Source organism: Podarcis gaigeae, assembly GCF_964106915.1.
Source record: "Podarcis gaigeae genome assembly, chromosome: 10".
In the NCBI taxonomy this organism is placed as follows: Eukaryota; Metazoa; Chordata; class Lepidosauria; order Squamata; family Lacertidae; genus Podarcis; species Podarcis gaigeae.
In genome coordinates, this window is record NC_139686.1 from 33,787,408 (window position 1) to 34,940,840 (window position 1,153,433).

Consider the following 1,153,433-nt stretch of genomic DNA (forward strand, 5'->3'; position numbering starts at 1 on the left):
ACCAGGGAGAAAGCACCACTGAAACCAATAGGACTTACTTCCGAGTAGGCATGGTTAGGCTTGCATTTATTCTAATATGTTTATCTTAGAATTGTAGAGTTGGAAGGTGTGTCAAGTGTCATCTAGTTCAAACCCCTGCTTTGCAGGAATCTCAACTAAAGCATACTTGACAGATGGTCAGCCAATCTCTGCTTAAAAACCTCAGATGAAGCAGAGTCCACACTCTCCCAAGGGAGTCTGTTCCACCTTCAAACTACTCTTAATGTTAAACTTCTTTTAATTGCCTCTAATTGTGTTATAATTATTGTTTTATATTGTACTTTCCATAGCATGATTTATTTTATTCATACTTGTTGTATACTGCCATGATATCCGCATAGACAAATAATGGTCTAGATTTCTTAAACAAATAATTAATACAGTCAAATTCATCTTCTAAGTTCAATGCTGCTGCTGCTGCTGAAAATATGAGCTACCAATATTGCAAAGCTCAGGTCTTACTACATGTCAAATACAAATACTTAGAAGATTACAATTGTTCCATTTCAAATACAATAATTTAAATAAAGAGTTGGTAGTAGCAATAATTATTCAGCACAGAGTTAGAAAAAAGTCAAGTTTACCAAAAGAGATTTTCATGAAGTGTTCAGCAAACACTGCATTGTAAATATGAAGTGCTATTTTTCTAAGACAGGGTGTACTTTCATCTGTTTCTATTCTGATTAATCATAAAAGGCATAGTGTCTTTAAAAAAAAAAGACTGCTGTGACATCAGAGGATGGCAAGAATGGAAAACCACTAATGTCAAGTGAAGAAAGAAAGAACAATCTTCCCCTGAGAGCTGCTGATTCTAATTAGCTTCCTGGTGAACATTTAGCTAAGGAATTAGTTTCCTGGTGAACATTTGTCAGCTCTTTAGCTTACATTAACTTGGAGTTAAGAAACTTGTTGAATCATACATCAGTTTTTGTCAAACTAAAAACCTTATACAAACAAGGATCTAAAACCAAAAGGTTAAAGTTCAGATGGGTGTAACCCATAGCATTAAGAAGGGCATGAAGCATGGGCTTAACTAAATGCTATCTATGTTTTCTCTCTTTCTGTCCCAGAACGTGAGCAGCTTCAGCCCATAATAAGACTTCTTTCTCAAGCATATATTTTCTTAGGGTGGAATGTACCAAAAGATTTATAAACCTTCAGAAAATGGCATGACAATGTTAAACGTCCTTGCTTTAAAAAGAGAGAAACAAATACAAAATACATAAACCAATAGCTTTTATTGAACCAATATAGGTACTACTACTACCAGTAATAATACTGTATAGGTAGATCTCATCCTACACACAGGTTACATTCCTGGCTATCACATCTATAAGCAAAAATCACATAAAGCCAGAATGATCCCCATGTGGCCACTGCTACCTATTCAAAAACATCATGGAGTGAATCTTGCCCACAGAAGGCAGAGGTGTTTATAAGGCTGAATTCACTGGGAAAAAGTATTTATTTATCTGTTATATACTGAAGTTCTCACCCTGAGCCAGCAGGGGGATACTGTAGATAGTTTTTGGTCAGGTCCGTATATGCAAACAAGGAACTGAAAGTGACATTCAGTGATTGGATGGTTACAGAAAGTTGTTACTGTTGCCATGTAGTTGAGCTTTATATAAGCAGGTTGGCTGAACCCTTCAGCCCTGTTCTGTTCTGGCCTGTGAATAAACAAGAGGTGTCTGAAGAATTGCTGTGTCGTCTGATATGTTGACCCACAACATAACATTATCCATATTACTCTTCCTTATACAGACCCACCCATACAGACACATCTTTCAACACTCTAAAATTACAACAGCCAAGAGAAAATTCCTTCTAAGATGAGTCATTGGGAACAGCCTTTCCCTTTCCCTTGCAGCATGGTGTTATCAGTATGCTAATGACACTGAGCTCTAATTCTCCTTGAGTCAGGTGAATGCCAAGATGCAGTTATAGGTTGGATAAGGGCTGATAAACAAAAGATTAATCCTCAGCAAGATGGAGGCCCTGTGAATGAGTGGTTCCCAGATCTTGAGACAATGGTTGCAGAGTTTGGGGTGCTACTGGTGCTACATAATATGGGGTGCAACTGGAACTGTCACCAGAGTTGGCATTGGCAATTTCAAGTCTGGATTAGTGCAGTGTGCTCTACGGGGGGAGAGGGGTGCTTCCCTTAGGTTTGGAAGGTACAGCTGATGCAGAATACAGTGATTACACTGCTAACTGGAGCATTTTACTGCAGGTGACTCCTCTCCCAAAGAGAGGCACTGACTGCTAGTATGAGTATGCTTCAGGACTCAGTTCAAGGTGTCACCGTTTACTCATAAGGAGCTAAAGCACTTGGAACCAGGTTATAAACACCTTGTGATCTTATGGGGTAATTTAATGCAGAGGTGGGGAACCTATAGCTCTCAGATTTATAAGAAAACAGGGAAGCCTAGAGTGAAAGAGGGAGAAGGAAAATAAAAATGGATAGAGCAATAGAAAACAGGGTGGCAACCTTCTGCAAATGATTAGTTCAGTCCTTTGTCAAGGAGGATGGGAAATTGATGTGGGACAGCAGAATTAGACAAAGAGATGGAAGGAAAGGGAAGCACAGAGAAATGGGGGGGAGGGGAGACAGATAGAGCGGTGGAGAGTGTTATGCTGTCCTGAAATGCTACATTTTGGGTCTTGGTCCTGCCCACTGCTGGCATGCAGACCCTGGTGGATTAACTCTGAAGAAAATGGTTCCCTCCATAGAAAAGAAAGGTTCTCCACCCTGCCCCCATCTTAAGGACTATCACACGGAAGAGGGAACAAGCTTTCTCCTGGTCTGGAGGGTAGGATTTGAACCAATGACTTCAAGTTACAAGAAAGGACCTTCCTAACTAAATATCATGAAAAACTTCCTGATGGCAAGAGCTGTTTGACAGTGGAACAGTCTCCCTCAGAATATATTTTTAATCTTTGTTGGAAGCTGCCCAGAGTGGTTGGGGAAACCCAGCCAGATGGGCAGGGTAATAATAATAATAATAATAATTGTCAGGGTTTCAGGGACAGAGAGCGAGGGGGAGGGGTCCCAGGGCGACGAGGAAGAGGACGACGATGACCCGAGGTTGTCAGTGAGTCCGTCAAGTGAATCCGAGGATTCCCAAAAGGGAGCCCCCCTGGTCAGGCCAAGGGGCAGTAGAGAGGGAAGCAGTCAGAAGCAGGGGAACGAAGAGGGAATCCCCAGTGGGGGTTGGAGATCGGGACCGGCCTCTCCGTCGGAACGGAGTGAAGGGGGTGGAGTTGCCAGTGTGTCAGAAAGAGCAGAACAGGGAGCAGAGAGGGGAAGGAGTTCGGAGCAGAACGTCCTGCCGGAAGGGGAGGAGTGTAGTACCGAGAGTAGCGTAACGGTCGAAAGGAAGGTCAGAGGCAACGTACGCGCGCCAAGTTCAAATGTGGAGGCGCGCGGAAATGAGGAGAGCCCTGAGGAGGAGCCTGGTCCCAAAGCACGAAGGAGGGGGGAGCAGGCGTCAGAAGACTCAGCCTCGGGGGAGTCCCGAAGGGAGGGAGCACAGGGGGGCAGGAAGACCCTGCGGAAAAGGAAGGAGAGGAAAAGGTGGAGCAGTACAAGCCTCTTAAGCTGGTGCAGGGGCGGGACTGACTCAGAGGGGACTTCTAACATCTAAGGGTAACAGATGCTGAGCCACGGAGCTTGGATGTAATGACAACAATGTTCTTCAATAAAACCTTTTGTATATAACTAGGACTGGATTTTGGTCTCTTGTGAGCTGGGACCTCGGGTGGCTCTGACAATAATAATAATAATAATAATAATAATAATAATAATAATGGACTCTGCTTCATTGGAGGTTTTAAAGCAGAGGTTGGAAGGCCATCTGTCATTGATGCTTTAGCTGAGATTCCTGCATTTCAGGGGGTTGGACTAGATGAGCCTTGGGGTCCTTTCCAACTCTACAATTCTATGAAAATGAAACCTGAGTCCAAGTACTGTACTTCATCCACTTGGATCCAGGACACCAGATAATTAGTATATGTTGTCTTAGTTCTGCAATTCAGTAGCCATGATTATATTGTATTGCCTTGTCAGATGATATTTTCTGTAGGTGATTTGTAATTTTCTCTTCTGCAACCCTGAACTGTATTTACCTTGAGTAAAATTAAGTGACTGACTCTTCTGGAACCCTATATATGCTGTGTACTGGCTGATAAGAGGGACAGTATAGACCCCTCCTGTAGCAGCTGTTTCTGTGACAATCTAAGGTACTATTTTAACCACTGAACCAAAAGTTTAATACATGAAATACACTTTTAAGATTTTACGTTGAGTGGGGCAATATTTGTCAGAAAGTGTTGGATAACAAGACTCATAACTAACATGCTAAAGTCTAATCCAGACATGGACAAACTCGGTCCTCCAGATGTTTTGAGACTACAACTCCCATCATCCCTAGCTAACAGGACCAGTGTCAGGGATGATGGGAATTGTAGTCTCAAAACATCTGGAGGGCCAAGTTTGCCTATGCCTGGAATGCACGAATGGGTTAATGCCACTGAGTAAGCTGTCTTACCAGGCTTAGCTAAGTCAGTCCCCCTCACCTCAGGAGGAAGGAAGTCAAGCCTATTGTTTCTTTTCAGAAAGCTCTTAATTAGGGTGCCCCAAAGCTCTCTCTCCTCACATACCTTCTTCCCCAACCTTATACTTTATACAACACCAAAGTCTCACATTGAATTTAACTGATCTGTTAAAAGGACTTTATAACCTGAAAACAAACAAGGTCTGTACTTCTGCAATAAAATCTTTAATAAAAACAACAATGATAAAAAAGGAATATATTTCAATCAGTGTGTGTGCTCAACTGCAATCACAGATAAACTTTTAAGGAGAGGAACTGGCCTGTAATGTGATGAGGAAGAAAGTGAAAGAAGCTCCTACGGGTCGTGGGAGTCTTCTTCCTCTCATACATCAGGAGAATCTTAATTGTATGATCTAGTGGCCAGTTTTCTGGAGTTCAAGGTAGTATTATGTTTAGGTTAAGTTTATTACATTTATATACTGCTTCCCAATTAAAAAAAAGGTCCTGAATCAACAACCAAGTAAGATATACAATAATAAAATCCCATAAGCATAGGCTCAAAACACCTTCAAAGGCACCCCTCCCATGCAATATATTGCAGCAGTAGTCTACCAGAACATAGACAACCAAAGCCAAGCTATGACGATCTTGATAGGATTGCAACTGGGCTACCACCCAAAGCTGGTACAGTATACAAAACAATCCATGATACTGGGGCCACTTGTGCCTCCAGTTACATCACTGAATCAAAGAGTAGCCCCCAGCTGCACACCTGCTCCTTCAAGGGAAGTATAACCCAGCCCAGAATAGGATACATTTCACTTTTCTGAACTGAGCTTGTTGTTTGGTTCTCATCTAGCCCACTACTGAGTACAGGCACTTAGCACATCCACCACCACACCTGCTGGTAGACTTGTGTGTTATGACCATATGGACGAGGATGCACTCCAAAACTCTAGATTTCTACATTGTGAAAGGTGCAGGAATCTCTCTTCCACCCCCATTATGAGTCTTCAGTAAGTTATTAGAGACAGTTCAGGAACACTTAACAGCTTTTGGAGGTTTTTAAGCTTAGGTTGGATGGCCATCTGTCATTGATGCTTTTCCTGAGATTCTTGCATTGCCGGGGGTTTGACTCGATGGCCCCCAGGGTCCCTTCCAACTCTACAATTCTGAGATTCTGTGAAAGTGTTCAGTTAAGAGTATGAGTCAAGGTAATAACTGTTCTGAGAAGATGGTGTGAACTTTCTTTTTCTTACTAATTACAGTAGCGAATTTACTAGCTAATCCTGTTCAGATTAAGTTACACACTGATTTAATGCACATCATCCTCTGCAATCTGGGAAAGTGTCTCATCATACAACTATTTAAAAAGAGTGTGGGTGTTGCTAAGATGCTATTTCCTCACACTCATTATTGCCATTTGAGTTCTAAGACCACTGAGGCCGACAACTTTAATTACTTTACGTAGAAAGAAGTTACATATTTAAATAGGGTTTACTATTTAAATCGGCATATCCGTTTGAGATCTTACCCAGCTGAAAACCAGTCCAACTGACTTCACAACATGCTTCCAAATGAGGTTCTTGCATTCTCCCAGCTTCCCACCTAATTATTATTTACATTAGGAAAACAAGGGATTATCAAACTATGTTACTGCTCCAACCAGAGCCCTCTGCAGCAATTTTGAAGGGAACTTGAAGCTCTCCTGTGCTTTGAGTAATTCATCCACTGGTGACACCACAGAATATTATTTAGGACACAGAATATACAAAGTATATTTCCTGGAATGTGAGGTTTGAAAATGATCCCACCATAAGCCTAGATAGCTCAGTTGGTTAGAACACGGTGCTGATAATGCCATGGTTGCCAGTTTGATCCCCACAAGGGACAGCTGCATATTCCTGCGTTGCAGGGGGTTGGACTAGATGATCCTCAGGGTCCCTTCCAACTCTACAATTCTATGATTTCTATAAGCATGTTTTCTCTGTGGTATGCCCTATTGATTTAGATGGGGACAATATTTTAAGTATGCTTAGGATTGCAGCCTTAGCTGTAAATTGTATGTAAAAAATCCTTCAAGAAACCACAGGGGTCCATCAATCAGGGTTAAATACTAATCATTCATCAGTCCCATTTTTGGATACTTTAGTCACATGGACCATTGGGAATTTTTTATTTGTTTCCCCTATATAAAAAGGATACTGACCGTAACACTTTATTACATTTTAAATTGCATCATCCATACAACCTTAAATGTAACCTACCTTTGGGCCAATTTTTGCGTAGGAAAAGGAATTCCTCTACTTTGGACGCATACCAATGAGCAGCAGGTGAGCTAGAGATTGCCTGGTAAAGAGAGCCTATCCCTGGCATATTATTCATAAAGCCCAGGTGAAAGCAGATGCATGTGACAGACGGGACCTTCTTGTACCCAAGAGCAAAATACCCAAGAGATGGAAAACTCCAGTTGAATGCAATCAAACATTGGTGAGGGCTCATCATTAAGCCTATCTAGTTGCAGTGAAGCCAGCAAAGAAGGTATACTTTGCTGCCTCCATTGCATCCTCATTGTGCCACCCAGCAGAGCTTTTCCAGGTAGTGCGGGACTTCCCTGTGGCGCCTCAGAAATGTGAAATGCTCTACCCAAAGGGGTTGCCTGGCACCTTTGTTAAATATCTTGAGATGTCAGGCAAAACATTCCTCTTCCCTCAGGCCTTTGGCTAATTAAACAATTGATGGCCTTTTAAACTGTGTGTGAGTGGGGTTATTGTTTTTGTTTCTTACTATGTTATGTATTTTTGTGCTTTTGCATTATAAATCACCTGTGATTCTCAGATGAAGGGTGGTACAGAAATTTAATAAATAATAGTAAGTTCCCTGTGGCATCTTAGCTACGACTTCTTCCAGTGCATAAAGCGGGAAGTGGAGGTGTTGGGATATATTAGCTGCTTTGCATAAAAGTATGAGTAAGCATGCACTAAAAGCAGATATGCCACCCATGTGTCAGTCAGGTGAGACAAGCAAGTTTCATTCACAAGGGTTCATCACGGCCACAGCTAGGCTGGCACACCCAGTCTTTGTGTCGTTGGGACTCAGTATCTCATGCCTTCCCATTGTGCAACTATTTCAAGAGCGGACCTTCAGCCTCTGCTGGAATTAAGCCCTTGATTATGGGAATTGAGGCGTTTTGATTTGAATAACGAAGGGAGGCTCCCCTCTGAATTCAGGACAATTACTTCCTTTAAGGCGAATCCACCAGAGTCACCACTCTTCCTCGGGGCGGGGCTCTCCCTCCTCCAGTTGCGGGAGGCGGGGCTGCTTTCAGCTCTCGCCACTTTTGCTGCTCTGTCGCCCAAGCCTACCTGGGTCTTGTCTCGTGCGCTCTCCCTCTCGCGCTGCCTCTGGCCGAATCGCTGGTGGTGCTGAAACGAGGAATCCCCTCGCCTGTGGCTCCGTCTCGAGGCTGAGAGAGAGACGGGAGCTGTCCCTTGCCGCTGTACTCCCGCGCAAGGCAGGCGACGAGACCGGAGACGAGGCAAGCTTTCCCGCGGCGCTGGGCGAGGAAAGAGAGACGAGCATTCCGTTCACCGGCTGCGCTGAGAGGAGAAGCAGCAGCAGCAGCGCTGGACGGCGCCTCTCGCTCCAAGAAGCTCCTCTGAGAGGAGCGGAGGCGCGTGAGGGAAGAAGAAGAAGAAGAAGAAGGGAATTACTAGAAAGGGGAGGGAGAGCGGAAAGGAAGGCGCGGGGTAGGAATAAAAGAAGGGAAGAGGGTGATGAAAAAGAGGAGCGGATAAGAAAAGCCGGAGGTCTTCGTGGGCAACCGGGAGGCTCCGGTGGGCCCTTGCGGGTGCGGAGAAGCAGCAGAAGCGCTTCCCGCGCCAAAAGGGCACGTGCTGAGAGCGAGCGAGCGCGCGAACTGCGGGGGCGCCTGGGGAAGAGGAAGCGCGCGCGAGGAGCCCGCCTGCCCATCGTCTCCCGCGCTGAGGGAGGGAGAGAGAGAGAGAGAGAGAGAGAGTTGCGCCGAAGAGTTGCACCAGGCAGCAGACGGCCGCCTCCGTCCCAGCGAGCTTCGCCGAAGAGAAACGCCGTCCTTCCTGAAGGCACCAGCCCTTCTTCTCCGTGGGCGCTTTCCTCCTGTTTGTCAGCGCCGGCATTCCGGGCGCCATGAGCGGCTGCCAAGCCGTCGGGGGCTTCGGCACGTGGGACTACGTGGTCTTCGGGGCCATGCTGCTCATCTCGGCGGTCATCGGCGTGTACTACGCCTTCGCGGGCGGCGGGCAGAAGAGCTCGCAGGAGTTCCTGATGGGGGGCCGCAGCATGTCCGCCTTGCCGGTGGCGCTGTCGCTGACGGCCAGCTTCATGTCGGCCGTGACGGTGCTGGGCACCCCGTCGGAGGTGTACCGCTTCGGAGCCAGGTTCAGCGTCTTCGCCATCACCTACGCGCTGGTGGTCATCCTGAGCGCCGAGGTCTTCGTGCCCGTCTTCTACCGCCTGGGCATCACCAGCACCTACGAGGTAGGAGGAGGGGACTCCCGGGAACTTTCTCTGGCGCAGCTGCTGAACCTCCCGAGGTTGCTTTCAGGGTTAATAGAGTTCCTTCGCAGTCAGGACCTCCGATTCTGCTCTTCGGATCATCCATTATATTTTAATATCTTATTTATAACCTGCACGCACAAACAAATCAAGGCAGCATGCAACAAATGCATATAAAATCAGCAAAGGGCATCCATGAAAACACACTTAAAACGTCAATAAATGTTAACTGGTTAAAAATAGTAAATTTACATTTCGTTTCCGCATTGTAATATATACACACACACACTTACACAATGGGGACAGGGCACAACAAATGCATAAAGACTTTCCGTCTTGTAGCCCCACTTTTCAGCCCTCCATTTGGAAAACATTAGCTTTAAAGAGTCTTCTGAAATGTAGAAAGCAGCCAAAGGAAAAATCAATGAAAATCCCAAAACAGTATTTGTAGATCTGTTTTGCCCGGCTCTTGTGGTAAACTAGTTAAATCCAAGTGCCTGGTTTATGAATTAGGCTGCACATGTAGGTACATGTTCGTGCAAACATTTGCCAACGTACAAATCTTATTGCCATCAACTAAAGACAACCAGCCCATGCCCTGCCACCACCACCACTCTCAAACCTCTCTCACTCAGGTGATGGGAGTTAGGAGCAAAAACCACTGTAAAACAGTGCACCTATCTCTGAGACCATTTCCAGTTTTAGGTGATGATTTCTTAGCCCCATAGCAGCTTGATCATTTTTGCTATAGGGCTGATTGAAGCCATTTGGAGAAGTCATTATGAGATTTGGAGTGAAATGTCATCAGTATGCTGATGGTACACAATTCTGTTTCTCTGTAACATCTGAGTCAGGAGAAGGTGTGCAGATTCTGGATCAGTGCCTGGATGCAATGGTGGGCTGGATGAGAGACAATAAGCTGAAGTTGAATCCATCGTGGTCTCCTTCATAGGCGCCGACTCCATGGGGCCTGAGGGGGCCCGAGCCCCCTCAAAAATTCGTTTGGGGGGGCTCCGCCCCCCCAATAATTTAAGAAAATTATTACCGTATTTTTCCGGCATTCTGCCTCAGGGTCTTACTGCCCACCCTGCTCTGTTTCCTTGCTGTGTTTGCTCAAACGGAACAAAGAGCAGGGAAAGCCCCTCCCCTCCAGGCAGAGGGAAAGCAGAGTGTGTCTCTGTGCTCCGTGCAGGAGGGAGAGAGAGAGAGCGAGAGAGAGCGCGCAAGCTGGCTGACTTGGGTGGGTAGGTGAGGGAAAACTTTTGCCTTCCTTTCCTCCCTCCTCCTGTTATACCCCTCTCCTGCATTCTTAGCCAGCTGCTTCTCTGCACACCCCTCTCCTGCTCCTTGTCCCTTCTGTGTTTTTCCTTCCCTCCCCACTTAAAATGTGGTTAAAAAGCATGGATCCACATGGATCCTCAGGATCTTTGCATTGGGTCAGCCCAAATTCACCATCAGATCACATAGCATGTCCATGGCTACAGCCTGCCCCCCAAAAATCACGCACCCACTGTTGCCTGGGGCTGCAATGGTGCAAAAATGTGGTTAAAAAGCATGGATCCACATGGATCCTCAGAATCTTTGCATTGGGTCAGCCCAAATTCACCATCAGAGCACATAGCATGTCCATGGCTACAGCCTGCCCCCCCAAAATCACGCACCCACTGTTCCCTGGGGCTGCAATGGTGCAAAAATGTGGTTACAAAACATGGATCCACATGGATCCTCAGGATCTTTGCATTGGGTCAGCCCAAATTCACCATCAGAGCACATAGCATGTCCATGGCTACAGCCTGCCCCCCCAAAATCACGCACCCACTGTTCCCTGGGGCTGCAATGGTGCAAAAACGTGGTTACAAAACATGGATCCACATGGATCCTCAGGATCTTTGCATTGGGTCACCCCAAATTCACCATCAGATCACATGTCTGTGGCCACAGCATGAAGCACAAAAATGATACATCCACTGTTTCATTCAGAATGTTTTTTCCCCTTGTTTTCCTCCTCTAAAAACGATGTGCGTGTTATGGTCAGGTGCGTGTTATAGAGCGAAAAATACGGTAGTTATATTATGCTTTGTAAAATCACAAAATTATGTTGGTATTTTTTATTTTCCTTGTTTGATGATAGTTACCTTTTAAAATACATTCAGTAATGAGTTAAAACAAATAATTATTACGGTAGTAAAAGAGGCGGCGCGAGTAGTTTTGCTCGGTGCGTGCGACTGGCCCAGCCCCTCTTTCCTTTTCCTCTCTTCTGCTCTCCCGCCGGGCGCCTGAGGGAGAGTTACTTAGCGGTTCTGAGGAGCCGCTGTTGTTTCGGCAGGGGAAAAACCGCCGCCCGCGAACCGCCAAGCTCCCTCTCTCTTTCCAGCCTCTCTCTCTCTCTCGCGCGCGCGCTATGGCCAAGGAGGAGGAGAAGCCCTTCAGCCAGTCTATGGCCGAGTGGCGGAGGTTCATCTACAACCCCAACAGCGGCGAGTTCCTGGGGCGAACGGCCAAGAGCTGGAGTGAGGTGGGCGAGCGAGCGAGCGCGCGCGCGTGGGGAAGGGAGGGGAGGGGGCGGCCGGCACGAGGGGCGGTGGGAGGCGAGGCGCGGCGGGCACTTGCCTTGCCCACCACGCATCTCTCTCCTTCTCGGTCTCTCTCCCTCCCTCAGCTGGCGAGGGGGCCACGAGGCGGGCGGCAGCAGCAGCAACGGGCCGGGAGCGGATCTTAGAAAACTTCCCGGGGCAGGACCCCAGTATGGGCCCCCCCAATATTTTTTATAAGTCGGCGCCCCTGGTCTCCTTGGGCCACGTCTCCTTGTCTGGGAATTGGAGAGGTGAAAGATTGCACCCTTAAGGAGCAGTTTTGTAGTCTGGGGAAACAACAAGCAGCATTAGTGCCTTCCATCAGCTTCGAGTGGCTCAGCAGCTACAACCGTACAAGGATATATCAAGGAGTACCACCAAGCAGTGGCGTAGCGTGGGGGTGCAGGGTGTGTGTGTGACCGTACCGGGCGCAACATCTGGGGGTTAGGGTTAGGGGGCGCAAATTACTTGCCTTGCCCCGGGTGCTGACAACCCACGCTACACCACTGCCACCAAGCCACACACTTGCTCCTTAAGAGAGAGAGAGTGGAACCTCATCCAGAACAGGTAACTTAAGTTATCTTCTAGTCATGAGAACCACCCACTCAAGGAGCCTCTGTTGAGCACAGTTTATTTGCCTTCATCTAGTCTACTACTGCATTCAAGTGTCGATTCAGAGCTTTCACAGCCTCTCCCAATTGAGCAGGTGTGGGGAACTTTTATCCCTCCAGCTGGTGCTGAACTATAACTCCCACCATCCCTGGCCATTAGTCATACTATCTGTCAAGAGTCATCCCTGCTCATGCTTAGATTTATTTATTTTTTGGTGAAAAAAGAATGATTTAAATAGGACTCTCATACCAACCAGCTTTTACCAACCAGCTTTTACTGATGTCTTTCACATTTTTAATTTGGTTTTACTGTGCATTTTAGGCTGTATGCTGCCTTGTGATATTTTATATGAAAATATAGTCTATAAATATATAAATAAATGCATACAAAATAAATATATAGTTGCAGTAGCAGGCAAAAGAAAATAAGGAAAATTGACTACGATCTGAGCAATCAAATAATAAATGGAAAATCAACCCCTTTCTCCTCCAGATTAATATAATCTTCTTCAACGTGAAATGAACTGTTCCTTCATGACTACATCAAATTGTTCATTACCGTTTTATGTATTTACTTTTACAGTATTTAGAACTTCGATTTAATAAATACCTCCGCCTGTGTGGGACATTTCTCTTCATTATACTTACGGTAAGGACATTGATTTAGAAACCTCAGATATTAAGAAATGTATAAATCATACTAATTGGGTGGTACAGTATTCAATTAAGTTTTACTTGGAGGAATAGACCCACTGAAATCACTGTTACTACTACTGCTTCTTAAATTTATTATCTGCCCTTCACCAGCGAGTCCCAGGGCATGTTACTACAACAACAACGTAAAATTCATAAATTAAAAACAAATAAAACAAATTACAGCCATAGGAATAGGATGGGTCCTGAAAACAGACATCTCAAGTATCAAAGGCCAGGCTAAAAAGATAGAAAGAGATGCATCTTCAGCATTCAAGGAAAGCCGAATAGTGAATGTTACAAACATAACTCTGTGCCAAAGAAGTTCCACAACTTAACCTAGTCATATTCATTAATTTCAGTAGGTTTACTCTGAGTAAAACTTGTTTGAATGCCATCCATTGTTATTTAGCCTAGTGTATATGAAGCATGTTTTATCTTCCGCAAATAATAGCTGTAATATAAGCTTGACATTAGCAGCTTCAGTTGTGAGATTGTGAACAAGCTTCAATATAGTTATTTATATAAATTACATATGGGGGTAATCCTTGCCCCACTGAAATCACTGAGAGTGTTGTAACTCATTACAAGACATAAATATTTAAGGAACTGTCAAAGGAACTCTGAACTGAACATGCGCCCCAGTGGCACAATGCATCTGGCTGTTAACCAGAAGGTTGGTGGTTCAAACCCACCCAGGGGCAGGGGTGTAGGGTTCCATCTCGGGGGGGGGGTGACAAAAAGGCACACCGCAGGGGCTTGCCCCACTGCCCCAGAGGATCGTGCTGCTGTACCTGCATGTGGAGGATTGCCCCATCCCCCCAAGCAGAGGATTGCCCCCCCCCCCGGGTACACGGCATGGCCACCGTTCCGGGTGCCCATGCAGCCAGGTCAGCCACTGCCCAGGAGTAGCTGTGGGCAGGATTCCTGCATTGCACGAGGTTGGAATAGATGCCCTCAGGGTCCCTTCCAACTCTACAATTCTATGCTACAGTGTGAAGTATTCTTTTATTTATACAGTCGTACCTTGGTTTCAAAAAGCCTAGTTCTCAAACATTTTGGCTCCCAAATGATCGAAACCTGGAAGTGACTGTTCCAGTTTTTGAACATTCTTTTGGAAGCTGAATGTCCAGCGGGGTTTCCACAGCTTCTGATTGGAATCAGAAGCCACACTTTGGTTTTCGAATGTTTTGGAAGTCAAACGGACTTACGGAACGGATTCCATTCGACTTCCAAGGTACGACTGTATTTCATGCACAGGGTGCCTCAGTCTGCAGACCTGGCACTTCTGCAAATGTCACATAATATTTGTTCTGCACCTGTAAGGAATTGATAATTTGTGATGGCAGCACCTATACTTTGAAACTCCTTGCCCATTGATATTAGGCAGGTACTTCTGTTGTACAGTGGAACCGTGGTTCTTGAATGCCTTGGTACTCAAACATTTCGGCTCCCAAATGCCGAAAACCCAGAAGTAAATGTTCCGGTTTTTGAATGTTTTTCGGAAATCGGATGTCCGATGCAGCTGTCCGCTATTGTTTCCAGGGCACCTGCACCAATCGGAAGGTTTTCAAACATTTTGGAAGTCGAAGGGACTTCCAGAACAGATTACGTTCGAGAAGTAAGGTAGCACTGTACTCTGTTCAGCACTTGCTAAAAACATTTTTGTTTAAGTTAGTCTACTCAGACATATAAATTTTAATTTGTAATATTATTATAATAAATTTTAATATATTGCATTGTATTATGTATTATATTTCAAAACAGCTGGTTTTATTCCGGTATTAAAATGTTTTGGTTAACTTGTTTTTAGCACCTGACTTTTTGGGGGCAATTTTAATGTATATTTTATGTAAATTGTCTAGAGGTTTTGATGATTAAGTGGCATAGGAATGCTATTAAATAAGCAAACATGGAATAGCATTGGTGATAGAACAGAAGCCTGTGGGACATTCACAGCATGAATGCCATGGGGCTGAATGGGAATCTGCTGTCTGATAGTGATTCTGTAGAGAGGAATGGAACTACTATGGAACCCTCTGTTACAGCACCTGCAACCCTCAGTCTCCTAGTCATCCAGTTTCCCAAACTTCTAAGTTCATTGACCCCCTGAAGAGCTTATTTAGCTGTCATGAACCTAACCCAAATTCTTATTAATGTACATTGAAACAAAGTAAAAAATATCTAATCAACATTTACTAATCACCCATCACCGTTACTAGGAATAATAGAATGTAAACTACAACAAAATAAAACAAGCCTAGCTCTGAAGCTTAAAAGTTCCAAAGTCTTTTAAAGTCTTCTTGAAGCTTTTATCGCGTTGCATCTTTAGAGAAAGGAAAGTGGAGTATTTGAGAGTGTTAATGTCAGGACTGCCGCTAGGTCCCAGCTCACAGAGGACCAATGCCCGGTGGATGTTATATACAAAAGTCTTTATTAAAGTTCAGTTTCCATTTCCAAGCTCTGGGCGCGCAGACCCACGTCTTGACGCTAGACCGGCTAAGTCCCCTCTGACTCACTGCTCCACCCACACCAGTTTAAGATTCTAGCCCGGCTCCACCTCTTACGCTGTTCTTTCCTTCGCTGAGTCCTTCTGCCCTCTGGGGTTTCCTCCTTCCTGGACTCCTCTGACGCTGAACCTCCTGAGTCTTGCCCCTCCCTCCGGCGGGCTTTAGGACCTGGCTCCCTTCCCGGGCTCCCCGCTGTGCCGCGCTCCTGTACATTTGAACTTGGCGCGCGCGCCCAGCCGGTGACTTTCCTTCTGACCGTTTCCCCGCTTCCTGATGTGGGCGTTGCCAAACCTGACTCCTCTCCTCCCTCTGGTGATGAGGACACTGGTCCCGACTCCTGGGACTCCCCCTCCCCACTGCGCTCTGGTGGAGAAGCTGGTCCTGATTTCCAACTGCTGCTCAGGGACTCCCCGCTAGCCCCTTCCTCCTGGGGCTTCCCCCCTGGAGCCCCCTTCGCTCTGGCCACCGGCGCTCCCTTCTGTGAGTCCTCCGATTCGCTAGAGAGGCTCGTGGAATAACTCTGGCCACTGTCACTGCCTGCGCCTCCCTCGTACTCCTCCTCCTCACTCTCCATTTGCTCCCCCTCCTGTGTCTCTCCTTCTGAACCCCTGACAGTTAAGAATTGTTTAAAAAGTGAAACTGCTCCTGTATGAAGGTTTTGTTTTTATCAATAAAATGGGATGATCTTTAAAATGTTTTGTTTGTGTCTGTATCCTCTGTTCCAGATATTATACACTGGAATTGTCATTTATGCCCCAGCCTTGGCTTTAAATCAAGGTAAGATGAATAAATGAATTTATGGTAACAGAGCTTATTCTTTAATATCTGTTATCAATTATTGTATAAAGCAAGACCTATTATGAAGCCTTTGTATATTTCTGCTGACTTCAGCAAAGGTTTGTCCATCTAAAATTCCAGCATCAGAACAGCAGCTATGCTTTGAGAAGTAACTTCTGGCTAACGTCTGCTTTCATTACCATACAACATAATGTTGTAAATATTCTAGGCTTAATGGACCCTAAATATTGTGGAATGATGGTTTCATGTGGATTTTAAAGGGGGGAATGCATAAACTATGTGGTATAGTTATTTCTTGAAAAATATACATAGATGGTTAATTCAAATTTTTATATTTCTTGATTTACTCACTGCATTTCTAGACTAGATCCATCAAGAAGGGCAGTAGTCATATTAAAACAATAAAATCAATATAATAATAAGAATTAAACCAATAAATATAAGCCAAACAGTTAAAACTATATCTATGAAACTATTTATCAAGTATATCTTTGCAGCAAGGGTTCACAACTCAAATCACCAAGGCAGCCATTTTTTATGTTCAATTTCTTGAATTTTATTCATTACATTCATAACCTGTCTTTCTTCCATGATGAAACTGAAGGACAACCACACAGTATTCTCAGAAAGTCTCCCATCCAGTCAATCACCAGTCTATGACCTTCTTAGTTTCAGAAAGATTTATATATCATGCATCTTTAGACCAGCTTTCCCTAGCTTGGTGCTTTCAAGATGTTTCGGACGGCAACTTCTATGGCAGCATGGCAGCTTTGGGACATGTCTTGGGACCATGGTTCTGGCCCCTACACAGGGAGTCTTGGTAGGCTACAAATCAGGATGATTATCAAACATCTGGCAAGCCATAAACTGCACCCTTACAGGTCAAATTAGAATTGTCTTGGTGGAGCAGAGCAAAGTCCATCCACCCTATAATTTTGTTTCCAGCAAAAGCAAGCCAACTACCTCTGGCAGCTAATGAGCTGAGCATGATATTGGTGTCATTTAATTGTTGTTTACTGAGAGGATCAGATATCGTTCCCTCTGTGTGCAGGTTCTATTTAGTTAACATAGTCAATAGCATCTGTTGTGCAGAGTTGTTTTATGGGCATAATTCCAAATAAGCCTTGTATGGAAGAAACAATCAAAGGCCAAATTGTAATTAATTACCACTAAGAATTATTTCCAGTACTCTTTGTATCTGCTGTTCAAACACCAAAATAAACATCTACCATAAAAAACTTCATTCCTTTACACTTTATATTTTCTTTTCTAGTTACAGGATTTGACCTGTGGGGTGCAGTGGTTGCAACAGGAGTAGTCTGTACCTTCTATTGCACACTGGTATGTTTAAAATTCATTTTATTATTGCATATAAATATTTTAATAATTGAATGCAAATTTTCATAAAATTATTTGAACCCCATAAAATTATTTTATATAACACTGCGAAGGTCTTGCACCGGTGCCTGGAAGCCGGGATGGGCTGAACCCTGACAAGACAGAGGTGCTATGAGTGGGCAGTTCTCATATCTGAGTATTAGGTGGACAACCTTTTTCTGCAGGGGTTGCTCTCCTCCTGAAGGAAGAGGTTCGTAGTCTGGTAGTACTCCTGGATTCCAACCTGCCACTGGACTCTCAGGTGGCTTCAGTAAGCTAGTTCGCTCAGTAGTCCATTCTGTAGTGACTCCCCATCCAGACTACTGCAATGTGCTCTACAAGGGGCTGGCCTTGGAGACAGTTTCAAAGCCACACCAAATGCAGAAGGATTGGTGAGTGGTGGAGCCCTATGGGATCATGTGTCATGGGTCCTGAAAGTGCTGCACTGGCTGCTCATGAGCTGTTAGGACCAATTTAAAGTTTAAGTACCAGACCCAAAGTCTTGAATGGTTGGAACACAAGTACCTAAAAGAGTGCCACCCAAGGCCTTACAAGTGGTAGGGGAGGCTCTGTTGGTAGTGCTGTCTCTGGGTGCACCAAAGCTGGAGATGCTGTGTTGTCTCCACAGCAGTGGAATGGCTTGGTTAGAAAAGTGCATTGAAGTTGTTAGGTCCTTCAGAACATTAATTCTGTAGGGGTGGGGGTGGGATTCCCTTCTCTTCTCTTCTGATACATTTTTTTGACAAAGAAGTAATCTGGGTTGTATATTAATCTATCTGTTTGTCTTCACATAGGGTGGTCTAAAAGCAGTAGTCTGGACGGATGTTTTTCAAGTTGGAATCATGGTAGCAGGTTTTACATCTGTGATTATACGTGCTGTGGTTGTTCAGCATGGCATTGAACCAATTCTAAACGATTCCTACCATGGAGGAAGATTAAATTTCTGGGAGTAAGTTTTTTATTTGTTTCAGCTACAGTATTATAGCAGAATTTTGCAACTAAAGCTTAAATATATTATTTAACTTATGCATCATTGTAATCAGTGTCATTTATTCTAGGTATATGCTTAGGGTAAGGTTATTAGTTATCTTATAAAGCATTCATGAATAAAAATGTAGAGTTTTTTTGTGCAACATAAACAATATAGTTTGCAGAAAGGGATCATTTCTGCATTTCTAAGAAGCTTTAAGGTTTGTTTGAGAACTGCTATAATTTTGCATTGCCCTTAACAATGAATGTGCTTGTGCCAAAACCTTAGATTGAAAAAAATGTTTTAAAAATCTACATTGAGTCAGGGAAAATCTTGAATAGGCCACACTGCATGCAGTGTGGCAGACTAGCATTATCACTATCTAACCAACACTACTCACTAAGCCTGTACATTTCTGGTGATGAGCAGGGAACGGTAGCTGATAAAAGCAACAGCCTTGACATTTCATCCAAACACAGATGGAACAGAGACTTATTTGAATGACTGAGCATAGGGTTGACTTCATTTCTGAGCTCACTCTGTGGTAGCAGAGCAATCCTCCTTCTGCACCACCACCATTGCATCAGTGTAGTGTCAGTTGACTTACTTCTTCCAAGTAATTTGAGGTCTAGAATAGGTGACTTCTCAGTGACTCATTGCGACAGACACTTTATATACATTATCTTGTATCCTCTACATCTTGGACTCCATGTTGATTCCAGAGCAGTTTTCACTTCAGCTGCAGCAGCTGCAGCAGCTGTGCTTTAAACCCTTGCCCATCCTGGCTACATCTAGCTGGCCACAGGCCTGGCAAGGTGCCTACTGATTGCTCCACAAGTACCACCTGAGTTCCTCCCAGGTAGTCGTCCCCCCAAGCTTGTGAGACTGGCTGAGGTAGGCTGTGGCAGGAAAAAGTGACAGTGAGAGGGAGCACTACAGCCATGTGGCATTTCTCCTTCCAGCGCCAGGTTGCTGAAAGACGGGGTAGGGAGTGTGCTGGTCCAGGACGGGTCATTGCTCCTGTGACTGGCAAGTTTGCCAAGGAAGCCCAAGGTGGCACTTGGGGGATGCCATCTCACTTAAACATCTCCCAAGCAAACTCATCAGGTATGGGTATGATCTTGCCTGGATCAGCATTCCCTGTCACCTTCAATGACCTAGCGCTGAAAGGAGAATCACTGGACTGTATGAATGCATAGATTGAAAAAGGGATGCCCTGCCACCAGTCTAGGGTTGCCATATTTCAAAAAGTGAAAGTCCGAACACAAAAGTTTTTTGCCAAAAGTTGTTTGAGCTTTTTTACAAAATCTAAAAAAAAAAGACATTTCCCAGTTATTAAGAAAAATTAGCAAAAATGACATTGCCAACATCGGTTGCCATACGTCTGGGTTTTCCTAAACATTTTCCTGATTTCTGCCCAGACACTGCTTCTGACGTATGACAATCCTACACCAGTCCAAAGCCACCATGATACAACTAATGCTCTTATTCATAAGGAACTATTGCATCTTGAATTATGCATTTCAAATAATGTGCGTGTGTTTTATTTTGTGATTAGTTGAGTTTAATATTTAACCATTGTTATTTTTTCAGTTTGTTTGAGAACTTGTGTATAAATTGAATGTGAACATGGAAAGAGTCTAAAGACCATTTTTTCACAGTTTTATTTCCCTCCCTTTAATTTAGTTTTAACCCTGATCCTTTGCAAAGGCATACATTCTGGACAATTATTGTAGGTGGGACTTTCACCTGGCTTGGAATATATGGAATCAACCAGTCTCAAGTTCAACGATACATTGCCTGCAAAACCCTATTCCAAGCAAAGCTGTAAGTTCATTCTTTTGACCGACTGGCATAATCTGTTATTTGCAAAACGTTTCAATTTTAAATTGCATTGTTGATATTATGGGTTTAAAAAATCTAGTCATAAAAGATATAAATGACCTGTTTTCTATTTTGTGAACCTTGTCAAAAGCAAATACACATGAACAATTAGATTAGGGTAAATTATAGCAGTTTGTAGCTTTGTGTCTTTTTTAAAATTGTAAATGGTATAAATACTTGAACATTTACAAATACAGCTTACTCCTGCGCAGAGCCATGCAATAATGAATCTTGGTTTATTATATGGGCAACTCCATCCTAATTATTACATCAAATTATTACCATTGCATCCGCGACAACATCAATAATAATTAGCACCAATTACCAACTGATTTCCTTAGGGCTGTATCCTATGGTATTCCTAATGGTAAGGCTTCCATCTATCAGTTGAACAGGGAGGGAGCAGTTTTCAACAATTTTCACCTGCCCCACAGCTCCCATAATCTGTTTTGGAAGGTACCTCTAGATCATATTTAGGGAGGGGTGTGAAGGCCAAGGGAGTTGGAATTGCCAAAAATTGATTTCCTGTTTTCTGCTGACAAAAGCATTACCATTGGAAATATAATTATATAAAGTGTAAATACTTTACTAAAGTTCTAAATACACACATTTACTTTAATTTTTTGAAAGGAATTTTGTAACAAGTACCAGATTTGCAACCTGTTTCTGTACAAATTTAAGATAGAACTATGTTTCTTTTATAATGTTGATTATACTAATATGTGAAAAAATGGGTGTATAGACACCAAAAAAGAACGATGCTTTTGACTTTCAATATTGCCTTGCTATTGAAGAATGTTACAAGAAGCTAATTGCAATAAGACCAGGCCAAGTCAATTTCACCTTTTTATTTGTTTAGGTAGGATCAGGGTCAGTCAATGTTGGATCATGACTAGTGCCATGGTAACAGTAAGGGAAAAGTTGCTTTTGTTGCTTCACAGAAATGACATTCTTCACATACTTGCTTAGAATAACACTTTTAGAGAAAAGCTGTCAGGACTTCCTGTATCTTAAAATACCATAAGCAAAGCTTGCCAACTGTACTCAGACCAGAACGCTAGCAATTTATACTAGAGTTTGATTAAAAACAGTCGCTGGTTTCTGGAAACTACAGGAAGGGATGCAACACCACTGAAAGATAGAAAGTTGCTCCTGGTTGATCTTAGAAATAAAAATGACAAAGAACAACAATAAGTCATTCAGTGTATTGGACCCAAGCAGTTTAGCTATCGTAGTTATTGTGAAAATGTGTAGGCTTGAAAATGTGTAGGCAGTATGTGGTGTCTGCTCAGCAATCAGAGCAAGGCATGAATGGGATTTTCAGAGGCTCGGCTCAGTAAATAGAGGCTTTGCTTTAAATGTACTCTTGAATGAATGGAAGGCACTTACATCCCCAACCCCCACCCATTTCCTTTTGCACCCTGTCCCAGGGGTCTCTTGATCTTCATGAGTAGCTACTGGGGGCAGGCGCACTGGGGGTAGCTACTGGGGGCAGGATGAGTAGCTACTGGGGGCAGGAAAGAAGAGGCAAGAGAGCCCTGTTCTCAGTAACAAAGCCAACATCTCTATGAACATGCAGTGATATCAGAGCAGCAATGGCAAGCGGGAGCTCCTCCAAGTGACATGTGACGGCTTGTTTTAGCGACATGTACACAAACACACACATGATTGAATGTTTTCCATTGCCTTTTTAGCTAAATAAACCAGTAAGTACATTGTAACCTAACTAAGGTTCTATTTTCTTTGGCTGCCAAAGAGGAAGCGAGTTCAGGTACAGTGCAGTACATAATTACACAATACTATAACTGTGATTTACCAGGTATTTCCCAAGATTAAAAATGTTGTTATTTCCTCATAGATCTCTTTATATAAACCTCTTGGGACTATGGGCAATTCTTGCATGTGCAGTGTTGTCTGGATTAGCAATGTACTCCATTTATAAGGATTGTGACCCCTGGACAGCAAAATGTGTTTCAGCACCAGACCAGGTTTCGTATTTAACTTTCTAATACATATAGAATATTATCATACATATATACTTTAGAAGAGCAAAAGAAAGTACTGTATTAGCATTGCAGTTTTTGGTTTGGCACTGAGATGTGATGTTGAGTACATGGGCTCACTAGGTGAAGTCAGAAGACCACTCATTGGAAAGAAGGGCAGTGCATTTTACATTTTGCTGCTTGAGGCAAAGAGAAAAAAATATTTGCTCCTGTTCCCCCTACTCCAAGTAAAAGAACTGATTGGATTGGCAGGTAAATCTTACTACAACAATAGCAATGGGATAGTGTCCTTCAGCACACCTGAAAGGAGCAGGTTGGTTTTGTTATTTGGCACACATAGTTCTGATTTTCGACAGAAAGGAATGGCCAAGAGGCTCAGGAGAAATAGGTGGCTGGTGGCTGCTACTGCTGCTTCTCCCTACCATTTGCTGCCTTAGGCAGTTGCCTCACTCTGGCTAATGGTAGGGCCAGCCCTGAAGAAAGAATGACATTACATATTTGGAGCCAGTGTCCTCAAAAGATCTTGCATGATTCAATATATGAATGAATGCTATTCTAGGTTCCAGTTCCAATTTTGTACCTAACTTCTTGTGCTGGGAAAAAAGATTTAAATTGTATATGTATTTAAGCTTAGAGAAATGATAAAGAATGAAGATAGTGAAAGTTACAAAAATGTGGGGAAGACAACAAAATTGAAATGATTCTATAACAAAATTGAAATGATTTTATAATTTATATGTATATTGCTTTTTTCAGCTCATGCCATATTTGGTATTGGATATTCTACGCGATTTTCCAGGTGTGCCAGGACTTTTTGTGGCTAGTGCCTATAGCGGAACATTAAGGTAAATTAATCCTGAATCCATTGCAGTAAGGGGAAAATGTTCTTAATGAATTCAGATGACTACAGTAACCTTTATAAATTTAATCAGTGGATTAATCAATATAGGCTTCAGTCTTCTACCCACTTCCCTGAGAATAAGGGAATCCTTCTGGGAGAGATATATCGGCTGCAATCCTGTATACTCACATTTGGAAGTAAGCCCCACCTAACATAGCTGGATTTTCTCTAAGTAAATAAATACATATAAATATAGGCAGTGCTTTTTTCTGGGAGTGCTCAAGGGTACACAGAACTGTCACCTTCCCCAAATGTTAACAGTATGGCACTTACTTACTGTAATGGTGAGTACTGGCACCTTTTTTTCTTTTTCTTTCTAAAAGCGCTTAATATTGGGTTAATTGATGGGAACCTATTCTCGGCCTTTTGGCTAAGATCAAGTGTAGTATCTGTTCTTCTCAGTTTAAAATGTACTATATTTCATCTTCCTTAGTACAGTGTCCTCTAGCATCAATGCTTTAGCCGCTGTGACTGTAGAAGACCTCATTAAACCTTACCTCACATCACCCACTGAAAAGAAATTATCTTGGATTTCTATGGGGATGAGTAAGTCTTTATCTTTTCAAGCTTCAGGAGCCAAGTCTTTATTTTCTTCTCAGATATTATGGTGTTTATAGTTTCCATTAATGTTGATAAAGTTAATATTATATTACTCTAACATGTTTTTATAGGTAACTTTTAAATATAATTAAATAAATTTATTTAAATGAACTATTAGAATAATCAAGGTTGTTGTATTATCAACCTTCTTACAGAATTATCTTGCTTCTTGCTATTAAGCAGGTACACAAGCCTATTCATATCACCTATTAAATATAGTACAATTGGCTGTACAATCAGAAAATTAAGCAAGCAGGGCTTGCAAGCAGATATCCAATGCTGAAATTTAGTAATTTACAGTACAACACTATGCATATTTGCTCAGAACAGTGGCAGACTTTGGGCTTTGAAATTTCAGCGGTGCCTTGTGCAATGCCAAAATTTGGTGCACCCCTACCTTCTGTTCTCAGTCATTGTTGCAGCGCCCCCATGGCACCCTCTTGGCTTAGTGCCCCCCTCTGCTCAGAAGTAAGTGCCATTTTGCTCAATGGTGCATCTGTCGGTGCCATCTTAGGGGCCGTAGGCACTGGCGGAGGAAGAGGAGTATGGGGGGAGTGCCCTGCCCCCAGCAGCGCGATCCCCAGGCTGCCATTGTGGCTGCCCCCCACCCTCTCTGGGTGCCCCGCCCCTGTGGGCATCGCCCCCCGCCCCCAGGATGTGACCAGCCCTGCCCCCACCTGCTCTCCGCCTCCAGTGCTGGAGCATGAAGCTCCGCCACTGGCTGTAGGAAGTGGTGTAAGTGCTGCTCTGTCAGCAAAGATGAGGTCTGTTGATGGGACAACACCTATGTCACCCAAAGACCAGCGTGAATTACCTGTTGCCAGCATTATATCAGTGGTGGTGTGGCATGACGTCCCAGGAGCATGGCATGTTGGAGGGGCTATGAATCTGCAGGATGCAGAACCCCTTGTTACCCTGACACATTCAGAAAACGGTCCCCAAACTTCATTATTCCTAGGGCTGCCATTGTTAGATTTTTGGGGTACAGGCCTGTCCTCTTGCATTCTGTAAAGCTCTGTGGACATTGATGGTGCTCTAGTAATACCAAATAACTAATATACTATTATTATTATTATTATTATTATTATTATTATTATTATTACTACTGCTGCTGCTGCTGCTACTAACAACTGCAGCTGCAGTACCAACAGGAGATTGCAATGGGCATGAAGTATAATATGGATGTGATATGTAAAGGCAGCATTAGTACACCAGGATTATATCCAACATTCCTGAAGTTTTGGAATGTTGTTGCTTGTTTCCAGTGGGCACAGTAGCTCATATAGATGAATGTGTGGCTAGCACAAACTACTAGTTTGCCTCACTGCAGGATTAGTGCATGGCTGTCACTCCCTGACTGCAAATTATAGCTGTGAGGATGGTGGATAGTGAATCATGAAAATATCAAGCATTTATAAATCATTTGAGGACAGTGAACTCATCTATAGACAGCAATCTCCTTAGAGGATTGGATGAGGAATGTAAATGATTCATGTTGTGAACTTAACTACTAATACTCTAATTTACTTTGTAAGGACTAGTATTTCAAAAACTTAATTTCCAGTGGTGTCACTTTGTAGGTTTTGAAATGTTTTTATGTGATTTTTCCCCCAAAGCAGACAAGAACATGATCTTTTCTGGATTGTGATTATTCCTAGATATAATCCTAGCTGTTTTGTTATCAACCGTTGATTTGCTATCAAGAGTCAGTGAAACAAAACCCACAGGGCAAAACCTGCAGCGAGCGTTCTATAAATCTTGTGCAACACTTCTATAGTTTTTAATGGGTGCAAACTAAATTCACGGTTCATGGATTGTAGGTGCAGAATTCTATAGGTGCCATTTGACATTTCTGTATGTATCACTCATTTAGGTCTATTATATGGTGGAGTGTGTATTGCGATGGCTGCCTTGGCATCTCTTCTAGGAGGTTTGTTACAGGTAGGCGATTAATAATTCCTCAGTTCACATTAATTGACTGGAAGAACAGGACAAACCAATGGATTAAGTTTTATTCTTTATACTCCAAACTGCTTACTTTGGCAAAAGCCTTAAATTAGATCAAGTAATATAAGAAAATGGAGGATTGCAGCTAACTTGTTTTAAGATTGCAAACTTATATACAGTCTAGAGCACGCTACTTTTCATTTCATACTGGTGGGTCAATGTATCAAAATCCATGAAGGCTATAAAAAGCGGATACTGAAATCAGTGGGACATTAGGATAAAAGGCCAAACTATAACAGTAGTAGATTGGCTTTTAAAAGTCCCTTTTGAATCTCCTATTATATTCAAATGGATTTAGAAAAATTAGTCCATAGTTACTATGATTAAGCTAACTTATTACAAAAGAATGCACATAACCAGCTGAACAGATTTGTATAAAAATGGGTATTTTTTTGCAATGTTTTGGAACAGTAAGTTTAATGATAATATTCAAGCTTATGTTACTTTCAATCTACTGTCACACTCTTGAGTATGTTTCCGTCTTCAGTTTATTTCATTCATTCATTTTTTTTAAAAAGGTAAACCAAAACTTTCAGGAGGGCTTGATAGAAAGAGGCAAAGGGGCACTTGGCAAGAACCCTTTCCCTACGTGTCATTTCCCTGCTCTAAATCACACGTCCCTTAAATGGCTTTTGGCACCAATGGTGGCTAAGGAAAGTTAAGCGTCACCTGTCACTTCCAATTCTCTGTTTAATGCTTAACCTGTTACTATCACCTGCGTATGTCAGCAGTAGTATTTATTCAGGATGTCTAGAAAGTGATTACAAGGAAGCTAAACATTGGTTTTCATTTTCTTAATGTTCAGCATCACTGTTTTTGAGGACTGATATTTCTAGTTTTGCTCTTTCCTCAGGCAGCTCTCAGTATATTTGGCATGGTTGGTGGACCTCTTCTGGGACTGTTTTCTTTGGGCATCCTTTGTCCTTTTGCCAATCCTGTGGTAAGTGTTCTCCCTGTATTTTATTTATGACAGAAGAGCAGCCTGTTTGTATGTATGCTTGTATAGATGAATATATGTATTTATTTTCTATGCAACCTTTTTGATCCCAAAAGGTCCCTATGGTAAAATGCAAAATGAATTTAAATTGTAAACACACACACATAAGCAAGCAATCAAGCAAGCCAGAACAAAGGGAACACATAAGCTTGACAAATGTCAGGCTAACAATATCAGCATTTAGCCGGAAAAACCTGTATCACATATGAAGGATTGCCTTGGCCCAGTATACCTGAAGGAGCGTCTCCACCCCCATCATTCTGCCCGGACACTGAGGTCCAGCGCTGAGGGCCTTCTGGCGGTTCCCTCACTGTGAGAAGCAAAGCTACAGGGAACCAGGCAGAGGGCCTTCTCAGTAGTGGCAGCCGCCCTGTGGAACGCCCTCCCATCAGATGTCAAAGGGATAAACAACTACCTGACATTTAGAAGACATCTGAGGGAAGCCCTGTTCAGGGAAGTTTTTAATGTGTGACATTTTAATGTATTTTTAATCTTTGTTGGAAGCCGCCCGGAGTGCCTTGGGAGACTAACAGAATGTGTAGTTTAACCCTATGTAGATTTCTTTCCTGTGTTTTGAAATAACAATGGAGCATGGGGGTTAATGCGGGTTGCTTTTATTTCCCTCATCTTTCAAGTTTGAATAAGATTGATCTTTCTGCTTTATAGGGTGCATTTGTAGGTCTCATGGGAGGATTCACAGCTTCCCTTTGGGTTGGAATTGGAGCTCAGATTTACCCTCCACTTCCCAGTACTGCCATGCCATTAAATCTTTCAACGGTAGGCTGCAACATAAGCACCCTAGGCACAGAAAACTACTGGAATGGCTCCTTAGAAATTCAAGCTAATGAGAGGTAAATAGTAGATTTGTCAAATGTTATTTCTTGCTGACAGATGTTACTGTTCTTTGCCCAATAGCGTCTGATCAAAATGCAATCACATTAGAAGTTTTTTTCTGTTTGCATTGTTGGGAGGCGGATAAGGACTTTGTTTTGCAAATCACACACACAGAAAATGCTGAGCTTTTGTTCTCATATGTTACTACTGCATTTATCTCATATATGTACAGTAAACCTTAAGAGCGCTTATCATCATCATAAATAATTAAAAGGAGTAAGATAATTAAAAAGAGTTAAAAACACAAATACAACAAATACATTTAAAAAAGACTAAAACCCTAACAAGTGGACACGCATAGTAAAGACCCATTTATCCAGTTGGATAAAGCCTGTTGGATCAAAAATGTATTCAATTGCTAGGTTTTGACTGAAGTCTTTCTCTGGATGTTCAGTTTTGATTACTGAATATTGTTGTTGTTTAATTTGTATTATTTATCACTGTTTGAAAACCTCTTAACAACAATATTTAAATTAAATAAGGAATATGTATCAGTTTCCATTTTTAGATTTACATTGTAGAAAAATAACAATATATCTATCTGTTTCCCCCCCCTGCAGACCTGCCATTGCAGATTATTGGTATTCCTTATCTTATCTGTACTTTAGCACAATTGGAACCCTGGTCACAGTTGCTGTGGGAATAGTTGTCAGCCTTTCGACAGGTATGTTAATTGGTTGTGATTTTATTGAAGTAAAGATTATTTTCTAAAAGAAACTGAACTCTCACATCTCTATATAAACAGCTCCTTCAGTTAGCTAAAAAGAAGGCATTCTACCAAGTGGACTGACAAAGGTAGAATGTAGAATGGATGGCCCTCTTTATCCTGGCTGAGATTTTCAGGACCACTGTATTTTTGTGATTCTACCTTTTGCAAATTATTTTTACAAAATTATGTTGCATTTTAAATTGCTGTAACCTGCACTGGGAGCTTAGGGTGAAGTATGGATAATAAATTAAAGTAATAATAATAACTACTAATTGGATGTTTTTCAGGAGGGTTACGGCAGACTGTGGATCGGAAATTCATGCTCACCAAAGAGGACTTTTTGTCTAATTTCTCATTTTTGAAACCTAAACGAGTAAGTCTAGTTTTCTATTTCATTCTTCTTGGGCAGTAAAAGATCCATGTTTATTAGGATCTACATTTTATCCTAGTAAGTGGGGAGGGATATTTGGAGATTTTCTTGAGGGTGTATCATTGTTCCCAGATGGTAGCCATCATGAATGAATGAACTTCACTAAAAGCATGTGGTTGGAAGGGGAATGGAATAGAACAGAATGAAGTAACCATGGCTGGTTACCTAGCTTGAACCCAGAACCAGGAGGACTTAACATTGCAACATTTTACTAAACTTCCCACTGACAGTCTTATATAGATCAGCAAATATACTGTGCCATAAATGTTCATAAGCAGGTGTTTTCTGTATCAGATACATGATGTAATTTGGATATTTCAACATTATGTGTATTGATTTTCATGTGATATCTTTATTTACATGCTGAGTAATGCAAAGGTGGGAGAGGGGGATAACCAAAGGCAAACAAACTACCATTTTCTGTGCCCAGCTGCACTCACTGTGACTGAGTAGAAAGTGTGCATATTTAGAAATAGAGGGAGCTGTCTTATGCCAAGTCTGAGGCTGGTTCATCTAGCTCAGAATTGTTTCTCAGCCATATCTGAAGGCAACAAAGATTCAACTTGGGACATTCTGCATGCTAAGCATGTGCCCTACCATTATCAAGGCCAGACCACCCATGGGGCAAGCAGAAAATCCACAAACAGAATCCACTTGGGCAGTTGATTCCAAATGTTGATCTTTCTTCCCCCCTTGTTCTTGATGTAGATCTTCCCTCATTTCTTCTCCCCTCATGGGTAGAAGACTGCCATTTTGGGGTCTGCCTCAGGTGTCAGGGGAGCCCTGACTTGAAGCTGCATTTCCCCCTCCAATGCTTCTATTCATTAATGGGAAGGAAATAAACTGCCTCAGTTTGTCCCCCACTGTCAAGGGAATGGAAGGGCATTGGACCTTGCAGATCCACAGTGTCCTGGCATGACTTTTTGTGCTGGCTACAGACTTTTTCCACAGCCATATGGAGGGGTCCTGAAAAATCAGATCCAAGATAATATTTTCCTGCCATCGGAGAGGGAGACTTGATGCCCTCCCAGGAAATATTCTTTGTGAAACCTGGGAAGACCTTGAAGTGTGGAGTTCATGTCTTACTGTGTTTATATTTGTAAAAATATTCCTGTGTTAGCTGTAATCATGTAGTGAGCAAGTTGTCAGCAGCACAGTGAACCAAACAGTACTGCTAACATCTGGAGAAGCAGGAGAAGGCCATTTTTGCTTTGTCATGTGTCCATGAAGTGAACACCTGTACACAGTATATCATTAGACAGTAGCAATGCAGGAAATAGTTATGTGGCCCACTACAAAACCATATAAGGAAGAAATGCAAAGAATGAGCTTATATAGGGCCATAGTTTTCCTGTGTAGATGAAAATAAATCAAAACAAAAAACCACCAAATGCATATGTCATATAGAAGATTATGTAAGGAGTTTATTGCCATGATTACACAGAATTTGGAAGAGATATCAAACCACATGCAAGAAATTTATACCTTATCTAGTGAGTTTGTCAGAAGTTTAGTTGGCAAAAAAATTGAAGATTCTTCAAATAAATTTATTTACTGTAATCATAAACAGGCGTTGCATGGGGCTCCAGTGTTTTTCCATCAAAGACACTGATCATGCTCAAACCATTGTTAGTTTTAACAATGGTGCAGGCAACATGAGATGCTCCTAGACCAATCCATAAGTCTAAATACAGTATGTATATTATTAAAGAAACAGCTGTGGCAGTGTGGTACAGAAATATCTTTCTTATGAGAATATTCTTGCTTTAGTGTAAAATGGTATATCAGAATTGCATAAGGAACCAAAGCTGCTAAAGAATTATCTGTAACATAACCTCTTGGGAAGATAGAACCTGTCAAACAAGTTTTGCTAACAGTAGTTTTGTGCAATGCTTTTTGTTGCAAATAAATCTACTAGGGCTTCCTTGTCTAATCCACCAACATAATTAAAACAGAGAAATAGCTCTCTCTAGCGGTCATATATCTTAAAGCTCATGCAAAGATTCTATTATTATGTCATCTTTTCTCACAACTGTTGGCCTGAACAATAGAAGTAATTTCTTTTTATGCCAGGTGAAAATAGTGTCCGGGTGGAAATTAGGAAAATAGGTTGTTTGCCTAAAAAAAGCTCATCTTTTGTGTCCTGAATTTAACTTCTAGAAATAGGGCAACCCTATTTTATGTTATTTGTACCAGTGTTTCTAATGCAATGGGAAGGGAAGGGCGGCTTTACAGCAACTTTCATCCATAATGGGTGACGACAAAAATCCTTCTATTTTCTCAGGATTTAAAATGTATTGTTATTTTAACGTAGTGTAATTTATTATATTTTATTTTGGTTGCTGAATTTTATTATGTTTTTGTAAAACACCCTGGAAGCATAGGAAGGACATAAATCATTATTTATTTATAACGAAAGCTTTACTCCTCAAAGTAAAATACTATTTTTTCCCCAGGATGAGAAAATCAAAGTTTTAAACTGGAAACCATTCCCTGTGGCAGATGAAGGAACTGACAATCCAGCTTTCAATCATATTGAAATGGATTTCACAGATAGTAAAGAAAAGGTCAACGGTGCTCATATATGAAAATCATCTTGGACTCTTCGTTGAAGTTGGCAGCTACTTGACATTTATGCTTATGAATGGAGAATAAAATTTAACTAATGACCCCCTCCACACACAATAGTCATTACTACTGTGAGACATTTTATCTGCCCACCCTATCCAGGACTTCGGACAAATCCTACCTGAACTTCACGCCATCTTGAAGGAAGTAATATATTGGACAATATGTAGCTGAAAAAAGTGGAAGTACTAAGAAGCAAATTTTGGAAATTAAAATGTAACTCAACATGCAATGAGAACTGATTTGTGGATATGCCTGACCATTTCACTTACCTACTTCAGGTTCCAGTCTTGTGCACACTTACTTGGGAGTAAGCTTCAATAACCGAGTGTTATGGTAGCATCTTCCACAATGTGCTACACTCCAGATTTTGTTGTCTTTTGTATGCTCTTCCCTCCTTTTCTCTTTTGCATCCTATTCCATTCACTCTGCTGTCTTGGTAAACTACTTCTTCCCTCTTTGCCTTGTACATTCAATCTTTCTGCCATAATCCACACAATTTGATATTCTCCAGATGTCCCCCCTGCACAGGTGAAAACTGCCCTAATTCCTGTTATCAGTGCTGCCATTACATATTTTGCTGTTACAACATTAGCATTCAGTGCTTCTAAAAAGAAGTCTAATTCTACTTCTTCATCTTAAGAAAATAAGCCTTATTCATTAAAATCCCTTTTTATAACCTTCATTCTGTTTGTCCTCCTCCTCATTGCCTGACCTCACAATAAGATCTACTGTTCCCAAATCTTATTTATATTTATATATTCCTTGTCTTCAACATTAATAATTGTATTTTATATTTTACTCTGTGTAATTTTGGCTACACTTTATGTCAAATATGATGTGCTTCTTGTTGTGTATTGAGTCAAAGGATTTTATATCTGTATTATTATTGTCTGTATTGCATTAGGGTAAAGTAACTGCCTTTTGGTTCCAGAGGGTACAGCTACTATTGGTTCATTTAAGCTGCTGTATTTGGATCCTCTATCTTATTGGTTTCCTCCAAAAGGCAGGACTGTGATTGCCTGAGATTGTTCCCTCCAAAATGTATCCTTTCTAGCTTGTTCCCTGTCCCTATAAATGTAGCTCTCCCCTCCTCAAGTCTCAGTCTTGTTTGCTTGAATAAAGAAGTGTTACTAGAGAACTGTCTCCAGCATATTATGTCAAGAGAGCTGAAATCACAAATCCCACGTCTCAACAACTAGCGACGAAGGTGGGATCCGGAATGCTGAGGAGCGGTTAAACACAGCCCTGCCTCAGAGTCCGGATTGTAGCTAAAACAAGACTCACTGGCCAGCTGAGAAGACGACCCTGCCCACAGGACAATGGAGAGTCCAAGGGTATTGGAGCCCTTCCAGCCATCAGAGCCCCACACGTGGGAAGACTACGTCGAACGCTTCGAGTTCTTCGCGGAGGCTCAAGGGATCACCGATGCCAGCAAAAGAAGGGCCACATTCCTGAGCTACTGTGGGCCTGAGATCTTCACGCTGGCCAAGGCATTGCTTGCTCCAGCGAAGCTAAGTGAGACATCTCTCAAAGATATTCTTGCCTGCCTAACAAGCCATTTGGCGCCTACTGAGACCAAGATGGCCCGGTGGATGGAGTTTCATAAGAGGCAGCAGCGTGCTGGGGAGTCTGTATCTGCATTTCTAGCTGAACTGCGGAAGCTCGCTCAGCACTGCGACTTCCAAGATCTGGAAGAGACTCTCCTGGATCGTTTTATCGGTGGTCTGAGCAGCAAGAAAGCCAGAAGACGCATCGTGGCTAAAGAAGAGGTTACCCTTGCTTCAGCCTTGAAGGAGGCCACCGCCACGGAGAATTATGAAAGAGAGGAGCTTGATGCCAGTCGCAGGGCCCCTAAGCCACAGATAGAAGTTGCGCATGCCATGGACGAGCTAGAGGCTACTTCGAGCCAGAGCCCAGTCCGTGGGGTCGAGTCAGTGCGTCAGGCCTGCACAGTGCACAAAGATCACCGAGGCAGGTGCCCTGGTTGTGGCGGAAACCATGAGCGGAAGAGTTGTCGTTTCCGGGATGCTATGTGCTGGACGTGCGGGAAGACAGGTCACATTGCCAGGGTCTGTAGATCGGCGGCGTTGGGAGCGACAGGAGCACCTAGACTGGAGCATCGCAGACCGCCCACAGCAACCCACGTTCTACAGGACTGCCACTACATAACGGAGATCAACGGGAGGGTCGTGCAGTTTCCAGCGCAAGGCAAGGCACACGTCAAGGTGAAGATTGAGGGTCAGCTGTGCGACATGGAGGTGGACTCCGGATCTGGATTCACTATCGTGTCGGACCAGACCGCGAGGACATTCTTCCCCAGGGGTAAGTTGCCCCCTCTGGAGCCCTTCCCGGCAACTTTGCAGTCATACTCAGCGGGCCGCATCCATGTGTGCTGGTCCCGGGGGTAAGGTACCGTGGGCGTAAGCAGAGTCCACACGAAGAGGGGCGAGGTCCGAGGCGGAGAGCCGGGCGGGGAACAGGAACGCTGGAACGGGAGACCGAGCAGGGAACAGGAACACCGGATGATCAGGAACAGGAGGCCGAGCAGGGAACAGGAGCACCAGATGGTCAGGAACAGGAGGCCGGGCAGGGAACAGGAGTACCGGATGGTCAGGAACAGGAGGCCGAGCAGGGGTCAGGAACACAGGAAGGTCCGAAGCCAACAACGACGTTGCTCCCGCAACCTGGGACCGGGCTGACTAGGCTTTTATCCTCTTCTAAGGCCGGGGGCGGTCCCGGCCCCCAGGAGCCCCGCCTCCTCTGGCCTTAAGGCGAGCACTCCTCCTGGGAGCAACCAGTTCCCTTCGCCTCTCTGCCCTAAGCCTCTGCAGATCAGAGAGGCCGAAGGGTTACTGGGCCCTGGAGGAGGCTCACCTGACGCCACTGAGTCCTCAAGCACCTCTGGGGCCAGAAGGGTTTCACCTGGGGCCAGCTCCTGGTGCTCTGCCACAGGTGCAGGCTCTTCAGCATCTAGGCCCTGGAGGCGGGGACTCCTGTGCAGGCTGGGATTCCTCTGGTTCATCCTCTGAATCGGAATCCCAGGCCATCACACCATGTCATGGGAATGTGTGCCGTGAGAATACAGTTCCGGGACAAACAGGTGGTACTCAAACTGGTGATTGCGAAGGGCAGTCGCCCCAGTCTCCTGGGCACTGACTGGTTCCCCGCCCTGGGACTGAGTATATCAGGGCTTAATTCAATCCAAACCTGCCCTGAGATGAGTGAGGCATTATGCAAAGAATTTGCTGGTCTCTTTAATGGAAACTAGGTTGTTATAAAGGGCCCCCAGTTGACTTCGAATTGGACCCTGGGGTGGCCCCAATCCGACTCAAACCAAGATGAGTGCCATTTGCACTGCAACCCAATATCGAAGCAGAGCTGGATAAATTGGTCAAGCAGGGAGTTCTCTCACCCGTGGACTCCGCTAAGTGGGAGACTCCAATCGTCACGCCCCTTAAAGCAAATGGGGAAGTCAGGATCTGTGCTGATTACAAATGTACTATCAATAAGGCACTCAGGGGAAACTCATACCCCATTCCAGTTGTATCACATCTGTTGGCTAAACTGGCTGGGGGCAAGGTGTTCGCCAAAATTGACCTGGCACAAGCTTACCAACAGCTGCCAGTAACCCCACAATCAGCGGAAGCACAGACTATTGTCATACATAAAGGGGCGTTCAGAGTTAACAGATTACAATTTGGAGTTTGTGTGGCCCCAGGGATTTTCCAAGGGCTCATGGAATGCCTGTTAAGAGGTCTGCCGGGGGTCTTGCCATTTTTTGATGAGGTTTTGATTGCTGGAAAAGACCCACAGGAACTGGTTGCGCGTGTCCGTGCAGTGTTGCTCAAGTTCAAGGAGGTGGGGTTGGAACTAAAAAAGGAAAAATGCAGTTTTGGGGTGCCAACTGTGGATTTCTTGGGGTTTAAAATTGATGCATCAGGCATCCACCCCACAGATGCTAAGGTTAAGGCCATCATCGAGGCACCACGACCACAGAACAAGACAAAGTTGCAGTCATTCCTGGGACTTATTAACTTTTATCATTTGTTCTTACCCCAGAAAGCTTCGGTAGCTGAACCATTACATAGACTGTTGCAGAAAAAAAATGTGTGGCGATGGGGGCAGGAGCAGCAGAAGGCTTTTGACTCCTTGCGAGGAATGCTGAGTAGCAGGAGCGTCCTTGCTCATTATGATGAGTTGAAGCCGCTGGTCCTGGCATGTGATGCCTCTCAATACGGTCTGGGGGCGGTGCTGAGTCATAGGGAACCGGATGGGTCGGAAAAGCCCATCTCTTTCTATTCCCGTACGTTGTCTGCCACGGAGCGCAACTATGCTCAAATTGACAAAGAGGCGCTTGCAATTGTGGCAGGAATCAAAAAGTTCCATGATTATGTGTACGGTCGCCATTTCTCCATTGAAACGGACCACAAACCACTGTTAGGGTTGTTCAACCCGAACAAACAAACGCCACAAATTCTCTCCCCCAGAATGTTGCGTTGGTCTATATTCCTGAACGGGTTCCAGTACACCTTGACCCATGTGCCGGGGAAACGGTTGTGCCACGCTGATGCGCTGAGTCGATTGCCCATTCCTGGCTGGAGCAATGAGGATCCTGCTCCAGCGGAGCACATAATGATGCTGGAAACACTTCCGGGGGCTCCTGTAGCGGCTACTAATATAGCTGAGAAAACAAGGAAAGATGCTGTTCTCTCCCGTGTGCTCACTTGGGTGGGGAGGGGGTGGCCAGGTGGTCCGCATGAAGACAAATTCAGGCCTTATGTGACAAGGCAGCACGAGTTGTCCATGCATAAGGGTTGTCTCCTATGGGGAGATAGGGTGATCATACCAGCACCACTGAGAAACAGGGTTCTTGAGACGCTTCACATGGGACACCCGGGAATGGTCAGGATGAAGTCGCTAGCCCGATGTTATGTGTGGTGGCCTGGAATGGACCAGAACATAGAACAATGGGTACGAACATGCAAGGCATGCCAAGAGGTGCGGCCAGAAGTGGCCAGAGCACCAGTTCACTGGTGGGAGCAGTCCAGATCTCCCTGGAGGCGGCTGCACTTAGATTTTGCTGGGCCATTCCAGGGGAAGGTCTTTTTGGTTATCGTCGATGCATATTCCAAATGGTTAGAAGTGGCGATGGTCCCTAGCATGGCATCAGCTGCCGTAATCAAGGTGTTGAGGCAGCTGTTTGCAACCCACGGGTTACCTGAGACCATTGTATCAGATAATGGGGCAGCTTTTGTATCCCAAGAATTCAGGGCATTCTTGGCTGATAACTTCATAAGAGGGGTCACATCCGCGCCCTTTCACCCATCCTCCAATGGGCAGGCGGAGCGCATGGTAAGAACAGCCAAAGAATCCATTGCGCGCTTAATGGAGGGTGACTGGTCAGCTCGCATCGCGCGAATGTTATTTTTGCAGCGTGTACTGCGACGGGCAAGTCGCCAGCTGAGCTGCTCTTGGGTAGAAGACTGGTAACGGTGCTGGAGTATGTCCACCCGGATAAAATGCCAAACCGTAATGCAAGAGCAACCCCCCAGGCTGAGACTGACACAACAAGGTATCTTGCCCCTGAAGATCTGGTCTGGGTGAGGAACTATTCACGAGGTTCGCGTGGGTGGCTGGTGTGGTCACCCGGGCTAGTGGACCTGTGTCCTATTATGTGACCTTGGAAAATGGGCAAGTTTGGAAGAGACATATAGATCAGCTGAGGCGCCGGGCGCTCAGCAGAGAGGAGTCTGATAATTCATCCCTGGCTAACGACGCAGAGCTACAAGGCCAGGGTGAAAATGGCCCAGAGGCGCAGTCATCAGGGGCCTCAGCAAATGAACCAGGGTCTGCTGGTCCTCAGGATGACGAGGTACAGGTAGGGGACCCTGAGATGTCTGGGACTCCATCTGTTCCTGACAAAACCCCTATAGCAGCCCCCCTACCACAGGTGACACCCAATCCAGAACCAGCAACACCTGTTGTCAGGAGATCAAGTAGAAGTTGTAGGACCCCACAGTACCTGAGAGATTACGTCTGCTGTGCTCACTAGGGGGGGAGGGGTGTTGTGTATTGAGTCAAAGGATTTTATATCTGTATTATTATTGTCTGTATTGCATTAGGGTAAAGTAACTGCCTTTTGGTTCCAGAGGGTACAGCTACTATTGGTTCATTTAAGCTGCTGTATTTGGATCCTCTATCTTATTGGTTTCCTCCAAAAGGCAGGACTGTGATTGCCTGAGATTGTTCCCTCCAAAATGTATCCTTTCTAGCTTGTTCCCTGTCCCTATAAATGTAGCTCTCCCCTCCTCAAGTCTCAGTCTTGTTTGCTTGAATAAAGAAGTGTTATTAGAGAACTGTCTCTAGCATATTATGTCAAGAGAGCTGAAATCACAAACCCCACGTCACAACACTTCTCATTCAGAGTGAATATTTGAGCTTCATTTGAAACCCTCTGGGATGCTTAATATTTTGCCCTTCAGTTGTGGTTAGATTTTGCAAAATCTAATAAAAGAGCTTCATTATCTCTGTTTACATGGACTTTTTCCTCAGCCACATGCTCCTCTACAACACAAATAGATTGCTCAGGTTTATGAGCAATCCCTTTCCCCCTACTTGCTTTTATAGGCACTGCCCCTAAGAAAAAAACTTTTCCTAGTTTTACTTTTTGAAAATCTTTTTTTTATGGTCAGTGCTCTTTCCCCTTTCTTATTTTTCTCTTTCTCAAGGTTTCTAACTGACTGATCATTCTTGGGAAAAGCTCACATTTGCTGTGTTTCTTGGCCTTTGTTTTTGCTAGGAGTTGCTCGTACTAATTTTTACAGCCCCCTTTCTAGCTTTTGTCTTACCTTGATTATTTCTTTCGACTCTATAGTTCAAAATGTCTTATTTGGGGACACTGTTAGAGAAAGCTTCTGACTAATATTTTTTGAAGCAGCTGTTTTAGTTTCTGTAGCTTTCTTAAAATGTTCCACTGCAACCTAACTTACTTTGAAATACCCGTTGTTTGCTGCTTTAATTTTAATCCCCATTTTGATACTGTAGCTTTTGCTGTTTGTTTTTCATCTGCTCTGAAGTGTTCTACTTGGCCTATTTCTAAGAATTCACTTTCTAGTAAAGCTTCTACAGTGTTTAAAGAACCTTCTTCCTGTATTGTTAGACCTCCGTTTCCCCTCTTTTCCTTATCAAAGGTTGCTGACCCATGGCTTTTCACCACTGGCAGCCATTTTGCCTGCAGCCTCCTTCCCTGTCTCTCTCTAGGAAGTTTATGTTTACCTGTTTGAATTGTGTGGTCCCTTTTACTCTCTCCAGAAGCTTGATCATTTCCGCTTACTTTATCACTCTAGCTAGTGACCCACTTTCTTAAGCTTCCCGCTTTCTCTTAATCCCCTCCCCCCGTCCAATTTGGGGGCCTTGTCTGTTTTGTTTTTTTTGTTTTTTAAAAAAATATATACTAAAGTTTCCCATAAATATCCGGGTTGCAGTAATTCCATCTCCATTCAAGTTCTGGTGGGTTTGTTTGTTGTTATTGATGAGCAGGGAGCTCCAAACAAGTGCCACCTTTCCCATAGTGTTAGGCTTAGATTTTGAGTTTGATTTAGGGTTGTGCTGGGGGGCTATTCTGAGGTAGGCCCTGTTGGAAAGCATGAAGTTAGTGCATGGCATACAGGACGGCATTACAGTCAGCCGTTGGGCTTAGAAGAGGTTTGTGGCTTTAAGGAACCCAATGCACCGTTGTTACCACGGTAACGAGATCCACAGCTCAGATGCTTATTTCTCCAACCCACTCTGCCTTTCTGCTGCCTCCCATTTGAGCCCCATGATGGCAACACCTTCCCCCCCACCGCTTCTTGACCCCGAAGTACTAGCTGAACGCTTTGGTTTCTTTGATTATGTCGTCTTTATAGCCATGTTGGTCTTCTCTGCAATAATCGGCATTTTCTTTGCCACCAAGGGAGTATACAAATCTCAGAATGACTATCTGATGGCTGGCCGCAGTCTAACTTGTTGGCCAGTTGCATTGTCCCTCACAGCCAGCTTTATGTCAGCGGTGACGGTGCTGGGGACCCCAGCTGAGATCTATCGCTTTGGGGTCGCTTTTATTCTCTTTGTTTTCGCCTATACCATTATGGTGCTGATGTCTGCCGAAGTGTTCCTACCTGTCTACTACCGGCTGCATATCATCAGCACCTATGAGGTAAGCAGACTTTTAGCATCTCCTCCCAGGACTGTATGAATAAAACCCGCCAGGTTAGCCTAACAACATACGATACCCGTAGCAAATACCCCTAAGGCCTTTAAAAATAAATCAGGGGACTATCCAGCAAGTTACTAGTCAACGAAAACCATTCAGAATTGGATCTGGCAAATCTCAATGGACAAGGTACAGTATTTCACAGAGAGAGCTCTGTTCCTGTTCCTGCCTACTAGGAGTCACAGTTTCAAAGCAGAGCCGCTGATGATGAACTGAGCATGGGGAACATGCGTTAAACCCTTGAAATTGGTAGTATGGAAATGCTATTTCTTTCTTTTCCTCTGTTCCATCTGTTGTTTTTCTGGCTCCACTTTCTTAAATAAAAAGCAGTCATATTCTCTAGCCATGAAGCCACTCCAGGGTCATCTTTGAAACTCACTTAACTAGAACAGGGGGAGGGAACCTCCATCCTTTAGATCAAACTGTCATGTGACAAAGGTATTTGAGAGCAGAAGCAGTAAAGGAGTCTAGAAATAATAATTAATAATAATAAATTTTATTTATATCCCGCCCTCCCCAGCCGAAGCCGGGCTCAGGGCGGCTAACAACACTAAAACAGTACAACATTATAAAACATTATAAAAATGAATTAAAATCAAAATTGATGGCAACCATAAACTAAAGTTTTGTAAAGATTGCCAAAGGAGGAAGTCAGGCTGCGCCCTGACCAAAGGCCAGGTGGAACAGCTCTGTCTTGCAGGCCCTGCGGAAAGATGTCAAGTCAATGTTGGAAATGATGAAAAGCTGCAGAATGACTGCTCCCCACATTAAATTCCTTTTGCATGGTTGCGTGCAGCCCCCCCCCCCCTGGATCTCAGTGCGGCTCCCGGTAGTTCGGGCTGGCTTCACCCTCCCCAGGCTGGCTACCTGGAGGTCTCTGCCTACCTCAGCCAATCGCCCAATCCTGCCTGGGGAGGTGTTGCCAGGTGATCGGCCAGGTAAGGGGAGGGACCGCCCTGCCCACACAACAGAAGGTGAATCTTACCTGCGAAGCGTCAGTTGGCTCCTGTGACTCATCTTGAGGATGACTCATTCTCTGTATAAATATTGTACAGTGGTACTTCGGGTTAAGTTCTTAATTCGTTCCGGAGGTCCGTTCTTAACCTGAAACTGTTCTTAACCTGAAGCACCACTTTAGCTAATGGGGCCTCCTGCTGCCACTGCGCTGCCGGAGCACGATTTCTGTTCTCATCCTGAAGCAAAGTTCTTAACCTGAGGTAATATTTCTGGGTTAGCGGAGTCTGTAACCTGAAGCGTATGTAACTTGAGGTACCACTGTATCTGCAGACTCAGTGTGGAGCCTAGAGAGTCTGTGTCTGTGTGGTGGAGCCTGTGCTCTGTGAAGCCTGTGCTCAATGGATACTCTGTGTATGCTCTGAAGCTAGTTTAAGCTTCTGTTCACTATGCTGTTGTTTGCAAACAAGTTTATTTTAACTCAGTAAAGCTTTTATTCTTTTACTGAATAAGACTGTGTCACAAATTTGTCCAGGCCTCATTTGGGGAAGCCATGTCCACCCCCCCTACATCTAAGTCATATATTACATCAGGCATGGTGGGTGCATAAGGGTGGGGCATCAAACAAACTATCAGGAGCTTAAAATAAGCTCCTGGTGTTCCTTCACTAGAGCAAGATGCGCTTCCAACTGCCAATTGGCTGATGGGCAACAGGAGTGCATTTTGCTCAAGGAGGGGAAAGAACTGGTGAGGCTCTAAATACAACAGCGACTTAACAGCACACTGCTGCTATGCAGATCACGGAGGGTGTTTGACCCTCTCCTCTCATTCCCTTTCCCTGATCTGTAGTGCCTCCATTCCCAGGAGCTGTTTTTAGCTATTGAGAAGCTCTCTCAGTAACTTTAATAATAATAATAATAATAATTTTTTTATTTATACCCCGCCCTCCCCAGCCAAGGCCGGGCTCAGAGCGGCTTACAAGCAATAATAAAAACAAGATGAATGATTACAAACTTAAAAACAAAAATAAAACACAACAATTAAAATAATGGAACATTAAAATATTAAAATGTAGCCTCATCGCAGGAGGAGAAGGAAAAGAAGGGGGAAAAAGAGAGGGAGGGGGGGAAGGGAGGGAATCAAACTGGCTCCAAGCCAAAGGCCAGGCGGAACAACTCTGTCTTACAGGCCCTGCGGAAAGAAATCAGATCCTGCAGGGCCCTGGTCTCATGAGGCAGAGCGTTCCACCAGGCCGGAGCCAGAGTTGAAAAGGCCCTGGCTCTGGTCAAAGCCAATCTAACTTCCTTAGGGCCCGGGACCACTAGGGTGTTGTTATTCATGGACCTTGAGGCTCTCCGTGGGGCATACCAGGAGAGGCGGTCCCAGAGGTACGAGGGTCCTAGGCCGTGAAGGGCTTTAAAGGTCAAAAGCAGCACCTTAAATCTGACCCTGTACTCCACCGGGAGCCAGTGCAGCTTGAAAAGCACTGGGTGAATATGCTCCCATGGCAGAGACCCCGTGAGGAGCCTCGCTGCAGCATTCTGTACCCGCTGGAGTTTCTGGGACAGCTTCAACTTTGCATAGAATGTCACTGATAAAAGTCTGTTCATATAGATATTTAACAGGGAGTTCACCAAGATCTCATTCCGGAGCAGCTCTGCATAGAACTGCAGTCTTAAACCTCCCCCCAAAAAGGAATCGTGTCAGTCCTATTTCTACATATTAGCTAGATTCATATGAATTTGTATGTTTTGTATCTAAAAGCAATTTGTCTCTTTCACAGTACTTGGAGCTTCGATACAATAAAAAAATGCGTTTGCTTGGAACAGTAATGTTTATAATTTTAACGGTAAGTAAAGCAGATTTTTTTATTGATTATCCATACTAAGAACATAAGGGGATTCTGCTGGTTAAGGCAAATGGGACATCTAGTCTTTTTCTCACAGTGACCAGTCAGATGCCTATGGGAAGTCTGCAAGCAGGACCTCAGTTTAATAGCACTCTGCCTACCGGCTCTTCACAGCAGCTGGTATTCAGAGACATACTGCCTCTGAGAGCGGAGGTAGAACACAGCCATTGTGGATATTGGCAGGTGATAGCCTGATTCTCCATGAATTTGTCTAGCTATCTTTAAAAAAGTCATTGAAATTTAGTGGCCACCACTGTCTCCTGTAGTTTAACTATGCACTGCATTTTTGTGTGAATTTCCCCTACTATATACATTTTTGTAAGCAATTTCACCTATTTTTTTCTTTGTTATTCTTGCTATGTGTGTTTTTTACTGCATTGGTTACCTATAAATATAATACATAAATAAATAGTGCAGAGACGGAGCAAAAGTCTGTGTGAGCCAAAAGTGTCTCGCGTTGCATGAACAAATGCGACTAAGAACTGGACTCGCTCATTTTGTTTGCACACTTATTTCAGTGATACAGGAGTTTATGTTGGCAAAATGCTCACTTAAAACGTGTAATCATCATGTACTTTTCACAGTATACTGACAATTATTTTGAAATATCAGGTTGTTGTTGTTTTTACATTCATCTTATGTTGCTCAGTTTGTTTCATGGTACTTAAATCAAACTGGTGCTTTTTCACAAAGGACTGTGAGGTGGTAGTGTTTCAGCCACAATAGTAATGTTAGTATGTATGGTATGTATATGTTGTTGTTTGTGTTCTATGATTGGTTATGTTCTTCAACTCCCCTCCCCTCTTTGCCTAAGCACTGTGTGGGCTGTTGAACAGGACCTGATGCTTTTGTGCTTGCTCCTTGCAGGGAGGGCATCCCTGGTGTAGAACAAATAATTCTGAGAAAGAACATCTAACATGTGTGTTTATTTCATCTCCTCAGATATTATACACTGGAATTGTTATATATTCTCCATCTCTGGCTTTGAGTCAAGGTAATGTGAACACATTGTTTAAAACCATTAGCAAAGGACATAAAACTAACGTTGACTTAGGTGGTTCACTTGTGTGAAATCTCCAGTACCTTTGTGAAAAGCTTGAGTCAAATTTTGCTTATTCTGTAGCATGTGAATAATAAGACAATGAAATCAATACACCTTATGTAATATTTCAAATATATGTGGTAGTTGAAATAATAACTCTTATAGTTTGGCTGTTCATGAAATTCTTTTAATCATTTGCAGAGGCATTATCCTACTCCAGCTGGGTTAGGTCTCAGGCCCTGAGGTTGTCTGGAACAAGACTACACAACAGGTCACATTGCAGACTCAGGCCCGAAGCACAATAGCATTAAGCAAAGTCAAAGTGAAGCAGGGGTCAAGTACAAAGGTGGAGTCCTGAGTCAAACTTAATCCAAAAGCACAGCTGTGAGGCAGAGGTCATCCACTAAAAGATCAACCAGAACTCAGGTTGCAGGAGTAATGAACTGAAAGGCATATGTTGTTTCAGCAAGTAGCAGACCTTAACTCCCAGCCTTTGCTGATCAACTACCTCAGCCTGAACTCCCTGGCACAGATGCTTTTGAGTGTGAGACCCTCTCTGGTCCCTCTGCTGCTGGAGACCAACTCCAAGGGTCTTTCCAGGGCATTCCTTGGAGGCAGGCCTGGTGAGATATCTCCCTGGATAGTAGGGTTGGGGTTGGAGGCTCTGTGAGGTCCTGTGGGTCTCCTGGCTCTGGGTCCCACTATTCAGCGGGATTTACTTCCAGCTCAGTGTGTACAGGATTGCAGCTTTTAGTCCTTTTGTAATGTGAGAGAAGGGAGAAGAATTAAGGAGAGTCTCACTGATGAGGGCATTCTATAATCTCACCAGGGTCAGATTTGAGGAGACCCCCCCCCCATGCAGTCACACTCCCCCCCCCCCAGGGAAAGACAGGAGATGGAGCAGAGCATAGTGGCAGGCAGTCAAATTAGACTCCTACTAAAAAGTGGCACAGCCGCTCTCCCTCTGCTAAAGTGCTGCTTGAGGTCCTAGTGAGGAGAGCAGAAAAAGCGCCACAGCTGCCAGTAAGAGATCCTTCCGAGCTATTAGGACCCTTGACCCAATACCTGGCCTGGCCAACTACGAGCACTAGACTGAATGTCATCACCTAGTAGGACTTTTCCCTTATGGTCACCTGCATCACCTATTTAGGGGAAACCTGGAGAAGGGCCTCCTAATGATGATCTTAAGGTATGGCAGGTATGTCCTTCCACAGTTCAAGCATGCTTGCTACTCACCATCCAAGTAGTATTTACATTTCTTGTTTATAGCAAACTTTAAATTCATAAATGTCATGAAGATTTGTATGTGCACTTATTGTTTTGTCTTCTTTGCATTAATAAATAAATAATGTTTTACCACATATCCCTAGAAATGTTTCAAAGAATATTTATGTATTTTCCCTCCCTTTCAGTTACAGGATTTCAGTTGTGGGGGTCTGTTATTTCAACAGGAATAGTCTGCACTTTCTATTGCACTCTGGTATGTGAACAGTTCACTTTAATAAACATTGTGGTTCCTGGATGTTCCTGTAAGCTTTATAAATCAACAAATCGATCCCAACTTTTACTTTCAGATTTGGTATAGGATTCTATTTCTCATGATCTATGTATTTATGTTATATCAGCCTTGCATTCAACCTTGCCTAGAGGCCTTGGGTACAATGAATTCCTTGCAGTGATTTGCTCCACCCCCCTTCTACCATTATTCTTGCTAGAAGACACATTTTTTACCTTCTCGTCAGTGCTGGTCACTGAGATAAGAGCATACAAGTGATTTCCAGGAGGTCTCCCCTATCCAAGTGCTGACCAGGTCCAAATTTTCAGCAAGGTTGTGGCTTCATGTGACTTTACACCACATCACGAGTCTAAATTTTCTTAGCAGGCTTGTAAAATAACGTTGGAGGTTAGTAAGCCGGGCTTATCTACAAAGCTATGCTACTAACACATACAGTACTGGTTTTATAATATTGTAAAGTTCATGTTTTCCAGAAAAAAATGCTTAGAAGCTTTGTTTGGTGAGATGCTGTGAATTTTCTATTCAACACCTCTAGCTCCATGTCACAGCAATGTAGTGTGGGTATATCATGGCATCAGTTACATAGATGTCTAATATGTGAATCTCTGGATGTTTCTAGAAGGATGCTTAATATTGCAAGTGAGTTGTTGGCGACAGGGTTGGGTTGTTGTTTTTTAACTTCAAAAATTTTCCATGGAAGGGGTAAATCTGGATTAAATGGGGGAGGAATACAGACTGACATTTTGATGCCAACAAAGTTCTGTGGTTGCTTTAGGAAACTTCCGTGCACGAGGATCCCACAATAAACACCTGTCTGTAAGAATCCTATGTACAAATATTCCATTTCCTAGATTAAACTGAAGGAAAGAGAAGGAAATCTAGTTCCTGGATCTGATTTAAAAGTTAAGAAACGCATTGTGTAACTGGGTAAAAAAAGGATAATTTTTCAATGCTTTGGAGTTAAGATGGAAAATTTATCTTGCCCTCCCACCCTATATTAGTTCTATGCTGTCAGAAAGGAATCTTACATATAATTTAGAATATGTTTCTTTTCATATTCTTTTCAAATTGAATCTCAGCCAATGGCTGAGATTGTTTTATTTTCAGCTGAAATACAAGCAAAGTCCAGCACTTTTTAAAACTTCCTTTTCTGAGGGCAAATAAATGTTTAAGCTTAAGCTTAAATATTTAAGAAGAGTTTGGATTTGATATCCCACTTTATCACTACCCAAAGGAGTCTCAAAGCGGCTAACAATCTCCTTTCCCCTCCTCCCCCACAACAAACACTCTGTGAGGTGAGTGGGGCTGAGAGACTTCAGAGAAGTGTGACTGGCCCAAGGTCACCCAGCAGCTGCATGTGGAGGCGTGCAGACGCGAACTCGGTTCCCCAGATTACGAGTCTACCGCTCTTAACCACTACACCACACTGGCTCTCTTTAAACATGCTTAAGCTTAACAACTTTAGAAGAGAACAATTAAAATTTATTGAGCAAGGACACCTGAGATGTTTGTATATTGATTGATTGTATTCAAATGAATCCCAAAGCGGCTTACAAACAATAAATACAGTGGTACCTTGAGTTACAAACACCTCAGGCTACAAACGCTCCAGGTTACAAACGCCGCTAACCTTGAAGAGTTACCTCGAGTTGAGAACTTTGCCCAGGATGAGAAAGGAAATTGTGTGCTGGCGGCGCAGCAGCGGCAAGAGGCCCCATTAGCGAAAGCACGCCTCTAGTTAAGAACAGTTTTAGGTTAAGAACGGACCTCCGGAACTAATTAAGTTCGTAACTAGAGGTACCACTGTAACAGTAACATAATGCAGCATGATAGAACATCTATGCGCAAATATATGTGCATATATCTATACAGACAGAACTGACTTTTTTTTAACATATACTGCATCTGCTTTTCCTGTATAGGGTGGCCTAAAAGCAGTGGTTTGGACGGATGTTTTCCAGTTTATACTGATGATAAGTGGGTTTCTAGCCGTGATTTTTCGAACTTTAGTAATTAAAGGAGGATTTACTGCTATTATGGATGATGCTCGTCATGGAGGAAGACTAAAACTCTGGGAGTAAGTGTTTCCTTAGTATGCTACCCAGGACATTCTTAAAGGTTTTGAAAAGTTTGGGAATTTACATTTCAGTGGGTGGACAACTCAAGAGAAAGTAACTCCCTTGATAAAATATCGATCTCAGAGTGGTATTAGAACAGCAAATTAATGGTTAAGCTTATAAATTTGAAATACATACTTGCTTAAGACTTCAGTCCTATTGGATTGGTGATGGGGGAACTGAAGACCTTTCATCCTGCCTCATGCTCCTGCTCTTTCTGATAGAGGTGCATATTTGGAATCTTCTATCCTATTTCCACTTTTTTTGGGAGGAAACCTGTATCCTTCCCATTGTTCTTAATGGCAGGAAAAATGAAAGGAATTGATTTATGCCAGCTCCTGGGTTGGCATAAATCTCTCCTTGTTTGCAATCATGTCAATGGACTGGGAAGGCTATGGCCCTCCCACAGCAAACCCACCCCCTTCTGGCTATATTGATGTCAGAGCTCTGAAATCAGTAGAGCACAGGCTATCAAATAGAGGAATTTCATTCAATGTTCTAACATTCCCCCTTTCCTCCACTGAATTCTTCATTTTTTTTCCATGTCAGAACTTGCACATTACTTTTATATGCCTTTTTCCTCTTAGCTTTAACCTAAGCCCTCTGCAAAGGCATACTGTGTGGACAGTTACCATTGGCGGCAGTTTCACTTGGCTTGGCATATATGGAGTAAATCAGTCTCAGGTTCAACGGTACCTTGCTTGCAAATCAAGACTTCATGCAAAACTGTAAGACTACATATTGTAAATCCATTCTTTCAGTCCAAATATTCTCAGGTGCACTAGCGGATTCCTCATGTGCTCCTGCCTGTGAGGATTGTTTGATCTGTGTTTCAACTTATGGGTGCTGGATATGTGATTTATTTCCCATGCAATATCTTTTTTTTTTTTTTTTTTTTGCATGGACCTCACCCAGAAAAGTGATCATAGAACCTTAGAGTTGGAAGAGATCCAAGGGCCAATCTAGTTCAAGCCCCTGCAATGCAGGAATCCTATCAAAAGCATCCATGACAGATGGTTACCCAACCTCTGCTTAAAAATCTCCAAGGAAGGAGAGTCCACCACCTCTTGTGGGAATCTGTTCCACTGTTGATCAGCTCTTACTGATTTGCAAACAGAAGCTGGTTTCCGGTTAGGGAAAGTGATTATTGAGTACTTTGCCATTTTGCTGAATCTGCTTTGCTGAGTCTATTAAGGCCATACTAAGTTGCATATTTGCTAAAAGCCTCTTAAAGGTATTTACGTTTCTACTTTGCAAAATGATAAAGTGAAATTAGATATCAGTGTTTGGTTTAGCAATAAACTGTAGTCTTGCCAATCCATGAAATACCTTCTAAATCAGGAAGAGAATTTCGAAGGTAGTCCTACTGGATACAGCAAAGTTGTCCAAACATTTGGTGGTGTGCATTAATTTGTAGGGATTACCTTGTGCCTTAGGCATGATGCATTTGCAGCTGTGTTCATAGTATCGTAGAGTTGGAAGGGACCCCAGTGAACCTCTGTTTTCATATAATTTCAGCAAGAACAATGCTTCTTTAACCTACTTTTCTAACATTTTCTTACAGCTCTCTTTATTTAAATCTTATGGGACTTTGTCTAACTCTTAGTTCTGCAGTATTCAGTGGACTCTCAATGTACTCCATATACAAGGATTGTGATCCATGGACTTCAGGCTTTGTGGCAGCACCAGATCAGGTTTAGTATTACTGTCAAGTGAAAGAGTTACCGGTACACACAGAATAGATCAGACTCATATTTATCTTCCATGTAACTAAGTTTTAAGAAGGCCTTTTGGAAAGATAACATAATTAGCAAGTTATGATTGTGAGGGACAAGGAAAACTGCCACTTTACTTGAAAGGCAGATATAATAAAATCATGAAGCAAGGAACCTTCTCATTCCCAAACAGAGCAGGAATTTCAAATATGCATCTTCTGTAGAAAGAAATAATATATGTTTATGCAGCCAGGTTGGTTCAGTTCAATTACTTGCCTATTTGGCTTGTGAGGCATCTACTCATGGATCTGGTCTCTCCTATTTGTCCAAAGCAGGGATATGTTATTAGATTTTTTTCTGTAACTTTTCCCTCTGCTGCCTCTTCCTCCAGTTCAAATATGTTTCTCGCTTCTTCTTATTACTCTGCTTTGAGCTCATACCTGTTTCTCCTTGTACTTTTTCTCCCAGTTCACCTGCGTTTTCCCCTCTTCCTTGCTTTCTACATGCTCTCCATAACTCCTCTGGTCCCTTTATCTTTAGTGCTTTAGTGCCCTTTATCTTTAGTGCTTGAATTCACTCGGTGGTCTTGCCTCCCTCACTTCTTTCAGCTGCAAGTGATCACATCCCTTTTAAAATGGGCTTCTAAGCCCACAGAGAAAACTAGGAAGCCTTTCAAGTGGTCTGTATGCCAGCCCCACCAAGCTTTTTCAATGCCTGGGCCACTCCAGCTGTGCCTCAGTCCTCCTTGTTATGGCAGAGAATATGCTCAGACTGTAAGCACATAGTGCCACATCCTGTGAATCTCAGCCACAGTAGTGTTTGGGTAGGAAGCACCCAAAATGCCAAGGTGTCCTCTGTGTTTGGTAGCCAGTGTACATTTTGCCCTGAAGCTACCACCTTTCTCAAAGGGTTTACATGGAACTTAGCTGGAGTAACAAATCATTCTCAGCAAACAAAGGGTACTTCTCCCAACCTAGTGTACTATGTTTAATAATCAATGGAGTGTGTGTGTGTTCAGTGTTACAAGGACATGCACAAACCTAAATAATTTCAAGTTAGATTTTTATTTCAAACCATGATTGAGTTTCTAAACTTCAAATCAAAAAAGTTTACTATTTATCAATGGTGAATTTTTTCCAGCTCATGCCGTATTTTGTGTTGGAGATTTTGGGTGACTATCCAGGAGTTCCAGGACTTTTTGTGGCTGGGACCTACAGTGGGACATTAAGGTGAGTTTCAGTGGAACATCCAGGTCATTTTTAAGCAACCCTAGGTCTAGATTCTAGAAAGTTACTGGCGACTTTCAGCCAATTTTTAAAATGATAAATCAATGTCTCTCTGGCCAAACTAAGCATTATGCTGAACACACAGTTTGATATTGCATTTGAAAAAAAATATTCAATAGCAGTTGTGAAGGGAGCTCAAGTGGAACTGTAAGAAGTGAGTTTAACCCTTTCCCTCAGTACTGCAGGCCTGATTAAAATCTGCTATTTGGCACCGGAGGAAAGCTGATTGACCTTCCTCACAGTTGCTGTTTAAAGTTAAAACAGCAAAACGTTCATTAATGCAAAACGAGCCAAAGATCCCTCTAGTCCAGCATCCTGACTTAAAGTAGCCAGCCACATATCTAATGGGAAACATGCAGGCAGGACCTGAGTGCAACAGCACTCGCCCCTCCTGTGGTTTCCAGCACCTCCTCCAATGGTGGAAGTAGAATGTAGCTGTCGAGGTCAGTAGCCATAAACAGTCATATCCTCCGTTAGTCCAGTCCCCTGTTAAAGTCATCCAAGTTGGTGGCCTTCGCTCCATCAGGTGGTAGTGAATTTCATAGTTTCACTTTTGTCTGTCCTGAATCGTTCAACATTCAGCTTCATTGGATGGCAAAAATGGATAGCATCATGATATAACATGCAGTGTGGCTCTCAATCATATGTATAGTGGTACCTCTGGTTAAGAACCTAATAGTTAAGAACTTAAGCTCCCACCGCCTACCGGAAAGGGCACCGCTGTTCCAGTTCCTTTGTGGAGCCTCTGCCATCCCGCAATGCCGCCGCACCAAGACGGGTGAGCGGACTTAGTTGCCTCATCACAGCCTCACTGGCACTGTGGTGCTTTTGGGTATATTAGCTCTGTGACTTGGCATGAGTACCTTGTCATGGATTCAGTTACAGATAGGTAGCCGTGTTGGTCTGCCATAGTCAAAACAAAAAAAATTCCTTCCAGTAGCACCTTAAAGACCAACTAAGTCAGTTCTTGGTATGAGCTTTCGTGTGCATGCACACTTCTTCAGATACCAGATCTGAAGAAGTGTGCATGCACACGAAAGCTCAGATCTGAAGAAGTGTGCATGCACACGAAAGCTCATACCAAGAACTGACTTAGTTGGTCTTTAAGGTGCTACTGGAAGGAATTTTTTTTGTTTTGTCATGGATTGTTACTGCAAATGACCAGCTCACCAAGTGGCTAATGTAGGAAAGTCTTACCACTTTTAGCACACATTGGGCTCAGTGGCAGGAAAAGCTCTCATCAAGCTTTCATAAATACAGATGACAGACTGAGAATACGCTGAAAAGCCATTACCACTTTGTGAATTGTACTGGGACAATGTTTCTGTCGTAGCTCAAGTTTTGTTCCTCCCCACTGCTCCCAAAATTGTATCAGTTTTAAAATATTTGTGCAACCACAACACAAATGCAAACCTCAGAAAATTTTAATTTTATATTCTTTAGTACAGTGTCATCCAGCATCAATGCATTAGCTGCTGTAACAATTGAAGACCTCATTAGACCTCATTTTAAGATGTCTGACACAAGCATGTCATGGATTTCCATAGGAATGAGTAAGTTTGTATGTGATATTTTATGTTTTTAAATAAAAAAATCCCATTTTTTCTCATTAACTGTAGAAGTTAAGATACATTAAAAAATCTGAGTGAGGCTTAGACATAATAAAACTGTTTGTAAATGCAGCTGTCTCATTGCTATATAGAATTATGCCTTGTATATAGAATAAAACACTAAAATCCAAATGGAAAAATGACTTCAAATGTGTAATAAAGGAGACTCATTGAACAGCTATGTGGAATAAGCCACCCTTTGTTTCTGGTTTGGACATCATGTCAGGGCAGACTTTGTCTTATTTACCAACACCATGACAGGACCAGTGGAGGAACAGAGTAGAGCAAGAACTTAGTGTGTGCCAGCATGCTGCATGTTAAACCATAGTTTTGTAAATCTATAGTTCAATGTGACAAGTGAAATGGGTCTGTGTCTTCCATCTGCTCTTTGTAGGCTTGTTTACATACAATTTTGCACAGTGATTGTTTAGAGCAGAGATAAGTGGCCTATGGCCCTTCAGATGTTGTTTAACTCCAACTCCCATCAGTCCCAGAAAACATGACCAGTAATTAGGGATGATGAGAGCTATAGTCCCACAACATTGGAGGGCCACAGGTTCCCCACCCTGATTGTTTTACATATATTTTTTTATATTTAAGATAGTGGTGAGTTTTGGGCCTAGGTCTCCTAAACCTCTTACATCTCTAACTGTTAAGCCACTCTAGCTTTCCACTATAATTTACTTTAGACAGTATCATGACAGTTGCATCAGGAAGTCTCAAGGAGCCAGACAGAAATACTGTACAAAAAGCAACTGATTAGAATTATGGACCTGCATCAGTCGCAAACTGTATACAATGAAACGTGTACAGTAAGGGTCAAGGGTTGCATTGATCCACGACCAACCTCCAGGGCTTGCCTGTTGAAGTGGGTATTGTAAAAGTGGCCTTGGCCCCAATGAATAGAGGATCTGTTGGCTTGAGAATGAGAAGTTACATTGGCTGCTGTGCTCCATTATTCTTCACCAGCATTTGACTCCACCTCTCTATTGTGGTAACCCACTGAGCCACTTGGGCTTGCTGATCAGAAGGTTGGTGGTTCAAATCCCCGCAACGGGGTGAGCTCCCATTCCTCTGTCCCAGCTCCTGTCAACCTAGCAGTTCAAAAGCTGCGGTGGGAAGGTAAACAACATTTCCATGCACTCTGGTTTCTGTCACGGTGTTCCGTTGCTCAAGAAGCAGTTTAGTCATGCTGGCCATATGGCCTGGAAAGCTGTGGACAAACGCCAGCTTCCTCAGCCTAAAATGCGAGATGAGCACAGCAATCCCATAGTCACCTTTGACTGGACTTAACCGTCCAGCGGTCCTTTACCTTTTTACCCAGTGTTACAATTCTGAAGTGCACACACTCTTCATGACAAGCCCCCACAGTCAGACCATAGCCATACCCCTTCTCAGACTACACAGCAGAAATGCAATTTCAACCGATGCAGACATTATTGCTTTAGTACCAGACCAACCCCCCTTAATGGATCACTGCCTTGCCGTGGCGAAGGGGCTTGAAGAACTCAGAGAAGCTATGAACTATGCCGAGCAGGGCACCCAAGATGAACAGGTCATAGTGGAGAGTTTTGACCAAACGTGATCCACCTGGAGGAGGAACCGGCAAGCCACTCCAGTATCCCTGCCAAGAAAACTCCATGGACAAAGACAACAGGCATATAAAAGATATGACGCTGGAAGATGAGCCCCTCAGGTCGGAAGGCGTCCAACATGCTACTGGGGAAGAGCGGAGGGCAAGTACAAGTAGATCCAGAGCTGATGAAGCGGCTGGGCCAAAGCCGAAAGGACACTCAGTTGCGGATATGCCTGGAAGCGAAAGGAAAGTCCAATGCTGTAAAGAAAAATATTGTATAGGAACCTGGAATGTAAGAACCATGAACCTGGGTAAGTTGGAGGTGGTCAAAAATGAGATGGCAAGAATAAATATTGACATCCTGGGCATCAGTGAACTAAAATGGACGGGAATGGGTGAATTCAGTTCGGATGACCATCATATCTACTACTGTGGGCAAGAAACCCGTAAAAGAAATGGAGTGGCCCTCATAGTCAACAAAAGAGTGGCGAAAGCTGTACTGGGATGCAATCTCAAAAATGATAGAATGATCTCGATACGAATCCAAGGCAGACCTTTTAACATCACAGTAATCCAAGTTTATGCACCAACTACTTGTGCTGAAGAAACTGAAATTTACCAATTCTATGAAGACTTACAAGACCTTATAGAAGTGACACCAAAGAAGGATGTTCTTCTCATTATAGGGGATTGGAATGCTAAAGTAGGGAGTCAAGAAATAAAAGGAACAACTGGCAAGTTTGGCCTTGGAGATCAAAACGAAGCAGGGCAAAGGCTAATAGAGTTCTGTCAAGAGAACAAGCTGGTCATCACAAACACGCTTTTCCAACAACACAAGAGACGACTCTACACATGGACATCACCAGATGGGCAGCATCGAAATCAGATTGATTATATTCTCTGCAGCCAAAGATGGAGAAGCTCTATACAGTCAGCAAAAACAAGACCTGGAGCTGACTGTGGCTCAGATCATCAGCTTCTTATAGCAAAATTCAAGCTTAAACTGAAGAAAGTAGGAAAAACCACTGGGCCGGTAAGATACAATCTAAGTCAAATCCCTTATGAATACACAGTGGAAGTGAGGAACAGGTTTAAGGATTTAGATTTGGTGGACAGAATGCCTGAAGAACTATGGATGGAGGCTCGTAACATTATATAGGAGGCAGCAACGAAAACCATCCCAATGAAAAGGAAATGCAAGAAAGCAAAGTGGCTGTCCAATAAGGCCTTACAAATAGCGGGGGAGAGAAGGCAAGCAAAATGCGAGGGAGATGGTGAAAGATACAGGAAATTGAATGCAGATTTCCAAAGAATAGCAAGGAGAGACAAGAAGACCTTCTTAAACGAGCAATGCAAAGAAATAGAGGAAAGCAATAGAATGGGAAGAACCAGAGATCTGTTCAAGAAAATTGGAGATATGAAAGGAACATTTCGTACAAAGATTTCCATAATAAAGGACAAAAGTGGAAAGGACCTAACAGAAGCAGAAGACATCAAGAAGAGGTGGCAAGAATACACAGAGGAATTATACCAGAAAGAAATGGATGTCTCGTATACCCCAGGTAGTGTGGTTGCTGACCTTGAGCCAGACATCCTGGAAAGTGAAGTCAAATGGGCCTTAGAAAGCACTGCAAATAACAAGGCCAGTGGAAGTGATGGTATTCCAGCTGAACTATTTAAAATTTTAAAAGATGATGCTGTTAAGGTGCTACACTCAATATGCCAGCAAGTTTGGAAAACTCAGCAGTGGCCAGAAGATTGGAGAAGATCAGTCTACATCCCAATCCCAAAGAAGGGCAGTGCCAAAGAATGCTCCAACTACCGCACAATTGCACTCATTTCACACGCTAGCAAGGTTATGCTTAAAATTCTACAAGGAAGGCTCAAGCAGTATGTGGACCGAGAACTCCCAGAAGTGCAAGCTGGATTTAGAAGAGGCAGAGGAACCAGAGACCAAATTGCAAACATGCGCTGGATTATGGAGAAAGCTAGAGAGTTCCAGAAAGACATCTACTTCTGCTTCATTGACTATGCAAAAGCCTTTGACTGGTCGACCACGGCAAACTATGGCAAGTTCTTAAAGAAATGGGAGTGCCAGATCACCTCATCTGTCTCCTGAGAAATCTCTATGTGGGACAAGAAGCTACAGTTAGAACTGGATATGGAACAACTGATTGGTTCAAAATTGGGAAAGAAGTACGACAAGGCTGTATTTTGTCTCCCTGCTTATTTAACTTATATGCAGAATTCATCATGCGAAAGGCTGGGCTGGATGAATCCCTAGCCGGAATTAAGATTGCCGGAAGAAATATCAACAACCTCAGATATGCAGATGACACAACCTTGATGGCAGAAAGTGAGGAGGAATTAAAGAACCTTTTAATGAGGGTGAAAGAGGAGAGCGCAAAATATGGTCTGAAGCTCAACATCAAAAAAACGAAGATCATGGCCACTGGTCCCATCACCTCCTGGCAAATAGAAGGGGAAGAAATGGAGGTAGTGAGAGATTTTACTTTCTTGGGCTCAATGATCACTGCAGATGGTGACAGCAGCCACGAAATTAAAAGACGCCTGCTTCTTGGGAGAAGGGCAATGACAGGCCTAGACAGCATCTTGAGAAGTAGAGACATCACCTTGCCAACAAAGGTTCGTATAGTTAAAGCTATGATTTTCCCAGTAGTGATGTATGGAAGTGAGAGCTGGACCATAAAGAAGGCTGATCGCCGAAGAATTGATGCTTTTGAATTATGGTGCTGGAGGAGACTCTTGAAAGTCCCATGGACTGCAAGAAGATCAAACCTCTTCATACTGAAGGAAATCAACCCTGAGTGCTCACTGGAAGGACAGATTGTGAAGCTGAGGCTCCAGTACTTTGGCCACCTCATGAGAAGAGAAGACTCCCTGGAGAAGACCCTGATGTTGGGAAAGATGGAGGGCACAAGGAGAAGGGGACGGCAGAGGACGAGATGGTTGGATAGTGTTTTCGAGGTTACCAGCATGAGTTTGACCAAACTGCGGGAGGCAGTGGAGGACAGAGGTGCCTGGCGTTCTCTGGTCCATGGGGTCACGAAGAGTCGGACACGACTAAACGACTAAACAACAACAACAAACCAGACCAACCTGTCCCTCTGATTTGCAGAACACTTAGCCTTATGAAGAATTCTGGTGGTTGTGGGCTCCAAAAGTTGACCAAAGGAAAAGGACTTTATAACTTTTCAAAATAGAAGTGGCAGCTGACATGCTAATGTAACCTACCTCTTTCTCTGCTTAGGTTACACAGTGGTTTCTCTCTGATAAAAGCTTATTTATTTGGCATGCAGAGGATAGGCCCCAAGAGATTATGTCATTGTTTCTGCTGTGAAATGTGGTAGAGCTTTGTCCCAGCCCATCTACTTGTTTGCCCTATACTCTCTCTTGGTGCCTGTGCTGCCTACAGCTTCATGCGATGCCTGTTGTATTTCCACTGCAGCTATGGGGCGGCACAGGGCCACCTGATGCTCAGAAAAAAGGAGTCCACCTAAAATTGCCAATACAGCAGCCAAAATGCTGGGCCATAAATAGGCTGCAAGTTAGCCATACCCAATGTACAGTAAATTATTATCATCCATTATAACATAGGATATAACATAGGATTTCCATTTTTATGCATGATAATCATATAATTAAACCAGTATCTAACATTTTTTGTTGGTGTCTTTTAAAAAAATAATAATCATAATTTTGGTAATTCCTAGTGGCAAACTCTAATATACTCACTGTCTATGATTTTTTTATTAGAAGGCAGAACGTCTTAAATAAATCTTAAACTTATCAGTCTGTTACATATATGAATAAACCATATAAACTTTCCATAAATTTATTCATTTAGACCTGCTTTTTGGTGCCGTGTGCCTTGCCATGGCTGGCGTGGCATCCAAGATGGGTGGTTTGTTACAGGTAAGCATTTAACGGTTATTCTTAGACTTCTAGTTTTTAGAAGAATTTGCTTAGATTTTGTGAATCTAATTATATATTCTATATTCCTCATTAAGTGCTCTGCTGGCAAGTTCAGTGGCTAAGGGGTTGCGTTCTGACTCTCAGAGGAAGGAAGAGGGGCAGTGGCCTGAGCTAAGCACCTGCACTGCCAAAACTGTCAGCAGAGCTGCTGGTTTTAAAACAGTGAGAAAAAGGGGGGGGGGGAGTGTCGCTGCTGATGTGTCAAGCTTCGCCATCACCTGAAATGGCAGGTTTCTTGGAGCTGTATCTTTTTGAAGGGCCTCTCCTAAAAAGCCCTTCCATAGTCAAATGAACTTCAAAGCAGGGTGAAAGAAAAACAGAACTTATACTTTTTGCTAATTTACTTTTTGTTTTTGCTAGTCCCTGTATTTACTAACCACCTTGATTTTGTTCCATCTTTCAGGCTGCGCTCAGTATTTTTGGAATACTTGGTGGACCTCTTTTGGGAATATTTTCTTTGGGCATGCTTTTACCTTTTGCAAATCCAACAGTAAGTAATTCTTTTGTCTTCTGCTTGTTAATATGCAATGGTATAAGAGAGCTCATTTTATACTTTGATATTTTAGCAGTCCACAGAGTATTTATAGTGCCTTCATTATTTAGTAACTTTACAAGCACACATGATTTGTTCACGCATAATGCAAAGCTATGGTTTTTGCATTCTGTCAACAGGCATTCAGGAGCACAGTGCTCATTCACTCTCCTCCTCTTGTCTTCTGGTTTGTAATGATTCCTTGCTGCCTACCCTACTTTGAGACAAACCATTGCTTGCCATTTTGTCTTATCCAGCAAGGTATGGTTTGGCATTAATGAGGATAGGAGACAGGAAACGGTTGTACTCTAGGGAAGAGAAAGTCTGTAAGCCTAGATTCTTGACTTCATGTATAATGGTTTGAGGTGATGTCTTAAGCACCCCAGAATAAAAAAAAAGTGAAATGAATGCTGTCATCCCCCTGATCAAAATGCTGATGGAGATATTGAGATGAAGAATGAAATGAAGCATTCGAAAGAGGAAATAGAGTTAACGTCTTATTTCAACTACCCTTACATAGTCTGGCTACATATGTGTTACAGTCATGACAAAGAAATAACAAAATTCTTTAAATCCTAAATGACTGTAGCAGAATGAGTTTAAAAAACGGGTGCCCAAACACTAGGCTCCAGGAATCCTGTATTTGATTTTAAACATTAGAGTCAGAACCCTTTTTGAAAGGATTTGTCTCTATTAGAATAATAGAATCATAGAGTTGGCATGTTCATGTTGAGTTTACATTGTGTGTAATTTTCTACTTCTCAGGGTGCATTTTCAGGTCTCTTGTGTGGATTTATTATTACATTATGGGTTGGATTTGGGGCTATCAAGTACCCTCCCTCTCGCGACAAAACATTGCCATTACACCTTTCAACAGCAGGCTGTCGGAAATACAATATTACTCTCACCACGCCATTAACTACCACTGTGCATACTACACCTGCTCAAAGGTATGCATAAGACTTCAATTATATGTTAGATATAATTGATGTTTGAATCATCAATTGAATGATGTTTCATATTTGATTTATTTTTTTTACACAGAGTGTTTTATCAAGCTCTTGTTGGCGTCTTAGGACTTCCTTTGGGAAAGCAAAAGCATTAAATGTGAAATGAAATGATAAACTGAATGTGGGACTATATTCTAATTAAACAATGAGGGCTTATTTGCTGGAATAATGTCCCTTTGTCCACCGGCATATTAATGCTTTAAGATTATCTTCAAAATAACTAGTTTAACCAAATTTACTTGAGGCTTTTTTTGTCTGTCTGGAGGCTTTTGCTAATCAGTTTCATTAGATGATGTTTGGGTTATTTATTTATTTTAGTTATTATTTATTAAATTTATATCCTTCGCCTCCACTCAAAGGTGTGCTTGTTACTTACCCATAGAACAGAAAATTAAAGCGTTGTGCCAGTATCTGTACTATCTCTTTAAGTTTACATGCTGACTGTTCAATCCTATATATGTCTGTGCAGAAATAAGTCCTACTGAGTTCAGTGGGGCTTACTCTCCAGTAACTGTATATAGGATTGCAGCCTTTGTCAGTTTAAAGTACAGTAAGCTTAAGCTAATTTTTTTGGATATCAATACAGCATAATTTTGGAAGGAAATGTTTTTCCCCCTTTTCAGAACTTTTCTTCAGGAGTATTGGTACTCGCTGTCCTATCTGTACTTTAGTACATTAGGAACTTTGATCACATTCATTGTGGGAGCCATCGTAAGTGCAATGACAGGTAATATTTTTTCTAGTTTTGATTAAGCTTTGATTAAAGCATAGAAATCCGCAGTCTGAAGCTCATTTGAATTTGTATTGCTATATATCTTTAATGAAGCAAAACATGCATGTAAAGTATTCAGGGAGCTGCATCCATGATAACATGTTCAAAATTTATCCTGACCCAAGTGTAGTCAAAATATTTTGATTATTTTGAAAACAGGACTGTTAAGAAGTTACCCACTGGAATGGAGATCATATTTGAATAGATGATTTAGTTCCTGGGAGTGTACTGTATGTCCCTTTCTGGAGAGAGAGCTCTCATTTTGGAGAGGTAGATCTGATGTCAAACGCCACCTCCTCACCATTATGGAAGCTTCTATGACCCTTCCTCTACTAATGCCATCATTTGTGCTTTGACATCATTTAGGCCAAAAAAGAGGCATGTTGATCCAAGAAAATGGAATGTTGTTTCTTACCATTCTTTACCCAGGGGAAGGGGGAGCAGCTCCTCCCTCTAGCTCCAATACAGTGGTACCTCGGATTACAGATGCTTCAGGTTACAGACGCTTCAGATTACAGACTCCGCTAACCCAGAAATAGTACCTTGGGTTAAGAACTTTGCTTCAGGATGAGAACAGAAATCGTGCTCTGGCAGCGCAGCAGCAGTGGGAGGCCCCATTAGCTAAGCCTGGTACCTCAGGTTAAGAACAGTTTCAGGTTAAGAACAGACCTCGAGAACGAATTAAGTTCTTAACCCAAAGTACCACTGCACAAAGGACTAAGCAGATTTCTTAAGATATACTTTGTTGTGAGGGAGCAGCTACTCCCCCCACATCGCAAGATGCAGCACAGTGACAAAACCCAATAATTCTCAATAAGAAATTGAGGAAACATAAAAGACACACCTGAACGTTCACCTCAGAAGTCAACAGATGAACTGCTTCTGTTTCTATCTCAAACTCCTTTAGAATTGCTAAGTTAAAAGCAGATTTTCAAAGCTGAGTTCTAAGGCCTCGGAGGTGAGCAACTTCCATGAGGTACACAAATATAGTATGGGGGAAAATAAAACTAGGAAGAAAGGAAAAACAAACAATGAATTTTCCATAAAGCTCACCATTGCCATTTTGTGTCATATTATATATTGCACTTAAAGCGTTTTATTTGCAGCTGTGTAGCTGAGTCCATGTTACTAGTATGACATAGTAGAAAGAATGGTGGGGCAAGGTAGGGCAAGGGAGTAAGGATTCAGTGAGCAGGCTGAGGCCCCCCTGAAAGTAGTTCCAGGCCCACTGGTTGGTTCCAGCTCACTCTTTGAGCAACACTGTTCTAGCATGTTAGTCCTGGAAACCTAGTAGTTCAAAAGCACACTAGTGCAAGTAAATAAATAGGTACGCTGTGGTGGGCAGGTAAATTGTGTTCCTGTGCGCTCTGGCTTCTGTCACAGTGTCCCATTGCGCCAGAAGTGGTTTAGTCATGCTGGCCACATGACCCGGAAAGCTGTGGACAAACGACAGCTTCCTCAGCCTGAAAAGCGAGATGAGCGCTGCGCCCCATAGCCTCCTTTGATTGGACTTAACCATCCAGGAGTCCTTTACTTGGAAACAAGTTTATCATATCCTACATATGGCAAGGAGATAGCTTTGGAAATAATCTTCTTTGCCTCACATGACATAAGATTGCTGAGTAGCTATAGAGCAATTTCTAAATTCCATCTTTCCATCTAAATTCCATTCTCTCCAGAGGGGAGTGAGCATGAGTGGGTCATATCTGTGCTGGAACTGAATTGCCTTGTGTGAGATCATGTTGTTAATCCAACTATCTTCTAGGAGGATTTCAGCAAACCGTGGAAAGCAGTCTTCTCTTTGGCAAAGAAGACTTTATAGGCAACTTTGTGTTTTGGAAATCTAAGTGGGTAAGTATCCTTTTGTAAGTCTTTCTCATACGTATTTCATAGGCAGATAGTGTCCACTCGTCTAGATATCCTGTATGTATTCAGAACCTAATCTCAGACATTTTATGAAGCATGCATGTACTAGAAGCATGAAACATATTGGCCTCTGCCAAAAAAATTCTTCATGTGAAGTACCAGCTCCATCAAAATATATTCCTGTTTGCTTGTCACCCTTTAATATACTCCCTTGCTCTACTTCATGGCATGAGTAGATAGGATCTAACGGCAGGTGCCAAATGTACACACACAAGAGCTGTATGTAGCTTTTGCCTACACAATGCTTTTGAATGTGCAAGATCTAATCTAGAGTGTAATCTAAGAAGTCTTATTTTAACACACACACACCATTTACTGGAGTGGAGTCAAGCAAGGTTATACACGTTGGCCTCAGATTTTACACTTAAGACCATTGAAATTAGTGGTCTTAAGTGCAGTTGACTCTGCACTGGACTATGGTCATAAAGAGAAAACTAGGATTTTTTTATACATGCGAATTTATGACCATTACATTTTCAGGTACAGCTGTATGAAAAGCTTCATCCAAAAGTTAATCCAGAGGAGCCAGTGGTTTCTGAAGGTGCTGTAGAAGGTACCACGGATGACACGGAAGGGGGAAAATAGAGGTGCACAACAATTAATGCAGTGGAGTACAAAGTCCAGCAATGTTTCATTTTATTCAATGTATTTAAAAATGGAAATTTTGGTGTGTGTTTTTTCAATAAATTCAATAAATCTGTATTTGGTTTGTTATCCACTCAGTTTTGGGTAAACCAGAGCCTATGAAAAAGTAACAATCTGATTAAAATTGAGTATAAATCAAAATTTGAAGTGCAGTATATAGATACCTGCCTCACTCATTGAAGAACTTTAATTATAGTTCTGTTTATAGTTCTGGTTAGAAATCCAGTGTACAAGAGAGCTCTTCTACATTTTATTTATACCAAGGGTATTTATACCAACAATGAACACTTCATTATGGCCATAAGACCTGTTTAGGTTAAAACATGGAATAAGAGTAACAGGACACAAAAGATACTATTTCTCTAATTAAACTAATACAGGTAATTAGTTGATCTCTTACATGCATGACAATTAGGAAGAAAAATAGCCATCTAGTCTGTGACATATTAAACTTGATCTGATAAACAAGGATTACCAATCTTTTATCTTGATGCCCTGACAAACAAACAAAACTGCCCTGGAGTATGGCTAGCGGCAAAACATTTTGAATACTGCACATATGAATGCTCTTATGAGCCTGTATATTCTTTACAGAAATAGCTTAAGGTGAAGTAGCATAACTATGGGGGAACAAGTTCTATTAGCCAAAGAGTATAGATCTTGTCTTTCAATATCATATAAATGTTGGGTCAGAACCCTGAAAGTTTATTGTTGCTCTAGCATTAGAAGTGATTCAGACAAAACAGCCGTTGAAGTATTTTTATATAAAATTATATAGGACCGTTGTCTAAAATATTAATCTGTTAGCATAGATATGAATGAAGAAAAATGAAGACGTAACACATATTTTAGTATTTGGACCTACACTGGTTCCCACAAATACTACACCAATTTCCAGACACATGTTTGCATATCCTACCCAGTTAGGTACCCCCAGAATATAATGTAAGAAAAATGCCTGGTGCAGAATTAGACATCTCAATCTATAGAGATACCATATAGTAACAGGGACAGTAGTTTGACCGTGAAGAATACTGCGGTCACCTTGAAGATTTGTTTGAATATACAAATCACATATAAGAAACAATCTTCCTTGAAAGAGCATGAAAAGTCCCTTTCAGGTCAATAAACACTGTAACAGTTTCCCTCTGCTTGTGTTAATAGTTGTTGGGTCAGCAGGATAGACTGCAGATGCTGTTGGTTTAAAGCCCACAGTTGCTCAGTGGCTCCCCTTCTAAGTTGTCAGAGGTAGTGTCTCCAGTCCGGTGTTGGAGAACCCCAGGATGGTGGTTCTGGGTGACTTCAACATTCATGCTAAGGTTGGATTCATGCTAACTGATCTGGATTGAAACTTTATAACCTCCATGACAACCATAGGGTTGCCCCAAGTTGTCAATGGAGGAACACAAAGGGCAGGACACACACCAGATTTAGTCTATCATTTCAGGGTGAGTGTTGAGTGGTGGTTATTGGAGGAATGGAATTGATCCCTTTGTCACAAGCTGCAAAGTTTGGGCTCGCAGCACCAGTTCTCTCAACATACACACAGACAGTAGAGGTGGGGAACCAATTCAGATGGTCTTCCCTTATGGAAGACTTATGGAACCTGATAGATTTCTCAGTGTTCTGGGGAATTTTCCAGTAGCTGAAGCTGGTGATTTTCTTGAAGCCCTCACCTCATTCTGAATGTCAAGATGGGGAAGGGTAAGTAACACAATCCCCCCAGAGTGCATGTTATGACACTGCAGAGCTCCTTGATTGTCCTCAGACCTCTCAGCAACAAAGCAGACAAGATAACAGCTAGAGTGGAAGGCACACAACACCACCTGTTTAGTGTTTAGAAAGCACAACTGCATCTATCAGTAACAACAATGGCAGTGAAAAAGACCCACGTTGCCTCCATTGGGTTCTCAAGTTGCCGCCCAGATGAGCTATTTTAAGAGTTTTCTTCCCTACGAGGGTGTATGTAACTCAAAATAGAAAGAAAAATGAGTAGGTTGGGGCATTCTTGGTAACTAACCAATATTATGTCCTTTAGTTGGGGGACCCCAGGCAACAATGTGACTTGTTGAAGCTAATCTAAATGATATACTGTATTTTTTGCACCATAACACTCACTTTTTTCCTCCTAGAAGTAAGGGGAAATGTCTGTGCGTGTTATGGAGCGAATGCCTGTGGGTGGCGGGGGGGATCTGCTGCAGTCGTGAGCAGAGGATCCATGGTTCCCCTTCCTTCCCTCCTCCGAGGTTACAAAGCATGGATCCACATGGATCCTCAGGAGTTTTGCATTGGGCTACTCCAAACTCACTGTCAGATCACATGTCTGTGGCCACAGCATGAACCACAAAAATCATATATCCACTATTTTGTTTAGAATATTTTTTTTTCTTGTTTTCCTCCTCTAAAAACTACGTGCGTCTTATGGTCCGGTGCATGTTATAGAGCAAAAAATACGGGTATGTGGCCCATATTAGGAGGTGTCATAGTTTAAGATTCTGGCACAACAGGTCAGTGTGTCTGGCAGTTAACCAGAAGGCTGGTGGTTCAAGTCCACCCAGGGATGGCCTTGGCGGAATGGACCATGCTGCGAGGTAGGCAAAACCACCAAACTGGGGCCAATTTGACTGGTGGACAAATTCCTGCCCGGACTTGAATACGGTGACCATAGGAAAGTCAGAAATACACAAAACATAGCACAACAGGAGGCGTGGGTGGGAGATCCAATGAGGAAAAGGCCAGGTGCCGGGGCTAAGGCAGGTTGGTTTAAATATTCTGGGAGTGGATCTGAGGGAAGCCTTTGTGCTCCGTCAGGGAGATCCTTCCTCCAAACCTGCCTGCCATTGGCCAATCTTGCAGGCAGGTTTGGATCCGTTTCCTGACCGGGGAGGAGAGTGTGATGCTCCCTTGCCAGCCAGCCAGGCAGTCCCAGTAGCTGGAGCTCACATTGGATCTCAGTGGGTGGACACATAATGCTTCTTCTTGGGTAGTTAATTCACCCCCCCACACACACATTCAGCTCTCGCCTGTGGCTTCTAGAAGCTGTCAGCATGCAACAGCGGACACACCCTAGGAACAGCTTTGACTGGCCGGCTAAACTAGGTAAGGGCAGCCGATGGGTCTCAAACCCTCAGGGAGTTAGTGACTTCCCTTATATGAGAAGACAGGCTCTGGCAGATTGAGTGGACAAGGCCAATAGTTGGTCCAACAGTCAAGAAGGTGGTTTCTGCATGTTCTGCAGGGGGAAGTATGGGGCAGATGGTGTAGCCTTATGAGGCTTTGCCCTCGGGTGGGAAAAATATTGCGCCTGGGAAGTGGGAGTCAACAGACACTCAAGGAATAGTTTCGGAGAAAAGGCTTTTATTTCTACCATCCATGAACTGGTAGAAGGAGCAAATGTGATAAGTCACAAAAAGCATGCACGAAATTCACAGTCATGTGCACAAGCATATATACCCCTTTCCAGTTCCCTCCTCCTTTCTCCTCCCTCAGGAGTCCCTCTGAGCATGAACAGAAAGCTGTCTTGGGACTATTGGGACTCTTCCCAGGAAAGGGGTTTCAGAGTGTTCAGATATGTTTCAATCTCTTGTTCTGGCATGGTTCCTGGACAGAAAGTAAGTTGCAATGTGGTTCTTTAGCAAGGCCAGAAGGCATGAGAAAGGCCTGAGAAACAATGGACTGTTCTCTACCTTTGTTGCAATCCTTTTAGTTACAGCAAGCGGAATGTTTCTGATGCTTAGCTAATGCCTTTTAGCTGCTGAGAAAAATGATTTTGAAAAGCTCTGAGAAGCTTTGAGCCTGCTTTGGTGGGGGGGGTGACTTCGGGCCTAGGTGAGGTCACCTGTCCTCACCTTCCTTCAATGGGACTCTTCAAACTGGGAAGGTAGTGCATCTAGATGAAGAAAAGCTTTGATCCTAAACCTCCACTGTCGTCTTTGGGAGAAGAAAATGAGTAAATGCTACACAAATCTGGCGTGGAGCTCGTAAGACGCTTCCTTTCGGCAATTCCTGCAGCCAAGCTGGTGCAAGATGTACTGCTCTGCTTTCCTTTGGACTGTATTAGCGAGGCTGAGAGGTGGGGGTCTTGTCATCTGGGCAGCCCAGGACCCCCGTACACAGTGCTGAGGCTAGTGCACCGTAGAAGGTCACTTCAGTGCTGCTAATGCAGCGGTTTGACTTCCTAAATTCAGTTTTGCTATATACATCAATAACTGCTATCAATATTCTGCTGTATATAATTTTTGGCTACGAGATAAACCAAACATAAAATGCTCCTCCTCCAAATAGGTAGTTTGAGAATCTCTCCCTGATGTTGAATATTTCTCTTCTCTGTTACTTTACTGAACAACAAAGGGTTTGATTTTCCCCTAACATACAAAAATATTAAAAAAGACCTTCATTGTCTCTGTTGAAAGGTGCAAGGATTTCCCCCTCACCTATGTGTTCTGCTACAACATAAATGGACGACTCAAGTTTATGGGAGAGTTCTATCCCTTTCCCCTCTCTGAGAACTACCTTACAGTGGTACCTTGGGTAAAGTACTTAATTCATTCTGGAGGTCTGTTCTTAACCTGAAACTGTTCTAAAACTGAAGCACCACTTTAGCTAATGGGGCCTCCCGCTGCTGCCGCACCACCAGGGCATGATTTGTGTTCTCATCCTGAAGCAAAGTTCTTAACCTGAAGCACTATTTCTGGGTTAGCGGAGTCTGTAACCTGAAGCGTATGTAACCTGGAGCGTGTGAAACCCGAGGTACCACTGTACTTGCTTTTATTAGTGAATATCCCTTTAAGAAAACAAACCCCTCTGCATCCCCCTCCCTTCCTAATCAAAGGTTCTGACTCATGGCTTTTACTGCCGGCAGCCATTTTGCCTGCCAGTTCCTTCCTGGCCTCTCTAGGGAAAGGAGCTCCTTCTCTATTTTTTCTTTACCCATTTGACCTTGGGGTTCCCCTTTTCATTCCCTCTAGAACTGTAGCCATTCTTCTTTACCTCTCCAAGTATTGGGGTTCCTATTTCTCCTGTCTTTCTGTTTGTAGCAAAGCCTTGTTTATTCAGGCCTCCCTCCCCCCCACTTCCCCCAAAGACATTGTCAGCAGCAGCTGCTTTCTGAGTTGCTGCTTCACTTCTCCTGCGACATCTTCTTCACCATTTCCCCACTGAAGTTCTCCACTTTGAGAGTCTGATCTGTTTTCTACAGGCCTCCCCCCCCCCCAAAAAAAAAAAAAATTTCATACCTAGCAGTTATCAGGGTTGCAGCACCTCCATTTTCCTCAAAATTAAGACAGGCTCTTTTTCTTTTTTAAATTAAAGATGAAGGAACTTCAAAAAACCCACGGCCTCTCCACACAAAGTTAGGCTTAGCTTTAAGAAAAGATTTAGGACTGAGGAGAGAACAGCAGGGCAAAGGGGGCAATGGGCATGCGGGCAAAGACTTTGCACCTGACTGGTGGCATCCGTGAGGTTATGCAGCCCTAGAAGCGCCTCCTTTGCGATTGCTTCCCAGGGTAGCGAGACCCTTTCTTCTTCCTTCCGTCTTCTTCTTGTCTATATTTGCTGCCTTCAATTTGGGCCTCATGTCAGTCCGCTTCGACGACTTAGACCCTGCCGACCGCTTCACGGATCTCGACCAGCTGGTCTTTGCGGCCATGCTGTTGGGTTCCGTGTTCATTGGCATCTTTGTCGCCATGGGCGAAGCCCAACTAAGTCACAGTGACTATTTGATGGGCAGCCACAGCCTGAATTGTTTGCCTGTGGCATTCTCCCTCGCAGCTAGCTTCACGTCTGCGTTGACCATGCTGGAGACCCCAGCTGAGGTCTACCGCTTTGGGAGCACTGCGGGACTCATTGGTATTGCCTATTGCATCATGGTGGTGATCAGCGCCGAAGTGTTTCTACCCATTTACTACAGGCTGGATATAGGCAGCACCTATGAGGTAGGTAGGAGGTTGCCATGGCCTTTCCAAACCTGTTCCTAGGGCTGGAGACTACTGGTTCCCTGCAAGAGACATTCTTGTAGCTGTGGCCCATTTCCCCCCATTAATGTTACCTGTGGGCCAGGGTGGAAAGGAGCAGCTTTCAATTGAGCCTGCATTTTTCCTGCATTTTCCCCAGACCAGGACTCAAGGCAGCGTACAGATAAAAATGTAAAAACACAGATCAGAATATTAGATAGAAGAAGTAATGTAAATAAGTACAGTACAGGCAAATGGCTCCCAATGCATAATGCATATGTTATCTTTTTTTAAAAAAGATATTTTACATATTTAAGGAAAATTTCACACCCTAATGGTAACATTCCTTTTCCATGGTGTTGGATTTTTATTTCCAATAATTTAGAAATTTGTTTGTTTGTTAAAAAAGACAATTTAAGTAAAGGAAGAGCATATTATGGTTAAATCTTTGATTCTAAGCTTTTGAAATCTCAGTAAAGAAAAATAAAATGGAACTAGAATTACAGGTGGTGAAATATAAGCGCTCTAGCTGAGATTCCTGCATTGCAGGGGGTCTCTACAATTCAAACTCTACAATTCAGTGATTCAATGATTAATATTAGAACACTGATTATTACTTTATTCCTGTGTTTATTTGCTATCTTTATATCCTACTTTTTCCTCCAAGGAACTTTGAGTAGAGTACCTTATTTCCGGTTTTCCGGGATCAGTGGTTTCCAAATTTTTGTCCCCGTGGACCACCTGAAAATTGCAAAATATCTGGATGTACTGCTGCTGCTTGTCACGTCTGTCTTTCATAGCAGTTTTAATACACTATGCTAGATGCTGCATTATCTGTAACCATTTTTACAGACAAGCCTTGGACCACATGAATGGTGGTCCATGAACCCCCGTTTGGGAACCCCTGTATTAGATAATCCTTCTGAAGTGGATAATAATAATAATAATAATAATAATAATAATAATAATAATAATTTATTATTTATACCCCACCCATCTGGCTGGGCCTCCCCAGCCACTCTGGGCGGCTTCCATAAAAACCAAAAATACAGTAAAATATCACACGTTAAAAACTTCCCTGAACAGGGCTGCCTTAAGATGTCTTCTGAATGTCAGGTAGTTGTTTATCACTTTGACATCTGCTGGAAGGGTGTTCCACAGGGCGGGCGCCACTACCAAGAAGGCCCTCTGCCTGGTTCCCTGTAGCTTTGCTTCTCGCAATGAGGGAACCACCAGAAGGCCCTCGGCGCTGGACCTCAGCGTCCAGGCAGAACGATGGGGGTGGAGACGCTCCTTCAGGTATACTGGACTGAGGCCATTTAGGGCTTTAAAGGTCAGCATCAACACTTTGAATTGTGCTTGGAAACATACTGGGAGCCAATGTAGGTCTTTCAAGACTGGTGTTATATGGTCTCGGCGGCCACTCCCAGTCACCAGTCTAGCTGCTGCATTCTGTTTTTTTTAAATAAATATTTATTAAAATTTTTAAATATAAGTGCAAAGACAATAAACAATATAACATGTATCATAACATAGTTTCATAACTTCTTTGGACTCCCTCACGTCTCCCGCTCCCACTTGCATCATTATAAACTTTTGCCAGCAATTTATCATCTTGTTTACAGTCTTACTTCCCGTTCATTTGAATACTAGCTGCTGCATTCTGGATTAGTTGTAGTTTCCGAGTCACCTTCAAAGGTAGCCCCACGTAGAGTGCATTGCAGTAGTCCAAGCGGGAGATAACCAGAGCATGCACCACTCTGGCGAGACATCCGCAGGCAGATAGGGTCTCAGCCTACGTACCAGATGGAGCTGGTAAACAGCTGCCCTGGACACAGATTTGACCTGTGCTTCCATGGACGGCTGTGAGTCCAAAATGACTCCCAGGCTGCGCACCTGGTCCTTCAGGGGCACAGTTACCCCATTCAGGACCAGGGAATCCTCCACACCTGCCCGCCTCCTGTCCCCCCAAAACAGTACTTCTGTCTTGTCAGGATTCAACCTCAATCTGTTAGCCGCCATCCATCCTCCAACCGCCTCCAGACACTCACACAGGACCTTCACCGCCCTCACTGGTTCTGATTTAAAAGAGAGGTAGAGCTGGGTATCATCCGCATACTGATGAACACCCAGCCCAAACCTCCTGATAATCTCTCCCAGCGGTTGCATGTAAATGTTGAAAAGCATGGGGGAGAGGACAGAACCCTGAGGCACCCCACAAGTGAGAGCCCAGGGGTCTGAACACTCATCCCCCCCCCCACTTTCTGAACACGGCCCAGGAGGAAGGAGCGGAACCACTGTATCACAGTGCCCCCAGCTCCCAGCCCCTCGAGACGGTCCAGAAGGATGTTATGGTTGATGGTATCAAAAGCCGCTGAGAGATCCAGCAGAACTAGGAAACAGCTCTCACCTTTGTCCCTAGTCCCCCGGAGATCATCAACCAGTGCCACCAAGGCAGTTTCAGTCCCAAGATGAGGCCTGAATCCCGACTGGAAGGGATCCAAATGGTCTGCTTCTTCCAGGCGTGCCTGGAGTTGTTCGGCAACCGCTCGCTCAATCACCTTGCCCAAGAATGGAAGATTTGAGACTGGGCGATAGTTGGCCATTGTGGCCGCATCTAAAGATGGTTTTTTAAGAAGCGGTTTAATAACCGCCACTTTCAGCGGGTCTGGGAAGGCTCCCTTACGGAGGGAAGCATTCACCACCCAACGAAGCCATCGCCCAGTCCTTCCCGGCTAGCTTTTATAAGCCAGGATGGGCAAGGATCCAGGAGACAGGTGGTTGGTTTCACTCGTCCAAGCAGCCTGTCCACATCCTTGGAGGTAACAGATTGGAATTGATCCCATGTAACAGGACCAGACAGAACTCTAGCACTCTCCCGCCCCGGCCCTGCTCCCACGGTGGAGTCTACTTCTTCCCGAATCTGAGCGATTTTATCTGCAAAAAACTTTGCAAAGTCATTGCAGGAGAACATGTGGCCCGTACTGGGCTGGGATTAGGCCAGCTTCATGGCTGAGTGGGTTAGTAACCCAGGTCTCTACAGTTCTAGTACAACACTAACTTCTACAACATGCAGGCACGAGCAGAATGCAATTTAACTGTTTGAAGCCCTCATCCTAGAGATACTCAAATGTTTTCACTCCAAACTCTCATGTGGGGATGGGAAAGAAAATCTTCAACAGGCTGCAACTTGCATTCTCCCTTCTTTTCTCTTAGTCATATATGCCATTTAAACAGGAAAAAATATGTAGAAGAACATAAGCATACTTATCAGGCAACAGCAAACCCAGACATACAAAAAATGATTCAGGAGATCTATAATTAGGGTCTCCCGCTTAAAAACAACAAGTAATTGGAAGCTGGACATAGCAAGTTTATATGGAGAGGTGATACTCTGGGAAGAAGATGTTTATTCCTTTCCTCTCATTTCCTTTTCCTGACCTAAATTGCCCTCATTCCCCACAGCTTCTAATAGCTACAGAGGAGTCATCTCACTAATTGCACAAAGTTCCATTGACAAACTCTTATATTTACCCAGCTAATTCTCTGAGATATGTACTTAATTTCATTTTAAAGGAATGGTGTCAATACTATTTCTACATATTAAGTAGATTCAGTATAAATATGCATGTTTTGTATAAAATAATTTGTCTCTTTTGCAGTACTTGCAGCTTCGATACAATAAATATATACGCATGCTTGGAACAGTCATGTTTATGATAATAACGGCAAGTACAGTGCAAGATGATGATCTTTTGTATTATTCTATTGTAAATTATAGTTGGACCATAATGTTTAGTTACATAATATTAAATATAAATGTCACTTCCAGAGCTGCTCTTACTCCCAACTAGTTTCTTTGACCTTAGTGCTGATAATTTATCAATTGGAATGCCATATCTGGCTACTGTTTGACATCTTTTTGCAGTGTGGTATAGATTGCTTGGCCTTGCTTTAGATTTAAATTAGTTCTCTATTTATCACTTTCCCAAGGACCACATTTTTCAGAGAAGATGCAAACTTCAGTTATGTTCCCTTCTTGTTACAAATAGATGGAAGTGGGACAGGGAATAATGCATTCATTTATGTCCTAATATCCTACGAGTGCCATAATATACTTTGGTTTCTCTTTTTACCTAAACTGAATACCATGGGCTGATCTATTTGGACCGTTTGGCTGTAGAGGATTGTATCAGAATACAGATTTCTTCAAACCCTTCACAATATAGTTATGCTGCTTGCAAGGGAGTATAGGCATAAAGATAATAATTGCTAGAAGAGAAATAGGTAAAGCACATTGGTATTCTACAGAGGCTCACTGCTTACTGTATGTATATACATACTGTAGCAAAGAATCTCAAGTGTCTGCATTAAAAGTGCATTAATTATGAGATATCTCTTTTGGGTCTCATGTTAGTTGATGTAGCTGAAATGACAGGCATATAGTTAGTATGCTAAGAAATGTCTGATGATTTGTTTGTTTGTATTTGAATGGAGCCAAATTTAATACCATGGTGTTACACCAAATTTTACTATAAACGCTAACATAGCAATACATAGATATAATGGGTGGACTACTTTCCATTGGCTTCAAACAGCAGTGGCAGTCATTTTATGAATAAATAAATGGAATTCTAGAAAAAGTCTGGGGAGGCCTTTAATATGAAGGGTCATATACAAAGCGTTTATTCCTTCAATGGCTTTTCATTTGAAAAAGAAAAAAAAATCACAGTGCCACTACCAATACCAGGTCCTCATTTAGTTTTGTAAGATGAACCATGAGAAGGGTTTTCACCTTTTGAGATTCTAGATTCTGCTGGTGTTTAGGTTTATTATTTACCTCATTTTGAAACATTTCCTGCTCTCTAGCTACTCACATAGTTTACCTTTATAATTTGCTTCAGTTCTGCCTGAATGAGAGTCTGTGAAGTTTAAAATTTGCCTAACTCTTTTCAATGAATTGATCTAGTAACAGTTGCTATTTTACATTTAAATCAGTGTAAGCTGGCATAGGACAAATGATTCTGAGAGAGACCATATATTTCACATGGATGTTTATTTGTTCCACCTCCTCAGATAATATACACTGGAATTGTTCTATTTTCTCCATCACACGCCTTGAATAAAGGTAATGTAGAAATACTGTTAAATACATTTTTAAAAATTAAGGAAAAGTTTGACCTGTTATCTTTAATGTGATATTGCAAGATGTAGGCTGACTTCTGTAGGTGTTAAACGAAAAACATGCGTGAAATTATGTGTGCCCTGCTGTGTGTAAATAGTATGACACCAAAGTCAATATACAGTCATACTTTGGGTTACAGACACTTCAGGTTGCATTTTTTTTTTGGGTTACGGACCGCCAAAACCCAGAAGTACCGGAACGGGTTACTTCCAGGTTTAGGCGGTCGTGCATGCACAGAAGTGCCGAATTGCAACCCGCGCGTGATGGTAGAACTGTGCAACAGTGGAACAGACCACCATGCAAGGTGGTGGACTCTGCTTCATTGGACTTTTTAAAGCAGAGGTGCGGTGCTCAAGTATACCTGTTGCTTGCTGTTGAATAAGTATTTATATTCCTTGTCAATAGCAAGCTTAAAATTCATAAATGTGGTGATTTTTCATATGCATTATTTTTTGTTATCTTTCCATTATTTAATTTAATTGTGTTATGTATCCTTCCCCCCTTTTTCAGTTACAGGAGTTCAGTTGTGGGAGTCTATTATTTCAACAGCAGTAATCTGTACTTTCTATTGCACAGTGGTATGTTAAGAACTTGTTTTAATAAACAAATGTTCTATTTAAGATTTATGTGGTAAAAAATAAAGAATAACTGCATATAGAACCCTGGTAACTATAACAAGGAATTCTAATCCAGTGATTGCTACATCTCTCTGTCTGCTAGAACACTCTTATTGATTGGTTGGTTGGTTGGTTGGTTGGTTGGTTGGTTGGTTGACTGACTTACTGGTCTGCTAGGAGGCTCATATCAATGCGGCCATCTATATGATTCCCAGGGAGAATCCCATCCAGGTACTGACCAAACCCAAGCCTGCTCAGCTTCAGCAAGGTGGTCTCAAATGCTTTCAGACCATAGCCTGATATCACATCCTCTTAGCAGGCTAGTAAAAAATGTAGGAGCCCATGAACCTTTGTGGGCTTATCTATACTTATACTAGTTTTAGACAACTGTAATGATCCGTGACATCCTTAAATTTTCTGTCTCTCTCTGACAAGCACTGGGAGTCCTCTCGAGCAAGGCATTCTTGGCAGGATGGCCTAAGACAGTGGTTTTCAGTCAGTGTGCCACAGCACCCTGGGGTGCCTTGAAGGATGGTCAGGGGTGCCATGGGCAACACTGGTCTCTGTCCCTCTTTCCTTCCTTCCTGCCTTCTGATGCCCTCTTGCGACAAATCTGCCTCCCAAAGGCTAGCACAGCTGTTTGTTGCAGCAGCCCTGGCTACAAGCTCCTCAGGCGAATGATGCGTCAGGGACCGGCCAAGAGATGCTGGTTTCCTGGAGCTGAGGTAGCCTTGGAGTAAGCAAGCAGTGGGTGAGGGAGCCCAGTTCACCAGTCCTTGCTGTTGGGAACGGACAGACAAGTGGGAGGCCGGCCGGCCGGGCAGGCAGGAGCTGTGTTAGCCTTTCTTGTGCTTGCTGTGTGCAATGCCTGCCTGCCTGGGAGGTGAGAATCCAGTGCCAGAGGGGAGCCTTTCTACCATGCAGGCCCAGCGGCACCTACTGCTGCCTTCCAGGGTGAATAAGATGGTGGCCTCACATTCACTTTTGGCCAGTCTCTGTTGGGCTACTAAGACTGGGGGCATCCTCTTCCCAGGCCCCCCGGGGGTGCAGCATGAGGAGGCACCTCTCTTTGGGGTGGGGACGGGGCAGCTCAGAGACCAGGGGCGGTGGTGGCTGCTGCCCAGATGACTTCCAAGAAGAGGAGAGAAGAGAGGAGGCTGAGGGAACTCTCCACAAGGGAGAGTTTGAAAAGGGGTGGGGGGATGCTGGCTCTGCAGGCAGGGGGTGGCATAACAGGGCTTCTGAGGCTTGGAGCACATTTCCCCACAGGGGAGCTGCAGAAATAATGTAGTTGGTCAAGGGAGCCATAGACTCAAAGGTTGAAAACCTCTGGCCTAGGAGACTGCCTGCAGCTTCACTGCTATGGCTAGAAACTCTCTTTAAAATTTAAAGCTAAATTTAAAGTCAATGCTGTTAAAATTAATGTGATTATTTAACTGAGCAAGGACATAGGAACTGGTGCATAAAAATTGAAGCAATTCTACAGAACTATAGGTAGAACTACTTTACTACATACTGTATCTGCTCTTTCCAAATAGGGTGGCCTAAAAGCAATAGTTTGGACAGATGTTTTCCAGTTTACGCTGATGATATGTGCGCTTCTGGCAGTGCTTATACGGGCTCTGATTATTAAAGGAGGAATTGGTCCTATTATAGATGATGCTGTCGATGGAGGAAGAATAACAAAATGGGAGTAAGTGTCTTTTTGGTTAGGCTGCAGTGTAATACCTCAGACATTGAAACGTTTTGGTGTTTAGGTTTCAATGAGTCAACAACGGTAGAAGTAGCATCCTTGATAAAATCTCATGAGCATGGATAAACAGTTGTATCCGGCTGAGCCATATTCAGATTAAACCCATTGAAATCAATGGACTTTAACTAACTTAGATTGGATCTACTCCCAAGTATGATTTATTTATTCATTTATATATTAAAAATACACACTTCCATTTATTAAAAATATAAATAATTTATAAAAAAAATATGCAAGTACAGTAAAACTTAAAATACCATAAACATTAAAAAATAATCATACCAATGACCAACTCATCTGGAAAAACTTCAAACAGCTGGGTGTGAACTCAGTGCTTCTCCAGATTTCCTTTTGTATTGCACTTTCCAGGAACGGGTTTTCACTTTTCAAGTCCATGTGCAAGAAGTTCTTCTTCTTCTTCTTTTGGTCCTGGCACTTTCCACAAGGAAACGCACTGTTTACTGTTGAACAGTGCTTCCCCCCCTAAAAAAATACGTTTAGGGGTACTCTCAGTTTCCTACTCATATTGGAATACTGCCCCTCCATGAGGCCAAACTTAGATTCACAAAATGTTTAGGGGTATCCATACCCCTGTGCCCCCCCCCCCGAAAAAAGCTTTGCTGTTGAATTAGAACAAGTGGCATTTGGGTTTTCTGCAGATTGCCGTTTGTTCCACTTCAGTGATAAATGGTAAGTGTTTCTTGGGAAGGTGCTGGGACAAAACAAAAACCACTCGGACCTGAAAAGTGCAGACCTCCTTTTGGAAAGCACAGTGCAAAAGGAAGTCTGGATGAGCTCTTAGTTGGATACAACTCAATGAGTTGATAGTTTCACATAAAGTGAGCATGAGAGGTATACATACATAGATAAAAGGAAGTTTACTACCAATCTGAAACTCTTTGAATAAATATTTCCTAGTGTCAGTAGGGTGATATGTTCTATGGGTGACATATCCTGTTAACCAACAATACTGCCATCCACCTTTAGGAAGACATCGGAAGGCAGCCATGTATAGGGAAGTTTTTAATGTTTGATGTCTTACTGTGTTTTAATTTGTTGGAAGCTGCCCAGAGTAGCTGGGGTAATCTAGTCAGATTGGTGGCATAATAATAATAATAATAATAATAGTTTGGTACTGGGGGTGTCACCCAGAGCATAAACTGGGATGAAGAGGATTCTTTTTTGAAAAGTTCTAAAATCCCTCTTTTCTTTCACTAAACTCCTCAGATTTATTTTTATGTCAAAAACTATACTTTTAAAATACATATACTTTGTCTCTTAGCTTTGATCCAAACCCTCTGCGAAGGCATACATTCTGGACAGTAGTTGTTGGTGGTACTTTCACTTGGCTTAGCGTATATGGAACCAATCACTGTCAAGTTCAACGATACCTTGCCTGCAGATCGCAACGTGAGGCAAAAAAGTAAGTCCACATATTGTACAGTCATACCTCATGTTACGTTTGCTTCAGGTTGAGCATTTTCAGGTTGCGTCCTGCAGCGACCCAGAAGTAACGGAACGGGTTACGTCCGGGTTTTGCCACAAAGTGACGTCACGCGCATGTGCAGAAGCAGCGAATCTCGACACGCGCAGACGCGGGTTGCGTTCTCTTCAGGTTGTAAATGGGCCTCATGAACGTATCCTGTTCGTAATCAGAGGTACCACTGTATATCTCTTACTGCAATTCACATATTCTGAAGTGCAGCAGTAGGAGGCTGACATGCTCTTGCCTGTAAGGATGGCTAACCTGTCTTTCAACTAATGGGTTCCCCATACAACATATTTTTGTGCATTAACTTCACAGAGAAATGTGATTTGTAGATAGAAACTACCGTATATACTCGAGTATAAGCCGACCCAAATATAAGCCGAGGCATCTAATTTTAGCACAAAAAACACGGAAAACTTATTGACTCGAGTATAAGCCGGTTGACCATACCACAAACCTGGTGGTGGCTGCAGCAGCGGTGGAAGAACAAGCAGCCCAAAAGGGCTGCTTTCAGGCTGCTCCTTCCTCCTCTGCCTTTGCTGCTGTTGGCAAAGGCAGAGGAGGAGGAAGGAGCAGCCCGAAAGGGCTCCTTTCAGGCAGCTCGTCCCTCCGCCGCTGCCGCCTGCCTCACTTGATTATAAGCCAAGGGGGGCTTTTTCAGCATAAAAAAATGTACTGAAAAAGTCAGCTTATACTCGAGTATATACGGTAATTTTCAAAAATTGGATCACCCATGCAGAATTGGAGCAATTGCTGAGTACTTTGCCATTTTGGAGACTCTGTTCTTTTAAAAGGGCATATTTCTTCATACATTGCATATTTACCAAAAAAACATGTTGGTGAAAATAAGTTACCTAAATTTCTATTTTGCTAATATGATAAATTAACACTAGATATCATTATTTTGCTTATTTATTTATATGACAAAATTTATATACCACTTGATTGCAGTAAAACCCCTAGAAATATTATAATTATCAATAAGATAGTTAAGGACAATACATTTTGTAATAACTCAACAGAGATTAAAATATGCTATAAGCAGGAGCCAGAGAGTACAGCAAAGGCACCTGCCTGACAGGGAGTTCCAAAGTATAGGAACTAAAAAAAGTTTGATGTATTCGAACTATGAAATGACTAGAATGTGGCACCTGTAACAATACCAGATCTGTGCTTAGCAATAATTTGTAGTGTTGCCAATGCAGGAAACATCTTTCACATCAGAAAGAGAGTGCCATGAGTAGACCTAAAGCTTGGTGGTATACCCTGAAATTAAAAACTCATTGCATTAATTCACAGGATTTCCCTTGTATCCGATGGCTTTTTATGAGGCATGATGTTAGCTAGATATGTGTTCTTACAATCTTCTGCTGCTCTTGGAGTCTGAGTACCTTGATACAGTACTCCTCTATTTTAAAATAATTTTGTTAAGAACAAAGCTTTGTTAGCTTTCTTCTCTAACTTTTTTTTTTTAAACAGATCTCTGTATATAACTCTTGTGGGAATCTGCTTAATTCTGTGTTTTGCAATTGGATGTGGATTTGCAATGTACTCTATATACAAGGATTGTGACCCATGGACTGCCGGCTTTGTGTCAGCACCAGATCAGGTTTAGTTTACTACTGAGTGAAATACTTAAATATGAATTTGATCTACTCTCTGTATATCTCCCATGGAACTATTTGAGTTTTGAGTAGGGCTTTTGGAAAGATAACATTATTAACATATTATAACAAATAGGAATAAAGGAAAGTGCTATTTTACTTGAAATAATGGACAGATATAATGAAATCAGGAAATAAGAATTTTATATTTATGCAGTTGTATAATTTTATTTTTTCTGTAACAAAAAAGTGTGGTGTGTGAAAATAAACTGAAGCCACATATTTGAAAATAAATCTTTATTTTGAACTTAAATAATATCCGAACTTATAACAATACAGGAATGATACGTTAATTAGTTATAAAAGTATTTGTATACTGCTGCATCATAAAGAAATACAGTTTACAGCAATAAAAACAAATACAATAAAACCATAAAAGTTCAAAACAGTTAAAAACTGATCTCAATTAACCATTGTGGAAGGACACATGCTCAATTGCAGAATGGAAAAGTTTTCAGCAGGTATTTAAAAATCGGCACAAAAGGCATCTGCTGATGTCTTTTGAGTCAAACTCATTGGATTCAGTGCAACAGCCAGAGTTAACATGAACATTTAGCTTTCCCCTGCCCTGTGTTGAAGTAGTGGAGCAGTTTAGGAGAGTCATAGGTTTGCAGCTTTTGTCTGCAACCTGGAGGTTCTCTTGCACATTTTTCCTTTTTGTGGCTCTGGCCAGGATGTTTCAGATTCTTTACATGCCTGTTTGGCATAGGCGGCAGCTGCTCACCTGCTCTTTATCTCTTCCTCACTTCTTTCAGCTGTGGATGATGACATCCCTTGGAAAATGGGCTTCTCGGCCCACAAAGAAATCAAGTCAGTACTCACGGGTGGTCTGTAGGCCAGCCCTACATAGATTTTCCAGTCCCAAGGCATCTCCACCCACAAGCTCACACCCCACATTCCAACATAAGCTCCCTCATGACATAAGTACTTAGCACCAAGCCCTGTGCATGCCAGCTGTAGCGAGTACCCAATATGCCAAGATGCCTCACACATCAGAAGATCAAAGCATATTTCTCTTCACAGCCACGGCCTCCGTCGGAGAGCTACAGTTTAAATGGAACATAGTATGACATGACTAAAATGTTTAAAATTATATTATTCAGACACAGGTTATATATTTAAATGGCAGCAAAAAATTAAAACCTCAATTTTGGGGGGATTTTTTTTAGATCATGCCATATCTTGTGATGGATATTTTGGGAGACTTTCCGGGACTTCCGGGACTTTTTGTGGCTGGGACCTTCAGTGGAACATTAAGGTAAATTTGCAAATTGCCATCCTAGATCTAGATTCTGGAAAGTAACTGATTAGTTCTAGCCCATCTTTTTATGCTAAAACTGTGACTCTTGGAACAAATGACAAGCTATGTTAAGCACATGGTGTTTTTTGCAGTCACTATTGTTTTAACATTAAATCACCGCTGTGAGTGGCACAGGCAAAATTAGAAGTTAAAGCTACTACTTAAGAGTTAAAAATGCATAGATGTTGAAGTGAGTTTTAATCCGTTTTGAGTCTATTGCTATTTTAACTTCTTGAAAGTTTAAATTATTGTTGCATTTTTTTCATATTGCTGTTGTTTTATCTTCTTTGTAAACTACAGTACTTTGAGGTTGTTGGTTTTTTAAACAATCAAGCGGAGTATAAATCTAATGAAATAAATAGATAAATAAAATGCAACACCAAACCATACATTAACATAATATAATGCACATTTTAGGGACGCAGGTGGCACTGTGGGTAAAACCTCAGTGCCTAGGACTTGCCGATCGTATGGTTGGCGGTTTGAATCCCCGTGGCGGGGTGAGCTCCCGTTGTTTGGTCCCAGCTCCTGCCTACCTAGCAGTTCGAAAGCACTCTCAAGTGCAAGTAGATAAATAGGGACCGCTTTATAGCGGGAAGGTAAACGGCATTTCCATGTGCTGCGCTGGTGCTGGCTCGTCAGCTGCAGTTGCGTCACGCTGGCCACATGACCCGGAAGTGTCTTCGGACGGCGCCGGCTCACGGCCTCTAGAGCGAGATGAGCACGCAACCCTAGAGTCGGACACGACTGGCCCGTACGGGCAGGGGGTACCTTTACCTTTACCTAATGCACATTTTGGCCCTCAATCATCTGTTGTTGTATCATGCGGAAGCTTCATGATAGGTTACTCTGATTTATCACAACCATAATGTTTCACAAGAAAAGAAGGGAAATCAGCAGGATGCTAGGAATGCTTCAAAGGCTAGTTAACACCACAGGTGTTGTTAACATTATTAGAAACTATGATGTTAAAACATGGGGAGCATGCAGATATTATCAAGGGTAATAGGATGTGAAAGAAGGAGGTTTACAGACTTAAAGTCCATAAAAATTGCCCTTTTGGTTCAGCAATTAGCATTAGGAAAAAACTCCCATTGGAAGCAAAGGGACTCTTTGCTTTAAATGCTAATTGCTATGTTGCGGAAGCTGACATTTAGGAATTTACACTCGCAAGGATGCCTTAAACCTTCCCTTCCCCATGTGCTGCTAACTTTGAGAACAAGTGCATGCTGGGCCTGTTAACATTTATTCTGACCCAGTGTACCCCCACCATTTATTCTTTAAAACTGTGGGCATTACCCAGGAACCAGAGCAATTCTGTAGTTTCTGGAGAAATACTGTATTTTGGTATGTTTTCTCTCAAGCTTCAATGTAACTTAAGCACTGTGTCCTTATTCAAGCTGTGTTGAATCCTAAGTGTGTACATCTGAGAAGGCTTCCTTTTCACCTGGAATTTTGGAGACAGGGTGGGGATATTAACCAGGCAATTCCGTCAGGTGAAGACCTCACTCCGCCCTCTGGTACAGTGGGTACTTCAGTACACAACTCATAGTGCTGATGTGTACAGTGATAGGCAAATTAGCCTTGAAACACAACTGCGTATTATGTTGGAAATGCGTGCACACTCTTAAATTTAAAAAGAAACTATGAGTTCCAACTTACTATAAGTTCCAACATTGAGTGGGGAACTTGGTATAACCTCATAGGAGCTGTGGTGCCAGTGGCACTACAGTGGAGATACCAGCTCTATAGCTTGGCAAAAATGTTTTCCACACTTGATGGAATGCTAATGCAGATGATAAATTTACCAAGTGGTTAATGTAGGAAAGCCATTCCACTTTTGACTCTAAACTTTTAACTAGCATTAGAATCGTGGTAGAAGGGGGTAGAATCTCACCCTGGTTTTGTCAATACACTGAGGTCCAGCGCCGAGGGCCTTCTGGCGGTTCCCTCACTGCAAGATATGAGGTTACAGGGAACCAGGCAGAGGGCCTTCTTGGTGGTGGCGCCCGCCCTGTGGAATGCCCTCCCATCAGATGTCAAGGAAATAAACTATCTGACTTTTAGAAGACATCTGAACTGTTTAGGATTTTTTTTAATATTTGATGTTTTAATCTGTTGGGAGCTGCCCAGAGTGGCTAGGGAAACCCAGCCGGATGGGTGGGGTATAAATAATCTATTCTTATTCTTATAAATGACTAAACAAATTTGTGGTGAAAACCCCTTACTGCTTTGTGTGTTGGTCATCTGTATTAAAACTCTGTTTCTGCAGCTCCTCAAATTAGTTTAATTCCCTTGATTCAGTTTTTAATATTTTTGAACTATTTAAATATTTTAAATATTTGTCAGTAAAGATGCAAAATATTTTAATTTTACATTCCTTAGTACAATGTCTTCCAGCATCAATGCGTTAGCTGTTGTAACTGTAGAAGATCTTATTAAACCTAATTTCAAAGTCTCTGAAACAAGCTTGGCATGGATTTCCGTTGGAACTAGTAAGTTTACATGTGACATCTTCTATCTTAAAAACAACAACAACAACCCTGTATCCTCTTCCCCTGCTAATAGTAAAATACAACAGAGCTATACTAGAAAAGATATGGGGTAAGGTTAGAACATGTCTGGGTCCAACAACAACTGGGAGGCCACCATTTTCCTCTGGCAGAGCTGGGATTTGAGCTAGGTGTCCCAGATCCAAGTCCATCTCTAGTTGCTGAACCATTTTGGCTTTAGGCCATAACTGAATTTAGGCCAAGAGTAACATGGCAATTTCAAATTTATTAGGAAGATGTTGCACCAAGGGAGTTTCTTACTCTAGTCATAAGTGATACTCAGCTAAACATGCATAGTAAGTTTTTTTTTGTCCATGCAAATAGGGTGTAACAGAAATTTCATGTGCTAATTGTATTAGGTTTAAACTAGTATCTAGCATTTAAGGCTCTTGGAAAATTATTTTCATATTAGTCCTCTGCTAAGGGGGGAGGAAATGGCAGTTTATTGGTTTGAGCATTCCTCAGAGTAAATCCTAATAGCCACATGTGATTTTATAATTGGCAAACAGAGAAACTTTTAAGTCAGTTGCATAATTAAGTTGTCCTATAAACGTTTTATGCATTTATCCAACTAGAGGTGCTGTATGGTTCAGTGTGCCTTTCCATGGCTGGAGTGGCATCTGTTATGTCTAGCTTTTTACAGGTAGGTGTCATTTAACTGCTATTTTAAGTCTCATCCTTCTTAAAATAAGTTGCTGCATTGTTGTGTGCGTTAATTTTCATAATTTAGTGCTCTGCTGGCAGCTTCAGTGACTACCATCATCCATCTTCCCAAAGGCACTCTGGGAAGGAAGAATGGTGGTGACACAAGCTCTCGTCCTGAGCTGCCAAAGGTACCAGCAGAGTTACTGGTTTTTAAAAAGTAAATGAAAGGGAAGAAAAGGGAAGGAGCAATTCCTCTCCTAGAAAGTTGCAAATTGCTTGGACTGCCCCAATTTGCCGACAAGACCCTCTGCAGTCAGGTGAGCTCTAAAGCAGGGTGAAAGGAGACCATCCCTAGTTTGCTTTAGTAATTATGTGGGCTTGGGAAATGAATCTCTAACCTGGCTATGTTGAGTGAAACTCATTGAAAAAGTAATCAATTTAAATACAGCATACCAAGAAATTTGATTGACTCTTTCTTCCTATGCTGAAATAGATTGTCCCTAGTATTCTTATACTGTACTGCCTATTGGTGTGTTTTTTTTAAGTACTTGCTGTAGTAGGGATGCAGTTAATACCATTGGGGTTTTTATTCACCAGTGCATGAAGTTTGTTAGAATGGAGTGGGATGCCATTCCACTTGTTCAAACAGACCTAAAACAAGCTTTTAAACATATATAATTGATGCTGATTCAATTTGAAACAAAACCATTGCACTTCCCTTTGTCCTGCAATGATTCCCAAAGCAAAAATCACATATAACCTGAGGGAGGCAGGAATGCTTTCAATATCCTTCAGTATATCTGCTCCCATTTAGTTTGGAGAAAGGTCGTGAAACTATTGACTTTTCCCCAGTTTACCAGCAATCTGTCTAGATAGCAGGGTGCTAGTTTACCTCCCTAAGAAGTTATTATTTCAGATTGAAATGTATTCTTGGTCCTTTCTGATTCTATGCTGTGGGAGTGGTGAGAGAGGTGCACAGATCTTTAATTGGATCAGGTTGTCCTTGTCCCACTACATAAAACAAAACATGCAGCACAAACATGTAGTGCTGCCAGGCAGATGGGAAGAAGGGGCAGCTAACCCACCTTTGCAGGACATGCCCCATTGTACTTGAAGTGACTCAGAGATAAATAAATCTTTGCTACCACTTTGATGGCTCAAAAGTACAATTTGGAGGGGGGGAAAGGCTCTAGGGTAGGAGATTCTCTGAAGGTCGCCGCCATCTATGCCCATTCCGACAGGAAGCAAAGACTTCCTTTAATTTGTGTCAGGGTTGAGATCCCTGATGGCAAAGGAAGGTAAAGGTATATGATGCTCATGGACCTACCCCAAAGGGATTGAAGCAACTTGAATCATTACCATTCACCTCATAAACTATATTACAAGGATCACAAGATGTGCAGGCATAGGAGCCATTCCTGTAGTTGCTGTAGAGAGGAACACCATTGGGGGTTGCCAGTGCAATGCCCAGGGGTGACAGTGTGCCCACCAATGCACCCAATGAAGATCTTAGGAAATTATTCTCAATTACTCAGTGGATCCAACTTTCCCCACACCAACCTATGCCCATCCTTGACAAGGACCAATCATGCCTGACCCCTGCAGATCTCCCATAGATGCTCTAGTGGTGTTCACAATAATCTTTGTGGTTTAGTGGCACACCCTCCAGGGGATATTGTTTTGCCCTTGTTTCAGTGTGATCTGGATCAACCTGGGTTTCAACAAATGAAGCAGACACTAGAAATCTCCTTTCTAGAATGGAATTTATATTAACATGTTTTGCTGAGAGTCTGAGGGATTTCGTTGTAGAAGTAGGCAGGCTAGTTCCTTGGTAATTGCCTTATGTGTGGGTCTTTAGTATAGGAAAGGAGGCTGCTTTGTGCCAGAGGCCAAATGGGCCTCACCTGGCTGGTAGTGAGAATGACAGTAGGCAGAGTGGTGTGTGAGAGCTGGAAGCAACGAGTGAGAGCCATGCTTGATTTCTGTTTGAATCCAAGGCTGTGGCTATGAGAGAAGCAAGACCTTCTGGGATGAAAATGGTATGAGCCCCTCCATTGTAGGCGCAGGTTTTGTATTTTTGGAAGTAAACCATATCATAAAGACAGTACAGGTTCCACTCCCCCTCATTCCAAGGAAACCAAAGCCTGAGGATATGCCTGGAACCTCTGGAATCTCGCACCACTTAGAGATTGGGGTGATGCACCATTATTCTTTCTCATTAGGTTCACGGAGCTATGGTAATGGTTAACAGGGCACTGAATATAGTGCAACATGGGACATCTGCCACAATATCATTTGAGGGCTGCTTCTCTCTGGTTAAATCCATCTAACAATATTTGTGTCTGTTCACACATTTATGAAACATTTTATTGGCCTCAGTTTGCGCAGACGATTCTCCTCAGTAAGTACTCATGAAGTGTTTCGGCCTGCCATATACAAGTATTGCTACATTTTACCTTGAAAATTTTCCTCCTGCATCCCTAGCAGAAAATGGGTATTTTTATTTAGGTAAATTTCTATTCTGGATAAAAACAATAAGTAATGCTTCCTGTACTTACCAGAGTTTGTTATTTTTCCTCCCTACCTCAGGCGGCATTCAGTCTTTTTGGAATAGTTGGTGGCCCTCTTTTGGGGATATTTTCTTTGGGCATCCTCATGCCTTTCGCAAATTCTAAAGTAAGTACTTGTCTTTCATCCTACTCTCCCTAAATGGAGCGGGGTATGGAGTGGTGATCACCTTTCATATTTTAGCATTTCAGAGAGTTCCTTGCGTCATTACCAAGCATCTTCACACACAGAGTGAAACAGACTCTTTGTTCAGACAAGACTTAATGCTATGCCATGGTTTAGCATTCTGTCAACAAGCAATTGGGAGCCCAGCACTCACCCACTTTCTCTCAATGCCTTGTGTGTGGTCCTGCCCTGCCATTTACCCTGGTTGGATGCAATCCATAATTCGCCATTTCATTGGAAGCAGCAAACTATGGCTCCCTTCTTCTAGGATAAGGAGGCAGAAACCACATATACATTAGGGAAGAGTGTTAGCCTACATTAGGGAAAAGTGTTAGCCTAGAGTCCTGACTACAAAGGTTTGGTTATTTCTCAACCACCCTGAAATATAAAAGGCAAAGTGATATAATGAATTTAATCTAAAAAACATTTTCCATTGTAGAAAACTTCAAATAAACTGTACTGATAACTCTGCACAAGGAGCAGTCCTTTAGTTATTACATCTTAAAGGCCTTTATGATCAGTTTTAAGAACTGCAGCGTAGATCCCAGGTTGAAGTAACGCAAATAAGACCAAGTGAAAACACATGTTCTGGAAGCACTTGTTACCAACAGTACTTTAATTTCAGTATAAATGTAGAGTGCATTCTACAACTGGGAACTTGAAAAATAAGCCAGTTTGTTTGAACTCTTAGTTATTCTTGAAAAGAGTTCTCCAGGAAATAAATGTTTGGAGAAAAGCAAATGCCTTGTGGTCTATTAACTTTGGTTAATAGAATTTATTTTCATTATGATGTTGCTATCTTAGCTTCAACTTCTTCACTAAGTTACAAGTAGGCTTCCTGATGCAGAGTCCCATATACACAGAAATAGGCACACAGAATTTCTCTGCAGTTGCTTCTGGGTCTGCTTTCTCCATTGTAACAAATGGCGAACTGCAACAGAGCGCTGGGTTGAGGGCAAGGACTTTTTAAAAACGGTGCCCTAAAAGTAGTCAATAAGACTCGTTTAATATTGGGTAGGTGGCATTAATTTCCTTTAAAGAACTGGACCCAGGGCCTTTTGGTTTTTACATGATTTTTCTCTATTGTTATTGTTTAGCTTTCATTGTGTGTAACTTTGTTTCTTAGGGTGCATTTTCAGGTCTACTTTGTGGGTTTATTATTGTTTTGTGGATTGGATTTGGGTCTCGGAGGCACCCTGCCCCTCCACACAGAACATTGCCATTGCCCCTTTCAGTTAGAAACTGTACAAAATACAATACTACACAGCTAACTACTACTCTCCATCCTACAACCTCTGCAAGGTACGTACAAGAAGTCAGTGACAAATTTGATACGATTGAATGTTTCATATTGTTTGGCTTTTTTATAGTATAGTATGTTTTCGTACATTCTTTTAACTTCATTTTTTATTGACCTTTACTATGTTATTGTTGGTCCTCTTAGGATTCTTTTTGGCACAAACATTATTATGTACGTGCTCCTATATAAATTGAAATATATACAGTAAGGCAAATCTGGTAACTTTAATGATGGATGCTTTACTTATCATTCAGTTTCTTAAAAAGTAAACAAAGTATCATTAATACGGCGATCTGTATGCCTGAACATCAAAGGTGTCTGTTGGTTACCTACCCACAGAACAGAAAACTATTTTATAATCCTCCCTATGTCTTTAGGATTGCATACCAACTGCAATTCTGGGTATGTCTGCTCAGAACTAAATCCTATTGAATTCAATGGGACTTACTCTCGGGAGGTTTGTACAGCCTTTAGCAGTTTAAATTATAGTGGGTAGGATTCAACTAATGAATCCCATCAGTGGACACCCTGCGCAAGGACACTGGCTTGAGCTGTGGGCTTTCCCCGCTCTCCTCTACCTGCATTGTACAAACTAGCTCAGGGGGACAATCAGGAGAGCCCCTGGAACAGCACATGGGGGCAGGAAAGGGAGACCATTCCAGCTGGCAAGCCAAAATGCTTGCCCTGGCAGAACAATAATCTTAGCCCAATATTGAATTCCTCTCAGTGTGTTCGTGGATAGTATTATTGCATAATTCTATGAAATTAATATTAAATCTTTTATTTGTTTAATTCCAGACCTGACAAAAAAGATTACTGGTGGTTCTCACTGTCATATCTATACTTCAACCCATTAGGAACTTTGATCACATTTACTGTGGGATCAATTATGAGTTTAGTAACAGGTACCTTTTTCTGGTTTTGACATAAGCATCAAAATTTGTGTCTGCAGTTCTTTCTGATTTGTTGCTATATGTATTTGAGGTATAACACATGCTTCCTTAGTCTGTCTATCGTTTCCCCCTATAAATGTAGGTCTTCATTGAGCAGCTATGTCCATACTAACAAACGATATGTGCTCAATTTTTATCAGCCCTTTTCTATAGAAATGATTGGCCCTGGAAGAAGTGTAGTCGTGCACAACTAATTATATGCAGAATCTAGAGGTCCCAGATGGCCATCCACATTAGTGCATTCTCTCTTGGGTGTTGGAGGTCTCTATGTGAGTTTAGTGTGCCCTATCACTAAGAGGCAGGGAACTCTGTATCTTTAAAGAAAGTGCTCAGCTGAGGCCTTAGTTTCCCGCCTCCACTTGGAAGCAGACTACTTGAACATTGCTGTCCTCCACATTCTTCTACTCAGGCCTGTACCTTTCTTTCTCATTGTCTCTATTAATTTTGCAGCCATTTTCTTCTGTCCTCCTACGTCTCTGCTCAGATCTTTGTCTCTGGGGGAGGGGGGAATGCCTCTTTTCTTTCTCTCCTCAGATCTTGTTTCTCTGAAGAGGAAAACAAAATGAACAACCCTTTCTCGGCCTCTCTCACCAGCCATTTTCTCCCTCTTCTGGTTCCTGAGAAAGACTAGGATTGGGAAAGCATTTCAGAAGCAGACCACTGTGCTCTCCTTGCATGTGTGTGTGCTCCACTGAGAGACGCCACACCAAGAGCTTTGTGGTAGCTGCATCCCTGATCTTATTCCCCGCGAGAGCAGTATCAAACTTGGTCACAGATTGTTCTTTGGAACACTGTGGAGCCAGATCTGCTCAAAGCAGCTGGGAACTCAGCACCCAATCTCCTGCACCTTCTGCAGCAGGTGGTGATGCAGAGTCAGCCCAAAGTAGAATCTGCCACATCCCGGCCCTCTTGTATCATCAGCAGCCTAGGAATAGCATTTTCTCTCTATTACCTCATCTCCTCTGCCTCTTTTCTTTTTGCTGATACGGAACCATCAGCCAGCTACCTTCCTCCCTGTGTCCTGAGAAAGGACTAGGGTGAAGGTCTTTCCTTGGAGCAATACATTCTGGGTGAGTGGCTGGGAAGCCACCTGCGCTGCTGCCACTTTGCCAACAACACCCATCATCCTTGGCCATGCTTACTCAGGCTGAAGGATGCTAAAATTCATCAATGTCTGGAGGACCAAAGGTTCCCCACACCTGGGCTAGGAGTGTACATGATCAGGTTAAATCAGTACCTGAACTGCACTAGTCTTAATAAAAAGTATTGAGAGAGATCATGTTGTTAATAAACTATTTTCTAGGGGGATTAGACCAACATGTGGAAAGCAAACTTATGTATGGCAAAGAGGATATAATGGCCAACTTCAGGTATTGGAAAAATAAATGGGTAAGTAAGGTTTTAAGTTCTCATATGTATTTCATAGGCAGATAGCTTATCCTTGCTTCACCACTTCTCCAAGGAAAACCTGCAATTTAGTGCTGAATCAGAGTGGATGGCAGACAGATTTTCCATTAATTGCCATTTGTTGCCAAAGAGGTTTTCCAGGGAAAAGCAGAAAAGTGCCTAGAAAGCATGGGGCCAGCAGACGTGTGGACAACCCCAGGGTCTTAACTATGCTGTATGCTTATTTAAATTCACAACCTAATCTCAGACATTCTATGCAAGCATGCATGCACTGGGAGCACAAGGGTTCCTTGTGGAGTACCAGTTCCAACTAAAGATCTTCCTGTCACCTCATCACCCTTGGTGGGCCTTCCTTGCCCTTCTCCAAGGCCTGGGTACATAGGATTCATCAGCAGGTGTCAAATGTGTAGGGTGTAAGGGTTTTGAACATGCAAGATCTAGTTCAGAAAGTAATCCAACCAGAGATTTCTCAGTAAATTTAGCCATTGTGGAATAAGAAGAGATCCTCTTGTAAATCAGAAACTGGTTCAAGTAACAGGAAGCAGAGGATAGGCATAAATGGACAGTTATTCCAAGGGAGGGATGTAGAAAGCAGAATCCTCTATGGACTTGTGTTGGGACCTGTTTTTCACTTGTTCATAAATGGTCTAGAGCAGTGTTCCCCAAACTTGGGTCTCCAGTTGCCCAAGAATGAGACCTTGAGGTAATAGCTCAATGAAGAAGTTGAACCAATGTGCAGCAGCTGTGAAAAAGGCAAATTCCATGCTAGGGAGCATTAGAAAAGAAAATGAAACTGCCCAAATCATAATGCCAGTATATCAATCTATGGTGCAACTGCATTTGGAATAATGTGTACAGTTGTGGTTGCCTCACGTCAGAAAGGATATTGTAGAGTTGGAGGAGCTTCAAAAAAGGGGCAACTGAAATGGTAAAGGAAAGTGGAGTGACTCCCCTGTGACTAAAGGTTGCAGGATGGGGTGGTGGTGTTTAGAGAAAAGGCAAATAAGAGGTGACATGATAAAGATGTATAAAAATAAGTTTCTTCTCTCATAACACTAGAACTTCATTGGCCTCAATTAAGCTGAATGTTTAAAGATTCAGGATAGAGAAAAGAAAGGTTTTCTTCATTCAGCATAAACTATTGAATTCTCTGCCATAAGAGGCAGTGATAACTACCAACCTCAGTGGATTTAAGAGAGGATCCATACAATTTCATGGATAAGGCCACCAGTGTCTACAGTTTGAGGTTATGGTTCTGAATACCATCTGCTGGAAATGGCAGGAGGGGATAATGCTATTCCACCGAAATCCTGCTTGTGTGCTTTCCATAGGCATCTGATTGGCTCTTGTGAGAGCAGGCCCAATCCAGCAAGCCCTTCTTATTTTCACACACACTGCATTTACTGGAGCAAGGTCATGCATTTCAACCACAGCTTTTATACCTAATCCCATTGAAACTAGTGCTCTTAAGCGTAGTTGGCACTAGACTTTGCAAGAGAACTAGAATTTTCTTATATATATGAAATTCTGGCTGTTACAATTATAGGTACAGCTGTCCAATAGGCTTCGTCCAACAGTGCAGCCAATACAGCCAGTGGCTTGTGGCCAATTACCGTCTACAACTGGTGCTGTAGAAGATACCCTACCTTTGGAAGATAACAGAGAAAGAAAGAGCACCCTATTTTCGGAAGGGAAGAGCAGTCTACTTTTGGAACCGAAGAGCACCCAACTTTTGGAAGGGAAGAGCAATCTACTTTTGGAACCGAAGAGCAACCTACTTTTGAAAGGGAAGAGCAACCAAATTTTGAAAGGGAAGAGCGGCCTACTTTTGGAAGGGAAGAGCAACCAACTTTTGAAAGGGAAGAGCGGCCTACTTCAAAAGCATCTCAAGTGAAAAATAAAAATGAGCATGCAGTACAAAGTCCAGCTGTGTTTGGTTTTATTAATTCTAATTAAAAATGGAAACTCTGGGTCCCCCTCCCAGTAAATCAGTGTTGAAACAGTCAGTTTGGTAACCAAAGTTCAAGCAAACTTTCTTGTTTTTTGTGTGAACGTGAGCATATGGCAAAGCAACAATTCAGTAAAAACTGTGAATCAAAATTAGTCTCACATTCTTAACCACCATGTTTCCCTTGTAATGTCTTGTTTGGCCCTGACAAATAGCAGTTGGACCCCTGCCCCTAAAAAACCACGATTTGAACTGGTTGCAAAAATCACACTTAGGCTCCATGAAACCTCTAAGGAAAAAGAAAGAGATCAGCTATTAGGAAGGGCTTCATATCTTATTTTTACTATATAATGCTTGGACACTTGACTGCAAAACTAAACACACTTGCTTATTAGGAAGCCCCATTGAACCTAATGGAACGTATTCCTAGGTAAACAAGCTTAGGTGTGCACTAATACTATTAAGTAGGCACTTATCTCAGGGAACTGAGATAAGAAATAGAGAGCTAGGGATGTAGTTCACTGTTTTATATTTGTCTATTGATTGCTGCTGGGCAGGGTTATTAGCATACAGTAGGCATTGTGCGCCTGTCCCTGCCATCTGACGTCCAGCTCCATTTCTCTGTTTTACTGGAATCGGCAGAGGCAATGACTTTTTCAGCTGGTGCCTTGGTGCAGTTGTGGACGAACAAAATAGATACTGATAACATTGATACCTTGCAGTTGAGCAGTTTCCAGGACTGGGAACCAGGGAGTGTACCAATTTTGGAGACAATCACAGACTCTTTAAAGAAACAGGTACATAGCTTGGGGTGCTCCTAAAGCCATCTCTGTGACTGGAGGCTCGGGTAACCTCTGTGTTGAATATCGGCAAGAATGATTTCAGTAGGAAGTGAAACTGAGCACTGTAATAAGAGGAAACGAAACAAACTAGTAGACTCAAAGCCCAGTTTCTGTACCTTTCTGGATCAGCTTCAAAGCAAATTCCAGAATGGATTATATCAAGGAAGGTATCCTTCCTTGGCAGCCTTGCTTTTTCTTACAGCCTAGTATAGCCCTGCCAGTACTCCCAAACATGCAGCAGGTAAATTTATGAGACCAGTTGACATTATACAACTATTTTGGCTGCTTTAATCAAATTAAAACTTGATTAGTGGATTCATCTCCAGAGGGGCATCCAATTATAATCTGGATGGATTGCATTGCCTAAGCTATGCATTGTACACATGACTTTCAACATCACCTTTGTTGGCTTAATCTATTTTGGCATCTTTTCTGATGCTTCTAGGCTCCCTGCTTTGCTTTCAAAGCTGAAGCAATTCAGGCAGTACCAGAGCAGAGCGTATCCCAGGCCTTTGTAGCTAGCAGAAGTCAGCCACTCCATCTCCACAGCTCTCCCTCACTAGTCAGACAGCTCTTGAACAATCCTGACAGTCTGGGCAGCAGTGGGTTCTTAGGAGCAGAGGCCAAGTATTGCTCAATAATGACTCTACACTGTTACTAACAAGCCTCCCACTCCTCCACTTCACGGTGTCCACAGCTTGTTTCCTTAAAATATAGCCCCCCATATAAATGACTGTTGGAACCACTAAGATCAGGCATAGGCAAACTCGGCCCTCCAGATGTTTTGGGACTACAACTCCCATCATCCCTGACCACAGGTCCTGTTAGCTAGGGATGATGGGAGTATTAGTCCCAAAACATCTGGAGGGCCGAGTTTGCCTATGCCTGACTTAGATCCTCAGAGGAAACCCTATTGGTGGCACTATATCTTACAGATTGCTATAGGGTCATGTGACCTGGAAGGTTGCATTTTACATGGTTGCCCCTGTGGTCTGGAACACACTTCCTTCTGTGATTTTCTCTGCAAGAGAAAAACCAGGAAGATTTTGACTGGGAGAGTATTCCAGAACCATGGCAGCACTGCAAGGCTCCTGTAACTTGTGCTCACTCACCAAATATCTTGAAATTGCACCAAGAGGAAGGTCTTCGACGATCTTAATTCTCAAGCAGGCCTATATGGGAGCAAACAGTCTCAAAGGTGATGTGATCCATCAGATAATCAAATTTAAAAAGACATATGGCATATTAAATATTGAATAACTTAAGATTTTTAAAATAATTTTTGAAGACACAAAAAGCAAGAATTTTATCCATAATTTATTTTTAAAGCTTATCACATTATTGAAGCATTAAACATGGCTTTATGTTGATGGTATATTTTAAGTGTGAAAATTTGACATTCTTAACCATAGGGCTTTTTTGTTTTTTGTTTTGCTATTTACAATAAACAATCTCTATATACTTTATATATATTATACATATGTATGATATATAATATCTTCCCTAAAAAAAAAAATGAAAACAGAGCTACCAGATATGTAATCAGTGTGTCTGATATACATGGTACTTTAATAGGAGATGTTATAATAGCCATTGCTAAAGTACCCAGATTTTTTATGTCTATTTACTATTGGAAGTGTTGAAAAAGTGACAAGGAACATAATGCAAAAGAGTAGCAAACAGGCTGAAAAATAGTCCACGGTATAGAAGTTTCTTGATTTTAAAAACTGGAGTTGCATGCTTGTTTAGAATGGCATACGAGTAGCAATCATATGCAGACTGCAAGATGATTTCACAGTAAAACTCCTTGACATGTTTTGTCCTGTTTGCTATGTCAGATTGTGGCATGCATTGAGGTTGCATCTTTTGTTCATTCTCTTGAAGGTAATGTTCTCGTGGAACTGTAGTAAGCAAATGGAATATAGGTATCCTACCTGCAAGTGTAAGCAGCAGCAGCAACAACAAAAAATAGTATCCGGTCAGGAAAAGAGGAGACACAATTCATGTATGCAACCAAATAGCAAGGATATTGCATTATGTACAAACAAGTTGTGAGATTAAGCAAATGTGAATCTCTAACTGGATTCAAGGCCACAATTTTTGTCTTTGGGGGACTGTAATTGGATTGCATGTATTTTAATCTGATGAAGGACAAAAGGGGAAACTTGTTGCTTAGAAAGAGGACTCGTTATCAAACAATATGTCTCACTGTGAACAGTGGCAGCAACACATTATGCTGATCCTTCAGACTGAGATTTATGTAAGCTCAAAAACACACAGTAATACAGTAAAAGGTAATTTTTGCTGGGCCAATAGAACAAATTATTTTATTTCTTCAATTTATATACCACCCTTCTTCATCTGTAGGTCACAGGGTGGTTCAGAACACAAAAGTACATAATAATAAAAAGAACAAACAAAAATAAATTGCATTTTATTAAGCCAATGCAAAGATGTTTTCAGAAAACTTACCTTACAATCTATTCCTGTGTTTTATTGAACAAAACCTACATACCACTCTGAGAGTTTTTAATCACCAGGAAACCATACAAAAGGAGTAAACTGATGCTAGAAGTACCACAGGATGGACCTTGCATAACATAATGCAACAAAATTTGTATTGTTGGTTACCTGAGTTATAATGGGAGGCTTTAACTCTCTTATTTCTCACCTTGCCTCCTATAGTTAAACTATTAGGCTTATGTTGGTTATGTTGAGCATTACTAGAATGGTAAAAAATATGCAACACAATTTTTTAACCCGGTGGCTGACTGGTAACACACTGCGAGCCAGAGGTTATCCACCCCAAGTAATAGGATAGGCTAGCTATATTTTCAGACTTATTATGTTCAAGCCCACAAAACAGTTAGGTACCTAAACTCTTGATTGTATTAAAGATTAGAGAGTTTCTCAAATTATCAGGGCAATTTTTTTCACACTGTTGAACTGACGTATCATTTAGAAATGCTCACCCAGCTTAGTTACGGCCACTCGTTGTGATAAGATTTCCCATTTTTCTTCCTTTCCTTCCGTTCCTTCTGTAGACGCTCCAGTTCTGCTTCATACATCATTTCCTGGATCAGATACTTTTCCCTTCTCATACGATCCCTCAGATCTTTAGGAAGATCTGGGATTAAATAGGAAATCAAGTGTTTTATACAAAACACCAGGTGCTGTAGAAAACAAACAAACGTGTGTAAATTAAGCATAAAAGTTCAACAAGATATGGAATACTTTTAAATAAATACGCCTAGCTAAGAAAAATCTGTACAAATGCAGTCTTTGCAATTGCACCTCTATTTATGCATTCACGTTTTGGTCCATCTCTTAGGAGCACAGGAAACTGCCAAGTCTGACCACCAGCCCATCTGAGCTCAGTATTGTCAACATTACCTGGAAACAATTGGGACTGGCCCGTTTGCTAGGAAAGCATAGGCTTTTTCGCTGAGATATATAACACATCCCAATACTTTTTTTTCATATTTCCATTTTTACTTCCAACAATTCTGTTGAGCATAAGAATGATTAATACCGATAAAAAACACAACCTGTACTGTTTCTTTTTCATACAGTACAGTAAGCCTGTAACTTGTAATCACAACCTTACATGGGCTGGAGGAAATAAATGAATGTGGAGCCACAGTTCTTTGCTCTCAGTTTATTTATATTTTTCCCCACCAGTGCACCCAGCAGGTATTCCTCACTTACCAGGCTTTGGTAAGGAAGTGTGAGGGCTCTGACAGTGTCCCACAGCCCTTGTGCCACCTTCCCAAAGCAGGGTAAGGTAAAGTGAAGTGCTGGGCTTTGGGAAGGAGGCATGAGGGATCTGGGATGCTGCCAGAGCCCTCTCACTGCCTTACCAAAGCTGAGTAATGGAGGCACCTGACTTTGGAAAGCAGGTGGAAGAGCTCTGGGACACTGCTGAAGGAATTACTGGGTCCCAGACTGGGGGCTCTTCATTGGGACCACTCTGAGGAGTGAGCAGAAAGTTTAACCATGAGCTCAGGCTCAGATGTCGTGGTAAGCCAGACCCTTGGCAACAACAGACCCTTGGAGGAAAAACAAGATGGGGGATGAGCAAACAGGCAGTAAGGACCCTGGTTGCCTCTTGGGCTACAGTGGCAGAGTTGCTGACCATATTAAAATCCAGGGCTACACCTTGGTAACCAACCAGGGCTTTTTTCAACAGGAACTCAGCATCTCTCAGGTGGGCACCATTGCCATTATAAGAGAACAAGGGAGGCGTTCATGGTGAGTTCCAGCACCCTTTTTTCTAGAAAAATTAACCTGGTGACCACTGTGCCTGAGCCATAGGAGAACTGCCTCTTAATGGAGGCAAGCTGGAAGATTTCAGTAAACTGCCTAAATAATTTAATAAGAAAAACTCTGGGGCTAATGGTGTCTCATATCCACTTTGAGGGTTTTTTCCTGCAATCAAGCAGTATGATTTTATGACATAAGTAGAATAAATAAAAAATATCCTACAATTTTTACTATTTAAGGTTGTTTTTATAGTATCTCTTCAAAAAGACATCCTCACCATATGCAACCATAATTCCCAATTTCCCTCCCACCACCAGCATTTCAAGCATCTATTTGGATAATCTTTGCTGTTACATACTGTCTGTTGCATAGCAGTTTTCTTTTATATTTATCTTCAAAGCAAACTTGTATGTCTCCCCACAGATAGTCTTATGTCTCACCCCCACTTAATCATGAATTATTTTACTTGTTCTGATTAAGTATCGTATTTAAGAAGCAATTTCCAAATCTTTGACAGTTAATGGTCCTTATGATTTATCAGTAGTTTTTCAAATTATGTTAATTCTCTTTAAACTAGGATTGCCTCTTAATATTTATTTATAACTGAATTTATCTGAAAATATTCACAGCACGGTGGACTTTGCTGGTTTAAATAGTCTTTAATTTGTAATAATTCAGTCATGCCCCCACATTTTGGATTGCTGGAGTTTTCATTTCATTCACAATAAAAATAATTATGTTGCAACAGCTTATTTGACAAAACTAGTCATAAACAGCATACTAACAATATGGGGAAATAGAAGTACAATATTTGATTAAATGCAAAATGGCATTAATTACTAATTATTCTTTTACCAAGAATTATACAATCCACTGACTACAAACATTTTAACAAGTTTCTGCCTAAGCACATAATACTAATTCTAAACCGAATATCCAGAATGCTAAGAAAAAGAGGATAATCATTATTTGATTTTCCTTCCCTTCTCTGACAGTAAGAAAAGGGTGTTTTTAAAAATGAAGCATTTAGGTTACCTCACAAATTCAAAAACTGGGACTTGACCCTGAAACTGACCAGCATGCTATGTGCAATAAATCCTATGTTGTGCTGAGATCTGTTGCACAGAATCAACTAGGAGATCATTCTTTTTTCCTCATCAATAGTATGATAATTGATTTCAAAACCTAACATAAAGTTTGGAAGTCTGCAAAATTTGTTTTAGTCCTAAAACTTACCTCGAATACAATAATAAAAGCCAACCGTGCAGCTAAGACATGCCAAAACTGTAGCGTATAGCCGTAGGGCACTGGAGCATGAGGGGGGTCACGATAGTCTCTGTACCTAAGAACAAAACAAAACAGGAAGTTAGCCTTGTCCATCTCAGTGCAATGAATGCCAGGCCATAAATGCAAGAGCATTCTGCCCTAGGTCTGTTGGCATTGGCATCTGAGCAGGCAACGTGAAAACAAAATGGTGGACTAGGTGGGCCTTTGGCTTCATCCAGCCAGGCTCTTCTTATTTTCTTACATAAAAAATAAGACTTCAATAGACAGGCAAAGAAGTGCCAACCCTGCACATCTGAAGGAGTTCAATCTATGCATGAGGCTCCTCTAGGGCTACAGTTGTCTTTTTCACTCCACTTCTGCCCTCTTCAGCACACAGTGCTCTGGTTCTATACCACCAATTGAGGGAGAGAAAAGAAGCAGATAGACAGTGAGGATCTGGAAGCAGAACTGCTTCTGGACCCAGGATCCTGTTCTGAGGACTGCTGTCTGTCACCATAAATTTGTCAGGTTGCAGTGTCTGTTGAAACCATGTCCTCCTCCTACATATCTGAGTAAGGAAACTTAGCAACAGTGCAAAATAAACTATGTTTAATCTACATGAACACAAACAACCCCGTTTTCCAATATCTTTGTCTAGACAACTATTGAAGTGCAAAAAAGCAGCAACAAATAGCAATAGGATAAAAGATCTCATAGAATCTTTCAACTTTGCATATAATAACTGAGCAAGATAAATGGCCATGCTCTTTCAATTCCTTCCTCCCTTCCTCCCCCACCACCCAGATTCTGTTTCCTCACCTCCTCCATTGTTTTCTGGGCTTAATGTCAGAAGAGACAGTAGCTGTTAGTGCTGTGCTGTATTTTCACAGGCTGAGAAATTATAGGGGCTACAATCCCTGCCTTCAAAATTTAAAGCCAGAAAGTGGAGAATACAGTGGTGGGACAGGTCTATAGCCATCTCAGGAATTCATGGAAGAAGAATTTAACTGCAGACTTCCTGATTCATAGCTCAAGCTCCTGGGCAGCTGTGAATGGTGCAGTGGGGTGGTAGCACTTTCCTGACCCCCCCCCCCCGTCGGTGGGTTCCTGCTGCTTACCTGGAGGGAAAGTGGAGTGGAGGGCGGGAGCTCCTACGATTCACTAGCTATACTGATACTAATAATGCCAACAGAATAGAGATTAATATTCACATGGCAGTAGTTCGCATATATTTCTTTACCTGCAATATTTTAATGGCGTGCCGGAGAACTCACTTCCATTTGATGATGGTTCTGAACGATGTTCAAAATCGTACACTAGAAAAACTGATAAACTTGCATTAACGTAGCCAACCATACACCTGGGAAACAAGAATTTTTCTATTTAGTACATTCAGTCTTTTAACTTTAGGCTTGTTTCAAAACATGGCATGTTGATGGGGGCGGGGGCAAGGAACACTTCCATCTGTGAGCCAAACATATTAGAAACAAGAGTTAATAAAATCAACATTCCAGCCAAGTGTGACTGATGATCACTTATGGATCAGTATTACTAACACTTATAACAGTTCTGCAAGCAAAGCGCAACCACCAACTTTGGGGAATAAAAACTCTACTGAAGTTCTGAAATATTTATATTTTATATTTCTTTCAGCAAAAGAATGCCACAGTAAATTATACTTTGTCCTATCTTGGTCCTGAGTCAGCTCCGAGAAGACTTGCATATTCCCACTTTAAAGGCAAGCTGGCATGAACAGAACAGGCTGAAAACCCTTACACAGTACATTTCTAAATTTCTCTCTCTCTCTATTTTGTTGTGCTGGCAAAAGAAAGGAGACAGGAAAAAGCAAACCTTCAAATGCCCTGCAGTGATACACAACTTTAGGAAGCCTGACAACTCAGAAATCAGACCAAACTCATTATGGAAACAGAGCATTTATTTCTTCTCCAACATGTACCAAAGTGCCAAATCCTTGACAAACTAATGAGTTAGTAGCGCTGTCAATCACAAGTTATAACTTTAACTGTTCATTTTCTGCCACTATGACAAAACTACAATGACGTCCAAAATATAGCAAAAATATAACATCAACAAATTCATTACTGTGCACGAAAAAATGAAAATGTAATACATCTGAATGCTTAATGGAAGTTACCCTTTGTGAAACATGGTTTAGCTCACTAGGTTAAGGTGTTAAGGCATCCAGGAGGAACACAGTTCCCAGCACATAACACCAATGAAACGAAGGGTAAACTTTTGAAATAGAAAAATAGCAACAGCATCAGTACTATGTCTTTCTGTCTTATTATACACCACACTATGGAAGCTTCAGTCACCTCAGTTTGCATTAAAATTATCATGGGATGGCTAAAACTTGCAGTAGTAGACCCTAAACATATGTTCTGGAAAAACTACAGCAAATGGCAGGAGACTCTCTTTCCATTCCTCAAAGAGAGCTTCTGGGAGTAATATCTTATTGTTATATTTATTGTTTCCCACAAAATATCAAACAACAAATCCTTTGGTAATTGGCTGATTTTGTTTCCTATTACTCTTTGGCTTGCTTCCACTATTATCTTCCAAAATTGATGGATAATTTAGCAGGACCACCAGTTATGTAGAAAATCTGCATTGAGAGCATTACACACTACCAAGATTTTTGTACTTTGCAGAACTTATAATAGTATTGGTACAAAACTTTGTATTGCTGTAGTTTTCCCCTATTTATTGCCGCATTAGGCAAAAGGACTTTTTTTTTATCTCGTTCCTTATGTTCTTTGAAGCCAAACAGGAGTACAAAAGGCTGGATGAACTTTCAAGTGATGCTCGTGGAAGGCACTAAGTTATGGAGATCTGGGCGCAATCCATACTGAAATCCCTTATGTTTTTGAGGCATCGCAGTACTGACATTTTTCACCAATGCAATTGCCACTCAAGAGGCACACTATATGGAACACACTGCTGAATCTCATTTGCTTATAATGCATTCTGTGCTACATGCCACCACAAAGGGTAATAAATACGTGGGAGGATCTTTATCACAAAACTCTATGGCAACCATCACTGCAGTTAGTTGTAACTGCGGTGCTTGAAAGTTCAGTCTTAAAAACAACAACTCAGGTACATGCTTGTGTTAATCCAAGTTAATAGAGAGACCACCCTCTGAATTACTTTGCACAAGGGTGAATAAGAAACTGCAAACACACACCCCTCAGATAAGACAATTTTTTTTTTCTTCCAGTAGCACCTTAAAGACCAACTAACTTAGTTGGTCTTTAAGGTGCTACTGGAAGAAAAAAATTTTTTGTTTTGACTATGGCAGACCAACACGGCTACCTATCTGTAACTGACCTTCAGATAAGGATGTGGATGTGGGTAGGCCACAATTGCATTTCCCCTCCCCATGAATAGTACAAGTTGCATGGGAAAGGCTATTTAAGTTAAGCATAGGTGCCTACTAAAAAGCAGCATTAAAAAAAAAGCCATCCAGTTGTTGGAGCCTAAAACTTCCTTTCCATAGGTCCACTCCCATCCAGCTGATGGGATAGAGAGAGAAGATGATGATGAAGGATGCCGAGCAAGTTCTGTAGGATCAAAGTCTCTCCCACTTTTAACAAAAGCAGCACACAATGGGTTTGACTGGAAATCCACAGCAAAAGAGTGATGCAATAGGTAGAAAGGTGGTTACAAAAATCATTTAAAAAAAAATAGCCTGAGAAGTCATGGAATCAAGAAGTTATTATTACAGGTTGGGGGCATGTACTGTGTGCCTCCTGAGCAAGCAAGAAGCAACAGCATCACACAAAAAATACTCGTGAAGATTGGGCCTGGGATGAACTTACTTCATGTTTCTATAATTAAAACTTACTTTTGTCCAGCCTCCCCTTGACCTGCGCATGGTCCATATTTGTAAGCGTAAACAAGCCGAGGGATGAAATCCGAAGTTACAGCAATAACAAATGCATTTGTGATAACTGAAAGAATTCCTATGCCTTCCAAAATTCCATACCAGATTCCTGTGTAATAAAGAAAATGCTGTGTTAGTTCCAGGAACAACAGAAGAAATATCATTTCAAATGCAAATACAGTTGCAACTTATTAGTACAAATGCCATATAATGTTGGTTCTAAATTTGCAAGGCATCTGTCTTTTAGTGCGGCGGCAGCTATGCTTTGAAACTCTCTGCCTATTGACATTAAGCTGGCGATCTTGCTATATTGTTTTAAATACCCACTGAAAGCTTTTTTTTTAAAAAAACTTTAACGAGGTTTATAGGCCACTTAATCATAAAACTCTCCAAAGAAATAACATAAATAAAAATATTTACTACTTAATAAGCACATAGGAAGCTGATTTATACCAAATCAGATCACTTATCCATCTAACTCAGTATTATCAACACCAGGGGTCACCAGCCTTTTTGGACTATAGGGAACATTTTGAATTTTGAGAGAGTGTAATGGGCAGCCCATACCATAGCAAAATGGTGTGTGGCAAAACACAAAATGGCCATTCTGCATAGGGCTTTGTCACACCAGTATCATGAACCTAGCATGGTAGCTACCATATTTTTCCATACATAAGATGAGGTTCTTTTATTTTAAAATTATGCTTAAAATTGGTGGGCATCTTATACATGGATAGTGGAGAGGTGGGACAGGCGATTGGTGGCTGCCGCGAGCAGGAGATTGTCAGCTATGTTTTTGTTGGTGATTGGTGGGTTTGGCAAGGTCCACTGGCTATTTGCTGCTGTAGTATTAGGGTGGGTGATTGCCGCTTGCTAACAATTGGTTGGTCCATCACTGTGCATGTGATTGGCTGTTTTGGTCCCGTGGGTGAGCTATTTTTGGCAATTCCCCCCCCCCCCAGTTAAACAAGTCTGGGCAATCCACCCCCGAAAAAAGCTCAGCAACTGTGGGCAATCTCCCCCCCCCCAAAGCTCTTTATGCAGTGGTGTAACATGATGGTGATAGTCTACCCTAAAGAGCATTCAAGTCTCAACATTTTGCACTAGATGCAGATTCTGGGGCAACCTTAGGGGCAGCCCCACAGAGGGAGCATTACAGCAGTCCAACCTAGAGAACAACTGAATGTATGAGCAGATTGTGGCATTGAGCAGACACTTGAAATTCATAATGGTAAACAGCTTACCTATATCTTTGGCTCTAGAAGCTAATGGCCGCCTCCACTGTGTAACAAATTTGTATGCATCAAGCCGGATTTCAATAATATTGTTAAGTAAGGCCAGAAGTGGAGCAAGTGGAAAAGCTGCCACAAAGATGGTTGTGAATCCAAACTGAAGAACTGTGAAAGGGTGAGAATGAGGGACACACTCAGCCTTATGCTAGAAAACAACCCAAAATTAGAGTGCTGACTTTGGATATATCTGCACCATTGATCCATCTTAACTTGTCCCTTGTTATCAAAATTTTCGGTATATTTGTTCTTGAGCTTTAATGAGCATGAGAGGCAAATGGAAGACCTGGGTTCCCACTATGCTTTTTGTATGGTAAATTTACTTGTTTTTTAACCCATGACTTCATTGAGTAAGGAGAAGCACAGGCGATGGCTAACCAGAAGCCCTCCAAATGTTGTTAGATTCTAACTCCTAAACAGCCCCAGCCAGCATGACCAATGGTCAACGACAATGGGACTTGTAGTCCAACGAAGTCTGGAAGGCCACAGGTTAGTGACTCTGGTGTTGTGCCTACTGTTTCAAGTAGTTGATTTAAGTGTTTAAATACCCCTGCCAGCTGCACTCCAACTTACGACTCAAAATTTCAAGCTAGATCCAAAACACATTGCAAGGCCTTGAGTGTGGGAGATAATTAAAACAAGAATTGTTTTACTCCACTGCAGCACCTTGTGCCGTATTGTTGACTCCATATGGAAGTGAACAATCCATTCCCAGAATTGGATGATTGTCCTAAAGTAATAGACTGCAACTCAATGCTCTCCATATATTTTGGACAACCAACTCCCACCAGTCCCAGTCAGCATGGACAATGGTCAGGTACGATGGGAGCTGTAGTCCACAACATATAGAGGGCACCTGGTTGGGGAAGGCTGTCCTAAGCTATATTTGTTCTAGTCTAAGGCAATAATAATTTTATAGACTAAATGCAGTAATGCTCCAGATTGTTATACTAAAATAATACATTCTTGTTGTTTGGAAGTAGTGGAATGAAGCATGATATACAGTGGTACCTCGGTTTAAGAACAGTCCTGTTTATGAACTATTCTGTATAAGAACTCCGCAAAACTGGAAGTAGTGTCCCAGTTTGCGAACTTTACCTCGGTCTAAGAACGGAATCTGAATAGTGGAAGGGCACCGGCGGCAGGAGGCCTCATTAGGGAAACGGAACAGATTAAGTTCATAAACCGAGGTACCACTGTATAAATGACCGTGATGAAGCAATTTACACATAGAGTTCTTCATACTCATTTCTAGATATTCATCGAAGAGTCCATATGCATTCATAGGCTGAAGGTTGTAGTCTTTCTCCCACTGTGGGAAGCTTGCTTTTCGCAGTGAACCGTGCTCCTGTCGCAATCTTCTTCTGGTCCACCAGTTCTGAATTAACCTGCATATGTAGGAGGGAAATGCCATTTTTTCTAATCAACTGATTTCAACATTGTCATCTGCCTCTCCTCCACCATGCCATACTTGTGTTTGCAGAACAGGACAGTTAGTGGGTCCACTCTACTCGTGTTAGTCCATATACCAGATATCCTGCTCATGGGGTATCTGCACACTATGTAGATCAATAAGGTTATATAAGGAGAGGATGAAAAATGCTGGAAGGTCTGCAGGCATTCAGGTGCCATGAGTAACTCATAAATATCAGGCACAAAGTCTGTTATGTGACAACCTTCAGGTTCCACAATAGCCATTAAAAAAAATAAGTGGGGTTCGAGTCAGACCAGTCCAAATGCAATTTTGACCTTTGTCTCTGGTTTTAACCTTTAAAGCCCTATACGGCCTAGGACCCTTGTACCTACGGGACCACCTCTCCTGGTATGCCCCACGGAGGAACTTACAATCTTCAAACAAAAACATCTTGGAGATCCCAGGCCACAGAGAGGTTAGGCTGGCCTCAACCAGAGCCAGGGCTTTTTCGGCTGCGGCTCCAACCTGGTGGAACGCTCTGTCACAAGAGACAAGGGCCCTGCAGGACTTGACATCTTTCCGCAGGGCCTGCAAGACAGAGCTGTTCCACCAAGCCTTTGGCCAGGGCACAGCCTGATTTCCTCCTTTGCCAATCTTCACAAAACTCTAGCCCAATGGTTGCCATCAATTTGATTTGAATTAATCTTATAATTAAATGATTTTAGAATGTTGTATTATTTTATTGTTGTTAGCTGCCCTGAGCCCGGCTTCGGCTGGGGAGGGTGGGATATAAATAAAATTATTATTATTATTATTATTATTATTATTATTATTATTATTAAAATAGATTGAACAGCAAAGTAAGTTAGAACTCTTAGGAAATGTTACAAATTAACACACTAAGCAATTCATGACATAGACATGTTTTTGTGATGCACAGCTGATTGTTTAGATTAACAGCCTTTGTTGAACACAAACCAATGTTGTTACCTCCAGATAATATAAAAGGAAGAAAGAGAATACACACACGTTTTAGTTTGATTGATTGGTTTGTGTAACTCCCATTGCAAAGGACAGAGCTAATTGTCTGAACTAATCAGAAGAGGAAGCGTGTTCAGATGTGTGGAGTTCCTTTAAAAAGGGTGTATTTGTGAGGACTGAATGTTCAGTATTAGTGGAAGCAGAGATAAGTAGGGAAGCTAATAACTACAGTACATGTTGTCTGCTAACAAGGGAACCAAGTGCTGATGCAATAGGTACAACTCAGGACATTATACAGGAAGCCATAAAAGATTTATAAGTTGCTCTGTGCAACATACACAGCTGCCCTTACTTGGAAATAAATCCCACTGAAAATCCCACTGACATCCTTCTTAAGTATACAGGGCGAAGACTGGGCTGTCAGTCTCCAAGCCAAAAGCATGGTTTCTAAAGCATAGATGTATAAATCAGCTTACATATTTTAACAGGATTTTAAATGAAGCACTACTAGGTCCTACTACTTCTAAAATCAGCAGTATTGATTTAGTGATGTAAAATATTTCAATCCATTTTCTATATAAGGAGTTTTGAGCTATTCAATTATTTGTCATTTTGATGTTGGGTATTATTTATACCATTATGTTTCAACATGTGTATGTTTTAATCAGTTAATTACAACATATTTCATTTTATTGTATAAAACACAGGTGAATGGGTTCTATCTGCTCTTCTCAGAGCACTTTCCCTCCTATCTCTGTTTTTGAAGGGGGGTGGGAAGAATGAGTTTTATAGTACTATATAAATAATCTGCTTGCAAAACCATAGATAACAAGTCAAACCTATCTAGCTACCTATCTATCAAGCTTCTCTTTCAGATACTCCTTTTGTAAGGTCAAATCTCTCACAGAATAGTCCTGCTACATTGACCTTATCCAAAGTAGAATGGCTATCAGACAAATACACGAATGAATAAGGTGCATCACATAAAAGATATGTGCCAATCATGGTTTAGCACCCCATCAGTTAAAAACAAGGATTTTTAAAAATAAAATAAAATCCCACAGTTACTTACGGGTAGCCTAGTTCCATGAAGTTGTTCCAAGTCTGCTTTAGCACCATTATAATACCCATTTGCATACAGAGATCTATAAGGCATCCACTAGGGTGGCACTGTAGGGGGAGGAGGGAGGGGGCAAGGGAGCAAATAATGGGGCGTCAAAGAGTAAAAATAGCTTGCATATTAAATTTATATTACAAAACATGTTCAAAGTTCAGTGACAATGTAATCCTATACATGGTTACTCAGAAGTAATTCCTATAACAGCCGCAGGGAACCTCCAATCCGCAGGCCTAATTAGGCGCAGCAGGCCTTGTCATTTGGCCCATGAGGCCATTTTGGTCAAGCCATGTCCATTGGCCGACACCGAATGTCACATTTGGAAGGTCAGGCTGAAAGGGATTTCACACGTGTAGGCACATATCACATCCACACCTTATATTTAAAGTGTGTGGCTTCTCCCAAAGAACCCCCAATGTCCATTAAGGGCCCTGGAAATTGTGGCTCTGTGAGGAGTAAACTACAGTTGTCAGGATTCTTTGGAGGAAGCCATGTGTTTTATATTGTCTGGTGTGGATATGACCATATCTGTGCTGTAGCTAATGGCTGGTTCAAATATTCAGTTGCTGAACAGTTACATTTCTTCCATACAACCATTCATAGAAGCCAACTCCTGGGGGCCATGGGGGCAATAAAATAATTGAGGGGGCTGAGCTGCCCCTGAAGTTGATGGGCATTCCCATTCAAATGGTGTGTGTGCACTGCATCATGTGATCGATTATGCAGGGCGGGGCTTACCTGTGACCCCACAGTATTTTATTCAAGTTGGCACCCCTGTCATCATTATCACCTTACTTGTCATGAGAACATTCCAATCACCCTCAATTTTACAAAAAAGCACCTCAGATAAATGGTGATATCTATTACAGTTGCTTATGGTGGTCTCCCACCATCTGGAAGCCCCCAAGGGTACACTGCTGTTGATACCACTCCCCTAGGCCCCCTCTTCTGCTGCTCTGATAAGCCAGTGTCCTCCTACTTCTGCAGCATGTTATCCATGGCCCCCATGAAATAAACATGGGGGTGAACTACACAAGAGGCCCACTACCAAGTGCCCCCACAACCTGGAGTCCTGAATCTCTGTGTGAGGTTCATAATATGCAGATTCGGTGCTTTCAGATAGGTATTTCTTTGGTGGGATTAGTGCATGCATGTTTTCCATGGTCCACGCAACATCATCAGAATAAGAACGCCCACCAGTACTTAATCCAGATGTACCCTTTCCTTGGAAAAGTGGATAAGTAAAAGCAAGCAAAAAATAAAATAAAAAACCCAACCAAACAAAAAACCTGTTGTCTGCTTATGGCACCTCAACGACCTCTTTACAATCTAAGCACCCACTGCCACTTCTTTTTGAGGTGTTAAGTTTTGATGAGGGACATGACTTTAGAAGTGTTGGCACTTTCAAAGGAATGTCTCCCCTTGTGACAAGTGATATGGTAGAGTCATGTGAGAGGACAGGAGCACCCCAGCAAATGAACATTTTAACTGGTTCTAGAAAGGAAGAACAAAATGTAGTAGGGTCCCACTTCTAGCAAAAGCCATGATGTCATCCTTTAAATTGCTGTTGTTGTTCAGATAGGGATTTTTAAAACCCTCAAAATATTCACAAGGTTCAGTTGAAAAGAAGCAACAAGGTGATTTGTCTGTTAGATACACCAGTTTTAATTTATTTTATATAACATTCCATTTCCATTTTTAATTATAAAATTATGTAATATATTATATTCAATCACATATATTCTAGACATTCCTATTTTCCAGAGTGAATCATTTAGCTGCCATAGGATAGTATTTGACCCTAGTTAGTACAACTGTACAATATGCCTCAATACGCCACTTACCTCTTCTAGTCTCCATCTGTTTATCAGCCTCAAGTAGGCACCAGGGTGACCTGTAAATCTTCAACATAAGAGAAACCATCATCCCTTTTGTGTTAGATTTCTGATCACAACAGGAAAAGACCAAACACAATCATTCCAGCTATATTTTTCTAGGGGAAATGACATTAAATATGCATTTAAATAGCATTTCTAAATATGCATTTAAATTAAATTATGTCTGAATATATGAAAGTCATTATTGATAGTCAGCATAGAGAGGTTATCACTCTGAGCAAATGTTTACCCACAGTTCCTTTCTGGAACTTCAGCATTAAAATGCTTTGTACCTAGCTGGAAAACCAGGATGTGCAGTTCATCATGAACAACTCCTGTACAAGTGGTAAGTGTGGATATCAGCTATTCTACAAAGATCATTCATTACAAACTAGGTTGCCTAGAAAACTTTCCTGATAGATTGTAGCTGTACTGGAATGCTGATATTCTTGCTTGCCCTGAGCTTTTATATAATAATGGTTTCACAGCTTGAATGAAAAATAAATTTAAAATGCAACTTCTAGAGGAAGTTTCAGCCCTGCTGCATAAATGCTTTGCAACAGGTGCAAATTTTCCATCCAACTTCCCTCAAGTAAATGATAAATCTTAGTTTTCAGGTGTTTGTAATGTACATTTCACATTAACACTCATTATCAGGTTCCATTAACAGGTGTCATTGATGTAATAGACAGCTGAGAGTAAAAATGGAAAGTCTAAAGGCACTTAACATCTTGTACCCAGCAGCACAGGGCATACAGAAAAGTACATTAGGCAAACCGTATGTAAACTATGAGAATTCTCTTTCTTATCCTCTCCCCCTCCTCTCTCAACTCAATCATGCCAGTCTGCAACTCATTTTGTGCTTTACTGAGTGGGGCAAGGGGTTGTTTTTATTTTGTTATATTTTATTGATTGTGGTGTTTCTGTTTATATTTTATACTGTAATCCATCCTGGGATCATAAATTGGTATGATAGGCAGGGTAAAATTAGGTTCAATGTGTTTACTCCAAGTATGAAGATAACCCTTTAAATTTTAACCACTTTTTTTAATTAACCTGGACAGCAGCAGAATTTGATAGGAAAATATTATAGGTATTATTTATGGTATATTTAACACAGGAGTCACCAATGTGGTGCCCTGCAGATATTGTGGGACCCTCATTGCCAACAGTCCCAGCCAACTTGGCTAATGGTATGAAATGATGTGAGCTTTAAGTCCAACAATATCTGGAAAGTACCATGTTGACAACCTCTGCTTTAGCACTTAAAATTATCAGCAATATCATCTTTCCACTCCATCTCCCTTGATAGTTTTCTACAGCTTCCCAGGCAGGCACAATGCACATTATTAACCTTACCTTCCAAGAAAGAACGCTATATAAAAAGTAGAGCTGTTCAGATTGACAAACTGAAAAAGGAACATTTTCAAAGTGAAGCTGTTCTCCCACTCAGATTCAGTCCGAGGTTGCTCTGTGAAAAAGGGAGAGCAGATTTTAAAAACATGTAGTCAGATTTAATTGTCTGATAAGAGTTATTTATTTATTAAAAACTCTGCAGAGCTTGCACTGTATTTGCAAACAAAATGGCTGATCTTGCAGCCCAATCCTCGTTCAGATGCAGTATGTCTGACTCCAGTTGCCTGAGAGCAGTAGCAAGAGAGGGCTGTCCTGCTTGAGAGCTTCTTAGAGATGCATCTGGTTGACCACTTGAGAAACAGAATAGAACTGCACAAAAAGGGCCTTTGGTCTTTCTGATTCAGCAGAACTCTTCTTTAGCTCTGATAAATGGTTACTCAGACATGTCTCACTGACTTTAATGGGCTTCAAAGTGTGAGGCATAGGATCTCACATTTAATTTAAGAACCAGACAACGCAAATTTTATCAGTATGCAAGCAAAAGCAAGGGATGCTTAAAATTCTACTCTGGGATCCTCTATCTGGTTTTGTAAAAATTTGCGACAGCTGAAAATGACTGAATCGTAAATTTGCCAGAGGATACGCATTTTGTTCTGTTTCGAATTGCCAAACAGAAAGACTGCCTGGCATTTCCATGTTTATAGAAGTCTTGTACACTGGGTTCACTTCTGCTGTATACTGTAATTAAATTGACAGAATGTGCTCTAAGACACTGGATTATAAATTCCAAACTGACAGTCGGTTTGGAGAGGACTTTGCTTCTTAATGTTCGTTAGGGTGACTGGGAGACCAACACTCCAATTAGGACATAAGCATGTGAACCAGCAAATCAAACACCCACTCAGGCATTGAATATGAATGCCACAGAGACTCTGGGGTGAAAGGGGGGGCAGGAATCAAGCTTGAGAAATAATGAAACATCATATTTGCCTTACAGAATACTGGAGGGGGAAATTCCGAACCACAATGGAGTCATTTTGCTACAGCTAAAGACTTGAGTGGCTTTCTGTCCCAGGATCGTGGCTCTTAAACTCTTTGTATCTGTTCTGGTATCTATTCTGACAGTCAACTCTGCATAGGTAGGTGATGGAGTGTGTTGTGCAATATTGTTTTCCCCTTCCACCCTCTGGTATTCAGTATACATACTGGCTCTATGAACAGGATTAGTGTGTAAAATACAAAATTAATACATGAGATCCTATGAGATATGCCAGGGACTGAATCTGGAACCAGGGCTGGTTCGAGATTTTTTGGCTTCCCACGGGCTAACTATAAGGTAAAAGCCAACATCCCATCCCTACCATGGCCAGAAGCCTATTGGAAGAATGGATTTAAATGTTATCCAATATGTTGCTTCATTGTTATTATTACTTACCTAAATTTGTAAGAAAAAGAGCAACCTTTTCATACAACTGCAACAAAACAAGAAACAGCATCTAAACAGATTATAATGTAATAACATAAATTACATTTTTGAAAAGAACAACCCTCCCTCCTCAATCCTTCCTCATTGGTACAATGACTATTATGTGAGAAGTACTTTTTATTTAAAAATGAACTTGGGTTCTGGCTAGAACTATTTCAAACATCCTGCTGGACAAATGTCTCTTGGCACTTACACTGTGTCTATGTCTCTGAACCAGGAGAACACACCCAGAGCTGCTTTGGAAGAGCATTAGAAAGCAGGGTATAAATTAATTAAATAATAAACAAATAATTTAAAAGCTAAAATCGTATCAATCAGTTGTTGGGTGGGAAAGCATTATTTGCTAAGGATGTCAGCTTTTGATAAGGTTTCAGGTTTTCAAAAGAGTTCCTTGAGCCATGGGCCATCTAGCCTTGGAAAGGTTTATGAAAGCAGACTTCCTTCCACACTGCTAAGGTCCCTTGCTAGATTGAGGGATATGTTCTGTATTGGTTATTCCTCCTAGAGCTTTCAAATGCTAGCTGAGATTTTAAAATCCCTGCACCTCTTTCTCCACCACTGAATTTTGTCACAACACCACCACAATATTTGGGGTTCACTTATTTTCAAATGTATGGAAAGCAATCCTGATATGTGCACCACAATTTAATGCTGTGTCCAATGGGGCTTACTCTCCAGGAAGCATGTGGAGGGCTGCAGCCTAATAAGCAATTGTTTCTCTGAGATAAAGGCAGTGACAATTGCAATGGAAGCTCTGTAGTTGTCTTAGGAGATATTGCTTGAATGTCCTTTAATCAAGACATCTAATTTTGTCAAGACAAATGCATACAAGAATAAATTAACACCAACTGCATTCTCTTGCACATTAACCTCTTCATTGCTCTTAAACTTGTAGTTGCTGCATTATTTATTTAGAATTTTACTGAAAGTCCTTTCAAATAACATGTTTTCTGCATAGGCTAGAGCTGAATTTGACCATTAAAAAAAAGTTGAAATGTGTTAGTCTTTTTTTAAAAAGGACAAAACTGTTTGAAATGTACTCCAATATTATTATCTCTACTTACAACATTCAGTAGCATGATGATGCAAAAGTTGATGCATACAGCAGTCCCGGTAGTTGCAACCTGAGAGTTATTCCTGATTAAAGCCCATTTAAAGGCAGCAAAAGTGCTGACAGTCACGACACGGTAAATAACAATGCCAAAAACAGCAGCAATCACCACACAGATCTAAAGGGGCAGGGGAAGAACAGATAGAACAGGCTGAAAATCAATCCGCTAATAAATTTCCTCCTGCAATTGTTAAGAAGTGAAGTCTAAATCCAAACATTCCAAGGATGACTCAGAAATGTATTATGATTTTCTCAAGAAGTTTGAGACACTGGTGGTGTATGACGTGTGTGGGCTATGGGACAATTCTGAAAGCTACTTGTTCTTCTTGCATGTTGGATTGCTTCCACATCTTAATAAAATGTCATCTTCTTGTCCTGTGTCCAAAATACCAAGTCTGCAAAAAGCCAATTAAATCTAGCCATATAATTTCTTCTCCGTACAAGTCCCAAATTATTACAATTAAACACCAGCACCACCATTATCTTAATCACATAGCAGGCTTTCTAGACTGTGGTGTCCCTGACATGGATGACCCTCCCCAAGGAGGCTTAGCTGCTATCTTCTTCGAGATGCCAAGGATAAACTTCCCAATTTGCCTAACTTTTTTTTAGCTTTGCTGTCTGCTCAGTTAGCCACTGTTTCAAATGTATTACAGTTGGGTGTCCCCCCCCTTTAATGAACTATATGTTTGTTTGCTGTTGTTTTGAAAAAGAAGTGTCTGTAAGGCACTTCCTATTTATTTTATAATGATATTTTTTGAACTAAATAAATGTGTCCACTTTTCCACTCTATTTTCAAAATACAGGGTAGAGCCTATGCCTTGGAAGGAACTTGAAACAATGCAAAATATGCCATAACCAAAATTGCAACATTCAAACTGCAATCCTAAACAAACTTACCTGGAAGAAAGCCCCCACTGAACTCAATGGGGCTGTCTTCTGAGTAGACTTTTATACAGTGGTACCTCGGGTTAAGTATTTAATTCATTCCAGAGGTCCGTACTTAACCTGAAACTGTTCTTAACCTGAAGCACCACTTTAGCTAATGGGGCCTCCTGCTGCTGCCACGCCACCAGAGCAAAATTTCTGTTCTCATCCTGAAGCAAAGTTCTTAACCTGAGGTACTATTTCTGGGTTAGCAGAGTCTGTAACCTGAAGCGTAGGTAACCTGAAGTATATGTAACCCGAGGTAACACGGTAAAGGATTGCAGCAACAAATTTGCATTTCTCTAGATGGGAACTTCATTTTTCTCCTCCTCTCAACAACAAAGTTACTTAGGCTATGTGAAGCCCTTTCTGAATGTTGACAGTTTCACACTTTTTATCTGAAGGGTTCAACTAGGCTTTGTTTCAGCAAAGCAATTAAACTAACAGTTGCTTAATTGCTTTTCTGATTAAGGCCAATTTAGAAACATGCTCAGCTGTTCTGCTGAAGTGAGGCCTTATGCTGAGCACACCCAAACCTCTTATGATGACACCATGATGTCCGCTTCTTCTCAGAGGAGTCAATTAACACTAATGCTCAACGATACAAAAAGAACTCAGGTCTCAAATGAGATCTTCGAAGAACTAAGTGAATACCACTGATACAGAAATGGTCTCTAGTCCATTGAGTAGGCTCAAGTGTATAATGTTTGCAAAGTGCTTTGAGACCTTCTGATGATGAAGTACTTACTTAAATGGAAAGCATTATTACTGTCAATATGGGAGATGAAGCAACAAAAGCAAGGACAGAGTGGTTTGCTGAGCTTCATTTCCTACTAGACAGAACAAAGCAAGCAAGCCCTCTGGCCTTTGCCCCTTAGAGAAGCACTTCAGCTTGTAAACTTTAGAAAACCCATTAATGACTGTGGTTACAATTACTATTACATGGCAGCTTGAAACACCCATCTACTTCCTTGCAAGAAAACACTCTGTTTGGGGCTCTTTTAATGCTGAAATGCCTTTACAAAATGTAGTTCAGCTATTTAAGAATAAGTAAAAAACAAAACAAAAACCACTTCAGAAAATTGTGATCAAGTATTAAAATTGAAATAGTGAATTGTTTATCAATAATCCTCAAGCCAATCCTCTTCAGTAACACAACTAAAATTAAGGTTGGCTTACTCACAGTCCTGAAAAAGAAAAATTAAATTTATGTTACACACAAATCCTTAATACAGCCGTTCCAGACATGACGGTTTTCCTATGCATGAATATATTCAAGGGCAGGGAAATGGGCTTGTCTTCGTCATGAGAATTGCCCAGGCAACTGTCTTAAAATCTGGGAATGCAAGTGGGCTGCCTCTTCAACAAATTAGGCACATTTTCTTTCAAGATCAAATCAATATTATTTTGATCTGTTGTTGCAGGGCCCCTAAAAGGCCGGTGCCTCTTCTGCCTATTTGGTAATCCAGCCCTGAATGCATCATGCTCTAAAATAACCTAATGTGTCCTGTACATAATGTGTCCTGCACATAAGGTAGGCAGGAATATGTGGTGGAGTAATTTGAATGTGAAATCTCTTGTCTTTATACTAAAGTGGTATAGTCTCATGAGTACAGTACTGTATCAGTTGCTTTTTCTGAATATGTTAGTAACACCTAAGTTTTCCAGTCAGCAGAACCTTCTGGCAGGTACAAGTTTCAGGAACAGAATGCTAAAATAGCTTTATACAATGGTTGCTTATAAAACAACTGTGTCAGACCGTGACACAAACCATTTTAAACAGCAGGAACAGCTTAATAATATTATGAAACTAATCTATGAACTCCCCCCATTTTGCTAACAGAGATGAGAAAGTCTAGTTTTCAGACAATTCAAAAGAAATTATATTTTTCAAACCATAAAAAATATTCCAGATGCAGAAACAATAATTCTGCTGCATTTATCTGCAAATGCTTGATAAGGCTCCGGTTTTCCAGATATGGGATTCATTCGTTCTTTCTTGGAGTACTTGGCTTCAAACTGGGGCCGTATTTCTTCCTAAAGAACATATGAAAAAATTTTAAACATAGAATTAGACAAAGTCCTGTACAGGAAGCCCCAGGTTATCTGAATTTTGTCAACATTACATGATTTAATTTAACATGAAAAGCGGTTGAGATATATCTGCTGAGAAAGTGCTTTCTGCTGCTGCCAGAAACTAAGGGTTTTCTATAGCACTGGAATTCCTTCCTGAGGATAAAAAATATTGCTTAGCAAGGGAGTCAGAACTGTAGGATCACCTTTAGGATCACCGTCTCTTCCCACGTTCTGCCTCCAGGTGGAATTACACAAGCTAGAAAGATACAAGCAACATACTGAACAGACTAACTTTGGTCTGTGTGATCCTGAATAAATTCTGGATTGGGCTGCTGCCAATGAGAAAAACAGGAATGTCACAATTCACAGCTGAAAATTAAGCTCTGTGGTAAATTAACTTATTTATTCCTATGAGCAAAGCTATTAAAAGATGTGTGAAGAAGATTCTCAAGATCACACCAGCAAATTATGTAATATGCTCTGCTGAGTAAGATGAGAGGATTGATAGCAGATGCTAGCAATTAATAGAAGCTTCAATAAACTTAATTCCATTATATACCTCAGCAGAAAATGAAACAGCTGTTCTGTTTCTGGCAAGGAATGTTGTATTTACTGAGTAAAGTATCCCTGACCCAGATTAGGTCTTTGTGCCCTCCACAAATCAGTCTACTGACATATTGTAGGCTCACAACAAGTCTCCTGTAAGCCACCATTTCACAGGTGGCAAGAAAATAGCCCCTATCTACTAGACATGCCAGTTTTTCATGTAAAAATTTTCTGCATGGAGAAGCACTCAGCCATGCAAATCCCCCACATTTATTTGAATACTGGAACAGCCTTACAGTGATTTAGCAAGCTGTAAATAGTACCAGGACCACATTTCTCCCTCTCCCCTTTGCACATAAACTGCTTCAGTCCTGGTCTGTTTAAGCTAGACTTCCTGGTTACATCTGAAGCAGGGAACTCTGGTTTAATGTAAGTTTACTAACCAGTATTGATTGGTAAACTGGCATTGAAGCAGAGTTCACAATTTTGGGTATTACAGGGAATTCTGGTTTAAATACAACAGGGTGGAAGGGCCAAAGACAGTATGCAAATGAGGTGAGGGAAGGACAACTGCAGAATCCCGATGTCCTTTCCTGGCTTGCTAAACCATGGTTTGGCAAGCTGATATACCCAGCATACAGGCTTGCCACCTCAGGGAGAAATAGGTCTAAGACTTCACAAAGTTGCCTCGCTTTGCCTGTACAGCTGCCAATCAATTTTATTTTAGGAATTGTTGCTTGGCTGATTTCATCCACCTGCTGTGTCAGTGACTCAGCTAATGTAAAATGCCATGGCCTAGAAAGGCTCCGGAAAGGATGGAAGGGAATCAAACTCCATGCTGGGATAACTCACTTTCTTTCTCTAAAGCCGAATCTGTAATTTGAAGCCAACTTAACTAAATATTCTTCCTACTCTCACTGGTAAAGCAGTAGCATAGACATACAAACCTCCTCTTCTTCCCAGTCTATCAAGTCCCAGTCGTAGGCAATTACTGCTCGTCTTCTTTTCCAAAACTCCAGGAAAACAGTTGCTATAGTAGAGAAATGGAAAGAAATATTAACAAAAAACCACATTAATTTATTTATCATCTCATTGTACTGTAGTCGAATAAGGGTACATTTTATTTTATCATGCAAACAGACATATTTTCTTTTGAGGAGCAAAACATACTACTTTTGTAAAAACCACTTGCCCTATGTGAATAATGCTTAAGCAGTCAACTTACTTCTCAGTGTTAAAAATAAGTAAAAATAAACATTTTTTAACTGCGACAGGCAACCAAATGAGAAATTCTGTGATGCCTGTGTACTCCCCGTTTCCAGTTTGGAAGTACACCTCTTGATTCTAAAGATTAACACACTACTACATTAAGAGATTTTCAATCAAACATCATTTAAAAACTATTGCCTGAATTCTGTATCTGGAATATCAGGATTCCAGCTGAGCCAGAGATGTTTGGGGGGGGGGGCCACACAGCAGCCCACTCACACTGAAGACATGGAGAAACCCACACCAGTACAAAAGCAGCTCGGAGAGATGCCTTGCCCATCCTGATCCCTGCCTTGAACCCTAATTCTCTCCCATCACTCCCAATCCACAGAAACAGGCGAGAAGCCCAAACTTGCTAGAGGAGTGCCTATTTGGCAGCCAGGCAGTGCTATTAGCAGGGAACTATTGGGGGGGTAGTCTAATCTACCCAGGATGGGGGAGAAAACACAGCTGCAAGCCATCACCCAGCTTCTGATAACGATCCTGCAGAGGACCTGATGGAGCAGGGTTAGGTAACATGTGGTCATCTAGGCATTACTGGACTGCAACTCCCATCAACTCTGACCATCACTTATGTTGATTGGGACCAATGGGAGTTGTAGTCCCAGGAAGGCCACAGGCTCGCTAGTCCTGCAGTTGAGGAAGTGACTACTGTATGTAAGTCCTTCAGCCTTCTCTGAACTTTTGCTCAATAGTTCCCTTCAGAGCTCATTAATGTCCCAGCTCTAACTCTTTTTGGGAGTTATTCACGAATGACATTGGAACATAGAAGGCTGTCTTATACCGAATCAGACTCTACATATATCTAATTCAGGGTTGACTCTGCTGACTGGCCATGGCTCTTGAGGCTTTCAGACAAGACTGCTTTTCAGTCATAGCTGGAGATACCAGGAAGTGAACTTGGGACCATTCCCATGCAAAGCATGTGTTCCACCATTGGGATTGGCCCCCTCCCCTGCAAAGCACACCATCTAAATCCTGCAGATCTAATATTGTTCCTGAAATAAATGTTGCGTCTGGACGTTATCGCTTGAGGAAGGATTTGACTGTGTTTGGCCACAAAGGCCATAAATTCTGCAGAGCCTTTCATCTCAGCAGGGTATCAGACAGAAAGAGCTTTATTCTTTCGGAAAACATGAACATTTGCTACTTTCCAGAACATAAATCCTCTACATTAACAGGATTGTGGACTATGTTGGCAGACAACCGATTGAGTGCCAAGGGCCACATTGGAACATGTTGTTGTTAATTTAATATTGAGTTCAAGATATCAGTAGTCTCTGACAATCTATTGCATGAACATTATGAACAAACATGCTGTTTGGAAACTTTCTAAATTAGAAAGCGTGACCTACAAATGCGTGTGGGGTGGGGTAAGGAAGTGAGCCCAGAGCACCATTAAAATCATCGAATATTTAGAATAGAAGAAGATTTTTAAAAACAAAAAAGTACTGACATAACCCACCTTTAGAGCAGAACTTACCCCACACTGCCATGAAAACAGCAAAAAACACAGTAGCCCCATTGTCAAAAAGATGTGTTACCTGTGAAAAGACAATCAGGTTCAGCAATTCATTTTAAATATTCTATTCAAAACTATTGTTTTCCATTGTGTAAAAAATAAGGGATATATCTTACTCAGGAAATTTGCTTAAACTGCAAAGGATTAGGCCTAATATCAGGATGACAAACATTTATTAGGAGAAGTTTCCAATATGCTTATGATTTGGCTATCAGTAGCAAGCCAAGCCTTGGGTATGTTTTTACAACCAGACCACTATTTCCGCATGTCAGCCCGTTGGTAGCCTACAGTAATATATTGGTACGAGCCTTTCTGAAATCATGCAGTCATTAAGCTATCAAAGGGAAGTTTGCTTGAACTGTTCTCCTGAGGGAAAAAACATAAGACCCTGACACACAGGCAAGCAATTAATTACACTGAGAAGATATATGTGAATTAAAAGCTCAAGACACAAGTGTCAGCTGCACAAAAAGACCTCATCAAACCCTCATGCAGATTGGCTATATTTCGTGTTATCATACAAAGAGTTGCATGACTGCAGAGAAGAGGCATGCTTCCATTATTTATTTTAGAACATATAAAGCTCACAGAGGAAAAGTACAGAATTGCACCATTGAACGTAAAGGGTAAGGCTGTGCACCAGATCCAAGCCAAATTCGAGCTATCTGGATGAATTTGGGCCTATCCCAGTTGAGCTGAGACAGTCACAGATCCAGGGGAAGTGATCCAGGGGAAACTGGGGCTGTCATGGGGTGGGACATCAGGCAGGAAGGAGAAACATAATTCTGAATGAGAGTGCCATGGGGGATTTTGGGCTTACCTTTCCCCTCTCTCCTGGCTGGGGTTGAGTGTGAAAGAATAATAGCCAGTCTAACCTAGTAGCAAGATTGGGAGCACAGAGAGGCCTAATTCTGCTCTATGTGAGAATCCAGTGCTATGGCACTGGGAAACTTCCTTAAAAACCTAAGAAGAACCACTATCTATTGGAGGGTTAATGTTGTGAGCCCTTCCTTCTTATGCTCACACTGTATATATGTGTAGATAAAACCAAATAAGAGACACCAGAGTTTGTAGTGACCTTTATTCCAAAGCAGGGTCCATGAAACAGAAAAACACAGAAAAAAATAAGTTCAAGGGGTCCATAGTTTTCATCAGATTTTCAAAGGGGTCTGTGACCCAAAAAAGGTTAAGGACCATGCTTCTAAACTAGGAAACCAGACCTGAGGTATGGACTGTCACTTCCAAGTTCCTCAGTGCTCAGAGGCTGAGGTGCACAACAGCCGGTATGTTGTAGTGATTAGAGTGTTGGGCTAGCATCTGAGGGATCAGAGTTCAAATCCCCTCTCAGTCAGGAAGCTCACTGACCTTGGGCCAGTCACTGCCTCTCAACCTAACCTACTTCACAGGGTTGTCGTGGGGAATAAATGAGGGAGGGGAGAACCATGTGTGCTACCTTGAGATCCTTGAAGAAAAGGTGGGATGTAAATTAAATAATATTTTTAATGTAACAATACCATAGTTGGTCCTGCTTCTGTTAGTAATATTCTAATTTCCTAAGCAGAGGCATCACCCTTGAAGGAGTTGCACTCATTTGCACCAAAGTTAAATTTAAAGTATTTGGAAGTTTTAAAAAGGCAAACAATGTTTTTCATGGTACTAAATAAAACACTGTTGCTGTACGAAGCCAAAAGCATTTTTTAAAAAAAAATTTACCTTGGCATAAACACAGCTGTCGGACAACCTCATGAAGGGGCAGTATTTATCACATATAGGGCACATTATAATCTCTGTAGCTTGGCAGACTTCTTTACTGGAAAAGAAAAGAGATCATGATTAATAGCTCAGTTTATAACTAACACGCTTCAGAGTGCTTTCATAATTTGGGCAGTGGAGTAATGAGCAGGAGAAAAACAGAACAAACCTAAAATAAGCCATTTTTTTACTTCAGAAAAAGCTAGTAGTAGTGGTAGTAGTTGTTGTTTAAGAGCTGCTGAGGGGGGTAAAACAAAAGATCAGAACAATACTAGTTGTGTGGGAATGTTAAATAGCAACTGAATACATTTATTTATTCAACTGAATACATCTATTTCAACTATTTGTATAATATTTAATCACTAAAGACCTCCATGCAATGCTTGCTTATATCAAATACACTAGTAGCCATGTTTTGTTTTCACTTCACCTGACTTGGCAGTGGTTCAATGTGGCTACTCCATACAAAAAGACAAAGAGTCCAACGAAGGCAGCTGGGAAGAGCATTCCTGTATACCAGCCTAACCAGGCAAAGTACAAGCCAATTTTCTCACCAAAGTACCGTCTGTCAAAAACACAAGGCAACAAAGTTAGGAAGACACCTTCAATAGGACTGAACACTGGTTGTTAACATAAAAGTATATTATTCAGAGACTCAGAAGAATGACATTTTACTTATATTAAAAACAAGGGGCAATTGTTGGGCTTTGAATGGATGGATCATCAGCTCTCTAAGTTACAGCCCAACCAACCTTGCATTAACTCCACACCTTGTATTTTGCACGGTACAATGTCTTTTTGTGGGGCAGCTTGGCATGTTCCAATGATCTTCCTTGAAGTTCAGGCTTTACTTGCCAAATGCAGTCAATTTGTTTTTGTATTCCTCTGTCAATCAGAAGGTCCCTTGGGTCTTCCGACTGAACTGATAAACTTGTAACCGTAATGTGGTCTTTTGTGACAAGGACAACAGGTTGGCAATGTAAAAACAACAATGGCAACAGCTGCAGATCTGTCTTTGCTGCATGAGAGAAACTTCTGGCCTAATTGTTTGGCTGACATACTGAATAGCAATCTGGGTTCGCTCCAGTGCAAAAGAAAACTTAAAGTCTATGGGATTTACATGGCCTACATGAATCCAAGTCTATAATTTAAAACTGTAAAGCAAAGTAGAAGCAGAACACTCAGCTAAGATTTATTTATACTGCTGTTCTCCACTCCCTAGGATAGGTACTTATTTATTTTATTTTTTTGCTCTCTTGTTTCCTTCAGTACTTGAAATCCCTGCCCAGTCCTGCAGCTGCAAGAAGCAGTGCACACATTGTGACTTATGATACCAATGAGCAGCTGCTTCCAAGACCCCAAATGATGGCAGTGTTAATTTATGCATTGCAAAAGGACGAGGAGCGGGTGTACCAAACTGCTCTCTGTGTATGAATGGGATCCACAGGGCCTCTTCACTTGTAGTTTTAAAAGAGCACAGCCAGTAATGGTTTTATTGGCATGCTTTATGTGAACATTGACACAGCTAAACAGTATCATTCACATCATGCTACCATTAAAAAAACCTGACATCACCACTGGCAGAACAGTAATTCAGACGAGAGCCTGGAGTGTACTGAGGATGATCAAATCAATAGTTCCATCTCTTTGCTTTCCCAGCCCTGTCAGATATGACTGTTGGGTATTATTACTGAGAGATGCTGAAATGCACTTTAGCCACCCAAAGCCAGAAGAACAATCAATAGAGAATGAGTGAACTTCATGGGATCATTCTCACTTCCCATGAGACCTGCTTTGGCAACTCTGCCTCATTCCTACCCGTTCCATCAGATTGATGCCTAACACACACATAAGCATTAAGGGGCTGCGTAACCACGTTGCCCACATAAGCCTGTTCAGGACGTACTGTATGCTTGAAGAGGCTCTGGGGGAAAGTGCTGTCTGGTGCGTGTCCTGCATCAGTAGTTACCTGGCAGCAGACACTGCCAGTTCTCTGACCAGCCCAGGCGGCTGGATCTACCTGCCATTTACATTGCCCACATAGGGACACTCTAAAGCTTGATAGCTAGATTCAGCTCTCTGACGTTTGGAGCGCTGGGCTGGATTTGTTTAATGGTGGTCCTGGGTATTTGTCAACAGTGGGCCCTGAGAGTGGGTTCTCATGCTGCCCAAGAATCCCAGAAACTGATACTAGCCCCAAGCGTAGGCATCAATTCATACTGTGAAGAGCAGGGATGGAGGACCTGCATTCTGTAATAGGTAACCTTCGGGGGGGGGGGGTCACATGCCAGTGTGCTAGCCAGAGGCAAAAGCAAGCAGAGGAACAAATGTGATTCTCATATTTGTACAATAGGCTACATTCCAGGCATGCAGAAGCCAGAGGTTTCCAACACCACCCTCAGTACTTCTCCATCCTCTAATCAAGCAAGCAAGAGACATCTTCACAGTTCAAAGATACATTCTAGCCACGCTAATGCAACTGAGGAAGATGAGCAAGGAGTAAAGGGGTCCAGTCTGGGGAGCTGGAGTGTGGCCTGAGAGAGTCCCACGGGCAGGACAGAGGCTTGGAGGGTCCCTGAAGTTCCCCACCCCTGGTGCAAAGTATGTATGAACTAGGAATGGGGAGAACCACAGCAGCAGACCCCACTCCCAACCTATGTGCATTTAACTTAATGCCTTCATAGAGTCAATACATGTCTGCCAAGACTTTTCGCAGTTTGTCGGTTAAGCTGTTCAGGCTCCCCACTACACCCCACCAACTGCACACAGTTCGCATGTCTTCACATAGTAATCTGTCACTTCCTATTCTGTGTGTGCCAAAGGGCTTTCAAAGATCAAGCACCATGAACAGAGCTCAGTTATCATACGATGCAGTATCTGTCAAAGAAAACCAGCTCAGAAACTGAGAATATTAACACTTCATAACCACTACCTTGGCTAATCTTACAAACCCGACACATCATCCCTGGTCTGACATCAACATGTACAAAATTATGCAGACATCAACAGATGTCCTCTGCTCTGGAAATGTCTTAATTGCCAAGTTGATAGTGCTGCCAGCAGGCAGCCAACTCATTCATGAGGATATAGGTGAGCTACTGATAGGCTCTAACATTTAGGAATGACTGCTCTGCTGCAGACAATAACATGCGCAATTTCAAGTGAGGAAATGCAGCCAATTGAAGGAGCTATTAGTTTTTATACCCTTTTGGGAATTTTTTTGTTTGTTTTGGAGCTTTTCCTGCAGTAACCTGTAAACCAATTTCAGGTGGAGATCATAAAGAGATCATCCAGAACCTTTAACAAAAGTTTTTGATACATGCTTTATAGAGAAACCACACATCTCAGCATCCCATGGGGACATCTATTCAGAACTGTGCAGATCATTCACACACATTGTTTCCTTGCTTCTTTCTGGCAACTTTAGCGGCCAGCTGGTGTAATTAAACCAAAATTAATGACTGTTGAATGTGCCAGATTAATGGCACTGTGGAATTAAGACTTCAAATTTATTGCTAGAGAAAGCAGCAGTTGTACAAGCTTTCCCAGTAACAATGGAACTTGAATATGATATGGTAGTGTTCACCAGTGAAGAGAATACGGGGCGGTTTATTAGCTGCTTTAATACCTTGGTATCTCTGAATAGTGCCTGTGAGATCATGGACTGGGTAATGGGTATCATACAAGAACTCCCACAAGGGGCCACAGGAACTCTGCAAACATACATCTTGATTCACAATAGGTGGTTTGTGTACATAATGCATTAAAACTTTTATTGGGGCAGCAGGGAATCTTGAATCTTGGTATTTCATGAAAATCTCAGCTTCTTCTTTCCACATAAAAAACTTAAAGCCTGCTACTCCATGGCCAAACTTGCATTGAAACTAAAGCAAATTAAAGGGAGGATTTCAAGTGTGCTGTGTTGAGTGATCTTGAGTATGTGCCATTGTCACATGTCCCTTGAACTCTGGAAACCAGGAGATATGAAGATTTAACCGTGCTGCTCAAGTCTGATGGATATTTACCTTGGGTAGTGGCACAGATGACCTGAAACAAATGCCACTACTAGAGCAATTTGCTTGTTTCTGAAGCAACTTTGTCACTATAAGCACTTATCTCTGTTTTTCTAGACTAATGGAGAAAAAGAATCAATATTGTGACATGAAGAAAGCTAAGTAAACAGAAAACAAAAAGATGGACTGCAGCAGCTCAGAGACTAATTAGTGTCATAGAACAATGTATATTTGCAGCTACAAATGATTTTCAAAAATTACTCCCAAGCGACCTAGAATCTTAGTCATCTATTAAGGCAGAACTCTGAAGTTAACTCTTAGCTTTTACTATAATAGAGTAATGCATTTGGGAAAATGGTCAGTGTGCCCACCATTATTAGGCTGCCAAATTCTGTATGCCCCAAGAAGACCCTTGTGAGATTTCTAGGCTAGGTATTTTAAAAAGCACCCTTGGAATAAGGTGAAAGATTTCAAAAGGAAGAGAACTTCAACAGTGATTTAGGAATCAAATCATGTTGTGGTTTGTTGTATTTTCCAGACAGGACAAGCACCAGGTTTGAAAGGAGCCCCTCTATTAGTATGCCCTGGCAGGGGGCAGTAGAGCCTGGACCATGTTCTGAACATCTTGGGTGGGTGTGTTTAGCTGCCACTTAAATTTTTCACAAAGCTATATTGTTGCTCTGTGACCTTATGGGAAACTAATATGATGGCTGGGAGCAGCTGCCCAATACAGCCTGGAGCACTGCACTGGGTTTTTTTTTTGGGGGGGAGGGTGTCCAGGGCACATGTAAGCAGTGGTCCCTGATGGGGCAGTATGATCCTGGCAAATGCTCCAATATGCCTGGTACTGACACCAGATCTGTTTGCAGAAAAAAATGCAGTCCAAGAGCAATCTCCTATTGTTGTTATTCATTTAAAATTATTCTCTAAAATAACTTCATATAGTTACAAATATACTTTTTATCAACCCAGCATTTCCTGCAAAATATTTACATTTTTTTTCTTTTAGGAAATCAGTTTTAAAAACAAACGCAGAGAAAGCAAATCTCCTAGCAGTTGGCTATATTTTAGAAAACGTGTTACTTCTGTATTATATCATTTGCAGACTTTCAGACACCATTCTCAGTTATGGTAACTTCAGCCACACTTTACTCTTAAGCATTGGTGGTGGTCTATTCGCCTGCAATGCGGATGCAACATCGGAGATGAAGGGCTGGAAGGGAGGTTGGCCATAGTTCATCTTCAGCACTTATACGCTGGCATACTAAGTCTCTTATAGTTGGGATGTAAGCCACAACTTTTAACTAAGGATATTGGGTGGACACTTTGTGACTTCATACTGCAGTCCTTAAGTGGGCAAGATGCCATCTGGGGTGCCAATGTGGGTTTTAAAAGTGCCAAAAATCTAGTTGTTGTGACTATAGGAAAGGGTAATACTTAGCACAAGTCTATGATTCAGCTAGTAGTTACTCAGGGTTTCGGAAAGTGGTCCCCTCTCAGCCCTATCTGGAGGTGTCAGATCTTGGGAGCTTTTCACGCAATTTATGTGCTCTACCAGTGAATACCAGCCCTTCTCTGCCACTTAACAAGCTGATTTAATTCATCCAAACACACCAAAATATATAAAAAATGAAGAACTGGTTTTTAAAAGGTTTTACCGTACAAGATCCAAAGGCTGGTATTTATACCAAGCTCCCCACGAAGCCCAGCACTCATAAAGTAGATGCCTGTGGTTTTCTGCCCCATGAGTTCTTATGGATTTTTTACTTCTGTAACCACCCTAAAATAAAGGTTGTAAAGGAGAAATTAGTGAAGAAGTATTCATTAGAATAAACATACTATCCATGTAAACACACACACACACACACACACACACACACACACACACACACACACACACTCATTTAGTATTATTTTCACACAAATAAACAGCATATTGCTATTCTTCAGATTCCAATTCCTAACCTCGGGTCTACAAACTCCCAGAAACTTTTGAAGGAAGATAAGAGCACTCAAAGGAAGCAAATCTAATGTTTGCAGTTTCTTTTCTAATGGAAGTTTTTATTTTTCTGGGCTTCCAGATAAGATCTTAGCATTAAGGTTGCATTGTATATTTCTTAGCAAAGGCGCACAAAAATTAGCCAAAAAGAACAAACAACTTTGCTGTTAGATATGTTTGTAACCTTTTCTTACATGATTGTGCAAATCCCAAGACATGTACTTTTATCTATCAGTTACACAGGATCAGTGATCACAGAACAGCTGTTTTATACATGTTAACATTCACATGACCCTAACAACAAAGTATGACAGGCTTTGGAAATATACACAGGTAACCTCACAGATTGATTACTCCTGGACCAGCCCTCAAAAACTTTGTAACACTTCAGCTAATACTGGATGCTGTTGTTTACTTTCTTATAGGAACAGACAGGAAGGAACACATAATAATACCAGCACTCCTAAATTTGAATTGTTATAGTGTCACCCAGGCATGATCACTTTGGGTACTGTTGTCCTGCTGTAGGAATAAGGATACCAGAAGTTGGAGTCCACTTTGAAGAAGGTCCAGAGACCAATGCCAGGTCAAACTCCAAGGTCAAGTTTGGTGAGGGAGGCAGTTAATGAAATAACCATAGTCCAGTCACAGGCCAAGGTCACACACACAGGAAAGTCAGGTTCACAGCAAGACAACACAGCTGACAAGAAGCTGCAGTACAGAAGCTGCTCCAGAAACTTTCCTAAGCAACTGCAGCCATTTATCTATGAGCCTGCTATGCCCCACTCTAGGCACACCTGGTGATTGTCACAGCTATCTGAGGAGTTTGATCTACTAATGAAGAAGCAGCTCCTCATGAGTAGCATGTTACTCTCAAGGAAGGCTTGGCTTTCAGATGAGCACTCCACTGGTTCTCCACTTTGCTTAGTTGATGTTCTCTTGGGCTTGGATGTGGCTCAGCTTCTAACTCTTACTTTCTATTAGGTGGGGTGCCATAAGGCCTGGTGGTTCTAATTTGGCCTTGCTGCTGCCTGGCCTAACTTCTTGTTCTCTATGGTCCCCTTCAGGGTGTACCAGGCCCTCCTCTGAGGAGGATTCCTCTAGAAGGAATTTGACATCTGTTTCGACCATTTAAGTCACACATGGCCGCTCCTGAATCTATCAACTTCACAAAATGTGGTGCTCTCCAGATGTGACTGGCCAGGGTCAGGGGTGATGGGAGCTGGAGTCCATCTTGGGAGAACATCGTTGCCTATCCCTGATACAAACTGTTCTCTGAAGTCTTTTAACAAAGCTCGTCTTGGAGATTTGTCAGACTCTATTGTACAATAGAACGATGGCGTGGAAATGCCTTGAGTCTCAAAGGCAAGTATTTCTACAAAATACTTGTACCCAATCCAGCAAAAAACAGGATTAATATTACTGATGATAATTATAGTAAAAGTCATCTAGAGACTATATTGTGTTTGCTAAGAAAAATAATAGGAAATAATACCTCATGAAGAGGAAATGCAGCTTCATAGGAGCCATTAGTAAGCAATCGATTCAGACCTAAAAAACAAAAATATTCAGTATATAGCATGCAGGGTTGGAATGACAATAATGCATTAGAAATAATACAGCAACAGCTGAATGTTGGAAAAGGAACAGTAAATTCTTTATAACACTTTATAAAGGTATGGTAACTGTTGCAGAGTGGTACAAGCACTTTTGAACACCCACGTTTCTCAGAGCTACTTGTGAATTGCTCTTAATTTTGCTAGGATAGCTTTCAGATATCCTATCCTATCCTATCCTATCCTATCCTATCCTATCCTATCCAGTGCCTGGGAAGTTCAGGTATCTGTCTAGCAATCTTGTCAAAGAATAATATGAGTGCCAGCCATGGCATCTCTTAAGATAAGGGTAGGGAACTGCATGCCCACAGCCTGAACCTGGCCCCTGAAGTCTTTTCAAAAGTGGCCTGCCAACCACCTCCCACATTCCACAGCAGTATGGGTTACATTGAACAAAACAAACAGCAACTGCCACAGTCTATCTCCAGATAAACTCTGGCATTGTTTAGGATTTTGAAGAGTGCTCCAGCATGTTCTCTGCACCACAGCAATAGCAGTTAAAACTGCAGTACTAGGATCTTCAGCAGCAATTGCAATCACTTATTCAATAACTGTGGGCTGCATTTTATTTATTTAAAATATTTGTATACTACAATTTCATTATAGATTTATAGATATAGATATAGAAAGATATAGATCTTGAAAGACCTACATTGGCTCCCAGTACGTTTCCGAACACAATTCAAAGTGTTGGTGCTGACCTTTAAAGCCCTAAACGGCCTCGGTCCAGTATATCTGAAGGAGCGTCTCCTCCCCCATCGTTCTGCCCGGACACTGAGGTCCAGCTCTGAGGGCCTTCTGGCAGTTCCCTAACTGCGAGAGGCCAAGTTACAGGGAACCAGGCAGAGGGCCTTCTTGGTAGTGGCGCCCGCCCTGTGGAACGCCCTCCCATCAGATGTCAAAGCGATAAACAACTACCTGACATTCAGAAGACATCTGAAGGCAGCCCTGTTCAGGGAAGTTTTTAATATGTGACATTTTAGTGTATTTTTCATCTTTGTTGGAAGCCGCCCAGAGTGGCTGGGAAACCCAGCCAGATGGGCAGGGTACAAATAATAAATTATTATTATTATTATTATTATTATTATTATTATTATTATTAAGATATATAGATAGATATAAAACAATAACTGCTATTCTGGAAAATAGTTAAGAAGTCCAGATGACAAGAAGTCCTAGTGCTGTTGTGGTGCCCTGTCAGTCATGCCTTTGCCTCTTTGCCTCTGAGGAGTGGAGAGGGTGCCATTTACCTCCTCCTTGTGTCATATCCCAGTGCTGCAGTGGGAAATGAATTAGCATTTAGGAGTAGAAAGGTTCTGTGAATTTCATGTCTTTCAGTTTCCAAACTTAAATTCAGTTCACATTTCTGCAGCAGACTGCGGATTTATTTTATTTTTTAAATCCTCATTAAAATCTGCATTTTAGTTCAAATTTCTCCTAATAAACACTTTTTTTGTATGAAGTTTTGACTAATGTACACATTTTTGTGAGCTATGTCTCTTAAAATAACACATTTTTTCTTGTTATTTTTGTGAATATATTCATACACTTTACCCAATATATGCAATATTGTAAACCCAGTTTGGAAAACTGCATCGCAAAATTTGGGTAAGTGGATGGCTTTCAGAGGGTGGCTGTGTTATGGTTCTCATATTGCTTCAGAAACCACAATTCTAATAGATTCATTTGCAAATGCAATTAAATCTCTTCCCCATCCTAAGCACCCTCATCACTTTTCAAATTGATTGACCAAAGAGGTGAGGTTGTGATTTCCCTGCCCATTAAAGCATTGGGATGCATATGGGTGTTTAAAGCTACAAGCCTACTTACTTGGAGAGGCTAATAAGCAGTAAAATCTGTTGCTGTCCCACACTTACCAATTTTATTTTTTCCTTCTTCGTATTTCACTCTCTGTAAAATATGATGAACAATTCTACTTCTTGTAGCGTTGTTGAAGAATGTGTCTTTGTTGTGGATGATGAAGCTATTTTTGAAAACAAGCACAAGCAAGATAGTTTTTGCTCATGACAATACAAGGAGGTGTCACTGACATCTCTGACAAATCAGCAGTAGAATGTAATAAAAGAATTAATTGAACCACAATATGAAATTTCTGCTAAGGTGGGTTATTTGAAGGACACTGTATATGAAAAAATCTTTTTTTATATATAATAACATGAGCTTGTGGTAACAGGGCCAGACCAAAACATTTTGGCACTTGAGGCAAACCACAAAATGCCACACCAGGGAAAAAGGGGTTAGAGCTAAATAAGGAACAAGGGCTTGGGGATAAATGTATACACAGTTTCTGCTGCCGCTATGAATCCTGCTGCCTGGGGCAGCTGCCTCACATTGTCTCATGGGTGGGCCGGTCCTATGGAGTTCAATCTCAATAGAAGTAAATAAGCTTCAGTAAAGCAGACTTCACAAGTTGGTAGATTGAACTGGACCTCTGCCTGTCCAAGGCTGTGGTCAAATGCAACAATTATGGAATTTAATGAGCTGCATTATTCCAGGTCAAGCTACCTTTCCATTTTGCCCAGTATTGCCCACTCAGACTGGCAACAACTCTGGCAGAGAGAACTGTCCCATCATCTGTTGCTACCTGTGGAGATGCTAGGGACTGAATCTGGGACCTTCTGCTCAGACATGACAGTAGCCACATGAAAATTATGAATCCTACCAAAAATCTTGGGGTTAGGATACAACCTCACTTCCTGGGTGCCATGGAGGACTCTCAGATGACTGGTGCAACATAAACAATGTTTATGCAAGGGATACAGTGAAACATCCAAAAGTCAGATAATGTATTTTGAATGACAGGGGATTTATTTTAATTGCACTCGATTTTAAAAATGAAGCAATAACATTGTACATTTCCTTGTTACTATGCACTTCCTAAGAAATGAGTAAAACTGGAAACTTGGAAATTTAAAAATGTTCTTGCAGTGGCTTAATAAGGCAGAATAAAGGCAATGCACCAAACTGTCATCTAAAGAATAGCCTTGAACTAACAAGACTGCAGCTGAAAGCCAGCCAGCCAATTAATTTCTTTTGATACATTCTCTGTTGGAAACTTTCCAGGTTGCAAACTTTAGCTTGAGGCCAAATGTAATGTTACCCTTTCATAAAAGTCCACGCAAGAACTCCTTGATTTACAGGAAGGTCTCCAGATGGACAAGAGTAGATTTTGGCCTGTATTGCAAGGTCATTAAGGGTCATGATGACAGGCCATTCACACAACTAACAATTGCATAAGTGGTTTTTAAAAGGTAAATCTGAAGTTCCCCCACTCCCGCAATACAAATAGCAGGCACATGGGGCCCAATCTGGATCAAAGCAAAGGTGCCTGCAATTTACTTTTAAAAATCACTCACACTGTTGTGTAGGAAGCATTATGTCTTGTTTAGCCTGAAGAGGTGAGCCTTGAGACAAGCAATTTAAAAATACACAGATCCCAGTCTCATGCACTGGCCACCTATTTGTAAGGAAACCTTTTCCCTTATAATTCCCATGGAAGGATCTAATGTCATATGCAATAAATGTACCACAAATTCTACTAGGAAACAAAACACACCACCTTCATTTTCTGTTGTTAATTATTAGCATTCTGAAAGTCACATGCACTCCTAAAACTTCCAGGGATAAAGTAATTCAAAACTCAATCTAGTGTTAGAGTTGTTTTTTGTCCCTTCATTACTATATATAGACATAGAATTATAGAGTTGGAAGGGACCCCAGGGGTTATCTACCCCAACTCCTTGGGATGCAGGAATCTCAATCCAACCTCTGCTTAAAATCCTCCAAGGAAGGAGAGTCCATCACCTCCCAAGGGAGTCCATTTTACTGTCAAACAGCTCTTGCAGTCAGAAAGTTCTTCCTAATGTTTTCATCTATATGATGATGATAATTATTAACATAATATGGAAGGATTGTATTGGGGAACATTCTCATTCAGATTAAGGAGTGAGATGAGAGTGTGGTGGTGGTGGGGGGGATCCATGCAGAAAAGCTCAACATCAAAATTTTCAGAAAATTCCATCCACATCAAAAGAATTCCATATAATGTAAACAGACTTTGTGCATATACAACATGAAGATAGATTGATTTTTAAATGCTGTTTGGGCAATGCTAAGAATTACATTAAGTTTGCGTCTTAAATAGTTGGTTTAGGGATGCAGTACAAAATACAGATTTTGACTGTGATGAAAACCCAGATGTCGGGGTGTAAATATAGCTGTGGTGCATTCATGTAACACATCAATACCCTTTTTAATTTGTCAACTAGTAGATGAAGTCTTGAGGAAATGATGAAATGGCTGCAATGGCTGCTTACCCCTTTCTAGGGGGCCCAGTGGTTGTGGCCCCTCATGTTTGGCCATCCTACCTGGCAGCAGAGCGCACATGCAGCCAGCAGTTCAGGAATTCCCATGGCTGGGGGCGGAGAGGTGAACTGCCCGCCTCAACCCAGGTTCAAATGGGTCCATCAGAGGCCCCTACCACAGGGCTGTGCCTCACCCAATCAGCCAGAGAAAACGATGCAAAGGGCTGCAACTGCAGCATTTGAGCAAAATTTCAAGCAGTTCAGTAGGGGTCCATCCTTACTAATATGCTGCCATCCCCAAAATAAACTGTATTAGTATTAGTTCATCTCAAAATTTGTCTTCCTTACAACACTCACTGATGGATCCTTTGCTGACTGAATGGGGCAGTGTAGCAGTCATTCTCCTCCAGGTCTGGCAGCCTTTCCTTGTCCAACCTCATTGGCTTTCTAGGTAACCATCCTCGAAACCTGCTTAATTGTTTCTCGATTCTGTAGCACATGAAAGGCCAGACAAAAGGAAACATAAAGCTAAATGTTAAAACCAAGGCAGGTACTTTCTTTATACATACAATCATACTCGTATGGACAACACAAGTTTATGGGGAAGTTACATACAAGGATTTTTCAGAAAGTGCTTGTTGCATCGTGTTTTTTAATTGATCTATATGCTGTTCTGGGAACACTTTGGGTTGAAAAGAAAAGTGAAAATTCTTTAAAACAGTTTCTAGAACAGAATTGTATAAACTACAGTAGAACCAATTAGTTTTAATTGCGTGTGATCTACAAAATCAGAGTGCTCACTATCAGACTAGCTTAGTCCTGTCTGATTCACTACAAATAGCAAAAGAAGATTCCGTGGACCAACCTCGCCAAACACATTGAGAACGGAGGGGAACAGAATAAGAGGTTCCCCTTGTGTGCTGGACCAAAGGCAGGGACACCTGTGAAATGCCTCTCTCCTTACCACCCTAAAATTCGAATCAGAGGCTCAGGGCTTTGGAGATTGCAGCAAGGAAGTGGTAACTGACTCCTGGGAATTGAAATAGAGAACTTGGACCATGAGAACTGTTTCCTCCAAGGAACACAACTTTCTCAAAAGCCTAAACCTTTATTAGCCCAGGAAGGAAGGTCTGCTTTCACGCAAAATACTACTCAGGGGACTTATTATGAACAAGCAAGATGCCAACAGAACAGTATTTCCTGCCACTCTTGTCTCTAATGTCCTTCCTGACAGAACAGAAGCACTTGCTACAATGCAGCAAATATCAAAGAAAGCCAAATAAGCTCTTGCCAATTTCATTTTTAGCTGGTTTAATCTAAATTTACACCTTAATTGCCAAAACTATACTAAGGATGCTTAAGCATGAGGATTTCAGAAACCACAGTAGAAAGCTCTGGCAGCAGAACTTTAGAGAAATTAATCGTTTTGCTTCCATTTGCCACCCACTCATGTCTCACAGAGGGTGCTCCTTTAAAAAGCTGCTCTGTCAATTTGTTTCAGCAACACTGTCCTGATACGCTGGACTCTCTGAAGACAAATCATACACTGCAAGAGCTGGAAGCACTGCCGGTTCTTAGATTTAATAATCTCCTTTCCAACAGGTGGAAACAAACAGAAGTCAAAGACTGACAACATAATGGCAATAGAAACAAACAGGCATTGTATCCACATGGAGATTTCTTTAGGGATTCCGAATCTGGCACCAGGCCATCTGTGTCTTCAGCTTGTGTTTAAGGCAATATGCAAATAGCAAGTATGTGAATAGTTTCCTGATATATCTACTTTAAATGAAGAGCAGCCATAAGTGTTTTCTAGTTTGATATTTTGTTTGCATCAAAGTAAAGGCCTTTTATACGGCAATAGGTATGGGACATGGGAAAAACAGGAAGGTAGGTCATGCATCTCCCATCCTAACCACTACAAAACTCCTGAGTAATGTCTAGTTTGGCCAGAACTGAGACTGCACAAACCCGTTGAGTCATAAAGTCAACATAACCCAGTATGCACTGTTGATATAGGTTCTTTTGTGGGATAAGATCTAGTGTCAATAAGATCTCTACAGGAAATGGTGTTGGTGCCAGGAAGCAAATAGCTGTGATATAATAGGGCAAAAAGCACCACTGCTTCCATATGATTCATAGAATACCAGTTCACTGGTAAGTTCTTTGCTGCATACATCTCCTATTGTTCTGGGAAGAAAATGCTACAAATACCATCTTAACTTCCTGGCAAAATTGCTCTAATAAGGGCCTGGTCTGAAGCCAAATGAGGCAACCCCTCTTGTTGAAGGTGAGTCTGGTAAGAAACCGAACACATAAGTAAGAAAATGAATAAAGAAAAATATTCAGTACATGATATGGAGATGTCACTGAAAACAGCATCCTTGTGTAGAATTGGCCCTCCCCTCCCCCCCGCACCAGTACCTCAGTTCTGCAATGACAGTTCCCTGCTGATGGCACTTTTCATGTAGGGTAGGAGTGGGAAAACATTCAGCTTGGTAATGTCGCACCCTGGGCTGAGAGCTCCTATACCAGGCATAGGCAAACTCGGCCCTCCAGATGTTTTGGGATTACAACTCCCATCATCCCTAGCTAACAGGACGAGTGGTCAGGGATGATGGGAGTTGTAGTCCCAAAACATCTGGAGGGCCGAGTTTGCCTATGCCTGTCCTACACCTTCTGACAGGCCTAGTCAATGTGGCCTTCAACTTCCATCAACCCCAGCAGATATGGCCAGTGAACAGGGATTGCAGGCATTGTAGCCTATCATGAAGTGCCAATCAATATTCATGTGCTGAAGAATATTCAGCTAAAACATTCACTGAATAATTTAAGGAGAAGTAGGTACAAAGGGAGAATTGTGCACTCCCACGTGTTTATACAAACCAATTTGCCTACATGAGCCAAAAACCCTCTGACTCAGATCCTGGGCAGCTAATGCCCATCAGAGTAAGCAGTGATTGGCAAGGAGTCTGACCTGAGCTTATTATATATTTCATTCAAACACTATCGGTGCCTTCATTTAGCATGGGGCTGGCTGAAGCAAGTTCTGCTGCATGACAAAGATAGCACTATGCGTACTACAAAAGACAACCCACGTCAGCAGTGTCGTTTTTGGCAAATTTCCTTTAAAATATATTTTAAAAGCTCGCTTTGTGTCTAGATTTTCACTTTTTGAAATATGGCAACCCTACTTTACCTGGAGTAAATAAACAAAATATAGTTTTGCTTTATGATATCCATGTAATCAAAGGGTGAATAATGTAGTAGGATGAATAAGGCTCCAAAGAAACTTCCACATGCCTGATCTAAACTAGGTCAGGGACTAAGATCAAACTGTGAGCCATTTATAGGCTTCAAGTAATGTGACAACCAAGCCCAACTAGCTATTTCCATTATTAATTGTAAAACAGAAATGCAATGGCTGGGATTCAAAGAACATGGGGCACCCATAGGTTTTGGCATGCACAATGGATTTCTTATTTAGTTTGGGTATTGTGTTGTTATATTGCAAGCTAGTCCCTGCATTAGTAACTGTTCAAGCTTTAGTATCTATTACCTTGCCTTGATTGGTTGTTCCTAGGTAGCATATCTAATCCTGCTTAAACTAGTTATCAGAAGTAGAGAAGTCTCTGTCTGGCCTTGTCACTGCCACTCTGAGTTGCTGCCTTGAAGGCCTGACCACCTATTGCCTTTTCACCTCATCCATAGTCATCTCTTTTTTTTTCTCAGACTGTCACTATTTTGGGATGGAATTCAATCACATACTGGCCAATTCAGGTTGCACAGTTGTAGTTGATTTGAAGGTCATGTGCAAACCTGCTTACTCAAAAGACTAGGTTTTTGCAGTAAGGAAAATAACAGAAAAATGCACTAGGAAATGTGAGATAACACTTGCTTTGAGGCAATGTCATCTAACATCCCCACAAACAAATAAAAACGAATACTCATACAGCCAATTTTGCCTAACCTCCCTACAAAAAAATCAGAATGAATACTAAATAAACAGGTCAAAGCCTTTTATTTTCAGGTTAGAACAGTACATAAGGCAGCCACAGGTTGCAAGGATCTGTGGTTACATGAGAAGTTACATTAGCTAAGCACAAGCTAAAACACTGAACTAAAAAGTAACATGCCCCCTGCACCGTCCTTTTAAAGAATGGGGCAGGCACAGCATTTAGCATGGTAGGTGGGCAAGCAAATGGGCAATCCTTGGGGTCTAAATAGGTGAGGTTGGAGAAAGAAGTGGGGTGCATGGCTGTCAACTTTTCCATTTTCTTGCGAGGAATCCTATTCGGAATAAAGGAATTTCCCTTAAAAAATGGGAAACGTTGACAGCTATGGTGGGGTGAAAGCCAGTTCAGATTCAGATTTATTCCCAGCTGTAACGGGGGAAGGCAAGTGTGGGAGAAGTGTCTGAAAAAGAGGTAATGGGAGGCACTTCTGAAAGTTTGCCTAAGCCTCTATTGGGGACAGATCTCCATGCCCTAACTTGTTCGGACCCTCCCTGGGAAGAGACATCTCTTGGGGTTTGGTATCTGTTACCCCCCACTCCACTGGGACACTCCCCAGGGTCCTCCAGGTCTAACTCCCCAAGTTCCTCCCACTCTACCTCCAGGTCTGAACACTCCCCCCCCCCCTTTGAAGACACTTCCATGGGAATCATGACACCTTTATTATGTTAAAACATAGTTACTTCACACAATGTTAAAAGCCCTTTGAATTGTTCTCTAAGCTAACTATTTCTCAACCCCCCCCCCCCTGGAATGTTAGTTCAAAATCTGGAACCCAATACATCCAAGATTAATAAAGATAAATATAAAATAGTCCCATTAAGGTCAAGCTATGATACATACAAGAAGTAAGTTCTGATGATTACTGATTCGTTAATATGGAGAACAAAACCATCATTATTTACTTCCCTAATGCATATCACTGTGGAGGATTTGGGTGCTTATGGTTAACAGACTGCTCCCGAAGCCTTCATTATGAGCTTTATCTTGCACTTAGTTACATTTTCTATAGTTATTCTGCCTGCTTTTGTTTGGTTTCAATGATTCACCCTGCTTTTATCTGCTAGTCCTTTCATCCTCTAACTGGGGGGGGGGGGGGACTGCCAGATGCAAGATCCATTTGCAGAGGTACCAAGTGGATATTTTCTCACAAGGCCAAAAGCTGTGGGGCCTCCAACCACATTGGGGTTTAAAGTGCCCTAAACTCCTGAGTTCTGGGCTGTCTACACACCATACATTTAAAGCACATTATTTTCCCCAAAGAATCCTGAGAGCTGTAGTTTGTTAAGGGTGCTCAGAATTAAAGCTATATGAGAGGTAAACTCTTTTGGGGGGCGGCAAATGTGATTTAAATGTATGGTGTGTATGACTGGATTGGATACCCATGCTTTTTACTCTAACAAAACATCTGTTCAATTCAATATTCCAATTGCACAAATGGTGTCTTTGGTCCTAAGAGTCTTTTAAGTAGAACATACATGTTAGAACAAACCATGAGATGACATTAATGCCTTGAAGCCAACAATAACTCAACTATCCACAAAAAAAAAATCATTGTAACTACTGTATTTGCAGAAACAACAGTTGATAATTTCGATTCCCCTTCCCCTTCTGTGGTTGAACATTTACATCAACCATGGCCATCTTCTGATGAAGGAAAAACATCACTAACCTGTTCAGGAACTTGTACCGGCGATGCAGGTAATAGATTTTTCTCCTGGAAGAACAGCAAAAATGAAGCCAGTCGAGAAGAAAACCCATCGTCAGTTACAGTATGAACTAGCAAGGAAGGAAAGGAGATTGAAGATAGAAGCCTGTAAGAGGTGGAGGAAGAAACTAAAGAGAGAGATTAACAGACAGAACCATCACAGAAACCCACAAAAGTGTCAGGTATGATGGAACTTGAGGAAACACTTTTTTGTTCCCCTTACTCTTCTTTCTTCCGTTTATGTTCATGCATGAAGAGAGGGGCCTTTTTTCTTTCAAAAGGATTCTGGAAACTGATGGCAGCTTTTTGGGAGGCAAATGCAAATATAAATAAATTTAACACAGTGATTTCAACATCAATAACTGAATGGTTAAAGACAGCATTTTATAAACCACATGTGCTTCAAACTGGGGAACATACAGCAATTAATACTCAGGCTAGGCAAACCCTGGCACTGGGCAATTGACATAACTTTACATGCAGCACATCTCTAGGTGGTGCTAGTGTTAGTGACAGTGATGCAGTTCTTCTCTAAGAAGTGGCATGCATGTGGTACAGAAGCATTAGTTATGTGTTTAGTAAGTGCTTTCCCCTTAGATAAAAGAGTGGGCAGACTTCAGGCTTGTGGGATCTACTTCAATTTTTACCAGAACCTCCAAGATATACCAAGTGGAGCATGGTTTAGAGGGCATATACTTAGATTTGATAAATATGAACCCAGGAATTAGTCTTGAGTACCAGAAGTAAACAGAGCTCATGGTCCTTCTACACAAAAAATCCGTTCCTGGTTACTCTGAACTATCTTCATTTCAGCAGTTATAATTTAGAGCTAGGAAGGTGGTAATTTTGTTGCTGCTCTTGGGAGCCAGCAATCCTTGCTGATCTACGCTGGCCATACCAGTAGATCCAGTTCTACTGTCTGCCCACCCTGGTATTAGTCAAATGAAATATAAGTTAGTTTTTGCATTTGTTTTATCTGTGTGAATGTGAAGCTATATTGGCTAGAATGCATATTTGATTTGAAAATGGCTCTTTCCTGATATCCATCCTGCTTTAACAATATTGTACAAATAGTACACGAGGCAAAGATGTTGGGAGTTGCAATCCAACAACATTGGGGGGGGGGGGAGCACAGGTGTTCCCCTCCCCACTGGTGTAGGGAGTGAAGTGCTCCTGCTTTTTGATAGTTCTGGTCTTTTGTCAATGAAAGGAAGTACTTATTCATAAAATATGTAATTCTCTACCATAATATGTATGGTATCCAAATGAAGGGATAATCAATTCTGGGGGTGAGAGCTGGGATCGTAACCATATGTCCTGCCGAAATTTCATATGACCACCAGCCCTTCTACATGGAATGTAGTTTCATAGGCTCTATGCAGAAGAGCCTAGCAATGTGCAAAAGCTGGGAGGAAGATCAACGAGAACACTCCCATATATCCACTCCATGCAATGGTTATCCCCACATTTGGTCATCTATACAAGGTGACTTTTATCTTTTTAAGAAGATTAGGCAAACTCATTAAGGCTATTGCCCCATGGTAACTAAGCAGAACCTCCATGTTCAGAATGGTATACTTTCAAGTAGCAGAGTTGGCGGGGTGAGGGAGCAGTAGGGTATTGCCATTACTTTTGTATCCTTTTGATATCTTGCCCAGAATTATCTGGCTGGTCATTGTTGGAAACAGAATGCTGGATCCGACAGACTTTGGTCAAATCCAGCAAGGTGATTCTTATTTGCTTAATATGCAATAATGTATTTAATTTACAAAATGCAACAGCACCAGTAATAAAGAAAATATATTGGTAGAGAAAGTTCATAATGGCTGTTTAAAGAGCCCTGGCTATGGGTGCCATGAGATGTTACCCAAAATTGAGTGCCCACCATGCTTTCAATAATGAAACCTGTGACCACAATAAGACCCTCAAAGCAAACAGAAAGAACCTGGGCATTTTTGTTTGGAGAACCCCTTGCAAGAGAAAAGATGCAGTGTGGCAGGACAGAGCTCATGGCCATAACTCTTCCATATGAAGAGCCTTTGTGATGTCACAGGAGGGGCTCAAAATTTTCAATTTTCTTTGCACAGCCTGGAAAGTGGCAAACTGCACTCACCTGGACAAGCTGCATTGTGTTTATAATCATAGTACAGTTTGACAAATTTTAGTTTTCCTTTTGAGATTTAAAATATGGATAAAGACGACTTCGGAAGAGTGTGCCTTATCTTGAAAACTGAATCCACACTGAAATAGCTTTGATCTCTCCAACTTGTTAAGCTCTGGCGAGGGAGTTAATAGCTAAAAGAGCAGACTTTCATTACAGCTCTTGAAGGAGACATCAAGAGTTGCTTAGAATCTGGGAAAGCTGGTCACAGTTTGTGATTGCTCAGCAAATTCTGAACTCGTATTTTTCTTTCAGTGTATACACTCTGCAAATTAAGAACACCAACATTTCATTCTATAGACTTACACTAATATAAATCTATTTAGGTGAAAAAGAGTTAGGCTGTTTGAATATGTTAATTAGTATAAGCCAAAGAAACATTATTTTAAGTTTTTTCTCTCTCTAAGCAATCTAATATAAAGCAGGTATAAGATTTAAAAATACATTAAAATGCATGTTTATATATATTTAAAGTTCATATATAGCCAAATATATCAAAATTTTCTTAAATGACATTTTGAAGTTAATTTGGCCATTAGTATTATACAATATTTTAGCTCTGTGGGTTGTTTTTTTTGTAAAAGTCATGAAATGTATTTATCTTCTTCATTTGAAAACTTTTTCTTTGTAGTAGATGCTTAAGTATTAAGGTGATTTTTCCCCCTCTAGCAAGGCAGCATACATACTGGCAGGCTACAGGTGTTGGATATGCCAGATACGTTCAACAGGCATGCACTTTTCTGTGCTGCCGTACGTACCTGGATCTTCTCGATTTTCCATTGTTTTCAAAGAAATGTCCATTTAAAAAACAGCAGGGCACGAGTATGCAGGGGGCTCCAGCACTGAAGGGGTTAAAGGGCCTAAGGACAGAACACCCCCATGAAAATAGTGGCACTGCTATATACCACCTAAATTCAAAATTGAAACTGAGTCAAAATTGTAGCCCATTAAGAAGAAAATAACAATCATATGCATTTCACTTTCATGGTTTACATTAGCTTTAAAAAACAGAATGGCAAGCCCAAAGATATAACTGGACCTACCTGAAAGGCATTCTTACATTCATAAGTTCTGCATATTTTCCCAGTACTTCCCAAGGGGCATGCAACTTCACAAAGATGATATCGCTGTTTGATAAAGATGACTGCAACAGAAAATGGGTTGAATGAAGACTTGGTCACAGAAATAATAAAGAATACGCACGCACAGGCATGCACGCACACACGCACACACACACACACGCACACACACACACTTAGAGTGTTCCTAAATTAAAATACATTCAGGTAGAGATAAGGACATAGGCTGCAATTACAACCTCACTTACCTGATCATAAGCCCCACAAAATTCAAGAGGACTTACTGCTGATTAGACATGACAGGAATGTGTGATGTTATTCATACAAGAAAGTACACCACACAATATTTCAGGACATCACACACAATAAGGCCAACAAATGAGGACAGCTTGACATGAACTGGGAGTATGGAAAAAGCCTTTGTTGGCACCACTGATAAAAGAGTAAAATAAAAATGTCATGAAAAAGAAGTGGAAAAGCTGCATTTCTTGCAATTAGTGTGCATATTACTTAAAAGTGGCACAGTGGCAGTATGTGTTCATATGAGGGCTGTAATAAAATGGGTGGGGCAGGGAAGCATTGCTCAATGAAATGTTCTCATGATTCTTAGCCATGCTATTTGCTACTGTCGAGAGAATACTGGATCTGCAAGAAATTGGTAGTGGCCGCTGTGCACTGGAAGAGCACACAAAATCTGTGCGTAAGACCTGAGGTTCAGTTCCTGGCAAGGATCTGAGATGCTGCCATCAGTCAGAGAAAACACCACAGATTCATGTGTTCTGCACTCTCATATATTCAGTTGCTGTTGAAGTGGTTTGAATGTTTATAATGACACGTACCTTGAAAATGGGGGAGGGGCTATCGCTCCCTTTGCTAATAGGGAAATCAACTTTTTCTTTTCCTGTGCATCTAAACTGATGCCTTTCTTAATGTGAGAATTTCTATGTCTGCATGACACTGAATGAGTTTATAAAAGTGACTGTATCACAAAAGACAATAAACAATAAGAGCTGCTCAATCTTCTGTTATCTATGCTTTGGTAAACTCTAGGTTCGATTACTGCAATGTGTTATACATAAGGCTGGCTCTGAAGATGGTTTGGAAACTTCAGCTGGTGCAGAATTCGGCAAGATGGTTTGAGCATATTACAACGATCTGGGCCTGACTGCACTGGCTGCAAATTAGCTTCTGGGCCTAATTCAAAGTGCTAGTTTTGACCTATAAAGCCTTAAACAGCTCAGGACCACAATACCTCAAAACCCGCCTCTTTCTATATGAACCAACTCAGACTCTGTGATCATCATCTGAGGCCCTTCCTTCTGTGCCTCCTCTATGAGGGGTCTGGGGGGTGGCAACATGAGAATGGGCCTTTTCTGTGGTGGCTCCCTGTTTCTGGAATGCTCTCCCCAGGGAAGTCGTCTGGCGCCTTCATTACACATCTTTAAAGGTAAAGGTAAAGGGACCCCTGACCATTAGGTCCAGTCGTAACCGACTCTAGGGTTGCGGCACTCATCTTGCTTTATTGGCCGAGGGAGCCGGCGTACAGCTTCCAGGTCATGTGGCCAGCATGACTAAGCCGCTTCTGGCGAACCAGAGCAGCGCACGAAAACGCCGTTTACCTTCCCGCCGGAGCGGTACCTATTTATCTACTTGCAATATGACGTGCTTTCGAACTGCTAGATTGGCAGGAGCAGGGACTGAGCAATGGGAGCTCACCCCGTCGCGGGGATTCAAACCACTGACCTTCTGATCGGCAAGTCCTAGGTTCTGTGGTTTAACCCACAGTGCCTTACAGCACCACCCTTACAGCACCACCTGCGTCTTTAGGTATCAAGTAAAAGCATTCCTCTTCAACCAGGCCTTTGACGGATTAATATTCTTGTGTTGGGGGGGGTGTTATTGTTTTGTTTTTGTTTTAACTATTTATTTTGTGTTGTTATCCTGTATTTTTATCATGTGAACTGCCTTGAGATCTTCTGATGAGGGTGGTATATAAATCAACCAACCAACCAACCAACCAAACAAACAAACGTATTATAGATGTGATGCAACTGTTTTCCTTATATGAATATGAAGACAAGTAAATGCATTGCCCTCACAATGCACGGGAGAAGTGGCATTATTTCTTCAAGATGTGTAGAATAAGATCATCTCATTGTAACACTATGTTCTTGTTCGCCATGTACACTACGAAGGATCAAAGGATTCTAAAATCTGGCCAGCAACAATATCTTCAGCAGAAAGGAATCCAGATAAATATATTTTACAAGCTTGCTCAAGTTCCTTACTGTCTTTAACATTTTAAAGGTCAAGCAGCTTAGAGTGAAGAAAGTTACGAAGAACTTTTGCAACTTTCTTAAGAACTGCAGTGGTACCTCAGGTTACAGACGCTTCAGGTTACATATGCTTTAGGTTACAGACTCCGCTAACCCAGAAATAGTACCTCAGGTTAAGAACTTTGCTTCAGGATGAGAACAGAAGCACGGCATCGGGAGGCCCCATTAGCTAAAGTGGTACCTCAGGTTAAGAACAGTTTCAGGTTAAGAATGGACCTCCAGAACGAATCAAGTTCTTAACCTGAGGTACCACTGTATTTATTTCTTCAGAAATGAATGTCTAATTCAAATGAAAGAAAATTGGGTGAAGTAACTAACGAGGTGGGGGCGTGGGTGGCGCTGTGGGTTAAACCACAGAGCCCTAGGGCTTGCCGATCAGAAGGTCGGCAGTTCGAATCCCCGCGATGGGGTGAGCTCCCGTGTTTGTTCCCTGCTCCTGCCAATCTAGCCATTCAAAAGCATGTCAAAGTGCAAGTAGATAAATAGGTACCACTCTGGCGGGAAGGTTAACAGTGTTTCCGTGTGCTGCTCTGGTTTGCTAGAAGTGACTTAGTCATGCTGGCCACATGACCCGGAAGCTGTACGCCAGCTCCCTCGGCCAATAAAGCAAGATGAGCACCGCAATCCCAGAGTCGGCCACGACTGGACCTAATGGTCAGGGGTCCCTTTACCTTTAACTAACAAGGTAAACAGCAGAAGCTGGGGAGGACAGCTTCCTGCCTCCCCCAACTCCTCGATTCATTGAATTCCAAACCTCCAGCACCCTTCCTCACCCCAAAACACCAAATTTCAGAGTCTTTTCCCTGGATACCATCAGCAGGAGGAGCAGAGGCAGTAGCTGATGTTGGCTTGTGTGGGACTACTCTCTCCATCCACTGATAGAGGCAAGAAAAGAGGAAATGAGATCCCAACCTTGCCTCGCCTGACACCAACATCAGGCGTGTTGAAATGTAGCAGTAGGTAGTATCTCTGGTTAACTCTTTCAAGAACACAGTTGTACTTTCTTCCAGATGCTGCCTATACCTCACGGTTCAATGTCATTGTTATATAAGCAACTTCAATGTATTTTCAGGTCTTGGCAATATATCATCATCAAGCATGCGTTGTTCAAGTAAATTGGCATTAAAAAGCGAGAACTGCAACAAAATGCTGTAGTGTGGAGTGCACCTGTTTAGGCAGGCAGTCATGTTCTCCTCCATGGTACTCCCATCTGTAGAATTAATTCTAGACTTTTAAAAAAAGTAAACTGTAGCTGTTCAGAAGAATTGCTGGCCCAAAACATTTTCCAGGAAATATGTTGACCAATTTGTATCTTCTAAGACCTATGGCACCCCTTTCATCAATAGGCAATCACAAACTGGATAAACACCTCACTGGATAAAACTATCGTTACAGTATTTTATTATTATAACAGTTGCAGAGATGTAGGATGCTGATGGGACTGAAATGATGCTCATGTATTAGTTTCTGGAGTCTTCAGGAGATGCACATTGGTGAAATTAACTATCCACTTCACCTGCAATATATGCAGTATATTCCTACAATATATGCAAGGCACACAGAAGAGAAACTATAACAAAGTATTTCTGCAACTACAATAAAGTCTATGCAAATTTATATTAAAACTGAGACATTGCATTGGTTTTTTTACCTGTAAGTTCTAGCTATTATTTACAGGTATAGGCGTTCTTTTTGTTTTCTTCTTCTTCTTCTTCTTCTTCTTCTTCTTCTTCTTCTTCTTCTTCTTCTTCTTCTTCTTCTTCTGTTAAACTAAAACCATGTATTTGTTTCCTCTAGTATTTTAGGCATGAGCTCTGCCAAAAGCAGGGTATTCCATAGGTGGAAACAGGTCACTGAGCACACTCCTTCATTCACGTTTGATTTATCGAGGCTACAAATAGGCAAGTACTCTCAGCATATTCTGGTGATCATGATGGAGCACAGGTGAAAAGTAGGTAGCAGCCAAGTCACTTCAGTCTGGGTCGAGAGACAGGGTGCTGCACTCTGCCTATTAGCTTACAAACCATCTTCAAAGATAAGCGTCTATTCTACTTATAAACAGAAGCGTACTTAGGCTCCTTTGCATCCTTGGCAAGGAGCTGTATAGGCATGGAGAGGCCCGATTTTTGCACACCCCCCCGGGCCTACGTCTTGAAAGCAGCCACCTGGCCATCCCTACGTGCTTATAACAAACAGCTCCCCACGCCACACAAGAAAGAACCACATTCTTCTCACCACTCTAACAATGAGATTTCTGCACTCTTCAAAAAACCAGATAAAATTTCAGCTCTGTGCCAGTTAAAACTGAAGTGCTCACAACAGATTTATGAACTTCAGATAGGAATCCCCCCCCCCCCGCCCGTTCCTTATAAGACTAAAACAAATTGTACCAAGGGAAGGTTTTTATCAACAGTATATTTCATCATACTTTCTCTTAGAAAGACAAAAATAAAAAAAGGTTTTGTCACACTCAAATGACACTCCCGCTTTTAAGCAGCAGTTAAATTATGCAGTCAAGAAGAGGAAAATAGTCTTGACTTGCTTATAAGACCTGAGAATATTCAGGCTTAGAAAACAACTGTTGGGTGTGGGGAAATCACTTGCTAAAAAGAATGATGCATTTTCCAAATATATTTTACAAATTGATTTTACAAGTTATCCTACCAATATGTGGAGTTATCTTATTGGTAAAGTATTATTTTGAAGTTTGAAGCTGAGATATTTTATTAGCCTGTAATCTGAATACAGTGGTACCTCGGGTTACATATGCTCCAGGTTACATACGCTTCAGGTTACAGACTCCGCTAACCCAGAAATATTGCTTCAGGTTAAGAACTTTGCTTCAGGATGAGAACAGAAATTGTGCTCCGGTGGCGCGGCAGCAGCAGGAGGCCCCATTAGCTAAAGTGGTGCTTCAGGTTAAGAACAGTTTCAGGTTAAGCACGGACCTCCAGAATGAATTAAGTACTTAACCCGAGGTACCACTGTAAATAGTTTGCAAGCCACAGGACTCAAGTCCCATGGAACACATTGGAGCTTCTGAGAAAGCATGCATAGGATCTAACTGTTAAGCAAGCCGAGAAATCTAATAGCTGAAATAAATAATTCAGCTTTAAGTACGACTTTAAAAAAACCCCAAAAACAACAAATTCTTAGTACACAAAATTGTGGAGAAAAAAATGAGAACATATTTGCAATATCTGCTTATGTATCAAGGAAAGTCTGTGGGGGCTTCAGATACTGAGTGAATATTTCCATTTGGTAAGCTACCCCAATTTCTGTCTGCCTCCACACCTATGTTACCTCATCATCCTTTCAGCTCATTGAGCCTATTTTTCCACTTTTGCGAAAAGCTAAGACTCCTGAAATCTCCTGTGGAGATTCCCCAGAGTCGTCTGCGACTGGACCTAATGGTCAGGGGTACCTTTACCTTTTAAGACTCCTGAAATCCCCTGTGGATATTCCCCATGTCCTTGCATCTCACTCCTGAGAAAGGAAAAGTGTTTCCATTTCCCCACCTTATCCCAGTCTTCCTTTTAGAAACTACAGATTGCTGTGCAATAGAAGAAAAAGAGCCTAAGAGTCATTGGTTCCATCCAGTTAAGTGTAATCATAGTGGCCACATGACCTAGAAGCCCAGAAGCATCCCATTCCATTTCGTGTTGTCTCTATAAAGCTACAACCATCAACCTCACTGCTGCCAGCGTGTGGCTGTACTCTGCTATGTGGCTTTTCACTAGTGTGGGCAGGTAAAAAAGAGGAGAGGGCTTCTGTGCCTGCTGTGTAGGAGAGGGAATTTCAGCAACAAGTGAAATTCTAATGCATCTGCTGCACTTTCCACTTCCTGTTTTGCATCTAGCCACACTGGTCCACCCCTGTCAGTCCTTTATAAAAACTGAATCTCCTCCCCCGCTAAATTCTGTAAGAAAACCCTAAATAAATTGGGCTGACAAAGGTTGCAAATTGTGTAAATGTATGCAATGCCTTCTGCATTATACTGGGATAATTTGGATTCTTTAGTTGTATAGTGTGAGGTTTTAAATTCAAAGCCTGGGTTGCCAGCATATCATTATGCATCCAAGTAAAAAACAAAATACTTTTGCTTCATGAAATTAACATCTTTGGGGCTTTGAGCACTGCCATAACAGTGACTTGCTGTAACAAAGCATCTTTAAAGACACGAGGATCAAAACAGACAACATTTAGTCAGCTCTTCAAAGAATGTTCACTTTAGAAACCATGACACTCATCTTTTAGAACATGAGAAGTGCATAAAACATCAAAGCAAAACAAATTAAGATATATTTGCTATGGCTCTTGAGAACAAAAATAAATAAATCACATGACTTGTTTTAGTATAGTACAATTGCTAGCAAACTGTCAAGTGTCTGTTGTTGTGAAAGTTACACAGAACATTCTGCCTCACCCACATTTCATTGCAAGCAGATTTGATTATTGCAATAGAAAAGTTAAACAAAACGAGATTCTGTTGGGTACACATTTATTTCTTCTCTAGAGGCTCAGTCCCTCTAACAATTTGCAGGTTCACCACATACACATGGAAGTGTGCAAGTCCTTGCTCGCTTGTAGGTACATTATGTAGCTTGCAGGACCGTGACTTCAGAAGGAACTACATTATAAGGTTCTTTATATTTAGCTTTCTCAATTTAGTTTTTCCATGTGCCCCACCCCCAGAATTTAACTAATGGACAATGCAATGCTTAGAAAATCCCTATGGTTTAGAAACATATTGTTGTAGAACTACAGATGTCGCAACTTGGGACAAACTAAAATATTTGTTGCCATTCCCCTTCTGATAATCCACATGCGCAGACTTCTACAAAGAAGCTGATATATGGCACTGCACATCCCACACATGGTATGGCTCCTTCTGGCAATTCCTGCAAGCCAAGCTGGTGCCAAATGTATTGCTCTGCTTTCCTTTGGACCACATCAGAAAGGCCAAGAATGGGGTCTTGTTATCTGGGAGGCCAGGACCTCCATAGACACTGTCCAGGCCAGGCTTGCACCATGGGGAGGTCACTTCAGTGCTGCAAACTGCACATGCATTTCTATGATGTTCTCCATTTGCTATCCTTGCAATAGTGTTCAAGCCTGGGTTCTTTAAAATCTCAGATGACAAATTTGAATGTATCTACACATACTTATCAGACAGATCATAAACAAAAAGTTTGTTAATTGACTGCCACCCCAACATAAAAACCCAAACACTATCTAGTAGGCTAGCAGGCTAATTTTAGGGAATGGGCATGCTCTTAGCCACAAGAGAGATGGAGGACACAATCAGTTTTAACAGCACCAGATACTGGTTGCAAGTCCACAGGTTGCAAGAAGATTCAGTTGTCCAACATGCCTAATGGATAAGCAACGTCAGAGAAGATTGACAAGTGCACACACATCTCTTTGGTAGGTACACATACATGGAACATCACATATGCATATTTGTGGTAGATACAGAGTATTTTTTTTTTTAATTATATGCCTCAACCCTTTTACTGCTTCTCCTCACAGGGAGGCATCTTGGCACCGTAGCACAGAATTTACCTCAAGCAGAAATTTTAAATTTATAGGACAAAGTAGGCAACCACTTTAGGGCATTTTATGGTTGCTTCTATCTTTGTTTTCAAAGACATCTTAATTCATGGAGGAAAAATACCATTTAGAAGGGTTTGAAGTATACAGGAATATAATTAGTGTAATAGATTCATGCCTCTGGAAATGGATGTTAAAATAGTTCATCGTGCTGCAGGGAGCTGTAGACACTGATGTAATTAGGTAAAGCATGTTCCCAGCAGGGACATGTTGAACTACAAAAGCTATAGTTGGCATTGGGATGGCTTCCACTTTCCAGGGATAGAGGGGCTTTTAGTCTCACATCCTCAAGGGAGGCACACTTCTGACTCCCCTCCCTCCAACCATAGCAACTCCATACATGATAATTTCAAAAGCAGTTTATCAAGCTGGGCAGGTGTCTGCTGTTATTATAAAAAAAGATCCAGAAAAACCATTGGTCTCTCAGTTGCTTTCAATACCACCAACCATGGTATTCTTCTGGAACAGCTATCCGAGTTGCAAGTTTGTGGCACTGCTTTGTGGTGGCCATTTTGAGAGGATGGTACTTAGCACTGTTCAGCCCTATGGAAACTCTATGTGAGGTTCCACAGGGTTTGATTTTGACAGTAGTGGCACCCCATTTGTGGGATGTTCTGCCCAGGGAGGTATGCCTGGTGCCACCTTTATTTTTAGGCACCAGGCAAGGACTTTTCTTTTGGGGGCCCTTCATTTGAAGGGTGGCATTGTAGCCTCTTTTGGTTGGGTGGGAAGAAATGGCATTCCCCAGAAGATTCAAGGAAGAGTGAGATAAAGTTATGAAAGATCACAGACAACTGCATTCTAATGCCTCATTTTTGGCTGACAAGTCATTGTGAAGTCTATGAAAAGGATAGCTGGCAGTGAACCCTCACCTGCTCAATAGGTATTCATTAGTTTGTATATCATTATTGAAACAAGGACTTTATTAAATCCCATAAGGGACTACTTACATTTACTCTGTTAATGGATTTGCATTTCAAACTAGAAGAAACCTTTGCCTAGGGTGACTGATCTTTGGATGTCTTCTAAAAGTTAAGCCCTCATGGATTACCTGCCACTTCACAAGATGAAAATCTCAAAGGTAATTAAAGAACAAATGTCTGGGAGGACTGCAGCTCATCCTGGAAATATCTGCTTCTCAAGCCCATTGCAAAAGGCAATTTTCCCCTGTTGCTTACATCAGGCCAACAGTAACCCTACCTTAGTAACCCTGCCTCAAAAGTCTGATGTTTTGCTGATGGTTTACCATTTTATTTCGCCCCCCAGTAAACCGTTTCCAGGCTGACCTCATGAGGAAGTTGGCTGGTATTATTTCCATCCTTGCTGAATTCATGAATTTATGAGTTCCCTCAAATTATAACCCTTCACTGAATATAGAGCTTATGGGGTGGTCTGTCCCCCATAACTCGTAACAGTATGATTGTTGTGAATATTTATAATATTTCTTTGCTTTATTTGTTAACAATTGCATTTCTTATCGTTAACCACCCCGGTTTAACACAAACTAGCTCTGTGAAATAACATGGAACATGCCTTATTGTGTATAATAACAATTTATTATTGTTTTCTTCTCCCACAGTGTTAGAACTGTAAGAATATAAAAGCCCTGCTGGATCAGACACCCAAGTTTCCCAAGGACCATTTGATGAGAGACTTAGTCAAAATCTTTTTCAAAGTCCAAATATATAATGTCTACTGGATAATTCCCATTCAGATGCTTGTTCCCACTCTGAAATAACACTAAAAGGTCAGTGAGACAGGACGTACCATTGCAGAAACCATGTTTATTCTTTTTCTATATGTTTTATGTATAGGCTTTTCCTATATGCTTAAGAAGAAGAAGAAGAGTTTGGATTTGATATCCCGCCTTTCACTCCCTTTAAGGAGTCTCAAAGCGGCTAACATTCTCCTTTCCCTTCCTCCCCCACAACAAACACTCTGTGAGGTGAGTGGGGCTGAGAGACTTCAGAGAAGTGTGACTGGCCCAAGGTCACCCAGCAGCTGCATGTGGAGGAGCGGAGACGCAAACCCAGGTCCCCAGATTACAAGACTACCGCTCTTAACCACTACACCACACATGCTTTCCAACAATTTACTAGCCTCTAATTCCCAGGATCCCATTTTAGAGAAAGGAATTGTTTTGGCTGCTTCCTAGCTCTTTAGTATGGAGACCATATTGTTGGACAATCAGCAATTTCACATATGAGCGTTTAATAATTCTTGAGTGACATTTCTTTTTACCACTGTTTACCTAGGATAATGGTGGAGGATTTGTCTGCAACTTCTTTCTTTCTTTCTTTCTTTCTTTCTTTCTTTCTTTCTTAGCACTTGCAAAATCCTTTGAAGTCTCTGAATTGTGCACAAGGAATGCTCATAATCCCCAATGGCAAGCAGAAGGGTGTTCATCCATTCCTTGTATCTATTTGGGAACAAGCTTTCTGCCTTCTGTCTGGAGTGTCATTATCACCAAAACTCCAAAATAGAATGAGGAGGGATATGCCTTTCAAATTTGGATGAGTATCTAATAGTTTAAAATATCTAAACATGCAGGGTGAAATCACACTGATCCTTTGAAGTCAATGCCAGAGACACCATTATCTGAACAGAAGGAATTTTGTAGAGGATTTCAACAAGCTGCATGTTATTAAACAAATGTGAAGAAGTATGTAAAACATAAATAGGATGATTTAGCCAGTTTCTTAGTGGCCGCCTCCTTTCTCTAAAATATTTTTAATTGTGTCCAATGTGAGCAAAAAAAGTGCTAACTAGAAGTCAGTGATGTGAGCAGTGGCAGAGCTTCATGCTCCGGCACCAGGGGGGGCGGAGAGCAGGCAGGGGCCAGGCTGGCAAGCATCCCGGGGACATGGCGGGCCACCCACAGGGGCGTGGCGCATGTCCTGGGGGCATGGTGGGCCACCTGAGGGGGCACGGTGCCCAGCGTGGGTGGGGGGCAGCCACGATGGCACCCCACTGGGATCCCACTGCCGGGGGCGGTGTGCTCCCCCGCACTCCTCTTCCTCTGCCAGTGGATATGAGAATTATTTAAGAAAAGCAACACAAGAAATGCTAAGAGTGGCATCGGTGACTCAATGTTTATTCCTTCCCTGTGGTTCATTTCACATTTGCAGAGTTTACAATATATATTTTTTCTAACTGCCAGCTTTGCAAACGAAACTTAGATTCAGAAAATCAACTTACTCTTTCCAACAATCATTTCAATGCTGCATTGAGTATGCTATGGCTAAAACATCAACAATAATTCTGCCATCTGGTGTGTGAAATGGAACACATCTACCCCCAGCGTTCAGCGTTCACTGAGATCCAGCTCCGAGGGCCTTCTGACGGTTCCCTGAGAGAAGTGAGGTTACAGGGAACCAGGCAGAGGGCCTTCTTGGTGGTGGCACCCACCCTGTGGAAGGCCCTCCTAACCAGATGTCAAGGAATTAAACAACTACCTGACTTTTAGAAGAAGTTTTTAAGTTTTATTCTGTTTAATATTCTGTTGAGAGCCACCCAGAGTGGCTAGGGAAACCCAGTCAGATGGGAGAGCTGCTATTATTATTATTATTATTATTATTATTAACATCATCATCATAACTGCCTTGGCTTCTGTAGGGTTAACAAGCGGATTAAGTAGCTTGTTACAAAAGCAAGGAAGTGGGTTTAATGTGCAAAAATAAAGTGAGCAAACCTTTTCACAAAATCATTTTCTTCAGTATAATCATATGTAAAGGTATGTTGTTATTATTATGATTATGATTATTATCCTTAACTATTATTTATAGCCTTTCTCTTCCCTTTGGTGGACTGTTATCAGGAATCACTCAAGGATGTGCACTTGTTACATCTCTAATTTCTCCATCCATTCATCACATTAACATGAGATAAAGATATTACTGAAACTATGAGAAATGGCTCAATACAAAGAATGAGAGGAGAAATTTTGTTCCTCAGTAACCCAGACCCTTGAAAAACAAAACACAAATTGTTTTGGTGAACATTATCCTACTTCAAGATGAACTCCAATCAATCTCAGGATAGTAAAACATCCCAAAACAAAGCCATGTGCGTTGTGTCATAAGAAAAACACTCAGGTCTGCTTCCCTGAATCTTCTTTTTTTTTTAAGCCAATGCATTTTTTTATACCAATAAACTGAAGGGTTCAGTCAGCCTGCTTATATAGAGCTCCAGTACAATGTTACTGTAACAACTTTCTAAAACTATCCAATCACTGAACGTCACTTTCGATCCCTTATTTGCATAACTATCTACAGTATCCCCCTGCTGGCCCAGGGTGAGTACATAACACATGGCTGGCTCCTCTTCTTAGCACATGCAATCCTAGCATCTGTTATCATATATTAATTAATTCTTTATGTTGTGGTCTTACCGATTCCTTCCCATAGTTCAGCAAGAACTATGGTGTGACAAGGAATTTCATACCCTAATATTTTAATTATAATCTTCTTCCTTTCTTTTTCTTTTGCCATATTTCATTCCCACCACATGTGATATAAATCCTCTAATTCTTTCTGCATTTCCAGCATCTTGAGGAGTAGTCCTTATTAATTTCCCTGTATTCTAACAGGTGTCATATACCACCTACTCACCAATTTACAGCAATTTTCTTTTATTGTCATGTGTAGTACTTCACATGTCTTAACTAGCTATAATATGAGCGATCCTAAAAGGCAAGTGGGTATTATTATCTCTATTAAGGAAAAACGTATGTTTGGCGAGAGTAACTTTTCTAGTGAGCTCGTGGCACGGGTGAAATTTGAAACAGAGATCCCCTGAGTCATAGTTTCCTTAGCCACGTCACTGCACCTGTTCTATGGAAAGGGATCAATTTCAATAGACTTCAAGGGGATCATATGGAAATGTATGCCGGAATGTTACTTAGGGTTAGTAAGATGCTTCCATATGGAACCATGAATGAGATTCTACATTATTTTGGGGCCCAGTTATCTGGAAAGGTTTAAACAAATGACCACTCTATATGTAGGTGCTCATATGATCACCTTTTAAAAGCCGATCAGTAAGTGCCTCTCAGAAAAAATGGCTTTTACGTGCACTTAATTCTCTGGACTGTTCCCAGTTTGTCTAAGTCATATTTCATATTGATCTTTTTCCCCAGGCTACATTTTGCAAATCATCTTTTTATTTGCAAGCCAAAACATTATGAAAAAAGGATATGGCTGAAAATGACTTCCTTTCCCAATAATCCACTCCAGCTATAATCAAAGCAGCTACCCTGGGAAATAGTGGCATGGCTGTGGCAGAACCAGCACTATCCTGAAGCATTCTCAGTAGCGTAGTAGAGAGGTAAAGTATAAGAGTGTGGCTTGAGGACTTTTTCCCCAGAGCAGGAGTCATGCCATCATCTGCCAAAGTGCCAGGATAGACCTTGCAAGTGAATGAGGCAATAGCAAAACTTCTAAGTTTATTATGTTTGCAGTGTAGAGCATCTGCCCTCCAGATGTTGCAGAACTACAACTCCCATCAGCTCCATAAAGCATAGTCAAGGGCCAGGGATGATGCAAGTTGTAGTTCAGAAGCATCTAGAGTGCTAAAGGTTTCCCACACCTAGTAGAGAATGATACCAAACACTATTCTATAGTAAGGTAAAAGGGTAAAGGACCCCAGGATGATTAAGTCCAGTCAAAGGCAACTATGCGGTGTGGCGCTCCTCTCACTTTTCAGGCCGAGGGAGCCAGGAGACAGCTTTACAGGTCACGACTAAACCGCTTCTGGCACAACGGAGGACTGTGATGAGTGCCAGAGAGCACAGAAACACTGTTTACCTTCCTGCCACAGCGGTACCTATTTATCTACTTGCACTATTCTACGACTGCCAGCTCATCCTAATACATAGGTTATTTTGCTATGTACTCTGTGTATCTGCATGTGTGCAAAATAGATTGGTTAACTTTTTGGACTCTTGCTTGGGAGTGTGACTTTTGGGACTCTTGTGTTCAGTTCCTGCACTTCAATAGTGCCTCTACATCGCTGAGTTTCTTCAAAACATTCTAGCAGCGCTGAGTAAGGACGAAACTAGAGGTGGTACAGAAAAATGGCTGCCTGAGAAATTCTCCACCAGACTCCTTGTTGGGGCTGCTGGACTATCAGATCATATTACATTTCTGGCCACAGTCCAAACAGTTGTTTTTGGCTTTTGAAACAGTATGATCTAAGGTGGGGTGCAACAGCAGTATTACCAACATATAAATATATGGTTTTTCAAAAAGCAAATAAGAAATGAGTACTCAAACACGTGTTTAGCTTAAAGGTGAGTCTCTGATTGCAAAAGTTTGAAGACTATCCTATGCTCAATGGTTTGGATACTGGTCATTTGGACGAGTATCTACACCTATCTGAACCTGGACATCTTTTAACATTAGCTCTGAAGGCATTCTCATGTGCCTGTCTTTAATATGCTTTGATGGTTATAACTGTTGCTGTTAGCAAAGTTACTGTAATTCTGTATATTGAATGCTGCCTTGCTGTATTTTACTGAAAGTCCAGTGTACAAATATCTAATTAAATGAATAAGTAAATAAAAAAAATTAAAATCAGATTTATTAGTGCATTAGAGAACCTGACACCCTAACAGAGCTCAAAGGTTCCTATCCCGTGGAAATCCCTTTTTCTTCTTCTTCTAGCCAACAGACTTACTTACACACAGGTAACAGTGTTTTGCTGAGATCCACACCTGTGCTTAAAATCCACATTAAAACAACAAAACCTCATTTTGATCATCCTGAAGTTTAGAAATGTTGAGTGATGCCGAACTACAAAAGAAGTCACACACCAAATCAAATGGAATGAATGAGAAATAAAGCTGGATATCAGTGAGACAATAAAATGAAAGGAAGTGAATAATGAAATGTCAGGAGTTTTGTTTGAGATGTATATGTTGCACATTAGCTTGAGAAAGGACCATTCCAAGAAAAAATGCACCCTAGCTTTGGAAACAGTAATGCTTTTAACTTTCTTCTATCATTGCAGTCAATACTGCATAGCAGTGTATTATTTCATTATGACTTTTTGTGTTCCAATAGTCTTCAAGTGGAATTGTTTAACAATGCATATTTCAGTAGTGAAGACTCTGGGTTGTAAAAACTGAGAATCAATATTGTAAAACTTTCCCTTTGATTCTATGCAATAAATGTATATTAGAATTATGGGCTACGCAGCTAAAGAAAAACCATCAAAATACAGTCTTTGGCAGCAAGCAGTAGAATTCATGAGTATTCACAGTGTGCAACAATGGAGTAATTTTTACATGCTGAGTTTGTCATATATACTTTAAGAAAGAAAGTATATAGCTAAGCAAATAGAGAGAGAGAAATGTATTGTGGCAGGTTCATGAAGAATGGCCTGTGCAAAGTGCTTAAGGCTTTGCAAGTTTCTTACAACTCCATTGTCACATTCTTACAGCTCCTAAGTCAGCCACCCCCAACATGATTTCTTCCAGATGTTTTGGATCACAAGTCCCATCAGCCCCAGCAAGCCTGGCCAATAGTCAGGAATAGTGGGAGCAGGTCTGGCAACTGAAATGTTTAGAGTGGACATGCCAAGCTGATTAGTATAACTACAAAAAAATGAAAAGGGGTCATGGATCAAATGCGTTAAATCATTAATTGCATGGGAAGTTTACAAGCAGATTTGAATTTTGAAAATGTTTCCTAGGGGATCCTTCTTACCTCTTTCTCCATTTGAAGTCCTTCTGCTCTGATATTTCTTTCAAAAACTTCTCTTTTCTCATTCTGTGGGTTGGATTTTCTGTATACCAAGAGGTAGTCAATCCGACATTTTCCATCCCTAAAATACAGTCCACTGGTTTTATTTTTTTCTGGTACTCCCTGCGAAGAAAAATCAGATCATTTGTTCCATTCTTTATATTAGTGTTTGATTTAACACTATTCACACAAACAAAAGGATTTCAGTATAAAGGTCTGATATATAAAACTATTACATGATAATCACTAAAGTTATCAGATTAACATTGCATCATACAGCTAGATGAATCACACTTCATCAGAATCTCCCATATGAACCAGTCTGCCAGATCTCATCCATGGTAGAAGCTCAGCAGGTAGGTATGCAGGACAGGGTCCCATCAGTTGCAGAACTCAACTGTGGAACTCCCTGACTCAGGAGACTCATGTGACCCATTGACATTTAGATACCCATGCTTTTGGAATAAATAGCAACTTTTTTTTTTGCTGTTACCTGAATGTTATTACTTTTTAATTATTAGTATTGTAATGTTTTAAATTTTGTTTGCTAGCTACCTACTGTGCAGGACAGAAAGGCAGGATAGAATAAATATAATATTCATAATATGCCCTTCCACAAGAATGGCATGCATAGTTCTTTCCTCTACAACAATCTTATGAGGTAGGCTGAGAGAGAGTTTGGAGGTTCTAGCAGGGGAGCGCAGCTATCGTATACCCTTGACCGAAGAACAGTACACTCCTTCTATCTGGGATGGTCGTCCTCTTCCACCAAGCATGCAGCTTCGGGAGGGACGCACATGGAGCGGTGAGGGAGGAAGGGGACACCCACTTAGCCAGCCAGATCAGCCAAATCAACCCTGGCAATCAATGGGGTGACCACAACAGTTCTCAAACAAACAAGCCAACTAACAAATATTGTCACATTTAGGGGACGTTTTAGGCAGGCTGCAAACCCGATAAGGAAAGGAGAAAAGGGAAGCAGTGTCATATCTCAAACACTGACAAAGCTATATGCCAATGAGCATAATTTACTTATAATTATTTTCTACAAGTCCATTTGAAAAAAAAATGATGTTTTCTCCTTCATGCACAATGTATGTTAGATATAAGAGATAGATAAATCTGCTTGCTTTATTTCAAATAGTCAAGAATAATGTCTGGAACCTCTCTTCCATTGTCTGCAGATTAATGAAATCATGGTTAACTTTGATTTTAGTGTTAACTTTATGACTGGGTGGGTCTGCGAACTCATTTTAAACTATATGCCCAGCAAACCTTTGTAAAATCAGAGACAACTTGAATTTCAGCAATGGAAACCCACAAATAAATTAGACATATAAAGCTTCTTACCTCTCCCACTGCCTCCAATCTGCTAGTATCCTCTGAAGTACTGGTCAAATTACCATGGTGAAGCAAAGATTCATCGTCCTTGGAAGGGCTGGCTATGCCTTCTAATTCATCAAAGAAAATATTGACATCCTTGGCTACTAAAAAGCAATAATAAAAAATAATACATTAACGTTGAAAGTAATACTGGCTTTGCTCACAAATATGAAATAAGATCTCAACTTTGTGTGTTTCAGATCAAAGTCAACATAAATCATTTGCATGTCGCAAATTATCTGTTTCATAGTGCTAATAAGTAAATCCAAAACAATGATATTATGTAGCCAACAGGTCAAAGATGGTGCTGAATGACCACAGCAACTTCAAGGCAGTGGTGACAGGTGTGTATGTCTCCTCACTTAATCCACAAAGTGTTTCCAGCCCTCAGTTGAATCTTGTAGATTTGTAACCTCTGGATGAAATTCCACCCAAATTTATACATCAAAGTTTTCTGAGACATAGCCCTGCTTTAAAAATGGCAAAACATGACTCCAAATAGCTTCTAACACTTGTGCCTGGCTAAATATATCATACAGGTTTTTTTAAAAAAAATATCCCTGCTTGCTCTGTATAAAAAGTCAAATCTCAGTATGTTTATATATTTCCTTTAAAAAAGAAAGAAAAAAGGCTGGGGGAAAACAAATCCAGAGCAAAGTCATACGTAGTACTTGGAAGATTTATAGGTTTTCCATTATCTATTCAATACAATATACAAAGTGTCATTCCAGGTCTTTATGGGGAAATAAAAATGGCAGCCAGCAGCAGGAGAGAGGCAGTAGTCTACATCCCATACACCCACCAAGGGATGTACTTGCACCTCTGCCTTTTCATTTGAAACCTGGACTTTAGGAGTTTTCATCGTTAAAGTTGTGGAAGGTTTTAATCCTCGTTTTAAATGAAAAATGTTGAACTCGCTCTTCCCTTATTGTTTTTCCCCTCAGCGTGGAACGTCCAGAAAAAAGACTCCGCCCCTTCACAGCAGCACAGCCAATCAGGTTCAAAATTTCACTGCCACAAGCACAGTACATGGGGCAAGTGCCTCCATACAGCTCACAACTAATTGGAAGTTTGCTTTCTACTTATTGCATCTTCTGAGATCCCCCCACTCCCAGTTATTTTTTAATTTATTTTTTAAACTGATTCTCCTACTATTTTCAAATATCCCATCGTATTTCAGTTTACATGGAGACCGACAAACGTCACAGATACAATTAGAGAACTGCATGCAGTCAAAAGCATTGGAATTACTACACACATTCTGAATGAGCAAATAGGCTGTGTTCCAGTTTGTTGCAGCAAAAACTTCTCATCGCTGTTTTATAATCTCATAAATCCAACTTTTACATATGTGCATTTGGACGCACTGCACAGGAGAAGCACAAAACTGGTGTGAAGCGCACAGCATCCCTTTCCCTCCCTACAGATTTTTAGGAAGAATTCCATTACCAAATCTGTTCCCTTTTATTCAGAGGCTGCTGAAAATACATCCACCAACGTCAGGTAAGCATCAGGTGGTTCATTCACCAGACTGCCAATGACTGTGTGACATCTTACACACAGTGAGTGAGTCAGCAACACATCTCTTCTCCTCCTCGCTCCACCTTATCTTCTGAGAATGTCCAGGAACATTAAAAAGGTTGTAGAACAAAATCCATATCCGTTTGCACCCTGGTGTGGCAATTTCAACAGAAAGCATAGCTAACCTTTCAACATTTTTTTTAAAAAATATTTGATTATATATATATTTTTCAGAAAAAAAGAACTTTAAAAGGATATGGCATACTTTCCATTTTTTTACTTGGATTATTTTAATGCTGTGGTCTTCTTTTGGAAATTCACCTGTGCCAATAGCTGTAATTACACCACCCATTCTACAGCACTGACTGTGCACCAGAATGCTAAATTCAGTTTTGATACTAATAATATCTGAGTAGGGCACTGGGAAGATCAAGAGGGAATGTTTAATTATGAATACACTGCTATAAGTAATGCAGGAGGTAGGAGTGGGGAAATGGGGAAGCACCCATTCTACTCAGTTTGGAGAGGTCCTTTTCAAGCTCTTCAGTCTCGGGGGGTTGGACTAGATGATCCTCAGGGTCCCTTCCAACTTTACGATTCTTTTTGTTTTAACAGCTTTGAGCAATTTAGTATCACCAGCAAACTTGGCTACCTCATTGCTCATTCTAGTTCATTTATGAACAAGTTACAAGGCACAGGACCCAATCTTGAGGTTGCCAAGGTCCAAGGTTGCCACCACTTGGGTTGGTTCCCACACCAACTGTTCTGTGTGTGGATACATCACTCACTGTATCCACAGACAGGACTCTGGCCTATGGTTTTTATGACTTGGTATGGTTTTTGGTGGCCGCATTCTGTAAGACTGCATTTTAAACAGGTTCGTGCAAACGGTGCTTACTGGGAAAATGTAATGTTCAAGTAGAATGCAGAATATTGTTAAACCCTTTTCATTATAATAGACAGACGCACTATTACATGAGCTAGAGTTCACAAGGGCACAAGTACTAATGGGAAATGTTTGAAATAGCTTCTGGTATCATTTGTGTGATCTTCCGTTGCCTAGTTTTCATTCTAGAGAGGATGGCAGCCGAAAGTTCAACAGAATAACATTGTAAAAAAGAAATCTGTTTTTCACCAAGATTAAGGGGGGAAATGCAATGGCTGCTGGCTCGCCATGATTTTTATTGTTCAGCATCTAACAATGCTAAAGTTAATATTGTGAGATAATATAATGCAAGAATAGGGAAACAAATCCATGTAAAAAAAAGCAGAGCATGAAAAAATGTGGTTTCAAAGTAACAAGTAGGGACCCCAAATGTAAGCATTTTGTGCCCACTTTTTTTTAGGGGGGTGCACTCACTAGGTAAAGGTAAAGGTACCCCTGCCCGTACGGGCTAGTCGTGTCCGACTCTGGGGTTGCGTGCTCATCTCGCTCTAGAGGCCGTGAGCTAGGTCACGTGGCCAGCGTGACGAAGCTGCAGCTGGCGAGCCAGCACCAGAGCAGCACACGGAATCGCTGTTTACCTTCCCGCTATAAAGTGGTACCTATTTATCTACTTGCACTTTGATGTGCTTTTGAACTGCTAGGTGGGCAGGAGCTGGGACCGAACGACGGGAGCTCACCCTGCCGCGGGGATTCGAACCGCCGACCATACGATCGGCAAGTCCTAGGCACTGAGGTTTTACCCACAGCGCCACCCACGTCCCCCGTGCACTCACTATGCCACCTTTATTTTTGACACATAAAGGCTACAATCCTATGCAGGAGAGCACATTTGAATTTGCTGCTCAATACTATGCATACTTATCTGGAAGTTGTGTACATAACACAAAAATCTGTTTTTGCAGTTTGGAGCAGCTGCAAATAAATAAATTCCTCTTGTTCCTTGGAATTCCTAAACTAATAAATAACTCCATTTCAAGAGTGTGAATACTGACTAGTTCTCAGCAGCCGTGTTGAACTTATTGCCATGTGTGCCATCACACTACAAAGCCTGGAAAGCCAAGGACCAAAATGGAGAATTTTTCTTCAAAGGAGTGAAATCTTCATTGCTTCTTCTTTATGTGACTTTTCATTTGTAAACAAAGTGTTATTTTAAGCACTGTGTGTTCCCTTTAAATTAATGTGAGCTGCTTTGGTAAATAATCTATCTTGGCTCTTTCCAGACAAAATGTGTTAAAAATGTTTCCATGCCACTTTTTAGGGCCTCCCAAGGCAGCTCATGTACAAAGCAAAACAAAAACACGTGATTACAGTAAACTACCTATCTATAAACATTTTACAGTAAAAGGACAGCGCGTCTTACAAAACTAAGGTAAACAATTTAAAAACAACAGCAATCTAAACCATCAACATTTTTTCTAAATATCTATCAAAATGAACAATATCAAAATGAAATGCATATAGAATAGGAACATATCACAACTAATAAAAAATATTTTGAACCAGACTTTTAGGAACTACATCTGTAAAGTTAAAACTAAACACAAAAAGAAACCTTTGAATTGTGGCAAACTATATTAACACCAGGAATACCTATGCCTGCCACATACCAACACACCTATAAACCTGTTTTGAGAACTGGAGTGAAATAATTATGGCTTTCTGAACTAATATTTTGGTTTTAAAATTCTAACTAGTCTGAACAACAATGTCAGGCTTTCTAAATATCTAGTACTGTAGTACGTAATATAAAAATGCAACATGTTTCAACAACCAATAGACCAGCTCACTTTTTGCTCTTTTCTTATAAATATTTCCTATTTGTTGCTCACATTTGGTTAAATATCTAATTGCAAAGGGTGGGTCACTTGGGAAAAGAAAGAGAGTAAGACGCAGTTGAGAACTTTTTACAATTGAGAAAAACGTAGGCAAGAGAATGTTTTTATTTTTAGTGTTAATTAAAGTGCACACACTCTATGCAATAGCAGGGCTGGGAAACCATTTTTCTGCAGCGCTGCATTCTCTTTCAAGACACACTGTGTTGGGGGAACAGTATCCCCATTTTCTCTCTCTTTCTGCCACCCCTTCCTTGGCACACTCATGAAATAGGCTAATGGTCACATTCAGCCAAGATGCCACAGGTGCCCCCCCCCCCCGCTGTATAGTTAGGTAAGTAAGCATGGTGGCCTTCTCATAAAAATATATGATTATCGGTGCACATGGAACAGTGTATGCACCCCAACATTGAAAAAAAAAACTGCCTCTATGGGCACAGTTTTCCTGGGGAAATCACATTAAAAAATGTAAAAGTTTTTGAACAAATGATCTGGTCAGAAGTTCTGAGAAGCACGTTTCTTTATTTGTTTTCAGAGCCTTTTTTCCATCATAAATGTGTGTAATTTCACCTCTGCAATTCATCACAGAAGACAACTTGTTAACAACCATTCCTTCTACCTTCTTCAAGGCTCAGATGCTTCCAGACTGGTGTTTACTGGGATTGTTTGCTCGTCATGCATGCAAGCTCTTCTCAGCATAAACACGACATTGCCCATCCATATCCCCACCCCCCAATTTATTTAGGATTTGCTTTCCATGGAAAATAACTTGCTGTCAATGATACCTGAATCAATGATACCCATTTGTGATACCTGAATGATTCATTTGCAATATTAAGCCCCTGGCTGTAAGAGCTGTTCAACAGTGGAGCAGCCCTCTCCTCCTGGCACTAGACATTATCAAATCTGTTCTCATATGGGGTTGGCGGGAGTGGGAAGGAGGAGGCAGGTGCTTCCAGGCATGTATTGCTCTCCAAGTGAAATCCTCGGTAGGCAATCAGACACATTGTGAGACTCCGTACCTTTGCTGAAGGGTGGGAATTCTACATGTGAAAGCCCAACACATGTTTGGAAACAACCCTTTTTACGTGAAATCTTTGAGAACCTTTTTCTTTTGTTGAAAAGCAGTACATAAATATTCCAAAGAATGTTTCTACCTGATCTGCATGCAGATCCCACTAAGAAATAAATAAAAGCTAATAAAGATTTACTGACAATTTCTTCACAAGTCCTTTTACACTGAAATCTGTAGATCTGAATCCACCGCTTAATGCAATGATTTTCATTAAGCCACCTTATCTGAATCACACTTGTGTGCGTTGTTGTTCCTTTCCCACCTCCCCCTTTCAACTAATCAAGTATATATTCATTTCCATTAACATTTCTACAATGTTAAGAAGAAATGTTAAGAAAATGTTATGAAGAAATGTTATGAAGAAATGTTATGAACAATGTTATGAAGAAATGTTAAGAAAAACAGACCAAGGGCCAAGACTTAGACCTTATGAAGAGATAAAAAATCTATTCACTGGGTGGTTGCAATACCACCAGGTGAATGATTTGCTAAAAGAGGACAAGAAGAAGTTGGGTTTTGATGACAAAAAATCAAAATTCAATGTAGAAGTAATAGAAGGTAAAAACAAAACCCTATCTAGAATCTATGACATACTTTTAGAGTGGTATACAAAGGACGAGGAGGTGAAGGAGGCAATGATTAAATGGGCAATTGACTTTGGTTATAACATCGATTTTGAAAGGTGGCTGGAAGTGTGGAATTGTAACATAAAGTTTACAGCATGTATGTCTCTGAGAGAAAATGTTTGGAAGATGCTATATAGGTGGTACCACACCCCTGTGAAGTTGGCCAAAATGTATAGACTAAAAGATAAGAAATGCTGGAAATGTGGGGAGGTGGAGGGTGACCTATATCATCTATGGTGGACATGCAAAAAGGTGAAAGGCTTTTGGGAATCGGTTTACAATGAGCTTAAAAGAATATTTAAATACACTTTTCCCAAAAGACCCGAAGCCTTTTTGCTGGGAATGACGGGTAAAGATATTAAGAAAGAAGATAGAACGATATTCCTCTATGCCACCACAGCAGCGAGAATTTTATTGGCACAATATTGGAAAGTGGAAACTATCCCCAATATAAATGATTGGCAAATTAAAATGATAAAATATGCTGAGCTTGATAAATTAACAGGTAAATTAAGAGACCACGATGAACAGAAATCTCTGAAAAATTGGAGTAAATACTGGAACTATATTGGAATAAATGCTTAATGTGATTGGCGGGGTCAGAACAAATACTACCAGCGTGTGAATTTAGGCCTATAGATTAAAAATCAAATACGTAATTGGAAGCAGATATTTGATACTTACCAAAAGGATGGAAGGAAGTCCAGGAGGCGGTTTCTGTGGGTGTGTTTTTTTTTTTTAAAAATCTTTTACTGTTTTGTGAAATAGCCAGATTAATCTATCTTTGTATAGTTAGAGAGAGGAAAAAGTTGGCTTGTATATCTTGACTCTCTTTTTTGTTACAATTTTTTCTTTTGTATTTGGTTGTATGTTTGTTATGTGTATAACCTTAATAAAAATGTATTTGGAAAAAAAAAAACATTTCTACAATGTTAAGAATCTGAGCCCCACAGAGTAACTTACTTTCTTGTATTGCATTAAGTATTTCTGAAAAGTCCACATCTCTCTTCTGAGCGTCAAGTCTTATTGATATTTGTGTTTCCAGGTGACGACCTTGACAATGCTCTCTTCCTTCTAAAGAAATTGAAGAGATTGGCGGAGTTTGCAATAGTTTAGTAGTGACTCCAGTGAAGATGGGTGGGAAAGAAACAACGGTTGCAAACACTAAAGCTGCCTGGAATAATTACTTTTGCTGTGCAGCACAGGGAAAGTCAGTTTGAGAATACATTTATTGAATCGTAACACCCACAGTGTGCTGCTGATGCCCTCCTCCCCATAAAGAAACAGACCTTTAGCTACCTACACACATCCCCGCAAATAACAGCCTCAGAGAGGAGATTTTTGGCCGGGAGTGAAAGAGTTAAACTTCTCTTCCCCATATTTACTGTTGACATAACAAAACCATCCATTGCATTTTGGGCTGCATTTTACACAAGAGAAAACATGCAGATTGAATGCATTAGTACAATAATATCATGCCTAGTTTGACCCTTAACAGCAACACAATCCTTAAATGAAAAGCCAGAGGAGTTGGGTGTAAGCCAGTTTTTTTCTGGGTAGACTCAACTAAACTAACACAGATGTAAATTTATTTGCTTTTAATGTTATAAATCTATTAAGGATTCTATAGTAATTTATCTCTGGGAATCCAAGGCATTTTATGATCTTTGTAACATTAAATCTGTTTTTCTGTTTGCTCAAATATTCTGTATGTTGCTTCCAAAACAATTGCACAAGGAAGATGTAGCTCCTGTTTAATGCAAACCTCTGTCAGGGGTTCTTTAGCTATGATTTCTACATTGCAGTAAGTTGGACTAGATTATCCATTGGGTCTCTTCCAACTCTACAGTAGTGGCGGACTTGGGACTCTCAAATTTCAGCAGTACAGTGGTACATTGGGTTACAAACACCTCGGGTTACAAACACTTCGGGTTACAGACTTTGCAACCTGGAAGTAGTACCTCGGGTTAAGAACTTTACCTCAGGATGAGAACAGAAATTGCGCAGTGGCGGCAGCAGGAGGCCCCATTAGCTAAAGTGGTACCTCAGATTAGGAACAGTTTCAGATTAAGAAAGGACCTCCAGAACAAATTAAGTTCGTAACCAGAGGTACCACTGTACTCTGTGCAACACTAAAATTTGACGCCCACCACCTCTCAAGCTCCATTCTACAGCATTGTTGTGGTGACCACTGCAGCTGAACCACTACCCTAAAACCGCCTCTGTTTACAGTTCTATGATTCTATGATTTGAATTTTCCATTTGGAAATACTGAACTTTACATTATTTGATCAGACATTCCCCTTTATTAAATTTGTGTATTAATAATATATATTGCTGTTAGTTTGGAGGATTCAATTGTTGAAGTAGCCAAGCCAGTTTACTGGGCCTAAGTATGGTCCTTAGTTTGACAAAGGATGTTGCTCTGAGCCTGAGAAGAAATAAGTGGTCCCTCTCCCTCACTGGCTGGCACAGGGGCACCGATGTATAAAAAATATTGGGGGGGGGGGCGGGGGCCCATACCGACTTATAAAAAATATTGGGGGGGCCCAAGACCTCCAAACCGCTGCTGCTGGGGGAACGAAAGGGGCGAGCCCCGGGCTGCCCCAACCTTAAGTGAACCTGTGAGGGCCCGCCCTTTGCGGCAGCCGATTGGCTGCCGCCGTGGGCGTTGAATATTAATGACCTAGGGGTAATCCCCGCTTCTCGCGGGGCTGACGCGAGATTGTTGATGGGTCGAGAGCCCGCAACCCCACCCCCTCTCTAGATCGGGAGTGGCTTTGTTTTAACTCATTACTGAATGTATTTTAAAAGGTAACTATCGTCAAACAAGGAAAATAAAAAATACCAACATAATTTTGTGATTTTACAAAGCATAATATAACTAATAATTTTCTTAAATTATTGGGGGGGCGGAGCCCCCCCAAACGAATTTTTGAGGGGGCTTGGGCCCCCTCAGGCCCCATGGAGTCGGCGCCTATGGACATGTTCTGTCTTGGTACACTGACTCTGTTATGAGGTCAACTTGCCCCAGGTGTAAAAATGTTCCATTTTCAGAGTTTTCTAGTAATCACCATGTCTTGAGCTACATGTGTGCCATCTTTCAGGTTTCTGGTATGAAAGCACCTTAGCTATGTTACAGTGTACTCTGAGTCATTCATTTTGAGTAATCCCATTTTCAGATTTTTTTATTCGTTGGGGTATTTTTGGACTACCTATGTACTAGGTTCCAAGGGTAATTTTGAAGGGAAAAAAAGTATTTATTTTAGTCATTTTATCCTGCTTTAAAAATATTTTTGCCATTCAAGAAACCTATGTATCCAGTCTCTCTCTGGAACATGTTTAAACTCTGAAAATCTTGTTTTCGTAACACACAAAATCAGTTGTCCTTTCACCAGTGCCCTAATGAATAATTATTACTGAAGCCAATAGATTCTTATTAGCAGATGTATTATATGTTGAATATAAATGGAATGTAACAGAGGATAGTTCAGAACATAAGGCACATATGAACGTATCTGTAAGTTGTATATTTGTTCAGATGCTTCCATGACGGTTGGTTGGATCCCTTGAAATCAATGGGTCAAGTTAGTCATGACTAACTTAAGTTGGATCCGGCATAACATTTGTTACTGGCGATGTATATGACTGGAAATTGCTGATTGCAGTACTGTATTTTATAGTCATGTATGTTGTAGAGGATAGTCCTTTAATTCTTTCTCCTACCTTGGAATTATGTAAATAATGCTATATGTAGATCTCTTAGTAACGTCTATAAATAGTACAGTGACAAAGAGTCCTTTTGCTAGACCAGAAGCCGCGCATTGGTTTCTGAACGTTTTGGAAGTCGAAAGGACTTCCGGAATGGATTCCATTCAACTTCTGAGGTACCACTGTATTTTGTTTTGAGTTTTCGGGGGGGGGGGGGATACAAAAAGGAACGTGAATAGCTGGCGGTAGAATCCAGTCAGCCTCACCATTGGAGTTTTACCTGCTAAATTTGCTATCTGTAGAAAGTTGTAATGAAATGGGGCTTAATCCCAATCACATTGGCTTTACTGGATTGTGGATTGCTCTTGGAACTAGATCACACATTTTCTTTCACCATGGCAACATCAAGCTCATTCCAGTATGTATGGATATGGGAAGCATAACAGTGAAATAGCAATTTCAACTACAACAAGTTCTGACTCTAAAACAGAACAAGCAAATAAGCAGAGAAAATGTCGAAATCCAATACATCCTGTGACAAATATGAAGATGAAAGCAGCAGGAAGCCAAAGCACATCACTTCACCCAGCTAGTATTGTAAAAGGCAAGCTTCAGCATGCCAGCTGAAAGCATCTATAAAATGCCGCAACGCTATAGGATGCACTAAAAATGATGGATACCTTGATGCAAAGATTTATTGTGTGTGAATTGTAAAGTGTATTTAGAAAAGAAACTGACAGAAGCAAAAGAACCCATTTTCAAAATCTAATCATGATGCACAACACAATATTCCTAAATTGCCTTTCTGCACAGTGCAAATTAAACAAAAAAAATTGTCATATACTATAGAGGCAGGAAGAGGGTAAACATAATTTGATGGTTTGCTGTTAATTCCAAATAAAGGCATTCAATCTTTAAATTGAGCCTAAATAGCCTAGCAATTCTAGCCAGCAAGATTACAGGCTGGTAGCTGCAGAATACACTACATATATTAGCAGGATGATGGAGAACAACTCCTTGCCATAACATGTGAAATGACTTTAACACTGCAGCAGTTAACATGGTGACCTTCAGATATTGTTTGACTGCAGCTGTGGTTACCAACACTTTTGAGCCTACTGGGGCATTTTGAAGGTTAATCTGTTGTGGGCGCCACATAACCACCCTGCAATCACAAGTACTCACACAATACACAACTATGCCAATCAACTGCAACCACACAAGTACACCCCCACACCTATGCTATGACACACACCTCTGCACAACACAGAGAACTTTCAACCAAACAGCAACATCCTCTCTATGCAATCACAGAACTACACACCAAGATAATTAATGACTGGTTTGTGCTTTGCTTTTCTCAGAATCACCCAGTAAACTATAATACTATACTGAAAAACTATTGTATATACTATGCCAGAGCTAATACTTGTAAGAATCCTAAACACCAACTAGTCACATGGGAGACTATATAGAATTAAGGATTCCTTTAGCAATACAGTCAGGCTCAGATGCTTCATAAGGCAATGCAGGACCGGGACAATGCAGATCATTTTTGCTAAGCCCAGACACTCTAGACATCCCATCTGAGTTTAGGCCTCAAGAAGTGCAGCTACATGAATGTTAAGCAGCAAGCAAGAAATAACTTCCTCAATCATACTAAAGAATTCCAAAACATGTTTTTTTTCTGAGAGTCTCACGTATGAATATCTGCCTGCTGAACAGGTCATGGGGGTAGGATTAGTGCAGTTGTATATAGTCACCCCATCTCTAGAGGAGCATTATAGCACTGGGGAAATTACGAAAAGGCAACAAAACCACCAAGAGGTGGATCACCTACCTGAGGTGAGGCCAAAGCTTGGCGCCCTCCCTGTGGAACGCCCTCCCTTCAGATGCCAAGGAAGTACCGGTAAACAACTTTTAGAAGACATCTGAAGGCAGCCATGTTTAGGGAAGTTTTTAAGGATTGATGTTTTTATTATGTTTTAAGATATGTTGTAAGCCGCCCAGAGTGGCTGGGCTGGGGAATCCCAGCTGGATGGGCAGGGTATAAATAATAAAATTATCAATATTATTATTGAAGTCTGATGACTAAAGAGGACATGATTTAAGTTTTTATAAAATTATGAATGGTAGGCCAAGAGTGGACTGAGAATTTTTCTCTCCTTCTCTCATAATACTTGAACTCAGATTACACAAAGAAATTGATCGGCAGCAGGCTCAGAATGGACAAAGGAAATGCTGTTTCCCACAATACATAATTAATTTATGAAATTCACTACCACAGGATGTAGTGATGACCACTAGCTTAGATGGCTTTAAATTCATGAAGGGTACTTCTGTCAATAGCCAGCAAGCGTGACGGATAAAGGAAACCTAAAGCCAAGGACAAACAATGTGAGAGAACTGTTGCTTTCTTGCCCTCCTTCTAAGCTTCCAGAGACATTTAGCTGGACACTTGTTGAGAAGACATTGCTAGACTGCATGGACCCTAGGCCATCCCAGCAGCATTAATCTTATGTTCAAAGAAGAACACTCTCAGAAAACAGGCAGAAATACTATGACACCTTCCTCTACATCTCCAAAAGATCTCATGAGATAGAAAGCCATGGAAATCTTACTGCAATTCTCCAAAGTTATGTGTAAACCAGGGGTGGCTAGACTTCAGTTTTGTAGGATCTACCTTGTGAAGCACCCTGTGATCTATGGATCAAGGGTGGTACACAAATTTAGTAAATATTAATAATAAATAAAATAAAATAAAGAATAACTATTAGAAACAAAGGGCATCTTTGGTTTTTGCTCTCAATCTGTGCCTCCTAAATTGCATGAAGTAGGTGAACCCACCTAATTACACTAGGCCAAAATCTACATAAAAGCAAACATGGATGGATGGATGGACTAACAATGGTAGCAACAACAATAACAATATATTCACAAGCAATTTCCAGAGAAAAAAACAGTTGTTGTTTATGATGATTTCTATGTACTGTCAAAACTAAAAAAAATTCCTTCCAGTAGCACCTTAAAGACCAACTAAGTCAGTTCTTGGTATGAGCTTTCGTGTGCATGCACACTTCTTCAGATACACAGAAGTGTGCATGCACACGAAAGCTCATACCAAGAACTGACTTAGTTGGTCTTTAAGGTGCTACTGGAAGGAATTTTTTTTAGTTTTGACTATGGCAGACCAACACGGCTACCTATCTGTAACTGGATCTATGTACTGTATAATTCAATGCCATTTACAGAACATGCACCCTTTTGACTCAAATCAGTTACGAGAAACTGTGATGATAACACCTACTACATTTTGTAAATTAATAGGTAGCATTTATATTCTTTTTTGAGTGCTCAGAACATTCAGCATACCTTGCCTCTCAGTAATCTTTAAAACAACTCTATACAGTATCTCAGTATTATCACCACCTTATTGCAGATGGAGTAGATTGAGCTTGAGAGACAGTGGATTGGTTAAGGTCCTCCACATTCACGTGGTAGAATTTGGACCAGGTACTTGTCAGTTCACACAGCTTATTCTGAACTCCACTGCCTCTTTAGATACTAAATATCAACCCTAATTTGTAATGGAATGGGCAGCTTTTTAAAAAACAAGTCCTTTTTTGCATTGATGGATTGTATGCAATGTAAGTAATGATAAAGGGTGCTTGCAGATTTGTTATTTTGCAACTGGGATTCAATAGCATAATGGCAAATTCATGCTGTGCAGTTAAAGTGGATTTGCAGCTCTTGTGCAACAAATGCACTTCCCAAAAGAAAATAAAAATCACAACTTTTTTTCAGTAAGGGAAGTGGCAGGAAAATGTACTAGAAAATGTGGGATGGCAAGTGCTTGATAAGACATCATACAACTTCCCTACAAATGAAGCATAATTAAAGTTCAATAGAAAGGCAATCTGGAAGTGACCAGATAAATATAGACGTCTGCATCCTGCAGTGACTGCTTCAGCTTTCTAGTTTTTGCTTTAATTTCACTGTGGAATAGAGTGTTAACAGAGTTTCGAAAAAGATATTGTCATATTCACCATGCTCTAGATATCAACATCCAAATTCAGAGAAAGAGATCTGCATGTGGAAGCAGCCTTCCGCTTGAGTATCAGGAACTGCAACTTGAACATGCATCCAAAAGCCGGAATCAAATCAGCTACACATTGCATGATTGTTAATGGCATATACATTCCAGTGAGTGCTTGAATAGGTATCCCTTCCACATCCAAATGCTCACATTTAAAGTAATTGTGATAATTTTGTAACCCACCCAAGCACCACTTGGCACTTGGTCAAGAATGCCCATAAGTATAAACAATCAATAAATAATGCAGTGAAGACAGGTGTTTTCCACATTCAGACCGACATCTGATTTATGCTCTCAGTTTCTAATCTCTACACACACACACCAATGTGAGTATAAATGTGTAATCTATGTTCCTTAGACTTTAATATGCAACTGTACATGCAGGTTTCTTTCACCCTCAAAAAAAATGAGTCACAAAAAGGTGACAGGCTAATACAAATAAGAAATCTCATGATTTCCTTTAAATGGTGCAAATCTGATATGTAAATAAGTAGCAGCAAGTGGACAGAGATGTACTGCTGCCAATATACTTTCCTGATCAGTGCTGCATTTCTTAGAAAAATAATAATCTTCTTAGCTTTTGGAAGTTTCAACTCACAAACTTCTTTTTATAATAGAAGAACAACTCAAGAGATTAATATACCAAGTTCCTAAGTAGAGTACCTGAATGGGAAGGAGACTGTTTTCCAAGTCAATCTGTGTCCTGTATACTGATTAAACATTAAAACCAGTCATTTGACTTAAGTAATGAACAAATAGCATGAGTAGCTGAACTATTGGAAATAGCTCATATGGACAACAAAATCGCTATATGTATAAAATCCCATATCCACATGAACACATTTTTCCCCCTGAGGCTTAGATCTTCAGAAAATGGAGTTATGCCCAACAGATTTCATAAGAGGTGAAAAGATGGGTAATAATCCTGCCTTGTTAGGGGCTTTCAGTGCCAAATTACCAAATAGGCAGAATAGGCACTGACCAATGGGCCTTTTGTTAGGGGCCCCGCAACAACGGATCAAAATAATATTGATTTGACCTTGAAAGAAAATTACAATCAAGCTTTTTTATTTCAATGTTATCCCACTAGAGTGCAAACAAGGTTTTGACTGCCATGGGGCCTCCACAGGGTTTAATCCGGCACCAGGGGCTTTGTGATCGTGTGTGAGAAGGTTTAATTTGGTCTCCCAGCCTCAAGTTCCAACCCTAGGTTTCCTGCAGGCTTGCTGCTCTGATCTTATTGCAGCTTTGTTTAAATGGAAACGCCTTCTGTCCTATAAATGAAAGCTCTCTGGTGGTGAATTGCACTTAACTTTAATGGAGCATGATCCCCGCAGAAATTGAGGCCAACCAGCCGAGAGTTTCTCTTCAGGAGCAGCTCAGAGCAATAGCACTGGCCCTATCCATAAGCCATCTGCTGCCTCCCTGAACCTTTGATGGGAAATGAGGAGCAATTGCCATTTCAGAATACTGTATGCGACAGACAGACAAATGCATGTGCAACACCATAACTCAAAAAGATCTGTTTTATTTATTTGTATTTATGTATTTAACAATGAAGGGTGGAAATGAACCAATTCTGTTGGTAATTTTGAACTGTGTGTCTGTGTGTGTTTGTGTCAGAGGAAGGTATTTTATTTTATTTTATTGAGAGAAAAGAGAGAAAAACGAATTACTGAAAAAGGAATCCTAAATGGAGGGGGTGGGGGAGAGTGTAGAGTGAAGAGATGGACAATCTACCACATCCAAAACACTGCCAGCTTCAGCCAGCTAGAATGCGGATACACTGAGCCCCCCTTTCCCCCATGTTTCTTTTTTCTTTTCTTTTTTTTAAAAACTGCCCTGAAAGTAAATGTCAGGAAATTACCTACATTTTAATAATTCTATCTCACCTTTCCCTCCCAGTAGCTCAAAGTGTTGTGCATACTTCTTCCCCTCTGCATTTTATTTTCTCAGCAACCCTGTGAGATAAGTTAGACTGAGAGTTGGTGACTGGCCCAAGGTCACCCAGTGAGCTTCAAGGGAGAGCGGGGATTTGAACCCTGGTCTCCAAGGTCCTAGTCCAACACTGTAACCACTATGCCACCCTGGTCTGCATGCGCAGTGGCTGGTAATGAGAACTGAGGAAGTGACAAAGGGACAGAAGTGCAGGAGTTCCTGTGCATAACTTACACTGGCCAGCTGAATGAAAACAGCTTGCAACACATTGGGTCATGAAGAAAAACACACATGAAAGAGTCACCCTTGCTGCCCGGTAGCTTATAAAATAGACAGGTATGCTAAATGACATTTAAAAACAAAAACTGGGTGTCAGCATCTCAGGAAGTTGCTGCTTGCTGCCCTATATTGTGAAAGTGTATCAACAGGCCCTTTTGAAACACCTACACTGCCAAGCTGACACTGGCTTATGCAAGAACTCACAAAGAGAGCTGATTCTATTAGTACTATTAGTAAATCTTAAAAGCTGTGAAATATCTGTTCTTTTCTAAAATTCCTAAACTTGCTGTACACTACTGATAACCACTGCAGTTATGAACAAGCACACGGAGAAAGGCCGAAGTGAACATCAATCTATGGATGTTGGCTTATAGATTGATTTCCATGCAAGCTTGATCAGATGCTATGAATTCATTTCATAGCATGTATCATTTGTGTAAAGCAATCAGGAAAACATTGTTACCTGGCTGATGAGTGATTGGCTTCCCATCAGATCCAGAAGATGAGGCCTCCATTTTTATTGACCTTCTGACTTGCGGGACTGAAGAATGCCTAACCACAGACGGGCGCTGTGATAAGCGATGGCTTGCTGTGCTTCTTCTCTGGTAGATCTGCACACGCTTTTCAGCCCCATGAATAGATAAGCTTCTACCTACCAGAAAGATTAAAAAAACGAAGTTGGATGTAGGAGGCAAATTTTGCTTATGTATATTACAAACATAGATTGACATTTAAAGGTGTCTGAAATGAATCATTTGAAAGAAGTCAACACATGTGTAAATTGGATTGTTGACTTAAGTCTGCAAATTCCCCATTCTTAAAAGTGACTCAAGCCACGGTGTACTAAGTAGTGATAGCTTATAGTAAGTACTGACAGTACTGGCCACTTAAACTCTAATCTCTGCTCTAAGGCCCAGAAAAACAACTTCCAACATCCCAGTCCTTCTCTCCCACTTCCACATTCCATTCAGCTGTTGCCTCCCTTTCCTACTATCCTCCCCAGCTACCCCTCTTGCAAAGAAGGAATTCTGTTTTTCTATCCTTCAAGCCATACTGTACTATAGCACACTAGATTAAATCACACCAGTACCCTTAATTCTGAAATACTGTACTGTAAGGACATATCCCACAGCAGGAATGTGCTTTTTCCAGCCAGAACCAAAGTGTAACATGAATTGGGCGACAGCCGAGCCCAGGTATCTTCAAATCTTACATTAAGTTTCCTACTTAATGAAATTTACTTCAAATTTATTTTTGTGACATATAAATGACATGAAAAGACTTGGTCTATTTATTTGTATCATTTATTATTCCTATGACCCTTGTTATGGTTCCTGAAATCAAGCAGAGGGTTGTGTTTTTTGTTTTTCTTTGCCTGTTTGACTGGGTGCCATTTTGAATCACAGTGCCAAACGAAACTTTTCAAACTGCACCAATTTTAAATCTGCAATGGTTTTTGGGTTTCTTAAGAGTTCTCTCAAAAGACAGCCTACAAATATAAAGAAAAATAAAGAAAAGGAATGCACAGTATTTCATTACCTGTACCTCCGATAGTTGTGTGGAAGTGAGAATTTCAGCAGCTGCAGATTTTCTAACCCCTTCAGTGCAATCTTCACCAGCTGCTGCAGAGATTCCTGCTTCCACAACCTTATTAAAGGCACAGGAGCCCTGTCTTCATTTACAGTACTTAAATTACATAAGGAGTTGAGTCCTCTTATCTTTTGTCACAGGCCCCTCGTTTTAGAAGGTACAGAGAGGGATCACAATTTGGTTAAAAACGAAGGAGAGACCTGGAGCCCTACATGTGGAATTTATTAAGGACCCCCTCTTTAATTCAACCACTGCTCCATTGCATCTGTTTCCAGTTTCCCTAACTTGTATGACTGGAGAGCATAATGCATACATTCATTTTACACCTTGGGCCACAGTACCATGATTTTTAAAGATCATGCTTGAATAAAACTAATACATTGCTGCTCCTTATTCATGTTGCCTGTTGGCGATGCTGTAATTCAAAACCCGGCCTCCTTTAGTGTCAGAGCATGTTAAGTGATGCATAAAAGAGGCAGAACTAGGAGTAGTTGCAGAGATCTTAGCTTTGCTTCCTGTTTATTCTATATTTTACTATTATTTAGCAGTGTTTCTCAAACTTGGGTCCTCAGTTGTTGTTGGACAACAACTCCCATCATCACTGACCACTGCTCTTGATAGTTAGGGATGATGAGAGTTGTAGTATAAATGACAGCTGGGCACCCAAGTTTGGAAACACTGATTTAGAGTACAGTATAAAGCTTTCTCAGCTTATGAAGGAGTAAAGTGGTTTTGTGAAAGCATATCTTTGTTTTTAAATCCTTTAAAAGTGACTAAAAACCAAAAGAGGAATGTCCAAATATGTTTTCAAATGAAACTATCAATGTAAATGAAACAATGGAAGTTAAACTTTTCAACACTCTCCAGTGTTTCTGGAATATAAAGCATGCAAGCAAATTGGCCCTTTAAATATCTGAAGCTGGCTGAACTAGAGCTGAAAAATTCACAGGCAAATTTCTTAAGCAATTCCTTCCTATTTACAAGAATTGAACGCTCACATTTTTGTCCTCCTAATCTGCATTTTTCAACCTTCCTAATTCTTGAATATGGAACCTGATTGCACAGGAAAGGGCTGAAATAGGGCAGGGTATGCAATATGTTCCCAAACCATCCATTAAATGGCTTACCCTTGTGGCCATCTGCATCTATGTGCATGGACTGAGGGGTAAGGGATAAAACAGTTGAATGTTGAATCTTATGCAGATCAATTAATGTGCAGACACTGTGCCCTTGTGGGAACAATCCTGCCCACATTTGAATTAGGATATTAATTTCCCCTCTAAAGCTATAGCCTGCTGGAAAAACTTTTTCAAAATTCTGGCAGGTATCCCATCAGAGAACTCACAGAGCTACAGTTCCCATCACCTACAGTTCTCAGGATTCTTGGAGGGGGGGAGTTATGTGATTTAAATGCACCTTAAATGTATGGCATGTGTGGGGGGTTGAATATTTTTTAACGTCTCAATTGTCTGTCACCCTCGTCTCTGTCATGTTCTTGTTTTCTTGGGTGTTACAGATATAAAAGCACCAGGATATATGGTTAGAAAGTAAAGATGCTATTTCCCCTGGAAGATACTCAAGTTGTTCTTTCCACTTTACGTTGACAGTGAAAAATCTATCTTCATTTGGCAGCTAATTTTGATGGAAACAATCCAAAAAAGAAGTGGCAGTGAAGATTAGGAAGTACTTTCTGTAAATCTAGGCAAACATATAACACAAGGTGCTCCTGGACTTCAATTTATGCAATGATCAACAAGTGACTTGCTTGGCACGGGTATTATCTGTCTCTCCCAGAAAATTAATGGGGTAATGTGGAGTTGCTTATTTTAACGGAGTAATAAAAAGCCAAACCAAAAAGCTGAAAGTGTTGCATTTCCTATTGCAGCTTTCTCAGCAACTCAAGGAAACGTTCGGAAAAATATGAAAAACACATTAGTGTGTGCCAGATTAAAAATGGAAGGGTACGAGATACAGGAAGGTGCTTTCACTTACAAAGACATTTTTTATTTTATGACTTCCATTTTTAATTGACCCACCATTTTAATCCTCTGGAAATCAAAGCTGTGGCCATTTTACTTTTTTTGCCACCCAAAATGCCTCCATTCTAATGCTACATGCCTACAGCAGCTGAGACTACACAAGCCCTAGTTTAATGCCTGCAATAACATTGCTAATTTGGTCAACTTTTTTGTAAACCGCTCAGTTTTATTTACAATTAACAGCATACAAGTTTTGTTAAATAAATCATTTGCTCACGAGAAAGCTAAATTTAATGCAGCCCCTGTTCAATGTCAGTGCTATTGTGGGTGTCTGACTGGAAGACAAGGCTATCATTGCCAAGTAGCCACAATTACTAAGCTCTACCTCCAGAGGCATAATGCCTCTGAATTTTAGCTTTTGGGAATTGCAGGTGGGCAAAGTGCTGTTTCATTCATGTCTAGTTTGCAGGCTTCCCATAGGCATCTGGTTGGCCACTGTACAGCACCCATTAGGATGAATGAGTCCTCATCCAGTTAGGGATGTTCCTATAGAAATGGCTCAGGACCACAATACCTCAAGGACCGCCTCTTCCCATATGAACCAACCCAGACCCTGAGATCATCTTCTGAGGCTTTCTTTGTGTGCCTCCTCTGTGAGTGGCAACACGAGAACGGGCTTTCTCTGCAGTGGCTCCCAGTCTGTGGAATGCTCTCCCCAGGGAAGTTCGCCAGGCGCCTTCACAATACAACTTTAGGCACCAGGCAAAAACGTTCCTTTTCAATCAGGCCTTTGCCTGACTTGATCTACATCCTATACCCTTTTTTAAAATGCTGGCTCTTTGGGGGGAGAGTTATTGGGTTGTTGGTTTTGTTTTGATTTTATGTATCTGATATTTTATGTGAGCCGCCCTGAGACCTTCAGGTATAGGGCGGAATAGAAATTAATTAATTAAATGAAGTTCCTGGATCAGAGTGCCTGTCATATTCTGCAGCACTGCAATTTTTAATGTTGGGAGTCATTTTGCACAGAAACATGTTTGTACCTTTAAGAACAGTTTTTGTGAGCTCTGGGCTGAAAAGCTGCAGTTTGAAATCTGCCTGCATGAAAAACACCCACAAGCTTTACTGTTTGTTGTTTTGAAATAAAAGCTTTATTTAAGTTGGTTTTACACCTGTCTCATGGAGTCACAGTTCTCTGTCATCTGCCACCAGTGAAAATCCCCCTCTGACATGTAATGCCAACCTCTTCATACTGGGTGCGGGGTAGAGGCAGCGTGTATAGTTTCAGTATTATCTGAACATTCAAAGCTTTCAGCTCAGCTAAAAGTTTCATTGCGGGAATTGACAGGGAAGCAATATTTAATTGCAAATCTTTCTGGGCGAAGGTGAGGTGCAGTGTTTGGGGGCTAAGATGCCCCCCCCAAAAAAAAAACTTCTGCCTTGTATTTGGAGTTTGGGGCCTTGGGCAATTTGCATCCATTTTAGTCAAGCACTCAATTTGCAAGAATGCCAAAGGAATCTGGGAAACTGTCAAGCAGAACGTAAGGGTCACAGCAGCCTCCTGCAGCTTGTCTCTAGCATTTGATACTGGAGAGAAAGAAGATGTGCTACATCTGTGCACATGAGTGGACAAACAGAGGAGATAAATATTTTGACTCTTTCTGAAGTTTACTTTACAGATGCATACTGCAGGTGGAAGTTGGATACATGTGGAAATTTGCCCTTTTACATAGCCCGATTGGGGGACTTCCCAAAACTGCATGGGGCAGAATACAAGCATGCAGGCCCCAGGAAGACTTAGAACAGCTCCAGGACTCCTAATAGGCCCATATAAGTTTTTCTTCTTCTTCAAATTCTGCTTACCACATACCATTCTCGGTGCCCAATCGGGCATGACATTTCAATCCCTTCTCTACTCAGTACTCCTGGCAGAAACACCGGTTACATAGGTTCCTCTAAATAGAAGAAATGTTTTGCCCTGTAAAATGGTTATTTAACAGAATGTCCAAAAATGCATCAGAAGAATGCAATGCAGTAAGTGCTGCCAGGGAAATATTCTGTATCTCTTAATAAGAGAAATATGAGGCTTAAATAACAAAGGCAAGTTGCAATGGATAAGCAGAGAAGCATGAAGGTAATCAGCAGAAAGCTCAACACTAATTCAGGATTTGACCTAAATTTCTCCAGTCACTGTTGGATTGATTCATATACTTCAAGTTAATCTTTTTTTATTAAGCATTTTAAATGCTGTGGCCAGGAGGTTTCTGGGTTTACATAGTGAGCTTGAAAAATGCATTGGTGTGAAGACTATGTTGAAAGAAACTGTAAAAGAAGAACAAAAAAGCAATAAGCCTTTGGTATGCATATATACTTTTGCATAGTGAATATACTGAACTGACGATTTGCTTGATTTTTTGTTACATTAAAGCAGGCATCCCCAAACTCGGCCCCTCCAGCTTTTTGGGACTACAATTCCCATCATCCCTGACCACAGGTCCTGTTAGCTAGTGGTGATGGGAGTTGTAGTCCCAAAACATCTGGAGGGCCAAGTTTGGGGGTGCCTGCATTAAAGGGAAGTTCATACTTGAGGCGTGGAGTTCAACCTTACTGGTAACAGTTACAAGTCAAGCCCAGGATAATCCCACTTTAGTGTAAACCCAGGGTGTAGTATGTAGTGTGTATAATATAATATGGTGCTTGGTATGTTGTATATGTATAAAACAAAAAACCATACAACCAAATTCAGAACTGCGGAAAACTAGATATTAGGATCGTTTCAGGACACTGGTCCACCCAGCCCACTACTGGTCCACCCAGCCCTTCCAAACTCTGCTAGCTGAGGTCCTTTAGCAGGAGATGCTAGAGATTAAATATAGGGCCTTCAATAAAGCACACAGCCTATAACTGTGATGGCTCCTCCCTATATATGACATCTTCACTTCTGAATTAGACAAAATGTGTTTTCTGGTGATAATAATCAAGCCAAGACCACACAACTTCTGCACCTATTCAGTGTAGCACCAAATTGCTAATAAATCGTGCTTTCTTCTGCAGATGGTCTTATGGAAGTAGAATGACTATTTGTAGCCATTTGATGTGGCTGTCCAGTATTTATTAAAGAAGAAAGTGCTTGTCCAAGCAGTTGTACATTTAAGTAAATAATCAAGTAAGTTGGAGCATTTTGGGGGTGCCTCAAAGTGATAATAAAACAGCTCTCTGCTCAAATAAAACCAGAAGCTTGGAGCTGTTGCTGAAGTCAGTGATATTTTTTCAACTTTTCAAAACATAAAGCACCAACCTTAATTCTTAAGATGGCAAACTGCTGATTAAGAACTTGGACCATTGCTAGGGTTTCCACCAGCTGCCAGGAATTTAATCTTCTCAATCTATAGCCTGAAATACCAGAACAGTATCTAAACTATGACAGCACAAACGAAAAGAGCTTCAAAAATGATTTCACACAAAGAGTTATGGCCAGCTTGGTTCTTTGATCAGGATAACATAACCAGCAGTGGAAATATTAGGTCAATAAATGCAGAATAAGTTATTAGTGTGTATTTGACAAGCAATTTACAGCCTAAGATGCAAAACTGGAAGGATTTTTAAAAGAGATGTTGCATCATTTAATTCACAGATATAACACACTGAAAAATCTGCAAATGTTGTACCATTGTAAACACACACACATACACATATACTGTACATTATAATAAATCCAAACAAGGCCTATACTGTCTCTTTTATGTGTCATTATTGATAACCAAATCAACCCTCCCAAGCCTTCCCCACCAAGTGGTCCATTGTATTACCTTCCATTCATTTTTCCACTATGTTTTTTAATCTAGCTACAGCTGAACCAGCCAGGAAAAGGGCTCCTAAGGGACACATGGAGGGCTTGGATCACGAGAGCCTTAAAGGAGCGAGGGGAGCAATCACAGAAAACCAGGAAAACAAAATGCAATAGTAGCTACCTACTCAGCATTTCTGCCTGACTGCAGTTCAGATCTCCTTCTTGCAATGCCAAGCTGTATGCGTTCTTGTATGTAAAAAAGTCTGTACTGCTTAACAGATGGTTGGCAGACAAACTTGAGCATATGGCTCACCAGCTGGAGAGAGATGGGATGCCCACTATCACACCCTACCAGCTGAGTTGGGTTGTAAAGACCAGCAACAATGCCCATTTGGTTGTGCACATGTGGTAAAGTGTGTAGGTGGATTTTCCCCATGCAAGGGCCCTTTAATGGATCTACAACTATATATAAAAGAGCATTTTTGCTGGAAGGGAGTGCATGAGATAAATATACTAAATACTATAGATCGCAGAGATTCCTGCACTCTACAGATTTTAGGTTTACAATGACAAACGCAATCTTTATGTGCTGCATTATAGCACACCCAGGCTCAGCTGCAGTACAGTGTGCACTCACTTTTCAGTGCATTTGCACACTGAAGCAAAAGCTAGGCCCCCACTGCCTTGCTAAACATAATGGAGTGAAATTATCTTAAAGTGCAACCATATCCTATAAGGCAGGTATCTTCAACCTTTTCAAACCCAGAACCTACTTTGAACTCAAATATACATTTGGGAACCCATTTCTTAATCTTTTACCATATGTTACTTTCACCATATATTTATTTCACCATATGGTTGCAGTGTTCCTGTTGCAACCCACCTTGGATCAGTGTTATAAAAGGCCAGTGTTATAGGGGGCATAACATGCAGTAACCTTGCCATAATATTGCACATTTCCATACCCCAGATAACGCACAACATCTTGATGTGATGACAAAGGTGTTAGTACACAATACAGTGGAATCTTGGTTTTTGAACGTAATCCGTTCCGGAAGACCGTCCGACTTCCGAAACATTCAAAAACTGAAAACTAAAAGCAGAAGCCTCAATACAATAGAGAAACTCAAAATGGAAGCCACATGGCATGTACAGCTTAAAATTGTTCGAAAACCAAAGCCGTTACAGTGCTACCTTCAAGTAACATAATTTTGAGTTTGTACTTCCAGGTTTGGCCACTCGCGCATGTGCAGAAGCACGCTGCACGCTTCACGCATGCACAGAAGTGCTCTATCGCGCCACACACATGCACAGAAGCGGCACCACTGGATACAGACTTTCTGGGATAAGTACGGACCCCCAGGATGAATTAAGTTTGTATCTGGAGGGTCCACTGTACTTCCGGGTTTTCAGCATTCGAAAGCCGAAACGTTTAACTTCTGAGATGCTCAAAAACCGAGGTTCTACTGCATATGTCAGAAGCTGCTAGAGCTAAAATGGGGAAGCTCTGGCTCTTTGCAAAGCTGCCTCATGTGGTGATCATCAGGGCTATTGGCTAGTTCTTCTAGAATCTAGGCAGCAAAGAGCTCCCAGGTACTGGAATCACTCTGCCCAGGGAAGTTCCTCTTTCTCTGCAGTCATTGTGAAAGAGGGAAGCAGACAACATGAGGATGGTGGTTTCACCTAAAGCTCCCCATAATCCTAACTGTATACACCTATGCAAGTCTACTTGGAAATAATACCCACAGAATTCAGTGGGTCTTACTCCTGGTTAGGCACTTAAGGGTGTAACTTAATATTATTGGGTGATGCTTATGGTCCAAGCCAGTCAAAGTAGGTACTTAAATCTTTGCACAGCCAGCAACAAATACCTAAGTGGCAAAATACTGGTGAAGATCCTCAAATAATGCTTCACATTACACTGTACAGTACACTGAAGGCTATCCAATTAGATTTATAACATCACAAAGCAATGTCCTAGTAAAAATGTAAGTATCCTCCAAAGTAAACAGATTTTGGCACAAGTCTAGTCAATTAAGTAAAAGAACACGGACTCCGAAGAAATCAGAAAGGCATGCAAAAACAGAAGCTGCCTACAGAATTGTTGTCCTGCAACGGGCAATGGAACAATACCAGAGTCCTTAGGCTTCAGTCTTAAAACTTACTCAGGAGTCAATGTTATTGATTTCAATAACATTTGCACATTGAAGCTTCCATATAAAGCTTCCAAATATTGATTTCAATTAGACAAAATTTAAGACAAAATTATCCCTAAGAAAACTTTGGTCTAATAATGCTATACAGTGGATGTGTACAAGCAGCTAGATTCTGTGACCAATGCTGTAATCCCAAGTAAGGATACCTGGGCGTTAGACCCACTGAATAAAAGTGGGGCACCGATGAAGGCTTTTTAGGTGCTGGGTTAGAAACCCCCTGCCTTAATAGACCAGCCTCCACTTACTTAAACTGGAGAGTAGGAGAACTGAAGAGTGGAAACAGTGCAACAAACTAAAATACTAGAATACAAAAATGGCAATTCATTATTTATAGTCACATTTCAAAGATATTTCACTGAACTCAATGGGCCTTATATCTCAGTAAACATGTACTGAGTAGGTCTTTTTCACATGCACATTTTTTTAGACTATTAATTGCAGTTCCTCATTTAAAGAAAAGTACACACATCTATTAGGATTGTGCTTCTTCCAGAGAAGACATTTCCCCAATATTTACACCTTAATAGGTGCAACTGACAAACAACAGCTTTGTGAACCCTGGAAACTAAGTTAAAGTCTGTCAAAATACTTACCAGTTTATAAATCTTAAAAACATTGTTTTGTTCTTCTAACTTGTCTTAAAGATACTGATATCAAATTAAGCTAATAGATCCTACACCCAGAGCCTATATATTCTTTCTAATACTTCAATTTCAGGAAATATATATATATTTATATCTGTATTTTGTGAAAAGAGGTGAGTGCATAAAAAGATGTAAGAAGTCAATCACCATTTTAATACTTCACCTGCAGTGCCGAAAGCCCTACAGCTGGCCTTGTGGGCTGGTTTTCAAATGTGCATTGATGTGTCAGTGAATAAGGTGGGGCTGATGCAGAGCACATGGTCAATTTAGTGGACTGCAGGGAATTACCAATAAACCTGCTGATCTGTAGAAATGACCTTCACTCTTCTAAGCCTGAGCACAGTTATCTTTCAAGTGCCATTGGCGATGAAGAGGTAACATCCCATCTTAAACTGAAAAGGACTGCACTTTGGAAAGTTTGCTCTCACCCAACCTGCCTCGGGCAGTTTGTTCGCATAAGGAAATTTAAATGCAGACAGCTGAGCATGTAGATAGATTATTAAATAGCACCAATGAAATTCACAAATAACAGGCAGTGAAAGCACATGCATTTTCTGCCAGCAGTAGTTATTGCAAGGCAGGCACCCTTATCTTGACATTCTTATTCTGTTTGTCATAAACAATGAGATTTCCTTCAAGTTGATGTCCTGATTTTACTGCTAGCACATGCTCAGAATGTTCAGAATCTGATAACTTTTACCGAGATTCAAGAACACTTCACATTCATGTGTTATGTAAGCGGGGCTGCACTGTCTGGACACACCACCAACACCTATGGACTGGTTGCCTATAAAGGCGCATTTTCATGTATTCAGCAGGATGCACAGCCAAAGGGACACAGATCAATGTCAGGGGAGTTATGAGATGTTGCAGCCCTGCTCCCTCCTCATACCTTCCATGAATGCATGAGCACTTGTGTCTGAACAGGGCTTTAGACTCAATGCTAGGGGTGGCTCCAGTCTAAATTCCCAAGCTACCACTTTCCAGCACTAGGTTCCACAGGAAGACAAGTGGCTGTGGGGAGCGGAGGATGTGCACCGCAGAGCAGCCACCATCTCTATGTTGACAGACACCTGCTGGGACAAGTTAGCTGCTTACACATGAGCTGCTGATAGCTCCTCCTTCTCTCACACATTCCAGAAGACCATTTAAAAAAAATAAAATAAAATAGGTGTCATGGTGCACAATAGAGAAGAGCTCTGCACAGTTGCTTAGGCAACATGCTGCTGCCTGCCTGCCCCCATGCTGCAATTCCCTAGTGGCATTGCAAAAACTCACATGCATTGAAACATTATGTGCCAAATTAGAGTCTTTAAAAAAAGCTATGTGGTTTTTTCAACCTCTCTCAGAGGAAGCTCATAATTAGTGGCCCAGATATGATTTGAGTAGAGGAGGACTCACACACAATAGAACACAGTGCTTCCACCCATAATATCAAAATGATAGCCAATGCTCTATCTAAAGCTCTATAATAATAGTATTTGTCTCCAAGGCTCTCCCATATCCTCACATGAGACTTTCTCAATATATCCTCAAAAGGAATATTAACATCATTTTACCAGTTTCTAGACAAGGTTTTGCTGTGTCCCTAGGCTTCAGTAGCAGCTTGGTTCCTGACCCAGAAAAATAAATTTACATGAAAGGAAATAGATGATAGTTCCATCTGAACAGGAGCACTCTATGGATCTTATTGTGGAAGAAGATCTACTACTGTGACAAGCCTACAAACTTCTTAATATGTGCTACCTGAGAACTTCAAGTCATCCAGAAAACACAGACATTAATTGTCCAAGGCTCTATTGCTCTCCCATAAATCTTTGCCTAAGTTTTCCACGGACATACCACGAGAAACTCAAGAGCACCCCGGGAGCGAATGGTCTGGACCAAAGTGTATTCCCTTTAAGCCCTTGTTTGTGTTCCACTGATAGATGGAGAGAGGGAATCATTGTCACCAAGATACAAAGATTCTGTTGAATTCTGGTAACTCTCTGGGAGAAGCTGTATATGGCCTCACAGAGGGGTAAGGAACCCACAGACCCAAATGCAGTCCTCCAAATGTCTCTATAGAGCGCCTGGACTAAAATTTTCTATCAAAAACTTCACTCTTGTGATTTATCACCACACCAGCTACTCACTTTGGGTTTTAGTAAAGCAAACAGTCTAATTTGTCAGCGCCTAAATGATATCAAGCGTCAGAACAACTTGGCCACAATAAGGAAATTTTGCCCATGGTATGACTATTTTTCACCTTCCCATTTCGACTCTCTGGCACCTTATCTGCATAACCTAGCAATTCTAAAATATAGACACGCTTTTACTCTCAAATGATTGAATGTATTGCCCTCGGCTGTACTTGAGGAACAATTCCAACAGATTCCACACGAAAAATGCATATGTCCCTGTGGAGATGGCAGTACCGAATCAGTGGCACATGCCCTTCTGGCTTGCACTCCCTATAAAGACTTGAGTAATGAGATTATCACCCTTCTTTTATTGTCCAGTCCGCCCAACCACTGCCACAGTGTCCTTTCTCTTGGTAGATCAAGATGAGCAGGTGACAGAAAAGGTTGCAAGGTTTTTAGCTGGGGCAATCAGATTAAGATCCACTATTTGACTATTGATTCAAAACCCTAAAATGTATTTTATATAATTGACATTTTATTTCTATTCTTTGTATATTGTATTGTTGTTTTATTGCTATGGCCGATGGCTGACGCAAATAAAGATTCATTCATCAAGGTTATAGGCCTTCGTTCCGGGAAGAGATGAAAATGAGCAGCTTTGTCATTTTACTATTAAATGAACAAAGAAAATGTACAAGACTCTGTTGGGAGTGGAGGCATTGGCTCCAGCACAGCAGAATGAGAGAGTAAAGCTAATCAAAGCACACTGTGACAGCCTTGACCCAGACAACAGTATTTCTGGGGATACGTCAATTCCTTTGGCAGAGGCAGAGACATGACACTGGGATGCCTAATAGCAGTCTTTGTGCTGGTTCCCAACATTTGGCAAGATGTCTATGCATTTGTCAATACCTGTATGATTCAGGTGCTGCCATGTTACCACCAACGCTCAGAAAGTGATACAGAAAAAAATCCAGCATGAGAGCATTTGTACACAACTGGATTCTCATAGTCAGCCCATACAGACTCATATCTGGCGTACAAACAGGTCTAAAATTAGCTCAGGGCTTGACAACCTGATAATATGGGCTAGCTAATTAGGGATTCCTCGTGAACCACTGCAGGATGGAACAGAGACAGATGACACACCATTAGGTCCTCCAGATGGGCAAAGGTTGCATGCAACTAGGACAAGTTACTGGTGTGAGAATGTGGCCTCTGTTATGCTCCTTTCCATTCCCCTTAGCTTTCTCCTCTCAAACCCTGGCAGAAGCACTAATATTTTGCGTCAGCACTGGGAGTGGGAATCCCAATCTGCTCAGTGCTTACACGCAAAAGCGGCACAGATTGAGAATGCTCCCTTCCTGATGATCAGGCTTGGAGAGATGGATTCTAGTGCATTTTGCAGGTACTATACCCATATAAAATACTATAGCAGGGGGAAAAGGAGTATGGTCACCATTCAAACATTCTTCTAAAAGAAGGTCAGAGGTATGTGCCTGGATTGTTGCCCTGACTCCTTCCCATTTTCTTTTAAATAGGTTTTTAAAATATATTATTTAAAATAGCTTTAGGCTGCATTTCTGAAGAAATGCCCACTGAAAGCAGCTTACACTTAAAACAAAAGATAAAAAGAGTATACTGTTTAGAACTCTTTTTTTTTTTAAAAAAAACCATTTCAAGTTAGCAACACTTGACTTAATTTCTTTCTTGCTTTCAGTACCAGAGGTAAGATAAATGAGTCAGTTCAGCACCAAGCTAATGAAATAATGATAACCTCTGTTCAGGCTTTACACTTTAGTTGATTTCCTGGCACAATGTGGTTCTAGTGCAATCCTAATGAAACCCACTTAGGGGATTTTTAGACCCTGGACTTAATAGTCTTACATGTGTGAGAGAGCAAGAAACCCCCTCTGTCATTCAGCCCTTCGATTAACAGAAAAAAACTTATTCTAAACACTTTCATCTCAGTTGTCAGCACATATTCTGCAAAAACATAAAATTATTGAAACTAGAATTAACGCTGGACAATAGTGGATCGATAGATGTACACATAGACACACACCTATACTTACTGAGACTGTATTTTGATAATGTGACAATATTCCTATTAGCTAACAGCCTTTTTACTAAAGGTTTTCTCAGACTACAATACAGTACAGAATCTAACCACTTATGTTTTGTTTAATGATAATGACATTAGGATTTCAATTTGTTGTATATTTATATAACAAACTGAAATCCTAATGTTTTTGCAGTTGAATGAAATATCATTATGGTGAAATGCAGCAGTGGTTTATCTTGGAAAGAAAGAAGACAATACATCAATGCCATGTGTCTGTTCCAAAAGGAAACCGCAGCAAAATTATTTTTGAATCCGGTGTCATAGGAGTGCCAGTCCTGAAGATAATACTCCATAAGCACTGATGTCCCACAATCTTGCTGCTTCAGCCTTAAAACATTTCCCATGCAATCCTATGCACGTTTACTTTGAAAGAAGTCCTACTGAGCTGAAGGGCTTTTCCCTCCACTGAAAGCACTCAAGCAAAAATACATGAAAATATATAGTCCATTCCAGCTAATCTTCTGTTCTCACTTGATATTATTGATTTTTTATAATCCATCTTTCCAATGTGCTCAAAGTGACTTGTTCATAAAACAAAAAAACAAAACATTAAGATGTTGATAAATCAAATGATAAACTTAACATACTTCTTCTCTTTTTAATAGTATTATATTAAAAAAATACTGAGTGGACAGCCATAAGAAATGAGAGAACAAGAGGTGTGGTCACATTACTTGCAAGATATACAGAAACATAAATTTATGGCTGAAACCACCAGTGGCCAAGAATAAAAGGCTCTATATTACATCAAGAAAAAATTTCAACCAGTTTGGTGTCACTTATCCCAAATTTCTTGAGAGATGTGGAAGAGACAAATGTAAATGTTCTAATTTTCTTTCTTTTTTATGTGTTCAATAAAATCCCACCAAACTGAGACAACCTACTCAGAAGCATGCCTACTCAGAAGAAAGCCTCCTAAAGTAAAGATACAACGCCAGCCAGCAAACAAGGTCTAAAGCAGAACAAAATAGAATTGCATCCTTCCTTTTCCTCTTAGTGGCTGACATAATGCTCCTTTCCTGTTGGCATCCATCATCTCAGACCTGCACACAGAGAGCTATTTCTACTCCTGGTGTGAGGGGAAGATTATCAAAGGAGCAGCAAGGATGAGAGAGTAGAAAGGAGACAGTCTAGGTGTGCCTGTCCTTTTTCTCTCCCTTTCCCTCCAAGTAAGTGTTATCACAGAATTGCAGCTTTATATTATGGAAACGATGGGGAAGCTGTGGTTCTCCAGATATTGCTGGACTCTGACTTCCAGAGGCCCCAGCAAGTGTGGCCAGTGGTCAAGGAGCCACGTGTTCCCCATTCCCTTCTCAATGGAGCACCCATTCAATTATCTGTTCAGCACTGAATAATGCAAGGCAACCATAATGATGGATGGGCAACTTCTCCCTGATGAAGACCATATTCTGGCATTGTGCTGTACTGCTGGGGGAGGCAGCAATGTCAGCTTGCACTTTTACTGTAACTTCATATGCTTTGAGCAGCAAGCTCTTCCTGACAGATAAGGCCACTTGCCAAAAGGAAGAAGGAAGGGCAAGATCACCTTGGCCAGGTCAGTGACCAAGGCTGCAATCGTGATGCCAACTATCACATGTAAATTATCCTCAAAAGAAACAAGGCAACTCTTGACTCTCCTGACATATTTGGAGGGGTGTGATGGTCCAGTCGTGGCCGACTCTGGGGTTGCGGCTCTCATCTTGCTTTATTGGCCAAGGGAGCCGGCGTACAGCTTCCGGGTCATGTGGCCAGCATCACTAAGCCGCTTCTGGCGAACCAGAGCAGCGCATGGAAACGCTTTCGAACTGCTAGGTTGGCAGGAGCAGGGACCAAGTAACGGGAGCTCAACCTGTCGCGGGGATTCGAACCGCCGACCTTCTGATCAGCAAGTCCTAGGCTCTGTGGTTTAACCCACAATGCCATATGAGATCAGAAATTGCCACCAAATATCCTGCCTTAGGACAGGATGTGAGTGGTGGCCTAGATTCAGCCCAATCAAATCAACTTCCAGTTCTCCATGTTTCAGAGGACACTGACAAGAGGGATGGCAATGTATTTTCTGAAACTCTCAAGTTTCTCAATAAGAAGCAAATGATGTTCAGTACCAAAACTCTGATACCCTGAAGTGTATCCTCATTTTCAGAACGGTTAACTAATCACTTTTGAAACTAAGGCTGCAATCCTAAAATGAAACCCACTTTGAGTAAATCCCATTAAATTGATTGGGTTTACTTCTAAGTAAACATGGCTGCAAAACTGACAGATACTCATTCTGCTAGGTACTTTTATTTACATACATGTACAATATTTAGCCAGTTAATGTTCCTAAGCAGATCTCCGAGTAATTTGCAGATGTTTAGATACTAATAATAAGCCACGGTAAGTTTTGAAATGCTCAATGTTCTGACCCAAAATGTGTTTTTCCACTGATGTAGATGATTCAATGCAATTCTTCTACTTTGACAAACAGAGATATTATCTGAGATGGAGTTAGTAGTGCATGATATCAGTTTGAAAATATGGCCTTTAATACAGACATTTAATTTGTTTTGTGGAAATAAAGGCAAAGAAAAGTTCCTTTTCTGATTGTCAACAAAGTGTAAACTTTAAAATTAACTTCTGACATTTCCACATGAGCCATTGCACCAAATGTCATTACCAGCAAATGCCACAAGTACTGTGCCAGTACAACAAGAGTGAGCAATCTGCTGCCCTTGGTTGAATGGCCAGATGCAAGGCAGGACAGGACTTCTGTACCTTTAATAGTTGAGCAGGTGCCACACACAGGCTACACTCACTGAAGTTTCAACTGCCACGCAACTATTAAAGGCTCAGGATCGCTGTCTCTTTTTGCATCTGGTTACCCAAGTCCCGGTCTAACTTCAGGAACCCTTTACAAGCGATCAGGTCACACCTCTGGCAAGAGCAAGCTGTCCCTCCCCAGAGAGAAGGGATTGTCAGAAATGGAGAAAAGCATAATAGTATCCATTGTTTCTCCCCCCCCACACACACACACACCAAAAAATATGGAATTTTATTGCAATGGGATGTAAAAGAGGTAATGATCCAATGGACTACGGATATTGGTAAACCAATTCGATTATCATCATGGGTGAAATTATGGATGGAGAGTTGGAGATTTGCGGCTTGCGAGGCGATAAAGGAAAATGGGATAAAGATGTTTAACAGATGGAATTGAACACAATGGCAGATGGTATTTAAGGAAAACATTCAAAATGTATAAAACAAAATCAAAAATGGGTCAGAGGGGAAACCAAGTAGAGGGGGCACTCTTACAGGGCGTTTGGGCACCAAAGAAGGTTTCCTTTTGGGGATAATAAAATCCTTTCTTTACAGAATGATTCAGCCTTGCTGGCATCCTCTCAATGTGGACAAGCAAAGGAAGGTTTCCTTTTTGGAATAATAAAATACCATTTTTTACAGAAAGGTCATTGTTTTACATGAGATTATAATCTTGAGCTGACCAAGGGTGTATTCACATTATGCCTTAGAGTGCAGGAAAGTTGTTTTCCCTCCCTGCTATGCAATGCATTTCACAGCTATTTTCTCCCTGGCTGATCATATCAACTCGGGTGGAATCTAGGTGGAATCTACACACATGTTAAAAACATTATGAAAATGTTGTGTTGGTTTTTTTTAAATCGTTTTGAAAAATGCATTGAATTTGCTATAGCTCACAGTTGTCATCTAGTGTGACAATTGTATGTTGCACTTTACAACACACTTAAAACATTTTATTTGCTGCTGTATAGCTGAGTCCGCAGCTGCTTATTTTTGTTTATACACCAGGTGGGGATGTCTTTACCCAGTACAACAAATTAGGAATAGCTTAAAGATCTCAATAGGTTTGAAGCTGGTTTGAGAAACAATGCATCAAACTGTAGTGTCTTAAACAAATTACTGGGTACTACATATGCATCTTAAATAATGTTCTGTGAATAAGGATTAAAAACTCAGCACTGAGTGCACAAACACATTAAATGGGAACGTAAACACAGTCAAGGTCTGAGATGCTGAACTCTGTTTATCTTTGGTGCCATCTCTATCCAAAAGACAGCTTAGTTTGGAAAAGCATCCAGAATGCTGTCATGTTTAAAGGACAAAAATGATTGTGTATGAAAGGTGATTTCCCTGCTTGGAATGATCCAAAAGAGGGTCATGTCCTCTGGGAATTGCAAGTAAGCAAGTTCTAGATAATCAGCCAGCCAACTTCTCCAAAGCCAGCTTACTCAGTTGATTTTATTTTGTAAATTTTGGGCTTGGTTCATAGAATACATTGCAATGGGTGAAGAAGCCATGCTACCAGATAAAGCAATTAATTAATTAGGGTGGTGGTAAACTAGACGGGGGGGGGGGGAGCATAATATAAAAGAGGAAAGATGGTTTAAAATTACTAGGAAAATATAGTTGGAGGAATTGTTATACTATTTCACCCATGCGTACATTTTTAAAAAGAAAACTAAAACTATGAACCCCTCATGTTGCTATTAAGGCATTAATAATTTCAAGATGGAACTTGTGAGTATCTGATCTTAGGTAATAGTTTTAGGCCCTTTGGGACCAGCACTAGTACAAAGGAACAACCAATACCACCGAGAAGACTTTGGCTGTGTAATGCTCCTGTTTATTCTGCAATTATGTTCCCATCACTGTTTTAAAAATTTAGAAATGTCATAGGAAGACACCCACCCACCCTTCACACCCAGAGGTGCAAACAGACAGCACACAACTTGGAAACACATCAAACCACAAATGTGATTTGAAAAACAGCAGGGTGTGTGTGCAACTTTGCTGGGTTTTAACCATTAATGTGTACACAGCCTTTGAGTCAATCCTAACTCTAGTTCTGATGAAGCCTTTCCCTGCTAGGGGTGTATTTGATAGATGTACAACAGGGTAGGAAAGAATGTGGAGCAGAGGGGGTAGCTCGCTGTGCTCGCAACTGATTCAGAGGAGTTTTTTACAAATGGTTTTGGGATTCTTGATGCGAGGTGGAAAAAGAGATTAATGTCTCTGCCACTAGCAAACAAACCAAGCCACTACCTGTCTTTGCACTGCAGCAACGTTAAGGCAAGTCCTTTGGAATAGGCCCTTGGCCACAGATGCAAAAGTTAAGAAGCAGCCAAATTTAATTCTGCCTCTTTGTTCCATTAGTAAATGTACTGAGCCAAGTAAGAATACTGTAAATATCTGCCTTCGCAAGGACTCCATTGTTGTGTGAAGACCATATTCCTGGCAAAACTTTCTGAGAATGTGAAAATGCAAAAATGAATCTGCACTGTCAGCACAAAATGGTCCATTTGTTTTAGATATTCATCAAATGAGGGTGAAAGAGGAGAGCAAAAAATATGGTTTGAAGCTCAACATAAAAAAAAACACACGAAGATCATGGCCACTGGTCCCATCACCTCCTGGCAAATAGAAGGGGTGGGGGAAATGGAGGCAGTGAGAGATTTTACTTTCTTGGGCTCCATGATCACTGCAGATGGTGACAGCAGCCATGAAATGAAAAGACGCCTGCTTCTTGGGAGAAAAGCAATGACAAACCTAGACAGCATCTTAAAAAGTAGAGACATCACCTTGCCAACAAAGATTCGCATAGTAAAAGCCAATACTTTGGCCATCTCATGAGAAGAGAAGAAGAAGACTCCCTGGAAAAGACCCTGATGTGGGGAAAGATGGAGGGCATAAGGAGAAGGGGACGACAGAGGACAAGATGGTTGGACAGTGTTCCCGAAGCTACCAGCATGAGTTTGACCAAACTGCGGGAGGCAGTGGAAGACAGGAGTGCCTGGCGTGCTCTGGTCCATGGGGTCACGAAGAGTCGGACACGACTAAATGACTAAATAACAACAACAACAATTCATCAAATAACTATGGCTGACTTCTGTGATGTCAGAAGTCTTATGGGAGTCAAAGGAGCTGACGATTAGAGAGCTGGGTGGGAAAGGCCAAAGGGTGTGCAAAATCCTGCATTTCCTTGGTATAGAGACAAAGCGGGAGGGCAAGTGACCATTGCTGGAGAAGGCAAAGGACTCAGGGTAGCAGCTGACAAAAAGAGGGAAACTGGGGGCGGATGCAATGCATACATGGAAACTGGTAATGAAGTATAGACTGGGGCAGCCACCAGTCCCAGTGAGAATGAGTGTATTTGTTGTATGTCCCTCAAGGTGCACAGGTAAACAGAAAACCCCAATAAACTGGTAAGTGATCAAGAATTGCAGTCTACAATCATCCCCCATTCTTTGCCTGATGACACACAAGTGTGATGACAAGCTAAGTGACATTTAATAGGCCTGATCAGAGCTGGCCCTCATACATAACAGAGATTAAAGGTGTGAGATAGAAGACTAGACACATCACAAAACTGAGTCACAGCTGTTAAACAGTTAGAGTATTCGGTTGGGAACCAGTCAGAGTATCCTGCTGGGAACCTAAAAATCTTATGTTCGCCCCTTATTACAGAACTTATTACAGAAACATTTTTTGAGTACGTTTGGTACAGCCGTATCATGGAATACATGGTACAGCAAGTCAGTTCATAGGCATCATTTTATGGGTACATCTATATAATTCCTACCTAGGCAACAGTTTGTGCTCACATCACTTTAAATCCACCTATCTGATGAGAATAAAAATGTGCAATTAAGTTGTCTGGATTTGTCTGTATTGGTTTTATTCTTGAAGATGGAACATTTGTAATATATTTATTGCACTAATATCTCATCTTTTTCTCCAAGGAGCTCAAGATGAAGTACATGGTCTTCCCCCCCCCCCCCAATTTAATCTCTATAACAACCTTGTGAAGTAGGTAGGCTGAGAGGAAGTACTAGGTTCATGGTTGAGTGGAGATTTGAATCCTAGTCTTCCAGGTCCTAGTCCAACACTCTAACCACAACACCACACGCTTAGAAAGCCTGTGCATGTCTACTCAGAAGCAAAGCCCACTGAGTTCAATGGGATTTACTCACATATATGTGTTTATGGACAGGATTGTAGTATTAACAATGACATTTATATAATAAAAACAAAAAAAATTCCTTCCAGTAGCACCTTAAAGACCAACTAAGTCAGTTCTTGGTATGAGCTTTCGTGTGCATGCACACTTCTTCAGATACACGTGTGCATGCACACGAAAGCTCATACCAAGAACTGACTTAGTTGGTCTTTAAGGTGCTACTGGAAGGAATTTTTTTTGTTTTGACTATGGCAGACCAACACGGCTACCTATCTGTAACTGGATTTATATAATATTTACTCAAAATTAAGTTCTACCATGATCAACTGGGCTTAATCCATTGTAAATGCATTTACAATTGGAGCCTTCATCTAGAACACTTTATTACTTCTTCCATTACATCTGTAGGTTGAAGTGAGAAATGTTTTAGTTACATCTTCTTTGAAGCACTAAGGGAACTATAAAAAAAATTAGTGCCAAGATTACAGAAAATATGAACCACTGATATTTAAATTAACATTGTTGTTGTTGTTGTTGTTGTTACAATTAATTTATTAATCATCTTCTAATCCACTGTCTCATGGCAATTTACACATAAATAAAAAGTTAAAAAGACAAAATTTTGACAATTGTACCCAAAACATATTTTCTTCTATGTATAGAAAACAGACAAATTCCATAGTAGTAGCCATGCCTGCAGCAACAAAAACAAATAGCATTTTGCAATACCTTAAAGACTAACTCTTTTACTATGGTATACACTTTATGGACCAGAGTACCTGTCAAATAGAATTTACCCCATGAAAGGATATGACCTGGTAAATTTGTTACAAGACCCTTTGTGCTTTAAATGTGAAAATGGTCCATTTTCCCCCACACAAAGCTTTTTCAGTTTAGTCATTCGAACCATACTACCTACAGATTTAAGATGTTGCTGAATGATAATTATGACTAATCAGACTTATTTTGAGGATGTACTTTTTAATATTTAATAAGTTTAACGAGTGAAATTGCACCTAGTTCTTTCTCTGAAGGTTATGCTAGCAGAACCTAGAGAGGCTCACTTCCAAGTAAACCTGCATCTAATTGCATTGCACATCTCTAAACATCAATACAGTTCAAAATCTCAAAACTAGGCACCCTTTCTATGAACTTGATTTGACTTATATCCATACATAAGTGTTTCAGATCCAGATATTGAGGGCTGAATTGCCAACCTAGGTAACAATGTCAAAAGGTTAGTCATGTACACAGGAAATGGATACAGGTAAAAATCTGAGCCAAAATAAAGTGGAAGCAGAATACTGGATGTAGTATGTGCAACTTGCAGTGGTAGGACAAAAATAAGCTATATAAAACTCTTTTAAATGAAACAGTCCTGTGGTCATTCAGCCACACTGAGCGTGTGTGTACATTGCCATGACCCAATCAGTCAAGTTCGTGTTGTTGGCTCACTGAATGAAGAACAGAATGGATTTTTTTTAATGTTCTTTCTGCAGTTGTTTTCTATGCAGGATTCAGACACACTGCAAATAAATTAACATGACACCATGCTGTGAGAAAAAGAAATACTCTACATGCAGCCAGAGCCAAAACCTACAGTGGTCCTTCTGAAGCTATCTGTCAATTAAAAGCACTGATACTCATGAATAGTTAAACGATGCTGTTAAAATAACACTCGCCGCTTTTTTGCTCTGGCTTTTAGATTTAATGCACACTGATCTTTCTGTGAGAACTTGCTGCAGGGCTGGTGTCAGTGGTCAGTTGGCATGGCTGGGTCCCCGAACTGGCAGAGTGCATTTACTGCTATTGCCTAGTAGATAATAGAGCCTGCAACACTGTGACTGAATGCTGACCTTTTGTTTAAACTTGTTCATACTTGGGCATGTACAGAAGGCTACGAAACTACAGCAAAGCTGTGCATTGGGCTCAACAGCTCCTAGTGGTGCAAAGGGACAGCAGCAGAAATATTGCTGATATCAGTTAAATTGGTCGTGTATATAGAGGTCCGTGCTACCATCTCCCCTGGGAAATCTAGGTTCTAATAGAAAATATGTAATACATACAGTATTCTGTTACGGGATGCTACCACCAGGAGAAAATCGGGGGGGGGGGGGGACTCTTGCTGACGTCTCTTTCCTCCTGCAGCCCCTTGTGCCTAATTAGGAAGCCTCTGGAACATCACATACCCATCAACAGTCCCAATTTGACCGGGACATACCGGAATTTCAGAAGCCATCCCAGCTTCTTATTGGATGTCTCATTTTCCATGCTGAGCATGTGAGGGTGCCCATGAAGGTGGAGGTGGGGGAGCTGCTGCTTGTGCAGGCCAGGCCAACCATGCTGGGCCCAGAAGCCATGCCTCCTCTGCCCACTGGAGGAGGAAAAGAAACCGAGGAGGACGAAGACGGGGAAGAGGAGGAGGAGCTGGAGTGCTGGTGTGGCGCTCACGGAGGGAACTGCTGCAAGTAATGGAGACAGGGGCTGGAAAACCTGAGCTGGCTTGCACAGGAGCACAGCACTTAAAGATAAGCATCTCAATTTTAATCAGCAGAATGCTGAAGGGTGTGACATCATGAAAGGCCACCCAAAGGACTAGAGCAGGGAAATCTGTGACAATTGTCTCCCCCTGGTCTACCAGTGGGATCCTCTACTGCAGTGGTGTCCAAACTGTTTTCAAAGAGGGCCAGATTTGATGAAGTGAAGGGCTGTAAGGGCCGACCAAAGCTGTTGACCTTTTTTTAGGATTGAAGATATTGAGCTTTTTTTAGGGGTGAAGTTGTTGAGCTTTGAGCTTTTTTTAGGATTGAGGTTGTGGAGGGATTTTGAGGGATTTTACCCCAGGAAATGAATTGCCACAGGGGCTGGATTAAACCGACCAGCGGTCTGGATTAGGCCCCCAAAACTGACTTTGGACATGCCTGCTCTACTGGATCTCAGCCCTATCCATGAACATGTTGAGCTCTTTTGCCCATGGAACCATAGCTAGGACCCAAGCCACTTATCTTATGTCATCTGCTCTAGGAAACAACTAAGACAACCAAAGAGGCTTGTGGCACCTTGAGAACTGGCTTTTGTGGATTGAAACCCTCTTCCTCGGAATGCATTTAGTATAAGCGGGACATAAATGCATGAAATAAAGCAAACAAACAAAGTGGAAAGTTGTAAGGTGGGAGTTGTGTGGCGATGAGGTGCAAAAATTACAGAGTCATAATTAGAGCTGAAATATATCTTCAGAAGGCACATCTTTAACCTTTCCAAGTTAGTGATAATTACAAAGTTTATTGTATTAACACCTGTCATGAAGCAGGTGATAGAAACCACAGAGAACTGAAAGGAAGTTAAGTGGAATTCCCTACCAGTGAAATTCCGATTAGGGGCAATAGGCAGCATTTGCCTCCTAAACTGTGTGCCAGAAAACAACTTATTTACTTTATTCCCTAGAAGATCAATGGAAACCACCAATAATCACACTTGCTCATAACTGCATTGCCCTGATGCTTCATGTGACTTACCTATCCTGGGCTGCCTTTCTTGGTAATGCTAGAATGTGACAGAGGGACCCCAGGAACTTGCTGTTGTAATGCAAGCAAGCTACCGGTATTCCTTGTTTATGTGTGTATTGATCCTTTTTTAATTGAACCCTAGTCAATTGTAGCCTGGTCGTAAGGATAGAACTTGTCAAATAAACTATTGTCCATCAACCAATGATTAAATTGATACACATTTTTTGTCCTATGTATCTAGCATATAATAGCCTTCAGAACATCCCATGCTCAAAATAACTTTCTAAGAAAGGTTCTAGGGGGAAATAGCCTGCACAAATGTAATTTCCATATATTCAGAGCTGCTAGCTAATTTCATGCAGCATGTGCTACATATGAACAGTGGTGTGAACTGGGTCTGAAAAAGCATCCTAGTTACCTGCTATAATTTTGAGGTGTCATTTTGATGGAATGCATTGAGATTCCTCTGGGCTTCAGTAACCCAATGTAAAGTTTAGTGATACAATGCAATTGCATCAATGCTATATTATTAGTTCAGTGAGCCTGAAACAAATCTTGAGAGTTTTAGAAGCATCACATATTTACGTCGCTGTGCAGCACCCAAACACTTCAGCAGTAATTACTAAAGAGGGATTTTTGCAACACACAACATGTTTACAGTGCAAAAAAGAATTATCCACTGTGCAAGTACTTTAATAAAGAAATACGTCATAAATTGCAAACCTACACTATAACCAGAAAACACTGAGTTGAAGAGTCAAGGAACCTACTAGTTAAGTCTTATCAAGCTTCAAAGGTTCTCAGATCCGCAGTGTAGGGAGAAAACTTAGATGCCTAAAGTTTAGACCAGCTTTTCCCAACCTGGTGCCCTCCTGATGTTTTGAAGTGCAACTCACATCAGCTCCAGCCAGCATGTTTGTGCTGGCTGGAACTGCAGTCCCAAAACATTTGGAGGACACCAGACTGGGGGAAGCTGGTCTGGGCTTAAACCCCAACAGTTCCTCCTGCATTGTTTGAACTGGTTCACTCGCTCAGTCATTTGGAACAATTTGCTCTGCAGTAATCTTTCTGCAGTGCATCTGCTCCCTTTGTATTTAGGCGTGTGTGCATTCTCATGTCGGAAGGATGGAATTGAATGGCTTTTTGTTCCTTTTTGCTCTCTATTGCTGTTAACACAGGGCAGTCTCATGCAGTTCCGCTGGGAACACAAAGTAAGTCAAGTAGTGTGTCCTGAGTTATAAGAAACCTGGTTTGTCCTGGTCTGAGGAAGATCCCACCTTTGTTTTGAAGAAGCATCTCACCTCACTGCACTATTTTCCTACTCAGATGTTGACATCACCACTGTAGCTCAGATCCTCTAGCACCGCTCCAACAGAACACTATTTCCACTATGCCAAAGTTATAGTTGGTCACAAGTGCCCATGTCTGTGCACCAGATTTGCTGTCACACTAAATGTGAAGAACTTTGCAGTGTTACTGCTTCTTTTTTCTTAAAAACAAACAAACCCAAAACCCATTAATGGTAATCTTGGTATTTTTTCACTATTGCAGGCATGCCCATAATTATCAGAAAAATAATATAGCTCCTTCCTGTACTACTTCCTGTACTACTCACATCACAGGTCAAATCACTAATTGAGATTTTCTTATTAGCAGTCCAATCTGCACTCTAGTTAAGCCAGAAAGTCCAGTTTGTCCCATCAGTTTCAAGGGATTAAATTGCTTAAATCAATATTACAGGTCCAAGGAACCGTGTTATAAAAATCACATATTTATTAAAAATATGTAGCTTAAAATGACACTCCATCTCTGTTGTGATCTTGGGGAGGAAACAAAGGACAACAACAGCACACTCCTATGCATGTCTACGCATATGTAGTCTACTCATATTGAACAATTTAGTTCAATAGGCTTACTCAAAGGAAAATATTTATAGGATTGCAGCCTGATGAGGGTAAAAGAAATGCTCTGGCTCTTATCCAAGGTGAAGTCAGGGAGCATTAAGAAAGAACAGAAGGTTATACACCAACTAATGTGTTTATGGACACTTGGTCTTCACAAGACGTGACCAGTGCTGTCAAAGCTAGTCACCCTGATCACCTAGGCAGTGCATTGCACAACATGACCCTGAGCTGCCCCCCAGCAGCCATTTATGCTGGTGGCAAACCTGATCTATGCTAAGGAATCTGTCTCTTCTTGTACTAAACCACATGGGTTCCTCTCCTTGTACAGGTCACCTCATTTCAAATTTCTATGTAGGTTTGGAGCTTGAGGTTATGATTACAGTGAAATAATGATCCAAGGGAATCATTTAAGCTGGGCATATGTATTCATAAAATTCATACTGAAAAACATATTGTGCAGGATGAGCTCACAGTAACTAATCTGCAGTACAAGCATTCGTCCCTTTAGAAAGGTAAGTTGGAAAGGCACTAAGAAGACTGCTTATTCCATTATATACTAAATATGTGCTATGTTATCAACAGACAGCAGGCATATTCAAATCAATTTTTTGTTAACACAGGACAAAGTACGGCCCAAACAATTAGAATTTCTGTTTGGAAATATGTGCACTTTTCCTTCTCCTTGAAGCGCTGTAAAACACTTAAGTTTTGAGGCTTCTCAGGACAAGAGAGTAGAGGTGCCTAAGTCCTGCTCACTAAAGTTATCTCTTTCCCCCCACCTCCCTCCTCTAGAAGCAGTGCAGGTTGGCTTTCCTCAGCACAAAGGAGAGCTCATTTTAATGCCCAATTAATCTTCTCAGATATTTGCACTTAGAAAGCTGGTGCCTCAAGAGGCCCTTCTGAAGAGAGATGATAAAATGCTGGTAGGAAAGACATGAGCTCCCACCCCTTCTGAAAGCCCAGGGGTGACTTTTCCTCCCTCCCTCCCTCTCCTGGAACGCATGAAGCTTATTTTTGTGGTGCGGCAGACCTATGTCTTTCCCCAAGTCCCCCTTTCCCACTTCTTCAGGATTCCTTCACACTGCTGTAAGCTGTCAGCCAGCAGCATGCTTGCTCCTTCTTTCAAGGACAAAAGGGGATTTCAAGCAAGGGGTGTTGAGGCGGAGGAGCCCAACCAAAGAGCAACTTGCATTTACTTCATAAAACACATGCCAGTGCAGGAGGAGGGTAGAGAAAATGAGACAGTAAATGAAGGTCAAGAGGCTTAGCTGTGATCCACTGGGGGGGGGGGAGAGAGAGAGCAGGGATGGAAGAGAGCTAGCGAGCACTGCAGCAAACAGAGTCTGTGCACATGCCGGTACTCACCATAAAAATAGAAAGAACTGAAGAGAACCACTTTAGTAGGGGGCCCTTCTGAAACACCTTTCTCAAGAGAAAGAGATCCACCGGTCCAGCGAAAGGCAAGGCAGAGGATGCTCAATTTACACACAGCAGCAGCAGGAGCAACAACAACAGGCAAGTCTTTTCACAGTCTGTCAAACCTGTAAGCAGTTTGCGTGCTGGCACAAAACCTGGGGCAGGGAAGAAGTCTGACTCTGCTGTAGCACTGCAGCTAAAACAGACCGTTGTTTTTCCCCTCTGTGTCTCCCTCCCTCACACACAGAGAGAGACTCAAGCTACGCGATGTGGATTTCCCCCACCCCCTTGCTGTCTTCATATGCTCACAATTACTTGCTATTTGGAGATATGATGTGGAGGGGGGTGGGGGAGGAGTTAAGGAGTGGTTGGGGGGGGGGAGAGAACGGAGCCACAGAGCAGCTGAGCCAGCATCAGTATTCTTAATCAGCCCTTGCCAGCAGCCAATCAGGTGGCACTTGAGCGGTGCCAGCATGACAGTTCGCCAGAGCCCTGACAGCACAGGGCTGAGGCAAGCAACACATTTCCACCACCGCTCGCCCGGCCAAGAACACTCCTAGGGCAATCTGTGTCTTTTGATCCTGCAGACAAATGAGCTGTCCACGGGAACTGTGGATGCTGGACAAGGAGCAGAGAGCTGTAAAAACCAGTGCCCCAAAGATGTTTCGTTGCTCACTGCCACTACTACATCTCCACCACCTCCGCAGTTGCACCAAAGCATGATGCTCACACATGCCAAAGAGTCAGGGTGCTATCCTGCGCAACAGAGGTGCAAGTCCCGCTGAACTCAACCCTTTCTTGGTTCTGAGTAGGAACGCAAAGGGTTGCACGGCTTCCCACCATCAGCTGAAAGTTAATTTTCTTCCATGGTGTACACACAACCCCCATCATTTAAAGCATTAGTGTCTTTACGCCACAGAGAGGGCAACATCTGACGGGATGAAAAGTTCGGGGGAATGGCCCTTGTTAATTAACCACAAGGAAAATAAAGACAGTTCTTACGCCATGAAGGAGGCTAGATTTCTGCAATGGACATACAAAGCTCTGCCGTCAATCACACCCAAATCTGGCCTCAGAATAAACTGTGTGCCTCAACATTAACGCAAATAAATGTATTCACACATTCTCTCGTTTTAATCCACTTAGGAAAAAATTGTTTTATTTTTGGTTTTCTGCTATGAAGTGTGTGAATTAGAATGAGAACATGGGGGCAGTAAAAAAATATTATAATAACAACTTAAAAAGGAAACAATGTGCTGTCCTTTCATGGCATGCAAAACCAGCTGCCTGAAACAGCTATCCCACTCTGCTAACGGTAGGGCTGGCCCTCCAAGAAAAACATAAAGATTCTCTTTCCAGACCATGGGTGGGATGGGACACTACATAGGCATGTGTGTTTTTTTAAATCCCATGGTATTTCTCGCCTTATACTTCGAATCTGCTACTGTGATTAGAATCTTGCTTCTCTAGATGATAGTCTCAAACTCCACAACGTCTTTACAACATCTTCACATCGTTGTCATAGCTGCTATGTTATATACATATCTAAATCAAAGCCTTTAAAACAAATGCCGGCATAAATAGCCAAGGCTAAAACTAAAATAGATTCCATTTGTCACATGAAGCTTATTTGCTGCAGGTGCAATTCCTAAAATGGTGGTTCATCAACCTCAAAGACTTACATGATGAATAATGAATTTGCAATCAGTGCTCCACAATTTACCAAATATATATTTCAGTAAGAAAACCCAAAATCATTGTCAGATGATCAGAATATATATTGACACTCTTTATGAACAAATGTGAGGATGGGGGGCGGGGTGAGAAAAGGTTTATGTGAATCACACACAGAAAAAGCTAATTCAGTTTGCATTCTGCAAAGAAATACACATATTTCAAGCTGCTGTTAGAAATCTAGTCAACTGCCCTGTGCTGGAGAGCTGGTCTTCAAGGAACATTGTTAGGGTGCGGCCCTGGATCTTTTGCAATGAGCACCTGGTCTTCTACCACTTTCCTTTATTATTTTTTAAATATTAAAGGGTGGCTTTGCATACTTCAAAGTACAGCACCAATGAGACCTCAGCCACCCACCAACTTAATTTGCTCAGAGGCTTGCATTTGCATCTCTACGTATAAATTGCAAATTTTATGCTAATTCGTATCATGGGCCTATGCCCTGAGACTTTTAAACACCCAGCAAAATCCCTGCTGGCCTCTATTAAAAGGTAAAGCTACTTGTGAGAATAGCTGTGTGAGGTTATACTTTTATGAGGTTTCAGCTTCCTAGCTAATATAACAACTTAATTTACCTTAGTTGAAGTACTAACTTGTATGCTGCTATGCCAGAAACTCTGCTGTGTCTGCTGCTTCGGTGCTTTTGAGTTTTGATACAGATTTAAGTTACTATTTTAACTATTGTTTTAATACAATGGTGGCATTTGTGTGATTTCTGGAGGCAACCTGAGTTTCTGTTGGAAGAAAGGCAGGATAGAAAAGCAATCATTGTTTTAATCATCTCCTCTTAAGACATCTATTAAACATTATTCCTGACACATCAAAGCCCTGTGGATACAGTTTTCTCCGTAATTCACTATAACATTTAAAAACCACTACAGGTATGTTTACATATAGAGTTTGCATATACAGTAGCATGGCATCCATCCAGGCCATAGATCGATGGCATGTATTAAGGTTAGGAAGACCATACAGATTGCAAAGACTTTAAACATGGTGCTAAGCCATGTGAAAGCTTCACACCCAACATCTTATTAATAGCTGCTGTCCGTGTCAGCTAAATAGACAGAATATTAGGGTATTTTGTGCCCTCTCACAGACTTAAATTGGCTGTCTCTTTTATTGGTATTCTTTGCTACTAGAATTCGTTTCCAGATTTGTCCGGAATGTGCATCTATTCCCAAAGAATGCGAGTCTGATTGGATCAGATCCAGACTTAGTTATGCTTAGAATCAATTCACTGGACTCAGTGAGATATAAGTCAGACTTAAATTCCATTGATTTTAGTGGGACTATTGCAAGCATGACATCCAGATTTCCTTTGGTGACATGTTTCTAGGGACAGGTCTGCACTTTAGAGCTCTATGTAAATTTGATAGACTTCAATGTGCCAGAGTACTGTTAAGTTGTATGCACAACGCCTAAGCTATAGGTATGCATGCTCATTCAGAGGGAAGAACAAAATATAATACATTGTCAATATTTTTGTTGTTTGGAGGGAAACAGCGTCACATATCTATATTTAGCAAAGTCAGAAAATTACTCAGTGAGCAGATTACAAAAGACATGCAGCTTGTTTGTAGAGCCAATTAAGCCAGCTGGCCTTGAAGGTTCAGCTTCTTATCTTGCAGTTCTTCTGTTCTCCAACTTCCCTTGCTATTGCAAGTCAAGCCCTACTATCAGAGGCAAAAAACCCAAGCAATGAAAGCAAAACCAACCCAGCCTGGAACATATAACATAACAACAATGTGATGAAGAAGGTCCATAGGATTATTAAAATATATTGCTGATATCTAAATAAACACTGACAGATAAAATTTATCAGGAGGAGGAGGAGAAAGAATATGGTTTTTAGTTTATTGGATGACAGGACAGCTGCAGACATAATTTAGCTATATTTCATCTGTTCATTATTCTGATAAAATAGTGGAACTCATGAAACAAGTAATCAGAAACACCACCATCCCATCATTTTCAGGGGAGAAAGGTCTAATTACAAATACAGTTGACTATCTGCTTCAGATACAAGATTATTCAATTACCAGGGATTGAGGACACAGCATGGCGACCAGGTGGCTATCTTAATAATCCAACCTGGGTTTTCCTTTCCAAAAATGGCATGTGAATCCCAGGGTAAATCAGCGAGAAGTCAACTTGAATTAAGGTAAATAATAATAATATTAATAATAATGGCAGCTTTTCCAGAAAAAAAGACCACAAATCTTCTTATAAACAGCCTGATGAGATATTCAGATACAGAACAGTTCCTAGATGGACTCATGTTTCTAAATTTCTAGATTAAGGTTGTTTTATAATTTCATAGATATTCTGACTGTTGATTGCTTCAGGATGTTTCATGGGAAATATTTCATAAATGAAATAAATAAATAAGTCACCACTACAGTTTTAGGGATGCCTTGAGGCATTTGATCTTTGCCAATACGCTAAGAACCAACCAACCTGATCCACCCCTCCCAGACTGATGTGTGGTTCAGGGCATAATTCGTAGCATGTATTTTTAAAGGAAATCCCTACAGGGAATTTGATTGCACAGAAAATTTCCATGCCATATCCCAGAACCATTGCATCCATGTAGCATACCGTACTGGACTTCTCAACGAAGCATAGAAAACAGCCCTCCACCTAGATCTCAGAATTATGGAACTGAAGGGACCACAAGGGTCCTTTAGTGCAGGAATCTTTTGCCCAATGTGGGGGCTTGAATCCACAACCCTGAGATAATGTGTCTCCTAAAGTCCTGTGGGCAGACCAGCTTTGTATGCACCTAATTTTGTATGGGATTCCATTCATTCTTCGAAATTGTCTATTGATCTGTTACTCTTGACAGCACCTTCTAATCCACAGGCCATTTAAGGCTCTTTGGTTCACTCTGCTTGAAATCTTGCCTGTAGCAAGCTGCTTGGAATGATGCTGATCACCCTAGTATTTTTTTCACTGAAAGAGATCCTGGCATGCTGCTTTTTAGTAGTCTAATAGTGTTAATAGTCATAACCATTCTAGGCCTGCCATACCAGAAAAGAGAAGGTATGTGTCATACACTTGCTCCGTAATATTACTGTTGCTGCAATAACTAATGCTATAACACTAGCCATAAAGATGGCTGCCAACCGCTTACTGCATAATACTTGTCACAAAATGCCATAAACAACCTTTGTGAAACAGTCTGAAAAATTCAAAAGGTAGGTTGTATGTGTACAAATATGTTTGTATTTTTCTTGTCCTTTGGATCGGCCCTGATCATGGAACTGAGGTCTGAAAGCCATAAACCAGCCAGACATGCTAGTCGACCCATAGTATTCTGACCACTTTGGTGAATCTACAGCATTCAGATAAAACTGGGTTCAAAGTGAGTTCAGCCTTATGAAGTATCCATTTTAACTAACAATGGCTAGCGGTCAGAGATGGTGGACATTGTAATCCAGTGACATTTCATTCACAGTTTCCCTATCCTTGCTTTAGTGTCAAACTACATGACTGATACCTCCTGATGTGTTTTTAAAGCTTTAAGATGAGAGAGAGAGAACTTGTTCAGGGAAGCAGTATAGCTGGAGGAGATATTTAACCATTTCCTGTGTTGTTTTCAGAATCAAAATTGTACCCTCCTACTAGTGGCGCTGTGGGTTAAACCGCAGAGCCTAGGACTTGCTGATCAGAAGGTCGGCAGTTTGAATCCCCACGACGGGGTGAGCTCCCGTTGCTCAGTCCCTGCTCCTGCCAACCTAGCAGTTCAAAGCATGTCAAAGTGCAAGTAGATAAATAGGTACTGCTCCAGCGGGAAGGTAAACGGCATTTCCATGCGCTGCTCTGGTTCGCCAGAAGCGGCTTAGTCATGCTGGCCACATGACCCAGAAGCTGTATGCCAGCTCCTCGGCCAATAAAACGAGATGAGCACCGCAACCCCAGAGTCGGCCACGACTGGACCTAATGGTCAGGGGTCCCTTTACCTTTACCTTACTAAAACTGCTAGTAGCATTTCCAGAGTGAAGCTAATAGTGGCTTTGGAGACAGGGCTTCAGTTTGGGACCCTCATTAAGCACCCACCTTCCAAGCCCTGCTGCCCCACCCCATTGCTCTGTTGGCTCTTTTTAAGCTCTTTTTTAAAAAAGCGTACATCAGGCGATGCAATCAAAAACCTGCCATGCCGCATGTAGGTTTATTTCTTAATTAACAGTCATTAATTATGCCTACTTTCACCAAGAAGCACTTCCATGTTGCAAAATGTACTGAAGAATACACTGCAAAGCCACACTTCCACTTTGAACTGGGAGAACACCAATTTAGATTTTGACAATAAAATCGCGCGTGCTTGAAAATGACCATCAGAGATACAAACTGAAATAAGGTACAGACTGTACCAGTTTAAGGTGTTCTGTTTAATGATCATTTGCATAAAAACAAACAGGTGGAGGCAGGCATACCCCAGTGAAAGGGAGTACAAAATAGTTAAGAGCAGAGATAAGTATCTAAGACATAATCCTGTGACATGTCTCCCCAATCTCCAAGCAGCAAGAGATTCCAGGGGTCCCAAGCACTTTTCCAGGGTTTGGTTTCCTTGGAATGAAGGTCAGTGGGGACTGTGGTGTCTTTAGGATATAGGCTTGTATTTACACATATTTACAACCTGAGCATAGGATGGAGGGACTTCCAGCATTAACCTCCCTCCTTCAAAAAAATAGCTTGCTTGTCACAGCTTTGGATCCAGCACTGAGCAAGACATGTTTCTGGCCCCTGCTTCCAGCCTGCCTCTTCCAGCTCTCTCACACAAACACCTAGCCACACTTTGGCCTGTTGTTCTCCATCACTTAGCAGTTGCAACCTAGTTGAGGAGAGCACTTACGTGGCCACCCACAGTCACTGTCTTACAAAGATTAGTTCAGCAACCTCCCCTACTAGACCCTCACTGGATATAGGATACTAGAAGGGACCTGGGGCATCATTCAGACTGACCTCCCCAAACACATAAAAATGCAATCTTTTTGATCCTAAGAAGGGCCCATGGAAGGGGGCTGGTTGAAGGGGACTTCAGCACCCCAAATACTCTCCTGAGTGTCAGGAGACCCTCCTAAACAGGATGGGCTGTGGTATAGGAGGCTGAGTGGGGAGAGGTAACTGCCCAAAGTCGGGCACTATTAATGAGCCTCTTAGGATCTGTTGTTGTTTAGTCGTTTAGTCATGTCCGACTCTTCGTGACCCCATGGACCAGAGCATGCCAGACACTTCTGTCTTCCACTGCCTCCTGCAGTTTGGTAAAACTCATGTTGGTAGCTTTGAGAACACTGTCCAACCATCTCGTTCTCTGTCCCCTTCTCCTTGTGTCCTTCATCTTTCCCAACATCAGGGTCTTTTCCAGGGAATCTTCTCTTCTCATGAAGTGGCCAAACTATTGGAGCCTCAGCTTCAGGATCTGTCCTTCCAATGAGCACTCAGGGCTGATTTCCTTCAGAATGGATAGGTTTCATCTTCTTGCAGTCCATGGGACTCTCAAGAGTCTCCTCTAGCACCATAATTCAAAAGCATCAATTCTTCGTCGATCAGCCTTCTTTATGGTCCAGATCTGACCTCCATATAGCACTACTGGGAAAACCATAGCTTTGACTATACGGACCTTTGTCGGCAAGGTGACGTCTCTGCTTTTTAAGATGCTGTCCAGGTTTGTCATCCCTTTTCTCTCAAGAAGCAGGTGTCTTTTTAATTTCGTGACTGCTGTCACCATCTGCAGTGATCATGGAGCCCAAGAAAGTAAAATATCTCACTGCCTAGATCTTAGGATCTAGACCCTACTATTAAAAGGAGAATTCACTGGAGGGCGGGGAATCAAACAACCCATTAATCTTGCCTCTTCCCTTTTTCTGATTCACATTATTGAATCTTAGAATCAAGTGGAAGCAGAATGTTTTATAAGTAGAGGGAGCATATGCCAAAATACTCACTGAGCCAAGGCTGAACAACTGCAAATGAAAGCTGTTTCTGTTTCAATACAACAACTAATGCAAATATAAAAGTCCTGACAGAGCTTGGAGCGTCAGCGTTTCCAGTAAAATGTTTCATAAAATAGATCCTGTTTCCTTTGAAAACATTATGGGCTGCATAAAATATTAATTAAAAGGGAATGTCAGCCTTTTCACTATGCAGACAATTCTGTCAGCTCCAGAGTGACGAATGAGAGCCTTTACAATGGAGATGCTCTGTAAGGCGATACAGTTTTCTGCATCAACAATAATTGACTCCTTATAGGGTTCCAGAGCATGCTCTGAGGAGACATATGCAGCCATTTTGCTGGTGGCAGGGTCTGAGTCTGATCAATGCCAAGATGGCAGACTGTCTTATAACTCCATGTATGCCACCTGACCAAATGGAAGAAAAGCAAGATATGAATGAAGCAACTCAGAGCATAAGAACCTATCACCAGCCTGCTGAACCAGGCTAATGGCCCATCCTGTTCTCACTGTGATCAACCAGATGCTTATGGGAAGCCTGCAAACTGGACATGAGCACAGCAGAGCCCACAAACCATAGAGAGCACATCTTTTCCTCTCTCATGTAAGTAAAATCAAATGGCATCCAGGGGAAAAAAGAGGGACACTCTAATTGTGCCCATTAGATCGCTTCCTGATGACCTGTTTATTGCTCAGTTATTCTGATTTGTTTTCAGGGATGTTAGATGATGTCAGCTATTTAATTGAGCATTCATTCCGATTTATTTCTGGCTCCGCCTGCACTATACACTTGAAGCTGTATCATACCACTTCAAACAGCCATGGCTTCTCCCAAAATTATGGGAAGTGTAGTTTGTTAACCACCCAAAAGACTGAATTGGTTGAGAGTTGTTTGGAGACTCCTGTTCCTCTCACAGAGCTACAGTGGTTTAACCATCATTCCCTATTCCCAAGGAACTCTGGAAATTATAGCTCTGTGAGGGAAAATGGGTCTTCAAACAACTCTCAACCAATCCAGTCTTTTGGGGAAGCACGTTGATCAACCTGAATTTGTCAGTATGTGATTGAATCCCATCCTGAAATAGTAGTAGTTTGGAGGTACCCATAGCCTGAATATCTGAGCATAGACTTGGGAACCATCCATATTTTGTCTTTTATTTGGGATTTCCTGGATGCCACCGCTCAGATGTAATATTCAGCACAAATAATCTTAGAATCTTAGAATATATATCAATTTATTCTTCAAGTCGACATACACTGATTAAGGCAGGTTTCTGCTAGCTACAGCAGGCAAGGTTATCTGGGTCTAGATACAAATCTGTAGAGTTCTATTTAATAATAAAGATGATGATGATGATGCACTGCATTTCCTGTCTAGCAAAAGGACTCCTTGTCACTGTACTATTTATAGACGTTACTAAGAGATCTACATATAGCATTATTTACATAATTCCAAGGTAGGAGAAAGAATTAAAGGACTATCCTCTACAACATACATGACTATAAAATACTGCAATCAGCAATTTCCAGTCATATACATCGCCAGTAACAAATGTTATGCTGGATCCAACTTAAGTTAGTCATGACTAACTTGACCCATTGATTTCAAGGGATCCAACCAACCGTCATGGAAGCATCTGAACAAATATACAACTTACAGATACGTTCATATGTGCCTTATGTTCTGAACTATCCTCTGTTACATTCCATTTATATTCAACATATAATACATCTGCTAATAAGAATCTATTGGCTTCAGTAATAATTATTCATTAGGGCACTGGTGAAAGGACAACTGATTTTGTGTGTTACGAAAACAAGATTTTCAGAGTTTAAACATGTTCCAGAGAGAGACTGGATACATAGGTTTCTTGAATGGCAAAAATATTTTTAAAGCAGGATAAAATGACTAAAATAAATACTTTTTTTTTCCCTTCAAAATTACCCTTGGAACCTAGTACATAGGTAGTCCAAAAATACCCCAACGAATAAAAAAATCTGAAAATGGGATTACTCAAAATGAATGACTCAGAGTACACTGTAACATAGCTAAGGTGCTTTCAGAACAGAAACCTGAAAGATGGCACACATGTAGCTCAAGACATGGTGATTACTAGAAAACTCTGAAAATGGAACATTTTTACACCTGGGGCAAGTTGACCTCATAACAGAGTCAGTGTACCAAGACAGAACATGTCAAGGTGAACATTAGGTGTTTTGTTTGCATTTTCAAACTCTGCCTTGGCAGAGTTGAAGCAAGGAGCTTCTATCTATGCTTGCAGAACACAAGGTGCATTTACTAGTATGTATAGTAAGACAAATGAACTTGTACTATAATTAATATTTCCTCCAGCATTCAAAACCTTTTTTTAGACTACTGATCCAGCCTAGGGAACTTGAATGTACAAACTCTCTGAACAAGAGCTCCTGTATTCTGTTCAACACCCTACACACTGTAGCACCTGAAAAGGTTCGATTACTGTACAAAGTCTATGTGGGGCTGCCCCTGAAACAGGTTCAGAAGCTTTGAACTGGTATGGAATGTCACGGTGAGAGTTCTAACTGAACCCACTGCATGGAGAAAATGCAATTTGCTCCCACCTCCAGTTCCAAGTGCTGGTATTCTGTTTAAAGTTCAAAGCAATCTTTGGACCAGGTATTCAGGATACAAGTTTACCTGCACCTTTGATCCACATCGCCTCATCTTTGAAGGTTAATTGGGTAGATACTCAGGACTAGGTCTTTCCTGCCATTGCACCCAGGCTCTGAAACTAAAATTGTTCCCCTAGGCCCCTCACTTTGGGCCTCCTATCCCTGTGTAAACACTTTTCTTTTGTGCTGGGGGGCTTTGAGGGGTGGGCTATAGTTTGCTTAATGCGTTTGCTTTGCGGCTTTCATTCTTATTATTTTATGCTGTCTCACTTTGCAGTTGATTGTTTTATGCCAGTTCTCTATTTTTTGTTGGCCACTTTGGACGTTCACCTCAAACAGCAAAGGATTCCATAAGTGCTCTAAAAATAAATAAATCACTGTCGTCTGAAACATTTGGCCATCACCACCTTCGTCTCCCTGCCCCAGTCCACTTAAGAAAAAGCTTCTTTCCTTCACTTCCTTGCCTGCGCATATGCAATCTTAAGTTAAACTAGCTTCATTCACCTAACTATTCTGCTGCTGAATTGAGCTTGGACGTTCCAGGGTGAAACTCCACAAAGCTGAGTGCCTTTCTTAAACATGATGTGTTGAATCCATGTTCCCCCTCCCCAGGCATCCTCATAACCCAGCAAAACCACTGCTGTAATTGATAGGAGAGGGAGATTTCTAACCTTGCAGTCCCTTTTCAATAGCAGATACATGAGAATGGGAGGAATTATGCAATACATCACTGCGTTTTTTACCTGACCATCAGTAACAGTCTATGCACAGGTTTTGTCCCTCGCACTGGAAGGCAGCAGCAGATTGGCTTCCTATTGAGCACATTTTTGTTTATCTCCATTAAGGATAAGAGTGAAAACTGAAAATACTAGCTGTCTAGATACCTGCTTTGGCAAAAGAAGTATACGCTTCTCGTTACTTCCACACCAGATTGGTTGGATTGGTACACCAGTGTTTTTCCAGAGATAACATAGCCATTTACTAACAATCTAGTCTCTATCACTATCATGTTCGTGGTATTACATTATTTTTGATTTTGAAAGAATAGTTGTTTTACTCGTTATTTTCTAATTGGAGAAAGCCCTCGTGTTGGGCTCGTTTCATGATGCATGAGCTGCTGTTTCTTTTTGCTTAAAAAGCTGGAGGGAGGGAGAGGCAGAGCCATTTTGTCCTTTCAAAATAAGCTCTCCACTGGCTTCTAATAGGCTTTGACTTGCCTGAACAGAGAAGGAATTAAGTTCCTCCTGTGAAAAAGGCCTCCCCTTACTGAAGACCAATTAAATGGGATCTGAATTCTAAAATTAGATGAAAACATTTTAGACAAAAATGCTAGCATGCAGTCATCTAGGTAACTGTGCGATTTCATTGCTAGGACCTCCCATTATATCATGTTTCGCTGCAGTTTCTTGTGTTGAAAGCTCATTTATAGCTTGCCTTCGTATCCGATTACATCTCTCACTGAAATCTAAACAACTTTCCGGCATCCTCCACCTTGAATCCTGAAAGCACTTGGTCATTATTTAGTTCAGAAGATTAAGCGTAATGGTAATGATGATGATGATTGACTGAAGCTGGTTTGAAGGGGTCCTAAATTTGACCCCTGACATTTAGGGGAGACCCCTCCCTGGAGCACAGCTGCCAGTCAGTATAGACTTAGCAACATGGACAATGCTAGGCCATGACAGTATAGTTTCCTTTGTCCCTCGCTTTCCAAAGCACATTCCATATAATATAGAAACACTGTTTGCAAAATCCAGCTTTCTTCTGGAGTGCCAAGCCACACCATAATGAAGCTGGAACATCCAAACCCCTAGGGCTATAACAAGTTCCTAGGATCTGAAAAGATGGATCTAAGCAAAAAAAAAACAGGCGACTGTCAGTGAAACCCTGGGAATAGAACATTTCCAACAGTCTATGTGTTGAGACAGCCTCCTTCCTATGCCTAATGGAGCAAAAACACAAGTAATATTTTGTGATTAAACTGGTCAAGGGCACAATGTCCATTGTCTTGAGTATCTTCTGCTGGAAATACATTGGCAAGCAGGAAACTCCCCCGACCTAAATGATGTAGCTTACTTATTTATTTTCCTGTTACATTTCTAGCCCACCGTTTCTGCAAGGAGGTGAAGGAGCCCCCCCTCCCCATTCTATGCTCACAACAGCCCTGCAAGGAAGATTAGGCTAAGAGATGGTGTCTGGCCCAAGGTCACCCAGTGAGTTTTGCGGCTGAGTGGGGATTTGAACCCTGGTCTCCCAGGTCCTGGTCCTAATGCACAGATGCATGAAAATGCAAATCAATGTGCGAAGGATTATGGGAGGGGTAAGCAGGACAGCTAAATCTACATTGCTCAGAGATATTTGTGAAAGGTGTTGCTGGAGGAAATTGCCGCTAACCTTTGTGCACACAGCCATTTGACCATATGGATTTCCCCCCCGCTATAAGAACCAGCCTGGACAGGGGCCAGGCCAGAGAGCCAGGGAGGCAGACAAGCACAGAGAGAAGCCATCATAAGGAACGAAAAGAAAAACCTCAAGTACAACTGTGGGTACTTGTGATCTGCTCTGCCCAGTGCTGCAAAACTGAAGAGCAGGCACAGCCTGGTCCATCTTGATTCTCCGCTACTGAATGAAAGGACTGGCCACCTGCCAAAAGGGGCATAGGAACAGTGGCGGACCTTGGCATCTCAAATTTCAGTGGCACACTCTATGACACCAAAATCCACCACCCTCTTGCCTTCCATTGGACTTCATAATTGTGGCACCTGCTGTGGCATTCAAGAAGTTCTGCACCTGATGCAACCAAACCAGTCACGGCCCCCTAGATCTGCCTTTGATAGGTAAAGGTAAAGGTACCCCTGCCTGTACGGGCCAGTCTTGACAGACTCTGGGGTTGTGCGCCCATCTCACTTAAGAGGCCAGGGGCCAGCGCTGTCCGGAGACACTTCCGGGTCACGTGGCCAGCGTGACAAAGCTGCATCTGGCGAGCCAGAGCCGCACACGGAAACGCCGTTTACCTTCCCGCTGGTAAGCGGTCCCTATTTATCTACTTGCACCCGGAGGTGCTTTCGAACTGCTAGGTTGGCAGGCGCTGGGACCGAGCAGCGGGAGCGCACCCCGCCGCAGGGATTCGAACCGCCGACCTTTCGATCGGCAAGTCCTAGGCGCTGAGGCTTTAACCCACAGCGCCACCTGCGTCCTTTTGATAAGAAGTGGCCTAATACCAAAACAGACCATGGGTTCAGTTGCCACTATTCAGGATAGCCATGTTCTGCTTCCACAGTTTGGTGGCAGTAGGTCTCCAAATACCAGTGGGCTAGGAATAAGACATGGGGAAGGTGCTGTTGCACTTGGGTTCTGCTGGTGGGCTTCCCATAGGCATCTGGTTGGCCAGAAAGGGGAACAGAACGTTGGACTAAATGTTCAGCCTGATCCAGCAGGGCTCTTTTCATTTTCTTACACTGACTGGCAGCAGCCCTTCATGTTTCATGCAGGAGACCCTTTCCCAGCCCTTCCTGGAGACACCAGGGGTTTCATCCAGAACCTTCTGCATGCAAAGCATGCGCTCTGCCACCGAGCTACAGCCCTTCCACAGTGGTGCTGGGAGACTTGACAACATGCCTTCCAGGATCCCACCACGAGTACCACACTCATCCCTCCCCTCCAATGTCCAAGTGACTTTATGCCCCATGTGAGACCCACAGGCACTCTGGCGAATTAAATATGTATGGTGGTATGGCTTGTCAAGAACTTCATTCTGGCAGCAGTACACCTATTGTGAATAGTTTAACATAAATGCTATACAAGACAGACGACATGAGAACTACACTGGTAGCTCTGGTTACGAACTTAATTTGTTCTCGAGGTCCGTTTTTATCCTGAAACCGATATTAACCTGAGGTACCACTTTAGCTAATGGGGCCTCCTGCTGCCGCCGCGCCGCTGCCATATGATTTCTGTTCTCATCCTGAGGTAAAGTTGTTAACCCAAGGTACTACTTCTGGGTTAGCAGACTCTGTAACCTGAAGTGTTTGTAACCCGAGGTGTTTGTAACCCGAGGTACCACTGTACCACTGTGGCAGCTTCGTTTGGGGGGCCCTCTAAGGGTTGTGGGGCCTTAGGCCTATGGCCAACAGACTAAATCCCCACACCTGCCCAACCCAGAGTGCAGCACACAATTTACACAGGACAGATATAATTCACTTTCTATGTGGTTCTTATGTGGTTTGGCTGCTTACTGCTAAATGTGTAATGCTAATGTGCTGAAACAAACTGATTAATGAATGAACTTTTGGCCAAGCATTGTGTGGTTTTGCGTTTGTTCAATTGGAATTTAAATGGACCTGTGGCTACTGTAACTGGGCTGAGGACAGCAATGCAGTGTTAAAATATCCATACCGAAAGAGTTTTCCATGGGCTTTTCTCTGAACTATGCTAGTGCCAACTTTGGAAGGTGATCCATTACAGCGAACAGGACATGGACCCACCAACTTTAGGCTGTGCTCAGCCAGCCTTCACCTGCCTATTTTTCTTTCCAGCCCAGGAGATGGCACTAAGCCTCTTCCTTAGTCTCAGTGTTCCCCCTTGTACTACTTGAAAGGAGAAGGATGGGAACAAAACTAGAATTACGGTAGTTAACCACGCCTTTCATTGACTCTGGCGCCACCTACTGTTGTGCTCCCAATGGGAACCAGCCATCATTGACTGCTGCCTTTGAACAGCAGGAAGGTGTTTGAATTGGGGTGCGGGGAGGCTGACCCAGAGGGGTCAGCAGGTACCCAAGTGCCAAAACCGAGAGCAGTTTGAGAAACTGCTTAACATAAAAGCAGGTGTTGAAAAGAGCTCATTCACTGAGAAGTTGAAAGCTGCTACCTGGTAATACTCTTCATCCTTGTTGTTTATTAATTGCCTGTAAATACAACAGCAGCCTGAGGTTTGGAAGCCTGTGCCTGTCTGACAGCTAATGGGAATCCTAGCCTCAAACAGTGTAACTTTCATGCATGTACTTCATTCCTTATACACAGACTTCTGCAACCATATATATGTATATATATTTTACAAAATTCAAGAATATCTGCCTGAGAACTTTTATGAATGAGAATCTACCACTACACATTCAGAAATGACAAACCTATATTGACACATATAAGCTGTAAGGTAGGAATGCTGCTCTCACCATCTCCACATTTCAAAGCATAATCTCAAATGCCTGGGGGACGACAACCAAGTACCCCCTTGAAGACAGCCCTGTATCAGGAGGTTTTCAATGCTTGATGTTTTATTATGTTTTTAGATACAGTGGTACCTCGGGTTACATATGCTTCAGGTTACATATGCTTCAGGTTACAGACTCCGCTAACCCAGAAATAGTACTTCGGGTTAAGAGCTTTGCTTCAGGATGAGAACAGAAATCGTGTTCTGGCGGCGTGGCGGCAGCAGGAGGCCCCATTAGCTAAAGTGGTGCTTCAGGTTAAAAACAGTTTCAGGTTAAGAACGGACCTCCAGAACGAATTAAGTACTTAACCTGAGTACCACTGTATGCTGTAAGCCTCCCAGAATGACTGGGGAAGCCCAGCCAGATGGGCGAGGTATAAATAATAAAATTATTATTGAAGAAAAATCCTTTACCTGTGTGGTCTTGGCTAAGGGTATCTTGGCTGCTGTTGCTGCTGCTGCTGCTATAAGAAGGCACTGGGGTGATAGACAGTGAAGCTGGGCAGGACAAAGGAGCAGATAAATCAATTTGTGGCTCAAAATGTTGGCACAAGCCAGCATCTTCATGAAACCAGAGAGGGAGATGGTGACCAACTTGAGAGGAGGGATTCTTCCAGTGAGAAAATCCAACTGCAAATTGACCAGTAGCATCATATCCTGAAAGTAAACAATGAATACATTTCTAATAAACATAAAGATATAGGAAGAGTCTTACAGGATCAGACCAAAGCTTTCTCTTTCCAACAGTGGCTAGCCAAGTGCTCTGGGGAGGCCCATGAGCAGGGAATGGAAGCAGCAGGCATCTCCCATTGTCTTTCTGGGCCAGCAACACTTTTTCAGAAGCATTCTGTTCCCAGACATGGAAATCCCATATACCACTTAACCATGATTATATGACACGAACAACCAGCAACTTGATTTGAGCAGAAAGTCACACCAGTGGGAGGTTTCACTTTCACATACCTTCTAAACACATTAAGCACTTTTCATTTAAGGTCTGTCGTTCAGGCTCGTAGACTTTATTCAGGTTTCCATCTATTCAAATATATGCAAAGCTGAAATTGCTACAATGAATTGAACTAAACAAATCCTCTCCGGATGGTGAAACAGTAGAATAGGCCATGCCTGGCCAGTTTTAAAATTATGATAAATGTGGTATTAAAATTACATGTGTTCCAACTACTAGAAACCAGTCTTCCAACATCAAGCACTGAAACAGTATCTAACAAAGGAGATCAAACTTTCTCATGTTGAGGGGTAGGTAATAAATGAATCTATTATCTTCATGTCTTTTAGCTTGCAAAATGTAGCTCATAATATCATTGCTAACAAAGTAGAATACATTGACTATTAAGAACACAGATAAGGTGTTTAGAGCCGTTTTACATATATGCCTAGACACCATGCAGATTCATGGGAGGGGGCAGAGAACCAGACAGCCCATTCACAATAATTTATTCAATGTTTATACTAAGTTTACATAAATTTAGTGTTTATATAACGTTATATATAATATTAGATAACAGATGTTTTTATAAGCATGTATATTTCTACTTAAAACTTCTTTAGGATATTAATAAAATGTTTCTAGCAAGCACCCAAGCACTTCCACAGCCTGAAAGTCTTAGTTGTCACAAGATGGACCTCAGGAAGGTGCGGTACAATTCATGACTGCGCGTTATAGAAGGATAACCAAGGCACTTAAAACAAAACGTCCGTCTTTTCAGCTGAAGTAAAGAGAAATTTTATAAAGGGGGGAAAATACTATTGAATTCTGCAAATAAACAAACTAAGCATGTGTGTGTATGACCGTTGGTGTGAAATCTCATGCAATTTCTTACCCATTGTAATTTGGCTGATGCAACTGGTTCCAGTAGAAAGACTACTGCTGTCATGGGAAGTTTCGTTTTCTAAAAAAGAAAAAAGGAAATTTAAAGTTAGAAATGTCAGACAGAAACCCCTTCAGGGAGCCTTTGGCAACTGTGCTGCCTGGAGCTGATGGGATTTATGAATCCCAAACATGCAGAGGAAACCAGGTTGCCAAAGGCTGCCTTCAGGTGTCAAAAACGGTTATAAACCACAGATTTCCTCTGTCACCCACTGCTATTTTAAGAGGCTACCAATGAAAGCTTCTCTCCTGGAGCTTATAAAAAGCTTCAGTGGTCAGTTTTGGGGGAACCACAGCATGTAGGTGAAGGGTTAAGCCCCTCTCCTTATGAACCCAATCCTGCTTTCTCCATCACCTTACAAACCTCCTTTGCAAAGGCCCATTGCGATTCCTCACATACGGTATATTCCGAATACATGCAACTCCCTAATGATGGAAACATTTTCATATCCCTTTCATATCAATTATTTCTACATATATTGTCAAGATCACATTCAACTTCTATTTTCCAGCCTCAGTCCAGCATAAGACATAAAAGTCCCCTGAAATCAAGGGAGAAAGAGCTGTGCTTTCTGCATTAGCTTATATACCATGTCTCTGTCAACCCATCACCATATTTGGTTTCCCATCCTCCAGGTCACAGGATTAAAGCCATCATTTTGGAAAACAGTGGCTTGTTTCTCCCTCACCCATGCAAGGCACACCTACTTTAAATGTGGGAAAGGGCAAAAACTATGTGACACCATTTACATAATTCACAGACTTGCATCTTGAAGAGGTTACCTCGATGCCACTAACACAGCATAAACAACGCAGAAGGCATAAATTACACATTTATTTAAGAGCTGTAACTCTGTGGCCCCTGCTGAGGTCCCAATTCGGATTTTGTGGCGGGGGGCACATCACCTGCTACCTATATAGATAGGAAAGCTCCCATTCATACCAATGGATGTGCTGCAGCAGTTTCTGCAATAATTCCAACTGCTGAAGAATACTTTTTTAAGAAACCCCTTAGATAAAAGGAAAGATTTTAAATTGTAAAGGGGAAAAAATCAAAGGCATCACTGTAATTAATAGCCATTATACCTATGTGCAGACTTGTTTCAGCTGTTATCTCATGCCTAAGAAATATATCAATATACGTTACTCTTAATCCATTAAACTGTGCCCATGTTTGTGTGTCAGTGCGATGGGCAATAAATAATCTAAATTTGTTAACCAAACAATGCTGCCTATCCCAAGTTGATTTAGGCACGCACACCTTCTGTATGTTCAGGTTGAAGACTAGCAGAATATCTAGCATGGCTGATTATAAGTGCTTGCCTGAAATAAATGCTGTTGCTTCTTCTTCTTTTGAAATAACAAAATATTCTCGGGTTTACAAAATTGACTAGCTTCTTAAAAACAAAACAAAACCATGCTTTATGTAGTCTCCATCTCTTAATTTGCTGCAGAGTGATTTAAAGCTCTCTTTCCAACACACAATCAGCACCCCAGCAGATCTCCTTGCAGTTATGAATGTTCCTTGGACTATATTCACTAATAAATTATTAATATTCAGAAATGCAAAATAATAGGGCAAGTAACCCTATCCTAAACCGTAGACAGCAAAGCAAAATACAATGACAAAGGTGAGTGATATACGTTGCATGTTTAAAAATTAATTTTAACTATGCTGCCAGAGATGTAAAGAAAATAAGGAGTCCCCAGACATATATGTCCAGAGCAATTCTACACATATTTACTCAGAAGCACTACTGTATTCAATGGGCTTACTCCTAGGTAGGTGCACAGAATGCTGCTCATTGTCACTATGAAATTTCCATGATTCTAGCATCTCACTGTATCCCTCTGAAACCCCCACATGTGGATGCAAAACTATAATTAATTCTTCCCACCTCAGTTAACTGAAGTGAGTCTATCTGTCATATCCATTCACAGAGACCCTCACACTGAGGGGGTTTCAGAAAGGCACTCAATCAAGATGAGTTCCTACAAGTGGAGAGAGGTGGGGATCTTTCTTCCCACCGAAGCATGAAATACAACCTATCTAGCACAAAATTCCCCTAGGAAATATGTGCACAACGACCACACATCCACACAGGACTCATTTTCAGTAGCAAAACAAGGTAAGAGCTGCATTTGCTTCTCCCAGTCGCAACTAGTAAAGTGAGCAGAGCACATTTCAAACACAGTAAACTTGTTTCTATTTGTTTGCCTGTTTGTTTACCATATTCAGCTAGCGAAGCCATTCTGCTGACTTTCTTGGCGGGGCTGTTGCCAGGGCTACAGAACATCGCCAGGTCTCTCTGAGATGTCTGCAGGTCATCCCCCTTTGCTGCCTTCCGGATAGGTCCCATTTTGAAGCACCTCTGGTCCCCTGGACGTCTACCTGGTTGGAGTTTCCTTGGTATGTTCCAGTCTCTTTCTCCAAGTGGCAAAGTACACAGGGGCCACATATTAAACAAAGAGCCTCTCCGTTGAAAGTTTTTTTCTCTCTCTCTCTCTCTTTCGCTCAGAACTGCTTGGAACAACTGGAGGTATTTTCCTCCTTCAGCAAGCAAGGTAACGTGTGCCCTGCTTTCCTTTCACGTGATGCACCTGACTGCTGCTGCTGCTGCTTCTCTGAGTCAGATCTCTTACAGCTCTCAGTAAGGTGCTCTGTTCTGGATTGGAGGGGATAGGAAAGCAAGCGTCTTAAATTGACAGCTAGATAAATAGATACAGATATATCTTTAAAAAGAACAAGAATCCTCAAGCAAGATTCTCACTGCAAAATATCTTCCCCAGAACAAGGGACTTTAAGCAAACATGATCATACTAACATGGGGTTCCTCCAGATGACATGTTTACTGACCATTCATCCTGATTTGCTTGTGCAAATCTTACATGGAAGTATTCATTCTGATTTGCTTGTCTGGAGATTGTAAAACAATCAGCATTCAATTCTGATTATGCCCTTCTGATTTGTGGGGAAGTTATGCATTTTACTATCAATTGATTGCTACCCACACTTTCTAGTAATAATAATAATAAATAATAAATTTTATTTATATCCCGCCCTCCCCAGCCGAAGCCGGGCTCAGGGCAGCTAACAACAATAAAACCGTACAACAGTACAACACAGCACTCTAACACTCTAGTACATTTCCCCCATTGATTTCCTAACTGCAAAAAGTGGAATTGTTGCACCAGAATGCTTTAATCCACTTCAATTGCACAAACCTAAATTCCCAGTATGTAATTGAATCCTTCCTGGAAAATGGTGACAATCTAGAAGTGATCCCCCACCCCACCCCACCCCTACACCTAAACAACAAATCCAGAACAGGCTTAACAATAAGCCATGCAAGCTGAATTTTAGCATAGATGCATAAGCTGCATACACACTGCTGTTTACTTTGCATCTGATCTACTCTTACCACTGTTTTGGGAAGTGGTATACACACGACGTCAGCTGCAATCCATATCTGTCTTTTTCCTGTCATTTCTTAGGAAACATTGCCTTTTGACGTTCTTTTCCCCAAAGCAATCATTTGCAGATGTGAAATAGCTTTCACAGCATCCATGCTTTCACATCAGACATTATCCCAAACAAAATGGCTTCCAATGGAAGAGCTTTGTGTAGTCAAGTTAAGAGATATGGTAAGAACAGAAAAGGAGCCTGCTGAATCAGGCAATGGCCGATCTAGGCCGGCATCCTGTTCTTACAGTGGCCAACCAGAAACTTGAAAGCAGGACCTGAGCACAAGAACACTCTCAACTCTTGCAGTTTCCATCAACTGAGGGTATTCAGAAGCATACTGCCTATGACTGTGGAGGCAAAGCATAGCTTCTATCATGGATAGTAGTCACTGACAGACATTATCCTCCATGAAGTTGTCCATTCATGTTTTAAAGCCATCCAAGTAGAAACACAGAGTTGAACGGGAGCCTTGCAGTCCAACCCTCTCTGCTCAGTGCAAGGAATCCAGAGCTAGCACATCCCCAACTGAAATTACCCTCTAGAGACTTTGTCCCATTGTTGAGTAATGCCAAGGAATGTAGATATATCTGTGATGTAACGTAATGGAAATGTGAAAAGTGCATTTTCTTCGTCATACACCAAGCAGATTAAAAATGATCTTATATGGTTCTCATTTAAACTTTCCTTTCATTGCACATATAAACACTCATCACCAAGTACATAAATTTCCAAAGCAGTAAAGCTGTTATTCTATTACAGTTAGCAAAACACTGCATTCTCCATTTATATTGTTTGCTTCCATTTTTAAAAGATCTATTTTTGCAAAACATCTATTTGAAAGCTTCTGTTCTTTTATTGGCTAGGAAGCAGCTGCTAAGTGACCTGAATAGAGAAAACAATTGGGTTTTATGAGAATTTTATCAAGCAAGTCAGTAAGATTAATTCTGTTTCTTCCCCATATGACAGTCCAACTGACTTTTTCTTACTGCTTTTAATGAATAAATAGTTTACAGGTGCACATCTATATACCTTATGAAACACATCTGCCATTGCATTCTATTATGAACATGGGAAGTTCTAGAAAATATCTGAAGACCTTATGGATATATCCATTCAGCACAGTAACCTATATTTTCAGATCATTCCCCTACAAAATATAGCACAGTTCCACACATCCAGAACGCAGTTTCATTTCATCGAGGAATGTGGAACCTGAGGCTTTTTATATGTTATTAGATTACAACTCTCATCATCCCCAATCATTCACTGTGCTGCCTGGGGCTGACACGAGTTACAGGCCAACTATGAAGGGAAGTAGGTCTGCTGCGAAGAGACTATTGGAAGACAGAGAAAGCGAAGAGAAAGCAATAAAAGGGGTCTGGCCCCCAACTCCAGAGATGAGTCAGTAAGAGGGAAAAGAAGAAAGGACAAGTATAAGCTGTTGCTCGGATAGTATAAAAAAAAAGAGTGAGAAACTGAACTGTCCAGAGATGCTAAGTATAAACAAACAAGAAGTACAAGCCTCCCCACCAGCTGATTCTCTGAAGATAAGAGTTCACCAGAGGGCCCCAGGCAGTGCTTCTTTTCTTTAAAAAAAATGATTAAGGGTACAGTGATACCTCAGGTTACATACGCTTCAGGTTACATATGCTTCAGGTTACAGACTCCGCTAACCCAGAAATAGTGCTTCAGGTTAAGTACTTTGCTTCAGGATGAGAACAGAAATCGTGCTCCAGCGGCGCGGCAGCAGCGGGAGGCCCCATTAGCTAAAGTGGTGCTTCAGGTCAAGAACAGTTTCAGGTTAAGTGCGGACCTCCGGAACAAATTAAGTACTTAACCCGAGGTACCACTGTACTCTCATTTTGACTCAAGAAAATCACCATTTTATAATTCAAATGGGGAAAAATAAATACAGTAAATGGACAAAAGTACAAAGATTCACAAAATGTTTAGGGGTATGCGTACCCCTGTGTCCCCCCAGAAAGAAGCATGGTTCCAGTTTCTGAGGACTCCAGGCACCTTAGGAGCTGGCAGCGATATTCACCAAAGCCAACAGGAGGACGACTATAGTCATAATCAGAGATACCTTCGTGTCCTGCTTGTGACATTGCCAGAGGCATCTGCCTGGCTACTGTCAGAAACAGAATGCTGATCTGGATAGACCATGGATGGGTCTGGGTAAAAATGCGTGAGATTTACACTTGCAAGAAGGTTCCTTTTGACATTTAGTAGTATTGCTGCATTGGACTCCACACTTTTACATACAGTGTTTTCATTCCATCCAATACAGTCTGAATACAAGTAATGGCAGGTGGTGGCACAGAAGTATCAGTGAATGAGAAACACTGGTAGGCTCTGGTTTTGACAAATCTTTTGAGGACAGGAGCTCTGCATCTGCCACATCCACCAAGAATTCCTGGTGTAAGAGGCAAGGAATCTCAAACTGGAATGCTAGCAACAGGACACAGACATCTCAGACTATGTACACATTAGTGGCTTGAAATTCAGCAAGGCCCTTTCCCCTCAATGCATTTCAAGTTGTATTTGCACCGTATTGGCCTGAATATAAGCCTCACTTTTTTCCCCAAATTCTGACCGTGAAAAGGTAAAATGTGGCTTAAATTCGCGACCTTACAAAAATTTGCTTTTATGATATGGCTGCTGAAACAGACAAACAGTAAAACGGAATGGGTGTGAGTGCCTGCGTAATTTTAAGGGAGCTGCTTATATTCGGGTATTGTCTTTTTTCTTTTCACCCCTTGAATTTTAAAGGTGCAATTTATATTTGGGTGTGGCTTATATTCGGGCCAATACGGTAGGTAAAAGTAAAGGTAAAGGACCCCTGGATGGTTAAGTCCAGTCAAAGGCGATTTGGCGTTGCAGCGCTCATCTCGTTTCAGGTTTAGGGAGCCGGCGTTTGTCCACAGACAGCTTTCCAGGTCATGTGGCCAGCATGACTAAACCGCTTCTGGTGCAACGGGACACAGTGACGGAAGCCAGAGCACACGGAAACACTGTTTACCTTCCCGCCGCAGGGGTACCTATTTATCTACTTGCAGTGGCGTGTTTTCGAACTGCTAGGTTGGCAAGAGCTGGGACAGAGCAACAGGAGCTCACCCCGTCATGGGGATTCAAACCACCGACCTTGTGATCGGCAAGCCCAAGAGGCTCAGTGGTTTAGACCACAGCGCCATCCGGGTCCCATGGTACACCTTGCTAACACATCAGAGATGAGGCAGTGATGTCTTCTTCCAACATCTATTATCTGCTTGGTTTCCCTGTACCCGCCTCCCCACCCACCCAAAAAACCCTCCTATTCATGAAGCTGTCATCTGCACATGCAGAAGGCTGTCTCAAATGTACACACCTCAGTTTAAGTGCAAAGTGAATGTGGGTTATGTTTTCAAATAAGAGGAAACTGGTATAAGGGGAAACACATCAGACAGCAGAAACTACAGGATAGATATGGATTGTGGCTATCATCATGTGAATATGGTTTCAAACACCAGCCGTGAGGGCAGGGGAGCCAGAGTAAATGGTAATATGTACACAGCAAAACTTCCCAAGACAATTTTCTGCTGTCTGCTATGCTGCAGTGACACCATTGCAGAGAGCCAGAAGGTGGTATTGCAACAGTCAGCTTATCAGAGGGCAAGAAGAGACAGATATAGTTCCACTTTGACCTATAATGCTGCTGCCAGATCTAGAATGGCCCCGCAGGCTAAGCGACTATTATCATGACTATTATTGTTTACTCTATTTATATAGGCAACTCAATTAACATAGGCTCTCTTGGCTGAAAGAAATATAAGATGCTGATATTAATGCAAGTCCCCAAAAATAAAGGGCAACATGAAAACTGCTATTGTTATGCCACAGAAAGGAAGAGGCAAAACCAGTGAACAATCTATATTTGAAGGTCACAATTTTTTTCCCAAAAGCCTAAATGGATACAAAGCTGTTCATTCACCCGGCACAAAAAGGCAGGGTGACTTTTCTGCTGTTAGGGTGCCACCACTGAGAATGGGGTGCTCATCTGACAGGCACAAAAAAAAAAGCCCTTAGTATCATTGCCCGCTCATGTGGAATACTCTGCCAATACAGATTCAACAGGTGCCTTCTGTTTCAACTTTTAAATGCCTGCTGAAAACTATCCTATTCCCTCAGGCTTATGAAGGCAAATAAAAAGACACCTTTCCTTAATTTTTAACCAAATTCAGATTTTAACCTTTAAATGTGGATTTTATTGGATGGTTGTAAATTGCTCTGATATTTTTTAATGAATAATTTTTTAATGAATAAATATAAATAATAAATAAAGAACCTCTCTCTTGTCCCCTCTTCACCTCTTGTTGCTCAGGCAGAAGCGGAGCTGCAATCTCCCCAGCTTGACCACTTGTCTTTCTCCAGATCATAATTCCTGGCAGTGAGAACACACCAGTCTCTACCAAACTCACATCATGCTCTTGCACATTTAAAAAGCAGTGGCTCTATTGCTAGCAGTGGCCAATTTGCGAAGAATCAAAAGGCTGGCCCCACATGCCTGATATCAGGTGCACTTAAAGCACAAAGGTCTACATCCTACCCAAATCAATGCAAAATCCCCATTTTCTTTAAGATTGCACCCAGGTCTAATATCAGGAGACAATGAGGAAGCCAAAACTGCTTAGCATGCTTTCTAAAAACTTGCTGCGCTCGTTGCTCAGTTTTGACAGCAGCAATAAATACTTTCAAGGTACTTCAAAGGCTCAATTTCATAGCGCGTACACAAATACACATAATTTATTATGGTCCCGTTTCACGGGTTCTTGTAGAATGCTGGACTCAGCAGAACTGAGCTACTATTAGACATACTATTCATCAGAATGACACTCCACGGTAATTAGGTTTTTCCAGCTGCAATCACGTTGGCCCATACAATGGACTTCACAGCATCTGTATTTTTGAAGGATAAACAACAACGACCACAGTTCTTGCAACCTACAATCCATAAATAGTTATTTAAAACCAAACACTTTATGCACAATGTAATATTGAATCAATACTTTTATTGGCATTTCTAAAGCAACTAGTGGCACTCGCCCTGTGGAACACCCTCCCACCAGATGTCAAAGAGAACAACAACTACCAGACTTTTAGAAGACATCTGAAGGCAGCCCTGTTTAGGGAAGCTTTTAATGTTTGATGCATTACTGTATTTTAATATTTTGTTGGAAGCTGCCCAGAGTGGCTGAGGAAGCCCAGCCAGATGGGCAGGGTATAAATATATTATTATTATTATTATTATTATTATTATTATTATTATTATTATTAACCACTTTTAAAACTATGAAATCATAGAAGGGTCATCTAGTCCAACCCTCTGCAATGCAGGAATTTCAGCACACAGTCACCCATCCAATTTGAAACAGTACTGGACCCTGCTTGGCTTTGTAAATCTGCTAGCCATTTTGTTGCAAATAACACAAAATGAATGCCTTGTGCTGTACAAAAAAGCCAAATGAATAAAAGGATCACAGCCCAAACAACAACAATGATTTGTTATTATTGGAGCAGCTCCAAAAACGCAGCACCTTCAACTGGGGTCAGGAACTAATGATCTGCATGGAGCTTGCCTCTCATTTGACATACTGAGCTACAGATGGTGGCCTTCGCTGTGGAAAAACCTTCAGGTCCTGGACTGACTCCCGTACTTCATGAAGTGGGTGACAAACAAAACTAGGATTTCAAAGAGGATGTTAAAAATACACATTGTGGTTGTCAAGAGTGGATGTAATTAAGGTATGAACTGGTGTGCTAAGATTGCTAGCCCTTTTGTCTCGAATTGCCATCCTTTGTTCATATATGAAGTAGATCCAGATGATGCCATTGTCAAGTTGTTGCAGACTAATCTGCAACAATTGAACTGTTTAGCTGTCCCTTGTTTTTTTCAGACTTTGCATGGCAGGGTGGGCGGACTGGGGATTAGTTTTGCAAAATACCTGTATTGCAACATCAGCTTGCAGGGACCCTGTTACTTTAACTAAAGCACTTCCTGACTACAGATTAAATTCATTTTATTGTTTCCAGTTGCTCTGCTATTTGCCCTTTTTGACTGGCCTCTCTGAATTGCCCCAAAATTAGTTTCTGAGTGACTGGAGGGGGAGGGGCTTTAACTACCAACTATTACTCCTCCTACTAGGAAAACAGCTATTTGTATTTATAATAGTCAAGTTAAATAGGAAGTGTTTAATTACTAAGCCAGGATGAATTTTAACTTCCTATACTGTATTGTGAAAGGCAATCAGTCTCACAATCACAAATCTCTATTTCTCCATCTCCATACTTTGTGGTCTATACTTCAGATGAATAAAAGGATATAAAGCATATAGGAAAGAGGAAAGTAGGGTGTGCACTTTCATGTTGCAAAGGACTTAACATTGAAGCCAGTTATTTATTTATTTTCTCTACCAAACAAATTTCCTAAAATAGGAATATGACAATACAGTGGTACCTCAGGTTAAGAACTTAATTCGTTCTGGAGGTCTGTTCTTAACCTGAAACTGTTCTTAACCTGAAGCACCACTTTAGCTAATGGGGCCTCCCGCTGCCGCTGGAGCACGATTTCTGTTCTCATCCTGAAGCAAAGTTCTTAACTTGAGGTAATATTTCTGGGTTAGTGGAGTCTGTAACCTGAAGCGTATGTAACCTGAAGCATATGTAACCCACAGTACCACTGTAATAGTTTAGCATAAAGGATATATTTAACCTGCAATCCAGCCACTTGGGCATAAGTACCATTGAAATCCAAAGGATTTCCTGCCAAGCAGACATGTATAGGATTGCAGTGTCCACACACTGATTTCTGAAGACAATAAAGATGTAGGAAAATCATATTACTTCAGTGACATATTTCTAAGTTCACCACTAGAGGTCCCCAAAGTACTGATCAACTTTCAAAAGGGAGAAGTAAAAGCCTAAGCTCATTGCACATACCAGTTCCTTATTTACCTCATGCAAAAATCCACAGGCAGGGAGGCCTAAGTGCTCAAAAGCTTATGGTGCAAAGCAGGGCTGGGGAGAGGGGAGCATGACAAGGCAATAAGAGGACCAGATAGAGGCCCAGGTGACCACATTTAGCCCTAATGCTCCCCACACAAAAAAGGTCCCGATTACTTCTCCCAGACTCCACCCCTTCCTTAAGGATTGGAAGACCTTAAAGTGGCAGTAGTTTTTCCTTGGCCAAGCATTCCGCCTCTTCTCAGATACAGTAGTACCTTGGTTCTCGAATTTAATCAATTCCAGGAGTCTGTTAAACTCCCGAAACCGTTTCAAAACCAAGATGCGGCTTCCGATTGGCTGCAGGAGCTTCCTGCACTCAATCGGAAGCCGCATCAGATGTTTGGCTTCCGAAAAACGTTTGCAGACCAGAACACTTACTTCCAGGTTTCGGCGTTTGGGAGCCAATTCGTTCGGCAACTAAGCCGTTTGAGACCCAAGGTACCACTGTACTTAAATAGAAAATAATAATAATCCAAATTAGGCTAAGGTCACAGACTAAATGCCCAACACTAAACACAATATATGAAACAGCTGGTTTCCATGTATATCAGGGTATTGGTTGTAAACAAAAATTGCCCTTTTCCCTTATGGGGTATCCCAAGAGCCCATATAGAGTCCTTACATAGGTTCCCTACTGGTAGGAGAGAATAACAGAGGCCAACCAGAGAATATTGAGAAGCAAAGCAGCTAGTAAGCTTGATCTTTATTGATCTGTTGCAACAGGGTGCTCCCCTCACCCGCAGGAAAGGAGGAGGAACCCAGAACAATGGCGCACAAGGACTTATAAATACTTTTGAAATTGCCACCCTGTAGCTCAAGACCACGCCCAGAAACATCATACATACATCACAGAAGGGGTGTAACCTAAGAGCACCCCTCAAATACATCATACCTACATCACAGAAAAGGCAGTCTAAAACAGAAATTTGAATGTTGTTTTTCTCCTGTCCTTGTTTATCTCCTGTCTGGCAGGTTACTTGATTGGATTGCCTGGGGAGCCTGGCCAGTCTTTTGTAATGATAAATACTTATTTCCTGGGCCAGGTCACAGGCTCACACCCTATTCATATCTTAAATGTGCCCTTAAGACAGGATTTGTGAGGAAAGAGACAACGGGGAGATTTCCCACTTTGACCTTGCAGAGAAAACATTTGCTCAGTTTAGGAATCAAAATGGTTCCAGGTTGGTCTTCCTGTGATCTATGTACGTGCTAGGTTGGTAACTTATGAACATTACCATATATCTAAGACCTCAAAATTCCTATCACAATTTAAGGTGGGAATACAAGGCTACTTCCAGATCAACTGTCTTGTAAAGTATATTTCAGAATCAATTGACAGATTGTGATCTAATTCTGAAGGGTTTGGGTGGGTCTGGGGGAAAAATCAGGAGAAAAACGTCTGTTTTGGGGGTGGTGAGGTGACATGGTATACATGTTTAGCCCATTTCAGTGGCTAGCATGGCTAAATATTCCATCCTAAAGTACTGGGGTTATTGGCATCCATTCTCTCCCCACCCCCCATGGCCTTTCTTTTTCACCATGAAAAACATGATTTCTTTCATTGTTTCTTACATACTTTAATCATATTATACAAGTATACTGTAAAATTCAGCAGTTCCTTGAGTACAGCAAGAACACAGGAAGCTTTTTAGTGTGTCCATGACCATATAATGAATTATTTGATTGGAAGCTGCCTTATATGTAGCCAGACCATCAGTTCACCTAGTTTGGTGACTGAATGTCAGAGACTCATCAAGATTTCAAACAGTGCTCTTTCCCAGCCATACCTGAAGATGTCAGGATTTGAATCAGGGACCTTCTTCAAAGAAAGCAGATGCTCTGCTGAGCTAAAACCCTTCCCCTTAGCTATACAAGGGGATGTTCCCATTGTCTTTGGTAGTGGCAAAGCATGTTCTCCTTCATGGAGAGCACGTGTTGCGGTGGGGGCCGCCAGGACACTCCAAAGTTGGGGGCGGGCTAATTGATCGTTGGCCACTGATGCGATTGGGGCTTCCCTTGTTGTTGGGAAGAAGTTAATGTTGCCATTTGTTGATTGACAGCCAGAAATGCTAAAACTTATTGCACAAGGCTGGGGCTTCCTCTTTTCGCCCATGCATCAGATTGCCCGTCCCCCCCCTCCCTAGAATTAGGGTTGTTCGCTTTGACCTTGCTATGCCTGTCATGGGGTCATCTGCTCTTGGGGCAGGGGCCCGGTGGGAATTTTGTCCATCTGGCTGATTGGCTGGGGCCATTTGGTTTTTGCCTACTGCGTAGCAAATTGTCACAACTTGTAAGGTTGCAGTTAGGCATTGGTTTATGGTTTGGTTGGTTGAGGGGCATGGATTGGCTGTGCCTGCCCCTCTAATACTGCTGCTGCAAGGGATTCCGTTAAAGGAACCAGGGGCTAACTATTGCTTGTCCACTCTGTCAAGGGGTCTCGGGCCATAGCAATGAGCTCCTGCTTGCATTTGTGGAGGGCTGAGGGCAGCTTCCCTGCTCCGTCACTACCCCCAAGTGTATTCCCCTTTTCTGACTTTCACATTCAATGCCTAAGCAACCACGCACATTTTTGTATTTTAATAAAGTTGTGGCCAAAATTATGCCAAAAACCTTAAACAAAAATTCTGTGTGATATGTGAGTTATTGGGGTGGCCCTGGGGACCTCGACACGCAAATATATCTACATGCACAAAGGGATGAAGGTGACCCAACCAAACTGTACTAGGCAGCCAGTATGACATTGTGGCAAGTGTTAAACAGGGAGATCCAGGTTCAAATCCGTACTCAGCCATGACAGTCACCACAAGATGATGGAACAGTCACCTCCTTTCAGCTTTATCTATCTTACGGGGCTGCGGTGAAGATAAAATGGGGTAGGCGACTTTGTAGCCAATGCGAATTCCTCAAGAGAAGGGAAAAATAAAAATGTAGAAAGACATTTGTTAAAGGCCATTTCTGGACGAGCCCCCCCCCCCCCATTAGAACTCGCATGGATTGTGGAATTATAGAGTTGGAAGGGACCACGAGGGTCATCTAGGTCAACCCCCCCTTGAAATGCAGGAATCTTTCTGCCCAATGTGGGGCTCAAACCCATGACGGAGATTAAGAGTCTCATGTTCTGCCAGCTGACCTGTCACATGAGCTTTCCATCTTTCCCAGACTTTCAGAGGCAGCTCCATAGAGCATACACAAGCCTCAAACACCGTTGCTCACTTAGTAGACCCCAGTTGCCTATAGAGAGATGTTTCATGGACATACCATTTAAATACTAGTTGGGTAAGTACAACACTCTTCAAATTACATATAATCCCATTCCATGCTACTTGGCACATACGCATCATTATAGCATTGAACAGGGGAGGGTTCACTTTATTATTATTTTTTAAAATCAGGCTATCAGGTTGATGTGCATAGTATTCAGTAACAGAGACTTTTTTCTCTTTTTTGGCGACTAAATAGCTGTAAAGAATTCCATACTTGAGCCTTAACTAAGCACCCAAAAACAAAAAAAAACTTGACAACATTGCCACATTTCTCATAGATTGCAGCAGTTTATTGACTTACAAAAATCCATAAATAATAGAAACTGATAGTGCAGAAATGAATATTCATGTTATGGCCAGTAAAGATCGGACACTGACTTATGTGAATACCTCTTCACTGCCGTTTTCCAATAAATAAAAAGTAGTTTTCAGGCACAACAGTTACTTTGTCTCCCAACCACTGCCATATATGTAAGAGCTATATAGGTGCCATATATAACTAGTCACTCCAAAGCAGCTAAGGGGAAGGGTGCGTATAGACACGCTCCTGTGGAATTATCATGTACAGAATCAAGGAGGAGTGTAAACTGGCAGTGCACTGTTAGAATGTAAAGCTAACTGTGGATATATTTTGTCTACACAGCATTGTTTTCAATGGGACATGCATTCTGCCTCATCTAGTCAGGCGTTTCTTTTTTAAGTGCAGCTACAGCAGATGTGAAGAGCCAGGGGGGCGGTGCATGGCTGCTTATTTCCACATCAGTCAATAATGGTTTACTAATTTGTGTTTTTGGGCAGAATCCATTATCTCAAGATCAATTTCACCTGGGTTCGCAATGTACGTTGCAATTAAAGACATGATTTGATATTCAGTAGTGCAACATGCAGACAGTTTTGTGAGAAAGTGCTTTTCCTGACTTCTACATGTGAAGGAAAAAAAAGTCTACGGAGAAGGAACTGTGAAGTTTTTTTTTAAAAAAATGGTTAATTTCTAAAAAATACTGTTTTAGGAAGTACAGGTGTATACAAGCTGGTATACACATGCAGTTAATACTATCTTGCTTGAGAATGTACAGCTTTGTACTGAAGACACTTAGATGGAGCTACTTCCGCTCCAAAGTTTGCTGCATATGGCAGGTTATGCTGTATTAAATGCAACAAGGAATGAATTATGTAGCTAGCATGAAGTAATGTGCAATATAAATATTAAAAAACGACGTAGGCAGCTTATTTGAAAGGCATTTGAATTGTGCTTACAAATGTAAATCATATTATCTGAAGGTTGCTCGCCCACTTCTGCAGACACAAGCATATTTCCTAGAATTCTACGGGGTGTTCTCCCTCCCATAGGGAGGTTTGGCTAATGCATTTTAAGCATGCAATCCATTAAGCACTGTGGCTGCACAAGCTCCACTCGCCTCAGACAGACTGACACGCAGAAGAGTTACAAAGCACCAGCGTTCATTAAATTGTTCCTGTGCAATCAGACCCAGAGTTTCATTTGCTTAAGCCCTGCTGAGATCAGCACAGGCTTGAACTCAGCCCACATGAATAAACTAGGGCACACGTCTGAACCCAGATATTTAAAATATCTTGTGATACAACTGAGCGCATCATGTGCTAAGGCACTAAAGTTATGTTTTAAGGCAGAAATTTTTAGTGTTCTTAGGGATCTGTATTGAACGCTTAAATGGGACTTACATAAGAGCTTTTAAATTAGAATAAATACCCCTTAAAAATGAAGGGTTGTATCCAGTGCTTCACACGTTTAGTTCCACTGCCCCAGCAGAACTTCTGTTTCTTCTGTTCCTGCCATCCCCGCCCCCAGAAAAATACCCCGCTGCTCTAGACACTCTCCCAACCCACCAGAGTAGATTTTGAGAGGGGAGCTGGAGGGGACAGGAGAGGAAGGGGAAAGTCTGTTGTGCGTATGGAAGTCCATCGCAGAACAGAGCTGTAGCACGGGATATGCCATAAAGCTAACTAACCATTTCTGTTCAGCATTCAAGATCAGCCAAACTACTACTAATAATAACTCTGATCTCTCCCCAATATAAAGCTACTCTCACGTTGGCTACTTCTACCTTGTTTGTTTGGTTTTTTTTTTTAAAAAAACTTACTCACATCTTATTCTTACTGAAATTAGTGTTTAGATACAAGGCTCAATTTCCCAATTCCACTTTTGACAAACAGCATCTTCAGACAAAGTTCTGAATCAATGCACAAGAGCATCTCCTAAAAGGGCTAATGTCATCAGGAGATTGTACACATTCCTGATAAATGTACCTTCCGGTGCCCACTAATACAGGCTCCTATAAAGAATCCTGCTCCTTATTGTTTTTCCCTGGTAAGAAAAATACTAGGTGGCACATGGGATCCATTCAGAAATATCTGTCATGAGAAACGAACACTTTGTCACATCAAACATGAATGCCAGAATTGTACCAAAGATGCATAGAATACACACTAAAGTAAGATGCCCTATAGAGATCAATGTACTACTGTATTAGAGAAGACTGGTATAAGTTCTGGTGAACACTCTTAGCTGATTAGCAGAGCTTATCAAACAACATCATTTATAGACAAGGGAGTTAATATCTTGATTACCATATTGTTATTTAAACATTTTACACTTGAATGAAGTAGCTACCGGAAAAGCAGGCAACATCAATAGTTAATATCCTTAGTTATTTTAACTTTTTGAGTTTCTTATTTCCACTCATAACAAAATAATTATCGTCTTGCTTAGTCTTCAGTGTTGGGTCCTTTAAGCTTCCAGGTGTCCCCTTAGTAGTTACAGCGGTAGTCTTAACTTTTGAAAGAGGATTCTTAGTGGATGGATAAAGGTTTTTCTCATTCTGAGAAGATTTAACTGCTGACTGACCTCTGTTAGCACTTTGCATAGCCTTTTTCCTGGTTTCGACTTTGGTTGATTTTTGGGGAAGGCGCACCACGGACAGTGGGGTACGCTCTGGATGTTTTGACACACTGGATCCTACCGGAGTTCTCGCCGTGCTATTTTGGACCTGAACATTTTTGACAGATGTCTGGTTGTTAACAGATGAGGCTGCATTTTTACCCCTCGGTCCCAATGAAGACATCAGCTGTGTTGATTTACCATCTGTAACCAAAGCAGGGCTAACAGTAGGTTTGATATTTTTGGCCTGGCTAATTTCTGGAATGCCTCTGGGTGACTGCGATTGTGCGGGTAATGTTTGGGTGGTGACTTTGGGAACTGGTTTTGCAGAAGGCTGTTGAGACAATGTTGGCTTCGGGACATGCGGATTTCTGTCAGCTGGCCTTGCAGGTCTTGCTAAGGTTTTTGAAAGAGGTTTAGCTTTGGCTGCTGCATCAAGTCGAGCTCTGCTGTTAGGAGAATCGAAATCTTGTTCTACAGCCACTCTTTTAGCTTTTGTTCCGGGTAGCTCAGAAAGCTTACTCGCTGAACAAAAAAGGGCAGGATCCGAAACAGCTGGAGAATTCTGGGAATGTGCGAGTTTGGCTGGTGACAAGACACGCTTCTGAAGTGAATTTGAAGTTACAGCAGTTCTCAACAAGGAAGAAGAGGAGGAACCTTTATTTACAGGTTGCCGAACTTTTGAAACCAAAGTTGATTTATGAGAAGGAGGTGCTGATTTTTTTGATACAGCTGCTGAAGATTTGGAAGATGGCATATTGTTATTCACTACTAAGCCTTTTGACTTGGTGTGCCCCGGTCCAAGTTGGCTTGTAGGAGACGTACACCTTGTTACTTTGGGGGACGAAAGACCACCTGATTGTGGAAACTTGGCTACTGCCTGTTTTCTGTTAGTTACATGTGGAGTTTTTGGATCTGAAACAGGAGTACAGGGTTTTGAATTCTGTTTCTGATACGTATCCACTGCAGATATGGGATTCATGAGTGGAGGCTGTGGCGCTCTAGCACATGAATCGGGAACAGTCTCATTGGAAGCACCTTTTTGAAACGCCAAGATTTTCTGTTCTAACGTTGCAAACTGCAGCACCCGGCAAGGGTCGTACTTGAGTAGAAAACCTTGAAGAGTATCCCAGCCTCCACCAACACGTACCATCACATGCTTGCCGTGTAACATCTAGCAGAAGAAGGGAGAAAGAGTTGAGAATAGGATATCTGCCCCTTTGTACTGCAGTATATTAGGCTTAGAAGGATCTCTGAGGGGCCTTAATCCACCCTCTGGGACTCTATCATAGTTTCCCATTTACCAGCTTTCCTCATATATTACAGAATGATCTCCAGCTGTCCCTGAAGACCACTCCACAAATCCTAAAAACATTAAACAAGTGCAGACCAAGAGGACAGAGGAATGCAGGCTGCCAACAACCACAGCAGAGAGCAGAGGGACTTATTGATCAAGCATTCCCTAGCCTCACTCAGCCAGGCATTCAGGCTGAATATGAAAAATACTGCATGGAAGATGGAGCAAGCTTGCTTTCTGCTGCTCCAGAGTGTAGAACCCAAACCAATGGATTCAATTTACTAGAAAAGAGATTCCAACAAAAGTCTGTGGAATGACTTTTTGATGGCAAAAGATGCTTGGCGGTGAAATGGACTACACCTTGGAAGGTGGTAGACTCTGCTTCATTAGAAGTTTTTAAACTGAGATTGAATGGCCATCTCCCAGAGATTATTTAGCTATGGTTCCTGCATTGCAGGGGGTTAGACTAGATGACCCTTGGAGTGCCAAGTTTATGATTCTAGGAAAGGTGCTAAGGGGGCCAGGAGTGCATGCACCAGCTTCTGCCCCCAAGATCCTTGAGCATGCTAGACCTTTCCCCTCTGCTACCAAGCTTCATATGCTTGGTGTGAATGTCTGAAGGGCACTGAAGATTCCTCACGACCAGGAGCCCTGCATTACCAGTCAAATGCACTTAACCTTCCTCACTGGGCCCTGGGGGGACGGCTGATGCATGAGTCTCTGGGTCCTACAAAAAAATTCTGCTCTTGTGTGTTGAGGCTGAATGCTTGCAGAGTGCTAGGGACAGTTTTCCAAACAGGCAAGGAAATTGCGAAAGTAATTTCACCAGGGTGATGTCTCCATTCATGAGACTGAATTCCTATCTGTGGGGATGTGGGCTATGCCTGGCCCAGATGAGACAGCCTATTCCAAAGCAAGAGGTCAGAAACCATTTTGAGAAATTGAACTTACACGTATGAAGAGTATTTTGTCTCCCAACCTGTAGCGTCCTTCAGACAGGTACTCAATTGAAAACCTGTGGGAGCAGCTGCAAGGAGGATCTTCAGCAATGTGCTTAACCTATTTTGTACAAATATTTCTTGTTAATTTCTCCCTGTTATCTTTAAAAAATAATAATGTATGTGAACTTCCAGTATTGCTACAGGAATGACATCACTGAAAGCCAATGTGAAGATCTCACCCTTCTTCCTCAAAACTGCCAAGCTGATAATAAGCTCACAAAATTTCAAGAGGAAATAAAGAGCACTTTTAGTTGTTGCAACAGATGCATTTTCTTCTTCCTGCATTGTGATCAAATTTCCTTTCCTACTTTGCTGGATGTTTATTATGAAGATTGCGGCTAGTCTTACCTGGAAAAGAGCTCCACTGAAGCTATGTGGGACTTACTTCTCAGCAAAGAATCACAGGATTGCACTTATCAGATGGCAATCCTGTGCAGAGTTAGGCTGCTTAAATCCTACTAGGTGGGGGACATCAAGTAAATTTTTATGACTATACTGAGTACGACTTAAATTGGATACAACTTGGTGAGAATACACAGATGAAGCTCATTTTCAAATGGAGCTCCTTTCAGAGGAGCACACAATACAAGGTAATTCACCAAAGCAAGCTAAAACTTCATTGGACAAAATGCATGCGATACTTACTGCTTCGTGTAGTTCTCCATGTTGACAACACAACTTGGGAGTGACAGCAGGAGCAACAGGATCAGAGGACATTAATAAGGTCTCTTCCAATTCAATTTCCTTCTCCAGTTTTACTAATACAGGCGGTTCAACGCCATACCTAGAAAAAGGAAAGGAGGGGTGGGAGGAAAAGGTACTGCATTTAGGTTAAATAAAATTCTGAAACAAGGAAATGAAAAATAGTGTATAGCTATTACATGTCTCTAGCATGTCTAAGTGCATATACAGCAGGCTGTGAAGTATCTAAAATATAGGTTTGACTTCCTGAGAAATGTAGAAAGTGCTCTCCAAAGGTTCAACCATATAAGCTGCAGAGCCAGACTCTCAGAACATGTATTTGCCTGGAAACAATTTTCTACATCAGGCATAGGCAAACTCGAGCCTCCAGATGTTTTGGGACTACAACTCCCATTATCCCTAGCTAACAGGACCAGTGGTCAGGGATGATAGGAACTGTAGTCTCAAAACATCTGGAGGGCCAAGTTTGCCTATACCTGTTCCACATGAACACATCAGAGCTTGAAAGCAGGAGAACTGGAAGCTGGGAGAGTGGGACTGAAGAATCAAACTGGGGTGTCAGTGTTATCCCTGATGGTGTGCCCCCTTTGCTGGGACTTGACAACAATGCCATCTTTGATTTCAAAACCAAAAAACCTTCTACTGCCTACAGTATCTAATTCTGCCATTTTGATTTATGCTGCCCAATCCAATGAGGGAACACTGCCCCTTCTAGCCATGACTTGCTGAACTACTCATACTGAATTAAAATTTGGTAGGCTTTCTTTGCCTGAGTGTCAAGGAGGCTTAAAGAGGCTGTATCTCTGAAGGAAACCTTGAGAAACCATTTAAATGAAGGGTAAACAACATAGTTGTAGCTGGCCTACAATTCCTATCATCCATAACAAGTGGCCACACTGGATGGGAGTTGTAGTTCAACAGCATCTGGAAAGCACCACATTGGCTACCCTTAAGGTTTCTCAAGGTTTGCTCTACGTTACATACTCTATCTAGAAAACTCCAATGAATACACACCTTGATACGATGCGTCCGATTTCCAGTAGACAAAGGTACACTTGTCTGGGATCCTTATGAAGAACTGTGAAGAGAATTTTGAAAACTTAATGTTTTCCCTTATTTCATAAGTAAGTTGATTTTTATTTAAGGGTAAAAAATCAACTGCAGACTAGAAATAACTTGCATGCAAGACAAGAGAAGAATAAGTAACTCAGAGCATGACTTCTGTTTCGTGCAATGGAAGACAAGTTATAATATGAAAGGCACCCGCCATTTGCACTTTCCAGAAACAACTGAATATATTTTACTTTCAATAGGCTTTCTCAGCTGGATGAATAGGTCTCTGCCGTGGGCATCTATTTGGTATTGTTTTAAAACTAACTTGCTGTTAACTTCTGTGTTTTTAGCTGTTTCTATTGTATTTTGTAGGACGCGGGTGGCGCTGTGGTCTAATCCACAAAGCCTAGGGCTTGCTGATCAGAAGATGGGGTGAGCTCCCGTTGCTCGGTCCCTGCTCCTGCCAACCTAGTAGTTCGAAAGCACATCAAAAGTGCAAGTAGATAAATAGGTACTGCTCTGGCAGGAAGGTAAACGGCGTTTCCGTGCACTGCTCTGGTTCGCCAGAAGCACCTTAGTCATGCTGCCCACATAACCCAGAAGCTGTATGTTAGCTCCCTCGGCTAATAAAGCAAAATGAGCGCCACAACCCCAGAGTCGTCCACGACTGGACCTAATGGTCAGGGGTCCCTTTACCCTTATTGTATTTTGTACATCACCTTGAGACATGGATGTGGAAGGAGATGATACTGATGATTAATCTAATATCCAAATTCTGAATTATTACTCCTATAAGCTTTATTCTCCACGGCATCAACAAGAGCTGTGCCAATATAACACTTTGCTTAGCAATCACATTTCTGGACTTACTTTTCAATGAAAATCCTCCCTCCCCCGCCCCCCCAAAAGAAATTCAAACTGTAGGAACTTGTCAAGAGATTTGGAAAGATGCCAGGTATAGATATGTGAAGAAAAAATCAGACATCAACAAAAATCACACACCACAATTCAAGTTTCCTAGGGTTCTATATCAGATACAGACACTCTTCTCATTTTGTATTTTCCTGTTGTGAACCGTCCTGGGATCTTCAGATGAAGGGCAGTATACAAATTTAATATCATTATCATCATGTTGTGATCCTTGGATGGAGTGGCAGTATAAAAATTATTAAGGTTCCTACATTGTTCAAATGCAAAGGAAATTGGGTGGCAAACCAGAGCTGTATGCTTGCGCAAGGGAATCCAGTGTCCAAACAAAACAGCCACTCCTTATTTCCAAATATGCTGGAATGTAAAAGGGCACAGCAGGCTAAGAGGAATTTCGCCCCTCCAAGGAGGCTCTTTGCCAAGAGCATACAAAGCATGCATTTATGCTGCAAAGCCAGCTACTGTGTTAACTAGTCAGCAGCTTCCCCAATACTCTGAGCTACATACACAATGCAATATGGTGTGACTGATTCCAATTATAAATGTTGCCAACTCCATTCTACCTAGATGAAAATGAAATTATTCTTCATTAGACATATTCTTTCATTATTTATGAAATCATCTTACCCAATATGATCTCTGATTTTGCTACTGAGAGATGCTTGATGGAAGAAGGGGGGATTAAATGGTGACTCTGAAAGTAGGGGTATTCACTGTGGTGCCCCCAAACTTCCATCAGGCCCAGACCAATGGTCAGGGATGATGGGCACTTAGTCTAACTGTATCTGGAGGGCTCCACTTGGCCACACCTGGAACAAAGATATACAGTTTCCTAGAAGTATGCTTCACCTAAAGTTGGTGGGATTCAAAAAACAGAACACTTGCCATTGTCAACTAAGTTGCCTGAAATGCAAAATCAGCATTTATAAACTAAAATTACTAAGCATATCGCAACCAGTCGGTCCTAGGTGGTGGTGTTTGGTTTCTAAATGTATGCAGCAAACATATTTAAAGGTTGTGTTTCAACAAGCACAAGCAATTTCACAACAACTTAAGTAGCACTTCTTCTGCAGGGCTGGGACTCAGGGGGGTGTACATCTATTTTAAAAGAACAATACCAAAACCTTAATTAACCAATTCTGTTTTGAGCTACTCTTCTTTATGAGAAGTCAGAGGTTTTGTTCCATCAGGTTAAACCTGGTCTGGCAGCTGCTGGTTACAAAGTCCAATCTGAAACTAGAGGCAGATAGTGTCATCCTCCAGGTACAAAACCAGCGCAAGATCTGATTTTAAGCTGGAAGTGTTTTGAAGGTGGCAATTCTGAACTTGCCTGAAAGTTTACATTTTCATATCCATCTAGCTAGAATGAGGAGTGTAGGGCGGTAAAATCCAAAGCTCTTGCTTCTGATGCAAAATGTCAATTACTCACAAACTGTTGATGCTGCAGAGTCCTTAAACTGGCTGACTAATTTTAGCAGTCATGTACTTGAAGCACTTTATAAAGAAAACTGAAACAGAGACCGGCTCCTAGCTGGCATTTAGGGCATATCTGCCTTTGAGAGAGGAACTTAACTGCATCCAGTTATTTGCATCCAATTCCTGAAAAATCACATCTGCACTAATCACAGATCCATCAGTAAAATAGGTACAGTATGCATGGAAAGAGAACAAGTAAAAAATCCTGGCATGGCAACATGCTACCTTCTTTTTTCCCAGGTGTTAGAATCAGGAACATAGAAAGCTCCTAAACATGAAATTATATCACCCTGTACTACCTACAGCATCCCCCTTAACTACCAATCTCCATTACTAAGAATAAAATTTGTTACCAGGAGGGAAAGCATAGATTCTTGAACTACAACTCACTAGCCATGCTAGCTTGGGCTAATGGGCGTTGAAGTCCAACAACAGCAGTATGACCACAGGTTCCTAAATCCTGGGTGAAGATCACTCATATTTATGATCATACTTACTTATGCACACTCAGAGAGCTGATGCATGTGACCCAGGGGCCAGAGTGCCTATGGGAAGCTATGGGAAAGTGTGACCTGGATCAAGAGGAAGATTTTCCTTGGACAAACAGGTACTGCTAACTCCTGTTACAGCTGACCCTTTCTCTGCAAGTCTCTTCGCATCAAAGGCCTGGGTCTGCATTCTGCAACACTTCCCAAGACATTAAGAAATGCTGGAGTTTGACAGTGGGAATCCCTGTCTTTTCAGAGAAGGTCTTTGCTCAGCACTAATAGGCAGCGGCAGGGGAGGGGGGGAGTTATGGAAGCCTTGGACATCTTGACCAGTTGTGTCCATTCTTACTGCCTCATGTCCCTGTCACTTTGTAACACCTTCTATAGCCATTCTGTGGAGTTTTTATAGTGCAATGCCAGCCCCTCTGGAGCCCTCTCCTACCACTGTTGTTAGAACATCAGCCTTCTATATCACCTTTTCTCTTTCTAAATGGGACTGGAGTCCAACAGAGCCCCAAAATCTCATGCATGCTCTGCTGGTACTTTGCATGTTGATGTTGATGTGGGGTGGGTAGGTTTGAGTGGTCAAGCCCCAGTGCAGGATTCCAAGGTAAAAAAAAAAAGCAAGCTGAAAGAGAAAACCAACCAACCAACCATTGAGCTTTATTGACTTAGAAAAAGCTTACTTCCCTTTTCCAAGTATAGTTATCTTTAAAAACACCCCAAAATGCAAACAAAGCACACCCAAATTTCCACACACACCCAAAAAATGTTTCTTAGCACCATCCAATGTCACCAGTGATAGCAGAGTCACATGCAGTAGTTTATAAGAAGAGCTGCCACAGTTGCTGGCATGGTGAATGTGGCAAAAGACCTCAGCATCACAACTCACTGCTTGCTGACTCCGCCCAGAATCTGAAAGTGTTCCAGGATATGGTGAACCACAATCAATGCATATCAGAGCATTAACAAGGCAAAGAACCATACTGAAGTCCCCCAAATAAGTCAGAATATGGAACAAAGGGGGAAGGAAATCCCAACATCTTGAGCAAATGAGTCCTGATTCCATTGAAGAGCATGATGCAACACCCTCAGTAAATCTGTACAGCTTAGTTTTAAAACAATTAATAGATTTTTGTTCTGCAGCTGGCTTGAAAGCTATTCTAGGATCCCCTCTGTTATCCCCAAAAGCAACAATCAAGAAAGTCCTCCTCTTTCTCTCCATGATATACTTGGTACCCTGGCTCTCTTTCCATCAGGTTATTTTGCTCTGTATTCAAGCCTGCATTGGTTACACCTTAACTCTGTCTTTTATAGAGGAATATGCACCACCTGTTTCATAATCAAGGAACTCTGGAACACACTCATAGGAACCAGTTCTTATGAACAGTTCTACCCCTTTTAACTAGAAGCCACAGCAACAACCTGCCTGAGAAATTAATGGCCATGTCATTTCATGGGACTGACATCATTAGGCAATATTTACCTAAACCTTCAGATTCGAAGAGGTAAGTCTCATCCACGCCAATGCAGCGACACCATTTGAGAAAGTTGGCAGTGTTATCTCTAGCAAAAAAGGATCCCGAAGGCGCATCTTTCTTACAGGGCACTTTTCTCAAAGGGAAATCCTGGAAAGAGGAAAACGGTTGTGTAAATCAGTTGTACACATCTTTATCTGTAACCATCAGAAGGCTTGGGGGGAATCTTTTTTATACTATCGCAAATTCCTTACATCTACATACACAGCAGGTTAGATCCAGATTAATTTTGGCAGCAAGGCTACAGGAAGATTCTCAGAGATGAGCAGGGTTAGGATCCAGCAGATCTCTGGCTTTGCTGACACAGCCAGCTAAACCAGCTTAACCCCCTCATCCTCAGTTCAGCTGCAGATATACCAGCTTATCCCTCAGCTGGCTGAACCAAGTCTGGTGGTTCTTAAGCTGCTGTAAACCCAAAAAAGAGGATATTTTGGGGGAAAGACAAAATCTTGCACTACACCAGCTTCTGGTGTATAGGATTGCTCTCTTAGTCGCTCCTTTATTCTAATTGAAATCAGTGCTACTGGATAGAAGCCCTGTTGATTTCAGTGAAATGAAAGCACAACTAAAGTAACCTGGATCCAACACAATGTATTACATCGGCGTGGTGGTCACAGGTTTTGTGAGAACATGGAAAGCACTTTTAGATTGCTTTCCAAGGAAGAGAACTGCAATGGAAACGAATCTTGTTGGGTACGTATTACCAGTGATGGAAATGGTTTTGACTGGCACTGTTGAGGACTTGGCTGAAACAGGATTAAATAGACCATGTATCAAGGTTTGTGGAGGTTAGCCTTTAGTTGTCAGAAACACTTTCCTCACAAAAGGGGAGCCCACCCATACCTAACTGACTTGCTACTTGCTCTGCTGAAAATAGGATTTGAAAGATGGTTTAAAAATATCTTATCAGCAAAATACAGAAGAATGGAGTATCACATGAAAAGAAATCAGGACAAAGCCCCAAGGGTATACAAAATAATGCTCCAGTAATCTAAATGTAGAAGAAGGTTGTCAGACGACTTAACATATGATTCACTAATATTTCTAATGAATTCCAATGAATAAACTATTTCAGAGCACTAAGGTTGTGCTTTTTTTTTAATATTACCTTTTCCCTTTCACAGCAGCATAAAAATCAAATGAAGTCTCACCCTTTATCTGTTCCAAAGCATCATAAATAATCAAACCGATAACCAAATTGGGGGCTGATCATTTCCACCCCCTATAATCTGGTGCCCCACTGGTGTGGCCACCTTTCAGCACTGCCCTGGGCTGCTCAGTACTGCCCTCATCTCACACCCATCCCTTCTCCTCCCACATACTTATGAGGAATTGCCTGCCTCTCCAGTTACAGAAGGCTTGCATGCATTTTGGCATGTATCACCTGTAGCACTTTTGTTTCCAGAGCTTCTTGCCACTATACTTCACCCTACAGCTTTTATGCCACACATTCCATAACTAAACCACCACCTGTCTTCCTACACTCCTGCATCTGCACCTTTCAACAGCCCATTGCACCTGTACTGCTCCAGAGGAACGGAGGTGCACTTCAAATGTGTCAATATTTGTTTACTTATTTCTTAGATTTATATACCACCTTCCCCGCTGAAAGGAGCCCAAGGTGGAAGTGATTCAAACTGTCTCTGTGTATCCTTTGCTTCATAAACAAGCCCCCTTCCCCCCACTCCGCAGTGGACAAGGGTTCCTGCAATACCCTTGTCTTGTCTCCAGTGTCATTTTCTGTAAGGAGCTATGACATACATGCTTGCCATGACGACAACAACATGATGCTGATTCTCCTGGGCGGAGCATAAAAGACCAACTCCAGGGGCCCATGTCCGAAATGCATTACCTGAAAATGAGATCTCATCAGAAATATAATAGCCTTAAGCTTTGGGTCTGAAGATGCAACAATGTTACCAAAGTTCTATACATGAGGACACTCTTGGGCTTGCACTTGCCTGCATTAATATGGAAAAAGCAACATCTGAACCAGGAGCACAAGCACATCTGGCTACATGCAAAAGCACCTTCTGGTGCTACCGCAGCTGCATCTTAACAAGGTAAATGTATACTTTCAGTCTGCATTCTACATCCTTCATGTGAACCTGAGCAGAAATAATCCCAGTGAAATTAGTTTGTAGGAAATCTCACTTCCATGTTTTTATAAGCTGCGATGAATGCTGTACTTACCCTTAAACTATTTGGGTCACAAATTTCTTTTACTGTGCTTTGAATGACTCCAACCAACAAGCACAGCAACACACCGTTATCAAGATCTTCCAACAATTGGTCGGCTGTAAGTTCTACCCCTGTAAAAGAGACACTTTTTCATTAAAGTAGTGAATAATAAACTTGAACGGACAACTCAGACATGCACAGAGATAAACGCAGCCCATTTTCACAGGGGAATAACCTCCAAATGCTCCTTTTTGTGTATGTATTTCATCAGCTTTTGACCAATTCCAGCCGAACCTTCAAACATTGCATGCCGGCCTTGCCCAGCAGCTGGGGATGATGGGAGCTGTAGTCCAAAACATATGGAAGACACCAAGCTGAGGAAGTCGGATGCACACCGCTAGCCAGGAAGACGTTATATGTGGCAGAGCCAGCACAGCAACAGAAGGAGCTGTGGAAGGTTGTTGAAGAACCATGTGGCATCCTAAACCGAGAGATAAATTACCTCATACTCAACACATTAGAAATCATAGACTTCATTCATATTCTTCATTTTATTGCATATGATTGTGTTCCTGCATTATAAATCAACCATTTGAATTGCAGCCTATATTATGGGCTACAGGGTTGCATAATGGCAATTCACCGACTGGTTCAACTAGTCCGTGCTATTTGAAACATGCAAACATTTAAAAAGTTTGTGGCAAGGCATTATTATATGCTCTTAGCAAATGAAAGAGAAAAAGAGACTGGGGGGGGGGGGGAAGGACCTCGAACTGGAAGAGGTGCCTGCAATTCCTTGGGTACGGTAATGGTTCTGACTTGTTTTGTGCTAAACTTTAGCCCAAAGCAGACATTCTTCTTCTCACACAATTCAAATCACATGAGAAGAGAGTAGGAATGTGCTTACTAAGATTGCTGCCTTCATTGTGTCCCCACTGCCTGCCAGGCATTGGAAGGCAATCATGTGCAGCAGGCGTTTTGCAGGGAGGCTCCAAGCATGCAGCAGGATCCGCACTTTAGATGCTTGCCTTCCAGCTTGTGGAAAGTGGGATGGGACTCAGGAGAGGGGGCTAGCACATCCGCACTCTCTTCTTCAACCCTTATTTACTCAGAGTCCATCTTTCACTGTGGCAGCGGCTGTGCTCTGAAACTCCTGCCTATTTACATTAGGATGGCACCCTCAATATACAGTGGTACTTCAGAAGTCAAAAGGAATCCGTTCTGGAAGTCCATTTGACTTCCAAAATGTTCATAAACCAAGGCGTGGCTGCCAATTGGATGCAGGAAGCTCCTGCAGCCGATCGGAAGCCACGTCAGACGTTCAGGTCCCAAAGAACGTTTGCAAACCGGAACACTCACTTTGGCATTCAGAAGCCAAAACGTTTGACTTGCAAGGCGTTTGGGCTCCAAGGTACGGCTCTATTAAGTTTTAGACTTTTGTTAAAAACGTATTTTATTTCAGCAAGCCAACCCAGGCATTTAGTTACCTCTATTAGTTTTAAAATTTAGTTACTTTATTAGTTTTATTTTAACAGTGTTTTAATGCTGATTATTTTACATATCTTTATACACACAGAGAGAGAGAGTTTTGGCCATTTTAGCTGTGTTTTTATCTGCAATTTTATTAAATACAGCTCTTATAGTTCTTAGCCAGAATAGGGAGCACTTTGATTAAGCAGTTTACAGTCATACCTTGGGTTACAGACACTTCAGGTTCCATTTTTTCAGGTTAGGGGCGCACCAAAACCAGGAAGTACCAGAACGGGTAACTTCCGGGTTTCGGCAGTCACGCATGCGCAGAAGTGTTAAATTGCGCTTCGCGCATAAGCGCCGAATCGCAACCGTGCATGCGCAGACGCGGCGCTGTGGGTTGCAAACGCCTTAGGTTGCAAACGTGTCTCCCGCATGGATCACATTCACAACCCACGTGTCCACTGTATACATATTCCTGAATAAATAAATAAATAAATAAATAAATGTAGGAGACAGATCCCTGAATGGGGCTCAAGGACAACAATAATTAGGGCAATGCTCTTCCAAACAGACAAATATTCCCAGTACTGTACCCAACAAGCCAGAGAGCCAGATGGACAGGTCCTCCTGCATAGGAACCAGCGTTGCCTCATGTCGGACAGATATCCACTGGTCGTAGAGCAAAACATCTGCCAAGCCTGGGCCATGCCTTGGAGTCAGCGGACTTCGTGGACTTAGAGGCGGATCCTCTCCAAACCACACCTAAGGGGAGACATCAATAGCTAAACAAGACAACTTGGACACACTTTGAAATATACGGTAGGCTGCAACAGGTTGTGAGTTGTAACAGTTGAACATTATTGCTAAACATTATGAAGCCCTTTCCAAAAAAAAGGTACAAAAGTAGTATTAAGTCAGTAATGACATTATCTAATCTATTACCCAAACGCTTCACGTTTGTTTTAGAACAGCCTTACTGAACATCAGAGATGCTGGTTTTATGTATGGTCCACGACAGGCATGCAGCCTGGATTCCAAACTTTGAATTTTCATTTTAAAAGAACAGCGAGAAAAATAAACAGCGAGTTATTACAACACATAAATTTGGCACATTTGGGTGGCAATTCTATTCCCAGTTTCCAGGAGCACTGAGCTCAATAGGACCTACTCCTGAGTAGGCATGCACAGGATTCTGCTGTAAATCATCACAGGTCTTTCTTCAGAAGCATATTTTTTTACTTGGTTAAGGTAGGAAAATGATAATAAAGACGTCAGTAATTCACTGTGCCTACCTGAACTGCATGCTGCATGACGATTGTACTTTCCTAGGAATGGAAAAAGGAGACGCATTAAATTAAAACTCAGGGGCTATTTTATATTGGAGTCACACCTAGCACCTACAAATGTAGTGTTATGAACTGCTATGAGCAAAGATATTATGAGTCTCATATGATACATAAATAGATCCTAAGATAAGTTAACCTGAAAATCCTTCATGGACAGAAAGTTTATCATCCATTCTCTCCCTGCAGCCAATTGCAATCCCTCACAGCCTCTCTGGGAGGTCAGGGATCCTCCAAGACATCATCAGACAGAGTGCAAAAGAGGTGATAGGCAACTGGTTTGGAGCAATTCTCTCCTCCTACATGACTGCAAAAGTTTCAAAAGCCGATTGCAAAAATGGCAATAGCTACAAACAAGGAAAACTAATAAAAAGACTCAGAAACATTAATTATATTTATATAAGCCATCCAATTACATGCAATCGCTAGGCAGAAATAAATGAATAAGAAATGATATTAAAGTATAGAGTCATAAAAAACAACTTACAGTAACAGAAAATTGCAACAGAGGAAAAAATAAAATCAGTTTAGCAGCAAGAGTGCACATCAGCTTTGCTGAACCTGGCACTCTCCAGGTATTTTGGATTCAAACTCCCACCAGCCACAGCAAGCATTGCTAATGGTCAGAGATGAGGGGAATTATAACCCAAGAACATCTGAAGCCTACCAGATTGGGGAAGTGTTTTAAATGGCCCGGTTTGGATGATCTTTCTAAATCATGGCTCAGGAACCCAGGAAAGATTGTCCAAACCAGGCCAGTAAGTCTCTTACAGGAAGTTGACAGAACTTTGATCTTGAAACAGAGTTTAAGGCAACACGATTGAAATAACATCATTATTCAGCTTGCATAAAACTCTTGCACTGGGGGGGGGGGGGGGCAAACCATAGTTCTTAGGATTGCCAATTGGATTATAATGTTTAGAACACAAACATGTTTCTATTCTAAATTTTCCTTCACCTCAAGCTGCAGAATCATCATGTCATTTTATTTATTTCTCCTTCCTCAGAAGAGCCCAGGGGGATGTACATTAAGAATAAGAAAAGAAAAAGATAAAATAGTGCTAAAAACACATATACACTAAAAACCCTTGCTAGCAAATTAATTAAAACAAAAATCCATATACTATTGATGAGGAGTATCACCTCTTATTTTAATTCTTTGCAATACCAACCTTGCTTATACTCCAGATTTAGGACTAGGTCAGAGGTTGATTTGGGTTTCGAGCCTTAGTCAGTTTGAGAGCACAGCTATATCCTGAACTAATCATATCTGTCAGGGCAGAAGTTCCACTACTTCTCTCTTGGATGTTAATAGCACATGCCCCTTTCCTGTTGATATTTCTCTTCTCTGCACCATAGGAAAGAGGGCAGAATATAAAAAGCAGAACATTACTAATGACTGTATTATGCTTCCCACAAGCTGGTCACAGGGAATAAATTTCATTCAGCATAAAAAGCCCTTTGTCCTAACTACAAGCCTGAGAGAGTTCATTGACTTTTTAGAAAGGGGAAAATATGGCAGGAGCAGCAAGCAAAGAGGCTTGCCCTCATTAAAATAAGGAGCCCCATACAATCAGACAAGGGCCTTAACATGCCAATTGCCAGAGTAAGAACAAAAGACAGCCTAATGTGGAGGGCACGCTCGGCGCCTGAATAAAATGAAATATTCACAAATGAACATTGGAAGAATGTCCAGAATCTTCATTTTTCAGGAATGCCTCACAAAACTAATCTTTGGAGGGGGGGGCATGGGCATTTCAAAGAAAATGTCGAGTTGTTTCACAACAGTTCACTGGGTAACACCACGTCTGTCATAGAAGTCTATTAAAATGTCATCATTGAATTGGCCATATGTTGTCAACTAGAAGCTGGATTCCTGTTGCTCAGGCACTCTAGAGACATAATCAGAGACATCATATTCCTGATCCTCCAAACCATGGTTTAGCGGATTGGGAGCAAGCAATGAGCTTGCAGGCTACCTTCTGCTCTTCTGTCCTCCTCCCTTCTTCATATATATATATATATATATATATATATATATATATATATATCCTTATTGCCTCAAATCACAGTTTGAATATGAATTGTGGCTTAAGGAAATGAGGAAACATTCTAATAAGGAACGAGAAAGAAAACACTGCCAGACGGAACCATCATCTTTCTCCATTCCATGCATGCTGTTGTGGGTTTTCTCTTGACACCCCCGCACCACCCATGAACAGGGATCTTCACATCATAAATGCGACTGCAGATCTGAAAGGAAGCATATTCTGGCATCTCCCACCAGCAAGGGGACCAAGAGCCATTGGGAGGTCGGACTACCTTCCATCCAGGAAGAACATCATGGCAAAGGGAAGTGCAGCTTGGTCAAGTCCATTGGCCAAAGAAAGGTACTTGCTCTTCCCCTTTTTATTAGAAAGAACACACTCAGCTCAAACTGCAGCTTGTCCTAGTAACAAAGAGAGGAAGAAAATTGCACACTGCCCTGGTCCACACTGTTAATGCCTGTTTGTAATTCATCCCTTTCTTCTGGCATTGTGAAGCTGATATTACTTCTCTACCTTTGTTGAGTATCTTTATACTCAACTATTATTATTATTTTAAGCGTGTAAACTTAAGGACCAGCTCAGCCTCTCATTTTTGTTTAAAATTAATGTGAACCCATTTGGAAGAAAATCTTGAAAAGGAGGTAAACAAAAAGAAAACAAAATTAACTAACTAAAGTAGTGGTCACTCACAGGCCAGCTAAGTGCAGTATGCCAGCCACAACTGCAGAATCCTAGCATGACCCATGATGAAATTGCATCAAGCCTATTGGAATTCTTTAAAGAAAGTGGGAAGGCTATGCTGAGGCCAGACATCTCCTCCTTCCTGTGTAAGAGAAGAAAAAATTCAAACAGTCATACTCTTCCTCAAAAGTGACCACAATTCAAGAAACTGGAGATTAAACTGATTTAGGCCTGAGGGAAGGAAGTATGTGGCCTGAGTCACTCACACAGGCCCATCTGACTCACATACATACTGCCACTACTACTTCAAATTCCTGCCTGAAGAAGTGCAACTCAGAAGCTTGCTTCTCACCCACACATCTGGCCCGATGACAGGTATCAGCTGACCCACTTTGGATTATGTATGTCTTTCAAATGCCGACTCACCAAAAGCATTCAGTATCCATGTCCCTCATCCACTAGCACCATAAGTTATTAGCAGTTAAAGCCACCGTTCACTGCAGCTTATCATTCCAACACCACTTTTGAATTAGCAAGTAGCTCACAGTGAGTTTAGGCACTGGGTGTTAATTCAGTGGCTATTAGTTGGGCATTTTACCTCTGTTCTTAAGAGTGTTATGAAAGTTTCCAGAGAATACATAATCAAACAAATAAAATATTGTAAGCATTTTAATACCAGCCTAAAATTATATAGCAGGGAAGTGTAAAAAGGTAAAGGTTAAGGACCCCTGACAGTTAAGTCCAGTCGTAAACAACTCTGGGGTTGCGGTGCTCATCTCGCTTTACAGGCCGAGGGAGCCAGCGTTTGTCCGCTTCTGCAGACAGTTTTTCCGGGTCATGTGGCCAGCATGACTAAGCCACTTCTGGCGCAATGGAACACCAAAACCAAAGCAGCGCACAGAAATGCCGTTTACCTTCCTGCTGGAGCAGTACCTATTTATCTACTTGCACTGGCGTGCTTTCAAACTGTTAAGTTGCAGGAAGCAGGGCAGTTTACCAAATGAATAAAACAATTAAACACACACACACACCACAAAAATCAAAAGCATGAAGCTGTTAGTAGGACTGAAACTGCATCCAAAAGACTCAGGAGAGGACAGGAAGGTAAGCACCGGGCAAACCTTTTTGGAAGATACCCCAACTAGAGCGCCATCACTGAAAGAGTCTCTTCAGTGGTAGGCACCTATCTTGCTTCTGCTGGCAAGGGCATGCACAGGGGCTTCAAATACACACCAGGGGGCTTTAAAGGTCCACACCAGCACTTCTTAATGTGCCCAGAAATGGACTAGGGCCAGTGCAGCTGGCATCATACAGGTGTACTATGAGCTTAACATCTATTCCCAGTTAGCAATTCAGCTGCCATTTTCTGTATTAACTACAATTTCCAAAGGCAGCCCCACAGACAACACAGTTCAAGAGCAGATGGTCTGAATCCAGATACTCACTAGTTTCCTAATGCTAATAAATGCTGAGCTTTGATAAACTTCTGGAAAGACATGCTCAGTTCTACTTAGCACATAGATAAAATATAACACAAAGCCCTCTGTTCTCAAATAACTGCAAAGACCACAATAGGAGATGGTACAAAAGCTTGTCTCTAACAGTGCAATCCTATGCATGTTTACTCAGAAGTAAATTCCACTGTAAGGAAGGATTGCAGCCTTAGATACTTAGAGCCCAAACCACTTCTGTTACTGAGTATAACTGTGTATCTGAAGAAGTGTGCATGCACACGAAAGCTCATACCAAGAACTGACTTAGTTGGTCTTTAAGGTGCTACTGGAAGGAATTTTTTTTTTTTTTTTTTTTTTACTATGGCAGACCAACACCTATCTGTAACTGAGTATAACTTGAGAGTCTTGTGTTACAACCCATGTAAGTAAACAATGCTTTGGACAAATCTGCAGTAGCAGCTTATTATGTTGCAATGATTTATCTTGTACAGTTTTACACAATACTTCAGATTCAAATGTGGAAGCCACCCATGCCTAAAGGTTAGAGAGATATTTAGGGTATTTCATCACAGACAAAGCTAGCAAAGTGTTTTTCCCTTCTCGTATACACCTAACCACCAGCATAACTCAGTCCAAATCCTATACATTTACCCCAATCAATTCCCCAGTGCTGCTATTGATCCTCTTGATCATTTGCTGGTGTGAAGGTTTTCAGAAGTGCAAACCACACTTAAAACACATACCAAGATATGCTGTAGTAAACCCCAGACCGCATCAGATATCTTAATTCCAACATCAGATTGCCCATGGACAAGCCATGGAATATTAACTTTCCACAGCTTTTATGGAACGTCTCCGGAACTCAGATAAGGATGCAAAATGTGTTTCCATTGGTTCCTCTGGAATCTTACTTGGAAGTAGGCATGCTTATACATAGTTGCAAGGAGGAGGCAAGCTGGATGAAGAGGAGAGGACATGGGTGAAGATAGAGCTGTGAGCTGAAGGGGGTCCTTTTCCTATCCTCTGGACCCCCTGGGAAACTTAACAAACCAGCTGTTTGAGGATAGGAATGGTACTTCCTCGGGCTGCCCACAAATGGGTGTGGAGAATGCAGCTGAATGGGACACAGTTGTGGGCAGCCTGAGGAAGTACCATCCACCTTGGGTCTGTCCTGCTATTTCCAGGAACCCTTCTCAATGTGAGACTTTTGTGGGTGAGCTGAGAGTTTGTTTTGACCTGATTCTGGGTGAGAACCCGGAGACTGAGAGGGAGGGTGCGTCAGAAGGAAAATGAATGGATATTGATATCAACCAATATATTAGTAACTTTGTATAAATGTGCATTTTTGAAATATTTTGTTCAAATTGTGTATTACTGATTCCATTTTCTGTACACTGCTTAGAGATATTTTTAATATATTAAGCGGTGTGGAAATTAATCAAATCAAACCTACACAGAATAACATGCTGTTTGGAAGGTATTACTCTGGAAATCAAACCTAACTCTACTGAACTCAAAACTGCTAATCGAGACTACTGTATTAAGGTCTGTTTTTCACCTGGAAGACAAATGTTTGCAGCCATACAGCTGAAGAGCCTGCTTTCAAAGATCCCTAAAGCTTCACTGGAAGGCTCATCATTCAAGTATTAGTATGCTTAGGAACTGTTCCATGTTGTGCAGATAGTTTGCTTTAAGACTCCCACAGATATAGCCTTGATTTGAAAGACACCATCGGGTTTTGTGATCCTAAAAACCAGATTCATATTTTGGGAATGCATGTGCTGCATACAATCACACATACAAAGCTACACATCAGCTACATACCTTGCAACTGTATGAACTTACTGCTGCTTGAAGAAAAAAATTACACTTGGTCAAAAATCTTTAGTAAACTAACCTGCCACTAGGCCTGGCATTCTCCACTTAAAAACCTGAATGCTCCCAGGCCTGTTAGGACAGGAGGCAGGACAAAGGACAGACTGCCACAAACATTACTGAATTAAGAGGGCCTGTCCCACACTTATGCATGCCAGTACTGTCTTCCAGCTCAGAGTTGGCCCTAAAACCTTTGGACTGCTCTGCATTACTCCCCCCCCCCTCATAATAACTATATTTCACGTTCTCCGTTCTACATTTTTGAAGACAAGCTGCATCTGTAGCACTGTAACGCCCATCCAAAGCCCTGGTGTTTTGTTCCCTAATGCAATGTAAACAACCCAGCAGCCTTAGGTCGCCAGAGAAAGCAATCTTTTTAAAACCCTCGCTGTCTGAGGTGGAAAAGGGGAAGGGAAAGCCGTTCTCCTCGAGCTCAATGCCTGCGTGAGGCACAGCAACCTAGTCACACAGCCTTGCCCGCAGCATGTAACCATTGCAACTGTCCACCGGCTGCTTGCGCACTCCCCGGGCAAAGGCTGAGCTTGCAGCCAGAAGGAAAGCACGAATCCCCTCGAAGGACAGGACACGGGGAAGGTTACTCACTCACACGGCAACAGCCCCCCGCGTCGCGCTCCCCCTACATCGTCTGCCAGGCACGCTGTGATTGCGGCGGCGGCGGCGACCCCTTCGCAGCTGCGGCGCGCGCTGATTCACTCGCCTCCGTCCGCCCGCACAGTTCGAAAGGCCCAATCAGGCGGCGCGAGGAGGAGCCGAGGGCAGCGAGGAGGAAGCGCCGACGCGAGCCGGGCAGCTCCAGTCTGCGGCCTCCCGGGGGCGCCGCTGCGCGCTCTCCAGCCCAGCCCCGCAGCCGCCCCCTGCTCCTCCTCGGGCGGCGGTCGCTGCTTCCGCAGCCGCTGTGAAGCTTCCGCGCGGCCCAGCTGGGAGAGGAGAGGGGGGCGAGGAAAGATGCTTCATCGCGAAGCTTTTCGCCTGCGGGGACAGGCCGCTCTGGACTCCGGAGCCAGAGAGGAGCTGCCTGGTGATGCCGTCTCTCCTGGGCTCCAGGCGAAGCACATTGCAAGGAAGCGTGTGCGCGGGCTTTTGCGCTGGAACTCGCTACCCTGATAGGAAACGAGCACCCAGGCTGCCTACACGTGTAAGCGTTCTCCACATGGTCCATTGGATGCTTTAGAATGCCAGCTGCATACCATCCAGGGCCGTACCAACCACTGGGGTGGCAAGGAGGCTAAATGATGATGATGATATTAATTTACGGTATATGCCACCTTTTCCCCAGGCTGGGGCTCTAGAATAGAATGACAGAATAGAAAATGCTAAAAACATAGAAAAGATATCAATAGAAAGGAAACACTAATAGAATTAAAACAGTAGATATCAAAAATCTATAAAAATACAGATAATAACAACATAGATTACCTGTATGGGCCAATATAAACGTGTCATGCAAGGAAATATGTTGCCCTCTTCACCCTGTTTACCTACAAATAAACGCCACTGAATTTAATAGAAGTTACTTCTGAGTACACATGGTTAGGATGTTTGTAGGCTGTTAACACCTATGCGACTTGTTACATGTCATGTGATAAATGTACATAGGTATGTGCCACAGGTTCCCGATCCCTGATCTAGGAAGATGTGATCTGCCTCCATGTGTATCATCCAGGCAAGAGGAGATTTACCTGGTAGCTGTGCCACGTTAACCATACTTTGTGGTAAGGACTTGTTAAAGATAGCGTCTGCAACACTTTCCAGCCCCGCTCAGGATCGGGACTTAAGTTGACAATTATGGGAATTGGCTACTGACACTCTATGGCGTTTTGGGAATGCAACGCTTGCTTTCTGCTCAGACAACATGGGTGTTTGGGATATGTCCTAAACTTCAAGCTAGTTATGTCTAATGTTAGGGCTAAGATCTAGCCCAGCCAAATGATTCCTCATCTGCTTGGTAGGGTGTATTTCACCCTGAGCCAATGTCACAGATGTCCTGGCTGGCCATTGTGCTAGGGTAGACTTTCTGTAATGGGCAGCTGGATTAGGACTCCATCTTTCAAGTCCATGATGTTGCACAAACATCAACAGCAGTCTTGGCCACCCGTTTTTCAGTCTTGCGAAGATCTGCCTCCCCAGTGTGTTCCCTGTGGGTAACATGCTGGCAAAGCAGAGCCCTGCACCCAGCCAGATTGCACCATCCAGTCACCGGCTGGAAATAGCCCCTCACTGCTCTTTGCAGAGGTGCCATGCCTCTCTTCCCACCTACTGCCCTGACCCCTAACAACTCCAGACTGCTGCAGGCAGCCCAAACCAGGCTGACCCAGGGCTGACTCCACCTCAGTCAAAGCCCAGATCTGCTTGAATTGGCCCAACTCAGATATTGGGTGCAAAGTCCTATTAGTTTCCTGTCAAATTTGGTTAATATCATCAGTGCAGTTTTGAATGATTCAGTCTACCTTCTTGATTCAAAAACCGCATCCAAAGTTATCCAAATATAGATCAAAACCTCTCCCTACATCTTAGCAACCAACACACCAAATTGTGCAGTGCTACCTTCATACATGTCCAAATCAGCAAAATTTGGAATGGTTTGGTCAGCTATCTTGATTCAACATGGCCCCTGACAGTTTCCAAATGTAGAGCAAAACGCACTCTCAAAATCCTCTATCTCAGGATATGTCATACCAAATTGAGTGACAAAGAGGGGTCCAAATGCATAGAGAATGGACTGACAAACAGACAAACCACTTTCCAAAATATATAACAGATCACCACTTTTGTTAGTCATCCTCTGGAAAGGAGAAAAAAATAGTACTTAAAACCATAACTTAGTATTTTGACGTTTAAACCAAGACATGTTTGGGCAGAGTCATTTTTACTGAATTCTTACAACAGCTACAACATTGTATATTAATGAAACATTTAGAATAAGTATAATGTGATGAAAAAGCTTGATAATCTTCTCAGGCGTTTGAAATGAAGAAAGTGAGATACAATCAGTTTAATTTCGAAAGGTATAACAGGATCCCTGCTTCGGGCAGGAAGGAGTTCAGCTTTGTTCCAAGAGGCTTAGAGGCCAGGGCACTTAGTCCATCTTCCCATGTGAAAGTCTTTTACATAATGCTTGGAAAATAACCTCTAACTCCCATAAGAAACACTTATTACATGTGCTTTTTTGGTGCTTTAAAAAATGCAAAACAAGGAACCCAGTCCTGAACACATGTTTATGAAGTTCCACTGGTTCCAAGTAAATGTGTTTAGGATTACATTCAAACCCATTTTTCTTTATCACTGTACATCCCATATTTCACAAAGAAGAGGTGTAAACTTGTGATCATTCACTCGCCAAGACATTAGCATATCTGCATGGTGGTGATTAAAAGTCCGCAGTTCTGTAAGACGACCCAGGAGACATGCAAAGTGCTGAGGACTATCTGTGTGATAAAGCTTGCAGAATTTTTGCAGAACTTCTAGCAGTGGCTCTTGAAGCTTTTCCACAGACTCTCTGTCCTGTATGTATTGCCGGTCTGGTTTCAAATTTACGGGGAGGGGGGGTGGATACGTGGGAAAGGAGGGGGGAAAACAATTATGAGGGTTAGTTCACATTTGTCAATTCATAAGATTACAGTGTTCATAACTGCAAGTGAAATCCATGGGCTTTCTCTTTACAGGCTACGCTGTTCACATATACACAACTGTGGTACCAGGTTGTGCACCAGTAAAAATTTGTCACAAGTTTCATTGGCATTAATTCTGATTATGTATTTACAGGACCACTGATCAACAGCCCCCAGTGACTGCTGTTTAAAAACAAACAAGAGTGTTGTGGTCAGTTAAGCTTCTGAAACATGAGCGACAATGTACAGCGCTTCTTCGGATGAACTCAGTGATCAAGCTGGACTAAAAGGGCTCAGGCATTCTGAACCCATCTAAAATTGTAAGTTATACAAATAAAAACTAAAGTGAAATCCTTGTAGCTCAATATTCTTACTCCTGCTCATGAGTAGCAAATGAAGTTCCCGTTCATTGTAATTATACCTTTTTATTATTAAACTGCATTAGCAAAATGGTTTTTCAATTACTTCTTAATATGAGACATCAAAATCACATCCTTCTGTCATTCACCTGATTTTTTATTCTTCTCACGTTGATCTAATAACAGAGAAACTGAAATTACCTGGAGATAAGATAACTATTGCTGTGAGTAGAGCATATTCTTCTTGTCTCATCTTCAGTTCCCCAACACTTTTATAGAAATTGAACATGGGTACTATATATTCATCTGAGATGCCTATAATACAAAATATTGAGAAGTACTTAAACATCAGTAAAAAAAATATAGTTCTATCACTATGTAGTTGAGTAGCATGAAACTAGACAGAGTATCATGTATCATTTATTATGATATATTTAGTCCTTTTGGTATTTGAGGTGCTTCATTTCATCTTTCACACAGTTATTCACATCTGTCTGATCAAGAAATGCAGCTAAGGCACATTGAAGCAGGGATGAGCACCTAAATCTCACCAGTGGGGCACATCATTATCTCCCTGGCCCTCAAAGGTCTGGTGTGATAGATGGGCAGGGTTGCCAGCCTGTCAGTCACCTATCACAATGATGTCAAGCAACCCATTTTCATTTGCCTACAATGGCAAATGTGTCAATGATCTTCTGATCAGTGAATGCTTGAAACTGTACAGGCAAACCTGCTTTCGACATCTGTCCACATGTATATGATATCAGGTGTAGGGCAATAGGGTGTGGCTTTGCCAAAGTAGCCCTGTGGGCCAAGATACAGAGACCTGGGAAGCCTAATTAGGCCCATGGATTAGAAATATGCCACCGCAAAGAAGTCTCCCAAGGCTATCTTTGATTCCGTAGCTGAGAGAAATTTGCATTCACAATGGCATAGCCAATGGTCAGCGACAATGTAAACTGTATCACAACAACACCTGGAGAGCCATAAGTCCCCCACTCTGTTCTGATTTACTGATGCTGGAGTTAGACCTTCTGGCAAGGGTATCAATTGTGAGCTGATTCTTTCTCCTGCAGAGTTAAGCTTCTTAGGGCCTCTGGCTGCAAAACATCAGATCATGAGTTCAGGTTCCAACACTTACATGCAGCTGCCCAGTGTATTTGGTAAATTTTAAGAATGGAAAGAATCAAGCAGGAACATACAGATGCAAAGAGCATCTATTTAAGAGCTTGGGAAAGGAATACTTTAAAGTAGGGAGAAAATTGGTTTGGTTTGCAAAATGCAGCATTATTCTGAAGTTCACATTTCTTCAATTTTTGTAACTTTGCTCCACATTGCATCAAAATCAACTGACTTAGGTTCATGATAGCTGCTATGGATTTCAATGTGACTGAAACTGACTTTATCTGTATTGGGGCCAAGATGGGGAGAATTTTGTTTCCGAAGCACATTTAGTTTCAAGTATGTGGTGATTTTCCAATTCATTTCAAGTCCAAAATAGATGCATTTTCTCATCATGAGTAATGTGCAGATATAGTCTTGAAACCAAAAGCCTTATAAAGGGAGACATCATATTTCATTTTAAGCTTCAATAAGGCCCATGACAATAAGGGGCCTCATAGGGCCTGTGTATGCCTTGGCAGTAACTATTAATCATTATCCTTATCATGTGGAAAGGAGAATAAAGAGAGAAACAGAGTAAAGCACAAACACAACATTAGAATTATGTTGCAATCCAACGTATGTAATAGAAACTCAGCATGTTTCAACACCCAAATTAAGCAACAGCCTGAAACCTAAGGAAGAACAGACAGTGGGAAAATTCGTATGTATCAGGTGTATACAAACACACACACACACACACACACACACACAGAGAGAGAGAGAGAGATCTATTCATCTTTATTCACAGACCTGTTCTGCTTTCATTGTACAGTACTCGTCTGCATATCCTTTTTAAGCCACAAGAGGGGGCTATTTTCCTTTGTAACCAGCTACTCCACTGCCTGTTCTGTGAGTCTCATAAATAGAGGGGAAATACGTTTGGATAATTTGGTTGTTTGAGAGTTCATTTTCCTCATCTCAGTGGACTCAGGTTGCAAAATTGAAAGCTCAAGCCACTATCTGTTAATATGCTTCTCCTGTTCCTGTCATTATAATATCCTGCCCAGAAAACATCAGTTTATTATTGTAACAAGTTTATTTGAGTGTCTGATGATTGAGAGCTGTACTCTTACTGAAAGAGGGACTTTATTAGGGCCTCGTAAAAGGTCTGGGAACACCTGATGGCACAGCAGTTTTAAAGATAAGTGAGTGTGGATCACTTCCCTGACTGAGAGAACACGGGAGGCCTCATGTACAAGCAGAGTATAAGTACAGTAGGCCCACAACTTATGCAGGGATTGGTGTGCAAAGGCAAAATCACAGAAAGTCAGGAAGACACACACACACACACATGGAACCATCCCGTGTGATGATTTTGCCTTTGCACACCAGCTCCTACATTTGCAGAGCCTGGTAAGCGTGGTGGAGGGCTTAAAAACTCCCATTCACAGCAGGAAAACCCAGCACAGAAAGAACTTTTTAAGCCTTCCACCTTGCTTATTGGCCTCTGGGAAGTGTCAGGGGTGAAACATCCTCAGGAAGGTCATCTGAGATCTTGAGGGGCCTTCGTGAGATATTGGATAACACTTTCTGACTTATACCCTGACCCTGCCGGCTCTCCATTTTTTAATTTTTTTATTTCCCTGCCACCCGTACAAAGCTGCCATTGCGTAAGTAAATCAGAGGGAAGCTGTGGGTCTACTGTATAGAAAACGCACACAAACCACTTAAAACAACATACTAGGATTTAAGGTCCGTTGGGACTTTCTCCCACTTCGTGAATGAATTATATAGAATCCAAATGGTAGAGTTGGAATAATAATAATAATAATAATAATAATAATAATAATAATAATAATAATAATAATAATATATTATTTATACCCCGCCCATCTGGCTGGGCCTCCCCAGCCACTCTGGGCGGCTTCCATAAAAACCAAAAATACAGTAAAATATCACACGTTAAAAACTTCCCTGAACAAGGGACCGTAAGGGTCATCTAATTCAATCCCCTGCAATGCGGGAATCTTTTGCCCAATGTGGGGCTCAAACCCACACCCCTGAGGTTAATTAGGCATATGGATCTGCTTAAATCACTAGTCTGCACCATGAGCTTTGTGAATTTTCTCGCTTAGCTCATGCAGCATGCACAATATGGCAGTTTGTTCTCCTGGTGGCCAATTCACATGATGGTTGTGTTATGTGCACCCCTTCTGTCGATACCTGTCTCTTCTATGCCTCATCAACATGCAGCACCACTGTCCACACGGCTTTGATACATTACTTGGAAAATTCCTGCACCAGAGCTGGAGCTGGTGAGGAAACTGTATCTCCCCATGTCAGGACTCTTGTGGTGCTATGAGGTGGGAAGGTGAAACACTATACCAAGGCTGTTGCAGGTGATGTGTACACCCTCTAAAAAACTTGCTTCAACAGAACCAAGTGGCTGGAGTGGGGTGCACTGCCTGTTGTGCTACAGCAGCTTAAAAAACAGCCACCCGGTATCTGAAGAAGTGTGCATGCACACGAAAGCTCATACCAATAACTAACTTAGTTGGTCTTTAAGGTGCTACTGGAAGGAATTTTTTTTGTTTTGACTATGGCAGACCAACACAGCTACCTATCTGTAACAGCCACCCGGTATGTTATTGTGCTATTGTAAGCACTGGCAGAAATATTTTTAATCTGGGCTGGCAGCTGGCTTAAATGTGAATACTCTTGCCTTAATTCACAATATGCTGCTACTGTAAAATCAGTGCCTGCTTGTTCTGTTTTACAACTCTTCATATCTTTCTGATTATGAAGGACCATGTCCTGTTCTCTGCTCATTATTTCTTCTGTCTGCCTTTAGATGCATATTATCTAAAGAGACGACATTATTTATCACAGATCCGTTCAATAATCGGATAAATAATCAAATATATGTATCGCTAAATGTATATAATTTTATTTCCTCTCCCAGACATTGTGAAGAACCTATCAACGGTAGGCTCTTGCTCCTCATTTTGTATCTTTTGCTATACAGTGGTGCCTCGGGTTATATACACTTCAGGTTACAGACTCCGCTAACCCAGAAATAGTGCTTCAGGTTAAGAACTTTGCTTCAGGATGAGAACAGAAATCATGCTCCAGTGGTGCGGCGGCAGCGGGAGGCCCCATTAGCTAAAGTGGGGCTTCAGGTTAAGAACAGTTTCAGGTTAAGTATGGACCTCCGGAACGAATTAAGTACTTAACCCGAAGTACCACTGTATTTTGAATGGACTTGGTCTTATGCTCCTTAGCCAAACAAGCCCTCGTCCTGTAGGATCTGTTCCCTTCCTATACAGCAGGGGTAGTAGACAGTCTGTGCCCTAGGGCCACCTACAACCCTCAGCCTGCTTTCACTTGGATGGGGAAACCTGGAAGGGAAACGGGGCAGAAAACAGGGGGCAGAAGCCAGATGGAAGGAGAAGCAGGGAAAAGCCCTCTGCAACACGCTAGTTCAGGTCTCTGGCAAGAGCAATCTGTTGTTCTCCTGGTGACTCACTGGGCAGGCAGGGAGGGAAAGCGAGAAGGAGGTAGCAGGGAGGGAAAGAAAAGGGTAGCAGAGAGAGGGTGTATCTCTACACACTTGGCTTTGGCCACTGCAAGCCCATTGCCAGCTCTGGACCTGCCCATTTCACTCCGCAGCCCTCAAAAGAAAACAAAAAAAGGATCTCCCCCATGCATAAAATACTGCATGCAACGTAGTCAGGGAAATCTGTACTACTCCAAGTAATATATATGATTTCCATGATTATGCCCAATGAAAATACTGTCTCAGTGTTACCGTAGCGTCAGGTCTTAAATGAATGGTAGATTAAATTTTTATTTCTTCTATGGTACAAGTCAAATTTTATCTCCGCTTTCAGGCTTATGCTCTTTATTATACATGCTATTTTAATTTCCCTTCTTGGAGTAATAAGTTTTAGATTTATGTACTTGAAGACGGGGTGCTTATTACAGCTGGATGTTTAAATTAAAAGAAAAGAAGAAAAACAGCTGTGAGGAAGAATGTTTCGTGCTAATTAATTATGACTAAGACTATTGTTAATATGGATGAAGAGATCTTTCATCTGGATAGGTTTGAAGCTGCCGGTGGATATTAAATCAAAGAATAAATGAGCTCTTGTTTTACTGGGAAATAAACATGTTAATTACTCATTATATTATAGTTTATTTCACAGTATTCATCTAACCAAAGTCGTTTCCCAATTCAAAGCCCTTCATTAAAAAATTTACTTCAGTTTTATTTAAATGTTATCATGAGAAATATGTTTTCAAAAATCCTTATAAATCTTGCCCAAAGCTCTGCCAAGCTTTCACTGACTGCTCAGGCAATGAGCCAAACTTTCCCCTTGGTCCTGATCAGCCCAGAAGCACATGTTTGACCCAGAGTCACATTCAGCATAAAACAAAATGATTCCTAAGCGACAGGTTCCAACACTTCTCAAGGTGACAGCTCTTCATCAGGGAACCTTTGTTTTGAAATTTCTTTACAATCTACAAAGAGTAGCCTTGGTTTTCGAATGTAATCTGTTCTGGAAGACCGTTCGACTTCCGAAACGTTCGAAAACCGAAAACTGAAAGCTTAAGCCTCAATACAATAGGGAAACTCAAAACGGAAGCTGCGTTTAAAAACCGGAGCAGTTACTTCAAGGTTTTCAGGAGCTGAAACATACGACAATGGAGGTGTTTGACGACCGAGGTTCCACTGTATCTGCTTCCAGGCCAATTCAAGATGCCAGTGCCTGCTTTGAAGACCTATGTGACTTGGGTTCCAAACTACTGAAGGCAGGTGCCCCCTCCCATATTCTCCTGCCAGTGCATGAAACGCTTCTCCAACTGAGACACTTGATGACATGGGTTCTGTTTGTACAAAAGAGAAGGCCTTTTTGTGCGGCAGCGTCTCAACTTCGGCAGATCCTTTCAAGAGCGGCTCAACTAGGGCTGACATCATAATATTTTTGGTGCTAGGTTTTGAATGTTAAAGCCCACACTGCTTGGGACACGGGTATTTAAATGGCTGTTTGCTCCCATATGAAACAGTTGCTGGTTTGTCAGCATCATCTATTTACTCAGTCTCTCTGAGTACGCGCCCCCCCCCCCCACACCAGAGTTTCAGTAGGCAGTGATAAGAGAGAAGTCTTTTGTGTAACAGCACCATGCGCCCCACCAAAAAACCTCCATCAGGGCTGTCTACACAGGGATTAGTTTTGATTAGTTTTAGGTGCCAAACTAAGATTTTCATATTTACTCAGGCTTTTGCAATCAAAACATTTTGGGTTTGATCCAGACTTAGTCATCCTTAGTGGACCCACTCAAATCCACGGTTTACTTTTAAGTAATAATAATAATAATAATAATAATAATAATAATAATAATAATAAATTTTATTTATATCCCGCCCTCCCCAGCCGAAGCCGGGCTCAGGGCGGCTAACAACAATCAACAATCAAACAATCAGATTCTAAAAACACATTCTAAAAATATTTCATTATAAAAATCAATTAAAATCAAATTAATGGCAACTAATTAAGCAAGATTCTAAGCAGGTTGCCAGAGGAGGGAGTCAGGCTGCGCCCTGGCCAAAGGCCTGGTGGAACAACTCTGTCTTGCAGGCCCTGCGGAAGGATGTCAGGTCCCGCAGGGCCCTAGTCTCTTGTGACAGAGCGTTCCACCAGATTGGAGCCGCAGCCGAAAAGGCCCTGGCTCTAGTTGAGGCCAGCCTAAGCTCTCTGAGGCCTGGGACCTTGAGGATGTTATTATTTGCAGACCGTAAGTTTCTCTGTGGGGCATACCAGGAGAGGCGGTCCCGTAGGTACGAGGGTCCTAGGCCGTATAGGGCTTTAAAGGTTAAAACCAGCACCTTAAACCTGATCCTGTACTCCACCGGGAGCCAGTGCAGCTGGTATAGTACCGGATGAATGTGATCTCGCAGCGAAGACCCCATAAGGAGTCTCGCTGCGGCATTCTGCACCCGCTGGAGTTTCTGGGTCAGTCTTAAGGGCAGCCCCACGTAGAGCGAGTTACAATAATCCAGTCTGGAGGTGACCGTCGCATGGATCACAGTGGCTAGGTCAGGGCGAGAGAGATAAGGGGCCAACTGCTTAGCTTGGCGGAGATGAAAAAATGCCCAGTCCTGATCCAATCCTACATACTGTCTCATCTGGAATGGGTTTTTAAATTTCTGTGTTTTTATTACTCTTGCTGCTATTTTGATATGCATTTTACTATCATTTTTCTTTACTGAACTCTTGTAATTTTTAATGGTAAGGCACAATGAAATATGTCATATATATAAAAAAAATGCAATCCCCTGCATGCATGTTAGATTGTTTCCAGAATTTATGCTTTGAAAAAGCTTTGATTTTTAAAAAATTATTTGCTTTTTTTTGCTTCTAGAATATATGCAAAGTGATAACACAGTTATTAAAAAATTTAAATTGGAATTAAACCACTGATATATTAAATATCTCCCTCTCACACACACAAAAAGATGATTTAGTCTGTTTTTCTAATTCTAGTGAAAATTGATACAAGCTTTTATTGGTGAAAATAAACACATGCTATAATTAGGTAACAAGAATTGCTAGTGTAGGTGAGAGTCTTGATGTTAGATAGAAATATATTTTCCTAACAGTTTATGCAAAGGAACTCAGGGCTGTAGACAAGATAGCATTATATCTCACAAGCTATTAAGCCAGTAGCCTTGCATTAATAACAACACAAACAGAAGCAGCATAGGCATAAATGTGCAGAAAGGTTATCATTACTCTGCAACCATTCCAGTTTATCTATCACACACAAAATTGTCATGCAAAACAGTCACGACGGGAGGGAGAAGAGTGCAAATGTTGAGAAATGGCAGAAGCTTCAGAGCCAGTGTTGTGGCAGGTGACAAAACAGCAAACAGCTCTGTGATTCTGAAGCATTTTCATATTTTCAGCTTTTGTAGCTGCATTTCTCAAAGCCTGACAATAAGACCAAGCCGACAGCTTGACACTCATATTCACATAAAAACCATCTTAACACAAACCAGTGAAGTATCCCTGTACATTTTTCCTTCAAAGTTTGGAAACGATTCATTTTAAATTGAAAGTAAATTCTACAGTTATAGTATTTATGATTAACATTACCTCTTGCTAATAGATGGGGAACAGTCTGTTAAAGGTAAGGCATACTGAACCTCTCTTGGATATATATCTGTCATGAAGTGCAACTGTTTTGTTTTGTTTGGGGTTTTTTTAATCCTAGAGACCAAGTTTCCCAGGTAGACAGTGCCTGCCACCTGTTGAACATCTATTATCACAAAAAGACACATCACAAAAGGAATAGGGAGGGGGAGGGAAGAGGAAAACAGGCAAAATTAGGCCCCAATTGCTTATTTTTTAAGCTTGGGGTGGGAGTGGAACAGGTTGCTCACTGTTTAAAAACAGGCCACCAAATGAGAGCTGGTTCAAACCTAAGATGCCTACATAATCACAGTTGCCCTGCAGAGTCTGCATGCTTCCTCTTCTTCAAAGATGGCCTGATAAGGACCAGAAAGGACCAGAGCCATTTAGCCAGAAAACAGCTGTTACTCATTATATTCTGAAGAACATGAAAAAGCAAACAATTTGGAAATGTAAGCTAACGCTACTGCGTACAGATTGAACTCATTGTATGTAGCTTGTACACTGTTACATTTTACCTGCAAGCATCTCCCGCTCCTCAAGAACCATGATCCAATCAGTTATAACCCTGATCCAGTTAGAGGATTTAGGAGACATCTCCAGAAGCAAGAGATAGACCACAAAGAAGAGGTTATCAGATGTCCTTCAAGCTGTGCTTAGAAACATTTTGGAGAGAAATATCTCTATTTCTACAGATAAGCTATATAGGTCAGCCCAATGACAGGCAGCATGTCAATTCAGGCTGAGAAAATACAGCAGTCAAAATACATCAAAATAATTCTTTTTCAGCATATTGACTGTAACATGTTAGAAAGGGCAGCAGCTGAAAAACCCTCTAGAGATATAACAAAGTATACAGTGCAATTCTCTGTATATTTACTCAAAAGTAGACCTCATTGTGTCCAAGGGGACTTCTAGGTGAGTGTGCATAGGATTGCAGCATTAGAAGACATAGTTATGCCTGGTCCTAGTGGGGTTTGGTGAGATGGGAGACAGCAGCCAAGGAAGAGCAATTTTATCCTTGAAATCATGGCAGCAAAACAGGCAGCATATATGGCAGTGTGACTATCTGACCGACACACCTTAACACCTCATTATCCTCTCATTTATATATGAAAAGATGAAGTCTTTTGCGTGTGTGTACCTAGTAATGATGCCATTACAGTGCAAGGGTTGGTGTGTTGAGGTTGGACATGAGTTCAAATCCCAACCCTGCTGTGACGTTTACTGGGTGGCCTTGAGAAAGTCAGTAACTCTGTGCAGTTGAGTTGCTGCAGAATTGTTAGAATTAAAATGTATTTTGGGTACAAAAGCACACTGTAAAATAATAATAATCCGCACATAGCATTAAATTCAAAATCTAACCATTCTTTTAGAGCCAAATATATAATGAATGTATTTACACATCCACTGTAACTCAGTGCAATTTATTCCAAATGAACCCTTTTACCTTACTAATCTAGGCTTCCCCTCCCAAAGGTACACATTAGCAATGGTAGACCTTGTACTATCTTTTTACATAGTAATAACTGAAATGGGTGAGATGGTTTTATTGGAATGAATGTGCAAGAAGTACATTTCATTGCCCTAATTTGTTTATGCATATCCTTGAACAAATATAGTTGGTTACAAAGAAACGGTTTTATTCTTGGGGCTTATATTTTTAGGATTAAACATTTACTTGATAACCTTTGGACTCAAAGCTGACTAAGTAAGCTTGCTACTCAACACCGAGATGTGTAACATTCGCAAAATGGATGCTTTTTTTTTTTTTTTTTGTCCTGGCATTTCAAGGACTGGTGTAGTCCTTTTGCTATCCATCAGAGGCACCTACCACTGTTACGAATTCTTTCTTCCAGGAGGTCGGCATGTCCTACAGGAAGTTTCCTGTTGAAGATCTCAGCTGACCGAAGGAACATGGCTTCTACAGCTGAACCCTTCAGCAAAGCAATCTGATCCTCATGGTCCAGGGTCTGAAAACCTGGAATTAAAGTGCGTGACAATATCAAACCAGTAGCCAGCATCTTTCTGCCAACAAAGAATATTGTGCAGGGTGGCAGCACATAAAGATGGTTGGCACGTATGCAGATTTGGCACAAGACCAGCTGACTATCTAATTACGGGCAGTTGTGTTTGAAGAGTGTATTCTGTTTTCTTTCTCAAGCCACCAGGCAAGAATCCATCCAAGTTTCTCACACGTGCACATGCTTGTAATCTTATTTAAGATTGCAAGGGTGATTACTTTCAACTTGATTAGCATATTATAAATTAAATTCTTGCTTCAGCTAAAGGAGAGCTGGTTGCATTATCCTCATTCAGGACTCAATTGAGTAGTTCTGAGCGCTTTCATTTGGCCACTGGCCTCGTTTCCTACACTACCACCCTCACCCCCGGTTTTGTGTACATTACAAAAAGGAACTGGGGCTACAAAAAGGGATTTTAATATAACAATGAAAATATAAAGCAGCATGTAGATGAGAGAACAAACGTGCACAATACGATCAGTATATTTCTTTACTAATTATTTTGAAAGGAAGCATGATTGCCTTCAGCCAGCTGACATAGATCCCCAAAAGATACAGAGGTCTGTGAATGTGTCCTAGCTTATCTATATATTTTTTCCAAGCCAGGCAGAGGTATCAATATAAAATAGAAACATGTCAGCAGCAGACATTGAGCTGGGCTACCTAAAGCCAACTCATGTAAACATGGGTGATAATCAGTGTTCTTCAACCTTCGTCTTAGGTATCCAGATGTTGTTGGACTACCACTCCTATCATTCCCAGCCAACTTAGCCAAAGGTCAGTGTAATGGTTCTAGGGGTTGCTCGTGCGTAAACTGGTGCAACACCTGGCTGGGTTGCCTGAGTGAACCTTTTCTGTCCGGACAGCCACTCACCCGTGGCTGTCTCAATCGCTGGCAGAATCCGTCAGTGGGCGTTTCTTGAACTTCTTCCAGCAAAGAAGCTCTTTGACGCCTAGTCTCCTCCTACTCTCCCTGCGCGGAAGCCTTCTGCGCAAGGAGGGTGTAGGCAGTGGAGGACCCTTACTTTCCCCGCTGGTCCCTGGCAAGGAGTCATGGGACCGCCTCGCCGATTCCCCCATCTGCCTCCCTTCTCCACTGGTGCTACGCTGATTCTCTTCCCCAGAAGATGGGCTGCCTCTCCCCATCCCAGGACACTCTCTGGGACCCCTCCGGAGCCCGCTCCCTCCCTCCGGCCCTGATGGCAGTTCCCTGACAGTCAGTGATAATGTAAGTTGTAGTCCAACAACATATGGGGACTCAAGCCTGAAGAACACTGTGGCAAATGAAAGAGTACCAATACCTATCCAGTCCACTTGTACTGAGAAATCCATATGGAACCAAATTGTGGGAAATGGTGGCTTAACAATAGGAATCTAGCAAAGCTGGCTTTTGATGTTTATGGGCACAAACAAGTTGTAGGATATCACAAAACTATCTGTCAACAAGGGAGAAACAAAAAAATAGACTGTACATTGCTGGGGCAAATACCTGTGCTCATGTACATTGCAAAAGAGTAGTACAATGAATGTTGATGGTGAATTTATGGTAAAATGGAATTAATGTTGATAGAGCATTTGATCTTAAACTGCTCAAGTTTCTAAATTTTGAGGATAGTTTCCAGTTTTGGATTAAGTTTGGATGTAGTTCCCTCCCCCCTTTTTCGGTGTGAATAAAACAAGTACACCAACACAGACATACAGCAGTGAAGCTGTCTAACCAAAACACAGAGAGGAAGTGTTAGGCCAAATGTATTGAACATATTATACCTGGTAATCTTTTGGTGAATTCCACAAGGACCTGCACATGACTGGTGGCCATTTCCGTTAAGATAAGAAAATTTTCTTCAGCGCTGAATTCCTCTTGCAACTGGGCATTAAAATGAATTGTGTTGTTATTAATAATAGTACCAGTAATCGTATGAATAGTAATAGTCAACTTTATTTGTCATATGGTGCATAAAAAGACTTTAGAATTGGGTGGCTCCTTTCAACTGAATGACTCAAGATAATATGGGTTATGAAAGGTTGAGAAAACTGATTATGCTAGACTGACAGCATTTAACAAGTGGTTTTTTAAAGTTATTTTTAAAGAAGCTGGGGGTCAAGTGTTGCTGTGCAAGGTGCAGAAGAATATAAGTCTTGCTTTCTGTGGGTGGAGTGTGGTGGCTCTTTCCACATCACACTACGTAGAGCAAATGCACCTCCTGTAAATTCATGTACCAACTCAGGGCCACGTAGGGAAAGAAGCAAAAGAGGCTGTACGTGGTAGAGCGCGAAACACACTTGAATCCAGAGGAGAAGTGAAAACCATGAAGGGGGAGCTAGGGAAAAGAGCAGATTAGGTTGACCTATTCCTTTCTCCTCCCTACTTGTCCTGTATTTGCTGTTCAATGGCAACGGCCTCTGTATGCTGCCATCACCATTAGGCTGCATTTGCTGAATGGCAGGTGAAAGGAAGTGGGTAAGTGAGAGATGAAGTGGCTCTTCTTTTCCTCTCCTACCTGCATGCATTTGTTTACCTGCATACAGAACTTCCACGCTCGGCACTCTGTATTTGGAGAGCAGGTCTGTGCCCAATATCTATTAATCCTTACTATTTTACAAGGGGAGACGATTTCTAGAATTGCTAGAATTCAAACTGGAAATGCTTCAAGCAATTATTGGATTCTGAAATGCTTACGTATCTATTGTATTAAATGGGATACTTACAAGCTTTTTAGACACTTCGGGAGGGATTCGCTGTTTATTATATGAATCCATGATATAGTGAAGAAGATTCTGCTGTTCTGGGGTTAGTTCTACTTTCTCCTATACTGGCAATAAGAAACCATAAGCATCAGTAGCTGGATAAGATTCCCTGCCTCATATTTTAACTGTACTGTACAGATTTGAGCCGTTTGGTACCAAGAACAGAAGCAGCTATTCCTAAATTATATATGCATGTAATTGCATTCTTAAATTATATATGCATGTAAACCTGAATATGATACAGATGCATTTTTAAGGGGATTCATACACTTGAGATGACAATTGTCTTTCCAAAGCTAGCACTAGATATTCTATTCAATGATATAGGGGACGGGGATCCCATTATAGCCATAGTAAGACACCTTCCACCAATAAATGAATACTTCAGGTGGACCACACCTACTGCTACATCACTGTCATGGCCCTCGACTAAGAAGTATTAGAGACCGGTGTCTCCAGCAGCAGAAGCTCAGAGAAGTAGTCAGACCCACTTTCCATCCTTCTAAAGCAGGACCCTCTACCTTGGACACTGAATCCCTCACACTAAAACTTCGAGAAGTACCACTGCCCACAAACTCTGAGAAGTTAAGCAGGAAGGCCCTGGAAAATGTTCCTCAATCAGGTAGGTCACTGAATTATACTCCTGAGAAGAAGCCAGCAACTAAAAAACTATATATGTTCCCTAAAGATACAGCACTACAGCTTGCAGAAATATTCTTTTGGCCAGGCTATAAAACCCTGGTAATTGCTAAAGTAGCCAACCTCTGACCAAAAGATTTATGAGCCAATACATGTAGAACTGTAGACTGAAACTTCCCAGATCCAGCTAACCAGCTGACTCTCTGTCCTCTTGCCTGAGCTGTCACCTCTCTGGGATGGCAATGGTTTAGGACAATCACAAACCACAACATGATGGAATATACTTAAAGAACATCTGACCATTAACAAGGCTTTTGGGGCACAATCGCGTAAATTAAATGCAAGTAATGCACTTTACAAAGTATGAAAATAAGCCACAGCAGTACATCTTGCAATGCTTCTCCAGTGTGATCTTTAAGGCTGAACACAGAGACCAAACATCTTTAATGTCAAATAGCATATTTAACTATCTGCATGAATAATTAACAAACTCAGTGACTGCTCTATAAAAAAATCAGGAAGTTACTACTATGTAATTATTCTCATGCAATCTTCTATGCTTATTAGTTGTAGCCAACTACACAACAATATGTTACAATAATTTTATTACCTTGTAGAGTTTGGTTGTAGATGACATTTGCTTCAAGTCAGGTCCCTCAGTATCTTCACCAGTTGTCTGATCCACAGGCTGTGATATATTCTTCCTAAGCCGTTTCGACTTGCACTGTATTTCTGTTAACAAACCTGAAACATTGTGCATAAAGAATATATACATCAGACATTTCAGCATGTGTATGAGCCACATTACACATAAACATTGGTCCACATGTGTTTAATATATTCTTTGAGCATTCATTCATTTTACTAGCTCTGGCTTGCATTACAACTACACACAACCTCTCCTTGATAGTGATAGTCTAGCTATCCATGCTCTGGTCACCTCTTAGACTACTGAGATGTGTTGTTCACGGGACTGCCCTTCAAGACAGTTAAGACATCGCAGCTAGTACAAAAAACATATGCAAGGCTTTTAAATGAAACAACTTGCTGGGAACATACCTCGGTGGTATTAAAATAACTTCATTTGCTGTCAGTTTAATTCTGAGACCAATTGAAGCTGCAAATGCTGACCTTTTAAAGCCCTAAACGACTTAGATTCCAAGTACTGAAAGGAATGCCTATCAATCTGCCTGGAAGCTACATGCGTTTCTTCCCTGCTATTAGCAGTGAGGCAGCAGATGATCAGGCAAATGGTACTTTTGATTGTTCTAGCTTGTGGGATGCCTTTCCAGAGAGGCCTATCTGGTGACACCTGTAACTAGCCTTTTGATGACATGCAAACCCATTTTTATTCTCCTGCCCTTTGTATCTCAGTCTACTGTTTCAATCAGTGTTTTGTTCTTTTGTTCTTATGTTGATTGTATTTTAGTTTTTTATTTTATGAGATTTTTTTAAAGGGTAATATTTAAAATTGCCTAAATAAATTAAAGCATTAAACTGTGTATGTATATTGAACTGTCTTTCAACACTCCTAGCTACAGATTAAATATGAGGATGAGGAGCAATATCTGTAGGGGACCATTTTTGATTGGATTAAAAAAGGGGACTATGGATCAAAAAGGGGGACTATGGTTTAAGTCCTACATTCACGAAGGTACCTCAGAGACTGCCTGAACTCTTAGATTCCAGCTCATTCACTGAGATCATTTGCAGAAGTGTTCTTAGTTGTTCCCCAAGTTGGCGAGGCCAATTGAAAACTACATGAAATCAAGCCTTTAGTGTAATTGGCCCATGTTCATACTCTACAAATTAGCAGGCGCCTTCTGCTTCAACTTTTAAAAGCCTTCTGAAAACTTTCCCATTCCATCTGGCTTTGCAGGATATTAAGAATACATATTTTCATAATAGTTAGCTGATTTCTAATTTTAACTTTTTAATACGGTTTTTATTGTATTGTTTTTATGTACAATTGTTGTAAACTACTCTGATTGTTTATGTGTGTGTATGTGGTGTTTACAGTAATTCTCTCTCTTTCATATTAATAGAACACAAAAATTTGGTAGGCGTAGAAGGAGATAATCTGTATTTCATGTACGGAACTAACACTGTTTACCAAACTTTCTTCTGGGTGGTCATTGTTTCAGCTGAAATAATCACTCCGTATCTGCTCTACTTACTTAAAAATATTGGCATTCAGATTCAAAGAATAAAACACACAGTCTCTCAAATTGCCACAGAAGGTCTCCACAGTCTTTTGATCGGCTAAGGAGGTTGCAGAGCAAGTGATGATGCCCAGAAACTCCCTCCTTCCTCCCTTTCCATTCATGGAAGATTCTTTTGGATGAAAGAGCCTTCCATGAAAAAAAATTGGACACAAGTCACTACTGTAGTGAAGTTGCATGAAAAGTATCTTTTTAACTAGCACAACAATTAGTCATCCATGCATTGTATACCCCGATGATCATGTGAGTCAAGGTTGGGTATCCCCACAGACTGGACAAGGGAACATCCACAGACACAGTTAATATATGGCAATATGCTTTTTACTGTTCAGAAATAATAAATGGTATGAAAGGCTATGATTTCCTTAATATGGAATATTGCATCTTTTGCTACATTGTGTTAATAAGATCTACCTTAACTTCAGATGACATCCTACCACTACACAGAAGCAGGCAAATATTAATCCAAAGGCAGAATCATCATAACAATTTAAATTAAAGTAGTTTTTTAAAAAAACAGGGTCACCTTAGTTCCCTACTTTTGAGGCTAGAGAACAGGAAAATAGCCTCTTTCAGTGACTAGATATTGTTAAGGAAGATATCAATGAAAATACCTAATTCAGTGGTGAATGCTTTTAATATCCTGTATATTATAAAGTTATGCATCATAGAAAGCAAGCTTCCTCTATCCCTGAAAGAAGAGGAAATTTAAAGGATTAAAATATCTTGAAGGAGCAAAATAGTATTTATGATAATGACGCAAGCGCTAGATTTGACATTGAGTTTCATCGTTTCACTACTGGCTGTAAGATGTGTGGAGTTTTTCACCATCTTTAACCGGTCCAAGCTGTTCCTATATGTCTATCACATGCCTCTGGAATGGTTTAGATAAAACATTGGAATGTTTTAGAAGCAAGTTATATCTCAAAACACATGCCACACGCAAACACTGGAACCTCAGCAAATTGTGTTTGTGCGGGTTTGTTTGTTTGATGTGCATCTTCCTCCTTCCACATACTATAGTGACACATACTAATGCATGGTGAACAAACTCTTATTTGTTATATTAAAATGTGTATGCTACCATATAGGTGCCATTTATGGCTGTTTAATAAAATATATAAAACAGTGGACAAAAATCATATGTATAATAATAATAATAATAATAATAATAATAATAATAATAATAATAGCAGTTAAGAAAACACCTAAGAAGTAAACCCATTTTACCCACCAAAAGCCCAACAGATTTTGTGTAGTGCCTAAAGAATAGCAATAAAGTTGTCAAGAGGATCTCACTTCAAAACCAGAGTCATAATTGGGCTACAGGAGCAAGGGGAGTCTCTCCCAGAGCCACCTTCCTGGCCTCCACAGGTGAGGTTACTAAGAGAAGGCCTTCTAAGACAATCTTGCATTTTCTGTAATGCAAGGATGAAGTAACTCCAGCCCTCCAGATGGGAGTTGGAGTCCAACAATATATGGAGAGATGTAGGGTCCCTATTCCTTCTGTAGTGTGCAAAGTGGATTTGAGAGATGATCGTTTTCATATTCTGCTTCTTTGAATTAGGTATACAGCTTTGGGTGAAAAACTGTATTTTACATACATAGAATGACATTATTATACAATGAGTTGTCTGTGATACATGACTAATCAGGAGCACACAAGTAAAACCATAAACATTGCTAAGATTACTTCATCTCTCTCACTTTTTGCAATATAGCAAAATTGCGCAGGGATAACTGCAGGACTGTAGTCTGAGTCAATGAAGCAAAGTCCAAGGTGATGTTAATTTCAAATAAAACATTTCACTTGAAGTCAATTGACAAATAGGAATTTAAAGATTAAACACTCTGGCAGACCTTGAATTAAATATATATCTACTACCACTCCTTATTTCAGGGTTGTTAGGCAAGCAGTTTGCAAAATGTCCTCATTGCTGTACTTCACAAGAAGATGCTTATGTTTAAGTTATGAGTTATATGAGCCTCGTCGTAACGAAGTACAGGTTTCCATTGCAGAGGATGATTCAGGTGGCAGCACCTATTGTTGGTCTTTGTTTCACACAAGACAATCTGAGAAAACGATCAGCTGCTTTAAAAGTTTCCATTTCCAGTATCCTTGGTCCGTATTGTTTACAATGGCCCATTTTTCCCAGTTTATTCTATTATTAGTCATCAGGACAATATGGTAGTCCTCCCTCCCAGCTCCATCTCTCTAAAACAGATAAAGCTGGTTCTGGATTCAGCACTGTGGGGTTTTATTTTTATGCAGCACCTACAAATTCACTAAGTGTTCCTATCACATTGGCAGCACTTTTGTTTGGGTATTTTATGCATTGGGTGGAAATAGGGCATCTCTCAAGATCTATGTGGTTTGTTAAATTTGCAGAATGGAAGATTGATTATATTATAATTCTTGCATGAATTCCAAACGCTGACAGAGGCTGTTGTTTTCCACAAAGCCTAACAGTTAATATAGCATCTCATGATCAGATTGGAGGATAGAAGTATATTAAAAACTCAGAGTAGATTAATTTCCTGTAGGAACCTAAATTGGTTTGGCACTACAGTTGTGCCAAGATGATTGGAGCTATCAATAGGGAACACAAAATGCAGCCTTAATCCCATCCTTGGATTTTTACAAAAGGCAACATTGAGAAGTTTTAAGTGAAGTATAGCTATAGCTCTCATGCCACAGTTAAACTAATACAGTGGTACCTCGGGTTACATATGCTTCAGGTTACATACGCTTCAGGTTACAGACTCCCCTAACCCAGGAATAGTGCTTCAGGTTAAGAACTTTGCTTCAAGATGAGAACAGGTTAAGAACAGTTTCAGGTTAAGTACGGACCTCCGGAACGAATTAAGTACTTAAACCAAGATACCACTGTATGGAGGGTCTAAAGGACCAAACTACATATAATGTGGGAGATCTGCAACTGCACATCCAACTTCTTTCTCCTTTGCTGAGTTACAGTTAGAGGACAACTTGTCTCCATACTACTCCTCCTCATCCCATCTACTCCACCAAGGAGCAAACAGCACTTGGGGGGGCACCTATTTAGATCATGAAAATGCTTAAATGTCAGCATTTCTATATTGCAGAAACTTAACAAAGGCCAAAGCATTTATTAGAGCAGGGGCTGCCAACATCTTTCAGAATATTCAGAAAGTGCAATGGGCAGCCATCACAGAATGGCTGCTGTAGGAATGTGGCAGAATACAAAATGACTGCCGCATCTAGAAGAAAAGAAAAAGCCAGGAGCGCAACATGGTGCAGCCATGCCCCACCCAATCAGAAAAAAATCCACCTACATCAGCCACCACCATGCTCACTCACAAAGAAACTCTTTGAACACCACTTCTGTTGAGAACAGATGGGAGGCTAGGTGTCCAATCTTGGCATTCAATAAAATGTTAGCATGTTGAAGGGGCACGAAAGCAAACGTAGGAAAGGCTCAGGGAGTGCAAATAGGAACTGATCAGGAAAACAGTCTCTTGTGCATTGTTGAGTTTTGAATAGATATTTACTGAGACCTGAGGATCCCTTTACTAGAGGCGTCCAATGAGATTATCAAATTAGCCAGTCCTTATCAGACACTGAGGTCCAGTGTCGAGAGCCTTCTGGCAGTTCCCTCACTTCAAGAAGCAAAGTTACAGGGAACTAAGCAGACGGCCTTCTCAGTAGTGGCTCCCGCCCTGTGGAATGCCCTCTCATCAGATGTCAAAGGAATAAACCTGACATCTATAATACATCTGAAGGCAGCCCTGTTTAGGGAAGTTTTTTAATGACTGATGTTTTAATGTATTTTTAATCTCCTGTTGGAAGACGCCCAGAATGGCTTGGGAAACCCAGCCAGATGGGCTAGGTATAAGTAATATATGGTGGTGGTGGTGGTACAGATGTAAGTCCCAAAAACAGTCCTTAGGAAAATAAAGACCAGGGTGCCCCTTTTGCTCCAAAAGCAGTTGACTGCAACAAAACATGTCTCTCTCGTATCAGTCTCTACAGCCACAGCAGGTTTACCCCTGAAGGCACACTCCTCCATTGTCCTCTGAGACAGACAGATGCCAAGAAGTTGACTACAGTTCAAAGTATTTCAGCCAATCCTGCTATTTCCTATTATACTATCCATTTTCCTTACGTGCAGCTGTCAGTACCTATGTCCCTTTTCAGGCCGCATGATGTGCTATGCTCACTTAAGGAAGCTTCTGTGATATGCTCCACAATAAATGCTGGCTTCTGTCACTGTTTTCTATATTATTTAGATATTGCTACCATATTACTCAGTTTTACTTCTCATATATGCAGTCCCCTTTGAAGAGAGACTGTAGCTCACCAGTAGAGTACCTGGCATCTGCAGATAGGGAAGTCTGAAATCCTGGAGCACTGCTGTCATCCAGGGTCAGCAGTGCTGAGTTAAATGGGCCAATGATCTGACTTGGGCTTATGTTCAACTGTCCCATTTTTAGAAAAGACTGAATGGAATTGTTCACTTCACTAAATAAATCACATAGATTTGGCTTTCCCAGTTTGCCAAATTGTTTTTATTGCACTCTTTGAGGTCCCTGAGATGCAACTATAACCTGAAGACTATTTTGGGTTTTACTACCCTTTCCACACCCTTTCCTACAAAATGTGAATGCAAACTACACAGGGTGAGGCCCAAGCTTACTCACACTCAGAGGAGACACAATTGAATCAAGGGACATTGATTATGCAATGCAAATATATTTATACATACACTCCGCCAGCATTCCTACTTCCTTGCACTTCTGAAGACGGCACTTCTGACACTTTCTCCTCATATACATGTCCATCTCACAGTTCCCTCCATTTTTGCACTTGTATATAGCATTTTTGGTGATACTTCTTCTGAAGAAGCCTAGGGAAAGAACGATACATGCAAAATAAGATCTCAATATGAAACTAGTTTCTGTTTTAAAAGAATGAATTTATTAGTATCAACTCTTCAGTAACGCAAATACCTTGTAACCCAGTAGAACATATGTTCTGCTTTCATGGATATTTATTTCTGTCCCTTATGATAAAGAGATGTAGCTGATCTTATATTCCCATTATCCAAGTACCTGGAGGCCTGGATCATGATGTGTGTGCAACAGAAATATATGTAAAAGCCTAGAAATCTGGAATGTGTTTATAAAAGGGATCAGTAAGTTCAGTGTTCTTTCTCCCAAGTAGGCAATTTGGTGCCTACTATTATTAGAAGTGCATTGTCTTCTGTGTGCACAAAAGGATTTCAGTTTCCGCTCCATCCTTTTCACACACAAACACACCATGTGTCCCAATGGTTGGGGGACTTTCCAGAGCAGTTGGTGGGGGGGCAAGGGGAAGTCCTGTTGCATAAGAAGTCGACTCACACAACACTGGATATCACTCCTTTGTAAAACAGAAATATACCACCTCTAAAGTATATCTAGTTTATAATTCCCAGCTTAGATATGCCTCTCAGTAACCAGCCACCATTTTTATTGCAGAATAATAAAACTGCTTCTTTTATTTAAAAAGAAACAAAACAAAAACCTTGCACTTCACTGTCCATTTGACGTTGCATCTAAAATGTCTTGTGTAGTCTCCATTGAAATATATTTGACTGACACTGACCACTTTTGAAATGCAAATTATGTGGTGCTTTCACTCAGAGCCACATAGTTGCTATTTCATAATTCCCTAGAGTTTAGTACATTTCCATACGGAGATTAAGGAAGGGAAAGGTTAGATTTAAAGCTGAGTTCTTCAATGCCTGTTGAAAACATTTTCCTACTTTTAAAATAAATCATAATCTGCTTTTTTATCAAACAGATTTTTTAAATCCATGTTTTATCAAAAAATCATCATCAATGCAAAAATGGTACCTGCAGACATTATTATTAGCAGCAAACAGGTTGATTTTATTAAGAGTTGATTGGATAAAGAAGTATCTTACATTCTATTGAGGTGAGAAATAAAATACAAAGCCCACAGAATATCTGTCTTACTGAAAACATTTGGTGATGCAAGTGCAATTAGCATTTATACACCAATTTATTTCAGATATGTAATAGTGTCCCACTAGAAGTTTATAAGATACAGTACCACACTGAAAAAAGTCCTGCTAACCACTGTACTTTATCGTTTGGTTTATTAAGCAAGGCTCCCCTAAATCTCCTAGGAACCATGTGCAAATTTGTCTCTCAGTTAGGAATATTGTGTCACATGCAATTCCATTTGTAATAGATTACTAAGAGCTACCTCAAGAAGTGATGCTCTGCGCACACATAGATCTCTGTGAACAAAGGAATGGACAGGCCAGTCCACTCACTTCACTGACATTATTGGGGCGGCCATTCCAGGCAAGGAACTCCACCAACATTGGCAAGGGAATGCATTAGAAATCCAAGTGATTACAAAATCAAAATGTCTGCACTGAGGAAAGGGAAGCTTTCAGCCAGCCTAACTTGCCATAGGGTGCATTCACTTCAATGTGCAGTCAGTCCTTGCCTCGCTTGCTAATCCTTTGCTAAATAACAAACGGCTCCACCACATAGTCCCTGCCTTCATTCACAAACTCTTCTTCTGATCAATAAAAGCAAACAGAACTTCCTATTCAGACCAATTAAACTACTTCTGGCCAATTACATGGTCACACAAAAATAACCTATCTTGTTCTACTTGCAGTAATTTTGTTCATCCCACCTTTGCATCCTTCACAAGTCAGGGCATTATAATGGTACCCAGAGGCCTTGTCACCACAGACCACGCACAACTCCTCTCCTTTCGTTCTCCCCCCTGAAGGACCCATTCGAGTCTTCTTGGCTACAGGCATTCCCTCGAGGTCTGGCTCCTTTAGGGGAAAGTTATCGGAGGGTAGTTTTCTGAACTCATACATTACAGGCGAATACCATTCTTCAGGCTGTTGGGGATAGAAGCCAAAGCTGGAGTAATAAGGTGGCGAAGAAACGGGAGGCTGCACTGGAGAAAAGTGCACAGTGTTGTACTGTGAATAGGGTGACACATCGGAATCTTGCACTGGGGAAGTCATTGCCTCGGGAAGTAAACCTAGAAAACAACACAAAAGAACATTTTCTTTTATAAGGAACTTACTTCAATAGCTCTATTCCCTAAAAGAAACCCATAAATCGCATTATGTTCATTATAATTTATTTTTATTCTTTTGCTGCTTCCTCCTCAACCTGTATTGATGTTCAGTCAATGTGAATGAGATAAACACCTTCCATGAATGGGTCCATGGCTGTGTACAATCAACACATTTAAAGCACATCCCATCCCCAAAGGAATCCTGGGAACTGTAGCCTGTTAAGGGTGTAGTTATGTAGGAGGAAACTACAATTCCCATTATTCTTTGAGGAGGAATGTGCTTTAAACGAATGGTGTCTGAGTGTATCTTTAAGCAATCCATTTCCTGTACTTCCTGGATGTCTCTCTCAATTAGCCAAGTTCTAAGCTATAATAAAGGTTTCTTTTCTGTTAAGACTTTGGCTTTTCCACCTGATTCTTAAGATAGGCTGGATCTACACTGATCTGTAAAAACACTTTTAAAGCCTATTAAAAACATTAGATAGTTCTCAGTATAATTTCCTATTGCCAACAGATCGCTGCTCTGCAGCGCTCTCTGGTGTCACATTTTTATAATGAATTTTTAATGTTATAACCGACCAGTGTAGACTCACTAGGAGCCAAAGCTACAGCATTCTGACATATAAACAAAAATATCATACTTTCTCAATACCTTGGGGTCCTTCTAGATAACAAAGTGGGATATAAATATTTTAAAATAAATACAAATTATGGAGCGGAAAATTGTCAGGAAATAAATACATTCCACTTACACATCCTCTGTATACACAAGCAAAAAGAAAAAAGAAAAAGGTTCTATGGTAGGGGCAAAGGCAGAGTATGCTTTACATATGATCCACAGGCCAAAATCTAGCTAGCAAATGCTGCTAGTTCCTGGTGTTAATTAAAGGAATGCTGAACTAATCCTACAACAGACTTCTTGCATTCTTAAGCAAGGGTGCATATTCATAATAATTCAACACAGATTAGTTTCACCTAATTACAGGAGCTCTCTAGTATGTACTTTTGCTTTATATGTTTTCCACACGGAGAACTGCTAGCATATATAAATTCATTCATGGTACTCTATCAAAAGAACAGAGCAAAAGAAACCAAAATAACCTATATGAGGAAATAACATGCAGGGCAAGGAAAGTACGTAACAAACTAAAGCATAATGTGCTGTGCAAGTGAGTTAGTTTCGTTACATGACATAAAGATATCAGCTTCCTGAAAGCAACAGTGCAGGGAAACTTAGTTATACAGAGTCAGACTCTTGGTCTTCCCACCTCAGTCTTATCTACAATGACAGACAGCTGCTCTCTAGGAAATCTGACAAGTGCCCGCCCCCCATTCCTACCTAGAGATGACAGGGATCGAACCTGATATATTTCTAAGCAAAGCAGATGCTGTAGAATTTCTAAAATGTTGGGTGCTTCAGGTAACAAAGGTCAGTTTCTAGATACTGATTTATGTATAGCAAAAACGATGTTATCTAGTACAGTATTTAGAACCACAAAGTCAGCTAGAAAAGCATCCTACCTTGAGGGGCTGTTAATATGACCATTTAAAAGACAAATCTAGTTCCTTCATCCAGTATGGCTCTCTCCCGCTTCCTTAATTTCCCAATACTTTACGGACAAGTGAAAATAAAAACTTCCTCTAAGACCAGCCAAGGAAACACTAGGCCAGAGGTTATATAGTTTACTGATTAACTTTGTTACGAGGAGCCAGTTTGAAAAAGTCTGAGAAAATTGCTATATAACATTTCCAGCATAATTTGTTAAAATCTGGAAAAGTTGATCTCAGAACATCAAAAAGAGTGTGGATAATCCCATTAACTTGTACAACCATTCAGATTCACTTAGTGGATTTTTAAAAAAAATTATGATATGTTGCATTACTTTATGCAGCACCTGTCTCACTGAAACAGCTGTCAGGTATTGTATAATTCACAATGGCAAGCCTTTGTCAGCTCTTTATCCCCACCACTGAGGCCAGGGCAGCTGAAACTGCCACTGACAGCAGGGAGGAAGGAGGGCAATGCCATCAGATCCCCCCCCTACACACACACACACACACACACACACACACACACACACACACACACAATGCATACCTGTAAGGATTCTGCCAAAAATAACTAACGGACTATAACTAATCTTCTAGTCCTTTATTTAGTGTAGAGGGAATGTTGGGGGATTGCTTCCAGATAGGGATTGCTCTTTATCCCATCGTCAGAACCAAAACACCCAGAATCAAAGAAGAAATCAGGTCTAGGGTGAGGAATTTGCCCCTTTTTTCTAGGGTGGAAGATCTACAGCTGGCAGCACATCCCTGTGGAGACTGGAAATAATGTTTCATTCAAACATGTTTGTAAACCATGTTAAAGACCTAAAAATGGTGGGAAAGGAAGGAAATACATATCTCAGACAGATAATGTTTTAAGCACATTTCAAATTGCAAGTCAGATAATATGGAATGGTACTCTTCTCCCCTACACAAAGATTGTTGAGCCAGAGTATGAGCACTGGTATGTTATGAGATCATGCCTAGGTAGCCTGCTGCTCCTGGCTACTTGGGAATTGGTGGGAATTCAACCCTTTTCTCACAAGTCATTTTATTTTCAACATTTAACTGTAATTTAATTGTTGATTTTTTATGCCTTTGATCTTGCTGTCACTTTTAAACCTGTTTATTATCTCTGCTATATAAAAAAGCAAAAGCCAGATGTTGAATTTTCTGCCAGAAGCAGCTTGATAAGAAGCAGTTAGCTAACCCGCCTTATGATCTTCTTCTTGTTTAATCATTTTTGACCTTTGAGAAATTGCATTTCTCTCTCTCTCTCAACACAACGAACAAAAGGATTCAATCTTTCTCACCCCTCTCTGTAGAGCCAAGAATATTGTAGATTTTCAGGAGCTCTCCAAGTGTCAGCACACTGTTCACACTGGTGGGAAGTAATATTACTTGCTAAATAGAAAACTTGCTAAACCTACAGTTTTGCTTCATTTCAGAGAAGACAGACAAGCATTGGCCTCAGTTTGTACCACATGTAAAGCCAGTCATTCGTAGAATATGACCATGGTGAGGCAATGCTTATCATGTCCTTGCTAAGGCCAGCCCAATATGTATGGCAGGCATCCCCAAACTTGGCCCTCCAGCTGTTTTGGGACTACAACTCCCATCATCACTAGCTACAGTAACAGGACCAGTGGTCAGGGAGTATGGGAATTGTAGTCCCAAAACAGCTGGCAGGCCGAGTTTGGGGAAGCCTGATGTATGGAGTATAAAATTCTAATTGCCACCCCCCCCATTACAAATATAGTAATAAAATTACAGAGCTTTCAGTTTCCTGCCTTTTAATGGCACTCAAGCTTTGTTACTTGAAGAAGGCGGCTTAATCTACTCTATCTGAGGCAGCTGCCTTACACTATCATCATCATCATTAAAGTGCTTTACTCATAGAAATGTTTCAAAGTTACTTTCACACACAATAGAAGTACAAAGGACCTGCAGGAAGAGGTGATGGTGAAGGAAACATTAAGTGTCTTAGGAGGCAGTGGGAGAAGAGCCTAAAATAATTTTACATTATAAAGTTAGTAGCACTGTTACATTTTGTTGCTCCTTTATAAATTAAAAAGCCTTCTGTAATATTTGTGCCAGGAAGAAACAACGCTTCTGAAAGTAAAAACAAAACAGCAAAACAATGCACAAATTTAGCAATATGTATTCTGATAAAATCCAGCAGCTGCTCATTAAAATCCCAGGTTTGCCACAGGGTTTGTAGGGGAACACACTCATATTGCATATGGCTCTTAAATATAATGATGGGGAGGGAGGCATTGCAAGACCTTCATAGGAACACAAAACAAGTTATGATCAAGGTGTTGGAAAAAATCCAAAGCATTTAATGAAAATATATTTGATCATTGTCTTTCTCCTGTAGTAATGCAATGGAAATCTTGTAGCACCTTAATGACTAACACATTTAGTGTGGCACAAGTGTTTGTCACCTACAGTCCACTTGTCAAATGCATCCTGCTATAAGACATACAGTAATCATTGTTGCTGCAACAAATTAAACAGCTGCCCCTCTAGAAGTCTTATACAGTACTTATGAGTATAGGACTTTCTCTTTTGCTTTCAATTGTTAGATTTGCTTTATTAGCAACAACAGCAACAGATATATCACAGCTGACCATCCAGATCAGAACTCTGTATACTGAGCCTCTTCAGTGTTTGACAGGAGTGTTTCTTAGCCTTACCTTGAGATGCTGGGGAATCAACCTAGGACAGGGGTCTGCAACCTTTAAGACAAAAAGAGCCACTTGGACCCATTTCCGAAGAAGAAAAAAAACTGGGAGCCGCAAAACCATTGCGACATTTAAAACAAATATATCTCCAGAGCCGCGATCTGACAGCGGGTGGGAAGGTGACGTCGGGACAGTGCGTGACTAACGCACGCACCGCCCCCATGCGACGTCACAGCCAGTACAGCGCCCGTCACAGTGGGGAGTGTCAGGGCGCACAATGCGCCTCCTCCCCTCGCTAGTATCCGCCCCGGAGCCGCGGCAAAGGTGTAAAAGAGCCACATGCGGCTCCGGAGCCGCGGGTTGCAGACCCCTGACCTAGGAGCTTTTGCATGCAGATTATGCACTCTGTGGGTGATCTACAGTCCTTTCTTCCCCATTATATTCTGATTTCATTATGCCATTTATAATTTTTTCACAGTTGTGTTCCAAATCATAACACAAAAATGTATTGTAAGAGATTAGCAAAACTGAGTACTTTGAACAAAAAAAACCACATGTAGCTCAAAGGAGTTTATCAGAAAATGTCAGCGTTACTCCATTCTATGGACTGAATTAGCATTTTGCTTGTAATATATATTTTTATTTACCAAATAAATGAGGAGCTTCGGAAAGAGAAAATCCATCTGCTGAAGGTAGGTGGGGATGCCCAATTAGGTTCATCTCTGATGCCATAGACTCTTGAATAGGCTGAGTTGCAGCAAATTAAGCTGAGTGTTGAAGGAAACCTTAAAAACACAAAGAAAAACAAAATGCTACATCTGCTTGCAACAGTGGTCATTTTAAAGGGCCTGTCCAAATTTTCAGAAACATTCAATGCAGAGCGTCTCCACAGATGCAGTTGTCTGGAGGGAGTAATGTGTGATTATTTCCATGTGGAGAGGCCTGTTTCTTAATTGTTATCCATGTGAGCAGAGCAGAATTTTTTTTTTGAGCTGGCACACCAAGAAAGGCCACTATGAACTTGAAATGGTCACACATTCCCATGATGCATCTGAACTATTTTTACATATGTAAATCCATGGACAAGAGAGAGAGAGAGAGAGAGAGAGAGAGAGAGAGAGAGAGAGAGAGAGACATGGGGCAATACTCTAACCTAATAGTTGCTGTAGTACATGAACCAGACCAGGATTGTATATTTTCCCTTGCTCTGTTGTATGTTTCACAATATAATTATCGTGATAATTGTCAACATGTTGGGAATTCCAGCTGTTAATCGTAATCAGTGAGTTGTTTATGCTAGATAGGAGAAAAAGTAGAATGAGTCACTCGCTAGGATTAGGGGGGAGGTGCTCTTAATGAAACATCAGGCTCCCTAATTAAAATACAGTTGAGGTTATCCATGCATGGATAAAATAAACAATTTATTTTAAAACATCAAATATGTTTGTTGAATGTCACATGTACTACATACAAATGGGACCTCTTATGGCTGGAAAACAAACTGTCAGATTAAATTTATGAGAAGCACCATCGTACAATTCCCTTAGATGTCCCAGCACAACATACTACAGTAGCTTCCTGTCCAACACCTATGAAAATATGCTAGGATTCTACCCTGTGGAGTTATGTACTGGAATATGAGAGAAATCTTCTATTTTCCTACAGAAGGAGTAGGTCATGGCATGACACCTCACAGAAGAGAACAGGAACAACCATTTTATGATGAGCAGCTGGTTTCTGGCAGCTGATTTTGGGCATCATTAAAGAGCTGCAAATTGTTATTTAATATATTATTATATTTTTACTGTCTGGCACGGGGGGGGGGGGGCTTTTGAGATGTTTGCCAGGCCTTGGGTACTATGTACTACAATTTGGAGCACCATTACCTGCTCCACCTGAGGCAACAAAATATATTGGTCCAAACCCTGAAGAGAGGATAAGTTCTCAGTATGTATCAATAATGTTAACCAAAAGATAAAGCTGTAAAGAAGAGATTGGGTCTCTCAGACTATTTCTACACCCAATTACACCTGTCCTTTTGCTGAATGTCAACTACTGTATATGTCAAGGTGCAAGTGGACTGGAGCTATCCAGCTAGCAGACCAGGTTGATTGCTGCTGGGATCAGTGATGGCCTAGAGATTTCTGCATCTGAAATATTATGAATATTCAGAGGAAGTAAAAGGGTGTGATTAATTTAAACCTAAACTTAAAGCTTCTTATTAAAGAAAAAACAAAAGACAAAATAATTAGAATTTAATCAAGTCATTCAGTCCCCAATTCTATTAAAAGTATAATTTTCATTGGAGTCACTGATGTTTAGTGATTTATATTTTATGGAAGGATTACAGGAATGAGAACTCAATCCAGCTTTGCCAGTAACTGTAATGCTTGCTGAAATTCTTAATTAGCCAGTCACTTTAATGCTTATTTTGCATTGTTTTAAAGGTGTTTTATGTTTTATCATTGTATATTTCCCTGATGTTTTTATGATACGACAGTATATAAATACTTTTATAAATAAATAACTAGAAACAGAATTTAATCGGGTGTGCATAGTGTATAGTACATGTCAGTAACATCAGATTATTGGCTGGGAAATTTAGATGCCACAGTAATATTAATAATACATTATTCCGCCATAGTTTTTAGGAAAAAAGGGTACTTTGGTAAATCAGTACATTTTACTGACTGTTATAAAAGAGATAGGAAGCATGCACCTACATGCTTGTTATCTTTAACTGTAATTGAAAAAGTAATTATGATAAGCCAGTCAGAAAGTTTGGTATTTGTAAACTTTTAATTTCCATTGTAATACTTATTTAGTCAATATTTCTCCATGCTTTATTCTGACAATGGGGAAATAACACTTGATCACTACGACTGACATGGGCTGAAATGATAAAAGTGAGGTTCCAGGAAATGCTATGCTCACTCACCAGTGATTTCTTTTTCCTCACCTTGCTACATTCAGTCTCACCAAAGTACTAACTTCTGAAAAGACTGCTTATTATGAGACACCATATTATAGAAACTAACAGCACAATCCTAACAATGTTTAGTTAGAAGCGCTATTAAATTCAATGGCGCTTACTCCTTGGTAGGTGGGCTTAGGACTGCAGCCTAAGCTTGATTATTTGTTTTTTTTAACTCTTTATGAAGCACACAAATTCCCGCACTTGTTAAAAAAAATATGATATGATGAATTTATTTAATTATAAAATTTCATGCTCAGTTTTAAATAGAAAATAATCCCCAAACTGGGTTCAATACCAATAAAACACAACAAAATTTACACACTTTTATAACAGTGTTTTCAAATGTTCCAAGCCAACTTGAACCCAAATTGAGAGAAAGGCAAGATATAAATAAAATAATAAATAATAGTAACAAAAACAAACTATCGATGAAAATCAATAAAGCAATAAAAACGGAGAAGAGTCACAAACAGTTGTATGTAACATATCAGAGAAATGATGCACTTATCCCCAAAACATTATCCACTAAAATTAACAACTAAAAGTAGTAGCTTACACTTGGTGTCTTCCTGAACTCTAGCAGTAGAGACACAGTGCACTCAGTAGTTCTGCATTCAGCTCAGAATCCTAATGCTTTTCAAAGCAAGAACATTTTTGTGTTGCTTTTCTCACTTTTGCAGAAGGCTTCAACGATAACAGGCTGACTTTAGGTTTAGTCCTCTTTTCATTGGCTCAGCGCTGTCTTGGACAATGATTACTCATTAACAGTTCTTTCTTTGCTGAACTATCTAAACAGACTTGAAGTACTGGAACTTTATAAAAACTAGAGGGAGCAAATCCTGGGTAGGATATACGTCTTCTGGGATAGCAATTAAAAACCATATTGCTACGTTTCAACTTGCATGAGACAATTATTGTATGGATCCATTACAAAGTGGAGTTGCAGGTACTGAAAGAAAGCAGAGACCTTTCAGATTTCACAGCTTCAGTCAGGAGTACCAGCTTGGCCCTACAACTGTGGGTGCCTGGGCAGCATGCATGGCACTGGCAATGAAATTTGTGGGTGCCCAGCCCCTTCATGGGGAATTTTGTGGGTGCTCAGGCACCCAGGGAATTGGCACCTATGACTTCAGTGATGCATTTTTAACACTAGTCTTAACCTTCTGAAAACATAAATAAAACCATCACAGTATTGCTGAAAACAGAGACTGAACAGAGGTCAAATTACAACTAAAGATGATAATTGTCACTTCATATTTATATTTGTCTAATACCCCCCACCCCCAAAGTGACAAATTGTGACTCTTGTCTTGGAAATCTCGCGTTCAAGTCTCACATCTGAGAGATAGGCAGTAAAACACTACAGAATTAGGTTGCAATTCTAACCCCACTTCCTTGGGAGTAATAACCACGGAATTCAGTGGGAATTACTTCTGAGTAAACTTGCCTAGGGGTGTGCAGCTTTGTAAGTGCCCTGTAGGCCTGAGGCCTCCTGGCCTACCTGAACGCTTAAGCCTAGCAGCGAGGCTTGGACCTCTTCCTCCACCCAAGTGTTTGGTAGGTGGAAATTACCACTTCTTTGTCATGTCCTGCCCAATGCATGTTGTGTACCATCTTGATTCTTCAGCAGGTCAGCGGACTGGGTCACGCGAGACTTCCATGGGTCACTTTTTGAGTCACACGACAGTCCTGCACAAACAGCTCTCCGAATGATAGACAAAATGTCTTAAAATGCCAATAGGAAATGAGAAATTCTCTAGTTCAAGCCTGTTTACACATGGGGCATTTACTGAGGAGGAGCCTGGCTTTGCTTATTCACTTGTTTACAGGCAGCTGCACAATCTAATACAGTACACAAAATAGTCTTCTCCTGTTCAGCTTCTGCTGTCTTGTTTTGTTCATACCTCAGAAAATGAACTTTTTCATTTAAGGGAACAAGTGTGCACTTTCTCCAGGTGTAAAGTAATCCATTTCCTGGCTAATCAAGTCGGATTATGGTCTGTCTAGGGCCATTTTTCCAGACTGTGTGGAAACATTTCCTTCTCTATTGTTTGTCTGTCCTTTCTAGGAACTAATTGTATAACTTTAACCCTTCCTTTGCCCAAAGGCTCTGCCTTTATATCTCTTTTGCTCTTCTCTCCCTCAAAGAGAGCAGGGAGGGACTATTTAACCCTTTCCCCTCACAATAGCACCAGTGTAAATAAGTAATTCTGATAAAGGGGATACTTTGCTGTTTACCTATGATCACATTACATGGTGGCCATGCAGTTAAAATTTCTTTTAAAAGGACCTTTTGGACATTCATCATGAAGCACTGTGCTGAGCCTAGAGACATTGTGTATGCTGCATGTGCGAATATTAGTGTAATACCAAGATAGCAATGCTCATAGAGGGTACCCTGAGCATCATCTAGTCCAACCCCCTACAATGCAGGAATATACAGCTAGGGGATTGAACCTGCAACCTTTGCATTATCAGCACCACACTCTAACCAACTGAGCTGTCCAGCACATTAAATGTATAGTCATAGTCCAGTGAAATGAAAGAGGTCATACTAAGCATGGGTAAAAATCAATATGGGGGTGGGCTGGGGTGGGCTGGATGGGAGTGAGATTACAGATAGTTTAACCCTTCCATCCTGCTGTGGCTGCAAGATAAATCCCCTTTTCCAAATCCGTTAACTGTATTGAGAGGGAAGCATCCATTGGATCAAAAGCCAAAACAAATATGCACACAAATATGCAATACGTTTTTTTCCTTGGCCCTGCTTCTTCTCATTTCTAAGATACCCTGTGGGACTTTTAACACTGTACATAACAGTTTATATTATGCTCTGTCCTTCCCTTTCTCATAATAATGTTTGGGGCTCTATATTTAGTTTCTTCATTGCTATGGATCCCATTATACTTTTCCTTTATTCATATTTTTACTTTGCCTGTTATATCTGCAACTGTTCAAGGTCTCTAGATAGTATTCAATGCTAGTCCTACTAAGGATAGATCCATTGAAGTTAATAAGTGTGACTAACTTAGGTTCATTTATTTGTGAGTCTACTCAGAGTAGACTCTCTGAATTTCCCAATGCTATAAACATGACCAAATTGGAACCAAAAAATTATACAAAGAATCGTTAGAGTTAATTAAATATGACAGTGGTAGCCTGGAAATATGCACAGAAATGGGTGTGCAGGAATAATTATGTTAAGTGGTACGTAATTAGTGACTAGGCTATTGTGGAGCAGAACATTTTGGGTTTTTGAAAAATAGATGCAACAAAAAAAATCTCTTAATGTCTTTACTGTATACATGCCTATTTTATCAGTTTAATCATTGACTACATGTTGCTTCATCTCTCCGGTACTTAGGCTTTTAAAGTCAACAGATAATAATGTGAAATAAATAAAACCTTTGTCACCCACTGCTGCATATGATGTTACGTAACTATCCTAAAAATGAGAAACCTTTGAACAGACTGCCAGTAATGCACACTGTATTAGAAAGAATTGAGTCAACTCTGACCTGGAAAGGTATTGCTAATTCCGGGAATTAATCACATATTTAAACCTTTTCTACAAAGGACATGTTTCATGTCATGTCATGTCATGTCATGTCATGTCATGTCATTCTTCTCTGTTCTACCCAGGACCTTCCAGGACTTCTTTTAATTTTGAAGGATAATGCTGCTGTCTTTGTTTCTTCCTGTGTTGTTCTAACTAATTTCAGTTTTATACCTGTTGTATATTGCCTTGCTATCTCTGCTTGCATTTTACTTGGGGTACCCCAGTCCACTGCCTTGGTTGTATGTCATCCTTTCCTTCATGTGTTGCTTCACAACACATTTCTCCACACAACTGATAATAAACTAATGGAATTCACTGCTGGAAGATGTAGTGATGACAACTAGATTGGATAGCTTTTCAAAATGGTTGCACTTCAGTGTGGTGTAGCCAGTATGGCAGAGCTTTCCAAACTGTGTGCCGCGACACATTAGTGTGTCGGCTGCAGTATGTAGGTGTGTCATGCAAATGCTCCCAGCGCTCCTCCCAGAGCTGGAAAGGGGTTAGTTTAACCTCTGGTTTGCTAGTAAAACTGAATACTGTGTTGCGTGAAATGATGCATGTCTAAAATGTGTGTCACCAGCATGAAAAGCTTGGAAAGCTTTGCTGTATGGTGTATTATTATTATTTATTACAATAATCCATAGATCATAGGGTGGTTTACAATACAAAAACACAAAAATACACACTATAATAACAGACAAGAACAATACCCCCCTCCCCCGACTAAAAGGACCTAGATTGTTTAATTAGCCAATGGCCTAGGAGAAGAGGAATGTTTTTGCCTGGAACCTAAAGCCTCCTGAGGAGATTATTTCACAAATGCGGAGCCACCACAGAAATGGCCCATTGTCATGTTGCCACCCTCCAGACTTCTCGTGGAAGGGGCTCACAAAGAAGGGTATCAGCTGATGATTGCAGGTGTAGTGGTTAGAAAGTCAGACCCAGGTTCAAATCCCCACTCAGTCATGAAGCTCACTAGGGTCCCCTTGAGCCAGGTACTACGTACCTCTCCTTCTACCCTCCCTCACAGGGTTGTTAGGAGAAAATGTGGAATATAAATGTAAGTATAAATTTTTAAAATCCTTCTTACAAAGACAGTATCCCTGTTAGGTAAAGGTAAAGGCACCCCTGCCCATACGGGCCAGTCTTGACAGACTCTAGGGTTGTGCGCTCATCTCACTCTAGAGGCCGGGAGCCAGCGCTGTCCGCTGACACTTCCGGGTCACGTGGCCAGCGTGACAAGCTGCATCTGGCGAGCCAGCACAGCACACGGAAATGCCATTTACCTTCCCGCTATAAAACAGTACCTATTTATCTACTTGCACTTAGGGGTGCTTTCGAACTGCTAGGTTGGCAGGCGCTGGGACCGAACGACGGGAGCGCACCCCACCGCGGGGATTCGAACCGCCGACCATGCGATCGGGAAGTCCTAGGCGCTGAGGTTTTACCCACAGCGCCACCCGCGTCCCTAGTATCCCTGTTACTTAGGAGCAAAGAACAGTACAGACTGCTCGCTTCCCAACTAGTGTGTCAGCTCCCAAAGGTTTCTGGGTGGCAATAACTGGAAACTGTATGCCTAACTAAAATGCTTAACTGTTCTGAGGTTTTTTTGTTTTTGTTTTTTTACAGTCAAGCTGTATATAAATTTAATAACTAACTAGATGGGCCTTGCTTTGATCCTGCTGGGTCATTTTTGCATTGTTTCATTTATAATTTTTATTGGCACCCAGAGAGGCTGGGGAAACCCAATCAGATGGGTGGGTTACATTTGTTTGTTTGTTTATTATTTCCATCTTTCTTCCTGATACGTTGATTTTCATATCTTAAAATGATAGCATTGCAGAAAAAGACCACCTTTCTTTCATCTTTAGATTATGCAAATACTGTATATATTTCTATCCCAGCTGATTATTATAAGAATTTTGCAATGTTAGGGATTTGTTTACTGAGTTTGATTGTTTCCCTTTTCCCTCCCTTTCCCTTTTTCCTTTTCTTTGGTTTCTGTTTGGACTGTAAGTCTGAGGGCAGGGATTGTGTCATTTTTATTTATATGTAAACTGCTCTGGGAGCCTTTTCAGGTAAAAAGCATCTCACTTCTTGCTCCTTGGCTGCTCTGTTTTCCCCTTGCTGCTCTGTTTTCTGCCTTACCACAAGACACAAGGTAGAAACACGTTCAGAAGGAAGTTAGAGGTCATCAGCAATGGCGGTCCAGGTGCCTTTAATAATATTCTGACTTTTCACTTACTGACGGATCACCAGGGCCAGTCCTGTCTTTTGGCATAGTGAGGCAGACACCTCAGGCAGCAGATTCTGTGTGTCATAAAAGGGCAACAAAGTGTTAGTTACTCAATTCATTATTGCTGTATTTTTTTAACGAACAGAGCGGAAGAAAAGTGCTTGTGGGATTTACTACCTCAAATACCAAAATAACTTGCATACTACATAATTTAACTTGGAGAAGAGGGTTGCCGCTTATTGTTCTGATTCAGGCAGCAAAAAATCTTGGGCCAAACCTGTTGATAAACCCTGATAAAATTTCCTAATCAAAGCATGTCTCACATTCACAGTGCAGCTTTATTAAGGCCCATATAACAATAAAGCCAAGATTGCTATCAGTCATTGTGCAGTGATAAGTGTCAGTACTTTAGATTGCCCAACTGATAAAAAGCATTACTATTAGCATTTACTATGAGACCTGTCATTAAGCAATTGACCTTTTAAGATCAAATACATTTTGCACTTCTCACTCACTCTGGACATTTTAGTGGGATTATCAAATTTATTGCTCACATTTAAGGAGATCTGAGGGGCAATAACAGCTTAGCCTACCTCACAGAACTGTTGTGACAGGGAATTTAGATTAACCTAGGTATGCCATTTTGGGCTCATTTGAGGGAGGGTGTAATATAATAACAAAATAAAAGTAATAGGGACCCCACAAAAATAATATTGGGGGTGAATTCAGAGGGGATAGGAGATTCCAGCTTCCCTTCCCCCAGAAACACCTGTTGGGTAGAAGGATTGCAGTTCCTTGTGTTGGTGGCACCTGCTTTTCTCAGTCAACACAACTCCTCATCCCTCCTTCTTTGTGCTGCCCTTCGTCACCAGTGATGTTTCATAGCCAATTTGAGGGGAAGGGGAAGTTATTCATGGCCAGAGCTAGTTTGAGAAGGAGAAGTTAGGGGGTCAATTTGACTCCCAAAGATTTCACCTGCTATTTACCTCCTATGCTTCCATGTCCCTGTTTTTGGTTCCTAGAACATCTGCATGGAGACTTGGAGAGAAATGGATAACCGAGCTACTTTTGGATTAGTGTGCATCATCAGCCCAGTTCCATAGCTCTTGGCACTGCACTACCAGAACAATGGCAGCAGCCTAGCGAAGTGGCTCATAGGGTTGGGTCATAAATCTACCGTCAGCATCTGAAGCTAACAATCCATGTGACCTTGACTTTTTCCCAGTAAAGAAACAAACTCCTATGTGATCCATAACTGAAAGACAGAGCAAGTTTCAGAGTCCACTACTCATAAAATAACAGGTAGAGTGTGCCTGATGCTGGATGCTTCTACCATTGTTGAAACTACCTTCTCTCTCTCTCTCTCTCTCTCTCTCTCTCTCTCTCTCTCTCAAAATCATTCCCATTTGCTGTTTCTCCCCAACCAAGATTGCCATTTCTCTTTCCTCTAGAACCTAGAAAAATCAGCCATGCCCCATGATCTTTTCCTCTCTTAACCCAGTCAGCTACTGGCCCCCACTGAATTGGCCATTTACCTTTTCCCTTCACCAACACTTCCAACATTGGTGTTATTTCTTCTGGAAGTCTTACCTTCTTCTACACACCTTCTCCTGCAGGTGTTGTTGACCTTCTCTTTTCCAAATTCTGCAGTTGATCCCATGCCCCATGGGTTTCTGGGTACAGTTGTACCTCGGGTTAAGAACTTAATTCATTCTGGAGGTCCGTTCTTAACCTGAAACGGTTCTTAACCTGAGGTACCACTTTAGCTAATGGGGCTTTCCACTGCCACTGTGCGGCCGCCGTGCGATTTCTGTTCTCATCCTGAGGTAAAGTTCTTAACCCAAGGTACTATTTCCTGGTTAGCAGAGTCTGTAACCTGAAGCGCCCGTAACCTGAAGCGTCTGTAACCCGAGATACCACTGTATTAACCATGAACCACAGTTTGATGTATCAATTACTCAGTTGGGGGCGGTGCTGCAAAACGCAGGGGTTAATGCTGAAAATCACTGCAAAACAACTACAAAACTTTGGCACAGGTTTGGAGGGGATCCCAATTTTGGGGTTCGTAGTTAAGAACTGGAATTTAGAATGGGGAATCTGTGGAGAACGAAAAGGTTAATTCCTCCTCCTCCAGTCTTGATATAATTACCCACCCACCCCCACTGCACATGTGTGCGCGCACACACTGCTGCTTTTAAAATAAATTATAATAGAAAGCTAGAAATTTCCAACATCCTGGTTAGTTTGGTTCTTGGAGCAGCCAATCCGAGTCCAACAGAAAAATGGGTGGTATGGAAGTATTTTCATATAAAAAAAGATTAATAAATCTGCATTACATTATTATTGGTGAAAACAGAGTATGTCATTTCAAAAGCATGCATGAATTAAAAAACTAGACAAAAAGTTATATTTATGTTTCTAATTATGCTGTTCCAATATTTTCTTGTGTTATCGGGAAGATAAGGAAAATTTCAGAACACCATATGCTGAATAATATAAACACTTCAAGGAAGAGGATGCAAAAATGTTATAAGTAATGAAGACCAGAGCATATTTCCTTGCCAGGATTAAGTCTTATCATAATCTAAAACATGGAAAATATTTAGTTTTATTATATTATTCTAGTTTTTGTAAGAAAAGAGAAACATCATTTGAAACAAGTATTTATAAGACTCACTGCACAGTCATTTTGAATATCTGAGGTGCACTCTGATCTCCTCCGTACTGGCTAACTGCTATGCCATCTTTGTCTTGTTTAGCTTTGCAAAACTGGGCGGAGCTTACTCCAATTCTTATATTACAGAAGACAAATTGAGGGTGAGCAATAGATACTTGCCAAAGACCACTCAAGATCAAGGCTAAAATGATAGATCAGGGACGTCCAGCTTCCAAGAGACTGCAATCTACTCACAGGATTAAAATCTGGCAGTGATCTACCTGGGGTTCAGATCAAAGTTACTGAGCTTTTTTTAGGGAGGAACATCCCTTTTGGGGGGGTTTCAGGTCCAAGTTGTTGAGCTTTGCTTAGGGAGGAATGTCCCATTTGGGGGGGGGTCAGGTCTAATAAATGAAAAAGGCGCTCAACAATAGATTGCTAAGGAGACACTCAGCCTCATTGAGAAAACTCACATCTTCGGTTATAGCGATCTAGAGGATGGGGGGGTGGATGGGGCAGCCAGCGATCGACCACGATCTACCAAAACCTCCCAGGGATTGACCAGTAGATCCCAATCGACCTGTTGGACATCCCTGGGATAAATAACCTAAGCTCAAAAGCCAAGAGCCTGCTCACCTCAGGTGTGTTGTGCCATACCAGTGTTGAAGTTAAGACTCAACGATCAGTCCATTCAGCTTCTGTACATGGAATAGGAAGCTCCATCTTGTTTCATTTTTTGCCTCAGGCAAAAGAATGCTTCGGGACTGGCCCTAAATCTATCCGAAATCAGCTAGTATCTTAATCGTGGGTGGAAAATCCAGTTCAATAATGGCAACTGTAATATCAGACATATATACTGCTACAAAGGTTGTGTGCCACCCCCAGTCTCTACCAAGCAGGTAGCAAAGATTCCAGGGTTTCCGGGTGGGAATCAAGACATGGCAGAGACTCCCATGTCTTTAAGAAATATGGTTTATTCTACACATATTTACACCAGAAGCTTTCAATGGAGAGAGATTTCACAGCATTCACATCTCAGGAGAAGCCCTTCTTTCACAGCAGCCCAGCGCTGGATTCCGAGACATCCCAGTGCTTCTTTCCCTGCCTTCAGCCAGCCAGTTGAGATGTTTCTGCCCTCCATGGCCTTTGCCCAGAGTTCTGGAACCTCCTTTCTCCTCCCCAAGAATCTTTGCTGTGTGGCATCACACCCTCCCCTAACCTTGGCACATGAGTTCTGTTTGCACAGGCCCAATAATTTCTCTCTGGTGGGCCATCAACACCTTTTGTCATGTTAACAACCTCTATTCCAGGTGAGGCCCTGACCGGGAAAGCAAGCTTAGCCTGCATTTTTACATTGTCTTGGAATCTTCCCTTCAGTACTCCAAATGTTATCTAAATTCTACCATTTTTATTAATTTCTAACTCTATATATGTAACAACATTTAAAGTTATAGGCTGATTTAATCACTTTTATTTTGACCATTTTCTGCCTCCCACTAAGAACCTTGAAGGAATTGTAGCAGCATTTCGATGGGATGGAAAGATTCCTCTTGCTTCCTGCTGTTACAAGTTTCTTGCAGATTAACTACTTCTGTAACAATGCCACAGCTGCACAACGTGACAGAGTCAATAAGAATCACAATGTGACAAAATGGTTTCACTTGAATTTTACTGAGAGAGTGATAACATGAAAACAAATGAATCCATCATTTACTGAAATTCTTCAATCAGAAAACACTGCGAGCCTCGGAAAAGCCAGTAGCGATTTGAGAGTGATACAGCATGCTTGCCATGTGGTTGTCAGAGTTGGTGGGAAAAGATTTAGGCCTTTCAGTAATATCAAACATACTACTTGGTGTAAAAATATTATTGTAAGAACTTTAATAACCAGCAGATCCCCTTTTAAATAATACATGTTTGCTTCCTCAAAATACATTGCATAACATACATAGGACCCAGCCTAAAGCGAACATCATCTATGCAAACTACACTGAAATAAATAAGAGTTAAAGAGGACAACTGTTCTCTTGCACAAAAGAATTGCACAAAAGGATTTCAGTGGGTTCCCTGCCCCCACTCCAAGTTTCCATTAGCCTGGGCCTTTACAAGCAAGTATATAACAGCAGATTTCAGAAGCAAAGAACAGCATTCGCCTCCTAAATTGCCTATTTCCCTTCCACCTTGTAGAGCCAATTGCTGGCCCTTCTGAACCTAAACATAAGCTGGTCCCAGACTGTTAAGGACCACCTCTGCCGATATGAAGAATTGATATATATTCATTCACCACCTGAAGTGGGGTGGGGGTACACAGCAGGACCTTTTCAGTCATGGCACCTGCCTGGCCCATCATTGCTCTCCTCTGACATACACTATGTAGTAAAACCCTGACTTATTCCAGAGGGCTTTTGAATTGAACAGGGTTTTAATATTGCTTGGAATGACTATTATTGAAAAGATTGTTCTTGCTGTTGTATTGTTTCCTGTTTATTCTTTAGTTGCGTTTTAAACATTGTTTTATCTGATTTCATATTTCCAGCTCTCTTGGAGACATTTTTTTATAGAAAAATGGGGTATTACCATTGTAATAAACAAGCAAACCTGTACATCCTTTGCTGATGATCAATGACATAATACACATCAACATTTATAACACACATATACATTTTGGAGAGGCTAAAAAATGAATAAATCCCAGTCTTGGGGATCCATATGTTATCTCTGCCAGCAATTAAAAATTGAGAAGTAAAATAAGCTCTCCAGTGGGTTTCCCAAAACGGTATCTAACAAATTGCCTTTGTTGTCAATGATTTAGTCTTTGGTTAAACATTTCATTTTCTCCTCTGCCATAATACATTCTCTGTTGCATACGGAAAGGGATGAACAGAGCGGGGGGGGGGGGGGATCTGCTAAAGGATTGGGTAGTCATGGTGTTAAGAGCCAATAACATAATTATATTACTAAAGGGTGACATGGTACATCCAGAACTTGGTTGCCTTTAGTGAAAATTCATGTGATGTAAAGGACTGTGATCTTTACACAGAGATCTGAATCCATAAGTTTACCACAGGGACTCCTGGGAACCCAGTTTTGCCGTACTACAAGTTGAAAATGACAATATCTTACAGCTAGCCATTTGGCATGATTATCTACAAAAAGAACCCAACCAAATAAATATAGATACTGCTTTGTTTCGTACAGCGGTTGTAACGATCACACAAATCATACACAGTTAGATTTATGATGAATCTTGATAAGTCCCATTTTCATACTGACACGAAGTCTCTTCTTCTGCACCTTGCACCACTCCCTTTTGCTTTTGCAATGCTTTCCTTCGCCATTCGTCATCTTGAACAGTAGCACCATATGTTTTCTTCGGGCTAACGAAGGTTTCATTGCTCAGATCAGTCTCTTCAGCCAGTTCATCTTGGTCAATTATTCCACATTTCTCTTCATTCAAACTTTCTGGGTCAGCCCATTCCTGCTTCTCACCAGAAGCAAAGATGGCATAAAATATCACTCCACTATAGTGAACTAGGGCAGCTATTAGGAAGACATTTTGCCATTCTTCGCGGGTCTGGAGGAATGATATAGGACAAATTACTTGCAACAGGTAGTAAGAATCCAAAATAAAGCCAGAAGTTAGAGAAATGAAGTGACTGTTATCCATTCTATTTTCTAACCTGAATTTTGAAAGAATTTATTTTTCTCTGATACTATGGATTACCAAAATACACAGCAGAACTTGCTTTATTTCACAGAAATATGGATTGCTATAATGGCAGAGAAGCATTTGGTGCAGGTCCAGCATTCGAGTGGGGCTTTCAGCACAGGACTCGTGAGAAGTCCCCAGAGTGCTGGTATAGGCCTTCTTAGCATTGTGGCAGTTCTGTGGCCATGAGTGATTCACTCCTTCCATGGACCAGAATTCCTGGTGTCCTGGGACTGTTGGAATGTGAGCTGAGTGGTTGCTTGGGCAGTTATCATGTGATATGCTCCAAAATTCAACCCCTGGTGTCCTTATTGGGAAATACAGTGGTACCTCTGGTTACGAACTTATTTCGCTCTGGAGGTCCGTTCTTAACTTGAAACCATTCTTAACCTGATGTACTTTAGCTAATGGGGCCACCCGCTGCCACTGTGCTGCCGCCATGCGATTTCTCTTCTCATCCTGAGGTAAAGTTCTTAACCAGAGGTACTACTTCTGCATTAATGGAGTCTGTAACCTGAAGTGTTTGTAACCTGAGGTGTTTGTAACCCAAGGTACCACTATATAACATGGCAACCACCTGGCCCTACTCCTAGCGGTACCAGGCCCAAGCAGGGTGAGAAATGGGAGGCTGTGGCATGACCTGGGACAGGGTTTGTGTTGGCAGGAAAACCTAGTTGGGTCAAGGGGCAGCAGCAATGCTGGCACAGGCTCCCAGAGCATAGATGTCAGTCCTTTGCTGGGGTGTGTGGACCTCAGCAGCTGGGCCTGATCCCATGGAAGTCAAGTCTTTCTTGACATCTCCTGTTGTAACCTTTTATCACAGAGGTCTAACACAGGAAAGTTCATAGAATTTTCCATATTACTCTTGGGCTATTTTAACAGAGCACATGAGTAAAAATAAGAGAAAAGCATATTTTATTTATTCAGCCTTTTTCAACAACCAGCACATCAAGTATTCACTAATGCTAAATTACACCTACTGAAGTGAAGGATCAGTCCTTAAACATGTCAATAATATTTTTCAAAATGATTGAGGATGGTTTGCAGTAGGCAAGGGTATCGATCCTTTATGGTGATAATTGACTGCAATGCATTTGAGTATAGTTCCAGGGAAAACAATCTACACATCTTACCTTGTGTTTAGTCATTGCACCAACGATGAGGGGGCACACCATTCCTGACAGTGTCCCCACTCCATTAGAGATGCCCATGAGGATGCTGGCATACCGGGGGGCAATATCTAAATGGTTGACATTAAATCCTGTAACATAGAAAATTAGTCAACAATGCAGGGCTACTCTCTTCAGTCATAGAGAAAATGCCTTGAGCAGACCAAAAATATTTTTCATTTTACCTGAAATAGCAAATCCACTGAAGCCTACTGCTAAAACCAAGAAAGAGATTGCAACACCTCTTGTGTGAGAGAAGCCAACTACCAAAAGTAAAGTAGCTTCCATTCCAAAACCTGCAGAAAATAACACAGAGGGGGAAAACAATTCATTGATAAATGCAATATATTACATTCTGTTCCCATACTCCTACTGAAGAAGAGTTATTTGTTCACTGTGATCCCTCTTCTCTGTTGCTAAACTCACAGTATACTATGTAAAAAGGTAAAGGGACCCCTGACCATTAGGTCTAGTCATGGCCAACTCTGGGGTTGCGGTGCTCATCTCGCTTTATTGGCCGAGGGAGCCAGCGTACAGCTTCTGAGTCATGTGGCCAGCATGACTAAGCTGCTTCTGGCGAATCAGAGCAGTGCACGGAAAGGCCGTTTACCTTCCTGCCGGATGGTAACTATTTATCTACTTGCACTTTGACATGCTTTCGAACTGCTAGGTTGGCAGGAGCGGGGACCAAGCAATGGGAGCTCACCCTGTCGCGGGGATTCGAACCGCCGACCTTCTGATCGGCAAGTCCTAGGCTCTGTGATTTAACCCACAGTGCCACCCACGTCCCAGTATACTATGTAACTCTATGAAAAATCACACCTTTTATTTGTACCGTTAGCACTTATCTATGTATTTATCAGCTCTTTCCCCCTCTTCACACAACTCCCCTTTCCCATTCTTTTCTCCCATTTTGGTTTAGTTTTGATGCAATATATCCTTCAGCCAAGCCTCCCCCCCCCCAATTCCATACTCTTTAAAAGAGCATCTTAAGAAAGATTTTATCTGAGTCTTCTCATTGATGTTTTCCATAGAAATGCCCCATATGTCTTTGCAAAGATGGTCCTGAAAGAGAGTAATATGCTGGGCAAGTATAGGTAATGGTTTTGTATTTCACCCCAATAACATATCTTGACTGACACTGGCCAGTTTGCATGCAGCTCAAATGCTCCTCCATTGCTCCCGCTGTCACTGCATTGCAGAGTCTGATTTGCTGTGTCATCTGAATGAGGGCTTGTAGTTTGTTTCCTCATAATAAACAATCAATGGTAATTAAAGATTGTTCAAACCATTTGCAGTAACCAAGCCTGGGCTCAGATGACTGACTTGTTGCATCTGTGGCATGGCAGGAATGAACGTGGTAAACCTTTGCACGGTGTGCACCAATACCCTGCTTGCTCATGTTAAACGACACTGCGTTTTAAACTTTTACTTCTTGTGATGCATGAAGCAAGCCTCTGGAAGAGTGACATGATCCTGTTTCACTATTGCAACAGTCCAATCAATTACTAAAAGGTATAGGTACCAAGACTGACATCTCACATATTCTGGGGCTCTGCATCAACCAGATCCAGGTATATAAATCAAAGACAGTAATGGTGTTGCTTTATGCAACCCAGTTATGCAGAAGGAAAGTTAATGGTGGTAAATTTGTTGGGCAAATGAGTCCCATTCTCCAATCCACTATCAGTAACTAAGAAAGGCGCGGAAAGGCTAGTGTTCTTTAACAGGAAATGCCCATCCATGTGGCACATGCAGTAATACCCAATTCATCTTTTCCAAGACATTGGCACTGGCAAGTGCCAAAGCTGATCTACAATTACACACAATAAGCTGCACACCACACATTTCTACGTTAGGTAGTAACATATAATTCAGACATTCTATCTATAAAACGTAACCATACCTCCACAATTCATTATTTTTCTTACTGCAGTTGTGCTTAAAATTCTTCTGCTGCGTAAAAGGTCAGCCAGCTGCCCTCCAATGGGCACAATAATGGTCATGACCATATGTGGAACAGCAGACAAAAGGCCAACCTGAAAGTAAATACACACAATTCTGTGGATGTGTACTGTATGTATATGAATGCAATGGTGCCCGTGTTTTGTCTGCTTTATCCAATCAAACCAGTGCAGTGAATGATCTGGGAGCACTTCATGCTAAAGCTGAGCTTGAATTGATGGATATAATCACTACCTGGCTGGGACTCTACTGAGATACCCATATAAGTTACAGTACCAGATTATGAAACAATGATACAAATGCAGAAATCCAACATGGCTACTTCTGAGGATCCTCAACCTTACTGATTTTTTTTCTGGGAAAATAGCATGCATGAAGCGGTCAACCTAGCCCCATCTTCTCTGATGAGGGATGAAGTGAAGCCTTCTCTTCCTGATCTTCCGCTCTCTGCGCCATGTAACTGAGCAAGAAAGATGTGCCTAAGCACTTAAAGCACATGCTTGAAGCTATCTTTCTGTTTATTCTACTCAAGAGTATTCTGCCTGTGTTCTCCTTGCTGCTGCTTGGATAAATCCATAAATCTGACCTTTGAATCTGTAAGTAAAGCATTTTTGACTTACTTAGCAGTGTGTGGCCTTAGCAGTTCGTTGCAAGAAGGGTAGAAAGGGGCAACCACTATATGCAACTAAACGGGATAAAAGGGTCTAACTACCAATATTCCTAACACTACACTGCTGCTTGACTTTCGTGTGTTTAAACTCTGCTACTGGTGGCTCACTACTATTGGAGAGTGTGTTATGCCCCATGTTTTGAATCCAGGCACCCAGCAGATTATTTTGTAATTTACCCCACACACGTGGGTCACAGGGATTCATATTTTCCTCTCACATTTTTATCACCAGAGTCCTAAAAATACACCAGACCTTGGATTCATTCACATACCTTACTTATTGCAAATCCAAAGACCTCTTCAAAGTAAGCAGGCTGACTTATCAGCAGTAAGTAGAAAGTCCAGCTTCTGCAAAAGTTTGCCACAATGATTGCATAAACCGGCATTGAAGTGAAAAACTGTTTCCATGGTGTACTAAATCTCTAGAAGAGAGAATGTCCAATTTGAAGAATCATCTGCATTGTGGCAGCAGTTACACCTGTTATACAACTATATTGATAAGAATGTCCTCTCTAATATCAATTGTACCACACAATCCTAATGTGTGTTTACTCACTAAGAAAGTTCCACTGTGCATTGTGGCTCAGTAGTAGTTCACCTTGTGGAGCACAGCCACAACAATAGTCTCCCAGTAGCAGCATCACTGCCACTTACCGGGGGGATGGGCAACGTGGGAGCTACACCAATGAATTGGCAGGAATGCAGTATTGGTTCCACTGGTGCATCCAGGTAACACTACCTTGCTGCCACTACAGGGAGATGACTGCTGTGGTTCTGCCCTACTGTGTGAACCAATTCTGGTGGGGCTCATTTACTAGTATGTGTATTTAGGACTACATATTTAACCGTATTTAACATCTGAATTCAGCAATAGAATGCAAACACTATGCAGTGATTTTCATAAGTAATGTAATACTTACATACTCATGTAATACTTAATACCGAGATATTCAATTTTAAAAAAAGTTTTCAGACCTTCATGTTCTGAGAAAAGTGAGGAATAGTCAGCCACTGTATGCTAAAAGCTTTGAAACTAAAATAGGGGGAAAGTACTCCGGTCTATTACATTTACAGAACTTGTGTTATCCAAACCCGCTTTTGATGTGTTTGCATTGCCAGAGCCCAGAAACTGGAAGGCTGACAATAAGTGATGCCACACTTCTAAGCATTCTTAGAGTCCCTATGTACACACACCAGAAAACAGCAAAATCATACATTATTGTAAAGTTTTTTCATTTGTAGCACTATGGTTCTATAAGAAAACATAGCTTAAAAAATTGGAATTACCCATTTTGGGCTGGGGGAACCACTAAAAACTTCAAGCTGGGTATATTACCAGCATAAAATATGACACAACATCAGTGATATAGGGACATTACAATGATATCAGTGAAGACACATGGCCATAAAAGTTTAGGAGCGGGGTGTTAATCTGACATTAGAACTTGCAACAATGACCAGGGAAATTGTATACAAAATTATGAGGTAGGGTTGTAAAATGTTTGTACAGTAGTTTTGAAGAATGAACTATCTGCCAAGACTAACAAGGTGCACTACAGCCAGCATGGCATAGTGGTTTGGGTGTTGGACTAAGATACAAGTTCAGATTCCCAACTCATCCATAAAACTCACAGACTTTAGGCCAGTCACAGTCTCACAACCTAACCTACCTTACAGGATTGTTGAGAGGATAAAAATGGGGAAGAGGAGAACCAGGTAGGCAACACTGAGCTCCTTGGAGGAAAGGTGGGATGAAAATGTAACAAAAAATAAAATGAATACCACAGTATTTTAACTTACACTGGCACTGACAAGATTGGCTCCTCCTATACTTGTTTCTATGTAAGTTCTTTCCTCGGTGGTTATTGTTGGGTGAACAGCTGGACTCTCATAGGCCTGCAACAGCCAGAACATGTACCAGATAATCCCAAACATTCCTGCAGAGGAATTCAAGGGAACATGAAATGGTCAACACTACTTCATGTTCAGCACAATATGTAAGAGTCAAAGCATCTAGCAATATTATTTCAATAATCTTCTTCTTTGGCGATTACTTGTAGCCAAGTAAGATTATCTTCCATAAACATTTTTAACAATGAGTCTGTAAGTGACTGTGGAGGCCAGTTCTGGACCCACACGTCCTTCCACAGTGGGGACATTGGTTTCCAGGCGGGAGTTGATCACGGTATGGATTTGCCAAGCGTGCCTTCCTCTTAGCACGTTTCTCCCTTGCGTCCTGAGTTCGAGTGTCTTCAAAGTCCATGCAGCATAAAGCTAAACTAATAACCCCACCCCTTTAAAAAAAGAAAAAGGAGCAAAAAAAAGTCTGGAGCACAGCTATATTAACATAGTTTAGAACTTTATTGTACAGTTTTTTTTGTGTTTTTTTTAATTATTAAATTTTATTTAAGAAAAAGTACACATACCACATAGAAAATACATATACCAAAACGAAAATACACTTACCAAGACACACTTACCAAAAAAATAAATAAATAAATAAAAGAATAACAAAGAAGAAAAAAGGAAAAAGACAAACTCAAAAACTTACAGATAATAGACTTCCATCCAACTCGATTTAGGAGTATATAATCTTTTACAATTTCAGCAGTTGTACTATCAATAACTCTAAACGTCGCAGGTATTAGTTATCGTCTGCTGTTAAGTTGTTAATTCCCAAATTAATCTCGGTATAACTTAAAAATTTAGTCCATTCATTTTTTAATTTCACAGTATTATGATGCCTAATTCTTTGTGTTAATCTCGCTAACTCTATGTATTGAAATAGCCTCACTTGCCAATCTCCAATCGTAGGCATATCGGGGGATTTCCATCTTTGCGCTATTAAAATCCTCGCCGCAGCTGTGGCATATTGAAAGAAAGTTTGGTCTGTATTTTTTATTTCCTCCTCGATCATACCTAAAAGGAACATCTCGGGTGCTTTGGGAAAGTTATACTTCAAGATTTTCTTCAACTCCTCGTAAATTTGTCCCCAAAATCCCTTCACCCCATCACAAGTCCACCAAATATGGAAGAAGGTCCCTACCTTATCTTTGCACCTCCAGCAAATATTGTCTACTATTCTATACATCTTCCCCAGTTTTACCGGGGTCAGGTACCAACGGTACATCATTTTCTCTAAATTTTCGCGGAGTGCTGCGCATGCTGTAAACTTCATACCTTTCTTCCAAAGTGTCTGCCATCTATTGTATTCTACATTGTGCCCGAGATCTCTAGCCCATTTAACCATCACTCCCTTCACCACTTCCTCCCTAGTGTCCCATTCCAGTAATTGTTTATACATTTTGGAAAGGAGTTTATTATTGCTTTCTAGAATTTCCACTTGAAATCTCGACCTTTTTTCACTCATCCCCTGTTTCTTATGTTCACCCCACAATGCGTTAATTTGGTGAAGATGTAACCACTCCTTGACCTTGCCTTTCAACTCATCATATGACCTCAACTTCCAACCTTCTTCTGTTTTAACTAAAAGGTCCTCATATGTCCACCTTTCACCTGTCATATTTAATTTTTTTATTTTAATAATATCAACTGGGGAGAGCCACCATGGGGTACCTCTTTCAATCAGCTTTTTATTCCTGTTCCAGACTTCAAGTAGTGAGCCTCTAATTATATGGTTGGAAAAGCCTCCGTGGATTCTACCTTTCTCCTGCCACAGGTAGGCATGCCAACCAAACCTAATATTAAAGCCCTCTAGATCCAGTAAATCCGTGTTCCTTAGGGTGGCCCAGTCCTTTATCCAACATAGGCAAGCTGCCTCATAATAGAGCCTTATATTCGGGACTGCAAAGCCACATTCTGTAAGATGTTTAAACTTGACTCTGGCTCTTTTCCCCTGCCATATAAACTTGGCCAGAGTTTTTTGCCAATTTTAAAAACAGGTGGTACCTTTAATTACTGGAATATTCTGGAACAAAAATAGCAATCTCGGGAGAATACACATCTTAATCACAGCCATCCTCCCTGTCCATGATAATTTCAGCCTATGCCAGGTGTCCAAATCTTTCTTAATTTCTTGCCATACCTTATTGTAATTATCTTCCATTAGGTTTATATTTTTGGGGGATAACCAGATTCCCAGATATTTTACTTTATTCACTATTTTAATTCCGATCTTTTGCTCCAGCTGATTTTTATCCTGATCATCCAAATTCTTTTAATGTGTGCGCTATTGTTTACCTTTATCTATTACCGTACCTCTAACCGAGGTCTCGAGCTAAAATCTAATGCCTTTGTTTCCTGAGAGCTCCTCTCCTTCTGCCGTTCCTTCTCCCACTACGGCCTCATCATCTTCATCTCCTAGTTCCACCTCCCTCTCTTCCTTTCCCTGTTCTTCCTCCTGTCCGCTCCTTCTCTCGTCCACCTCTTCCTCTTCTCTAACCCTTAATCTGTTTTCCACCTTTCCCAGCTCTCTTTCATACCTTCTCATAAACTTCTCCACCTCCTGTATATCCGTCAGTCTAATTTTTTTGTCTTTATAGAAAAAAGCGATCCCTTCTGGGAACTCCCATCTATATTGTATCCCGTTTCTCTTTAAGGCGGCTACCACTTGTACAGTTTTAATTGCATTCATTTTTGCCACTAGAAAACTTACCATATATATAAAAGACAGATGACCATCCTATGTACTGCACCAATACGCCAGCTAGTGGCATAGCAACCACAGCCCCCGCATAGGAGCCTGCAAATAAAAGGCATGTGTATATAGGTCAATAATTGTGTTCCAACACCTCCAACTCATTATCATTTATTAATTCAGGTAGCTCACAGCAGCAGGGTCTTCTGCTGAAAAACTGTACCATAGCCAGTTGACAAAAGGAAAGACTTACAATCGTCCTAAACAGTGCATGTCAGTGCATGTAATCACAGTGATGGCCAAACTTGGCCCTCCAGCTGTTTTGGGACTACAACTCCCATCATCCTACCTAACAGGACCAGTGGTCAGGGATGATGGGAACTGTAGTCCCAAAACAGATGGAGGGTCATGTTTGGCCATGACTGACATAACAGAAACAAAAGATTCTGTCCCTTTAAGAAGGTTAGCAGGATTCAGCAGGTACAGCTCATTGCTGTAGCACTATGGGAAGAGAACTTACACTTGTGGAATGTCATCCTGAGAGGTCTTAAAGGGACAGAAACCCTTTGGGGAAATGTTTCTAAATGTACTGTGAAATGTAAGAAGTCAGGAAAAAAACAATTCTAAGGAGTATGATTTAATAGACTTTGTGATTATAAGATGCTAGTGATGAATGGTTAAAAAAATACATGTTATTTCGATCATATTGAGAACTCATATAGACAAGCCATGAAATTCTAGTTTGGCCTTTACTAGTGTTGCTAATGAATTATTCCAAGGGATGAACAGACTCAGGTGTTCTTCTTTTCCTCAATTGACATTGCTTCATACTTTGTTAATGAAGAGTTAACCTACATATGAACCACTGTTGGGCATGTTGAGAACACCTCACTAGGAGCTGCCCTTGGAATAATTCATTACCGAACTCGTTTAACTTGTGATTATTCATGCTTGATGTGTGTAGTATAACCTAAAAGGTATTTTCCAACCACTTTTTTTCAAGCATTAACTAAATCAAACACAGCAAGTTGCCTAATGAAAGAAATAGATTTTAGCTTACTATATCTGCACACTCAGTCAAATATTCACACTGTATGCAGACAAACTGGAACTTAAAAGAGGGAAGCAGTTCAGACACTGAGGGAGAATGAATTATTCTAGCAGGATAATGCCAAAAGAGACAGAGAGAGGTATAAGTGAGAAGACCAGAGCTGAGAGACAGATTATTATCTATTAAATTTCTATACCACCCTTCATCTGAGGCTCTTAGGGTGGTTTACAATGTAAGAGCACAAAAATGCATAACAACATAAATACACAGCAACAAACAAAGTAATAATAATACTGTTTAAAAGGCAAAATTTAATTAATTTGTTTAATTGTTTAATTAACCTGAGGTCTGGAAGAAGAGGATTTATTTATTTATTTATTTATTTATTTATTTATTTTGCCTAGCAGTTAAAGCTACGTAACGAAGTTGCCAGGTTACCCTCGCTGGGGAGAGCATTCCACAAATGGGGAGCCACTAGAAAAAGACAGAGCAGAAAAATAATGTCTGAAAATTAAGTATGTGGGTGAGTGGTAAACAGGCCAGCAAAAATCTGAATTGGCAAAGAAATGTGGAAAGGTAAAAAAATTAGAGGAATTTAAATGGAGAGAGAAGAACTAAAATATACTTCTAATATTTTCACAACTGAAAGGGGGAATGGGAACCATTCCCCTTGAATGAGATATGGCAGATAAGACTTTTACCCTTGACTCCATTTTGAAAGAAACTGATGACAGGTTATGCATTCTTGGGATATTAAAAGATCTCCTCCAGGGAACTAGATTATGCCTTTCAACCCCTGAAATGCAAACAGTCAGAAGCCCTCAAATGAGGAGTGACCTGAGACCCTATTATTTATAATTATTGTTATGCTTTCTTTAAAGTCACAGTACACACGAACTTTTTCTCAAAAATATATATGAAAACTTACCACAGAAAGATGTGGTTGCTAGTCTACTTCTTTCAAGTGGAGGTGCCCATTTACTCCACATTCCATGACATGCTGGGTAGGTCACCCCCTGGCAAACGTATCAGATAAAAAACGTATCAGACTGGAATCCATTCTGGAAGTCTGTTTGACTTCCAAAACGTTCGAAAACCAAATTGCGGCTTCTGATTGGTTGCAAGAAGCTCCTGCAGCCAATCGGAAGCCGCAGAAGCCCCGTCAGACTTCCAAAAGAACGTTCCAAAAGAACGTTCGCAAACCGGAACAATCACTTCCAGGTTTGCGGCGTTCAGGAGCCAAAACGTCTGAGTTCCAGGGCGTTAGGGATCCAAGGTACGACTGTAATTCTATGCATACACAAGAAAATAAGCCCGACTTCACACAAAAGGACTTTCATCTTAGTAAGCAGGGGACTCCACACTACAATGAAGCCGAATCAAGAGGTTTGGCCAGGACTAGATTACCATTAAGCAAAACAAGCACATGCTTAGGGCATCAAGGGAAATGGGGCACCACATAAATTTTCCATTGCCAGATTTTTAACATTAACTATCACAAATTGCTCAGCTGAGTGTTCATTTTCTCATTTGAAGTATATTAATAATCCCAACAGGACAACTATGCAAGAAGGCAAGCTGGATGCCTTATCTCAACTAAGTATAGAAGCAGATGTGTTACATAACATTAGTTTTGAGAATCTGATTTGCCGTTAGAAAAGTAGGATAATTTTTTCAGGTATTTTTTCAAGTGGAAGTATACAAAAATAAACATTTTCCATTTTACTGTAGGTTTTGTTTCATTTTGAAAAATAAAATGTTATTTTATGGTTTATTATTGTTTATATTTTGAATTATATATATAGGGGGGCAGGTTATATATATAGGGAGGTTCTAAACACTTAAATCTTTTAAGTGTTTAGAACCTCTAAAGGTCTTAATCCAGTCCTGGGTTTGGTGGAGTGGGGAACATCCTCAGTTTAGCCACCTAAAATTCAAAGAAGTGCAGGTTTCACTGGATAGCTATGTTTGAGTACTGTTAAAGTTTTGTGCACAGTGTGGCACTGAACATCAAATATAGTTTGCTTCTCATATAACTATTTTTGCAAGGTAGGTGCCACCACAAAATCAATCTTCCCTCACTATTCCAGCAGCTAACAGGATTTTGAAATAGTGCCCACTTGTGGTAATGTTGAACGTCTGCTATATAATGATAACGCCACATTGGTGTCAAGTACTAATTCAACCCAATACACCCTTTGTAAGGAACAAGCTGCACTGTGCTCAACGGGGACTTACTTATAAGTAAACATCTAGAGGATTGCACAGTACAACCTACCATACAGAAACTTTAAAAACTATTGTGAACCATTCTAAATTAGTCAACGTTCAGTGTGACCTCATACAAATCTCTGATGTGACTGTATTTAGAACGCTGCATCCAGTTCTGTTTGCTATACCTGAAAAGGATAGCCAAAATGATGCAGGGACTGGGGCAACTCGCCTGTGAGAAAAGGTCACAAGATTGGGGGCTTCTTAATTGGGGGTGGGAGTGAGCGGGGCATGATAAAGGTGTACAAAATGGTGCATGACATGTAAGCGTGTTTAGAGAAAGGTTTTTCTCCCTCTTCTATACTAGAAGTTGGGACATCTAATGAAGCTGAGTATTGGAAGATTCAGCAAAGACAAAAGAAAGTACTTTTGTCATACGCTTCACACAGAGCATGGTTACACTATTAAATTTGCTGCCATAGGATAGCGATGGCCACCGATCTTAAAAGGGCTTCCAAGGGAGGGCTGGATAAATTCACTGATAAGCCTATCAACGGCTACTAGTCATCACGGCTGTGTGCCATCTTCAGTATTGCAGACACTATGCCTCTGAGTACCAGTTGCTGGGAAGCATGTGGGGCAAGGGTTGTTGCCCTCACGCCCTGGTTGTAGGCTTCTCCTAGGCATTTGGTTGGCCACTGTGAGATTAAGATACTGAACGAGATGGGCCTTTGGCCTGATCTATCTTGGCTCTTCATATGTTCTTAGGAGATATCTTAGACAAATATATTGGATACCTACCTCCACAAGACCTTGCAAAATTCTTACAAACATAACACAACCATAATGTACTCTGGCAGCTGCAGGAATGAACATATTTAGCATGGAAGTTAGGAAAATAGCTGCTCCAAATACCCTGTGAAGAAAGAACAATATTTTCCCCCTATTATAGAGAGATAATACTTCATATTGTACATATATAACAATATAAACAGCTGTTAATGCTATAAAGTCTTAAGAGGTGCATAGCTAAATCATGTCATCCATCAGAAACTAAAAGAAGAGGGATTACAGTCAGCCTTTTGTGATTTCTCTGTGTCTGGGTGAAGACCCTGCCCATAAATTATCATTTGATTTATATAAACACAATTATATAATATGTGAATTATGTTCATAAGCTTTCTGGGGAAAATCTCCTCTTTTAGACCTGATGTTCAGAAACAGTGACCCTGGATGACTTTGCCAATTTTTTACATGGACACATCTGAGTTACTTGACTTGCATTTGAATAAGACTCATCTTGCATTGATCCACATTCTTATGGTGGATAAAATTTTGTGATTAGTTCAACATATTACTCTGGCAAACTTCAGAATTAAGTACAGTAATCTTGTTCTAAAACCTGAACATGTCATGTTCTTCAGAAGACTTTGTAGATGGCTCTTCACTGTGCCTCAGCAATAAAGTACATGGGGGCTGGTTTGCATGCTGAATATTCAAGTTTAAATCCCAGGAAATCTCAAGGATGGGTTAGCAGGTGACAGGAAAGGCGTATGTCTAAAGTACCAGAGACCCCACTGTCAGCCAGTCAGTAGAAGATGCTGGGATAAATGGACAAAGAGTCTCACCTAAGATGGCAGCTTCCTGTTTTCTTAAAATGAGTGCAAAAACCATAATCTCACAAAAAATGAACTATCTGCAAATCCACAGGAAACTGGGCATGTGCTTTAGTGATGTGAGGTGTCAGCAAGCCACACTGATGCTCTTTTCAAAAGCAATATTGCATAAAATGCAGTTATAATTCTTAAGGAATAAGATTACAACAACTCATTGACAAAAGATGTTTCAACATCTATGATCTTTTTAACTATTACTCACTGAATACAGAGTTTTCAGCAGGATTAAATTAATTTATTTAGTTATGGCTTGTGAAAAGGTGTAGAAGGCAAGTTATTTTCTGTACAAAATTATTACTGTTAAGTTTTGGAATATTAAATACAAAAAAGGCTATTATTGCAGTTATTTTGGATTGGATATTATTTGGCCATAGCTTCCTTGTACATGCAGAAGAAAACACAATGAGTGACATTCAAGTTTTATTCAGAGTAGACCCACTGAAATTGCACCTAACCATCTTCACACATTTTACATATTAATTCCTACATCAAAATGCCTTCCATGTAGGAATCAAATAGTGTGGGGAATCACCCTAAAAAGCAGCTTTTAATTTGTTCATAAGGTGGCTTTCAACAATCCAGAAATGATGAGAAGTTGCCAGCATGAAATCTGTTCTTAAATTATGTATGATGTTGATCAACAAGACTCTGTTCTTGAAAGACAATATTCACGTGTGTCACATTCCTCGTCCTTTTATTACCAAATACCAGAAAATCAAAAGCCTTATAGAATGTATACTAAACTATGATTTGAAATAGATTCTTAACCTTTTGCAATTGCCATAAGACAAAATAAGGTTTTTAACCTGAAGCCAAGTTTTTCTCAGAATATTATTTTTGAGTTGCAATACTTGAGTTGCAATACAGCGCTTGCCTGATCTCCTGTTGCTGAGGCTTACTAGGGGTATGGCTGGAGGATAAGGTCAGCACAGTGCATAGGCACTGGCTGGATTGGCTCTGCTGGTGTGTTTGAACCATGACAACCTCACTGCCACCTCATCCTCCCAATAAGCTGCAAAGACGCTGCCTATGACACCTTTGCCAACTGCTACTGTTAAGTTGTGCTTTGTTCAATGAGTACATAGGATAGATTAGCTTTTGCCAACCAACTGCCTTCCTAGTGTTTTGGATTACAACTCCCATTATCACCAGCCAGTGCAGGTGGATGGGGATGTAGTCCAAAACATCTGGAAGACAGCAGGTTGGCAAAGTGGCATAGGTGATTCAGTGCCAACTACATATCTTGGTCACAAGATATTCCAACAGCCAGTATCTAGCCTTACTGGGTTCAGGATTCATCCTGAGCAATGGCCAAAATTGAGTGCTGGACAGTGGGAATCTGATTAGATATATACAGTACAACTCTGCTCCACAAATGGCCATACATAAATACAGCCCCCAAGTCATTCTACCTCTCTGTGGATGAGTTTGTATCTTTTTATTATGATAAGATTAACAGTAGGAAAATGTAGACCGTTTTATTTCTACAGATCACTGTGTATCTAGAATTACATTCTCTAGTGAGATGAGCAACTGAAATGGCTTTCCTTTTATTAAGTTGACATCCAGGGCTTATTACACAAGGAGCAGAATACCTTCATCCTACCTACACAATCATTAAAATTAAATAGTAACTAGTATACTTCTGCCTTTTAATGTCACAGATAGTATCATCATCACATTCATTGTGTAAGTTCACAAAGCAGTTCCCAGTTGCTAAAACTACTGTGGCGTTCATGTACTATAACTTGGTTTTTAAAAATACGGCATTAGATAACATATAAAATTGTAGTAATTACTTTATTACATCATATTATCTTATCATACCTGTTAGCTGCAAGTTTATTTGCAATGAAGCCTCCTGGAATTTGTGTTACAATGTAACCCCAGAAAAATGAGCCATGAATAAGTCCTACTGTTTCTGGATCCCAGTTGAATTGTGCTTTCTACAAATAAGACATATACATATGAAATTTGCACACCAATGTTTAGAAGATACATTTTGTCACATGATTGCCTGCACTCACTTTGGAGATGCAATATCATGCAGAGCACTGAACCAAAATTTGTGGAATTTTGTCTTGCCAAAAGCTATGAAAATTACCTTGACTGTGTCACTTTGCAACTGCCTTTTTATCAGTTAGTTGAGGTGCAGTTAAATTATCAAATATTATAAGGGCCATTATATAATTTCCCTTCTAAAGTTTTTTTCATTTAGAAAGATATCATTAAATGCACAATACAAGTCCCATTTAACAAGAAGAGCTTTTGTTTATTTGAGGCATACCATGTGAAATATTTTACTGACCGTAACCATAGATTGGAGACAGAAGAGAAAAGCAAAATCTTAGCTATTTTAAAAGTTTTAACAAGTGTGGATCATCTACCTGAATAGGCAAGCTGGTTTAAAGTGGATTGCTTGTTCCACAACTCTGGCAAAGCACACATATCTCTGCCACCTAGAATTGTGGGCCCTATAATTATCATATTTACATTTCAATCATATACTTCTTTACTTGGAAGTAGGTACCACTGTGTTCAGTGGTACTTACTTCTAGGTAAGTGTGCCTAGGATAGTAGCCTCACCTATTATTCAGCTCTTTGATGCTGAATTAAAACAATTGGTAATCAGGTATTTCCACATATTGCATATTTGTTCCTATCTAGGTTTTTCTAGTGTGGGTTTTCCAGCGGAAAGCCATGAGGCAAAGGCAAAACCTCTCTGAAACCTCTGCTTTCTAGGTAGAAGACAAGCAGAAGCATGGACGAGCCCTTATACTATCTGAATACCTATACAAAAATGAAAGCACTTTATGTGATTATTAATAACCCTCCCTCTGAAGATCTGTCACAGAAATTAATTGCAAATGGGACTAAAAATGAATTGTGTGGGAATAATTATGAATTTAAAGGTTTTACTCTGTGAAGGATTTGGAAAGAAGAAGGGCTCTCTCTTGTGACGCAGTAAGAATGGAAACTTGATAAGAGACCTGTGTTGCTGGAGCTGGTCTTGGGGAGGGCGAGCCGAAGATATATTATTTTCGAGGAGATTGCGAACTGGAAGGAGCAGCCCTCCTGCCAAAAGACTAATTTACGATGCAACAGGTCGGAAAAGCTAAAGAGCGAGTTTCTAGACTGTATTTCATCGGAACGACAAAAATGGCGATTACTCGCTCGAGCGGAAAGGACTGTTGGAGGAGAGTGATTTACAAGAGAGCAGCACAAAGCCCACACAGAAATACAAATAAGACTGTCTTTTTCAACCCACTTGCGGAGCATATCAGAGGAAAATGGAAAGGAAAATGAGTAATGACAAGTATTGAGAAGAGGAGACTGGAAACATCATTCTTAAGATGGAAGCAGAACAAATATTTGAGGATTGGACTCCTGCCAATCAAGAAGCATGGGTACCCCCCACAAAAATTTATAATTTGGAAAACAATTGGATTATATGATATGTATTGTTATAATTTTTATTAAATTTCATATTTCCAAATTAAACACATCAAATCAATTAGATTTGATGTGTTTAATTTAGAAATATGAAATTTAATAAAAATTATTTTAAAAAAAACAAACAAAAATGAAAGCACTTAGCTATCATCCTTCAAACATCTGATCTGGCATACGGACTTCTTACATTGTCTTCCCAGCTAAATGGGGATGTCATTTCTCTGTATCAAATAACATATGTCCCTACTCACCTCCATCTCTGGCTTTCCATTGACATAGATTGTGCTGTTGTTAACCATTTCCACTATGGCAACACCAAGATTGCATCGAATTCCAAAAGAAATGCAAAACCCCAAGCCACTCATGATGGCAATGATGTAACGTTTGGGAAGTCCACAGCAATAGCAGTCAAATAAAGGTTTCCTCACGGCCTGCACAGGCCTTCCTTCTTCATTCAATTCAATGTTATCTTCTTCTTGGTTGGTTCCATCAATTTTTCTGAAGGTGTTAAAAAAGTAAAAGTAAAAAGATGTTCTTAGGACAAGCTGTTGATGTGTAGTTGAAGTAATACGCTGATTAGCTGCTACAATTACATTCCCATGTTAGCTGTTTCCAATTAATTGTAACCGGAGCATGTGAAAGAAAGCAGCTGGGGGTTTTGCATAAGGCCTTGAAGATTTCAGAGAAATTCTGGGGCAGCTGTCAGGTTTGTCTCAGGCCCATTCACACATCATGATACCTATAGGTGGAAAACATCCAACCCATAGGCCTAATTAGACTTCCCCATTTTGCTTGTGCGGCTGTTTTGGCCAAGCCATTCCCACTTGCTCTACACCTGATATCATTTGTGACATCACATGAGAGACAGGTAAAGACAGGGCTTGGACCAAAGGCTGTGCTGATTCCCAGCATTTCGCAAGTGGATGGCAATCAGCTGATGGTTGGGAACTTGGGAAGTGTGTGTAAGAGACTTTGCAAACCTACTTTGGAAATAAAAAAAATGGTGTGCTTTTTAAAAGAGCGGGTCGCCCCCCCCCGCTCCCAAAGGAGATTTTATGCCTCAAAAAAACCTAAGTCTGTATTAATTTATTTGAAACATTTCTTTCAGATAAAGAAACATGTATTCTTTCCTGCATTTCATTTAATAAATTCAAGACGGCTAACAGCAATATGTGTGTGTGTATGCATAGGCAGCTATTAAAACAATGAGACACAATCCAGCAAGTTCTGTGCATTTAGTTGTTTCTGTTATGAGGACCTGCAATCTAACCTTCAAACATGCTAGTTTTGGATTTCACTACAGCCACTACCTTTTGGCCTGCTTATTTCCAAAGGGATTTGATGAAATCCATTGTGTTGGTACATAAACAGATAGACTTCAGTTTGTGCATTAGTCCCTCTTTCTCTTCTTTCCCTTGCAGTTCCTCCTCTTCCTGCCCCACTGACAAACCTGCTCCAGAGGTGTCCTCCAATCCTCCAAAGCAGCTTGCAAGTTGCACCAGAAGACCAGTTGCATGAGCAGAAGTCCATTTTGTTTCTGCACCAACCCAATTGAATATTACCCATGGTTTCAAGAGAATGTTGGGACCACCATTCTGACAGCATTATGCAGGCTCATAGACTTCTATTGCAAATGCACCTGGCAATCAGATGAAAAAGTTTGCCTGGCATGGCAGTAGCTGAACATCTGTCACAAAGCACAGTGCTCTTGGCCATAGAGGGTTTCTCCTAATTAGGTTCAAATCAGTTTATCTGTTCAGATACATTCTTCTTCATCTTGACTGGAATAATTGCCTTCTCATAATTAATTCTGTAAGCAATAGCAGTTAGGTCAAGTGAGGAGAAGAACTGACAGGGATATTTAGATTGCCATCTGGACTACCCTTGAGCTTTCTGGAACTCTCAAGTGATGTTTACCACCTCCTGTTTGCTCTTGCAGTAATTCAGAACTTTTCTTATCTTGCTACACTGGTCTTGCATTTATTGAGCTAGACATGCCTTTGCCACCACAGCTGCAACTGGGAGGCATGTTTGGTCTGAGATGTCTCTGGAAAAAAGACCTGTGGACTTGCAGGGGCAATGCCTCGTTGCCAAAGTGGTTTAACAATTCATGAAGCCCTTCTTCAAATAACCACTTACTCCTTTCCATGACCTCTTCCAGGAACAAGATCACCAGTAGAAAATACTTTGCTCACATGCTTTCAATCTTATACTGTGACATAATATAAATATGACACAATCCAAAAGTTAAAAGGGATGTGAAGAGAAGCAACATAACCTCCAAAGACAAGGCCAGATCTAATAACACCCCTAGATGGCAAACCTGAACATTTAGAAGGAATGCAGTCCAGAAGGGGCTGAAGTTGGCTTCATTGACTTTGGAGGCCCTAATGGCTTCTGAGGGGGACTGAACACCCCCTCCCAGGTCAAATGAGCCACCCACCTACAATTTCCAGAGCAGCAAGTTGTGTTCTTATCAACAGCTTTTTGAATGGCCACTGTAAATAACATAATTGTATTTGTGCATACTTTCTGCGTTATATTTCCCTCTTATCCCACTGTATACAAACGACCCACCATGACCATGTATATACATACCTTCTCAGGGTTGGCCCAAGATATTTTGTTCCCGAGGCAAAGGACAAGATGGTATCTAATCCATGTAAAATACCAACATTGCATTGTTTCTAGGCATAGCAGTTTGGGAAGCTCTATACAGAACGTAACCCATGTTTTCTAATGTCATTAAATGAGACTTTCCAGGAGGTAACCTGAATGTGGTTTTCAGATTCAGGGACCAGTACTCAGTCTAGCTGAAAACATGGTGATTTCTTGTCCGTCAATTAGAAATGTGTAAAACATGTACCCATCTGAGTTAACTCACAAAACCAAATTATGGTGCTAAAGTTGTCTTGCTCTAGGAAAGGGACAAGACATCTTAATCACCTTCCAATACACAACATGATGCTTCTCTCTTGTCTACCAGGGGCTCATGAGGAGGGTCATTTTTACTTTATGCCTCCCCCCCCCATGCATGATACTCAAATGGCAAGCGCTAAGCACCTATCTTCTCTAAAGATGCACTTCTCTCTCACTTTTTTACTGTCTTCTGATGGGTTTTCTCCACCATGGATGGGTTTGAGTATACTTTGCCTTCACTCTTTGTTGCCTGTGGAGACTCTGTTTGATCCCTCCCGGGGTAGCCCATGCTGCCTTCTAGATGTTGCTGGATGCTCATCAGTACTAACTAGCATTGCTAATGATCAGCTATAATGGAAAGTGCAGTCAAAAACATCTGGAGGGCACCATGTTGGCTAATTCTGATTAGAGCTATAAGGATTTTAATGCAGTCATCAAATGCAATACTTCTTTAAATAATTTCAAAGTATTAAATGCACAATTGTCAACCAAAACTATCTGCCTTGTTATTATTGGATTCAAATTAAACATTTTCTGCAGGGCCAGTCTTGCACCCTGTTGTTCCTAGGTGACTATCTAGAGCAGCACTTTATGGGACCAGTTTTGTTGCAGCATACAGGAGTGACTTTTCCTTTCTAGGTTGCTTTGATGCTTCTTGTTTTGCTATGCAGAAATTAGAGCATTAAATAAAATATATGGGTTTGATGCAATGTAGGGAGCAGTGCTTGAGGCAGAGACAATGAGAGGGCCTAAGCAGCAGGAATCTACTGAGACTTAAAAGTACATGGAATAGATGGGTTTATTGGTGCAGGGGTTATAGAAGGGAGACCCAATTTATGTAGCATAGTAACTGTCAAATTCAGCTCACTGTTGATGTCAACATGTAATATGATAAAGCAGGAAATCTGTAGGTGTATGAAGGTATATTAGTAGGTGTATGAAGGAAATCTGTAGGTATATGTAGGTATATTAACCAAATGTCCTTGGCCAATGAAAAAATATCTTCCTCATAACATATCTTCCTAACAATATTTATGAAGAAAAACTGGGAAAGCTTCAAAATAATCCTAGGAACTCTAGCAGTTTTTACATTTAATAGCATATACAGTATTAATATCTTTAAATGCTTATGATGTCTTTATAGTTCAACAGGTCTTATTTTAAAAAACAAACACCTTAACCAGATCAAAGCATGATTTTGACTAATAAATGCTCCTTATTTCATCTTTCATTTTATTTCTGAAATTTTCATCTACCTGTCCTAACATGTCACAGAAATATATTATTTGAGAAGAGGCATCTCTTAAAAGTGTTTTTTTAAAAAAGCTTTGCATGTAATAAAATTCAAAAATGATATTGCAGTTTATTATATATCTACAGATGGTGGGTTGTTTGGGTCTTTTAAAATAGTTTACAAGAAAGTAAGATATGCGACAAGTTGGCTACCAAGGACAAAACAGAAAACTACAAGTCCTATATCTGTACATTCAGAAAGTATGAATAAGTCATTATATATGAGCAGCATGAACCAATGCATGTTTCCTCAGAATTAGATCTGTTGTCTTTAGTGATGCTTCATCTCAGGTTTGCAACCTAGATAGCATTGCAAGCTACATAAATGATAATATAATAGTATATTATAACACACACACACACACACACACACACACACACACACACACACTAAGTGAGTCCTGTTAGTGGTTTTGTAAAATATTGGAAGCTGCCCAGAGACTTTATTGTTTGGGGATAGCATAGAAATGACATAAAGAAATACATAAAGAAAATATTTATTATTAACAAATAATTGTGCTGTTTTGCAAAAATGATATGCTCCCCATGACAATACATCAATTGATTATTTGGCTGGTAAAAGAAAAGTCTAACTGTCTGAATCTTTCAATTCTTTGGAAGATTAATGGTAAACTTGTTAGTCTTTAAAGTGGCACAACATTCTGTTGTTTTTACTGCGACAAACTGAAACATTTCCCTCAGGAAATTTGTGTATTTGAAACAATGTGAATATTGTGAATTTCTGCACTTTCACCCCTATGGTTTTTCTCTTATAAACTTTTAAATGACTGCCAATTTTTAACATATCCAAGCATATTATAGACAAACAGACATAATCCAGTTAAGCTAAAAAGCTTGCATTTAAATTGATGCTGGTTATGATCCTAAGTACACCTGTACTGACAAAATCAAGTAAAGTTGGACTATCTAGCTGCATGCATCAGAAGATCAAAGAGTTTAATCAGATTCATGGTCACTTTTGCAATTTCAGTTTTACACAAGCTACAATTTTTGAATTGTGCTCTATGTTTCACCTCTATGTTTCTAAAACATGACATGGATATAAATTTAGATACATGGTATAGATATAAAATCGCATGAAATTTTCACATTTATTTTCAGTATATGTTTATTTTATTTCAGTTCTTTTTATTGATATTTTATTTTCCTTTGGTTCTCTTTCTGGATATTATTTAGCATTAAATCAGCTTTGTCTAAGTTTTATCAACAATATTTAAAATACTTAACACTAGGCCTATTTTGCAATTATTTCATATTTTAGCAGCTCATATTTTATAGTGGGGTTGTGTGTGTGTGTTTTATCCCATTACTTTGTTACTAAGGTACAGTTCTTTGTATATGCTGCTTATTCAATTACACTTACAAATTTCCTTTCCAGATTTAAACCTAAACTTTATTTGCTTACATTTTTGAAGTTTACATTAAGTTTTTACCTTTGGAAGTGTCCCAGTGAATCACTCACAGTATTCTTCACTTCTTCTTTCCCAGGCTTTAAAAACCTCTCCCTTAATGAGTTAAACACTTCAAAAGGCATCTTGTCTTCCTTAAATAAATCCTTTAATGTAACATTTTGTTTGCTGTCATCGCCAGTTTCCCCCAGACTTTAGTAGCCTGCCTCAGTGCTTTCCTCTATTTTTCCCCCCTGTTATCCCTGGTACGACGACCGGATGATCCACACAATGTTAATACTCCAAAATATCCGTCAGAGTGAAAATTTCAGCAGAGTCTCCTCAGAACTGCCAATAGCTCAAGCAGAATTGTAGTGGCTCTGTTTTTCATCTATTGTTGCTCCGTGGCTGATCATCATTAAAGAACAAAGGGCTACACCTGGAGGTTAGAAACGCTGGACCTGGTGCTTCAGCTGGTGCACCCGACTGAAACACACTATAACTTGCTCATCCTCTCTCCCAGCTTTCTTCCGCCGTCTCTCTCACACAGATCCTGTGCGAGGTGATGCTATAGTAACGAACACAATACCTGTCCCTCTGGCCACTCAAGCTTATTAATAGATCTCATCCACAGCAAACTTTATTAAACATTTATACATTCTCCCTGTCACAGGACATGGACTTGTAGCTCCATTTTACTCTCAAACCTCCTCTGCACCCCAACCCCCCAACAAACAGCTTTTGCTGGTCTCTTGGAAATGAAGTCATTTATGACTGACATCATTAGTAGCTCTATCTAAAAACACAGAAACAGAATTGCTTTAAAATGCTGCGTGAGTAGTCATTTGCATTAATCCAAACAAGAACACTTGGGTCATTTATTTACTTATGTATCTGTTTATTATAATCATAAAAAATGGATCAGAAAGTGAGTTATAAAAACAGAGATCTGCTTCTTTTTCTGAACTGGCCACATTGTGTGTTTACCTCTGATCTTATTATACTTATTATTGGAGTTACTAGTCTTAACAAAAGTGCAGCTTCTGTAGAAAATACAGGGGTGGGTCAAAGGTTGAAGCACTAGCTCAACCAACCGTGCTCTCTTAAGGTCAGATAAGGACCCATAGCTCTAGGTTCAATTAATTCAAGTTCTTAATATGCCAAACTCAACACTGGATTTAAGGCAGTGCTCCACTGCACAGAGTGCTGAGTCAAGGGACACAAAACAGCAGCAGCAGCAGCAGCAGCAGCAACAGCAACAACAACAACAACAACAACAAGCCTATATTTATATGGAGGTCTGGAGGGGCACCAAATTTTGCCTTTACTCATGTGCCATATAGTGGTACCTCTGGTTACAAACTTAATTCATTCCGGAGGTCCGTTCATAACCTTTAAACTGTTCTTAACCTGAGGTACCACTTTTTTAGCTAATGGGGCCTCCTGCTGCTGCTGCGCCTACAACACACGTTTTCTGTTCTCATCCTGAGGTAAAGTTCTTAACTTGAGGTACTACTTGCGGGTTAGCGGAGTCTGTAACTCAAAGTGTTTGTAACCCAAGGTACCACTGTATTACCAAAGTCCACCCCTAAGCCAAACTATTGCATTTTCTACAGCATGTCATTTATACAGCACACAGCATATACTGTATCATAAAGCATATGCAGTGGTACCTCGGGTTACAGACGCTTCAGGTTACAGACACTTCAGGTTACAGACTCCACTAACCCATAAATAATACCTCAGGTTAAGAACTTTGCTTCAGGGTGAGAACAGAAATTGTGTGGTGGTGGTGCGGTGGCAGCGGGAGGCCCCATTAGCTAAAATGGTACCTCAGGTTAAGAATGGACCTCTGGAAAGAATTAAGTTCTTAACCCGAGGTACCACTGTACAAGTAATTGGGGTAGGAATCAAGAAATGGGGTCATAAGCAGGATAAACAAACTGACTGACAAGCTGAAGCTAAGAACAGCTGCTGCTGCTACATTACTGACTGAGGGCAAGGAGGATTGAAGAGGTTCTTGCACTCTTAGCTTATCATTATCATGGTGAGTCACGGCCCCTTCAAAGCACTTCAGGCCTACTTATATTCACTAGGGCTAAGCAATTTTCTTAACCAAGAAAAAGAAATTTTAAGGGGAGTTGTAGTATTGGTAATATTGCATTACAATCTCTAAAATTAATTTGGGATTTGCTTCTACAAGATACGCTGATGGGAATAAATTGAGAGTGATTTAAAAGGGAATGAATCTCAGCTAAAGCATCCATGATATGCTGGCCATACTGTCACCAGGATCAGAAGTAGCATACCACTGAATACTGGTTTCTGGGAAACAGTGGCAGAAGAGGGCTACTGTCCTCACTTCCTAGTTGTGGGCTTCAGTATGGCCAGTTTGGATCTTATCCTTACTGACAATGTGCTGGCAGGGCACCAGGTGTTCACAGAGAGGCCTTATAGGTGGCTTCTTCTGATCTGCTGTACCTTCTGGGTATCCTCTTAAAACCTATCTAAGCCATCTTTATGAAGGTTGACTTTAAAGAAGAAGAGAGGGAGCGACAGACAGATGTGGTAATTCAATTTTGTTGTTGGAGGGTCAATGTGGGCTGGGATACAGTATATATTGAATAAATAGGGAGTGTAACATCTTGATGTTGACTTGACACTGAAGTTTTTCCCAACTTCAGTGATGTATAGTTTTTCAGCTTGGAAAGACATTATATAGCCATTCCTAGTTGTTGGCCTCATTCACCATGACACCAAGAGATGGGCAGGATTATCTACCACAGCCTCTAAGATAGGACAGTTTCAGTAACAACATTTATGGTGTCTGTATTATTAGTACAGTGGTACCTTGGGTTACATACGCTTCACGTTACAGACTCCGCTAACCCAGAAATAGTGCTTCAGGTTAAGAACTTTGCTTCAGGATGAGAACAGAAATCATGCTCCGGTGGCACGGCAGCCGCAGGAGGCCCCATTAGCTAAAGTGGTGCTTCAGGTTAAGAGCAGTTTCAGGTTAAGTACCGACCTCCGGAACGAATTAAATACTTAACCTGAGGTACCACTGTATCTGTCTCTAGAGACAATGGCATTCGCCTCCAGGGGTGAAGTCAAACACTGCATTAGCAGCACTGAAGTGACCTTTCACAGTCCACAAGCCTGATCAGTGTGTATGGAGGGCTGGCCAGACCATAAGTGCCCCCCCCCTCTCGGCATCACTGATGTATTCCAAAGGAAAGCAGAGCAATACGTTTTGTAGCTTGGATTCAGGAGCTGCCGGAAGGAAGCGTACAGGCCCCATCCAGCTCTGGATTTGCGTGGGGTTTACTCCTTAGCCTTGTCACATCCACTAGCACACTCTTGGACTCATTAAGTCTTTACAGCCTGCTTCACTTCTCATTATAGGCACGATAGATCAATAATACAATCTTCTGGACTTACTCTAATTCGAAACCATTTGGCTCTGTTATACCAAATAATGCACCAATAATTGTTCTCTAAGATGTTTGTATTGTATGAGGTACATGAAACTATATTTTGTATAATTCAATGCTTTTGCTACCAGCGTATAAAAAGCTCCATCTTTAGAGCTCATGAACATGAGACTTAATCTGAGGGTCATGGGCTCAAGTCCCTTGTCAGGCAAAAGATTCCTGCATTGTAGGGGGTTGGACTAGATGCCCCTCATGGTCCTTTTCAACTCTACAATTCTATGACAAAGACTGATAATATTAGTTTCAGAAATACTGTAAGTTATCCTACAGATTGAAAAATATGCAGTCTGTTAAGTACATCAAACTCCTATATGGAATTAAAAACAAAACAGAACACACACAAAGCAAGCCACATTGCTCTCAATTTGCCTACTTCCATACAATTTTTTTTGTAATTTTGTATGCCTACTTCCATAAAAAAATTAGGCTCACGGGACTAAACATTTGAAGGTTTTATAGTTATCACTTGCAAAAATTCTTAATAAAATTAAGCATACACATGACAAAGGGACACGGGTGGCACTGTGGGTTAAATCACAGAGCCTTGGACTTGCTGATCAGAAGGTTGGCGGTTCAAATCCCTGCGACGGGGTAAGCTCCCGTTGCTCGGTCCCTGCTCTTGCCAACCTAGCAGTTTGAAAGCACGTCAAAGTGCAAGTAGATAAATAGGTACCGCTCCGGCGGGAAGGTAAACGGCGTTTCCATTTGCTGCTCTGGTTCGCCAGAAGCGGCTTAGTCATGCTGGCCACATGACCTGGAAGCTGTATGCTGGCTCCCTCAGCCAATAAAGCAAAATGAGCACCGCAACCCCAGAGTCGGTCACAACTGGACCTAATGGTCAGGGGTCCCTTTACGTTTACCTTATACACATGAAAACATAGGTCTATGAGGATCACAAGTCACTGAAAACTTTCCTTCTAGTTGCTTTTGTCCAGCTCACATATATTTACTTAGAAGCAAGTTTGAATAATACGAAACTGAACATATATACCAAGCCCCTATGAAAGTGAATATGATGTTGTGGCCCCAAGTATGCTTAATCATCGATTTAACTTGAGATTCAGTTCTCATTGGGGGGGGGCGGAGTTCTTCAGTGGACATAAATGAAGTTTGGCTGTTAATGTGACATGAAACTACATTTAATTTAAGAACATTTGGTATTATTATGTTCCATTTTAGAACCTCACACTTGTTATGCTATAGTGACATCTTATGGTCATTTTATTCCATTTAGTTTCCATGTATATTGGATGTGTGTTTTTTGGTTCATTTGTTTTCCAAATTCATTGGACCTATGATGTACCTTATTCTTTGCTGTAGTTTCAGGTTAATACAAATATTACTGTATCATTTCAAGAGTGCTGAAATTTATGGTACCCAGAAATGCTGCAGTAGCAATGTATATGCAGCGAAAACACCACCACAATGATGAAATATTAGGTACATTTTTTAGTCCTTTAGATTGCTGTGGGAAACATTGAATTTTAACCATTTGGAAGACATTACACTCTCACCTTAAAAGGTGAAAATATGAAAAGTTTATTATTTCAATAAAGCAACATCATTCAAGATTTGAAAACTACACAGTTATTCATTCACAGTACAAAGTTGTAGGAATTTCTTGTAACCATCACTGTACATTTTACATATTTTAAGTATTACCAGTTTTAAAAGTTGATATAAAGAATAGATTTATTTTGAAAATCAGCAAAGTCCAATAAAACCAAAATAGAGTATCATGCTCCAACCATTCTGCTGATCACAAACCACAGCAACACTAGAGTAATATCATTACTTTACACACACAAAATTGAATGCCTTACAGTCTAAACATAAAATTTGCCACAACTAAGGAAGGACTGTACAATTAGACAGACATTAAATATTTTGAATCAGGCCTGAGTTCAATACATATAAAGCCATTTGAATATACAACTTCCAACTTGAGATATATACAACACTTAAAATTGCCTGAAATTTTAGTATTTCAAAGAGAACCTCTTTTTACAAATTTCTGTACAAAGGGAGCCACTGAAGATTTAGACTGGGAGCCAAAATTCAAAATCAGAACCTGCTTGGAGTAATCCTAGCTTTCGCGTCAATTTCTATTTGAATGCAGATTGTCACAACAAATCTGGTGCGTCCAAGTTCAGGTTAATTAAAATTGCAATCATATATTGTAACAGTCAGTATATATTACAATGTCAAAAAGGCAGACCCAGGTAAATTGTTCTTTTAAAAAATATATCTGGAACTGCACAAACCCGGCAAAATTCAGAAGATATCCACAAGTCAATTTTGAAACATCATGTAACCAGGAGCGAGAGAGCAGTTGTTTATTTAGAGTGAAATATACATCTCATACCAATTAGGCTAGATTGATGAAACTGTAGCATACAAAGATAGAAAAGTATTATTTGTATGTGAAACATACATGTGGAAAACTGCAAATCAATTGTCACAAGTTTACACTGAAATAATCCTCAACATTTTCTAATGTACAAACGACAATATTGCTTACTTGTTTTGTTTTACTGTTATGAGAGCCAAAAGCCTTGATATAGTTGAGGGGAAAGCAAGACTACTGAAATATTAGCCTGCCTGTGAATTTCAGTGATTCGTGTTTTCCAAGAATTAAGATGTCTACAATAATATTGCTTTACAGACCCAGCTAAACTGATGTCAAGCTATAACTTTCATTCCTTCTGTTTATATTGGGTTATATCTAATTGGGGATCTGCTGACATAATCACACACACACACACACACACACACACACACACACACACCATCTGCTCTGGAGTGTCCCCAACTCTCTGCAGCCAATTTTGAGACTGTGCAGGAAGCTGGAGGGGACAGCAGAGGAAGTTCCATTGTGCACATGGAAGTCTCTTGTGCAAATGAAATCCCAGTGTTAGTAATTTTAATAAGGGAATATTATGAAAGTAACTGAATATAAGTATAGTGTTTTTTCATTAAATGAACTCCTAACTTCCTTTTGTTAGGAACTACTCCCATTTGAAAGAGGGAGGTAACTTCTAGTTACATCCCTTTTTTCTATTTGTATAAATAACACTATAGCAAAGACGTTCCTCTTAACTGCCCAACTTGATGGCCCATTCAAACAAATTACATTTCAGCTCAGGACTTGATCCCTATTAAATACAAACGGGGCATAAATAAGCAGGTTTATTATCTGCTGCATCTGCTTTCCAAATTACATAATAATTTTTGTATTTCAAGGAATCTGAAAAGCTGAAACTAGGATTTATAGCTTGCTTTACTAATTAAGATCATACTTCAAGGTATTACAATTCATAAGAGTACAATAAATAAGAATAGCATTTGTCATCAAGCATTTACAATCATTGTGTCTTTCATACTCCTTCACCCTATATGTTTTTTCAGCCATCACACTCTTGCTAGTGACACCTGTCAAGTGATCTAAAGGTGTTGACATATCATGTGTAGATTTCCCGTCATTATGAAAAGGTGAGAGTACTGGTGTCACTAGCATTATCCAAATATCCTATTGAGCACATAGCAGCTCCTTTGTTTAGCTCACGGTAAAGGAAAAAGTCACCAGCTATAAAAGCATAAAAACAGGTCAGGGAGATTTTCATAAATGAACTCTACAAGGAATAGTCTATCTCCAAATTCACAACATCTTCCTGCGGAAATGGCAACTTTGTGGAATTTGGAGAAGTTGAACAAACATCTCTGCTAGCAAATCAGTGAAAAAAATCCCTTCCTGACTCCAAGAATACATAAATTATCTTGAAAAAGAACTTTACTAGAAAGAACTATTCACATGTTATTATTTAACAAGTGTCTTTCTCCTCTGTTGTCTTATGAAAGGTAATCACTATGCTTCTATAAGCAAAAACATAATATGTTGATTTTGTAAGAGACTTTAGTCATGTATCAAGGTGTTTCCTCATTACATGTTTTTTTTCTTCTTGCAGCCTTAGCTCAAATATAATTGTCACTATTAAAAAAAACAAGTGGCCAACAAAATTGCCATTGATCCTTAGGCTCAAAGGTTTGTAAGGTAAAGTCTCCACAGTATTAGTACAAAATGATTCCCCCCCCCCCCCCCCGGCTCTCTCTCAAGCAGTCTCATGGAATAATGAAATCTGAAAGGCTGAAAAATAAAAAGGTTAACAAGCAAGGCCAATTTTTTTTGTTTACAACAAACTGGGGCAGGGAGCTGTGGCTGGAATACAAAACTTATAATGTTTCATCATGGGTCATGATGGGGAGTTGGAGTCCAGTAACATCAAGAGAGCCCAAATTTAGCCACCCCTGAAAGAAACCATCCCCAGCCTTGTGTCGTTAAAGAAACTTGTTTTCCACATATTATAGGGAAGCTTCATATTCTGTACTGTCCTGCTTTTTTAAAGAAAAGCTTTACACAAAAATGTAAAGTTTGAGTCTTAAGAAACCTGGAGACCATACAAGGAACCTAACACATTTAATATTCATAAATTTACACACAGAGTTATGTAGCTAATTGAGCATATTCAGTGAGAATATTAATATAACATAAATAACACAAGTGTTGTGTGTGTTTTTCTTTTTTAAAAACAACAACACAATTTTATCACTGGTCCCAGAGATACAAAACAAAAGTACTAAGGCAGCAGCTATAATACAAAGTTCTTAAGATACATTTAACAGTATTACAGCTTAAAATTGGAAATATAATTTAACAAAATACAGCTCACATTTACAGCATAAGGCCCTTTGGTTTCTTAAGCAGCAAATGAAAATGATTCAATCAGTGAAAGGCTTTGAAAAATAAAGTATGTAGGCTTTCTATAAAAACGGTAACTAATTCTTTCCTTCTCAAAATAGCTAGCTATAGTCCATAGTATTATGTAAGAAAGATCTTAAAATTCCCAGGAAAGAAAGAGTTAAATGTACAGTAGAAATAGCAGACAGGGTAGAGACTGGTTCATCCCCCAACTAATTAACCACATAAACTGTTGCTTCCATTTTGGGGAAATTTTATATTTGAAAGAATCCTTTAAGGGAGATGCAAAATGGTTGTTCACTCCAAATCTGACTGCAGGAAATTTTATATTAACCTTTCAAGTGAGACTGAACATTATGTATACAATGATTTGGCATACATTAAACAACCTGCCTTAGTCAACTGCTGCATCATCCAACTTTGTAATTTATTCAACTGAACTAAAACAATTCACTGAGGTCTCTTGAATGTGATCAAATTTAAATTCAAAAGAAGTATGTATCGGAGGGATGGCAACCTCTTACTTTTGTCTTAGAAGTAACCAGAAACTTGGAGTACGAATTGAAGCTCTTTTCCTACTAGCAAGCCAAATTTCAATGTGATCAAAGTGACTTCTAAATTCTGAGGTCATCCACCTTTGCTTCTAGGATGATCCAAAACAGATTAATTTGCACTTGTATTCCTTTAGTGCCTAGATTTTCAGTGTAGACATAAGCATGATTATTTACTTACTTTTTTAAAGACCTGACTTTAATATCACCATGCCAGCATAGCGGCTTCTATGGTAGGGACTGAAATTTTGGCATAATCAACTGGAGGCAGGTTATGTAGCATGGTTACCTAAGCAGCATTTTTCAGCGATTTTTCTCAACTGGGAAAATATCACTCCTACATACCTTATTTTCTGCTGGGAAGATTGTAAGTAGTAATCTAGTCTCTTCATGTTCAATCTTGTATGTTTATAGCAAGTTCCAGACTAATGTATGCACCCTACTATAAGGTATTATACCAAGATGTATTTAGAACTCAGTATCATATCAAATCAGACAATACAAGAACAACAAGAGCCCAGGGTTTGAAGTCTTCCGACAGCTTATCAGCAATTACAACCTACTGCTAATTTTTATTGGTTAAGATGTTTATTTGTAAAATAACATGGTGGTCAGAAGACACATTTCTGAAGTTGTGAGGTATGAGGTTTTAATTTTTTTCTAACTCTGGGCACCTGGATTGACACAACCTGACCTCAAAACTTTGAAATTAGGGGCAAGAGAGATCACTTTGTGCCTAAGAAAATTAAATGCATAGGCAAATGAAAGTGTATTACTAAGTCGCATCCTGGAAATAGCTTTTCTCTTGTCCATTTTGCTAGATGATGTTTCTTCAAATCAGGTTTTTACCATACATTAATTCGTTCACAATCAGAGCTATTACCCAAAGAGGTCTTTTAAGTCATTACTAGCTGAGCTGCTGCTTGTCATGCTGTTTGTTGGTTGTGTGAAGTTTTGAGGACTAAAGAAAGGATTTCCCTGCAAGCCAAAGCCAGATTGTCCCATCGCATTCATCTGTGTTCCTAAGGCAGTACTGTTGGAACCCTGAGGAGGTGCAAACTGATTAAGCCATGGGTTTGTTTTTTGTTGCGACAACTGATTCATACTAACTTTAGGTTTTTGAGCCCTAAATAGGCTATCTAAAGCTGACATATCTGGTGGTCTGCTTTGTTGTGCTGGTTGTGAAACTGCAGCTGTAGTGTTCATAGGACTATAAGATGCCATGTTTGCTGCTGGCATCATATTCATGTTGGCCATTCCTGTGACACTAGCAGTACTGAAGTAATTCTGGCTTGTAGTACCAATTCCCATCCCAAATCCAGATGGCTGAAATCCCATATTAGCATTTAGTCCATTTCTCTTAGCGCTCTCAACAGGGGATGAAAACCCCATTCCAATACCCACTGAGGAAAAGCTATTTGAAGAGGGAACTTTAGGTTTGTTGATGGACTGGCTGGTCAATGATGCCATGCTTTCTCTCAAAGTGTCAGTCAAGTCCTTGGTCTGAAAAAATAAAAGGACCTATGGTTAAAATACTTTGCAATAGCACTCAACATAAGCAGCAGCTCTAAGGATGAAAAATAGATGGCAGCACAGTAAGATCATTTTAGGAGGCTGGAATGCCATATTGTACGTGCAACTCAAAGATGAGTTTACAACAGGGGGTGCTAACCTATGACCCACCAATAACCTTTTTATAGCTTTCCAAAATTTATCTTTCTTTTTTAAATTAACCATTTGGTTTGCTGCTGTGATGCTCAGTAGTTCCGTGGACTTGGGTAGGATTCCAAAATGTCCTAACACCGACCCTCAATCAGTACAGGTGATAGCAGCACTGTATCCAGTAAGTTGTCTCATGCTTCCTTAATTCACGGGTGCTTCTGCTTTACATAATTTCCTAGAGATTGTATCTCTTTGCTCAGCATCATTGCGGCCAGTGCCAGCTGACAGAGAGTGAGTGAACCAGCAGTTAACAGCAAAAGGGAAACTGAGTACATACTGCTCCCTCCTTCCACTTACCAGATTATTCATTTGGAGAGAGTAAGCTGCAATCCAGGTGTATTTTCCCTGGCATGTTTGTGAGACATATGTGCACACTCTGTTGTGTATGGGATGTGTGTACCTGTGCATGCTTATTGTGGGGTGGACAAGTCCCTTTTTTGCCATGCCCACCATTGGCATGTGCACCCATACAACAGGTTGGAAGGTGCCAGTGTAGTCCTCAAGTTGGAAAAGATTAACAACTCCTGGTTTACAAGTAAGTGCATGTGGTTACGTTTTTGCCATTCACACATTTGCAGCCCAATCACTTTATTAAAACAATGACTTTGGATGCTTATATGCAATTGCAAATTGAGATTTGCAACTGCTGCAAATTTTACAGGATAAAACTTATTTTTATTAGTTAGCTGCAATAGGACCAAAGATTACAATGAAGACTGAATCCATACCTGTTTGACTGGGGCAGTAACTGTGTGAGGCTGAGGTTTAAGTGGCTGTTGGTTTTTCATTTTTTGTGCTTGTTCTTGCTCTTTTGCTAACTTTTGCTTCTCTTCAAGTGTAAGCGATCCCTTCAAAAGAATACATTGTTAGTGAGTGGCATCAACTTCAGAGACTTGGAATAGGCCCAAAATCTTTTCAGTATTAAAAATTATTCAAAAAGAGAAGAGCCTTGCTCATTTATGTTTGCAAAAGCATTTCACAAGAACAAAAAAATAAATTCCTCAGTAGACACACATTATATTTACTCCTAACAGGTGAGTTTAGTATCAGTTTTAATAATAATAATAGTAATAATAAACTGACTTAGGAGGAATCTACACACATATAAAAACCGTTCTTAAAATGCTTATTTAAAGTGTGTTTTTTAAAAAAATACTGATTTTTCCATAAGGCTCACCATCACCATCTAGTGTCACGTTGTATATTGCACTTAAAACACACTTAAAATGTTTTATTTGCAGCTGTATAGCAGAATCCGTGATTGCATCCAGATATAGTCCCCTCCACCTGCACTGTTTTTCCTTTCTGTTTCCTCACACCTTCGTCTATTCTGGCTTGTGCTGGAGAAGAACATATCTCTGGCTTCTCCCTTCCCAATGCACATCTTCTCAGTCCAGGCCTTTTCATTTTCCAACTGCAGATTTACAGAGCGATTAAAGTACTGTTTCATTCAGCCTGCAACTGAGGATGGTGCTTGATCAAGATGAACAAGGAAACTGTCCATTTTAGCCCAGCACTGTCTACACACTGACTAACAGCCGCTCTCCTGGGTCTCAGGCTGAGGTTCTTTCCGTCACCTTGCACCCGATACTTTTAGCTGAATGTATCAGGGATTGAATCTGAGACGTGCAAAGCATGTTCGCTACTCACTGGGTTATGGTCATCTTCCTAAGGTGCAAGCTCTGATATTAGAGGTGGCTGAGAAACTAGCTGATGGCTGAGTGTCATAAACATATAAAGAATGAAAATGAAACCTTCTGGTAACTTGCTTGGCCAGTAGTTTCTTAACCCTTTTCTACAAAGTTCTCTTTTGGTTCCAATAACGCCCACCCACAGGCACAACGAAAATCTGTTTGTACAATGCGACTTCTGGTTTTTCTTCTCCCCACTGCTTCCCCCATCCAGCCTTCCAGAGCTGATTTTAAGAACATAAGAAGGATCTGCTCGATCAGGCCAATGGCCTATCTAGTCCAGCATCCTGTTCTCACAGCAGCCAACCAGATGCCCGTGGGAAACCAGTAAGCGGAACATGAGCACAAGAGCATTCCCTTCCTGTGGTTTCCAGCAACTGGGATTCAGGATTGCTGCCTCCAGCTGTGGAAGCAGAACACAATAATCATGGCTAGCAGCCATTAATAGCCCTCTCCTCCTCTTATTTCTCTCATCCTCTTTTAAAGCCATCCAAGTTGGTGGCCATCACTGCATCCTGAGGAAGGGAGTTTCATGGTTTAACTGTGCTGGGTGAAGAAGTACTTTATCTGTCCTGAATCAGCTTCACTGGATGTCCATGGCTTCTATTTAACCCATTCTAGATTAAAAGTAATTCTAGCCAATATTTCAATCTGATTTAAAGATGCAAGAAATTCAACAAATAATTTGATCAGTCATTCTGATAAGTGCTTCCACTCTTTTGCTGTAAAAAAACCCAGTTTGGCAACAATCAGGGCCACTATTTCATACAAGGCTGAGCATCATCTCATGAAGAAATGCTGATTATTTCTATCTGAAAAACACAGGGGACACCATCTCTCTCCAGCGCCCCCTCTACATAAAGTTGAACAATTGAGTACTTCCTATTCCTGACTTCAAAAATCTAGATTCTGAACTCATGAAACCCTGAACTAGCAACACCAAGAAGGAAGGAGTGCACATGGGTCAACAAGGATCCATTTAAATTTGGCTTATTGGGGAGCCTTGGTAGACCAAGATACATTGCTCAGGATATAGAACCCCTGATAAGCATACTGATGAAAAATTCCTTCTTATTTATACCTTGCACAATAATTTATAAAAGCTTACCTTTCTCTTATTTGTCAACATTCCATTCTCTTTACAATCAGGTCCACTAGTTAAGATATCTGTTCCTAGGCTGCTAAACACCTTGTCAATCTGTTGAAATTAAAAGAAATGTATGAAGAAGCATTTATCTTTAAAAAGAATTTGATTAAGCAAATACTGGAATGATCCAATAAAGACAGCTTCTTGCCTGATTGCCTGTATTATTGGCTTTTGTTTCTTCAGGTGGGCTCATTGGATTAGCTATATCGAAAGATCTACAATGCAAAAGTACAATTGTAACAAGGTGCTAGCAAATAGTTTCAGCATAAAACCAACCCCATAAAAATGCAAACAATATGTTCCATATTTAACAAGACAAATGGTAGACAATTTGCTGTAATGAACTTCTAATTCAGTGTAAGAGAATATGTGCTTTGATTCACCTATGGGTGAAGAATTTGCAAGCTACTTTACTTTGCATAAATCCAAAATGATTTCCAATATTAATTAGTATATGTACTTCATGAAGTAAAGCATATCAGATAATTAAAATATAAGCAACATTAGCTACTATTTGATAGTTCAAAAAATTATCCTTAAAAAAAGTTATTCACCTCTTAGGCTTCACCTGTTAAATAGACAGGACCTTGCTCAATAGTATCTATTTTACTTGATAATACCAAAAATGTCATTGCATACTTCTGAAAAATATATTTAGATGTATCCAAACGTGTCATTTATTCCATGAATGGGACAGAAAGCTATTCTTATTGCAGCTTCCCATGCTCCTCCTAAATCTGCTGCAGAGTGTTTCCCATTCCTCTGGAACAGACTTGGGGAGTTGCAGAGGCAGGCTAAGAGCTGAAAATTGCTGACTTCTCTGTTTCACTCATGAAAGTCTTATGGTTTCATGTCATCCTTAGTAAGAAAATCTATGTTGTAGGTGTGGAGTGTTTTTCAGCCTGAAAGCTGCATTCCCTTTTCGACAATGTGGAGTGGTCTGGGAGCTGCATTTAGCTGGAGGGTTTCCATCCTTGCTGAAGAGCAATAACTTGTCTCCCAATTTTGTTTCCCTTTAATAATTGTTTATTCATGTCACAAAATAACAAAACTAATAAAAAGTATGCTCAATATATATATAGTATCAGCAGAGCTAGGACTGAAACAATTGTGCTAAGGAAGAGATTGCTATCTGGTCTTAGATACTGTAATTTCATTTCTAAACAACATAGAAGGGTCATTGGGTTAGCATGGTTGATCTGCAACATAAAAATTAGTATTTAAATTAGTGGGAGACATAGTGGATTGATTCCTTGAACATGGAAAACTGGTGTTCCAAGTTCTGCGGTTGAAAATCATTGGTAACTAACCTACCTGACAGAGTTGTTGTGAAGCTAAAAATGTGCTCTGAAACTTCTAGAAGAAAGATGAATACAAATAACCAACCAACCAAAGAAGGGTTCTTCAAAAATGGCATTTAAGAAAAGGTTGGTCCAATTTGTTTATTCCCAGTCTTTGCCAATACTGGGAACTGGATGGATATGCAAGAAATGCAGATACCAAGTTAAAACCCATTTATTATAAGGAAAACCACACTATACCGATTTGAACTAAAAATATAAAAAGGAAGCTTGAGTGGTATAACAAAGACACTTGAATCTTGAATGAACAGTGAAAATTTTCCAATTAGTTTGGAAACTATAAAAGAAGACTGTAAACTATCCTCTAATTCACTGTACATACAAACAATATGCACACTTACTTTTGCTGTTCTTGCATAACATGGATCTGTTCAAGTTTGGTCTTATGCTCAGTTTCCAATTTACATAACATCTCTTTTATGACTGAAATGAAGGAATTAAACTAGAAAAGAAATACATGTATTTTTAATTATTATTTTAAAGGCTGTGCCACCATGAGCAGAATACAGTCACACCTCGGGTTGAAGTCGCTTCAGGTTGAGCGTTTTCAGGTTACGCTCTGCGGCGACCCGGAAGTAATGGAACGCGTTACTTCCTGGTTTCACCGCTTGTGCATGTGCAGACGCTCAAAATGACATGCGTAGAAGCAGCAAATTGCGACCCGTGCATGCGTGGATGTGGGTAGCGTTTGCATCCAGAGATACCACTGTATGCAAACAATAAATATTCAAACTAGTTCCTAGATCTGTTTTCATTTATTAAATTCTTAAAAACTAAATGTTGCACAGCAACTATTGTGTCCCTCAGGTTTAAGTTGAGGTAAAAAGACAGAATTTTAAAAATATTTTAAAAGGCTTATGCTTTTATTTTTCTAAGAAAATAGATCAAAGTAGCTAACAATGGAATACAAACCCAGTAAAAAACATGAAACAAACAAGGCAGGGAAGACAAAGATGATATAAAAAGCAGCCTATAAAATGAACGGTTATAAATATTTGTCCTCGTCCATGCATTTGATCCATATATCTTAATAGCTGACTTTAAGACAGAATATGAGACAGGAAACTAAATATGGATCCCTTGAACATTAGAACACCCACTAGCTAGAGAGGGGAGTTCTGAGAACTGGGATCAGAGAGGGAAATACATTTCTATCAGCAAATGAAGATAAGAGTTGTTGAAAGAGAGGGAAGAAACTGGGCAGTAGAATTAGCATCCAAGTACATGTGAGAAGAAACGGTTTACCATATTTATGTAGAACTGCAATGGATAGCAGTAGGATGTTTCCTGCTTTATAGTGGCATACAAAATGAATAGCATTTTACAAAAGTGTTGCAATCTTATCTATAGCTGCAGTTTTCGGTAAAATATGATTCTCTCAGGGTGGTGGGTTCAAGCCCCACGTTGGGCAAAAGAATCCTGCATTGCAGAAGGTTGGACTAAATGACCCTTGCGGTTCCTTCCAACTCTTCAGTTCTATGATTCTAAGTCCCAATGAAATCAAGGATACTTACAAATAAACACAGGAGAAACGTTATCCTACCTGATTTAGATTAAGATTGTTCTCAATGCTGAGAGGAATCAGATGGGGCAGAACCTTTCCTGCAAGTTGCTCTTTTGTAATTCCCAGTTTCTTATGACTAAACGTACATTTGTAGATACCTTTTATGAAACATTAAACACAATGATTTATCTAATAATCGTGCCTTCACAAAGTAACATCATTATATATTCCTTTGAACCAAAGGTTACGTTAAATGTATTTTTTTTAAAAAAATATCATACACAAATTACAATTTACAGCTTTCTTAAAAGGTGGTCTGCATTATTCTGAGGGCAAGGGAGTGGAGAAACGAAAATATGCTATATTAATTATTTCTATAACTGTGGGCATTAGTGTGAACTTTAGAAGTTAACCCAAGTCTTTACAGTGTTTGTCCAAATTAAAGGAAAACAAAAAATATGGGATATTATTTTTAAAAGTTATAGACTTGTACCTTGTGGTATTGTACATTTAACAGTACCACAAAGATGAATACCACAGCTAGACTACTACAGACAGCACAAGAAACAAAATATCATGTTACCTAGAATTCCCATAAGGACTGCGGGTTCCTTGGAAGGAATTTGTTGCAAAAAAGGCAGAATATCATCAAGAACGAACCACTTATCCAAGTATTCCAAAATCTTTCCCAAACAGACTAAGGAATTTACACGTACCTAATGAATATAAAAACAAACCCTCTAAACTAAACTTTTATAAAAATAGAGAAAATGCTTGAAAATATCAATACAGGAGTTTTTAAGATTTTTCAATAGCCATATGTCCACAGGATTTGAATTTTGAGCTAATTTCATACAAACAATTAATGCTTCAATCCTAAACTTACTTGCCTGAAGGTAAACCCCATTGTAGTCAATGTGACTGACTTCTGAATAGACCTAATTTCCCAAAGTAAAGGATTTAGGAAGCAATGTGATTTATCTATTTTTACACACACAGGAACATGCTGGTTGGGAACTACAAGTTACAGTAAACATACACTGCTGCCAGTAACAGTATCCATGTACCAAGCTCTCCCACTCAATTGTGTACTTAACCAGTGGTATAAGTCACAACACATTTTATTTAATATATCCCACCTTTCAACCCAATTTTGGTTGCCAACAGATAAAACACTATCTAACACACAATATATAAGAGAAAAAGCAGAACCCAATGGTCTTACTTGTTTGAATATTCTAAAACAACCAAACTATGGGTGACATCCAACAGTAGTCATACACAGAGTAGACCAAATGAACTTAATGATTTCACTGGGCCTACTCCAAGTAAGACTAACATTGGAAATTAACAAAATCTTAACTATGACTATGAACAACAAAAACAGAGAATGTATATAATTCTGGAAAGTACAATCCCTGACCATTGGGCAATGCTGCCCAGAAGTGATGGAAGTTGGAATTCAAGAACATCTGAGGGGAACCAAGTTGGGCGAAGGCTGCTGTATGAATGGGGAAGGGATGGAATGGAATGCTGGATGCCTCTAGGAAATAAAACCTTCTCTCCAGTATCTACCCCACCTCAGTTCTGAAGATGGGGCATCTGGAATAAGGCTTCAATTGATTATTACATAATGTAAAGTACTATGTAGTCATATGGAACTGTAAGAATCTCACTAGATATCTGTTTCAATTATTTGTTTGTTTTCAAACAAAATTCAATAATTTTATCCAACTAAAGGCAGGCCATACAAAACCTAAACATGTTAATAGAATATTACTACTATCATAGTAGTGGTGTTTGATAAAAAAATCTCTTCATGGAAGGCTCCCAGACTCCAAGTGGATCTAAAGATAACTCTGCATTCCACACCCTATTAAATTCTCCGCTACATTATTTTACTTTGGCACTGGCCTGTATAGTTCTCATTCTGCAAGACCAGGGAAAACCAGATACATTCTAATACAATAATCAGTGATTTCAGCAGAGAAAAGTCTTTGGGTAAAGTAAGAACTCTTTTAATCACTAGAATGGTGCTGTTAATAATTCCTGCAAATCTAGCTGTTAGAGGCTGAAATGTAAAAATTGAAAGCAGCTTTTTTTTAAAAAAGACACATTTTGAGGGTCTTGAGGGTACGAAAAACATATTTTGGCATCAGCGTAGGGAACCTGCAGGAGTAATCAGGGTTTGTTTTTTAAAAAAAGTTCTTTTTAAAATAAACATGTTTTCAAGGGCTTGGGAGAGTTACAAAAAGTTTGGGCATTCATGGTATCACAGCAGGGACCCTCCCAGGAGAAATCTTTTGTTTAATGACAAATTAGGAGGGCTCTGACAGACCCCCCAAAACACTGCTGGGCACGATCTATGGTCTACAGGTTAGTCTCCCCTACCTTAATCTGAAGAATGAAAATGCTCTATTATATAATTCTTGATTTGATGAATCCACCACATTCAGTACCACTTAGGAAAGGCAGGTCTATGGTCACACAATAGTATAAGTCCAGTTTTTCACTATATACATAAATCCTTCAAAACTGGGGTTCTCAATGGAATAGACAGCCTATGTGCATAGAGCTGTGTGCAAATAGGCCCCCACATCTGAAGTTGAATGCAGAGATGCTGGGAACTTCCCCTCCATTTGTTCATGTGGGACGGAGGATTCATTTGAATCCCTTTATAATGAAGCATAACTTGCAATTGATCAGGATATTATTTTTTTTTAAAAAGAAAATTAACAGCAAAACAATTTCGATATGGTTTTAAAGACTGCTGAATTTTCAACTTACAGCAAGAGATGATGTTTGTAAACAGGCATTTTTAATTCTTGGTATCAGTGAATTTTTCATTGATGGATAGTCTATAAGGTTGGCAAATGTAGGAATTATGTTTAAGCAGAGTTCCTGAAAATAAAAGTATCACAATTAGTATATATGAACAATATGCAGTTTTTAAAAATAATACTAAGTCCACAGTTCTGTCTTTCTCTCTGTCTCTAAAACTAAATAAACCATAACATTTTATTTATTTGAAACAAAATTTAGAATTCCACTTCCTTAAGAGTTCAGAGCCGCTAATAATAATGAACAACAATGTTAGGCCCTCTTGCCACAGCAAGCACAGCCAATAGTTGGGGATAAAGGTAGTTGTAGTCCTACAACATCTGGAGGGCCACAACTTCCCCGTTATTAGTGTAGGAAAGCCTCCCTTATCAAGGTTATTAAAATATTCCTCTAGTAACAAAATGTCCAAAATAAGATGATTAAGCTTGAATGCTGCCTGCAAATGTTTTAGGAACTTTATACAATCACAGAGAGAGTGTAAACTTCCACGTGTTCCATGAATCATGACCAGAATGTTTACTAGAGAGAATCCTTTTATGACTTCTAACTTTCCTAACTTTTCTCTCAGAAAGGGCTTCTGATTTAGTGTTGGCACCACTGATGAAAGAGAAGTGATTTTTTGCTTATACTCCCTTCCCCCTGCTGTCCCCCCCGCACCTATCTCCTAGAGCTTCTCTCAACTCCCTGGAACCACTTTCAGGGGTTACTGCAAGTGGAGTAAGCACAAACAGAAAAACAAATAAAAATGTGAGAAGAGAGAGTTCCTTTCAGTAAGCAAATCTCTAGCTAGATTTTCCAGCTAGAATGAAGCTGAACAAAACTGAAATTACCAGACCTGAATCTGAATCGAAGGTGCTTCTAATGCTCGATAAACCATTGGTAGAACACTGTTCTTTATTTCTTCGGGAGGTGTTTTGGTTAGCAGCAAGTCCATTTTTTGAAGAAATATCAACAGAATCTGTTTTTAAGAAATGCAGTATTGACATGTGTCAAAGCTTTATTTTTTGTTAATCGCTTACAGGGTAACATTTGCTATTACCTTATATAATCAAATATTCATGTAAACATAGCAAATGCACACACTCACCATGTTGCTAGCCTGGAAGCATGGAAAATAAGAACATTCTGACATTATTCTCTATTTTAAAGATAGTAATCCAATAGCATACATTTGAACATTCCAAGAGAATGAAGTACCATACATATACAAAGTGCAATGTTCTAGATTGACAGACAAGATATACCCGTTCACTAAAAGCCCAACTAGTACCTAACCAATACAACTAAGCAATACACATACTGAAATATGTGGCTGCTTTGAAATATTACTGGCTGTTAAGCTTATCATCATCATCATCATTTCCCTGCCTTTTCCCCTGACAGGAATTCAAGTTGCCTTACATATAAATTAAGAACAACTAAAAACATGGAAATAATAATGATTAAAACTAAATTAAACATAAAAAGAATTAATATTAAAAACATACAAATAATTACAACAAAAACAGTATGACACAAGCTCTTTCCTTAAAACAATCAGTTCCCAAAGGCCTGTTGGAAAAAGAAGTTCTTCACTTGCCAGTAGAAGAACAAGGAGGAAGCCAGTCTAACTTCGCTAGGGAGGGAGTTAGTCTGGGAGCAGCCACTGAGAAGGCCCTCTCCCACATTCCTACCAAGGGTGTCTGCGAGGGTGGTGGGACCAAGAAAAGGGCCTCCCCCCAAGATTTAATAACCTGGTGTTCAAAAGATAGCCCTAAACAACTGGGTAGATGGTTCATATGGGACCAGAATTATGTTTAAGACAGAAATGTACCTGAATTGGTTCCTGCTGTTTAAAGACAGGGTTGAGATCAGGTAGAATTAACTTTATATACTCTTCTTTGGAACATTCCTCTGCAATGAGCAGAACATTAGGCAGAACAAAAGGTACCATGTCTGGGTTCACAAATTCGGATGTCAAGGCAGGCAAAATCCTCTGTACTATAACACGCTGAAAGAAAACAGATATTATTTTGTAAGGAAATGAAATTTCTTCAGAAACCTGCAAAAAGCATGCTATTCCTATGTATTGCAAGTAAAACAGAAGGATTGCAAAATTTTAACAATATTGTTATATGTCTGTTTGCCTTGTAGCACACTTTATAAAATGCCAATTTAAATGAGGAACTGTTAAGGCCTTTGCTTTCTTACTCCAAGAACACTATCCTAGAGCAGCAATGCATGCTTCAGCTACAAAAGACACAGAGTTCTTTGTCAGTACACGTCTAGTAAAATAATCTGAGATTGCTGACCTTAGGCAATTTTGGTAGAACTTTTGGCAGCCCTTTAAAAAACTGTGACTTTTGAAGATTATCCCTTTGGAATAACGAATCGAAGTACTGTAGTGTCATCGCCCCAACATCATCAAAGAATGGTATCTAAAAATACAGATTTTTTTTAAAAAAGAAAGTGATATTTGAGGTCATAAGCATGGTATATATTAAACTTTTTCAAAAGCACCATAACATTTGTAGCACAATCTTTTATATGTCTACTTGGAAAAAAGCCCCATTGAATTCACTGGGGTTTACTCCCCCGTAAGTAGGTATACAATTGCAGACTTAATACAATTAAGTTAAACCCGAAAAAGCATATATGAAAGAGAACAGATATAAAATCTCAACTAAATAACAAAGATGGGAATAACACTAAATGGAATTTTTTCTCTTTTTCATATATATAGAAAATACATATTTTCTAGTTTCGGCAAAACATCCTCCTCTAAAAAAAGAGAACATTTTGCAAAATAACAGTTCCAGCTACTCACTGAGTGCTTGTTATGAGGCAATAAAGTAGAAGGTTTAATCTCCTGAATTGAAAATTTTGAACCAGAATGTTGTTTTGAAAAACCCTTCAAAATTTAGCAGTTAAATGCTGCTTATTAAAGCACTTTAAAAAAGGTTTTTCTTATATTCTACAGCTATTTTAAGTACTCTTTTTACCTTAGTCATTTGGTCAGCATCTGGTCTGACTGCAGGAGCTACGTTTAACAGTAGTTTTACATGCTCACGGACTTCTTCTGGAATGTCTTGAAGGTTATTGGCGCCCAAACGACTAAGCTGCATAAATAAAGCACATGCATTAGCATTAAAACAAAACCCTGCATACAGTATGACTGGAATAGTGCTTGGAATGATCTAGTTTAGTTGAATGAATTCAATGATCTACTTAAAAAAATACTAATAATAAAATCCCCGAACTACACAGACGGTAGTTCACTTAATTGCCAGATAAACGAAATATGTGTAAAATTCATTTTTGGGGTAATATACCCCTGCTCAATTCATGAAAGACAAACCAAGAGCTTCCCCAGTGTGGCAAATATTCCCACTTCTGCACCCATTCTACATCCATTTTAGCTGGTTTCAGAGACACTAGAACAGGTCCTGTAGCTGATTTTCTTTATCCCAATGCAGCACAATCAAACTTATGAAAATGGGAGTAAAACACATATTTCTACTTTGGTGATGTTCCTTATCAGCAAGGACAAAAGAAACTTTAATTGGGTCTTCTCACACACAGGTGAACCCAGTACCCTGAAACTTGGTGATAACAGGCTCTAAAGGATGAGGCAAGAGTTTTATTTACCCCACATTATTGCGTTCCATGATGACAGACAAGCCACCTCCTTCAGTACAAGTTAAGTGTTCTTTTCATTAACATAGAACCAAAATACTTGTAGACATTTTAATACTTTTTCTTCATAATACTTATGTATTCAAATGTGAATTTAACAAACAGACCCATAAAATACCTGATCCAGCTGTCTGCTGAAACTTTTATAAATATCCTGTTTGTTGACCTCAAAAATAGGTTTTCCATTATTAAACACAGCATACATAATTGCTCCTAGAGAGTACATGTCACTGGCTGTCTCACAGCTCACTGAGAGGATGTATTCAGGGGCCAAATACTCAGGATTTGGAAGACACAAAGATGGTAAGTTTGGATCCCATTCTTTACAAGAGAACTTTGGCTGGGGGGAAAAAACAAAACAGCAAAAAGGTTACAGAAACATAATTTAAAGTGTAAGTTTAAAGAAACGTAGCTGGAGTGATTTTCTTTTACATTAATAATGACCTAAAGAGATCTAAATCACTCATGATACCTGAGAGACGTTATCCATTATATAAGGTAAGTAAATCCTGTGTTTACTCTGAGTGCATCCATTTTTAAAGTTAAGTATATGAGGTCTTTACCATAACACATTAAGAAAATATAAACAGAACATACTTGTCTGTTTCACATTAGCTCTTGGCTAGGTAGCAAGATTATCTCCATTAGCAGTTAGGTAGCCTACCTTCAACATAAATTAAAAGCACTTAACTGGTATTGAAACACTCAATGGTGTTGTTGTTTTTTTGCGGGAGGGAATTATTCCACTATAACAACTCATTACTTCACATATATTAATGGGCAATATGCTACTCCAAGAAAGACTGTATAATTTAGGAAGAGTAAGCTGCTTAATTCTTGACTGTGGTCCTTTTGCTAAAGTTTAATCCTGAACTCAGCAGGCAAATGGGTTACATTATGAAATTTGTGTATTGTTATGTAGCTAAACATTAAGAGCTTAATTAAGAGTCCCAATGTTTCCAGGTTATCCTTTACTGACAATGAAAAACAAATTGAAACCTTGTTACCTCTTGCTCAGATGGATTTATAGATGAGATGCTGAAGTCAAATCCAGTAATTTTCCATGCTCCACTTTTATTCAAAATTATATTTTCAGGAGTAAGGTTGCCATGGACCATTTTCACACTGCTATGTAGAAATGACAAGCCTTCAGAAACCTGTTAGGAGGAAGATATTCTTGTCAGGGTGTTTGTTTTAGAGCATTTGGAATAAGCTTAGATATAATGGTATATGTTGTTTTCCTCTTTGAGAAAAAAATAATCCACAGAAGTGAACTGGTCCTAGAAGTGCTGCGGCTGGGGTAAAAAAGAAAGGGGTAACGAAGTAGGGAGATTCAAGTCCAGATCACTGACCAACACACTTTTACCTTCAATCCTTTGCCACAGCAACAGCCATTAGGCACAGCTGTGTCCATGGCAGCAGTGGTTTTGCAGCAGACCCGGATAACTTGCATAGCTGCTATCTAAATATTCCCACCTTTGTCTTGATAACACCACAGCACACACCAGGATTTGGCAGATCGTCATTTGGCATTTTAATTTTCCTCACTTGTGGTTAAGAAAGGGATCAGCCATTTGTTTTTATAGAATGGGGTGGAGAACTTTTTTGCGTCCTAAGGGTCAGAGGGCCACAGTGGAACACTGTTGAGGACCGCATGCCAGTGTTTGGTCGGGGGAACATACAGGTCTTTTTAACCAGCCCCCACCACCCATCCCAGATCCAGCTTACCCATACAAAAATCACTGCCCCCTACAGAATACACACACCCTTTACCTTCTGCTCAACCCCTCTCGCCGGCTAATCTTGGCAGTTCAGCCTAGATTAGGGTTACCTGGAGGGTTATTTGAATCCTCATTACAATGCTGGGATGGGGATGAAAATCACATTCTCCCTGTACATACCTTCTTCCTAATCTTCCCATCCTACACACTTGATCTATTACTTTAGACAGAGGACATTCCTATCAGTGTCAACAATGTTTTCAGTGCTTTACTGGAAACCACATTTCTGGAATCTCTGAATTTCTTGGGAAGGCTGCTGAGAGATGTTGAGGACTTTTGAATGTTTCCATAACTATGTGCACAGATTCAATCACTGCAGAGGATCCAAAAATTATGCAAGAGACAGTGACCACTAGAAAAAAGGCTAAAACCACTGGTAGAAAGGTCCTGCTCAGTCATATCTAAATAAATAACTGAAATAGGATGGTACTGTGGGAAAGTGGGCATGATATGGGGAGTGTAGGAGAGGTGAATCCAGCAGCCTAGAGGTTTCCCATTCCTATCCTAGAGCATATAAAGTGTGAGGAATAAAATATAAAGGTTTTCTGCTACAGCTAATTAGTTGCTGTGACTTCTTAACATTCCCTTCTAAACAGACAAGGGAAGAAAAAATGTTTCTGCAGGTGGCTATAGTGTAAATTTATTGCCTGGTTTATATAGGTTGATGGCTAGATATTGAGTGCATTATACCCACCCATGTGTAAGACTACCAGCACTACAGACCGGTCACCAATATGCATACCTGAAGCAAGCCATATTTCATTTCTACATCAAAAAGTTTGTATTCTTTGATGTCAGATGGTAAAGGTGAGGGAAGATTGTCCCAGCTGCCAAGTATGTTAGCCAAACTTGCGCAAACTGGTTCTGTACAAAATGCCAAACAGTCCCTAGAAGGAAACAAATATCCTTAGTAAACACCCCAAATATACTTCAGAACAAGAGATAAGTAGGTATATAGGTAGACTTTGACTTTGTGACACAGCAACAGTTAGGAAATAGACATTATGATGGTGCAGGATGTTCAAGAAAAAGCACCAGGTGTTGGGCTTCTTAACAGCCTGAAAAATGAAACTCCATGACAGTGAAATCAGCATTCAACATAATATCAATTTCTACTGCACCAGAGAAGTGGAAGGTTCACAAGGCCTTCAGGGAATCACGATGTGAAGGACTACATGAACTTGGTGAGTTTTGCTCTGCCAAACAGCAGAAAGGAAAACAGAATAAACCACATCAGGTGTATCTCTTAATCACTAAAATAATAACGAGGATGTGAATACTTGTCATATATTCAGAATAGGGACACACATTGGACAATTACACAATTTCTTTTGGGAGAAGTGGATAGTTTCCAGAAATTAGATTCTGTAGTTTATTTAATTTTCGGAAAGTTTTGAGCATGTATGAAAACTCAAACCTGTAATTGTTTTAGTAATAAACTTACCTGGATTCTTCCAATGGATGTTGCACAGTCAGCAGCCGAGGATGTCGCAGCCTTGTTAGCTGCTGAACTCCTCGTTTTAAGGAATCAATGATTTGATCCTTCTCAAATTTCTGATATTTGTCTATCAGCTTTTTATCAAAAACAAAAACCGCCACTTCCTAAAAATTAATAAAAAAATATTATTAGTGAACTATATGAGAAACTAAAATGCTACAAAATAATCTGAAGAAGTGTGCATGCACACGAAAGCTCATACCAAGAACTAACTTAGTTGGTCTTTAAGGTGCTACTGGAAGGAATTTTTTTTGTTTTGACAAAATAATAAAATACTTTTCAGTAATAATAAATAGCTTTTGTTGTCTTTCAACTTTAAAATAAATTGGCCACTGCTATAATAGTGTTTCCATCCTGTCTTTACATGATTACAGTGGGCCACTTCAGAAGTTAGGTGTGTTTGTGTGTGTGTAAATACAGGGGGAACTCACAGGAACTCAATTCTGGCACCTCTCAGGTGGGTGCTATTGCCATTCTAAGAACTAGGGAAGTGTTAGTGGTGAATTCCAGCACCTCTTTTTCTAGAAAAATAGCCCTGTATTGTGTGTGTGTGTGTGTGTGTGTGTGTGTGTGTGTGTACACCCCCAAGGAAATTTTGAAGCTTTGGAGATTTGGCAGAGGGAAAATGGCAGGAAAAAGCACCCTTCCTTTGCAGCCCATCAGTGCCAAATTCTGCCCTACCCCACATAGCAACCATATTAACATGGAAAGTTTGCTCCTTAATGTTAAGTTGTACTAACGAATTCAATATTCTATTGAGCAATAGTTTGTCCAAACTGCATATTATATTCTCTTCCAGTAACAATTAAGCAAAATGGAAGGTGTTGTGTTAGATTCCCACAATGTCTACATATTAATTACCAATAATGTCCAAACAGATAAATGTCAGACTGCATCTCTATTAGATAGGCTTGCCATACGTTGGATATGTCTGACGTATACGTCCAGGGGGAATTTCTGCTGCAAAGCAGTGGTTTGGCCTGGATCTTCAGCAACACAACTGAATAATTATGTTCACTTTTTTTTTACCAACAGCTCAACAACTTGGGTACATCTCAAAAAAAAAAACAAAAAAAAAACTCAACAACTTTAACGTTTTCCTAAAAAAATATATGGCAACCCTATATTAGAACACCACAAGACTTCTAAAATTATCCAGGAGGTCTTGCTCAAAGTGTCATCAGGATGTTACACATAGTAAAACTACAGCAGATAGAAGGGACTTATTCACATTGAGCATTTCTCATGGAAGAAACATGTCAGAGCCAACTCTGTTACAAGATTTCAAAATACTCTAAAATATTTTTCTTCAGAACAGAATTGCATAGCTACCAGTGTTGTTGTTGTTTGCTTCTCATCATCAGTGGTAGGCAGAGCAATTTGCTACTGGCAATTTAATGTGCTCATTTATCCTCTGTTCAACCAGCAGTTAAGCTTACTCAAGAAGAGTTGTAGTAACAAAAATGAATGTAGGAGCACTGGACAGACAGCAACTCTGGAACAGCCACCAGTCACAATGCCACTCACTGAAACCACACCCACTTTACGAAAACATGAAATGCTGCAATTCTAAAACACACTTCCTTGGGAATTAGTCCTATTGAACACAATGGGACTTTAAACTGCACACTGAACTGCACTGCTAAATAAACATAGATTGCTAATGTTGTTTATACTATTTTTTTCCTTTGCAGTCCACATTTATAGCACGGTTCATTTACCAAACAAGTGCATTCAGCATACTGCAACCCTTTTACCAAGCTGCTATGTTTTTGTTCCAATAGTGTTTCACCTTAGTAAGTTTCCTATTGACATTTTATCACTACAACTGGCATTATATTAATAAAATTTTGCTCTTTGTTGAAAAGATGCACAATATTAGTTATTTATCTACTTTAACACTTGTTATACCAGAGTGCAGATACATATATCGGTATAAATGCCTAGAACTGGAAACTAAGTTTCAAAGGTATGTTGCTGAAAGACATTTGAATAAATCTAGAACTTCTAAGGATTTAACTTCAACCGGCTCCCAAGTAACCATCCAGCCACAGCTTCCAAGCATCTGATCAGTGTGTCTGGGGCCGAGTCAGGATGGCCATCCATCAACAGATAGTGTTGGGTGTCATCAGCATACTGATGGCAGCCCAGCCCAAAACTCTGGACAAGCTGGGCGAGGGGGAGCATAAAGATGTTAAAAAGCACTGGGGAGAGTATCGCACCCTGGGGCACTCCACACACCAAGGAGTGGCGCAATGACAATTCTCCCCCAAGCGCCACCCTCTGTCCCCGACCAGAGAGAAATGAGCGCAGCCATTGAAGGACTGTGCCCTGGATCCCCACGTCGGCAAGGCGGTGGTCCAGGAGTTCGTGAGTGACCATGTCGAAGGCTGCTGACAGGTCTATAAGAATCAGCAGCCCCGACCCGCCTCAATCCAGCTGCCTGCGGAGATCATCTGTTAGGGCGACCAGAGCCGTCTCGGTCCTATGACCAGCGCAGAAGCTGGACTGGAATGGATCCAGAGCCGATGTTTCATCCAGAAACCTACCAAGCTGTTCAGCAACCGCTCACATACTGTGATTTCTTTTTCTACAACTGTTAAACCATGTATTCTTAGGCAATTGTTCCTTAAAACATCATTGTAATGACATGAGAAGCAATACGTATTTCCCTCCTAAAACCTCACCTGTTTTGTTGATTTTTTAGTGCCATTAAAAATCTTCCAAGCAAGCCCATTGCCACCACTAGCAATATGTCGTCCAACATCAAATTCCCTGGTAACTGGATTTCCCATGACTGCACTAGTGACATCTGCAGTCACTTTCGTAACCGTGCTCTTCAATTTGTTTAGCATGGACTCCATTGTTATGAATGTATGCTAGTACATTTACCTACAAAAAAAAAAAAAACTCAGAATCCATCTTGGAAATTTTGCTAAGCAGAACATAGACTCTAGATGTTATTAAGTAAATGATATAAATATTTAAATCTATGTTTTTCTAGCTGGCATTCAATCTCAGTACTTATATCAACTGAAATATGCTGTCTCAAATAAGAGCAAAAAGCAGCAGTTGAAAATCAGTTTCTATTCCTGTTTGAAGCTGTCAGTATGAGAGATGAAAACTAAGTTGCTACATTTAACAATTTTTAACACAGTTAGCACTTTCTCTTATAATTTAGGTGTTAAAGATATCAGCTGTTTTTCTTTCACTTGCCCAAACTGTATCCAAAAAAGGATGAATCAACAGATCATGCACAGGAATAGGCAGACAAAGTTAATATGCCAGTTAGGTCCACCACAGAATTTATGAAAAAATAATTAACCACTAGAATTAACATCGCCTTGATTGCAAAACAAGTGAAGAGAGTTCAGGGTGTGAATTAGTTATCATATTTGACAAATACCTGGATGTTTAGAATGAGTTCATTTAAAAGATTAATTGCTGCAGTTGGATAGGCCAGCAAATATAACTTTTTTAAGCTGAGCAGTAATGTCTGCTTAACAAATTTAGAAGTATGCCGAAGTGTCCCGAGACTACGTAAATAGTTTCTATCCATTACCTAACACAAACAAATCACTGGATCCAATACTCTTATCTTATCACCTATTGTACCTGTGTAACAGAGTATACTTGTACAGCTTTTGGGGGTGAAGAGGGGAGCTGCAGGGGGTAGTTGAGAAATGCAAAGCCCCACTACACAAGTGAATTTCTGTCACACTTAGCAGGCTGACCTCACAATTGAATCTTACTCACATAAAACTGTTGGATGTCAGCTTTGCAATAAGCAGCAGATAAAATAGTACCAATATATCATTTAAACTGTAAAACATTCTTCTTCCAATTGATTTCCTTATAAAAACCATGCATTACTTACATAAGCAATTCAGAGCTTATAATGGATCATTTACTGCATTTTTTGTTTTCTTATTTTTTCTTAAAATGTTGAGGATTTATGGTGAAATATCCCAGTATACATGTGCGCACTTTGTCTTTCTTCCCCACACACAATATTATATTTTACAAAAGGTTAATGAATGCTACTTATCTATTAATATATAGTATCACCCATAAGACTGTAATGCCACCCTACTTTTAGCAGAAGGATAATTTTTAGTTTTCAAAGTTACTTATGATTTTGTCACACTACGGGATCTACATTTTAAACTAGTAAGTCATTCAGGAAAACATACTCTGATGATATTGTGGCATTATTATAAGCATTACAGCACTGAATTTAGTGGATCCAATGGGAATTCAGACTACTGCCACTAGCAACTTTCCCCAGGTGGTGTTTTCAAAGGGTAAGATTTCCATTTAACTGCTTACTACTGCCAACATGCCTCCAAGGCTTGCTGACTATATTTAAACTGAATTGTCAGAAGAAAGTTTCAGAATGGACATTGAACACTCAGTGTAGGAGGCATCAGAAAGCAATTATTTCCTATACAGCAGTAGCCTAATGAAGGCTGTTCCCTTAAAAGAAGAGGTGTGGCTTAGAAGAGACACCTGACAATCCTCACAAGGGCTTTGTCACATACAGTCCTGTAATAAGCAAGGGAAGTACACATAATATGCGCACAGATGCTCTCACGCCCCATTTGGAATCACAAAAGCTCCAATTAATGTTCTACATAAGTCACTCGTGTGTGCTTCTGTCAATACAAGCCTTCAAATATATTTTCACGGTAAAATCTACCGTTACTGGACACTTCAGCAATATTTGTGCGGGATACTTTGCATTTATCACAGCGAGACTGGTTTCATCTTATAATGAAGAAGCTTTGTTGCTGAAATCAGAGCGACAGTGGAGTAAGAGCAGAAACCTTAAAGAGCAATTAGGGAATTTCAATACCTCGACCAGCCACCCTCAGCACGGCAAAGCAGCCCTCCCTCTTACCTGAGAAAGGGTTTGAGAGCTCCTGCCACACCGCAGGCAGATAGGCCCCTTGCCTTCCCTCTCCCCAAGTCGGATGACAGCCACTCGGCAACTGCCTGTTCGTGGGCGGCGGCACAAAAGGGACGCTCCCCCCCACCCGCCAAGACCTCTTGCCCCACTTTGTGGGCAGCCCAGGCCCAACCCTACGGTTCTGAGGAAGGAAGCGAGCAAGCCCTTCCCTTCTCCGCGGTCTCAAGGCCACGCTCGGCCCCCCGCCGCAGCAACAGCCCCGCGGGCTTCTCACCTCAACCTGAAGGGGGGAAAGCGCTGCCCCACCGCGGGGCGTGGTTGACCGTGCCGCGACCCCCGGCTCTGCTACGCCATGACGGCCACCTCAGCACAACCTAACCTGACCGGTTCGAACACAGTATATATATATATTTATTTATTTCTCTCTCTCGCTTCCGCCTCCGCTGCTGTCACTGGGAGAGAAAACAGGGCACGGGAGCTGAGGCCGGAAGTCGAGCCCTAGGAAGCCCCGCCCCCTCCGCCAACGGTGGTTTCCGCGAGGGCGGCAAGTTTGATTGTCAGGGCGTCGAAGAAGCGGTGCGGCGGGTGTGTTTCTTTTGCCCCCCCCCCTCACCGGGATACTTTCGAGCCTCCGCGGTTGCCTTTCCGTTCCCTCACAGCGAAATAAAGCGGTGAAGTTGTGGGAGAAGAGGAAAAGGCGTAACAGGTTTAAGGCCGAGGAGGAGGAATATATACTTGGTTCTCTCAGTGGAGTGGTCCATGCAAGTGGGGCAGGATAGCAGACCCATTACAGTGGTACCTCAGGTGGGTTAAGTACTTAATTCGTTCCGAAGGTCCGTTCTTAACCTGAAACTGTTCTTAACCTGAAGCACCACTTTAGCAAATGGGCCTCCTGCTGACATTGCGCTGCCGCCATGAGATTTCTGTTCTCATCCTGAAGCAAATTTCTTAACCCGAGGTACAATTTCTGGGTTAGCAGAGTCTGTAACCTGAGGTACCACTGTATTATTAAAATATATACTGAGTGAACATACCACAAAAACGGCAAAAGGAATTCTGTGTAAATATGTACCATATTTTTCGCCCTATAGGACACACTTTTTCCCCTGCAAAAATGAAGGGGAAATGCGTGTGCATCCTATGGGGCGAATGCAGGCTTCAGGAAGCTATCCGCAAGCCTTGCGAGCCCGGCGGGAGTTGCCGGCGGGCTCGCAAGGCTTGCGGGCAGCAGCCTGTTCTGGGGAAGCTCGGGCTTCCCCCACCTCAGCCCCGCGGCTGGAGGGAGGAATTATTATTTTTTATTCATTTCCCCCCTCAAAAAACGAGGTGCGTCCTATGGGCCAGTGCGCCCTACAGGGCGAAAAATACGGTATGTGGACAGTGGTCAAAATTCACTGTTTGTTTGCTTTTTCTATGAGAGGACCAAGTGTGTTGAGATATAATTTACTTCTAAGGCAAACATTCTCCCAAGGAGCTCCAAGGCATAATGTTGGCCCCTCAGGCAGTGTATGGTTTCCTATGGAAATGTTAAGGCCTACAAACATGAAGGTTATGTGGCAGGTGACCATAAGGAGTAATGACTACCCCAGAAACACCTTAGGGTTGTTTCATCCCCTTTATTTGTCAAGGTGTAGCTTTTTTAGAAAGATGAATAGGCAGGATTCATCCAATGGGGTGGGATTCTTCCAATTTCCCGTTATTCCTTTATGCTGCAGCTATAGCTTGAATGAATATTTGCAGCAGCCATCGGCCATAGCAATAAAACAACAATATGATATACAAAGAAGAGAAATAAGAAGTCAATTATATAAAATACAGGGGACGCAGGTGGCGCTGTGGGTTAAAGCCTCAGCGCCTAGGACTTGCCGATCGAAAGGTCGGCGGTTCGAATCCCTGCGGCGGGGTGCGCTCCCGCTGCTCGGTCCCAGCGCCTGCCAACCTAGCAGTTCGAAAGCACCTCCGGGTGCAAGTAGATAAATAGGGACCGCTTACCAGCGGGAAGGTAAACGGCGTTTCCGTGTGCGGCTCTGGCTCGCCAGAGCAGCGATGTCACGCTGGCCACGTGACCCGGAAGTGTCTCCGGACAGCGCTGGCCCCTGGCCTCTTGAGTGAGATGGGCGCACAACCCCAGAGTCTGTCAAGACTGGCCCGTACGGGCAGGGGTACCTTTACCTTTACCTTATATAAAATACATTTTAGGGTTTTGAATCAATAGTCATTTATCTTCAAGGGCTCTGGCATCTCTTCCAGCTTTAAGATTTAAAGTCTTCCAAGTCTTCCAACGAGCGGATGTTCCAAATAAAGGTCTTCCATAGAAAGCAGTATCATAGGGTATATTTCACAATTAGTAACCTTTCCCACATCTTCTAATCCACTAGCATATGTCTTGAACAAGTTGGCGTTGTGGACAGAAGTTGCTTCCATACTACTGTTTTGTGAGGTATAACTGTTTATGTGCACACACACAAATTGGATGCCTCTTCATAAGTGTTGAACAGCTCAGGTAAACAGCAATGGTGTCTGGATGCTCTTCTCTGTCCAGATTGCACCACACCTATGAGCAATGGGTTGTCATTCTGCAATGGGGAAAGCAAATTAATCCTCAAACAAAATCCAAGGTGGGTTGAAGAGTTGCAGTTTTTTATTTAAAAAAGCAACACATGGCCTGTAGCTGATCTGAGCTGTTTCTCTAATAAAATACTTCATAATACTTTTTATTATAAAAATGTTTTAAATTGACTCTTTTTGTTTGACTTGAGCATCTATTATTGTCCTCTTTTTATTCCCTTTCACAGAAAATAAAAGCATTCCTGCTTAAATCCCTCTTTAATATAATAGTAGATAGGAATTGGTTAAGCAGAGTGTTTGAAGAAATCTGGAACTAGCCTTCTAGATTTATGATCTAGTGTTCTTGTGTTCAGTTACAATACAACCACTATTTTCCAAATAAACTTTGGATTCAAAAGTTTTATTTCATTTTCCTACTAAATATTCTAGCATATTGTTAATTGAAGAAATATACTTTTATGGATATATTTTCAGTCCAGACATTTGCATCCAGATTTCAGTTTCTACCAGCATTTGAGTGGCAAAGAATATGAAGAAAAAACCCAGTAAGCTACATGAATATAAAAATGAATAAAACCTTACATATATATTAATTGACAGTACAGTTTCATTCTAAAAAAAAATAACTACAGCAGGGTTCCAATCTAAGAAAACTTCCCAGGTCTTTAACATATACAATATAATGTCCATATCTTGTGAACCATTTAAATATCAAATTTCTCTTCACATATACTGTGTCCATTTTCTTCATAGTCTTCTCTGGTTACCACCATATCTTCAAAATCGTCATTTTCAGAAATCAGCTTCCCACCTTCCCAGGAATAAGTAATAGGGCTGGAAAGTAAATTTGTAATATACAGTCAGTTTACAAAGTTTAATATCGATTTTCAATATCAGCTAGTACTACATCATATGACATTAGAATATGGAATATAAAAATAGAGTGGGTAACTGTCAGCTGAGAATCCACATCTGTAAATGAAAGGTTACTTACTTCTCTGGCAGAACAACAGAAACATCGTAGTCAGTGGGAGTGAGGCATCGGACCTCAGAATAAACACGATCCCTGAAGCCGGGGAGATGTGTGTTTCCACCAGTTAAAACAATATTCTTAAAGAAATGTGGCTGCATTTCTATGAACACCAGAAAGAAACAAGTTATAATTCTACAATAACTTGCTTGATTTTATATAGTTATATTAAGTCTGTAATGAAAAGCACTTGCATTGGAAGCAGTACCTCAGTCACATGTTTAAATATTCTTCTAATGCAAATTGCTTATTTCCAAGTTTACAAAGAGGGTGCTAAGTGTTCTGGCTGCCAATCAACTTTGGATGCATTAAACTATTAATTCAGAAGTAGGTAACTTCTTGCATAGGTAACTTCAGCAATTTTACAACAGTAACATGTCAAGAATTAGTGTTTGAATGTGGGAGTCATTCAATTTTAACCAATTTGATTCAGGTTTTGTTAAAGCTTTTATTACAATTTGATACTGGAGAATTTCTAGAACAGAGGTTTTCAGCCTTTTTGAGTTCACGGCTCCCTTGACCAGCTTACATTCTTTCAGCATGTGGGGCTTAGGAGCCCAGTTTTGACATCCCTTTTCAAACACTCCCTTGAGTGTTCCCTCGGCCTTCTCTTCTCTCCTCAGGGCAGCCATCGCTCCCATCCCTGGTCTCTGAGCTGTCCGTCCCCCGTCCCCCCTCAAAGAGATGTGCCTCCTCACATTGCCCCACAGGGGCCTGGAACTTGTCTGTCCATTCCCAACAGCAAGGGCTGGTGGACTGGCTGGCTGGGCTCTCACTCGTTTGCTTGTTTACTCCAAGGCTGTCTCAGTTCTTGGCAACCAGCACCCCCTTACCAGCCCCAGAGGCACCATTTGCCTGCAGAGCTTGTAGCCAGGACTGCTGCAACAAACAGCTGTACAAACCTTTGGGAGGCAGAGATGCAAGAGGGCATCAGAGGAAGGAGGGAAGGAAAAAGGGCAGAAGTCAGTGTTGCCCATAATACCCCTGACTATCCTTCAAGGGTGCCATGGTACACTGGTTGAAAACCACTGTTCTAGACAACTGAGTTTTTGTCCTTGATATGGGAACTTTAGAAGCAAAACAAAAAGCCTAACTATGCAACATGTTCTACAGTTAATTTTGGAAGTTACATTGTTTAAATAAGAATACCTTCTGGCAAGTTCTGAATTGAATAAACAATGGCTTCAGGAATTCCCATTTCTTGAATACCAATATCTGAAGGATGGAAGAGTATCTCCGGAACAGCAAATCGCTCATTTGTAAGACGAAGTATTTGTTCACCAGTTTTGTATTTTCCACTTAACACCATTTCTTCCCTTGGCTAAATCAAACAGATGTGAATTAACACACATGTAATAATGACACCAGCTTTTAATATCAACATTAATCAGTCACCTTATTTGCATGATTTCCCCCATGTAGTAGCTGGGATCCAAACCTGTATGGGAATCTGAAACTTGTATATTTCTTCCATACAATTATACCTAGCTATGTCAGTACATAATAACATAGAAATTGCAGTCAACATGCTATAACTATAACTGAACAGCAAGAGGATGAATCAACAAATGAAAAATGGCAGTTCATTTCACATTCCCCCCCCCCTCAATAGAGACTTTATTTTTTTTCTAACTAGGTAGCATAAGTGTTGGAGAACCTTTCATCCTCCAGATGTTGCTAGACCCCAATTCCCATCAGCCCCAGCCAACTTGGCAAATGGTCAAGGATTACAGGAGTTGTAGTGGGGTTTTATGCATATCATTTAGCATACAAAATATGTAACCTACTGGCAAGTAAATCTTGTTTTGCATTTGAGAAATGCAAAAAAGGAGTAAAGACAGTAAACCCTAAGATATTCAATTCTTTTCATAGTACCTTTTGAAATAATAGAAGGCTGTTAGACTTGGCAGACCAGCTCCCTTCCTTGCAGGCCTTTTCCACCTGTCATGGAATGGCAGAGCCTTGACCGACTCCAGCTACAAAAGCTGAGGCTGCTGAAGAAGCCAGAGACCAGCTTGGCTGTCTCTTAGTGTAGACCCAGGTCATCGAGCCTGAGCTATCACATCTGCAGTCTGCCAAGAACCACCACTGGTAGGACTGGCAGCAACAGCAGCAGAGGTGTTAATTACCTTGTTTTAAATTTGCATTTTACATCTGACTTCGTCTAATAATGTTTCCTTTTGAAACATTTAATATAATTTTTTATTATCTTTGCTGCATTAAATGTGCATTCTGTAGTTGACCTCCTTTGTAATGTTTTAGTTTCAAAATCTTAAAGGCAATATTTTAATTTCCTGTTAATTATGCTGCTTTGAATATATACTTTATATTGGACTTTCTTCTGTAATGTCTTCTTCTGGATTGTTTTATTTGATGTAGGTTGTAAATGCTTTGAGATCTTTTTCTTTAAAATATATGTAAGTATAGAAATGAAATGAAATGAAATGAAGAAGACTGATTTTATGCAATTACCTTACAAAACCCTTTTTTTATTGTGCTGAAGTCTGGTAAAACATAGTCCAACATTACTGTATTTTCTTCCCCCTTCAATCTGAAACAGGTTGGAATTCAGAATACATCCTAAGTTAATGATTCTTCAGAGCCACAAAAAAAAGTATTTCATTGTAAATAAATAATTAACAATTTACCCTAATCTAAGTCTAAGTCCAACTTTCTCAAATGTGGAGACCTCTCAAAAGAAGGCTTTGATGATAACTAAATAAGAAAGCTGCATAGGATAACCTCCTTTTGACTTTTAATCAGTAAGACAGCTCACCACCATGTAAAGCTATTTGGGGTATTCAGTGCATATAGATGTTGAACTTAATAGCGGGACAATCACACCTTGCATGGGGTTTATGTTCTGGGGATGGCAGGAATATGCAAAACTGTGTAAATTCAAACCACCCCCGCATAAGTATCCTTGCCAAGCGAGCCTTACCATCATACCCCACATGCCGGGAAGACAGCTGTTAAGCTCTGCCATGCCTACCGGGCAAGTCCTGCACACTGCATAGGCTTTGGGATGCTCTTGCAAGTTCCTGTGGGACTGTCTGAGTTCCTGTGAGATCTTGCAACAATATGCCAGAACCTGTGTGCGCTCTGTGTTGCATGCAATTTCAACCACATAAGTTAATTGCATATGTAGAGCTTGAAAATGATTTGGAACACTGCAGATGCTTCAGTAATGGAATCAAGATTATAAAACCAAGTCTGGCTGAAATGGGGACCTCAAAGATCATTATCTCTATTTCCAGATATGGGGACTTGGGTCAGAACAGCACTCCATACATGCTCAAAGGCAGTCTTCATAACAACATGTTTCAGAGCTAACCCTTAATGAACCCAAGCTTAAATTTAAGCCCCAGACACAAGATGCTTTCAGTAAAGGAATTTGATATTTAATGTATTCATAGACCACTGTCAACAGAATGGTGATTTTTTTACCACAAAGCAATACATAATAAATTCTTCAGGCCATAGACAAAATTACCATTAACTATATTTAGCTATATAACTATATTTAACTATATTAAAAAAAACCCATACTTGGCAGTCTCCATATCCTTGAAAAAGTCTTGGGAAACATAACATACATCTTCTTTCACTTGGTTAATCACATGGGTTTCATCCATAACATGGAGTTGCCTATAATTTTTAAAGAAAATAATGCTACTTTATCTTGTTTTCATTGCTGGTCTGTTATGAGTATTCAATATGAGTATTTATTGAAGCTTAAATGTTATAGTAAAGCTGTTAGATTAATTGTGGAAAACTCACTTAAGCCTTTAATCCTCTGTGGAGTAGGGCATGCTATTAAACCAAAGAACAGTAAGAGGAGGATGAACGTTCTTAACACTGCACTTCTTTGAGTTCTCATTAAGTTGTGATTAGGAACTAATCTGTTAAACCAGATGAAGTTCATGGTTTTTAGTAGAAAAAGTTAATAATATTCTCATACCACCCTTTCTATACAAGAGGAACAAAATTATGTATATAGGAAAAGTACTGTTTGATGGGGCTTTTTAAAAAAGGTTATACATATTGCAATCATTCAGGAATCCCACCTTTACAGAAGACATTCAGAACTGGCACATGAGTAGTATCTAACACTAAACAGCCCTCTAAATAGAACCAGCAAGACCTAAGGATGCAGGGGGATCTTCAGAATAGGAAAGTTCTCACTACTGTTGAGATGGGGGATAGGGGATGGGAAACAAGTGGCCATGAAATCTAGGTTGAGCAGCTTAACTCACTGTGAGGAACCCAGTTGGTTTTGCTCATCTGTATATTCCCAATGAACTTTCTAGGGTGTAGCTTATGAAAGTTTGTGTATTCAAAAAGAGGTAGCCGTCAAGTTCATGAACATTGCCCCATTATAGTCTACTCATGTGGCCTAGCATACCCACTGATTCACTCAGATTCTCCATGGAACCAGTGGCATTTGGAAACAACCAACAAGATATGCCAGTAAATTATGGTCACAAAATTCACAGAATAATTTTACTGCTCATTTTCTGGAGTGTTCCATCTATTTTTCCAATTTAACTTCTGCTGCAATTAATTTATTGCTGCAAAAAACCTAATTTTAAGTATCATTACATAACTTGCGCCATAATCTAGGCAAAGTAAGCCTTCACAGTCCTTCAGCAAACATTGATATCAAAAGTTAGCTTTCTCTTTTTGCCCTATAAAATAAACTATATTTTTATTACTGTGAACCAGATAAGATTGTAATAACTTCTAGTTAGTGTTTTACCTGTACGAGATTATCTCCTTTAGATGATTGGTTAAGAGCTTTCCTCCCACGTTAATCCTAAGAACAGAACAAGAAAGATTTTTTTTAATATTTATATTTTAAAAACATGAATACATCTTTTTTAAAAATATGAAAAATATGGTTTTTTACCTTATAATGGCCTCCTTCTTCTTTTTACTTCTGCAGTAAGGTACAATGTGTGTAAAAGAATACCCACTGTCTACAATGATGCAACACAGTTCTGATGGGTTGTCCCGGAAGTATCTATGGGCACTGAGAGCCCCAGCTGAAAAACAGAGGCATGTCATAGTGTCAGATACATTTATTAACAAGTGTTTCAGGCAGAGGGCCTTCTCGGCAGTGGCGCCATCCTTGTGGAACACCCTGCCATCAGATGTCAAGAAGATAAAGAACTACACAACTTTTAGAAGACACTTGAAGGTAATCTTGTATTGGGAAGTTTTAAATGCTTAACATTATGTTTTTACATGTCTTGGAAGCCACCCAGAGCAGCTGGGAAACCCAGTCAGATGGGAGGGGTATAAATATATTATTATTATTATTATTATTATTATTATTATTATTATTTTAAGCAAACAAAGTGTTGTAGCAAAGCCAACGAAGACATTTTCTCCCCCAAAAATAAACAGTAAGAGGACTTGCCATTCACCATTTACTCTGAGAACTGCTTGGAACTGGTATTCTTCAAACAATATTTCGTTCATGGACTCTTGTATTGAGCTGAAGTTGAAATAAGGTTCTGTGATGATAATATTGGTATCTACAAAGTCTACCTATGTAGGAAAATATTTAAAGATTCAGAAGCAATCTTTTTTTTTAAGAGTATCTAAAATTAGGGTCTGACTATTAATAAATATGTTCTTAATAATATGTACAGAGAATATTTCAAAACACTTCACATAAATTATCTCAATAGTATTTGGAACAGTCTTAGAAAGATAGGCCAGTAATGTTCCTCTGCTGCAGATGAGAGACTGGGTAAAAGTGGCTTGATAAAGGGTCATCAATGGCTAAGGTGAAATTTGAACTGGGGATTTTCTCCTAACTTACAGCTCACACTTCTTGCCACTGTAGTATAGTAGCTTTCTGTTGTGACAGCAGGAACACCTACTTGAAAAAAAATTGTAGGTTATACAAAATGTAATAAAACCTACATATTTTTACAGAGGTAAATAGTGAGTGGGCAAGTGACTAATGGATGAAGTAATTCATTTTGTAGGTTATACAAAATGTAATAAAACCTACATATTTTAACAGAGGTAAATAGTGAGTGGGCAAGTGACTAATGGATGAAGTAATTCAAGCTACCCATTTACCTGCAGGTAGGCCTCAGTGAACTCAGAGGGACTTACTTTTGTGTATATAGGTACAGCAGGGATGTCTAACAGGTTGATCCCCGGGAGCTTTTGGTAGCTCATAGTCGATTGCTGGGTCCCTTTCCCGCCCCCTCTCCCCGCCCTCCATTGTTGCACCATGTGCAGAATGTAAGACCTTAGTGTGAGCTTGAATTCCAGTTCAGCAATGTTTTTTCCCCTTGTGTTCTATGGAATTCTTTAGGAAACTGAGTGGTAACTTGTAATAAAAAAAAAACCCCATCCTAAACTCTATAATGTACTTGCTAAAATGTATCATCCTGTATGATAAAGACAGTATCCAATAAAAGTCTTGAGTAAACACTGGCTGAGATGGGTTTGCCATGATGCATCTTGGGATGTAAAATCAGCAGGTGCATTGGGGTAGATCAAACTCCAATTCAGAAAAATACACAACACTGAGATAAAATACTCTATGAAGGTTTGACAGATCCCACAAGCAGATATGGATTATTTTATCTGCTGATACATCATTCTTTAGAACACAACTACACTGAACAAGCACATTTTTGTAGAAATAAAAACCCATGCTTTAAATGAAACAGTAAATGCCCTCATTTGTAGAAATAAAAACACTCACAGTTTAAATTAAAGCTGATGCACAAGCTTCAACTATTAGGTTATGCTGACTTCCTATAAGCAGCCTGCATTCTTATATTCTTCTGGTGCTACCTTCAAGATATAGGAAAGTGTTTAATTACCTGATACATTTCTTTTCCATAAAGATAGTCCCACACTTGTCTTTGAACATCCCAGTTTACCAAGTAGCCCTGTTATTAAAAAAGTAAAGTTACTGCTCTAACCATTTGATATTTGCATAATTTTACACTGTCCTTCAAACTTTCTTTAGCACCCTACTGGAAGAAACCTGATCTCTTGAAGGTGTTTGGATGATTTGGCTCCTGTCCTAGAGTAGTATTTTACTCCATGTTATTTGTTTATGATCAGGTATAATAAATACATTATTTAAGACTTTATCCTGACCATTTCTATATATAAGTATATTCCTCTGAAGGCAGTGGGACTTACACCCAAATAAGTGTTAACAGGTTTGCAAGTTTAATTTATTATTAAGATGCACAACTCAATAAAAACAATAATTTCCATCTAAGGCTTCATTATATAGAAATAAATGTTTCCCTCCTCTCTGGTTTTAATTACATTAATATTCTTCATGACTATTGTTCAAAAACTACATCTACTCATGCATAAATCTAACTAAACCTTTACCTTTCTTACTGAACCTTAACTGATTCTTGTGTAAAAAGATTTCCATGCTATTTAAATTACCTTCTGGAATGGGAGTATATAAAAAAGTCCAGATGGATCTTTAATTTCATCCAGTTGGTTAGCTGTAAATGTTTTCAGACGAGCAGTCTTTGATCTAAACTGACAGTTCGGAATAACACTGTGGGGAGGGGAAAGAAACCCAGCAGCTTTATACACATTTTAAAAAGTCAATAACGTAAGTGACCAACCAATGCCTGTGGGAAACCCACAAGTGTGACCAAAGCACAAGAGCGCTCTCTCCTCCTGTGGTTTCCAGAAACTAACTAGTATTCAGAAACCTTACCTCCTCTCACTTGAGAGGCAGAGCATAGCCATCATAGCCTTTGAAAACCCTCTCCATGAATTTTTCAAATCCTCCTTTAGGTTGGACTGGTGGCCATCACTGCCTCCTGGGAGAGTGGGTTCCACAGTTAAACTACTTTAACATGTCAATTTGCTAGAAACACCTTTTGTAACCCAGATCTCTCAGAAGTTTGCACACTCCTACACTAGCTGTTTCCAAACAAAACATACTGATTTCATTCTTTCGTTGGATTTAGTACCTGGATTATGTTTTCTGTAATAGCCACTTCTTCACTGGACGCTTGTTTGGACAATTCCTGCACATTTGGTATAATTCCTTAATTCATTCATAACTGCCAGTGAATTGATTACATTCTCACAGATGTCCATATCAAAACATGCGAGAAAACTCACAGGAGAACCGACTGCCTGTTTCAAAAGAATTTAGCTCCATCCAGACCTCAAGCGAATGAGGCTTCTCACCTGACATGAGCGTGACTGTACCCGATCTTGGCATTGTAGGCGCCGTTATCTAACACGAGAGTCGCCATTTTTCTCCTTTGGTCCCTCAGCTCCGCCCCATCGGCAAGCCAGCGCTAAATAACCATGCGGCGGAAACGTCTTTAGTCACCACCGGGCGGATCCTCTCTTTCTCGCCTTCTCATTGGTAAAAGGAACTTAGCCCCGTTGAATGATGGGATAGTGGAGGACTTTCCCGACGTAAGAGCAAATACTGTAGGGGGAAAGTCATAGAGATAGGAAATAATAGAAGAGCTCTAGATTCCTATGTTTGAGTGTTAGGTGTAGACTTGTAATCTTAGACTAATAGAGTCAGTTTTAATATAAACTTAGACTGCTTCATCCCAGTTTCTAGTTTCAGTTAAGTCCATTCAGACAAGAAAGGGGGATGTCTGTTCTTTGAAACTCGGCTCTTATGTGGTGTGAAGGGAACATTTTGTTTGGGGGACCTTTTAGGCATGTATCGGGTGAGATGCCCGGATAGCGTCAGCGTTCACTTACAATATCTGTATAGCCTTATATTTTCGCAACTATATAATATGCGAGTACTGTGTATAATTGTCGTGGAAACCTCTGTAAGGGAAAACTTCAGCCTCCAGCACTTCTGCAATGTAGGGGAAATTATGTCGCTCAGAGCCAGCTCTCGTCATCTGCAATATAGTCCAATATATAGATGTTTTATTTATTCGCTGATGATGAGCAGACTTTCCCCAGGACATTAAAAAAAAAGAAGCTTAAAGGAATGTATGACGGTGTGTCTCGTTTTTCACCCATACAAGGCAATCTGGAAAGATTACTCTGCTGCCAAATGTTGTGTCCTTTAAACACGTTTAAACATTTATTAAAGTGGAAGGTCAGAAATTGGATACTCAAAACGCAGTATTTCACTTACACTAGTTATCCCACACTACATAAACAAAATCCTATCTTTTAGTTGAGGGGAGGTATTGTCTTCATACTTAAAAAAATTCTACTATGACTTTCCCCCTTCAGGCTTTTGGATAGTTTGCAGGCTTAAGGTGATTTTTATTTAGCTTGACACTTTGCAATTATTTCAGTAGTACTTATTATTCCCGAGTAATTGTAAACAGGATGTGTTCTTGGATTCTGATGGTAATTAGATGCTAAAATTGGTGAGGAGAAAAACAGTATAATGTGGGGAGGGGCAATAGGGAAGGAGTTCTAAATTGCTTTAAGGAGTCAGATCTTCTATGCTCATCATCATTTTCTCATAGCGAATTTGGGTGACAGGGTTCATCGCGAAGAGAACTCAGGAAAATAAATCGTGTTTTTGTATTACGTTGCAAGTGGACCTGGATAACAGGTAGTTAAGTGCTATTGTGTAAAAGCTGCAACCTCCCCCCCCCCCCCAAACGAACTCCTCGAGATATTTCTCTTTCCCAGTTTGGAAAACGGACTTTTGTGAGTGGGGCGGTGAGGCTTCCAGGCCGGCGTGCCCCGCTGCCGTGAAATTATTCAGCGGGCGTCATTCACCGGAGGCAAAAGGTGGCAGCGGCGTCAGGCAGCGGCGTCCCGGGGAGCCCTTGTGGCGGGATCCTCGCCGCCCTTGCCCGCCGAATCCCGGCCGAGAGCCGCCCGCTTCCCCCGTCCAGGTTCCAGGCGGGCGGCGCTCCTAGCGCTGGTGCCGCCCTTTCCCCGCCCGGCTCTGCTCAGCGAAAGCCTGTCAGCTGGCGATACTGCAATCAAGATGGCGGCGGGGCCGGAGAGCGGGTGAGCGGGGGCGCCTCCGCTCCCTGGCACAGGACGGCAGGAAGCGCCGGGATGGATCGAGGAGCGCCGGCTTTCTTTCGGTTTCCCTGAAGCGGGCGGGGGGGTGAGGCGCGCTGGCCATGGCGGGCATCATCAAGAAGCAGATCCTGAAGCACCTCTCCAGGTCAGTGAAGTGGGGCGTCGGAGGCGCCCTTGCCGGGCCGCTCTCAACAGGCTTCTCTGAGGGAAGGGGGCGAAACTGAACCGCCTCGTAGTAGCGCCCCGTTTCCCTTTTGCCGTGGGGCGGTAGGCGAGGGGTGGGAAAGTCCCCGAGGTTGGGACCTGTTCGTCCCTCTTGTATATTTTGGAGGCGTTGGGCTACCAGAAGAAACGTATCCCTAACGCGGAGGGTCACTGCGTGTCTGCACCTGAAACTGGGCAGGTGTGTGGGTGGGGGGAAAACACTCGCCCTGCAGCAGTAAGAAAACTGAGGAGGGGGAGAGTCTTCCTTGGGGGAAAGGAGCGGGTTGGCCGCCCCATCTCACTCTCGCCCCATCCTGCTTCTTGCCGCAGTCGGGAAAGCCCGCACAGGAATCCCTTCCCCTCGCGGCGTTAGAGGAAAGCCGGGCAAAGCGTGGCGGCGCCTGAGCCCTTTCGCCCGTCCCCGCCGGTGCTAAGCGCGCGGCGGCGACAAGGCAACGGAGCCGTAGGTGTCTCCAGAAGGGAGCCGCGCAGGCAGGAGCCCGAGGCAGAAGTGGGTGGATTGTAAATTGTGTTTGACACGTTGCCTGTGGGAGGGGCGAGCGGCAGCTTGGCTGATGTCACCCTGCACATTGTCTGTTGCAGACAGGTCTGGAGACGCCAGATTTGTGTGGGAATGAATGACAAATGGGGGTCGGGGGAAGCTTGGCAAGTTGTGCATCACGCCGGGGCAAAGGAGATGTCTGTCCGGGGTTTTGATTCGGCAAGGCGCACAAAAACAATAAGAAGAAAAATTGTGATTGGAACTGGGTTATGCTGTTTTTGCTGGCCGTTTAAGCAAACCTTTTCAAATATCTCTGATATTTGCTATGCATTTATAATCCATAATGATTTGTTTGAGGGATTTGTATTCGCTGTTGCAGTCAAAGGTTGGCACGATAGGATCACACACAAATGAGGCATTGAGGAACACACACAAATGAGGCTATTTGGCTTGTGCTGCCAAGAAATAAAGAACTAGGGAACAATCAGAACAGAATGTAAAATCAAAAGCCCGCCCTTACCACATTCAAGAGCATCTTATGGAATCTAAATATTGCATATTAAAGGCAATAGATCTGTGTGGTATGATTTGGTGTTTTTATTTTCTGCCATCGTCTTGAAGGATGCCCTGATTTTCTGGAAGAGTATTACTGAGCTTTGGTTTCCCAGAGTGTTTGCTGCATTCAGAAAACTCCAGTTTCAGTCCCTAGTATCTCTAGTTTAAAAAGGACTCAGTTGGTAAGTGATGGGAAAGAGACTTGGGAGGCTGCTGCCAATCAGAGCAAACAGTACTAGGCTAAATGTAGAACTAGTCTGATATAATGCAACCTTCTGTGTACTAACAAAGGATGTCAGCTTATTAAAAAAACTATGAAGTTGTCAAACTAATTAAACATATAATTACTTTAAAACAAAACAAAACCAAGCAGAGATATTTGGAAGTGCAATCCTGCACATGTCTACTCAGAAATAAGTCAGACTGAACCAGGTAAATAATTAAACGATTGCAACCTAAAGAGGCCAAAATTTGATCAACTGGGATGGGGGTGGGAATGAGGTATTGTTTTTAAAATGTGTCACATATTCAAGCAAGTTTTGAGTGAGTTTTTTTAACCTTGGCATTGTCTGAGGGCACATGATACAGCAATGCTGTTGGACGCTAAGGAGGTGTACTTAGAGGAGAGACTGCTAGTGAGCACAGTATATGCTGTTTTGAATTCTATGATGAAAACAAGGTGAAATATAACTATCTTTCTGCTCCCTCATAGAACATAAGATGATAGTTCAACCTCTTCCTCCTGTGTGCAGTAACCTTTTTTGCTTTTGTGCGAGAGTATTAGGGGTAAGAATATAAACCACTGTTTATTTCTGCTGTAAGTAATAGGTAGACAAGTATCATCCTTGTAATGTGTAGCTTGGTTCCCTTGCTTTTTGGAGCTTCTGCAGACTCTATTCTGTAGTGCATCAATTGTCCTACTTTCATCTCTTCTCTGCATTCCCTAGACTAGTTTATAGGCATGTGTCTGTATGATCTGGAGAGTTCTGCAGGTTGACAAGGGATTGCAATTGATTGCCCCAGGCAGCTTTCACCTCTCCTTCTGTGAACCATGGTCTAAGATTCTTAAGTAATCAAGTGAACAGTGCGCTAGAGCATTTTTGCACTGATTTCATTTGATCTGCCTAAACAGGTGTTTGCTTGGACTGTTTACACAATACCATGTGTCCTATTTTTAGTTGGGATAAGTGTGCTTTTGTTTTTCATTTTTACTTGGGGATGAAGTAGTATAATATTCGTTAGTAGTATATGCAAATGTCCTTTGAGATAACAGTGTGTTGCAGTCCCAGCAGTTTTTACATTGACTTCTCTCAGTGCATTCACCATTTTCACAACCTACTTTGTTTCCTTCCCTACCTGTCAGCATGACACAGTCTGTACCTTTTCTATCTGGATGTTCTATGGACATTGGACTGTCACGAATAGGTGCATACTCAGATATAGTGAGAAATGTTTTTCAGTTTCTGTGTGAAAATGTATACAGTGGTACCTCGGGTTACAGACGCTTCAGGTTACAGACTCCGCTAACCCAGAAATAGTACCTCGGGTTAAGAACTTTGCTTCAGGATGAGAACAGAAATCGCGCAGCAGTGGTGTGGCGGCAGCAGGAGGCCCCATTAGCTAAAGTGGTGCTTCAGGTTAAGAACAGTTTCAGGTTAAGAACGAACCTCCAGAACGAATTAAGTTCTTAACCTGACGTACCACTGTACAGTGATGTGAATGTTAGTCCTAGTTCAAGGTGGAAACAAGTATGCTAACAACTGGTTGGGTATATCCTACCTGTTGTAGAATTCCTGACCAACTGCAAATGCAAGGCTTTCTATTTTTGTTGAACTCTTATAAATGGAGAGATGCAACAAGGAAATAAATGAGGAAGTGAAGGAGACTGGTGTAGAAAGAAGTTCTAATTGCTTTGGATTGAAAAACTGCAGTTAAGGATAGATCTGCTCTGTGGCTGAGAATACACAATTACTTTCTTTTTAATTCTTTTCAATGGAATTTGGTGTTCATTTATTTATTTAAAGCATTTTGGCCCAATCTTCAGCTCTCAGATCAGCTTACAGATCAATAAAAAGCCAAGACAAAGTTGACTAGAATTATTCTTTTTGGTTTTTACTTTCATTAGATATTATGATCATATCTGAGGCAGGAAGTACTTTGACAAAGTACCTGCCAGAATTAATTTATTTCCTTTTGGTCAGCATAAAGGAAGCAAGACCAAATAATTCATGTTTATTACTTTCTGTAAAGGTAAAGGTACCCCTGCCCGTACGGGCCAGTCTTGACAGACTCTGGGGTTGTGCGCCCATCTCACTTAAGAGGCCAGGGGCCAGCGCTGTCCGGAGACACTTCCGGGTCATGTGGCCAGCGTGACAAAGCTGCATCTGGCGAGCCAGAGCTGCACACAAACGCCGTTTACCTTCCCGCTGGTAAGCGGTCCCTATTTATCTACTTGCACCCGGAGGTGCTTTCGAACTGCTAGGTTGTCAGGCGCTGGGACCGAGCAGCGGGAGCGCACCCCGCCGCAGGGATTCGAACCGCCGACCTTTCAATCGGCAAGTCCTAGGCGCTGAGGCTTTAACCCACAGCGCCACCTGCGTCCCATTACTTCCTTCAGAATGTACTAATTCATATATATTTTATAGCATATGAGGTAAAAAACACGCTCAGTCTTATTTTCCCCTGTAACTCCTGAACTACATGGTAACAGCATAGCTGTTTGTTGGTGCTGTACTATTTATTTAAGCTTTATAGAGTCTAAAATCAGGACTTGGCTTTATCTTCTCCCCATCTACAATTTGAAGGCTTCATTTTAAGCCATTGAGATGAAATAGAAACTTCATTGTAAATTATTACCCAGTGTTGCTTATTAATAATATTGTTCTTAGTTATTAAATTTGTATATCGCCCTTCATCTGAAGACCTGCATATGATGAACGGAAAGGGCATTTTGACTGTGTTTACATGTCACTGTTGGAATCCATCCATCTTGGTAGTCAATGGAAAAGTGCACCTTTGGGGGTCAAGTCAAACTGTTGGAAGGTCACAGTACCTGCTGTGGCTGTAGAGATTGATATGGGAGAGACATGTTTTGTTGCAGCTGGAGGTGTCCAGTTGCGCTGCTGCAGATGCACCATGGCGTTTCTTCTCTCTGTGCTCCTCCCAGTGGTCAACCCTTCTCTGGTCACTGCTATGGATGTATGACTTTACTGTCTGTTTCCAGGCACTGCAGTTGTCTGCAAGGGATTCCCACATAGCAGGGTTGATGTTGCCAGCCTTCATGCCACTTCTGCAGAAATCTTTGTAATGCAGAGTTGGTCTGCCAATGGGCCTCGTGCCTGAAGCCAACTACCCATAGAGCATGTCCTTGGGAATTCTCACATCTTCCATTCTGTGGACATGACCAAGCTAGCATAGACGTTGCTGAGACAGGAGTGTGAACATATTGGGAATGTGGGCTTGGGAGAACACATCTTTGAGACTCTGACTTGCCCTGTGATGCCCTAAATCTTCCTGATGCAGCGCATGTGAAAGGCATTGTGGTGTTGCTGCTGCTGGTTGTAAGTTGCCCACAACTCACTTCCATAAAGCAGTGTGCTCAACACGCAAGCCTGGTAGACCTTCATCTTGGTATTGAACATTAGCATCATATTCTCCCATACTCCTTTGGAGAGATGAGCCATTGCCGTAGGTGCCTTGCCAATATGCTTGTCATTGTACTCCATTACTAAAAGTTTGCCATGCATGTGCAGATGGCTTCTGATTCGTCCCTCCATTAGGGAGAGTAGGAGCAACAAACCATGATCTCTGCCTTATGATTGTGGTAATTGGGGATTGTAGCTTGGGAAACTTGACAGTGGTGTGTTTTGAGGATTTAAATGAGTTCTCAGTGGAACAAAGTGTTGTTATCAGATTTGCTAGTGTGCCAGTGCACTCATGTACAAGAAACCATAAGGGAATTAGCAGTACAGTGGTACCTCGGGTTACATATGGTTCAGGTTACATATGCTTCAGGTTACAGACTCCGCTAACCCAGAAATAGTACCTTGGGTTAAGAACTTTGCTTCAGGATGAGAACAGAAATCGTGCTCCGGCGGCACGGCGGCAGCAGGAGGCCCCATTAGCTAAAGTGGTGCTTCAGGTTAAGAACAGTTTCAGGTTAAGAACAGACTTCCGGAACAAATTAAGTACTTAACCCGAGGTACCACTGTACTAGTCTTTGGATCTTTGCTGGAGATTGTACTCTACAGACTGGATTGCATTGGCTGTGATCACTTTGCTTAGCTTGGGAAGTCTAGCATTGACCAATATTAGTGTCGCTGCTCCAGAGAGTGAGCAATAAACAAAGTGAAGTTGCAGTTGTAAAACAATCATGATAATCCATGAAAGCACATTGAGTTTTACTAGAGGTTAATGGCTTTGCAGCATGAAACACTCATACAGAGACTTAGAGTAGAAGGGGTTAATAATGTGGGAGTTTTGCAGTTAAACCTATTAATGCATAGCTATGCTGGTTAGTAAATGATCACAGAGCTCTAAATGCTTAGATAAGGCACAGTTAATGCTTCCACACCTTCGTGGTGGGAGGTTGTGTTGTTTATTTCTGTTCCTTTCTCTCTCTCCCCTCTTTCTTTTGAACTGTGTAAACCCAGCAGACATCTGAGACTGGGACTTCAGATTCAGACCACATATTTGAGACTAACTTGTGTATTTTGAAACCAAGAATACCTTGCCTGTGTTGTTTCTGCTGTAGCATTGAAGGTTGCATGAGTGAGTCCTGTGATTACTGTAAGTAAAGCACTGAAACGTACTTAAGGTGGTATACTATTCACTCTGAAAGTGGTAGAGGGAGCCCCCCCCCCAATTTTAAACACTTAATACTGGGACATTTAAAGGTCTAACAACTTATATTTCCTGTGCTTTGCAAATGCTGCATAGATCTGTGCTTTAAATTCTGCTGGGGGCTATTTTGGCTAAAGAGTAAGCCAAATCTCACATGCTTTTAAAATTCAGACAGACACTTATTCTTTGTAGTTCCCCTCATGTGGGACTTCAGAATTAATTGGTATTCACTAGTTATTTATTTCCCAACAAATAATATTATAAGGTAAAAAGGGTAAAGGGACCCCTGCCCGTACGGGCCAGTCTTGACAGACTCTGGGGTTGTGCGCCCATCTCACTCAAGAGGCCAGGGGCCAGCGCTGTCCGGAGACACTTCCGGGTCACGTGGCCAGCGTGACAAAGCTGCATCTGGCGAGCCAGCGCTGCACACGGAAACGCCGTTTACCTTCCCGCTGGTAAGCGGTCCCTATTTATCTACTTGCACCCGGAGGTGCTTTCGAACTGCTAGGTTGTCAGGCGCTGGGACCGAGCAGCGGGAGCGCACCCCGCCGCAGGGATTCGAACCGCCGACCTTTCGATCGGCAAGTCCTAGGCGCTGAGGCTTTAACCCACAGCGCCACCTGCGTCACAGCGCCACAGCGCCACCTGTAATATTATACAGGCTAGCTAACCCCACCTTCTTGTTTAATTACTGTTGCACATGGGGCAGGGCAGAGGCCTACAGGTGGAAACTTGCCTTAAACGTAAGTAGGAGGCTGAGCCTTGCAGACTTGGCTGCAAATGGAACTGGGTTGCAACTTAAGGTTGCAACTTTCCCAAAGAGTAGCAAATTGGAAAATAAAGAAAATAGGAAGAAGCAAAAGAATCAAGACATGAATATTTATCTGTCCCGTGCCTAAAGAAAACTGGAGTAATGAAAAACTTGAACTTCACTATAACTTAAGGGGAGTACTGTCAAATATAGGCTAGGAATCCATGTTTGATATCATACATGGTTTATTTTGGGGCTATTGGGAGAGATCAGTATGTGGCTCTCCTTACATAAAGAATTTTAATCAGCAAGTCTTGAAGAATTATAGGATCCCCTAATCCACTACAGTTCTCAGCATGTTAGTGTACTTTACCCCCTTCATTAAGCTTTCCTCTGTTTAATTTTAATTTTGATTCCAGATAAAATGTAGAAATCCTCTTCTAGGAAGATACTGGTGGATGCTTTTCCATTGAAGAGTTTAGAGGCAAGGAAAGAACTGAGTTAATTTTTTTTCTAGGAAAAGAGAGAAGGAAGACAGATGCTGCGGCCATCTACAAGTGGGGGCGGTAGAGTGTCTGAAAAAGCACAGCATGGGGCAGCTTTCTAATGTAGCTCCCAAGGCCTGAATAAATTGGGGGTGCAATGTGTACCCAGTTATAGGATAAACTTACTGGTGAACTGGCTGTGAATCTAAAAGGACATAGTACAAAGATCCAGGCTTGGACATGAGTACCTGATGATGCAAAATACACTTTTGCATGGACCATGTTTAAATAAATAAATGTACTACCTCCATAAGATGTTGGCCATGTGATGAGACTTACATTCCAAGTTGACAGGATTACTGCATATCTGTACTTCCGGCAGGCTAATCAGCTTTTCTCCCATCTCCATTTGGTTCTTTGCATTCCTTCAATTTCTATTTGTGTGTTCTCCTTGTATGCCTCTTATAAGACTTAAGAGTTCAGGGCTGTGTTGCTTTTTTGGCTTTCCCTCATTCTAGTTTCAGAGCCATATCTTTACCCAAACATAGAATAGAGATGTTGTGGGTATGCCTTTGAACTACTGATTTTTGAAGCTGTGTAGCATTCAAAAGGATATTGTATTACTGAAAATTGGCACAGGATCCTTTTCAGTCAATGAATCTGTTTTCGATTCTCAATGCTTCGTATTCCATCACTAGAATTCTGTCAGCCCTCTGTCTCTCTGCTTGTTCACTGTTTCTTCATTAATCAGGCACTCATTGATGGAACTTTTCTTTTGTTAGTCTACTTTCCCATTTCCCCCTGTTTCAGATCATTTCTTATTTCTGCTTTTGAGCTTCCTCTGTGAGGCAAACATTAATATTCCCCCCCCCCCTTTCATTACTGCTTTGATTTATTTTGGGCTATAGCTCTTTTCTCACTTGTGTTGGCATCAGCAGTCACTTGGGAGGGTAAAATCTCCTGGACCCCTATAGGTTCACTGGCACTTTCTGCTAACAGATTATCCTTCCATAAATAGCATCCTTGATATCCTCTGTTAAAATCTATTCCTTCTCTCTTTTCAATTAGGGTAACTATTCCTGTAATCTCTTTTTTTTTCCCTTCCAAACAAAACATCTCAGTGTTTGGCAGCACCTGAGGATGACAAAGCAGCCAGGCTTTAAATGAATTGCTATATACCTACTACAGTAATTGGAGATTGCTGGGAAAAGCTTTTTCACAACAGAGGAAAAGTCTGAGAGGAAGATGAATGATTTTGGGAGAGGTTGGCGGGGAAGAGAACTTAAGAGTTTTGAGAAGACAGGATGGAAAATTTATGTGAAAGTGTAAAATATTGTAACTAAAAGTAATACACCCAAGAGATCAGAATCTGACTATAATTAGGTTTCAATAACAGAATTTAGATTTTGCTTTAGGGGTGGTATAGTAGTCAAATACTGTCAATAAGCTATTGAATATTTGACAGTGACCAAATAGTATAAAAAATTCATTAGGTAGTTTTTCTCTTTTAATTCATCAAAGTTTCATTTGTTGTCAAGAGCAGACATAACTCCTATTTTTGCAGCAGTTGGGGGTAAACCTCACTGCCTAGGGGACATTCAGATATAGGCTACTTGCTATTACAGCAGACATCTCCAAAAGGAGCACAAGCCATTATTAGTGGCAAAGTCTTCATCAGGCAAAGTCTGTTAATAGCCTAGGTCAATGAACCATTTTAAACTAAAAGGGAAGAGTAGAGTTATATTCAAATATGAACTTCAGACTTCTTGTTGTAGTCAAGAGACAAACCACGTTGGTGTCTTCTGATGTTTTGATATTTACTTGACTGTGCCCAAAGCTGCTTTGCACAAATAAAATCCCATTAGATATATTTTAAAATATTTTTTAATTTTGTATATGTTTAGATGTTTTAGGTGTTCATCAATTGTAAGCTGAGTAATTGCTTTGATGTGAAATCACTGCAGTGTTGATATTCTGTTTTAGGTTCACCAAAAACCTGTCACCTGACAAAATCAACTTGAGCACACTAAAAGGTGAAGGTCAGCTAACCAATTTAGAGCTTGATGAAGAAGTGCTTCAGAATATGCTGGATCTTCCCACTTGGCTTGCCATCAACAAAGTCTTTTGCAACAAAGCATCTATTAGGGTGAGTAAGTGATTTTCCTGGCACCAGTTTGCCACAGTGGATTGGAGGACATTTGGTTAATAGGATGACTTCTCCCTCTGGATGGGATAGGCAGGGTCCTCAGAAGTCTTTTGCTTCCTCTTCCAGGGGGAGGAGCCGGATTAGTCCAGACTGAATCAGATCAGATTAGGATTTACAATTTGTTTTGTACAAATAAAAATTCGGGTGGAGGGAATCGATTAACAGCCCCAGTAGCTTCTTCTACCCATATAGCTGTATGGTGTCTGTTTCCCCCCTTCTCTTTTGCAGGTGTTTATTTTCCCCTCCCTTGTTGCTTTTTTATTTGCTGTGTTCTTTTTCTAGAGCTATGGTGCTGGCAATGGACAGACTAGTACGTAACATGGTCACCATCCATTAGAGAATGGAGGGTGAATGTGGGGATGTGAAAACTAAGATATACTAGTAATTTGTGGATTAGGAAAATGTCTGTGCATTCACTATCAAATATAGGTGAGATTATCAGCACCCTTGCTTCTAACAGTGGTGATTACTCTGACGGTGAATTGAGTTATAGGCATACAGCAGTTTTTTGTTTAGTTTGCATATCTCTGGATAAGATTTACACCATGTTAGCTTCAGAAGCTAGGTGAAGGGAATTGCATACATGTTGCATACATGGACACACAGTCTCTTGATATATGTAGTAAAGTGTATGGAACTGATCCCTACTGAATCAGATTTGTGTGTCCTTTTTGGTTTTCTTAATTTAAGTGTCACAGATTATAGGTTTTTTATATTGTAGTGTAATTCATTTTGTTTTGACTTCATTTGGTAAGTTTGCAAACACTTCAGTCCTTATGAACAAGAAGAGGCAAGTCTGGTTTTAGGCTTGCAGAAAGGTATAAATGAGACATTTAATTTGTATGTGTATTGTTATATGCAACATGAGATTTCACATTTGCTTTGAGCATTTTCAAAACAGATTGGTGATGATGCCATATTTTCTTTAATGATTTTGTTTTTATTTTATCTTGCAGATACCATGGACAAAATTGAAAACACATCCAATCTGTTTGGTGAGTATGGAATTCAGCTTCCCAAATTAACTTTGTTAGAATGGTGATGCATTTGTAATTTCCTTGAAATCATACTGAAAGCATTAAGTAATAGCTAGTGGAGTGAAGAACATTTTGCCATTACTGGCAATACAAATACAGTGGTACCTCGGGTTACATACGCTTCAGGTTACATACGCTTCAGGTTACAGACTCTGCTAACCCAGAAATAGTACCTCGGGTTAAGAACTTTGCTTCAGGATGAGAACGGAAATCGTGCTCCGGCGGCACGACAGCAGCAGGAGGCCCCATTAGCTAAAGTGGTGCTTCAGGTTAAGAACGGACCTCCGGAACGAATTAAGTACTTAACCCGAGGTACCACTGTACAGGGTTGTATCCAATGAAGTTGTTCTGTTCAGCTGAGGAATTACCTCCTTGTCTTTTGTGCCAGGACCCCCAAATCTTCCCCAGAGGGTTGGGAAAAAACCCAGAACAGATATGGGGAGCTTGCAGAAGGTGAAGAAATCCCATTGTGCGCACCGAAGGCCTTGTACAAAGAGGACAGTGTGATTGGATACAACCCATTGCATTTTACATGATTCTAAAGTGTTATAAAGTAACTAGCCAAATTGTTTCTGAAATGTTTTGTCATGTATTTTCATGTACTCTCATTCTAAGTTTTAATTCTGTGAGATGGCTTTAAATTAATTAGTCACTGAATGTAAAATATTTCAATTGTTCTAAATTTCTCTTGCATATCTAAAGTCACTGGATAAAGTAATAATGGAAATGAGTACATGTGAAGAACCACGCCCTCCTAATGGACCATCGCCTATAGCAACTGCATCAGGGCAAAGGTCAGTCATAATTTAAATGCTGCAATAGAATCAAGCATTACATATGCAGGCAGTGCTGAGGAAAACAAACTGAATAGGCTTATATATAGTTGTTAATTAAAAGCGGGCTAAATGGCAGATCTGCTTGAGAAGGGCTGGGTTAGGTTAGCTAGATTTGTAGAATAAAGGTAATCAAAGCCCAGTTTATGCATGTCTTTTCCATGTGGCCCCCACTGTGTAAAGGATCACATGGAGAAACCATGGTGTGAAGTGGGCTGCATGCAAGTATAGCCCACAGAGGCCAGTAGTGATTTCCATAACTGTGTTTGCATTTTTACAAGTCACTGTGATTACTGGAAAATGGCTGCTAGTCAGTAGTCCACATGTTATCTGTTTCATGCTCACATTTCTTGAAGCGACCCAAAGATTATATGTAGAAATAGACACTTATTTCTCATGTGTGTCTTCTCTGTAAGTGATAAAAAGACCCCGCCTCTTCCTTTATCAGCTCCACATTGCACTTACAAAGCTTTGGAGAGAATTAAATATAGCTTGTAACATTGTCTGTGGAGGGGGAAACAGCCTTGCTATGACTCTACCTACACAAAGGGGCCTTACTGGATCATAATAGTGTTTGGGGATTGTGGTGGTGTACAATGAAAGGCAAACCGGTATATGGCTCTTTCATATCTCTCTACCCACCCCTGCAAATGGCTCAGTGTGAAGGAATGTCGTTCGTGGTGTTCTGTCCCAAATGCTTAGGATGCATTGCAGTGTGGCAAAGAACATCATATCTACGTATTATCTCACTTACTTTTTCAAGGTGATCTTCCTGTAGTTCTAGTTTGGCACTCAATTGCAGAAGCTAAAACAGGGGTGTTGACTCTTGGTCTACATAGTCCCAGATTATGATCTGTTCTAAGTTTTTCTTTTATTGGTCTCTGAGCGATTTCAGTGCTAGTTTTATCTTCATTTGAAGTACAGTAGCTGTTAAATCTATGCTGAAATTCTGTTTTAAATGCTTGCATTTTATTTCACCAGCGGATATGGTTTTGCTGAAAAAGTTGTAGAAGGAATATCTGTTTCTGTAAACTCCATTATAATCCGAATTGGAGCAAAAGCATTCAATGCTTCATTTGAACTCTCCCAGTTGAGAATATATAGTGTAAATGCAAACTGGGAACATGGTGATCTAAGGTTTACTCGATTACAAGAATCTCAGCGTGGAGAGGTAAGGCTGACTTTAAATTTAGAACAAGCTATTTTATTCTCTTTTCTCTTTCTGTAACTAGTTTATTTTCTTTTATACAAAGAAAAAAACCACATTACAGAATCCACATTCCTATTGTAGCATTGTTGAATCAATAATATTAACCTGGATATTTTGCTTTAATTTTACCATTAAACCTACATTATTTTAATAGCAACTTGCCGTATTGAGACTCCTGTCACCATTATGGCATGGCCTTTAGTTGGCATAGTTGCTGCTGACTTTGTTTGCATACTTGGCATATGACTCATTATTTCTGGCCCTTGCTAAACATGATAAGTGAAGTGTAAGTGGGGTGGAAGGCTTTTGTGGACCCTAGCCAGTCTACTGGAAACCATATCATGTCTAAAGAACAATTCCTATTCATGCTTTTAAAAGTTCATATATGTACAGTTGCAGGGATCATGGAGCAGGATACAGCCAAGTATGAATGACAGTCCTTCAGCTATTAGTTATTTGCTACTGATGAACATACTAGATACCATATTATCTTCCTTTATGTTTAACAAGGGCAACATGCTTATACAGTGAAAAAATGTGCTCAGGCGAGGATTTATCTATGAAACTAAAGAATAGTTACAATAGGCATGTCCCTGGCTTTGTGTCTGAAAGTGAAACCATGCCTTTGAATTAAATGTATATTTTGAAATGCATAATATGTGTTTAGTATAAACATTCAGAAATATACTGTGTTTCACCAAGCATAACTATAAAAAGGGACTTTTTGGAACCAAAGGAAGCTGGTTCTGCCTGCCCTAGCTCCATTGACTTCAACAGGCCTTAGATATGATTAACTTGGCCCAACCTGCAAAATATAGGTTTGACTATTATATATCTGACCCATTTAAAGTTGATACAAACGTGTTCAAATAAAATAACGGAAGCTTGATGTCAATTTCTTTTTCGTTGATTTATGAGATTATTCTTCCAAGTAAGTTGCAAATTTAAATAGAAACCTTTTTTTTTGTTCAACAATTAAAGTATGAAGGGTAGAAAATTGAACCCAAGTTCAGATGTGACAAGTCAACAGGCCTGTGGGATCTAGGGAAGCAAGTCTGCCTTTTTACAGTTCTCAAATAGATATTTTAAATCAGGGTATGTGTTTTATTTTAGGTACTGACATTTAAAGAAATCAACTGGCAGATGATCAGAATAGAAGCAGATGCTATCCAAAGCTCTCAGCATGAAATCATGAGTGCTCCAGTTCGCCTCATTACTAACCAGTCCAAAATCCGGGTCACACTTAAAAGAAGGGTAATATTGCTTTGTGGTGATTTTGTATATTCATTAATGATGGCAAAGGTGATGGAGAGATTCTGCAAAAAATATGTATATTTATGTTCAGCATTAGATTTGTTTAACATTCTATTTGACATGAAATGGGTAGAAATTTTAGTTAAAACATAGAAGATTATTGTACAAGCAGGATCCACAATTATGCTGACATGTTTGAGCTAGCACCATTTTCTTCTGGTGAGATATCCTGCCTTCCTCGGAGCTTGGAGAGGAAAAGAACCACAGAGAGAGAGAGAGAGAGAGAGAGAGAGAGAGAGAGAGAGAGCGAGCGAGCTAGCTTGCTGCTTTATGGATTTCTAAGGCTTATGTTGGGCCCTGGAGGTTTTCCCCTAAGCACCTTGTTTGTAGTACCTCTCATACCCAACTTGATTACAGGAATGAGGGGCAGGATTACTGATGAGCACAAGGTTTGATTAGCTAGTGGTCCAAGGCTTCCTAAAGCTTGTAGTCCTTTATTCACAGGTATACTCATTTGTGCTTGTTAAGTCATAGATAATGGAGGATAGTAATCTTCCATACTCGCAATACTTTTCTACTATCATGAGAAACAAAGTCTTGCAACAGGTGGGAGTCAGTTTGGCATCTTTGCTGCCAACATTGGATGTCATCAGAATGAGGAGGCTAGCTTTCAATTTTCAGATTATAATGTATCACAAGGTTTATTATATATATTTATTTTGCACTGTATTGTATGGTTCATTTTGTTAATTGCCTTGAGCATGCTAATGGTAGGCTTGTCATATGTAAATTCCCTGACATGTCCTGGGGAATTTTGCTCAACAACTTTGCTGGTGTCACGAATTTACTTTTTAAATATGATATGACAATCCTAGCTAATGGAAAGGTGGGGTATAGATTTAACAATGAAATTTCTTGGTACAAATTGATTAGGTATATATTTGTTAAATTAAGCTCCTGAAAAATACTTGTGTAAATTAATGATGCAAATTCCAGCTTGCCTCTTCTCTTACTGCACTGCTAATAAAAGGTCACTCTCAGCAGGAGTACAAAAGAACAAAAATAATTGAATAAAGATTTCTGCTTTATGTTATGACTACTGTTAAGTCTTGCTTTCTGCTTAAAAATCATTGACTGTAGTCCCAAATCTTGATATAAAATATATTCTATCAAAATCAGTGTTACCAATATTCCAATTTTACTTTTTCTCTTCACAACAGTTAAAGGATTGCAACGTGGTGTCATCTAAACTGATTCTAATACTAGATGACTTGCTGTGGGTTCTAACTGATTCTCAGTTGAAAGCTATGGTCCAATACGCTAAGTCTCTTAGTGAAGCTATTGAAAAATCAGCTGAGCAGAGACAAAGTCTAGCTTCTGAACCCACACAGGTAAGGAAAGCAATCATTATTGTAGCCTAATATTAGTAGGTATATTTTCAGGTAATGTTTGTTTTATCTAATGGGACTCAAACACATAATTTTAGCCTCAGAAATTTTGCCTGCATGGGGCTTCTGAGTGAATATGTACAGTACTGCACAGTTAAGATTGTGTTAGGATCTATTGGTAGCCCTAGGAGTAACAGTCTTGTATGTATTTGTAGTATTCTCTCTGCCTCTAAATTATATTATGCATAGTAAAGCTTTTATACTTGGGTGGGGGGGGAATCAAATGCTGCTTTAAAAAAATGATATTCCCTTTAATGAAATTTTGCACTTACAAATTACTCCCATGAAGTAATACAGTAATTTCAAATTATTGGCCAGGCAAGAGAGGAAGGAGCTTCCAAAGAACAGGGTGATTGTGTGGGAGACGTTTGGTATCTGTCCCACATGTTTATCAGTATATGACTAAGAAACAAGTATGAAAAGAAATGCTTTTAGATTTGTTGAAAGCACCTAACTTTTTAGTTTGGATAGCAGTGAAATGTCATACACCCTTGATGATTAAAGGTGTGTTTCAGATGCTACATTTGAAAGCTTGCCTTAACATGAAAACATCAAGCATTTATGGGAATTCTTTTAACTCTGAGATTTTTTCCCCAGTTCTTTGTGGTGAGGCTCTTGCTAAAGTTATATATTTGAATGTTTCCAGAGTTCTGCTCCTGCATCCAGTTCTCAGCAGGTGAAAACACAGCAGTCCTCAGCCACTAGTGATCAAAATGATGCAATTGTGAAATTATTCAATGATTTTGATGTTAAGGAAACTTCTTATCATCTAGCAATTTCCCACTTGGACCTGCATATATGTGATGATATTCACGCTAAGGAAAAGGGTAAGTGTTTTGTGTGATTCCTTTACGCTGTTTCACATTGCTAGTCTTTTGTTATGGCTGTCAGAAGATAGATTGCAGTATATTACTAGTCAATTGTGTTCATACACTTTCAGGTTTACGCAATATTTGTTGAATGCTAATTGGTCCTCAATAGCACAGAGCATGAAATGTGCATTGATATAGTCACGTTTCCCTATAGGTATTCATAGTGAAGCAGTTTGAGACTTCCCAAGAAGGGAAGCATGTTGTCTTAAAAGTTGCCATCAAAACAAATAAGAAACACTACATATGCAGTATTTTTAAGCATTGTATTATTTTGCAGATGCAAACAGGCATGTTTCAGGAGGTGCTATGCAGCTTTCCTTTAGTCAACTAACTGTAGACTACTACCCTTTTCACAAAGCAGGTAAGAGTATATGCTGAGTGGTTGTTTTTATCGGTCATATTTGATCAAAATTAATTCGCAGTATGATCCTGAAATAAATGTTTTTTGTACTGTATTAAGCTACTTGCATGTAGTTTAATATAATAGGAAATGGAATGAGGATGCTGCAGATTCAGTATCTTGTGCAAAAAGGGGTATTGCACCTTGCTTTCTGCCTGTTGAAAATATGCTTAGATATGTTTTAAAATTAGTGTTCCTCTGCACTTCACTTACATTCTCAGTAGTCTGTAAGATATATTATCTACTGGTTATTGACTGAAATTGTGTGTGTGTCTGTGTGTGTAGTCTTAGCCCTGTAGGATTGCCAAGCAACACCATCGGGGTCTTTGAGTCACAGCTCAAATTCTTACCTCTCAAAGCATATGTCAAAATTTGGGCTGCAGCATTAATCAGTTAATTGAACTGATCAAAGTGGCAGGTCTTGATTAAAATTCTAGCATGATTAATGAAGCATTGCTCATACGTCATTTTAAGCCCTTTCAGCTCTCTTCTTGGTTGTTTGCTGCTTCTACCAGAAAATGGAAGATCACTCCAGAACCACCTGTGTTAGTGATGCGGAAGCCTCTGGGAGTGATCTTCCATTTCCACAGGGAGGAGAATCTGGGGGAAGGAGGTGGTAGCTTATGTGGCTTTGAAAAAGAGAGCTAGACAAATGAATGGAGAACACATTTACAGACTGTGAATATTTTGAAATGGCTTTAAACAGTGCTTCTTCTCTATAAAAATACCGTATTTTTTGCACCATAACACTCACTTTTTTCCTCTTAGAAAGTAAGGGGAAATGTCTGTGCATGTTATGGAGCGAATGCCTATGGGTGGCGGGGGGGATCTGCTGCAGTCGTGAGCAGAGGATCCATGGTTCCCCTTCCTTTCCTCCTCCGTGGTTACAAAGCATGGATCCACATGGATCCTCAGGATTTTTGCATTGGGCTACTCCAAACTCACTGTCAGATCACATGTTTGTGGCCACAGCATGAACCACAAAAATCATATATCCACTATTTTGTTTAGAATATTTTTTTTCTTGTTTTCCTCCTCTAAAAACTATGTGCGTGTTATGGTCTGGTGTGTGTTATAGAGCGAAAAATACGGTAGGTGCCGGTACTCACCATGAAGTTGCTACAGTAGGTGCCACACTTTTTAACAACAAAAAAGAAGTGCCAGTACTGCATACCCCTGAGTACCACCTGGGGGAAAAGCACATGCTTTAAATAAAAGAGTTAAAGGAGTTTTTTAAAATATACTTAATAGCATGTTTCTAAAATTATTTTTAATTTTTGTCCAAATATGTCATACTTACAGATGAGAGCTGCAGCCATTGGATGCATTTTAGCGATGCTACCAAAGCCAGAAGTGGATGGGCAGAAGAATTATTACACGATTTCAAAGGCAATGTTGAATTGCTTAAGCAGGTTATGAAGGATCATAATATAGATTCTCCCAGTAAATCTCCACCCCAGGGGTCTCCACAGCTCATACAAACAGGTACATTATGGCATACATTGTTAACTTATATGAGATCGTTTATATAAAGATATTTTACTAAAATCTTTACAATTGATTTCATGGGTATAGGCCCCAGTAGTTTCAGTACATCAGAAGGAATAGTGCACTTGCATTGTGATTAATTCCTTTGGGACTGTAAAATAATTCTTAGAAAGTGATGCTTAGACTCATTTGAGGAAAATAGCTGATTAGATTCCAAAGCCTGCACAGATATGGCAAGTGTGCAACCCCCAAATTACAAGAACAATCATTTATATTTAGCAAATGAATTGGTTTTAATTTTGATACTGTTGATTTTTACTTAACATGCTTCTATTTCATTTATCTTCCACTATTAGGTTATATTTTGACTACCCAATAAAGGTTTTCTAGGTAGTTTACAAAGCAAAAATTACAACCAAAGGCAACAAATAATGCAGCAGTGAGATTTTATAAGTAGTGTTTTAGTACAAAGACAGAGAGAGAGTTAATGCTAAATTTGGTTTTATGCCTTCTGTTTCCTACAGGCAAGGAACAGATACCTAGAGGAATCTCTAAGCCTTCCCCTGTGTCATCACAGCAACCAAAGGATAAACTGATGTCCAGCCCTGTGGTAGTTAGACTTGCAGATATTAATATTTATCAGGTATATTTCAGTACTAATTGCTGATATCAGTTCTTTTGTTTGTTGATATCTGCAACTATGTTGAAGTTTTCTTGATACAGAAGCTGACTTTAATGAAAGCTGACACAGGCTTTGCCGAGTGGGCATTAAAATGTTTATCTCTTGCAAATATGGGCTTCCAGTTGTGTTAATTTACTTGTTTCTCCTAACTCTGGTTCATCCTCACAATCGCAGGGTCTTGTAAATTATTTGGGTCCTGTAGAAATGTAGCCGGGAAACATAGCTGGATTTCACACTAAATTTTGTTTGTGAAATTGGCTGGGTATGGTACAAGTTTGTTAAAGGAACCCTTGCTCCTGGATGTTAAGCTGTTCCTCTTCTATTTTAGAAAATATTTACATAGAAAATACCAGTTCTTTTCTAGGTTTATTCTCCCTTATGTGACATAAATACCCTTTTTAAAAATGTACATATATTGATGAATGGGAATCTGAACCCAGGTCTTCCAGACCCTAGTCCAACATTATAACACTGGGTAATTTAGGCATTTGTTTGATCACTACAGTACATCAGTGAATATCAAAACTATCACTGATCTCGCCCCCCCAAGCCTATTGGCAATATTGGGACAAAACAGGCTATATAGTAGGGCAGCTGTAAGAAATTAGCACTCAGAATTTTGAGCATTTTAAGGCTGATAATGTCTGAACTGTTCTTGGTATAAATCCAGATATGTGGAAAAGTAGGATAGGTAACAAAACAACTTACAACCCTGCTCCCAAAGCAGTGAAAATACTTTCAAATGTTCAAATACCAGCACTATGATAAATAGAGAAGTAATTGTTCACATTTGGTACTTCACAAAATCTAAAATATTCCATTGCTAAATGCTGAACTTCCTAATTTCAGGTTTCTACAGCTGACCAGTGTCGTAGTTCTCCTAAAACGCTTATTTCATGCAATAAAAAGTCTTTGTACCTTCCATCAGAAATGCCAGCCATTCATATTGAATTCACTGAGTACTACTATCCGGATGGAAAAGATTTTCCTAGTAAGATTTTTAAAATTTCTTTTTCCTTCTTGTAAAGTGTTCCTTTTTATATATAATAGAGCACTGGCCAAGGGCAGTTAGACTATTTTGCAAACTGTTACTTTCCTTTACATCCAAATGGGCTTCATTGTGAAAAATGCGGGGGGGGGGGGGAAATAGCCCAATGCTCAGAGTGCTCTTAACTTGGTGTGGTCCTTAAAGCCCCCCTGTTTTTCCATACCAGTGAAAGCTGCTATGTGTAAGGATGGGAAATGTGTGGCCCTCCAGATATTGGACTCTCAAATCCTATCAGCCCTAGAGTGGTCAGGGATGAAGAGAGAGTTGAAGACCAATATCTGGAGTAAAGGTAAAGGTAAAGGTACCCCTGCCCGTACGGGCCAGTCTTGACAGACTCTGGGGTTGTGCGCCCATCTCACTCAAGAGGCCAGGGGCCAGCGCTGTCCGGAGACACTTCTGGGTCACGTGGCCAGCGTGACATCGCTGCTCTGGCCAGAGCCAGAGCCAGAGCCGCACACGGAAACGCCGTTTACCTTCCCGCTGGTAAGCGGTCCCTATTTATCTACTTGCACCCGGAGGTGCTTTCGAACTGCTAGGTTGGCAGGCGCTGGGACCGAGCAGCGGGAGCGCACCCCGCCGCAGGGATTCGAACCGCCGACCTTTCAATCGGCAAGTCCTAGGCGCTGAGGCTTTAACCCACAGCGCCACCTGCGTCCCACAGATTATTCATCCCTCATGTACAGAAGTGTGCTGTGTGCAGATTATGACAATTGGAGATGATACTTCACAGGGATTACTACCCATGCATATTATTTCCAACATATTCTGTACCCAAACGAGCTTTGCAATGTGTAGAATCAGTCTGTGAGTAAAATGCTATTTAAAAGTTGTATGTAAATAGAACAAGAATGTGTTGCTGAATTCAGCATAAGATTTCTTCAGGCATTCAGGTGACAACAATGGCAGCATGGGTGAGGCTAATGCTTTCATCCTTATTGCCTCTCTTCACGTATTTACTTTAATACCTGAAGAGGCTACAGTTGTGATTATAGGAGGTTAACAAGTGAGAGGTGAAGCCTGTTACTTTATATGCAAGGGTTATCAGGTTACTGATGGTAGCCTGATAACTTTCAGTAAAGTTGGTACAGTTACAAAGGAAGCGGTTGCAAGCCTAGTGATTCACAGTTAGTTCTGTCAGTTTATATACTGGACAGGAGAATAAAAAAGGTCAAGATTTTGATAGCTCAATTAGAGAACATTATATTGGTGTGTGATTGAGTTTATTCAGTCTTACTCTTTCATGGGACTTAGATGGGACTAGGAGAAGTGCTGTAACTTAGAATTACCTTACTTTTCCTGTGATAAGGCTGTGTCCCTCCATCATTCTTTCCTGCCCCCCCAATATATGGGACTGCCAACATGGTGCTATCCAAATTTTTAAGAGTACAGTTGCCATCATCCCTGACCATTGGCCGTGATGGCCGGGGCCGATAGGAGTTGTAGTTCAAACATCTGGAGGGCACTACATTGGCTACCCACATTGACTATACACTTAGAATGGACTCGGGGACTAAGATATCACCACTGTGTGGCCAAATGAGGCAACTGGGGAAAAGAGGGAGAAAGCATGTACAGGAGAACGCCAGTTGTGGAAGTAGAAAAAAATAAGTGGAAAAAAATAATCTCAAAATAACCCATTAAGAACTTGGCATACTCAGTAGCCACAGAATGCAGAGTTCAGAATGCAGTTGTTCAGAAATAGTACTCTGTATACAGCCAGAACATTGGCTTCCAAGATTGGCTTTTCCTATGCCCATAATATTGGATATAGATTTTGTTAATGCTCTCAGCCAGTTGTTAGAGAGAATGATGCTACTTCTAAAAACATTTTTAAGATAATAATTTTGTTTTTATTCCTTTAGTTCCAAGTCCAAACCTTTACATTCAGCTAAATGCTCTGCAATTCACACTGGATGAGAGGAGTGTTCTTTGGCTTAACCAGTTTGTGTTGGACTTGAAACAAAGTCTCAGCCAATTCATGGCCATATACAAGTTAAATGACAATTCAAAGCCGGAAGAACATGTTGACGTTCGAGTTGATGGGTTAATGATAAAGGTAATGTTGTCAAAGATACAGCACAACATTGCTCAGTGTTGAATTCCTGCCATGAATGATGCATGGGAGCAGCCACTTTAGAGAGAAAATATGTATTGTCCAATAAAGGGCAACTTGTGAAATGCAAACCACACATGATATAAAAGGGGTAAGTTGTTGTTGGAGATTGAGGCTTCACTTATTTTAAAAGTTAATTTCTAGCTCATTTGGCTGAAAAAAATTAATTGGAGCAGGTTTTCAGAAGCACTTCCCAGTGTAACATTAGATACCACACAACTTTCCTAACTCTGTAATCATATAAGGGAAAGAGAGTATGGGGTAATACAGGTAGGGAGCCATGTTGGTCTGCTGTAGTTGAAACGAAATAAAAAATTTCCTTCCAGTAGCACCTTAGAGACCAACTAAGTTTGTTATTGGTATGAGCTTTCTTGTGCATGCACACTTTTCAGATACACTGAAACAGAAGTCACCAGACCCTTATATATAGTGAGAGGGTGGGGAGGGGTATTACCCTTCTTAGTAATAGTCTAGTAAACAAAGTTAAAGAGGAATAAACTCTGTGGAGTAGACAATTTAGATCTGAAAAGTATTTTAGTAACTTATAGTGTCCTAATTTAGCACAAACGCAAGTGGAAAACAGCCCAGAATGGAATATATAATCCATTTAAAGAATGGAATATATAACATGCCAACTATAAGCAAAACCACTTGGCATCTGATAAAGAAAATTCTAGTCCACAAAAGCCTTAACCACAATAAATCTGTTCATTTTTAAGGTATCAGAAAAAAACCCTTTTGTATTTTTATTTGCTATGCATATTAATCCTCTTATTTAGTTTTTATTAAGAGAGCTTGTTATACTTTGTGGAATTATACCACTAAGGACATCAGCCTTTGTGCTACCCACATACAGCAATCCCACAATTTATGTGGGGGTTATGTTTCAGGGGTTGTGAGTAAAGCCAAAATTGTGTTTGGTCAAAACCCCATGGGTTCTATGGTGGGTGGGATTCCCCATGTCATTTTTAATGGAATCTGCCCCCTTCTGCCTCTTTTTAATTATTTTTAATTTTTTGCCACATACATAAAGCACAAGTTGAATGCACTTAAGTTGTGGGCTTACTGTATTCCTTCACCCTACTTTTAGCTTCTGTAGTCACCCCAGTGTCACTTCAGCTCCAGTGTGAAGTAGCCAAGAATGTAGCAGTCAGACACTCAACCTCACTCCAATTTCTCAGCAGTTCCAGCGGAATTGCAATCTGAACTTTGGGAAGCTATGATTGCTCAGAATTTCTATGTACTTTCATCAGTAATGTATGCACTCCCTGCGGTAGATCACATTTCTTTCTGGCATATATTCCTGTAGTTTGAGAAAACTTTTCCCAAAAATTCTGCACTTGAATCGCTTCTGATTTTAAAATTAATATTTATGCTTTTTGTTGCAGTTCATCATACCTTCTGAAAGGAAACGAAACCATAAGGATGATCCACATTCAATTTCTATTCAGAGTTCTGAAATGATTTGTACAAACACAAGGCACTCACCAAACTGTAGACACTCCGATTTGGAAGCAGTGTTCCAAAACTTCAAAGATTGTGAATTTTTCAGTAGAAAATTCACAGGCTTTCCAAAATCCCCTGACTGTTTTAATCTTCTGCATCCAATTTTCCAGCGACATGCCCATGAACAAGATACTAAGATGCATGATGTCTATAAAGGTTTTATCACTCCCCAGCTGAATAAATCTGCACTTAAAACATCTGCTGCTTCTGATGTCTGGGCAATTCATTTTTCCCAATTTTGGATGGACTTTGAAGGAATGAAGAGTGGAAAAGGACGGCCAGTGAGCTTTGTGGAGTCATTTCCACTTACACTCTGGGTTTGTCAGCCCACAAGATTTGAGCAACTGCATAAAGAGCCCCCTTATCAGAAGCCCCACACCTCAAAACCTGACTCTAGTGACCTTGCAAACCGACTGCAGCGCAAAAAGCTTCTGAAAGAGTATTACAGCACTGAGACTGCAGCCTTGGCCAACGGTATTGAAAACCTGTGCACTATGAGATCCCAATCTACACATTTTATATCTGACGCTGATATTCATGTTCTTGTTCACGTCCAAAAACATGTGAGCATGCAAATCAATCATTACCAGTATCTTTTCTTACTCTACCTCCAAGAATCTCTTGTGTTGCTCCTGGATAACTTAAGAAAAGATGTAGAGACTGTGACAGGCAAACCTGCAAAACAGGCAGATGTCTGCATTGGGATCTTACTGAAAAGTGCAGACATAGCTCTGTTGCTTCATCCACTGATGCAAGGAAGCACCTGCAAGTCTCCTGTTTTAAAAGGAGAAAGTCCAGTGGCATCAGACCTTTCACCCCTGGAGAATGGAGAAGCTTATGCATCGGAGAGCAAGCTAGCTCCTACTAATACTGCACAGATAAGCAGTTCAGATATGAATGCTGTAACTGACAGTAGGTCTGTGAATGCTGATTTTAGCAAAGCCATTCTGACAGACCCTCTTTTCAAATCAGATAGTGATTCGCGAAGGGGAAGTACGTTCTCTGATGATGCCTCAGAAAAACTCTGGGGGAAAATAAATGAAGAAAATAGTGGGCTTTTCAGTCGAAGTGATTCAGAAGAGATTTGTGAGTCACTCAGTGACAAGAGTAATACATATCCCAGGGAATTGGTTAATGTTTTGAATTGCAGAGAAGATTCTCTTGAGATGTTGATGGAGAAGGAGGATGACAAAAGTGTGTTTTCAAATAAGGAAAGTGGAGCAGGAGGTTCACCTCTTAAAGTCAGAGACTTCGAATCTGATGCTGCTTGGCAGTCTGAAGAGCTTGAAAGTGACAAAGAAAAGTTGGCTACAACCAAAACGCTTGCATTTCAGTCTTCATTAAGGTATAGAAAACTTCTAGAAAATTAACTTTGTTTAGATTCAGTAAAGTGGGGGCCCATGTGGTTAACCATATATTGAGACTTAAGGCTACTCTAACATGTTACCATCATTAGGAAGTTGGCAATGGGATTTCTATGGTAGCTTCTTCTGTGATAGCGGTTCTGTGCAAGTGCCAGCTACTGCCAGGAGAAATAAATGGGAGGCATGGCTTCAATGAATAAGATAGTGAACCAAGTAATGCACAGTATGGGAGGAGAGAAAACGCAAACCTTGAGGGAGGTGGAAAGGCAGGATGGAATCTGAAAGGGGTTCCTGGTATTTGAGAAAGGGTTAGACGTAAGCATATTTAGAAAAGGTTTAGAAGGCCTATACACCTAACAAATATATGCCCTATGGCTGTGGCAGGAAAACATTTCATAGTTGCTGGTGGCTATGCACATTGTGCAGCCTTCCCAGAACAGTTGCTCTAGGAAACTTAGGAACATAGGAAGCTGCCTTTTACTGAGTCTCAGACCATTAGACCATCTAGCTCAGTATGATCTTCACTGACTAGCAGTGGTTCTCCAGAGGTTCAGGCAGGAGTTGTTGCCCCCCCCCCCCGCCGCCGCCAACCTGCAAAGTAGGTGTTGTGCCATTGCCATTGCCCTGTGCCATTTTGGAACACTTTTCCTTTCTTGCTGCTAAATTGCCAATTGCTCAATTTGTTTGTTTTTAACAGAAGTCAGAGCAGAATAATTTTTTGTACCGGATTTAATTATTGACTTGTAGAAATACAAAATTCTCACCAACATTTGCCTTAATTTAATGGTTTGGAACATTTTTATTTTCTTTGTTTTTTAGTTTTTTACCTTAATAATTTCCTAATATCTTTATATTAAAAAGTGGAAAGCCTAAGGAACGCTGCCAGTCCAATCTCCCTGCATTCTCTGTTTCTTATAAGAACATGAAGAAAAGTCCATCACAAGCCTCTTTGGATACCATGTCTATTGATAGCATGTTGTTGGAGGAACAGTATTTAGAGAGTGATGGAAGTGATAGCCACAGCTTTTTGGAGAAAGGTAAGTAAATGTCCAGTTTTTGGAGTTTAAAGTGATAGTGAATCAAATAATCTTCTGAGTTTTGCTCCTTGATTCCACTAGTGCTTAGTACTAGTTTTAGATTGTATGTCGAAAAAGAGAAAGATCTTATTTACATTTGTATATCTCAGAGATATACAACCTCTTGTGAAACTGCCATTGTTGTGAAAATACTGTACATTACAGGCTGAGCCCATTGATTTGTAGGATTGGTTTACCATATGGCTAATGAGTTTCCACTTGACATTAGTGCCAGCATATCTAATTCCAGCCAAGCAGACTGGATCCTTAGAGTATTCCTCATAGATAATTGTTAATTATGACTAAATGCTGTTGGTGACTGCATGACTAATTTTTCCTTATATAAATGAGGTATTTTATTATGAAGGACAGAGTTTGACTCGATATTCAGTATATATTAGTGTTATTGAATTTAAATTGCCATGTATATGTTTAATTATTATGAAAAATTCATTTGAGAAAAATGTATAAAGTGTAAGCAAGATTTCAAAAATTAGCTTTCTGAGTATTTTTCTGCTGGAGACAGTACCTTATTTCAATTTTATTGATTTCAGCAATTTGTATACTGCTTAATTAGACATTTCTAAATGGTATACAAGAGACTCAATACAATAAGATTAAAAATGAATTAAAACTATAAAATCAGAATTTGGTTTAAAAGCCTGTTGGATAAAAAAATTCCTGGGTGTTCCTAAGTGATGCACTTTGTGTGTTGCCTCATTGCATAACTAAGTTGGGTTCATTAATTTTAGTTCTACTCTGAGTAAAATTAGGTGGCTGCCACCCTGTGTTTGAGAGCTGCTTCCTGCAGTCTAAGATAAAAGACTATTCAAACGCTGGGTGAATTGCTTAAGTTGTGCGGTATTTTTGGAAGAGGCTGTAGGTAGATAATGGTTAGATGAACTGAATTTGAGCTGGTCAGTATGCCACATCCATAAAAGCTAGATAACGTACACAGCAGTATGTGTGTATCTTTAAATCCCCTTTTTAAAATTTAGAAACCTAGTGACAACTGCATGAAGTATCTTTATAAAAATGTACAGCAAATGTAAAACACATCTGTCTTTTTATGAATATATAAGCTATCTTGTCAAATAAACCATTGGAAAACACTCCTGATGAAAACACAGTGATGGAAAACTATGGCGGATCATCTCCGGATGTCCTCAGCGCAGCTTCAGAGAGTGCTCAAGATGCTAGCGAAGAAGAAATGGTAATGGTCGCCCAATAAGGAGGATGTTTTCATAACGTTTCTACTGGATGGGGTTGTTTGAGCAGAGCTTTGGTCATGAGAACTGAATCGTTGCTGTTTTGAAAATAGTGGGGAAAGTATGCAAATGAGGGTGGCACAGCCTGGACAAAAAAATAGCCCTCTGTGAAATAGGAGAGAAGGCTACAGAGTTCACTCTGCTTTAGCAACTACATAAAAAGAAAGTACAGTCGTACCTTGGTAGTCAAACGAAATCCATTCTGGAAGTCTGTTTGACTTCCAAAATTTTCAGAAACCAAAACATGACTTCTGATTGGCTGCAAGAAGCTCCTGCAGCCAATCGGAGGTCACAGAAGCCCTGTTGGACATTCGGCTTCCAAAAATAGGTCATAAACTGGAACAGTCACTTCCGTGTTTGCAGCGTTCAGGAGCCAAAACGTTCAACAATGAAGCTGTTTGAAAACCAAGGTACAACTGTATATGTTGAATAATGCTTCCCCTAGCAATTTTGGAATTAGCAGACAGCCATGGAATCAGACTTAAGGTTATGTAACTTTAACCTTTTGTGGCAGCCTCTTTAGTTTAACTACTCTATAGAGGGGCCAGTATTTCCCTAAAAAGTAGAAACGGGGCTTGTGGATTTAATTATCTCAACCCCCCCCAGAACAGTGCCTAGAGTAGGAAAATTCAACTGATGTCTTTATTTCTTATTATGCATAAATCATAAGCTTATGAACTAGCATAAGGTGAACAAATTGCTCCATATGTTTGAAAGCAAATAAATATATGAAGTCCTTCTTCTGCATGGATCTCATGAATGTGAATGGGCCTTTTGATGAGCTGCTGCCAAAATAGAGCTTCTGTGGGTTACATTCACAATTATTTTGTTCTAATTATTTATTTTAAAACTCGTTCTCCTGCAAAATGCTCAGAGCCGCCCACAATAAAATGGCAATGGTATTTCCTTTGAAAAGTGTTTAGAAACTCATTCTGGTTGAGAATACAGGTATCTGACTGGAGCCAGATAGTAGAGCAGGTGGTGCCCTTATTACAATTGCACTGACATCCCATTAGAGTTCATGCCAGTTCAAAGTGCTGGTTATGACCTAAAATCCTAAAAGGATCAAGTTATTTGAAGGATTGTCTTATTCCAGTATAAACCAACCTGTACATTAAGATCTGTGTGAGACCCTTTCTGTGATCCACCATCTGAGAGAGAGCCTTCTTAGTACTGTGCCCATGCTCCAAAGCATTCTTCCTAAAGAAAGCTGTCTGTTCCCTTCTTGGGCCTTCCATTGCCAGGCAAAGACCTTTTTGTTTCAGAGGCCTACTGAGTTGATTATGTTATTTGTCCTGCAAAATACATGTTTTATTAGCTCGTGGTTCTTTAGCTTCTCTTCTGTATTTTGACATGTGTGCTATTTCATTGTTTTATCTGTAATGTTGTGAGCTGCCTTGAGTATATTGTATGGAAAGGGAGGATATAAACTTCCCAAATTAACTAAAAATAATCTATCAGCCCAAATATTCAATCAGCATCCCCAAAATAAAACTGAAATTCATCCAAGCAACTATGACTAACAGATGTATCAGATATCACTAACACACAATAGCTATGTTCAACTTGGAGGAGATGTAAGTAGTTTTATACTCAGTGCTATGAGTCAAAAGTTCCCAATGGGTTACAGAACCTACTCTAACTGAAATTGGTTTTTATTCGACCGATAGTCAGAAATAAAACTTCAACTATGTGATTCTTTGAGTCTGCACATTTGTTGGGGTGGGGTGGGGAGGTCAACATAATATGAGCTTTCCCAGATGAGTTACTAATTGTATTTTCATTTTGTTGACAGATGTCTGTTGTGGTTTTTAAAATATTTGGTGTTAATGGTGAAATTGACATCAGAGGTAATGACACAGATGTATGCCTTCAGGTAAACCAGGTTGTACCAAATCAGTTGGGCAATATCAGTGTTCGACATTACCTTTGCAACCGAACAGCAGGTAAGAACTAATTTAATATAAAAGGGCATTTTTGGTGCTTTCACACTAGTGAAAATGTCTTAAGGATTCTGTTTTGTTGGTTTTAGTATGTTATGAAATAGCCTACAGATTTGGACAACTAAAGACTTTAAAGGGGCTTGAAAATTGTTTACCTTTAGTGGATTTGTAGGTGTGTCTGTATACTCTTCTGGAATTATCTGAAGAAAGGCCAGAACCTAGATTCCCCCACCCCCCCACTCAGACTTCTCTAACCGCAATAAATGGTTATCTGTATTCAGTTAGGTACTAGTATACAGTGGAATCCCATGTGGCGCAGATGGGACTATCACCCATGCAATGGCACTTCAGCTTCCTGTACCTTCCGTCTTTCACATGCCCCCTAAATCTGCTTTGAAGTGTTCTGTACCTCTGCAGAGCAGATTTTGAAGGCATGCAGTGGGGCTGCAGGGGATAGAAAAAGTCTCGATCAGCAAGAATAAGTCTATTCCATTCATTCATGGACAACATTGGATACAGCCCATAGATTATACTGCAGGATTTATTTTATACTTTGTTGCTTATTCAGTACATCTGAAATATCATTAAAAGGAAGACATGCTATGAAGTTTGTGAAATTAATTTGTAAAATAGGCATTTGAGAGGAAATTATGAATACTTCCTTTATCTGATTACACTCCCTTTGACTGTAAAGATTCTGGAAGCAGTTTCCATCCTTTTATAGATTTTTAAATCAAAATACCTAATACAAGTTAGCTGTCTAGTAGATGACATAGCCCCATTATATTTTGTTTTGTTTCAAAGTAGTCAGTGTTTACATCATGTTGGAAGATGGACTATAAAAAAGAGACATTTAATGTCATGTAAAACTGGTTTACCTGATTCTGTACTGGTTTTATAACAGGTTCAGATCCTAAGACCGTGACTGGGCCAGTTAAATCAACTCCTGAAATCAGACTGAGATGGGAAAGTGGACCCAGTGCTATAATACATTCATTGCTATCAGAAAAAAATGGGTTTCTACAATGTCATGTGGAAGGCTTGAGTGCTGATTTCCTAATGTCTTCACTTATGAACATTCAACGTTTTTTGGAAGATGAAATGGTTGCAGAAGTGATGCCTATGAATATAAAAATTTCTAATACTAGGATCAACTTAAAAGTATGTAACTTTTGGAGTCAGATTGATGTCAGTTCAGAGTAAATATTGATAATTTGGGATTGAGGGAAAGCATTGCTTAAAATAAATAAAGCTTAAATTAACAGCTCCTGTTAGGTACTAGTCAATAGCTTTAAAGTTATTAAATGATGTGATGTTTTCAAAAAAGCACTATTGAGTAAAATTTGGCTTCATAGAAAGCTATTCTAACATTAGTGCTCTATATTGTCTTCAGCTATACTGCCAGATTAGATGAAGTAAAATTCAACGTTCTGCCTTGTTTTAGAGATATTTAGTTGGATGTTTCGAAGCATATTCTCATGAACTCTTTGCAGTATAAAGAGTCTCAGAGTTCATCTGTCAGAAGCTTGCTTGTGAAAGAGGAGAGTAGGGCATGCAGAAGCAGCCATTCCTCAGTGGCAAGCAAAGTCTCTCTGTCTGTCTCTGTTGGATGCTTTTGGGAGTTCCGCCATTGACTCAAATATCACAGAGAACTTTACAGTCTGCTTGAATTTAATGTCATATATTTTTAAAAATATGCTCGTTTCACTTATATTTTCTAGGATGACAGCCCACGTGACAGTCTAACTGCTCCTGAACCAGCCCCCGTAACGCTGAATATTGACCTCCTTATGGTGGAGAGGAAAGATGATGGTTCATTTTGCATCAGAGGTCTGCCTGCCTGCCTTTATTTTACCAAATTATTATTCTTAGTGTTTTTACCCACCTTGGAAATATTTGTATTGAAAGTGGGATAAAACTCATAAGAAAATAGAAATAAATACTATAGTCTAATATCGTCATGGGAAAAAATCATGTGTTGCGCAATCTAGTCCAAGCCTCTACCATTTTTGATGTTGGCATCTGTCTATCTTGAGAGACAATGGAGCGCACCTCCAGGGGTGAAGTCAAACCGTTGTGTTAGCAACACTGAAGTGACCTCCCTGGGGCACAAGCCTCGGCAGTGTGTTTGGAGGTCCTGGGCTGCCCAGACAAGAAGACCCCCATCTCAGCTTTGCTGATGGTGGTCCAAAGGAAAGCAGAGCAATATGTTGGCACCAGCTTGGTTGCTGGAGTTGCTAGAAGGAGGCGTAAAAGGTGCCATCCAATCAACTTGGGGACTCCACTCTGGATTTGTGTAGGGTTTACTCCTTAGCCCTTTATTCTCCTGAAGGTATCCCGTAAGGCAGTGAAGGTTTAGATCAGAGTTTTCTTTCTCCTGGATGTGCCACCTTCCCAGGTTGACAAGGCCCATCTGCCCCTCCCATTTGGGCTATATAAGGGGGGCGGGAATGCAGGTAGTTCAATAAAACATTTAAACTATGGAGAATGCTAAAATACTAAACTGTAAGTTCAACTGTTTAATGTTGAAGAACATCTGATTTTTCCAATTCATGGAATGAGGCAAGGATGCTATTTATTCATAACAAAAATAAACATCATTTTTTATCATATAGATTGATATCATTGATGAATCATGACTAAGTTTTTACACTAATAGATTGAACCATATAGGTCAAAATCAGTCAAGCTTTATTAGTGAGTGAACAATCTTCAACAGTACAAGGAGGGTATTGAATTTTTTAAATTATTATCCTGTTCTTGCTGTTTGCCTGATCACCATAAATATCAAATGCAGAATTTACTAGCTTTTGTAATTTTGGACACTGAAATAGCATTAAATCAAACAGAAAGAAACTTTTAAATTAAGATTTTGGAAAATGCAACATAGGTGTAGTTTTCACTATAGGTGATATTAGCAGCCTCATTTAAATTTATAAAGGATTTAAGATGAAGATGCAAAAAACGAGCTTGAAACTAACATATGAAAGGATAACTAGTTAAGCTTCCAAATATATCTCCAATGTCTGTTTGTAAAAGGGCCACAGATAATTTGGAAACTTATTCCTAGCCCCTATCTGGCTCAGAACTCGTAAGAAGTTGCTGATACTTAAGTGTCAAAGGATTAATTTAAATTCTGATATTTGATTTGGGAGTATGACATGTGAAGGCATAAATCTGTATTTAGCAAACTAACAAGAAGAAGTAAATGGTAAATCAAAGATGTGAACACTGACTCATTTCACTATCAATAATATTATGTGTTGGATGCAGTGAGATACTAAGGCAAAGGTTGTATTGAGTAGTAAGAGTTATAATTTACTTCATAAACAATAGAACTCCCTCCAATCCAGATATTTTGGAAAATAAAAAATGAATGCCCCCAAAGACTGATGGGGTAAAGTGGTTAGCTACATCTATTAACACTACTGTAATATCATAACAACCACTAGACCAGTCTAGCTTATCCTTTTAAGGGTATCTTGTGGCTACACACCTGCCATTAGAACCATAAAGTCTAGTATTATAATGGCATCTCAGTTTAAGATGTTTGCTGAGATATAGTTATGTGAAGGTGTGATTGTACAGGTATGCACTTTTTGAAAAATTAGTTATTTATGAAAGCTCATGCTATACAGCTTTGTTTCATAGTACTTGATACTTTTTAGCTGTAGATCATTAACTATTTAATATTTTTTTATATTGACACTGTACAATTCAAGTTACTGAGATAAATTGCTGTTGAGGTACAATCATTGGATACTATCAAGTGATTTCAATGTTTCTACTCAGTATGACTGATATTGCTATATATATATATATTCTGCCTTTTTCCTGATTCAAGGCAGCTTACAGATAAGAATGAGAACTGCTAAAACACAGAGAAAACAATTATTAAATAACAATTAAACACTGATCGACTTAAAATTATATACATATATAAAATCTATTGAAACCATACCAATAATTACAATAAACACCAGCATGGCGCCATCGTTTTAATTAAGAGCAGCCAGTTCCCAAATGCCTGTTGGGGAAAAAAAACCCCTCTTCACTAGCCAGCGGAAGAACGAGGGAGCCTGTCTAACTTTTCCTGGGAGGGAGTTTCAAATTCTGAGAGCAGCCATGGAGAAGGCTATCTCCTGTGTTCCTACCAAGTGTCCCTCAGCAGGGGAAGGACGTCAAAACCTGGGCTGGAATGCAAGTCTTTCAGATAGCTTGGACTTAAGCTGTGTAGGACTTTATAGGTCATAACCAGCGCTTTGATTTGTGCCCAGAAATAGACTGGTAGTAGTGGAGCTGTTACTGTTGGGTATCACCCATTTTAATTATTATTTATTTTTAACAGATAACCGAACACCTAGCAGTGATGTTCCAAAGACTAAGACAAGTAATGATACAAGAGAACAAACTGCTGAAGTTGATGCGCACAAAAAACAGAATTGTCTGTCTCAAGCTACACAAACATCTCCAAAAAGGTCTCTTAAACCTTTTAGGAATTTATCTGATTCGATCAAGGAGCAGGTAACCATAAAACTACAGAACATTTCATTGTGCAGGTCTCTTGACAAAAATTGTATGTTTTAGCATGATTCTTTCCTTCTGCTCAAAGCCATACCTTTTCAAACTATTCCCCCATCAAAATGAACTTTACAAAGCATTTTGAAAGAGGGACATGAAGTAATTTTAGATAACTAATACCTTTGGTTCAAACTCATGAAAATTTGTTCTTGTTTTTTGTTAAGAACGCATTATTTGGGGGGGGATTGTTAAGAGGAGTCTAAAATTGTTAAGAGGAGGAGTCCCACCTTAGATCAAATCTATGCTGCCAGGTGCCATAAGAAAGCGGCAGAGATAGCGCAGGACAGCACGCACCCCGGAAATGATCTCTTTCAGCTTCTCCCTTCTGGAAGAAGGTATAGGGTTATAAAGGCCAGGACTAGCCGCCTGAGAAAGTTTCTACGCAAATGCAATTCTGGTTCTAAACGCAGCATAAGGGGTCTCTATAGTATAGTGTATTTTAAAATGGGGTTTCAGAGTTTTTAGGGGTTTTTGAATGTTTTATGTAGTTTTTCAATTTCATTGTTCTGCATGGGACAATGACAATAAAGATTATAGTATAGTATAGTATAGTATAGTATAGTATAGTATATAACACTATTAAATTCTTAATTTCTACTTTATTATTCCAGCTCATTGAAGAAAATGAATGTCTTAAACAAGAACTAGCCAAAGCTAAGACAGCTCTTGCTGAAGCTCACTTGGAAAAAGACACCCTGCTTCATCAAATGAAAATGATGAATACTGAAAATAAATGACAGAAGACTCTATAATGTTGCACTGGAACAAAAAGGGATACATTTTAGACTGTTTTTGGAACCTGAGCTCTGAACAAAATTTCTGCAGAATAATCAGTTCTGTCAACATCTTCAAAGAATTAGGATGTGCTTCTCTTTAGCCTGAATTTAAGATGCAGTGATGCAGGGAAAATCAATTTCTATTATATGTTACTAATTTGTTTAATAGGTGGTGGCATGAATAAAATGTACCATGTGTCATTGTTAGGCTATCTTCATTTGTGAAGATAAAGTTCTGTTATTGGTAGAAGAAAAGTACTATTCAAGGGAGATTAAATTTGCACTATTAACTGTAGGTGGGCACAACATGGTCCATCGTAGCTAACTAATACTTAAGTAATCATCCAGAGACTGGGCCTAACACCAACAGAACTTGCCTGGGACTGCGCACCCCCTTTATGCCTACATTATCAGCTGTGTTAATGTGTTGAAACCACTCTTGGAAAGGTGTGACCCAAGAAAATGAGGAAACACTCCAACTGTGCTGGAACCATGCTAATGTTTGGTTTCTTTTTATCCAGTATTTGTGACCATTGTACAGTGAAGAATATTGGAGTGGTGCTTGGTCAGCTGATCTGTCACTAATTAATGATTAGACCAGGGCTCTTCAGAGATGATCACTGGTCATTTGTAGGAACATTCCTTACTTAAACCTTTTAACAGATTGGGTTTTTTTTGTAAAAATGTAATCTAACTGTATATTAATGCACTTGGGAGGGGGGAAATCGAATAACTGCCCTCTTGGACTTGTGAAATTCCATTAAAAATGTAAAACTGCATTATAAACTATGGGCTACTTGTAAAAATTTAAATTCTAGTTTTCAGCTGAAAACTGCTGCAAATATATAAATAAAAAGCACAGACCTGTGCAGGAGGTTCTAAGTTTTTAAAATAATGAAGACTACACCCAATAGGAAAATTCACTTTGGATAGACCTTTCTGAATCATTTTGTTGAAAACATTGTCTGGTATTTGTTTCGTCTGAATTATACAATGTTTTACGGAATTGGGAAATACCTTGTTTTTAAAAGTGCTAACCAGAGTCCTAATATCTACAGTTCTGTGGTTGGAGTTTTATGTGTGTGGGAAAGTGAAGAACTGGCTTGGGTGGAAGTGTCTTTAATTGTTTCTTCTGACAGCAAAAATGGGAGCGTGTATATATACTTTCCATTTTGCTGGTCCAGCTTCCAGCTTCCTCTCATAAGGTCAGCTGCAGTGATGATATTGTGGTTGAAATGAGATAACACTTTCCCAAAAAAAGATCTTGTCATTTTTAATAATTTCTTATCTCTAACTTGAAGTGTCATATGTAGTATACTCTGGGATTGTACTCAGTACACCACATCATCTCAATCATCTGGTCAATTCTGAAGAACCCCAGCTCTCTTCTTGTGTCATTCCCAGTAGATGATTCTGCATTAAGTAGCAAAAGTCTTTAAACAGATGATCTTAGAGTTTGTATTATTACATTTCATCCAGTTCCTGTAGCTCCAGACAGTGAGATCATTTGGTCCATCCATGTTATCTTTCAGTATTTAATTTGTACAAAAAATATTTTTATATTGACATCATCAGTGCATTATCTAAGTTCCAGTTAAACAAATTGATTTAGTTGAGGAGTTTCACTGCCTCCTAAATATGAAGCCTTGCTTTCTGGAAATACTTTGATGCCCTTCGAATTAGGCTTTAGCCATATGCTTTACTAAAAATTTTTTTATAAAAAAGATTCCCAAGGAACATTCATTGTTGCTTCAATTACAGCAAGCTGAAGGACTTCGAGGGAGCACCAGCTCCATCTAGTGAGAACCCTGTGAACCTTCGTCTTGGGTTTGGAAATTGGAAATGCATTTTTAGTTTAGTTTCAAGGGTAAACTGTTATAGTTAGTCTTTATGAGGGTTTTACGAATGTAAAACCTACATTGACCAGAATGTCAGCCTTATTATAAATTCTTTTTTATGTGAATAAGTGATCTGATATTAACATAAATAGCACAGGAGGCTCAAATGCAATTTAAATCTCACATATAAAAACAGTCCTTGGCTTTTGACCTATACAAAAACCATTCTGCTTCTCCCCTCACCCCAAATGAAATGTGAGATCAGCAGAGCCATTTTCGCAAGCAACTGTTAATGCTTTTAATTCCAGAATATAGAATACAGCCACTAGTCTTTCAGTTTATTTTGAAATGTAAAAACTGATTTCAGTATCATTTGGAAAATGGCATGCATGTATTGTCTTTGTTAAGTACACATGTCAAAGATGGGAAGAGAGGCACCTTTGGCGAAAACTCCAAACCTAAACATAGTAACACTTTCTGAAAACCATCTCCTCCTATTTAGCCAACCCAATCCTCAAAACACCTTCCCCCTTCCTTCTAAATCAACTTACCAGGCATGACAGAAGGAACAGCAGCATTGCAGCCAGGATTACAGAGGGAAGGACAAAAATCAGATTTCAGCCCTGCCCCCTCATTTCAGCAATAGCAGTAACCCATGAAATCAGAACTCCCAAAGGTCATCTTGGTCATGCTTGTAATGTGCCCGAGAGGAAGGAAAGGGAGATCAAGGGAAATGGAGGGTGCAAGAAGGTAAGGTAAGAATTGTGGGTCTTGTGTAGCATATGGTTTATTAGAGGTGAGCTTTACTAGTTCCCCAAAGGTCATATCACAGTCCAGCATGGTTCAGTGGCAGCTTAACCTTTGTGCCTAGTATTTTACAATATCTCTCATAGGATGTTGGAAAGGTTATGGTCATATAAAGTACCCATTATAGTACCTGCAAAAAACCCCAACTGATTTTATCTGAGCCACCTCGTTGGAAACACAAAACAAGCAAATAGAAAAATGTTGCTATCTTTGTGGACAGACAAGCCCTATAGGTGTACAACAAGAAGATAAAAGTAGAGGAAGAGTCAGAGCATTGGTAGGTACTAATAACAGATTCAGCATCAAGAGTACGGTAATAGGCAGAAAGCAGGCTGCAAGGGAAGAATAGATAGCAAGGTCCAAAGAATGCTCTGCTAGACCATGGACAGCTCCACGATAGCAGATGACACACTTTGCATTTTAAAGAAACAAACATGATACATGAAGTGTTCATAATGTCACTTAAGCACTTAAGTCACACTTGTCTTTTCAGCTTGTTCGCTCACTACTTCTCCTGGATGAAAAAACCTTGGAGATAAAATACAAACAAAACCTTACCTAAGAAGAGTTAATAGCAAAGTCAGTGACAGATTTAATACAAGGTGCCACTGCTGTTGTTCTGTGAACTTGGAAACCAAAGAGTGTATTTGGAATGACCCCAAGGAATTCCTGATTCCAACTGATTGACAGAAATTGTAAACCTGTGGCCCAAATTATGTACAAGTTGTATTCTGGTTAACCTTTGGTTGAAGGAGATCAATCATACAGTCATCTAGGAAGCTGTTCCCTAATAGTCTCTGAGGTGGCGAAAAGGAACTGGTATAATGAACCTAAAGACTCAGCTATACAGCTGCAAAAATAAGGTTTTAAGCGTGTTTTAAGTGCATTATAGAGACTAGACTGGATGTCGATAGTACACTTATGTCAAATTCAATGTATTTTTCAAAATGTTTAAAAAGCATTTTCACAGTGTTTTTTATATGTACCGAGATTCTACCTAAGAGGGGCTCTGGACAGAGGAAAACACACATCCTCAAGCAGGTTCTGAAACCTTGCTATTTGAAAAAACTTTCTTGGTCAGAAACTGCACTGGGGGTCAGGGATTTAAAGTTAGAGGTCTAATGGTAGAATACACAGAAGTCATTCAAAGTTTCTCCAGTGAGTTGTAAAGCTTTTACACAAAATCTTTACAGAAAAATCTACTGGTTTATACCCAACTGTACAGAAATCGTTCAAGGCACTATATTAAGAGTGATAGTTTTCTATTCAATCTAAAGTTAGATCAAAATTCTGTTGAACCCTTATCAGTAATGTCTGATAAGTTTATCACCACAAATATAGAGAACTAAGTTGAATGTTTCCAAATACTTTTCACTGAAAACTCTAAAAGTAGCGGTAACCTATAGAATGAAGAGAGCTGCTTCAATTCTTCTTCTAGTTTTCAAATACATTTAAGCCTATTTGAGATCAGAGGTTTTGCCAGTCATTACAGTGTTGAGATTTCTTGAGATGAAGCGTGAGAAAAGCTTTTTGCTGATGAAAAGGGAGGAACTTAAAGGGGCTCTTCATAAATTACATATTACTGTTGTGGGATCATACATCAGTGGCTGAGTCACTACATTTTAAGTGCCAATCAGGAAGCAACATGGAAGGATTAAGGTACTTATATAACTCTCATGATTTTCTATGCCAGGAACTGCCAGCTGCTGCATGTTCAGCTGTTCTGAGAGGGAAGGAGGAGGTGCAATGAACCATGTTGTTTACAGTGGAAGAGTTTAAAAGGGTCATAGGCAAGAGTTGCCTTGACTTGTGGGACTTCTAATATGTCATTCTGCTGAGAAACAGAAAAAGAGCTTTCATATTTTAAACTTATTAATCTTTTTCTGGAATAGGTACGTTAGGGAAGTAATGGGGGTATAGATTTTGTTCTATGTGTATCTTTCATTTTACAAAAAGCAAGTGAATAGAACTTGAAAATAATCTCAGAAGATGTTACATATTTTACGATTTGCCCTCTGAAACCTTAATATGCTCATTCTGCAATACTGTTTGGTAAACATGTAATTTAATTGGCGCTGATCCAGCATATTATGTAGACCATATTTCCAAGACAGCCTTGCTGTGCAAGGATAATTTCAAGGTTTTGACATGAGAGTGGCAGCTCCTGAAAACTCAGATTTGAGGAGGCACATAGTAATACTGGCATTGTGGGGTGTGTGTGTGTGTGTGTGTGTGTGTGTGTATAATCTGAGCAGATTCTAATAAAAACATGATGTGCCATTTCTGAGCAAAATAGATCAAAACAGAAGAAACCACTCATACATGCAGGTCCTAAGCATTTTTTTAAGACTCAGTACAAGCTTGAAGCACAGTCCCCATTCCCCACACATAGTACTATCCCATCTCATATATGCAATGCATGAGTCATGAAAGAAAATGTTCTAATTTCATTCTAAATTTACTTTTTCTACATTTTTAAAATTACGTGGGACTTTTCTGTCATCAGAGCTCAAGCATGGTATCTGCCCCATCTCTGGGTCCTGGTACAATGCATCCTTCTCAGCCATCCACTTAGGTTGAGCATTGGAAACATCTAGCTACAAAAGCAACATATAGTAGAACGTTGGAATTCTATTCACACACAGCTCAGTTTATACCCTCTCCAGTATGTCATCTACTTCTGTAGAATGGGCGTACATTACCATTCACTTGCTTTCTGAACATCAGGCACAGCAGAAGAGAGACTTCAGATACTAGATAACCATAATATGCGCTCTCAGAAAGAAAAGGAGCTGCTGCTAGCCTATATCAACTTAAGCTTAGCAGCTACAGCTATCTTTTTGAGTAAGTCATTTGTCATTTGCTTCAACAGCAACACCTTGTTTTACTATGGTATAATCAGTTATTGCTTTGGAAAACATTTTTAAGAAAGAAAAAGAGAAAAAGACATCTGCTAAACAGAACAGGTTGATGTGGGATAGCAATACTTTTCGTTTGAGAAACCCTATGGTATGCCATTCGTTGATGTTCCTCATCCCTACTTTCTGTTCAGGTGCTGTTAGATGGTAATCCTGATTCCTTTTTAGGATTTAAAACTAGCAGAGGGCAACCCTCACCAATGCTGAACTAAACCTGAAAAAAATGCAACAAATAGGGAAGAGTACAATATTAAAAGCTGAGCTGAAAGTTCTGTATAGAATGCTTTATCTTGAGGTTTGTCAGGGCAGGGACAAAAGGCATATAAAAAACAAGGCTATTTGGGGAGAAATGAATATTTTCAAAGTGTTTTGTTGGGGGCTTACCATTGGTGGAATCTGAGACAGACTTTTTTTAAAAAAAAAAATCCTGCTAGAAACAGGAAGCTACATTACGCTGAATCAGACTGCAGATCTCCCTTACTCAGTATTGTCTACTAGGGCTGTGCAACTGCTTCATCAGAATCCTGAGGTGACTGTGTTCAGACCCAAGTGGGGCCTGCTTAAAGTGATCCAAAATAAATACCCCACCACCAAAGCTCTTTGGAGATTGTTTTTTGTTTTTTTAAAGTCAGTCCATCTCTAAAACGATAGAAAAAAATATGAACAACATAATGTAAGTGCCAGGATGGGGGAGAGGAAGGAAGGAAAGCAACTGGATTTTGATCATTGGGAGTTAGAATCTCACCCAACACACTCCAATCACAGTGCTTGGAGGGATGGATATAGCGTACTGGTAAGGTAATGGCTTGCCTCTCCAAAAGGGTATGGAATAATATGATGCTAATAACCAATACCAAGATGATGGTCTACTTACCAAGCTTGCATGATGGGCAAGCTGCTTTAGTGATTGGTAGTGATATGTAGGCAACTTAAAAAATCTAGGAATGTTTTAGACATTATTAACTAGGAAGGCTAAACCTTTACAGATTAAAACAAAAGAAAGATTAAGGGAAATTAAGAAGAATGTTATAATAAATTTGATTTTAAAAGTTGTGTTAAATATTTAAAGATGTACTAAAATCTGACCCCATTGCAATAGCCTGCGATATACATAATGCAAGTTCCACTCTCCAGCATAATGACTCTACAGAGTGAAGCAAGAGATATAATTCAATTCAGAGAATTAATTAAAAATATTAAGTTTCTTCCCTTTGAGGAGCCAATAAAAATGAAACGGAAGTACATAAGCCACCATACTACACAGATGTAGATAATTATTTATATTATTACTGGTTGAGGAGAAACCACCTGCAGCAGAATAGCTATTTTTTTTTATTAAAATAACTCCTCCTCTAATACTCACCAGGTTGGTGGACTTGGCTGTAGTAGTGGAAGTGCCCTGCGAACTTGCACCTCTTAAAAAGGACTGGGGAGGGGAACCAGGCAACCCGTATTTTAGAAATCTCTGGATTCCATAATATTCCCACCGTGGATTCAAAGGTGCCATTTTCGTAACAGCCCTACCCAGTGGGTTTAGAGAGGCAAATCTGCTTTGATTAGCGGGCGAGGTGTGCGGTGTGAGGACACCCTTTTAAAAAGTGTGGGCGCACCGACAGCAAACGGGAATACCGTGATTGCTGCTGGAATGCTTTCTATGGGTCGCCTCCGCTCTGGAGACCCCCAAGTTCCCCCATATATATCTCCCCTCCCTTTCCCAGCTCCCCTTCTCCCAATGGGCAATCCTGGCCTGCCTCGTCACTCCCGTCGCAATGTGCGGGGGGGGGGGGGAGAGGAAGCGGGCGGCCCAGCTTCCTCGTTCGAAATGTTGTTTTGCTACTTCTATTTCCCCACCCTGACGGGACTACACCGCGGTCTCACCCCACCACCTCACCCTCCCAGCTCCTCCCTTTTCCACTCCCTGCCTCCCTCCCTCCCTAATGCTATTCCTGCGTGAGGGTGGGTGAGCGCGCGCCACAGCCACGGCGCGCGCGCGCGCAGCTCCTCGTCCCCCCCCCCCCTTTTCGGGCAGCCGTTATCGATCGAGTCGCGCGCGCGTATGTATATGTGTGCGCGCGCGACACCGCAGTGGAGCGCGAGACGAGCTCCTGTTACAGTTGCTGCCGCTATTTGGGCGGGCTGGACAGCTGAGGGAGGGCAGCAGAATCCCTCAACGCAGCGGGAACCGGAGCAAGGGCACGCGACCGGGAGCCAGATAGGGGAGGGAGGGGGGAGACCCACATAGTCTGCCAGCCATTCAGAAGCGGAGAACTCTTGTCTCCTCAGCAACGGGCCTGGGTGGCCAAGACTGCGTCTCCCCTTATTTCGCGCCCTGCTGGTCGTTAAGATCTCCCTCACTCTTCACCCGCTTCAGCCTGGCACGAGAGCTCTGAGCACTCTCTCTCTCCCCGCTTCACCAAACTAGAATTTGGGCAGAGGGTGGGGGGAAGAGTCTTTCTTCCTCTGCGCCCCCCTCCTCCCTCTATTTTTCTTCCACACTCCACCCAGAAATGATCTGCTGAAAATAGGAGGAGGTGATTTTCCCCCTCCCAACCACTGCTCCTGCTGCTCCTTTTTCTGCTGAGTTCTCGTGAAGCCTTCAGGAATATCCCTAAATCGCTCAGTCTGACAGGCGAGCAGGGAAATTATTTTTTTGTGGAGAGGGTCCATTTTTGGGTGGGGAGGCGGGGATAACTTACACGGCGTTTGGGGGGTGGTCTCGTGTGAAGGTTCTCTGATGATTCCCGACCATGGGGAAGGACCAGGAACTGCTGGAAGCTGCTCGCACTGGGAATGTGGCTTTGGTGGAAAAACTCTTGGCTGGCAGGAAAGGAGGGCTCCTGGGCAGTGGATCTGGACCTATTCCTTTATCCAACTTGCTGAGGTAGGGATATGGTTTCCCAGCAGGTACTGGGGATAGTAACCTCCTCCTCCTCCTCCTCCCCTTCATCATCATCATCACCACAACCACCGCCACCCTCATTCTTGCTGTATTATAGTAACTATAAAATATGTCTTTCTTCTGAGTATGTACAGCTGAGGGAGAGGTGTGTGTCCTATATGAGTTTAAAAGCAACTGGCCATGATGTTATTGACATACAGTAGTAACATTTGCATTTATTTCCTTCAGTGAATCGGTAGGAACTTGCATTGGCGTCATTACTTGTACTGGGGCAGAACTTTGGAATATATTGGACAACTTGATGTGTACATGCACATTATTTCTCTCAGGTTTTCTTTTTTCATCTGGATAATAAAAAATTAGTTCATTTGGTAATTAAAGGCATACTTGCATATTTGTAACAATATAGCAAATAGCCTTCCTCCGTTGCCTTATGCTTACTGCCCTCATTTGCAACAGAAATTAGCCATGTGTCTCATTAATAGGACTATACTGTTAAGAAATTTGAACTTCCTGGTGAGGTCAGCTACAAGCAATAGGTGCAAAATGTATGCAGTCAGTGATTAACATTTTCAGAACTATATGAGACTAGGTTATTATGCATTTCCAGGTGGAAGGGGCCAACTTCTAATCCTGAAAGAGCTTATACAATGTGTGGGATAGCATTTAATGTAAAGCATGAATGGTACAGTATCAGTACAGTATCTGCAGGTGAGAAGAACATATATTTTTTTAACAGGTATTTGACTTTAGTGAAATAAAAGAAGGTCTGCAGCACACAGTTCTCTGTTACGGCAGACACAAGTGCAGCAAGGGAAAATGAATTGGCATGCTATTGACCTAAAACTTGAACTAATCATTAAATGTGTTCCACTGCAAGAACAGAAGCAGGCCTGAAGTAATGAAAATTGTTTCAGTGACAAGCAAAAAAAGGTCATGTAGTTTCCAGGATTCTCCATAGTAACACATTTAATATTTTGTCAGGCTTCCACATTATCTTTTTGCAAATGTAGTTGTTTTAAAGGTTATTAATTTTCACCCACTTATTTCTTATTTTTATATTTTGCAATGGTTCAATAAGAACAACATTTTTGTTAGTGTATTGGTTGGCATAGTGAATATATAGTATTGTTTTTAGTAGTATAATTATATCTTGGGCCAAAAAGGAAATGTCAGTTAATTTGATGAATTTTAATGTAAGCATCATTAATTAAACATGATTTAAAAAACAACAACAACCCTACACATACCAGAAATTCACTTTGATGCAATTAACCTCCACCTCTACTGTAATCAGTCTGTACAGTTCTTAAATGTTTACTTTCTTTGGATTCCTTTTAATAGAGCAGTATATTCCTATATACATCTCTTTGAGAGAATCTGATGGCTCATTTTTAAAAATAGGGAATAGATTGAAGAGATGCATTTGTAATGTGGCTTGAAGACTACAATGGTGGGTATTATAGAAAACTGTTGATTACTAAAAGTAGAAAGTTACATTAAGTGCTATTTGGCACTATTTTTAATAGAAAGCATATTAGTTTTGTAACGCATTACAGTTGCATATTGGTGCACTTTCCTTCTCACTTAGCCCTGCTTTTGGAACCTTTTTAAAACAAGACAATCCATATATGACAGGTGTCATTAAGGTTACTCAACAAAGCTAAATTTAAGGCCCTATCTTCAACAAGTACAAAATGTACATATTTATCAGTAAGGCTGGAAAAAATATTTCTTATTTTTAAAAGTCAGTTAACATCCAGGGTTGTAGTCTACTAAGTTATAGAGCAGGCTCACTGAAATCAATTTGTCCATTGATTTCATTAGGTCTACCCCGACTTAATTAGATGCAGCACTAAACATTTGCGTGGAAGTGTAGAAAACAGATAAAGGCACCACCAACACATCAAGTACCTCTTGAGCTTCTTTTGATAACTTTGTTGATAACATAATAAATGATCAGATACATAAATATACATCCTATTGCCCTGATACTGCATTAAATTGCTGTTGGATTTAATGGTTTCTTATGTTCCTAGACTTAACAGTATCACTGACATCATAGTCACTTATCTTGTCTGTTTTTCAAGATCAAATGCTGGTGGAAATTGTGAATCCACTCACAGATGTAGTTTTCTCTGTACAATTCCAGTATTAATTAAAACTTCACTTGTGAAAACTGATGGACTCTCAAACTGGAATGCTTACTACAGTGAGATGAACAAAGTTTGCAGCTGTGTGTTTGGATATTGGCATATACAAGTGGGAATGTTGTGGTATCATGACCCATTAGGAGAAGGGTCATTCACAGTAACCCTGAACTTGTGTGGTCCTGTACATATAAAGCTTGGAAGTGAAACAGGCCATTCAGAAATAAGCCAGCAGCTTTTGCATTCTAAGGTGGAATCTAGGTATACAAAATTAGTTTAGTTTGTATCTTAATAATTGTCAAATATACCTACAAGCTTGTTGGGGCAGAGGTGGATTTAAGGGAGAGTGATTGGTTTGCCTGCACTGAGCCCTGAGCTGAGAAGGCGCTGCAGCAATAACTTAGACCATCCAAGTATCTCTATTTTCCAGGGATGTCCCTGATTTAGAGAAGCCATCCCAGTTTCTGATTTGATCCCAAAATGTCCTGCTTTTCCTTAGGACGTCCCTATTTTCATTGGTTAAATGTTAGAGGGTATGGAGTTATTCGACTCGTGAGCTGTCTGAAAGCAATCCTGTATAGGGAAGTTTTGCTTAATGTTTAATGTTTTATTATGCTTTTATATATATTGGAAGCTGCCCAGCGGTGGCTGAGGCAACCCAGTAAGATGTGTGGAATGAGATGTCCCTATTTTAATCAGAGAAATGTTGGAGGGTATGGAATAGAAGGCAAGAGGCCAGGTTGAAATTACCAGGGCCTTGCAATCTAGAAGGCGTCCCAGGGCCTGACTATCTTGCATTTGTTTTATGTAATTTCTAATAAAATAAATATTTCATATTTAGTGCACACACAGTTCTAAATAACCAGCTTACAAAGTTGTGCTGTAAACATTTGCGACTCTATATGAACATTTGCGTCTGTGGTTTGACAGTATGACAGTGCAGTCTCATCTTATTACACGAAGTCACATTTGTATGTTTTTTTAAGTGAACACTGCAAATACAACAAAGTTGTTGTGTGATACACATTGTGTTGTGTTACACATACAAGTAACATTTAAAGTACTGTATAGTTAGTTGAGCAATTATTATATGAGTGCTTATTGATATTAGTCATTAGGATCTTAACATTCTCAATAGGTACACATATTATATTTATTATTAAACTAAAAATGAGACCACACATTTATTTTAAATCCCATGTAAATATTTTTAGCTGGCTTGCCCTTGCTGGAGGGCACAATTTTTCCCCCCAGTGGGGCTCGAACCTGCTTTCAGTGGCCCTGGGAAGAGAAAGGTATATAAAAAAGAGAGAGGGAGAGAGAGAGAGTGGCAGAAAGAGGAGGTCTCACCTTGTGATACTTTTAATCCCTATCATTGCAGTACTGAATTTTCAAATATGAAAAAGGGATATAGCTATAGCTAGGTTAGCTGTACACCTTTAAACTTTACAAGTTTGGATTAATGGGAAACCTGTGTTGTTGTTGTTGCCCACACCTCCCAGTTGGAGAAGTCTTGATGTTTGCTCTACACTTCTTTGAGAGTTCAAGAATACAGCAAACCACTGATGTTTTAAAGCAGACTGTGGAAGTGGAGCAATGAACTGTCAAGTGAGTCATCAGCCCAGCCTATATATCTGACTTTCTATTTGGTCATCAGGTTGCAATTATAGCATTAGTTAGAAAGTTGTTTTATTAGTTAGGGAAGTGTAGTGTTAGGGAGGGAAGTGATACATGAAATCATATCTTTTTTAAATGTAAGTGGGATTTCTTAGTGGTTTCTGTATTCTGGTTCTACCACTATCAGTGATGATTCAGAATCATAGGGGACTATTCCTCCGTCCTTGCTGGATTGTTTTCAAAACGTCATGCTTGGGATCAGTTTAAATACTTCCAGCGAAATGGCCTTCCTTTTCTTTTGTGGGCATATTCGGAACAAGGCCATCTCCAGGTTTTGGAGGGGTTTTTTTGACAACATATCCTCACTGGGTCCAATTGCTTGCTGAACTCCCCACAATTTGCTCATGACAGCAAATTTGTGTCCAGCCTGGAGGTGCCAGGTGCCTCAGATTGACTGCAGTAATATACAATGTGAAGATGCTACAACTCCAGTTTCTCACCTTCTCCTCATTCTGTGCTAGGTTGTAAAAGCTACACAAGCTTAACAGAGAGGCTTGCCAATGATGTGTCTTTCAAACCATGGAGAGTTTGTTTTTCTTTTTTAAAAAGAGCTCTGCAGAGAAGGAGGAGAAGAAAATCAATTTTTTGTATCGCTGCTGAATTATGAAGTCCATTCCTTTCCTGGGAAGAATGAGCTCAAGATTCATGTCATTTATGAGCAACCCAATGCCCTGGGGATAACTAGGACTGACTCTGCTTCTTCATATGAGGAAATGACCTGTGCTGATGAGGAATTTTGAAGCTAGCAAGAATCTAGCTAATTCAGTAAGAAGGCAGCATGTTTCTGATTCAAGAAGACTTCAGGGGAGAGCAGTGGTATCCCATTTGCAGAAGGAAGCTAATCAATAGGAAAGGACAGAAGAGAAATTATTATCTTTCATCTGCAAATGAGATACCATTGCTCTCCACTGAAGTCCTCTTGAATCAAGAGACATGCTTCCTTCTTACTGAATTGTTTGCTTGATTCATCCATTCATTTGCTACTGAAGGGGCAAAGATCAAACCATCCATATATTCTCCACCCATTGGGCAGAGGTTGTGGGTATGTCTAAAGTGCAATGAGCTCCTGGCTCTCTGGGAACAAGCTTGTTCCCTGGAGGAAAAGGTGGTAGACCTGGAAAAGGGAAGAGAAAGAAATAGTGGTAGATCCAGCTTTCAGGGGCGTTGTAGCTGTTTCCTACTGCCACAATGACAGCTGATATGCTGTCAGGGAAAATGAGGGTCTCAAATAAGGAAAGTGAGGAAGAGGGAAACATTTCCTTAGAAGGGAAATGAGGGGGACATCTATCCTCTTCTGCTGAGAATACTTCTCCAGTGGGTGGAAGGATTGTGGTAGTAGGCGATTTAATCCTTAGATATATAGTTGGGTGTGCGGTGGACTTACAGACCGCAGGGTGAATTGACTGCCTGGCGCTAAGGTTGAGGATGTTACCTGCCACCTAGATAGCCTGGTAGATGAGGAGGAGACAGTGGTTGTGGTGCTTGTGGGCACCAACATCATCAGGGAATGCAGTCACGAGGTCCTGGAAATCAAATTTAGGTTGTTAGGTAGGATGCTGAAAGCCAGGGCCTCCAAATGCTACTGGTCCCATGGAGGGTCAGCCAGCTAGGCACAGCTTTGTGGTCTCAATGCTTGGGTGAGACAATGGCTTTGGGAGGAGGAATTGGTTAAGTTGCAGGAAGCAAAGAGTAGGAAGGGTTTTCCCCCAAGGACAGGTATTGGAACTTGTACTTTTTAACTTGTTCTTAAACAATATTCAATTAGGAGTAACTTGATGATGATACTAAATTGTTTAATGTGTGTGTGTGTGGGGGGGAGAGATTGTGAAGAGCTCCAAAAGGACCTCTTCAATCTGAGTGAATGGGTTGTGAAATGGCAAATGTAATTCACTGTAAAAAGTGTAAACTAAGTGATGAATGGGACGCGGGTGGCGCTGTGGGTTAAACCACAGAGCCTAGGGCTTGCTGATCAGAAGGTCGGTGGTTCGAATCCCCGCAACAGGGTGAGCTCCCGTTGCTCAGTCCCTGCTCCTGCCAACCTAGCAGTTCAAAAGCACATCAAAGTGCAAAGTGTAGATAAATAGGTACCGCTCCGGCGGGAAGGTAAACAGCATTTCCATGCACTGCTCTGGTTCGCCAGAAGCGGCTTAGTCATGCTGGCCACATGACCCGGAAGCTGTACGCCAGCTCCTTCGGCCAATAAAGTGAGATGAGCACCGCAACCCCAGAGTTGGCCACGACAGAGACCAGCCTTGTACATACACCTGATTAGATACTAGCCTACAAGTCCCCATAAGTTACTAGCCCATAAAGGCTGAATGAGATAGATGAATTTCTATAGTAGGCAAAGTGGACGAAGCTCTCTTCTCTTCCATGTGCAACTGTGTGTGTGTGTATTGTACAGACTGGCACACTGTCTCTTGGATATCTTATATATTTGATTAAAGGATATCTGGCCCAGATATCTGGCCCAGTCAGCAATATAAAAAGTATGATTAATAAATTGCACACAATTTCAACATTTGTATTATAAGCTGTGAAAGCTGCCCTCAGACAGGTTGCTATTACAGTCATGGTCATTGCAGCCAAGATCTACGAAGACACTTACATGTAGTAATTAAAGGCATAATAGCAATTAGACTTTTGAATAGGCATGTCTTTGCATTACACCTTGGAGCGATGTATGCAGTAATTATAAGCAGTTTGAAGTGCTGTTTATTCAGATGGATGCTGATTATTTCTGTGTAAATAAGATAATTTAACAATGAGTTTTTCTGAAGATACTAGTAGTTTGTTTTAATATGAAATATGAACTTAACATCAGATATACGCTGGTAGCAAACAATTCTTGGCTGTTATGCCTATATATGTTGTTTTAAGAGCAGCTTAACTTTAGGCCAAAATGAATTTGAAGAAAATTTTGAACATAAGCTCATGGCAAAACAGATTCTGATTGTTTCCATGTGGCGATTACAGTAGTGTTTTATTCGAGGGTTACGCAAAAACACATATACTTGAATCAGCCCCTTGGAACTGCCAGATTCATGAGTCTACAGACACAGAAAGGGCATTAGCATCTAGTTGGTGGTTATCTATAACCTCTGGGTCCAGGTCTCTTAATAAGAAGGCTCTTTTTGGCCTACTCAAGAGAGTAGGTCAAGAGAGCCTAAGTAGTTGGACAGACCTCTGTCCCTATATGTCCTCAAGCTGCAATAGCTGGATCTCAAAAAAATCAACCTGACAGTGCTCTACACCAGGCATAGGCAAACTCGGCCCTCTATATTTTTGGGACTACAACTCCCATCATCCCTAGCTAACAGGACCAGTGGTCAGGGATGATGGGAGTTGTAGTCCCAAAACATCTGGAGGGCCGAGTTTGCCTATGCCTGCGCCACACACTTCTCCAAAATCTACATTAATGTGTTGTCAGTGTCAGCAGAGATGTGATAGCTGTGTGGGATTGTCTTTCCTCATACAAACTGACCCAGACCCTGCAATCATCATCTGTGGCTGTTCTTCATGTGCCTCCTCTATGAGAGGTCCCCAGAGGGTGGCAACACAAGAATGGTCCTTTTCTGTGGTAGCTCCCTGTTTGTAGAATGCTCACCCCATGGTGGTTCACCTGGCGCCTTCATTACATATATTTAGGTGTCAGGTGAAAACTTTTCTCTATAACAAGGCCTTAGGTTGATTAACTTTCTAAGGCCTTTAAAATGTGTTTGTGTGAGGGGAGTTATTGTTTAGTTTTTGTGTTCTCATTTTGTATTTTTATGTTGTGAATCACCCTGTGATCTTTGGGTGAAGGGTGATATACAAATTTAATTTTTTAAAAAAATGAAATAAAACATGAGCCAGTTTCATAGGGCCCCATCCCTTGGTTTAAAAATCTCTTTTATATTTGGGGTTAAGGCAAGAGTGTTTTCTTATTCTATTTATGTTTGTCTTGCTTTAATGGTGTTAACGTTTATTTTCTATTTTCTATTGTCTTTATATTCATTTATTGTAGGCCACTCAGATAACTTTATATTTTGTTACAGATAGGTAGCCGTGTTGGTCTGCCATAGTCAAAACAAAAAAAATTCCTTCCAGTAGCACCTTAAAGACTAACTAAGTTAGTTCTTGGTATGAGCTTTCGTGTGCATGCACACTTCTTCAGATACCTGAAGAACCAAGGGTGGGTAGTGCATGCACACTTCTTCAGCCTAAACCAAGGGTGGTTTAGGCTGAAGAACTGTGCATGCACACGAAAGCTCATACCAAGAACTAACTTAGTTGGTCTTTAAGGTGCTACTGGAAGGAATTATTTTTGTTTATATTTTGTGACAACATATAAATATTGTAAGTACCGTAAATAAAATTAGTTGATGCTAAGGGCCATGGTCCTTTCAAATTTGCTCTTTCCTACACAAAATCTGGAAATTACATAACTGGATTTTTAAATTATTAACCACTTGCAATGTACTGAGATCCAACCCATGTAATGGCTACAGAGAAAGGAACAGAGAGTGAGAGCAGCCTTCCTGCCGTTAAATAAGGAGTTCGCTCTGTGTCACATGCAGCAGGTAGTGTCCTGCTGCTGAGACTGCTTGGCTGAATAGAATCTCTCTTGATTACTGCAAGTCCGCTCACCCCTTTTGGTGCAGCGGCATTGCAGGACAGCCGAGGTTCCACAGGAGCCCCAACAATGGAGCCATGGCTTCAGTGGGTATTTCCTGGAAGGCACCAGAGGCACAAACCCCTGTCACCTATCAGGAGCCAGATCCTAGCCTGCACCCTGCTTTGGAGAATGGGGATGCAGGCTGGGATCTGGAATGTGCCAGGGGGCGGAGCTGACGGAGCAGGTAGGCTTCTCTCAAGTCCACCCCCTGGCCCTTTAAGCAGCCTGCACCTGGGGCACTACCTGATTGTTATTTCATCTGGTTTCCTTGCCTACCCACCCTTGGTTTAGGCTGATAGTCAAGGACCTTGCTGTGGCTATGGTGGTTGCTGTTCTTTATGGGGCAGGGTAGGAATTTGTCCACTGGGCATATTGGCTCTGACTTGGTGGTTTTGCTTACCTCATAGCAATCATCACAACTGAGGTGGGGCATTGGGGCAATCTGCTGTTTTGGATGGAGGGGAGGTTGTAGTATCTGCCTGCCCTTCCAGACACTCGGGTTTCCTGTTAAAGGGATCTGGGGGGAGTGGTCATGTCCACATGCCCAGGCAGGACCAGAACCAAAGGCACTCCCCCAGACGGCAGTCCCTGCAGGGGTCACCCTGTTTAATGTAAATCTTAGGAACCCCTGCCTGGATTGAGCTATGTGTCATTTCCGGTGGGCAGGCTGGAAGTATTTTGATTGCCCCATGCCCAAGACAAACCTCTTTCATCTGTATTCAATAAAACTGTGGTCTGTTTTCATCCAAACAAGTCTTACTGATCTATCTGGGTTGGGGATTGGGGAGCACAGCGCCTTGGCCTGCAAATGGGCCTATCAGGCAACTAATGGGTATTTGGGATCCAAGCAAAAATATTAATATTTCTTGCCAACTGAGAATCTTGCTCCCCTTGTAAATGACACCTTTCATTAATGGGAAGAGTAGTTTTGAGGCAGAGAAAGTTGGAGAGCTAAGAGTTTGGATCTGTGAGTTTAAACTAGATTGGAAGTTATTTGGAGAACGTTAGGGGTCCACACATGTTTGTAGTTGGATTAATTGATTGTATGAACTACTCACATTTGCTTTTTTAGTTTTCTGAGTGTGTGGTTTTCAATACATTAATTATTTCATTTTATTTGCATTATTATAAGGCTATATAAGATGACTGAATGTGGCAGGTTGATTTCTTTAGCATATAAATAATCCAATCCTTTAAAAATATACACACAAATATACAGATTCATTGTAAGAGTTGCTATAGCAACTAGCTGGTATTTTGATTGGGACATACTGATTGCTGTACAGGTTTCATTATAGAACAAAGTATATGCAAGCATTACAACCCTCAAATTCTGGGTTGAATTAAGATCCTCTCCTTCGTATCCTAAATTTCCAAAATGGCAGCTTTGCATAGCCGGGAAAAAACCTTTCAGAACATCTGACCATGGAAAGTCATGAAAGGTAACCAGGGCTTGGAGTGGCTTGCAAATCACCCATGATTCTGATTGACTATGGCAGCTTCACCTGGAAAAATACCTGGGAAGGAGAAGCCCAACTCTCACAGATGGAGAGAGGGTCCTCTGAGGAGAACGGACTACCTCTGCGAGGTGTTTATACAGGTTCAGCATAAGAATTTAAGAAGAGCCTGCTGGATCAGGCCAATGGTCCATCTAGTCCAGCATCATGTTCTAACATTGGCCTACCAGATTCCTGTGGGAAACCCTGTTTTAATATCTTCATTCAATCTAAAACAGCTAAATTGCCTCCTTAGATTGGGCAGGGAGATTTAAATAGGATGTACTTATGAAAAAGCTGGTGGACATTAGTTGCTTCTCCAAACTCAGAAAGCATCAGCTGAAGATGGGAAACAAAACAGAGTGGTAATGGTCTAATATTAAGGCATAGTAGAGATATTTGTAGCCAAGATGTTTGGCTACTGAACTTTGCTCATTGGTACCTGACTCCATTACTATTAGCAAATATTATGGGCTATGTTCCGCCAGATTATTGGAGAAGATGCAAAACTCTTGCATCCATATGTGGTAGGTATACCCATTGATGCAGTTTTTTTGGCACTGTGTTCACGAGGAAACATATGCAATCTTCAGACAGAAGGTGCAGCTATTAACTCTGCTCAGCCTACTGCATATAGAGTTAATAGGGTTTTGCTTTGTTTTTTTTATTAGTTGTTGCCAGAGTTGAAACACCAAAAAACTGGAAAAGTGCAGGAGGGTTATCAATCAAAGGTATAGCTTTGTCTGAGGAGCTGACATGTACAGTTCATACTCTAAAGGAAATACTAACAATGTAATGTTACTAAAATTGTAATTCTACATTTCTTATGTAGAATTATTTAAAATGTATACTACTTAATAAAATAAAATTTCCCAATTGGTTTATATAAAAATAATAACAGTACAAAAAGTCAATAAAATTTAATAACACTAAAGTAAAATCACAACTGTGGGACAGTTTTATGAAATATATAAGTCATCCAGATAGTCAAATGCACCGAGGTTTTTGGGGAAATGTATTGCAGCGAAATCAAAGACTGAAATATTATGAAAGTGAATGGAACTACATATGTGTGTTGATTTATGTCATAACCTAAGTGGGATGTGATTTAAAGCACTTATTTTTGACTGTTGCTTAGTTTTTTTAATGAAATTTTGGTTATTTCTTGACGGTATAATAGATTATTGTATAAGCACATTATTATTAGCTCATGATTAGAGAGGAATTTTATTCTTTTCCACTTTCACTTAAACTCATATATATTGTGGAATATTTTCCCAAATTAGCTTCCTGCACTGGTATATTTTCCATACTTTCGAGTATACTGCATATTAATCCTGACAAACAGATTTTATTCTTTTGTTATAGATTTACAGCAGTGTTCAACTAACCCATCCATCAGTGCAATTATGCAGTGGGAATCATCCCTCTGTCCTTACCATGTACCCCATTCCTTCACCAAATCTGTTCCTAGAACAGGATTGTGGACACATGGGGGAGGAGAGAGGTGGAAAGTACCACCGTGCAAGCAGAAATCCTTGTGATGACTGAACATTCACTTAGTGATATGTTGGTTTCCACTTGTATTATTTAACCCTAATTTTGGCTTAGAAATGTTTGTATCTGGTTGATACTTTGATTTTTGGGAATGGCATGATGATTGGACTCAGTTTGATAATTCTAAAATTGTTGCTCCATTTAAGGCAATTGATGTGTTTCTCAGTAACATAATAGTAATGCACTAGTGCTTTGTCTAACTAATGTAAACAAGGTCACCTGTGGATGAGATGTCAGGTACTAACAGTTACAGCCTGGCTGAGCAGTTATTTCACAATTTGCTTGTTTTGAACCTGAAGTGTTCTGACTACAATGAAAGTAGTATTCCTTCAAAAGTCTCTTTGGATGATGTAACTATACACAAAGCTCAATAAGCTGCCTTGTGCTTCCTTTCAGAAGGAGGCTAATGAGAGAGATCCATTGTTGGACACAGTTAACAAAGTTTATATTCAGTGTAAGTTAAAAAGCTTTATTTTTTAACGAATGGCAGAGTTTTTAAACTAAACCTATAAAGTAATAGTTAGGCCTGTAAATGTCATAAAAGATTTCCCCTATTTTATTGTAAATGTGGAATCATGTAAATGCAAACAATAGTAAACATAAGCAAATTAGGCAGCAGATACACAAACATTAATCCAAATCATTCTATTCTACTCATAGCTAAATATTATTTTCTAGAACTTAATTTCTGTTTTAATATGGGACACATTTCATTCACATTAGTATTCAGGACAGCTATTACATTATTATCCTACAGAGGTATTTGTGGCTTTTTCACTTAGACCAAATATGTTCCTTCAGCACTGGAAAATTAATTAATGTATTGTTTCTTCCTTAGAGGTTAATTTTTCGGAGTTCTGTGGCATTTTTTCCAGCATGTTTAGACAACTCTCTTATCCCTGAAAAAAAATGTAACTTACACATTCTCATTATAAAATGCTGTTTTAAAGCAAGAAATCCCTTCACAACACAAGTATCTTTTTCAGAATGTAGCAGTACTACAAGTCGCTTTGAGTCCCCATCAGGGAAAAAGCTGGGATATAAATATTGTGGGCATCCATCTGTCTCAAGAGACAATGGAATGTGCCTTCAGGGTTGAAGTTAAACGGCCAGGGAATCACAGTGCCTGCTGTGGCTACAGAGACCAGTAAATTATAACTGCTGCCTTTCACTGTGCTATTTTTGTTGTGTTAGCAGCACCAAATTATCTCTCCAGGGTGCAAGACCCACTCCTTTCTCAGCCTCGCTGGTGTGGTCCAAAGGAAATAATAGCAATACATTTGGTGCCAACTTGGCTGCAGGTGTTGCCAGAAGGGGGTGTACAAGACGCTGTCCAACCATCTTAGGAACTCCACTCTGGATTTGTGTAGGGTTTACTCCTTAGCATTTTCTTCTGAAGATCCCGCAGGAGAGTGGGTCTAGATTTTTCCTTGGGATTTACTCCCGGAGCCTTTCTCATAAATGAGTATAGCTGCAAGGGATATAACAACAACAACAACAGAAAGAAGAAGAAGACTATGAGTGGTGCTAAAAAGTAAACACCTTTTGTTATTAGTTTTGCTCATTTCTATCCATATCCTTGCTACTGCCTAAGAATATAAAAGCAGTCTATTTGATCATAGAATCATAGAACAGTAGCGTTGGAAGGGACTCTGAGGATCGTCTAGTCTAAACCCTGCAACTTTGGTGTTATCAGCACCACGCTGTAACCAACTGAGTTATCCAGGAAAATTAATTCACTTCAGTACCCTATCCTGACAATGCAAAATCCAAATCCTGAGGGCATTGGATGCACAGGAAAATAAAATTAAAAGCCACTCAAAGTGTTAAATTTCCCTAGGCATATTTTGAAATTGCACACAGAAAAGTAGCAGAAAATGGTTTCTGCTTTGTCTCCTCAGCATATTCTTTGAATTTCAGCAACATCCTTGTATTTCATTTGCCAGGGTCATTTGAGAAAAGTTCCAATACTGATCCTTAGAGATTATTTCTAGTAATTTGTTCCTTGGTTAACAATATTGATTGAACCTGTTTTACAGTTCCTGTGATATTAGTCACCTTACTTAATAATTTATTGTGTGAAACTGTGTCCTTTAATGAAAGCCAAATACATTAAATCAGATGTGTTTTCCTTGCCCAGAAAATTTGTTACTATTGTCCAACTCCACCTTACCTCAAATGTATCTAATGCAGGGAAGCCAAGATTAACTTTTGATTATGTTGGTGTGTTGGTCACATTAAATTTCCTGACAGGGTAAATCCTCCATAAGCTACTGTAAATGGTTCACAAGAGCCTCATAGAGAACCAGCAGGAGAGGGGAAAGTGAGAAAGGAGGTAAGGGCAAGAAAACAACAGCTGAGGCAAGAGGGAACTAAAGCCAGCATGAAGTCTTGGACAGCAAGGTTGTGCATGGAAACATGAAGCAAAGGGTGTGTAAAAGAACAAGATTGGGAGTACATGCTGGAAAGTTCCAAGCAAAAATTGAACACAAAGTCAGGTGGACTTGTGCAGAGGCTAAGGCCTGTGTCTGGAAGCTTTTATCCTCAGAAAGGTCACTTAAGTACAGCTTATGGGTGGCAGTAGTGTGGCTTGACAGGCAGATCTATAGAAAGAAAAACCCATCAAGCTGAACATTCTATTCTCTCAGTCTAGGAAGTTGTCATCTCATTGCATTAAAAAACGTTGGTTTACAACTTTGAGAACTAATAATCTACTGGTTGAACCAGTCTCGAAAATTACATTGCTCTGATGTGTGTGTGTGTGTGTGTGGGGTGTACTTTTGTGGTCCCACACTTGTGGCAGGACACAGTCTGAATTAGATTAGACTAGACTGGAAACCATCTGATGATTGCCTTATTGAAATACAGTGGTACCTCGGGTTAAGAACTTAATTCGTTCTGGAGGTGTGTTCTTAACCTGAAACTGTTCTTAACCTGAAGCACCACTTTAGCTAATGGGGCCTCCTGCTGCCGCCATGCCGCCAAAGCACGATTTCTGTTCTCATTCTGAAGCAAAGTTCTTAACCCGAGGTAATATTTCTGGGTTAGCGGAGTCTGTAACTTGAAGCGTATGTAACCTGAAACATATGTAACCCGAGGTACATAGCATGTCTGTATTTGCCAGCAGTTCCCACACAAGTGTCTCACAAATGTGTAGGGTGCAGGCAGTCTGCACTCACCTTCATATATTGTTTGTAAGATGTGCACATTTTTTCCAGCTGCTGCAATTGTACATATCACTGGCCACAAGCTTGTCCCTCATTCTTCCAAGTTGCTGATATGGAGGTTGCTAGCAACTGTGAGGTAGCCCTTAGTTCTGCCTTCTGTGCTCCTGTGAAGTTTTGGACCAGTTAAGCCATGCGGTGCAACCGTCTCATTTTGAGCAGGATATCCTAGATTGACAGAAGCCACCCCAGTTTCTGATGCCAATCTTGGATGTCCTGTTTTGGCTCCCTCTGCCACCACCTCTACCGCAGCTGTTGACATACCTTTTTTGGTGCTGTGCTCCCCTATTTCTCCAGTACCACTTCTGGAAGTATTTGCATGTGTGTGAGTGCTGGCAGCGGGGGGTAAGGCTGGCTGGTGGCGAGATGGTGTGAATTGTGGGGAGGCAGTTGTGGTAGTGTATAAGGGTGGCCGGTAGTGGGATGATGCAGGGGGAGACTGCGGCAGTGGTGCATAAGGGCGGCAAGGTGATGTTGAGGTGTGTGGGGGAGGTTGTGTCTCAATTAGCCTCTCCCCCCCCCCAGGATGTTGGAGGGAATGCAGTTAGAATTTCTGCTCTTAGAGACTTGTGAAGCTTGCTGGATTCTAGAATTTTGGAGGGCTATACCTTGTAGCTTGAGTATTGTTCTGTTGATGGCCTTGTAAGTCTATGGCACATAAGGTTGATTTTGGCCACTTTTGATGGTTGGTTCTAGACATGTTTTCTCACAGTTTTGTTGGCATAAGTTTCCCTAGTTTATGAACAACCTGAAACTTACAAAATTGAAAGAGGGATTATTGAGAGAGCAGGTGGTGTTCAATTTATACCAAGCACAACAGGTTGCAGCATAGATCATTTTTATAAATTTCTCAGTAGAATGGGCAGCTGTAAAGAAATATTTTTATCAGTTGCAATTTTGCCTGAAAAGTCTCATTTGTTGAGCTCTTCCACCTAGTAAACTCAGATTGTTTCTACCATACTTTTCAAACAAGGACTCTGTGAATTGAAAAATGTAACATTATATGTACCTTTGTTATCCATGAAAATCTTTTAATAAAAACATTTTTATAAAAAAAAAAATCACTTATATTTTGTTAAACTTGAACCAAAAATTTTAATGCAGGTCAAACACTGAGATGTTGGAAGCTGGTTTACAGGAGAGTCCCAAGGGCCAGATGAAGAGACCCAGAGGGCTGTATTCAGCCCTAGACCTGAGGTTTCCCACATTGACCCTAGTCATAAGAGGTGGGATGCATCACAGGCAGAATCAGTGTTTGAGCATCTGTACTTGAAAGAACAGCCCCACTTGTATGTTCTGCTGTGATATTTAAGATTGATTAAGAATGTGAAGAAAATTATATTTTAGAGATAAGGCTTTTGGATATTGGTCATCTTTCTGAGGTAATAAACTTTTCACATTCAATTGCTTTAAAAGCTGACCAAAGTGGTATACTCCCCACCACAAGAATATTCTGCTTCTGATTTTCTTGCTTAAATTTACCTTTATTTGTTGGCCAGTGTTTACATTTCAGTGAGCCTCTGTCTGTATATAATGATTATGGCTAAAGTCTTTGAAATAAATAAACCCACAAAACTATGTATTTATTATAATAGAGTTTGTGCTTTATTTTCAGCATCTGGCGAGGACCAAATATAAACTGCACAGATAGTTCGGGTTACACTGCTTTGCACCATGCAGCTTTAAATGGTCACAAGTAAGTGTCAAATGGCTATCAATATTATGCTGGTATTATTTTGTGTTAAAAATGTTGGTATTAACCTGCATTAAGTTTGGACATAGTCATATTTTTGTGTGCACCAAGCTTTAGTAAACTGCCCTGCTTAAAACACCTGCCCCACTTCTGCTGTTGTAGCAGCCACCTCCATTTTCATGTGTACAAAATAATTTTGTTCACCCTTTCTTTAGCGAGAAAATTCAATTTGGTTAACAGCAAGCATATTTAAAACACAGCTTAGAGCCCATTTTGGGTTCTAATCTGGGCAATGATAGTGGCGAAGAAATCTCCACCATCCTTGCATCCACTCAGTTTCAACCATGGAACTTTTATACATAGGTAAAGGCCTTTTGAAATGTGACTAGGGTGAAGATGGATTGGAATCTTCCTGCTCGGACCATGGCTATGTACATAATAAAATGCAGCAAAGTAATTTTGTTGTTGCTGTGTTTCAAGTTGTCTGTATCAGTCTTAGAGTTGTCTTTCTTGGAGCTGCCTGTCAGCAGTGCCTGGTATTATTTGGTTGCTGGCTAAGTGGATACAGCTGGGGTGTCAGTGTGGAGTCATATGCCACACTAGAGGAGTTCACTGCTTTGGGTTACCACTTCAGGGAGACACAGGGACAGGGGTGTCCCACAGTGTCAGCTGGGATATAGAATTGTAGGCCAGACACTGGAGGAGACAGGCCTGTGACCTTCACCCATGGTGACAGCCTGGTTGAGGGGAAGTTTTATTTGGTGGGGTTCCCCTGAGTGAGAGGCAGAGGGCAGAGTTGTAGTAGATGTACCATCTTCCATCTGACATTGTAGGATGTCTTAGTTTACTATCTGTAGGCCTAATCTCCCATATGTTTATAGGAATGGAAGAAAATGGTGATGAAATGTGTCTGGGTGGGCAGCTAGCAGAAAGTGGCAAAGATGCTGCTCCAATTCCAGTGCAGGGGAAGGTAAAGTTGGAATGAAGGGACTGACTACCATCTGCAGTGGAGGCCTATACGTTTGGTTTCGGTTCCTTGTTCCAGCCATCCGACATCTCTGGAAGGTACTGGTAGCATTTCCACTGAGCCCTCCAGTCTGCTGGTGCTGTTTTGTTGTTGTTTAGTCGTTTAGTCGTGTCCGACTCTTTGTGACCCCGTGGACCAGAGCACGCCAGGCACTCCTATCTTCCACTGCCTCCTGCTGTTTGGTCAGACTCATGTTTGTGGCTTCGAGAACACTGTCCAACCATCTTGTCCTCTGTCGTCCCCTTCTCCTTGTGCCCTCAGTCTTTCCCAAAATCAGGGTCTTTTCTAGGGAGTCTTCTCTTCTCATGAGGTGGCCAAAGTATTGGAGCCTCAGCTTCACAATCTCTCCTTCCAGTGAGCACTCAGGACTGATTTCCTTCAGAATGGATAGGTTTGATCTTCTTGCAGCCCATGGGACTCTGAAGAGTCTCCTCCAGCACCATAATTCAAAAGCATCAATTCTTCGGCGATCAGCCTTCTTTATGGTCCAGCTCTCACTTCCATACATCACTACTGGGAAAACCATGGCTTTAACTATATGGACCTTTGTTGGCAAGGTGATGTCTCTGCTTTTTAAGATGCTGCCTAGGTTTGCCATTGCCTTTCTCCCAAGGAGCAGGCGTCTTTTAATTTCGTGACTGCTGTCACCATCTGCAGTGATCATGGAGCCCAAGAAAGTAAAATCTCTCACTGCCTCCATTTCTTCCCCTTCTATTTGCCAGGAGGTGATGGGCCCAGTGGCCATGATCTTCGTTTTTTTGATGTTGAGCTTCAGACCATATTTTGCGCTCTCCTCTTTCACCCTCATTAAAAAGTTCTTTAATTCCTCTTCACTTTCTGCCATCAAGGTTGTATAATCTGCATATCTAAGGTTGTTGATATTTCTTCCGGCAATCTTAATTCCGGCTTGGGATTCATCCAGCCCAGCCTTTCGCATGATGAATTCTGCATATAAGTTAAATAAGCAGGGAGACAATATACAGCCTTGCCGTACTCCTTTCCCAATTTTGAACCAATCAGTTGTTCCATATCCAGTTCTAACTGTAGCTTCTTGTCCCACATAGAGATTTCTCAGGAGACAGATGAGGTGATCAGGCACTCCCATTTCTTTAAGAACTTGCCATAGTTTGCTGTGATCGACACAGTCAAAGGCTTTTGCATAGTCAATGAAGCAGAAATAGATGTCTTTCTGGAACTCTCTAGCTTTCTCCATAATCCAGCGCATGTTTGCAATTTGGTCTCTAGTTCCTCTGCCCCTTTGAAATCCAGCTTGCACTTCTGGGAGTTCTCAGTCCACATACTGCTTAAGCCTGCCTTGTAGAATTTTAGGCATAACCTTGCTAGCGTGTGAAATGAGTGCAATTGTGCGGTAGTTAGAGCATTCTTTGACACTGCCCTTCTTGGGGATTGGGATGTAGACTGATCTTCTCCAATCCTCTGGCCACTGCTGAGTTTTCCAAATTTGCTGGCATATTGAGTGTAGCACCTTAACAGCATCATCTTTTAAAATTTTAAATAGTTCAGCTGGAATATCATCACTTCCACTGGCCTTGTTATTAGCAGTGCTTTCTAAGGCCCATTTGACTTCACTCTCCAGGATGTCTGGCTCAAGGTCAGCAACCACACTACCTGGGGTATATGAGACATCCATTTCTTTCTGGTATAGTTCCTCTGTGTATTCTTGCCACCTCTTCTCTTCTTGATGTCTTCTGCTTCTGTTAGGTCCTTCCCACTTTTGTCTTTTATTATGGTAATGTTTGTACGAAATGTTCCTTTCATATCTCCAATTTTCTTGAACAGATCTCTGGTTTTTCCCATTCTATTGTTTTCCTCTATTTCTTTGCATTGCTCGTTTAAGAAGGCCTTCTTGTCTCTCCTTGCTATTTTTTGGAAATCTGCATTCAATTTCCTGTATCTTTCACTATCTCCCTCGCATTTTGCTTGCCTTCTCTCCCCCGTTATTTGTAAGGCCTCGTTGGACAGCCACTTTGCTTTCTTGCATTTCCTTTTCGTTGGGATGGTTTTAGTTGCTGCCTCCTGTATAATGTTACGAGCCTCCATCCATAGTTCTTCAGGCACTCTGTCCACCAAATCTAAATCCTTAAATCTGTTCCTCACTTCCACTGTGTATTCATAAGGGATTTGACTTAGATTGTATCTTACCGGCCCAGTGGTTTTCCCCACTGGTATTAGTGAACACCAAATCAGTCCTTAATAAGACCAAGGTCATCCTAGACTTGATTGTAAGATTTGGGTGAATGAGCTGGGTGGGCTTGACCTTATCCAGCTGTGCCCACCTGGGTACTCGGTTCAACACTAGCCTATACTAGTGCATTGAGAAGGAGGGTTTGCTGTTGTCCACAATAAATATACTTTATTACAATATCCTTGAACTTAAAACCTCTTGAACTTAATATAGATTTAGAGGGTCTGCACCTGGTGTTGGGCCAAAGAGACAGATTGGGGATGCCGCTGGTCTACTGACCACCCTGTTCCCCATCAGCACCCCTGATGGGGCTAGCTTTGGTAGTCTCTGGGGTATTGTTGAAGGACCCAGGGTGATAGTCCTGGGTGACTTCAATAGTCATGTGGAGATTGTCACTGGGCTTCATGATAGCCTCCATGACAACCATGGGTCTGTCTCAACTGATCATCTGTCCCACACATCAGGCAGGGCATGATGTAGTCTTTTTGCCCCAAGTGATATGAGGGATAGGTTGACAATAGGGGTAGTGAAATGCACTCAGTTGTCAGAGTTGGACCGTTACCTGTTATGTAGAGTGGTGGGCCCTTTTGCCCCAGAGACTGATGGAACTGGTGTGTTCCTGAAAGCTCTGGGGTATTTTTAAGTGGAGAAAGCTGTCAGTGCTATTGAAGCCCTGGTCTCACTATAGAACAGCAAGATGAAACAGATGGTTGACATGATTGCTCCCGTGTCCTGTCTGGCATTGTGGAGCTGAAGTGTCCCCTTGATATTCTGGGGAACTTGGGGCTAGGAAGCAAGCTGGACAAAGATTTCAGTACAAGTGTCCCAAGTCTCACTCTGAAGCTGCCCAAACAGTGGTTAAAGCATGTAATCATGGCTACTGTGTGGCTGTGAAGAAGGCTCATTTTGCAGCTTGCATTGCATCCTCTGGTAGCTAGCCGGTAGAATTATTTTGGATGGTCCAGAGGTCACTGACTCACATTGTATGTGAGGGACCTCTGAGTATACACAGAGTATAAAGTAACTTGACTTCAGAGTGATCTTGACTCTGCACTTATTGCAGCTCCAGCTGAAATACCCAGCGCCAGTAGGGTGTAGTGTGAATGGGGGCACTGTGGGGTAATTGCTCCAGGCATCTTTGGGAGTGGGACTCCTCACACCACCTTCCCTGAGCCAGCCTTGCGGCGCTTTGCGAGGCTAGGATCTGATCAGATCCCAACCTTGCAAAGTGTGGTTGGCTCGGGAACGGCCAGCTTTGCCCTTGAGGGGCTGGGAATGAAGGGCACATGGTGTCCTTCTTATGACGCCTTCCCCGAGCCACTTTGCAAGGCTGGGATCTGATCAGAAACATAACTAAGAACCTTAAAATTTGAATACCTTATTATTATATAGAAGAATAGTTCAGTTATGACTATAACATGGTTTTGGGTGATATATTTTATTATGACCACCAACTAATATAAGCGGATAAACAGAGAATAATTAGTTTACATAATTAAGAAATAGATAATATTTATGGAAGAGCAAAAAGGAAGTTCTTTCTTCACCATCTGTTTCTTGATGATAGAAAAATTTAACTACCTGTTTAAACAGTAATATAACAAGAATTTCAGTGAGTCTTCTTGGTAGAGTTCATAATAAAGGAAGAGTCAGCCTCCCTCTGGGCTTTCTATACAATGGTAGAATAAAAGAACATGACCCAAAGATGTTCATTAAATAGAATTGTCTTAAATTGGTCAGTTAACAGAGCAGAGGGCAGAACATTAAAGTGAGGGTGCATAAATTCTGACCTATATTTGTAAACAGTTAATGTCTGGAAGTATGAAGTTCTGGCAATTAAAAATATTACAATATGATCACATCTTACATGCATTTAACTTGTACAATTTCAACTATATATAATTGAAGGACACCAGGAAAATGCAACATGAAACCTGCTTTTAAGCTCTCTGCCTTACTTAGGAAGCAAGGCGCTTGCCGTGTGAAGGCTCTAAAAACCCTGGGCAAGACTTTCTCAATGGAACAGTTAGACCATCTGGCAGTCCGTTGTGAAGAGAGTTCTTATTTAAAGTCTCTTATATTAGTTGACACAACTGAAGCTAAAATTGTGTCAAATGTTTCCACTCACCTTCCATTTTTATTTCCCCCTTTTACAACCCTCTTTTCTCTCCTTATGCTAGAATATTCCATTCCCTGCACTTGTAAAAATTGGCTAATGTCCTCATGGTACTCTTGCATTATTTCTTCAGCAGCTACCTGTGTGGTAAAATACTATTATAACATGTCTTTGTAAGCGTTTGGGTGAAAGAGGAAGTATCCACAAAAGATGGAACAAAGCCATGATTTTTACCCTACCGTCCCAGTATCCATGACATCCAGCTAGAATATCTCCCCATTGTGCAGTTGACCTAAAACTGCACATGCTGAAAGTATTATTCTTTTTTAATCTGGGTTGGTAAACTGGTTTTTGGTTGTCTCTGTACTGTACCAGGAATGTATAAGTACTTGTAAAGCACAGAATGGTGAAATAGGGGATGGAGGGGGTGGATAAGATAAATGATAATAATAATAATAAGACCGTTAAGTCCAGCACCTAAATTACCTACCTGCACCACTGATTGAAGGGGAATTGAAATGTAAGAGTGGGATACAGAATAAAGGGAGAAAGAAGAGTTACGAGGGCTGATATTTAGTATTGTGGAGGAAAAGAGAAAGGACAGGCGAAGAAGTAGTAAAGCTGGTATCAGTGCTAATCCATAGGCAATGGTCTGGGAGTCAGGGGGTAGAAATTGCATTAGAATATCAGAGTGAGGGGACAAAGTCAGTCAGGACTAATGGACAAATGTGGAGGCATGACTGAAGAGTAAGCAAGAACTGAAGGACAAAATAGGAGACAAGAACAAAGAGCAAGCCAGAAGTCAAAACCAGCCAAAGGATACAGAACCAACTAAAGGATAAAGCTCAGAAAGGCTATGTTTCTCAGACAAGACTCAACTGTAACTAGAAACCTTCATATTCCTTCCTGTCCAGGAAGATGCAGTGGTCTTTCTGATGTCATTCAAGGAAACTTTGCAGCTAGTGGATTGCTGAGCAGAGTCAAGGCAAGTAAGGGACTGCTGATATTAAATTGTTAACCATCCAGAACTTTAGCTGCAAGCCTCGGGTATATCAAATGTTTATACTGCCTGTAATCTGTCTCTTAAAATATGAATATTATCTTTGCTCTTTTGATGTCATTATGAATATCTGTGGAATACCCAAGGAGAACAAACCTTCTGTGATTATGAAATATCTACTCTCTTATCCCATGAGATATAATTCTTACAACCATTTGCAAATGTCTTAGCAATACTAGCTTCTTTGCACTTGTGTTGCTGTCATTTGAGTAAAGACTGAATGCTGTGCTTATTTGGTTCCAATACATCATGACAATATGTGCTCTGATAAACCAGCTTTACAAAGAAACCTTGTTGTCAATCCTTAGGTCATATTTTATGTTTTTCAGGGATGTAGTTATCAAATTACTTCAGTTTGAAGCATCAACTAATGTGGCAGATAATAAAGGGTATTTTCCTATACACTTGGCTGCTTGGAAAGGAGATGTAGAGATTGTGAAGATTCTTATCCATCATGGGCCATCACATTCCAGAGTGAATGAACAGGTGACGTTATTAAATATCTTTGTTTATGTCTTCAGAAAACACAAGTAAGTATAATTTTATTCTTACAGCTATATGGACGGATTCATGAAGCTTCTTCATGCTTAAAAAAAAATTCTATGGTTGCGAATAAGGATCATTGTGTTTGTAGAGCTATATGGATAGGCCAGTTAATTTTAAAATAGCAGACATTAGCATTTAAACAGTTCTTATCATGATTATTACTATTGAATTGTATTCAGCATAGCCTTATTTGATAGCTCTCATGACTACTGAGGCATTGATACTGTTCAATAGTGGATGGTGCAGAGGGGTAGTTCCTGGGAGTTCAGTATGGTGTATATGCACTAGCAGAGCCAATCTGGCACTCCTGCCAGTGTGTTCGCACAGCGTCAACCTTCTCATCACCTTACCCTCCCTCTTTCCATCCCAATAAGCAGCAGCAACTCAACTGTTGGAAGGACAGGTGAACACTGCTGCCTCACCATGTCATCTACTACTGGTACTATTACTGTACTACTAAGCAGTAGTAGGGTCTGCTACTATTGAATTCTTTACAGACGAGGAGTGTAGTCCCATGGTTTTTTTAAAAAATAATTTTGTATTTCAGAATCACTGTGTGTTGTAGGTTTTCAACCTTGGTGATGTGATTTTGTATACCCATAATCTTTTTAAACCAAGAAATTAAAAACAAATAATACATCAGAGCCTCTGAGCTCTGTTGTATATTGCAGACTTCTTCACAGCCTAGCACTACACAACATTATACTGAATATCAAGGCTGCCTTTCTTAAAATGAGATAAGATGCCCCCCAAATCTTTATAATATTGTATACTTTTAGAAGATATTTCTTACCATAGCATGTGATACTCAAAACTATTGCCATTGTCTATACTGTATGTACATGGATTCCTGATCAATATAATGAATCTACATGAATCTAATGGAAACATGTACAGTACTGTATATTGTATCCAATGATATCCCACAATGTCTGAAAACAAAATTCGTACACCAGGAATTATTATTAGCCTCTTCTTGTTCCATTACTTCCTCCTTAAAGAGGAATGCACAACATCAGCCATACTATTTTCAGATTTTTCCAGAACAGCAGGAGTTGTGCTTTTAGGGAAAAGTTGCCAGACATGATAGGATAGGAGAAATTAGGGTTCTCTCTCTCTCTCTCTCTCTCTCTCTCTCTCTCTCTCTCTCTCTCCCACACACCCACCCACACCCACCCCATAAGGAAGAGGGTAGTGTATTACACAGAAAACAGAAAGTGTCTGATGTAATGTATTATTTTAATATTATAATTATTTTAACACTGATTTATAACTATGAGAGTTTTTTCTTTTATATTTGCATACTGTTATAGACAGTAAGTGTTTTGTTAAATCAACAAATATGGAAATGTTTTCAGTTTTGCTCAGGAGGGATATATATGAAAGTAAGGAAGGAGACTTAACTTCCCTCTCACATCAGGATCTATTCAGTAATAACTGGTCAAAATGTAAAATAGATGAAAATGTGCTGAGTGCAGAGAGAAATAAAAAAGGGCAGTATCCAGAGGTTTCTTCAATGATGGAAGGCACCTTAATCCAGCGAAGATATCCACCAGTGGTACAGGGAGGGAGGTATCTTTTTCAGCTTCTCTTGTCCCTTTGGCTGAGAGGTAGCACAAATGGTTTAAAAGAAGCAGGCAGAACTGGTAAAAATTGCCTCCCTATTCTGTCCTTAACAGAATCAAAGAGCTGTTCATCAGTGAAGGGCACCACTGAATACATCCCAATATGGTGAAATAAATACTCTTTTAAAAAGGGATTTTGCATATGGTTATGGCTTGTCCAGGTTTGTAGTTGATGAAAAGAACTTTACAAATAAAAAAGTGTGGAATGACATTGTTTTAAAACAATGAAATGTGTTATTTTAAATGAAAAAATAGCTGATATGGGAATTAATATTTTAAAAAAATTAGTTTTACCATATATTTCCTGAAATATTTATATTGGCTATATATTATCTTGGTGAACATGACTAAGAAACAGACTAAAAAATACTGACAGACAGTATTTTTAATTGAGTTCCCTCTTTAATTAAATGCTTAAAAACCACACATGGTTCTCTCTTACTCTTCTTGATTTAGAAGCATTTTCAGAACATAAGAACAAACTGATGATTTTAGACAAGCAAAACTGGGATTTGTTCATGTCTTTTGAAATCAGCTGTATGGAACTTAGATTTTAATAACATAAAAATCACAGTAAAATAGTTACATTAGCAGATAATTTGTTTTCAATGCTTCCTTTAGATGCTTTCTCCTATTGCTACATATTAAAAAATAAATAAAAGTGCAGTAATATGATCATGATTTTCTGAGCTAGGAAAACCTAGCCAATAATTTCCTTTCCTTGGAGAAATTTTGTGTGAATGGCTCCTGTAACTGCTCATCTCTTAACAGTAGATTCTTTTTGTGTTCTCATTCTTGTTGCACCCTCTAGTGGTCCTTATTAGTCTCCTTCATAGTGATCCTAATGAGAAAGCTACAAGATTTTGGAGGCGTTTGACTCTTAAATCTGGAGTTTCAGAGTAATTAAAGCAGCTCCTATTCACAACAATGGCATGAGAACGATAAATCTGCTATCTTTGATTTTATGTAAATGACAATGGAGGCTTCTTCCCTTGCTGTTGAGCTTTTATCTGAGATTGCTGGATTGCAGATGCTAAGGTGCTACAATACGTAAACTAGGAGAGAGAGCAGAGGATAAACTGTGTAGAGGGGATGGTGTTTAATGATGGCTAGGAGTGTGAAACTAGGAAATAAATATAGAAATATGTTGAGGAGGAACAATCAGGGCAGTAACTGGGGAGGGGGAACCTTAGGCACGCTGTCGGAGTTAAGATAAAAATAGTTAAGGGAAGAAATAGAGAAAAAACAAAGCTGAAATACAGAGATGGCAGGTATTAGGAAGATTGTAACAGAAACAGAAACACAATAGCTAATTGTATTGGTACTACTGTAATCCACTTTTAATTGGAAGGAAATGCCTTAATCATATATGTATAAGCCATGTGGGATGAACCTTCTGTCTAGCATGTGTAATCATTATGTGTGTCATTACAGTGTATTTTGTTTCATCTTTTATTTCTTTCATTTAATTTAAGAAGTTGAGTAATTCTCTTCCTTATGCGATGACATCTTAAATATGTCTGTTCAGTGACAGAGGTGTCAATAATTTTAATTTATTGTGAGTTGCCTTGGAGGCAGAAAGGCTGGAAACAAATATTATCAGTAAATAATAAAATCAGGGGTTTTATTTTTTAAAATCTTGAAGTTATGTGACATCAGAATTAATGTAGCTAAAATATGTTTCATTAAAATCACCTGTCTGTTCTCTTAGTTTATATATTGATCAAGTGATCATTAATCTTAAGCAGAAGACATTTTGCTTTGAAAAATTATCCAATAGTGCGTTAAAAGCAGTGCCACACTTTATAATTTATTTAGGCTCTTTTTTATTGGATATAGTAAGATTTTAAAAAATCAGAACATGTATATTTATTGTTCATTTTGGTGCATTATATTTAACAAACAATATAAAACTCATACAGGTTTTCCTTAAAGGAATTAATTATTCCATTGGGGCTTATATGGTTCACCTTTGGTCATTATATTTAATCAGTGCTTTTTTTCAGCTGGAGCGCACCGGGACATAGTTCTGGCACCTCTCAGATGGGCCCCATTGTGGGCTGGCACTTCCCCGGCCTGCTTCTTGCCTTTACATACTTCTGAGAAGCCCAAAATGAACATTTCAAGTCAAAACAGATGCTGGCCAGTGTGTGCAAGTCTACACTTTTTTTTAGATCTATGACTTCACCTAGCTCCTAGCCACTCCTAGATGTGATTTGTCAATCTATGGGGCAGGGCCAATTCCTATAACCTTTTATTCAATCCATTTCCCATCTAGCTGTGGCAGGATTTAAGCTTTCCAGCCGGTACTCAACCATTGCACGTGCACCCGAGGGTATTTCTGAGCTGCCCTAGCCATCCACTTGAATCTAAGAGAACAAAGGAGTCGGGGTGCATTTATTTGGCCTCCACCAGAACCAAAGGTGACCCCAAACCAGCTAGGGAGAAAGGTTGCTGTCGTTCTTAGCACCTCTGTGGACAGCGAACACTGCTGTTGTCAAATTGGCATCCATTCAGGGCTACCCTGAGTTGCCTGGCGACTTACTGGAACAGCTTCATGGGGAGCTCCATCACCTGTTTTTCTTGAAAAAAAGCACTGTATTTAATATATTACAGAGTTAGTTTTTGTGGACATAACTCAGCACTTTAGTTAAAAAATCTTTATACAAGCTTAGGTTCTAACATGAAAGTGTATGCAGTCCCTATAGTATGCAAAGATGAAAGTGAACTGAATGCACACCACAGCAAACCTTTCTGAAATGATAACATATGTCTAGATTTTAAACTAGCTGATAAGAAAATGTAGAGGAGGTTTCAACAATTTCCCTGTTCTCCATCTTTTCTTATCCCTTGTGTGTCTTACTCTGTGCATCAGTTATTTCCTACCTTCCTTATTTCTCTCTCTTTCTCCCCCCTCCTTGCTCTCTACTTTCCCTTCCTCTTTTTTTTTCTTTTTCTGTTTCTTAGGGTCAACTCAGCAGTTGCAGTAGAACTGCAACCAGAGGTGTTTTACCAATGACACTGACACTAGATTGAAATTGACTAGACATTCACAGTTTTAGTCAGTTTCAATCTGCATCTTGAGTCCCAGGTAATGTCCTTCACAATTTTCTTGCAACATGCTATTCCATTTCTTCTGCACTAGTTTTTTCATGTACATTGAATTGGGTAGAATATATTACCTAATCTCAATGTGTGCTTTTTCAAGTACATCTTTTGTCCCTCTAAATTACACACATCTTAGAACTCCCTGTATCAACACAAGGCCGTGGTATACCTCACTGCCTATTTGAAGCATATGGTTATGCATGCATGGCTTATGGTATACTCATTATGCTTGTGGCTGAAACTATGTTCCACTATGTTTTGGTTAGGGAGATTACGTGTTTGTTTGGTAAAGACCACTATGTTAAAAATATATTCATTTAAAACACAAATAACTTGAGAAATGGGGGGCCAAGTAAATTCCTGGTAATTCTGTTAGTGGTAATGCCTGTTTAGGTAAGTAACTGAGTAAGTTACAACCAGGTTGAAATGGCAAAACTGAAAAATAAGATTTGCTAGCATACAGTTTACTGGCATGTTTTTTGCCATAAATTTCCATTGACAAAGGAGAGCAAGGTAGGTGGAATTTTTCTTCATAGAGCTGCTCCAAAGAACTAAAAAAAATGGCCCAAATATAGAACATGGCACAGGATTCAGCCATTCTCTGCAGCCATTAAGCTATTCTGTTCCTAGGAAGTAGTGACTGATTGCTTTGGCTGTCTATAACTCTATGTTCATTATTTCTCCCCCTGTACAGTTTCACCATACTCTTCCTAGGCCACTGGTAGTATTGTCTTAGTGACAGACTTTATAGCAGGGAAAATTAATTCAACATATAAAGGGCATTGAATTTTCAATCCCACATACTTGTCACTGCCAATTCATGCCCATGTTCTTTTCTCAACAAAACTGATCAGCAAACAACAAAACATTTTATTGTACTTTGTCAGTTCATTCATCCAAATCTGTTTTAAAAATCTGATAATTTCCTCCTATTGTGTACTAAAAGGAAAGGTGCTACTGATTCTTCTTCTTTTGAAATTTTAGCCAAATTCACAATATGTACTAGATAAGATCAGCACTTACAATATTTTGTTTGAAGCAAATATTTTATCAAAAAATAAACAACAATTTTAAATAAATACTGTGAACAGTAACACAGTACTTGGAGAAAAAACATGCAGCTGCCAAACTTTATCATGCATGGCTAGTTCTTTTAGCAGCTTTGTCTTAAATAAAAGTTACCTGTAGGTTAAATGTGCACATGTATGTTGGTACTATTTTGAATAAAACAAGTGTTTGGAACGTTCTTTTTCAACTTCTGGAAGGGGTTGTTTGTAGTTTAACTTGGTAATTCAAACTACAATAGCACTGTATAGAACATACCTGTTCAAATGTATTATGTCTACAGTATACAGTGGTATGTCGGGTTAAGTACTTAATTCGTTCCAGAGGTCCATTCTTAAACTGAAACTGTTCTTAACCTGAAGCACCACTTTAACTAATGGGGCCTCCTGCTGCTGCCACGCTGCCAGAACACGATTTCTGTTCTCATCCTGAAGCAAAGTTCTTAACCTGAGATACTTTTTCTGGGTTAGCGGAGTCTGTAACCTGAAGCGTATGTAACCTGAAGCATATGTAACCCGAGGTACCACTATATTTCCATTTTCTATGATATTTTACTATCAACATCAAATAAATATCTAGTGTTCCTTATTTAGAAACACATGCTTGCAGAGCAATACTGCTCCCCCCTCCCCCAAATCCACAGTTCTGGAAAGAGTTAGGATGAGGCAGAGGTGTCTCTTTATCATACCCTCCCAGCAGGGGTGCTATGCTGCTGCACAGGCCTTGCTGCAACCACCAAAAGCACAGTGGGTGCATATGGATGGTAATTCCTCTGGCACTAGCCTTTGGAAGACACAAAAATGAGATGCTAGGGGATGCTAGGTAGGGTCACTGGTGGATTGCATAGATCCAAAGATGGAGCAAAAAGTGAAAAATAGCCATCCACTTGGGGATGTCATTTTGGGGGTGAATTTTTTTGCAAAATTCTTTAGTGAGATGACCTAAAAATATGATTTTGGGTGTAAGGAATTCAAATCTGTTATTATTTTTGTGACTGGACAACATTTAGCTTGGTAAATCTATGTTTGGTTACAAAACACATAAACTGCTCTTGAAAAATCAAAGAATTTTAATTTTACCATCTGAAATGTCAGGTAATGCTATAAAAATAGAATTTTGGCATAAAACATATCCTACTTAACATACAGCATTAAAGGTAAAGGTAAAGGTACCCCTGCCCGTACGGGCCAGTCTTGACAGACTCTGGGGTTGTGCGCCCATCTCACTTAAGAGGCCAGGGGCCAGCGCTGTCCGGAGACACTTCCGGGTCACGTGGCCAGCGTGACATCGCTGCTCTGGCGAGCCAGAGCCACACACGGAAACGCCGTTTACCTTCCTGCCAGTAAGCGGTCCCTATTTATCTACTTGCACCCGGGGGTGCTTTCGAACTGCTAGGTTGGCAGGCGAACATACAGCATTACCTTGTAATAAAAAAAGAACATTAGAAAGTAATGTTAATAAGTAATTTAAGCAACAAGTTTCATCAAGTCTTGCATTGATTCGTTCTTGGACATCAGCTGCCATCTTGCTTCTTGGCCTCTGATGTAGCCCTCATGTTTCTTCTGTGTATACACCCTCCCTGCTGCCTCTGCGACTTGTTTCAAACACCTCTCTATAGACTGACCATAGCAGGGCCACTGTGGAACTTATTAAGTCCCCTTATTTTTGGAATTTGAAAGTTGAAAATTCAACATGCCCTAATCAACCACCTTTTGTTTTGACCATCAGGGCTTCAGATGCAGTGGTGGATCTGCCACACTGTTCTACCTTGCTGTCCAGGGCTTTGAACTGCTCCAGATACTCAATGAGGTTTACTTCTAAGTAGACATGAATAAAGGGATACAGGTGGCACTGTGGTCTAAACCACATAGCCTAGGGCTTGCCGATCAGAAGGTTGGTGGTTTGAATCCCCATGACGGGGTGAACTCCCATTGTTCGGTTGCAGCTCCTGCCAACCTAGTAGTTTGAAAGCACATCAAGGTGCAAGTAGATAAATAGGTACTGCTCTGGCGGGAAGGTAAACGGCATTTCCATGCACTGCTCTGGTTCGCCAGAAGCGGTTTAGTCATGCTGGCCACATGACCCGGAAAAACTGTTTGTGGACAAACGTCGGCTCCCTCGGCCAGTAAAGCAAGATGAGTGCCGCAACCCCAGAGTTGTTTGCGACTGGACCTAATGGTCAGGGGTCCCTTTACCTTTACCTAGACATGAATAAACTTGTGTTGTCAAATGAGTATTTTATCACCATATGATATACTTAAAATATAAAGGTGAATTGTAATAAATGTGTGTTATTACAAGTCTTTCAAACCTTTATATAAGCTACTGTGCCTAATTTTTTAACATATTTTTAAAATGATAACATTTCCTTATCTAATTGTGAAATATTTGTGTAGTGATTAATTTTTTTGCACTTGTGTATGCAAATAAATGTGAAGTTCTATTCTTATTTCTACATTCTATTAGGGTAATTATGTATATGAATTATGTGATGGTACAATACAAAATAGTTCTTAATACATAGAAAATGTTTAAATATATGAAGCCAAAATTCCACTGTGCAAGAGATGAAACTTGTATTTTTAAAAGTATTTGGAGCTACTCTTTTGGGCACAGCCCTTCCAAAGTAACCTACCATTTGAAGAACAAAAACCAATAATACAATTTTTAAAAACTTAAATCTATCACTCAGCAATGCTCCACTTTTTAAAAATGGAGCCAGGAATAAACTAATTCAGCCAGCACGTTGAATCTGGAAGAAAAATGAGGGATCTTTGGAGCTGTTGGAAAAGCCTCCAATTAAGAAATTTTATGCAATAGAAGGGAATTCCATAGCAGTGGATCCATTATATAGAAGGACCTCTCCTTCATGACCACCTATCTTACCGATCCAGGCAATGGGTTTCTAGACCATCTGAAGTTCTTAAAGTGTTTTTAAAGGCACCTCATTGTCTTTAAAGCCAGCCCCCTGTAGAGTGCATTATAGTAGTCCAATACAAATGTGACTCAAGCATTGATCACTATGGCAAAGTTAATTCTTTCTAGATAGTGGCACAGTTGGCATACTAGCTGAAACTGGTAAAAGGCACTCCTTGTCTCCAGTGCCACCTGGGCTTCCCCAGGCAGTGCTGAATCCAGGAGCATTCTCAGCCTGTGTACTTGGGAAGGGCTACCCCAAAGAGCTGGGGATCTCCCCATCCACAGCACCATATTATTTGATTCAACCTCAGTTTATTTGATTGCATCCATGTCAGTGCTGCCTCCAGTCAGCACTTTAGAATTTCCACAGTTTCCCTGAGTTCTGAGGATGGAAAGAAATGGTAGAGTTGTGTGTCCTCAGCATCCTGATGATCTGCAACCCAAATTTTCACTTGACTTCTCCCAGCAGTTTCATGTAATGTTAAAATGTTAAAAAATGGGGAGGGGCAAATTAGACCCCTGTGGAACCCCACTAGCCATTGGCCATGGGGCAGAGCAAAAATCCTTCAGCACTACCTTCTGAGTGGGACCATCCAAGAAGAACTAGAGTCACATTTCTGGCCCTTACGCAGTCTGACCCCAGACTAGAATGGACCTAAGTATTTACTAGATTCAGGTAGGTTGCCGTGTTGGTCTGAAGCAGTTGAAATATTAAATAATTGCCCAGTAGCACCTTATCTTCTTCAGGTATCTGAAGAAGTGTGCATGCACACAAAAGCGGGACAATTTTTAAAAATTTTTTTCTAAGTATTTACTGTTATCCAAAACCACCTGGAGTTGATAGAGCAGGTGTCAGCCTATCACATTGCTCAGAAGGACAAATTGGTTGTCCATGGCCAAAGGATCTAAATTTGTTTTTATGTAAGAGAAGGGGTGTGATCAGTTTCCTCTTCATTTACCTGTCAAAGACTGGTTTCAAGGGGCTCAGTGATCCACCATAATGTCTTTTGGGGAATATATAGAAATTATTACCTTTTGCTCATACACTGAAATCCTAGGATCTCAGCTAAAGTTTTTGTAGTTTTAGGTAAATGCCATCAAAAACAGTGTAACCGAGGTTTCCATCAATTAGTAGGTCCTTAAGTCATATATAAAAATAATTAACTGTATATAAAATTGAGTAGACTATTAGTTCCTATAGTTAAGACTAAAAGTATTTTGATTGTTCAAATATGTGCAAAATCCTACCCTCATTTTAGCATTAAAACTGTGTTATTTGGCTGTGTTTCTGTACATTTTCATTTGTTGGCAGCTTTGGGAACTATTTAAAGAAAATGAGTTGGGCAAGAAAATGTTTGTGTCTGAATTAGCTTCAGTAAGCATTTAACATAATCTGCAGAGCTGCATTCAGATGAGACCACATATTTGCTGAGGTTTATGTTCCTCCTGTAGGGATGAGGCAGGCTTCCTGAACTGTAGTAGAGGGGGGAAACCAAGCCACCAGAACTTTCTGACTCAGACTATTGGCAAAATTTATTATGGAAATAGTATCTTGATCTATTTCAGTGTGCTCAAATCAGATACTTAGAAAGACTATGCCAAGCATCATACAGTTGTTGACAAGACTTTCCCCTTCCTCTTGTAACAGAACAATGAAAACGAAACAGCTTTACACTGTGCAGCCCAATATGGACACTCAGAAGTAGTAGCAGTTTTGCTTGAAGAACTTACAGATCCTACAATAAGAAACAGCAAGTTAGAGACTCCATTGGATTTGGCAGCCTTATATGGCCGTCTGCGAGTAGTGAAGATGATCATCAATGCATATCCAAACTTGATGAGCTGCAACACAAGAAAACACACTCCGTTGCACCTTGCTGCACGTAATGGTCACAAAGCGGTTGTACAGGTGCTGCTAGAAGCTGGAATGGATGTCAGCTGCCACGTTAGTATACAATTTCTAAAATTATTATTTAAACAAAGTTTTGTTTTGTTCCATTTAGATAAAGAGATGACATTGTTTTTCATTATGTTTCATTGTTACAAATACAAAGTACAACCTACACTTTGCAACTGGAGTGGCTCTATACTTGACTGCCAGGAGCATATTATACCAGTGTTCAGTGTCTCCTTGGCATATTTCAAATATGTGTTTCTGACATATATATATCAGATGCTTCCTCCTCTTCCATATTTTCTATGGTTTCAAACCTCATTTGAAAACAGCTGTTTCTGTGCATCCAGCAATAGGTAAGAGCAAATAAACGTGTTCTGAGGGGGTGTTTCCCAGCTTTATGACTTCCTTCAAAGTTTTGCTCAGTTACTGATCCTCAATAACTTTTGGAGACAACATGAAGTTAATTTTTTGGGGGAATTTATTTAGTGGCTATGAATAAATTGAGTTGTTTTCATTTATGGATTCGAAAGGGAGAAATTTTGCTTCAGTTGATCATGTTCAATACCACATCTTCTAATATATGTGTAAAATTATTTGATGACAAGTAACAAATGACAAGTATACTTCTAAAGTGTTTCATTGTGGAATTTTGTTTACTTTTCTGGCAAATTAAAATAGGGAAAATGCTTCAGGGATGTTGCTTTGCAAAAGAAGCGGAATATTGAAAATTATCTGAATAATAGGTATATAGAATGCTGCCTTATATTGAGACAGGACATTGGTTCATCTAGCTCAGTATTGTCTGTTCTGACTGGCAGTGGCACTTCAGGGTTTAAGATTTTCCCCCAACTCACCTGGAGACTAGGGACTGAACCTGCAACATCTTGCATGCAAAGCAAATGCTCTACAAATTACTGTATTTTTCGCTCTATAGGACGCACCTTTTCCCCTCCAAAAATTAAGGGGGAAATGTGTGTGTCCTATGGAGCGAATGCAGACTCCTTGGCTTCAGCAATAGCAACGCGAAGCCTCCAAAGCGCAGAGGGAGCACTCCCTCCACACTCTGGAGACTTTGCGTTGCTTTCGCTGAAGACTGGAGAGCGAGAGGGGTCCCCTGGAGAGCGAGAGTGACCCCCCTCACTCTCCAGGCTTCAGGGATAGCCACCTGAAGGAGAGGGAGAGCTGCGCAGCGCCCCTTCAGCCAAGCAGGAGGAGAAATGGAAGGGGCTCCGTTTCTTATGCCGCTTCGCTGAAGGGGCACTGAGCAGAGAGGGGGAGAATTTTTTTTTCTTGTTCTCCCCCTCTAAAACAAGGTGCATCCTATGGTATTTCCCCCCACAAGCTATGGTTTGTTCATAGAAAGAACCATATCTCTCTCTATAAAGTACAAGAACTACAACTAGGAATGAATTCCATATTTCTACTCTGCCTGTAGAGCATATTGGGCATGCTTTACCTTATTGGGCGTGCTTGAGTGTCTCAAGCAGCAATATTAATAGTGTGGTACTAACATTTATTTAGAAGCTACAGTGTTCCAGACAGACAAAACACATCAAGTGTGAAAGGAAAAGGTCACATTTGACAAATTTGTAGGAGGGCTTTTTTTTTTTTAATATAACTCTGAAAGAGGATGAGTGAAGCAATAGCCGTAATATGACATTTACTGCTGTTGATAAATTGGTTTTCTATAAACTTGTTGACATAAAGAATAAAAGCATTTTTTATTAAAGACAAAGAAGTAAAAAGTAATATACGGTAATCATGTATCTACTAATAGTTATTGCACAGATGTTAATTTTTAAAGCCAAGTTACAATAATCACTCTTTTTATAATGCTTTATTTGTCAGTTATTCTTGATTATTAGTATTGCTTTAGCCATCAGTTTTCCCAGTTTTGTTTTCCCAGTTTTATGCTTTTCTTTTATTTTCTGTTTCAGGACAAGTTTTATTTCTACCATGTTCCCACAACACTTTATGGTGAAACATTTTACTTTATTTTCCAAGCAATATTCTGTTCTTCTATTTACTTCATCACCTAGGCATTTCAGCCAGAACCACCATATATAGAGAACCCAGTCACTTGGCTTCAAGGTCATTTGCCGCTTCATTTTTGAAGCTCTCACAACCCAGGCTGAGCTCTATTTGTGGCCCTTCCTCTCTGGTAGGTCAAATATCAAACCTTCATTGTGGGCAGTAGTTAGTAATTTGTGCAGGGTTATTTCTTTCATAGAAGAGCCAGCCGATGAAAAATTGAACCCAACTTGAGTTTCCAGGTGAGAACTCTCTCTGAATGATAGGTAAGCACAGAGTTGTACTGCTGCATACCTCCCAAACAAAGCCAGGATTGAAAACCTCACCCTTGATAGTAATAACATTTTCAGTTACCAAAACAGCTGAAGTTGTCAAGTAAGCCCAAGTCTATACTATGATTTCTAGTATTTTCTCTCAGGCTCTGTACATTACCAGAGTGGTAATTTATTCTATCTAAGCTACTGCTCAGTCATTCTACCAGAATATGGCATATCTTCATTATTCAATAGAAAATGTTTTCCTTGTTGCAGAATAAGCATCATGAAATACATCCTCTGTTCACAAATGAACATAGAATATTGTTCAACATACAGTTGTTGATGTTAATTTTTAATATCTTTATTTTGACTCTTATGATTTATGTGGAAATTGTTAAATTTGGTTGTGTGCTTTTTGATGTTTTGTTTATTGTTTATGACTACTTTTGTTATGTTGGTAGTTATGTATTTTTATATGTTGTAAGTCACCTTTCGCGTGGTTTTAACTTTGGGAAGGCAGCATACAAATAAAATGATTGATAGATTGAAATTTCAAATGAATCTACTTTTAGTGACATGGCCATCCTAATAATTCCAAGAATTGTGACCTCAAAAATTCATTTATTACCTGATTGAACTACACAGACTGGGGCAATTCTCAACTTCCCTAAGAGTACACGAAGCTCCATTTACTAAGCATTTCACCCAAGGGTGAGCCTGTTTGCTCTCATCTGACCAATGCATGGGGTGGATTGATAATGTTTATTTTATAATCCAAAACTTCATTCCACACCTGAATCCCTCCCTAATATTTTTGAAATCAAAGATCAAAGTGTTTGAGCCCATGGTCACCTTTTATTTAAGATGCATTTGATTAGCATTTTTTAGCTTACACAGAAAGTAGGTATAATTTCATCCAAATCTGAAGTTTTGCTGTAAGAAACTCTTTTCCTTTCACAAAAAATGGCATGTTTCTACTTACTCATTTTCCTTGATCATAAATAGAAGTAAGTCCTGAATTTGCTTGATGTCCAGGATGCACTGTATTCTTATTTGCATAGAATGAAGCAATTCTGTCAATCGTAAAGGAAATACCATAATGGAAGCAGGCTTATGTATGTAGTATGTATGTAGTATGTATTTATTATTAATTTTCCATACCGCCTTTCATCCAAGGATAACAGGGCTGTTTACAATATAAAAACTCAAAAATACATAACATAGTAAGTTATCTCACACACACACACACACACACACACACACACACACAGTTTAAAAAAACTGTAGATTATTTAATTAGCCAAACTGGGACAAGAGGAATGTTTCTACTTGGCATCTAGAGATATGTAATGAAGACACCAGGTGAGCCAACCTGGGAAGAGCATTCCACAAGTGGGGAGCCACCGCAGAAAAGGCCTGTTCTCATGTTGCCACCCTCTGGACCTCTCACGGAGGAGGCACGTGACTAAGGGCCTTGGATGATGATTGCAGTATCTGGGTTAGTTCATATGGGGAGATGTGGTCCTTGAGGTATTGCAGTTTGGAGCTGTTTAAGGCTTTATAGATCAAAACCAGCACTTTGAATTGGGCCCGGAAACTAATTGGCAACCAGTGCAGTCAAGCTAGGATGGACATTATATGCTCAAACCATCTTGCCCCAGTGAGCAACCTGGCTGCTTAATTCTGCACCAGCTGAAGTTTCCAAACTGTTTTCAGAGGCATCCCCTCATATAACACATATCAGTAATCTAATCCAGAGGTCACCAGAGCACAGATGACAGAGTTAAGCAATCTCTGTCCAGATAAGGGTGCAGTTGAACCCCCAACCAAAGCTCCATGCTACTAAGTCCACCTGAGCCTCAAGAGACAGCAGTGGACCTAGAAGTACGCCCCACTGTGTATCCACACCTTCAGAGGGAGTGTAACCCCCTCAGGAACAGCCAACCTCCCATCCATCTGGCCTAGGGAACCACTCACTTACAGTGCCTCAGTCTTATGTGGATTGAGCTTCAGTTTAATGGTTCTCATCCAGTCCATTACTGAGGTAAGACCATAGCCTTAGCAAAGACACTAGATGTTTGAATTACAGTCTTATCTGTCTGTCTATCTGATCAACATATGTCCAAGAAGCTTACAATAAATCTAATAATAAACCACAGAATTCACTTTATGTATACAATTAAATATACAGGATCATGAACAACATGAAACAGCCTTTAAACAGCTGATAAAAAAATATTTTATTCAGGGCAGACTCCCAAATGCCTGCTGAAGTAAATCAAACTTGTCTAATGAATTTTCTGGGAAGAAATTTCTATTACTGAAGTGCCACCACTCCACCACTAAAAAGCTCTTGGTTTATGTCCCAGTCAGAGTATGGACACATTGAACAAGAGGCCTCTGAGAACTGTAGTCCAAGTTGCTGTCGTACATGACTGAATTTGTAGCAAATGTGGATACTGCTATTTTGTGACAGATTGCTGCCTGTCTAGCAAAAGAATGGGGGAAAATGGAAGGCACCATTTTCTGGTTAACACAAGCCTGGAGGAGTGGAAGAGAATGACAGAGGCAGATTTAGGGGAGTGCCCCTGGTTTACTCGCACTGGGCACAGAGCCAAGAGAGTGCCACAGGGGGTGCTGCAACAATGACAAACAATGGAAAGTGAGAGGCAGGCTGTGCCGAATTTTGGTGTTGCACAGGGTGCCACTGAAATTTTAAAGCCCAAAGTCTGCCGCTGAAGAACAAGGAGATACATGGAATGGAGCAGAAGGTGAGTCTCTTATCACACAACAAATAGATTTAAAATGGGATATATGACCATGATTCCCTGTGGGATGGTTCCATGGGTTCTGGCTGGGGTGATGGTTTTGGGGATATATAGCTCGGCAGAGCATTTGAAAGCAGCTCTGATATGTTTTGTTTGCTGCTGTTTTTCTAAGTTGTGTGTGTGTTTGTTTGACAGAACAAAGCCGTCAGAGTCATGAAGTGTGCTGGATCAGCAACCCAAAGCATGAATAATTTGTAGGTGGTTGGCTCTGTACCACATACAGTTCAGGCATACTATGTTTAAAGTGGGCAATATAGGGACCCCCCCCCCATATGTACAATTATAGAGCTACATTAAGAGCTTTGCACCAGACTCATGACCAGATGTGTTGGGGTTTTTAATTTTTTAAGCAGAACATGACCTGTGAATGGAATGGAACAAGCAACCCAGGCATGTCCCAACCCTAACAGCACAGGAGTATCCCAACCCTAATATGAAGATATTACAGACACCATTTCCAGAAGGAATAATACATCCACATACATGTGTTGAATGTATTTTGTGGTCACTGACTCTTAAATGGGTGTGTGATTTCCATACTTCCCATTTATTGTGTTCTAAATGCTGTACTTTTCGAGATTGTAAGTGGACAGTGTCAGATTCATATGGAACTAAGGGGGACACATATGAAGATTTCTTTTAAGTCTGTTCATATATCACCATTGATTTGGGGAAAACAGTGAAATAATGTTGTTTCTTTGTTTTGGTGAATTGCAGAACATATGAAAGAAGTGATAGAAGTCATCCGGTGACAGATTGAAATGGACTTTCCTCCCACAATGCACAACTATGATACTTGGGAGAGCATTTACAATGAGAAGATGTCTACTACCAAGCTCTGCATTAGCTTGGTTCTGCATTCATGAACTAAACAACTGCCTGGATTTAATTTCTAATTCCTAAATGGAATTACTTCAACCATGGAAACCATGGTACTACAGTACCAGAGAAGCATTCCTGACAGAAATCATGGTTTTGTTTGCAGTTGTATTTGTTATCGTTTTGCTTCCTTCTGATGTTAAAAAGCATGGGTACTATCCAATGTTAATCATACTGAAAGTCGACCCACATTAAGCAAAGGACCTAAGTCCATTATTTAATGTCTACTCTAAGTATGACTTAATTGCCTATTACCCCATTCTTCTCACTTTTTATTTCAATTTTTTGTAAAAGTATTGTTATTGTTTAAATTACAGCGAAGTGTGTTTGTATTAATATTTTTTTAATTAAATGTATATAATTACATTTTGCTACATTATTCTATATTATTATATGGAAATATTACAATATTTTCTGTTACACTATTCATATTTTAGGAAGCATTAATAAAAGGCGCATTTTTCTATCAAGTAAATTAAAAGCAACAATAATGTTCTGTTTTGGTTTCTCTTTGTGGGATGCTTTCACAAATGTGCATCTTAAAATCACAAGTTACCCTCGATATCATGGGTTATTGTTTTTTTAATTCACACTACTTCCCTTTTTAAATCTCTCCTCCCCTAGTTACCAACTTCCCCCCTTCAAATAATGCCAACAAGCATTTACTACCAAACATTTATCGTACATGGTAATAGCAAGCTAATTCTGTAAATACCTATTTTGTCAAACAACCCACAAACGAGGAAGGTATCAGCAAAATCCTAAATTTTTCAGAATTCCTTTCACTAGTGGACACTGGAGGAGACCTTCATATTGGGATGAGGGATACTACTTAACACATTTCCAGAACAGTTAAAAACATGAGAATTCATCCCACTAGTACAACATCATGTTCCTTGGTGGGAGCTACTAGCACATAAGTGGGCATAACAGCACTATTTGCATCTGGTTTGTGGAAGCAAATCAAAGAAGCCACAAATACACAAATATCCTAATACAGAAAGTACAGAAAATAATTGCTTGGCTAGGTGGTCCATCTACTAGTTAACAAGTTGCTTGCATGCACACTAATCTTCATTTTGAATTTGACTGACTCCCAATGCAGAACAATTAACTTGAAGTGAAACAGTCTTTAAGTTACAGGTTTTTAAAAGTATAAGCATGCAAAAAGTGATTAATTTATTTTAACCTGCCAAGATTGACCTTGTCCTTGAACCGCTTTGGATGTTTTTTAAAAAATCATGTATACTTTTTCTTTTAGGATTTTCAACTGGGAATGGTGTACAAATGTGTGGTCATGAAAAACAGTCTTGTTTTATAAATCATGAGTTTCACAGCAGTAATTAAGAGTTTAAGGGGAGGGGGTTAAGAATAAACAGCTTCTTGCATGTGCCTAAAAAGCATCTCCTTTGGATGCTTAAACTACTAACATGACCATACAGCACCTTGTTTACTATACTAAGTCAGAGGATCGTTTATGGAGAAATGGTGATCATATTCAGATATCAGTTAAGCATTACCAGCTGGCCCAGTTGGTATTTTGAACCATGTAATTATGAATGTTAGCATCATGTTTGTGTTCTGAGGACTGAGTCTCACTGAATTTATTGGAATATACTCTTTGGTTAAGAAAAATGCATATGATTTTGTTATATTCACACACAATCAGTGTCCCGTTCTATAATTTATAGTGATAATTAATAAGTTAACAAGTTATGAGATAATTTCTAGTAAGTTAAACTATTTAATTATTGTATTTAATTTCTTTCCAGACAGAAAAAGGGAGTGCACTGCATGAAGCAGCTTTGTTTGGAAAAGTGGATGTGGTACGCATTCTGCTAGAAACAGGTAAATCATAATTATTCTCCAAATGAGTTGTAAATAATCTCACACTTTCCTAATTTCAAACCATGTTATTTAGTCTTATCTGGTTGCTATTTCTTGCTGAATACCAGTTGGGGTCTTGTGCAACAAACTGTGTTTCCAATTGCCATGTGTCCAGACAAACAATGTAGTTGAACTAAGAATGTTTAATGTCCTTGGAGTATGTCTACTGATGTTAAGGCAAATGAATAGCTACCTCTCCTCTCAGAGTAACCCATAAATGAAGCTGTTCTGCCAGGCATTCTGTAGCAAAGGCTATTTTGTTTTGTGGTGAAAAAATGAAAAAAGAACAGTTTTCAGATTTCTGTAGCCATTTGACTTTTATGTAGTCCATAAATGTATATATGAGATTTAGGATACTAATTAGTACATTTTAACAGCTTGTATTGATATCCAACATGCCATCAAATAGCCTTACATTAAATTACTGGTCTTGATGTTTTGCATTTATGCTGAAAAATATTTTAACTAATAAGTTTAATCTTTAATTGTACATACACAATTTCTATTTTAGGAATTGATGCCAACATAAAAGACAGTTTAGGTAGAACTGTTTTAGATATTCTCAAAGAACACCCATCACAACAATCACTCCAAATCGCTGCATTACTTCAAGGTAAGTTCTGTATATATAATGTGTATAAGATATGATTAAATATATGCATTATATAGGAATGTATAAATATAAAATTTGTGTGTACAAAATATATGAGAATTTTTGCAAAGTCCTTTGGTTATATGTATTATAGTATATTCTAATATTTCATGTCTAATCATGCCTTTACCAAAATGTTCACTTACTGTAATATAAAAATGGGGTATCTTTATAGGCTTGGTTCCAAAATTTGTACTTCCTATTTTAAGAGGCAATTCAATGGCACTTAATTTTTATCATTTTCAGATGCAATGCAGCACTCTTTGCACTCTTTTTTATCTTTGGGAGTGCTGATTGCTCATAGATGATACCAGTTGCGTGTTGAGATCCCGAAACCACCCCCTTGTTGATGAATGAGACACAAGGACACAGATATTAGGTTAATGTTATTGGGCAAATTTTGGCCACAACTTTATTGGTTACAGAATGTGAGCAGTATTGGCTTAGGCATTGGAATTGACCTGGCTATATCTGACTCCTGCCTGTCACACAGGGAGTCCGGTAAGGGTCAACCACCGATAGGAGGAGCCCCGTTGATGCAAACCAACTCGAGCTCCCCCAGGGTTCCCGACGGGGTCGTGGCATGCCCCTAGCCAAGTCCTGGACTTCGGACAAGATCTACACCCCCGGATTCCTTTAACGGAATACACTTAAGCTTGGAGGGGCAGGTGATGGCCATACCTCCCCTCCCCCATCATAAGATTAACCAATGCCTAACTGCCAAACCTTACAAAGTTGTGACGATTGCTACGAGGTAGGCGAAAACCAAATGGCCCATGCCAATCTGCCAAGTGGAAAAATTCCTACCAGGCCCCTCAGCGGCAACCAACCACGGTCCATAGCAAGGCCAAAGTAGAAACCTGCAAATTATGGAGGGCAGGAGATTGAGGAAGCTCTTCGGCTCTTGCCTCTGTTTAAATGGGGCCCAGCCACGCCTCCCCAGCCAGTGGATTATCTGTGGGAGTGCTGATTGCCTGTAGATGATACCAGTTGATAAGCTGGTGTTGCATCGTATAATCAACTTTACATTTAAGAGATAATTTAACTGGATATACTGTATGTGTTACTGGGTATGATGAAATGTTTCTGTGTGACCATGCTCTTAAAAAGTAATATATATAATAAATGAGGTAGATGATATTGTTGACATGTGGCATCCTTTTATAAAATACTTTGCTGGTAACTCTGAAGAATAGATTTTGTTTTGTATCTTTTTACTTTTTTAAAAAATTGTTATATATTGAAAATTAATGAATATAGATATAATGAAGTATCTTACTGATATAATATTGGATTTAACAAAGTGAACCCAAATGCAGATGAGCATGGAACTTTCAAAATATAGAAGGACTTGGATGAGTAAGATTACATTGACATTTCTGCTCAGACTAAGAATGAGGCACAATATATTCTAAGTCTTTGGACTATGCTGCTGTAATCAGAACAGAAAATTGATGCTTTTGAATTTGCTTTGAAAGGGAGAAATAATTATTTATACAACTTTTGAATTAGACTTTCAAATATTGAGCTGTTTTGCTCCACTGTTATGCTCCAATTAATTTGCCTTTCTTCTTTTCCCTTTGTATGTCATCATAGCAACTCATTCTTACCATTATTTATTTTAAAGCCTGCCACTCTGTCATATTCTTGCAAAATTTATAGAACTCCATACTGATGTATTTACATATGTTGTATAAATGATTATATCATCTGCAACTATCCGTATAAGTTCCTTCTTCTGAATTACTATTCCTTTAATTCCATTTGGCTGTCAAATTGCTAGAAGGGTTTGAGTGATATTACAAATAGGCTGGCAGAGGACTCCCATGTCGTGTCCTTCTACTGAGTTGAAAATTCTTAGCTTTACTGTTAATGATCAGTGATGTGTTTTAACTCAGAATAAATTATATAAATCCATCTACCAAAATGCTTAGCTGGATTTATTATGCTGCTAAATTATTGACAACACTTAATTTTCAGAAAATGCATTATAAAAGTTTCCTTTTTTTACTAGATTTTTTAGTGGTATTTTTATAGATGCTAAAACTGGCATGGGCCACATAATATTGGGCTCATTTTCTATCTTTTTATTTACATAGAGTTGCCACATATACAAAGCATCCACCCAATGCCAAATTAGATTTGAAGAACAGCTAAGTTAATATGTGAGAGATTTTCTAAAGCTGTCTCATTAGTCCCTTGAAATCCAGCTGAGCCTGCTTGTATGCCATCCATGGCTGCATTCCCTCGCATTTCCTGTCTTGAAAGAAGGCAGCTGTGTTTCACTAATCACAATGCCTGTGTTAAGTCTGCCCTTCATTTCTTGCATATTCTCTGATTGCCTTGTTTTACAGCTGAGTTTCTCACCATTTCAATGAATGCGTAATCTGGCAGATATACCACTCCTTCCAGAGCCTAATCTTTTAAATGAAGAGAAACTTATTAATTTGTGAAGAAAGAAGTGATTAAATGATCCTAGATAGTTTTAGTGGAAGCTCTATCCTACTCTCTGTACCTTGCTTCACACTGCTTGTGCTTAAATGCTATAACAAAGTTATGTATGTAGCACAGATAGTCACTTAGCATTTTCTGTGTCTTGTGTGATACAGATTGTTAGGCCTTTGCCTAAGGATAACCATGAAAAAAATTATACAATGTGACAAAAATGGGGCAAACTGGAACACATACACCCACTCACACCACAGCTGTGTTTTTGCTGCCTATGGCATTGCTGCCCATAACTTCCCCATAGGAAAACAAAGCCTCTTATTACCTTTTGGGAAAGGCCCTTTTTCTCTTTGGTGTGCCACCATTATTAGAAGGACTGAGACAGAAAACAGGAGGAATGCTTTTTTGTTTCCTGTGTCTCTTAAGATTTTCTAGTAACTGCACCATACTTCATTGGGAGTATGTTTCACTGATCTCAGTGGAATTTATACCTGAGTAAACATGCATAGGATTAGGTTGCATGTCTTAAGACATCCCATTTTAATATCCTATAATACTTCAAAACACACACACATGTTGCATTAGGATAAATGAGGGAAATTCAAAAATAAGTAAATTAGATTAATTTAAGTATGGTATATTTACTTACCTGTTTATTTTTTACTACAGAATACCTAGAAACAGGAAATGCCACAGTTGCAGAGGAACCAATAGAGGAATGTCCAGTGACAAATCATCAATCCTGTGTTTTGTCTCCAGAGGTTTCGCCTACGCAAACAAATAAAAGTAAATACTTTCTAAGAATTATTCCATAATAAAGTATGTTACAGAACTATTGAGAAGCACAGTCATTGTGAAATTTTACTTCTCATCTAGATGAACAGTTCTGTAGTGTCAATGAAAGTCAAATATATTCTAACTAACTTACTTTGAATGTGTTAAAGCATGGAAATGTGATAATCAATATTTCTTTATGTTCTACCAGGAGCACTCCATATGTTGGAGGCTAGTCAAATAGCTGACTTGTACTGGTTGTTGTCTGGCAAGAATTCAGACCCATCTTTACTCTTTAGAAAGTCAGTCATCATTAGTGTGGTTATTTTCTTGGCTTCTTGCAGCCCTTTACCGTCAAACAATCCAATAACCTTTTGCTACAAGTTATAATTTGTACACTCAATTTCCCTTTCCACACCCTGCTTTACCTTAAACACCTCTTGCTGCCATTTGCCTTATTAGCGGGGGGAGGGCAGCTTGGTGAGGATCCAGGTTTGGTTTTGGTGTAGTGCATCAATCTCTTCCTGTGCAGCATCCTTCCACAGATGAGCACCAGTGGCTGGTATCTGCTCAGTCTCTTCCCAGGTGGAAGGTTCTAGGGGTTGTACCTTGTGAGGTAGGACAGTCGTGGAGCTGGAATATGTTTGTTGGGTCTCATTGAGCACCTGACAATCTGGCTGTGAAACCTCATCCATCTCCTCATCACTCTTTAAGGCAGGGATCTTGTCATCAGTCTCCTCCCCTCTGGTTGCACTGCTTATTGGAATCTGCAGATGTGGACTACAGCCGTAACTCTTGTTATGTCAGTCTCTGGTTGCGTTTTTTCAGGATATGAACGCGGCAATCCCGGAAGTGTATACTTCCGGGATTCGCCGCACGCACATGCACAGAAGCACTCTGTGCACCTCGTGTGAGCGCAGAAGCACTCTATTGCGCTGCACCTGTGCGCAGAAGCGGTGCTCTAGTTGTGGACTTTTCTAGTTGTGGAATGGATCAAGTCCGTAACTAGAGGTACCATACCATACAGAGGTATTATACATCAATTCATGGCTTGTTTTTCTTCCTCTAACTCATCTGAAAAGTCTGCCACCATTGCTTTCTTGTCAGCTTTCCTGTGTTCATCAAAATGAACCACATCTCTTGTGCTAACTTTCCCAGTACTCAATTCTATTACTTTGTATCCTTTGCTTCCTGGAGCACAGCCAATCTGGATAGTCTCTTTTGCTCTGGAATCTAACTTGTGGTACAGAGACATAGACAGTACTGCCAAACACACACATGTGTGTGACAGGTTAGGTACTCTTCAGTGCAAAAGTTCAAAAGGTGTATGTGTTGTTTCCTTGGTTGGCAGTTTGTTTTGGAGATATATTGCAGTGACTGCTGCATCTCCACATGTGCATTTGGGAAGACCAGAGTCATTCAGCATGCACCTAGCAATTTCCAGATCTAAACTTTCTAACACGCCTCTCTTGTTTTATGCCTTCCTTACTCAGGAGAGTTTTAATGTGGTGCTAATTTCAAAAAAAACAAAACTGAGTACATCTGAGTGATGAAAATGTACTTTTGATCTGGAGGTTATACTTGTGCTGGCTATGGAGTGAAAGTGTGGGAAGCAGAGCTCATCCACAGCTCAAAAACCCATTTCTGAAACCCAGTAAAAATCAATAAAAAGTATGGTGCTTCTGAACATGTGAAGTTTTCCAAAAGTGAAAATAACACAGCCAATCCTGTCTGAATGAGGGAAAGCGAGTCCTATGTTTAAATCAGGACAGAGAACAAATTTTCATGGTCTTTTGCTAAAGTCCTGACTTCTAGAAGAATGCCCAAGGAGAATATTTAAATAAGAATTAACTTCTGAGCAGTTTACATGTTTACAGAGAGAGGCCATCAAGTTGCCAACTCTTAATCTATTTCTAAGGTTAGACCATGCTTAACACAACATATTTTATATTATATTTAGACTTGTGTTGCTTGCCTTACTACACTGACAGGTTGTTTTGCTTTCTGTAAAGGTGAAGCTGTGACTGGGGAGTTGTCAAAACTACTGGATGAAATCAAACTGTGCCAAGAAAAGGATTATTCTTTGGAAGAGCTTTGTCATACTGTATCTGACCACTATCTGGACAATGGTAGCAAAGTATCAGAAGAAGAACCAGTGATGAATGAAAGCCAATCCAAATCCAATATAGTAAGTAAGACAGAATATGGCTTAATATCTGGCTATTAATAAATTGTCTAGTTTACACACACACATATGCACACACTTCAAATCCCACCACACTTGGCATAATCAAAAATTGTATACTAAATAAAGTAAATAAACTCGGCCCTACAGATGCTTTGAGACTACAATTCCCATCATCCCTGACCACTGGTCCTGTTAGCTAGGGATGATGGGAGTTGTATTCCAAAACATCTGGAGGGCCGAGTTTGCCTATGCCTGGGCTAGCCAATCTGTTAGGTGCCAAGTGCCTTTCTTGAGATTCCTCAGTGCTTTCCAAGACTTTGAGCTTCAGAGATGATCCTGCCCTTTTCCATTTCAGGAGAAGAAAAGAGCTCTAGCAGTGGTGAACACATCTGTGGAAACAGGGGCTTGCTCACTGCTTTGTACAGTTTTCTGGATTGGAGCTAATATATATTAAAGGGGTATGTGGGTATGGATGTGGGTGAAGGCAAGTAGAGTTAAAGTTAGCTAATAGGTAATATTTTATATTATATTTCATTTTTAAAAATGTGTCTATTATGTACTGAATTGAATAGGATCCAAACTGCAGCAGTCTGATTGGTCCTAGAACAATAGGATCCAAAAGGCAGCAGTCTGATTGGTCCTAGAACAATAGGATTCAGAATGCAGTAGTCTGATTGGTCCTAGAACAATGCAGCAGTATGATTGGTTGGCAGGAACCACCCAATCATGCTCCAGATAGAAGTGAATCCACAACCTGATTGGCTTGCAGTAGAATTCTGGAATTAGCCAATCATGTGCAGCCCATTGTGTAAATAATGTATATAAAGCAGATACTTTGAGAGGACTTTCATTCATTCCTCCTCACCACTATGAGGTGAATAAAGAGCATGAAATCACCTTGCAACTCTGAGTATATTTCAGTGTCCTAGTGTCCTTAAAGACTTGGGGCAACTTACAATAAAACCTATAAACATTACCTAAATAGCAATGACACCAATTAAAACCACAATAAAACATATGAACTATGAATTAATAAAAACACTAGTAAATCTAAAACAGCAGCAGGTAACATAGCAACAGCATAGAAAATTGTCTGAAAACGTAGCAAGTCATTTTAAATTCTGCTTATTGTCCAATGCCTGTTGAAAAAGGAAGATTTAAAAAAATAATAAAAAGCAGAGATCCGCAGGAAAGTTCCACAGTACAGTTGCCACCATGGGAAAAACTACAGTGGTACCTCAGGTTACAGATGCTTCAGATTACAGACTCTGCTAAGCCAGAAATAATACCTTGGGTTAAAAACTTTGCTTCAGGATGAGAACAAAAATCGCGCGGCAGCAGCGGGAGGCTCCATCAGCTAAAGTGGTACCTCAGGATAAGAACAGTTTTAGGTTAAGAATGGACCTCCAGAACAAATTAATTTCTTAACCCGAGGTACCACTGTATTGCATTAGAGGGGAATAGTGTTATCTAGTTCATTTTCTGGGATCTCTTCAGAATATCATTCTTGATTCCTGGAGTGTGGTGATCACATACAGGGCCCCTGGACGTTTGACGGTCTATTGACCCTGTGCCGCCACTGCGATTGCTTTTTTCCGCTGCCACCATCCCGTATCTCACGGGGACACACGGAGTACAGTCAGTTATTAACATAAACAAATAATCAAGTTTATTTTTAAATGCAGGAACAGGCTTATAGTTTCAGTTAATTTTTCTCTTTTCAGTTTCTTATTCTTAGTTCCTAACAACTCCAAACTGATTATTCCAACTATCTATCTGACTCCACCTAACAATTCCTCTCACTCTCTCACAATACAACTCTATCAACCCACACCTAAACCTCCCTCTACCTTCTTCAACTCCCAAACCTCAACTCAACTCTACTGACTTTCAAAACCTCCCGCTCTAACTTTTATTCCCCCCTTGCATTTTCACTGGCCAATCACATCACACCCATTTTAACCCTTTCCTTATGACCCATCCTAGGAGGCAAACGCCACATGGAGTTAAGAGCAGAAGATCAGGGACTTCATGGGTACTTCACGGGTATTGTACTGTTTGGACATAGATCTACATATTTGTTCTTTTCAAAACCCAGGGTAGATGAAATGACAAAAGGAAGCACCTAGACAGAGCTTCAAAATTCACACAAACACACAAACCAGCAGCACGCACACACACACACACACACACACACACACACGGTTGTATCCAAGTGTATTATACTCAGAGAAGACCCATAAAAATTAATAGAACCAAGTTAGTTGTTTACTCCTCCTTTTTTATAAAATGCACACAAAATAGAGATGCATATTTTTATAACATCTTACTTGCCTTTGATATATTTTTAATCAAGTTTTGATCAAGATTGGATTTTCCCAGACTTCCCACTTCCATACACTATAAAGGGAACGACATATTTCGAGTACAGTGGTACCTCGGGTTAAGAACTTAATTCGTTCTGGAGGTCCTTTCTTAACCTGAAACTGTTCTTAACCTGAGGTACCACTTTAGCTAATGGGGCCTCCCGCTGCCACCGCGCCACTGCCACACGATTTCTGTTCTCATCCTCAGGCAAAGTTCTTAACCCGAGGCACTATTTCTGGGTTAGTGGAGTCTGTAACCTGAAGCGTCTGTAACCCACTGTATCAGCACCATTTACTGTAGATTTTTTACTTCTTCTTAAGGAAGGTATAAGGTTAGTTTTCTTTTAAGAACATGTTTTAATTGGTTTCAGTTACCTTTCTGGCTGCCCTTATTCTTGTAAAAATATCTGTATCTACCCTTTGCTCCAGATTCTATGCTTTCTTCTTCCCTTCTGCTAAAATCTAGCAGGGTGGCTCTGGTACTGGCATCAGCATCATTGTAGCAGTCAAGAATGCAACGATTTTTGCTGCATGAGCCAACTGCAGCATTCTAACGGAGCTAGACATCTCTTTTCCATTACTGTAGTGTTCTATGCTCCCCAAGGAACCTGCAGTGCAGTATGTCCTGTATTGTCCACTATGGCAAACACATTTATTTTAATTTCTCCTGGCACATTCTACGACATTTTACAATTTTTAATTATTATTTTTTTAGATCTTTACCCCACCTTTCAGCCCACAAGGGAACATCTAAATTAAAACATGGAATTACAATAAATATAACAATAATGCAAACAATGCAACAAAAACAAGACTAAAAAGCATACAATCACTTCTAAAGACAGCAATGTGAGAACATAAAACATAGAACATTTCAAATGAGACAAAAACACAATAGGAGGTTAAAAATGCAAGGCATATTAAAAGCTTGACAAAATAAGAGATTATTTGTTACTCTTTTCAAACACAAAACAAAGGAAACAACTGAACCCAGCCGGATGGTGAGGTATAAATAAATAAAATATTATTAAATATTATTAATTAATAAATTAATATTACTATTATTATCATCATCATCATCATTATGAGGTAGTTACATAATTAGTGCCTTGTGATTGAAAAGGGCCCAGCCATCCATACCTTAGAACAGAGCTTTCCAAATTTTTAATGTCGGTGACACACTTTTTAGGCAAACATCATTTTGCGACACAGTAATTCAGTTTTACAAGCAAGCCAGAGGTTAAACCCCTTTCAAGCCCCAGGAGTTTAGAAAGCTCTGCCTTAGAAAGTGATTCAGAGGAAGGCCTCAAATGAAGAGCAGAGACGGAAATTTATGGTTCAGTTTGAACATAACACTAAGCCACACTATGCTTTAGGAAGAACATACAAGCATGTAGGCTTCTGGAGAGGACATTGTGGTCACTTTGCTTCTCTTCATGCTGCTGTGAGCTGAGCAATGGGCTCATGGGTTGTCTGCTGCAAATCAAGAACAAATTACACCTCATGGTTTGTCTAGAGTGAGACAAATCACAGGACTAGAGGAGGAGCTAAGTGGCTGAAATCTCCTCTCTGAGCCTGAGCATTCGTGCTAAGTCATGGTTTGACTTAGTGTTACTTGCAGACTGGATCTTTGTAGTTGGAAGCAGTCCTTTAGGCAACTTGGTCCCAAGTTGATTAGGTACTCACCAGCACTTTGAATTTCATGTAAAAATAAACTGGAAGCCAGCACAGATGATAAACAATGCATGTTATAAAGTACAGATCTTCCAGGAAGTGTAGAAAACTCTGGCTGTTGCATTTTGCACCAGCTGAAGTTTCCCAATTTTATTAAAAGATAGTTATAAAATCTAAGTGTGACCAGGGCATGAGCATCAGTGACCAGATCTCCACGAACAAAGAGAAAATGCAGTAAATGCTTATTGTACTGTGGCCTTGGTAAAGCACTATGCATTCAGTGTGTGAAAATGTGGATCAAATTCAATAGAACTATCTCATAACTAAACCTCTCTGTGTTTGCATATAATGTATCTTAATTAGAAAATTGGTCCGATGTGGTCCCCCCCCCCCCTGTTTTTCTTGTAACATAGAAGGTCTAGTAAATGCTATACTACTACTACTACTACCAACATAAAAATACAAATTGAAAACAAAGTGCATAATAAAACAAAAACAAACCAACAAACCTCCCCCCTTCCCACAAATACATTTAAAAGGCCATAGAATGTTCATCTACCAATGGTCTGGTTATAGAGAAACATTTGCCTGCCATCTAAAGATCTGTAATGAAGGCCATTCTTGTGTTGCCACCCTCTGGACCTATTGCAGAGCAAGCACATAGTTGGTTGGTTCATATGGTAATAGATGGTCCTTGAGATATTGTGGGCTGTTTAAGTCTTTATAGGTCAAAACCAGCACTTTGAATTGGGCCTGGGAACTACTGTAATTGGCAGTCAGTGCAGTCAGGCCAAATTAAATCATCTTGTCTTAGTGAGCAACCTGGTCAATGAATTCTGCACTAGCTAGAGTTTCTGAAGTGTCTTTAGAGGTAGCCCTATGTATATACTGTGTTGCAATATTGTAACCTACTTAGAGGTTACAAGAGCATACACAGATGTTAGGCTCTCCCTTCCAGGTATGGGTGCAGCTGGGCCACCAGGCAAAGCTGATGAAAGGCACTCCGCGCCTCCATCGACCAAAATCCTAGCAGGAATCAATAGATTCTAACCTGTTCCTTTGTGTATGGAACTTTTCCGTTCATAATCAAGGAATACTGTCAGAAGGTCACATGATACTGAAATACTTGTAGTTATAACCTTTATTCAGAAATATTTAATTAGGGGACAGTCCTACTAAATGTGCATAAAACTAGTGATGTGGAAAGAATAAAGCCCATGCCTACCTTTACAGTTCTTCCAAGTTCTATTAATATACTATTGATATATTATGTAGTATTGCTGTAGTATTTTATACTTGTTCTTGAGGTTAATGCAGGGTAAAAATACTGATCCTTTGTGAGAATATTTTTTTCTATGTCTGTGGATGATCAGTTGCTCTCTTAACATCAAATTTTGAAACTATAAATTTTATTTTCATCTGTCTAACACAGAAATCTAGTAAACCTGTTCTGTCTTTTTGCTCATAAATCATTCTCTCCAAAGTAGTTAGAGCTAAATTCAAAGCAATATTGTAAAATTTAATATTTATGAAAGAGCTTAATTGGTTTTCTTGCAACCAAAGTGGAGCCAGTTCTAACTTATCATACAAACCTCATTTACTGGTTGAAATTGTGGACATTAAATGTGATCCAGTTTGAGATCTCACCAACTAATCCAAAAATGTTGTTAAGAAACAATAAAAGAAGGACATTTAAAGAGAAAAAACATTCTTAAAATTGTCCCAAACTAACATGGTGGGATTGTATTTATGGATTGTAATTAGCTAATACCCACCCCTAAAGTGCCACCATTTTGAAACACGTGGCATAAATAATATGTCATCAACCTGGGTACTTTCAGTTCAAACTTCTCATAATATTTTCCCAAGGGGGTTGCTGCAATCTTTGATCTCTTTCTGATCCAGGATAGTTATATTTTACTGAAGCAGATTCCTAAAATCAATAAGGACTGATAACACCTGGAAGTAATAAACATGTACAAAAATAATGATATAGCATCAATAGAATGCTTAGCTAGTCAGATTATTTTTAAAGTATTTTCCAATAGGTGGCAGTCTGGTTCAATAATATAAAGAACAGCATCAGCCATTTTATAAAAGCCTTTAAAAATTATGTGGTTTTTTGTTAGATTGTTATAGAATTAACAGCAAAATATTTTTAAAATAAATATTAGATTTTTTAAAGAAGCAGCTATTCTGATAATACTAAACAAAATGTAGACTAAAATGTTGGAAAGAAAATTACATGTTGTCAAGTTTTAAGATGAACCAAATGAGTTTAACGAAAGCTAAAAAGATACAAACCAGCACAACTAGTATGCCACAGGAAGAATTTTACAGGGAAATGGATTATATGGCTTCTGTTGCAATCTCTCTCAAGCCCTAAAAAAACAGATGGAACTCTGTTGTAGGTTCCTTTTCTTCCCTTTAATAGCAAAGTGGGTATATGTATTTGCATGTCTCAATAGTTTAGAAGTAGAGTGAGTTTTCTACAAACCTTTTTAAATTTGTCACATTTATATCCCAATTTCCTCTGTGGAGATAAGAGCACAAGCCCTACTGGATCAGGCCAAAGGTCCATCTAGTCCAGCATATTGTTATCCCAGTTGCCCACATGCATGCCCCCCAACATTTTGGGATGGTAATTTGGGGCACCCCCACCACCCGCTGACCCCGTCACTAGCCGTCTCCCTGCTGCTGCCCCTTCCTTGCCCATGCACTCGCACCCCCTCCCTCTTACCTCCTCCTCCTCTGCAGCCTCTGGGGAACATCAGGAGAAGCAGCATGGACTGGCATGGCCTGCCAAAAGGCTGCCCCAGCGCAGTACAGACCCAAGCAGCCCGGGGAAGGCTGCCCAGCCTTCACCAAGTCTCACAGCACTTAAATGCTAGGATATTGGGTTATTTGTGATATGAAGGGAGAATATAAGCTACAAGGGGATTCCTGGGCTGCCTTATGCAAACCAGTCTGGCTGACTGAGGGAAGAGCAGAGCTGTTAGCATTACAATAGATAGCAGTTGAGGGTCAACAACTCCTTGTCCCAGGTGTGACAAGAGACTGGAGAGGTGGAAGGTTGCCAGGGTAACTGCTCTGGGGAGGGGGGGAGGGCAAGGGCCTCTGGGAAGAAGAAAGAGGAAGAAAGGCAGAGATCCATCTTGGTGAGGGTAAAGAAAGGACTGCTTGCCCTGCTGTGGACTATGCTGTAAGATCTGGGACCCCTCCATGCAGATGGAAGGGGTAAATAGGCGAATAAACCCTATTTCTTAAAGCACGACAGCCTCTATCGTGTCTTCTTTTCTCAAAAGGGACACAGACCCCTGCGTGGGCACCTGAGATCCCATACACTCTTGCCAAAGCTTGGCAGAGAGAATATTTAATAATGAAGGGAAAATACAAACTGCAGAGGAATATCTGGGTTAGCCTAGGCCAGGGTTTCCCAAACCTGGGTCTCCAGCTGCTTTTTGGACTACAGTCCCCATCATTCCTGACCAGTGCTAGCTAGTGAGCAAAGCAGTTTCTATGCTAGAACTGGGCCTAAACCCCGATTGAAATGGATCCAGAAAATCAGTTTCTTCCAAAAGGGCTGGATCTGGTCTGCAACCACTCACTCTAGAACCTTGCTCAGGAAAAGGAGATTAGCAACTCTCTGGTAGTTAGTTAGGTTTTCTGAATCCAGGAAAAGTCATATACAAACTGTTAATATACATAAATACAATACCTTAAGGTGCCCTTGCAAATATTTTAAAGTAGCTGTTGTACTGTATGAGTATTATTGTTCTATTAATATCCTTTATTCCAGTAAGAGAAACAAGTGGATTAGAAAAGGACCAGTTGAGGGCAATGAAAATGATTATAGCCCATGTAGAGCTTATAAATGACAAAAGAGATTTTAAAAGCCAAAGATTATTCACTTTTGAAAGGGAAAGATTAAGAAGAGATATGATAGAGGTGGATAATGTAATGAATCTAACATTGCTGCCAAAACAAATTGGTCACTTCTGTTCCTTCTGTTGTATAATACCAGGGGTGCTGAATGAATTTATATGGCTACAGATGTAAAGTGCACAAAAGGAAAGCAATTCTTTCATTCATGTTATTCATCAAGCAGAAAATTTGCTTCAGTTTAATGTCATTGAATCAACAGGAAAAACTTGATCTTTCTGGTTTTTCTGTGCATTGCTCCAATTCAGCAGTAAATAGTGTGTTTTCACAGGAAAACACCAGTGGGGGGGGGGAGCACTCAGACAAGGACGTTTAAAGACAGACCTGTGCCTGGAAACACAGCATAAAAGGAAGTCTGGATGAGCACTTAGTTTTTAGTATTTGTTCCAGTTATTTTCAGAGAGCAAGCAGGAGTGTAAGTATACTCTTTGTTTATCAGCATACCAACAAATATGTATATTTAACACAAACAATGGTATAGAGTCCTGTAAATAATGCAGAAATGTATTAAATTATTTTATTAATAATGATTACATTAGTAAAGCTGATGACTCAAGGTAGCTGTTTTACTACAATAATTTTTTTTAAGTGGCTAGGGGTTTCCTTCTCCTCTCTGCCCCTTCTATTGTGAGTGGAGCCAAAGGCTCATCTGCCATGTTTTGATTGTACATTCAAGCTGTCACTGACAACCTGGAGGCAACAGCTGTGCCCATGTATGCAGCTGAAATATTTAGAGCCTTCTCCTCCTATGTCAAAATATACTAGATGGTGAGATGTGTATTGGCTCCAGTGTTACAAGGTTTTTGTTCGTGTCAGTTTCCTAAGAAGAGCGAGCAACTTGAATTCTATGTTGGAAAAATGGTTCATGGGACCAGAATTGAGTTGTCAGGGTTAGGGCTGTAGAAATTAAGTTGGGATATTGGTCATGGTGGGCCAAGGGATCAGCTGGCAGGCAGCAATGCTAGTGAGGAGGCTCACATAGCAGAGACATTGGGTCAGGAGCTGGAGGCAAGGCTAAGGGTAGCAAACCAGGCCTGCTCCAACACCAGTAAACCTTCTGAAGGCACATATGCCTTTGCAGGGACCTGTTTTTTGATCTGCTTCCTGAAGAACCAGCTTCCAATTAAAGAGGTGTTTTTCACTTTGGCAAAATTGGTAGATTGCCTGATAATCTCTAGGACTAGTGTGAGATATGAGTAATTTTACAGTGTTTTCAGTATCTGTGTTTGGGGGCAAATTGGTAGTCTATCAGCTTTTAAGTAGCAACATAAGAGCCTTGCTAGACCAGACCAAAGGCCTGTCTACTAGCACAGCATCATATCTCCCACATCATATCTTCCAACCCAAAATTGGTGGGAGCTCATAAGCAGACATGATGGGGGGAAATGGCTGTCTTCACTGTTTTCCCACAGAATCCCATTTGCTGGTATTCCACTGAGTACCAGCAACTGATATTCAGAGGCATGTTTCTGCTGATCCTGGATAAAGTATACAGCTATCATGACTAGTTGACATTGATTATCCCCTGTGAATTTATGTAGTTATTTTGTTGTAAACCGCCCTGTGACTTCCAGGTATAGAGCGGTGTATAAGTTGAATTATTATCATTATCATTATTATTATTAAAGGTAAAGGACCCCTGACAGTTAAGTCCAGTTGCGAACGACTCTGGGGTTGTGGCTCTCATCTTTACTGGCCAAGGGAGCCGACGTTTGTCTGCAGACAGTTTTTCTGGGTCATGTGGCCAGCATGACTAAGCCGCTTCTGGTGAAACCAGAGTGGTGCACGGAAACGCCGTTTACCTTCCCGCTGGAGCGGTACCTATTTATCTACTTGCACTTTGACGTGCTTTCGAACTGTTAGGTTGGCTATCTTGGACTGAGCAACGGGAGCTCACCCGTTGCGGGGATACGAACCGCCGACCTTCCGATTGGCAAGCCCTAGGCTCAGTGGTGTAGACCACAGCGCCACCCGTATCCCTACTATTTATTAATAGTTCTCTTTTAAAGCCATCTAGGTTGGTGGCTATCACAACAACTCGTGAAAGCAAATTCCACAGTTTAACTGTGCATTGTGCAAAAGAAGTATTTTATTTCGTCTGTCCTGATTCAAGTATTATGAGAGATGGGGGAAAACTTCTCTCTATCCACTTTTTTCATACCATGAATAATTTAATATACCTCTTAATCACCTTAAAGGCACACATTGAGACAATAATTTATCAGTAGCATATTTATCATATTTTAAAACTAATTTAAAATATGATACTTTGACAAAATAGCTCATTATCTGTTGTCTTAAAATATCTTCCTCCCTGTCAGTTTCCATCCTGCCAACTGCCATATGTTGTCTGTTGCAAAGTTCAACCTGTTGTCAAGGGACGATCAGAGGAAAATGAAAAACAGCTGGTTGTTGTTCTCTTCAAAACGCTTTATCATTTTCTCTATTTCAATAGACTAACTTCCCACTCATGTAGCCCTTTCACCATGCCAAGATATTGATTTAGAACTTTTTATTTGTTTCTTTAGTTAGTTAGTAAGTAGATAATAAAGTAGTGATAAATATATGACCCTGTATCTCTTTTATTCACAATTTAAATGGCGTTGAATCAAACACTCTTGAACAGCTGGATATCTACTCCATTTGCAATTATCAATGTAGAGAAAGAATAGTGACACTGCTATAAAGTAGTCTTGCAGAGAATGTAATGTTTCTTGGAAAAAAATGATACAGTGCAAATAAATGTTCTTTATTTGCGATAACATCTTCAGCCTTTAACTCCAGATAATTAAATGATGGACATGTTGAGCATATTAAAAAAAAAAAAATCAGATTTTTTTTATTTATCTGAGCCATTTTGTAGGGCAAGGACATCTTCAGGAAGGAACTGACTGTACCTCCCCAAATGCAAATTAGAAGAAAAAAGCTGGCAAGAAGATAATAAAATTGTGACCATTGCCTACTCACTTGCCATATTATTTCTCTCACTTGTTTAATTTATGTTTCCTGTTGCAGCATAAAGAATAATGCATTTTCTATACTCTACCACCCACTTATCCACCCTCACTTCCACAGTGGAAAGCAAAGAAGGGAAACTGTTTTTGAGCCAATTTGCTTTCATCTAGGTTGTATTTCAGATCTACTATTGTTTATATGAATAGAATTCCCAGGGGGTCTGGCTGATAAAATGAGACAACAACTACATACTTACAAATAATTCAAAAAGAAGAGTTCCGAGGTTCTACTATAGGAATATTTTTGTTTGCTTTGAATTTATGCCTTTTAAAATCTCTGAAAGCCAAAAAGGCCTTTACGTGTACATTAATATAGGGCTGTTGTTGATGTTGTTGTTGTCTTCCTCTGTTTCCCAGCTTCACAAGAAGACAGCACCTATGTAGAAGAAGCATATATCAGTAGATTAAAGGGAATCCTGAATTTTGCAGAAGTTGATAACAATTAAAAAGTTCTTCCCAATATGAGCAAAGATCCCCCAAATGAGTACCTGAAGTGTGGGAATGTGTGCAAAGAATGTATCCCTCACTCTGATAAACATTATTACTCATTCTGATCTTTACTCAGATGAGGAAGCTGTGAATAAGTTCTTTTTCCACTGAAGTACGGTTATAACAGCAGAGAGAAATAAAGATGCCTTTGCTGCTTACAGTTGAGGAAAGCCTGCCCCACCACACAGATTAATAAAAGAGGGGCTCACTTTTCACCTAGCCCTCCTCTCAGCCACAGGTGTGATGAAATAACCAGGAAAAACAGTGCAGTGGCACTTGGGCAGGATGGTGAATGGGCATCTTGTCCTTGCTCAGCCAGAGGATGCGATACTGGATTAGGCTATGGACTAGGCAGCTCCAGGTACTCCTGGAGGAAACTGATTTTCTAGCTCCATTTTAATCAGGATTTAGGCCTGGTTTTGGCACAGAAACCACTTTGGTTGCCCTGTATGATGACCTGTTGGGAGAGAGACGGGAAAAGTGTCTCTGTTAATTCTCCTCAACCTCTCAGCGACTTTCAGTACCATTGATCATGGTTTACTTCTGGAGCGGCTGTCGGAGATAGGGGTGGGTGACACCGATTTGTGGTGGTTCTAGTCCTACTTTGATGGACATTTCCGAAGGGGGTTGCTTGGGGAGTGTTATTCAGTCCCCTGGAGGCTTCAGTGTGGGGTTCCTCAGGGTCTGATTTTATCCCCTCTATTGTTTAACATCTACATGAAACCGCTGAGTGGACTGGTTAGCTGGCAAGTTGCCTGCTCTAAGGACTGGATACACAACTTGGGGGTACTTTTGGATCTTTTGCTGTCACTTGAGGCCCAGGTGGCCTTAGTGGTATGAAGTATTTATGTTCAAGGTAATCCGCCAGAATTTGGGTCATGTTCCCAGCTTCCTGATTCTTCTTAGGCCTCTAATTGATGTGTGTGTGTGTGTGTGTGTGTGTGTGTGTGTCCATTTCTGTCCAATTGTTCCTCAAGCTTCAGGGCAAGATCCTCTGTGGTAGTAGTGGCAAGACTTAGTGCTCTGTTTGCAGTTTGAGATACGTATTTTAGTTGATTGAAAGGTTTTCAAATGGTGCCAAGAAGATGGTACAATCACCCATGAGGGCCTGGCGAAGTCTATCAGTATAGGCACCCGAGTCTCTATCAGCCTTCATGACTGCTGCTGCTTTTGCACCTTTTGGAGGATGAGTGTTGCTTTTAGACATATTGGTATATGAGGCCTCACCTGAGTCCACAGATAATGAGTCTTCAATTTGCTCTTGTATGTCAAGATGTGCGGACTTGCTTTTATAAGCCATAAAATCATCAAATCATTGCCAGTAAGGTTTTTGCTATTTCAAAACCTATGGTTGTCCCTCAGTATGATTTTAGCCCTGTTGTGATTATGCTGTGTTATGTTGCCATTTAGCTTTGCAGCTAGCCATGCCTCCTATGATTATTATTATTTTTTAAATTGTGAACAAATGCATTGAAGATCAGAACAACCCTAACTGCTTTACAGTGTAATTCTATACATGTATATTTAAAAGTAAGATTTTAAAAACTTATTTCTAGGTAAGTGTGCATCAAACTTCTATTTTAAATAAGGCCAAGCTAGAAATTCTCCATCCCCTGCCACACCAACTTTCAGAGAGAGGAAATTCAAAGAATAGTTGGATAGAAGTGAGATTTTTAAAAAATATCAAATGGCCGCTTTTTGTTGTTGTAATCATACTGATACGAGAGAAAGATAACCTTTACCAATTTCATACATAATTCCCCCAATAATAATGCCACTGCTTTTATTAAATGAGTGTTTTGCATTCCTTTGGCATAGTATTTAAAATATACTCTAAGATTAACTTTTTTAAAACAAAAAAAAAATTCCTTCCAGTAGCACCTTAAAGACCAACTAAGTCAGTTCTTGTGTGTGCATGCACACAAAAGCTCATACCAAGAACTGACTTAGTTGGTCTTTAAGGTGCTACTGGAAGGAATTTTTTTTGTTTTGACTATGGCAGACCAACACGGCTACTTATCTGTAACATTAACTTTTTTAGAAGAAGAAAGATAGGATCTAATTATAAAAGTGTAGATAGATGGTGAATCTGACACACATCTCTAACTATCAGGGACATATAATCTTAATGTGCTTGTTTGTATGAACAATGTACTAAATCCTTCAAACTCCAGATCTGGCAAAGTTCACCCTGCCATTCTAATCATTTGTGCAAGAGTGCTTGTTTCTATGGCAACACATAATGTAGTACCATTTCACTGTCAAAATAATTTGATCAAGTAGCACATTAAGAAATGCATTGAAATTTAATTTACAAATACATAGCAGATAAGCAAGTATTTTTAAAATGCAAAAATACAGTAAAATATATCTAGTGTATTTAAATGAGAAAGATAAATTGTACATTTAATCTTGTTCAGTCATATGGTATCGTATTTATTTAGTCACCTCAAGTTCCTAGGTGGTAGGATAGTAATCTTTTCATTCATTCATTCATTTATTTATTCATTCATTATCCGTTTCTATTTCTGCCAAAACACTAAAGAGGGCTTAACAGTTTAAAATAATTGTGTGTAGCAAATTCAGATTCAAACTGTTACCTAATGAAGAGACCATTTTGGAAAGGAGAACTCAAAATGGCAGTTGATCCCAGCCAAACTGAAACTCATTGGCCTGGTTCAAAAGTAATGTTATACCTTGGTTTGTTTTGCTTAACTTGTTTGGGGACAACAAAACCATGGTCTAAAGTTGGTTGTGACTCTCAATTTCTGTTAACTTGCTTGTTATATTTGAGCTCTGTATCCTGATTTATCCTAGTTTGTTGTGTCATTCCATTCTTGCCACTTTCCTGGCTACAGAGAGTCAGCTGAAACAAGTTCTGACTCTCATAAAAATGATTGTCCTAAACATGAAATTGTCTTAGGCATTTGTACATCTCGATATCACCATGGAGGAGATAGTGTCACAGTCTTCTATAAATAATTATTAATTAGGAATTGCAGGAAGATGAGTGCTCAGAGGGCAGCCTAGGAAGCAGATCTGGGCAGATGAGTACAAGAAACAAAATTGGAGGTGATGTGTTCCAGGCAACCCATCAGGACCATGTTGGCTAGACTTTGTGGAACTAAACTCAAAATGTCATGGGAACAGTATTGAACTCGAACTAAATTAAACATAAGCACACATAAACAAACAAAAAAACCCTCCCCATTGTAGTGGTTGAGCTGTCCCTGGCTTAGCATATTCTGGTCAGAGATCTTTGCTGAAATACCTGGAATTATACAACAATCAAAGGTGCCTGTGCTTGCTCTTGCCATTTTTTTTACTGTTTTCCCAGATATGCGTGGTAATCTAGTAGCATTTCACTAGGATTTGGAAATTGCCCATCGATGGAAGTCTCAGTTCTTGTTTACCAAGAGGGACTCATTAGTTAAAGTATCAGAAAAGTTGATGCAACAACATCGAGTTCTGTGGGGAGTGGTGCAGACTGACAATTTTGTTGACATCTGGTTTTGCAATATGTATAGATGAAGGTAAAGATGGTGGGAGACCGCCTGAGTATCAGAGCTTTTTGGAAAAATCCTTTTCCACATTTATCCCAGGGCAATCCTTCATAGGAAGTAGAATATGCTTGCTGCATCTGGAAATTTTGCTGTAAGCAATTTGAATGGTTTGGAAATTATACACATGATTTCCTCTTCTTTTATCTGCCTTTTGGTGAAATAAAACACTCTCCTTGGTGCTTTCAAATGTCTTCTTCCTCTGCTTGCAAGAGCCTCCTTTTTTCCACTTACCTTATTGCTGACAAACTCTCACACTCCACCCTGGTTGCCTAGATCCACAGCAGCCTTGCAGGGGGAGCAGGGAATTATAGGGACCGTGAGACTGCTGGCTATATCTAAGAAGGACATACTATATCAACTGATGCAATTGCACATTTGACCTCAAAGCTTCCCCAACTACCACCTTCTCACTTCCTGCTAAGCCCTTTCTGTGGCAATCCATCCAACTCCTTTTATATCCTTAAAACCCCAAGTTATTGCTATTACATCTCTCTCTGCTTATCAATAAAGCTGAAAAGTACTAGCATCCTTCTTGCGGCCACAGCAGGAAGTACTTTTGTTTGGAATGGTTTGGAGGAAAGAGGACCAGCAAACCTTTATGGGGAGCATCTAAGAATGCGGGAAGGAGGACAACTTAGCACTGTTTTTTTTCCTTAGGAATGTGCTGAGAGGATTTCTCGTTAGCAATGACTTGACTTCTTTTTCTGAGTTATTTTTTATTACCCCTGCAAGCTAGGAAATGGTAACCTTGCTACTAATGTTGAGCTCCTTGAAAAGTGTTGGAGAATATTTATAAATTCCAGAATGGGTGGCAAATTGGGTGCCTGTAGACATTTTTCTCAATTTATACAATGCTAATTTAGTTATGAAGTTATGTCACACAAGTGGCATCAAAATGTAGATGCAAAGTAAAAAAAATAAAGTTTCACCTCAGGCATTGTTTCAAGCTTTCTAAAGATAAGGAAGGACACTGTTGCATAGTTTACTAATAAAATTAACAATAATCTACTGATAGATTATTAACAAACACTTTGCTAACCAACAAGCACAGAACTAATTGGCTTTAAGTCGATTACAATTGTTGATCAATTCTATGTTAGTCACATTTGAAGACTGAGTAAAAACTGTTAAATGCATTTTTCAACATGCCATTTGAAATTTAAGTAGATTGAAAGTGAAAACAATTCCATACTTCACTCTGTGGAACAGGTTACAATATTTTAAAATCTGAATCATCGGAATGAATTCCAAATAATGTTTATGTCACAGTCATTTAAAGTATAACTTCCTGTAGTTCCATTTGAAGATTCATTCACATGGGCACAGTATATACAAATTCAGCTGTGGTCTATTTCAGTCTAGACTTACTTATTTATTTCATAAAATATACAATACACTTAATTTTTGAAACGCTACTCTTTCATCTTCAGAAATCATCCTCAACAAACCTGTTACCAACTGAAGAGGATGAAGAAGATGGAGGTGAAAACAGTTGTGGGCCTACAGGTTTGTGGGAAGCACTGACACCTTGTAATGGATGCAGGAATCTTGGCTTTCCTAGTCTTACTCAGGTATTTTATTCAATTCTTTACTTCACAATAAAATATTGGTTGAGTAATATTTTTTCTATTGCACTTTTTAGTGTTTATTTTTATACCTGAATTAAGAAAAAACAAAGGAGTACATTAAAGCACATTATGTCTTAAACATCAGAAGACTTGAACGTTCAGGGGGAAAAACATTCAGAACAAATTGATTCTGAAAGTTAACAAATTACAGCTTTTAAAAATACTTAAATACCTTCTTTGTTCCTAAAACAATACTTTAAAGGCAAAAGGAAATCCAGTCAGTGGAATCAGCGTCTTCTCATCCTTGCCAACTGTTTATTGGTTTACAGAATGACACTAATCCTAATCTGCAGAGGCAGACTTGGATCTACAGATGCAAGGCCTCTTTGTTCATTAGATGATTGAATAAGTGGCAAAGGGGTGTATATCTCTGACCTCATACTGTGCACCTTAGAGCTCACAAGCTGGGGGGGGGGGGCGAAGTAGGAAACTATGGATGATATGAACTTTACACACAAAGGGGAGACAAAACAACTCATCTCCAGAACAGTTATAGGAATGTGAGCCCGTTGATAACACTCTTCTGCCTAGAACCTTACAGGTTCCTCATCTCAGGACTCTAGACACTGAACACCAAACTGCACCCCAACCACTGGAGAAGCATGGAGAAAGCACTCCACACAGGTAAGTAACAGAAGCGGTAACATGCTGTAATGTACAACTGCTTCAACTGTTTTCTTTCTCCCACCCACCACCTTTGCTACACATGAATATGGGATCTTGTCTGAACTGCCATTCTCTCTCTGCTTCTCCCCCCACAACAGCAGCGAACGGTGTTTCCCACAAACAGGGAAACACTCAGTTAAATTCTGCTTTGGCAGTGGTCTGGCTCTCCAATCATAGCAATTGCTGGCCAAACACAAGCACTTTTACTTTGCAGAGTCACATGGCATGGAGGGAAACAAACAGCCACTAGTGTTTCCCAGTGCTATGGCAATGGCACCCACCTAAGAGGTGCCAGAACTGAGTTCCTGTGAGTTCCAGTTGAAAAAAGCCCTGGTGTTTCCCTGTAACCTCAAAGGGAGATGTATGCACACAGTCACAGCAGTCTCCGTCAGTGGGTGAGAGGCTGAGAAATTAGCACTGTCAGAGTACTGAGGTAGCACCATGTCGAAACACTGGCATTACTACCTGGCCAGGGTCACAGCAAGGTTGGGGCTGTGTGGTTGCACCAGCAGAACCACCGCACCATCCCAGCCTTGTCCAGGTAAGCATCAGTGATGCCAGTGTCAGTAAGATGGCTCTTCTGAAGCCCCACCACCCACATGCATTGTTATTGCCACTTCCTTGCTTCTCTCACTGCCTCACAAATATGGTATATTCAGTTTCAGGGACTTGGTGCTATAACCACTGACTTTTGCTTGTTACTTTCTTTTTGTGTCTCTCCTTGCTCTCTACAGGTCACTTACTGGTACAGAATCCATCCCATACCCTGCTTCATTCTGGCCAGGAGGGAAGAGCATCCCATGACCAGCAGCTGTGACAAGGATGTTTATGGCTATTCACCTGTGGGATTGTTAACATGCTAGGCTCCTGTACCATCACAGGAGGTGAACCATGGTGCTGGTGCCAAAAAGGACTCTGTACACACTACTTTGATGTATTTTGAGCTACTTTCCAAAGAGAAGGAGTCTTGCTGCAGTAACTGGTTGTCAACCCATGTACTTTTCCCTTTCTAGAGCACCATCCCAGATGCTGTTCAGTAAATGCTATGTGGCTATAAAGGACACGTGTGTAGTTTCTATGCTGTTAGGGAGTAGTAGGTAAGGATTCCATGCACACACACAACTAGGATCTGGCCTCAGAATGAGACTGTGGGGGTGTGACATTTATTTGTTTTTATTTTATTGCCAAGCATTCCAAAGGTAAATGAAGCCATATTCTTCCTGGAGGGATCTGAACTCCTATCTCCTGCTTCACAACTAGAGATGGTCAAATCTAATTCCTGGATCCAGCACAGATTCAATTCCTGGAATAGCCAGGCTACCTTCCTGGTGAGGTAATGGCCCTCTGAATATGGGTCATTAAAGTAACAAAGGAAGTGGTTCTGTGCCAAAAAACAATTGGGTGGGCCTTCTTCCCTCAACTCCCTGATAGTTACAAAGACAAAGTCGAGAGTTCTGTGTGTAAGCAAGAAACTGGAAGCAAGGCAGCAGGTTCAGAAGGCAGTCAGAGCCATGCCTGATTTCTGCAGGAATTGAAAGCTGTGGCTATGGAAGAAGCAAGACCCTCTTGGGGTATTAATGCTGTGAACCCTTCCATCATAAGCTCAGGTTGTGTATATGTGTAAATAAACCAACTATCATAAAGATACCACTGTCTCTCTTGTCCAACATCATGAAGGAAACTAAATGCTGGGTAAGCTCCTGGAACCCCTGGAATCTCACACTGCTCAGAGATTGGGGTGGTGTGTGACACTGGTGTCAGTAGTAGGATTCATGTTTCCTCAGGGAAGACCTGTGAGCAAGGTGTGCCCAAGTCATGATGGAGGGAGGAATAGCAACACTCCTTGAACAGCTTGAGAGAATGGAGCAACAGTGGAGCAAGCAGCTTGACCAAATGAAGAAGTGACAAAGTCAGCAGCAGAGCCAGTGGCTTCATAAAATAGACCAGCTGCAAGCAGAGTGGGTGAGACGCCTCATTGGAGGTGAGAGCCCTGGCTGATGAGTTCTCCACTACCTGGGAGCCTGCTGTAGAAGAATGGGTGCAGGAGGAAAGGCCAGTGAAGGAGGAAAGTGCTCCAGAGGAGAGTGAACTGCAAGATGGAGGTGAAGAGATGCTGCTTATGGATCTCTTCATTCCATGTGTGCCAGCGGTGATGCAAGAGGTGTGCATGCATGAGCAAGAAGAAACAGTGCCTGAAGAGATGCCAGAAGAAGTGCAACAGGAGGAATTGGGAGGTGTGTGTGAACAATGCAGAAGAATCAGCAAGCGCCTGAGGGATGGCAGTAGAGAAAAATGTGTGGGAAAGTTGGAGACGTGTGTGCATGCACCAGAGTAGCAGCTGGTGCCTACTGAATTGGACGAGATAAAACCATCCAATGACATTGTCCCTTGGGTGCCCCAAGATAGCCTTGCAGGGTGGGGAACCAGTCCTTATAATGGGTGCAGCCCTTACATAGGCCCCAGCAGTGAGGGTCACCCAGGTTCCAATGAGTTTTGGGGGCAAGAGCCACTTGAAGGGTTGCCTGCCTTTGGGTCCATGAAGTGTTTGAGAGATGTTGGGAGTAAGCAGTGAGGGGAATTCCTGACCGCCAACTTGACTGAACTGAGCCAGCTGATCCTGAAGGTGGTGCTTCCAGATAAGGACTTGTGGCAGAACTTTGATTTGCAGTTTGGCACAGGGGATGAAGTAGACTTACCCAGAGGCAGCAAGAGGAAAATAGATGGAGGGAACCCCCAGTGTGTCCGTGGGAAATCTGATCATGCAGTCGTGTCTTGAGGCCCAGTATGCAACCACAGAGACTGCTTTGGGACTGGAGTTTGAGTTTGGAGCCTCTGATCTACAACCAAAGGGAAGACCAAAGACAAATGGAAGAGTTCCACCTGTGATTTGAACCCCAAAGCAGCTGTCAATCTACTTGAAAGGAGAACTTTCTGAAACTCCAAGGCAAAGAACCATGCAAGCAACTGCAAGGGGTTGTGCTTTTTGGGACTGTTTGCTTATTTGCTGCAGGGATCCTTCCTGTAAGGTTTGGCATTATGTCTGTCTGTGTGATTTGAAATGCTGTCGATTTGTGCCTTTTACATGCTTGTGTTTGATAGGAACTTTTATATCATTTTAGGAATCATTCTGATAACTTTGTGAAAACTGCTTTGTGCTGTAGTGGGACAAGAGAAAGCATGAGCAAGTCCTTTGGGTAATGTAGCTGTGGTACTGAGGCTTGCATCCTAGCTTAAACATGCTAGAAATTCATCATCTTTTAGCATGCCAAGGGTGGGGGACTGGGTAAGCTGCAGAACTGTGACTTGAAGCACCTCAGCTCTGCTTCCCTTTTATCACCTGAATCTTGATTGCAGCATCTGGGCTTAATGAGGCATGTGATCCTCATGTGTCCTGAGCCTACTCCAGCTGAGGAATCACACACCTCCTCCCAGAGCTAACAAACCCCACCTGGCCAGCTAGAGTGCAGGGCTGTGGGCCCTTGCTTGCTTCAGCCTCCTAGAGCATACCTCCCACAGCTCCCCACACCTCAGAGCCCACCATGTTTGTGGAGATGGGGGGCCCTCTGGTGATGGGTCCTGCTCTTTTGGTTCCTCTGCACTGACCCCCATCCCTTCGCCGTCCTCTGTCGCCCTGTGAGTACTTTATATGTCCCCATCCTTTCTTTCTCCATCCCCACCTTGCCCTGCTGTGTACTAGTTGTGGCTACATCCTTATCCCCATTGTCCTACCAGGTCATGACAGGTAAGCACCTGGAACCCCAGGAATCCTGCAATGCTGGGAGATGGGGTGCCAGGCAACAATATGTTTTTACCTTCTCTCCTGGGCTGAGAACACCTAGGATAGAGTGGCTGGTTCTACCAGTTTGGTGGCAGTGTATCCCTGGTCTAGGAGCAAGGTAAGTATTGCACTGCTCTCTTAAGCATCTTGCCTTCATGCTATATTATGTTGTATAAGGACCACCTCTTCTCAAACGAACCAACCCAGACCCTGCAACCATCATCTGAGTGCTTCCTCCATGAGAAGCCCAGAGTGCGGGTCTATTAGAATGTGCTTTTTCTGTGGTGTATCCCCATTTGTGGAATGCTCTCCCCAGGGAAGCTCACTGGGCACCTTTATTACATATATTTAGGCACCAGGCAAAAATGTTTCTCTGTAACCAGGCCTTTGGCTGATTAACATTCTATGGCGTTTTTAATGTGCTTGTGGGAGGGGGGTGTTAATGATTTATTTTTTCTTTTATTATATATTTTGTCTTTTCATTTTGCATTTTGCATTTTTATGTTGTGAACTGCTCTGTGATCTTCGGATGAAGGGCAGTATACAAATTCAGTTAATTATAATAATAATACAGTGGTAAAGGTAAAGGGACCCCTGACAGTTAGGTCCAGTCGCAAACAACTCTGGGGTTGCGGCGCTCACCTCGCTTTACTGGCTGAGAGAGCTGACATTTGTCTGCAGACAGTTTTTCCAGGTCATGTGGCCAGCATGATTAAGCCACTTCTGGTGAAACCAGAGCGGCACACAGAAACACTGTTTACCTTCCCACCAGAACGGTACCTATTTATCTACTTGCACTTTGACGTGCTTTTGAACTGCTAGGTTGGCAAGAGCTGGGACCGAGCAACAGGAGCTTTTATTTATTTTATTTTTTAAATATATTTTTATTAAGATTTTTAAACATAAATGCAAATATAATGATAACATATATCATAACATAGTTTCTTAAGTTCTTTGGACTCCCTCACGTCTCCCGCTCCCACTTGCATCATTGTCAAATCTTGCCCGCAATTTATCATCTTGTTTACATTATTGTGTCCCATTCATTTAGAATATAATCTAATAATTCTCCCAAAGGTTTATGATTTTTCCTCAATCACCTTTATCATCCTAATTGCATCTAATTTAGTGGTGGCCAATTATTTATGATCTAGCCTCCATCTTAACATTCAACCAAATTACAATGCTTTTTAAAATAAACCTTAAATTTCTTCCAATCTTCTTCAACCTTCTCTTCTCCCAGGTCTCAGATTCTGCTGGTCATCTCGGCTAGTTCCATATAGTCTATCAGTTGCATCTGCCAGTCTTCCAGTGTGGGTAGATCTTGAGTTTTCCAGTGCTTAGCGATGAGTATCCTTGCTGCCGTTGTTGCATACATAAAAAATGTTCGGTCCTTCTTTAACACCTTCTGGCCGACAATACCCAAAAGGAAGGCCTCTGGTTTCTTAGTGAAGGTATACTTAAATACCTTTTTCAGCTCATTATATATCATTTCCCAGAAGGCCTTCACTCTAGGGCAGGTCCACCAGAGGTGAAAGAATGTTCCCTCATTTTCTTTACATTTCCAACATTTATTATCAGACAAATGGTATATTTTGGCAAGTTTAACTGGGGTCATGTACCATCTATATATCATTTTCATTACATTTTCCTTCAAAGCATTACATGCAGTGAAGTTCAGCCCGTTGGTCCACAACCTTTCCCAGTCCTCAAACATGATGTTATGCCCAATGTCCTGTGCCCACTTTTATCATAGCCGATTTAACCAATTCATCTTGTGTATTCCATTTTAACAGCAAGTTATACATTCTTGAAAGTACCTTAGTCAGGTTCTAACAGTTCTGTTTCCAATTTCGATTTCTCCACCTGGAACCCTACCTTTTTATCATTTTTAAAAACTTCATTAATCTGAGCTTAATGTAACCAGTCTCGCACTTTATCCTTCATTTTCTCCAAACTCTGCAATTTCCAATTGTCTCCATCTTTTTCTAATATTTCCCAATATTTTGGCCATTTGGCCTCCATATTGGGTCTTTTTCGGGCCTTAGCTTCCAGCGGTGAAAGCCACCTTGGAGTTTTATTTTCCAATAAGTCTTTATATTTTGTCCAGACATTAAACACTGCTTTCCTGACAATATGGTTCTTAAAGGCCTTATTGATCTTAACTTTGTCATACCATAAGTATGCATGCCAACCAAAAGCATTGTTGAAACCTTCCAAATCCAGAACGTCAGTGTCCTCAAGAAGTAGCCAGTCTTTTAGCCAGCAGAAAGCTGCGGCCTCATAGTATAACTTTAGGTCTGGCAGGGCAAAGCCCCCTCTTTCTTTCGCATCAGTTAATATCTTAAACTTAATTCTGGGCTTTTTGCCCTGCCAGACGAGCAACAGGAGCTTTTAGCAGGTGACTAAAACGCTTCTTAAGGAGCACTTGACAATCCTTCCCCCAATCAATATTAATTAAAAAGGCACTTTTGGTTCATCGCCTTAGTGGATTTGTTGTTGATTGGTGGAGAAATAATAAATAAAACAAGCTAAGTATACAGTCTCTCTTATGACAACTTAGCCTACAGTAAGGGAAAGTTTGGCTGGACTGTGAAATGCTAAAATAAAAGGCTAGGCAACAATGAGAAAGGGGATGGGGGAATCAAAATTATTCCTTGGTTGGATGCTTAGGTGATGGAGATGGTAAAATGTATTTTTCGCTATGGATTGAAAGAAGATTTGAATTAAACTTAAGTTGTGCCTTACTGGGAAGTTTCCAGGCAGCAGATCTTCCAAAGCAAGAGGGTGGAATTCACTCATCCTATACTGAAGCCAAGCCTTCACTTCCTTCCCCTAGGCAATTTCCTAGAGAGAATGGCAAGAGTATCTGTTTGTCTAGTAGTCTAGTGCAAGAGAGCTGCTTGCATTAGAGCTAGATAATTCTGCCACACTTGTGTGGACTTGCTTTGGTGATGCTTGTGGTGGAGCAGCTATATTAGACAAAAACATAGGAGGAAGAGCTGTAGCTCAGTGGCAGAGCACTTGCCTTGCATGCAGAAGATTACAGGTTCAATCACCCTCATCTCCAGGTATGACTGGAGAGACTCATTTTTGTTACAAGACTTTAAAGAAAGAATCTACTAGTGAAAAGACACCATTTTATGTTGATTTTTTATTCTAGAGTTTCGTTCGACATCTCAGTTCACTGTAAATCTTCCTCTTATAATTTGTAACAAAGACACTTACAAAAATGTGCCTAGTGATTAAGTTAATGATCACATCAGGCATAAATGTCATAGCTTTATACCTTCTATACAAAACAGCACAGTTATTATTAAAATTATTATGCAATAACCTTTTGATTTCTGAAAAGTAAAGCCATAAGCAGTTGTCACAGTTGAGCCATGGGCAGTTGCCAAAGAGCATGCCAGAACCACCAAACAAACCAAGAACTGGAGGCAATGAAAAGAACACTAGCAACAATTGCCCTGGCAAAATCCCAGCCAGCAGAGGAAGATTTTATAACCCTTCCTGGTGAGTAAAGCCAATGACCAGCTTGGATGTGGGGAGCCAATTCAGTATTCAGGAATATTTTATTGAATAGGAAAATAGTTTAGTGCATAGAACGATAGATTCTCAGTTCTATCTACAACAGTTCCTCACAGATATTTCATGCTTAAATTAATGCTAAAATCAAGTAAAATTAAATGCTGGGTTTATCCTACATCAGACTACAGCATTCAGTTCATTTCCTAATGTTAAGCACTGAGAGTTGTAGGAACAGTCCTGATCTAACAACTGAAGAGGACAGCAAAATATTTGGGTTGCAGGATTGGAACAAATGAAGCTGTGTTCATTCTAATTGTCTTAAGCTGCTGGAACAGCAGCTCCATACCTCTTTAAGGTAATTTTTTTGTGAACTGAACAAAATGCCTGTCTTCAAAAGAAGCAAATCTTCTGCACCTCCAGAATATATTTGGATTAGCATACGTATTTGAAAAGTATAGCATTGTATATGTTGCAAATTGTCCATTATGATGACAGTTCCATTTACATGGAATATAAGGAAACTAGGTCATTGACTGATATGTCTGCCATATGTCTGTCAAACTGGCAGGTGCAGATTATTTTTTACTCATAGGGAATACAGCCAAAGATAAATTTGTTGGTCATTGATTTGATTTAACAGCAGCACACATTTTTGATTGAGTTCTAACAACTGCCAAAAAGGCCAGGTTTGTGAGAATCAAGAGAACTAGATAGTGGATTCTTGGATGTTAACAAATACAAAATAGTGAATTTAATTATTTACTTTATAAGGTATCTTATTGCCTCAGAAACTGTCATTCACCTAATGATTACACATTCATTTTAATAGCAGAATCTTTAAACAAAATCTTTGAAATTGAAACAACCCTGCTTTATATCTTATATCTTCCAGTGAATGAACAGTTATCTGAAACACTTGTTAACTGGGAATTTTTTTGTAACTAAGGAAATAGAATGTTGGGCTCTGGGAGTTCTGTTGCTTTTTCACATTACTATAATTAGGAATGCTTACAATATTGTACCAATTCAATTTTGTTCCTGGATTTGGGGTTTCAGCATTACCTGATCTTGTTAGAACAGCAATGATAAGTGAGATATCATCCATTCATCTGCTTCTTTATTTCTGGGCTTTGTTCAGACAGTTGAGTATGCATTGGTTGGCATAGTTTGCCTCACCACTTACTGATGTTTTATTGCTAAATAACAGCATAAAAAGGAATCGTAATGGGATTGTGTGATTGCATCATGATTCCTTTTTGCTTTGTAGTTTAATCAATGCATCTATGGGCTCCTGCACATCAGCATGGCGAAGGGCACATACACATGAACTGAAAACTGCACCCAACCGCAGTTGTGCAATTAATTAAAAAAAAATCCAAGTTAAACTAGAAGGCAACCAGGATGGAATGGAGGGCAGATTCGTACCAGAGAAAAATGGTTGCATATACAATGTACATTTAAAGCACATTGCTTCCACCAAAGAATCCTGGGAATTGTCATTTACTCCACACAGAGCTACAGTTCCCAGAACTGTTTACAATTTAGAGTTCCCAGGATTATTTGGGGGTGGGTGAGAGTGGGCTTTAAATGTATGGTGTATATGCAGCCAACAATCCCTGGCAAGCCTTAGGGACATTGCCAGTATCTGCCAGATACACATTCTTACGCTTGCTGAATGAAACCTCAATTGCTTAGTATTAAAGAGTTGGGTCTCACTAACTTGCTTGCTGTGGTACCAAATTGTCACAGTACTTCCCACATAACTTGGAAAGGTGTTGTTTTGCATGCATATATAGTACAAAACACAGCGATTCCAACAGAAATCTGAAAATAGCATATTTATAAACCCATTGAAATGGAAGATGTGAACATCCCCAAATGGATAAAAGTATTTCCATATGATTCAGAAAGCTGAAATTGCACTTGTAACCAAGAGAAGCTGATTATTAGGCATTTCTGAAAGAATGCATTTGCATATGTCCCTACACAGACAGTTAATGCTAGCTAAGAAATAGAAATTTGGTACATGCACGCACAAAACGAAACAAAACAACTTGATTACGTGAAAAGTCTGAAAAGGAGTCCCTCCCAATTGAACTCAAAGCCCAGCATATAACTTATCATAGAAAATAATGCTCCAGCACAGAACAAAAGAACACACATGAGACAAAATGTTGGGTTGTGGGATTGCTGGCAACAAACAGGAATGTGGAGCTGTGCCTGACTGCAGAAAATAGTGTTACACGTAGCCCCAATCTCTGAGCGGTGTGAGCTTCTAGAGGTTCTAGGCACTTACCCAGGGATTGGTTTCCTTGAAACAAGGGACAGCAGAGACTATGATGTCTTTATGATATAGGGTTTATTTACCATATATCCAACCTGAGCCTATGACGGAGCAACTGACAGTATTAACACCCCCAAGAAGATCTTGCTTCTCCCGTAGCCACAGCATCGGATTCTTGCAGAAATCAAGCATGTCTACCCCGCAGCCCACTTCTAGCCTTTAGCTCTCACAACCTCAGCTCTGGATTCTGTTCTTCTAATTACCAGCTAGTTGACAGAGGGGGCCCCACCCATTTGCCCTCTGGTGCAGAGCCACTTCATTTGTTACCTTACCTTAGGGTATTAGCAATAAGCTGGCCAACTATTCCAAGAATGAGATTCTCGCCAAGGTTTAATAGAAAGCCCCCCCCCACTCTCACACACTATATTCCAAAAAAGCCCATACCAAATTTAGACTCACTAAGAAGTGGATTTTTCCACTGAATATATGCATCTTCAGGATTCCATAAGCTGTCAGGGGCTCAGTTAGATCATTTTTTCTGCCACCACCATGTCTACTGTTATTTACTTATTTGCAATTGTCCTCAACATTCCATGATTCCTGGAGAGTAAGGATCATATTCAATTCCTACCAAGCTTTCTTCTCTTTTTGGGTGTTTGTGTGTGTCTTTTAAATTTAGAATTCTACAGAACAGATAGAAAATGCAACTTTATATGTGGTTTGCTTTGGAAACTTACAGTTGTACAAGAGTTCTGAGCTTTGGAACTCAGATGAGCAGATTCCTGCTTACCTGTTTCCACACCTTAGCTGTCTGGCACTGTAGAGCACTTGGTACATGCAAACTAGGAACTAGTTAGCAGGAAGCTGCTCAGCTAGCTCTGGCAATGAGTGGAAGCAGTATTTCAATGGAACTGGCTGGGGAATTGGGGTGAAGGAATATGTGCTTTACATCAGGAATGTCCAACTGTTAAATAAATCACAGACTGTACCAAATGAAAGAAAATGGTTGGCTTAATTTCTTTGGAAAGTAACAATCAATATAAGGAAGCACTAAAATAAATTTCAGCTCTCTTTCACTATGCTGATTTTCCCTCAATCTTCAGCAGGGTATAATCATTGCCTGCTGATTCCTTCAGGGTAGAATACATAGTGCCCTTTTCAGTTGCTCAGTAGCTGCTTGAATGTGTGGGTGGTATACTCTTAAAGACTCCCAAACTTTCAGTTTACCTAGCAGTTAGAAATTCTACTGTAAAGTCAAGAATTCACAGTGTACACTTTGAAGTTTATATGGATATTATGGCTTGCCAATATAGTAGTCCATTTTAATCAATTTAAGGAAGAGTACCATGGCTTTCATTCTACTTCAGCATGTTTGCCAGATTTCAGACAAAGGATATGCTGGAAATAATGGAATCTGAAAACAGAGGTTACTTTTGTACTTAGCTGTCCTGCTGATTGGCTTCTGCATGAGGAGATGCTGCTGTTGGCAGAAACAGCAGATGAGCAAGTAATTCAACAAATGTAATCATCATAATAAATGCAGTAGCTAGCAATTTAACAGGGAAATAAGCTAGTAAGGGTTATCCTAAAATAAATGTAATTTTGTCTCGTATTTCTCTATGAAACAGGTAGCCCACGTTTTTTTCCTTGTAAAGTACATAAATTAGATCACGTACCACACAGAGAAAATTTCCTTCAAAATGCTTTAAAACTTTTATCATTGAGCAACATAAATGACAACCAATTTTCTCACTTATACCAACAAAAAAGATACTCCAACCAGTGATGTCGTATGACTGTTTTTCAGGATGGTTCACACAGTAAATTATTTATGTCATGCAATATGATATTCATTTTAGAATCCGATCCCCCCAAAACCCCCGCTACCTCTAGCATTCCATCTCCACTGTAGGATATTGTTGGACCAGTAAAGTGGTCTGTGTATTCTAGGTGAGTTCTAATCAGAGATGAAAAGTAAAAAAAGATATATCATTGATGCAGTAGTAGTATTGGGTTACTATGGTTGATCAGAGATAAAATTTTGCTTTCTAATTCATCTTGTGCTATGATTTTTAAATACCTTCAAAATGTTATCCAGTAATACTTTTAGTTGCACGGGGGGGGGGGGGAGGAATCCACTTAGCACACATAGCTCTTTGCTGTTCTTCAGGCTACTGGCTGTGCTTTGCTATACACCTGCTTTTGTTGTTCTGCTTGGCTATTATGTCATTTTATTACTTGGCTTTTATTTATATTGATGGTTGTAAAAAGGTTTATTGTGTGCCACCAGAGTCAATGAATTATTTAGAAAAATGGCTATTAAAGGTCAATAGTGAAACTAGTTTCCTACTAAATATATAAAAAAAAGCTACAGCACTAGGGAGTTCAGCATTGTTTTTCCACCACATCATCTTCTCCTGAGGGCCTACAAGCCATTCTGATAAGGTATGTCAAAGGTCCCATCAAATTCCAACTGTTGGCGATGTGAAAGTAGTTTGACTGTTTGGGGATACACTTAAATCACGCCTTTTCTTTTCAAGGGAGTATGTAAAAGCACTCAATTGTCAGTACTTTCATAGGAAATGAGGTGTGCCCCTTTGGTTACTTAGAATGCAGTCTTAATCCCCCAATACTGATGGCAGGGCTGTGTGTTAGGGTGGTGAATGTTGGCACTGATGAAGAGGTGTGCCTCTGGGTGAGGGGGCAGGCTCCACTGTGGTATAAGATAATACTTTATTCGGCTATAAGGCCACAAGGTAAAACAAATCAATAGATAAAATAGCATTTTACAATCTAAAATATCAACTAAAATATTTCAACGCATAATCTTCACATTACTTACAATCTCTAGATGTACCATGTTATGGCCTTGAAGATAAAGATGGTGCATAGAGTTTCCTGGATTTTTAATAGTCATGCAGCATTCCATGAACTCTTTTATATGAAGGAACTGAAATCAGGAATCTAGCAACCTGTAATTTTCTATAAGAGTCAATGTCCTGGAGCAGATAAGCTAGATGTAATTCAGGTGGTTTAGCAGCAATTTCCAGAATGATTGAACTCAGGATCCTTGATCGGGGAACAATGTATAAGGGGCAATTAAACAGGATATGATAGAGGGATTCTATTGATTTGTTGTCACATGCGCATAAAACAGAGGTTTTACCGTTAGAAAATCTATTGCTCAGCACATTTGAGGGGAACACATTGAATCTGGCTCTAACAAATGCGAATCTATGCGACGCAGCCGATAAAGTAGACAGATATAGAGGTATCTGGGACATAGATGTAATGCCCAGATTTATCGGGGAACATGTACCTCCACCTGTAGTAAGATTTTGTTGCAAATCTACCTCCTCCAATCTTTTTTTTGATGACCTTTTTAGCTGTAATTAGATCTAAATTAAGTATATCGGAAGGAGAGATTCCATAACAGTTTGGAATGGATTTTTGTTGCCCATGGGCTGGTGAATTCATCTCTCCAAAGGCACTGAATAAGATGGTAGTTTGGCAATTTATGCCAAAGGGACAGCCAATAATTAAAGGCATGTCTCCACATCAGAATCTCTAGGGAGGGGGTCTTAAGTTCTAAGCGAATGGCAGAGTTGCTTACACAGGAGGGTAGTTTCAAAAGGCGTCTTAGAAAAAGATTTTGCAATGTCACCAGAGGCAAGAGGTTTACAAAGGCGCCCCATAAAGGGACCGCATAGGCCATAGTTGCAACCACTTTGGCACTATAAACTTTTAAGGAGGATGGAACATGCATAGCCCCCTCAGTAAAGAAGAAGCGTAATAGAGCATAGATAAGGGCTTTAACCTTATTTTGTAAATATGTGATATGTGCTTTCCATCCCATATTATACTGGAAGTAAATTCCTAGATATTGAAATTTGTAAACTTGTTCAATTGGCTTCCCCTCAAGTTCCCATCTATACAGTTTACGACTCCTGGAAAAAATTAGGACTTTAGATTTGGAATGGTTAATAGTAAGTAAATTTGTTTGGCAATATAACGCAAAAATCTTAAGGGCCCTCCTCAAACCGATTCGAGAATAAGAGAGGATCACTGCATCGTCAGCGTACAATAGTAAGGGGCAGCGATAGTCTGCAAGCCTGGGTGCATGAATGGAGGTTTGGGCCTCAGCTAGGGGCGTTCTCATGTCACTAATATAGAGGTTAAAAAGATAGGGGGTTAAAAAGATAGGGGACTCCACTGTGGTAGAAATCTCAAGTATCACATTCTTCCTCAAACGGTGGCCAACAGTCAGCACTGAAATTGGGTGTTTGGTGGTAGGTGTGTACTGCCATAGCCACATTAAATCCACTAGGGCAGCAGCACCAGACTGGAACTGATGTAGCAAAAAATAAGGGGGTGGGGAAATTTCCCTATGCTGACTGGCAGGAGCTGGCAAGGCTTCAAGTGTAGCAGTGAATCTACCACTCCACATCTTCCTGGCCTTGGTTTGGATTGCTCTGCTTCACCCATGATTCACCCATATGATTCACCCATGGTTGAAACCCATTTTGCACTGAAAGGCTGCTGTGTGGAAGCCATTTAGCACTGTATCTGCATGGAGGCTGCTCCATATGGCAAACTTGTTTTTTGCAGTACAGCCCTACAGATTGTTTCCATAGGATCACAAAACATTTTTAAAATTTTGAGAAAACAGTGGTGGCAGCTGATCAATATGGTAAACCATATTATGGTATCATATTTCTGAAATACCAAAAATGAAGTTTTTGCCTTTTGCTTTATCTCTGTGTGTCTAATAATAGCAAATAATAAGTTTCAAAAAAAGTATCATGAAGTATAATCTTATTATTGACTCAAGGTTTATGATGCCCTAACATGATTATTTCTTTTTTTCTTTTTTTAAACCACTAATATGCTAATACTTTAACTGAATATTACTCTTTAATGATTTGCTAAGCTATGCACAGAGCTATTTATTATTTATGTTGCCATAGTAATAGAAATATTTTAATTACATTTTAAAGGAAGGAGACACATTTCTTTTTCTAAAAACATGCAGACTTTATAATGAATTTCAATTTAGTTTTTAGTTTTTTTAATTATGTCATTTTCTTAGAAGAAAAAATGATGCATTCCTTGCAATCATGAGAACACTGTTGTGAAAAGCACACAAGGGAGATTCTCAGCAAAATCTGGTAGGAAGGCACCACAGCCAGGAAGCCTACCCTGCGTGGTAGCAGATATATGGAACTTCTTCCTTGCAATGGCTAAGCAAAGTAAATCCCTGCCTAGCAGTCTATGACACCACAATCCCCTCATGTTTTACAGTCGCGCATCAAGCTGCCTAGATATGCCTATCCAGCCTTCACATACATTCTACTCAGAGCTGGAAACTGAACTGAAAGGTTCTGCATGATCAACTGTCACCCCTCCTTAGTCAAGGCAATGTTTGTTGGCAACGTTTCCATACCGTATAGGTTGTGAGCATCACAGGGCTCATGCAATGGCTCCACGTCTCTGCTTCCTGCTATCCATGTGAGTGGGCAATATCTTGGCTTAAAAAACAACAACCCACCTACACTATTCTGACATTACACGTTAATGCTGTTATCAGTTTAGTATTTCATTTGCTTTACTTTGTAATTATAAATAGGGATAGTTTTGCTAAAGTTGCTATCATCTAATGCAAGTTTACATGGATTTTGACCCGTGATGAGGAATGTATCTCACGAGGCATATCTGGATGTTTCCCAGCAACTTGATAAACTTCCTGTGGTTGTTGCTTTCCTGAGACTGCAGACTGGTGTGCTGTGCATGACTGGTGGTCCACGTTCAGTCAGCATAGTAGATCAGAAAACTTGCATGGCCTTGATACCTATTATTCATTCACAATTTAAATAAAGATTAAATCTTATTATTACCCCTAAATTGAAAATCCAATAATAGGGAAATTGTTTTTCCCTAAAACAAATTAAGGCACAAATCCTTTCCTTCCAGATTGGAAAGTTGGTCCAGGTGGCTGCTGATATTGCAAAGGTCGTGGGTTCGATCCCCGTATGAGCCCGCTGCATATTCCTGCATTACAGGGGTTTGGACTAGATGATCCTTGGAGTCCCTTCCAACTCTACAATTCTACGATTCTATGTGCATGAATGGTGCCTCAATTGGATGCCCTCAAAATGGTCACCACCTGTATAGCATTTGACTACTAATGTATCTATACTATATAAAGAAAAACAGAGGGTCAGAGTAGAGTTAGGTGGCCTTTGACTTTATGTAGCCATACATCACACATACTTCTGTGAAAAGATGCATAATAGCCTATTGCATATAATAACTGGGCAGAGGGGAACTCAGCAGCCTGTCAGATGCAGTTATGTACAAACAGATGCAAGAGCAGATCCCACATTTGCACCAGCATATGCAAAACACACTCTTATACTGCATCTCCCTCTCTCTTTTACACACACACATACACAGATGTAGCAGCTCCCCCCCCCCCCAATCTATCACTGCTAGAGCCTGGTGATGAAATTGCTATTTTTATTTTGGGGAGCGGGTTCCACCAGAGAAGCTTCCATCTGCCAAACAGACATGGGTGACAATACTTGCCTTTAGTTAAATGACAGATTCAAATAGGAACTTCAAACCTTATAATAATTAATTTCCACTACGTCAACAGAAAGCATGCCCTGGCAATATCCTTGAATTTCTGCCATAATTTAAATTGCCCAAATGAAAAGGTGTAGATATGATTTGGTGCTGTGGAGATAGAGGGGGGATTGCAGATGTGGAATGGCTGCTCTTCACCACCAAAAATTTAAACTGCTGTGACTTTGCCAGTCTTTATTAGACTTTTTTGGAATGAAGTCAGAATATGCCAGCATTCATTAGGGGTTTTTTTTGGAACTAGGTCCAAATATACCCCTTACTAGATAGATTCCTTGTTTCAAATATCATATTGATATGACAAATTGTCTTGATTTTACGAAGAACAGAATTCTCATGCATTAGGAAGATAAAATGCTGGAAAAGCAACCCTCAATAACTTTAAAGCTCTTAGAGCTAGTGTGGTGTAGTGGTTAAGAGCGGTAGTCTCGTAATCTGGGGAACTGGGTTCGCATCTCCGCTCCTCCACATGCAGCTGCTGGGTGACCTTGGGCTAGTCACACTTCTTTGAAGTCTCTCAGCCCCTCACCTCACATAGTGTTTGTTTTGGGGGAAGAAGGGAAAGGAGAATGTTAGCCGCTTTGAGACTCCTTCGGGTAGTGATAAAGCAGGATATCAAATCCAAACTCCTCCTCCTCTTCTTCTTATGGCTCAATAATTCAGCATCCCATTCTTCCCCAGCTCTGCTGCCCCCCCTCTTATTACATGCACAGGTTCTTTGCAGGAGAAGAAATGCTTATGCTGCTTATTCTTATTTTACTTCTAGCCATTTAATAATAGTTGTTTGTGTTTGTTGAGAAGCATAAAAGACTGATCAAAATATTCAGATGACTTGACTGAAAACTGTATTATGTTTCTCACACATATTTTTAAAATAAAAAAGCAGATGTGGAATGTATTCCCTAAATATGCACATAGAAATGATAGGATAACAAACTGAGCTGTAACATGCTGCTCATAATATACATAAGAGTTTCAGCAAAAGTGCCTCTTCTTAATTTTAATAAGAACAAAATAGTGAAAGTGTTCCCCTTGTAGTTTTGTTTTCCTTTTCAGCCACCCATTTAAACTTGGCAATGTCAATATTCACTTTGCTTAGCAGAAAACTGTTAAGAGCAAGAGAGCAGCGTGCAATCATGTCCCCAGTGCTGTTTGGTATCTATATTAAGCCATTGGGAGTGGTAATTAGGAGATTTGGAACATGGTGCTACAAGTATGCTATTGATACCCAGTTCTATTTCTCTGTTACATCTGAGTGTTGTGGATGAAGGTTATGTGGGAAGGTGGTTCAAGAACTGGGTAATTTGGTTGTTCTAGATGGGATTACAGTCCCCCAATGGAGCAGATACATATCTGTGATGCTTTTTGTTTCTCATTTGTTCCTGGAGGCTACAGTAGGTAAGAGTGTCTTTTAGCATCTTCTCCTGATATGTCAACTATGACCATTTCTGGACAAGGCTTCTCCCTTCTCCCTCCTCCTTCTCCCTCCTCCTCCTCCTCCTCCTCCTCCTTCCCCTTGCTTATGCGTGATTCTACATTCTTTATTGCATATAGTATACTTGCAAATGAGTTGGGAGTGGTGTTTAATTTCTAGGAAGAGCAGAGAATGTAAAAACTGGTAAGGGTAGCGATGGCACAAGGTCAGCAGGACTTCTGCAAGTACCTTATCCAAGCCAGAACCAAGTCTCCGCAGCAATGTATTAATCCAAGTTTTTAGCCAGTAGAGAAAACAGCAAGTCATTCACATCAACAGGCTTCATCAGACATCCATTGTTGCAATAGGACAGATTGAGCAGTAAAACAATAAAACAATAAACTAAAAGCAAAGAGAAGCGATGAGGTGATAAAGCAGCTGGTAAGACCTTAGAACGGTGAGTTTAAAACCAAGAAGTGGCTAAAAACTACTTAAAAGCTTAACTGAAAGCAGGAGAGTCTGACTAGGCTGCTCTCTCCGTTGCCATCTTGGCTCCTCAAATTCATTCATTTTATTCATTCAAGTACCTTATCCACATTCTCAGGTCTCAAAAGCTGGAACTGATCCCACAAAACCAGACTAGATGGTGCAGTTTAATTTGCTGCCTCAGTGTGCCCTCAAATAGTTGTCCACTAGCATTATTTGGAGGGTTTAATCTCCTCAGTGAATGAAGTTGCAGCAGCTATCAGAAGCCTGCTGTGACAGGTTTGCTAGGCATTTTGATAATAAAATTGCTTGCCTCTGCAGTGACTTGGATGCCATTGACAGTCAGACACCAAATGTAACACTCTCTGCAATGAGGTTTGCTCAAAACGTCGAGAGGTACAGCTGAGAGGTACAAAAATATGTATCTCTTTATTCTGAAAGCAATAAAAGGCATGTGCTATGTCATTGTCCTCCCCAAAATGTGACAAACTGAAAAAGAGATTTGAAATGACAAGCATATCAGCACATATTACTTTACAAGCTGCATGACCCTCAGACTGGGAAGACCAACTGTTTATAACCTACAACATTGCCTGGCTGTCACACTAGAATTGTATATTTTTGTTCCTAAATTCCCCACTTCCCTGCCAGATACAGATAGCCGCTAGAACTGAATGGAAAACAAATAAATGAATGTAAGATCCCTAGTGATTTCTAGGCCACCTGCCAGAACACCAGCAGCCACATAAAAAGATTTTGAAGGCTAGACTTCCAGACACATTGTACTGGGCCTGTAGATCTGTTTCCACATTGAGTCAATCCTATCAGAAGAACACTGCTCTGAAATTTGGCAAAAAGGCAAGCCAGACCTTGAAGTCATCCTTTATGCCCTTGGTAACCCTAAAACGGTGGTGAGAAAATGTACAAATGATTCCTTCCAGGCCTTCATCTTCCTAAAATCAGGTTGTCTGAACTTGCACATGTATGTGCTCTTTTTAAACTAAGTTTCATTTAGTTGTTTCAGCAACTTTAAAAATATGTTTCCAGAGGATTAAAAAGAACAATTGTCAAATGATAGAAACCTTGTACAGATTGTAGCCCAGCAGCCCCTCTTTTGTGGCATACGTAGCAATCCTGTGGATGTTTGTTCAATTAAACTTATTCCAGGGAAGTCTCTTCTGCCTTGTTCTCTGATGTCCTGGGGGTTGTAGCACTGCAGGTTCAAGGAACATTTTGCTGTATTGGCGGTTTACCTGCTTATATGAACAAAATGGGGTAACAACTATGAAGAAGTTTAGAAATTATATGACATAAAATGTTGTTGATGTTGTTTTATTTTTACCCTGTCCATCTGACTGGGCTGCCCCAACCACACTGGTGGCTTCCAACAAAAAATAAAAACACAGTAAGACACAAACAGAAAAAAGTTCCCTAAACAGGGCTGCCTTCAGATGTCTTCTAAAAGTCAGTTGTTTATTTCCTTGACATCTGATGGGAGGGCATTCCACAGGGCGAGCGCCACCACCAAAAAGGCCCTTTGCCCGGTTCCCTGTAACCTCACTTCTCGCAGTGAGGGAACCATCAGAAGGCCCTCGGAGCTGGATCTCAGTGTCTGGGCTGAATGATGGGGGTGGAGATGCTCCTTCAGGTAATTTTTCACACAACCCTTTTATTATTACAAAATAATATAAGTTTATTGTTCTAGCCAAACCTACAGCAACAGTACCAATAGAATAATACAGATCACAAATCCATAATATGAACCAGCATCCACGATGTGAGAGGTTTCAGGAGACACCAACAAACTTAAATCCAGCTTGATTTCAAATTAAACCTCTGAATTACCACAATCTAACTCCTTTTTCCTGAAATATTTTGTTGCAGTCAGTGCATAGAGGGCTGCTCTCTGTGTTACAAAGCTATTATTGTCACTCCCAAAAAACATACCTTCACTGAACCTGCTTTTGGAAAATTGCCTTGTTATCCTAATCAGATCTATGCACATGACTTTACTTACTCCCAATTTTAATACCTAGCTATAGATAGCACTGTCAACCTGTCTGTTATCATGCGATCTTAAACTGCAAAATGTATTTATCATAAGAGCCTTCACAGGGTTATTGTGCAGACAAGTTAACTTTTCTCTCTCCCTCTCCCATATGTGTATTTGATGGTGGTGGGCTTGTATTTCTATTCCATTATCTCAGAGTCGAAGTAGAGTGTCATGGTCACTTGGTGTTGCATAGGAGCTAGTATGCAGAGTTTTTCCTGTATTTTGTTCTAGAGATTATGAGATACTACAAAATAGATAAGAGAGCTCATCTTGTCCAGTTCTGATGGAAAAAAAGAGTATGCAAATATTTAAGCTGCAGAAAATACCTCCTTTGGGGAAAAGAATGATTTAGGTTGTCTTAAAGCTGGGATTCTCATTATAGCATGTTTATTTAAAAAATAAAATAAAAGACACATTATGTTTAGTGGGCCTTACAAGCTAGTGTGTTTAGGACTGCATCCTATGTTAACAAGCAGTGAAAATACTTTGGTCACTTTAGAAAATGTATATATATAAAGCCAGCTTTATTCTCTAAGTTTGCCACATTGCACTTCCAAATTTAGCTATTAAGTTACATTCCTTCACATTGGCTCATTTCTGCTTCCAGGTGAGTGCTTTCAGGAACCATATAGACTGAGTGCCCCAGGCCTTGGTGTAGCCCTAGTAATATGCTTGCTTATTAGAACTCCAACAGGAGTTCTTTTCAGGCATGGTTCAGTGATCCTCTGTAAGATGAAATCTGGGGGATGGCTAGCCAAAGGGTATGACTAATTCGGGCAGAGGGCAGACAGAGACAAAGGATACCTTGCACACTTGAATATATTAGGTGTCAGCATACACGTTCTGGTGATGTTTCTCATAAGAACTGAAAAGATGGGAAGATTCTTGAGTAGAAGCAGGAACTCATCCAAGTGAATTAAAGAGTGTCTGTTTGAGAGGTTGCTCTACGTCAGCAACCATATGAGCCCCCCATGTGTAGTTTTGTGATTAGTAATTGGCAAATCTCTTTCCGTTTCTTATTTTTCCAGTCTTTCAGTTCTCCACATTTCCTCATCAGTTTGTGAATTTTTAAAAAATTCATCTCTCCTAATATACACATTTGTGTGCAGTTTTGCCTTATATACATGTTTGCAACACAATTTCCCCCTAATATAATGCATATTTGTAAGTTATTTTCACCAATATATGCATTTTTATGCACCCTTCACCTGAGTGTAAGTATTTTTGTTCACTGGAGAACTGCATTGCAAAATTCAGAATGGTTTGTATTTTGAAGGATGGCAATGTTTCAATTTGCATATTGTTTCTGTTTGTTTGTTTGTTTGTTTGTTTGTTTGTTTGTTTGCATTTTGACCATTCAAGCTGTAATACCATTTTATTTCACAGTGCCATTTTGGTAGCATTAGACAACTTTATTCTGAACCCAGAATAGGGCTAGTTGTTTTTGCTAATTTCCCTTAGTAACTGAAATGTAGTGCCTCTTATCCATGGCGTGCTCTGACTCTGGGCAAATTTGTTTAAAGTATTATTGCTTTCCCAGAGCTTTGAGGTGTATTGTTTTTAAATAAGTTACTTCCAAACTTAGAGTTCCCTCCCAGTTTTGAAGGAGTTCTTCCTACTGTGCCTCGAATAGTGGGCTTGATCAGCAGCAATTAGCATGTGATCTTGCCTCTGCCTTGAAAAGCTTCACCCACTGATTTCTGTAGTAGGACGATTGCTATTTATCTGGAGTGGACGGCTGAGCAGTGAAGTGGTTGGGTTTGCAAATTAGAGCAAATTATTCAGAAAAGGGAAAACTGAAGCACACTGTAAAGAGCTCCAAAAGGTCTGTCAGAACAAGTGAATGGGCAAAAAAATGGCAAATGAGTGTAAAGTGAAGTGATGCATATTTATTTTAAAAATTCTGCTTTGTATATATGTTGGAGTAATGTGTGTTGAGTGTCTGAAGTGCATTATAGCAGACATGTACTGCAGAAAGGAGTCTGCAACACGTTTACTGAGAAATCTGCATATTGTGCATATTGCACACAGAATGTGCAAAAATAGTTGAGCATGCACATCCCTCAAGGCCCATTGGAAATTATCTAGAATGTCCCGAGAATGTATACAATCCTGTTGAGATTTGCATATTCTTTAAGGCATGTTGGAACATATGTATATTGACTAAGAAATGTGCACAATCTCTTGTTCACGGACAGACCCTATGCACATTCTCCATGAAGTATGATGAATGTACACAGTGGTAGTTTTTTTAAAAAAACACATTAGTTGCTCAATCACATCCATAACATATACATTGGATCTGAACTTATAACAGCTACCAAAGGTAGCTCAATGAAAATGTCAACCCAATATGTGGCAGCTGTGAAAAATGCAAAGTCCATGCTAGAGATTTTTTTTTTGGGGGGGGGGGAATGTTGGTATTGGAAAACACTTATATAAATCCATAATCATGGAATACAGTGTACAGTCCCAGGCATCTCAAAAAGAAAATAGAATTAGAAAAGCTATGAAAAGAACAACCACAATGATTGGGGTGTGGAGCACATTCCCTATGAAGAAAGTCTAAAGGTTTTTTGGGATAGGCTATTTAAAAAAATGATTATTAATACTGTATGGTAATGACTGGCACTTATCAATGGTGTGGAGAGACACTTTCTCTCCCTCCCTCCAACTAGAATGTGCATACCATAGTACTAGAACCCAATAAAACTGATCATCAGTAGGTTCAGAACAGAAAAAGGGACTAATTTTTCATACAATTCATAGTTATTTTAATACTTAACATTTTTATGATTGTTGAGATTATATCCCATACATAATCTTTGCAACACTTCTGTAAGGCAAGCTAGTATCACTGTGCTCATATTGCAGATGGGGACTCAGAGGATGTTGTTTGGTTAGGGCCATCTACTGATTTAAACATCTAGTGGCCCGATTATTCTAGTGGGGGACCCAGATTCTTACCCACTGCCCTAGAGCACTATTAATGATAACACTTTCAATATTCAGGACACACTATACAGCTTTTTGCTATTGTTTCAACTGTTCAGTGCTAAGTAACTGATACAGTCATATGCACAGCTTTATTCTGCATGTAAATTTGGACAGCTCTGACATTTCAGATTAGTTTGTAGAGATTGAAGGCTGAATCATCTCTAATTGACTAAAATTAGACTCTAATGAAAGTCAGGATTTGATTTTAGGTATATTACTCAATCATAAGACAACAGCTAACAGATTTATTAAAAATGTGCTGTATCCACCCTGTTCTATCATTGTTGCCCAGAAGTCCTGTTTATATCAGCTGAGGAAATAACCTTTACAAACTGTCAATAATATTGGAAAAATATCACTTTTTACTTGGATGTAGGAATAACGAAACATGCTAAAAGATTTTAACATAGTTTTTTTCCCCTCCTCTCCCTCTGTTGTCTTCCATATGGTCAAAATCTACACTACAAATTTAGCTTCTTGAGGGTAGGAACTTTTTGCATATGGAACTACATAAAGCATTGTGCACACTACTGTAAAAATAATATAGTATGATCTTTAAGAATGCAATGTAGTATAACAATAATAATGTTCATGATAATGTTTGGACAGCTAGCTGGTTTTTCTATCCTTGTTATAAGAATTAACCATGAATTCCTTTTTGAGGGAAAATATTATTTTAACAATTGCTAGAAATTATTTCCAAAAGGAAAATAATATGCAGTATTTTTAAGCGGCAAACCTATACACACTTATCTGAGAGTCAGAATTATCTCAATGAGACATACTTCTGGTTAGATATGCATAGGATTATTATGAGATTAAGCCCTATTGAACTCAATGGGATTTACTTCTGACTTTGAATAGGCATGTATATAATTGCTTCCTTATCTGGTACTTTTAGAAGAACTTCCAATTATTAACATCACTCACTCACTCATACACACATTCATTTACACACTTTTGCTGTCTTCAGAAGGGCCATTTTTTTAAATTAAAAAGCTATATTTCTTTATTTCAGGAGTCCTTTCCAAAGAAGAGGAGTTATACACTGGAAGCAGTGCCATCTGCTGCTTCTGAGGCATTTCCTGTAGAAAATGAGAATGATCTCTGTGATTTTCTGGATACGACAGTTACAAAGAAGCCCTGTTCTTTAGAAATAGCAAGAGGACATTCCTCAAAGACAGGTAAATGCAGTAGTATTTTCTCTTACAATCAGTGCATTCTGCCATTATGTGGTGCGCACATTTTGATTAATAATGTGCTATGCACTTCTTTGACGGATGGATAGATACTATGTGCCCACAGTGGGAAGCAAATACAAATTCCCTTCTCTGCGCATGAGGAATCTCAGGGGATGCTGGCTTCATCTGATTCGTGGTTCCCTTTCCTCCCAGGCCAGCATTTCCCATTGAATGCCCAGAGTTAATGGAGTAAGTTTTCCACTGTTCCTGTTTCTTGATTCCGTGATTCACCTGGCATGGCCCACACTATTTGCATGTCAGCTGGAAATAATCGGTAATTTGTTAAGACTACCTTTGTGAATATATGCTCTTCCCCCCACCAGCAATAGCTCAATCTTAGAGCATCTGCTTTGCATGCAGAAACTGGCAAGGCAGGCTGGAAAAGATTGACTTCCTGAAACTCCAGAGAACTGCTGCTACTCAGTGTAGAAACTAGATGGACAATTGATCTGACTCGGTATGAAATTGTGAGCAGGAGCCATTTCCTGCGTTGGCAGGGGGCGTTCCAGCCCCTGCCCAGCTGGCTTGGCTGTTGTGCCACGCCCCCATGCAGCCAACCAATCAGGTGGAGGCTTGGGGTGGGGTTTAGCCGCTCAAATGCGGCCACAGCAGCACTTCCCTTTCATTCCGCTGCTGGTTTTCGTCGGATCATACATACTAATTATACTTACTTAAAGAAATCCCTTCCGTTGATTGAAATTCAGTAGTTGGTTAAGTAGTTTCCTAGCCTCAGGCCATGGTCTTGCTTGCTTGCCTTGCCAGTTTGTCCCTGCTCTATACTTTCAAGGAGAGTTGGGGTAATGACAGATTGAACTCCAGCTTCCTGCAAGCAAAGCAGGAGCCTGGAAAATATATCCAGCCCCCTTCAGACCACTATAAACACTGCAAGCCTGGCTTTCTTTCTCACCTGGATGTAGGTAGGCTAAAAGGGAAAGTGATAGTGGCACTACCCAAGAGTAAATAACCAAAGATGCCATGGTGTATTGGCCGGCGGTGGGTGGAGGCAGTGGTATTCTCCTGGTGGTGATGCTGTGTTTGTGGGATGAGGATGGAATGAGGCAGCAACAGTAAGTCTGGGACTGTTCTGGGGCAATCCTTTCTCATAGGATCAGTTTGAGTACTGCCCTGTTTGTTACTGAGCTTGACATACGGTGGTACCTCGAGCTGCAGACGCTTCAGGTTACAGACTCCGCTAACCCAGAAATAGTACCTCAGGTCAAGAACTTTGCTTCAGGATGAGAACAGAAATCGCATGGTGGCAGCAGCGGGAGGCCCCATTAGCTAAAGTGGTACCTCAGGTTAAGAACAGTTTCAGGTTAAGAACGGACCTCCAGAACAAATTAAGTTCTTAACCCGAGGTATCACTGTATTGGCATTTAATATGGTACTATATTTCAAAATGGTGGCTGTCATTGCATTTACTGAGTTTCTTTCTAAGTTACCATGCCCCTTATATTACTGGAATTGCAAAATGTAATCTAGCCACAAATAGATGGAATGACTGTCCTCTGCTTCATAAGCCTTTTAATGGATTTAGATATGTATTACCTTATCACTGGATGCAGGCTTTATTTACCTGTGCTTCTGTTACTGGAGGTCTAAACACAAATGCCTCTTATTTCACAGAGATTAGTGTCATGGGGGTTGGGGTGCTTGACTTCCTTTGCTTGCGTACCTGTGTTTTGGTCACAATTTAGGTAGAAGGTGGTTGCATAGAGGAGTTACTTAGAAAGTGAATTTTTATTTTCACTTTTTTACTGTGTATTGAGGAGGCTTAAAGTAAGCCTTGATTTTTAAAAAACCAAACAACTCCTGTTTAAAGCATTTTGTCTCCCATCCGACCCTTAAGTTAATAATTCAGTTGCCTTTCCTTCATGAAAGATGTTGCCCTACTTACAATATTTTCCAGTTCCAGAGCAGCACCTGCATAACCTCTTCTAGACACTTCTATTAGGCCTATTAATTTGCATGTTTTCACTTTGTGACAAATTAATTCTGGTTATATATATATATATATATATATATATATATATATATATAAACATAATGTATTCTTGATTTGTGAGGCTGAGAAATCAATCATCCTTTGAAAAGTTACAGGATTTAATAAATCTGAGGTACCCTAGATGCAAAGTAATTGTATCACTAAAGTGATAACTATCTGGCAGCTGTAAAGAAGTAAAGCTTAATCATTTTGGGTGATGATAGGGAATAATTAGCTGGTGGATTTAGTGACTGAAAAGCAACCAAATATTTTGAAAACATACTTTTATTATTCAGATATGTGTGTGTTTGTTTTTATAAACAAAATACAAGCTGTAAATGTTGCTTGATTTGCAGAAAATTTAGTTTGTGCATTAGTGCACACACACACATTCCTCGTCTAAGAAAAACTATTTTCAATTTATTCACATTTCAGTCTTTATTCCTTCCCACCAAAAGCACATACCTTTATTCTTTATATTACACAGAACAAAAGTTTGTAAAGAAATGGCCTCCTCTGCATTGACATTCTTCACTTGCCATGCATTTCTGGATTTTATAAATCCTTGCTGTGGGAAAGGGCCAAAGAATTTGGCAGTGACAACTGCAGACAAACTGGATGGCCTTCCATACAAAGACATGCAGCAGACACAGCAGCAAACTATACCATGGTCTGGTGCGCTAAGGAGTAAACCCTACACCAATCCAGAGTGGAGTCCCTAAGACAGTTGGATGGCCCCTTGCATGCCTCCTTCCAGCAGCTTCTGCAGCCAAGATGGTGCCAAATGTATTGCTCTACTTTTCTTTGGACCATGTCAATGAGGCCAAGAGAGGGGTATTGTTGCCTGGGCAGCTTGGGACCTCAATGCAGCTTGCGCCCTGGGGAGGTCACTTCAGTGCTGCTAATGCAGCAGTTAGATTTCACCCCCAGAGGCGTACTCATTGTCTCTCAAGACAGACAGATGCCAACAGATGAGCCATGTGCTCATGTGCTTCCTTAACACATTATGATTCAATGAGTTGCTTTCGCTTTGGCACAAACACACAAACTGAATTGCAAACCTGCTTCAAACCATGGTTTGCAATCTTGTTAGCTTGTTGTTACTGCTGAATTTGCAAGCTGAGTTTTGAGTCAAATAGAAAGAATTAATTGAATCAGACTGAAAGAATGAAGGAAGAGCAGAAGGAGCGCATGAGTACAAGTAATTGTACCAATGCTCCAGCTTTAAGGTCTGCAAGGAAAACTCACTCGGGTCTTATGTGTGATCTTTCCTCTAACGCTCAAAGTAGGTCTTGTTTTATGGTTGCAATAATTGAACACACTCTGTAATGGGGCCTACCAGATTGCCTTCTTGTATATTTTAGAAGCCATTAGGGAAGTTCTTTCTTCAGGCATTTTATTCCTTGGGTGCTTTATTAAATGCTTGTATGTGTTCTCTGCTGTTGTTCTTTAACCATATTTTAATACTGACGTTGTAGTGTCTGTTAAAGAGACATGTCTCCCCTTGCTTCTCTGGGTATGGTCCTCTCCTTATTTAAGTAGGAAAGTGAGAACCTTACTCTTTTCTGCAAGGCAAGTCCCATCTGCTATGCAGAGTTGTTGATCATACACACACCCACACCCACAAAACCACTACTACTGTATTTTTCCAGGACACAGTTTTTTGCTAAAAAATAAAAAGGCAAAAGTTGGGGGTCGTCTTATACATGGATAGTGAATGCAGGGGGGGTTGCCTGCCGCAAGCAGGTGTGTGATTTGAAGCTGGAGTGAGGTTTGCGGGTGATCAGCAGTGGACGGGTGATTGGTGGTTGCAGTGAGGCGAGTGGGCAGGTGTTTGAGCGATTGGTGGCAGCGACCTCCCCAAAAGCTTCTAAAACTCAGGGTGATCTGCCCCCCCCCAATATATATGTTGATGTTATCCTGACTCCTACTGCTCCCTGGTATTAGGACAGACCTGTTGCAAGGTTTCCTTACACAGTGAGTGCCCTTCCCAAACTCACAGAATACTTCGTTGTGTCAGAAGTGCAACTGCACCTTCCCAAACCCATTGAATGCTACAGATATTGTATTGTAGGCTTATTATTAATTGTATTTTAATCATTGTTGGGTGGTGTTTAACATCAACCATTCTTGGAGTAGACCTATTGAAAACAATGGCCCATTGGTTTCAGTTGGTCTCTATTCTGAGTATGATTAACAATCAACATCACCCATAGTTTCTAAATGTATTCTACTTTGTGTTCCAAAGACTTTCTAGAATTTGAAATGAATATAGTGTAGCATTGTTTGGAATGCTCCACTGGGTATTTACAAATTACTCAGGAAATGAATTATTCCCCCTCATTAGTACGTAATGAGAATTGTTATTCCAGACAGTTGGCTGACATTACTAAGCAATTCCGGGATCTGTTTCTGCAGGTGAAAGATGAGGGGAAAGATGAGGTTGGTAATCCTCATGCTTATACTTTTTTATATGAGAAGAAAAACAAACTAAGCAGACTCCCTCCTGCCGCTAGAATGCATTTCACTTGTAATTAATTCTAAGCACCACCCCCAAATAACTTGCAGAGACAATATCAGGCTTGTTATAGCTATTCAGTTATGTATTTACATTCCTGTTCAGAACAACAGTAGGGATTCCATTTTGTACAGCACAACAAATAATTCAAAACAATAAATGCAATCTGTTTTCTATTTTCTGTTACCCTTTGGTTCCATCTTTGGATCTTCCATCTGCTCTTTCAGTTCTTTCTAGTAATATTTTTGCTGTCTGTCAGATCCAGAAATACCCATATTTGCTACTCTGAATTGTGGCCATTGTAATTTTCTCCCCTTCAGCATATGAACTATGCAAAATTCTGCTCTACATTAAAGCTGCCAGCTTATATCCCTCCCCCCCCCCCACTTATTTTATTTTTTACTTACAGACTAAAGCAGCACCGTGGTAGGAAGGCAGCTCCTTGCTGCAACCTGCCCCCAGCACTTCTAGTCCTTGGCAACAGTCTGCCGTGTACAATTTTAAAATGCACAGTCTATGTGCAAAACACCTTCCACCAACTCATCCTCTCTCTAGTATATAAGCAGCATGTGAAGGGAATCAAACATGTTTACAAAATGAACATAAATTATTTCATAGGGACAGGTTGATCAGGAGAGGAATGGATCTGCTCTTCAATAACAGGAAGATAAACTCTCTGTCTCTGTTTTTCTTTGGGAGAGGGGAGCGAAAGATGTGGTTGGTTCACTAGCCACTTCTGTGAAATGGATGGTGGAGGACCATTTTCACATTGGGGTTGGACTCTCTCAAGTTTCACACTGGAATTGGTCAGTTGACATTGCTCCCAGATTGACTGAGGTTTGGTTCAATATTAGTTTCGGAAATACCCACACAAATGGTTCAACAATTTGAAGACAGCTCATCAGCAGTGTACTATATTGTCTGACAAGTAAGATAGAGAGAAGGAAATAGAAGAAAATGGCACCATAAAGAGAATTCAGTTTATGAAAGCTTAATATATTTTGAGTCCAACAACTTTTCCTCATGAGCACCTGAAATTGTTTTTTCAAGGGAACTGCTGGAGGTAATCAGGCACTTTTGAAATACGTTCCCCTTCTCTATTGTTTCTTGCCAGGTTATTTAAAACCTCCCACCTCTAGATTTTGCAGTTCCATGAAAACAGAAGCTTTATTGAGCTCCTGGTATGCCATTATACATGGCTGGTGGGCTGTTTGACTTGTGGAGTCACAAGTTATGTGGTGTAATTTCTATCAATCCCAAATCATCAGGTACTGCCAACTACTGTTTTAAGACAGTGTGGTGTTTAGTGGGTTTTCTTAATCCTCAGTTTTCACAATGACTGGTTTCTGTGACTGTAACCTGCTATATTGAAAAGATGGCAACCTTATACCAACACTTTTGATTATTTGATTTATGCCACAAAGGAAAAGTGTCAACAAAGAAGCTTGCATCTGCCTTAGTCCTCCCCATCCCTTTTCCCTACCATTCTGCATATCATGGAAACCAATATTCTTGGTAAAGTTGTCTGCTCACTAACCACAAGCTGAAGCAAGTGTGGGACTACTTCATCACAAGTCCCCATTCAGATGACATTGGCTTGGCTTAGCACAGTGCAGCAGTACATTCAGACATACATACATAATTTTATTTGCAGGTAACCTTTCCAGAGTTCAAACCATGCTCAAGCCAGCTCACAATGTGAAAAATACGTAACTGCAACATAACAAAAGTAGTCATAAACAATAAATAAAACATAAAAGATCTAAAATAAAGATACAAAAAGACTACCAGCAACAACAGCAGCAACAACAACAACAAAACAGTCCCAACACCACCCGAGCTCAAGCAGTAAAAAGTACCAGGGAGGGAAGGTGGTTTTGTGCTCCTCTTTAGGACCATCCATGCTCACATGGATGGCTTAGCATGTTGTAGAAACCAAGTCAGTTATCTGGCAACGCTGCTAATAATTCTTGGAGTCTATATGTTTACGCAGTTTCAATAAGCCCAAGTTTGGCTTAGCATGTGTGTGAATCAGCTTAATGTGTGGTTTACTTTTGGCACAACACTTTCACTTAGAAAGCTGTTTGCATATCCCTAATTGCATTGGCAGTCATTTTTTTTTTTTAGTGCATGCCTTTGATCAAATTTAAACACCTATAATTATGCAGCATTTCCCCCTTTGATTTCTTCAAACCAATGTTCTGCTCTTTGGTTGAAATGTTGAAGTTTTTTATTCTTTTGAATTACTTACACAATTATAGAACATGTCAAGAAAGGAAACCCTATCATGCTTGCAAAACATATTTTACTAATTTAGTATTAGGGACAACCTAGTCAAATCATTTGTGATAAAAAAACAAACCAAGTGAGGTATATATGAAAATTACTCCAATTTGATATAAAATATGGAATTGTATTGAGGATGAATGTGTATTCTACAGAAGTACAACTGTTCAAGAAGCTTATCTGAGACCTTTAATGAACCTTGAAACTAATTTCTATGAAGTCTCATAGCCCACCAATACCTTACTCATGCACTTTCCCCTTCAGTTAAAAACAGACATGAATGATTTTATTGGCATCTGTCTGTTTTGAGAGACAATAGACTGTGCCTCCAGGGATGAAGTCAAACCACTGGAGAATCACATCACCTGCTGTGGCTGCAGAGGCGGGTAACTCATAACTGCTGCCATCCACATTGTTTTTGTTGCATTAGCAGCAGCGAAGTGACCTCTCCAGGATACATGCCTGGGCAGTGTGCATGGAAGTTCTGGGTTGCCCAGACTGCAGAACCCTCCAATCTTTTGACCTCATTGTTGTGGTCTAAAGGAAATACATTTGGCTGTAGCTTGACTACAGGCATCGCCAGAAGGAGGCATACAAGATGCCATCCAACAGTCTTAGGGACTCCAGGAATGGGTGTCTTTGTCCAGGAATCCAAGCGGGGACCGATGGGCCACAGCATCCTTCCCAGTGGTGGCCCTGCTGCAGTCATATCACCAGTCAGGGTCAACCCCCACCCTACTTATCCACCAGAAGTTGGGCTGTTTGATTCTAGATACATACCCAATGAGTTGGCCCAAACCTACCTAAATCTGTAGTAAATAAAAGTTATTTGTGGTTGGCCCCTCACTGGGCCATGGACACAATGTGCCTGGATATGCAATGAAATATAAATGAGGAAACGTTTTTTATAGTTGCATTTATCAGAAAAGAGATGTTCGCCAATGGATTTCCTATTGTATTGACCCAAACTTTTAGTGCCACTCAAATTTTTTAGGTCTGACCACTGAATAAGTATTCCTTTTGAGTTTAGCATTGCCTTTCTGGATGTAAATAGAGCAATTTTGATGAAATAAATAAGAGATGTGCTAGCTATCTTATATAGTTACTGAGTATCTCTAGTCCATGCCATCTGTGTTTAGCTAGATCTCTTCCTGCACAAATGTTTAATGTGCAGTATATTTTGAATATTTTGTAAGTAAAATTATCATTGCACGCAATAAGAACAAATTGAATACATTTTTATTGTTTGTGGAATCAATATTTCTAGAATCGGTATTGTAAATTGCACACTTGCTGAATTAAGTATAGGAACCAAAGTAATTGACTTTTGACTGTGATCTGGAGATTGATTTGCATAGCCACAAATTCTGCTCCCACCTAATAGTGCCATCAGTGATGATAGTACAGACCACCTACTGGAACTCAAAAGCTGTATTTGAAATCAGCCTTTCCAAGCCAATTGGGTCGTCATGAATATATCCCTAGTGCCGAAATATATCGAATATAAATGAATATATCCCTAGTCACTATTTCGCAGTATTCTTTTGTATGCTTGAATAATGCCTTGAGGGATAATCTTCACACATAAGCTTCTTTCTGCAAGAGTTAGATTTGAATACTTGGCAACACCTTTGAACAGTTCCATACTGCTCTTCAAAACCAGAAGTGAGCATATTCTAGTGAAAACAAACAATAATAATTTAGATGACAATAACTGTAACATATTCACATCCCCCCCCTTCAAATGCAATTTCCTGTTTCTAAATGTATTTTCCATAGAACATTGTATTCACTGTAATGCTATTTTTATTCACAGAGAATGCACCTCAAGTAGCAATTATTGCACCAGGTACCAGTAACCATAGAAACAGTTCAACAGGCCCAACACCTGACTGCTCTCCTCCATCACCAGATACTGCACTGAAAAATATAGTGAAAGTTATACGACCTCAGGTGGGTGGTCGGAAATAAAAATGTTCTTTGATTTTGTTAACGATTTCAACGTTTTATCTTACATTACTGTAATAATCTGCAGTGATATGAACTATTTAAAAATGTTGAAATGAAATCCCTCCACTGATAATGCTAAAATATCTTTATAAGCTTGATTTTAATTAGACCTGACCAGAAAGAGCATACCCAGATTTCTATTTGTGTTCTTTTTCAGCTATTATGCTTGATTTATGACATTTTATTGAAATCTTGTATTGTGTTGTTACACTAGTGTACTACACCTTCTCTTGCTTCTCAGCACCTGCTTTTTCCTCTAGGCTAGTTTTCTTCCTTTTGGACTTCACTGACCTCAGCCACATATGCCTTCACTGATGTTCATTCTGATTCAGTGTGGCAGCCCATGCAATTTTTTGTTGAAGAGGTCACAATGATGCATGAATGAGGATATTGGGAATGCCAGTCACAGCCAAACAGATTAAACAGCAGTGGGGGCACTGAGGGTATAGAAGAAAAAGAAAAATGATGTTAAGATGAATGAGCAGCTAGCAAAACAAAAAGACACCAAATAGTATTGAAATGTCCAAGTTTTGGTGAGGTGCCTTTTCTTGTGTGTAATTAGTTCAGCTCATTTAAACTTGCCAATTTTGATGTAAATGTAAAATTGGAGACTATGTGGTATAAACATAATTTTGATTGACTGTTATTGCTTGCAAACTCTCAGTTTCTATTTACCTCTTTTAAAAAATTTAATGTGCTTCATGAAATTTATTTTATTTCATCTAAAAGACTTTCCAAGCATCAGAGCTGTTTTTACTTCATGCTGTCCACACATGCCTCTTTTCAACTCTATAACTCCTTTTGTCTAGCACAGGGTTCTTCATTTCCTCTTTCTCCAGACACCGCTGTATTAGCCATTTATCACTTTCTGTCAAAGCTATTTTTTGTTTGATGGCTTGCACACAAGAAAGCAGAGAGAAATTGGAATTATTGTTAGAACAAGCTGTTATGTGATAGTTAATTGGAAACAGCCTTTAAATGCTATTTTCATCATGAAATTGTCAACAGATGGACTCAGAACATTGAATAGCTGTGCTCTTGGATTAGTTCATTACTAATTCAATGTCGGGACTTAATTAAAGTCAGTGACTCGGTTCCCACTGAATTCAGTAGCATTGCATTCTTTGAGTGCAAGAACACTCTATTCAGTATTTTTGAATGAGTGAGTGAATGAATGAATGAAGTGGAGGCCATGCTTATCAACTTTGTAGATCAGGTTGGATTTAGAGTGGTAAAACATTTCATGCCTTTCAAAGCTTCCATACTGGTGATGTATTGAATTAAGTACCTTGGAGACTGTATCCTCCATAGGTATCCTCCCATATTCTCACACTATCAGGAGTGCATTCCTCCATGTCCCATACACAAAGGAAAAGTAATGGTATCCAGGAGCCTGACTTCTCCACGGTGGCATCCACTCTGTGGAATGCTCTGCTGCTAACATCCCTCTTGCATCCTCTTTACAGCTGTCATTCTGACATCTGGAATATTTTGACACTGGTTAGTGTCCTGGGAGTTGGTTGCTGCTGCTTGGGTTTTCAGCAGTTGTTAATGCAGTTGTGTGTGATGTTGACTGTGATGGTGTCATATATTAATTTTATTATGATTTTAGAAGTACAGTTAAAATTATGGCTGTATATACCTTTTAAATGCAGCACCTGCATTTTAAATAAACATACATTTTGTTGGTACTATTCGTATTCAAAATGGCTTAGATACTGATATTCTGGAGCATGAAAGAGCGTTGCAAAAAGGGATGAAATGATAGCCTTGTGCCAGAAACGGGAAGATTTGTTGCTAGACAGTGGCACTGCTAGAAAGAGCTAGAAATGATTGAGGATTTTAAAAACTGAAAATTGTTGTGAGTCTCCTGTTTGAGTGCTGTGAATGAGTCTGGGGAATGAGTCTGAGTCTTACTTATGGGTACCAATTGGCATATGGGTAGTCATTGTGGGAAGAGCTTGCTGAATCAGATGGGCCTTTGATCTGATCCAGTAGGGCTCTTATGTTCTTATTTTCTTTCAAGGTGTGGACATAAATGTATTTAACTGACCATCTCAGTGGTACAGAAGAGAATATAACACAACAATGAACCCTCTGATTAAAAATAGGGGGCCTTTTTTTGTCTGTCCCTGCTATCTCCCTTCATTACTATCATGCCTGTACATTCAGGCAAAAGTAGAACCCTTTTTATATATTCTGTAATTGCCATCCACACACTTTTTGCTCAGTAATAAAAAGCAACCCATGATCTGCAAGCCTTAGGCAAAAGGTCTGGAGAGGTACAGTACTCTAAAGCACAGACTATATCAGGAAAGGCCAACTGATGTGAACCTAAGGCACTTCAAACCAAACTAACCCATTTTGGATTTTGAATGCGTCAAAAGCTTTGGATCAAATTACAGTGGATTCAAGACAAAGTTTAATTTTGGTCTGAAGCATATTATCAAGAATGTATCACAGAATATACTCCCAATGTTTATTTTAATTCTGTTCTATGCCTCATCTGTCTAGATATTAATTTAATTTTGCCATTGAATCAACATTGAAATGCTGTCTCTCCAAACCCTCTTTGAAACCTACTGAAATGTCAATATTTTATTGGCATATAAGGTTTTCTATTGACCATACAATATGTTACCTCATACTGATATGTTTTTTGGTACTGTATTATAGGAGCTGGGGTGGAGCGGCAGTAGATGATTGCTGTCACATGCACAATGGTACCTGCAGCATTGTGTGGAGTGAACCATAGAAATAAATGCAGGATATCTGTATTGGGTTGAAATAGGTCAGAATGTATTATTGATTACAGATGTAAGTCGGTTTTGGCTAAGGCAATCAACCCACTTGCTGGTTGCGAAATGAGATGGGGTCAATCCGGAGCTGGGTAGTTGCCTCTGACATGCACCAGGTGCTACAATCCTGCTTGGCCCGCCATTGAGAGAGGTGTCATGGCCTATGGCCCGCCCATGTGGGTTCATGGACAGAGACACTACTCCTTGAGCCCTTTAATCAGCTAAGGATCCATCCCAATGCCTTATTCACCAAAGTTGTGACTGTTGCTATGAGGTAGGCAAAAACCTGCAGACCAGCCAATTCGTCTGCAGGGGGAGGAACCCCCCCTGTCCCCAAATACTGATCAAATAGCCATAGCAAGGTCTTCACGCTGGCCCACCTACTCAACTTTTGGCAGGCCACTTACAGCCTGAGTGGGCAGGTGGTGAATCCCATGATGATCTCCCAAGAGGGTAAACTACACAATATCGCCCTCTTAAGTGCAGCGGGCACGGACTGGGTTCAGCCCCTTCCCCTGCAATCTGACTTTCCTGATCAATCAGGCCTTCCCTGTTGGGCTGGCAAAGCTGGCAGGGGAGGCGCCAGGTGTCTCCCCCCACAATGGCCACATGGAAATAAGATGGCCTCCTGGATCGGGCTGTGGCCCTGCCAAGCGACAAACGAGACTGCAATAATTGTAGGAATTATGTATGGAAGATCAATTTACAGGGGGGAAATGCAATAGAATTTTTGAGCATCTGTTTTAACAAACCATTTTTTTAAAAAGGTGATGAACCTTAGAGGCAGAAAATAAATTAAAATATTTACATTTCAATTCAATTTTTTTCCAGCCGAAGCAACGTACATCAATAGTATCAGCTTTTGAATTTCACCGATTAAATCACAGCCATGATTATTTTGAAATCAACTCTTCCCTTGGATATGCAAGTTTTACTTCCAGTCCTCCAATCAGTCCAGCTAATTATTCCATTGGATCCATTGAAGGGAGCATTGAAGATAATGACATTCCAGGTAAAATAAAAATAAGTTGCATATTATCTATACATTTTGATGTTGCAATAAACAACTAGCATCACATCCTAGACCACCTCTGCTCCCCCAGGGGGACATGGCTGCTTTCTCGGTGGCTTTTTTTTCTGAATTCCCTAATACTTTTTATTCATTTACATTTACTTCCCTTCAGTTTTTCTAAAAGATTGTTTGAAGAATACCCTAAAGTGAAATACAGTCATGGGGCGCTTGCATTTGGGCTTATTTACACCCATGCATAAATGTGCGGTAGAAGCTAAGGTGTGGGATTAATATTTATCTTTTGCTCAGAGCAAACCTGGTATTTTTATCATGTCAGGTCACATCCTTGCTCTGAATAAATTGTATGATGTTTATATTTATTCAGTATTGCACACTCTGTAAAGTGTTTCTCCAACTCATGAATCAAACCACTTTAGAATTGGCTACCCAGGAAATCTAGCTTAATGAAATGAATAGAAGAGTTTTCCGTGCTTCGAAACAGAGTGCTCTGATAGCTGTTCTTGCCCTCGAAAGAAATAATAAAAAATATGAAGAAAAAAGTAGAAGGTGAGAAATTCATCAGGCTACAAAAACGAGTCTGTGACAAACAGTGTAATACATATTGGCCCATCTAATCCAAACAACATTTTCAATTGCTTATATAGTTTGCAAAAAAAAGTCATATATTGCTAAATACCAATTTATCATATGCTTATGATAATGCAGCATTGCTTGTTGTGTTCTGTGGAAAGTAGAAAAGTAGGAAATCAGTGCTTGAACTCATACTCTACTTGTATAAGTCTCAGGTTCAGTATTTGCAATCTCCAGTTAAAGGATTGCTGGTATCAGAGCTGGTACAGTGTATTTATTTATTAAATTTACATGCTGCCTGTACAGCATAGTTCTCTTAATGGACAAACCCACTGAAAGTACAATAATAAATAAAATGTTAGCAAAAACAATGCTAACACCATTATACATCACATAAACGCATTATAGATGGGCCCCAAATCCTGAGGAGCTGCTGCCCGTCACAGCTGAAAGTCTTGTACAAGGTGACTCAGTAAAAAAAGAGTTTCATTTATTTTTAAACAAGATAATTTACTTTGCTACTTTTGCATACATAATATTGCATAGCTACTCTAGATTTTTTTCTTCCAGTTGCCTCGCATGACAGCTAACTGAATGCATTTATTTTAACTTTAGGTCACCTTCATTATAAATTGCTTTATTTCCTGTTCACAGCTGCTAATTCTTCTATTTATACTTGTTCTTGTTGCTCATACTAACATCAGAGTTGTATCTACAGAATGTTTGCAGCCATAATAGTTCCTTAAGATTTGAAGAAATTGAATCATAAGCCATTTAATTTCTACAGAGAAACCAAGAGATTTGGCTAGAAATAATCTTTCAAATAATAGCCATAATAATCTCTAGCAAAACTTTAGCATGTCAGTCAGCTGGTTGTTGTTTATTATTTTTTCTAATATTGAACTTGGAAGGTTCCCATTCTATCAGTCTGGATGTGAGATGTGGCCAGCCAAAAATAAGGTGGTAGTTGCTGAATTCTCAAGAGACTTCCTAGGTGTGCAGATGTTTATTTGTTCATAAATGTAAACAAATCCAGAAAATACTTACTGACGGCCAGTACAGGGGCCTACAAAATGCTGCAGGGAGTTGCCCTATGGAATGTTGAGGTATTGAGAGGGGGGAAGAAAATGGAGGAGTCAGAGGAAGAAACTGGCTGGCTTGAACCTCGAACTACCTTTAGTATCCTGGAAGTGGTGATGAGAATCAGGCAATTGTGCATCATGAAATTAAAAACCTCTTTCATGCTAAAGAGAAGGATCCACAGGGAAGCAAGATTGTACTTACTTTAGATCTGAAGTGATCAGCTGCACAGGGCTTTGGAATTAGGTTGAGTCACATGAAAAGGACTGCAGGTTGCCCCCTTCTGCTACAGAGGCAAAGGCAGATCTAGAAGAACACGACTGGTTTGGTTGCACTAAGTGCAGAGCTTCTAGGGTACCGCAGCAGGTGCCGCAGCAGTGACATCTCACAGAAGGCAAGAGGCTGGGGGGCTGCACCAGCTTTTGGTGTCACGCGGGATGCCACTGATATTTGAGACACCAAGGTTCGCCTTTGACAGAGAGAAGTCTCATAAGAGAATTCCCCAAAATCAAGTTGCGGCCCACCCAGTCTGGGGTCATTCTTTCCTCCCCAGGCCATTCTATGCCCCATCAGTTACTATAAACTGATGATTTTGAGAGTGAAAACAAAAAACAAAATTTCACAGTAGAAGTTTTTTAACCATTAACAAAACATAATTCCCAATTGCTCACTGTAATTACAATGCACATACTATTAAAGCCAGTGGCATAATTCCAATTAATTTTAATGGATGTGGATTGTCCCATCAGAATTAGTGACCAAGATATTTCTTCTTCTTTCTAATGGATTTTTTTAATAAATAAAAAACCTTACTGTTGGTTGAAATATCTATGCAATTTACATTCAGTTTATGCTTTTTATTCTGCCTGTTTCATCTTTGGATCAGATAGATTTTCTTTTCATTTTTTCCTCCCAACAGATTGTTTATAACTTTGAAAATGCTTGCTGGTTATCAGATATATTTATATGACATATGGGCAGTAATTGGAGCTGAAGAAACTGGTTAAAAACCCGCTGCAGAGCCTGTAAAAATGAGAATTCTAACTATTGACTTCTTAAACAAACTGCTTCACACTGTAGACTATAAAGTGCACTTCATTTTATCATGTAGGTACAATCTCATATATCTACTCAGAAGCAAGTCCTATTGAGTTCAGTTGGACATTCTCCCAGATAAGGATTGCAGCCTTTGTTTATTCAGCTTTTGAAGAAGCAAGAGCATGCTTGTTTAATTTTCCAGTCTACATTCCCAAATTCTGGTTTTCTAGACTGGATTTCTGGTACTACTTAAAAATAGAATCTTACTGCCTTAGCTCGAGCTGGCACAAGACATTGTGGTGCCTGGGACCATCCTAGCAGCATCTCTCCCACCATTCCTACAGTCTTCTCCTTCTCCCGCCCTCCTGACCCCACACTCCACTCTCCGCCACCACCATATCTGCCTCACAGTCCTCTCCTCAGCCAGTCAGCTGTGGGTGCTCCCAGCTTTGCTCTGAGGAAAGGGTCCCTACTCAGAGTGAGGCATTGTGGATAAGGTCACCCAGAGAGCAACCAAACCAGCACTTAGTGACTGTTTGAAATACAGGTTAAAAATTTGGCGTTCAATTTTATTTAAACTTTAGGAATTTTTAAACTGTGTTTTTAACCAGTATTTTAAAGTGTCACATATTAGTGGTGGTACAGATGCTTTCTGGGCAACTTTGCCCACAGTGCCTCTCTCTCAGTGTGAGCAGGAAGGTGGGCAGGTAGAAAGGAAGGCCAGAAGCAGCAGGTGGGCAAGAGGGAAGGAGTGGTGGCAGGCAGCAGTGTTGGCTGGTCAGCTTGTGGGGCAGGTGTTAGGCAACCTTGTGGGGCATGAATGGTGATAATTCACCGCCTGAGGCGAGTGCCTCTTTTCACCTCGTGGAAGGCTGGGACTGTGCCCAGCCATTGTATTATGCTTTTGTGTGCTCATTGGCCTTGGTGGTTCTCAAATAATTTACTCATCTTTTGAGTCATTTATTGAAATTGTTGACAGGAGAGAAGATATTTCTTATACAATTTGGGGGGGGGGGGGGACAGCCACTGGCTTATCATATCTGCTTAAAGAAAAACTCAGAATACTAAACATTTGCCTAAATAAAAAGATAATCCCTTACTTGCAAATGATAATGAGGCTTGGGCTTTGCAAGAATCCTGGCAGGAGAAAAAAAAATTCAAGCTACGGGGCATAACCTGCTAGTGCCTCAATGTTCCTTTTGCTGTTTATATCTGACACACATTAAGAGGCTGTTCTTGGCAGGCTACTTCCAGCCATAGGGAAAGTGACAATATGAATATATGAGAAATGGAACATCATGTTTTTAAAGGATGCTGAAATAGTCTGAGCCTAATTTGAAGCCTTTTCTTTCAGCAGTTTGTGTGACAACAAGTCTTTGCATTCAGCTCTGCTTTGTGATTTTTACCTATTCTCCAATTGGACTGTTTTGTAGCTTAAAAGACAATCTAGGGCATGGATTTGTAGGTTTCAGCTGAAAACCAGCATACAGAGCCACTTACTTAAATAACAATTAAACAACCCAGTCCAATCCTAATTAGCTGCCTTCACCTACCAATAAAATCAGGGCTGGTAGGAAACATACAGTCAGTTAAAACAAAACCCTGTAACCTGGGGAAGGTTCCAAGACTTAATAACATGAGCTAAGTATGGAGTGGGTAGTTACTATTAGTACACCTTGTCCTTCAGAAATCCAAGTAGATAGCAGAGGACGAAGAGGGAGGGTGACCTTCTCATACGGTCTCTTTGAATAGTCATTCCCAGAGGAAATAAAGCTGAGATCCCTCTTCTTCTCGGGTAGAATTAACTAAATGATCAAATTGCACATCATCTTATAATAAAAGTGGTTACTTGAAAGGCAGGAGGAAATTTGATAGGAAATCTGATTATCTTGTGGTGAAGCATTTTGCACTATCATTATAGGAAATGCATTGTATGTGCTATCAAGGGGGAAACAGTACTAGGCTTTCTCAGCTATCATGGAGGTTCTTTTCCCATAGCTGAACAAAGGGAATAATTTTCTATATTTCTTTTAGGTATTAGTCTTCAGCAGCTGCGCGTGTTTGCACATGCACAGTGCCTTGATGAGCAAGGGATTTAAAATGAGTCCCTGGTCCTCCGAAATGGAATATTTTGACAAATATTTTAGGGGTGCAGCTTGGGTTCTCAGTGGGGTGTTCAGTCCATTTCTACCTCATAAATACTCCTGTTAGATGAGTGCCTGTGCAGTTGCTGTTTGTCAAAACAAAGGCAAGCAAAAAAGGATGTGAGATGAACTGCAGCTGATGCAAAATGTAGTGGCCAAAATCACCCAACTATTAGGAGCCATCCTGGTGCCATCCCTGGGCGCGGGGGCTGACAGGCCTGTCTTGCAAGGTCTGTGTGTCAGCGTGGTCAGGATATTTACAACCGGTAAGATAAGACCCAGATCCGCCAGCCCGTCTCCACTCGGAACGGACAAGGCCATCCATTAAGCTCATCGACTGATAAAGGAGAAGGCTTTGTTTATGCAGCTGGGTTAGTGTTATACAGCTCTAGCTAATGGATTTTAGCTAATGGATCCTCAAAGAAAGAATTTGGGAGGTTTGGGGCCTAGTTGGGGTGACTACACAGTCAGGTTTGGGTAACCTGTCCCTTCAAAATGAACAGAAATCTCCCTTTAACTCAAAACTGTTTTCTCCCTGAAGAGAAGCTGCCGCTACACTGACTGCTTGCTCATGAGTAGCCCAACCATACATACATAATTTTTTTTGTATGCCGCCTTTCCACAGTCCAAACCATGGTCAAGGCAACTTACAACATGAAAGAATATAACTACAGCATAACAAAAGTAGTCATAACCAATAAATAAAACATTAGAAAACACACAACCAAACTGAACAATTTCCGCATAAGTCACAAAAAATCTAAAATAAAAATACAAAAACCCCAGCAACCCCTCCCAAACAATACCCCAGCCCAAGAATAATCAGCCAGAATGCGTTGTAGGCAGAGCATATTTAATAAGAGACCGCAAGTTTCCATCCTGCTGACAGTTTATAAACCCAGAAGAAAGAGGCAGGAATACAGAGAACTTTGAGAACATTGAAGGTGGACTTTAGAGTAAGAGGTTGAGATTGATAGGTGGGGTTACCTACCTCTCCCTGCATCCCCATGAGCAGAACTTCTCTGTTCTGACAGAAAGACAGAGAAGGGAGTGAGTACAATCTGCTCTTGAAGAAAGCAGTTGCTTAAGCAATGAAGAGCCTGGGGCTGCGGCACCCACGTTTTCCAGCAAGAGGTATACTATTAATCACCTTATTCTCCAACTGTCTTTAAGTCACGCTGTCTTAAAGAGCTGCACGCAAACAAAGATCTCTTTTGCGTCCCATTCCATTGTGTACAAGTAGGGACAGCAGTTTTTAAAAAACCCAAAGAGGAGACAATCAGGAGTATGCAGCTGCAGCTTCTCTAGCGGCAGTGATAGATGCTGTTTTTCTTTCCCTTGAGGAACAGAAGGCCTTTTCAAGTTTCCATGAAGGAGAAAATCAGCCTACGCAGCTGAAGTCTCTTTGGCAGCAATAGTAGGTGCCAGGCAAAATCATTCTCTTTCCCCAGGCCTTTGACTAATAAAAAAACTATGGCCTTTTATTCGGGGGGGGGGTTTAATATTTTTGTTTGCTACTATGTATTTTGTGTTTTTATATTGTAAACTGCCCTGCGATCCTTGAATGAAGGCTGGTTGAGAAAATTAATAAATAAATTAAATAAAAATAAAATAAATAGGTGCTGCATTTTCCTTTAGATATTCTTAACATGCACAACAGGGGGAGAGGAGATAAAAAGTATGTATCAGATTAATATATGTATATCTACAGGAAGGTCTACTGGCACTTTAAACAAGTTAACTAACCTCTAGCACAGTGTTTCCCAACCTTTTTTGGGCAAAGGCACACTTGTTTCATGAAAAAAATCTCGAGGCACACCACCATTAGAAAATGTTTAAAAAATTAACTCTGTGCCTATATTGACTATATATAAAGTAACTCTCTTTAATAGGAATCAAATAAACACAAATAAAGTATTTTATAATTACTTTATTATGAAATAGTAAGTAAACAGAAATATGAAAAATTATAAAATACTTTATTCAGTGAACCTGTGAGGGCCCGCCCTTTGCGGCAGCCGATTGGCTGCCGCCGTGGGCAGTGAATATTAATGATGTATCATTTTTGTGCTTCATGCTGTGGCCACAGACATGTGATCTGATGGTGAATTTGGGGTGACCCAATGCAAAAATCCTGAGAATCCCTGTGGATCCATGTTTTGTAACCACGTTTTTGCACCATTGCAGCCCCAGGCAACAGTGGGTGTGTGATTTTGGGGGGGCAGGCTGTAGCCATGGACATGCTATGTGATCTGATGGTGAATTTGGGGTGACCCAATGCAAAGATCCTGAGGATCCATGTGGATCCATGTTTTGTAACCACATTTTTGCACCACTGCAGCCCCAGGCAACAGTGGGTGCGTGATTTTTGGAGGGCAGGCTGTAGCCATGGACATGCTATGTGATCTGTTGGTGAATTTGGGGTGACCCAATGCAAAGATCCTGAGGATCCATGTGGATCCATGCTTTTAAACCACATTTTAAGTGGGGAGGGAAGGAAAAACACAGAACGGACAAGGAGCACGAGAGGGGTGTGCAGAGAAGCAGCTGGCTAAGAATGCAGGAGAGGGGTATAACGGGGAGGGAGGAAAGGAAGGCAAAAGTTTTCCCTCACCTACTCACCCAAGCCAGCCAGCTCGCACGCTCTCTCTCTCTCTCCCCCTCCTGCCTGCTTGCCTGGAGGGGAGGGGCTTTCCCTGCTCTTTGTTCCGTTTGAGCAAGCACAGCAAGGAAACAGAGGCGGGTGGGCAGTAAGACCCTGAGGCAAGTGCGGCTTGTGCTTGCTCAGCAGCTTCTTCACGGTGCTCCCCGGAACGGTGTTCTTCATCCCGCAGCCGGCGGCTCCCTCTCTTTCCTCTCAAGCAGAGCGGCCTTCCTGCTCCAGCCGCGCCTGCACCTGAGGAGTTTCGAATCTGCCGCCGCGCGCAGGGTGATGTCACGGCCGCCGCCGGGCCAATCCGCCTGCTCGGCCCCGCCTCCCTTCTTCTCGCCTCCCTCACGAGAGGAAGCGCCTCCCTCGCGCACGGCGGATGCAGCCTGAGCAGAGTCCCCTCTCACTTAGAGCAGTGTTTCCCAAGCGGCACACGAGGCAACGTCTCGCGGCACACTAGTGTGCCGCGGAACACCGGTTGGGAAACACTGCTCTAGCAGACTGCAATGGTGGCTGCTGGCCAGGGAAGAAATGCTATTGTTCTCTGAATGCTATTATTGCAACACTACAGGTAGGAGCCAGTAAGTTAAAAAAAGATGCTTACTACCTGTAATTGGGGAGTTAGGGAATCAACTTTAATTTTCTTAGAAACTTTTCCAGATTTGTTTTTTAAAAATACATCATGAATATGATTACACACAAAAGTATTACCCATTATTTTCCTTGGCATATAGGATTTTTCTAATTCAGAGAGATAGAGGGAGAGAAAAATATTGAAACGTTTTTTAAAAAAGATTTTCCCTATAATTATTCGGTGAGATACTGCTCTGTACAGCTTCTTTTTACAGTACTAAAACAACCAGACCTGAATTATATGTATGTGATGTGCATGCTTTTGACAATGGAATTTAGCCCATGGGTGTTTTTCAGAGCTAATCATCATTCTTGCTATTGTAATGAAATGAATAGGCTTTTTGAAATTTCTTGGTGATGCAGAATCAGAATTGGAAGGGTTTTGCAGGTTATCTAATCCAACTACTTGCCCCGAAGGAGAATGTGTGGCTTGTATCTAAAGCAGCTGTGACACTTTTTCGTGGTCCCCCCCCCTTTTTTTAATACTGTCTTTGTCAGATTCATCAGTTACCAGCTTGCTCCAATAATTTTTTTCTGTTCATTTTGAAAATTTAAAAAGTTTAAAACAGAACACTCCTATATATATTTCAGTCTCTCCTCATGGCTAACTTGACCCTGTTCCTTCAGCTAGGTAGCTAGCTATTTATTTATTTATTTATTTATTTAAATACATACACCGTTTGATTGTAGTAAACCTCAAAGCAGTTTACAGAAGATAAAACAGTAAAATGAAGAAAAATTTACAAAACATACAAAAGTTAAAATACTAAAACAAATTAAAATTACCTCAGCTTCTGGATAGCATCTGGGTAAGCTCGTCTAAACACGAATGTTTTTAGCAGATGCTAAAAAGAGTACCGGGAAGGTGCCTGCTTACTTTCAATAGGCAAGGAGTTCCAAAGTGCAGGTGCTGTTACACTATAAACGACTGAGTTCTTAGAAATGCAGAAGAGGCATTATGTAGCACATGAAGTATTGCCAGTTCCACCAATCAAAGCAGTCAAGTGGGCGCATGTGGGGTAAAGCAATCTTGTAGGTAAACTGGTCCCAGGTTATTAAGGGCTTTATACGCTAATAGTAACACCTTGAACCTGGCCCTTGTGTGAAACACTCAACGTAAAGAAAAGTTCTAGGTATCTCTCAGGCTTATATGCTGCATATGGAAGATTAGTTGGTCTAAATCATGGATAGGGAAACTTAGACCTTCAGATGTTATTGAACTTCAACTCTCATCACCTTTCAGCATTGAACATGCTGGCTAGGACTGTTGGGAGTTGGACTCCGACAACAACTGGAGGGCCACATGTTCGCCATCTGTATTCTAAATAAAAATATATTACCTCACTTTTCATTTGTAATGGGATTGTCCAGAGTAACACACTTTGAATTTATTCCTGCGTACTTTGCTTTGGCATAAACAGTGTGCACCAAACATCTGTTTCAGGTTTTCTTTGTAACTAGGGAGAATGGCAAAAGCAGTTTCCTTTCAGGAAAGGTAATTACAAGAGCTTGGGAGCTACAACCTTGAATAAACAAAACCTGTTTAATTTAGTCCCAGATGTAGTTCAAGGCAAGTATGGCTCTGCAAACAGAACCATAATTAGATAAGCATGCTGGGACTACACATTTGTGAAAGGGGGAAATGTGTTGGAAAACCTTTGCTATCCTTATCATATACATAGAGTCAAGGAAAATGGTTCTTAAAGGTTCTTAAAGGCTTTCCAAGAGGATAAAATTGGACTCTTAAGTGCAATACCATGCTCGTGCACAACAAAAATAAGTCTTGCTTTTAATGAACATGTATAAGTTTTCATTTTAAGGATTTTAAATTGGCTCTCAGAACGTTATAGTACTCTTGAAAATTCTACAGCACCTGTATAATAGAAATGTGTTCGTTTTTCAAAAAGCATGTCTGCCCTACATCTGCAAGACTTGAGGCAGATTCAAACAGAGCTTCATAGAAATAACAATAAAGCCAAATTTAATAGAATAATAAACCAACACAACAGAATCACCAGCATTAGCAACTCAAGGCCATAATGTCCATTCAGTAGCCATCTAGGCTTTTTTGAAGAGATAGGTTTTGTATCCTCTCTCAAAAGCTGCAAAAAACAGAACAGCTTTATACTACAGTTGTGAGGGGTGGAGGAGGCGAGAACAGTAATTCTACTACCTCAGACCAATGGTGAGTGGCAACGAAGGTCAGGATCTTCTCAGAAATAGCACCTAAATTGTTGGGAAACCTCCTTGAGAGAGCTTAGCAAGTGAGGTCAGTATGCAGTGATTATGGATGTTTCGGTCCAGCAACATTTGGAGGGCCAAATATTTCTCACCCTTGATTTATGCACTGTGTGCACACAGACCACAGGTCCCCTGTGGAACGTAAAAAGTGGTTGGGTTCATGCAGATAGTGATAAATAATCTAGTTCAGCATTTGATCTGTACTGAGAATAGGTAGAGTATCTTTTTGTTATTTATAAGCTGTTCACTAGCAACAAAAGACTTACAAGTACATGGTTGGGGAAAGACATGGTTGTATCTTGTTGGTTTTATTCTACTAATGGAAGTCTCTTTGATCTAGCAGGCATCTGTCAGCAGAATGGAGACAGACATAATCTTATCTTCTCCCTTCCACACACCTCAAAATCTGCTCCTGAGCATTGGGGGACCCTTCAGAACAGTGTGGACCATTGGCAGGGGGGGGGGTGCCTTTGGGGAATGAGGAATTTCCAAAAATGGTCTCTGCCTTAATTCTGCTGATGGAAGCCTCCATTGGATCAAAGAGCTTTATGCCAGCAGAGTAACTCAACTGGATACTACAACCCAAAGCATTTGATGCACCAGGAGCAGTATACGGTCTTCAAGCAAAGTTACCGGTAATAGTTCAAATAACCTAGCTGACTTCTATGAATGTTTGCATAGCCATGAAAAATAGATTTCCATCTCAAAAGCTAAGCTTTGAAAATTAAAGCCAAATGCATAAAATACACTGGTGGTGTTCTGTTCTTAAAAAGTGTTTGTGGTGTGCTTTATCTGAAAGTACAGAATAACAACTTCACGTTTGGGAGGGAAATAATGGCTGACTCATTGCTTGCCTCCTAGGACAAAAGAAAAACCAGTCTATGGCAATTTTCAGTTTTTCTCTTTTGTTAGGCCATCTTTTCAAGCAGTAACAGAAGTGTCAGAAAAACAGATAGAAACTTCTAAGCCCCTCTCATGCAGACTTTAAAAATATGCTTATAATTGTGTGATTATAGTTTGTCTATGTCATGTTAGCCAAAGAGATGCTAAGAAATAGTTTGGTAGTGAAATGCTTTAACCCAGCTTATTCAGTTACTGGAGCACTTAACACAATTGAGTAATTGGTGTGGCCCCTGAAGAAAGGATTTTACCCAATATGCATTGGGCTTCTGATAAACTCTGTCAGTCTGTTTATTGATCCAGTCCACAAAACACACAATAAAACTTGCACATTTTAGGACTTTTTAGCTGTTTTTGTCTACTACCTTAGAATGATCTCTCTCTCAGATTTGCTATTAAGCCTTTAATGCTGATGTCTGTTTCTAGAGAGAGTTGAATTGCGATGGCAGACAAAAATATTTTTGAATATGTCCTATAAGCATCTTGCTGTTTAAATTAAAAGTGTGCATGAAGGGCAGAGGCTATGATTAATTTGCTTATTATATTACCCATTGTTTCTTGGTAGCAGTGATGCTTTGTATGCAAATATCTTAGGTTCTAGATAGATGTGGCATATTAACTTCTTCCTGAAATAAAAGAAGGTGAGTGGTATCGGTGTTATTCTTTGATGAAAATGGGAAAGAGAATAAAGAGGGAAGGGACTTTAAGTCATGTTTGTTTATTAAAGGGCTAGAATACACACCAATAAAATGAAATATATTGATATCAAACAGACATACAGTACATGCATACATAATCTTCATATACTGTCTATTGGCCCAGAAAGGTTATCTTCTATACAGTCTGTGAAGATAGCTCTTTTTCACGCAGATGTGAACATTGCATATTTTGTATCTGTAGAAGTGCACTAAAACAGATATGTATTGTTTTTACTATGGAAGTTGCAAATGGTATACATAAATTTTAAATATTCCTAATTATAGCCCTGTTGATTTTGATTGTGTGGATGTCATGGCTAGAGTACTGGACTAGGACTGGAGAGTTCTGAGATCAAATTCCATTAGGTTCTGAAATGCACTTGGTGGCCTAGAGCCAGTGTGACTGTCAGCTTAACCTACCTCACATGGTTGTTGTAAGCATAAAATGGGAGGGAAACCATGCACATTGCCTTGAGCTCCTTGGTGGATAGGTGACATATAAATGTAGTAAGTAAATAAATACACAAATATTCATTATTCAGGAATTGTTTTAGATAGAAAACGCAGCATAGCAAAGCAGTTACTCTGTTCTGATGCAGAGTTGTTTGAGAAAATAAAAACAGAACCTGCAAATGCCGATTAATCAACAGTTGTCACTTTGGCTAATATAAGGACAGAATACTGAACTAGATGGGCCTTTGGTGTGAACCAGTAGGGCTCTTCATTTTTGTAAGTAAAACAAATTCATTTACTCCAATGACTGCTTTCCAGTATGTTTACTTTTGGTTTCCACTGTCTTATGTTGTTCCTGCATTGCGGGGGTTGGACTTGACCTTGGCTTACCTTCCAACTACAGTGGTACCTTGAGTTAAGTACTTAATTCATTCCGGAGGTCTGTTCTTAACCTGAAACTGTTCTTAACCTGAAGCACCACTTTAGCTAATGGGGCTTCCTGCTGCCGCTGCCCTGTCGGACCACGATTTCTGTTCTTATCCTGAAGCAAAGTTCTTAACCTGAAGCACTATTTCTGGGTTAGTGGAGTCTGTAACCTGAAGCGTATGTAACCTGAGGTACCACTGTATACAATTCTATGATTCCCTTGGCACTCAAATTTATTACTTTATATGACTCCCCTAGGCTAAGTCTGAAAGGCAGAAGCAGGCAATGTGGTCCAAGACAGGCCAATGGGCAGGCAAGCAAAGGGGTCTAGAGGCAGTTAATGTTGTTCAGGACAGAAATGGTGTGAACTGAGTTGCCGGAAACAAGCGAAGGACACTTCTTATATAAGGCCAGCAGATTACCAGGTTGCCTGATAACTTTGGCTTACCAGTCTCTCTTCTGCCCATAGTAACAACATAGAGCAGCAATGATCAGGCCAGTAATTCCCTCTACATACAAACTATCACAGTGCTACATAAAGCAAGCTGCCTGGACTCTGCTTATGTGGTTTGTGCCATGCATAGGCAGAGCAATTCTGTGCAGTTGCCTGTCTTCCTGGGATGCAAATTATCTCCCTGGTATATACATTCCAAAAGCTAGCATAGTTGCTTTATTATATTGCTTAAATTAATAAACTAATTTCATTTGGGAAAATAATTTACCTGAGAATTTGGATTCCCATGCTTTGAATATGAGCTTCAGGATCTAACTGAGGCCATTTTCAATATAATAGTATATTTTTAGAATCATTCTGAGTGCTGATTAAAACTAAATTGATCCATTATTTCTCCCCAACAATTTAATGTAATCTAAAGATTAACACCAGCTAATATTTCTTCTATTTAGTACAAGTGACGTAGACTATACCTCATGTGAGATGAATGAGCAGTTCTACTGACTTCTTTGGTAAATGAAACTACCCACAAACTGGACCCTTTTAAATCTGAATGACTTTCCATTCAAGAAGATTACCTTTTTGAGTTTTTTATTCTCAGTTTCATAACAGTGGTACTGGGTTGCCTAAGCAACCAGAAAAAACACCAAGATACTGGATGTCTGATGGCTTATATATTCCTAAGTATACTTAAAGCATTCTGTAGTGACTCCAGGCATAGTACCGTGCAAATCCCTAACAGTGATAAAAAAGAAAGAGAAAAAACATTTGCTGATAGATTTTGCCAAGAGAAAGAATGTATTGGTATTGTGTCTTAATTATGATGATAACTTTGCAGGATGCACAAGTGAAAGAGCATATTCGAATTTATCCTGGAGATGACACAACTTGATTTAAGCTGGCATGTATTAAACCTGAATTGGGCACATAAACATTTTACAATATGATAATAATTTGTCTTTCATGTTTTTATCCCTGAAACAAAAATACTGTCTAATGCTAGTGTTCAAAAATGTCTAGAAATGCAAATCTTACACTTTATCCTTTCCAGCAGGAAAAATGATTGCCAATTTCCAAGTCTTCTGCTTCTTGCTATCCATAGCCAGTTAACAACTGAAACAGTGAGTGAGTAGTGAAGTGATTTGCTGAAGGTCAAACTGCAGATCAGAATTTCCAGTTCATGATACTAATTTGTCTATTAGGACAACTATCCTTTTAAAGTTATTTATATAGCTGATAAGCCTGAGGAAGAAAAGGACATTTTATGCATGTGTAGTTTATATATGTTTTACTTTTACATGGGGGAAACGCTGGTTCTTATACTTCTATATCACTCTGCAGTCTGTGAAACTTGAAAAGCAGTTTCCTGCGCCTGCCATGAATACCCCACTTCCTCTTTCATAGAAGATATGATTCCATGAAAGTACTGAAAAGAGTAGCTAAAATAATTGGAGTACTGATGGTGGTGAATTTCCCCTACAAAGAGCGGCTTAGTCAATTGGAGCCATAAAAAACCCCCACACCGTTCCGCATTGATCATGGATAATAATTAATAAACAATATCATGGGACAGCTCATTAACACCGATTGGCAGTTGGTTCACTTTGGCATCTTCTGTACTTGACTTTTTTTTTTCCAAATACATTTTTATTAAGATTATACACATAACAAACATACAACCAAATACAAAAGAAAAAATTGTAACAAAAAAGAGAGTCAAGATATACAAGCCAACTTTTTCCTCTCTCTAACTATACAAAGATAGATTAATCTGGCTATTTCACAAAACAGTAAAAGATTAAAAGAAAAAAAAAACACCCACCGAAACCGCCTCCTGGACTTCCTTCCATCCTTTTGGTAAGTATCAAATATCTGCTTCCAATTACGTATTTGATTTTTAATCTATAGGCCTAAATTCACACGCTGGTAGTATTTGTTCTGACCCCGCCAATCACATTAAGCATTTATTCCAATATAGTTCCAGTATTTACTCCAATTTTTCAGAGATTTCTGTTCATCGTGGTCTCTTAATTTACCTGTTAATTTATCAAGCTCAGCATATTTTATCATTTTAATTTGCCAATCATTTATATTGGGGATAGTTTCCACTTTCCAATATTGTGCCAATAAAATTCTCGCTGCTGTGGTGGCATAGAGGAATATCGTTCTATCTTCTTTCTTAATATCTTTACCCGTCATTCCCAGCAAAAAGGCTTCGGGTCTTTTGGGAAAAGTGTATTTAAATATTCTTTTAAGCTCATTGTAAACCGATTCCCAAAAGCCTTTCACCTTTTTGCATGTCCACCATAGATGATATAGGTCACCCTCCACCTCCCCACATTTCCAGCATTTCTTATCTTTTAGTCTATACATTTTGGCCAACTTCACAGGGGTGTGGTACCACCTATATAGCATCTTCCAAACATTTTCTCTCAGAGACATACATGCTGTAAACTTTATGTTACAATTCCACACTTCCAGCCACCTTTCAAAATCGATGTTATAACCAAAGTCAATTGCCCATTTAATCATTGCCTCCTTCACCTCCTCTTCTGTACTTGACTTGGGCTGCAATCCTGTGCTCCCTCAACTGGAAGTTTTATTCCCATAGGACACACTAGGACTGAATAAACATGCAAAGGATTGCACTGCATGTCTTTCCTTACAACTTGCGAGTTTTCAACCTGTAGCTTGAAACGAAACGCATTTCATCTCACAACCATTTTGCTACGTATTTTCTATACTTTCATTTTTCTTTTCCTCATTCTGTTCGGATGGATCTTTTTTACAGCATGTGGTCATTGTTTCCTATATGTTCAACAGCACATAGCACCTCACACCAGGTTCTTGGTACCACATAGGAATAAGGGCAGGGTCACATGCCCTCTTGTTGGTTCCATAACTAAATGTTTTTGGGGCACAGGTTTTGAGGATATCTGAAAATTTTGTCACTTTATCAAATACCCAGTTTATGTAAGGATAATTGAAGGCACCCATTACTATAATGCAGGGGTAGCCTATGTGGTCCCTCCAGATGTTGTTGAACTCGTAACTCCCATTGGCCACTGGAATGGCCAGTATTCCCAATTGTTGGGATGACACCATGTTGTGATTCGAGGACCCGATCCCCGCTTGGGGAATAAAGACACGTGGACACAGAATGTAAGGTTAATGGGTAAGGTAAAGGCCACAACTTTATTGATTACAGCATGTGAGAAGGTATTGGCTTAGGCATTGGACCACGGAACATTAGACTCCACCTACTCACAGAGGGGTGAGTCTGAGGAGGGGTTAACCACCAGTAGGGGGAGCCTGTTGATGCTAATCCAACTATAGGCTCTCTTCCTGATGTCACCGAGGGTCGTGCCATGGCCCCCCACCACACGGGCATTGGACAGGATCCACGACCGCTGGATTCCTTTAGCGGAATACCCAAAATTGCCGGGGAAGGCGATAGCCACACCTTGCCCCCCGAAACACCAACAACACATTCCAATGCCTAACCGCCAAATACCATGACAGTATACCGTGACGGTTGCTACGAGGTAGGCGGGAAAAACCAAGAGGCCGGGCCAATTTAGCCAATTGGAAAAAACTCCTACCAGGCCCCCTGGTTAAACAGGGCGACCAACCAGAGGTCCATAGCAAAGTCTCAGGAACAGCTAATCTAAAGGGAGTGGAGGGTGGGTGACTCGAAGAAAATGAGTGTGCAATGGTGGGGATGGCTGGCGCGGCTGCGTTTGAGCAGTAAGCCACGCCCCTGTAGAGCTTCCCTATTGGGTGCCCAACTGGGGAGGGGCATGGCGCCAGCCCTGGAGTTGAAGCAGGGGGCGGAGTGCCCCCTGCATGACGCAGGAATCATCTCCCGCTCACAACCCCTTCCCTCCTGGGAGTAGGAAAGGCTTTGGCTACCTATGCAACATGTCCTTCATTGGATGCCTTCCTGATTTCATTTTCTATCTCAAGGTCACCTGAAACATTTTAGCCAGGGGGGCAATGGTATGACCCCAGTGATGATATTATTTAGGAGCTGGTATTGTCGGTTCCATTAAGGGACGTGGGTGGCGCTGTGGTCTAAACCACAGAGCCTAGTGCTTGCTGATCAGAAGGTTGGTTGTTTGAATCCCCGCAACGGGGTGACCTCCCGTTGCTCAGTCCCGGCTCCTGCCAACCTAGCAGTTCGAAAGCACGTCAAAGTGCAAGTAGATAAATAGGTACCGCTCCAGCAGGAAGCTAAACGGAATTTCCGTGCACTGCTCTGGTTCGCCAGAAGTGGCTTAGTCATGCTGGCCACATGACCCAGAAGCTATACGCCGGCTCCCTCAGCCAGTAAAGTGAGGATGAGCACCGCAACCCCAGAGTCATCCACAACTGGACCTAAAGGTCAGGGGTCCCTTTACTTTTATTGTCAGTTATTTTACAGTATATGACCCTTTTGTGACTTGTGTGATTTTGTGCCCTCTTTGATTCTAATGCAGTGAGAGCAGCTGTTAATGGCTTTCACTCTTGAGAGATACCACTTACTTTTCATTTCATGATTTCTGACCACTCATATTTTTGAAAACCTTTTCCCCTGTCCTCACATTTCATGGAAAGCTTCACTGGTTTCCCTTCTCCCGTACCTCATTTCCATTATGTTCTTGTAACCACATTCCCATGACAGGGTCCTATAGCTGCACAGGAGACAGCAGCATATATAGTAGAGGTAAGGAACATGTGGTCCTCCAGATGTTATTGGACACCAACCTCCACCAGCCCCAGCTAGCAGGACCAGTAGTCAGAGAATATGGGAGTTTTAGTCCAGCAACATCTGAAGGGCTACACAGTCCTTCATCTCTTGTCATGAATTATTTTGTGTATGTGGATTCAGCTCCTATTTAAGAAATATGTCTCAACATATACAATATTTAGTTAATTCTGGAAACTAATTTTAAAAAATCATTTGGATGTAGCTGATATTACCATAAGAAAAAGCGCTGCCTGTGTAAGAGGTAATTACAAGGCTATGGAATTGACAATGAAATTAATGCTCTTGGTGTTTATCATACTATTAGCACTTTTTACATACACATTGAATAAATCAGTTTTGTACAGCTGGCTATTAAATAGGAGTCCATTGATTGTATAGAAAATTAGAGAGAGAGAGTTCTCTAAAGGGAAATGGTTCTGCATGCAAATCAGAAAGAATGATAAACTGGTGTCTGATGCCATCAAAGGAATGGATGGGGGGCTAACACGCTTAAACTTAATCCAAACCTCAGATTGATGTGCTGTTGATGAAAAGTACTGCAGATGTAGGTGAGGTAGTTCAGTCTGCTCTTGATTGGGTTGCCTTCCTTTTGAAACAGCACTGGGGATGCTCCTGGATACATCACTTTCCCATGCTGCCCAGGTGGGATGACTATAAGCACCTTTCATCAGATATTGTTGACCAGCTACAGGCTCTCCTGTAGAAGACAGAATTGGCCTCAGTTATCCAAACTTTGGCTACTTTCTGGCTAGACTGTTTCAATGTACTCTAACTGAGACTAATTTGCGAAAATGGTCTAGACACTTCCGTAGGTTCAAAATGTAGCTGCCGGACATTAGTATGGTATCTGCAAACAGGAACATATAATCCAATCTTTTGTCAGCTCCATTGTCTACCTATTTGCTTTGAATTCAAAATGATACAGTTTGCAGAACAGCACCACCGCAGCAACATATATTTGGATCTAGTCCATTATATTTTATGATCTCTGTTTTATTTATTTAACCTATGCAATGAGTTGCTCTGAGTACATCAGTGGAAGAGCAGGGTAGTCACTGGCGGGGGAAGATGGGTGCGGTCTGCCCCGGGTGTCATCCCTGGGGGGTGACATCGCCGCTTCACCCCCCTGAGACGCTCACCCTGGCCCTACAGGTGGCTCACCCTGCCTCCGTGGGCAGCTTGCCGCTCCCCTGGGTGCACAGCATGTGTGCCACTCTGGGTGCCGGAGCAGCTAGCTCCGCCTCTGAGGGTAGTATTCAGTTTCCAGGAGCACCAGTGGCACTGGTTGGTGGTCTGTTTGCAGGATAGTTAGATTCACTAGTGGAATGCTCTTCCTGCAGTATTAGTTTGATTATTAGGTATCATAGACTGTAGCATTTCCTGAAACTTTAGTGTCTAAATCTTCCGATTTTTTACAATATCCTTAAAAGCCTGCCAGAGCTGCTTCTGGACCATAATATATATGGGAAGTAATTAGTGCATAGATATCTGCAGCCAGGATGTCTTGATTCAGGAATGGCAAACCAGCCATAGCTGTGCATCATGGACTAAGTAAAACCAAAAGGAGGTGCACCTCAAAAGAACTTTATGAAAGTGTATTTGCAGCAGTGTTACCCTTTTCACATGATGCTGTGGTGTCCCTTAGGAGAATATCCACAGATATTTTTTAACACATAAGTAAGAAAACAAATAACACATTCATGCCTACTCAGTAGTAAGTCCCACTGAGTTCAGCCTCCTAAGGCTGAAGATTTCAGTTCTTCAACCACTTACCCCAAAGTAATCCCCATTGAATTCATCCCCGTTTAATTCATCAGGACTTACTTCTGAGTAGATTTACATATGGTTGCATTGCAAGTACCGTTCCTCCCATTTTCTCTTTGCTGTTGAGGGCATCAGGATAGGTTTACTTTTATTGTCCACTCATCCTCCATCTCTGTCAGCTTTATACCTCTTTAATTTGAGTAAAAAAACATGTATTGTATTCAATTGTATTAAATCAAAGAATTGCAGTTAACTTGGTTTGTAGTACAGAATTTTCATGTCTTCCAGTTCTTTTTGTTCTAATATTTGTTTACAACCTTAGTGCTGCTGTTTTATATATGAACAGTAGGATTATTCTTTTCCATGGGAAGAATCAAGTTCCAGGCCATAAGAAGCTTCCCTGGTGTGTCGGTGTTGATGCCAGCATGTAGTTACAAACAATATGCCTTTATAGCTTGTTTGGTGAGGCGGACACTTTTCCCTCGAGAAATAAGCTCTGTAGAGCACTTGCTCACTCAAGAAGCCAGAAATATTCACAACTTCTCAAATGCAGTAGTACCATTTCTAGCTTTAACAGATTGCTACTGTCACACATGCTGTCTTGCTTACTTTGCTTGGTTAGCATCATGTAGGCTGCAGAAGCTGTAAAGAATTCAATTCTAGACCAGAAATGTGGGGTTGGATAAGACCTACCCATGCTTTGAAAAGAACCACTGAAATGTTTATGACAAATTAGTATTGAATCATTTAAGTCCCATTGTTTTCAGATTGGCATGAATTCCATCTGGAATTCTTTGTAATATGCAGCTTTTCTTTGTAAAATACAGTCTAATGATTGCTCATTAGATTTTGTTTGCTTATTTTAACTTTACCTATTGCAAATATAGCAGTGGGGATGTAAATAAACATTGTCAGCTGACATTAATAAAAGTATTCCATGAATCCTGACTTTAAACATATAAATTAATATCGGCAGTCCATATGTCCAAATAGTTATCCCAACAAGATGAACATAAGCTATATAGGAAGGGGAGAAAGATTTTCAGATCACTGAGTAGCAGATGGTGGGTGTTTATCGTTCCATTAAGTTGCACAGTGTACAATGGAGTCTGTTCACAGGTAAGAGGGCAGAGGATTACAACCTAAGATTTTCTGAATTTTGTAATCCATGTCCAGTACTAAGTTCAGCATAGACAGTCAGGTTGTAAGGTATTGATGCAGGCCAATATACAGAAGTGCCCATTTGTAAATGGGCAAACTTACATTCCTAAGAGAAAACAGAGAAGAACAGTGTTTTGTTTTTTGGGGGGTGATGTGAAGTTGCCTTATCCCATTGGTCCATCCAGCCCAATACTGTCTAGTGAAAACTGAATCTGGGACCTTCTGTTTGTAAACGTGTACCTTGCCACAGTACAGTGGTACCTCAGGTTACATACGCTTCAGGTTACATACGCTTCAGGTTACAGACTCCGCTAACCCAGAAATATTACCTTGGGTTAAGAACTTTGCTTCAGGATGAGAACAGAAATCGTGCTCTGGCGCCATGGCAGCAGCGGGAGGCCCCATTAGCTAAAGTGGTGCTTCAGATTAAGAACAGTTTCAGGTTAAGAACGGACCTCTGGAATGAATTAAGTACTTAACCTGAGGTACCACTGTATAACTCTTTCCCTAATTACTGCATGACTTTGCCCTTGATATTAAAGTTTATTAATTGCTTTAATATAGTCTCAAAATCTCATGGGTAGGTATTGTCTGCCAAGTAGTTACATACATGTTCAATGCAAAATCTGTTAGTAAAATAACATAAGTTCTGAAGACTTAAGTTGTTTGAAGGAAAGAAAGAAAAAACCTTAATTATGTAATAATGATGAAATGATTCTCCATGTTTTCCTTGGTACTTGAACATCATTTTCATTCTTGTCAATTAAAAGGAACTAATTGCATATTGTTCAAGTTACTAGTTTCTGGGATTAGCACAGAATCTTCCACTCTCTCCTTACCTAGTTTTTCTAGTGATGCAACTAAGAAAGTGGGGAGTTTGGTTAGGCAAGCTTTGGCAGCTTGTGCCATATAAGCACTCTGTTTTAATCCTGATTGGGAGTTCTTAAAAAAAACAACAACTTAAAAGTATGTTAATGGAACCAATTCACTAATTTTCAAATAAATTTAATTCCATATTATTCTTGGGGCTCCTTCATTTTCTCTCTCTCTCTTTCTCTCTCTCTTGAATGTTCACATTTAGAAAAAAAATGTTCTTAGATAAATTATCTCAGGAAAAAGCATTAGGATGTGAAACAGTGTGGTAGAAGTTGGGCTCCTATCTCATTACACTAATTAGCAAACTCATTGAGATAGAAATGGCTTATGCACATATAGAGACTTTTAGCTGTTTTCTTCGAACAGTAATTCCATGCTACATCCTTTTAAAGTCATCTTCCATTTACAATCTAGTTTGTCATGGAACATGAGAGTAGGGTGCCCTACTTTAAGAATACTATCCCCTATTTGAAGACGTCCTTCTGGATGCCATACAACTCCAGCTCCCGTCGTCCCTGCCAGCAGCATCTGTAGTAGCCAAAGGCTCCTCATTCCTGCTCTATTTCAAGGGCTATATCACACACAAGTTCAGTTTTAAAGATGATAAACTCTAAGAAGGAAGAGCCTTGAAGTTGCCTATTAGCAGTTATTATCTGGACAGTGGACTGGGCAAGCCTGGAGGTCACCTGGTCACAGTTTTCCCCATTATGCTGAGATTTATTTTTCTATTTATAGTCTTTCTAAATTTGCATTTATGGATATATGTTAGTATATGCAAGCTGTTATGCAAATTATCTTTTATCCTCCTATGGTGATGTGTAAATAGCCACCCTACATAGGAAGCTGCTGATCTAGAAACAGAAGCCCAAGCCTGAGTTGCATATGCAGACCTAGTCATGAAATTCTTAGGCTGCTGGGCATTTTTTTTTAGACAGCCTCATACATTTGGCATAGGATATTAAAATATGTATTAGATGTATATAATGCAATGTGCTAGATTCAAAATTTGCATTAAAAAGAGCAAACTCTCAGTAGCTTTTTAACATCTTCTGCTGTTGCAAAAAAAGGTAAGCAGGAACCCTTTCCATAAGTTTTAATCAGTATCAGCATGCTTCCTGTGACCTATTGTACTGACACTTATTTTATCATGATTCATTTTCAAAATTATCCCTGTGAAATTTGGAACTGTATTTATGGCAGGTGAAATTAAATGAACTGCTGAAACTAAGGTCACTATTGTTGACGGGTAGGTTGAATACAGCCATAATTAAATGCAGATAGACTGAACAATGAAACGAATGACCTAGTGTATTGTACCCACTGACAAAGAAACAGTCAACGGTCTGTCATCTTAGTATGAACATGAAAGAAGCTTTCTAAAGCTTTGAACAGTGAATTTATAGAGTTATTAAAGATGATAGAAAAAAGTCAGTTGTGTTAGTTATGAAATGGATTTATTTCTGATTATTCAGAAATGTGCACCAAAAAATCTCAGTAAAATAAAACATGGCATTTGACAAATATTAATTTCCATTTTTGAAAGATCTGCTCTCTATTTGTCTTATTATGCTCTTATTTCTTGCTTTCCTTTTTCGTAATGTCAAAAAAAGTACAGTGGGGAGATCAGGAATCAAGAAAAAGAATTTTTTATCTCTTTTATTAGACAAAATGGATTTTCATCACATATACAGAAAATCGGATTAGATTTTTTTGAGGCAAGTAGCATCTGAGAAATTTTAAGCAGGTGTAATTTCCTTCTGAGTCCTATTGTTGTTGCACTGGAGTAGTTTGCCATATTCTTGAGGGAGGGAAATGGTTTTCAAACCTAAATATTTCAAGAGACTGGAGGTTAAAACTTAATTGCGTGCCAAAGTCCTGTGACCCTTAATTCCCTAGTAGGTAATAAACACATGTACACAAATATTTTGGTTTGTGGGCTCAAATAGGTCACAACTTTATTGGTTACAGATGTCAGCATTTTGGCTTAGGCATTGGGTGAAGCAGGAAGTTCAACTAAGGGTAAACCACCAATAGGGGGAGCCCTATGACTTACGTCAAATAGGGGCACCCCGAGGGGTCCCTGCTTGGCTCGTGGCATGGCCCTAGAAGGGGTGAACGAAGGCGTTGTGACACCCGGGGCAGGGTGTCGCTATGTAGGGCGGATGTGCAGCATTGCTACGTACGACGCATGCGCCGTGCGTAGCGACGCTGCACATACACAGTACATAGTGGTTTGCTGGGATCCTGAGCTTGTGGCTGCAGCTGCGAATGGAGGATCCTCTACATGCGGCTGTAGCGGTGATGGAGGGATCCCACTGCCATTTGTACAGAGCTTGAGTGGCGCTGGCGGCAAACCGCTGTATACAGGGCATGTGCTACAGCGTTACATACAGCGCATGCATGCAACGCTACACATGCGCTGTACATAGTGGTTTGCCACCAGCACTGGGATCCTCTGCTCACGGCTGCAGTCGCGAACAGAGGATCCTCCACATGCAGCTGTGACAGTGCGATGGCTGCTTGCGCCGCCGTCGTGGGGCAAGCCCCCATGGGGTGCCTTCTTGTCACTGCCCCAGACACGGCACCCAGAGCGCACCGCCCCCCGACCCCCATTGTGATGCCACTGGGCCCTAGTTCACGTCTGGGCATTGGACAGAATCCACACCCGGCAAAAGCTGACGAGAGAGGGAGGGCCCCAGCTGCACCACAGTTAAATATCCCACAGACTAGTAGTGGGGTAGGGATGACTGTAGAATTTGGGGCCCTGAAAAGTATGAATACGCACAGGCTGCAATCATAACCCTTCTTACATGAGAGTAAGCACCACTGAATTCAATAAGACTTACTTCTGCACAGACATGGTTAAGATTGTGTTGTTAGCTCCTAATTTAGCAGCAGCTGGAAATAGGGAGAGTGAGTAAGTAGCAGAATAGGCAAAGCCAGAAGCCTGGAAGTTTAAGCAGGTATTTATGTGCCAGAGATAAATTGCTTACCAATTTGTTTCAAGCAAAGCATTTGCTTTTTGAAGTATTAACAATATTGTTTTTGAAACATTTATTCATCATAATTAATTCAGTCAAATTTTACTCTATTCACTCCATTCACTTTTGCTGGCAAATCATATTTGCTTCACACAGGAAATAAATGGAGTATTCAGGGTTCTTTCAAAGTTGGAAACTCTGAAACAATACAAAGATAACTGAAGAGGCTAATACATTTTAAGAGCTACAACAAAGCATTGCTTAATGTAGTTCTTTATGAACAAAAATGGATAGTTGTTTGTTGGTTTACACAAAGTAGTTCAGTACTAAATAAGCAGTACAAAACCAAATACCGGTAAAAGTGGTTTTGCCTTTCTTGTTCCTACTAGAAATAGGATCATACTTTTTTATAGACTGCACCACTTCAGCAAAAGCCAATCCATGGAATAAGACCATCGGACACAGCAAACAGATAATAATACATATTGAAATTGCCTAAATCAAAAATTGAAGGAAATTTGAGTATTCTGCCTCCAGCCAAACATCTGAGAAATATCGATATAACTTGGGAAGTGAAAGCCTGCACATCCCTACTTTAACTAGGCAAAGTCCACTGGCAAATCTGAAGGGCATTTGGCAGGGATGAAAGAATTTCACCCATTATGTTCCTTTCTTGTTCTTCTGGTTCACTTGCCTGAGTTCATCCTAATATTTTGTATCTTAACTGTCTAGAACATCTTGTCTCACTACTGTCAATACTCACAGTTCCGTATTAGTCTGCTGGGGGGGGTGAGGGTTGTTTGTTTATTCCCTGCCCCTCTTTCAGGTAGAAATAACTACCTTATTTTTTTAGTAGTCTTGGGTCAACTTTTGCTTCAAAATTCACAAGCACTCTACTATCCAAGTTCGCTGTTAGAAGGAATAAGGCATGTTTTTCTGCTCTTTTGTGTGCTTTTCATATGTTATGATACAGATTGGTGTCAGGGTTCAAATCCCCACTTAGCAATAAAGTGCAGTGGATGTCCTTGGGCCAGTCATGATCTCTCAACCTAATCTACCTCAGAGGGTTGTTATTGGTGGTGCAATGAAAAATAGATATTTAAAAAGGAGATAGCCTGGATGCCAGGATCCAAGTTTGGGGCAAGTACTCTTTAGTGAGAGAACCCCAGCAGAGATTTAAAATTACAAAATATGCAGCAAAGCAAAATGTGCCCTTTCAAGTGAATTCCAAAGTTTTCCTCTTCCCTTAGCATAGGAAAAAGACCACATGATTGGGAAGTTAAAAATGGTTTACTTACAAACTCTTTAAAGGTTAGGTTCATGTGCATCAGGAAAGGTTGCACAGGCAGTAAGACTTGGCTTAGTTACAAAGTGTTGCAACTTGGCTTAGTTACAAGGTGTTGCAAATTCCTATATTATCGATATAGGAACTCAAGAGTGGTTATATGAGGCTAGTTACACCACAGTTGTGAGGATAAAATGAGGAAGGGGAGAACTACCTGTGCTACCTTCAGCTCCTTAGAGGAAAGGTGAGATATAAATATAATAAATAAAATTTTAAAAAGCATGATTTCATTCATCCCATTTTAATATAGCAGTGCTTTAAAAACACAAAGTAACTAGCTGTCATTTGCCTTGCAGTATTCTTAAACAAGCATCTCCATTTTCTGCAAACATATACAGAGAAAGCATAAGGGGGGGGGGTTTGCAAAAATGTTCTGCAGTTCTTGCCATCATTGGCTGCCAATCATTCCAGTGATTATGCAGCAATCATTGCTGATGTTACATTTATAGATAGGTGATCCAGATTTGTATCACCAAAATTTCTTTCTGGATCAAGCATAGAAAGAATTTAAATAGATTAGTAGCACAGGTGTCATAATGTGCTTGTTACCATAGCTATGGCACACATTTCAAGCAGGAGATTTTATTCCACACTAGAATCTCTTGCTATGGCAACTGCAGTGCTGCTTGTTGATATAATGTGGTAGATATAATTGATTCACTGCATGTTAAGGCATTTTTCTACAAACATTTACTCATCTAATGAATATATTCATGTTTTGAAATACACATCTTTATTCTATAGGTGTGAATAATTCAGTTAACATCACTTTGACAATTACAAAAATTGCAATTTTATTATTTTTAGTATATTGTTCAATTCTGCCATGTATGGATCATAACTGGAAGTAGGGGTTTTAGACTGATGCAGCGTGTACACTGTGGAAAAACTGAATGCAAAAGAAACATATGCTTGAGGGGGAAATGTGGGCACATCCATGGGAAGGGTAGGGCTGTTTCAGCATATAAATTAGCCTTGATTTGCAATTTACTGTGTTGTAAACCATTTTGTTTTCATATGTGATATTTGCAAAAGAGTAATTCAGGGATGTGAGGAAAAAGCAAAACCAAAGTGGTTGCTTTTTGACTGTTAGAATGTATCATTGAATACACACACACACACACACACACACACACACACGGAATGTGGAATATGTATTCACAATCAGAAACTTCTTCGCTGCTATAACTCCAAAGAGGAAGAGAGTCAGTTAGTATACAGGGTCTGAAAACAGCAATAATATTAGAAATGCTTTAGAAGTGAAATGATGTGTATGGGTTTTCATTACAGAATTATATAAAGAAATGAAATTGGGTAGGAGCTCAAACATATTATCTTGGCCTTACCTCCCTCCTTCCACCCTGTTGAAAAACATGTCTTCCCTGAGGGGTTTATTCAAATTCAGTGCTTAAATATATTAACAGTTTACCCTCAATCAGAACCAAGGTGAAGCTGATTCAAAATGCCATCAGATGTACTAAAACGGAATATTTAAAAGAAGAGTTCTTTAACTCTTATCGTATAATTTAAAAAACCAAAACCCTTAAGCTAAAACAGCTTTGTATTTTTAGATACTTTCAAATAACAAAGTTCCAGTATGCCTAGATGGTTTCGAATTTTCTACATAAATACAAATTGCACATCCTTATTCTGGGAAATGCATTTAGAATCAATTTCAATTCAATAGAATAACAGCAACTAATCCTGTGGCAACTATTCTTTTGCCTGCTGGCCCTTCTTCTGATTCAGTGCTGTATGTCTGAGAGGTTGTGTGTCCATTTCTTTGACATGTCTATGCTTGGGGTGAAAGCAGATTGGTAGACCATAGGCAGAGAAAATGTTTGGCAAACCAGTAAGGTGCGTTGCCAAAGCGGGATGGGGCACTTCAGACTTGAGGGCGAGGTACAGCCCTCCTAAGTGCTCTACCTGCTGCTTGCCCACACCACACACCCTGTGCCATGGTCCTTTACTGGCCATGCTTTTCACCCTCCTTGAGTTTTTTGTCTGGCTGGAATGTGCTCTTGAATTCTGCTTGCCCAGTTTTGCCTCCAGTGGCATGTGACTCCCTCAGAGGTTGCCCAGAAGGGAAGGTTTCCCACCTCTTGCCTAAAGTTTTGGGATGCGGGAAGCAAGATTGAAATCCTATCCAGCCAAGAAGCTTCCCATCCTCACCTAGTATAAGAAGCATTTTGAATTGTGTTGGGCAATTCTCTTTCTCTTAGGTCACCTTTCCTTATGGGGACTGTGACGGGCAGCAAAGCCAAACCAGAGTCTGGGGACACAGTACCTCAGAAACTCCACTAGAGTGCTGGAGCCTCTCTCTGATTGGCTACCAAGATAGGAGCCAGAAGTGGGTGGAGCAGCACTCTGGCAGAGAGAATGAAAGGAGCAGTTTCTGAGGGAGAGAGTTAGATAGGGACAGACAGTACTTTTTTCAGGGGGTACTCAAGGGTACGTAGACCCGCACCTCTTTTGTTGTTGTGAAAAAGTGTGGCATTACTTCATGATGAGTACAGACACTTACCGGTATTTTTCTAGAAAAAAAAGCACTGGAGACAGAGAGAAGGCTTGATTTGAGATGGGAAATAGGCATTCGGATAGGGTTTGTCTGAGGGAGAATTGGTTCTGATTTGAGTTAGGAAAACCAGGTTGAGTGTCTGGGGAAGGTATACAGACAGGAGTTAACTGGAGGCCTGAGTAGAGCCAGGAGAGGTAGAACTTGGGTCTCATTCTTGCCAGGAGGGGAGAGTACTTCTGGATAAAGAAGTCTCCCAAACCAGTAACAAGGGCTGAGGTGATCCCCTGGGTCTGTTAAACTGATTAGAATACCTCAGGAGTGGGATTGCTAAAAAAAAAAGTGGGTAACTGATGAAAAGTGCCCCTGTGCTTGTGAACCAAACTACAGTGGTACCTCGGGTTAAGAACTTAATTCGTTCTGGAGGTCTGTTCTTAACCTGAAACTGTTCTTAACCTGAGGTACCACTTAAAGTAATGGGGCCTCCCTCTGCCGCCGTGCAATTTCTGTTCTCATCCTGAAGCCAAGTTCTTAACCTGAGGTACTATTTCTGGGTTAGCGGCGTCTGTAACCTGAAGCATCTGTAACCCGAAGCACCACTGTAATAAACACTGACCTAAGTGTAAGGACCTAGGAAACAGTAACAGAAACTGAGGTGTAACAACTGATTTTGAGCAAAGGGAGTTTAAGAGAAGCTATGCCTGTACTACTGTGTTTAAGCCTGTGACACCCTTATGTTTAATTTTAGTAGTAACTTCTACCTGACCCAACTTTGTTTCACCAACTTCCTTTTTTTGTGTGTAAAAAAAGCTTTCCTTGTTTGATTAACTGCTGCCTGAGACTCCCTGAACCACAGTTTCCCTTACTCAAGGCCCTCATCCAGGTAGCCTGTGGTAAATTGTAGACATTCATTAAATTGGTAACGTGAGGTAGGTCCACTATATTTAATTGGGGGCAGTTAGCAGGGTAAATCCGCTACAGTGACCAATTTCAGAGGGATGTCTGTGTTAATCTGTTAGATTTCTGTAGCACCAGAAAGACTAGCACATGTATTGCGGCACAAGCATTTGTAGACCAGGATCCACTAAAATATATTGGTGTGGAGTGAGGGAGAACATTGTAAATAAAGTCATTGACTTCACCCCTTGTATTTCATGGACTATATTTCATGGTATTTCCACAGGACTCAGCTATACAGCTGCAAATAAAATGTTTTAAGTGTGTTTTAAGTGCAGTGTGACACGAGATGGCGATAGTGAGCCTGATGGAAAATTCAATGTGTTTTCAAAAACACTTCAAAAAAACATTTTCAGAACGGTTTTTATATGTATGTGGATTCCACCTGTTTGTCCAGCTGCTGACTATTTGTTTTCTCTGTACCAATGTGTATAGTTAAAGATCTGCCAATGAGGCTGATAATTCTTCATATGATGAAGTGGGTTCTAGTTCCCAAAATTATGCAACAATAAAATTGTTCAAAGTCTTCAAAGTGTTATAAGACTTTGTTTTGTGTCCTCTTCATTAGGTTTTTTAAAAATAAAGCTAAAAACACTTCATGAGCTGCTAAAGAAAGGTAACTAAGTCAGTGCCTATAGAAATGTAGCAAAGCAAGTAAATAAATATTTCCCCTTCCCCTTCTCTTCTATTGTGCCAAGGTTTATTTACAATTAGTCCTAGTCAGTATAGTCAAGGAAACGATATGCAAATACATTTTTCTTTGGCAAGTGGCATCAGGTATTTTTAAATGTACACAATAAACATCATGCTAAAATTACTATTTTGTTGAAGGAGAGGTTTGTTTTCATTTTGAAGAATATTTGATAAAAATAATAATTGAAATAAACATTTTATATTACAGGAACTCAACAAACCTCCATTGAAAGTGAGCAACTTGAAGCACACTCTGCTGAACAGTTTGCTGGCCTACTTCATGGATCATCACCTGCTTGTGACCCACCTGAAAACCCACTTCAGCTATATAGAACAGGGAGCCCAGCTGATGAATTCTACCACAAAAATTCAATCCAAAGTATTTTGAATTCGGCACAGCTGCAACAAGAAAACAGCACTGATATTTCAGTTAAAAAGAAAAAGCCACCCATTTTAAGCAGAACTATATTTCCTTCTAAAAGTAATCTAGGAGAAACTAACACACTGGCTGGCATCACAAGAACTGGGGATCAGTGGGTTGTTAATGCTGCAGGGTTTGTGGAACGTGCTTGCACACTTGGGAGGATACGATCTTTGCCAAAGACTCTCCTTGACATGCATTTATCCAAATATGTTTCAAAATCAGACTCTAATCTGATTTCCTACCCATCTAATGAGCAAAAAGCAAGAAGAAATTGGAATGAATCTACAGTAGATCCGGAAAGCTCTAGAAGAAATTCTGAAAGAACACCATCCTTTACTTCAGAATGGGAAGAAGTAAGCCTCTGATTTTTTTATACCATACATACATACATACATACATACATACATGAAAGATAAGTAGAATGTGATGGAGAGCCCTGAATCAAAATTCAGAGAGATGAATGTCAATAGCATTGAGGCCCTTGAGTGCAAAAAATATGTCTAAAATGTAGGATAAATAAATACCGTAATTTTCGCTCCAAAACACGCACTTTTTTGCTCCTAGAAAGTAAGGGGAAATGCCTGTGCGTGTTACGGAGCGAATGCACTCCGGAGCCATGGCTGCCGTCAGTCAAGCAAAGCGGGAGCCGCTTGCAGGGCTTTGCACGGCTCTAGCTTTGCTTGCTTTACAGGCAGGAGGAGGGGGAGGAGCCGAGGAGGAGGGAGGGAAGGAGAGCCATGGCAGCAAAGCGGGCAGCAGCCGCTTACACACGAGGAGGGACAGACGGGAGCCATAGTGAGCCGGAAAAAGCGCCGCGTAGTCAGCAACAGCTGCTGCAGCCTCAGCTAGCAAAGGCCCGTGCGCTCTCTAAACGGAGCAATGAGGCTGCAGAGGGCACAGGAGGGCGCAAAGTGAAAACCAGTAAAAAAGTTTTTTTAAAGGCTGCTGGGGACAGGAGGGCACGGGATGAGGGAGAGAAGCAGCAAAGAGGGAGAGAAGGAGCAAAGCGGGAGAGGAAAGGAGCTGCTTACACTGCTGTAAGTGGCTGCTGTCCGGTTTGCTCCTTTAAAGCAACAGTGCTCTTTCCCTCCCCCCTCCCCGCTCAGCTCACCGAAAAGCTCCTTTTCCACACACCCCACGCGAGCTCCTTCTCCCCTTAAACCCCTCTCCTGCATCATTAGCAGCATCCTTCTCCACCCACCCCACACGTGTTCCTTCTCCCCTTAAACCCCTCTCCTGCATCATTAGCAGCAACCTCCACCCACCCCACGCGTGTTCCTTCTCCCCTTAAACCCCTCTCCTGCATCATTAGCAGCATCCTTCTCTACACATCCCATGCGTGTTCCTTCTCCCCTTAAACCCCTCTTCTGCATTATTAGCAGCATCCTTCTCCACACACCCCACGCGTGTTCCTTCTCCTCTTAAATCCCTCGCCTGCATTATTAGCCGCATCCTTCTTCCCATAAACCCCTCTTCTCCATTATTAGCAGCATCCTTCTCCACACACCCCACGCTTGTTCCTTGTCCCTTGAATGCTTTTCCTTCCCTCCCTACTTAAAACGTGGTCACAAAGCACAGATCCACATGGATCCTCAGGATTTTTGCACTGGGTCACCAAAAGTTCACCATCAGATCACATAGCATATCCATGGCTACAGCCTGCACCAAAAAACACGTACGCACCCACTGTTTCATGGGGCTGCAGTGGCGCAAAAACATGGTTACAAAGCATGGATCCACGTGGATCCTCAGGATTTTTGCATTGGGCTACCCCAAACTCACCGTCAGATCACGTCTGTGGCCACAGCATGAACCACAAAAATCATACATCCACTGTTTTGTTTAGAATATTTTTTTCTTGTTTTCCTCCTCTAAAAACTAAGCTGTGATAGTTGGGGCTGAAGGGTGTTGTAGTCCAAAACACCTGGAAGGCATGAGGCTGGTGAAGACTGGATTAGATAATACTCATTGAGATGGACAAATAATCTGCCCTATTATAAGGCAGACATGTTCCTGTGCACTGTAAGATCTCTGAGCACAGTGGAACTTTTGGTATTTGTATGTGTGTTTCTTTTTCCCCCTCCAATTTGTAGCCCTCCAGGTCACTTGCGAAGACCTGTTGAACATTTGGAGATTAAAAAACACACACACATTCTAAATCAATTGGTGAACCTTGAGTTGTAAGTGTTTTTTTAAAAGAAAATGGTAGAAAAACTGATAGCCGTGCTGCATATATACAATCCTTTGCACAAGATCAAAAGTGTGCTTGGTTTTTTGATGAAAACAAAAAAATGTACTATATCTAATGAAAAAATTCTCAGGGAATATATATTGTGATAGCCCCAGAGCAGTTAGATATCTGGCACAAATTTCAGAGGTTTTTGTTGCAGTGCCATAAGCTTAATGGAGGTTATTATCTCCACAGAGAATTCAGTCACCTAGATGTAATCTGTGGCCTTTGGTTGCAAACCAATTAATGGTTCTGTAAACTGCAGTTTCCAAACCCAAGGGAATCTCTTGTTAATTCAACCAGTCTCCCTATAACAAGGGACAATAGAAGAAGTGTATAATGAAAAATTGACAAGCACTATGGGTATGTGGAACAAAGCTAATTGAAGAAATTACCACCAGCCCTTTAGTGTAAAAGCACATATACCTTATGCTTGGTAATTGAATGAAAAGGGATGGGTCCTGTTGAAATATGGACATGTCTGCATCTATTCCTTATGGACAGTCTTTGACTAGAGTCTCTCACCAAACCTTAGGTTTTCAATTTTTTTTTAAAAAAATCGTAGCTCCATTTCTCTTTTTTGCTGTGTGCTATGATACCAAACATTTTAAGATACTGAGTTAGGTGATCTTCACCCGACATTAAGTAGGGTGGCCCCCATGCTGTTGGAACTGCATAGACTGAGCTTCTCTGATAATTTTTGAAACTACTGAGATTGGAGAGGGGCCAATCACATGTTTTTGTGTACTGTTCTCAAGTCTCTTATTGCCCCTTAAATAATACAAGCAATTTTTGTTTCTTTACTTGTAAATGTATCATGAGGCATAATCATAGCATTTAATACTCCCCCCTTTTTTCTTTCAGATTGATAAAATAATGAGTTCCATAGATGCTGGTATTACTACTGGACTAGAAGTGATTAATGATGGTATTGCAAGTAAGAAATAAATACTTTTTCTTTTAATATGATAACCTTAATCACTACTGTGATAGCTAGGAAAATGGTAAAATATAGCCATGTGTTGTGATTGTATCATATTTTAGTAGCACTAGCCAGGGTTAAATTGCATTCAGCATTTTTGATGCAGTACAGCAGTTTTGGGGCACTTTTCACCCTTTAATCAGTACTAAAAATAAAAACACATCCTGCTATTTGACTTTGAATAACCATGATGTTCAAAGCATATGCTTAAATTCAGTGCCTCTCTTTATCATTTTTAATTCATTTGTGGACAGATATGTCAATAGGATACTATTAGCAATGTCACATTGCTCATCTATTTCTGTGCTAGGAAAAGCAAGTGTCGTTGTCAAAAATTGTAACTAAAGAGAGCTATATCTAAGCCAGAAATGTTTTCCTATTGACTACTGAAAAAGATCAGTGTGATTGATATAAATTATGATTGACTAGAATGGTTTGAGTAAGTGAAACACAGAGGAGATGAACAGGAGAAATTGTGGCAGGAAATGTTGGTAGAGAATTAACTGATTTGAGTATGGATTGAATTTGCTGATGAGATATGGATGGGTAATATAACTGGTATTTACTTCCTTTTTCCTTTTTAACTTTTCTAAAGAAAAAAAAATACTGACCATGCTAGTGGTCATATCTGCCAGTGTGGCAAACTAAAGCTGTGGTGCAGACATGACTTAAATGCTTGTTATTTTCCACATATGACTGTGTCATGTGTTTCCAGTTGCTTATTTTTAACCACCAGCATTAGCATTAGGTGCTCTGGTTACAAAGGGACACTGGGGCCAGGTTACTAACCAGCCCTCATCATTACATGCCGGTATTGCTCTGCTATCCGTGTGATAAGTGTATACCTATGCAGATGTAAAGCCTACACACATGGATTCCAGGCCTGTCTGTTTAGAATTCCCCTACGCAGACGTCGATGCTCAATTTGCAGGGCCAAGGAGCTGCATACCTTAGAACTTTTTTAAATGCAATCTGAAGGCAAAACAATATGAGAATGGTTGCCATGCAACCTCCTTTGGGGGTAGCAGTCCAAAGCAGGGACTCTATCACTGAAAAGGGTGCCTCCCTGTAATCATTTACTATACTTGTCTGCTGAGGATGTAAAATTATGGGCAGGCACATATCAGCAGCGTAGCTAGCCGCTCAGGCGCCTGGAGCGTCACATGCACCCTTGGTTTGGGGGCAGGGCAAGTTGGGGCAGGGCACGCTGCACCGGGCCTCATCACCCCCCCCCCCAGCTGTAGGGTGGCTGAGGGAGAGGTGGCAGGTGGATGCAAGCCACAAGCTGCCATTTTGGGCAGTGTGGAGCCTGCAGGTGCCCGAGCTACCATGCTACTCCCAAGAAAGATGTGTGGCTCGGGCATGCTGCAGGCCCTGCAGTAAGTGCTGCCCCCCGTGGTGTGGCACCCAGTGTCCCACCCCTGCCCCCTAGCTATGCCTTTGTTCTTGATTGATTCCAGCAATATAGTTTGTTGTTCTGTTAGGCATTCATTTTGGGTTAATAGCTTCTCTAAATTAACCTGACAGTTAAAAATGCCACAGACTTATATAGCCCATAGCCATTTTGTCACCCCCCTCAGTGATGACACCTGGGTCGGACCGTACCCACCGCACCCCCCTTCCTACGCCACTGGCACGTATGGAGATGGGCCATCCTTGCCTCAGATATGTTCAGGTTCTCCATAGAAATCTCACGGACCTAGTGTCATCCTTTATATTTCATAGCTTTTTGGTCACACTGCTTACATTTTTTCTGTCTCCAAACACACTAACCAACGATAACTTTTTGTATATCTGCAAGTGAGTTCTAGTCTATGAAAGCTTATACCACATGAGTAGTCTCTAGACTGCTATGATATTCTCGAATGTTCTTGGAAGGGAAGTAGTTAGTTGCAATATTATTTGAGAAACAGTAGATTGCTCAGTAGCAGATTGCTCGATTTTTTTACTGTAAAGGTATATGGCATGGCCATGTTTTCCCACTCAAACTGATCCAGTATCTCTTGAAATCAGAATACACATTTTAGAACAGGAAACAGGAAATGTATTTTTCTAAACACTAACTCTGTCAAATTGCACCAATTGTCTTTTGTATGATCAGTAATAGAGCACTCATAAAGTGATGATTGAGAAAGAAGAAACTAGTGTAAGTATGTACTTAGCCTTTACTGCGAGTTGTTTAAACTCCCTTTTTCCTACATTCTGTGATATAGGTTTCAAGAGGTATATGTTAGTAGCTCCTCAGTATAGTTGAGAGTGAAGTTACTACCTGTAATCTTAGTGTAACAGTCAAAGTTTCATCTCCTCCTAGATGAAAATAAGAGAGAAAAGAATAGAATAGAGTCCAAAAAAACTTTAATGTTTTTAAAGGAAGAAGCACTGCTATATTGGCCATTCTCTGTATTTGTTACCATATGGTTGTAACTTTGGCAAGCTTATTTTCCTTCAAAGCTGTTAATATCCTCCCTCTATAAGGGCAGAAATGAGATAAAATATAAGTATTTAATTAGAACAGAATTTTAATTGGAAATGTGTAGGCATTTTGATATAAACCATTTCCCCACAATTTTTTCTTACAGTATATATTTAGGAGAATATAGGTTGATATATAGGGTTAGTCATAAACAGAACCATTAAAATCAGTGGATTTCAGCCAACTTAACTGCTGTCTGCTGATCTTCACTAGCTACAGTAGTCTCATACATGTACTCTTCAATGGTATCTGAAGAAGTGTGCATGCACACGAAAGCTCATACCAAGAACTGACTTAGTTGGTCTTTAAGGTGCTACTGGAAGGAATTTTTTTTTGTTTTTTCTTCAATGAGAAGTTATCTTTATTAATCTAATATGTGACACTGGCTTTGATATTGACCATATTTTAATATGGATGCATGTTATGCATGTTGCCAGTGGCTATGGGTGGTAAAGAATACAATCTCCAGATTTCTGCCAGAGTGATTCAAGACTCTGAGAGTTGCAGATACTTTATTTATATCACCATTAAACATTGTCTTAATGACAACCATTAACAAATGCGGTTATTAAAATTGTGTGGGCTGAGCTTGAGAATAAATGACCACTCAGTCAGTAGTTATTGAGGACACCTGCAGCATGATTCTATGTATGTTTACCTGAAAGTGAGTCCAGTTTTGTTCAGTGGAGTTTGCTGTCAGGCAAGTGTGCATAAATAGTATCATAGCCTTTGCCACACAATCCTTTTTCTGCATTGTAACAAGATTTTCTATACTTAATAAATTGCTCAGGCATAAACCTATTCATCTTTTATTATAATCTCAACTGTAAACAAAGAATAGGAGCAATGTGTGTTCTGTGCCAAGGAATGCTAGAGAAAGGAGCAGGGAGATATTAGAAAATAAAGACAAAAATATTGCAAGTATTCAGCTCTATTAAACTGTTTTTTCAGGTATATAAGCTATTCAAAATATTTAGGACCAGGAAACCTTTGTGATTTTGTTTAAGAAAGCAAATCTTAACATCTTGGTCTGATGGCATTATGCAATTATTTATTTAGAATACTTAAAATAGCTTTATAGCTTTATTCTCAAAATAAAACCGCACTCAAATATGATACAGGTTGTAATCCAAGGACTGCATTCTATTCTGGGCAACTTTTGGGGGCCACATGCCAGTGGCGGGTGGGGCTAGATGTAAAAGTGGGCAGAGTAATAAGCACATTTTTACCTTTGCACTGTAGGCGAGTTTCTACACACCCACTGTGTGTGCCAGATAAGCAGGCAAGAGGCATTATCAGAGTTCAACGACACATTCCAGTCAGGCAATACACTCAGGGAGGGTGTGAAGCAGGGCAGTTGAGGCGTTTGGCCAGGAAAGAGAGTGTGGCCTGGGAACTCTTATCCTCCTTTCAGGATTTTCAAAGGTTGATGGATAAATGTGTTTAGTGGTGAACTTGATATACAGTCATACCTCGAGTTGAATGTGCTTCAGGTTGAGCGTGTTCGAGTTGCACTCTGTGGCAACCCGGAAGTAATGGAGCACATTACTTTCGAGTTTCATTGCTTGCGCAGACGCTCAAAATGACGTCACACGCATGCATAGAAGCGGCGAAACGCAATCCGCGCAGGCGCAGACACGTCATCGTGTCTTGCATTCCGTTTGGGATGCGAACAGTGCTCCGGAACGGATCATGTTCGCATCCCGAGGTACCACTGTATTAGCACCCATGGGGGTTGATGGTCTAGACTCTAAAGCAGAGCCTTTCAAAGTGTGTGTCGCGACATGCTAGTGTATCAGCTGCAGTTTGTAGGTGTGTCGCACGAATGCTCCCCACGCTCCTTCCAAGGGTGGAAAGGGATTAGTTTAACCTCCAGTTTGCTAGTAAAACTGAATTACTGTGTCACAAAATTATGTAAAACTGAATTACTGTGTTGCGAAATTATATAAAACTGAATTACTGTACTGTGTCGCGAAATGACGCATGTCTAAAAAGTGTGTCACCAACATGAAAAGTTTGGAAAGCTCTGCTCTAAAGTGATGATTCTGAATCCTCTTTGCAGTACTGGGAGTCTGTGTGCTGTGTTACACATTGAGAAGGGGAAATTAATTGTTCATCTGCTTCTCGGAAATATCATTGCAGATTTCTCATCCTTAGGCCTTAAATAGAAATCTTTTGAAGCACAGAAAATCTGAAGTGAGATTATTTCCTAGAGGCTGTATCTAAGCAATAATGTAAATGTGCACAGATAAGTTTGGAACTGTTGGCCTTGTTGCACACCACCCAGTCTCTGAGCCATGTGAGATTCCAGGGGTTCATGTTTCCTTTGGAGTGAGGAACAGTGGAGACTGCAGTGTCTTCATGACATAATGATTATTTCCAGGTATTTACATCCTGAGCCTACAGTGCAGTGGTTCACAGCATTAACAACCCAAGAGGGTCTTGCTTCCCCCATAGCCTCAGCCTTGGATTCAAACAGAAATCAAACATCACTCTGTCTGTCTCAGTTGCCAGTTTGCTGTTTTTCTTCTAGTTTACATCACTCCACACTCTATTCTCAGCTTTGGATTTGTCCTTCTGTCTGTGAGTTGGAGGAGAGGCCCCACCCATTTGTCATTTCACACAGAGCCCCTTCTCTTTGTTCATCACCTAGGGTATCACTTTAGCAGGAAACTAGCCTGGCTGTTCCAAGAATTAGAAGGGGGCCTAGGCATTAGAAGGGTCTTGGCATACACCCTTTTCCCCCTACTCACAAACTCACAACACTATCCTTGTTCAGACCAGAAAAGCATTAGCATCTAATAAGTCAGCAAGGTACCAGCAAGAAAACAAAAAAGTAGTAATACATCTCTTTTCTGATTGTCCTCTCAGTACTATAGCCTAGTGAACTGCAGAGGATTTAGGGCAGACTTTCTATTAGTACTAGATTCTGACTGAACGTTTAGTGATGACATTAGAGAGAAATGAATGCCAGACTACTGCAAGAAATGTTGAAGAGAAACTACAATTGAATTAGATTCCCAACATTCCTTGGGGGCTGACTTGGAAAAGAACCAAATCTGGTAAGTTGATTGTGTGAAGTAGACTGATGACGGGGGCCTTAAGCTCAGAGACTTTGACAAGTTGCTGGGAGTCTGTAGGCTGGAAGAGTCTTCTTGTAGCTGAAAGAAACACTGTCTTTGGAGGAGGAGAGGCAGGTGAGAGGATACAAGCACAAAGAGATGCTTTATACACTGTCTAAATTTATTTTGGTTGTAAGATTACTTGATTATTATTTCATGGTATCCTAATGGTGAGCTTATTGTCCTAGTGTGGATCCTTACATAGCTGCCCATCTACTGCTGAGCCAGGTTCAAGTTTCTTGTTTAACTTTACAAAGCCCTGAATAACTTAGGTCCAGGGTCCCTCTGGGATCATCTGAACCCTTATATCCTAGCTTGATCACTGAGATCATTTGCAGGAGTGTTATTGGTCATTCTTCCAGTTGGTGAGGCTCTTTTGACAAAGCCTCTCCTTCTACCAGAGGGGAGGAGTTGTGAGCGGAAGCCAGTTCCCACATTGGCAGGGGGGCGTATTCGGCCCCCTGCATCAGTTATTCCAGCTGGCTTGGGGGCGGGATTTAGTCACATTTGAATGGCCGCCGCAGTGCCGTGCTCTCATTCTGCTTCCTGAATTCGTCGGAATTCATTGGAATATGTGTGGTGTGTTGGAGGGCAGGTTGTGGCCATCACCTACCCCTCCCCTTGTTGGGTATTCCGTTAAAGGAATCTGGCGGTCGTGGATCCTGTCCAATGCCCTGCTGATGGCTAGGGCCATGGCATGACCTCCGGTGACATCAGGGGAAGCTTCCAGTTGTATTTGCATCAACAAGCTCCTCCCACTGGTTGTTAAACCTCAAATGACTCCCCGCTGTGCAGGGTGGAGTCATGTATAGATTGTTTGATCCAGCTAATACCACTCACATGCTGTAACCAATAAAGTTGTGGCCTTTTTTAGCCCATTAACCTAAAATACTTGTGTCCTTGTGTCTTATTTATATCTAAGTGGGTGGTGGGTCCTCGACTCACAACAAAAAGAAACTGAGCACATAGAAACAATTGAACATGTTTTTCTCCACTGCCAGTATTACACAAACATATGTGCTAGGTTTAACCTGCCAATAATACACAAATTTCCAGGACACACAGGGCAACTCTGTATCTCCTTACTGCCAATGGAGATTTAGCAGGCATCTTCTGTGGCAACTTTTAAATGCCTGCTCTAAACTTTTTTATTTCACCAGGTCTATGCAGGCAATTGATAAAGCATCATTCCACTATGGTTAATTGAGGTCTGTTTTTAACTTTTTTAAATATAGTTTTTATTGTATGGTTTTAGGGTTTTTTCTGCTGTAAATGGCTTTGGGTTTTTTATGGTGTAGCAGTATATAAATATTTTTTTTTAAAGGTCCCATCCATGCACAAGAGGGAGAGAAAGAGTGTTGATAGTTGGAATCCTGAACAGAAGCACCATTTTATTTTTATATGTAGTGGGGGTTCAGGATTGCTCGCACTCTCCTCCCTGGCATGTTTTCCGAATCTTGCCTAATGTACGTGAATTGGGTGTCACATTTGATAAAGTTTGTGTACAAGAGTCTAACTGATATAAACCTGATGTCTATGTAATCCTTTTCAAATATGGGGGAGGGGGGACTGACCACACAGATTGTGTCTACATGCAGTCCCCTACTCCAACATGACTTCAAATAGTTGTCAGTCTGGCCTGCCAGCAAGTGGGCAAACATGGTCCTATGGCCTACTTCATCACCATTAATTCACAGTTGGGGAATATCTTTATTAGGACCAACCAAAATGTCACAAAAGAATACCTAAATAATTCTACAGAATTCTACATCAGGCAACAAGTTGCACAAAGCAGGAGATTGGGGACAGGAGAGTTTTTATAAAGGACGGGGAGAGGAAGACTAGATTTGTACTGTATATACTTGAGTCTAATGCGCAATTGAATCCAATGCACACCTTAATTTTTGTAATGTAATTTGGCCAAAAAAGATGAGCATTAGATTCAAGTAAATACCGTATTTACATTCCGTCTGAAGAAGGAGATTGCAAACTCAAGTAATCTCTTGTATTTGCAGGTATCAGATTACGTGTAGAATTCTGGGATGAAGAATCAATGGCCTAGTTTTTGAAAACATCAAATCTTTCTATTATTCAGCTCTTTTTCAGGTCTTAAGCAAAACACCAAGCTTCCTGGTTAAGCAGAAAGCAGATGCACAGCAAAACATGGCAGTCTTTATATCATCAAAGCCTGAGAAAAATCTTGTGTGCTATAATAAGTAAAAGAGTTGATTCAAGCCAACTTGTGGAGTATTGCCTAGTGATAGGAGGAAATGTGATTCTCAATATGGAAAATCCCTTTCCACCTTGTAAAAAAATAATTATCCTTGTGTTGCAGATACCACCCTGAATGGCTAGTATTCTCCAAGGTACATAAAAAAGGCAGCTGTGTTGGTCTGTAGGGAAAAATCCTAGAAGTCCATAGCTGGACAATACTTATATCAAGTAAAATATCGCAAAATAGTGTGCAGGCTTTCAAGTTCTTTAGAATAATTAATCGGGCAAGATCTCTTATACAAAGCAGGAGTTGTAGGTGGAATGAGGATGGATCTTGAAACCTTGTAGTCAGCATTTAGACCCAATCTAAAAATCTTCTATTCTTTTGTTTAAAAAAGTGTTTCATGTGTAATAGAAAAGTTTTAATCTTCTGCTAGAGACCACATAAAATTTGATATTTTGCTACACTTTTTTGCCACTAGTTCAGCCAATGTCTAAGCAAGCAACCAAATTATTTTTAGCTATAAAGGCTTGTCTAAAAGGTTCACGCTGTTTCTCACAATTCATTGATTTGGCTTGAACAACATACCTTTAGGCTATTTCTCTGCTCTTTCCATGCAGCTTGAAAGTGGGAGGTTTTAGGTTTTCCCTAAGTTTAGCTGTATGGTTTATTATTACCACTGCATTTGCTTGCAAAACAAAAGTTATGAAGTATCCATTTGTGAACCTGGGGGACGGGAAGGGCTGACATGGCAACAGGTAAAGAATCGCCACAACAACATTCTGGAATTGAAAATTGCCACAATTTTATTAATTACAGATGTAGGTATGCTTTGGCTTAGGCATTGGGTGTGGGTGTGTATCCTGAATCAGCCTCTTGCCTGAAGGCTGAAGTTAAAATTCTCAGATTTAAAAGTAGCTTCAGTGTACATAATTAGTATTGATCTTTGTTTCTCAGGTGCATATCTCTTATCAGATCTTAATTAAGCCTATTCCCAGTTTATTACACACACACACACACACACACACACACACACACTATTATTCATAAAAAGCAGTAGAAACAAAAGAGACTTCCACAAGACTGGGCCAATGGCACTAAAGGATTACCGGTAGTTTCTTGTTGCTGTGAAACAAGTCTCAATGTTATTCCTGCAGATGATCTTGAAATCAAACTGTAAGTTCAAGCGGTCCCTAAGTTACCCTGGACTGAAGTTGTTTAGGGCTTTCTAACTTAAACCTGGCTTGGTAGTAGATGAGCAACACATAGACCCTTATCCAGTCCACCACTGCATTGAGACAGCTACCCAGCGCTTTCACAGCCTTTCCTGATTCCCAAGGTATAGAGGAGTAGAGCTATGTGTAAACAGCATACTAGTGGCACCTTGCTTTAAAACTCCCAATGACTGCTCCCAATGGCTTCACATAAATGTTAACTAGCACTAGGGAGGGGATAAATCCTGCAGAACTCCATCACACAGATGCTAGAGGGCCAAGGAGTACTACTACTACTACTACTACTACTAATAATATAATTTATTATTTATATCCCGCCCATCTGGCTGGGTTTCCCCAGCCACTCTGGGCGGCTTCCAACTGAATATTAAAAACAAAACAGCATCAGACATTAAAAACTTCCCTAGGTCTGCCCTCCTGGTTAACCAACCTCTGGTCCACATGGAACAACTCTTCAGGATGGGTTCTTGGGGATGCAATGGAGGCAGCAAAGTAGGAGCTCTTTGCTGCCCATGCTGCCATGTAGTAGGCTTGGTTATGAGCTTGAACACATGCTCAGTTGTCTGCAAGAACTACACCACTTATGCTATAACCCCCACCCAGTCCATTTCATCAATCACAGCTACCCATAATACCAAGTGAAGCATCAGGGAGACCTCAGGAGCAATCATATCAATGACCTATGAGTCTCAACATTCCATAATGAAGCTAGGACTTCAACAGGATCACCTGCTCAATCCACTCAGAAAACTCAGTAAGTGTTCATGAATCTATCACATTCCATCCTAACCGGTCCATCCCTCCCTTTGCAGGGGAAAATTGTTGCTGCACGTTCAAACCTCCCTAGTTTGAAGGTATCAAAAACATTTCTGAAGGAGGGGAATGAGACAAATGCCTAATTTTCTTATACATGGATTGCAGCTGCAGTGCACAGAACAGGATTTCCTCCATTCTGCCCTGCAAGCATGCAGAGAATTGGGGCATGCAGAGAATTGGGGCATGGAGAGCACCATATGGAAAGCCTTGTGTGTGTTAAATAAGCCTGACTAAGACGTGCCCTTATTACAGCTTTTCTCTTTATCTGCTATACCTCCTCCTGTTCTGATTCAGTGTGTTTCCGTATGTTTCACAGCAATTATAGGGGGGAAATCAGTGCCAGGCAGCTTACACAAACAAAACCTCATTGATGTTTGAGGGACCATATAGATGTGAAGGGTCACTAAATCACTTATCATATCGATCACGTTTGGTCTGTCCTTTATGCCACATGCAGCATTGCCCCATAGATGACATTTCTTTTACCATTTAAGATGCAGCTGTTGGTACCATATATTAGAAGCTACACTGCACTGGGCTCTGATTCTCTCCCGCCATTTCTGGTTACAGACAAGAAACATGTAGCAGAATCCATTCTCCAGACTCTTCTTCTCATGTTCTACTACATCTATATTTTCTTCCCTGTATTTTACTTTTTAAAAAAAATAAAAGAAAAAAATGTAATGTAAATGTAGGGGCATATCACAAAACATCAACCTCATAGATGGTCAGTCAGCAAAGCCACAGCATACTACTTGCCTATTTAAGTAAGATCTACTGCAACATCTACTGTAACAATTATCTCCAAAAGAAGACACCCTTTCTTCTGAGTTGAAAGATATACTGTATCGCATTTTAAAAAAATAAGTGTAAAAGGGAATCCTATCTCCAGCATCAATCGCCATCTAATATTTTTATGTAGAAGATTTTTTCCTATATTAAATATGTTGCTTTAGAAACAATTGGCAGGTTGCACTATTGTTTTTGACTTCTTAAAAAAAGTGTTGATATATTTGACATGAAACACAAAGCTGTGAAAATTGCATCATGCTGTATATAAGATGACAAATCTGGGCCAATGCAAATGTCTGGAAAGAATAGTTTTAAAGAAATGTAGAACAACTATTGTGTTAGACGGGAAAACAAAGGGAATGACATCAGCCTTTCAAAGTTGAAAACTAAATTTGAACAACTAAAAAGTCAAGTTTCAACACGACTGAACATTACAAACTTTACATTTGATGGTGTGAAGCCATGAGTATTATTGGATGGACTGCATAACTTAGTGGTAGAGCACATACTTTGAATGATAAAGGTCATAGGTTCGCTCTCCCGTATCTCTAGGTAGGACTGGAGGTGAATCCTATATGAAACCCTGGAAACTACTAGTCGTGGTAGACTTGCCTTCCCCAATCAGATGCCATCCTAGAGTTTTGACTACAACTCCCAGCTGTGCTGACTGGGGCTGATAGGAGCTGTAGTTCAAAATATTTGGAGGGCACTAGGTTGAGGTAAAGCTGGTGTATGCAATACAGAACTAAGATGATCGAACTTATGATGCTCACTATAAGGCAGCTTCTTTTATTCCTAGAGTTCTTTTGACTTCTTCCATGCCACATGCAGAATTTGTCAAAAAAATTATTCCATTATTTCTATATAAATCATGTTTGAAAGTTCTTTATCAAAATTACTATTAAATGCTGTTATGGAGAAGGAATGATGAATTTCAAAAAGTTTTTCAACACACCCACATCAGTTCCTGTTGTTTTCCTTTCTTAGAAATGAATGTTGCTCTCTCCATTTCTTCTTGTACGAATATTGGGAAGCAAACCAGTTGATTTGCTTCCACCCCCTACTCTCCTCAGTGCAGGGAGAGGTGAGAAAAACAACGGGGTGTGGATTACTAAATGGAGGTGTAATCCAAACAAGATAGAGCTGATTCTAGTCAGTAGGACTACCTATTATGGGTTAACAACACAGTTTGCTTTAGAATGGGCTGCATTTGCCCTGATAAAATTTGTTTGCAACTTGGGGGTGTTTTTGTGTAGTAAAATGAAAGGAGTGCATTTGCCAAGCTCAGGTTAATTGCCAACTATGCATGTCTTAGGGCTGCCACATGTCTGGAATTTCCCAGACATAGCCAGAATACAGCATTTGGAAACAGTGTCTGGGCGAAAAATTCCTGAAATTTGGATGCATGCCAACTCATGTCGGAAGTTCAGATTCTGGCAAATTTCCATAAGATTTGGCAACCTTATTCTTAGTGAAGAGAGAACTTGCCATGATAACTCCTGCAGTTAGTTGTCTTAAATGGCTGGGAGTTTCAAAGTTACATCAAAGCAAAGACTTTACATGGAACTGCCTTTGCAAAGTATTTCATGTAGCCCATAATGCAGCAGTTAGAATTTTAGCAGGAACCAGCTTTATGAAAATATGCCTCTGTTGCTATTACAGTGGTACCTGGGGTTACAGACGCTTCAGGTTACTGATGCTTCAGGTTACAGACTCTGCTAACCCAAAAATAGTACCTCAGGTTAAGAACTTTGCTTCAGGATGCGAACAGAAATCGTGCTCTGGTGGTGCGGCGGCAGCAGGAAGCCCTCTTAGCTAAAGTGGTACCTCAGGTTAAGAACAGTTTCAGGTTAAGAACAGACCTCCAGAATGAATTAAGTTCTTAACCCAAGGTACCACTGTACACCTATATGAGGTTCTGGTTCATTTCTAAGCTCAATTGAAGGTGCAGCTTGAAGAATCTATTTGTTTACTTACCCATCAGTCATGGTACTATTCCTTTAATCTCAGTGTCCCTGGTTAGTCTCCTTCTGTGCTCTTGGCCCTATTGGTATTGAATGCCAGAGCTACCAAGCCAAACAAAGCACACCTGCCATGCATGGCAGCCCTAGGCACTTGGTAAATCTCCAGGTTTTGCTTTCTCCTTGGGTCTGCAAACAAAGGTCATGTTGAGCACTTCTGGCCACTATACTTAACTTAATGGACTGCATATGGCTTGATGTCTTACAAATTGCACACCTTTGCGTTAATTGCTTCCCTATAAGTTCCTTGAATTCTTTTTTCTGCATGTGACACTCTACAGCCTCGTTTAGTTGCACTGTCTGTTTATTCAGAGCATAGACACATATATATTACCCATCTTATGAATGTAGGGGAACCCTGCCTGCCATTTTGATAAAGTGTGCATGTTCGTGTTTAAGCTGGATGCATTTCAGAATTGTGTATGGTCTTACAATTCCATGTTTCTATATCTGTGACATTGAACAAATTGAATTTTATCCTCTATTTCTAGTCGCAGGAGGGCATGGTACCAAATCATAAAATAATAATTAAAAATAATCAAAATCTGTAAGTCAATGAAATGCTAATTCCCTTTTTAAAGAGATTGTGGCAGGTAATTAAAACTGGAAGGAAAATCATACCCAAGAGCTTTTTCTTTAACGTGTGTTGCAGTTTACATTAAATATTACATTAAACATTTATTTCCAATGATGAGGCCCCACAATCCTTTGCAGAGCTAATTGAAATCCATGGACTTGGGTGAATCTAACTCTGCATACATTCAGGCTCTTACTAGGAGGTAAATCCTGTTTTATTTGCTAGACCTACTTTTGAATAAGTGTGCATAAGATTGGCTGAAAATCTTTAATCTGCTTCCTCAATTCTCAAAATACTGTGAAACTGTTTCTTAGATTCCTGGTGGCTCTGAATGGATGAATTTACCTTCATAAATATCAGCAACAAAACAGAGTACTATTTGTTTGAAGTCTTCAATAAATATTTTCCAGTTCAGTAATGCTTCGTTGCCCATTCAGTAGTACATAGGTTATTAGAGCTGAATAAGATATTTTGAAGTCACCTAGATACTTCCCTCTGACTTCAGTTGCACTAGAAATGAGTCATAATGTGTTGTGCTTTCTGATTCACTCATGTGCTGGGTGTGTAATGTTTTGGTTATGAACAATAAAGGGATTTTTTATGTAGGCACTAATTTGCAGCAGTACACACCTAGAAATAATGTATTTGTAAAAGCTTCTAACAAATATATTTTTGACCAGATGTGAATTCCTTACCCACCATATTTCATGTATATTTAGAAAGTTCCTATAAATAAACTGTTATCCCTGTGATTAAACATGGCATTTAAGGTGGAAAAACAAAGTTTATGAATGAATTATTGTTATAGTTCCCAGAGTATCAGCTATATTGGTAAATTTAGAAATACTGAACATTCAGTCTTCTTAAAATTTATCATGTTTATATATTCTTTTCTCATTCAGACAGTTCCTCTTTTGAAAAGGAATATGATATTTTACATAGTAAAAAAATCATTTAAGTGTTAACATGAATTGATTACCTTTTTCAGACTGAATTTTAAACAGATTATAATGAAGCTTTGCAGACAAGTCTGGTAGTATTTTATGCTTGAAAAATTTAGAAGATGAAGAAATAATTATTTTGACTGAAATGGTGGTGTTCAATTTATGTTACTCAGTTTTAACAAGAAAACATGCAACACTTCATTCATTATGAGCTGATTGAAAAGAATTAATAGGAGCAGTGGTTTAGAGCACACTGTGTGAGCAGAGCAAAGCTCAGTGCAGTCTAAAAAAAAAGGAAGCAAGTAGTAAAGCATGCAATAGGCTACAGCTAATGCTTTGCGTCTCCTGATGTCTTCTGAAACGTAAAAAATCTACAACAGGCAGATCTCTGTAACGCATCACTGGTAGAAAGGTTCTATTCAGATTTTAGCGTTTTAGCTTGCCTCTGATGACCTGCTATTTTCTGCATTTGTTTTGACTGCTCTCATCATTCAAGATTGATGCTTGGATGGGTGTGTAGGTGGAAGCAGCAGTAGCAAGCTTACAGCTTACAGACAAAAAATCTGCCTTATCTGATGGCTATTATTGAAAATGCGAGGTGTAGCCTAGGCTGTGTAATGAAGGGGAGCGAGCGAGGGGGAGCAAGGAGCATGGAGCTGCATACTGATGAATGTAGGAGTATTTGATAAAAGATTTCTTGCTGCTAGCAGTGCATTGCTCATGGTGGAGTATTCCGACAATCACATATAACAGAAAACAGCTCAGCTGACAGTTTGATATGCCTTTTCCCCTCCACTGCATGACGTACTGGTCTGTAGTAGAGATTAATACCTACGAAATGTTGAGGTAGGAGCAGATTTTATTCTATAGCTTGCCCTGGAAACTATGTGCTACTTCTGACTTTCTTTCTTGCTGGAAGCATTCATTTGACAAGCTGGCGGGCTCCTTTGATACCAATTTCTCTCGGAACACAATGTGGCAATGCCACCTCTCAGCCCAGGACCATCGTTATTATCCTGTGGATGGATATTCCCTGCTTAAACGCCTCCCTTCTCAAACTCTTTCAGCACCCAGATGCCCTGTCCAGACTGTGGGACAATGGTTGGAAAATATTGGGCTACCTCAGTATGAGAACCACTTGCTGGCTAATGGATTTGACAATGTACAGTTTATGGTAAGTGATTTTCTCTGTGTAATATTGTGTACTGATGTGTGGTTCTTTGCCTCATGAAATCTTATACAGCATAGAAGGGAATCTGTTTTGTGTTATGCAGTGTGCATTTGCATAATCCTATCTGCCTACCAGTACGAGCAACGGATTTGGGAGCCACAGTTCTGCTTGGTTCATATTTCATTCCAAAGCATTTTTAAAGAAAGTAAAAGCGTGATACATCTGGGCTACCCCTGAGGGGGTGTGGAATCAGTTTTTCTTTCTATGAGGACAAGTGTATCGGTAGGGAACAGATTACCCTAGTTAATATTGTAATTATGTAAAAAAATAATCTCCATATTCAATTCTAAATGTTCAAAAGTACTACTGTATGTTGAGCTTTAAAAAAAGAACTATATCCCTAGTGCATAGAAATGAATGGCTGTTCCTTTAAATGTAAACCTATAACCCACCTACATTTAACTATTAAAGAGTTAACAGAGATGGATAAGACAGATTTCTTTGGTATGCAGTGTCCCTATTTTGTGTAGTGCTTTAAGCTATGAAAGCCTTCACAAATATGACCATGGACAGGAAGAAAGGTAACTTAGTTGTTAAGGCAATAGCCTACCCTTTTGTATACACCTTCCAGTTCCTAGATGTAGTAACACTCACCACACCTGTTGTTCACATTTCACTATATTTTCTGTGAAGTCAGATTTTTATGTGCTGCAGTGTTATTGCCATAATAGAAAACTTGCATACGCTATATGAAATGCATAGTTTTGTGTCAATGCACAATGGTGATTTTCTTAAACATGTGAAAAACCTTTATGTTAAACTAAGAATTTAGAAAATATTTAAATTAGATTACAAGGTGGTTCTAAAGCATTTGAAAAATATATCTATGTGAAATATTACCAACTCCTAACTTCTAGGCTATATTAATCCAATTTCTTCATACGATAAGATTTTGCACACTGGATTGAGTATAAGAATCTAATTTTATGCAGATCAACTATCAATGGCTCTAGATCAGGCCCTGTGATATACCTATACAGATATTTCCATTTATGATTTAAGCATTAAATGTCCAAGGTAATTCAAGGATTACATGGATTCTTTCCCCACCTTTGTATTGTAAGATCAATATACAATTGTTGCAGTAGTGTATAGCTACTTGTACAACAAGGTGTTAAATTAGCACACATATGGATGAAATGTTAGGTTCTTATAATCAGTTAAATTATTATACAACCAGTAAGGAAGAAAGTAAAAGTAATCATAAGTGATAAAATATGCCATGTTATTCATAGCCATGTTATACTGCTGTTACATTATTATCTTGGATACTTTGAAAAGATTAACCGATATCCCATCTTCAAATCTAACAATTTTAAGTGACGTATATACACTGCAGTTGCATATCATAAGTTCCTAGCATACTAAAAAATGCACAGTGTAACCAATGATTATTAATGCTAGAGAGACCAAATAGCATATACATTCAAAATACTGAAAAGGTGCTAGTCTGCTGAGAAAGAATAAACTTGGTTAAGGTAAAAAATATATATTTTGTTATTTTCTAGCATTAAATAATTGCTTATCCACTGAACATTTTTTATAGTTCAGACCTGTACATGTCTACCAAGAAGAAGGCTCCATTTAGTTCAGTGGGACATATTAGAAAGGAAGTGGGTTATAGAACTGCTGCCTGATTTTGTTTTGTGAATGCTTATTTCATCAATGGAATATTCAACCCCATTATCAATTTTAATTCCAAGTTTTGAATTGTTATATCAGGACAGGCACTATTAATTTGACATTTTTGTTCCTTCTTTATCATACTTCCCATTTTGTTTTTCTAGAAATACACTTTGATGCTTATTTGTTTTCTTGTTGCCTAAGCAACACCATCACACACCTTTTTAGAATTAAGTAGTAATGTACCGGTATGTCTTACTAGATACTTCATGGAGGAATATGTATAGTTAATGGTGATAGAATTTTCAGTATATGAGGAAATATGTTAAGGCAGCTCTCAACAACAGTGCTATATTCATTAAAATCACATAAAGTCTAATGTTTTTTCTCAAATAAAAAGCAAACTTGATAAAGCATTCATTAGAATAGTAGAATAGCCCTTGGGTTTATACTCCTTTGGTAAGAAAAGTAAGCATTTAAATACCATATAAATTCTTTAGAGATATTGTTAGCAGATTATGTACATAGAATGAAGAAAAACAACCTCTGTTTGTTTACTTACATTTTTCAATTTATTTTCATTATTTTTCTGTCATTGTTTACACATGCAGTATGCAAGCTATGTCTTGCTTCCAAACATGTTATATTTTTAGAATATTTTTGCCTATAGTGAATGAAATTCTGTAATCCTAAAATGTTGATGCACAAAGCATCATAGGCAACCTGTTGATGGCTCTACCTAAGTTGAATTTCAGAATGTAGAAAACAAGTCACTAGATGAGATGGCTATGCTTCAGTAGATCCATTTATAGTACCACCAGTAATCTGTCACAGAGTAAGTTGTATCCTTTGAAAGTAAAAGTTGGATAATGGAATAGTGTGCACTTGCTGAAAGGACAATGATGACATCAAAGACAATGCAAAGCAATGATTAGTGTGCTATTTAACTGACTTCTAAGACAGTGGAAGAGTTATATCCTTGCAATTAGGGTACTTCAGCTAATTGCAAATTATAGCATCCCGTCTGGCCTAAGCACTTAGGAAACCTAATGAACTAATGGGCATAATTTTTTTCCAAAGATTTTTAACTCTTCTGTTCCCAGTATAACCTTTATGCACACTCAGGAAAGTACTGTAAGAGATCTGATCAGAGCAAACTTGAATTAAAAAACTGGATGATTGATATTTAAATATATTTGATTACAGCTTTGCACTGGAATTGGGATAACATTTGTTTTCAGTAGAAAAACAACTAAGCAAAAATTTAGAATGAGCCAACACTTGATGGATTTGGAAAACCACATTAACAGACTTGATGTCATTTTAGAGAGGTGTCAAGAACTAACAGTCATAGTCAGGATATCAGACTTAAATAATAAAAAAAACAGAATTCCGAAATAACCTTAGAAAAGGCAGACTGAAACTTATAAAGGTCTGTTTCTTTGCCCCTTTAGTCAATATTTGTGGGAGTGTCTTAAAAGAAGCCCCATCTCTCCCTACAGTGGTTATTTGGGGTATGAAGGGAAGGCTGTATGCCCATGTATAGAATAAAATGTTTTGTTGGCATCCGTCTGTCTTGAGAGACAATCGAGTTCACCTCTGGAGATGAAGTCAAACCGCTGGACAAACACAGTGCCTCCTGTGGCTGCAGTGATTGGTAATTCATAACTGCTGCCTCCCGCATTGTTTTTGCAGCATTAGCAGCACTGAAGTGATCTCTCCGGGGCGCACACCTGGGCAGTGTATATGGAGGTCCTCAGCTGCCCAGACAACATGACCCCCCTCTTGGCCTCACTGATGTGGTCCAAAGGAAAGCAGAGCAATACATTGGGCACTAGCTTGGCTGCAGGAGTTGCTGGAAGGAGGCGTGCAAGGTGCCATAAAACTGTCTTAGGGACTCCTCTCCAGATTTGTGTAGGGTTTACTCTTTAGCCTTTTCTTCTCTCAAAGATGTCCCACAAGGCAGCAGGCATGGATTATTCTTCAGGGTTTGTTCCGAGAGCCTTTCTCATGGATGAGTATAGCCACAAGGCAATGGAGGTTCTGGATCAGAGTTTGATTCCTTCTCCTAGATGGGCTATCTTGCCAGGTTGGCAAGCCACACCTTCCCCTATAGAATAAAAAATAGAATAAAAACCCTTCAGGTATCTGATGGAATAGGTCCTAGTCCACAAATGCTTATGTTCAGTGCTGTTTTTCTAGAAAAAGAGGTGCTGGAACTGACCACGAAAACCTCCCTTGCTCTTATAATCGCAATGGCGCCCAGCTGAGGGGTGCCAGAACTGAGTTCCTGTGAGCTCCAGCTGAAAAAAGACCTGCTTATGTTATACAGTGGTACCTTGGGTTACAAACACTTCAGGTTACAAACGATTCAGGTTACAGACTCTGCTAACCCGGAAGTAGTATCTCGGGTTAAGAACTTTACCTCAGGATGAGAAAAGAAATCGTGCGGCAGCAGCAGGCCCCATTAGCTAAAGTGGTACCTCAGGTTAAGAACGGTTTCAGGTTAAGAACGGACCTCCAGAATGAATTAAGTTCGTAACCAGAGGTACCACTGTAATAATATATAGACTTTAAGATGTTAGACATCATATGTTGTTTTGTTGCAGAAGAGAACTAGATGTAAGGAATGAGCCCAATGGGGTCAATTCTTACCCCCACTTTAGATAGTCACTACTACAGCATTGGAAAGCTAAGTGCAGAACATGGAAGGAGAATTGGGCTCCCAGCTGCAAAATAAGGTGAGGGCCCCTTAACAGCCATCCAGGTCTTACTGCCAAGACAACAGCTCACAGAGCTACCATAGTAGTAACCTGGGAGCTCTCCAAAGTCCTGCAGATGATTTTGGGGGCTTGAATTCCTACCTTGAATACTTTAGGGGGCACTACTGGGCTTCTTCTGTGAGTCTTGAGCTCATAGAACAGGATACTCTGTTGCTTATCTGGACGTTGAAATGCTCTCTGATTGAAATCTCCCCTTCCCATTAAGTCTAGGTTTACTCATTTGATCAGACTAACCAGTCCCATCTTTGTTTTCTTCTAACACTCAGAATTCCAATATCTTCTTGAGTGCCTTTCCCAATATACATCTGCCCAGACCCCTGATTTTCCAGCTCCCCTTTTAAAGGAGGCTTGGAGGATGGAGACAAGGGAAGAGGGCATTTTTATTTGTGGCTCCCCAACTGTGGAATGCACTCCCCAGCAAGGTTTGCCTGGTGCCATCGTTGGCATTTTTTCAGTGCCAGGTAATTATTGATTCCCCCCCCCCCCCTGTGCTTTTGATAGACTAAGGTGACATAGATTGTTATTACTGTGCAATGGGATTTGTTTCTTCTTCTTCTTTTTGTTTTATGGTATAATCTATTTTTGTTTTATACAATATTGTAAGCCATTTGGGTAACAAGTGACTAACAGACGAAATCATAATATGAATACCCAACATGTTCATGTAGACTACAGTTTCTCATACAAAATAGCCTATTATTAAAATAATGCCCAGATATAAGTATCACTGGAATTTTCTGAAAATCAGTAGTATTACAAGGGTCTTTCAGCATAGCCAGTGCAATAAATGCACAGGTGTTGGTTATTGTTCTTCAAAATATTGTTTTGAATATTGTTCTTCAAAAGTGAAGTTATGTTGTGAGTATATATTTATTTTCCAGCAGCATGCTGAATTTGGATCTGGAAAAATTCCATTTCTCCTTCAGCACATTGATTGTTATGTGAACTATGAATGCCCAAATAGTTTCCTGTGGTAAGAAAAATGAGGATGTACCATTTCATGCCTTCCATTACTGTTTGTGAAACTTTGAGTTTATTTATGTATACAGATTAAAACCTCGAGACCTGTGCTTTTTCTACACTTTGTCAGTATTTGTCCAACACTAGACTGAGGAGCAGAAAGCTCTTATGACTGAATGCACACAAACACATTTATATAAAAATGTTTCATTTTAAAATTTGTTGTTTATGTTTTCGGTTGTTGTTGTTGTTGTTTTGCTTGCTGGCCACACATTTTCCTGCACCATATTAAACTAGCCCCAGGACACTCATCTAGCCCATTTTACAAACATGAGTTGCAAAATGCAGTCTGGTTATTTGTGCCTATAGATGAGGGCTGTTATCACATTGCTGGTGCTGAGTTGGGGCTTGTCAAAAATAAATCAAGTCAGGGCATGTTTTTTGGCTAATGAAGAAGTTGCACAGGAAAGCTCAGTCTAAGATATCACATTTCTCAAGACAGCAAGAGAATTTGAAACAGGATGTCTAATGCAATTTGTCAGGAAGACTAATACAGTTTGTCAGTTGCTGGTTAATGGTTGTCTAATTGGCATATATTCATCAGTATGCCTGGTCTGATGTGGGTCAGTTTGTTTATGGTGGTGGTGGGAATATTTTTCAACCTAGAGGGTGGCATGCCAATGGTGGGTGGGACCAGAGACAAGAGTGGGCAGAGCAACAGATGGGCAAAGCAACAAAGTAACACATCCACACAAACGTAACAGGTGTACACACACACACACACACTTCCAACCTCTATCCAGCAAGAAAGAGGCACTATCACTGTTCAAGGATGCATTTCAGCCAGCCAGAATAATCAAATATGCTATGGTGCAGGGAGGCAAGGCCATTTGGTCTGGAGAGTATCCTGTGGGTCTTCATTCATCACCTGATCCTGAGATTCCCGAACCCCTTGTTTAAAGAATAAAAAGCATGTGTCAAAGTTATATGATTGATAGTTCAAGATCAGTCTTGAAGGTGAATTAGGAACATTTTTGTTTTGGTCTGAATAAGTATATATCCCCCTATGTCATTGCCCACCACATAGGTCTGCTGTGTAACATTCCTGTTCCTGTGCCTTCTTGTACTGCTGCTTCTGGGTATAGCACTGCTGTGCTGAGAGTACTGCCATGCACTGGGCATTCACAGAAAGCTAGGGCTCTGTTTTAACGTATATATTGGTCATATCGCAGTAAGCCAAATCACAGCTTGGTTTAGATGAAATAAGCACATGGCCATGTATTCAAAATGGATCATTGTAAAATAATGTCTGAAACGTCTAGGGAAAACATGACATGTGCTAAACCATTCCTCCAAAGGGAGGGATAAAATAAATATCTGGAGTGACATTTATGTAGGAGTTTATCTCACACTTGCTTTTCCCTTATGACACAGATCCTGAAAATGTTAACTGGTGTTCTGAAAGACAAAACAGTGGTAGGGCCAACATCTTCTTCTGCTTGTGATATGGCATTCTGATGCTTCCTTTTCCCTGGTAGCTTCAGTCATTGTTCTTAATTTTTCTTTCATTCATTAATCACTCATTTATCATAGATGAGATAATCAAGTAGTACTAATTTATCTAAAATTGTATTTCCAAAAATTCCATTTCTAAACCAAGAGGTATATTAGTATATTGTATTAATTTACCATTCATATGCTGAGGGTTCATCAAAACTAGATTAGATTTATCCAAACATTCTTAAGAAACTAGACTATGAACTGCAGACCTACTGATAAATATATATAACTTGTCATCGAAATGAACCTCATACCATATGACTGGTCAATGTAACTGTAAGATCAGTGTTTTTAAAAACTGTTACCAGCAAACCAGGAAACTACTGGTACTGCCCTTTTATCTTATTTATTTATTTTTCTATTTACTTATCAAATGTACCCCTCTCTCCATCATTGTAGAATTATTTGGGGGGGGGGTGTCTCACACCATATCATACAAATACATGAAATCACAGAAACAATTACACACACACACACACACACACACACACACGGTACAGTTCAACAAAACCGGTCCCATAACTGTTCCAATTAAGTAAACATCCCCATGGATGTTCAGATAGAGGCAGAAGAGGAATATTTTCAGCAAATGCTGAAAACCGGCTAGCGTTGGTAGTAGCCTAATACTGGGGAGGAGGGTATTCCACAGCTGAGGTGTCACCACTGAGAAGGCCCTATTATAAGCCCCAGTTCCCCAGAATGTTAGATGATGTGATCTTAATTTCTATTCTAAGATGGGCAAAATATTATTCATATTTAACCAATGCACGTAGGAAAAGTTAGACTGGCTTTCCCGAAGGGAAATCAGGCCTAAGCAATTTTAAATATTTAACACCACCAAGAAGCATGCAGATGGAGTGAGAGTATGGTCTTGCATTTTCAAACTTTTTACAATAGAGAAAAGTAAAGTCAAGCAACAGAGAGCCCCATGGCACCCTCAGTACTCACCAGTGTATTGTAATATAATCTTTCGTGTTCTACAGCTTACTTCATCAAATGTATGACAACTGGCATTTGTCACTAAACAAGTCTAGCAGTCTTGGCACAAGTGGACAGAGTTGGGAAACTGGAAACAGAAAACACATGATCAGTATAAATGGAAAATTTTCACAAAGGAGAGGTAAACAGTGGTCCCACAAGTCTTCCGAACCAATAGATTAACAATGTACAGTTCTTGCAGATGTTGAAGAGTATTAGATTTTTCCCCCCTCATACTGAGTGGCTAGGTAAGATCATTTTATTTTATTTTATTTATTTATTTATTTGGAAATTATATCCTGTCCTTTCAGTGCATTTGCATCTTTCAGGATGATTAAAAACATATGAACCAATAAAACCAGCATATTGAAAAAAATGTAGCAGGCAAAATGAAAACAAGAGCAGGAAAACTAAATGAAATAAGTGTTTGCTGCAGTACAAAAAGCACATTCCCAAAGTGAAGTGCTTGTCAGAATAAAAAAGTGTTAGCTGTGTGGTGAAAAGAGAGAGCCAAATGAATTACAATATTTGGAGTTTCAATAGACTAGGGGCACAGACACAGTGAAGGCTGTCCGTGAACCAGCTCTCAGAGATGTTTGACAGTGCCTGTGCTATTGAAAGACTTTTCTTACAATAATAAGAGGAGGTGATGAAGAATTCTTGCAACTTAAGACAACCTCAGGTCAAATAATGGAAAATTGATTATCTGAGTACAATTAGGCTGAAACTATCAGGGGGGACCTGATTATGGGTAATTATATGTTGTACATAATATACAAATGTGTACAGATTAATAACAAGTATGTAAAAATAAGTTTATGAAACTAAGGCAAAGTCATAGCACTGGGCTATATCTTGATAAAATTGCAAGTGCTTTGATTCAAATTGTTTATTTAGCAACATCCATGGACTTGGACATGCCTAGAGGGATTTTTTTACTTGTCGTTTATTTGAACAGAAAACATTCTACCAATATATCTGCTTTTGAAGGTTATCTTACTTCAGTTTCAAAATGATTTGCTATATACTATGGTGGTGAGTGGTGGGTGTTGGTGTTGAAGAAGCTCTTTGAGAATGCAGAACTGAGTGGTTATGGTACATATGAGATAACCTAGATGATTATAATGGGAATTAAAGCTGAACTGAAAGTTTTACAACTTGTAACTGGGACAGGAGACTTTGGGGACAGCAATAATGTTCAAAAAGTGTTGGGAGCGGCACTTGCCACTGGTAGAAAGCAAGGAGTTTCTTTCTGTTCGCTCTTCCATGCCATCACTTATTTTTGCTGCTGCCTTGTAGTTGTGGTGATGAAGTTCCCCTCAGTGGCAGGAATTCATCCTCCCCTCCTCCCCAAATGCCTCTGAAATAATACTACATCACGACTCATGACACAATATCATTCCAGGGACATTTGTGGATGGTGTTTGCTGACCGCTGAGAGGAGTTATGCCATTGCTGACTCATGTGGTGGAAAAAGTAAACGTTATGGTGAAACATAAAGGAGAAACTGCTGCTGCTTGCCCCACCCAGTGCAAGTACACAGCGGGTGGTGCTCTGATCTAAACCACAGAGCCTCTTGGGCTTGCCGATCAGAAGGTTGGCGGTTTGAATCCCCACAGTGGGGTGAGCTCCTGTTGCTCTGTCCCAGCGCCTGCCAACCTAGCAGTTCAAAAGCACGCCAGTGCAAGTAGATAAATAGATACTGCTGCGGTGGAAAGGTAAACAGAGTTTCTGTGTGCTCTGGTTTCCGTCACTGTTAAGTTGTGGGCGAACATATCAGACGACACAGCGATTCTTCCAAAGCAGCTCTTTATTTGTAAGCTGGAACAGAACTGAACTGAGGAGCTCAGTCAGCCTGCTTATATAGAGCTCCAGAACAATCGTAACTGTTGCAACTTTCTAAAACTATCCAATCACTGAACGTCACTTTCGATCCTTCATTTGCATAACTATCTACAGTATCCCCCTGCTGGCCCAGGGTGAGAACTTCAGTACATAACAGTCACGGTGTTCTGTTGCGCCAGAAACTGTTTAGTGATGCTGGCCACATGACCCAGAAAGCTGTCTGTAGACAAACGGAGGCTCCCTTGGCCTGAAAGTGAGATGAGTGCTGCAACCCCATAATTGCCTTTGACTGGACTTAACCGTCCAGGGGTCTTTTACCTTTTACCCCTGAAAGCTTTCAAAATGGTCCCCCACTAGTGATCAAATGTCCCTCAATTTCACCACCTGTGAATTTTGAAGGGGAGAAGGCAGTTCATTTCAGGACCAGCTGAGAATTATTTGAAGAGGTGGAAGTGAAAAATAAACTAAATTGGCGAGGAGGACTGACTGTACAGCATGAAAGGGAACAAAAAATAGTGTAAGAACATCAAGAAGCATGAGAGAATAAAAATGCAAAAAGTATAATAAAATGTGTTGATATAAAAGGAAATGGGAAAAGTTCTTAAATGTATTTCAAGGTTAAAAGGAATAGAAAGAGAAGTATGTCATCTGGCAGAGTTCAAACAAAAAAAAATGGACAAGGGGGTTGTTCTGAAATGCCATAGGATCCTTTCAACTACCAGTGGCAATAGCTGTACATAGAACTTTCTCCATGTTCTCTTCAGTGGATCTATGGGTTCTATTTTGAGTTTTCATCACAAAGAATGAAGTAGGAAGATCAAAAAATGCCGTAAATGTTAATGAAGACTATTGGGATCTCAGGGACAAAGAATTTATATGAGGCAGATAAAAATGTATTTTGATAATTACAAAGTGAATCTTCAGGGTCAGATTTGTCAAAGGTGTTTTAAGGAAAGGATACATGGATAAATTTAGGACTGTTTGCACGCATATCTACTGTAAATCACTGCACGAGAAGAAGAGTGGTATTAATGTAAGCCTTACCATTTACCATACTTTTCCGTGCATAAGACAAGGTTTTTTAATTTTTTAAATATGTTTAAGATTGGGGGTCATCTTATACATGGATAGTGTATAGGGGGTACATGGGATTGGTTGCTGCCACGAGCTGGAGATTGTCAGCAGTGATTGGGCATGTTATTGGTTGCTGCGGCAAGAGCTGGTGTTAATTTGCTGTTGCTGCGGCAATTGGGCGGGCGATTGGCAGTTTCTGCAGGGTTGGGGAGAGACAATGGGTGGCTTTGGCCCCGTGTGCTAGTAGCAGTGTAGGCCAGGTGGGTGGGTGATTACCAGCCATTCCCCCTCAAAACAAGCGCAAGAACGCTGGGCAATCTCCCCCCATTTTCTTAATTAGGAGTCCCCAAAAATACACAGGGGCATGTTATACACGGAAAAATATGGTGCTCACTTTCACTGTATTTTCTTCTGGAGGCTGTATGAAGCTGCATTGCTGCAGAGGGGCAACCATTTCCCCCCCCCCCCCAAAATGGGAGGATGCTATATATCAACCAAATAAAGAGCCATTGTGGGGGCATAGGACTGCTGCTGCCACTTTCTGTAGTAGCAAGAATGAATTAAGAAAGGAGCAAAAGTAGGAAAAGATGTCTAGTTGTTAGGAACTGGAAATCTTCCTATGCTCCACTTATGAAAAAGTATTGTTGCATGTGCATATTTGCCAGAGTGGGAAAGGGAGACATTGCAGTGTATCTGCTCGACATACAACCCAGCTAGCTGGCTTTCCTTTGCACACCACACAATACTGGGATGGCTGTTTGAACAAACCAGTGCTCTGCTCAGCAGCGATAGCAGTTGCAGAAGGAGGGCAGCAGAAGGCTGAACTGCATGGTGCTGGTGAGAAAGAGAAGGAGCAGAGGACCACATGGGTTCCCTGTAGCCCTGAACTGAAGCAATCCCTATTTGCCCCCTCCCCTGCATATACTTGTTGTCAGAGGATCACACCCATCCCATACTACTCCATCCCTCAAAGCCTCAAGGGTTTATGTGTGTGGTACAAAGGTAGTTCTCAATGAGTGACAATGTAGAATAAGGTGTTTGTGTGAGGAGGCAACATATCCAGCCTCTTAAAAACCAACATGTTTAACTCTAATTAATGCATGAAGGGGTTAAGACCATAGAGTAAGCTGTCCTGCCAGGCTTAGCTAGGTCACACACCCTCACCTTGAGAGGAAGGGCTACCAAACTCTTTATTCTCTCATTCTCCTTCTACCATGTGGACCCAACCAGTAAGTCTATCTAAGCCAGATGCTCCAAGATTGGACCACATTGCTTTAGCAAGCCATCTTTGTGTTTCTATACAAATAATATAGAAGCATTTACCACTTTGAAATGAATCTAGGTTTTGCTGCCTGTCTTTTTTTTTTTTGCTGTTTTATGGAAAAGCACATAAATCTGACCTTTGAAGAGTTTATAAGTAAACCATTTTAACCTACTAGTCTCTTTCTGTGCTAAGGAACGAGGGGAGCTTTGGAAGCAGCTTAGAAGGGGGTATTTTAAAGTTTTAACCGCCTATATTTCCATGCTTTGCATTGCTGCATATTTTGTGATTTTAAATCTCTGCTGGGGCTCTTTCACCAAAGAGAGACTAAAGGGCAGGGAGGGAAATTAACAAAGTGACATGACTCCACCAACTAATAACGTTCTCTTTTTCTGCCTTTTTTTTGAGTATTAGACTTAATTAAATCACTTTTGAAACCCCCTAATACATTTTCCAGAATAATTAACAAGTATGAACAAGCTTAATTAGTCTGTAATAACATGAGGGACAGAGATTAATAACATGTGGGACACAAATTAATCATCTGCTTTGGATGGACGTGTTAAGGAATAGATTCTTCCTTTGACATGTGAGAGCCTTAAGAGCGTAAGAACATAAGAAGAACTTAGGGTCTCACAAGTCCCACAGAAGCCAAGCAGCAAAACTATAAGCAGAGAATAAGGGCAATAAATATATTATAATTAAATAAATATATTATAATTAATTAATTAGTTAATTAATTTCTATCCACCTTTTATCCAAGGAGTTCAAGGTGACATACATGGCTCTTCTCCTCCTCCTCGTTGAATCCATACAGCAAGCCTGCGAGGCAGGTTAGGTAGATATTCCACAGAAATATTTCCCAGAGAATGGCAAATGCATAAATAAGCATAACTAGCAACACTGGGTGATTTTACAGGGCTGGTGTAACCCACACACTCGCAGCCACAGTCCTGCCCTCTGCAATATACTTAAAAGAAAGATTGACTTTATTTATATTGTCATTTACAGTGTTTTTTAAGAAAAATATTTACAAATTCGGAAGGAAATAACATTTTTTTGTATGAGATATAATGAGTTCTTGTCTTTGCTTCCATCTTTTGTCTTTGAGTTGATACACTACTCCCTAATCACAGGTACACTCAAATTATGGGTGCCTAGTTGTTGTTGTTTTGCTATGGGGCAGCAATTTCTTCACCCAGGGAGACAGCAGGAAAGGACTTAAAAGCAACCCAAGAATCTAGATAATAGGTGCTTTACTCTAACCTTCTCTTTGTCTAACTGACTATATTGGATTTCCTAAATGTCAGTCATTGCGATGACTTCATTCCTTGGCTGAAACACTGAAAGGTAAGAGCAGGCTAGTTTTTCACAGAACAAATGAGAAAAATAGTGCTTGTACATTTTGCCTCATATCTCAGATTCGACAAATGCTAGAAATTTGCTAATTTTTAAAATGAAATATATAAATCAGGGGTTTATGGTTCAACTGGGGTCGGGGCAACAGCCCCTGCTGCAGGTGTGCATGTGATATTAAAGGTAAAGGGACCCCTGACCATTAGGTCCAGTTGTGACCGACTCTGGGGTTGCAGCGCTCATCTTGCTTTATTGGCCGAGGGAGCCGGCGTACAGCTTCCAGGTCATGTGGCCAGCATGACTAAGCCACTTCTGGTGAACCAGAGCAGCTCACAGAAACGCCGCTTACCTTCCCGCTGGAGCGGTACCTATTTATCTACTTGCACTTTGATGTGCTTTCGAACTGCTAGGTTGGCAGGAGCAGGGACCGAGCAACGGGAGCTCACCCCGTCACGGGGATTCAAACCGCCAACCTTCTGATCGGCAAGTCCTAGGCTCTGTGGTTTAACCCACAGTGCCACCCGCGTCCCACATGTGATATTACAATTTTTTAAATAGCAGATTAAGCAGGAAAATATTTTCAGCATGTATTATTTAACTTATTTTGTGATAAGCTAGCAGAGATCAAAATAATTCAAGTGATCTCTTATAATTAAATAGCTAGGCTGTAAAACTGGATTGCCATATCTCCCGCATATCAGATAGACCTCTGTACCAAAAAGACCAATCTTAAGATCGCTAGTGAGTTATGTCTCTTCCTTAACCATCACAGATATGTGGAAGTTATATATTCATCCCTGATTTCAAGACCTTAAATGTAGAGTATGTGGACAGCGTCAGCCTCATGGTAGTGGAAAAAATGAACCATGTGATGCTCTTAACCAACACTTTTCCTTGCATTGGGCTTCATCAGGACAAACCTCCAATGAATCATTCTGATAATAAATGGCAGTCTTGGAACTAGTAAATGTTTTAATTTTTAGTAATACATTGTCTCTTTTGAGAACTTTGATGCCTTATATATCACACTTTGAGGGAGCCTTTCTTTAGGGTTTTACTAGTTTGTAATCTTACAGCACCAATAAAGATGTGTCCAGTAGCTACCTAGAGATATAGTGGTGGTTAGATTTACTTTCTTCCTCCCATAATATTTTGTGTTATTTATTGTGAGGTCTGCAGTAAATAAAACATCAGTTATTCGCATTTATTTCTTAATGAGATTTTCATGCCAGTCCTAGGAATATCACACTGAAATCTTGTTGTGGTTGCACAGATGGTTCAAGGGCACTGTCAAATGAGGATTGTGATATTCGTGGGAACACTGGCATGGAAACATTGGGCAAGGATGGCCAGTTGCTAAGTCCAAGTTTCCTAACATTTTAAGCATCCTTTCATTTTTTGCTTGGAACAACAACTTGATCTAAAGTCATTGACTAGTGATAATGCTTTTCTCTATGCTAAGTTTCTCCTGACAATTTCTGCAGATAAAGCTGCTGTATGAGGAGCAAAAGAACGCCAAGCCATATTTTCTTGTCAGTTGGCAACTCTTCATCTGACTCAGAATACAAATTCCTCGTAGATGTAAGACCTGGGGAGGCCTGCTGTGTCTCTAGCTAGGCTTTTCATGCTGATTTTGAAGTTGGTGCTGTGGTACAATGCTCTCAGGGATTTCAGCATTAATGCCAAGGCTGACTGTTCCAAGCACTGTTGACTGTAACCCAGATAATTGCTGGCAGAAAATGTAATATGTGGTAGAAAATGTGTTCCCCTAGAGAGGCAAGCATTTCCTTGTTCGGGATTTCAGTATGGTATCTTTGTCATTATTATATCATTACCTTCTGTAGGAATTCCTTCCTCTGATTCTTGTGAGATGGAAGTTAATCAGTTAAAATAGTCTGCCAACCAAGATTAATGGAATCCACTGAATTTCAAAATTATTTGCAGAATTCTTTTATACTGGGGGATTTTTCTGCCAGCTCTGATAGTTGCTATGATGATGACCTTGTTTTACTTTGCCTGTGCTGTACAGTTCTGATTTTAAAAGCATGACCCTTAATACTGATACGTTTGTTACCATTGGTGGTATTTTTTAAACTGGCTTATTAAATGCAATCTATGTGTTAGCATTATTTCCTGATAAATATATTATGCAGACCTTTTTTTAAAATTTTCAAGTACCATATATTATTATTGTGTAGCTGTTTGTCCTTCTTGCCCTTCAAAATTCTTTTTAGGGTTATTATGTGGAGTAACATTTTATTTTTTGGCAGTTTCATACTGTGTTATTTTTATCTTATGCAATAATTTCATGTATTTGTCAAGAGTTTTATAGATTCCCCTGAATCAGTGAAATGCATCTGGGGGAGGGGATTATAACCATAGCATCTTATTATTTTTGCCGGCAACATTCAGCCTGGTTTTTTGGTGCATCTCCCTTTTTCTGGTTGCTGTTCTGATGTTAGTCTTGTTGTCTTGTGGAACATGATTCTAGGCATCCTCTCTCACAGCTTTGCTGCTATATATCCCCCAGTTTCTGAACAGTCTAATTTACTAGTTGCCCTGAGTCCTCAGCATGAGTCATGCTATCTAAACAAATAAAATCATTGACCTTGATGGCAGCTTGTTTCATTGATAATTTAGTTGAATTGCGGAATAGCAGGTCAAGATGTCTAGCAGCACAAGTGTCTTATTCCATTTTCTCAACAGTTCAGGTCCTGGATTAAATTAGGATGGTACATAATTAGAAAGAACAGGTTTGATTTATTTTTAAAGACTTATGTCATACAAAGCCATGGGAGAAATCTTTAATTTCTACTACTGTAAATTTCCCACCCAGTGGAGCTGTTCCAGATGATATATGGCCTGGTGCACTTTGCTTGCTTATCGTTGGAGGCGAATAATCTTGAACCTGCTGTGATGAGTACGCCGCCTACAATGAGTCCCAAAACATTAAACCACACATCATGCCAGGAGATCTGTGAATGATCTTACCTTTTTAAAAACTAAATGCTACTGGTGGAATGTGTGTGCTAATCTGATTAAAAAGTGGTGGGGGAAGGAAGGGAATGGGGAAGTTTAGTTCTTTCTAGGCACACCATCTTCTTGCTCTAAACTGTTATTCCACATGTATCATACCTGCATTTCCTCAATCCATGGAGTAAATGTGTGTGTTTACATGATTAAGCTTGGCAAAATAGTGCAGAGGAAAGGGTAAACAACAACATCTCTGCATCATATTCCTAGTCAAATTAGCTGTCCCCACCCAGTGGCTGTGTTTAGTAAAAAGGAAAATAGTCAAGAAATCAGTGATGATGCTCCCAGTATATAGCATGCAGTTTAGCCCTAAAGAAATAGGAAACAAATTCATATGTTTACCTATTTTAGAAACTGGGTGTGTGTTTTAAATGAACTTGGAACATATGTGAATGAGTTTGTGTGGTGGCTGCTTTATATATTCTGTACTAATACATTTCTTAGTACTGTAAGATAAAATACTGTATTTTAATATTTGTAATCAATTATTTTTTAAAAAACAAAAAGCCCTATTGCTTTAGGGATCCTTGCTGTGACAAAGGTTGAGAACCTCTTACGCATGAAGCACATGAGATCGCATCACAGCAGTCGTCTTGTTACCACAGTAACAGGAGTGAGCCAGCTAAGTGAGCCCCCCAGCTGCTGAATAGGAAAGGAGAAACAAAACACAGCCCTCTTCCTGTGTGAAATAAATTGCTGGAACATTTTTTTTAAAGAAAAGAAAAATGGCAACCTTTAATCAATTGCTCTTATATTTTTTTAAGGGTGGGAGAAGAATCAGGCAGTTGAAATTGTTTCCAGTAAGCATTGGGGATCCCAGGAATGTAACATTTCTACATAGATTATTAAAATAAGTATTAGGAAACACTTTAATTGACATTTCCTGCAGTCTGTTTTTTAAGATTCAAGTATCTGACTGGTATCCTGGTATAACTAAAGAATGAATGGAATAAACCAGCTGCCTATAGACAAATAGTGGGATATTTCTCAGAGCACACAAGACTTCCATTCTGTAGTCATCTTCTTTAGCATAATTTGTGCTGTTATGTTCTGATAAGGAAATGTGATGTCTTCCATGCAGTTCTATAATGCCTGGCATTTTAATATCTCTAATCCTTTTAATACTGTTAATAGGGATGGAAATATATTTCAATTTCAGTTATCTTGGTTTCTCTTTTTTCCAATCTTCAATTCAGTTCCCATTTCTGCAGCAATTTGCAAATTTTGTATTAAAAAAAAATCCTCATGAAAGAATTCCAGCATTTCAGTGTGAATTTATCCATAATCTTGCTGGGTTCAGGCACCAGTGTAGTGGCACAGATTGCATCATCTTGTTAGTGTAACAAAATTTCATAATTAATTCAAGGTTTTGCACCTTTGGACCAAGGTGTCTTGTTGGGTTTGAAGGGCTTGAAGGAGAAAGTGACATAGAACAGTTTGGTCCTATGGGTTATAACACTAGATTGAGCCAAATGGGAGGAATTAGATAAATGAAGTCATTTTCAAAGTAAGAAAAATGACAAGCAAGAAACCAGTTTTTAATATTTTACTGAACTATATACACTGGATTAATCAGCTGTTGTTCCTGGATAGCACCTCCCAAATACTATAATGAGGGCACAACATGTCACATAGAAAATGGTTTTAATAAATCAGCTTATTTGTTTATTTAAAGCATTTTACCCCATGTATTTTTGTCCGCCTCCTGCCACTAACTCCTGCAGTCACACTGGTGCCAAAACTATATTGCTCTGCTTTCCTTTGGACCACACCAGCAACGCTGAGAGGAGAGACTCATTGTCTGGGCAGCCCAGGACCTCTACACACTGCCCAGGCTGGCACCCCATAGAGGTCATTTTGGTGTTGCTAACACAGCAAAAACAATGTAGGAGGCAGCAGTGACAAGTCACTGGTCTTTGCAGGCTCAGCAGGTGCTGTGATTCTCCATCCCTGGAGGCACACTCCATTGTCTCTCAAGACAGACAGAAACAAAGACAGCCCCTGCTTTCAGATACAATGCAAAAGAATAGCTGGTGAGCTGCGGCGGCGGGGGGGGGGAGAGAAAACCCTCAGGTGCTAGTTATTAAAGTTACTTTTTTATCATAGCTAGCTGTGATAGAAACATTTTATATTGGTCATGGTTGGTGACTGACTTATTGACAATGGAAACAGGGATGTTGGCACTGCATGGGCATACTGGCAGGAGTGCCAGCAGAGGCAGATTTAGGGTAGCGTGAGTGGGGCCATCACACTGGACACACAGCTGAGAAGGTACATCCATGCGTCTGGTCAAATCATTTCTTCTACACTAACATTAGGGTTTAGATCAGGCATAGGCAAACTCGGCCCTCCAGATATTTTGGGACAACAACTCCCATGATCCCTAGCTAAAAGGACCAATGGTCAGGGATGATGGGAATTGTAGTCCCAAAACATCTGGAGGGGCGAGTTTGCATATGCCTGGTTTAGAGAAATCATCCAAATGTTAAAGCAAAGCACAAGGTTTTCATTTAATAATAACATTAATAGAAAAGCATTAGAGCTGTGCTCTTGCAATCACAGTGAAACATGAACATTTCTGGCCATTTGCTAATTTTAATGTACAATGGATGTATTTGATATATTGCCTGACTAAGCTACATTAAAAAGAGTCAGTTGAAAGAAAAGCTGAAAAACACATTTTCTTTTCCTTTTCTTAATAATCTAGTAAATATTTCTTCTTTTCTTTTTTGCCTTTATGAACAAAATTACAAGGACCTTATTCCAGGCCTAGATACTCTGCATAGTGTAGGATCTCCTTTTCACTTTTTTTTTTGGGGGGGGGGCAACATTTGAAAAGAAGGCCTCCATTTTGGAGATCTTTCAGCAGGCATGTGAACATACCTTCCAACATTTCTCTGATGAAAATAGGGACATCCCATTCCATGATGATAATTTTACTATTTATACCCCACACATCTTATTGGGTTGCCCCAGCCGCTCTGGGCAGCTTCCAACATGTATAAAAACACAATTAAACATTAAACATTATAAAAAACTTCCCTATACGGGATTGCCTTCAGATGGCTCAGGTGTTAGACAACTCCATACCCTTGAATATTTATCCATTGAAAAATAGAGACATCCTAAGGAAAAGCGAGACATTTTGGAATCAAATCAGAAACTGGGATGGCTGTATGAATGTGATGACAATCTGCAGTGCTTTCCAAAAGAGGGGAGGGATTACCGGTATGCTGTGTGTTGCATGCAGATCACCTCCAAGGATTGAATTGCTCTGGGTTGCCTCCTTTAAAGAAGGTGGGCCATAGTGGTGTGATACATAGCATGGTACCTCAACCGCACTTAGTAAAATATTTGCCCAAAGATGTTCACACTGCAAATTGCTTCTTTCAGAGTGATAATGGCCACTCTAAAGGAGATGATGTGCAGTGCAGTACCTCCCTCTTCACTTGGGGTGAAAGAGAGGTGAGACAAAGGTCACAATATTGCAGTAAAATGGTTTTTTTCTCTCCCTAGTGAAGTGCTACTTTTCAGAGAAACAGCATCTTTCATTGTGAAAAACAGAACCTATAAAGATTCAGTGCTGGAACAGCCCTGAATGGCTTAACACACTGATAAAGAAATATGTTTTCTGTTACTGAATAAGATATGTTGCTAATTTACTTTACGGTGTGATCATAAATAATACACAGTTTTCCAACCATTAAACATAGCATGCTATTTCATCACTTAATATGTCAAGCGGGGTGAATTGGCTTTTAAACATTTTACTAGCACATAAGAGCTGCTTTTTCCTGGTTTTGTCCTACAGTGCTGCTGTACTGTTTAAAGACCAGCAAATGGTCAGTCTGTGAGCCAGAGATGGAGGAAGGGGGGCAGTGAGGGCGGGTTGCCCTGGGTGTCACCACTGAGGGGTGACAAAATGCCAGTCGGAACTCATTGTGGGGCCTGCCCCAAACGGTCTGCCCGCCACCTCCCCCTCAGCTGTAGGGCGGCTGAATGAGAGGAGGCAGGCAGACTCCTTGGAGGCCCCACAGAGCGTCCTGCCCTGACTCACCCCGGCCCGCGGGCAGCTGGCCCCACCCCTGGGCGCAGGGCACACGTGCCACCCCAGGCTCCCATTCGGCTTGCTCCGCTGCTGCTGTGAGCACTTAGAAAACGATGTTGTGATTACTAAGACCCAGCATGGGTTTCTCAAAAGCAAGTCATGCCAGACAAATTTCATTTCTTTTTTTATATATACTGTTTCAAGCTTGGGGGATCAGAGGAATGCTGTGGACATAGGTTTCTTGTTATCAGTAAGGCTTTTGACAAATTCCTCCATGATCTTCTTGTGGAGAAGCTGGTAGAATGTGGGCTGGATGAGGTAACTGTTGTGTGGATTATTAGATGGTTGACTGACTGAACCCAAAGAGTGCTCACTAATGGCTCCTCATTACCCTAGAAAAAAAGGACAAGTGGAGTGTCACAGGGTTCTGTTCTGGGCCCATTGTTATTAAATGTCTTTATAAACAACTTGAATAAAGGAATTGAAGGGGAGTTCATCAAATTTGCAGATGACACCAAACTGTGAGGGATAGCTAATGCTACAGAAGACAGAATCAGGAATCAAGATGACCTTGCCAGATTTGAGAACAAACAAAATGGGAACAAATGTAAGGTTCTATACTTAGGCATGAATAACGAGCTGTGCAAATATAAGGTGAGAGACGCCTGGATTGTGAGTAGTACATGTGAAAAGGAACTGGGGGTCTTAGTAAACCACAAGGTTAACATGAATCAACCGTGTAATACATTAGCAAAAAAAGGGGGGGTAATGCTATTCAAGGCTGCATCAACAGAAGTATAGTGTCCTGATCAAGGGAATTGATAGTACCAATCTATTCTGCCTTGGTCATACCCCACCTGGAGTACTGTATCTAGTTCTGGGCACCACTAAGAAGGATATTGATAAGCTGGAACATGTGCAGAGGAGCGTGGCCACAGTGATCAAGGGTCTGGAAACCATGCCTTATGAGGAATGGTTGAAGGAGTTGGGTTTAGCCTGGATAAGATGAGGCTGTGAGCACATATGATACCCATCTTCAAATATCTGAAGGGCTTTTCCCTAGCCCTATGTTCCTGTTGCTATTCCACCCTTTTATTTAGCTTTAGATTTCTACCCTTAGTTCCTTTCCCCCACCCATACTTTTTGCCTTTTTAAAACTATTTACAAAAATATGAATTAAATATTTCTTTAAATGAAATCTTGGAAAACCAAAATAAATTTACATTATCCTTGTGCTTCCTTGGCAAGGACATGAATGAAAAGTGTCATTCTGAGTTGGCTCTGATGTGTAGCCATTTCTATTTTTACAGACATTGTAGCCCTGTAGCCTTGCTGCTACTTCTGGTTCAAATGAGAAAGTAGGGACTCCTTGGGATAGCTCAGCATGAGACTCTTAATTTCAGGATCATGGGTTCGAGCTCCACAATGGGCAGAAAGATTCCTGCATTGCAGGGGGTTGCACTAGATGACCCTTGTGGTCCCTTTCAAACTCTGCATTTCTATGAGATCAACAAAACCAGAATTTCCCAATCAATAGAAAGTACCTTCATTTCTTCCTATTTCCCATCCCACCCTAGCTCTGTGCTGACAATGCAGCTCCAAGGGTTTTAATACAGCTATAATCGAAGTCATGCTCTTTTTTAAATGCATAACTGTATTTGGAGTTTTCTGCTGAGCAGTGCACATTATTCTCTAACGTTCTTTTTGGGGGGTGGGGATGGGGTGGGGAGACTGTTGTCTTTCTCTGAGGCCCATGAGATGCTGCAGATTTCACACAGAGAGATCAAGCTTTCACTTGCATTTGCACTCTCACTTATTGCTCATCAAATCTTTGCTCATTTTCAGAAAGTGATGCCTGTGCACTATTTAATTGCTTCAGGCTTCCTGTTCTAGATCCTTAATTACAATGGGTATCTTTTCTGGGAGTAATGTTGTTGGCAAAATTAAGGAGCAATGATTATGCCAAATATCAAAAGTAGTCTACTTCTTATGGGCCTTCAGTTTCATAAGCAATTCAGATGTCTCATTTCTGTCTTCAGCCTTTGGAGTTACTTTGCTTACCCCCCACCAAACAATCAGCTTTGGGGGGGAAATATGCAGATATTCACATGACCACATAATGGGTAGTTGCTGATGAGCAGTGTTCTGGGAGGGCAAGGACTAAATGACAGATTGTCCCAGTAGGTTAATGGAATAGCTTTAACTTTCTCTCCACCTCCTCACAAATTTGTTTGCTTGCTCAATTTTCGGCCCACTTTCCTGCATATTGAAGGTTACACAAAGAATAGATAGAAAATAAGAAAAAAATGCTTTACATAAAGCATGGAAAGTTGCTGTAAGAGCCCCAAATGTAAAATAGGATATGTTTTTTCTTTAGTATGTTTTAATCTATGACTATTAGCTTGCAGCCATGTATGTATCACCCGTACATAAGCTAATAATAGCAGGGCTCTTCATTTAGTGAATGGTGGTACTGTGCTACAATTCAGGTAACTGGTGAATGATTCACACATGTACGTATGTAAATCTCTTTGTGTTTCATCTAGAGCTGCACAAAGGTTGCCTCCCACTTCTCCATCAGACCTTTCTTCCCAGCAAAGGTGTGGGTGGGAAATTCAGAGAGTGAAGAAAAGATCAGATGACATTTGGGTCAATGGTGGCAGTACTACTTTAAAGTGCCAAGTTTAAATTACAAGGTGGCTTCTTCCATTAACACTTTTTCTGCCTCTTTAAAGCAATGCCATGGACTGGCTGGATGCAGAGGAGTGGTGGGAGGCACCAACTGAAGAACCCTCAAGGGAGGGGGAGATGTAGAATGGGCAGAGGGAGAGGACTAGGGAGAGGAGCAGGGGAGTATGAAGGGGGATGCAGGACGGGGGGTAACAAAATGGCAGGCAGCACTCGTCACCGCGGGGCCTGCAGTGTGAATGAGCCATGCTTCTCGCCGTCTGCAGGCTCCACACTGTCTGCCCGCTGCTCCCCCCCCCCAGCTGTAAGGCGGCTGAGGCCCTATGGGTGCCATGTGCCTCGTCTTGTCCCGTATGGGCGCCCTGTGCTGTCCCTATGGGTGCCGGGCATGCAGTGTCCATAAGGACAGGGTGCACTGCAGCGCCCATAGGGATGGTACGGCGTGGGGCGTGGGGCATCCATAGGACAGGGTGCGCCGCAGCGCCCATAGGGACTGCACGGGGCATGCGACCTCCATAGGGATGGGGCGTGCCGTGGCACCCATAGGGATGGCACGGGATGCTGGTTGTGTGCAAAAAACAGTTTGTGACTGCTTGGGAAAAACCCTGGAGAGGAGGAGCCTTAGAGGGAGGTGGGAATACAGGGACCTTCAGTGCCTCATTGGGGCAAGACCTACTAGAGTTGCTAGGATCACTAGACATGCGCTGTTTTGGTATCAACTTTACTGACACTGGTTTTTATTTATTTATTTATTGCTGAGATACTCCTAACCCTGGTTCCTGACAAGCACTGCAATGGCTCGGCTCAGCCCCTGCCAGCACCACTGTTCTCTCACACTTTGGAGATTGGGTGTCATTCCCAGGACATTATATGGGAGGAGGAATAGTACTGCTGTCACCTCACCCAGCCAAATATGTGCTCTCCCTTCCTGATCTTTGTGAGAGCTTCCCCTCTGAACCATTAAATGCTGAGAAATTTGGTGGGTTGGAACATTTGGATCAGTCTTAGTTTCATCAGTGTCTCACTCATAGTAGAATGCATGAACTACCCTTTGAAAAAGAGCTGCATTTGAGGTGAGAGAAAAGCTCTGCCTGGGGTACATGATTTGAGTGTTTGGCACCCATGAGTCATCACTTGATATTGCCAGTTGAATGATGAACAAGCCGGTATTCACCTTACTCCAGATCCACCTGCTTGCCATTCTGCCTGACTTTGTTTCTGTCTGCTTCTGAAATAGAGTTGTTTTAGCTACTGTGGCAGTAGTGGAGTGTGCTCTAAGTTATGTTTATTTTTACAAAGTATTAACAATTAAATCACATGGGTTGCATCCAACTTAGTTTTTCCAATTGAAAGTGATAAACATGACTTACTTAGATACATTTATTTTAATGGCTCTGCTCTAAGTTAGTCATGTCTATCAATTTCAGTGGGTCTACTCTGAGTAGGACTAGTTTTGCCTACAACCCATCTATATAGTTCCTCCCACTTAGACCCTTTCCCAAAATCTTGCAATAAAATCCAGCAAATAAAGTTTTTGAAAGCAGGAAAAGAAACAGGAAGGGGGAAATCAACACAAAGGAGAACCAACACTGGATTCCTTGAAGAGTACACAGATGCGTTCTTTTTAAAGGAGCACTTCTAAACAGCAGTTTAGTGTGGACTCCATGCTGCTCATGCATGCAGCTCTTTGTGCAACAGCCACACAATGTCATCTTCATACAGTGATAATGATGGGAACATGCCCATGCAGTGCTTTTTGGTGTTGATTGGTACTCACTGGTGCATAGTACCGTCACCTCTAACTGCCTGATCCTTAAAATATGAACCAGACTAGCTTCCTGATGACGTGATTGCCTGGGTGATGGGCCATTAAGGGGAACAAAGGAAAGGGGCTCTGTGTGAGACAGCTAGTTAGAAGGATATAGCCACAGTTTAGAGTTGAACGTTGCAATAATAGGGGCCACAGGAAAAAGCAGCAAGCGGGAGAGAGAGTCAAAGCAATGTTTGACTTCTGTTTGAATACAAGGCTACGGCTATAGTAGAAACAAGACCCTTTTGGGGTATTAATGCTGTGAACCCCTCTATTGTAGGCTCAGGTTGTATTAATGTGTAAATGAAACATATATAATAAAAACACCACAATTTCTGCTGTGCCTCATTCAAAAAGGAAACATGAATCCTGGGAAAGCTCATGATACCCCGGAATCTCGCACCTCTTGGAGATTGGGGTGGCATGGAACAATATATTTAATTAATTGCTAGTACTACAGATGGAGTACCTGTAGTGATACTGTAACTTTTACATTTTCTGAACCTGAAAAGAAGTATGATCATGATTCTTGATTTGTTGTTAACAATGTACTTGTTAAAATCCAGTAGCATAAGATGTTTTAAACTATCCAAAATATTTGCCAATATATACCTGTCACTATATTTTCTTATTTGTTTTAGGGAAGCAACGTGATGGAGGATCAGGACCTTTTAGAAATTGGAATACTTAATTCTGGACACAGACAAAGAATTTTACAGGCAATTCAGCTCCTTCCAAAGGTACCCTTTTGTTTTCCTGTCCACATTCCAATGTCATAAGCAAGAGGCTATTATTATTATTATTACTACTATTACTATTAATACTATTATTATTATTATAGCATCATTCTTAAGTAAAAAATGTTGTCCTTCGAGGCCTCGCTATCTGCCAACATAATTTTTAGTCCTTGTCACCTGTGCTATGTCTGATTCATATCGGTGCCCTTTTTAAAATAACATTCTATATAACTGGAGAAACAGCAGTAACATATTCAAGTAGGTTCATTGATAGCCTTATGATCCATGAGTTATTCTAATCATCTTTTGAAGTCATCCAGGTTGGTGGGCATCACTGCTTCTTGTAAATTCCATGGTTTTCCCTCCTTGAGAAGGGAGGAAACCAATCCACATGCATTATCAGGGTATTAAAACAGAAAGATGACTGTTTTCAGACAACAGAGTCTGCGTTCTGACACTGGGGATGAGTGACAACAACCAGTTTATCCACAAAAGTGCTGGGTCTTGTTGCTTCTTGTTGGCTATATAGTGGCTGGAGGTGGGGAAGAGAGAGAGAGATGCAGCAGAAAGGCAGCCTGTAAGTCATCTTTCACAGTAGCTTCCACTTTTGCCTAGAACTCCCCCGCCTCACTGTCTGTGCATATGTGTGCTCAGTACCTCTGGGGCTCAGAGCTCACCACCATCTCCACCCAACCTGCAATGCCCAGCAAAAGTTAGAATAACTTCCCATGGTGTCAGGTGTGGGTGATTCTATCCTCCCCTGGCAGCATCAAGGATCAAGGCAGAAGCAAGAAAGTTTGCATTTATGGTTCTCATGGCAAATAATCCAGTCCTTAACTCCATAGTGATGTTGCTCACTCTAAGCCCCTTCCCTTCTTTCCCCAGCAACAGCCTATGGCCCTGTGGGTGGCCTCAGGAGTCAAATGTCTTTGGGCCCTTTGCTTTTGAATTCTAAGTTAGTGATGTGTACACAGGTATGGTGGCTCTTCTATGCTCTCCAAGGACATCTCTGCTGGCAATTCTCCCACTCTTCCTCCTTCTCCAAACACCTCATAACTTGGCAGCTCTGAGTTCTGCTGCAATTCAACCCTGTCTCCCTCTTCTGTTGAAACTACTGGAGAAGGGGGAATCTACCCACTCCCCTCCTCCTCTGAGGGAAGCAAAGGAGGAGAAGGGGGTGATTCCCAGCTGTCCCCTTCAGTCCAGTCCCTGACACTTAGGCAGCTCAAAGCAGCCAGGCAGTGCTCCAATATATTAATGATTTTTGAGATCCTTTCCAAGAAGACCTGCAATTCTTTCAAGAAAATTTCAATCTATCTATGTTTATTTGTTTTAAAGGTTTGTAAGATGCTCTGAACAATGCAAACATACTAGAAGCTTGGGGCATATATACTTCTAAAAAAACTACATACACATCCTGTTGGTTAAAGTTGCTCTGCCTTTGATACTTACTGCTGGATGCAAATGTGGAATCTATTCTGTTAAAATTTTTCCAAAATATGAGAAAAAATTAATTATAATCTCTCAATGTGGAGTTATGACACATTGCAGACCCAAGCGCAGCAGGCCAGAGGTTACTGTGTGGAGGGGTTTTAAAGTGTAGAAGCAGCAAAAAATGGTGTGACACCAGCTTGGGATCGAAATGGCCACAACTTTATTGATTACAGATGTAGGTCGCTTTTGGCATAGGCCTTGGGTATGTATCCTGAATCAGCCAACCCAACTGCTGGCTGATAACTCCATCAGGGTCATTCCTGTGGTTAAGGATCCCCTATGATGTAGATCTGTAAGATGATCCTGCCAATATGTCATCTGGGGTGTTCTATGGCCTGTTGGCCCATGTCTGGGCTTTCAGTCAGAGCCCAACCACTGGACCCCATTACTGAGCTTCCCAGAATTTTGATCCTGGATCTGTGGGTTGGACAGCTACCTACCCCATAGCTTTAGAGATCTGCAGCTGTTGCCCAGGTGTTCTATGGCCTGTTGGCCCATGTCTGGGCTTTCAGTCAGAGCCCATCCACTGGACCCCATTACTGACCTTCCCTGAATTTTGATCCTGGATCTGTGGGTTGGGCAGCTACCTACCCCATAGCTTTAGACTAAGGATCCAACCAAGTGCCTTTTTCTGCCACATGAGTCAGCCCCTCCATGCCAGCTTGTTGCCCAACCGCTCACATCTGCAACCAGTCCCACAGGCTCCAGTAGATGTTCATCAGCCTGGACTCATTGCCTGTTGGTGATAGGTACAAGCCATTTCATCGATGCAAGTCGTAAGTGATAGCAGGATGCCAAACAATGCACTCATCTAACCAGGATACCAGGCAGGACATTGCGCTGTTCACCTTCTTCCAGGCAAGATTGATAGCGCCAGTTCTGATGCTCCTTGCCACTGCCACCACTCCAAGTACCTGGACCCAAAAATGGACAAGCTGGGTGTGCCATATGAAGGCCTTGAGATCTGCAGCTGTTGCCCAGATGAGGTCTATGTTTTTCTTCTTGACCAGATCATTTTCAATAAGCTGAATAACAAGGGCATCAGGCAGCTCCGGTGCTGCCACCCATGCTGCCACCCATGGCATTAGATTGTCCCACTGCATGCCCATTTGGCCCATCCAGGTGTTATGTGCTCTGTCTTCTAAACCAAGGTGCTGCCCCCATGAAGTTAATAAAGCTCAGTGCACTATGCTGTGACTACAGATCCACGCCTGTTTTCAGCTTGTACCTGCAAGAAATCATCTACAAGAGGCAGTGAGGCCATGGATCCCAGTGCACACATAGTGCCTATTAGCAGATGATTGGTAATGGCCCAGAGCTTTAATGCAAGCCAGGGGAAGGCCCTAGCAGAAAGCCATGGTGGCTGCGCCTATACAAAAGGAACCTGCAGAAAATACTCTGGAGTCCAACCCACACTCAAGGATGGCTTTTCTAAGGACTGCAGTGAACTGGCATCTGGATAAGTGAGCACTATCTGTGCGCAATAACAGTGGGATACCTACGCCGGGCCTCACCTTCAGGAATTTCCTTGTGCGAACCACTGGGCTGGAGTTGGGACATGTCACCATCTAAAGAGGGGTCACCTTACTGCGCATACAGTTACCTAACTGCACTGCTGCACCACACAATGGTAAAAATAAGAATAAAAAGAAATGTAAAAACTGCCAATGAGAAAAAGGTGGTATTGTTGTAACACGTGATATATTATGCATATCATTTTCACATGATGCATGTTTGAGATGCACATGCACAAAATCCTTAGATTCTTCAAAATCTTGAAATAATGGAGAACATTTCCACCAAGCACATAATGCTGAATTCATAACTAGGCAAACTAAGTATGATTTTTGAATTATCACCCATCATTAGTTCCAAGACATATTGAACTGCATTGGAAATCTGAAACACAGTTGTGCAAACCCAGTTGGTTTGAACAGAATTTGACATTTAAAAGTTATAATATTATATAATGAAGCAGCGATGCCATCAATGCAGACAAAAAATACTTGGTTTTGGTGTCAAGAATCCTTCCTTTTCTATAGAGGTAGCAAGTAAGAGAATTCTGCTTAAGAAACAAGCAGCCATGGAGTCACCAAAAGGCCTAAAGGAAGAAGCCATCAGCCTGGGAATCAAGTGACAGCAGTGGAGGTCATGAAGCTAAGATGTGCTCATGAAAAATAAGTGCTGAATATAAAGTTATGAGCTAAAGAGGGGGGAGGATGACAGCTTGAAAGGCAAGGAAGGAGGCCCCCAAGGAAGGAGGATGCTGATAATTTTGGGGGGGGGGGGGCAAGGTACAGAGACACATCGTGAAAAGGCACCAAGCAAAAGTGTCAGTGAATCACAACTCCAAGCCAGTTATGACTACCTCTTCCTTCTTCACCCCACACAGACATCATAAAACTCCTGGCACACCAGAAAAGCAACTATGTCATAACTTTTAAAAGGATCATGCTGTGATTTCTGGATCTTATATGAACATTCAGTTTACTTCTGGTCTCAGATTTGTGAGCGTATGAATGAACTGCATAGTATGCTGAGAGTTTTGACCAAATCAGAAACTATGAAAAGAACAAGACTTAGATGAGGAAGATGATTAGTTTAACCATTAGCACAACTGATTTTTTTTTTTAAATGTTATCAAAGAAGTATGACGTGGCTTTTGCTATTTGGACCATATTTTAAACTACTGGATGGACAAATAAAAAGCTAGAATTCAAGAAGCAATCCTTTCCACTATTGAGCCGATAAAATGTAATTATTTGCCAGAGTATTGCAAGAGGATGATACAATATAAGGAAAAGTACATTCAGCACCAAAGAAATCCCTGTAGGCATCTCAAGCTTGAAAATTAGTGCTCCAGTAAACCTTCAAAGCATCTTCCTGAGGAGCAACATACTGAAGGATGTGCGAAAGAGACTAAAAAATCTGTTTTAGGAGGAAGCCTTTGCCTTGTTATATAAATGTAGGTCCAGATTTGTATGCAAAAGGGAACTGTGTAATAAGAGCTCCTTTCCAAAGGGATATGGGACCAACTGGGAACTGCAATGCCAGTTAGTGGTTATTGGAAAAGTACTGACTTGCACTTCTCAACCTAACTGCTAAACCTTCTGACATCAAGAAGTTTTGCAAATAATAAAGGAGAAACTTCCACTGAACTTCCACTAGCTGCTGGTAGGGGAAAATAATAAAGCACTACGTCAAATCTTTTATACCTGTCAGAAAGCAAGGAGGTCTATGCATGGTAGAAGTACCCTTCCAGAGGATGTCCACTGATATTGTGGAACCATTGCCTTGATCCATTCACAATGGGTGTGGCGGCAGCGGCAGCAGGTGTGTGCATGTATGTACTGTATGTAGGATGCTTCTGAAATCATTGCCTGCTGAATTTCTCCTTGGTTTTTCAGGTTCTGAATTACCAGAATATTAGTCATTCTGCAGTTTTGTTTTGTTTTGTTTCTGGCTTTTGGGCATCCTCTGAAAGCACTTTGCCAAATAACTTAAAAGCTGAGTAAACCAAAAAGAAATAAAGGGCAGATGCCTAACACTTATCTTCTCAGAAACCTTACAGGTACCCTGCCTCAGATTCCAGCCACAAACAGCCACCATGAACCTCAATACCACTGCTGGAAGGACAAGATACCCCAACTAGGTAAGCAAAGTCACCAGGGAACCATGCTTTCCAGTATGGCATCTGAAATTACTCTGTCCTTCACTTCCAAGCCACCCAAGAAATGTCAATGGCCACAGAACGTTTCCCATTCCTCCACTGTAATATGTGGACACTGCACTGGCCTAACAATTCTCCCCTACTTAGCAGGGTCTACAAGTTTTTCTTTCCCTAACCATGGAACACAGAGTAGAGATGCTCTGTACAGAAGGGAGAGTTTTGATGGCTATAAACCCCCAAATGCAGGCAAATATCGATCACAGACAAACTGGTGAACGCAATAAAGAGCAGAGATACCTACGGGGGTGAACTTTAGGTACCCCAGTACCTTAATTGCAACTACTAGCAAATGCCCATTACTCATTTTTCCTTGTGTGGCCTGTTTTCCAAGCATTAGTTACCCTTCCAACAGTTTGATTTCACCCCCAAAGGCACACTCCTCCATTGTCTCCCAAGGCAGACAAATGCTGAGTTGCTGTCAAAATGGACTACAGCAATGCTCTCTATGTGAGTCTGCCTCTTAAAGATAATGTGTAAATTTCAGCTGGTTCAAGATGCAGTGGCCAGCCAATTATTCAAACATCTGAGCATATTTCTCTGGTCTTTCATAACAGGGATTGTTTCCAGGCTCAGTTTATATTGTTGATTTCAGCCTTAAAAGCCCTAAATTGTTTGTGGCCAAGCCACCTCAGTGCCTATCTTCTCCCATAAACTAGATCAGATTGGCATCTGAGTTCTGTTCATGATCTCACCCTTATATGAAATCAGATGGGCAGAGCCTTTTTGTGGTGGCACCAAAATTGTGGAATACCATCATTGTGAAGTCCCATTGGTACTTTTCTCCTTTAGCATTCAGAAACATTTTGAAGATCTCTCCCCTCATTCAAAAAACAAAACAAACTCAACTCCTCATGCTTTTGGTTTGTCAGTTTCTGTTATCATGCTGTGCTTGGCTTTTATTATGTTGTTTTGGATTTGGTTTTCTCTGCTGATGTTTCCAGTTGCTTTGTTTTCAATTCTTTTCTTTTAGGGCAAGCCCTCACAAGGAGACTTGCATTTTAAAAAGTCTGAAGCAGTATAGCATGGAAAAGAAAAATTGTAACAAAACCAGCATCATATAAAATTATATATATGGAGCCAGTAATATCAAAGGCATAGATGAGGAGTTTTAAAAAAATGTCTTTAAGGTCTGCATTAAAGCTACAAGGGGGAGGGGCAAGAAGAGCTGTTGAAGAGGAAGTCCACAAGTGTGGGGCTACCACTGAAAATGCCCTGTCCATGATCCCTGTTGGTCTTAGTGTGGAGCTAGTTCTAGACTTAGGGCCTAGACAGGTTTATATTGGTGTAGGCATTACTTCCAATAACCTGGTCCCAAATTGTCCAGACTTACCTCCTATGCTTTTATAGATCTACTTTTGGGTTGGGAAACTTTAAAGTTTATTTCATGCACTTCAGATTGTTTATATTAATTTATTGAACTTTTAAAGTCCAGCTACTTTATGTGTCCGTAGTACAAAAATAAAACTAAAGATAATCTAATGAGCACCTACTCTGTTGAGTACGCTGTGTTACTCATTCTTCATTACCATCCCCATGTTTCTCTTGTGTCTCCACAGGCAACCAGGCAACCATTCAGAGTGCATCTCCAGTGCCATGCAGACCTCAAGCAAGGCCTACAGCAGTAGAAAATGGGAAGCCAATTGTGCCTCTGTGGGGTTGCCTTCCTCCTTTGTTTTCTCTTGTGTCTGAAGAGGTTACAAGAGCACATGACAGACTGCAGTTTAACAGATGCAGTTGTATGCAGCTGGAAATGGGGAAAACTGCATCTGTTGCTCACTGGCATGCAGATTACAAAGGCACACAACAACTATTTTTGAATTATTTATTAATCATACTATAATGAGAAATAAATCTATGTATGTAAAAGTGATTTTATGCCTATATTTTAGTGTATTTGACATTAATTACTACAAGTTCCCCCCTCCCAACAAAAGGTTTGTTCAATTTGCCTTTAAAAAATTATGGCTTTCTTTGTACATTTTTAAAAATGTTTGGTTGGGTTTAGGCCAAGGGTGCCAGCTCCTAGGGGCTGAACTCTTTTGGCAACCCTCTATATTTTTGTGGTAGGGACTGGGGGCCCACCTATGTCTCAAAACCACAGAACAGAAGAGCAGAGCTAAGTGTGCCGTGCCTCCAGTGACCAGCTGCTCCTCCTGCTCCTCCTGCCATAGAAGGGAAGGAGGGTCAAAGCAGCCTCCTGCCAGTGGCGCTGCCAAGAGGAGGCAGAGTATGAGCTGCCGGTCATTGAGCTGGGTGGCCATCACATTGGCTCCTCCCCTGGTCCTCCTGATGTCACACGCACGGCATTGGGACATCAGGATGTCATGTACGCAACATTGTCCTCCCCAATCACCTTTAAAAGCTGGCACCTCTGGTTTAGGCATTCCTTTTTGGTTAACAAGTGTTACTGAAATGTTGTTAAACATTGTAAAGCTTGATTCAAAGAAGCTCATGCTTTGGCTAAGAATAAACTTCATAAGAAAACTTTCACAAGAGGAAATCCTCAAAAGAGGACTTCCAGCTCAAATTTGGAGGACATAGGGAATGAAAAGGTCACCTACTTCCATCAGTTTTGTGGACATAGTGAGTGGGGTGTACCACCACTGCCAGAATTTTGGCCAACAACTGGCAGCCACCATTGCCTTCTCCCGCACCCACAAAGCTGCCAGGAAAAGGTTACATAATGGCCTTGCTCTTACAGGACTTCAAGAAGGGTGTTAGCCCTGAATGGCAGCTATCATTTTATTTTCCTTGGAAGCTCTCATCCGAGTTACCCTATGTCATGTGGAGTTATTCTGGGATTTTTGGAGGGATAATGTGATGACTGTCAGGAGCAGCAGTAGTGAGTTTCACCCCCACTGACTCCATTCCCCCAAACCTTCCAGACACCCATCCAACTTTGCAGCTGTGAATTGGAGCACACAATTGTGGAATCTTGGGTTAGCCCTAGTGTCCACTCTCAAAAGTATCACTGTCATCTGTTAGGGTTTTAAAGACTACCGTTGAGAGAAATTGGCAAACCTTTTATACAGTTTTTACACACTGAGAAAACGTTTCAGAATGCTTTCCTTTCAGCACTTTTTTCTGTAACATCCAAAAGCAGTGAAAATGCTGTGATGGAAATAAAAAAACCTTTCCCATCCTTCTGCATCCTTTTCAAGTAACAAGAGTTCTGTTTTTATATACACTGACAGGTTTTTGATACATGAAAAAACAACAGCTGCTATATATATAATATTGAAACAGATTTTAATAAAGAGCTTCTAATATGTTCTTGTTATATAGGTAAGCTTTTCATAGCTGCATTTAATTAACTCTGAAATTATCCGAGTTCTTCCTTTTTAGTGGGTGGGTAGCTGGGGAGAAAACGTCAGTCCAAGCGGGGAGGGAGTCCAACACTAGACAGCTTATTTTGTCCCTGTTTGGTGACAACATCATAATAGGAAGCAGCTTTATCTCAAAGGAGAGGGAAGCCTATCTGGAGATGCAAGGGATTGAAACTGACCATACACATGAGAAGCACATGAGCTACTCCTGAGCTATGCCCTCCCTCACCCCCACAACAATATGCTTATATATATTTGAAACAATAATTCACCTCATTACAGACATTATGGATTATCATTTACCCTTAGACATTTAAAAATTCATTTCTGTGATCTGAAAAGGAAAGCCAAAATATGTGATATGGAATTGATTACTGTGATCCTGTGTGTTGACAAACCATACGAGCTAAGTACATTAATAAGTGTATTTGACGGGACATTATATGTTCATTTTTGGAATGAAATAAATTAACTCAGTTATTTGTCTTGTTCTTTTAAAAAAAATAATGTATATATCTATCTTCTCGTGTTCAATCCACATGTACTCATTTGTTTATACCATTTTCATACAATTTACAGTTTTACCTTTTTCCTGTAACATTATGACTGACTAAGCTAAGGAAATTATTAAAACCATTTTCAAAGAGGAAGGAAGAAACCACCTTCTTTTAAAAGCAGTATTGATTCCTTCTGCAAAAATATATCTCTGCAAAATATTTATTCATAGCATGCATCAAAGTGTAACTCTTGTAGTTCTCTGAATCTTCATCTTCAGAAAATAGCATCACACATTTCCTATATTACACTTTTCTCTTTTCTCCCCGTTACATCATTGAAAATCATTGAATTATGCCAGTTTAAATACTGTTCCTGATCCTAATCTTTTTGTGTATTCCACTTGCCCAGCCCCATTATTTCTGATACTTACTATAGAAAATTTCTGAGTCCTGACACTAAAAAAAAAAAAAGTTGTTTCCCTGTTTCCATCCATTTCACTGTGTACCCTTTCTACCTATTTAACATAGGGATGTCTATAGAGATATTCCTTCAGGTGATCCAACTACATGTATTTGAAGTGATGCAGATGGCAGCTGTGGCGAGGGCCTGAGCAGGCTCTCTTATCATATTTATATTAAAACACAGTTCAAACTGTGAGAAGCATATTTTACAACACTCTGAAGCTTATCAATAGGGCAATTTCAGTGAGTTTCTAGAAAATACCCCCGTTTTCTCAACCAGTTGATTTATACCAACAGCCCAGGAGAATAGTTTATGGAAGCCATAAGATAATTTCTCTTTTAAAAATTTATTTCCAACTTAAAATAAGCTTTCCTCAATTAATTGCTTTTTTAAAAGATGATTACGATTAATCTGAACGGCCAGAATCCTTGTCTTTATGGTTTTCTGCATGTGTTTCTCTTTATAAATAAGGGCCCTGGAGACCTAAAACTGGCAGCTTAAGTCCTCTTGACTCTGAGAATGTGTCATTTCTTCTCACAGAACTCATAAAAGGGGGAATATCCTGTTCTAGACTATCCCCTTTGGTTGTGTGTGTGAGAGAAATTGGCAGACAGCTCAAGGCTACATTGGTCATCCATTTTTTTATTGCACTGTTTTAGCACAGACGTTCTCCAGTTCTGTGGAAATCGTTAAAACAAGAAACCATTCATAAAAGTACAGTACTGTGAATCTACACTCTGCACTGCCAGGTGTCAATAAAGAAGTTTAAAAGCTCAAATGATCTGACCTAAGAATTTCATCCAGAGAACTATGGTGTTTTCATTATGCAAAAATTAGTCTGAGGAAAGGTCTTTTGGTATCCCTTATTTTTTCTCCTACTCACACACATCCATACATAATAACAAAAACTGAACTTTTTGTGGGGCATTTTTATGTTTCAGATGAAACAAATAGGCAACGATGGCTACAGCCCCACCTCTGTAGCAGAGTGGCTAGATTCCCTGGAACTGGGTGATTACATCAAACCCTTTCTGATAAATGGCTATACGTCGATGGACCTTGTGAAAAAAATCTGGGATATTGAATTAATTAATGTAAGTCAATATATTTTTACCTTTAAAAAACCCACCAGTTTTAATCCTTAAAAAATGGTCAAATGAAAACAAATTGTTGTAAAAAAAGCGTAAAACACCTACTAACTTGTTTGTTTGGGGTGATCAGTATTGATATCTTATGTTTAGACCTGCTTCTGCTGACATGCTCAAGATTCTTCTGTGGTGTAGTTCTTGTATGCAGCATATTGTTGGCCTCCGGCAAGCACATTACTGTAGAGAAATTTTGGAGCCTATTTATCTAAGAGTTTCTTGCTGCCAATTTAAGAAAGAAAAAGAAAGCTATAATAATATTTTTTTTATATGTACCCCGCCCATCTGACTGGGTTGCCCCAGCCTCTCTGGGTGGCTTCCAGCATATATAAAAACATAGTAAAACATTAAACCTTAAAAAGCTTCCCTGTACAGGGATGCCTTCAGATGTTTCCCAAATGTTAAATAATTACTCATCTTCTTAACATCTGATGGGAGGGCATTCCATAGAGTGGGCACCACTACCAAGAAAGTCCTATGCCTGGTTCCCTGTAGCTTCGCTTCTCGCAGTGTGGGAACCGCCAGAAGGCCCTCAGTGCTGGATCTCAGGGTCCAGGCTGAACAATGGGGGTGGAGACACTTCTAAAGGGATAATGGGCCGAGGCTGTTTAGAGCTTTAAAGGTAAGCACCAACACTTTGAATTGTGCTTGGAAACGTACTGGGAGCCAATGTAGGTCTTTCAGGACCGGTGTTATATGGTCTCGGCAGCTGCTCCCAGTCACCAGTCCAGCTGCCACAGTCTGGATTAGTTGTATTTTCCGGGTCACCTTCAAAGGTAGCTCCACATAGAGCACATTGCAGTAGTCCAAGTGGGAGATAACCAGCACATGTACCACTCTGGTAAAACAGTTCAGGCAGGTAGGGTCTCAGGTGGCATGCCAGATGGAGCTCGTAGACAGCCACCCTGGACACAGAATTAACCTGTGATTCCATGGACAGCTGTGAGTCCAAAATGACTCCCAGGCTGTGCACCTGGTCCTTCAGGGGCAAAGTTATTGCATAATCTTAATCATAAACCAGATCTTCCACTAGTCTGAATAGTTGACTGTGCTGTCTTGAACAGTGTGTCTACTTATTCCCCCTCCCATGCCTCATAAATTTCAGAATGTTCATAAAGTATTGTTCTCAACATGTGATCCTATCTTTCCCTTTATAGTTTTTTAAAATTATAAAATCACTAATTTCACAACCACACAGACACCATTTAAGTTCACAAATCTCAGTATTCATATTGTGTAAAAATAACTGTTCCTACTCTCTGGGTTCGTTAATAAAGGTCATATTTTGCTTTGTGGGTCATATAAAATCTGTACAAAGTTTAGTTTGTAAAAATATTTTGTCTATAACATTCATTTCTGTATCCAACACTTTTCCTTTGCTGTTGGTCAGTAACTGTAGGGTCAAATGTCAGTCTGGGGTTTGAAAGGGAGTTTGGAAAGTAGTATCAGTGAGACTGAAGCAGAAATGTGCTAGCATAACAAATGCCTTCCCTCAAGGCCAGCAGAAAAATTTCATAGTGACAAAATGTTTATTTGAACCTCTTCACAGGCTGACATGCATTTTGTCTTGTTAGTGGTAAGGTAAAGGGACCCCTAACCGTTAGATCCAACTTTGGGGTTGTGGCGCTCATCTTGTTTTATTGGCCGAGGGAGCCGGCGTACAGCTTCCATCTGCTAAGTTTATGTTCACTTGATTCCTTTCCCGTTACTGAAGTGCTGACTGTTGCATTTTGTGTCACAAGGTCCTGAGACAGATGACACCTTTTCAAATCAGAGGATTAGGAAAAAGCTGTCATAGATCTGTTTTTGTTATCCCACCCCCCAAACTGCTCCTAACAACATGGTTTCTCCAACACTATGAGTAAAAGAAAGAAGCCTGAGAGAAAAACAAAAGCTTCAGCTGCTATTGTTCAATTCTACATTAATGTATTGTTTTGCAGTCCCTTTTCAATTGCTTCCTGTGTAAATTTATGCAGGGTAGCATTGAGAGTTATTTTTAGATTAAAACATCTAAAACATTGATTCAAAATCAGCCGTTCACATTTAATCCAATGTAGTTGTCCATATAATTATTTGTGCAAGAAGCTGGGGTTGATCCAATTCATGTTGTGTGAGAATCATGCTAAGTGCTTTAAGGCACTGAGTAGCAAATGCAGTGATTGTGTGCATTGCAGGGTGCTGTAGCACCCTCACATTTTTGAAACCATTGCTTTCTGACCTTTGTGGTATTTTATCAAAACATGTATCTGTGGAAGTTTGGCCTGCGGTTGCCAGTCAGTTCAGAGTTGTCCCAGCGTCAAAGCTCTGGGGTGGATATATTTTTATGGTTGTAAGTTGTTTTTAATTGTTTTTAATCCTGTAACCCACCCTGGGACCTTTGGGTGAAGGGTAGGAAATGAAGAATGAATGAATGCCATTGGGAATTTAATAAACAGAATGGAAAACAATGGAACTAGCTGGTGTAAGTGGGTGAGCAATATAAGGTCCCCCCCCCTTTATTTGAAAATTTAGTTTTTCCATAATATTACACATTTCTTTTTTTTCTTCTTTTTAAATTACATATTTCAGTGTTATGTTACGATCTAGAACTATCCCTGTGTACTTTTTCACCACTTCCTCTTCCTCTAATTATTTTAGGCCTTTGAATCTTGTATGTTTAATCATCTGATATTCAGAACATGAGAAGGGCTGGCTGCATCAGACCAGCTGCATTTAGTCCAGCATCCTGTTCTCACAGTGACCAACCAGATACCTGTGAGAAACCCACATGCAGGACATGAGCGCAGCACTACTCTGCCCACCTGCGATTCCCAGCAAATGGTAATCAGAGGCATAATAACTATGGCAGTGGAGGTGGAACATAGTCATTGGGGCTACTAGCCATTGATAGCCTTCTCCTCCGTGAATTTGTCTAATCCTCTTTTTAAGCCATCCAGTTTGGTGGTCATCACTGGCATATGTTCTGTGTGAAGAAGCACCTTCATAATATTACTTGGCTTATCATATATGCCAGTCAGAATCATACTGTACAGTATATTTTATTTACTTCAAGTCTAGATTACTGCAGTGTATTCTATGTGGGGCTTCCCTTGCCCTTCATTCAAAAGCTACAGTTAGTGCAGAATGCTACAGCACAATTACTGACAGGAGTGAGGCCCTGCCAACATATAACGACTGCACTCAGTTGCTGATTGCTACTGGGCTAAGTTCAGGGTATCAATATTAGTATATAAAGCTCTTCACAACTTGGGACGAGTTACCTGTGAGATCACCTTCCCCCATATATGTCCATTCAACCACTTTGATCTATAGAAGCAGCAGTGTTACAGGTGTCACATAATACCCATTCTGCATTTGAAGGAAATGTTTATACCTCCAGAGAAGGTATAATTTTTCCTTGCTCATCCATTTGAGAAATGAGGCTAGGGAGAGGCCTGAACTCTCAGTTTTTCTGTTGATCAGTAACAGCAATACTGATTATTATTCAGTATCAGCCAGTGAGCAAGCAAAAGAGCTTTTGGGGACCCATTTACTCTGTCCATTACCCTACTTTCAGTCTCCATGAGCAACTTGACTGGCAGCTGGAGTAGAGCAAGTTTCCTTCTCCATTTTTAACTAGAGCAGAAGAGGGGAAAGAGTGCTAGAGCAGAGGAGAGGGGAAAGAAAATTACTAGATGGCTGGATGAGAAATGGATGCTTTCTGTGGCTCAAGTGCCAAATGAAGCTAAATACATATCAGCCCTCCAATGCTTCAAAACAGACAAAGGAGAAGGGGTGTGTTACCTGTTCATACCTAGAGGAATTATGCTTGTGCACTGGATCCTTGACTTAGATTTTGGAGCACAACGGAAGCTGTGCTTAGGGTAGGAACAGACTTTTGCTTTCACCATGTGAAATTTGTAAAAAACTTTCAACAGCAATTCCTTCATACACCAAAGTAATAATTAAGCCAAAGTCACAGCAGCATGGTGTCAAACAGGCTATATATTTTCTTCCCCCTTGCCCATTAATCCCTTTTAAAAACACTAAAGACTCTTCCAAGCCCTGAACTTTTGTTGCTCTTTTTATTTAAAAGTTTAATTTGTTTCATCCAGCTATTCTATTTTGGTGCTTTAGAGCCTTTTGAAACAACAGTATCATAACTTAAAGGAAGAGCCATTGAATTGCTTACATTGCAGCCAGAGAGTGATGAACACTTGTCAGCAGGAGGGTGATATTTTCTATCTGTGTGCCATCCACGGATTTATAGGCCTTCTTTTTTCTTCCCTTTCATTCTCAGTTAATCTCCTTCTGCTGTCCCCTTCAACTCTATTTATTTGCGAGAAAATTTGATATTGGTAGTTGCTGGAGAAGTGAGCACCACCAATGAGCAGTCCTTGGTTGTAGTAGAGACTATTCAACCGTGTGGGTGTGGCTGTGGGCACACACACTTACATGGGGATAATTTGCAACATTCTATAATGGACTTTAGAGCTTATATTATTTCCATTATCATGCATATAATAAGCAGAATCAAAATGCTCCAATGCAACTGACTGTTGTGGATGATAGAGGGCAAGTTGATTGTTCAAACACATATGCAGAGCGCTTGAAATTACATTTCATTATGTTGCTAAGGAACTAAGTGTGCTATCTCTGTTTTCTTGAAGAAGCTGAGCTTCAATTATATGGATTTTCTTTATAGTTTCTAGAATAGATAAATGGTGCATTATATGAAATTATTTATCAAAATGGATAAAGCTGTTATAGACATATTTGAAAAGACAAATCCTAAATGTCTAGTTTTGCTTTCCCTCACCAGCTGATACAAACTGAATGACATAATTTCCCCTATCTTTCCCCTCATCTCCATAATGCTTTGTCAGTGCCTGTGTGATCGTATTAATCTGCAGTAATCTAAAGAATTGATAACTGATTTCACAAAGATCACATTTGTCCATGTTCTGTGTCTTTTCATACTGGGTGGAAAAGTGCAAAGGTTTAGGATCAGAGTTTTCCTTCTAGATGGGCTACCTTCCCAGGTTGACGAACCCCATCTGCAGTGAGTATACCATGAGTATAACATGCTTTAGTGTGTGCCATTCCGTATATGGAGTGAGGCATATTTTCAAAGGCTACTGCAGAGAGAAGAAACCCTATAAAAAGAATAGAATGAACAATATCATTGACTGAATAGGTAATTCAAACAATGACATGTTAATTTAACATATCCCCATTTGGACACAGCATACTGACAATTGGAGGTTAAAAAAGGAAAATGGAGGTAGTAGAATGGAATGGAGAATCCTTAAATGTTACAGTGTACAGTGCTTCTTTTCAGGATTCCAGACACTACATTCCATTCCACCAGTACCCTAGTTTTCCTTTTTTTAGTGTCTCACCTGTATCTTTTTATCATAAGTGGCACCATAGACATTCAAGAGATAGGCACCAACATACTTAGGAAAACCTGAAATTGACAAAAACATCAACAACAACCCTAAACAGCTCAATGAGGACTGAGCATGCCATGGAATGCTGACTAGCCATTTTGGGAAATGGAAAATCGGGTGGGCAGGGGTATTGAATGGTGTGTTGTGGAGGAGGGCACGGCTGACTTAACTGGAACAGTGAACAGGAGCAGCTCCACACTGCAATATTTTTTATATTTTTTGCAGTTGCCATTTGTTTCTTCTGCTGTTGTTTCCTGTCCACATTTGCAGCATGGAACTTTCCATTCATCAATCCTTGCATATTCTTAGTTGATGTGTATGGAGTAGGTATTATTTTGGGTTATTATTGCTGTTGCCTCCCAGATGTACTCTGTAAAACTAATCATGTTTGCTGTTGCAAGAATGTGTCAAATTAATGAAATGTGGAAATTTAGTACATTTTTGGACTGGCATCTTAGACCATGCTTAATTCTTGAGCTTTCAATACACATTATATTATCTTGTGGTTTGTGATAGTCCATTTGTTACATTTTCCTTTATTCCTAGTTCTTTCCAAAACAGACTGCACTGTTTCTAACTGAAGGCAGGAATTCAGTGTAAGCTGTGGTAGTTTTTCCAAATCTTCTGCACTGTCATTTCCTCCCACTTCATCTTAGGTTTCAGCAGGACTCAGAGTCAAAGGAAAGTGGGTGGGGAAAGTTTCTTCAGTAAAAAATGAATTCTGTTCACTATACCGTAAAGCTAGAGAAAAGTTGAAGGGAAGCAAAGCGTGTACCTTGCAGAAAAGCTTTGCTGGTGCACACTCAAAAATAAAAATCAGTCATTTATTTTTTTGAGCCTTGCTTCAGCAGCTAAGCTGCTGAGACATGATGATCTGTGAAAGATTCTGATGGATGCCAATATTTCTGCCAAGCTGCAATCTTGTGCACGCTGATTTGGAAATAAGCTTGTCTGGAGACTTACTTCCAAGGTAACCTTCATAAGAACAAGGAACTTTGGGACTTTGCATTAGTGGGAGCTTTGCATTAGTGGGAGCTCATCCACACTTTGCTTTGTCGCATAATTTTGTTCCATTTGTTCCGTGACTTTTTTGGTTTCTATTTTATTCGTTTACCACTGAATGAGAACAAACGTCAATTTGCAGAAAGCCCAGTTGACATTTGTTCCAATTCAGCACTAAACAGCAGGTTTTCCCAGGGAAAGCAGCAGGAGAAAAGGAAAACCTCTCGAACCCGTGCCTAGAAGTCACAGACCAAGTACAAGTGTGGGTGAGCCCTTAGCATAGGAGCCAACTCCTAGGGGCTGTGTGGGCTTTGGCATCACAATCAAATATTTGATGGGCCAGGCACCCACAAAGTTGATGGGCATTACCATTCAAATAGTGTGCATCCACCATGTCCTGTGATCAATTATGCAGGGAGGGGCTTACCTGGGCCCCCACAATATTTCATTTATGTTGGCACCCCTGGCCCTTAGCTGGTTCCTCCTAAGCTGCAAATACAGGATGAGTCTTTTAAAAGAGGCCCCATGGATACAGAGTACACATCTTCCATGGGGCCTCTTTTAAAAGACTCGCCCTGTATAAGGAAATAATCAACAGTGAAATATTCGTATTTCAAGTGACCCAGTCTCAGGGCATGGAAAAGAAGGCAAATGGAAGAGAATGAAATTATACAGAACTAAATTAGCACAGATAATTGCAGTGACTCAGACAATTATGAGGTATCAGGTGTAAAAACAATATATAATCAGTGATTTGTAAAGCAGGATCCTTCAAGCAACTGAAAGAACTGGCTCAGTCATTCAAGCATGGATCTTTTAGGTTTACTCAGTGCTGAATGCACCTTTAAAAAAAATTCAAGCTCAAAACAGGAGACAATGGATCATAGGGACCCATGTAACCAGGCAAATTGTAATTTGCAGTTCTGTACTACCTGTGAAATACATTACCATGGGATGATGTTAAAAAGCAAGGAGTGGTTTAAGATGAAGAGTTAAAGTCATGAAAATCCAGCATAAACTCGTAGCCATGGTCAGGGGATGCAAGCCGTCCTCAATGTATCTAAAGCTCTTGTACCAGAGGAAATGAATCTCTATTAATCTCTTTATCCATAAATTGTCCTTTGGTCTCACACTTCTTCTGAAGCATCTGACTACTTGAACAGATGGACCATGCAAACATTTGGCATGACTCCTTTTTCTGCTTTAAGTGTGTGTGCTAAATCTTCCTATTCTTTTTTCTTGAAGAAAATGCAGGTATTTTTTTTATAACTGTGCAACCTACTTTCATGTGGATATTCCACCCCCTCTGTTTTTTTAAGCAAGTAATTTCCCCCTCTCCTTCCTGAACACCATTACATTCTGAAAAATTGCACTTGGTTGCTGAACCTGCTGATTGGCAACAATTGTAAGCTGTGACAATCAAAGTTGAGTATTTTGGGTGCCTATTGTGTTCCACTTGAAGAATGCTGCCGTTATTCTATCATGCTGTGGCTATGGCAATAGAAATGATGCACCTATTAAGTGAGGTATGTATCTTGTTACACAAACTGTCCCAATTATCCCAAACAGATAATACTTTCCTGGAAATGTCCTGATGGAATGTTCCATTGTTCGACAACAAATTGACCTGACGTACTGCCTAATGCATTATCATAAATCTTGCTATTTAGAGAGCAAGCTCCCTTCAAGGGTTCAGCATGGGGTGTTCCTATGGGGGAAATACAGAATCAGACTCAGGGCGAATGTAGAGTTTCTACTGCCTCTACATAAGCTAAAAAAAAAAGCCTCCCTTTACAGCCTACAATCCATCATACAATAAACTGATAAAATAAATAGTCTCTAAATGGTTTGTTGCCCTAGGCAACCACTGCCTACAGTATATTTGAGCAGCTCTGAATAAAGTATCTGCGCTTTATCTTTTTAACCCTTTACCGTTAAAGAACAATGGGGGGATATAATGTGAAGATTTTCTTCCAGACCTAAATAACAAACATTTTCACATAATTTTAGTTCACCTTTCATGTTCTTGTTGGTTGACATAACCTGAACTGAGATATATTTCATACATTTAGACTCTGACTTTCTTCCTATATACATAAGAATGCAAAATGTCACAATGCTCTAAGTTTGCATGACCACCAATAGGTGGCCTTGCCAATTGCAGTGTGGGGATTGCCAGCCCAGCCCAAGCAAGCTGCTTAAAGGATGTGGGGAGGTGCACAGTAGCATGAAGGTGGAAGGAACTGTGGGGAGATAGTAAGGGGGTGGAAAAAGCCACAGTAGGTAGGTGAGGTAGAGAACTGGCAAAGGAGACAGGGGGTTAGCAAGGAAGTCAAGCAGAATAAGCAGGGTCAGAGTGTTTAGTTAAGAAAAAAACAAATAAATTGGCAGACACTAAAAGCCTGCAGTTGCAATGTTGCAGCCCAGCCCTATACTGCAAATAACACAATCTGACAATTCAGATTTGAATACACTGATATACCTATAACTACACCTTTTTTAACAATATTTTCCCACCCCTCTCTCCTCCCCCTACTTCCCACCACTATCTGCCTTATCACTTAAATATTCATTCCAGATTTCTTCATATTTATCCATTCTTATTTTGCGTCAACATGCAATTCATTCATATGTAGCTAATCTGTGCATATTATCAATCCATGTGCTCAATGGAATCTTTTTGCGGCTCTTCCAATTCATCAAAACAAGTTTTTTTGCTTCTAATATAGCATGGTACATCCTTTGTTTTTTGACCCCATGAAATCTCCCAGGTTTCCAGAATATAATTTAGAATTAAATTAAATTCCCCTAAATAACAATTTCTTTTTATTACACGAACAATGAAAGCAGGCAGGCGGTGGCACAAGTGGGAAAGCAGCTGGCCCAGGCAGGCTTTCCTATGCTCCTCTTGTTGCCACTGCCACCTGCCTGCCCGCCTGCTTGCATGCACGCACAACAGGCCAAGGGAAAGCTGGGGTCTGAATGAGTGGGTGGCCCAGATGCGTGGGCAGGAAGTCAGGTGAATGATCCAGGCCGGCCAGCAAGCCTTCATGTGCTTCCCTTTGCTGCTGCCGCCCACACATTCCCCCAAATTTCCCCATCTTCATCCCCCCCCCCCCAAATTCACCCCAGTCTCAAGATCCTGCTGCCATTGCTGGAGGAAAGCAGGATGAAGAGGTTCTTCTCGTCACCCTGCCCTATGGCCATTTCCTTCTGTTGTCAGCACGGAGTGAAGGAAAGGGAAGATAGACTCACCCCTTTTTATTACACTGATATAGGAAGCAGTACTATTAGGGCTGAGTTGAATAAGACATAAAAGGTATCCAATAATTTCTGAACAATCCCTCAGTGGACATGCCATCAATAACTCACTGACCTATTATGCCATTCTCCTTGACCCCCATACTATCAGAGCCTGCTTCTATATTTTATTGCTTTATTTATAAGATTTCATACCCACCATTCACCATAAAGTCCCAGGGTCACAGCAATATGATACAGAATTATACAAATGGATGGAAAAGTTATAAGGATTAAAAGAAATAAAACTGTTCCAGCCCCAACAGAGCAGTATAATTTTAGCAAAAGAGGTGGATCCCACAAAACAAAATACAGTCAAGGGCCTTGGTAAAGAGGTGCTTCTTCAGCATCCTCCCAAAACTGTACAACAAAGCTTCTAGATGCTCGTCTGTGGGGAGGGAGTGGCACAATTCAGGAGAAGCCTCAGAAAAAACCCTGTCCTGGGCTGCCATTCGCCACATTGCTGAGGGTGGTGGAACTACCAAAAGAGCCTTCTTTGCCAATCTTAACACCCCAGGGTCAGCAGTGAAGAAGGCGGTCTTTCAGATATTTGAAAGATCTTTCCTCTTGCAATCCCGTCTCATGGTGCAAACACAGCAATACTATTACACTCTGCTCTGTTGACAATCCAGGAAGCCTCCCCACCTTACATGCAGCCTATCAGGAAATTCACATTTTTTTATTATAAATAGCTACATGTTGGCTGTCTTTTAGGTCAAAGCCTGGAAAGGATGGGTTCCACTTCATCACAAATTTCATCTTCTTAGATTGGCAGAACTCTTTTTAGTTCCCTATTCTATTTTTCTTTACTGCTTCCCAGTCCTTGAAGAAGGCAGAGTACTGACGCTTCAACAAACCTGTGTTGAAATCCTCTTAGAAGTTGGTTTATGTACTCTATTTGTTCTAGTTGGGGCCATTGCATGTACACCCACCTCTGTGTATGTATTAATATTTATATACCACTGAAATATATTTAGCTGATTTGGGCTACAGTGCAAGAGTACCTAAACGGGTCTGAAGTAAGAGTTGATCCCCTCCCCCTTTCATCAGAATCATTTTTGTCAACCTAATTGGAGTCAGACTGGTGGATGAGAGATGAGTCACATTTCTCTTCTCTCTTTGAGTTGTCAGAAATGCAGAATCAGACTTAAGAGCCCCAGTAAGTGGGAAAAGTTACATCTCTGCTTCTATGTATTCCCATTTTTGATAGGTAAGCTTGGCAACTTCAGCCACGTCCATGATGGTTCCTCAGTTTGAAAAGTTCCTGCTTTGGTGGGGAAAGTTTTCATTATTATTTACAGCCAGTTGCTATAATTTATTCTCATTAATTCTAGTTAATATATCTCATTCTCCAGTAGTCTTAAATAATGTATGTTTATTCCCTTCAGTTTTTGCAGAGTTGAGGAGGTCTCTCCCCCCCTGGCAATAAGATAGATAAGCTATGCCTTTATTCAGTTCTTTGATCTCCCCCACTCCCTTTAGCCCCTAGGTTTTTCATGTATTAAGCTTTATATAAATTACATAAAATACAGCATTTTTCTGAAGCAAAATATGAATTAAAATATTCCTAAAAGTTTCACAAGGGAGGAATTGTGGCTTGCAACAAAAATGACTGAGTAAGAAATCTGTGTTGCCTGAAAGATCTCAGAAACTGTCATTGGTGTCTTATTTGCAAAACCACACCAACACAAATCCACATTACTGAAATAAAAACATGTTAAGTTATGGCTTCACGACTTTGCACTCTACCTGGGAGTAAGCCTCATTTAACACAGGGCTGGGGTAGACAGGGCGCAGTGACCTAATGGGGGTGCAAATTGCTGTTTCTCTGGATATCAGGTTGATCATTTGATGGGCGGAAAGCAACAGATAACCCTGCCTCCTCAGCTAATTAGTACAGATCAGCTAAGGGGAGAGGTGTGTGCATGGCCCTATCTGTACCATACATTTAAAGAGGTATGATACCACATTTTTAAAAAAATAGCCTTCCCCTAAGAATCCTGGGAACTGTGGTTTGTTAAGGGCGCTGAGACTTGTTAGGAGACTCCTATTCCCTTCACAGAGCTACAGTTCCCAGACTTCCCTTTGAAGAGGGATTGATTGTTAAACCACTTTGAGAAATGTGACTCTGAGAGGAACAGGAGTCTCTGAATCCTTAATGAACTCCAGTTTCCAAAATTCTTTGGGGAAGCCATGGTTGTTTAAAGTGGTTATCATTGTTCTTTAAATATATACTGAAGATGAGGCAAGTATCGACCTTTGTTTAAGAGTGTAGCAGCCACACCCACTTTTGCCTCACCTAATACTTCCATGATGGGACGCGGGTGGCGCTGTGGATAAAACCTCAGCACCTAGGACTTGCCGATCGCATGGTCAGCGTTTCGAATCCCCGTGGCGGGGTGTGCTCCCATCGTTTGGTCCCAGCGCCTGCCAACCTAGCAGTTCGAAAGCACCTCCGGGTGCAAGTAGATAAATAGGGACCGCTTACCAGCGGGAAGGTAAACGGCGTTCCGTGTGCTGCGCTGGCTCGCCAGATGCAGCTTGTCACGCTGGCCACGTGACCCGGAAGTGTCTGCGGACAGCGCAGGCTCCCGGCCTCTAGAGTGAGATGAGCGCACAACCCTAGAGTCTGTCAAGACTGGCCCGTACGGGCAGGGGTACCTTTACCTTTAATACTTCCATGTGACCCCTGGAGGGTTGGCCAAAGGTGAACCTGGCCCTCAGGCCAAAAAAAGGCTTAGCCATATCTGCATTCTATTCAGAAGGATTAGGCACAGCAGATATATTGAATTAGCAACCTCTTCCCCACTGAATATTAAATGCTCACTATGGACGTCTGGAACCAATGGCTTGCTCACAATAATAACTGAAAGATAGTAGTCCACAGCCAGAAATTGGCTAAGCACTAGGACACTGAGCAATCAACAGAAATAATTTTAGTAGCTAGATCACTCTAGAAACAAACTATAGTCTTGTCAGTGTTCCAGTGTGTTAGCTCACTGCTCTAGTAGGCATTATTTGACACCAATCTATGCAGTTAGCTTAACCTTCTCTACCAGAAAAAAGAGCAAATAACAGCCCTCAGAAGTGCCCCAGACATCATTCCAAAACACTGAATTAGAAGGGAAACTATTGCTTGGGAATCTATTATGGTCACTTTCACCAACCTTGTGCTTCCCAGATGTTGTTAAACTGCATATCCCATCACCCATGGCCATTGGCCCATTGGCTAAGGCCAATGGAAGTTTTTAGTCCAAAACAGTTGGAGAGCAGCAGGCTGCAGTCCAAACTCCTATATAAATCCATTATGTCCAAAGCATGGCCTGTCTGTGCTATATGTCTGAATTCAGTTTAATAAAATGCATTGGAAACAGTGATGGGTTGAAAGAAATGACACAGAACAGCTAAACAGATGGAGGGTATGTGTTCTGTGCATATACAACTGTTAATGTACAACTCCCAACACAGATATTCGCACTCAAGCACATAAAAGAGAATAGATGACAGCTTCGAGCGGATCCAACAATATTAAAGTAATGTTTAGTTTGGAAGACAACTTGCTTTTTCATTATTAATAGCTGTTGTTTTGAAGTAAATTTTATCCTCAACCCTTTCAAAAATAAAATAAGTTACCTTCTACCTATAGGTGGTTGGTTGTTTCCAGTTCTGGCATTGCAGTGCACTAATGGAAAGCACTTCTACTCTGGCAAAGTGAGGCACACAGTGTTTTCTGATCCCCCCATACTACTGCAGCCCTTTGCACCATCTTCCTTACTATTCCAGAAAGTCCCCTGGTCTTCCAGGCAGGAACTGCTTTCTAGGGTGTTGGGGGTTTACACAACACCTGCATAGCTCATAGCAGGGGGCCTGAACAGAGCGCACAAAGTCCTCCCTGAGGCAAGGAAGGGGAATATGTTGTTGCCAAGGGGGGTGGAAGGGCACACAAGGAGGGCAGCCATAGGAATACACTGAGTGCAGCAGCCTCCAGTGACTTGTTCTATAGAGCAGTGTTTCCCAACCTTGTGCCTCCAGATGTTTTTGGCCTACAACTCCCATCATCCCTAGCTAGCAAGACCAGTGGTCAGGGATGATGGGAGTTGTAGGCCAAAAACATCTGGAGGCACAAGGTTGGGAAACACTGCTATAGAGTACCTGTGGGTCCTAGTAACAGGCCCTCTCAAAAGTCCAAGGAATCTGAGTGATTAGGAAGTGGCAGAGCCAGTGCCCCAACAACATCAAACTCCCTTCCCCACTACTGAGTCAGGTAAAGACAGACAGCCCCCATCTACCATTCCCTCGCATTAAACAACAACAAAATGGCCATGTCAGAGCCTTTACTGATCAGCATCCCAGATGAAATAGATCTTGAAAGGGAAAGACAGGTGTATGGAGTTGCCAATCAGTCACCTCAGCTGAGCTCCTGTTCCTGGGCTAGGCAGAAGGTACGTAGATTTAGATTTCCTGGTAGATCTCTGAGCAATGTGCAGTATGTCTGCAAAAGTTTCTGACTCTCGGTTGCTTTATAACAACCACAAAAAATGGCTCCCCATGCTGTTGAAATGGAGAAAAGCTTGGGAGTCAAGCTTACTAGAATCTATTCAGTATTAAACCATAAGCATTGTCCCTTAGGTAATTAGAGCTGTGATATCAGCTTGAGGTGGACTGGTGTTGAAATCTTTATCTTAGAAGACAAATTTTGACAAAGGATTTCTTTTCTTAGCTAAATTAACCCATTGTTACGTTTGGTTCTGAAATGAGTTTCCATTAGATTGCATTGGGAAATGATTTGAACAGCCAGTGTCTCTTTGGGGGGAAGGCAAGAACTTGCCTTTTCATTTATAGCTAAACCCATTTATCTAAACTATGTATGTTTATCTTCCTAAATGTAACTGCTTTTCTGCTTTGTGGTGCTCCTTGCTTTCTCATTTTCTATGATTGAGGCATAATATAATCTGGATTATATTATCTAATCTATTAAGAATGCCTTAGTGTAATTGTGTAGAACAGATTACTAATTCTTCAGGCTTCACCCAGGTACAGTAGAGCACAGTGATATTACTATCTAAAACCTACTTTATTTTGTAATCAGTGTTTACAAATTGGCATAAAATCAGTGCAGTAAAGGAACATTCCACTAGGTGGATCTGGTGTTCTTCTAACAAAGTATCAAACATTCTTGCTTCATGTAACAGGCATTTTATTTTAGCAAACCTCAATCTGACTATTTGCTAAATTGCTTAACTCGTAAGATCTTATTGACAAGTTAAAGTGGGTATTTAATTCACTCACTAATAACTTTATTTCTTTAACCTTCACCTGAAATCTTGAGTGTTTCTTGAGGGACCTGCATGTAGAAATTGCATCAGTGGATGTTACTATTTTAATTAATAGAAGCAAAGTTTTGAATAACAAGTACAAAATTCTATAAGAGTTAAGAACATTCATTTTCTTTCAACCATTGTATAGTTTTTTTGTTGCACAAAATTGCACTTTAACCTTTAAAACCAGCTTGTTCAGTGCTATATACTTTTTTATTTTGACTCTAGTGCAAATTTAAATCCTGTTGAATTTTACTGAAATGCAGCGATTACTCTTTTCAAAGGGAGAATGAACTCTAGTTGTGGTTGTTTCCCCAAGTATTCTGCACAATAAAACTATCAATTTGGACATAAACAATATATAATGTTTCTAGAACACTGATAGAGAAGACATAAAACAAAAATTGTTCTTGACAGATGTGCCCATGCATTTAGGCATCAAAAGCAAGTTGACAAATATTTCCAATGAAAATAAATAAATTCTGCTTCCATGTTTGATTAAGTATTAGGTGTCTGGTTTCTGAACTCCAATGTTAATATTGCATTTTACCCTTCTAGAAAATGTGAAGTATCTCAGTAGTAATGGGTTGGACTAGAGATTACCTGCTCCATTTGTTCCTACTTTTCAATCTGGGCTACAGTTAACACCAGCCAGCTATTGGTCCTGTGCCTGATAAAGTATTACATACTTCTTTGTAAAAGTAGTGATAATAACTATTGTGGTAGTGCTGCTGTTTCTCCAGAAACAACATCCTGGATCTCATAACAATGGGAAACATTTGCATGACCAACTTTTGAGAAACTAGCAGGCATTTATGCAATGTTACTTAAAATGTCCTTTTTTGCTATCCAATTCTGTATTAGCTGAGCAAACTTGAAAACTGAAGTTGAAAAGCATATACCTTTAAGACATTTCCCTCTAACAAAGGAACCTTGCATCTTTCTCTGTTCGACCTTCTGTCTTATTTAAAAGTTTTCAGTGCAATGTTTTCTTTGTTGTCTCTGTTCCAGTTATTGCAGTAGTTGGTTGCAGGCTTGTGACTGTTGTAGATATTCAAGCAGGGGTGGGGAACTGATTTTGGCCAGAAGGCCAGAGCCGAAAGTGGCTAACCCATTGCAGGCTACCTTGACAGGTAGCCAGGGCTGTAAAGGAGAGGTAGGGCATGTGCTTTTGATTGTTTTGCTTCATTTTTTGCATCCATGGCTTCACTTTGGCACTTTTCCCTGTTCTACTTTCAGGAGGAAATAGAAACACTCAGAAGCAGCTAGGAGCTTCTGAGTATATCTGATCCCTGCCCAAAACAGAGCTCCTGACTCTAACATACTCTCCAACATTTCTCCGATGAAAATAGGGACGTCCCATTCCATAATGATAATTTTACTATTTATATCCCACACATCTTACTGGGTTGCCCAACTCACTCTGGGCAGCTTCCAGCATATATAAAAACATAATAAAACATTAAACATTAAGCAAAACTTCCCTATACAGGATTGCCTTCAGACGGCTCTGGGGTCAGATAACTTCATATCCTCCAACATTTCTCCAATGAAAATAGGGACATCCTAAGCAAAAGTTGGACATTCCGGGATCAAATCAGAAACCAGGACAGCTTCTGTGAATCAGGGACATCCTTGGAAAATAGGGACACAAGAGGTCTGTAATCTGGTTAAATGAAATAGATCTACTTCTGGGAGAGGGTTAAGTTAAGGCAGCAGCAATAGACAATTGGGGGCTAACCCTCCTTCCTGCTTTCCCAGTTTTGATTTTCTGATTAATTTTTTCTCCATACTGCTATATTCAACTCTGAAGGACATCTTACATCTAGAAAAGAGCATGGTGAGGGAATTTCCTGCCCCAATACCACAACCATAATTCAGGGTATGGAGTTCCTTTTACTTTTTGAAAACAGCATCTCAGAAGTTCTGATTATTTCTTGTTTGGCCTCAAGATCATAAGATTTTGATCAGAATCAGTGGCATGTGGTCAGTGAACCAGGGGGACCAGGCTGGTCTTCCCAAAGCCCGGGAAGCTTGTGCCTAGCTTAGGGAGGGAGGTGCAATACTCCAGAGGGTCCAAGAGCCCTCCCACTACCTTCCCAAAGCCCACCTGGCTTTAGGAAAGAGGAAGGAGGACTCCATCATGCTTTCAGAGACCTGGTGCTTCCTTCTCAAAGCCCAGGAAGCTTCTGCCCAGCTTAGGGAGGGAGGCACAAGGCTTACCCACACAACATCCCCCCATTGCCCTCCCAAGCTGGCGCCTCTGGCCCTAACTGTTCCCCTACAAAAAAATTCACCACATGCCTCAGATCAGAATGACTTGAGGAGGATGAGGAAATACTATTCAAAATCTCTGGATTGTTCACTCAACCTGAAAAATATCCATCATTTAGAATACACATGATTTACAGACATAAATTTTCTCCTCTGTTGCCATCACAAAGTGCCACAGACTTTTCGTCCAATGGAATTAACTCATATAATCCCCAATTAAGTATTATTACTATTAGGGGGAAAATAAAAGATTACACTGTGAGAATAATTGTCTTACTAATAGTGACATATGTAGGTGGGCCCTTATTTTAAAAACACTCCCTCCTTTACCTTTTTTTAAAGAAATCCATATCAAATGTGTTACTACAGTGTGAAAATAGAGGATATCCTGCAGGGATCCACTCTACATTAATAGAGGATCAAAAAAACAACATTTTGTAGCATATGCTTTAAAATAACATTATGGCTTATGCAGCTTTGGAATTAATAGTATCATTTAGAATACTGGGGATATAATATAAATGACCTATACAGAAAGATTTGTTTTCCATAACCTGTTTTTGTGAGGTGTAATTATCACAATAACAAAAAAAAATAATGTTTTTGCATTTGTGAAAGCTTTGGGTGGAATAGCAGAGAAGATGTGCAAACATCTTTTTGGAAACTGAATTATGTTAAATGTTGAAAACAGTGTTTAGACCCTGAAAGCAATACATTATATAACACCATAGATGAGAGTTTTGGATTAGCATTGGAAGAACAAGTGGAAAATCCCTTTTTCAGAAATTATGTTTTTAAAGATGTCATGGCATGTGAAAGAAAAATAGAGATTCTTTATTCCTAGACTTAGCTAGCTCATCATTATCTGTATGAATCAGAAAGGAACAGTCTAGCCTTTCAGACCTTGGGGTAAAACCTCTGTGGATTAATTTTAATTGCAAGTAGAATCATTTTTTTCAAAATACTGAACCCCTATGGCCATGATGTCATTTATATGGGTCAGCTGTCAAATGGAATGGATAGAGATGATAATATTAATTAAAATGATAGTATTAATTAAAATGGGGAAACGTTGGGTTTTTATAGAATATGGATTTGAATACATACATTTTGCTTCCAAAGTATCTCCAGTCTATGCTTATTTTTGACTAGAGGTCCAGTGAGAAAGTATGCTCAGACCACTGATGTCACCATTTTGATTGCTGAATAGCAGAAGACACATGGCAACCACCATCCTGGAAGTAACTAGACATGCACAAAGGACAGCTAATGCAGCTTAGATCTGCAGCTGAATTCTGCCTAAGGAGACTCCAACTCCCTTAAAGATTTGTCACTTGGGACAAAACTAGATCTGATGTAGAACATTCATGATCAGGATCTCCAGCATTTTTGTGAAATATTGGGGTGGGGGAATCAAAGTAGCCCTTGAAGGAGGGAGAAATCAAGAGCACAGTGCTGTGGTTAGCCTATTTCCTATTTGCAGCTCTTAGAGCCTGTTGTTTCACACCTTCATCAGAGACAGGTGAGAAGAAGGGATAAACTGTATAGTACATCCTGCAGATGGAGGGAACCTCCTGTTTTTCCAAAATAGAATTGTCATACATGAGAGCAGTTGATTTCTCTGGTGACTACCCAATACTGTAGAAGCTTGTCAGCTCTACAGAAGGTTAAGTAATCTGTCCTTTGAACACTTCAACTTTAGAGAATTGTACTTAGCTGGCTGAGCATCTCTTCAGCCTCTTAGGTTATGAATTAAAATTTTCTTCCCAAAATGAAGAGGCACCAATTTGATGTTGTTTTTCTGTGTATTAAATTTTTAAAAGGCACATCTTTTCTTTCTAAAAACTTTGTAAACTGCAATCTTTCTGCTGCGTTGGGGATCTGTTCTGTCTGATCTAGCCAGACCTCCAGAAGGGTATCAATGTGTAGGGGAGGGTGGTTGACAAGGTAAGCCTGTCAAAATTATTTTATTTATTTATATCTTGCCTATTTGCTTAAGTGTGCCATGATTGCAAATAGGATTAAAACATTCAGTTCTTCAATTTCAAGGTCAGAATTCTTCATGCCTTATGACAGAAATGAACTCCAAATAACTTTCTTCCTACTGTGGAGTTCTGCCAGCACTTGTGCAACAGCATCACTTCTTACTCAGAAGAATACCCCAGCTTTCCAGAAAGGGGGCACCATATCCCTGAGAATAATTCACTCAGTGTTCTCTTTCGATTTCAGTTTGGCAGGTGGTGGTGGTTTCTCTGCCTTTAGTTGCTGAGAGCAGGCAGAGCTGTGAACACCCTGCTGATGAATGCCTGAGAGGGAGAGATGTTCTGGGGATACTCAAGGAATCATAGAATCATAAGAGTTGGAAGGGATCTCGAGGGTCATCTAGTCTAACCCCCTGCCATGCAAGAATCTCAACTAAAGCATCCCATGACAGGTGGCCATCGAACCACTGCTTAGTCTTAATCTTCCCAATCTCAATGAAACAAGTTTGTATTTAGGTATATTTCTTAATCCTCAATGTTTCTCCTTTCCCCCAATTATTTTTTGTAAGCCACCAGGTGAATTTTGAGGGTTCCATCTGTGAAAACTGATCTTCCTTTTCAGACTTCCTAATAATAATAAGTAAAATGAACAGAAATTGTTGACTGGAAGACTTCACGCTTGGTGAATGGTTGTTAAGGCTTTACTTACTTCTATTGCAATCATTGCAGCAATTTGATTATTAATGAGCCTAACAGTTAATGTCACGGTTAAAAAGTTCACAGTTAATCACAGAAAATGTTGTAGATAAAATTGTACTGCTATCTTTAAAAAACAGAGGTTTTCCAGTAATTTTAAGGTTTATGATATTAGGCTGTAGATAAATAATATATTACTATATTAGATGGTAGATAGGTTGCTTATTGGTTTTTTAAGGTGAATAAATGTCTGCATTTGAAAGTATTGGGGTAGGGTGGATCTATCTATATCTATCTATCTATCTATCTATCTATCTATCTATCTATCTATCTATCTATCTATCTATCTATCTATCATCTATCTTCTATCTATCATCTATCTATCTATCTATCTATCATCTATCTATCTATCTATCATCTATCTATCTATCTATCTATCTATCTATCTATCTATCTATCATCAACAGTGGGTCTCACTAGTCCCCCCAAAATTGAGAAATACTGGTCTAGTCTGCAAAAAGTTACCATGGAAGTAACCTAAAATCAATTTAAGTGGTTGCACTGGAAATCAGAGCAGATTTTCTGACTACCGTAAAAAAGAAACTCTTGGTGTCTCTCCATAAAATGAATCTGAAATTGGACTGGTCTTGATAAATATTTACATTCCTTGGCCCTATAAATGATTCCTCTTCTTTATTGGCTTTCCAGAGAAGGTGCCAAATGTATCTCTTGCAATTGACCCTTGGCTCCTCTGAGTAGTTTTTTCTTTGTTTTTATAGTGTTGTTTTTCTGTTTTGATTGACTGCTAAATTTGTGGTTTTTTATTTATTTCTCTTTGGACACTGCCTTGAGTGCTGTAAAGGCAGCTAATAAATTATTTCAATGAATACAGTTTGATTTGGATTAAAGGGCCTAATCTCAGAAATGTTGGATTAAAGGGCCTAATCTCAGAAATGTAATCTACAGGCATATCATGGCCTGTAGGTCTGCTGCTATCTACATTCTATTCTCATTAGCACTCTAGACCAGGGGTCAGCAACCTTTTTCAGCCGTGGGCCAGTCCACTGTCCCTCAGACCATGTGGTGGGCTGGACTATATTGGGGGAGGGAGAGGAATGAACGAATTCCTATGCCCCACAAATAACCCAGAGATGCATTTTAAATAAAAGCACACATTCAATTCATGTAAAAACACGCTGATTTTTACATTCAATTCATGTAAAAACACGCTGATTCCCGGACCATCCGTGGGCTGGATTGAGAAAGCGATTGGGCCGCATCCGGTCCACAGGCCTTAGGTTGCCTACCCCTGCTCTAGACCATTTGCTTAATATGTAAATGCTCTTTCTATATAGGAACATCTTCTATATCAAGCACTTTCTATTTGTACAGATACTTTCTGCCTGGCTTAGTTGTGAATCTGCCCCATGCAACATCTCTAAATTAGTGTATCTATACAGGAGAAAGGTGTGATTACTTGTGTAAATGTGCTCCTAATTCCTGCTTACTTGCAGTGTGTTGGCATTAAGCTATTACTGCTTTACAAAATACAAGGTGGCTTGGTTACAGCCAAGGATCTAAAATCAACTCAGCATAATCAGACTTTGCAACATGGACTTCTGTGCAATATTGGTATGTCATAATTAGCTTACCCAACTTGAAACTGTATACAAACATATCTAGCTCTTTTAGAAAACTGTGCTTTTGCCCTAATAAACAGAGCACACAACGCACTTGTGAACCTTTGAGCTGAACTCTGTTGGCAAAAGCCTTAGATGTGATTAAGCAATTGATTTCAATTAGTTCTGTAACTTTAGTGCAGATATATTTAATTTGCAAACTACCAATGACACACTCCAGGTAGAAGCTGTTTACATATAAGAGTTTGCAAATCCTCAAGGATACACTTCCAGAGACACAACCAGATAAAGCACATGAGTGTACATAGCATTGTATCTTGATAGTGAAAGATCTCTTGGAGACTATAGTTTGAGTATGTTTGGTGGTCTGAAGGCAGGAGGTGTTCATTTACTATTGTTAAACATTCCACTTCAAAAGTTCTTCTCAACTGTATATGATCATCTCCACAAGCTAGGATTTGGAGACATGAACATGAACATCATCTAAATGATTAGAAAAGACAACTCATTGCATTCATTTTAAGCCTTCATGGAGATTAAGTAGTTGTTATTTAGAGTTCTTACCCACCCTTCACCATGAAGTCCCAAGGCAGGTTACAAAGTTTTAAAATAATTGACTGAGAGGTTATGCTTATCGAAGGAGATATCCAAAAAGCCCTGCAATGTATGGTGCCTGTGAAAATAACACTATTAGTGATGAGATCTGTGTAGTCTATGCCATGAGGAGCATTAGGGGAGAAATGTTTAAAGAATATCACACGTTTGAGTTCCATCTCACTATGTCTATGTGAGAGTGTCTCTTCGTGGATTTTGCAAACTTCTATGCATATATTTAGACCCTACTTGGCACTAAGCTCTTCCACTAAATGAGAGATTAAGCACATCTGCCCCTGTTCTATGTTGTGGCTTATCATGTGTCTTGGGGATCAAGTTCAGAAAGAAGTTGCTAGTTTCCCCTACAATTGTATGTTATGAAAAATAAAGCAAAGCAATAACACTCTACACCCCACCCCATATGTTTTATGAAGGCTTGTTCTTCTGCCTTTTTTTCAGGCAGCTGGACAACCATATCTAACATAGCGCCCCAGCAGGAAATGCTCTAAAAATCCCTGGAAGCAGTGCCATCCAAGGACTTAATGAACCATCACTTCTCCAGCACTTTCTCTAAAGAATAGAAGAGACATAGAGTCCTCCATTTGCATTTTGGGTAAGCTGCTTTATCACAGATTTATTCAAGCATAATTTTGGCTTACCTGATGCCTTTTGAAACTCCATGCCACCATAGGTTCTGCTTTGTTACAAAAGCAGTATATATAATATGCTACAAATAAACAAACCCCATTGTACAACAATTATTTAAAAGGCAATGGAAATCAGCTCTCTTTTAGATATACAGATTTCTCACTACATTTTTACACAACATTTTATCCCTTAAAAAACAGCCACAGACCTCAGGATATACTTAACCTTTATTTTCATTTTTAAACTGCTTTCCACCTAAATGATTTTCTGGAGGACTGGCGAAAGGTTAGCTAAGGGTGTTTTAATGATTGCATTTCAATAAAATATTATAAAATTAGTCATAAAGAAGTGACTGAGTCAACGTAGGGAAAATTAAATTACCTGAATACATTCATTCTCCAACAGATTTTTGCAGGTACTAGAAAAGTAGTACCTTTTAAAAAAATAATTCATCCTTTTATTAGTTCCATAGTGATTGATTACACCCATTGGTGTAAGGAAGGAAGGAAGACTTAGTCATCCTTAGACCAGACTCACTAAAATCAACTGGACTTAAGAACTAAGCCCCATTGATTTCAGTATATCTGTTCTGAGCATGTCTAGGGTAGAGCTTGGTTCCAGTCCATATTGATTAAGACTTTCCAGGGCGTAACTGTGTTATTATCTTGCAGCAAACAGAAGAGAGTTTTGTAGCAACTTAGAGACTAACAACTTTATTTTGCATTTGGATAAGAAAATTTAGGAAATTGCCTTTAAAATCCTTGTAATGTGTTAAAAAGTCATATCTCTTCTTGTGGAAATTGGCTGCCTGTCAAACCTACTTAAATGCCATGGAACTGAAACATATACAAAAAAGAAAGTGGCTTGCTTTTTTACTAATGTAACAAACAGATAAGATAATGCTGTGAAGTCATAAGTCACAGAAAGGGCAGTAGGTTGTGAGCAACATCCCAAAAGTTGCATGAATTGCATTTTCAAATTGCATACTTCGGACTGGTCATATCTCTTTTGTAACAAGCAGCGGTAGTGGAGATTACTATTCTAATTGGGGGAAAGCGGTGGCAACCATTTTGCTGCTGAAAACCTGCCGTCCTGTGAAACTACTACTGTACTTGCTTCTTCAGGTGCTATTTGTTTCAAGTAACAGTTTCAGGGGCAAACACACAAGGGTGAAAGGATTAATGCCCCTCACCTTATGCTGTTGGCTCAGTCTAGATTGCTCCCTCTTCTCACTATTTCACTCAGCTTCTCTGAGACCAAGCCACTTAAATGCCAGCAGTATCTATCAATGCATCCTTCATTTGAGAATCACTACAAATTGCAAATAACAGCTTGGTGGGCAATTTTCAGCAGGGAAATGACGTTGTGGGGGGAGGGTTAACCACTCCTGCCATACTGCAGTCCTTGTGAAGGCCATGGGCCCCCACAGCTGTCTTTTGTTAAGAAAGAGGCATGGTCAATAGTCAGCACACTATTTTAAATGCAACTGATGTAACGTGCAGTATGGTTCTCATTCACTGCTGTGTTATGTATTCACAAAAACCTTCACTAAGGATGGCTGCCAGCTAGCTACTGGACTAAGTTAAAGGGGGTCGTTTTGGTATATAAAGCTTGGGATTAGGATATCTGAAAGATCGCCTTATATACCCAATTGATCACTGCTCTCTGCAGGTGAGGGCCTCCTGAATATACTATCTATCTTGTTAGGAGGTCCTAATAAGAATTGGCTACCTGTCTGTGAGGACACTCAGGAGGAGAGGAAATTTATGGAAACATTTGATTGGATCAGGGTGTCCAAGAAAGGGTGAAGCTCCAACTTTAAGTCAGGCATAGGCAAACTCATGCCTCCTGATGTTTTGGGACTACAACTCCCATGATCCCTAGCTAACAGGACCAGTGGTCAGGGATGATGGGAATTCTGGTCCCAAAACAGTTGGAGGGCCGAGTTTGCCTATGCCTGTTCAAAGTCTTGAGTTGTTTCACTGCTAAAGCAACAACTCAAACCCAAATTTTCACCTTTTCTGATCTGGGAAAATAACAAGCTGTCATCTGCTTTTCACTGAACTGCTGATGGTTGGGATGGGACCTAGAGAGGAGAATACTGCACATATTTATCTGAGAGTAAATCGCATCAAACTCAGTGGGGCATACTTCTGCATAGACATGTATAGAATTGCACTGTACAAAGCTCTTCATATTTCACATCCATTTGCAAGCACTTCCTTATTTCTAAGGACAGGAGGAACTATTTTTTGTAAAGTTGTTTTTATTATTTCATTTTATAATGTATATAAAACATAGAGAACAACTATAACAACAGGTGAAAATTAAAAGATGAAAAACAAAACATCCTATAATGTCAGAATAAAAAAGGACAAAATAGTTTTGATTCATCCAGGACACCAGCTTTTCCACATGTGGTGCAAGTAATATTACTTGCTTCATTGTTTTATTTGCTCCGTGCTTGTAAAGGGGGAAATCTGCATTAGGGCTTGGAGAAATGACTCATTCTTCAAAAATAATTTTCTTCGGGCTCTTTGTGATAGTTCAGCGTTTCTATGGGTAATTCTGGTAGTATCATTAAGAAGATTGGAATGGCACATTTCCTGAATAAAATGATGAAAATGAAAAGTTTAATCATTTTTTTTATAACTTCTAGAAAATTGCTTTCAGATAATCCATTGACATTATATGTGAGGCAATGAACTTTCATGTTCAAGGCTCAGTGTCATCCTGATGCTATAACACGTAGCTATACCTGTTCTTGAATGAGCAATAGTTATGCCTTCTCAGCTAAGAAAAAGGTGGTGGTAACCTTGTGCCTACCATTAATTTTTTAAAATTGTTGAAAATCATTCCCTATTATTTTCCTCCCACTATTGTGATCAAATTTTCACATTTGATCATAGAGGATCATAGACAATCTTTTAGTCCTTAAACTTAATAGGCTGAACAATGCTTTAAAAATAACTGACCTAATCTAGAATGGTTCCAGAAAGAAAAAGGGATCTCTTGAGATTGTTGGGTCTCAGGTTGTTTTGTATGTTTTTAAAGAAGAATACTTGGTTTCTTTGTATTTGGTCTCTATATATCTTTAGAACACTTTACCTTTGTCACCGGTTTGCAAAATCTTGTGTGATAATGTCCCACATTTCTGCAAGTCTGTTGTCTGTCTATGTGACCACTGAAGTGAGAAAATACTGGCCTGACCGATATGTAATGGTAAGATAGAATATGGCTTACCATGACTGCTTGCATATGCTGCCTCCTAGAGAGGCACTCACAGCCGCTTTGCTTCTCCCTGGACTTTAGGTCAGTATGAGATGGCAGCTTAAGGCCAGGGAGGAGTGAAGTGGTTGCTATCTCCTCAGGAGCCAGTACTGTATGTTTACCCAAAGTCATGTTTCAGCTGAATGTGGTGTGCAAATATGGCCAATGTGTAAAAGTTGAAAAAATGAAGAAGATAATATGTTTTGTCTGAAGAACCAGTGATCTTCCTCTTGGGGAAAAACAATAACCATTTGTTTTTGTCAGTGTTTGTAAAAAGCAAAAAAAAGAAGGAAAGGGTTCTGACCTCCCTTTGTCTCCTCAGCCTGGTCCTCGGACCCTTGTCTGCATAAAAGAGTCCACGAGAATATCCTTGCAGAGTTTTATTCTTAAAAGTCTTTGTGCAAAACACGACTGAATAACTATACACACCAGCACTAACCAACCAACCCAACCTCCAGCCTCAGCAACCAAACTAACATTTCTCACTCTATATATACAACTTTGTGCAGGCCGCTGAGTCATGCTGACCTAGCTTTATTCGCATTAAAGAAACTGCGGCCATTTTAGCCATGACAGTTTTATGAACTACACAAGGAAATCTCAATACTTTCCTCTGCTTCCAAGAAACGTTGGTGCCTTGGTAATGTTAACCACAATTGCACCAGTTCCACACCTCAACCATGATTATCTAAGTGTATTCTAACAACTATTGTACCTTACAGGACCAAACTAGAGATGAAGTTAATTGTGTGACTCTAATTAAGGTGCACATTTCCTGTTTTATAAAAAACAGCTGCAGGGAAGCCTGAGAAGCCTTGGGACCATGAGGGAAGATGGACTTCAACTCTTTTTCTCCCTGCCATGGTCCCAACAAAAAATAACATATCTGAATCCAGTGCTATTGATATACAAATAACAGTTTCAAAGAGGGGAAGGTAAGTTAGCATTCACACACCCAGTTACTTACAGCCATTGGTAAAATAGAATTTCCCTTTGATCAGGCCATTCCTCTCTTTGCTTACTAGAGTTTAAAACAGAGATGTAGAATATAGACATAGGCGCCAACACCTAGGGGCCGAGGCAGTTTCGGCCTCCCCCAAAGTGTCTTTAGGGCCCCCTCAATGTTCAGAGGGTGTTCAGCTCCACCCGCTGGCTCCTTGCAACATCACATTGGGCCCTCTCAATCATTTGGAGAAGCTATCCCCTTTGAATATAGAGATTCCTTCCCTGCACATCTCCTCAAATGTCTTACCACTGGTAGATACTGAGTAGATCTAGCAGGTATCTTATAATAAGAAGTACATCTTAGCACATGCCATTCTATGCTGAAAGTTAGAGAAAGGGGGGAAATCGGCAATTGATTCCTCTGTGCTGTTCTCTTAGTGTCCAGTACAGGGCTAAGAACCAGGAGTGCATGTTTTGAACATCTCAGTTTGGCTCTTCAAATTATCTTCTGTCATCCTTTATCTATGCTATATATTTTTCTTGCTTTTTAACATTTCTTTAAACAAGAGCCCTTCATATATGCTTGAATAAGAGCTAGGACACTGATGAAGTTCTTCTATTTGGAGTGGGGCTACTCCAGATAGGAGAATCCCATCAGAGCTGTAAGTCTTGCTCTAGTATATGAAGGGCTCTTGATTAAAGTCATGTTAAAAGGAAGGGGGAGACCATAGAAAAAGTGACAGAATAATACCCCTTGAGGAGGGGAGAACAGAATATCATGCGGATCTACAGTTTGAGAAATAGCACATTATCATTACAACTAACACAAGTCCTTTTGCTTGATTGCCTGCTTGCTGAGGTGAGGAGAAGTACATCCTTAAAAGGAGCAGAGCTTGGATAGCTCTGTTAAAAAAGAACAGTTTTTTGATGCACCTGAAAGTAAGGTCTGTGATAGGGTCATCTGAGAAATATAAGAAAATGTGAGAAGAAACTATGAAGAGAGATGGGGAGGGAGACAAACAGAGGCATAAACTAATGAATTTTAACAGGTTTTAATTGAAGGGAACATGATTCTTACAGCAAATGGCTATTTATTTCTGTGTTTTTTCACTGAAACATGTAGATGTTGTTGTTGGAAAAAACCAGAAAATAACAAAAGCAAACAAAGTGTAAATAGCTTGCTGGTATATGGCTTTTTACCTCCAGTTACCTTTTTCTTTTTTTGCTCAAAATGTGTGCATATTTGATCTGCATTTTATGATAAATTTTTTTACACTTTTTTGATTTATCCCTAATGTAACTGTACTGTAACTGAGGGTGTTCCATCCTCTTATTTGTGGGTGGAAATAAAGCACAGTATGAAAATATATAATCAAATATTTAGTAACCATTCTGACACAATGCCAACATATAGTTGCACATCACTCCAATCCCCAAGCAGTGAGAGGTTCCAGGATTTCCATGCGCTTACCCGGGGGCAGTTTCCTTGGAGTGTGGGACCGTGGAAACTGTCATGTTTATTAACACACACAAACACACACACACATATATATATACACACACACAACCTGAGTCTAGGATGGACTCTAGGGGCTTACAGCATTAATACCCCTACTATGAATACTGAACACTCTTCCACATATTAAAAACACACACAAATAAAAATGGAGGCGTAGGGCTTGATTTGTTTGATCAGAATTGCATGCTTTGGGGGCAATTGGAAAGCACACAGAACTTACACTAGTTACAATAAAATAATTCCACCTTTATCTTTGCTTTTCACTTGTTATTTTTTAGGAAATTGCTTTTGTTTGTTTTAGCAGAAATTGTACATTGTGAAAATGTCCCTAGATGCATTAGGAATCATTCAACAATCTTATGGCAGAGTGACAACTGTTCTTGTTGCAAACCTAGCAGCCCTGCATGCAGCCTTGGCATTAGCTCTGGCTCATTCTCTCACCAGCCTACTCACCAGCTGATCCCTGGGCAGGATTGCCAGAGAAACAAAATCAGAGCAGCATTATATATAGCATTAGGAGAAGAAAAAGTAGTAGCAAGGAAGGCAGTCCAGCAGCAAGTGCTGCTCGTATGATTTGTTGCAGAAGCAAGCACCTCATCCAGTAATAAGGAAGACCAGACATGGTGTCGTTTACTAATGGCTCATTGTGGTTCGAGGGCCCGACCCCCGCGAAGTGAAATGAAGACACAAGGACACGTGATATAAGGTTAATGGGCTAGAAAAGGCCACAACTTTATTGATTACAGCAATGAAAAGGTATTGGCTTAGGCATTGGATCGAAACAAGTGGGTTTATTCACCAGGGATTCATCACCTGTTGATGCTAATCCAACTATAGGCTCACCCCTGCTGTCACCGCGGGTCGTGCCATGGCCTCCCGCAAAGCAGGCATCGGACAGAATACACGACCGCCAGATTCCTTTAACGGAATACCCCTAAAAATTGAAGGCATAGGCGATGGCAAAACCTAGCACTTTGACACACCACAACACATTATTCCAATGCATAACCTACCCACCAATACCACAAAAGTTGTGACGATTGCTACGAGGTAGGCGAAAAAACCAAAAAGCCTATGGCCAAATGGAAAAACTCCTACCAGGCCCCCCGGGCAACCAGGGCGACCAACCTAAGGTCCATAGCAAGGCCAATGACCTAAGCCCTAACTAAAAGGGAGTGGAGGGTGGGTGACTCGTGACGGGACGACGACGAGAAATGAGGCCAGGGAAAGGCTGGCGCTGCAGCAAAAGGCTGCTAAACATGCCCCCACCGCGGCACCTGGTTGGGTGGCCACCGGGGGGGCGTGAGTGCCAGCCAGGTGAGCTGGAGGCAGGGGGCAACGCCCCCTGCTGGGCGGTGCTCGGGCTCCCGCCCACAACCACTCCCCTCTCTTTCCGGGAGGAGAGTCTTTAGGAAAAGCTTGTAAGAGTTTGTTATTTAGCAAGAGGACCAAAGTGGTGAGACCTTTCAGTTTGCAGGAGCTATCCAAGAAAACTAGTGAATGGTGGCATCATTGCCTATAGAGCTATAAACTACAGCATTAAGACTAAATCAAACAAATCACTTTGGGGGATAGTTCTGGCCATAAAAACTCTTATTTGATTCTGCTACATTTGATACTCTACCAGTATTAGGCTCTGTCAGAAATTTCTAAACATTTTGGAAGGTCCTCTGAAAGTGCAGCTATAGTAGGCATTAGAGTTCCTTTGTGATTTCTCCCCAAACTGCACCATTTAAGGGAAATAAAAGTGGCATTGTGCAGTTGGGAAAGCACACTACTGCCATCTTGTAATAATGTCATTGTAGTCAGCAAAACCTTCTGACTACAGGCTTCTGCTTAAAAAAAACCTTTAGCAGTTTAGAAACCATGCAGCTCCTCTGGAGTTGAACTGTTTAAATTCCAGCAATAGGTGACTATAAACATTTTGATTGATTGACTATAAACCACAGTTTTCATTTGAGAATCATTAGGAATTTCTCCAATTATTTTAAATTGTTTAAAAATGTATACCCCATTTTTATTTACAAACTAATTATATATATATATATATATATATATCCATCATAATAGCTTTTTTTAAAAAAAAAAAAAGCTTCAAAATCTGAACTGAATTGGTACTAGAATGAAACAAGAAATTAACATATAGCTGGTACACAGGGGACCTTCATGTTCCGTAATAAATAATTATCTCTTTCTTACATTGGCTATGCTACACCATTGCCCAAAAGGAAATTGTATAGTTTTCCACATTAGCATTTAACCAAGAGTGTATGTAAAATCATCACGTAGTGTGAAAAATTGAATACTATTTAGTCTGAACCTGACCCAAAGTCTAGAAACAAATAAATTATAAGTGCTGCTAATTCTATTTTGTTTATTCAGTAATAATCTACAGGAGTCTCTTTAGAACAGGGGTTGACCACCCCTTCAATATGTGTGTTATAAATAGATTATTAGTTGGCTTTCTATAAATAATTTTCATTTTTTAAAATTTGTGTATATAAAATCAGCAGAATTCACAAGCATATTGTATTACATAATAATACAAGTCACATATGATAGATAAATACCTTTAGACTACAGTGCCCAAACACCCTTCCTACTGCTAGACTAGCAGTGAAAATTGTAAGAAAATTACCAGCAATAAGTGGACGTTGTTTTTGTCTACACTCTAAAGAATTGTTCCTCAAAAAACAACATACTAACAAGGGAATGTCAGTTTCAACAATTCAGATTTATTTGAGGAAATATGACAAATCCCTTCCCTGAAGTACAGCTTTGAAATTATCCAGAGTGACTTGATACTCATTTTAAAATCTTTCTTTCCCCCTTCAGAATCTTAGAAATTGTGAGGTCTGATGGAATAAGTTGGATTGTTCATTATATTTGTTTCTCATATTTTAGCACATATTGCTATCATGTCAAGGTATGTGTCACGGATGCTTTAGTTGAGATTCCTGGATTGCAGGGGGTTGGACTAGATGATGCTTGGGGTCCCTTCCAACTCTATGATTCTGTGTTCTCAGGCTGATTAACAAAGGCCCTCAGTACAGACAGAAGGGACTCTGTCTGCATCTGTGTCACATGCAGGCCACTTACTTCATACCAGGGACATAGGAAGGGGTGTGTGGCCTGCCCTGGGTGTCATCCTTGAGGGGGGTGTCAAAATGGCACACCGCGGGGGGGAGCAGCAGTGCCTGGCCTGCAGTGCGCCCGAGTCACGTGTCTCTTCTGGGAGTGACACGGTGGCCCAGGGCCCCGCACTACCCGAAACACTCTGTGGGCAGCTCGCCGTGCCGCCCCCTGGACGGATCACCACACCGCGCCTGTGCACAGATCACCGCAGCGCCCCTGTGTGTGGATTGCTGCGGAGCCCTGTGTGGCGCCTCCATGCGTGGATCGCTCTGCCCTCGTGGGCAGCTCGCCCTGCCCCCGCCTCTCCAGGTGCCAGAACACCTAGCTATGCCCCTGCTTCATACATTGGGTGGAGAAAACCTTCTTAGTCAATTTGTAAACAAGCAGAAACCCTACATCATTGCATTAATGATGTTAACATTCTCCCCCACATAAAATACTTCCTGCATGTTCAAAACGTTTGTGTCAGAGAGCAGATTCTAGGCTAGTATTTTCATTGGCATGCACGTTCTGAATGTACAGAGGCTCTTTATGTGGGAGAACAGTCAAACGCTGTACCCCACTCAGCCAACAGTATGAGGTGGTACAGCTTAGCAACAGCCAATCTGTTTTAGCTCTATGAATGAGTCTCTTTGAGTTGATTTAAGATTGTTATCTTAATACTATCGGGGAACTAACTGTCATAGATGATCCACTCTACATACCTTTGTTTTCTTACTTGTTCGGTTAGCTGAATAAGTCTGTAAATATTTTTCTTCGTATTACTCACTCTTTACAATAAATCTGAGCACGTTCAGCATGATGCTCAATGCGCAGTTAGTGTATTGCTATTGATTAGTCAGAAAAGATTATCATTTGCACAGCTCACAAACCTTGGCTCAGGGTAAACTCACATTTAAATGTCTTATAGTTTGAGGACTGAATCCACTGATAACTTGTTGTTTGAAAGAACCACCATAGACCAAACATAACACAGTCAAGTATTTTCATTTTTATCACCTCAAAACACAATATTTTCAGTCCACAATGCTTCTCTATCAACCATCAAGTCATGTTTTAAAATAAGTTCCGTACATGTGGGATGGGCCCTTAGACAAACCACATATAAACATTACTGATACATTATTAATTCCAAAATAACAACTATTAATTCCAAAATAGTAACTATTAAGGATATCGGAACAACCGCACCAAACAAATTAAACAATTTGGATGAAGTTAAATACTTTTGTTTTAATATTTTTTTATTTTTTAGGTTTTTGTTTTCCTGCTCTGGACAGCTATTCCCTCACCTTCCTCTCCCGAACCTCCCCTATCCTGAACACTCAACTTGTTTGCCAGTCCAAGGCTAACTATGCATACTATGTTTTGATTTAACTTTTGTTAAAGTTAAGATCCAGGGCCTCAGAACCGCTCTCCTGGATCACTGAGAATCACTTTGGTTCAGCCCAGGATTACTGAGTGGCTAGGAGATGCATTTTAAGATTCACATTTTCAGACATTATTTTGTCTGTTCCCAGGAGTGCTGTGTTGCTCAAGACTTCAGTTGAGATATGAAAATTTCCCCTCTTTCTTCTTGACTTCTGCGGGTTAGCAACTTTGGGAAATAGTTTTGGGGCAGGTCTGCAAAACATAAAGTGCTACCCTTAGGCTTCACTCCCATGCTCACTTACCGTAATTTGGAGGAATCCCCATTGAACTTAATGGGCTTTATTCCTAAACTGCATGACTCTAAAATGTCGTGACAAAATCAGGAATAATTGGGGACAAAGGTACTATTTGGGAGAGTTAGAATCATAGAATTGTAGAGTTGGAAGGGACCCTATCATGTAGTCCAACCCCCTCCAATGCAGGAATCTCAACTAAAGCACCCATGACAGATGGACAACCAACCTCTGCTTAAAAACCTCCAATGAAAGCGAGTCCACTACCTTCTGAGGGGTCCATTTCACTGCCAAACAGCTCTTACTGTTAGAAAGTTCTTCCTGATGTTTAGTCAGGATCTTCTTTCTTGTAACTTGAAGCCATTAGTTTGAGTCCTACCTTCTGGAGCAGGAGCAAGCTTGCTCCATCTTCCATGCAACAGTCATTTAGATATTTATAGATGGCTATCATGTCTCCTCTCAGCCTCCTCTTATCCAGCCTAAATATACCCTACTCCCTCAACTGTTCCTCATCAGGCTTGGTTTCCAGACTCTTTACTATCTTGGTCACTCTCCTTTGCACACATTCCAGCTTGTTGATATTCTTCTTAAATTGTGGTGCTCAGAACTGGACACAGTGCTCCAGATGTGGTCTGATGAAGGCAGAATAGAGCAGGACTATTACTTCCCCTTCCCACTATACTTCTGTTGAGGCAGCCTAGAATAGCATTAGGGGATTTTTTTGCTGCTCCATCTCATATGAAGTTTGCGGTCTACCAAGAATCCTAAATCCTTTTCACATGTGCTACTTGCAATCCAGGTGTCTCTCACCTTATATTTGTGCAGCTGGTTCTTCCTGCCTACTTTTTACTTTTTCCCAGGATGATGAGAAACTATTAGTGAGCATTCTTTGGGTTCGGTCAGTTGAAGCAAGGTAAAAATATAAGGTCTTTCCTACTGTCAGCACCAGGCGTATTTGTTTTTAGCTTTACTTTTCTCCCCACCACCACTCTGCTTCTAGTATTGGATCTGCATATAGAATGCAGCTGACGAAAGACCTATTCATTGCTATTTTTGTTTTCACTACATTGTTATCGAGTATACACAGAACTCTACTAATTCAGAAGAAATGTGGTAATTTCAGGGACCCTTTATGAGAATCAAACGCTCTCCAAATTAATCAGGGAGAGAGGGGCAAATTTTTAAAATAGGCTCAAATCAAGGGCACTTGAGAACCCTAACCATCACACATGTGAGGTCCTGGACATGATTCATTCGCTATTTAACAGCTTCAAAATACACAGTGTGCTGATTTGGATCATGTCTGAAGCAGTGCTTTTCTTTGGTTAAAAGAATGAGGTGTTGGTACTCATAGCTTGATAAAAGTGCTATGGATGCTTGCATGATATGGTTGACATGGGCCGCAAAAAATAGAGGTGGCAGTACTCCATACCTCTGTTTACCATCACACAAAAAACACTGATCTGAAGCTACTTGAAGCTACCCAAAAGAAAGTTGTTCAGAAGTTTCTCCTCTAATTACTAAAGTAGTTGACCAATCCCTTCCCCCGCCCCTGAGATCCCCGCCCCCGCCCCCCGTAACTTGTGGTTGGCACTGTGTAAACTGTCCTTCAAAAGGAAAAGAAATGTGAGGTGTCCAACTTAAAAAAAAAAAAAATTATTCAATTTATATCCCACCCTTTCTCCCTATGGAACCCAGGGCAGCAAACATACCAATAATAAAAAACATTTTAAAATCTTTCTAAGAACAAAGCACCATAAAAGCAGATTACAGATCAGTGTCAACCGACCAGAGCCAGTGGCAGCACCAACAGAAGGGATTCACCTGCCTATCATAGGCTCCAAGATAGCTGATAGCAGGGAAAGCTTTTAGCATACCCTCCAACATTTCTCCAATGAAAATAGTGATGTCCTATTCAACAACAATAATATTTATATCCTGTCCATCTGATTGGGTTGTCCCAGCCACTCTGGGCAGCTTCTAGCATATATAAAAACATAATAAAGCATTAAACATTAAAAAGCTTCCCTATAAAGTACTGCCTTCAGATGTCTTCTTAAGGTTATATAGTTACTTATCTCCTTGGCTCGGGGGTCACATACCATATCCTCCAACATTTCTCTGATGAAAATAGGAGTGTCCTCAGGAAAAGTGGGACATTCCAGGATCAAATCAGAAACAGGGATGGCTTCTGTTAATCCAGGATTGTTCCTGGAATATAGGGACACTTGGAAGGTCTGTTTTAGGTGCCTGGGTCCCAAGCCTTTTAGGGCTTTATATCCTAGTACTAACACGTTGAATTTAGCACGATATGTTATGGGCAACCATTGTAGTGCTTTCAGGACCAGTGATCTTGATACTTGGTCCCATATGGCTGTTAACAGCCTAGCAAGCTGCATTCTGCGCTAGTTACAAGCTCCAGACTCCCTGCAAGGGTACAACACATGTACAGCACGTTACATAATCCAGGTTATGCACAACACTACCTAAAGGACTGGACATTCTGTGCATGCAGCTCTTCTACCGTAAAGCAGATTGAGGGTGTTATCCCACACTTTCCAGTGCATTTTCCTGTCACCTATCACAAAAAAAGTTCAATCTTTTGAGAAAATGGGCTTGTTTCACAGCCCTCCCAATCAACTATTAATTCTGCAATCTCAATTTGCCAGCATGTGATTGAATACCAGTCAAAAATGCCAACAGCCTGGAAGTGGCCCCAGTATTTCAGTTTGATCAACAAGAAATTATGCAGGAAATAATAACAAATACCAACATTTCAGTTTCTACTTAAAAGCAGCTGCAGAGGAAGGGGTGTTTGATTCTGCCCCCTTGCCCTCTTCCTGATCTTAGTCACAAGCTCCATACTGCTATTAGTCCTGCTGGGGGGTGGGGGGAATGCTTTCTGCCCAATGATGCTAATAGCAGGTTTGGAGGGGTAGTTTAGATCAGGAAAATGGCATGAGGGGAAGGGATTAAACACCATCTCCCTAGGGCCACTATTCTCGCCAAACTTCTATCTAAAGCTACTTTTAAGTTGTTGTCTTTTATAAGTTAGGAAATCAGACCACAAATTTCCGGCATAACATATAGATTGGCCCTTAGTGTCTCATTCTTAATAAATGCAATTGGAATGAGCTTAGATAACTAATAGATTTAAACATTGTTTTCATTCCGAAGTGTTATCAGTCTTGGATTATCTCTCTTTTTTCCAGAGGCCTTTCCCTCAATTTCAACCCTTATTGCAACTGCATTGTTTGCCATACATCCAGCCAATTATTATTCAGGATCATTAAAAAAGAGCTCAGTTGTTAATTAAATTTTGCATCTAAAGAGATTATCGCTTGCTGAACATTGCTTTTATTAAGTTCTTCCAGTAATGAACTTATTTAACCCTGCTAGTTATAGGCATGAAGGAAGGAATCCAGCATTGTAAACAAAAGGTAGGATATTTAAGACAATGGAAAGAGGATTTGACCCACTAGAGAAATAGTGAAATAAGTACATAATCTATATTTGAGAGGTTGTTTTAATATCACTCTTTTTAATGATCATCATTTATATATTCAAAACTACTAACATGTCCCAGCTTAATTTTCTGTAAGGTTAAACGTGCCCTATTTCTTCATGTGGTAGCAGGGTGGGAATCAAATAAGAAACCTGAAGAAAGCTGTGTGAGTTAGAGACATGGCACTTAAGAGTAGATTCTAATGTTGGCATTAGAAAATTAACAAAGGCCAGTACTGTAGCAGATTTTTAAACAAGGCCATACATGCAAGTTTAGCAAGCAGCAGTACAGAGGCTGCATCACACAAGGAACTGAAAAGGTCGGTCGAGCCAAGGCAGGTTTATTAATAGAATAACTTCCAAATATCCCAGAACATTTTCAACAGGAATGTTCTTTGTCCAGTGAAACTGAAATTTACACACACATCCCTATCCAAATCAGCCGCTTTCTCCTGTGCAACACACCTTAAAATAGCTTTTCACCTCTCTCTTCTAAGGTGTCAATAGCAAAAGAAGCTTTTGACAGAGCTCTCCCCTAACTCTGCACTTCAGATGATCCTGTATTGCTTATGCAAATACACTTTTCATACAGGGGAATTGGGGTTGAAGTGAAATTTGTAGGCCAAACTGGATGTGGGAGATCTAGGAATTTTGTTTTTGCTTTATTATTTTATTTTATTGCTACCTAGCAGCTCCATGTAGCTGATTTGAAGCTCAGAGAAGTGACACTTTGAGAGGATGTTTGAAATCCCTGCTTTGAATCATGGAGGCCTCCCCTCCCCGTCACTGGGGAGAGAGCAAGGTAAGATAGTATTAAATGCTCTCTCCCAGAGTGCCACTTCTAATCTACAGAATCAGCCATGTGATGCAGGTAACTTTAAAAACAACATTTAATATACAGCCGGTCCTAGTCACAGATCTTCTACATCAAGTCTGCTTTGGCCTTCAGTTCACACAGGAATTCCTAACTACATAGAATGCTAATTGCATTAATTGCAATTATGCCATTGTTGTTGTTTTTTAATACCGCCATGGGGGGAAATGCTTATGGGGAACAGAGTACATGGGGAGTGGAAGTTTAACACTTTCCACCTTACAACAACAAAAATCACACCCACACTCATGCTAGAGTTAGCCATGAGGTGTGTGTGTATCCCATTGGGACATTTTTCCTACACCTAAGTGCCAAGAGGCAAGGGATTTCATTGTGATTGTGGTAGGTAAAAAACAACAAAAGCCAGGGTCAGCTGCATTAAATGCTGTGGTCTACCTAATTTTCTAGAAATATAATTTTTATGATGTATATGTATTTGTATTGTTTTCATGTTCTGTATGTACCTAGTATAGAAAGGGATAAAACATTGTTTCCCTTGGTCTTTTAAAACAAGGTTTATTTTTTTCATTCATGTATATGGTATTATAAATCATTCTATATGCTAAGCCAGTTGGATGATTAATGTGGGCCATAGTTGACAAATTCATGCTGTTACAGTCCACTGGTTCTCATTAATCAGCAACTAGTTAAGCACATTTATTTGAAGCATTTTTTTGTTTCACTATAATGTGTCCAAATTGTTTTCTCTGGTACACAGCTCTTATTGATGTGTGAGAACATCTTCCAAGCTTGGTATACACCAGAGCTTAGGGCAATGAAACAAGCTGGGATATGGCTTGAACACAAGTGGAGGAAAACTCCAGATGAATGCAGTTCAACACTCATAATTATTGAGCCTATCCAGTGACAGTGAAGGTTGCAAAGAAGTAGTACTTTGTCACGTCCATTGTATCCATGGTATGCTGGCCAGCAGAGCTTTTCCACATAGTGTGGGGCCTATTGCAGTCTGGCCCAAAGGAGATGGTAGAACCAAGTCATTCACTGTTGGCACTACTGTTAAACCAGATGAGTCTCAAGAAGTGTCCAGAACCCTGATTAGTCCTGTTGTATTGGATGAGTTTCAGTTAGTAAGGCTCAGAGATATGAACAATGTTTTTGGCTTGATCCAGATGACCACTTGTGCTCTTGACCCTCATGGCTGATAAAAACATGCAAGGAGGGGCCATCCTGCTGGGCCAGGGTGGTGACCAGTGCCTTCTTACAGGACAGGAAGTAAAACTACTCCTTAAGAAACACCTTGGAATAAGAAAACCTAATTAATTAATGACCTGTTGCTCAGCTCCCCTTCTTGGGCAAGATCATTGAGTAGTTAATCACAGGCCAGATCCAGGCTCTCTGAGATGAAACTGATTTTATAGATCCACTTCTGTTGGGGTTTAGGGCTGGTTCTTGCACAGAAACTGCCTTGGTTGCCTTGTATGATGTCCTATGTCAGGAGAGAAATGGGTTTTCCTGTTATTCCTTCTTGATCTCTCAGTGGTTTTCAATACCACTGGCCATGAGATTCTTCGGAGCAGCTGAGCTGGGACTGAGCAGCACCTTCTACAATGGTTCCAGCTCTACTATGATTTTGATTTTCAAAACATAGTACTTAGGGAATATTGTTCAGCCCCATGGAGCCTTGAGTTTGGGGTTCTGCAGGGTTCAGTTTTATCCCCTCCCCCCAAACTGTTTTACATCTACATGAAAGTGCTGAGTGGGGTCATCTGGAGTTTGGAGGACTTTGTCAGCCATATGCTGGTGACACACAGCTCTGCCTATCATTTACATCTGCAAATGAGGCAGTGGATGTACTATATCAAAGTCTTTCCTCTGTAATGGACTGGATGAGAGCCAATAAACTGAAGCTTAATCCAGACAAAACTGAGGCTTTATTAGTAGGTGGTTCCCTGGACCAGATGTATTAATTGTGGCCTGATCTATACTCACTCTGAAATAACATGTACTTGGCTTTGGGGCACATCTTGATCCATTGTTGTAGTGATAGACTCAAGTGACCTCAGTGGCATGGCATGGAATATCTAGCATCCCAGCTACACTCCTATCTGGACAAGAATGACTTAACTTCTGCTGTCTATGCTTTAGAAAGCTCTAGATTGAATTACTGCAATGTATTATGCATAGGACTGTGTTCAAAGGTGGTTCAGAAACTGCAGCTGGTGCAGAATTTGACAGCCAAATAGCTGAATAGGGTAGAATGGTCTGAACATATAACACCAATTCTGGCATGACTACATTGACTACAAATTAGTATCCAGGCTCATTTCAAAGTGCAGGGTTTGACCCAGGGCCACCCCATCTATGAGGCAGGGCTGGGGCAGCTGCCTCAGGTGGTGAAAGCTCAAGAGTTGACCTTGGTAGGGGCACTGTGCCTACCCTACTATCTCCAATAGAGGTGGAAAACAAGTGGCAGTGGCGGCTTCCAGTGAGATCTTGCTAGAACCCACCATTGTTGCTGCTGCACAACCCAGATAAAGGAGGTTAGGGGTGGCAGTGGGGCCATGATTGCAGGGTGGTACCTTCGTGTTTCACCTCAGGCACTGAAACAGGATGTGCCATCCCTAGTTTGAGCTATAAAGTCTTATATGGCCCAGGACCCCAAGACTCCCAAGGATGGTCTCTCCCCACATGAACCAAGTTGGATCCTGCAATCATCATCTGAGGTTCTTCTCAAAGTGCACCCTTCCCAGGAGGTATGGAGGGTGGTAAATGAGAATAGGCCTTTTCATTGGTGGCCCCCTGGAATGCTTTCCCCAAGGAGGCATGCCTGGCACCATCTTTATTTTTAGGCACCAGGAAAATACTTTTCTCTTTACCCAGGCTTTTGGTCCTTTATTTGAAGGGGGTCATGCACTTGTGGCCTCTTTTAGGGGGGTAGAATCTGTGTTTATTTTAATTGGTTTTAATGAAAGACATTTTTGGTCACTTTTGTGAAGAATGTGACTAACAGTTAATAACAATAATAATTTTGTTCATCAACATTTAATTTTCCTTTTTAGGAATATTAATTCATCTCTAATCTTGAAATAATTCCCATTGGTAAAGTGGGATATTATTAAATTTCATCGCCTCCTTTGGATATTATTAAATTTCATCGCCTCCTTTATGGCTGTTAAGAAACTCTTTAAAATGTGAATTGACTGTGAGCTGATACTGCAATGTCATATACACTAAATAGCTTAGGGAGTTGAGAATTGCTGTACTAATCTGAGTTCAAATGCCTACATATCTAAGATACTAGAGACGGGAATCTGAATTTATTTTTAATTTCATTTTGAAACATAGGAATGGCACAATTTAGATTGATCATGACTAAGTAGCAACTTTCAAAACCCAAGCCCAATATTAAAATATGTATTGTTTCTCATAGGAGACGGTAAGAAGGGGAACTCTCTTATGAAAACCTACACAGTTTTATCCTATTAATGCCAGATTTTCAATTGATAATGCCTTGGATCGACTGGGAAATCCATATTAAGCTAGTTCATCTAGAGGGGTCCAATACACAACTGCAGTTGTGCCCAATGCACAACTACCACTGCAGTTTGGGCAGCGAAAATAACTAGACAATGAGAATGTATGGTGGTCAGAAATTCCGCTGGTCTTTGTAATATATAAGTTGCCCCTCTTTTATAGAAATCTCCCATCACAGCATGGAAAACAAAATCCTAACTACTTCAAATGTGTCCCTGTTTTGAGATACAGCAGCCTCACTATTGGACCATTATTCCCCCCCCCCCCCAAAAAAAGGGAAGAAAATGGAGTTCATGTGATAAACTGTTTTGAATACTGAAAGCATTATAGGAACTGTTGCATGGTTATGTATGCATAATTTATGCTGTGTATGCATTATCTGGAAGAATACCATTACTACCTTTTTAAAAATGATGCCTGTAGAAATCAGTGAAGATACTGCTTCTTGTATAATTCCCTCCATAGCATTTTACTCAGAACACTGGCTATGCTCACTGTAAAATAAAGAACTAAATGGGGAAAAATGGTCCTGGATTAAGGGATATGCATAATTAGTCATTAAACTGTGAGATTTAATAGGTTCTTAACTAGGGTACCTCTGAAATGTATTGTGGCATTGAATCTTAATAAGAGTTCCTTGTGAAACAATTCTGTGACTCTACTCTCTCTGCTGGTTACTTAGCCCCAATTCCTCCAAAGAAATAGTTGCATGACTGCCATTTGAAATACAATGGTGTGGAAACTAGCTCACCTCTTTATGTGAAGCTGCTTACCAAGAAAATCCAGCAAGTTTCACTCTATTAATTACCCCCCCCCCAAAAAAAAACCCCCACAGTAATGCATACTAAAAATACTTTCTTTCACATGGTCTGCTGCACATAAGTGGTTGTGCCAAATTCCCAGCTGCTGCCATGTTTGAATTAGGTCTGGACCACAGCAGTAATGGAGTCACGTAAGCACCCTACCTCTTTCCAGTCTATAACCAAAGTGGGAGTGTACTAGCTGTTTCCATGTCCAGGATTGGAATAAAAACGATAACTGTTTCCCTTTGCCTTTCTAAACTACTAGAAAGCCAGAGATAAACTGAAGAAGGGTCTGCTTCTATGTTTTCTTTTTCTCTTCAGGAACCGAGGGAAATCCTGGAGTAAGTTTCAGAGGGATATGCCTTAAGTGATAATTTTGTACCTTGAGTCAAGGTTACCAGGGGGTAGCAGTTTCAACCTCATACTTGCTCACAACCAAATATTAGCAACATAGAGCAGCCCACAATATATACTGAAAGCATGTTGGTTGTGAATTGGAAGAAGCAATTCAGTCCTGCTTTGTAGAGACATCGAAGAGGAAGGAACCAACGCCTCTGAATTCAGGCTAGATCAGAGTGAGTAAAGCTTTATCCCCCAGGCTGAACACTGAGAAGTAGCAAGGCACTTGAAAAAATGTGGCAGCTTTTCCTACAGTACCTCAGCTGGGTTTTTGTGTTTGTTTGCAAATATAGTAATATGCCGTTACCTAAAAGTAATCATTTAGTAGGGTGGACACTGGACATAGCACTGAATAGATGCAAGTTGTTGTTGTTGTTTAGTCGTTTAGTTGTGTCCAACTCTTTGTGACTGTTACCAAATTTCAACAGTGACCCCATGGACCAGAGCACGCCAGGCACTCCTGTCTTCCACTGCCTCCTGCAGTTTGGTCAAACTCATGTTGGTAGCTTCGAGAACACTGTCCAACCATCTCATCCTCTGTCGTCCCCTTCTCCTTGTGCCCTCAATCTTTCCCAACATCAGGTTCTTTTCCAGAGAGTCTTCTCTTCTCATGAGGTGGCCAAAGTATTGGAGCCTCAGCTTCAGGATCTGTCCTTCCAGTGAGCACTCAGGGCTGATTTCTTTAAGAATGGATAGGTTTGATCTTCTTGCAGTCCACTGGACTCTCAAGAGTCTCCTCCAGCACCATAATTCAAAAGCATCAATTCTTCGGTGCTCAGCCTTCTTTATGGTCCAGCTCTCACTTCCATACATCACTACTGGGAAACCATAGCTTTAACTATACGGACCTTTGTCAGCAAGGTGATGTCTCTGCTTTTGAATTTCAGAAGCTTCTGAGGCAGAAATTTGTGACCTTTAAGCAGTAATCATTTATCTTTGATATTTTTCCTTTGCTTCCAAGCATAACTCCCAAAGCAGTTTATGAAAGATGCAATCACACAAATTTATTGTATATTTTATCCAAATTTTATTGTATATTTTACATAGATAGGCTATAAAACATAGCAAACAAATATGTAGCAGAGAATTGTAAAAGCACAGTACTGTAACAAGGTATTTTTTCCAGCTCCATATCACTGTACTGGTTGTTGTGTTTATCTTCCCCATTGTTGCAAATAATTTAAAGTTTATCTCAGATATTTGTGTATTACTTCATGTGCAGTTTACTTACATATAGAAATTCTAGGACTAGAATAAATATAAAACTGCTTCACCGTAGTAGTGTGTAATTTTCAAATGTATCAAACAACATTTTGAAAGCGGCATAATTAATGGTTGATGCTGAATAACCTTTTACTCACGCAGTTTAGTTTTATCACATAAATGCCAAGATAATGAATTTATACTCAAGTGCAGTTTGGAAAATGGCTTGGACTAAGATACTGCTTTTCTTGTTCATACCAAGTACTATTATTAATCAGAAACGATATAATTGAAATTGATTGGCTTGTTCATATATTAATCTTTTGCTTGACATGAATCAGGTCCTAATTCAATTTTACAAAAGAAGTAGGATATCCAGTGTGAATAGGTTGGCATGATGAAGTTAAGGGTTCCCCCCCCCCCCATTATATAAACCCAGATTGTAGACTTTAGATGTTTAGTAACTTTTTTCTATTAACATTTCTGATAGCCATTTCAGTTTCTAAAGACTGTTCTCTCCTCAACAGCTCTTGAATTGTTAATGATCTAAAAAAATATTGATAGTGTCTCTTTCAGCTTGTTAGTTGTTCACCTTCTTTCAGCTCCTTTGATGGCCTAGAATAAGGCCTAGTTGATGAAAATAACAATGATTCAATTATTTTTCAAAACATAAAGGGGGCTGTTGCTCTTGCAATAGAGTGTTGATAGATTTCTGGCCTTCATGTGTAATTATTTTTGTTACTATGTCAATGAATCCAAGGTAACACAGCCTTGTGTATTTACAATTGTAAATGATGGTAAATGGGTTCAGTGAGCTTGCTCCCAACTAAGGTGGAATCTACACACATATAAAAACCGTTCTGAAAATGCTTTTTTAAAAAGCGTCTTAAAAAAATACATTGAATTTTCCATGTCTCGTCATAGCCATCTAGTGTCACATTGTATATTGCACTTAAAACACACTTAAAATGTTTTATTTGCAGCTGTATAGCTGAATCCTAAGAGTTCATAGGATTGCCTGAGCCAAAGTCTTTAAAACTGAATCCAGACTGAAGCTGTGCTCACATTGCTCGCCAACCCCACAAAAACTGGTGAAAGGAAAGGAGAGGAGGACCGCAAAGGACTGTCAAAACCTCCCTGTGTGGCTTCTATGGCAGGAGTAGAAAGCTAGGGATAGGTGGCTTCCATTCAACAGAACTGCACCTACCTCCTTAAGCAAGGCATGGTCCTAAGGTTTTCCCCTTTCCACCACAGTCAAATGGGATGAAAAGTCATCCCAGCAGGATTAGGCGCATGAAAAGGAGACTAGAAGCACTAGCAAGCCACCCTGGATATCTTCTGCTGTAGCAATGGATTACCAAGACAGTTGGCCACCTTTGGTTGCCTTCCTGTGCTCCTAATTGGCTGCGGATTAGAAGCAGCAGATCCTCAAGCTGGTCAGTGAGGAGGAAGTTGGCTAGTAGGAGTGCTGGCTGGCCTGGCACTCTAGATCCTGGGGGCAATGCTCCAGGGGCTGGCAGGTGGAGGAGCCAGCAGAGCAGGGCAGCTCCTGCAGGACTACTGCAGCCTATTCTGGCTGTTGCTCAGTGGCTCACCTCAGGACACCCCCCCCAAGTGTCCCTATTTCCAGGGACAGTCCCAGATTTACAGAAACCATTCTGGTTTCTGATTTGATCTCAGAATGTCCCATTTTTCCTTAGGACGTCCCTATTTCCATTGGAGAAATGTTGGAGGGGTCATCTCTAATTTCATCAAAGAAATGTTGGAGGGTATGGAATAGGATGTCCTATTTTTGTCAGATAAATGTTGGAGGGTATATAATCTACTCCTATTTGTTATGCTGCATTTGTAGCACCACCTGTCTGTGACCAAGCAAACTGCAACATGATGATATTCTTCTATGTTTACTAGATGTAAGGTATGCCGTCCAGGTGTGCAACAGGAATCTATAGAATTCGTTAAGTTGAATCCAAACATCCAGTGGGCTTGTAAGCAATATTTACATTATATTTAGTATAATTTCTACTGTGCTTCCAATCTGTTTTTCAAGTGCTCTCTGACGATGCACATTTAAAAAATCCCACATATGTGAGTAGTTATGTTCATGCTATACAAGCAAGAGTGACAGCAAAAACAAATCAGAACAACAAAAACAAGCAGAAGCATATCATACAAAGCAGCTTAAACTTCCGGGTTTCAGTCTAGTAATTTTAGAAATGGTTATATTTGTGTGTGTGTGTGTGTGTGTGTGTGTGTGTGTGTGTGTGTTCTTTTCTAAAAGAAAAGTCAGTGGTGAATAAAACAGATTAAGAATAAACAAAAGATAAAGGTCAAATTGGGATGATCAAAATTTAATCAGATGAGATATTTGCAAACCCTTTCCCTCGCCTGCCATTTTTCTTCCTCCTTTCACACCAAACAACAATCAAAACAGGAAGTCTCCAGTTTCCTCTGAACCAGGAAACTATAGTTACCACATTCAGAATAAGCCAAAATTCACAGTTCAAAATTGTGTTAAGATTCTGAGACTAAACATTTGTCCTACTTATGTTGATGTAGTTTTTTGTGTGGATTTCTTGTGAACTGGATATCATTTTTTCTTGATTAGCATGAGAACTGGAAGAAGAGGTTATTCTCACAGGCCACATTCATGTGTAGTCAAGTTCAATGTAATATTGAGACTTGTTTTGGAAATACACTGATGGACTGGAAGGAAAAGAGAGGTGACAGGTGAAGACAAATGCAATTGGAATAGTAACATGTACAATTTGGTGCCAATCTTGGTGTTCTAGATCTTTCACATTTCTAATTTTGGAACCTATTTCAAGATCTCAGGGCAGTTCACAATACAAAATTACAATATAAAAAATACATAATAATACATAATAAAAATAAGAACAGAAACAAACCAATAATACCTGCTTCCACAGCACATTTTAAAGGGACCCAGACATAACATGCACACAAATATGTACACCAAACACAGCGAGTGGTTTAGAAAACACATATTACCCAAACCTGTGCCTTGAATCTGCAGTCAACACAGGGCAACAGTCTATTCTGACTAGTTGTGTGTTTGGCAAGGTTTTCCAAACAGTTGGTAGGCAGATCTTCCTTTCCCCAGCCTTTAGTCACAGAGGGAAATGCTGGTAATCTTTAGTTTGGAGGCACCAGGAAAAATGAAGCTAAATACATTCTTCTCTACTGTTCCAAACTGTGAGCAGGCTTTTGATACTTTGGGGAACATGAACCATGATTAAAATCTTCAAGTCTCCTCTGCACACACCATTCTGAGGTTATCTAATAAGCAGTCATCCCACGAGGCTGGCAAAAACTGGTAAATTTGATGTTGCTGCAAACCTAGAAGGCTGGTGTAAATAACTAGAAAACACTCAGCTACCACCCCGCCAGGCTGAATGGTTGAGACAAATGTTCTGGGTTATGGAAGTGGAAAGTGTAGTTAAGAGAGAAAAAGACAGACTTCTACAGCATCTGGTACCCGCTTCTTAACTGCTGTTAGATAGATATAGTTCTTAAACAGATCTGACATTATTACTTTACAGATTCTCTGCAGATGTTCTCTATAATGGGTGTCTTATATCCCAAATAGTTTTAGCCTGTTGAAATATTGCCTAAGTTTCTGGTTAATTCTATATAATATGAATCAGAAAAGATAGAAAATGTGAATCCTGTATACTTCTGTGTTCTTGATAGAAAAAGCATTTATATCAGATGGGGGGGGCATGCACACCTCTTTTGTTATTGTAAAAACAGGTATTTAAAAGTTCACAACAGGTAACAGAGCAAATAGCATCAGGTGACTGGGGAAAAACCAAGCCAAGCATTAGGGAAATAAACCAATAGGTGAGAGAGAAGAGTACAGAATGTCATAATTTACCATAAAGCCATCTGCCTCAAACCATTTAGTAGGGGTATTTCCAATTAAAATAGGATTAAAATCCATTTTATTTAGTTAATGGACTAATTGATTTTCCAGATTAATACTCAAAGAATTAAAATTGTTAGAGTTAAGCACAAAGCATTTGAATTTAAATAGCATAATTAAATATTTTGATACTGAAGTCGGAAATGAAACAATTCTGAATATGTACAACCAGCAGCAGTGAGAAGAAAGCATTGTAGTTACAAATGTCAAGAGGGAGGATGTCTATGTTGCTCATCTATTAGTTGCACTGCTCAGATGTTAAATAGCCTATCTATACCAGTCCTCGCTGTAAACCAGTAACTAACATGTACTATACATGTTACTCATGGGTAAAGAATAATGTGAAAAGTCGAGGTTCAGTAGAGTCTTGCAACAGTTTGAACAAAATAGTTGTTATTATTATTATTATTATTATTATTATTATTATTTCAATTTATATCCCACCCTTCCTCCCAGAGGAGCTCAGGGTGGCAAATATTTTGCAGATCTTCCACCTTAGTTAATGGTTTACTCCTTCTTACATTGCATTTCAGTTATTACATTTCTTTGCTGTACCTGAACAGAGTTCCTTGTAGTCTCTTGGGTTTGGCATCATGTTCTGCATTTGACCCCCTTCTGTGATTTTGTATTGGCGAGGTTTATGTTAGTAAAGCATTTTAATTACATTCCTACTGTCGCTTCAGTGGTATTGAAACTTAATAAACTGTAACTAGGTCACCTAATGGGGGTATACGTTTTGTTCTCATAACATTGATCTTAAGTAGGATCTGGTGTGCGGATCTAACAAAAAATGTTAAAACCCATCCAGAAATTGCAAAGAGGTAGCCTAGTGTGCAAGAACTGTGTGAAAGGCTCACACATTAAATGAGTGGTAAGGGACAAAAAAAGGGCAAAAATGTAGGTGCAAAACTGTTATCAGGTAGATATTTTTAAATAGTCCAAATCTAATTAGCTGAATTCAATAAAATATCAACAAGCTTTTGCTGAAGTCAATAACATCATTCCATAGCCTTCTCCTCTCAGGCTAAAGAGCATTAGTCATTAAATAATCATGATATTGTCAGATTGGGAAGGGATAGAATTCTAAAAATCCCATAATATGAGGAACATAGCCCATTTGCCACTATAAAGGCAGAGCTACATCTGATTCCAGTATAATTAGGTCTCAACTCCAGAATCTGACTCATACTGTTCATTAGCCAAGGTCCCCCACTCCTCCATATGGGTTGTCTGGAAAGGATAGCATTTTTGAATATAGATTGACTCCAAGTACAGTACAGGAGAAAGGACTGCTGGGTCAAAAGGCATCATCCTAGGACTCATTTACTGCTATTGCGTAAACGGCTGTGTAAAGACTGTAGTGACACTTTCCACAGCCCCACCTTCCTTGAATTCTGACTGAATTACTTTGAATGCAAAGACTCATTTAACTGATTATTTTTATAGTATGGCAACTTTAGCAAAACTCAGTGGTGGAGCACATGCTTTGAATGCAAATGGTCCCAGATTCAATCTCTGGCACTTCCAGGTAGCATTGGGGAAGAATCCTGCCTGAAATCCTGGCCAGTCACTGCCAGTCAGTGTAGACAATACTGGATTTGATGAACCAGTGGTCTAACTTGGTATTATGGTAGCTTCCTGTATATTGGGAACTTGTAAATATTTTCCCTCACATAGGTTGTCAAGGTTATATGGATAGTTCTCCAAGTTAGCTTTCTACTTCCATTAGGTCCACTGACTGTTGTGGGAAACAATGCCAAATATGATAGAGCCAACCCACACAATGTGTAAATTTTGGATGTTGTTGTTGAGACATGAGAGGTAACAATAGATAAGCAGTTTTACATAAAATATTTCTAGCACTAGAAAAGCTTAGTTGTTGGATTCATTTTCAGCAGATGGTGGGTTTTCACAATTGAAAGAAAAGATCAAGCGTCTGTAGAAGTCGTACTACCATGAAAATTCCAAAGTCCTTTTAAAAGTATGGGAGAAATGTTTAATATTTCCTATTCCAAAAGTCCATCTTCTACTAGTAATTATGTCAGAATGCTGACAGTTTGGGGACAGTTTGGGAGGATGCCATTTTAAAAATATAATATTCAATGTAGTAGGTGGTTCATATTCAAAGCCCAACAGCAATGGCTAGTCGCATGAGATATCAAGGGTCATATCAGGACCTGACCTCTGTTGGCTTTATTTTGCAAATTTTAAGAACTGATGTTTTACCCTGTCAGTCAGTGTCACTTTCTTGAAGGACGTACTTCAAGAAGGAAAAGAGGGAATAGTAATATATGCTACTGCGATTCATTTTTCTTACAAAAATATATTGTAGCTTATTTTTTCAGAATTTTAGCAGTTTGGTTTGATGTTTTTAGATTGAATCTTTGACCTGTTTCAAACATTCAACCTATAGGTAATTAGGTAAAAGTATGTGCTATTATTATTCTTTATTTGCAGAATGAAGTTGAGCTTATATGTCAGTGTTTGTTGGAATGAGCCCAAGGTGTAGGAGAGGCGCACACTGCAGCAAGGGGAGGGAGGGATGCAATTTTTGCTTATTTCTTCCACCATTCCTTTTGCCACATCCCACCCTATTCCAGTGGCTTCTCCAACTCTCCATAGCAGCTTTCCAGGTGGCAGCAAAGGGAAGGAGGAATCAGCAGAAATAGCTCCCCCCTGCCCCACTTTTGAGATGAGAGCCTCCCACGTGTGAAATTCTGTCCACCAGAACTTTGGATTCAACTTATAGCGGTGCTGTCAACATTTCTCTTTTTTTAAGTGAAATTCCCATATTCCGAATAGGATTCCTCGCAAGAAAAGGGAAAAGTTGACAGCTATGACTTATAGTGCAGGAATGCTTCCCAAGTTAGAAGAAAGATAACATAAGCAGAGTGAGGAGATTTGATTGTTGAAATTCTGTGCATATAAAACAAACAGCTGGATTATACAAATAGTGTAGTTTTACAATACAGTTTGAGAGTGTTTTAAAATGGGGATAGAGTTGCACACCACCCCAATCTCTGAGCAGTGTGAGATTCCAGGGGTTCCACCTGTTTACCCAGGACTCATGTTTCCTTTTGGAAATGAAGCACAGTGGCGACTGTTGTGTCTTTTAGATATAGGGTTTATTTACATATATACACAACCAGATCCTATGTTGGAGGGGTTCACAGCATCAGTACCTCAAAAGGGCCTTGCTTCTCTCATAACCGCAGCCTTGAATTCCAGCAGAAATCAAACATTGCTGTCTGACCCTCTCCTTGCTGCTTTTTCTCCTGTTCCTAGGTTAGCAGCCAACTCTGCTCTTCAACCCAGGCTTAATCCTTATAACCATCTAAACATTGGAGGAGGGGGTCACCTGTTGTAGCTTTAAGAACTATGATCTATCCATATATTTACAGCTGAATTTAGATGGAGGAATTCCACATCTTCTATCATGGTCATCTCAGTAGGGGTTTGTTCCCTGCAGTACTGGAGGCATCTCTCCCATCCTGCCTTCAGCAAGCCAGCCCAGATTGTTCTGCCCTTTTTCTCAGCTATTCCAAGCTTCCTGCTAAAGGCCCCAAACCCTTCCTATGATAGCTTGCCCAGTTACCCTGACAACCTTCCAAATCCCCTGTCTCTCTTCACTCCTCAGGGCAGGGGGGAACGACAGTTCTCTTGCATTGCCAATGGCCCTCAGTGGCCCTGTGATGCTTCTTAATGGCCCTAGCTTGGCCAGGTCGTTTTCTTTCCATAGGCTAGCCCAGGAATTCCTCTGCAGCTGGTATTTCCCTTTCATATCCCAAATATTCAAAATCTTACCATTTATTCATTTCTAGGATTTTCAGGGTCCCTTCCTCAAACCTACAACAATATAATAATAAACTGCTGGGTCTCTTCCTGTACAAAATGCCAAGAGAAATATAAGCATCAAAATAATTTAGTGATTTCCAAACCTTTTATATAAAGAAGTCTAAACTAATTACTTCTCAACCTGACAGCAGCTTAAGAACACTGCCAAAATTTACCTGTTTTGCTTGCAAGTACAGATTACATTTTTTCTTCTCGGTAATTATGTGCCAAAAATAGCATAGGAGTAACAAAATGTTAGCAGAAAGCATTTTGTTTAATTTATCCAGGGATGCGCTGTATAGATATACCACCCAATTGCAATCATGTTATTTGGTTTAATCCTATTTTACTGAAGTAGAAGGAGCTCATATGATGTGCACAATATGAAAAACAGCATTGTTATTTCAGCCCTGAATGGGAATCAAGATCACTTGGTGTCCTGCCATTTGCTTTAATTGCATAATAGGCAGATGAGAAATTATGTCCCAGTACAATGAGCAGAACTTCCAACATAGACTTCAATAGCTTTAAAGAAACTCTTTATGCTATATATTATGACACCTGGTTACACTGCACTGATTTACAATACAGTACATACAGAATGTAAAAGGCAGTGGTAAAGCAGGTAAAAGAATAAAATGAAAAATATTTAAAGTTATTTTAAAATAATTTAATTTTTTTTTGCTTGCTCCTAGAGCATTTAACAGGTTAGTTCATGGTTAGGCAAACTAAGGCCCAATCGCCTTCTAAATCCGGTCCATGGATGGTCCGGGAATCAGTGTGTTTTTACATGAGGAGAATGTGTCCTTTTATTTAAAATGCATCTCTGGGTTATTTGTTGGGCCTGCCTGGTGTTTTTACATGAGTAGAATGCATGCTTTTATTTAAAATGCATCTCTGGGTTATTTGTGGGACATAGGAATTCGTTCTCTCCCTCCCCCCAAAAAAATAAATAGTCCGGCCCCCCACAAGGTCTGAGGGACAGTGGACCAGCCCCCTGCTGAAAACATTTGCTGACCCCTGGATCTGATTCTCTTACGCTGTCCTATTTGAAGTGTGTTGCATTTACCTGTCTCAGGGGACAATGGAAGCGTATACCTTCAGGGGTGAAGTAAAACCCTTGGAGAGTTACAGTCCCTGCTGTGGCTGTAGAGACTGATACAGGAGAGACAGGTTTCATTGCAGATAGGGCAAAAAAGGCTTTTGCTGCTACAGGTGTTTCTTCTGTCTGTGCTGCTCCCAATAGCAACAAGATAAGGATTTATGGTACAGCCTTTATCCATGAAAATTAACAAGAGATTTGATATTGCCTTTAAAGGCATGTGGATTGCACCCCCTAGGCTATGTGTATACACATACAGCAGGATGAAGGAAGAGATACTATGAAGTACTTCATACCTATAAGTGCAGCAAGTTATGCACTTCAGGAAAATCCACATTGAAAGCCCTCCCAGATTTGTGCAGGTTCCCCTAGCACAACATCTATACTTTCCTACCATAGTACCCCAGTTTAGATAAAGAAACTGCTGTGCTGACAAGAAATTCTCATACAGCTGCCACATGTGCATTGAGTAATTCCATACACTTTTTAAATTGGCAAATAAACAGGGCAATATAATGTAATGAAGAGATTATGTAGATTATGCTGGACACATCTGGAGCAAAGCTATCAATATCAATGACAGGCAGAATCAGGCCAATTTCATATTCTAGTCAGCAAAAACAACTTCAAACTGCTGATTATTCTGAAGCTCCTCTCTTTTTTATACTTTAAATGCAGTTGTTAAATTTTCATTTTCTGTCAATGCTGAGACACATTTTCGCTGAATTATGCAAATTCTGAATCTCTGTGCTTTAACAAAGAAAATATTTATCTCCCAACTTCCAAACTATAATAGAACAAGGTTACTGAATGTTATGGGCTATATTTTGTGCAGTGTGAGAGACCATTCTAAGAAAGAAAGACAATACTCAAGGGAGCAGATAATGCAATCTAGTTTAACATAAATTTGGCATAGACTTGTATTCCTTTGAGTTTGCTATTTTGCTGGTCACAAGCCAAATACAGTCCACCAGTCATGAATGAAGGGTTCTTTTTTCTATTTGCAGTGGGCTAAAAAACAGGCATAGTCAAAATCCTTGAAGGATGTAATATAAGGGTAATAGATTGTGGAGGGGGGATGGGGGGTGTCATAGGTTATACACATAAGCTCTAAAAAAAAAAAAAGACCCCACCTGCCAGTCACCTGACATAACTATGAAATCAGCTGATTGTGCACTTTGAAGCCTCAGTTTTTGGGACTTTGTTATGTACTGAGTTGAATAGGATCCAAACTGCAGCAGTCTGATTGGTCCTAGAACAATAGGCTCCAAAAGGCAGCAGTCTGATTGGTCCTAGAACAATAGGATTCAGAATGCAGCAGTCTGATTGGTCCTAGAACAATGCAGCAGTATGATTGGTTGGCAGGAACCACCCAATCATGCTCCAGATAGAAGTGAATCCACAACCTGATTGACTTACAGTAGAATTCCGGAATTAGCCAATCATGTGCAGCCCATTGTGTAAATAATGTATATAAAGCAGATACTTTGAGGGTACTTTCATTCATTCCTCCTCACCACGATGAGCTGAATAAAGAGCATGAAATCACTTTGCGACTCTGAGTATATTTCAGACTTTTAAGCACAGCACAAGCTATGTGAGCCCTTTTGCAAACAGAATCATACTACTCTTTAAATTTCCAGAAATCAGAGGTTCAAAGAGGAGGGTGGGATTGTTTATGAAATAACTTTAAACAGCCCTGCACAGCTGTTTGAACATCTGGTTTTCAGAGGTCCAGTGCTCTTTCTTTCTAAAGTGAATAGGGTGGTGGTGATAGTGTTGCTTTGTGATTGCTGGTGGAAGATGAGATTGGATTACTGGGCTCTAAGCCCTCTTCATTGGGAATTGTGCACATGGAGTCATTTCCCCACAGAACTAGGACTACAGGACCTAACATCCCTAGTCTGAAAACGGCACTTTGCACATGAGGCCTGCTAAGGATAAGAGACTTGTTGATGGGAGGAATCGTTTGCAAGGCATCATTTTCCCACTGAGCAAAGATGCTCTCTGCCTTCCTGCCTCCCATAAAGGATGTTTCTGGGGAGCAATTTGGGCAGAGGCCAGAAGCTTATTGGACTGGAGAGAGAAGAAGATGCAACCAGGGCTATGTTAGCTTTGAGCCTGTTACCAAGCATTTGTTGAGAGGTGCTTTCAGAGGAAGATTTTTCCTTGGAACCATAGCAGGGTGAGAGAGGGTTAAATCTCCATCCATATCTGTTGAGACCCTGATAACTGTCAGAGAAGCATGTAATAATGCATTTTTTAAAAAACGCTTGCACATTAAATGCAAAGTTGCATTTAACTTCACGGCTAGTTGGCCCTCATTTTTCTTCTCAGCATATAAAGCGCTCTAGGTCAAATTTGTTTTTATTAGTCAAGCTAGTGCTGTCTTACCCAATTACTAGATGACCTCTCTAGAAACAACCTCTACATTTTTTCAAGGACTAGGGGAACAGACACAGATCACAACCAGAAAAGGATCTGTGAACTTTCTAGTCTTTGGCACTCGGGTTGCTGCTGTAACACTGGGATATTTAGATTTCTCTGTAGTATTGCATCATGTTTTTTCTAGGATGATATTCTGGACTGAATCATCATCTGTCCTAGCTTTTCTAGTTAGCCTTTGGTACTTACATTTTAATTTCTCTTGGGTACAGCTCAATGGTTGTGTGACTTTATGAAGAAGTTTGTTCTGTCATTGAAACCTGTGTGCTGTCTATTCTGTAATTGTTTCATTCCATGGGGATGACTGCTCTACTCTGCCATATCAGGTGTGTCCAGACAAACCTTTTATACTGTTTTCTCTATGGTTTATCCATACATTTGTATAATAATAATTTTAAATGGGGTACATGCATGACATCCTTCTTCTTTTTTTTGCAATAACCACATGCTTTCCCCCCTTAATCTATTTTTCCATTAATGCAGAAAAATCTTACTTAAAAAAAAAAAGATTCAAAACAGCAGTGCAAAAATTTTTTGGTGTGAATGTTTTTAGCACTTCTTTGTGCTTCTACCCTTCAGGTTTAGGTGGGTTTGGTTTTAACATGGATAGTGATGTTCTTGTGCTATTCACTAACTGTACTTCCTTCCTTCCAGTTGCTCTCACTTTGTTCGCACCTGAGCCATTTTATTTTGGTCCACCATTACTGCCAGACATGCTTTTACTTCCATTTGTGCCAACACTGGTTCTGAAAAGAACTCCAAGGGTCTCCAGGCAGTGAGTGGGAACAAGTTTCTTATTTAAAATTATTGTTTTAAAAAATGAATTGGACATTAATTGAGAAATCTGTTATCTCTTTGTCTCCTTTGCCATCCTGATTCCCTCCAGATGTTTTGGACAGATAGGAGTTGTAGCCCAAAACATCTGGAAAGCAGCAGATGGGCAAATGTTTCCTTAGAGACTGAGTGAAGGGCTAAGTCATAGTTCAAAAACAAAACAAAACCACAGCAGCATGGTCTCCTTTGGGACAGACTGCCCTAATGAATGGTGCTGCATCATGATCTATTGCCATCCCCCCACTCTCCCACCCTGGAATGCCCATGGGAATCATGATTGCTTAAACACTCTCATCCATCCAAAAACTGCTTCGAACACTGGTTCAACAGTTTCACAACCTACCCTGGGAAAAAGGAGCTGGAAAAGAAAGGTAGAGCTGAGTGTGATCTACATACTGATAAGACTTCAGTCCTAATCTCCAGATGACTCCCCACCTACCCAGCAGTTTCATCTGGATGTTGAAAAGCATGGGACAAGACAGTAGCATATGCCAGTCTGGTGCTCAGATGTCATGCATTACAATTCCCATCAGCCCTAGCCAGTCCCAAGGAAACAGTGCTACCTCTGAGATCAGGAATTCTGCAGAAATTGCCTCCTGAACCCATCCCAGACACCTACTCTAGAAGGGACCTATGGTTGATTATACTCAAAGCCACAGAGAGGTCCAGTGTAACCAATCCAGTTGCACTCCCCAAATTCCTTGGCATTAGTCATCCACCAGGATGACTAAGGTTCTGTCTTGAAAAAGCAACACATAAAGCTGAAGTGAGCATAACATGAGGAAAACAAATTATATCTGAGCCTTTGAAAAGAACAAGTACAGGAAAGAAAAAATATCAGACCCACAGGGGTTAGCGCAAGTGGGGAAGTAGAGAAGATCATGGAACTGAGAAATTATGTACTTTTATCAAAATGTAGCAACACTTCATTTCATTTCCCCCAGTAATCTGCTTACCTTTAATACCCAAAGTACTCGTTAAGAGGAAATATTAAACTGGAAGAGACCAGTGCCGGCCCTTGCACTCGTTTCCATACAAGCCAAATTACCAGGCAATTAACTCCCTTGCTACATTTTTCCTTATTAGAGATGTTTTTATTGCTAAATGGAATACATTTACTAAAGTAAATAATCCTTTGGGAATCTTACTTGTAGCTGTTTTGTTTAATTCTTGCATTTTAGATTTATTTAAACATCGATGTAGAAAAAAGTTGCTTAACTGAAGGAAATGAAACTGAAGCTGTTGAAGAGAGTATATAGGTTTTATTTGCCCCTCTTCATCTTTGGGTGCCTGTTACTGTGAGTGACCATTATTCCTCTCCCATTTTGTTCACTATTTATCCTTTTTTATGGCAAGCGAGAGTCTGAAAGTGTTGCATTTTTGCAGCAATCACATTGCACATAGTCCAGCCAAACACATTTGAGTTCCTGTGGTTTCATAAGGAGTTAAGCAAGTGCTTAATAACCATGGCTACTTGCAATTTTGTTCACTTGCAAAAGTGGAAGCCTTGGTTGAAGAACCTGGTTACTGCTACCCCTTGATTGCTCTGCATTCATAGAAATTTGCTACTTTAGGATCCTCCACCACCATTTCCCCCGCATGTTACAACCTCTGTAATGCAGCTTCTACACTATATGTTGTTTGCTGTAGGAACTGAAGGAAGTAAAGGATCTTATTTGTATGAAGTCAGAGATGTGGGGTTGGTAAGTTTAGACACTAGGCAGTAAACGTCCCCCTCCTTTAGTGTACTTGTCTTATATTCTGGTCTTCCGAATCTCTGTACTTTGCCCTTCCTTTTTCCCTAGCAAGTATGATGTTGTTGTTGATGATGATGATGATACCCCACCCACCTGGCTGGATTTCCCCAGCCACTCCGGGTGGCTCCCAACAGAGGACTAAAAATAGATTAAAACTTCAAACATTAAAAACTTCCCTAAACAGATGCATCTTTCCTCTTGTGGGTTAATTTGAGATCATAGAATTGTAGAGTTGGAAGGGACCCTAAGGACCATCTAGTCCAACCCCCTGCAATGCAGAAATATACATCTCCCCAAACCTGCAACCTTGGCATTATCAGTGTTGATGAGGTAGGAAGCTACTTTCTGCAAATACTTCAATAAGGGATAAATATTGCCCTGGGGGAGAAGTGCCTTTGACACTCCCCTCCCCCATGGTCAGCTTTCCAGGGCTACCTTTTTATGGTGCCTGGTGCAGGTGTAATGTTGGGGGCCCTGTTTCTGCCCTCTACAGGGACCCATCCATGTGTATTCAAAGCTGGTGACTCCATGTGGGAGTTATTGCATGTAAAGACTCCTCTCTCTTGCAGTTGCCCTGGCATTCGGCACAATCCTGGCTTGCCTTTTCTGAGAGTACCAACAAGGCTTCTTTTTACTGTTGGTTCAAAATATTTTCAGGTGGTGGCTTTCACAGTGCCAGTTCTTCACTAGGGAGTACCAGGACCAATGACTAGAAACACTTGAGGGACATTCTGAAACAGCAAGAAAAATCACCCAGTGATTTCACTGCATACTGCAAGTGGGTTGAAATTGAATCTAGGCTTAGATTAAAGAAGCCATGCAAAACATAAACCAAGAAGTTCAGCATTAGAGGAGCATGCCCTAATGCTTAATTGCTATTACACTCTTCCTAGCGGCACACAACTTGGCATTCCATAACTTTTAGCAATATATATATATAAAAAAAAAACAGAAAGGGAGAAGACCTATTATTTATGTTTTAAGTAGCCTTAATATTCAGTATGGCAAGTACCAGGAAAAAAGTGATAAGAGGAAAGAAAGGCAACTTTGGACACACCACTTACTGTTGGTATTCTTCAGCAGATATTGCTGAACAAATAGAATATTTCAGATGAATTAAACAAGGATTGAAATTAAACCAGAGATGAATGAAATGCAAAAAGGGATCAGAAATAACACAGAGGTTATCCCCTTTTGGACTTATTGTGTGAAATGGAACGTGAACATGATATTTGAGTGGAAAAAATAGAAAAAATGCTGGTTTGTAGAAAGTAGAATAGTTGAATGTTATAGAGCAAATGTTTTGAATAATTCTTTGTATGTACCGGTAACTGACAGCCAGAGAATCGGGAGCCCTTTCTCTTTTTATTTCACCCCCTTTTTCTTTCTTTGTCTCTTTTCATTTCTTTTCTTTTTCTCCTTTTTTCCTCCCCTTTTTTTTGTTCTATACATGCTCATCACATATTTATTTTTTCTGCTTTTACTTTTCTATAGACTTGGTGTTTTTTAAAATCTTGCTGTATCATAAAAAGCTTATATATATATATATATATATATATATATATGAATAGGAAGAGCACGCAGCACCAATCACAAGGTATTTTCCCCATCCCTGGATCCCAGAAAGGGACTAGCAATTTAGACCCAACCTTTTTGTTTTAACAACGTGTGTGTGTGTGTGTGTGTGTGTGTAGGAGTGCTTAAATGTTACTGGAGGAAACCGTGGTGGTGGGATGGGACACACAGAAGCAGAAACTGCCTCACTTTGGCAACACAACATCAGAATTGCCCCTTGATTCGTGTAGCCAGCAGCTACGCGCGTCAGTCTCCCCGCCTGGTTACAGGTGCGGCGCAGTTCGCTTTTAAATGGCTACTGCGTTACTCCCGGCCCTTTGAATTCACTCTACTACTGAATTGTGTCTGGCTTCTTCCGCGAGCCTGTGTGGCGGGCGGTGGATGCTCTGCGCGTCACGCTCCGCGCCGGAGTGGTGGCATTTGCCTCAGCTGTGTAGGTGCCCTGAGGGTGATCCTCTCTCCCCAAGGCTGCAGCGCGGAGGCGCATGAGGGCCTCTCTCCCTCCCTCCCTCCTTCTGCGTCTCCCTGCCTCAGCAGGGTGTAATCAGCATTTTCATGAACCTCCCTTAGCTCCTCAAGCCGAAGGAGCGGGGAGAGTCCGGCCCTGGCGGGATAGTGACAGGTAGACCTCTGGCGGCTGAGGCGAAGGCGGCGAAGCGACAGTCGCTGCAGCGGGGAGGGTCGCTTTGGGTGGCGGTATGTGGGCGCCCGTCGAGCAGCCCGGCAGCCACTTCCCTCTCCGTGTGCAGGCGGGAGCGGAGGAGACACACGGTGAATATCCATAGTAACAGGGGATGCGGGGGGAGGGGGCGGGGAGGCGCAGCGGTAGATCGGCAATCTGCCCGGCCGGAACCAGCGCGGCGTACGGCCCGGACCTCTCCGCTGCGCACGGGAGAGCCCGGTGAGTGACGACGAGCGGCCGCGGCCCTCCTTTGGCGGGACGAAATAATGAGGTGGGGTGCGCGGGGAGCCGAGCTGCGGCGGCGGCTGCTGCTTTTCCACCCCGGCACGAGCACGCGGCCGGGAGCGCGGGAAAAGGGGGAGAGGCGGCGGTGGCGGCACCGGCGGGGGATGGGAGGCGGGGGGCGCGCGCTCCCCTCTCTCGCTCCCTCTCGCCCTCTGTCCCTCCCTCGCTCGGCGGTGCCGGCGGCTGGATGGATTGGGGGGGGGGGGGGAGGCAGGCAGGCAAGGGAGGGAAGCGCTCAGCTGCGCTCGGCTCGGTTCCGCTGCGGCGTCCCTGCCTCGTTCGCCACACGGCGGGGAAGGAAGATGCACAAAGGAGAGGGATAAACGCTGCAGAATATAAATATCCCCGGCTTGGCTCGCAGCCCCCGCCTGCCCGCCGCCGCCGCGTTCGCTTCGCCTCGCCACCGTCGCGGCCGCCGCTTCTCTGCGCCTAGGTGAGACCGACCGCCCGGCCGGGGAACTGATGAGTAAGCGAGTCGCTGTGTGAGGGGATGGCTCGGGAGGAGGAGGGTCCGGGCTCAGCCAAGGACGGTCCCAGCCTCGGGCAGCCGAGAGGGCTCCCGCTCTTAGGCTGCAGGTTGGACGAAAGGGTGAGGAGGTGCCGATCGAGAAGGAGCCTTCGTCGCTCGGGTCCGTCTGGCCGCCCCTGCCTCACTTCGCTCTTCAGGCTCTGCGCTGTGCCACAGAGGAGTGGACATCACCTCAAAGGGCAGCTTCCCTCCGTCCCTCATTCCCCCCCCCCCGAAAAACAAGCAGTCTTTAGGAATGTCGCCGGTGCCTAAAAATAGCCTTTTTAAACGGAAAGGAAAAAAATTGCAGAGAGACAAAGAGGGAGCAGGAGAGAGATGTTCCTCGCCTGCCATGTAGTTCTAAGGAGCGCCTGATGGAAGTGGTCCTGTCGTGTGGCGGGCGGCGAGTTTTTCCTCGCCTCTGAGTGCTGCTGGGGGAGGGGGACTGGGAACGCTTCATCTCCAGTGCGCTCACTCCATGTATTTTTAAGCAGTGATTAAAAGTGGGCATGTACTTTCCAGCGATACACCCTGGAGAGCAATAACGCAGCGTGCGAAGCCTGCAACTGCTTTTTTTTTTGTTTTGTTTGGAGGTTGTGTCAGCGTTTACATTGCACAGGGGGGCTTGATAACATTCGCTGTGGTCTCAAACTTGTCAAGGAGTGGAGGGCGATGGGGTCTCGGGTTTGCAGAGAGGCTCTTTTCGTCCTCTCTGTTCAGATATTTTCAAAGAAAGGGGCTTGATGCCTCTTCTCAGGTTTGGCACACCTGCTGATTGAAAGCATCCTTTCATCCATAACATAAAAAAATGACATTTTAAATGCCATCCATTAAATATCTTGTATTTTGGCCCGCCTTTTGAATGAACTGGACACAGGGGAGATGGAAACAACGTGCAAACCTTTATTCCAGCCATATCTGACTGGAATGCTACCATGTGACAACATACTTATACAGGTAGCATTCTCTTAGGCCTTAAAAACAATTGCTTGACAGTGGTGCAGTTTCATTTATTTCAATGAGATTCTGTTAGGGTAAGTAGTTATTGAGCTGGTTGGCTACTCAGTATCTTACAACTGCATGACTGTAGGTGTATACGTACATATATATTTCCTAGGGGAAAATGTACGTCATCATCTGTGAAGTGTGCAGCAGTTGTTATTTTATTGCAAGCTGTACTCTCAACAAATACTCATGCTGCGCTTCAGACATGCTTTTCTCACACAAAAGTCTGTAACATAGTGGGAGTACAATGAACAAAACAGTCTTAGATGTTTTATACAAACCTAACTGTAGACCACATAACTCTGAGAGCTTTAGCATTTAGGTTTATGTGTATTTACACCTGAATGCTGAAACAAATTGCCACCTTTGCCCATGTCTGGGGAAGTGGGTGATTTTAGAAAGCTGGTGATAATGTGTTTTAGTGTGCATGAAGTCATGATATATCTAGTAAGCCCGGTCTTATTCAACATCTTTATCAACAACTTGGATGATGGACTCAAGGGCATCCTGATCAAATTTGCAGATGACACCAAACTGGGAGAGGTGGCTAACACCCCAGAGGACAGGATCACACTTCAAAACGACCTTGACAGATTAGAGAACTGGGCCAAAACAAACAAGATGAATTTTAACAGGGAGAAATGTAAAGTATTGCACTTGGGCAAAAAAAAAATGAGAGGCACAAATACAAGATGGGTGACACCTGGCTTGAGAGCAGTACATGTGAAAAGGATCTAGGAGTCTTGGTTGACCACAAACTTGACATGAGCCAACAGTGTGACGCAGCAGCTAAAAAAGCCAATGCAATTCTGGGCTGCATCAATGGGAGTATAGCATCTAGATCAAGAGAAGTAATAGTGCCACTGTATTCTGCTCTGGTCAGACCTCACCTGGAGTACTGTGTCCAGTTCTGGGCACCACAGTTCAAGAAGGACACTGACAAACTGGAACGTGTCCAGAGGAGGGCAACCAAAATGGTCAAAGGCCTGGAAACGATGCCTTATGAGGAACGGCTAAGGGAGCTGGGCATGTTTAGCCTGGAGAAGAGGAGGTTAAGGGGTGATATGATAGCCATGTTCAAATATATAAAAGGATGTCACATAGAGGAGGGAGAAAGGTTGTTTTCTGCTGCTCCAGGGAAGCGGACACGGAGCAATGGTTCCAAACTACAAGAAAGAAGATTCCACCTAAACATTAGGAAGAACTTCCTGACAGTAAGAGCTGTTCGACAGTGGAATTTGCTGCCAAGGAGTGTGGTGGAGTCTCCTTCTTTGGAGGTCTTTAAGCAGAGGCTTGACAACCATATGTCAGGAGTGCTCTGATGGTGTTTCCTGCTTGGCAGGGGGTTGGACTCGATGGCCCTTGTGGTCTCTTCCAACTCTATGATTCTATGATTTTAGTAGCAATGTGGACAGTATCTAAACCTTTTAAACCTTAATATTTAGCTTTGGCAACATAATACTAAATTGATGCCATTGTTCCTTGGAAAGATTTTCTACTATTATTTGCCAAGAAGCCATTAATCAACCTTGAAGTTATCCCTTGGACACAGTGGGCAACACCTATTTTGGATCTATGATTATAATGCTTATTGGCCTAATCTGCATTATCAGGTGTGCTGAGGGAACGAGACTTTCTCACAAGAGTAGTTCTTTGGTTTTTCTGTTGATTTCTATATAAGTCCAAGGGTTTTTAAAGAGCAAAAAGGCTTTTCTTTTCAGAGCAGGAGATCTTGATCCTGCAATGTTTAATTATCTCCATGTAGTAAAACTCCATTCTAATGGCAACATAAAGATTTTAATGAAGCTATAAAATGGAGACTTAGTTATTTTAGTGAATGCTATTTGGTGCAGCTTGTCAGGTAGAAGTTTAGCTCTCTCTCCCCTTTGATACATGTAAATACACACAGGCTGTGATCTTGCAGACCAGTGTTTTAACTGTTCACATGTGAGTATTTTTTTATTAAGCTCATTATTCAAACCTGTTGCATGAATAAAGAAAAGCTTTGCTAAGTTGTTGCTGAATGAGAGCCCTGAAGTAATTAATGCAAATGACATGTCTGACTCATTTTGATTGGTAAAAAGGAAGGGCATGTACTTTTGCTATTTAAATAGGCCAGTTTAGTCACAAGAGGAGTTTTTAAATGAACTGTTATATTAGTTCATGCATTATATATTCATTAGGGTTCAGAAGGTATATAAGAGAAACACTTTAAAAAATCAGTTATAATTTCATCTTCCCAACTTTTTTTTATAAAAAAAAAACACCAAGATAAAATGAAGTGGTAGATAAGGGGTTGCAGTCTGACTATTAAAACAACCAGGGCAAGAGAGGAAGTCTAATATCTAGAATACTTTATCAGCATAATATCCTCAGAAATGGATGTGATTTTCACTAGTAGAGATTGCTGAACTTTGTAAAGTTGCAGCACACAAATTGCACCTTCAACAAGCCCATTCGCTGTGCTTACATTGGCATAAAACTAGGCTCTGGAATACGTAGAATCATTGAGATATTTTTTTTAAGCAGTAACATCACAACTATTAACAGTAAAGTTTTAAACCTTGAAACTGAGGACTCTCAGAAAATAAAATAAGATGTTAGCAGATTTAAACACCATAAGACATTTCTGGCAGACTAAATGAGAAACCAATTTTATGAAAAGTATCGTACAGGCAACATGGAAATGGAAAAAGTCCACCCTGTGTATGAACTTTGAAGATATTTTGTACAAATTGTTAAAACTGAAAAGGAGTCAAATGCGTATGCAGGTGAAAGACAAATGCTGGTGATGCAATTTTAGCAGATCTCATAGGTTTTGTATCTTTTGGACCTACCTCTAGATCAAGAAGTATCATAAATGAAATTTTAGGTTATGACTTACCAGTTTACCCATTGTTTATCCTATTAAAGCTACTCTCAGAGGCAGTATGCTTCGGAATGCCAGTTGCTAGAAATTACAAGCAAGTAGAGTGCTATTTATTGCACTCTGGTCCTGCATTTGGGCTTCCCATGGGCATCTTGGCTGCTGTGAGAACTGGATTCTGGACTAAATGGGCCATTGGCCTGATTCAGCAAGTCTAAAGTAATTCTTAATCACAGTTATCCAAAGCTTTGGGGTTATTATTTACAAATCTCAGTCCCCTAAAAAGCCATTGTCTGGACATGTCTCATAGGAACAGCAGATACTTTTTGAGATGGTCCTTAAGATATGAGTGTCCCAGACTGCACATGGGTTGAAAGGTTAAAGTCAGCACCTTGAATTATGCTCAGAATCTCACGGGTGCAATATATGTCCATATTCCAGAAACAAAAAAAGGAATGGACAGCTGCCTTGTGAATCACTAAAGCTTTCAAGTCATCTTCAGTGGCAGTCCAGTTTAGACCAATCTTGGGAGCTACAGACACTGGCATGATATATTGAAATGTATCAATTAATGTTTTGCAATGTTTTTGTTGTTTCTATTACGATTATATAGTGCTATATCGAGCTGAAGCTATAGGAATTCTCAGCATTTCATGGTTAGTGCTGAATCTGAGTTTGTTTATAGCTAACTGTAATTTAAATCAGCCTGAAGACACCAACCACCTTCTGCTTCTTCCCAGTAAACACTGTCCACTTGGCTTTTCATTTTTTTTGACAAAGTTCCTCACTGAAGACTCCTGAGTATCAGTTATGGGATAAGTGGGGCAGGTCATTTTATGGAACAGTAACTAGTTAAAGAATAGTCATCAGAGAATAGGACAGTTCTGCAATGGAGGAATGTGAAAAGTGAGTCCCCTGAAGATTAGTATTAGGACCTATGCTTTTTAGCTTGTTCTTAAATGACCTAGAGTTAGGGATGATCAGCAAGCTGACTAAATTCATTCAGGAGGTTAAAACCAACCAACCAACCAACCAACCAACCAACCCAAAGGGTTGTGAGTAGTTTCAAAAGGATCTCTCCAAACCAGATGAATGGGCAGTAAAATTACAGTTCAATGCACAAGTGATACAATAAAAGCAAACATAATATAATGCATAGGGGGAATCATTACTTCACATGTGCAGTAATGAGATTTGAATTGGTGATAACTGGCCAGGGGTGAGACCTTGGGGCCATAGTGGATAGCTTAATGAAGATGTTGACTCAATGTGCAGCAGCAATGATGTCGCATCCTAGGAATGAATCAAGAATGCGTCTGAAAATTAAACTGCCAATATCATAATGCCACTATACAAACCTATGGTGGAACCATATTTGGAATAGTCATTATATTGTGTATATTTGTGGTCATCTCACCTGAAAAAGTGTATTGTGGAGCTGGAAAGTTCAGAAAATTGGAAAGAAAATGATCAAGGCATTGGAGTAATTCCCCTATGAGGAAAGGATTCAAACATTTGCGGCCTTTTAGTTCAGAAAAAAACGTTTAGTAAGAGAGGACATGTTAGAGGTGTATAAGTGGTGTGAGGAAGTGGATGGAAGGGAGTTTTTCTCCCTTTCTCATAATAGTGATGCTGAATATTGGAAGATTCCGGAAGGACAAAAGGAGGAACTTGTTCACATAGCATATAGTTAAATTATGGAATTAATGGAATTCACTCCCAGAAGATGTAGAGGTCGCCACCAATCTGGATGGATCAGGTCATTTCCAAATGATTAGACAAATTCATGGATTAGAAAAATTCATGGAAGATAAGGCTATCAAAACCACTGGTCATAATGGCTGTATCTCCAAGCCCCCAAAGTCTCTGAATATCAGGCCCTAACGGTGAGGCACCTGGAAAAGGACCCCCAATGCATATCTTAAATTTCAGGCAGATCCCTTACTTAAAATATTTCTATTCCATCTTTCACAACTGCTTGTGGCAGCTCAGTAAGAACATCTCTTCAAAGTAATTTAAAATAATATAACAAAATTAACACTTTAATTCTGAACAGTAAAACCTACAACTTCTAACCAAAGGCTTTCTTGAACTGTTGGGACTTGCAGCCAAGCAGGCTGAACACTGAGGGGAAGTCATTACACAAAACCAGGCTTGCCCTCTATGCTCCACAAATATCCTGAAAGGTGAAACAGTTCATACAGAGACAGAAGCTTTCTAAAATATTTCAGTCTGGGGCCATGAAGGGTTTACAGGTAAAAACATACACCTTAAATAGGGTCTGGAAGCTCATTGGCAGCAAGTGCAGTTCACACAATGTGCTTCATTTGCCAGTTCCCACCAGTAGGCAGCCTTTGGGATTCTGCACTAGCTGTAGATTCTAAACTATTTTCAAGGGCAGCTCTTCACACAGAATACTACAGTATTCACTCCTTGAAATTTCAAAGACATGGGTAACTGGCATGGATAACTTTTATAAGGCCTGGCTTTTAGCAAAGAGACACAGCTGAAGAATCAGATAAATGTATTTAAACAACACTCCATACTGCTGCTTATTCAACAGCAGCGGTGGGCTTTGAAGGAAATGTAAATGGTTGAGCTGCTCCAGTAGAGCAACAAATATACCACCGATAGCAGATTGCATAGTCCTGAAGCACTTGGCCCTTCACCAAGCATAATTTCATGTCATCTTGATTCAGTTTTAGTTTGTAAACCCATATCCACCTTCCAGACATTGAATCAGTTTAACAACAGCTCCTGTTTGCTTACTTAATGTACAGAGCTAGGTAACAACAACAACAACAACAACAACGTATAATCAACCCCAAAGTAGATTATTACATAGCTACATATTAAATAACATTATTAGCTACATATTAAATAACAGCAATTAGGGCCATCCCTGTCATAAGGAAGTGCAAGGCATCTTTGGCTACTTAAGGTATTATTATATTTTTCCCTAGATAAGCCTTAGTACTATTAGATTTTGCACCTCAGGCCCCAAAATGCCTTGGGGAAAACTTGTCTTTGTATTTTTGGAAAGGGAGAGAAGAACTAGGTCAATGTTAGTGAAATGGTTACAAGTGATTTTGCACTTCCTTGTTGCTGTAATTCAGGCTGCAAATGCACCCGGGAACTTGTTGGCATCTGATTTCTCCACTGTGTTAACATATTCGGCTCAGAAAGTAAAAGTGAAATAATAACGTTCATATGGGGAATTCTATATAATAATGCCATATGAACGTCCTTGACCACAGCTCACAGTATAGGTATACGTGACCCATTCTCCTACCATGTATGTTTAGTTATATGGATTCTGTCTTGCAGTAATGAAGACAGAAAGCACTGTGACAGAGCCATCTACTGGGCTTGGGCAGGAAGGGGGCAGCAGGTCCATTGCCACCTAGGCATGCCCTGCTAGTGGTAGTTGGCGTTTTCTTCCTCTTCCTTTTTCACCATGTCAGCTTCAGGCTGGCAATGGTTAAGGGACCTGAGAATCAGGTCCTTTGTGTAATATTTAAGGTTTTGGATCTAGTCGATCCAAAACAGCTGGTGTTCTGCTCTCAAAACTCCCTGTTGTGGGACTTTCTACTTGTTACTGTGGGTAGGAGAACTGTAAACTCCCCTGCCCACTGTACCATTTCATCAACCTGAGGGCTTAGGATTGCAGTTACTGTTAATGAATTAAGACCATTAAGGCTGCAAAGCTGAAGACACTTACTAGGGAATAAGCCCCATTGAGCTCAAATAATCTTATAAGAAAACACAATTAGGATTACTCTGTAAAATGATAGGACAGTTTTGAGTTCTAATTCGTTTTAAAAATCAGTGACATTAATAATTAATGATAAAACAGTTATAACAGACATATTGTTTATCTGATATGAACTGAACTCTTGGTCCTTTGATTAGCTATTTCGTATGAAATTTTATTTCAGTTATATTTGATTTGGTATTTTGTTTGTTTGGTTTCTGGAAATATGAACAGAATTAATCAAATTAGTCCTTGAGCATTCATCATATTCATGTTCCCATTTGAGAAGTGTATGCCCTTGGACTGTGAGCTATTAGCCCTTTAGAAAATGCCTGCAGGGTCTGTATGTACATTTAACTAACTGCTTCTGCATTCTCAAATATTGCTATAGGAAACTAAAAAGGCTGCTTGGGTATTTCTGTATGATTTCCCTATTTACTGCCTAGGCAATGGATGCTTACTAATTATCTACAATAAGAACATAAGAATAGCCGGCTGAATCTAGTCCAGCATCCTGGCCCATCTAGTCCAGCATCCTGTTCCCAAAATACTTGACCAGATTCCTGTGGGAAACCTGTAAGCAGGGCTCGAGCACAAGAGCACTCCCTACTCCTGTGGTTGCCAGTAATTGTATTAAGAAGCATTGTTGCTTCCAACTGTGGAGCCATGGCTAGTAGTCATTGATAGCCTTATCCTCCATGTTGCCCCATCCTCTTTTAAAGCCATCCAAATTGGTGCCCATCACTGCCTCCTGTGGGAACAAGTTCCATAGTTTAACTAGGTGCTGCATGACAAAGTAGCTTCTTTTATCTGTCTTGAGTCTTCCAACATTCAGCTAATAATGATAATAACTTGAACCCCACCCATCTGACTGGGTTGCCCCAGCCACTTTGGACGGCATCATTGGGTGCCCATGAGTTCTAGCATCATGAGAGAGGGAAAAAACCTTTTTTAAAAATCCATTTTCTCCATGCCATGCATAAATTTACAAACGTTTGTCATGCCACCACTTACTCGCCTTTTCTCTAAACTAAAAAGTCCCAAATTGGCTGCTATTTACTATACCAGTTGCCTACCCCCTTGGAGAGCTTTGTGGGAGAATATTAAATGTACATTGGGTGAGCTGAATTTTTATTTATTTGGAATATGTACCACTTTTTAGCAAAGACTTCTCAAAGTATTTTACATAATAAAATTGGGCAGCAAGTTAAGTCTCAAACTTTCTTAGGCAGATAGGGTCAACAGCTCTTAGTTCTTGGAAGTCTTGGTGATAATGACTGGGGGAATCATACTGGCGTTTTCTGGTGATCTAGTTGTTGTTGGCACCTCTGGGGGTGAAGTCAACCCGCTGGAGAATCACAGCACCTGCTGTGGCTGCAGAGACAGGTAACTTGTAACTGCTGCCTCCCATTTTGTTTTTGCTGCATTGTTGTTGTTGTTTATTCATTTAGTCATGTCTGACTCTTTGTGACCCCATGGAGCAGAGGACGCCAGGCACTCCTGTCTTCCACTGCCTCCTGCAGTTTGGTCAAACTCGTGCCGGTAGCTTCGAGAACACTGTCCAACCATCTCATCCTCTGTCGTCCCCTTCATCTTGTGCCATCCATCTTTCCCAGCATCAGGGTCTTTTCCAGGGAGTCTTCTCTTCTCACGAGGTGGCCAAAGTATTAGAGCCTCAGCTTCAGGATCTGTCCTTCCAGTGAGCACTCAGGGCTGATTTCCTTCAGAATGGATAGGTTTGATCTTTTTGCAGTCCACGGGACTCTCAAGAGTCTCCTCCAGCACCATAATTCAAAAGCATCAATTCTTTGCAATCAGCCCTCTTTATGGTCCAGCTCTCACTTCCATTCATCGCTACTGGGAAAACCATAGCTTTAACTATACATACCTTTGTCAGCAGGTAATGTCTCTTTTTTTTAAGATGCTGTCTAGGTTTGTTATTGCTTTTCTCCCAAGAAGCAAGGGTCTTTTAATTTCGTGACTGCTGTCACCGTTTGCAGTGATCATGGAGCCCAAGAAAGTAAAATCTCTCACTGCTTCCATCTCTTCCCCTTCTATTTGCCAGGAGGTGATGGGCCCAGGGGTCATGATCTTAGTTTTTTTGATGTTGAGCTTCAGACCATATTTTGCGCTCTCCTCTTTCACCTGCATTAAGAGGTTCTTTAATTCCTCCTCACTTTCTGCCATCAAAGTTGTGTCATCTGCATATCTGAGGTTGTTGATATTTCTTCCGGCAATCTTAATTCTGGCTTGGGATTCATCCTGTCCAGGCTTTCGCATGATGAATTCTGCATATAAGTTAAATAAGCAGGGAGACAATATACAGCCTTGTCATACTCCTTTCCCAATTTTGAACCAATCAGTTGTTCCATATCCAGTTCTAACTGTAGCTTCTTGTCCCACATAGAGATTTCTTAGGAGACAGATGAGGTGATCAGGCACTCCCATTTCTTTAAGAACTTGCCATAGTGTGTTGTGGTCGACACAGTCAAATGCTTTTGCGTAGTCAGTGAAGCAGAAATAGATGTTTTTCTGGAACTCTCTAGCTTTCTCCATAATCCAGCGCATGTTTGCAATTTGGTCTCTGGTTCCTCTGCCCTTTTGAAATCCAGCTTGCACTTCTGGGAGTTCTCAGTACACATATTGCTTAAGCCTTCTTTGTAGAATTTTAAGCATAACTTTGCTAGCGTGTGAAATGAGTACAATTGTGCGGTAGTTGGAACATTCTTTGGCACTGCCATTCTTGGGGATTGGGATGTACACTGATCTTCTCCAGTCCTCTGGCCACTGCTGAGTTTTCCAGACTTGCTGGCATATTGAGTGTAGCACCTTAACAGCATCATCTTTTAAAATTTTAAATAGTTCAGCTGGAATGTTTTGCTGCGTTAGTAGCACCAAAGTGACATCTCTGGGGCACAAGCCTCTAGTGTGTATGGAGACTCTGGGCTTCCCAGATGACAAGACTTCCCTCTTGGCCTTGCTAATATGGTCCAAAGGAAAGCAGAGCAATGCATTTGGCACCAACTTGGCTGCAGTAGTTGCTGGAAGGAGGTTTACAAGACATCATCCAACCATCTTAGGGACTCAACTCTGGATTTGTGTAGGGTTTACTCCTTAGCTTTTTTCTCTTCTGAAGATGTCCTGCAAGGCAGTGGGTAATGGTGATCTAGTAACATGACTGCATCACTTGGTGCTCGACTCAGGCTGTCTTGTTCGGTCGGGTCCTTTAGAATGGTCCTTGTAAAATTTTATTCCAGCAGGATTGTTATGCTGAGTTTCATTTTGGACCCCCGGTGTGGGTTGTACAATTGCTCGTGACTGTAGTTGTGTGGATAGTGTCATTATATAGTATAGTGACTAGGTGACATTGGACTTAAGTCGTATGTGGGTGGCATCAGGAGTTACCATCTACTACCTGTTCTTGATGGAGAAAGACAATAAAGTTCTTGTTTAGCTTCTGGATCAGTGTGCCCTCTAAACTTTCAGTGTTGTATTTCTGAGGACTTCTGTGTATATTGTAGTTATTGAACTGCTAAAGATTCTTACATGAATCACCTTGAGGGCCTCAGTGGGCTGAAAACATAATTGTAAATATAACAAATGATTAAGCCTCAGCCTAGATCTATTCAGTCCACATCTCGTCTCCATGTGGGCATGTGAATCAAGCCTATATCATAAACACTGTGCTTCTTATTTGGCAGGCATGGTCAACTTTGTTTTCAGGGCTCAGAAAACAGAGGCATATCTAGAATGCTTTCACAGGCATTAGATTCCTAAAGTGTACAGTTATTTGGGGTTATTTACATAAGCTCCCAAGAGTGTACCATTTACCTGGTTTCAAGAATCATTATGGACTCAGCATAGTAGATAGAATGAGGGCATTCTACTAGTACTTTTTAAAGATGATTTTGAGTTTTGTCTCTCATCTGAAGCAGTGCCATAGCTACAGGGGGGCTAGACTTTTTTTTCCAGGTGAAGCCTCCAGAGGGGTGCCATTGAAGCTCCCAGCCTGCATGTGTGTACACAAATGCTTGGGGCATGGGTGTGTGCCAGACTGGGTCTTTGGCCCAGGTGAAATAAAACCTAGTTTCTCCCTAGTTTACTTGCAGGGAAGGAAATGTAGATGTACCTCTATGTATGCTATGCCTGCCATCTAAATTAATATATTCCAGATCTGACCTTCACAGTTCTTTGTATTGCTTCTACTTAAAACTTTAGTTAAAGAAAGAAAGCCTTAGAGAGCATGTGAAACTTTGTGATGCCTGATACATATTTTATGTTGTTCCATACAGATGAACTGGACCTAAGATCTATATTTCAATTGATGCTCAAAGTAATGTCTCATTTCCCCTTTAGCCAGTCCGCAAGGCTATTTTTATTTCCCTGGGATCAGTATAGCAGGAGGTCAGGATACCGTACGTTGTGCAGATAGTCTCAAAGGTATTAAATAAACCTATAAAATCCTTATATTACACTGGTCAACAACAAATTTGTTGTCTGCGTTTTTTCAGTTGATTTAGGACAAATCTGATGCGCTGAATCCAAAAATCACATTGGTTTTGCTCAATGAGGTCAAGCTTTTGAGCTATGGCCACATGTCATTTTTTTACATTTTTGTTCACATGTACACTTGTGTGGAGCATTTTAGAAGAAGTTGGTGGGGGTAAAATGCCATGTCAAATAATTGTTTTGATTGGAAATGATTATTTTAATGACAAGAAGTATTCAGGTCCGATAGTTCTGGGTGATTATGTCGAAAAGGAATCAGTTTGAAGTCATAAAACCTCGAAATCTTCCATAAATTGGTGCAGCAAAGCATAAAGTTGGGGGATCAAAACTAAGTTAATGGGGCAGCCGTCCCACGAAGAATTGTCAAAGGACTCTGCCGAACTGTTGGCATCCAGATTGAAGGAAAAAAACCTCCTCTCTGACAGTGCTCGCATCAGCTTCTTCCGCAACAGGCATCAAGAGTACCTCCATTTTTTCTCGGAAGAGAAGGACTTGGTGTACTGTGCAGATATTGCTCAGCTTCTGCTCAAGCTTGGAGTGCCACAATACGAACCCATAGATTGGAGACTGTTCATTGACAGCAGCAAGGGATCACTGAAATGTGTTCTGCTACACAACGGCAAGCAGTTTGCCTCTATACCCCTGGCTCACTCAAGTACACTGAAGGAGAACTATGAAGTGGTGAAGTATGTGCTGGAGAAAATTGGTTATGATCAGCATAAGTGGTATATTTGTGTTGACCTGAAGATGGTGAACTTTTTGTTGGGACAACAATCTGGCTTCACCAAGTACCCATGTTTTCTGTGCATGTGGGATAGTAGGGACCGTGCTCAGCATTACACGAAGAAGGACTGGCCTGTGCGGGAGGAATTGGTGCCTTGCAAAGAAAGGAACGTCATCAACGACCCTCTGGTGGACAGAGACAGAATACTCTTCCCACTGCTGCACATCAAGCTTGGCTTAATCAAGCAGTTCACCAAGGCTCTGGACAAGGATGGTGACTGCTTCACTTACTTGTGCCAGGCTTTTCCAGGATTGATCATGGAGAAGTTGAAAGCTGGCATCTTTGACGGTCCTCAGATCTGTCAGCTCATCAGAGATCCAGAGTTCGGAAACTCAATGAACGAAGTGGAACTGGAAGCGTGGAAGGCATTTGTTCTGGTAGTGAAGAACTTTCTTGACAACAATAAGGCCAGAAACTAGGCAGAACTTGTCAACAACATGCTGACTGCTTTCAGAAACCTGGGCTGCAACATGAGCATCAAGATGCACTACCTATTTTCACATATGGACCCGTTTCCTGAGAACCTGGGTTCAATGAGTGACGAGCAGGGGGAGAGATTCCATCAGGACATGAAAGAGATGGGGACCAGGTATCAGGGTCGCTGGGACGCAGTCATGATGGCTGACTACTGTTGGACTCTGAAGAGAGACCTCCCTGCCGCTGAGCATTCCAGGAGTTCCAAGAAACGGAAGTTCAAGCCCTGATGTTTGAAAAAAGGTGAAGCAACATGCAATTTACGTGTACTTACCTTTATCAATTCCCACCATTCAGTTTACAGTAATCAATGTTTCTATCAGGTAATCAATATATGTTGTTGGAAAAACATTTTTTTCTCTTAAAAACATATTTAGGATGATATGTGTTGACAAAAATCAGCTGATAATGCCACAAAAATGTAATTGATTTTATCACAAGATCTGATTTTTTTCAAATCAACATAGCACAAAAACCTGACCTGATGGAGAGAAACGGATGCCATTTCCTGATTCAGCAGTGCAAAAATACCCTAAATCAGTTGTAGAAATCTAGACAACTTGAAAAAGTAAAAACTTGTTGCCCAGTGTTATTTATGACACATGGTAACAATAAAGGGGTCATATGTGCATTCAGAAATGGTTAATCTTCATACTATTGCTATTAAATAATGGCTTTTCCAATAGTAACAGATCTTAAAGGCAGGCGGTTGGTAAAGTGAATTAAACACAAAGTTGGTTTGGGAAAGTAATGGCAACTTTTGGTTTAGAGTCTGGGGCATGGGCAGCCATTTTAAAGCACCCTTCCACTCATTTAAATAACTTTCTTGTGAGCTGGCTTGGATTGTTCATTATCACAAGTTCCAGAATATCTTTGCTATATGTCTCTGACGTGTTTCCACCCTAATGGCTGCTAATGAAATTCTGCCAGAAAGTTGACTTTATTCTTTGACTTTATTGTACATGATTGCAGATCTGCTTGACAGAACAGTTCTAGAGTCACTTACACCATGTCTCTCTTTGGTTAAGAACTGCTTATTAATTCATTGTGCAGGAAGAACAAAAAGGTCATCCCCACTCCTTAAGGATGATTAACTGCCTGAATGAGCTCTTGTAGCTGCTCTGGATATTTGTGATAGGATTTAGTTTTTAGGAATTAAGTATCTCTAGAGATCACAAAGTATTTTATAATCCCTTTTCTTGGGAGGGGGTGCATAATATGTTTATCCACAGGCTTGTTGGCTGGTTTGCTTGACTAAGTTGTGGAGGTCCCCAAAGTGTGTAGTCATAACACTAATGCAATATTAAAAATGAGGATGAAGCACAGTGCAGGTAACATTTAAGCACAATTTCATCTTCCACATCTGATGGGCTTCTGAAAGTTGTCACAGAGAATTTTAATTAAGCATAGGGCTGAGAGAACTGTAGACCTCCAGATTTTGCTGAACTAAAAGTCCCATCATCCCTGGCTATTGGGCATACTGACTAGGGCTGGAATCCAGCAACATCTAAAGTGCCCAAGCTTTCTTCCTCTGGGCTAGCATACTGTAAAGCAGCTATTTAAAATATGCAATCAATGGCACACATTTTGTTTAGAGTTGATCATATGAATAATGTTTGTGCTGACTCTTGTACTGACTCCTTTAAAATACACATTTTCCTAAAATGGTTCCAAGAAGCATATATGTTAAAATGAGGTTCAGATTTGGACCTTGTTGCTTAGTGTCTTTTATGAATCGCATCTTTTAAGGTGTTTCAAAAATGCAAATTATCAAAACTATTTTCATTTTAAAAATAAATTTCTGAACATTTGAATGGAGTGTTCTTTATGAATGCTCTCTTGACACAAAACCAAGTTTTGTTTTTTTTCCAGAGTAGCAGTGACATGTTATGTTGCTAGGTAACAAGGCAGAGCTGTATTGCTTTATTTGCAGGAAGAAGAGATGGGTTGCTGTTAGCAGCAGTCACATATAAATTGTATAAGTTATTACTGGGGCAGTTAATTCCACCCACCCCCCAGTTTCTGCAATAAAAAGTAATTATTTTCTATGGCATGTTGAACCATTGCTTGCCAAGCTGATGGATACAATTGTGTTATTCTTACATTAATAACTTGTGTATTTCAGGATGTTCATAAACATAAGATAAACTTTATTTATAGTTCCATTCATAGAGTGTGGGACTCTTAATCTCAGGGTCATGAGTTCTAGCCCCATGAAGAGCAAAAGAAGGGGGTTGGACTAGGTGACCCTCGTGGTCCCTTCCAACTCCACAATTCTATGAAATCAAATAAAAATAGTTAGCTTCTGCTATTTCAGCTTCTGCTTTCCTTTGGTCACTTCTGTCCCCATCTGCTGCCTGATAACTTTGATCACCATCAAACTCTTCTGATATTGCTGAGTCTGCAGCCAACTCTATTTCTCACCCCCGATTAAGAATCAATCGAAGATCTCTTCTGTTTCTCCTTCTGTCATCACCTTATAAGATTGAGGAGTTATTTCTCAAGAGACTGTAGCCTTTTGTCCCCACTTCTGCTTTCTTGAGCATTCTTTTGAAGACCTTGACACCATGTTCCACCAGCCCATTAGACTGTGGTTATCTAAGACTTCAAGCTGGTTGGTTGGCAGCCATCTGACTTGGGAGACCATGGAGGTAATGTGCCTGAAACCATATTGCTGTGCAAATGCTTTCAAGTCAAGCAATCAAACTGGGGAGCAATATCAGACATGACTAGAGGAAGTATGGTATGTCTTGAAAAAATAGATTTGAGATGCAAAATGACACTTGTGTTGTGTACCAATCCATTTTATGGAAAATGGGAACAGTATTCCAGAACTAGTATGTAGTTTTATCCAGCATGGAAGAACAAATCTCTCAGGGAGAAGGAAAAAGCTAGTGTGTTCTTTGCAAAGAACAAGAAGCTCAGCCTTCTCCTGTTGCACACAATCACCTACATTTCCTGAGCTTTTCTGGACAATCCAGAGTGATCCTAATTTGGTTAAAGCACTTGAGCTTTGACCTTGTTGGTATCTGACTGTGGCAGAAGACAATGAGGGAATGTGCCTTTGGGGTGAAGTCAAACTGTTGGAAGGTTGCAGTGCCTGCTGTAACTGTAGAGACCAATGTGGGAGAGACATGTTTTGTTGCAGCTGGGGCAGGTGAAGGCCTCTTGAATGGCTGCTGAACTGAAAGCTTTGTGTCACAACCGGTAAATCAGTAAAATAGCAGTTCCATCTATACCAATAGTGCATGCATGATTCTTCCCCTTTACTGTAAACTTTTCCACTGAGCCCTTCTCCACTTAATCTCTGGGTCAGTTTACCAAGATGATTTGTTTAGCACAGGGGATTAATTAGGTCCATGTCTGTTTCTTCCTGTGTTGTGTTACCTTTTAGTATTCATGATGATTCAACCCATAGCAACCAGTTTCAGTGAATGAGATGCACATGTTCAGAGCGGGGGAAAATATAGCACTATTTTGCACTCGAGAGAGAAGGACTTTTCATTGGGTTTAGTTCAAACATTACTTCTAATTTGCTATGTAAGGAAGAGGAAAGTTTAAAAGTATTACCTGCCCGAAGGTAGGATTTTATGCCGTGTAAATAGAGTATGTAAATTCCCTTCATTCTCCCTCTGCTGGATCAGCAGCATGCAGTGCCAAGAACTAAACAGAAAAGGTACTTTAGTGTCTACTACCCTGGGTAATACATTGAGATCAATAGGCAATGGAGAGAAAAAAATAAGTATGTTCTATAGCCAGCAGGATTTCAACCTTAATATCTAAGTTATTCAAATATCTAAACTACTGAATTACTTTTCTAGTCATTAGCCCCACTAATGCATGAGAAACATAATACCACAGACATGGCAAAATTATTTGCTGCTTCATTCAGCGCATAATGAACTGGAGTAAATGAATCACTTTTTGAATTTACTGCTCATAAATTTATCTATAGAACGTTTTGAATAAGGAGTAACATTGAAATAACAGTACTGACCCAATTAATGCTAACTTTTATTTCCAAATATGTACCTTGCATCTTCTGTTCCATTGTATGCTAGTCCTTTGTGGAGCAGAGCACCATGGATGTAGCTGGTCAGCTGTGTTTTGCCTCACACCACCTTGCTGTAGGGCTGGCAGATGAACTGGTGTCCTTATGCTCCAGTGATTCTAAGTCATTGAAACAGCTGCCAGAGAAGAGCACTACAGCTGCTGTCATTTGCTCTGGGGCTTCCAGTTGGCAAAGATACAGAACCACCTTTAAAAAAAATCTTGATCTTGTACTCGGCACATCTGTTTGTGTTCTGACAAAGCATGTAGAACAATTACATATCTTGTAAGTTTAAGACATTATCTGAAATGTGAAATTTCACTTCAGTGTTGTAAGAAAAACAATAATTTCGTATGACAACTTTGTATTTAACTTATTTCTATACGTGCAACCTGAGGGTTTTAAAAAATGTAATGCTATGTACTGTACATATGATTTGATGGTTGCTATAGAAACTTGGAAGTTAGTTTATTTATTGCCAGTGAAGATTTTAAAAATAGGTCTATCCTAATTCTCAGTAAAGTAAACCTGAACTGTTTCCTATAAAATTAATAATGAATTGCCACTATAGGAGCCACAAAATCTAAGCATATGTTGCATCGAGAACATTCTGTGTTTGAAAGGAAATCTTTAAAATATATAAATCCTTTGTTCTTGTCAGTGAAGCACACTATGTGCTTTTTGAACTGGTCCCTATTAATAGAAGAGATATTTGTCTACACCAGAGCAAAATGTAAACTCACACCAACCTGTCTCCCCATTAATGAAGGGACATCCACACAGTGCCCCCCCTTCCCAGTATTTGGGGTCATAGTACTCAGATAGTAATCTATTCCACTCCAGATCATAATAATATAGTAGGCAAAAGTATCTTAGGTATGTCACCTATTCAGGGAACTGAATTATCTTCTTCAGCTTGAGCAACTTCAAGGCTGTAGCTCTTGGGATGGGATAGTGAGGAATTCCTTATGGAGGTGGTCTCCTCAGCTGGAGAAGTGGAGGAGACGGAGGAAGTGGCAGGCAACAGCTGCAGATGATGGTGAGTGGTGTGTTCCCCAGGGCCTGGATCTGCCACCCTTCTCAGTTGTCTTCAGCCTGCCTCTTGGGACAATCGCCTCACTATGCCTCATGGGCAGGCCAGCCCTGAGTTGGCAGTAATATGGAATGCTGTTAATGCATTTTTTTAATGTTAGAATTTTATTAATAATTATGACAGCTGCAGAATTATCTTTTTAAATTTAATTTTTATAGGGTGCACATAATTTACATGAAGAGATTTGGATGGCATTCATAACCGCAAGAAATTGACACATCCAACCTTTAGAAATTAACACATTCTAAAGGTGTTAATTCCTTATTTATTCCTTACTGTATATACCTTTTGACTTTCTATCCAGCAAAATACCATCATTATTACTGTATACTCAAGAGATATAGCAAAATATATTTGACCACTTTATATTTAATATACCGTATTGGCCCAAAGATAAGCTGCATCTGAATATAAGCCACACCTTTAAAATTCAAGGGGAGAAAAGAAAAAAAGACAATACCTGAATATAAGCCACTCCCTTAAAATTCTGCAGGCACTCACATCCGTTCCATTTTATCGTATGTCTGTTTCAGCAGCGATATCATAAAAACCAGTTTTTGTAAGGTTGCAAATTTAAGCCGCACTTTAACTTTTCATGGTCAGAATTTGGAAAAAAAAGGTGAGGCTTATATTCAGGCCAATATGATATTTGTATTTAAGTGCATTAGAAACTTCATATTGTGAGAAATCTAGGAAATTTCTTTAGAGAGAAATATGGGAATTTTTACCATTTCCTTCTACTTTTTCACTACACCTTTTGGAGTAGTATTGGTGAAAAGTTCATGAAAATTCCTGGTTATTTGCAAGCTGAACTAACTGAGCCTAACCACTGTACATTATAATCTATACAGTAAAGTGACACATTCATATGTTAATCTGCAGTAAAAAAAGAGCACTAGCTCCATTTGATAATGTTTCACTGTGGACCATCTCACAATTTCTACTGTCTTTTCTATCCCTTGAAGCATTTCAGTTTCATTCTTTCCTCTCTTCTCATTTTCTTCCCACCCGTAAGCTGGGTACAGAGCAGAATGAGCTGCAAATTCAGATTAAATTGCTGAGCCAGGTGGGAGGGAGCAAAGCAGAAAATGGACGGAACAAAGCAGTTATGTGAAAAGGAATTTGGGTGGGTTGTTAAACCGAGTAGGAGAGAGGAAATTATGGAGAAAAGGTTATCAAACTTGAAATAGTAATTCAGAATTTAAGTGAGAGAAAGTGAAGGATGGGGGGGGTGGAATCGAGTAGGAAAGAATTTTAAAATGCATATACAGTGGTGCCTCGGGTTAAGTACTAAATTCATTGCGGAGGTCCATTCTTAACCTGAAACTGTTCTTAACCCTGAAGCCCCGCTTTAGCTAATGGGGCCTCCCGCTGCCGCTGCGCCGCCGCTGCACGCTTTCTGTTCTCATCCTGAAGAAAGTTCTTAACCCGAGGTAATATTTCTGGGTTAGCAGAGTCTGTAACCTGAAGCGTATGTAACCTGAAGCGTATGTAACCCGAGGTACCACTGTATATGGCAGTATTCTGAATACTGACAATAAGCAAACACAAATCATTACTTTCCCTGGCCTATAATACATGTATTGTGTATTTTGCTTTTCTAGCAATTCACACATAAACATCTTGATCAATCACTGTCTTGTAGAGTTGAGATATTAGGAAGCTACCTAATTCATCCTTTTTTCCTGTGGCAGGATTAACTACACCCAAGGTATCCATGACAGGTGTTTATCCAATCTGTTTTTGTTTTCTGTCCTAGAATGCAGCCCCATCTTTGGGCAATTTCTTTCATGGTTCTTGTGATGGATAGACATTATCTCCAGACATCAACAAAAACCACTTGCCCTATTTCTTAACCCATTTTTTTATCTCTTGTTCTTAGAGAACTTGCCCTCCATACCATTTATCATCTTTAAACATTTTCAGTCTCTTCTGAAGCTGGGCAGCATCCCTCTTAACATAAAGTAGTAAAAAAAAGTTGGCTGCCTAACCACACAATTCTATACTTGTATCCTCAGAAGTAAATCCCATTGAGTTCAGTAGGGATACTCTCATGCGAGCAGTTATAGGATTGCAGTTAAATAGTGCTATATTCATGTTGGGGGGGAGAACAACAGCACCAGCAATCTAAGAAAGTGCAGCAAATCTCAAAAGGTGCAGAGAAACCTATATTGAAGTACTCCAGAATACTCCTGATTCATTTCAAGCATGAGCCAAAACTCTTACCAGGAGAAATTATCTTATGCAGGAGACATAAAATGACCAACTGCCTGCGATAAATAGTTGCATCATATATGAAATTTGTCAGGCATTACAAAATGTTCCAGATTGATTCAATAAATCCGTTTCTTAGCGTTTTTGAAGGTTTGCCTTACCTTCGTGGATTTCTGTGATTCTCTTTATAATTTACACATGAGCTGAGTCTTTCCTTTGGTATCCCTGTGGAAAGCTCTATGGGGATAGATGTGTCACCACTCTCACCAAGCCCCGCTCCTCACGGCCTGCATTGGCATGGGCCTTCTGGAGGGCCCGAGGTGCCTGCCTCAGGCACTCCCTCCAGCAGCCTCCTAAAGGCCACCTGGCCAGCCCAAGCCAGGCCACCCTGTCAATGATGTAGAAGAAGAAAAATGTACAGCTGGCACGATGCTGCCCTACTCTTGGCCATGATCACCCTGGTCATCCAGCACACCCCAGAGAAGAGGCTGCATTTGCAACAGATCATTGCAGATATCTAGGCCCTCTTCCCCATTTCCAGCAACAGCTGCCAAAGCTGGAAGGATTCAATTTGCCAAAACCCCTGCTTCAGTTTGAAGCTCAAGGACCCATTGAAACCTAACAGCAACTGGAACTATTGGATGGTGGACATGGCCCACACCCCTCCAATGCCCTCAAGTTGCAGAACATTCCCATCTCCCATCGCAGCAAAATGGCTTTCAGCCAAGACCTGCCCCCTAACGTGCTGCATTCCTCTTTTTACCCAGCACCTCTAGACCTCCCCTGCAAGCCCCACCTGGGAGGCGCATTTATGCTGGAAAACCTCCACCTTGGACTCCAAACCCTGGAGTATCGGCCTCAAATTTTGCTGTGAGACTGGAAGACCCACTCCCTTCCTTGCAGGCCTTTTCTCACTTTGTCTTGGAAGGGCAAAGCCCTGATTGCAGCTACAAAATCTGAGGCTACTGAAGAGGCCCAGAGACCACCTTGGCTGTCTCTTAGTGTAGACCCAAGTCATTGAGAGAGAAACTGGAGAGGGGCGTCCTTAGGGGAGGAAAAGTTGCCCCCATTTCCTCTTTTGGCTACATTGAGCTGCTGGGCATAGAAAGTTGCAGTAGTTGTGTAATGGATTTTCCTCATGCACACCCTGTTGCCATAGGATTGCTCTGTAATTGCATCTTGGCCAAAAACATGTATGAGACACTGCACTAGAATTCTATAAATTGGATGTGTACTGTGTAGTTGAATAATTGTCCCATAATTCACAGTGCTTAGAATTAATTTACTTTTAAAGCAAAGCAGTCAGTTAGTTTAATGTTGCAGTTCATGCAAGAAATATGGATACATAAAAAGAATCCCAAGAGGTTATGTAAAAATACTGCATTACAATTTAAATAATAGTTTTTGGGTAGTTTACTCCACATCTACTCTTCTGATTCATTATTAAAAATAATTCCAATTATTTCCATGTTGTGGCAAATTAATGATGTCAGTATCCTGTTTTATGCACAAGAAAATATAGTGTGGAAAGTTGTTTAGATATTGTAGATTAATATACCTACCTCTTGCTTTTTATCATATAAATTATTAGTCTTTTATTTCTTCCAGATAAAAACTGTCCATATCCAGCAGTGATTCAAGAGTTGTTGCCTTCTTTCAAAATACATTGTTACAGGCATTATTTCTAATTAGAACATTTTTTTATAATTTTGCATGTTCTACAATCTACAGTACTGCTTTGGCAAAGCTGTGTATGTGTGTGCGTGTGCCTTTTCAAAACACTTTTGCTCCCTGTTAAAATATGTGTCTCCTATTGATTTTGTCTTTTGCACTCATATATGAAGGGTTTGGAATGGTTCAAAAAGAGGCAGGTTCATGGGGGAAGGCAAATCATAACCCAACCGCTGAGGCAAATATACCCAAAGTTACTTCAAGTTCACACTAATCCAATAGAATGGCAGAATGGGCTAAAATAAATAAAGTTCCAGTTTTCCACCTTGAAAGATGGGACCACTTTGTGTGCCACTGTGCACAGAAATGGGGAGAGCCCCCATCACTTCCTCTCCCCAGCTTCTGACTTCATTATATCTTGACATGGGGTTCAGTGGGAGACCATCAGGGGCTATGTTGGATCCTGGGGTGTGGGAACAGGCAGACAGAGCAGACCAAACAGGAAACTTACAGTCTGGTCTGTGCCTAGCTTTTAAAGGCAGATTGTTTGTTTCACTACGTCTGGACAGTTCCACCCTCCTTCAATTCTCATCCCTTGCTTTGGATGTTCATTAGCCACCAGTTGAAGGGGGCTGGGAAGGAATTTTCCCCATATCCATTACTAGCCTTAGGAATGTGGGGCTTTCACCTTCCCTGGAGCAAGGACTTTGTATTCATATTGTGTCATTTACAGTTCCCAATCTTCTGTTGTTACAACAATGATTTCCAAGAAGGAAATGGGGAACATCCCTAAAGGTCTTGGGAGGTGTTGCACTATGGCACCAGCCCCATCTTTGGGCACTGCTGCCACTACACACCCAAGTTGACAGTAGCCACCACTGGAATGGCCAACCCTGATGTGTCCCTGAATTGCTGGTCATCTCCCTGATAGTTGGCACCTAGCAGGTGGGCTGGGTGTGGACGCTGGGCCTGCAGGCCACTGTGACCAGTAATGGGAGTCTCTCCTGTGCCATGCCAGACTTTGGGATTGTTGTTTCCAATGAAGTTGTGGTCATTTTTAAACCACACTCAGACTCTGTGTGTTATTCCAAGTGGGGGAGGGGTTTCCAAAAACAATACAGTACAGAACACAAATGAGCCTGAATATAAATACAAAATAAAAATACTTAACAAGAATAATTATATTTAGGGGTGGGTGTATTGGTAATATGCTGTGAGAGGGGCATGGAGGGCGTTCTCTTATCTCTTATATTATCAATGGTGTGAGTTTACCCTCCTCTGGCACAGAGGTACTGCTGGTGCAAAGTGTAGAATTTGAAAGGAGGACATGATTCTGAGGCATATAGAGCCTCCCTCTTGTGACCAGTCAACATACAGATGGGTTAAATCTAGCACTGGATCCTTGTTGAAACACACAGTATTTGTGAGAGGTTTCTCCTTCTCTTGATTCACCATCCCAACCTGACTGGGAATGAGCTTTAATTATTTTTCTCTTTGGTGGAGGCATGTCATGTTCTATTCATCTTCTAATGTCAATATTGGATTAGTGTCCTAAACCACAGCTGTTTAGTACCCTGACCTATAATTCCCTGATGAATACAACTGTCACAGTAATGTTTGTGTACTTGGCTACAGTTGGTATTTAAAACCAAAATGAATAGAGTTGGAACAATTTGATGAACTGCAACTGAAATTCCTTTGTTAAAGTACAGCTGCCTTAAATTTAGTGGTATAGTGTCCCATTAGATCGAAATGTTTTCCTTCTGCTCTATCAATATTGCCATTTCTTATGTCAGATTAGTGTCCATTGGCAAAAAGCAGGATATGTGACATTGGAAGATGAGCAGGTGATTGAACCATTTATGTTGTGTGCTAATATTTGTAGGTTCTTTACTTATGTTGCGAAAGAACTGATGACTAGTTTGTTGCAAGTTCTGGTTCCTCGGTTATGTATCTCTGTTATGTGGCCTATTATCACTGGTGAATAGCTGTTTCAGATTACCGTATTTTTCATCCCATAGGGCGCACCGGCCCATAGGATGGACCTAGTTTTTTGGGGGGGGGAATAAAAGAATTCCCCCCCTTTATTTCCCCCCCCCCCCAAAACCAGGTCGGGGAATCCAAACCAGGTCAGGGAACAGCGGGATGGTGGCGCTGCACCTCCCTGCTGTCCCCCGAGCTTGTGGGGCTGGCGCTGGGGAGAAGCGCGCTTCTCCCCAGCGTCAGTCTCCAAACCAGGTCGAGGAACAGCAGGATGGTGGCACTGCGCCTCCCCGCTGTCCCCCGAGCTTGTGGGGCTGCCCGATGTCTGCCCGAAGCGCGGGGCGCTCTGCTGCAACGCGCCCCGCGCTCCGGGCAGAAGGCTGCTATCCGCAGCCTAGGGAGCCCTGCGGAAACTCCCACAGGGCGCCCTAGGCTGCGGATATCTGCCCGAAGCACGGGGCACACTGCTTCAGCGCACCCCGCGCTCCGGGCAGCAGGCTGCTATCCGCAGCCTAGGGAGCCCTGCGGGAACTCCCGCGGGCTCCCCAGGCTTGCTGATAGCTTCCTGAAGCCTGGAGAGCGAGAGGGGTTGGTGCGCACCAACCCCTCTCGCTCTCCAAGCTTCAGCGAAAGCCTGCATTCGCCCCATAGGATGCACGTTTTTGGAGGGGGGGGAGTGTGACCTATAGGGCGAAAAATACGGTAGGCTGTTGGTAAGCAAGATCAGGCCTATCTCCCAAAGCCATAATTTTCAGGATGGGTTGCAGATTCTTGATAATAAGTTGCATTGGTTGTGACTGGAAGCTGTAGATGGCAACAAGTTGCCTTCTGTCACTTTCTCTTCTGGGTCTACCCTGTAATAGTCTACCCCAGGGTAAGTCTGGCCTTGTTGATCTGTTTACAATATCCACCCAATGAAAGAAATAATATGAGAAATGTCTGTTGTAAATCCTTAAATCCTGAATAGCTGTCTGACAGGTTTGCATTTAGATAAAGGGTGGTGGTATCTGATGAACTCGTGCTAGCAGAAGACTCATTTAAATCAATGGACCACTTAGTGATGGCTAATTTAAGTCCATTGATTTGAATAGGTCTTCTCTATGACTTAGCCAGATACTACCCAAAAAATATAGATATTTATTTATTTTATAGAATTTATACCCCACTCGATTGTAAAAACCTCAAAGTGGTTTACAAAAAGATAAAGCAAAAAAATTGAGCGTTATCCACAACCATACATTAAAACATACAAAAGTTAAAATATTAAAACAGATTAAAATTGCTTCAGCTTTCTAAGCATCTGGGTGGGCTTGTCTAAACAGGACTGTTTTTAGCAGGCCCCAAAAAGAGTACAGTGAGTTTCAAAGTGCAGGTGTTGCCATACTAAACTACTGAGTTATTATAGGTGTAGAAAAGGTATTATGTGGCACCTGCAGTAATGCCAATTATAAGTTAAAATGGAGCCAGCAAAGAAGTATTAAACGAAAAAACCAAGTTAAGAATAATACTGTTAAAACAGATTTTAAGTGGAAGATGAAAAAAAAAACTTGGAAAATAATTGTGAGAGAGTTGTGAATGACAAAGGAGAGGAAAATGTGATAGCAAAGGCCAAATTTCTTCACTGAAAGAATCATATAATGAAATATATGTGACAATCACAAGACAATGTGGGTATATGGCTTAAAAGGTTCTCAATGTTTTCCCATCACATGTATGTCAGACAACCTCTTATTTACTGTTTAATTTATATTCTGTAAGCTTCAACACACAGTGCTCTTACAGAGGCTAAATATAGATGATAAAAAACTATAATTAGAACACTAAAACTACAGTAACCAGCATATAAATTATAATAAAGGGGAAGACCATATGCAACAGTGTTTGCCTGGTGCTAAAATGAGAACAGATGAATGTCTCAGTAAGTTTTCAGTTGTGGCAACCTGCGTGCCAGGTGCAGGTTGTCACAGCTGAAAATATTATCTCTCCCGTCCTCACCCGTCTTGTCTTGCTGGAGAACCTCAGGTGAAGGTTTCAGTGTTTGGGTGGACAAGTATGGATTAATACAGTCCAGAGAGTCCTAAGAAATGTAGCTTTAAAGGGTAGGCATCAGCTAAGCATCATCACTTTGAACTGAGCTTGAGAGAGCACCATGAACCAACAAAGCTGTTTCAATATGGGTAAAATATGATCTAGATGATTGGTGTCAGTTCGCAACCCAGCTAATATCGTCTGCTAAATCTGCTTACCACTTCAGTACCTTGGTGAATTTGCCACCCTGATTTCCTTATGAGAGAGAAGCGGAAATACAAATTAATGTAAGCATGTTATCCACTAGGGTCTGCTCCCCTGTCAGTTGTGCTTCCAGTTTAAATTGGGATATCCATATATCTTCCCTTGTATATATATTTACTGCTTTATGAGACATAACAAAATATTTAAAAGGAAAATTGAGAAATACTTTTTATTATTTATTGAATTTATATCCTAACTTTGTCATGAATACAGTGGGCATTATTGTCCCCTCTCTGCTCATCAAAAGATCACAGTGATTAACAGGGAGAGACAATTTGCATCTCTACCAGGATACTGGACTCTGCCTACCCCAGGACTGTGTCTATTTTGGTGCTTTTCTTAAACCCCAACTCTTGCTAAGCTAAAATCAGTTGGATCTTTCAGGGAGAGGAAATTTGCTTGGAGGGCCAAACCAGCCTTCTTAATTTGGGGTTAGCTAGACAAGATTTTAAAAACTCCACAAAGATTTGACAATTAAAGAAAATACTATAACATTGGGCATCTACTCATACTGGTTTGTGTAGCTCTTTCTTCTTGGTTTTCATCTACACAAAAACTTGGTCCAAGCATGCTGGCACTGAACATTTGATAAAGGGATCTGCATGAGAAGATATGCATGCTCTAACAGGAGTGATTATTTGAATTTATCGCAAATAGTGCAGGCTATAAGCTGTCTGACTGGAATTTTTCATGATACTTTGAGTTAGTGAGGAGAATTTACTTAGCTTGGTATGGATGACTACAGACTTTTTTTAAATGCTGTTTGATTTGCAGGCTTTTGTCACCCTTCTTCTTTGATAATAGTCTTTCCTTTCTCACCTTAAGGCATTAAGGGAAAAGATATTTTGAGAAATGCTGTTGATGTCCCCTCCTTGCCCCTGGCAGAGTTAATCCAACTGTCCTGCTGTGCTCAGAGAGCCTGTTCTCTCCCACCCACAGTGTTTTTTCTTCACAGATTAAGAGCCAGAGAGCAGCAGGATGCCAGGCTATGGTGTGCTGTGCTAACTGGCATTGACTATCATTGTCTTTCAAGATAAGAACTGTATCCAGTTTAGATGGGATTCCTGGGAATGCGTTTTGTGATTCTTCAGGCTATGTTTGAGGAAGCTTGCCCACACAGTTCCTGCAGTATGCATAGCTGTTGATGATATCCTTCATTTCTAGCTTCACAAAGACATATTAATATTTTAATTTTGAGTATTTTTTCTTTATATTATAATTGCACTGCAACTAAACTATTCTCATTTCTATGTTGTTTGGGAGTCATAGTTCAGCTCCTAGAAAGTCTGTCCTCTTCATCAGAAATCAGGCAGATACAGTGTGCCTTGCCTCCAGCTACAAAACAGCCTAGAAGTTATTTGAGAGCAACACCCCCAGAGAGAGTCAGGAGAATTGAACAGCTAGTGGGTTTCTTAAATATACATTCACATATATTACAGGATCCATGGGGAGGACCAACCAACCCTTTAACCTACTTCCTTAAGATCGTTAGCTGTTCCTCCCTATATCTGCTACTTCTGATAATGTAGATAGAAAAATTGTGTCTTAGAATGGATGTCCAGTCAGAAACAGAAGCAGCAGACAATTAATAAGGAGTCAGTTTTGGTAGAGGAAGAATCAGAGACTTATGGCAGGTGTGGGTGTCAGTGCTGACAGTGGCCTGCCTTGAAGCAGAGGAAATCAAAGCTACTCATTGCCACCATTATCATCACGAACAGATGAAGAACTAACTACATTTGGGGAAATTACCTTTTCCAAACAAATCTCCTAAGAATCAAGAGATAGTTAATATTTGCATTGATTCAAATTATATTTGTAAAGATATAATAAAAGCAAAAAAATCCAAAACCCATTCAACCCCCCCTCCCCCCCAAAAACCACCTGAAGTATTTCATAGTGTTCTGCTTTATTAATACTGTGACTACAAGACTGGATATTAATTCATCTCTGTGTACAGTGGTACCTCGTGTTAAGCACTTAATTCGTTCTGGAGGTCTGTTCTTAACCTGAAACTGTTCTTAACCTGAAGCACCACTATATCTAATGGGGCCTCCTGCTGCCGCTGCACGATTTCTGTTCTCATCCTGAAGCAAAGTTATTAACCCAAGGTAATGTTTCTTTGTTAGCGGAGTCTGTAACCTGAAGTGCATGTAACCTGAAGCATATGTAACCAGAGGTACCACTGTATTTTAATTTGGGCTTTTTCTGATTAAAGATGTTGCTAATTTTGAATTATTGATTAACCTGAGAAATAGCTTTGCTCAGATATAATGAACATGCAATTGTAAAGTTGTTTTACAACTGAGCACATCTCAGGTTATTTTGGCCAACTTGCAACAAGCTGTAAAGTTTGCAGGGGAGCTCTTGCTGTATTGTTGTTGCTTTGATCAAGCAAGCACAGCTAGGTGCTGCAATTTTTACTTATATTTCTAATACAGGCAGCAACTATTTTGCATGGCGGTTCCATTCCTGGCCCCTGTGCACATCTGTGGACTGTGCATAAGCCCATTCTGCCCCCGTTCTGCAGTCTTCCAGGTACAAAAGGACCCATGCATTGGCACTTGCATGTTATTTTGACGCACACAAAATGGTTGCAGCCTATATCACTTACAAATAAAGTTGAAACTGACAAAGAACGGTGGAATACATTTTTAAAGTTGAACAGAGGGATATCAGTTATAGCATGCAGTATTTTACTCCAGAGGAAAGGGGCAGCTGCAATCAAATTTTCCCAGAAAGTACACTGAAATTTCAAAGCACTAATGGAGAACTACATGTAAGAGAAAGGCTTGTCTGGAATCAACTGAAATAAGCTTTACATTGCTTTCCATGTCAATTATTTTGGCTCAAGACTAGCACTTCTGCATCTAAGTCTGCCCTGGTATCTGCTGAAGGCTAAGATGCTAATGGGAATTGGTGGAAACTTTTCTACAGGATTCCAAAACATGAAAAAGGCAATAGTCATAGAGAATGTTACTTAGCTTGGCAAGAACTTGAAAGGCACCTGCTTCATCCCAGAAGCGTCAATTAAAACATGAAGCTGTGAAATGGTACTACCTTTTAAAGTGCATCACTGATGTACTTTTCTTGGGAGAGCATGGTCTAGCATTTACTGGTTTATCCCTCTGAATTAGTGATTCAAACAATGGAAACGTTTAAGGACTCATTGAACTGCTCTCCAGGTGGGACTTCAGGAATGTGTGCTAAGTGTAGAGGAGTCACAGAAAAGGAGTGAGTGGCTTCAAGTGCATTATGTCCCCCGACTCACAAAATGAATTTATTGCAGAATGTTCAAATCTTGTGAAACAACACATTTTGCTTGAGAGGCAATCCGCAAAGTACTGTGTAGTAAGAGTAGATTCAACACCAGATTCTTCCCACACTGAACACACATTTCGTTTGAGATACGTACTTTTGAAAGAAATGCAGTATCAAATTCAAGAAATATTTCTCAAGTTTGCAGATTGTAGCAACTAAAAAGGGAGGGGGGATGATCAGTTGATAACTGATACACTGAAAGAGCATGCTATTCCTCTCAGTGATTGTAGAGCTCAAGCCTACAGTAATGGGGCAAATATGCCCCCCCTGCTCTCCAGGCTCCACTTCTGCCTCTTATTCTGGATTACTCTCTGCTACAGACTCTTCCCGCACACTAAAACCTGTTACTTTTCAGCTTTCAACACCTTCTCCTTCCGGTCTGCTACCTCTTGTCCCTCTGACCACTCGTTGTAGTCCCACCACTAATCCCCTGGCTCTGAGCCTTCTTCCCTTAGGGGTTTCCCAGCTGGTGCCTCTCAGCGCTCCTCTGCATCCAGCCAGTCCATGATAGTCCATATTGTTTTTGGGACAGTAGCCTTGGCAGTGAGGCCTTTGGAGATGTGATAGCTGCATCCCACTTCCAGGGTGACAGCTCCCCTGCTGTCATGGAGAATGAAGGCCTTGGGGGAAGGAGATAGTCAAACTGAGGAAGTGGAAAATGATCCTTTAGAAGGAACCCATTCCTTGGGGTATGAGCAGGGGGATTCTGGTAGAGGGTAATTTGATAATTAGGGACATTGATGATTGGGTATGTGGTGGACATGCGGCTTGTTTGCCTGGCGCACAGACTGTGAATATCACACATCGTCTAGATGCTGGGGAGGAGTCTGGAGGTAGTGCACGATGGCACCAGTGGTATAGCGAAATGTAGTTGTGCAATCCAGGAACTGAAATTTAGATTGCTAGGTAGGAAGTGCAGGTCCTGTAAGCCAAGACTTCCAAGGTAGCTTTCTTTGAAATGCTACTAGTTCCATGAGCAGGGCCAGCAAGACAGGCAGAGTTGTGTAGTCTCAGTGCTTGGATGTGATGGTGGTGTTGAGAGGAAGGTTTTAGATTTGTTTCTAACACATTCTAGCTGTTTTCCCAGCAGTGAAACTTGTACTGCAGTGCCTCAGATTTCTATTCAGCAGCAAGTCTAACTAATTCCCAGGTGAATGGACATGGGAGTATAGCTTCAGTGTTCCTTCATCTTCTCTGCAGTGTGCATGCTGCATGCATTTACTTTTGCTTAACGGCTCAGCCACATTTATTTTTCAAAATAATGACAGCAATTACACTGTGTAATAGATGCCAGGTTTCAGCCTAGGGCAAATGTTTATGCATGAAATATAGGTTTAGGAAAATAAATGTATATACACAAAGTACAGGTGTAATTTTGTTTTTTACACCTCTCTCTTTAGCAAGGGTTGGACTATGCTATTGCTGCAGGCTTCCATTCTGTCAGACCTTGCTGTGACTTGAATTCCCAGTGTTTTATATTGTTCTGCCTATATGACTGTAAATAATTTTTATGTTAAGGTAGTAAAGATGAATTTTATGTTCTCAATACTATAACATCAGGAGGCGATAGCAATAAGTAGCTATATTTTCATTTGTTGATGAATCTTGAAGGAGGTGATTCTAGTCTACTAGAGTCAAATGGAAAGATGGTCTTCAACCTTTTCAGATCCAGGACACACATTCAACTCAAACATGCATTTGGGGACCCACTTCTTAATTTTGTACCATATATTTGTAGGGTGGTAGTGCTGCTGTTGTGACCGACCATGGATCAGGCCATGACCCAAAAGTGGCTCCCAACTTACAATTTGAAGACTGATGAATACTATAGCATTGTATCTTCTGAAGCCTGAAATACTGTCTGAAAGGTTGCTTGGTACAACCAATAGGCTGATTTGCACATAGCCTGGAAGTCATGAAATACCTCTTGAGCCGATCAGTGTGTTCATGTGTTATCTTGCCAGATAAGAGATACCAAAGGGTTGTGAAGATTGTGTAGTGGTGGCAGGATGTATCTGACTTCGTTAGAAGGGATGGGAAACCAGAGGAGGCATATATCCTGGCAGGTCAGGGTTGTGTCACACAAGCTGATTATAATATACTAAAATCCATATTTAAATGTTATATCTAAACACATCAAGCGAAATGTATTTATTAAAGAAATTTTGTCTCCCAACTATTGAACTAGAAAGGGATATGATATCCCCTTGTGATTGGCCCTTTTGTGTGATATTCATAGAAACTACCAAATGCTATTTAGGTAAAGAGATTAAGGGATTCATGATAGGACAACTGGAGGTCAAAATTATCCTTTTTGCAGATGACATTGGGCACAACTCGGCTAACCCAATAAGATTGTTGCAAAGGTTAACAAGATTACCCATCCGTGTGAACATACATTCATGCAAAATTATAGCAAAACTGAGTTTATAATTTATTATTTAGGTTTTGAACGTAACTTCCTTTTGGCTAGATCAGTGTTTCCCAACCTTGTGCCTCCAGATGTTTTTGGCCTACAACTCCCATCATCCCTAGCTAGCAAGACCAGTGGTCAGGGATGATGGGAGTTGTAGGCCAAAAACATCTGGAGGCACAAGGTTGGGAAACACTGGGCTAGATGAAGGAATAAAGTATCCAAGTCATACTTAGAGTAGACCCACTGGAATTAATTGGCTTACTTAATCATTGCTGAGGGTTGTGGTCTCTGCCTTAATTGAATGCCACTGTGGTCTCTATCTAAAACGTTTTTAGACCAATCTTAGTCTTGAGCATAGACTACATTAGCCTAAGTCTTACCATGAATAAAATAAAAGTCTCCCTAGATTCATAGCTGAGAATCTTCTGCAGAGCACAGAAGGCTGTCCATGTGAGAAAGCTACCCAACATGTTTGTAAGAGCTAGGAATCACAGAGTAGTGGGTATATTATAGTAATGTTTTAGATGCATAGAAAGCCTTTAATAAATCATAACGTATTCTTTGAATTAAGAGTATTCAGATGTTTGGGTTAAGTAATTCTTTTCAGACTTGGTGTCTCTTGTCTGTTAGATGGCACCTGGCTCTCTGTCTCTATCTCGACTTCTCTGTTCCATCTGAATCAAGAGAGGCAGCTGAGGTGTTAGGCCAGTGCATGGAGGCAGTGATGGGTTGTATGTGGGCCAATAAACTGAAGCTGAATCCTGAAAAAGAAGTGTTATGTGTCCCAGGTTCTCGCTTCCAGGAAGCGGGGAGGTAACCAATCCTGGATGGAGTTGCACTCCCCTGGAAGGAGCAGATTTGCTCCTGGATTTGACACTGTCACTGGAGGCTTAAGTGGTCTCGGTGGTTTGGAATGCCTTTTTTCAGCTCCAGCTGGTTCACCAGCTACAACCCCTTTTGGACCAAGATTGCCATTGTACTCCATGCTCTGGTAACTTCCAGACTGAATTATTACAATGCACTTGTATGTGGGACTACCTTTGAAGACGACTTGGAAAATGCCACTCTGGGCGGCTTCCATAAAAACCAAAGTTGCTCTGGTTGCCAGTTCATTCCTGAGCCCAACTTAAGGTGCTCACATTAGTGTTTAAAGCCTTAAATGCCTCAGGCCCAAAATATCTGAAAGACCACCTCCTTCCCTACAGGCTCTCTTCAGTGCTGAGATTGGCATGGGAAACCATCTTGGTAGTTCCTTCACCTTCAGACGCTTGCTCGGGTGGTGGGGGGTGGCCCGGGAGAAGGAATTTTCTGTGGTGGCCCCTCTGCACAGGGGTGTGTCTGGCGCCTTCATTATACAGCTTCCAGAGAATGCTGAAGGCGTACCTCATTACCCTGACTTTTGACACATGATGTGCTTATTTTTCAGGAGCCACCTTATTTTTATGATATTGTTTTAAACTGTTTTTAGTACTGTGTTCTAATGTTGTAACCCACACTGAGACCTTAGGGTGAAGGGTGGGTCAATTAATCATCATCCTCATCATTAACTTTGAAACTAGATTAACTTTGAAACTAGATTATCCAACAAAATAACTTTTAAAAGAAGAAGTAAGTACGGATGCCCCTTATTACCAGTGGTGTTTATTCTAGCTATAGAATTATTAGGAATTATACTTACAAAGGACAACCAGATAAAAGGCATGTCTACAAATCTTAAGCAGAACAAATCAGCTATTTATGCAGATGCCATTGTCCTAATGGTTATTAAGCCAATTAATTACCTAAATAAATTCTTGTAAGTTTTTTTTTTAAAGTGTAGATCTTTGTCAGACTACACATTAAACAAAGAAAAATCTGAGTGATTAGGATTAAATATTGAACTCACGTTTCAATGTCTGTTGTATAATTGCAGTGATAAAGAAAACAAAATAAATGAATGAGGAATTGTGCTGACTACAAAGATTAAACAAAGTGGCACTGATTATGCAAACAGTTATGCAAATTGTTGTTTTCATAAAAACTGAGTAAATGGATTAAACTGAGTTCATTCCAGAAAAATTTGTAGCTACTGTGGAAGCACCCCGAGTCAGTTATTAAAATACGAGCCCCTTGTAATATACATACAAGAGAACTATTTCATGCCACTGGGACAATTAATGTTGGTATTTAGTTCTAAACTTTTGCAGTGGTTGCATGTTTGCTTTTCCCCCAAGTAAATGCTGTGTTGTTGAAATTCTTAAAGTGGTAGAACTGGAACATGCCAATTTAGGTTTTAAAGATACATTGAACCAGTCGTATGATTGCTTTACGGTGTAGCATTGCTTGCTGTTTGTGTGTGTGTGTGTGTGTGTGTGTGTGTGTGTGTGTGTGTGTGTAAAAGTGTCATGGGTGCCAGGACGAAATGGCTGCTATAGGCAACAGCAGCAGCAGCAACAACAACAACAAGGTGTCAGTGCACTGACTGTGGGCCACTGCAGCATGGCTCTTATCCATGCTATTTCTTTAATATCATAATCTTTAGACCACATGGGATGAGCTCACTATGTAGCTTCCCATATCAACACTGCAGCTGTTTCTGAGGAGGGCAACAGACTGTTGAGAGAAGGAACCACATCCGTTCTCCCATGTGATCCAGGACTTTTGGCATGACTCAAATGACACAGAAAGGAACTGTTGCACAACAGCTCTTAGACTGGACTGTGATTCAGCCTTCCAGAATTAGCTCTAGCTCTTTTCTCTGTAGAAAGTGTCAACTCCCATAATTTCCTTAGACAGCCAATGGGGTGCCCTCCAGATATTATTGGACTACAGCTCCCATCAGCCCCAGTCAGCATGGCCAGTCATCAGGAATGATGGGAGTTATAGTCCAATGCCACATTGGCTATACCTTATCTAACTTGTCAGGTTGTACTATGTGCATGTGTTGGTAGAAGTTTGTTTTATTTATTTTTAATGTGTGGCTCTTGTTATCCAGGGAATGCACAAAGTAGTGAAGCCAGGATTATGATGAAAGGACAGTCTGTTTTAAAGTGTATTTTTCTTTTCTCTATAATTTAGGGGGGGGGGAATTCCGACAGAAAAATAGTCTAACTTAATGCCAGCCTAACTAGAACAATGTGTGCTTTTCAGTATCAGCAATAATCAACAGACTTGTCAGACTATGTGTGCTCCATACCCCACCATACACACATCTGTCAACTTTAAGAAACTTTCAACAATGTATCATTATTGCATTGTATCAATTTATAACACTATCTACTGAAGTTAAACACTGTAATTCAATCACTTAGTCTAATGCATAGTAGCCTACATATATATTTACAGATAGAATTTTTGCACACGTGCCACTTTTAAAAATATTGTATACCAAGTTGTATTTGAAAAGCAGAGATAGAGTTGTAGTATTTAGTAGTGCATGTCACATTCGTTAGTGAAATTGGACACGATTTATTGATGCACTATACTAAAATTTAACCTGTGCAATGGGTTTTTCTTTAGTAACAAAGAAGTGGTGTAATGCAGATCATTTATCACAGCACAGCTGCAAAAAAATTGTTTTAGGAATAAGCACCAAAAATTGACAGCACAGTATAATTCATAGTTGCCTTGCTGGGGCGGGTGTGAATGTGTCAGATATTTTCTCTATAGAATGATCTGCCTTCATAATTAAAGTGGTTCAGTGTTCTGGATAATAATATGTATATCAGATGAGCATTGGCAATAAAAACATACCAAATACGCAACAAATGATGTCAATTAAAATTCCGCCTGATGTTTAGATACCATATGCCACCACCAGACTCTTCTACAATACACTTCCAGCTGTGACTTGCACTGTGTCAGCTCTGTTTCACAGTTTATAGTAGTTGCAATATATATTTAGCCCATCCAAATTGTTCCTAATGAAGAAAGGGGCCTGGATAACTGGTCCCCCCCCCCCGCCACTGTTCCTTCTAGAGCTAGATGAGATTTGTTGGTGCAGAAACAACACTGCAAGAGCATGTATCTGCACAAATAATTTTGCATCTCCTGGATGCACATGCAATGCACACTGGCTCCTACTTTCCACAGCAAGTCCATGTTTAGTCTCTTTCCTCTAGCCTGAAGTTCTTAAAGGATGCTATGACTAGAGGGCCACAGCAGCAAATCGTGTGTATGTCAAAAGGAGTGTACTTTGCAAGGAACATTTCTTGCCTTCCTGCTTCAACCCTAACAAGACAAACCAGGAGTTTGGGTTATTTTTTATTCACTATGTATTTTATTACATTCCATTTGAGTTCTTTTTGTGATTCTCTGTCTTCCCTGTTTGCTGCTCTCTCCTCCCTAATCCTCTGCCCTTCTGACATGGCACATCTCTCTACTGCTGGCCTTTTGGCTTGTTCTGTAGCATTACCTCTCACTACTTTGGATTCTTTCTGGCATTCCTTCCAGCCTACTTTCCAACCAAACTCTCTATTATTAATAGTATCAGTATATGCCTCTCCACACATTACTTTTCTGCACCTCAGCATCGTGGACAATATTCTGATGAATAGTTACATAGCTGCATTTTCTTGGCAGGTTCTTCAGTCATTCATTATTTTAAAAAATTGTTTGTTTATCAGCTTCCTTTTACTTTTCAGGTTTTAAAAATCAGTTTGCTTGGCCATCGAAAACGCATTTTGGCCTCACTGGGAGACAGGCTTCACGAAGATCCACCTCAGAAACCACCAAGATCTATAACCCTCAGGGTAAGTTCCAGAAAATATGTCTTGTATTCCCTCAAACACATATTGTAAAAGGCCTATAAAATCTTCAAACACAAATAATGATTATTTAGCAATTACCCATACGAACTGAGATTTATAGCTCTCTTATTTTTTCGTATTTTTATAAGGCTCTCTAATTTGTTTGACCAGCATGGTTTACTTGAGGGATTTTTATTTTATTTTTGTGATTTTGCTTGAGAAAAAAACACACTGTATTTAATAGCATCAACCAGTATTCTTGTTCAACTACTTAATGTAATTAATTTTCATGTCTAACTGAATTAGTGTGTCTGTCTGAATTTTCTGCACAAAACAGTCTATAAATTGTTGAATTTGTTGGGCTTTTTAATTTCCACGTTTTTTCTTGGCATATGATGTTAGGGGTGGGGCAGTATCTCTGGTGGGGGACACATTGTGCTCCTTCTTGAGTAGTTTGTCCACCTTTGCTCCCCACCCTGCACTCAGCTCTCACCTGTGGCTCCTAGAAGCTGACAGTGGCCACACCCCAGGAAACTTTGACTGGCTAAACCAGGTGAGAGTAGTCTATGGGTCTTAAACCCTCAGTGAGTCAGGTGAGTTAGGCACTTGTCTATCCACTGCATGTAAAGACAGATTCCTGCAGTTTGAGTGGACAAGACCAATAGCAGGTCCAATGCTCAAGAAGGCAGTTTCAGCATGTGCTGTTGAGGGAAATGAGGGGCAGATGGAACTCATCAACCTGGGAAGGTAGCCCATCTAGGAAAAGGAAAACTGATCCTAAACTTCTGTTGCCTTGGGACTATACACATTCCTGAGAAAGGTTTTGGAAGTAAACCCTGAGGAATAATCCATACTCACTGAACAAACTCTACTGAATTGCCCCAGAGACAGCATTGAAGCAAGGTGGAACTAAATCAAAGAGGCATCCTACTACTACTACTACTAATAATAATTTATTATTTATACCACGCCCATCTGGCTGGGTTCCCCCCAGCCACTCTGCGTGGCCTCCAACAAAATACTAAAATACAGTAATCCATCAAACATTAAAGGCTTCCCTAAACAGGGCTGCCTTCAGATGTCTTCTAAAAGTCTGGTAGTTGTTCTCTTTGACATCTGATGGGAGGATATTCCACAGAGCCGGTGCCACTACCGAGAAGGCCCTCTGCCTGGTTCCCTGTAACTTGACTTCTCTCAGTGAGGGAACCGCCAGAAGGCCCTCGGCGCTGGACCTCAGTGTCCAAGTAGAATGATGGGGGTGGAAACACTCCTTCAGGTACACTGGACTGAGGCCGTTTAGGGCTTTAAAGGTCAGCACCAACACTTTGAATTGTGCTTGGAAACATACTGGGAGCCAATGTAGGTCTTTCAAGACTGGTGTTATGTGGTCTCGGCAGCCGCTCCCAGTCACCAGTCTAGCTGCCGCATTCTGGATTAGTTGTAGTTTCCGGGTCACCTTCAAAGGTAGCCCTACATAGAGTGCATTGTAGTAGTCCAAGCGAGAGATAATCAGAGCATGCACTACTCTGGTGAGACAGTCTGCAGGCAGATAGGGTCTCAGCCTGCGTACCAGATGGAGCTGGTAAGCAGCTGCCCTGGACACAGAATTGACCTGCGCCTACATGGACAGCTGTGAGTCCAAAATGACTCCCAGGCTGCACATCTGGTCCTTCAGAGGCACAGTTACACCATTCAGGACCAGGGAGTCCTCCACATCTGCCCACCTCCTGTTCCCCAAAAACAGTACTTCTGTCTTGTCAGGATTCAATCTCAATCTGTTAGCCGCCATCCATCCTCCAACTGCCTCCAGACACTCACACAGGACCGTCATCGCCTTCACTGGTTCTGATTTGAAAGAGAGGTAGAGCTGGGTATCATCCACATACTGATGAACACCCAGCCCAAACCCCCTGATGATTTCTCCCAGCGGCTGCATATAGATGTTGAAAAGCATGGGGGAGAGGACAGAACCATGAGGTACCCCACAAGTGAGAGCCCAGGGGTCTGAACACTCATCCCCCATCACCACTTTCTGAACACAGCCCAGGAGGAAAGAGAGGAACCACTGTATGACAGTGCCCCCAGCTCCCAGCGCCTCTTGCACTGTAGATTGCTTACTATATTGCTAGGAATTGTCTATATTTTAATGGAAATTTGGAGGAATGCAGATGTAATTTTCATTACTGTCCCTTTTGAGATAGACAAAGGGAGGAGTACATTGTAAATTGTAAGCAACTATCTTTTTCTCTCACACAGACACCTTACTCAATTCCACTTATGAAAACATTAATATGGACACTCTCACTCTCATTGCTGGCATATCACACCTGGCTTCTGGGAGAGAAACTATAGCTGCTTGAAAGACTGTGTTACTGAAAGTGTCACTGAGCTCATGGTATTTTCCCTTTGGAGAATTGCTCAAATATAGGGCGTTTTTAGCTGCTGTTTCCTGGCAGAGTGTACTTCAAGAATGCTAAAATATAAATAGGGAGCATGAAGTGGTTGTAGGTTATGATCCAAGCAAAAGACTAGATATTTTTACAGAGGTGTCATCTTTCAGTTTTTAGGAATGAAGCATATAGCTGTTATTTAAGTGAACTTCAGAAGATAAACTTGAGAACAGAAAAGGGAAATGGGTAAAAATAAGTGAGCTGTTCAGTAAAATGTGGCAATGTGGAGTGCTCCAGGGTTCAAGCCAGCCATGTTCTTTTTCAAGAGACTCCATGTTTTCTAGCTTTCCATGTTTTCTCCCCTTCTCAATAGTAGGTCAGCATTCTGTACCCACTGAACAGCCCAACTCATTGGGCTATCTTAGGGGAATGATTTTTCCTAAAGGGTTGGTTGTTTTTTTGTGTTGTTTTTTTTTGTACTTCAGCAAGCATTTTCCTTCCTCCAAGCCTGCTGATACTATTCTCTTGTGTGTCAATCAGGGGTGGGAGACTGGACCTGGCTGATGGGTTGTATCTTTCATTCCTCCACGCTCAGTTCCATGGGCTAACTTTTAACAGTTGGGTGAGGCTGCCCACTTGTCAATCGCCTGTTGTCATTATTATGTCAGGTGACAACTTGAAAGGGGCTTGCTTGCCTTTGAAGTTCATGTACAAACATTTTGTATTGATACCACTTCAAAGGGACTTCAAAGTGAAGGCAGGCACACCTTTACCTGCCTCACACCTGACATCACATATTATTATTAATAATTTATTAATCACCCTTTACACAAGTCTTGTGTGTGTGTGTACCTCCAGGGGTCCTTTACCTTACGTGCTCACGTGCGCGCACACACACACTTTTTTTTAAAAAAAAATCAGTTTAAAACACAAAAACAGCAGGCACATTTAAAACAATAAAAATAGATACTTGTGGTAAAACCAATTTATCAGAGAGATGTATAATTCTGTCAGCAGAGTGCAGAATGGATGAGAGTCAACTAAGGTGAGACAACAGAAGGCCAGAGAGAATAAGACTGCCATAATCAAGGCAAGATACGGGGATGAAAAAGAGTTTTCTTGCCGCTCCTTATCTCTCCATGCTTATGTCCTGCCACATTCCTTCCTGTCACTTGTCCAGCTCTTCTACCCTCAGTTGTCCAAAGGTCTCCTGCCATCTGAAATAATTCCAGCCATTTCCCCTTCCTGCCCCTCATGCCTAGAACTGCCTCCCCAAATGGTTCTGTGTGACTACCTTCCTTAAAGCCTGTAAGTCCCTCCTCAAAATTCAGCATTTCCAAGATCATATCCCTAGATACTATGCCTTAATGTAATGTAACCAAATATTTATATTCTTCAATTGCCCCCATTGCCCCAACTGTGTTCTTTTTCTCTATTTTAGAGTGTGATCTATTGATGAATGAACCTGTCATACCTTATACCTGTAAAGCACCATATACATAGATGGTATATACATTATATATATGTCCAGCACTTGAAACACTGTGTTACTAGCTCTTGTAGCTGCAGTGCAGGAAAGTCTGTTTATTTCATGTTGTTACTTTCTCTAATTATGTGCAGGAACCCAGCGGTAACCACACTCCTCCTCAGTTGTCTCCCTCACTCAGCCAAAGCACTTACACTACTGGTGGCTCCCTGGACGTTCCACACATTATCATGCAGGGGGATGCAAGGAGGAGAAGAAATGACAGCTATTTTGATGATATTCCTCGGTCAAAACTGGAGAGACAGATGGCACAGGTAATGTTGGGAAACCTTTCCTATTAAAATTTAATATATTTAGAGTTGTATGTTCACTTCTTTAAAATTTGAGAAGGTGTACCTTTTAAAAATAACAGTATATCTTTTTGTGAATTTTAGTATGTTTTGGAACCATCAACTAAATTGGTTTGCATTTATTTTGTAACTCTTTTATCCTGCTCTATAAACACATATTTTAAAATCTAGGCTCTAGAGAGACTTTATATTCTGTAAACTAGTTTATTTGTATGCTAACAGGCCTGGGAGATGTGAATAGCATTGAGATGTGAAATCGAAATATTCTGTTTGTGTTTGAAGAAGATAAGGTTTTAATGACTGATTTTTTTTGTCTCCTAAGAGTGAATGATACCAGCAAGATGTGTTATTGCTAGGATTTGGTTGTAGAAACAATGTTGAACACATTACTTTTTAAAATGAAAGGCAGCTAAAGTCGAATTCCTTAGCAGCAACATTTCTTATAGATCTTCCAGAGTGTATTCTCACAATTATTTCCCTGCATTTAGTGTTAAGTGGAATCATATTGCTACATTCAAAATAGTTTTGGCTGACTGTAGAATGAGTTCATCTTTTTCTGTGTAACTCTGAAGTGAGTTGTGGAATCATGAATTGATGGCACGGTACATTCCGCACATACATAGGGCAGCCTAGGAGTGTCCTGTTTGAGCATGCTTTGATACCAAGTATATGGCAATATCCCAGTCCCCTTACTGAGGCAGAGACCTTCAAGCATGGGAAGTCTGAGAGTACAGCTGGGAACAACCTGGGATGCTCTAGGTACACTTCTTACATATTTTTTGAAAAAATCTAGAACTTACCAAAAAGCAACAGATCCAGTCTGGAAATATTTCCCTGCAACTGAAAGCTATTGGGTGCATTCATTTATTGCAGAATCTAACCCATCCTTAGTATTTTTTTAATTAAGGTGTCTTGAAGGAAACCTGACTGGGAATCTTGTTCAGCAAATTGTTTAAGTAAGGCATTAAGAATTTAATAGTTCAACACAAATTTAGCAAGCTTCAAAGTCAGGCCTATGTAGCTGATGCCTCAGCATCCATCATAAACCAAGGGCAAAAGCCACCTCGTAGTTGAGTGGCTGCTAATGTACTTATGATACCTAGTTTTAGTAGTTAGTATTGCCCTTCAGTAATTTTATTCCATGCTTATTAAGGAATTTCTGAAAGTTGCTTGTTTATTATCTCTGAAAATCACTCTCATCAATAATGGCCCATTTTTTATTTTTGGCCCCACAAGGGATAATTCTATGTAAGCTGCAAATGAAGCCACTTTTTCTCCCCATCTAATTATGGATATTCTTTCTTATTCAGATTTTGACAAAAATACATTTCATAGCTTTTTGACAGAAATTTGATGGTGTGTGCTCACATTTGGTTTTGATTTTTGCTGACATTATAGCAATTCAAGGGATTTGCTGAAACTGTTATTTTTACAATTGGATTTCAATCATTCTTAAAAGGGCTTTTGAGTACAGTGGTACCTCGGGTTACAAACACCTTGGGTTACAAACACTTCAGGTTACAAACTCCACTAACCTTGGGTTAGTAACTTGGGTTAAGAACTTTGCCCCAGGTTGAGAACGGAAATCGCACGGCGGTGGCATGGCGGCAGCAGGAGGCCCCATTAGCTTAAGTGGTACCTTGGATTAAGAACAGTTTCAGGTTAAGAATGGACCCCTGGAACAAATTGAGTTTGTAACCAGAGGTACCATTGTATTGTATATTTAGATATTTTATGTTGGAGCTGTTGAAATATTTCCTGTCTTTACTTAATGGACACCATAATAATGCTGCAGACATTACACTAAACCAGAAGTGATTAACCTATGGCTTTTGGTGTATAACTCCCATCACTGTGACCATGGAGCATGTTGGTTGGGGCTGATGGAAACTGGAGTCCAATAGAATCTGAAGGCCACAATTATGTCCCACCACCACAACTACATTCAGCACCCTTTAAAAATGCAATGGCACTTACCCTCAATACATTCTACCACAAATGAATAATCCACTGTCTACCTTAAATATAGCATATGCTTGACCAAAAAGATATGCCATATTTCATTCTAAAGGTCAGCGTAGTTGAACTTCTGTCAGTGAAAGTGCTGTGCGTGATATGTGCTGTTCTTTGATGGTGCACAGGACTTAAGGCCAGATCATAAACCATGTTGTAATGCTTCACTGTACGCATCAGAGACCAAACTCTGAATTGCACCCAAAACAGATGGAAGGCCAGTTGAGTTCACAAAGCATGTTAGTGACATGAAAGTTTCACTCCACTGAGCAGGCATTCTGCCCTGATAGAGGCATCCAAGTGCCTGGCATAGCCATAAGTACAGATTGATTATTTCAGCAGTTCAACCTGGACTAGGGGGGGATGTTTAATGCCCATATTGCAATCTTTTAAAAATCTAACAGCAACATAAAAAGGAAAAGTGTGGTTCCCTCTTGAAAAATCCAAGGGCAGCTGATAAGTTCTATTTGCTCAGTTGAACATTTAAATACTGTACAAATGTTAATATGTGGTTTTAAACAGCTGAATTAGGTTTTCTGCTAACCTATTATTGGAAGGAATTGGGGAGTCCTCCTTGGTATGCAAGATAGCTTTGATAAAGAAGAGCAGAGTAACAAAACACCACTTACTATAAAAGAACTTCTCTGCAGGTCGCAAAAATTGATTGTCGGAATAGGCAATGCCAGATTTATTGTCACTGAGTAGCTTGATATATGCACATCGTGTCACTGAGTATTATCCATCACTGTTGCCGCTTCTAGTCCCTTATACCCTCTTCAAGCCCTTCTCTCATTTCTGCATATTTGAAAATATAATACTCCCCAAAGGTATATAATATTTCTTTTCTAGAAGTTGTCTCAATTTCATTCTTGAATTATCTCTCTCACACATGATATGATAAACACGCAAGGATGAAACTGAGGTTATAATTCCCTAATATATTCAGCCTACTTCCTTCAAAGCAGTTCCACTGATTTTGTCCATAAAATGCATGTCACAGCCCATTAACATTTCTTTAGAAGTCTGGTGGGCTTCCATTTACATTTGTATTCAATATATGATCTCTTTATAATTATGCAAATTCACTTCCTCTGTTCTGACCCTTCCTGTAGGCATGCCTATTGACCCAGGCTGTGTACACGTTCCTGTTTAATCTGCATCCAGTGTATTCCCATTGCTGGCTTGGGAAGTAGTGTACACATCTTAGCCACAATCCATATCTATCCTGACGTTTCTTAGAAAATACTGTATTTTGATATGTCCCCCCCAAAAAAGTAGCTTTGATCCCTGTTGAAAAAAAGAATGACCTAGCTGTGATTTAAGTCAGTAATGTGTACAGAGCCCCAAACTCTGGTAACATTTTCATGCCCACTGACTTCTAAGTGGGAAAATCTGGACAAATTTGATGTGTCTAACTCTGCTTGGAGTATTTTTTGAGCTGATTTCCTACTCTATACAATCTGGACTCATATTTTCAACCTCTGATTGTGAAATTGTTTATACTCTTTTTTCATATCTACTTTTCCAAGGGAGGGTACTTGACCATAGACGTTTGACATATTAGCCACCTGTTCTAGATTCATTCTGAAGATGAAAGGCTGTTAAGGTTGAGAAGGTTATAGTGACATTATTAGCAAAAAAGGAAGTGGTTAGTTAGCAGAAGTTTTCATTTCACTGTGCATGTTTGGCACATTAGAACTGAAATCGCTAGGATAAATCCTGCTTTGAGAGATGAGCACCAAGACTGACTTTTTTAAAAGATTAGACAGGGCTGAAAAAACCCCACAGTAACTGACAGCAGGAACCTGAAGCAATTGCCCCTGAAAAAAGCACAACTTTTGTTCAGCTAGATGGAAATTAATTTGAAAGCAGTTTGCAATAGTTTTAGGGCTGTCTGCATGTACCAGCTCATCTCAACCTTAGGGCAAACTTGTTCAAATAGAGAATTCCATCTTGGTGAATGAAGTGTGAGGAAGAAACTAGATTCAGGCAAATGTAGCCATCTTTCTGTTCTTTTTTCATCACATACGATGATGTGTTGTGAGTCTTGAAATGACTGGAGCAGCCACAGGCCTTTCATATCATGGATGTGAACATTTGGGCCCAAGAAAGACGTAGTCTAGTATCCTTAAAAGACACTTTTTATAACCAGAGTGCATCTTACAGGAGTGAGTTTTACTCAGAGTGGACCCACTGAAATGAATGGGCCTAACATGGTTATGTTCATTAATTCCATTGGGTCTAAATTTGGTTAAATACTACACTATGTATTTGCCTCTTGAAGGTGTCAGGGTGTAGGCATGGGTGTCATACACTATACTAAAATGCACAAGAATAATGATGTGATTCCCCCCCCCCAATTGCTTTAGCAGTCTAGAAAGGAAGGCATTTTTGTAATTTACAGGATCCTTTATTTTAATGGCTATCTAAGTTGTCAGTTTGAACCTCAGAAGATCACATCCTTCCATTAAAAAAAACTGAAGCAGCAGCTGATAGTGGAGAAAATTTCCTTAACGTTTATTTGTTTGGGCTTTCCTCTCTATCGCATGGGGATGGAACACAACTGACACAATCTGACAATAACCTCATTATTGTTTGGCATGGAATGCTACTCTTTTTAAATACTTGCTGGGATAGTTCCATGGCATCTATATACCATTTCCTCACATAAATGGATTCTTCAGACTCCTGTAAAATACTGAGATTCACCAGGATAGGTTTGATGATCTGTCATACTATAGTGTTCAAAGACCTCTAGAAGCCTCAGCACCCAGCTCCAGTTCATCCGATTCTCACAGCTCTGTTACACTCAGGTTGCAAGTGAAATGGAGCTGGAAAGCAAAACAGATTCCCAGATGGCAAGAGTTATTATTAGTATTAGTATTATTATTGCAGTGGTACCTCGTGTTGCGTACTTAATCCATTCTGGAGGTCCATTCGTAACAGGAAACTGCTCGTAACATGAGGCACACTTTTATTAATGGCACCTCCGCTGCTGCGCCACCAGAGCGCGACTTCCACTCGCATCCCTGAGCAAAGGTCTCAACAAGGGGCATCTACTTCCGGGTTAGTGGAACGCGTAACCCACAACATTCGTAAGGGAGATGGTACGTAACATGAGGTACCACTGTATTAGTAATATTTGGTCTACTCTTCTCTGTGATAGCTTTTCAGCATAATGAACCATTTACTTCAATAATTTATATGTGTTTTCAGGATGAATTACACCCAATTATCACTTCATCTTTTAAGAACTGCAGCAGGTTAACTGTAGGTGTCTGCTACTTCCCAGATGAAGAAGTGCTACATCTCCTTATGCCTTCATGGGAGCTTGCAAAGAGAAACTGACCATCTCCCCTGTGGGGAAATGCAGGAGTTGTCACTATATATAAAGTTTGTGCCTCACGCTGCAGAGGAGTTGTGAGGGCCATAACAGAATGGTGATGAATTTGTCAATATATTAAACATACCAATTTTTCCTTTAGTATCAAAATAACAGTTGTAGAGTGCCTAACCTGGATCAGGACCTGGGAACATGGGGCAGAAGTTAACTCTTTCTCCCACACCACAGCCTCAATGAAAATAGCACATACAGCTATTTGTCTGTGAGGCAAAAGCTCCATTGGCTCCAAATGAAGTTTTCCTCCCAGGCAAATTGCTGCAGGGGAGCAGGCACATTTTCACTGCGATAACAGCAAAAGGCCTAAACAGTACTCCCTGCTTGTCACAGCTCCAATCCTGCTTTCCTGCCATATTTTGACAGGAAAAACAAGCCAAATACAAATGTATTCATGTAACTGCTATGCAAGGCCACCTCAACACATGTTCATTTAAACTGCCCCAGGTTGCAGAAAGGGCATGCGACCTTTATATTAAAACCATTTTCATTCATACAGTTTGCATTTTCTGCCATGCCATTTCTCTGTTTCCTGTCCATTAACAGACATGGAGCTAGTTAATGAGTAAAATAAGCCTTAGGCATTAATGTAGTCAGAATAAATTATCTTCATAACTCTGCTAGGTCTTTAGGAATGCTTCAAATATATTCATTTGTTTTTTAAAAGAGATAACTACTGACTTCTGTAGGTAACTTTTTGAAAGGCAGATGAATCCTTTGGCAGGAGGATACTCTGAGGCATGCAAAGTCCATTTTCTTTGTGCCAACACAGCTGCCTGGGCTCCTCTCTGTGCATGTGTTGCATAAGCACATCTGGACTGATAGAAGAAGAGAGCATGGCCTTTTAGGTAGAAAATAGTAGTGGCAAGAAAGCACAGTTCTGTTCCTTTATGTGTGTTCCTTAGTACCTTGGCTCAAATGATTTCCATTTTGTTTTGCCCATAAATGACAGCTAAGCAGAGGCCTAGGCATAGTAGGCAAAGTAAGCTGCTGTGTATAAGGGCTGTTCTCCATTGCCATGGATGAACAAGACAATGATTCCCATCCTGTATTCAGTAAGCATGGGACCTCTGGAATGTGCTAACATGCTACCTTCACCCAATTCCAATCTACAATTTACAAGCACTTTTGCTTAGTTCTTCAGCACTCCTTCTAGTCAAGGCTGAAGCTATACTGCACAGCTTTGACACCCAACTCATCCCACAACCATTCCTTTCTCCCTTCACAAAGTCTCATAGCTATCTAGTTAATCAGCTTTAGTACCACACAAGAGTGTTCCTCTACCCAGACCAAAGGAACTCAACATTAGCTATGCTGGACTTCTTTACATTCTGGCCAGTGTGCTAGCAGGACCACCCTCCAGTAGACTGATATCAGACTGTCCTCCAGTGGAATGGGGTCGGATTGCATTGGTAACAGTTTGCCTCTAGCACACCATCTAATTCTCCAAAGTATGTACATACTCCAAAGTATGTCTGCAGTAGTCTATTTTTAACCTTTGTCCAATTTGCAGCTCAGGTAATTCTTGACATTGTTGCTAATACTTTGTGCAAAACCTACTGAGGAAGCAACCACCACATGGTCTGACATCCTTCAAATGGGTTAACACATACATGATTTCAGTTTCAGTAGCCAAAGTACTAATATTCAATTACTATTGATCTGATTTAGACAGGAAGCGCAATGCAACTGGTTGTGACAGTGTGCTGCCACAGTGGATACCATACCCCCTCATAATCACTTATTTGCTATAGTATGGGTTTCTAGGATTGAATTGTAGGAACACTTTCTGGTCAGTTTAGAGAAAGGCAGCCTCTACTACCAGTCCTTTGAATTTCAGCAGTGACACAGCTTGTCAGTCAGTGTGAGGCATCCATATTTCACTAAGGGAAACATGAGCACAATCGTGATTTTCTTGCAGGAAGCTGTTTCTGTTTGAATGCAGGCTTTATTTAGACACTGATATTAAATTCCTGCTGCTTGTCTTAACTGCTGGCTATGCTCTGCATACTGTGGTTAAGCTATTGATGTATTAATTGCTAGCTACTCCAGAGATTGTAGTTGCATTTCTCAGCTGTTTAAAGCCTTTCATTGTTGCATTCTCAGGAAACTCTGGGTAGCTACTCTATTTGGTGCTTATTTTAGTTGCTTGGCTACTATGAGCTATTATATTGGATTTGCTTGTGGTGTCCAAATAAGGAAATATATACGACGTTCTGCAGTCAGATGATATGAATCTGATTTTCTTTTCCTTTTTCTGTATTGTTGTAATGTGCATCTTGCTTTCTCTCCAAACACAACATGTATTTAGCATCCTGCATTCCATATGACGGTTGGAATGAGATAGTGCGTTGTTACTCCATTTTACAGCTATGAATTTGTTCTTTTCTAATTGCATTTTAAAGGTATTGATCCAATCTACTGAGCTCTGCTATCTCTCTTTCTGGCTTACTGCATGGACATGTTTGGAGACTGTGCATCATGCAGCCTTGGTTGACTGTAGCTAGTATCTTTCAAATAATTAAGGCCTTTCAAATACCTTTACAATGTTATCCACAAATACCAATTAGTTGTTAGTTGTTATTGCTCTGCAGCAGCACATTTGATTATGCTCAGTATTTGTTTGTTTTAGCCTTTTCTCCCCAAAGTAAATCTCCATTGAAAAACCCTTTTCAGCTGTAGAATGCAAATCAAAGGCTAAGATATGATTGAACACTTTCCCCCTTTCTGCTATTAAGTTCTATTTCATAATCATATAATTGTTTTATTATCCTGAATAGGTCCAAAACTCAATCTGAAATCCTTGAGCTGTGTTTTCTTTCTATAAGCCCAAAATATGTTTTGTCAGCAAATATGTTAGAGGGCTTTAACAGCTGCTGCCAATTTGAAACACTCTTCTTTTAAACAAAATCTTGCAATTGTGTTCATGCCCCCACCTGCAATACTTTTTCTTCCTGGGCTTGGGGATGTTGGTGGTGTTTTACTATTTACAAGATGAGATGTAGTTTTCTGTTTATATTAGCAGTCTTCTGTCTGTGAAATTTGGACCAGCCAGAATGCAGGATATCCTTACACAGCAGTCCATCAGGTTCATAATGTAAGATACTTCAATAAATTGTCACTGTATTGATGTTCATTGTGTTGCCTTGGTGTTGTTAATACTTTATACAGGTGCCATGCTTTTCAGACTTCAAAAAGCAATGTGTAGCATCCAATTATTTCCAGGATTGTACGTATGTGTTTTTACATTTTGTTTTCATATTGTGCAATAAACATGTTGGCTTTTATGTAGCAGGATACAATTTTTTCAGCACCAAAGGTCAGTTTTTTTAAAAAAGAAGTGACCTCATCTATAGTTTAACTTCTGCTCTGGGTGCTTTGTCTTTGTTAGCCTTCAAAGACAAGGATGGGAGTAAATTGCATACATTCTGCAATTTTACTCGGTTTTGTGGCTTCTGTTTTCAGTGACCAGGAAGGATCCTTCTAGTTTCTTGGGGCTGCTTCTCCCTTTTTTAAAGATGTACTATCTCATCATTTCAATGTGTTCTTCATGAATGGTATCTTGTAGCATGTCTAAACAATCTGCACTTCTTTTAGATACAGGAAGCCCCTTGAAGCAATGTGCTCATATCATAAACTGTATCTTGAATATCAGCCTTATGACTGTCTTAATGTGCTACTTCAGTGCATGTTATACATGCTATTCCTTCCTAGCGCATGTGCAGAGCAGACAATTTCTCCATCATTTATATTGTGTCACAATTTAAAAAACTATAGTCAGAGTTCACCTTTGCTGCAAAAGGGAGAAAAATGCCTAGAACCAGGGGACCAGAAATGCTGTAAGAACTGCAGCAGTATCTGCACCTTCCACCCACCTATGTGCTGTCAGTTCTGACAGTTCTATTATTACTAATAGTATAATACTTGTTATATAATATTTAATAGTATGTACAACTAAGAGCATTTTGGTATTTTGTTACTTAGCTGTGAGGCATGAGGAATGCCATCTGAACTGATTCCTATGCCTGCATCTTCCCAGCTATTAGAGGGAGGCAGAAGAAGGTCACAGGTCCTTTAAGGAACCCAGCAGAAATACTTAAAAATGTTGATACCAACAAATTGATTTGAATTATGAGTTTTTTCACAAACCAATAAAACAAATAAAGGAACAACTTGAAGCTTAAATGACCCATTGTGAAACAAATGACAATTGCACATATACATACATGTAAGAGCATGTGTGCAATCAGTGGTTCTTTTTAAAATTAATGATACATTAAAATGCATTTTCAACAATGACAGAATGCTGCAATAACAGGAGCTTCACCTATTTAATTTCTATGTGCAACTATTAATATTTACAGTGAGAATGATCCACCAAATGTAAGCACTTCTGCAGCTCACTAATTTTAATTATAGTTAAAGTTTGTACAGTCGTACCTTGGTTTTCGAACAGAATGCGTTTCGGAAGTCCATTCGACTCCTGGAACCATTCAAAAACCAAAATGTGGCTTACTGACTGGCTGCAGGAGCATCCTGCAGCCAATGAGAAGCTGCAGATGTTGCGCCGGACGTTCAGCTTCTGAAAATTGTTCCAAAACTCACTTTTTTCCAACACTCACTTCCAGGTTTCAATCGTTCGGGAGCCAAGGAGTTCGGCTTCCAAGGTACTTAAATACCCCCAATTAAATAACTGGGACATAAGAGTTCTCCCATTTAGCTGGATCATAACATAGATTTGGAAAACAATACTTATGTGGTAGACATATGTTTGACTGCAATTAGCTTTCTGTACTTACTTATACTTACGTCTCAGTTTTATTTTGTTTAGATTCCATACTTGCAGCCTCTGCCACCAAAATCATAATTTTACCTGTTTAAAGGCACTATGGTTTTTGTAAGACCTTGATCCAGATTGTTGAACATTTTCTCATTTCAGCTGTAGGTTCCACTTTTTAGCTATTGGACTGAGAACAGCTAGTCTGGACATTTTTTTGTAAATTCTGAAAAGTATAAAATCTGTAAAACTGTGAAATTAAAGGGTTCCATGTTTATTTGTAACAATGTATCCTAGAGTGGAGAAGTATGAATTTACATTGGGAACGAGAACACAAAGGGCTCTGGATCATGGACATTGTTTGACAGTGGGGTATATATAGGAAGATTCCATGCCACCTCTGTTTTTGGCATTTGTTACTGTTCTACATCCTAAAGTTTTTATACTCAGAATAAATCTACATACAAAAACAAATACTTATTTTGCTAAAACGTACTGTCCAGAGCTTTAAAACAAGCAGATACCAAGCATTCTGTCATCTTAACAATAGTCTTGACAAGTTGAGCCTTCGGATGGAATAAAGTGTAATCTCAGAGTGTAATCACATTTCTTTGAGTGATATTAATAAGATTACTTAAATAAATGGAAAATAAAATTGCAAACCTTTAACATTTTTTTGTCCACTACACTGAATTGCCATATCCAGTGATAATTCCACAAGGTCACAATGTAGTCAAAGTGAAATACTTGTTAGTGCAACAGATTAAGTGATAGAGCTAAATATATTCCTAAAAGATGTTTCGCAGGATTATGCCCAGCATTTGAGGATGGTAAAAGCAAAGGCTGCCTCTTATTTTTGCAGCACACGTTTGCTATATATAACTGATATTTTTGATATTGAATACTGTAAAGTGTGAAGAAGAAAATTGCAGTAAAAATGCAGTGAGCATAGGCAAGAAAATTGTGGCCAATGCCAGTGGCTGAATACATATCCACTGTATGCCCTTGGGTGTTTGAAAAGCCCTTCCATATTTCACCAACGGAATACCATTATACATGTGGCAAAGAGGCACTGCATAAATTTTGAATGGGCTCAAAGACAGATAATTTATCCTTATAGAGTCTCCTTGTTTAAAAACTATGAATGTCTAATGTTGATATTGGCAACTGCAAAATGTTAATCCATGTGACACGGTTTAAACATTCTAAAGTGCTATATAAAGCTAAGTATTAACTATTATTTTATTATTGTCTACATAACAGACATTTCACAGTTTCAGCATTTTCCAGCATCAAGAAATAGTGATTAGATAAAGCGCTACTTGCTGGAAATGTAGTGTATCTGCCAAGTCTACCCAAACACCTCCCAAAAATATATATCCAGAAAAGCACAGGAGTTAATAGTTAATTGCAAGATGCCAATTTATATATCTCTGAAGCACTTTTAAAGGAAAGTACCACATCTGCAATTGCATTACTGTTAGTTTTCAATGAGGCAATAATGTTGGCACAAAGTTGTTTCTGCTTGTTTTGTCTTCTGCTCTCCTGCTTCAGTTTTCACGTTGGAAGGTTACTATTAATTTTGATGTCTTCCAGTTTACCTTGTGCTTGTCCTCGTAGATCTGTACAAACCAACCTCTGTCTTGTCATGATTGTGTGGCCCATGAAAATGGATGTATAATGCTTGTTTTGTTTGCTCTGTCCTGGTTTACGAAATGAAACGACATTTTCTTTCATTGGAATTTTCTCATTTGCTTTCAACAGCAATTACGTGTTTCAGTTGCTTGGGATGGAGCCAGAGAAAAAGCTACAGAAGGGAGCTGGCAGAAGCTGGTTTTTTCTCCCATCTACCCTGCCCAAGCAGTCTCCTGAGTAACAGGGATCCTGCCAAATGGGATGAATTGTGGCACAGAGGACTAAGGAGGAATCCCCCATGAGTTGTCAGAGCATATTCTGCGACCAGAGCTCCCACTCACTTTTTACAGATCGACCGCATTCACTCCCCTGATCCTCATGAGAAGCTGGGTGGGGCTGCCAGGGGGAGAAGAAGGAGCAGAAAACCAGATTCTGCTTCCTTCCTTCTGCAGGCCTTTTCCTGGATCCAACCTCTTATTTCTAAAGTTTGTTTAAAATTGTTAGTAAGCTTTTAACAAACAGTTGCCGATTTGATCTCAAGGGAGTTGAAAAACAGTGAGTAGAAAGAGTATATTAAACTGGGACAAAAAGGCTCAGAAGTCAAAGATAAGCAAATTGTAAGATTTGTTGTAATACATATAGATTTAGAAAGTACTTTCCAAATGCAATCATTTTGTTAAATCAGTTTAAATATTTGCTTTTTTATCTGTAAGAAAATTAATTAAATTCAAGCATCCTTGGTGGTAGTTGAGTTAAGATACATATTCAGATCCTCATCAAAGTTTCCTCAAAATAAGACTGCAGTCCTATATACACTTAAATGGGAGGACGCCTCATTGAATTCAGTGGGACTTGCTTCTAAGGAGGCTTTCATAGGATTACAGAACAAGTCCCAATGATTACAGTTGGGCTTTCTCATAAGCAAATGGGCACAGGCACAGGTTGCAATCCTGTGCAAACTGTGCAAAACTGGACAAAGTGGATTTGAGTATGGGTCTCATTGCATTACACTCCTATAGATGCTTGAAATCATGAGGCTTACTTCCAAACACTCATATATATGGGCAAGCTGTTAGTTTCTTATGTTCAAGGATAACAGTGGTGTATAAGTAGCAGCAGCATTTAAATAATGTCTGCCTATTTTTGACATTGCTCCTTGCTAGACAACTCAGATTGGAGGCTGTAGTGAAGTAATAAATGCTGACTATATGGGCATTCATAAGTTATTTTTATTCTTCAGAATGGCACATTCTGAAAATAATAATATGCAGCCAAAATGCCATGGTTGCAACCACAGTGAAATATGCTAATTGCCTTCAGTTTACATTGCTTTTTGAATACATCTGATTTTCAGACTGGAGACTGGGGTGAACCATCAATTACCTTACGACCTCCTAATGAGGCAACAGCATCAACACCAGTACAATACTGGCAGCATCATCCAGAGAAACTAATCTTCCAGTCATGCGATTACAAAGCATTTGTAAGTTTGCCAGACTCAATGTTTTCTTTGAGAATAGTTGAAAATTGTCCAGTTTAAGGAGTGACCATTAACATTTTGGTAGTCTTTTTCTCTACCTAGCACAACTATAACGTCTTTCTTACAAAAGAAACAAAAATGAAATAAAAATTTTCACATTATTGTGAACAGAATACAGATGGAAATTGTAGCTTTATCTTTAAATCTGTGTTTCAGTCCCTGCTCTTTATTAAAGAAACATCAATATTTTTATGCCATTGACACCCAAAGTCTCATAAATATATAAAAAGGTGGTGGTAGAGAGAGAACTTAAGGGGAACCCTGATGCATTGTTTTCAAGGTTTTTGAGTATGACCATGAAGACAACCATAGCTTTCCACCCATGCTTGTCCCCAGAATCAGGTACTCAGAACTGCACCATAGCCTGTGTGCAATCCTCCATTAATCTGCCCGATTCCTTTTAAAATCTCTCTAAGCTAGTGACCATTACCACATCTTGTGGTACTACTGTCTTCTATAAAATTCTTGCTGTGTGAAGTACTTCATTTTGTTCACATGCTGATTCCAGCACATTGGAAGCAAACACTTCAATCGCTGTTTTAAAAGTGGTTCTATTAAAAATTACCAGTCCTTGGTTTTATCAAAGCCTTGAAGAATCTGTCAAATCTACTACTCACTTAATAGAAAGAAATTAGGCTCTAATAAGACATAATCTCTTTTTTTAAAAAAACCAAAAAACCACCCTTTTACATCTTGAGCAGCAGTGTGCTACACACGTTATTTTTTAAAAAAGGAAAAAAGCTTCACAGATTTAATTCAACTGTACTGAATTGATTTAGGCTTTTTTTGCAGAATTATAATACTGGACTTTATGATACTGGACAGAATTTCCTGATAACACACAATAGTGAACTAAATAAAATGCTATATACCAAGATGAATGTATACCACTGAGCAATAATGTGGTGGAGGAAATTTCATGAAAGGATCCACCGTTTCTTTAGCACCACTAGTGTGCTCCAGCCACGGTAGAAGGTAGCAGTAGTGGCATCTTTCTCATTTTTCTGTATGTGTCCATCCCCATTTTATCCCATTGACATCAGTGAAGGAAGAATGACTACACCTGCTCTAGGACTAGTATAGATTTTTTGTGCTTTTCAGGGGAATGAGGGAATACAAAGCCTCCTGCAGTCTACATCCAATATGCCCCCTTCATGTCCTGCCACTGGCACTGCATCTACATGCACTGAACATGCCAGGGGCTCCTTCAGGGTCATAAAAGTGCCCCAGAGGCAGAACTCCTCCTTTGGTGGATTGGCACATGTTCCCCTCAGCTGCCCTTTGGCCAACATTAGAATTGCAACCTAAGTAACTTTACATGACATGTGTACCCTGCATGGTCCTGTAACTGCACAGTAGTGTAACTTTTTATTTTCTATTTGTATATGGACAGCTGGTATAGACATAGATTTTAAGAGTAAATCCTTGGTTTTGTTTTTGATGACTTCTCCCCATGAATATGACATCTGTAGGTGTTCCTCTATTTTAAAGGTGAAAAATGCAGAAGCTCAGGGCAGCAGCGGAGGAAGCCACTTGGGTGCCTGGGGCGGCGTGCCCAGGGGTGGGGCGATCCTTCCATAGGGGCGGAGTGAGGGTGGGGTGAGCTGCCCATAGGGCAGGGTGCACTGTGGGGCCTCCGGAGTCTGTCTGCCTCCTCCCACTCAGCCGCCCTACAGCTGGGGGGGAGGCAGTGGGCGGACAGTTTGGGTAGCATGGAGCCTACACGGGCCCAAGCCACCACGTCTCTCCCAGGAGAAATATGTGGCTCAGGTGCGCTGCAGGCTCCTGTGGTGAGTGCCGCCCCATTTTGTCACCCCCATCGGTGGTGACACCCGGTCAACCCGCACCCACCGCACCTCCCTTCCTCTACTCCTGGCTCAGGGGGTCATGTTGCCAGACAGGGCAATCCCTGTAGCAGCCCCTAGGTCGTGGAGGTTCCTCCCCACAGATGTGTGTCTGGCAAGTTCACTATACAGTTGAATGATGAACGTGCACTTCTTTATTCTGGCCTTTGACAACTAAGTTGTTTTAAACTGTTTTTAATGTATTTTAAATTGTTGTAACTCAACTTGGGATCCTAGGGTGAAGGGTGAGTAATTAATAATAACATCAGCAACAACAACAACACCTGCTAGTACTGCTAATAAATTAACTTAGACAAAGAGCATGAAATAACACTTTGTAAATTTACTATGTAAAATCTAACATTATGAAAGGGAATATTATAGATTTGATTTAATGAAGAGGATTTAGCTCAATAGATTCCAGGCTGGAGAGCAAAATTCTTAAAAGCACATAAAACACAATCATAAATCTTAAAACCCTTTTAAACAACAAGAGCAGCTAAAACCACCAATCAATACATTCAAACACTGAAAATGCCTGGCACAAACAGATAGGGCTTTACTTGGTGCCAAAGTGTCAGCACCAAGTGTACTTCTGAGAAGAGCGAATTCAAGAAGCAAGGAACCACTACAGAGAACGCTGTATCTCACATTATCTACTCTCCCTAGAATGTTTTAGGTCAGCAAATAAGCTTTCTTTGAAATTTTGCTTACTCTGTTTCATAACTTCAGAAAACAGTTCCTTGTTTCTTTCATAAGTATTTAGGTTCTATGCTGGTAAAAGAACTAAGAGGCACAGAATCAACGCAGGATGCCTGTGCAAAAATGAGGGTGAGTGAAACTTACTTTTTCAAAACGGCTGTAATAGGCCGTACTTTTACTTGTAACTGCCTCACTTCATCTATGTTGTACATTAAATAACTCTGGATTTCTTTGCAATGTTCTTTATACTTTAGTTATACGTATGTTACATAGTTTTTCATGTTATCACTAAAACCTCCATCTGCATGCACGTTGTACGTTTCCTACCTCTTGATAAGTAGATTTCCCCCCCTTGCACCTTTTTATTTCTGTAGAGAATATAATAAGATTTAGCAGGCCAAGCATTTCCTTAACGGAGAACTTGACTAGTAAACTCCCATAGGACTGGATACTCAAGCCCCTTTTTGGTGGAACTTGGGAACTCCCTTGGGGAAAGCGTAAGCCATTTTAAATCCCTTGGAATATGATGAGGGGGCACGGAGAGAGAATTTCCACCTTTACTGCTGGGAGGCAGTGATTCAGATAGAAGTTGCTGAATGGTGCTTACTGGGTGGATGGTTTTTCCAGGACAGACACAGCTGCTGCAGGGACTCAACAACCATGCCTGTGCATGGGGCTGGCAGTGTCATTCCCACCTCCGCTGCTTCCTCCTGGCACCTTAAGGGTAAATATGGGAATTCCAATCCTGCATCAATTGCTATGCATGGTCCACTGGCAGCTATTTGTAGCAAACTACATCGCTGGCCACCATTGGCCAAGGGTTACTGGAGGAATATGGTGTCTTTTTGTAATGCCTGCCCATTTGCAAAAATACAAGCAGAACATTTAAAGCAGAGAGCAAAACTACTAGTCCTGTTTCAGTTTCCCAAGGAGAACAAATGAAACCCCCAAAGTACTTTTCCTTTAACAAACTCAGACTCCTTTCTCTGCTCAAATTAAAAGGGGGTGGGGGGGGGATCCTTCCCCCAGACATTGATGGATGCTATGTTCCAAAAGCTAGAATCATCAGGGAATATTGGTTAATTCCTTTGGTTAATTCTCTGATAATCCTTCAAGTATTTCAGGCAAAACAGCAATAACCCTGTTTATGCTAATCAAGGCAGAAAACCCATAATAGTATAGTATTAAAAACAACTGCTGAGAGCAGGGACAGGAGAGATCAGTGTGGAGTCACACTTCAGGAGTGATAATGCCCAATCATAACATATTTTTCACTTAAGACATTATAAGAATATCCTACAATTGTGTCACTGGCAGTTGTCCAACAAAATCTATTTAGATAAGAATAAAGTCTTAACAGCTAATTGTCATCATTGTTTTCATGTGTAATAGCAAATTTATGAAATGATTAAGAATATATACCATTGAAAATACAAATTATTTCATTTTGTTAATTTCTTTCTATCTGCAGCAAAGTGTAAATAAGTGGCTGATATTTAGTTTTGGGGAGATAAAGGCTGACGCTTTTGAAAGGCGTTCCAAGGATGTCAATTAAATACGTATAAACCATAACCTCAATCTTTCTCATTATACATTCTGTATGTTCTTTTCTGGTGCTCAAATATATTATTTGTATGAAGAAGAGCAAAACTGTTGGCATCTTAACTCAACACGTACGAAGCATAATTAATATCTATATTTATCCCATCTAAATGTACAACTATACAAATAAAAAGTTTTATAATCTTTCTTTATAATTCAAAAATCTTTCTTTATAATTGGAAGCTAACTAATCATTTTAATATGTTTTCCTTCTCCTGATATTTATTGTCTGTTGGATGTTTTCTTTTTCAGTGTTTCAATTGGTGTCTGCTTTGTGTTATCTTTACTAAAAAGGGACACAGGTTATATTAAACATAGATAAAATAAATATGGCCCTTTTACATATTTTTTTGAGTTTTTCAGGAAATAACAGAATCTCTAAAACCCTTAAAATGTCAAAGGAAACCGCAGTACTGCTACACAAGTGCATGCAGGTGGGATAATCAGTCAGGCTACTTTAGCATAAAAAATTGTAGTGTATCGAAGAATAAGGATGTCATCCTGAGGGGCGTTAGAAAGCAGTGTAAGTACTGTCCAACTGGTGGAGGGAGGCCAAAATGCCTCAAATGGCCCCCCAAAATCTCCTATCTAGCTAAAGTTGGGTTTACTGAGGTCATGGTGTTATGGCCATGGATTTATTTTATTACAGTTAGGAAACATTTTAATCCTGATCTTTTTTCACCAAGCTTTTGCATTTCTACCGTCAAGCTCATTGTTTTCCTTTGACAAGTTTTTTCAGTATACTCTCTAGCTCTCAGTGTATCTTTCGGCTAGAGGAAACTTACTTAAAGTACTTTATTTTGTACTTGTTTGCAATATGGCACTATTACCACTAGTTGTTTGCTGCCCTGGGCTCCTTTGAGAGGCAGGGTGGGATGTAAATTTAAGAAATAAATAGTTCATATTGTTGGGTAGGGAATAATTTTGTTTGTTTGAACACAAGCCACAACAAACTACAAATCAGAAAGTTATTACAAAGAAATAGAAGTGCAGGCCTGTTTAAGCCTCGTAGTAAGCACCAGAGTAGATGAAGTAGCTTCAATTGTCCAGATAAAAATCTGCTACAATACTATCCAAGAAACTTTGCTGCTGCTTTGTCAGAGGCCAAGCAAAGCCAGCCACTTTTGTATTACCCTCTTAAGAATGTAACAAGAGCCCTGCTGGCCCAACTCGTCCATCATCCTGTTCTCACAGTGGCCAACCAGATGCCTATGGAAAGCCCAAAAGCAGGAGTTGAGTGCAACAACACTCTTCCCGCTTGTGATTCCCAGAAACTGGACAGTGGAGCTGGATCATAGCTATCATGGCTAGTAGCACCTGAATGCCTTATCCTCCATTAAATCCTCCTGGCGCTTGGAAGCAATGCAATCAAACTTCTTGTGGGTTTGACCAGTATTCATGTCTCTTGTACTATGTATGTGCATGTGGTGGCTTATTCCACGCATTTTCAGAGATGGACTATTAAAATATATAATGAGATATAACCTCTATTTCCCATTCCCTACAGTTGAGTGTAATATATTGTTGTCTTGGGAAAGGAAATCAGATGTACATTGTTCAATATACCACATTCTTTCATGTTTGCTTTTAATTTCAGAAGTCTACAGAACAAATGAAGAAAGTTCCTACTATTGTTTTATCAGTCTCTTATAAAGGGGTAAAATTTATTGATGCAACAAATAAGGTAGGCATCATTTGGTTACTTATACATTTTATAATAAAATGTTCTTCCACATGTATGGCCACCCGTTTTCAAAGTGCACGTTAGTTCTGTTGTATCTTTTGGCCTCCCTCCTCAGCAGTTTACTTGCACAGGATAATGGTGGGATGATGCCTAGCATAAGTTTCTGTCCTTTTCCAGCATTGTTTTCTCCGTCCCCATCTGGAATCAACATGACATTTAAACTCAGGCAAACAAAACACACAGGCTATTCCCTTGTTATTTTTAAAACTTATATTCAAAAAATCAAGAAAATATAGCCCCAGCCAAGATCCCTCAACAGTAAAATCCTGCACATGTCTATGCAAAAGCAAGTCCCATTGTTTTCCACTGTTGTGTGCATAAGCTTGCGGCCTAAAAGTACAAAGTTTGCACTTGATCCACTAATGGTAGTAAAATGTAATATTGTCTCCCACTAGGTTGTTTGTACCCATTGAGTAGTTTACACAGTAGGTCTTGGGCAGTCACTGCATGCTTTTTCTGAAGAGAGGACAGTCTGGTTGGTTTTTGTAAAATCTGAAAGTACCCTTGTGGAAGAGTTCTAAATGTAATATCTCTCCCCTACATTTCTATCAGGAGCACAGGGACTGCCTTAAAGTGGCAAAGCACCCTTCCTCCTCCTGCAAATGTGGGGAAGCTGCTCTACTTCTGCTGTAAGCAAGTGGGTGGCAGCGTTTCCCAGCTGCATGCCACCCCCTGGCTGTTTAAAGGAAAAGGAAGGGGCTTTAATGTCTGATGAGTAGAGTTTAAATTCTGCTCCCTATGTGGCATGATCTTGTTCCCAGCTGGAAACAGGGAGGCACAGCCAACATGGGATTAAACCCTATTCTCCCACCCATCAGCCAAAGTTACCAGTGACATCGGCTGATGGGTAAGTGGTTGTGGCTTGGAGAAAATGGCCTGGTGAGCCAAGATTGTCTTGAAGGCTGGAAATTCCCCACCTCTGCCATATTCACTTAAGAGAGTTCAAATTCCAGCACAACTTTCAGTGGACCAGAGTGGCGTTTGAAATGAACATTAAAAACTATGAAGTCCACAGAAATTTATAGAGCTTCTTCTTTTAACATAAGCATTCTTTCCAGTTCTAATTCGTTCTGAAAACTAATCTTGTACTATCAACCATCAACAGCCTATGGCAATCTTTTTTTAATTCTCATTCATAGGAAACCGAACCCCTGCTTTTTAGTATCACTGCAATCTATTCTGAAACTAAGAACAAGGAAGTAAAATTAAGACGTATTATTGGTTTTACCCAAAGTAGTGTAAAATTAAATGAGTATTAAACCTCACTGAGTCTAAAGATCTTTACATAATTATTGCTCATTAAGGCATAATCATTAATTTGATTGTGGTCCTTTATGTAGAAATAACAGTTTTAAAAATGCTCCAACAATTTGAGATAAGAGGATTTAATAGTTTTGATTCTCTTCTAAAACACAAGCCCATAGATTCAAATAACCAGTTTTCAGAATACATTATTAAAATAGATTGCTAAATTAATATTTCAATGAGCTCTCTTGAGCGTTCAATAGTTGCCTGAAAATATACTTTTTCAGAGTAAATTTGTCACAGGGAAAAACAGATTAAGGATGGCATATGAGCATGGCAGATTAACCATCATCCAAATTCAGAAGATAATTTATTCTAATTCTTAAGTATGTGATTAAAGATGAAACATATATGACCAAATCCCACAGCACCAGTTCACAAACAGGGTTTTTGGATTGTGGTGACAGTATTGCATCTGAAGTTCTTAGCTTAAACTAAACAAACTCATCCTGGTGGTTTTTATGCGAAATAACATTTGGAAAAATTGAATGCATTGAAGGTATAAATATCATTTTGCTATACCAAGTGTTAATGTATCTGGACAGTACCCTTCATTATGCTTGGCTCATTTAACTACTTCACATCCCTGTTTCACTGAGCAATGAGCCTTTGCTGGATTCTGGTTGCCCTTCTGATTGCAGAGGAAGTCTGGATCCAAACCATTATAATGTTCTTGTTCTCTGCGTGGCTAGCGGTAGAATAACGACCACGATCTATTGTCAGAATCACTAGTACAGGTATATCCAAAGCCCTACTGGCCACGGGACAGCAGGACACAGTGGTGGGCATGCTTTTACTCTCCCTCTCTTTTTGAAGATTGGCATATGTATTTTTCCTCCCACTAGAAACAATTGGGGGAAAATATATTTATGCCAATTCTGTTTTGGGGAGGGAGGGGTGTTGGGAGAATGGGAAGGTTATGTAGGCTTCAGATCTATGTTGTCTTCCTATCTGCCCCTGATACACATTTTTTTACCTCTGCTGACAAAGGAAAGGCTGCCCAAGTGTTATTGAGCTGTTATTAATGAGGCTTACTTGGGGAAACCAGGCTGCTATGGTTGCTATGGAACGTTACCCCCATCTCCCACTGCCCCAGATGTTCATACTCTCACTTTGCAGCTGAATGATTGAAGGGCTGTATGATGCTAATTAAATCCACTGAGTTGCCATTTCTTTTTCTTTCATTTAGAATATTATTGCTGAACACGAGATTCGTAACATTTCTTGTGCTGCACAAGACCCTGAAGACCTCTCTACATTTGCTTATATCACAAAAGACTTGAAGACAAATCACCATTACTGCCATGTGTTCACAGCCTTTGATGTGGTTGGTCTATAAATATATTACTACTCGGTCACATTTTAAAATCCAAAATATTTATAAATGGGTGTCATAGAATGCAATTTTGCTGAAACAGATGCAAATACTTTAGGCTGCAATCCTGGCCCCACATTGCTGGGAGTAAGCAGAGGGGGGTGAACCAAGCCTTATGAGGAGCAATTGAGGGAGTTGGGTATGTTTAGCCTGGAAAAGAGGATTCTTGCAGCATTACGGGGGGTGGACTAGATGACCCTCTGGGACTCTAAAATTCTGTGAATCGATAAGTTCCATTGAATTTAAAAACCTTACCTCTAAGTAGGGATGCCGAGGATCACAGAAATAGAAGTATAACTAGCCAGATCATCAAATTCTCGGTTGCAGTTTATCTATGATGAAGATTGTTCAGGACCAACCCTGGTACAATATAAATTTTTTGCTCAGCTCTTCTGAAATAGGTGAACTCCACTTCAGGTGGGACATTTTAAAAAATATTCACTTTTTAAAAGTGTGGCAATACTTTTATTTACAAATTTGGTATGCTGCTTCATATCATTATCGTGTCGTAGCTTATTTCTAATTCAGTAATAGAAAGCCATGATTCGCTGGAGCTTCCCAGGGGATATAGGCAGGATGAATGATTATTGTCTATGACTACTGCTTCGCACACATACATGTGTCACACCTTTTCCTACTCATAAAGCAGTGCTGCTTAGACATCAGACTATAGGGCCCACAAGTGAGTTTGGGGCCACTTTCAGATGGACATCACTAGCACAGCCTGCCCAGTGCAAACTTGCTTGCTGGTCATGCCCTCTTCATTGGACCAGTGCAGCATCAGCCACTCTGTGAATACTGCTTGAATACATGGGCAGGAGCCAAAAAAATGAGGGTGGGGAGAAAGGTCGCTCTTCCTCTTCTGATGTAAAAGGGCCAGTGAAGGTGTTGAAGAAAACTAGAGACAGGTAACAGGTTAACATTTATTATCATTAATCAGCTGGTGATAGAAAGGGGTAAGAAAAGAAAACTATTATATGAGCAAAAATGAATGTGCAAGGACCAGGAAAGAGGGATGAAAGAAACTGGCAGGCTTTTTTGGTTGGGTGGAAATAAGGTACAAGTTGAGGGCAAAAGGAGAATGGCAGAAGAAATTACAGGAGATGGCTATAAAGACTTTGAGAGGCACGTAATGATGGGATAGGATAGATATACAAGTAAAACTCCTCTTTAAAAAGATGAGTAACAATAACTCCAGAGCAGACCTGAGGAAAGCTTAGCTTTGAAACACCTTGTCATCAGGAGAACACTGTGGGAAAGAATTTAGCAATTTGGAAAGATGGATTAGATATCTGCTGATTATGCCAAACTGCTTTCATCTCGCACTATTTTGGAACTGCTGTTCCCTTGTACAACTTTTTAGTGGGGATTAGTCTTGGTGTTTTTCAGGTCTCTTAAGTAGACAGAAAGGTTGAGAACCCCCAAGTTAAAGCAACCTTGAATAGTTTGTTATACTTTCAGGAATCTATGTTAAGTGATAGCACAATTTTGTTTTTTGGCTAGGAAAAGATACCTGGATTTAAATAAGGCAATATGATTTTATAGTAATACTCTTATACATTTCAATGCTCTAATAGGCTCTGAAAACAATGACAGAAACTCTTTATAAGGAATGAAAATTTGACATTTGAAAAATAAATTTATGTACAGCTGGTAAATGATAAAGCAGGGGTGGGGAATCTTTGGCCCAGCAGATGTTGTGGGATGCCAACCGCCATCAGCTTCAGATAGCTCTGCCAATTGTTAAGGATGATGGAGTTGGAATCCAACAACATCTGGAAGATAAATGTTCAAGGTAACCTCTTGTCTATTTTTAATTTTAACAAAATAGTAATAGATAGGTATGCTGGAAGCTTCTGTTTTATTAATTTAAATTTGTGCCATGAAACTTTAAAATATTAAATCTTCACATAACTGTAGTGCTTTTAGCTTTCATACTTAGAAAAATAATAATGTGTGCATTATAAAATACTGCATTAGAGTTCTCTTGTTGAGTTATGACTGGTAAGTAAGAATGAATGAATGAATGAATGAATGAATGAATGAATGAATGCAGATAGTTAAATTGTATGAGTGGCTTTGAATTGGTTCCCCCACCCTCCAAAATACATTTTCTAATACAAATTGAGTAGAAGAGGAAAAATTTCATAGGGCTTCTGTTATTAACAGTCATCTGAACTGAAGATTAATGAATGTTTCATCTGTGTTCTGAGGATACAAAAGGTACAGAAAATTAACCAAAGAAGCATCTATATAGTAGAACAGCTCCTTGCTATGGTCTTTTTACAGATGTGCTGAGAATGCTTGCTTTAATGCCTCAAGCCCATATATTCTTAATCACAGTTCCACAATTTCCTTCCCCTTAAGAGTGAGGTGTTCTTCAAAAATGGGGTAAAGAGGCAGAAAAGGGCACATGACAGGAGTGGAGAATCAATGGGTGGGTATGATGAAAGCAGTAATAAAGAGAGGAAGACACGCAGAACAGTATTTGGTGTAACACCATATCCACATCCATTACATTAATGAATTATTTTTAATTCTAGGTTTATTGATTCTCTCATTTCTTATTGTAGTAAAATTTGAATTCTATATAATTTTTTAAAAATACTTTAGGATCTAGCACACTGAATTACAATTGCTAAGCATGCAGAAAAATCCATTAAGTGGTCTACCAAGACCTTTGGCTATTTTTCAAGTGGTCCAGGAGAAAAGGTTTGGGAATCACAGTTCTGCAGTATTCCAGTGTGTGAAAATTAACTCTGCCTGATATGTGACGGTGTTATAGTTTAGATTTCTAAAAGAAATGTGTTTAAACTAACTTGTTTTCATGCTGCTGTTTGTTGCTGTTCCAGAATTTAGCCTATGAAATAATTCTCACATTGGGACAGGCATTTGAAGTAGCCTACCAACTAGCACTTCAGGCTCGAAAAGGAGGTCATTCTTCAACCCTTCCTGAAAGCTTCGATAATAAACCTACAAAACCAATTCCAAAACCTCGTGTTAGCATTCGAAAATCTGTGGTGAGTAAAATATGTACAACTCATGAAAGAAGCCTGCTGGTGCCGGTGCTTAGGCTGAACTTATTTCCCCATTTCTGCAATGAAAGGTTCAGTAGATTGGGTCTTGGCTCTCTGCCCACAGGGAGAAGGCAGGCAGCAATGTTTGGGACATAGGGCTCCCAGGATTCTCCACTAACACTCCTCTACTAGAAATATGCAGGGCTGCCACCTGGGCCTCCACCAGCACCTTTACAAGACACTAGTGCATAGATGCCTTCACTTCAATGGAAGCCACCCTCACTTGGAAGGTCCTGCTTCCTGAACACTGCAGCCTCTCTCCCACCTGAGATTGGGAATATTAAAGCTATCCCAAACTGCTGATCTTTCATGGCAGAAACTGAAAAAAGTACTTGAATCATACTTTTCCATTGCCAATGAAAGGTTAGCTGGGCCCACCCTTAAGACCAGCTGCAGTACATCTGCTCTTCACTTCAGTTTTTCCTTATTCTATATATGTCTGGGATGTAGGCTTGGGTTTTTCTTTCTATAAATCCTGATCTTTCTTGAGCTTGGTGAGTTCACAAACTGAATCCTGGGAGCCCTACGCCCCAGATTTTGCTGCCTGCCTCCGACCTGTGGGCAGAGAGCCAAGACCCAATCTGCTGACCTTTCATTGGGAATGGAAAACTACAATTCAGGTAGGTACAATCATACTTTCTCTTTATAATCAGCTTGCTAGTGGCATGAGCAGTATTCCATTCACTCATTTTTCTAAAAGGCAGCTGTAGAAATTCAGTATAGTTACTAGCTCTTGGGCACACAAAATTCATTATGTAAAACAGTACTGGAGGGATTCCTAGGCATGCTAAGGAAGCCACCTGTAATTAAACATCAATTTCACCTTATGTATCTGTGGTTCAGTTTTTCCTCTGTGGCCCATTCTCTGCTTAATAGCAACACTAATACTGTAGATCAAACATAGCTTCTTGTGATCTTCTTTAGTATATATTTACATTATAAAGGCAATACTTTTCTAGAAGCTCTTACCAGCAGTTCTCACCTTCAACTACCAGACCAGAATAGTCAGGTAGTTGTCCAGAGACAGACAGCTTTTTAAAGAAAATGTAAATATGTATTGGACAGAAAAGGCAAAAGCTAATTGGCATTATCATATGCTAATAAATCCATCAAGTCTTAACACTGTTAAACAACTTAGGTAGGTTAGTAAACAATTTCTATGTGCACCTCTAGCCAAATGAAGAATTACATAAACAAATGAGTGTTGTGTACTCAGTTTCTCTTCCAAGTTGTCCAGGATGTGCATGGTTAGTGGTTAGGAAAATCAGTGACAATGTAGATTGGCTGGGTTTAGTCCTACCCAGCTAAACAGCCAATTGCTGATTGTTTGACAAGCTATGCGCGCACGCACACACACACACTCTTGGAGCAGCGTTATTAGCAAGAGAGAGAGAGAAAAGCAATTTTGGCAACCTGATCTTCAAGGCAAGTTGTTGAGCATGAGTTCCTTGTGTTACTGAGAACAAAACAGCATACATACAGTTGATAAAATTACAGTTATATACCTATAACTTCAGATTTTATGTAGATACATCTCTTGTTGCACTGGACTAGTTCTGTGAGAGCAGTGAAACTAATGAATCAATATCCTCTTGGATTATCATGATAAAATAGAATATAGACTTGTAGCCTCCGGAAAGCAATCCATGGTGCATGCCGTGTGGATAATGATGTGCTACTGTGTGACCCAGTTTGAGCACTGTTTTAATGCTCAGCAATTAGAGTAGATAAAGCATCATTGTGTTTCTTTTGTATTTGTTTCAAAGCAGATAGATCCCACTGAACAAAAGACTCTTGCCAACCTACCATGGATTGTAGAACCAGGACAAGAAGCTAAAAGAGGAATTAATACCAAGTATGAAACCACAATTTTCTGATAGTGAACTGTCCTCTGTTTCTTGTTGTGCCTTGCACTCAAAGCAGTCATAGCACAGCCTTTCCTTGACGGCAACTCTTCAGTCTAGTAGAGGGGAAGACTGCACTATATGAGTGGCCTTGAAACTAGCAAAAACATACAAACAAAAACAAAAGGCTGCTGGTCATTTCTGGTGATTGTTCTTCCTGCAGCACTGATAGAAGAATGACATGGGACGAAGACTTTTCAATTACAGCCCACAAGAGGAGTGGGAGATTGTTTCACGCACGCTCTTCTCTTAGGACTTTGCCACAGTGCTTTCTTTTGATTTCGTATTTTAACGTTCTACTTTTACAAAGGTCTCTAACGGTAATGCTGCTTAGTAATACAACGTTCAGTTGTGGTTGGGTTTTTATTTTCACACATGGCAGTTTTTAAATTGAAACAAACCCAGATTAGTTAATAAAATATTTGAGATATGTTTGTGAAAACATGGGGATCTATATAAGTTAATTCTACTGTTTAATATGTTTTTCAAAATTAGTAATGGCAAGACATTAGCTTCCTTGACTTCTGTATTTGCTGGTCTATGTATTCTTCATGCCATTTAATCCTCTAGAGAAATGAGGTTATATATGTCAGTGTGAAACAGAATCAGAGTTTTATTAATGGCTTAAAAAAAAAAGAGGAATTACTAATGCATGAAAATGCACCTTGTATTAAATATTTTTGTGGGAGAGAAGAAAACTATAAGAGCAAGTATGATATTTATGATAAAGGAGGTCATTAATTATGAAGAGAGTCTGGCTTTATTTTAAAGTTAAATAAACTGCTACTGTACTATCTAACAGTAGTAACAGTGGGGCCATCAGTATGCTGGATGCTTCACTTCATGGGGTAAAACGGAAGCTGCCCAGCAATTGCACTACAGGCACATGCAACTATACACAGTTTTTCAAGTTATTATAGCCATGAGTTTCAGTTTTTAAAAATCTGAAAGATGGTTTTAAACAAAACTAGGAATTTTATCAAATTTTCTGTCTCAGAAAGCTGGTTTTAATGAAAAAGTTCAACTCAAAAGGTTTTTTCCTAAATGAAGTTAAACCATTCCAAAGTAATAATTCTTTCCACAAATCAGTTGAGCGTTAGCTTGACAGTTGACTTAATGAAATTTGCTTACCATTTTCTTTGAAGTATTTTAATTTTTTAATGTCTTTGTGGAGTATTTGTATAATAACATTATGTATTTCAGTGAAACTGAATGAATTATAACAGTAAAAATATCAATCATAGGCAAAAAATGACATTTTAATGTATGTTCTATCCAGTCAAATTGTGAATCATTTTGAACTTCATTATAGAGATATTGATGAATAGTGTGGTTGACTTAAATGTTTTTTATTATTCTTTCATATTTAACTGAAAGGTTTCAGTTATATTCAACAACTGAATTTTTAACAAAATTGATAATTGAACTTGATTTAAAATTCAAAATTGTATATGGTTTAGTTGAACCTAATCATAGCGCTGAATGACAAAAAACCTTTTAATGCAGTATTCAATTTACTTGAACCAATCAGCTCCTTGTACATATTATGCCTATTCATTGTTGATATGTATGTAGTAGGCTGACAGTAAACACTGAAAAATATAGTACCAAAAGGAATATTGTATAGGAGAAAAGTAAATATTAGCCTCACTGCAACAAATACTTCTATGTAAATATGCTTGGGCTTCCAGTTATAAATTTTGTAATTTTTGTCATTATTTATATCCTATAAAAGCACACAAAATAAATTGAAGTTGTACAGTCAGCATTAGTTTCTGGAAAATTTAGTATTGAAAATATTGAACATTAAGCTGTTGTTATGTGATGGATCAGTCTTAAGTGTCAAAGAGACAATAGTATGATCCTATGAACCACTTCACTTACTCAACAGCTTTCAATATCTCACATGAGGCTTGTGTTGGCAAAAAGGGAACTCCTCCATGCTTTAGCCCAATGCTAGAACTTGGTGGATGTGTGGTGTCTCTGTGCTATAGAACACAAACTTCAAATCTAATAGCACCTTCAGCCTCCCCAGCAAGATCTTGACCTTGCTGCACGTCAGCATTCCTGACATCCTCAATATGTTATGAAACTATTACTCTTCTTCTGGGGTATGCTTAGCTCTCAAGCTAGTTTTTCCCTTCTGACCTTTTCGTTATCTCTTAGCTAATACTTCTATATAGAACTGAGCCAACCAAAATAATTTGCTCTCATGTCACTCAGAATATGCAGTACCTTCAGTCCCTACACTGGCTGCAACACAAATTTCTTGTTCTTGCCTTTGAAGTTCTCGGTACACTTTCCCCACCTTCTTTCTCTTCCCTCACCTCCTCCGCCCGTGACACTTCTTTCAGTTCATCCACCCTAAGCTATGTAAAGAATATCTAATATTCTGCCATATCTCCTTTGCTATGCCTGGGAGTATCTCTCATGCCACCTGTAAGATACTTGTGTCTCATTCTTCAAACAGCCCCTTCAAACCCCACCTTCAAAGTTTACTCTGAAAATATTGAAAGTAAGAAAACCAAACACTACCTCAACATGGTCTTCAGGTACGTGGCAGCAGAGTCCTCTAAAAGAGATGGTAGCAATGGTGGGGGGACGAGAACCAAATTTCCAAGAGAACAGGGTTGTGATCCAAATGGTAGCTGCCAAAAACTCACTCTCTCTCTCTCTCTCTCTCTCTCTCTCTCTCTCTCTCTCTCTCTGCCCTTGCTGCTATAGTTGACTTAGGGAAACAAAAGCAAAAGTCATGAAGGAAGGCAAAAAGCATTTTCTGAGTCCAGTGACACAAATGAGGCACCAGAGCTGAAAATATTACAAAATATAATACTTCGCTCCTCCTTCCTTGAAACCATAAAGCTTATTTGCACATATTTACACACAAGAAATTTGGATTTGTTCATTTCTTCATTCAGGTATCTTTTGGGAACAAATAAAAGAAATGCTTTTTAAAAAGAGGAATAATTGGTGAAGCTGGCACAAGAGGACCTGAAACAGATGCATCTAATTCACCCATAATATGACTTGTACCCCCAAAAGTGCTTTTGTTCTCAAGAGTACCAGTCAATGGTTTACTTTTCTTCAATAAATTAATTTCAGTTTAGAAAGTTTGCAATGAACTCACCCCACATTCTGGCAGAGAAAAGGCATTATATATTGAGCTTTTAGTTCAGGCTTCCTCAAACTCGGCCTTCCAGATGTTTTGGGCATACAACTCCCATGATCCCTAGCCAGACCAGTGGTCAGGGATAATGGGAATTGTAGTCTCAAAACATCTGAAGGGCCGAGTTTGAGGAAGCCTGGTTTAGTTAGAAGAGGGGGCTTCAAACCCTACAACAAGTATTCACTTGAAAGGGCTAAAAATTATTGGCAATCCACCAGATACAAAATGGCAGTGCAGAGCTTAGAATCTGTCACAAAGTGATAGCAGATGAAGGCCAAGTGAACATAATCAGCTGGCAGTTACTGATACTTTCTACAAAGAAAATCCCTTTTATATTCCTCTCCCAGCTACAGTGCCACATACATCTCGAAGTACTTTTTACTCATTTCCTTTCATTTCTAAAATAAACTGAAAAGCATATCATAAATTCTCTCATCCACCCCCCGGGCTGCTGTTACATTCACGTCTTCCTCTTATAATGGCTTCCTTTCCTCGATTAAATCAAATTTCGGCCAAAAAACAACAACCGATTATCTCTTTTTATATTCCTTCAGTGCACGCTTTGGTGCTTTCCCCTCAGAAAAGAGAGAATTTATTTCCTTCCCCTACCCCCAAAGTCTCCAATTCTCAGTCACATTCACATACTTCCACCTTTGTTTCTTTAGACCTTCATGGGCAGAAGCACACACCTCAGATAGTTCTGAGGTGGAGACACCAGCTACCATCTTGGATTTTGGGCAGGAGAGACTTCCTGACTTGGAAGGAGAGTGAAGTAAGGGGTAAGAGTTTGAGCATGTGTGGTGCTGGGGAGATGCGGAGGCACCACAGCAACTGTGGCTGCTGCTGCTTTTTCTCTTCCCTCTGCTCCCCACCCCCCCTTTTGCCCCTCTCCCTCCCCCAGTTGGTTTGCCCATCTGCCTGCTGTCAGTTTTCTCTCCTCCAGCCTTGCATGCTATAGCCTCACTTTCTTAACTCACATTCTCACACATGCCTATGCACTGAGCTTGCAGGGAGCTGATGCTGGGGCAGTTGGGAGCATGGTGAGCGAGGAAGGAGGCACTGGGGTGGCTGCACTTATGAGGCCTGTTGGCTATCCCTGGCCCACAGTTTGAGAAACCCTCTTTGAGACAGTTCTCATAGAAAAAGAAAAGCACACAAAAAACCAGTTAAGCTCATGGAAGGCATAGCAATTGTATATCATTACTTGCCAATCAATAAATTCCCAAGACAAATGACAGTCTCCACATCAGGTTGTGAAGAAGTTAATTCCCCCATCAACAATCACATACTTTTTGATTTCCACAATCCAATCAGTTTGACAGCAGCCACTTTCCAACAGCAATTTAAGGTACTGCAATACTCAGTAATATTTACATTGTTATGTCAAAGGTTTGAAAACAACATTGGTTTTAGTTTGCAAGCATGACATGCCTAAAATGTGCAATGCTACAGCAACAGTTTTGCTTAACTTCTGAAATGAAAGAAAAAACACTCCAGCTCATACTGAAGATTTTTAAATTTAAGATATTTGATATCCTAACGAACACAAAACCTAAAGAAATGTTATGTCTGTGTATAGCACATCCTAATCACAATGCTTTTCAAAATCTCAAGGGCTCTACTATAATGGAAATTAAAAATAATTGATACTTACCTGAACACGCATGGTAGTTTTTCATTTAGCAAAGCTGGGAACACCATCTAAAAATAATCTCTGAGTTTTCTAAATTAAGAACTGCTGTATTTCTCTTCACTTCTGCTCTGAGCCTACCTGGGAACTGTGTTTTTCATTTAAGGTTGGGTACAATTCTGGGTAGAAGCTAAACTCAGAATGAGGAGCAGTCATTGTTTTTTAATCCTGAAATCCTAGGTGTGTCATCTGATAGTTGTAGCTATTATATCCAGCCTCTCTCCCTCTCCCTCTCTTTTTACTTTTTAACTGAAACTTACACAGGAGTTTATGTTCCAGGGATAAAGTCAAAATCACATATAGTCAAAACCCATTGATTCTATCGCAGGTGGCATTGCCAAAGTATTTTTTACTGCCCTGGCTCTATGTATACAATTTCCACACTGCATACTCTTTACTAGAGTTGGATATGCCCATTTGAAAAACAAACAAACCACTGAAAGCCTTCTCCTCCAAAGATTTGTCAAATCCTCCTTCAAAGTCATCTCAACTGGTGGCCATCACTGCTTCCTGTGGGAGTGAGTTCCATAGTTTAACTATGTGTACTTTATAAACTATGTGTACTTTATTTCTGACCAAACTGCGGGAGGCAGTGGAAGACAGGAGTGCCTGGCGTGCTCTGGTCCATGGGGCCACGAAGAGTCGGACACGGCTAAACGACTAAACAACAACAACAACAACTTTATTTATCTGCAATACCTGATTTTATGAGAAAAGAGATGAAATTATAGTTACTTACCAGGACTGCCTTGCCATGGTGGCCTTTTAATTATGGAGACACAAATACCAAAGAGGCTGTGAGGAAGAAACTGTTAAACAGTGCCCCTGCCCAGCCCAAGCAAGCCATTCACAGTAGCACAGCAGAGGGGTTTGTGCTGTCCCATGATAATATCAGAAAGCAGCCACTAGATGCCATAACACTGTTTCACTACTTTGCCCACACTGGAGGCTGAGCTTGTCACTAAGCAACAGAGAAAGGGAATTCAGATATAATTAGAAGATCAAGCTTTCAAAGCAACAAATTTCTCCACCAGACAACTTCCCTTATGCTCACAAGGACATAACTTACCATTTTTAATACAGTGAGACACAATGACACTTTGAACTGAGCCAACTGTGAGTCATGGTTTTGTCCTCTGCAGATGAATCATAGAAAACACTCCTTCTTCACCTGCAATTCCGCCTTTCTTTGGTTTGTATTATCCCAGATCACCTTTGCATCCAAACTGGCAAACTCTGGTTTGAACTTGCACAGCAGACCAGGACTGCAAACCAGATTGGATACTGGTTTGAATTGCAAGCACAAGTAAAAGTTTACCAGTTTGTATGTAAGGGCACACTAGGAATACAAAAACCAGGGATGGATAGAGGGGATTACAACATACAAATGAAGTGAACATTTTATACTGATTTACAGAGTTTCACAAATGATCTTCCTACAGCTGACTCTACTTGCAAAGCTACTGAGCTTTGGCACAGAGAAAACATCATCTTTCCACAAAAGACAAGATCTAGATGCTTGTTCTATTCTTCCAACACAATCTATGCCTCTTTACTTGGAAGCAAGTCTTGCTAAATTCTAATGGGGCTTACTTCTATGCACCCTTGTATTCCATATGAGAAAAGAAAATTCTCATATGGAGAAGACTTTGAACTTTGGAGAAAAGGAAGAAAATGTATGGACTAAGATAGAAAAAATACACCACATCCTCCAATATATTAAAATATTTATTACTTTCAAATGCACAAACTTGTTTAATTAAAACCCAGCAACTTTGCTAATGCAAAGTTTTAGAAACATTAAAAAAATCAGCAGTCAGCAAATTCAGCAATTTCCCTTGATGCACAGATATATTCCAATTAACACCAACACAGTACAGTATAGCTAAAAGCAAAAGTTGAGCTGCTATTAGTACTCAGATTATCTCTTGTAATGCCAGATAAACCGGAAACAATTCCTTTCTCCTAATGTAATAGACCAATGAGCCTCATTTTAATTATCTAGCTTTATCTTAAGTTCCAATAGATAATGCCAGCGGAAAGTTTAGACAATCTCATTTGATGAACGTTACCTTAAAATATTGTCCACAAGCTACTAAAATCTAAATTAAACCTTTTAAAAAACCGAACTAAATCCTTGTTTCTTCAACATCCTTCATTGAATCTTAATGAGCCCCCATAACACAAATAATTCTCCACTCCAGCTCCTGCACAGCCATTCAGTGGAACGCTGTGTCAAAGAGTAAGGGTTTCCTTTACATCACTTTGAATTGTGTTCTTTTCTTAATGGGAAGGCTTCCTAGCAAGGGATGCACAGGTGAGAATAGGGTCACAATTCACTGAAGCTAGGCCAAAGGATCACATTTCCAGATACAGCATGAGGGTACTGCTAATTAAAACACAACATTTTTTTTTAAAAAAACAGTTTGGCAACTGCAGAAATATAATGATTAAATTTAACCTGAAACACAAACACAAGAAGTACTGAAATGGGGATGGCAAAAACTTTGAAACAAGTGTAACTAATTGGTTGCTAAAATTATTAGAGATTGCTTATGCACTGGAAATAATTTCTATTCCTAACCTGCTCATAAACTCTTTAGACGTTAATGGTGAAAATCCTAGATTTGTGGTGTGTACTCACAGTTGGTGACACCAACATGGGAAAGAGCCACATTGCAGACTCCTCCCTTTTGGTCTGGAGTCCTGACATCACTGCACTGGCTCCCATTCCATTAAGATGATAATGGGAGGAGTCCCAAGTATGACTAGAATTTGACCCGAAGGGGGACAATATATTTTGGTTAAAGATTATATTCAACATGAATTATTTTATGTTGTCCTTTTCAATTAAATATCTGCTGACACAAGAGTGAAGAAATGCAGTTGAGAAAAATCTGAGATATGCTATCTTAAAATAAAAAATAAAGCTACATTGTGATTTTGCAATCAGAAAACTTCATTTGAAATAATACTATCTACTTTAGTAGATCTGATACAGACATTTTGGTTTTATCCAAAAACAAACAGATAAGCCAGCTTCCAATAACTTCAGGGAAAATTTACCTTCAGAAAATTGCACCTGCTTTATTCTTAGGGCATATGGAGACAGAGTTCTGCGCCTTTACCACACTGGCCCAGTTTGCACAAGCTCAAATGTGAAAGTATGTGATACTCACAGAGCAAATTACAGCTGCTTTGTTGCAGCACTACGCAGAACTAAGCCAATGTTTGACTTAGTGTTATGTCTGAGCCAGTGTTCATGGGTTGTCTCATCCAGACAACTATACTCACGTTTTGATGTAATGCCAAGTCAAACCATGGTTTGGCTTACCTGTGTGGACCATGGCAGCAGCAGTCACAATTTTTCCTGCGAATACTCAAACACTTTTAAATTCAATTGGCCATGGTTTGGCCTAGATTTATGTGCAAACCAAGGTGATGTTTGAGAAGCATGAATCTGCTACTCCTAAAAACATAACAGTACCATTTGGAGTGTAATTTTCTACTACTGGAGTTTTTAGTCACATTGTGTATCATGGTTCTTAAAATTCTTTTTAAATATTAAAGTGGTTTTTTTAAGAACATCCACACCCCTACTTTTGTCTCAAGACAAAATTGCATTAGTAAAACAGAGGTTTATGGTATTTTATGAAAATGTAATTATGGCTTAGAAACATTTGCCACTAGATCAGTGGAAATATTTCAGTTATCATAGGGCTGGTAATTCACCTTCCAATTATCATTAGTATACTACTTAGTATACATATTGGGTCAGGGCAACTTTAGTCATCAATAATTAGTCCCACTGATTTCAGGGGGACTAAAGTTTGGCTAAAGTTTAATCTGGATGTAACTAACCATGGGAAAAGCCACATATAAAATGCATATCAAACTGCTGATCGAAACAAAACATATAAAATGTATGCTGACTTAGGAACGTTTACAAATTTACCATACAGGTAATTTATGCCAGAGTAAAAATGACTTCACAGTTTAAAGAAAGTTTTTTGGGAATATGCTTCCGGCTCAAAACACTGCAGTTACAATCAGTTTTAAACAGATTTATTTCATAATCTGTAGCACGTAAAGAATGCCAAGATTATCAACAGTCACACATACTTTGAAATCTGGAGAAACGTGTAATGATTTAAGGTTTGTTCCATTTGTATAGAATGTTTGTAGGAGTTGCCCAGTAGCTATATTCCACCACTAGGAGGAAGAGAAAATAAGTTTTCAATTAGGAAGCAATAAATCTGAATGTAGCATGTTACAGATATGATACCAATAACTTGGGAGTCACACTATAGATCTACACATTAAGTGCACACTATTAATTTATCAGATGTCAGTTTCAGAAAACAATGGTTGAGGACAACTGACTGATACAACATTTTAACATCTTTAAACCTTTGGGATATATTTTCTATTTGCAACAAAACACTAATGAAATCCTGACAATTTACTAAGTATTTAGAGTTATTTAACATTTTCACATTTGTTAATAAATTGCAAAATAATTCTCCTTTTGTACCCATTCTTGTTGAACTTACCTGAATACATCCCCCAGAAGAAACAAGTATCTGAGTATCAGGGGAAAAGTGAAGGTCTGTTACCCAGCCTCCATAGGCTGATTCTCCCTCACTTTTTGAAGCATGGGAATAGAGGTGAAGCAGTTCTCCTCTCAATACATTCCAAACCTGAGACACAAGCAGTACAAAAACAGGATAAGGTTGCAGCGTAACTGTAGTTATGTTCATAGTCCCTTAAAATCATAAAGTAGTATAATTATTTAGTCCAGTACCCTGCAATGCAGGAATCTCAACTAGATAAAATGACCTTGGCACAGAAAATTTCTACAAACCACAAGGAAACCTATCCCAACCAGAGGTCAAGACAGGAAACATTTTTAACTCCATGGGGTCAACTTTGACAGGTGGATGACTTTATCCACCTGTCAATCATATAACATCACATGTCAAAATCACTTGTGCCCCCTTTTTAAATCCGCCAGTCTCAGAAGCTTAAAAGGGGAGTGTGGGAAAACCCACAAAGTCCCTAATCTTGGAGCCTTAAAAGGGGGAGATGGAACTCACAAATTCTTTTGCAGGTCTCCCAGTGCTTCCCTTTTAAGCCTCTGAAATTGGAGGAGGAGGCGAGAGGCTTACAAATAGCTTTAAGGAAGCCCCCATGCTCCTGTTTGATCCTCAGGTGCTGTCTCCATGAGCTGCTTCAAAGGGTGCTTTGGCACAGAGCTTTCATCCCAATTTAGCTGATGGTTTTATAATAGGAAAACTAATAATAAAAAAATCCTGCTGCCTTTGCTGTGCAATCTTGCTTTTGGCTGGGAAAAGAATTGCATAGCTAATGCAGGATTAAACTGTATCTGCTTATGAGCACAGTTTGAAGGAAATGGCCTCAAGGGTCAAACGGGATCCCATGGCATGCCAAGACCGGCCACAGGCCAGAGATTCCCCACCCCTGCCACAGGTGTTTCTGACATATCTGTCAAACCTGTTCTCTGAAACATCCTCAACTTAACAAACATTTCTGAGCCATGCTATATGTACTTTTCTGCCATTTAAACTCATTACCTCATGTGCTAGCCTTCATAAAATTACAGATTTAAAAAACTGTTTAAGAATTAAGTCTCTCACTATTCACTTGTGCATGAAAAGTATGAAAATTGTAAATAAAGGCTACCACCTTTTCTTCCACACCATCTAAGCAGTAATGACTAATTTTAGAGTGTCACATATTGTGCTTACAACCAAGGCTCGATGCATACATTTCTTTGCGCTGTCAGCCCTAATCCTCTACAAGTTTGGGGCAACACTGAAGCCACCAGTGGCACAATGAGCATTCAAAGGGACCACTCTATACCGCATTCTCTATGTGCTCTCATTAGGTTAGGAGAGATAAATCACATGTTAGAAATGAATGGCTGCATAGGACAGAAGGGAAAGATTAATCAATGCAGAATGACATAAAAATGTATGCAGTTATCAAGATGCAACACATATTAACAACAAAACAGGAGGAGGAAAGTAAGTCCCACATTTATATGTAAATATGTTTATGATCTATAATGAAGAATTGCCTTCCTTTCCCCAATACCCTTTAATCATTAATCCTACTTTCCTTTTGATTTAATGCAGCCTTTCAATTTCTAATCATCTTTTTGTTATCAGAACTGCACCTGACATCCTTCTCCACCTCTGTTAATATTCTTGATGCATAAAACCTGTACATGGTCATCCAAACCAGGTCTTACAGTACCAAAGAGCCACCACCTAATTTGTGAGAAACTCGTGTGTCCACTTAACTAGCCGATACCTGCTGCAATAACTTCTTATGCTAAATTTTTAAATAAATCATTTAAAAACAAAATGGAGTACCCGTATTTCCCCATTGTCATCTCCTGTAGCTAACAATTCATTGTCAAGGGAGAAGGCACAGCACCTCACACAGCCGTCGTGACCATTCAGCTTATGAAGAACCGATGAACTTTCAAAACTCCATACCTAAAGATTTAAAACATGAAACACGTTGTTAAATTATATTCCAGTATTTTTAGGTTCATTTTGAGCTTTCTACCTGTAAAAGATATTTGGACTTTGATGACTCAGATATGAAAATTGGTTAAGGTACTCCCACAATAGAAAGCAAGCTTTTCTACACAGATGGTTTAGGACAGAGCAAAGCACAGAAGGCATATAAAGGGACAACCAAAATGAGAAGTTAGGTGGTGTACACTGCAAATGAAAGCTGACGTGTTTTAGGTTTTTGTTTCGTTTTAGATTAAACAAGACAGCTAAGGGAGAACACAGGGGTTTCTAAGTATGCCTAGTGCTGAGAAAGTGGACAAAACTTTTTCTCCCCCCTCATCAACCAGTAAAATTATTGGAAGCAGATTCAGGACAGACAAAGGAAAGTACTTCTTCATGCATCACATAATTAATGGAACTCAATGCAAGAAGATGTGGAGATGGCCATGAGCTTGTTTAAAAACATGAGATGGTTTTAAAAGAAGACGAACGCATAGAAGTCAGATCTACAAAGCCTATGATTGCCATGGAGGCTACACAGAAATTCCGAGGCAGTATGCTATTGAATCTCAACTACTGGGGAGCAACAGCAGGAGACGACTATTGCCTTCAGCCCTGCCTCTGGGCTAGGAGGCATATGGTTTGCCACTGTGTGAAGCAGCTTACAAGACTAGAAGGACCTTTTCTCTGCTCCAGTGACGCTCTTCATATGTTATTACTGATCTTTTGATTGAGGATCTCCTAGGTAAACTTTCCTATACTGCCCTGCACAAGAGGAGCTGCATCTAAATCCTTAATTTAGATTATTTATTTCTGAAATGGGAGAAATAGAATTGTAGTAAGCCCCTGTAATATACCATACCTGGCTAGCTGTATTCAACTGAAGTTAAAAGAAGAGAAAGCTGACGTGTATTTGCAATTGTTTGTACTTCATATTTCCCTTGCCATTGTTAGAAACTACTTGTTTCAGAATAATGATGAGAATTTAAATTACAAAAGCCCAATACTGCTTTGGCCAAGCTCCTAAAAAGACAGTTGCAAGGAGACATTTTGGCCTTACGCTTGGAGGACAGGTTTTATCAGTCCAAGATTTACTCCTACTTGATGTTTCTCCCATTTACCTGGTAATCTGAAACACGTGAATAATTAAGTGGCAAAGGTAACCAAAAAAAGAGAAGTAGCAAGACTAAAAGTGGAAAATCTTCTCTGAGCCACTTAAAATAGAATGGAAAAGGGTTAGGGTATAAATAACTATGGAATCAAAGGATCAGTGACAGGAAGTGATTTGAATCAGTTCCCTCAGATCTGACGTCACCAAATACAGGTTTGACAGTGCACACAAGATACAGGGGCTCATTCCCTCTAAAGGCATTTGCGTGCATGTCATTCCTACCCCCGTGAACGTGTGCATTCCGTCAAATCCATTTCCAAAGAGGCTGGATGAGGATGCAAGGTGTGTATGCAGGCCTCAAATTCCTTGTAACAACCTGGCACAGTGTTCAACAATATGTCATTTCACAGGGGGAAAGAAGAGGAGGGAAAGAGTTCTGTCATGCCCTTAGGTGCTGCATCTGGAGTGGATAGGATTATGTCCATTGGATCTCATTGTATTTAGAAGAGGGGCCAGGACTAAGCTCATAGGTCATGATTAAGTTAAGAGTTGGCAACTTTTAAGATCTTTCTGATTATCAGCAAAATACGATCAAGCATTTATGTAACTCTTATACTGAATTAGGATAAAAAAGTGCTAAACTCAGAGTAGATGGTGCTTTATGTTTTAGCATTCATTTGTAAACCTGTACTGACCTTGGCAGTCTTGTCAGCAGAGGTAGTGGAAAACATAGTGGTATTGGGTGAAATTACACAAGAAAGAATGGTGTCTTCATGGCAAATGATATCTCTCTCAAGTTCTCCTGTAATTGTGTTCCAGAGCTGTAATATTAAAATGTGCTAGTGAACAATAGTGCAGGTAGAAGGGCTTAAAAACAGTACGCAGGTGTTTGGTGTTTTTGTCTTTCAAAATACTTTTAAAAAGTACATACTTTAACCACTGAGTATTTTGCAGTCAAAACAAGACTCGTAAATAGCGTTATCTAACTTTGAAAACACAACAGATAGGATGTTCACATGATGTGCACTTCTTTCCTTTAGGGTTTAGCTACAGGCACCAATCTAAGTTGTCAATGCTTAGGTTTTATTTACCTTAACTGTCCCATCAAATGACCATGAAAGAAGCCCTGAGTGTTTTAGAAGGCGAAAATTCTTGACAGGTTCCTTGTGACCTTTCAGGAGAATAAATTCCCCTGTTTGCCAATTCCACACCTAATAAAACAGAAATTAGAATAGATAATGGGAAATTGGATTCAACTCTGGCTTGCTTTTATGGTGAAAACAAGACTTATTTCTTTAATAAAACAAAAAACCCTCAACTTTTCTTTACAAGACAATACTGCTCCTCCCACAAGGTCTTTAAACCAGTGTTTCCCAACCTTGTGCCTCCAGATGTTTTTGGCCTACAACTCCCATCATCCCTAGCTAGCAAGACCAGTGGTCAGGGATGATGGGAGTTGTAGGCCAAAAACATCTGGAGGCACAAGGTTGGGAAACACTGCTTTAAACCCCCCTCCAAAAGAATTCTTTGATCTCTAAGAAGCATTTTCATCTTACCCTCACAAAGCACCCCAAAAACAAATAAATATCAAACTTTAAACAAAACATAAACTTTGCTGGACTGCAGCTAGCTTCTTCAGAAATATATATTCTCAAGCAATAGTTTAAAATGTTCCGCACCTGTATAGTTGAGTCATCAGAGCTTGAAATGAGTGTTTTCCCATCAGAAGTAAACTGGCAGTGTTGTACAGCTTCCTTGTGTCCAGTTCTTGATTTTAAAATATTCCCACTTGACAGATTTAATACCTTTTAAAAATGGGATCAGACAACAGACTGTTGTGAGTTCACATTGCTTACAGATTGAAAGGAAATATATACCCACAAGTATATTTTTAAAAAGCAGTAGTATAATGAAAGAGATTGTTTTATTAAAAAAGCTACTTCTTTAAAGCAATGTTTCTTCCTTCATTATTTTAACCTAAAACAACTAAAAGGAGAAATTATAAATGAAACATGCAACAAAAGCTTCCTGCATGATCTATGGCCAGAGGTATGCATAGCAATCCATATGGACAGCAGATATTCTTCTGTCTACTTCATTAGCATAGCTATTAAAAGGTATCTTTTTAAAAATGCATTCTTACTGAAAAAAATACACATTTATAGCAAGTATTGTATTTATAAAGTGCTTGATTATTTATTAGAGAGCACAACCAACAGGCACTTTATAATAGGTAGGTATACATAAAAAACACATGATGCAACAAGGAAATTAATGCATTCACCATCGAAGTGTGATGCTTCATAACTGGATTTGAGAATACCAGAAAACATACCGAGAGAACCTTAAAAACAAAGTACAATTCAGTTCTAAGTACAATATTCTTTGTATATTTGACTCACAACATGTAAAGGAATCTGAGGAAACTAGTTTCAAGGAAGCGGGAAGTCTATTAGGGGACCTCAATGATCCACTGTAGCCTTTTATAAGTACAGATATTGCAAACCATTAGGTCCTGGGACAGAGAAATTCAATTAGGGAATTCCGTCCTTTTCCTTGGGTAAATTTTCAGGAAGAGGACCTGTTTAATTATAATGAAACAGAAAATTATTTTGCTTTTATATTTATTATATTACAAAACTAATATATTTTTAGGCAACAACATAGTAAAGCATGAACTGAACATGAAAAAGGATAGCTCAGCTGGTACAGCATGAGACTCTTAATCTCAGGGTCATTGATTTGAGCCGCACAATGGGCAAAAGATTCCTGCACTGCAGGGTGTTGGACTAGATGATCCTCATGGTCCCTTCCTACTCTACAATTCTATGATTCGAAGGAGATGATCATCAGCTTGACTTGGTGAATGAAGCTCCAATCCCAATGTCATAATCTAAAGTGGCAGGCAATTTGAGGAGAACTGAATATTAGGTGCTTGATGGACCTAAATTATCCCAGAATAGAGTATTTTCCAACTGATTGCCTGCTAGTGTTTTTGCTTGTGAGATTCTGAGTGCCAGTTTATCATTTTTTGTATAACACCTGAAATGATCACAATCAGAGAAGCCAATGCCTAACTAATCTCAACTACTTTACCTTTACTGTTCCATTCTTCTCCCCAAATGCTGCAGTCTGAAGGTCTTCATATAGGCAACAGCAGCTAATGAAAGGCTCCTGTTCTTCAGTCTGATAAACAGTATGGCCTGTGAAGCCATTAATTAGCTGCAATGCAATGGCACAATTGGAAATTATTTTTGTACAACACACACAGCTTTCACATAAAAAAAGCATCTGACCCTCTCCTCGACTTCAGTAGTGATTTTTAAGATTACTGGCATATTTATTACAGTTTTATCTGCCCTCCAAACCAAGAAATTCCAAAATACATGGTTCTCTGGTCAGAAGTAGCAGAAGAATTTGCACTAAATAAGAAAGATAGGTAGTAAATGTGTATGACTGGCACAACTTTGTTGTTGCTTTGCTAAGAGTGTGCCTGCTTATCATAATCTTGTAGGTCTGAGTCTTCTGACGACTATAGAAACAGTAAGAGCTTTGTATTAAGGGCAAACCACCCACAATTTCACTTTAGAAGGAGTTCTTCCGTATCTAAAAAAAGCTTGCAATTAATTTTCACAAATGCTTTAACTATTCAGCGGTAGGCAGACATGAACACCGCCATTGCACAGCTGCAACCTTTTTCCCCCTGCTTCATAAATATCCATAGCAACGCTAACAGCAAACACTAACTGAAGAACAAAAAAGAACATCACCACTTTGATCCTTATTTATGTCTGTTACAAAAAATGGTGGCCAAATTGGATAATTTTGCTCTTCAAAACAGTTGCCTAATGGTATTTCTTTTCTTCAAACAGGCAAAAAAACCCCACAAAAAACAGTTTATGACATTTCAGTCTCATAGCCCTTTGACAGGTTAGAGAAAGGTTTCTAGAAGACTCTAGTAGAGTCTCCTCATGGAAGAAGGAAAAAACAAAAAAGGGGGGAACCACATCCAAAAACAGTTTTTCTTTACCACTTTCTACTAAGATAGTTGACTGGGAGATTGCAAGAAGGGACAGAGAACTCAAGAATGTGCCCTTTCTTCTTTTCTCCAAGCCTAATTCCTATGCTGAGGTGGGAGTATAGCCCATATATTCTGAACATCACAGGAGACACTCTAGTGAATAGGGTGGTCCACAGGAGCTCTCAAAGTTCCATGGGGCAATAAGTGGAATAAAAAAGGTAAAGGTACCCCTGCCCGTACGGGCCAGTCTTGCCAGACTCTAGGGTTGTGCGCTCTTCTCACTCTATAGGCCGGGAGCCAGCGCTGTCCGCAGACATTTCCGGGTCACGTGGCCAGCGTGACAAGCTGCATCTGGCGAGCCAGCGCAGCACATGGAACGCCGTTTACCTTCCCGCTGATAAGCGGTCCCTATTTATCTACTTGCACCCGGAGGTGCTTTCGAACTGCTAGGTTGGCAGGTGCTGGGACCGAACGACGGGAGCGCACCCCGCCGCGGGCATTCGAACCACCGACCATGCGATCGGCAAGTTCTAGGCGGTGAGGCTTTAACCCACAGCGCCACCCACGTCCCATAAAGTGGAATAAGTGGAATAGAAATGTGTAAAACATAGGCATCTGTATTGTTCTAGTACACACATTTCCACAAACATTTCCAAGGAAGTTTCAATGAGAAATTATAAATGGAGATACAATTTCTTAACACCTATTGAATTGAGAACATCTCTTCTTCTGATGTTCTTTTTCTATTAATAGTTCCAGATCTTTCATGCACTGTTACCGAAGAGCTCAGCCTTTCTGTCAGTTTGAGTATTCCCCCAAATTCATACTTTTCAAATCTTCCTTTTGCCTTGGATGGTGAACTAGGCAGAGGCTTGGGAAACCATGGCAAGAGCATCGGTTAGCTACTTCAGCTCCAGTGACTCTTGCTCATTATGTAGAGGAATTCCATAACATGCAAATGTCTTCCTACCTGCCTGGTCCCTTACAGGATCAAGCTATTCAGGAGTGTCTGCTAACTGGCTGTCTGAGAACCCTGAGGAAGAGCAACTCCACACCCTGAGGCACTGTGAAGCCTAATGGTACAATCAATACTGGTATGTAGCCAGACATCAGCACCTATTGGCATTCATCAAGATCAGGGATTCAATCAACACAACTTGATTTATGCGCCACACATTTTGTACTCAGCAAACATGGTTGGAAAACTCAGATTGAGCTAGTGACATTAGATGCAGGTTTTTTCCTCTTTAATCTGGGAAGCTACTCTTCTCACTTAACGTTTTTTTGTCTGAGGGCTGCTTTCCCTTATGGACAGCTTTCAGGGGTGGGGATGGCACATGCCAATGTTGGCCAGAGGAAAAGGCAGAAAGAGTAAAAAAGACATCTATTATCTTGGGTACAGTAGGCTACATTCAAGTCATACATGCCAAAGCTTTCTAAACATTCCATATGCAACATACAAAACATACTTACTTGCAGATGCTTCATATTGTCAATAGCCAAGATGAAAACCTCATTAACAGGAAACAAAACATCTATTTCACGTTTCAACACAACAGCAGAGGACTCACACACCTTCTTTGTCTCCCATATCTGTTGAAGAGAAGAAGAATATAGCAGAAGTTCTGCAATGTCAAAAATTTATGACTTTAGGGCACAAATTGGAAGTTTGAATTTAGAACTATATTTACTCTTTTAAAAATATACTTTTAAATATATTGTTTTCATGTATGAAGTTACTTAATGCAGGCAGGCATTTTAGTTTTCAATCACTTAATCAAACTACAATTTTCTCATATGGCCCTCGGTCTAATAGATTTTTTAAAAAGAGGTTCCATCATTTGCAGAGTTAGGATCAGGGGATTCTCCACTGTGGCACTCAGACTATTCCAATTTCCTGCCAAAGACAACTTACCAGTCCCCATCACTAGCCACGTTCCACTGGCAAGTGTACACCATAAGCAGCCAGTGTAGATGTTGCTGGAATGCACTCAATGGGCAGTGATGATGGGAGTTCGAATCCAGCATCTGGAGGGCACCTTGCTAGCTACCCATGATGCAGACCCTCCTGTTTTAAAAGGTCTTTACCAGCAGTTAACAATGCATGTTTCTATTTGCTGAGTCTATTTCCTACCTGTGGTGTTGTTTTTTTTCTACTTTTAGGGGGAAAGGGGAGATATGGTTTAGTGTTTTTAATTGCCCATGTGTACTGCTTCGCAATTATGGACTAGCGCCTTCTGATTCACAGAACAATCCTAACTATAGAAAGCCAGCTTAAGTTTTAGCTGTTCCAAATGCTGTTCAGAAGGAATTTGATTCACACCACCCTTTTTTTGCCAGCTAGGGTCTGCCGGGTGGCTAGATCACATAACTAAGGTAAAGTGGGTTTGGAGTGTCTCTCCTTGCTGTCTGCTGCCCCCCACCACACCCAAGGAAAACCCCTTTGGGGGGACTTGCCTCAGCTTAAGTTCTGCCAGCTGAACCAGGGTGAAGGAGTTATGCCAGCATAACTGCTGCTTAGGCAAGACTCAGCCAGAAAAGTACAAGGTCTACCAAAACCAAACTCATCTTGTCAATCTGAATTGTGCTAATAAGGTTTTTAATTTTAGTGTTTCTATTATATTAATTGTTAATATTGCATTTTAAATCAGATGTCTTTGTTCAGGAGAGAATGATAATTATAATAAATGTATATACAGTATTTTATTTTTCAAATATTTTTCAGTAATAAGGAATTTAAGAAATGGTGCGGGTGATATTTCCCCAAATATGCCAAAGTTTCATGAATGCTTTGATTGTTACAATTCCTCCTTTGACTCAACTCATAATAAATAAATACCCAGATATTGGGAGTCTGGGTACAATTCCCAGCAAATATTTGGAAAAGAATAAGCTCACCCTTATTGTCTGGTCATCAGAAGAAGTGAGAAATAATGACCCATCAAGTGAAAAAGTCACAGAATGGACCCAACTCATATGTCCTCGGCAGTCAGCGATTTTGGAAGAGGATTCAATATTCCATATCTAAATCAAATTCAGAACAAACTAATTATTTGCAGTTTTAGTAACAGTTTGGGACATCTATTCACTTTTAATCAAAGTGTGCTTAGCTTAGAGTTAGTGTCTTTATCCATTTGTGAATGAGACTTCATTTGGGAAAATCCGCATTAACAAACATATATGAGATTTTCAAAAGAGAAACAAAATATTCCTGCTATCTGCCTCACTATTTCAAAGTTGCTATATTAAGACATGCTTACAAGCTGCATCTCATGGCTACTATTGAATACCCCATATTACATGACCAAGCGGACAGAAGCAAATTAGCTCTGAATTGTTTTGGTATTTGTTTGCGGAAACATAGTGAACGAAGAGTGCAGTGGCTGACCATTTTTCTAGTAGAAGATTCTATGAAATGTCACTGTTTTGATTTAAGATATCAGAGTAATTCATTTTATTGTTAAAATATGCAGATTACTGATTTAAACTGGCACTCTTACATGATGATTATATAAAAGTTTATTTTTCTTTTGCTGAAATTGGTAAAGGATTCAGAAAACCGATAAAAGATCACTGAGATAAATGAGAGAATGATGTGACCAGTAAAACCCAGTTAACTATTGATTAGCCTCAACTAGATGGACACATAGCTGAATCAAGTGAAATTCTTGTGTTACCTGAGTATCCCACCAATCAAATCAGTGGAATCCTATGCATGATTGCTCAGAAGTCAACCCCACTGTGTTCAATGCGCTTTACTTTCAGGACTGCATGGTATTTTTATGCATACACAGCTATATAGAGGCAACAGGAATTTCCTGCTCTTAAAAATGTTCAATTCAAGGTTGACTGCCGAACTTTAAAGTGGGACTGAGCTCACCGACCAGATGAGCCTTTGAAAAATGCATACTATACTAGAAAAATCCATACTCAAAAAGATTCCATTAAGCAGTGATAGAGGGATTCTTTCATCATTCTATGCTAAGGGGGTGATTCAGAAAGGTCAAACTCACTTGCTGAACAGTGAGACTTTAGAACACGGACACTACATATGGTGTTTCCTATGAGTACTGCCATAACTCCCAGGGCTCTACTGGAAATGGATTAGGAAGGCGACACTGAGGCATATTACAGATCTTTGATCAAAATTTAACAGCAGTCATGTGTGTCTTGGTTTTGATGAAATTAACTCTTTGATGGAAGGTAGTGCTTAAGTGATATTCTTAACAGCAGAACAGCAGTAGCTTTTGGCAAAAAGATGATCAATTTGAATTAGCTCAAATTGGCCAGATGAGCCCAATTCCACACAAAGGTTAACATTATAGCTTCCTAATATTGCCTTGGGTCACCTAACTCAATTCCATTTATTCTGATGGGCAGCTGCTCTGTTTTTCCCAGGTCTTTCTAGAGGCAAGTAAAGGTAAAGAGAACCCTGACCATTAGGTCCAGTCGTGGCCGACTCTGGGGTTGTGGCGCTCATCTTGCTTTATTGGCCGAGGGAGCCGGCGTACAGCTTCCAGGTCATGTGGCCAGCATGACTAAGCCGCTTCTGGCGAACCAGAGCAGCACACAGAAACGCCATTTACCTTCCTGCCAGAGTGGTATCTATTTATGTACTTGCACTTTGACATGCTTTCGAACTGCTAGGTTGTCAGGAGCAGAGACCAAGCAACAGCAGCTCACCCCGTCACGGGAATTCGAACTGCCGACCTTCTGATCGGCAAGTCCTAGGCTCTGTGGTTTAACCCACAGTGCCACCTGCATCCCCTTTCTAGAGGTGCCAGGGATTAAACCTGGGATCTTCTGCATGCAAAATCTGTAATCTACCACTAAGCGATGTCCTCTTCCCATTCTGAAGCTAATCACCAGAGCAAGAGGAAATATGAAGAATGGAAAGGATTTACTTAGATTTTCTTAAATATAGTGACTTACCTCAACAGAATAATGTGATAAAGCAACTGCAACCATCTGGCTGTTGGGACAAAAGTCACAGTACTGAATAGTGCTGTGGTGGCTTATAAGAACCTCTGTCAACAAATCACTGGTCTTAACGTCAAAAAGCTGTAAACATAATAGCCATATTAAACAGCAATCTTAAATGTCACATGATTTTACATAAATATGTCTTTATAAAAGAACATCACTGACAAGAGTTTAAACACCAAAAACATATTACTTAATTCTTTCAATGGGATGCGGGTGGCGCTGTGGGTTAAACCACAGAGCCTAGGACTTGCCAATCAGAAGGTCGGCGGTTCAAATCCCCGTGATGTCCAGAACCCCAGAGTCGGTCACGACTGGACCTAATGGTCAGGGGTCCCTTTACCTTTACCTTATTTCTTTCAACAGTATATTGACTGCCAGAGGACAAATTTTATTTTATTAATTTTTTTATCTGCCCTTCCCCATAAGGTGCCAGGGTGTGTTGCAGCAATAAAATATACAATTAAAAAAGAAAGTTAAAAAAACACACCTCCATATATAAAAATTAAAAATGTACTTCCAATACAGATGCAGACTGACATCTTAGCATTCTCCAGAGTGGGTGGGGTATAAATAAATAAATTATTATTATTATTATTATTATTGGGAAATTGATAGCCAATTATACAATAGAATGTTTAACAGATTCAGTGTTTTATAACTATCCTCAAAAATAACACTATTTTGGTAAACTATAATTAAAAGGCTGAATGATGAAAACTTGAATAAAAAGTATTATTACATCAATATTATCTCCAAACCAGTTTAGGAATTTGAGTGTATGTTCTTCAAAACACTGCTTACAATTTTAATTTTATGTGTGTTATATTTAAAAATCATTAAAATCCTATCCTCTAACCTACAACAATTCCATTCCCGATGTTCATGGAACTTGGTGGAACACTACCAAAATCTTTTATTTTCCTAACTCCAACTTATACTCTACTCAAAGAGAGTTTAACATTCTATAAATCAATACAATTTATTCATGCCTTCTTACTGATAACTTAACAAAAATAAAATGATCCTTTCGAAGTCTGTGAATGCGCTACTACTATATGATATATGTTCTCTGAGCAATTTATTAGAAGTATGACAAAAATTGCATTTGACCATTTCCAACATAACAAAAATCATCTCTTAACTGCAGTTCAGAGCCTGTGAGATGGCAGGACTTACACTCGCTTGTGGATATCAAAACTACAGTAGGGAAGAGGACCGGTGCAAAAGAGCCATTCCTTGTGGGACAAAACTGCAGCTCAGCAGAGGCAACTTGGAAAAGTCCTTTGATAAGTCCCTTTGAAAAGTAAGTGTGTGCATGCGTGAGAAAGTGTGGGCACAGAACATAGGATGCTGCACTGCACTGAAATAACTTCTGGCTGGAGACCAGCACTTGGTTGCAGGCTCTGCACCATGAAGTCTAAGCACAAGTGATGTGTTCCCTATGTTTCTGTTGTTCTCTTCTCTTTCACTATTGCTCTCCTGCTCAATTTTAAAAATAAACACAAATGGAAAACAAGATGGTGACTCAGAGGAAAGAAGTCATTACTGACATACTTAAGTACTTACAAAAAGCCTGTTTTTCGCTGCCACCAACACTGTAGTTCCATTAGATGACCAGGAGCAACACTTCACTAAGACTTCCACATCATCCTGGTACTCATCCACATTTCTAAAGCAGTCTCCTATGTCAATAGTTTTCAGTTCATTTGCCGAATGTGCATACCAAAGCTTTAAAAATAAATACACTGTATTAAGCATTTAAAAAATGAATCTGAATAGAAGACAACATTAATGCTACCTAGTGATTTGTAAAATTTAATTTTGCAAAGGTATTTATTCATATCCAATTATAGCTGCTAACAAAACAATTTATTCTCTCCAGTGATCTATAGACATTAAAGTCAACTGTCTGCTTGTGGAATTAGAAGTAAATTTTTAAAAATTGCAGCATATTAAAATCAAGCAACTAAATTAATGTCAGACATTTTATATTTGGGCTGATTTATATCTGAAATATTGCCAGATAATAAACAGAGCTCATAAATGCTTTTTGTTTGAGAATACCCAATACTATTTTTTTTCAAGTGCAAGGTATTTGTGAATAACAGGAGCATCTATATTTATAACCTTTTCAATGTAAATTTCAAATGTCTTTTAGTTATAAAATGCCATCATTATCTTTCAACGTAATCTGCTTCAGAAACATAAACGAGGCAAGAATGAAAAATGAAGAATGCTATAGTGACACATGTGTATGAGACTACATGAGAGTAATGCAGAGCTCCTACCATAACAAAGTCTCCCCCCCCACAGGAATACTACAAGAGATATTCAGAGTAGACGTCAATAAATTAATGGACATGACTAACTTAGGCTCATTAATTTCAATGGGTCTACTCCAAGTAGAACTTATCTAGCTGCAAATCAATAACAAATCTTGTTTATCTCAACCAGTAATACCTGCTTTAGCACTTAACTGTCTTGGTTTCTCTCCAGCTGGGTTTTCTTATAAGTGTGCAACAGAGAGTGAAACTATGGCTAAGAATTTATGGGCACAGTGCAGGATTGCAATCTCTGCTTTTGAAAAGCATTTAATTCCTGGACTACAAAATCAAAAGGTTATTGAATCTGGCTTTAAGTACTAGAAGTCAAAGTTTCCAAAGCATACCTTTAAAGTTCCATCTGCTGAGCAACTAGCCACATACTTATCATCCGGTGAAAATCTGCAGTGAGTGACAGAACTACTGTGACCAAACAGTGTATTACGACACTGTTTCTTGTTCAAATCCCAGAGCTGCATATAAGAATTGGGGTTGCGGGGGGGATAGAGTAAAAAACATTTGAGTTTCTGCATTAAAAAGTGGTTGATTCAGTTTCTATCCTCAAAATAGCCACCAGTACAAATTTCCTTTTGGGGTGGGGGGGGGAATGCTGCTTGCAATTTTCAGTATGCACTTTCCGAATTTCCTTACCACAAACTGTTCTGCAGTTTTAGAGTACAGTATTTTGCTTCAGAGAGTAAAGTTACAGACCCTATTCTGTTAGTGCATTTCATTCCCTTAAATCTGTCTGCCTAGCCTTATATACAGCACCTCAACCCCTAAGTACATAAAAAACAATGACAGTTATATAAAGTCTCAAAATATGAGACAGATTTGCAGATAAGATAGGAAGCAGTGTGGGAGTTCCTTAAAGCCCATCCAACATGAATTAAGGATTGCTGGAGCAAGCAGCAAGAAAGTAAGATGTTCAGAAGCAGCAATATGCATATGCATGCATGCACGTATTTAATAAAGTAACCTTATCTCCCTAATTGAACCCTAAAGGCCAGCAGCAAAGTATATATGTGAAACATTTTACAAATGATAATATAGGACAGACACTATTAAATCAATGAAAGTATATACAAATCAAATACTTCATTTTATTACCTTCATTGTTTTAGAGAATGCCTTGAACAAACACATTATCTGACCAATACTGTTTTTAACCTGGTATCTGAAGTCAGGAAGTATTTGAGTGTCCTCAGGCAGAGTTCTATAGCCTGGGTGCCACTGCTAATAAGTTCTCTTCCCAGGTGTTTTACCACTGCAAATGGGAGAGCAGCCTGGAGTAGCTTCCCCTGACAACCAATGAGAACAGGTAGGCTCATATACAAGAGATCCTTCAGATATCCTGGTTGAAAACAATTTATTACAAAAGTATACATGGCAAGCAGGAAGCAACTGGATATGTAATTAATGTGCAGTCCAAGCATGAAAGCCTATCAGTGACTTCTACAGGAAACTTGGAACCGGAGAGTAATGAACATAAGGAAGCAAGTCTGTAGTTCCTTCTCCTACTCTAACAAAGCCAGTAATCATGCAGAATCCAAGTGGCCTCCAGTGGCTAAGGTAAGGGATACCAAGTCTGCAGATCTGAGGTAAATTTCCATGGATACTCTCACCACCATAGAGTAAGAAAGTCTACAAATTACAACTGTAAAGTAAGTGTAACTATAAATATGAATTCCATATTTTTTACTTACTTACTTTGACAAAAGTGTCATTTGAACATGTAGCCAATAGAAATGGGCGGTGATTTGTATTGTTAAACTGGCAGCAGTTGACCTGCTCTGCATGTTCTTCAAACACACACACAAGCTGGCCTGTTCTTGAATTCCAGACCTACAAGTAATTTTGAATAATAATAAAAAAATTAAATAAGTGTTTTGAAATATTTTTCAAATATATACACTCTAATCAAAGACTCATCTGGACACTTGGCAAAGCTTTCTAAAACATTTTTTCTGCATGCAGTACATTTCCTGAGATCTCCACATTTCAATGATAGTGGAGAATATTTGAAAAAAAAACAGTTTTAAGCCTGCTACTGTGATCTGGATAACTGAAAGTTACCATAGAGCTATCAGAATGAGTTGCAGAACGTGCTTACTGGTTTGACAGGCAGCAGCAGTTGTAGCCCGGTGTGGCCATAGGCAATGGCGGGGGGTGGGATCCTTTTGCTCTTGCACAACCAAAATATCTCCCTCATTGGCTTTGTGGGATGCTGGGAAAGTCCATGAAATTCAAATTGGCTTGGCCAATCGCAGACCACGTTTAAATTTAAACAGCCCAATCATGGGATGGCTTGGGGGTGGGTCATTCAAGGTAGACCTGAGTGAAGCCTTTTCCTGCCTAGCTTTCAAACCGGCTCATTTCCTTTCTATTCAACAGCACAGTCTGCAATGAATGTCTCTCCCTCCCACCCTAAAGTTTGCCCCTTCCTGAAGGAGATGTACAGGAATTGTACAGATGGAATTTGCAGAGAACCTAGAAGGCATTATAAATATAAATAATACACTGAAATACAAATGGAATGAAAATCCAAAGCACTATGTGTTAAAACAAAGTAATTTTGTTATTTTCCAGGTACGGGAAATGACAGCGACGGATTTAGACAGGGGAGATCTTGATTTGATTCCTGGCTTCAATCAGTCATGAAGCTCAATGAGTTACCTTGATCCAGTCATATCTCACCACCTAAGCTATCCTCATGCGGTTGTGGCAAGAATAAGATGGGAATGGGTGGAAGGAGGACTATGTAGCCCAACTAAACTTTCTTAGAGGGGAAAAAAAGGAGTATAAAAATGTAGTAAATGCCAGCATAAAATAAACTACAAAGGGGGAGCAATATCTTATTATATTTGTTGATCACAAACTGACTGTAGGCAAAATGTAGCCACAAACATGGCAAATTAAGTTACTACATATATTAGTGTAACTAGATGTGACAGCAGCATGACTTGTTGGAACACATCATGCTGATTTAACACAGAGAAATGTGATGGCTGGGAATAGAACACCCTCGTGCTTTCTTTTCTCTCAGAGAAGAAAGGACTTCCAGTCTGAGAAATCACCAGAACAAAGCAATAGAGAGTTTGGGGAGAAAAGCCACATCTTGTATGCTATCTTTCTACATGAAAGTGCTATCCTGTACTCTAAAAGTATACATCTGTCACCATCATGTCTAAGCTGACACTCAGGCAAAACATGTCTAGTAGAGACAGGGAAGCGTCAATGTGATTTTTAAAATTTGGAGCACCTATATATACCATTTGTTTAAAGATTTGTCTTGTAAACTACCATGTGAGGGTAGATACACCTGAAGGAAAAGTTAAAATAAATTTAAATACATTAAGCACTGATATCTTTCCATAAGTTCCTGATGAGGTCTCTTCTAAAATGCTACACATGGCTTTACTTATCCATGTTTCAAAAGGATCCATTCACGCTAGAACAGATTCAAAGAGCAACAACTAAAGTTCTAATCCTAAGCACACTTACTTGGAAGCCAGTCTCACTTGTGATCCTCCATTATCTCTTACTATGTCTGTAGCTCATGAAAGTTGGGAGCCCAAAAGCATCTGGTGGGTCACAGGTTCCTCCTGCCTCATCTAATGCTTCCCTTTTGGAAAGACAGAAGGACCTATAGTTCTGTTTTCTGCAGTGGCTCCCTGTTTGTGGAATGCTGTCCCCAGGCTCCGGGTGAAAAAGTTATTCAGGCCTTTGGCGGATTAATATTCTGTGCCCTTTTAAATGTGTTTGTGGGAGTGGGGAGTGGGGGGGAGTGGTTTGTTTTTGTTTTAACTATTTTATGCTTTTAGTCTATATTTTTATTTTGTGAACCGCCATAATATCTTCAGGTGAAGGACAATAGCTAAATATAATAATAATATAGAAGTTTCTATATATAGAAGATACAATAAAAATACTGGGCTAATTTCAAACTTAGTGTTTCATTCATGGGAGAAATCTTTGTAAAAGAAGTTTGATCTAACCCATCCAAGTTATTTAAAATGTATGAATTTCTCAGTTAACTACAGCCAGAAATGTAAATAGCTGTATAGGTTCAAAGGAGGATAACTGATATGCCATCATTTGCTTACTTTTACTTTTCTATCTGCTGAACAAGTGGCAACAAATCTGTCATCTGCTGAAAAAGTGCAGCACAGCACTTCATCGTCATGAGCTTTCACTTCCAAAAGTTTCTCTCCACTTCCAGCTTTAAACACCTACAAATGCAATATCACAGATACTTATGAAATCATACATTAAGTTTAAGCTATTTTAAACATAGATATTAAGACTGTTGTGTTATTCTTTTACCAGCTGCACTGTCCGCATAACTGAACTTTTATTAGTTTAAAAGGAAAAGGGTGGAAGGAAGAGGAAAGATGTTCAGCAATATTAAATGAACACCAATATATGCCATAGAAATCTCTTCTTTTTTCAAAAATGGTTGTACTGTGTGGCTGGAAAAACTCATTGGCATGGGTAACAGTGCCACCCTGTGGTCAGAGGCAGGAAAGAAAACTAGAGGGAAGCAGGCAGCTCCCTGAATCCAGTTTGCATCCTTGCCAGGCTCGAACTGGTTGTTTCAACAAGACCCAGAAAGACAAAGAAGAGAAAAAGATATTTATTTCCCTAACAAGAAACAATTATGTACATACCTAGAATAAATTTAAGTAATTTGAAAGCAGCCAAGAAGCTAGAGGTGAGGGCCTGAGGAGCTTTGTCAATTAACACAGAACTACCATTCAGATGCAGGTGGCGCTGTGGGTTAAACCACAGAGCTTAGGACTAGCCGATCAAGTGGTTTGGTGGTTCGAATCCCCGTGACGGGGTGAGCTCCCATTGCTCGGTCCCTGCTCCTGGCAACCTAGCAGTTTGAAAGCACGTCAAAGTGCAAGTAGATAAATAGGTACTGCTCCAGCGGGAAGGTAAACGGTGTTTCCGTGTGCTGCCCTGGTTCGCCAGAAGTGGCTTAGTCATGCTGGCCACATGACCCGTAAGCTGTATACCGGCTCCCTCTGCCAATAAAGTGAGATGAGCACCGCAACCCCAGAGTCAGCCACGACTGGACCTAATAGTCAGGGGTCCCTTTACCTTTAACTATCCAGATAGGAACCAACAGTTCTTTCTCATATTGCTGGAGGACTTCATCAACATGGAGTGTACGAAAGCTCCTCAAACTAGGGTGAAATGTATGGCTACTGGAGGAAGCAAACAGTCAAAGCTTAAAAAGTGAAGCAGACTACGTCCTTCTCCCAGCCAGGTGGAAGGAGAGGGGAGAACATATGATTCCCAGCAAAGCCTGTGTGTAGTATACACTGGCTGTGCTTGCATGTCATGCTGAACCATAGTTTAGCACTGGGGAGGCTAACCTGCAGCTCTCCAGATGTCATTGAATTACAATTCCTATCAGGTTTTGCCAGTATTGTCAATGGTCAAGAATTATAGGAGCTGTAGTCCAGCAGCTTCTGGAAGGCTACAGGTTAGCTACTGCTAATTTAGCATGGCACAAAATAGCATCAATTAAACCAGAGGTTGCTGGCTCGGGAAAGAGTTCAGAAGCTTTCACTTCTGTTTTAGCTTAACAATAGCTTGCTGTGTCATCCAAACCAAAAAAATCATGGCTAATGTTAATTGTGGTTCATTTTAAGTAAACTAGCTAAAAATATACCTGTATATATCTTACCTGCAGCATTTTATCAGCTCCACATGAAGCTATTCTTTGTCTATCCTGGGAAAAGCAAGCATGGTAAACAGCGTCTGTATGTGGACGCACAACCAAACGGTACATGTTCTTCATGGATTTTTTATTTCTATATTATAAAAAATACAAAATACAAAATATTTTAGTTTGTATATTTCTTGGGGCAAATTTAAAACATATTTCAGGCAACAATATATATTACCAAATTTTGTTTTTGGAAGAATAGTCACTCACGGAAATATTTATTGTTCTTTTAACACACATATTGTTTCTTCATCAACAGGTTATTATTTCAAAACTGCCTTGCAAATTTCATCAATTTCCAACATAACTTTAATTTCCTTCCACATCATCATCATCTAGTTGCTCTTTAAGTTCACAACAGGACACTGTATTTGAATTATATTTGTTTGCATTTTAACTAAGAGCCCAGCTGAAGCAGTACAAAAAGATGCATATTTCATCGCCACCCACAGGACTATTGTAAGCTGCCTTGTACTCAGTTAAATCCTTGGTGCATCTAGCTAAGTATACATTAAATGGCAGTGGCTCCCTGGGAGTTTCAAACAGTGGTCTTTCCCAGCCCTACCTGGGGATAACAGGGATTGAACTGAGACCCTTTGCACATCAAAAGGCAAACACTGCTGGTTTCTGCTCAACTTTTATAAATCATGCATGCACAAAAACTTCTGTACAGCACTGGGGTAAAAATTGTATAGACATTTATATTTTGGGGGACTGATTTGGACAGAATATTATTCATAGGTAAAAATACATCTGCTTACATCCATTCCACATAAAACGATCCTTTCTCAACTTCTTGCTGAGCTTTTAGTTTTGCTTGCCGATAGACTTCTGAACTTTCTGGTTGGCATAGACCCAGCTGTACAATGTCTGGAAATGGTTGCCGCCCAAGGAGGTGCCCATTTAAGGATAGAAATTCCTGGAAGTTTTCACATGCAATGGCATCCTGTGAACAATATATATCTTATCATAAAGAAAAGTGAACCTGGACGGTATATAAAAAGAGAGGCTGCTGGAAGTAGCAAGCATCATCCTGTAATAAGGAGGAAGCTAGACTAGCTGAGGCCCCTCAAACATTTTCTGACTCTTACCTTTGCCTCTTTCCTCACTCCTAGTTCTGTTTTCTAACATTGCTGAAATTCTGATTGCAAGTTTCTCTCTCTCTCTCTCTCTCTCTCTCTCTCTCTCACACACACACACACACACACACACAGTTTGTAAAAATTTGCAAAGCACCATGTCAACTGCATAAAACAATAATCTATATTGTGATCAGCTTCTAGCAAGATGCCTTGAAGCATTTAAATACCTTATGTTCAGGAATGAAGCAAATCACACTCATTCTGCTAAACAAAACTAGATTAGTGGGAGTCTAGTGGAGCTAGCTGATCAGAAAGGTAAATGGGACAAATGTTTAAACTGGATATGTTAGACACTTGACAATATAAATGGAATGCATCAGATCCTCCAAACTCTTTGTTACCTCAGTTACTAATATAATCAGAATCTGTTTCTTTTCACAAATGCAGATATACTATCTCTAAAGTCTTTAAAATGTCACCTGTTCCACACAAAGCAGAATTATCAACTATGCCAAAACTTGGATAAGTTATCACAACAAACTTATCTTTAAGTGAAATAAGAAGTGCAAGTCATGCGAAGTATAGTTGCTAATTTCTCACAGTATACCTTTTCATCCAATATTTGACTGTATTCAGCATATTCATGAATTAAATGAGCAGGTCCTACCAATTCTGTTTTGGTTTTAATCCAGTCTAGTGAAAACATGAGAGCACAGAGTTCCTAGAATAAGAAAAATTCTGTAAGTAAATAGTCCTGTTTGTAAGCCACACTTATCGCTATTTCAAACTGTTACTTAGCTTTGTATTTTCAGAAGAATAAACTTCCTTTCTATTATAATGTTCCAAAATTCATTTATAAAGTGATAACACTTTGGAAACATTAACAACCATACACTGTTGCACATTCTTTCATTATTTAACAGATTAGCTAATGCTTTTTCAGATCAATCTCTTACACATCTAAAAATGAATATTTTTCTTGGCATGCTTTTTCCAATTTTCACAAAACTAGATGAATTGTTACCATTCAATTCACCATGTAATTATAGTAAGATCTTCGAACACCTGTGTTGTGTTTCTGCTGCCATTTTATTTAAGGAGTGCATTCTTTAAGGAATGCAAACCAGACCACTAAGCAAAACCATCTCTAAGTGTAAACAAGCAGTGGTAAGGGTACTGAAGAGGAGAAATGTGACTGCTTTGCTCATCTCCCAGTCCTACTGCTGCTGTGTAACCCAGACTAAGCCATGGTTTGTCTAGTGGAGACATAACACAAAGCCAAAAACATTGCAAGGAGGAGCCAAGCAAATACACTTTTCCTCTCAGCACCTGCAAACTTGCTTATTCATGCATAGCAATAGTTTGACTTACTGTTACCTGAAAGAATTTGCAGTTATATATCCTTTTTCATTAAATTAAGCTTTCTTAGTGTTCAATGAGAAAAAAAGAATTGAGAATTTAAAAATATCTTATCCTGTTTTATGTATATTGTTGTATTTTAGGTAATTTTTATTATTTTATATCTATTTTAACCTGCTTTGGGAGTTACTTTGAATTCAGTTTTTGAAAGAAGCAACTAAATAATAATAAACAACCACACTTCCCTTATATGCAGAAAATTGATATAAGTGCATACTTACATTATGCATATTGGCACTTGCCATATGGTAAGCCAGAAAATTATACCAGTACATGCAGTCTTCTTGTGATGGTATATACTGTTTATAACATTTCTTGTATTGATCAACTACTTTTTTATGTAGTGCCTAAAAAAACACAATGCAATTGTTAACCTTGGGCTGAACTTATCCTTTATGTAGTCATTTTATTGAATTAAAATAACTGAAGCTGTCCTATTGCTACAAGTATACATGATAATTTCACTTGCCCAGCTCAACATGGTGAGAGGGGAGCCAGGATCTGGTAAATGTACAAGAAGAAACTGAAGTTGGAGCTATAAGCATGCTGATATGCTGCCTCTTTCCACCTTAAGCTCAGATCTGAGAAGAAAAATGTTTGAGTTTCCCTCCTTGCCCAAATGGTACTCCAAGCATGCACAGACCACTGCAGCTCCAACCTTCCTACAGCAAGGAATTGGAGACAGGAGGACCTGAACCTGAGGGGTGCTCTGGGCTCAGAGTGTCCATTAGCTGCGTAGGTTGAGCAAGCTGATACACTTCCATCTCCCCCTTCAGTTTTGTAGCAATATATCCAATGTAAAAATCAAATTAAAGAATTAGAATTGTAGAGTTGGAAGGGACTCTGCTGGTCATGTAGTCCAACCCGCTGCAATGCAGAAAAACCACAATCCTAGACAGCCATAGAATTGGACAGAGGGCAAGAGGGCAAACAGCCAACCACATTTTAGAAGGTTTTTTTTTTTTTTTTTTACTACAGTTGATTACTCAACAGAACTGACAAGCCACTCACCCATCCTTCCTGCACATGGCTGTCAAAGGGCCAACCTAGTTGATACGTTCAATGAATGCACTGGACATATGTGGTTTTTGTTATTTCAATAGGAGCTGCCCGAGAGGGGGTTGATACACCATGATGGCACAACAAAGCATACCCACCCTGCTGCTGAATTGCAGCCAAAGGCTTCAATCCAATACGATAGCATACTCCAAGCTTCTAGGTAACCTAGTTTCTCAAATGACTACAATGTGAGAAGCAGCTTGTGTAGTGAGGGATGAATAAGCAGACCTGTCCCAACATTGAAATCAACAAAGGATCCACAAAGTTTTCCCCCAAGCATATAAAGCCACTAAACTGAGCTTTTAAAATCCATCTTCTCCCACCCATTTTAGTATCATTCCCCAATATTTCTGAAATATTAAGTGCTTTCACAAAACAAGCTAAAATTATGCTCCAAAGATGACGCAGTACTTTCCCCATAAGGAAGCCCATTTTAATAACCATAAAAAGCAAATAAAACACTTTTTTCATTTCAAACACTTGAGGAAATTCAGAAGAATTTCATTTTTAGATACTTCTGTTTGATTATTAGCAAATATAAATAGATTCCTCAAGATACTCCCTCCTCTTGGACTTTGCTCTGCTAAGGAATGTGAAGCATGCAAATTATTGTGTCATACAATAAACCTGCCAATGTCATAATGTGCCACTATTAATCTAACTAAGCATTTTACGTTGTGCTGTATCAAAATAGCTTTAAAAGTTGGATTAGTATTCAATTAAGAAATTAGTACTGATGGATATCTAACTGTACAACTAGCAATTTAAATAAGAAGATTTTGAACACTGTGTAAGTACATTTTAAAGCTATGTCTAATTCTTATATAAGTCACCATTAGAAATTCAGAAGCATACTTGAAGCTGAGAGCGATTCTTCTCTGTTAGAAAGTCAAGCTGGAGATCATGCAAGTAATACTGGAATGATTTTCCATTCCGATCACAGAACAGGAGAGATTTGTTAACAAATTCTTGCAGTATGTCTTCAGCTTCCTCTGTCTCCATATCCCAAAGAATACAGAATACCTGAAGTGCATTTTGAAACAAATAATTGGTCAAGTAACAAATACTTTTAATGATAATCAAATTCAGAATTTAAAATATGCAAATGAATCAAATTTCTATGCAACCAAAGAAAACCAATGAAATCCAAAAAGTTTTCCTATGTATCAGTAGGAAGAGCCATTTTTAGCAAGGGGAGCACATTCCATCATAAGCAAACCTCTGGAGGCTGTACGTCAGTGGTAGATGGGACCAGAGGCAGAAATTGGTAGAGCAACTGGTAAGAGTCTTACCTTTGTACACTAGACTGCATTCCAAGCATGAAAAATAAGGTTTCTTTCTCTCTCCCCCTGCCCTGCCCCAATCCTCCATATCAGGCAAACAAAAGGCATCATTACAGTTCTAAGGTCAATTCTAAGTCAGGTAGAAACACCAGTGCGAGGCTCAGAAAGCGTCCTTCAGATGGCATTCAATGCAGCACTCAGACAAAAATGTTTTCGTAAAGGATAATTCCCCACGCCTCCTCCCTAGGCTGGCCTCAACTAGAGCCAGGGCTTTCTCGGCTGTGGCTCCAATCTGGTGGAACGCTCTGTCACAAGAGACTAGGGCCCTGCGGGACCTGACATCTTTCCGCAGGGCCTGCAAGACAGAGCTGTTCCACCAGGCCTTTGGTCAGGGCGCAGCCTGACTCCCTCCTCTGGCAATCTGCACATAATTTTGCTTAACGGTTTCCATCAATTTGATTTTAATTAATTTTTATAATGAAATGTTTTTAGAATGTTGCATTATTTGATTGTTGTTAGCCGCCCTGAGCCCGGCTGGGGAGGGCGGGATATCAATAAAAATTTTATTATTATTATTATTATTATTATTATTATTATTATTATTATTATTATTAGTGAAGGCCCCTAATTAAGTTTCTTCTGAGGGTCATGGATCTTGCTAATATCAACAGAAGCCTTAATTTTATTATTTATACCCTGCCCATCTGACTGGGATGCCTGGGTCCCAGCATATATAAAAACATAGTAGAACATTAAACCTTAAAAAGCTTCCCTATACAGGCCTGCCTTCAGATGTTTCCTAAATGTTATATAATTACTCATCTCCTTAAATCTGATGGAAGGGTGTTCCACAGGGTGGGCGCCACTACCGAGAAGGCCCTCTGCCTTAACTGTCTCAATTAGTATGAACTGTTCCCACTACATAGAAACAAAATTGTACAAATATAATTTTTGAGAATCTGTGAACTATTTTTCCAACTGCTTTTTCCATGTTTTTCAGCTGCTAAGTACTAATATTTAATTATAATATTTGGTATTATTAAGAAAATATATGTACTACTTTTGACATCTTTATCCTAATGTTTAACTAGTGCTCCACTCTATATCAATGCAGAAGCAATTTTAAGAACTGTTCCAACAGTTGATACCCCTAGCGGCTGCATAATGCCCACCACCCTGTGAGCAAACAGGCAAGCACTTCTGAAACAATCCGACCTCTGAGTCTTCTTTGGCTAGTGAGGAAGGGAACAAGACCAAACATTACATATTGCTCTGGTTCGCCAGAAGCAGCTTAGTTATGCTGGCCACATGACCCGGAAGCTGTACACCGGCTCCCTCGGCCAATAAAGTGAGATGAGCGCCGCAACCCCACGATTGGACCTAATGGTCAGGGGTCCCTTTACCTTTACCATGGCATTGAGAGAAAAGCGGAGAAATTATGCTCAAGGATGGGTCATTTCTAATGTCACTCTCATTACAACATCAGTTTTCTGCAAGATGTCATGGTCACAATTTGTTTTTATGATTTAAAAGTCACAATCTCCATAACCACCACCAGTGTTTCTTTAAAACGGGTTTTACCTTTGAAGGCACTTTAACATCCTTTTGAAGGACAGAAAGATCTCTGTAATAGTCTTTGAAATCTTTTGGCAACATTTCAACACTTATGGACATGGCTTCATCAAGTGCTTCATAATCATAAGATGATGATTTCCTTATTCTTTTAAATTGCTTATTTTGAAGTTGTTTAAGGTAGTATTCCCAGCGATTGGGGAAATCTCTTAATAATGCTCCTATCAAAGATACCACAAGAGGAGAACCTGAAAAACAGGAATGGATGAAATTACTAAATGAAAATTAAACTTTTGATAAAAGAATAGCAAATTGTAAAGAGAATGCTGTGAAGGAAATGTAATTTTTACATTGAGTTGCTCACTGGTCTAGCTTAGACATCAAAGTTAACCGTAGCTAATTGCTTACTATGCACATATAGCGGTACCTCTGGTTGCGAACGGGATCCATTCCAGAGCCTTGTTTGCAACCTGAACAGAACGCAACTTGTGTTTGCGGGTCACAATTTGCCGCTTCTGCGCATGCACGTGACGTCATTTTCAGCATCTGCGCATGCACGAGGGGCAAAACCCGGAAGTAACCCGTTCTGTTACTTCCGGGTCACAGTGGGACGCAACCTGAAAAGATTTAACCTGAAGCAAACGTAACAAGAGTTATGACTGTACTGATCTCACCCACTTTGCTTCTCTGCACTAGCACATGGGAGAAGAAACCATGATACCTCAGCTTAGCATTATGTTCAAACTGTGGGTTTTGCTTTGTTTTCTCTGAAGCAATGCATGATCTGTCAGTCAAGAGCAAACCTTAGATACAGTTTGTAGATTATTCAAAGTGGAAAAACCCCCACAATGCTCAGTTTGAAAACAGCAAGGGATTGTGGTTTCTTTCTCCTACATTTTTGCAAAGGAGGTACAAATGCTGCATTTACAGTAAATCATTAAATGTGGTTTATCATGACATGTGAATGAGGTCACAGTCTAGTAAACAGCAGATATAAGATGAAAGTTAAAAATGGTTTGTTTCAAAATGCAGAGAAAAGGAGCATTGTTACCTTTGCATTCTTTTACAATACAATCAGCTTTTTCTGGTAGTTCTGTTATTTCTATATTAACAAACCGAGATAATATTTCAAGTGATTTTTCATGTGTTAGTCCACTTTCCACAGGAACTTCATATTTCTTGCCTGTGTTTAGAGTTAAGATTCAAATAAAAAAGGAAATATTTAATACATGCTACGTATGAATTTACACTGTAATTAGGATTTAAGTTACAACATGGGAATTTTAACAGGGCTTGCTTAAATGTGCTGTATTTATTTATTTTAATTATTTAATTATTGTTGTTCATGGTATATATGCATGGTATATTCCATAGAATTGTAGAGTTGCAAGGGACCGCAAGAATCATCTAGTCCAACCCTGTGCAATGCAAGAATCTTTTGCCCAGTGTGAGATTAAGAGTCACATGCTGTACCATCTAAGGTATTATTATTTAATTTCCTCTATTGTTGTCTATCTCTTCCCTAATATAGTTGTCTGAATCAACTATTTACAGTTTTCTCAAATTTTGTATGCTCTTCAGTGTTTCTCACTGATACTGGGTCATTCTGTGAAATTCACTAAGAAACTAAATTAATAAAAGCTCAAATCCTGCCTTTCTACATCTCTGTCTTCCTGGCTACATAACAGAGATTATGAGCTATTTTTCAAGGACAGTGCAGTTTTTCTCCTCTGTACAATGTTTACATTATTGTTGCACTTAGTAAGTGTTAATGGTAGTCATGGCAACACAATTAAAAAAACCACACTGTACATGAGTAACCTTAAATACTTAAAAGGAGGAAGAAGACGCAATCCTTACCAGCTACAGAATCTGTTACACTCCTATCTCTACTGGTGATAAGAACCTGGCAATGACTGTCAAAGGATTTTAATACCCAGGAATCCCAAATGTCATCAAGCACCAAGAGAGACCTATTAGAAAAAAAACACGTCAAGCTTGGAGGCACTGTACACCTGCTTTGAAGATTCCTCAATATGTTAAGAACCAATAGACTTTTCATTTCACTTCATTTTTCAAAAGTGGTCCTTTTAAATATTTATTCTAAACAAAAAATTGAGTCTCATGTGCTTTATATCCACGACAACTAAAATTGCCCAGAAGAAATAATTATTGTCCGGGACAACTCTCAAGAGCTTGACTGGACTAAACCATAGCAGTTCTATACTTAGTGAACAGCATTTTCAATGTATTTTACATTTATTAAACATTTGCAGAGTTAAAGGACATGCTAATATTGTATTCAGTGTTACCCTCATTTGAACATATTTGTTAAAAGATAGTTGTTTTCCAAAAACAGCTAGGTATGTTACAAGAAACACAATAGAAAAAGCTAAATACTGCTAAATTCTGAATCTGGATGAGTTGAGATCAGCCAGAGATAGCTGGTGACTGTGGAGAAGCCATAGTCTAGAACTAGTAATACTGAATCAATTCAGTAAGTCTTTTGGACATATGTTCAACATATTGCTCATTACAACTAGAATCAAATGGGAGTAAGGAGTTCTATTAACGACAGCTAACAAATCTGGCTCATGCTTTAGGTCAGAGTGGTTTAACACAAAGCCTGCAGGGCAGCCTTTTTTTGGCAGCCCTTGCCAAGTACTAAAGAAGTGTTGCTAGTGCTAATGACCATTCCCTTCCATTTTCAATTAAATATGTTAATTGTGTATATTAAATAATATTAACCATATTGCGAACACTTCAATTTATGACCTGGAAATTTAATTCAGTGTGTGTCCTGCAGGTTCTGTGTAGAAGTACTCTTGCAGCCCACTTGGTCTGAGAGGCTGGATCACTCTGCTCTAGATGAACCAAGCATGCAATCTAGAATTCTTTTCAAGCCAGTAAACGTGCAAAAAATTCACCAGTGGTAAGGAACTTAAAATTCACATGCTAGAAGACAGAGCATTGCTAATTGTGACTAGATCTAGACACATCAAGGAAGCGTTTCAATTTAAAGTGTTGTAAATTTAAACAGGGGAAACAGGTAGAGAAAAACAATGTTATATCACACATACAACGCATAAAAATCTCCTTTTCTTTACCAGTCTTGTCGAATCCTTGGAAAAGTCTTGCTTAAGCCAATGAGTACATACATGAAACAAAGACAACACAATTCTAGTAGCTGACTTGAAATGTTCAGATATTTCTTTACACTATTGACAGTACCTTGGGTATTTGCGCAAAAACAGCAAACGAAGGCGATCTTTAGCTTCCTCTATATTAAGTGGTGGCCTCTGAGAGTAAGTGAAGTCCTGGTCTAATCTTAGACAGAGATTTTGGAGTTTCATTAAGAGACCTGCTTTGTCTTGTTTCCCAACAGAAACCCAATGCACACCTCCTGGGAAGCAATCTAGCAAAAAGATACAAAGTTGAATTCATAATACAGATAGATACAGTTACATGTATGTCTAAACATAAACAAATTTGTTTATTTTAAAAAGCAACAAAGCTAACTGAAAAAAATCCTAAATGTTTATATTTAAAAAGTTGTGCCTAAGTTGGCTTGTTTTCCTCTCCCCTGCCATGCAATTTACTTTCATGACATATTTTCTAGATTGTAAGCCTGAGGTCAAGGTCTGTCTTGTTTGCTATTGATATTATGTAAACTGCTCTGGGAATCTTTTGGCTGCCAAACAGTGTAAAATGCCTAAAATAATAAATAAAATCAAGCTGTATTAAGAGAAACAAATGAGAACAGGATGTTTACATTCAGCACAAATAGGTATAGGACACATATATTGCATCATTCAAAGAGGGCATATAGGGCTCAGTTCTCAAAGCTCAAAATGCTGTTATTCACACCAGATCTGCTCTTTTGCTGCTATAGCTGTTGAATATAATACCCTTCACTTTTACAGCAGTATTACATGAAAGGTTAGTGTACCAATTGTGTTACAAAAATAATGTAATTAGTTAATATGGTTGCAGCAACCTAGCCATCTTCATGAGATCCAAAATACATTTTCAGTTTACTGTAAGTCATAGCTTATTTCATAACTACAGTATTTGCTTCTGTGAGTCAAACCGCGCTACTCCTCATGTGATTTTCTAGTATTCACAAATAAAAAATTAAAAAATACATGGTTCAAGCTATTTTCACCACATATCACCTCTTGCCTGGAGGTAAACTATCCTTTGCAATAACCTCTAAGAAGCACAACATATCTTATTGATACAAAGCAGCTAGAAATACCTTTCAAAAGACTGTGGTCACGTAATGCTTCTGCCGCCAAAACAGTCTTTCCACAGCCTGCCATGCCATAAACAATAACCCATCCTGGATCGTTTTTTAATTTATACAATTTCTGTTGAATTCTATTAGCTATTTCTGGACGAGTGACGAACACGACTGGTCGCTGTGGGACACCGCCTTCACAGAGAATTGTCTTAACTTAAATTCAAAAAGAGAAGATACAAAAAAAATAGAAAGAATGTAGACAATATAACTTGCAGAGTTTTAAAGTATTAAATAGAAATACTACATCACCACTCCTAATACACAGAATAGCATCATCACTCATGATAATTATTCTATTTAGACGTCAACTAAAAGAAATTTGGCTTCAAATCACCAAGTTGTAGGTGTAGCAGCCAGCCCTTTAAAAGAAGCACAAATTGCATTCCTCAGCTGTTTAGTATGGAGACAATCCTGGAAGGGAAAATCAATTTAACCTTAGTCCCAATGTGTAATAGTAATAGTATGAAAATTAAACTCCTACACACAAGCCACAAAAACTAATACAACCCTATTGTTGACTTACTATAGGTGGATTTGTATATTGTAGATTAAATCACTTGGAAATGAAGGGACTATAGAAATTAAATACCGTATTTTTTGCTCTATAAGACTCAATTTTTCCCTCCTAAAAAGTAAGGGGAAATGTGTGTGTGTCTTATGGAGCGAATGCAGGCTGCGCAGCTATCCCAGAAGCCAGAACAGCAAGAGGGATTGCTGCTTTCACTGCGCAGCGATCCCTCTTGTTGTTCTGGCTTCTGAGATTCAGAATATTTATTTTCTTGTTTTCCTCCTCCAAAAACTAGGCGCATCTTGTGGTCTGGTGCGTCTTATAGAGCGAAAAAAACGGTATATCCTGAAATACTTTTTTCAAAAAAAAGGAGAGCACAGAATATTTTCATGCAATGAAGAAGTTTGTCATACTGACCATATGAAGTTACTCCATCCATAGAATTCTTTCCATTATAAGGGGAAAGAATAGGGATGCCATCCTGGAGAAGGGCAGCAAGATCTTTGTATCCCTCATGAAGCAGCGCATTATAGAAGGATACGTAAGCATAATTATCTTTGGCAAGAATTATTTTTACTAACATAGCTGCTCGTTCTCTCTGTGTAGTCTAATGAGGGAACAAAAAGACAATACATATTTGATACAATCCATCCAACCTTCAGCACTTTTAAGCCCCATTTCAGGCGCAAGGACAAGTATACAGAGGTTCCGCGATTGGAACACAATGCACTGCCAGGAAATTGTTCATTAGGCGAGCTGATGATTTCCATTAAATTTCTAGTCCATGCTTTCTGTGTGAAACTGCTGCAGCCAATCAGCAAAAGCCAAACAAAGGAAAATCTGATTTGTCCAGTTTCTCCTGCTCCCTGATATGTCCAATCTTTATTCCTCCACAGTTTCTGCCCAAAATGACTGCTGTAAACTAGTAAAACCCAAACAAGCAAGGAAGAGGGCAAACTCTGGCTGTTTGGATATCTGAATCAACCATTTGTGTAGCAAGGTTTGGGTGTAATTCTGTGTGTTTGGATAACTGAGATTTTCAATCACAAGTGCTCCGATAGTGAGACTTTGTGTTTAAATCTTTTCCACTGAAATCAATTAAGTTTGGATTTAGGTGGATTATGTCCCATACAACAATTGCTAGGTTACTTAGCAAACAATCCAGGCAGCTGCACACTTTTGCAGTCCAATATGATGCATGTCTATTCCAAAATAAGTCTCAATGGCAGTTTTTGAATGTCATCCTAAACCATAGTTTAGCTGCAGGAAATGAATAACCCTGGTTTCCTTCTGCACTTTCTGAGCTTCCTCCCAGATGGCCAAGAGTCGTTTAACAACTGTTGCTTTTAGTTAAGCAGAATTTGACATGTTATCTGATAACAACACAGTAGTTAAGATTAAAACAGTTTAGCTTAAAACAAGTCCATTTCAAGTCATGGTTTATAAAATTTACTTGTTTTAAACTACCTGTGGCCCTCCAGATGTTGTTGTATTCTATCAGTCCCAACCACCATGGTCAGGGAAGATGAGAATTTGAGTTCAACAACATCTGGAGTTCTCAGATTGCCCACCCAGATTTAAATTAACTGTACTTAATGTTAACCACGGTTCTAAGTTCAGATGACACAGAAAGCTGTAGTTAACTAAAAACAGAAATGAAAGCTTCTTTTGGCCATCTGGTAGCAGAGCACAAGCGCCTAGAAGAATAGGTTTATTCACATTGTGCTAAACCATGATTTAGGATGACGTCCAAATGCGAGCACTATGACTTACTTCCAGGTAAGCATGTGGCGGGTGGCACTGTGGGTTAAACCACAGAGCCTAGGGCTTGCCGATCAGAAGGTCGTCAGTTTGAATCCCTGCGACGGGGTGAGCTCCCATTGCTCGGCCCTGCTCCTGCCAACCTAGCAGTTCAAAAGCATGTCAAAATGCAAGTAGATAAATAGGTACTGCTCCAGCAGGAAGGTAAACGCCGTTTCTGTGTGTTGCTCTGGTTCGCCAGAAGCGGCTTAGTCATGCTGGCCACATGACCCGGAAGCTGTATGCCAGCTCCCTCGGCCAATAAAGCGAGATGAGTGCCGCAACCCCAGAGTCAGTCACGGGATCCCTTTACTTTTAAGCATGTGTACATTTGCAGCCTTAATACCATGTACATACCACAGGCACACATCTATAAAGTATTAATTCAACAAAAACATACATATGAAAAACCATGTCTAAGATACTCATGGAGACAATTGCTCAAACCTATGAAAGAATGTCACCCTTCTCCTCAAATTTGGAAACTATTTTTATAGGATACAGTCTGAATGTAACCAGATCGTCTAGAAGATGAAGACAGTAACATTTTATTTGACGTAAACTGAGCATGTCTATTTTGCTATGTTTCCAATTAACATTATTAAATTACTGTTTTTAGCCACAGAGTAAGTTATTTTCACTTAGTGGCTACTGAAATAAAGGGGAGAGTCCCACTGATTTCAAATCCATCTGTCTCCAGATGAAGCTAGTTGTAATTAGTTCCCATGGATTAGTCACATGTTAATTTAATGACTAACTATCCATGGGATCTAATTGCAACTAGCTTCATCTGGAGCCAATCCAGGTTTTCATTTAGCTAAAATATTTCTACTTTTTCTGTTAAAGGTATCAACTTTACAACTTCAATGTTCAACTTTGTATTGCACTAATGTCCATAAGAACCAGAAGAGCACTGCATTTATAAGAGTGTCTGTAGGTGCTTAAATATTACAGCAGCATAAAATACAAAAACTGCAAATAGTTTACCTGGGCTTTTACTTTCTCCTCTTCCAGCAATGTTAATGCTTCATCCGCAATCATATGATCCATTATGTAAGAAGTCTTGATATCTCTTTCCAATGCCTCGCAATTCTGAAGCAAATAACTTCGAGCCATCATATCCATTTTTATTCAAACTTGTTTCTTCCTTGCTGAATGATAACATGAGCTAGCCAAGACAATATAAACATAGTAATTTTTTAAAAAATACCCTTAAAGTGTGTAAAAATCACCATTACATTATTTCGAGAAAAACTAAAACTGCCAATCAAGTATCAATCAATCTTTACAGTATTGGCATAAAAAGTGCGTTGTATACATGGATCAGAACACAACTGTTAATCAAGTAAAGATTGCTATGGATTCTATGGATTCTTATTAGACATACAACACTTACCAGTATTTCAATCTGCAACTGATTCTGGAGGCATCAGTATGTAGGTAGTTTTTTAATTATTCATGAACCAGGGGTTCACTGAAGTTTATAATAGACCATTCCAAACAGTATTCTGAATGTAACAAAATAAAGAAATCCTTAGAAAACTTTATCAGAAGATAATTCAATAATGCAAAGGAATGATGATCTGAAGTAGACAAGCACATATGTGAATAAAAATGTTATTTAATGATCTTGGGAAATATAGATAGCAGTACTAAAGAAGCACAATATTAATTGAATCTACAGTAATTCACAGAAAAGAAGTGCAGTCAAATATGCAGATATTAAAAGTTTTTATACACTTGGAAAAAAACTGTACATGACCTATATAGAGTCTAAAAAAACTATTAAAGCCACTGGAAGCTTGAGATTATAAAATTAATGTTGACGAAACACTCTACAGGTTTAAAAACTACTTGATCAAAGTGCTCTCCAAGCAATGTACAAATTGTACATAAAACACAGCTAAATCCACATGACAATTAAAAAACACACACATCATTAGAACACAGATAAAGTTAACAGAAGACTTTCCAGTAGAAGTCGCTGCTAGACTAATGTAGAACATCCATTACAAACTTCTGTAGTACAGTGCAACACACACTAGGAGACTATTGTTTACCTCTTTATACTTTATTGGTCCATACAATTGCTAAGAAGCTGCTGGCAACAGCAACGTATCTTCCAAGTATAGAAGAAGTTATTTAAAGCACACGCTGCCAGTGATCTTGTCTACCAATCTGAATACACACACAAGCAAAAAACAAACTTGCAAAATAATGTTAAGTCTCCAGACTTCACCAACTGAAGCCAAACTACCACCTAGACAAAAGGCAAATAGAGGGATGACATATGATCCCGGATATTTGCCCACATAAGCCATCAGAATTATGCGGAACAAAAGACTGGAGGAAGTGCATCCGAAAAACCGAATAATCTATTGTTACTGGGATTTGCGCTGTCAGGTGCATCCAGTTGCGTCTTCAGGCAACAGATTACCATCAGAATTTAGTGACTGCCCCGGGGATATATGTGCATATAAATCTATCAGCTATGTAATAATACCCAAGCCCAGCCCCTCATTTGCCTTAATCAAGAAATACAGTACAGGAGCGGACTTCTGAGAAGTCAATAGGCAGGCGGCCCACTCCCCCGCCCCGGATAATTTAGCAATGCGAAGCTATGTGCGACCCCCACCCAAACCGTCTCTCACCCCCTTTTTCCCCACCCCCCTCTCTCGCGCCTGTTCGTGTCTTTCTTATTTTCTCCTCACAAGGCTACGCCCCTCTGCCCCCCTCACCTCACGGCTGCCGAAAGGGTTACCTGAGGAGCACCGTGCGCGCTTTGTGGGGAGCGGGGTAGGGGCGCAGCTTCCCTGACAGGGTCTGCTTCTTCTCACCCCGGGTGGGGCACCCAGGAAATAGCGGCCACTTCCTCCTCCCCGGGGCAAGGCGAATGGCTGAGCGGAGGCGGGGCGAGTCCGCACCTTCCGAGGGGAGGCGCCTAGTTCGACGGAGCCCCCGCCTCTCAAGAAGCCCCCACGAGGCGCAGGGGGAAACAAAGCCGCGGAGGCTCGTGGACCCGAGTTGGCCGCGGGTGCGCGCGCTGCCGTGTGCTCGGCACCCGCCAGCCAACCAGAAAGGAAGGAAGAAAGCGCGCGCGCCTTTCGCCATCGTTGCTAGTGAATTCAGTTCGACCGTCCCTCTCGCGCCCGCGAAGTTAGGCGGTTGGGGTGAGTATTGGCGAGCATGCGCTTTGACGTGGCGCCGAGTAGTGGGTGTCTGCGCGTGAAGACCCGGGGCTGAGGTAAAAGTTGGGAGAACTTCCGCCCCCTGCTTGGTAACAGGGGTGGGTGGGGTGCTAAACTAGGGAGCAAGGAAAAAAGGGAACGGGTTGAATGAGGGGTTGCAACCCAAACGACCTCGGTCTAGTATACTTGAAGGAGCGTCTCCACCTCCATCGTTCTGGCCGGACACTGAGGTCCAGCGCCGAGGGCCTTTCTGGCGGTTCCCTCACTGCAAGAAGCGAAGTTACAGGGAACCAGGCAGAGGGACTTCTCGGTAGTGGCGCCCGCCCTATGGAACACCCTCCCACCAGATGTCAAAGAGAAAAACAACTACCAAAGTTCTAGAAGACATCTGAAGGCAGCCCTGTTTAGGGAAGCTTTTAATGTTTAATAGGTTACTGTATTTTAGTGTTCTGTTGGAAGCCGCCCAGAGTGGCTGGGGAAACCCAGCCAGATGGGCAGGGTATAAATAATTATAATTATAATTATAATAATAATAATAATAATAATAATAATAATAATAATAATTATTATTATTAGTTCTGCACTTGCGTTCCTTAGCAGGCAGGCTTAAGATGCCTCTGCAATTCTAACACTCCACTGACTTGCTTCTTAATGAAACATGGATGGGGGGGGGAAGATGCTCAGTCCATTTTTGAAAAGATTTGTAAGTAGCGGGTTGTCGTCCTCCACCCCACCCCCGCTTGTTCTATACAGGCATTCCTGTATAAGACGTTGGAAATATGGCTGAAGTTAAGCAAAGAAGGAAAGCTAACCTTTCAGGCAAATCAACTGATGATCAAGGGAAGACAGCACCGATGTTGAGGACTACTGGTGATGAAAAGTCCGGCTGGCGGGACCCACGAACGGCCTCGAGTTTACTGTCCCTTATAGCTTGCCTAGGACTGACATGGTAAGCAAAATGACTGGGAAGTTTGTCTTTACACTGATGTCTTCTGCAAGTGATAAGCCCAAACCCGTTTCCTCATCTTCAGCTGCTTGGCAGGTACAGCTTTGGGGCTCAAGTCATCTGTCTATACTGTTAAGTATAAACATCATGCCTTAACGGAGTCCTTCACATTTGCTCTTTAATTATGGCATATATTTTTATCTGAATTATAAAATCAAGGCTAAGCTGAAATCGTACATGCAATTATTTGAGAATAAATCCCATTCAACTCAACTTACTGCTAACTAAACATATAGGATTGGGCTACCCAAGAAATTGCTGAGAGTCAGTTCATTCCAATATTTATGCAGCCATATTTTTGGATTGCAACTTGTACTGAAGTAGTAACATTGGAAAAGTCTATTGCTTTTGTAAGTTGTTTGCTGATTCTGTTTTTCTACATTTCCCAGGTTTCTTTTTCAGCAGTCAGCTCAGCTGGCTGAAGTGGAAGAGAAATACTATTTATTAAAGCAGGAAGCTGCCAAGTTTCAAGATACAGAAAATAAGATTAACTTAATATCTGAAAAGGTAATTCAAATGGGTGTCATTTTAATGGTGTGGGTGTTTCTCAACTTCTCTAAAGTCTGAGATAGTTTTCATTAACTAGTATTAACTGTACCTTGCTAGATAAACTACACTCAGGTGCAAAATCATGTTTAGTAATTACATTTGCCATCCATATATTAAGTCAGTTTCTTTTCTCAAAACCAGATGCTTAAAGTTGCAATCTTATACAAACTTCCTGGAAGTAACACTGAACTTTTTTCTGAGTAGAAAAAATTGATTTGAGCTGCTAAACATACTTGCTGAGAAATAAGTCTGTGTCATAGTGCAGCCACTATTTTACCTTTTGAAACAGTTATAGAGCCATAATACTGAATAAATGCTAATTAAGAATGTATTCAGAAATTATTATCAGTAACCCTACCAGAAGCATTTATGCTGTTTGAAATTGCATTCATTTAGATGGCTTTCAAGTTTTACTTTGTATAATGCAATTACTTATGAAAAAAATACTCTAATATTTATTGTGTAAGTCTTGTGATCATGAGACTGTAGCTTAAATGGATTGTCTTTTTCTTTTGATGTTTTACTTTCTGATGTTATTTTTTAAAAAAACACATTCATTTTGCTGCACATTGCTCTTCTGAATGACACAGCTATAGAAGTGTCAGGATTAAAGTCTATTTTTTTGCACAGCCCTGCTTCCTTAGTCTCTGCTCATGGCACTTACACACATAAGTGCTTATAGGATTGCAGCCATGGCTTCAGCTTTAGAAAAATGTCATTGATCTAGGATGACATTTCATTTCCTGTATATTTCATACAAATGTTGCAATTATAATCATGCCATAAATGGAAGCATGTCCTTTTCAACACTGGATTTTTCTACCATGCAGAGGATCAGGCTGTACAAAGACAGCCAAAAGGTTGGAAATTGAGTGACCATTGTTACACTAGAAGATACAACAGGACTGTCTTTTACTCTCCCCCATCCCCGTACCCTCCAGTATGTTCTGAAGGGTCCTCCAACTTCCCAGAGCAAATCGGGAGAAGGGGGGAGTGTGGTCTGCAGGGGGGAGACCCATTTGCATAAGTGGGCTATGGGTTGGATGTCAGCCATAGACATGAGGCTATGTATGCATGTGGATTTACAAAAGCAACTAAAAGTCTTGCTATCCAGTGCCAAATAAGAATTATGTCATGTGCCAGAACAAAGTTTGTTGTTTTAAAACTGCAAAATAATCCAGTTTTTGAAATACTTCAGAACAGTCAATATCTGATCTGAGCATTCTGTTTTGTAGGAAATTACTGCCTCCAGGCTACCTTGTAATGCAATTCATTCCTCCCTATGGCAACATATTGAAATACATTTGGCCAACTCAAAACACGTTTCTGGAATTTTAATTCTAAAGTGAAATTTGTTTAGTTTTTTTCTAAATAAAGCTATTCAGAGTTTTGAAAGTATGCATAGAACAGATTAATATGAATCAACAAACTGTTAGTTGCCAAATGCATGTGGACTGTCTCTCTCATATATACTGACACCCACACACACACGGACTTATTTGGAATATGTATCTTAAAACTTATGTTTATAGAAACCTTTGTCTTATATTTTAAAAAGTGCAAAATCTGTATTAAGTGAAGATGGACATTGTTTTGTGTTACAAATGCAGTTTGAATCGTCTTCGGGTATCCTGCAGGAAGCCTCTTTCTTTCTCTCCATGGTGACCAAGTTTGAACAAGACGTATCTAACCTCCGTAACATAATAAGTGACATTCAGAACAGTGAGCAGGCACTCTCTAAAAGGATGCAGACCACTGATGCAAAATTTCAAAATATAATCAAGTCCTGGGAAAAGAGCCAGACTGAACTGGATACAAATACTAGCAGTTTAAAATCGGAAGCCAGGCTTTTACATATTGAAGTGACCTCTCAAATCAATGCAGCAGATCAAAAACTAAAATCCCTTTCTGAAAGACTGAAAGATCTTGAAGACAGTACTGTAAGAAACCTCAAAACGCTAAGTAGGCAAGAGGAAGATGAACTGGCTAAAGTTGAGCAGCAGCTGCAGTCTGATACCAAGGCAGTTGGAAAATTAGAAGAACAGCAGAACAGTATATTAGCCAAAAATAATGATCTGAGACAAAAGCTTGCAGGCTATGAACCCAAACTGGAAGAGTGCAAAACTCATTTACCAGCAATAGAGAATGCCATTCACTCTGTTGTTAGAATATCAAGGGATCTGATGGCTGTAGAGAAGAAAATGGAAGACATGACTACAAAAGTGTTCAGCGTGGAAGATGAAATGATGAAAGCTGTATCTGATATAATGGACATACAAAAAACTCTTGAAGGCATGCAGTATGATAACAGCCTACTAAGACTGCAGAATGAAGTGCTTGTGTTAAAGGAGAAAGTCCATGACTTTGCAGAAGATACAACAGAAACAGAAAAAAATACAGAAAACTACCAGAGTGTGAATGATGAGTGAACTAGTCATAATGAACAGTACAGTATTGCTGAAGCAATTGCAACTTCAGTTAGCTGACTGGTATTCACTGAAATAAGAAAAGTTTTCCCCTTTACATGAGAAAACTTTGAAAAGGTGAAAATACGTTTGCATTCCTGTGTGGGGTTTTTATTGGAATATGTATTTGCATGTTTGTTGTACTTTACCCCTCAAATACTTCATTGTATTAGGAAGACATACAATATCTGTTAATGTGTTAAGCTGTATTATTCAAGTTAATGTACTTAGACTGATTTCAGCTTAAAAGCTTGTTTTAAATGCCTTTGCAGGATTAACTGTTACAAAGTTTGAACACCATGCTTTCAGAGAAAGCAGGTATGGACAGATATAAGATCACAAAGCTAAGAGGTATAATGATAAATAAGCATAGCTGCCAACATTTCCCTTTTTTTAAGGGAAATTCCCTTATTCAGACTAGGATTCCTTGCAAGAAAAGGGAAAAATTGATAGCTATGTAAAGAAGGGCTTTATGAAGAAAAGGCAGGGGAAACTATAGATATTTAATTGATATGGAAAGAAATGTAATAAAGCCACAGGCATATTAATTGTCATATGAAAGGTATTCCCACTTCACCACTTGCATATGCTGCACAGAATCAGGCAAGTCAGAAAAATAATAGTTATTTAGAATGAGATGGTACAATTGGGTGTGACTGGCAAGAAGGAAACAATTTTCCTTTGAACATGACTTTTGAAAAACCAACCATTATTCTCACAAACACATTTTTTTTTTGCTTTAACAGTAACTAAAATGCAGCAACACCATTTTTTCTGGATAGTAGAACCTATTAAAGTACTATATGCTAGTTTTGTATGCATTCGCCTGTGTGCCATTATTCTGGAATATTGCCACCCAAAGTGTATTTTATTAGAAAGAACATCAGTTGTAATTATAACAAGCTATTATATATCTTGTTTTGCTTTGTTGGAATACACAACTGTTAAGGAGCTAACTTGTAAAGTGAGGATGAAGACAATGTTTGATTGCTCCTCCTCAGTTTTCACATGTTTTTCTCTTTGTTTCCATACACTGCTTGTTGATGAGAATCAAGTTTTACAATTTTCCCCATTGCTAGAAAACTAAATACGCCCCTGCACTCTATTGTGCCTGTTTTGGGGACCTAACACCATTGTTTAATAAATTAATCAGAAACGTATGTATGAGTTGCACATCCTTTCTCCCTTTAAAGTTTGAGGGAAACACTAAAGAACATATTGTACACTAATCTTTTATATAAATTTCAAGACAGCTGGTATAAACTTAAAGTGCAATTTTCTTATGATTTTTATTTTTTAATTCTTAGTGTGAGAAGACATTAAGCTTAATGGAGCAACTGGAAGATCTTCATATAATTGCTCAGATGAAGCACCTGCAGGAGGAAATGAACACCATGCAGATCTGGTCTAGTAAGTTAAGTCAAGATGAAGAGGAGCGTCAGCAGAACTTAACATCTCTCTTTCATGCAGTTACTAAGTATGAGGAGATTATAACTTCAGTAACTAATAACTTCTCTGTAAAGATTGCTGCTGTGAAGACTGATATTAGACGCATTTCAGGTCTTGAAGCAGATGTAACCTCACTGGTAGAGAATCTACATACTCTAGAAGACAAAGTTGATAAAGCTGAAAAGACTACAATAAAAAGTATAGGGACTCTCCTTACAAACAGCATTGATAGGACTACAATACTACGGAGTTCTGCATCTGAAAATGCCAGACAAATAGAACACATTAAGACAAAATCATCTGAGCTGAATGCTGAACTTAATAAGCAATTAAATAAGCTTTTAGATTTGGAAAGTGATAGAGCCAAAGTTCTTACAACAGTAGCCTTTGCAAATGACTTAAAACCAAAAGTACACAACTTAAAGATGGATTTGGCACACTTGGAACCAATGCTAGATGAACTAACATTAAGAATAGGAAGACTGCTTGGGGATCTAATGGAAAGACAGAAAGAAATCTCTTTCCTGAATAAGAAACTCTTCAATTTGACTTCTGCTCAGAGTGATGTTAAGACTATGAGTGATGAGCTAAGTGAAGTTTCAGATTTGAAATAGTCCTATCACATGAAGCCTCACTTCTAGCACTGCTTGAGGTTGCTAGGTTACCCTTCAAGTTTTGGGGTTGAATCAGTAGTGAATTTATTATCTGCTTACAGCAAATTGAATTCATAGAGTAAAGCATGCATAAAATGGTGCTGTCATGTTCACTACAACTTACACCTAAGGAACTATTGAGGACTACAGTCTTACAAGTAGGAGTGTCACATATACCAATTGAGTTACATTCAATCAATGACAAGTAGATCAAAAATTCTTTTATAAATCACAAAGTTGTGTTTGTAAAACATGTTTCAGTAAGTCTTGAATGGTATTGGATGTTAAAAAGATGATTGCAGAAGACCAAAAATAGAAGATTAAACCAAAAGAATAATGCAAACAGAATTCTGCTCAATGTCCCCACACTCTGAAGTGCAGTAAGGAAATCTCTCCTTCCACATTAGGGGCAGGCTCTGCCGGATCAGCAGCCCTCCCATTTTTCAGGAAAGCCATTCTGGAGGCAAGTTAGAACATTTGTCTGAATCTATAGAAAAGTTGTCTAATACCTTTTATAGGTGGATTGTAGGGCCATGTTTAGAGTAGTACTGTATACAGTTTCAGTCACTCCATCTCAAATGAGAGCTAATAGTGTTATAATGAAAACACGACTAAATGAGTGCGTAGAAGAAAAATTACTAGAGACATTTGTATACCTGTGGGAAATGATTTTCCTTTTTTCTTGAAACAGAATTCTGGATCCCCAATTCAGTGGCAGAAAAATGACTTTACAAATACATCTTGATGGAGTTCAGTTGCATGCAGTATAAATGGTGGCAAACATCTTTTAAATGGGAGGGTATTTCCAAAATCCTAAACAGCCACTGCCAAGGTAGATGACCCAATGGTTCAATTTAGGAAGCCATGCAATTATTAGACACTGTAATCAAATTGAACTTTTCAAATAAATTACATTACTAAATACCAGTTGGCAATTATTAAAGGACAGCTGTTACATCTTGCTTGTGGGCTTTCTTGAAATATGCCTGGTGCTGCTGTAAACAGCACTAGGTGGATCTTTTGAGGTAACAGTGTTCTTGAGTATTTGTAGATAGCTGATAACATACAAATGCATATACAACTATTGATTTTAGTGCATCTACGTGAGAGTATGACTCACCTTGACTACTGCCCACAGCTTTTTATTTCGGCCTCTGACCACTCGGAACTCCTTCAGGCTGGTCATCCATAGCTATGGCTATGCGTCCCCAGTTTGCAAAAGGGCTCTAAACCAGCATATATCCCCGTATCTGTTTCACATGCCAATGGACACTCCATAACAGCATCAGGGTACTGCAGGCCCTATTTAGCAATGGATTTATGACCAGGTACTGATCTGGAGGGTGGCAACACAAGAACAAGCCTTGTCAATGGTGGCTCCCCACTTGTGGAATGCTCTTCCAGGAAAGGCTTGCATGACACCATCATTACATACCTTCAGGCACATTCCTTTTTAACCAGGCCTCCAGCTTTTAACTGCCACCATTTTGCATGGGTAGGATGTTTTAATAGAGTGTTTGTTTTTGGCTTTAAAATAGTGTAACTTGTTCTTATTTGCCATGGCAAAAAAGCAACAAATAATAACATATCCTTGCTGATAGATATGTCAAGACCTTTCAATAATAATGGCTGCAGCAGTATTAACTGCTCATACATATACTTTGAATACATACGTCTCTCACTGGGTTAGTGATAAACATTTGTAAACATAATTACCTAAAGCAAGAACCTGATTACCTAATTTATAAAACTGCCTTCACAGACACTAAAGTGAATCCACATTAAGGCAAAGCAGTTTGGTAGATCATACTTGTAAAATACTAGAAATTCATTATTTTCTTCTCTGCTTTAACCGACTGTCAGTGGCAACACATGAGGGGTCCTTTTTCAGGAGTAGACCAGCCCAGTTCCCTTAGCCGCCATGAAACCATTTTTTCCAACAGGCTGAAAACTAAGGCAAACACTTGTCAATCTAGTACTTTATTTTGACCAACAGCAACAGTGAGGCCTGAGCAAACAAATACTTTATTCTCCTACACTGCCATGTGTATAAAGTTTCATGATGTTATTTAGCCATTCAGTCCATGATCCATCTACTCAGAAAGACCAAGCTTTTTCTTCAGAGATTCTGGCATCTCTGGTGGAGGTGGGCGGGGAAGTCTGAAATAAACTTTCACGGAGTCATAGATGAACCACTGTAGTGCTGTCAGAGTACCAATCATAATAATACGGGCGAACAGACCCTTCCATACACCTGTTGGAACATAACATTATTAGTATCTGGAATTATTCATGCACTTTCACAGTTCAGTATCAGCTTAAATGCTCACCTTTAAATCCAAGCCTCTTCAGTACTTGAGCAGCTGAACTGCCTTTTTCTTTGTTCAACACGGATACCACAGAATCAGCAGGATGTGAAACGATGGCACAGAAGACCCCAGCTGAAAAGCAAGTAGTCACCATTAATTTAAAATATTCATTAACATGTTTATTCATATTGCAGAAAGATCCTATGTCAACAGGAGACTGACTCACAACTGCTATAGGGAGATGAGATCTCCACAACTCATTACATAACATACTTGTATCATTAGATGCCCCTGTCACTTTAAAAGCAGTTAGATAATTCAATAATCCTGCAGGACCTACTAAAGACATTGGCCAATTGTGTGTGCAACATCCACAAATCTGAATGTGACTTGTGTGATTCAGGGCAGTGGCTTCCTGGTGCTTGTCAAGCAGGTCAGTTTCAAAACAAGCCAATTAAACCATGAAGGCAAAGGACCCCTGACAGTTAAGTCCAGTCGCGAACGACTCGAGTTGCCGCGCTCATCTCACTTTACTAGCCAAGGGAGCTGACGTTTGTCCGTGGTTTTTCCAGGTCATGTGGCCAGCATGACTAAGCTGCTTCTGGTGAAACCAGAGCAGTGCACAGAAACGCCGTTTACCTTCCCGCCAGAGCGGTACCTATTTATCTACTTGCACTTTGGCGTGCTTTCGAACTGCTAGGTTGGCAGGAGCTGAGACTCAACAACAGGAGCTCACCCTGCCACGGGGATTCGAACTGCCGACCTTCTGATCGGCAAGACCTATGCTCAGTGGTTTAGACCACAGCACCACCCGCGTTCCATAAAGCTGGAGTTTATTATACTATTATTTATCATCTGTATGCAAGGGCAAACCAAGATCCTATGAAAGTGAAATAAAATGCTGCTGAAGGCATTTTCATCTGCCTACGTGGGAGAATACAGGGAAGCATGCAAGCCAGACTCTTCTTGGGACTTGCTCATGAATACTAAACTGTTACTATATTCCAAAAAGTATTTCCTTACCTATATAGCCTGCCACAAATGTAACAACCAGCTGTTCTCCTTTTGAACATTCGCTCCTTGGTTTCGGGACAATGTACTTGTAAAGCGCTTCCACAGTTCTTTCAAAGCAGGCAAATTTCATCATGGTGTATGGAATCTGCCTCATCCATAATGGAACAACACCTTTGTAGAAACTTCAAAGTAGACAAAAAATTAAAAACCCCATATTTAAGTGCTTCTGATTTGGAATTAATTCTGGAAGACACAGGAATTCAAATCAGTTACGCTACCTGAGTGTAACAAATGAATCTCAATGGCAGAGCACATAGTTTTAATACAGTAGGTCCCAGGCTCAAAACCTGGCACTATTAGGCAGAACAGGGAAAGACACCTGTGTGATACCCCAGGAAAGACAGGTGTATGGACCAGGTGTTTTGCCCTAAACAACCATGTCATTTATGCCATGGGTTGGCAAACTAAGGCCCGCGAGCTGGATCAGGCCCAACTGCCTTCTGGATCCGGCCCACGGATGCTCTGGGAATCGCTACGTGGATCACCAGCACACTTTCTTTCCCTCTCCCTCACACGGCAGCAGCACCTCCTCCCTCCCTCCTCATGGTTTCTCCCCGCCCTGCCTAGAGGAGGAAGGGGGCTGGGCTTCGTTGGTGCCAGCAGCAGCACTCGAATGGTCACCATTTTAAGCCGACCCTCTCCAGAGCTCTTTCGCATGCCACTCATTGTCCTGCTGCTCATAAGACTGGTAAGAAGCCACTGGGACTCGTGATGCTCTTGCATAATCCCCCCCCCCCCAAATATAGTCGTCGTCCCCCAAGGTCTGAGGGACAGTGGACCGACCCCCTGCTGAAAAGGTTTGCTGACCCCTGATTTATGCACACACAAGAAATACCAATATTAGCAAAGACTGAATTAGGTTTAGTGATTGTGAAAACACAGTTGCATTGCAGTGTTTCTTTCTTAAAAGAACAATGGGTATATAGTCCCTTTTGTCTTTAATCTTGGAATTGATTGATAAATGTCCACAATCCAGCCAAATCCTGATAGTGGAAAATGACATGTATTGTATTACAGCCATTGCTATCAGAACATAAAAGACCAGAGTGAAGGTATATTATTCTCACATGCCAATGACTCAAGCATCTTTGACTGTACAACCATAAAGTTGTTGATCCCTCTTGGCTGGAACTACTCAAAACCAAAGCTGTAAGCAGAACTCAGCACAAGAGACATCTAACAAAGATGGATCTAAGGGAGCATGTTGGTTCATATTGCTTAAGGACTCAGAACTCTGCTCCATGTCTAAAGCAATAATACCCATGATCAAAGCTAAACAGTTCATAAACAAGGAGCTGTGCAGGATCATCAAGAGCCACTTTAGGGCCCTGGTTTAACTGCTGTAATACTTACGCCCAAACACCTTCTTCTGCAAGCATTTTTGGAGCAGCTTGCCTCAGTGTATTTGCATACCCAGGCTGTGTCTGAATGCGCACCTTAGCAGCTTCCATTGGAGCCAGAGCAATATCAGCAAAGAACTCTGCACTGGCAGATGCAGCCAAATATAGTGATGTACGCCACAGATATGTATTTTCCTGAAATAAAATTTAACAGACCAGAAAATATGTTCATATGACATTCCTTGGACAAATTCACAATAAAGGGGTGCTGAACTGCAGGATAAATAAACTTACCTCTCCCAACATGTTGCTATACATGATTTTGAAGACTTCATAGAAACCAAATTTGCAGAGCCCTTGCATGGAATATCCAATAAATGTTGGAGCCCATCCTTTTGCCAAACCACGAACACCATCCTCTTTGACAGTAACTGAAAAGCCGTTGAAGATGCTCTTATATTTTTGTGGATCCACCTAAACAAGTTTTGAGAAGTGAGCAGTTAATAATTTTTTTAACCTTTCTCACATTCACAGAAACAACCAATATACTCCAAACATATAAACATCGTACTTAATGATTGTTTTAAAGAGTTTAGGATTTTTACCAAGTGAAGAAGAATGCAGTGAAGAGAAAGATTAAAAATGTTAAAAATGACAAGTCAACTGACAGTGGCAAGATGATTGCAGAACTTCATGAAAGGTTTTGTGGGAAGTAATTTTTGAAGGGGGGAAAAAGAGAAAGTTCTGTGACAAGTAGTAAGATAAAGAACAAATATAGGCTGCAAGTATAAGATTCCTGGGTTTTGAAGCAACCTAAATATATATGCATATATAAGATATACGCAACTGGCCAAACCAGCTCTACTCATCAATTTGGAAATTTAATCAAAGACACATCCAGTTCTAACAGTGTATCATTCTACGTGGTACACTGGAAGCTGCGATGCACCATATAACTAAGTTAATTCTACAACAGAAGAATTGTAATCATCCAATATTGAAATGTTCAATTAAGCAACATATTAGAAATGTGCTTCAGTTGGGAGAAGGATTTTGAAGGATTAAGGCAGTAGCAAATACGACTTGCATTAAGTGAAAGAAGACGGAATTTGGGTTGAACTGCAAGAATATGTGAAAGCAAAAAGGGACAGTATGAGTATGCAGATATTCAAACTTTAATATCACCAAAACTAACAGCGCATTGGGGTGGGATGAATTGTTACTCTTCATTGTAAGAACACCAGTACTGTCTCAACTGAATAAATGGGTAATTAACAAGTGTCCACATATTAGGGTTTTTGTATTGTTTTAAATGTATTAGCTTTTGTGTTCAACTGTTTCATTATCTTATGTGTGAATGCATCTGAAACGATGGTTTAGGAAGCAATTAATAAATCAATTGTAAAAAGAAGTACTCAGAAAAGTTGTGAATAAATGTTCTGAAAAAGGCTGCAATTTGTTACAGCTATTTAAGATTTGCCTAGATATGTGCAATCTCAGTAAAAACTGTTCAATATTACAAAAATATTTTATGCAGAAATTGGCAATATGCTATTTTGTAAAAAAAATAATTTAACTTTATAAGATGTTAATACTCTCTGGTCCTACCTTCCTACCTCATGTCGCCCTCTACTGACTTGTTCCATTTCACCTTTCATCTTACTTCCTGGCCTCTTTCTGACTTCTGCATGAACAGGATTACATTTTCTGTAATGTATACTTGGATCATACACAGCTCAAGCATATTTCCTCAATACTTTTAGCTGCCTTAGAGGAATATAATAGTTGAATCAACTTTGTGAAATAAATATCTAAAATCAAAGCACTCTTTTTAATATATTACAAATATAAGCAAAGGGTTAACTTCAGATTCTTCATTCCACCTAACCAACTTCCTTCTGCCATAAAGCTAGAGGTTGGTTCATTATATGGCTAAAATCCTATGCACGCTTCCTTGGGAGTGATTCCCACTGAACGCAGTGCAACTTCTAAGCTAATTTGCAAAGGATCATACTGTTTCTCATTGACTGTATCCTCACATATTTAAGTTTCCATTGTCAAATGCATGGATCATTATTATCTTTTCCTCAAATTATAACTCAAAAGAAATGACACATGCATGAAGTCATTCAGCCTTTATGCTACATGCATTATAAAGATTCTGAATGTTTAGTATTCAAATATATGAGGCTCAAATATTTTAGACGTATTTGTACTGGAGGTATACATTTGATAAATCATGGTTTCTGATTAGTCATGAAGCTTTCAAACACAAGTATCTGCCATTACTGCTTATTTGTCAAATGCCAGTTACATGGTTCCTAACTAAATCTGGCTCAATTTAAAATTTGTCCAATTATTTTATCCCAAATGATAGGGGGGGAAATCCATATTTGGCAGCATACAAACCTGGATGCGACACTTCACTAAATCCAAAGGTACCACTGCTGTATGTGTCAGACCACAACTTAGGACCCCACCAAAGCCACAGAGAGCGTAAAACTTGAGAGAGCCATATTCACAACTGTATTCTTCTGCAGCAAAGAAAAGACACACCATGCTGTTAAATAAACTACATGCAACAATATAAAAAAACTTTATTTGGGTGAAATCCAATCCTTGTTTCCTTTTGATTAGTAAGATTTCACACTTTTATCATGCTATGATAACCAACTTGACATGCAATCAAACCTGAATTCGGCATTTAACGAGATCTAAAGGAACCAATGCTGTGTGCGTGGTACCACAGCTAATAATCCCACCAAAGCCACAAAGGATGAAGAATCTGCCAGAGCCATATGCACAGCTATAGTCTTCTGCTTAAAAAGAGATAAGTACAAGTTGACAAACTACAGAGTTTGGCATTTGAAGTTAGCATTAAATTATGTAAGCTCAATCAAGAAATTTCACTTTTCTCCTAAAACAAGTTTGTCTTCCAAAATTTATGAAGTGGTAGTAGGTCAACTAAAAGCATTTATTCTTTTTACCAAGACTGCCTGAAAACATTCTCAAAGTAATTAAAATGGATCTTAATTAACTTTCAAATAACCATGTTCAAGGACCAGTATCAATATCAACACATAGGTTGGTATACTACTTGACAAAGATGTCTATGCCAACCTGAATGGGATTCAAAATAATATCATAGTTACTGCACGTGTCATAGGAATGACCAAAATATAAGTATTTACAAGGTGCATTCTGCTTAAGGCAACACTTTCTTCCAAGAGATGTGCTGTGCAGGTATTAAAAGCCACATAAACATTAGATAAGGGTAAATGTCCAGTTATGCCAAAATAACATATATACAGGATATAAAACAAAAAAATTATTTCAATTAAATTCAACAGAGCTTGATTGTGTTTGCTCATTGTTTTAGGGAACGTACCAGGCCCTGATTTCAGATTGCCTTGTAAGGGCTAAACAAACAAGTAATTTCACAAGTTACTGCTGTGCAATTCTTTACATGGGCATATAAACACTCGCTGGTCATTAGACCTTCACATGATTACCCCAGTATCTTTGTAAGAATATATTGTGAGGATTTATTCATTATAAAAAAATTAAGGCAAGTAAGTACGTATAAGGTACATCTTAGATTCAAAACTATTGCCTCAAAGCTACATGCACCAACCTCTTATCATTCCAGGGTTCTTGTAACATAAAAAGAAACTGCTATAAGGGTCTCTTTTTTTTTAATACAAAAAAACAAAGCTTAATTGAGTTATATATCATGAATGACATGTTGGTATGTGCCAACGGAGGATGATGCTTCATGCATCTAACAAAGCAGTGTCTATTCTTTTCGCAGGCCACTACAGCTATGTTCATCTTTTAAATGTGCTACAAAACCCTGGTCACTCTTTTTTTTCTAATATACGGCTGCCCTATGCAATTAAATAAAGGACAGGTTTAGTAGTAGATGTTGTGTCACTGCAAGAAAACAGATATGGCACCAACGGGACGAAGATGATGGAGAACATTTGTATGGAAGTTTGCTTATTTTCATTATGAGACTTAAAAATATTGGTTGCTTACATAGGTGCAACATTGTATCAACCCAATAAACCCTTCAAGGTAAACGAGAGTGTGGAAAACTACTTAGCCTCACCTGCTCCTCCCAGTGTCATTCTAAGCCTGTGACCTTGTCCCCACCAATCCACCCTCCTTTAAAAGTGTTACCCACCCGGGGAATCCCCAGGCCGCTGACTAGTTGCCATGGAGACATGCCGTCTTCTACTAGCCTTGGGCTTCTGCGCAGGCAGCATCCTTAAGCCGCTGAGGGCGACCACGCACTAGACAAGATGTCCCCAACCACATGCAAGGCATGGCTAGGCCCGACGCCTTCCAGTCCCAAGGTCGCCGAGGAGCAAGCCTCCTCCAAGGCCTACACAGGCGGGGCTCAAGGCACAGACGGGAACTCATCCTGGCCTTTTCCAGTGGGAGGAAACGGAAGGGGCTCAGCCAAGGAGGCACCGTGAGCAAAGCACAAGCCCGGCCTGTATTGACCTTCCATGTCCTCCAAGAGGAACGCAGGGGGCCCGGTAGCTGAAGCCCCACCAGAGAGAGAATTAAAAAACCGGAGGGCCCTTCCAGAGAAGGAACCGAGGCAAAGGTCGTGCGCCCTCGTCCCCCCCCCCCCCACTCCGCCCACTTACCCTCTGCGGAAGCGGCTGCCAGGCTCCGCCGGGTGCACGAAGGCTCCGCGGGTTCGGCCGGGAGTTTCCTTAGGCTGAGTCCGTCCTGCTGCAGCTGCAGCTGCGGGGCGTGGAATGGGTTGAGCCGCACAAGCGGCACTATGGACGAGAACATGGCGGCGGCAGGAAGCTGCGGGAGGGAGAACGAGGGATGTGGTTAAGCAGGAGGCCCCCCCCCCGCCTTGCCCTGCTTGTGTGTGGGGGGAAACAAAACTGCCCCCCGTCAGCAGCCGGGACTGAACACGCGGCAAAGCTGCGAGAACGAAAACGCCACCCCTGCACCCCCTTCCCCTCAGGGACTCACCTTCTAAGATGGCGGAACCCGCTTCCCCTCCGCTCCGCTACTCGGCCGGCGACTGCACTCAAAGGCCGAATATCACCCTTCCTCAATGACTTTGTCCTTCTCTGACGCAAAAGGGCGGAGCGGCGGTCCAAAACGGCGCGCTGCGATTGGGCGCCGCGGCCCCGCGAGCTTGCGTCACTCCGCCGACGCTCTCGAGAGCCAATCCTGTCATCTTGCCTAGCTCTACCGCTCTCTGCTCCGCACCCCTCCATTGCCTTGCCTCGCCTTGCCTTGGAGCGGCCGTGAAATACCGGGAAGCGGGTGGAGGGAGAGCGAATGCGCAACAAGCACCAGACCTTGGAGGGAGCCTGCTAGCTGGACCTTCCTATGACTGGCACCGTCTGGTTTAAACCCTAGAAGCGACCGTGAACTTAAGTAGTTGGGTGAAGGAGAAGGAACAAGGTTACCTAGTTGGCAGCGTCCAGTTTGTGCGTGGTGGAAATTTTGTGAAAACTTCCACGTACTGAGATCTGCTCATTGGAGTTTACATTGCTTGTTCCTAGAGTGTTTCAGTGCATTTACGACTGATATCGTTAGAATTTTAATACCACCAATATTATTTTTTAAAATAATAAAAAATAAATAAAAATAATAAATAATACTCCTGTTGCTCAAAAAGATGAAGGCACGTTGGTCAGTCGACTAACAAAAAACAAGACGTTTTGCAGTAATTTATGTTCTCAGGCTTCTGCCAACCTAGCAGTTCGAAAGCACATCAAAGTGCAAGTAGATAAATAGGTACCACTCCGGGGGGAAGGTAAACGGCGTTTCTGTGCACTGCTCTGGTTCGCCAGAAGCAGCTTAGTCATGCTGGCCACATGACCCAGAAGCTGTACGCCAACTCCCTCGGCCAATAAAGCGAGATAAGCGCCGCAACCCCAGAGTTGGCCACGACTGGACCTAATGGTCAGGGGTCCCTTTACCTTTATGTTCTCAGGCACAACAATAAATATCTTAGTATAAGGTGGACCAGAGCTTTATCCACAAGAGTGCATACTATGCAACCAGATTGTAGCTATGAATTGGGTGGTTTAAATGGTAAACTGATTTAGAAAAAAGAAATCTTCAAGTTGTGCTTAACAGGCAAGTGTGTTTCTTCCAAAAGCTTTGGAAAGCAATGGACTTCAAAAGGCCATTCCAGGGGGAGAGTATTTGAGGGGTCATAAATCCTGATAGCAGTGTAGTATTCAGAGATGAGTACTTTGAACTCATCTACCATCTGTCAACTGCAACCCTTCACCTACAGCATGGATATATTGTTTCAAATCTGGGGTGACAGTTGTGGGGAGGCGAGGGAACCCATAACTGCTAGTTAGGGGATGTTAGAAATTAATAAATGGTAGAATTTACATAATATTTTAAATAATGAAGAAAAGATGTCAGGTGTTAGGAAATGACCTGGGGAGAAAGACCATCATGGTGTAAATGCCAAACAGTGTCCAGTCATTGACCCTCTGCCTGCCCTCTGGGTAAATAGTGTGGAGGGGAAGGTTACAGGAGGTGTGATGTCACACAAGAAGAATGTGTCCTTTTGAAATCTAGAGGTTGCAAGAGAAGAACTCCATGAGTGGCTGTGAAGTCCAGAACCATCTTAGCAGGATGGCACAGTGGTACCGAGATGGCTTGCAGGATGCCTTGGACTCCAATGCTGCACTGCCCCTCTTGAGATGTAATGCTCTGAACTCTCTCCAAAGTAGACCTAGGTGTAAATATGTGTACAATAAGCCATATTTCTTATAGGCTACTCTCTGATGTGCTTTGATTTCCTAAAGGAAACATAACCCTGAGCATCTGGAAGCTTGCTACTGCTTAGCAGAGATTGCAAGTGGTATGCAAACTTTGTAAAACTGGTGTCAGTAACAATATATTACAGTATATTATCTTAATATACCAGTCTTTGGTCCTTTTCTCTTCATAGTAGTCTGAAAAGTAGTAACTGGTCCGAGATCACTAAGTAACTGTCTAAAGTTTGGAATTTGAGGCTCTTCAGTCTATGCACTGGGCCAGACTTTCTCTGACCAATTAGTGGTACCTCGGGGTAAGTACTTAATTCGTTCTGGAGGTCCATACTAAACCTGAAACTGTTCTTAACCTGAAGCACCACTTTACCTAATGTGGCCTCCTGCTGCCACCGCGCTGCCAGAGCCAGATTTCTGTTCTTATCCTGAAGCAAAGTTCTTAACCTGAAGCACTATTTCTGGCTTAGTGGCGTGTGTAACCTGAAGTGTATGTAACCCGAGGTACTACTGTACAGAGTTGGCATAAGATTATTGAAGTCATGTATATAAATTGCTTTGAATACTCAAAATGCTGCAGAAATCCCCTTATTTCCTTTTACTCAAATCAGCTTACAATATTGTAATGTCCACAGTACCGAGGGTTTAGGACAGTGTGCCCAGTCCAAATACATGAATTTTCCTACGAATGTCATGTAAAACCCTTTCTTCTCAGCAACTTACTTCCAGTGTTACATCCTGTAGTTCAGAAAGTAGCGCCATACCTCTCTTCAAGAGATCATACTGGCATCTTCCCAACATGCTGGAATGCAGTAACATTTATTGTGCACTGTGAAGAACTGATAGGCCAGCATGTAATTCTTATCTTTAGGTTTAAAATAGACTATCCTTACATGTCAATTGCAGTTCCGTGCTTGGAAATATCAAAAAGCAAGCCCAGTGCATATTTCATGTAAAGACCCCTAACAAGAGGTGTTGACAAACATATATACTTATCAATATTAATACTTGTCTTTTAATACTTTGCCTCACAGTTACATAGGATTGTTGTGTGACAAGTAATATTGCTACCATTATAAAACTGTTACTATCTAAAAGGATGCTATAATAGGGTATTACAGTGGTACCTCAGGTTAAGAACTTAATTCGTTCAGGAGGTCCATTCTTAACCTGAAACTGTTCTTAACCTGAGGTACCACTTTAGCTAATGGGGCCTCCCGCTGCCACCGCGCCGCAATGTCTGTTCTCATCCTGAGGTAAAGTACTTAATCCAAGGTACTATTTCTGGGTTAGCGGAGTCTGTAACCTGAAGCGTCTGTAACCTGAGGTACCTGTATAAATGTTCAGCTCATATGGCAAATGTGGCCATTTTGCAGTTAGTTCAGACATACAGACACGTGTACCTGACTGTCTTTTAATATTGAAGACCATATGAAGAAAAGTTACTAAGATATCCTGAAGCTGTCAGACAGAATGTCATGTCAGAACTATCTTTGTTATAGTGCTTTTTTGTGGGGGTACACATACACCTAAACATTTTGAGAATCTAAGTTTGGCCTTATTGAGGGGCAGTATTTCAATATGAGTAGGAAAATGGACGCGGGTGGCGCTGTGGGTAAAAGCCTCAGCGCCTAGGGCTTGCCGATCGAAAGGTCGGCGGTTCAAATCCCCGCGGCGGGGTGCGCTCCCGTTGCTCGGTCCCAGCGCCTGCCAACCTAGCAGTTCGAAAGCACCCTCGGGTGCAAGTAGATAAATAGGGACCGCTTTCTAGCGGGAAGGTAAACGGCGTTTCCGTGTGCAGATCTGCCTCGCCAGAGCAGCAATGTCACACTGGCCACGTGACCCGGAAGTGTCTTCGGACAGCGCTGGCCCCTGGCCTCTTGAGTGAGATGGGCGCACAACCCCAGAGTCTGGCAAGACTGGCCCGTACAGGCAGGGGTACATTTACCTTTACCTAGGAAAATGAAAGTACATTTTTTTAGAAAAAAAGCACTGGCAAGCATAAGGTTGCCTTAGGAGCTGGCATGCAAAAAGCACTTTAAAGTGCCATCTAGTGCCACTATTGTGTCACGGCACAGAGATCAAATTGTTGCCACATTATCTTTTACATTATATATTATGTTCTTTTACATTTAAAAAAATGCTCCAGACCCAACCAACACTTTTCAGTACTTGCAATTACAAAACATTGCTAACAATTTAGTTGGTAAACATGGTCCTATTTCAGAACTTGTAGAATCTGATTTTTTTTAACATTTAAAGACCCAACACAGATTATTAAATAAAGAATATTATATTATATTATCATTAATATTGACATAACAATTAGCACATCATTTCAAATAAAGGATCTTGGGCAATATGTTCTGCATCAAACCAAAAGCATAGCCTTGAAATAAAGCTTGTTATGAATTCATTTTTCACTGGTATGTGTTAAACCACGTATATAGGAGATAATCTATGTTGAAGATGCAAAACAATGAATGGTGATATGCAGCATATTTTTCCTCTTGCCCAAATATATTTTGGACAACTGAAGTAAGAGAAATTGAGAATATAACTGGATATGATCTACCCAGATCTGTTGGCAAGTTGCTATCTCCAAGAGCCTGCCTGGAATAGATTCTATTCCCGTATAACCTATGGTTTTTTTAAATGACTTTAATGTCATTTGCAAAGAAGGGAGACTAACAGCATCATGAGAAAGATGCCAAAATTGTTACATGGACCACCTCAACAGAGGTAATGGCTCAAGTGTTGGGCATAGGACATAGGAAGGCAAGACACGGTTAAGGGCTACATCCAGGTTTTCTTGGATGAAACCAATTTTCTAGACCCATTTCAATTGAGGTTTAGGCCTGGAAATGTTCCCTGTTTTTGACGGGCCTATACTACCTCTGAAGGAGTATGTAAATTAGGGACACTACTGGATCCATCACTGTCACATGAGGCTCAATCTCTTCTTTCTCTAAGTGGAAATGCCAAATATCTGGAACCCTTTTCATGTAAAATATAGAAATAACACGGGTTGTTACTGACACATTCAACATTTCCCTATGAACAATTACAATTTAATTAAGGGGACAATGTCAGTAATAAGCACACTAGTTCATAACCCATTTAGAATACAGTATTGTGCAGTTAACTCTGATCAGGTTGTAAGGCTACAGTTCAGAGCACAGGTAGGCTGCTTACATCTCAGTGACCAGTGAGTTACAAGTAGCCTAACTCACTGGTCACTGAGATGTAAGCAGCCTACCTGTGCTCTGAACTGTAGCCTTACAGCCTGATCAGTTAGGTACGCTAAAGCCCTTCAAAACATTAGACCTAATAAGTATGCTTAAGAGTGTACTCCTATGGTCCAGAAGCAAGGGGATACTAGAGCTACCTTTCCATAGGCAGGCAGCCCTCGGATGCCTCTCCAGAGATGTCAAAGGAAAGGTGAAGAGAGCAAAAATGAGCTGCATTTGGTCTAATGGGCATGCCCCTGGAAAGGAGGAAGGAGGGAATACAACCCTAGAGTTGGTATACTAATTTCCCCTTCTATTGGATTCAATGGATTGCTCCATAAATGTGCCTCTCTATATCATCAAGTAAGGTGAGGTAGTATGATAATTTTACAACAAAAGTTAAGGTTAATGTTTGATTGTATTAATACCAATTTTTAAGGAGACTAGAACGTTAAAAATAAGTTTATTGCATTTTGTATAGAATATGCAGTAATATCAAGATCCCATATGTGCTGCAAATTGATACATTCACATTATATTTGTAATAACCCACACTTGAAATTAATTGAAGTTACTTGATTGGTAAATGCAACTGATAACAAATTATGGCAGACTAAATTTGTTGCATCCATCAGCAGAACTTTTAACCTTGGTTGATACATAATACGTAACATAACAATGAATTTTTAATGAAAGTATGAAATGTTTTGGTATATGAACATCCATGATGGTTCAAACAAAATTCTAAGTTGAGGAAAAAAAGAAATCTACACATAGAAGTCAATTTACCTACATAAAAATAGAGGTTTTAGCTTGAGAGCATAACCATTTTGTAATAAGACAGGAATTTTAAATCTGCAGTTAATGATTTAAGATTGTAATTATTCAGTAAAAAAGTAGTTCAGTTTATTTAATGTAAATTTTCTTTCACACGATTTTACTAATAAATATGTTTTGCTCTAAGGACACCTATTGCCAATTTGATCAGTGATATGACATTAAGCACTAAAGTAGAGAACTATTATTAAAAATAGAGAATAGGGTTAATTGGAGTTACTACAATTAAAACTAGGACAGATACAGAAATGTATATAATAGGTTTACATTTATTTATTAAAATGTTACAGTATTCTACAGAAAAAATGCTGAATTTTCCATTAAACTACAATACACTAAACTTAGCTGCACAGTTTCAACAAAATGCATCCAAAAATGCATTTCCCTTTATTATCTTAGCACTTCCCACCCCTAAAAACAATAGGCAATGTAGAGAAATTTTCAGTACTTTATCTTTTTAATATGAAATAAAAACATTAAAACACATCTTCACATTTTACTATCACTTTTGCCCTTGAGCTTGCAAAAACAAATATACAATCTCAAATGAATGTAATGATATCCACGTTAAAAAAATAAAACCTACAAGAAATTCCAGAGAGATCTAAAAATATTAATTATGGCACAAAGTGATCTCCTAATACTGAAAAAAGTTAGTGATGTCCACTTATACTGTCTTGTTTATTTCACTTTTCTGATGCCGCTATTATTTGTATGCAGTCGCTGAAATAGATGAAGGATGAAGACATCTCTACAGTTAAATAGGAGACCAAGTTGTGTGTGCCATACAAACACTCAATCTGTCTTTTCCTCCAGGTTACTATTACTACTAAGAAATTTGGAGAATGGATTTCCTTGGTTGGTTTCCATAGACTGATAGACCAAAAGTAAGAAGACTGAAATAAGAACAAAGAGCAGGATTTTTATCCACATAGGAATGGAACGTTTTTTAATTGTTGGTTTCTCTGGGTTGAGATCTGCTGTGGCAACATATTTGGGGATATATTTTGATGAATAGGTCTCCTCCAGCCGGAAGTCACTGTGCTCTATAGGTCGACCAGCAGCTCCCTTGATTGGTCTGCGGCAGGTAGCACTGTTAATTAATGAGAAGTAATTATATGCTTATTTAATGCTAAAATAGATCTCATTTTAAAAATGCATTTGGGAGGGGATGAGGTAGGCATTTAATGCTCTGAAGTTTTACAACTCTCTAGGGAAGACAGACAAGTGTTTTGCCTCACTGAAACTATGGATTATGATAAGGGAAATACATTGAATGAGCTTCATGATGGATACTAAATGTTATATTCATCAAATTTATATTGTTTGTTAAGATACCTGTTCTTTGAATACCAGACTTTTGACTATGCTAGCATTGGGGGGAGGGGAATAGAAGATCTGTCCCCTTTCACCCCCTGTCCATCTTCAGAGCATGCATGCCACCCAATAAAAAGGCATTCTTTTTGAACGGACAAGAAGTGTTCTCAGCATTCAATATTCCTCATTTCAAGTACTAGAACTGTATAGGATTTTTATAGGCCTGCAACTTCTAAAGCAGACAACTTTAGGTCAAGTTACTCTGCAAGAAAACCTGCACAACAGTAACTTGCCCAGACTCAGGACTATAACACTAAGCAGACGACCAAGGGAAGCTGGGGAAACCTGAGCAATGTGTTGTCCCCAACTTGGCTGTGTAAATCAAATAGTTCCATCCTTGTGAATTAAATCTATGACATGGAGTTCTACAATTTTTATACCTAAGGAATATAATGAGATGGAGGATCTTAATGTTCCACCAAGTTAAGGGTATAATAGCTGCTTGAGAGAAAAGGTGCAAAGCTCTGTGAAAGACAACTAACTGTACTGTGCACCCTATGACTAAAGCTTCCCTCCTAGTCCTGTTGCAAATATTTTCTGTGATTTAGAAGTATGGCGTAAATCATATGTTGCTTTAGAAGCAGTAAGTTCAGTATATTTACTTTAGCAGGTTATACTACCCAGTGGCGTAGCGTGGGGGTGCAGGGGGGGCCGGCCGCACTGGGCACAACATCGGGAGGGGGCGCTTGCACTCGCAGCTCTCCGCCCCTACCTGGCTCACTCAGGGTTAGGGGGCGCAAAATACTTGCCTTGCCCCGGGTGCTGACAACCCACGCTACGCCACTGATACTACCTGCTAATTAAAGACTATTCCTATGATGGCTTTTGATCTGGATATCTCAAACAATGAGCCAAATCCTAGAACAAACAGTCTGTGGTTCAGGAAGTGACAAGTACCTTAACACATGATTTGCTTCTAAAAACACCAATTTAAATGATATACAGCTTTGAAAGATCTAGGGTTTTCTAGTTGCTATAGATAAGCATGAAAGAACTGGAAAACGTATTTTTAATATTACAAAAAATAACACTCCTTTTACGACTGGATTCTTAGAAATGTTATTATAACAGAGTCAAATGCACTGAGATGTGCTAACAAAGCCTAAAAAGGCTGTCACTGCATGCTTGAAACAATAATTACACCTATAAATACCTAATTCCTGTAGGTGTTGATGCCTCATAATGGAACATTTCTTTAAGAATATCCCTGTCTGCTCTTCTTTCCTCTGTAGATGTTTTCTCCATGACCTGTAAAAAGTTAGACAAAGGGAGAATTAAAAAAAATGCACAAGAAAGCTGTACTAGAGAAAGAAAAAGAAAGTGTGCATCACTGTGTAATTTGTAAAAGAATTTGGTAAGCAGAGTAAGCTTTAAGAAGATTCTTGCATGGAGTTTAGCTGTTGATTAAAGATTGGTTATTTTGGTCTGTTTGGCCATTTTTGTATCCAGGGATCTTCAGTACCATCCTTTTGTTCGTTCAATATGAAGTATAGTGTTATGTAATAAAGGCTACCTTGATAAAGGAAGACTTAAAAGGCACTGTCAGCACTTCTGTCCTAACTGAATTGTATGGCTATTGAATATAAGTAATTTTATGTTTATTTCCCATTTCCTCTTGGTGGAAAGTGAAAAACGCTGTCACAGTACAGAATAATACTATTTTAAAAACAGTGAGCACATATTTGTAGTGAGATTTCAAATTCTCCTATTTGTTAGTAAGGTAATAATTAGCACATAAGAAGCTTTTAAAGGAAATAAAAAGCTACACAACAGAGATGAGTAGAAAAATAATTATTTTGTATCTATTCTGCTGACTTGGGTTATATGAATTTTGTTTAAAATTTCACGTTTGATGTAGTCAGTAGGAGTTATGTGATGAAATCTTAAGTTCTTAGGTATCCCTAAATTCCTGGTTGCCTCAAATATACAAAACATCACTCAGGAATACACTGTAAGCTGAAGTGAGAAAATAGTTCAGAATTAAGTTAGCATGACATTTCCAAGTTAAAAGCCAAATGCATATATGCAAGTGCACCCTCCTCCCCTTTCTATTCAACAATCTATGTTTAATTCATTTACTTCAGCTGACATCAATGGTTTCTTTGGTGTTCTTCTGGGCAACTCTGAGAAGTCACTGATTGACAGTATAGGATCTGCATGCTTGAAATTTCCAGGCACCCTATTGACAACCTGCTGAAATTCAAATTGTTCAGACTCAGAATTAACAAAAGAAACAGCAATAAAAATCTTAACCAAGCAGGTAGCCTTACATATGAGAAGCCAGCCCTCAGAAATTGATTGCAGTGTTTTAAAAGAAAATTAGTGCATTCCAGATAGATAAATTGTAAGGAAAACAGCTAATCTATTATCTACAGGCATCACCCCCATGTACTTAAGCAAAAGGAAGAGCAGCTTTCAGAGGATTACATCCAACAGCATGTGAACAGATTTGCACAATGGGACCCCTTTCCTGCACTCCACCCTTCTTCCCCATGTACCTCCCCAAATCTGCTCTGGAGGGTTCCCCAACCCTCTGGAGCAGATCTGGGGCCACGTGAAGATATGCAGGGAGAGGGAATCCATTCCATAAACAGTGTTCATTCTACTGAAAGACAGGTGTAGTTGGATACCAGCCAGAAAAATGTAATTCAATATTGCTCCTTCTGATTTTACTCTTTACTTTGCATCAGACTTAAGCGCAACAGCACATTTCTTTTTTAAAGAATGCCTTTTTTAAAGGAGCCCCCATTCCCCCTTTTTCCAAGCAGAAAGTGTTTTTCCAGGAGGAGGAAGATTATAGAATACCACCTCTTGCAAATTCAATATATTTACTAGGGTCTCGTTGCTTGAAGCCACTACAGTATCAGCTATAGGAGTACTCTTTGATATTACTGCATCATGTACAGGTAGCGGTACTGTAGTTTCAACCTGTTTGTTTAAAAAACAAAAACATAAAATAAGTGTACAATTGTCACTAGGGCCCTGGGGAGGAAAATAAAAGTCTAGATTTCAAATTAGCCTTGCATCACCCTTTTTCTTGGTGTTCTTCTTGATACTCTTGCAGACTCCCTAGAAACTGCCTGCAGAAGTCCACTTTTTGAAGATCCACTTCTCCAGAATGTCTCAGTAACTCCATCCTGAGAATAGTTCTATTTAAGCATCAGACATGTTAGCAAGCATATGGGTGCTTAATATTTTTACCAGATGACCACTACAGAGTGCCCTAGTACTTGCATCAAGTTATAGAGAAACATTTAGGCGCCACACATGGGTTCTATCCTACGTTACTCTTTAAAATATCACAGAAAACAGAAATCGTTATTAGGGATAGCCAACATGGGGTGAACTCCAGCTCCTGTCATCTGTGACCGCAGGTTCAGTGTGTGATCATATGGCCATAGTATCTTTTGATTAAGGCTGCCTACCTATCCACACCTACCTGGAAATAAGGCTCACAACCAACGATGAAGACATAATTACAGAAATGGAGTATTTTCTCTTGGAAAAAGCACCGGGCTAGGTAAGCACCCACAGAAATAATACATTTTGATCCCAACATTGACAATGAAGGGGGAAACACAAGAAACTAGAAAGAAGTCTTCTAATTCCAACGTAAATATGTAAATGCTTGAGAAATGTGGTTGCATTTAATTAATGGAAGCCAAAACAGCTATAGCTTGCAACTGGAAGCAATCGATTCTATTCCATTCTTGTGAATGGTCTCATAAACCTGGCAATATGGCTCTAATGCCTGAATTGATGTATCACATCAGGGGTCAGGTTGTGCTTACTATAAAACTGATTTATGCAGAAATATGCATTGTTCATAATTCCTTGGATGACAAGCTTCAAAACATACCAAGTTATTTTTTCTTTGATCTCTGAAAAATATTTATTGCCATAATCCTTGGGCTTTTCTGTATATTTGTGAATGCATTTGGATGTTTTTCATGAGAATAAAAAAAAAATCAGAAACATGCCATTAGTTTTAGGTCATTTTACTTAGCAGGCTCCTTTTTAATAATATTTGATTAGTAGCAGTATTTTTACTATCAAAAGAAAAAGGCTAGTTCTAGTTTCAAATAGATCTATTCCTTACGTGTTCTTAAGATGTATGAACATTCCAGGCCTCATACAATTCACAATAGACAGTGCTATGACATGTAAGTATCAGCTCAGAAATAAGTCCCCATCAAGTTTAATGGGACTTACTCAGATAAGCTTGCCACATTTTTTCAAATACCTAGATGACCAGTAATAAAAATAGTTTCTGAAATGATTAGTCAAAATCCAAAAAGTAGCAATTAGGCGCCTTCAGCACCACTTCCTATGCCACATATCATAGAATCCTGGGAACTTGCCCAAAAGTATTCAAATCAAGTCATCTGCAGGTCTTTCTGTTAGGAAATCTGGTGAAAGAACTGGCTCCTGTTAGGAATATACACTGCCAACTTATGAAAGAAGCATCACTGACAAAAGTTAGCTGGTTAGCTGACTATATATGCGTCTCACAAGACGCTCAATACAAATTGGCAATGCTGAACCAGAATGCACCACTCCTTTTTAATGGTGAGGGATAAGCTGTTTCAGCAATCCCTCCCCACTGCCAGGACTGACAGAAATGTGTAACCATTCCATTATGTTCAGAAAACTCTGATCCATCTCATCACCTATGATCCTTTAGGGGCTGATTTGCAGCCTGGTTGGCTGCTACTTTAGCACCCCTTTTTCATATAAAACAGCCCCTCTTACTAGTAACAGTGATGCTGCCATGCAACCATTTCTTGATCAACGGCAATAGCACTTAGGCAAATGAAGCTAGTTTGCCCCTCTTCTGAAGATGCTTTGTATACCCCCTATGGCTGTATGATGTTACTATTAGGAAAAAGAACAATTTTCAAAACAAAAATAGTCATGAAGCTTGTTGCCAAAAGCAGCGATTCAGGATGAAAAGAAAAGGCTGGGAGAGCAAATTTAGATAATATTTTGGGAGCTCCCCTCTTCCCAACAAAATGTTTTCCTTAAAATTATAGACTGCCACACTTCCAATTATTTTCCAATTCCCATCTTTCAAAAATGTGCCATTTTAAATGTATTAAGGAAATAGACAAGAAACTTAATTCTATTTAGCATAATATAAGGCTTTATCATTTTGCTGCAGTCAGGAAAAATGATAGTTTCCACTGCTATACAGTACTGAATTGCCTAAAGCCCCTTAAAAATAAGCAACTGTTAATCAGTGTATACAAGATGTAAGTCAAATTTCTAAGGACACCCTCATTTTTATATGAGAATGGTATAAAACTGGTAAGAAACTGCTATAATGGTACCTGATTATGTTCAGCAATTTTTCTTTGTCTAACTGTAACTGAAGCCTTTGTCTTGCCCTTCAGTGGTTCTCGCTTCTCAAGTCTGAATTCTGTTTTCGGATCTGTGAATAAATGCCATCTATTACTATTTTTTTTCAGGTAAAAATGGCAATTTACAGAAATATTTTCCAAACACTACAAATTATGCTAAAGGTTAACGTGTGATCACAGCTTGTGACAATTTCACCAGCTGTTTCAATTTATATATTTCAAACAACCACCCCCTGAACTTAAGAATATCCAGAGGTGCCAACACCAGCAATCTGAGCTCCTCTAACACAGCCCCCTTGTTCCCCATTTGGTGTAGGTTTCCTCCTTGGAATCTGAAATATTTGCAAACATTCTCAAAAGTTCTCAATACATTTAACTTCTTAAAAGAAAAAGAAACAAACCACTACTGTACTAAGATATAATATTTTCCATTTTATAACTGGTTTTAGGGACCAGTACAGCTTCTATAATTTTATCTACTGTTATCTAATATTTTACACTATTTGCTTAATATTGTTATGGTTTTTATGGTATGCTTGAAACATGGTGTAAATAAGTTGTGCAGGAGGCGGTATTGAAATAAAAGTAAAACAGAAATATCAATGCCAATGCAGCTGCTGGAAATAAGACTACTCCAAACAACATGCTCTGATTTCTTCTGAATGGGTAAGACCTGACACTAAGCAGCTGATGAGTTATTCAAATAAAAGTATAAATTTTATTTCATTTTATGTGAACACAAGTTAGAAAGGACATCAATGAACAATTATGTGATCACAGTAAAGCAATTTATGCCTTTTCTTCATCTGAAACCTAGTACTATCTCTCTGGCAGTTGGTGACAGTTTGAATGGAGGAGCTAAAGTTGATTTTGAGAAGACTGATGGTACAGATACAAATCCATAAAAGATACAAATCCACAGCTACAAATCCATAAAAACAACCCATCCAGTGATGGGCAGAGTCCTCCAGAATATTACTGTTTCAGTAGTTGACAACATGAGACTATTAAGACTATTATAATTTAAGAAATATTGCAGCTACATCTTCAGTATATATCATGGGTAGGCAAAATAAGACATGGGGGCCGGATCTGGCCCAATCACCTTCTAAATCAGGCTCACGGACTGTCCGGGAATTAGCATGTTTTTACATGAGTAGAATGTGTCCTTTTATTTAAAATGCATCTTTGGAATATTTGTGGGGCATAGAAATTCATTATTTTTTCAAAATATAGTCTGGCCCCCCACAAGGTCTGAGGGACAGTGGACCGGCCCCCTGCTGAAAAAGTTTGCTGACCCCTGGTATATATGTTTATTCAAAGCACACACTGACTATAGATATTGCCCCTATGGCAACAAATGATGCTTAATGCTGAAATGGGCTTGGCCCTAAAATTTAAAAGTTAGGGTTATTCAGTCTAAATTTTCTCATATGCTAAACTAAGGACCTAACCGGGAAAAAGTCTTCATATGAACTTAGTCTTAACTATTTGTCTCATTTAAAAAAGCTGAAATTAATATTTTCTGTAAAAAGAATTGTTAACACATTTAAAGATTTCTTTCCATTACTCATTACTGTGCAGAATTTAAAAATTATTATAAACTGATCAAGTTCTAGTTTATTATTGGATAGAAACCCTAAATACATTTCTACAGAGTAAGCCTCAGTCAACACAGTGAGACATACTTCTCAGTAAATATGGGTAAATTGGGTTATTAAGAACATGGGCATCATTTAAATAGTGAGACTACAGAAGGAGAGCCTGAAGTTACCTAGAACTAGTGCACATATATCATTATCCATTTCTCATACAATTTCCGGGCCCAATTTCTCATACAAAGTATTTTGAATAGGTGATATTTTCCATCATTCTTCTTCCTGCTCCCAACCTTACATGACCAGGGTTGAGTCACAGGCATAGGAGTTTCTTCTCCTCTCTTATCCAAGTCTACTTATAGAATGCAGTATCCAACTCGAAGGTTCCTGTATTAAATTGAATATGAAGTCTCAAATGGGGCATTACCTTCTACATGTGGTAAGGAAAACGGTAACCAATAGAAAGCAATCAAACCCAGGAACTACTTCTAATCTATTGTAAACTATTATCTTAACATCTTCCTTGTCAGCTATTCATATTTCTTTGGATTTATTTCTACCTTCTTCGTTGTCACTGTATTGATCCGAGTCATTATTTCCATTTTGTTTGTTGTTCTCTGCAGATGAAGAAACAATTGGTGCAGGTATGAAAGAACTTGGCTCTTGGCCCTGCTCTTTCAGCTTCAGTAATTTCTTCTCATACAGCTTCCTTGTAGTAGCTACAGAAGAACAGGAAATTAGATATCTCAGAATAGACAAAAAGTTCTAGTTCCTATATGTGAGTTGATAAGAAACTCCATTTTTCCCACTTTGTTCAGTGAATCACCAAGATTAACAGACAGTGCACTGCAAGCTTTTAAGCAGCATTTTGAAGCTTATGTATTTCAACAGTTTTCAGTTAAGAAATCCCATAGCAGTAAAGGAAAGATCAGGCTGAAACTAACAGGAGAAGATACTCTAGTATCTGTCAGGTAAGAGCGCCAGGTAAGGGTGCCAATGCAAAATGAACTAATAACCCTGGGGAACCTTTATATGAATTAAGGTGGCAAAATGTAGGAACCTTTGAGGATAGCCAAAACATTCACAAAACAAAATGGAAAACGCTCAGTTAACGTAAAGTAAACAAGGCCACATTTTATTGCTGAATGTTTTTAGGTTCAAGACTGTTTCTTGAATTATGTGATTATGAAATGACAGGTGAGGAAGCTTGATGGAGTCGTTTGAGGATGTGAAAGAAACACTTTTATGGAGTTAAGAATGCAAGATCCAGGAAGGGGTGAGGGAACAAGGGGCATGCAAACACGTTGGTGGGCCTCTCAGGGCCAAACAATGCATTACAACAAATACACTTACTGAAGTGTGCTGAAGCTGGCCACTTTTATTGTGACAGAAAAGTGGCGATCCAGGGCCCTAAATCACCCTGCATTAAAGTCCTGTGCCTATTTCCCATCAGCAATCCCCACCCCTACCCACAGTGCTATTTGCCCCTGAATATGCTCTTTTCTGCAAGCAACATATTGAGGTAAATAGCAGCAGAGGGTTTTTGTCTTGGGCGGGGGCAAGTTCAGCAGAAAACTGTGGCCTTGGCACAAAATTAAGCCAGATTATAAAAGTATTATTTGTTCATATATATAAAGTGTAAGATCAACAAAGGTTCAAATCTGGAAGAGGGGCAAGGCCACACAAAGCCCATAAACACATCTTAAGTCTGTCATGTATCCAAACAGTCAGTGAGATAAAAGCTTAGGTACATCCAATGAAGTACTAGTAGCAGTTTTTCAAATTCTAAATTGCTATCTGCAACAGTAATTTCATGGTTGCACCCCCTTTATGCAAACCTTCTCATTTCCCATGTGGAGAGTCTTTACTTATACCAGCGATGGGTGGCCTAGATATTGCTGAACCAGAATTCCCATCACCCATGATCACTTGCAATATTGGCTGGTGCTAATGGAAGTCGGAAACTATCAATGTTTGCAGGGCCACAGGTTTATATGACTTAAGAACAGCTTCTGCTTGTATCATGCTAATCAGCATTATGCAAAATGATTTGAGGTGCTAAATTCTTGTTTACTGAGCGTATGGACAAGTATTATGGACTTGTGCACCTTGCAAGCATCCAAGTTAATGGCAGACATTGTAGCACCGACCAAAGGAAATGCTATTTCTGCCAGCCTGGAGGGGCTGGGCAATTACTAATGTTGATGAAGTGAACACCACCAAGCACGTGATTATTATTTTAATTTAAAAACACTATTAATGAGATTACTACAGAGTATTAGCTTACCCACAATAGGACCTGGATTCACACCATATCTCAGAAGCTGATCTTTGAGTTCTTCATTACTGAGATCTGTTACATCTATATCATCCTGCTCTTCTGGCCTTGGTTTGTCAGTTTTCTTTGTTGCCTTCTGGGAAGAGATAGCCAAAGTGTTAACTGCATTGTAGAACTAGGTTATTAAGTGTGTAAATACACAGTAACATAAGAATGAGGAGAAATGCCACCACAGCAAACCAGTGTTCTTGCGTACTGATATTTTGGAGCTGAATGGAAAATAAGGCAAGTACCCTATATAATTAATCTATAATGCAGCAGCTAGACTGGTGACTGGGGGCAGCCGCCGAGACCACATAACACCGGTCTTGAAAGACCTACATTGGCTCCCAGTACGTTTCTGAGCACAATTCAAAGTGCTGGTGTTGACCTTTAAAGCCCTAATTGGCCTCGGCCTAGTATACCTGAAGGAGCGTCTCCACCCCCATCGTTCTGCCCGGACGTTGAGGTCCAGCGCTGAGGGCCTTCTGGCGGTTCCCTCATTGCGAGAAGCAAAGCTACAGGGAACCAGGCAGAGGGCCTTCTCGGTAGTGGCGCCCGCCCTGGGGAACGCCCTCCCATCAGATGTCAAAGCGATAAACAACTACCTGACATTCAGAAGACATCTTAAGGCAGCCCTGTTCAGGGAAGTTTTTAATGTGTGATATTTTAGTGTATTTTTGGTTTCTATGGAAGCTGCCCAGAGTGGCTGGGGAAACCCAGCCAGATGGGCGGGGTACAAATAAATTATTATTATTATTATTAATCCTATTAACACTGTGAAAAAATATGCTACCACATATCTTCATGCCCTTTCCATTACCAAGAACAGTTTGCACCACCAGCTAACAATTCCCAGGCATTGATTGAGTTTTGCTTTTTTAAAATCAGGCTATGTCACTTCCTTTTGGCCTATGTTACTTCAACATTTCTGCATTGCCACTAAAGCATGAACTGTGTGCAACAAATCAAAACCCTATTTATTGTCTTTTCCAATTATGCTACTCTAAAGACCTTTCATGGAACAGCATAACTTTGGATATGCTTGGTTCTTTTGTCCCTATAAAAATAATGCAACACCAGTACATAGCTCTGGAAGGCTGGGGGGACCCTCCACAGCAGATTTTTAGAGTATGCAGAGCAGGAGAAAAAAAAGGAGTCCTGTTGAACAGTATTGGATAAAAAACCCAGTTTCTAACTTTTCACTATCACATAGTCTATTTAACAATTCACATATGGAATCCCATAAAATCTTCCTTACAAAATAGCCAAGGGTAGAAAATTGAAGCACATTTCTGAAAATGCATTCCTATATTCTGGAACAGCCTCAAGTAATTAGAATAGCCTCCTTGTGGATCCACGGCAACCCACAAACAGAGAACAAGTATTGTTAGTAAATGTTACAAAAATCTGATAATCAATATATTTGGCCCATTGAGATGAGCACATTTCACAATCTTATAAAGGGGGAAAATATTTAAAGTAGCAACATGGAACAAGTATAAAAGTTTGCTTTCTAGGAAATTCTTCCAATCATTCCTATAACAGACTTTACACACTACGTGTAAGAATTTAGAAACAGAAGTGTTCTCCAATAATAAAAATCACAGCCAGAACGGCCCAGCCAAAAGTCAAGTCTTTCTACTGAAATAGAATCAGCTATGTCCCAAGTGCACACATTTTGGCACAAGCATTTTATACACACAAAATTGTTAAACCATTTAAACTTTAATATTTATCCCTGTAATCGATGACTGCATCTCAAACAAATTGTGCTAGGGATTTAGCAGACCTGAAGGATAGGAGGACAAAATTGGGCCTCTTTTGTAAAATGAAATTAAGCTACAGCCTTGGCGCACATTGAGTTAAGCAAAAAGCTTAATAACCAATCAAGATAAGATGACACTGAAGTACTTTAAACTCCTAACTCAGTATTTGGGATGCAAGACCCTTCTGCTTTTTATGACAATTTCTGAAAAGAAAATAATCATTGCTTTATCACAGGGATGTAGAACATGTGGTCCTCCAGATGTTGTTCAACTACAACGCCTATCTGCCCTGATCACTGCTCATCTGGCTAGGGTGGGAATTCAAGGTCAAACAACTAAATATTTAGCTGTATTGCAGGAGCCTGGACTAGATGACCCTCATCATCCCTTGCAACTTTTCAATTCCATGATTCTTTGAAATAATTTCAATCAGAGTATAGAACTTTTAATGTTTTGTTGGTCTCTGGACCGTAATAAAGATTGTTGTTGTTGTATAGAACTTTTAGCAGTTGCATACATAGCCAGTAAAGGTAAAAGGTAAAGGTACCCCTGCCCGTACGGGCCAGTCTTGACAGACTCTGGGGTTGTGCGCCCATCTCACTCAAGAGGCCAGGGGCCAGCGCTGTCCGAAGACACTTCCGGGTCACGTGGCCAGTGTGACATCGCTGCTCTGGCGAGCCAGAGCTGCACACGGAAACGCCGTTTACCTTCCCGCTATTTATCTACTTGCACCCGAGGGTGCTTTTGAACTGCTAGGTTGGCAGGCGCTGGGACCGAGCAGCGGGAGCGCACCCCGCCGCAGGGATTCGAACCGCCGACCTTTCGATAGGCAAGTCCTAGGTGCTGAGGCTTTAACCCACAGCGCCACCTGCGTCCCTACATAGCCAGTAGGAGGCATCAAAGTCAGCGGAACATACTTTTACTTTCCCCAGTATAACATCTCTTGCAGTACCAAATGGGAAAAGCTGCATATAGAGAAGCACTGAACAGATAACCCAGTGGAGAAAAATAGAAAACAGTTTAAAGGCGGGGTGATTACAAGACCTCCAGAGAAATAACAGAAGATGAGTTGCCAGCAAGATGACAATTTATTATGCAAAATTGAGGTTGTGTCTGAAAACAAAGTGGAAACCAATATGCATGTGGACTACATAAATATCTATTTGAAAGGTAGGTTGGCCTTTAAGTTGCTTCAGTATGACTTAAAGACAACAACCAACTGGCTAACATAAAAATGAACTTGCAACCAGGTTAGCTACCCAAAAATGCCAGCAAAGGTTCTCATCAGTCAATCATTTTTGTTTCACTATCCTGCTAAAGGGATTGAAATTAAGTAGAATACTGTTACATATATACTCCATTTGCACATTATTTCTCCTCAGCTCTATTACATATAGTATAGTAATGACAGCTATATGTTAGCTATAACATATTAACATCAAAATTGCTTTAGGCAAAGTATATATTCTATATATTCAAAAGAAACTTCAAGTATGCAGACAAAAAATTGTTAAATATATTTTTAAAGTCATCTTAAAAAGCCCTAGGAGGACTAAGTGTAGTCACTTCTGTCCAATGTTGAAGGCAGTTGAGTCAGGAAAAGGGAGTGAAATGAACAAGATCAACCCCAAAATAGCTTATACCCTAAGTTCTCTTCCAGAACACTATTTCATATCCTGGGGGAGTTAGAATTAAGAGTCGGAGAATGACTACATTAAGGCGTAAGTAAAGGTAAAGGGACCGCTGACCATTAGGTCCAGTCGTGACCGACTCTGGGGTTGTGGCACTCATCTCATTTTATTGGCCAAGGGAGCCGGCGTACAGTTTCCGGGTCATGTGGCCAGCATGACTAAGCCGCTTCTGGCGAACCAGAGCAGCACACAGAAACACCGTTTACCTTCCCGCCGGAGCAGTACCTATTTATCTACTTGCACTTTCATGTGCTTTCGAACTGCTAGGTTGGCAGGAGCTGGGACCGAGCAACAGAAGCTCACCCCGTCATGGGGATTCGAACCGCCAACCTTCTGATCGGCAAGGCCTAGGCTCTGTGGTTTAACCCACAGCGCCACCTGCGTCCCATTAAGTGGTATGCATCCCCTAATTCATTCCACATAGTCTAGAATGATATGAACTACTACAGACTATTTAACAAGGGTAGCATGGAGGAAAAGTGTTCACTTATCCTAATTAACTCACTCTCCAGACCTCTATCAACTATGAATGACACAGGCTTCAACAACTTATGTCATCCTAGAGAAGTGTAAACATGTGTATTCTTTCACTCCAACCCTCCTTCAACTCTCCCATACAGCAGAGAACAGATAATAATAGCTGCTTCTCACACAGTGCCACTCAAGATTAGAAGCTTTCCTCCTCAGCTAGTGCTGAAGCTCACTAACAGGGAAAGGGTTGTCAAAATAGTATTCTCTGGGTGTTACTGGACTACACTTCCCATCAGCCCTAGCCAGCACTGGTAAATGATCAGGAATAAAGAAAATTGTAATCCAACAGCATTTGAAGGGCACCACACTGGCAACTCCTACGACAGGGAAATTACACTATTGGGTTAGTCTGCAGAGGATAAGGAACCTATGCACCTAGTTCTATGAACAAGTCTCCGTTGTGCTGGTGGAATGGGAAGCAGAGTTCTCAATTGTTTATTCTCCTCAATTCATCACTGCATCACAAATTTTCCCCCATGACTGGAAAAATAAAACCCAAGTTTAATATTGATTTTGTATTGTTCACATTTCATGATGAACATAGTTAACTGCACCTACCTTCTACACCTCAACTCAAATCAATTTAACATTTATTAACCCAAGGAAGCTGCATCACATTGTAACAAAACAAGTCTCATGGCACACTGAAGACTAACTTATTTTATTAAATAAACTTTCATAATTATACATTAATTTTGAGTACTGTACATCTACATTTTTCTTAAAATCAAAATAATATGAGGGAAATATATGCTACCAAGTTGTGATGTTTTGAAATATTCCGAATAAAATATTCCAGTAACACAATGTCAAAGTAACACTTTTTACTAAGTAAATTTTATTAATTCCCTTCCCCACCCTCAATCAATTATTGAGTTTCATTACTTTGGGCTATTGGAAAATTTATCCAATATTCAAACACATTTTGATTTACATTTTTTCCAGTTAAAATTTCGAGAAAGCCCTCATTACTCTTTTGAAAATCTATTTAATGAATTGTACATTTAACAGCCTTGGATAAATGAATGGTAGAAAACCCAACTGGTTTACCATGGAAACTTAGCCAAGAAAAAGTCAGCTACCCTTTTAAATACAAGGTTTTGCTGGTTCACATTTAATACTTTCTTCTTCATTACCTGACTGACCTAAGGTCTCATGCAAAGCAGACTTTGAAATAAAAAGTATTATTTGTTGTTTATTTTATACTGTGGAGAACCCAGATGCCTTTAAAAGAAATTAACTGCATATTTTCTCTAAGCATTAGCTGGATAGATTATTCATGTTTTTAAATAAGTCACCGATAGGCCTTTTGTGAAAGTCACTCCATCAGATTAGCAACTGTAAAGCAAATTTCTGTGTAGTGCAATCCTATACATTTATATAGTTGTACCTTGGAAGTCGAATGGGATCTGTTCCGAAAGTCCGTTCAACTTCCAAAGCATTCAGAAACCAAGGCGTGGCTTCCAACTGGATGTAGGAAGCTCCTGCAGCCAATTGGAACCCACGTCAGACTTTTGCGTTCCAAAAACGTTTGCAAACCGCAACACTCACTTCTGGGTTTGCAGTGTTCAGGAGCCAAAACATTCAACTCGCAAGGCATTTACCTTCTGAGGTATGGCTGTATATTAATAAACCCAGGTGAGTATGTAAATATGATTTACTGTCATGATTTGATTTTTCAGATTGTTTTATTATGAAGCACATATTTTTATGTGCCTGCTCTTGGATTGATCTGAATGAAAAACATTCATTCATTCACACCTAAGTAAATAAAATATGTTTAGATTTGGAACTTTTTCCTCTGAAGATACAAGAGTTACTTTGTTTCTAGTATTGCAAAAATAAACAAATGAATGTTTGTTATATACTGTAGCCATCCACAGAAACAAAGGACACTTCCAGATAAATGGTTCAGTGTCTCAGAAACAAATGATCTGCAGGCACAAACATCAAGCATTTTGGACTGGTTGTCCCAAACTTTCTAGTTAGTATTCCTTTTCTGGAGGTGCACTTGCAACTTTAAATTGGGTTTGCCAATATTTTCATTGCTGAAATTGCTACACAGGATTGCCCTAAAAGCAAAATCCATGAGGCATTGTTCCAAAGGATAATTAAGACTGGGGGATTTTAAACAAAAACACAGATGGAAGTTACTAAAATCCATAATTTCATTTTCTACATTAGGCAGAAATTTCTAGCTACACTTTCCCCTGCTCTTTCTTGTAGGTTTCAGAGGAGAGCTCAACCTTCACTACATGAAGGGAGCAGGGTCAAGATTTATGTACCCTTTAAATATCAGGTCAACTCTCTGAGGCGCTTCAACAAAAGTCTGGTCACCTAATATTTCCATATCTGCACAGCTCTTTCAACCTAGCTGTTCAGTACTCTAAAAGTCACTACTCTTTGACACCGAACACCTGTTATTTGAAACTGAATCCCTGCGTGAAAACTTTCAAGTCACGACAAGATGCAGAATCTTGCAACACGTTATTTTATGGCTACGTTCACTAAACTGCCTTTTAGAAGACTGTTTTTAAAGAGGCAAGGGAAAATTACTTGGAATCAAGAATGCCTCTGATCGGTTACACAGGAGCAAAAAATAGTCAAAATAAGTTCAGCCATAAAAAATGCAGAACAGCTTTAAATAAACAAGCTTAAAAGGGGTTTTACAAAGGCAACCACTTTTACTGTCCCGAACCTCACATTCATGCCCAGTGCGCTCAAGGAGACGTACTCTTGTCGCGAAAGTGCTAAGGGTGACAACGGGGGTCGCCAGGGGCCTAGCTCGGATTTCTCACGTGGAGAAGAAGGAGCCTGGTGTAGTGTGCAGTACAGGGCGCGGAGCCAAGGCCCACCACGTGCCTTGCCAGCGACAAGTTATGCAGAAGTGAAACCCTTCTTGCGCCTGGCAGGGCGCCCGCTAAGTTCAAACTCCTTTTAGGAGAGCTCTTCGCAACCCTCCTAATAGAAGGAGCGGTCTGCGGCGCCAGAGGAGGGCAGCAGGTGACAGCTTTTTGGGAGGGAGGAATCAGAGGGCGGCCCAGGTCAGAGGGCCCATCTTTGGCCATTCCGGTCGCGTTTTGCCACTAGAGGTTGGAGCGGCACCTTTCAGCTTACCAAGCGCCCCCTTCCCCCCGCAGACTTCCTGCCTGCCTGCCTGCTTGCGCCAAAGCAGTTTCTATCCACGCGCAGCCATCATCTCTCTCTCGCGCGCGCGCCCCGCCCGCCCGTGAGGAAACATGGCGCCGCCCCCTGCGAGAGAAAGCGGGAAAACTCCGCCGCCCCCTCAGCGCTCGAAGGCCGCTTTCCAGGCTCGTAATCTGCTCTGGCGCCAGATAACGGCCAGGGGAGGAGGAGGAATGCAGCGTGGCTTACCCGGCCCACGGCGACGGTCGCGGCGGCGGCGCCATCTCCGCCGATTCTGTTCCTGGCGACGACCGGGCTGGGCTCCTGCTCCTCTTCGCTGGAGAAGTCGGGCTGCGCCTGGGCTCCCGGCGCGTTCCTCGAGGTGAGGTGCTGGAGGTAGAGCTGCACATACACGTCCTTGCGCTGCTCGCCGCCCGGCAGGCTCACATTGTTGGCGATCAGCTCGCTCTTCAGCTTCTCCTTGGTGAGCACCGACGGGTCCGCCAGGAACTCGGGCATCGCCAGGCTCGGGCTCTTGTCGCCGCCCTCCCAGGAGACAGCGAGAGAGAAGGAACCGCCAACAAAGAGGGGAAGGAGGAGGAGGAGGGTGGCGGGAGGGAGGAAGGAGAGGAGGAAGAGGAGGGGCGGGATGGAGAGAGAGGGACGAACAGCCTTGCTTCACGCACCTAACTCCCGCACAGCGCGAACGCCCCCCTCCTTCGCCCGCCCGCCAATAAAGCGCGCCGGCATTGGTCGGCGCAATCGCAGAGCTGCGCTGTGATTGGCTGCGCGGCGGAGAGGAGCTGCGCGCGGGTTCCCCTCAGAGTCGGTACTTTGCGCGAGCTCCCTGTCGCGCAGTTTAAATTCGAGTCAGGCGGGAGCGGTGGAGAGCGCGGCCGGAACGCTTCTCCCGCGACGGGGAGCTTCGATTGTCGAGGGGCGGGGCTTGTTCAGTAAAGGAGGCAGAAACGGGCAGAGATATGTCGTTACTTTCCCGATAAGGGAGAGAAGGGAAAGCAACCAAGTTGTTTCTACCGGGGTCGACCCTGGACAGGACCGGGATTGGGGAAGCGGGGTCTGTAGGCGGAGAATGGTGAGGCGCCCATTGTGAGGAGAGAAAGAGCCTTTGTTTACTACATCAGCTCCTCGAGGGCCTTGTGATTCTCTTAATAATAATAATAAAAACCATTTAAACATGAAGTATTATTCTTCCGTGCGCTGCTGTGTTCCCCTTTGATCGTCTTGCCCCGGAGAAGCGGCCCGGGTGTCACGCGGACAAGCTTTCGGCCGGATTTGTTGCGCAACGCACGAAGCCACCTTCTCGCAACTCGCCCAGTTTGTTAATTCCACTTGCGCAAGGCAGATTTAAAAAGTACTCGCTGGGTGACAAGTTGTTTTATAAAAGGAACAATTGGGTTTGGCACTGGTTGCATGATCAAAGGTTTACTTAAAAAAACGTAGGTTGTGATAATTGCTAGTAATTTTACAGATAATTCCTGTAAAAACTGAACAGCCAACAATATTAAAAACTTGGTTTTGAAATCACCTGCATATGTACCATGTTTTAACACTAATTAAATAAGTGTTAAAAATCAGTCTGACCAGTGTAGAAAACTGTAAGGCGTTACTGCTCTGGTGTAGTAGAACTTGTAAGATTTTCTTGCAGTGAACTTTTTCTTTAACCATCCACATGGGTGTAGCCAAGATTTTTATTAAAGGGAGACAGGCTTTTATTAAGGGGGGGGCAGAACCTCAGATTTGTATTGATTTCTATTGATTTGGGGGGCAGCTGTCCCATCTGCGTTACACCCATGGCCATCCATGGCTGTAATTATGAGTCATATTTTCATCTACCTAGTTTCTTAGGCCAGTATGTCTTTTCATATTTTTATTCTTATTACTTTTTCATGTAATCCATCTTAAGTACATTACACAATATTTTTGTTTGTTTTTAACTTCCCATATCACTTGATAAGATGTAGCTCAGATCTCGTTACTGCCCGTTCGTTTTTAACAATGCATAAAATTAAACCTACGAATATCAAATTCATGTTTTTCTGTTGCTAGGGATATAAATCCATCTTGTATTACAAAAGAATTAAAATATTTACTTAGGAATCCAAAAAGGGTTTCCACTTTTCTACAAACACCTTATTGTTAGAGTCTTAGTCTGGCAGTTAGTTTTGCCATTTCAGTATACAGTGGTACCTTGGTTTACGAACTTAATCAGTTCCAGAAGTCCGTTCTTAAACCAAAGCGTTCTTAAACCAAGGCATGCTTTCCCATAGCAGCGGGGGACTCAGTTTACAAATGGAACACACTCAACAGGAAGCGAAACATGTTCTTATTCCAAGGCAAAGTTCACAAATCAAAACACCTACTTCCGGGTTTGCAGCATTCTTAATCCAAGTTGTTCATAAACTAAGCTGTTCTTAAACCAAGGTACCACTGTAGTCCATTAATTTATTAAAATTAGGCAAGTATGTCAATAGCCCTCTTCATCCTGTGTATGTCCCCACTTCAGTTTAAGAAGAAATATGTGAACTTCCCCAACTATTGATAATAAATAGATTCTGTAATGCTGTGTAGACACTGAAGGGCCAGTTTCCCTCCATTCCTGACTCAATTCATGAAGGCCCAGAGTTCACAAACTGCACTGACCTTCTGGCAAGCTCTGTGGTTGCTGCATAAGCCACTCCACAATGTGCCAATCAATGCAATCAATGTAGGTCAGATATGGATGGGGCTTTGAGCTGCTGATTTCTAGTCTGCAGTAATTAAAAGCTGGTGGTTTTTTTGCAATCGCTATGACTACAGGCTAACGGGAGAAAGGAAGCGGAGCAGAGGTGTTGAAAACAGATGTTTAAAAGTTTCCTGGGCAGGTATTCCAGCAAAGGGAAAAAACAGTTGCAGGGTCTCGTGTGTAATTTTTAGGAAAACACAGTTGCACATCAATTGTCACTGAAGAGTAGCTGCAGTAAGGAGATGCTTAAAACAAAACACTGTAGAAGCAGGGAAGTGAGCGGAGCAAGTAGTTCCAGGTTCCTGGGACTATTGCTTCAAAATTATGGATGCCATTCCAATATTTGCACTTTCACTGCACTTCAGAAACAATCACATAGAGAAGGTAGAGTAGAACACGTGCTAGGTGGGGAGTTTTAGATATGGGAGAGCATTCAAACAAGCAACTGCAGTCTTAAATGTTTTAATCTTGGAAAGGTCCACTACATCCTTTTTCTTTAACCTAGAACAGTTCCTCACCAAACAATCTGCTGTGATAGCTGGATACCACTGGGTGTATATTTTCTGTTGGTGTGTGTTTTATAGGGTGATACGTATTGCAAAATCCCCAGTTGCACCACATTTTAAAATAATACCAGCATGAGGAAAGCTACAGTGTCAGCACATTCATTCTTTCCAAGAATATCTTCAGTTTCTTCATACTATCTTCTGTTCATAAATTTATTGTTCTAGCCCAGGGGTCAGCAAACTTTTTCAGCAGAGGGCTAGTCCCCTGTGCCTCAGACCTTGTGGGGGTTTGGACTATATTTTGTGGGGGGGGGGGAATGATGCAAGAGAACCACGAGCCCCGGTGGCTGTTTACCTGTGTCTTGCGAGTGGCAGGGGCTGGCAGCAGCGGAGGGATGATGAGCAGCTCGTGAAAGGGCTCCAGAGAGGGGCTGCTTAAAATGGCGACCGCTCAAGCGCTGCTGCTGCTGACACCAACAAAGCCCAGCCCCCTTCCTCCTTTAGGCAGGGCGGGGAGAAGCTGGGAGGGAGGAGGCACCACCGTGTGAAGGAGAGGGAGGAAGAGGGAAAGAACACGCACACTGGTGAGCCACGTTGTGATTCCTGGACCATCCGCGGGCCAGATCCAGAAGGAAATTGGGCCTCATCTGGCCCACGTACCTTAGTTTGCCGACCCATGTTCTAGCCAAAGGTCATGACAAACTTGTATCAATAGTATTAATAAAATAATACCGAGCATACATCCATAATGTAAACCAACATCCAGGATGTATGAGAGAGAAGATACCAGAAACACCAAGCTAAAATCTAGCTTGATTCCAAGAATATCAAACAAATGGTTACATTAAGCGTACAATTCTATGCACACATATGGGAGTAAGCCACACTAAAATTGAGACTAACATCTGAGCAAACATTCCTAAAACTTGGTTTATAGAACTGTGTATTAAGTATTTCAACTGTTAGGGGGGGAGGAACTGCTGAATGTGTGCCTAAAAATGCAAAGTATGTTGAAAGAAGAAGCCAAAAGTATTTGTGCAATACTGTGCCAGAATTTCTAAACTTGTAGGAATGTGAGAAGGGGAGATCAAAACAGTTCCTTAAGGCACAATTGACTTTTTGGTAATCTGAGGTTTGGAAGTTATCAATGTTTCTTTTATTGCAATCTAAACAGAATTGTAATTTCTTATTCCCTAAGTTTTATGATTAAGAATGAAAATTTCAATCAATTCATACGTTGTAATTCCCTTCAGGCAGCCATGGCCAATGGTCAAAGATGATGTGAGAATTGTAGTCCAAAACATCTGGAGGGCATTAAGCTGGGAGAGGCTGACCTATATAAACATTAAACAAGATACAAATTATCATTTCTAAGCATAAAACGTAGGCAATATGAAATTAATATTTTGTTTACAATTTCATTAAAATAAATATTGATAACTTCTGAATCTCAGCTTACCAAAAAGTCCATTGCACCTTCACATTAAGGAAAGTGTTTTGATCTAGATCATTCACCATTAAGTATTTTCAGGATTAGCTCAAAACATTTTTTCCCATTATTATATACCACTTGATTGTAAAAAGAGAAAAGAAAAAACCCAACAACCGCAAAACAGCTTACAAAGAGTAAAATAAGAAAATTATCAGTAAAAACAGTCAAAAACAACAATTTTAAACATTTAAGTAATAACTATTCAATAAAACATTCAAATAACACTATTAATCTTTTTTTATACCCTCTTCTATCTACTTGGTGCAACCTCAATATAATTTTATATCTAAATGCAATATTATACACCAGGAGTCACTAACCTGTGTCCCTCCAGATATTGAACTAGAACTCCCAATAGTCTCAGTCAGCATGGCCAATGGTCAGAGATGATGGGGTTTGCAGTGCCCACTTTCCTGACCAGAAGCCCTACTGAACGTAGTGAGATGTACTTTTGACAAAAAAATACATAGGATTATACTGTAAATTATTTAATCTGTAATAAGGACCCACAAAGCCATTCACATAAAATAGCAAAAATCACAATGTAACCAATAAAAGCCTCAAAAGCAACAGTAATAAAACCTTCAATTGAATACTGCACAGTGGTACCTCGGGTTACATACACTTCAGGTTACATATGCTTCAGGTTACAGACTCCACTAACCCAGAAATAGTGTTTCAGGTTAAGAACTTTGCTTCAGGATGAGAACAGAAATCGTGTTCCGGCGGTGTGGCAGCAGCGGGAGGCCCCTGAAGCACCTAAAGTGGTGCTTCAGGTTAAGAACAGTTTCAGGTTAAGAATGGACCTCCAGAACGAATTAAGCACTTAACCCGAGGTACCACTGTATTAAAAGCCACCAAGCCTTGTGAAATAAGAATGTTTTCATTGCCCACTGATACTTTCACCTCCTTTGGGAAGAAATTCCATAACCAGGGGAAAAGGTAAAGGTAAAGGACCCCTGAAAGGTTAAGTGCAGTCAAAGGCGACTATGGAACGCTCATATTGCTTTCAGGCCAAGAGAGCTGGCGTTTGTCCACAAACAAGACAACTTTCCGGGTCATGTGGCCAGCATGAAACACAGTTTACCTTCCTGCCGCAGCGATACATATTTATCTACTTGCACTGGTGAGCTTTCGAACTGCTAGGTTGGCAGGAGCTGGGACCCTGAGCTCACCCAGTTGTGGGGAATTCAAAGCGCCAACCTTCTGATCAGCAAGCCCAAGTGGCTCAGTGGTTTAGACCACAGCGCCACCTGCATCCCTGATACTTTCACCTCCTTTGGGAAGAAATTCTACAACCAGGTACTGCCCAGAAAAGACCCCATTTCACATTTCCAACAACCAGACCTCTTTTGGAGGTGAGACAACAGGGCCTCTTGTAATATTTCTTGTGTTACACTAGGACTTCCTGTGTTACAGGGGCTTCTGTAAGACATCCTGTGTTACTAGTTCCTGTGCAACTCCTGTAAGTAGAAGACTTCCTGTTTAAAATATTTTAGAAAAGAATAGACATGGTTTGTACATTTATGATTGACTTAGTAGACAAACAAGCTTAGTTATGGGACATCTTGCACAAGCAGACCATTATGCAACATGGAGTACACTAATTGCTATGTAGAACATCACAAACCACAATACAGTAATTGCAGAATACTATCTTCATGGCAGTCAAGGGTAATGGGTGTAAACACCAGGCTGTCGTTTCACATACACTTTCTCTCTCACACAAAAGTGAATAAGGTATCAACTGCAAACTATACTGTGATACGCAATGGAACGCAATCTTACATGGGAGAGTAGGAGATACCCTGCTTTCAGCATCATAAAAGCTAACACTGCTACTGTGGAGAAAGACTAAGAAGAGTTACATTACTCTGACTTCTGAGACTTCTCATATGTATACATTCAAACATGCATGTGTGCATAGGACAGGTTGCCATTTCAGGTGTATATGATGACTGAACAGTGGTGAGGTCTGGGTAGACCTGGTTTTTGAGAAACTTATTTTCAGTCTACCCCTTCATTGGTTCTCAATGAGTAGATTTGCTGTCTGTACTGTACAAGTAGACTGGTCCAGATAACATGTTTTTATATATGGACTTATTTTAAATGTTGGTATTGTTTTATATATGGACTTGTTTTTAATTGTTTTATACATGAAACTGTTTGGCACTTTCCTTGTTTTATGGTTATAACTGTTTTATTTGTTTTATAATTGTGTATTTTATTATTGTAACTCACCCAGGGATTGGGTAAGAAATCTAATAAAATAAGCAAACAAATACCCTTTTACTCACTGATGAAGTCTTCATCCTCCTCCAACCCTTAATTGCACTACTGCTATATAATCAACTTTACAACCCTGCCAAACACTGTATTTCCCTAAAAAACAAAAACCATCAATGTGCAAGGATAATAAAACTGGAATACATACACTACTCTAATCCTCTCTCCCTAGCGAAATGGGTTTAACAATGCTGGTTTACTTTGAAGGAGCATAATCCATGGTCTCAGCTACAGCCCAATGCCTTGCAGGATGGGCATAATGTATGGATTTAACACGCATTGGCAATGGCAGAAGAAAATGTTTACAAACATCAGGGAGGGAGGAAATCACATTTCCACCTATAAGATCTCAGAAAGATCATGAACTCCTCTCTTTGCTGTTACCATTTATTTTTGGGTTGACATGCTTCTCTCAAATCACAGGTACACTAATATCTGAGCTATCTGAATTGTTTTCTGTGGGACAGCAGTCCAGCAGGAAAGCCTAGCAGAAAAGGCTTGAAAACAAGTCAAAAGCTTCCATCTCTTTGAGTCTATAAGCAGCAGGTGTTTCAATCTAGCCTTCTTGTTGTCTAATTGCCCATGTTTGTTTTCCATTGTATCAAATCATTGCTATGATTTCATTCATTAGCTAAAAGCACTGAACGGCACCATCAGGCTAGTTTCGCAGAAAACAAGTGAGGTCTGCACTTTCTGCCTCACATATATCTCAGGTCCTAGGAACTTAATCTTAAAATGGTAACGCTCGGAATCTGGAGATTTCCATCTGGGTGATGGGAAGTGCTTCTCCTTACCCTACCTAAAGACACCCATGACTTGAACTTAACAACGGGCTGATAGATGTCTGTGTTGGTTGTGAAGACATAGTTGATTTTCATGTCACATTCCTTTGAAGCACCACCTGAAAATGTGGGAGTCAGCTGAGGAGGAAGATTAGTCCAGGCGCTGAAGAGATTTCCCATGTTTTATTTTTTTCATCAGACGAAAAGAGAGAGGAAATGTTAATGCATTTTGCCAATTTACCTGAAATTATTACATATTTTAGAAAATTAAAAATGTAAAAAACTTGCTATGCTGGCAATTTGCTAAGTGTTCTTTTTAAAATGTTGGTTATAAGTTAAGTACATCCCTCACTCCTGTGCACTAGCAAAATGAACAATGTGGTAGAGAAACTTCATGGTGGGTTCAGTGTCTTTTTCAGAGTGCGTGCATGTGCTGTGTCAGCCATTCATTAATTGCTAGTCATCTCTCTTCTTTGCTAATGCTCCCACAAACCTTTTAATTAGAAAAGGATAATTAGGGTCTTTGCTGCCAGTGAAAAATCATCTGGTACTTACCCAAGTTTGGTGCATAAAAGCTTGTGTCTGTGTACAAAAAATAAAAGGCACAACCACTTAATTAGTGAGCCTTCAAACAAATTCTGTTTAAAAATGTATTCAGTGTTAAACAAGGGACACAGTTATAGAAGCTTTATTTCAGAAGAGAGTCCCCACAAAAAAGTCATATTAGAGTGCTGTTGAGCTCATGTCCTACTTGTAAACTTCCCATGGGCATCTGGTTAGCCTTTTTGAGAACAGAATGCTGGACTAAGGAGGCCTTTAGTCTGATTTAACAGGACCTTTCTTACATTTTTATAGCATATAAGTGGAACTTATACAAGTCGAAATAACGTCCCATAAACACTTCTTGATTTTTTGTTATGGGTCTAGTCCAGCTTTGCAAAAGGAACACAAATGCATGGCTGTTTTTATTAAATACTGCCTTGTACATTCCTGCTTTGAAATGGATTGCCAGTATTCTACTTAAAGAGAATACATGAACCAGATCAGAAGAGTAATTTCAAGAGGTGGAGGGGGCCATGGTGGGTGGGGGTGGGGTCTGATCTGTATAAAATGTAACTTGAAAAAAGATACATTGCACATACTTTTGTAAACCAATAAATCTTTAATAAGAATGCATTTTAAAAAAGAAGAGTAATTTCAATTTCCTTAACAGATCTTTGCTTCAGCTTTCCAAATGTTTAGTAACGTCAGATTAGGTTCATTTTCGGTTCAGATAAAAAACGTAATGGGGCTTTATAAAGGCTGACACCAGGCCTGGCATGCAGCACACTTGGGCATGTGCCAAAGCCTAATGGCCCCATCAGGGCCCCCTGCCATCATTATTGCTGCTGGGTGGCAGTAGCAACCACCGCTGCAGCTCCTGTTGCAGGAGCCTCCTAAAACTTGGAATCATTCTCTGCATGAGCAGAAACCCTATGGAGTGAGGATAACTTTCAAATCCTGGAGATAGAAGCCTACATACATACATTATTAATCATTTTCTATTAAGCATCTCAAAGCAATTCACTGCACAATGAGAATAGAGAACAATTGCCTATATATAAAACAAGGAAACACGTAAAACAATGTCAAATGCAATAGATACCAACTAGGATCTCCACTTAGATGGCTTGTTGAAGGAGGAAAGGCTTAAAACAGAAAGACAATAGAGACGGCACCAGTCTGATATGTAACGGGAGGGAGTTACAAATAGGTGCTCCCTACAACCCTATTCCAAAATCATGTGAAACAGATGTCTTTATAAGATTGTATATGCAGGAGTGAAGTGATTGGCTGAGAATATAAGGAATATCCTGGTTTGAAGTTGTATAAGGCTTTGTAAACCAGTACCAGTACCTTGAACTTAGCTCAGTAGCTAATTAGCAGCCAGGACAATTTTTTCAACAGCAGAGTAATGTGATGGCAATATTGTGAGCTGCTGAGCTGACACATTTGGCACTAGCTGTAGTTTCTGGATCAACCTCAAGGGCAACCCCACTGATTGTGTTGGAGTATCCAGTCTAGAGGTTACCAGTGCATGGACAACTGTTGTCAGGCTATTCCAGCCCAGAAATGGCTGTAGCTTCCTTTCAGACAAAGCTGTTAAAAGGCACTGCTAAGGTTGCCTGGGCCTGTAGTGACAGTGGTAGATCCACGAGCACAGTCAGACTATGAGCCTATTTCTTCAAGAGGAGTATGACGCTTTTCAAAGCAAGCAATCTGTATATGTTTAGGTTCTATGCAGACATTGCACTGAACATAGAGTACGTGGATTCTATCTCTATATGGGTATGTTGTGAAAGCATGGATTATAATTATCTATAATTGATACCTTTTTCTTGACGGAAGTTCTTGGTATTTTATAAAATGATTGTTAGGAAAAACCTAGCAGGTGCAGTTTTTTCCCAGCATTTAATCATAGAGTTGGAAGAGACCACAAGGGCCATCGAGCCCAACCTCCTGCCAAGCAGGAAACAGAGCACTCCTGACATATGGTTGTCAAGCCTCTGCTTAAAGACCTCCAAAGAAGGAGTCTCCACCACACTCCTTGTCAGCGAATTCCATTGTCGAACAGCTCTTACTGTCAGGAAGTTCTTCCTAATGTTTAGGTGGAATCTTCTTTCTTGTAGTTTGGATCCATTGCTCCGTGTCCGCTTCTCTGGAGCAGCAGAAAACAACCTTTCTCCCTCCTCTATGTGACATCCTTTTATATATTTGAACATGGCTATCATATCACCCCTTAACCTCCTCTTCTCCAGGCTAAACATGCCCAGCTCCCTTAGCCGTTCCTCATAAGGCATCGTTTCCAGGCCTTTGACCATTTTGGTTGCCCTCCTCTGGACACGTTCCAGTTTGTCAGTGTCCTTCTTGAACTGTGGTGCCCAGAACTGGACACAGAACTCCAGGTGAGGTCTGACCAGAGCAGAATACAGTGGCACTATTACTTCCCTTGATCTAGATGCTATACTCCTATTGATGCAGCCCAGAATTGCATTGGCTTTTTTAGCTGCCGCGTCACACTGTTGGCTCATGTCAAGTTTGTGGTCAACCAAGATGCCTAGATCCTTTTCACATGTACTGCTCTCAAGCCAGGTGTCACCCATTTTGTATTTGTGCCTCTCATTTTTTTTGCCCAAGTGCAATACTTTATATTTCTCCCTGTTAAAATTCATCTTGTTTGTTTTGGTCCAGTTCTCTAATCTGTCAAGGTCATTTTGAAGTGTGATCCTGTTCTCTGGGGTGTTAGCCACCCCTCCCAGTTTGGTGTCATCTGCAAATTTGATCAGGATGCCCTTGAGTCCATCATCCAAGTCGTTGATAAAGATGTTGAATAAGACCGGGCCCAAGACAGAACCCTGTGGCACCCCACTAGTCACTCTTCTCCAGGATGAAGAGGAACCATTGATGAGCACCCTTTGGGTTCGGTCAGTCAGCCAGTTACAAATCCACTGAGTGGTAGCATAGTCAAGACCACATTTTACCAGCTTCTTTACAAGAATATCATGGGGCACCTTGTCAAATGCCTTGCTGAAATCAAGGTAGGCTACATCCACTGTGTTCCCTTCCTCTACCAGGGTTGTAATTCTGTCAAAAAACGAGATCAGGTTAGTCTGACATGACTTATTTTTCAGAAATCCATGCTGACTATTGGTGATCACAGCATTCCTTTCTAGGTGCTCACAGACTGTTTGCTTAATGATCTGCTCCAGAATCTTCTATGGTATTGATGTCAGACTGACTGGGCGGTAATTATTTGGGTCCTCTTTTTTCCCCTTTTTGAAAATAGGGACAACATTTGCCCTCCTCCAGTCTGCCGGGACTTCACCTGTTCTCCAGGAATTCTCAAAGATGACTGCCAGTGGTTCTGAGATCACATCTGCCAGTTCTTTTAATACTCTTGGATGCAGTTCATCTGGCCCTGGAGACTTGAATACATCTAAACTAGCCAAGTATTCTTGTACTATCTCCTTATTTATTCTGGGCTGTGTTTCCTCTGCTGAATCATTTGCTCCAAATTCTTCAGGTCGGGCATTGTTTTCTTTATCGGAGAAGACTGAGGCAAAGAAGGCATTGAGGAGTTCAGCCCTTTCTGTGTCCCCTGTTTGCATTTCACCATCTTCTCCTCTGAGTGACCCCACTGTTTCTTTGTTCTTCCTTTTGCTACGAACATATCCATAAAAGCCTTTTATGTTGCTTTTAACCTCTCTAGCAAGCCTGAGTTCATTCTGTGCTTTAGCTTTTCTGACTTTGTGTCTACACTTGCTGGCTATTTGTTTGAATTCCTCTTTGGTGCTTTCTCCCTTTTCCCATTTTTTGTACACATCCTTTTAAAATCTTAACTCAGTTAAAAGTTATTTAGATAGCCACCCTGGCTTCTTTAGGCACCTTCCATGTTTCCGTCTCATTGGTATTGCCTGAAGTTGTGCTTTTACTATCTCCCTCTTAACAAACTCCCAGCCATCATGAACTCCCTTTCCTTTTAGTATTACTGTCCATGGGATCTCACCCAGCACTTCCCTAAGTTTTATGAAGTCGGCTTTCTTAAAGTCAAGAAATTGAGTCCTAGTATGCTTGGCTGCTCCTTTCCGCTGTATAGTAAACTTCAGAAGAGCATGATCACTCGTGCCTAATGATCCTTCCACTTCTACCCCACTAACCAGGTCATCAACATTGGTTAGGACCAGATCTAAAATGTCTGTTCCTCTTGTTGCTTCTCTCACTTTCTGGACAATGAAGTTGTCTGCAAGGCCAGTGAGGAATTTGTTTGACCTTATGCTCTTGGCTGAGTTTGACATGCAGTGATTGGATAGCTTACACCCTTCAATTTCATAGGCACTGTTGGATATTCTATCTCAGTGTGTGAGAATCATTTGTTCCAGAAACAGAGAACAGAGAAGCAGCAGCAGAAGGCTGAGACTGTTTTGTCTATGCAAGGACATTTTCTGTGGGAACTGTAACTATGAGCATGAGCACTATGCAGGGTCGGATTTAGGTTTGATGAGGCCCTAAGCTACTGAAGGTAATGGGACCCTTTATATGTCCAGCTGTCCTTTGTCAACAACAAATTGTCGCTGTTTTTTGTGTTGAATATATGCTATATGGTAATTTATGGACCTAAAAGGTATCTAAAGCCATTTGCACATAACAAAGTATGTAGTTTATCAAAGTAATTGTTGAACTGAAATACAATTAAGAAGTAGTATATTAATAGTGTAATTGGGGGGGGGGGCAAGAGAGTGGGGCCCTAAGCTATAGCTTGTTTGGCTTACATGTAAATCCGGCACTAGCAGTATGACAGGAAGTACTCATAGCAATGTTTCTGTGTAAATTGTTGTAACTTGTTGTGAGTCTCTTGCTTGCGTCTTGTGGTGAGAAAAGCAGAGAGAGAGTCTTGCACTCTTGTTGGACTCTAAGCATGCCTTGACCATGGCAGTGGTGAATGTCTGTATATATTTGCTACCAATATGTTTTTATGTCTGTCAAGTAAACCTCTACACTTGACTGAATCTTTATGATGTTTATGAGTGTTTATTGCCTACTTCAATCCTGAAGACGCTTCCAAGGAAGGAGCAGCGTTGAGATGGAACTCTGCTGAGTATGGATACTAGAACACGTGTGCAGCAAAAGTGATGCTGCACCCAATCCTTTCTAAATCATCCATCAGAGGTTGATGGATTGATCTAACAGGCACAGAAGGAGGGATCGGATAAATTGGTGGAAAGTGTACAAAAATGGTTTTTGTGCAAATAGTCATTTTGCCTCATAAAGATTCCATCAAACTCAAGAGCCTATGAAGCATCTTTTGCCTAATGGATAACAGTAGACGTTAAAAATAACACCTCATCAGTCTTCTTAGGCCTAACTGCCTTTACATGCAAATGTGTGTAACAGATTTGCCATAGAAGCCAGTCAATTTAAAGAAGGACAGCTTTGGATAGAGGGAATATGACAGGAAGCGATGGGGCTACACAACCTTTCCTTTGCCCATCATTTTTCTGTTCTCAATTGCATACACATTTCAGCACTTTCTGATAAAGAATTCAAGTTCCTGTTGATGTTACATTTTGAAATATTATTGTTGCATGCCGTCCCAATCTCTGAGTGGTGTCAGATTCCAGAGGTTCCAGGTACCTATCCAGGGAGTGGAGAAATAAATCAGAAGCAGCCCCTCAGCTCCAGCCAGCTCATCTGTCTTGGAGGTGTTGTCTTCCCCTTTGCCTTCAGCTACTGACTGAATCTCTTCACAGTCCCAGCCCATCATCTGCCCATCCACACTCTGGATCTCTTCAGCCACCCCTTTCATCTGGGTGCCTTGCAGCCAGGCTTCTGGGTCATTTTCAACCCCCTGTAGCATATGGTCAGGCAGGGCCCTCACCTTGCACGGAGGCACACTTTTCTCCCCTAGGAGGGTTGTCACACACTCTTCTTGCAGCTGCTTAATTTTGTCAAACCACTGGCTCTGCTGCTGGATCATTTGCCCACACCGCTCAGTCTGTTGCTGGAGTTTCTGCTGGAGCATCAACCTGAAGGAGTGTTGCTGTTCATCATCCTTCTTGACCCAGGCACACATCACTCACAGGTCCTTCTCCAGGAAACACAAATCCCACTTCTTACGCCAGTGTTGCATGCCACCCCAGTCTCTGAGTGGTATGAGATTGCAGAGGTTCCAGGCATGTACTCAGGATTCAGTTTTCTTGGAATGAGGGACAGCACAGTGGAGACTGTGGTGTCTTTATGATATATGGTTTGTTTACACGTATATACAACCTGAGCCTATGATGGACAGCTCACAGCATCAACAGCCCAAGAGGGTCTTGCTTCTCCCATAGCTGCAGTCTTGGATTCAAGCAGAAATCAAACATGTCTTTCCCTCACAGGCTTCAGTCTGCCACTTGTGTCCAGCTTCTACATCACATACACAACTAAACTCTGGCCTCTGTCTTTGAACAATCAGCAAGTTTAGGGAGGGAAGCCCACCCATTTGTTTTCTGCCACAGAACCACTTCCTTTGTTATCTTAATTGCCCACACTTAGGGGGATATTACCTCACCAGGAATTATAAGGGACTGAGGCATACAGCCTACACTTGCCCCCAACTCATAACACTTTGTTTGTTTTTCTGTGCATAAATTAATATCTGAAGTAGTCACATAAAGGATTGCAGAAGTTACTTCGATAATTAGCAAAAAAAATGCAGTGTGATTTTTCTAGTTACAGAAGGAGATGCTGCATGCACCTTTACTTCTGAAGTTAAACTGCTTGTGAAAGTAGACCATTCACAAGCGCAGTTCCTTATAGGGTTAGTTACAGGGCTGGCCCACCCATGAGGCAGGATGAGGTCTGCACAAAGAAATGCAAGTGTCACTTGTTGTCCATTCACATATGCACAAAGAGCAGCAGCTACAAGAGCCAGGGCAAGTTCACTGCTGGGCTTAATGGGCCAACACACTTTACGAATGGATTTACATGTCAGTGGGGGTGTATGCATGAATGCTCATACAGGCACATGGCTACAATCACCACTTAAATAATAGCAGCATCTAGCACAAGAAGCACTTTCAGTATTACGGGTGTTTGGCAGTTACGAGGAAATACTTAAAAATAAAAAAACCTTTGACCCCGACGTGATTCGAACACGCAGCCTTCTGATCTGGAGTCAGACGCGCTACCGTTGCGCCACGAGGTCCTGGTGGTTTGTGTCAGGCAGGGCTGCAGAACTCGCTGAGCGCGACAGCGGAAAGATACCCAATTCAAAAATATACGGCGGTTGGGAAAGTTAAGCGGGGGTGGGGAGCGCGGGAAACGTAAGAGTCTAAGCGGATGAAAAAGAGATATTTCGATCTAAAGCTAATAATTGCACTTGAGTCACTGCTAAGCGACTGCGGGTTCCCCAGGCGGGAAAAGCTCCGGTCTGCTGAGGGTGTGAGGGAGCGTGAGAGTTAAGAGGGCAGGGGCTAAGCCAGCATTTTTGTGGAGAGGGGGCAGGCCTTTGTGTGTGTGTGGGGGGAGAGAACCTCATTTTGTTATGTATTGAATTTCATTATTGGGGGGCAGCTGGCCCTCCTTGCCGACGTCCATGGGGCTGCTTCCCCCCATCAAGTAAATAAATAACCCCTCCCCACAGAATGCCTGCCCCCCCCCGAAATAAATCCCGGTTGTGGGGCTGCCCCTGACAGGAGTCCGTTCCAATAGCCCCTCACTGCAACTTACTTTCCCGCCTTGTTCTTTTGCCTCCTTCCTCATCTCCCACTCCGATACTCCCTCATAGCCAAGCCTTTCTCCCCAATATCCACGTTTATCAAGGCCAACTAAAATGTCACAAATCATGTATAGAAGAAAGCTTTCGAGTTTTCTCTAACTCGGCTCTTACGGGCCGAGGACGCGGCTCCCTTTTCTTGCCCGGAGCTCTTATCTCATCGCGGCGATACAGTAGACGTCACAATAGAACGCCAGCTACATGAGGTCTGAAGAAGTGACTTTTCCAAGCAGCTCCTCGTTAGTATAGTGGTAAGTATCCCCGCCTGTCACGCGGGAGACCGGGGTTCGATTCCCCGACGGGGAGAGGCACCAATATTTTATTTTTTTTAACCCTTGATGTTAGTTTGCTTTCACACAATTTAACAAATAATATAAATGCTAAAGAGCTGGACTAGATGTCTTTAAAAAATAAAAGAAAAGAAGAATCCAATTAAAAAGGCGGGAGAAGTCTGCCATATCCCAAAGAGGAAACTGAATTGTGGTCTCTGACTTGACAGCCAGAGATAGAAACCGCTATTACGCTGTTTTACTGTTCATTTTCTGAATGTTTTGAGCCACTTGGTGTAAATTTTGTGGGGAAGTGGCATAGAATTGATTCTAATGAACGTTTATGAGAAAACCCAACAATCAAAGGTGTTTTATCACTCAAGGGTCGGGTGTCCTGGCATTGATGCTCCTTAGTAAAAAAGAATAATAATAATGTCATGTGAAGCATCAAAGTTAAATGCTTCCTCATTACTTCTTCTCCTTCCCTACCAGGAATAAGTTTTCAAGACTCTTTGAAGATTTACTTCCTAGAAACCCAAAATAACTGGAGGTTGTAACACAAGACCTGAATTGCCGGGTGGAGTTTGCCTTCTTAATGTTTCATAACAAAAAAGCAACTATTTATTCTCAGGAACAACATCTACACCCCTGGTTATTGTAAGAGACAAACCAGCAATTGCAGCAAACACTCTTAAAATTTTACGCCGCTTCTCGCCAATTTCTATTCATTCTATCTGCTAACACTACATCAATCAACAGGTCTGTTTTGCTATTTCTATTCAAAAGTAACATTGACCAAAAAAAAGTGCTTATATTATTTATAGAAGCCGGCATGGGGTAAGAAAGCAAAACTTCAACCCTAATCCCATTTACCAGTGAGTAAACCTTATTTAGTTCTGTGGGGCTTATTTCTGAGTCAACATGGATAGGATTCACTGTGTCTGCTTGAACCTATCCCAAGCTGTTGTACAGAAACCCTAAATGTAACATTTCTGCCTACACATCTGTGCTTTTTAACCTCACTGCTCTGTGCACAACCAGTTTACGCCACTCACAGGCAACTTAAACGTATATAATTGACACGACACATTGCAAAGAATGATCCAATGCTAACGCTGCAGTAATAGCACCAGCTCCAGGGAGAGAACAGTTTGAGTTTCAACATTGTTGTTGCGGTCAAAAGGGCTTGAGACCTAAATACTTTATTATTATCAGGGCCGGATTTACGTTTGATGAGGCCCTAAGCTACTAAGGTAATGAGGCCCTTTATATGTCCAGCTGTCCTTTGTCAACAACAAATTGTCGCTGTTTTTTGTGTTGAATATACGCTGTATGGTAATTTATGGACCTAATAAGTATTGAAAGCCATTTGCCACTGTTGCTGTATGTAGGTTTTATTTTATTTGTTTTTTATCTTATTTTTGGAAATGTACAACCAGGTTTTTTTCCCCTTTAAATTATTTTGGGGCCCCCAAGAGAGTGGGGCCCTAAGCAATAGCTTGTTTAGCTTATATGTAAACACGGCACCGATTATTATTATTAAAAAAACCAATCAAGACCTCATATTTCTGGAAGCTTCAAAACAACACTCCAAACTAGCACAGACTGTTGAGGCAAGAAAGATAGACACGTCATGTGGAGTGCAAAGGATTGAGATGGCACAGAACTGCTAAGCACGTCTCCGCTCAGATTATTTTTCATCGTGGAAATTAGAGAAGCAAGCCGAGTCAGCATCGGTCAAACACCTGCTGCTGGCCTGCCGAAAAAGGAGAGTAGAAAAGGAGAGTAGAGGCCCACTCCCGCAGAAAATCAGCTATCTAGTGACTGAGTGGTGCGTCTGCTTCTTATGTTTGTGCCCTGCACAGTAGGCCACGGTAGGGCTGCACAATCATCAGATGGGGTTCTGGGCAGGCAGGAAGAGGCTCCGTCATTCTTGCAGTGTATGCTTTTATTGGAAAACCTGCAAGTACAGTACTGTGCATTTGCAGCAGTCTTCACTCCCTCTAGTGGTACTCGGAGATTCCTTCAGAGCTAAACAACAGCAGTGAAAACGGACCATTCTAAAGGGACATTTTTGGCACGGCTGGTGCCACCACAATAAACCTTAAAGCAATGCAGCTCTTGTGTAACTGGAACTGGTTTCTGTTGTGTAGACTTGTAGAGTTGGATGGGATCCCAAGGGTCATTCCTTGCAAAGCAGGAATCTTGGCCACAGCCATCCCTGGGTGGGCTTGAACCACCAACTTTGTGATTAACTGCCAGATGCACCGACTTATTGCATACCCTACAACATTTATCCAATGAAAATAGGGAAGCCCTATTCTATAATAATTATAATAATGTTATTATTCATACGTCATCCATTAAACTTTTTTAAAAATCCCTATACAGGGCTGCCTGCAGATGCCTTCTAAAGGTTGCATATCTCCATACCCTCCAACATTTCTTTGATGGAGATAGGGACATCCTAAGAAAAAGTGGGACATTCTGGGATCAAATCAGAAACCAAAATGGCTTCTGTAAATCTGGGACTGTCTCTGGAAAATAGGGACACTTGCAGGGTCTGTTATTGCACCACCTGTGTTTGCTCGTTGAAGCCCCTCCTATTAGCAGTGGCAGCAAGCAGGGGTGCCAACCTGAATAAAATATTGTGGGGACCTAGCTAAACCCCACTCCACATAATCTACCACATGACACAGTGCACACACAACATTTGAATGGCAATGCCCATCAACTTGGGAGGGGGGCTGGCCCCCTCAAATATTTTACTGTGGGGGCCGAAGCTTCCACGGCCCCTAGGACATATTGTAGCCCAACTTGAAATATAAAAATATTTGCTAGCACCAAGAAGCTTTGCTATTATTTTATGCTTTGCAGTCTGTAACTAAGCTACCATATTACCATATTAACTTCTTGTGGTCATGAGAAAACTTAGGCAAGACAATACAGGGTAATCTCTATTTTTCAAGGGGTGTTTCTAAAGGACATGGAGCTCTAGCTTGTCACATTCATTGTTTTGTTGTTGCTTTAAAACATCCGTAGTTTTACAACACAATAGGTGCCTAGAAAGAGGATTTAGAGATTCACTATAATAAAACACTGTCTGAAGAAAATAAAACTGAATCTTGTGATGGCTTTAGAAATTTCCAAACATCTAACTGTGTAATAAATTGTGGTTGGCAAAGCTATTCCCTCTCCCCCATAGTGTAGGGGTAGTTTTAAAACATTTGACGTCTGAGGGGATGTTTTGGGGGAGGAGGTATCTCATAACTTGTGGTGAGCCCAGGGGAAAGCTCTCAAGATTCTTGAAAGTTATGCTAGTAAAATAAGCAAGAACCATGAAGATTCTTGTGGCATGTTAAAGACTATTATGGCATAAGCTTTTGTGGGCTAGAGTATTTCATCAGATTCAAGCTTCATCAGGGAGAAGAAGGCTATTCACAAAAGCTTATGCCATAATGTAGCCACACTGCGCTTTTAAAGCACATTTAAAACACACCTAGCTTCCCCCCAAGCATCCTGGGAACCATGGCTCATCAAGGGTGCTGGGAACTGTAGCTCTGTGAGGGGTAAATTACAGCCCCTAGGATTCTATAGGGGAAGCCATGTTATTTAAATGTATGGTGTGGATGCATTCTTTATTTTGTTGTGCCACAACACCCTTTCTTAATTTTTCAGCAACAGCATGACTACCCCTCTGGTAGTAGAGTAAAGCCCGTTTGGGGTGTTCCACTAACATGTTAAACCTATGTGGGAGCAGGGAAAGGGGATGAGCATGTTAAACTCCACAAACACTCCTGCTTGTGGAGTGTGAAGGTCTGAGCTGAGCACTACTCAAGGGTTAAACAGAGTCTAAATTTCATGGGAACTTCCACAGTTAGAAGAGACTCTCCACTTCAGACCTTCACTTTCCATGAGTTGGAGGGGGGTGGGAGAAAGAGCTTAGCATGCTTATCCCTGCACTCCCTGTTCATATGTGGGTTTTACACCCAAACCAGGCTGACGTGTCATATAAAGGCATGCATTTCATGGAGACGTACTGAAGGTGGACTCTCCTTCATCGGAGGCCTTAAGCAGAGGTTGAATGGCTAATATTCCTGCATTGCTGTGGGTTGGGCCAGATGACTCTTGGGGTCCCTTCCAATTCTGCAGTTCTATGATTCTGTGAACAGGGATGGCTGATAAGCTGTATTGTTCAGTAGACAGTTGAAAGCAAACCCAAATGTTCCTCTGCATACTGTGTGAAATAGTTCTTAGGTGCCTCTGACGGTACTTACATTTAATAAGATTTTCTTCATTACTTGGCAAATGCAAACAGAAATGGAAAATGCTTTCATATGCACGTTGAAAGATTAAATTCAGCATGAAAATAAATATTATTTGAGAATTAGCTATTATTAAATTCGTGTTTGTATGGATTAATTAAAGCGCTTTTCACAATATCTAAGACGTGTGTGTTTGAAAAGAAGAAATACCACACACAATAGGAATTTTACAGGTTCATCAAACTCCTTTTGCCTTTTCCCTCGGCACCTTGAAGGAGTCCTAAGCATGTCAGTCACAGAGAACGGACTTGGCTCTCAGCCCGGCAAGTTTTTGTTCTGCCTCCAGCAGGTTTCTCTGACAGACGTGATAGGGGAGGAAAGTGTTCCAAATGCTCAAGTGCACTGCTGGGGGATTCTGAGATAGAAATACATTTTAATGAATCCTTCTTTCTTAGCCAACTTTGAAAATGGCTGAACTAAACAGTCTCTCCCACTCTTTCCCCAATCAACCTGATCAAATAAAGGTGCTAATATATTTAACTCCAGAAGGGGGAGCCAGCACCACAGCTATGCGTTCTCTTCCAGACAAAATGTCTACCTGCTGTTCTTCAAAAAGGTTAGGTGAAGTAAACATCATCACAATTGCTGGGCTCATACTATATCTAGGATTGCTGCTTGCTGGCTGTGTCATTATCTCTTGAAATAGACACTGTGGTTGATGGTCCAGATGACCTGTTTTTAAATGGGAACAACAGGTTTGTGCAACATCCAAAGTGAGAGCAAAGCTATAAGGCCAGCCTCCAATTCTGCATCTCTCTTTCTCTTCCAGGGAGAGAGCGTATTTTCAGCAAGATGAAGTGAATAGCATCACATTCTTCCTTCCATAAGGGAACCTCTTTAGGAATTGGCATTGTCACACCATTGCCTGCTTGCCAACTCTCTTTTCAACACCTGGCAGCTTTTCTTGGGAGCAAAGGAAGCAGCTGTGCTTCTAATATTATTTGGGGAATTAATGCATGTGGAAGAAGCCAAAAAGATTGGGCTGGAGATGCACTTTACCTCTAAAGCTCTTTTGAGGGAAGAATGGCAAAGGGACTGATAAGCAATCAAATCCCTGAAGTTTTTGATGTTTTAATTGTATTCTTAGTTCTAACTCTTTGATAATAATGATAAAAAAACCTATGCAAATTAATTACCTGCATTGCTTGCTTTATAGTCTGTCCACCTGTTCAGAGAAACACTTAGTGCAGCTCAGGAAGCTGTTCTGGCTGCTTTCACTTTTTAATAGAAGAAATACGTTCTGTTCCAGTATGTTTTGGTCCTCTTTGCCTTTCTATATGTCGTTCTCCATCAATCAACATGATTCAACTGAAGATGTCAACAAGAAGAAAAGTAGTGATAACTGGAAGTAAATAAAGTCTGGGACATGTCTGGGGAAAAAAAAAGTAATAATCAAATGACATAGCCTGGTTTAACAATAGCAAGTGTTTCTGAATTATAGGTTCCAAAGATCTTGGACACTTTAGGGTGTCCTTTTTATGGCAGATTCATGATGGTTTGAGCACAAGATGCTGTTGGGTCAGTCATATGGCACCCCCTTTCAATATTGCATGTACCTGCAAAAGTTTTAAGGCGGTCACGCTGCTGCTTTTTCATTCAGTGCATATTCTGCAACTTCTGCTGAAACCCCGCAACTTTTTATACTACAAATGTTCTGGTTTATTTTTTCTTGCTTCCCTTGTATCACCAATTGCATCACCAGTACAGCAATAATGTGGTAACATTGGGGAAGCATCGAAGCACAAACTAAAGCAGAATCAAAGAGCCCCTAATCCACTATTATTGTGTCAAGAGCACATTGCAGAATGCGCCTGACACAAAGCAGCAGAGTGGGGGCGGGGCGGCTTTGACACTCAACTTTTCATGCTGATTTTGATTTAGTCTGTTGAGTGAGAGTGCTTGTATACCTAATACTCAAGCAGAAACAGTGCTTCTAGACGTTCACTATTTCCGAGTGACAAATTCAGGATGCACAATTAGACTCGATTTGGCGGTCTTGCACAAAAGGCCTTTCCCCTGTTTTAGGATTATTGCATTCTGGTGCACTCAACTTGCCATAGTACGCTTTCGTTACGCTGAAGGCTTCAAGGAGCTTTATAGAAAGCCAGCAGAATTCCCTCCAAGCTGTAATATTTCCCGAAGCTTTTGAAAGAACTGATGCCAGCTTCAACAGCAAAAAAGGGTGCCAAGCTTTGCATTGTACCCCGGCAACAGCTATCCAGCACAATGCTTCTGCTCAGAAATCTGCCTAGCAACCAGCTAGAGACGGAGGTGCTCCATCTACAGAGCAAGAAGGGGAATTGCACTTGACAAAGAGACTATACGCAGCTTTCCTGCTAGTTGTCGGGTTGATTCATTTGTTGCTGTTTGTATCTGGGTGTAGAGTTTTCCTGTGTTTTTAAGGAGGGTTCCTAACATAAAACTGTGCTCTGAATTTTCTGTATGAGCCAGGGCCAGATTACAGCAATGGAGTAGCTAGCTGGTTATGCATTACTTACAATTCCCAGCACAAGCCATGAACATAGGTGTTTGTGTGTGGAATGGTCTGTATTTTATTTTTATTAAATTGGGTAGTTGCTTTATCTTGCCCAAGGCAACCCAAAGCAACTTACAACCAACCAAACAACCCCCTTTGCCCACATAGATAAATTAAAACCAGGTAGGGGAATGCATTTAAAAAACACCCCACCCACTTCTAAAAGGCCACAGGTAGTTAAAGGCCAAAAGCGTGGTTATAGAGGAAAGTTTTCGCCTAGTACAGTGGTACCTCGGGTTAAGTACTTAATTTGTTCCGGACTAATGGGGCCTCCCGCTGCTGCCGCGCTGCCGGAGCACGATTTCTGTTCTCATCCTGAAGCAAAGTTCTTAACCCGAGGTACTATTTCTGCGTTAGCGATGGGTTCTGAGTCTGTAACCTGAAGCATATGTAACCTGAAGTGTATGTAACCCAAGGTACCACTGTACCTAAAAATATATCATGATGGCGCCAGGCAAGCTTCCCTGGGGATAGCATCCCACTAGTGGGGAACCACTGCAGAAAAGGCCCATTGCAAGGGCTGCTCACATAAACGCATAAGAAGAGGCCTGTTGGGTCAGGTCAAAGGCTAATCATATCATCACAGTGTCTAAGGTAAAGGTAAAGGGACCCACACCATTAGGTCCAGTCGTGACCGACTCTGGGGTTGCGGTGGTCATCTCGCTTTATTGGCCGAGGGAGCCAGCGTACAGCTTCCGTGTCATGTGGCCAGCATGACTAAGCCGCTTCTGGCAAACCAGAGCAGCACACGTTTACCTTCCCGCTGGAGCGGTATCTATTTATCTACTTGCACTTTGACGTGCTTTCGAACTGCAAGGTTGGCAGGAGAAGGGACCGAGCAACAGGAGCTCACCCCGTTGCAGGGATTCGAACCCCCGATCTTCTGATTGGCAAGTCCTAGGTGTAATCCAGATTCCTATTGGAAGCCCACAAGCAGGGTCTAAGTTCAACAGATCTTCCCACTTGTGATACCCCTTAACTCAATATATATATATTAAAAAACTATCCTGCTTCTATGCCTTTAACAGCACCATGACAGGATAGAAATTTAGGAGAGGGCATAGAGTTATTCTCAGATGGCAGCAGGTACGGTATATTTATACATGAATGCAATGGTACAGAGAAGAGGGGGGAAATTAAAGCCAAATGGCAATGAAATGTTAAAGGCACAGGAGCAAAGCTCATGTTGGCAATACTAATGCCACATGCCTGAAGCAACTGAAAAACCTCCCAATGTGGAGGTGGTCCTAATTAGCAGCAATAAAAGTTCTGAGGAGGAAAGAGATGTTTAAAACAACATCAACAAAAAATACCCCACAAAATAGCCATATTGGAAGATGGAGAGGGAACCAGCAGGAAGGTGAAACCTGAGGAGTATTTTCAATTACCTTTTAATGTGATTTGGAAAAGAAAGTCGAAAAGTTTGATCAGGGGCTAATTAAGCATAAACATACATTAACTGTTAGGGGCAGGGACCGCATAAATCAGGCCTTCTTGGAGAATTACCACAGGAAGCAGTGAAAACGACTAGTCTTTTTGTAGTTATTTTCAAATAGCACATTTTCCTAGCAGTCCTCCAAGGGAGAATATCAAAGCATGACATTGAAACAGCATCAGTCTATATTCTCCTAAACCGTATTTCCCTTCCTTAATTGGCTCCTGCCTGCTTTAATAGCTTCATAAATGTTGCAAGGGAATAATTAAATTGTACATCACTTGAAGTTGCAGACAGCACCAAGCTAGGAGGGATTTGCAAACACGCCAGAGAAGAGAGCCATGACAAAGTGTCCCAATGACATTTCAGAGAACTTGAGAACAAAGCTCCTGTGGAACGAGATAAATAATGGATGTGCCAACGGCAAATCTTGCCCCTATCTCTCCAGCTGCAGGAGCTTTCTTGGCAGCGGAGCTGATGCAATGACATAATGCAGGGACATAATCAACTCAGCCAGATCATAAAAATCTATTCTCACAACTGCGGTGGTCTGGAGAAACCAGATTCCTCTCTCTCTCTGCTCATTATATTAGCCATTTTGCTGCCACGTAGTCAATTCTTCCCTCAAGGTAGCCATCTTTACTATACAGTTGTAAGGAGACCCCTGTTCTCTTCACAGAGCTATGATTCCCAGAGTTCCCTGGGAAGAGGGAAACCACTCTGAAAACTGTAGCTCTGTGAGGGAAATATGGGGTCTCCTAACAACTCTGAGCACCCTTCACAAACCACAGTTCCCAGGATTCTCTGGGGGAAGCCATGACTATTTAACGAAATGCACTGCACAAGTGTAGAACTTTACATTCGTACCCTATTGAAATTCATTTTGTTAGTTTTGGCCTGGTTCTCCAATCTGTTAAGGTCGTCCTAGTTTGGTGCCGTCTTCAAACTGGATGAGTGCCCCCTCAATAAAGATGGCGCTCCACTTGTCACTTTTTCACGGGATGAATAGGAACTGTTAGTGAGCATTTTGGGGGTTTGTTTGGTCAGTCAACCAGCTACGAATCCACAGTTATCTTATCCAGTCCACATTTTACCAGCTTCTCCGCAAGAATATCTTGGGGAACTTTCATTGTGAGAAGTAAAAGTTAGTGAGGAGATGACTGTGTGAGAATTTTCAGAAAGCTTGTTACAAAGATAAATTGGCAAAGCACAGCAGAACTGTCACAGTTCAGCTGACAATGCATTTGTATCCATTCTATGCTCCTTTCAGTGCTCCAGTATTACAGGCATCCAGGCTAGCACCAGGTTTATAATAATAATATAATAATAATTTATTATTTATCCCCCACCCATCTGGCTGGGCTTCCCCAGCCACTCTGGGCGGCTTCCAGCAAAATATTAAAATACTGTAATGCATCAAACATTGTAATGATGTAATGCATCAAACATGCTTCCCTAAACAGGGCTGCCTTCAGATGTCTTCTAAAAGTCTGGTAGTTGTTGTTCTCTTTGACATCTGGTGGGAGTTCCACAGGCGGGTGCCACTACCGAGAAGGCCCTCTGCCTGATTCCATGTAACTTGACTTCTCGCAGTGAGGGAACCACCAGAAAGCCCTCGGCACTGGACCTCAGTGTCCGGGCTGAACGATGGGGGTGGAGACACTCCTTCAGATATACTGGACCGAGGCTGTTTAGGGCTTTAAAGGTCAGCACCAACACTTTGAATTGTGCTTGGAAACGTTTGAATGGGCCCTGCAGAAAGCGCTCCTTGGAATGCTGCTTTCTTTGTGGAGAGGCCTGCCAGGTGTACCTGGTGGTGGCAGAGGCAGGCCTCAGGACAGGACTGGGCAGATGAGTCTAGCATCATTTCAATGGGGCATCATGGGTAATTAAAATGGTGGTTGGATACAGCCACCTGGTGCTGCTTGAACTGATGGGTGAGATTTTAAAATCAAGAAATGGGAGTCCAGGACTGGCATTAGTGCTGAGCTGCATTGCATGCTGGAGCCCCACAAATGCCCAAGGATCATGGGCAAACGCTCCCTCACCCCGTATTCACATCCATTTTGCTGTTGCAGGAGAACTAGTGGGTTTAATCTGAGCCACTGCTCGCTGGGATTTGGCCCCAAATCTGCCTCATCACCAGGGCCCATGCTGAGAATCTGTGAAATATGAGCAAATGGAATGCCTCTGAACATGTGCAAAGTGCTTGCACACACTACCAAATAGGCCTTATCTCAGCTGTAACAAAGAGCTCAAAAAGACTGAAAGGCGATGGGATCTTCTCATCAGAAAGAAAATGAATGTTATTTTGATATTTTTGTTGTAAGTCGCCCAGAAACTCTGCTTATGAGCTAGCAAGCCCCCCTACCTCCGACATATAATTTAGTTACCTATATTTGCTTTAAACGTTTACTGGTTTTGTGTTTTAATGATGATTTTATGTATAGTTTGTTTTTTAATTGTGTTGTGTATTTCAGCTGTGTTTTAGTTACAATTGTAACCAAACGCCTTTTGGTAGGTGATTTATCAATCTTCTAAATAAATAAAATGAGGGAATAAATAAATAAGAGAGTAAATAAATAAATAAATGCCTGTATCCATTTACTTCTAATGAGAATTATGAATGCTTTCTGCCCAGCCTGCTTTATTTTCCTCTATGCCTAATGTTTGCACTAAAGCTGTACAACTGTACAAATGTAATCAAGAAAGAAAAGAAAGAAAGAAAGAAAGAAAGAAAGAAAGAAAGAAAGAAAGATAACAAGCCTCACATTTTAAATGTGGACAAAGGTGGTCGTTGAAATACCCACTTTGTTGGATCTCTGTCTCCATACATTATTTCAGTTGAAAGAGAGAAATCCATCCAGTTTGACAGTGCAGGCTGGAGATATGGTACAATTCAGAAAGTTAGATATGCAATTTGGATTCCTCAATCCAGCATTAATTCAGAGTAAACAATTATTACAAACACCCATAGGCATAAAATCCTACTGTGTTTAAAAGAGCAATTCTCATACTTTTCTCTTTTCTCAAATATGAAAAATAAGAATTTTAATTCTTGAGCTTCCAGGCTTGTCTTTGAATATGCACATTTACATCGATGAATTCATTTGTGCTAATGACATATTTGAAAGTAGCCATGGGCTAATGTATAACTAATTATTATTATTATTAACAATGACTGACACATAATGCAAAAATCATACCATTGTTATTCTGCATTTCCAAGCAGAGTGATGCTTCCCCATTATCAGAGCTCTGATCCTTCTTGTGAGCTCTTAAGTGTTCATGGTGTGGCGCCAGAGATATAGCCCCACTCCAAGCACCCCATGTGCGTAGCCAGGATTTTTTTGGAGGGGCAGGCCTTTTGTTGGGGGGCAGAACCGACATGATTGGTCAGTTGGTTAAATATTTCTATTATTTAACTTGATCTAGGGGGCAGTGGCTCCCCCTGCCCATGATGCACCCCATGCTGTGAGTTGTGGTCTACCTGTGTGAGGTGTGGTCCCATCTACACCATGCATTTACAGCACATGGCTTCCCCTTAAGAATCCTGGGAACTGTAGTTTGTTAAGGGTGCTGGGAAATGTAGCTCTGTGGGTATTTACTGTAGTTTTCAGCAGTAGCATCTAGAGCAGCGGTTCTCAACCTGTGGGTCCCCAGATGTTGTTGGACTACAACTCCCATCATCCCTGAGCTCTGGCCTTGTTAGCTAGGGGTGATGGGAGTTGTAGTTCAACAACATCTGGGGACCCACAGGTTGAGAAAGGCTGTTCTAGAGGCTGTGCAGCTGGGAAAGTATTGCTCTCCTGGCTTCCCAACACAGCAAGCTGCTGTTTCTTACTGAGAGGCAGCAGGAAGGGGTGCGAAGTGGGGAGCCTGGCAGTGGGAATGACAGATTGGCTCCACTTCCACATGCCACATTGCACCAAGCCTCTCACATCATGCTGCTGCTGGTTCCTAGATGCTTTGAGGGAAGCCATGATTGTTTAAAGTGATATATATGTGCTTTAAGCTTATGGTGTGGGTGTGATATTTGTTGCTGTAACGTATTAGGAATTTATAAGCGTTTGTAAAGACGGAAGCGGGCAAAGTCATGTTAATTGTGTTCTTCACAACTCAAGCAATGGACATATCTGTCTAAAGGAGCAGTCCCTAAAGGCCATTAAGTCCAGGCTCTAAGATTACCTGGCCCCACTGCTGAAAGGCTCAACCACACCAGCAACTGGTTTTGTCCAAGTATACTCTTTTTATTATAGAGATAGTAACAGATCACTGAAATGACGAACATTCTGGACATTAGAAAGGTAAGGCGGCATTTGTCAAGCCTAGCAGAACTTTAAAATCATTTGATGAACAGTGACTCACTTGTTGCAATACCTCTCCTTCCACGATGTGCTGCTCTCATCATCAGTGTGACGTGTGCCCCAATTTTCTGAATGATGTGCAAGTCCAGGTGCTGCACTTACCTGGGTTTGGTTCCCTCTGGAAAGAGAGATGACTGGAGTCTTAAGGTGTATCTGTAATATTTGAGTTTCTTTACAAAGATGCAGGTTGAGCATAGGTTGGAGGCACAGCTTAGCACCTCAATGAATCAGCCACATCTACCTCCCTAGGTCAGATTCTCAGACAGCAGTTCCCACACCTGCAAATCCTTCCAGGTTTCATTGCTAGCTTTCTGGGCCATTTACCTGTAATTTCCTTAAGAATAGATGTGGCTGGCATACTTAGTCACTGACTATTAAGCTGATTTAAGCAGCCCTTCTGGGCGAATTAACCCTCCCCTTTCCAAACCTCAAACTTAAACCAACATTCATTATTTTCAGCAACCAAGTTGCATTTTCATTTCTGAATTCAGTGAACTCCTACTTTGGAACATCATTCCCCTGAGTCAAAATTTCCAATGCATTGCTCCACCATCATGTTCGGCTTCCCCCCATTGCTTTTGAGCCTAAATTTTGCCTTACCAACTTCTGTCTACCTTTGGAGTTCTGGGAATTCTAAACTTGCTACATAGCTCTCACACGGGAATTTGTAAAATAACCGAGGATGTAATTGCAGGATTTCCTAGATGTAAACCTTTGCAGAAGGATGCTTATTTAGTTTTGGAAACCACCAAGGAAAGGAATTAATCAGTGCCCCAGGGCATCTTCTTCCATTGCCCAGATGTTCTACTCAGTGTTACTTTCCCCTGATATGCAAAGTAAAACTATAGTGTGCACCAGTCAGAGAAGGAAACCACAAACTGCTGCTTGTAACAGTTTTAAACCTGGACATATCTGTGAACTTCCTGCTAGATTCCTGTTGGGACCTGTTCATGGATGCAGTTCCAGAGAAGTTGTGCTGGTGATTATTACAGTTCCATGTTTTCAACCATTGTTGTCCCTCGGGAGACTGAGATGTTAGCGGTTCCCACATTGCAATACTTTATCAGAAGGGGAATACCTGTGATAGTCTTTTGGCTTGTGTTGTCTACTAGGAAGGATGCCAAGAGTTGCATTCTATATTGCTTCCCACATGCCAGAGATGGAGAACCGGTGGGTTCCTGATGTTCTTGGACTCCAGCTCCCATCAGCCTCAGCTAGCTAATAGTCAGGGATGATGGGAATTGGAGTCCAAGAACACCCCCGCCCTAAGCCATTCCACAAGCCCTGAGTGCGGGGGGGGGGGTTCCCCTGCTGCTTGCAACCACAACTGGTATTTCTTCCACTTCCCACGGCAGTCTTCAAGGAACCTGAAAGTTCCTATCATGTCATGACTTTGTCTTCTTTAAGCAGTTTAATATATGCCCAGTTTCTTCAGCTATTCCTATCACAGGCAAAACTCTTATTTATTGCTCCCATCTGAACACTATTTTAAAGTTATTAACTTTAACAATTTACTCAAGACCATGACTGGATCCAATCCTCACAGAAAATACAGGATAATTAGTCTGATAACTCATGCTTCCATTCCACCATCTTGCCGTCTCTAGCGGCCACATTTTAAAAATCCATCTTCTTACAGCTTTCCTTTACTGTTCTCAAGCATGCAGTACAATTACCACTAACTTCTGCTTTCATTTGTCTTCCTCTGCACCTGCAAAGGACATCAATGACAAAAGAGACAATAACTTAAAATGAAAGATAGGTTCAAGATCATGGTCAATAACAGCTTCCAACCTAGGCTAATATGGAGCAGGGGCTTTCATGGGGATCGGGCAAATGGGTTACCCCCCTCTTTCCCATGCCAAGGCCTCAATACTGTTTGTGCTGCTGTGTCTCAAAACCCCTCAGATATGTAAAATGTGATCACACATTTAATGCAACTTGTAGTCGGCCCTTAGTCTTAGTTATCTATTTTTAGTTATCTTAGTTAGTCCACAAACCAGAGTCAAGAACAAAATGGAAGCTACATGAAAAATGGTGGTAAGACCTAGTTATCTATTCCACTCTATGAGCCATACACTGGGATGTCCCACACATGCAAGCAAAAATTTACACCAGTTACTACAGATTAGAATTATAACCTTTTTGAAGTGTGTGTGTGTGTGTGGGGGGGACATTATTGCTTATTGCTATTAAGCAATTTGGGAGGCAGAAACTCTTGCCAACAGTAGCGGTTGGTGGGGTGGCACAATCAGGGGGGCATGGCTCATCTGGCTTCGTAATGCTGTGCATTGCAGTCAGTTACTGAGGGGACTAGGGGCAAGGCAGCAGCATTGGCTTGGTGCGGTTCGCTCCAGGTGTCATCCCTGAAGGGGGTGACAAAATGGCTATGAGCTATGTGACACAGTGGCTTGGGCACCTGCAGGCTCCACACTGCCCAAAATGGCAGTGTGGGGCTTGCATTCGCCCGCCGCCTCTCCCTCAGCCACCCTATAGCTGGGGGGGGGGGTAGTGGCTAGGCTCGATGCAATGCACCCTGCCCCAGCTTGCCTCGCCCAATGGGTGGCCCCTGGGCATAGGGCACATGTGATGCTCCAGGCGCCTGAGCTACGCTGCTGCATGTGTGTGTGTGTGTGTTTGCTGGTCCCGTGGGTTACCCGAGAAGCGAGGTCCAAGTCCAGTCTGCAGTCAAAGGTGCAACGAGGAGGCAGTCTGTAGTAGCTGAAGCTGGGTGCAGGGCAGGAAGTCGGGTGAAGTCAGGAACAGGCTTGCAAGCAGGGAGCCAGGGCGGGTCAGGAGCTCAGGCAGAAAAGCAGGACAGGGTTCAGGCAGGAACTAGCAACCACCAATTTTGCTCCCGCAACTTGGGACTGGGGCTGGCCGGCTTTTATCTGCCCCGAGGCATAGGGTGGCCTCGATCCTCTGGTGACTCGCCTCGCCTCTCCTGGCCTGGAGGGAGCACTCCTCCTGCGGGAACTTAGTTCCCTCCGCCTCTCTGCCCTGAGCCTCTGCAGCTCAGGAGAGGCTGGAGGGTTACTGGACCCAGAGGCAACCTCAGCTTCCTCTGACGGGGCTGAGAGTGGAGCACCTGCAGGCAATGGGTCCTCCATCACCTCAGGAGCCAGAGCAGACTCAGCTGATGCTTGCACCTGTGGATCCAGTAAAGGTGAAGACCCTTCAAGCTCATGCCTCAGCTGGTTCTGGAGGCAGGGAATCCTGTGCAGGCTGGGATCCCTCAGGTTCATCATCTGAGTCTGATTCCTAGGCCATCACAGTGTGTGTGTGTGGCGGGGGGGGGGGGGAACCAGCTGCAGATTGCAAATGACAGGAGCAAAGCATAGCAAACAGGCCTGCAACCAACTACCCCTGTGGTCCTGGGCCCAATTTTGGGTCCTTCACTGGAGTCTGACTCTGTGCCAGAAGGAGCTGTGCTTTGGCAGCGGCGCTTGTGCCTGGCACAGTTCTGCAGGGGCTGGGTCAGGTCTGGCCCAGGGAAGGAGAGCCACTGCAGCAGCTCTACCACCAAGTCGCTTCTGACCTGGCGACGGAGAGCAGGAGAGTCAGCGGCAATACAGCTGCCCGCCCTCCTTGGCTGCGAGGCACTTCTTGCCTGGCTGCCGCAGCTCCCTAACCCTGAACTTTGACCCGCGGAGGGCATCCTATGCACACCGCCCCCTTGGGGGCGTGCTCTGCATGCCCATCCCGGGTAGTGTAGGCATACGCTCCACTGCTGCCTGCAATGCACTGAGCTCCCCAATGCGTTTCCTCCCCCTCCCTCTCAATCAGTGGCAGTACCACACAGTGTTGAGAAAACAGGTGAGCAATGCTGCAATGCCTGGCTGGCCTGCCCTGGTAGCTGCTCCTGCTTGCCCGTCAACTGTAAATCACCCAGTGATCTATCAGCAATCAATGCATGAGACATGCTGCAGACATATATATGAAATATCAAACATACCATTGTTTGTGGCATATTCCACATCATTTTGCTTCCTCTTGTGACTAGGCATCTTTCACTTGGGAAGGGCTTTATATTCACACTCCAGTGTTTTTCTCTCAACTCAACTCCCCTCCACTCCAGTTCTTAAAACCATTCCACGCAAGAGTGGGTCCTACAGTTTGGATTTTAGCAAGTTCCCAATCTCCAACTCTGCTTTAAGGTAGCCTTTGATAACGATGCAGAAATTGGTTTTCCCCCCAGAAGTGACTTCAAACTTCACAGAAGTTTAAATTTTTCAACTCTTGTCCAATTTTTTACTTTTTATTATTTTAAAGCAACTGCAGTGTTATTGGTTCTCTGAACTGGTGTATTCAGACACCGGCAAACTTTTGATATATGAAAAGCTGCTTTCTAAGGCACTTCGGGAACATAAATCTTGCTGGAAAGAAATGTGTGGACTTTAGTACTTATGCTTTTACAAGAAGCATAAAATGTTCAGTTGTGATTTGGCCTGGGACTACCATTAGTCCTCTCAATTTGCTTTAGGGATTTGAGAGTATTTGGTGATGAAATCCTGTTGTATTTCATGGACATGTAACAGTGCTGAAACCCTGGAGGAACGGGACTGGTCTCAGAACTGCTACTCAGTTGACATTCTCTACTTAGGTACCAATACATGAACAGAGCGAATATGTGTTTAGGTACCTGGTACAGTGGTACCTCGGGTTAAGAACTTAATTCGTTCTGGAGGTCCATTCTTAACCTGAAACTGTTCTTAACCTGAGGTACCACTTTAGCTAATGGGGCCTCCCACTGCCGCTGTGCCGCCACCATGCTACTTCTGTTCTCATCCTGAAGCAAAGTTCTTAACCCGAGGTGCTATTTCTGGGTTAGCGGAGTCTGTAACCTGAAGCATCTGTAACCCGAGGTACCACTGTAGCCAGGAATGTTTTATATCCTCTCTCTATAGGCTTGTGTGGTTTAAAATGAAACAAAAGCAACCGCAACAATCATGCTGTATCATTTCACAGATGGATTTCACAGTTTAAAATTCTTCTAAAATCTACAAGTGAGCCTCATATATGCTTGGAGTTATGCACATGTGTTTAAAACAACACCTTTCTATTTGATCAACACTGAAACAATGGTTAGGAAAGGATCCAGGACCTGTTTCAGTGTTTACGGCTGTGAAAAGAGATTCCACAAGGTGGCAGAATTTCACACAGAATTTCCCGTAATTTGGTAAGCATAAGACTGCAGGTGGGCTCACTTGACTAAAGCTGTTCTTTTCATTATGGACCCCAGCTTTACTTTGCTCCCAGATGTAGAATTGACAGCCATATTATGGAGAAGGTATTGCCACTGCACATTTAAGGCCGCAGATTGCATTCCATTATAACCTCATGTCTGGAAAAAAGAGAGAAAAGGGCTTATTTATTAAATTAAACATGGCAAGTGATTGGAAGATGATGTCTCACTAGGTCACATATTATGTTAAGGATGCTTCAAAAATGCAGCCTTAAATGTACAACGACAATACCTTTTCCATAACGTGATACAGCAGCAAAAATAGCTAATGTTATTTTAGGTTGCATCAACAGAATTATAGTCTCCCAGTCAAGGCAAGTCATATTCTCTCTTGGTCCAACCACATCTGGAATACTGTGTCCACTTCTGGGCATGATAGTTTAAGAAGGATATTGACAAGCTAGAACGTGTGCAGAGGAGGGCAACCAATATGATCAAGGGTCTGGAAACTAAGCCCCATGAGAAACAGTTGAGGGAGATAGGTATGTTTAGCTTGTAAAAGAGGAGACTGAGAGGAGATATGATAGCCATCTTCAAATATCTAAAGGGCTGTCACATGGAGGACAGAGTAAGCTTGGTTTTTCCTGCTCTAGAGGCTAAGACCTGAGCTGATGAATTCAAGTTACAAGCAAATAAATCCTGACTAAACTTCAGGAAGAACTTTCTGATGATAAGAGCTGTTTGATGGTGGAATGGACTCCCTTGGAATGTGGTGGACTCTGCTTCTTTGGAGGATTTAAAGGAGGGGGTTTATGATCTAGTTGAAATTCCTGCATTGCAGGGGGTTGGACTAGGTGACCCTCAGGGTACCTTCCAACTCTACAATTCTATGATGCTATGAACAGTATGTTGGCCTGCTGGCCTGATTCTACAGGCTCTTCTTATGTTCTTATGGGTTACCACCAGATCTTGCCTCATGAAGCCCTAAATGGCTTAGGACTAAGTTACCCAAAGACCTACCTTCCTCCATATAACCCTACCTGAGAATTGAGATCTTCCACAAGGGTCCTTCTAACCAGTGCTATTTTTCTAGAAAAAGAGGTGCCAGAGCTCACAATGAATGCCTCCATTTTTCTCTAATAATGGCAATGGCGCCCAAACTGAGAGGTACTGGACCTGAGTTCCTGCGAGTTCTAGCTGAAAAAAGCCCTGCTTCTAACTGTCCCATCAGGTACCCATTAGGCAACAATGCAGAGGAGGTCCTTTTCTGTGGTCCCCTTGCCTCTGAAGGTTCCCCCCCATGGGATGAAAGAGCGCAAGAATGTAATAAGAGCCCTGCTAGATCAGGCCAACAGCCTATCTTGTCTAGCATCCTATTCTCACAGTGTTCCCGTGGAAAGGCTGCAAGCAGGACACAAGCGCCTTAGCACTTTCCTCACTTGTGATTCCCAGCACCTGGGGATCTGTGTGGCTTCTTCCCTGCTTGCATTTAGGATGGTAGTTAAAGCTTTTCTTTTGAACCTTGCTAGTTTTTTGGACTGCCATAAGCTCCATTGTCTCTGTTGCTTGTTGTTATTGTTTTACTCCTTTCAGCGTGCAATGCTCTGATCTCCTTAGGGAGGAAAAGCGGAATATAAATGTTCACAATACTGCGTAATATCTTAAACTTTGCCCTGAGTGCTACAGTAAAAGGAACACCTGCCAAACTGCTTCTAAGATCCCCATTTCTCAATACATCAAAGGAAAGTTCAAGAGACATTACTGGACAATGATCTTGGCAGGATATAATTATGCAGGAAGAAGCTTCTCCTTTATGGCCATCAGCTCTGCTTCAAATAAAGTGCAGAGATTTATAACTTTTGAAAAAATGCTATTTAATCTCTCTTTCTTTCTGTGTAATAAAGATTAGCTGTTTCCTTAGCAGCAGAATGCCATCATCATTGGCAGTAATATCTTCTTCTAAACCTCTTATGTGCAGAAGCAGAGGTTTAAAGTGCAACGCTGCCGTCAAAAGCCAGCCAGCCTCCCCTGGTGCCGAGATGAACAAAAGGACCAAGGTCCTTAGCATTGCTACAGCCCTTTGATCTCTAAAAGCCACTCAAGCTGGAAAGCAGCTGTTCTTCTGTAGATCTAGTTGCTCGCCCCCTACCCTCTCTGCTTTTCATGGCAACTTGCCAGAGTTCCCTTTGTCCTTCCAGTGCTAACTCATACTGTAGGTAAGCCATGCTGTTCGAGGAGTAGTTCTGAGGAAGCCTTGCAAAGTTGCTGAAAAGCCTCTTTTGGGGGTTGGCTTACACTGCATCTCATAAAGTTAAAATCAGGGCCAAGCGGGGACCAGCAAAGCCCCTTTCTTTCCAAAGCCTGCCATCTCATTTGGTGCAGTGTATTCCTTGCAAGCATGTGTTAGGACGTTGCCTGCCATCTTTCTACATTTTACGTGGTCATACAAGCCCTTCATGTCTTGGGATGTTGCTGATCAGATCCCCTGCTTTATCTCACTTGAGTCCCTTTGTGCAAAGTGCCCTTGTCTGGCACTTTATGTAGGGCTCATTTGCACTTTCCTTTTGCCACGTCCGAGCACTTTTTCTGCCCCAGCATTTTCCCCACACAAACCCGCTCTTTAAAGCTGAATTGGAACAAACAGCAATTCAAGCCTGTAGTCTCCACTGCCAACAGTTGCACACCAACGTTGTTCTACCACTCTCTGTAAACTGTAGCCATCAACTATAACATTAATACAGCTATGGGCCTCTCTGCTCTTACTGTTTATAGTGGTATAGTTGCTGTTTGAGCCACTGTTTAAGAGTGAATTCGTAGCTGATTGTCTTCAACTTTGGTTGCATGTTCCTGCTATTGGAGAGTAAACCCAACATGGTGGATTGTGACGAAATTGAGAACTGTTCTGTGGCCATAGCTACACCCCTTATGTACCAGTGTCTTCCTCTAGTCAGTAAATTTCAGCATTATGAGCATGTGCACAGGGAAAACCCTTTTGCGGCTTAATTTTTTTTTATTTAATGCCCAATAATCCAGAATTCTAATCCTGTGGAAATATAGGAGATTAGAAGGAACTATATGTCTGTCCGAGCTATGGTAAAGCCTGGTTATTGTGATGTAATTTTGTCTGCATCTAATGATTGTTGTACTATGACTCAGTACCATTGTCTCTACCTGCAACATCTCCCCTGTAAACTGAGTTCACAAACTGACAGCTGACACCATGCCTGCCATCCCTCAACCCCCCCCCACTCAGAAACCAGGACTATGCTTGAACACATGCCACACAAATGAAAATACTGAGGAATCATTCCAGATCCTTCACAGAAGTTGGATTTATTTATTTTTGCTGTAAAATAAAAAAGCATTTTAATGGGTACATTATTCTGGAATACTAGCTGAATAATGATGACATTGTGTTGCAGCATTCTCCCAAAGTCTGAAATCCCCTAGCAACTATTTCAGTAGAAGTGGTAAATGTGGAAAGACCCTAATGTGACCATTCTGTCCCATTATGCCAGGAAGTTGAGAAGTATGTGAATTTGCATTTGGATCTAGTGATCCGCCTGCAGGCATTTGGCAGCTCATATGTGGGGGAGTGATAGCGAAGTTCCTCCTCTAGGAATATATTCTGAAATGCCTGCTTCTTTCTTCAAAAATATCCAATTGAATGAGTATATTTAATTGTCTGACACCTGACGGTTCTATTGTCCTCTCAAATTGTAGATTTAAACTTTTGACGCTCCTTGCTTCAATGGAGACCAAAGGCATCTGGAAGAGCTCAGAGCTGAGCCAGCTTTGGCAAGACACAGTCATTTCTTTGTGGACACACCTCCTGGTCTTGATGTCTCCATCATTCTATGCAACGCCAAGGCAAATCATCTGTATCTTCATCTAGCTCATCTTCTTTGCAGTGCTGTTCTAAATGTGACTGAATAGGTGCAGCTTCTTTATGATTTGTTCCAATCTGCATGACTCTCATCTGCTGAAACATTAAGATGAAATGAAAACAGCCATATGGAGTGGATCTGAGCAGGATCTTTCTCCATGCAAAGTGACTGCAACAACATTATTGGGGGCCCTGCGATAGGAAAGATTCTGGTGTTCTCTGCCTTTTTTCTTTCCAGTATACTTCCCTTAATACTGTAGTGTTCAAAGCAGATTGCTATGTCTCTAAGACAGGGCTGGCTAGCCTGTGGCTGCCTAGATGTTGCTGGACTACATCTCCCATTATCCCTGACTATTGGCCATAATGGCAGGAGCTGATGAGAGTTGCAAGCCTGACAACTTCTGGAGGACATAGTTATCCCTGCTCAAGGCTTTGCCTTAGAAAGGGGCTTAGGTGCTCCTTATCTCAGTCAGTAAAGCATGAGATTCTCAATTTCAGGGTCTTGGGTTCAAGCCCCAAGTTGGGCAAAAGAGTCCTGAACTAGATGACCCTCATGGTCCCTTCCAACTAGATGACCCTCATGGTCCCTTCCAACTATGATTCTATGATCAGGAGCCCATAGTCAGTGTCCTCCCTCTTTATCAGGGTGTTCAAGCTCTAAATTTGGGAATTGGTCTTTCCACCATTCACTGAGAAAGCCCACAGTATCCTTCCCATCTGATGATTTTAGAACCTTATGGACATGTGACAACGATTATTCTCCACTTATTCTAGCTTAATATGTAGTTTCCTATTCCTATCATACTTTGCATTTTCCTGAGATGCTGATCTTTACTGACAGCTTGAAGGTAGGCTGAAAGCCAAATGAAATTAAGTCATGAGCTGCATACAGTCACAGGTTGCCCAGTCCTGGGATAGGGGATTTAGCCACACTATTTATATTTGGCTTAAAGGGCACTGTATGGCTATATTAGTAACACTGCACTAGGAAAACCCAGACTTGGCTCTTTTACTTCCTGGGCTTTCCACATTTGCTCGTGCCTTGCCTTCATTCTGGTCAAAAAGGATGCCTCCAGGCTGTCAGTTTTTCTGTGGGAGGGAGTCATGTGCACACCAAAACTTGTGCAGTTAGCATGAATTAAAAAGCTCTGTGGACCGAGCTCAATGAATCCACTTTAAAAAAGAAATGAACTTTTTGTAGCTTGGAAATGGGGAAATGTATTGAAAAGCATTGGGTGAATGGATGACTAATGGGAAACACTACAAGCAAATTGGGATGCCCAGAGAATAAATTCTCCTTGTGGTAGACCTGTCCTGCAAGACTGGACTCCATGTAAGCTTGGTGCAAACAAATCAGGAGGCATGCTCCTGCATTATTATATAAACAGGTAACTTAGGGGGGCCCTAAAGTACAACAGTGGGCATGTCCAGCAGGCAAGTGGCTTATGGGTAGCCACCTCAAAATCTGAACCTAATAGTTATGTTGACCCAAATCTTCTTCCTTCATTGGTTCTTCTGCCTTGCCAGTGTTCTCTTTGTGAAAAAGGAACAATACGTCTTCCATGCTTTGATGAAGTGCTTGTAAGCACCGAAGGGATAAATAGATATGGTAAGCAGTGCTCTTTTCTCCAAAGGTACCAGAAGAAATAGAGGAAAAGTCCTGCAGAGGGAAGAAGCACTTTGCTAATGAGGACAGGATGACACTCTTGCTGGCATAAATTGGCCTAGTTGATCGCAGCAGGTTTTGTTAAGGCTGCCATTAATGCTGATCTTTAATCCCTGCTAAAAAGTGAGATCGTGTTCTTTCTAGAGCTCACAGTGAAAAGGCAGTGGCAGCCTCACTTTCAGTGAAGTGGGCACATGCAATGATTAGTGCCATGACAGTCCTGATTACCAGTATGAAGGAGACGAAACTGAGATGATGAATGTGTTTAACTTGAGTATCGTTGGGCTGTTGTATTAATGTAAACACTATTTAACACAATTTAGAAATACGAAAACCAACAGAATATCTGCGTCCAGCATCAAGATGGCATAGACTTCATGCACTTGTTATATCTGTGGGTAGAAACCTGTAGGTTGGTTGTACACGGGCAGACGATGTGCAGATATGTAGTGAAGTTGCTCTTCTGCATTGACAGTCATGGAACAGAGCTCATTTGTCTGAACCACATCAGTCCTGGGTTCATAGAAGGTAAGTTGCAATTCAACTGTTCTTAACACGAGGGATGTGCATTCCCTACAGGTCACACTAACAGGGCAGCACTGAATTCTAATATCCGTTCACCAATTTAAAATTCTGATACACATTCACCATTTTGGCATGTCCTCCTGCCATTCAAATGAACAGCCTAGTGTAATTTTCATAGCACGCTAACAATCTGCACAGCTGCAGTCACAGAAGAAATAAAACACTGGGTTTGTAACCTGGAATCTAATGACTCTTTTCAGATTATATGAACCTCATTGTTCATTTATTTTTAAGGAAAGAAGGTGGCGACACAATCCATCTTCTCTCACATTCACAGTTGTGCAAATGGAAAGGAAACCCCATAAAGTTGTCTATCCTCTACCTCCTCTTTCCTCTCTTAGGGGAATGTTGTATTGGGTTTTTTAAAAATAAAACAATTTATAATTTAGATAGCAGAGTTACTAGCATGGAAGCTGGATCTACCTCCCATTCTGTCTCATTCTCCCATCACTAGGATTGCTTAAAAAGAATAACAAGGTTCCCTGGGGAAAAAAGAAAACTGCTTTACTCACTGTTTCTTCAAGTTTACAAGGATGGCTTTGAATTCTAACCCTACAGGGTAGGGCTAGTTTCATGGCTGCACCATGCAAGACAGAGGGATGAGAGCAAGAGCTAAAAGAAGGGACCGAGCTTGGCAGCAGTGGCGGTGAGGGAGCATGGTGGGAAATCACAAAGTGTATTTCCCTCTGGCTATGTGTTCGTCTCAACCCTGGCCTTATACCTGACAAGTTGCTCTGCTCACAATGACCATCACCTCCAACTGAAGGACCTACTATGCACCATGTGGAACATTCTTTTCCAGATGCCCTCAGGGCTGGCCAAAGGTATTTTGCTGCCTGAGGCAAAAAGACAAGATGGAGCTCTCCTATGTACAAAACTCAACCAGACTGCCAGATTTACTTGAACATAGGCAACAGGATGGCATAGCCTCTCTAAGGCTAGCTTAGAGAGCGCAGAGCAGATTGTGTGATGCACACAGCTCTGCCCACTTTGCACCCCCTAGTATCTGCTGCTAGAGGTGGCTGCTGCACTCTGCCTAGTGGTAGGGCCAGATCTGAGGCAAATTATGCTCTTCGTAAGAGTAGTCCTGTGCTGGAATGCTGGACAGCAGCAGGCTGCTGTATCCATTTATGTGACTGCAGAGGAGATGGAAGAGGACAGACCACAACTGTCAGTCTATGACAAGAAACTGCACAGGAAAGATGGAGTGGATTATAACTCAAGTTCTTTGCTTCTCTAATTGTGCTGAATAGCAAAAGGGCCAAGACATTTTCAAGCTAACTACTGGGTTTCTGTCTCTCTGACAATACACAGATTAACAAGTTACAGTTCCTAACAACTGAATATAAACTTTACACTCTCTCTCTCTCTCTCTCTCTCTCTCTCTCTCTCTCTATATATATATATATATATATATATACACACACACACACCAAATTTTCCAACCAGAATAAATGTAGGCATTAATCAAATGCACACATTATCAACTGACCCAGTTGGTACCATTTCTGCAAGCTGCAGAATTTGGGTTTCCTGATCTCAGGCTGTATATATGAGCCCTGGATTGCTGACCAAGGAAATTGCAGACTTTGTAAAAGGGCTATTGATAAGAGCCCCTGTAAGTCGCTAGCTTATGTGGGCTAGAAGAATTTCAGCTCTATCTATATATAGATACAGAAAAATCATTTACTGGAATCCATACAAAATGTGCAAAGAATACTAAAGGGAAGCATTTTAGACTCTTGACGGCAAAGTATAAATAAATGCCATATGTAAGCCCTTCCCCAAGTACACAGAAGCCCACAGATGTTGACTATATTGGCAAAACATACAGAGAGCCATATTTTAACGCAAGTGAAAATTAAGCTATTAGGAGAAACCTCAATGAATAAGAAAAACAAGATTTAACACTTCCATTGTGAAAAGAGTATATTTGCCAAGATTGCATTACAAGTACAGTTTCACTGAACTGTTAGACAGAAACAAAGTGTTGAGAGAAAACACAATAAAGGTTAGTTTTGTATTGGCTCAGCTACCACAAGTTTTCACTGGGTGAGAATCACAGTTTGCCTGGCTATGGTAAATCATTCTTCCAGTTGCTAATAAAAATGCTGGATCTTCCAAATTACTGCAGATTGCGGCACCCTTTAAAAATAATTCCTGTTCCTTGCTGCTGAAATAAAATCCACTTGTATTCATTAAATAGGATGGCATTTTCCATTGGGACAGGTCTATTCTTAATATTGTGTTTCACTTGCATACTGATTGGCCTAACAAAACAGAGGTGAAGCACTCCCTGCTAATGGGAAAGATATGACAGATGGGAGATTTTGGACCAAAATCACAGAGAAAATTCTATCCGGTTGGAGACACTGTGTTCTTAAAATAGCAGAACATGTGAACTACCGGTAGCTCTTCAGCTTTATAGCAACCCTTTTCTTCGATACAAAGAATAATGTACTGCATAAAAAAATAAGGACTGAGCCAAACCAAGATAAGGGAGCCGGCTTCTCATACAAGACAATTCACCCTGCACTCCACTCCACCCAGCTTCAGTTTGGTGGGTGGCGAAATGGGGAGAAAATGTCTTATTCAGAAGATAGAGACCATTGCTGTCATTCAGATTTGGCCTTGTGGTATCTGTTGCAAGTGCATTTTGCACCCTGTGCACCCACCCGCCCTTCACTCACAACACAACACTCTGCACATTCTCAGAGGAAGCACACTTTCTATTTGCCCCACATCCACTGGGGGAGCTGAGATCCACCTCAAATTACGCCAAAATGAGGGAGAAAGTCTAGGCAGGAGAAGCCTCTGTGTTAAATTTCTTCTCCCTCTTCCCATATGATTTGTGTTCCAGAAGGACTCATCCCCTCAACAGTTAGCTTCCAGGCTCAATTCAGGATGCCTGAATAAAGCCTTATGTGACTCAGCAACTGAAATATCTCTCCCCCTCCCATGGACCCACCTAAACCCTGTAGTCTTCATTAGAAGATGTCTGGAGGGTAGCAACATGGGAATAGACTTTTCCAGTGGTGTACCCCGCCCCTTCGTAGAATACTCTCCCCAGGGAAATACATCTGGCACCATCACTGTCAGTTTTTAGGCACCAGGCAAAGACATTTTTATTTATCCATCCTTAAGGTAGCCTCTACTGTGGCACTCATGTTTTAATGGAAAATGGTAAGACTTGTCCTCCTTGTATTGTTGGATGAGCGTTTTAGGAATTTTGTATTATACATTTTTTTAAATTGGGTTTTTACATGCTTGAATTTTAGCTTGTAAAATCATTTTGAGACTTTCTCTCTCTGTGTGTACAAATGCAATACATAATGCTAAATAAAAGATTTAAAACTCAGCAGGGTAGGTTTTGGACACATTTAGAGACACATGTCCCAAATAAGCCCCTTTTCTGTGTTTGTGTGGTGTGTTTTATAATTATTTTTTATAAAGTTACAAAAAGTAGGACACCACAAATTCTTGAATAACTGGCATACTGTTGCTACATATTACATAGTGCAGTGAAGGGACATATGCATATTGCAAATGATCTGTGGCTAAAGAAGCCAATTTCTCTCCATGGTTGCAACCTCACCTACTCCCACCCCCTTTCCATACGCAATCAATTCATAACCCCAAGAGAAAAGCTCCTTTGTTAGATTACCCAGATTCATCTCACCTTTCTACATGCACAGAACTCTAGAGAACTCCACTTAACAGAAAGGCAGAATACTAAAGATGAGAAATGCTGGGAGGATCTGAGAGGAAAGCTGTTCTGTGAGGGCACTGAATTCATTTCAAGAAATGCCATTATTATGCTTCTGCCTATGACCAGACTTTAAAAGGCCAATTCCATTTCTGTAAGTGGAATCATGCAAGCAACATCCTTTTGTTGTCCTTCAGGGGAATAGCCATTCTGTTCGTATTTCTACTGCTGTGCTTGAATTGGGCCGTTTTCAACCTCTGTTTATCTCCTGAGCGGAAGCCAGGAGATAAACAGCCAGAACTTTGGAGATCTCCTAAGTGACTCATGTTCTGTTTTATAAGCTTCCTGATTATGAATCAGCAAGTGTTTGTGCGCATGCATATGCGGGGAGGACACCAAACTGCTCTTTAAATCCTGCTAAACAGAACCTTCTACACTAATGAGATTTTAGAGGTGACATTAAAAATGCTTTAAAATCCAGATTGCATTATTTGAAGTAAAATCATTGTCATGTTCTGTTCACCAGGCTCTATTTCTACTAGCTTGTTTAGGACAGAGGATGGTCTCAGAAAATTTCCAGTCCAAATGAGTTGGTTGCTAGTTCTGTCTCCTTAGGTCCCTGAAGGCATGCACTGCAGGTAGCCAAAATACACATCCTGTCACAATACACATCCTACAGACATGTGCCCATAGGAAGATAGTTGTTGTTAGTCATATCCGACTCTTTGTGACCCCATGGACCAGAGCATGCCAGGCACTTCTGTCTTCCACTGCCTCCGCAGTTTGGTCAAACTCATGCTGGTAGCTTCGAGAACACTGTCCAACCATCTCGTCCTCTGTCGTCCCCTTCTCCTTGTGCCCTCCATCTTTCCCAACATCAGGGTCTTTTCCAGGGAGTCTTCTCTTCTCATGAGGTAGCCAAAGTATTGGAGCCTCAGCTTCACGATCTGTCCTTCCAGTGAGCACTCAGGGCTGATTTCCTTCAGAATGGATAGGTTTGATCTTCTTGCAGTCCATGGGACTCTCAAAAGTCTCCTCCAGCACCATAATTCAAAAGCATCAATTTTTTGGCGATCAGCCATCTTTATGGTCCAGCTCTCACTTCCATACATCACTACTGGGAAAACCATAGCTTTAACTATACAGACCTTAAAGCTATGGTTTTCCCAGTAGTGATGTATGGTATACTGCCTTATACCAAGTCAGACCATCAGTCTGTCAGATTCAGTGATGTTGACACTGACTAACAGTAGCTTTTCAGGGAATCCTTCACTGCCCTACCTGGAGATGCCAGGGTTTGAGTGCGGGATGCAAAGTCCGTGCTCATTGTCACCATGTGTGTATCCAGTACCTACATCCTAGCTTTTCTGCTTCCTGGAGATTGCAGAATGAACTTAGCAGTGGTTTCTTGAAAAAGAAGGAGTGAAGCACCAGTTTCCAAAACCACCCAACAAACTGAGGTGAATTTGGCCCTGAAGTGAAGACCTGCTAATTGAAGCATACCAGGAGTTCTTAAGAGCTGGAGAATTTCAAGCATAATGCAACTATATAGTTGTCAGAGGCAATGGTCATTCCATGTCTCCTACACGAGAAGCATTTTCCCTTGACAGAGCGCTTCCTGTTCATGCTTCTCAAATCTGGCAGCAGCTCAGCACTTTGATTAGCCAGTTGGGCTCTGTCACTTCCCAAAAAGACACATTGGGCATGGGGAATCTTAGGGTGGAATTCAGTGCTGAGCTTTTCAAGTTGTCTGGTCTGCGCACACATTCCAGCTCGCCAGATGGAATGATATCCCCCCTCTCTGCACACTGTTTTGGGGGTGTCCCCTGACCCCACTCAGAGCGGGGTAGGGAAAGGAAAATTGGGTCGCCCATTGTGTTTGCAGCTCCTGTGGCCTCAGCAAATCGCTGAATTGTGTCAAATTATGCAAATTTAGAAGAGCGAGGACTGCCTTTTAAAGGATGGTTTACCAAAGCCAAAAGTTTACGCACTACAAGAAACTTTTTTTAAAATAAAAAAGTCAATTCAGTTATTATCATAGTAAGTTGATTATTTGCTATACTCCCCCGCTGCACTGTAGAGTATTAATTTCAGTCAGCTAGCCCCTTTAACATGTATTTCAGCTGGATGCTGTTTTTGTTGAATTAAGATGCAGAGGTTCTCAGCTTGGAGAAAGAAAGGAACTGTTGCCAAGTGAATTCAATTAAGTCCATTAGATACACAATGAACCCATCATTGTTTTCTGTAAAACACAGGTCATTTATCAAACACATTTCGCAATTCCCATTGGGCAGGATTAATAAAGCTTCTATGAAATGGAACTTCATAATACCTGCTGAAGCTTTTCTTCGCATTTTCCCTCTCTGCCATTACAGGGGCTTCCTTCACTCTGTTGCCACCGCTAACTTTCATTTAGTGAAATGCTTTTACCACTTTGCTTTCTGAGCATGTACTCCAAGACCTTCTGCGCAATCCAAAGAGAATGCATAGAAGCTATCTCTCCAAGGGGGTTTAAAGAAGTTTCAGTAAGAATGTAACATTTTAATCAGACTTATGCACTTTGCATGCAAATAAATCAACGTGAAAGAGACCTAGGTATGTATGTTAATAAAGCAAAATAATTATAATTGAAAGTAATACCATCAAGAGGCTTACAATAAGCATTTTCACCTTATTAAATAGTAACGAAGTAATCATCCAGTTCTCAATAACATGGTAATGAGGATCCAATTTAATCAGAGCTTGAATTAGTGTTACAATATTAAGGGTCTCTGCCTCTAAAATATGCCACCGTTAATGCTTATATAATGATAGTACAATAGAGCTTATTATCTTTACTATTAGGAGCAGTCTAATGCATGTGTATCTCAGTGCTTTCATACCATTCTGTTTTTCATTCTCCCTTTCTCTAGAACTGGTTGACTATGGGAGTCAGTGATGTGTTTTTATACCTCTAACAGGAAGGCAAACCCTCCACTGACCACAGAACAGCAGAAATTTGCTACAGACCAACCTGCAGACTGCAGTATGATAAATCAATCTTTCCAATTAAGACATCTGTCTGTCTCAAGAGATGATGGAGTGTGCCTCTGGGGTGTGTGTGTGTGAAAAGGGTAGGTTAATTAATATTAAGCATAAAAGGTAAAGGTAAAGGTACCCCTGCCCATACGGGCCAGTCTTGCCAGACTCTGGGCTTGTGCGCCCATCTCACTTAAGAGGCCAGGGGCCAGCGCTGTCCGAAGACACTTCCGGGTCACGTGGCCAGCGTGACATCGCTGCTCTGGCGAGCCAGAGCCGCACACGGAAACGCCGTTTACCTTCCCGCTGGTAAGCGGTCCCTATTTATCTACTTGCACCCGGAGGTGCTTTCGAACTGCTAGGTTGGCAGGCGCTGGGACCGAGCAGCGGGAGCGCACCCCGCCGCAGGGATTCGAACCGCCGACCTTTCGATCGGCAAGTCCTAGGCGCTGAGGCTTTAACCCACAGCGCCACCTGCGTCCCAATATTAAGCATACTCAACACAAATTTAAGGCACATTGCTTCTCCCAAACAATCATGTGAACTTTAGTTTGTTAAGGGTGCTGCAAATTCTTTTTGAGGTGAAAGCTATAGTTCCCAGGATACTTTGGAAGAAGTCATGTACTTTCATTGTTCATTGGATGCACCGTACTTTAAATGTGTAGTATGGAACTGTATTTGATCCTCACTGGAGGAGTCATTTTGTGGGAATGGTAACCAGTGGATGGAGGCTTTGGGCCTAGCAGGAGACTTTAAGGTTGGAAAAGCAAACAAAACACTTGAGTGCAATCTGGAGAAAGTTAGACACACCCATTGAGATCTATGAAACTTGAATGCATCTAACCTTCTCTGGATTGTATACTTCAAAAGGTATATTCATGTGAAGAAGTCGTTAAAAAGCTAAGCTGCAGTGGTTTTTTCCACAGTATGTTAGCATGTGGGTAATGATGATGCCATTATAGCTTCCTCTCTTTTCGCAATTCTGGTTTATTTATAATAACAGCACAGCCATGATATTTTGCATAGCGTAGTTTTATTTTTCCCTTTGTGAGGATGGCTCCATATGGCTGCTGCAGGTCGGAACAAAAAACATTTTCGGCGCTGAGTTTCCTAATCTCCTGCATCACATTAAAGCAAAAGAATTTGGCATCCAAAGGCCATGCTGCCTTTATTTCTTCTTGATGACACTCATTTAAGAGCCATTAAAATGCAAATAGAACTATGATTTTTAGATCACAAAATTAACATTAACAGTTGGATGATGGATTAAAGGTCATGGCAACTGTATGACTTAATTTCTCACATAATTGTGTTCAGTTTTCTGCAGATTGTTTAAAATTTGGAATTAATTTTATCTGTTGCTGAATACTGACAGCTTCCAGTAATTGGTGGGGGTTTGCATTTACGCTCTGTGCAGCCCCATCTTCATAAGATGCGGGAAACAGAAGTCATAGGGATAAGAATTTCAGTACCGCCATCCTGTAGTTAGTTGGAAAGACTGTGAAGAGGATATATTACAGAACTAGGCAGGGCCAAAACAGCAACTGGTTTGTGCCCCACAAATTTGCCCAGTGTGTTTTATGGACTATGAAAATGATGCACTTTAGTGGCCAACCACGCACAAATATCTCTTTATTATCTATTTTCATCGTGTTGTGGCTGAGATTCAGCTGTTTTATTATCTGAATGGGATGCTTCAGGGGTGGAGGCCAAATGCAGCACTCCTGGCCTCTTCTCTGTCTGGCCCTTGGAAGTCTCCCCAGGACAACCCCTCCCCAGCCCTGCTCTCCACTTATAAGTTGTTTCTAAGATTTGTAGCTGTGCAGGGGTTTGCGGGGAGTCAAGAGATAGTCTTCCCTCTTTAGGCACTGTCTTCCTAGTAAGAATCAGGCTCCCCCATGCCTGTAATTGTTGTAGGGAAAACAAGTTCACTTATTTAGCAAACATCTTGTTTGGCCCTGAGTCATGTTCTATGCTGTCATTGTTGTTTGGTGCCTGTGCCCGATTCCTTATTCCCTTGAGAACAAACTTTGCGTGGACAGGTGGAGTCCCCAGATCCCGAGCGGTCCCCTCCGTCATGTGGAATAACAACTCAAGACAACGTGCTATGGGATTAAACTGGCCACAACTTCATTAAATTTCAAATGTGGCTCAGGCATTGGGCGTTCTCCCTCCCCAGTCCCCAGCTGGGGACCTCGGGAGCTTCAGGGTTATCCAGTGTGTGTGGGAGATGGGCCGGCTCTGGAGAACATATGTTCAAGCAGAGATAGCCGCCCCTGTAACGCCGCCGCCGCGGGGGAGAGCAATGACGACCTTTCGGCGTACGGTCAAAGCCTCCCTTCAGAAACCCCTTTAACGGGGACCCTGGTATCGCCGCTGCAAAGAGGAAGATGGACAAAAGGATTCCGCCCAAGGGCTGATACCGCCAAAGTTGTGACGTTTTGTTACGGGAAAGGCGAAACCTGCCAATGCAGGGAAATTCCTTTCCGGTCCTTTAACAGCGACCTTAACGTAGCAGCGCCCGCATACCTGTGAAGAAAAGTTAACCTGCAAAACCTATGAAGAAGAGCTAACCTGCAAAAGAAGACATTAACTGAGGGTGGGTAGGGTGGGAGAAGCTCTGGAGCCAAGTGAGGATTCCCAGGTAAGATCCTCCCTCTATTGTGTGGGCAGGTAATCCCTCCCCTACCTGGCCTGGTCTCCTTGGCAATGCTTCCCCCAGGTGGGATTGGACAACTGACTGAGGTAGGCGGAGACCTCCAGGTATCCCACCTGAGGGAAGGCAAAGCCAAGCCTATGCTGATGGGGCCACTCCAGATCTAGGGCTGTGCGCGTCCACGCAAAGGGCGCCCCCCGTTTTAAGCGGGGAGTGGTCATTCTGGCAACTGAACTGTATGGCTATGTATGCTCACTAAACCCACATGCAAACATGAAAAGAATAGCCTGCTTTTCGGGCTGTGGAGCCCCCAAAGAATGAAAACAATCTTGTGATGCATTGTATTTCCCAATGACTGGGACCACGGCTCAACCTCTACATCAGAGGGTCTTTAGCAGGAGACAGATGAGTGTGGAGAAAGGATAACAAGTCACAGACTATTTGGGACTGCCCATCTGACTGGGTTGCCCCTGCCGCTCTTTATTGGGTGGCTTCAAATAAACTTCCCTTTACAGGACTGCCTTCAGATGTCTTCTAAAAGTCACATAGTTGTTTATTTCCTTGACATCTGATGGGAGGGCATGCCACAGGGAGGGTGTCACCACCAAGAAGGCCCTCTGCCTGGTTCCCTGTCACCACACAGGGAGGGAACTGCCAGAAGGCTCTCAGCACTGGATCTCAGTGTCCAGGCTGAATGAAGGGGCTGGAGATGGAGGTGGAATATGATATACATGTGCAATAAAGACTTTATTGGTAAAGTATCCAAGGATGTGTGTGAACCAGCCCCAAGTCTGCTGCTTACAGTGTCCATGTCTTAAACAGGGCAAAACTAATTTGAATCCAGATGGCTAGTATAATTGCATTTTTTTAAAAAGATATTTCCCTCAGCTTTCAAAAGGTTCTTGTATTTCATTTTAATACTTTATCCCTGTTACATTTTATTATTATTATTAGGGTAATAACTAAGGATAAATCTATAGAATCCTAATTAGGAAAAAGGTGTCTGTAAGTTTGTAAGCAGATCATTAGAGGCACTTGTCTATGACATCTTAAATCCTGAAGTTGTATTTGAGTTATTCAAATTTAAAAATCGGATTTGCTTCGTAAATGTGCTGATTTAAAAGGGCAGATGTGTAAACCTGCTAGTGAAAAATGAACCGAACTACAAGAATTTGTGGTTCTTAGTCCTTGGACTCTCAGGCAAGCAGGAAGATTTCTGTCCACTTGGGGGCACTGCATACTTAGTCTAAGATTTCAGCACTTCTGTACGGAATTGGGGATTCCACCCCCCAACTCCAAGGCTGTTAAAAACTGTTTTAAAAAACCACACACACTCACCTAAAACTACCTTAACTGATTAATATGCCATCTCCACTTCCAATTTCCTACCTACCAAGGGAGAAATCCTATTATAAATTACAGCTCAAAATGGTCTAAGAATCTTTGCATCCAGAACAGAAAAGGGGGTGTCAGCATGATCCCAAATCCTATACTGTATTGGAGCAATAGCATCAGTAGAAAAAACATCCCTTGTTCTGTGTTTGTGGTCTTGTAGCCACTTCTTTTCAAGACCCTTTCCCACTTAGCTTCACTAACAGAAGAAGAAAGTGCAACAGAGAGTATTGTGGCACCTTAAAGCCTAGCAAATTTTTATTGTGGCTTTAGCTTTCATGGATTAACATTAGTATCATCTGATGCATGGAATATGCTCTTTGGTTGTCATGTATATGAATACACATGCATGCAAAACGGGGAACGAAATGGCCGGAGTTAAATAAGAATGGAATGTAAAAAGTGTGACACTTCCATTTGAACTGGAATGTTTCAAAAGGACCCTCCACAAAAGTAGAGACATATTCTATCCCACAAATGCCTATGCCATAATAAAAAGTTGTTCATCTCTACAATTTTTTTTGCTACAACTTGCTAACATGAGCGCCCCTCCTGGAAACGAAAAAGTACTGGTAGTTTCCTGCTCCAATAGTGTCTGGGGTTTTTTTTAAAAGGTATATGAGCCATCTATCCGGAAGATATTTGTATTTTGAGGAGTTAGTGATCTAACATGGTTATCCTTCCTGCCCCCTGTTCCTTCCTTTTCCCTGTCTTTTGTTAAGCTCTTTGATGGCATGAGAACAGCCTTTAATGTTTTAATCTGTTGGAAGGAAATGATAGGACTAGGTACCGTCTTTGATGTTCAACATTGTTTCAAGAAAATGAGGCATTGGGAGAGGGTGGCTAATGAATAATCTCCACATAGCTAGTGATCTGCAAGCCACACAGGTTTCCTATCTATAAATCGGATAGTTGAGGCAGAGTGTTAGAAAGAAGCTTGTGCACAGACCGACGGCTGTGCAAACTAAGGCTACCTTAGCCACTTTGCCACTTCTTGAGGGCTTCCAAGTGGCAGATTGAGGTGCTTGCTTGGTATGTATATATTGCTTGCTGTTTAGAATAAAATCTTTTATCTTCTCACTCGTGTTTTGTATTACTTCTGAATCTCATTTTAAAAGAACCACCTTGCATTTGGCAAGACGTATCTAGCGGGTGAATTATCATAGCTCCACTGTGGTGGAACCATCGTAAAAGTGGCAATGTCAAGGGAATGAAGCTTGGAAGACCTAAGCTGAGTTTCAGCCAGGGCCTCAACTCAGTAGTAGATTATCTGCTTTGCATGTAGAAGCTCCCAGGTTTATTCTCCAGTTAGGGCACTATGCTAGATGGACCAAGATTCCAGTATAGTGTAGTGGTTAAGAGCGATAGACTTGTAATCTGGGGAACCGGGTTCGTGTCTCTGCTCCTCCATATGCAGCTGCTGGGTGACCTTGGGCTAGTCACACTTCTCTGAAGTCTCTCAGCCCCACTCACCTCACAGAATGTTTGGGGACGTGGGTGGCGCTGTGGGTTAAACCACAGAGCCTAGGACTTGCCAATCAGAAGGTCGGCGGTTCGAATCCCTGCAACAGGGTGAGCTCCCGTTGCTTGGTCCCTGCTCCTGCCAACCTAGCAGTTCGAAAGCACATCAAAGTGCAAGTAGATAAATAGGTACTGCTTTGGTGGGAAGGTAAATGGCGTTTCCGTGTGCTGCTCTGGTTCGCCAGAAGCGGCTTAGTCATGCTGGCCACATGACCTGGAAGCTGTATGCCGGCTCCCTCGGCCAATAAAGCGAGATGAGCACCGCAACCCCAGAGTTGGCCACGACTGGACCTAATGGTCAGGGGTCCCTTTACCTTTACCTTTTATGCTAGATGGACCAAGATTCTGAAAGAGTATAAGGAAGTTAGCTAAGTTCCCGAGTGAGAGGGGGAGGGCAAAAGTAGAGCCCTCGTGAACCCCATGGAGACCCCTCTTCATTCAGACACTATCTTTGCATGAGAAAATATTATGCCCTTACTGTTTCCACTCTTTTCTAAAAGCAAAGCCAAAGAAGCCATTTAGAAAACCATCACAGCAATACGACATGATTACAGCTCACACTTAGATCAACATGACAGTCAGTATATCACCGTATGAACAACAAACCTACGTAGTGAAGTTGAGTCCTGGATCAGTCACCAGTCAGGCCCCTCCTCTCATGACTCAGATGGGGATGTCCAGCTTTTAAAAAAGATAGGCATGGATCACAAACTTCTAAAATAAGATTAAGAGGGGAAAACTAGGTATTTCAGGAAAGTCGGAAGCGCTGTGACATCACCCCTTGTGATGAACATGCTGCAGCATTTACCTAAATAGCTCAATAACCTCAGGTCCTGGACTGGCTGTGCCCATCCAAACCGATCATTGTAGCCTCCTGGACAGTATGTACCACCCACTGGCAGATCTTCATGATTCAAGAACCACAAGCTGAAAATGTTTTCCAAGCGTTCATCTCAGAACAGAAAATATGAACTTTACAGAGCAAACCTACACAATTCACCAGTTTATTACCTATTTTCCCAATGCACACTCCATGCAAAGGGTGTTCGTATATGTGTGGAATGACCAAATCAGAATGCAAGATACAGTCCAGGTGAAATGTATGGATGGTGATTAATTAGGGGGAATTGATTTTCAAGAGCGACCTTAAAATGTACAAGCCAGTTATTATTATTTATTGAACTGAATTATGGCGGACCTTGCCACGTTAGGTAATTACCAAATAGAGCACACTAGCATGCTTATAGTTACTGTATTTTCATGTCAAATATACTTGCATTTTGAGTCTGATGGAGTGTACATTTCAGGCTGACAAGCTCAAGTGTGGAGAAAGGAGGGGAGCCTCACCAACACTCTAAAACCTGGGTAGGCAAACTAAGGCCCGGGGGCAGGATCCGGCCCAATCGCCTTCTAAATCCAGACCATGGACGGTCCAGGAATCAGCATGTTTTTACATGAGCAGAATGTGTGCTTTTATTTAGAATGCATCTCTGGGTTATTTGTGGGGCATAGGAATGCATTCATTATTTTTTTTTCTTCAAAATATGGTTCGGCCCCCCACAAGGTCTGAGGGACAGTGGACCACCCCCTGCTGAAAAAGTTTGCTGACCACTGCCCTAAAATCTGGAATACCCAGCCAGAGCAGTCTTATGATTTACTTGCCGTAGAACAAAGAGTTCAGATCATTAGGTCTATGGGATGAGCAGTGGACAAAGGTTGTCTGGGCATATTGGTACAGTTTTGTAATGTATGTACCCTGTACTAGTGGCTGGGGAAATGAAATGCAATAATGACATACAGCTCCTTTCAAAACAGCAGAGAATGCTAGCCAAAGAGAATATATAGAAAACCATGCTTGGCAAAATGCTTTTGGAGCTGTACTAAACTGCCCGAAGTCCTAACTTTCTGCAGGGTTCTAGCAGTGTGTAAGCAGTGCAGATTTTAACATGTTTGGTGGAGGATTTGCTTTTGATGCTTAGTTCCCTGTACCTCGCTTTTCATGCCATTCATTGTATAGCACTTGAGTATTTTCAACTGAGAGGTTCTCATGCCCTTGCCCCTGCCTGGACCTGGATTATTTCCTGTCTCTGAGGCAGGCAGGTTGGGTAATACTACTTCATCAGACATTGTGCAAATGTTTTCAATATGTCTCTAGGGCTCACTAGTCTTCTGCTTTTGAAGTAGTTGCAGATTTCCATAGCTAAACAAATAGGAACAGCTCTGCTTTTTTGCTTTCCCCCTCTAGTAACCTCATATAGAAAACTTGTGCCTTCTTTTCAGCCTTCAACCAATCAAAACCGCAGCACTAAGTTTTTGTTTACCAAAGAAAGGAATTTTGCTAATGTTTTCTTGAGGACCTTGTCAGCACTCTTGGTCTCTATTCTTGGCCACCGCCCCACCCACCACTCAAAAAAGCAGGGTGCTCACCAGATCACCCAAAGGCACTACAACTCATTTTTTAATGTCTTTTTTATTTTTATTTTTTGCATTTCTAGGGTTTCCAAATATTGTAACATTTGCAGAAGCAGCATCATTAGATCTGAGCTAGGAGTATGCATCTGAACTGCCTGCTGGTCCAATAAGGCATTCCTCTAGAAAAGTACAGAAGGTGAGCCTGACATCCGCTCTCAACAGAAGTGCTTCAGAGATCACTTTAAACCTCTTGTTGACTAGCTGGATGTGTGTGTGTCTGTATACATAAAAATAAACACATCTGGGGTTTCTGGAAGACAAGTGCCCCTGCCGCCCCAATCCTCAGGCACACCCATGAGCTGAGTACTTCTGCAAAGGCATCACATGCTCTTCTTAATTACCTGAACTTGTCAAGGTGAATTGTTGACACATAAGCCACTTTTCCCCCAGCAGAGGGGTGATATAGCACCTGCAGCGCTGGCGTTACTACAGGTGGAGTGCTCTGTTCAACTCTCATCTAATCCAGCCATTACAATGCTGCAGACACTTCAGCAAGCCTATTGAAAAATTGCTATTGCCACTTACACAGCTTTCCTAATAAGCAAGATCCTCTTTGGCAAAATCTGCCCTTGCTTGCGCCAGTGCACGCCACTGAAGTTCACACAAGGCACCTTACTTAAACAAATTAACTCTGATCTCATTGGCAAAAGCCACAAGTACCAATGGTCCCCTCTTAGTCATCACAATCAATGAGCACAAGTAATGCTTTTCATTTTTTTAATTTTCCTGCCTTACACTGCAAAAGCAACGCTCTTCAGCCAGTAAAAATGGCAGAATTTCCCATTTTGATTAAAGCTATAAAAAAGGTGCATGAAGGGGATATGATGCTAACCTGACACACATAGAAACAAATCCGAAGTGACTGTTGTACTAACCCAGCCTGTGATGTGCCTATTTTCATCAAATCTTGAAAGGAGGCGGACAAGCAGACTTTCTTGTTTCACAGATCACTTTCAGAACATGAATGAGCAGATTCATGTGTGAAGAAGTGGACCAAGAATGTTGACCTCACCTCTTCCTTTGAGACAAAGGAACAACCAATGCAACTGACTAGAATCTGAAGGCCATCTGAAATACTCAATATATATTTTTATGATATGTGATTATATATGGGCTCCTTACAGACTTCCATGCAAGTATTGACTGCACAATTCACTTCATTGTAAGGTCTGTTCCAAAAGACGTGCAGAACCCAGTGTAAAACACGGTGTGCACACCAGAACTCTGTATCCTTAACCCCAACTAAGGTCACTAGCAGCCTGCAAGCTTCATTCAGGTGGTCTGTGAAGAACAGCAGGAGCAGCAACTGCAGGTGGCAGGCACATTCAGTCTGATCTTTAGTTTTCTCTTTATTGCTTCTTAGCTTCTTAATATGATTTATTATTGTATTTTATGGAATTCAAATTGTAATGCAATGAGATGGAATGGAATGTAAGAAGTAAAATAAGCAATAAACAAGCAATTAAAAATCATACAGCATCTAGCACAGCATGTTACAGTCCATGGCACGCGCACAACCCCCTCTTGGGGTTGACCAAACGAAGTTGAGTCCCTGTATTCCTTTAACAGAATACCCTTCACATAGGGATGGCGAGACCGTTCTTCCATTCCTATCACCTGAACCAGTGCCTATCCGCAACCTTACAAGTTGTGACGATTTGCTATGCGGCAGGCGAAACCCAAATGGCAACAGCCTATCAGCCAAGTGGGGAAAATTCCTGCTGTGCCCCTGTCCCAATGACAGACGACACACAATGGCATAGCAAGGTCAATGTGGGCGGGTGTTCTGTTTGCATGAGCCGAAAGAGAATCTCTGGGTCACGTACAAGGGATTAAATAGGTCCCTCGAACTGTTTAGACTGCACCCCATTGGCCAGATTACACCCAGCAAGGAGGGACTTACCAGTCAGGTGTTGTGTCTATCCAATAGACCCACCCACAACCAGGAGGTCAGTCTCTAAGTCTCACCGCAACATGTGCCCTCTTTTAGGGAGGACACGATTTAGCTTCCATTATTTTCTGGACAGTAGCATGTGAGCCAGTGAGGGATACCGGTTCAGGGAAACCTGAAGTGCAGAAGACACACCTGTTTATGCTGGCCTTTGACACTGTGTGTGCGTATACACACACACACACACACTTTCAACCCCTGGTGAAATTCAGTTATGAGGATGACAGTACATTTCAGTCAATGCACAAGTTAAAACATTGCTTCAGGGAGAGCCTAAATGTTCTACCAAACCACAGAAACCCAGCTCCTTCTGCCACTTCATTAAAAATAGGAATGGAATTTACTGCTAATCTATGACCCATTCACGCAAGCCTGCTGCAAAATGGTTTCTGCTGATTTCAAATAAGGGCCCCTCTTGCGATTTTGAATCTCTTGAAGCTGATGTCGCAATATACTTTCATAGGACTGACGGCAAATAAAATATTCTGCCACTTACTGCAATCTTTTTTGACGGTGTAATTATGGGTATCCTTGCTCCAGGCTCCCAGTATGTTTTTCACCAGGCAGGCAGCCTTAGAGAATTTATGCATCCAACAAATGGATCAGTGGTTTTCTGAACATTAAATAAAAAATTGAATTGACGTTAGAGAGCGGTCTCTTTCTAAGTTGTTTTCTGTCTTCCATGTTTCAAAATGCAAAGACAAGATTCTAGGGTGAATTACTAAGGCTCAGGAAGAAATTAAGAATTTGGTGGGGCATTTTTTTCCAGCAAAGGGAAGATGGTTTGGTTTAAAGAAATCAGATTAAGAATTAAACCCTCTCCTGCATTTTGATTAAAGACCACTTAATTGGTAATATGAGCTGAAACTTTATTACTGGTAGTTGGATATTTGTTTATAAATAAATAAACACTTTGATTTAATATTCAATTTATTTGATTTCTTCAGATCATTATCATGGGGTCTCTTCACTAATTGCAATCCCAATCATATTTACTTAGAAGTGGATCCATTGAGTTGAATAGAATTTACCCCCTAGTTCTAGTCTTTAGGATTACCATTTATGTTTTTTGTTTTTCAGTACTTTGGCACTTAATTACTTATATCGTGGCACACAAACTAACAAATCACTGATAAGATAGCCATTTGCAAACATGGAGGCATTCTATAGCAAAATATCAAATGCTAAATTAGTAGCAGTGCATACCTATTCCCATTCAATTCCATGGGTTTACATCTGGTAAATTTGTATAAGATTACAGCCTAAAGCTCCAGTTACTGACTGATTTTAAGGGATTTATACTTTACTTTTCAACATAAGCAGTCATCCTGATCACACACAGCAAAACAGCAATAGCAAATTGTGATGAGAATGGATTAACTTTATCTTATTTATATCTGAAATTATTTATTTTGAATTCTCATTTCAACTGCACTGAAAGCTCCAGGAACTAAAAAAATTTAGTCCCAATCTGAAAGACAGCGAACACCCACAAGTTCCATTAGCTTTCAAAAAGGCCTTGGCGACTTCCAGGCCCAAATCCTTTCAGTATTTGAACAAAATGAAACCTTTGTGACCCTTTCAATTACCAAGTTCTCTGACAGGATGTAACTGTTTGAGAAAGAACATGAAAATATTTCAGTGCAAAATCAGGGACCTGGCAGAAAAGAAGTGTAGGTTGATCTTGCGCTTTTTTTAGCTGAACCCGATAACATATCTACTGTTTTTTTTTTTTAAAAAAAATACCTCTGCTATATCTTAGTCTTACCAATAACTGGTCTCACTTTTGATCGAGAGACATGGTCTTTAGCTCTGACATGAAGCATGTGACAAGACTTTGGACTTCCCTTCTTCAGGTTTAATTGTGTAGTAAATTGTTCTTCCATCTCTTCATGTGGTCTAGGAATCTGCTTTTTGCTGGTCATCTGTCTTCTTTTATCACACTATGAGTTCTTTATCTTCTTCCACAGAAAGGCAGTAGCCTCATAAAGGACTGCGAGTTCTCTATCTTCCCTCATATACAATATGATTTGTAAAATGAAAGATGCCAGTGCTTACAGCAAGCACAGAGATTCTTGTTTTACTTGAAACACAATTCCTCCTCACCCAAGATATGTGCAGTTGGCTTGTAGATTCCCAGTGGAGAGGAATGGGTTAAAATTAAGACTGAAACTCTTCTTTCAGATTTTGTTTGTTAATACAGCCTGGTCCCTTAGAAACTGTCTTGCCTGATTCACCACACTCTATCATCATCATAATCATCCTCAACACCTTATCATTCATATACTGCTTAATGCCAAATTTGGCTTCTAAGCAGTTTGCAAAGTATAGAAAACTTTAAAATATAAACCTTCGTAATTAAAACATACAATAAAACAATGCTGCTAAAATATAAAGACCCATAATTAAAATAGTTTTTTACAATGTGAGCACTCTCTCAAGAAGTCGGCAATATGTTGAACCATCTTATGTTTGCTACTGTTCAAATATTTGTCTAGTTAAGTGCACAGGAAGAGATAGATTTCCTTCACATTTGTCTTACTACTGCTCCCTGGTGCCTGATTTTTTGAATGTAGAGTGCAAAAAATTGGAATGTGGTAGGGAAAGAGTTGTAGCTCAGTGACAGAGCATCTGCTTTTTATGCAGGCAGTCCTGGGTTCAATCAATGGCATCTTCTGGCGGGGCGGGGCAGGCCCCATTCTGAAACACCAAAGTCTCTGCCAGCTGTCCTTAAACACCTATCATCTCTCATAATGGCGTAACCCTTCTCTTATCACTTAATTGACTCCTCTTCCATCACTGACCCACCGGTCAAATTGAGACAAGGGAAATTAGCTGAATTCAGTCAACTCAAAGGTGTCCCTCCCTAGCCCCATGCCCTGGGGAAAAACATTCAAGCCATTCAATGAAAAATGCAAATATTCCTTCCCAACGCCTTGCCAACAAAGGTCCGTATAGTAAAAGCTATGGTTTTCCCAGTAGTGATGTATGGAAGTGAAAGCTGGACCATAAAGAAGGCTGATTGCCGAAGAATTGATGCTTTTGAATTATGGTGCTGAAGGAGACTCTTGAGAGCCCCGTGGACTGCAAGAAGATCAAACCTCTCCATTCTTAAGGAAATCAGCCCAGAGTGCTCACTGGAAGGACAGATTGTGAAGCTGAGGCTCCAATACTTTGGCCACCTCATGGGAAGAGAAGACTCCTTGGAAAAGACCCTGATGTTGGGAAAGAGGAGGGGACGACAGAGGACGAGATGGTTGGACAGTGTTCTCGAAGCTACCAGCATGAGTTTGACCAAACTGCAGGAGGCAGTGGAAGACAGAATTGTCTGGCGTGCTCTGGTCCATGGGGCCACGAAGAGTCGGACACGACTAAACAACAAACCCCAGCAATGACTGAGAAGCCAGGGTGATGAAGTGTATTTGGCTCAGCCTAGCTAGAATTTCAACTGCTGAACTGTTGAGGTGGAGCCAGGTTGAAATATCCCAAGGTGTTACTCTTTCTGACCAATAGGTAGAGGGTGTTCCTAAATAGCGGTTTTACCCAACATCCCCACACCTGCTCAATATTACCCCCATGTGGTGAGCTACATCACTCAGGTGAAGAGCCATTGCAATGAAATGTCAGGTAATGATACTCTATCTCTTTAGTATAGGAATATCTCATATGTCTTCTCCATTTTACTGCTCCTGAATGGCTTTACCAGTACAAGGGGAGCAGCACCATAAGAAAACTGAGGGAGATGAGATGCAGTCTACTGAATTTGAGGAGAGATATCCCCCCAAGTGACGAATCCAGTACAAAATTACTATTCAGTGCAGAGTGAATGGCAGCTATTATAAGTGATAATCCCTGTTTTCAGATGTGAACAGCTGCCACATTAGCAGCTAGTACACCCAGTGCTTTTTTTCTGGGGGGACACAGGGGTATACACACCTCGAAACATTTTGTGAATCTTTTGTCCATTTACTGTATTTCTTTTCCCTGATTTGAACTATAAATGGTGATTTTCTTGAGTCAAAATGAGAGTACCCCTAAACATATTTTTTTTTAGAAAAAAGCACTGAGTACACCTATTCTTCACCCCTACTTTCCAATATAACTGAGAAACATCAAAGAAGCAGAGTCCACGTCCAAAAACACAACTCATGGCAGAGCTAGGCAGGTAGGATCTATACATCTACTGCTAAGGTGGCCATGGGAATGGGATGTGGCTGAAGTGGAGAAGGCACAGGCCTGAGTTAAGAGTGAGGCAGCGGGGAAATTGGCATAGTGCAAATGTACTAGCAGAGCCAATCCAGTGATTCTGCCAGTGTGTTTGCACTGCACCAACCTCTCCTCTCTCCCTCTCTTTCCCTGTAAGCCGCAGCTGTCAGGAGGTCAAATGAGTACCACCACCTCACTCACTGTCCACTGCTTCTTTCTTTCTTTCTTTCTTTCTTTCTTTCTTTCTTTCTTTCTTTCTTTCTTTCTTTCTTTCTCCCTCTCTCTCACACACCAGCATTTGGATTAATAAAGGACCAGAATTGAAAATTTGCTGGTCTTTCTTCCCCCTTCCTATTTGCGGTGCTTAACTGTGTTCCTTTTCTTATTTCAGAGGAGTTCTGATTGCTACTTAGTTTTCTTTATTGTCGATGCTCTGTGCAATAGCAATCACATTTGCCAGGAACACTAAAACAAAATGTCATTTAAAAAGGAAAGGCAAACATTCATGCTTGCAACCTATCGCACATCCTGACATTTTACAAATCAGAAGAGACATTCAAGGAGCCATGTGAGACAAATGAAGTACATTTTGGATGGAAGCAGCAAATGACCACAGCAAGGTGATTAGCTCTGGACTCTTTCTTCAAAAGGAGAGGGGGGGGGGAACGCCACCAAATGGGAAGATCACAGATGTTCAATCCTGTAAAACAAGACTCTGGCAAGAATAATTGCAAAACTAAAACAGCACGTACGATGCTCAGGAATAGCAGGGGGCTGTGAAGAAAAGCCACCACAGTGGATGGAAATAGAGATTTAGTAGGAGAGAAGGGCCACAATCCAGAGACCTACTTTCATCATTCACCCAGATGGGCTTTTTCTTTGAACAGCCAATCCTCATGCCAGATCATAAACTGCTGCTGAAACTCCATGGAGTTGGCAAAGAAATTTCCCAAGTGGTGCGGCGAGTAGCTGTTTGAGAAGCACAAATGCAAAGCCTCACAGGGCATGCAGAGCTAGTTATTTGGATTGTGTCCTAGAACTCCAGCCAGCCAGCAACCTTTAAAATTTCTACCATTTGCCACTGCAAATATAGAAATGACTGAATTGGAAGATGATGCATAAATAACTAACTATATGCACTCGTAGGAAAAATAACATTCAGATCCTAAAGTGAGTCCAGATAGTATGAAAGTCAAAGAACGATTCTGCTGGAAAAACAACTAGACAACTGCTTGTATACATTTATTCATTAACATCAAAAAGCAAGTACATGTTGTAATGTTTCATGTGTAGTTTTCTTTCTAAGGCCTTTTCCTATGGTATATTAGCTATGCAGTTGTGTTTTCTGTGACAGCAACAGAAAGGGATGTTGGTAACATCACATTGTTCTGCAATCTCCATAGTTCGCTGCACTCACACAATCTTTCTCTCTAATTTTTTGCAGACTCCTCACCTAGAAATCCAGTTTTGTGCCAAAGAATTGAGACTTTGACTTGCCTTTCCCAAGCTGGTGCACTCCAGCTGTTTTGGACTAAAGTTTCCATCAGTTGACCATTGACCATGATGGGAACTGTAGTCAACATCTGGAGGGCACCAGGTTTATCTGTCATTAGGCAGGGCATCATAACACAAGGAAAGAAACTATGATAAGCTTTGTGGGACTTGGGTATTTCAACCATCCCACAAGTCTATAAGGGCTATAACCACCTTCATTTGATGGTTATGTATCTTCCTGATGCTAGACTGCTACATTATTGAAGCTTGCTCATGGTTTTATTGCATCACGATAGCAATTGTATAGTCTTACAACCCATACGTTAAAGCATCTTTATATAGCATCTGAAGATCCACATGTATATCTGGACAAAGATAATGTCTCTAACTGGGCAGTCACCTGATTAAAGAACTCATGGTTGATTCAATAAATCAAGTAATTTATTTAATTTCCACAATTTTTATATGAGTACTGAAGTAAAGAAAGCATTTGTTTATAGATTATGCATCCATGTGTTGCAGCAAGCATAATCTTAAAAGAAGCATTGCATCCTTTGTTAGAAAAATGACCAGTCTTTATAAGTACTGGATTGACTCTAGACTTACACTAGAGTCCTAACCCCACTTACCTGGCAATAACCCCCATTGAGTTCAAGAGAGTAGGCATGGTTAGAATTGTGCTGTAAATCATCTAGTGGATCTGCTCTAAGTATGGCTTAAGTGTAGATCCCCCACCCGCAGTATGTTTATATGCTAAAAATTTGCTGCCTGGTTATCTGGGATATCTGTTTAATTGATCAAAGGATGGTTAATCAATTAATCTAATTAATCAATTAAGCTTTGAAGCTATATTCCTGAATCTCTTTAAAGGTCCTCTACCTTTTTCTTTTCCCTACACTTCTCTTCAGTCCCCCGTCCCTCCGATTGGCACTTCTTCCAAGCAATGAAATTGTTAGGAATATGACAACCAAGTGAGGAGTATCAAAGAGAAAGTTTTGGCAGTGTTACTGAGCATTTGATGAAAAACGATGGGATTTGTTTCTCAAAGTGTGTATCTGTAACCTCATCAAATATGGACACAGCTTATGTCAAGATGGGCACACATGAAGAAGGCATTGACAAGTGGAATCATTCTGTCAAATAATTTGAAGAAGCAATTTTTGAACAGACACTAAGTAAAAAAAAATTGTATATGCTCTTTCTATACAAGACAGCTCTCAAGGGAAATCAGCATTTTAAAAATGATGGTGTTTTCTGAGTTTCTGACTGTTCAATCCTATAAATATGCATTAGTTACAAAACCACGAACTGTGGTATCCTGTAAAAGGCAGTAGTAAGGCCACTATCTGGAATACTTTGTCTAATTCTGGTCACTCTAAAATGAATAGAAAGTTTAACGGAGTTTTGTCTGTTTAGCTGTGGAATGAATAGGCTAATGTTGTAATCCTAAACACACTTTCTAGGAATAAACAATGAGACCTACTCCTGAGCACCTATGCATAAGATTATTATTTGGTATGGGAAATTACACACACAAAAGTAAACTATTTTATTTAAATAATGTTGTGGGCTTAAGAACCAATGATGTCAAATTGGGTGTTAACTTCTGATTAGAGATAAGAGTAAGGTAAAGGTAAAGGGGCCCCTGACCATTAGGTCCAGTCGTGGCTGACTCTGGGGTTGCGACGCTCATCTCGCTTTATTGGCTGAGGGAGCTGGCGTACAGCTTCCGGGTCATGTGGCCAGCATGACTAAGCCGCTTCTGGTGAACCAGAGCAGCGCACGGAAACGCCGTTTACCTTCCCGCTGGAGCGGTACCTATTTATCTACTTGCACTTTGACTTGGTTTCGAACTGCTAGGTGGGCAGGAGAGAGAAGAGATAAAAGTAGTTTTTAACTATTAATGATATATAATTCTGTTCTCTGAACAAATATTTTTTCGTGTTCCAGATAGGTATGGATAAGTGAACAATACTGTACATAATTATTTCCTCTGATCTTTGTCCTGCCCCCACTACTTCAGCTGCCATGACCATAGACGTTGAGAAGATTGAATATGCAGCTAACAATGACTTTTTTAAATGATCAAGATCTGCCCGACTCCCATATGGTGTTGGCAAATAAGCTAGGATCCAATTTATCCTGATCATATTATCCTTTCTGTCAATGATGTTTTCAGACATGTTCATGTGAGTTATCCAGAGTGATTTTCTATGTTAACATTTTCAGTTAACCTTTCAGTAGAGCACCAAGGATGTGAAAGGTTGCTTGCTGGTTGGAGAATTCCTTCACAGAATCCTTTCATGATGCCTCTTTGGCCATTTCCAGCCGTTTGATGGAACACATAATACATGCATGCACATGCACGCACACACTTTCCTGATTCTGAAATGTGGGTGTAGATTATTGGTGAGGAACCTGTGGCCTTCCAGATGTTGTTAGATTATAACTCCTATCATCCTTGACAATTGGCCATGCTGGCTGGGGCTGATGTGAGCTGGAATTCAACCACATCTAGAAGACCAGAGGTTCCCCATCACTGGGCCCTTGCATTGTTAGTTCCAATTCTTTGTGAAAAATGTATATACTGAAGTGTAATATAAACCTTCGTAAAGTGTTATGTTCTAGCTGCTCCACATAATGATGAGGAACAAAACCATTAGATGCACTATGAAGTGAAGAGGCTGCAATAATCTGAAAGGTTGGGATAACTGTCAGTGTTTGTTTGGATGGACTCAACTGGGTATTAAGTGTAAGTATTTAAACTAGAAAGGTGACCAGTAATCTTATTAATTGTGACAGATAAGTCAATTAGTAGGCCAGCTAAAGAGAAACTGATGTGGACAGTAAATACTGAATGATGTTTGCCAAACAGGGCTTTAATTTCTTACCTAAAATTTTGCTGAAGGATTTGTTCTTCAGATAATTGTGGCAATTTTAGAACTAAGTGCGTCATGTAGTAGATTTACTTTGATTACACAATGGTCAATATTATTGATTGTTTCAGGGCAAAGTAGTCCAGCTGTTCCAGCTCCAATCAATAGCTCTCAAAGCAAACAGCTAACAATTTCATCCGTGATCCTTATGTAATTCAGCCCATTGGACTGGTTTGTGTTTATTACAGGTCTTTGGGAAGATTCAGTTCCATCTATAATTAAGAGAAGGACTCGTTGGTATTTTTGCTCCAAATGTCCTTTGCTCCAAATAGGAGAAGATCTTAATTTGATCCTAATGGAATATTCCTGTTTTAGTGAGCTTCTGATCCAAGAAGCCCATCTGATATTTTGGAGCTCCAGTTAAAGCATGGAAGCTTCACTCTGGTTAACTTGAATGAGGTGCAAGTCACACATCACTACAGATATGGAAAAGTGGTGAGCTTATCTGCATCTTTTCAAGTTTGACATGATTAAGGGTTAAAGGACGAAATGCTGCCTAGCATGGTGAGATCCACAGGTTACCATTTCAAGGACAGGGCAAACTGTGATCACATAACATTGTTACACCTTCACAAAGACCATTTTCACATGTTAGAATGAATATCCAGAATGAAGAGAGCAGGGTCATGCATTTTGCCCTCCTGGCTCTTGAGCTCTCCACATTCAACCTAACAGAGGACCAACTATAGGGTCTCTGGGTGCCCGAGCACCCACAATTTTTTTGGTGAATGACCTTGCAGTCCCAACTGGAACCTGTGATGGGCGTAATCAGACCCAGAGGTTCCCAACCCCTGAAAATTGGCTCCAGTTTGTTCCACTCAGCATGATGCATCTTTCACCCTCTTTATCATATGACAGGAAGGGAATTCCCATACAATCCATACTCAATACTAGGTGCTATGGAGGAGAAACGGAATGGGTTTCCTGCAAACATTCTGTGAGATGCTGCCTGTTTCATTGTCATCTAGTCTGAAAGCCATCTCTGTACTTAGATTTATAACTCTTCCCATCTTTTGAAGGTTTCATTGGAACTACAGGCATTGCTGAAGACTGCAAATGGCTTTATAGTTTCCAGGTGCAACACTGAAAAGCATCCTGCCACTTCAACATGTAATGGGATATTTCAGCCATCATCTTGGCAGCATCTTCTCTATTATTTTCCTCATGGTCTCAGAGCCAGACCATCCAAAAGCATGTCAGTGACCGCTGCCGGTTCCTGGAGTGCAATCTAAGAACAGCCTGTCATCACACTCAGACCACAACCGCTCCGACTGCTCCTGTAATCTGGCATCTGAAGCCATTTGTTCACTTTGTTTCACTGGCAAGGCTAGCCTAGGTAGTAACTCTTCTTTTCATGCCATGGAGATGGATGGGGAAATTAATTTAGCTGGAAGCTGCTTCAGAGTATAAGGGGACACCCCCTCCCCACAACCTTTCCATTCCTCCCATCTTGCTTAAGTCTGCTTTACAGTGCCATTTTTAAATATAGATATAGTGTTATGCAGATAAAAATGGCCTGATAGCTGATCTGTGTATTGATGCCCTTTCACTTTAAATTAATGTAATGCTTGTGTCACCGGTAAGGCATATAAAATCTGTTTACGGAGACTGTAAAATTGTTAATCTCCTTCTCTTGGAAAATGTTATCCCCCTCCTGTTTTTTTGTTTTGGTTTTTTTGGGTATGGGTAGAAAATCCAGTAGCAACTGCCTTAAGTATTTTCTTCCTTATTTAGCAGTCTTCTAAAATCTATAATTCTGTAAGACATTAAGTACTTGGCATTTATTTCTAAACAATTCCATTCCACAAGCCATACTGAGAATTCAGCAGGGCATTCTTGCACTTGCTAGCTTTTGTTATCTGTAACTCTACATGAAAGACATTTGATTTGTCTGCTAATGGAACATGCCATAGGATAATGAAGTCACCTACCAGCTTAAAATACTAGCTTGGATTGTAGCCACTCCCCCCCCCCCTTTTAATAAGAACTATACAAGTAGTATCTGTCGCAATGTTGTGGTCATATGCCTCTTCCACCTGCCTGCCTTATGCATAACTGACATCCCTTCCATTATACCCTGGGAGCTATGCTTCAAGAGAAATACAGCATGTTGAGTGTTTTTAAAATACTATATATATAATTAGGTATTTTAAATGAAAGCTGTATATTACAGGAGCAACTAGCAAGACATTGCTGCCGAGCAGGTACGGAAGTGGAGCTGCAGCAAAGTTGGGGAGGTGTGTGTCCACCAGTGGAGCTGATCTGGTGTTCCTACTGTTGCACCTGTGCTGCTTTGACCTTACCACTACCAAAATGCTTGTTTACAAAGCTATTGTACTACCAATCTTACTGTATGCTTGTGAAATGTGGACCACTTATAAATGCCATCTCCAACTCCTTGAAAGATTCCATCAATGTTGTCTCTGAAAAATATTACACATCACCTGGGAAGACAGGTGAACTAATGCCAGTGTACTGGAAGAAGCAAAGATCACCAGTGTTGAAGCAATGATTCTTCAACATCAACTTTGTTGGAGTGGTCATGTTGTGTGGATGCCTGTTTATCTTCCAAAGCAACTACTCTATTCTGATCTTAAAAATGGAAAGCGTAATGCTGGTGGTCAACAAAAGAGGTTTAGAGACTCTCTTAAGGCAAATAAAAAAAAAAGTAGTATAAACACCAACAACTGGGAAACACTGGCCTGTGAGAACTCAAGCTGGAGAACAGCCTTTACCAAAGGTGTCATGGGCTTTGAAGACACTTGAACTCAGGACGAAAGGGAGAAACGTGCTAAGAGGAAGGCATGCTTGGCAAACCCTCACCGTGATCAACTCCCACCTGGAAACCTTTGTCCCCACTGTGGACAGATGTGTGGATCCAGAATTGGCCTCCAAAGTCACTTACAGACTCACTGTTAAAGCCGTGTTTACGGAACACAATCTTACTCAGCTATGAGTGATTCCCAAAGAAGAAGAAGACTACTCTGGCAACATCTCGGTACGTGGTACTGCTGTCTGGAGACCAGTGGTGCTGGTCAAAGGTTTGAGCCCCACGTTGGACGAAAGAAACCTGCATTGCAGGAGGCTGGGCAGGATAACCCTGGTGGTATCTTCCAGCTCTACAATTCCAGGATTCAACGTGACTGACAGCTAAACCTAAAACTCTGATAATACAAAAGGGTTTGCATATCCTGAGCCACCATTGGGTGGTGTTAACCAATGAGTTTCATTTTACATCAGCAGAGGCAGGAGCTGGCACCATGCAGGTGCATAGGCTGGGCTGCACTGAACCCAGTTGTTCGCAGTTGAGCATATGCATGGTGCATGGTGCTCCCAAGTGAGGCCTGGCAATAAGGGCACGAGAGCCCCTCTCCCTTGATTACAGCTCAACAGGAGCTGTTGCTTATTTAATGTCAGCCCCATCACAGGAGTTGCGTGCTGAGGTCCCCAAGACACCCCAAACCCAATAACTCAAACTTCACACATTATTTTTGTTTAAGGTTTTTGGCATAATTTTGGCCACAACTTTATTATCAATACAAATTGTGAGTGGTTGCTTAGGCATTGGTTAGACTATCTGTCCTCCCCGCCTTGGGGACAGCCCTGACTCCGTAGTCAGTGCGGAAGAGCAAGATCAGGGTCAACTGGAGCTGCGAAACAGACCCTCAGCTAATCCCCGCATGCTCCTTGGAACTTACACGGCCCGCACCCTGCACCAAGGGTTTGGACGAAGGGGATGGTAAGTTCCAGAATTCCTTTAACGGAATACCCGTGCAGCATTGGAGGGGCAGGCCCAGCCTATCCATACCCCTCCACCAACCAATTTTAACCAATGCCTAACCGCCAACCTTACAAGTTGTGACGATTTGCTACGCAGTAGGCAAAACCCAATTGGCACACACTAATCAGCCAAGAGGTAAATTCCTACTGGGCCCCCGCACCAAGGCGAACGACCCCATGACAGGCATAGCAAGGTCAAGCGAAGCCCAACAAGGGAGGGCGGGCGGGAGATCCGATGTCCACAGCAAAAGAGAAAGAGAAAGCTGTGGACCTTGCTTAAATAGCCACTGACCCCACCCCTAAGTTTGCAACATCAACTTTCCCCAGATAACCAGATCCTCCCATCTAAACAAGCCCTGGCTTTAACTTGCCTAGCAATCATGGGGTGCCTTGTATAGCCCCATCCGCAACCCGTGCTCTCCTTTTAGTGAGAACACGCTTTGCGTGCTGAGGTCCCCAAGACACCCCAAACCCAATAACTCAAACTTCACACATTATTTTTGTTTAAGGTTTTTGGCATAATTTTGGCCACAACTTTATTATCAATACAAATTGTGAGTGGTTGCTTAGGCATTGGTTAGACTATCTGTCCTCCCCGCCTTGGGGACAGCCCTGACTCCGTAGTCAGTGCGGAAGAGCAAGATCAGGGTCAACTGGAGCTGCGAAACAGACCCTCAGCTAATCCCCGCATGCTCCTTGGAACTTACACGGCCCGCACCCTGCACCAAGGGTTTGGACGAAGGGGATGGTAAGTTCCAGAATTCCTTTAACGGAATACCCGTGCAGCATTGGAGGGGCAGGCCCAGCCTATCCATACCCCTCCACCAACCAATTTTAACCAATGCCTAACCGCCACCCGAGCCCTTTACGCTCGCCGCCAACCACTCACAGACTAAACCACACCCTCAACTTGGACACCACTGCATCCAACCAGACATCATTCCCCAACGGGGAAAGATGCACCCCATCATCCCTGAATAATTCAGAGGCCTTGAACGAAATCAGAGGGTGAGGAATCACAAATCCGCCCAAACCAACCACCAATTTGCTTGCCGCGGAATTAATCCGCTTCCTAACTCTTTCGGTGGCCGCCGGGCAAGGGCTACCCCTCCAAATGCGGCGTTTCAGCAGCTGCGACCAAATTAGTGTGGTTGAAGGCACCAAGGCCGCCAAATCCCTCAAGTCCAGTAATATGGCAGCACGCAGCCCAAAGCAGGAAGAGGAAACCATATCATTCTCCCCCAGCTGCACCACTATCGCTGTAGGGGGGCCAGCGTGGAGGACCCGTCTGTGCATGAGAGGCAATAATTCTCTCCACTGCATCCCTCGTCTGGAAATCCAGGACACCTGCACGTGCTGCGGAAGGCCCAAGCCAGCTCCCAGACCAGATTGACGAGCTCTGACAGCGGCCCAGTGCACAATGCTGTGTCCCACTATCCAAATACGGATAGCGGCCAGACCTAGGGTTAAAACACAAAAATGTCAGTACACACACCACCATTATTTCCTCACATATACTTTGAATGCATCCGATCTCCAACGACCCAGGTCCTTTATCCTCCTTGCAGACAAACCCCAATGGGCAGCTGTCGTTGCGGCACCAATACGGAAGGAGTGAGGAGCAAATTCCGATGCTTTGCGGCCGCAGGCCACTACCACCTTGCGCATCACCTTAGTGAACTGATGCCGGACTAAAGGGTGCCCATTTTCATGAATAAACAAAGGCCCCTCGCCTGCCGGCCGCAAGGACAAATATCTCTTAAGATCCTTTACGGGGCAAGGACCCTTCTCTCCCGTTGCCGAGAGCCGAATGACGGCTCCCCTACCCACCTGGTCGGTCTTCGAATTCCTGATATGCACCCTCAGGTCCGACTGTGACATGCTCACGTCCTGCAACAGCAAACCCCTGGAACCTCCATCCCGTTTTTGCTCCAGGACCACCTCGCCTACCCTCAGTGCCCCAAAGAATGCCAAGGAAAAGGCTGCTGAAAATAGACGGGCCTCAAACTTGGACCAACAGATGCTCCGCAGTTTACTGCGCATCTGTATCAGCAACTCAAAAGTGATGGGACTTCTGGGAACAGTCCTCGATGGGGTGAGCCGTCCCCATCCCTCCAATGCCCGGCGCACCACAAACTTCCTACATGGGTCCTTGTCAAAAGTGGCCCTGCTAAAGAAAGAAATTGCTGCCGAGTGAAGTCGCAGGGTCCTAGCCGCCCGGCGCATCTGGAACAAATGTGCCAGATACTTAAGCACCTGGGCAGTAGAATGAGGGGTGATGACCGCCCCCGCCGATTGGCCATTAAAGGACAGAAAATCAGCCCAGGCCTTCTTATAGGACCTTAGCGTGGAAGGGGCGACTGATGCTGCTACTCCCTGTGAAACTAAGTGTTGCCAAGGTTCCAGAGATGATCCGGGAAAATCTCCGGACGGTCTCGAGCCTCTGGCGCCAATGACCTGAATCGTTCCATCTGAAAACGGGACAGAGCATCAGCAATCTCGTTAGAAATACCCGGAACGAAGCGAGCAGAAAATACAATATTAAAACGCAGACAGTGCAAAACAAACACCCGAAGCAAGGCCGAAACCCTAGACGACCGGGATGACTGCTTAGCTAAAACAGTCACTACTGCCTGGTTATCGGACCAAAAACAAACCCGATGGTCCTTAAAATGCTCGACCCACAAGTGTACCGCAACAACTATGGGGAAAAACTCAAGAAATGTCAGGTCTCGAGTTATCGCTTCCCCACACCAAGCCTGGGGCCAAGGTTCAGCACACCACCTGCCGTCCCAAAACAAACCAAACCCCAGTGACCCTGCCGCGTCCGAATGCACTTGAAAATCATTGTGGAGGTTCAAAGTGTCCTGCCACAGTGATACGCCATTAAATTCTTCCAGGAATTCCAGCCACACACGGAGGTCGGCTTGCACTTGGGCGGACAAACGAACCCTATGATGCGGTGCCTGCAGCCCCGAGGTAAGTTTGGCCAGGCGAGAGCAGAACGGGCGCCCCGGCGCCACCACCCTGCAAGCAAAGTTTAAATGACCTAGCAACGACTGAAGCTGTCGCAAGGTAACCTTCCTCAATGGGAGCAGTTCTTCAATGACCTTCCTTAAAGCAACTAACTTATCTGGCGGCAAACTAGAGGTTTGGGCCACGGTATCCAACAAGATACCCAAATAGGTAAGTTGCGTAGTGGGACCCTCAGTTTTCTCTGCCGCTAATGGAACCCCCAGGTCTTCAGCCAGGGACGCAAAGGCACGCAGCAGAACCACGCAATTCCCCGTGTCCCTCGCGGAGGCCAGTAAAAAGTCATCCAAATAATGCGTAACCCCGCCCAAACTGGTTCTGTCGCGCAAGGCCCATTCCAGGAATGAGCTGAAACACTCAAAAGCCGCACAAGCTACCGAGCAGCCCATGGGCATAGCCTTATCAAAATAGAATCCCCCGTCAAACTGAAAACCCAGCAGCCAGAAATCCTCAGGATGAATTGGCAACAAACGAAAAGCCGACTCAATGTCGCACTTGGCCAATAGGGCACCAGGCCCAAACTTCCTTATCATCTTGATCGCATGATCAAGAGAGGCATACTTCACCGAACAGAGCTCCGGGGGAATTACGTCGTTAACCGACGTACCATTAGGATGAGAGAGGTTATGAATTAGGCGAAACTCCCCCGGGGCCTTCTTGGGAACTATTCCCAAGGGTGAAATGTGCAAATTAGGAAAGGGGGGGGTGGCGAAAGGACCAGCCATACGACGTAAAGCCAGCTCCTTTTCAATTTTCTTACGCGCCACACCAGGCATGTCCTTAACGGATTTCTGGTTCCTAGGATTCTGGGCTACAGGGGCCACGACCACTGGGATCCTAAATCCCAGCGAAAAACCATTACTCAAATACGACGCTGACTCTCTGTCTGGGTAAGATTCCAGTAACGCCAGTAACGGCTGTAGCCGAACCGGAGTATAGGCCAAAGAAAAGATATCACTTTCCTGCTCCGGGAACAGGAGGCTGGGCAGGGACCTTGGGGGGCTGCTGGGAGCCCCCTCCCCTGCGAAAGGGCCGCCTGGCCGCGGAGCAAGCAGAAGCCGAGTGGCTCCCAGAGCATTTGTCACAAAGGTGTGCGAATTTACAGGCTTGACGTTGGCAAATGCCCTTATTAAAGTCCCAGCAGAACCACTTGCGCCCAACTTTTTGGGTGGCAGGCTTGAATTTTTGCAACTCAGAAGCCTTCTTCTCAATACGTGGTGCCACATAAGTGGTCCACACATCCAAGTCCTTCCTGTCCCAGCGGGCCGTCGGTATCTTGGCCGCCCTACGCCTAAAGTTCTGGTCATATGATAATGCAGCAGTCTCGCCAGCCATCGTAAAAGCTGAACGGACAATAGACAGATAAACCCAGAGGTGCAGAGACCTCTTGGGATACGCTGCAGAAATCACACCAGCAAAAACCTGGAAACTATCCATCCAACGTTCAAAAGTCCTGTCAGCCTTTGCTACAATTGTCCGTCTTTTGGGAACGGAAAGGCCCTTGTCCAGCGGCTCCCGACCATCAAGCGGAGGAGCCAAGCTGAAAATATCCACGTAGCGGCCATCCAGAATCCTAGACCGCAATTTGGAAGACAAGTGGGCACCAGGAATAATATCCCTAGCAGAATTGGTGGAGACTCTTACGTCAGGCACCAGGACCCCTTCTCGACACTCCTGTACGGCGCCATACCTGGCCCTATGAGAATTTGCCCTACGCTCCCAAACCCACTTGGCAGCCCCGACGACTCCCCGTAGCCCCAGTAAAGCTTAAGGGGGGCCCCCTCATCACTGCTAGAGCTGATGGAGGAAGTACCTGAAGTGGAGGACGATGTGTCCCTCCGTCTCTTCTTAGAGTGCCTCCTGGAGCCCCTTTTTCGGCGACGATGCCCACCGGAAGAGGACCTTGGAGGAAGAGGAAGACTGTCTTCAATCGAAGAATCTGACGCTTCACCCTGTTGCACTGCACCTGGGGCTGACTGAACAGAGACAACTTGTGAATGAACTGGATTAGAATGCCCCAGCGCTGGGGGCCGTACAGGTGAGCCCCGTACAGCGCGGCCCCGGGTCGATGCGCTTCTTCTGGCGCCGACCCTGGCACGACCACGGCCCCTAGGCACTGCATCCTGCGATACAGGCAGCACCGAAGGTTGGACCCGCGGAGCATCAGGTAAGCCAACTCCGGCTAACAGTGGCTCCCCTTCTTCACTAGATGATGATGCAGGAGAGGAAACATCCACCGGGGGAGGCGGGAATGCTGATGACGTTGACGGGGTCGAGCAACGGTGTAGCAGGCCATCCATCTCCGCCTCTACCCTTGCCAGTGTCACCGGGTCGCCAGACAAACTTGAAACCATAGCCTGGATGCGTTTCAAGGACTGACCAGGCTGCGGAGATCGCAAGGCCTGGGATGGGCCTTTTATAGGCCGCTTCGAGGAGCGGGCTGGAACAGGCCTTCCTGCTGCCTTCTTAGGAGCCATTCCTACTACTGGTGAGAAAAGAAAAGAAAATAAAATTAAGTAGAGGAGAAAAAAAAAAAAATAAAAAAAATAAAAAAAAATAAAAAATAATAATAATAAAAAATAAAAATTAAAAAAAACCAACTAAGTTCTTTAAGACGCTAGAATCTGCAAGAAAATGAAGCAGAATGAATTAAATAGTTAATTAAAACTAAGACCTAGACTATAACATGATGCACCAGTAGACAGGAGGCAACCACTTGCTTACAGATTATGCAACAGATCGGTAACCCAGGAGCAGCTGGGAAGAGCACCAGCCACCAAATCAGAAGCTGTCCAATACGGAAACAAACCACAACCTTGTGCTCTTTACCAGCACACACCTACACTAGCCGTCCAGGCTGCGTGCAATTGAAGAAATTAATTGCCTGCAAACATATCAACTGCCACAAGAGGTCGCAGTAGTACCAATTATACTCAGCCTAGGATAAAGCAACCACCAGGCCCTGCAATTACTAGGCCTGAACGCTAGAGGCCGCCACGTGGCCGAGAGGAATCAAAATGGCGCTCCCGCCTAATGAGGCTGCAAAATGGAGGCCTCACAGCTCTCCGCTCAAATCAATGCACCTCTGGGGACAACCAGCGGCACCCAGCCCCCCAGCAACACCAGGCCGGCCTCCCAGGGCCTGCTACAGGGCAAGGTAAGCCACCCCTAGCCAGGCAGCCAGCCGCAGGGAAGCTACCAACAGAAGCCTGTGGGGAAGGGAGAAGCAAGGACAAACTGAGAAGAAATGTTCCCTTGACTGGGGATCGACCCTGCAAGAGGGCAGGGGAATTGAGGGAAGCCCTCCCCACACGGCCCCTGGGCCCAGGCCGAGCACCCCCCCCCGACTAAATTAAAGGGAATCAAAACAAACAGGAAAATTAAATAAAGTGGGGAAGGATCTTTCAGCAACAAATTAAAGAAAGAGGAGAAAATGGAGGAAGAAAAACAAAGGGAAAGGGTATACGACCCAAACTTCTGCTGTAGTCACTCAGAGATCCGATGAGATCCAATGTCCACAAGATCCGATGTCCACAGCAAAAGAGAAAGAGAAAGCTGTGGACCTTGCTTAAATAGCCACTGACCCCACCCCTAAGTTTGCAACATCAACTTTCCCCAGATAACCAGATCCTCCCATCTAAACAAGCCCTGGCTTTAACTTGCCTAGCAATCATGGGGTGCCTTGTATAGCCCCATCCGCAACCCGTGCTCTCCTTTTAGTGAGAACACGCTTTACCACTGGCCTGCACACAACAACTCAAACTGTCACACTCTTGATCTTGGGGCTTTAAATCGTCACACATTAGGAACATGGAGATTTCTTATGCTGAACGGATCTTTCTGTGCTGAAATATGGCTTCTATTCCTCAATGCAGAACTATTAATAGTAATTATGTTATCTGAAATAAACAACCAAATGAACAAGTCCTGAAGAAACTTCTGTTTCTTGGAATTGATCAATCTAATGAATCACTCTTGAAATTCTTTCCATGTCTGTGCTGCATTTCCTGCAGATGTACAAGTCAGACTTTCTTCTCCCTTGGGGTTTGCACAGGAGGAAAGCTGCTTATTTCATTAATTGAAATATATCAGTTAATCCTTTTGGTAGTTTCCACACTAGCTGCTTAGTCTGGAATTGTCAACCTTCGTTTGTCTTTTTTTCTAATGGAAAATGCTTTCTTCATTTCCCTTTTCAGACCTGGGTGGAATCTAGACACATATAAAAAACGCTGCGAAAATGGTTTTTAAAGAAGTTAAATATATATATATATATATTGAATTTGCCATTATGCTCACCCTCGCCATCTAGTGTCACATTTGTGTAATGCACTTAAAACACACTTAAAACGTTATATTTGCAGATGCAGAGCTGAGTCCCTGGAGTGATTTTTTTCCTCTGAAAGTGCAACTGAAGCATCAGCTTGTCCAGTGTGCACGGATGAACATCTGTACAGTCCTATGAAGTGTCCACACCTCATGTTATCTTTTGTACATGGTGCAAATAAGGTATAAGGGAAGGGCTCAAATCCAGACCTCCACTAAATATTATAATGGTGCATGACTTGTCATAGACCAAGAGGATGCAGACCCTAGGCTATCTTTCTATGGATACTGGTTTGCCAAGTGCCCTGTGCATGGCTTCCTAGCTTATCAGTGAAATGTAATTAATATTGTTTTGTTTGTATATGAGATGATGAAATACAGTGCTATAGTCCCATGGCTGACTTGGTGGTGAATGGATAAATGTTAAAATTAGAGCTCCAATCCTAACCAGATGTACCAGGAGTCCTCTTGGGTTCTGTTTAGGACCAGACTGCAGATCTGTAGAGTTTAGCTAAAGACTGACTATTCATTAGACTGCTGTATTTCACCTCCAGAGTTGCCAGCAATTTTATCGGGGTGGGTAGGAGAGACTGATTAGGGTAAAGGGAAGCAGGGGCGCTAGGATAGCTTCTCCAATGCATTATAGGCTTTGATGGGATATTGCATTAGCAAGAGTAATGGCAACCTTTTCAGCCAGGATTACTGCCTTGGGCAGGAAGAAAGTCCGCTGTGTACCTTTGTCATTGTCATCCATTTGGTACAATGCATATTTCCCTGACTTATCTTCCTTTTCCAGTGGGCAGATGCACACATTGCAACTGACACAATGATGGGCACAACTCTCATGCAGGTCACCGAAGGAAAAGGTCATTGTGACCAAACAAGAAGAAGCAAATCACCAGTCTGGGACACATTGGCAGGGAGATGTGACTTGAAATGTGCATTTTTCTCATGATTCTTTTCAAGTTTCAAGTTGTTATCTTTCGTATTCCCCAGTTTCCAGACCTTAAAACACTCGCTGTTGTTCTGTTGTTGTGACTGAAGATCAGGGTCAGTTTCAAACAAAACTCCCAGGCAGAGCCAGTCACTGCAAGGGAAACCTTTAAACAGCAAAACAATGCATTCTTGGAGGAAAATGGCAACAGGGGTTCTTTGCAGGGTGAAGAAGAGAAATGGATTTCAATGCCTGGAAATTCAAACTCCACAAAATGACTAAGGGGCACATAGCAGTGGAAAAGGAGAGAGATAAAAAGCAAGAGGCTTGGGATGGAGCTCAGCAGGTGATATTCAAGCACTGTTTACCAAGTAGAACAGCACAAATATAGCTACCTTTAGTGCATAATGGATTTATTTCTTTTTTCAAATGTTAAGAAAAATTGATGTATGTGATAGGGAAGATAGAGGGAGGGAGGGGAAATGGTGTGCCAAAACAATAATGATAAATGAGGAGGATGATTCAGACATTCCTATATGTTTTTCCACTCCCCCAGAAGGGTTTCGGGGGTTCTGTGTATATGAGAGGCTTGCTATGCAAAATAGACCAAAAGAAAAGAGTAGATTAGAAATGATCAACAATGATTTGCTGCCTTGCAGATTTTTAGAAACTTATCATTCATAGATCCTTTAGCATGTTGTAAAATGTCCTGGTCCACAAATAAATTACGAATGACAAAGACACATCATATAGTTGGATGGGTTGGCAGGCTGGATAAGCTTTTATAGTGCGTTTCTGATCTGTTCAGTCCCTCCAAACTGGGTGTTCCAGCACAAGCTAATCTCTCAACTCTCCATATGACTATGGGACCAGTGTGTGATGCATATTTTGTAAAGGCACCTTCCATTTTTTGGCACTGGGCTGTCCTGGTGTAAGATACCTTTCTTGTCTAAGGGTATGTTATGCCTTGGCTTCTTGACATGTGTAAAAATGACAAAATAAACCCTCCACATTTTCATGTGATGATTTTCTACCACCTGAATACAGGACTTAACTTTTTGAGGGTCATGCTCTCTCCAGCAAGAATGTAATACTACCCAACTTGGTTTCTATTTACTTTCTAGCCTAGTATACCACCTAGAATCAACCCTTAGCACCACTACTATAAAAGATGTGAGGTTTCTCTTTACTTCTGTGGTCCTTCTAGCAATACAGATAATTGCCATGTTGTTTGCACTATGTAAAAAAGCTGCTTCTGGAAAACTAGTGGAGTCTAGTAGAAGTTTAGCACTCATATCCGTGTTATTCGCTTCTAGGAAATCCTCTGTTTGCAATCCCGCTAACTTGGTCAGGGAAGATGAGGTGCTGAAGTCCAGCAAGATCTGGAGGACTAAGGTTCCCCATTCCTGTTCTAGATGAAACATCCAGTCTATATTCTAATGTAGCTGATGGAGAATAGCAGTGGTGGCAGCATATGGAATTTGATTGCCAGTGCAAAGTAAATGCTGCCTATTATACTGAGAATAGGTTAGTTGTTAATAAATGCCAACAACATGCAGGTGTTTATTTGTACTTTGCTCTGCCAATTACTTGACCATGTTCTAATATCCTGAACCTAGTTTTCTGCAAACAGAAATGTTGGGGAGAACCTTTACCCTTGCCATCTAGTTTTCCATGTGCAGGTACTTGGTCATTTTGTGCACAAGAGCATTTCATCATCAGAGTCACCTACAGTTGGATAAGTCCACCCAGACACAGGTTTAGCATCTCAGTGATAGTGAGGGCTAAACCAGCATGTAACAGAGGGTTATCAGAGATGACCATTATTTTGCACAGTGGGATTTTAAAGGACTTGTGATGAGATGAATTCACCAGCACTCTGATGTTCAGACTAGCACTATAAGTGCTGGACCGCAGTGGGACTGGATTCCCTTCTCCTCATTTTTCTGGGTGAGGAAAGAAAAGAATCTTGGGAACCCTGCAGTACATTCCAGTGTGAATTTGGTGTCGGATTTATGGCTTTGTTACATAGTAAGAAAATACAACGCAATGCAAAGAAATGAATATATTGCGAGCACAGAATGGACAGATAGTCCCAACATGAAAAATAGCATTAGTTTTTATCTAGCTTCCAGCACAGAGATAGGGAAACTCACAGACAGATGAGAAAACTAGCCTTTTCATTCACAGCTGCGCTAACATATGTTAAAATTGCAGCTATTGAAGATAATGACATTTTACTTTACGTCTCTTTTGAGAGATAAGTGTGTTTGGAATCGAGGCTACACTTTTGGCCAAACAGTTTAATCGCTATTGTATCTTTTAGTGGAGATTTAAGCAAACTGACTGAAATAAACCTTCAGGGAAACCGTGGTCTCTAAGGTAGGTCTCATTTGACAATAAAGGACAGCACAGTTGGGCTAGGCACACTGTGCTATTTTCCTGCTTTCTTCCTTTGTTATAGCCTGTAGAAAGCAGGGACTGCAATATGTCTCTGTTGATCAATATTAAACGCATAGAGCAAAATGTCAAGGAGAAAATTAACTGAAATGATACTAAATTCCAGTGCTAGCTGTGAAATCTCAGGTCTCGAAATGGCAGTATTATAACTAATAATTGCTATTTAGTTTTAAGTAATGAAGCAAGTCAGAAATATAGAATGTGCTACATTGCCCCCTAAATGGAGCTTAGTATAATGATACTTCAATGTTTGCACGATCTTTAATCTAAGACATTTTCTCTTCATGTCTTAATAACAAGCCCTGGTACTTGAAATTTACTCCTCCATTGCAAGGTAGAAAAATGGAAGGGGGAAATTGAAAAGCACAATTATGCATTAACCACATACAAAAAGAAAAGCAATGGCTGAGGTTGCAGGAGAGTATTAGGGTGAGTCACAGTGAATCAAAGTCACATAATTTTGCCTCCATATCTATCTTTCCTGCAGGTAAGGGCAGGATTAGCATGAAGAATCTCCAAAATAGCCTTCCCCCCCCCCTTGCCCCATCTCACGGTAAGCTGGATGTATCATTTGTCATAGTTTACCAGGCCTTTGTCTTTCTGAAAACCCACACAGAACTGAAATGAAAAGAGCAATTCCTACTTTTGAAAATGAGACAGACACATGGTCTCAAAGATAATGCATGGAAACATTTCTGTAAAAAAAAACACAAAAAAACACCACCCACTTTTTAGTATTGAATAACTGAAAAAAGCACAGAGGTGAATGTTAATGCGTTCAACTTAATGCCTCATCAGATTCTCCAGTCAGAGGGTATTTTTAAATATACATCTTTTGTTTCTGGGATTACTGTGATAATGTAATGGTTGGAAAGGTTTTGCATTTATAGTCATCAGTAAGAGCAAAGGTTAACTTTGAAATATGAGTGATAAACCAAACCCTGTGTGAAATATGGCTCGAGTAATAAATGACCAAATAGAAGAATTACCTTATATCCTCCTAAATATTTGCTTCTATTGTTTGTTTATGATTACCATAGTAAGCTGAATTATTTGTATGAACGGGACTAGTTCAAAATCCTGTCCTACACTTCAACCTAACCCATTCACATTAAGGATAACATAGTCATGCTTAGCATGTTCAAATGCACTGTTAGGGGGTTTGCTGTGGGCAAAGATGCCCTAAAATTCCTGGGTGGCAGGTTCTCCCCCTGAGGCATCTAATCATAAGCCTGCATTTTTTATCAAAGCTTATATATTGCAATCAAGGCTTGTATTTAAAAATGAGCTTAAAAAAAAAAAAGGATTTTCAAATGTTTCATGCCAGGCAGAAAGAACCTTGGCAAGAGGTTTTTCTCCTAAGACAAGGGGGCCCCATTGATTTATAGTAGAAAAACAATTCTCAAAGTCATAAAAAAGGGAGAATTACATATGCTGCCCCAAGGCTGAAAAAACACAATTAAAGGCAAGGGTAAATAGTAAAATAATACCAATGTGCCTCTCAGTAAAATGAGCCAGATCTTCTTTCCAAGGTTGAAAGGCCAAGAGCAGTGAAAAAGGCAACTGGCTTGGCTAGAAGAAAAGAGAGCATTTTTGGGAAATTTTCTAAAGCTGTTGGGAAGAGCTAATGGGAGAAGCATCTAGCTGGCTGGGAAAGGAGGGGGAAAGGGGGGAGGTGTAAACTGAAGAGGCTTCTTTTTAAAAGCTGTTTTTTACTGAGTTCCTTTTTACTTTACAAAGGCTTTATTCTTTTAAAAGGCTACCTATGATAAGTGAATGAAATATATTAGCTTAAATATATTGGCTTAAATGTAATTATGCAAAGGATTTAAGGAATGCTAGATTCTTATTTCATATGGTTGTAAGAGTTGTATTTATCCTGAAATTAAGTCAGCCACCAGCCTAGCCCCCCTGCTAGACAGAAGACGCCATCCAAGCACTCTTGATATATATGGTTGTCAGGCATTTGTTTAGAAACTTTCAAATGAAGGAAATCTTTCAATATTGATGTGAAACTCAAGATCCTTGACATCTGTTGAACATAAAAATGTAAGATTAAACATTTGTTTTAGAAGGCAATAGGGCAAGGAGGGCAAGAGGTGAGCTGGTAATTAAGATTCCATGTAAGATATATTATTACTTATTTGTCATTTATATATAGCTCTTTGTCTCCCTTATAAGGGCAAGGAAGTGGGTGTATCTTTTGTGGGTGTATCTTTTGTGATTGGTTCTACCAAACAGCCAATAGGAATTTCAACCAGGCTGATTGGACAGAGGCAGCCACAGGAGGAGCAAAGGGGGCTGGATTAAGGGAATATAAGTGCTGGCCAGGATGGCAAGAGGCCAGGCCAGAGCTTGGTAACCATATACCACTGAGCCTCTCATTTATTTGTCTGACAAATAAATTATTATTTTAATTTCTCTATTGCTGCGTTGAATATTTCATTCCAGCTAAGCGTTAACCACAAGCAGGGTGCTACATTTTATGGTGCCGTGACTCGGATAAGTGGTCTGCTGGAACGCAGCCCCTTCGCCCTACTGGGCAGGGTACAAGAGAGAGGACCACTGCTTACCCAGCGCGCACTGGTAAATTTTTCCAGGGGGAACGCAGAAGACTCGTCTGTCTGATACCCTGCTCACTGGCGGCGACGGACCGGGGGAAACAGGGAACCAACCAAGGGTAAGTGCACAAAGGGATTTTTGGCCCTCCAATTAATTGGGAGGAAGAGAAGTCTTGATCAAACTTCTGCGTCTCAGTAAGGGGAAACTGAGTACGCTAGGTGGTTGGGTACATCAGATGTTGGTCTGGTGGAGGAAAAGGGAAAATTGGGAGGTAGAGTGTGGTGAAGTATCTAGCGCATTGTATGTGTGAGAAAGTACAGAGCAATCTGTAGCTGACCTGAGTGTGGAGTGGGCAGTACTTCGGTTCCTAGTAAGGCGACTTCACTAGGCAAGGAAACCCACAAAGCGTGTGTGTGAGTGACTGAGTGGATACTTCACAGGGCCATACAATGGGAGTTGGGGGTTCAAAGGGGGAAAATACACCTCTTGAGTGTATGTTAAATAATTTTAAGAAAGCCTTCTCAGGGGCATATGGAGTCAAAATGACGCCAGAGCGCTTGAGAACGTTATGTGAACTAGAATGGCCGAAACAAAATACTGAATGGCCATCTCAGGGAACTTTTGATATAAATTTAGTAAGCAAACTTTGGTCTAATATCGCCAAAGAAACTGGAGGGTGCCCAGAACAATTTCCATATATAGATTCCTGGCTGAGCACATTAAATAAAAATCCTCCATGGATAAGGGAATGCAAAGTCAAACGATGCAAATTATTGGCTGTAAAAGCTGAAGCTAGGAAAGGAATCTTGCCAAATAAACTCAAACCCATTTTTGAGGGACCAGAGGAAGAGGTGCTTCCACCTCCACCCTATGCTCCACATCGAAGGGAGCTTAATTCAAACACTCCGCCAGTTGTAACCCCAAGGCAAGAAAGTGGAATGAATAATGGGAGTGGAGTCACAGAGCTTGATTCCTTGATAGATTATGATAAATATCTTCAGGAGGCATTGGAGTCCTATAATAAAGCCCAAGCAGAAGTGGTTATTCCACCTGTGACTCCTAATAGACCTGCATCTACAGTCTCCTTTAGTGGAACAACTGATTGCCCACCCCAAACCCCTGTACATCCAAGTCCTAGAGAATTATTACAGAAGTTACAGGGAGACCTTAATCGGTCAGCAAGCAATACAGCCAGGCGTATAAAGCTGCTAAAAGAACGCCTTGGGACAAATACCATCCCCTATGATTTGAGGCCCCTAGAGCAAAGCGAAGAGAAAGATCACGTAGTAGCCCCTCTTAGAAGAGTATTTGATGCACTTGAGGAGCCTGCGCTGGTTAACGGGCAACCCGGACCACGGCCACCTCGAACTTCGACCCTGCAATATATTCCATTCACAACTACAGATTTGATGAATTGGAAAACACACACCCCATCTTTTGCAGAAAAACCTCAGGCTATGATGGACTTGGTGACTTCAATAGTAAATACTCATAGCCCTACTTGGACAGATTGTCGCCAGCTCCTAAATACTCTTTTCACCACTGAGGAAAGGAGAGACATAATTGAAAAGGCACAGATATATTTGCGTGAGCAGGCCAGAGTGGGAAATATTTTTAATATTGACCGTCATCTCCAAGATAACTTTCCCTTGGAAGATCCTAATTGGGATCCAAACAATGGAATTCATCTGGCCAGACTTACCACCTACCGCCAGACGCTTGTGCAAGGTATCCGCAGGGCATGCCAGAAGCCCACTAATATGTCTAAAGTCTCAGAAGTAGAACAGAAACCAAATGAGAGTCCAGGAGACTTTTTAGAGAGGCTGCAAGAAGCCTATCGTATATGGACTCCTTTTGACCCTGAAGCCCCTGAAAACAGCAGAATGATTACTGCTACATTTGTGGCCCAGTGCGCTTCTGATATTTGTAAGAAAATTCAGAAATCAGAAGGATGGGAAGGGATGCTGATGAGCCAAATTATGGCCATTGCACGCCGAGTTTATCGGAATAGGGATGAGGCTGAGAAGCAAGAGAAGAAGAAGTGGCAGAAGGAAAAGATGGTAATGCTAGCCACAGCAGTGAAGCAAGACCACCGCCCCTTAAATGGAGGGAGAGGGCGAGGAAGGAATCCACCACTGGGAAGGAATCAATGTGCAAATTGCAAGAAGGAGGGTCATTGGAAGCGGGAGTGTCCTGAACCCCTGAGGTTGGAAGAAGTACGCCCAGGCCCAGGCCCAGGCCCAGGCCCAGGCTCCGGCCCAAGAAACCAGGGACGGGGACGGGGAATGATCCGAAATGGAAGATATCAGAGACCAGGACAAGGACAGAATAGAGACAATTTCATTGGACTGGCAGAAGAGGATTTTACTCAAGACTAGGAACGACCGGACTCCATAAAGTTAGGCTTCCAGGAGCCCACGGTCACGATTCAATTAGGGAGCCATTTAATAGACTTTATGATTGATACTGGGGCTGAATACTCAGTACTCCCAGAACTATTGCAGAAAAAGGCATCCAAAAGTGTAGTCATTAAAAGTGCCACTGGACAGTCAGCTAAGAGGTCTTTCCTCCAACCTTTGGAATGCCAGATTGGGGGACATCGTTTAACCCATCAGTTTTTGTATATACCTGAGTGTCCAATACCTCTCTTAGGCAGAGATATGCTGTCCAAATTGCAGGCCCAAATCACCTTCACTCCTCAAGGTCCAGAAATGAAACTGCCATCAAAAGCAGCAGGAATAATTACCCTCTCAGTACCTAAGGAACAATCATGGCGCCTAATGTCAGCCCTGCAAGTCCAACCCACATTGGATACAGAATTAAACAAGCTCCTCCGAACTCTACAGGTGCCACCAGGAGTATGGGCCGAAAATAGCCCACCAGGAATGGCTAAGAATATAGCTCCAATTGTAGTAACCCTAAAACCTATGGCTACCCCCGTATCTGTAAAGCAATATCCCTTACCCCGGCGAGCAGCAGAGGGCATCCAGAAACATTTGGACCGCCTATTAAAATATGGTCTGCTTAAGCCTTGCCAATCAGAATGGAACACACCCCTTTTGCCTGTTCGAAAACCTGGGACAGATGAATACAGGCCAGTGCAGGACTTGAGGCTCGTAAACCAGGCTATCGAGACCTTGCACCCAAATGTACCAAACCCATATACCTTGTTGAGTTTGATCCCACCAGAAGCAACATTTTTTACTGTATTGGACTTGAAAGATGCATTCTTCTGTTGCCGGCTGGCACCACAGAGCCAACCTATATTTGCCTTCCAGTGGGAAGACCCTTTGACAGGAACAAAAGGCCAGCTAACCTGGACAAGATTGCCCCAGGGATTTAAAAATTCCCCAACTTTATTTGGCACTGCCTTGGCGAGGGATCTAACAAGTTACCCCTCAATACCGGGAGAAAAGGTGGTTCTGCAATATGTAGATGACCTTATATTAGCGGCAAAGGATTTTAATACCTGTAAAGAAGGGACAGAGGAACTGCTCCACTTGCTCTGGGAAGCTGGCTACCGAGTTTCCCAGAAAAAGGCACAGTTATGTTTAGAAAAGGTCAAATATTTGGGCTTTGACATCTCACACCAACAACGAGCATTGAGACCAGAGAGGAAAGAAGCTATTTGCCTTATCAAGGAACCTACCACAAGAAAACAACTTAGAGGATTCCTGGGAACAGCAGGGTTTTGTAGACTATGGATACCTGATTTCAGCAGTCTGGCCAAGCCCTTACATGAAAGCACTCGAGGTGCAGAAAAGGACCCATTCGTATGGGGACCTGAGCAGAAACAAGCCTTTTTAGTTATCAAACAACGACTTATGGAGGCCCCAGCCCTTGGATTGCCTAATTCGGAAAAACCCTTTCAGCTGTATGTACATGAACAGAATGGGATTGCAGCTGCAGTCCTGACCCAGAGATTAGGAAGTTGGAACCGCCCAGTAGCTTATTTGTCTAAACAATTGGACTCAGTAGCAAAAGGATGGCCTCCATGCCTAAGGGCAGTAGCGGCCACTGCAAGCCTTGTCAAAGAAGCTGATAAATTTACCTTCGGCCAGACGATGTATGTGAATGTACCTCATGCTGTTCTGACACTCATGGAATATAAGGGTAGTTATTGGCTAACGAACCCAAGGATGGCTAGATACCAAGGCCTATTGTGTGAAAATCCCAGGATTCATCTACGAGTAGTGAATATGCTCAATCCAGCGACTTTGCTGCCCCTACCAGAGGTAGATGATGAGGAATCACATGATTGTCTCCAAGTAATGGATGAAGTTTATTCCAGTAGACCTGATCTGAAAGATGAACCATTGAAAAATCCAGATGTTGTATATTATACGGATGGTAGCAGTTACCTTCATGAAGGTGCCAGACGAGCAGGATATGCTGTGGTCACCAATGAGGAAGTTGTGGAAGCTGAAGCTTTGCCTGCTGGCACATCAGCACAAAAGGCTGAACTTATAGGCTTAACTAGAGCTCTGCAATTGGCAGCTGGATGTAAGGCAAACATCTATACTGATTCTAAATATGCCTTCTTAACCCTGCATGCACATGGAGCTCTATGGAAAGAAAGAGGTCTAATAGGAGCCCACGGGAAGGCCTTGAAATATGGACCTGAAGTAGAAATCCTGTTAGAAGCAGTATGGGCTCCAGAACAGATTGCTGTAATGCACTGCAAAGGTCATGGACGAGGAAGGGATCCAATAACCAGAGGAAATCATGCTGCTGACAAAGCAGCCCGAGAGGCAGCCCAAAAGCCTGTGGGAGGATTTATAGCAGCCCTCATACCAGAGGTAGTTCCAGAAGAAGTTAAACCTCACTATACCCCAGAAGAGAGGAAGTGGGCTGAACAGGAAGGAGCGGTTATGAAGGACGGTTGGATGATCCTGCCGGACAATAGGATTTATGTACCTCATCATCTAGCAGGCACAATTGTAAGAAATTATCATGAATCTACTCACCTTGGCGGTACTGCAACCAGAGAGAGTCTCAGTCGGAAGTTGTATATTATTAATCTATCACAATTAGCAACTTGCATTTCACAGAAATGTGTTCTTTGTGCTAAAAACAATCCCAGGCAGGGACCAGTACAACCTCCTGGAATTCAACATGTGGGATATGTCCCCATGGAAAGTCTAATTGTGGACTTCACAGAGCTGGTCCCTTCTAAGGGATTCAAGTATCTCCTTGTGTTTGTAGATACTCTTACCGGATGGGTTGAAGCTTTTCCCACCCGAACTGAAAAGGCACGAGAGGTAACTAAGAGACTCCTCACTGAATTGATCCCAAGGTTTGGATTACCTAGATGCATTGGAAGTGATAATAGGCCAGCGTTCATTGATCAAGTAGTACAAGATGTATGTCGAGTCCTACAAGTAAAATGGAGACTGCATGCAGCATATAGGCCTCAGAGTTCAGGGAAAACTGAAAGAATGAATCGGACTCTGAAAACCCAATTGGCAAAATTAACCCAGGAAACGGGATTGGGATGGGTAGATGTGTTACCCATAACACTGTTTCGTGTTCGGTGTGCACCCACAAAAAGACTTAAGTTGTCACCTTTTGAGCTCCTGTATGGGAGACCGCCCTCCTTTGTTCAGGATATTCCAGCTGACCTTAAACAAATAGGAGATCATGTGACACAGGGACAAGTGCAATCTCTCTCCCGTGTTTTTGTTTCTCTTAACAGGTGGGCCCTCGAACGCACGCCGTGCAGCATTGCCGAGCCGATTCATCAGTTCCAGGCTGGCGATAGCGTATGGGTGAAAGAGTGGAAACGTGATCCACTTGCACCAAAGTGGCGTGGACCTTACACCGTCTTGCTCTCTACTCCAACAGCGGTGAAGGTAGCTGAGGTGACCCCCTGGATTCATCACTCTCGTTTGAAGAAGTCCGAAGGCAGTTGGACGTGCAAAGGTGACCCCTCTAATCCTTTAAAACTAACTCTCTCCAAAAACCCCTGTATCTAGCCCTACCGGGAACGGGCTAGGTCACGGGCAACATTTGACGACCGGCCTGCTGCAGCCACAACCTGGAAGCTGGCTGACCTGCGCACGCCTGAAGCTTGAGGAGCGTCTGAACCAGCGACTGTGAACGGAAAGATTCTCTAATACAATTGATTGACTGCCCCCTTGTGGAACAATTATCAGAGATATTACTCATTGGGGATCCTCGGGATATATGTTTTGGTCTTGGTGGTACCCCATTTCTGTCACTGGGGGAATTATATTGGGGCTAATAATTATTTGCTATCACAATAAGGTAATCTTTTGTGGAAGGAATGCATATACTAGACATCAACATGATTTTATTATTAATCCTGATCCCTTGGGAAGGGGAAGGGTCCTTGAATCTGACCAAATTGGCTAAATATGGATTCAGCCATGACCACAATATGTGGGTAGGCTTAGCTGAGATGGTAGCCAATGTTGCAAATAGGACCAATTGCCTTGTTTGCTCTCTTGGGCCAGATGATTCAGAGGGAGGTATGCCCTTATTACCGATACCATTAGATGCCATTGGTATGGTAAGCGAAATGCCACACCAAACAGAAATACAGAATTTCCCCGGATGGAACTCAACTAAACCATTACGAGTTATACCTGTACAAGGGGAATTCTGTGTACATAAATCATCAGATGCAGCTGATTCTCCCATGATAGGCTCTTCTCATTGTCACTATACTTGGGATTATATTAAGAATAGTCATACCTGGGCACACGGTACTACCTATCGAACTCGGAATACCTTGCCCTGTGCACCTCCTTTTATTCACGCATGGAAAGTGGTGTGGAACATAACTGTGACAGAAAAAGGCAATCTAACATACTGCACTGTGAACTCTCTACCTCTTTTGGTATTTCGCCTTCTGTACTCCACGTACCAAAAACCTCAGACCCGATGGTTGTGGTGGATATGTGGAGAATGGGCATACAAAAAGCTCCCTTCCAAATGGAGTGGGACTTGTTTCTTGGGTTGGGTATTACCACCAATGTGGATTATGCCCACTAGTTCGGCCAGGCGAACACGAAGGAATGCTGATATTTCTCATATAGCAGGAGGAAGTACCCAAAGTTGGAGCGGTACTGATGATTGGCCGCCAGAGCGCATTATAGCCTATTATGATCCTGCCTCCTGGAATCCTGGTGAGCTCATACAAGGGGCACGGGATCCTATTTATAATCTAAACAGAATAATTCGATTGCAAGCAGTAGTGGAACTTGTAACCAATGCAACGGCCCAGAGTTTGAGACTTATTGCACAACAGTTGGATGAAAGTAGAGCCGCCATTTTGCAGCTGAAAATGGGAATGGATTATGTACTTGCCAGGCAGGGAGGCCTATGTGGAGTCTTGAACTTGACAGGGAATGCCTGTTGCTTTAACATTTCAGATAATGGTGAGGCAATCCGTGTGTTGGCCACAAAGATGGAGAATATAGCACATGTCCCAGTACAAACATGGGAAGGATGGGATATGGGATGGCTCACCAATTGGTTACCTAATGTCACAGGACTCAAAGGGATACTATTGTCTTGCTTGTTTTTCTTGACAGTAGTGGTAATGGTTTTGTGTATGATGCCATGTATCATTTCATGTTTTAGAAGTACAATTAGCAAGATGGTTTCAAATGAAACTCTACCTCATATCATGGCCCTATACAGAGCTTTACCTCAGGAATATGATGAAGGTCAAGCTATCAAGGACACTTGGGATGAAGGTCCTTGAGCTTGAAAGGGGGGAATGAGGCATCTAATCATAAGCCTGCATTTTTTATCAAAGCTTATATATTGCAATCAAGGCTTGTATTTAAAAATGAGCTTAAAAAAAAAAAAGGATTTTCAAATGTTTCATGCCAGGCAGAAAGAACCTTGGCAAGAGGTTTTTCTCCTAAGACAAGGGGGCCCCATTGATTTATAGTAGAAAAACAATTCTCAAAGTCATAAAAAAGGGAGAATTACATATGCTGCCCCAAGGCTGAAAAAACACAATTAAAGGCAAGGGTAAATAGTAAAATAATACCAATGTGCCTCTCAGTAAAATGAGCCAGATCTTCTTTCCAAGGTTGAAAGGCCAAGAGCAGTGAAAAAGGCAACTGGCTTGGCTAGAAGAAAAGAGAGCATTTTTGGGAAATTTTCTAAAGCTGTTGGGAAGAGCTAATGGGAGAAGCATCTAGCTGGCTGGGAAAGGAGGGGGAAAGGGGGGAGGTGTAAACTGAAGAGGCTTCTTTTTAAAAGCTGTTTTTTACTGAGTTCCTTTTTACTTTACAAAGGCTTTATTCTTTTAAAAGGCTACCTATGATAAGTGAATGAAATATATTAGCTTAAATATATTGGCTTAAATGTAATTATGCAAAGGATTTAAGGAATGCTAGATTCTTATTTCATATGGTTGTAAGAGTTGTATTTATCCTGAAATTAAGTCAGCCACCAGCCTAGCCCCCCTGCTAGACAGAAGACGCCATCCAAGCACTCTTGATATATATGGTTGTCAGGCATTTGTTTAGAAACTTTCAAATGAAGGAAATCTTTCAATATTGATGTGAAACTCAAGATCCTTGACATCTGTTGAACATAAAAATGTAAGATTAAACATTTGTTTTAGAAGGCAATAGGGCAAGGAGGGCAAGAGGTGAGCTGGTAATTAAGATTCCATGTAAGATATATTATTACTTATTTGTCATTTATATATAGCTCTTTGTCTCCCTTATAAGGGCAAGGAAGTGGGTGTATCTTTTGTGGGTGTATCTTTTGTGATTGGTTCTACCAAACAGCCAATAGGAATTTCAACCAGGCTGATTGGACAGAGGCAGCCACAGGAGGAGCAAAGGGGGCTGGATTAAGGGAATATAAGTGCTGGCCAGGATGGCAAGAGGCCAGGCCAGAGCTTGGTAACCATATACCACTGAGCCTCTCATTTATTTGTCTGACAAATAAATTATTATTTTAATTTCTCTATTGCTGCGTTGAATATTTCATTCCAGCTAAGCGTTAACCACAAGCAGGGTGCTACACCCCTAATTTCTCAAATTAGTAAATGTGGGGTTTGAAGGCAAGCTAGCTTCCTTAGGAGCTTGGCTTAGAGAGATGCCACCCAAGAACAAAGCCAAGTGATAGCAGAGATAGTACCCTGGCAAAAGGTGAGACATTCAGCATCAGGCAAGAAGTAGGGGTTGGAGTTCCTCCCCCAGCTGTGTGTTAGTTAGCAAAAGACAGTAGAAGAATTGAGAGGGGAAGGCTGCCAGGGTAACAGGGGGGACATGATATCACCACAGGAAAAAAGAGCCTCTTGCAGGAAATTTTTGAAACAGGTTGCCAGGTGACAGAAGGGATGCTGGAAGCCGGAGGGAGGAGATTGGGGTAGCCTGTAACAATACATAAACTCTGCACTCATGTCTCTTGAGGTGGGATGATGTGGTGAGTGCAGTGTTGCAGGGCAACTGAAGAATCTGCATCTGTTCCCATACCCTCCAGTATTTCTCCAATTAAAATGAGGCGCCCCATTCCATAATGACAATTTTACTGTTTAGACCCTACACGTCCTACTGGGTTGTCCAAGCCACTCTGGACAGCTTCCAACATATATAAATACATAATAAAACATAAAACATTAAAAATAATAATTCTGTACCCTCCAACATTTCTCCAATGAAAATAGGGACACCCTAAGTAAAAGTGGGACATTAAGGGATCAAATCAGAAGCCAGGATGGCTTCTCTAAATCAGAGATGCCCCTGGAAAATAGGGACCCTTGGAGGGTCTGTATTCTACAGTGAGTCAAATTTTCTGAGATTTAGAGACCACTACTCGTGCACAAATAGAACGGCATCACTTTTCACCTGCTAGTACTGTAAGCAATTACTCCTAGATTATTTTACCATGTTTATAACATTGTAAACTTGTAAATTTTGCATGATTTGGACTGCATATTTCCTTAAGTATTTGAAGTGGGAATACATAGTTCATGTTATGTATTGAAGTTCTCACCCTGGGCCAGCAGGGGGATACTGTAGATAGTTATGCAAATGAAGGATCGAAAGTGACGTTCAGTGATTGGATAGTTTTAGAAAGTTGCTACAGTAACTGTTGTACTGGAGCTCTATATAAGCAGGCTGACTGAGCCCTTCAGTTCTGTTCTGTTCTGCCTCTGAATAAACAAGAGCTGTTTGAAGAATCGCTGTGTCGTCTGATATGTTTGCCCATAACTTAACACTGGCGACGAGGATGGGATCGATGGACATCAGAGCACAGCCTGATGCGGCCACTCTGAATCACTGAGCTGAATCGCTGAGCGAAATCACTGAGCAAAATCACTGAACAGAACCAATTCAGAGCTGACTGTTCTGGCTAGAGCACTGTGTTCCATCCATCGCCCTTCACACCGGCATCAGAATCATGGCTTCACTTGTGCCTCTACTGCCGTTTGCGCCAGCCTCTGAATCATGGGACTCCTACCTTGCTCAGTTCGACTGCTACCTCCAAGCCAACAAGCTGACAGCAGTATCAAAGGAACGGAAGCGGGGCCTGTTCCTCAGCCTCTGTGGGCCTGAGGTGATTGAGACGGCCCGAGCATTGGTTGCGCCTGAAGCAGTCCAGGCAACACCATGGGACACGATTCAAGGGAAGCTCCGCAACCACTACGTGCCAAAGCCGTCCAAGATTGCTGCCCGCCATGCATTCTACCACCGGAACCAGTCAGAGAGGGAATCAATTAACAACTACACTGCCGCCCTCCGACAAGCTGCAATGCATTGCGAGTTCCGAGACTTAGACGATGCCCTGATGGATTGAATAGTCTGTGGGGTCCGGGACATCCGTCTGCAATGGCGTCTCCTCGCCAAGCCAGACCTCACGCTGCAGAAAGCCATTGAGGAGGCCGTGGCCTTGGAAGCTGCCAAACGCTCCGCCCAGGAGATCTGCAAGGCCAGCAGCCCACGTCTTGTTAGGAAGCCAGTTCCAGTGCATCACGAAGAGGCCAGTAGTGATGAGGCATCCTCCAGTGAAGACGATGACGTGCACCAGACAAAGCGGGAATGCAGGAAGTTCCAAAAGAAGTCCAAGGGCCAATCAGAATGTGCCAGCTGTGGAGGCAACCATTCCTGTGCCAAGTGTCGGAGATGCCATCTGTCGGACGTGTTCCAGAAGGGGCCACATTGCTAAGGTCTGCCGATCGGCTCCGTCTGACCCCCCTTCACCAACTCACAAGTCCAAGTCTTCACTCCAGTCCGCCAAGGAAAGCTGTTTCGCTCTCACCAACTGCCGCTGCCCGTCTGGAACCAGGATTGGCCAAACCGACTCACCTACGCGACGCAAGCTGAACGTCACGGTGCTCATTGAAGGAGCTCCATGTGACATGGAGATCAACACCGGGTCTGCCCTGTCCATCGTGTCTTGGAGCACCATCAAAAGACTGGTACCCAGAGTGTCCAAAAGGCAACTCGACTCTCACTGTGTACATCTGAGAGACTACCAGGGAAACGACATTCCCGTGGTAGGTGTTGGCCGGTTCCGGATCACCTTCAAGGATTTTATGGGCCTGCTCCGACTGGTGGTGGTCGAAGGTCAGTGGCCAAGCCTCCTAGGGCTAGACTGGCTTGATGCCCTCGGCCTGGAAGTCACCGGCATCTACTGCATCTCTAACGCGGAGACTGAGGGTCTGGTCAAAGACTTTGCCGAGGTTTTTGACGGCACTTTGGGGCAATATACAGGTACGCCCATCTCCTTTAGCCTTGATCCACAAGTCGCCCCCATCAAGCTAAAGCCACGCCGGGTTCCCTTTGCTCTCAAGGCTAAGGTGGACGAACAACTGGACAAGCTGATCGCCCAAGGAGTTTTGGAGCTGGCTGACCACGCCAAGTGGGAAACCCCCATCGTCACGCCTGTCAAGTCAGATGGGTTGGTGAGAATCTGCGCTGACTACAAGTGCATGATCAACAAGGCACTTCAGTAGGGAGAAGTGCCAGATCGCCGTTCCACAGGTGGAGTTCCTGGGCTATCTTATCGATGCCTCTGGCCTTCACCCGACCACATCCAAGATCCGCGCTATCCAGCAGGCCCCCATCCCAAAGAACAAGACTGAGTTGAAGGCGTTCCTGGGACTGCTGAATTTTTATAACATGTTCCTGACCCACAAAGCCACGGTGGCTGAGCCTCTTCACCGACTCCTCAGCACAAAGATACCTTGGTCCTGGGGTCATCGGGAGATGGCCGCCTTCAACGCGGTCAAGGCTTTCCTTTCATCGGACAGTGTGCCAGGCCGCTGATCCTTGCCTGTGACGCCTCACCTTTTGGCATTGGCACTGTCCTTAGTCACCGTTTTCCAGACAGAAGAGAAGCACCCCTCGCCTACTTTTCCAGGACGCTATCTCTGACTGAACAGAATTACAGCCAGCTCGACAAGGAGGCACTGGCACTTGTGGCTGGAGTGAAGAGGTTCCATGAATACCTCTACAGCAGGACTTTTGACCTCATCACTGACCACAAGCCGCTCCTGGGCCTCCTCGCCGGTGATCGTCCAACTCCACCGGTCCTCTCGCTGCGCATGCTGCAATGGACTGTTTTCCTGGCTGCCTACCACTACCGGCTCGTCCATCGCCCGGGGAAATCGATGGGCCATGCCAACGCCCTCAGCCATTGCCCTCTTCCAGCGTTTGTGGAAGACCCAGATCCTGCTTCATCGCTCCTCCTGATTGAGGATCTTGCGGCTGCACCTGTATCGGCTGCCCCTGGGGCCTCCACATCTGCCCAGGATCGCACCATCAGCCGTGTGCTCAACTGGTGTGGAGGGGGGGAATTCCAGCCATTTGCAACCAGACAACATGAACTCTCAGCTCATCGTGGCTGTCTGCTGTGGGGAGACCGCGTTGTGATTCCCCAAAGACTCCATCAACGTGTCCTGGAGGCTCTGCACGTTGGCCACCCGGGAATCATCAAAATGAAGGCGTTGGCTCGGTGTTATGTCTGGTGGACTAACATGGACAATGCCATCACTGCCTGGGTTTCCGCTTGTCAAGCGTGCCTGCGCTACCGGCAGCTAAGGGACACACCTGGGAGACGCCCAAGACACCCTGGTCGAGGGTGCACATCGATCTGGCCGGCCCCTTTCACGGCCGGACCTTTATGGTAGTGGTGGACGCCTACTCCAAATGGCTGGAGGTGGCCTTGATGCCCTCCACCACTACCGAGGCCGTCATCCAGGTGCTGCGAGGCCTCTTTGCGACGCATGGGTGTCCTGATGTCCTTGTCTCCGACAACGGACCACAGTTCACGTCAGGCACTTTTGAGCGGTATCTTTTGGGACTGGGCATCCGCCATGCCCTAACGGCACCCTTTCATCCATCCAGCAACGGGCAAGCAGAGAGAATGGTGCGCTCGGCAAAAGAGGCACTGGCGCGCCTAGACCGGGGAGACTAGCACTAGCGGGTCACCGAATACTGCCGTTGGGGCAGGCAGGGAGGAAGAGACCAACTCTGAATTACATTGGGAGACTGCAGAATCTAGAAGACCCAAGAGGGCAGCCTCTGCCATGTTCTACATCGGGGTGGGAGGAGACCAGCAGTGCCTCCGATCCACCAGGAGACTGCTGTAGAGATGGAATTGGAGAAGGCTGTCAAGGAGGCAGCAGATCCAGCCTGCAAGGTGCGTACTGCAGCTGTTGCAGCAACCACAGCAGCAGCAGCAGGCATTTATTGGAGGCTGAATCTGTTGCCCCTGTGGATTATGCCACCTAAGGCATTTGCCTGACTCAGCCTCATGGGTGGGCCAGCCCTCTGGTTGGGCATGATTAAAGACTGAAGGAGCATCTTCAGTTTTTAATCATAAATTGATGAGATAGTAAACAGATTAAATGGAGGTATGAAAATGATGCCAGATAGCCCTATCAGGAAAAAACCCCCCACATCAAATGTAAATACAGTGGTACCTCTGGTTACGAACGCTTCTGGTTATGAATGGTTCAGGTTATGAGCTCCGCTAACACGGAAGTAGCTGCTCCTGGTTGCAAAATTTGCCCCAGGATGCGAATGGAAATTGTGCGCCAGAGGCACGCGCACAGTGGGAGGCCCCATTATCGAAAGCGCGCATCAGGATAAGAACGGTTTCAGCTTAAGAATGGACCTCTGGAACGAATTAAGTTTGTAACCAGAGGTACCACTGTAATAAGAAAACAGGTGAAATACTTGGATGGACTTCCTTTCCATGTGGAAAGATTTCAGGTGTTTTTTGTTTTAGTTTATTTCCACATAAATTCCTTCCCCAGTTAAAAAGCAATGGCTTTAAAAGTATGGGACAAAAGCTACCTGGATAAAAACAAAAAAGTGCACTACCCCACTTGTTAAAAGGAAGTGCTTGTGGAGGAATTGGAATACCTACTTTGAACAATCCACCTTCTGTCACATAGAAACCACAAAGGAAACTAGTCATTAATGCTCTAAGAACATGACTGTTGATAAAGCTGATGTACCCCATCAATTATTATTGTTGGTTTGTTTGAACTGTATTTGTTAAAAATAAAGTATGTATTTAAAAAGTGTGAGTGGCAGTGAGAAATTGTGACATATATCTGGGCTGTGACGTGGGTGGAATAGAGATGATAACTTCCTTAGCCAACCTCCGACCTATTCTTCCTTTTATATTTGGTGCCAGTTCTCCCTTGCTCTCTCCACAAAAGCCATTGCAGAATGTGTATGTGTGTGTGTGTGTGAGAGAGAGAGAGAATAGTGGAGGGTATGCTGCTTTGCTGAGAGTTGACCGGCATCAATCCTTGGTAGGACAAATTGTGGAGAAAAGAGAGAAATGAGGTTGGGATTGGCAGCCAGGAAGGGATGACAAATCCAAGATTCGAGTTGTCCCCTTCCAGTAGAAAAACATATATTAAATAAACTTGGATTTCTCTATCAATTTGCAAAACCAAGCCATTCAATTCTAAATCTAACTGCAAAAGTGTGAAAAGTTATTTACAGGTCTGTCGCCATCTCTGATTCCATCAATTTGTTCCCCACTCTCTGTTGTCATTGCTCGCTTCTCATGTATCTCTTGGGACTGTTCCTTGCTTTAGGAGAGAGAATGTCAATAGCCTGTTTCTCCTCCAGGATGTTTCCTGGTGACAACAGCAACGCTTCCACATTCTGATCATCCTCTATTTACTTTATCTGCCTTGTGTACAATAACAAACACTTTAATTTTTTTTTTAAAAAAGCAAAAGCATGAAAAGCATCTAAAGCAAGCTGAAATGTAACAACGGACTAGTGAGGCTGTATTGGTTATGACTGAAAAAATAAATTCATTAGCCTTTCCCTTGGAATTCAGGAACCTGTCATTACTATGCAGAAATGTTTTAGATGCTGAACAATTTCTAGATACTGGCACTGAGATGGAGAGCAAGCTTATTCAATGAATAATTTTGAGATGTCCATCTAAAACTGTATTTATTATATCAGTGTCTAAATGGGTTTCCATTTTAGGAAGGAGCTTGTGTTTTATATAGCTTTTGGGTTGTTTTTTCTTTCTTTCTTTCTTTCTTTCTTTCTTTCTTTCTTTCTTTCTTTCTTTCTTTCTTTTTTGTATCAAGCAATGTTGTGAATTGGTAATATTTCTGCAAGGTACCAGAATAAAAGGTATATAAACTAATGTTAATTCTAGATAGGGTCCTAAAATAATATCAGATGGTCAGCTGTATTTTGGAATATGCTAACTTAACTGTGTGTATGATGTTACAAATTACGGCATTCAAGCAATATCATACTTAAATGCATTGCTATTATATATATTACTTTGGAGTTCAAAAGCAGGTATGCCATCTCTGTAGGCATCTTGATTTAGCTTTGTGGCTCTGGACCCATCAGGTGGGTGGGAGCAGGGAATTGGGTACCACCAATGTACATGCAGGAACACCACCTACACCTGTACAGTGGTACCTCGGGTTAAGTACTTAATTCATTCCGGAGGTCCGTATTTAACCTGAAACTTCTTAACCTGAAGCACCACTTTAGCTAATGGGGCCTCCTGCTGCTGCCGTGCTGCCGGAGCACGATTTCTGTTCTCATCCTGAAGCAAAGTTCTTAACCTGAAGCACTATTTCTGGGTTAGCGGAGTATGTAACCTGAAGCGTATGTAACCCGATGTACCACTGTACAATGGAACACACATAGGTAAAAATGGTGTGGTTAATTGCCTAATTGAAATAGTAAAGCAACTGAGATGGCCTGAGCGGTAGGGAGGAGGGGAAGGGCTGGCGTGGAAGGGGTTCTTTTGCCGCCATCCCGCCCTCCGGCAGCTTATAGGGGCAGTGGGCCAGGCGGGCCAGGTTCAGAACCCTGGCGGGCCGGATATGGCCTACGGGCCATAGTTTGAGGACCCCTGATATAATCATAGAACTGCAGGGTTGGAAAGGGTCCTGAGGGTCATCTTGTCCAATATGCAAAGGTAAATGTAACAGATGTCCAGTCAAAGGCAGCTATGGGGTTGCGGCGCTCATCTTGCTTTCAGGCTGAGGGAGCCGGCGTTTGTCCACAGACAGCATATGACCAATATGGAGATCAAACCCACAACCTTGGCATAATCAGCACCATGTTCTAAACAACTGAGCTAACTGCTGCTCTTGCAGACCTACAAGTGTCCCTATTTTTCAGGGATGTCCCTGATTTAAAGAAACTGTCCTGGTTTCTGATTTAATCCTAGAATATCCCACTTTTCCTTAGTATGGCCCTATTTTCATTGGAGAAATATTGGAGGGTATGGAGTTATCCAAACCCCGAGCCATCTGAAGGCAATCCTGTATCGGGAAGTTTTTTTTTTTACGTTTCATGTTTAATTATGTTTTATATATGTTGGAAGCTGCCCAGAGTGGCTGGATCAACCCAGTAAGACGTGTGGGGTATAAATAGTAAAATTATCATTATGGAATTGGACATCCCTATTTTCATCGAATAAATATGCTCTTGTACACACTTGCTCCCATCCATGAGTTAGATCCAGTGAGGGGAGAAGTAGGATCTGATCCAGCCCTTTGTTACCCCCACCCCAAAATAAACTCAATAAAATGCTTTGACTGAAACCTCAGCTGATGTGTTTAGATGTGCACTTGCAAGAAAGCAATAAACAACCTTTCAGCTCATGAGGAAATGATTAAAAAAAGCTTCCTCTCCCTAATAGGATGTGACTTGGTTTTATTTGTACTGTTATATCTGCTAATAGAACCAAAAGCATTATTTGTCTGTAATAGATGTTTTGCTTCTCACAAAGTGGCTGTAGAATGGCCTGATTATATGGATGGTATAAAGTAGCTGCCAAAAGATTGGCCTCCATTGCAACCTCTGCATTTCAGCTGAGGTTGTGATGATGTACGGCTTTTTTTGCATCTTCCCATCTTCCCATTTTTCTTCCCCTGTGTATCTTTGTGATACTCCCCTAGTATCCTTGTGGGATCAATTTAGCATGATTTTGTTTTATGGCATTGGATAGCTGATAGTATGTCCAGGCCTATTTGTTTATGAGAATTTGCTGTTGTCAAATATTACATGGTGCCTTGAGAGACAGGAATTTGTGAGTAAAAGAAGAAGCTTTTTTTAATTTTTTGAAATCTGAGGTAGAGATGTGATTCTTTTGTTGAAAACAAATATTCAGATTAATCATGGGTCTAGTGAATCAGTCATCTAGAATGACAACTGTGTGACTTAATCATATAGATTGGAGGGAATCTAAACCTTTGCCAAAAAGACAAGGGTAGGGAACCCTTTCCAGTTGAAAAGCCCCATTACCTCAGAATAATCTGGCCACATGCCAGAGGCGGGTGGGGCCAGAAGCAAAAGCAGGTGGGACTACAAATGCAAATTTTACTTTTGCACTGTAGGCTGGCTTCTGCACACACACACTCACACCTCTATATGTTCTTCATATAGACAAAACGTACAAAGCAGGGCCAATAAGAGGTGTTGCCTGGGGAGAGTTCCAAGGGACCAATCAATAGGGCTGAAAGGCTGATCCTGAGGTTCTCCACCCCTACTGCCCTGAGGCAAGGTCTTTTGCCCATGTATTCCCATCAGGTTAAACTACTTGATTTAAAACCAAGCGGGTGGCTCTGTGGATTAAACCACAGAGCCTAGGACTTGCCGATCAGAAGGTCAGCGGTTTGAATCCCCGCGATGACAGGGTGAGCTCCCGTTGCTCGGTCCCTGCTCCTGCCAACCTAGCAGTTCGAAAGCACGTCAAAGTGCAAGTAGATAAATAGGTACCACTCTGGCGGGAAGGTAAACGCCGTTTCCGTGCGCTGCTCTGGTTCACCAGAAGCGGCTTAGTCATGCTGGCCACATGACTCAGAAGCTGTATGCCGGCTCCCTCGGCCAATAAAGCGAGATGAGCGCCGCAACCCCAGAGTCGGCCACGATGGGACCTAAGGGTCAGGGGTCCCTTTACCTTTACAGGATTAGGAAAAGCCATCAGGATACCCCTCCTTGGACTATGCTTAAGGATTGCCAGGTGAGAGATTGCCTGGATAGAAGCAGTTTTGTTAAAACCATCTGAGAATGGAAAACCAGGGCAGCCGCCATGTTGAGATCACTTGTTGTAGTAAGAGTTTGCACAATGTTTGGTTGTTCCATTCGTCAGTCTCCTGTGGCGTCATTTGGCAGTTGCAAATATTACATGGTACCAGCAGGCAAACAGAAAGGTAAAACAAACAAAAAATCAGAAAGGGGGGTGGGACAACCTGCCTGTTAATCCTGTGGTGTCACAATGATGACATAATGACCTGCCCATCAAAGCTGGCCTGCAGGGTGAGGCCAGATCTTTATCTGGAGCCGAAAAGGTTCCCCACCCATGGTATTTTGTTCAGAGTTATTAGTCTAAATGGCCTCCCCATTATTTCCTAAACCCCAACCAATGTTATTTAGTAATACATCTTTTCAGTCTCACCTCAGAACACTCTCAGAATAGGGGAAGCTAAAGAATTAAAAGAGGGGATGGGTTGAGGAGGAACTAAGCGGTATGCCCTGAAAAACTGCTTATAGGAACTTCTTTTTTCATCTTCTTTTTTAATGCTGAAAGCTGGCCTGTGTGCACATCTACGGAAACCTAATTTGTAGTCAAGAAAGCAATGTTTATTTGGAGGCAGCTTACTCCTTAAAGTCAACGGAAATCTGTCAGCTGTTTTGTTTGAGGTTTCAGCACAAAAAGAACAGAGTCGGTTATTATTGCTGGCGTCCACTGACAATATGAAATAGTGTCTTTTAATGCTTTTGTTTAAGAAAGAAAAAGTTTACACAATCTCTGAAAAGTTGTATCACGGGGAAAGAAACTTCTGGTTCTTCTGAATTTTATTGATATACATGGCACCAGTCTATCTTTCTCTCTCTCTCTCTCTCTGCCAATTCTTTCTTTCCAGAGCTTGCAACTATGTTGAAGCAGAGGTCATGTCTTCCTTTGTGTTTGTTCTGAAGCTGGCACACTGTAAGCTGAGCTGTTTAATAATAGATAATAAAAATGAACTTTCAAAGTGTGCATTACAACGACAGGAAAAGGTAAGGTATTACTTTTCATATATCTACTTTATCTGAATTTCTGTCATAATCATGTCTATTATCCTTTGAATGTTCTGTGAACACGAGCTCATTTCAAAAAGTGCAAGCAGCTGCCCATACAGTGGATAGCATTGCTGCAGCTGGGGGGTATGCTAGGAAAGCTTTCTATACTCATGTGCTTGGAAGTGGTTCCAAGCTGGACTGTATGTTGGCAATTTATTTTCCAAAGCAATTTCCAAAGCAAAAAGAAATGCAACCAAGTGTTAAATCCTACCTATTTTAAAGGTGTCCTCCTACCTTTCAGAGCCAAATTGTTGTTCTCTGTTGAAGGGCTTTGCTGCCTGTGATTATGGAAATAAATCTGTAGTACATTTTAGCCCAGTGGCCCATTGCAGCCAGCTCCAGGTTCTTAGCTCTGAAGAATAACGACAGTCATTTTATGGGACTGAGAGATTATAAATCATTTGCTTTGTCAGTTCAATGTTTTCCGACAGCATTCTTCTCTCAGTTTCCAAGACAGCTGGCCCAGTAGGACCCACTCATTTGTGGCAACTACTCTGAAAGCTTCCGCCCCCACTCCCTTTGGTGATCCCACCAGATTCCTTAAGTTTCATCACCTGCCTCCACCAGTCTGACATGCTGATGCATCAATCTCAAATGATATGTAATACAAATTATTTAGGACCAACATAAACCTTGGTTTATTGATTTTAAAAATAATGAATTAAAAGGAAAATAGAAGTTTGAGGGCAGTCGCGACACGTTAGTTTGTCAGCTGCGGTGTGTAGGTATGTCGTGCAAGTGCCGCCTGCACTCCTCCCGGGGCTGGAAAGGGGTTAGTTTAACGTCCAGTTTGCTAATAAAACTGAATTACTGTGTTGTGAAATGATGCATGTCTAAAAAAGCTTGTCACCAACATAAAAAGTTTGGAAAGCTCTGGTTTGAGAGGTGTGTGTGTGTTTGTGTTTGTGTGTGTGTGTGTGAGAGAGTATATATATATATATATATATATATATATGCAGGTTTTGGTGTCCTCGGGTGTCTTCCCGTGTAAAAGTTGGGGTGTCTAGGCGACGTTTCGACGAGGTCTCACTCGTCATCTTCAGGCTGGTGCTTTCGGCTTCTTGTTACTGGAACAGAGCGGGATCTCAATGTTTGAGTTCCTATAAATACTGTAGAGGGGGTGTGGTGTCTAGCCTCCAATGTTCTGGGCAGAGAGGAAGTTCCCAGGCTAGTGTGCCTTTTCTTCTTTTGTTCCTTAATTACTTGAGAGATACCTTGAGTGGTTTCTTGAGTGATATCCTGAGTACCACTTAGGTGGGTCATTAGGTGTGGATTAGTTGCTAAAGTCTTTGTGTCTTGACCTCTTGAACTTTGTGAAGAGTTTTCCTGAGAAGATGGCTGTATTGCACTTAGTTGTGCTTTGGCTTGGCTTCGTGTATAGGGGCGAGCTGTGGTTTTGTGGCTTGTGTCAGCCAGATCTGTGTAGGGATTGCAGGGGGGTGCAGCATCCGGAGGTGCCACCATGGATTGGCTACTGGATGGTGTCAGTAATTCATCTGTGGAGAGGGTCTGGGTTTGGGTCTGGTGTGGTTGATTGGTGTTGGCGTTCTGTGTGCCTCTGGATCTGGTGTCAGTTTTTGTGGGGAACATATATATATGTATATATATATGGTGTATATATGTATATGTATATATGGTGTATATATGTATATGTATATATGGTGGTTGTTTTGTGCATAGAACTAACATCTGATAAGTAGACCAAGGTTTTTTTGATTCCTCCAGCAATGTACCCTGAATAATCCATGCCCTATCAACCTAAGTCAGGGAGAAGCATACAAACACAGCCATCTTCCCACGTGTCACCCCACTAAAATGTTGAGAGTGGGACTTCGACTGAACTGGGGTTATTTCCTGGTTATCTGGAGGGCATAATGGCTTGGTCTGGTTGTCTCTGGTTATTATGGAAATAATCTGAGAGAGCTGCATTTCCTTTGATACAAAGTGGTTCAGTTTTGGTCTAAACACATGGCAGAATGAGGTGGAAGAATCTGTAGGCAAGTATGCTTTCTTAAATGTTGTAGTAAAAACAAAACAAAACCCAGCAATACAAATTTAGCATATTAGGGGAAAAGTTCCATGCCAGGTTTATTACTGCTATACCAGCTATTAAATACTTGCAAGTGATCCATACCTTTCAGTTTGCAAAGGTGACGATGCTTTTTGCTGCTTTTGGTCTATGGTTCACCCCATTATACAGAATGTGTAGATCAGGCTTCAAATACTGCATACAGTAGTCTGGGCCAACTGGCTTCACATCGTACAGGGTGGTTTTATTTTATGTGTCCAAATGCCTGAAATGGAAGCTGTAGGCTGATTGCCTAAAAGCTTGTATTTAACTGTAAGGAGGGGGCACTCACTGAAAGCCTTTGGCTATGTGTTTAAGCCTACCATTCCTCTGTAAATAAAAACCCACTTGCTACGACTTTTTCTTCATTGTGCAAATACATTGGAAGCAAATGATGAAACAGTGTTATGAAGTTTGGCTACACTTTTCACTTTATGTGATGCTTCTGTGGTAGCCTGCAATGTTGAACAAAACTCACATGTCAGATCTAGACTGCCATTTGAAGTGGTTATTTATAACACACCGAGACTTCTCTCTTTGCAGTCTTGTGTCAATTTATCTGAAGACCTGATCTTACTCCCACTGAGTTTGATCATTGTTAATCAAGAGCTATTTTTATCTTAATTTAAAATCAAGCTTAGTTCAATTTGCCTTAATTCAAGTGAAAAGATATTCAAACCAGACTGAAAAACACACCAGAATACAAGATGTCAAAACCACTATTGCAACAGTTCCCTCAGACCCACCTTTGAAAAGACCAGCACCTTCCGATATAATGGGGTACCTAATGATAACCTCAAGGTTATCTTTCCCCCGATCTGCTTCACGGCTACAGCCATGTCACAGTTCACCTTGATCTCATTTGCACACACGGCTAAGTCCAACCAATATACCAATAAAGGCTAAATGAATGAATGACTAAGCCCAACCATGGCTTGGTGCAAACCAACAATTGTGTGTGCTCCTGGAGAGAAGATCATGACCACTTTGCTCCTTTCCCAGTCTCCGAAACTAAATAGAAAGAAGGTAAAAACACTTTTAAAAGCCAGGGAAAATAAGTGAGAAAACAAGCAGGAAGGAAGGAACTCCGATGTATTGGGACAGTTTAAGGAGGCATCACGCACTGCATGAAATGAGGTCATGGGCCACAGACTGCCCACCTGTGATACAGAACAGTCCGTGGCATAATACTGTTACATGCCACCCAATCTCTGCTGAGCAGTGCACAAGATTCTAGGGGTCCCAGGTGCTTACCCAGGATTCATGCTGCCTTTTGATATTTGATATGTATTTTATATTTGATGTTAGCTGCCCTGAGCCTGGTCTTGGCTGGGGAGAGTGGGGTATAAATAAAAATTTACTTACCTACTTACTGACTTACTTACGGAAATGAGGCACAGTGGAGACTGTGGTGTCTTTATGATATATGGTTTATTTACGCATATATACAACCTGAGCCTAGATGGTGTTCCCAGCATTACACTTCAAGATGGTCTCTTGCTTCTCCCATAGACATAGCAATATTTGGACCCCAAACACAGAAATGAGCCATGCTCTCTGTCTCTTTGTTACAGCCTGTTCTTGTCAACCCACCTGGTCCTCTTCACCCCACTTCTTCCTCTTCACCACTAACAGATTGAACAGGATTTTTCTTCCCCACCCACATTAGGCAAACTGAAATCCTAAACCCTTTTGGTCTCTGCCCACCAACACACAGCTGGAGGAGGGGGCCTCATCCCTCTTCATCCAGCAGAGGGTAACTGCCCTGTTAATCACCCATTATCTTTCTTTTGTTCTACATGATGGCTTTTTTGCCAGGTGATCTCCTGATCAGGAAAAAACTAGTTTAGCCTGTATTTTATCACTGCTAAATTCAATGTCTGGTACCTTCTCTTAACACTCCAAGTATTGGTTAAATTCTAACATTTACTAAATCTAGGAATTATGAGGAAGATCTGGCCCCCAGGAGTTTAGGGGATCCTTGCTCCCCACCCAGCTTATAACAATACAGTATCATTTGGGCTGGCATGGAGGCAGGAGAAGACAAAGGGGTGAACTATAATGTATCTTATCTGACCATTTCAGTTGAGCCAATAATGGTTAGCAGTACAAATGCAGAGGTATTGCCTCTTTTAAATGTTGGCATCATATACTGCGAAGTTCCATTTTCTAAGGATCCATATTTTTAAAAAGGTAAACCAACCTGTTCCTCATACAGGACAAATATGTGGAGTCTCAAATCATGCAATTTGTCTTTCCTTTTCCATTCTTTCCTTTTTTAATGATGAAGCAAGGTGTCATTTCCTTTAATTAACTTGAGGCAAAGTGGTGGATTGTACTTCAGGTCTGACACTTGAAATATAAATGTTTACTTGCTTGAAACTCTATTTTCTATGCAGCCTCCTGGGTATCCAAGCCTTTAATGAATCACTCAGCCTTTGTATGTAATGATTAATGGCTTTAGAAACAACATCCATTACCCCATCTCCGAAAACGCAAACTTGCCTGCATACCCTGCTCTCTCAGAAATGGGAGAATGGAGCAATTCTTAACAGTCTGTGGGTAAGGTGTTTGGGCACAGGCCCTGGTTGCTAAAGTTTTATTCCAGAATATAATTTGGATTTGGGGCATGTTTGCAGAGCTAAAAGGGCATCAGTTGCATTCAACTAAGACATATTCTGATCCTATATACTGAGGTCAGTCATGATGACTAACAAGTCCGTTGATTTCAATGTATCTCTATCGAGCATGAGAGCTTTTAGCAGACCCATAGAATCAAAAGTGTGTAAAGCACTGCATCTCCATAAGTGCTAAATGGTCATTAAAACGGAAAATAAACTGAAAGAAAAAAGGGCTACTTGTACATGCCATTATAGTTAATATATATATATATATATATATATGCTTTCGTAGATTTTCACGGGTACAGGAATGCAGGTTTTGGTGTCCTCGGGTGTCTTCCCGTGTAAAAGTTGGGGTGTCTAGGCGACGTTTCGACGAGGTCTCACTCGTCATCTTCAGGCTGGTGCTTTCGGCTTCTTGTTACTGGAACAGAGCGGGATCTCAATGTTTGAGTTCCTATAAATACTGTAGAGGGGGTGTGGTGTCTAGCCTCCAATGTTCTGGGCAGAGAGGAAGTTCCCAGGCTAGTGTGCCTTTTCTTCTTTTGTTCCTTAATTACTTGAGAGATACCTTGAGTGATTTCTTGAGTGATATCCTGAGTACCACTTAGGTGGGTCATTAGGTGTGGATTAGTTGCTAAAGTCTTTGTGTCTTGACCTCTTGAACTTTGTGAAGAGTTTTCCTGAGAAGATGGCTGTATTGCACTTAGTTGTGCTTTGGCTTGGCTTCGTGTATAGGGGCGAGCTGTGGTTTTGTGGCTTGTGTCAGCCAGATCTGTGTAGGGATTGCAGGGGGGTGCAGCATCCGGAGGTGCCACCATGGATTGGCTACTGGATGGTGTCAGTAATTCATCTGTGGAGAGGGTCTGGGTTTGGGTCTGGTGTGGTTGATTGGTGTTGGCGTTCTGTGTGCCTCTGGATCTGGTGTCAGTTTTTGTGGGGAGGGCTAATTTCCAGATGTCTGGCAAGCGGGATGTGTCGTCACGCTTGTTCATGTTGTGAGGGTGTTTCTCTATCTCGATGGCTTCCATGATTATTCTCTTGTGGTGATGTTCCGTGTTAAAGAGCAATTTGGAATCTGCAAAATTAATTTCGTGTCCTGTTTCTTTCATGTGTTGGAAAAGAGAGGAAGTTTTTTCTTCTTTTTTGACGGCATTCTTGTGTTCTGCGATACGTGCATTTATTCGTCTGTTTGTTTGTCCAATGTACGTGGCTGGGCAGACTTTGCAGGGTATTTCATAGATCCCTTGGTTTTCCAACTGGATTTTATCCTTGGGGTTTCTGAGGATATTGGCTATTTTTTGGTTGGTGCAAAAGGCTGTTTTGATATTGTGTTTATGGAGGATTTTGCTAATTTTATCTGTAGTGCCCTTGATATAAGGAAGGAGGGCCATGCCATTGTTTTCTTCTGTGTCTTGGTTTTTGGGGGGTGTTTCCTTTTGGATTAGCTTCGTAATCCTGTTTTGCTGGTATCCATTGGCAATTAACACTGCAAAGTCTGCCCAGCCACGTACATTGGACAAACAAACAGACGAATAAATGCACGTATCGCAGAACACAAGAATGCCGTCAAAAAAGAAGAAAAAACTTCCTCTCTTTTCCAACACATGAAAGAAACAGGACACGAAATTAATTTTGCAGATTCCAAATTGCTCTTTAACATGGAACATCACCACAAGAGAATAATCATGGAAGCCATCGAGATAGAGAAACACCCTCACAACATGAACAAGCGTGACGACACATCCCGCTTGCCAGACATCTGGAAATTAGCCCTCCCCACAAAAACTGACACCAGATCCAGAGGCACACAGAACGCCAACACCAATCAACCACACCAGACCCAAACCCAGACCCTCTCCACAGATGAATTACTGACACCATCCAGTAGCCAATCCATGGTGGCACCTCCGGATGCTGCACCCCCCTGCAATCCCTACACAGATCTGGCTGACACAAGCCACAAAACCACAGCTCGCCCCTATACACGAAGCCAAGCCAAAGCACAACTAAGTGCAATACAGCCATCTTCTCAGGAAAACTCTTCACAAAGTTCAAGAGGTCAAGACACAAAGACTTTAGCAACTAATCCACACCTAATGACCCACCTAAGTGGTACTCAGGATATCACTCAAGAAATCACTCAAGGTATCTCTCAAGTAATTAAGGAACAAAAGAAGAAAAGGCACACTAGCCTGGGAACTTCCTCTCTGCCCAGAACATTGGAGGCTAGACACCACACCCCCTCTACAGTATTTATAGGAACTCAAACATTGAGATCCCGCTCTGTTCCAGTAACAAGAAACCGAAAGCACCAGCCTGAAGATGACGAGTGAGACCTCGTCGAAACGTCGCCTAGACACCCCAACTTTTACACGGGAAGACACCCGAGGACACCAAAACCTGCATATATATATATATATATATATATATATATATATATATATATATAAAACCAGTTATTATATGAATTGCATCTGTATTGAAGGAATTCTTTACTGTACTTCATCACTAGACAAGGGTCAGCAGAGGTTAGAGTTCAGTACAACTGGTTCCACTGTATAATGAACTAAGCCAGAGGGGATAAGTATAGTGAGCCAAGTATCAGCTTTGAAAAAGCTTGGCTCCCTGGAAACAAAGGTTGAAATCCCAGCAGGTATAGCTCAATGTTTTGAGGTAGATAAACGGATTTCTAGTGCGCATTACTGCGTGCAGCCCATTTTGATAGCATGAGACCTTAAAAAGAGTGGTGTGTTTGACTCTGAACATTAGAAGACACCAGAGAAACTTTCTGAAGAGTAGGGGTTTGCCTTTGAAAGCTTGACCTGATGTTGTGAGGCTCACCATGAAGAGTTCTAACTCTTCAACTTAAAGGGGGGATGCACTTCAGCAGGTCTGCTCATACTTAATGCTGGATTTCACTAGACTGCATCAGAACTTTTTACAAAAATACAAAACCTAGTACTATGTTGCCCAATAAAAATGTCCTTATACATTATTTATGCATGTGAATACAAAGTAGTACACAAGACAACAATTTTGAAAGCATACGTAAGTTGTTTCATTGCTAAATTACACATATATACTATACACTAGTGGCCAAAACTGTGGAAACCTTTTGGGAAAAGTGTATTTCTGAGGTTTGATGGCTGATAACACCACTTATTTTTGGAGTAATACCATAAAATTATATATCAATGGAAAGATAATTCAATGAAGAATGTAATGCAACAAAGTTTGTTCAATTATCTGTATTCTATCAAAAGTTATAGCCAAATAACCAGAAAAAGGAAGCACAAATTGCTTAGGTTGATATTCAGTAGCTTTCCTTCATTTGAATGTAGCCAATGAGCATGAGTGTTTAGAGAGTCAATCAGGTGTTATGCGCCATCAAACTTTTTCCAAAAGGTTTTCACAAATTTGGCTACTAATGTATTGGGGGTAATATGCTCACCAAGTAAGCATGTTAGAAACACCAGAATCACAAATGTCCAGGTTATATGTCAACATTGTATCCTGGGGCCAATTTCAAATGGTTTAGTTTAACCACAATCACTATGAGGTGTCTAATTTCCCAGTTGTGGCGGGACTGCTGTAACCTTTTACAAAAGATGATGTAACAGGAATAACTGTTAAATTACCCTTAAACCCTTGAGGTTTAACATGTGGTCACTTTAAAGGGTTATTAGCAGTCACATTCCACATAACATTTTCCATTTTCCATGATAGCATTCACTATGGGAGAATACTTCAGCTGCTATTGATACTTGGAAGCACATGAAATGGGATCATGGTTTTCTGTTGGCTTCCACTAGTCTTCAGATGGTTGTCTGGACACACAACCTGACTTACGAAGGGCTGCTGCAAAACCGCTACCACCATGCCGTCTTTCACCAATGTTTTAGAAAAGTTTGAAGAGTTAAAGAAAATATATATTCAAAATTTCAGAGAAATGTTTTCAAATTCAGTGTTGGTATGACTTACATCTGGTGCTCATCTTTCAGTGGGGTGGAGCAGGATTTGTCACCAATAGTCAATGATGCTTTGTGATATTGTTTTTATTTTCTTTTATTCCATAGGTTTTTACAATTTTAAGCCATTTTGAGACATTTTATGTAGCTCTGGGTGGACAGAGATTCCACTGATCAGAAACAGGCTTTATATGTGCTACTTCTGACAATGGTGCATTAGTTTACTTCTTTTTAAATTTTTTATTTAAAGATTTTCCAAAGTTATAATTCATACAGATTTCAATTACCTTCATCTATCTAGTACAGTGGTACCTCAGGTTACAGACGCTTCAGGTTACAGACTCCACTAATCTAGAAATAGTACCTTGGGTTAAGAACTTTGCTTCAGGATGAGAACAGAAATAGTGTGGCGGCGGCACAGTGGCAGCAGTGGGCTGCCCCATTAGCTAAAGTGGTACCTCAGGTTAAGAACAGTTTCAGGTTAAGAATGGACCTCCAGAACGAATTAAGTTCTTAACCTGAGGTACTACTGTACAGGCATCCCCAAACAGGACCAGTGGTAAGGGATGATGGGAATTGTAGTCCCAAAACATCTGGAGGGCCGAGTTTGGGGATGCCTAATCTAGTACATCTATACTTCTCTCTGTGCATTGGTCCAGTTCAATTCTACTTCTTTGCTTACAAGCACATTGCAAGACAATGCTCATATCACACAAAGCTCAGGGAATGGCATTATGTACTCTAGCTGAAATGATTAATTTCTGTCACTGTGCTCAAATAACTAAAACAAACAAGCAAACTCTGTAATAATAACAAAGCAGGAACAAAAATGGCATTTTGCGATATAGGATTAATCAGACGATCCCCACAGACTTACTTTGGGGTTTTATTCAGCACCTCCAGCTATCATATAGGTTACATGTTTGTCCAGAACAGACAGTAAATAAGAGACCTTATGAAAGTCTGTTAGCTCAGTGAATCTTTTTATTAGAGCTAGGCTAGAAATTTATTCTGCATTTTTTTTTGACCATCCTTCATTAGTTAACGAGAAAACAAATTATATCTGAAAATTATCAAAGGGGTCAAATATTTTGGGGAAATTCTCTTGGGTGTGTGTGCAGGGTTTTAGTTGCACTTTTTGTTGGCTGAGGGTGTTTGGGAACACCTTTCATTCTACAAAATAATCTCACCAGCGGTCTGCACTTTTCAGCCTTCCTTGGTTCTTGTATTTGTGTCAAAGCCCAGAAGTCATCATGCAACTCCATCCACGGGGCACAGACAGCTGGGAAGGCTACAGAGTTCTAGATAAATGTTTACTGGAAGGAAAACCCTCAGCAACATTGCAATACAATGGTAAGCTTAAAACCCTGAAACACACTGAAATGCTAAATAAATTCTGAAGTACCCCTAACAATGAGGCATTTTTCTAAATAAAAAAATTGGAAGTCTCATTTACAGAATAACAAAGCTTTAGAGAAATTGGACATATTTCAGCAGGTAGAAATCTCTCTCCAGAGGCCTTATAGAGACAGGATCTGTTGCCAGCCAAGGTGGGAAGTTGAAACATTTCCAGGTGGCACTTCAAAGAAATGAGCCGAAAATCAGCAATATCCTCATAAATAATAGAGGCATCCACCATGCCACAAAGTCTCAGTGTCTATGTACATATTGATTTCTATGAATTGTTAGCATCAGAATCAAGAGTCCTGAAGAACAATCATTATAAGCGAAAATGCTTTTATCTACTTATAATGAATAGCTTCCTTGGATGAATATAAATTTCCTTAAGTTACCCCCTTTGAACACTTGGGCATGTTCACAACCATACATCTGCAGCATCTGAGCTGGGCAGATACCGGTAAGTACAGTTTGGAATGTTAACGTGGTGGGGAGGACAAGCCACCACTTAATTTCCGGCAGGGGTGGTGCATCCTGTTTTACCGCTAGAGGCTAATAATAATAATAATAATAATAATAATAATAAATGGGAAGAGCCGCCCCATCCTGCCACTCCTGCCCAAGCATCCCTTACCTAGGTTGTGTGGTTGGGGTGCCGTGAAGTGGTGGCGACATCTTGTGAGATCTCGCTGGAAATTGATACCAGTGGTAGAGGAGGTGGGGCAGGGCGCCCATGGGGGCACCACCTCAGGGACTTATGCCGCCTGAGGCAGCTGCTTCACCCTGTCTCATGGGTGGGCTGGCCTTGATCTCAGGAATGAGGGAACCTGTAGTCCTCCAGATGTTGCTAGACTGACCACAGAAATCCCTTACTGTGGCAACCTCTCTCAATAAAGATGAGAGCTGGGTTGGGGGGGGTGTTTTACATTGTAAGCACTTCCTGTCAGTAACACCTGAGAGGTTGTCCAGGGGGGAAACCTGTGAAAACTTTCCCCTCAATTGGAGCACGAAGACAAGAATGAGACACATTGTAAATGAAACTGGAATTTTTGTAAAATACAGTCAATGACAGTTAAAGCTTAATGGTTACTCTGATAAGGTTTCAGTCAAAAATGCTACAGAAATAATTAAGACCTTTACTTAAGCTTTCATTTTAAACTTGCTTCTGATTGAATGATTTCTCCTAGAATGGCTATTTGTTCTAGTACAACACTTCAGGCCCCTCCTAGCATCTTTGCCTGGGTTGCCATGCCTAGCAAACCCAGCTAGTGGGTGATGCTAGGAAATGGGTGGCGCTGTGGTCTAGACCACTGAGCCTCTTGGGCTTGCTGATCGGAAGGTCGGTGGTTCGAATTCGTGCAATGGGGTGAGCTCCCATTGCTGTGCCTCAGCTCCTGCCAACTTAGCAGTTCGAAAACATGCTAGTGCAAGTAGATAAATAGGTACTGCTGTGGTGGGAAGGTAAATGGCATTCCGCGCTCTGGTTTCTGTCAGAGTGTCCCGTTGTGCCAGAAGAGGCCACGTTGTGGCCAAGTGACCCAGAAAGCTGTCTGTGGACAATCGCTGGCTTCCTTGTCCTAAAAAGCGAGATGAGCACTGCAACCCCATAGTCACCTTTGACTGTACTTAACTATCCAGGGGTCCTTTACCTTTACCTTACCTTTACCTAAACCCTTGGGAAAACCCACTGTTAATTGCTAAATTGGAACAAAAGTAAATCCGCAGAAAACCTGATTAATGTTTGTTCTGATTCAGCAGTAAACAGCGAGTTTTCCTGGAGAAAGCAGAGGGCAAAAGAAGAACTTATCGGACCTATACTACAAGTCAAGGGACAAACAGAAGTTTGGATGAACCCTCAGTTATGTGAATAGTAAAAGGAATGTAGGTAGGGACCAGGCTAGCTGGGCAAAAACCTCACTGACTATTTCATGAATAACCCAATGTTATAAAAACAGGAAAATAAATAAAAGAAAATCAAAAGATGCAGCCTAGTTTTAAAAAATATTGTGGGATTTTCCAAGGCTCCAAACACTTGCTCATGAGTAAGTGGTTTGACTTTAAATTTTCCACTATGAATGCATTTCTGCCATTCAAAAATATCTGTCTTCTTTTTTTCCTTCTGCATTTTAACATTCATCTCACTATGCCTTCCTTGCCTATAAAAATTTAGAAAGATGAAAGTTGGATGCATAAAAAAGAATCTTAGGACATAGCTGTTACCTTAGCAACCTTGTCGTAGTCTTCAATGGCCCAGGGTCAGCTTCAAAGCCCTTCACACACTAAGGAGACATTCATAATGACAGCTGCCTGAAATTTGGAAGTTGCTAATGAACTGCCAATTTATTTGATCAAAATCATAGGAAGAATATTGTCTTCATCTTCCTCTGCCCCTGAAAATGTGAAAACTGGTCATAGAATTAATGCCACAAATTCTTTATTTGGATAGAATCTTCTGCACCGAACAACCAAATAAAAGTGATCACAACATAATGACAACAAACTCTTGTGACCCTTATAAAAATGCAGGTGTTGGAATAAGCTGTCTCTATGAATGAAACATCTCCTGTTTTGAATCTCTCCACTGGTTCTAACAGCCTCATTGCTTTCAGTACAAGCTCACCTTCAAATCCTGTCATAATTTTCCCACTCTTTGCTTGACTTGATTTTTCTTTTTGACATGTGTCTAGTCACCCAGGCCACTTATTCTCTATAGCATCCCAACCAAATATGATGTTCATCCCACACTTTCCCTGCCATAAAAAAAGAATGGCCATACAATATTGGAAATACAGTAACTAAATTTTATTAAAACAGGTAACTACTTGGAAGGGGAGGGATTGGAAAAGGAAAAAAGCCCGTAGTGCTGAAATAAAAACAGCTGTAATGATGGCAACAGATGCTACAAGAGCCGGCTGAAGAGCTAATTTACTTCTACATCCACATCATTTGTGTTTTCATGATGGCGCCCGAACCTTCTGTGTCAGGTCCTTTGGGACAATGACTCAAAAATGGCATCTAGTGGTACAGTATTTAATGGAGCACATTATAACTTCAACAGCAATTAACTATCTGCCCAGACATTATTCTTGGATCATTTCTACAGTAGCATTCGTGTAAGTAGCACTTGTGTATAAGCCTGCCCTTCAAGACTAGACACCGTTGCAAGAAACTCTTGAGAGTGATGGGTCATGAAGATGTATATCCCACCCATACTCTAGTTTCTGTGCTTGCTTACTATAACAACACACTGTGTGTTTGATTAACTAAGCCCTGAATGGCTTCAGCCTAATACGCCAAAGAGGCTGCCTTCTCCCCATGACCACCAGCGACCTTATGACTTTGTTGGCTCTTTGCAAGGTAGGCCCCTTGAGATAAATGTTGGTGCTTAGAGAAAATGCTCTGCCCCTGTCCCTTACAACAACTTCTACAAGTGAGCTTATGTCTCTTGCCAGTTCCCTCTTCCAGAGCTTGGGCTCTGCATGCTGACCAGTCCGCAACTTCATTCCCATCTATTGGATTTGAGATATGATGATAGTAGGCAGGAAGGACCCTACGTAGCAACTTTACAAAACAAACTCTTTAGCTAGGCCAGAAATAGTTAGCTTCTGCGGACATGACATAGATATTTGCAGAGATGCTGTCCTGGAATATTGCCTGGATCTTTGCCCTCTTTCAAATATTCACACTGTGTATTGACACAGCGAGTTTACTCATTTTGTTACTGGACATGCTTCACCACTCTCTACTATTTGTTTTTTTATTGCAGTTACTCTAACAAGAAGCAGTAGGGGGGGAAACTTGTTAATAATTCACAATACCAGTTCTTCCATTGTGGTGGTAACTTCAAGGGGAAGGAAAACAGAGGAAGGACTAGACATTATAGCTTTGCTCTGCCACCATGGGGACGCAGGTGGTGCTGTGGGTTAAACCACAGAGCCTAGGACTTGCCGATTAGAAGGTTGGCAGTTCAAATTCCTGTGATGGGGTGAGCTCCCGTTGCTCGGTCCCAGCTCCTGCCAACCTAGCAGTTCGAAAGCATTTCAAAGTGCAAGTAGATAAATAGGTACTGCTTCAGCGGGAAGGTAAATGGTGTTTCTGTGCGCTGCTCTGGTTCACCAGAAGTGGCTTAGTCATGCTGGCCACATGACCCGGAAGCTGTACGCTGGCTCCCTCAGCCAATAAAGCGAGATGAGCGCCGCAACCCCAGAGTCGGTCACAACTGGACCTAATGGTCAGGGGTCCCTTTACCTTTACCTTTACTGTCACCATGGTCAGAGGCAGCAGTGCCTCTGAATAGCAGCTGCTGTAGAGGAGAGGGTTATTGTGCTTGGGTCCTGCCTGAGGAATTCCCACAGGCTTCAGGTTGGCCACTGTGAGAACATGGACTAGATGGGCCATTGGCTTTTCTCATGAATGTATGAAGGCACAAGTGAGAGAAAGAAGAAACTTCACTATGTGAGCAGACTTGCCCTGTACTGGATCTCATCCACTACCTGGGTGCTCTGTTTTATGTATTCATTTCTTTTTAAAATAAATTGTTAATTGAATTTACAAATCCTTCCCAATGCCACTTGCTACCATGTACAGTGGCAATTTAATTATTGCTATAAAGTAGACAGACACCCACCCACTTATTCCCAAATTGAATTGCTCAGTATCTCTCTGTAATACAACACTAATTCAAATGTGAAGAAAGGTTTCAGAAGGTTACAAAACTAGAAAGAGTTTAAAAAATAGATCAAATATTCTAGTTGTGTGCAGTTTTGTTTATTGGAAATAACTCAGTTTGTTTTATTGTATCATTTGTTACTGGACACTGAGCTCCAATAAACACTTTAATAAACATCAGATCTTGGGAACTCATAATCTCTGGTTATGTCTTTATAAAAATGTGTGTTAGTGTCATTCACCCCGTATCCTGACTAAAAATTATATACCTGGAAATTATAATTTCCCCATATCTTGTGGGAGGGAAACATTTCTTGTGAAAGCACAGGAATAGCAGTATGGCGCTAGTTTAATCCAATAAACTTGGCACTCAAAGTGCTACAGATATTCGTTCTTCTGACATTTCTTTCATTCCCGGTTACAAGGTTAGCTCCATGTGGAGCAAAGGGTTCAGCAGAAGACTCACAAAACAGGCAATTTCATTGTATTATCCATGGGATTTCTTTCTACATAATTTAAGCTGTTTGCAAAATGACAGGGCCCAGCCTGTGTTCCCAACAGATGAAATGAGGGCCATTTCAACCCTGCTTCTTCTCCTCTCTTTTCCTTTCCACTGCTATTTGCTTCAGACCTTTTTGTGGTGTTCGTCCCAGGGGCGTCTTACCCATAGAGGCTAGTGGTGCAGAGTGCCAAGTTCTGGAGGGCGCCAAGGAAGAGGCGGAGGCTGGACGCAGTGCCTCCCAGCATCAGCTTGCCGCCCTCACCCGCCTCCGCCATGTTGCACCGAAGCAGTGCTGCGCCCAGAGCCTCCATCTGCCGTGGCCACCGTGGCATGCAGCAGCCAGCCTGTGCCTCTTACCCACCGTAGGAGCTGCCCTCCAGCCACTGCCTACCTCCTCCAGCCTGCCGGCAGCGCCGCCCACCCTAAAACACTCTGGGAAAAGGGGGGCGTGCACCGGAGGGAGCTTTGCACCATAGTGCCGGATATGCTTAAGATGGCCCTGGTTCCTCCTGACTGCTTTAACATTAACGTCTTAGTGTTAGACCAAACAGCTATGGTTCCTTATTGTCAGGGAACTGCCATCGGAGCTGGAGGTGGAGGGAAGGCTCCAGAGGGATGCCGGAGAGGGTCCCAGTAGGGAGGGTCCCAGCCCATCTGCTGGGGAAGGAAATCAGCATAACACCAGTGGAGAAGGGGGGCAGATGGGGGAATCGGAGAGGAGGCTCCAGGACTCTTCACCGGAGACCAGCGGGGAGAGCACGGGTCCTCCGCTGCCCACACCCTCCCTGCGCAGAAGACTTCCGCGCAGGGAGAGTAGGAGGAGACTTGGCGTCAAAGAACTTCTTTGCTGGAAGAAGTTCAAGAAACGCCCACTGACGGATTCTGCCAGCGACTGAGACAGCCACGAAGTGAAGGGCTGTCCAGACAGAAAGGGTTCAACCAGGTAACCTAGCCAGGAGTGGCGGCAACTTACGCACGAGCAACCCCTAGAACCATTACACTTATGTTATGGCATGTGAAATGTCCCCTTATCTTTTCTGGTGGGTGGTTCCCTCATCATTTTCGCCTGGCCGCGTTGTGGGGAGCGGCTCCGCTGTCCAATCAGCACTGGCAGGAGGTGTGGCTGTGGGAAATTTAAACCGCGGTACAGCTGGGGACCATCCTTTGCCGGATTTCCTACACACCTGCCCTCTTTTTATGCTTTGCATTGACACAAACTTGCTATGGACAAATGTTGGCCACCACATTTTGGGGACCGGGCAGGAATTTTTTCTGCTTGGCAAATTGGCTCCTGCCATGTGGTTTTTGCCTACTTTGTAGCAATCATCACATCTTTGTAAGGTTAGGCATTGGGTAAGCCTTTGTTTGGATAGAGGGGAAGTTGTAGCCTCTGTCTGCCCCTCCTCATTAAGGGTATCCTGTTAAAGGGATCTGGGTTGTGCGTATTCTGTCGGATGCCCGGACGTGGGCTAGGGCTATGCCACAACCCCTATGGGGATGCCTTGGGATGCCCCTATTTGATGTAAGTGATAAAGCTACCCCTATTGGTGGTTTATCCTTAGTTGGACTGTTTGCAGATGGGCGGGAGTCAAGATATAGTCTGGCTTCACCCAATGCCTAAGCCAAACTGCTCACATCTGTAACCAATAATCTTGCGGCCTATTCAAACCCATAAACCAAAATCGACATGTTTGTGTTTTTATTCATCCACTAGGGAACTGTGGGTCATGGGGCCCTGGCACACAAGTGATTGTTCTAATCCAGTAAAGGATCCTACTTGTACAGAAGCAGATCTTTCTGAATGCATATCCTTAGTTGGATGGGATTCAAATAGCTGCTGTATGCATAGATCCCCAGCCTGGGGGTGTGCACTAATTAGCTGTTTGGAATGCTAATTGGGATGTGTGTGTCTGTTCAGTTTTAGTGCCCTTACCTTTACTGCACTGTGAAACAGATGACTGGAGCTACTCAGAGTATCTCACTACACAACACACATAGACAGTTTGGTATGCTGGGGAAGCAATCCCTGCTCATTCATGAAGGTAACTACTGTTCTTGGGCATTCACCCTCATAGAGTTGCTGGGACGCTAAATGAGACAGGAGTGGAAGCCACTTTGCACTTGAACAGTAGAAATTTAATGCAGATTAGAATAATTACAAAGTCATTAAGCAGTGCTTCCCACAACCTCTAAACAGAAACTCTTAAGAGGCTCTTCTGTTTCCAAACAACAAAACCGCCCTGTTCCAAGGTGCAGTAAAAACATCCCTTAATAAATAAGTGTTTCTTTAAAATCTGTTAACCCAGTGGTTTTCAACCAGTGTGCCCTGGCACCTTGGGGTGCCTTGAATGATGGTCAGGCGTGCTGTGGGCAACACTGGCCTCCCTTTTTCCTTCCCTCCCTTCTCTGATGCCTTCTTGCACCTCTGTCTCCCAAAGGCTTGTACAGCTGTTGGTTGCAGCAGACCTGGCTACAAGCTCAGAGTCCAGGGGTGGCAGCAGTGGCTGCCCGGAGGGCTCCCAAGAAGAGGGGAGGGGAGAGGAGGCTGAGGGAACACTTCACAAGAGGGGGTGTTTGAAATGGGGTGAAAAGCTGCCAGCTCTACAAGCAAAGGGTGATATAACGGCTCCTGAACCCCACAGAGGTCCCGCAGAAACAATGTAGTTGGTCAAGGGAGCCGTGGACTCAAAAAAGTTGAAAACCTCTGCTTTAACCAGTTGGACTAACCCTAGGTCTTCCTTCTGCATTCTTAAATCTTAGAAAGAGGTAGGATAAGAGGAAAGGAGATGACAGTTCAGTCTTTGCCTTTTCATTTTCAGCAAACACATGACAGGGGCAGTGATCAGTGCACTAACTATGCCCCCCTTTGTGTTGCTTCCTTCAAAATGGTGGCAGGCAACCTTGTCAAGTGGAAAGCCCTCCCCATGCATTTTAGAACCTGTGTTTTCCAGGCTTCTAGAATGTCTGAGAATTCTCCATGAATACAAGAGACTCCCTGCTTCATGCAGTCACCTTTTAGGAGTTGGAGGGCAATGGAAACTCTGATGAGGAGCATCATCTAGGGTATTGGGGGAGCAAATCTAGGGTATTGGTCCTCAATGATCCCCCTTACGTGTTTGCAGAATGGTAAAAGGGAACAACCAGAATAATTTAAGACTAAACACAGATTATTTTAATTCCAGAGTGCAGCACATGGCTCCAGATTTCAAAGGCCTCATGGAGTAAATGACATTGAACAAAGACACGAAGCTTGTTTCCAATAGCACTGTCCAAAGATTTCCTTTTATTGAGTAAACAGCTTCACAGGCCCCTACATGGGAAGATATCAAGATTCTCTTAAAGGTTTCAACAGCATACCAACTCCTTTCAAGCACTTTTAAAAAAATAAAAACCCCCTTCAGTATGAAAGCTTCAAAGGAAAAGAGCTGAGCAGAAAGGAGAAAAGAACAGCTGGGAGAGAGGGCTGGTTACAAAGAGAATAATAATAGGTATAAATGGCTTCTTAGATGAATCAGAAATGATAACGCATGCAGCACAGATATAACAGAAATTCCAGAATGGTTATTGGGGACTGAAGCAGCTGAGGCAATTGACTTAAAAACTGAAAATAGTTTGGTACTCTGGCAGCAATGAGACAAGAAGAGGGATTCTTTCGCTCGTTCAGGCTCTTTTTCCTGATAAAGTAGTGAAAAAAGAGCAGAAGACAGTAGGTTTTGTGCAGTTGAGAACTTCAATCATGGTGGAGCTTTCAGCACGTGTGTGAAAGGAATATCTTGCTCCATAGCCATCCCCTGATCAGAATTGGCAAGAAGCCTGTATTAATCGGAAACAGAGTAGACTCTGTGAACTGTGGCACATGGGATCACCCAGTGAATTACTTCTTAATGGCCTAATGGACAAAGGGTCTGTGACTTTAAGAGGTGCATGGCAAACTTAAATCAGTAGGCCAACTCTACCCATTGATAGTTACTATGTAGCTCAGGTGTTGGAAACCTTTGGTCCACCAGCTGTTGCTGAGTTCTCTGGCCTTTGGCTGTGCTTGCTGGGCTGATGAGAGAGTTGTAGTTCAACAACATCTGGAGGGCCAAAGCGTCCACATTTTTTCCATGGCTACTAAATGCACCCTCTTAACTGGTGGTAACCCTGTCTCTGGCCTTCTGTGTAGATAAACTGAAGAATATGAGAATGATTACATTTACTCTGGGCTTTGTGTGATAAATCAGCACACCGAAACTTGAAAAAGGTATCCTGGAGACTTTTTCTAAATAGCTATTAACAGTATCGATGGTCTGCTTCAATAATGAAGATTCAAGAATAGCCTCAAATATGCATTTAACCCCCTGGTTAACAATAAAATTGACTGAGAAGCCATATGAAGAAACAGCACAGGAGTGTTAAGGGCCAATTACCACACCTTCTCTCCTTACCACAATCTATATAGCCAAGGCTGTTTCTTGATCTTTTGTTTCCTACTTGAATACCCACACAGAAAACAAGGTCTAGGCTGGTCAATGGTCCACCATCACCCAATTCGTAATGTAAAGTAAATAGAAATAAAGGAGCATTTGCAAAGCCTGTGTTGGACAACTATTTCTTTTAGGAGGCCTTGCTCTCTTAGCTTGTCTCCTGGTACTCAGTGTCTGTTAACAATGAGGTCATAGAACACTTTGCAGGATTGATCCTTAGGAAAATAAATTGCTCACACCTGGGAAAGATCAATTTCATAGTTTAGAGGCTCTAATTCGAATCCTTAGCTGCAAAAGGGAAAAGGAAAGTAAGAGGGAGAGAGTGAAAAGGCATGTCTATAGATACGCTTGGTTAATGGTGACAGGAACAACCATCAATCAAATTCCTCATATTGATTGGCTACATCTGTCTTCTCAGTTGGAAAGCAGACTCTCTCAGGTAATGCTGATTTATAAAGGAGATAGCAGCTTTTAGGCATCTTTATACAAAAGAGTCAATCTGTCTATAAATCAGCATTAACAAATTTAGACAATAATACTTCATGTTATATAACAGTGAGTCAGCTCCAGGAAAACAAATTGAATTAGTCACCGAGGTTCTGTATATTTTCATGGAGGCTTGAGGCAGGTGGGTCTGCCCTCCCCCTCTGTATCTTAAAAATAAAATCCCACATAGTACATAAGGGATTTTAGCACACTGCCTCACTGTAAGAAGCAGTCCATTTTCAGAGTATTTGTTATATTCTGAAAATGCATTTGTACGTAGCTTTAGAATAAAAGCAAAAAACCCACAAAATGTCACTGTTTCTTTTTTGAGCTCGTAACACCACAGAGACGAGAAATAGGCCTCAACACGGCACCTTTTCTGTTTACAAAAAAATACAGATTTTCACTGCTACAGCTGATGTAGCTCTTCATATAGTTAATTTATTATTATTATTTCCTTAATGTTAATTCCTACTGCATGGCAAAAGCCTACAGATAAAGGATAACATAACAATAAAGGCTCTCAGGAAGGAGGAAAAAAACAAAGGAGAGGAAACATGAAAAGGACTTGAAAGAAGAGGGTACAAAAGGACCCTATACAAAGGCCATATTTAAAAAGATGATAGAATTAAGAAGAAAAAATGTGTTCGTGTAATCTTTAAAAAAAGGAGAAATGATTCAACTCAACCCCCTTCAAACAAAAGATAAAATGAAGGAAAATTAAAAAAAAAATCTAGGAGATATTTTTATGCAGGCAGCTTAACCTGAGGGGACAGTCTTTGATGAAGCCAGATGTAGTTTACTGAAATTACGATTGTAATAAAATGTGTAGCAGCACACACAGTGCCATAACAACACGGTGTTTAGCACATCACACTCCCATTTCCAATTCTTCATTTTTAACACATCATGAGAGAACCTTGTGAAAATGGGTATGAGGACAAGTCCAGTTCATTGCGCCTTAGCTGGAATTTGACAGCACATTACACAAAACTGTGCATAATGAAGCCCTGAGAGATTTGTTGTTTTTAAGGAAAGCAGGCTTTGGGTGGCTATGGTTTTAAGAGGACAAGCTGAGGTGGGAGGGAAGGGGAAAAGTTGCAGAGGATTTTCTGCTCCAAGCACCCACTAACACCTTGTAAGCCATATGAGGAATTGGAACGATACTTGCTAACTCAGATAAGACATGTATGTGGTGCCTTTGTAAGAAGCTCTGCCTCACACTTTGAGAACCACTGACTAGCTTTGTTAAACTCATATAACAAAACCTGAACTGGCTCCCTTGTTTCCTAAGAAAACTGGGTCGGTCCTTTTTTTGAGTAGGAAAGTCACCATTACCCCATTCATTTTTCCACTCAGAATCACAGTCCTCTTCCACTGCCTCCAGTTTTTTGTAGCCAGGAAACAAAGATGCCTGTTTAGGTTTTGTGATGTAGGTTTAACATGTCGTTTGTATTCCTTCTCAAAGTGTGCCTTCTTATGAGGGCACAGCCATTTATCAGAAGACCCATTCAAAATATATATGAGCTCCTAATGACCTCCTTCTGACCACTGCAACTCAGGAGATTATATGCGCCATCAGTTGCTTGAACACGAAAGCTCATACCAATAACAAACTTAGTTGGTCTCTAAAGTGCTACTGGAAGGAATTTTTAAATTTTGTTTCGACTACGGCAGATAAACAAGGCTACCTACCTGTAACTACATCAGTTGTTTGGTTAGGATGGGGTGTATGTGTCTTCCAGTGCAATCATATAGATTTTTATTTGCAGGTAGGCCCTTTTGACTTCAATGAGGTTTACTCCCAGGTAAGCAGGTATAGGATTGCAGCCTTAATTAGCAATTCCTCCTGCAAGGATGATCCGAGCCCAGATTGTCACGCTGAGCATCTGTCCTGTTGTGCAAATGATTGAAATGACCTGCTTCAGGCAGCACCATGAAGGATGGACAGATGAAGGTGTCTGAATGTTTCAGAAATATTTTTTTTTAAATGTTGGCCCTAGTGGGGGTGGATGGGTGCCATATCATTTGGGCTCTGGTTCAGACACCCTGCAGAATCTTCATTTAACAAGGAAGAAATGAAGTTGGATAGGATGAAGACATATGGCATCATTAAGGAAATCACCAAGCCTATATGTGGTACCAGTCATCAAGGAAACGGAGAACATCTCTATCTGCATAGACCTTACAATTTTTAATGATGGTATAGCTGGAGGAAAACATGTACTTCCAATGCTATAGGGCTTTCTTCCAAAAGTGAGAGGAACCAAATTGTTTCCCCAGTTTGTTTCGAGCAGTTTCTGGTAAATAGCTAAACTGACTACATTTATCACACCCTTGCCTTGTTCAATGCTGCTTGCCATTTGGACCCACAAATGCTTCCAATAGAAGATAACATAATGCCTTAGAGACATAAAATAAATTATTATCTTCATGGATGGCATCCTAATACAAGACCATGGCTGTGTACATGCAATAGCATGTTCTACATTCAATGACCACTGAGATCTTATTTTTTTCTACCTAGTTCACACAAAATCTGAACCTATTGCATATTTCTTGCCCCAGAAAAGGGCTTTTTCACAAAAAAGCTCAATGCAAATTTATTCTGCATTATGCTCCAGTGTATCCACACGTGTTGTGGGTGGGCATGTACCAAAATCTTAAATACCGCTTCCTTCTTCATTCATCCTGAGCTTGTGTGGGGAGGAAAATGTCATGGATACATAATTTAGGGAATGGTTTTCAAACACATATCAAATAGCCACACCCACCCTTGTGGATAGCAGAATTTAGAATTAATCTAGATGGAAAGCAACATGTTGATGATGAGCATACATGATTCTGTATTGAATAAAACTATTTAATTATGCTACAAATGGGTAACAGGATAAGTGTGGTATAAAACCTATGCGAAAATGCTGGTCATCATCTTGAATTGGTTCTATGACCCTTGACTCAAGATAAACAAGAATAAATCCATTGTTTGTTGTGAAACAAGAATTTTTCGGACAACTAATCACACAACAGTGGCAAGACCTTGGAACATGGCACATAAACAGTAAATGCCATTAGAGAGCTGAAAACACTGACTAACATTACAGGGCTGAGAAGTGGGTCAGATCAGAAGGTTGTCTTCACAAAGGTAAAGGACATAGTCTCTTGTACTCTAGCCTTTTATGTTTTATGATGCCAACAAACCCACAAGGCAGCTGTGGAGTAAATGGAGTATTGCATAGTTTAGGCTGGATCCCCTAACTGAAGCAGAAAAATGCTATGCTTAATTAAAAAAAGGAGTGCCTTGCTAGTTAATGAGGCATCTAGTCATAAGCCTGCATTTTTTATCAGAGCTTCTATATTTTATCAAGGCTTGTATTTAAAAATGAGCTTAAAAAGATTTTCAAATGTTTCATGCCAGGCAAAAGACCAGCTGCTTAGAAAAGGCCTTGGCAATGTTATTCTCCTAGATAAGGGGCCCCCTGATTTATAGCAGAAAAAACAATTCTCAAAGTCATAAAAAAAAAGGAATTACAGACAACTGACCTTGCAGATTGCAAAACACAATTAGGAATGGGCAAATAGTAAAATGATACCATGGGCCTCTCTTAAACCTTGAGCTGTATTTTCTAAGGCCAAGAGCAGTGAAAAAAAAAGGCAACTGGCTTGGCTGGAGAAGAAGCTTCTTTCTATTTTATTTTGAGGCTGGAAAGGAGGGTGAAAGGGGGGGTGTAAACTGAAGAGGCTTCTTTTTAAAAGCTGTTTTTACTGAGTTCCTTCCTTTTTACTTTGAGAAGCTTTATTTTTTTAAGAGGCTACCTATGATAATGTATGAAATATATTAGCTTAAATATATTGGCTTAAATGTAATTATGCAAAGGATTTAAGAAATGCTAGATTCTTATTTCATAGAGTCATATTGCAATAGGAGACCAGAGGGGCAAATGAGCCCAGCCTCCTGCCAGACAGGAGACGCCATCGAACACTCTTGATATATAGTTGTCAGGCATTTGTTTAAAAGACCCTCAAATGAAGGAGATCTTTCAGTGATGATTAACTCAAGATCCTTGAAGATAAAAATGTAAGATTAACCATTTGTTTTAGAAGGCAATAGGGCAAGGAGGGCAAGAGGTGAGCTGGTAATTAAGATTCCATGTAAGATATATTATTACTTATTTGTCATTTATATATATAGCTCTTTGTCTCCCTTATAAGGACAGAAGGAAGTGGGTGTATCTTTTGTGATTGGTTCTAGCAAACAGCCAATAGGAATATTCAACCAGGCTGATTGGACAGAGGCAGCCACAGGAGGAGCAAAGGGGGCTGGATTAAGGAAATATAAGTGCTGGCCAGGATGGCAGGAGGCCAGGCCAGAGCTTGGTAACCATATACCACTGAGCCTCTCATTTATTTGTCTGACAAATAAATTATTATTTTAATTTCTCTATTGCTGCGTTGAATATTTCATTCCAGCTAAGCGTTAACCACAAGCAGAAGGTGCTACATTTTATGGTGCCCCTGTGACTCGGATAAGTGGTCTGCTGGAACGCAGCCCCTTCGCCCTACTGGGCAGGGTACAAGAGAGAGGATCTCTAAACTGCTTACCCAAAGCGCACACTGGTAAATTTTTCCAGGGGGAACGCAGAAGACTCGTCTGTCTGATACCCTGCTCACTGGCGGCGACGGACCGGGGGGAAACAGGGAACCAACCAAGGGTAAGTGCACAAAGGGATTTTTGGCCCTCCAATTAATTGGGAGGAAGAGAAGTCTTGATCAAACTTCTGCGTCTCAGTAAGGGGAAACTGAGTACGCTAGGTGGTTGGGTACATCAGATGTTGGTCTGGTGGAGGAAAAGGGAAAATTGGGAGGTAGAGTGTGGTGAAGTATCCAGCGCATTGTATGTGTGAGAAAGTACAGAGCAATCTGTAGCTGACCCGAGTGTGGAGTGGGTAGTACTTCGGTTCCTAGTAAGGCGACTTCACTAGGCAAGGAAACCCACAAAGCGCGTCTGTGAGTGACTGAGTGGATACTTCACAGGGCCATACAATGGGAGTTGGGGGTTCAAAGGGGGAAAATACACCTCTTGAATGTATGTTAAATAATTTTAAGAAAGCCTTCTCAGGGGCATATGGAGTCAAAATGACGCCAGAGCGCTTGAGAACGTTATGTGAACTAGAATGGCCAAAACAAATTACTGGATGGCCATCTCAGGGAACCTTTGATATAAATTTAGTAAGCAAACTTTGGTCTAATATCGCCAAAGAAACTGGAGGGTGCCCAGAACAATTTTCATATATAGATTACTGGCTGAGCACATTAAATAAAAATCCTCCATGGATAAGGGAATGCAAAGTCAAACGATGCAAATTATTGGCTGTAAAAGCCGAAGCTAGGAAAGGAATCTTGCCAAATAAACTCAAACCCATTTTTGAGGGACCAGAGGAAGAGGTGCTTCCACCTCCACCCTATGCTCCACATCGAAGGGAGCCTAATCCAAACACTCCACCAGTTGTAACCCCAAGGCAAGAAACTGGAATGAATAATGGGGGTGGAGTCACAGAGCTTGATTCCTTGATAGATTATGATAAATATCTTCAGGAGGCATTGGAGTCCTATAATAAAGCCCAAGCAGAAGTGGTTATTCCACCTGTGACTCCTAATAGACCTCCATCTACAGTCTCCTTTAGTGGAACAACTGATTGCCCACCCCAAACCCCTGTACATCCAAGTCCCAGAGAAATATTACAGAAGTTACAGGGAGACCTTGATCGGTCAGCAAGCAATACAGCCAGGCGTATAAAGCTGCTAAAAGAACGCCTTGGGACAAATACCATCCCCTATGATTTGAGGCCCCTAGAGCAAAGTGAAGAGAAAGGTCACGTAGTAGCCCCTCTTAGAAGAGTATTTGATGCACTTGAGGAGCCTGTGCTGGTTAACGGGCAACCCGGACCACGGCCACCTCGAACTTCGACCCTGCAATATATTCCATTCACAACTACGGATCTGATGAATTGGAAAACACACACCCCATCTTTTGCAGAAAAACCTCAGGCTATGATGGACTTGGTGACTTCAATAGTAAATACTCATAGTCCTACTTGGACAGATTGTCGCCAGCTCCTAAATACTCTTTTCACCACTGAGGAAAGGAGAGACATAATTGAAAAGGCACAGATATATTTGCATGAGCAGGCCAGAGTGGGAAATATTTTTAATATTGACCGTCATCTCCAAGATAACTTTCCCTTGGAAGATCCTAATTGGGATCCAAACAATGGAATTCACCTGGCCAGACTTACCACCTACCGCCAGACACTTGTGCAAGGTATCCGCAGGGCATGCCAGAAGCCCACTAATATGTCTAAAGTCTCAGAAGTAGAACAGAAACCAAATGAGAGTCCGGGAGACTTTTTAGAGAGGCTGCAGGAAGCCTATCGTATATGGACACCTTTTGACCCTGAAGCCCCTGAAAACAGCAGAATGATTACTGCTACATTTGTGGCCCAGTGCGCTTCTGACATTCGTAAGAAAATTCAGAAATCAGAAGGATGGGAAGGGATGCTGATGAGCCAAATTATGGCCATTGCACGCCGAGTTTATCGGAATAGGGATGAGGCTGAGAAACAAGAGAAGAAGAAGTGGCAGAAGGAAAAGATGGTGATGCTAGCCACAGCAGTGAAGCAAGACCACCGCCCCTTAAATGGAGGGAGAGGGCGAGGAAAGAATCCACCACTGGGAAGGAATCAATGTGCGAATTGCAAGAAGGAGGGTCACTGGAAGCGGGAGTGTCCTGAACCCTTGAGGTTGGAAGAAGTACGCCCAGGCCCAGGTCCAGGCCCAGGCTCCGGCCCAAGAAACCAGGGACGGGGACGGGGAATGATCCGAGATGGAAGATATCAGAGACCAGGACAGGGACGGAATAGAGACAATTTCATTGGACTGGCAGAAGAGGATTTTACTCAAGACTAGGAACGACCGGACTCCATAAAGTTAGGCTTCCAGGAGCCCACGGTCACGATTCAATTAGGGAGCCATTTAATAGACTTTATGATTGATACTGGGGCTGAATACTCAGTACTCCCAGAACTATTGCAGAAAAAGGCATCCAAAAGTGTAATCATTAAAAGTGCCACTGGACAGTCAGCTAAGAGGTCTTTCCTCCAACCTTTGGAATGCCAGATTGGGGGACATCGTTTAACCCATCAGTTTTTGTATATACCTGAGTGTCCAATACCTCTCTTAGGCAGAGATATGCTGTCCAAATTGCAGGCCCAAATCACCTTCACTCCTCGAGGTCCAGAAATGAAACTGCCATCAAAAGCAGCAGGAATAATTACCCTCTCAGTACCTAAGGAACAATCATGGCGCCTAATGTCAGCCTTGCAAGTCCAACCCACATTGGATACAGAATTAAACAAGCTCCTCCGAACTCTACAGGTGCCACCAGGAGTATGGGCCAAAAATAGCCCACCAGGAATGGCTAAGAATATAGCTCCAATTGTAGTAACCCTAAAACCTATGGCTACCCCTGTATCTGTAAAGCAATATCCCTTACCCCAGCGAGCAGCGGAGGGCATCCAGAAACATTTGGACCGCCTATTAAAATATGGTCTGCTTAAGCCCTGCCAATCAGAATGGAACACACCCCTTTTGCCTGTTCGAAAACCTGGGACAGATGAATACAGGCCAGTACAGGACTTGAGGCTCGTAAACCAGGCTATCGAGACCTTGCACCCAAATGTACCAAACCCATATACCTTGCTGAGTTTGATCCCACCAGAAGCAACATTTTTTACTGTATTGGACTTGAAAGATGCATTCTTCTGTTGCCGGCTGGCACCACAGAGCCAACCTATATTTGCCTTCCAGTGGGAAGACCCTTTGACAGGAACAAAAGGCCAGCTAACCTGGACAAGATTGCCCCAGGGATTCAAAAATTCCCCAACTTTATTTGGCACTGCCTTGGCGAGGGATCTAACAAGTTACCCCTCAATACCGGGAGAAAAGGTGGTTCTGCAATATGTAGATGATCTTATACTAGCGGCAAAGGATTTTAATACCTGTAAAGAAGGGACAGAGGAACTGCTCCACTTGCTCTGGGAAGCTGGCTACCGAGTTTCCCAGAAAAAGGCACAGTTATGTTTAGAAAAGGTCAAATATTTGGGCTTTGACATCTCACACCAACAACGAGCATTGAGACCAGAGAGGAAAGAAGCTATTTGCCTTATCAAGGAACCTACCACAAGAAAACAACTTAGAGGATTCCTGGGAACAGCAGGGTTTTGTAGACTATGGATACCTGATTTCAGCAGTCTGGCCAAGCCCTTACATGAAAGCACTCGAGGTGCAGAAAAGGACCCATTCGTATGGGGACCTGAGCAGAAACAAGCCTTTTTAGTTATCAAACAACGACTTATGGAGGCACCAGCCCTTGGATTGCCTAATTCGGAAAAACCCTTTCAGCTGTATGTACATGAACAGAATGGGATTGCAGCTGCAGTCCTGACCCAGAGACTAGGAAGTTGGAACCGTCCAGTAGCTTATTTGTCTAAACAATTGGACTCAGTAGCAAAAGGATGGCCTCCATGCCTAAGGGCAGTAGCGGCCACTGCAAGCCTTGTCAAAGAAGCTGATAAATTTACCTTCGGCCAGACGATGTATGTGAATGTACCTCATGCTGTTCTGACACTCATGGAATATAAGGGTAGTTATTGGCTAACGAACCCAAGGATGGCTAGATACCAAGGCCTATTGTGTGAAAATCCCAGGATTCATCTACGAGTAGTGAATATGCTCAATCCAGCGACTTTGCTGCCTCTACCAGAGGTAGATGATGAAGAATCACATGATTGTCTCCAAATAATGGATGAAGTTTATTCCAGTAGACCTGATCTGAAAGATGAGCCATTGAAAAATCCAGATGTTGTATATTATACTGATGGTAGCAGTTACCTGCATGAAGGTGCCAGACGAGCAGGATATGCTGTGGTCACCAATGAGGAAGTTGTGGAAGCTGAAGCTTTGCCTGCTGGCACCTCAGCACAAAAAGCTGAACTTATAGGCTTAACTAGAGCTCTGCAATTGGCAGCTGGATGTAAGGCAAACATCTATACTGATTCTAAATATGCCTTCTTAACCCTGCATGCACATGGAGCTCTATGGAAAGAAAGAGGTCTAATCGGAGCCCACGGGAAGGCTTTGAAATATGGACCTGAAGTAGAAATCCTGTTAGAAGCAGTATGGGCTCCAGAACAGATTGCTGTAATGCACTGCAAAGGTCATGGACGAGGAAGGGATCCAATAACCAGAGGAAATCATGCTGCTGACAAAGCAGCCCGAGAGGCAGCCCAAAAGCCTGTGGGAGGATTTATAGCAGCCCTCATACCAGAGGTAGTTCCAGAAGAAGTTAAACCTCACTATACCCCAGAAGAGAGGAAGTGGGCTGAACAGGAAGGAGCGGTTATGAAGGACGGTTGGATGATCCTGCCGGACAATAGGATTTATGTACCTCATCATCTAGCAGGCACAATTGTAAGAAATTATCATGAATCTACTCACCTTGGCGGTACTGCAACCAGAGAGAGTCTCAGTCGGAAGTTGTATATTATTAATCTATCACAATTAGCAACTTGCATTTCACAGAAATGTGTTCTTTGTGCTAAAAACAATCCCAGGCAGGGACCAGTACAACCTCCTGGAATTCAGCATGTGGGATACGTCCCCATGGAAAGCCTAATTGTGGACTTCACAGAGCTGGTCCCTTCTAAGGGATTCAAGTATCTCCTTGTGTTTGTAGATACTCTTACCGGATGGGTTGAAGCTTTTCCCACCCGAACTGAAAAAGCACGAGAGGTAACTAAGAGACTCCTCACTGAATTGATCCCAAGGTTTGGATTACCTAGATGCATTGGAAGTGATAATGGGCCAGCGTTCATTGATCAAGTAGTACAAGATGTATGTCGAGTCCTACAAGTAAAATGGAGACTGCATGCAGCATATAGGCCTCAGAGTTCAGGGAAAACTGAAAGAATGAATCGGACTCTGAAAACCCAATTGGCAAAATTAACCCAGGAAACGGGATTGGGATGGGTAGATGTGTTACCCATAACACTGTTTCGTGTTCGGTGTACACCCACAAAAAGACTTAAGTTGTCACCTTTTGAGCTCCTGTATGGGAGGCCGCCCTCCTTTGTTCAGGATATTCCAGCTGACCTTAAACAAATAGGAGACTATGTGACACAGGGACAAGTGCAATCTCTCTCCCGTGTTTTTGTTTCTCTTAACAGGTGGGCCCTCGAGCGCACGCCGTGCAGCATTGCCGAGCCGATTCATCAGTTCCAGGCTGGCGATAGCGTATGGGTGAAAGAGTGGAAACGCGATCCACTTGCACCTAAGTGGCGTGGACCTTACACCGTCTTGCTCTCTACTCCAACAGCGGTGAAGGTAGCTGAGGTGACCCCCTGGATTCATCACTCTCGTTTGAAGAAGTCCGAAGGCAGTTGGACGTGCAAAGGTGACCCCTCTAATCCTTTAAAACTAACTCTCTCCAAAAACCCCTGTATCTAGCCCTACCGGGAACAGGCTAGGTCACGGGCAACATTTAGACGACCGGCCTGCTGCAGCCACAACCTGGAAGCTGGCTGACCTGCGCACGCCTGAAGCTTGAGGAGCGTCTGAACCAGCGACTGTGAACGGGAAGATTCTCTTATACAATTGATTGACTGCCCCCTTGTGGAACAATTATAAGGGATATTACTCATTGGGGATCCTTGGGATATATGTTTTGGTCTTGGTGGTTCCCCATTTCTGTCACTGGGGGAATTATATTGGGGCTAATAATTATTTGCTATCACAATAAGGTAATCTTTTGTGGAAGGAATGCATATGCTAGACATCAACATGATTTTATTATTAATCCTGATCCCTTGGGAAGGGGAAGGGTCCTTGAATCTGACCAAATTTGCTAAATATGGATTCCGCCATGACCACAATATGTGGGTAGGCTTAGCTGAGATGGTAGCCAATGTTGCAAATAGGACTAATTGCCTTGTTTGCTCTCTTGGGCCAGATGATTCAGAGGGAGGTATGCCCTTATTACCAATACCATTAAGTGCCATTGGTATGGTAAGCGAAATGCCACACCAAACAGAAGTACAGAATTTCCCCGGATGGAACTCAACTAAACCAATACGAGTTATACCTGTACAAGGGGAAATCTGTGTGCATAAATCATCAGATGCAGCTGATCCTACCATGATAGGCTCTTCTCATTGTCACCATACTTGGGATTATATTAAGAATAGTCAAACCTGGGCAAACGGTACTACCTATCGAACTCGGAATACCTTGCCCTGTGCACCTCCTTTTATTCATGCATGGAAAGTGGTGTGGAACATAACTCTGACAGAAAAAGGCAATCTAACATACTGCACTGTGAACTCTCTACCCCTTTTGATATTTCGCCTTCTGCACTCCACGTACCAAAAACCTCAGACCCGATGGTTGTGGTGGATATGTGGAGAATGGGCATACAAGAAACTCCCTTCCAAATGGAGTGGGACTTGTTTCTTGGGATGGGTATTACCACCAATGTGGATTATGCCCACTAGTTCGGCCAAGCGTACACGAAGAAACGCTGATATTTCTCATATAGCAGGAGGAAGTACCCAAAGTTGGAGCGATACTGATGATTGGCCACCAGAGCGCATTATAGCCTATTATGATCCTGCCTCCTGGAATCCTGGTGAGCTCATACAAGGGGCACGGGATCCTATTTATAATCTAAACAGAATAATTCGATTGCAAGCAGTAGTGGAACTTGTAACCAATGCAACGGCCCAGAGTTTGAGACTTATTGCACAACAGTTGGATGAAAGTAGAGCCGCCATTTTGCAGCTGAAAATGGGAATGGATTATGTACTTGCCAGGCAGGGAGGCCTATGTGGAGTCTTGAACTTGACAGGGAATGCCTGTTGCTTTAACATTTCAGATAATGGTGAGGCAATCCGTGTGTTGGCCACAAAGATGGAGAATATAGCACATGTCCCAGTACAAACATGGGAAGGATGGGATATGGGATGGCTCACCAATTGGTTACCTAATGTCGCAGGACTCAAAGGGATACTATTGTCTTGCTTGTTTTTCTTGACAGTAGTAGTATTGGTTTTATGTATGATGCCATGTATCATTTCATGTTTTAGAAGTACAATTAGCAAGATGATTTCAAATGAAACTTTACCTCATATCATGGCCCTATACAGAGCTTTACCTCAGGAATATGATGAAGGTCAAGCTATCAAGGACACTTGGGATGAAGGTCCTTGAGCTTGAAAGGGGGGAATGAGGCATCTAGTCATAAGCCTGCATTTTTTATCAGAGCTTCTATATTTTATCAAGGCTTGTATTTAAAAATGAGCTTAAAAAGATTTTCAAATGTTTCATGCCAGGCAAAAGACCAGCTGCTTAGAAAAGGCCTTGGCAATGTTATTCTCCTAGATAAGGGGCCCCCTGATTTATAGCAGAAAAAACAATTCTCAAAGTCATAAAAAAAAGGAATTACAGACAACTGACCTTGCAGATTGCAAAACACAATTAGGAATGGGCAAATAGTAAAATGATACCATGGGCCTCTCTTAAACCTTGAGCTGTATTTTCTAAGGCCAAGAGCAGTGAAAAAAAAAGGCAACTGGCTTGGCTGGAGAAGAAGCTTCTTTCTATTTTATTTTGAGGCTGGAAAGGAGGGTGAAAGGGGGGGTGTAAACTGAAGAGGCTTCTTTTTAAAAGCTGTTTTTACTGAGTTCCTTCCTTTTTACTTTGAGAAGCTTTATTTTTTTAAGAGGCTACCTATGATAATGTATGAAATATATTAGCTTAAATATATTGGCTTAAATGTAATTATGCAAAGGATTTAAGAAATGCTAGATTCTTATTTCATAGAGTCATATTGCAATAGGAGACCAGAGGGGCAAATGAGCCCAGCCTCCTGCCAGACAGGAGACGCCATCGAACACTCTTGATATATAGTTGTCAGGCATTTGTTTAAAAGACCCTCAAATGAAGGAGATCTTTCAATGATGATTAACTCAAGATCCTTGAAGATAAAAATGTAAGATTAACCATTTGTTTTAGAAGGCAATAGGGCAAGGAGGGCAAGAGGTGAGCTGGTAATTAAGATTCCATGTAAGATATATTATTACTTATTTGTCATTTATATATATAGCTCTTTGTCTCCCTTATAAGGACAGAAGGAAGTGGGTGTATCTTTTGTGATTGGTTCTAGCAAACAGCCAATAGGAATATTCAACCAGGCTGATTGGACAGAGGCAGCCACAGGAGGAGCAAAGGGGGCTGGATTAAGGAAATATAAGTGCTGGCCAGGATGGCAGGAGGCCAGGCCAGAGCTTGGTAACCATATACCACTGAGCCTCTCATTTATTTGTCTGACAAATAAATTATTATTTTAATTTCTCTATTGCTGCGTTGAATATTTCATTCCAGCTAAGCGTTAACCACAAGCAGAAGGTGCTACATTAATGCATGCATGAAAAACTTTTTACAGTTGTGAATGTGGTCTGCCTTCTTTTAGACTCCTCAAAGATCATAAACCATTTGTGACCTAAGAACAGGCTTCCTCAAACTTGGCCCTCCAGATGTTTTTGGCCTACAACTCCTATGATCCCTAGCTAGCAGGACCAATGGTCAGGGATGATGGGAACTGTAGTCTCAAAACATCTGGAGGGCTGAGTTTGAGGAAGCCTGCCTAAGAAAAACAATATGGACCAAGTATGATGCCACTATCTTCTAAAAAGAATGATGAGATTCAACCCAGTAGCAAAGTATGTTCCAGGAAAAAAATCTGGTCATAACAAACACCATGCCAAGAAGACCCACAATGCAAGTATAGGAGGTACATTGAAGCTGTGCATGTGTCTCTACCAGCACCTGAAAATAAGCTTCATCAGATCTAAATGGCTAGTCACAGTGATCCAAGACTTTAAGAAGTCTCATGCTAAATCAAATCAAGTTACTTTCCCCAGGGCTGAATATAGCATTCCAGTTGCAATTTTCTGTTTACAGCTGAGTAGATATTTTTGTTCAAGCTGTTCACAGTAGCATTTAACATTGCTAAAACAGCATTTTTGGACCATTGATATGAATTGTGCTTTATTCTATTCTGGATGTAGTTTGCTTTGGAAAATAGAAAAAAAGAAATTTCATCTTTCAGATGTTCATTATGGTTCTTAGGAAAAATAAGGACCTTTTCATAACTTAAAAAATGTTTCGAGATCTGTTTACAATTAAGCAAATCTCTAACATACTGTTATGAAGGTTGCCCGCCACCCCTAATCAACATGGTCGATAACCATGTTGAATATAGAGGGTGACATTAGGTCATCCTGTTTCACTCCACAGTGCGGCCTGACTTCATTGAAGATCTCAGTTCCAGGCATGATTACAGTAGTGCTTCTATTGTATATATCCCCGATATAATCAACCATAGGATCCGGCACACCCATCATTCGTAGGGTTTCTTTTATTGCACGATGTGCTACCAAGTTGAATGCTTTTGCAGCATCAAGGAAGGCAATATATAACAGCTTTTTCTATTCTTTGTGATAGCATAGTGCCATGTCCATTAGGAACACATTTTCCAAAAACCCATCAAACTCTTGAAAGGCGCTTTGCCATGGATCAAGGTGGACCTCTCTCATCATTTTTAGTGACAGGACTTTGTGAAAAACCCTGGTTAACACCAGAGATATAGTCCTGGCACTAGCATTGATTGCAATGGGACTTAAGCATGGACTATAATGGTATTCCCAAGTACAACCTTTCTTTACAAATAAATAAATTTCAGTTTATTGCTCAGAATAAGTATTATTTAATAAAACAACAACACTTTTTTGCGATTCAAGGAATGTTATGTCAATAAACATCCTTCCACCCGCGCCCAGGCTATTAGTTGTCTATATTTTCTCCATTTAGAGCCACCTTTTCCTGATTTAATGGTCTTACACTAGAAGCGGCATTATGGAAATAAGTTAGCAGCTGCTCTACATCAATGTTTAGAGAATTAACATCACCCCCATTATCCAGGACAGAAGTAGAATTTTAATGAAGCACAGAAACAACAGGCAAATTGACCTCTAACTTCATCAGAGAAATAGGAAAACATAAATTCAATGGAGAAAGCCTGCAGCTTCCACCAGAATTACCTGGCCAGAACTTTTGAGAAGAGCAGTTTTTTCATAACAACAAAGAGTGAAATTCACCGCACATTTGAGGAAGGGATGACAATGACAGCTAACCCATTATCTGACATTATTAAATCTTAGAACTATTTTTCATGTTGGCTTGACAGAGGAAATTGCAAAGTTAAAAAAATTGTCAATATGAAATAAGGAAAGAAAGGGAAAATCCTGTTGATTCTGCATTGCTGTAAAAAGGTAAAGGTACCCCTGCCCGCACGGGCCAGTCGTGTCCAACTCTAGGGTTGCGTGCTCATCTCGCTCAAGAGGCCGTGAGCCGGCGCCGTCCGAAGACACTTCCGGGTCACATGGCCAGCGTGACGAAGCTGCAGCTGGCGAGCCAGCACCAGCACAGCACACGGAAATGCTGTTTACCCTTCCACTATAAAGCGGTAACTATTTATCTACTTGCACTTAAGGGTGCTTTCGAACTGCTAGGTGGGCAGGAGCTGGGACCGAACGACGGGAGCTCACCCCGCCGTGGGGATTCGAACCACTGACCATGCGATCAGCAAGTCCTAGGCACTGAGGTTTTACCCACAGCGCCATCCACGTCCTCTACATTGCTGTACATTGCTGTAAAGTGTCATAAAAGGGCTAGGAAAAAAGGTACAGAAAACACACATACTCTCAGCTGTTCCTATTTACCGGGAGCAATCTGGATTTTTTGGCACCTGTATCTGGTAAAACACTGTTCCTCTTTTTCTCTTTGTCGACTTCAGGAGTGGGGGAAACATTGGAGATTATGGGTTGCAGAGTAGACCCACTGAAATACATGGGCTCAACTTAATCAAAATACAACTCTCCATTAAAAAAAAAAATCTGATCTCAGTGTGGAGGCAGGAAGCCCCTGGTCCAGAAGAGAACTTTTCTAATGGTTTTTTAGGATCTAAACTACTGTTAGTTATGCACATATATACACTATGAAGCATTGTAGACTTCACCCCGAAAGACTCTAAGTGATCAGTCGCTTGGGCAAGATGGCACTCAGGAAGTTATTGAATCAGATGTGAAATTAAAAAACCATGCAGCATAATTAAAATCAGCCTCTGGTTGAGAGAATTGAAGGAAAGGTAACATAATACCAATGCATATAAAGGGATCTAGTTTCGATCTGGTAAATTACAGATCTGCTTTAAGTCTGTTTCCCATAAAAACACAGATATTAAACCTTGAATTTTGAAATATACAGAGCAACAAGCATTGCTGAAGAAGAATCAGTACGATTACCAAAGGGAAGTCCTGTCTCTCCAACATTTTACATTACTTGGACCATGTCAACAAGTATATAGATAGAAGTGATCTATATGTTGTTGGGGTTCAACTGTAAATCGCATGTCAGGAACTGGGTTGATTTTTAAAAAAGGTCTTTGGGGAAGCATAAGGCAGAATCAGGCTATTAATTTCAAGGTTTTGGTTCTTGAGGCCTACAGAACAACACCCTAGGCTATTATAGAATTAGTGGTGGTGAGTAGGACTTCCTAAATGCCCAAAATTGATTAGCTGGTTTGAATGCTCAGTTTTGGTGCAAGATGTATCCAGAGATAGTCATTAGATAGAGGCTTTTAGTGAGGTTGATTGATAGAGAGCAGCTGCTGTTAAGAAAAGTCTTCTAAATAAATAAAGCATCCTTTGCTTTTATTGTGAAGTAGTTTCTTTGTTCTTGAGTTCCTCAACCCATCCAGCATGTATCTGAAAAGAAATAAATTTTAAACTTTCACACTGCAGTCTTCTCATGTGCTTAAATAGTCCATAAATATTCCTCAGTGGTCCTCCAATGTTGATTGTTTCGCTAAATTTGCTCTTTTTAATAGCTTCATTGCTTTTTCTTCCCCTCCCCCGAACTGTTACCCTCCTTAACTGACAGTCATATTAATTTTGGTGTGTTTGAATTAAGACCTTATATGTCCCTTGATATTCCTGGATATCTACTACTAATGGGCAGCATAAGGAAGATGAGAGTGAATCTATTATCTCTCTAGCTAATGTGTCATGGCCAGGTTTAATGAAGCTGAAAATTCTTAGTTAATATACCTTCTTTCCCTTAAAGATAATCTTTAAAGTATGCAATGCACTTTTAAGGATGTTTTTTCACTTTGGGGGGAAAATGTGGAAAGCACCAAAATCATTAATGACAGCTGTCCTTTGCTTAAGGCACTGTTTTTCAATCTGTGTTCCAGGGAATCCTGGATTCCTTGAAAGCCTGCTTGTCAAATATTTCTCAATGGGAGAAAAAACAACAACCCAGTAATGGTACACAAACTTTCTGGAAAGTCAGCTTGCCTTGTAGCACACATCGTTCCCTGGAATGTACAGGACAAGGTTCTTGTTTGGCTTGTTTTGGGTACCCCTTCAGGTCACCTGGTGAAATGAGAAGGCCTAAAAGGGCAGAGCAGTTTTCGGTGAACTGACTGCACCTTAGAGCATATTCCAGAATGTTCTTAATCACATAATAATAATAAAAAGAGTTCCTCAGCTGAGAAGCTGATGTGGAAAATGGTTTTTTTAAAGTTTAAAAACCACTAGTTTAAGGAAACAGCACAACCTTTATTTCAAATTATGGTGGTGCTCTCAAGTATTGTCTGTAGACAACTGGGCTGGTCGTTATAACTTTTGAATGCAGTAAATAGGAAGTTTGGGAATTGGTGCCTGGGACCTACATAAATGTTCCTCTGCAAAAGTGTGGGACCACCATGCTTATCTGACCAGGTATCTTGATGCTCTGTGGGGCATCACGTGTCCTGTGTATCTGCTGAGGGCAATAACTGCTAGTATGGCATGGCAGCCCTGACACATATACAGGGATGGAGAAGAATTTGACGTAAGAGGACTAATCTTCTTGGGATAGTCTCCATGTGCTGCAGAGGTAGTGTGAAGACAATTATAGTGACGAGATAAGAAGGGGAAGCAGTCATTTGGGAGGTGAAGTAAGCTCTCCCCCACGCAGTGTTGCAGCCTACAGCTCCTCACCCATCAATGAGAACCTTTTTCTGACTGTAGACTTTCCCAGTGAAACTCACAGGAGCTGGTGTGCATGATGCAGCCATGAACATTCTGTTGCTGGCAGTTTGTCCCCCTGACCAGTTAAAATGTTTTGAACATTCTTTAATATATTTACTGCACAGCAAATTGCTGGGAGGGTGCCGTTCAGGTTTTAGTCTGTCTGTATATGTATATATATATAGAGAGAGAGAGAGAGAGAGAGAGAGACAGAGACAGAGATGTTGCTCACATCGGCTACATTTTATGAGTCTGGAGAGATATTTTGACATTTAGTGCAGTCTTCCAGTAAGTAGATAATTACGAAGGAAATTTTGAACAAGACACCTGTTAAGCAAAATGTGAAAGACATTACTTGGTAAATAACCATGGCAATTAAAGCTTTGTTTGTGCTGATTTATTTTGTTACATCCTTCCTACCCATTTTCATCAGCTCACAGTGCTGGATTTGTATGTGAACTACCAGTCATGCATGCTGCGAAAAAGACCTTTAAAAGCAATAAAAAAGTCTTTTGAAGTTTTCATAGTTTTATATTTATTCCATCTAGAAGTACTTGCCAATGTGTTTAATGTGAAGTATTGCAGATTTAAAACCCATTTATAGGCCAGTTTAGTTCCTATCTAAGACGTTATAGATAAAAGAAAGAGACATTAAGTTCACGAACAATCTCTCTTAAGGAGCTTATTTCTTCACATTCTTCCTAAAATGCTGTCATTTCACTGTAAGTTTCCACAGTGGAACAATTATATCTTGCTGCTTCCCGAAGAACCCCTGTCGTAGCTACTTCCGAGAGTAGCCTTTGTCCGCTGACTGGCCTGCTGATTCAATGCTCAGTTTAACAATAATTAATCTCTGTGGCTCTTAGGTGTAGAATCTTGTAATCTTGCTCCTTTGGGAAAAATTGTACAATTTCCTTGATTGCCAGAGATCACGGCAGCCCAAATCTCTTTCTTCGCCACTGCAGTCCCTTCAACCACTTTAAATTGCCACCCTACTGTCATTGGTGACAATAGACTCTTTCCCCTACAAATCCAAAATAAACTTTCCTACTTGGAACTCTCTTCATCTTCTGACTTGTTCCTGTCTTACCTTTTGTCTCATCACTGCTATCTAGCTGCATGAGACTTTTGTTCTTCACCCCCAGTTGCCCCAAGTTTTTTTTGACACAAGGTCAATTGCTTCTTCAAAACCACATCTTCTATTAAGTTTTTTAAAAAACTCTTTCTTACCTGTCCTTACTCTTTTCTATTGTAATATGCAGTGCTTTCCCCCCTAGAAAAATAGGTGCAGGTACTCACCATGAAGTTGTTACAGTAAGTAGCACACTTTTTAACAAAAAACTAAAAGAGGTGTCGGTACGACGTACCCTTGAATACCCCCTGAAGAAAAAAAAAGCACTGGTAATATGGCGATCTTGGGCTGCAGTGCCCAAGGTGACATGTATGCTTGGGGGCCAGTAGTTCTCTCCCCTCTCCACCCCCCCCCAAAGGTCCAGAAGTATTTTGTTATAGGCTCTTGCTGGAGTGTGTTCCATTGTGGGAGCAAAGTGTTGACAGAGAAATCGCATTATTGTAGGCTTTAGTGTTTTAAACTTGGTGAATAAATGGTCTAGTCAGGAAGGTGTTCCAGTTGATGTGGAAATCATGTGGCAATATCCTGAAGGAAGTGGTTTCTTTGGTATGTAAAGCCTAAAGCCAAGGAGGTCAATTTGGGGAGGGGAATAAAAGTGTATTTTATCACAGAAACTAGCTTTTTCACAGATGGCCAGATTCTCTGATGAACTTTAGGCCACCTAACAGTAAGGATATCATAGGTATAGAGCATGCACTCAGGCATAGCTATGGCATTGCATACAGGATCAAAGAAGTGTTGCAATGTTAAAACAAGGTCTGCCTCTCAAAAACTCAAAAATATATTTTCTTCACTTGTGAATGTGTGGGTAAACATTTTGCCAAAACTTGATAAACATTTGGTAAGACTGGTAGGTACCTGATGAAATAAGCTTCGGGGATCAGATCTGCCAGTTGGCTATCCCTTGTTTAAGATATTTAGGAGTTTGTCAGTAGAAACCTCTCAATCGAGTTGTAACTGGGAAGTTTGGGGGGATAAATTCTTACAACAAAATTTATTATTTGTTTCCCCTTAAAAATGTATAACCTGCCATCTGTCCTAATACACTAAGGTGGGTAACAAGCAAGGAGGGTAATACATAAAGCAATAGACAAAAAAACACAGTAAAGTATCAGCACCCTGTCAGTTTCCTAATACATCTGCTAGGATGGTCCTCATCATTAAAAGGTCTTCAGCTGGTGCCTAAAGCTAAACAGCACCGGACACCAGCCAACCCTCTATGAGAAAGAAGCACATTGCATGACTGGGGTGCTATGGCTTAAAAAGGCCCCGTGATGGGTCACAGACCCCTGGAATTCACTCAGTGGTGGAACTATCAGCAGTGCTTCCCCTGCAGACAAAATGGACTGGTGTTTTCTAGACCAGCTACAGTTTCTGAATGATGACCTTATGAGAAATTCCAGGCCAGAATGGAATTGACCAGGTATGAATCTCAAAGAAGCTGTCGTAGCTGCAGTAGCATTCTGAAAATGATAGAAATTTGTTTGATCAATAACATACTGATATGCTTCGATCAAGCTTGTACAGGACAATCAATATTAGATGAGAAATAATTAAAGAATAGAATATAAAAGCATAGATTTGAATTAGAATATATGCAATGTAAAGTTTATTATGTGAGACAAAGTGCGGAAGAGATTTGATGGAGGGAAGACACACATGATGGAGGGAAGGTGGGTGCAATTCTTTTACAACAGGTGATTCTTGATGTTTGTAATGTCATTATTGTTTGTTTGTTTCCCTTTTGTATTTGCATATCAGTGATGGAGTTTCTTTATTCTTAAATAATAATCAAAAAGGAAAGAAAATGATAGAAAGTTGTGGAATATCGGTATTTTTCTTTGTACTTTCAAAATTACTTCAAAGACTTCTGAGTAAATTTATCAGTCATGGAGTAAGAGGAGAGATCCACTTGTGGATCAAGAACTGGCACACAGAGTAGGATTAAATAGACAGTTCTCCCTATGGAAAGATATAGAAATATAGACTTCCATTGGAACCTGTGCTTTTTAACTTGTTTATAAATGAATAGAAATGACTGCACTTACTAAATTCCAGGAAAGAAACAGTCCTGATTCTTAAGATAACTAACTTCAGATTTTCTGTATTAATTAGGAAGCAAAATCCCCAAGTGACACATCCAATTTCCTTTTATTTCTAATTGTGAACTATCTGATCAATATTAAATCCAATTTACAATTGCATCCCCGAAATCGCTTGCAAGGTAATGGTGTAGTAACATCCCTTATCTCTGCTTTCTTGATCAGTCTGATTAGGGCATACACTTCTCCCTCACCTGCTTGTACCTTTAGCGTTTCATCTATTAGGATGAGTCTGTGTAGTTAGAGTAAGGCAATATGAATCTAAGGTTTTCTGAGTGGCCCATTAGCCATGGATATTGTGGTTGGCCTTGAGCAAGACATTATTTCCAAGCTGCACTTCCCGAAATGGAAAATAAAAACAAGGTTGAGCTACGTGACATGATTGTTGAGAGCATCAGTGTGCTAAGAATCTTTTACGTGCTTTCTCCATTTTGGCCAAAGGGATGTAGGAATAGGTAGATATATGCACAGATAAAACAATGTTCTACAACTGTATTCAGCTGGCAAATGCTTCATTTCTGCCCTGCCAAAGGTAGGAAAATAGTATCTGAAAATGCAAACAAACAAAATTAGAAAAAGCATTTTTGTTTTCTCAACTGGTGGACCAAAGAAAACAATAATTGTTAGTCTCTTTTAATAATGGAAAGTATAATAGACATTTCCATAAATATTCTCCAGAAAGGAATGCACAGATTACTTCACTGCAGGGGGTCCAAATAACTTGCATTCTTCCATAATGTTACATTATTAGCATACAATTTAATTTGTACATGAATTCAACTGTCTGCAGGGCAAATCTGAATACATCACTTGCAAACACTTGAATGAAGTTCTGCAGTGTTTAGACTGAATATCCCAGACAAACCAAACAAGTTGTTATGCCTTTTACAAGTATCCTCAGGAGCACTTTGTAGGTTATAAAAGTTTTACATGGAAGGAAACTAAGTTTCACGAAGCTAGGAATTCTGGAGCAAAGAGAAGGTCCTTGATATATGTAGCCCTAAGATTGCAGAAAGACTTCCCCAAATAAAAGAAGATCAGAGCTGGACCTACCATTAGATAGAATATGCTCAGATGCCATATGCTGAGGACAGGGGGTGATAGTGAGGTGGTAGAGGACAGCTGTGTGCCATGTGGCCTGCCTTGAGCTTCCCAAGGTTGCCTCCTGTCTTCAGGTACAGTGGAGAATATGGTCCCACCACTAGTGCTGAAATAAGATTTAGCTGCCAGTTTAGTCTGTATGTGGAATGGAGGTGGTGGTGCCATATTGTCCTTCACATCAGGCAGCAAAATGTATTGAGCCCACCTGAAGAGAGCTGGCAATCAACGTACCTCTCTCCCAACCACCAGAAAAAGGTCAAGGCCCCCTTTGTAAAGCATTGTGCAGTAAGCACTTGTTAATTTTGAAGTAATTGTGAACATAAGAATGTGAGAAGAATCTGCTGGATCAGGTCAATGGCCCATCTAGTCCAGTATCCGGTTTTCAGGGTGGCCAGACAGACACTTGCAAGAAGTCCCAAAAGAGGACTTGAACACAGCAGCCCTCTACCCAGCTGTGATTCTAAGCAACTGGTGTTCAAAGGCAAACTTCCTCTGACAGTGGAAGTAGAACATACCCATCTTGGCTAGTAGTCTTCTCCTTCAATTGTGGATTTGCACAATTGTGGATCTCCAGTTTGCTGATTGCTTGGTTTTTAGTAGTTTGCTGCAATATTTTAACATCTGCAAACTTTATTTTCATCTACAAGTTTATTCTAATGTTGCACTAGCTATCTACATATGCCAGTTTCCTAATCTCCATATACCAAAACAAATGGAGTTGTCTGTGATGGTGAGCTGCAAAAAAAGAGTGTTAACTCTGACTTCTTGGCTTTCTTCTTCTTCTTCTTCTTCTTCTTCTTCTTCTTCTTCTTCTTCTTCTTCTTCTTCTAAAATAATGTATTTATAGTTTGCCACCTGATACTCTGTTTATAATACTCTGTTTATAAAAGTTATGGAAAAGACAATGGAAAAATCTTTGTGTACGTAAATACACAGACATAATGCAAATGAACAATGGCTTTTTTTCCTTATGAGAAGGGTGGCAAATTTACATGTTCCAGTTTTAGAAGTAATCTCTTTTTCTTGCAAGCCTTCGGGTTTACCAGTCTAGTCATGTCTCTGTTCTTTCTAGTGAACAGTTTTCATTCAAGATAAGATGTAGGAAGGACAAACTCATCTCAGCAGAGTTTCAGGGCACCTGCCTATCAATTCTTTATACAAGATCAGTCAAAACTTTGCAGTGGAATGGCAGTTATCCACAAGAGGGTACTCTGTTTCTTGCTGTCACTCACTGCCTCCATTCCATTTCAAGTAAGAATGTGTGTTGCTATGATTAATCCCACAGAATTACTTTTCTACCTCTCCAAAAATCCAGCAAGTGTATTGAGTTTCATCAAGTTAACAGGAGGGAAAAATTATCTAATTTCCACTTGAGCAGATGGATGGGTAGATCAGGATTAGAAAAATGAAATGGCTTTTGTCTTTGAATATTTTATGATCTGGCACATGTAAGTGAAAACTGAATAATAAAAATGATGGTCAGGAAAGTGTCCTACTACCTAATTGTTTAGCCTAAATGCTTGGACAAGCTTGTTAGAAAGAGAGAGAGAGAGAGAGAGAGAGCGAGAGAGAGAGAGATGTAACTGGCTCCCTCTCCTAAAGATGCACCATACAATAGCACATGTAAAGACTTGTACAGACATCACAACATGGCATCCTATGAAAGGTATGCAGAGTACTAACACAGTTCCAATTTTTGCTGCATGTAACCTCTACTTTAATTCAGTAGCATACATTTTTATAGGTTTTTGCAGACACAGAGGGCTCTGTGGTGCAATTTACAAAAGGCGGAGACATTACATTGTTAACAAAGATCCGTAAAGCTATGGTTTTCCCAGTAGTGATGTATGGAAGTGAGAGCTGGACCACAAAGAAGGCTGATCGCCGGAGAATTTATGCTTTTGAGTTGTGGTGCTGGAGGAGACTCTTGAGAGTCCAATGGACTGCAAGAAGATCAAACCTATCCATTCTTAAAGAAATCAGCCCTGAGTGCTCACTGAAAATGTAGCATCCTGCTTGTGGTTAACGCTTAGCTGGAATGAAATATTCAACGCAGCAATAGAGAAATTAAAATAGTAATTTATTTGTCAGACAAATAAATGAGAGGCACAGTGGTATATGGTTACCAAGCTCTGGCCTGGCCTCCTGCCATTCTGGCCAGCACTTATATTTCCTTAATCCAGCCCCCTTGCTCCTCCTGTGGCTGCCTCTGTCCAATCAGCCTGGTTGAAATTCCTATTGGCTGTTTGCTAGAACCAATCACAAAAGATACACCCATTTCCTTTTGCCCTTTTATGGGACATAAAAAGCTATATATTCTTCTAGCTATAAATGACAAATAAGTAGTAATATATCTTACATGTGTCTCAACAAGGAATCTTAATTACCAGCTCACCTCTTGCCCTCCTTGCCCTATTGCCTTTCAAAACAGATGGTTAATCTTAAATTTTTATCTTAAACTTTTGTCAAGGATCTTGAGTTCACATCAACATTGAAAGATCTCCTTCATTTGGAGGTCTCTAAACAAAAGGCCTGACAACCATATATCTAATGATGTTTCCTGCTTGGCAGGGGGGCTGGGCTGGTGGCTGACTTAATTTCAGGATAGTTACAACTCTTACAACTATATGAAATAAGAATCTAGCATTTCTTAAATCCTTTGCATAATTACATTTAAGCCAATATATTTAATACATAAATAACCTTTTAAAAGGAAAAGAAATCTTGAAAGGATCTCAGTTTAAGAAAGAAACAACTTTAGAAAAGACTTCCAAAAATCCTTCCTTTCTGCCAGCCAGACCAGTTGCTTTTCAATTTGCTCTTGACCTTTCAACCTTAGGAAAATATGGCTCAAGTTTAATGGGAGGCACAATGGTTTTATTTTACTATTTACCCACTCTTAATTTTGACCACTCTTACAGCTTAATTGTACTCTGTAACATGCAAGGTCGGTGTCCTGCTCTCAGCCTGTAATTCCCTTTTTACGACTTTGAGAATTGTTTTCTGCTATAAATCAGGGGGCCCCCTTGTCTAGGAGGAAAAACATTGCCAAGGTTCTTAGGCAGCTGGACTTCTGCCTGGCATGAAACATTTGAAAATCTTTAAGCTCATTTTAAAATACAAGCCCTGATCAAACATATAAGCTTTGATAAAAATGCAGGCTTATGATTAGATGCCTCAGAAGGACAGATCCTGAAGCTGAGGCTCCAATACTTTGGCCACATCATGAGAAGAGAAGACTTCCTGGAAAAGACCCTGATGCTGGGAAAGATTGAGGGCACAAGGAGAAGTGGACAACAGAGGACGAGATGGTTGGACAGTGTCATAGAAGCCACCAACATGAGTTTGACAAAACTCCAGAAGGCAGTGGAAGACGGGAGTGCCTGGAGTGCTCTGGTCCATGGGGTCACGAAGAATTGGACACGAGTAATCGACTAAACAACAACAACAACTCTGTTATACCATGGCTTTATCAACTTCTGCATATTTCCAGTGCAGATTATAGCCTATTCACACATATGAATTGTGTGAAGGCACATCAGTCATAGAAAGGGACTGTGGGTCTGCTCCTCTGGCCACATCCCAAGGCTATATGGCTTCCCCTGCCCCACCTACAGCATCCACACATTAGGTGTGGATGTCTGCAAGCCTATGTACATAGACCTCTATGGAAATAGGAACCCTGATCATACAGGGATCCAGTTCATGTGAAAAGCCTAAACAAATAGAGATATACATGTCTAGGCTTTCCCCTGCAGATGTCCATGCCGAAGTCTTGCAGCTCCGCATGAACCTCCTTCTGCAATGAATGTATGAAGGGGATGGATGTTGACATCTTTTACTATATATATGCTAGATAAGTGAACATGATAGAAACCTCAAATTCACAATTACAGACAATAATTATTTCTCCTCTCCTTCTCTCCCTTTCACTTTACTCCACCTTACAATAAATCAGAATATTTTTTCCATGATGACTTACAACACTTTTAAAAAAAATTAAAAAGGCCAATTATAAGCACAGTTAAAACAAATAAAGACTTCAGCCTGTTTTCTTTCAGCAGTCATAAACTTCTCAGGATACATCTAAAAATTAAATAAAAAACCATCTAGAAACCCAGAAAAGCAAAAGCAGTTTTTACCTGGTGCCTCAAGATAATCAAATTTGGTGCCAGGTGAACTGAAAGGGGATAAAAAATTATAACTGAGCTGTCATCATCTAAGCATTCTTTTGAACTGATTTTTATTTGTGTTTATATATTTTTTTAAAAATAGTTTTTGACTGTTTTTATGTGTTGTGTGGGGGGGTTTGATTGACTGTTTCTGTTTATATTTTGATTGTGTATTTTGTGTTTTTGGATTGTAATTTTATCTTGTGAACCACCCTGAGACCTGTGGGTATAGGGCAGTATATAAATTTTAATAGTGATAACAACAACAACAACAACAGGCAGTGTTATATTTGGTCATGGCCACTTCACCTTCAAAAATGGATGCACCTAGAGCCAAACTAGACATAGTATTTTGCGTGGTTAGCACTGGTGGACATTTTTTAAATAAAAAAAATAGATAACCAGTCTAGGGATGGAAAGCTGAGTTTGTAACTAGGGGGGGGGGGGGAGCTGAGGGAACCTTTAACCTTTAACCTTGCTTATAGTTCCCAATCAGAATTTAGAATAGGGGTGGGGTGCCATTAGCACCTTGAGAGGGCTGGATGGCCTTGAAAGGTTGCATCCAAATGCCTGCCTAAGTAAATAAATATTAGGTGTGTGGTTCTTGGTGGGTGCGGGCTGACTCCAGTCGAGACTGCAGCAGGGGCAGACTCCCTTCACTCACATCCTGGCCTTATAGGATAAGGCTACCAATGGCTATGTTCTTCCTCCACTGTAGGAGGCAGTATCCTTCTGGATATCAGTTTCTGGGAATCATAAGTGGCGAGAGCACTGTTGCACTAAGGTCTTGCTTGTGGCCTGAACTAGAATGGCCGCTGGCCTGACTGAGCAGGGCTCTTCTCATGTTCTTCTGATCAGGCTGAAGAACCTGTGGGTTGACTTTTTATTTGTAAAATGTATTGCACACTGGGGGTAACCACATATCTAGTTTGCTCCACCGAGTCAAGCCTCTGACAATGATCTCAACAGTAGATGCTCCTTCTGCTACACTAGTTATTATCACAGCCCATCACAGAGCTGAAGTGTGCTCAGGTCCACAGAAATCACTGTAGTTGACAAAACTCATTTTGACCTTTGTTGCCAAGCCTCTTTAGTGCTCCTGCCTTCTCTTGTACCTTGCACAGAGTTCTTCCTTCCTGACCACAAGCATTGTGAGGTTTCTTCAGAGTCCCCTCAATCGGCATCTCTAATTTTACCTCTTTGTTACGTGTGCCCTTTTCTTCAGCTTTTCTCTTCATCTTCCTCAACCTTCAGGTTCCTGTTTCTCCATTACCTACTTTTCACTTTTTCTTCAGCCACTTGAAGGAGCTTTCTACATTATGGGGCATCTTCCCATTCTTCAGCTTTCCCCATGAAATTACTTCTGTCCTTGAAGTCTGTTGAGGTTTTACTTCCAGCTAAATCAAATTTCCCTTCTCTCACTGAAGCTGCACATACTACAAACTTTCTGAAAGCTTTTCCCCCCATAGTATGACAGAATGTTCATGAACCAGGTCAGCCAACCAATATCAGAGACTTTGCAAACACTAGTGCAATACAATGTAGATTTGATTGATACATACAGATCTACATTTGCTTTGTACATTTTTTTTATTCAGCATTGAGTTGGGGATATGGAGATCTAACCCTTAATCAAAAAAGCTGTTTTCTTTCCTATTTATAGACAACTCTTCATTGTCAGAAATAGAAAAGGTTCAAAGAGTTCTTATCTTTTCTTAAAAAGAACCTGGTAATTGGAAAAACAAAATCCCTTTACCACCATGTGGTTTTTCTGTTCTTAAAAGAAAGATTAAATAAGGTGATGCTATTCTACACTTCAGAAACTGGTATCTGTGACATCCATCAGGTGCTTTGATTTTAATTGGTATGCACACAAAATGGTTGCTCTGTGTGACTGAAAACACTCATAGCTAACAGCTGGAGAATCATGCTTGCCCTAAGAGAAAATGGAAATATTCTCTTTGTGGGTCTCAGTTTCTAATCCTAATACAATTTATAAACTCTATTAGATATAAAATAATAACCCCCACACTGGTCATGCTTTCCCAATAAAGAAAGCAGAGCAGAGCATACCATCCACCACAATAATAATAGGATATGCTTAAAGATCAAAGAGAGATAAAAAGAACAATATGTTTACTGGTTTGGAGCCCATAGGATCTGGCTTCCAGTGCCAAATAAATTTATTAAAGGACTTCCCTTAGGTATCCAGCAATTCCACAAACAAACATTGCAAATCTCATTATTTTTGCCATAGGCAGAACAGTGATTTTCTTTTAAAAGGCATGTAGATACTGTACATATTTGTTCCCCTGGGTTGTTTTTGAGTGATGCCTGTTGAATTTACCAAGGTAAACATTTTTCTTCCTGTCAAGAGCAGACACAGCATAGCTACACACTGACAAAACTATATTCTAAACTTGTCTCAAAATACTATCAAGAGAATTTCCTGGTGGTTATAGGAATAAACATGGAACTTGTGGAGCCGCTTTAAAAGGGCACTTTCTGGTGATAATTTATTACAATTCAGATGCAGTAAGTATACAGTTGTAGATTGAGAGACTGAATTTGATGCTGTGTAGCAGCTCCTGCACTGGGAGGAGTTGGGAGGAAACAGGATCGCTAGTGAAACCCCTTTTTATGATTACAGCTCCCTCTGTGTTTTCATTTATTATAGGATCGTAGAATTGTATTTGGAAGGGACCCCAAGAGTAATCTAGTCCAGCCTCCTGCAATACATTTCAAGAAACCCAAATTTAGCTTCTTGGCATCTCTTGTCACTCCAAATCTATACCTTATATCAGAGCATTCTTTCAGTCCAGCCTCATTCATTCTGTTTCTGACTGGCATTGACTCGAAGGGAGCGTCAGTCTTGATTTTCTGTCATGCGAGATTTGGTGCTTTGTTCAGCTGAAGCGCAACTCTTTCCATCATCTCCTGATCATGGCTTTTCCAGGGGCATCTGGCACCAGCCTGGTCACCAATGGAAACAGATTGTTGGAGTAAATTGACCTCTTGGTCTAATCAAGCAGCAGCAGTCAGTGAGGTGCTTTGGTGGCAGGAAAATTGTCTATTCCTCTCTGGCGTGATCAGGTGGAGAGGTGAAGTCCATGCAAATATGCAGCAACTGTGCATTTTATTTTAAAAGTCATCAGTTCTTAGGTTGTCTGTGGCTGGCAAATGGACAGAAATGTACAGGGCCATCTTAAGCACATCAGGCGCTGTGGTGCAAAGATCCCTCCCTGGTTTCCCAGAGTTTTTGACCATTTTAAGGGGGGGGAGGGACGCGGGTGGTGCTGTGGGTTAAACCACAGAGCCTAGGACTTGCCGATCAGAAGGTCGGCGGTTCAAATCCCTGCGAGAGGGGTGAGCTCCTGTTGCTCGGTCCTGCCAACCTAGCAGTTCAAAAGCACGTCAAAGTGCAAGTAGATAAGTGCAAGTGGGAAGGTAAACAGCATTTCCGTGCGCTGTTCTGGTTCGCCAGAAGCAGCTTAGTCATGCTGGTCACATGACCCGGAAGCTGTACGCCGGCTCCCTCGGCCAATAAAGTGACATCAGCGCTGCAACCCCAGAGTTGGCCACAACTGGACCTAATGGTCAGGGGTCCCTTTACATTTAAGGGGGGGACCCCAGAGTTGTTGACCTGAACTTGGAATTCCACAGATTTCACTACAGGGAAGGAAAAGCAAGAGCTGGGGGTGGGGGAAACCTACCCCTTCCTTTACTGGATGAAAAGAGAGAGAGAAAGTGGGACAGAGGAAAGCAGAAAGGAGAGGGAATTTAACCCACTGAGGGAGAGGAGAGGAGGGTGGTGGTCGGGAAGCTGAGCCGGGGTAGAAATAGTGTCACTCCTCCCGCCTACACAGGCCAAGAATGAAGGACAGCAGGAGGGTTTTTTAAACACAAATACACACTCCACCCCAGTTGCTCCCTGATCCCCTCAAAGTGAGTGGGTTGGTGGGTGCGGTGGGACAGCAGCAGATTGTCCTCGCCCACAACCACACACGCAGCGTACGGGGTGTGCATGTGCAGCCCGCTGCATTTTGCAATGCTACTTAAAAGGAGAAATTAAAGTGCACGTGGGCACAGCTAAGGACAGGTCTGCTTCCCTTCTGCCCACCGGGAAGCTGCTGCACCGAAATGGCGAGACAGGGTCTTCACTTGCTGCTGGGGAGCTTTGACAGGGAGCTGCTGGGAGAGGCTCCACCGTCCCCGTCGACACCGTTCCTCCTAGGAAAGAGGGAGAAGCAGGAGGGCAAAAGCAAGCTGGCTGCGTGACTGAGAGAGTAAGTGCACCACAGGGGAAAGGAGGAGTAGGAAGAGCCTCATCTCACGTGTGCCTCCTTTCATTTCCCACCCCAAGAAGGCCTTGGCTCCCAAAGAGGGTGTGTGAGGGGAGGGTTGCCGTGCGCTGCACTTGCTCAGCCGCCCAGTTTCAAGAAGCAAGCGCGCAACACCCCCAACCTCACAACACAGCCAGTGAGCAACTATTGCATCACCCAGTACGCAGGTGCGCTGTGCATGCATGGGGCAAGTGGATTCTAGGAAAACAGGAAGCCGCCAGCAAAGCCACGCAGCTCCCCCACTCACTGGGGCACTCCTAAGAGGCCAGCGTGTGGCACAACGCACCACTAAGCCCTATGGGAAAGACGGCTCTGGAAATGTATTTACCTTATCTCAGCTATTTATTACATCATATCCCACCTTACCTCCAAAGACCTCAAGCTATTGTATCCCCCCGGCCTCATTTTATCCTTGCAACAACCCTGTGAGGTAGATTAGGCTAAGAGAAAGTGGCTGGACTAAGGAGACCCAGTGAGCTTCATGGCTCGGTGGGGGTTTGAACCCTTGTCTTGCAGATCCTAGTCCAACATTCTAACGACTACTCAGTGCTATTTTTCTAGGAAAAGAGGTACTTGAACTCATCATGAACGGCTCCCTTGTTCCCTTATAACAGCAATGGCGCCGGAATGATAGTTCTGTTTTTTTTAAAAAAGGCCTGCCAATACTCCACATTTTCTATTCACGTACTGAAGTGAAGCTGCCACACTGTCACTCACATGGCATAGGTATTGGCCATTGTGGAGAGTTTTGTATACAGGCATGCTGGACCTAATCAGATGCTAGGATAGCGCTGAAGATTCAAAACATTGTACCATGTTTCCACCACTGAATGGCAGCCATTCCCCATAATGTAATACATTTCTTTTAATCTCATTCTATACCTTGTGAAGCTGCCTTTCAAAATACAATGATAGCGAATTCCGAGCGCAATGACCTCTTGCCCATTCCCTAGTCTTGAGCATATCCTCAGATTAAAGCAAGTGTTCATGTAAAGAACCAAGACAAACAACAAACCCGTATCCTTTCTCTACAGACTGTGAGGAGAAGGGTGTGTGTGTGTGTGTGTGTGTGTGTGTGTGTGTAAAGGGAGGGGAAATGTGGCATGTTTGTTCTGAGAGACATGTTCTGGTAAACAAGCTGAAGCTTTGTGGAGGCTTTAAGAAAGGGCTTCTTTTTTTTTAAAAAAAAAAAAAGGGTGAGAAAATCCTGAACACCCGAGTGTCAAGGTCAAATGAAAGCAGCTGAACAAATGAGAGTAGCATTTAGATTTTAGATACTGCAGTGATAGGTTACGAATAATATAGATTAAGAAAATCAATTTAAAATGGCGGCATTGAAAGGTGCTGTATTGATTGCTCCAGAAACTGAAGTTTTTTTTTGTTTAAACAAGTGCTGCTTATGTAGCAGGTCAGGCTTTTCACTCCAGTAACAGGGCTCAGAAAACCTGACCAGAATAGGATTTTAAGAAGTCCCCCCCACACACTTTAGGATGGAAAGGGAAGAAATTAAATATATTTCCATTGCCTGTGGCAGTGCTTTCTGGTTATATCTTTAGATATAAGCAAGTTCATTTTACCATGACTTCAGAGCTGTCTTCAGAAAGCAATGGATTTTGAACTTTTTTTGAATACAAACTATTATACGACTCCCCCCCCCCCCCCCCGTGGGGCATTTAGAAAACCTCTCTTACTTATTTCATATTAATTTCTTCCTGGTGCAGTTTTCACAACCACTGGTCTGCGGCATGTCCTGAATATCTTATAAAAAGGATGGTCAATATTTCAGTATTCGGCTTCTGCAGAGGACATTTGGGCAAGTTCTGTTTTCTAGCAGAGTGACATAATATGCTGGACCTGTTGAAATTTCTTCTCCTCCCACATATGACCCTTTAGATGTTGCTGGACTACAACTCCCATCATCCCTGTCCATTTGCCATGCAGCCTGGAGTTGGTGAGAGTACAAAAACACCTGGAGGACTACAGGTTGCCCACGCCTATTCTCTGTTAAAAATTCAGAACTGCTCCTGGCAGGTCTTTTGACAGAAGCATGGCAGATGGAAATTTAGTGTGAAGGCTTTCCTACTATGGAATGGAAACAAGGGGGGAAGCTTCACATCCACCTCAGCCATGAAGCGATTTCAGTACACTTACTCCAGTTTCAGTCCAACGTACCTCACATGATTGGTGTAAAGATAAAAATGTGTGGTGTGGGGGGAAAAACATAGATGCTGCCCTGAACTCCTTGAAAGAAGGAGAGGACATAAATGAAATAAGTAAATAAATAGGGGAAACCATCTATCTGCCACACAGTACATAACTATGATGACTGGAAGCTTTAAGCTAGGTTCCCACTTAGGGGAGGGACCTCTTTGTGTTCACACTACAAGCTTGATGCTGGGCTGACCAGACAATATTGACTGCCCTGCCCTGCCCTGCTATGGGGTTGCTTGCCTCCAACTCAAAGCTAGTTAGATGATGCAAGGGTAGTACCTGGCTTGAGTGGACAAAGTAGGAACTACTCCCCACTGGTCCACTCAGTGGGGATATAGCAGTGGCACCTCCATGTGCCCAGCCAGCTGATTTCTGGCCTACTTATCCTCTCTCCCTCTTTTTGTTGTGTTGTCATAGTTTCATTAAGACATCCTTCTGTTGCTCTGGACCCAGAGTTAGCTGCTGGCTGATGAGGCTGGGAAGGAATTTTAAGTTCTCCTTCACAACCCTTGCTAATTACTACTTTTGACACTGGGGCATCAGGCAGAATCCTTCACCACAAGCATACACTCAGATGGTCAGGACGCATGAAGCTATTGATCCATGTCTGATTGAGCTGTTGATTGAGCATTTCTGGCAGCATGTTGGCTGCCAGAAACAGGATCCTTACTTGTATGCCTTGCCTTGCCACTGTGGAGTTGTATCCAATAACGTCCTGTCCTCTTTTTATATTCATCTTCTGGATTTCCTTATCTGCTTCCATTCCTGACTACAGGCACAATGAACTCAGATGCCCATCTTCAAACCCTCACAAACCCTGTTCTGCATGTGGACTGCATTAAAAACAAACACCACGATCTGCACATAAAACCTTGCTTCAAATTGCCTTTCTTAGATTGGGTAGCTCATGTTTTAAGTGTCCTTCTTTCAGCACCAAACACAGTATTTTTGAAACATCTATTTCTTGAAGAACACAGAACAAGTTTTATGTCGCAACACATGAAAAGCACCTGACAGAAATCACAACATAAAATATATTCCGTCTTGAATATTATCAATCTAAATACTATGTCATTGAAGGCTAAGCAAATATGTCTAGAGAAGCTCATTTATCCACTTATGCTGAAATGAAAGTTATTTTGCAAAAACTTACAGATGCAGTTGAACCACAGACTCCCCAAGTACAAGGTCTATAAAAGCATCCTTTCATTATGCAGCCAATTAAGGTGATTTGTTTGTTGCTGATGAAACCTAATGCAGAGACTTGTTTCCTTCCAATAAACGCCTTATACTAAGAAGCCAAATTAGCACAACTTTTTAATTGCTCCAATTCCACAGGGAGGCACAAAGAAGTTGTGAAGCTGCTAATTCATTAAAGCCAATCACCTGATACGAAACAGCACCAGGTCTTCATAAAACTTCTAGAGCAGACTAAAAATGATGTTGCATCAAATTTATAGGTTAAGATATGAGAAGCTTGATAACCATTTCTAAGCTTTACATCTTACAATGAAAAATAGACCTAATCTCAAGTGCCTCCTACAAAGATTTCAACATCTGTTCCATAAATTTGAAATAGATAAAACATTTTATCCCAAGTTTAAAGTCTTCACAATTGCATTTCCACACGTTATGTGTTAATAGGAAGCACTAGGGCCCGAGGATTGCAGAACCATATGGGCTGTAAAATACATTTATTTAAAAAATCAATGGTAATCAAAGAATTTGATCTTAATGTTCAAGTTTTAAATGCATATACTAGAAAACCCGTCTGTGATTAAGACTGCTGTATTTACTGGGGCCTTTCTTGAAATTGACCCACTTCCTCTTGTGTTATTTGAATTTAACAGCGATGCCTGTTAAACTCAGGGCTGGCCCTATCATTAGCTTGGCTGAGCCACTTTTCTCGGGTGGTGGATTTGAAAGGGACACAGAATCAGTGTCCTCTCTTGCTGCCTACTTGAGTCCTGCCCCACTGCTTTAGTCTCCACCAGTAGGAACCATCAGAATAAACAGACTCTGTGTTGTTGTAAGCACTCACTGTACTGCCCATTGAGAAGCACTTCACATCCTGTCATGGAACCCTCTCTGTCTGTGCACCTGAGACACCACTAACATTGCAACCCTAGACCCTACCATCAGCAGCTTCCCGGTCAGGCAGTCCTTGTCTTTCATCTGATGTAGAGTAACAAATCACAAGACAGCCACTCACAGCTGGGCAGAGGTGTTCGACAGACATGTCACAAGATGTCACTAAAATCTCATGAGATTTTGGTGAAGTCTCATGAAAAGTAGGAAAGTTTTGTGAGAATTTGGGGGACTGCATGTAGTGTTGTTGTGACATCCGAACATGGTGGTGGATATTCCTGTGCACAGCGATGACATGTAGTTTTAGGCTGTGAGAGATAAAAGCAAATCTAAAACAAACCCACCACAGAATTCCATGTTACTTTATCCCAAATTATAGTGTTTTCCTTCTTTGCAGAATGCAAAATTCATAGCTGAATTTTGTGTTTTCCAAAATTTGATGGCACACTTCATGTGGTGATGTGGAAAGGATAGACACTACTGATGCCTGTTGTGAGCTGTCAGAAGGACTGCAGGAGAAGTAGGTTTTGATTTGGCTAAGTGGAATATACTAGGCATGTGCCATCTAGTTCTGTATGAACTCAATGATTAGATTGCCCATTTGCAATGGGATCACTGTGCTAAGTTCCTTTCAGATTCTTAACACAAGGTACTGATGGTGTTGGAGACTATGTAACCAACACACTTAGCTTTTGCTAATGTCTTGGCTTGCATGAGAAAGTTCTATAACTAACAAAGTCTACTTGGTAGCTGATCATAAGATATTGAAATAGTGTTTCGGAAGGATTTTCTACGCATTGTTGATGCTAGAGGAATCCCTGAACCAGAGTTAATGTGAAGAGAAAATGAGCTAGATACATCTCATTAAAGGCTTATTGCTGTATTTGCATTTTTGACTAATTCTCAAATATTGAAATACAGCTGATGAGGTGTACATTTAAACCCCTTTCTTTTAAAACTAAATAAAGATTTAAGAAATGCCACTGATATGTAAATTGAATAGAAACCTGGACCATTCCATTGTACAATAGTTAGCAGGAGCTAGAAATGGACAAATAAGTAATATTTGCTTTAGCCAACTCGATAAAATGATGCCACAGGAAAATTTAAGTGTTGAACCAACAACTTTACATTGTGCAACATTTTTACAATTGAACTCAAAATGGCTGCTCCTCTAGGTTTCAGTTCTCTACTGGTGCTTCCCGGAACTGCTATGCCTTGTACACTTAAGGAACACTGGTTCCTGCTGTCATTGCAAACACTAATAGGACTCCATGCCAAAGCACTGTGCAATTTAGGGTACTTTAATTTATTGAGCATAATATGGGGTAAGCAGAAATTGTGTCTCATTCGTAGACTGAAAAATTGCAATGGGCTCTCATTTGAAAAGGGAATAGAGTTTATTTCCAGTTTTTCTTCATTATCATATAAAGTATGACTATTGCTGACATTAAAATTCACGTTTAGATTTTTCTGAAAGTGACTCATCCTAGAGCAAATAAGGCAATCAGTTATTTATGTTCAAGGTTAGATAAGCATTAGAAGAAAACTTAACTGTTTTGTTGAGTTGATTCTCATATTATTATATTGGTTGTCAGTTATGAAAGAGGCTTACATTATAAAACCCATATTATTTATTTATTTTACCCGATAAGAGGAAACTATAAAACAAGCATCATTTTCCTAATGTGTACTTGAAGTGTCATGAATAGGCAATTCACACACAAACCTTCCTAATCTAATGGATACTAAAATGTGGGATACTTTCACACCTGAAACTTAAAGCAATTCTTGCTTTAGTCAGGGTAAAATGTGAATCTGAAACCACGATTGGCTACAGTGCTCATTTGTACTGAAAATGGCTGTTTTCTACATTCTCTTTGTATGAACATTGCAATAAACAGTGTGAGAAATGGTAAGTAGTTATTTCAGCCTCATTTGTGAAAATGCTCTAAGGGATATACCAAAACCAGCACACTTATTTCATTTTATTTCACTTTTGTCCCTCAGTGTCCTGGTGCTCATTTTTATGCATTTTCCAAGAGCTTACCTAACTGAGCCTTCAAATCAGCTCCAGAGGCTTGCTCTCTGGCCTGTCATTAATTAAATTTAGCAACCCCAGAAACGGAATCTTTTTAGTGGTGGCTCCACAATTGATAAACTCCTTCCCTGTGGAAATCTGACAGGTTCCTTCTCTTACTGCCTTTAAATATGCTGTGAAGACCTATTTGTTCGACACAGCTTTTAGAATATCATTATGTTAAGTGAGTTTTAGTAAATATACATGTCAAGAATGAAAGCTACCATGAAGGAGAAACAATTGAACAGGATAGAGGAAAGCACCGTATTTTTCGCCCCATGGGACACACTTTTCCCCCTCCAAAAATGAAGGGGAAATGTCTTGGTCGTTGTATTTGGGGCCAAGGAGGAATTTTCCTGCAGACAAATTAGGCCTATTTGGAGGTTTTGTCTACCTCAATGCAATTGTCACAACTTTTTTCTTGGGGTGTGTGTGTTAGGCATTGAGTTGGATCCTTAGTCTTGATGGGGTTGGGGGTTTGGAGCCCCTCTGTTGCAGCAAATTTATTAAATGTGTATATCACCATTCATCTGTAGATCTCAGGCTGGTTCACAGCATAAAAATTAAAGATAAAAACACAAAATACATAATAAAAACAAGAAAACAAACAAACAAACCAATACCCCCCACACCTTCCCAGTTGGGAGCCAATGAGCCATAGCAACCCTCCCAAATGGTGGCCTTGGAGGGATCAGCTGGAATTGATGCAGATCATAGGGTGACTGTTTATCTAGGGTCAACCTAGCCAAATTGGTTGATTCAGGATACATACCTAATGCCTATGCCAAAGTCTGCTTACATCTGTAATCAATAAAGTTCTGGGCCATTTGAACACAAGATCCAGTCTGGTCTCTTTTTTTACCTTCCTTTTGTTGGACCCCACCAGCTGCAGTCTTCCTGTACCTGAACCCACAGCTGCTCTTACCTTTATTTGATGCTTGGCAAGGGAAATGGTCTTTCATTTTATTTTATTGTCTTTCAGCAGGTGCTGAGAATCAGCTCTCCAGCAGCGGACTGCATATGTTCCCTGAATACCAACTTGGAAGATGCATATAGGCTGATATTATGTTACCAAGACATCCATCTCACAGCCTGCAGACAACTCCCTTCTCTACCTGACAACAAGAAGGGGGAAACAGTCAGAATTGCTAAGATGAAATTCAGGCAATGATGGGAATTAGGGAGCTTGTTGATTACCTCGGCCTCACATCTTCCAAACCTTCCAAACAAAAGAGCTTATTTTCTGTTTAAAAATATGTCCCAACTAACTGTATCAATCCCTTCTCTTCTTACACACCAGAGTGCGAACAAATTTGCAGCATGTGATGTGTTGTGTACACACTGCTCCAGGCTATGGGATAATGCAGGAATTTCAGTGGTGGTGGGGGGGCGGGGGGAATGTACATTTTCTGCCCACCAATTGTTATTTGAAGATATCTAAAAAGCATTTAAATTTTAAACAGGCATACAAGATCCAAAGGAGACAACATCACACACATATTATAATCATGTTTGTACATAATATGCCCCTGGACTAGACTAGGGATTAGCACAAAATAGACCAGACTATTATGGCAATATATCACATTGGTTTGTAACGTTCCAATAGAAAAATGGAAAGAAGTCAGGAAGGAAGGAAGGAAGGAAGGAAGGAAGGAAGGAAGGAAGGAAGGAAGGAGTACCCAAAGGATGGGAGTGTTTTTTACGTTGAATTAATTGAATTTTAAAGGATGACTTCTTTTTTAAAAAATGGTTTCGCAGCTGAAAATGAGAGACTGGGAGTTTCTAAACTGGATTGCTTGACTATCACTACCACCCTGGAAGACAGAAAGAAGTGGGTCAGGAAACTGAGTGTACAGTACCTGGTTTTCCTACAATACCAGGAATCTAATCTCAAACATTTCAGTTGGGGCAGGTTAGTGTAAAAGGGCTAACAAGCAATGGAAAGAGCAAAGGATCTGAATAGATCTGGGCCACACAAATGTAATGTGAGATTGTAAGATTCTGATCTGGACATTCGTAGAAATGTGAATTACGGCACTCATACCCGTTCCATGAGCATCTGAAATGTTGTATGAGCAAAAACAGGGCACAGCTCTGCAATATGTGTCTGTTTCAAATTTGGAGAGGTGCATCTCTCTTCCACTGCACTGCTGTGTTGTAGCCACAGTGTAAAGTGATTGCAGTTATGGAAGGCTAGCCATTCAGAATGGAGGATCACAGTCAAAACTGTGGTAGCCTATGCTCACTGAATTACTTTGTGGCCATTTTATAAACCTTGCAGAACTTCACTTGAATTTCAATTGGTCTATCTATCTATCTGTCTATCCTTGGGCATTTGAGAATGAGGTGCTTGAAATTTATGGCACAGAGGTGTAAGTCTGTATTGTTGATTCACTTGCTTTGGAGAAGAATAGCATCATGAAGTTTACCCTTTTCCCTTAGGAGATCATAGCGGAGATCCAGAGTTACATAGTTAAAATGCAATTATAGAAGGGTAAATAACTTGCATTTTCCTGCCCTTTTGTGACACCCAATTTGAGGTGCCTGAGGCAGCTGTCCCACTCTGCCTAATGATAGGGCTAGGTCTGCCTATGACTACTGCAAATAAATTCCAGTCAGTCCATTCCACTGCATCAAAGTACTTTTTAATGAGCTCAATTGGCCTATTCCACCAAAGGGCCCTTTAGGAGCAATCTGAATGTTACATACCAAGGGCATTGGCTCCACAAATTAATCCTCATTTCTGCTTAATTTTCCACTGAGTAAAGAAAACCTAGGAATAATCAAGGATAATGTAGATGAGTGATATCCTGTCTATTCTGGCCTCTGTACTTTACATTGACATTTTAATTTCATTGCCTGACATTTAGCAAATCCTTAGTGATATTGCACAATGTCATGATTGAAATAAAAGCTCACAAAGGTGGCAGCCCCAAACTCACTTGTGGGCAAGACATATAGATTTCTCAGATAGCGGCTTTAATATACTTCATCTTTAATTTTCGCTATATACCTTAAGAACAATCAAATCTTATTTTAGCCATGTAAAAATGAACTGTATGATTCAGGCTGAATCTATTACTTACTGCTTCTTTAAAAATATTTATTTATTTATTTATGAGATATTTATATTAATCTAGGGAGAATGCGTTAGTAGAAACTCTTGAAAATGACAATACCAGAAAGTTTTCAAACTGATGTTACTGTTGGATCTAGTGCCCTGATAATTTGCCAGCTCTTCTCCTTTTCATACATACCTAATAAGAGGAGCCATTGCAATCACCTGAAGAAATGGCTTTAGGATGCCTCTGCAGATATTCTACAATAGAATCATATTCTTTCCAACAACCTACAACAAATCCTACAGGAACAATTATGAGAACTTCATACCCACTTGGCACAATAGCATATGGAAATTTTCTGCAATGCTAATGAGTACAGCTTCAATTTTTAGCCAAAAATGTCAGCACCCAGCATTCAATTAGTCGGCAGCAGAATTTTTAAATTGACCCTTGTGCACTAAATTAATTTGCCAATTTCTTTTCCTGGAGGCCATTTTTGAACTGTTTTTTTCGGCCGATAGTTTTTTTTTAGATAAAACAGTGCTTTTTATTTATGTTTCATAACAGTAATGTACACAAAACAGCACGTGCATTCCTTTTATAGCCATCCTTGCTGGTCATCCAAAAATGTGTGGGATCCTATGCCTTTCCCAGTGCCTCCTTCCCTACAGACTGTCCCAGTTGTTAAGATTGGTAGATAGTCCCCTTTTGGGAGAGAGTGGCCCAGGAGAGAGTGTTCAGAAATGTGGAACTACCTCCCCATAGACATGCATCAAGCACCCTCATTATATAGTTTCTGCCATTTGCTGAAGATGCACTATTTTATCCTGGCCTTTCTTGTTGGCATCCATCAGGAATGGAATGCGCCTCCCGGGGTGAAACCAAACCGCTGTGCTATCAGCACCCAAGCGGCCTCCCCAGGGCTCAAGCCTGGGCAGAGTGTATGGAAGTCCTGGGCTGCCCAGACAAGGAGGTGTGCAAGCCTCACTGATGTGGTCCAAAGGAAATCAAAGCAATGCCTTAGGCTGGGCTGCAGGAGTTGCTGGAAGGAGGTGTGCAAGGCGCCATCCATCCATCCAAGAATCTCCACTCTGGATTTGTGTAGGGTTTACTCCTTAGTCTTTTCTTCTCCTGAAGATATCCCACAAGGCAGCAGGGGTTTAGGAGTAGAGTTTTCCTTCTCCTAGATGGGGTACCATCTCAGGTTGACAAACCCCACCTGCCCCTCACTTCTCTCTACAACACGTGCAGAAACTGCTATCTTGACCATTGGATGGATTCTTAGTCTTGTCCACTCAATCCTCCAGAGCCTGTCTTCACATGCAGGAGAAGTCCCTAACTCATTGGGGGTTTGAGACTCATCGACTACCCTCACCTGACAATTCTACATCTTTGAATGGCAGCTTACTACTTATATGGAGGGCTTGGTAACTTCCGTATGGCACATTTCATGGAGAACACATTTCAATCTACTCCCTGTCTGGAAACTACCTTTAGTGACAAAATGCTGTGGCTTGAAGAAAAGACTGATGTGCGAGACCCCTACCTAAAAGGACAGGGAGGGGTAACCAAGGCCATAGACACACTAGCAGCTTAAAATGCAACCCAGCTGCCTTTCAAGTTGCATTTTCATGTTACTAAGTGTCAGGATGCTGTCAGCGGCTCCTGGCTGGTTGCCCAGGAAAGTACAAACACAAGGGAAGGTTTCTTACCATCTTTTTAATCAATATTTAGAGAGAGGGGCTATAGAACCCAGCCTCTTGAATAATGGTGCTGTTCCTAGTGAATCTCCACCCCGTCTCTCCCACTTCCTCATATGTCACTTCTACGGGTGCTGCTACGTGCCCTCTGTCTTTGAGCTGTGACCTCCCTAAAACCACTGTTGTAAATCTATACCGGGGGTAGGCAACCTAAGGCCTGGGCGCTGGATGTGGTCCAAACGCCTTCTCAATCTGGCCCGTGGATGGTCTGGGAATCACCGTGTTTTTACATGAGTAGAATGTGTGCTTTTATTTAAAATGCATCTCTGGGTTATTTGTGGGGCATAGGAATTCGTTCATCCCCCCCACCCAATATAGTCTGGCCCACCACATGGTCTGAGAGATGGTGGACCGACCCATGGCTGAAAAAGGTTCCTGACTCCTGATCTATACTGTCTTCCTCTTCCTCCTCCCTGGGAGGGTCAGGATGCCCAGTCCCTGACACTGAGGGAGTAACATTTCATGTTACTAGAGAGAGAAAGAGAGTGGGGATGTTTTCACCCAATGCACATTACCTGATTTCCCTGCATTTGCAAACTCTCAAAACTGCAGTTCCATGTTATCATCTGCACATGTGCAACAGCTGTCTCGAATGTACACACCTCAGCTTAACTGCAGTTTATGTCTTCACATTGGATGGAAGCTGGCTTGAGGGGAAACACATAAAACAGCTGTGTTTCTCAAAACATTGCAAGATACATATGGATTGTGGCTCATGTCATGTGTACTCTTCTTCAAACACCAGTGGGGGTGAGGGTGTGCACTGGGAACTGAAGTACCTGTGCATCACTCAGGTTTGACAGCTGGGTGGATAGTGATGCAACAAGCATGGAGTAGTCTGTTGCCACTACCTAACCAACTCTTCAGCAGTGTGATGCATGAATATGTCAGCTACTTTTACTATGAGTGTACATTTGGAGAGGCAAGCAATGCAATCCTATGAGTTTTCTTATTGGGGGAACAAATCCAACTCTCATCAATGGGATTTCCCCCTAGGTAGCTGCGTAGGATATCTGTTAATAGGAATTAATAATATAGAATGTTTATGAATGTTTACTTCTTTTATTAATGCAAATAATGGTAGGATGAAGTGTTTGCCTTAGCATGGTTTCCTCTTACCATATCAAACTGACACTTCATTATTTTGCTGTAATGTCTCTCATTAGGGAAAGAACCAAATCCACTACATGCAGTGGCTCCAAACGTTAGTACAACTCAGTTCTGATATCCAAGCCTTGTTCTTTATCCTAACTAGAACTCTCTTGATATAAATTGGGAATATAAATTGATATAAAGCCCAAGAATAAAGGCTGAACAGCTGGGAAGATTTTTTTTGTTCAATTTTATCTTTTGTTCAGTTTTAGCCAAAATATGCCTTTTATTCAATTCTTTCTCCCCCACCCCCTGAGACAGTTACTCTGCAGAGAAGTTACACATTGTTCCATCCTGTGGAGAAAATTAAAAACAAGTTTTCTGGCAGTTCCAGCTCTGCAGTACATTCTAGGCATTAAACTGTCTCATGCTGTTTTAAAAGAAGGATACTTCGGTGCAGCTCCTCAAATGGAAGCTGTGACTTTTCTAAGTGGAAGAAAATCTGTGAAGTAGAGTGAAAAGGGACATGCATGAAACTATTCTTGACTCACAAGACCAGTCATAGCTCCCAGCTATATAGCAATAACCTGTAAAGTCAGGGATGATCTTTAAGGTCAGCTTCTAGTAATGCGAGGGACTCAAATATCAACCCAAATCACAGAATCATAGAATTATAGAGTTGGAAGAGACCATGAGAGTCACGTACTCCAACCCACTAGAATGCAGGATTATTTTGTCTGATGTGGGGTTCAAACCCACAACCCTGAGACTAAGAGTCTCCCCAGGAGAGATTGGGGCAGGGGAATTGTCACCCTTCACCAAGCACACAGTTACCTTAAGGGTCACTGGTGAGTGAATGGGCTTCCAGCATCACCCATGGATTTTTTAAAAAAATACAATGGACATCCAAGGCCACATGGTGACTTGAAAACTTAGTGAGACCCTAATCTGACTTGAGATGCAACTGAAAAACATTAGAACTTTCCCCAAATCACCCATTTGTCTCACAGTTTGGGATGCACAAAAAACTGATGCACACCCCTTAATAGGTAGCCACCAGGATGAAAAATAATTTAGGAATGTGAGGTCCCTGTTGATAATCCTCACCCAGCAGATGGGGGAGGGTTCTTTGCCCAGGGACCTCTCTCTCCACTGCACTCACAATGGCTGCTATTTTGGATGTTCAGATATGAAAAGAATTTATATTGATTCTGCAGCATTGAATACAAAAGCACAGTGGGACGCTTGCAATTATAATTCATATTGCCTTTCCCAGTTTCTATTCCCTTCCTCTCCTCTCTTCATTTTCATAATTTGTCTTTGGGCCTTCATGTTATTCATGAGCACATACAAACACAACCTTATAAATTGGGCATTATCTCAGAGTGGAGTTCCTCCCTGGCACAACCACTAAAAAATACACTAAAATGTCACATATTAAAAACTTCCCTGAACAGGGCTGAATGTCAGGTAGTTGTTTATCGCTTTGACATCTGATGGGAGGGCGTTCCACAGGCATTCAGTCACATACTGAATTACTGAAAAGCCTTAGACATATTAGGGCACCCCACACTTTGCAAGTGGAAGCTCCCAGGTCACTCCTTGGCAATTCCATCTGCAGTGTAGGCATTCCAGGTTCAATCACAGAGGTACAGGGTTGTGTCAAGGGAACCCATACACCATATTTTTCGTTCTATAAGATGCACCAGACCACAAGACGCACCTAGTTTTTGGAGGAGGAAAACAAGAAAAAATATATTCTGAATCTCAGAAGCCAGAACAGCAAGAGGGATCACTACGCAGTGAAAGCAGCAACCCCTCTTGCTGTTCTGGCTTCTGGGATAGCTGTGCAGCCTGCATTCGCTCCATAAGACGCACACACATTTCCCCTTACTTTTTAGGAGGGAAAAAGTAAGTCTTATAGAGCAAAAAATACAGTACATGATTGGACATAGCTTTTGGATGTATAAGTTTCCAAGGACAGGACTTGTGCCCAGTCTAGCAGGCTTCCAACAGGCTCTGGCACACATCTTGGGAACAAGACACTGAGAGCACCTCTGTGCTTCAGGGCCTTGCTCAGGTTCGAGCCTACTTCATTGACAAAATGGAGTCTCTGGAATCATTTGCCCAGTCAGTCACTGCCTGCTGCTCCACCCATCTCAGCAGGTGTCAGTAGCCCAGTCTCTGCCTACAGCCTGTATTCTTCATCGCTGTTGTTCTGCCTGCAGTTACAAGGAAAACAGTCAACTTCATAATGCAAGTTTTACCTTGGAGAAGTCTTGCCAGCAGCATTTTTCAATGTTGAGTTTCAAGCATCAGCGTGAGTCTGCTTGCTTACAACATCTCTGCTTAATTTTGATCAACTGTATCCCCCCCCCCCCCCGAGCTGAGGTTTCCTTACTGAGCTGGTCTGATATATTGCAACCAGGTGTGTGCGAATCAGGTTTCAGAGGTTACGAGATCTGTGAGATCTGCAGAGACTACCAAAGCTCTAAACTATGAATTCTGAGTGATAATGGCCAAATCAACATATTTTATATCCCCATTATGATAGACCTAAAAAATTGTAAGCTCTTTCTGATGTGCCCGTGCTTCAGTAATGTTAATCTTTTAAAAGAAGCCGAAAGGAAATTTTGTCATGGCTCTGTCACTGCGTTCAAGGGACTCTGCCTTATTATATGGAGCACTGAGTTCCTGTGAGCAGATCTGCTTCATCCTTTAAGCAAGAACTGCAGAGGAGTAGTTTTTGCTTATGTCTGGGTCAACATCTTGCCAATTAAATTAATGCACATTGTGGCAAGTTCAATATACTGTCCCATTTATACAATACTATATCATTACAGAGTTAATGAAAGGATGATCATTTCAGCCTCAGAACAGGTTACATGATAATCACTTATGGGCCCACAAAGTGTAATTATGTTTCCAGACATCAGTTCTGGAATCTTCATTTCTAATTTAAGATTAACAATTTTATCTCAGCACTGTAAACTGTACCTTTAGAAAGCATAATTTCATTAACTTGATTATATTTTGGACTTGTCAGAAGAAAACAAAATAGTTAATCCAAGAAATAATTATTCCCAAACACTATTATTTAAAAAGTACAGAAAATTCTCTAAAACTGGCCAAATCAATAGCTTGAATTTATCTTTTCATTCACAGTATGAAATAAAAGTTTTATTTCTTGGCTGTCTAAAAAAGTTTTCCTCAAAATACTCAATGGATTTGGTGCATCCATAAGTCACATTAATTTCTTTCTGCTCTTTTAATACCTTGAGGTACTTGTTCTATTTTCAAGAAAATTGCCCCCATCCAATCAATAAAAATATAAGCAGAGGATATGAATCTTTCAGAATCAATGGTGCATATAATAATTACATGAGTGATGGTTGGGAAGCTTAGTCTGTCAAAACAAAAAGCTTGATTTCAAAAAACCTTCACAAACTGGGAGAAAAGCATTCAGGGTACAATCCTATACACATCTACTCAGAAGTCCCATTAAGATTGATGTCAGTTATTCCCATATATGATTGTAGCCTCAGCTACTCCTTTCGTTTATGAGGAAATATCAAGGCAAATCTCCATTTTCACAAGAAAATACCTTTCGCAAGAGCTCAGACGTACTGTATTTGTAATGGGCAAAAGTATTAATTTGGTACAAGACCGGTATATTTGAAGTCCTGAAATCAACTGGTTGCATTTTATTTCGAAGGGGTTTCAAGAACCAGACTTTAAAATATATTTGTAGCAAGTGTCATAGCTCAAAAGTGACTTGGTTTGGAAACTATGAATTTGGCATAATTGCAGTCTTCGGTAAGACAAGTCTTGAGCAGTGTTTCCCAAATCCTTTATCAAGGAGACAGTTCAGTGCAATATTATATTTGTTCATAAACAAGCAGCTTTAGATGTTTCAGGAAGTGCCAATAAGTGGATTTGAAGGTTCCTTGTATTTTGTCTGCCCTTCTATTATAATGGCTGACTAGGAACTCACAAGCTGTACATTCTACCACGCAAGTTATTGTTTCGGCACCTCAGTGAAAATTGTACAAGTAAAGCACTGCACACTTACTTGTTGGTGCTTCTTGCAATGTCTGAAGCCACATGTTTTTTGCCTTGATATCACCACTTGTTAGGTGCTTGCTGACCCAACTGATACATCATTTCAAGACCCAAGAGGCTGCCGTGCAGATTCACTCAACCATATCTATATATATGTGTCAGGGGCTCAGGAGCAGAGGCACAGGGGAGAGAAGAAACTGAGAGCGAAGGGGAAGAATCTGAGGGCAGCGTAGGGGAGTATGATAGTGGCCCGAGAGATTCCATGAGCTTCTCCAGCGATTCAGAAGATTCCCAGAGGGGGGCGCCGATGGCCAGGGCAAGGGGGGTCCCAGGGGGGACGCACCAGAAGCAAGGGGCCAGTGGGGACTCCCAAAGCAGCAGCGGGAGATCAGGACCAGTTCCCCCACCAGAGAGTAGTGGGGGGGAAGAGTCCCATGCATCAGGACCAGCGTCTCCTCCAGTAGGGAGAGGAGATGAGTCCGGGCTGACCACGCCTCTGTTGGAGAGTGAGGGAACGGAGGGGAGGTCAGGTCCAGCTAGCCCCCCCGAAGGGGGAAGCAGTGACAGGAGCAGTGTAACGGTCAGGAGGAAGGTTGCCGGCTGGGTGCGCGTGCCAAGTTCAAATGTACAGGCGCGCGGGACAGCAGAAAACCCGGATTGGGAACCAGGTCCTAAAGCCCGCCGGAGGCAAGGGGAAGACTCAGGGGACTCAGCGTCAGAAGAGTCCAGAAAGGGCAAGGCACCAGCGGACAGGCGGACCCAGAGGAGGAAAGAGCAGAGGAAGAGGTGGAGCAGGGCTAGAGTCTTAAACTGGTGTCTGGGGGGAGGAGATTCAGACGGAGCTTCAGCGGTCTAGAGTTGAGACGTAGAGCTGCGCGCCGCGGCTTTGAAATCGAAACTGAACTTCAATAGAGACTTTTGTATATAACAACGAACTGGCGTTGGTCCTTTGTGAGCTGGGACCTCGGGCAGCTCTGACAATATGCATGTCATTTCAGTTGTGAAATTCATTAATAGTCTGAAAAGCAGTCTGGGATTCTGCTAAGATAATACCAAACAAACAGCAGATGCTGACATCACCAATGAATGTTTCGCTGACCACATGGAAAAGCCATAGAACATCTTTCCCCAACATGGTGCCTTCCAGATGCCCACCAAGGGGGCACTCTAACTATCTTCATTCAGCACCAGCCAGCATGGCCAATGGTCAAGGATGGTGGGAGTTCAAAACATCAGGAGAACACCCATTGGGGAAAGCTGACCTAGACCATTGAAAGGCAAATGCTGGCATATTTGCTTATATGTCTGGTAAAAGAGAGAGCTGAGGTACAGTGCTACTTCATATATCAGACAAAAACCATAGCAGTCGTGTGGGTGCCACCCTGTGTCTGAACTGCATCGGGCAACCAAATGTCTGAACTGCAGTAAAGATATACTAATTGGATCTACATTGACAGAACGTGCCATTTGAGGTTGTCCAGCTATTGAGCAATTATGCCTAAAGAAGAACCTTTGGTTTGAAAAACAGTAGAGTTTTATCTGTCTTCCTACACTACTGGCACAGCCCTCTCTGTCTGCGTTTCCTTAGATCTATGCCTCTTCCACACAAAAATAGAGATCTATATTTCTTGCAGATTTTTCACAGCGTTAATGTTTCCTGGATGACCTTTGAATAATCCATCAGGGTTAGAGGTTAATGAGATGCAGAAAGTGTAGGAAGAAATTGTCAGTCTAGCCTGGCTACAAATGTTGGTGTGGCGAACTTCAAAGGCAGATAGAAGGATATAAACAAAATTCAAATTAGGAAAATAAGAAACAATATGCATTATAAAGGATTTCCATTTTAATATTAAAGTTTCGAAGTGTCACATTGAAACTCAACTTTACCAGCAGGAGTCTACATGCTTAAATTTCAAACACTGAAGAAAATCACCTATTCAAGAGTTTGACAGTACCTTGTTCACAGAGATGGGTGACTCTTTTAAAAAAAAATCAAATAAAGTGAACTTGAACATGCCTTCATTTTTGTGTCCTTGAGCTGCCAAGGAGAATGATACAACTGCTTAAAAGGAAATTTATAGCAATCATAAATGTCTGCTTCTTTGTTATACTCATGAAAAATATCACTAGCGTCCCTGTAGCAGGCATCACCAAAGTGGTACCCTCCAGATGTTTTGGACTAGAACAGCTCTGGCCAGCAAAGCTGATGAAAGTTGTAGTCCAAAGTATCTGGAGGGTACCAGTTTGGTGAAGACTGCCCTAAAGACTCCATGAGTGGTACCTGATTTAAACAAGAAAGGGATGCTTGAGGGGTTGCTCATCAATTAGCAGATGACACCATTAGGGGTAGCTAATGCCGCAGAAGACAGAACCAGGATTCAAGATGACCTTAACAGATTCCATAACTGGGCCCAAACTAAAAAAAATAATTTCAATAGGGACAAATCTATGGTTCTACACTTTGGTAGGAATAACCAGCTGCACCAATATAAGATTAGGGGCACCCAGCTTGCCAGTAGTGCATGTGAAAAGGATCTACGGGTCTTAGCAGAGCTTCACATGAGTCAATAGGGAGATGCAGCAGAAAAAAGAAGCAGCTACGACTATTCTAGGCTGTATCAACAGGAGTATAGTGTCCAGATCAAGGGAAGTAATAGTCCCACTCTATTCAGCCTTGGTCATATCGCACTTGGCTTAGAGGAGAGGTGTGTGTAGGATCTCTTTGTTGAGGTTCTGCATCTTATGAGACATATGAATATGGAAGTCTGCTTTCATGTGTGTAAAGCTGCTAGCTAGATTGGAAAGACCAGCTATTATTCCTATATGAAGTAATAAGATTTTATTTTATTTTTACATTTCATAGCATATGTAGCTATTACATTACTTGCTCCCTCTCCCACCATGAGATCCAACCCATTCCACTGAGTTGCAAATAGTCAGAGTTTTAACGCTCGCCATCTTTCTGCAAACAAACTGTATAAACTTCTATTTAATACACCCACTTCCCAATTTTCTCTCATTTTACAAATGCTCCACTATTTGAAATTTCCATTCATTGTCAAGCTGTGGGGAAAGGACTTTTCACTCTACAGGTAATCTTTGTATATTTATTAGTTGTACCAAGAGATTCATAATTTGTGTTTTGTTTGCCCTAAAACAACCTCTCGCAGTGAGTGTGAAATTAGTTTGCTAGGACATATATCTGTGGATATGCAGATTCTCCTCTTGTGATGCAGTGGCCGTTTGGTATTAAGTCATATACAGATGATATATGAAACAAAGATCCACAAACTTCCTGTAACTGAATCTTCTTGAATGCCCTAGAAAACGGATAGGGCTTCTGCAAGACAGATGAAGGGGAGTTTAATGGAGGCAGATAAATGTGGTGTGATCTTTTGAGATGGAGAAACTGTCTGGAAAACTTTCATGTATCAGGACTTCCAAGATGTGCATAAACTAAAGGAAAGGGGTATTTTATAAAACAGGGGTGGGGGGACCTGTGGCCTGCCAGATGCTGCTAAATCACACCTCCCAGTATCTCTGACTGTTTGCCATGTTGGCTGAAGCTGATGAGGTATTAAAGACCCTTTAAATCTTGCACCTCTCATGGTGGTAAAATAATTCTGATAAATTCTGATAATTTGGTGTCCTTCAATGGTACTCTCAATCATTGTGGCTGACATGAGTGCTGGAAGAAAGACCTGGTCCCTGCTGCAAGGCCCATTTCTACCTGGCCTGGGGGGCGAGGCCCAGACTCACACCCTGAACAGCTAAAAGGCTCCTGGGAGGCCACTGGGACATTGCTGGAACTACTCTTGGGTTGGGGCAACTGGCTAAAATGTTTCAAAACATTTTAAACAGTTCTAATTTTGGTTCCTCTGTTGTCAGGTTGGTGTTGGCTAAATGGTTAGTTGGGGTTGGTGGTTATTTTAATTTGGGTATGACTGTAAACTGTTTATTATTATTATTATTGTTGTTGTTGTTGTTATTGTTACTACAGTATTGTTGTTGTTGCTATTGTTGTTGGTTTCTGTTGATTTATTGATTTGTTTGTTGCTTGTACAGGATATTTTGTTTTTTAAAGTTTGATGTTTTGTTGTGTTTTTATATATGTTGTACGCTGCCCAGAGCAGTTGGGGAAACCCAGCCAGTTGGGCAGGATATAAATTAAAAAATTATAATTGCGGACTTTCTATAGTTATCTGGTTGGCCACTGTGAGAACAGGATGCTGTACTAGGTGGGCCCTGGTCTGATCCAGCAGGCTCTTCTTAGACTCTTAGGTTCTTAATTCTTTAATTCATAGGATTCTAATGGCAGGATCACTCCTGAACCAGCATAGCTCACCTTGAAGATTGCGGACCCCAGATGCAATCTCAAGAATTGCCTTTATCTGGAAGGTCTTTAGAGGTCAGTGCAAGGCATAAGCTGATATAGAGTCAGAAACTGGAAGACAGGTAGTCTAGAGCATCTCACTTCCTACTGCATGCTACAGTGCAGGAGTTTGGGGAATATATATATATATATATATATATATATTTGTTGTTGTTTAGTCGTTTAGTTGTGTCCGACTCTTCGTGACCCCATGGACCAGAGCACGCCAGGCACTCCTGTCTTCCATTGCCTCCCGCAGTTTGGTCAAACTCATGCTGGTAGCTTCAAGAACACTGTCCAACCATCTCGTCCTCTGTCGTCCCCTTCTCCTTGTGCCCTCAATCTTTCCCAACATCAGGGTCTTTTCCAGGGAGTCCTCTCTTCTCATGAAGTGGCCAAAGTATTGAAGCCTCAGCTTCACGACTTGTCCTTCCAGTGAGCACTCAGGGCTGATTTCCTTAAGAATGGATAGGTTTGATCTTCTTGCAGTCCATGAAACTCTCAAGATTCTCCTCCAACACCATAATACAAAAGCATCAATTCTTCGGCGATCAGCCTTCTTTATGGTTCAGCTCTTTATGGTCCCCTTCATGGATCACTGCCTTGTCGTGGAGAAGGGGCTTGAATAACTCAGAGAAGCTATGAGCTATTTCGTGCAGAGCCACCCAAGATGGACAGGTCATGGTGGAGAGTTTTGACCAAACGTGATCCACCTGGAGCAGGAACCGGCAAGCCACTCCAGTATCCCTGCTAAGAAAACTCCATGGACAAAGACAACAGGCACACACACACACACACACACACACACACACACACACACACACAGAGTTTGATATAATTTTAATCTCCTTCTCACAAACAGGAGAAGAAATGAGAGTTTCATAAACACCCTGTGAAGTAAAGCTTGTACAAAAAAATGATAAACAAAATCATCGTGGGACCAAGATCCTTGCCAACATGCTTTCTCTCAGCAACAGCAGATGCCAATTTTGGAAGAAAATCCCAAAGATTCAAAGGATTTGTATATGTGTATGCATTATCATATTGTTGTTTAGACAAATAGTATGCCTGGTCAAATAATATGGGAAAATTAATATTTGCAAATAATTATTGTATGAAAAAGTGCCAGTAATCAAAAGTCATATTATTTGCAAACACTTTTGGGGGAGAGGGAGGACTAGCTCTGATAAATAGGATAGCAGATGGGTCCAGATTAAATACATGGTTGTAAAATACTCCAGGGGCCCAACTTGTTTACGAACAGCAGCTGAACCCTAAGAGTAAATTTTACCCTGGGAGCCTCCTGTTGTTGAATGTTGTTCTGCTTGCTGGGTTTCTTTTTTAGCTAGGTTTTTTTTTTGGGGGGGGGGCACAGTGACATTCATTATTTTTTTGAAAAGTTGGGAATGGCTTTTGTATTGGGAATTGTGTTTCTTTGACTCTGTTTACTTCATGTGGTGTGTTTTTCCTTTTGACACTACAGTGGTGGGCCTATATCACTTTACTGGCCACCAGTTCAGCACATTCTGCCACCTCACCTGCAGAGAATGTAGACGAGTAAACAGAGCTGCATGTCATCAATGTATTGCTTCAGATATGCATATAATGTGGGTAGAAATAAAATGCTAAAGGCCAAAGTTCTAGTCCAAGCTGCATTAGGAGCTTTAACACAGCTGAGAAATGCTGAAAGACCCCACGTGCAAACAAATGTAACTTTAAAATATGTGAAATATTCAACTGTTTCTGATTCTTGTGAAATCCGATATTCATAATGCATAAATGAACAACAACCATTTATTCATGTTTCCTTTTCTCCTTGCAAGCCTTATTTGTGATGGCTTTTAATATGTATTAATGCCTAAAAGAACAACATTAAGTCATGGAGCAACTCAGCTAAGACTTGCTGAAATTGATTAAATAGTTGGATCATCTTATCCCTTTTATTCAAATTGACAGAACGTAGGCCAAATACGCATACCATTGGTTTGCCCTTTTCGTTATGCTATGACATGGTGATATACCACCTCGTTATCAATCTGTTCTTTAACAAAAATTGTACTAGGTAATAACAATGAAGATATATAGATATTCTGGGGTCTGAACTGTCAGCAACTGACCAGGTGACCTTGGAGTCGGAGCTGATAGCTCAACAAAGATGTCGATTCTAGTGTGTGGCAGCTGTGGAAGAAGGGACATTACACAGAATCACTAGCAAAGGAACTGAAAACTGCCAAAATCATAATGTGGTTATATAAAGCTAATACAATGCACGCTTCTGGTCATCTCACCTCCCAAGGGACATCGTATTGCCAGAGAAGGTTTAAAAAATGGCAACCAAAATGATAGAGGGCATGGAACAGCTCCCCTATGAGGAAAATGTTCTACATTGGGAGTTTTTGGGTTAAATAAAAGGTAAAGTAAGAGGCAACAAGATAGAAGTCTATAAAATTATGTGTGCTGTGGAGAAAGTGGATAGATAAAAGTTGTTCTCCCTCTCTCATAATACTAGAATTTGTGAACATCTGGTGAAGCCGAAAGTTGGAAAATTCCAGACAAAAGAAAGTACTTCTCACAGTGCATAGTTAAATTATGGAATTTGTTCCCATGAGAAGTAGTGATGACTACCAACTTGGATGACTTTAAAGGAAGATTAGACAAATTAATGAAGGATAAGCTTATATCAGTGGCTACTAGCTACAATGGTACTGTTCTTCCTCCATGGCGGGATGCACTATGCCTTTGAATACCAGTTGCTGGGAACTGGAAGTGGGGAGGGGGCTGTTGTAGTCGGGTTCAGTTTTCAGGCTTCCTATGGGTATCTACTTGGCCACTGTGAGAACAGAGTGCTGGACTAGATGGGCCCTTGGCCTAATTCAGCAGGGCTTTGCTCATGTTTTTTACACAAAATGGTATCTCTGCAAAAACCACTGACTTAATGCAATATTTTTCTTCTTCCTCAACAGCTTCGCTGTTGTATATTGCAGCTAAGTCTTGATTATTAACTTTTTGAAAAACATTACATTAACCAGTATGGTGGTGGAAGACAAATGCACCTGAAGCAATAAGAACATGCTGTCATTTTTGCAACCTAGAGAAAGAAAATATATGAAAGAAAATGTAACATTGACTAGTCTATTGATTGGAGACTTGTAACTAGACACAGTTCTATAAAACCTGCCATCCTGAGCTCTCCTTAGCTTTATCTTTTGCACTACGCTCAGTTCCTATCCTACTACCCCCCTGCCTTGCCTCACTACTCTGCTTTTTCCTCATTTTAGTCCTTGGCTCTGTCCCTATAGCATTTTGATTCATGCCTGTTCTTCTGTTGCTGCCATCCTTTTATGACTGAGTGTTGCGCAAAGGGAATGTCAGAAGCACGAATGCTGCCATAGCAAGGCTGTGACTGACTAGAATCCGCTTTCTGTGCCTGCATGAATATCAGAATCTCATTACGATTTTATTCAAATAGCAAAGGAACCATTTCCTGTCTTCCACCACCAGGGGGGACCATAGTTACAACCATGGCTGTGTCCTTGACTAGTGTCAAATAGGTTTGCTTCTTGCATAGAAAAAAAATGATTTCAAAAGGAGTTTGCATATTAAACCAGAAACACCACTAACATCACAACAACAAAAGCCACATCTGCCCTCTTTCAGAGCTGCTATAAAATTTGCTAACCTCGTTAAGTTAAATGCACTTCAGGAAGCAGGATAGACCCTTCTCTTAAAATAAGGGCAAGCTATTTGGTTTCTTTTGTAAATGAAAGGGAGAGAAGTTTTGACATATTACTGTTAAAAGGATAACCGAGACACCTACTGACTGCATGCATTAGTTAAATAAAGTGATACTTCAGCAGAATGCATTTTCATTGAAGTGCATGAGGAAAGATGCCTGTGAAGTAATTCCATGTGAGCACTGCAACATAGGTGGGTTCCGGATGGGGGCGGGGCTTATAAGGCAGTGACCACCAAACCACCTATCAGCAAATTAATCAAGCAAATTCTCTCTAGCTAGGCAATAGTCCACGAGAGCTTCGTGTAATGCTTGACTATGAAAAAGTGAAAATGAAAAAGTTATTTGGATCATGGGATTTGAAATTCAAGTTAAATATGCACAAGTTAGCAAAAAGAAAGATACTTTAAAAAATAAAATAAAAAAGGTGAGTAGTTGGAGAATGGTCCATGGAAAATGGAGGCAGTCCTTTGCATGTTAACGATTGCAAGTTTAATCTGTAGTTCAAGTACCGGTAGTCAGGAACTCTGAACAAACCAAGACCTCTACTTGAGATGCCAAAAAGATGCTGTTACCTGACTTATTTATCTATTATAAAATGCATAACCTGGCCTTCGAAAATACTTTTCTTGACCATCTAGGCTTGTGACGTTCAGGGTGCACCCACTGTCACTTTCAAGGGTTCCTTGTCCAATATTCATTAGAATAATAGAATAACGGAAGTCTATGGAATTGGAAGTGACTCTGAGGGTCATCTGGTCCAACCCCCTCCAATGCAAGAATTCTGTCCACAGCCATCCCTGGGTGGGCTTGAACCACCAACTTTCTGGTTAGCAGCCAGATGCATTGACCCACTACATCACACAGAATTCTCCTAGCAACTGCACTACAAAAGATGTCACAGTGACCTGCCCCAAGCTGAAGCCTGCATGTGGCAAAAGCTGCTGTTCTGTTCCACTGGTGTAGCCTCAGCCAGATTGGGTTCTAGCCTGAATGTGTTATGCATGACTTTGGTTTCCAGCAAGGGAAGCAATGCAAAGTCAAGCAAGTCCAAATCTGAATTCCAGTAAAGGCAGCATCATGCAAGGCAATGGTTCAGGTTTTGATAAAGCCAAGTCATGCAAGATACAGTTCAGGTTCCAGTAAAATATTGTTCAAGCAAATGAGAGGTCAGGTTTCAATAAGGTAAAGTCAAGCGAAGTTGAAGTTAAGTTCCAGCTAGGCAAAGTCCAAGCAAATGGGTAGCACCTTGAAGAATTCTGTGTGCCATTCCAGCTGAAGAGTCATACAAAGAGGCCCAATAATGGTTTCATTTAGATGTCCTTTTTATTGCACATTGCTGATTATTTGTACTCATGACACAGTCAATGTACAATCTCCCTTTCAATACTGTTGGAGCCTGCAAAAGTTTTGGGATGGCCATACATCATCATTTCTAATTAGTGCATATCCCGTGACTTCCTGCTTGAAATCCTATAACATAGCACAAATCATATGGTGGGAATGGGTTTTTCTTAACATGCTTTTGTTGTGCTGCAGCTCCTTTAGACAGCGCTAATGTGGTAGCATTGGAGGAGCATCACAGAACTCAGCAAAACAGAACAAAGCCATCACTTTGATTGTGCCGAGAACGTGTTGCAGAATACACCCACTGTAAAACACCCGTCTGGAAGGACTCAAAGACAAACCAACCAACACTGAGCCTTAAACAGAGAAGAAGCTCCACCTGGGTGACTGGCTCTGCCTCAGGTCACTGAAGACTCTTCAGTTAAAGGGGCCTACCTGATTTAGCAGCCATTGATTATATTGGGGCAGGGAGATTGTAGTTCCACCGGGGCTTCTGGGCTGAAATCCTCAGGCTGTATAGGTGTTGGCAACATGGACTTGGACTAGATCTTCCTTTGAATCTCTGTCCTTCTCTATCAAAATTAGGGAGTCAAAACCCAGGGCCATGAAAGGAATAGGCAACACTGGTTGGCTGTGGACAGAGAACCGAGACATACAAGCATATATGGTTTGTTTTTTGTTTTTTAAAGGAAACAACCACATATTCTGAAAGGAAAGGACATAGCTCATAGGTAGAGCATCTGCTTTACACACAGATGGTCCCAGGTTTAATCACCATCATCTCTAGTCTGCAGGATTAACAGTGCTGAGGTACATGAGTCGGACTCAGATAAGAGAGCTTCTCATTTGAGAGAGAAAGAGAGAGAGAGAGAGAGAGAGAGAGAGAGAGGGGCCATAAACTGTGATTCCTGCAATGTAGAGGGTTGACCCATAGGATCCATTCCAACCCTACAATTCTATGATTCCCACTATTTTTAATTTACTCAAATGTTCCAGTGCCTTATTTGCCATACCTGCAGAGAAAACTTTTCCCTTGTTTTTGTTAGCCAATCCTGATTGAGTGATGATTTCGCCTCCCCTCTCTTCCCTAACTGCCTTTCTTTCTTTCTTTCTTTCTTTCTTTCTTTCTTTCTTTCTTTCGCATTCCCTCCAGCATCAAGCTGTTGTCCAATGTAAGCCATCACAATGTGTCTTTGTCACAATTTGTCTTTGGTGAAGAAAGGTTCCACATTAGTGGAGAAATCACATCATCCTGACATTCACCCCCTGCTAGCTTTTGGTGAGTATGTTAGATGAGGGAGACTAAGAAGAAAAATGAAAGCCCTGAAAGTCAAAGGAAACTGTTAAACACTTTTCTGACATCAAAATAAGCACAGTGTAACCCAGCAACACTTCTGATTCTGTGCCTGAGTTATGGATTCTCTCTTTAACAAATCAACCATAAACAGCCCACACAGTTGGCTCTAGTAATTTTCAAAATATGATATACATAAATTTAACTTTATAATCTTGTGATCAGTGCCACTGTGGGGAAAAATAATAAATCAAGCTCTATTGTGCTGTTTTATATGCTGCCAGAATGCATAACTGCTGTGCAGATATTTGATTGATTTGTCATGCATGGACAGGGAGACATGGATGGGGCTTATCAAGTGCCATTTTTGGCTTTGCAAGCCTGTAAGGCAGTCACAAAACTCTCACCATGCTCCAGTGTGTTTCTCAATTATGCCCCAGCTTATTTTATTGGTTATAGTATCTGTGGGACCTAAGCATAGTGCAAACCACTTGGTTCCATCTTAATGTCATGAAGCAGCAAGCTGTGTTAGCTGAGGAGGAAAAAAAACCTTAGGCTGCAATATTATGGATACCTATATATAGAGAAAGCTTCATTGAACTCAGAGGTACTTGCCTCTGAATAAACATACAGGTGTACCTTCCAGTAGCACCTTAAAGACCAACTAAGTTAGTTCTTGGTATGAGCTTTCGTGTGCATGCACACTTCTTCGGATACACTGAAACAGAAGTTTCCAGACCCTTCTATATAGTGAGAAGGTGGGGAGGGGTATTACTCAGAAGGGTGGTGGGAATGGGTGATTGGCAGATAGCTGTGACGAGCCTGTTGACGACTCTTAACGACTGCAATAGGTCTTACAGGAAAAAGCAAGGGGTGAGAAGGTGAAAAATGGCTATGTCATGTATAATGAGATAAGAATCCAAGGTCTTTGTTCAGACCAGGTCTTTGTCTTAAAACCATGGAGAGACCTGGAAAAAGCAAGGGGTGAGAAGGTGAAAAATGGCTATGTCATGTATAATGAGATAAGAATCCAAGGTCTTTGTTCAGACCAGGTCTTTGTCTTAAAACCATGGAGAGACCTGGTCTGAACAAAGACCTTGGATTCTTATCTCATTATACATAACATAGCCATTTTTCACCTTTTCACCCCTTGCTTTTTCCTGTAAGACCTATTGCAGTCGTTAAGAGTCGTCAACAGGCTCGTCACAGCTATCTGCCAATCACCCATTCCCACCACCCTTCTGAGTAATACCCCTCCTCACCTTCTCACTATATAGAAGGGTCTGGAAACTTCTGTTTCAGTGTATCTGAAGAAGTGTGCATGCACACGAAAGCTCATACCAAGAACTAACTTAGTTGGTCTTTAAGGTGCTACTGGAAGGAATTTTTTTTGTTTTGACTATGGCAGACCAACACGGCTACCTATCTGTAACAGGTGTACCTTGGAAGTCAAATGGAAGCCAATCGGAAGCCTCAGAAGCCCCGCCGGATTTCGGCTTCCAAAAGAACATTTGAAAACCAGAGCAATCACTTCCGGTTTTTGATCATTCAGGAGACAAAATGTTCGGCACCTAAGCCGTTCAAATTCCAATGTACAACTGTACATAGGATTTTGCTGTCAAAAACTGTCTAGTCTGAATCCTTTATAATCAATGAAGTTATCAGACATCAACTTCCAATATAAATGGTCGAAAAGCCTTGTTTGTAAGTAGCGTTAAACCATAGTATGATAAACTGCGGTTTATCAAACCATGGCTTCTTGATAAACTGAACCCTTCCCAGTTGCCTAACTATAGTTTGTTTACTGCTAACAAACCACATCTGAAGTAATGGTTTGTTGGTTTATGAACCTTGGTTTATTTTGATTTGGTAGAGTGTGTGGACTTTTCCTTAACCATAGTTTGCTTAACCACCCTCAGCCAAGATGCTCCAAACCTGCAATGGGATAAAGCAAGAGCAGCTGGAAGACAAACCAAGCTTTGGAAACTTGACTTGTAGCTGAAACCTGGGAAGGGCAACAATGTCATGCAACCCACTGTGAAATCATTTCAGAATTGTGTGACTGGATAAATAAATTGCATTCAGGTATTACAGCAAACCATGGTGTGATGTAATGAGATGGACCATCGCACACCTCATGCTTGTTTGCTTCCCTTTCCTTCTTCCTCCTTTGTGCATGAGAGGAGATTTTAAGCTTTAAGATGCATTCAGAGGGAACTACATTTCCCCATATCTTCCAGAACACAATATAAAACTGTTACAGTGGTACCTCGGGTTACATATGCTTCAGGTTACATATGTTTCAGGTTACAGACTCTGCTAACCCAGAAATAGTACCTCGGGTTAAGAACTTTGCTTCAGGATGAGAACAGAAATCGTGCTCCGGCGGCGTGGCAGCAGCGGGAGGCCCCATTTGCTAAAGTGGTGCTTCAGGTTAAGAACAGTTTCAGGTTAGGAACGGACTGCCGGAATGAATTAAGTACTTAACCCGAGGTACCACTGTATTTGATTTCTATTTTTTTATTTTAAAAGTTGATTGTTTGCTAAAACCCCTGGATGACTGTTTGATGTTTCATTAATGGAAGCTAATGACAAGAGATAGTGACTTGCTTTACAGTCCACCTTTTAGCTTTTGGTACCCATCACAAAGCAACATCGCTCCAGATGAGCTTTATCAGACAGAATCAACAAAGAAAACATTATTTGGAAGATCCAATAAAGACTTTGAACTGAGCTGGGCCCATAAAAGCCCATTACCTGTCGATATTTTACAATATTTTTAGAGCACCCTGAAAAGTACTAAAAGGAATTGAGGGGTGCACTTGTCAGATTGTGTGTGCAGCCTCTTGGGACATAAAATGTCTTTGGCCGGTTTTGACATTATCAGAGGGAATTACTCTTATGCCTCAGTCCAAATCAAAATGCCAGATTTCCCTTTAAAAAAGAAGGGTTTGTTCCTTTTTGACACTACCACCATCCTAGTTTATTTCTGTACTTCACAGAATGTTTAGCACTTTCTGCCTGTTGAGCACACCTTGACATCTTTGTCTTTCCCTTTAACAGCCCTTCCGTAGCATATGGCGTACATGCACAACTGCTCAAGTATTTTTAGATTTGCTCCCTTACAACCACCCAAATATCGAACAGATGTGCTAATGGTCTTTACAATGAATGCACTGTGGACACAGAGGTATGATGAGGCTCAGAGCAAACTCATTTCTTCATTTGCTCTTGTGGTGCTCACCTGTGTTATACTGGCAGCCTGTTTGCTTACTGTATGCACAATTCTCTTCAAAACTAACTTTGGATCTTTTTTTTTACCTGAGGGAAGCGCTTTATGTGACTTGCCCACCTTTTACATCCCCTAGACTTAGTTTGCTAGGTACAGCTAAACTATGCAAGCAGAGGTTTATCTCGTACATCCAGTGTTTAAACAGAATGCACACAAAATGAGCAAAAGTAATAGCTGGCTTGTTTTTAAGCCCATGTGGAAATTGGTGCTCTTAAATTTTCCCACATAAAGTCTGCTGTCAGTTCTCGTTATACAGAGTTCCCATTTGTAATGTAAATGGACATATGCAGTCAGGAACAACCCATTGCAAGATGCTGGCTTTTGGGTTCACACTGATAGATATGCCCTTGGCTCTCATTTAAGTCTCATGGTTGCTGGTAGTAAAACTTCACCTGAATTCAGTCTTGGTTGGATTGTGAACCTAGCCTGCTAGGTTCACAACTTTTTTGTAAGTTATAAGTAAACACTCTTGGATGTAAATACTGTTGAAATAAATAGGACTGGTTTCCAAGGGAATGTTTTTTAGGATCTGGATATAGGTAGCACAGAGGCAGAGATAGTATTTATAGAACTACCACACACTTGGAACCACGAAGGAAAGTTTAGCTGTTCTTAATGAACTGTGTACATCACAGTGAGATTATTATTATTAGCAATGAATAACCTTTCAGAAGTAAGAAGGGATTAAATGGCAATCTGGACCCACAGCAGTTGAAGCATAGTCATACAGTGATTTAAATTTAAGATTTTAAATCTTAAGAGCGTAGGCTGTTATTGTGTATAGTCTGAACAAAATGGGTGCCCTGATCATAATGTCCAGCCCTTGTGGCACAAAAAGCTGTTCTCCAGATGTGCAAAACTAAGATATAACCATTTATGGAATTCTGTCATCTGAATTTCTATTTCTGTTCATCTAGTTCCTAACATGCATATGCTTCGCACTGAGGTTCTGGCAATCATGAAAATTACAGTGACTGAAACTGGTTATCATGGACAAAATATAACATTAGAGCTTTGAGTGACCAATAAAAAATCCAAAAGAACCATGTTGACTGTCTAAAAAGCCATTTAGCTGAATAGTTTTCTATGTAATGCTGCTTATCAAGAAAGTGGCTGCTGATCGCAATGATTCTGCAGTTGCAATGGCCCTTGCTCAAAGTCATTTTGTAGGCAGGGACATTTTTCTGGTATAATAAGTCTTGTGCCAGCAGAACTCTCAGTTGTGTTCATTGTCTTTGCCACTAAGAGTTCAATGGCCCTTGAAAGCTAGAGGCTCTTAGGCAGTAACAGACCTGCATTAACTCTGCTGCATTTACCTGTAGATATATTGTCAGACTTTATTAGTGCATGAATATTTGTTATGGATCCTTATGAGAAAATAATAGCTCCATGGCCTTTTAGGTTTCTAATACGTGGTTTGTTTAAAATGTAGATATTATACTTCTCTTAGTGTCTCCACAGTGCCTATTCTTTATTCAAATAAGCTGCCAAACTTGGGTCTCCAGCTGGTCTCCTGACTACTGCTCCTGCTAGCTAGGGATGATGGAACTTGTAGTCCAAAAATAGCTGGCAACCCATGTTTGGGAAACCCTGCATGACTCTCAGTTTGAGGGCAAGAAGTTCTGGGTTCATTCTCCAATCAAGCTTCTGTAGCAAGGGGGAAGTGGGGCCATGCCTTACATGTAGAGCCAGTGTGGTGTAATGGTTAAGAGTGGTAGACTCGTAATCTGGTGAACTGGGTTCACTTCCCCGCTCCTTCACATGCAGCTGCTGGGTGACCCTGGGCTAGTCACACTTCTCTCAGCCTCACTCACCTCACAGAGTGTTTGTTGTGGGGGAGGAAGGGAAAGGAGAATGTTACCCGCTTTGAGACTACTTTGGTTAGTGATAAAGCAGGATATCAAATCCAAACTCTTCTTCCTCTTCTTCTTCTAGAATGTCCAAAACTCCAGCTTTAGACATATCCAGCTATATTGAAACAGGGATTGGAAATCTCTGGCCCATGGATTGAAAGCAGCCTTCCAAGCATCTCCTTGGGGCTCTCCCCAGACCATGCTTCTCCATAGCCCTGTTTTGTGCCCTTGTCAAATGCTTGCATGGTGGGGATGTGTATGGTGATAAATGCCTCTTGCTTATTTGGGAGGTGTAGATGGTGGTGTTGAAATCCTTGGCTTTTGCCTGGCTGGAGTGCAGCCTGCCTTAGAAAGAGAAGAATTGCATGCATCCTTTGACCTGCTTAACTCTGACCAAGCAGAAATGTAGCCCTGGGGCTGAAAATGGTTCTTCGCTTCTACATACGCTCCAAGTGTCCCAATATTCCAGGGACAGCCCCAGAAGTACATAGCCCATCCCAGTTTCTGATTTGATCCCAGAATGTCCCTATTTCCCCTGCCAGTGTTGCTGTCACTGAGCTCAGGGAGGCGAGTGAGATGGTGCTTGTCTTGAGCCTCTCCTTGGCCTCTCCATGGCCGCTGCTGTCGGCTTCCTCCCTTGGGCAGCTTGTAGCAGTTGTGGGAGAGCAGGTGAGGAGGAGGAGAGGCTCCAGCCCTGTGTAACGCACTGGCCCTGAGGGGCAGGAAGAGGGCAGGGCTGCCCTGGGTGGGAAGAAAGGAGGAGCAGAGCAGAGCACTAGGAGTCTTGAATTAAATAATAATAATACATTGTGTGTCCACATCTAATCTTGCCACTTTCTAAAATTTATTTATTGGTGTGTAAATCTTCCAAAGAATAAAATAAAATCAGAATTAAAGGGTTTTCTCAGGACGATGGAGGGTGTGAGTGCTGTGTGGTGGCGGCGGCCCTCACCCTTCTTCTGATAGGAAATGCTCTGCAATGGGGGGGGGGGTGGATTGAGGAGGGTCAGTGGGGAGTGAGAGGTGTTCCTATTTTCATCTAAGGAATGTCGGAGGGTATGCTTCTGTACTTAAAGGATCAGGTTGCAGTTGATGAGAGGGGCCTCTGTCAGAGGCTCTGGAGAGCTGCTGTCAGAGTAGACGATACTGAGGTAAATGCACAAATGTTCAGATCTTGGTACAAGGCAGGTTCCTATGTAATGAACTCTAGGCAACTTGAACATTTCAGTCCTGTTCTTTTAAGTGCTTCTTCCGATTGTTTTTTCTTGATTTATATAACAGATAGAAGGTGTGTGCTTTCCCCCGCTAATGTCAAACTTCACCATTCAGTTGTGTAAGAACATTTCAATCAGCAGAATATTTCTGAAGCCATTGATACACCCACTCAGTTGTGCATATGCTAATTTTAAAGTTCCAGCTTTCGTCTTTACAAAATATCAGTGTTAAGTGTACTGCCTCATACAAAATCCACACAGCATCTTGAAGTAGAAATGTTGTCAGGTATGAGTATAACTGGGAAATGCTCAAACTACTAGCCTCTTGCTTCCATATGCACAAGAGACCATTCGCTAATCATCAGGCTTAGAATATCTTTCCAGTTCTCAATGATTTTTCTAGGGACTGATGGCAAAAAGCGAGTTGGGAGTCCAAGTGCTGCATCAACCAGCGAGGGCCAAGAGTCAGACTTAAACTGCTGAATGCTGGCCAACAAAGAATTGGTTGTCCATGGTGTCCCCTCAGCTTACCCCTTGAAAGCAGCTGCTGAAAGACATATTGGAATCAGGTGGTTTTGCCCTTGATATGGCTGAAGGTGAGTTTTAACAGCAACTCACTCCAGCCCACACTTCTAGGTAGAATGTTAACAGCCCTTTGTAGATCTGCTATTATTAAAAGCCATGCCTCTTTAATCCCATTTAATTGTCTCATGTCTTCATTCTGGGTGAGAGGTATGTTCACTGATTTAAATTAGATTTTACAACACTAAGTAGTATCACTAGGTCTGCTCTTAGGGCCAAAAACTCTCAGCTGTCATACAAACATAGGCCAAATTTTAGTGAAAATGCATGTCCACAGTAACTTCTATCATTCTAAACACTAGTTATTTGTTATGAAAAACATTTTCAGATGGATTTTCATTTTTAAAAACTCATTTTTATAAGCACAAAGGTGTTCATTTCAGTTCTTAACTACTGAGAGCTGGACTCCCCCTCCCTTCACCCCCAGTTTAAATATCACTGTTTTCTCAGTAAATATACAACTGTATGTTGTTACCACTTGCCGCTTCAGGCTTGCCTTTATATTGCTGTAATTCACTGCACTGTATAAACCTTTATTCCTTTTCCTATACAGGGAATCGTGTAACTCAAAATGTTTTCCTGTTGTGATGGAGAAGATGAAGAATTATAAAGACTAACACTACAATTTAACGCTTCACAGAAACAGTGTATACCATTCCTTCTCTGTAGACAAGCACACTAATTAATATTTATTGCACCTGTCAAACCTGTAGCCATGGTCAATCCATTGCCGCGGCAGTTCAGTGGGAGGCTGGGCACCATCTTTCTCCTTGGCAGGCATGTTTAGGTCATCAACAAAGACAAAAGCCCTTTTCCCTAGCGGAGCACTGCAAGCCCTCTTCTTTCTCCTGCAAAATTAAACCATTAATTTTATTCATGTTAATTTTCATCCTTGCCTGAAACAGCAGGAAGAAGAGGCAGAAGGGAGGGAAAGAGATATAAAAAAGGAAAGGCAGCCTCTCTTTACCAGGAAACTGCCTGACATTATTGTTAGAATCAGTACTTTTGGAATCTGTGACCTTTGATTTTTATCAGCTGTGCCTTAAAGGTCAGGGAAGCATGGGGAGAACATAGTTATAAATCCACATGGTGTTTAATCAAAGATGGCAAGCCCTTCTGAAGTAAACAAGCTAATAAAACAATTCTAGTTAAAAACCTTTGTTAACAGAGTGTCAACAAAACCCTGCTGTCATTAAGTGACTAGCAACTGAATTAATTAAACATGGAGGGTAAAAATAAACAAACTTGGGTTGTCTTGCCTCCTGAAAGTACTTTGGCTTCCTGAGTTAGGAACATAGTCTCTGGGCACGCTCTTTCTGCTGTTTCTTTCATCTTAGCTAAATTTGGAGGTATAAACATTTCCAAAGACAAAGCGTAAGCGAGGCATGTAAACTAATTGGTATCAACAAAATAACACCAAGTAGTATTAGAAAGTTGTAACCAATGATTCCAGTTATGAGGGACTGAGGCCTTCAAAAATACAGATGCTTGAAAGCATGTAAGAAAACATCATTAGATCCTTTAGATCTATCCAATTACCGCCTGGTTTCGAATCTTCCATTCCTGGGTAAGGTGATTGAGAGAGCGGTTGCTGAACAGCTTGGTAGGTTTCTGGATGAAACATCGGCTCTCGATCCATTCCAGTCTGGCTTCCGCGCTGGTCATGGGACCGAGATGGCTCTGGTCGCCCTAACAGATGATCTCCGCAGGCAGCTGGATCGAGGCAGGTCAGGGCTGCTGATTCTTCTAGACCTGTCAGCAGCCTTCGACATGGTCGATCATGAACTCCTAGACCGCCGCCTTGCCGACGTGGGGATCCAGGGCACAGTCCTTCAATGGCTGCGCTCGTTTCTCTCTGGTCGGGGACAGAGGGTGGCGCTTGGGGGGGAATTGTCATCGTGCCACTCCTTGGTGTGTGGAGTGCCTCAGGGTGCGATTCTCTCCCCGATGCTTTTTAACATCTTTATGCGCCCCCTCGCCCAGCTTGTCCAGAGTTTTGGGCTGGGTTGCCATCAGTATGCCGATGACACCCAGCTCTATCTGTTGATGGACGGCCATCCTGACTCGGCCCCAGATACACTGACCAGATGTCTGGAAGCTGTGGCTGGATGGTTACGTGGGAGCCGGTTGAAGTTAAATCTTTCGAAGACAGAGGTCCTCTGGCTGGGACGGAGCGATATGGGATTGAGGGGGCAACTCCCATCTCTTGCGGGGGTGCAATTAGTGCCAGCATCGTCCGTTAAGAGTTTGGGTGTAATCTTCGATACCTCCCTCTCTATGGAGGCGCAGATTACAGCTATAACAAAGGCGGCATTTTTTCATCTCCACCAAGCTAAGCAGTTGGCTCCTTATCTCTCTCACCCTGACCTAGCCACTGTGATCCACGCGACGCTCACCTCCAGACTGGATTATTGTAACTCGCTCTACGTGGGGCTGCCCTTGAGACTGACCCAGAAACTCCAGCGGGTGCAAAATGCCGCAGCGAGACTCCTTATGGGATCTTCGCTGTGAGATCATATTCATCCAGTACTATACAAGCTGCACTGGCTCCCGGTGGAGTACAGGATCAGGTTCAAGGTGCTGGTTTTAACCTTTAAAGCCCTATACGGCCTAGGACCCTTGTACCTACGGGACCGCCTCTCCTGGTATGCCCCACAGAGAAATTTACGGTCTGCAAATAAAAACATCCTAAAGATCCCAGGCCACAGAGAGGTTAGGCTGGCCTCAACTAGAGCCAGGGCTTTCTCGGCCACGGCTCCAATCTGGTGGAATGCTCTGTCACAAGAGACTAGGGCTCTGCGGGACCTGTCATCTTTCCGCAGGGCCTGCAAGACAGAGCTGTTCCACCAGGCCTTTGGTCAGGGCGCAGCCTGACCCCCTCCTCTGGCAACCTACACAGAATTTTGCTTGATGGTTGCCATTAATTTGATTTTAATTAATTTTATAATGAATGTTTTTAGAATGTTGAACTATTTTGACTGTTGTTAGCTGCCCTGAGCCCAGCTTCGGCTCGGGAGAGCGGGATATAAATAAAATTTATTATTATTATTTCTTATTATTATTATTCTCTGCCCTGATGTTTAGAATCTGTGTATTCCATGCATAGAGGAAGAAACAGAATCCTGCCCTTGTTCTTGCTCGCAGCCTTGGCTATGTGTACATAAAACCCATGAATGTGAAAGCTGCATGCTCCTTCTGTGCAACCAGTCCTAAGTACAGATACAGTTCCCCTGAAAATATAGTAAAAAATGGGAGGCGGTGTGTGTGTGTGTGTGTGTGTGTGTGTGAGAGAGAGAGAGAGAGAGAGAGAGAGAGAGAATGAACCTGCCAAGCCTACTGTTGTCCCTCATTACACACTTCATACCTAACACCAGTGCTTTTTTTTTCCTACAAAAAGTGTTTAGGGATACTCTCATTTTCCTACTCATATTGAAATACTGCCCCTCAATGAGGCCAAATTTAGATTCACAAAATATTTAGGGGTATGCGTACCCCTGCGTCTCCCCAGAAAAAAGCACTGCCTAAAACACAAACATTAACACGGAGGAGTGATATTTTGAGATTTTAGGAAATTAGCAAAAATCACTAAATCCCAATTTCCAAAATAAAATTGTTTGTTATAAGCACCAAAATTGGATTCAAGACCAAAACGGTTGTGTAGATGGAATCGCCAAAATGCAGGCTCTACAAATCTGACTAGACTAACCGCTTATGCTTTTTTCCCTTGCCCTGCCCCCCTTTGATAGAAATAAACAGAGGTGAGGAATAATAATGCTGCACTGGAAGGAGAAAGGTGTGGCACTAGAGATCTGTCAGGCTGCAGCGTTAATGTAGGACACTGTAGTTTAACGCCCCCCCCCCCGTTACAATTCTCAGAAACCCTGAGCAAACTACAGTGCCCAGAATTCTTTGAGGGAAAGAATATTAAGGTGTCCCTATTTTCCAGGGACAGTCCCAGATTTACATAAGCCATCCCGGTTTCAGATTTGATCCTGGAATGTCCCGGTTTTCCTTAGGATGCCCCTATTTTCATCAGAGAAATGTTGGAGGATACTGTAGGACACCCCTATTTTCATCAGCAAAATGTCGGAGATTATGGAATAGGCCATCCCTATTTTCATCAGGTAATTGTTGGGATGCCCCTCTTTTCATTGAAGAAATGTTGGAGGGTATGATATTAGCAGTATCTGCTTAAAAGGAGATGTCGGCAATAAGGCTCCTGTGCCTTTAATACTTGTCTAGAAGAGTGGTTCTTAGCACATCTGGTTTGTCATATCACAGTTTTGCAAGGATTTAAAAGATTGAATATTCCCTTGTCTGCACAACTATTCTAAGCACTGGGGCCCCTACTTTGAAAAGTCGGCCAGTTCTATGCTCATTGCCCTCATAAACCCTCCAGGTTGCACCAGGTACCTCCAATCACTGGTGGGACTTCATGCTTTTTAAATATTACCATGTTTATTTTTGCTTGAGACAAACACTTCACAGACAATTTGGCCGCTAGGCCTGGAGAACAAGATGCACAGAGTCCTAACAGTGTGTTGAAGTGTTATTTTCTCCCTCACCGTTGTTTATACCTAATTTGTACAATAAACAGAATATGTGTTTGCAGCATCTTATTACAATCAAGGAACCAGCAGCATTTGACAATGAGTTTCTTCATCTATCAAATCATAGATGGGCGCCGTGCATGGGTGGTTATGGTTGTCGACGGCAGAATATAACCTGAGACCTGAGTATATTGCCGGCTAAATTATTACTTTTATGAAATCACCCTTAAAATGATATACAGTCAAATATTTTAACACACACAATTTAATTCTCAGAAGAAACTCAATTTAATGCTTGTATAGTGTAGCCATAAGTCTTTTCTTTCAAGTGGATGAGTATTCCAGAGGATGTAAACTACAAAATTATCATATGCTGCTGTAAAAAGCATTACTCAAATCCTGTAATGTTTCACATCATGGGCTATTAATAATTTAGCATAATTAATTCAAAACACTTCACGCGGCGTGAGCTGGGGAGGAGGAGGGGGAAACGATGCATATTCCAGCCTTCAGTAGTGGAATTAAACACGAAAAACAAGGAAAAGATAAAGAGCTGCCAACACTTATTTGGAGAGTAATTCACCTATTTTGAACTTGATATAAATTTCATGTTTTAAGACTTTCAACTAAATTCACAGACCTAAATAAAACCTTCCTTTGCAAGCAAATTGTTTAACATAATTATAGTTGTTTGTCAGCCCTACGAAAAAAAGGAACAAATTAATCAATGAAGGACAAAGCACAGTGATTAAACACAAGAAGAGCTTTGCACAGAGCCTTTAAAATGAAGCACCGCTCCCCAAATTGCAGCGCTTCATTGCCAAATGAGAGGAGCCATGGCTTTGCCTGTAAATGCTTCCCTCTGCATATGCTTACAAGCGCTCTGTTAGTCAGTCACTTCTCCATATGCCTCATTCCATGCCCAATAAGCGTGGGATGCCTTTGCCCGGTGGTGTTGTGGCCCATAGATTGCAGCAAAATAGTGGGCAATTTGCCCAGTATCCTGTCTGCATGGGCTCATGGGAAAAAGCTGTCCCATAAGCCTTTGTACAGGGGAGGAGAGGAGAGCCTATATAAGGCTGCTTCCCCCAGAACTCAGGGCCATTTTGCCTTGAAAGCTTCCCACCCAGCCATCTTTGGGTTAGAGCCTTCACTGAGCAATTTTGGGTCACTGGTTAACAGGGCCAGAAAGGTTTCTTTTTTGGGGGGGTCCCTAGGGGGCACACTGGAAGATGGCTGACAATAACATCTCTCCGACCCACACGAGGTAATTTGGAGGCTATGATGGGAGTAATTAGCTTCCCTACCCCCCCCCCAGGATGGTGGGGGGACTGCCCTTGCCTGCTGTGCCCTATACCACCCCCAAATTTGTGGGGATGGGGGCACTAGGCACAAAGCCCTCCTGTGGGATCCCGGCACTCCTGGACGCCGTCCCTGATCCGCGCCACTAGCTGCAAGAACTTCAAAAGAAACAATTTGGATGAAGGAATGCACATATCTCAAGGAAGAAGGGGGACTAAAGACTGCTAACAGAAGAGATCTCTGATAAAACAAGACAAGAATAAAACATGAGAAGATATGCCAAGATACAGTATGGCAAATGACTGATGGGGGAGGGGGAAAAACTTTCCTTTCTTTCCTTATGTGATTAAACAAGAATCCTCTCCCCTCACGAGTCAGAATTGTCATTTTAAGGACTTAAGCTGTGGATTTAAGGCTGTGTGGAGATAAACTTTCGAACCAAAGCATGTTTTAAGAAGAGCGTGGAATGTATAAGAGCTTTGGAATGATGAAATTAAAAATGCCGTCGCCATATTGGGAAGTTCTGTCGGAGGTCTTGAGTCTGGGAGGAGAAAGAGAGAAATACAGTGGTGCCCCGCAAGATGAATGCCTCGCAAGATGGAAAACTCGCTAGACGAAAGGGTTTTCCGTTTTTTGAGCTGCTTTGCAAGACAAATTTCCCTATGGGCTTGCTTCGCAAGACGAAAACGTCTTGCAAGTTTGTTTCCTTTTTCTTAACACCGTTAATACAGTTGCGACTTGACTTTGAGGAGCAACTCATAGAACGCAGTGTACATAGTAGCCTTTTTTGAGGTTTTTAAAGACTTTGGTGATTTTTGAAGCTTTTCCAAAACTTCTTTTGCAGCCATTTGGTAAGTTAAGCTTTTAAAACTTTTTTTGGGGGGGTTTGGATTTTGGGTTGGGGTGTTTGGAATTCAAGGACTTGGTGTTGGGGAGGGGTTTGCAAGAATCTGGAAGTTTGTGTGTTTTTTTCCTGCATTTTTATGATTTTTTGTGACCATTGGGGCACTCTGCTGTTTTTTTAAAAAAAATTCTGGATTTGAATTTCTGTGTGCTGGGTGGCTGGGGGAACAGTTGGGGAGGGGTTTGCAAGAATCTGGAAGCTTGGTTTCCCCCCCTGCATTTTTATGATTTTCTGTGACCATTGGGCCACTCTGCTGTTTTTTAAAAAAAATTCAGAGTTTGAATTTTGAAATGCTCTTTACAGTATGTGTGACTTTAAAGAGCACTTAATAAACTCTTGTTGTACCAAATTTGGCTTTGTTTGGACTTTTTTTGACCATAGGAACGCATTAATTGATTTTCAATGCATTCCTATGGGATTTCGTGCTTCGCAAGACGAAAAATTCGCTAGAGGGAAAAATTCGCGGATTGAATTAATTTCGTCTTGCGAGGCACCACTGTAGAGCTGTTTTTATATTGTGGCTGAAACTCCTCAGTGGGACTTAAGAGCGACAGTTTTACAAGATCAATGATGGAAAGAGCGATGTTATCTATGAAGGTGATGATATATGGAAACCATCTCGATTTGAGGATTAGAAGAACGGAAAATTCACACAGGATTATTATTGGTGTTTATCGGCTTAAGGAGACTATCAGAAGAGATCATAAAGAAAAAAGAGAAAATATATGAACAAGATGTGATGTGGAAACAGCAACATAAGACTGGATAGAATTATGAACTCTGTTTGGACTGATTTGGATTGATTTGGACATTAACGCAGTAGCAAGAAGATGATCAGAATCCCCCTTTGGATCTTGAAATATGGGTCCCCCCAACAAAATTTAAAATTCGGCTTTGTAATTCGGAATTTATGTGATGTGATTTAATTTGATTTGATTGGCCGGTTAATAAAAATTATTTTTTTTAATAAAAGGTTTCTTTTTTCTCTCAACCTGATTGGCACTTGGTTGGTGTGCCCCCGCCCGGCCTTTCCCTTAGTGATATTATGGCTTTCCTTTGTTAGGTGAAAAAACAATGTTTGCTGAAGGCAGAAATGGCATTGGGCAGGATCAACATAGTATATAGGGGGCCTGAGGGAAGGATTGACCATGGCACCCCCTGTTGAATGGTCTCTTTAAATTTGAAGGTTCATTATTGTTCCACAAGATGTGTATTTCTTTAAAGGCCAGAGCAAATAACGTGACCTAGTTTTACAGCTGTGAGGCAGTATAGCAGGTGCTGTTGAGTTGTGGTAATTAAGCTGTTGGGTATGGTATATAAAGAGCAGCATGTAGCTCTCTCAGTACCCTGGTGGATGGGTCCATGCTTATTGATATATTGTAATTTAGTGTAAAAGGAATTTTTGTTATTAAAACCTAGCAGAAGTTATTTTTGCGTCTCTAGAAATGTGTGGTCTCCCCAGCACGCCTTCTGCAGCGCAACTAATCTGCAAATAGCCAACAACCCCTGCTCAGGTAGGGGTATCTGCCTGGTTGGAATCTGCACCCTGGTTCCCCAGTGAGACCTTGCTTGGTTGGCTTGCACCATGGAAGGTTCAACATTGGGTGATTCCCATGGAACAGGTTCGGAGCGGTCCAAACCCGACAGATCCTTTCCATCAACACGGGGCTTGTGGAATGATGAACTGATCTTGGACCCAGTGCCATGCCAAGCCTTCCCCTGCCTGCTGCTGTCAATAAAGATTTGGCTTGATTTTATCCTACCACCATTCTACAGGGTGGTTATTTTGCTGCTCTCATGGGTCACATAATGTGCCTGCCTGAGCAACCTCAGCTCCCGTTCTAGGGCTTAGCTCTGGCATTTGAAGTAGACACAAGCAAGTCACAACAAACCCGATTCTTCAGAGGAAGTTCAGGAGTACACTTTTTTCTTTTTACGAGTTCTTATTGATATTAATTTGCATGCTTCATAATTGTGAATAGGCCTCAGGGGAGCTCACAGGCTTAACAAATAGGCTGGATTTTCCTGAGTTGTTAAAGTTTTCCCACCAAATAGGGCACAAGACATCATGAACCTATCACTTGGTCCCAGTGCACGTGGGAAAGGTGATTAAATAACTGAACAACCAAAATATAAAGACACTTTCCCCTTAAATATATGTCCATGTATTCAAAGCATAACCTAGAATTGTCTTTCAAAAATATTATTCACTTCAGAATCGCAAAAATACACATTAGACATAATCAGTAGTTGAAAGCTGGCGGCAGAAAATTGGTTCAGTCTCTCACCTGTTCAGAAATAAAGAGCAGATGGTACATATATCACAAGGAGATCCAAATTCAGTTTGTGCGACACACAGGTGGTTGGTTCTTGATTTGTTTTAACAAAAACTGGCAGCACTCAAAAGCCAGTTCATTCTCCCATTATGCCAGCCATCCAGACACAGGAGGAATCCATCCCTGTGATTTAGACACAGTGACTATGAACTTCTGTCATTCCCATTGTTTTATATGCTGTATCTTGCTAGCATGGCCTGAGAGCATAAAAGCTCATTGAACATGTGTGTTCAACGTGGTATTCAAGCAAGGAAACTGAATCTATTAAAAAGAATTGCCTGGATCTTACTTGCTCTTGTATTATGTTTTATACTGTGTGCAATGATTAACTTCTATGAGAGAATATGCACAAAATGTTTGAACATTTGTGTGATGTAAAAGAAGTATCCACAAGATGTCTGAGCTTGCCATTGGTACATGAAAAAACAGAGCAGAAGGGCCAACCACTTATTTGAATAGTTATAAATAGTAAGACAATATTATTCTGAAGTTGGTGCAGAATGATGCTAGAGAACCAATAGCATCTGTTTTATGCTGTACTTGTTATATATTAGTTGATTGACCTGTTCAAAGTGTAGATTAAAGCCCTAGGTTAGTTGTGGGAAACCTCCAGTCCACAGGCCTTTTTCTGTAAAATATAACCACTTGCCACACACCTGATGTCACTGTGAGAAGCAAAGTTACAGGAAACCAGGCAGAGGGCTGTCTCGGTAGTAGTGCCCACCCTGAGGAACTCCCTTCCACCAGATGTCAAGGAAATAAACAACTAGCTGACTTTTAGAAGACATCTGAAGGTAGCCCTGTTTAGGGATGTTTTTAATGTTTGATTCTTTATTGTATTTTTAATATTTTGTAGGGAAACCCAGCCAGATGGGCGGGGAATGAATGAATGAATGAATGAATAAAATAAATAAATAAATAAATAAATAAATAAATAAATAAATATTATTACTATATACATGATGGGAGTTGGAGTCCAACAACATCTGAAGGTTAGCCACTCCTACTTTAGGGACATCTCTTTTTATAATTCCACTGCTTCTCTCTTTATAATTCCACTGAGGACAAAGAGATCTTACTTTTCTTGAGCTAAGAAATACTGCAGAGGTGGTCACAGAAAGGCCCCTTTCTTTTGTTTTCCCTGTCCACAACTGTGCTTCCTCACTGTACTTTTCCCCTGTCCAGTGAAAAAAGAGGGCTACAATGGCTCATCAATTAATGTGTTAGATTAATCAATTAAAAGCGTTTTGATGGATTAGAAAATCACCCTCATTTAATTAAGCAGTGTATTTCCCCTCCACAAAAAATCTTGTTAATAATTTTAAATGCAAGTACTTTAATATAAGTACATATATAAGTTTAACGGGTGACAGGTGCCATTTCCTTCTCTCTAACAATGGACATTATGCAGATGATGAATATGCTAACTGAAGTACACCTCAATTATGTTACATCTAGCAGGAAATAATGTCTCTTCTGCTGCTAGTGTTGAATACTTTTTAAATGTATTTTTCTGGCTTTTATATGCTACCCATATTATTTTATAATGAGTTTTTATGTCAGTTTTAACAGTATGTCACTTAAGAGAGAAGTGACTAATAAAATATATAAATGAATAAAACAATCACACAGTTCAAGTTTTTCCCTGTTTCCTACAATTTACAGAAGGAGGCTGCAATCCTATGTACATTTAGAGAGAAAGCACCATTCAACTTTTGAGTTAGCATTCATAGGATTGCACTGAGGCTCACTAAAAATGAGAGGGTATACTTTTGTCTATGGCAGATAGTGTGGGGACAGGCCAGTAACTTCAAAGCAAGCCTCTCTGCTGCTGGATGATATTGACTAAACTACTCTCTCATTCCTCATTAGGGATGGACAAAGAATCTGTTTTAAATAGATTTATGCATGAAATGTGGTAGAGCTGACTCGTCTGAGCTTTGCCTGCATTGGATTTTGAATGATGTGGCCCACTTCTTAAACTTCTACATCTCTCAGTATAGCTTCACTTTCTGCAATTCTTGCCTCCCTAAGACTTTGCAGTAGAAAAAACTGAGAACAGTAAGAGCCTAGCATGTTCTCAAGCCTTGATTTTGAGTGCTGCATTCTTTCATTGCAGTACCTGAAGACAGACTGGTCGTGTACCCACAACAATCACCAGAGTAATGTGGTTATTAATACTGTGCATATGGAAGCAACAGGATGAATAAAAACTAATGCTTGAATTAAAAATTGTCCAGTCCAAAAATATGATTCCAGAGCTTTACTAACAGAACTTGTTCCAAAACAGACGCTCAAAACACTAATGTTACATCCAAATGGTTGCATAATATCATCATCATCATCATCATCATCATCATCATCATCAAACCTTTTATTGGCATCACATACAAACATCAAAAACAAATCAGTACAGAATTACCACTTCCCCAGTGGCACAAAACATTTGCTAAAAGAAAGGGGGCAGAGCAGTCTATCGCATAATATCATGTGATTGTCCAAGCACAGGTGCAGCATATTAGAAATATAAAATTACTTCAAACCGAGCTGAAAACAATAGCTCTTTCTCTCCCACAGCCTCCATTACAGCGTGAGGCTGTGTTCTCCTTGAGAGAGAATCATTAGCACACCTTCCTCTTGGGATGCTTGAGAACAAAGACTAACTCACACACCCAAAATGGAGATTTGCAACTAAATACTTCTTATGTGATGTAAAATTAAACACCTCATGGCAGAGTAGCAGAGATACATCCTAAGTTAATTATCAACTTGCTGGCTCTCTGCAACTCCTTTGTTTAGCTACAGTGGAGGTTTCCATATTCTGCATTTAGCAGTACACACACAGAGTTATTTTCCATTTCAATGTACAATTAAACAGTTAAACAAAGAGGAGGAATGCCCACTGGGAAGAGTGCAGAGAGAAGGAACACCATGCTGCACCTGTGGCAACAAAACCAGATTTCTTCATCTGCCCCAACAGCAATAAAACATGTCTCTCCCATGCTGGTCTCTACAGCCACAGCAGGTGCTGTAACTCTCCAATGATTTGACTTTGCCCCTGAAGGCACACTCTTCCACTGCCTCCTGAGAAAGATGCTAACAATTTTTTAAAAATACATTCAGTTCACTTTCATCTTAAAGAAAAAAGATTAACTGAAGTTATGCCACTGAAAAGCTCAAGGGTTTCCACTAGATGGCTGGCAAAATCCTACCTATGTAGGGAGCGCAAATAATACATTGAACTTTTCTTATGGTGCCAATTAATGTTGTACTTGCTTTTCTGCCATGTGATGAGTTAAAAAATGTATGAGCTGGATGCTGAAAAAGCCAAAGACAATCCCCCTTAGACTGCAGTTCTTCCCATTGATCTTTTTGCCCTCCCTGTGTTGGCAAGGACTACCTATAGGCTATCACTCAGATCTTTCTCTAACAGATGGTTCTCTTTAATACTCAGAACCCAATCTGGCAATTCCCCTTAATATGTTTTAGACTGATGAATACCCTGGACGGACAGTTAATTCATTCCCCTTCACCCGAAAGAAACATATGAAGAAAAAGTTAAGTCAACACATTCCTTTAGACTTGTCTTCCGTATCTTGCACATCACATCAATCAGCAGATTTGTCAACATCAATTAGAATGCAGTTTCCTCACAAATAAACAGTATATAGGGAAACAAATCAAATTTTATTTATGTTGTCAGAAACTAAAAGAGATAACTTTGTATTATTTTATGAACAAACTCTCTTGGGTAAACTAAGTACAATTGTGCACTTGTTTTTAATTAAAACACTGGGTGTCTTTCAGGTTTTGTTTGGGAAGTGTCCTGGGTCTGATTAGCTGAGGCCTGCAATGAGAAGTTAATTTGACATCTAACATATTTTTCATGAGGTAACTGTCATAGGAAGTTGTTTGTAAAAGCACACTTTTCAGGGCCTGTGGGGCCTACAAAAAGTAACGGCTTATTCTGAAGCAGCATCTTTTCCAGGAAGTGCATCTGCATAATGGTCTGAACAGCTCACAATAATGTCATTAAGCTGTGTGAATAAAAGAGGGGGTCCAGAAGATGTAGATAAAAATGTTTCATTGCCCAACTGTACACAAAGCAACAATAGAATTCAATCATAAAATAGTTTCAAAGCACATTAAAAAACAAGACCTAGAGAAAAGGCATGAGGAAGGTAGAGGGAAAGTTACAGATAATGAGCAGTGGTAATGCTGGTTTGGAAGATTTGATGTAATGGAAAAAAAGCTAAGAATCAATGTGTATTTGAGGACAGGATATTGAAACATAGCTTTTAATGATAGTGTGTAGTGTTTATTAACTGCTTTCATTTACAACACATGACACAAGGTTAAATGATGTTGTCATTAGGCAACCACCCCATGCAATACGATGGTAAGTATTTTTGTAGTTTTATATTGTAAACCACTCTGTGATCCTTGGATGAAGGGTGATACAGTGGTACCTCCGGTTATGAACTTAATTCATTCCGGAGGTCCATTCTTAATTCGAAACCATTCTTAACATGAGGCGCGCTTTCGCTAATGGGGCCTCCTGCTGCTGCCACGCCGCACGACTTCTGCTCGCATCCTGGGGCAAAGTTCGCAACCAAGAGCTTCTGCTTCTGGGTTAGCGGAGCTCGTTACCCAAAGCGTTCATAAGGAGGATGGTGCTTAACCAGAGGTTCCACTGTACTGTATATGAATTTAAGGAATAATTAAAAAACCCATAGACATAGCAAACAAGACTTGTTTGCTGATCTGCATTACCTCTTCTTGCCTTTCATTCTTTAGACAGAAAACCAGCACTCTTTACCTCACATCTCAAAAGATAGGCCTGATATAAAGTGCTACATCTACCTTGTGCTTATTTCAGAGTTGATTATTTTTTAAGGCTGTTGTTTCAGATGATCATAAGTATAGGTTTGGCCAGTCATGAGGCCATTGAACCTTATTCAGCTGCCTGCCCCACTTCACTTTCCAAAGGATTTGACAGTTTACCACAAGTTATTGTGAGTGAAATTATCTTAGAGATTTCAGGGCTGCAGTGCACATTGTCTGCAATTCTCCCATTTCTTATGCGGTTGAAGTTCACAGAAAACCATTTCATATAGCCAGAGCCAGCTTATATAAAGGGAATAAAGAAGAGTTAAACATATTGAACCTTATCATTCCTTCTAATAGCTAACCTGTGGTTGAACGCCTATAGGTTTGGAAGTAAAACACAGCCAACCAAAAATAAAGCAGTGGTTTCTAAATACGACATTAAAAACAGTTTGAAACAACTTACAAGCAAAAAAATGGATGGGGCCTAAAATATACATCTCAGTATGATGATGATGATTTTATATTATTTATATATTATGTTATTTTATAATGTAGTGCAGTGTTAACATTTTAATTAATACTTGTTGGGTATGCTTGCAATATATATATGTATATATAGGTCCCTCGGCCCGTTTAGATAGCTCCCCATTGTCCAGATTAAACCCAGCAATGAGGGACCTACCAATCGGGTGCTGTGGCTGTCCAATATACCCACCCACAACCAAGAGGTCAGTCTCCAGGTCTCACCTCAACACATGCCCTCTTTTAGGGAGGACACGCTTTGTTGAATGCTTGCCATATTTTTTGCTGAGTTTAATTGCTGCTCAGATAACCATACCATGAGATCCTCCATACCAAATTTCATAGTAATAGGGAAAATCATTTTATGAGCTGGATTTTCATGGTTTTCCATACAATCCCTCATAGAGCTGCCAGCTCTTTCTCATCCTGCCTTCACTATCTACAAATGATATGGCAGCATAACTTACCCTTTTCTTTCCATTAACCAAAATGGACTTTTTTCACCCCTTAACCTTAAAACCTCAAAAGGTATTTCATACACACACACACACACACACACACACACATATATATCCCAGTAGAATTCTTACAATGTAATCCTAAACATCTATTCAGAAGTAAGTCCCATTGACTTCCATGACACTTCCAGGCAAATGGGTATAGTATTACAACTACACCATTTCAGTCTCCAGAAAGGGAGTTGATACATTCTTTAATGCAATGGAACCATTTAATGCACATATAACGCAAAAAGTTGAAACAATCCTTCCTTTTCTAGACTTTTTTAATGTTCAACTTAGCCATTTTACTGTGTTATAGGACTGATTTACCTATCCATTCTGAAGGAAATCAGCCCTGAGTGCTCACTGGAAGGACAGATTGTGAAGCTGAGGCTCCAATACTTTGGCCACCTCATGAGAAGAGAAGACTCCCTGGAAAAGATGTTGGGAAAGATTGAGGGCACAAGGAGAAGGGGACGATAGAGGATGAGATGGTTGGACAGTGTTCTCGAAGCCACAAACATGAGTCTGACCAAACTGCGGGAGGCAGTGGAAGACAGGAGTGCCTGGCGTGCTCTGGTCCATGGGGTCACGAAGAGTTGGACATGACTAAGCGACTAAACAACGACAACAACAACATTGGTTATTCTGGACAAACTGTAAATTTTACACACATGATTCTCCATGCCAAATTTCATATCAGCATTATGAAGTTATCAAATTTCATATCAACAAAACAGTTTTACGAGGAGTAGAAACAATAGCAGAACAATATAAAATGGTCACACCTTAACTTGCATCTTTCCTATACAGCACACCCATTGCTGTATGATTATACATAATATCTGTTTCATGTCATATGTTATTTGGCCTTTTCTTGACCATCTATCTTTTCCTCACTCTGCTGTATATTAGGAGTATCCCAATGCCAGGTTCCTGACATATGCCAGGAAATCATCCATCTTGAAAGAAAATGTGCAGGTTCAAGTGCAATACTAGTGTGTAAAGGGTAGACTCTGACATTTCAAGATAATTGTAATGGTGTAGACTCAAACGTGAACTATGATGATGGCTTTGACAGTGAGACAAATATTAGATGCCAAGAGACATAAATGGGTTTCCATGTCAATCAACTGAATAACTTCTACAAAGATCTGACACACATAAACATCCGCATGTGAAAACCTCCAGAATGTGGAGAACAATATTGCTAAATGTTTTTCAGGCTGTCCAAAAATTTACTACAAATTATTTTTATACATTTTGCATCCATACCTTCTACAAAGAAGGTCAGAAATGCATTCACTATGCCCCTGTTTCTTAGGACAAGCACCATACTACTAGGGGTTTATGGCCAGCTCTCAGGATCTAGGTGGGGCTGTAGACAGAGGGTGTGTGTGTAGCAACTGTTCATTCTAGAACATTTTACAGTGCGGCATAGTGGTTAGAATATCAAACTAGGACCTGAGAGACACAGGTTCCTACTCAAATAGGAACTTCACAGGCTGACTGTCTCTCAACCTAACTTACCTTACACGTAGGGGTGGAAGATCTGTCAATTTCAGTTTCTTGTCCCCCTCCCCCCCAGTATCAAGTTCAGCCCTCCACATTTCTGCAGCAATTTCTGAATTTTTATTTCTGAAAATTCTTCAGCATATTAGTGCAAAATTATCCCAATAAATACACTTTTGTGTGCAGCTTTGACTAATGCACACTTTCTTGCAAGCAGTTTCCCCTAATATAATGCCTTTTTGTTCACTAATATGTTCACTTTCGTCCAATATGTGCATTTTTGTAAACATCATTTGGGGAACTGCATTGCAAAATTTGCGTTAGGATGACTGTGTTTTGGCTTTCTGTTTGTTTCAGAAACTGTGAATTTGATAGATTTACCTTTCAATGTAAAGTTAACTGAACTTCTCTGCCACATCTACTTACTGACAGATTGTTGTGAGGATAAAATGGGAGGGAGGAGAACCTTTCATGCCACCTTGAGGCCCTTTGAGGAAAAGTGGGGTATAAGTGTCATGAATGCAAATTTTGGATGGGCAGTTTTCCGATCAGAATTTGAATTACCATTGATTTGACGCTATTGGGTCCCTTTGCCTTTCCAAGAAAAACTTAATGCCAGCAAACAAAAGATCTAGCCTGTCCCATGTGTTCAGTAGCCAGCCTGGGAGAGACCCAGTTCACAGGGAATTCCTTTAATAGCTCCAAGGTAAAGGCTCAGGGTCAGATAAAAACAAGCCCCACTGTTTGCTACTATGGAATGAGAAGCCTAGAGAAACCAATCCAATAATGCATGGCATTATAAAACTAGTATCAAAAATTTGACAAGTCTTAAGCAGTAGCAGATGGGGTAGCATCACAGTGGCACTCACCTGACCTTCCTACAGCTGAGTTACTTACCAGGAAGGAAAGGGGAGTTCAGCATGGTGCAAATGCATGGGCAGGAATGCTGGATTGGTTCTACTGGTGCGTTTCCACCATGTCAGCCTCCTGGCCATAGCTGTCAATGTTTCCCTTTTCTTGTGAGGAATTCTATTCGGAATACAGTAAGGGAATTTCCCTTAAAAAAAGGAAAACGTTGACAGCTATGCTCCTGGCAGCATCACACCTCCTGCTTTTCTTTCCAATAAGCAGAAACAGGTCAGCAGGTCATTATGTCATTATATCTTCAAGTGTTTTGCTTCTGGGGTAAACCTACAAATTAAAATTATTGCTGAAATTTGTCTGCAAACTCATCACAGTGAGCTGACAGTGATGCAAAGGCTCAACGGAAACAGGACAGATTTATCTGCTCTCCTTCACTACCTGGAATAGATCTGCTGGATGGAGCTTTTCAGATGCAATGGCTGCTGAGCAAAAACGCAAAACACGCATAAGATTTTATTTAGCCTCACATGCTTTGAATAAAGAAGCATAAACAAAACTATGTGACTGTAGGAGTAGCAGGTTTTAAAAGGGAAACAATTTCTAACTGTGGCCATGACAGCTCATTTGACTGTTGAGGTTTTAATTGTGTTTTGTCACTTGAAATGAAATGCATTCCCAAGAAACTTTTTTTATCCCATAGCAGTTAGCCTCCCCTCTAATTGCGATGAACCTATGCCTTTAAAAGATCTTAAGATGAACATCCTCATTACTAATTCATCACTGGGTTGTTTTGTTCATAATTAACACAGCTAATACAATGTGAGGTCAAGTAAAATGAAGGGTATGCAGAGGTTCAAAAACAAACAAATTGCACCTCTTTTACATGTTCCATAAATACACACATGCAATATATGTATCTAATCTTCAGAAATAAACTAAGCCCTGATTTTTGTTACTAAGTACTGTAAAGCATCTGAAAAGTCTGAAGAATCCAGACACAGTGCATGCTTTTTTATGTCTTATATTTCCAAAGCATAATATAAAGGCTACTACTACTGAATGTATATTAATGATTTAGGAATATCATAAATAGGAATAACACAGGCAGAGGATCTTATAGGGCTGAGAGATAACTGATAAAAAACCGCTGCAGAATCACAGCACCTGCTGTGGCTGCAGAGGCTTGTAACTCGTAACTGCTGCCTCCCACATTGTTTTTGATGGTTTAGCAGCATCAAAGTGCTGGTGTCTGCAAACCTGGGCAGTGTGTATGTTGGTCCTGGGCTGCCTGGATGACATGACCCACCTATCCCTGGCCTTGCTGGTATGGTCCAAAGGGAAGGAAAGCAATACATTTTGCACCAGCTTGGCTGCAGGAGTTGTCAGAAAGAGGTGTTCTGTACCAGAGGCCATCAAACCACCCTAGAGACTCTACTCTGGATTTGTGTAGGGTTTACTCCTTAGCCATTTATTCTCCCAAAGATGTCCTGCACTCATCCCAAAACCTTTATCAGAAATGAGTATAGCTGTGAGGCAACAGAGTTTTAGGATCAGAGTTTTCCTTCTCCTAGATGGGCTACCTTTCCAGGTTGATGAGCCCCATCTGCCCCTCACGTCCCTCTACAGCATGTGAAGAAACCAGCTTGGGACCACAAATCTGTTTTTCCTGGATTGCTGTGCTTTAATATGCTTTCTTTCAGTGTGAATTATGAGTGTGATTAAAGTATTTAGGTGAATGAATGATGATATTATGATTAATTGCAATGCATGGAATGCCTCTCCTTACAGCTCCATAGTGGAAAGAAATTATAGTGAATTTAAGATAAGAACTCTCTTGTTGTACCAGGGAGTGAAATAGTTCATTTTGGGTTATGGTGGTTTGATATTTCTAATGAATTTAAAGGAAACAGAGCTTAAATTGACCATCCCTCAATAGGGTGTGTCATTTTAGGAAGTGGAATGTAATTTTTGCAAATTTCTTCAGTGAGGTATCTTTAAAAATGTTTTTGGGTGTGAGGGATCATTTTTGTGATGGGACAACATTTGGCTTGGTAAATTTACATTTGATTGAAAAGCACATAAACTATGTAAAATGTAATATAATATATGTATGTCTAGTATGTAATTATAAAAAACCAATAAAGATAATCTTTTTTAAAAAAGCACATAAACTGTTCTCGGAAAGCCAAAGAATGTCAGGGAATGCTATAAAAATGTTAGTTTCTCTGCATAAAACTAAGCATACCACATGACCTGGGGCATTCAGAGCAGGCATCTGATTGGCCACTATGAGAATAGGATGCTGGACTAGATGGGAGATTGGCCTGATCCAGCAGACTCTTCTTAACCTTCATTTCAAATATTGGTGGGAACTTCTTCAGAAAATGTCCTATAATTTAGAGCATATCAGTTGCAGTGGAAACTCTGAGTTGTGCCATGGTAGCCAAGTAATAGCCTGTTCCCAGGCAGGGGAGATGAAACTGTTACCTTGCCCTTCTTGCCATGTATTAAGAGACAAAGACTAAAATGAATAATCCAAACACCTGGGTGGACTGACACTAGAGTTTATGCAGATTTAGAAATTGTAAGGGAACTAATTTTAAACACACACACCTACGGATCTGTTGCCATTTTCTGAAGCAGATTGTGAAACACTATCAGAATGCACATTGTTAAAGGTAGAAGTTCAGGCACAACTATGATTCCTATAGCGAAAAAGTCTAGCTAGGCTATCTTTCCATTTCTGATAGCTATAACTCTATGGACTAAACACCCACCCCGCCACTCTTTAAAGGACTTGGAAAATACAATTCATTTCTGATCATTCAGTGCTGGCATTTCCAATACACTTACAAAAGTGGAAAATTCAGCAAATATTTAGAAGAAAGTTTAAGCTGCCTTATATTGAAGTCTTTAGTCACTGTCACTTCATAGCCTTCAGGCTATTCGTACCAAAAATATTTGCTTTCATAGGGACTTTAATAACTCTCTCTCTCCCTCCCTCCCTCCCTCTCCCTCTTCTTCTCCCTCTTCTTCTTCCTCTCCCTCTCTGTGTGTGCATGTGTGTCTGTGTAAGCAAGTCAAAATGTTTGCAGATTTCCACCCCACCACTCCCCAGTAAAGAGCCTTGAGCTGATAATGGACAGCTACATTTGTTTTTGATATGCTATTAGATTTCTGCAGAAAATGAGAAAAATGTTACATATGGATTGTTAGGGACGCTTTACTGCTGTATCCGTTGCAATAATTTAAATTCACTATTGTAAAAGCACTGTTAGACATTGCCTCTAGTTTAAATAAGTGTTGTGCAGTACTCTAAAACAGCAAACCGGAATAGTTATTTCTCAAGAGATTCCTACATTAATGGAAACTCTCCTACATATATACGGGATAAGTTATTTAATATGTGGAAAAGAAAAGAGCATTTACCGTATGTTGTCTGTGGACAATCACATATAAACAAGCAAGAGAGAAAATAAATCCTAAACAATATTATAAACTGTTCTTGGAGCAGAAAGATTTGGGTTGAACTGCAAGGCTGTTTCTGATGAATGAGAGAACTAGTGTGTCAAAATAACATTTTAAAATAGAAGTAAAAGGGGGGAAAAGATCACTAATTTTAAATCAACGTAATATAATGACTAGAAACTCTTTTGAAAATTTAGTCCTCTGTGTTTGAGAACATTTTAAAAAGATTAAATCAAACTACCTGCTAGCTGTATGTGGATTCCAATTATTATTATTGGCTAAACTGAAAGTATATATAGCCATTTAATTAACGCTCATACAAGAGCTAAGTATAATCCTTATTTAATCAAGGAGTCTATGGAAGCAGAGAACTTGAGTGGTCTACTGTGGGCAATAATGTGAGACTGTCTGACCATCTAAAGTCTACAGAAGGTGGTGGTGATGAAGACATCCTACCTTGCTTTTCCAACAAATGGCCTGGGGTGGGGAGGCCACTCTGTGTTTGCTTGTTTTTCCTATCTTGACAGGCAACCCTGAAATGGAGATTGTGATGAAACAATCCTGAATGGGTGGATCACAGTTGATAACAGGATTTCAAGTAGCTGGTTGTATGAGTTTACAATACCCTATACTCTTTCTTCTAGACAACTGGGGAATAAGTCACAATGTGTAATTTTACACTGAACGTTAAGGGTAATATAAAGGCAGCACACTATTCTGATGTATCTTATCTATAACAATTACAAAGAACTTTCAGCTTTAAACTGCTAAATGGTAGAGCCTGGAGAAGCAGGAAATCTTGGCACAATGGGACTATTTTTAAAAATAGTATTTTGAAGTGATGTGGACACTTTTCAAATGATTCGGCTACAAGAGGCCTTCATGCAAAAGTACACATCAATTTTGTACACAGTCACTTTAGCTGGTTACATCATGAACTATATTTAGAAGGTCTCCGGTGTAACCATGGAAACTGCTTCTTGCTTAAGCTACTGCATTAATTCAATCAACATAAGATGAGGGTATAGAAATACTTTAGAGCATTTATAGAACACTTTCTCCCAATTGTCAAAAATGAGACAATTATGTGTAGGCGGTAAGTTTTTCTGCTTATTTATGCTAATGTGATTGTCAGAAATGGGGAATATTGACATTTTTTAATATCTTGTTTTCAAGTGAATGTTGACAATGGCTGGTGTATGCAGGTAGGAAGGAAGCCGTGTTGGTCTGCTGTAGTCGAAACAAATAAAAAAAACCCCTTCCAGTAGCACCTTAGAGACCAACTAAGTTTGTTATTGGTATGAGCTTTCGTGTGCATACATAACTGGTGTATGCAGTTAATCACCAGTGAAAGCTGACAATCTCCAGTAGTGATATTCACAGGAACATATACATTCTAAAAACAAGAGACGACTCCTGTGAAAGTCACACTTGTCCTGTTTGAAATCAGTTGTGGCTAACTTGTCCCATTTCAATAGGACTTAAGAATGTCTACATTTATTTGGAACAGAGTCACAAAATGTTTTGAGAGTGGATATGCAACTGTATAGTAGTGACAGGAGAATAAATAGGAACTGAGAAGGATATGGAGACATGAGTTTCAAAAAACAAATCTTAGCTTATAGGGACATTACTATCTATCTATCTATCTATCTATCTATCTATCTATCTATCATCTATCTATCTATCTATCTATCTATCTATCATCTATCTATCTATCTATCTATCTATCTATCATCTATCTATCATCATCATCATCTATCATCTACCATCTATCTATCTATCATCTATCTATCATCTATCTATCTATCATCTATCTATCTATCTATCTATCTATATCTATCTATCTATCTATCATCTATCTATCTATATCTATCTATCTATCTATCTATCTATCTATCTATCTATCTATCTATCATCTATCTATCTATCTATCTATCTATCTATCTATCTATCATCTATCTATCTATCATCTATCTATCTATCTATCTATCTATCTATCTATCTATCTATCTATCATCTATCTATCTATCTATCTATCTATCTATCTATCTATCTATCATCTATCTATCATCTATCTATCATCATCATCATCATCTATCATCTACCATCTATCTATCATCTATCTATCTATCATCTATCTATCTATCTATATCTATCTATCTATCTATCTATCTATCTATCTATCTATCTATCTATCTATCATCTATCTATATCTATCTATCTATCTATCTATCTATCTATCTATCTATCTATCTATCTATCTATCTATCATCTATCTATCTATCTATCTATATCTATCTATCTATCTATCTATCTATCTATCTATCTATCTATCTATCATCTATCTATCTATCTATCTATCTATCTATCTATCATCTATCATCTATCTATCTATCTATCTATCATCTATCATCTATCTATCTATCATCTATCATCTATCTATCTACTTACCATCTATCTATCATCTATCACAATCTAGCCTTGGTGATCAGGATAGATGCTGCAATTGTCTTTAATAAGATTTATAATGGGCCTTGTTGTTAATATAGTCAAACCATTAGTTTTAAGGAGTCTTTGATTTAGGTTTTTAATGCTTTGTTTTACGATATTAGTTTTCTGGCTTTGTTGCAAATTTTCTTGAATATATGGAGAGGTGAAGCATGAATATAATGGGTTAAAGCCAGACTTACTCTCCCATTCACTAAGGTGTTATCACCCCAAGGATTTGACTCCCCATCTTCAGAGGAGTTGTCAAACCAGGAAACGAAATTGCCCTCAGAGCTGACCTCCAATACCCACAGTGCTCCAGAAGCTATAGCACAAGAGGAACCCATTCTACCAGCAGCTCTCTGGCCTGAGCTACTCTGATTCTGACTCTGAGGATGCCAGCATAGAAAATCAACAATACCGCCATCTCCTTTGCTCCTTCCGAGTAAATGGCTGTTGAAGCAGGCTATGCCCATTTGACTTCTGTTCACTCTGATGAAGTTGGATTCAGGTAGGTAGCTGTGTTGGTCTGACACAGTCAAAATAAATTAAAAAATTAAAAAATTGTTCATTAGCACCATAAAGGTAAAGGGACCCCTGACCATTAGGTCCAGTCGTGGCTGACTCTGGGGTTGTGTCGGCCACGACTGGACCTAACGGTCAGGGGTCCCTTTACCTTTACCTTTACATTCTCTGCTAATGCAAGATCTAACAGTTTCGTGACATTATGACTGAGCCAGTGTGGTGTAGTGGTTAAGAGCGGTAGTCTCGTAATCCTGGGTAACCGGGTTCGCGTCTCCGCTCCTCCACATGCAGCTGCTGGGTGACCTTGGGCCAGTCACACTTCCTTGAAGTCTCTCAGCCCCACTCACCTCACAGAGTGTTTGTTGTGGGGGAGGAAGGGAAAGGAGAATGTTAGCCGCTTTGAGACTCCTTAAAGGGAGTGAAAGGCGGGATATCAAATCCAAACTCTTCTTCTTCTTCTACTTTGCCTCCATAGTCGGAGGTACTTTGCTTCTGAATACCAGTTGCTTGAAACCATAAGAGGGGAGGGGAGATTGATCTTGGCCTCAAGTCCTGTTTCACACAGGAATCTGATTGGGCACTGTAATAACAAAGTGCTGGACTAGTGGACCTTTGGACGTATCCATAACAAGACTCTTCTTCTTCTTATCACTGCCCATGCTGGCAGGGGCTGATTGAAGTTGCAAGCCAATAACATCTGGAGGGCACTGCACTTACTTCCCCCGTTGCAGTGCTGCTTTCAGCCCTGGAAAATTGTTATAAAATGAAGAAGTCATTCATTATAAAATGAAGAAGTCATTCATTATAAAATGAAGAAGTCACACTATGAGAAATGTGTTGCCCCACTCATTCTGTTGGGGTTTTTTTGGCTTGTTTTAAAAAGACAGTGAATACCCATATTTTGGGGTCAATCTGTTTCTATATTTTGGGGTCATATTTTGGGGTCAATCTGTTTCTAAAACTTGCTGTCAAGGAAATTGCTTACATACTTGGACCTAGAAGTGTCCACACAGTTATGTGTGGATCTTAGAGGGGTGGGTTTTTTTTTTTGGGGGGGGGAGTACTACTATCACATTGGGCTTCAGGCAATGTGATAGTCCAATCATCATCTGATAACACACCACTATTATTGGAACTGAATAAATGAGTGCTTTCAGAAACAAAAGAATGATAAGGATGGGAATGGGAGATGTTATAAATCTGAACATCACACCTGATATTGCATTTATACCCTAACCCTAATTGATACTAAGGAATTCACTGACTACTGCAAAAGTGATGACATAAAACCCCCTTTCAGTTTTTCTAAGAAATATAGCAATACCTATAACGCAGCTATGATAGCATTCATGAAACCCCACCACATCAACGCATTATTGTCAGCAGTTGCCTTCAATTGTTTTTTTGCCCAAGTGAGCTATGGCTAGGCCTTATTCCTCCCTAAATGTATGCTAGCTTATGAGAGAAAGAGAAAGTTTACAATCGCCTGCTCCCAGATGTCCTAAATTTATTGCATGCATCTTTTCATACTGAATAGCTTTTTTAAAGGAACTCTACTTGTTGTCTAAAGTGGTATTTTACAGAATTCTATTACCTCATTCTGCATAGAACATGTAGGTTAGCTCAGAGAATATAGTATCTGTAACTGATGAAGATCAAACCAGGATAATGAGCTGAGAATTCCTAAACTTGAATTCAATACACAACAAAAACATTTGTTGGACTATGAAACATAAACATACTCTATATAAAAAAGAAACTCAAAAGCAATCAAATTTCCAGTTCTGAGACATCTAGTTACAACTATCAGTTGAAGGAATTTTGCTCATTTGCCTGCTTTGTTTTTGAGGAATACTACTTGGATGCTTATAAAGCATGTTCTCCTTCATGGAGAGCACGTGTTGCGGTGGGGGCCACCAGGACACTCCAAAGTTGGGGGTTGGCCACTGATGCGATTGGGGCTTCCCTTGTTGTTGGGAAGAAATTAATGTTGCCATTTATTGATTGACAGCCGGAAATAGTAAAACTCCTTGCACGAGGCTAGGGCTTCCTCTTTTCGCCCGTGCAGCGGATTGCCCGTCCCTCCCTCCCTAGAATTAGGGTTGTTCGCTTTGACCTTGCTATGCCTGTCATGGGGTCGTCTGCTTTGGAGCGGGGGCCTGGTAGGAATTTTGTCCATCTGGCTGATTGGCTGGGGCCATTTGGTTTTTGCCTACTGCGTAGCAAATCGTCACAACTTGTAAGGTTGCGGTTAGGCATTGGTTTATGGTTTGGTTGGTTGAGGGGCATGGATTGGCTGTGCCTGCCCCTCTAATGCTGCTGCTGCAAGGGATTCCGTTAAAGGAATTGGGGGCTAACTATTGCTTGTCCACTCTGTCAAGGGGGCTCGGGCCATAGCAATGAGCTCCTGGTTGCATTTGGGGTGAGGGCAGGTTCCCTGCTCCGCGTAACCCCCAAGTGTATTCCCCCATTCTGACTTTCGCATCGTGCGGAATGTCAGTCTGTCCCCCATGGTGGGGGCAGATAGTCGCAACCAATGCCTGGTTGCATTTGGGGTGAGGGCAGGTTCCCTGCTCCGCGTAACCCCCATTCTGACTTTCGCATCGTGCGGAATGTCAGTCTGTCCCCCATGGTGGGGGCAGATAGTCGCAACCAATGCCTAAGCAACCACTCACAAATTTGTATTTTAATAAAGTTGTGGCCAAAATTATGCCAAAAACCTTAAACAAAAATTCTGTGTGATGTGTGAGTTATTGGGGTGGACCTGGGGACCTCGACACGCAAGCCTTATTTTTAAAATGATTATTCGCAACAAACTGGTATTCTAAACAAGACATCCTTTTCAATTAAAATGATTGAAATTATAATTTAATTATAATTGTAGTTGTAAGCACTGGTTCATTTTTATTTTAATGTGGATATTATTTTTAGAAAGCTCTTCAAACCCTCTCAGCATTTTTTATTATATAAGATGCTGGTAATAGAATGTGTGTATGAAAACTATGCTTCCAATGTAAATGAGTTAATCAGGAGGATAAAAATAAAGTTTAAAACTAAAAAATCTCCACAATTCTTGGAAGCAGGCTGATCCCCTTCCCCGTTAAATGTAAAAATACTGAGTTGCAAAGCTGAAACTCTTGCACTGCAAAGAAAGTTTGATCCTAACAACATTTCATTATATAAAGAATTTGGAATAGATTGCAGGTTTTGTCTGTCTGCTTTATTCGTTGTAACGGTACACTTGCAAATGGCAATATGCAGACGATCCTCTGTTGTACAATCATTTGTTAAGCTAAGTTCATAGACAGTTCCAAGCCTTTGCTGCCACTGCCTTAATGTTGCAAGGTAGCACAAGCCATCTCAGAGTCTTGCATAATATGCTGAACAGACTGCAATTTATCCGGAAACTATAAATTGCAAACTACCAGGCTGCAACTGAAGTAATAGACCCAGTGATCGCTGTTCCATACATTTTAGTCTGATATTTAAGGCCTCTTGGGAGATCAGTGTGGTATAACCCATTTCTCAGAGATGCTGTCAGCTATGTCAACCTCTTGTAATAACTTATACTAATATATTTTAACTGGTTTATGATAGTAGAGAGAATAAGTGACAACATCAGCAGAACCACTGTGATTTAGGAAATAAGGTTGGCAATGACTTGGGTGGTTAAAAAGTTTCTTTTCCATTAATGACATGGGTAGTTTACAAAGTTTTCAATTCAATGCACACTTGCAAAAACAAAAAAAATACCACCATATGATTATATATTGCATTTTAGGTGCAACATGTACACAAACTACTTGATTATTCCTGTACACTGCATTGTTGACAGCTGAATAAATTTATTTATTTGATTTAGTTATATCCCACCATCCTTCCAAGGAGCTCAATGTGGCATACATGGCTTTCCATCTCCCCATTTCATCTTCACTTTACTCTGTGAGGTAAATTAGGCTAAGAGACCTTGACTGGCCGAAGGTCAACCAATGAGCTTCGTGACTGAGTCTGGTTTTGCACCCTAGTCTCAAAGGCCAACACTTAATCACTACCACACTGGTTCCTTAGAAAAGCATTGCATCTGAGATGATAGCAAAATTTTATTAGTGGAATCCCCCTCCATGTAAGTCACACATGTAAGTCATCAGTTCACTTTGCAGCCATCAATTAATGAGCATGTACATGTAAAACAGTCCTTGTAAAGAACTGTGGGCATTAATGGGAAGATTCTGAGAAACTGAGAGGAGATTTCTGGGCTGATTGGCATCCTAAGCCCTTTTAAAATCAACCAGAGGCCTCATTAAAGAGGAATGTCTTTGCCTGGTGCCTAAAGGTATATAATGAAGGCACTAGGTGAACTTCCCTGGAGAGGGCATTCCACAGATGGGGAGCTACCACAGAGAAGTCCCATTCTCATGTTGCCACCTTCCAGACCTCTTGAGGAGGAGGCACACGAAGAAAGGCCTCATAAGATGATCTCAGGGTCTGGGTAGGTTTATATGGAAAGAGGCGGTCCTTGAGGTATTGCAGTCCTTATCCAACTAAGTCATTCTTAAAAAGGTAAAGGGACCCCTGACCATTAGGTTCAGATGTGGCTGACTCTGGGGCTGCGGCGCTCATCTCGCTTTATTGGCCGAGGGAGCCGGCGTACAGCTTCTGGGTCATGTGGCCAGCATGACTAAGCCACTTCTGGCAAACCAGAGCAGCACACGGAAATGCTGTTTACCTTCCCGCCGGTGCAGTACCTATTTATCTACTTGCACTTTGATGTGCTTTCAAACTGCTAGGTTGGCAGGAGCAGGGACCGAGCAATAGGAGCTCACCTTGTCGTGGAATACGCCTATTTCATTCTATGGACATAAGTTAGTCATCCTGTCAGGGCAGCCTTTCTCAACTGCTATTGTTGGACTACAACTCCCATCATTCCTAGCCAGCGTGACCCATGGCCAGGGGTGATGAGAGTTGTTAGTCAAGAACATCTGGGGACAAAAGGTTGAGAAAGGCTGATTTTGGACTAAGACTTGGGAGATCAGGGTTCAAATCCCCACTCATACATGAAGCTCAGTGGGTGTCCTTTGGCTAGTCACTATCTCTATGCTTAACCTACCTTACAGAATTGTTATGAAAATAGAATGAGCTGTGGGAGAACTGTTTAAACAACCTTGAGATCCTTGGAGGAAAGACGGTGTATATGTCAGAGGTTGGACTGAGGAGGAATGGTAGGGATTGCCCCCACTTTTCCTAAACCTTCCTAAACAGGAGGACAGTATAGATTTGGAACAGTGGTTTGCAGAAGGGCATAGTTCAGAGGCTGCAGAGGGCAGAAGCTGGGAAATATTGGAAGAGGAACAGCAGGAAGAAGAAGCACCAGGAGAGAGACAGCTGAAAGACTCATTGCCCTTGGAAAGTATTCCTGACCCCCCTTCTCCCAGAACCAGGTGTGCATTGAATGTAGTAGAACAGAGAGCTCAGAGGCAGAAAGCTCAGATTATCCCATGTAGGGGTGCTGTAGAATAGGGGAGATGTACGGGGGTGGGACTTTACTTGGAGCAACACTGTTATTTAGGGAACACTGCATTCCTTTGTCGCTCTCTGTGAATGATTGAATAAATTGCTTGGTAAGAACTTTTATCGTTTCTCTGTTTCTTGTCTGCAATTGTGGGAGCCTTCTCCAAAGCCTGACAGTATAAATGAAGTAATTAATTTAAAAACCATAAATTTCAGTGGGTTTACTCTGAGTATGACTTCACTAGATACAACCCTAAGTTTACTGTTGGAAAACAAATTACTTTGTGACATATCTATGCCAAAAGGACAACCAAGTGGAAAGGATTCTTACAGCTAATTCTATATCCCTTTTGCCTCCAACAGAGCTGGAGTCAAAAGAGGGACAGTCACATGAGATATGCTTTGGGCCCTTGATTTCAATGGAAAGAGAAAGAAAGTGCCTAAGTTGACCTAACTAGCACTGGTTGCTACAGACAAGCTAACAACTTCTGCTTGGAGATTCAAATCAGTTTCCACCAGATCAACTTTCTTTGCCATGTAGAAATAGGGTGTGACTGGGGTTGGGACTTAATTAGGGACAGTTCAGTTTTTGCTCAAACTCGGAGCCTAAAAATGAAACTTTTCTGGGTTCCAGTTCATACTACCCTATGTGCATTTAAAAGTATTCTTTGCACATATAAGGCAGGGAAAACTGTGTTTACATTTTCTATGTATTCACTGTGGCATTTCAAAATCCCATAGGGAAAGAAAATAGCTGGCAGAATATTTTAGAAAGAACACTTGCACGCATTGCTTCAGATTTTTAATTGGCTGTTTATTTTGGCCAGGTTCATACCCTTTTTATTATTTGCCATTCACAGGCATTCTGGAGAACAGAATATTTTTTGCATAATTTATTTGTATGCAGATAGAGTATTCATACATACACAGAACTGAATTATTCATTTTTTTAAAAAAAAGTCCATTGGGTATTTTATTAATGGCAATTAATTACCAGAAGTTTTGTTTCTAAAAATGTCCTTTTAAAAATATTTTACTTATTTACTTTCCATACATCCCTGTCCAAACAATCTAATACGTAGATGTGTTATGATTTTTAAGGCCTGCAAAATTTCAGGCCACTACAAAACTTCATTTTCCAAAGTGATTGAATTTCTAAAAAAGAAAAGAAAAGAAAAGAAAAGTGTGTTAATGATGTAGCTACAGTTACTGACTCAATTCAAACATAATGGGAAATCGTGGTTTCACATATGTTTTATCATCATGACCATTTTAATTAAAAATTTTCAGCAATATGAAAGTAAACAATAGGATCAGGTGATTATTGCAATGGGAGGCATGAAAATACTGACAAGTCCGTGTGTGTACAGTTCTTGTCAGTCAGAGAGTCAGTGACTGGCCCAAGGCCACCCAGTGAGCTTCATGGCTTAGTGGGGATTTGAACCTTGGTCTCACAGGTCCTAGTCCAACACTCTAGCCACTACACCATGCTGGATTTTTGAACCAACTAAAAACTTATCTCTTTAGCCAGTTTTCTTAATGATGCAGGGCTCATGATGTGTTAGGCCACTGATACTTGGAAAGAAGAGATCTCTTAATATTTATAAATTGTATGTTGCTTTAATTAATATTTTGCTATTTGCTTTTTTTGGTTACTATTTTTTAATTTATGCACCCCACCCTGGGTTTCTGTGGTTTGATGAAGGGTAGGACAGAAATGAAACTAGGAAACAATGCTTGTCTTTAGCTGGTAGAGTCAGCACTCAGCTGGCTCGTGTATTTGTCGGTTTTAGGCAAATTGTGACTAGAAGCTATGCACAAACTCAATTAGATTGCCATCAGATTGAGCCTGGGGTTTTAGAAGTAAATATTTGGTGTACTCTAATCCCCACAATACACAGCTCTTCTAGAACCATGCTTTTGAAAATATTTTTGAAAGCAAATAAAAGTTTCATTAGAGGATGGAAAAATAAATTGGTAAGGTGACAGATTCTATGATTTGATGGAAGCTCAATTATAAACGGATAACATAATATAACAAGTGCACATGAAATCCTATTAAGGTCTGAAAATCCAATATCTCATCTCTATGACTTTTAATTGATCTTTACACATATTGTCATTGCAGTCAAATATTTGAGATGATTCCTGTACACATAAACAAATGTAAGCACATTAACCCGGTTAATAATTTTAACAAGCAATTTGTATTTCCCATTAGACTGTCTTATATTTTGCTTTAGTGTAATTAAAGATATCATCAGTGATAAGCCTGGTGCAGTATTCAAAGTCAAGCCTGTTCCCAAGATTTACTTTTATCATTAACTGCAGCTTGATAAGATCCATGTGTGCCATTAAGAAACTGGATTTCCTCTCTCCCAAGCAACAGGGAAGAATTTCAGAAAATTCCTATTCGTGTTGCTATCCATTGTGCACAGCTTGCTACTATTTATTAGTTTAGTTTAGACACAACAAGTCTTTTACTTTGGTGGAAAAAGTCATACTTTTGGCCGATACACTATTTTATCCCATAGCCATAACATTACATCTGCCATGAATTCTCTTGAGCCTGCAACCAAAATAGATGAGCAAGGAACCAGCATAGGATAAAGTTTTGAGTAGACTGAACTTTGGGAGCTGGGAATTCACAATAATATAAGAATTCTAGAATCAAATGGAGGAAATTCATAGATCAAGCAACTCCATACATCAGTTTTGCCAGGATGAGAAATATGCTACACCAGTGCCTTGGCTGCCAGATCTTATACGTGCTTTGAATAGGAGGAGGCAAAAATACCGCTCTGAAAAACTAAAGTTCCCACAGTTCTTTGAGAAAAGCCATGACTATTAAAATAATATAAGAGTGCTTTACATGTATGGTGCGGACATGACCATTGTTTTCCTTATACATGACACAAGAATGGAACACCTTTATTTATTTATTAATAAAGCGCTTTTGAATTTAATTCATTGAATCTGGAGTCAAACTAATAAAGTTGTGAGTTCAAGCCCACCTTTGGGAAAAAGATTCCTTCATTGCAGGGGTTTGTACGAGATGATCTTCGTGGTCTATTCCAAGTCTAGGTAATTATGGTTTTATGATTCTAAATAAAAGTGTATTTTTCATCAAAGTGAAATAGAATTCTTGGGGCAAGTAATCACACAACATGGGGCATGTCACCACAATGCTTTTAGAAATGGTGAACTACTTAGGTTAGATATAATATTTTGTTCACTTGGCCATTCCTGATAAACCCTTGATAGATAATGCAAACTAATTTCCAGCATTAGAATTCTAATTATTCTGGACATATTACCACTATCCTTAAGCAAACACTGAGACAGAGAGGGCAGCATGAAATGAACAGAAAATCTTGAGACAGAATGACCTACATGTTACTTTTTAAGCTACAGGTTAGCACCACTGGTAGCTCCTGGATATAGCTCAGCATAATTGCTAATAGGACAACAAATCAGAATATCCATTCCAATATTAAATAAGGATCTCATTCCAAAGTGGCCTGACCTGGGAAAAGTTGTCACTTCAGATTGCCAAGGTAAGAGAGGTTATGAATATTTCTGTAACCATTATAGAGTTCCCAATTGCAGGGAAGCAGCTTCTACGTATATGAATTCAGCTGCATTTAGAAATCCCTTTCAGACATTTGAATGTGAGAATGTCTGCAGTGGACCATACACTCTGGGACATGGGACTTGTGGGGTTTGTGAATGCACACACATGCTATTCACTTTAAATCTGCAAGTTTAGGGCTTACATTTCATGGGTTTGAATTCCTTGAGAAAGTTATCATTGTTACGATCACCATCTTTAGTGTTATTATTATTTTAGTGTATTAACAACAGGGTACAAAGGAAAGCATATCATATATTTTTTTAAAAAAACTATATTACCAGAAAAACCATAACCAACAGTAAAGACACAAGAAAACAGCATCAAAGATATCCATTGCAAAAACATATAATTAATAATCAGTAATCCCTGGGAGTGGGACACAGGTGGCGCTGTGGGTTAAACCACAGAGCCTAGGACTTGCTGATCAGAAGGTTGGCAGTTCGAATCCCTGTGATGGGGTGAGCTCCCGTTGCTTGGTCCCTGCTCCTGCCAACCTAGCAGTTCGAAAGCACCTCAAAGTGCAAGTAGATAAATAGGTGCCGCTCCGGTGGGAAGGTAAACGGCGTTTCCGTGCACTGCTCTGGTTCGCCAGAAGCGGCTTAGTCATGCTGGCCACATGATCCGGAAGCTGTACGCCGGCTCCCTTGGCCAATAGAGTGAGATGAGCGCCGCAACCCCAGAGTCGGTCACGACTGGACCTAATGGTCAGGGATCCCTTTACCTTTACCTTTAATCCCAGGGAGATGTTTTTACCTGGCACCAAAATGATGTGAATGATGATACCAGGTGGGGAAAGTATTTCACAACTGGGGTGGCACAAATGAACAGAACCTCTCCTTCCTTCCTTCCTTCCTTCCTTCCTTCCTTCCTTCCTCAAAGAGGGCACCTAGATGAAAACTGAAGGGTAGGTTCATATTTCGAAATGCACCTGAAAGATTTTGGGTTTCTGAGTAGTACACTGCTTTCTAGGTCAAAACCAGCATTTTAACTGGGCCTAGAGATGTGCAGGTAGCCAGTGTCACTGTGCCTGAAACTATGGTTCTATGATCAGCTTGCCTCAAGCCTGTCAGCAGTTGGGAAGTTGTATCCTGCAGTTCCCAAACAGACTTCAAAGACAGCCCCACATAAAGAGTATTATCGTAATCCAGTATTGAGGTTACCATAATATTGATTATCACAGCCATGTTACCCCTGTGTCAGCAAAAGCATTCAGGGTGTCTCACAACATTAAGAGGGCCAACCAATAATTTCAATAAAACAATAAAAGGAGGCAGACACCAATCTTTAACAAATCAGTGCTTCAACAGATACAGCTGAAGATGCACTCCCTTTTGAAGAGGTGCTGATCTGCCTGAATCTGAGGTTTTTAACTTCAGCTACGATGAGCATAGAGGTTTTCAGCCACGATGCAAATTTCATGTTTTAAGCATAAGCAGGTTTTTGAATAGTTTCAGACAACTATGTTCAAACATCGGAAGTGTGACTCAGTGGTGCTTTTGTACATATTATTAATGTCCGCAGCTGCTCTCTGTTTACCCTTTTAAAGTATCTTTCTCAACACATACTTTAAATTTAAACAGAGACCTACACAATAAGATGAAAGCCAACACATATTTTAAAAGAACCAGATTTTGGACTCTTCTCTCCTCCTCCCTTATCTATGCCTGTTAAATGCAAATCTGTTCTGAACTGACTTCAGTATGATGTTTTTGATACTGCTTATCAAAGCAAGGGGGGAAATATGAATATTTATTTTCCAGCTTGGAATATGAACTATTTGCTCACGGTACAAATGTGACATTTGGGAACTTTCTTTAGTTATCCACAATACAGCCAAGCTGTAAACAAAAGCAGCTTTTAATACCAGCCATGACTAATCCATTGCTTAAGTTCAGTAAGCAGAACAAACATTTGATTCACCAACAGCTGAATTACCATGAGAGCTTGAAGAAAAATATTTTCTGGATGAATGATATTAACAGGCAGGTATAGGTACATAAGCACACTTGTATAGGTGTATAAGGTTTTTCAGGAAAGACTGGTAAATTCCCAAATAAAGAACAAAGATATAAACATAGTTTCACCAAGTGTAAAATAATGGCTTAACTGTATTTTAGTTTATTTAAATATGCTCCAATGGGACTATCCTCACTCAATATTTCTGTTATGCTTTGATAATAGCAAAAGGTGACTTCACCACATAAATGTGTTGCTTTGAAAGTGCTCTCATGAGTTCAGTGTGTCAAAAAGAAGCATGAAAATTGACCTAATCTTGCAGATGAATTTCCAAAATGAGAGGTCTGAAGCACAATCCTGACTGGGAATTGTATCTTCTGTCAAGCAACCATTCTTTCTATAATTCCAGCTGAGTACATGGCAACATCAAAAGGACCCTTCTGAAGTAGACTACAGGGTCATCTAGTGGTAAAGTGGTAAAATGGATGCCAATGGAGAGTCCACAACAGGATATGAGTGCAACCAGGGGCGCCAGCTTATGGGGACAGAGCTATTATGGTCCCTCCGATATATTTTGGTGGCAGAGGTAGCTGAGTGTAAAGCTGAGCACGGCACTGTTTCAATGGCCAGCTCCTCTTCCTTCTGCTGCAGAAGGAGGCTGAACGCAAAAGAGAAGTTCTAGAACATAATTATAAGCACATAAATTGTACATAATAATAGCCCTGGTGTTTTCCCAATGAACAGTGTTGCCAGATAGTGCCAGGAAGTAGTGTGACTTCTGGTGCCCCTTGAGCAAGTGTTTTAACATGTAGATTGAGACAAATCAAATAATGTACAGGGAGCTATAACTTTTCTGCCTCCCAAGTTATAGCCCTGTTTCCTGACATCAGCACTCACTCTTTGTTTTGTTCCACTGAATCTAGTTTGATGGATTTTTTCTCTCTGCTTGTCATTTCATTTTAGTAGCCCTTCAGCCTCCTTCTCTCTCCGTCTCTCCAGCTTTCACTTTGATATGAAATTACAGTGTTTGCTGTACTTTATTGCACTTCTTACGTACTGTACAATAGTGTCTCGGGCTTTAGTGCATTGAGATGGTAACAGTTACAATCTTTATCAGAGTTATTTATTTTTTATTGATCAGGTAAAGCTTTATCACAGCAGGTTCTCTCCCTTACAAGTTCTGGCATATGTGAATTCAACTTGCTTTCAGCTACAGTGGCTGATAAACTTGGAGCAATAATGTTGGGGCGATTCCTGGTTGACAACTCCCTTTATCAGCCAAGGGCAGCTGTTTGAAGTAAACCTAGGAGCTGTTTTCTAGATAAAGCCGCTATAACAGAAGAAGCACAACAGCTAACAATTGGTTATCAAGCTGCAATTGTTTAGCACGGGTTATGCTTGCTATTGGCTATAGCTGAAAACCTGCCATTTAGAGTACAGTCATACCTCGGGGTTGGGAACGTGATCCGTGCGGGAGGCACGTTTGCAACCCGCAGCGCTGCGTCTGCATGCGATGCGATTTGGCACTTCTGTGCATGCATGTGATGTCATTTTGTGCTTCTGCGCATGCGTGAGTACCAAAACCCGGAAGTAACTCATTCCAGTACTTCCAGGTTCGGCGCAGTCTGCAACCCGAAACGTGCAACCCACGTGTTCGTAACCCGAGGTATGACTGTACAGTATATTAAAGAGGCCACTTGGGACAATTCAATGTCAGTTTGGGCTACTCTTTGTTTGTCATTTTTCCAATCTTATGTTCAGTTTTCCACATTTCAACATCTCCACTGGTGATGGTGATTTTAAAGTCCTCATGAAAACATATCAGCATTTTAATGCAACTTTCTCCTCAAATACAAATGTTTCTATGCAATTTGACTTAATATGCAGATTTTTTGCAAAACAATTTTGCCTAATAAAATGCATTTTTGTATCTTATTCACACACACACACACACACACACACACACACACACACACACCACTTTACATCAATAAATACAATTTTGTACATATTACTTGGCTGGGGAAGTGTGAACTTTGAAGGGTGGCTGTGCTTTCAGTTCACATATTGTTTAGGAAAGTTCAAATCGGGGAAGTTCTGTAAACAAGAGCTGAATCAAACTTCTTTGCAATCAGCACTTTTGGTGGATTGCATTTGTGAAAAATGAGCAGAAACTTCTGCAAGCCCACAAGTGCCTAATGTTCAAGAGTTTCTGGCTGAGCTGGTAATTTATAGAGAAAAACATATAAAACTGGAAGCCTATTAGGAAATTGAATAAAATTGACTCTAGCATTAACTAGCCTCTCTGTTCTTTGGATGGAACACATGGTATCAAGAAACTTACTGGTAAGAGCATTTAGTTTTCTCTATTGCTTTCTGCTTCATATATTTAACCTCTCTCGAGAGACAGTTTGCAGCAGCCTTAATGCGTCTTTGTCAGCTAGCCTAAGGCCAGAACTACATGTTACAAGATAAACATGGGTGTCCTAAGCCCATGTTTCCCTTCTAATACTAACACAAGGTGAGGGAGAATTGGCAGGCAGGAGAAAGGGGATGATTAAGACCCTCTTTTGAATTCACTTCCCCTGCTCCTACATTTGCTTTAACCAGAAAGCTGGGTCGGGAAATGGAAGACTGCTGGGTTAACATGTCACTACACTTAAGTGAGTCACTGCGCTGGCCATAGTTTAAACCTAGGAAAATACCCAGCAAACCAGTTTTTTGATGAATGAGAAGCGTGTAATGCACTTTGATAGTGAAACAGTTGAACAATGCCAGACTCTATTCTTCTAGTGTTCTGCACAAGTTGATGTATGGTAGGTGTTTGGCTGAATAAAACTGGTAATGTTTGCATGATTTTGGTCATACCGTTCCCACCATTTGGGGGGGGGATGAATTTGCCACACCCCTCCGCCCCCTTGAAGAAGAGGAGAGGTGATATCTCCCTAGAGGAGAATGTTATGGCCTGATGGGTGATTTCGCCCAATGGGGAGAGGTGGTGACAGGCTATTAAGCTTGTTCTGCCTCAGACTCTTCACATTGCCAGATTGGAAAACAAAATAAAAAGAAGTTTGGTAAATGTCCCGAGGAATAAGCTTGTAAAATGAGTATGTTAAGTTTCCAAGTTCATTCTGGGCAAATAAGATAAATACCTGATTTGATTAAATATATTAGCTTAACCAATAACAATGGAATTTGCATAGTGGCAGGACCTTAATTTCTCAAATATTTTCTGAAATAATAGCATACTAATCATCGTGGTTTTGATGATATTCCTTTAATAGACTTCCAAATGAGGCCATACATTATTACATAAATGTCTTGCTGAAGTTGGTTATTTAGGGACCAATTTGCTGGGCTTTTCCTCCATTGAGATCTGAATTATATCATCTCCACTAAGTACATTTGCCAAACTGTTTATAGCAAAAGACAGGGTCGCATATCGCAGTAGCACTGAAGTACTTAAATATTTATGATATAGTTTTACGATAATTTTATGCAGCATTTTTAACAAAACACAGACCGCAAAGTTTAAGAAAGACTTTGGGGGATGCCTAATGAATTGCCCTTCATATCCTTAATGGAATTTAGTAATGATCAGACATGATGTGATTAACAACCATTTAAAGATAACAATAAAGTTAAATGCAATAATAACATTGCATCCAAATTATTATTCCTAGTGTTGCTGCCAAATTTGACAATAACAGAATTCAAGCTGAATACTAAGGTTCTGTCAACTCTACAAAATTACTTTGAACGTTCTAGCAGCAATACTGAAATCTACTGTGCTTTCATTTAAGGAGCGAATTGTCTGTGTTTTGTGGTTCGAGGACCCGACCCCCGCAATGTGAAATGAATACACCAGGACACGTGATATAAGGTTAATGGGCAAGAAAAGGCCACAACTTTATTGATTACAGCAGTGAAAAGGTATTGGCTTAGGAATTGGATGTCTAAAACAAGGGGGTTTATTCACCAGTAGGTGGAGCCTGTTGATGCTAATCCAACTATAGGCTCTCCCCTGATGTCACTGAGGGTCGTGCCATGGCCTCCCGCCAAGCAGGCATTGGACAGAGTACACGACCGCCAGATTCCTTTAACGGAAGACCCAAAAATTGAAGGCATAGGCGATGGCCACACCTAGCCCTTCGACACACCACAACACATTATTCCAATGCCTAACCGCCACCCGAGCCGACAAAAAGGCTCGCCGCCAATACCCTCACAGCTGTAACCAATCCCAAATGCTGTTGATGACACTATCTAGCCAAATGTCGTTCCCCTGGTCTGAGAGATGCACCCCGTCATTCCGGTATAAGGCCTGGTCGCCGATCCGGATACGGTCATGATAAATGACTCGGCCATTCATGAAGCGCACCCAACGGGCCACTGCCCGATTTATGAGTTTCCTGGTTTTTTCAATAGCCATACAGTTCTGTGCACCGCGCCAAAAAATTCTCTTCAGGAAGGAGGACCAGAACACCGTCGTTCTGGGACACAAGGCAGCAAACGCACACAAGTCTCTTTTTATGTTCCACAACAAGTCTGCATTCCTTCTGTTAGCAAGGTCATTTTCCCCTAATTGAATGACAAGGATGTCGGGAGGGCCGAACGTGGCTACTTTCTCCCACAGCAATGGCATAAGCTCTTCCCAACGCATGCCTCTTCTCGAAAACCAGGAAACTCGAACTCCAGGTGGCAAACCAAGATTAGGCACGAGGCCGCAGCTGACCGCCCGTACGCGGGCCCAATGGACTATACTGTGGCCGCAAATCCACACACTTCTCCTGAGCACAGCTGAGGATGAAAGGACAGAAAAACAGGTAAGTAGGGGTAATATAGCAGAGCGCATTCTAGCGAATATAACTTTTATAAGCGTTGGATTTCCACCGGCCCATTTCCTTAATCTTATCCGCAGGCAGACCCAAGTGCGTGGCTGTTGTTGCGGCGCCAATCCTGAATGAGTGCGCAGCATACTCCTGGGAAGATAAACCACAAGCCTCAATAGCTTTGCGGAGTACCCTGGTGAATTGGTGTCTCAATAAGGGTGACCCATCTTCGTGAACCAGAAGCGGACCCGGGCCGGGTGGTCTGAGGTAGAGGTACCGCCTAGTGTCCTTTACCGGGCATGGGCCCTGCTGCGCCGACGCTGTAAGCTTAACTAGAACACCCATACTGGCCTGATCAGTTTTGGACTGACGTATCCGCACCGTCAAGCTAGATTCGGACAACTGCACGTCCTCCCTAAGGAGGCCGCGCGTTGAACCGCCTGCCTTAACTTCAACCACAACTTCACCAACTCTCAGAGTGCCAAAAAGGCGATAGTGTATGCCGCGGAAAAGAGGCGGGCCTCAAACTTGGTCCAGCAAATTGACCTGAGCTTTATGCGTATCTGAGATAGCAACCCATAAGAAATTGGCTTATGGCCCTCGGCCCTGGGGGGTTGTAGCCTGCCCCAACCTTCAATAGCTCTGCGGATCAGGAAGTCACTACACGGATCAGAGGAAAATGTGGCTTTAGCAAAGAAGCTGATGGCGGCTACGTGTATCTTTAAGGTTTGGGAGCACGTCCCAAATCGTCAAGATGGGAAAGGTACTGCAGAACATCATCAGTGGTGGGTGGCACGTTATGCGAAAGCCCAGATATCCCAGACCTGAAACCCAGCAAATCGCACCAGGCCTTCTTGTAAGACCTGAGAGTGGAGGGTGTGACAGACGCTAATACTCCCTGTATCACTTTGCATCTCCAACGTTCCACAGGTGCTCCGGAAAGGGTTCGGGCAGCAGTTGTGCTCCAGGTGCTAGCGACCAGAAGTGAGATATCTGAAAGCGAGACAAGGCATCGGCTGTATCATTATTGGTCCCTGGTATGAATTTGGCTGAAAAAATTATGTTGTACTCAAGGCACCGGAGAACGAACGCCCGCAGAAGGGAGGAGACCCTCGCAGACTGAAATGACTGCCTGGCCAGTATGTTCACCACTGCCAGGTTGTCGGTCCTGAAGCACACACGGCGATTTCGAAACTCCTCCGTCCAGATGTGAACGGCCACTACTATTGGGAAAAAAAACTCGAGAAAGGTGAGATCCCACGTGATGGCCTGGCCCTGCCACCTCGTTGGCCATCGTTGCGCGCACCATCATCCCCTGAAGTACAAGCCAAAGCCCAGGGACCCTGCCGCATCTGATTGGACCTGGAAATCTGAGGACAAATTTAGAACACCCTGCCATAGGGATACCCCATTGTAGTGTTCCAAAAATGTCATCCACACCTCCAGGTCTGCCTTAACCGACTTGGAAAGTCGGACCCTATGGTGTGGGTGTCTGAGACCAACTGACAGCCTGCCCGATCAAAGAATTTGATCGAAGAATGCGGAGAGGAGGGAGCTGGATCAGGGAAAATGCTAGACCCGGAGGGTCCCTATCGTCTGTTCCCTGCTGTGGGGGCTTCTCTGGAACTGGAACCCCGCCTCCCCGAAAGGGCTGCTTCCCTTTGTAACACGCTACGGCTGGGAGTACCCCTGCACACCTCTCGCACTCGTGCAGATACTTACAAGACTGCCTTTGGCATGACCCCTTATTGAATTCCCAACATACCTTGTGCTTTGGCTCCCTTCTCAGGTCCGGCTTACCCGTGCAATAAGAATCTAATGGCTTCTTCTCAAGATACGGGACGACCGCCACAGACCAGCTGCCATTTTCAATTTGATCCCAGCATGCTAGAGGGATCCTGGAAGCCTTCCTTCGGACTTTTATCATAGCTAATGACGGAGAGAAAAATGAGGCCGAGGAGGAGCTGGCGCCGCAGCAAAAGGCTACTGTAAACGCCCCCTCGGAGGCACCTGGTTGGGTGCCTGCCGAGGGGCGTGGGTGCCAGCCAGGTGAGAGGAGGAGGAGGCAGGGGGCTAACGCCCCCTGCTAGGGGCGGAGCTCGGGCTCCTGCCCACAACCACTCCCCTCTCTTCCAGGGAGCAGAGTCTTTCACACTAGAGAAACCAGTGTTTTGTAATCTCAAAGTATTTGAAAACCCTTCAGACATTGGTAATAACTTTGTGTGTTTGTTTATGCTGCTATTTCTGTTCGTTAAATTGAATAAATACAGTTATTTGGCCACATTACAGGTATCCAATAGGCATCCAGCAGGTATTTGTAGTTTGGGTCTAAACCCAGAATAGAGGAAAACAACATCTAGACAGCTGAGCCTGGCCTGACTCTGGCTCAATTGTAATATGTCTTAAAGCAAAAAAGAGTCCCAATGATTATTAAAATAAACCTATAGGTACTTAAGGTTTTGTGTATATTTTCCATTAAATGATTTGATGCAGTTCCCTAATTAAGAATCCCATAACCCAGACTCCCCATCCCTTTTACTACCTTCTCCTTAAATCTTGCTTATCTTAAAGGTAAAGGTACCCCTGACCGTTAGGTTCAGTCGTGAACAACTCTGGGGTTGCGCGTTCATCTCGCTCTATAGGCCGAGGGACCCAGCGTTTGTCCGCAGACAGTTTCCGGGTCATATGGCCAGCATGACTAAGCCACTTCTGGCGAACCAGAGGAGCGCACAGAAACACCATTTACCTTCCCGCCGGAGCAGTACCTATTTATCTACTTGCACTTTGATGTGCTTTCAAACTGTTAGGTGGGCAGGAGCAGGGACCGAACAACGGGAGCTCACCCCCGTCGCGGGGATTTGAACTGCCGACCTTCTGATCGGCAAGCCTAGGCTCTGTGGTTTAGACCACAGCGCCACTCATGTCCCTTCCTGCTTATCTTACCCCTTAGCAAATGTGTTTAGCATGTATATCTGGTTCCCAGCCCAGATCCAGATCTGCTTCGCTTTAGCAAGTGCCTTAAGAGTACAGCTCATATTTGGGACCACAAGTTTATATTTTCATTGTAAAAATGTCTTCTCTTTCTTAGTATAGAATATGTAGCTAGCATTCTTCTGAATAAGGTAAAGGTAAAGGACCCCTGGACAGTTAAGTCCAGTCAAAGGCGACTATGGGGTTGTGGCGCTCAATCTTGCTTCAGGTTGAGGGAGCCAGTGTTTGTCCACAGACAGCTTTCTAGGTTATATGGCCAGCATGACTAAACCGCTTCTGGAGCATTGGAACACTGTGACGAGTGCCAGAGCGCATGGAAACGCCGTTTACCTTCCTGCCACAGTGGTACCTATTTATCTACCTGCACTGGTGTGCTTTCGAACTGCTAGGTTGGCAGAAGCTGGGACCAGAGCAATGGGAGCTCACTCCGTTGCGGGGATTTGAACCATTGACCTTCTGATCAGCAAGCCCAAGAGGCTCAGTGGTTTAGGCAACAGTGCCACTCACTCCTGTTCTTCTAAAGAACAGCAGTCCAATTCTACACATGTTTTCTTGGAAGTAAGTTGAAGAAGCTTTGCTCCTGTGACTGCAGCCTTAAGCTCGCTTCTTTAATGTGACTCCAATTTATAAAGTTATACCCACATACAAGGTTTCTTTGGTAGATTATAACTCCTATGAGCTCTGATCACATACAGTTCTTCTTTCTCATGCAATGATCCCTGTGGACCAAACATATCTTTTAGATTGACACTGTGAGTTATTCATGTTTGTGAACTAACTAGCAAACTAACTCACAGACCAGCACAGAAAGGCTGTGAGATACACTTATTGTCTGGGGAGGAAAAATAATTATTTTTGCTGGCAATTTGACAAATAATATCTTTCCTGGTAGGAGCTAGTCACCATTTCAGAAAGTGATAAATAACAAGGCTCTTGGACAGGATTTTTATTATTATTATTTTTTGTTATCTGGGCACCCTTACAGCTGTAATCATGCTTCTTGTCAGGTACTGCAAAGATAAAGACAAATGCTCTCCATTGCTATACTGTCGATGCATTTCGACATAAACCAAAGAACAGCTCACCTGTTAGGAGGAGAGAATATACTATTTGTCTTGTCATCGCTAGAGAACAAGGCACATCTTTTTTAGACAAGGACTTTAGGGCAGGCAAAATCAGATATGTAGCTCTGCTGATTTGGTATAGTAACCTTTTCTACCCGTGACTTTTCATAGTCACAAAATGAAGATCAGAGTTTTGCAACTGTAAAGAGGGATCTTTCTGTGCCTACCCACTGTGGTCAGCCTGAAAACATCAAGGTGGCATGGTCTCCTCAATACATGATTTCTTGAAAAACATACATTGCTTAGACAGGTATTAGAGATGGAACGCCCCTGCCTGCTCCCCCCCTCCCGCTCCCACCGGGACCAGAGACAGTTAAGGAATTTAAAAATTACTCTTCAGCTCTCAAGCACAACAGGACAACAAGTGGATGGTCCATTCTTAACCTTTTCTCTCTAGCCTTCCCCTGGATTTCCTGAAGGAGCTCCAAACTTCTAGAAGGCAATTTGGAGTATGCAGAGAATGTGAAAATAAATATAAGGAAGCACAGAAAGAGGGAGAAGGAAGTCAAGGTTCAAAATGTTTAAATTATTGTTGAATTATTGTTGTAATGCATACAAATGAAAATTATATTATTTTTTTTAAAAAAAACAAATTTCTAGAAGATAGTACTTTCCTGTGATAAATGAACTCTTCTTTTCCAGAAAGTAGTTGCCTGAGAGCTACACCCAAACTAGAACTAAGTATTTAGAGGAATGTTGCCTACAAACAACCTAATCCTTCTTTCCTGATCACCCAATTCCATTATTGCACTGAGAAACAGCCATTTCAGCAAACCTATTCACAATCCATGTATGTTATTTTGCCTTTTACAGCTGGGTGCTTTTTCTGTTCAAAAATTAAAGTGTGACTAGCCCTCATTGAATGACTTTATGCAAGTAACCACCACCAAATCTACCCTGCTCTACAAGGTGGTAAATTGCTGCTCGGAGGATGAGCTCTTCAAAGTGATCTATATATGCAAGAAGAGAGAGAGAGAGAGAATACTGAACCATGCCCTCTAACGTTTCTCTGGTGAAAATAGGGACATTTTATTCCATAATTATAATTTTACTATTTATACCCCACACATCTTATGGGTTGACCCAGTACTCTGGGCAGCTCCCAACATATATGAAAACATACTAAAACATTAAACATTAAGAAAAAAACCTTCCCTATACTGGATTGCCTTCAGACGGCTTGGGGATTGGATAACTCCATATCCTCCAACATTTCTCCAATGAAAATAGGGACATCCTAAGGAAAAGTGGGACATTCCGGGATCAAATTGGCTTCTCTAAATCACGGATGTCCCTGAAAAATAGGGACATTTGGAGGGTCTGCTGAACTACTATATTATGTGGTCATTCTATAATGGGTGAAGAACATTTTTGGCTTGTAAAGGCCAGTGGTTTGTAGGGAGAATGTGACTGCAAACACATCTCTGTGGCACCAACTGACTGCCTTAAATAAAGAGGTTAATCTCTACAAGTATACATAAACTTTAATTTTTAGCACGATCTTTCACCCCCAAAGCAGCAGATGGAACTGATGTTAATTGTTAAAATAAATTGCCATATGGGTTGGATATGAAACTGCACACAGTCTATAATTGTGTTTAACACTATTTTTTAATATGCTTCATCATGTTATCACAACTACCGTTGTCACGATCGATCGTCTGCTGAAAAGACTTATTCAAGGAATTTGCAGCCTGGGATACCACTGCCAAGATATGGAATATAAATAGACCTTACCACCTGGAGCCTATTCATTTGTGTGTGGGGGGGGACTCCTGAAAGGAAGAGATTGCCACGGTGTTAACACCTCCCTGCTGGATGTCAAGTTTTCCAACATCAGACACTTAAAACAAAGTCTTAGCGGGAAGACTTTTTGCTTACTGCTGTGCCAAAGGGTTAAGTGTGCTAATTGCTTTGTAATGCCCTTTAAGAGATGAAGTCTATGCTAACAACACAGAACTGGTGCCAATGTTGACAAAGAACAGAATGTACAACAGAGAACAAGTGCTGCAGCTGTTGGAACCAAGCGGTCGTGCATAATGGTGTTCGCTGAGCATAGAAGGCACAAGCTCCAGGGTGAAGCAAGATCACCAGAGGGACAGATTTTCACTGGAAGACGCCCTTCAGGAAGAGACTTGAAAAAGGAAATGCATAAGACAGGGGAGGGTGCAAACCCACTAGCCAAATCGCCTCGTTAGTAGATATGGCTACTTATATAAACTGTGAGGTAAATTTAGGATTAAGACAAGGAATAAAGTATAGTGAAAACAGTTCAGTGGTGTTCAAACTTTTTTCAAAGAGGGCCAGATGTGATGAAGTGAAGGGCCATGAGGGCTGGCCAAAGGGCCAACCCTTTTGTTGTTGTTGACCTTTTTTAAAGGATTTTACCCCAGAGAATAAACTGCCACAGGGGCTGGATTACACCGACTTTGGATACGCCTGGTTTAAGCCAAGGGTTCTCAAAGCACCAGAGAGCTTCATTCTCCAAGCTTCCTTCAGGTGGCCCACAGCATGTGTGTGGGCATGTGGTGGAAGACAGGAGATGAGACATAGAGCATATTAAATATTCATATTGATTTATTGCTTATTTTATTGCTTATTTTGTTATATCTTATCGCATCACAACTTGAATGCTATGGCATTAAAATTGTCATACAATAAAATAAAGGTAAAAGGTAAAGGTACCCCTGCCCGTACGGGCCAGTCTTGACAGACTCTGGGGTTGTGCGCCCATCTCACTTAAGAGGCCTGGGGCCAGCGCTGTCCGGAGACACTTCCGGGTCACGTGGCCAGCGTGACAAAGCTGCATCTGGCGAGCCAGAGCCGCACACGGAAACGCCGTTTACCTTCCCGCTGGTAAGCGGTCCCTATTTATCTACTTGCACCCGGAGGTGCTTTCGAACTGCTAGGTTGGCAGGCGCTGGGACCGAGCAGCGGGAGCGCACCCCGCCGCAGGGATTCGAACCGCCGACCTTTCGATCGGCAAGTCCTAGGCGCTGAGGCTTTAACCCACAGCGCCACCTGCGTCCCTACAATAAAATACAACCTATCATACAATAAAATACAACCAATAAGGAATAAAAGAAGAAATAAAAATGCAATTAAAAATGCTATATCATCTAGCACAGAACATTACAATTGAAAACAACAGGAAGAAAAATCATGAAGTGGCCCACCAAAAGCATCAGCAATTTCCATGTGGTCATTGGCGGAAAAGTTGGGGAACCACCGGTTGAAACACAAGCTGTCTTCAGACCTTACAAAGAAGGGACGGCTTTGTGCTTCTGTCTGTTTGAGTGCCATGGAACAGAAAAATTTAAATTAAACATTTAAATATAAACCCCCTTCTGTCTTTGTATGTGAATTGATGTGAAATTGCTTTTGATGTCCTATTTCTATTGTTTGTTTATTTTTAGATTGCATTACAGTGGTACCTCGAGTTACATACGCCTCAGGTTACATACGCTTCAGGTTACAGACTTCACCAACCCAGAAATAGTACCTCAGGTTAAGAACTTTGCTTCAGGATGAGAACAGAAATTGTGCAGCAGTGGTGCAGCAGCAGCAGGAGGCCCCATTAGCTAAAGTGGTGTTTCAGGTTAAGAACAGTTTCAGGTTAAGAACAGACCTCTGGAACGAATTAAGTACTTAACCTGAGGTACCACTGTATTGGCATGGAGCAATTCCAAAATGTGTTTGTGTATGGCAAGATTTCATTTGTTTTAACACCCCAAAGAGGGCAAAATAAATAGGAGAGGGTGAGGATAGTGAGGACAAGCATGGCACCTCTGAACCTCTCCTGTCATTGTTTCTGTCACTTTCCAACTTGTGGAATGTGATGTGAGGTGCCTTCTGCAATGCATGCCAACAATATACATGAAAGCACATGAGGAGAGGACACATCGGGGTCAACAATCATGAAGGAACCATAATAACATAAGAAGAACCCACTGGGTTAGGCCAATGACTCGTCTAGTATAGCACCCTGTTCTCAAAGGGGCCAACCAGAAGCCCAGAAGAAGGACCTGGTCACAACAGGTCACACTACGTACATGTGATTCACAGCAACTGGTATTCAAAGGCAAACTGAGGTAGAACATAGCCATGGTGGCTAGTAGTCATTGATAGCCTGATTTTAATGAACTCGTCTATTTATCTTTTAAAGTCAGCCATCACTACTTGGGGGAGAAAATTCCATACTTTGACTTTGCACTGTGTGAAGAAGTACTTTCTTTTGTCTGACCTGAATCTTCCGACATTTAATTTCATCAAATGTCCACGAGTTCTAGTGTTATGGGGGGGGGGGGATAACTTTTCTCTGTCCGCATTCTCCACACAGCGCATAATTTTATACACCTCTATTATATATTCTGTTATTCACATTTCCTCTACACTAAAAAGCCCCAAATGTTGTACTATTTCCATATAACCATTGTCATTCAGTCCACAATTTAAATATTTTAATTGAGAAAGTAAAAAATAAAAAGTAGATTCAGAATGGGGAGGAAATGCAGCAATATATTTCATTAAAAATTGAGATATAAACGACCAGATGCCTGGAAATGCAAAGGCGCAGCTGTCACTTTTGCTGACACTATGCAGTCTGACATAGTGTCAACTTTAACTTTGAATTACTGGCTTTGGTTGGCTCATGTTCTCACTGTGAGGCACAATTTAAATGTACTTTTTGTCTGAGAATATAACTATAGCTCTTATATTGTCAATAAGAATAGGGTTCTTTTCTCTTTTTTTGCCCCCTCGGGGCAAACGCTCAAACAAATGGCATGTGAATCAATAAACACCTCAGACTCCTATATTTATTCATGAGATGGGTATCTCTTTGCAAATTCCTTAGGGGAGGGGGAAATCCTTAATTCTTAATCCCGCCATATTGGATTGACTATTTATCAGTCTTAAATTAGATCTGATTCATACTTTTCTTGCCCGAAAATGAATCTCGTGGGACAGGCTTTTGTCTGACAAAACCTAATTCCATTTCTATTTTTCTCCCCTTTCATTTTCTGCAAACAAGGTCCCAGGTAAAAGAGCATATGGCATCAAACTTGCATATATCAACATGCTTGCATTTGGATATTCTATAAGCCATGCTGCCATCTGCATATGAAAGGCCGTTCCCTAACCTCACCAATGCTTGGCTTCCCATCCACCAGTGACAGGCCTGATCTCTTTTCTTTCCTCCACCCGCGCTCCTTTGTTTTATCGTTGGCTCATTGGCAGCTGCTCTGAGTGGAGATCAGCTTGGCAGGGCTGAATACAATTACATTTCTAGGGCAACAAAGGTACTTGCGAACCCTTAAGCATAACCAATGAACCTGATGCCATTTAGGTCCTACCTACTGACTGCTTCCTGAAAAATTCAAGAATAATATTTTGCTTGGGGCTCATTTGAATAATCTCACCATTCATTAGCTACAGCTGCAAGGCAAGAAATGGCAGAGTTCAAAAAGCAAACCAGGGGAATATATTAGAAATAAAATTATCCCACTGCCTTCGGGCATCTCCCCTCTCCCCTGCAAATACATAGCACCATTAGTTATAACAACAACTTTGTCACTTGCAGACATTAGAAGTGTTGCTACATGATTATTTTGGTCTGGCTGAGAGGAAACGAATCCACATTTAGAATTTCTGATAATATGTACACAGTACAGCTCTTGTATCCACCGGGTGTCATTCAACATGAAATTTTCGTTATTGCTGAACGGCAAACTCCAGACAGTGCCTTTAGCTTAACAAACCATTTACCCATTCCTCTTAAAAATCAAACATTAATACTTGTGCTATGCTGGGGCAATAAATGGCATGAAAATGTAACATTCAGATATGCAAATGAGCCTAGCCTTTGCCTGATTCTTCCTGTTAAATTCTAATTAAGAGGCACATTTGTATTCTCCATCCAAATGACAATCGTTTGCCCATTAAAAATGCACCTTTTGTCAAACAGGTGACATGCTCAGAAAACCCATCTGCTAATATGCTTGCTGCAGCAAGCAGCTAGCACAGGAATGGATTTGTTGCTTTCAATTCAATTTGTACAGTTTGAGAATGCCAAAATGCTTCAGGGTTACCAAAGTGTTGACATCTTTAGTGCAATTTTCATCACTCTCTTTGCTAAATAAAATAAACTACCCAACAGGGCTCTGGAGATTGGAATGTTGCCTTCTCCTCTCTACAAATCAAGAATGTTTTCATTCTTTAATATTTATCAGCTTGCATCCGCAGGGAAACACACAATCTTTCAATCTCTACAATGTACATTTCTCCCTCACTCAAAGGACAGGTGGCTTCTAGAACAAGTCGAGATTTAAGTTTGTTTTTTATGTTTTTCGTCACGTGGGTCTAGAAAGAGATTGGGAGACACTTGGGGGAAGGAGAAATTTGTCATATATACATCACAGTGATTGGAAACTGAAATGCATGTTTTGGTTTCTGCACAGCGCTTCTCCCAAGCATATAAAATAGGCTATAGAAACTGCTGTCAAAAATGCAGCTAAGAACTACTAAAATATGGGTTGTTTCTCACTTATGGTGCCAATGCAAGAGAAACCAACGGATAGCCTCAGGAAAATATTCACATCTTTTCCTGATGGCAGCGGGGTCCAAAATGGTGAACATAAATCTGATTAGTCATGGCTGCAAGAAAGAAGTTAAACTTAGGCTAACTTCAATAGGTGTATTACAGTAGGTGTCAATTTAGACTCCTGCTGAATAGCCTGATGGTACAGGGCCAAAGGTTTGTACTTACAAACGTTTAGCAGCAACGCAGATCAAACCAGCTGGTGTTTCAAGGTGACCCCAAAGTTCCAAAGGGCAGTTCACATTTCACTTCTATGAGCACATTTCTTGGTACACGTTGGTCAGTGGAAAAGCCAGGTAAGGAAGAAGCAGGAAACAGTAGTTACCAGGAGGACTCTTATTTTACACAGCTTTCTCTGCACTGGAGATTAAACGGCAAACTGAATGTTGTTGTTGTTTAGTCGTTTTAGTCGTGTTTGACTCTCTGTGACCCCATGAACCAGAGCATGCCTTGGAAACTCCCGCTTTTTTCTCAAAGCTTCTTTTTTTTATGTCCATGGAGTTTTCTTGGCAAAACTGAATGTTACATAGATGCTATATACAAACAGAACCTTGTAGCTTGTAAAGTTTCCTCAGAGTGAACATGGAAAAACTGAACTGCGTGGCTAAAGAGAGGCAGCCAGGGAAAGGTTGCTCTTGGTGCCTTGGCCTGCTCTCTGCTGCCCTCCTTCTATTCCTCCTAGGTGGCTCTGGCACTGCTGGAATGCCGCTGAGCACCAAGGAGAACCAGCTGGCACTCCCGTTGGGAGCTCGCTGAGCTGAGAGGGCGACCATGGCGTCTGACAGATGACCTCTGAGAGAAGTGGCCGCTGCAGGGGCACAGCAAAATCTGCTTGTTGCCTCCCACAAGGATGTTAAGAGGTACTGCCAATGCATGCTACGCTGCTGAATAGGCACCTTTGCTCCATTTTGCATTTGACCAAAAACAAACCTTCAGATAAATGAATAGTAATAAATGTGTGTCCTATTAAGGATGCTTGTGCATGGTCATTCATTACATTGGGGTCTGATTGGAGAGATCAACCAGTGACCACTACTAGGGATGGTCCCCCAAGTAGACCCCCAAGCAGCATTGTTCCAGAGTATTGTGGGAGAAGGGGTAGAGAATAGCAGCTGCTACAAAAACAGCCAGAACAATTTTTCATCCAAATACCCTGGAACAGTCCTATGTAGGGGCACTCGGGGGGGGGGGGGGATATGAGGGTTACACTTACAAGTTTGGAAGTGCATTCTGCCTGATTGATTATTCTTAGATCTTAAATGATATTGGCTACAATCATATTCTCGATGTGCAACAACCAGCCCTGTGCATATGCTAATGGAACATCAGGTTCCAGAACACATGCACACTTGTGCTTGTCTGGGTCTGGTATGGTGCTTTATAAGGTGTTGGTTTTTTTCTCCACATTTGCTGGTGTCTGGGAACATGTGAGAATACCAGGACATCCCGAAAGCTATTGAGCTTTTTTTAAACAAAAAATGCCAAATATCCAGGACAAAGTGCCACCTTTCGGAAATCCCCCCAGACGTATGGCAGCCCTAAGTAAGCAGGAATAGAGACATGAGTTACGTTTCATAAACTGACATTCAAACATTAATACTAGAAAAGGTTGCGTGAATTGGTTCTAGATTATATTGAAATCCTAAGAAATTTAAAATTTGCAACTATTGCCTGGATTATATCGTTGCTGCTTTGGGGAGCAGATTTTGAAAATGTTCATGTACATGAGAAGCTTGATTCAGAGAGTTTTGCATTTGAAGTTCAGCACCAGCTTTGAATTAGAGGTGGGCAGGCTTTAGGCTTTGTTTCTTACTGAAACTCCAAGATTTGCCATTCACAGCTGGGTGAAATAGAACTAGAAATAAACAGCAGGGTGTATCTGAGCACATTCTAAGTCTAGGTATTTGTTTTCAGTTCCAGACCTTAACTCATAGTCATTTCACATAAAAGTCCACTTCCGGGCTAGCTTCCTTCATTTCAGCATCCTAATATTAGATGAAAAGGTCATTTAGCTGCTCTTGTTGTTTAAAAAACTGGGAGTCATAAACCACACTGCAATTTACCCAGAGATCTACTGGTAGATCCCAATCTGCTTTCTGACCAAAGTACACCATGTTTTAAATAACAGGCAACTCTCTGGCTGCTAGGTATAAGAAAAAGGGAACATGCTTTATTTCACAGGGCATTAAAATCACTGAAAGCCATGACATGCTCTTACTGCAGAATATAATTGGGCCATTTTTCAGCATTTTGTATTTAGTTCACCTATTTATATTTAATGCGGCTGCAAATAGAAAGCAAGAATGTTGCCTTGGTAGAGTAATGATCTATTAGAGCAGTCAGAAAAACCCCAAGGCTTGGCAGTCCTGGTGTATCTAGTCAGCTCAAATGCCAAGTTAGGAGATTTGGAGTCAAATATAAACATCCTCTTCCCTCCCCACCCCCGCCCTGCTGCCCCCATCTCTTCTTTACTTTATCTACAGGAGAAAAGAAAAGAAAGTACCAGGGAGGTGGCCCAGAAGTGCATTTGTGTTTAACCATTTGCAGCTATAAATAGCATTGGATCCTCAGAGGATCTGATGTGCTTCTACCATTTAAAGATATCTATTGCCAGTGCACATTTATTTCATGTTGCTGGAAGAAGAGTATTATTGGGCGCACTAAAGTTGACAATATACACAATAGGAACAAGTGACTCTCTTTTATTCATTCAAATCTTTCTTTCATTAAATTTGTTTCTCGCCTTTCCTCCCAAAGGAGCCTCGGGCTCTAAAGGTGTTAATTGTGGTAATCGGAGAAAGGTAAAATCAATTGTTCTCAGGGTAAGGCAAACCACATTTGGCAGCAGCTGGAAAGCTGTGAAGCTCCAGGGAGGGAAAGGACTGCTCCTTCCCAACAACTGAGGTTTAGCTTGCAGCCATCAAAACTTCTGTGCCAAACGAGCTAGACTTTTCCTGGAGAAAGTAATTCATGTCATACCTTGGACACACTTTAGTAGGATCATTGCACATGGATTGGGGCTACCTTTGAAAAGTATTTCAAAGCTTTCGGTCAAGCCCGGCACCAGCGGTCAGCCAAGTTGGGCACTGGCTGAAGGCCCCCGGGGACATGCAAAACTTGCACTAGCTTATTATCAGTTTCTAAGCCCAATTCAAAAGTGTGCTGGGGAAACCTGAAAAGACCTAAATGGTTTAGGAACTGGAATTAAGGTTTCTAAAGGACTGCCTGCTCCTATATGACCCAGTACTCCTGGTTTAGTCTGAGGTTGGCAAGTAAGTGGGGACAGGCTGCAGAGGTAGGTTTACTTGAGCTCCTTCCTACTGCCATTTGAGGAAGACTTTTTATATGATGTTCAAGCATAGTTTGGGGACTGAGTACCATTTAATCTGTTCCATTTGTTTTCTGATTTGTTCTGCTTCTGCTGGTGATCTCCCCTCCCTTCTTTTTTCCTTCATTTGATGCAATTAATTGTTACACTTTGAAACTGTTACGCACCAAGGAGGATCCCAATGTGGTACAGAAAAGAGAGATATAAATTTTCCAAACCACTGAAGCTTTAGAAAAGCATGGGTCATATTAGGAGTTTGGCCACAACAGCTCCTTCTCTATTTGCCTTCATTCCTGGCTGGTTTTAGGAGGGAAGGTGAGTTGTTCCTACTGTCTCTTTTGGAAATTGCTGTTAGGTTGCTGACCAAATCTACCCCTCTGTGTATGCACTAGAACCACATTCACACCATACATGCAAAGCACCATGATACCATTTTAAACAGTCACTCCTGCCATCAAAGAACTCTGGGAACTGAAGTTTGTTAAGGGTACAGAGAGTTATTGGGAGACCCCTAGTCTTCTCACAGACTAACAATTCTCAGAGTTCCCTGTGAAGAGGGATTGACTGAGAACCATGCATACTGTTTTGAGTTTCATGGGGGGAAATGTTTGAGAAATGTCTGGCCAAATAGTTCCTAGTGGCTTTGATTAATAATGTTCTAGAGCAGTGTTTCCCAACCTTGTGCCTCCAGCTGTTTTTGAACTACAACTCCCATCATCCCTGACTAGCAAGACCAGTGGCAAGGGATGATGGGAATTGTAGTCCAAAAACAGCTGGAGGCACAAGGTTGGGAAACACTGTTCTAGAGGGATGGAAAACAAGCCACCTCAGGTCTATTATTTTGAATCAGAACCATTTCCTGACTGTTCCTTGATATAACTTTAATCAAGACATCACCAAAGGAAAAAATTGAGATTAAACTTCCATAATGCCAGTCACGAATTATAAGATCTGATGAAAGGCCTTTATCACATTATGATCTCCTATGCTCCATTAACCTGACTTGTAGCTGTTATTAGGGTGATAGGATATGCTCCTGTGATCCTTTCACTGCTATTGTCCTAGTTATGGTAGGCAAAGTTGTGTCTGTATGGGGACTTCCAGATGCTGTTGAAAAGACAAGTATTTGATTGCATGTTTGCTTCAGCTTCATATTTATAGCATTTTAATGAGAATAAAAAATTACCAGCCTAATATGTATGCAGGCACTACAAGAGACTAGAACACCTACAAGCCACCCAGAGTGGCTGGGGAAACCTAGCCAGATAGGCAGGGTATAAACAAAATAATAATAGTAATAATAATAATAATAATAATAATAATAATAATAATAATAATAATACAAGTGCATAGGGATTTATTTATTTATTGCTAACTTTGGCAGCTGTAGTTTGCAAATAATATCATTTTTATAACCAGGCTCAGGTACAGCTAGCTGTTACATTTTAAAAATAATTCTTCTTATTTCTGTTTATTAGTTGCTCCCAAGTGACTTTCAAAATGTAAAAGCATAAAGCATGGCATAAAATCAGAAGTTCTCTCTTTAGCCCTCCCTCTTTCCCTTTTATTTTATTTCCCCCCTCCTCCCATGTAAAATCTCCCATGTAAAACTGCTCTCATAGTGTAGTAACGATAAACTTAAATGGCTCCTTCAGACATCCTTACAGGCCAAATCCAGTGCTCAGTGTGTGTAAAAATAACTGACTTTGTTGGACTGTAAAGGTAAAGGTAAAGGGACCCCTGACCATTAGGTCCAGTCGCGGCTAACTCTGGGGTTGCGGCGCTCATCTCGCTTTATTGGCCGAGGGAGCCGGCGTACAGCTCCCAGGTCATGTGGCCTGCATGACTAAGCCGCTTCTGGCGAACCAGAGCAGCGCACAGAAACGCCGTTTACCTTCCCGCCAGAGCAGTACCTATTTATTTACTTGCACTTTGAGGTGCTTTCAAACTGCTAGGATGGCAGGAGCAGGGACCGAGCAATGGGAGATCACCCCGTCGCGGGGATTCAAACCACCAACCTTCTGATCAGCAAACCCTAGGCTCTGTGGTTTAACCCACAGCACCACCCGCATCCCTTCCTTTGTTGGATTGTAGCCTGCTGCAAAAAGGTAAAAGAGTCGCTTGGATGTGGTCTCCAGAAGATTGTTCACAAGGGCTGTGCACTGAGAGTGGCTCCCCACCTCTGCTTTATAGTGGGGTTCTTTTCACAATTAGAGAAATGAAGCAACATAGAATGTACAAATATGAATTCAGAGGAAATTGAAGGATTTCTCTCTCTCTCTCTCTTTCTTTACTGTAATTCTGCCAAACAAAATATCCCATAAATCTGAGCTAGTGCTTAATATGCTGCAGACAGGGAGAAATAACTAGATGGCTTTGCAGTAAACAATATCATTATCATAAAGGAAAATTGATTAGCCTCTCTTGAGAATCAAAAGTGGTTAAGAAAGCTTTCAGCAAAGAATTCTTTTAATGATAAGTGTCAGTTTAATAAGAAGTCTTCTCTGCCACATAATGGAGCGACAAGGTCAAATAATAAAATCTGATACATCAAATTAATGGATGAATTAAATACTCATTTATTTGTTACATTATCAAGAGGTGATATGAATACAAAGTTTCAAATATTGTAACAGAGGTAAATAAAAGCAGACTGGTTGACTTAGGACACAATTCTGTGGGTCTTGGTAAGGTGTGCTGGGGGTCTTCACCTCGCCTATGGTGAAGAGAGAGGTCTACCTGCAGAAAAGGAGATTGGGATTCCCAAGACTACCAGTGGCCTTAGAAAGATATGCAGCTGGTGCTTGTGGGTCCAGGGTTCACTGAGGGCTGGTGATGTCACAGAGCACTGCTGATTCATGTTTAGTTTGAGGTTTATTAAAGCCTCAAGAGCTTTTGCACATCAGTGCTGTCAGATAAGACCAGGCAATTCATAACTCCAAAATCTGAAAGAGAAATCCAGATGAGGAGAATTTCAGAAGCATTCCTCGTCCTAGGAATCTTATCAACCTAGCTCTGGCTTTGAATCATGAGATTCTACTTCGTTCATGCATCAGATCCCCTGATATATAGTTTCCACAGAAATATATCCAACTGCTATGTTACCAGGATTAGAAAAGGCTATTCAGCAATACCATAACGATAATGCAGAGTAAAAGAGATGGTGAGATTTAAGGAGTAAGGTCAATTGCAATCAAATCATGGGCCCTCACACAAAGCTTCCCTGACAAAAAGTGAAAAGCCACTAAAATGCATTTTCTCTCAAAAGCACCAACATTAAAAAGCAAGAAAAACATATATGCAAGCAACATCTGTTCCCAATATAACACCAATCTCCAAGCATTATGTAGTATTTGGTACAGTAATAATCTCTACAATTCATTCATTTTCAATTTAACTGGATTATCACCTTCAGAGCACATATCAGACAAAAAGGTGCCTGGATTTTATTACACAGTCTTCATCTTTGACATTTCATAGCTGTATCTTTTAATAGAGAGCTCAGTTCTGATAGTTCCCCCTCCCATTCCAGGAACAGTCCACATTTTTTTTGAAGTAAGTGGCAAAATGCCCATTGAGTTGAAGGGATTGGGCTTGTACCTTTTAAATAGTAAAGCATTCATCAGTCAGACCCAGTTGCACTAAAACTTGAAGGTGAAACTCTGTGAGCAGGGATACACACACACACACACACGCACACACACACGAATATATGACTTACTAAAGCAAAGCAAATGTCATCAAAATAGATTCAATAGCCATGGCTATAAATGTCATAGCCTTTTACATGACAAACATGAACCTGCCCAAGACATTTTGGCACCTGAGCTGAACCACAAAATGGCACCCCCATTAGGGAGGAAGGGTGAGTGAAGATCTACATCAGGAATGGGAAGTGGGGTGGGGAAGGGACTGAAAGTCTATATTGGGGACAAGGGGGGAATCAAACCAACTGTAGCTGATGACTGAAGTGGGAATCAAAGGCTATCATGGGGGGGATGGGCCTGCTCTGAATCACACCAGGCAGCTGCGGAGTTCAGGAGACCCCAGAGGGCAGCTCCCAACATTTTGTCCCTTGGGGTGGGAGGAAACCAAGAGTGCCTCCTATTCATCAAGAGATTGCTGTGGAGGTGGCATTGAGAGGCGGCTGCCAAGGAAGCACCAGATCTGGCCACCAAGGTGTGCACTGCAGCAGTTGCTGCCACTGCATCATGGGTGATGTATTCCTGGATCTGCTGCCCCTGTGGATCCTGCAACTAGAGGTGGTTGGTTCTCTTTGCCTCATGGGTAAGCCAGGCCTGTCCCTAAGTAGCCTGAAATGAATAAGTGAGGGCACACAGCAAGCAAGGACACACAGCAAACAAGAATATATATCTTCATTAGTCTCAACATTTCCATTTCCTACATGTTCCTTCATAGCTGTTTCCCCTACTAGAAGCACCCTGAACCACAATGAAATGTCTCCCTTCTTCTCCATCCCCAAAGCTCTGGGTGTTCTCCTAACTCTCTGGAGGGTGTGTGCTGGAGTTCACTATTGGGGCATTATTCTCCTGCCCTCCCAATGTGGCACTAAAACACTCATCATTTTGACCGCTGGCCATGATGATGGGAGTTATGGTCCAAGCATGGTGTCCAACATCCAGAAAGCCACATGTTCCCCCATCCTTGCTGTAAGGTAATTCACTTGTATTATAATGCTATAAGTGCCTTCTAAAAACATGGAAATGGCTGCGCTATTTATATATCAAATGAAAAATGGCAGTGGATCTCATATAACTATTTGCAAACTATATTGTCTGCAAGGTTAAATGGTTTTGTTTTGTTTCAAAACATCAACAGCACTGGTATTTAATCCCCTGTAGGTTAAAACATATTTATAATTTGTATTAGAGATGCGGAGCTCCCGTGGCTTTTTTTCTACATACTTTCTGGAACTGCGAAAAGGTCAAATTGTTTTGGAGATTAGTGTTAAAGAAACCAGACAAAATGACAAGCATGAGAATTCCTGCAGATCCCTTATGTGTTCTGTTAGGATATTTGAAGGTCATAGTTGGGGCTGTTGACTTGGGGCTGGTCATCAATCTTTTGACCATAGTTATTGGAATAAATAAATTTCTCAGACCTTATGAGAATAATCGCACAGAATTTGAAATGTTGCTACCCTAGGCTGCAATCCTATGCCTACTTACATGGGAGTAAGACTTACTTAACTCTATTGGATGTCCTTTGGAGTAGACATGTGTAGGCTTGCACTGTTGATGATATTAATCTACCATGTAGTACCACTATGAGTGTCTCTCAATTGAAAATAACTGTTCTCTCAATGTCCAAATCTTTTGTCAGCTGTTTTCTCACCAAGCCTTAGCTCAACTAGACTCTGTTCAGCTTGGAGATCTGACAAGATCACTGCCTGATGTATCCTGGTAACTCTTAAAAGTCACTCCAGGCAATTGTAACATTACACGCTTGACAATGGGCTGTTAGATCAAAGAAACCTAGTAATTTCATTTCTTTTACACTCCTGAAAACATCTACAGTGACATGAAATAAATGTCAAGTTAAAAATATCAATTTCTAGATCATGATTCTGAAATGTGGATTCATTGCATTTCTTTACGCTTATGCACGCCTGAATGATGCAGCTGCCGTGGTCAGATTTAAGCTCCCCGATTCAATATATATGACGCTAAATATGAAATATTGTTTGCCCCATTTCTCCAGATGCTCACCTCTCAGAGTACCTGAAAAAAATTTACTACAACCTTCTGTTCTTACTCCTACCCAAAGTTATTTGACATTTCAATCCTTTGCTCAATGTTATGTCATTAGTCACTGAATCAGAAAGTAGAATAAAGGATACAGTTTTTGTGCATTATATTTTCTATGCAACAAAAAATACAGCATCATAACCCTTGAGATTTCTTTGACATATGGGATGGAGAACTATGAGATATTTCTTTCAAGAAAGCAAATCTCATGAAAAAGGCCATAAAGCATGATATTTGACCATAACAATGCATTGAGAAACTAATTCAGAGAAGGAAAAGGGTTACATCAAGTATCCTGCCCCCCAACAGTAGCACATCTTTTCTTACTGTGCAAATTAATTTTGTACATTCAGTGGAGTTATTTATTCTGGCTGGAAGAAATAGCAGTAATTTATCATGTAGATCAGCAGTGCTGCCCATAAAAAAAGAATAACACCTTTATAGTTTTTCTTTCCATGGTATTTATAACATTCTGTGTTGAACTGCAGTGAAACTACCTATAATACATAATTCAGTTTTATTTTTAAGTTGCTCCCCAAATGGGCATACAATTGTATGAAGTTTTCCTCCCCACTCACTTCAGATTTAAATCCTTGTAGTCCAATGTCTCAGCAGTAAAATTATCGAAGAAAAGTACAGGAGCAGAAATGATCAGTGGTGTCCATAATAGGATTGTAATAACTCAATACTGTTTTATAAATTTTTGATTCACTCTGCTTCTTTTATTTGACAGCTTACCAAGTTCTAGTCTTTATCTGATCATCTTTACATTAATAATACATTACTGCGGGTTGCACTGAAAAGCAAATGCTCCTATTCTCTAAGAACACTTTTACCAACAAATACTTCCATTGAAATAGATCAACACTTTCCCCAAAACTTTTTTTGGTCATTCACACTCTTTTCTGCATGTGAGAGTTTCCTGCATTTATTTCTCTTAGGGCTGCTGTGTGTTTAATAATGTTTGTAATGTAAGAATATAAAAATATTGTTTACTTACATAGATTTTCAGACTCGATTCAAGCACACAATAGCAGTGAAATAAATCGGGCAAAATATCTTTCTAGATTGCAAGAGTATGTGGTTCAGATCAAAGACCATGCCTGTGCTCAGGATAGCACAGACCCTGCATCCTATCCTTTTGGCTGCATGGTGAGAAAGATACTGTTCTGCAGGTGGGAGGAAGTGGTAAGGATTTTCTTCCTATTGTTATCCTTCTCACCTGGGCAAGCAGAGGATGTGACCTCACTGAGTGCCTTATAGGAATTTACAGGGAACTCCATGAGTCTTAGCCCTTTGCTCACCTAACCAACATGGATTTTTTGTATTTTGACTGAAGCATCATTTCTCCACAGTTCCAACCCACCAAGCTGGCTGCTCCTGGATCATATTATGCTAATTTGCAATTCTCTGCGCTGGCTGCTTTTTAGTCCCAGGGCACAATTCAAGGTGTTGGAACTCAAGTACAAAGTCCTATAATACTGGAGACACACACGTTTAAAGGAGCTCCTCACCTAATACCTGCTTATTTGCTTCTCTGCCTGTAAGGGAGGCCCCGATCATTGTGTCATCAGTTGTTGAATTCCAAGGCACAGTGACACGGGGCAGGGCCTTCTCAGTGTTGGCTCCCACTTTCCGCATTGTCATCATTTAAATGTCTTTATTTCACTAGAGTTTTGCTTGCTAGCTGTACATTTTAACAGACTGTCTACTGTTCTGCTGCTGTGTTTTTTAAGATTTTACTTTTTTAAAAAAACACACACATTAATTTGGAGTACTTTTAATTGTTATTTTTATAATATTTGGATTATGTTTTAAGATTTGTTGTTGGCTGTCCTGGCCTCCTGCAGGAGGAAGTGCTGGATATAACAGCAAGCAAGCGAGCAAACAAACACATACACAGACTTCAAAACATATTCCAATCCAATGTTAGTCTTATCAACAAGTCAAAGGCATGCGATCTTTCTGCATCTGTCAAGCACATGATTGAAAACACAAAATGGAGCACCTGATCACCTAAATCAGAAACAAGTGGGACATGCCCTGAGAGATTGTCCAAACCAGGGGTTGTCCACAGGTAGCATCCTGCAACCTAATATGTTTAGGTCAGTTAAAGTATTGAGTACTACCAAAGAAGCTTTCCCAAGAACTCACTTGCCTGTTTTCTTTCCTTTTCTTCTTCTTTGCTTCTTTCCATCGTAATTTGCTGCTGCTTTTTTGTTGAAAAGGAGTCCTTTGCATGCAAAAGATCAAACAGTGGCTCTCCACACCTGACTGGCTAATTCCTGCTAACATTTAGATTGCTTTTGAAAGCCAATATTGGCTGAATCCCATGAAGAACCAAACCAACCGCCCGCCTCCCCCCCCCCCAAAAAAAAAGAAAGGGAGAAAAAAGGAAGGGGGAGATGGCAGCTCATCAACTCTCACTATACCTATGCAATATTCCAAGTAATTATGTCAGGGTACAAAAATATGTCCCTATGTGGGTAGAAATATATTCTTGTTTTTCAAAATTAATCTAGCTGAATTAGCAATGATACAACTCCTCAATCATCATCTCAGCTGCAGAAGAATTGGACTAGAAGCTGTTTTTCAGTCTCCATTTGGGAATCATTTTCTCCACAAACAAACCAGAAATAAACAAATGGTCTCTTGCCTGCCCACATTTATGCCCATCTGTTTGGAAGGCATCAAGCCTCTTCAGAAAGAGCCCAGAACTTTACCAGCTGAGATTCATGCCAAGCCATGAAGATTTCACATGGCATTAAGCCAACTTTGAAAGTATCATCTGTCCTGTCAGAGATCCTCCTTCTTGAAAAGAACTAAATCGCAGCAAACCTCTTTTCACTGAGCCGCACCTGTCTTTAATACTTCAGCCCAAACAAAAATACTAGAACAGGGAAGGCTTGTGGTGCCTATAAGTATTTCATATAATTTGCAGAATATGAGCCTACTACAGGAGACACAGGAGCCAACTCGTAGCGGCAGAGGCGTCTTCGGTTCCCCCAATAAAATATTAGAGGGGGCACCACCCCCAAGTTGATGGGAATGGCCATTCACATGGTGTGTGGCACTGCATCATATGATCTATTATTCAGGGCAGGGCTTACCTACCCCCCTATTTTATTCAAGCTAGCACCCCTGACTGGACATCAAGGCTTCTCATACCCTGGATCGCTGTAACTGCTGTATCCATTTGACCCCACTTCCAAAGCTGGCTTCTTGTAGCTAGATCCAGGAAGTCTGACACTGAGGTGAGTGCAGAAACAGGAGCTAAACAGGGGCTGGAAGTAGAGTTGCCCAAGAAATAATAATAAAAAAATACCTTCAAAGAGATGTTGTGCCAGCAAATATACAAGGACTCTAGCTCGTTAGTAAAGTATCTGCTTTGCGTGCTCTTTCATCTTAGAAATCATCATTTAAAAATGGTTATGATATCTTAAGATGTATCCAAATGAACTAATAACAAATTAAGTGGTAAAAACCACGGGGGGGGGGGGAACCTTACAATTCTATAAAAGCTAATATACTTCCATCACTAGAATATAAAAACTAGATCTGTACCCAGGAATTGAAACTGCTTAGAGAATAAAATTAGCAAAAGCGCACAGAAGATACAGTTATATTGCATGGTGTAATCCATCTCTCCGTGCCATGTACCTATCCCCTTCTATGTATTTTTGTCCTCTGTCCTTCCAGTATGACTTCCTCAACCCCAAGTTTCTACTATGTAGGCATGCAACCTGGTGTCCTCTGGACATTTCAGACTACAACTGCCAGCAAACACGGCTAGATGGTCAATGGTCAGGGATGATGGGAGCCCAACAGTGTTTGGAGATCATCAGATTGGGGAAGGCTAAGCTGGACACCATATTCTACATATTAAGACTATTCCTTACTGGCAGCCAATATGAATTATTTGTGCAGTGGTACCTCAGGTTAAGAACTTAATTCATTCCGGAGGTCTGTTCTTAACCTGAAACTGTTCTTAACCTGAGGTACCACTTTAGCTAATGGGGCCTCCCGCTGCCTGCGGCACGATTTCTGTTCTCATCCTGAAGCAAAGTTCTTAACCTGAGGTACTATTTCTGGGTTAGCGGAGTCTGTAACCTGAAACGTCTGTAACCTGAAGCATCTGTAACCCAAGGTACCACTGTACATTTCATCTTCGGCCATCCCCAAAGGAATTTTAAGTGGTTGTTTAGGCACAGAGCAACTTTCCTGGCTCCTTAGGCCAACTATGCCCATCTCCTCCTGCAGCCAGTTTCACAGCTGAATGAAGATTTGAAGCAGGTTTCTCACATGACAACCCAACACATTCCTCACCATGACACCAAATTGTGGGTGGTGGTAAACATTTTGTACAGAGTTAACATTTCAAGAATAACATTGAAGTGTGATATCATTTTCTATCAAGTTTCTGGAAATACCGTATTTTTCGCCCTATAGGACGCACTGGCCCATAGGACGCACCTAGTTTTCAGGGGGGGAAATCAAGGAAAAAAATATGATTTCCCCCCCGCAGCTCTGGGAGCAGCGGACAGGCTGCACGCAGCCTGTGCGCTACTCCAAGACCTTCTTCCTGCTTTTGTGGGAGGTGGCGGAATTCCCCCACCTCCCGCAAAAGCCCACAGGAGCCGCGCGTGACTCCTGCGGGCTTTTCGACCAGGAGGGAGAACGGACTGAAACGGCCAGTCAGTCCCTTCTCCCTCCTTGGGGAAAAGCCCCCAAGAGCGGCACGCTCTTTAAAGGCTGCGCGGCTCCTACGGGCTTTTCTAGGAGGTGGGGGAATTCCCCCACCTCCTAGAAAAGCCAGCAAAGCCTTGCAGCCCCTTTAAAGAGCGCCCGGCTTTTGCCTGCTTTTGCGGGAGGTGGGGGAATTCCCCCATCTCCCGCAAAAGCCCACAGGAGGGAGAAGGGACGGACTCCGCCAGTCCGTCCCTTCTCCCTCCTTGGGGAAAAGCCTGCTTTCTACCACCGCCAGCCTCCAAGCCGGGTTGGAGAGTAGCAGGAAGGCTTCGCGCCCCTTCCCACTGCCCCCCATCCTCTGGGGCTGGCGATGGGGGAAGCGCTGCTTTCCCCACCGCCAGCCTCCAAGCCAGGTTGGAGAGTAGCAGGAAGGCTTTGCGCGCCTTCCCACTGCCCCCCATCCTCTGGGGCTGGCGATGGGGGAAGCGCTGCTTTCCCCACCGCCAGCCTCCAAGCCGGGTTGGAGAGTAGCAGGAAGGCTTCGCGCACCTTCCCATCGCCCCCCATCCTCTGGGGCTGGCGATGGGGGAAACGCTCCTTTCCCCACCGCCAGCCTCCAAGCCGGGTTGGGGAGTAGCAGGAAGGCTTCGCGCGCCTTCCCACTGCCCCCCATCCTCTGGGGCTGGCGATGGGGGAAGCGCTGCTTTCCCCACCGCCAGCCTCCAAGCCGGGTTGGAGAGTAGCAGGAAGGCTTCGCGCGCCTTCCCACTGCCCCCCATCCTCTGGGGCTGGCGATGGGGGAAACGCTGCTTTCCCCACCGCCAGCCTCCAAGCCGGGTTGGAGAGTAGCAGGAAGGCTTCGCGCGCCTTCCCACTGCCCCCCATCCTCTGGGGCTGGCGATGGGGGAAACGCTGCTTTCCCCACCGCCAGCCTCCAAGCCGGGTTGGAGAGTAGCAGGAAGGCTTCGCGCGCCTTCCCACTGCCCCCCATCCTCTGGGGCTGGCGATGGGGGAAGCGCTGCTTTCCCCACCGCCAGCCTCCAAGCCGGGTTGGAGAGTAGCAGGAAGGCTTCGGGCGCCTTCCCACTGCCCCCCATCCTCTAGGGCTGGCGATGGGGGAAGCGCTGCTTTCCCCCACCGCCAGCTTCAAAGAGCAGACTCTCCTGGCTTCAGCAGAAGCAACGCGAAGCCTCTGGAGTGCAGGCTTCGGAGGCTTCGCGTTGCTATCGCTGAAGCCAAGGAGCCTGCATTCGCCCCATAAGACGCACACACATTTCCCCTTCATTTTTGGAGCTGGAAAAGTGCGTCTTATAGGGCGAAAAATATGGTAATTTCCAGTAGTGTAATGTGTGTAATTTATCCTTGCTTTTCAAAACAAAAAATCATTTTGAAATGAAACATTCTTTGCATATATGAGAAATGTTCCAATTCATTTATTGGCAAGTTGTTGTTTTTTACAGTTATTACATCTTTGTGCTGAGCTGCTGTTGCTGCTGTTTTTCTCCTCTTACCTTTGCTCATGTTCTGTTACTTCTTGTTATGATGCTCAATTCAAATCTAATCCAAATGTTGGTTGTATATCAATTGTGTATATGTATATGTATATGTATAGGCACTGCTTGTGATTGTTGTTCCTCTGCTGTGGTACTGTTTACTTTGAAAGTGCTGATTGCCTGTTGGGCAAAGAGAGTGACTGGTTGCATGTGTTTCCCCAGAGAGGTGATTGTACTATCAGAGCTTAAAGTATTTTGCCTTTTTGTGTATGCAAAGCTCTGATCTAGTAAGAGGCACTGTGCACAAAGCCCTGGGTGCTAGATGTAGGTATTCTGCCAAACAGTACCTATTTGTACTGGAGACCTAATCAAATGGGGCCAGTTCATCAAAACATCTACCTAATCTTTAAAAAGCAAATAATATAGGCTAGCTCCATATTTCCAAATCAAAGAATGCAATATTAAAAAGCCTGGTCTGAGAGAATCATGAGGTGGGGTGATATGCTCTGATTTATTATATTTTTGGTGGGCTGGAGATGTTGCTGCAAATTCAATTTCTATTTGTTTTCTCTAAAGCGTACCTCTGCAATGCCACGGTCAGAAGTAAGCAAGTCAGCCCTTGGGATAAGGTCAGAAATGATGCTATAAAATGGAGAAGTGTCATGGGGAAAAGAACTGAAATCAGAAAATATAGATAAGGAATACACATTGATAGGAGACAAATCTATGGGGGACTTGTCGCATGCACAGACCGCTCTTCCCATTGATTTCAATGGGGCTTGCTCAGGAGAATTTTCCAAACAGGCTGTGCTCATAGCTGACAGTGAAAAATCATTTTAGCTTTCCTTATTTAGAGCTTCCTTTAATCCTTCATCTACAATTAATAATTTTTAAAAATTCACAAGAATCCTCAGTTGTTTCTGAAACATAAAAGAAAGCTTCTTGTCTTTCATCATCTAAAACTTGTATATAAAACTTTGGGAATCAAAGTCTCTTTTCAAACATCTCAGAGGAGACAACTTTGAAAAATCCCAGCTACGGCTATCAGCCTGTTGTAAAAATGCTGACATCCAGCACTGTTAAGACAAGATGAGCTGTTCAGTGCTGCCAGTTTGTGAGCGCTCCATTAGAATGAGCAAAATGAAAAGAAGGGCTCCCCCCCCTTAAGAAAAGTTGAAAAATCCTTCACATACCTGAAAGCACAACTTTCCAGTTTTTTAAATACTCCCTGGCTGAGCAGTGCAAACTGAACGCTACCCAACTTGCCCTGAGGGCAGTTGCTGTCACTTGAGAGACTTATCCAACAGCTAGGCTTCTCTCCTCTGAGCTCATTAGTGGTTTTGACCTGCTGGCTCTTGATTGGTTAACGGTGCCTAAACCTTCAATGGCAGCTGCATTTACTTGCAGGTCAGAGGGCAGTCATTTGCTGGTCCAACAATCCTGGATGCTGTTGCTTTTTCCTTGCATATATCTATTATTTCTGATGCCTATCACGTACTACCTTTGCATTTGGGCCAACTGCCTACTTTCTCTCTGGCTCTGGAACTTCACCAGTAGCAAGGTCAAAAGAGTGATGGCTAGAGGGGTCAAGCGGTCACTTCAGGATCAGGATAGGGGAGAGATTTTATTTGGTTCATATTGAAAGGTCACCTTTCCTAACTTGCCCCTTTCAAAACTATATGCAAAACTATCTACTCAAATGTTTGGGACACCCTGAAGTTATTTTTCCTATTATTATCATTCAGCATGTCTGTATGAATGATATTATAATCTTTAAACAACTTTAAAGTTGTTTTTTCAAGTCCAGCTTGCTTGTCCCCTAAGTATTTTTTTCCAGTTGATAAACGTCGATCGATTTTTATTGCATTAGCCATGTGGCCATAGCATAATATACATAGAAATAACAACATAAAATGGGGGTGGGGAGATAAAAGTGGATGTCATCCTGGGCGAATACTTTGAAAAAATGGGGATAACAAAAGTAACAAGGGATTTAAAACATCGAGTGACAGAGAATACAAAAACAGGTTCGATTGTGCGGCGTATCGACTACATCTGTGGTATTAAAGAAGAAGTTGGTGCCGTTTTCCTCTTCATCACACTAAGCAGGAAGTTAGCTGTCATCTCGGTAATCCAACAGTCAGAATCCTGCAGAAGAAGGGACACTATCCAAGGCTGGATTGGGAGATGAAGCTTGTTCACGAGAGGAGTTAGAAACCGAGATCTTTCATCTGTCCAGTTGGGACAGAAGAGCATTACATGTTCCATAGTCTCCAGAGCCGTGTCATTGCAGGTGCATGTTCTATTTGCGATGGAGACTCTGGAGTAACGTCCCGACAGAACTGCTGTAGGAAAACAGTTGAGACGGGCACAGGTAAAGGCCCTTCGCTTAGCCTCCGAAGGAATTGTGAGGCAGTATAGAGGGATCCCTTCAGGGGGTGGAATAGCTAGGGCTAAGCCTGAACACGGCCCTCTTGCATGGGAAGCTGTGTTAGAGAAGTCAAGTTGCTGTAGCTTCTTTTTGATTGGAGGTAGGGCCGCCGGGCTAATACACTCTAAGTTAAAAACAGTTTTGCGGTTCAAATTGAGAAGAGAGCGGAATTTGAGATTAACTGCGGTTTTCCAAGGAGAATTATGAATATCTCTTAGGATCAGATTGGAGAAACCACCTCTAATTCGAGCATCCAATGCTAGTAGGTGGGAGCTATAGGAAATGGCTCGACTCCATGCTCGTTTTACAATTGAGGGCTGGGCGAACTCAAGTCGTAGGGCTGCACCTGAGACACATCTCAGGACGCCAGAAAGAGATCTCAGAAACATGTGAAGTGGGCGATCCAAGTTACCTGATATTGCTGTGGTCCATACTTCGCAGCCATATAATAATTTAGGGACAACTTTGGCATTAAATATTTGAATTGCTGCTGGAAGGTGTTTGCCGCCCTTCTGGTGATAAAATCGGACAATGGCATTAGAGGTCGTGGTTGCAGCAAGGGAGGCAGATTGTAGATGGGTGGTCCAGGAGAGATTATAAGTAAATATTAAGCCTAGATATTTAAAGGCTTTTACCTTTTCTAAGTAGCCACCTGTGATCTTAAGCGGCTCCAGCTTGAGTTTGCGGGAACGAGTGAAGTGGAGGACTTTCGATTTTTTATAATTAATATTAAGAGCTTCCGCCTTACAATAGGCGATAAATGCATTAACTGCATTTGCTAGGTCCGCAGCTGTTCTGGATAAGATGACGGCATCATCTGCATAGAAAAGGGAAGCAACGGGGTGGCCTGCTAAGTGAGGAGGATACTTAGTTGCTAGCTTCAAAGGGGAAAGAGCATCATGAAGATAAAGATTAAACAGTAAAGGGGCCAAGAGACAACCTTGTCGGATGCCCCTGGCCGTTGGGAATGGAGAGGTAAGGGAGCCGTTGGGACCAATTTGGACGCGAGCTGTGGTGTTTGAATAAAGGGAAATAATTAGGGAGAGGAGGTGCGGATCAATTCCCAGATGGGCAAGTTTGGACCATAATCTCTGCCTAGGAATGGAATCAAAGGCGGCCTCCAGGTCCATGAAAGCGGCAAACAAGTGGCCTTGCCTTGGTGCAGTGTATTTACTGGCAAGGTGATAGAGAGTTAGACAGTGGTCCATGGTTGATGCTGACTTCCGGAAGCCAATCTGTTCTGGCGGTAGAATGTTTCTCTCATGGACCCATGAAAGAAGTTCTTCCAGTAAAACAGCGGCAAATATTTCCCCCGGAATAGATAGTAAACTGATGGGGCGATAGTTCCTAGGGATGTTTGGCTGGCCGCCTTTGAAAATCGGAACTATTGTAGCTTCTCTCCAGGAGTCGGGGATGTCTAGGGCGGAGGAGATAGCGGTGAATACAGGAGTCAACTGTTCACTCCACCAAAGAGGATCAGTCAGGAAAAGGTCCAACGGGACCATGTCTGGGCCGGGGGCCTTATTCCTTCGCATGGACATTATGATGTTGAAGATGCGGGTTGAGGTAAAATTTACTGAGAAGGTGGTACTAAGAGAACAGGAACAGAGGTCCAACGGGGATTGAAGGTGATCTGTAAGATGATTTGGAGAAGCGAAACTGGCTGAATAATAGGCGATCCATTCGTCAGCAGAAATCAGGGTAGCTGAATTGAATGGTGCCGAAGGCCTAACTAAGCGCCAGAAGGAGCGGGAGTCATGCCTCTCTACAGCCGAACGAAGAGTGGACCAAGCCTCAAGGATATGTTGCTGTTTCTTGCAATGAATCATGTTTCTGTATGTCCTTTTAATATCTAGAAGCTCTGCATGGGTTTGGGGGTCGTTGGAAAATTTGATGATTCTGACCATTTTCCTAATTTGCCTTCTTAGGGCTTTACATTCCTTGTCAAACCAAGGTGATTCAGAGAAGAAGCGTTGATGGGTAGGCGAGGTGGTGGTTATGTAAGTTGTTGAAAAAGCATCAATTAATTTCCGGTGTTGGTCAGTGGGCAGAATTGAGTCAGAAAGAACTGCAGGCATATCAAATGATTTTTGTATGTCCAGGGCAAGAGAGGAGCTGAGGCTTGTCCATTTCTTTGTTTTGTATACACGGTAGCTTTGTGCCGTGGAACTATAGTTTGAGGGGACTGAGAATGGCTCTATTAGGTTTAACAATAGAGCCAATGGAAGGTGGTCACCACCAAAATATTCAGCCACTTCCATTTTTGTAGAGATTGAGAATAGCTCCGGCGTCAGTAGAATGTAGTCGACAACACTGGTTCCCCGGGAAGAGATACACGTTAACTGCTGCGAGGACAAGGGAGTAACGTTGCCATTTGCGATGCAAAGATCGTTTTCGATGGCCAATTGGGCCATCAGCCTCCCCGACGCATTTGTTATGGGATCAAGAGAGCATCTGTTTCCCCATGGGGGCTGCAGGGGATTGTCCAGGAGTGCTGCGGGAGATAATATAGCATTGTCGTTAGGACCTATTCTTGCGTTAAAGTCGCCTAAGAGGATTTGAGGAAGTCCTGGGTTAGTTGTTTGAAGATCATGGAGCCAAGACGAAAGTTCAGACCACCTTTCTTTACGGTCGGAATCATTAATTGCTGGAGGCAGATAAACTGTAGTTATCAACCATGGGGTTTTGGTCTTTGGAAGGTGGATCTTTATAGTGAGAAAGTAAGGGGAAGATTTAAGTTCCTCGCAGATAGTGAGGGATAAGCTGGTTGAAATAAGACAGGTGAGGCCAACTTGAGGGCGACCCCTGTTAGCTAGTTTGCGAGCACAGGAGCTAAAGGAACAATAATTTGGGAGAGCGATACTTTGTTGGGACCAGGTCTCTTGGAGGCACACAATGTCAAAAGAAGAGATGAAGTTTATTGCCTCAGGATCCATTTGCTTTGTCGCCCAGCCGTTAACATTCTAGGAGACAATTTTAAGGCTCTGGGGTGGGTTGGATGCGCCTTTCAGGGAAAGAACTACTTTTGCTTGATTTGTGGGTAAGGATTGAGCCTGTTTATTTCTAATGGTGTCGAATTTCCGCGGGGATAGGGAGCCGGCTGGTGTTTGCCTCTGGTCTGATCTTTGTCAATTATTTCCTAAGGAACTTTTAGGGATTACTATTTTATGAGCCGGCCCATTGTTCTTCGTGCATGGCAAACTGGCCAAATGCTCTATTATTTTGGCTGGTAAATGTTGAGTACTGACATTAGTGGTCACTGGGCCTTTGAAGTGTGTTATCTCTTTCCGTAGGTGTTCTTCCGGTACCTGATTGTGGCCTAATTCTGCCTCGTCTAGGTACCTCAGCTTGTCCCAAGAGCCTGGTGAGTTCACCTTGGGGATGGTTCTCCTTATTGGAGGTGGTGTAGTGTTCTCTTCGGTGTGCTGGGCTTCCTTGATTGAAGGTAGATTAATCTCAGCCATTGTCTGAAGGTAACGTGGCCGACAGGCCGCCGGGTTTTGTTCTTGTATAGGGTTCAAATTAAAGGAAGTCTGGTCCTTTTTATGGGCGTCCACACTGATTTCCTCATTTATGTCTCTCCCAGCCAGCTTAATTCTTAGCATATCTAATCTTTCTAATATTTCAGTTTGTATTAGAGATGGAAATTGGCAAAATTGCCTGATTAAGGTATTTTCTTCCACGGAGGAGAGGTCCTCATCTTCGTTCGCTTGAAATTGCGGGTCTTGCAGGTGAGCATCTTTCCTTTTTAGTTTTTGAGGCACTTGTTTCTGGAGACCAGGCCGGGTTTTGGGAGGTTGTTTCTCCTTACTAGGGTTTGCATGCTTAGCTTCCAGAAGGGGATTCAGTGGTGCCTTGTTTTCAAAAAATCTGAGAATTTTTATCTGGGCCTTTAAGAATATATATCTTGATCTGTAAATAAACTTGGCCAGGTTCTGGTCTCTAAATGTGATCATTGCTCTCATAGAACAGCCATCATGATGCAAATAATCTACAGAAGTAATATCATTTGGCTTTACTGCTCCTGGCAATATATCGTTCAGAATGTTCAAGGAGCTCATTCTTCGATCTTTCCCTGTAAGAAAGCCCTTTGATTTTGGGAAGTTTGTAAATACCAATTTTGGGGGATTTAAGATCAGGTTCCAACATCTTGCCTGAGTAAAGGCTTGCCCATCTTGTATAATGTTGTCATCGCGATTGGGCATTGCATCGTCCCCATTTCTCAATTTGCTAAGCGGTTTGCTGCCTTCATTGTTAGGGACCTCTTCTCCCCCAGTATCAAGTTCACTGAGTGACCTATTACCAGGGCTCTGGGACGTTGCTTCCATCCTCCCGTTTAGTTCTAAACTCCGGTTCGGAGATACCTCCTTAGCCATTAGCTGTGGCGGTGACTTATTTTTCCCCTTCCTACCTTTCTCTTTTTTATCTCGTGCAGCAGATTTGTTTAAGTCCGATGGAAGTAGTTTAAATAATTTCTGCCATTGTTTGTGTCGACTTATCTTTATTTTCCTTGTTGTTTTAATGTTCTTGGTTTTCTTTTCTCTGGCTTTTGGTCTATTTTTTTGCAATTTCTTGGTTGTTACTGCTTGTCTCATCTTCACAGGTTCATCTGGTTTATGCACTTGGGGTGCATCAGTTGCTGCTGTCTCTTTTGGTTGGGGAATAAAGTTTTCCACAAGGGTCAGCAATAACCCATTTGTTATTGTCAAATAATTTTTTATGTTGGAAAGGTCTGTATTTATGTCTTGGAGGTGGGCCTGAGAGAGGCCATCACTCAGTTCAGTTTGAGTATACTTAGAAATGGGCGTCTGGTCTTGATGGAATGTTGTTAATTCTGTCAGAGGCTGCTGATTATTGATGACAGAAATATTTTCCTCAGGTTTCTCCGCTAGAGCTAGTTCTTGCGCCAAGCTTCTTGGAGAGTTTGTATTTCCAGAGTTTTGTTGAAGCTCTTTGGAGTAATGTGACCAGTCAAGATGAGTAAGGGGGGGAGGAGTGACTTGATCAGTAATTAGTTCAATTTGTTCACTCATGCACTCCTCCCTCTTAGGAAAATAATTTATAATTTTACTTTGTCTCTTTCCAGGTCCCGGGGGGTTGAGTGGCAAGTCTGGCAAGATACCCAACTCCTTACATATCTTTCTGGTGAGGACCAGTAGTTGGGTAGTTGTCTGCCAATTAGAAAGCCAGTTGTCCCCAAGTGTTTCTTCCTAATTTGCAGGGCCGGTGGATGAGTAGGGGTATATCTGCAGCTTTCTCCTGCTTAGCTCGTCAGCGAGCACTGAGTCTCAATATGTTTCTCTGCTTAAATATAGGTATCAGAAGGTAAAACGGTACTAGAAGGTAAAAAGCAATGAAAACGCTGAAGCGCTAATGCAGTAAAAGTGCTGAATTAAGAACTGCCTTGCTGAACAAAGAAGAAAAAGAGGGGAAAGAAATGGCTCTTCTGTTGTAGGGTATAGGTTGCAATAAGGTGCTTGGGTCTCAGGATCTGTTCCAGTGTCCAGCAGCCACCTTCACGCAGGTCACTTGTGCGTGTTGCCACTAAATCATTAGAATTAAAAGATAAAGCCCCAAGGGGTTTGAAAAACTACTTAAAACTACTTAAAACTTAATCTGAAAGCAGACGAGGTTAACTAGGCTGCTACCCTCGCCGCCATCTTGCACCTTGTAATACTGACTGGAGTAACATCCCCGATAAATGTCTAATTTAAAGCATCTGATCTCCCTCCCACCCAGAAATCCTATGTTCAGCAATAGCTTCATTGTCGTCATCAATATGTTTTGGAAGAATCTTAATTTCAGTATTATACCATTATACTACATTAGACTCAATGTAGTAGTATGCATTCCTCATAATCCAATTAGCCCATAAATCCAGCAGTGTAGTGCTACTGGGAGAGTCAGTAGCCATGTGGTGGGGGGGGGAGAAAGAATTTTATCTTTTCTATAAAGTAAATTACTGAAAATAATATCTTCACTTAATATCCACAGCCAGTTTCACTTAAATGAATCACAATTAAACATATAATAATATTAAGCCAATACATTAACATCGGTTCAGTAAACAAACAAAATAGTTGAATAATCGATAAAATAAATCCAAACACCTTTAGTTAATTGCACTTAAATCAGCTGTTATGATACTAAACACTTCTAACAGGCTTCAGTGGTCCCGTTTAATTAATCAAATTAATCACATTCAAGCAGTACCTTAAATAGAACAACAATCTTCTCTCATAAATCACATATCACCATTATCTAACAACTACAAAACTGGTATTAACCACCAGCAACCTTGCATCGAAGCAGGAATGTAGTCAATAGTCTGCAGGCTGAAGATTCAGAAAAATTATGTATAAACTTTTGTTGTATCTAAAACTAGCATCCCACTAAGTGGTCTAGAACAGGCCTTTGGCAGCTGCAGGACAGATTAACAATGCCAGTTATGGAAGTTAAATATGTCCTGAGCCATAAAGTCCAGACCACAACAGGTCTGGGCAAATTCCACAGTCCAGAAACCTGCCACACTTTCTTTTCACTTCTGGGGAAAAATAATGGTGGAATTATTAATTTAAAACCACAAAAATAAGATATTCAACAATGCAGAACGCTACAGGCCTGATGGCATGCACATGTCACCACATAGTAATGAAACCTGGTTATTGGGGGCTGCTGGGTTTGGTTTCAGATGTGAGTGGTTTGGCAACATGGCAACAAGGAGGGGGCCATCTTGGGTGGCAAAAAAGGCATTGGGTTGGATCCTTAGTTTAGGGTACCATGCTAAAGGGGTCCATGGGAACAGCTTTGTCCAGTGTCTAATGGGCCATAAAACTCTTGGAAGTTTCCATTCCACCTTTAGTTGCAGACATGGGATTGTTACGTGTCACATGTCTGTTTACATTCCAGCACAGTTTGCTGGCGTAAGTGGAACTTCCGCTGTATTGCTTTTGTTTTGATTCTCTCTCCGAGAAGACGGCAAGGAGAGACAACATGTTTCTTTGTTCTGATTTATGTAAAATAAATCCATAGTTTTAGTATGTATCCACAGCCTCAGCCTCTTCGGTTGTACAGTTTACACTGCTACGTATAGTGCGCTCAAGTCTGGGAGGCTTGAATCACTGATTTATGTCGGAGCCAGAGGTCAATGGATCTTCGCAGCGGCACAGCTGAGAAGGAGACAATACAGCTGGGAGCTAGCCAGCTGGCCTTTCGACCCAAGAATGCCGACAACAAGGTTATGGGCCCAGGAAAACAGTCAATTACAGTCTCTTATCAGGCAGTTCGTAAATCAGGAGTGCCTGCTTCTCTCGGCCTTAATTGCCTTGCACAGACTTCAAAGCCTTCCTGCCGTCGTGGCCAAAGTTCTGCCCCATTTGATTGGCATAATGGGGGGATCCCATTAGAATCAAACCTAAAAGAGCAGTCAGTCAGCAATTGGGCTAGGCTGATTCAGGACAATTTCCAAGGCAAAGCCTACTTACATCAATAAAGGTGTGGCCATTTTAATCCCAAGCAGTTGTCCTGTCAATATTAGTACTCTCGCACTACCTGCCCCCAGTGAACCTGGACTCACTGTGCCTGGGCTTGCAAATGAGGATGGAAGCAGAATAACCAGCAAGCAGAGTTCAGTTGACCTGATTTCTTTAATAAATTGCAGGATTGTGCCAGATCCCTCAGATAAGAAAGCTGTCTTTGTCTTCCTACTCCACTTGGAGAGGGGTTAAGATTATCAACTTAAAGCTACAGCAAATCTCCTCTTTATAATACATTTTTCTTTAGACAGAAATAATTTATCTTCTTGTTTTTAAATAACCTTTTTATATATAGGAAGAAGTTTTATGCAGAAATAGGGAGGGGTTGGTGGTGTCAGGGAGCATTTGCCATTTATAATAGCAAAACATATTATAATAGATGTTAGTCTAGATCCTGGGAGGTCTGGAACTCTCCCAAGTAAGGTTAATAAAGGAGCTGGCATTTAACAGCAGGGGGCCTCTGGAGTTCAGCAACTGATATTGTGAAAGTTAAAAGAAAACCTTTAGCAAGGGCAGAACTAGAGTGTATTTTTCTCACCATCTCAGCTGAAAGATGGTTGTGTTTTCCAGAATATGCTATGGTTTGTTCCAAGATGAGTATTTGCTTTCTTTCTTTTGGCCTTCCTTGTGAACTTAATTGGGTTTTCCTCTCAGAAACATCTCTGTTGGTGTTCTAATGAAAATATCATATTAAGTTAAAAGGGATAAGAAAGTCTTGATTAGGGATGAGGAGAAATTTGATTTTGTTTGCATTTTAATGAGAAGCCACCTAATTTGAATATTCTCAAACCAATACATGAACCAAAATACAAGGCTCCTTCAGTATTTGCACTTCTCAGAATTTTGAAATGCGGTTCACTTACTGAGCAATGTGTACAAAAATGTATATGTTAGGGGAAAGTGTGCATTAGATTGCATACATTAGTAAAAATGACATATTCAAATGTATTATATTAGAGAAAATGGCTTGCAAATTGCCACCACATTGCCCCACAAGGTACCAAAGGGTTATTCCCCTCTGTACCATTTGGTATTTAGCTTTTCCCTTCACAGCTGACATAATCAACATTTTGTTGTGTTAAAGGTAAAGGTACCCCTGACCGTTACGTCCAGTCGTGGAAGACTCTGGGGTTGCGGTGCTCATCTCACTCTATAGGCCGAGGGAGCCAGCGTTTGTCCACAGACAGCTTCCGGGTCATGTGGCCAGCATGACTAAGCTGCTTCTGGTGAAACCAGAGCAGCGCACAGAAACGCTGTTTACCTTCCCGCCAGAGCGGTACCTATTTATCTACTTGCACTTTGACGTGCTTTCGAACTGCTTGGTGGGCAGGAGCTGGGACTGAACAACGGGAGCTCACCCCATCACGGGGATTCGAACCAGCGACCTTCTGATCGGCAAGCCCTAGTCTCAGTGGTTTAGACCACAGCACCACCCGCGTCCCGTATTGTAGTGTTATTATATTCCCGTATTGTAGTGTTACTATATTCTTACTAGCTTCAAAGTTTTATTTAGTGGCCCAGCCTGCTCTGCCCGGATGTCATTCTCCAGTGCTGAAAGCATCAAGACACTATTTGCTTCTAATCAAGGCTCAACTGCTAAATTTATTTCCTGTTACTTAACATTAAGGCAACATTAATTACTTAAATTACCACTCATTAAAGGAACATTAATTACTGAGTTTTAACAAAGAAACCTGTGTTCTCCCTAGTTCCCACTCAATTAAAACCTAGCTTATATCTCTGAACATGTAAGCAGCCAAAGAAATCTGCAGTGCTTCTGTCTTCCATCCAGATGGAAAAATCTTTAGGGAAATGTCACTGCTGCCACCAGCTAAGTAGAAGAGGAACCTGTATAAAAAGGCATGGGAAATTGTGATTTAAGAAAGCTCCAGGTTTGTTTAAGTTAGCAAAAAGGGATTTTGAGTATTATTATTTAATCATCATTTACAGTTTATTGGAGGAATGTAGTATTACTGATGAAGGATACAAGGAAGGCTTTATACCTCAACTAATATTCTGGCTGTCCTAGGATGAGTTTCATCTGAGTTCACCATCCACCTTACTCTGCTCCTTAGCTGTGTTCATTTATGTGAATTGGTCTTGTGCAGGAGCAGAGTGCAAAATCTCAAAACTCTTTATTGCTATTAGTGGGGGCTGCTTTGTGTATTTTAGTTGCCTGTTGGGGCCTTTCAAACAACCAGTTTGCTTCATTGGAACAATTAGAAGTGATTGTCAGAACCCACTCTTTTTTATATCATCATCATCATCATCATCATCATCATCATCAATCTTTATAACGGTCCAGAGACCCAACAAATCATTACAAAGCAATACACAATTGACAATTCATACAGCCTACCTCCAGGTTATAAATGAACCACACACAAAGATTCCCAAGATGGTTTTGTTCACAGAAGTACCATGGTAATGCTGTAGACTAACTAATGAAAACTCATTTGGGGGTTTTGTTTTGAGTACTCCTGATACTAGTGTACACTGCACAAAATTCAGAAATTTAGAAGTTCCAAGTTCAGTCATTAGAACTGCTGTGTGGTATTAATAGATCTGCTAATACAGGGATATTTGGCTGTGCAAGGAAACCCTTCCTCCTTCTCCGCATGCATCCCCGTGGCCCACCATTCTGGGTGTTCCCCTGATTTTCCATAGCAGATCTGGGAAGGGCACAGTGGCATGCAGGAGAGGAGAGGGAGGAGGAAGTTCTGTTGTGCAGACTTAAATCTGTAAGGCGTACCATGAGTATTTGCAGGGGCAAGGCCCTGAGTGCAGTGAGGAGTTGCATAACCAGGCCCTTACTGCGTCTTGGGGGAGTCGGGTGTGGCCAGATCAGGAGACATGCAGCACCTGGAAGCAAGCCGAAGAGAAGTATTTCAGGCCAGCATTTTGCCTGGGTTCTTTGCTACAACAACGTGGTTTATACCACATTGCCAGTTCTTGTTTCCACTCCTGATCCTGCTTCAATTCCTGATCCTGCTTCAATTCCTGATCCTGCTTCAGCGCTCCTGTCCTTACTCCACTTCCTCCTCCTGGTCATTTCTGATCCTGCGTTCCAGCCTCCTCGAGTTTCTGTTCTCCATTAAACTGCTATCATTGTTACCATTCATACCCTGGTCCCAGCATGTGAGGTCTGGACTGCTGCTACCTATGTCCTGGACCGTGACAAAATCCTTGCACTTGCAGTTAGTTGGATGCCACCCATTACTTTGTGCTTAAAAACAATTGGCCATCAGTCAATGAGGATCCTATCTGGATTGCATGCCATGTGTGTATTTCTAAAGTGGATATCTATCAGCTAGGAACTTGATCGAAAGCACAAGCTTATTTCCCATATGGTGCACTGCAAAGCCATCAAGTGGTAATAACTGATGGTCCCTGTTGACCTGGAGGCAAAAGGCTTCTGTTATTTTTATCATTCCCATTGGCATTCTGGTCGTCTAATGGTTGTGCTGAAGCTCTCTGTTCTCTGATGTTCTGGAGGTAAAAGGCTCCTGATATTTTTATCAATCCCACTGGCATTCTGTTCACTTGGGGACTAAACTTCTTACTGATGTTCTTCTGTGTACACACACACACACACACGAGAGAGAGAGAGAGAGAGAGGGACCACACACACAACAAGAATGATAGAAAGGAAACTCAGCCCGTGGCTTTTTAGAACTCTTCAATTCTCACTCTGAAATTACAGCACACATAAAAAGTAACCATTATGATAGAAATTTTTAAGTTAAACCAAATCCTTTCACTTCTAGAAATATGTCTTGAAATAGCTGCAAACTGAACTGAACAGAAAAAAACCTTTAACAGGAGAGTGAAATTACTCCTGGGTCACCATTCATAACACAAAGATGGCTGAATGATTTGAAAATAGCATCTTGGATATTTTATGCAATTTTTATACACCAATTGAAGTTGAAAATTGACTCCTGGAGTACAACGTCCTCTTTAAAAAAAGACTCCCAAAAAACATTTTTTACTGACAATCCTTCTTTTTATGGTTTTTGAGACTTTCCAGGCATGTTATTTCACATTGAAGGAAATGTGGATAGGGCAAAATTAATGCTTTCTGCAGACTTACTTCAATCCCAATCTTAAAAAATTAGACACAATGGGGCAAATTTAATACCTGGACAACTCTGAAGAGAAATTGATTTATGGTAAGGAGAGAGGCTTGTGCCAAGACTTTACACTGCACTTATGGGACCCAATCACTTTGTTTCCAGTCAGTTCTGTGCATTCAGACATCAAACAGTTAAATATATTGGGAAGCTGCCGTATTTCCAGTGATGTTTCAGGGCAACAGCGCCTCCTTTCATTGGGTGGAGAAAGACTGAAGCCATGGATACTCTGGTCAAGATAGATTTTAGAGGAGAAATTATCCCAGAAACAGGGCCGGTCCTTCCATCAGACAAAGTGAGGCAGTTTCCTCCGGCAGATGATTTAGGTAATCATTAGAATGTAAGAAGAGCTTGCTAGATCTGGCCCATGTTCCATCCAGTCCAGCTCATCTCACCATGGACAGCCAGATTCCTGTGGGAAAACCTCAAAAAGGATTCACATGCACAAGCCCCTCTCCCCTCCTGTCACCTCTAGCAAATGGTATTCAGAAAGATCACTGTCTCTAGATATGGAGGCAGAACATAGCCATCATGGCTAGTAGCCAACAATGGGCTTCTCATCCAGGAATGTGCCCAATCTTCTACTAAAGCCACCTAAGTTGGTGGCTATCACTGCCTCCCGTGGGTTCGAGTTTCATAGGTGAACTATGCTCTGTGTTAAGATAAGAAATACTTTCTTTTCCCTGTCCTGAATCTTCCAAAATGAAGTTTCCTAGGATGTCTGTGAATTCTAGTGTTACAAGAGAGGGAGAAAAACTTTTCTCTATCCGCTTTGTCCATGTCATGTGTAATTTTATAAACTTCTATCATGTCACTTAGGACGCGGGTGGTGCTGTGGGTTAAACCACAGAGCCTGGGACTTGCCGATCAGAAGGTCGGTGGTTTGAATCCCCGCGACAGGGTGAGCTCCCATTGCTTGGTCTCTGCTCCTGCCAACCTAGCAGTTCGAAAGCACGTCAAAGTAGATAAATAGGTACTGCGCCAGCGGGAAGGTAAACGGCGTTTCCGTGTGTGCTCTGGTTCGCCAGAAGCGGCTTAGTCATGCTGGCCACACAACCCAGAAGCTGTACGCCAGCTCCCTCGGCCAATAAAGTGAGATGAGCGCCGCAACCCCAGAGTCGGTCACGACTGGACCTAATGGTCAGGGGTTCCTTTACCTTTACCTTATCATGCCACTTCTTACTTAGCTTTTGTCTAAACTGATGTCCCCAAGGCTGCAACCTTTCTTAATGAAGGAGTGGCAAATCGTTGTTTACTTTATTATTGTAGGATAGGGGTGGGGAACCTCTAGCCTTCCAGACCCCTCTCCATTTGGCCCAGGAAAACTTTTTCAGGAACACACACACACACACACACACCTTATATCAGGTTTGGGGCAGGTAAGGGTAGAACATCACAGGAACATAAAGTCCCTGATTTTCACTTCGATCAAACAAAGCATGCTCCCACCTGCATTAGCATGCGCTTTATGCAGGGCTACCTTTGAAGGTGACTTGGAAACTACAACTACAACTGTGGCAGCTATATTGGTGACAGTGAGTGGCTGCCAGAACCATGTAACACCAGTCCGAAAGGATCTGCATTGGCTCCCAGTACTTTTCTGAGCACATTTCAAAGTGTTGGCGCTGCTTCGCCACTTAAAACCGTTCTCTCTTTTATATATGTCTGGCATGACCCATGTTTTAGCCCATGCCTCTGTCACATCTAGATGGAGCCTTCCATTTTCCACTTCCCGCAAGGGCTGCCAATGATGCTCTGACTGCGGTCTGAGAAAGGAAATGTGGCAAATTCAGAGCTCATTTCATCTCAGGTATATATCTCCCATTTACAATGATAAGATCAGAAAGCTCACGATTCACTTTAAAGTAGACCAAACTCTGCCTCCTGATTAATATCAAAGAGCTTAAGCACCTGCAATAATGTGTAAAAGATACAATTATGTACAGTATGGCATTGACTTTCTCATTAGCAATATGAAGTGGAAATTGTTTTTTTTTCTTTCAGAAATGATGTTAAGTAGGTTGACATTTTAAAATCAAGGTCTCTATCTCCTCATTTCTTACTGTGTGTTTAACTGCCCAGAAACTAGTTAGCTGAAGCTATGAACATTTATAGGCCCTCTAAACTGCTCTGCCATGGAGCTCTATGCCTGGAGGGCATTCTTTCTTGGCTGTGGAGAGAAAGCTTCACTTAGAACTAGGTGGCTTGGATTTCTTATCAACTCCAGGTCTGATAACCTCTGGAAAACCTAATAGTGAATCTTGAGTCGTAAGCTCCACTTAAAGAAACATACACATACAATTTTTTCCACCTCAGAAAATTCAGCTTAAAGTATTTATTATTCTTTTTATCAGGGTTCTCCTTTTAGAGAGCTGGTGAGAAACTCCAGGTAAGGGAGTGAATCATTTGCTTAGCTCCCATTTGCTCTGCTGTTTCACATTCACCAACATAACACATTTGTCTCTTTATTCCAATTGTTGCCCTAAGCTGTGCCTAGCAGTTTACTAGGAGAAAAAGTGCTACAATGGTTTAGAGCCTAAAATAGCATAAAGGAAGTTCACAGAAGGAAAGTTGCCTGTTTTCCCCCTTGGAATCTCGTGTGCCTCTTGAAAACCTCGCTAAAGGATCAGGGGGTCCTTCTGAACAATATGGGCTAGGGTTTGGGGTGTTACTGGGGAAAGGAGGAATCTGGATTGGATCCTAAGATAAGTTAATTTAAGGAAGTTTGTGGGGGAACTGCATCTCCCCTCCTCTCCACAACTACCCTACATTCCACATTGTTCCGCTGAATCCCATGGCACTCCCTTTCAAAGATCCCTGGGGTATGGGTGGGGTGTGTTTCGACAGCAAAGGGATGTTGTAAGAGAGTCTCTAAACTCAGTCTGAGCCCAAGGCTGAACATCATCTGAATTTAAAATATCGCTCCTCAGAGCTGAACAAAATTCAGGATTCTTCTGAAGAAAGCCATCTAATGAAAGAAATCATTTTCTCACAAAGGTGGGGTTGCTTTTGAGAGATTGCAACTAATTGCCAGAAATAATGAGATGCTTTCTAGGAAGTGTAAGCTATACTCAAAAGTTGCCAAGTAACTGAAAAAAACACCATTGTTATAATAACAGATAGTTCTAGATACCAGTTCTAGATTCCTCTGGCAACTTCCAAGAGCTTTCTATAGGCACACCTATCGAAAAAGGTGATGTTCCATTCTTTCTAATATGATTGGTTAATTGCCGTTGCTGAGGGAAGACAGCCAATGAAAAGGGTGTTAGAGCCATAGAGCTTCATATTTGTGCCAGGCTTTGAAGAAACTGTAGGGACGCGGGTGGCGCTGTGGGTTAAACCACAGAGCCTAGGACTTGCTGATAAGAAGGTTGGCAGTTTGAATCCCCGTGACGGGGTGAGCTCCCGTTGCTCGGTCCCTGCTCCTGCCAACCTAGCAGTTCGAAAGCACGTCATGTGCAAGTAGATAAATAGGTACCACTCCGGCGGGAAGGTAAACGGTGTTTCCGTGTGCTGCTCTGGTTCGCCAGAAGCGGCTTAATCATGCTGGCCACATGACCCGGAAGTTGTCTGCGGACAAACACGGCTCCCTCGGCCTATAGAGCGAGATGAGCGTGCAACCCCAGAGTCGGTCACGACTGGACCTAATGGTCAGGGTTCCCTTTACCTTTACCTTGAAGAAACTGTATCAAGAATGCCACAGACATCCTTAGTCAGGAAATATTTCTGGCAGTTTTACTAGTACCACCATAAAGATGCTATCTTTATAAACTTTTTAAAAATAAATTGGCTTAATCATTCTGGCAGCAGGAACTGCCTCCATGTCGGTTAACAACAACTCTTCTTCCCTTGCCCTTTACACTAGCAACATCTCCAATGTTAACCCCCCAAAACCCAAGCTAACTTGTAAGTAGAACATGTGCTGGTCAAGTTGCAATATTCTAACTGGACAAAGGAAGTGATGTGCTGGATGAAGGCCATAAATGTGTCTGAATCCTGAGAGGTGGGAAGGCAGCCAGTGTTTGATAGGGTTTGCTAGCTGTGTATGCATATGTTTCTATATGCAATTTGCTGCTCTGCTTTTCAAACCAGAATCTGCTCAAAGCAGCTTGAATTTGAAATCAATAACAATAAAATCTATGAAACAATGGCAACATGATCGGCAAAGGGCAAAAGCAACAGATTTGAAAATGCTAGTGATTTATTTTTATTTTTTTAAATAAGGATCGGGATAATTTCCTCCCACAAATAAGGTTTTAAAGTAACTTAAAAAAAAAAAAAAACAATATGGGGAAATTAAGAGGGAGGCTTCTTTTCTTTCACAAATTAAGTTATATTTTGCTTCTTTCTTGGAAAACCTAAACACAGTTAACCTGAAAACAACCCGACATCTGTGTTTGGGTGGGAACAAGACATCATTTTAGTTAATTAATATAAAATATTTTACACCTACAAAACAGAGAGAGACCAAAAATAACAAAAAGGGGATAACTAACAAACACCTTGTGTTACTGAGACTTAATTATGTCCGCCCACACAGCTCCCCAAATGAGGTCTTCAAAAGATCTGTGCTATAATAAATAGGCTTTTCAAAACTGCTCGGTTATGCAAAGAACCCTGTTCTGCTTGAAACTTGATTAACATAAGGGTATGCAATGAAGATACTTGCCTTGTTTCATATATCCACCAGCCTACTTCTTTTTTTCCTTGATGAAAAATGGTCAAAGAGATGAGGAAGTGTTTGCATTTCATACATCATCCCTAGCAGAGATTTCAACACATGCAGAGAAGGGAATAGCAACACTACTGTTGGTCAGCAGAGTGTATGAAAGCTGTAGATGTATGAGAGGGCAATGCAACGTGTGTGTGTGTGTGTGTGTGTAGTGTGAAAGGTGTGTCTGGATGAGAAATGATCACAAAAGAGGTATCATAAAATGTGTGCATTTATGTGGCTCTTTATTTGCCCATAGGAATCTCAGATTACTGTTGCTACATTTCATTTCATTTTCATTTTCCGGATCTCCATCTGTAATTGAGGGAACGTAAGACTGGCCTACATTCTACATTTTTGTATGCAAACCACTATAGCCATTTAAAGAAAGTCTGTGTCACTGTTTTCAAGTGTATAATGTTTCACATGGAAAAAACCTTCTTGTTCTAATCATTGTGTTTGTCGGTAGAATTGTGTAAAATATTTTTTAAAAAATAATATGTCTGACAGAAGGGAAGCTTTCATGTTATTTGTCAGTGGGAACCTGTTTATGAGTAAAACAAGAATATGAGTGAACCTTGAGTCATATTTTGAAAATATAGGAAATGAACCTCATAGAAAATGTTCTGGTACCTAATTGATAAAAAAATGTGACTCACATTTTTAGTGAGGGTGGAAATTCTAATTGGTAAAAATGTGACTCATTAATTTCTTCTTTTCTGTACAATGCTAAAACAAGCTGAACTGAAAAAAAATAGTTGTACATGAATACTACTTTGTAGCACTCTGTATGCCCTGGTGCATGGTTTCCACCCTTGTTTGAATATCAAATGCTTATCACTGCAGAGGCTTCTGATATTTTCCCCTCCAAGCATAAACACTGTTACTAATCCTGAGGCTATAGATGGGCAGGGTTGTCAGCCATCATGTTTGCTTTCCCCTCATGACATGCCTGCAGTCATTTAGGATTAGAGCTGAAACAAAGTTGATTCAAAATGTAGTGTGGTTGCTGTTGTATGCTGGCATCTTCTAGGAGCCTCAGGTGAGAGTTGACTGCAGGAGGAGGGTCAAAGGTGAACAAACTACCCAAGAAGGAGTATGTCATGTCCACCACCTGAGGTACTCGTCCTCCCCTAAGATCCATGCACCTCCACAATAAACAATAAACATTTGTGGAATATGCACACACATATGATCACATACAGATTGTTACACTAAAAACATCACAGCACTAGCCCTTTCCTTAAAAACAGTCAGTTCCCCCAAAAATGTTGAAACAAGAAAATCTTTACTTGCCAGCAGAAGGACAACAAGGAAGGAGCCAGTCTCACTTTTCTAAGGAAAGAGTTTCAAAGTCTGGGAGCAGCCAATGAGAAGACCATCTCCTGCATCGCTACCAAGTGTGCCTATGAAAGTGGCAGGACTGAGATGGGCCTACCACAAAAATCTCAAAACCCAGGCAGGTTAATATGAGTTAATAGTCTTTCAGACAGCTTGGATCTAAGCTGCGTAGGGCTTTATCGGTCATAACCAGCACTTTGAATTGTGCCCAGGAAAAGACTGGTAACCAGTGGAGCTGTTGTAACAAGGGAGTCGTTTGCTCCCTATAGCCAGTCTGGCTGCAGCGCTTTGGGCCAGCTGAAGTTTCTGAGCAGTTTTCAGTGACAGTCCCACATAGATCATGTTACAATAATCCAAATGGGATGCAACTAAGGTGTGCATCACTGTGGTCAGATCAGAATCTCCAGGAATGGGCACAAAGGGCACACTAGTTTTAACTGAATGCACTCCTGGCCACTGCAGAAACAAGGCATGCATGATATCAGGCTTGAGTCCAGGAGCACACCCAAACTGTGAGCCTGCATCTTCAGAGTGAGTCTTCAGGGGGATCCAGCATAGGCTGAATCCTTACTTCTGAGCATCTCTGTCTTGTCTAAATTAGGTTTCAATTTTTTTCATCCTTATCCAGTCCATTACTGATGACTGACACAGGTTTAGAACTGATACAGCTTCATTGGATTTAGGTGGAAAGGAGAAATAGACCAGGGTGTCACCAACATACTGGTTATACCAGGGCTCCCCCCCCCCAGAAGGAGCTCACAGAAGTCAGTTCTGGCACCTCTCAGGTGGGTTCTGGCACCTCTCAGATGGGTGTCATTACCATTCTAAGAGAACGAGGGAGGTATTCATGGTGAGTTATGGCACCTCTTTTTCTAGAAAAAAGGTTGGTGATACTGAACCCCAAAACTCCAGGCAGCCTGTCTCAGAAGTTTCATGTAAATCATAGTCCCCACTGTACATAAACAAATTCAACAGCAAATAAGACAAATACAAATAAAACCCAGAGCAATCCAGACCATACAATTCTAGAAGTGGGGAGCAGGAGTAGCCAGGGCAAGCTCTGTCAGCAATGGCTGCAGGACAAAGAATTAGATTGTAAGCAAAATCCTGGTATCCACTTGACAAAGTTTGCTTCATTCACCAAGCTGACCTTTTTCTAAGCATGTCAGAAGAACTCAATAGTACTAGAATCATGCTCCCCACTCCATGTAAACATCTCTCTTTGGAAAACTTGAAGCATGGGAACTGCAGTTCAGAATACAGCAAGCAACGTTTAGAAAAGGCAATAGCAGATCTGATAGGTTATCCCAGGGGTGGTCAACAGGGGTCCACCCACTATGGCCAGTGGTGAGGGCCGATGGGAACTGTGGTCCAAAGACCAACTGATAGAGAGTTGACTATCCCTGGGTTAAACAAATGCAGTGACATTTGTGTTTTGTAAGAACTGTAGATTAATAGCTAGCACTGAGATAACAAACTCAGGGATGAGCTCTAGCTCCAATTAAACCAAGCTAATACCTCAATTTGTTTTCAGTGCTCCAGTAGAAGGGACTTTTTTAAATAAAAAAGAAAAGAAAAACCAGCCATTATGGAGGGGAGCAGTGTCTAATTGGCCGCCACTTGTCAGTGCCTCAAAAGTGGGGAACTCGTTTAGCAAATTACTCACCCAAGAACATGAGCAAAGATAACTTGGTAACGTCCAAAGGCAATAGAGGGAAAAGGCAGAATTTCTGATTGCAGTTTATTGTGAAAACCAGAGTTTGTATTATTAGATTCACCATGCACCTGTGGAGAAGACAAGTTTAGTTCTTTTGTTACCCGGCAGAATGATAACCTGTATCATTTTGTTGTTTGGAGGGTCACTTTCCTTCCTATAATCACAGCTCTATCAAAGAATGCCCTTTTCTTTCTTTGAAGAAAGGGAAAGAGCACAGAGTCATCTTATTATTTGGCAGGAATTGTGAAGCGAGTTTTCTTGCAGCACTCACTAAAAAGTGAGGACTTATCAGCAGAGAGAGAGATTCCTTCCCAATTATGAAATCTAAAAGTAATTCAGGAAGCTGTGATTTGGTCTGGTACACTTTCTATAGGGACGCAGGTGGCGCTGTGGGTTAAAGCCTCAGCGCCTAGGACTTGCCGATCGAAAGGTCGGCGGTTCGAATCCCTGCGGCGGGGTGCGCTCCCGCTGCTCGGTCCCAGCGCCTGCCAACCTAGCAGTTCGAAAGCACCTCCGGGTGCAAGTAGATAAATAGGGACCGCTTACCAGCGGGAAGGTAAACGGCGTTTCCGTGTGCGGCTCTGGCTCGCCAGAGCAGCGATGTCACACTGGCCACGTGACCCGGAAGTGTCTCCGGACAGCGCTGGCCCCTGGCCTCTTGAGTGAGATGGGCGCACAACCCCAGAGTCTGTCAAGACTGGCCCGTACGGGCAGGGGTACCTTTACCTTTACCTTTACACTTTCTATATAAGGAGGTCTGAAGGAGACATGTAAATTAACAAACATGTTTGTTATTAGAACACCCTTCACCATATTGGGTTTTCTTGGCACTTCTAAATGTGTTGATTAATCGTTAGCACTGAGAGAAAATCTCTAGTCAAAAATCTACTTTGGAATAATAGAGCACAATAGATTTTGAGGGAAAATATTAAGTTCAGGGTCTCAATGCGGTTCTACAGGAGCCCTTTTGGGGAGTGGGCTGTAATGAGAGTTCCACCATGCCAAGGAAGACCAGATGATGACACTGGGCTAGGGGGAATTGTTAGAAGATCTGCCGAGAGTTTCATTCTCTGATGCCACGCCAACATACTCCTCAGGACTCAAAGTGTTCCAGACACTTGCTTTGATTTTTGCATAAATCAAATGTGTAAATTTTAAATCAAATAAATTGATTTATACAGATCAAAGAGCAGCTACAATTCCAAAGTGGTTCCCCCCTGCCATTCATGGTGGCTCTCAAAAAATTCTCTTTCATGTGGATTTATCTTCTAGTCGCTATTCCTATACCCAATCATTAAAATACTTCTTTTAAAAAAATAAGATGGCTCTCTGCATTCTAATGGGTGGCGAAGGTATGCGAAGAGAAATACTGCATTTTGCAGTGCCAGCCAGACATTTTTTAAAATTGTGGTGTATATGTGCTGTCCTCTAGGCACAAGTGTTAAGAATAATAAAAAAGGGTTTCACAGAATTATAGAGATGGAAGGAATCCCAACTGTAATCTAGTCCAACCCCCTGCAATGCAGGAATCTCGGTGCTTTGTTTTGTTCAATGCTGGATAAAAGAAGGGGCTTGTTCTTGAAATCTGTTCTCAGTTACAGGCTCTGGAACTAGGACTTCTCAAAGTTACAGTGGCCATTGACTCTAGGAAAAGACAATGGCTTGTGCTGGGGCAACCATATGTAGCAGCTGTCATGTGTTGAAAGGCTTTTGTCACACCAGTGGAACCACTGCTGTGGCATGCCAAAAGCCCATGTGTGGAAATCACATAAAGTTGGACCCAACAGGTATTGAAATGTTCTACTCAGACATGAAACCTGCCAAGGAATGACTGCAAGCATGTGCAGAGTAGATTTTCCCCTCCCAGGCTCCTGGAAATGGGGCAGGTCTCTTCTGTCAGAATCTGAAACATCAAGGTTGCTGAGAACTCTTATCACCTCTCATCTGGGAAGAAGAAGAAGAAGAGTTTGGATTTGATATCCTGCTTTATCACTACCCTAAGGAGTCGCAAAGCGGCTAACTATCTCCTTTCCCTTCCTCCCCCACAACAAACACTCTGTGAGGTGAGTGGGGCTGAGAGACTTCAGAGAAGTGTGACTGGCCCAAGGTCACCCAGCAGCTGCTTGTGGAGGAGTGGGGACGTGAACCTGGTTCACCAGATTATGAGACTATCGCTCTTAACCACTACACACTGGTACCACACAGGGGAAATGATGTACTGAATCCAATTTATGGATGGACGATTCTGTCCATCTTAGTTACTCTCAGTTTCTCATTTTTCCAGTATGAGGTTGGTTCCAGTTCTCCACACTTCTGCATCAGCTAATTTTTTTTAAGTCCTCTTGAAAACTGACCAGCATTTAAGTCCACCTTTTCATTAATATACACATATTTTCAACGAACTTCCCCCGATATAGTGCATTTCTGTATCTTATTTCATGTGCGCGCATACACACACATGTGCACTTCCCTCCAAGACACACATTTTTGAACACATTACTTGGTTGGATAACTGCACTGCAAATTTCAGAGAAGAGGATTTTGAAGGTAGGCTGCAAATTAAGTAGTTTCACATTAAAATGCACACCAGACCAAATCTCTCCCATCTTCTTAGTCCAACTAGTTCCTGGCGTCAATGTTGCAGCTCTCTTTTTAACACTGAAATGAGAATTTCGGAAAGGCTGTTGGCAGAAGGGACCATGTTTTTGTGAAAAAATTATATAATATTAATGCCACATTGTCTGCACAACTATCTGGGAGTAAATGGGAACTCAAAAACTTCATGGGACTCAGTTCTGAGCTAACATGCATAGGGTTGTGCTGTGCTGTAATAGTATTACTGGAAGTCTGAAAAATGTAAAGCTTTACTGTGATACAATGACCTGCTCCAGGAATGGGTACTCTGACATATTGCTGAATAGTTTCTCTATTTTTAGTGGAAAAGGCTGAATTGCACAAAGATTCCTTTGTATAACAGGAGTAGGGATTCAGTTGAAAGCAACCTAGATTGGTTTATTGCATAGCCAGCAGCCAGATGTCCTAAATGTTTGGCAGGTGCTCAATCTGGAGGGGTTGGCGAGTTAAAAACTGTAGTGACACCTGCCACAAAATGTACAGTGCTCCTATTTAGGATACTCCATTCCTTTCTTCCCCCTCCCACCCAGTTTTCCAGATGTAGGAATGGTTGGCACAGTCAAGTGTAGAGGTAAGCCAGTATGAGATGTGGACGGACAGACAGTGTGGTGCAGTGGTTAGAGTGTCTGACTGAGACCTAGGGCACCAGGGTTCAAATCCTTACTTGGCCATGAACATGACTGGGTGACCTGATGCAGTTTTTAATCGGGATCCGCCATTATGAGATAGACTATGTTGCAAGATTAATAGCCATAGGGGGAGGCGAGCCAGCACTTTGTTACTTTGTTATCATGTTTGTATCTTAAGTTTGACTTGGCAAATCTTCTCTGGAAAGGCTAATGTATGGTGCAACTTGTCTGGGAAAATTAATGAGCAAACACCTAGATTCTATTTCATCGGAACTGAGAAAGATGGCGTCTGCCACCTGAGGAGGACTGTTGGATGGATTCGGCATAAACAACAGCGTGTCAGGATTTATTGCAAACAAAAGACTTACCAGCTTTAGAAAAAAGGGAGAGCCATACAAAGTTCACACAGAAGCATAACATTGTTTACTTCAACTCACCTGTGGAAATAACTCAGAGGCTATTAAGAAGAAAAAGGAAAACAACAAGAAAATTGAAAGATGGGACTGGTGAACACTAAAAGCAGCAGAAATATGAGATGATTGGACCCTACTGAACTCGAAGCATGGGAAGCCCCAACAAAAAATTTATAATTTGGCAAAATATTTGGACTTTATGATATGTATTGGTATAATTTGGAATAATTAATGTGATGTGATTGGGTTGTTAAAATGGAAAACTTAAAAAAAATATTATAAAAAAAAGAACATGATTGGTTTACCTCACGCAAGTCACTGCCTCAGCTTCACATACCTCACAGGATTATTGTGGAGATTAAATGAGGAAGGGGAGAAGCAGGAATGCCAGCTTGAGCTCCCCAGGGGGAAAGGTGGGGTAGAAATGCAACAAATCCAATAAGCCAAAAAGATTGGAAGAGCAGCGGCAGGGTGGGCCTGATCAGGCTGGAAGAGGCTGTGCATGGCATCCATACTGGAGGAGGGAGAGGAGAGACTAGACCTGCCAGAGAATAAAGGCATGGAAGGTAACACATTTAGAGGGGTGGAGGTCCAAACAGGGGAGGTAGAAAAGACAAAGAAGGAAGGAGCAGCAGAAAAAGAAAAAAGAGCTAGGCTAAGGGCAAGCCTTGCCACAGCGACTTAGGACTGCAGGCTGGGAGGAAGGAAAATGCAGCAAGTCTGGGGCTAGTCACCCCAGTGATGAATCAAGGAGGGAACGGGGAGGTTACTTATTCATGGGGAAGCAAGACTGCTTAAATGAACAGATCTCAGAGGGCTCTGAGGATGAGCAGCGTGTTTTCTGAAGGAACAAGAACCCCTGCGGCACTTGAGACCCATAGTGGTAGGGCTGAAGCTCTTGCACAATTCCCACCCCCTCGCTCTGCAGTCCTCATGGGGCTGGTCCCCACACCACACCCTTTTAAGGGATTTCCCCCTCAATATCTTTCTGTACTTTTGCAAGCCCAGCAAACCCCCATGGTACCTGAGTCAACAGCTGCATGAGCCATCAGCACTCGCAGTCTCATCATTGGAAATAGAGGGAATGGTTATATTAATAAAGTGTTATGGCCCAGGCATGGGCACCATATTCTGCAGAGTCCCCTTGTGCACTGTAAAGTACAGGGAGATTATGAAGTATTAGCAACAGCCTTTACTAAACTGTAAATCACTAATAAGATGGGTGTGGGGTTTTTTTGGGGGGGTCTTTCTAAAGATCTTTACCTTTAAAGAACAAACAAAACGAGTCTTTCCCAAGTAAAGTGGTACAAGTTGATCTAGAATAATTTAAACTGTAAGCTGTAAATGTGACTTCAAAGGATCATAAGCATTTGGTGGGGGGGGGGGGAAGGCTGTGTTTCCAAGCTATGGTGAATGGCATTCTAGTCATCTATGCTAATTAAAATTTAAATCGAAAACTGGGTTTTAATGAAGAGACGCTCAGTGTTGTTCTTCTGGGAGCAACCTCAAAGACGCTGGATGGAAAATGCACATTGGTAGAAGAGACTTCATTTTTCAGTTACAGGAAATAAATGGTAAGGTTTGTTGTGTAGGCCTCTGGAAAGAGTGAGGGTGGTATTTTTAACCTCAGTGTGGAGCCACATAACCAGTGCTTCTCCGTGTGTCTCAGATTCTGGGGAAGGGCCATAGTTCAATGGAAGAGCACCTGCTCTGCATTAAGAAGATTCCTGGTTCACTTTCTGGCATTACCAGGTAGTGTTAGAAATGTCGCATCTGAACTCCTGGAGGTCCGCTGCCTTTTGGTGTAGACCAGGGTGGGAGATTTTTTTGGCCTGGTGAGCCAGACCCCCTATTGGTCTCCACCTGTGCCAATCAAGCACCTGATGAAATTAAGATGTCATGTGAGTTTCCCCACCCACCCATCAAAGTCCCTTGTGCAGTGCTTCCGGTGCTTGGGAACTGCAGCATCAGCTGGTTTGCCAGCCCTGTGCTCAGCACTTCTCAAGACTAGATGGGACATAGGAGATTCATTTTGACAACATTTCCTATATTTAAAAGCAGATGAGGCAGGGCAGTGGGATTTAGACTGGGACTAGTGCAATAACAGCACAAAGGTGTTTTGCAATTAATCGCTTGAAATATGCATAAAATGGAAATCTAATTGATGCAAAGAGATTTATCTTGGGAAATGGCCATCTATCAAACACAGGCAAGGTAACAACAAATAATCCAGGCGTGTATTTTTAAAGCTTCTTTTTCAGCTGCTTCAGGAATGCAGGTTTCAGCAAGGAAATCTAATTTAGTGTCAGGACTTTCTCCCAAGGTTGCCTATGTTTTGTGAAGACAATAAACAGATAAACAACAGAAAATGGAGACAGATTGCAAAAATCAACCAGGTCACCTTAGGTCATATGGCAAGACAGACTAGGCTGCAGTTGTCTTGCATGGACATTTAATTATGCTTGTGCAATTTGGAAATGCAGTAAATTACCTTCTTAGTTCCCATTTCTGAATAGTGGGGAGAATTCTCATTTATTGGCGCATCAATCTCTGTTTTTCTTTTTTCTTTTTGCTAGACGCAACTGCAATATTAAAGCAGCCTCTCTCTCTCCCTGTCTGCAGGCCCCTTCTAGATTAAAGCGAACTCCTGTCTTTTAAAGACTGTGAGTGGCAAGTTGTATTCCAGAAAACGAGAGATCTTGCAGCTCATCTATCACAAACAAAATGCTATGTCTCCTCACAATCCTCCTGCTGTCACTGTGTTCAGAGGGCTGCGACAGCAATATATCTCCCACCGGATGTACAGTAGAGAAGATGGCGACACTTGAAAAATAATGCACACACTCCGAAGGACACATTTCACAGGCGCTACCAGTTGAGTTTGATTAAAATATGCAACATTTTAATTTTTCTCCCCATTTAACGATGAGCTTTAGTCAGTCTTGTTTAATGTCAGCACCGTTAATGAAGTTGTCAAGCTTGTAATTTTCATTGAATGCCAGCTTTGCCAAGAAGCTGGTACTACAATTACCTCCAGCTCTATATGATTAAATTCATCAAAGCACACTAAGGCTCCAGATTGTGCCAGACCTTTGAAGAATATCCCTGTGGTTTTGTAGTCCTTGCCACTCAGAATGGTTAAACAATGGTTTGGGGTGGGGAGGAAAGAAAACAAGCTTCGAGATATTGTTTTCGCATGAAAAACGAACAGAGATTGGATACGTTGACTACTGCAGCTCAGCTGTTTGGAAACAGGGATCTCTAGCAACACTTAATAAAATTGCCTTTGCCTACAATCACTATGGCCCTCCATCACCAAGAATGAAGATGCAAGATGCTACATGGGATAAAAGGGCGGCAGCTTTGCTAACTTTCAAGATCTGCAACCAACACAAACACATTAGCTGGCTAATAACCCTTTACGTGAACAATTCCAACCTAGCTCTGAGCACCAGGTTAGACTTGTCATTACCTGCTGAACTTAAAGGTGTGCTAAGGAGGCATCTGATAAATAACTCTCATGACACTCTGGCATGAGATATTATGAGACCACCATGATGTGAGACCCTTTTCTAATGCTGCTATTGTGCTATTGATCCTGCTGTGAGTGCTTAAGATACCATCACTAAGTTGCTCCACTGTAAGCTTCTGTCTGAAACTCTAGAGCAGGCCTCCCCAATCTGTGGCCCTCCAGATGTATTGGCCTACAACTCCCATGATCCCTAGCTAACAGGACCAGTGGTCAGGGATGATGGGAATTGTAGTCCAAAACATCTGGAGGGCTGAAGGTTGGGGATGCCTGCTCTAGAGAGAGAGCTGCTCTCAGCTGGCACAGAGTAGGAGAGACCAATGAATGGGCTCTGCATAAAGTATATTTTTTCTGTTCCTGGCAATGTATTTCGATGCATATTTACTCAGAAGTAAACTCTGTTGAATTTAAGGCAGCCAATGTAAGTTCCAGCGGTCTTGAACCATGAGGAATTAATAGGGGTGGTTGTGTATTAGATCTAGTCTTATGGTTTCATTATCAGGAGCTGACTGGCAACAGAAAAATAAATGAACCCAATTTAAAAGTGCCCTGGGAAGTGTAAAGTGCATGCAGCTTATTCTACATAGTCCATGATATATAACTTTCTCTATGCCCCAAGGCATTTCAGCAATGTGTGCTTGTCTGAGTAGACTGTATTTGTGCAGGAAGTGTAAAGGCACCCTGCAATTTTCTCTCGACTGTCACTCCCTTTAGCATCAGCTGTTGGAGCAGGGGGAGGGGAGGGGGAATCCCCGCTATTCCCACTTTTGAGTGCAGCCGGATCCCCTATATGGCCCTTTGAACTGATGAAAACAGTGCTAAGTCCAGTGATTCTCATACTTGTAATTATGTGCACACAGGGAACCCACATCCTTAATTTGTTTTTTGCCTCCTGTGGAGTGTAAATCACGATTTTCTTGCCATCCTCCTCTGCTGTAGCTTGAGGTAGCTTTTTTGCAAATCCCTCCCTTCCTTTTCTCCGTTTCTTGTGGTCCTTCAGATCCTATGCTAAGGTTTTGCTGAAAGGTTCCCATTAGACTCCTTAAAGAAGAAAGATTTCTAGGGTGAAGATAGTATATTAATAAATGAAACCCAACCTTTTTAAAAATTAAACTGTCAGAAAAACCCATTAGGCTGTAAAAGAGTTGAAGTAAACATTAGATTTTAATACCTACTCCAGCTTAGATATTTCTGAACTGGGAAAAAAATCCCCAGCGAGCACTTAAAACTTCATTACTACAGCGAAAGGTTGTGAAAGGCTATTTAAAGGTTTTCAATTTTGCTGAAGTCTAGAGGTTATTACAGCTAGAAAGAATACAAACCTTAATATTACATGGAATGAAAGGAATCAAATTTATGTTCTCATCTCCCCTGCAGTTTAATCCATTTCTATTAGGTTCATTGGAAAAATTAGAGCAAATGGAAACTTTGTATAGGTCTGATGAAAAATAATGTTTCATTGTGGTAAAAAAGCATTTCTATCCATTACCTGCATTCAAAAAAAAATCTCTCTCTTTCCAGCCCAGAGATAAAATTATGCTGTGTCTAGAAACCCTTAGGTTATGACCTGTGGTGAACCTGTGCAAAACACATCAAGAAATATGCGAGCATGGTGTTTGGCAACTGATTCAAAATTACCTGCTGCAAGCTAACACTTACCAGGGGGGACAAATTAAGCAGTAACTGTGCAGCAGATCATAGGGCAAGATGCAGATTTTTAATGCCAGACCCAGTTGTCTATCATTGAACAGCATTCCATATCTATGTTGCTGGTCAAAACCTGTGAAACCAGGATCTTAGCAGATGGTAAATCAGTCACACAACCAAGAGATCAAGACCCAAAGTCGGCTTGTATTCAATCAAGCATATTAAGTCAAGTATATTTTTCACACTTTAACTGAAAGCAGTCTGGAAAATAGTGGGGAGAGGGAACTTTAATTGAAGCAAAGGCTTAAGCATTCACATGCATTTTCTATTAACCAAGTTTTCCTTCCTCTCTCCTCTGTGAATTCAAACTTATTTTGGCAAAACGAGTACAGTGGTACCTTGGATTAAGTACTTAATTCGTTCCGGAGGTCCATACTTAAGCTGAAACTGTTCTTAACCTGAAGCACCACTTTAGCTAATGGGGCCTCCTGCTGTCGCCGTGCTGTCGGAGCAGAATTTCTGTTCTTATCCTGAAGCAAAGTTCTTAACCTGAAGCACTATTTCTGGGTTAGCGGAGTCTGTAACCTGAAGTGTATGTAACCTGAAGCGTATGTAACCCGAGGTACCACTGTATCAGCATTGGTGGTGGTTTGCAGTGGTGTCAGCCTGAAATCTCCTTCGCTTGTTTCTTTACATTTCATATGCTAGATCAAACTAATTGTCTTCCTGGCCCACTGTTGATTACTTTGGCTAGCAACAGCTCTCCAGGGTTCCAGGAAATTGTCTTAGCACCTACCCGAACCTTTCATCGAGCTGGAGATGTCAGGGATGTGAAGCATGCAAAGTATCTGCTACTCTACTGAACTATGGCCACCTCCTGTAACTCAGTGACCACCGAGAATAACCCAGTATGCAACATATCCAAGCAGAGATCTAAGCCTATGACTCTCTGGTCCAAGCCTAACTCCAGCTGCAAATCCCACTTTGGCAGGAACTGGTTTCACTTTAGAAACTCCTGAGGACAGCTACACCCAGAGGGTTTTACTGGTTTTTCTGCCAACCTAGCAGTTCAAAAGCGCACCAGTACAAGTAGATAAATAGGTACTGCTGCAGTGGGAAGGTAAATGGTGTTTCCGTGTGCTCTGGCACTCATCGTCGTCCTCTGTGCTCCAGAAGCGGTTTAGGCATGCTGGCCACATGACCTGGAAAGCTTTCTGTGGACAAATGCCGGCTCCCTTGGCCTGAAAAACGAAATGAGCGCCACACCCCATAGTCACCTTTGACTGGACTTAACCGTCCAGGGGTCCTTTACCAATCAGCTGATTAGTAGTGCCTGCAGACCCTGCTTTAAGTTGGGATCATCTCCAGTCAGAATCCTAGTGAGGCTTGAATTTGGTACCAGATTTAGAAGGTGCCAAAGTCAAGCCTGTCTTCTCAAGAAACAATCCGGAGTGCACTATAAGGATTTCAGTTATTCTTTTGCAGCTTCAGCTTACCTTCCCCAAACCTGATGTCACACCTGATGTCAGGGGTGGAGTAGATGGGTATGGTTTGGGGGAAATGGCCTCACTGGCCTAATGATGACCTAATTAGACATGATATCTGGAGGTTCCCCACTGCTGTTTGTGGATAGACCAGGCACAGGCAAACTCGGCCCTCCAGATGTTTTTGGCCTACACCTCCCATGATCCCTAGCTAGCAGGACCAGTGGTCAGGGATGATGGTAACTGTAGTCACAAAACACCTGGAGGGCGGAATCTGCCTATGCCTGAGATAGATCTAAGGCTAGGGGTTTCCATGGTTAGGTTGTTCCAGTGTTCTTTGGGAGTGTAAGTACCAAAACTGGGTGATAGGAAGCTGTGGAAGCCATGGAGGAGAGCAGCAGTTCCTTCACTCCAAAAAGCCCACCTGGCCCCAGTCCTAGATCAACTTTCAGCATGTGGCCAATATCTACCTTTTCAGATGTGTCTTTGGCAGGCTGTGTTGTAATGGTATGTTGTTACCTGCTAACAACAACAACAACAACAACATATTTATACCCCAACCATCTGGCTGGGTTAGGGTTAGGGTTAGGGTTTCTCTGTTTCTCTGTTACACTGTTTCTCCAGCCACTCTGGGTGGCTTCCAACAAAATATTAAAATACAGTGGTCTCTTCAACATTAAAAGCTTCCCTAAACAGGGCTGCTTTCAGATGTTTTCTAAAAGTCTGGTAGTTGTTTTTCTCTTTGACATCTGGTGGGAGGGCATTCCACAGGGTGGGTGCCACTACCAAGAAGGCCCTCTGCCTGGTTCCCTGTAACTTGGCTTCTCTCAGTGAGGGAACCGCCAGAAGGTCCTCAGAGCTGGACCTCAGTGTCCAGGCAGAACAATGGGGGTTGAGACGCTCCTTCAGGTATACTTGACTGAAGCCATTTAGGGCTTTAAAGGTCAGCACCAACACTTTGAATTGTGCTCGGAAACTTACTGGGAGCCAATGTAGGTCTTTCAAGACCAGTGTTATGTGGTCTTGGCGGCCGCCCCCAGTCACCAGTCTAGCTGCCGCATTCTGGATTAGTTGTAGTTTCTGAGTCACCTTCAAAGGTAGCCCCACATAGAGCGCATTGCAGTAGTCCAAGCAGGAGATAACCAGAGCATGCACCACTCTGGCAAGACAGTCCGCAGGCAGATATAGTCTCAGCCTGTGTACCACACGGAGCTGGTAAATAGCTGCCCTGGACACAGAATTGACCTGCACCTCCATGGACAGCTGTGAGTCCAAAATGACTCCCAGGCTGCACACCTGGTCCTTCAGGGGCACAGTTACCCCATTCACGACCAGGGAGTCCTCCACACCTGCCCGCTGCTTGCACACCTTCCCAACATTACACATTCCGAATCTGGGATGTCATCTTCCAGGTTCACACTCCTGCACACATCACATGACCTGTGTGAGATCACAGTCCAGCAAAAAGTGCTTTTTGAGGCACAGCGCCCCCAAAACGTGCATTTTGGAGTGCATGCCTGAAAAAAGTGAAGCCTGACATCATGTGAGATTGCAGTGACCATTTGGGGCCCTGTCCTCTTGTGAGAAAAAATGAGATGTCCCATTTTTTTCCAGGGCAGGTGATGGGTGGCACCCATTTTGAAGGACTGGCTTTTTATTTTATTTTAAATGCTTTTTTATTATTATTGATGATGTATGCTGCCTCGAATAGCAAGACATAAAATTATGTTTTATTTTTATTTTTTAATTGCTAGACAAGTGGGGAGTTAGGAACTCTGGAGTCAGTAGCTCCAGATGCCAGTTTGATGTATATACCTTGTTTCAATGAGAGAATAACCACATTACAATGGACTTTGTTTAATGTTTGTATAAGAGGCCCTGAGGGTATGCACACAAGTGGGAAGTCTGTTGCTATGCACTGTGTTCAGTTAGGTATGATGTGAATTACTGCCCACAAGATGGCTGTTTTAAGCCTCCAGAAGCATTTCACTTCTGAAAATACGAACACACATACCTTTACTATAGGTTCATAAAACGACACACTGATTTGTCTCGACAAATCTGCAGTCAGGCTTCAAGCTGATTAACAGTGCAGTCTGCACATGTTTACTAACAAGTAAATCCCACTGAGTTCAATGGGGCTTACTCACAGGTAAAAGAGACAGGCTACATGTTTCCTGTACAACAGATTTTTCACCTATTGGGAAAATGTGGATCTTTACCTTATATACCTGCACTCATTTTTAATTTTACTTATTTATTATGTTCATTTATATGCTGCTCTTAATTGAGAAAAATCCCAGAGCGGTTATGAAATGTATGTGTTTACAGTCTACAGAATATGATAATTTCCCCTCCAGTGTTGTATATACTTCATTTTGTTTTCAGAAATCTTGAACTTAATTTCTTAAATGTTGGCATGTGTGTGATCCCTACTATTCCCTTAAAGGTCACTGAGTACATTGTGAAAAAGAGAAAGAAGTAAATAAATGCTCGTTCACCCAGGAAGACAGGTGATATTTGAGTCATTCTTACCAGGCAATTTTCATCCTACTTCAAATTTATTCATTGTGTCAGCAACAACAAATCAATCACACGTTGCTTGTTCAAATAGATATTCTTGTTTAGCAGGTGGAGAGAATAAATTTGAGAAAAGAAACTACTATGAAACCAAAGGTACTCAATTGAGACTCCTACCAATGACCGCTACTTAATTTCTAAAAGGAGAGGTTCTGGAGCTCATGGAACCTGTGGGTTAGATTCAGATTAAGTTAGTTATGATTTAGTTCTATTAAAACCTATGGTAATTAAATTAGTCATTGCCAGAGATGGCAGAGAATTTCAATCTAGCCTGAAATTTACAATGACCTCTCCCCTGTCCCTCCCAATTCATCCTACTGAATCATTCTTCAGGACAGAACATAGATCTGAGTGTTAAACCAACAGATCTATGAACCTTTGTGAGGGCTGGTTAAACCACCATATTTATGAAGTGTACCAAGAGCTAGTATATATTTCCCCACTGGCTTTAACACTGTAAAGCCACCTGGAGCACATCCATCATATTCACACACCGGGTAGAAAAGCTGTAAAAGAAAATGCAGGCAATGTCTGCCATCGCATGTACAACAAATAGCTGCTTCCAGGGGTCCAACAACGGACAGCCATTTTATTTTATGCACAGTGGTGCTTTCTGCAATATGCAGTCACTTCCTGCACCATTTCCAAAAGCTTTCTTTTTTTAACCCAGCATGGTTGAAGTGCACCTTTAAGCTGCTCCAAGCAATCTTAAAAGCAATAAAAAATACAGACCTGCCCTCATAAGCCTCCTCAAGTTGTCTTTTACTTTTTCTTTATATATAGATTGGTACTGATTTCCCCATAAATATCAAAATAAAAATAAAAATCAGGAATGGGGTGGTTAATGGTAATAAGAATAATACAATCATTTTCATTAATTTATTAATTGCCTTCTACACAGACATCTCAAAGCAATACACAGTAAAACACCAGCAGCAGTTAAGTACAGGAAAACCCCAGCAGAGACCTATAATAAAATAGACACTCATGGCAAGACCCATTCATCCAGCTGGGAAAGCCCAACAGAAGAAAAATGCCACCAGTTGTTTCTAGAAAGTGGGCAGCTGTTGTATCTTGAAAGGAATGCTATTCCACAGAACAGGGGCAGTCACTGTGAAAGCCCTGCTCCGAGTTACTATGGAGCGGGCAGCAGGCTCCAGACCAAAATCAAAGGTAGTCCCACATAAAGTGGATTGCAGTAACCTAACCGTGAGATTACCAGTGTGGGAACAACTGTGGCCAAGCTATCTCATTCCTGGAATAGCCATAACTGTCTTACTAATTAAAGTTAGTAAAAGGCACTCTTAGCCACCAAAGACCCCCTGGGCCTCCAGTGACAGACTGGCATCCAGGAGTACTCCCAAACTATACTTTTGGTCCTTCGGGGAGAGTGTGACCACATCTACTGAGAAATTGAAAGGGGTCAGGATAATATCCTTGCATTTAAAAAAAAGCAGACCTAGGAGGTATTTGCCATCTCCGTAAGGTAAAGTGCAAAGGAAAGCAATAAATTTTATTTGACCAACTTTTGCTAGGCAGAGTAAGCAAGCTGTCCCCTTGTAAAGGTTAAAGCTATAACAATATAAAATTCAACCCTGTTTTAATGCACTTTCTTAAAGGATATGGGTTGCTTCCATGACCATTCCATCATGTTCTTACAGATTTATTTAATTCTGGAAAAATCAATGAGATGATGTAGAAAGTTTATCTCTATTGAAGTACAACAGATGATTTTTTTGTAGTTTTTTTAAAGAGCGGCACTGGCAAAAGCCTTTTTGTAATCAATAAATAATAAAACAGCAGATACATTAGTACTGATAAACTTCTTTCATGGCTTGCAGTTAAGTTAAAGGGTCCCTCTACACATCCTTTTATTGTGCATTCACGATGATTCACGATGATTTGTGCTCATGATGCTATCAGGGCAGTTACAGGTGATCCTGTTTTCAATACCATTTGCAAATGCTTTGGGTCATCACACAGATTCATTTCCAGTCAGTGCATATCCCATAACTTCCTGGTGAATTCCATAACATTTCAGTCCAAGATTGTTCTGGTTTATTTTTGTCCTGCTTTGAGTGTGCTATAGCCACTCCTAACAGTAATAATGTGGTAGCCCTGGGGAAGCATTGCAGAGGAAACCAAATCAGAATAGGTCTTCTTGTGCCTTCATTTTGTTCAGACTGGCTTGCTTCATAGCCCTTTTGTAAAAATGTTTTAGGCTCCTAAGTTTTGTAATTATATAAAAGCAGCAAGCGTTGACCCTCTGTTTGGACCAAAGGCTTTCTATTGAACAGCTTTTCAACCTGCCAGTGATTTCGTACCCCGCAAGTATCCTGGAAAAACTGGGACATTCCATTTTTAATCATGGGAGCACAATGGCCATTTGGGTTGTTGTGATCTCACGTGATTTTGCAGCATGGTTTTTCTTCAAAAAAAGCTCTTTGCCGGGCATGCAACCCTGTGCAGTGCAGTCAGTGCTGCTTTGTGAGCTGCTTCTCTTGAGTGCAGGGAAACTACTCCTGTAGGTGTTAGGATATTTCCGTTCCATCTTAAAAGGGAGCAGGCTTTGTGAGTCACAGAGTCTGCGTATTTCCTGTTCACAGGATGTATATTGTGTCTATGCTTTCGTTTCTCTCTCTGTGTGTGCCTGAGCATACCGAAGCAGGCAGTCATGTTTTTTTCTTTGTTCTGACCAACGCTGAATAAACTTCTCAATAATCCTGCGTGCAACTTTCGCTGTGCGAATTCTGCTGATAGAGCGTGCATCAGTTCTGGAATGTGGCAAGCTATTTTCTGGAGCTCGTGTCGCTAATTGCTGATACTGTATCTACGGGAGGTCGATGGACGTCCGGAGACGACGTGGGGGCCATGATGGGCCATATCTCCCTGGCAGTATTCCAACAGTAGGAGCAGCACCCCACAGGGTCAAACCTGCCTGCTCTAGGTTGGGAGGTGGGAGAAGGATAAGCACACACACACCCCAGCCCTCCTGACCCTGTATTAATATAGGGCTTTAAAAACCTTTGGTCCTTCCCCTAGATTCCTTTCAGGATGCATCTGGAGCAGATGGTCACAGGGGACAGATCAGCCACAGGTCAGGGCCACAGGGTGGACTTGCGGGTGGAGCTACTCTTTACTCATCTTTATGTATTCAGGGCCTTAAGAATGATCTTTGTCATGCCCAGTGTACCTGAAGGAGTGTCTCCACTCCTATTTTTCAGTCCAGACACTGAGGTCCAGCTCCGAGGGCCTTCTGGCAGTTCCCTCACTGCGAGAAGTGATGTTACAGGGAACCAGGCAGATGGCCTTCTCAGTAGTGGTGCCCACCCTGTGGAACACCCTCCCACCAGATGTCAAGGAAATAAACAACTATCTGACTTTTAGAAGACATCTGAAGGCAGCCCTGTTTAGGGAAGTTTTTAATGTTTGATGTTTTTTTCGTGTTTTTAATATTCTGCTGGGAGCTGCCCAGAGTGGTTGAGGAAACCCAGCCAGATGGGCAGGGTATAAATAATAAATCATCATCATCATCATCATCATCATTGTCAAACAGCAAAATATTAGTTTCATTTAAGCTACTCTTGTGACTCTTGGTGCAATGGGAGATTATGAAAACTGCAATAATGATCGGAATTCAGTATATTTCTTCAGCCATTAATGAAGAAAAAAAATGTTTACTTAATTAAAAGCAACTGGAAGTCTGAACAGTCTGTATCACTATTCCTTTATGAAGATAATCTGAAATAAAGAAAGGGCATGACACAGGCTGATAATGTTCTTCAAAGGATCTGTTAAATAATTAAGTTTAACTCCTGCATAAAAATTCATATTCATTTAGAAATGCTCAGGCAATTATTTCTGCACACAAAGTGTTGGCGTTTTAAGGAACAATCTCTGCATTTTTCAAACACAACAGAGACTTTGAATTCTTGCTATGTATGTGAAACTCAACTCTGGAGCTTTTAAAGACACACTTTAAAATATTTCTTACAATCAAGCGCAGGAGGGAGAAGTTCTGCAGAGCCGATTCAGTGATATTTGCTATCAGCTGAGGACAGAGCTACATATAGGAGTACCCAGGATATAGTGCATATATTGCCGAAACATGCAAGACCAGTGAGTGGAGTGTTAGCACATTCAAGATGTATGTGAATGAAAAGTTGCCTAGAAGATCCAATTAGTGCAGTCATCCTAATGTGCATGGAGAGCATCCCATTGCAGATAAATCTCCACTTCCTATGCCCTGCCAGCTCAAGGTGTTCAGGGCAGAAGATGTGGAAGTGAATTTGTAAGCCCCACCTCCCCCATTGATACCAATGGAATGGAAAGTAAGCCTAGCAGGTAGCTCATTTTTGCCCCATTTTTCCATGTCAGGAGAATGAGGATGCTTTGTAACTGGTAGATCTAAGACTGCTCCCAACCCGCCCCTGACATGCTCCTGTCCTGTTTCTGACACTACCATCCTCTGGCACACTGCCAGTAGTAGAGGGATGGTGGTGGACCTTTCTCTTTCTACCACATCACTAGGAAGGTCTGACCTGATGATCCTCTCCATGTGCCTGTGAAGAGGAAGAGCCACACACCCTACAGCCCCATGGCAACTCTCACAGGGAGCATAAGACTGCTCCCAAAGGCTTTGATTTTAAAAGAGGATATTTATGTACACAATAACAACACTCTTTATATTACTGCATGCCAGGGCATTATTCTTCCACTAGGGCCTATCTGAAACTAATAAGATATGAAGCTACCTAATGCTGACTCATGTCACTGGTCCAGTTAGTCCAATATAATCGTCTCCAACCATCGGTGGCAGTCCAGGTATTAGGCAGGGGGCTCTCTCTTTCAAGTCTTCAGCACACTTAGTATGTGTTCTGCTACTTGATTATGATGCTCATATGTAGACCTGGGTATTGGGTTCGGCCCCAAATGGAGCATGACCACAAACATACTTGCTGCCATATCATGCCCTTTGTGTATAGGGTGTTAACCATCATAAAAAGATAAATCTAAAAAGGCAACACATTAAAAGTTTAAAGCATACAGTGATTATAAGGCTTCAAATACCGATAGCTAATGGAATCTGACTGATTAATGACGTCTTTCATTTATATAGTTATAATGGGGGGGGATTAAAGTCTGTTTTATCTTTCTTACACAGTCTGCAAGATTTCAAGGTCCTGAAATCCTCGTTATGAATAATTACATACTTTCTAGGAAAGAAGAATAAACCTGAAGAGACAAAATCATAATGTTACTGAGGCACAAATATGGCAATAGAAATGAAAGGGGGAAATAGAATGGAATAGTATTGACATGCGAGTAATTTCATTGCCTTATTTAACAAATGTTTTGTTCTCTCTCTATATATATTTGTTAATGTAATGGGCTGTCACCTAAAACAAAGGATGGGATATAAATTAGATTGGTAAAAGATCTGTGTCAAGATTTCCACAATCAACGGTGGCTGGATGAGGAGGAGAGCACAGAGGATGACAAAAGAGATGTGAGTGGAAGGGGGTCCTTTTCCTATCCTCTGGACCCCCTGGGATACTCAACAAACCTGCTGCGCCTGGAACTGGGTGTGGAGAGTGGAGAATGGGACACAGCTGTGGGCAGCCTAAGGAAGCACCATCCACCTTGGGCAAGTCTAGAGTGAGAGACTGGAGTAATGTCCACTGTTTCCAGGATCTCTTCAGTTCCTGGAACGAACTCTTTTCATTGTGAGACTTTTGCGGATGAGCTGAGAGTCTGCTTGGACCCTGAGTGAGAACCTGGAGGCTGAGAGGGAGGATGTGCCAGAAGGAAAATGAATTGATATTGATTGATATATATTTGTAACTTTGTATAAATGTAACATATGTAACTGCATTTTTGAAATATTTTGTTTAGCCTATCTGTTGCATGTTTACTGTACACCACTTTAAGACATTTTTAAATATATTAAGCAGTAAAAATATATTTAAGTGGTGTACAGGGTGTGTGTGTATGCAGTAATATTGATGGAACTACTTTCTTTATAACTGGGTTTTTCCTGTTCCGCTTTCAAAGTGTACAGATTCTCTGGATCCACCAGACTACCAGACTTGATCCCCAGGACCTAACTCAGGTCCAACAATGATGTGTTTCAGGACTTGAAAGTCTTGTCTCTGGATTAATTGTAGCCACTGTAATGTTAGGAAATCCAGTTTATATTCTTTGTGTTCTGGTTCTTCAGTCTAGAGAAGTTCCAGTCCAGGGTTTATTCAAAGCTCATGCACTCGAGAGGCCAGGGTCCTGAGGCATCAGATGATATAGATTTCTGGTGGCCTAACATTTATTTGAATGGGTTCTAAATAAAACATTTTGATCACCATCCTTTGTGCAAAGAGTACATATTACAGCCACTACAGGGCCAAACTATGGTCCAATTCACCTTAGTGTTATATTATGGTACTCTTGGTTCTTACTTGCTCACCAGTCACATGACACAGGCCCTGCCTTGTAGTAATACCACTGCTTCTGTCCTTTATTCTGGGATTTTTCAGGAAATTAGGGCTTGCTAAAGAATATATCTCTTCTTCCCTTCCTTTCTCCAAACTCTGAATTCCACTTTTGCCTCAAAATATGTAAGCTATCATTTTTTGTCCACTACTAGCACAAATAAATTCATAGCAAATATCCTAGTGAGATATCTATTAACTTGTCACCGGGAGTAGAATTTATTCAAAACTTAAAACATGTTTTGCTCCATAAAATGCTACCCAGTGCAGCAGTAAATAGTACATACTAGCCTAATAAAGTACTTCGTGAGAACCATGTTGAGAAACACAATCTACTTACTCTTTATAAATGAATTAAAATCAAATACCAAAGCTGTGACATGATGAGTGCCCCAAGAGTAATGCATTCCATTTGTGTCAGCTTCACTGCCTCTCAGACTATGACAAGATATTGAGTTCAGTTTAGTTTAAGATCTGTTTTTTACAAATAACTCTTTCAGATAGTGGTTAAAAACTGGGCCAGATTAACCATCTTGCTAATTATAGAGCACCAGCTCAGTCAGGGGTCCTACTCTCAAATAATCCCCCCCCCCCAATTGTAGGAAAGGTAAGTTATCTTACACAGAAGGGCAAAAATAAGCAATGTCAAAACTGAATATTGGCATAGAATAAAAAAAAAGGTCAACTTGTTTTAAAGAAGCTGCAATTGATTCACTGGAGGGAAAACTCTAAAGAAAAGCAGAGGTCATATTTTAATGCATTTAAAAACCTTTTCGACTGTAAAGGAGACATGTTGCTCTATTTTTCTACTCTGACTGCCTCCTACTGTTAACTTCTCCTTTGAGATATGTTGAATTGGCCATTTAGCAATTTAGTGTGCGTCAGAAGGCTGCTGATTTCCCTTATCAGCCTGTGATTCATTTGGCTAGTAAAATCACTATTGAAACCCATTTTGCATCATTAACTGCTATTACTAAATCATTCAAAGGACTGAGGAAATGCAGCCACGGGAAAGGTTGCATGTCCAATGTGAAACACATTTGATAAGCCATTGAAAATAAAACTCTGGTGCCTAAATCCATTGCTCGTGTCAACGGAATCCCACACAAGAATTCAAGGTGTTTATGCAATGTTTTCCGTACAAAGATATAGAATCCTGTCCTTTGGCAAATTGTTACTTTTTTGCCTCACATTCTGATATTTTAAAAAAATCTGCCTCAGGGCCAAATCAGATGTGACATTAATTGTGTGAAAGCAATCCATATGCCTGGGTTTCAAGAAATGGGAATAGTTACAACAGGAGCCCCATCACCGCCACACACCAGGACAGGCTCCGATGATCCTGAAAGCAGCGTCATGGGGAGGAGATTTTTGTTGGGGCTACAGCATGGGGGAGGGGCCCCCAGGCCTCTCACTGCAGTCCCAATCTTTATCTCCACATGTCGTTTTGACTTCAGGTGGTCAGTGACTGGAATCCAGAGTTCCGTCCAAAACATGCTGCAAGTGACAGGAAGGTGGCCTTGAAGTTAGGGGGCAACATAGGGGCACAGGAAAATGCCCCACACTGATTTATTGAGCTTGTGCAAGGACACATCTAGCATCTGTGTGCCAGTCAGTGCTAGGATTTAATCTTGAGCTTAGTGCTGGCAGAGCACCAATGCTGCACCAACCTTATTTTGTGGTGTTGCTCTGCTGGGAGGTGGAATTGATAAAGGCCCTTGATATAATATTTTGATGGCTGTTAGATTCCTGTGTCATTTCCTTTTAGATATTAAGAGTAAAAGTGTGGGGTGTAGCTGCCTCTTTTTCTCACCTTCAGGCTCCATATGTAGACAAGAAGCGTTCAGCCAATAGCAGCCTGTGGAGTGGTGTGATCAGGGTTGCATACTCTTCAACCATCCCGATTTTCCTGGGACATCCTGGAATTACAAAAGCCATCCTGGCTTCTGATTGAATTCCAGAACGTCCTGTTTGCTCCCTCCAGCACTGCTGCCGCCAAGCTTGGAGAGAAGGATGAGTTTGCAGCTGACGCTGGGACTTCCAGCTGGCTCCTACGATAGCATGGCACCAAGAGATGCATGTTCAGATTTTCTTCAGCAGAATGTTGGAGGGTATGGTGTTGCAATCCTGACCTGGCTTCCCACAGTCACGAGTTGCAGCTAAGCAAGCAAGGAGAAGTGTGCATGAACATGTGCTTGAACTTTTGTGTGGACTTTTTAAAAAGACAAATCACAAATTGATGCGGAAATGGAACTAACTAAACCTACGACAAACAAGAAATTGAAATTGACATACGCATCCATTCCTACCTGTGGAAAGCAGCACCTCCAACGTTACACAAATGTAGCTTCTCGTTCCGCCTAGCCTTGTTCAGCCATTACAGTGGACGCTCGGGTTGTGAACGTGATTCGCGTGGGATGCATGTTTGCAACCCCCAGCGCCCGCAACCCACAGCGCCGTGTCTACACATGTGATTCAGTGCTTCTGCGCATGCACAAAGCATGATTTAGCGCTTCTGCGCATGCTCGCGCGCCGAAACCCGGAAGTAACCCGTTCTGGTACTTCTGGGTATCGGCACATCTGTAACCTGAAAATGCTCAACCTGAAGCTTCTGTAACCAGAGGTATAACTGTATGTTGGCTCCATCGCTGGAATGATCAGCTCACTGCTATATTGCAAAGCTGAGACTAGCTTGATGGTGACAGCAGGGCATTCTTCTTACACCAATTGGGCAGGCTTCTGCAGGAGCACAGTGGTGATGAGTCCACTTGGCAGTGACCAAGTGCTACTTTCAGCCATATTTAAGCTGTGGGATGCCTGGTAGTTTTGCAAGTTACGCTGCAAGTGCTTTGACACATCATGATTGCTTATATACATTCACATTTGACTAATGCACTTAAAGAGATAAGGTGCCTTTTGGAAACTTTACGAGCTGTATTTATTATCATGAGTGTCAGCAGTCTATTTGATTATCATTGATCCCTTCAACTGAGGCTTTGCTTCTTTTCTTAATCATAAAATAATAGTTTTGCTTTTGCTTTAAAGCTTCATTAACTTGTTTATTCCTCGCCATAACACACAAAAGCAGCTTGTCAAAACCACTTGGCCAGGCCAATGTAAAACTCATCTGTTGACCTAAATCAGGCATTTCCTATTTGAGAATAATACCTTTACTTGAAGAGAAAAACAATTATTATTCTGGGTCACAGAATAAACTAGCTATCACACAAAACTATGACAACCAAGCTGTGTAACTATTTATCTCGGAATTCATTAAATATCTTCATTGAGTGTACTGAAGTCGTTCAGTTCATTTAGCAATGAACAAAACAGGGCACTTCCACATGGCGGTTTATTCTGGGCTCACGTATACATGGCATAACTCTGATCAAAATGCCATCCCAAAGCCTGCACCCCACATCAATTTAATCCAGATGTGTTGCGTCCACATTTTAAACTTATCAGATTTTCTATGGGAGCAGTAAATCCAGGTTTAATGGGGCAATAATATGAAACAGCATTTTGATAAGGGTGGTTTACAGATTTACAATTTTCAGAAGGACAGTACACAGGGCATTATGATTTACAGTGTCGAAAGCCTTAGTCAGGTCGATAAATGCGTAGGTCCAGAATTGGCCTCCATAGTCACTTATGGACTCATTGTTAAAACCGTGTTTATGGAAGACAATCTTACTCAGCTACAAGTGATTGCCAAAGAAGAAAGGATGGTATCCTGCGGATCCTGTGCAAAAGTTGTGCAAATTCAGGACTGAATGTATTTGTTGATCAGGAGAGTTAAATTGAAGGAACTAATATGAACTAGTCCTCTAGTAATGTGCTATTTATTATGCATGCTCACTTCAGCAATAACAAAACATGGCCCCTTCTGTCCCAGAGGCTCTCCGGATTTTTATTTCCCTACTACTTCAATTCAACTTTTTCTCATTCTTCTGCCTCCACCTCTCATTTCCCCAGGTCCCTGCTTTTCAGAATACTGCCCTGCTCCATTTAGCCAATTGGCTTCTCCATTCTTTTTCCACTTAATTTTCTAGCTCTCAATCTCCTCGACTGCACAGCACTTTGTCTTTATCTCTTCATATTCATGCCACCAACATCCAGCCTTTCCCATGGCTTGGACCAGTGCTTCTCACCAGGCTAGGGATGCAGGAGAAGATTGATTTCTGGGACTTCAGAGGCAAACTTTCTTGATCCACACCACCTCAGTTCATGTGTGGATCAGAACACCATTATTCATTGAATTTCACACATGTCTGCATTTGCAATAAAAAGCTCAAGAATGTATCAGAATGTGTTAACATGCATATTTTAGATTAAAATTATTTACAACTGTGTAGATATGTATTTAAATAGTAATTTGTGATTGGTTGGGGTTTTTTTAGAACTCTCATAGATAAATATGGAAATGTGATGGAAAGGATGAGTAAATGAAACATCTCAAATTAACATCCTAAATTCCCTTTCTTCGTTGTTCTTTTCCTCAGTAATCTCCTGTCTGTTCCCTGCCTCTCACAATATTTCTGTATCTCTGGGCCACTTCAGTGTCATATTCTCTCATTCAGCCCCACTATCTGTCTTCCTCCTTCTATCATCATTTGTATGGTCTCCACATCTGGCAAAGGGAAGGTGCTCATTCCATCCACTGTGCTAATGCTGTGTACCCACAGACGAAAGATGCACAGTTAAGTTTTTTGGGAGGTGAAGCTTCAATGTGAAACATGTTGCTAGCTCAGGAATGCCCAATCATCCAAAATTCGACCCTCAGGATTTTTCTTAAGCCTTCAGAGAAGTATGATACAATTTATATTGAGACTGGCCTTTGTGGGGGAAGAAGGTACATGAAATGTATTTTTTTATGTCCCGCTGGGCAGAACATTTTGGGGGTAGTTGTGGCTGAGTTTGCCTTTTGTTTTCACCACTGTTTCATTCATAAAAGGAAAACGAACAAACAAACAAGTTCCCTTCAATGAGGAACATAGGGAATCTGCCTTATACCAAGTCAGTCCATTGGTTCATTGTGTTCAGTATTGCCTTCACTGACTGGCAGTGGCTGTCCAGGTTTTCAGGAAAGGGCTTCTCCCAATCCTACCTGCACATGAACCTGGGACCTTCTGCACACAAAGGTGGTGCTGTGCCACTGAAGTAGGAGCCTTTCCCAATAAATCCAATGGGAGGGAAATAAATACACCAGCTCTAGGGCTAGCTTAATTCTCTCTGTGTGTGTTTTGGGAAAATCAAAGGGCTTTGGCCCATGCGGATCCACAATCTCTTCCAACATGATTGCAGGACAGCTCTTCCACACGTTCTCACCAACACTGCTGTTGTTCAAGTACTGGAGAGGCACCATCTGCAGACCTTGCCACAGCTTCATGGAGGAGGCATAAGAAGTCAGGACAAGAAGAAGAAGAAGAAGAGTTTGGATTTGATATCCCGCCTTTCACTCCCCTTCAGGAGTCTCAAAGCGGCTAACATTCTCCTTTCCCTTCCTCCCCCACAACAAACACTCTGTGAGGTGAGTGGGGCTGAGAGACTTCACAGAAGTGTGACTGGCCCAAGGTCACCCAGCAGCTGCATGTGGAGGAGCGGAGACGCGAACCCGGTTTCCCAGATTAGGAGGCTACCGCTCTTAACCACTACACCACACTTGGAGAAGGAGGTCCAAAGTATTCTATTGGTTGTATCCAAGTAAGTTATAGGCAGAGCAGACCTGTTGAAATTAATGGATGGATGTTAGACTAGTCATTTCATTGGGTCTACTCTGAGTAGGAATAGCATTGGATGCAACCCTGTGCCCCCTGGGAGATTTTAGGACTGCAGCCTTAGAGTTAACATGCTTATTTTCTCTTCTTTTGGCTCCCAGTTGGCAATTTTCTAAGGAGCCATTCATTAATACCAACTGGGACTTGCATTTATACATTACATTGACAATCTACTACCTTCTACAATAAAATAATGTCGCTGGGTCTAGAACTCTTCTGCTCCGTTCCCAAATGCAATGATGCTGTTTGCATGATGAAATTTCCCCTTGGTCGCCTCTTCTTATGTGTGGCATGATGTGAGTAATGAATAAAAAGATAGAACTGGCCTGATGTTTTTGTTTGTGCGCTTGAGATCCATGCCATTTTGCACCAGCTGCTATTGACAATAAATAGAAACAAACTAATTGTTCAATTTGTTTCTTAAAATATTATATTTAATTTATGATGAACTTTTAATTTAATCAATAATGCGTGACAGGACATACGTTATAATAAATGCAATATTAGGCACTTAGCAAAGCAAAGCTCTCCAATAAATCAAAAAGTGGCATTTTTCTTGCCTAACACTTACATACTCAAGGGTGTTATTGAAATCACATTTTCTAGCATCCGTGATATACTGTCCTTTTTGATTCTCTTGATAGGTTCTCATTAGACTTTAATGATTACAAAATGAGAATTAGGATGGAATAATTTGTTATAGTACAATTACTGAAACTTTTCTATTTTTCTGCCGTCAGCTTTTTAAACAAACATCTGGGCACAGCTGACTGCAGCATATCAATGTATTGTCATTTGCGCCCATGGATCGATCACATTATTCAATGTGTGAATTGTGCAAACTGCTAACAATGGTGTTCTAATTTTGAGAATCCCACTTTGCCACCTGTAACAACCAAAACAGTGCAATCATATGCCATTGGGGATTCTGAACACAGAAGCGGTAATGTAGACTAACAAACTGAAGCTCAATCCAGTCAAGAGAGATGTGTTCCTGGTCAGGAGAGGGTCAAACTCTGGAACAGGGACTCAGCCTGTTTTGGGAGAGATTGTACTCCCCTTGCAAAATCTGGTTCACAATTCGGGTGTCCTCCCGAAGCCAGTGTGGTGTAGTGGTTAAGAGCGGTAGTCTCGTAATCTGGGGAACCGGGTTCACGTCTCCGCTCCTCCACATGCAGCTGCTGGGTGACCTTGGGCCAGTCACACTTCTTTGAAGTCTCTTAGCCCCACTCACCTCACAGAGTGTTTGTTGTGGGGGAGGAAGGGAAAGGAGAATGTTAGCCGCTTTGAGACTCCTGAAGGGGAGTGAAAGGCGGGATATCAAATCCAAACTCTTCTTCTTCTCCTCCTTTTTCTTCTTCTTCTTCCTAGATACAGCTTTACATCTAGATGGCCAGGTGGCAGCAGTGCCTCTGCTCAGCTTAGGATGGCATGCTAGTTGTGCCCATTCCTGAGGAAGTCGTACCTGAATATGGCAACAATGCCTTGGTTATATCAAGATTGGATTGTTGTTGTTGTTGTTGTTGTTTAGTCGTTTAGTCGCGTCCGACTCTTCATGACCCTATGGACCAGAGCACGCCAGGATTGAATTACTATACTTCATTTGACCTTTAAACAATATGCAGTTGGTCCAACACAGGAACTAACATATTAATGGGTGCATGCTCATAGGATCAGGTTATACCTGTTCTGCACCAGCTGCCAGTTTGCTTCTGAGCACCAAAAAAGTTGGTGTTTACCTTTAAGGTCCTAAATGTCTTGGATCCAGGATACATAGGGGAATGTTTAGTCACATATCATCCTGCCTGTCCCTGCAGATCAGAAGGTGAAGCCCTTATCTGTGCCCCAGGTAGAGTAGCACAAGTGGCTGGGCCTTTGTAAAGGTAATTTTTAACTGTGATGTTTCCTATAGCTGAGTCTAAAATGTGTACAGTATGTATTTTTCTGACTTTGTTTAAAAATAAATATATTTTGTGTTTTCAATATATTTGTAAGCTGGTCTGGGTGGTACATTGGCAGTGGAAGGGTGCAATAAAATATATAGATAAAAGGAGAAAATGCATGGTTCCTCATAAGTAAATCCCATTGTCTTTGATCTTGCTTACTTTGAAAACGTGAACAAGATTGCTGCCTCAGTCAATGATACATACATATATACAGTTACAGATAGGTAGCCGTGTTGGTCTGCCATAGTCAAAACAAAAAAAATTCCTTCCAGTAGCACCTTAAAGACCAACTAAGTCAGTTCTTGGTATGAGCTTTCATGTGCATGCACACGTGTATCTGAAGAAGTGTGCATGCACACGAAAGCTCATACCAAGAACTGACTTAGTTGGTCTTTAAGGTGCTACTGGAAGGAATTTTTTTTGTTTTGACATACATATATAGTTTGAATGATCAGCAGGGTTAGCCATACAATGTTAGCCACTGTTACAGATAGGTAGCCGTGTTGTTCTGCCATAGTCAAAACAAAACAAAATTCCTTCCAGTAGCACCTTAAAGACCAACTAAGTTCATGCGGCTCAATGTGGTGCCTTCCATAGTTCCAGTTACAGATAGGTAGCCGTGTTGGTCTTTAAGGTGCTACTGGAAGGAATGTTAGCCACTGATTTCAATCAGCCTTAGTTTGACTAAGATTGGCTATCACTCTTAGTATGTGCGGGCTCATCATTCAGCAGTAAGTACAAAGACAATCAGTAACTGTAAAGGTATAAAATACCTTAGAGAAAATTGTTATTTTATTTCAATGTTCTGTCAGTTGGAACAAACGTATCACTACTGCAAGGAAAATCTTCAAACACATTGGCCTGATTCCATTCTCAAACAATGGGTCTATACTGCTACAAAACCTTAGGAAATTCTGATGGATTTGCCCTGCTTGAGACCTTGTGGTGATACAAATTAAGATATTGGTCTCAAACAAGGCAAATAATAAAAAGGTATTATTTATTAAATTTACTTCAGTCAAAATGCAGAATGTACAGCTTCCTGATAAGAAATACTGAGTAACTAGCCTGTTTTATTAGGGCTGCTGCTCAGTAATACAACCTGGCGGGATGTTGAGATTTTATCAGTATGCAATATGTTGCTATTCTAAATATACCACTCAACATGATACAGGTATAACCCAGAGCCAGATAATACATAATGCATAATACAGTCTTTTAAAATCTGTCTTTGAAACCTAGATCAATGAACTGTGAAAGCATGGGAATGGCAATACTGCTAATGTTAAATATACAAGCCCAGCAAACAGTTGGGGAGAAAAGTCTTCATTCATTCTTTGGCTCCTTCCTTCTTTGATATTGTGTTAACATTCCATGGATCAGTAGATGTCATGCCAAGGTGATGCCTTAAAAGGTTGTCATGGTATGGTACAATGCACAGAGTGTTGGCTTTGAAGGTGGGCACTACAGCTTACTTCCAGTTCAACCAAGGAGTTCACTGGAAGTCCTTAAAACATTTATACCAGGGAAGGGTGACCTTTGGCCCTCCAGATGTTGGGCTCTGAGTTTCCATCAGTTTCAGGTCAGGGATTGTGGGAGCTGGACTCCAACAATGTCAGAGGACCATAGATTCCCCATCCTGGGCTTATACTCCACCTCTCCAAATCTTCAAAGCAGTGCATGCCTACAATTACCACCTTTAGTAAAGCGTGTTTGTTTTTTTGGTAGAAAACCAAGCTAGACATTCTGAATTAAACATCTAAAAATAAATCAAATGGACCAGAATGTCATTCACTTTTAAAGAAACACTAGACTATACACACTCAAACAATTGAGGCAGTGTTGTGTGAGGGTTAGAGTGTCAGAATAGGACCTGGCAAACCAGGGTTCAAATCCCCACTCAGCCATGAACCTCACTGAGCAACCTTGGGCCAGTCACTGCTCTCGGCCTAACATCTCACAGGATTGTTGTGAGGATTAAATGAGAAAGGAGGGGAACCATGTTTGCCATCTTGAGCTCATTAGAGAAAAAGATGGGATATAAATGTAATCAGTCAATCAATCAATCAATCAATCAATCAATCAATCAATCAACATTGGGCTGTCTTCAGTAAAGTCATCCAGTTAGCACAAGGACTTCTTCAGCCTACACACTCCTTTTCCTCTCCTCACCTCATGTGGCTCCCCAGTCTGCTCCAGAGGGTTGTGGAAAGCCCTAGAGCAGGGAGAGGAAATCCCATTATACAGCAAGAAGTCCTTACAGGAATGATATGACTTTGTTGGGTACAGCACATGGTTTTTGCTCTGTCTGGCTGACTTACTTAACAGGGTTGTCATGAGCATAAAGAGATTGGGATGTATTAGCAGGGATGAGCTAGCAGGGTCCTTGGAATACTGCATGAAAAACATTGAAATGAATATTTATAAAAACCAATGAAGTCAGAAGATCAAATGAGCATGGATAATGGTGACAACGGCCACAAACTATTTAAAGCTTTCCTTATGCGCACTGTGAAATAACCTTGTCATACCTTGCAGACAGTAACTATCACAAGAACCAAGATTGATCTGGAGGAAGGTTATCACCAGGTGAATGAATGGTTCATATGAGAAAGCATCCGCCAGGGTTTCTCTCCAGATATTTGCCATCTCCTGGGCAATCTGCTACAGTTCCAGTGGGAACGGAAGCACTATAAGAATACATTAGGTCTTCCAGTCCTACAAAGACCTGGCTAATTAAAGATGATCATACCAATCAAACCATTTTATATGGGAGCAGGTGGCTTTTTAGATGCCAGGTTGTGGCTGTGTTGGTTGTTGTTGTTTGATATTAACAGAAGAGCAGGAGAGAAATGAAGTACCTAGAGTGACTAAAATAAAAAAGTAGCTTAGCGTTGAAACATGCTTTTCTACAGTGTTAACATAAAGGGGAAATGGAATCCAAAGGGGGGGATCACTGTGATATGAGTAATCTAAATATTGATTGCACAGAATTAAATGTTTTTGTTTTCATGCTTCAGACGTCCAAATGCCAGATGGTGGTGAAGGTTTAAGGACTGGGGAATAAACAAACAAGCACCACAATCAACTTTATTCTGAAAAGATTTTACCAACTGCCTACGTGGCTTGCCTACTCACAGAGAGCTAACTGGCATGCCCAACCAATGGCAACGTTTTATCATTAGCAGAATCATTTAAAATGCCAGTCTTTATTTATCGATCTTACAAGTCTATGCTATCTTAAACAGGCTTGAAGAAAAGGAATACATTGTGTGTGGATTAATCCTTGTAATTCTCTACAGCATTTTCCCTGTGATAAGTCACCCTCCCTTTGTCTCCTCATTATCTAAACAGACATGCCTTTCCTTAAGTCATCAGCAGAGGTCATCACACAAATGCCCTTGTGGAATATTCATTAATCTAATAACTAATTTGAAATGGATCTTCAAAGCATTATTCTTCCCTCATCATTCTCCATAGATCAATTTAAATGCCTTATGCGTATAATGATTAGGTTGATGGTTAATTAATTGTGAAAATCTGAATTAAAGCTTGGTTAGAAGATAATTTATCTGGCACAGAAGAAAAGTTTCGCTCCCTTTCATTTACTTACTTGGGGTTTCCTTCTTCCTTGTTCCCTTCCATCACCTTTCCCCCATGGTGTGCAATCTGTACATGAGATAGGAGCCCACCACATTTCTTGGGGGTCAGATAGGAGAAGACCAATTTGATTAATTGATTATTTAAAAACAAACACAAAATACCATCTATTAATTTGCAGACCTCACTGGAAACAAAAAAATACAATTCACAAAATAAGGCAACCTATTTTAAACAGCAAAACAGCAACAAACTGATGATGGCAGTCAAAGCAAATATTTATTGCTACGGTTAATAACCAGCACCAAGAAAATGAAACAGGAAGCATATAAAACACATTACACAAAAGTATAAAATAATATAGAATAAGGTAGATATATATTTTTAAAGCACAGAGTAAAATGAAACAGACATCAACAACTAAAAATATGTAATCCTTTCACAAACTGTGAAGAGGAAAATTACAGAGTGTCTGGGATCAGTTCTTGGCGGGTTTTGCTCTCTGCAGCCCAGTACCTGGCCAGATGATGGCAATAAAAACAGTAAAAAGCAGAATAAATTAAGAAAAATCAGCAGTTAAGACCAGCTGGGTGATGTGCTTGAAAGCCTGGGCAAATGAAAGGCAAATGAAAGGACAGCTTCTGAGCCAGGCAAACTTCTCTAAAAATGGCATGTGGGATAACCAGCCCCAGGCAGGGACGACATTGGCTACTCATTCTATTCTATTCTATTCTATTCTATTCTATTCTATTCTATTCTATTCTATTCTATTCTAATTTCTGTGCTTCCTTTTAATAATTGTGTGGCTGAGGGAATTTTGGCAGGCGTAACATCTTTTACACAGCTTTGAGCATGTGTTGTTGTTTATGATTCGGTAGTTTGTTTTTGTTTTATATTCTGTGTCCCATCCTTCTATTTGCATTAATAAAGGGTACGTACATACACACACACACACACACACACACACACACACACCTGTTAACATAATGGTGCATAAGACAGGTTGAAAGGTTTGCCATCCCTGTTTTGAGCCAGCATTAATTCATTTCCTCTTGATGGCAGAGGCCAGGATTTGTTCATCGGGGCATGGCTTGTTATCACGATGGTGGCTCTGTACGTTTACTAGCTGTCTGACAGGCAGCCATACAACATGCAAAGTACTTTCAGCATGAAAGTGTCATGGCGTGGAAAGCTGCACCTGTTGAATTATTCTTTTGACTGCATGCAACAATTAAAGGTATTCAACCTTTGTGGCAGTATGGGATGGCAATCCCATAGCTGCCATTATCTGCCTGAAAATTGCTGCTGCACATTCTCCATTGTCTGTGCCGTCAGCTCAGTGCACATCTGGCTCTGCTGCCATGGAGTGCTGGAGATAAAAGTGTTTGCTGAGTGGGAGAGGATGAGGCAGTTGAGTTTTAACAGCATAGTAAGAAACAGAATAAAGCTCTCAAGCTGTTTCCCTCTTTTTTGCATAATTTCTGATTTGCATGTTAATTGTGTTGGGAAATTGGCTGCCATTTCTGATGGCTAACAACAACCAGAGATTGTTAAGCATCTTCTGCAGTCTACCAGTTGCAAGTAACTGATTTGTTTGCTATTCTTTGGATGTGTCCAAAAAGAATTGGGATTATGTTTCAGTGACTTTCCACAGAACTCTGTTAAAGAGACATCCTTTTTATCACAAGACACATTCTCTTAAGCTGTCACACTACACTGGAGTTTGTAGCTTTCATCTGTAATATTTGTTCCCATTGTTGTTTTTCCTCTTATCCACTGGACTCAGAAATCAATCCAGTGGGGTTGCTGATGGATCCACCTGTCTCTTTCAGGTCCATTGTCCTGGCAGTCAGTGCTACTGCTACCCATCTCTTTGTTTTGAGTTCTGAAATTCACATTTCCATTGAGTTTAATTGCATTGCACTAAGGCTGCAATTCTATACACACTTTAACTCAACAGAAGTTGCTTCTGAGTGTACATATTCAAGATTGAGCTTCAAATTAAATTTTCGATGTGGCATGGTGAAACTGAGCATATTGTTGACATAAAACGAGCAAACCGTTGCATGAGACATCATGTGTTCCCAGGGCCAGCCTTGCTATTTAGCAGAGTGAGGCAGCTTCCTCAGGCAACAGATGCCAGGGTGTGGCTGGGGGACAGCTGAAGCAGCCCTTCCAGGCTGATTCTACTGAGCTGCTTATTCCTCTCTGTTAGAAGGCCGAGCTGTGTCTACCAAGCAGCCTGTCCTGAGTGTGCTATCTTCATGTGTGCTGGGGGACACTGTTCTATCTATGGCCAGTGCTGAAGTCAGATTCTAGTGCAACCAGCTTCCATTCTGTGGAAGGGGAGCTGTTATGTTCTTTGCCTCATGAAGAAAAAGATACAGTCATACCTCATGTTATGTTTGCTTCAGGTTGAGCGTTTCAGGTTGCGTCCCGCGGCAACCCGGAAGTATCAGAAAGGGTTACTTCCAGGTTTCGCCGCTCACACATGCACAGACACGCTAAACGACGTCACGCGCATGAGCAGAAGCGGCAAATCGTGACCAGCAGACACGGGTTGCGTTCTGCTCATGTTGCGAACGGGGCTCCGGAACGGATCCTGTTCGCAACTAGAGGTACCACTGTATTGGGGCAGCCCTACATTGACTAAGTGCAGCATTTATCATGACAGTGGTGTCAGGGACTGGACTGAAGGGGGGGAGGCTGGGAAGTGCCCTCTCCTTCTCCTTTGCTTCCCTCAGAGGAGGGGGGTATTGCCCCGTCCTTCCCCAGTAGTTTCAAGACAAGGAGGAGACAGGATTGAATTGCAGCAGAACTCAGAGCTCCCAAGTTATGAGATGTTAGGAGAAGGAGGGGGAGAATTGCCAGCAGAGATGTCCTTGGAAAGCATAGAAGAGCCACCATCCCCACGAACGCGCTGCTCACTGAGAATTCAAGAGCAAAGGGCTCAAAGACGTTTGACTCCTGAGGCTACCCGTAGGGCCACAAGGCTGTTACTGGGGAAAGAAGGGGAGGAGCTCAGAGTGAGCAATGTCACTATGGAGTTAAGGACTGGCTTCCACTATAACGGAATAAAACCATAAATACGAACTTTCTTGCTTCTTCCTTGACCCTTGATGCTTCCGGGGGAGGAGAGAATCCCCCAGGCCTGACAAATGGCAAGATTCCCAGTTTATGCACGAGACACCAAATGGTTTGTTCTGTATGTATGAACACACAAACCTGCTGAACTCTGAGCAACAGGTTGGCACCTATCAGGCATCCCATGATGGGAAGATGGTTTTACGTCCCCTCCATGGTAGTTTGGGTGGGAGAGTTACTTGAGAGTGAGGGGGTTAGCCCTTAGTAGCAGGAGGTAGATTTTCTGCCTGCTAGCACAGGTTATGCCTTCCCACACTCCTGCTTCAGTTACCACAAATCTTCCTTGCTATATTTTCATGAATATAACCATCGTTCCATTTGTGGGGCACCGTCTGGATATTACACGATTGGGAATATGAGGATAGGTATTTCAAGATTTGCAAAACCCTAGCCTTAATAAAATAATAAAGGGTTAAAGCCTCAGCGCCTAGGACTTGCCGATCGAAAGGTCGGCGGTTCGAATCCCTGCGGCGGGGTGCGCTTCCGCTGCTCGGTCCCAGCGCCTGCCAACCTAGCAGTTCGAAAGCACCTCCAGGTGCAAGTAGATAAATAGGGACCGCTTACCAGCGGGAAGGTAAACGGCGTTTCCGTGTGCGGCTCTGGCTCGCCAGAGCAGCGATGTCACGCTGGCCACGTGACCCGGAAGTGTCTCCGGACAGCGCTGGCCCCTGGCCTCTTAAGTGAGATGGGCGCACAACCCCAGAGTCTGTCAAGACTGGCCCGTACGGGCAGGGGTACCTTTACTTTTACCTTTAGCCTTAATAAACACGCTATACTGTCATAGATGGTATTTATTGAGTTTTAGTAGGCAAAATTGAATATTTTAATAGTGCTGCCATTTCCTCAAGAACCTCCTGCTGAGGATGAAAAGTAGTCAGACTGCAGCTCACCTGACATCAAAGATACTTTCTACATCCACTTGCAAGAAAATATAACCCACTGAAATTAGTGGGACTTGCTTTGCAGTGTACATGCACTTAACTTATCCTCAAGGTCCCACCACAAAACTTCTGAAGAGGGGGTATTGTGGGTTTCTTAAGAGTGTGTGATGTGCTGTGAGCTGGCTGGGATAGATATCTGTTATACAAGCACTTCACCTGGACTGCAGTGCAGCACAAGTAAATAGTTATGTGACTTGGCTCTGGCCCTCACTCAAATATGGCTAGTTTATTTAATCTATTGTATTCTAGTGCCACTAATTTTATGCCAAGGTGAATAACCTTGCTGCTTTCAGCAACAACACTTCTGTATCACAATTTCAAGTACTAACTCAGCACAATTCCACTTTGTTAAAGAAAGAAAAAAAACATGAATGCACAAAGTTAAGTCAGTTCTTAAGTTTTCAGAACATTTGTTATCAATTCAGGAAAAAAAGTGCCTTGAAGTAAGGAGAGAGAAAGAGAGAAGTTTATCATTTTGATTCAATATATTTTGACAATGACTGATGGGTGAATAATCCAACTGTTTAATTGTGTGAGATACTTACAGTTTACAAATTAGTTTATTTAATCTCATGGGTTAAGCAAGATATCATTTTAGCAATGCATGAAACATTTTTGAATGTGACAAGAAAAATATATTATGCTTCTCAGTTATTTGAGATTTTTTAAATGCTAGCTCCCAATAAACTCTCTAGTATCTCTCTTACAAATTCAATCTGCAAAATCTCATTTCTCCACTGCAGAATGCAGGGCCCTGATCCCAAACCTCTGGCTATGAGAATTGTAACTACCTGGGGGATGGATTTGGCTACCACACACAACATCCCCAGTCACTAAAGGAGAATTTGGATCCTCTTGGGACCCAGATGGCCAAATTCACAACACTCTATAACAATAGTTGTGTGTGTGTGTGTGTGTGTGGTGGCTCACACTATTGTGTGGTTTGTGTGTTTGCATGTATGAGAGAACCCACAGCCCCATGAATTTCACCCCATATTAGAGAGGTGCTCAGATATGTGATGGCAGCACTGTAACTGGAAAATTTTTGACCTGGTTCATATCAGTCAACCACTGCATTGTGGGGACAGCCTTTCCATGACATTTATTCCTGCTTGTGAACAGAATGAAAGATCAGACTTTCAAGTGGCAGAAATTAATAAGAGGCAAGTATTGACCATCATTTAGAAACCAGGAACATGACCAGGAAAGGCTCACTAACCAATAACTCACCTCAGGGAACATGTCTCCTCCAAACAGATACTTGCTGCCAGCCCAGATATAATGTATGACACATTAGAATTAGTAAGACAAAGTTTGTGCACTCCAAATTCAGGGATTTGCACCATGCATCTCTCTTAGGCAAGATTACAATCTTGAAGCCCACTTGGTAGGAAAGTTACACACACTCATTCTAAAAGACTACTTCTCATTCTCCTCTTGACATCATATGATCATCATGGCTATCATTATTATTATAAGCAGCCCCCACCAGACTGACATGCTGTGAGGTCAGGAACTTCTGTTACTGATAGGGGTGATATTGTGAAACCCAGAGGAACTGCACTCAGTAGAGCATTTTAGTTTCAAGAGGAAACTTAACCATGGAAATTTCTGATCCTAATTTCTGGTATTGACTCCATTGCAGGCGTACCAGACAACAGTTTTCAAGAACTGGTAGACAAGGAGGATTATAAAATAGGTCCACAGAGTGGAGGGATACAGAGAAAAAGATTAAAAACAATAAGACATGCAGAGTAAAGCAGAACTGGTCAAGTATGAAGAACGAAAAAAGACTGAGAGGCCCCATCAATTACAGTCCAGGAAATTGAATAAATAAACTCAAGGACAGAAGCTCATTTTTCTCCTTCGACTGTTGGAAATATTGTTTCCATCCTACTTGGAGGACAGGCACTCCTGTAGGGCTTCCAAATTTAGGCCACATATACAATTACTCTTCTATATATTTTCTTACACTTCCTATTTACTTTCCAGGATAAAACTATGTTGGGGGGGGGGGCGGTGAAGCGGAAGATTAACCATTATAGCTAGAAATGAAATACATATATCTTAAAAAAGAAAACAGTTTTGTTTGTGATAAGAAAAAAGCAGGTGCCAAAGTCATAATTAACTAAGTGCTTACATTTTTAGTGAATAGGCATGCAAAACTCTTCACACCTGAAAATGCAGCCCTGCATATAGCAGGTGCTGCACAAATCCTAGTGTTTTCCTCCCCCACCCACTTAATGATGTTGTAAATGGCTGCCTGGATTTACATATTTAGTGTGTGTCTTAATGATTCACATCAACTCAATTAATATTTGCCCATTGCATACAAACAGTGACTCAGTGGTTACACACACTTCCGTTAGAACAGCATATAAGGATGAAGAATCCTGCATAAAAGGAAAGCAACAGAGCCTTGTAGCACTTTAAAGACCAATGTGTTTATTTGGGTGTAAGCTTTCATGGACCACAGGCCTCTTCATCAAATGAATTAATTCTAAACTGGCAAGCATACATACTGTATATATGGAGGGGAGAGAGGTCAAACAATCTAATTAAGGCAGTGTTGGTGATAACACAAGCAACTTGTCATTGGTAGACTAATTAACACATGGGCTGAGATTTAAAAACACACATGCTTCATCTCAATTCAAGACACAGATGATAGAATTGTAATTTAGAGGTTTCACCATGAAGTGCCCCTTTGAAGCTCCTTTGTTCAAGGATGTCCACCTTAAGCTCAGTTACAGAGTGTCCTGAGAGGCTGACATGTTTTCTTAATCATGTGCTCCATGATGGAGGGCACGTGTTGCGGTGAGATCACCTAAAACTGCCTCCTTGTTGTTGGGGCAGGACCGTTTGGATAGCCACAACACCCCATTGGTTGCCCCTCGGTTGCTGGGGTAGAATTTGGCTGTTTGGGGATTGTGATTGGCAACCGAGGGGCTATTTAAGCTGCTGCACGTCGTGTGGAGCTTTCTCCTTATCGCGACATGCATTGGATCACCTCCCCCCCTCCCCATATTTAGGGCTGTTCTTCTGACCTTGCTATGCCTGTTTATGGGTCATCTGTTTTGGAGCAGGAGCCTGGTAGGAATTTTGCCATTTGGCTGTTTGGCTGGTGCCACTTGGTTTTTGCCTACCATGTAGCATATCGTCACAACTTCATAAGGTTGGCGGTTAGGCATTGGTTCAATGTTTTGTGGAGGGGAAGTGGTTGGCTGTGCCTCCCCTCCATCGCTACTGCTAGGGAATTCCGTTAAAGGAATCCAGGGGCTCACCTTGCTTTTGTTCAAACCCTGTCAAGGGACTAGGGCCACGCCAGAGCCCCTGGGAGCATCTGGGGTAAGCTGTGAGGTCGAAGCCAGCTTCTCGCTCCCCCAGGATGCTTTCCCTTAATGACATATGGTGGTGCCCAGTGTCAGTCCTGTTCCTGCCACAGTGCAAGTTCAGGTAGTCTGGAACCAACGCCTAAGCAACCACTCTATTGATTTGCTGTAATCAATAAAGTTGTGGCCAAAATCAATGCCAAAAAACCTCAAACTAAATTCTGTGTCTATTGTGTCTTTATTTTGGGGGTGGTTTAAGGGGTCTTCACACGCAACTGGTTTCTGGCTACTGCAGTTTTTGCTGTCAGATTTGTGTCCTTTTATTCTCTTGAGTAGAAGCTGGCCTGTTTGTCATATGAGGAAAAATTAAGAAATTGGGGGCTTCTTAGTTTAGAAAAGGGCAATAAAGTATGTGAGGGGGAGATGATAGGAGTATATAAAATTATGCAGCGTGTAGAGAAATCAGATGGAGAGAATGTTTGCTCCCTGCCCTGTAGTACTATGGAGTCATCCAGTGAAGCCGAATGTGGAAAGTTTCAGAGCAGAAAAAAGGCAGTAATTCATCCGACAGATCATAGTTAAACTAAGGAATCAACTATCACAAGATGTAGCAGTGGCCATTAATTTGGATGACTTTAAAATAGATTTAGACAAATTCAGGGAGGAATTTGTAGAACAGGAAGCACTTTTCTAGCAGATCATTCCATCAGTCTGGTCTTATTGATAGACCTTTTCACAATTAGAAAGAGAAAGTGAATATACTATAAAGGTAAAGGGCCCCTGACCATTAAGTCCAGTCGCGAACGACTCTGGGGTTGCGGCACTCATCTCGCTTTACAGGCCAAGGGAGCTGGCATTTGTCCACAGACAGTTTTTCCGGGTCATGTGGCCAGCATGACTAAGCCACTTCTGGCAAACCAGAGTAGCACATGGAAATGCCGTTTACCTTCCCACCACAGCGGTAGCTATTTATCTACTTGAACTTTTTGGGGTGCTTTAGAACTGCTAGGTTGGCAGGAGCAGGGACCGAGCAATGGGAGCTCACTTTGTTGCGGGGATTCAAACTGCCGACCTTCTTGATTGGCAAGCCCTAGGCTCAGTGGTTTAGACCACAGCGCCACCCGCGTCCCATGAATATACTATAGCTGCTACTAACTAACCCATTCTCAATCTCATTTCATTTTTTTTCATATGCATGCACATTAAGGCTACAATCCTATACTCTCTTACTTGGATTAAGTTCCATTGCTTCTGAATAGACATGTCTAGGATGCCTCTGCAGTGGTATATTAATAATATACATATTACAGGCTTTTCTTTTATTCATTATTTTCCTACTTCATGCATTATAATGAAAAGAAAAGGAATATCATTAAAGAATTATTTGAGAAGTGTGGTTTGGCGCATTATTTCATGCCACCCAAACAATCTGATTCCATTCTCAACCCAAGATATTTTATGGACATGAGATTTATTTAATGAAATCTCTCATATCATTCCGTGACTGCAAACATTTTGTGCACTCTTAAAATCTATGATAATCACTTTCTGCTTCTAAATGTGCCATTTATTAAGAGAGACATTTCATTCATCTGCTAAATGATAGTATAAAAAAACCGAAATATGATGTCTAAATATTATTGCTTAGCTCAACCCTCTGCAGAATAATATCTAGTGAGTGATAACTCTTGTGCTGATAAACCTACATGGGGATTTTATTTATTTATTTTCAAATCTAGTCACAATGGAGAACAGGAGCACAGCATTCCTTAACAGTCAAATAGAGCGGGGGATAGTAAATTTTACCTAAAACAAAGTCTGCCCAGTGTTGGCATTTCAGTGCTGGTTGCCAAAGCAAAGCCACTTGAAAAAGAGAGTAAATGCCACATGAACGGAAACAAAGGATGGTTTTTTTGGAACCCAGGTTGCATTGTAATTGGCAGTTCTGTTGGTGTTGCCTAGTACCGGGGGGGGGGGGGCAGCCTTCCAACGAAGCTGAACAAATGCCACATTTGCATTTCTGATCAGTGTTAGCATTCCTTACATTTCTCAAACAACCTTTGTTTAAAGAAGAATAGCTGAAATGTTACCCAAATTATTACCAAGTGAATTTAATCACAATGACAACACTGGAATTTTTTCCGAGAAGAAGACTCTTGACTCAGCAGAAACAACTTTGCAGGCAGTGTCTGGGGACTGCAAGATATCATCTAAGGCAACTCAGATGGATGTCACTGTCTCTCCTTTAAGAAGCCTCCCAACAGCACCAGACTGTGATGTGTGCCAACAAGCAGGCACACAAAATGTCCCATACACAGGAATGCATTCATAAGGGTAAAACAAAACCCAGACATTGTTCAGGGGAAATCTCAGTGCAAAACACCACTGTCTGCTTTGCTTAGCAAACAAAACATTTGCAATCTTGCTGTCTCTTTTAGTATTACTGTGCTATTCTCAACAAAGAATGCACAATTTTACTGAAGAATTCGACAAAATGGATAACAGATAGAGCCTAAGTGCACTGCAATGGATAAAACTGCTTATTTTCAATGGAAAATGTTAAGAGAGCAGGAAATAATGTTGCAGAGTATCCTTCAATACTATAACTCTTGCCTGCTCTCAAAGCAAACAACTTTAATGAGAAAGACTATGAGTTTACAAAAATGGCAAAATAAACCTGTCTTTCCAAAACGGACTGTCAACAACTTACCTTGTTCCATAAACAATTTTTTTTATAAAATATTATTATTGTTATTTAGCCATTTTTATCATAAAGGGGAATTCCAAACAATTTACAGAAGCAAATATTAAAAGCAAGCATAAAAACCAAGAGTAGAAACATCCTAAAATGTTCATGGACAAAATGTATAAAAGAGCAGACGCAATTCAACTTGTCCCTCTGAAAAAAAAATTAACAGAACATTAAGGTCCAAGAGCCTAAGTGAATTAAAATGTCTTGCTTGATGTCTAAAACCAGAAAATACGGAGAAAGGAAGTGACAGGGAATTAGAGCAGGACACGAACCTAAATAAGAAAGCATCTTAGGGAAAGATGTTTTTGGAGAGTGTTTCATGGCATCAAAACTTACATTGTGGTAAAATGTATAAACATTTGTACTTCCTCTTAGCCTGTGCTATAGTATTAGGGTATCTGCTTTGCATGCATAAGGTCCAAAGTTCAATTCCTGACATCGCCAGGCCAGAGGACTGGGCGGGCCAGGTCGTCCTCTTATATACCTGCTGGGATTGACAAGGCTGCTGATCCTCACCTCAATCTCATAGCTCTCCTGACAAGTGCTTTGATCTGCCCACCAGATATCAGGCGCTCTGCTATTCAAATTAAGCCCCAGTGTTTTTGTTACAATTCCCTTCTTAATTAAGTAATGAATTTTAATCTAGAATTTAAATTCTCAAAACTTTCTTATTTGTTAATTCAAGCAAGTAAACTACTGCTCTCACTTCATTACAATCAGTATTTCTACCTGCAACACACTTAAGCAAACCTGCTCCTCTTCCTTTCAGAGATATTTTGTTGCCATTTGCAACTGTAGCAGCCTCTAATTAGTTATCATTTAACTCTTGGGGGAAATAATTAGCATCACATGTCATGTGCATGGAAGTTGCCGAACCAATTAACCAACTAGAAGGATTACTGTTAATAGCACCAGTTTTCCTATAACTTGATATTGCTTGATAGTTTTTATGAACTGCAAAAGCATTTTTAGTTTTCTTTCTGTTGCCACCCTGGAACTTTACTTTATTAGTGCCACTTTGTTTTGCATGATTTCTTGCAAATGAAGGAAAACAACTTTTCTTCTTGTATATGTTGATAATATAATTTTGGTTTCTGAGAACAAACAAGATTATACAAAAACAAGATTGGGTACAGGCCTGGCCAGGACATAGGTGCCCTGACTGTGAAAAAGGTGACTTGTGTGCTTGCTTGCTTGCTTGCTTGCTTGCTTTCTTAACAGCTGTTGGGAACTTCAAGGTCCCTGCTTTGCCTTCTTAAAGTCTTTGTACTGGACCTGGAGACTCCAATAGAGGGCATTCCATGTTAAGAAGGAGGGCAAGTGGGCACCCTATCAAATAACAGGGCAGAAGCTGCACAGAGCAGGGCCTTTTCACAGGTGGCGCCCATTGTATGCCTTGCTCTTTCCACACCTGCTCTCTTTTGGCCTATATTTTGGAGTTTTATAATTTAGGAAGCCTTTGGAAGAACTGGTTGACAAGTCTTATCAGTCACTGACGTATGAGCGGATTTTATTTGCTGCTATTCTGGGCTCCTGGTGCCCCAGGGTTTACACCAGCTTAATAGAGTTGGCCAGGATGCCAGAAGGGATACAATTTATGAGCTTTCTCCATTATCTGCACAGCAGGGGGTGTTCAGTCAACAGTGCAAAGGCTGAGCTGAAGCGTTCCCTGCTGGTTACCTGCTTTCAGCAATAGGGGTCACTGTTTGGTAGTACTCAATTGGTTAGCTGACAGATTCTAGAGCTCCCTATTGGTGGTTCTTAGGTAATTCACAAAACACAGTCCATTCATAAAACACAGTGTTCATTCATAAAGCAGTAACATAAATCTCCATTGTTACATATTGGGTGTATGTTTCAGCAGTTGAACGTACAGGTCTATGGCCATGCTGTAGTGTAGTGCTTATGCGACTGTGAATAAAAGGTGGCTGGGCTCATTGTCTCAGGGTTTGGGGGAGGAGAAGAGGTGACAAAACTGATTTCCAATAAGTGCCCCCCCTTTATTTCCATAACAAGTCCTTGAGTCTGTACTCTGAACTCTGGGCCGGACTTTGGACATTCCTGGTGTAGACAATTCTGTGTTAGATGGACCAGAAATCTGATTCAGGCTGCATCTAGACACGTCAAAGAAGCAATTCAGTTAAACACGTTGCTAACTCATACAGGGGAATCCAGTAAGGAAAGACGGACTATACAGTACTATCTGTTGTCACAGGGTTATATCGCACATACAATGCATATAAAACACTTTTTCTTTACCAATCTAGCTGAGTCCTCAGAAAGAAGCAATTTTCTATGTCTGCAGGGCCACCAAAGGAACCGCCCCCCCAACAGATCAAATTCTCAGTAGTCAATATGGTTTTGAGCTAGAATTCTTCCATTTTTGACATCTAAGCAAAATAATACATTGCCCACGTTAGGAGTGGTATTTACAAAACACGAGACAGGGAAGACTTCCTGGAACATTCTTCACTTTCAGCCACAGCTAGCAGTATGCCTTGCAGTTCTGGCAAAAAAAGAATCTCCAAGCCTCAAGCAAATTGAGAAGTAATGTAGAAGCCTTGGAATTCTTAAAATGGGGGGGGGGGGAGGGAAATGAGAAAAGGTGCTAAAGCCCTTATTTTGTAACATTGAATCATAGAATCATAGAGTTGGAAGAGACCACAAGGGCCATCGAGTCCAACCCCCTGCCAAGCAGGAAACACCATCAGAGCACTCCTGACATATAGTTGTCAAGCCTCTGCTTAAAGACCTCCAAAGAAGGAGACTCCACCACACTCCTTGGCAGCAAATTCCACTGTCGAACAGCTCTTACTGTCAGGAAGTTCTTCCTAATGTTTAGGTGGAATCTTCTTTCTTGTAGTTTGGATCCATTGCTCCGTGTCCGCTTCTCTGGAGCAGCAGAAAACAACCTTTCTCCCTCCTCTATGTGACATCCTTTTATATATTTGAACATGGCTATCATATCACCCCTTAACCTCCTCTTCTTTAGGCTAAACATGCCCAGATCCCTTAGTCGTTCCTCATAAGGCATCGTTTCCAGGCCTTTGACCATTTTGGTTGCCCTCCTCTGGACATGTTCCAGTTTGTCAGTGTCCTTCTTGAACTGTGGTGCCCAGAACTGGACACAGTACTCCAGGTGAGGTCTGACCAGAGCAGAATACAGTGGCACTATTACTTCCCTTGATCTAGATGATATACTCCTATTGATGCAGCCCAGAATTGCATTGGCTTTTTTAGCTGCCGCGTCACACTGTTGGCTCATGTCAAGTTTGTGGTCAACCAAGACTCCTAGATCCTTTTCACATGTACTGCTCTCAAGCCAGGTGTCACCCATCTTGTATTTGTGCCTCTCATTTTTTTGCCCAAGTGCAATACTTTACATTTCTCCCTGTTAAAATTCATCTTGTTTGTTTTGGCCCAGTTCTCTAATCTGTCAAGGTCGTTTTGAAGTGTGATCCTGTCCTCTGGGGTGTTAGCCACCCCTCCCAGTTTGGTGTCATCTGCAAATTTGATCAGAGTGCCCTTGAGTCCATCATCCAAGTCGTTGATAAAGATGTTGAATAAGACCGGGCCCAAGACAGAACCCTGTGGCACCCCACTAGTCACTCTTCTCCAGGATGAAGAGGAACCATTGATGAGCACACTTTCGGTTCGGTCAGTCAGCCAGTTACAAATCCACTGAGTGGTAGCATAGTCAAGTCCGCATTTTACCAGCTTCTTTACAAGAATATCATGGGGCACCTTGTCAAATGCCTTGCTGAAATCAAGGTAGGCTACATCCACTGTGTTCCCTTCATCTACCAGGGATGTAATTCTGTCAAAAAACGAGATCAGGTTAGTCTGACATGACTTATTTTTCAGAAATCCATGCTGACTATTGGTGATCACAGCATTCCTTTCTAGGTGCTCATAGACTGTTTGCTTAATGATCTGCTCCAGAATCTTCCCTGGTATTGATGTCAGACTGACTGGGCGGTAATTATTTGGGTCCTCTCTTTTCCCCTTTTTGAAAATAGGGACAACATTTGCCCTCCTCCAGTCTGCCGGGACTTCGCCTGTTCTCCAGGAATTCTCAGAGATGACTGCCAGTGGTTCTGAGATCACATCTGCCAGTTCTTTTAATACTCTTGGATGCAGTTCATCTGGCCCCGGAGACTTGAATACATCTAAACTAGCCAAGTATCCTTGTACTATCGCCTTAGTTATTCTGGGCTGTGTTTCCTCTGCTGAATCATTTGCTCCAAATTCTTCAGGTCGGGCATTGCTCAGGTTTGGTTGAAGGAGATGCATAGAAGTGCAGCCTTGTACATCCATTCTTGGAAGCAAGACTTACTAGGTTCAGTGCAGCTTTCTCTCAGGGAAGTGTGCATCCCCAGTTTAATTTCCATGCAGTGGTGGAGTTTGGGCTCTCAAATTTTAGCAGCTCCCTGTGGTGCGGCACTAAAATTTGGCACCTCTGCCTCTTTGCACTCCATTCTGCAGCACTGTGTAGTGCCCCCTGAATTGTGGGGCCCAGTGTGGCCACACCAGTCATGCTCTCCTAAACCTGCCTTGGTTCCATGCCATTAAGACTTTCTCAGAACATAAATTAATTTCCAATCTAGGATCTCCCATTTAATTTGGTTATTTTTTGGAAAGTTGAAAGTGGCGGCGTGGGCCATTTTTATGTTACAGAGCTAGAGACATTGCACACATCTCTTGTATCTGTTTTGTAATAAGCAGGGTGACCTTTTTGTGCTCTTTCATAATTCCAAAAGTGGCTTGCTCTTAAAAGTTCAAACTTGTCATGCAGTTAATCCTGTATGAAGACAAGGGCATGTGACATGTTGGGAAACAATGGATTTTAAAATAAAAAAGGAATTAATATTCAAATTAGCTAACCTTTGCAGCGGTTTCAAATCTATTGGTGGAAATTGCATGGTGAACTAGGGGCTTATAAATATTCTAATGCACATCTGGTCACGTCTTTCAGACGTCATGTCAGCCTCATGGCTAAGCATCTTGTGGCATTTGTGGAATCATCTACGTATTGTGATTTGTGTACTCATTAATTGAACAATTTAGAGGCTCTTGAACATTTTTACCATTCCATACCATTTCAGGTGTATGCTCTATCAGAAGCTAGAAAATGAGAAACACCATTTCTTCCTTGGGTGGCTATTCAAATAAAGGAGACTTAGGCCCAGTGAGATGCAGAATACTCTGGGTGGATCCAACTTTCTATACAAGAGCACCTGGTAAGTGGTTATTTAAGATAGGATAGGGATAGGGTGACCAAGTATTTTAAATAAAATTCAGATGCATGTTGATCTGGTAATTACTGTCTGCTAAGAGGATGTGTGACACAAATGTAAGTTCTTAAAAAAAAATAGTTATACTCCCATATGAGAAATATTCATCCGGGGACAGATTTGCAAATCCAGGGACTGTCCCCGGGAACTGGGGACGTCTGGTAACCCTCCATTATTCCACTATTATGCAAAAAAGAGAAGATTAAACATTTGAATTGTATAGGTAGGAGTGGGGGAAACAGTGTCTATAGATCATCCTGATACCTTCCTTTTTAACAAAACAACAACAAACAAATAAACAAACAAATTACAAATCCCATCAGCCTGGCCAGCATGGTGCTCACTGACACTCCTGAGTTCCAAAACATTTGGAGGGCACCAGGCTGGGGAAGGTTGATATATAACCAGATGTTTATTTATGGTGTTTATTTGACTTCACTTTGAGGACTAGGATATGGTTCCACTGAGCTTATCCACACACATACACAGGACTACAAAAGTTATTTTGGTCTTCTCTATCAAATGTAAGCTTAGTGGAAGTTTCATTACAGTTTATAGAGACTTCCTGCCAGCACAAATCAGAAATTTTGTTATAACATGTATAATAAAAGGTTCCTGGCAGTACTTGGGCTGAATTATAGGTTGTATCATGTAGACTGAAAGCTCTGCTGAGCTGAATGCTTCTCACTTGGCCTGTATCACAAACATGGCAACCTGTAAATCTGCTAAAATTATAGCCTCACATATTTGGCATCGTTTATAAACGGTTTGTTTAAAAATAAAAAAGCACGTCAGATCATTATAATCAAAGATTGTCCTACAAAGTGGGAATCCAAAGAAAAAGGAGCAACATACCCAACAGTATGTAAACAAGCTGCTAATCTCCTTAATGACTATGAGCGCACAAAGCAGAGGCAGAAAAGCATTTACGTGTAATCTTTTAGATGTGTAATATGCTGCACTCTAACAAATTGTGGTGTGGTTGTTATCAGTAAGAAGTCTTATGGCACAGACGCCTCAATGAGCTTTTGTGGGGTTCGGATGAGAACTCTGAACTCTGGAATAGTTTGGATATCCCCAATTATCTGTGAATAAGACCAGAATCAGCTATTTCTGAAGGGTGGGGGCTATGTCTTTGTTCCCAGGCTCTGTGGGTGTAAGGATTATAATGGAGGCTGGAATGGGGGAGATACGGAGTTTTGATCCCAATCCTGTTTAAAGTTATTTTTAAGATGTTGAGCCTATGCTGGACTTCCACAAGATATCGAACAACTGTTTGGATGTATCATTTATTTCTGCAAGTGAAGTTTTGAACTATCTAAGGGGTCTGGACAATGTTTGAAGCCAAAAGAAGACAGTTTTTACACATCTGGTTGCTTCAAGCTGCACAATATTAATATCTACAATAAAGGCAACCAGCCACTTCCTGAACTGCCAGCAGGGTGGGTAGCCCAGTGAATGAAGAGTCCAGCAGAGAGGAGGGGCAAGCATAAATAGCCCACACACCAGCCCCTCTCCCTCTCCAGTCTCAGCACATGGTGCATCTGCATATTGAAGCCACTTGCCAGGGCCTCTCCATCCTTAGAGTGGCTACAAAAGCTATTCACTGCCACTGCTACTTCAGGCACAGCTGGTGTGGGGTTGTTTCTGCAGTTGCCTTCTATTTTCAGGACATGGGTATGTAAAATGAGAGTCGTCATAGAGATCCATAGTTAAAAGTAGAAGCTGGCAAATGTGTCCTCTTTTTTGCTCTTCAAAATATGGCAGCCCTAGTCAGACACCTGAAGATTATTCCACAAACCATCCTTGGAGCATCCATAACCTATACACAATCCATGAAGGTGCAAATTAGGTCTGAGGGAGTCACTAGAAAATTAACACGGTGTGTGAGAGAGAGAGTGTGGGTTTTTTTAAAAAAAAACAACCTAAGAAAATAAATGAACTGGCCCATGCTTCCAAGATCAAAAATTTTAATTTTCCTGAATATAACATGCCAAGGAAATCTGGGTCAATAAGCAACTACTGGCTGTGAAATGCACTGGAAACCTACAGCAATGTTTAATTGCTTCTTCTCCAAAGTTCTGCTCCCTCCTCCTGCTTTTATTCATTTCAGAGAACCTTATTAATGTGTGCTAATGAACAGAAGGAAAGGAAGGAATAGAAAGAGCAGAGGGAAGAGGTGTCAGGCAAGAGAGAAAGGAAGCAAGAAGAAAGGATTTTTAACAGTATTCTATAACCTAAAGAAAGGCCTGGTAGACAGATACCAGCAAGCTTTTCTGTGAAAACCGAATCAAGGCGCCAAAAGCTGAAAATAAATATTCAAAAACAGAAGAAAAGGAGAAAGTCAGAGGGAAAGATTTTTGAATTGCAAGGCTAGGTGATTATAAGTGAATAGGGGGAGTAGGTTTTTAATGGTTTCTCTTCATAATTATTTCTTCCCGTGTTATGATGGTGACATGCCTATTTCAGAATAAGCATTTCACATTGTTGAATATAACCTATTCGGTTAACATACTACTTTCAAGGGCCTCAGAGTAACATTGCCAAGAGTGACTTAAACCCCACTCTACATTCGCTTGAAATGGAAAACTAGAATTTAAACCCTGGTAGTCTGACTATAACTAGGCACTCAACCTCCAGTAATTTGGCTTCCATGTGATATCTCTTTGTTAGCATTTCAAGGAGAAAAAGGAATTTACTCACCACTTTCTCTTCTAGAGGCATTATCCATCACTCCCTTCTTATAATTGCCACCTTGTTTGCTGATGGATACTCTGCGTGTTTAATAGAAACATAATAAACAGAAGCCCAACAACCGTAACATTTCCAGGCATGGAGACTCATGAATGAGAATGAGAAACATGAATGAGAAACATGAATCCACCACCTACCCATTTTGTTCATGCACTTGTTAAAGTGTATGCCAGCCGTATGGGTTTCCACAAGGCTAAGGACCTGGTGAATGTGGAGGCTGGAAGGGTTGGACTGCATGCAAAAGGTTCCAGGTTCCATTCCTGCATCTCCGGGTAGGAATGGGAGAGCCTTCTGCCTGGAACCCTGGAGAGCCAGTGGCAGACAGTGAACACAATGGAGCAATGGTCTGACTTGGTGTAAGGAAGTTATTGCTGCATATTTGTTAAAAATAGTTCATAGACTGGCCAGGGTCTGTAGCGGATATATACTACACACTTAAAATGTTCTAGGAAAGATGAGAGAAAAGGAAGTGAAACATCTTTTTGTTTCCTACCACTATGGTTGCATTTCGCATAACATACTAGCACAAAAAAACCCCAGAACCATGTGTGTGTGTGTGTGTGTGTGTGTGTGTGTGTGCTACAAGTCAGACAGGGTTTAGTGTACTATATGAAGTGTGCCTGCCACTTTAAGATAAGGCAGCCTTCATAGGCCAGAAGTGAAAACTTGAAAGGAACAGTGAGGTTCCGAGGTAAGACAGACAACTGTGCATTTTTGTTCAATAAAATTATATTAGCGTTGGAAGCCATGAAAAATGGATGAGCTGTTCTTTGTGAGCAACAGTGTTTCAGGTGATGAGGTGCAAAGAAACAGAAGCTCAGTAACAGATGAGGAAAGAGAATGAAACCAGTTGATGAAGAAAATGCTTCTTTGCACTACCCAACAGAAGGGAAGAGATACAATTTGAATTCCATGCAGGGACAATGTGAGGAAATGAAGCAAATGAAGAAATGGTCCTTTCCATTGCTGACAATGCCAGTAAGACGGGGGTTGCCCACATAGTGCCCACTGGTGTCTCCTGTGGCCTCTGCAAAAGGTCTTAAATATTCCCTCAAAACTCCACAATGTGTTAATGATCTCTTTACTACACCAGAGTACAATAAAGACTTTTATATTTTGACCCAGAGCCAAAAAAGCAGTGGAGATGGACTAAAGGATTTCAATAACAAAATATGTCATACAAGGGAAGAGTTAAGTTCCCCACCCCCTTGTTCTCTTCCCCAGCAGAACATCTGCTCCAGGTTGCACCTTTCAAACCCCACCTTTGGGAATCTTGGGGAAACATTCAGACAACTGCTCATGTGATCCTCAGAGAGGGAAGAGAAAGGAACAAGGGCTTACAAATTAGCAACCAGAAGGGTTGAGTTCTTCAATAGCAACAGTATGCAGAGAGCAGCATCGAACCATACAGTAGAAGTTGCTCTCACAAGTAGAGAGTCTGGCCAATTCCTTTCCCACGTTTTCACCATAATCTCCCAAAAGAGAAATGTATCAACACAGAGTTCAAACTATTTGAACAACCCTGAGCTTGTACGTTCCCTCTATGTGTTTTCCTGTTCAGATTAGGAATTATTACAGAAAGGCATTCACAGTCTCTAGTACCGGTACTTCTCTTTCTTTCTTTCTTTCTTTCTTTCTTTCTTTCTTTCTTTCTTTCTTTCTTTCTCTCTCTCTCTCTCTCTCTCTCTCTCCCTCTCTCCAGAAAGAAGCCAAGATCATAAAACAAATTGGCCATTGTTTGGGGAAAATGAAAGGCAGGAAACATAATGTTTAAGTGGGTCTGAGCACTATGAGGCTGGACGGCAGTCTCATAAAAAATTAAGAACTGTGGCTGAGGTATACATGCAGGTAAGTCCCCATGCATCCTTGCCTTTTACATGGAAGCTGGTGGCAATAATGGGCTGCAATATTTAAAAGAACAACATCCAGTATGCTTTTTAGATCTGTTGTCAGAAACTCATCCTTTCTAAATACTACTGTGAATAGATCTCACACTCACAGGGTGTCATTATACAATAACACTGACTGATCTTAACACTGACTGATCAATGGAATTTCTAAACTTAGAAATACCAGCTGGGAGGACTTTTAAAACCACCATTTGCACAGCCACCACCACCCGGCTAATATCTCATCTTTCCTGGTCCTTTATCATTGCCGCATTTGCAATCCTCTTTTTGTCATTGCCTCTCGACTGAGTGTCTTTTTAGTATTTAATATGTTCAGTCAAATAAAGAAATATTGCCCAGCCACTGATATACATTTCTTTGTTTACAAGGTGACATAAATAAATCCATGGAATAAAGGTGGCCCTGCCTGCCTGCTTTTCTCTTACTGAAATATTAACAGGTTATCTGTGTGTCTTGGTGCTGCAGCAATTCGATTTTGAAATTGGTTTCACTGTTGCCCTCTTCACCTCATTTCTATGAGGGTTTAGTGTCATATTTTCCCATTGATTTGTCTCTTCTGACCCTAGAGAGATTGAATGGATACTTAGCTTTTACTACGATTTTCACTAAACCTCAAATTTATATCCCAACTTTTCTCTGCCAGTTCCTTTTTGGATCAGTGGGAAAAGGACAAACTCAGTAAAGTGTAAAAGTAACTATGTTGGAGGGTTAGTAGAAGCTGCAGAACAGTTGTTTATGTGTAAATTGTCCTTCTTGATCACACCAAACATAAACTCATGACTTGAAACATACACACGAGGCATGAGTGACATCAGGAACTAAAATATACTTTTCGAATTAATTATAAACATGACATATAGGGGCAGAGGTGGGCCATGTGAGATATATTGGCATCAGTGGCCAGGGATTAGGGGGGGGGGGAATTATTTCAGTTCACATTTAAAGATAATCTCACAAAAGACATACCTTTCAAAACAATATGCAACCCAAAACCCAGCCATTATTTTAAATTCTCAGTTCTCTGAATTCTGCAATGCAGTTCTCTAGCCAAGTCATGTGCAAAATGCATAAAGTAGGGTAGTCACTGACATGTCTACATGAAAAAGTGGTTAGAAGAATCTCAGCGGTAGTATAACAAAGACTTGGTTTCCATGCTGTACATACATTTCTTTTGAACCATACAATCCCTGTTGTTTGAAAGACTCCAAATCCTGCTTACCAGAGAGTTAACACCACAGGCAATCATGTCAGTTCCATACTGTTGTCAACATTCTGGAAACATAAACAACTTTTGCCTGATTTTAGTTCTAGGTTCACACAGTTCATAGGCAGAATGTACAGCTAAAAATGCTTAAAGGTAAATCTCAATAAAAATAGGGTAATAAATGGGCCAGGACAGAGGTTTGGTGAAGCACAGAGTAATTCATTTAAAGCAAAACATTTCTTTTCATACTTGATTCAGTTTGCAGACTTATGCAGACATGCTTCACAACTTCACGTTGGAAAATGTATGTGAGAAAGGGAGATATATAGAAGTAGAATAAATGGTTTATATCCAATTTGTAAAAGTCATCTTTAGTAAGTTAGCACGAAACATGAATGTAAGAAAGCCAGACTTTGCCATTCTGGTGAGTCACCCAACTCCTTCTACGGAGAAATCTATATTAAACTTTGTTTGACCCACAGTTTTCTTACACTCAACTCTTCCTTGATCTTTTGGGTTTTATCTTTTGTGTATTATTCATCATTATAACCTTTTGCAGTACATGCTTTTGGAATGGGATATCTTTTGACTGAAACTGATTGTGGCCCTGTAAGTGAGTGGGTGGCTATAGAAGTTTCAGTCTGTAACATTTTACTTAAGTCCTTTTTTCTTTGAGCATATGAGCTCTCTTTGTATCTAAGCAGGCTGCTAGAATTCTCACAAAATGGCCATTCTCTCAAAACTAGGGACATTCCAAAAGTTCCAAAAGTTTGAGGTTCAATCAAACCTTATAATTTCATGGGACTCAAATGTTCCCTCTCCTACATTTTTCACCCATGTGCTCTCAATCTTCCTTCCGTGCTCCAGATCAGGGTTCACAAGTGTACATGTCAGGGACTGGACAGAGGCGGAATGATGGAGGCCACCTGCCCAGCCTGAACCTTCCAGAGAAGAGGAAGACAGTATAGATTTGCAACAGTGGTTTGTGGGAGGTCACAGCTCAGAGGTAGATGAGGGGCAAAGTTGGGAAATAATGGGAGAGGAGGAGGAGGAGGCAGAGCCGGAGCAGCTGGCTGACACGTTACCACTAGAAAGCATTCCAGGGCCCCCTTCTCCCAAGCATTGAAAGTAGGAGAGCAAAGGGCTCAGAGACAAATGGTCCTAAGCGGCCACCATAAGGTGGGTGGTGCAGTTGGCAATTGAGGAGAGAAAGGGGGTGGAGATTACTTGGAGCAACACCATTGCTCTAAGAGGCTGCATTTCTAACTTCTCTCTGTGAATACTGAATAAAAGACAATGGTAAAAGAAATTGGTAAGAGACATTGGCAACCTACCGTGGGGGGGGGGGATCAGATTCCCTGATGCATGACAGTACACATCCTTTATATATAATGCTACTCCTCCTCTTTTCCTGTTTTGTCTATTCCTTTTTAATGTGTTATACCCCTCAATTTCTACATTCCAGCCATGAGTGCCCAAGTTTCAGTAATAGCTGCTGGGTAATATTTGTCATCCTGTATTAAGAGCTCAAACTTGTCTTGCTTGTTTTGCATGCTATGGGCATTAGTATAGAGACAACTGAAACCATGAAATAGGAAAGGAACATAAATTTATTTCTAATACATACCTATATAAAAGGTATTCTTCCATAGGTAAAGGTACCCCTGACCATTAGGTCCAGTCGTGACCGACTCTGGGGTTGCGGTGCTCATCTTGCTTTATTGGCCGAGGGAGCTAGCGTATAGCTTCCGGGTCATGTGGCCAGCATGACTAAGCCACTTCTGGTGAACCAGAGCAGCGCATGGAAATGCCGTTTACCTTCCCGCTGGAGCAGTACCTGTTTATCTACTTGCACTTTGACGTGCTTTCGAACTGCTAGGTTGGCAGGAGCTGGGACCGAGCAACGGGAGCTCACCCCGTCGCGGGGATTTGAACCGCCGACCTTCTGATAGGCATGTCCTAGGCTCTGTGGTTTAACCCACAGCGCCACCCTAGATGTGCGCTATTAACACATGTCTAATTCTCACCTACATTTGAATCACTTGATTTCTTCATTCTTGATTATTGCATGGTTAACAAAAGGTTACTAAATGTGTGAACCAACTCCATTCTGTTGCACAGCATTATCTTACTTCATGCTTTTGGCAGGGGCAACACTGCAGTAGATAATGGAAAAACAGTGCAAAGCCTTCATCTTTACCAGACATATAACTTCCTTTCTGAAATGAGTGTCCAAATTTGAAGAAAATGTAGCTACATAGGAGGAATTGTTCTTAAAGTCACCCACACCCTCACACCCACAGATTCCTGCTTTATATTCCAGTTATGTCCAATTTCTTCCTCATTTCCAACCTTACTAACAAGTGTATGTGGACAGAGGAATAGAATATTGGTATCATGAGAAATGTTTTGAAATCAGAGCTGTAATTTTGCTGAATTTTCTAAGGCTCTGCAAAATGTAAGACTCTTGGAGGAATTACCTCAGGTTTCTTCTTCCTCCACAGCTGCTCAGTGTGGGAGTGGGATTATGATAGTGGTCACCTTCTGCAGTCAATGCCATTATATTTTTAGTTTTTGAATACCTATTATATAAATGAAAAGGTCACAGTACATTTTGCATTATGTTAGTTTTCAAATGAACAAACGCACGCTAGGTAGAATTTATAGGAAACAAGTTTGTGTAAGAAAAGACTAAGTATACATGGTGTGTGTGCTTTTTTTCAACACAATTTTCATTAAAAGCACCGACAATGGAAGACACAAAAAGGACTAGTGCTTAAGTTTATTCTGCTAAGAGAGCTTTTTTTTTGGAATTCAGTGAATGAACACTGATTACACTTTGAAGAGACCCAAAGGTACTATGAGTAAGAAAGATGAAGACAGCATCCTGGAGCATTCAGACCAAGTCTCCAACCTCTAATCAAAGAAATTTGAAAGTCCACATAGCTGTTCAATATCAAGCTGTTAACCAGGCTCACTGAGAAGTGGCTAACATAGATTATTGTTAATAGGCTTCTCAAATAATATTTTAATTAAAATATCTATAAGTGTAAGCTGGGAGGCAGGGGTCTCAAATAATATTTTAATTAAAATATCTATAAGTGTAAGCTGGGAGGCAGGGGTCTCTGATGTGACTGAAAAGACAGGTAAACCACTAGATGCGAATTTCTAAAGACAATTTGGCAGTGGCGTAGCGTGAGGGGTGCAGGGGGGGCCAGCCGCACCGGGCGCAACATCTGGGGGTTAGGGTTAGGGGGCGCAAATCCACGGGTTAGGGGACGCAAATTCACGGGTTAGGGGGTGCAAATTACTTGCCTTGCCCTGGGTGCTGACAACCCACGCTACGCCACTGCAATTTGGTTTATCATTGTACAGGTGCTTTGATGTACTAGCTTTGATTCAAGACTGAGATCTTTTTTGCGGTGTGTTTAAGACAGCCTTTGCCAGGCTGGCGCCTTCCTCCTGATGGGAGTTGTTGACCAAAACATCTAGAGGACCCCAGGTTTCAAAGCTGGTCTCAGAGTAGCATTCCCCTCACAGTGTGAAAGTTTTAAACATTGTCTTTTATCAAGATTCACTCACCATCATTTTCACCTTTCAGTTTGGGCCTATGAGGGTAACAGAAGACACTCAGCTTCAAAGATTACCAACGTGCCCTCCTTGACCCATGGATGGGTCTGGATTCTCATTTTTCCAAACTTATGTTCGGTTTTTAAATTTCCACATTAGTTTGTGATTTTTTTATCTAGAAAAGTCTCATCAGTATTTTAGTGTGACTTTCTTCTAATATATACGAGTGTTTTGTGTGCACTTTTGCCTAATGTGCACATTTCTGAAAAGTAGTCTTTTTGAAGGAAAGCACAAACTTGGAAAAATGAAGCAAGGTCTTCTATTGGGAAACTAATGCTTGTAACAGATTCCACAGACCAATCATTTAAATTAAGGTGTTTTTCTCCTCTCCGCCAACTCTCCTTCATACTGATAGTGTCGGGACATTTATCCCGTTATTTGAGTTACCTCTTGATTATTCTCTTTTAATGTATAACAAAGACAAACGCCAACAGTCTTAACAGATTTAGGGAATGGTAAGAGACACAGTAATACTGAGTAATCTACAGCACGGCAGCAAAATCCTAATTGAATATCCCCCTCCTTGATCCTTCTTGCCATTAATCTTCTTTTCATTCTGCCTAGCTCTTTTGACCATTTCACTCTTTGCTCCTTCAGCACATCCCATAAAAAACATTTTTAAAGAAAGAGATTCTTCTTCTACTGTGTGAGAAGGGTTTTCTTCTTCTTATCATTAGATTCTGTTTATCTGAAGATAAACTATTGAGTTTCTGAGGGAAGAAATAGCAGAGAACCCAGACATAGCCCTTAATTGGTATGCCAGCCCACGCAGAGCTATCTGATTGCATTTGGCAACTAGCGATAGACAGCCAGCATTTCCAAGGGAAATAATATCTAGCTGTGTGAGAGTGTGAATATGTGTATAAGAACTGAACAGTAAACATCAGGCTTAATTTTAATATCTTGCATTATACAGAAGTTTTAAAAGATGAGTGTTCTGATATTCACGCAGCCCCCACTAGGCTACTACTGTAATGTTATCAGGAGAAAATGATGGAAACCAACGTCAAATCTCCAGCTGGCAGGAAAAGCTCAGAGTTTTAAGAGCACCAAGAAGTCTTCAATCACCATTTTCATCATTCAGGAGAAGTAGCTTTACCTATTAGGGAACAGGAAAAACCTGTTATTTTGCCAGGTTAGATGATTGCAGGCAACATTGCCTTTCAGCTTAGGTTTTTATAGCCTAACATGTAACACTCTGAATAGCCTTTAAAATGGAAAGCTGAAAATGTAAAACTATAATCCAGCTCTAAATGATCACTTCAGCAGCGATCACACCAAAGCCCAGGTGGGCTGAATACCATCTGTGAGGTGTTCCTGTTGGGGGGGGGATTGTACTGAATGCTGAATGGTACTTCTTTAACATGTCTGCTATGATGTGTGAGAGATGGAAATACCACATTTATCATCCTTTATACTATACACGGACACGGGTGATGCTGTGGTCTAAACCACAGAGCCTAGGGCTTGCCGATCAGAAGGTTGGTCCCCTCTCCTGCCAACCTAGCAGTTCGAAAGCACATAAAAGTGCAAGTAAATAAATAGGTACCGCTCCGGCGGGAAGGTAAATGGCATTTCTGTGCGCTGTTCTGGTTTGCCAGAAGTGGCTTAGTCATGCTGGCCACATGACCCAGAAGCTGTACGCCAGCTCCCTTGGCCAGTAAAGCGAGATGAGCGCCACAACCCCAGAGTCATCCACGACTTGACTTAACGGTCTGGGGTCTCTTTACCTTTACCTTTATACTAAACATATTCTCCAAGTTTGGATCCTCAGTGTTAGCCAAAATGGGACCACACTGGCAAGAGTGAGAAAATCATCTGGCTTGGGGAACCCACAACTTTTGCAGAAATATAAAAGGAATCTTTAAAGGAAAACGCTGTGCAGAGGAAACCACAAAAAGAGACGAGTGAAGACTGAGTATCTCAGTGGGCATGACATATGCATTGCTTTTTATGGCGTGAAAGCTGCTATAAATAGATTCGCCCGGCACACTTCCGACCAGGCTTTTAGCAGAGTTGAAATACAGTCTGCAGCGAAGCGTAAGAAAATCAGCCCTGAGTCTTGATTGATGAGCAACACACGATTGTTCTAGGCAGATTACTTTATTGCCTGTCATTAAGCTTAACAGTTGCTATTTACATCTTGCTTGCATCATCTCAGCAGATCAAAACCAAAACTTTCTCTTAGTCACACACACATAACACACTGTCCTATCTTTGCACCTATGGAGAAAGCTAGAGAGTTCCAGAAAAACATCTACTTCTGCTTCATTGACTATGCAAAAGCCTTTGACTGTGTCGACCACAGCAAACTATGGCAAATTCTTAAAGAAATGGGAGTGCCTGATCACCTCATCTGTCTCCTGAGAAATCTCTATGTGGGACAAGAAGCTACAGTTAGAACTGGATATGGAACAACTGATTGGTTCAAAATTGGGAAAGGAGTATGACAAGGCTGTATATTGTCTCCCTGCTTATTTAACCTATATGCAAAATTCATCATGCGAAAGGCTGCGCTGGATGAATCCCTAGCCGGAATTAAGATTGCCGGAAGAAATATCAACAACCTCAGTTATGCAGATGACACAACCTTGATGGCAGAAAGTGAGGAGGAATTAAAGGACCTTTGAATGAGGGTGAAAGAGGAGAGCGCAAAATATGGTTTGAAGCTCAGCAACAAAAAAACGAAGATGATGGCCACTGGTCCAATCACCTCCTGGCAAATAGAAGGGGAAGAAATGGAGGCAGTGAGAGATTTTACTTTCTTGGGCTCCATGATCACTGCAGATGGTGACAGCAGCCATGAAATTAAAAGACGCCTGCTTCTTGGGAGAAAAGCAATGACAAACCTAGACAGCATCTTAAAAAGCAGAGACATCTCCTTGCCAAAGGTCTGTATAGTTAAAGCTATGATTTTCCCAGTAATGATGTATGGAAGTGAGAGCTGGACCATAAAGAAGGCTGATCACCGAAGGATTGATGCTTTTGGATTATGGTGCTGGAGGAGACTCTTAAGACTCGGCCCCAAACACACTGACCAGATGCTTGGAAGCTGTGGCTAGATGGTTTCGTGGGAGCCGATTTAAACTAAATCCTTCAAAGACAGAGGTCCTATGGCTGGGTCGGGATGGCATGGGGATGAGGGACCAACTCCCTTCTCTTGCGGGGCCCAATTAGTGCCATTGCCTTCCGTTAAGAGTTTGGGTGTAATCCTTGATGCCTCCCTTTCCATGGAGGCGCAAGTTACAGCAACAGCCAAGGCGACATTTTTCCACCTTCGCCGCATCAAGCAGTTGGTCCCTTACCTTTCCCACCCCAACCTGGCCACAGTGATCCATGCGACGGTCATCTCCAGGCTTGACTACTGTAATTCGCTCTACGCGGGGCTGCCCTTGCAGCTGACCCAGAAACTCCAGAGGGTGCAGAATGCTGCAGCGAAGCTCCTCACAGGGTCTCTGCCATGGGAGCATATTCACCCAGTGCTTTTCAAACTGGGTCAGATTTAAGGTGCTGCTTTTGACCTTTAAAGCCCTTCACGGCCTAGGACCCTCGTATCTACGGGACCGCCTCTCCCGGTATGCCCCACGGAGAGCCTCAAGGTCCATAAATAGCAACACTCTAGTGGTCCCGGGCCCTAAGAAGAAGAAGAAGAAGAAGAAGAAGAAGAAGAAGAAGAAGAAGAAGAAGAAGAGTTTGGATTTGATATCCCGCCTTTCACTCCCCTTCAGGAGTCTCAAAGCGGCTAACATTCTCCTTTCCCTTCCTCCCCCACAACAAACACTCTGTGAGGTGAGTGGGGCTGAGAGACTTCAGAGAAGTGTGACTGGCCCAAGGTCACCCAGCAGCTGCATGTGGAGGAGCGGAGACGCGGACCTGGTTCACCAGTTTACGAGACTACCGCTCTTAACCACTACACCACACTGGCTCTCAAGGAAGTTACTTTGGCTTCAACCAGAGCCAGGGCCTTTTCAACTCTGGCTCCGGCCTGGTGGAACGCTCTGCCTCATGAGACCAGGGCCCTGCAGGATCTGATTTCTTTCCGCAGGGCCTGTAAGACACAGTTGTTCCGCCTAGCCTTTGGCTTGGAGCCAATTTGATTCCCTCCCTCTCTTTCTTTTTTCCTTTCCTTCTCCTCCTGCGATGAGGCTAAATTTTAATATTTTAATATTTCAGTATTTTAATGTTGTATTTAAGTTGTAATCATTCAACTTGTTTTTATTATTGCTTGTAAGCCGCTCTGAGCCCGGGGTATAAATAAAAATTATTATTATTATTATTATTATTATTATTATTATTATTATTATTAAGAGTCCCATAGACTGCAAGAAGATCAAACCTATCCATTCTTAAGGAAATCAGCCCTGAGTGCTCACTGGAAGGACAGATCCTGAAGCTGAGGCTCCAATACTTTGGCCACCTTATGAGAAGAGAAGACTCCCTGGAAAAGACCCTGATGTTGGGAAAGATGGAGGGCACAAGGAGAAGGGCATGACAGAGGATGTGTTCTTGAAGTTACCAGCATGAGTTTGACCAAACAGTCCTATGCAACTCCAGCAGTGACACACAACATTCTTCTCCCAGGTTTAGCATAGCAGACTAATAAAGTGGAGAAGTGTGTAAAGGCTGCTAGAATGAAATGACTGCCTGGAGTGCATAGTTTATAGGATTAGATAGTTAGACTACAATCCTATGCCCACTTGAAAAACATAAGAAGAAGGAGAGCCAATGGCCCATCTAGTCCAGCCACCTATTCTCAACCAGATGCCCATGGGAAGCCCGAAAGCAGGATCTGAGCATAAAAGCATTCTCCTCACTTGTGATTCCCAACAACTGGCATTCAGAGGCATATGGTCTCTGACAGTGGAGGCAGAACACTACCATTATCACTAGTAGCCTCTGATAGCCATAAAAGGTAAAGGTAAAGGTACCCCTGCCCGTACGGGCCAGTCTTGACAGACTCTGGGGTTGTGCGCCCATCTCACTTAAGAGGCCAGGGGCCAGCGCTGTCCGGAGACACTTCCGGGTCACGTGGCCAGCGTGACATCGCTGCTCTGGCGAGCCAGAGCCGCACACGGAAACGCCGTTTACCTTCCCGCCAGTAAGCAGTCCCTATTTATCTACTTGCACCCGGAGGTGCTTTCGAACTGCTAGGTTGGCAGGCGCTGGGACCGAGCAGCGGGAGCGCACCCCGCCGCAGGGATTCGAACCGCCGACCTTTCGATCGGCAAGTCCTAGGCTCTGAGGCTTTAACCCACAGCGCCACCTGCATCCCTTCTGATAGCCATACCTTCCATTAATTTGTTTATGGCCATTCAAGCTGGTGGCCATCACTGGCTTTTCATAGAATCATGTTGTTGTTTGTTGTTTAGTCATTTAGTCATGTCCAACTCTTCGTGACCCCATGGACCAGAGCATGCCAGGCACTCCTGTCTTCCACTACCTCCCGCAGTTTGGTCAGGCTCATGTTTGTAGCTTTGAGAACACTGTCCTCTGTCGTCCCCTTCTCAGCTTCAGGATCTGTCCTTCCAGTGAGCACTTAAGAATGGATAGGTTTGATCTTCTTGCAGTCCATGGGACTCTCAAGAGTCTCCTCCAGCACCATAATTCAAAAGCATCAATTCTTTGGCGATCAGCCTTCTTTATGGTCCAGCTCTCACTTCCATACATCACTACTGGGAAAACCATAGCTTTAACTATACGGACCTATGTTGGCAAGGTGATGTCTCTGCTTTTTAAGATGCTGTCTAGGTTTGTCATTGCTCATAGAATCATAGAATAACTGTATCATAAAATTGTAGAGTTGGAAGGGACCCCGATGTTCATCTAGCCCTACCCCCATATTGTAGAAATCCTACCCACAGCCATCCCTGTGTGGGCTCGAATCACCAACCTTTTGGTTTCAAGCCAGACACACTGACCCCTTGTGCCACAGGCTCCCTTGTGGGAACAAATCCCATAATTTAACTATGCAATGTTATGTTTCGTTTGTCCATCTGGAATCTTCCAACATTCAGCTTCATTGGACGGCCACAAGTTCTAGTATCAGAGAAGAAAAACACCTCTCTGTCCACTTTCTGCACACTAAATATAGTCCTATACATCTCTACCATGTTCCTGCTTACTCTCACTTTCCAGGAGGGAAACCCCATTGAGGTTAATAGGGCTTACTTTTGTAGGTTGCACCATTAAATAACCCTTAAACCCTTAAATAAAAACTGTGTAAAGAATGTAACTGTGAAAAAGGGGAGGAGGGAGGCTGTCAAAAACATCGCCACAGTCTGTTTCTATTGTGGTAGACACAAAACAAATCACTGATTACAATAGGAAATTAGTGGGAGGATGGAATTAGAGTCCCTTAAAGAAGAGCTCTTCAGAGGAAAATGGAATAATAAAATCTTTTGGATTACCATAGTTAATAATCCAATTTTCTTCAAGCACTGTGCACAAAGACATGATGCTAAGTGGGAAATGCAACTGATTTTTGAAGAGCATGGTGCAAAAGAATATGGTTTTTTAGTGCGCTATTTAAAAAGTGACTGTGTGCTTGAGTGCTATTCAAGATTTCCAAGTCAAAAAGAAAGAGATAGAACCGGTCACCTCCCCTTGTAGTTATGCTTAATGGGGGGAAAGGCGCGCCACTTTGTTCTAACAATAATTCCATGACATTTGAATGAGTGCCTTCAAGCCTTTCCATAAAGTCTGTTGCTCTGATTAAAGCTTTGTACACTTGGCAGAAGTGTCTAGCCTACTTTCAGAACATTTTGTGGAGAAAGAGAAGGGAAAAGGTGACTGTTCTCAACAAGTGCATGAAATG

The 1,153,433-nt window shown here is 41.0% G+C and overlaps 16 protein-coding genes and 7 long non-coding RNA genes across 74 annotated transcripts; 9 read left to right on the forward strand and 14 right to left on the reverse strand.

Moving 5' to 3' along the window:
- The first annotated feature begins 7,932 nt into the window (after positions 1 to 7,932).
- LOC310825307 (sodium-coupled monocarboxylate transporter 1-like) lies at positions 7,933 to 32,401 on the forward strand. The gene is made up of 15 exons (XM_083698682.1): positions 7,933 to 9,113; positions 12,899 to 12,964; positions 16,244 to 16,295; positions 17,590 to 17,657; positions 18,488 to 18,642; positions 20,350 to 20,490; positions 22,406 to 22,535; positions 23,307 to 23,395; positions 23,885 to 23,997; positions 25,925 to 25,992; positions 26,912 to 26,998; positions 27,722 to 27,906; positions 28,510 to 28,613; positions 28,946 to 29,031; positions 31,545 to 32,401. Exons 1-15 carry the CDS (start codon positions 8,763 to 8,765, stop codon positions 31,674 to 31,676), a joined length of 1,827 nt encoding a protein of 608 aa, XP_083554808.1. The 5' UTR covers positions 7,933 to 8,762; the 3' UTR covers positions 31,677 to 32,401.
- A 6,969-nt stretch (positions 32,402 to 39,370) lies between these two features.
- Positions 39,371 to 62,720, forward strand: LOC310825302 (sodium-coupled monocarboxylate transporter 1-like). Of its 2 annotated transcripts, none has more exons than XM_083698671.1 (15): positions 39,371 to 39,916; positions 42,711 to 42,776; positions 43,779 to 43,830; positions 45,291 to 45,358; positions 47,317 to 47,471; positions 48,099 to 48,239; positions 49,118 to 49,205; positions 50,367 to 50,455; positions 51,956 to 52,065; positions 57,567 to 57,634; positions 58,098 to 58,184; positions 58,992 to 59,176; positions 59,860 to 59,963; positions 61,774 to 61,859; positions 62,415 to 62,720. In XM_083698671.1, exons 1-15 carry the CDS (start codon positions 39,446 to 39,448, stop codon positions 62,517 to 62,519), a joined length of 1,875 nt encoding a protein of 624 aa, XP_083554797.1. In that variant the 5' UTR covers positions 39,371 to 39,445; the 3' UTR covers positions 62,520 to 62,720. The 2 variants fall into 2 exon arrangements, with proteins under 2 accessions (XP_083554797.1, XP_083554796.1); XM_083698670.1 differs by having other exon boundaries at positions 39,377 to 39,916; positions 49,076 to 49,205.
- A 2,871-nt stretch (positions 62,721 to 65,591) lies between these two features.
- Positions 65,592 to 92,052, forward strand: LOC310825296 (sodium-coupled monocarboxylate transporter 1-like). 4 transcript variants are annotated; one of them, XM_083698653.1, is made up of 16 exons: positions 65,592 to 65,678; positions 68,349 to 68,512; positions 72,193 to 72,258; positions 73,607 to 73,658; positions 74,226 to 74,293; positions 75,871 to 76,025; positions 77,368 to 77,508; positions 79,054 to 79,183; positions 80,408 to 80,496; positions 82,924 to 83,033; positions 83,666 to 83,733; positions 86,325 to 86,411; positions 87,595 to 87,770; positions 88,567 to 88,673; positions 90,025 to 90,110; positions 91,675 to 92,052. In XM_083698653.1, the coding sequence occupies exons 1-16, from the start codon at positions 65,627 to 65,629 to the stop codon at positions 92,020 to 92,022; spliced, it is 1,899 nt and encodes a 632-aa protein (XP_083554779.1). In that variant the 5' UTR covers positions 65,592 to 65,626; the 3' UTR covers positions 92,023 to 92,052. The 4 variants fall into 4 exon arrangements, with proteins under 4 accessions (XP_083554779.1, XP_083554780.1, XP_083554778.1 ...); XM_083698654.1 differs by lacking the exon at positions 65,592 to 65,678 and adding an exon at positions 66,830 to 66,863; XM_083698652.1 differs by lacking the exon at positions 65,592 to 65,678 and having other exon boundaries at positions 67,349 to 68,512; positions 82,939 to 83,033.
- Positions 92,053 to 94,217: 2,165 nt separating this feature from the next.
- Positions 94,218 to 231,363, reverse strand: ANO4 (anoctamin 4). Of its 5 annotated transcripts, XM_083698576.1 has the most exons (32): positions 231,260 to 231,363; positions 223,034 to 223,469; positions 220,757 to 220,825; positions 219,330 to 219,572; positions 175,553 to 175,741; positions 166,029 to 166,139; positions 159,033 to 159,169; positions 157,647 to 157,805; positions 141,956 to 142,056; positions 141,671 to 141,772; positions 138,716 to 138,760; positions 133,388 to 133,519; positions 130,583 to 130,689; positions 128,585 to 128,640; positions 126,749 to 126,870; positions 121,508 to 121,642; positions 121,039 to 121,135; positions 119,287 to 119,347; positions 117,482 to 117,564; positions 115,809 to 115,949; positions 112,939 to 113,103; positions 111,824 to 111,860; positions 110,392 to 110,503; positions 109,000 to 109,057; positions 107,111 to 107,208; positions 104,889 to 105,031; positions 103,599 to 103,751; positions 102,316 to 102,463; positions 99,688 to 99,807; positions 98,418 to 98,523; positions 95,891 to 96,091; positions 94,218 to 94,852 (listed from the first exon to the last, which is right to left on the reverse strand). In XM_083698576.1, the coding sequence occupies exons 2-31, from the start codon at positions 223,260 to 223,262 to the stop codon at positions 95,900 to 95,902; spliced, it is 3,651 nt and encodes a 1,216-aa protein (XP_083554702.1). In that variant the 5' UTR covers positions 223,263 to 223,469; positions 231,260 to 231,363; the 3' UTR covers positions 94,218 to 94,852; positions 95,891 to 95,899. The 5 variants fall into 5 exon arrangements, with proteins under 5 accessions (XP_083554702.1, XP_083554703.1, XP_083554705.1 ...); XM_083698577.1 differs by lacking the exons at positions 219,330 to 219,572; positions 220,757 to 220,825; positions 223,034 to 223,469; positions 231,260 to 231,363 and adding an exon at positions 203,311 to 203,670; XM_083698579.1 differs by lacking the exons at positions 166,029 to 166,139; positions 219,330 to 219,572; positions 220,757 to 220,825; positions 223,034 to 223,469; positions 231,260 to 231,363 and adding an exon at positions 203,311 to 203,670.
- Positions 231,364 to 234,841: 3,478 nt separating this feature from the next.
- GAS2L3 (growth arrest specific 2 like 3) lies at positions 234,842 to 257,944 on the reverse strand. 3 transcript variants are annotated; one of them, XM_083698643.1, is made up of 9 exons: positions 257,631 to 257,944; positions 250,919 to 250,951; positions 250,220 to 250,388; positions 248,166 to 248,284; positions 245,921 to 246,062; positions 241,505 to 241,568; positions 240,434 to 240,572; positions 239,739 to 239,846; positions 234,842 to 238,664 (listed from the first exon to the last, which is right to left on the reverse strand). In XM_083698643.1, exons 2-9 carry the CDS (start codon positions 250,934 to 250,936, stop codon positions 237,261 to 237,263), a joined length of 2,163 nt encoding a protein of 720 aa, XP_083554769.1. In that variant the 5' UTR covers positions 250,937 to 250,951; positions 257,631 to 257,944; the 3' UTR covers positions 234,842 to 237,260. The 3 variants fall into 3 exon arrangements, with proteins under 3 accessions (XP_083554769.1, XP_083554767.1, XP_083554768.1); XM_083698641.1 differs by having other exon boundaries at positions 257,635 to 257,744; XM_083698642.1 differs by lacking the exon at positions 257,631 to 257,944 and adding an exon at positions 252,142 to 252,339.
- A 1,953-nt stretch (positions 257,945 to 259,897) lies between these two features.
- NR1H4 (nuclear receptor subfamily 1 group H member 4) lies at positions 259,898 to 293,317 on the reverse strand. Of its 7 annotated transcripts, none has more exons than XM_083698701.1 (11): positions 292,758 to 293,317; positions 291,813 to 292,205; positions 288,927 to 289,064; positions 283,643 to 284,005; positions 281,691 to 281,831; positions 275,334 to 275,467; positions 274,046 to 274,144; positions 273,104 to 273,203; positions 271,147 to 271,293; positions 261,217 to 261,330; positions 259,898 to 260,566 (listed from the first exon to the last, which is right to left on the reverse strand). In XM_083698701.1, the coding sequence occupies exons 3-11, from the start codon at positions 289,009 to 289,011 to the stop codon at positions 260,328 to 260,330; spliced, it is 1,422 nt and encodes a 473-aa protein (XP_083554827.1). In that variant the 5' UTR covers positions 289,012 to 289,064; positions 291,813 to 292,205; positions 292,758 to 293,317; the 3' UTR covers positions 259,898 to 260,327. The 7 variants fall into 7 exon arrangements, with proteins under 7 accessions (XP_083554827.1, XP_083554830.1, XP_083554828.1 ...); XM_083698704.1 differs by lacking the exon at positions 291,813 to 292,205 and adding an exon at positions 289,433 to 289,575 and having other exon boundaries at positions 293,161 to 293,309; XM_083698702.1 differs by lacking the exon at positions 291,813 to 292,205 and adding an exon at positions 289,433 to 289,575 and having other exon boundaries at positions 292,758 to 293,309.
- Positions 293,318 to 301,408: 8,091 nt separating this feature from the next.
- SLC17A8 (solute carrier family 17 member 8) lies at positions 301,409 to 326,065 on the reverse strand. Its single transcript, XM_083699627.1, has 12 exons — positions 325,875 to 326,065; positions 320,460 to 320,706; positions 318,583 to 318,701; positions 315,881 to 315,995; positions 313,797 to 313,884; positions 311,836 to 311,922; positions 309,021 to 309,157; positions 307,493 to 307,642; positions 306,492 to 306,624; positions 304,771 to 304,881; positions 304,550 to 304,677; positions 301,409 to 303,281 (listed from the first exon to the last, which is right to left on the reverse strand). The coding sequence occupies exons 1-12, from the start codon at positions 325,973 to 325,975 to the stop codon at positions 302,943 to 302,945; spliced, it is 1,755 nt and encodes a 584-aa protein (XP_083555753.1). The 5' UTR covers positions 325,976 to 326,065; the 3' UTR covers positions 301,409 to 302,942.
- Positions 326,066 to 330,838: 4,773 nt separating this feature from the next.
- On the reverse strand, positions 330,839 to 357,281 carry SCYL2 (SCY1 like pseudokinase 2). Of its 2 annotated transcripts, none has more exons than XM_083698609.1 (18): positions 357,034 to 357,281; positions 354,538 to 354,742; positions 351,797 to 351,954; positions 351,095 to 351,239; positions 349,579 to 349,728; positions 348,690 to 348,911; positions 347,878 to 347,994; positions 347,188 to 347,313; positions 346,710 to 346,886; positions 345,732 to 345,854; positions 344,843 to 344,956; positions 342,639 to 342,771; positions 342,095 to 342,213; positions 340,893 to 340,993; positions 339,339 to 339,405; positions 339,152 to 339,241; positions 337,081 to 337,200; positions 330,839 to 336,133 (listed from the first exon to the last, which is right to left on the reverse strand). In XM_083698609.1, exons 2-18 carry the CDS (start codon positions 354,712 to 354,714, stop codon positions 335,510 to 335,512), a joined length of 2,763 nt encoding a protein of 920 aa, XP_083554735.1. In that variant the 5' UTR covers positions 354,715 to 354,742; positions 357,034 to 357,281; the 3' UTR covers positions 330,839 to 335,509. The 2 variants fall into 2 exon arrangements, with proteins under 2 accessions (XP_083554735.1, XP_083554736.1); XM_083698610.1 differs by having other exon boundaries at positions 356,751 to 357,231.
- Positions 357,282 to 359,711: 2,430 nt separating this feature from the next.
- On the reverse strand, positions 359,712 to 370,102 carry ACTR6 (actin related protein 6). Its single transcript, XM_083698733.1, has 11 exons — positions 368,566 to 370,102; positions 367,801 to 367,918; positions 367,212 to 367,280; positions 365,787 to 365,910; positions 365,267 to 365,402; positions 365,117 to 365,173; positions 363,907 to 364,005; positions 362,830 to 362,908; positions 361,507 to 361,678; positions 360,322 to 360,460; positions 359,712 to 360,161 (listed from the first exon to the last, which is right to left on the reverse strand). The coding sequence occupies exons 1-11, from the start codon at positions 368,631 to 368,633 to the stop codon at positions 360,032 to 360,034; spliced, it is 1,191 nt and encodes a 396-aa protein (XP_083554859.1). The 5' UTR covers positions 368,634 to 370,102; the 3' UTR covers positions 359,712 to 360,031.
- On the forward strand, positions 362,915 to 363,874 carry LOC310825418. Its single transcript, XR_014555298.1, has 2 exons — positions 362,915 to 363,658; positions 363,748 to 363,874. It is a non-coding gene; the product is annotated as an uncharacterized lncRNA (long non-coding RNA).
- A 182-nt stretch (positions 370,103 to 370,284) lies between the features above and the next one.
- BLTP3B (bridge-like lipid transfer protein family member 3B) lies at positions 370,285 to 405,663 on the forward strand. Of its 2 annotated transcripts, none has more exons than XM_083698552.1 (21): positions 370,285 to 370,495; positions 379,673 to 379,835; positions 380,852 to 380,890; positions 381,635 to 381,726; positions 382,747 to 382,936; positions 384,089 to 384,229; positions 385,450 to 385,620; positions 386,324 to 386,504; positions 386,827 to 386,910; positions 388,252 to 388,434; positions 388,962 to 389,080; positions 389,969 to 390,110; positions 392,030 to 392,223; positions 393,669 to 395,131; positions 396,012 to 396,187; positions 397,309 to 397,439; positions 399,290 to 399,440; positions 400,342 to 400,598; positions 401,159 to 401,267; positions 403,786 to 403,961; positions 404,630 to 405,663. In XM_083698552.1, exons 1-21 carry the CDS (start codon positions 370,452 to 370,454, stop codon positions 404,753 to 404,755), a joined length of 4,332 nt encoding a protein of 1,443 aa, XP_083554678.1. In that variant the 5' UTR covers positions 370,285 to 370,451; the 3' UTR covers positions 404,756 to 405,663. The 2 variants fall into 2 exon arrangements, 1 of the variants encoding a protein (XP_083554678.1); XR_014555206.1 differs by having other exon boundaries at positions 370,356 to 370,495; positions 396,070 to 396,187.
- Positions 390,126 to 397,592, reverse strand: LOC310825422. Its single transcript, XR_014555302.1, has 2 exons — positions 390,816 to 397,592; positions 390,126 to 390,445 (listed from the first exon to the last, which is right to left on the reverse strand). It is a non-coding gene; the product is annotated as an uncharacterized lncRNA (long non-coding RNA).
- Positions 405,664 to 410,046: 4,383 nt separating the features above from the next.
- On the reverse strand, positions 410,047 to 412,369 carry LOC310825389. Its single transcript, XR_014555255.1, has 2 exons — positions 411,721 to 412,369; positions 410,047 to 410,571 (listed from the first exon to the last, which is right to left on the reverse strand). It is a non-coding gene; the product is annotated as an uncharacterized lncRNA (long non-coding RNA).
- A 33-nt stretch (positions 412,370 to 412,402) lies between these two features.
- ANKS1B (ankyrin repeat and sterile alpha motif domain containing 1B) lies at positions 412,403 to 732,150 on the forward strand. Of its 19 annotated transcripts, XM_083698569.1 has the most exons (28): positions 413,130 to 413,238; positions 425,190 to 425,247; positions 429,633 to 429,713; positions 435,974 to 436,044; positions 436,449 to 436,605; positions 447,031 to 447,327; positions 455,047 to 455,122; positions 455,673 to 455,774; positions 458,931 to 459,047; positions 461,048 to 461,223; positions 477,702 to 477,842; positions 502,769 to 502,934; positions 511,596 to 511,732; positions 515,419 to 515,599; positions 546,158 to 546,726; positions 549,468 to 549,540; positions 564,848 to 564,954; positions 590,672 to 590,770; positions 601,219 to 601,371; positions 699,140 to 699,247; positions 703,255 to 703,434; positions 711,903 to 711,977; positions 716,647 to 716,775; positions 719,436 to 719,507; positions 722,578 to 722,664; positions 725,219 to 725,356; positions 728,257 to 728,424; positions 730,248 to 732,150. In XM_083698569.1, the coding sequence occupies exons 6-28, from the start codon at positions 447,193 to 447,195 to the stop codon at positions 730,356 to 730,358; spliced, it is 3,300 nt and encodes a 1,099-aa protein (XP_083554695.1). In that variant the 5' UTR covers positions 413,130 to 413,238; positions 425,190 to 425,247; positions 429,633 to 429,713; positions 435,974 to 436,044; positions 436,449 to 436,605; positions 447,031 to 447,192; the 3' UTR covers positions 730,359 to 732,150. The 19 variants fall into 19 exon arrangements, with proteins under 19 accessions (XP_083554688.1, XP_083554681.1, XP_083554693.1 ...); XM_083698562.1 differs by lacking the exons at positions 425,190 to 425,247; positions 435,974 to 436,044 and having other exon boundaries at positions 412,403 to 413,238; positions 711,906 to 711,977; positions 730,248 to 730,336; positions 730,549 to 732,150; XM_083698570.1 differs by lacking the exon at positions 425,190 to 425,247 and having other exon boundaries at positions 413,222 to 413,238.
- LOC310825413 lies at positions 580,754 to 605,807 on the reverse strand. The gene is made up of 3 exons (XR_014555292.1): positions 605,594 to 605,807; positions 601,478 to 601,602; positions 580,754 to 581,165 (listed from the first exon to the last, which is right to left on the reverse strand). It is a non-coding gene; the product is annotated as an uncharacterized lncRNA (long non-coding RNA).
- Positions 722,671 to 727,431, reverse strand: LOC310825391. Its single transcript, XR_014555257.1, has 3 exons — positions 725,660 to 727,431; positions 723,726 to 724,757; positions 722,671 to 723,682 (listed from the first exon to the last, which is right to left on the reverse strand). It is a non-coding gene; the product is annotated as an uncharacterized lncRNA (long non-coding RNA).
- Positions 732,151 to 736,953: 4,803 nt separating the features above from the next.
- Positions 736,954 to 776,043, reverse strand: APAF1 (apoptotic peptidase activating factor 1). Of its 2 annotated transcripts, none has more exons than XM_083698574.1 (28): positions 775,756 to 776,043; positions 774,391 to 774,502; positions 773,982 to 774,162; positions 771,612 to 771,801; positions 770,642 to 770,839; positions 769,615 to 769,798; positions 768,244 to 768,356; positions 767,435 to 767,566; positions 766,393 to 766,631; positions 764,384 to 764,551; positions 762,691 to 762,816; positions 761,658 to 761,771; positions 760,730 to 760,914; positions 759,927 to 760,053; positions 758,335 to 758,460; positions 755,939 to 756,073; positions 754,576 to 754,701; positions 753,474 to 753,635; positions 751,854 to 751,982; positions 749,820 to 749,945; positions 748,395 to 748,514; positions 745,997 to 746,122; positions 744,580 to 744,705; positions 743,992 to 744,111; positions 743,596 to 743,721; positions 741,640 to 741,765; positions 739,795 to 739,941; positions 736,954 to 739,453 (listed from the first exon to the last, which is right to left on the reverse strand). In XM_083698574.1, exons 3-28 carry the CDS (start codon positions 774,117 to 774,119, stop codon positions 739,307 to 739,309), a joined length of 3,756 nt encoding a protein of 1,251 aa, XP_083554700.1. In that variant the 5' UTR covers positions 774,120 to 774,162; positions 774,391 to 774,502; positions 775,756 to 776,043; the 3' UTR covers positions 736,954 to 739,306. The 2 variants fall into 2 exon arrangements, with proteins under 2 accessions (XP_083554700.1, XP_083554701.1); XM_083698575.1 differs by lacking the exon at positions 775,756 to 776,043 and adding an exon at positions 775,055 to 775,254.
- Position 776,044: 1 nt separating this feature from the next.
- IKBIP (IKBKB interacting protein) lies at positions 776,045 to 781,362 on the forward strand. 3 transcript variants are annotated; one of them, XM_083698741.1, is made up of 4 exons: positions 776,045 to 776,164; positions 776,936 to 777,131; positions 777,578 to 777,695; positions 779,348 to 781,362. In XM_083698741.1, the coding sequence occupies exons 2-4, from the start codon at positions 776,962 to 776,964 to the stop codon at positions 780,164 to 780,166; spliced, it is 1,107 nt and encodes a 368-aa protein (XP_083554867.1). In that variant the 5' UTR covers positions 776,045 to 776,164; positions 776,936 to 776,961; the 3' UTR covers positions 780,167 to 781,362. The 3 variants fall into 3 exon arrangements, with proteins under 3 accessions (XP_083554867.1, XP_083554866.1, XP_083554865.1); XM_083698740.1 differs by having other exon boundaries at positions 776,134 to 776,238; XM_083698739.1 differs by lacking the exon at positions 776,045 to 776,164 and adding an exon at positions 776,171 to 776,271.
- A 147-nt stretch (positions 781,363 to 781,509) lies between these two features.
- On the forward strand, positions 781,510 to 782,798 carry LOC310825346 (inhibitor of nuclear factor kappa-B kinase-interacting protein-like). Its single transcript, XM_083698787.1, has one exon. The coding sequence runs from the start codon at positions 781,531 to 781,533 to the stop codon at positions 782,263 to 782,265; it is 735 nt and encodes a 244-aa protein (XP_083554913.1). The 5' UTR covers positions 781,510 to 781,530; the 3' UTR covers positions 782,266 to 782,798.
- Positions 782,799 to 784,268: 1,470 nt separating this feature from the next.
- SLC25A3 (solute carrier family 25 member 3) lies at positions 784,269 to 792,186 on the reverse strand. 3 transcript variants are annotated; one of them, XM_083698743.1, is made up of 8 exons: positions 792,029 to 792,186; positions 791,686 to 791,854; positions 789,437 to 789,561; positions 787,322 to 787,501; positions 787,041 to 787,222; positions 785,637 to 785,809; positions 784,635 to 784,745; positions 784,269 to 784,558 (listed from the first exon to the last, which is right to left on the reverse strand). In XM_083698743.1, the coding sequence occupies exons 2-8, from the start codon at positions 791,837 to 791,839 to the stop codon at positions 784,398 to 784,400; spliced, it is 1,086 nt and encodes a 361-aa protein (XP_083554869.1). In that variant the 5' UTR covers positions 791,840 to 791,854; positions 792,029 to 792,186; the 3' UTR covers positions 784,269 to 784,397. The 3 variants fall into 3 exon arrangements, with proteins under 3 accessions (XP_083554869.1, XP_083554870.1, XP_083554868.1); XM_083698744.1 differs by lacking the exon at positions 789,437 to 789,561 and adding an exon at positions 789,719 to 789,843; XM_083698742.1 differs by lacking the exon at positions 789,437 to 789,561 and adding an exon at positions 789,719 to 789,846.
- A 5,278-nt stretch (positions 792,187 to 797,464) lies between these two features.
- TMPO (thymopoietin) lies at positions 797,465 to 817,595 on the reverse strand. Of its 11 annotated transcripts, none has more exons than XM_083698713.1 (9): positions 815,889 to 817,595; positions 808,493 to 808,619; positions 806,766 to 806,924; positions 804,578 to 804,678; positions 802,277 to 802,396; positions 802,080 to 802,175; positions 801,327 to 801,440; positions 800,401 to 800,495; positions 797,465 to 798,963 (listed from the first exon to the last, which is right to left on the reverse strand). In XM_083698713.1, exons 1-9 carry the CDS (start codon positions 816,156 to 816,158, stop codon positions 798,666 to 798,668), a joined length of 1,380 nt encoding a protein of 459 aa, XP_083554839.1. In that variant the 5' UTR covers positions 816,159 to 817,595; the 3' UTR covers positions 797,465 to 798,665. The 11 variants fall into 11 exon arrangements, with proteins under 11 accessions (XP_083554839.1, XP_083554838.1, XP_083554835.1 ...); XM_083698712.1 differs by having other exon boundaries at positions 801,327 to 801,437; positions 802,056 to 802,175; positions 815,889 to 816,733; XM_083698709.1 differs by having other exon boundaries at positions 802,056 to 802,175; positions 815,889 to 816,733.
- Positions 817,596 to 820,070: 2,475 nt separating this feature from the next.
- LOC310825395 lies at positions 820,071 to 822,659 on the reverse strand. The gene is made up of 2 exons (XR_014555267.1): positions 820,701 to 822,659; positions 820,071 to 820,222 (listed from the first exon to the last, which is right to left on the reverse strand). It is a non-coding gene; the product is annotated as an uncharacterized lncRNA (long non-coding RNA).
- A 272,419-nt stretch (positions 822,660 to 1,095,078) lies between these two features.
- On the forward strand, positions 1,095,079 to 1,097,595 carry LOC310825429. The gene is made up of 2 exons (XR_014555309.1): positions 1,095,079 to 1,095,176; positions 1,097,233 to 1,097,595. It is a non-coding gene; the product is annotated as an uncharacterized lncRNA (long non-coding RNA).
- Positions 1,097,596 to 1,153,433: the final 55,838 nt, after the last annotated feature.

Bases quoted from the DNA above. Each gene is read 5' to 3' on its own strand.
- LOC310825307 (XM_083698682.1), top strand. From the start codon at position 8,763: ATGAGCGGCTGCCAAGCCGTCGGGGGCTTCGGCACGTGGGACTACGTG. The intron at 9,114-12,898 runs GTAGGAGGAGGG...TTACTTTTACAG, and splicing joins GCATCACCAGCACCTACGAG to TATTTAGAACTTCGATTTAA. The intron at 25,993-26,911 runs GTAGGCGATTAA...CTCTTTCCTCAG, and splicing joins TTCTAGGAGGTTTGTTACAG to GCAGCTCTCAGTATATTTGG.
- LOC310825302 (XM_083698670.1), top strand. From the start codon at position 39,446: ATGCACCGTTGTTACCACGGTAACGAGATCCACAGCTCAGATGCTTAT. The intron at 47,472-48,098 runs GTAAGTGTTTCC...TTTTCCTCTTAG, and splicing joins GGAAGACTAAAACTCTGGGA to CTTTAACCTAAGCCCTCTGC. The intron at 59,177-59,859 runs GTATGCATAAGA...CCCCCTTTTCAG, and splicing joins CATACTACACCTGCTCAAAG to AACTTTTCTTCAGGAGTATT.
- LOC310825296 (XM_083698651.1), top strand. From the start codon at position 68,153: ATGTCAGTCCGCTTCGACGACTTAGACCCTGCCGACCGCTTCACGGAT. The intron at 83,034-83,665 runs GTAAGTTTACAT...TTATCCAACTAG, and splicing joins ATGGATTTCCGTTGGAACTA to AGGTGCTGTATGGTTCAGTG. The intron at 88,674-90,024 runs GTACCTTTTTCT...ACTATTTTCTAG, and splicing joins AATTATGAGTTTAGTAACAG to GGGGATTAGACCAACATGTG.
- ANO4 (XM_083698576.1), bottom strand. From the start codon at position 223,262: ATGTGGCCCCTGTGTACTTTGCCACTTGGAGAAAGAGACTGGAACATA. The intron at 121,136-121,507 runs GTGAAGTGAAAA...TTTCTTTTCCAG, and splicing joins TTGAACCACTGCCAAGTCAG to TAAAGAAGTCTGCCAAGCTA. The intron at 115,950-117,481 runs GTTTGTATGTCT...TATGTTCTTTAG, and splicing joins TAGACTGGGAAGAAGAGGAG to GAAGAAATACGGCCCCAGTT.
- GAS2L3 (XM_083698643.1), bottom strand. The intron at 239,847-240,433 runs GTAAGTATCGCA...TGTACAAAATAG, and splicing joins ATGGAGAACTACACGAAGCA to GTTAAGCACATTGCTGAAGA. The intron at 238,665-239,738 runs GTAAGTTCAATT...TTCTTCTGCTAG, and splicing joins ACAAAATACTCTTCATACGT to ATGTTACACGGCAAGCATGT.
- NR1H4 (XM_083698701.1), bottom strand. From the start codon at position 289,011: ATGGCATCAGAGATGAACCTAATTGGGCATCCCCACCTACCTTCAGCA. The intron at 275,468-281,690 runs GTATGTATAAAT...ACAATGTTTCAG, and splicing joins AGTAGGAATGCTGGCGGAGT to GTTTGTTAACAGAAATACAG. The intron at 271,294-273,103 runs GTATAATATGTT...CTTTAATTCCAG, and splicing joins ATTCACCAAAAGATTACCAG to GTTTTCAGACCCTGGACCAT.
- SLC17A8 (XM_083699627.1), bottom strand. From the start codon at position 325,975: ATGCCTTTTGAAGTGTTTAACTCATTAAGGGAGAGGTTTTTAAAGCCT. The intron at 315,996-318,582 runs GTATGATAAGAT...CTTTCTTCACAG, and splicing joins AATAAACTTGCAGCTAACAG to GGTATTTGGAGCAGCTATTT. The intron at 307,643-309,020 runs GTAAGTTAAAAT...TCTCTCTTCTAG, and splicing joins CCAATCTTGTCAGTGCCAGT to AGATTTAGTACACCATGGAA.
- SCYL2 (XM_083698609.1), bottom strand. From the start codon at position 354,714: ATGGAGTCCATGCTAAACAAATTGAAGAGCACGGTTACGAAAGTGACT. The intron at 351,955-354,537 runs GTGAGGTTTTAG...ATTAATTTTTAG, and splicing joins CTAAAAAATCAACAAAACAG to GAAGTGGCGGTTTTTGTTTT. The intron at 336,134-337,080 runs GTATGGATTCAG...TTATTTTTTCAG, and splicing joins TTACTGCCCCAGTCAAACAG to ACCAAGGACTTGACTGACAC.
- ACTR6 (XM_083698733.1), bottom strand. From the start codon at position 368,633: ATGGCGACTCTCGTGTTAGATAACGGCGCCTACAATGCCAAGATCGGG. The intron at 362,909-363,906 runs GTATGGGTTTTT...AACCTGTTTCAG, and splicing joins AAGGATATGGAGACTGCCAA to ATTGAAGGGGGAAGAAAATA. The intron at 360,461-361,506 runs GTATTCTTATTT...TGGTGTTCATAG, and splicing joins AATTCAGAACTTGCCAGAAG to AAATGCAGCCACATTTCTTT.
- BLTP3B (XM_083698552.1), top strand. From the start codon at position 370,452: ATGGCGGGCATCATCAAGAAGCAGATCCTGAAGCACCTCTCCAG. The intron at 392,224-393,668 runs GTAATGTTGTCA...TTTTTGTTGCAG, and splicing joins TTGATGGGTTAATGATAAAG to TTCATCATACCTTCTGAAAG. The intron at 397,440-399,289 runs GTAATGGTCGCC...TTTTGTTGACAG, and splicing joins ATGCTAGCGAAGAAGAAATG to ATGTCTGTTGTGGTTTTTAA.
- ANKS1B (XM_083698562.1), top strand. From the start codon at position 413,105: ATGGGGAAGGACCAGGAACTGCTGGAAGCTGCTCGCACTGGGAATGTG. The intron at 722,665-725,218 runs GTAGGCATCATT...TCTTTCATTTAG, and splicing joins TTATTGATGCAACAAATAAG to AATATTATTGCTGAACACGA. The intron at 730,337-730,548 runs GTATGAAACCAC...TTCTTCCTGCAG, and splicing joins AAAAGAGGAATTAATACCAA to CACTGATAGAAGAATGACAT.
- APAF1 (XM_083698574.1), bottom strand. From the start codon at position 774,119: ATGGATATGATGGCTCGAAGTTATTTGCTTCAGAATTGCGAGGCATTG. The intron at 760,915-761,657 runs GTATACTGTGAG...TATTGTTCACAG, and splicing joins GTCAAATATTGGATGAAAAG to GATGCCATTGCATGTGAAAA. The intron at 749,946-751,853 runs GTAAGTCACTAT...AATTTGATTTAG, and splicing joins TATCACATTATTCTGTTGAG to ATATGGAATATTGAATCCTC.
- IKBIP (XM_083698741.1), top strand. From the start codon at position 776,962: ATGGCTGAAGTTAAGCAAAGAAGGAAAGCTAACCTTTCAGGCAAATCA. The intron at 777,132-777,577 runs GTAAGCAAAATG...TACATTTCCCAG, and splicing joins GCTTGCCTAGGACTGACATG to GTTTCTTTTTCAGCAGTCAG. The intron at 777,696-779,347 runs GTAATTCAAATG...TTACAAATGCAG, and splicing joins TTAACTTAATATCTGAAAAG to TTTGAATCGTCTTCGGGTAT.
- LOC310825346 (XM_083698787.1), top strand. From the start codon at position 781,531: ATGGAGCAACTGGAAGATCTTCATATAATTGCTCAGATGAAGCACCTG.
- SLC25A3 (XM_083698742.1), bottom strand. From the start codon at position 791,839: ATGTTCTCGTCCATAGTGCCGCTTGTGCGGCTCAACCCATTCCACGCC. The intron at 789,847-791,685 runs GTAAGTGGGCGG...TCTCTTTTTAAG, and splicing joins GGCAGCCGCTTCCGCAGAGG to CAGAAGACTATAGCTGTGCA. The intron at 787,502-789,718 runs GTTTGATTGCAT...AAACTTGTTTAG, and splicing joins TCGTTAAATGCCGAATTCAG to GTGGATCCACAAAAATATAA.
- TMPO (XM_083698709.1), bottom strand. From the start codon at position 816,158: ATGCCCGAGTTCCTGGCGGACCCGTCGGTGCTCACCAAGGAGAAGCTG. The intron at 808,620-815,888 runs GTAAGCCACGCT...ATCTCTTCCCAG, and splicing joins CGACCGTCGCCGTGGGCCGG to AAGGCAACAAAGAAAACTGA. The intron at 802,397-804,577 runs GTACCATTATAG...ATGCTTAAATAG, and splicing joins AAATTGCTGAACATAATCAG to AACTATTCTCAGGATGGAGT.